Raw genomic sequence first — 1,153,433 nt, forward strand, 5'->3', positions numbered from 1 at the left:
ATATCAACTACCAAAACACATCAACAAGGTGGTATATCCATAACTGTCAAAGCATAGAATAATTCGAAAGTAACAATTAATTTGAATAAATAGGTATTTGTTGTTTTAAACTTTTTATTTGAATACTTTTAATACAAAATGTACCTAATAGGACATTCTAGCACCGATTGTAGTTTGCTTAAAAGAGTTTTCTATAAAAAAAGTTGCAATTAGAGCAGCATTTTATCAAAATAAAATGTTTAAAAAAATGTTTTCGTCCTAATTTAAAAATTTGTATTTACTTCCCGCCCACGGTAGGGAAGTAAACTATCCACCCGTGGGTGGAAAGTAAAAGGTAGGAAACTGACATTTTCCAACCTTTAAAAAGTCGGAATTGTCAACATTACTTATATGGTTGTAAATAAACAATATTTAAAAGGGTATGGAATTGAAATAGAAAACGTAAAAAAAGTATGGGCGGTTTAGCATATTCATATGTTGAACTATAGAACGAGGTTTGAAAGTCTCTAGCGACTAATCCAATTTTCTGCCTAAATTAGAACTCCTCAAATGCGCCTACTCAAAAGTCAAAATAATGGAATAATGTAACGCAGGTTGTTAAACTTAGTAATAAGCTGTTCAGAACTTTGCGTTTTGCGTAGGTCGTAAAGATAACCATGTCACTTACAGTTATTTATGTCATTCATAAAGTTTGTGGAATTTGTTTATGATTTTCTTAATTTAAATGATAATATTAATTGTATCATATTGTATTGACTATTACTTTATTAGTTTTTTTTAATTTTTATGGGAATTATTATTTAATGATTATTGCAATAGTTTGGTATAATATAATAAAAAAAAAGAAATTAAATTTATAATGATATGATATATTATGCTTTTTTAATAATTTATTTTTGTTTTGTTTTAGGTATGTACTCGTTGGGAATCATTATGCTTAAATGGTATATTGGTGAGTTCTTATATTACTATTATTATTGTTACTGGAATTGTATCGGGAAATGTTTGGAGAAACGTTTCGACCAGTTTCGACAAAACTTTTGTTTACAAGAAACAGATTAAATGAGTCAAAAATTTAATCAATATTCTAGTATTTTTATATACGTTACGGTTAAAGCCAGAAATCAGTGAATGTTAATAATTACTATACAGGGTGTCTCAGAAATGAGTGCAAATATTTTAACTGGTAGTATAGTTCAACCCCAGAAACACGCCTATGAGGTTTCTTTTGCGAAAAAAAAATGTTGAAAATTTTATATTTTTCTTGACATTTTCCGGAAAATTTTGAAAAACTTTTGAGTGCCACTGTTCACTCTCCGGAAATTCGTTTACCGCGCATAAAGAGAATCTCGGAGAGAATGCAATGTTGCCACTTCCCTATCATACCCACATTCTAAATGTTTATAAATTTACACTAATAATTTTAATGGGCTACAACATAGTGGTAATCATAATCATAATTTTTGTCTTTATTTATTTTGATTAACCCAACATTTCGGTCAGAAGGATTACTTACCGTTATCAAGTGTAAACTCTGTGAGCTGTGAGTATGGTTCAGCATTTCAGGGATTTTGGAAGTTTGGATCCTCAGGTGGCATCAAAGTTCAAGTGTTGTTAAGAATTGTAGTGAAGTTAAGTGTAGTGTTAAGGGCAGTTTTAGGACTGGTAAAATGGAAAAAAGAAAGCTTTGCAATTATATCGATCTTCTATGGGATATCCTTTTTTAATGTTTGGTAAGTTTTTTTTCTTTTAATTTAATTTGGGAAATGTGGGAAGTATGGCTACTGGCGATCATCTTCCATTTTTGCGGCCAGAACCTTATAAAACAGAAGTTGCTTTTTCAAAAAGTTTTGATGACCATAGAATACAGAAAAGACCTAAATATTATATTATGCACAAAAAAAATTTTGGATGCAGATCTGTAACCAGTGAAGGGCAGTAATGTCGAAGCTTTAGTTCTACCGTGTATCATTGCAATTTGTAGGGCCCGAATAATAAGTAAAATTTCTTGGTTAATTTTTAAATACAATTAATTTTTTACATTTTATATAAAAGTACAATACTACTTGACTATTTCCAGCTATATTTTGAAAAAAAAAACTTTTTCACTGATGCATACTAAATTAATTAAAAAATTAGTATAATATAAAAAATAAAATATGCTATTTAACCTTGACTTTTGTTGAGTGCCCAAAGTTGCCCAATTTATTGGCTGATGTTTTTTGAAAGATTTGACATTACCCTTCATGTATTTGTTACCATCTTGCGCAACTTTGCGCAACTTTAAAAAAAATTAAATGTAAGTATGTCCCTGGTACTTTGAGTAATAGATACTATAGGTCTTTATGATTTATTTAGATTAAGTTCGTGGGATTTTAATAAAATCTGATACTCATGAATCGCCTGTAATCAAGCACATAGTTAGAGGGTCCAAGGGTCCTAGACACTTAAGTCCCACCCCACCTCAAATCTACAAATTTTGTGTGTTTTAACTGAATTAATGCTTAGATCGAGGCTTAGATAATATACAATGTCCCCACTCCTTTTTTATCTTTTTAATGGAACAACATGGAGATTTGAAGTAAGGCAATATGTTTAAAAATATTACGTTTTAGTCTAAATATGACTATATAAATATATTTAAAATTTCAATATAGAAGGCGGCTTAACTTATTAAAATATCCGCACATAAATTCAAACTATGATATGTACTAAAATAATGAACCGATTTTAAAAATTTAAGCATTTAAAGAAATTATTTTTAAACACATATTACATTACGCTAAATTTCAAATCTTTTAGTTGCTCTAATCCAAAAATAGAAGGAGAAAAAAAAATTCCGGCACCCAAAACCACCCTTCCCCCGAAATGGATATTAAAATTTTTGGACCCCCTCATCATCCGAAATTAATTTTTAGATGCTTGCCTGTAATAGGTACTCAAAAAATCTAGCCCATACTTTCTTGATTACGTGCCGAGTACTCATTTTAAGACATGTGAGAGCATGATTGAAAATAATTCTTTTTTTACTTCTTCAAAACTAGAATCCAAAAACAATATTTATTTTTTATCAAAGTTGTTAGTTACATACGGATAAAAAAATATATCAAACAGACAAACAGACACACATACATGCCACAAGACAACAATATTCGAAATGGCTTGCAAGGCAAAAGTGTAAAAGTTTTGTCATCCGGGTATTTTTTCTCACATTATATTGATGAGCTAATATGCTGGGTATATACGTGAACTATAATTTAATTAACTAAAATTTTGAAGATTGACTACCTAGAAATTCAATTAAGCAAAAACTATTAAATTCTATATATTTTTGGTTGATTCATATATCTTTGAAGGTTTTGGCCAACGATTCTTCAATCGGCCCCACCGTGCGCCGGCTCTCAAAATGTGGCAATTTATTTTTAAAACTTTCAAAGTTAAATAACTCGGTTATTTTCAATTTATTTTAAAAATGGTAAAGAGAAAATATGTTTCTTTTGACCAGATCTACCACCCCTTAAAATATTTGCACTCATTTCTGGGACACCCTGTATAGTATAATATGTAGTATAAGTCTGAAAACACACTTATCATAGCCTACCTATTAACATCAAACTTGTACCCATTTAACATCTACACAACTATATAATTTACACTCCAAAACTCCTTAACTAAAATATTTATGCACAAATTCATGTTCGATATACATTTCCTAAATAATTTTTTCTTTGGAATTATTTAGCATGATTTCTTGAAAATATTTGCTCCGGAAAATTGTTTGAAGTTGATCTTATGAATTTCTTTTAAAATGTTTTGTGGTATTTGGCTTGAAACTTTGTAAACAGTGTTCTTTATAAGGTCTACCTTCATATTTTCCAGAGTTTTGAACAAGAATTGAAGGTTTCTTAATTATTATTGTTATTTATGGAGTTTATGAAGTTGAAATGTTATTTTGTATTTATTTTAAGAACACGAATATGACATTTAAAAGGAGCTATTATATTATATTTCGAGTAGTCCGTTAATTTAAAACCTCTAATTTTAAGGGTTAAATTACAGTTGGGGCTTGGAACCTTTGGTGTTACACAGCAAAATAAAACACTAAATCACCACAATACACTAAAACACTTTTACTTTTACACTGGACGCGCGTTTCGCTAACTAAAAAAAAATAAATAGAATAAAATAAAAATTTTTGTTTTATCATCTGCTGATTATGCTAACATGGTTAGCGAAACGCGCGCCCAGTGAATAGTAAAAGTGTATTGGTGTATTTTGGTGATTTAGTGTTTTATTCTAACCCTTAAATAATAAAATTCCTATTGGCGTAAAAATGTACAATCAGGGACGGATTAAGACAGGGGGATCCACATCTCCAGTACTGTTTAGTGTAGTATTAGAAAAAGGTATAAAAGATGCGGGAATCAACAGATACGAATGCTTAGCCTTTGCCGATGATTTAGATATCTTAGCAAGAGATCGAAAAGAGCTGATATCGGTGACCAAAAGACTAGAAAATCAAGCGCAAAAAGTAGGTTTGGTGTTTAATGAGAAGAAAACGAAATTTATGGAGTGGTCAGCTAGTGATTTTGACAAGGGATTCTTGAGAAAGACGTCTACAAATGAATTCTGAGAGAGGTAAACAGTACTTTTAATAAATACAAGTTTGAGGAAGTAGATACATTCACATATCTAGGAGCCGTATTTCTAAGGAATCTAAATGTAACTCAAGAAATTATTGTAAGAATAATAGCAGGAAATAGATGGGTCAGAGCACTACCGAAAATTATTAAGAGTAAGAACATTTCTAGAAGTTTAAAAATCAGAATGTACAATGATATGACCAATAGTGTTGTATGCCTGTGAAACGTGGACGTTCAATGCAACGGAAAGTTCGAGGCTAGAGATTTGGGAAAGAAAAATACTGAGGAAGATTTTTGGAGGAAAGAAAATAGAAAACATATGAACCAGAAGAACAAATGAAGAATTAAAACAACTATGTCGGGCACCGAGTATAACGGAAGTAGCAAAATCACAAAGAGATGGCTGGGACACATTGAAAGAATGGCTGAAGCAAGAATTCCTAGTATAATAATGAACCGTGCAATAGGTGGAAAGAGAAGAAGGGGTATACCGAGAATCAGGTGAAAAAAGGATGTAGAAGAGGACTTGAGGAGGATAAGAGTGGAAGGGTGGAGAATAAAGACGGAAGACAGAAACAAATGGACAAAGCTAACCAATCCAGCCATGAGCCTTTTAGGCTTTTAGAGCTATTATACATAATAGCGTATAGTGGCAATTCATAACACCATCAAATATTTTCTTTGGTCGAGTTATGTTTTATTGCGGTTGCCCTTTGACTAGGTGTTCGGATCACCAGACGAAAGTACCACGAATGTGGAGGAAGCGGATGAACTCTTGATTTGAATATCATTTTAGAGATTAGAGATTTTCATAAAAATATCATTTAATAATAATAATAATGATAAATCGGTTTAAGAATTAACTTGAACTCTTGAAACTTTTCTGTCGTTCGAATAAATTTGTCTAGATATAAATAAAACCATTAGAAAACTTACAAAAATATACCTAAATTGTCCCATTAAAAGTAGATATTTTATATTTAGACTTTTTTAATACTAATATTTAAAGAATAGCTGCCCAATTAGCGATACTGATTTGATATTCCCCCTTTTTTGTTTTTGACAGAGAAGGTCGGCAGGATTAAAAATTGTTTTCAATTTATTTTGCGCAAACAAAAGAAAAAAAGAGTATTTGCCGTTGTCCCTGCGGCTACACGCCTGTCTATTAAACAACGAATTATAAGAACGGTTATTCATTTAGGACTAAAACAGAACAGGAAAAAAACAACGCGCTGGAATGCATTTTATTTTGCAAAATATGCCAAAAAAATTACTAGTGTCGGCCCGAGGCTGGTTAAATTGGAAAAGTTTTGGGGACCGGTTGTCTGTCTCGTTCCGGGTATCTGACATCGACAATTAAATTTTTAACTGCACTACGCAAATTCGAGGAGAGTCGGAATTGAACGTTTTTTTTATATATTTAGTAATTTATTAGGAGGAAAAAATATGAGATATGCGGTTTTTGTCAAAATGTCAATTGGAGGTGAGCACTAGTTTTAATCAACATTTTTAATAAATAGTACTAAACTAATCAAAAGGCAGATGCTTTTATTAGAAGTATTAAAATCAAGTAAAAACGATAATAATGTAAACGACTAACAAGGATTCCTAACATTTACTCATTCACATACACTTACTCATACACATACACTCATATACATACACGTCACTTGTTTGTAGCTTCTGAATAACGGTCTAGGTAAAGCTATTTGCTAGCTCAGAATTAGAATTATTAAAGTTAAGCAACTCGCATTTTCATTGGAGAACATTGTCATATTATTTATTTCAAACCAATAATCAACGAGAATATTCGTACAATTTAACAAAATTACTATAAATACGAATTGTTGGTTAGGTTCAAGATTTTTTGTCTTCTTAAATAAATTTATATTATAAAAAAATACTTCTTTTCAGAATTCAATTCTGCATCGCTATAACTTTCCCTATACCCATTTTCAACGGTTTTTCTGTTAATCCGTATTTTTACTTTGATTCAATTTTTGACAGAATCGACAATATCGTTTGTGTTTTTTAAAATAAACTAATTTAGTTAAAGTTCTGTATCCAACTCTCGAAAAATATAATAGTCTCATTTGAAAAAATGACCTTTTTTGAGTTTGAAAATAATCTAATCAGTTATCAAATGTTCGACACCCTGTATGTAATAAATTAGTTGTCAATATGGACTTAGAGTATTAGGACTTAGAAAGTATTAGTCCTCTGCTTCGGTTTACCGCAGAAACGTTTATCACCGATTCAAAATGAGTAAAAGACCCACTGTTAAAAATAGGGGTAAATCTGTAAAAATTTTCAAACAAATCAAGATATCTGAGAAACGGTTGAAAATAGGTATAGGAAAACTTAATGAAACTCATCATAAAATTTTCTTAGAAACCCAAAAAATAAAATAATATACAGGGTGTTCCATTTAAAATAAAGAAGTTAATGGCGACTTCCGGTGTAACCGGAAGTGGTATGATCTTGAAAATATTTTTAAATGAAAGGAAATTTTAAATAACCCTAAGTCTCATAATTTCAAACTTCTAAGTTTTTCCTAACCTCAAAAATTTCTAACGAACGTCTACGGTGAGAAACCCTGTATAGGTAGCGATCAATCAAATATATTTATGTTTATTTAAATGTGTTTTGTAGTAAATTGATCATACTCCAATATTGTGTTTGCATTCTTGAAATTCCTTTCATAGACACAGATCCAGTAGACGTACTTTACATGAACTTTTTACCTTAAAAATACCCCTCTGAAATATTGAACACTTATTCAGAAACACTGTGTATATTTGAGCAGTCGTCCGTTTCATTAGTTTATTTTTTATCAAAATAGAATAAAAATAATGTCCACGTTTAAAAAATAACCGCCAGCGTCAGACCAGCTCTGGTTAAATTGGAAAAGTTTCGAGCAGCAGTTCCATGTCTCGTTTCAGTATCTGACATCGACAATTAAATTTTCAGCTGCACTACGCAAATTTGGATCGAGGTAGAAATGGACGGTTTTTGTGTGCTCCGTAATTTATTGCGAGATAAAATGGGGTATGCGGTTTCCGCTGGCGAAATATTTTAGCGCAATATAGCAGTTGGATGCTTAGCACTAATTTAATCAGTTCAAATACAAATACTTAACAACCTAACCGTATAATTTTAGGTGGTAGAATATCTTATTGACTATTCGTGCCATATTTTCGCAAGATTGCTAGGAACAAAAATTTTTAATTTTCAACCACCTAAACCTAAAACTCATTTTTATGTGATAATATAGGGTGGTCCAGCACTCCGACAAAGGTCTATTATCAAGTTTCTGGTTTGAGTTTTTTAATCCAATCTTATTTATAAAATATGGGGGCACCGGTAGGGAACATCTTAGAATTTTTTTATGTACAGCTCAAAAACATTTTTCAAATAAGGTTGTATATTTTTAAAAATTGCAAATCACTAATAGTAGTTTCCGTTTGGATTAACGCAGCAGTATTTATAAAAAATAACTATTTTATTTGCTAGATTTTCTTGCAGTGGCGAAATACCAATTTCTCACTCGACATTTTTCATTTTATAGATTATGGCGCGTGCTCAGCTTTTATAATAATATATTAGCCAAGAGAAAGAGAGAGAAAGAGAGAAAGAGAAAGAGAGAGCATCCTCCTCAGATCGATGAACCAATGAGTTAGTTTTACAAGTTGTAGTGTAACAACCCAAGTTCGTCAACAAAGTTGAAGAGGTAATATTTTGGCCAACTGTATAACAAGAAATTTAAATGAAAGAAAGGGACCTACGTTGTGTTAAATATTTTTTTTTATTGTGATTACCTCGGATGCGCCTCGATAGAAACAATATTTTGGGAAATTTGGGGAGAATAGGTTATGTAAATAAAACACTAAATTTGTAAATGGCCCTACTTATTTTATTAAATGAAATGAATGGAGTGCCGTACTCTGCCTGGAATTCACGAGTAAAAGAGCACGGCAGAGGAAACCCCGATCACTATTCCAGAGAATCTAACTATGCTGTCCTGAACTTTAATAAAAGAAAAATAATAATAATATAGAAACTGTCCTCATACCAAGGTTTGGTAGTTTCATACATTCAAAACATGCCACATTTATATCATTGTTTGATATAAAAAGAGTTTTTGGTTAGTTAGCAGGTCGCCGCCTGCAGGTACTAAGGTCCTGGTTTCGGATCTCGAAGCTAAAGTTGGATGTTTGGTGTAAATATCTTAATATTATATTTATTGTTTTTAGCTGCCCTCCGCGAGCTAAGATATTCGCCCAGTCACGGTCGAAAAATATTAGTAAATTCAACCATGCCCTTACTGTCACACTGAACCAGAAACATCGGCACGACTATACAGTAAATGATTGTAGTTAGATTAAACTGAAATTATTTACAGCATAAATAGATTCCATTAAATGCATACACATGTTATACAGGGTGTTTCAAAACAAGTGCGAAAAACTTCAGGGGGTGATTCCTTGTTCAAAATAAAGGGTAGTTTGCTTCATAAACGTTGGGTCAAAAGTCAACCATTAGGGAGATATCGCTGTACAAAGATGGCGGAAAAATAATGTTTTTATTTTTTATCTTGAAAACGAAAAGAGATAGACAAATAAAATTTTATGGAAGCATTACTGTTATGAAAAGACACTTTCTGATAATTTTTTCACTTTTTTAAAATGAGTGAAAGGGGTTGAAATAAACTACCCCTATCATTCTTGTTAACGAAATTTAAAGAAAAATCTTATCAAACACATGCAAAAAAATTAATTTGGATAGTTTAGTTTGATTAGAAACTTTTTTATCTCTTGTATTTTTTTCATAAAACTCACCGATTTGAAATTAAAAAATAAAATGTAAAGCATTACATGTCAGGACAAAAAACGTTTTTAGATTAAGAATCTAGTGATAATAACGATAATAATAATCATCGAGATAATAACGTATTGCAGTAGAGTAATGTCAAATAAAATAATATTAGGAACATCCTAAAAACTAACAGCGGCCGACTAGATGTTTTCCTAAAAAAATTACAGCAGCCCACTAGATTCTTTATCAGAAAATGTTTTTTGTCCTGGCATGTAATGCTTTACATTTTATTTTTTAATTTCAAATCGGTGAGTTTTATGAAAAAAATACAAGAGATAAAAAAGTTTCTAATCAAACTAAACTATCCAAATTAATTTTTTTGCATGTGTTTGATAAGATTTTTCTTTAAATTTCGTTAACAAGAATGATAGGGGTAGTTTATTTCAACCCCTTCCACTCATTTTAAAAAAGTGAAAAAATTACCAGAAAGTGTGTTTTCATAACAGTAATGCTTCCATAAAATTTCAATAGTCTATCTCTTTTCGTTTTCAAAATAAAAAATAAAAACATTATTTTTTCGCCATCTTTGTACCGCGATATCTCCCTAATGGTTGACTTTTGACCCAACGTTTATAAAGCAAACTACCCTTTATTTTGAACAAGGAATCACCCCCTGAAGTTTTTGGCATTTGTTTTGAAACGCCCTGTATAAGGCAAGTGGCGATAAACGTTTATTTTTCATGGAACCTCTACTATAAATTTTAATGCATTTCAAACATGAAAAATGTTTCTCAATCCAAGTATTTGTAAATGGTGTAGTAACAAACAAAACAAACAATTTGAAAGCCTCTGGGAATATACAGGGTGTCACAGATTTTAATCGGGAAAATTTAATAGACGATAGAACTTGCAAAAATAAAACAAAAGTTCATATCAACTTGTAAGATTTAAAGCTTCCTTTTCGAGATACAGGGTACCATTAAAATACCAATTATAACATTAATTACCAATTAACTTTAATTATTGACTTTTGACCCAACGTTTATAAAGCAAACTACCCTTTATTTTGAACAAGGAATCACCCCCTAAAGTTTTTCGCATTTGTTTTGAAACACCCTGTATACATAGTAATTTAAGAGGATAATTAAGAAAATGATTTAAGATAATTCTCAGATGAAATAAAGAAGGAAAAACTTTAATACTGAATATTAGAACAGAAAAATCAAATATAAATATATAAGTTAGTAAACATTAGTTAAATAATGAGAAAATATTTACTTTACCTTTAATAACATTCTTTGTCACAAAACTCAAGAACCAAAAATAACATCAATTTGCTGTCCTCCATTCGCGAATTTCAAGTTCCAGAGCTTTACGCCCTGAGCTACTCGAGAACGGGTTTGAAAGGAGCTGTGCGCGATAGCCTGATGCCTCCAAATGGCGCGGAACAGTTCTGGAACTTTATGACTCAATTGAATGGAGTAAGAGTATCGCGTTTTTTGAACAGTTCAAAGCTGCACAACTGCCTGAATGGAGGACAGTAAATGCGTCTCGAATCGTAGTCTAAAAGCTATTATCCTACCACTATTATCTCTGGTCGTCGCCTGATTTCCCTCTCCCTACTTTTGCGAATAATATTTTAAAAATCAATAATTTTATTTATGTATACAGAGTGTCTTAAAAATTAATGTTTTGAATTTAAAGAAATATGTCTATTTTTAAATAAGCGGTTCATCTCAAAGTTGATATAATTTTGTCTATGTACTCAGAGTAACCATTCTGAAGCAAATCCGTTTTAATATCGAAGTATCGTCAACATATCGAAGCCAGATTTTAGGTTTGACGACTGCAGATCTAATGGCATGGGTCTCAAACCATTCCATATATATATTAGCAATCACTGGAGAGAGCGATGGACCGATTGGTAAACCATCATTTTCAAACTCAAGCTCAACAAAAAACGTTTTTTATTATAGGAGCTACAGATGCTCTATTGCCGGACCCTGTATATTTTTAGTTAAATGGCAAAAGACAGCATTTGAATGTTTTTATACAAAAGAAAATGTTTTATAGGAAAATTAAAACTTTTTTACAGTAAATAGTTCAAAAGAGAATAATTCGAGGAAAATCCGAAAAGTTTGGTAAACCGACAGTCAGTCTCGTTCCCGTATCTGACATCGACAATTAAATTTCCGGTAGAACTATGGAAAACTCGGCTAAAGGTATAAAAGGCCGCTTTTTGTGTGTGTGTATCTTGTAATTTATTGCGAGATAAAATAGGATACTGCGGTTTTTGCAGGCGAAATGTTTTAACCTGAAATGGGGTTGACGGCCAGAGGTAATTTTAATCAGTTTAAATGCCAGGTAACTTGATTAAAAAATATAAAAATATATCCACTAGGATATTTATTGTTATTTTTTGTTTTTAAATCGAGTTCGCACTTCCATAATTTATTACACGTTTAGGTAATTTAGATAGTATCAATCTAATTTAAGTGTTTCTTAAGGCGAATGAAATATAAATTTAGTTAGAAAGAAGTTCAAAATGTTTTATTTCCAAAACACAGATTAGTGGACCTCTAAATTATTATTAATTTTATAATTTTATTACTACGTGAATTAGAATAAATGATAACGCATTGTTAAAATATATTTTTCTATAAACGTCAGTAAAAATGTAATTTTTAACGCATGCTGTCAGTGCCTAAAATGTGACATTATGTCACTGATGGTAAAAGTCATTTACGCACCAGTGCTAAAAGTAAGTCACGTGATTTACTTTTAACATTGAAGTGAAAAAATAAGAAAAATAAAGTCAACGTAAAATAATTATTTACTTAAATTAAATGTACAGGGTGATTCAAACTTCCCGCCCTTGACTTATAACAGGAAAAGGGAAAATGCAAATACAAATTTCGAAGACAGGATTTGAATGGCATTGTGTAAGGTATATTTTTTCGTATTTAAACATTTTTCGACTTTTTTCAAAATGGTGGAAATGACGCCAAAAAAAAATATTTTTTTTCACAAAGTCATCGGTTTTTTTCATATTCTGAAAGTACATATTTTTTTTAAACACCTTTTATTAAAAAAGTTTTTCTCTGCCTTTATTTGGTTCTAAATTTAAAATTTATAAATAAATCTCAACTCACCCCGTGATAAGAGTTAAGTCGGCCAGGTAACAAATGAGCGTTTAAAGCTGATTAAACCAAATAATATTTTGTCATTAGTATCTTTTTTTGGTAAATTAACATTATTAACAATAAATGCGAAGTTATTGTTTAAAACAAAAAACGACATAATGCAATAAAATATTTTTTATTTATTAGAAATCTTTAGTCTCGTAGCTTGTAAACAAATAAAGATAGAGAAAAACTTTTATAATGAAAGTTATTTAAAAAAATATGTTCATTCAGAATATGAAAAAAAAATATTACTTTGTGAAAAAAAAAATATTTTTTTTGATGTCATTTCCACCATTTTGAAAAAAGTTGAAAAATGTTTAAATACGAAAAAATATACCCTACACACTGCCATTCAAATCCCGTCTTCGAAATTTTTATTTGAAGTTTTCCTTTTCCTGTTATAAGCCAAGGGCGGGAAGTTTGAATCACCCTGTACAATTAGTGAAATTACAATTGGAATAAGTTATTCTATGGCCAATTTCATTTATAGCTTTAGTACAAGTAAAAGTTATCTCTGACGTGAATCTTGTACCAAGATTAGAGGCAATGGTAGTATCTGCTCAAGGTTCTGAATAAAATTTGACCTGCAATACTCGTTTTATTTTGTAAAGAGTCTTCTCTATAACCCTCCGCTACGGTACTGAACTGTGTCGCTTAATTGTATTAAGATTAGCCCCAGAATCTGCCAGCAAACTAGCCCAGGATCTTCGGAAGCAATGTCCAGTATAAAGATGAGAATCGGGCAAATTTTTACAGGCATCTTACCAAATGTGTTGATTCCAACTGGAGTCGTGGCACATTTATTCTTAATATATTTTATAAATATTCTTGAATGGTTGATGGTCGCTGGACGGAGAGCTATATACTTTTTGTAATAATTCAAATATAATGTACCAGTAATAACAAATGTTCGTTTCACATTAGTTTTTGTATCTGGAATATGCACGATTAATGAAGTTCCTACATCTTCGATATTATTTAATGTCATAGTTCTTCACGACGGCAACGGCACGCTCCAAATATGCCGTTGGCAAAATTACGGCAAGTTTTTTATAAGGAATATTTCATCCGACGCCTCAGCAAAAAATTTGTCGATCCTCAAAAACCTCATAGACGTGTTTCTGGGGTAGAAATATACCACCCCTAAAAATATATGCACTTATTTAAGACCCACCCTGTATATGTTGCGCGCGTTTAGGTTTTATCACAATTAAAATAAATTAGATATAATTTTGTTAAACGGGGTATATTTTCTAGTATGGTGAGGGTGGTTTTTCGCAGTGATAGTTTAAAAAAGAGACTCCATGTTACAAGAAAAGTGTTATCATGGGATTAGAAATACAGAGAAGTCTTCTTAACGCGTAAAGGATCATCAATCATTTTATGCCAAGACTGATAGTATGGGGAATTGATTATAGATTATTATTGGATTTTTTGAGAGATGGTCATATTATTATGGGGATCAAATTTAAGAAAAGAGAACATAAAATGGCTTTATTCCACTGGAAGCCAAATATGCTCTAAAAATATCTGCTCAATATTTTTCATGGAATCGATTACTTAAAATTGCAGCATTTTCGTTAATTAAATAATTATTGAGTTTCTTTTACAAAAACTATGACCAGAGAACATCATAAATTGGATATTGATAATTACGAACGATTTTTATTAGTGAATAAAAAATATCTTTTAAAGACTAACAACAATATTTACAGTATTTTGTTAATATTTTTGACTTTGGATAATGAGATTTTACGGGAAAAAGTTTATCAAATATATGTAAATAGATATTACTTGCTTCAGTAAATAAGTCAATACTTATCTATCTCTAATTTATTTGCATGTTCCTTATACTATGAGAAAAAATAATCCAACTGAAATACAGACTTTTGTTTTAATGTGAATCATGACAAGTTACTTAACTGCTGGCATTACTTTCTGTAACATTAATGTCTCACAGACTAAGCAAAATGGGTTTCATGATTTTTTTAAATTCAAAACTACCATTTTATTACTTTTTAAGAAATTACTTTTATATGAAACATTTTATGGAAACTCTCCAATACAAAGTTAGAAAAAAACATTTTGTAGTATATATTTCGTATGGCAGCAAAGGATACTATTCACAATATAAACAATAACAAAACATACACACAACCACACACACAAACGTGTTGTCATCAAACATGAAGTCCAAACAAGAACAATACAATGTAAAAATAAAAAATATATGTACATATAAAAATTACGAAATAAAATAAAATTTGATGAAGTGACTGTGGTGGGTTAAAGGTGGATGTCTAGTGCCTTCATCCAGTCAACTGCCTCCTCGGAAGCTTCATGTATGTCAGACATTGTTCACGGAAATTTTTGCAAGGGGCATTCTGTGACAATATGAAATGTTGTTTGTTGTTGGTGCCCGCAATCACAGCTAGCATCGTCTGATATTCCCCACTTGTGCTTCATATACTGGCATCTTCCGTGACCAGTACGTATACGGTTAAGGGTCGTCCATGTTCTTCTGGGGAGGTTGAAACCCGGGGGCTTGTGTGACGGATCGATAATTAAATTTGCCGAGTCGGGGTTTGACGTAAACCATTCATTCTGCCAGGCTGTTTGAGGTAAAAAGTCTTCACGGATTAGTCTTTCGCCCAGTTTCCAAGAAGGTCTCCTAGACTTTAGCCTTTGCCTTTGGTTATCTAGGCAATCCTGGTGTAATGGTAAGTCAGGATCTGTAGAACATTTTCCCCATTCTTTTTTTAGTGCTGCTTGGCGACGTATTTCCGGGGGCTCAATATTTGACAGAACAGGCAACCATTGTGTCGGTGTAGACTTCACTGTGCCTGATATAGTCCTCATAGCTTCGTTGAGCTGTGTGTCAATAATATTTGTGTGAGCACTATTGGCCCACACAGGACAGCAGTACTCAGCGACTGAGTACAAGAGTGAAAGCGCTGTAGTTTTTAGGACTGGTGCGTTTGCTCCCCAACTTGTTCCAGATAGTTTGTGAAGTACGTTGTTTCTAGTTTTCAACTTGGAGGCTATTTTAGTTAGATGTTGTTTATATGTTAGGGAGCGATCCAATGTCATGCCAAGATATTTTGGGAGATGGTTGTATTGCAGTACATGATTTCTGAATTCAATCTGCGGCCTGTAGTTCGCATATTTATTGCTTAGATGGAACGTAGTAGATTCTGTTTTATTTACGTTGATCTTGAGCCTCCATGTATGTAGAAACGTTTCTAGCATTTGCAAATCACTGGTGAGCACTGCCTCCGAACTGTTAAAATCATTCGATTGGGTCACTAGGGCTATGTCATCGGCGTAAATAAACTTTCGTGCTCTCGTTTCCGGTAGGTCAGAAATGTATAAATTGAAAAGGAGCGGGGCCAGCACTGATCCTTGTGTTAATCCGTCATTTAAATTATATAGCTTGCTTACATTTCCATTTAGGTGAACTTGGAACTTCCGGCTAGACAGCATGCTATTTAATAGTTGTGCAATTAGCTTACATGGTATCACCCTTATGAATTTTAGGACCATTCCTTTTCGCCATACCGTATCGTACGCCGATGTTAGATCGATGAACACAGCCACAGACTTCTTCTTCTCTTGAAATCCCCTCTCTATATGAGTTGTTAGCGCAGAACTTGGTCGCTGCAACTTCGGTTTGGTCTGAAACCGGCCTGTTCTATAGGAATCTGTTCTAAGATAGTTGGTGCCAGTCTATTATACAGAAGTCTCTCCAGCAATTTGTAGCAAACACTCATGAGTGCAATGGGCCTGTAATCCTCAGCGTTGTGTCCAGATTTAGATGGCTTTAAAATGGCTACTACCTTTGTCCTTTTAAATAACTTCGGGAGCCTGCTTGTTTTTATTATTTCGTTGAACAGTTCGGCCAGCCACTGCACAACATTAGGGCCAGCATACTTAAGGAACTCGGGGTAAATGCCATCAAAACCAGCTGCTTTACCCAGTTTTATATCACGTATGGCTAAGAGCATTTCTTCAGAACAGATCTCTCTTGAAAGTTCGGATGGCTGCGCTTGTAGCATTCTGGAATTTAATTCATATTTGATTTCCCTGGATTTTTGTTTATCGTTATCTTTCGGTGTTCTCGTTAGGTTGACAATTCTGGCTCCTATTTTGTTAGGATTTATTTTCGACTCGATGTTGTTGGTTGGTATGCTACTTCATAATTTTCTTAACAGATTCCAAGCTTTTTTACTCGAATGTTGAAAATTCATATTTTCTGTTAAGGTGCACCATTTCTCTTTCCTGGCCGAATCCAAGGCTAAGATCAGTTCGTCTGCCACGTCAGAATCCTGTGTCGACTGAAAGTCGTCATATAGTTCTTGGCATCTTGGGCTCCATCCAGGGATATAATCCTTCCTAAAGCCTCTTGGGACATGCTTTTTGGCAATAGAGTGGATAAGTTCAACAAAACGCTCATAGGAGGCTGGCTCCGGAGGGATCCATTGGATATTAAAATCCATTTCTTCGGAAAACTCCTCCCAATTGGCTTTTTGAAAGTTCCATCGCGGTTTTGGTATAGATCTCACTATGGGGATTTGGAGGCCAATATTTATCAGGACCGGTCTGTGTTGACTCCTAGGAAATCCGCTCAGTACTTTCCTACTACTATGTAGCGGCAGTCCTTTGCTGTCGAGAGTAGTAAAACAAAGATCAGGGTTGTAATCTTGTGCCCATCTGGCCGAGTAAAAGGTTCCTTTATCCTTGGCGTCAAAAAGTAAGAACAGGTTTTCTGTTTCAGCCCAATCAGAAACTCTGGCCCCATCATCATTTGTAGCTCTATAGCCCCATTTTGTATTATGGCTTTTAAAATCGCCTATAACTAATCCCGGATGTTCGATATTTTGTATATAGTCATTTATCCATGGTTGTGCTGGAGGCTTATAGACATTTATAATTTCAGTATCGGCGACTTTCAACCTGATGACATAGATGTTGTTGTCCGATTGGGTTCTAATATTTGTTACAGTTGTAATGTCATTTTTAATGTATGTTGCAGTGCCATATTTCGGGTGATATGTAGCAGCAGCCAGTGTAAATCCTGGGATCTTGCATCTAGTGTTGAGCTGAGATTGATCCGAGCAGTGCGTTTCCTGCAATAAAACAACATCCATTTTCTGTCAGTATCTTAGTAAGACAGTCACTTTTTGGTCTGCTTACGCCCTCTATATTCAGTTGTAAGATCCGGAGGGTATTACCCAAGTCCTTTGTCAGGTAGTTCCGAGAGGAACTGTTTTGGATCATATTGTCGGAGTTATGGTTGTGGTTGAGTATCCCTTATGAAGCTGGGATATCCTCAAATAAGCGTACAGAACGCCAGAGGTCCAGCAGCCAAGTTTGTAGACTATTTAGCCGTAGCTTTATGCTACGTTGCCCAGGGTGCACCACGGGAAGGCTAGTCTACATGCACCCCATGATTTTGTAGTAACAAATAAACTCAAAATTTAATATGCTCTAAAATATAACAAAACAAAAACTAAATACTAAATTGGAATATATTATATATAGCTAATTTGTGCAGTAGAGTAAAAATGTATTATATTTTTAGTTAACATTCTCGAGTCATTAGACAATAGTTCGGACAACATTTCTTCGAATACTTCAGGCAAATTGTTTTTATACAAATGAGACGTACATACGACGAGTTTTTTCTTTTGATTTTTGTGCATCTGCAACTACGTTATAGTACTTACGATAAGCGTCTTCGCATTCTTGCAAAAACTGGCTCGAATGAGGCAAAGGTTTAACGTTTAGAAAATACAATTTGACAATGACAAAGTTATAAAATGACAACTTAAAGTACGTTGGCATTTGCCTGGTTTTGCATTGTTACGTGCCCAGTTTTAATTTAAAAATAGATGCATTTTTTATTAATTACTTAAAATCAGCTTGTCCAAAATTGTTAAAATTTGTGTATCATGTGTATTCAGCATGCAGACCTTTAAAAAATTTATTTACGACTTCGCTGTAAAATTAACAGGGCAGCCAATATTTGGACAGTTCAAAATTTTTATGCGATTTCCTATATTTACACGACGATGCACCGCCCGGTGTATGTTATCAAAATATCGACCTGTTGAATGCACAGTCCTATGTGGCAACATGATTAAAAACTTTAACTATTATTTATTAACCATTAACTATTATTACCAAACCAAAGCCACCATTTTGGTAGACTAAAGCATAGTAAACATCAGATAGGTACATCAAGTAGGATACACCACAGAAACAATTGTAGGGAGAGTAATAAACAAGATGAGCCTCTCAGACTCCATGCCACCCTTAACTGGTCACATCTTAACTGGAGAGTCTTCCTGGAGAGTCTTCCTGGAGAGTCTTCCTGCAGAGTCACTCACATCTTAACTGGAGAGTCACTCCAGTGCACCCTTCTGAATATTTGAGACATTACCTCATGAAGGGATAGGTAATGTTAGTTGAGACTTTGCAGGTTCGAAATTGCCATACACTCAGTTGCCAGTATGTATGTTAGTGACTCTAAAATACCGTGTTAATGGAAATAAATTTATTTATTTTTCTAAATAAAATGACCAGCATACATCCATTTCAAAACAGGAATTTTTAAGATTTTTATAATACACTCAGATGCAAAAAAAAACGCAACGGAGAAAATTTTGGTCAAATTTAAAGCGTTATATTTTTGTTAATTTTAGCCCTATTTTCATGAATTTTTTAACAAGCTGTATATAATTATACCAACTTTAATTGGATTTCAACTCAGTTTTTTTATAAACTTTAGTATTTAGCATATTATACAGAGTTAATCGAGGGGTTGGTTTTTTACCCTAACTTTGACACATCCTGTGCAATAATTTCGTATGTAAATTTTCCTAAAATATAATTTTACGGTCAGAACCATGTCTCCTGAGCATTTTGTTTTTTGGATTATGTCAATACATGCTTTGGTTAATTTTGAAGAGCGCAATGAACTTGCCACCAACAATTTGCAATTTTTTCAATTATAATTGAATACAATATATATATATATATATATATATATATATATATATATATATATATATATATATATATATATATATATATATATACATATATATATATATATATATATATATATATATATATATATATATATATATATATATATATATATATATATATATATATATATATATATATATCATGTTCGACATTTGGGAAATGCTTGGCAGGAGGGTTAGAGGTCGCGAAGCTGTACCAGCTTTATTAAATGGACTTCGCTTGGTTCTTAAAGAAGAATGGAAAAGCATACAAAAGCTGGGGGGTATAAAAGCTGCTAGGAAAAAAGCATAATAAAAAAATCGCTTTGTTCTACACTCAAATCTTAATTGAAAATAAAATTTTAAAAAAGTAACAGATAAAAATTATTAATCTTAAAGGATAAACTGGTCTTTTCCCTGGAAAAACGATTGACTATCTTTTCGATATCGATATTTATTTCTCTATGTACGCTTAATAGAGCAAGTCCTGTCAATCGCTCCTGACCTGTAGAGTTACGTAGGAAGTCCTTCAATCGTCTTATGCCGCAACCGCACACGCGGCATTTAGCGAACTCCTTAGCGTGATCGGACTTCGCCTTTCCATCCATACATGCGGGCTCTGATAGCAACAACATAGAGACGAGCGCTCGTTATCTTCGCCGATCGAGTCGCCGAACTCCGACTTCCTCATCCACACACATAGGAAATCGGCGAAGCCCCGATCGGAGATCGCCGAATACCGGCATTAGGGTTGAAAAAGACCTTTCTGGTGTAGCTGTTGACACTGGTAGAGTTGCTAGGATCATTAATAAAATGTATATATTTGGAAATATACACTTGTTACACTCCGATTATCGTTTCGATTGCGTTTTTAGGTCGGTCGACTGCAGGTAGCTGCTTCCATTTTTGCCGCCACAAGTCTAGTTCTGCCGCTAAAGTGTCATAGTCCAAGAATTCTTTGTCTAATAGAAGAACAATAACAAACGTTAATCACGTTAATGACCAGCAAAACACACAACATTCAAAATCTTGTCCTTGTCAAACTTTTGCTGTTTTTAACACTTGAATGTTGAAAGTCGAAAATCGAAAATGACATTTGCTTTCAAAGTGGAAAAGTGAGGTTAGGGTGTATAATGTATATTCATCAATGACTAAAGAATACAAGGAGAAATAGCAACTGAGACCAAACTGTGACCATTCTTCCAAACAGTGCCGTGGCACATATTTTACTTAACATTGGGGTATCATACTAATTAATTACGAAAAAACGTATTAAAATGTTAACAAAAGGTGCATAACTAGTATCGACGTATAGTACATATCAAGTACATATAATATCTTAAAAATAATTATCGAATTCAATAAAAAAAAACGCTAAAAAGGTGCAGGGGACTGTTTATTTCCCTATAAAACGTAGCTTCTGGCCCTTTCTTATCATTGCGTCTTTTACACTTTGTTACGGGATTTATATTCTCATGATTTCTTTTCTAATTTTATTTGTTTTGGGCTTAATATTGTAATTTTAGAAACAGTTCTTGAATTTAGTTTATTGTTTTATCAAACCTGGAACATTCGCCATTTCTTTAAAATCTAAAAACAAATCGGTAAATAATATAATTTCTAGGCTAAAATATGTTTATTTACTGTTGCCTTACACTTTTTCTTTTAACAAAGTAAAGAAGGATCTAATTTCACTGTAAATTTCTCTGTCTCGTACTGCTTTATAGTTCTTCGAAGCTAAATACGATGCCTTCTATTTTAACAAGTTAAATTTGGTTTATATTATCATATTTTAAACAAATTCCTTGGAATGTACCAATATTATAAAAATGCTATAGCTTTTCCCATGATTATAGTATGGATTTTGAATCGAACAAGTGTTGATATCAGTGTAGCAGATTCAATTGTTGAACATCATAAACTAAAAGTAAATAAAACGTTTAGAGTAATTATTAATAGGTACTTTTAAATAGATTACTTACGATGTGTGGCTGATATTTAGTCTCTTAAAGGCTTGCAAAATCGTAATTTAATTAAAATTAGCTTTAGTAATGTTTTGACAGCGATGTGTTTACAGGGGAACAATATTTGAGGTTATTTTGTAATTTCTTATTCTGCGGCAATGTAAATATCGAGCATATTAGCATTAGTTACCGAATTAGGGTTTGATTGACAGTTATATATGACATTTATATATTTATGATGGTGACTTTTTGATTGTTTACATTGTATATTGGTTGCGTAATATTATTTTCCTGTGGTACTTTCGATTTCTTCTTCGATTTCTGTTTACTTTGAATACTTTCGATTTATTGATTTTTTTATATTTTACGTATTTCATGTTTTGCTCTTAGGGAGTATGTTATTTGGTTTATTGGCAACATTGATTTGCTGTGTTTTTTTTACTGCCCTTTTTGTCCCGGTGTTCATCCATGATTTCCTTCTTCTAGAACGATCCGTCCTTGTGTGCAGACACGCTTTTGGATCAAGCCTTGTGCTGATATAAGTTCTTGCAAGTTCTGTTAAATAATTATTTAGTGAATAGTTTGCCGTTTGCACTATTCAAGTGGAGTTTTCCGATTTTCTAATTATTTTAACCGCACGAATTTGAGAGAAGAGTTGATGAATGGCCACATGACATCTCAGGTATGTTTTACGCCATTTTGTAGTTTTTCTTGAAGGTAATTTTGAACTTCTTTTTCAGGCCATTTAATTTACGTTATCTGGATTTAATTTAATTCCTATTTATTTCATTTTGGATTTTGGTTTTGACCATTTTGTAACATTTGGTTACGTTTTATTTTGTATGCTGCCGTTTTCTTGCCAGCCAGTATCCAGTTTCTTCACCATGTGGTTCTGAGCTAACCATCACCTCATCACCTAGCTCATTTGATCCAGAAGACCTTCTGAGACCGACAACCATGGGATATTGAAGCCAGTTCGCCGTCCGCCGTCTCCATAAGCAGTCAAAAGTCAGCAACCATCTGAGTCACCGACCACCGAGATTCTGGAATGTCCTGATAAGTACACATTTCATTTAATTTTACTGTTTATTGAGTTTAACTATTTAATTTGCGTATTTGAGATAGTTATAGTTAACTTCTTTAGACTTTTTACTTGCGGCTCGATCTGTGAACTTACTAGTAAGTATCGCGAGTACGTATTTCCGTTTTAGTAATTTATAGCGTTTGTTATATATCCATTTTGAGATTTATGATATCGATTTAACCGTTTTAAGTTTAGACACTATCGTTCAAGTTACCACTTGTGTACTGCCGATACTTTTTGAGCTGTACTGTTTTGTAGTTAATTACTTTTCATTATTTGCCTTAGTATATAAATGTACTGAGTTATTAAGTTTATTTCAGTATAAGATTTAAATAGTTTTATCTGATATATTGGTATATTTCTATAATTTAGTTTGATATATTGACAACTGATTTTCTCGTCTTAAGCCATACATACAATATTTAAAGTTTTACCTTTTTATCGTGATTGCTGCTGAACCTTCTTTATTAAATGAGTTAAGTGATTCCTATTGTTTTATTTAGTATTTTGTTTCCCACTTTCTTTCAGAAACATCACTTTTACTCTTAGGGTCCAGAAAGTGGGTGGCGCTTATTTATATTTAATTTAGACACATTTAGTTATAACCCCCCCTACTCTCCGTAGAAGCTACCGATTTGGGCATTGACCTGTTTGAGGAGTAAGAGTTAAATAATTAAATAATAACTATTAGTTTGTTGCTGTCTCTTTTCTTTATCTTTTAATTTATCTCACCGTAACATAGTTTTATTTAATTTAACACAGCTATAATATAAATTATAGTTTTTCTGTTGTCATAAGAGAAAAAAGGTTTTGATAATTTGACACACCCCCTTTTTATAGAGCTTTTTGTATCAGAAAACATTTATAATATTTTAATTTACCTTTCTCTACCTCTTTCTTTCTATTCGTATTATCTTATTTTCTTTTTTTTTTATATTTTTTTTCTTATGACAAATTGGCGCCCAACAGTCATTTTTTTTTGGTGATTAATTTTTAAACTGATATATTTTTTTTTCTAATTAGCTAACTCAATTAAATTTATCGTGAATTTTTTTTTCCTGTATTGTATGGTTTAAATTACGGAATGGTTGGTTGTTATTATATTTATTTTGGTAGACTTTTATTAGTATATTTTGGCACAGTGTTGACTTGAACAAGTATTGCGAATATTATTATAATACAGTCTAATTTATTTTTTTGCGCAATTTGATTATTTTTTCTTGGGTATATTTTTTCAGGATATTATTGAAATTTTTTATGCTGATTTGATATTTATGTTGCTGCTGAGTTGAACACACTGGTGTTAGGTATATTATTTTAGTTGCGTTTTTTTAACAAGTAGTTGTTAAAATTTATAGTCATTTTCTGGTTATTTTTTTTTATAGTTGAACTTAAATTTTGCTCACCGTACTCTGCGGATTTTTGGTGTTACTTATTTTAACGCCAATTAGAGTAATTTAGTTTATTATTTCTTTTGAGACATATTGTTGTGGACACTGATCGCACTGTCGATTTTATAGTGTTTATAGCTAGCTTTTATAGCTGATTTTTATTTTTTTAAGCGTTTAGGTTTATTCCAGCTTATAGTTTTTTATTTTTTTGTGGGGGTCGGGATTGCGACTTCGTCACAATAATTTTACTTAGTGTACATTTCAAGAATTTTTTTTTCTTGCGACTTTGTTTACTTATTTAGATTTATTTTGATTATTTGGACTTTGGATTTATGCTTTTGCAGATTTAAATTAAATTTTAATTATAGTTTTTTTTGGAAATACTTCAGTAGTTTTAATATATTTAGCAGTTTTTTTTTGAACATTTTAGTAGTATTTTAGATTATTGCTATTACTTTTCATTCTTTTTCTAAAATTTTCATTTAAATTTGAATACAATGGAAGTCAATCTATTGTCACATGAGGAACTTAAGTATGAGTTATCGATCCGTGGATTACCTACAACCGGTAATTTTGCACAGAAGCGAACATCACTTAGAGAAGCTTTAAGACTAGAACGTGAAGGTCATGTACCAATGCCTACTACAACAAATTTTGATCCAGTCAGTGAACTTTGTATGTGCAGAGCTAAACTATATGCCATAGAGAGAGATATCCAACGATTTGACACCGTGAATAAAGATAATGAATATAAAAGACTGAATTCTCAGTTAGTGCACTCAATTTCTAGATTGAGCAGAGTCCTGATGTCGAACAAGATTGTAGTGTTAAGAAAGAATTACTGGACAAAGCTATGAAGTTGAAGGAGGATTTAGAAGTTGTATATAATGGTGGAATTTCTCAAGAAGGTGTACCTAGTATCAATGAGAATGTGGTTACCACAGACTTGATTAATGTGGACGATATGATAACCATACCTCTCCAGAACTGTAATGATACATTTGAATCATTGATAGATATGCCTTTAGCTGATTTTGAGCAACGTTCAAGATTAGTTCCTGAGAGACACGATAGACAACCGCCCAGACCGCCAGTAAGTTCACAGAATTTTGTCCCTCCGCCACAAGCTTCCAACATAACCGCCACTGCACTACAACCGAATTTTTCATCAGTACCTAGTACAGTTTTTAGGAATTCACATGTTAGATTTAGTGATCCTGTTGCCAACAGTTCTCATGTAGCAAATGCTAATACTACATACCGTGATCAGACTTTGAGCCATCCTAATCCTGTTGTAAATTTAGCTGAACGATTAGAGAATTTCCAATTTTCACCTTTACGTGGAATATCCTCTACAATTCCTCAACCGATTTAGGAATATAATTATCGTCATTACGATATTGGAAGATGGAACTTAACATACGATGGTCAGTCTAGCCTAAATGATTTCTTAGAGAGACTCGAAGAACTTAGACGTTCTAGAGGCATTAGCAAGGATCAATTACTTCGATCAGCACCGGAACTTTTGACTAGAGATGCTTTACTGTGGTACAGAACTAAACATTTTCTTGATTGGGATGATTTGGTTAGTCAATTAAAGGACGCTTTCATGCCGTACGATTACGAAACTGGAATTTGGGATAAAATCAGACGCCGTACACAAGGGTCCCAAGAGAAAGTCATCAGTTTCATTGTTGCTCTAGAGAACCTGTTTAGAAAATTACCAGTTTTACCGCCTGAATCACACCGACTTCAGATCATGAAACGAAATCTACTTCCATACATTCAAAGCCGTTTAGCTACCCATGAGATTGTAAGCATTCAAGACTTACTTAAATTTAGCCGTTCTGTAGAAGAAACCGAGATAAGGATACAGAGATTTGTACCACCACCTACAAACTACCGTACCATTTTAGAACCTCAACTGGCATATCGTAAACCGAATATCAATATTTCTGCCGTAGAAGAAGATATAGTACCTGTCAGTAACTATAAACAGTCTTTTGAATTGTTGAACCTTTCGGAAGCACCACCGAATTTAAACGTCATAAATTCAAGTCAAGCCAAGTGTTGGAATTGTCAAGAACATGGACACATCTTTTCACAGTGCACTAAACAACGTAGAAAATTTTGTTTTAAATGTGGCACTGATAATGTAACTTTTAAGACCTGCCCGAAGTGTTCAAAAAACGAGCCCGGCGCAAGATAGATGGCCAAGTATCTTGTGACGCCTATCAGGCCTCTAACCCGACAGAAGTGTTATCTCGCAATGCAGATTTAGATTATATTTTTGCCCATGCTAAAGGAGACGAACGACCTTATCTTGAAATTTCCATATATGGTACTACTATTCTAGGTTTATTGGATAGCGGATCTACAAGAACAATTTTAGGTTCCCCTGGTTGGAACATATTGAAGAATATTTGTAAATTGGATTCTTCTGAGCTTTTGAGTTGTGTTGTCGCAAATGGCGAATCCTGTGTTAGTATTGGCACAGTTACTCTACCCTTTAATTTGAGAGACAGAGTGGCATTAATTAACGTACTGGTTGTACCGAGTCTGCAACATCCACTAATTCTTGGAATTGATTTTTGGTCGAAAATGGGACTAGTACCAGACTTACGTGCGAACGAATGGAAATTTAGAGATCCACTGACACCTATTGCTCAAGTTTCTGCCGTTCAGTCTTTGGATTCACTCAGTCAATCTCAAAGAAAAGTGTTAGATGATATGCTAGAGAAGTCATTTTCGGGAAGAACAGACAAACTTGGACGTACCGACTTAGTGGAGCTTGAGATTAAGACCAATTCTCCTCCGATAAAGCAACGTTACTACCCATTGTCACCGGCATTGCAAAAAGTAGTAGACAAGGAATTGAACGAGATGCTTGAAAACGATATTGTCGAGCCTTCCAATTCTCCATGGTCATCTCCCATTGTAATGATTAGGAAGAAATCCGATCAATGGCGTTTTTGTGTAGATTATCGAGCACTTAATAAAGTTACACTTCATGATGCTTATCCTCTTCCTTTAATCAATTCAACTTTAGACAAGCTCCGAGATGCCAAATATTTATCCACTCTTGACATTAAATCGGCTTATTGGCAGATTCCAGTAGCTGAAGAATCCAGACCGTTAACAGCTTTCACTGTACCCAGACGTGGTCTATTTCAATTTAAAAGGATGCCTTTTGGATTGACCAATGCCCCAGCCGTTTGGCAAAGAGTCATCGATCAAGTAGTTGGAGTAGATTTAGATCCATACGTTTTTGTTTATCTCGACGACATTATTGTATGCACTCCTACCTTCGAACAGCATTGCAAAGTGTTACAGGAAGTAATAGATCGTCTTAATAGAGCAGGACTTAGTATAAACAAAGACAAATGTAACATCTGTAAATCCGAGCTTAAATATTTAGGATATGTCGTCAACGCATCTGGACTTTCCGTTGATCCCGAGAAAGTTGAAGCCATCGTAAAAATTCCGCCGCCGAAGAACGTAACTGAAGTCAGACGTATTGTTGGTTTAGCGTCATGGTATCGCCGTTTTGTACCGAATTTCTCAACTGTAGTTGCACCACTGACAAATCTGACCAAGAAGAATGTTAAATTTGATTGGAGTACTGAATGTGAGACAGCCTTTCGAACTGTTCAAGAACATTTAATTAAAGCACCCATTCTTTCATGTCCAAACTTTGAGAAGCCTTTTACTATTCAATGCGACGCATCTGATTATGGTTTAGAAGCCGTATTAACCCAGACTGAGGGTGACCAAGAACATGTTATTTGTTATCTCAGTCGATCTTTGACGAAGAACGAAAGAAAATTTTCAACTACTGAAAAGGAGTGTCTTGCTGTGCTGTTTGCGATTGAAAAGCTTAAACCCTATATTCAAGCCACGAAGTTTTATGTTATCACAGATCATTATTGTTTAAAATGGCTTAATTTCATTAAGGATCCTGTTGGTAGAATAGCCAGATGGGCAATCAGACTTCAACAATATGACTTTGAAATAATTCACCGTAAAGGCAAAGATCACGTTGTTCCAGATACTCTGCCCAGAGCCGTTCCTGTTATCGACTCCGTTGATACTTCTCCACTTCCGGATAGTAACCAATCCAATACCACCGACCGTTGGTATAAACGTATGTGTGAGAATGTTAAAAAATTTCCAGTGAAATTTCCGCTTTGGCTTTTGAAAGATAACCAGCTGTATAAGCGAGCAAGATCATCTTATCCAGACTTAATTAATCCCGAAGATATTTGGTTGATTGTTGTACCTAGAAACAATAGATCTGAGATTATTAGAAATCATCATGACCCGCCTACTTGTGGACATTTAGGTGTTTTAAAGACAGTTGCTAGGATATCACAACACTATTATTGGCCCAGTATGAGAACTGATGTTGCAAGATATATCAGGAAGCGTCATATTTGCTTACAAGCAAAGCCTGAACAGAAGCCTCCTATCGGAAAAATGCTAAGTGTTCAACCCGTTGCTTCAAGACCTTGGCAAATTGTTAGCATTGACTTAGTTGGACCTCTTCCTAGATCTTCTACTGGATATACTCATATATTTTCAGTTTGTGATGTTTTCAGTAAATTTGTTTTATTTTTCCCACTCAGATCTGCTACAGCTGTTAGTGTTTCAAGATGGTTTGAAGATTTTGTTATTTTAGTTTATGGAGCTCCTCAAAAGGTTATCGCTGATAATGGTCCTCAGTTCAAGAGCAAAATATTTAAACATCTAATGGAAGAATATAAAATCACAATCCAGCATACCGCAAATTACCATCCTCAAGCAAACCCTGTCGAGAGAACTCATCGAGTTTTGAAGACTATGCTCTCATGTTATATTGCTGATGATCAAAAGAAATGGGATAAAGTTTTGCCGAAGGTTTCTTTTGCTATTAGATCAGCTCGTCATGACGTTACTGGACACACTCCAAATTTTTTAATGTTTGGACGAGAGATTAATTATCATCCAGTTGCCAAGTCTCCACCAGATTCTGACAATGTATCCGACGTGGATCATGAACAAAGATCTAAGTCACTAAGTAAACTTTTTGCTGAGGTGCAAAAGAAACTTCAACAAGCCTATCAGACTTCACGAAACCGATACAATCTTAGGAGAAGAGATGATAGATTTCAGCTAAATCAGCAAGTGTTCAAACGGAACTTTGTACTCTCTGACGCATCGAAACAATTTACCGCCAAACTGAATCGAAAATATAGTGGACCGTTTATTATAACCAAAATTTTATCTCCTTGGTCATATGAACTATCTGATCTCACTGGTAAAACCCTGGGTGTATATCATGCCAAGGATCTGAAAGCTCATCCTCCAGATGATTCCATTGATCAAAATTAATTTTAATCTAATCTCACATACATACCGCTTATCGTACCGTTACTAGATTCATATTTTTTTTATACCTCTAGCTTTAATTTAAGATTTTATTTTCTCATTTAGTATAAGTTTCTTCGAAACTTATTTTGTAAGAAGGGGAGGTGTTGTTACGGGATTTATATTCTCATAGATTTCTTTTCTAATTTTATTTATTTTGGGCTTAATATTGTAATTTTAGAAACAGTTCTTGAATTTAGTTTATTGTTTTATCAAACCTGGAACATTCGCCATTTCTTTAAAATCTAAAAACAAATCGGTAAATAATATAATTTCTAGGCTAAAATATGTTTATTTACTGTTGCCTTACACTTTTTCTTTTAACAACGTAAAGAAGGATCTAATTTCACTGTAAATTTCTCTGTCTCGTACTGCTTTATAGTTCTTCGAAGCTAAATACGATGCCTTCTATTTCAACAAGTTAAATTTGGTTTATATTATCATATTTTACACAAATTCCTTGGAATGTACCATTATTATAAAAATGCTATAGCTTTTTCCATTATTATAGTATGGATTTCACTCTATTTGGAATCGAACAAGTGTTGATATCAGTGTAGCACATTCAATTCTTGAACATCATAAACTAAAAGCAAATAAAACGTTTAGTAATTATTAATAGATACTTTTAAATAGATTACTTACGATGTGTGGCTGATATTTAGTCTCTTAAAGGCTTGCAAAATCGTAATTTTATTGAAATTATCTTGAGTAATGTTTTGACAGCGATGTGTTTACTGCGGAATAATATTTGAGGTTATTTTGTAATTTCTTATTCTGCGGCAACGTAAATATCGAGCATATTAGCATTAGTTACCGAATTAGGGTTTGATTGACAGTTATATATGACATTTATATCTGATGGTGACTTTTTGATTGTTTACATTGTATATTGGTTGCGTAATATTATTTTCCTGTGGTACTTTCGATTTCTTCTTCGATTTCCGTTTACTTTCAATACTTTCGATTTATTGATTTTTTATATTTTACGTATTTCATGTTTTGCTCTTAGGGAGTATGTTATTTGGTTTATTGGCAACATTGATTTGCTGTGTTTTTTTACTGCCCTTTTTGTCCCGGTGTTCATCCATGATTTCCTTCTTCTAGAACGATCCGTCCTTGTGTGCAGACACGCTTTTGGATCAAGCCTTGTGCTGATATAAGTTCTTGCAAGTTCTGTTAAATAATTATTTAGTGAATAGTTTGCCGTTTGCACTATTCAAGTGGAGTTTTCCGATTTTCTAATTATTTTAACCGCACGAATTTGAGAGAAGAGTTGATGAATGGCCACATGACATCTCAGGTATGTTTTACGCCATTTTGTAGTTTTTCTTGAAGGTAATTTTGAACTTCTTTTTCAGGCCATTTAATTTACGTTATCTGGATTTAATTTAATTCCTATTTAATTCTATATTCATTTTGGATTTTGGTTTTGACCATTTTGTAACATTTGGTTACGTTTTATTTGGTATGCTGCCGTTTTCTTGCCAGCCAGTATCCAGTTTCTTCACCATGTGGTTCTGAGCTAACCATCACCTCATCACCTAGCTCATTTGATCCAGAAGACTTTCTGAGACCGACCAGACCGACCACTATGGGGTATTGAAGCCAGCTCACCGTCCGCCGTCCGCCGTCTCCATAAGCAGTCAAAAAAGTCAGCAACCATCTGAGTCACCGACCACCGAGATTCTGGAATGTCCTGATAAGTACCCATTTCATTTCATTTTACTGTTTTGAGTTATTTCCGCCGAACAGTCTTATTAATCGTTTATTGAGTTTAATTATTTTTGCGTATTTAAGATAGTTGTAGTTTAACTTCTTTAGACTTTTTACTTGCGGCTCGATCTGTGAACTTACTAGTAAGTGTCGCGAGTACGTATTTCCATTTAAGTAATTTATAGCGTTTGTTATATATCCATTTTGAGATTTATGATATCGATTTAACCGTTTTAAGTTTAGACACTATCGTTCAAGTTACCACTTGTGTACTGCCGATACTTTTTGAGCTGTACTGTTTTGTAGTTAATTACTTTTCATTATTTGCCTTAGTATATAAATGTACTGAGTTATTAAGTTTATTTCAGTATAAGATTTAAATAGTTTTATCTGATATATTGGTATATTTCTATAATTTAGTTTGATATATTGACAACTGATTTTCTCGTCTTAAGCCATACATACAATATTTAAAGTTTTACCTTTTTATCGTGATTGCTGCTGAACCTTCTTTATTAAATGAGTTAAGTGATTCCTATTGTTTTATTTAGTATTTTGTTTCCCACTTTCTTTCAGAAACATCACTTTTACTCTTAGGGTCCAGAAAGTGGGTGGCGCTTATTTATATTTAATTTAGACACATTTAGTTATAACCCCCTACTCTCCGTAGAAGCTACCGATTTGGGCATTGACCTGTTTGAGGAGTAAGAGTTAAATAATTAAATAATAACTATTAGTTTGTTGCTGTCTCTTTTCTTTATCTTTTAATTTATCTCACCGTAACATAGTTTTATTTAATTTAACACAGCTATAATATAAATTATAGTTTTTCTGTTGTCATAAGAGAAAAAAGGTTTTGATAATTTGACACACCCCCTTTTATAGCTCTTTTTATATCCATAAATATATTTTATATAATATTTCTTTTACCTTTCTTCTTCATTATTTTTATCTTATTTTCTTTTATTTTTTTTTTATTATTTTTTTTTCTTATGACAACTTGAAAGCTGAACAAATTACCATTGTAATAAAGTTTATACAAAGTTCACTATACACACAACCAACTATTAAAAAGGTCATCGTGAAACAAGAAGAAGAAGAAGAACTATTAAAAATCGCTAAAATTGTCGCTGATGACCAGCTGATGATTCATTCGTTATGTCTAAAAAGTTGGCGTCTAAGGCCACAAATTCTGCTGCAGCCCGTATATGGGCGTTACATGTCCTTGTATTCTTTAGTCATTGATATGCATTCATCTTCTTCTTCTTCTTTTTTGTTTCGTTCTTACTTACTTAATGATCATTACTTTTTAAACATTTTCGGCCATAATTTCGGGGGGGGGTTGAACCCCAAACACCCCAGATACGGTCCTGATAACGCCAATATGATATACGCAGCCTCAATGCCAGTATGAATGGACGTATACAGATAGTTATAGCAGCCAGGGAAGGGAATACAAAGTACTAGGGTAATTTTTTCAATTTTTTTTCTGTTTATATATACTTCAGCATTACAGATGTTTTCATTAAGATCGTTAGTTCTGTTATCGTTATTAATGTTTACTAAAACAAGGACTGTATAGTTAGTCTTTAAGTTTTTTTTTTTAATTTAGTATAGAGTATCCGATACAGCGTAATATGACGTTACGACAATAGTCACCAAAACCATCTCGTCATATTAAAAAATTACATCAAAATTTATGATAATTGAAAAAATTGCAAATTGATCGTGATCAGTTCATTTCGCTCTCAAAAATTAACAAAAGCATGTATTGACAAGATCCAAAAAATAAAATGCTCAGGAGACATGGTTCTTACTATAAAATTATATTTTAGGAAAATTTACACACGAAATTATTGCACAGGGTGTTTTAAAGTTTGGATAAAAAACGGTTAAAACCCCTCGATTAATCCTGTATAATATGCCAATGACTAAAGTTTATAAAAAACCGAATTTACGAATTTAAGTTGATATAATTATATACAGTTTGCTAAAAAATTCATGAAAATAGGGCTAAAAATAACAAAAATATAACACTTTAAATTTGACCAAAAATTGCTCCGTTGCGTTTTTGGTGGTTAGCCATCCTTCAGTATATTTGCCTTGTTCGATACCGCAAAGAGTGCCGATCGGATCTGGCACTATGACTAGTGCCTCACATATTGAAATGACCAATGTAGTTTACTTCTGAAAGACTGATGACACATCCCAAATCCGAGTTTTACTTAATATTTTATACTACGACAATAAAATTAAAATCACTAATTGCAAAGTGTCGAAAACTTAGCGTAACTTCTACATATCCAGCTCTCTAGTCAAATTATCCGCGTCGCTTACAAAACTGGGTCACTCGTATCACCAAATTATCACAATATTGTTGCGAAACCACAACAAACGTTACCGTATAATTAATTGCACACTAAAGCGGGCAGATGCAGATTATTATTGTTCTGACAGTTTTCCGTTGGCGGTTCGCGCCCATAGAAAACGAATTTTTGGAAAAGCTCGCCGACATTTCATTTCGGAAATTAGAAAACTTTCAGGTCAAAACAGTTGCTTTTCGTACGAGAGGTAATTAAATGGCGCTTTTAAAATTAAAACTGGACATTTATTTCTTTTTATTTCCGATCTGGATGACGCTATATTTTCAAAGAATATCCAGATATTACTTTTGTTAATGAATATAAATTGCTTCGTGTTTTAACGATATTCAGTATGTCCTCCCCGGATTGTCTTTATAAGAGGAACAACATTTTTATTATTGACAGTTTGAGAAAAATGCATTCTTCATAAAAAAATTTGCTTGTTTTAAAATGTTTTCCGTACTGTTTTAAAGAAAATTAGAAAAAACATGGTGCAAAATTTGGTGAATTTTTGGTTTGGATAATAGATGGTTAGTATTAATTTTGATTAACGTCAAATTTTTTGCTGTTGTTAAGATATCACATTTTCCGATAACTATTATCACCCTTTCCATAGCATTGAACTAAATAAATTTTGTTTCTTGACATATTAAAACAGCAAACATTTTGACGCTAATTAAAGTTCTATCAATAACAATTTGTTGATGAATGAAAACAAAATTATATTACCATAGAAACGCGTTTTGATTTTAAGGAAAAAATCAACTATACTTTAAAACGGTATGGAAATTTGGAAAACTATAAACAATTTGCAGCCAAGAACCAGAGTCGCCCAGGATTGTGGGCTTCGTCCAGAACAGCCGCGGAGGTAGCCAACAGCAACCCGCCGCAATACCCTTAGCCGTGGTACCAATATGAACAAGAAAGAAATAGCGAGGGAAATGTATAAAAAAGAAGAAAAAGATTAAACGGCTCAGCCCTCAACAACTCGCAACCGTATACACCAGTGTACACCAGTGCAGACACGCACACTCACAAACTCACACAACCACACACCTACACTAGTGCACACTGATGTTACTGCCTTCAGGCTTCATCAGTACGGTAAGGAACCAGGAAGCGATGAAACCGATCCCAAAACACAAAAAACCAGGAAGCAAACGATGCAACGAGGCACCGTGTGCAGCCCAGGAGATGGAAAAAAAATTGATGAAGAAACGAAAATAAATGATGGAAAATAAAAAGGAGCAAACGGGAGCCTAAAGCCCCAATTTGCAGCCAAGAACCAGAGTCGCCCAGGATTGTGGGCTTCGTCCAGAACAGTCGCAAATACCAAACCTTCACTTTATTTTATATATATATATATATATATATATATATATATATATATATATATATATATATATATATATATATATATATATATATATATATATATATACACCACGTTACCACGTAGATGGAGCTAAGAAGGCTTAGGTAGGGTATATATAATAAATAAGCAAAAATACGAGTAGCGGAAAAAGGGGCCAAAAATAATATTTTGGGGCCAAATATAATATTTTGTTTTATTTAATATATTTTGTTGTCTACACCACTACGTTATAGTACCTACACTTAGTATCCCCGAAATGTATTTTTGTAATTTAAAACTGGTTCGAATGAGGTAAAAGTCTAAAAGCCTAAAGTTTAGAAAATACACCTTATTTGGAAAAACCTGCGACGTTATTACTTTAAAAATGTCATTTCTTATTTGTATTCATTTCGTTTAATCAAAATCGATTATATTTAAAAGTACATTAACTGCCAATTGTACGGAAAATATTTATCATAAGATAATATTAAAGCAAAAGGTGTGAATCCTGAATTTAACAGCCTGATACGGATTCAACAAATCACTATCGCGTTATTAAAGGCAACCTTATTTACCATGTAAATTATCCTCGGCGCTAATGGATGCTGCAATCTTATCATCTTTGCTTGCCTTCTGTTATGTAGACTGTGCATTCCGAAAACTCCGCTTTTAATTTATTTGCTTAATTATTTGCGCAATATTAGAACGCTTACTTAAACGACACAACTCGTATTTTATGCAAAAGAAAATAAAATAAATGGTAAATATAACCATCAAGAAATAGGTCTTATACGTTGGGAATAACACGGAAATGTTTACAAAGTTAGCATAAATTAGCATGTACTTGTTTTGTTTACCATGGACAAACTTTTATTTTACACTTATTTTTGACAATGCTTAATCACATTTTCGCTTTCTACATGAAGTGTCTTCTACACAAAAAAAAAACGTCTTTTATTGTGACCTAAAAATTATTTTTTGTTAGGGTACGGACACAAAGAATGCTGATTATAATAGCCTAAGAGGCAGCAGCGCCAAAAAAATTCTCTGATTTTACCAACACACATTAGTGTGATTTATGTAGACGTTGCCAGGGATTGGTCGTTTATGACGTAAAATGTTTTTTAAAATGATACTTGGAAATTTAATTATTCAGTCAATTTTTGTAATAAAAAGAATAACATTCTCCAAAATTAAATCAGGTTAAAAATAAATTTGACTATGGATTGTTATATTTTAATTAAGGATCTTGGGGCAACGAAGGAAATAACTTTTCCTGTTGTACAGGGTGGGTCAAATTCGACGCTTTTAAATGGAAACACCCTTTTCTATAGGAGATAGACGAAAACTAATATCGGTGTCTGGAGCTCAATTTCCATCAAAAACATGACGGTGAAAACCGCACATCAATATCTGTTACTGTCTCCGAGTTACGGGGTGTTTTTCAAAAATGTGCATTTTTAACAAATCGCTGTAACTTTTTTACTATGGAAAATTTTGAATTTCTATGAAAACATTTCCAAAGCACCGTTTTACGTAGACTTTAATGGTTTAAGTATATATTTTTTTTAAATTAATAATTTAAGAGTTATCAACAGAAAAATTGATTTTTTATTTGGGACACCCTCTACATTTTTAATTGACTGAAAAGAATTTAAAATTACCTTTCCAAAAATATAGCACATTTGATATTTTGTTATAAGCCCCTTCGAAATACAGAATTTTTAAAAGTTCGCCACTTTTAACTAGTAGGCTTTGGACCCCTTATTGATGATATGCCCTTAATGGAACTCCAAAACATATTTTTCCAGCAAAACGACGCACCGCCTCTGAACGCTGAAGTTATCAGCAAATTTTTGCAGCCAATTTCAAGAATAATTGAATAGCTAACCAAGATCCCAGACGTTGGCCGTCGAGGCCGCCTGACTATAATCTGCCCATGGATATATTTGCGGAAGAATAAAGGTTCCTTATTCTTCCGTATAATCTAGACAAGAATTAGAAATACTTAGCAGTTATGAGAGGGTAACTTTCACCCCCACTGAGTTAATGAATTCCGCGAGAAATGTTCAAAAACTGTCCATAACAGAAGACTGTCGACATATCCGAACAAACGTAGCAAAATCTCATAGTCTTAGTTTGCTATTTATTTTTGTTGTTATTAGATATAGTTTAAATGTGTTGATGTTGGTTAAATATATTTTAAATTATTATAAAATTCTGCATCTCTCATAGCAAATACTATTTTCGTTTTAATTGATGCTCACAGCTAGAATTTTTTTGCATTACAGCCGGTGCCGTTCAAAGCCTACTTATTTAAAGCGGGCGAATTTTTATATACTCTATATCTCGAAGAGGAATCGAGCAAAATATCAAGTGTGTTATATTTTTGGAAAGGTAATTTTAAATTCTTTTCAATAAATTAAAAATATACAGGATGTCCCATATAAAAAATCAAATTTTCTGTTGATAATTCTTAAATTATTAATTTTAAAAAAATTATACTTAAACCATTAAATTCTACGTAAAAAGGTGCTTTGGAAATATTTTCATAAAAATACAAAATTTTCCATAGCAAAAAAGTTACAGCGATTTGTTAAATATGCATATTTTTGAAAAATACCCCGTAACTCCGAAACGGTAACAGATATCGATATGCGGTTTTCACCATCATGTTTTTGACAAAATTGAGCTCCAGACACCGATATTAGTTTTTGTCTATCTCCGATAGAAAAGGGTGTTTCCATTTAAAACCGTCGAATTTGACCCACCCTGTACATTTCATTGTATTATACCGTGCTGGCAACGCTTACTTTTGGGTCGATATATACATGTTTGGAATTAAATCGCATAGGGATCTTATTAAGAACAGCGTTGTCACATTTCTCCGGTACGCCAAGTAAAATCCCAATCGCAAACCGTTTATTTTTAAAATACTTTTTTTTTTCGAAAAGATAACTTGATAAAATCATTAATTAAATATGTTTCAGAGCATCTGAAATGGAATTATAAGAATATCGTTAAGGTGACAATTTTTTTATGACGAGAAAACGTCAGTAATGGCGATAATTTAAAAACTCAACTTTTTAACACATAACACGCGATAAATCAAGAACCACTTTAGATATTGAAACTTTTTTTATTTTGAAGTTTTCGGGTCTTTGGGTACCCGGCGGCGTAGAGTTACAGCTCTCGTCTACCAATCCAAAGGTTGCGGGTTCGAATCCCACAGCCGGCATTTCATAAACCGACTATTTTTAATAAAATTAAAATAGTTTGGGTGCCTAGGTCGACTCAGCCTTAAATGAGTACTTGGTATTCACAATCCTGAGGTAATAATAGGCGGTTGAAGCATAATGCTAGCCACATTATCTTCCTTATATACTGAACGGCTCTAGCATGGCAAGACTTGCTCTAGCATTGGCCTACTCCCAAGGCGTTAAACGCTATATACGGGAGCTATTATTATAAGTTCGGATCTTTTCTAAGATGTTTCCAAAAAAAAACGAGCCTATCGATTTTTTTTTCATTCAAAAATTAAAAAAAAACATCCATTTACTTTTAGAGCATTGCAATTTTCAGCAATCATGTAACTTTTTTATTTACTTAAAAATTTGCAAGCAGTAGGGAAAATTACGACTCGTTAATAAATAAACAAGTAAAGTATCACGAGACGTAATTAAATCGTGAAGCTGAACGCATGATGTACACACTTTCCTAGAATTTTAAGTACTGATTGGGTCGACCCGCAACGAATTTGCTATACTCCCTTCCACGTCTCTTAGCACGGATTATTTCATACGTTTGGCAACGTTTTTACTGTCTCTTTTTGTTCAGTACATTATAAACGCCTTGTACTCTTCTTACATTTTTCTACTGCCCATTTCGCATTTCTCTACTGCCCATAAGCGGAACCGTGCCAAGAACGGTTCTCTGCTATGTTGGAACAAACCTGTTGAGTTAGCGCCGAGCAATGACAATGGCAGCGCAAGGAAAAATGTTTACAGTCTTACGCTGAGTGTAAACGCAGCTTTAATATATTTAGATTGAACCAAATGCATTTTAGGTCTATTTGTATTATATAAAAGAAAGTAAATTTTGTTGGCAGTTATATCAGGAATATTTTTCCTTTCGAAAACTATAAAGGAATTTGGCGGTCCCATTAATGTCATGCGCTGATCACATTACTCTCTGCGACATTAAATCGTATTGTCTTTATTTATCATGAATCTAATTTCCACTGTCAAGAGAAGCTAAAAAAGATAGTGATAAGGAGAAATTGCGGTCGGACGAAAACCGACGTTCGAGCTAACAATTTGCAGAGCCAATGATACTTGAAAAACTTTGTTTTAGGAGGTTGGAACGAGGAGACACGTTGACGCGTACAGATTACGTTTTAAATTTACATTTTTATTAGTGGAACGTGTAATCAGAAAAATGTCGCGGTGGGTCTTGAAGCTGGAGTATACTAATAAGATGTCTAATTATCTCGAGTGGTGTTTCTGGAAACTCCTTGTGCGCGCCTCTATTTGGCGATGAAAAGACCTGCTTTCTGTAATTTCGCAAAAAGGAAAACGATTCAAAATATTTCCCAAAATATGGTGTTTCCTTATTTGTTTTTCAGAGAAACACGGGCACATATTCTTTTGAAAACATCCATATTTAAAGTTTTTTCACTTAAATTTCTAGTTTTGCGAGAAAATTGACATAAATTAACTAGCACATAATAATTCAGTCAAAATCTAACCGTTATGACGGGTTCATTCCTTGAAAAAAGAAAAAGGGGGAATGTACACGCTGAAACGAGTGTTTTTTCTTGATTAGATAAATTTGTTAGAAGTAAAAAGCTACTAGAAGTTGGATTTAGTTTGTTTTCTAATCCAGTGGCATTTTCCAAAAAAAAATATTTATTTTTAAATTTTCGTGTAAGTGGCGAAACATCCAGACTTCCCTTCAAAAACATATCAGCACCATAAAATAAAATTGAAATTGATGGTAAATAAAATTAAAATTATTCATATTACTCATCTGCTGATATAGTAACATAGTATGGGAAGCGCGCGTTGAGTCTTAAAATTAATGTGTTGTTTAATATATATAGTGTTTTTAACTAGTCTTATATTTTTCTATTGTATATTTAAAACTTGTTTGAAAATTTTCAATCGCTTTATTATAATATAAAATAGAAACTCTACATTTAGATTACCTCTTATAATCATTCTTTCTTTAATGGAAAAACCTGCCAGCGCTTTCATCGTCAGCTGCATTGCCTTCACTGTAAAATGCTGAGACTAACCACTCGAAATAATTAGATATTTCATTATTATTATTATGTTAGCTCCAAGACTGACTGTGCTATTTTTTTGATTAAGCTTTGCACTAATAAAAATGTAAATTTAAAATGTATTATATGCGCGTCATCGCCTCACTTCTCTCGAGCTTTTTAATTTGAAACTTCCAAAGAATCGCATTGCTCCAGATTGGAACGTTGTACTTCACTTTTTACGCGACCTTAGTTTTTTCTTATAATTTACCTATAAAAATACTTCACTTTTCTTTAACTTTGCAGCATTGTCAGCAGGTCTTAATTTCCTGGTCAATATTTAGTGATTTTAAAGTAATTTTTGATAAAAACTTGCAAGTCGCTGTCATTCTATGGTGAACGTCAAGATTGTTAGCGATATTTCTCTTCTTATCTAATTTTTTCGCTAAAAAATGCAAATTTATATATCGTGACATCGCCTAACCTTGCTCTAGCTTCTTAGTACGAAACTTTTTGCTTTACTGTATTTTCTCCTGAGCATGGTTTTTTCCTGCCTTTGTTGTAAAAATTAAAATCTGGAAAAATAAATACCTTTTTTATCGTACAAAGTGAGGGTGAAGTGGACGTTGAAAAAAGCGATTTATTTTTTAGAAAATATGAGATGAAAGAGAATGTTATATTTGAGTTGTCTTTTCGATGAATATTCTATTTAAAAAAATATATAACAAAATAATATACTGAAAACAAAAACTTAAAAATCGCCTAAGTACAAACGACAGATAGCTTTGGAATACCGGGTGCGTCTCAAATGTAGCTCACCCCCTATAACTTTTTTATTTTTTTTAGATAAAAAATGGAGATTTGGTATGTTAGTATATGAAATAAATTAGAATTTATTGACGTATTCAATATGTTTTTCGTAATTTCCTGTTTTACCGGAAATGACTACAACTTTTGATTTTTAAATGGTACCGTTGATATTTTGTTTCCTTATTCGATAGAAAATGAGACTCTGAATAGAATGACATATTATCATATATCAACATTTAACATTTTCGCATATGGTTTATTTGAAATTGTAACATGCGGTTCATAATGACAATTTGATTCGAAATACTAAGAGTGTGGTACCAAATTATTCTTAAAAAAAATATTTTTTCCAAATATGTTATTAAGCCACTCGTTTCATTTGAAAAATTTGAGAAATGATTAAAAATACGATTTGGGCATCTTTTAAACGGCCAGGACAAGACACGAAAAACATAACAACTTAGACGATCAAAACTATTTTTTCAAGGCTCCTTGATTAAAAATTTGAGTTTTTAACACAGCCATGGCACTCTGTGTATTTATAGTATCATAGTAAAATATCAGTATTAGATGTTTCTAACAATTTGCCTGACCATCGATTTATCTGACAACATTTTGTTCTAATCATTTTTCTGAAAATAGTTCATCTAATTGTTTTTTTTTTGCAAAATTGTAATCTGTTCTTAGTTTCGCAAAATTGCAATCTGAGTGATATCACAAGGATATTTAATTTTCTGGATTTGGTAGTCTTGTCTTAATAATTGCAATTCGTACACCTAAAGTAAGAAGAACTGAGCGTTTTAAGAGAATTGATTCGTTATTGAGAAAACTATTTAGGACCTCTTGATTGGCAGGGGAAGAAATTATCTAGACAGTCTTTGCTGATAAAGAAATGTTATAGTCCGTTTGTCACTAACCCTTTCCAATCTCTGCATTGTTATTATTCCAATATCTTCAAGATCTAGGATGTATAGTTGTGTAGAAAAGGAAGGTGATCAAAAAGAAGATTGAAAGAAAATTAAGTTTTCTGATCATCTTAAAGATTATGACGGTTCAACAGTTCTAACAGTAAATTTAACTTCTTTCATATTGATTCATAGAATATAATATTATAATATGTAATTTTATATTGGCCCAGTGAAAGAAGAATATTATAAGCTTCTTTTGATAAATTAATTGTTGTTAAATAGACGTTATTTATAACTTGTTATATATAAGTAATATTTTATTGCCTCGGTATATGGAAACTAAAGGAAATCTTAAAATATCAATAATTTAAGCTTAACCAGTGGGGTTTGTTTTACTGTTTTGGGTCCTTTTGGGTAGATTAAAATCTTTAGCATTTGTTGGGAAAGGTACAGGTCTAGTTTGAATATTTATAGGATGAGTACGAAATGGTTGTTTCTATTTAGTATAAATTTGGACATTTTGTGTATAATTCTCATTAAAAATTAAAGGTTTACTTAATCTTTCGAGGTTTCATAATTTTGGAAATTGTGTAGTTCTGTAGTATCAGAAAATAATTGAAATTAGATTAATGTAAAGGTTAATAATTTTATAAGAGTGAATTTATTTCACTTGAAGATAGATATGTTTAGTCTTTATATTTGTTTTAGTATGTATAGTAAACTAAATATGTAATAAAACATCTTACTAGTTACTTTTAACACCAGCCATTATTAAGTAAAATATTTACATGACGCTCTGTAAAATGTTTTTTACTATTATTAAAAGCCACCTGAAAAAAGCCATAATTAGGAAAATCGCCAAATAGAATCCTACTGAAAAATACTTCATTTAAAATATAATCCAAAAAGTTTGTAAGATCTATCACACAAAAAACTAACAAATTTCTTAGCAGCAATGACGAGAGAAAATTTAATTATAGATATTATATAAACAGAATTGTTCTCTCTCTCTCTCTCTCTCTCTCTCTCTCTCTCTCTCTCTTGAACCCAACAGAGAAATGACATTTAATTTCTATCTAATTGTTTTGATTTCCCTGTTTACAATTTTAAGCAAAATTGTATCAGAAACACTTTAGAGTGCTCCCAACCACGGAGTATAGCAAAATTCTGCAAAAGAAAAAAATATTCAAAAGGTAAATTTAACGCCCAAGATGAATCCAGTGTCGCTGTTATGTATGGAAACGGTCGATTATTAGGTAAAATATAGGATGTACCATAAAAAGTTTAATACAAAAGTTATAGAATTTTTAAATATCTATTAGCGAGTAATACATTTAAGTATACAGGGTCGGTCATAAAGTCGGGGCACATAAAAGTTTCATTTTTTAAATAGAACTTCCTGTATATTTCTATTTTAAATAGAACTTCCTGTATTATATTGCATATTTCAATTCTTCCTTCAATTCTAAGCAAAAATAGAAATTCACACAATGTACCTAAAACTAGTGATGGGTTCTTATTTTTAACTATCTGTTATTTTATAACAATTATTTATAAATAACATAACGCAACCGTTACTACTTCCAAAAAATAACAGATATAAAATAAGGACACGTAGAGATCGGCCGCTCGTGAAACGAAAAACGAAGTCGGCGCTCTGCACCGCCACGAAATTCTATGCTGCTCGAAGCAATTCCAAAAAACAACTAGTATGGATGGAGAACATGTTATTTCGTCAACCATCGATACAGGCGGCGAGACAACGGACAACGGAGTGGGGAATGCACTACGGCGAACGTAGCTGCTTCGGCCGATACCGTCGATGGTCGTATTGGGCTTACAACAGCTTAAAAAGAATAGGATATAAAAGAAGCAGGTTTTTTGAAACAGTTGCGGGCATAACGCTTGGCGGTCGAGATAACAGGAGTGGGAAAGGAACGCTGCTGCATCGGTTGATTGTCGATGGAGGCTCGCAACGGGTTGTTTTACATATTTTAAGATTTTTTAAAAATATATACAGGGTGTTTCATAAAATATGACCATTGTGTAATCACTCTTCTGCTTAAACTGCTTGACGTTTAAAGCTGATTTTTGGCAAACGGATTGACTGTGGGGTTGGTTCGATAAGGAGGGGTTTCTCGAATCTCAAATTCCAACAGGGTGAAAACGCCCCTCAAATATTACAATATTTGTTATTTAAAAAACGGTTAGTCTTTTGGGAAAACGCCTGGACACGCATAATTTATTTTGTTTTTTTTACATATTTTGAAATTTTCTAAAAAATCATACAGGGTGTTCCAAAAAGTTGAGTAATTGATTAACCACGATTCTGCTTAAACTGCTCGACGTTTAAAGCTTATTTTTGGCAAATGTGAGAAAATTTTATCCAGTTTGTATGTTAATGGAAATTCTTGTTTTGCTTTACCATCACCATTAGAAATTATTAATTCGACGCGAACGAAGTCGCGGGTACACGCTAGTTTAGGTGTAAAATTAATTCGAACTCTAGTGTGAAGTTGGTTTACTTATGAAGAATATACTACACATTTTCTTATATTGCTATTTTTTGACCGCAAATGGTAAAATCATAACTAAGAGCTTCTCGCCCGTCGAGTGAGATGCACTCTGTACACTGCTACGCAATTCAGGATCTACGCGGATCGAAGGACAGGGCGTAGGTAGATCGGAATGTATAGGTATAGACGAGTGGCGGAATTTTGGCTTTTTTTATATCGCAATTTGTAAACAGCGCTTATTGGTAAACAACCACCGTTTTTAGAGAGGTATTTTAGATAACAATCGATATTTAGAAATGTTTTGACACCCTGGAAATACTACCACCGAGCACGTCATTGTTGCAACTTGCAACTGCTTTAATACGCCTGGCGGTGACCGCCTCATACTCTTTCAGATATTTAGCAGTAAAATAAAGAAACCTGTTATTTTTAAGCTGTTATTTTAAGCTGTTTTTTATAAATAACTATAACAGTTTCAACTGTTATCTAAAAATAACAGTTTTGCCCATCACTACCTAAAACCAACCGTTTCCGAGTTATTGACTTTTGAAGATATCACTTAAACAATTTGATTTCATTAATTTCGATATGTTCAGTTTCATTTAACGATGTCATTCTGCCGAAACTGTGATACTTAATAATATTTTATTTTATAATATTTTTTTCTCAAGTTAACATTATTTATAGATTAATAAAACGAGATTATATCTGGTCTGGAAATAACAAAATCTTCGTTTAACCTTTGAATTCTTTCAATTTATGTACATTGTCTATTATGATTATTGCTTAAAATTGAAGGAAGAATTGAAATATACAATAATATACGGGGGTTCCATTTACAAAAATTAAGTTTGATGTGCCACAACTTTATGACCGACCCTGTCTTCTTAAATTTACTAGTAGCTAATAGGCATTTAAAAACTTATTACAGTACACAGTATGTGTATCCCAGTTTCGGCAGAATGGCATCATTAAATGAAACTGCGCATATCGAAATTAATTAAATCAATTGTTCAAAAAATGTTCAAAAGTCAATAACTTCGATTTTTGTTTAGAATTTCAGGAAGAATTGAAATATGTTATAATATGCAGGGTTCTATTTAAAAAATGAAACTTTTATGTGCCACGACTTTATGACCGACCCTGTATACTTAAATTTATTACTCGCTATTAGATATTTAAAAATACTATAACTTTTATATTTAACTTTTTGCGGTACCTCTTATATTTTACCTAATAATCGACTGTTTCCGAACATAACAGCGACCCTGTATAATCCTCAGAATATCATAAACTTCAGAAAGAGCTTTGCTTCCGTAGCAACGTAAAGGGCATATATAGAAAAACTTTTCAGAGAAAATATAACTGGAGTCCAAATAACTTATTGTTATATCTACTTATAACATCTACCCCTACTTCTTTTATTAATCTTTATTTTTCTTCTATTTCATATTCAGACAAATATTGGTTTACCTTACTTTTGTCTTTTTTTTTCATTTATTAAGCAGTTGCTGTGAATGGTGTAATTTAGGTAATTTGCTTTTATCAGTTCGTTTCTACGCTCTTCGTCTATGTACTTTGCATTTTTACAAAGACATATAACGGTATACGTAAATCAAGCCGCTTGCGATACGGAATCGGTAATAAATCATACAATTTCATGAATATTTTTGCGATATTTCATTCGGAGAAATGGACTGATTTATCGACGCTGCAAGAGGATATTAATAAGTTTGATAAAACGCTTTCTGCATGTACGCCGTCGCTACATAACGCTTATAAAATATTTTACGTCCATTAAATTTCTTTCGCCAAATAAACTTTCGACGTACATCAAACCGTCAAATGCAATTCCGCTGCGATATACGCACGTAGGAAGAATTTCTAGTCGTCGATGTGTATATGTTGAATTTCTTTCTCCGGATATATAGTGAGTTTTCATGTTCTGCCAACACGTCTTAATTTAAGTGTTACCGTTTTATATACCATGCTTCGTGGAAATATACAATAAATTTATATCATCTACAACATAATATTTATTTACGAGCCCTAACAACTATATGTTGGGACAAGGTCATATTTTGGAATTATTGCCCCGGTTTTTCAAAATGACTGAAAAATATACGTTTAATTTTTTAAATATAAACATAGCCATATATCCTAAACAACTTGGCAATATTTTTATGAATTCGTAAATCAATCCATATTTACAGTAGCGAATTTTGTTCATAAAAGGGACAAATTTGCTGACAACTAAATTTTGGGACAAGTATTTTTAAATAATTAATATCATCATAGGCGGTTTTGCTATAAACGTCACAAATGTCGCAAACTGTTTACTTCAGCATTGGCAGCTTGTAAGTCACTCGATACTTTGAGTAGTGAGATTTACTGTAATTAGTTTTAATTTGTTTAATTTTCAATTTTGTTAATCAATTCAAAGTAATGGTCCGTGGAAAAGCTACAAATCAAAAACTACGCGAAATTATCATTCGTCAATACAGTACGGGAAAAACAATTCGAAAAATTTCTGATGATTTAAGTATTCCAAAAACCACGGTTTTTAATATAATAAAAAAATACGGCGAATCTGCCAATGTAGACGTTAGAGGTAAAAGTTCGGGAAGGCCAAAAGTTGTATCTCAGAGAGATTTACGAAATTTAGTTAAAATTTGCAAGTCTGTGACAAGAAGTACTCTTCGCAAAGTAACAGTTAAATCGAATACTGTAACTGGTTTAAATATATCAAGAGAATGTTGCCGAAAATATATCCGTAAATGCGGTCTGGGGTTTTACAAGGTAAACTTTATTTTGTGTGGATAATCAATTATTATCTGAGAATTATTGATACAAATTCTTATTTAGGCCAACGAAAAACCGACAGAAAACAACAAACCGAAAAAAAAAACAGAAATTTAAAAGAAAAATCGGTACAATTGGGCAAAATCTAAATTATCGTGAACACAAATTGATTGGGATAAGGTCATATTTAGCGATGAGTCTAAATTTGATGTTTGCGTTGGAGATCATCGAAAACGAATAATACGAAATAAAGCAGAAGCCTTTCATAAAGATTGCTTAAAGAGGGTTGTTAAATTAAGGGGATTATGGTTTGGGATTGCATGTCAGCAAGAGGTTTGGGCAAATTAAATTTTATAGATGGCACTGTTAACGCCCAAAAATATCAACATATACTTGAGACCTCACTTTTGCCTAGTGCTCAAGAATTGTTTCCAAACGAAGACTATATTTTTCAACAAGTTGGAGCATCGTGCCATTCAGCAAAATCAACTAAAAATTGGTTCGGTAATAATAATATAAAAGTTCTATCCCATCCTGCAAGTAGTTCGGACCTCAATGTTATAGAAACTGGCATAAAATGATCAATATTTAAGAAACCACACTCAACGAACAATTTTTGATTTGCGGACAAAATTGCAGGAAATTTAGGATAATTTTTCTCCTCAAATGTGCCAATCTTTGGTAAATACAATGCCATTAAGAATTCAGGCAGTTGTTAAGGCGAAAGGTAATGTAACTCCGTATTAAACAAATTTCTTGTTGTGCTGTCCCAATATATAGTTATCAGCAAATTTGGCTTGATTTTGGCAAAATAAGCTATTATCAAAAGTGATTTGTTTGCAAAGTTATAAAAATATAGTAAAATTGTCTGGATAATATTGTAATGTTTGAATTTAGAATAATAAACAAAATAAATTGAGTCGTTTTAACAAATTACTATTTTTATTGCAAAAAAAGATCTTGTCCCAACATATATAGTTGTTAGGGCTCGTACAAGTGTAAGGAAAATTAAAATAAAAAAAATCAAGCGATGGAATACTATTTGAGTTATCTGAATCATATAGTTATCTGAGTAATCAAAATTACTGTGAATGTGGTAGACAATGATTCAGTATTAACTAAAAGAATTTCGAACTTTCTTTGTCTTTATTTATTTTGCTTACTCAACGTTTCGGTCAGAAGTATCACTGACCGTTATCAAGTGTGCACTAAACTAAATCATAAAACTACAATTTGCTCCAGAAAGGTTACTCTGCAAAATCCCTAGGCAAAATTAGTCAATTGCAACTCTGACTCATTGATACGCCAGCCTAAGGAGGATGCTCTTTCTCTCTTAACAATTCCATATATGTGAAACGAACACCGGAGCAGATCAGGTGTTTTTAAATCTGGGACTACTCTAAAAAGTGTCCTAACAAAAACAAAACCGGAATCATCAAACCAAGAAAAAGAGTGCATCTACCAGGCACTTTGCGAGTGCGGTGAGTCGTATATTGGAAAGACAAAACGTCCTCTATATGTACGACTTGACGAACGTAAAAAACATACGCAAAAAGGTGGAACAATGAAGTCGCGAATAGCAGATCATGTGTGGGCCAAGCACCACAACATAAAATGGTCGGAAGCCAAGGTTGTCCACAAAGAACCCCATTGGAAAAATCGCAAATTTAATGAGGCCGTATTCATTTGTAACAATATTAAAATCTTTAGCAATCCAAGTATGGAAATTTTAGCAATACGGCAATCGCTCGTAAAACGCTCCAATGCAGGTATTCTTAGTGGAGCTTATTAACTTACTGTTTCAATTTTTTTTCAGTACCTACATCTTACATCTAAATTATAATCTAAATTCATCAACAGCAAAGAATGTGACGTTATATTCTTTGCTGTTGTTAAAGTATCACATTTTCCGATAACTATCATTGCCCTTTCCGTGGCATTGAACTAAATAAATTTTGTGCTTCTTTAACATTTTAAAAGAGCAAAAAATATTACGTTAATTAAAATTCTATTAATAACAATCTATCTAAGATTTAAAACGAAGTTATATTACCATAGAAACGCGTTTTGATTTTTAGGACTAGAAAAAATTCAACGATATATTCATGTTTTTCTTAATTTTCTCTAAAATGGTATGGAAATTTGGAAACGTATGACCGGGATTAACTATTTTAGAACAAGCATTTTTTTTACGAAGAATGCATTTTTATCAAAGTGTCAATAATACAAAAGTTTTTCCTCTTGTAAAGACAATCCGGAGACATACTGTCGTTTTTGTTCTATTTATAAAACTTTTATCTCCCTTATATACTTTTTTGAAACTATATATGATAACATGCGATATTCTAATTTTTTTTACTATGTTTTCGTATGTCATGTATATATAGGTAAAATTTGCATGAAAATATGTTTTGATTAAAAATATTTTATTTTTGACCCTCTGTCCTTCGAAGTCGTGTTGAATTTTTATGACTTTTTTGGGAAGTTTTAAAATTATTCCATGAGCCACAAAAATTATGGTAATGGTTTCTATACCGTTTTACGCATAATTTCTCAATGTTTTATTTAGCGTCCGTAACAAGATTTTAAATTTGTTAAATAAAAAATATTTTAATAGTATAGAATTATCTCACAAAATGGTATGCTAATTGTTTTGAAATATACCTTTCAAATATAGCTTGATACAGGGTGAGTTTTAAATAAGTGCAAATATTTTTAGGGGCAGTATATTTCGACCCAAGAAACACATTTATGAGTTTTTTTTGCGAACATTTTTTTTAAATTTGTAATTTTTTGAAAAAAAAAATTTTGAATTTTTTTAGATTTTAGTTAAATAACATAATTTCTTAATAATATGGCAATTTAAACTTACAAGCAAGTAAACTCAGAAAAAAATCAGAAAAAATGTATGTACTCACAAATTTTTACGGAAGCCTCTGTGGTGACTCGCACTTGTCCGGACCATTTCTTATTAGCATATTTGAAAAAAAAAACATTTTTTTACGAATAATTTTATATACTTAGTCTATAAAATGATTAACTTTGAATTTTGACCGTTATTTTTTACCAACATGCAAATATAAAATCCCTCAGCTGTCAAAAAAGTTACTGATATTCTTTAAATTGAGTACCTGAACGAATCAGATAGGTAACTCTTTTTACTTTCGTGAAATAGAAAAGGAAAATAATAAAACAAGTGACAGCTCTTCCTCTTGCAAAAATCAACACTAAATGTCATAATTGTCAAAAGTAAAATGTCATCATCTTTTCACATTTCTGTATGAGACCAATGCCGTGTCTAATAGAACAGCCTCGGAGCGATATTTATGATGTCACGCTAGTTAGATACAACGGATTAATAAATATGTTGTAGAATACATGGAAAACATAATTATTCATCGTAGTTTTGTTTGTATTTTAAAAATGATATAGATTACATGAAATATACATAATATACAGCTAATAAATACAACACATATACCCATTTATAGTAATAAATACTTTGGCAAATAAACTATGTACCATACAAATGCAGCAAATGTTTTACAATATACAAATAATGAATAGGTACAAGGTACATAAGATAATGGGTAAAAGGTAAAATATATTTTAAATTTTGGGGTTCGAAAATCGATCTAATTTAACAAAAAACATTCAATTATCTACTAATAGTGATGTATTATTATTTGCATTCACAAAATTTATATATATAGTTTGCAAGTATCAATGTTCGAAAAATTATATTTACAAATAATACAATATCATAAAAAAAGGCGTCAGCGATGGCTATGATGTATATTATGTATATTTCATGTAAACTATATCATTTTTAAAATATAAACCAAAAATACGAGGAATAATTAAGTTTTCCATGTATTCTACAACATATTAATCCATAGTATCTAACTAGCGGGACGTCATAAATCTCGCTCCGAGGCTGTTCTATTAGCGACGGCATTGCGTCAGCATGGCCTCAAGTTACTAACCTAAAACTAACTAACTGCTAACCTAACTAATAAAATAAACACTATTAGAAAAGTCTGCGGGAACTGTCAAATTCAAAGTTATTCGTTTCACAGACTATACCACACATTTGGTATTTCAAGTCAAATTATCTTTACATCTATGACCATGGCACTCTAAATTGAAATTTAAAATTTTTATTTTTTTATATATTTGGAAATATTCATCATCATTCTATTCAGAACGTCGTTTACTATCAAATTGCGTAAAAAAATACCGGGGGTGTCATTTAAAAATCAACAGTTGTAGTAATTTTCTGTGAAAGAGGAAGTGACCGAAAACAATATAAACCAAATCAAATATCTTTTTTTATTTCCAAAAATAACAAATTATAAGGATCAGCTAGCTACTTTTGAGTAGTACTACACCCGGTACACTTATTAATTTATATTCAATATACTATCGCTACAAACCAAACCAAACCAAAAACCAAACCAATAAAACGAAAAAATGTTAGTGTCTTCTTGAAAAGCGAATATCTTGAACAAAAATAAAGTTATTGAGATGAAGCAAAAATCAAACTATCGAGAAAAGATGTACCTAGATAACAAAATGATTTTTATTTAATTCCCTGCATAAATCCTAAACAGTCTGTTGGCTGTATAAAAAGTAAATCAAAAGCAAAGGCACGGTTTTAATGTAAAAAATACAAAAAAAAATGTCTTCTTCAAAAACGAATATCTCAAAAAAATAAAGCTAGTAAGATGAATAAAAAAAACGAAAAAAGATGCACCTAGATGATAAAATGTTTTTTACATTCCTTGCTTTGTTAACGTATTCCACAGGGTGTTTCAAACTTTCACCAAAATATCAGCATTATGTTTTCTGTCATATAATTGACAGAAAAGGGAACCTTCATTTTTAATTTAATAAGAGATAGGTACTAATAGTCAAATAATTTAACTACATATTGCCTAAAAAATCATTAAAATCGGGCCACAAGCGTAAAATATAATAATAATAATGATAATAATCGTCTTTATTGAAGAAAAAGATGTGTAACATTACATATATTACACATCATGCAACAAGGGTGGCGAAATTTAACAAAAAATGTTATTCTTACATTTTATACATATATTAAACTATAAAATACATCAAAATTTCAAGGTGCCCGTTTTTCCTTTCCCGTTGTGCCCGGTGAGTGTAGGTAAAGAGTTAGTGGAGTGCCCAGAGACTTTTACCTCGGAATTCAATTACTGTGAATGTATTAATGTGAAACCTTCTGTATTGTGTTTTATAGATAAAATGTTTACCCATTTTTTTTTCGTTGCTTTTAATTTTTTATTTTAGTAAATTTTTTAGTTATTTTCGTCTTAATTTTTGGATTTTTTTAATTGTTTTTCTAAGTAAATTTATTGAAATAAAGGAATCTAATGTATAAGCTATACCTATTCTGCTTATACTCTAATCATTGAAATTTTGATTGAAATCGAATTATACAGGATGGCGCGTCATATACAACGCAGTTTTTGCAAGGAGAATAGAAGTTTGTATTGAAGTGAAATTTCGTGGGCTTATGTAAGTCAATTTAAAGCATTTTCTAAAATTATATAGAGTTCTACAGGGTGTCCCCAAAAAAGTTACACATCAAAGTTGTGTTTTTTGTAATGGAACATCCTATATATTAGTTGATTTTCGGATTCTACTAAAAAAATAAAGGCGAGTTTCATTAGAAAAGTCTATGACTAAAATGTATAGTTTTTGAAATACCTTCACCGGCACTAAAAATGGACACCTTAAAATTTTGAGGTATTTTAAAGGTTAATATATTAATGATTTTTTAAGCAGTATGTAACCAGATTTTCTGATTTTTTAATATCTCTTTCTAAATTAAAAATGAAACTTCCTATCTGTTATATATAATACGAGGGAAAACAAAATGTTGATATTTTAGTAAAAGTTTGAAACACCCTGTGGAATATGTTAAAACAGCAAGAAATTTAAAAATCATTTTATCATCTAGATCCATCCTTTCCCGATAGTTCATCTCATTAGCTTTATTTTTGTTGGAGATATTCGTTTTTGAAAAGATACTAACATTTTTTCGTAAGTTTACCTTAAAACCATGCTTTTGCTTTTAGTCTTAGTCAACAGAGTCAGTAAGTTTTGGTGTCGAAGCAGGCCTTTTTGACATAAGATTTGCTTCATTTAGTTTTCTTCTTATAGTCCATTAGTTAATATGTACGTTCCTTAGGTGCAATTCATTATAAATTTGAAAACGGCGGTTTCTTAGCGATAAACTTAACAATAAGTCGATCGTCTCGATTAGAAGTTCTTATACGAAGGTTCCTGGACGTCTAGATTGACGTTCTCATGGACGTGGTCATAATTCAAAAACCACTCAATATACTCTATGGTATTAAGGTATTTTTGGAACCGGAATTTTATAGCAAATTCACTGCACAAATATAAAGCAGTTTATTTTAAAAACTTAAACTTATTTGTAAAAAAATATTTGACTCAACCCTGTATATCTATAAAAATATTTGTGAAATGTGAACTACCATTAAACACATATCTTGTAAAATGTTTGGAGTGAAAATCTCAAATAGGAATCCTGATACAGAGCTTTTTCGGAACACGGAGCCATTTTGTATGCATGCATTTGTATAATGTGTGTTTATTTAAATACTAAAGTGAAAGCAACGAATTTAAATGGGTGTAAACTTTGTAATATATCATATTAACAATACAATGCAAAAAGTTTTATAAAAATTCATTCACAATAAATGAATTCTGAGGTTTGTATCCCATAAGGGCTTAAGGCACTCCACTAAGTAGGCAATATTGTATATTAGAAGTGAGATATGACTATGGTTTAGAAAATAAATCTTAAGTTAAAAATATATTTATATTTTGTATTACTTGAATTCAAATTAACTGATATTTTTGTTATTTCTTATATAACGTATTTCTATTCTCTGGCTTCCCCAAAGTAGCTAAAATAATTAAGATAACTAACTATATATATTTCGAACAAGGGTCTCCGGTCGACCAATATATACATTATATTCCCGTAAATGTCGATGTAAAAGTCCTTTAGGATTTAGGCTAGTTTCGCACCGTTTCTCTTCCACGTGGGATTCGACTGCGAAGGTGGAACAATGCAATTAACCGCATGCAACTGCCACTGCGAATTAATATGCATCTGCTCTCGATGAACTGTATACCTGCGAGACAATTTAACTGGCACCTAGTTGATATATGCCCGCGTAATTTTAACTGGTTCTACGCTAATTTAATTAACTGATACTACTGTTGACAACGATGATAAAGTGCCTTAAACACAACCGAAGTTTGCACTACGTAAACTTCGTTAACAAAACTATTGTTTGATTTCGAAATAATTGAATGTTTTTCCGTTTTGCTTAACGAATGTGTAATTTACAGTTGTTAGAAGTTATAAAGTAATGAGCAATTTTGTATTAATTTTTTGGTATTATGTGATATTAAAATATATACTCAGTGGTGTATTTTTCTGGTAAAATGACAGATAACAATTTATAGAAGCGAAAAACGGCATTGGAAAGTAAAACGCTTTTAATTTAGTTTAATAATTTAATTTTGCTATTCAGTGTTTTGTATATCTGTTATAAAATGTCTCAAAATTATGTCACACATTGAGGATTTTTGGGAACACTTATTTTTTTTGCTAATGTTTATAGATAATATTAGTTCTTTTTATTACTTCGCACTCGTGGGAAATTCTGGCAATTACAGAATACCAGTTTTTATAATTAATATTGTACATATACTTTCTGTATTCATAATTAATCGGTATATGATTTACCTATATTGCATTTTTTTTCTTTCAAACTGGACTAATATTTTTTTTAAAGAGTATATTATAATATAATTTTATATTTAGTATGTATAAAAATATTCACTTTGAAATTTTTGTAGAACTGAAGTATACAGATTTTAAAGGTATATCACATTGCCATATCTCAACATATTATGTATCTATTTTAACAATTTTTGTATATAAAACTAAAGTATTTTCATAATCTTGTGTTGTACACAGCTACCGCCAGTATTATATGACATTTGAAAAATTTTATTATGGAACTGGATAATCTGGATATCCTTAAACGGATGTCTTTTCTTCATATCAAAAATGTTGAATATTTTTTTTCAAAATCGGTTAATGTTAGGTATAAAGTGTTTGACAACAAAATTTATATGATTTTACAGATAATTTGTGACGTTTTTAAAATCCGTTACTCTATTCCTGATCCAACCCTGGTCTAATTTTTGAACTTTCTTGAGTTGGAAACATTGATATCGTCGCGCTCTCTGTATTCACCGCGATTGTCTTTTTAAGAGAGCCATTTTGATTTCTGACATCCTTAGCATCACAAGTCTGTGTTAGAATTTCGAATTGCTGAATTCTTTCTTGCAAATCTGAATCTGTTGGAATTTCAACGGACAAGGTAAAATATGATATTGTCTTTTATGAATTGAGTATTCTCACTGTATATTTTTAAGATAGAGTTTTGCTTAGCCCAACATAACCTAAGATATCCATATTTAGCACTGCTGATATGTATTTTTTCTATGAGTTCATTCCAAAATGTTTGATAGAGGAAAGAATGGATTTATTGATTATGGAAGCCCTCGGAATATTTCGAGGTGAGTTTATATTTTTTTTCAAACAATGGTACAGAGTTTGACGTTATTACAATTCCACTTCCAGCCCCCGTGTTTTCGTCGTAGGGAAATAGTATATCCTCCCATAGGAATTTGAAGCCTCCTGTGTTTCTCAGAGACATGCTTAATTTAATTATTATTCTATAGTATAAACATGACTGTATTCGATCTGGATGTCCTTTTCTGACCACAATTTATTTCTTTTGGTCTGCGATGTATGCTGAACTTCTGCTCTTGCTGCCGATTTAGATATTGTAGTTCTCTAGAAGATAGACTGTATACTCCTGATATATTTTTAATTTAAATGCGAAATATTTTTAAAAGTAAAATAATGGCTTTTTATATTTTTAAAAATGTAATGTTAATTAAACGTCATATATGTCATCTTATATATGTTACTTAAAACAAATCTGTATAAAAATCAAATAAATATTTTTTGTATCGTGTATTGTTTGAAATCATTTTTTTTATAAGGCGGAGTAATTTAGTCAATTTTTACAATTGGAAATCCGCAAAAAAGATTGGAAAGCCGACCGAATAACGACGAGAAATATATAAGCCTTTCCAATCAGGATGTCCCTAGGGTGATTCGGGAACGGAGAATGTAAAAAATGCTCCCTTTCGGGAATACAGGAAATATAACTTCGACTAGAATAATTATTGGGATATTCTCTCAATTTCCATACGTATATAAAAAGCGTGTATTCTTCGCTTTTTAAACGACTATTTTGTTTAGATATCCTACGGTTCAGAAAAAGTTTTTTAGATTTTCACTTTAGTTACCATATGTTTAAAAATATACAAGATAATTCAAACACATGTTTAAAATTGTAGTTTGTTTAAATGGAATGCTGTATATACGCTCAGTGAATTTGCCATAACAGTTTTTTTAATAACACAGTATCATAATTTCATGGTTTTGGAATTAGAACTCTTTTTATATTAAAATTTTTATATAAGATTAAAATCTATAGATTAAAAGAAAATATGTAAAACTGGACAACGCTGTGTCAGTCGAGCTAAATCACGTGATTAAAAGTTTATATGACACGTGATTTAGTAACTATGTATCCGTCGGTATAGGAAATGATGTGTAGGGTACGATTTCACTGCGAATGTAATTCACATACTTTATTGAAAAACTCACAATCCACATATCATCGACATCAGGGACAGACTAAAGGATACCACATTGTTATGCGTTTATGTTGCTTTTTTAAATTTTCTGCTAATCTAGTACTGCTGAAAATTGTATTTTATGAAAGTGTAATTGAAGTGATTTGTAACACATGGACTGAAATTATAAATTATGTTTCTCAATGAGATTCTTATTTTGTTCCGACAAGAAATATCTATCTCATTGATACTGATATATCTTGACATCTAATCTGAATGTTTAGATATCTACACAGGGTTAGTCTTAACTAAGTGCAAATATTTTTTGGGGTAGTAAATTTGAACTTCAGAAACACGGCTGAGTTTTTTAGCGAAACAAAAATTTGAAAATTTAGTGTCTTTTTAAAAAATTGAATTTAGAATTTTTTTTAGTTTTCAGTAAAAAAATATAATTTCTTGATAAAATGGCAACATAGGTAGTAGATTAAATTTACAAGAAAGAAAACTCCCAACGAAGAGAAAATACTCAACGATTCAAAAATTATATTTTTTTAATTTCAAAGTAAAATATAGCAGTAATTTTGGACTTATTTGAAAAACGGTAAAGAAAAGTTCTTTTATCGAAATATACCAGGCATGAAAATATTTTCAATGATTTAAATCTCACCCTGTATATTTTTTTTAAGATTAAGCGCCAGGACTACGCTTATCTTAAAATATATACTACGCTTTCCCGTTCAGAATATTTGTTTAAAGTAACGATGAGTTTTTTACGGCTATTAAGCTATCTTGTACACTTCGCACTAAAGGTTCTAAAAAGAACAATGTTCGACTGCAAGGTCTTCTAGTAAAAATGTTTAAGCTTAAAGTATCACAACACAATTTATTTAAACCAAAAACTTGTAATACAAAACAGTGTCAAAACGAATGAGAATGTCAGGAAATATATAAATAAATGTGGCAACTTGACATTTTTTACAGCACAGCTACCATCTGAATTCCCAGCGAGAAATTTAAATTCAATTTAGTCAGCCCGACGCCGAATTTGTTTATGGTTGGCAACAATGAATTTAAAAAACGCGCCCTCTCGATTACGTAACTAAAAGTTTAATTGGTATCCATTATATGTCAAAATTATGTTATTCTTTTGTTATTTAATGCGAATGTTGTACTGATTCCGCGTAAACTTCAAAAACTATAATTTTTCCCTTATTTCGCATTGCAAACGTATGCGCATAGCAAACATAATTTTAATCGTTTTTTGTTGGGAACACATTTTTATATTTTAATTACAGGATCTACTTAACTTTATAATTCTTTTATATTTTACGGTGTTTATGTAGGGCACATAAAAATTAATTTAAATGATCACCTATATTTTAGCGTTGAGTCCCTGTAAAAAGCACCAAGAAAAATTACATCATATATAACAAAAGATAATCATTTAAACTGGCACTGGAAATGGCAGCAAAATTCACGTTCATCCAATAAAAGTCAGCGCGTTCCTTTTTCTACTTTCAAAAGTCGTAATTCGGAATTTGAATTATCACTTTGAGCAATCATCGAACATGCTTCGATTTCGGAAGAAATATATGTATATGTGCCGAGGGAGATTTTTTGGAATAATATTCTCGATATTTTTCTTTTTTCTTGCTAAATTCGATTCCCCTAGAATGCGAAAAAAAATCACTTTACTAATACTATGTTCTGAAAGATAATAGTGAGCAACAAATATTATTACTAATAATAATTACAGCAATGTTGCGCATAAAATTCCTTAAATCTAAGGTGTTTAGTGTCTAATAATAATGTATTTCTATTTATTTTAATAGATATTAAAATAAAAATTAAACTAAAGGATGTTTCCAAAAATTTTTGGATTTTTTTAGTTTTTAGTTAAAAATATAACTTCCTGATAATACAGCAACATAGGTAGTATATTAAATTTACAGGAAGGAAAATCCAATGGTCCTCAAAATTTAATCATAACATTATTTTTTTGGAAATTTTCAAAGTAACATAACTCAGTTATTTTGGAAAACGGTAAAGACAGAATATGTTTCTTTCATCGACATCTACCAACTCTGAAAATATTTTTTTAAGACTCACCTTGTATAATATTATAACTATTACCTTATAAATATTAATATATTATAATTATTAAATACAACACTACCGCTTCATTCAGAACAGTGGTTTCAATTAGCGTAGAAGTTTGTTCCTGTAGTTTCAATGTAAGCATTCAGAACGTCAAAATTAGTGGTAGACTTTTTCAATTAGTAGAAAAAGTTATCAAACTTTTAACATTTCCTAATTCATCACCAATCATAATAATTTCCAAATAAAAACTAATTATACGTCAGAATTTGCGAGAAATGTCATTTTGGCCTTTGATTATCTTTCGTCAAGAGAAATTATGTTTAGAAACCAAAAGTTGATTGTTTTATAAGTTAAATATTAGGCTTTCACTATGGATACAATAATACTGTTGCTAGGATATTCTATTAATGTTATATTTTATAAACATTGCGAATGATCGTAAACTAAAAAGTGTAAAGTGTAATTGAAACCATTAATTGCGAGATTCTGAATGAAGCTGTAAGATAAATTATGCTTCTATCTTTGTAGATGGTTCATTTCTTGAAAAAAATCTGGGTATTTTGCCACTGGAAGATAAATGTAAAAAATTAACAGTTTAAGTAATTAATGGATTAATTAGGTCTAGGCTATACACATTTTTTTGACAGGCAGTTTTTTTTCTCCAAAAATTTTAAACTTTTTTTTAAAACGCTTAATGTTAAGTAATTATAGAGTGTTTGATATCAAGATTCATAAAATTTCATAAATAATGTACGTATGTAATGAAAATGGGGTTTACTCATTTAAAATAAGAAAGTTGCTGTCAACTTCTGGTAGGTATTTCCGGAAGTACCGTCATATTGAAAATATTTTTAATCGATAGATCTCGTTGTAAAACAGTGATAGGCAAAAAATCTCCGATCTAGATATTGTAGTTTTCTAGAAACTTCTAATACACGCTCAGCCTGGGACATCCTGTATATTATTTTGAATCGACAACACTAATAAATTAGATACACAGTTATTTTTTTGTAAAATACTTCTCTCTAGAACTCAAATGAAAACTAGCTTGTCAGTGTTTTTACTCGTAAAACAAATTTGCTTAACCAACAAACAAATGCTTAACGTTTTAGGAGTTATATCCCCCCTGTTAGAAACAAAATACAAGAACAAAGAAAAGCTTATTTAAATATCACAACACACTTTAATTTTTTAGCAGATACCTCTATTTAGAACGTCAACGGGTTTAAATAGACGCCTCTGCTAAAAAACTACTCAAACTGTTTTTTGAATAGTTTTATTTAGACATTTTAAATAGTTATTTTTTATATTTTCTATTTTTTTTTGTTCCTGGTGACGAGGGGAGACAATTATCTCCGGAAATAGTAAGCATTTCTTTGTTAGTTAGACAAATTTATTTTGGTATAAAGCCACTGACAAGTTACTTTCTGCTTGGATTCTACGCAGTGATATTTTATAAAAAATAAAATTTGTAATTATAAGATTTCAGTCGCAAAACTTCCAGGCTTATTTCAACAAACTAAAGTTAAATTTTAAAAGTTAATAAAGAACCCCTTCTAATTAAAAACAATTACTGAAGAACACTTTAAAAGACAATAGAAGAAACTTCTGTAGAAAGTCGCTCTAGTCTTTGACAAGTTTTGTCATTCTTTGTTAAGCGTAGCTATACGTTTAGGCCATTCAAATGGCTGAATTGGTGAATGCTAAAGTAACAGGTCACTTATTAAAGACATCACGAAAAGGCCGAGTTATTCGCATAGGTCTTTAAAAGCCACGCAAAGGGTCGCCCCTATTATGTACTTTGTTGAACCTTTCAAAGGGACTTTAAACAGCCCGAGTTCATTTTGAGCTAGAGAATGAGCCGCACGCATCGTTTGTTTTACAATTTTGATGTTTTGGGCAACGAGTAGTTGCAATTCAAAGAGGGGATTTTGTGTTTACCTTTTTGTGTTAGAAAATGAATTACCATTTCCATAAATGAATGTAGTCTATTTTTTTTTGATTATAGGTTTAAACATATTTGGTATATAAATACCAATTGGTATTTTGGAATTTTTAATACCTGTAGTAAACAATATATTAAGTTCTCCTTGTGTTTTTGTAATTTTGTGCTTTCTCTATTTAATAAAGTAAAATTAAAAAATTGTTAATTTAAAAGTAATTTTAGCGAAAAATTTAGTTTTGCAATAAATACTAATTTCTAGTTTTTTTGTTTTAGGCCAACGATTCAAAGGGAGCATTTTATGTTTGGTTTTATGTATACTGTGGTTCATTTAAACATACTTTAAAGGAGAATATGGTAATAGGAATCATTAAAAGTGGAATAGTTAAACGCTTATAGATATGTTTTTTTTTCAAACGTCACAAAAGTATTAACCTAAAGTATGTACCAGGATGTATTTCAGGAAAATATTTTAACTTCTATAGGGTGGCTCAAAAAAGTGTGAGTGGACCTGGATGATTTTTTTTTAAATGGTATATATTAAAATACCTTGTATATTTTTGTATTTTTGACTTCTTTTCAGATCACTTTACGTAACCTTAAGATATGAATAAATATATTTCGATAGTTTCAGAAATATTAAAAAATAAATCAAAAATATATATTTTTCAGCCCTCCTTAAAAATTTATTAAAAATACAAGAACTATTCTGAAATCAAAACTATATTAGGTATTTACTTTAGATGGTCTGTTCTTACTTTGCTATAAATATGGTAATCGTAAATCATACAGGGTGTTCAATATTCTACGCCAAACTTTCTAAAATATAAAATTTAATATGTTAAAATATTTTTTCTTGTTTTTTTTTAATGGAACGCCCTGTATATTATTTTTTTATTAGATGGAGAGTTAAAAAATGAACATTTTTTGTATTTAGGGTATTCCAAAATTTTAAACGGTTTTGCAGATACACGCAGTATTATTTCATATGGCGCTTTCAATGGTAAAATAAGGGAGAAAAATCATTAGGTGGCTTTGATAAAAATTTACTGTGGAAAATGCCATATGAAATACCAAACCGCAAATATCTGCGAAACCGTTAAAAATTTTGAAATATTCTAAATACAAAAAACGCTAATTTTTTTATTCTATGTTCCATTTAAAAAAAACGAAGAAAAATTATTTTATATTTTAGAAAGTTTGGCGTAGAATTTTGAACATCCTGTATAATTTACGATTTTCATATTTATAGCAAAGTAAGTACAGACCATCTAAAGTAAATACCTAATATAGTTTTGATTTCAGAGCAGTTCTTGTATTTTTATAATTCTTTTAAGAAGGGCTGAAAAATATATATTTTTGATTTATTTTTTAATATCTCTGAAACTATCGAAATATATTTATTCATATCTTAGGGTTATGTAAAGTGATCTGAAAGGAAGCCAAAAATGCAACAATATACAGGGTGTTCCATTTAAAAAAAATCATCCAGATCCACTCACACTTTTTTGAGCCACCCTATAAGTTAAAATATTTTCCTGAAATACATCCTGGTACATACTTTAGGTTTGCACACAAAATTCTCAAGTTTTTATTCTAGGAGCTACAGATGCCCGACGCATTATTGCCGGACCCTGTAAGTTATAATTACTTACAGGTTATTGTTTTTAAATCTTTTATTATATTATTTTCACCCTTTAAAGTTGTTTAAAAATATATTTGTGATATTTGATTACAAATTTAGCGTTTGATTTACATAACTTAATCTTCTTTAATTTCCCTAAAATTGCTTCTGTCGAGCGCATCCGAGATAATTCGCAATATGAAATATTTTTAAGATAACGTAGGTTTTATTTAGTTTAATATGTTTGTTATATAGTTGGTAAAAATATTAACTCTTTAACTTTGTTGAACGATCCTGTGTTGTTATACTACAGTTCAATATATAAATAAATATAATATATTTACAGTTCAATACAAAAATAAATCACAACTTTCTAAAGGCCAACTGGCAGTAATCCCCATTATAAGATAAAGACGGGCCCAGTAAGTGATGTCTAGGGCTTGACCTCGACAAAATTATTATTGATTGCCATAATCCAGCCGTCTATGACACTTTTTTTTATAGTATGGTACAAATACTAAGTTCAGTTTTGTTTAGTTTATTCCAAGTACTTTTTTATATGAGACACATTTATTTATTGGGCTATCTATCTATCAAAATAGAGTATTCTTAATATTAAAGTAACAAATAACTTGATTACTTTTTAATGCTCGTTAAATTTTAAATCAAAGCGATTTTATGAAGTTTGGGAAACTCCCTCTTTTCTTCTTCCCAAAAGTTGCCGACAATGATTGATGTAAGTCGACTTAAGCAAGCATTTTAAATTCATGTTCTACACTTTTGACACTTTTATCACTTCAGCGAAGTACTCCTTCACCCTCTTAAGGAGAATCTGATACATACATATCCTCTTACTTTGTTACGTTGGAGAAACTTTTGCTCGCACCTTTTTTATCTCGGAACAAATATGAAACTTCTACGGCTAAGAAGAGTTTCTAACGCAGCGGGATACTAAAAGAATCTTTAAGATATATTTTAACTTAAATTGAGCTCAACTTACATCGTGGGTGTATTATGCAGAGTGTGTTAGAGAGGGAGCTAACTTGATTTATAATCCTCTACCTGTTCTTTATACTATTTTATAACTTTGTTAATATCTGTCAGTTATAGAAATTGACATTAGATGATCTTTTTATACTCTATTAAAAAGCTATACATCTGACATTGAAGCGGTAGTTTAGTGTGCATTATTTCAAAAATATATCCAATATATTTTTGCAATAATATCTAAAATTGCTTTCAACTGTTAAGGTTAATTCAGAACCTCGCAATTATTGTAATAAATTAGTGGTTTCTATTACACTTTATAATTTTTAGTTTACGATTATTCACAATGTTTAAAAAACGCAATTAAAATTAATAGACTTTATTATAAGTATAATTAGTGGTTATAAGTATAATTAGTGGAAAAGTTAAAAGTTTGATAAATTTTTCTACTAATTGAAAACGACTACCACTAATTTTGACGGTCTGATTGCTTACATTGAAATGAAAGGAACAAACTTCTACGCTGATTGAAACCACTAATTTCTTCCATTAATTGCGAGGTTCTGAATGAAGCTTTACACAACAGCAATTTAAACTAAATATTTATTTTACCTTTACTTGTGACTTCGAAGTTGACTATTGTCTGACTAATTCAGGTTGTTTAATAAAAAGAGCAATTCTGTTTGTATTTTATTTTGGTTGCGTGTTACATTAAATTTTTATTCCTCTAACTATTTAGATTTATTTTGCTAAATTTTTCTGTTGTAAAATACCGTTTATTGTCAATTTTGCTTACTACTTTATTATTAAGAATTTTTTGTTAGTTTTAGAACTAACATTAGGTTTTATTTTTAAGGAAGGTATATTACACGTACTTGTATACTTATTTGACAATCAAAATTTTTGTGTGTTTTGCGACTTGTAATTTTTGGACAATTATTTAACAATAAATAAGAAATAATATAATAATAAAAAAATAAACAACCTTTTTAAGACTTGATTACAAATCCTTATTCGTAATTGTCTATTACTCGTACATACTATATAAACTAAATTTATTTAAAATTATTTTTTATTTAATTTGTAGTAATAAAATTGTATATATTTCTACTTTGTTTCAGGTATGCATCGCTATACATGATAAATTACTAACATTGGAATGAAGGTAATGTATGACTATGCAAATTTATTAAATTAAATTTTACTCTAACTCTTCAACTCTTCAACATGTCATTTTGGTATATGTGAATTTCTAATGGAATTAAAATAATAATTATAGGCGACTTGATTGATTGAATAAAATTAATGATTACTTTATGCCAAGTAAAAAATAAAATTAAATTAATAAAATAGAAGAAAAAAAGAATATTAAGCTCTATATTTTACAAAAAGATTAGTATTAAATACAAAGCAAAATTAAGATTATAATACACAATCAATATTTATGTGCCATTTTAGCAATAAAGATGAGTTTTGAGGAGAATAAGATAATTTTACATGTTGTGTGTAGATCATCACAACAGGATTATCATCACTAATAACACTTTTCTACAGGGGCAATGGCCCAGCTACGTTGAAACACCGGTTTCCATTAGAACACCGAAGTTAAGCAACGTAAGGTGATACTAGTGAATGGACGGGTGACCGGTTCGAAACTCTGTATTGTGCTGTTGTCCAAAAAAGGCAAAAATGTTAAATATATTGACACACACAGCTCATTCACGCCGGTTCGAGGCCGGATGAGATCGGATATCTCGTGAGTAAGAGTCGAGTTAGACACTTGCAAAGTCGGTAGGCCATCGACCATGATATGGGCGAGGACCGCGATTCGGATTCCGCGTAAACAAAGTAGGCCCCGTCCAAATTAGCCCTGGCAGCAAGAAGGAGACGTTAACTGAAATCTTTACTTTTTTACTTTTCTACATTTTATATCTTAATAATAAATATATAGGGTGAGTCTTCAATAAATTCAAATATTTTAGGAATAAATATATTTATATTACTATTTATAGAAATTTATAGAAACACGATTATGAGTTTTTTTTTCGCGAAAAAAAAATCAAATTTGGGACTTTTTGAAAATAAAATTGAATTTTTTGAGTAAAAATAAACATAATTTCTTGAATATATGGCAACATAGGTAGTGGATTAAATTTACAAGAAAAAAAAACAGAAAAGATCCAGTGGTTCTCAAAATTTAAGCAAAAAATATTTTTTTTTTGTAAATTTTGAAACAAAAATAACTCTGCTATTTTGGACTTATTTGAAAAACGGTATAGAAAAAATATGTTTTTTTATCTCGATTTACCAGCCCTGAAAATATTTGCACCTATTTAAGACTCACCCTTTATATGTATGATTAAATATTTACATAACTTATTTTTGTATACTTTGCACATTTTAATATTTTCCAAAAGCCTTTCCATGATTTGGAGTTCTCTTGAACCATTTAGATCTCGGCAAACATTAACGCTGTGTTCTTATTTTCTTACAATTTACGACCTTCTGTTTAATATTCTATCTTAAGTAGAATATTTATGGTGTTTTTGAATAATATGGTACGCTTAGAAAATAGTATTTATCATAATTTGTCAGTTTAGGATTTACTTTAATTTATATTAAAGTGAATAATGTAATGTCATAATAATAATATTATGACAAGGTATTCGAATATATGCATTTAATTATATTGTAAAATACTGATTGTATGATATATTTGGTTGGATAGTTTCGTTAGTTAGGACGAAAAAAACGTTAAATACTGATCGAAAACGTTAAATACTGACCGATAACGTTAAATATTGATTGTATGATATATTTGGTTGGATAGTTTCGTTAGTTAGGACTAACTTTAATACATGTATATATACGTATACGTATACATTCTAATCACATCCGGTGCCGGTAAAACTACTCTTTCGAAACTGCATAATCATTAGTGTCGAGAATAGAGAATATTAAGATCCATGTTGACAAACTTAAATTGAGTTCTGTCTTAGATTTAATCTTCTGAGGCATTTTGCGATTAGCTTCTGTAGCTTGGGTTTAATTAAGTTACGTTTTCGTACATCGGTGAATGTCCCTAAGTTGACAAACTCCGAAATTTACTTTTCAGAGAATTTGGATAAAATTTTATTTATTCCTTTATTCTCTTTGTTATCTAAATATGACAGCTCTTAGACTAAGCTGACGACATATTTAGAGAACACATTTTAGGCAAGTTAAAATAACAAAAAAATTAAAGTTTATTAACTGGTGAACCCAGAATCCAGGTGCACAACCTCCTATATTTGCAAAAAAATAAATCCAAAAAATATACTTTAGGCATTCTATAATTTTTACAGTGTGTTTATTAAATAATATTAACAAATATGTGTTAATTGCCAGACGTATTCAACGGTTTTTAATATTTGCCTGACGCGAATAAAGATTTTAAATCAGCGCGATAAAAACGTCTTATGAGTATCTATAAGCGCCAGAAAGATGTTTATTGAGACTCGTCGGCAGGAGACGCGGCTGACGTAACAGTATTTTGGAATACTTAAAATTCTCATAAACACAATTTTTTTCGGTTTCATTTCAATTATTTGCAGGCTTTTAATTCAGAGATTGTTGTAATTAAGTTACCATGTTTAAAATAAGTGTATTTATAATACTAAATATTGATGTGCATAGTGTAAATAGTTTAGAATAATTACTGCAGATAAATATTTTAGTAACTAATAATTTTCAGGATATGTACCTGCTTATAAATCACAATAGATAAAAACATTTAAGTTGTGTGTAGTTTGTAAAAAAATACACTAGTGATAAAGGGATTATTTCTGAAGGCAGACTAGAAACAAGCAAAGAATTTTTAAAAGTGCGCCAACAACATGGCCTAAAATTCAAAGAAGTGGTTTTACCAGAAAATGTTTCTCCGACAAAAGGGTACCATACACAGTGCTACAGGAATTTTTCATCTGTTATGAAGAAACAGACACTGAAATCCTCAAGTACACTTTCTAAACCATCAACATCTTCATCAGGTAATGTCCACTATTTTTCAATTGGTATTTATGTATTAAAAATAATATAGACGCATATTTTATATGAGTCTATTTTATAAGTTTTTAGTAAAACTGGATGTGTGGAAAACAACGATCTGTATTTAGGCGACCCTTTTTTAATTATCTGACTCCTGTGTTTTGTCAGACTTTTATTATACATTATTGCCACAATGAAACATTTTCTGTAATACTTTTTTTAACATATTAAAAAAGTTAACTGTAACAAAAAAATCAAAATAAAAGTTGTTTACATTTTAGTTTTCTATTGATTTAAATTTGATTTTTTCAGTGAATCAATAATTTGACTATAATTTCTAAAGTAACAATTAAAATTATCAGATAATTGATTATGAATGTTAATATTGTAATTCTAACGAAAATATATTATAAACTCGACTTTGATGAAACAGATGATAGCATATAAACAGTGTAAAAATAAAAAATAAACAGTGTAAATTACTGTTGCGTCGTTAGCCACGTCTGCTGCCGACGAGTCTCAATAAACTTTCTCGCGCTTATAGATACTCATAAGACTTTTTTGTCGCGCTCATTTAAAATCTTTATTCGCCTCAGGTATGTATTAAAAACCGTTGAATTCGTCTGGCAGTTAACAAATATTTTTTATATTTATATTATCTAATAAATACGGTGTAAAAATTTTAGAATGCCTTAAGTATATTTTCGAGGTATAATAATTAAACATTTGGGAAGAAAAAATCTGACGTATTTATTTCTGGGTTAAATATATGCTAAAATTTAAGAATAAACAAATTGCAAGTTGCCTAAAGGATATTTTTTGGATTCATTTTTTTGCGAATATAAGGGGTTGCGCAGTAGCGAAATACCCTCAAACCTCCTGCCCGACTTAGGATTCTGGCTTCACCAGTTAATAAACTTTAATTCTTTTGTTATTTTAACTTGCCTAAAATATGTTCTCTAGACATGTCGTCAGCTCTGCGGCTATAATATTTATTTGTAAACATGTTACATTGTTTTAACTATTGCTTATACATAAAAATAATACATAAAAAATCAAGAATAGATGAACAAATTGAAAGACGTTTTTAAGATAAGGCTATAGGATTTGCATACAGAATATTCAAGAATAAAATCGTTGGTTGATATTTCTGAGAGAGACGCTAATAGTACTTTAGTAGTAGTACTTTATACAGTTAAAACCAAAAATTCACAGATAAATGTCTGGGTCTTTTGATGAGGTTATTATCTCTAGCAGCATTTTTTTTGGATCGAAATGTTTTTTTTACATTTTGTTAGTTTTGTTTTTTTTTCTAGGTATTTTTTGCTCTATCGGTTGAATTTCTCGAAATAAATTGTACGACTTAGTCGATCGTTACACGTTAATATAACAATCAGCCCTTTAGGGAGTCGAGGATAACAAAAAAAGCTAATTTTGATTAGCAGTGTCTACTCGAGAACTTTCCCGTAAGCTGTTTATTGTCTAGAAACACGCAACCGAATGTTGTTTTAAGGGAAACGTTATTATACTGCAAAACAATACCGTGGAAATGTTCTAGGCATTACAATCATTGTTTTTCCTTTTAAAAAAAGATTTCAAGTTACATTATGTCTAATAATCAGTATGTAAAATGAGCGGGAGGGGGGGGGGTAATCACTGCGACCTTACAGATCTAATAATCAGTATATAACACCGATTGAAAATTGATGTGTCGATTGTGTATTTGGTATGTTGTGCTGAGTGAGCGTACTGGCTTAACTACATATTTTATTAGTTTTGTTTGATGTTCTTGGTTAGTTGAAGCCTTTTTTTAATGCTTCCCATTGTATTTTGAAATACGCTTAACTTTTTGTAAAATATTGCGTATACTACAGTGTGTTCAAAATTAGATAGGTAGATAGAATCTTTATTTATTACCAAAAAATACATAGCTGTTCTATATGGGCATGGAACATAAATCCAAAACAAAAAAAGAAGGTATTAACAATTGGCAACAAATATGTATGTACAGAAATACAAATATCTTAAACTAAATTCATAAAAACCTATAAAACATTACATATATATTATTATATTCCGGCCTCGTCTCATAAATAATAGTCTGTAGTACCTTCGGATTAGTCCGAACCGATCACTATTTTAAAGCTAAAAAAGCAAAAACCCCCGCCGCTCGTCCTGCCGCGCCGTACTGCTCCATATTCAGTCTTCTTTTTAGTGCGGACCGATACGTTACGTTTTGATGTTTTTCGGAGTGCGGAAAACAGTGGAAATGCCGAATCCTTCAAGAAAACGACATAGAGAGAGGAGTCGTAGTAAGTCTGCGACTCATAACGATATAACAATTAATATATAATGATAGTATATATATATAATAATATATAAAGCTAGAAAATACAAAATATAGGAAAGAAAAAATAAAAAAAGAAAGAAGGAAAACTAAATATAAATATTTTACGTCACTTCAGAATTATACAAACGATCTACGTTTGATTCAGAAAACTCATCCAGTGTATAGAAGGCATTTTGGCACAAAAATTCAAAACATTTTTTACCCTATTTATGGACAGTTATTGAACTGTTTCAGGAAGGAAACTGAATATCTTAGTTAACATATAATCGACATTTGCACATTACTTACTCTGTAAATAACTGAAATTACACTTGTCTGGAACAAGATTGTTTTTATTTTTTGTAGTGTAATGAGGCGTTGTATTTTTAAAGATATTCCAGTTAACAAAGTCAAACATGACTACACATCCTGGATATGTATATCTTAGGTAATGTTAGGATCTTATAGGTTCTAAAAATTTCTCTGCAGCTTTCATGTGGATTCAAATTAAAAATATTGCGTAGACATCTTTTTTGTAATACTAATATTCTTTCAGCATCAGAAGAATTGCCCCACAAAATAAGTTCGTACTTGATTCTAGAAAATACAAATGCATAGTAAGAACACATTGCTGTATCGACACCAACCCTTTCTAATATCACTCTTAATGCATATGCGAACTGTGCAACTTTGGTTGCCACTTTGTCACCATGCCCCTCTAATCCAGACGTCTATTAATTTCAATCGATATTTTAATTCAATCGCAAGATTATTATATCTCTACTTGCAGTATTCGATAAATTAATAACATTGAATAATTATTAAATATTTCATACTAGCGCTCACAAAAAGTAATTTATTATAGTAGTAAGGTATTTATCGTCGATAATTATTATAGTTTTAGCCAGTTAATCATGACACTACCCTTATACAATGATATACTTTCTTCTCACTAATATTAGGCCGATTTTTGAACGGATTGAAAAATTTTTGTTCTCAAGATAGATTTAACATCTAACCGTTAGGTGATCAAATCTCGATCAACGGTTATATGTTAAATCTATTTGAGAACTAAACATTTTTCAACCCGTTCAAAAATCGGCCTAATTTATCCTAGATAGACAATAGTCGTATAAAAATATTATCTCTTTGTGAATAAACGTTAAATCATTCTTCTTTTTATTTGATTTCAATATTTTAAATATACTTTTTTCAAACGAAAGACGCCCTTTGAGCATGTTTTTTTTTAATTGTCAACATTCATGTGACTGAGAAGTAATGGTAGAAGGCCAATTTTACCATTCCCCTCCTCCTCCTAATCTGTGACAGCAGACCTTAAAGCACTAAACCGCTAATAAACATGAAAAAGTACGAATAAAGTGGAATAAACCGCCACAAAACATAAGAAATGGAAAAATAGAAAGCAAAACATAACGCAAAAACTAGTGGCTTTTTTAAATTTGTAATGTATGTGTATTATATAAATTATTGAAATTTGTAAGACATAAAATCTTAAGGAGTGTTACCTCTTTAGATTCTAATTATTGTTAGATTAAAACTTGATTGATCTTTCTTTTAGTTTTATAAAATTAAATACATATAAGATACCCTGTATAATACTCCTACTAGGTACTATCTGCTATATCATTTTATCAAAACTTTTAAATTTCATATAAAATGAAACACTAATTCAGATAATTTTGTTTATGTTAACCCGCCATAATCCAGAAAGTTTTCTTTATTGGCCATATATCTTCTGTTTTAAATAGTTAATAAAGCTTTAAGAAAATTATTAAAAGTTTTACGAGACGAAGCTTTTTAGTACGTGAAGAGATATGGATAATTAAGCTTAATTCATGTTAATGAAATAAGTTTGTAAATTTAATAATTTTATATTATTTACGTTGGAGAAGCACACAGAAATTTGGAGGTTGTAATTAATCTCCTTTAATTTGAAACATGCTTGCTTATTTAATGAATAATAAATTTTCGTTGTATTATCTCCTTCGTTCTTATTTAAAATTAGTAAAGTGCTATTTATAGTCAGTATAAAACTGACTATAGTTTGTAGTTTTATTATATAAATTTTTAGACTTTATGAAGTATACTTGGGTATTTTTTCATTGTCTTATAAATTAACGTTTCAATGAAACTAGTGTTTCCTATAGAAAAAAGAAAATACGAACGAAGAAACCAGTCCATTTGAGTTATCAAAGGTTTCTTTATATTCCTTATGCCCACGTATTTTGCGAAAATACCACGAATCCTATATAAAAAGTTTTTACTTGTCTTTTTATTCTCGAAATAGTTTATAAAATGTGTTATCCGAGAAGCTTAAGAATATTATAAGAACTACTCGGTCTGCGCCAGTATACACAGGCACCTTGAATCACCTTTTCCGGCTTAAGGGTTTTCTTTCACGTTATCTCCGAAAATTCCTTTTAAACCGCTTCGTCATACCTCCGACTTTTCTCTTTTTCAATTTCTTTCTTCCCCGATTTTCCCTTCTCTTGTATAATAACGGATTTCGTATTAATTCTTGGCAGCGTCTTTACAATTTTGCACAGCTCTCGAAGTTAATTAAAAAGAACCACCGTTGTGATAGTCAGGTAGGTAACTTTAACCTTTAATCCCGTCTCTTTCTCTAGGAAATGCGAGGCCTTGTCGGTGGGAAGCTCCTAAAAAAAGTCAGTTGCTAGGGGGAATCCCCACTGGTACTTTGGCTGGGTCTAAGGACCATTTCACTGTCTTGGAAGTGTCGTGGTCAGGGATTGCACCAAGACGTATGCATCTGTCCGTCATATCAGGCACCCTCTACTATCTGTAATCATGTATACGGGCAGAGGGTGTGGGGGTATTGGCTGAACCGCCCAGACTAAGAAGAAACCAAACTACTTTGTCTCACCAAAAACCTAAATCCTACGATGCTGAGACCATGTCAGAGGGATGCGTGGCTCGATAGAAGTCTAGCATCTACAGGTCTAAACCTTGGGCTACCAAATTGTATTCTCGTCTCCCATACTTCTAGATACGGGGCTCTGTAGAAGCGGACCGACTAACCCTTGCGGTGAAACTGGAGGGAAACCCTCTAAAAACACTGAGAACATTAACACTACATATTCCAAGAGACCAACCCTAAAGGGAACTACAGGAGAGGCAGCTGGCACTTGCGCGAGTTCCGCCTCCACAAGGGGCACACAAACTACCACCTTCTCTTGTAAGGGTTGGGAACATACCTCTAGACACAACAGGCTACGCAAGCTACCGTCAACCAGGCGGGCTAAACGCCTCGCTGAGTGAAGATCTCAGCGGAGCAGTACGGAGATACTTCCGAATGCTCGAGGAAGCACAATGCAATACAATGATAAAAAATATGCATTTAACACAAATATTTATATATTATTGGAAATTAAATGTCTTGTATACTTAAATAAATTAATAGCATCTCTTTAATAACGAATTTATTCCGACATATGAAAGAAGGAGAAAGAAATAAACCAGTTTATTTGATATATCAAAGTTTCCTTTATATTCTTTACACCCACATATTTTTATTGAATTATCAAGTCTGTATTTGAAAAGTAAATATTCTTCTTATTCTTGAAATAGTTTATAAAATGTTTTATCTGGAGAGCTTAAGAATATTAGAAGCACGACTCGGCCCGCGTCTGTATACGCAGGCACCTTCAATCACCTTTTCCTGCTCAAGGGTTTCCTTTAACGTTATCTCTCGAAAATTCCTTTTAAACCGCTTCTCCGCCGCCTTGACGTTTCTCTCTTTCAATTCTCCCATTTCCCGATCTATTCTTCTCTCTCGTAATATCGGATTTCGTATTAATTCTTGGCAGCGTCTTTACAACTTTGCACAGCTCTCGAAGTTAATTAAAAAGAATCACCGGAGGTAGTTAGTCAGTTAGGTTGTTGGAACGAGTATGGAACTCTTATTCTCTCCCTTAACCCTTTACCCTCGTTTCGTATCTCTCAGGAGTAGACATTTTAAAATATATAAAATTATTAAATTTATTATTTCAAGCGTTGACATTGTCTATTTTCTATGTTACAGTGGAGAAAAACATTTTATTTTGGTAGATAACCTTTAGGAAGGTTTACATACAGTACGTCTGTCCGTTCTGTAGCTACGGGGTATCCGTGAGAGGGGAAACGATATTCTCTCGATGTTTTTCGTAAAAAATGAGACGACGCGTCCCATCAGTAAAAATTCGAAAAATTTGCAAATAGCCAATAAAATGCGTGGGCGGAGCGATTTGCGGTGACGTACTCGTCAAATCGACCTATAAAATATATTGTTGTTTATTTAAATGTTTTTTGTCCACATTCCTTTCATAAACACAGATCCAGCAGACGTACTGTAATATAATTGAATAAAACATACAAACTGTGAGCATAATATAGTTTGTATAATATAATCTCTCGTTAGTTAGTTTTCTTCCAGCTTCCCCTGGCATATTTCTTCTCTTTTTTCTCTTATCGTTTGCCACCTAGAGCGGATAAATATTGTATGATGCGGGCTATCTACATCATCACAATAAAAGCAGTGTCGCTGTCCTTTTTGCCCATACTTTTTAGGTACGTGTCAAACACTCCGTATCCCGTAATGGCTTGTGTTATAAATTGATCTATATTAATCGCCTTGCGGTATTCCTATTAAATCCAGACCCTGACATCTAAAATAAAGGTTTTTATTAGTCAATCTGGCACGAAATGTTTTACGAAATATTTCTGGAAATATTTCGTGAAACATTTCGCAAAACATTTCTGGAAATAATAAGATAAATATATATAATATTATTAGATCGAGACCCGCCGTGATTGGTTGTTCATTTTTTATTGGTAACTCAGATTAACAATAAAAAACAAACAATCACGGCGCGTTTCGATCTATTTCAGAAAACGTGGGCACTAATTTTTATAACACGGGCTTTTATTTATCTACTATTTTGTGAAATAGCACGAGGCAGTCAAGGTCAAATGTTATAGCGGCTTCAGAAAAATAAATAAACATGGAAAATCTGATATGAAAACAGTTACCGATGATAAATTAAATTAGCTAGCCCTCGAAGGTTACACAAGAATATTTAGTTTTAATCATTGTCTAATATTATTAATTACAATATAGTAAAAAATATAAAACAGTGACTAAATAGCGGTCTACCATTTATCGGCTTATAATCCACGGTATTGCGTCTCATGAACAAGATATACACAAAATTATTTTAAAAATTCGTCTAATTATTTATTATTTCTGGTTATGGTAAAGTAAAATTTATACTATAGTCTATAACAAAGTTTAATTTACGAATTTGGTTTTGTTTTTCTAGTTTTAATTGTCTAAATCCCTGCATAATAAATACTAGTTGAATGGATTTATATCAAACCATGCTGGGTACTAATAAAAGTATCGTTTACAGATTTGTCTTAAGAACAATAAAAAACATTGCTTTTAAATAATATAATGTCCGTGGACTGTACTTTTGTTGACATCGGGTCAATTAATAATTTTCCTAAGCGAATATATTGATAATGTTACCAGTAGTGAGTACATGACTGAGTACCAGTATTACTCATCAAACAATACTACTCTTATATTAATATATTAAGGCCGTAAACAAACATATCATATACAATTTTATATACTAATTCATTATAATAAAATTAAATCATAAAAATATTGTAATTATATTCCTGCAATTTAAGTGAAAAGTTTTGTTCCTAAATATTTACTATACATATACGCGTGTTCAAATATTAATTCTGTGGAATATATACCAATATAACATAAAACGCGATGTAATTAACGAAATATCATCGTAATAACAGCTATTTTGAAACGTCTAGGTTTACTTATTTCACTGAGATTTAGGGAAAAAATCGTACCTTGGATACAGATACCGCCATGTTTTGGAAATAGCTCAAAACAAAACAAAATTGAAAGAGTCAAAAAAAACGCCAAAAAAAATCCCCCCTCGCCCTCCTCACGAGTAGTTTTCAGGCGCTTTTAAGAATCGAAAGTAGGTCGAGTCCAAAGAGGTTAGAAGAGAAAGAGGTAACAAATGCTCTATTTTATAATGCGCGAAGGCTGCCTGTTTTTCCGATCTGGGTTCCTTTGGTGGGGGTCACGCCAGGAGCGGATTTAGAAATTTTTAAGTGAATAATGATATACATCTAATATATAAAATTCTCGTGTCACAGTTTTTATTAATTTGAATATTCTATTATGTAACATAAGCAGAATTTAATAATATACTAATTTTCTGTCGGATTTTCTACAAATTAACTTGAAAAAATAGGATTAGAATTAAATAGCCCACCCATCTTAAAAAACATTACAAATAGTTCCCTCTTTTTCCGCTTCATTTTACTTACAAAACACACCCTCTTAAATCTAAAAATGCGTAGACCCACTTTAAAAGCATCTCTTATATTTATATATGGTCACTTAACACCGGGTCCGCTAATCCGATGATATGTGTCCCCTTTTATCATCGAAAAGGTCAGCTACGAATGCTTTTTTAGACCCGAGACCTCCTGTCTCATAAATTTTATATTACGCCTTGGGAGGATAGGGACCATTCGGAATTTCGTATTGGTCCTGTCCGTTGGAGAAAATGAAACTGATTACGGTCTGCGATGACAGTCCTCCACCGCAGAAACAACTTTATATTAATCATATTACACTTGGGAATTTTATCGTTTTTTTTCCTTTCTATAATACATTAGTTTTGTTTATTCTTACTGTTTTATTTTTGTAAATTTAAGCGATCTGAATTAGGATATAGAAGTATGAGAATAGGCAATGTAACATTTGAAATACGAACAATATATTGAATTTCCATTCGCTTTATTTTTCTACGCATCGATCAAAAATGACTGAAATAGCTGCCTATTCTGATTTTGCTCCTTTGGTTAGTAATAAATTTAAGAAATTCGAATACTTATCGGCAGATATCACTAGTGTCAAAACAAATCTAAATTTAAATAATATGATTAATTTTTGACGATATTTAAATTAGTTTTCTAATAATAATGTGAGACTAATCAAAACTAGATGAGAATATAATCTGAAAGTCTTCTAATTTAATTATTAATTAAGTGGTCACATGCTTGTAATAAATTTTGATAATAAAACCATATTAACATATGTGATAAACTAGTTTTATTTAAAAAAAATGTTTGTTAGTTTAAAAGGCAAAACAACCTAACCTAACCTAACCAAATCAAACTTTTACCCCATTTTTTGGTCTAATATTATGTTTTATACACAAAAGGCTCAGTAACAAGCACTAATTAGGTTGAAATCTGCGTAATTACGTAAAAATTGAATAACATGAAATATGCCTATTTAAATTCAAGTCTCTAAAAACACTTGAACTTTAGCTCTAAAAGTTAATTAAAAAAATCAACGGAGGGGGTGTTAGGTTGACGGATCATGCATGGAATTTGCTTTTTAAGTTTAAGTAGGTGCCAAAATTCGTTATTTACATTTCATCATTTCAACGATTTGACGATGAAACTTTGATTTTCCGTTTTTTTTCTTTGTTTAGTTCACATGCAATTATTTAAAATTTTAAATAAATCCTTGTACTTCACGCTATGAAATCCTTGCAACTCAATACTAAATTATTCAATTCCCTAGTTATCCACAATTTTTGACAAGTCACGCACAGTACAAATCAAAATTAAAATTTCAGGATAATTTACTAAACAGTTAATTTACTGATATTACAGATATCAACTCATCACAACTTATTTACATTCAAATATCAACAATTTTCCCTAGAGGGGTTCCTACTTATACTTATTACATACACTTTACCACTAAACACGTTAAAGGCAGTAGCGAAGAAAACTAGCTTATTAAATTTACTCTCCTTCCGGCAAGTTTACAGACAAGTAATCTGATTAAATGGGTGATGTGTTTTCCCTGGAATCAGATTCTCGAGGAAAACATTTTATCTCAAAACCCAGCGCCGCTTATTTAAAGGGTTGTTCTAGAGCAGATAGGTTTAATGCTGTAATAAATCATGAATCTAAAACGCCGTTCGATAGAAGGGCGGTTCTTTTGTTTGAAGTGCAAAAATATGAACGCTAGCAAGCTTCCTAAAGGCTGGAGTGTGTCTGAAGTGTCATCTGAAGTAATCGTTTTTAATAAATGCTTCGGTTAGGAAAATTTTAATGACAATTCATAGCAAAATAATAAAAAATGAGAAGTATGTATTTTGTTTTTAAGAATTAGAATGGGGAAATGTATTCAAGATAAGCTGGGTTCTAACTGGGCTTGCTGTACCATTTTTTTAAAGAAGAAGAAAATTGCGAACAAATAAGTACCGTATAATTACTTATTTTGCTAATAAAATACATATCTATATACACTGTATATAATAGACGAATATTGTGTACCTACAATATTTTTCCTAAAATACAAAAAGATATATTTTCCAGTAGAAGTGTCAAAATCGTAGGTTTTATTCTATTATAAATTATTTGATGTTTTGGCATATTGTATAGTCCCTGAAACGTTAATTATTTTCTCTTTTTAAGGCAGACCACTCACTTGAGAGCGTGTTGACCAATCAACATATGCTATTTTGAAACTTAGCAACATGTTCATCGAGATGGCGAGTCATCAACTCGAGAGAGGAGGACTATATATGGTCAGATCCTCACAATAGGAACTGACCTCAAATCCAAGGAAACAATAGAGAAAGAGGGATATATCCTCTATTATAGATTCGGGACAACATCGGTGTCAGATCTAAGGAGGAACAAAGTTAAAGAGGTGTACACAATGGAGACATATCCTGCCGCCTCCACCTCACTGTTACCTCAGTCAGAGACAAGCTCCTCGACTGTGAAGGGCATCAAACACCAGTCAAAAACCAACATACCTTAAGTTGTCAACGTCATTTTCAAACGTAAATTAATTTTAATATTGAGTGCTAGTAATAATTTATTGTCATACTTACACTTAAAGAAAAAGTGAGCATGATAAAATGGTACTATGCGGGAAATAGCTTAGACACTGTATCTGATATATTTCGGTTGAATATTAAAATATTGAATCATAAAATTAAATTATTTTTGACAATGACAAAATCATAGTTTGTAAATATAAGGTATGTCGGCTTTTGGCTGGTGTTTTATTGTTACTTGTTCGGTTTTAATATAAAAATAGGCGAAATCTTTCTTAAATTACCCAAAATTGGCTGGTCCAAAATTGTTCAAATTTGGCATTTATATTTACATAAACCTTTAATAAATCTATTTACGACATCGCTGGAAAATCAATAGGGGAGCCAATATTTGAACAGTTCCAAATTTGCATGGGATTTCCTATGTTTCCAACGACGATTCACCACCCGGTAAATATAATAAAATATAATTTTTTAAAATTATCGGATTATATTCTGTCATCATGGGCATTTTTATATCAGAAGAACCATACTTAATCTACATTCACGAACTATCTTTATCTGGTTGGTAGATTCCAAAGTAGATTAATTTGCATAATTATAGTCAACCTAGAAAATTCGTTTGGTTAATCTAAGGAAATTTTCAAAGCTTCTGGATCCTCGATTTCCATTATTTATTTAGCAGGCGTGCCAGTCGCTTAATGTCTTAAGAACGTCTTCTACCTGCTCGTATTTAAGGAAATTAATAAGTCAACATCCCCGACTGACCTCCGGCTTAGATTATTTAAGGGTCTCTAGGAATGGCTGCCGCCGCATTTACAATATCTTTACTCTGACGACCCTATCGATAGCCTGAGAGAAGGTGGGATAATATACGTAAACTTCCTTTATAATGCATGGTATGAATTGCAAGGAGTTTGTCCCTTTGTTTTTCTTTTATTTCTGTGTATTTTTTCCTAAAATCACACAAATACAGAATAGGAATACCTAAATACAGAATAGGAATACAGAATAGGAGGTTGAGTAAATATCTCACGGTAAAAAAATAATAGCATTTTATAGTTAAAACTCCATCGCTGATCCAATGTTTATTTCAGAAAATCAGAACTGTTTAATTTAAAATTCTATACATTTAAACCCATCGTCAACGGTGCTACTATTTTGAAACAAAAGTTGCAAACTAGTTAATTCTACAATCAGATTTTAACTAAAATGAAACTGCTGCACGCAGACGGACGCAACTTATTCTAAATCAGTTTCAATCAATTGGTGTAGTAGTTCAATTTAATAATATTTATAATGTCAAAAATTCCGAGCGGATGAAGACATCATTGATTATTATCAATATCCCAGACAACGCAGGACACAGCGGGAATAATGGATATATCCATACATGCTTTATCTGTCATGTCTTTCGTGGGGTATCCAAAAATTTTATATTTATAGAACTCTTCGTGTTTCTAAACCTCTCCAAGAAATTTTGTGTTCAGTTAAAACGCTCCTGGAAAAAGGGGAGAGTAAAGGAACCAAAAGAAACAATCTGGCGCATCTCCACCAAAGGACAAGAGGGGGAGAGAGATAGAGCCTCTCATCTTTGCTACTGTAAGGAGACACAAAGCAAACCCAGGATGGAAAGATGTCCAAGACCGGGAGGCAAGCAGGGACGTATCATCAGTTTTGCAAAAAGTCTACTGTAAGGACATCGAGTTGGCGAGTGATAAACTCGAAGGACGAGACAGATCATCAAGCCTCCACCTCAAGGGTACCTAAGCCGGAGACAAGCTTGTTGACTGTGAAGGGCACGGAGGGTTAAACCCCAACCGTGAAATGGTTATACCCTCGTAGGAGGCAGATATCCACACCTCGGAGGTTGAGCATCTGTTTTCAGAAATACTCCCTCTTCCCCTACAACAGGAAGGTTCCTATGTATGATGAGTTATAACTCAAGAAAAGGTGACAGAAGAGATCTTTAAGGTCGCAATGATTAACCCCCTTTCCACTCATTCTACATTTTACATGTATATCGATTGAGAAAATTTCGACCAATATTCGGAAAGAAAACGGGTTCGTCTCTTAGATCGTACTAAGGAGAAAATTCTGACGTCGTTACAATCACGTCAACCACATCACCAGTCGACCCATGTACAGGGTGTCCCATGTTGGTTGAAATCATACGGTATCTCCGTCATTAGTAAATATAGGAGGATGCGGTTTGCACAAACCTATCCCACTTTTTTGTCAAACGGAAGATGCAGTAGATAAAATGTTCATATCCTTCTTAGTTTCTTGGCTACAGGGTCTCTACGAAAATTTTGCAATTTGGGACAGCCACCGTATCTCCGTTATTATGGATGATATCGAGAAGGTGAAACCTGACTCTAGTAGAGCTTTTTACGTAGAATACAGTGGCGTAGTCTGTTTTTCTACAAAAAAAATATTTTTGAAAATATGAACTAAAATTATGTTTTTCAAACGGAACACCCTGTACATTTATAAATCGTATGATCCGCCTTCTTCTCAAAAATATATATCACTCTATATTTATTTTCCCTATTTACTGCAATATTTAAAATATATCATTTTCTTATTAGTAGGCCGTGATAAATAGTATTTACTAAAATAGTCATACACATATTAAAATTTTATTTGGGATAGATATAATTTAATTTTGGACTGTTACCACTGAATCTCTGAAGAGGGCTATAAAAATTTTGTTTACGGCATCTTCGGTTTTACAAAAAAGTCGCAGGTCTATCTTCAGGACTAACGGAGATACCGTATGATTTCAACTAAAATGGGACACCCTGTATAGAGGGCCTTACTAAATATGTTTTTGATTCTTTTTAAATTCACTGAAAATTTAAATGATAAAATATTTTAACATTCGGCCAAACACGCTGGCAAAATTTTCTCTACAAAAATTTGTAATACTATGTGTACTATGTGTACCTAACGATCTCTGTTATGTTTGTATTGAAACTGTTGGAAACTAAAAAAGGTTGTCCGGTATATTTAGCATAAAAGCCGAGACAGGGTGGGCCGCAAACGATGCAAAATTGAGTTACGGCGTGAGGCCAGCCTGCATATTCATAAGTCGAACGATGTGTGCTGTCCGCTTCCAGCCGTTGTCACACGACTATCGATAAAGTGCCGGAGAGAAGCTATTGTGAACTCGACCGCAGACTGTGTATACAGCATGGAAATAGTTTATGGAGAACAACAACAGTTCAGTTGTTTACTTATTAATGTGTTTTGGGAAAAAAATGTTCGTATGGGTAAAAGCTTCATATTGTATTGAAGAGCAATGGAGGGTTCTTAAAAAAATATTACTTCAAAGTTACTTTAACGCTTAATAGCATATTCATCAAACTTTTTCTTATTATATACATTATTAGTGTGGATTTAATATCTAATTTCTTGCTTCTAGGGCGAATGTTGTACAGGGTGGGCCAAATAGGACATATTTAAAGGGAAACACCCAAGATAGATGAAAACTAATATCGATGTCTCTCAATTTTTATCAAAAACATGATGGTAAAAACTGCACATCAATATCTGTTCCCGCTTCGGAGTTACGGTGTGTTTTTTAAAAATGGGCATATGGGCATTTTAAAAATCGCTGTAATTTTTTTTCAGTGGAAAATTTTGTGTTTTTATGAAAACATTTCCAACGCACTCTGTTATGTAGAATTTAGTATATTTTTAACCCTGTATATTTATAATTCACTGAAAATAAGTTAAAATTACCTTTCCCATTCTGTTTGAGATATAGAGTTTATCAAAAAAAAATCGTCTACTTTAGACAAATAGGCTGTGAACAGCGCCAGCCGTAATGCAGAAAACAAATGCTTACCGGTAGCTGTCAGCAGCAATTAAAACGAAAATAATATTTAATGAAAGATGCAGAATTTTATAACAATTTAAACTATATTTAACATCAACAAGACATTTAAACTATATCTCATAACAATTAATAATAAAAATGGCAAACCAAGACATGAGATTTTGCTACAGGGGATTCTACTTATGCACAGACGGGACCGTCTCTGAACATTAATCGTGGAATTCATTAACTTAGTAGGGGTGAAAGATACCCTCGCATAACCGCTAAGTACTTCTAATTCTTGTCTAGACTATACGGGCAATTTAAAAATAAGGTCTTTTAGTTTCCCTCGATGATAAAAATCCATCGGCGTTAAGTCTGGCGGCCTCGACAGCCAACGACTGGGACCTTGCTTAGCTATCCAATTATTCTCGAAATTGTCTCCAAAAATTTACTCATAATTTTACCGTTGTAAGGCGGTGCCTCGTCTTGCTGGAAAATATGTTTCCAAGTTCCATTAGGGGCAGATGATCAATAAAGAAGGCAGACCCTACTAATTGAAAGTGGCGAACTTTTAAAACTACTGTATTTCGAAGAGGACTCGAACAAAATATATAAGATGTACTATATTTTTGGAAAAGTAAATTTAAGTTCTTTTTAATGAATTAAAAATATACAGGGTGTCTCATATATGAAATCAATTTTATTAACTCTGAAGGTGCTTTGGAAAATGTTTTCATAAAAATACAAAATTTTCCATAGCAAAAGAATTTCAGCGATTTGTTAAAAATGCACATTTTCAAAAACAGAAACGGTAACAGAGTGCGGTTTTTACCATCCTGTTTTTGATAAAAATGAGCTTCAGACACCGATATTAGTTTTCGTCTATCTCCTATAGAATAGGGTGTTCCAATCTGGTGGTAATCCAATCTACTGAGAAAATAACCTGGTTTTATTTATGATAATGATAACAACACCTGGACCACGTTTTTATGTATTAACTCCCCCATTACCCAGCATTTGCGAACTTCAGGATTTCCGTTTTACTTAATTTTTTTCCTGCATTATAAATTCCAATTGACGTTTGACTCGATTGTTATTCAGTGATTGTTGTTGATTGGATATTAAAACCTGTTATTATATAGTATAATTATCGACTTTTAAACTACATTCCTAATTTAACTAACAAAATATCAAATAATCTCAATAAAATAGGATGTAAAACTATTAACGTAAATAAAAGAAATTTAGGTCAAATTTTATTAAATAATAAAGACAAAACTAATGTCAAAAATAAGTCGGGTGTATATAGGGTGGATTGCAATGATTGTGATGCCGTGTACATAGGCCAAACAGGTAGAAATTTAGATATAAGGATTAAAGAACATGTAAAGTCTATTAATGATCTCCAGCATAGTTCTGGTCTTGCAACTCATTGTATAGTAAATAATCACAAAATTAATGAAAAGTCAATTAAGTTACTACACAGAGAAACAAAAGGTAGACGCTTAAATTACATTGAACAGTTAGAAATACTAAAATCTGTTAAAAACGAAAATAATGTTAACGACCAGCAAGGATTTCTAAACACATTTTTTATTACCCCTATTGTAAACTCTCTGAACCCACCCCCATAGCAAATATATATATATAGTTACAGTGTAGTTAGACGATTAGTTCTTAAAAAACTCTTGAAAAAGGCCTAACAAGCCGAAACATATATGTAGAGTTAAAGTTACTCTTATTAAAAGTTTTTTGAAACATCTAAAAGCGTGCTTTATTAAAATACTAATATTTCAACGACGTTTCACAAGGAACCAACCACAGCTTCAGTACAATTTATTAAAACCTGTTTCCACGACGCAAATGAAGGGGCCATGTAAACATTAAACAAAAAAATTATATCCATATCTATTAATAAAAAAAAATTCTATAAATAATATACGACTAATATTTTTTTAATTGTATAAATTGCATAACATGAAATTAGCTGGATTTGAAGAGAAATAGTAATATACATTTATATAATGCACTGGTTTATTCAGGTTTAAATACGATTAAAATTAAACCCCTGCCCTATAACAGATTTAATCACATTAATTACATTTAAGCCTGGTTTAAACTTCCAACTAAGGGATACTTGAAATCAAACGGGATTTAGTATACCAGGTGTTTCTCAAATGTGGCTGACCCCTATAAATTTTTTATTTTTTAAAATAAAAAAACGAGACTTGGTACGTTAGTATATGACATAAACCAAGATTGATTGACGTATTTACTTGTTTTCAGTCACTTCCTGTTTCACCGAAAATGACTACAACTTTTGATTTTTAAATGATACCTAATGGTATTTTTTACTTTATTTGTCAGTATATATTATAATATGTCAGTTTTTGACATTTTCGCAAATGGTTTATTTAAAATTGTAACATTCGGTTCATAACAACAATTCGATTGGAAATATCAAGCGTGTGATACCATATTATTGGTAAAAAAATGATTTTTCTAAATATGCTAATGAGCCATCCTCGTTCCATTTGAAAAAATTGAGATATAGTTAAAAGTATGATATAGGCATCTTTTAACCGGCCAGGACAAGACACGGAAAACATTAGACGATCATAGAAAGGAAAATTAGACGATCTTTGAAATGATTAAAAATTAGTGTTTTTAAACTAGTGCACAGACTGCGTATTGAAGTTCTGTGATGAATTTTGTACGTGTTTTTGCCCTGAGTCTTTTTATGTTGAACAGACCGCCGTCGTATCTTTATCTAATGCCCAAACCTCTCTCCTGCAGTTTGCTGTCCACTATAATGGAGAGTGCTGCCAAATATATTGAATAGAAGAGGCGCCAAGACACATCCCTGCCTAATGCCTGTGTTTGTTAGGAAGGGATCGCTCAGTGAACATGATATGACACTCTTGATTTGTTGTTGTTGTTATGGAGGCTTTTACAGACTGTAAGAAATTTGCTGGGTACTCCGAACATTTCCATAATTAGCCAAAGTGCATCTCTGTTCACAGAGTCGAAGGCTTTTGTTAGATCGATGAATGCAACATAAAGTTTAGACTGCTGCTCTTTTACTTTTTCCTGTAGTTGGCGGATGGAGAATATAGAATCTACGGTACCGCGGTTGGTGCGAAAACCCGTTTGCGATTCTGGGGTTTATATGTGGGTTCAGGCGGTTTGACATAATTTTTGCAAGAATTTTTTCTCCGATAGCCAGTAGTGAAATCTAGCTCGGTAGTTTCCGAGAAGCAGCCCACAATAGAACGGTATGGAAAAGAATTGTAAAGTCAGTTAACAGCGACAACCAAAAAGTAAAGAGGCAACAAAGCAATGAGATTTTTGAATGTCTGGAGTGCGGTAGACAGATAACATCATGTATAGGGCTTGTCATCACGTATCGGGGAATTCATTGGGATGTTTTTAACACAAACTTGTCTTAGTATGGTCTCCGGGAAGTTTTGCAGCCTTAAGACGTATCCTGCAATCCCACAAGTGTTTTTATTATGATGGAGGTGACTTTATATTATTCATTCTTTCTTCATACTACCGGTATTAAATATCTTGTATAAGCATCAAGCTAGTGCGTGACGGTCACAGGAGATATGGTTTCTAGATGCTTCTTATGTATGTCCTAAGTGGATATGGTAGGTGGATGTCCGTTTGACTAATATGCAAGTTCCAGCGACTTGAAATGGAAAATTTAACAGTCTGTAAGGTGAACGAGATATCTCCCAAAATATATATCTTATATTTCACCAAAAACTTGAAGACACTCAACACTCTATAAATGACAAGTTTTAATTTTGTAAAGAATACATTACCTAACTTAAACTTATTAAATTAACTAAATTATATTAAAGTGGTAAAAGGTATCAAAAATATTATTTGATACGGATATACATTCCTACGTCTTTTAAGATAGAGATTATGAAGAACAAGAAAGATCCACTTCTTGTTCGAAGAAAAATGATGGGATGATGCCAGTAATAACTGTAATACCAAAATGATAATAGTGGTGATCAAATTACAATAAATTTACTGGCAATCATGTCAGCTGTTTTAGTTCTTTATATAAAACAATATCGAAAACATGAACTAATCTTTCTGGGTGCATTTTTATATTTATATTACAAGTCATCAGCTTTAAAAACAACTCAATGGTTATTACCCTACATGCCCCTACATAAACTTGGCAGCTTTTCATAAATTATTTCCTTTTCTTAAAATCCCCTGAATTTTTCTTAAACAGCCTATTTTTTATTTGAGGTCTGGGATTTCGGTCAAACGCACACCTCCGAAGCTAACGTTTCTCGTATTTGGCCGTGAAATATGAATAGCACTAAATTTTTCACACATTTCGATGTGCCTGGCAAACGACGCGCATTTATATCCCCGACTTCCATATGTATCACAAATTTTGAAACGTTTTCCATCATCCTATAAGAGAAATGGGTATTGCAAAGGCGCTATATTTATTATTAAGACCTTTCTTTTTTCTTATATCTTTTCGGCTGGATAGATTGGCATATCGGGTCGTAGGATATTGTAGGTTAACCTTTCGGACCCAAACACTATTGTCCCCAAAGAACTATTTTGTGCGATAGGATGTTTTTATTGCGAATTGTATATCTTTTGTTGTATGTGTATTTAAAAATACAAGGTATATAAACTTTGACATGAGATGAAAGTAGTTGTAACAGTTATTTTGTAAATCACAAAATGAGATTAAGAATTGATTTTTTTTCGGAACAAGACAGTTTTGAAAAACAAATTTAATTGTTTATTTTTTTTCTAAAAATACAAATAACTCTCTTTATAATCATCAACATCATTCTCAGCTTATTCAGCCATTTCTAATTATGGTGTATCCTCCCTCACATATTTAGATACTGTCTATGTTGGGCCGATTGTTGTCTATTTTAGGCTGTGCGAGCCCAAGTTATCCCTGCTAATTTCCTAATATCATGGTTTCATCAGGTTTGGTCTTCCTCTAGGTCTCTTAATTGCTCGTGGGTACCATACTGTAATTGTTGCGGTCCATCTGTTGTCCATCCTTCTTGCCAGGTGTCCATCGCCACTTGAGGAAGATTTGATTTTGTGGATCACATCTATCACCTGGGTTTTTTATCATATCCACTCTATTCTTTTACGGTCTTTCGTAGACATCGCGTCCCCCTGTCGCACTCCTTTGCCAGTTGAGAACTCTGGGGTTGTTTTATAGATAATTAGTCTTGCTTTGGCTTCTTTGTATATTTTGACGAGAGCTTCTATATAAGGCCTGTCAACACCTTGTTTCGCTAGGGCCTCTACTATTGTCTTAAGATATATCGGATCGAAAGCCTTCTCAAAGTCTATAAAGGCTATGACTACTGGAAATTCGTTGTTTTGTTCGGCTGAGTTTCTCATAGTCAGATGGTATGTGATGTATTATTTTTGCATGTGATGAATTATTTTTTCAAATATACCGCCAATAGACTATTAGCAAAATAGTAATATTATATTTCCATTTGACCATAACGAATATATGTATTGGCTCTAAATAAAAGGCTTTTTACTTTATGGGAAGACTGAGATGATATTCTTTTACTGTACTAATATTATACCATCAATCATGGCATTCTTAAATTATTAGCTCAGTCATTTCCTTTATGGTTTGTTTAATTTCTTGGTATATCAAAAGTGTTCCAACTTTATTTGAATGAAATCATCTAACTGGATCTGAAAGGAAGATGATATGATATTTCTTTTTAAGACTCTGATCATTCGAAATTATGTGATCTTGCATTCGTTTTTGAAATAATTGTGCATTATTTGTCATAAGCCCCGTGCATCTCCTTCTGCTATTAGCATTTTTTAACATTATAAGTGGGGCATGGCATTACTTAGTCGAAAGGATTGAAAGGCCCAACCCAACACAATTTACAATACATTTACTTTATTTGAAAGTATTTTAATTCATTTCAATCGTTCTTCTCATGGCTCTCGGCATCTGCGTATTTATGGTATTGCATATTATAATATTTTGAAATTTATAGATTATTGAACATTAAAAAATATCGATCCCTCAATTTTCATAAATTTAACAAATATTAGGTATTAACCCCCAAAATTATTGGAAACTGAATATCGCTAAGCCTTCGTGCATTTGCTAGTTCTAAATATCATTATCTGAGTAAGCAATAAAAGGGGGGCACGTATTATTTGATATATATTAACAGGAACTGACATTGCAACCAACGCACATCCGAACGAGAGTATCGTAATTAGATTTTCCAATTCGAATTAAACTCCCGAGACCGGACAAATCTATAAATACCATTTCCTAATAATCACTTTATTAATTTAATATAAAATTATCTGTGATTGGCGAATGGGCAAATGCTATTTATATTGTAAATATGTATAATAGAATCACAATAATAAGTATTATTACTCCACTGTATATGCCTTTTTTAGATCTATTCATTTATAACTCGTGAAAATAATACAGTAATTGATCATAATACAAAATAAAATTATCTATTTAGGCAATCCTATAACAGCATATACCTAGTGACATTGAAGTCTTTCGATTGTTTTCGAATGATAGAGATCATTACAAGGGGTATTAGAAAAACTTTTTGAAGATCTATATTTAATGATAAGTCTCTTGGGTTTAATAGTTTCTCTAAATTGGGTTTTAAGCGAGGTATTATTCTAATCTGATGTTTAATTTTTGACACTCTTAACTTGTTAAGCAACTAATTCTTAATAGATTAGAAATAAATATGTCGCTGAGTATAATATGTTCTAAAATGCATATTGTGCGAATGAAAAAGTTGCAGACGGGCAGCGTAGCGACGAGTGCTGTATTCAATTATTATACATAATGTAATTAGCGTCTATTAAAAAGTCCCCATACTCTTTTATTTCTGTTTAAATAAGTTTAGTTCGATGTTTGCAGGTCAGAGAAGTTAAACAAGTTTTATAGACCACAATTTTATTTTTCCGTTTAATTTTTCTAGTCTGATAAGAAGTAGCTTTCCGATTAGATTGCCAAAGTTCGAGTTTCTACTTAAGTGTCCTCAAAAGACCACTTAGCTGCCGAAAAACAATTAAGTGTAGCTCCTACGAAAACTTCTTCCACGAATTCATCCCACTCGAGCAACGTCGCTGTTCACGCTGAATTTTAAATACGTTTTTATTAAATCCGGATTTAATTAAAGGCGGATTTATAAAATAAGTTTTTCGATTGTTTTCGAATGATAGAGATCGTTTCAAAGGATATTTTTGAAAACTTTTCGAAGATCTATATTTAATGATAACGTTTAAAATTCACAAAGTCACTTTGTCAAAAGGCGAGAAGGGAAGATAAATCTAAATTGGGTTTTAAGCGAGGTATTATTCTAATCTGATGTTTAATTTTTGACACTCTTTAACTTGTTAAGCAACTAATACTTAATAGATTAGAAATAAATATGTTGCTTAGTATAATGTGTTCTAAAATGCATATTGTGCGAATGAAAAAGTTGCAGACGGGCAGCGTAGCGACGAGTGCTGTATTCAATAATACATAATGTAAATTTTATAAATCACAATTTTATTTTTTCGTTAATTTTTCTAGTCGCACTAGAAGTCGCTTTCCGATTAGATTGCTAAAGTTGGAATTTCTTAGTTAAGTGTCCTCAAAAGACCACTTAGCTGCCGAAAAACAATTAAGTGTAGCTCCTACGAAAACTTCTTCCGCGAATTCATCCCACTCGAGCAACGTCTGAATTTTAAATAAGTTTTTATTAAATCCGGATTTAATTAAAGGCGGATTTATAAAATAAGTTTTTCGATTGTTTTCGAATGATAGAGATCTTTCAAAGGATATTTAGAAAACTTTTCGAAGATCTATATTTAATGATAACGTTTAAAATTCACAAAGTCACTTTGTCAAAAGGCGAGAAGGGAAGATAAATCTAAATTAGCTTGGAAACGAGGTATTATTATAATCTGATGTTTAATTTTTGACCCTCATTAACTTGTTAAGTAACTAAATCTTAGGAGATTAGTAATAAATAAGTCGCTTAGTGTAATGTGTTCTAAAAAGCATATTGTGCGAATGAAAAAGTTGAACACGGGCCTCGTAGCGATGAGTGCTGTATTCAATTATACATAATGTAATTAGCGTCTATTAAAAAAGTCCCTATTTTCTTTTATTTCTGTTTAAATAAGTTGAGTTCGATGTTTGCAGGTCAGAGAAGTTAAACAAATTTTATAGATAACAATTTTATTTTTCCATTTAATTTTTCTAGTCGTATAAGAAGTCGTTTTCCGATTAGATTGCCAAAGTTCGAGTTTCTAGTTAAGTGTCCTCAAAAGACCACTTAGCTGCCGAAAAACAATTAAGTGTAGCTCTTACGAAAACTCCTTTCGCGAATTCATCCCAATTGAGCAACGTCGCTGTTCGCGCTGAATTTTAAATAAGTTTTTATTAAATCCGGATTTAATTAAAGGCGGATTTATAAAATAAGTTTTTCGATTGTTTTCGAATGATAGAGATCTTTCAAAGGATATTTAGAAAACTTTTCGAAGATCCATATTTAATGATAACGTTTAAAATTCACAAAGTCACTTTGTCAAAAGGCGAGAAGGGAAGATAAATCTAAATTGGCTTGGAAACGAGGTATTATTATAATCTGATGTTTAATTTTTGACCCTCATTAACTTGTTAAGTAACTAAATCTTAAGAGATTAGTAATAAATAAGTCGCTTAGTGTAATGTGTTCTAAAAAGCATATTGTGCGAATGAAAAAGTTGAACACGGGCCTCGTAGCGATGAGTACTGTATTCAATTATACATAATGTAATTAGCGTCTATTAAAAAAGTCCCTATTTTCTTTTATTTCTGTTTAAATAAGTTGAGTTCGATGTTTGCAGGTCAGAGAAGTTAAACAAATTTTATAGATAACAATTTTATTTTCCATTTAATTTTTCTAGTCGTATAAGAAGTCGTTTTCCGATTAGATTGCCAAAGTTCGAGTTTCTAGTTAAGTGTCCTCAAAAGACCACTTAGCTGCCGAAAAACAATTAAGTGTAGCTCTTACGAAAACTTCTTCCGCGAATTCATTCCAATTGAGCAACGTCGCTGTTCGCGCTGAATTTTAAATACGTTTTTATTAAATCCGGATTTAATTAAAGGCGGATTTATAAAATAAGTTTTTTGAGTGTTTTCGAATGTTAGAGATAGTTTCAAAGGATATTCAGAAAACTTTTCGAAGATCTATATTTAATGATAATGTTTAAAATTCACAGTCACTTTGTCAAAAGGCGAGAAGGGAAGATAAATCTAAATTGTCTTTGAAACGTGGTATTATTCTAATCTGATGTTTAATTTTTGACCCTCTTTAACTTGTTGAGTAACTAAATCTTAATAGATTAGTAATAAATATGTCGCTTAGTATAATGTGTTCTAAAAAGCATATTGTGCGAATGAAAAAGTCGAACACGGGCCTCGTAGCGACGAGTGCTGTATTCAGTTATACATAATGCAATTAGCGTCTATTAAAAAACTCCCCATTCTCTTTTATTTCTGTTTAAATAAGTTGAGTTCGATGTTTGCAGGTCAGAGAAGTTAAACAAATTTTATAGATAACAATTTTATTTTTCCATTTAATTTTTCTAGTCGTATAAGAAGTCGTTTTCCGATTAGATTGCCAAAGTTCGAGTTTCTAGTTAAGTGTCCTCAAAAGACCACTTAGCTGCCGAAAAACAATTAAGTGTAGCTCTTACGAAAACTCCTTTCGCGAATTCATCCCAATTGAGCAACGTCGCTGTTCGCGCTGAATTTTAAATACGTTTTTATTAAATCCGGATTTAATTAAAGGCGGATTTATAAAATAAGTTTTTCGATTGTTTTCGAATGATAGAGATCATTTCAAAGAGTGTTTAGAAAACTTTTCGAAAATCTATATTCAATGATATTGTTTAAAATTCACAAAGCCATTGTGTCAAAAGGCGAGAAAGGAAGATAAATCTAAATTGACTTTGAAACGAGGTATTATTCTAATCTGATGTTTAATTTTTAACCCTCTTCACACAACTTGTTAAGTAACTAAATCTTTGTAGATTAGTAATAAATATGAACTTTCTGTTTAATTTTTTTTTCAATGTTATTTTTTTATTTTTAGCCCAATTTTCATGATTTTTTGGTAAACTGTATATAAATATATTCAACATTAGTATTGGACTTTATTATACAGGGTTTATCGAATGGTGTTTTATATCTTAACTTTAAAACACCCTGTGCAATAAATTTCGTGTACAAATTGTCCTAAAACTTTTAATTTAATTTCACTTATTTTTCAGTCAGAACCATGTCTCCTGAGCATTTTGTTTCTTGTCTCGTGTCAACACATGTCTTGATTAGTTTTTAAGAGCGAAATGAACTTGCCACCAACAATTTGCAATTTTTTCAATTATCATTACTTTTTGATGTTATTTTTCAATATGAAGAGGTGGCTTTGGTGATTATTGTCGTAATAGCATATTACGCGGCATTGGATACTATATTAAGAAAAATGTTAAAGAGTAACGATACAGTCCTGGTTCTAATAAACATTAATAATGATAACAGAACTAATGATATTAAAGAAAACATCTGTAATATACTCAAGTATAGAATAACAGAAAATACTCCCTTGGCTGCTATAACTTCCTCTATATGTCCGTTCATACTGTTATTAAGGCTGCATATATCATAGTGCGTTATGTTTTCCCATTCTTCTTTAAGGACCAACCGAAGTTCATTTAATCAAGTTGGTACCGCTTGGCGACCTCTAACCCTCCTGTCAAGCATTTCCAAACAAATTTTGTGTTCTATTATAGGGTTCAGATCTGCCGAATGTGCTGGGCAATTCACAGTCCTATATAGTTCAGAATTATTATTACCATAGCCGCCTTGATAAATAGCATCAAAAAGAAATAATAATTGAAAAATGTTGTAAATTGTTGGTGACAAGTTCATTTCGCTCTTAAAAATTAACCAAGGCATGTATTGACATGATTAAAAAAACAAAATGCTCAGGAGGTATAGTTCGGCGAGAAAAATAATGCTATAGGAAAATTGCTTATGAAATTATTGCACAGGTTTTAAAATTAAGGTAAAACAACCCTTAACTAAATCAATTCTGTTAATTTTATATGTATATTATTAATCCAAATACTAAAATTTGTAAGAAAAATTGAGTTTACGAGTTAAAGTTGATATATTTATAAACAGTTTGTAAAAAAGTTCCTGAAAATAGGTATAAAAATATAACATTTTAAATTTGACGAAACATTTTTTTGTTGCGTTTTTTGCATTTGAGGGTATAATTTTTTTGCCTAAGTAATATAGAGAATTTAAAGGAAATATTTTAATCCCCTTACTGAAACTTTTGATTATATACGACAATTAAGTTGGATAATCCATATTTCCCTTCAATATTCCCCATATCTCCACTGCTCCAGCACACCTCGTAAACAAACTGATTAGCCGCAGTATCAATTTTCCGATGCACCGTGATCTTCTCATCTCGTATTATTTACTCCCTTCCAGCTAAATTACTTAGGCATATTTAATCAATGCGGGCTCTATTTGCTAAAACATCCCCAAGGTGCAAACCAAGTTGGACACCGGCCCGGTCAAATGCGAACGGATAAACGGGCGAAAGGCCACCATTATGGAATTGAGGCGATGCAGTGGGATGACCCATCGATTAAATTGATATGGCGGATCGGAGAGTCGTGTTGGTTAAATGGATGTTAGACTTTACCGTTAAAAGTAGAAAAATAATATTTTGATTCATACATTGTTTCCGGATCGTCTTTACAAGAGAAAAAACTTTTTGATTATTTTTTTTATCTCTTTGAGAAAAATGCATACTTCATAAAAGTTTTTGATTGTTCTAAAATGGTTAATTACGTTAATACTTTTTAAAATTTCCTGATCGTTTTTGAGAAAATTATAAAAATATGGTTGTCCTAAAATGAAAACGCGTTTCAATACGATAAATATTACTAAATTTTAATGTCTCGAAAAGTTTGAGAATGTAGAATGTTTAGGAGGGGAGTTAATTACCGCGACCTTACAGATCTATTGTGTGTTCCCCTTTCTTGAGTTATAACGAGTTATAACTCATCATACAGTCTCAGGACTTTAACAAAAGCCAATATCTGAGACGACTCCACAGAGGCCAGCTCTCCATGCTCGACATCAGCCGTACCAAAGTTCATGGCACGAATGGTCGTCGTCTCGGCGCACTCCGTGATAAGGTGTTCCTGTGTTTTCCCATTTTCCCACAGAATCTGCATTGGCCGTTGTTTCTCAGCTTCAGCCAACTGAGGTGTTCGTTGAGGAGACAGTGTCCTGTTAGAAACCCCGTGACAATTCGAAGATTGTTTTTACTTAAATCAAGGAAAACCTTTATTTTTCTCGGTCGTAAGTTCTGAGGAACTTTTTCGAGTATCTTAGACCGTTGGAGGACAACCATTCCCAGTTACGGATGGAGTCTTCCAGATTCTTCAGTTCCGCTTTCAGTTGGTTCCCGTTTGGAAAACAGAACGGTTCTGGTCCAGTTAGTCTAGTGTTCGTTCCTTTCCTAGCTAGATCATTTGCTTTTTCAACCTCGAAAACCTCGAACATCGGAAAGTTTGAAAGAGAAGTAATTGAAGCTGGACCTTTTCGGTGTTGAGATTTGAAAACCGGTTTTAGGTATTGATGACAACTGTTTTTTCACTGGTGTTTTGTGTATAACGATGTCGCTATTGGTTTAAAACCGGTGTTGGTCTGACACCGGTGTTGGGAATGACTTGTCAATGACAATGACATCACAAAAACAATAAATACTATTTTTAAGAGTGTCGATGAAGACTGCATAAAGAGGCATTCTTTTAGTACTAAAATTGCTACAGTGGAAACGGAAATGTAGCCATATAGGTATCCCACTAAACGGCAATACGATCTATACATTAAGTTTTGCAGACGACCAAGTATTTGACGACCAATAAAATTTCCCTCTTGAAAACGGTCAAAATATTAACGACTGTAGAAATTATAAATACTTGGGAGTCAAAAAATTTGAAGGGATTGCACTCTAGATAAAGCCATTAGGGACAGAAACACTCAGAATTCTTCTAAAGACAATACCGTGATAATCGAATACAGTTTAGTGTTTATTTAAAGTCTATTTATAATATGTACCTACAAATTTATACGGAACTCTCGGTGGGCGAGTCTGACATGTCCAACTCGCACTTGTACGATTTTTTTACATTGATAGATATGTCGATTTTACTAGTAACAAAGTCAAAACTTGTAACTTTTCAAGAGGATAAAGAAAAGCGACAAAATTGATAAAAAAAATTATCGATAATTTATTTTAACATCGGTACCCATCATCAGGTAATCCTACAATTCTTTAACCCAGTCATTGTTGATCGCCCCGTATAGCGGGTAGTAGATTAAGGACAACTGAAATTTGATGTGATACAATGCCTACCACCTTCTAACAAATTTTATATTTTTTTCAGATACAAAAGTAAAAAAAAAAAAAAAAAAAAAAATTAAATTTCTTTAACATAGATTTACTTTACTTTCCGATTATTGAGTTTATTTCAATGTATGGCCTGGTACAAATTAAACAGAAATGTATATATTTGTTAATCTCGTTTTAAGATTTATAAACTTACACTCAAAGGGAGAAAGTTCCAAAAGGTAATCTCGAATGGGATTAAAATGAAGAAGGAGAATATTTATGTTAAATGGCGTTTTGTGGGATAGTAACATTTCTAAATCCAACAAACGTCAAATATACAGCACAATGGTTAAAATCATCGTTTGCTATGGCAGCGATCAATTTTTTACTTATTCTATAATGAATAATCCTGTTTATACTTTTCCAAATTTCCATACCGTTATAGAAAGAAATTAAACAAACATGAAAATATATTGTAATTTTTCCTAACGAAGTCCACATAATCAAAACGACTTTCTATGGTAATATAATTTCGCTTTCATTCTTTAATATATTCTTAGAGATAGAATTTTTATTAACGTTATTTTTTTACTTTTTTAAAATGTTAAAGAAGCACAACATTTGTTTATTTCAGTGCTACGGAAAGGGTGATAATAGTTACCAGAAAATGTGATACCTACTTTAACAGTAACAAATAATATAACGTTAATCAGAATTAATAATAACCATATATTAAAGATTGAAATCGAAATTAAATTACCATAAAAACGCATTTTGATTTTTAGGACTTTTAAAATATTCAACCATATTTTCATGGTTTTTTAATTTTCTCTAAAACGATACGGATATTTTTTATAAAAAAGGTATTTTTCTCAAAATTCCTATAATAAAAGAGTGTTTTCTCTTCTAAAGACACTACCGTGATAATCGAATACAGTTTAGTGTTTATTTAAAGTCTATTTATAATATGTACCTACAAATTTATACGGAACTCTCGGTGGGCGAGTCTGACATGTCCAACTCGCACTTGTACGATTTTTTTACATTGAAAGATATGTTGATTTTACTAGTAACAAAGTCAAAATTTGTAACTTTTCAAGAGGATAAAGAAAAGCGACAAAATTGATAAAAAAAATATCGATAATTTATTTTAACATCGGTACCCATCATCAGGTAATCCTACAATTCTTTAACCCAGTATCAGTCATTGTTGATCGCCCCGTATAGCGGGTAGTAGTATAAGGACAACTGAAATTTGATGTGATACATTGTCTGCCACCTTCTAACAAATTTTATATTTTTTTCAGATACAAAAGTAATTTCTTTAACATAGATTTACTTTACTTTCCGAATATTGAGTTTATTTCAATGTATGGCCTGGTACAAATTAAACAGAAATGTATATATTTGTTAATCTCGTTTTAAGATTTATAAACTTACACTCAAAGGGAGAAAGTTCCAAAAGGTAATCTCGAATGGGATTAAAATGAGGTAATATTTTAGTCGGATGTTTACTTTGTCTTTAGCGCTTCAGAATTCTTGGAAATTTTCGATACATTTCTAAAATGTTGTTTGACTTTTGTTGAAGAGTAAACCTAAAATACAATTATATTTACTTCTCTTTATACTTTGGATCTGAAATTTGATTCTGGCTTATTATTAAATTGAAGACATTGTTTTGCAGATTCCGTTACACAAACTTTATTTAAAATATTTTATTCAGCACACATTTTACCTCGATATATTTTTTATTTCCTCTTATTATTAATTTATTTAGTTAACAGAATTTAGACATAAATGTAGTTGATAATTAACCAAAATATTCGAGTTTTATTATCACTTTAACATAGGAAATTAATGTATATTATTGGTTATAGAGAAATAAAAAGAAGTCATCTAAAAATATTAATTCCAATAAGAATTTTAACTATCCAAATCTTTCCTGACTCGTTGAACAGACTTTAATTAAAAATCTGGATATGTCTCTCTTGACAGGGAAATATTAAAAACACAATATTTTTTTATATAAAACACTGGGTTCTTGGATCATAGACAAACGCTTTTCACTGGCATCTTACTCGTAAACAAGCGTGTTCAAACAACAACATAATAGATTTGACATGTCAAGATGTATTTTTCGTGCCCAACTTTTTGTTCTCTTTCAAATTTTTATTCGTGCCTAATATAATTTACTACAAGACACATTACCGTAATATACTGGCATTTCTTCAATTATATTGAAGAAAATAAGTTGAATTTTAGTATCCTATCGAAAGAAATATAAATACTTACATTTAATGAATTGTTTAAAATATACAAATAACAATTCTGAAATAAAATGTTATATTTATATATTTACTTTCAGATTGGCAGCTTAAAAGGATTCTACTTGTTTGAACATCAACGCATCCGCAAAAGATCACTTGAATCAAGCGACCATCTTCATGAGACTCTGATGTCTGAACCACAGGTAAGTTATATTTTTTTTATCGTAAATAGATAATTGCCCAAAAACAAATAACTGAAGGGAAATTGCCTGAAAACATATCACCGAAGATTGTTCTAATGGAAAATTGTCTGAAAACGTAATTCCGAGGGTAATTCCACTAAGCACATTTTACCGAACTTAAAAGTTGCCCGAAAAAATTCATACTTGTTAGATCATTTTCATTGGCAGGCCATTGTTATCATTATTCATTGTTTATTATCATCCAAGTGTAAACACGTGGAATGGCAGACGAATTTGTCAGTGAAAATAGCAGACAGAAACAGTTGAATGTGGTATGGTTTATTTTTTTCTTAATCATTTACCAAAAATCGATATTTCGTTGAATTTTTGTTACTCTCAATTTTAATTCAGTGAAATTTCTTTTCGGGTAATTCTCTTTTCAGTCAATTTTTTTGGGAAACTTTTTCTAGATCTTTTTTATATTTATATGTAATTGATTACAATTTTCCGAACATATTAATTTCCGTAGTTAATATACTGCTCCAAAGTTTGTTGTTGCTTTAATACCTTATTCTAAAAACATAATACGGTTATTAGAATATTTTTTTGATAAAGCCGCACCTATATAATGCGTCCAACGTTGGTTAAAACGTTATAATCAACATTTGGCACATGTTTTGACAATATTGCAATTCAAGTAACAAGTGGGTCTCCCACACGATGTAGCAAATGTTCATGTGTCCAACGTTGGTTACATTGCTACATCGTGTGGGACCAGCTTTATACTTTTGTTTAGTTAATTTCTTATTTGATCTATAGTAAAGTCCCAAATATGATATATGATCTATAATCTATCCCAAATAATAGGGTAAAATATTTCCGGTTAACAGTTTTGCTTTTAGACATTTCATCCTCATCATCATCATTTTCAGCTTATTCAACCATTTCCAACTATGGTGTAGCCTCCCTTGTCCTCTATCCCAAACATATTTAGATACTCTTTTTGTTGTGTATTGTTGACAATCTGGGCCCAATTTATCCCTGCTAATTTCCTAATAATCATGGTCTCATCTCAGGTTTAGTCTTCTTCTAGGTCTAGGTCTTAATTTCTCCTGGGTACCATGCTGTAATTTTTGTGGTCCATGTGTTATCCGTTCTTCTGGCCAAGTGTCCTGCTCATTGCCACCTGAGGGATGGCATTTATTACCTGAGTCTTTTGTCGCATCTTCTCTATTTTTTACGTATTCCAAGCTAACTTAATTCTTCTGTTGATTGTTGTCCCAAATATATATATATTCTTCTACTATTTCCAGTGTTGTGTTATCTATTAGAATATCTTTTTATGTCTAGATCTATATTTAAATATTACTCTATATGCTTTATACAAGATATCCCAGAAATAAGTGCAAGTATTTTAAGGGGTGGTAGATCTCGATAAAAGAAACATTTTTTCTCTTTATCGTTTTTCAAATAAATCCAAAATAACGGAGTTATTTTACTTTGAAAATTTCGAAAAAAAATGATTTTTTGCTAAAATTTTGATAACCACTGGATCTTTTCTGAATTTTCTTTCTTGTAAATTTAATCTAATACCTATGTTTCCACATTATCAAGAAATTATGTTTTTTTTAACTAAAATTTTAACTAAAACTAAAAAAAATTCCAAAAAAATTTTCAAAAAATTTCGAATTTTCAATTTTTTTTCGCGAAAAAAACCTTATAGGCGTGTTTCTGTGGTTGAACTATACTACCAATTAAAATACTTGCACTTATTTCAGGGACACCCTGTATAAATATCCCAAATCAACTTTCTATTATAAACAAGTAAACCAGTTGACTATGTCAATTTGAATAAGACTTTTTTTTTCGTTTCATTATGGAAGGAAATTGAACTAAATACTAAATTTTAAACATTATTTATGCAATGCGTTTTTAATATTATTTTTTTTTTTATTTTGCCCATATAATTCTCGGTAATAATAAAACAATTTCGTTTTACTTCAGTGAAAATGGTATTCTGAATTGAATGACATATCATATGCCAATATTTGACATTTTTACTTAGAAAAATAGTATTTTAAATTTCACGTGTGGCACGGCAATAAACCTAACGACAGTTTGGCTCAAAATACCAACTTATTCGTGAAAAAATACTTTTTCTAAATCGTCCCATTGCTGCCAAAAGTCACTAACTTACTTTTTATTACTTCCGAGAAAAGTGCGTCTAAAGATGAATTGCATTGCATAAAGATGTTATAGTTAGTAACTATTCGGTATTAAAATAAAACATAAATAGCCAGAAATCGTAGTTAATGACTTTTGCAATCGATTCTCCGCTTCAAAACATAGTTAGTGATTGAATTTGGTTGTTCGGAAAAATGTTAGTAGTTGCCTTTTGTTAGTTAGTTAGTTAGTTAGTGACTTTTGGCAGCAATAGGACGAAATATGCTAATGAGCCACACCCGTTCCCTTAAAAAAAACAAGTTATGATTAAAAATACGATTTGATCATCTTTTAACCGGCCAGGAAAACACACTAATGACATTAGAGGTTCATATTTATTTTTCCAAAGCTACTTAATTGAAAATTAATATCTTTAACAGAGCCATGGCATTCTAGATTCAAATTTAAAATATATATATTTTTTAATTGAAAATGTTAAAAGTTGACATGTATGATATATCATTCTATTCAGTATGTCATTTTCTATCAAATATAGTAAAAAATACTGATGGGACTATTTAAAAATCAAAAGTTGTAGTCACTTCCGGCAAAACAGGGAGTGACCGAAACTAAAGGAATACATCAATCAATCCCGATTTATGTCATATAATAACATACCAGATTTTGTTTTTTTTTATCTAAAAAATAAAAAAGTAGGTTTGACCACTTTGGAAAAACACGCGGTTTAGGTCCCGAAATAGACCGAGCTGTCGATTTATATCGCAAAATTTAAAATGCTTAGCCGCCAACGAATTTTCGACTGTTTTTGCGGTTTAATCGAAACGGCGCGGACTCTTTCCACTCAATTAACTTAAATATTTAATTGTCTGCTAATTTCGGACTGCGGCCGAAGCGCCAACCGCGCCGCGGCGGTTCAAACAAAGAACGCGCAATTAAATCGTAATCAATTCATACCGTTCAGAAAGAATTTTTTTTTGCCGTTAATTTACTGTTTGAATGCTAAACTCCAAATGCAACGGCGAAGAATAGAGTTAGCGGGGCGTGTGAACGTTGTAAACTACTTGTAAACAATTTATATAATTGTAATAATTCGGCGAACCAGAATAAATATAAACGGAAATATACCCTTTCGTCTAATGTATTTTATACTATAGTTCTAGCAGGTGTTAGTATTTAATCGAGAAATACATAAATAATGTTTTGCCACATACCGATAAATAAATAAATAAATAACGCTAAAACGCCCAACCAAAACAAAGAGCCAAAATAGCTTCATCGACAAAGTATTTACAAAGCAAACAAAAGCACAAAAAATATATAAATAATAAAAAATATACGATACAAATGATACAATTAAAAAAAAATTAAGTCATTAAAATGACAAACAGAACATACATGGACAATTGCAGAACACAAAAAAGCGTATCAATAAAATTTTACAATAGGAAAATTGTAAATGGATACAATTTTAAGATTTATAAAATATTAAACACTCGACCTTTGACCAGTGTGTGAGATGATAAAAATTTTAAAATTCAAAATTGTTCATAATTAAACATCAACAAAAAAGTCTCCAGTAAGTATGATTTCAGAGCTTTGCCACAAATGCGGGAAAGAATGAAAGCGACTTAGTATTCAAAGGCAGATGATTGTACATTTTTTTGGCATTATACAGGGTGGTCGAAATTGGTCTGTTTTAACAGAGAAAACCTATTTCCTGACTAGATAGAGCAAAACCGACGTAGATGTCATGGTCTCGATTTCTGAGACTCGTTTAATGTCATAAACCGCCTGTTGATATTCTGACTTCCAACTGAGATACGGGGTCTTTTTGAATTTTTTACCATTTTGAAAATTGCCCATACTTTTTTTATTTTGCGGAATAATAAAATTCTGTAAAGACTTTCTTAAGGCACTTTTTTAAGCACAATCCAGTGGCGTAGTCAGTTTTTTTCTATACTTGTTCTTTTTGTCCGCAATAATAAAAAATATAATTATTTAAATGGAAATCATAGTTGGGGCTATGAACTTAAAAAAATGTTGATGTTTAACCCTTTCCAACGATATAAAGTTATGGGTATTTATTTCTAAGAATGAGAGAAATATTAGGGTTATTTATCTATGTATCGAAGCGGGCCTTGATTTTATGTTGATCTAGTTGCCTAATTATATTTTATCGCAATTTAATATTCTATATTATTATTTATCTGCAAAATTAAAGACTTTTGAAAAGAAAAATCAACATTCTATATTAGTTTTACCAATTACAATTAAAAAGCCATTAAATGGAGAATTTAGAGAGAATCGGATTGGAACAAAGGTCCCCATATCTTGGCCTGCTAGGTCCTGTGATTTAACTTCTTTCGACTTTTTTATGGGGGAAATTAAAAGACCTTATATTATAAGAGAAGAATCATTGGACGAGAGAAGAATTGCAGAAGGCTACTAGACAAGCTTTTGGACTTATTACACCAGTTCGCCTAATAAATCGCTGTAACTCTGTGCGCAAAAGATGTTTATTATGTATTCGACAAAGAGGTGCTCAGTTTGAAAATCTTAGATGATTTTTTTTGGAAAACTATATTCGTTACTCAAAAAATACGCTTTTTAGCTTTGTTCTTTGTTTATTGTATAGATTTCAATTGTAACTACTAAAACTAATATAGAATGTTAATTTACCTTTTCAAAAGTCTTTAATTACGCAGATAAATAATAATATAAAATATTAAATTGCGATAAAAAATAATTAGACAACTAGTTCAACAGAAAATCAAGGCACACTTCGATATAAAGATGAAAAACCTAATATTTCTCTCATTCTTAGAAATAGATATCCATACCTTTATATCGTTCGAAATGGTTAAATGCCAGCATTTTTTTAAGTTCATAGCCAACTATGATTTCCATTTAAAAAATTATATATTTTATTATTTCTGACAAAAAGAGCAAGCATAGAAAAAAACTGACTACGCCACTGGATTGTGCTTAAAAAAGTGCCTTAAGAACGTCTTTACAAAATTTTATTATTCCGCGCAGTACAAAAGTTATGGGCAATTTTCAAAATAGTAATTCAAAAAGACCCCATATTTCAGTTGGCAGTGAACATATCAACAGGCGGTTTATACTATTAAACGTGTCTCAGAAATCGAACCCATGACATCTATGTCGGTTTTGCTCTAACTAGTCAGGAAATAGGTTTTCTCTGTTAAAACAGACCAATTCCGACCACCCTGTACAGTCTTGAGCCTTTAACTAGTTCTGAGTTTGAGGTTGGCACATAAAGATCGTACTCCGCATTCCTAAGTGGATAGTTATGAGATAGCCTTTCGGGAATAGCAGATATGTGCTTGCGGATTAAGCAAACGGATTCAAAAATGAATCAAGAAGAAAGAGTCAGTATTTTGAAATTTTTAAAGAAATGCTGGCTGTGAGTTCTACTGTTCAGTCCCAATAAATACCGAACTGCTCTCTTCTGAAGTTTGAAAATACAATCAAATTTTGTTGCGCAGCAAGTACCCCAGAATGGAAGGGCATAACGAAGATGTGATTCAAAAAGGGTATAATAGGCCAATACAACATAGGCCAACAATAACATAAAACTTCATCAAATATTATCTACTCTACCGGCTCTTTCTCAATTCTGGCATTTCTCATTGAGTGGTTTGTCCTTATAACTCTTTTTACTTTTTCAGATCAAGAATAATGAGATTTGGTACATTTGTATATGACATAAATCAGGATTGATTGACATATTTAATTGTTTTCGGTCACTTCCTGTTTTACCGGAAATTATTACAACTGTTTATTTTTAAATGACACCCTTTGTGTTTGATTTTTGTGTTAGAAAATGACACTCTGAATACAATGACTTATGATATGTCAACTTTTGATATTTTTGCGTCTGGTTTATTTGAAATTGTAACAAGCGGTTCATAATGACAATTATTTGACTCGAAATGCCAAATGTGTGGTACCAAATTATTCGCAAAAAATGCTTTTTCCAAATATACTAATGAGCCACCCCCGCCCCGTTCTGCTGAAAAATGAGGTATGATTAAAAATACGATTTGGCCATCTTTTAACCGGACAAGACATGGAAATCGTTAGACTATCAAATCTACTTTTCCAAGGCTCCTTGATCAAAAATTAGTGTTTCTAACACAGCCAATGGCACTCTAGATTGATATTTTTTTTAAATCTTATTTCTTATATCTTCGGAAGAAAGATATCGTTATTGCCTCGAGATTTAGTAAACTCTCCACACTTCTCTGTACTCGGTATGTAATACACTGTATATTTATCAAATTTTCAAATTATTAGTTTTTTGAGTATTTACGCATCTCAAAAATTTCTCTAATGGCGAATATTTTAAGGGACTTCTTTATGTATAAAGCTGTTACACATAGTTGAATGATCAACAATTTTTGACATTAAAATCAATGTACAATCTTAAGCATAATATGGACCACGAAAGCGTCTAATATTTTTAGATGGCTCGGTGCCCAGTCACAATGTTAAAATGCATATGCTTACGAAACGCCTGAATAAAGGAATGTTATTATAGCGGATATAATATTAAATTTATTTAAATGTGCTATATTTTAACTTTGTAGTTATGCAATTTGTTCTAAAGAAAAGAAAAAATAAGAGAAGATTATAAAAGGATAGATTACCTACCTTTATGTTATAATATTTGAGTTGTGGTGCGTCCCTCCAGAATTAAAAAATATATATTGATTGGTATCGTTAAGGTAAGAGTAGTAATAACACTAAACAGTAATTACCGAAATGGCTATATCGTGCAATGTGCTGTCATCTAAATAAAAATATATTTCGAATTTTATGTATATTCTAGTTAAATAACGACAGGATACATCACGTAGTTCACTGCAAAAACATTTATATTGTCCGAAACCAGATGCTCGCGAACAACAAAACATTGCAAATTGATAATTGGAACCAATACAATATCCGTTCAATATTTACTTAATGGCCACTGATAAAAAGCTATTTTACTAAAATTAAACGCACAGGCAGGCCACTAAATCATGAAGCGTAATATTAATATAGCTTTCTGGATTAATTAAAAACAATGTACTATAGGTATAGTTGTATTAAAATGAATTTGTTTGATTTTGTGAAATAATTAAAATAAAAAAAATATTCCATTTGAAATATTTTTCTTGGAAAATGTATTTAACAAATATTTAAATAAGATTAATAAATAGTTTGTACAAATATACTTTCGAGAGTGACCCAATATAACAAGGGTTGTCTTTTATATTTTGTATATAGAAATATAGTAGGTTGTGAACCTGTCAACATATATCAAATGTCTAAATTAGTGATGGGATAACTCGAGCGAAAATTCGCACGAGTACTCGAATATTGAAATAATCGACATCGCTCGATTATGAACGAGCGATGCAAGTGACGAGTTACAAGCGATCCTAGAATAAAATAAATTTAAATCCGATTTTAATGTGACTCGATAAAAAGCCGATCGAATTTTCTACATACATTGCAGGTAGCAAATTTATACGATGCCGTATATATATTTATCCGTTGCGTATCTGATGGCCAAATGTTACGACATACATCGACAATGCTTTGAAATAAACTAAATCAAGCGATCAAGCGAATAGCTCGTCGCTTGCTACTTGCCGTTCATCACCGAAAGAATATGTGCCCTGCGCACGCAACTTACTGCTTGGCGCTTGGAATTAACGAGTACTTACAACAAGGGACGGGCGAAAAGCCGTATTTTTAAATACGAGGGATGTTTCGCTCGACCGATCACTCGGTTATTGCAATCGCTTGAAACTCGAGTACTCGATTATTGAAATTAATCGGTTTTCCCATCACTAGTCTAAATAAATTGGCGTTTTAAGGTAACTTAATGGCAAAGTTTTAGGCCGCTTCATTTAAAGCTCTGCCTAAACTGAGTTTTTGAAGTTGACGTGTCAGTTAAAAAATGGAATTAAGTCGAGAAATTTTTTGCCCAATAATTTTGTACCATTTTCGAAGACAGTTGTGTCAACAAGAATGCCTTGCCGAGTTGGTTCTTGTTCGGCAACAAAGCACCACATCAGAAGGCAATTTCTCGTTGGTATGGAGAATTTGAACGTGGACGGATTAGTCTTAACGACGATTCAAGTAAAGGTCTACCAACAATGGCAGTCACCCAGGAAAACATCGATGCTGTACGTAAGATGATCCAAGAAGATCGACATGTCAGATATCATGAAAATGAAGCATCGTTGGGCATTTCAGTTCTCTCAATTCAAAACATTTACATGAAGAATTTAAAAAAAAAGAGTTTCTTCTTGGATACGGCATCTGCTGACGGAAGCAATTACAGAAAGCAATTAGAGTCAATTGGTGTCAAAAAATTGTACACCGGTTTAAAGCAGGAAATTCAAAAATATATACAGTATTGTGGTGATATATACAGTATTGTGGTGATGAATCTTGGATTTACTTTTATGAACTCGAAAGTAAACGTCAATCGACTGTTTGGGTGCTTCGATATGAGCCAAAAACTCTCTTAAAAAGTGTTTCCAAAAAGATGTTCGCGGCATTTGTCTCAAAAGCAGGTCACTTAGCGACAATGCCTCTCAAAGATCAAAGAACTGTTACTGCTGATTGAGACATTTATTGAATTATCTGGAGCATTTATTTGTTTGCCGGAACTACGACAAATCATCCTCCACCTATAACCATCCTCCTTACAGTCCCCATCTAAGCAAAATAAGACACTAAATCACCACAATACACCAAAACACTTTTACTTTTACACTAGATGCGCGTTTCGCTGACCATGTTAGCATCATCAGCAGATGATTAAACTCAAGTCCTATATAGCGACTTTTTTACTTTTCCAAAAATTAAGAATGAACTGCGTGGTCAAAGGTTCCAGTTCCTTTAAGATGCAACGCCTTCAAAAACGCAATTTTGAAGGTACCAACTAGCGAATCCTACTATACTAATCGCAAAACAATTTCCGATGCACGTGATCAACTTTGAGTGACAAGCGATGGTGATAGCGCCGCTATGTGGTGATGTTAAGATGAGATGAATCTTAATTTAAAAGTGAGAAACAATATATTTATTAACAAACAAACTACAAGAAGCGGAAAAAGGGGCCAAAAAAACCCTACATACTGTTTGACCAGCGGATCTGAAGCTACGGAAGGAATGCGAGAAAAAAAAAATCGATATTGCCACGTTTATCTATAAAATTGCAAAATTACCAGACATGAACTATAAATTTAATATATTTTTATTATATATAATGTGTTTAGCATATATTCTGACGTATATTATTAAGGAATTTTAACGTAGTTCATATTGTTCGATATGTTTTATTTAATAACTTATTTCTTTCATTCTGTATAATCTGCTTATTATGAAAGTTGAAGATTTTTCAACGATATCATTGGCAAACCGGCATCGCCGCGCATGGCCGCCTATTCATCGAACATGATTGGCCAAGTACGTCACAGGATTTGTTACCACGCGGTTGCCATGGCTTTTACGCCTTTCCTATTCGCTTGCTTTATCCCCAACTTCACGGTCTCTTCTGAAAAGAGTAGGAATATTGAATACTATTGAAATATCCAGTGGCGGTGTCATTTTTTTGATCATTATTACTTTATTTCATTATTTTATACCGGTTATCCTAAACTTTATTCCTATATTTTTAGTATATTTGATAGTTAAGTTGTGTTTTATTGTTTTGTTATCTTGTTATAATGTTTTTCGTTCGTAGTTTTTAATTATTAATATCAAGTTTGATCGTATATTTGTGTTTTAAAACGAATAAATTTGTTAAGGGTAAGACGCTACATAGTCAGACAAGAGAAATAATAGCTAATTTATATAGGTAAGTTAATAATAACGTGGATGAAATCTCATTTGGTGTATTTCCTTGTGTTCATAATAGGGTTTGCGATGAAGAAGCTACAGAGAGTTCGCTTGAGTTGCCGCTTAAACGTAAACTTGAGCGGATATTTCTTTATACCGGAGTTAGCGTATCGGCTATAAAAAAATTCACACAGAAGATAAAAAAAAGGCTGAAAACTAACCCCGATAAAATGATATCCTCTCTGGAAAGAAACGACCACGTGAGACTGCTGTCGAAAAGCTCAACGACTTTTTCGAAGTGGTCAGGAATTTGATAAATAGATTTTATCTCGAATTCAAACTCGTCCCCACAATTAGAAAGCTTTTGCAAAAATTGCAGGAAGAATCGAATTTTCCTTTTGCAGGGAAACGCTTAGGGGGTTATTAAAATCAAATGAATTTTTTTGGCGTAAATGTTAAAATAACAGATAAATATTAATGGAGCGGCCCATTATATTGCAGAGAGAGATATAAATATATATACGCGAAATTCGAAAATATAGCCAAGTATTATCTATTTGGATGTAACATATGGGTAGACAATGACCTAACCTTTAAAAACTGCTGGCGGAGCGATACCATATCTGGTGTAATAGGCAATATCAGATCTACTGATGAGTAAAATTATGTTTTGTTTGCGCTTCCAAAGTTAACTATTTTCAAGATTTTTTTTTGCTGGAAATAGTTATATCTAAAATTATGTATTATAGAAAAAAATATAGTTAGTACAGATATATAAATAAATATACCTCAAGACTCAGTCTTGATCATCTGCTGATGGCAGACATGGTTAGCGAAACATGCGTCCAGTGTAAAATTAAAAGTGTTTTGGTGTATTGTACTGATTTAGTGTTTTATTTTGCTGCGTAACACCAAAGGTTCCAACCCCAGCTGTAATTATTTCTTCTATTATATTAACAACACGATAATATAATGATTCAAAATATTTAAGGGAGCTTTAATAAAAGCTTTTAGTGTTTATCTGCTAACTCAACAGTAACGATTCAAACAGCATAAAGATTTTTGAAAAAAATTATTAATCTGAGTATTATATTTATGATACACATTATTTTCATATAACACCGTACGCCCATGCCTATTTTATGAATGAAATTGGGCGTGTTTTGTTTACAACTGCATTCCCCTGCCGATACCCCGTAGCTACAGATCCGTTGGTCACACTATATAGGCTTATTCTCTGCATTAAGTTTATCAGACTGAAGGGAACAGCCAGTCGACGACCGGTTTCGGAGATTTATCTCCATCGTCAGGTCGACTTTGCTGTCGGCCTGACAAATATATTTATTATATCATTTTTTAAAGATTTTTACGTTTTATTTTTAATTTAATATCTAATATTTTAGTAATTAATTGATTTATTTGTTTTATAGCTTATTTTACTTATTACATATGGGCAAAAACTAGTCCATTATATTAATAATATAATTAATTAGTATATATAATTATATAATATTAGTAGTATATATAATTAATTAATATTAGTATTATTCTAAGCGTTATTATGGGCTATTTATTTATTTATCGATGTACCGATTACAACGCTATAAGTGGTAATAACAAGTAAGAGGCAGGGCCAAGTCGCCCATGCGTGCGAAGTGTGCGGCGCACACAGGCGCCAAAGCAAGAGGGGCGCCGCGCCGCATGAAATGCCGGCGCCATTTAATTTCCCAAAATTAACTACTAAAATCCATAACAAAATAATTAATTTACTCAATAACCATATTCAAAATTTTATTTCGAAATTCGAATATATTTCGAATTAATAAATATTTTTCAAATTTACCTAGGGCAAATTTGCAACATTATAAGATTTGTCAATTTTAATACAGAAACTAAAAAGCTTAAAATAGACATTTTCTAGCGTTCTTTACGATTATTTATACAAATGGCACGCTGGCTTAACCTAATTTATAATCGTAGAAAAAACTAGACAAAATTAATGTGGGCCTAAACAATTTAAGGGGACAAAGGCGTTTCGATAATGGACGGTAAAATATAATCGGTAACGACAATGGTCTTCAAAAAATGTTTACTGGATCTAAATCTCACGCTTTCCGTGCGCTAGCACTAAAAGACGCTACCAACCTTAATTATTTTCTGGATTTTTTAGCATTGTGCAAGAATTATATAAATATTTTTCGTCCTCTACCAAAAGATGGTATTTATTAAAAAAATAATTTTAAATCTAACCTTAAAACCATTATTCGAAAACAAATGGTCAAGCCAAATGAAAATAAAACAAAAATTGGTATACAAATTAATCCCAAATTTATGTTTAATTGGTATGAGATATAAAATGTTACCTACATCATTCGATCAGAAGGAAAAATATGACGCTAAATGTTTATAATAATTGGGGGTTAGAGCCTTTGGTGTTACAACAGCAAAATCAAACACTACACCATACACTAAAACACTTTACTTTTGCACTGGACGCGTCAGTTTTAATCATCTGCTGATGATGCTAACATGGTTGGCGAATCGTCCAGTGTAAATGTAAAATGTTGTATGTATTGTGGTGAATTAGTCTTTTATTTTGCTGCTAAAATGTCTAGCAGAAAAAATATATACTTTTTCATTTATTTGTTCACTAAATGTAGGCATGGCGTATAGTATTGGCAAAAGTATATTTTGTGAAAACAAGACAACAGTCCATCGATATGAATATGCAAGTAGCTTTAGATGCTTAAACAGAATTAAAGAAGTTTTTGACAGAAATTAGAACCGACAAAAATTTTGACAAATTTTGTAAATGATGCCATGAAAATTGCCGAAAAATCAGATGTCAAAAATCAGACCCCTAAACGGTCGTGAAACTCCAAAGAGTGTTGATTATGAACACGATGGCAATACTATAAATTGACAAGCGGAAGCGAACCGTTTTTAACTATTTAGGAAAATACTATACCTATACATTATATAAAACTGGAGAACATGTTTCAGTCCAAATTTGAAAAATAAAAAAAATAGTCGTGTCGAATAACGGCGACAAAAAAGGCGCTTCATAGGTTTCGCACACAGGCGCTACCAGGGGTCGGCGCGCCCCTGGTAAAAGGGTGATATTAATGCACAAACTAATAATCGCAGAATTTAATAAAAACTAACGTAGAAATGTAAGTGGTGTAATGTGCTTATCAATCAAATTTACTTCTCTGACTGAATTTAAGGTTAACAAGGGGCCTTTATTGTAACGTTCTCCTTAAAAATAGTTTATCAGCGAAGCTACAAGCTCTTTGCTTCGACTGTTGAAATGCTTCGGCATACTTTCAACACAAAATTTCAAGAAATGCAATATAAAAACTCGAAAATTTAGTTCTTAAAAGAACTATTTGTGCTTAAAAGTACAATTTTTAACAAAGACTATGAAAATGGCAAAAAAAACGAGAATGACTCACAAAGATTCCACAACAACACGATATTATACAAAGTAACGACTGACATTAAGATAATTGTCAGATAATAAACGACAACCTTGCTGAAAACGGCGCAATGTGACCAACATAGTGATAATAAAATTCGGTTTAAACTAATTTTTGCAGCTTTAATCTAAATAAAATATCTGTTACAATCATTTGCTCTATAAAGTAAAATGAAGAGCTGCTCGGTGTCTTATATTATACAACAAATTTAAACATTTTTGTCAAAATTTCATTTAGTCACATTTTAGACTTTACTATCAATGTCTATATGTCTGATGACGTACATCGGAAAATGTTTTGCGATTACAATAAAATAACTATTTTCAGAATTTGATTCCAACGGATGCAAAAATGCATTTTCTTGCACGCAATAGGTACCGATAGGTCTCCAAATATTGAACAATTCAAATTTGTTATATTTTTTAATTAAAATGTTTTACCTTATTCACTTCATCAAATTTTGATCAAATATTGTTAGTATTCAAATTGTATTAAAATAAAAATGAAATAAGAAGCTTTTTCAAGGAATTTTAATCGATAAAAAAAGGAGGGAAAGGGAAATTTATTAAATTTTTAATGCGGGTAGAATACGGATAAAATTTTCTTTTTAAATTCTTTTGAAGTTGCTGGTAGCTAAGTTCCCCTTAAAAGAATAAAAACAGAAAATAAAGTATGCTTTACCACACGCCACTAAATAATTTAGAATTTAAATATATATATATATATATATATATATATATATATATATATATATATATATATATATATATATATATATATATATATATATATATATATATATAAGCTAAAATTAAAATACAAGTAAAAAAGTTCGTTATTTACCGTCTTTTAGAAAATAGTTTAATCATTATTTTTATTATCTTCATAAATCCGGCTCCAGACTATGCACAAATGCGTTCCAACACAGGACGTAAAGGCATAGGTGTGTACAACAGTAAGCAAATATAAGCAAGTTATTTGGTAATATACTTTCTTTTTTTTATTTACATAGTTCAATGCTACGGAAAGGGTGATAATAGATATCGGAAAATGTGATACTTCGACGACAGCAAAAACTATGACGTTAATCAAAATTAATAATAACCATCTAAATTAGATTACCATAGAAACGCCTTTTGATTTTTAAAGCTTATAGGAAAATATTCAACAATATTTTTATGTTTTTCTTAATTTTCTCCAAAACGGTATGGAAATTTGGAAAAGTATAAAAGGGATTACCATTTTAGAACAAGCAAAAATTTTAATGGAGAATGCATTTTTATCAAAATGTCAATAATAAAAAAGTTTTTCCTTTTGTAAAGACAATCCTGGGACATACTGTATAAAATTGAATTTATTGAAATTTTAATGCGGAGCATGGTGAATGGAGTGTGGAGTGTATTGTCATATTGATATAATTTTACTTCGGTATTTTTAGAATTTAGTAGTACCTGTATTTCAAAGAGATTAAAAACACGAAATAATGTATAGTCTAAAATTACATACAAAAATACTTTTAATACAAGAAATGTTCACATTTTTTAATTCTCCATCAAACAATTCAAAAAAAGTTATTTTAGATTTTAGAAAGCTTGGCAACACCCTGTATAGTTTGAGATTACGACATTTTTAGGAAAGTACAGACCAACTATAGTAAAGTAATATTTAGTATAGTTTTGATATTATTATATTATATATAGTATAGTTATTTAGTAATATCTTAAGATTATGTAAAGTAATCATAAAGGAAGCCAAAAATGCGATAATACACAGGGTGTTCCATTTAAAAAATCAACCCGATCCACTCACACTTTTTTGAGCATTTTGTAGAAGTTAAAATATTTTCCTGAAATACATCCTAACACATACTTAAGGTTGGCACTTATACAAAATTCCTAAGTTTTTTTTTATTATAGGAGCTACAGATGCCCGACGCACTATTGCCGGACCTGTATAAAGTTGTTCCTATTACTGTTTGAACCGTGGCAACTCCTATTTCCGGTAACTTTTTCATGGGCAACCTATAACGTTATACACTCCGATATTCCATGGAGAGTTCATGTCTCTTAATACTATTAAGTTTACTCTACTACCTACCCTCCAAACAAAGCTTTTCCTAGATATTTCCATTTACATGATTTGATCTGAGTAGATCTTTATGATTTGATAAAATCTAAATGGCTGTGATGTCTGACGTTACTTCAACATAGCTGTCTAATTAGACAGATAATTAACAGCTAATTAGACAGCTATGTTGGACTAATTAGTCCAACTTTAATAACTACTTATCATTTTGTGTCAGTTAAAACAAAAAAAAATCTCAGAAATTTATTAAAAATGCTAACTTATCCTGCATCAGAGAATTGATATGATTCCATTTAAAAAAAAAAGAAATAAGACTCAAAGTCTCGACGCTTTCTTTAAATTTCATGATTCCATTAGTTGGTGAATGCAGTATGCATTCAACAATTAATAGAATACTTAAATGCTCCTGATTTTGTCTAGTTTGTTTTTTATGTTAAAGAGAGTGTTTACAAAAGACGACCAACTATTGTCGACAACATGAGAGAGATTATTGTAGCTGCATTTCGAGGTAGAACTCCACATAAAATGCCTTTTAAAATGAAAAGATCCTTTTGAAGAAAACCATCATTTTATGCAATTAACAGGAAATGAAGCATTTTGAGCATTAGATTTCATCTAGCTAATTTTTGTCACATAATTATAGGTTTATATCTAGTTTTAATTCTGTAACAATTAAAATATGTTTTAAACGTGTATCTTTTTATTACCGTTGAGTATTTACTTTACAATCTTTAATTTTTGTTAAATTAACAAAAGGTCACAGCCACCCTAGATTTTTTCAAATAATAAAGATCTACTGACGCAAAATCATAAAAATTAAAATATCTAGGGAAATCATTGTCTGAGGGGTAGGCAACCTTAATAATATTTTGAAGATATATAATTTCCCCATGTTCAATGGAGAATTCAACCAATGGGGTGTTCAACCAAAATAATATTCTAAGTGTTCCATTTAAAATAAAGGAGTAACTTGCTTTTAAAAGTGACTAATGTTCCATATTAATTTTGTCTCACCCTGTATAACTTTTCGGGTTAAATTTCAATTTGGTTTAACATACAATGGTTACTGTAATTAAATATCAGGCGATACAAGATCAACTAAAATTTAGGTAGCTGTTAGGTTAGGTTAGGAATTTAATTTACTATTTTACGAAATTTAAAATTTACTCTTCATTTTCACAAAATGTGAAATATGTCAAAATCCTTAGATTTTAGGTATATGTTTCTTTATAAAAACTCACCTTTATTTTTTTCCTAGAATCCGAAAATCAATTAATACATGAAAAAATAAAAAATATGTTCCATTAAAAAAATCATTCCATATATATGTTCCATTAGAAAAAACACAACTTTGATGTGTAACTTTTTTGCGGGACACCCTGTATAATTCTATATATTTTTATAAAATGCTTTCAGTTAACCTACATAGGCTGTCAAAATTTCTGTCCAAATGTAAAATTTTGATTTTGATTAACAACGCGATGAGCGTAATAATTCTGCAGCTGGATACTGTACTATTAGGCTTTATACGATTTTAAAAAAACTAAAAAACGAAAAATCTATTGCGATCGCTTATATCTCGATCAATAATGATTTTATTGTTATACCTGGATTTATTTTAGATATTTTTCACTGGACGTCCAGAGTTTACAATGCGTGATGTAAAGCTTTCAGAGATTACCTGCAAAATTCACGGCGAGCGGCACGGGCATTTGCAGTAATCTCTATGCAAATTCAATATTTGTTCGCCGGAACTGCGAATAACGCTGTAATTTTTCCTTTATTTGAAATATAGCTGCATAATACGTTTTTATTTTCGTAGAAAAGAAACATTCACCATCGATGGGAAAATAAAATAAACTGCAAAAAACGTACATGTTGGAAAAACACGACTGTTTATGTGGTCAATAAATTTTGAGAAGATACAAATAAAAGTAAAATGATCGTTTCCTTTTCTACAAAAAAAATTCACAGTCCTTTACAAAGATGCAACCGGGGGGGGGGCATTGAAAATGATGAATAAAAACGTAAAAATATGATTAGTGTTAATATGAGTGTATTACATACATATGTTTAAATAACGAACTTAACAAAAAACAACAGATTTAAAGATTCACTGAAAAAGTAGTAGTGTTAACATTAAATAAAACATTATCAATAATAATTATGCGATCGCACCTATCCGTAAAACAAGCAAGCAAAAAAACCTCGAAAAAAACAAAATAACATACAAAACATCAGGTTAATATGATGAGAAATCATGATCAATGACAGATAAAGAATTCTTACAGAAAGTTACACTTTACGATATAATTTTTTAACTGTTAAAGGCAAACCCCATTTAAACACAAAACTTTTTAATACCTACTACTGTATCTAAAAGACTTTTTTTAAATTACTAAATTCTTAGCCACGCTTCTGTTTTTCTTGGCTGTTGTGCGTCACGTCACAGATTAACAGGCCCACGTTTGCACCACAAGGCGATGCTGCAGACCACTAGGTAGACCGGTTGTAGAAATTTATGTTATACAACTTGTAGTCAATCTACACAAATATTATCAAAAACTTTTTTTCTTTTAAAATGTGTTCAGATTTTGTAAAAAGTATAAGTCAAAATCGCAAAACTTAAATTTGATATGAGTTTCTTTTTAACTAATATAGTGGCGAATTACAAAAATTCCTTTTCAATGAAAATTAATGAGTTAAATAAAATAATTTAATAAACTACTAGCTTTTTCTCGCGACTACGTTCGCGTTACACCTCGAATCATTCATGCATTGATTTAAATGTTTTTTACTTCTTTATACAGAGCTAGTGAGCATATAGATGTTTTTTTATTTTTCATCTTTTTTTATTTATTAAGAGCACTAATACTCTCTTTATAGGTTATTTTTTATTCTTTGAAGGATAATTGAGGAAGATATATTTCGTTATGATGTCACTAAATAAACCCTTGTATAAAATTTTATACTATCTGGTTTATAATGTTATAGTATTGCATTTTCGTACAGCAAACTTTCATTCCCTATTCTAGTCCCTAAGGGTATAAATTTCATAAATTCGCTTTACATATTTTACACTACTTTACGTAGATACATAAATATTAGCACAAAGGTTCGTTTAAACGACATTAGTGAATTAGCTACACAAAGCGATTTTAGGAAATTCATCCTCTTAGAGAGTAAAATTATCTCGGAACAGTTTGTTGTATGAAATTTTCTTACTATTTTGTCTAGAAGAATGAAATCCTACAAAAAGAATTAGAAGAAATTTTTGAAATTCATCAACCAAATGGGTAAAGTTAGTAAAAATTTATATAAAACTTGGTGACCTCTGGATTATACACATAAAAATTGTTGAAACAAATGTGTTACATATTATTCGTGGTATTAGTGGTATTATATTGGAATCAGCTTGGCATTAGTGGGGCATTATATGAGAAATTTTGGTATTTAATTTGTATTTTTGGCATTATTTTGGCATTAGTATACAGACATTTGTCAGCGGTTTACTCCTTATAGATAATCAAAAAGTTTTTTGATAAAATTTGCTTTTTATGTCAGATCATTTCTATGAAAAATTACATTAGATTTTTATTAAAGACGCTGGGTAATTAAAACATTGACTAATAAAGCTTGTCCACTTTAACTAAGAGGTTACGAAATATCCTCCTTGGAGTGTTTGGGTTAAGGGGTTATTTTAAATTAATTGTCGTTTTATAATAAAAACCATAAAACATTTATTTGTGAGTAAAATAATGCAATGGTTGGATATCTCTCCTTTATAATTAGGTGACTAAAAATACACTAAAATAATTAGAAAAAAAAAGTTTGTACTTATTTAGTAATTACGTCAATATTAATTAATTGACTTTCTAGTCTATTTTATTTTATGTACAAGTATATTATTAAATTTTATGCATTAAGTAATAAAACACTTTGTGCCCTCTTATATCGTAAGAGGTTACGAAATATACTCCTGGTTACACCCCTTACAGAAAACAGTGTAAGGGGTGTAAATAAATTGTATAATCACTGTTTTTTATAATAAAAACTATAAAACACTTCTTATTCGTGAGATTAAAAAAACAAAACAATGCATTCGTTAAAATAAGTACAGTCAATACATATGTATGTGTTATAACATAATATAGCCATTACTATTATACTATTATTATTAAAATAATATGTGTGTAACATATTTCTTTAACGAATTAACCTGTAACAGACATTTATATGCCCAGTATATTTTTGTCTAACAAACCAATCAGGAAAAATCCAAAACCTACCGTTATAGGAGTATAAGATGATTAAACTTATATAATGACAACTACTTATCGGATAACAAATTAATTACTACTGTCAGCTAGTTCAGCTACTGTCTAGGTAGAATATACCTAGAGTACCTACACCTACCTATGATGTAGGTAGATTAAAGCTTATTTTGACATTACCTCTCACTTCGGTGTCACAAGCTGAATTTTTCAGGGATGGAAATACAGTACATGATATGGGGACCCTTATTCCGAAAGTAGTACAAAATTAGACCGGGTAAAAGGGCACTATCATCAAAAATCGATATATTAATACCACCGTATAGAGAAAACAAATACTTATTTTTTGATCCAGTACACAATAAAGTCTTCTTAGGGAGTAATTTTTTATAATTATTTACAAAAAAACATTTCCATTAGCGCTTATGACCAAAAAAGACTTTAAACATGAATAATCATGTCAATCATGCGAAAATTTGGTTTAAAAATAGATTTTTTTTAATATAACTTTCATTTAACGAAAAATGAAGGCCTAAATGAAAAAAAGAAACAATTTAAAAGTTTCGCTTAGGTCTTGACAAGGTATCAAAGCAAACCCCATATTTTTTGCTTTTAAACTAATAAAGATATATCAATAAACAATTAGCGATGTAATGGTTTTTGCGCGCGCTGGCCGATTGCCGCCGCTGCGCCGAGATTTCCTACACCCTTGTATATATGACGTCATGGTGTGGCAAATGTAGCATTTTAATTCGATTTGGGCTCCCTTATATAGGATAACAGAAACATTTTCAATGTTAAAAGTAAAAACTATTCTATATTTAAGTCAATAGTCTATATTTTTATATATTGTTTATTTGTTATTAAATTGTATTTTTACACTTGATATATAGTGTGATTCACGGCGGTGGTACGTTTGATGTTTATGGAGAACCGTTGATAGTTTTTTTTTGAAAATTTGCATTTTTACATAAAGGAACTTGCTCCATCTATCTAAAATATTTCAGCATTAGTGTTGCCGTATCATTTGAAAAGTGGTAGAATTGTTCTTATTTTAAATGTAACACCTGGTATATTATTTTTGGAAACTACTTTCATGTCTCATAATTTTTCTATTATACTAACCTATATACCTATCTCTAGTAGTTTTTGAGATAAAAAATAAAACATCTGTAAAATTATGAAAGTCGATATATTTTATCAGCCTAAATCAATGCATTTCCATTTGTCCAATTCCAGAGTGTCCAAATATCCTTGTTATGTTAAATTCAACACCATGTATACTATTACATAAAATCAAAAGATTAATAAAATTGCTTTTCAACGATATATTGTCATAGATAAATCTTCCGGTTTCTCAAGTATAGCTATTTAAGAATTTACTTTACATTATATTATTTACACTTAAAAACTATTACATTTAAAAATATAAAATAATATTAATGTCAATAAAGTCTGCTATATCAAAACCTAAAATATAAAAAATATATAAATGCACTGTAAAAGTGCATAAGTTATTTAAATATTGTGCACACGTAGATACAGCATCGGGCATAAGTACGTAGTACGTAAGATACAGCATCGCACTTGACTACTAAACGTACAACTACAATGGTGAGAGCTAGATGCTTTCGCCATCTAGCGGCAGCCGTACCTATCGTACGGATCGTACCGCTAAATGAAACCAGCGGTCTAGTGGAAATTCAAGCCTGCTTTACCTACGCAATCGTAGATGGAGCTAAAAGCAAGGTAGGGTTCTGTATAATATATAATCAATGACTAAAGAATACAAGGACAAATAGCAACCGAGACCAAACTGTGACCATTCTTCCAAACAGTGCCGTCGCACATATTTTTCTTAACAGCCGCTTAAAGCGATATTTATATTTTTAGTAAATGTTTTTACTACGCCTATGGTGTGTCCTGTGGTATCACACTAATTAATTACGAAAAAAACGTATTAAAATGTTAACAACAGGTACAAAACTAGTATCGACGTATTTATAGCACATATTAAGTACATATAATATCAGAAAAATAATTATCGAATTCAATAAAAAAACGCTAAAAAGGTGTAGTGGACTGTTTATTTCCCTATAAAACGTAACTCCTGGCTCTTTCTTATCATTGCGCCTTTTACACTTGAAAACTGAACAAATTACCATTGTAGTAAAGTTTATACAAAGTTCACTACATGCAACCAACTATTAAAAATCGCTAAAATTGTCGCTGATGACTAGCTGATTCGTTATGTCCAAAAAATGGCGTCTAAGGTCACAAATTCTGCTGCAGCCCGTATATGGCCGTTATATGTCCTTGTATTCTTTAGTCATTGTATATAATAGTATACCGAAGCGTAAAACAGGCCTTAACCCCTACATGGTTACTAATTTCTGCATTAAGTTTATCGGTACGCGTTCATTCAGTAAAGCATCCATTTTCTTTGCGTCGAAATTAACTTTATTATTATTATTATTATATTTAAATGCAATGCAAGATATTAACAGTGGCGGACAATAACTATCACGTCAGCCATTCGTTATAGGATAGTGTTGGATAATTGGAATTCCTTTTATTATGATTTTTGTTGTCGCTATCACTAAATAAAATAGCAATCAACTAAACAGGATAGAGCCTATGGATATATCAGAAATACACAATGTTGTGTTTTCAAATTGCAAATATGGCAAAATATTTTTCAGTTTTTTTAACCAAACTGCAGATACAAACAAAAATTGCAATTTTTTATTTATACCTTTTGTTTTGATTGATATCGACACTATAGGCTTTTAAAAATTAAATCGCATTAATTTTTCAATCTAAGTATTATTGCGTTAAAGCAATATAAATATCAATGGCTCGTCAAAATATCCATTTGTAATTAATGTTTACTCAATTTTTGTATTTATTTATTTCCGAGTTTATTTCTATAATAATAATACAGTATAGTGGAAAAAACAGCATCCAGATGGCTTGGAAATGAACATCGATGACATCCCCCATATAATTTTACATATAAATGACAGGGATCTTCAATTTACAGCCATAGCTGACGTGGTTTTTTTCGATCGTATTGTAATATTTAATGATAAAAAATAAACTGTTAAAAATCAAATAGTCACCACCATGTCTCAAACGTATCGGCTCTTGAAAAAGCTAGCTGAGAGAGCCCCGAAGTCATGATTAGTAAATCCCGCTTAAGACTGGCTGGTCACGTATGCAGGATGCAAGAAAACCACCTACCGAAATCTCTTCTTTACGGGGAGCTTGTAGACGGCAAAAAGAAACCGGGTGGAAAATTCAAAAGCTACAAGGATATTTTCCCTAAAAACTAAACTAACAGATTTTACATCTAAGCATGCAAAATCTGTTAGAGGAAGCAGCACACAATAGAACGCAATGTAGACGAATTATAAACTCAGTTAACGACACCCAAAAAGTCAAATTAATGAGATTTTTGAATGTCCGGAGTACGGAAGAGAGATAACAACGCGCATCGGGCTTTTCAGTCATAGAGAAGCTCATGAAAGAAAACGCCTTGTGTAACCATCTTCTGATGCGTGTCAAATACTCATCGGAAAGTAATGGCAATAATGACAATGATAACTTAGTAATAAAAATAGGACACAGCGGTGTCTAAAAACTGCAAGTTGTTCATTTTATTTAATTTGTTTTGATTTATTCAAATATATTAAAATATACGTCCCATTTGGTTGCAATTGAGATTTACGCTATTTAATAAATCTGTTGTATGTCTAAGAAATAACAAGGAACGCAATGTTTGTGTACATCCTGTACACAGCTACGAGTAGATAAATCGTCACCCTTGTTCTATAGACCATTTCGATGAAACTGAGAAAACAAGGTTTAAAGTTTAAACTGGATATCCGTGAACACTATATACCAGAATGATTCTATTAAACATATAAATTAAAGGTAATATAAAAACCTCACAACATTTGTATTGATTTTACTTTTAGAAGCTTTATTTAAAAGATATTAGTGATTTTAGATTTGGATATAGCACAAATTTGTCTATTGGCTGTGCATTGAGCCGATTTTAGGGAAATAGGACAAAATAAGGGAATATAGAATAATATAATACTCATTTTAAGCTGATTTATTTGTATTTCAAAATATTATTTCAACACAAAATAACTAAAGTAGACAAATTAAGACATTAACTAAAAACAACATAAAAAAATAAAAACCTAAAATGCAATAGTAGTAATTATTCGTCTGCATTGTTTATTAAAAACTATAATTTTTTTCCGCCTATTTGTTTGGTATGTATAGTGTTAGAATAACTTAATCAGATTTTAAATCTGATTTTTAACTTTTATTGGATTATTTAAATGTTTTTTTAGCTATCTCTAGTATTGATAGTATTAGAGAACCTTTGAGCAGTCAACTGAGTTGAAGCATCTGGTTTCACAAAATTCCAAAGTGTGAAACATTCGAATTTGCTAACAAATCGGGCAATCAGTGCTTCTGAAACGAACGATTAAGCTGTCAATTGCGTTGAAGCAGTTGGTTTCACGAAATTTTAAAGTGTGAAACATTCGAATTTTCTAACAAATCAGGCAATCAGTGCTTTTCAAACGAACGATTGAGCAGTCAATTGAGTTGAAGCAGCTGGTTTCACAAAATTCCAAAGTGTGAAACATTCGAATTTGCTAACAAGTGAGGCAATCAGTGCTTTTCAAACGAACCGATTTGCCGCCTATTTGACAAACGAACGTTTAGTGGTGCAATTTCACCCGCTTAAAACAAAAGCCTTAAATTTAAATAAAAACAGATACATACATTGTATGTTAGAGAGAAAGAGATCGGGAATAAATGGATATAGAACAATCTAATTTTTATACATAGTAACATATTTTTTGATCTGGTATTTTCGTTTCATATTCTTAGGATAAAGAAAACAATATGTCTATGTTTTTTACTACAAACTGTAGGATGTAGCCTTAAATAGTGATTTTTGGATGTAGGCCATTATATGGTTTCGCGACTTTCAAATTAATATGGATATAGTAGAAAATATTAGATTTTTTTTCTTTATTTGTGAATTTGGCTATATTATTTTTGTGGATATAGAACAAGCTAATTCTGCATAAAAAAATAGTGTATGTAACTCATTTTACTCCAAAAGTGGATATAGAACAGCCTAATTCTAGGGTGACGAAATGTTTCCTAAATTACCTAGTCAAAACGAGGGAGGTACGTGTTCACACTCATCGTACTACTTCGCGAAGTAATCATTGTCGAGTTTTGTTGTTTTCTCGGAAAAATAATTAACTTGACTTAAATATGATGCGACTTCATGGAACCCCAAATTCTGTCCATGCCAATTTTATTATTTTCTTAATTTTTGGAAATAGTTGGTAAACTAGTAATGTATGTCAATTGATCCAAGTGGTATCTACGTCTTTGTGTGCGATACAATGGATTTTATAATGTCCTGAATGTTACTGTTTGTTTCCCACTCCATTGACCATAGTCTTAATTATCATATATTCATGTATTTTAGTTTTTTAATGTTCTAGACTGATTCTGTCAACCTTGTAATTCTGAAATAGTTAAGCCATCAGTAAATGAATAATTAACTTTTTGTATTTTAAATATAAGCATGTAGGTTAAAAAATCGTGATGATGCAAGAAAGTACTTTGTAATTTTAAAAAACCTTTATATTCTTTAATTCGAACATTTAACGGTCTAGATGTTCAAATATAAAAAGTTATTTTAACAACTTTCGAAGCACATAATTTCTTCAAAAGAATATGCAAAGCAATTTTCCAGAACGAATGCACGTAAAGTGCGAAACCTACTGTTAGGGAAAATCCGCTATTAAAATTTCGATTCTCTGATGGCGCCTACGAAGCTAATTTAACAAAAAACAGGAGCGTCAGCGCTACGCGAATTTCGGACGTTGCGGTAAATTGGCTCTTACGGCGTAACAATTTCGTCGGATCTGCACTAAGCAAGGCGGACGCCCGACTAATGCACGCTGATGGACTAATAACCGCGTAACGATTCCTTTGGATAGAAAAAGATTTTTTGTCAGAGGCGATAAATTGCTGCCTATTATTCAAACAAAAGAAAAGTCTTTGAGCAAATATTGGGCATCTGTGGTAATGAAACAGACATTTTTGAAACTTAGTTTTAAATAACCCTAAATGGAGCCGAAAACAAAGAAGACTTTTATAAAAAAAAACGTATTGCGTGAATTGCGTGAGTGCGAATTTCAGCATTAAGTTCATCGGCTACTGTCGCCAGATGGCGAGATCGTCTAAATCTTGTCATTCTAATAGTACTTTTGGCACTCAAGTGCGATTTCTGAGTGCAGTTTTATGAGTATTTAGTTTTCGGCCTAAATACTCATATCCCTGTCCGTGCTTTGGTTTTGGAAGCATCAGTCTACCACGTTCTGGTATGGTTTTTTACCTGTAGGGCAAATGCTTCTCTCTTCTAATCCTTTTATTGCTCAATACTACCAATAAGAGTCACAAAGTTGTACATCCTTGATGTGTCATCCACTGTGAGTTGGAGAAGTGGAATTTTCCTTTTGGGGGTGTTCCAAGCCACTGAGCTGACATTTCTCCCAGTACTGTTTCCGTCAATGATCATTCTAATCCTTGTCGTATTCTCATATCTACCAACAACAATGTGCAGTGGTGTTAGGTCTAGAATAACCTTCATTGCTGCTGATGGGCATTTCCTTATGGAACCTGTGATGCAGATGTATGCTAGTCCCAGTACTGTTTCCGTCAATGATCATTCTAATCATTGTCGCATTCTCATATCTACCAACAACAATGTGCAGTGCTGTTAGGTCTAGAATGTCCTTTATTGCTGCTGTTGGGCATTTCCTTATGGCATCTGTGATGCAGATATATGCTAGTCTCTATATAACTATTTTTGCACCAGCACAGCAAGGCAAAACCTGCCTTGCTGTACGTTGCCCTAGTTTTTTGTAACAAGCAACTGCTCCATAGGTAATGATGGGTTTTACTATCATGGTATACATCCAGCGCAAAATGTTAGTGGCGTAGCCCCATCTATTTCCCGCCAGTCTTCTGCATATCATGAGAGCCTTTGTGATTTTGCGGCTAATTTTCTTAATATGCCTGTTCCAGAGTTTACTATCCAGTGTTATTCCCTGATATTTGACTTCCTATGATGTATTTCTTTTCCATCTAGATGGATTCTTTTCAGATTTTTTCAAATTTTGCTTTCTGGCGAATCAGTACCGCGGCTTTGTCTGAGTTGATCCTCAGCCCAACAGTTCTGCACCATCTTTCAGTGATACGAATCCTCTTTGGAGAAATTCACAAAGGTGTCTTCATGTTTCAGTAAAGCGATCATGACTATGACATCTGCATACCCTATACAGTGTATTCCCGCAATAGTTAATTTGTCTAGGACTTCATCCACTACCAAGCTCCAACAATACTCCACCTTGTGGAGTTTCTTGCGTTGTTTTAACAACTACAGTTTTGCTACCCAACTAAGCCTCTGCTATCCATATCATTCTTTCCTAAATTTAATATTTAAATTTCGACTACACTCGGTTATATCTTTCGCAGTCCTCGAAACAAATATAAATAATAAATTATGAAACAAATTCCTGCGAAATATGTTTCAAATACTTGATATTACTCAAAAGGAAAATATATATTTTGCATTTTAGCATACCTTTGGGTAGAAATTTAGGGTAGGTAGGTTGGAATTTCCATAATAAAATTATGATGCTTTTGATAGTGGCGGCTCTTTAATTTTGAAGGAGGGTCAGCAGACCATAAAAAAAAACTAAACAAAAAAGTCGCATTGGAAAATTCACTTTTCCGTTTTGTAGAGGTTAAACAGTATCATTGCCAAGTGGAAATTATTTTCACCACTCAATAATTGAGTGGAATAATTATTATTTCTAAAATTTTAGGAAAACCGAAAACTTTAAATAATAATAAGGCTCCAATAGATGATTTAGTAATCATAACGAAGAACATAACAAAGGAACAAATTGACGTATTGTAGCTTCTCGACGTATTTTTGGATCACTTTGCAGTTTTTTTTCAATTTAATCATAGTTAAAATAATAATAATACACGTATTCTTTCAAGTTATAGTATTAAGAAAATGTATTCTTTTCTTTCATAATCTAGTCGTAAAATATATAATGCATTAAAATTATCCTAGAAATTGACACCGTATGTTGATTAGGTTTGCATCTGCTAGCTTCCCAAAGAGCGAATTCAAATTTAAGATTTTATTATCATCAAACTACTGACACTAAATCGCACGACTGAAAGCATATCCTGCCTTAGCAGTAAATATTTTATGTGTAGTATGTATTGAGTATGCTTTGCTTTTGGTTGTGAGGTTTATGGGTCTTATTTTACACCGAGACGTATATGTGCATAAAGCGCAACATACGCAACTCCAGCTAAATTTAGCTCTTGAGAAAAAGACATATCGAGAAACTTTGGACTTGGAAAATTATATATGCAAATAACAAAAGGTTAACAACTAAGCAAAATGATACTAAAAGAAAATACTGAGATGACCCGTCTATTTAAAAATATTTCTTTAAATTCAAGACATTCAGTTTTAAGACACTCTGTATACATAAATAAATAATTATTGATTTTTAAAATATTATTTGCACACTACGGAGAGGGAAATCAGACAACTAAAAGATATGATAGGTGTTAGGTAATAGCTTTGAGACTACCGTTCGAGATGCATTGATGTTACTTTGGTTTGTAAGTCTTGGTTATTGTGCCAAAGAATGTTATTAAAGGTAAAGTAATTGTTTTCTCATTATTTAACTAATATTAACTAAAGCGTATAGCTTTTTATTTATTTCATCGAGAATTATATTATATAACGTATATGTATTTAATGGAATCGATTTATGCTGTGAATAATTTCAGTTTTAATTTAAAATACAGTCGTTTAAGGTTTTTAATATGTTTTTTCTACAAACGTCAAAAAATGACAAGGTTCGCGAATTGATAGCAATGTGCGAAGTGACACTTTTTTTCATTTTCTTACGTTACCATGACACGGTGCGCGAAGTAATGCGCGAAATGCCTATTTTGCACACTGCAAGTAAATTATATGCGATTTAGGAATTTTGATTTTTGGAAAATGAAGAATTAAATCATAACTAATGATTTATTTCGAAATATTCAAGAATAAACAAAGAAATTAAATATCAAACTTAACACTAATGCATATTCTAGTTATTGCTTACAATATTAACATTAATAGTACAACCAGTACACGAACCAATATTTAATCCCAAACTAGATAGTTCTGATTTTGCTTGAGATATGGGAGTTTTGGGACTTGAGACTATCCAATTTTGATGTAGAGGTACTTGATCCCGGTATTTGACACACAAATTTTTATTTGATATTTGAATTTTATTGTTGATAGAATCCTCGACGTATCTCTCGGCAACTGTCGAAGATTTTCATCCTCCGTGGCGCTTCAAACTAAATATATAACCCCCTGCATCAGCAAGGAGTGTGGCTGAAGTTCTCCGGAAACAATGCCCAGTGTAGGCCTCATAATCTGGCAGCTTCAAGTGTTTTGCTATCATGGTAGGCATCTTACCAATAGAATTTATGCCGAACACTTAGTTAACACATCTTTTATTTTTATATTTTAAAAACACTCTGCGACTGGTAGCATATCTTGGACAAAGACCTGCGTATTTTCGGTAAATATCAATATAATTCAAATTTGACACTGTAGACTCGGTCTATGTTTTTTTTTGTATCGGGTACTTTAACAATCAAAATTGAATCTTTATCTTCTATGACCGTCATTTTAGTAAGTTCCTCACGGCGCACGGTGGGGTATTAGCATGAAAAAGGTGATCGAAATTCGAAAAAGCAAATGTGTTTAAGATTTCCCAAAAAAAAAGATAAATGATAAGTTAAATCATGTCTGCCATGAATGGCGTTTCTATGGGTGTGTTTAGTTGTATTCATTTGGTTGAACGAAACGTCAAAGTTGTTACTTCTCACAGATAAGAGGTAAATGGCTAAATTTTATGTTTAAAATTATAAATTGTTGTTGGTCTTCTGCTCTTTTTACGTTTATATTATTGTTTTGATTGAAAATGGATCAGCAAGCTGCAGGTATGTATTCTACAAAAAGGTGTTATTTATTTTGATATTCTCTATACTAACGATTTTTTTGCAACTAAAAGTTAGGCGTTCACAAAATTTGATTAAATTTGTGACATTTTTATTATACTTAGAGATTTAGTTGCGCATTTCGAAGAATTCAACATATTGTCTATATACGTTTGCAAAGAATGCATAGAGAAGTTGAATAAATTAGGCAAAGAAAACAAAGTCCTCCTACTCTGGGTGCCTGCTCACCAAGGGATAGAAGGCAATGAAAAAGCAAATAATCTAGCTAGAAAAGGAGCGAACACTCCACTAACTGGACCAGAACCGTTCTGCTTTCCAAGTGGTAACCAACTCAAGGCGGAACTCAAGAACTTGGAATATTCCATCCGCAACCTGGAATGGGAATCTTGCAACGGTTTAAGACACTCGAAAAAGTTTCTGAGGGCTTATGATCAAGAAAAATCACAGATCTTCCTGGGTTTTAGTAAGAACAATTTTCGGATTGTCACGGGATTTTTAACAGGACACTGTCTCCTCAATGAACACCTCAGTACATTGAAACTAAGAAGAAACGGGGAATGCAGATTCTGTGGGGAAGATGGGGAAACACCAGTACACCTCATCACTGAGTGCGCCGAGACGACAACCATTCGTGCCATGAATTTTGGTACGACTGATATTGGAGATGGAGAACTACCCTCTATAAAACCGTCTTAGGTACTGGCTTTTGTCAAAGCCCTGGGACTGTATGATGAGTTATAACTCAAGAGAGGGCGACACAATAGATCTGTAAGGTCGCAGTGATTAACCCCCCTCCCACTCATTCTAAAATCTAATGGGTGTGTTTAGTTGCAGTCATTTGGTTCAACGAAACGTCAAAGTTGTTACTTCTCACAGATAAGAGGTAAATGGCTAAATTTTATGTTTAAAATTATAAATTGTTATTGTTCTTCTGCTCTTTTTACGTTTATATTATTGATTTGATTGAAAATGGATCAGCAAGCTGCAGGTATGTATTCTACAAAAACGTATTATTTATTTTGATATTCTCTATACTAACGATTTTTTTTCACAACTAAAAGTTAGGCGTTCACAAAATTTGATTAAATTTGTGACATTTTTAATTATACTTAGAGATTTAGTTGCGCATTTCGAAGAATTCAACATATTGTCTATATACGTTTTACTTAGTAAACATTGGGCTTTCATACAGTAAAATAAAATACTGCGAATTTTTGCGACTTTGCTGATAAAATGAGAAAAACATTCTTGGTTTCCTATAATTCGCCAATCAGTGATATACTAATGCGAGGTGTAAACCGCGACGGCATTGTTGTGTACAAAGCGATCGCATTAGTGCCATTAGCAGTATAGCACAATTTGGAATTCGTAGCGACTTTAGTGGTATGGGCATTGCTCGCGGATCAGTCGTAGCATTAGTAGTATTAGTTGCGATATTACTACTGGCGTTAGTGGCACTGACCGTGGAAACACTGGAACACTGGAACAATTTTTCTTTCTTTTTTTAGAATCGACAAATTATCCTTTATTTTGTTCATATTATTTCCTCTTTAATTTAAAATAGCAATAATTTATATAAGATCTACATAAAAAAATTTCGATCAACTATCTGTGTCAAATACCCCACTGTGATAATCAATCGATAACGATATTCAATAATAAAGAAACATATATTTTACAAAAAATGTACCTTAACCATCATTTGCCTCTTTTATGAATTGATTGATTTCTTCACGAGTGAAAATCTTGGATTTCTTAAGACGGTGTCCAACTGACAGTTTTTTCAAAAATGGAACCAACTTCGTAAATTTTTAAGTTCACGTTTTCTTTGACATTAAGTGTCAATTTCAGCTCGGAATATACGGCCCACAACGTGGAAGACTTCACCTTTTTGGATTTTTCAGCAAAATATGCCAGTAGCACGTTTTCAGATATATTATTAGCCCTATTTGCTGTATACCAGTCTTTGAATTGTTCATACGTCTTCTCATACTGACGTTTGGACTTTTCTGGCAATAAACTCGAAATTGCCGCGTTCGCTGTATCTATTAAATTAGGCGGGGTATTGCTTAGTTCTTCATCACTTGAAATGTTCATCATCAGAAAAGTATTAAAAGCGCGAGCACAAACGTATAATTTTAAAAGGAGTAATTATTATTAATGTTTCTAATTTCTTTCCATAGTTACAGTTTCATGTTAATTTGAAATTAAGCCAAGCTTACGCTTTTTTTTCGAAGCAATAATATAATAATAATAATTTTTAGCGAAAGGAAAATGGTTTCAGTCACATAACTTCATCCTTCTAGAAGAATCAGGAGGAGGAACTGTGAGATCCGTGGACAAACATGAAACTTACAAATATCTAGGGTTTATCCAGTTACAGGGAATTAATGGCAGTGAAATGAAAAATAAAAAAATAAAGAACACGTTCAAGACCCGATTAAATGCTCTCATGAAGACCCAGCTCTGCGCAAGCAATAAAGTCCAAGCTACAAATATATTTGTAACGCCACCGGTAACATATAGTTTTGGAATCATTAAATGGACCCCTACAGAACTGGACAGACTAAACAGGTCTGTTAGAACCACTTATACAAAATATCGATCCCATCATCCAAAAGCATGTAAAGAACGTTTCCATCTTCCAAGAGATATAGGGGGGCGAGGCGTCATGGATCTGCGACTACAACATAAAAAACAAATTATAAAGCTACGAATGTACTTCTACACGATAGCATCAACATCATGCGTCTATGATATCATGAGCAAAACAGACAAAAAATTAACGCCTCTGAATCTTAGTGATAAAGAAATTAATATAGATGCTGGTTACACAATAGCCCTGCAAAAAAGCAAGTGGCAAGGACAAGAGCTACATGGCCGATACCTCAATACACTTGATCTGGACAGCATTCATAAGCCAGCTTCAGTAGCATGGCTGATACACGGAACAAATTTCCCAGAGACAGAGGGATATATGTGCGAAATTCAAGACCAAGTAATAGCCACAAGATCATACCTAAAATATATAATAAAGGACCTCATAATAAAATCGACTGTATGCCGAATGTGCGGAGAAGGAAACGAGAATATAGAACACATTATTAGTAGTTGTACAACGCTAGCTTCAAGAGAATATACCGACAGACATAAAAACGTAGCAAAAATAGTACATACAGAACTTGGTTTGAAGTATAAATGCATTACGAGCGCATTCCATATTATAATTATGTCCCACTGGACGTCCTACAGAAAGATGCACGTAAATTATACTGGGATAGAGAAATATTAACAGATCGTAAAGTTGTTGATCAGAGAGAAATCCCCAAGCAGCTCCTTCACAATCTGAAAAAACTGGAATTTAACCAAAATCTTTACATACAACTCCAGAAGTCAGTTATCCTCGCAACATGCAACATAATGAGAAAAGTAGTAAACTTGAGAAGATAGCTAAAATCTATTGTCTTGCCCCGTGGAGCCGACAATTGATTTACTTACCGTGTAATTATTACTATGTATTTACTTACCGTTATTTTTCAACTCGGCTACGCCTCGTTAAAAAACTCAAATGTCAATCACCAAATCACTTCGCGCACTAGATACAAAAATAACTATTTGGTTCGGTGCGACAATAAGGGCCTTGTTGAATGTACTTACATTTTTCGATTGTGACGGGGCAACATCTTAGCTCGCAAAAGAGCAACCAAAAACAATAAATAGAATGACTCATAATCTAAAGATATTTGCACCAAACCTTCGACTTTAGTTTCTAGTCTCGTAACCAGTGCCTTAATATCTGAACGCGGCGACCTGCTGAACTAACAAAAACTCTTTAGTTTTGAATGTATTAAACTGCAAACCTTGGTATGAGGACAGTTTTTGTATTATTTTTTTTTCTTTTATTAAAATTCAGAATAGCATAGTTGGATTCTTTGGAATAGTGATCAAAGTTTTCTCTGTCATGTCCTTATGAATACTTTGAATTTACATAATCTGTTCTTCTTAAATCTCCCTAATATTGCTTCTGTCGAAAGCATCCGAGGTAAGCCACATAAAAAATATGTTTAATGCAACATAGGTTTCATTAACGTAGGAATTTCATTTAAATTTCTTGTTATACAGTTGGCCAAAATATTACCTCTTCGACTTTTTTGGACAACCCTGGGTTGTTATACTACAATACCAAATAGATTTTTTTTAGTTTTAAAGATGCTGCTATCTTTTTTTATTTCAAAAACACGTCATGATTGGTTATTTGTGATAACTATTCCTACATGATAATTAGTACTGATAATTAAATAATATATGCTGTCTATTACAGTTGTGGCTTCGAACCTTTGGTGTTACAACAGCAAAATAAAACACTAATTCACTACAATACACCAAAACACTTTACTTTTAACTACTGGATGCGCGTTTTAGTCTTAATAATCTGTTGATGATGCTAACATGGTTAGCGAAACGCGGGTCCAGTGTTTAAAAGTAAACTGTTCTGGTGTATTGTGGTAAATTAGTGTTATACATATTGTCTAACATGTTTTCTCAATTTTCACAAAGATGGCAATGTATTTGACTTGATTTGCAGTCATATCGCTGGCAAAAAATCCTAGGTTTAAATAAAATTAAAAATCACTATTTTTTGGCTTTAAATTCCATCAAAATTGTCCGCGCTCTAAATTTATATTTATTTAAAAAACAGCTCAGTGTCAAGCTTCATAAATTATATATTTGCAAATAGGTTTAACAATATTCGTGGATAAATCGGTAATAGCAATCAAATATACAAAACCACGTAAACGTCGATGTCCTTCCAATACTACTGAAGTAAATTATTGAGATACGTTGACATCAATTCCTTGTCGATCATGAAGTTCAGCGACGTTAAACGTGCTGTTATCCGAATGCAAGAGTCAGGAACGGTAAATTGGCCAAAGTGTTAAAAATTTGATTTAGATACTCGTAAGACGTGAAATCATATTTTTAGTTGTAGACAAAGTGGGTTCCGTCCAGTTTAGCTTTGGCAGCAAAGGAAACAACTTAAGTTCAGTTCTGTGTTTATTGCCATTTATCCATCCATTTTAATGTCTGTTCTTCACCTAAATTTGAAATAAAAAAATGTCAAAAAATATTTTAAGCACCATCATTTTTTTATTTTTATTTTGCTACTTTAAGCCGACACATGAAAAAATTGGCATTTCGAATAGCAGCTCATCAATCAATACAAATAATTAATGATACATGTTTAAATGATTATTAATAAATTAATATTTTTTTTAAAACAAATACAAGAACCGGAAAAAGGGGCAAAAAACCCTTCATATATGCTTATTCTCTGCATTAAGTTCATCAGATTGAAGGGAACAGCCATTCGACGACCGGTTTCGGAGATTTATCTCCATCGTCAGGCCGACTTTGCTGTAACCCTCGATCTGACCAACGAAAAGCAGAGAATAGCATTTGAGTACAAAACGTACTACTATGGCGAGTGGCATAGAGCGTCTAGCACTTCGCATCACAGCTGCCGCTAGATGGCGTAGAGCGTGTAGAACTCGCCATAGTAGTACGTTTTGTACTCAAATGCTATTCTCTGCTTTTCGTTGGTCAGATCGAGGGTTACAGCAAAGTCGGCCTGACGATGGAGATAAATCTCCAAAACCGGTCGTCGAATGGCTGTTCCCTTCAATCTGATAAACCTAATGCAGTGAATAAGTATATATGTAGGGTTTTTTGGCCCCTTTTTCCGCTTCTTATATTTTGTTTGTTTATATATACCCTACCAAAACCTTCTCAGCTCGATCTACGGTAACGTGGATGAAGCAAGCATGTAATATTTTTTTAGTTTTAATTTTCTGCAATTCGAATACTTACTTTCCATTCTTTTTACAGTGCCATACTCTATACAGAGCGTCGGCTACCTCTCGCATGTACTTGTGATGTGTGTCATCAGTGTTTCACAAGTACACGTGACCTACAGTTTATCGCCGAATCCGAACTGCACTATTTGAGAGGCTGTACAAGCCAAATATACTCAAGGTGGTTTGCCATTGCCTTCCTTGAGGTGGCGGCTCGCTGGTCGCTCTATTTAGATAAATAAATATTTTTATTTAAATAAATAAAGTGACCGTACTGGCTGAGGATCGAACCCAGTACCATCCCATCTCTCGCACCGCAGATCGACACACTAACTGCTTGCGCTACGGCCGGCCACTTTCCACTACTTTCCATTATTATTATTAAATTACTTTTTCACATTAAATACAAAATTGCACTCGTTTTGGCATAACTTCACTATATGGTCTATTATTTGTCTTCTCGAGGTTTGACGAAGTTACGTCACCATCCCTTAAAGGGAAGAAGTTTGAGCACCTGGAAGTTATAATTAAACGTCATTCTATTGACCCGGAAGGTTTGTTGATTTGCAAATTATGGGCCAATCGCACAACTCATGCGTTAGCAGAAACTGGAATAGATCAATTTTCGGAATCAAGAAAGCCATAAATTGAAAAGATGTTTGACTCATTGATATAACTATATTACTTAGAAAACTCTGTATACAGTCATAATCCACATATTGGGGTGTAACATATTTCACACCCCAATTGTCACCCATTTGTGGGTTACGACTATATAACTCTGTTACTTTCAGATGGCTTTATAGAACAGTTATTAAAAACTGTTTAAGAATTAATATATAGGGTGAGTCTTAAATAAGTACAAATATACAAGTTCAAATTTAAAAGTTTGCTTAAATTCGAGGACACATTGTTGCTGATGCACATTAACACAAACTGAGAGAAAATTATTAAATTATATTTTTAAACTAAAATTATATATAGAGGGTGTCAAAAAAATAGTGTATCTAACTTTGGTGAGTGATTCTACAGATAAAAATAAAACTAAAAGTTCCTATGAAGGTATGCCCTAAAATGCTTCCCGAAGAAGTTGTCTTCGTAATATTAAATAAAAGTAATATGTTTTGTATATTTTTAAGGACGTTGGTAAACCGTTTTTCCTGAAATTTGGTACTTTCACACATTTTAATTCCAAAGCGAATAGCGATTGTGAAAAATTCCGTAATAGCACTGAAATGGTACTTTGCGTTTAAATACTACGATGATACATCGATTGTAAAGAAATTTTAAATAAAAAAATGTCATGATTTCTCTAATGCTAAAATCGATAGAACTAAATGAAGAGCACCTTTTTTACATAAAATGTCCCAGCTTTAGTTTTCATTTATTGAAAGTACTGCATCTATAAGGATAAAAGAAAGTACCACCGCTAGTACTAACGCTAATGGAAAGTATCTTTTCGGGGCTGTTACAGAGTTTTACACTATCGCCATTCGCTTTGGCATTAAAATGTATCTAAGAGTACCAAATTTCAAGAAAAACGGTTTACCAATGTTCTTAAAAATAAACAAAATGTATTATTTTTATTTAACCTTTCGACTGCTGTAATTTTTTCGGGAAGCATTTTAGAGCATATGTTCATAGGTTTATTGTTTTATTTTTAACTGTAGAATCACTATTTTTTGACACCCTATACATATATCAGAATGATGAAATTTTATTAATAATATATTTGAAGCTTCCAGTGGAAAAACTTGATAAGCGCCAATTTCTTAATTTTAGGGTGTTGCACTATTATAGAAGGTCTAGCTGGTCCATATAAAATGTAAAACTCTGCAGGGCAATAAATTGTTAAATCCTATGATAGTATGCTTAGTGAAAATATAGAATACACGGAAAAAACCTGATAAGCACCAGCCGTCCAGTGCTCTCCTGTAAAATTAGTAAAATGGCACTAATCATGTTTTGCAGGGCGCTAAATTATTATTCTGTAGACAGCATTGCCAATCGTTGGTATCGGTAAGTTAGGACAGTTTTTTTATATGGTAAATATGTGTTAATTGTTGTTGTCATAGTTATCGATCGGTCATAGGGCAGATATCGCAAATCTGTACCGGTCCAAATTTGCTGTATGCCCTATTAATGACAGCTATACTCTGTTTTTTTCTTAGGTAAGATTTCGAGAGACGATGACAGAAAAAAAGCATATGGCGCCCATGCCAATCCATTTATATAACTAAAAAAAGTTTTTAAGATTTTTTAAGTTAACTATGGATGGGTTTATATATAAATCCGTCATGCTTCATCTCTTGTTGCTTTTAACCAGTTTTATTGGTTTATTTAAAAAATGACATATTTCAATATTATTGGTTTGACGGAAAGACTAACGCCGATGCGTGTGAACTCGTCTTAAGATTTTTGAGAGTTGTCAAGCTCTTGCCATTTTATAGGTTATAATTTTGTGTCAAATATTGTTAAATAGAAATGATAAATATTTTGCATTTTCGACTGTGTTATTACGTGTGTTTCGTTTTTTAAAATTAAGTGGAGGAAAACTCGCGGGAAAATTGAGTGTTGACCCAAACCATAGTTTACTGTTAATATTCGGTGCCCAAAGACCGCCAGAGACAGTTTGCCAGAGCTTATGGCCAGAGAGATGTATTAGCCACAAATAAAGTTTTTATACTATCTTGTATATGATACCAAAAACTGGAGTGTCTGTAAAATAGCTTCACACGATAGGCAAATAATAATCATATTGAATAATTATATTGATAAATGTCACAATAAATGCATGAAGTTGCTTGAGCTTTAAAGCCTGAAATCTTTTTTGTATCTTTTTTGGTATGTGGTGTTTTTTTTAATAGCGCCTCTGGACCTTTCATTTGTATATTGATTTTTAAAAATTCATTTACAGTTTAACTATATTCATTAAAATTTATTTGATAATTTACAAGTTACAAACAAGTTGTAAAAAAGGATATGACAGGGTAATGGCATTTAAGTGGGGATATGTAACAGTGAGAGTAACAAGTAAAGGACATAAAAGATTACTGTTAGAACGGAATCACCCAGATATTGATCTAGAACTGACACTAATATCCGTTATTGTCTGGCTGCCAATATCTGCGAATTCTAATTGGGATTTGACAAATTGATCCTTAAGTTCGGTAAGATATTCACATTTGCATATACGCGCGAGGATTAAGTACTTAGGACCCTTGTCAAATAATTTAAAGTCGATTACGATTACATGACATTCGCATTATGAGGATTTAATGAGGTGTGAACATTTTCCGAAATTATATGGCAAAATAAACGGGGATGAATAATATCCGGATTTAGGGATTTGTCATTTGAGAGAAACGATGTCTCGAGCTGAAGCGAACGAACACGCAGAGTTAATTATTCCGCTTGTTTATTGGCGGATGTGTTCTTCATTTCAATTTTTGCGGCGGTGTGTCTCGAATATTGAAATTGATTTAGTATTTGATTACGGCAACGTGTTATATTTCTTATAATATCAGCAAATATTTTAATTTTAAAGTAATTTGAATTAGAATAAATTCTATTCAATGTTAAGGTTGTCAAAGTTATTGTTAATTTAAAACAAACTCTTTACGAGTATACATGACACAAAAAATAGAGTGAGATGTCAGATGATGAAGTTGTTGCAGTCTCTTTTCTACTTCGTGTTATGATACAATTGGTACAATTCTTCAATTGTACAGAACAGATGAACAAATTGGATACTTTTTTTGTTATAGAGAAAAAGTCATTATAAGCTTTTAAGCAGTTTTCAAAAAAAATCTTTAAAAGTTTTATTTAAATTAGAATTCATTGTTGACTTGAATTCCTTTTTTTTAGTTCACGATTAAAGGCTAACCATTAAACCAAGACCGCTTAAATATAATAAATAAATAATAATAAATAAATAATGATTTTTATTGTATAAAGAGTAATATTACAAATATACAATATTACACAATAATTGGTAGGAGTTTGGCGTCAGCCACTCTTCCACTCCACCATAAAATAAAAGTAAATGATTCTGCACCTAGAATTCGAATTATAAAAAAAAATGCAAAAGAATAATTACAATAAAAAATATATTTTTTTTAAACAGCTGATCATTAAAACGATTTTAAATTAATTTAATTAGTAGACAATAATGTATTATTTTTAATTAGCAAACAAACGATTTTTTATCTCAAATTTAAATCTTGAAAATGGTGAATCTAGTATATCTAGTATTGGGTTTAACAATAAAGGTGCCTTATAGGAAAAACTACATTTAAATTTTGAACTAGAATGCCGCGGGACTGTAAAAGTATTTAATCTAATATCTCTACTATGGATTTCTGATATTTTATATATTCTATATATTTATATATCGTCAACTCTTATTTAAGATTCCTCTTAATCAAGTTTGTTTAAGCTTTCATAAGTGCTATTGAAGACTTTTTCTCCTCTAATGTTTTTTTGTACACGTGAGGGATATTTCAATATTAATCGATACCTATGCATATGCGCCCAACATCTAGTTTAATATATTTAATTAGTCTTTCTCTAATGAAATATAACGAACCTGCTCTACCCAGCTTTAGGAATATAGTAGGCTTAATTTCCTACGAGACGTACTAGTGGAAGTAAGGAGTGGGAGTAAGATTAGGACCCTATGAAACATCATGAAATTCAGAAACTATGTCCCGAATTTTTTTTATAAACTTACCTCGAATATTTTCGAGGGTTTCCATTATAAATACATCTACCCTTTTCTCTATCAGATATGTTGGGCGATGAAGAAAAACGCAAGAAATATGCGTTAACAGCGTGCCAAATATTTTAAGTTCTTGACTTTATCCCAAAAATATCGATTGAGAATAATGAATCTACAAAAGACAATATAACATCTTTCCCTGATGTGTTGAAATTTCAGCTGATTCAGATTCTCAAGAAAGAATTAAACAATACAAAGTTCTAAAAACCCAGAGATGATGGTGGAAACAAAAGTGAGGTTACTGAGAGAACTTCGACAGCCGATGTTGATTTGCGCGCCCACAGAAGCAGCGAAACGATAGCAGTGTTGCCAAGTAGACAAAACTAGACATAGTAGTTCGAACTACCAGGGTTGGATCAGAAAAATACGGAACGCTTGCAATAAAATGACAAATACCTTAAATCATATTTAAAAAAAACGTTTAACGAATTAAAAACGTTACAATACAAACTGCCATTCTCCTCGGAGCCTCCGCGTCGTTTGAGAGGCACCATCATGTATAATATGCTACAACAGCACATTGGAAACTAAAAGTAAAATTCTCGGCATTTTTAGAAATAAAATATGGTACTGCCTTATTATCGTTCCCTTTTTGGTGTAAATTTCTTTTATATTCATTTTTAATTTCCTCTAATTCCAGCATTTAAAGAATTAAACCAAACGAATTGGTAAGTTCCTTGCCAAATAAACTGGGAATGGCCACATAAATAAAGTCCGCACAAAGGAATAAAAAAGTCGATAATTAGATTATTTTAAAATAAAAGCAAAAACTGAAGTTTGACTGCGGCATGCGGCATGCGTTATTTTTTTAGGAACTAGGTAGAAACAGTTGGATATTATACTCCAGAATTCGATGAGATTTGTGCCATTTTGAACTTACAATAATAAGTCCATCATAAAGGCGGATAATACATATAATACCGGGTGTTTCTCCAAAGTTGCTCATCCCCTATAACTTTTTTATTTTTTTTTCAGATAAAAAACGATTTGGTATATAATATGACATAAATTAGTATTCAATACTATTATTATTAGAAGTGAACGAAAACGATTGAATACGGCAATCCATCCTGATTTATGTCATATCCAATCTCGTTTATTTATGTGAAAAAAAGTTATAGGGGTTGGCTTGGTTTGGTAAAATACATGCATTGCTTCGTGTTACTTTTCTTAACTTAGACTGCGATTACACATAATGTAAGTTAAAAACTAAACTAAACTGTTAAGTTTTTTGTATTTTTTTTCATAAAACATGAACCATTGGATAGTATTCATAATATTTATACGGAAAATGGTAGTAAGTGGATAACGTTGTAAAAAAGAACAATACAACCATTATACAAATAAATATAATAGTATATCATATGGTGGGGGACTATTATAGCTTGGTACACTGCAAGTTTCGTTTTTGTACTCAAGTCATGATTGTAGAAAACCCTGTCTTTTAATTTCCAGAATGCTCTTGAGGCTCTGATAATCCTGTGCTGAATTTCAGAGTCGATATTGGCGTTTTCCGAAATTAAACTGCCGTATAACTTGTATTGTATTGTAAACTTGTATTCCGCTACATATTCCAATAGTTCTTCTCCGATTTTTATAGCATTGTTATGATCTTCCGGATCTCACCCCCGAAGATTAATATACAGTAGTATGTACACAGGGACACTGTATTTAAAAAAATTATTTGTAATATTTTCAGACATAACCGATCTTATGAGGGTATTAGTTTTTAAAAACTATAATATTACAATTATAAATATGGAGGAAGCATAAAACCGACAAAAAGTCCTAAAATGAACATTCACTTAAAACTGTTTCAATTCGCATAGTTTTATTACAAAATTAATATTCTCGACCATCTTCAGTAGGAGAATACGGTATTTTCTTTTTTAATATCCATCCGATTTTATGCAAATGTAACTATCCTTTGTATTTATTTTCATTTCCTTTACTCTGAGCATTTAGAGAAAATTAAACCTAACGAATTGCCCAGTTCCTTGCCAAATAAACTGCAAACGGCCAAATAAATAAAGTCGGAGAGAATGAAAAGGTCGATAATTAGATTATTTCAAAATAAAAGCGTAAACTGACGTTAGTTGAGACGCGCGTCGCCTTTCCAGGGCCAAATAGAAACAGTTTTGGAAATTAGACTCCAGAATTCAATTAAACTTGCGCCGTTCCGATCTTACAATGGTGAAGTAAGTCCAGCGTCGAGCCGGGTAATATAGTGGAAAATACTGTTAGCTAAGAAGTTTTGGAGAATTTCAGTCGTGGAGTAAAGTTTTCCGCACTATCGATAGATGTAAATAAGTTTTAAGATACTTCTTGCTTTTGGTTTTGCTATGTTGTGTCCTTACTCTTCTTAGTTGATATTGCGATTAAACGTAATATGATTTTTTTTTTCATAAAATAATAACTATTGAACAGTATTCTTAACATTAATATGGAAAATGGTAGTAAGTAGATATACTCTGCTTTTTTTCTCAGGTAAGATTTCGACAGACGATGACAGAAAAAAAGCAGATGACGTCCCATACCAATCTATTTATTTTCTTATTACTATTTTTTTAAGTTTCTAATATTTTTTAAGTTGGAGTTGTCATGTCTTGTTGTTTTTAACCAGTTTTATTGGTTTATTTCAAAAATGACAGATCATATTTCAATATTATTGGTTTGACGGAAAGATGAACGACAAACAAACGCCGATGAGTGTAAACTCGTCTTAAGATTTTTGAGAGTTGTCAAACTCTTGCCAATTTATAGGTTATAATTTTGTATCAAATTATGTCAAATAGAAATGATAAATATTTTGCATTTTGGACTGTGTTATTACGCGTGTTTCGTGTTTTTTAAAATTATGTGGAGGAAAACTCGCGGGAAAATTAAGTGTTAACCCAGACCATAGTTTACAGTTAATATTCGGTGCCCAGAGACCGCCAGAGACAGTTTGCCAGAGATTATCGCCAGAGAGATATATTAGCCACAAATAAAGTTTGTATACTATCTTGTATATGATACCAAAAACTGGAGTGTCTGTAAAATAGCAGCAGACGATAGGTAAATAATAATCATATTGAATAATTATATTGATAAATGTAACAATAAATGCAGGAAGTTGCTTGAGCTTGAAAGCCGGAAATCTTTTTTAGATCTTTTTTCGTATGTGGTGTTTTTTTTTAAATAAACCCTTGCTTGTTTTGTATTAAAACATACTGTAATTGTTTTTAATAAAATAATTCGATTAGATTTTCTCAATTTTAAACAGTTTTTTTCACAATATTTTGAATAACTTGGATCACTTGTCACTCAAATTTTAAATATATTAATTTTCTGCTATTTGTACCAACTTAATTCTTTGTAAAATAAAATAAACTAATTTGAAAATAAAATGACAGACACATCTATCACTGTCAAGGATTTTGTCGTTGTACAGACTATAACGTTAAAAATTTGACCCCAATACTAACATTATACTAATAAATATAATGGAGACCAATAATTATTTCTCAGCGGTATTTTACTATAAACGGTTAACATAACAGTTTAGGAGGTATATCTCTTCACATGGTTAAGCCTTCGTCAGTTTAATGTGGTATTTGCGTTTGTTCTGTAGTTCGGTGATTTTATGGCAAAAATATGTCCTATGTCGAAATCTTATTGCGATGTTATTGTAACACGAAAAACGTGTCTTGGTTAAAATTTCGAGTTCCATAAAAATAAAACGGTTCCATTTGGGTTAAAAAGGTATGATTTTCATGGATCATAGAACTTATTGCCATATTATACTAAGGGCTGGCAAAGATTAGTGTTGGGTCGAGATTTCCGTATGTAAGAAGAGTACAATGCGTTTATAATGTACTCAACAAAGAGAGAACAGTAAACACGTCTCCAAACGTACGAAATAAACCGAGAAACGGCGCACCTTGCTAAGAGACCTGGAAGGGGATATAGCAGATTTGTCGCAGTCTACCGAGCCCACCGGTAGACCCAATCAGTACCTTTTTTAGTGCCTAAGGTTCTAGGGAAAGGTGTACATCATGCGTTCAGCGTCACGATTTATTTACTTCTTGATACTTTGTTTGCTTATTTATTAATGAGTCGTTGTAATTTTCCCCAGAACTTAAAATTTTTTAAGTGCAAGTTAGAAACACCTGCATTTTTGGTAAAAATAAGTGGAATTGAGTTAGTGTTCGAAAGCGGTCGCGCTATTTGAACTCTGAATTCAAAGAAATCGGTATCTCAAAGTCTATTAAAATTAATTGATTGTAGTTTTTTCAAAAACTTTCTTAACATCTCTGCTATATTTTTTTCGCAGGCAGCATGTAAAAATATTTATAAATAAAGTTACAGGATTGCTGAAAATTGCTATGTACTAAAAGTAAATGGATGGATTGTTAAAAAATTTTGAATGGAAAAAAACAACCTCAAACATTTCAATATCCAAAGTGGTTCTTAAGTTATAGCTTGTTATGTGTTAAAAAGTTGAGTCTTTAAATTATCGCGATTACTTTTTATCGTTATCAAACAAATGGACACCCTAACGGTATTCTTATAATTCCATTTCAGATACTCAGAAACTTATCTAATGATTTTATCTAGTTATCTTTTCGAAAAAAAAGTCGTTTAAAACTAAGCTGTTTGCAATCGTGAATTTACTTTACCTGATAGGGAAAGGCTTACCGGCAACGCCGCAACAGCACACCGTCGCATTTCTCTCACTCCGACTTAATAATATCCCTATGCGATTTACTTCCACACATGTAAGTTCCGACCCAAAAGTAACAGTTGCCAGGTATGTAATAAGGAAAACGCCAAAATTTCGATATAGGCCCTTTTGCCTTAAAACCACGAATTTTTATATACAGTATGTTTCCGGATTGTCTTTATAAGAGGATTTTTTTTATTATTGGAATTTTTTAGAAAAATTCATTCTTCATAAAAAATTTTGCTTGTTTTAAAATGGTTAATACCGTTTATACTTTTCCAAATTTCAATATCATTTTAGAGAAAATTATAAAAAAACTTGAAATAATTATGGTTGAGTTTTTTTGAAGTTCTAAAACTGAAAACATTCAAAGCGTTTCTGTGGTAATATAATTACGTTTTCATTCTTTGATATATTATTATTGATATAATTTTAATTAACGTCATATTTTATGCTGTTTTAAAATGTCAAAACAACATTTATTTAGTTCAGTGTTACGGAAAGGGTGACAATAGTTCGGAAAATGTTATACTTTGAGAACAGCAAAAAATATGACTTTAATCGAAATTAATAATAAGCATCTATGATAGAATGAAATCGAAATCATATTACCAAAGAAACGCCTACTGAGTTTTGATTTTTTTTGGGAAAAAAATTCAACCTCCAAAAAAATCCAAACCATATTTTCATCTTTTTTATAATTTTCTCTAAAACGGTATTGAAATTCGGAAAAGTGTAAAAAATGAGATTAGCCATTTTAAAAGAAGTAAAATTTTTATGGAGAATCGAAATCATATTACCAAAGAAACGCCTACTGAGTTTTGCTTTTTTTGGGAAAAAAATTCAACCATATTTTCATCTTTTTTATAATTTTCTGTAAAACGGTATTGAAATTCGGAAAAGTATAAAAAATGAGATTAACCATTTTAGAAGAAGCAACATTTTTATGGAGAATGCATTTTTCTCAAAAAGATATTAATAAAAATGTTCCTCTTCTAAAGACAATCCGGGGACATACTGTATACTAGTAATTAGCATATAAACAACAATTAGTATAGAATCAATAAAATAATAATATTCAAATTCAATGTTTTCGAGCATCGAGATAATATTCTACAGATTTTTTTTTAACTTTTTACGAATTTTATGCCACCATATTATTTTTCGCAGAAAACGTCGGCAATTCGGTTGCATGAAGACTAGGCTTTACTCGTTAAATATAAGGTTAAAACATTATTTGGTTTCATGGCTATTCCAATAATTTTTATTACCTATTGGACTTAAGTATTAAAACCACACAAATTATTAAAGTAACAAAAATGTTTAACTTGATAAAAACTATAGTTGCTCATTGCTATTGTACCATTATATTGATTTCTAAATGTAGCAAAATTTCTGATATATATTTTTTATTTTATTTTTTCAGGTAAGCCTAGACGCTTAACATGTAAGGAAATTGCCGTAAGTACGTAAATTGTAATTATTTATATTTAACACTAAAATTATTGTAAAGGTTTGATAGATAATGATATATCTCTATTTGAAAAATTATTGTGAGACTCAGTATTAATGAAAATAATTTATACATAGAATTCCTAGTAAACCTTTGAGTTGGGATATGTTTACTTAGTTTTAATTTACGCTCTTCACTATAAGTTAAGCTCATAAACTTTAGGTATAAATAATTAATCAAATAATGTTAACACATTATATGAATTAGGCGCAGAATGTTTTGATGTATGTGAAATACATTGATATTATATTGAGTTAATTTTTGCTATCAGTTATTTAATACTAAACTTGACAATTTCTAATCATTTTTGTGACTTGTGTTCCACTTGCTAAAGTATCGAATTATCTTTATTAGTGTGCCCAATATAAAATTTATAACTTATATCTCAGATTCTACTGATTAGATATTCTACTAAAGCTGTTATATTGTTACACATTGCGCAGTTTTAGTTAAACTTTAACATATTTAAAGATGGTATATGATACCCTTTCCTTTATTATTGCTCAATTTTTTATGCAAATGCAAATCTCTTTGAGATCTTTTTATTTCCCTTAATCCGCTCTTGTAAAGAAAATTAAACTTAATGAACTGTCGAGTTTCGAAAAGGCCGGTAATTTGGTTTGTGACTTTTTTTTCTCGAAAATAAACTTGCAGTAGTTGTGAAAAACACGTAAAATACAGTACCAGTGAAGAAAATCAGTTTATTACCCTACAATAAAAGAAGATTATGAAATCATAAACCTTTAAAAATTAATTCTAAATTTATTAACATCAATCAACGTTAGACATAAAATATGGTAATTCGTTTTAATTTTAACGCTTCTTGATAAAACTCAAACCATAAATATTAGGAATTTAAAATGAATCAAATATCTAAGGCCACTATTACACTATTAAATTTCTTTGTCAAAGATTTTATTTTATCAATGAATTTGACAGTGTGACAAACCAAAATAAGATCTTTGTCAAAAAAATTTGGCAGTGTAATACTGGCCTAACCCTAGATCATTATATACTTACGTGGATAAATAAACGGCATAAGTTTAGCATTAAAAAATATGTCTCCAACATCACAACATGCCATTTTCAAACCTTCTTTATTGCACTTATGAAACGTTCAATAGGTTTGTATTTTTTCAATAGGTTTTTTTTGCGATGACCTTACCCCCCATGCGCATTAAATGTTCACATATTTCCAAAATAATCACAATTTTATACGGTTTAGAAAGTACAAATTATACATTGTTATGGAAACCATCTTTTCATTGTCATATTGTCATAATCTTATCATCCAATCTCATAATTGTATATCCATTGTATAACGAAACTTGCTTTTTCCTTTTTTTATTTTAAATATTGTATTAATTACTGTTTTATCGACCGCTTTTATATAGCCAAGGATGCAAGTGTGTTCAGTGAGAAGTTAATTTTAAGTTTGTGCCATTATATTTCTATTTTTTTTTCGTTGGACTTTCTAAATACTCGTAAAAATGACTAGAAAGTGTTTGGTGTGTGGAAGTTCTAATATAAAGGTCTCCGAATTATCTTTTCATATGCAAGTAAAGTATTCAGTTGTTCTTTTTATAGGCAAGTAAAGTATTCGGTATTCACTGTTTATCGCGGAACAAATTAAAATTAGTAAAAACATTGATCTTTCCTATCGGTACTTATGCATCAGAGACCTGGACTTAGGAACTACAAACAGACGAAAAATAGATGCTTTCGAAATGTGGGCCTACAGAAGAATGCTGCGAATTTGATACACAGAACATCGGACCAACGTATCAATTCTACGGCAAAGTTAACACAAGACTTTCAACCAAAATAAACCAGTCTACCTTAGTTACTTCGGGCACATTTTGAGAAGAACGGATGGACTGGAAAAATCATAATCGAAGGGAAGAATAATGGCAAACCACCAAGAGGAAGATATCCGATGTACTAGGTGGACCAAACCAAAGAAATTATTGGTCACGGCCTGCAAGAGGCTTCTATAGCCGCTCAAGATTGAGATGGAGAACAACGATCCGAGCAATTGAGATTAAGACATGATGTCACCATACTCTTTCGGTTCGAAGACGAGTTAACGGACGAGAAGAAGAAGTTTCACTAATGTTGAAATCTTGGTTTGCCCATTTAATTAAGAAAGCGTGATTTAGCAATAGAACTTAATAGATCGTAATCTAACAAGTAAATTTCTGTTATAGAATTAACATACTAGATATTTTACTAAATTCTTATAACTGAAATGTCTACACAGTAAACTAATTGTAACACTTGGCGCAGTTTTAATTTAACTTTATTATTCTCGAACATCTTTCAAAATGTTATATGATACCCTTTTCTTTATTATCGCTCGCTTTTTTATGCAAATGTAAATCTTTTTAATATCCTTTTTTATTTTCCCTAACCCGCGCTTTTAAAGAAAATTAAACTTAATGAATTGCCGAGTGTCTTGGCAAAGAAACTGGAAATGGCCAATAAATAAAAGACCAAGCGGGAAAATCAAAAGGCCGATAATTAGGTTTATGAAGTTTTTTCGAAAATAAATGCGAAAACTTGCACTAGTAGTCGAAAGGCGCGTCGTCGTCTCCCGATAACTAAATAGAAACAGTTTGGGAAATTAGACTCTAGAATTCAATTAAATTTCCGCCATTCCGCTTCTGCAGTGGGCTAGTGGGTCAGGCAATAGAGTTGAGTAATACAGTGGAAAATACTGTTGGCTAAGGAGTTTCGTCGAAGTTCCGTCATTGACGAAGTTTCTCGATCGTTCCGATAAATTTAAATAATTTTGAGGGTAATATTCATAACTTTCTTTTAAAATAATCTATTTCATAAATGTTCTATTTTTTAAGTTTAAAATATATCAGATTTTCCGTATGATTATGTCTATTGCTTTTACAGGGTGAGTTTTGTGCAAATATTTTTAGTGGTGGTATATTTCGACACCCAGGAAAACGTATCGTATATGAGGTTTTACACGTATATTATCTTTTTAAATTTATTAAAATAATTTATTTTATTTATTAATTTAATTATATATTTATATTCTAATAAGTAAATTTTCACATCTTTTAAATTTTCCTGTATAGTTTAGAAAACTTTTTAGAACTGCCTGTTCAACACAAATTTTTCCACGGTATAATTTCTTAATCTCCGATATTATCATGGTTACAACTTTACTCTAGGGTACGTCACTAAAAGGGATGCCATAGAGAAAAAATTCGATGTCACTCAACATTTTTTTAAAAATCCTTTATGGGTATTATATGCTATTTTAAAATGAGAATTTGATGAATCTGAATCTGAAAATGAATCTCGATAAAAGAAACATATTTTCTCTTCACCGTTTTTCAAATAATTCTAAAATAACCGAGTTATTCAGTTTGAAAATTAAAAAAAAATTATTTATTTTTAAAAAATAAAGAACGTCTATACCTATGTGGCGGATTCATCTCTCCAAAAAAATCCTTTATGGGTATTTCGCCACTGCGTTACAAGAAAATCTACAAAATAAAATAGTTATTTTTTGTAAACACTTCTGGGCGTTAAACCTAAACGAAAAAAAAATAAACGCTTGTCAGAAATTATGTTGATCTATTTATGCGACACAGGGCACAGAATAAATTTTAATAACGCCAAAATTATAATGAAAGAAGCGATAGCCTCTAAAAGAAAAATAAAAGAGGCTTTTTTAATACAATCTAATAAAAATAAATGTATTGCTCATGCATCTGTAGATGTTAGTAATGTATGGAAATCGCTTCTTTGATTTTAAAGAACATAACATAAATAAACATAACATACGTAAAATTTAAAAATAATCATACAGAAAGTTTGGGGCTTTTTGGTTTTACCTTATTACGTAATTGTTATAGGATCAGTAATCAGTATTGTTACAGGTAGTAATTGTTAATTTTGAAGTTTAATTTGATACAATGTCATTTTAACAGAACGTCAACGGTTTCTTGTAGACGTATCTGTTTTAAAAAAGTAAATTGTTCTGGAATAGTTGAATTTAAATATTTTAAATAGTTTTTTTTCTTTATTATTTGTATTTTTTTGCTTCCGACGACGGAAAGAGATAAACTTTCCGAAACATTAAGCATTTTTTCTTTGTTAGGCAAATTTGTTTAACTGTAAACATAACTTCTGACAAGCAGTGTCCGTTTAGGTTTAACGCCAGAAGTGTTTACAAAAAATAACTATTTTATTTTGTAGATTTTCTTGTAACGCAGTGGCGAAATACCCATAAAGGATTTTTTTGGAGAGATGAATCCGCCACATAGGTATAGACGTTCTTTATTTTTTAAAAATAAATCATTTTTTTTAATTTTCAAACTGAATAACTCGGTTATTTTAGACTTATTTGAAAAACGGTGAAGAGAAAATATGTTTCTTTTATCGAGATTCATTTTCAGATTCAGATTCATCAAATTCTCATTTTAAAATAGCATATAATAAGCAAAATCATATTTTTTTTAGTTTTTTGGTTTTCCTAAAATTCTAGGTTGAATTGAAATGAGAAATGAAGGTACAGTTTATACTTTTTTTTATAGTATACGTTTTGTTTTCAATTCGACGTTTCGTATTCGAGAAACCATCATCAATTTTTTACATTTAAATCGGGACTTGTATTCCATATCTTTCGTATTCAACGGCCTTGTATTCAAACTCCAGATTAAATAGTATAGAAAAAACAGAATATATTTTTGTCTATGCAAAAATTATCAAGACCAAAGTTCCACATCACTCTTTTCTCTTTCCACAGCGGTTATCGTAGTTATTAAGAGTCAGAACGCGCGAGACAGCAAGCATTTGAGACAGTTTTTTCAATGCAAAATCTGCGGCATCGACTAGTGTCTAGTACAGTACGTTCGACCGCTAGTCAATAATTGGTCTTAGGTGCGATTCTCACTATAACTACCGTCACGACAGAATACATGAAGTAAATGGGAGATACGTTACGGAAAGTGTGAATATGTTCATTGTCGGCAATCCAAGACTATTTATCGGAGTGTCCGGTGCGGCGACTCGGCATAACGATGGCAACGCGTTAAGCGGCCCCTATATTATCAAACAAATTGCGCAACAAAGCGATGCGCAACGTTGCGTTGCACAACTGATTCAGCGGTCCATACATTATCAAACAAGTTGCGCAACAAAGCGATGCGCAACGTTCCGTTGCACAACTGTATCACCCATGCACTTAGTAAAATTTTGATAAAACATTTTTTTAAAAGTTGTGCATTGTTTGAGAAACAATCATGTACTAAATTTCCATTGCGTCAATTATTATCGTATATACCCTAGATGATGTCACTGATACCATAACGAAAACAAAGAATTTGGATGAAAGAACTAAAATATTGCACAACGAAGCGCAACACACACATACACTACACAACGCACTGCGCAAATGCCTGTTGCACAAAAGAATTCAAACATTCTTGAAACTTATCAAACAATTGCGCAACAGCCTGTGTTGCGCAATTTGTTTGATAATATATGAGCCGCTTTATAGTGAGAATCGCGCCTTATTCATCCGTTACAATGTCTTAACTAGAGACATTTATTTAAAAATTGTGATTTTAAAACTCGTTTGTGCCAACATTCGAACTATTTTCTATTATTGGACCACTCAGTGCAAAAGGCAATTATTTTTAAACGAACTACGTATTTTTATTTAGAATAATTATATAGGGTAAGTTTTCTACGATGTTCACTATGGGTATCGCGGAAACTATTGGAGATAGAGAGTCAGTTAAATGGGGAAAGAATTGCAGTTTTGTGGGATCATAAATATGCGCCTTTCAGATTTTTGAAAAAGTTCATGCCTTACTAGATATTAAAAAAAAACAAATTTCGGCTATTTTAAAAATTGTCCCAATTCCATTGTAATCTATTTTAGACAAAAGTTTTCAGATAAAAGTTATAGACAATCACATCCTTAATGAGACTGTGTCCTCCATTTTTTTCTAAAGCCTATTATTTTGGACATATGACACAAACATATTTTTTTTTTAAATGGAAACCATAGTTGGCCATGACTTCATAAAAAGCGCAATTTTTTAAGCTTTTCAGCGATATAAGCTATAAGATTTTTTTTTGGAAAATTACTGAGTTATAGCCAATTCTTATAATTTTTAAACAATTTCACTTAGTCATGGAAACAAGTTCAATCGTCGTCAGAATTGTGAAACTGTCACATCCAAACTGTAAAATAAAATAAACAAAAATTGTAAATATTAATTTTTTAAATGAAGAAACGCGTGTAGGATTATTGGTTCAACTTTTCTTGGCCATACATTTTCGAAGATACGTTGACCGGTGAACGTTACTTACGTTTTTTAGAGAACGTTACTTACGTTTTTTACTTTTTTTTGAACGAAATAGCCGATTTTTTTTTAAAATATCTAGTAAGCCAGGAACTTTTCCTAAAATCTGAAAGGCGCATATTTATGACCTCACAAAACTGTAATTCTTTCCCCATTTAACCGACTCTATCTCCAGTAGTTTCTGAGATACCCATAGAGAACATCGTAGAAAACTCACCCTGTATACCTACATTTTTAACTGAAAATATTTTTTCACAAAATTGTATACATTATTTTATTTGTTTATTTTTAATTAAACATTCGGAAGGGTTGGTCCGCATTTAAGAAATTAGTCGCTTAACTGTTCGTTAATAACAGAAAAATCAAGAATTATTAGGTAAGAAAGACCCGAAGGTAAAATTTAATTAATTTAATACATTTATTTTCTTCTTGTTCCTTGTTTTAGCAGTAACCGTTTTATTGTGGAAGATTTTATTTAATTTTGTCCATTAATTAGTGTTCTTTTCGTGGGCCACGCAAAGGCCTTTATTTATTTTAATTAATACTAAATATAATTAAATTTCGTGGCGCGTCGGAATTACAACATGCGGTAAGAGCGGAGCGGTGGGGAGGAGGGCAATTCATAAAGAAAATTAATTTAAATAAATCGTGAGGAAATTTGAAAACAACGGACGGGAGAGAATTGCGTCCAGCTGTTTTATTACCATGGTTATATAAGGTAATTTAAACTAAATCCTAGTAGTAATCTATAAAAATAGTATCTATTATATTCGCGTCCAGTCCGAATGTATTATCTTGATTTTACAATACGTAGTCCGTCTCTGCGTGCATGCACTATTTCAAGGCTAAAGTCAAAACTCCCTCCCTGTCGCTGGCCCACGCCGCGTCCCGCGTCGCTCTCGTCGGCTCTGCGCACGTAATTCATTCGTTTCTCGTGCATGGCAAGGTGCGGACGGCGGCTTTCCGGAGTTTTACGTGTTTTTTGCCGATCGGGCTCTTTCCTTTTTTGGATATATTTAGAGAATCTACTGTGTTCTGCCGATAGGTAGTACACAGGAAAATACACGTAAGTATTTTTAGCTACATTTTTTCTTTGTAGAGGGAAATAATGGGCAAAAGAAATAGAAGTAAATCTCGAAATAAGGAAAATAGAGATCTTAGGGCGAAGTTACATAAACGGAATAGACAAAGAGATGAAATATGTCATCATAATTATCGTGACAGTTGTTCTCCCAGTGAGGCAGGGTCACGCAAATCTAAAGAATGCCCTGCTCCCCGTGGGAGGGATTCTTTTTATGAAAGACGTTCTCGATCTCGGTATCGCAGAAGTCGATCTCCTAGGAGTCGGTCTCTCAGAACGACTTCAAACCGCTCACCTCGACACACTAGCCCTCCAGTCACTCGATGTCGCAGCAAGACACCGTCAAGAAGTACCCGTTATAAGGCTGTATGTTCAAGGGAACGGGACAGCCGCAGTCCGAGTGTCGCTATCTCGTTATACAGTAGATCGAACACGGACTTTTTAGCAAGCGAAACTAATAATCCTAGTCCTGACGGCCGTAACCTTAGTGGTGCGGCGTCATATTCCAATGTGCTACAGCCAATTATATCTGAAAATTCCGAACAGGATGAGATTGTCCCGTCAGAACTGGTAGAGAGTGAGGAAATTTCAAATGAGGTAAGAAACATTTTAGGTCCGGACCCAACCATGAAGCCAAAGTCCAACTTTTCTCTACACAAAGCCGTGAAACCAATTTGGGAGCATATTTTAAATTTTGGGCTTCCCAAGGAGGAAAGTGATAAACTTTTGGATAAATACGAAATACCAGAGGGTTGTAGGTTCCTTACACCCCCCCGCTTGAATCCTGAACTGGAAGCCAGTATGAGTAACTTACAAACAGCTAGAGACCAAGCTCATTTAAACTACCAAATACAGTTAGGTAAGGTTTTGGTAGCCTTAGGCCCCTCTTTAAACACTATTTTAGAGGGAGAGAGAGATATTCCAAAAGCTATCAGGGACAGGCTTTTGACTAGTGTTGCTGATTCTGGACGAATGATTTGTAAGGTGGTCAATGAGATGTCACAAAAACGACGTCAACTAATTTCGCCTTTAATGAATAAACAGATAAAAGGTATAGTAGAAAAGTGTCCCCCTGGCGAATTCCTCTTTGGGCCTAATCTAGGAGAGAAGATCCAGACAGCAAAAAGTATGGAAAAAGTTGTGAAAGATATTAGGGTTTCTCAGTACCATAAATATCGTCCTCTCTCAAACATTTCTCCTCTTCAAAAAAGAAAGAAGGGGGGGGAGAGATCACACACCACCATTAGAGGTCAGTTAAACAGGCGACGCCCGGCCTACCGGAGGAGGGACGGAAGACCACCGAAAGGGCGACCCTCAGATCCACAGAAACGGACGTCCAACTTCAGAAACCAGTAGAGGTAAGCCATGTCTTAGCCGGTCGGCTAAAATATTTTAGGAATGCTTGGAAATCAGTGACATGTAACGTATCAGTCTTGTCTTGGATCGAAGGGTTCATAATGACGAAGACGGACCAATGACCTTGGCGATCCAAGAACTTAAAACGTTAGGGGCTATAACAAAATGTGATCCTTTGCCAAATCATTTTGTTTCTCCCATATTTTTAACTAAAAAATCTAATGGAAAGTATAGGTTTATTCTCAATCTTAAAAGGCTTAATCGATATGTAACGGCGCCTCGTTTTAAAATGGAAGATTATAGGACAGCTCAACGGTTGTTAAGGAAGAATTTATTCATGACAACTGTTGATCTAAAAGATGCTTATTATTCGATTCCTATGCATTCAGAACATCGTAAATACTTACGTTTTGCATGGAAAAATCAATTGTATGAGTTTACATGTGTCCCTTTTGGACTATCAGCAGCACCGTATTGTTTCACGAAGCTGCTTAAGCCAGTACTTTGCATCTTACGACAAAACAACATACTTTGTGTCAATTATTTAGACGATTTTCTTATTCTTGGAGAATCATACGAACAGTGTCTAAGAAATACAAGATTTGTGGTTAATCTGTTAGAATCGCTTGGGTTTATAATAAATAGAGAAAAAAGCTGTTTCATCCCCAGTAACCGCCAAACCTTTTTGGGATTTATATTTGATTCAACTGTTATGCAGATGATGCTGCCTACGGAAAAAAAGGTGAATATATTAAAACAAGCTAATCATTTTAGACAAAAACATTTCTGTAAAATTAGGGAATTTGCAAGTTTCATTGGTACTTTAGTATCAGCCTGTCCGGCTGTAAAATATGGTTGGTTATAAAATTTATGGCCTTGATACAGAATAGTGGAAATTTTGATGAAATAATGGTTGTTCCCCATTACTTACACGAAGATCTGCTTTGGTGGGAACAGAATATTTTGAAGTCAGTTAACGACATAAGAACGGATGTATTTGCCAAAGAAATTTTCACTGATGCTTCTCTGACAGGCTGGGAAGCATGTTGCGACTCAGAAAAGACCCACGGATTCTGGTCAGAACTTGATAAAAAATTGCATATAAATATTTTAGAATTAAGAGCCATTTTTTACGGTCTCAGATGTTTTGCGAATAACTTAACTAATGTTAATATTCTGTTACGATGCGATAATACCACTGCCATATCGTACATAAATCGAATGGGTAGTATCCAACATCTAGAACTTGCTAAATTAACGCGGGACATATGGAAGTGGTGTGAGAATAAAAACCTATGGATTCTTGCTACATATATAAGTTCAGCTAACAACTTCATTGCAGATAAGGAGTCAAGACAAGTTTCCCCCGAAACGGAACGGTCCTTATCACAAGATGCATTCAAGTTGATAGTTAACAAATATGGGAAACCTAAGGTTGATCTCTTTGCTTCGCACATAAACAAGAAATGCGATAAATACGTTTCTTGGCATAAAGATCCGGGGTCATATGCTGTTGACGCGTTCACAGTGAATTGGAAGGGACTTTCTTTTTATGCTTTTCCACCGTTCAATTTAATTTTAAGAACCCTTCAAAAGATAATCCAAGATAAGGCTGAAGGTATCGTGGTTGTTCCGTTATGGAAGTCTCAACCATGGTATCCACTGTTTTCTAGGTTGAAAGTAGGAAGTGAATTAGTTTTAAATCCACATTCTAATTTACTTTCTTCTCCTTTTAGAACTATCCACCCTCTGGCTCGTCAGCTTTCCCTGGTGGTCGCCAGGTTATCAGGGAATCGCTTTTAAAGAGAGACGTCCCAGAAATAGCTGTAGATACGCTAATATCTTCAATTTCCGAATCCACTATGAAGCAATACACCACAACATATCGCCTCTGGTGGAACTTTTGCCTGGAGAAGAATATCTCTGTATTTGGACCGGCAAATAGAGACATCCTGACCTTCTTACAATATACATCTGAGAAATATAATTATAAGTACGGTGCCATAAACTCCAATAGATCAGCTTTAAACCTTATTTTAATTAACGATATCGGGTCAGACTTGAAAGATTCAAAAGATTCATGAAAGGAATGGCGCGTCTGAGACCGGCCCAACCAAAATACGGCAGTACGTGGGATCCTGAAGTTCTACTTTCTTACATAGAACAATTGCCTGAAGATTTGGACCTTAACTTATTATCCCATAAATTAATAACACTCTTGACTTTAGTTACAGGAGAGATGCTTCAGACGCTGTCTTTGATCAGGCTAACCAATATACTGGAAAATGAACAGGAAATTCAAATTAATATAACCGATCCAATAAAAACTTCAGGTTTAAATCGGGTTCAGCCAACACTATATCTTCCCTTTTTCAAAGAGAGGCCTAAACTTTGTCCTGCCTTGACGTTGAAAAAATACATCGATGCAACAAAAGTGTTTAGAAAAAAGGAGCATGATTTTGTATTCTTAACAATTAAAAGACCTCATTCAGTTGCTTCGAAACAAACGCTAAGCAAATGGGTTAAGAAAATGTTAGAACTAGCAGGGATAGATATTTCTCAATTTAAACCTCACTCGACAAGACATTCTTCTAGTTCTGCCGCATTGAGACAGGGAATTTCAATTGAAACAATACGCAGGACAGTAGGATGGTCCGAAGGGTCATCTGTATTTGCCAAGTTTTACAATAGACCTCTCTCTGACAGAACTGCATACGCCAAAGCTATTTTAAGTAATTCTGACAAAGCTTAATTTACATTTATATGTTCAATGTTTAACAATGTTTTGCCGTAAGGCCTAGTTTAATTTACGTTAAATATGTTCTTTATATATTCTTTACTTGTTCATTATTTGTTGATATAACTATCGTTATATGCCAATTTGTTCATTTTGGTTGCATTCAATAAACATTTTTGATATTTAAGATATTTAGCTGCCTTTCATATACCACTCAAAAAAAAAAAAAACTTTCCGCACCAATTCATTAATTCGCAACCAAGAGATCTTTAAACATCTACGTATTGTAAAATCAAGATAATACATTCGGACTGGACGCGAATATAATTGTACGATCAAACGAACTTACCTGAAGTGAAGTTCGATCGTAATTATATGAAGCGTCCAGTCCGAATGTATTATCTTCCCTCCCTTCCCGTCTTCCCCATGGTCGCTTGAATTAATGAATAAAACTTTAAAGAATGAATTACGTGCGCAGAGCCGACGAGAGCGACGCGGGACGCGGCGTGGGCCAGCGACAGGGAGGGAGTTTTGACTTTAGCCTTGAAATAGTGCATGCACGCAGAGACGGACTACGTATTGTAAAATCAAGATAATACATTCGGACTGGACGCTTCATATAATTACGATCGAACTTCACTTCAGGTAAGTTCGTTTGATCGTACAATTTTATACCTAATTTACTGTTGAAAAATATACAATGAATGCAAATTTCGAAATTTTATTTAGTCAAATTATCTAAATTTGTGTTTACTTACAAACTTTCCTTCGACAGAAAAAAAAATTATGTTTATATTAATATATCGGCCATTTTAAGCAAATATGAACATATTTATGAAAAATAAATTATACGATATTTGGTTATTTTTTCTTACAAATTTTAGAGACATTCCCAACTTAAAGAAAAACATACAATTTTAGTTTGAATGTAGCAGCAACCCATTAAGCCCTATCCTTAAAAGCCCCAAGATCCTTATATCCTATTTTCTCATTTATTATCAAACGTAGACTATTATTAGTAAAGTAGACCATGACTTAATAAAAGGACTGCGGTGTCTTCGGTGGTTGTCAAGTTTTTTAGAGTTGTTTATTTGTTGACAGTGACAAGTTTTTTCCAAATATTACGGAGTTTAACCATAGTTTTTTTATATTGCAACTAATTAATCTGCATACAATTTTATGACACCCGTATTTTTTTTTTTTACTTCAATTTCATTCCATTTTTTTAAAAAATTAATCAATATTAAGAATTTCAAACTTACACTTTTGCAATCTCTGACGTCATCTATCAAAAGTGTCACGGTTTGCCACCAGAAATAAAAACCATTTTTCTAAACGTATTTTAAAGTAGATATAAAATTACTTAATTGTAAAATAAAACTTAAGGAACTTACGTTAAAATGATCTTCACAACAAAATCTCGTACTTTTGCTGACATATTGTTGTCTTGCCGCCTCAAACCAGGCTCTTCGACGGCTTTCATCCAAAGGAACAGTTATAAAATCTTTTTCTAGAGAGCCTTAGAGTTATTTAGACAGCCCTTCACAAAACAAACTTTAACACCCTTCATTACAAAAATAATAAAGAGGGTACAATAATACAAAATTGAAGACTCAAAGTATTTAACACCAAACGCAAAATCCACAAAATACAAATCTAACCTCGAACCCTCGACCGCCTCAAACATCCTAACAACTTTGGTAGTGTTTAGTGCTTCGCTAAAAATGGCAGTAACCTGTTAATTATAAAAATTTAAGTGTTAATTTCTAGTAGTGAAAAATATAAAAGTAAATTTAATATTGGGGTAATAAACAATAATCCCACATAAAAACATATTTTTAACGATCTTAATAAAAATAGAAAAATCTAACGTGATTTTAAGATATATGGTGTAAATACGGTAGTAGAGAACTAGACACGCCATAATATTATTCTTCAGAGGCTCGCGCCCTCTGTTAATTCTTCAGTCAAATGCTGATAGGTGACCTCACAATTTTCTACGCATCATTTTAAACCAGTGAAATTTGTATTGAATTTGATTTATTATTTATTCCTTAATTGTAACTTCGTTGCATTTCTTTTTGTATTGAGGGAGTACTTTTTAATCACTTCAATTGAATTTTATATTAAAAATAACAAAAATTTACTATGGTTAAACACCAGATTACTGAATTATCTTGTATATCTTATGTCCCGTGCGTCCAAAAAAAAACAGGTTTGTTTTTAAAAATTATGGATTTCGACAACGAAAATACTTTTTTAAAAAATTTTATTTTTCATAAAGTATGTTTAACAGATACAATGAATACAATGGTTAAGAACAGAATGACAATTTTAATGCGCTTGGTTATATTTATAAGTTCGGTTTCGCTCGCGTCTTCGTGGGAAAACCATGCTATTTCCTCTCACATAACTCCTCCCTTCTTAAATGGAAAATGTGAGGGGTGGCGAATCATTTTCAGGATTTCCTCTCGGGGTTGCTTCTTTTTTTTTCTATCTTCTTTTTGTAGATAGACCATGTAATCCAACAAATCATTGCGATGACCAGAATTGTAATGGCAATGCTAGCGAAACTCCATCCTACAGGGTGTATCACTTCATTAAAAGGTTGAAGTAATTTAACTTTTTCCTGAAGTTCAGATATTTCATGGATATTTATCGACTTAATATCGATAGGTTGATCTTCTTTTGAGTTTTCTGGTCCAACGTAGATTTTCGGTAAGGTAAAGGGCATTCCTTGAATTATTTCTTCTTTATTGATGAATTGATAGCTTGATACATTTACTTCACAGTTCGGTTCGATTTCTATCAGGCTTGGATCGCTGATAAATTTATTTTCTTTTTTCATCACCACACTGCTGCTGAATTTTCAATGGTTCTTCAGTAGGTATTGCGACGATATATTTGTTGTTGATTGGTTTTATAATTGGGTTCTTGTTGAACGTTTTTACTGTATGGCAGGAGTGGATTTCGGCATCTTTGATTAGTGTCGATATACAGTCGTTGTTTGTTGGCTGAAGTTTATTTTGACAGATATGGATGTCTTCGATAACTGGGCATTCTTCTTCTTCATATTGTAGATGGTTCATGCCAAGTGTAAGGAAAGGTTGATTTGGTAAAATTATCGATTGATTGATGGGAATAGGGAATAGGTGAAATGTATCGAAAATCTCTTTAACGATATTGGAAAATGAACTGCAAATATTATTTTATCCTCTGAATAACTTACTTGAAGGCCAGCTAATTGATAATACGAAATTACATTCTTAAACGTTATTATATTTTGCTCACCATATAACTTAGTTAAATACGATACTGATTAGTACAGCTCGGATGCAGACATCACGGCATTTAAATTTACATCTGATTTTTGGATAAAAATGCAATAAGTCTTTTTAGGGTCAACGTGTTCTTTGAAGAATTTGATTATGTCGGTTTCTACGTTTTTTGATATATGTACTGTTTTTCTATTTTTATTTTTAAAAGGATTTGATCGAATTACGTAGTAGCGTTCTAAATCGTTTTGTATTATAATTATTTGATTATTGTAGAAATTTACGGGATTCTCCGTTATTGGTACATTAAGAATCGGGTCTTCCGCTGAGGAATGAACAGTCTCGTTGTCACTTACTGGTCTTGCTTCGGGTAATTCTATACCTTTATCTAGTTCAAGGGCGTGTTCTAGCTCTTCTAGTGCGTCCATAGATATTTCTGCTGAACAGTCGTCTAGATATTTTAAAATATCCTCGTCGCTATCTCCCGGGTTTCCAATAATGGACTCATTTTCTACCATATTTATCTCCACTCGAGATAGAGCATCGGCGTTAGTATTAGATTTGCCCTTCTTATATACAATTTCATATGTATATTCCTCTAATTTCAGACGCCACCTTACTAACCTCGAACTCGGTTCCTTTAAATTAAACAACCATTGGAGGGGTTTGTGGTCAGTAACTATCAGGAATTTTCTGCCGAAAAGATATGGCCTGAAATACTTCGTGGCCCAAACAATTGCCAGCAATTCCTTTTCAATCGTGCTGTAGTTTGTTTCAGCTGGATTTAGAGTGCGGGACGCGTAAGCAATAGGAAGATCGTTGCCTACCTTTCCTTGGCTTAACACTGCTCCTATGGCTATGTTGGAGGCGTCGGTGGTCAGCACAAATGGTTTCTCAAAATCTGGGTATTTCAGTATAGGATCGTTACATAAAATCTTTTTACATAGTTCGAAGGTGTCGATGAATTCTGACGTGTGTTCGATTTTTTCTCCTTTTTTCAAACATTTTGTGAAAGGTTTCGTCAGTTTTGCGAAATTTTTGATGAATCGTCTGTAATACCCTAATAACCCAAGGAAGGACTTGATTTCTTTGGCTGTTTTAGGTATTGGGAATCTCGTGATTGCCTCGATTTTCCGGGGATTCGGTTTAACGCCTTCTGGTGTTATGACATGTCCTAGGAATTCTACTTCCTTGCATAAAAATTCGGACTTGTCCAACTGCACCTTGAATTTGGCTTCTCGAAGTTTTTGGAATACAGAGCGGAGGTTTTTTATATGTTCTTCTAAAGTGGTGCTAAAAATAATGATGTCGTCCATGTATACTAGACAAACTTTATGTTGCAGGTCACGTAGTACATGGTCCATAACTCGCTGAAAAGTTGCGGGGGCGTTTTTGAGCCCGAACGGCATTCTCAAGTACTCATAATGCCCGTTCTCTACATTAAACGCAGTTTTTTCAATGGAGTTAGGGTGCATCTCAATTTGATGGAACCCTGATGCCAGGTCTAGCGTTGAGAAATATTGGCAACGTCCAAGTTTGTCTAAGATATCGTTGATATTCGGCAACGGATATCGATCGTCTATGGTCTTCTCATTGATTTTCCGATAGTCAACGACTATTCTCCACTTTTGTCTTCCGCTCGCGTCGAGTTTCTTTGGAACAATCCAAATAGGGCTGCTCCATGGACTTTGACTCGGTCTTATGATGCCATCTTCTAACATTTTATTTATTTGCTTCTGTACTTCTTGCTTATGAACAAAAGGATAACGATATGTTTTTGAGTGAGCCGGAATTTCGTCGGAAGTTTTTATTTCATGTTTAATTTTATTGGTGAAAGTTAGTTTTTGATTTTCTTCATGGAATATATCGGAAAAATCCTTACAAAGTGATGTTAACAATTGCTTTTCTTCGGTATTTAAATGTTCAGTTCGAATTAAATTTGCAATATTTAAATTCTTATTTAATTCAGATTTTGGCAAAAATGTTTCGATATTAAAAAATTCAAAGTTCTCTTTCCGCGAATCGGGGAATGGTATCACTTTCACAGGTTCTGAAAATGATATCATCAGATGTTCGTTAGTTCTATTGAAAACTTCAGTTTTCGCATAGCCTCGAACAGCTGTTGTCAATGTTTCAGGGAAATGCAGGTGGTTGATATATGACTCCGGAATTATTATGTCACCTTCGTAGACGTTCACGGGAATTTTCACAGATGCGATCTCATAGCTATTGACCGATACATCGTGAGAAATATTTTCCGTTTTATTAAAATGTAATGGAATTTTAAGAATGTCATTTACTAGGAAATTATTTTTTAAATCAATAAAAAGTTTTAATTTTTTCAATTGATCTAAACCCAAAATTCCATCAAAAAATGAATGAAAATCGAAAAGTGTAAATGTAATTGTCTCGTTAATTTTTAATTCTGAAAAGGCAGGTATATTCGCTTTAAATCGAACCAATTTTTCTCCAATACCTGTCTTAATCAGGGTTTCCTGTTGGAAAATTTCATTAGGAAAATATTTTTCAGCAATTATGGGTCTTAATATTGATTGAGAGCAACCAGTATCAATAAGTAATTTTATTGGTGGATTATTGATTTTAATATATGGTAAATTACTATTGATTTCGGTATGCATTTCAGTTAAAGTTATGTTTGGTTCTGGCTTGGGCCAGGATCCTGAAAATTTCCGGTGTTTTCGTCATAAGAATTATCAAAGGTTTCAAAATTTTGATTATTTTGTGAGCCATCATCGGTATAAAATTGTTCGTAATTATCAGTTTCGTATTGTTCTATGTTGTCGGTCTCATCAAAGGGTAAATCAGTTGGGTTATCGATGTTCGATTGATTATCGATTTGAACAACTCCTGCGAAATAAAATTTCGCGAACCTGTAGGTTTAAAGAAATTAGAAACTGGGCGTCTAAGGCTTGGGATTCGAGACGTGGTCGACATAGGTTCCACTTTATCTAAAGGTTTCTGACCGTGGGTTTGAATACATCTTTTGGAGGGCCAAATACTTGTCTGTTGGTCGGGTAATGTCTAGGCACATATTGTGTCTGAATGTTTATGGGTTGAGAAGGAAAATTCGGGGGTCCTTGATTTAAAAATTGACTGGGGATTTGATTACGGTTCTGGTTTTGAGGTGGGGGGAATCTTGGAGACTGGTTTTGGAAATTTGTCGGATAATTATATTGTGGATTAGATTGATTAGACTGATGAGCTCTTTGTGTGAAATATGGATGAGGTGTGGTTGGTATGGGTGTGTGTGGTTTTATGTTATTAAAAGTGGACTGGGGTTGTTTAAATAAATTTTGAGTGTACTGAAAATTTTCTTCTTCGGTTATGATTGTGAGAGCACTTTCGAGATTTTCGGGGCTTCTTAGTCGTGTTATGCTTTGTAAAGGTCCAGGGAGGTTACGAATAAAAGTTCTTAGGGCTATTTGCTCGTATTGCTTTTGATAAATTGTTTTGGTCGAAATCGGCATTTCAGTCAGAGGAAGACTGTTTAATTTTTGAGCTAATTGACTACGTAATATTTGCAATCTCTTAGCAAAATCCAAAGACGTTTCTCCTTTATTTGGCTTAGCCATAAAAAGATCTTGTTCTAAACATTCCAAGCTTCTATTGTCGCCAAAACAGGCTTGCAATGCATCTTTGATTTTTTGCCAAGTATCTAGTTCTGATCGGCAACCTACTAATAGTTGAGCTCTACCGACTAACTTAGTTTGTATTACTCTGATTAAATAATTGATCATAATCGCCTCTCTAGAATTACCAAAAGTTGTAAAGAGAAAGTCGCATGCAGAAATAAAACTGTGTAAGGTAATAGAATTTCCGTCAAAATTAGGAATAATGTCTACATACATTTTAAGCATTTGCAGATTATTTTGTGTTTGAGCTTGGCTTTGATTTTCCATCTTATTTGATTTTAAAACTAGTTTATTAGAAAATTCGTTTGTCAAATCGTCAATATTCATAAAAGAATAAAAAATAAAAATAAAATAAAATAGAGAAATTACGATAGCAAAATATAATATAGGTAAAATATGTATTCGTATATTTAAATAACTAAAAATAAAAATCGTTTTTGTTTTCTTAAATAGCTAAATTAACCTTAACTTAAAAATAAAAGAGATTTCCTAAACAGGGAAAGTAAAAGAAATTGACAAAAAGGACTTGGCACTTACCGACTCAACGGGGTGACAAAACCAATTTGGACTCTGCTCTGGTATTCGGCTTTCGATGTCTCACTCCTTACACTACCGAAAATCGGACTCGATGCCGTGGCTTTCCAGAAGTGTTCGTTCGATCGGCACTAAGGGATTAAATCCGCGTTTTTCGCGATAATCAATTCAATGATTTTTGTTGCGACAAACTGCACCAATCCTACCGACTGCGCCAATTATGGATTTCGACAACGAAAATACTTTTTTAAAAAATTTTATTTTTCATAAAGTATGTTTAACAGATACAATGAATACAATGGTTAAGAACAGAATGACAATTTTAATGCGCTTGGTTATATTTATAAGTTCGGTTTCGCTCGCGTCTTCGTGGGAAAACCATGCTATTTCCTCTCACATAACTTAAATATAACAAAATGTTTTTGAAATGTTCTTGTGATGTTGCAAAAATTTCTTTGATCTAACTATAATAAATATATTTAAGGACACTTATCACCTAAAATAGTTTGTCTACTGACGTCACAACACCAAAATGTGTTTTCCCAACTCATGATTAATTATTTTGGAACAATTTAAAAATTTGTCATAAAATAAAAATAAAGAGATCGGAAACGCAGAACAAAATAAAAGCAGATTTAGATAAGTACTTAAAGTATAAGAAAAATGAAGCTAAAAGAAAAACAATCTACAGGGCAGCTATTATGAACAAAATTCATGAAGAACTTGTTTCAGACAAATTTATATGTTGATATTTTTTCTGACGGATGCGCTGCGCAATTCAAAAACACATTGTCTAATTTTTGTTTTATGGATAATTATTATCAATTATAACTTCTTAGTCATAGGATTACTATATAATTTACTTATATTTGTAGATAATTTGCAATAAAATAATTTAGCTACATAACACATTTATGTTGATATTGTGATCTGACAGGAACTGAATTTAAACCAATTTTAATTGTCTTTAGTTCTTTTTTGATTATTATTATTTATTTGTAAATTACATTTGTTGTAAATTATATTCATGCAAAATAAAATATTATTATTATTAATTATCTGGCTTAAAAGAAGGTTAAGGCAAAAAAGCGATTATTAATGACGCTGACACAACATAATTTATTTAAACCAAAAACTCGTAATACAAAACTAAAATGTGAAAACGAATGACAATGTAAGGAAATAAATAAATAAATGTGGCAACTTGACATTCTTTTACAGCAGAGCTACCACCTGAATCCCCAGCGGAAAATTAAATAACAGTTAGTCAGCCGCCCATCACCATCATTTGAGGTATTCCTCTTCTTTTATTTTCGCAGGACTTCCAGTTTATAATGCATTTTTATATACACCATTTTATATATTTTTTATATACACATAGGCACGAGAAACGGGCACATTAAAATTTTGATATATTTTAAAGTTTTATACGTATATTGTGTTTTAGTCGGCCGATTTTGATAATTTTTTAAACAATTTGTAGCTAAATTATTTGCCTTTTTCGTATATCTTTCTAAATTAAAAATGAATGTTCCATCTGTCAATTATACGAAAGCAAAGTGTTGTTATTTGGGGGAAAGTTTGAAACACCCCGTTGTATATGTTAACAAAGCAAGGTATTCAAAAATTATTTTATCATCTCGCTTATATCTACGATGCGTTATTAATATGACCTGACTATTAATATAAGTTCTTTATACAGGGTGCTACATATTCGAGGTACGAGCATTGGTATCTTGGTAACCGTAATAGATACGAACATGGTTAAATTGTAAACAATTGTTAAAATTTTTAACATTGACAATAAAGAGTACAAAATGCATTAGGAAATATAAGAATAGATGTTCAAAGAGCTATAAATAAAATTGAACGAATAATAAATGTGTGCAATAGTAAGGGTGGTAACCCTTTCGAACATGTAGAGCATTAGAAACTAGTTTGTAGAAGTTGATTTATTTATAATAACTATGAATATTAATATTATGCATATTATTAGGTCGTACACTGAGATTTCAAATTCACAATAAAAAAAGTTAAAAATAATATCTTTAAATTGCTGACCTGGATATTATTTATTTGAATCTTTCAATTGGCTCGATTTTCCTTATTCAATGTTACTTACCGCTCATCAATATTGTTGCGATGAATATAATCAGATTTCATAATTAAAAAAAAACGGAGTCGAACTTGAAATTATTTTAAATAATAATATCTTGTTGTTGTTAAGGTACCCAAAACAAAAAAAAGTATAAAGTATAAAAAATGCAGGCCTGTATTTAAAAAAATTAAGTTAGTCTCTGTATCTCACATACATATTATTAGCTAATTTGAAAATCTAAAAATACCGTCAGATAGCCCTAATAATGTGGCTATGAGAATGTGCAATTAGTTTTTTTTCTGAAAAGTAACGACAGGAGAAAATAAAATTGATTTTCAAAAAAATCCGTGTTTTTCAAAAAACTCAGCTAGCCTTGAAATTTTTAAAACTTTTTTGATGGCATCTTGGTAAACATCCCAAGACGCAACTTTGCCCCAATTTAATCACCTTCGTGTCTATTACGGTTTCCGAGATACCAATGCTCGTACCTCAAATTTGTAGTACCCTGTATATTCAAAAGTAGGCGCATATTAAACAGAGTCTATGCATTTCGAATAGCATCCGTAATTTCTTTAATAAATATTTTATCAAATAAACACGTATACTCTTGTGAATTTCATGCAATAATCCATAATAAATTTTCTATAACTTGAACAATAGATATGGTTGCGTACTGTGTACGTGTGTATATTCAAACATACAGCAATAGAAACAATGGTTAGTAATATTCGTATGCATGAGGTGAAATCAAACGCACACCAAATTCTAATCAAAGGATTTTTGAGTTATGGATTGTTGATATTAATTTTTGATTTATCTACATATACAAATTTAACTGACACCTGCTCCACTTATCTAAATTACTTTCAGCATTACAGTTTTGGTGCTTCATTTAAAAAGTAGAATAAATATAGCAGCTTATCGGTAAAATTTCGACTTTTCTTGACGTGAATACCAAATTTTAACTTTTAATAACTGAATGCCTAATTTTACCAATGCTTCTTCAAGATAATGTTTTTGTCTTTGACAACTGATTGTATGATGCAAAAACTGATTGTATGTTTTATTTTTTAACTAGAAAACTATAGGATATCCTATCCTATAGTTTACCTACTATATTGTTACGTTTTTCGTCGGTTCCGTGTGGATAGAAAGTCACAATTTATTTAAACACAATTTATTTAACACTAATTAACAAAAACAATAACGATAAAATACTTATAGAACTATTTACAAACGATTTATAACTAAGAATTTATTTTGAATTTTAGCGCGTCAGCTGCACTCGTCTATTTATAACTGCCCTCTCTAGGCCACAGCCGCCGGCTTTTATACCGACAGCTAAAGATCTCTAGAATAGTCCATAGATCGTTAGGTGCATAGAGAAGGTTTCGAATGTTCTCGTATGTACTACTCCATTCCAGTGGGACTCGATTCTTCTCGAACGAATGAATCATTACGGTGTCTATTCTTTAATGCGATGTTAAGGTCATCTGAGGGCGGGACATATAGTTAGGTTAGGTCGAGTCCACACGAGTCCGCAACAATATCAAGGCTCTTATATATTTTTAGAAGATTATTTCTTGGGTTTATGGTCCGTAATAAACTGTTTTTAGGTCAAACATATTTTCATTGTTGTTTCGATCTTTATTAGATCTTTATCAAAACCTTTTTATTATAAACTTGGACGTCACAAAATCAAAACTAAATATATTTACATTTTAACAGCAGTAATAGTCACATTACTACATTTAATATCAAACAAACATAATATAGACTGTTATATATAGAAATTGCATTAATTCTATTCAAGTAATTGTATTATTAGTAATTATTGTATTGTTGTATCTTCAGTAGTATTACTAATAGTTGTTAATAATTTAATTTGATTTTTTTTGCGTTGTCTGTAACTGTGACAGTTTTCTGCGTTCGATATACAGCTTTCACTTTATTTATTTTCTGAGATAGGTATAGTATAGACAAATTATGAGATATAAAAATAGTTTCTCAGAATATAATAATATAGGTGTTATCTAAAACAAGACTTTACTATTTTTCAAATGAAGCGACATTGCTGTAACACTGAAAATAATTTAGATAGATAGAACAGATGCCTTTATGTAAATACCTTGTTTCCATAAATGTCTTACCTACCATGTCTGGTCTATGTACTCCAACTACAACTTCCTAAGAGACGCTTTTTAAGTTAAAGCTCTTCGAAATTGCTGAGTAGAGGAAATCTAAAAAAATATATTTCTTTGTAGAGTTGTTCGAAATCGTTAAAATAATAAACCAGTTCGTTTAAGGCGATAATTTGACGTGTTCAGTTATAAATAAGGATCTTTAAAAGGACGTATGGGCCGTGGAAATGGAACCGGAAAAAGTTCCTCGTGTGCTACAATTTAAAACGTCGGAGAGAAGTAGTACACAATAATGTGGGGCCGTTTCTTATAATGTTTGTTATTATCGTACCGGGTGAAATTCCACCGTAAAAAATTGCTTCCTAGAAGGGGAAAATGGGAACGCAACGCGACGGTAAATGTTTATGTGCCGGAGGAACTGTAAAAGGTTTTATGCTGGGAAAATATTGCCCATAGGATAATGAAGGAATTTTTATTATAAAAATATGTTTTCATTACTCTTATACGATATGTAAATTTATAAATGGAAATAATTCCGGAGATTTTTATTGTTTTTAAGTAAGAAAGGTTTTTCATAAAATTCCTTTTATTACATAGGTGAACCAAAATAACAATATTGGTGATTTTTTTCAAAAATAGTTTGCGCTAATGAACTGAAACTTTGTGTGTAAATGTACCTAAATCTTATTTAGGTAGAATTGTTATTCAGGTATGCTATACAAAGGACGCCCCAATAACTTCTTCACTTAACATATCACTTAAACAAATTCTGCCGAAACTGTGATACTGTTGTAATGAGTTTTTGAATTCCTATTAGCTACTTGTAAAATTAAGTAGGTATACAGGGTCGTTCATAAAATTGTGGCACATCAAACTTTATTTTTTTAAATGGAACCCTCTGTATATTATTTCATATTTTAATTTTTCTTTCAATTTTAAGCAATAATCGTAATATGTACCTAATGTATATTTTTTTAAATGGAACCCTCTGTATATTATTTCATATTTTAATTTTTCTTTCAATTTTAAGTAATAATCGTAATATATACCTAATGTACATAAATTGAAGAATTGAAATGTTAAGCGTAGATTTTGTAATTTCCAGACTTAATATAATCTCATTATATACAACTATAAATGCTAACTTCAGAACTAATGTCAAACATTATTAAGTATCACAGTTTCGGCAGAATGGCATCATTAAATGAAACTGAACATATCGAAATTAATTAAATCAAATTGTTTAAGTGATATGTTCAAAAGTCAATAACTCGGAAACGGTTGGTTTTAGGTACATTGTGTGTATTTCGATTTTTGCTTAGAATTGAAGGAAGAATTGAAATATGCAATAATATACAGGGGTTCTATTTAAAAAAATGAAACTTTTTTGTGCCACGACTTTATATAGGCGACCCTGTATAGGTACTTAAACTCGCTAATAGATATTTAAAATCCTATAACTTTTGTATTTAGCTTTTTGCGGTATCTCCTATATTTTACCTAATAATCCACCGTTTCCATACATAACAGCGACTCTGTATTATATCTACCATCTGATTGTGAATTAATAAACATTTAAAAATTATAATTTAGTTAATTAATTAGTAGGAATTAATTTAATTTGAAACTTTCACTATATATATTTTTTACAAGAAAAGGAAAAAATTAATCGGCCTAGCCCTCAACAACTCCGTATAACTACACAACTGCTACAACGTAACCGTATACACCAGTGTACACTATTGTAAACATACGCACGCACATACAAAAAAAAACATACCTACATCAGTGTACACTTGTGTAACTGCTTTCCAGCATCATCAGTACGGTTAGGAATCAGCCAGCGATGAAAATGATCCCAAAAAACAGAAACCAGGAAGCATACAATGCACAAGGCACCGATTGCAGCCTAGGAGATGAAAAAAATTAAAAAATACAAGGAGGTAACAAGAGCCTAAAGACCCCAATTTGCAGCCCAGAACCAGAGCCACCCAGGATTGTGGGCTTCATCCAGAACAGCTGCGGAGGTAGCCAATGGTAGTTGAGAATGTTTTGACGGTGGTTACATCCACCGTCAAAACTTTCTCATTGGGGATCACCTATTTGTTGATGGAAAATATAGTCAAAATGTATTTTTTTGGGGAAATTTTTGAGGTAGTTCTGATTTATTTTGTTCTTTATGTTTTTTTTATAACTTAAAACTAAAATAAACAAGGCAAATAAATTAAGAGATATAGAGTACAGAAAGAAGGTATTTGCGGAGATGGCCAAAAAAAAGCTAATTTTCAACTGGCTGTTTAGCTTGAACTAACAGAAAATATAGCAAATTTTATTTACTTTAATTTTGAATAAAAGGATTATTAACGAAAAGTTGATATTTTTAAAGTTATAACCAAACATCGCAAAAAAATTCAGTTTTTTTCACTTTTTTGCATTTTTCTTCATGCTCCGTCACGAAATTTTGTTAGTAAACCTCAGATTCTAATTCAGCACCCCAAAAACATTAAATAGAAGGAATCAGAACCACCCCAATACTTTTCTCCATTTCCTTGGGTACAATTTGACTAGACTAATGAGTTTAGAAAATCCTACATGGGTATTTCGCCGGTATTTTAGAAAATGTACAAAATAAAATAGTTATTTTTTGTAAACACTGCTGGCGTTAATCCAACGGAGACTAATTGTCAGCAGTGACTTACAAATGAACAAATTTGCCTAACGGACGAAAAAATTCTTAACGTTTCGGAAAGTTTATCTCTTTCTGTTGTCGGAAGCAAAAAAATACAAAGAATAAAAAAAAACTTTATAAAATATGTAAATGCCACTATTCCAGAACTTTAGTTTTTTTTAAACAGATACGTCTACAAAAACCGTTGACGTTCTGTTAAAATGACATTATATCAAGTTAAACTTCAAAATTAACAATTACTACCTGATAACAATTACTTAATAAGGTAAAACCAAAAAACCCCAAACTTGCTGTATGATTATTTTTAATTTTTACGTATGTTATGTTTATTTATGTTATGTTCTTTAAAATCAAAGAAGCGATTGCCATACATTACTAACATCTAGATACATGAGCAATACATTTATTTTTATTAGATTATATTAAAAAATCCTCTTTTATTTTTCTTTTAGAGGCTATCGCTTCTTTCATTATAATTTTTATAATAGGTTTAGGTCCTTATTTGCTCTAATTATTGCATAATATCGCTTTTCTTCAATAATTAGTTCTTTAAACATGTAGAAAGTGCATTTAAATCAAAAGCGATGGAGAAGTATCATAGAGTAATGTTTTCAAAATTCGCTTTTTATATCCGTTTTTGGAAACAAAATTTGAATTATTTTTTTTCCGATTTGATATCTGTAATATATTTTTCTTACTCGATTGTCTTGAATCCTTCATATCATATGATCAATCAATCTTTTGTATTATATTGAATAGCCTAAAAGTTCCTTCAATATATTTTTAATGTCGTATTTTGTAATTCTCTTTGTAATCTTGTAACTTACATTTCAATTTTTTTTCTGTCAAAGCACAATATAGAAATTTAAAGTACTTACTGCTTGTAATTTTACATACAGTATGTCTCCGGATTGTCTTTACAAGAGGAAAAACTTTTTTATTATTGACAATTTGAGAAAAATGCATTCTTTATAAAAAAAAAATTGCTTGTTCTAAAATGCTTAATCCCGTTTATAGTTTTCAAAATTTCCATGCCGTTTTACTGTAGCGGACTTACTGTAGGTGGTTACTTTTAAAACGAAAAAAAAATACGTTTTACATATATTCGTCTTCTGCCAATTATTCGATTTCGATATGCCTAAAATTACATTTTTTTGGATATAATATAAGGCAAACAAAAAAAGCTTTACAATTTTTGCCTAAACTTTTACCATATTTAATTCAGGGCCATAAAATCCCTAAAGCCGGGGGAGATTTTTACAAATGGAGGAAATTCTTCCATTTGGGGCGATTTAAAATTTATGCCCCTTTTACCGACTTGAAATGTTTATTTTTCGTTTTACGCTGTGTCTTGGAACAATAAACGTCAATGATACGTCTATCGGAATATGCTAGAAGCAATACGAAATGTCTCGTAATGCATAAATTTTATATTTATGGGTAGATTAAGAAACGGAAACGGATAAATCACATACAGGAAAGTGATTATTTCGTTCAGATTTGGATTTTATGTTTTTGCGTTTAGTTTTAACCTGATTTATCTTAACATTAATCTAGAGCATAACTTTGTTTTTGTATTTTTATTTATTATGCTTTTTATTTCTCTGAACTAGAATGTACAATGTGTTTAGGATTAAAGTAATATATTTTTAATTTATTTTATTTTTATACACTCAGATGCAAAAAAACGCAACGGAGATTTTTTTGGTCAAATTTAAAGTGTTATATTTTTGTTTTTTTTAGACCTATCTTCATGTTTTTTTTAGCAAAGTGTATATAATTATATCACTTTTTATTCGTAAACTCAGTTTTTTATAAACTTTAGTATTTGGCATATTATACAGGGTTAATCGAGGTGTTGTTTTTTTACCCTAACTTTAAATCACCCTGTGCAATAATTTCGTGTGTAAATTTTTATAAAATATAATTTTGCGGTCAGAACCATGTCTCCTGAGCATTTTATTTTTTGGATCATGTCAATACATGCCTTGGTTAATTTTTAAGAACGAAATGAGCTTGCCACCAACAATTTGCAATTTTTTCAAGTATCATTTGTTTTTTGAAGTGATTTTTCAATGTGAGAAGGAGGCTTTGGTGATTATTGTGAACTATATACTACTATGAACTGCCCATCATGTTCAACGTTTGGCAAATGCTTGGCAAAAGGGTTAGGGGTGGCAAAGCGGTACAAGCTTCCTTAAATGAACTTCGCTTGGTCCTTAAAGAAGAACGCAATATGATATATGCAGCTTCAATGACAGTATGAATGGACGTATGCAGACACTTAGTTATAGCAGCCAAGGGTGGAAATACAAAGTACTGGAGTATTTTTTACAATTTTTTTTCTGTTTGTATACTTGTATTACATGTGTTTTCTTTAATATCGTTATTTCTGTTATCGTTATTAATGTTTATTAAAACCCGGACTGTATCGTTAGTATTTAACGTTTTTTTTTTTAATTTAGTATAGATTATATAATGCAATGTAATATGACGTTACGACAATAGTCATCAAAACTATCTCGTCAAGAAATTACATCAAAAATAATAATAATTAAAAAAATTGCAAATTATTGGTGGAAAAAATTGCAAAATGTTCATTTCGCTCTTAAAAACTAATCTAGACATTTGTGTTGACTCGAGACAAGAAACAACATGCTCAGGAGATATGGTTCTGCATTCTGACACTACACTGCGTTATATGCAGTGTAATATGACGTTACGACAATAGTCACCAAAACTATATCGTCAAAAAATTACATCAAAAAGTAATGATAATTAATATATTATTTTTTATATAAAAAATTATATTTTAGGAAAATTTACAGACGAAATTATTGCTCAGGTTATTTTAAAGTTAGGGTAAAAAACAACTCCTCGATTAAACCTGTATAATATGCTAAATACTAAAGTTTATAAAAAGCTGAGTTTACGAATTAAAGTTATAATTATCTACAGCTTGCTAAAAAATTCATGAAAATATGGCTAAAAATAACAAAAATATAACACTTTAAATTTGACCAAAAATTTCTCTGTTTCGTTTTTTTGCATCTGAGTGTATTTAGTCTATTTTTTTGTGGCGTAAGTTTTTTTTTCGCCCGCTTCACGCGGAAGCAGAGGTACGACAAATAAGTCGAAGAGAGTAATGTTCGAATCGTTGTAATGTGCACACTGGTGATCCGCTGTTCCGCTTAAATCCGCTATTGAAAGGAGGGAAACCTGCATATTTTGCCAAAAAAAGGTAGGCGAACAACCTAGTATTTTTTTCGCTTCGCTAATAATTATTGCAAAACGCTAAAAATTATTTTCGCAAACGAACCGCAACTATTATACAGTCCACATAATTTAATCGCAAACAGAATGCTTAGGAGGGGGGTTAATCACCGCAGCTTTACACATCTATGGAGTGTTCCCCTTTCTTGAGTTATAACAACACACAGTCTCAGGGCTTTGACAGTCAAGAGCCAGTATCTGAGACGGCTCCACAGAGGCCAGCTCTCCATTTCTGACATCAGCCGTACCAAAGTTCCAGCCCATTCATAAGCAGTCTGCTGGCTTTTTATCATATGGTACTTTATGGGTACTTGAATGTTTAGGAAGAGGGTTAATCACCGCGACCTTACAGATCTGTTGTGTATTCCCATTTCTTGAATTATAACGAATAATAACTCATCATAAGAGCTTTAAAAAAGCCAGTATCTGAGATGGCTTCACAGAGGCTAGTTGTCCAAAGTATAGTATATCAGTCGTACCAAAGTGATTGTGGTGCTGTGGTATTTCCCCATTTTCTCCACAAAATCTGCATTTGCGGTTGTTTCTTAGCTTCAATCTACTGAGGTGTTCATTGAGAAGACAGTGTCCTGTTAAAAGTCTCGTGATAATCCGAAGATTGTTTCGAATTGATAGTTACTGAGTTGATCGCTTTTAACACTGCTTGACTATCAAATTAGATGGTTATTTCATGTTTCCAATAGTTCCTATCTAAGACAAGTTGTATGCATCTTTCAATAGCGTAGATTTCTGCCTGTAGGATACTGGAATAGGTGCACATTGTAGAATGCTTATGTGGGGGGTTAATCACCGCGACCTTACAGATCTATTGTAGTGCACATTAATTCGAAGTATTTAGTTTTCGGCTCAAATTACTCCTATCCCTGTTACTGCCTTGGTTTTGGAAGCATCAGTATTAAATTAGATTCTTAGAGGTGGCTATCGGCTTGATCTACTGCGACCTTCTCAGATCTATTATTGTGGTCCTCCTCTGATCTTTGTGTTACATTCCTAAAGGCAGTCCTATTGTTTTCACAAAGTTTAGTAACTTGGAGACTGAACCATCCATATAGCTCACTTGCAATGGCCTATGGCCTATTACCGAAAATCGCACATTTGCCAGCCTGTCGACATAGAATGTGTTCTGTCGTTTCCTCTTCAGATTGGCAGAACCTGCACATGGCTTCGTCCGTCAACCCCATTAGCTTTAGATGCCTATTCAGCTTACAATGCCCTACTAGTAGACCCACTACAGCTTTGACTGTCTTTCTGTCCTTGCTTATCAGGTCTACCGCGAATTTTGGCGAATATTCTTCTATGAACTTTTTGCCTGTCTCTGCACTGGAGAGTTTCTCCACCATTCTAGAGATTTGTTGGCCACCCATCGTTCCTTGACTATTCTCGTGACTGCTTTTGCAACGCCGCAGAAGGGTTCTGAGCGGTTCAACAGGTCAACGGAACTGTTCGAAAGGGCCCGTAGGGCGAACCGTTGGTCCAACAGGTCTGTTCGAACGGGTCGAAGGGTCTGTTCAAGCGATGCAACTGGTCTATTCGAACGGCTTTTGAATTGCTTTAACTGATCTAGAAAGCTAAAGTGTTGTTTACGTCAGTCTGCATAACACGGTACATCAATAAAAAACGATGTTACCCGAATGGTGTAGATAAATCCAGAATGATAAAGGAAATTCGTCTTCTTGTTTTACGATGGCTCTACTACAAGGCAATCGCCAGTGTCATCAATGTCCTTGACTTTGAATTCATTGTGTTGCGATCAGCACTAATAATGTCCTTCCGAAACAGGACAAAAAATCCCGAACAGCTACTGAAATTCCAGAAAGGCAGATGTCACCTTAGAACGTGCTGCCCGGCTAGCTCTACTGAGGGACCTGAGAATTTACTCCCACCACTTTTTGGTACAAAAAAAGACAGGATGGACCTCTATAAGAAAAAGCATGGCACTTTGATCCAAAACCCTTCTTGCTTATCTACTTATTGGTCATAGAGAAGTTTTCTTTACTTCCATAATAAACTTCTTACAGCTTACTATCAATTTTCCAGCATGTGCTCTAAACTGTGTTATTTTATGTGAAAACCCTTCCGATCAATCGCGTAATCACGTACTTTTGAGATAGCGGAAAGTGGATTTTATTCGCCGACCGTTAAAGCTTCGGCGGTTCAAAATACAACCGATAAAATTAATCCGTAATGAAAATTTCCCTCCTTCGAGCGGCTTTTAAAACTTTTTAGCTGTTGTTTTACTAATGTTTTAATTCACCGATTCGGATAGCCGACAAATTTTACGGCATAACCGTTAATGGTCGTCAATTAAAATTTTACTTCGCGGTAAAATAGGACTGCTTTTAGCGAAATTATATTTTGATTGGGTTTTTACAATGAAGATTGAAAATCGGTGGAATTTTTATAATACCGGATTTATTCAAATATTTTATTTTATTCGAATTAATTCATTGAGAAGAAACGAAAATTTACTTAATCGAGAAAAGTATTACTAATAAAGAAAATTTGCCATTTTGTCAAAAGAATCGTATACAGTATGTCCCCGGATTGTCTCTACAAGAGGAAAAACTTTTTTATTATTGAGATTTTGAGAATACATTTTTCATAAAATTTTTTGCTTCTTCTAAAATTGTTGATCCCGTTTATACTTTTCCGAATATTCATATCGTTTTAGGGAAAATTATAAAAAACATGAATAATATAGTTGAATTTTTTCCAAAGCATCTATTTGCAGGTCCTAAAAATCAAAATATCTCTGGTAATATAATTTCGTTTTCATTCTTTGATAGATTGTTGTTGATAGAATCTTAATTAACGTCATATTTTCTGCTGTTTTAAAATGGTAAAGAAGCACAAAATTTACTTAGTTCAATGCTACGGAGGTGGTAATAGTTATCGGAAAATGTGATATTTTAACAACAGCGCAAAAAATATTACGTTAATCAAAATTAATAATAACCATCTATCAAAGAACGAAATCGAAATTATATTACCATAGAAACGCCTTTTAATTTTTAGGACTTCAGGTTTTTTCTGATTTTCTCTCAGGCGATATGGATATTTGGAAAAGTATAAACGGGATTAACCATTTTAGAACAAGCAAAAATTCTTATGAAGAATGTTTTTTTTCTGAAAATGCCAATAATAAAAAAGTTTTTCCTCTTGTAAAGACAATCCGGGGACATACTGTATATAGGAATTAAAACTGGTGTAAAAAACTGAAATAAAATGCTAGATTTGCTATATTCTACTAAAGTGCTTAATAAGACATTAAATAACATAAACGATCAATAGACAGTTTATTGATTCGAGAGTATTCCGTAAATATCCAAGTAAGCCAAACTCTTGAAATAACATTAGCCATAAAGGACTCAATTTTTCATCTTTACCTATTTAACCTTCTTGTAGATATAACAAGATTAACAATAAATATATAAAGTCTGCATATTATTCCCATTTACTTCTGACTTTTAGATGCTAAGATGTGACAGAAAGAGCACATGATATTTTATTTACAACCACATATGGAATACTGACATTACTGACTTTTAAAAAAATTGAAAGAGTCAAATTATCTACATTTTTTCCCTCTTCAATTTCCCTCATCTATTTCCCTCGCCCATTTCCCTCACTCGGTTTTTCTTATTCCTCGCCTCATTTAATTAATATTCTTGTAATATCTTTATTAAGTACTTATCTAACATCAACAAAAAGAAACAAAAAGATTAACAATAATAATTGAAGATTTTAATACATTTATTTGTTGAAGGTAAAAATGCTAGACTTCTTTGGCTTAAAACCTACATTCTGGCGTTTTAAAAAAGCGACGAGTTTGTGATATTTTGATATGTCAGTCTTTTCCCTTAATTCTAGCATTGTCCGTAGTATGCTGTTCCTAGCCCAAAGAGTAGATTGCTTTTTTTGCCTTGCCATGTCGCTAAAATATGCCATCAAGACTGTCTCCGAAGCAATATTCTTAGCATTTCTTTCGGCACACCATTTTTTGCATACTTTCAGTGCTATTTCATATCGCCCCCTACTTTTCTCTGGAAGTAAACTGGCTTCTGCTCTTTTTGCAGCTTCTGTAAGTTCTGGTGGAGTACCAATATTAAAGTAGTCTTTATTATCAGAACTTTCCGACAACATTCTGGATTTCAATGTTATATAAATTCGAAAAAGCGAACGAGAAATTCAAAACTGTCACTTAGTTGTTTGTTTTGCTGTTGGAAGTTTGCGCCATAACAACCACTGGTACCGGTAACTATAGATATGGAAATGCCAAAACAGAAAACAGAAAATTTTCTTATGTTTATTTTTTTTCCAAAATAAAATACTGTCTGTATGTGGTTGTAAATATATATAATACATACTGTGTATGTGGTTGTAAATAAAATAGTATACAAACCTCGGATGTAAGTTTTTATTATTGTCTCGAGATTTAGTTAATCTGTCGACAGTAATGAAATACTTCCCTCCTCGGTGGTATGTAATATACTATTATAATTAAATTGGTAAATTTTACCAAGCTCTGCAAAATATACTCCAACAAATTCTAAAGCACGAACGAATCATTTGCTAGGTGACTTTAATGCCCGTGTCGGCAAACAACAGGAAATATGGCCTGACGTATTGGGAAAACATGGAATAGGAAACGCAAATAGCAATGGTGAACGCTTATTAACAACATGCACAGAGTATAATCTTTGCATCACCAATACGTGGTTCATGCTGAAGGATAAATTTAAAGGTACCTGGAAACATCCGAGATCAGGCCATTGGCACCAATTGGACTACGTAATCGTTCGAAGGACGCACCTAAAAGATGTCAGTCTCACAAAAGCCAGAGTAGATGCCGAATGTGGCACTGACCACCGCCTTTTAATCTCAAAAATGAAAATCCAGTTAAAACCCAAACATCCACACTGTAAAAAGCAAAACAACATGACCAGATTGAACGTACGAGGTCTAGAGAACAACGATACCGCCGGCGCCGACGCCCTCCGGGAAGCCATCAAAGAATCACTTCCACCTATAACTTCAATCTCAATCGTGGATGCTGAACATGGCTGGACACAACTAAGAGATGCGATTCACAAAACCAGCCAGTACTGGGAAAATCCAACAAAAAGAAACAACCAGGGCCCGTATTCTGTAACTTTGAAAAGGCTAAGCGCTTTGAGACGCTCGGCGTATATGACGTTAACTTTCGCTGAGCGCGCACTTAATTAACGATTTCGGTATTCTTGTCTGACGCGCTTAGCGTCTTTACTGATTGCGCTGAGCGGTTTGAAAACGGTTGCCTCAAAGGATCGTTTTGCTTGTCGAACTGTCAGTGAAAATCGAAAAAATTGTGATTTTGTGTGTTATCTTACTCTTTAGTGAAAATTACTACTTCTTCTATAACTTCCTCAATAAGTAATTGATAATTTACGACTTGACAGCTGTAAATATTGTTCAAAACATCGAAAATGCTGAGAAGCGTCTTCAACACTTCCCTCGTATCAAAGCCTCGTATAATAAGAATAATGACATATCCATAGAAAAATAGCTTGACATAACTCAACAATAGGTTATGAAATTCACGTAACATTGACATTTTTCATTGTTACATCCTTCAGTTATCAACTTTTTACTATTAGCTCCATTAGAAATTGTGATGTTGCCAATATGTGCTCAACGCGTATCCAGAACACGATTCGCATGGCAACGAGAATACCAAAATCGACTGCCTTGCGTTTCGCTGATCAAATACTTGCGCTCACCCCTTTAAAAGCGTAACGTTTTTATGTCAAAATTACAGAATACGGGCCCAGACTGGTTTAACGAAAATCAACCGCATATACAGACTTTGTTGGACCAAAAGCATAGAGCACATCAAGCCGTCACTGCAAATCCACACAATCCAAGACTAGCAGACAACTTTAAGGCAGCCAACAACACGCTCCGAAGAAACCTGCGCCAACTAAAGGATAACTGGTGGTTCCAAAAAGCTAGTCAGATTCAGGAGTATGCCACGCATCACGACTATCGTAAATTCTTCGAGGCTGTAAAAGAAGTATACAGTCCAACTAAAAAGGCAAGATGCCCAATCATGGTACAAAATGGCGAACTTCTAAAAGAGGAAGAGCAAATCAGAAACCGCTGGAAAGAGCATTACAGCCATATCCTTAACCAAGAAAACAACCCCAATATGGAAGCACTCAACATAATACCTCAGTATAACAGCCTCGATGTATTAGACATTCCAATAACAGAACAGGAAATAAAGGACTCCATAAAACAGCTGTGCAAGTAAAGAACTTATTGGTCATCTTAAGGCTCTCTTTGATGTCATATGGGAAAGCGGAGAGGTACCTCAGGACTTTTGCAACGCGAATATAGTGAATATATTTAAGAACAAAGAAAGTGCATCAGACTGCGGAAACTACCGAGGAATTTCACTACTGGCTATCGGAGGAAAAATTCTTGCAAAAATTATGTCAAACCGCCTGCACCCACATATAGAAAAAATCCTCCTAGAATCGCAAACGGGTTTTCGCACCAACCGCGGTACCGTCGATTCCATATTCTCCATCCAGCAACTACAGGAAAAAGTAAAAGGGCAGCAGTCTAAACTTTACGTTGCATTCATCGATCTAACAAAAACCTTCGACTCTGTGAACAGAGATGCACTTTGGGCAATTATGAAAAAGTTCGGAGTACCCATCAAATTTCTTACAGTGTGTAAAAGCCTCCATAACAACAACAAATCAAGGGTGGCATATCATGGATCACTGAGCGATCCCTTCCTAACAAACACAGGCGTTAGGCAGGGATGTGTCTTAGCGCCTCTCCTATTCAATATATTCATGGCAGCGCTCTCCATTATAGTGGACAGCAAACTGCAGGAGAGAGGTTTGGGCATTAGATACAGATACGACGGCACGGCGGTCTGTTCAACATAAAAAGACTCAGGGCAAAAACACGTACAAAATTCATCACAAAACTTCAATACGCTGATGACTGCTCTAGTTGCAAATACGTTACAGCAATTGCAAGAAATGTTGAACACATATACATGGGCATACGAGGCCTTGGGACTTAAGCTGAACATCGATAAAACTAAAATCATGTGCACTCCCCCGGAAGATCAAAACAATGCTATAAAACTCGGAGATGAGCTGTTGGAATATGTAGCGTAATTCAATTACCTCGGCAGTTTGATTTCGGAAAAGGCCAATATCAACTCTGAAATTCAGCACAGGATTAGCAGCGCCTCAAGAGCATTCTGGAAATTAAAAGACAGGGTTTTCTACAATCATGACTTGAGCGCAAAAACGAAACTTGCGGTGTACCGAGCGATAATAATTCCCACCATGTTATATGGAAGCGAAACCTGATACGCATCTCAACGCGCCAAACTCTTAAGAATAAAATGGTTCCATCGTGTCTCAAACGTATCGGTCCTTGAAAAAGCTAACTGCGAGAGTATTGAAGTCATGATTACAAAGTCCCGCTTAAGATGGGCTGGTCACGTATGCAGAATGCAAGAAAACCGCACACCAAAATCTCTGCTTTACGGTGAGCTTGTAGACGGTAAGAGGAGGCCGGGTGGACAACTCAAAAGGTTCAAGGATATTTTCCACGAAAACTTAGGGCATTAACAAGCAGAATGAGTGGGAAGAGGCAGCTCACAATAACCACAACGGAATGGAGAATTGTAAAGTCAGTTAAGAGCGACAACCAAAAAGTAAAGAGGCAACAAAGCATTGAGATTTTTGAATATCTGGAGTGCGGTAGACAGATAACATCACGTATCGGGCTTTTCAGTCACAGAAAAGCTCATGAAAGAAAACGCCTTGCGTGACCATCTTCTGATGCGTATCAAATACTCGTCAGCGAGTAATGGCGGTATGTATGTACATACGTACAGCACGTCAGTCGTTTAATAGTATACATACATTGTATACTATTAAACGACTGACTTGCTAAATTTTACACACAGTTTTTGTAAATCAAGTACAGTATGAATATGGTCAAATGATTTTCTGTGTTCGGATTGTCAAATGGTTTTCTATGTTAATCGGACTAATATATGATACATATGAATAATCGAAAATCCAAATAGTCGAATGTATGATAAGAAGATTTTTTTACATATTATATGCGAAACACATAATGCTAATTATTTAGATTAGTTAGATAGACGTACTCCTAATACATTTTTGTGGCCAGCCGTAGCGCAAACAGTTAGTGTGTCGATCTGCGGTGTGAGAGATGGGATGGTACAGGGTTCGATCCTCAGCCAGTACGGTCGCTTTATTTATTTAAATAAAAATATTTATCTAAATCTTAGGAACCGCCTACTCAAGAAAGGGAATGGCAAACCACCTTGAGTATATTTGCCTTGTACAGCCTCTCAAATAGTGCCGTTCGGATTCGGCGATAAACTGTAGGTCCCGAGTACTTATGAAACACTGATGAGACACATCACAAGTACATGCGAGAGGTAGCCTACGCTCTGTATAGAGTATGGCACTGTAAGGAGAATAAAAAATAATATAATAATTTTTTATATTAAAACGCATATCAAGGTATCATAAACTAGTTTTATTAAAATGTTAAAATGGTAGCTGTTATAAGGTATTTAATATGCAAAAAATATATTTGAAATTAACAGTAAGAAGTTCTACACATATTTTTATAAATTCAAAACGCAAAATGTACTTTTACGTGGACTTTACTTTATATTGTTCCATCTTTGTCTGTTACATCCTGGTTTAGAGTATTTTGAAATCATTAAACTAGTCATACTGTTCAATATATATTCAATGTAGTATATGTAGTCAATACTAAATTTATCTAAGAACATTTTTTGAACTTCTTTTTATAAATTAGGAAATAATAACAAAAAAAGTGATGATTCAGTAAACGAGAGTGTGGTCAAGGACGATTACTATAAAGAACTATATTCATTTTATTCTAAAAGACACCAATGTTTCACAAAGAAGCAGCCCTGTACAGTGAGGGTCAAATTGGGCGATTTTGAAAGGAAACATCCTTTTCTATAGGATATAGACGAAAACTAATATCGGTATCTGGAGCTCAATTTTTGTCAAAAATATAATGGTGAAAACCGTACATCGATATTTGTTACTGTTACGGAGTTACGGGTTCTGAGGCGGTGCCTCGTCTTGCTGGAAAAATATGTTTTTGAGTTCCATTAGGGGTATATCATCAATAAGGGGTCCAAAGCCTACTAGTTAAAAGTGGCAAGCTTTTAAAAATTCTGTATTTCGAAGGGGATTATAACCAAATATCAAGTGTGCTATATTTTTGGAAAGGTAATTTTAAGTTCTTTTCAGTTAATTAAAAATATACAGGGTGTCCCAAATAAAAAAAATTATACTTAAACCATTAAATTCTACGTAAAAAGGTGCTTTGGAAATGTTTTCATAGAAATACAAAATTTTCCATAGCAAAAAAGTTACAGCGATTTGTTAAAAATGCATATTTTTGAAGAACACCCCGTAACTCCGAAACGGTAACATATATTGATGTGCTGTTTTCACCATCATGTTTTTGATGAAAATTGAGCTCCAGACACCGATATTAGTTTTCGTCTATCCTATAGAAAAGGGCGTTTCCCTTTAAAAGCGTTCAATTTGACCCACCCTGTACATAAAATCGAGTTGCAGAGTATAATAATGAAATTAGTATTAGTATCAAGTATGGGCGAAGTACTATATTATTGGCGAAATATAAACGATATTAACCATTTTAGAAGCAAAACTTTTAATGGAAAATGCATCTTTCTGAAAATATCAGTAATAAAAAAGTTTTTCCTCTTATAAAGACAATCCGGGGATATACTCAAGATTGACTAATATAACAGATCACCTCAACACATAAATGGATATTGTCATTAGGATAATCTGATATTAATCAGATATTATAGCAACTCCGAAACAATAAAATCCTATGATGAATTTTTTCCATGAATAGACTAGTATATTTTTTTAAATAATATTAATATTTACCAAAATAAATACCTAAACTAATGTAGCTTCGATAATTCTTTATTAATTTTACGAATATTAATCTGAGTAATTATAAAAGGTTGGTGAAGTCTAATACTAAAAGGGTTCTATGTCTAGTTCATATTCGCAAATTTTCAACTCCGTAATCTGCGATTACTTATTAACGCAGCTTTCTGCTTTACGGTTTCAAAGGGCAATCAATCTATTCGAAATTTAGAAAGTTTAATAAACTTACTTAATTAAGTTATAAAGTTTCGACCCTTCTTTGTGCCCCTTCCTTTACCTGTTAAATAATTTTATAACGTCGTTTTATTAATTTTCATCCGTTACACTTAATTATTTCCGTTCGCGCTATATTTTTGCTAAACATAAAATTTACATATTAAAAGTGAGTGGGGTCTAAGATCTTTCTATAAAAGAAAAACTTTTGTTAATTTATGTTTCTTCTCCTTTTTTAATTATTGTTTTCCTTTTTCGTTTAATTAAGGCACGTTTAAAATTAATTTTCTTTTACCTAAAAGTTTTTGTTTTTTTATTAGAGTAAATTACTGAAGTGTGAAGTTTATTCATCAGCAAATCTTATTTTCATAGAACATTAAAATCAAGATATTAGGATTTTAAAATTTTAGGCTACTATTACACTATTAGTCTGGTCAAATTGTATTTTTTGAGGAAAGTTTTGGGGTAACTCTGATTTATTTTGTTCTTTATGTTTTTGGGACGCGGAATCGGAATCTGATGTTTGCTAACAAAATTTCGTGACGGAACATTGAATTAAAATGCAAAAAAACTAACTCCAAAAATGTAAATTTTTCAGAAATAATACTTCTACGAGCCCTAACAACTATATGTTAGGACAACGTCATATTTTGGAATTATTGCCCTGGTTTTTCAAAATAACTGAAAAATAAATGCTTAATTTTTTAAATATAAACATAGCCATATATCCTAAACAAAATATTTTTATGAATTTGTAAATCAGTCCATATTTACAGTAGCGGATTTTGTTCATAAAAGGACAAATTTGCTGACAACTAAATGTTGGGACAAGTATTTTTAAATAATTAATATCATCATAGGCGGCTTTGCTATAAACGTCACAAATGTCGCAAACTGTTTACTTCAGCATTGACAGCTTGTAAGTGACTCGATACTTTGAGTAGTGAGATTTACTGTAAGTAATTTTAATTTTTTTAATTTTCAATTTTGTTAATTTAATTCAAAGTAATGGTCCCTGGAAAAGCTACAAATCAAAAACTACAAGAAATTATCATTCGTCAATACAGTACGGGAAAAACAATTCGAAAAATTTCTGATGATTTAAGTATTCCAAAAACCACGGTCTATAATATAATAAAAAAATACGGCAATCTGCCAATGTAGACGTTGGAGGTAAAAGTTCGGGAAGGCCAAAAGTTGTATCTCTGAGAGATTTACAAAATTTAGTAAAAATTTCCGCAAGTCTGCGAGAAGAAGTACTCTTCGCGAAGTAACAGTTAAATGGAATACTGTAACTGGTTTAAGTATATCAAGAGAATGTTGCCGAAAATATATCCATAAATGTGATCTGGAGGTTTTACAACGTAAACATTATTTTGTGTGGATAATCAATTACCTGAAGATTATTGATACAAATTATTTAGGCCAAAGAAAAATCGCTACTGACAGAAATTCAGAAGAAAAATCGCTACAATTGGACAAAATCTAAATTATCGTGGACACAAAATGATTGGAATAAGGTCATATTTAGCGATGAGTCTAAATTTGATGTTTGTGTTGGAGATCATCGAAAACGAATAATACGAAATAAAGCAGAAGCCTTTCATAAAGATTGCTTAAAGAGGGTTGTTAAATTTCCTAAGGGGATTATGGTTTAGGGTTGCATGTCAGCAAGAGGTTTGGGCAAATTAAATTTTATAGATGGCACTGTTAACGCCCAAAAATATCAACATGACTTGAGACATACTTGAGACCTCACTTTTGCCTAGTGCTCAAGAATTGTTTCCAAACGAAGACTATATTTTCCAACAAGATGGAGCATCATGCCATTCAGCAAAATCAACTAAAAATTGGTTCGGTAATAATAATATAAAAGTTCTATCCCATCCTGCAAGTAGCCCGGACCTCAATGTTATAGAAACTGTGTGGCATAAAATGAAGCAATATTTAAGAAACCACCCTCAACGAACAATTTTTGATTTGGGGACAAAACTGCAGGAAATTCGGGATAAATTTTCTCCTCAAATGTACCAATCTTTGGTAAATACAATGCCATTAAGAGTTCAGGCAGTTGTTAAGGCGAAAGGTGATGTAACTCCGTATTGAAGAAATTTATTGTTGTGCTGTCCCAATATATAGTTGTTAGCAAATTTGGCTTGATTTTGGCAAAATAAGCTATTATCTAAAGTCATTTGTTTGCAAAGTTATAAAAATATAGTAAAATTGTCTTGATCATATTGTAATGTTTGAATTTAGAATAATAAACAAAATAAATTGAGTCGTTTTAACAAATTACTATTTTTATTGCAAAAAAAGACCTTGTCCCAACATATAGTTGTTAGAGCTCGTATACAAAATAGTAAGAAAATCTAGGAATAATAAGTAAGTATATACAAATTCAGTTCTTTATAATTTTTTTTTCAGACAATCCGATTAGGCTCTAACCCTGGTTAAAGATTAGCGTATTTTGAATTATCACTTCAAAATTGATTTTTTCACTAAAGACCTGAAGGATTTCTACAAATTCCTTTATTAATTTTTGCAACTTCAGCAATATTGTTCTAGGTTGCTTGGGGATCTTTAAAAACATTAATCACAGATTTCAAGTCAATATTCTTATGTAAAACTTTAAGAAATTTTAATTTAACTCAGTTAAATATTTCCGAAGTTGTGTCACACTTATTTATTGCGTGAAGGATTACTATAATTTAAGGATTAATATAGAATATATAGAATTATACCGACTGCAACCCCATGTCAGTCAGTCTATACTACTGTCTGCAAGTGGTTAAAGGGGTGGTAGATCTGGCCAAAAGAAACCTTTTTTCTCTTTACCGTTTTTCAAATAAGTCCAAAATAACCGAGTTATTTTACTTCGAAAATTTCCAAAAAAAATGATTTTTTGCTAAAATTTTGACAACCACTGGATCTTTTCTGGATTTTCTTTCATGTAAATTTAAGTTACTACTTATGTTGCCATATTATCAAGAAATTATGTTTTTTAACTTAAAACTAAAAAAATGTCCACAATTTTTTCGCAAAAAATACCTCATAGGCGTGTTTCTGAAGCCGAAATATACTACCAGTAAAAATACTTGCATTTATTTCTGGGACACCCTCTATATATATAGAATTATTCAGAACATAGTTGTGTCGACTGTAAAAAAAGTATCATAGTGTTTCAGATACCTATCTGGTTTTAGTCTGTTTGAGATATCTTTTTCTGGTTTTAGAAAGGAGACATTCTTTATACGAGCTACATAAGCCAATCAAAATTACCAAAAGATAAATATTTACTCTTTATTGTTTCGTAATTATTTAATGGGGACAACATGTGGTTCTTGCAATAAGGACATCTGCATCGTCCTCAGCTTGATGTGATACAATTTTTGCCTACTTGTGAGACAGCAAACATCAGATTCGAATTCCGCACCCCAAAAACATAATAAACAGAAGAAATCAGAACTACCCCAAATCTTCCTTCCAAAAAGCAATGGAAATGAAATTTTTTTGTCAAAGATCTAAAAGTTTTATAGCATTAATATATAATATTTTATAAAATCACACCTATTACACTATCAAAATCTTCATAAAATATCTTTCAAATAAAATCTTAAAACTTTATTATTTTGCTTTGTAATCTTGAACTGTTTTGTCTATTTATCTTTAGTATCATCATATTTACATTATTTTTTATCTAGACGGCTGAAAATTAGTGTAATCATGAAAAAGCATAAAAGAAACATCTTTTTCAAAATTTGACCAATAAAATCGTTTTTTAGCCGCTAATTTTTTTAAATATCAAATTTGACAGATAAGGGATAGCAACAGCGTAAATTTTATTATGCAATTTAATTTATTTTGCAGCAAAAACTGAAGTCAAAATCAAATTTGACCTAAATTTATTAATAAAATAAATTCCCATATGATGCAGACATTATATGTCGTACTGTATATATTAGCTGTATATTAATAGCTTCTCTTCGATACAATCGGTTGAATATACTTCAATACCTATATTAGAATAAATTTTATGCCCGAAGCTGATTGATGTATCAATCCCCATTCAGTATCCTCATTAATCCTCTTTATTAGTTGAATTGAACCGAGTTCAAACGTTATGGAGATCTAAATAATTTGATATGCATGAACTATGAACACTATGATTTATCCGAAATAACATTTCGACGACTGTGATCTTGTGAGTTTTTTTGTGTTTTATTTTAGTTGTAAATCTACAATGACCTACAAAAAGTGAGTTGAAATGTGAATAGCAGAGATCACTGTACATATTAATAATACATAAACTAAAGCCGGGTGTTCGTAGGTCGATTTTGGCCGAATCGACAATAACTCGAAATTAAATCGAACTTGTAAACCACTTCTCGACTTGGTCGTTCAATGAAGTAATTGGATTCGACTAAAGTTCGAAAGATGATCTACTTTTGCCAAACGATGTTGTGATTCATATCATTACGCCGATTCATATCATTCAACTCAATACATACATACAGAACATTCAACTCAAATCGACCTATGAACACCCAGCTTACATAACTATCGTAATTCGTTCTTTAGTCAGGACACTTTTTTAACAAAGAATCAAAATTACGCGTCCTTTTAAAAAAGAATATAAACATATGTTTGTATTTATATTATTAAAATAATATACAGGGTGTCCCAATATTCCATTGACATGAACTGGGAAAAACCGATTAATTTCAATAGTCGAATACTCGAGTTTCAAGCGATTGCAATAACCGAGTGATCGCTCGAGCGAAATATCGCTGGTATTTAAAAATACGGTTTTTCGTCCATCGCTTGTTGTAAGTACTCGTTAACGCCAAGCGCCAAGCAGTAAGTTGCGTGCGCAGGGCACATATTGTTTCGGTAATGAATGGCAAGTAGCAAGCGACGAGCGGTTCGCTTGATTTAGTTTATTTCAAAGCTTTGTCGATGTAGGTCGTAAAATGTTGTCCCTCAGATACGCAACGGATATATACGGCGTCCTATAAATTGGCTACCTGCAATGTATGTAGAAAATTCACTCGGATTTTTATCGAGAATGTCACATTAAAATTGGATTTCAATTTATTTCATTCTAGGATCGCTTGCGTTCGTCGCTCGTAATCCGTCACTTTCATGGCTCGTTCACAATCGAATGTTCATAATCGGGTTATTTCAATAATCGACTACTCGAACGAATTTTCGCTCGAATATCACAAATATAATTTGTGATATTAACATAAAATTTCATATTTTCACCAACTACCAACCTACCTTGGGATCGTTTAGTTACGATTTCAGAACGGTAATTTCGGTACATGGTCCAAATTGAGAACTGTTTGGGTTGACTTGCGCATTAAAGCATAGGTTTGTTCCAACCAGAATTTTGGGATCGTTTAGAAATCGTACTCGTATCGTGACGGTGCAAAAAGTATCAACGTTGGAACGCTGTGTGGATTGTTTTTCGGGACTGTGAAAAGTGTCAAGCGTGCGTGTATCGATCGGTTTTTTGTTTTTCTTTAGAATTTCATAACATAACCCTATTATTTTTGTTTGCAATTTGCAATAATAATATAATTTTTTTTCAAACCACTGCAGAATAATGCCTTTCTTTAAAGCTTGTAACTTCGAGGAAACAAGAAAATACGATTAAAGCTTACCTAAATATTGTTCATTTTTCACCCTTTCACTAGGTAGCAACTCCAAATTGTCACTGTGAAGTAGAGGTAAATAAATCAGTCATACCATCGTCACTCATCCTTAATTATTATCTATAGATAATTATGAAAGTGTACAATTTAAAATTTCCGAACGATTTACTCCACACAAACTCACAAGCAAAAGTATAACGCACACGTATATTCGAATTCGTAAAAAATAACTAAGACAAAAATATCAGCCGGACGCCGGACCAGAATCAGCTGTTAAAAATCGATAATTCCTGCCAATATGCTTTAATGCGCAAGTTAACCCAAACAGTTCTCAATTTGGACCATGTACCGAAATTACCGTTCTGAAATCGTAACTAAACGATCCCAAGGTAGGTTGGTACGCAAATAGGATCGTCCGATAACCTTCAACTCTCGGTTGGAACACATTTGAATTACTGCGCACGAGCGTGATCGTTCGGTGACGGTTCTGCGGCGGGTTGGAACAAACCTCATATTGACAGGGATTATCGATTTTTAACAGCTGATTCTGGTCCGGCTGATGCTTCTATCTTGGTTATTTTTTACGAATTCGAATATGTGTGCGTTATACTTTTGCTTGTGAATTTGTGTGGAGTAAGTCGTTGGGAAATTTTAAGTAATTTTTATTTATAAAATAATGTTTAAAGATTCTACCACTGCAATGAAATAACAGGAAACTGCGCATAACAGGATCATAAAAGAGAGAATAGGTAAGTGAGTTAGTGAGTATACAGTTGAAACAACACTTACCAACAATTACTGAATTCTGATTCTCCATTTGAAGAATAATAATTATTATTATTGCAAATTGCAAACAAAAATAATAGGGTTATTTTATGAAATTCTAAACAAAAACAAAAACCGATCGATACACACAAGCTTGACACTTTTGACAGTCCCGAAAACAATCCACAAACCGTTCCAACGTTGATACTTTTTGCACCGTAACGAAACTATTCGAAGTCCGCGCATGCTAACAAAGTGCAAGAAAACCGATTCGAGTACGATTTCGAAACGATCCCGAAATGCTGGTTCGAACAAACCTAATATAACAAAGTTATTTTAATGCCTAGGCATGTAAGTAAAGAACTTTAATGCCTAAGCATAAAGTACGAAAATATATTATTAAACTGGCGTCTAGTGTCAAATGCAAGGAGCGTAACCAATAAACAATTATACTAAATAGTTGTATAAAGTAAAACAATTATACTATCTTATAGAGAATTTTTGTGAAATTTATAGTAGCTAAAACTGAATTGTTGAGATATTTAATAATAAAACCTTAAATTTATGTTGCTCCTGCTCGGAAACGGTTATAAAACCACTATTAAAAATTTTATTAATATTGATATTTCTCTAAAATTTATGGTCTCTAAATTTTAAAATTAAGTACACCGGTATTCTATATGATATAATAATAATATAAAAGAGGCATTACAGTTCAATAGCAAAATCCATATAAAAATTCTGCCGTTCCAGAAAATCAGTTACTATGATTAAAATTTTAATAATACGTGCAATTTAAATATTGATTATTGATACTGATTTTAGTCACGTGATTAAGCTTGACCGGCACAGCGTTGCCCACTTTTACATATTTTCCTTTAATCAAAATATTTTAGGAAACAGAAATAAATTAATTATAAATATATAAACAGTTATTATTTACATCAACAAAACTCATCTTCTTAACAGCACTTAAGGGACAGAAAGGGCCATTACTACCGCTTTTCCGTTTAAAATATTCTAATAAAGTTGCGATGAGTTTTTTACGGCTATTAAGCTATCTCGTCCACTTCGCACTAAAGGAGGTTCTAAGGAAAACAATATTTGACTGCAAGGTAAATATTTTTAGAAAGCTTTAGAAAAATACTGAGTGGAAAATTGGGTAACCAAACCGATAAAAATAATATTATGTCTACTAATTATGGAGCGTTCTGGAAATAAGATTAACAATTTAATTCTAAAATTTACCAATAAATTTGGTGATTTTTATAAATGTTTACAAATAATAAATGTTACATATATAATAAGTACTCACAATGTTTTTGCATACCAAAAAATTAAAACTAAACTAATTTAACATTTTCGCTGCCATGAAAGATAACTCAAATCTTTTCCACTTGTGCTCTTGCTCTGTTTCTAGGGATAATCCTAAGGGGATTTAATCCCACCAAAGGTTTGGGTACAAAATTGTAGGGATTATATTCTAAAAGACTCACACAAATTTACAACGTATACAAATGGGGTTGAATAAAACACAACAACAAAATTAATGTGCGGTTCAATTTTTGCTTAATATTTAAGCTTTGAAGGATCGAAAGAGCAAATAAGTTTGAGTAGATCCAAGTAAATGACCAATTAAAGAATAGCAATTAATTATATTAGAACTTGAGAAGTATAGGGTTTCACGGTCTATGTTGCAGCATTGTTATTTTCCAAATGCCACTTTGTTTTATTATTAATTTACATCGATATATTTTTCATTTCTAAAACACTTAAATTTCGGAACGCTCTCTATCAAAAATATTTAATTGGATCGTAGTGTATCGACGAGACAGAAACGTCAAAATCGTCAACGGCCGAATCCGAGGTCACTGTGCCATTTTTCCGTAAAATTTATTTGGCTGGTATTTTTCACTATATGGGGAAAATATTGTAATTTTGTTATCCCATGGATGGATGAAGGTCCCATATAGCTTTTGATTGTTGAGATTTTAAAGGATCTGTAATTTTAGTAAGATTTTCTTTGACATTCCATTCGTTAGAAAAAATCTTCACATACCTTTCTTTTAGATTCCAGTTTTTTTTGATGAGAAGTGTGATGAGCCGATTTTGAGTAATTTAAGAAAAATTGCATCTATTTTTATATTAAAACCGAACAGGTAACAATCAAACACCAGTCAAAAACTGACATAACTTAGGTTTACAAACTATCATCTTATCATTGTCAAAAGTAATTTAATTTTAATATTCAGGGGAAATTAACCGAAACATGTTAGATACACTATATAAGTTATTTCCCGGCGTAGTACTATTTTACCATGCTCACTTCTTCGTTATGCGAATAATAGTAAATTATTAGTACTGAATATTAAAATTTTATTAAAATTACATTCGAAAATGATGACGCTGACAAATTTAGGTAAGTCAGTTTTTGACTGGTGTTTGATTGTTACTGGTTCAGTTTTAATTTAAAAATAGATGCAATTTTTTTTTAAATTACTTAAAATCGGCTGGTCCAAAATTGTTCAAATTTGGTATGTGTGTTTACCAAACTCAGACCTTAAAAAATCTATTTACGACTTCACTATAAAATCAATAGGAGAGCCAATATCTGGACAATTCAAATTTTGCACTCCAAATATCATGCACCATCCGGTATACTTACTTACGTACACTGTTTTTTTTTTTAAATGGCAAAGAATTTTATTAGTAGTATTTTAATAAAATCCAAAATTAATAATAGTAACTTTAACTACATATGAAAAAATAAATATTCACATAATTAATGAAAACTCAATTAAGTTATATCATAGAGAAACAAAAGGGAGACAAGTTAGAAATATTAAAATCAGCTAAAAACAACAATAATGTAAACGACCAACAAGGATTTCTAAACACATTTTTTATTGCCCCTATAGATGCCTCATCTACCACCATAGCAAATATACTAATATTTCAACGATGTTTCATATTGAACCAACCACAGACTCAGAATTTTATTATTATGACTATATTTTATCAATATTTTGTTTAAAAAAATATATGTATAGTATATAGGCACTATTAAAGAATAAAATAAAAATGAAGGCTATAAAATATATTTTGCATGCCACTTTATAAAACTTTTATTTTGGTGACATTTTTAGAACACGAAGGCATTTTAAGATTTTTTCATTTGTATTGCTTGAGCATAACATGTAATAGCTACTTAATATTCCCTTTTATGGTTCGACTTAATATTCTCTTTTATCTATTGGTTCGAGGGAATAAAATTTTTATATCGTTGCATTAAATCTCTAACGAGCAGAATTATGTCATAACCATTTTCCGCTAGTTTTCCTTTTGTTTTTCATCGGTTTTTGTTCGATTAAATCATTTGTTTTCGAATTCATTTGGAATATCGTATTGTGTATGGGTATTCATTTTTTACATCAATATTTTTAGATATAGGTACGTATACCTATGATTACATGTTGTTGGAGTTTTTTATTATTATAAAAGAAAATCTGTTTCTTCTTTGAAGTTTTGATTTTTTTTTATTATTAGGTTATGTGTACCTGTTTTATATTTAATATTTGTGACTTTCCAAGGACTTTGAGCAAGTCTGAAAATTCTTGAGATTATTATTGCGGGTAGAATAAATTCAGCCAAAATATTTTCATTAATTTAATAATTCAGGGCCACTTTTAGACGTTCTATATTACGTACATTTTCGCTTAGCTATCGATTTGGATATTCTCATTTAAAGTGCTTAGCACCTTCCTCGATTGCGCTAAGCAGTTCGAAAACGGTTACCTTAAGAGCGCTTGCAGACACCGGCAAAATCGAAACCGGTGCCGGCGTCGGCTTTGCACACGTTCCGACAGTTGCATTTAATTCTATTATATTTGCCGGAACACAACTATTTTACCAGATCGGAGTATAAATGAAAGAGCTAATTTATATTGCAATCGATTTCAGCACCGGCACCGGCAGCGATTTTACTTACAGTATTTTTATACAGGTGCGGACGAAAAGTTATTACTCATCAAAATAGAAAAAAATACGTAGGTGGTGGCCCCTAGAAGTAGGAGTAATACTGACATTGAAATCGAATTTTTAATGTCAAAAAACACCCAGATACCAATTTTCATTTAAATATCGTTTAAGATCAGAAATTATCTGGACTAAATCAATATAAAAATTAAAATTCTACACCCTGTATATATCTGAAACGTAAATATTTATAAATTCTGAAATTGGAGAGAAGAAATTAAGTAAATATATTTTGGTTTTGGAGTATTTCTTGCAGGTTTAAGTTGTTTTCATTCACAACAGGTATAAATATTATTATCTCTGACATTACATTAAGATAAAATAATAAAGATTGATAGTGGCATTTTCAAGGTAGAATGTTTAATGATACTACCCATATATTTTAAATGAATTTTGTTAAAAATTACTGTAAATAATTATTATTATTATATTTATTTAATTCTATGTTTATATAAATTAAAGTGTTAGTAATATTTTAATTTTAACTAAAAAAGATTTATGTGAGATTTACGTCGTGAATTTTCATCATAGCTAACTTAACTAAATATATTGAAACACATTAAGAATTGTGTATCAGGTTATGTAAAATTGTGAATTTCCATTCTCAAAATAGAATTTTTAATATATTTGACTGAGATCACTCTACATATTGTCACGGAAAATTAAGTTTTAATGAAATATTTTATTCCTCTTTTAATCTTTAATATTAAATTTGAAATATCAAATATAAAAGAAGGTGTCTGTTTTACTTTTTACAAAACACTTCAAAGGTAAGTATATTTTTTATACTGGTATATAAACGTATTAGAATTCTTCTCAGATCCATCATTTCAATAACATATCGGATCATCTATTAATGCATCGGGTATTAATTTAATCGTTTATTTGTGATTCTGCCTTTATACGTTAGAATTAAAGAGAAAATAAAAAATAATATTTGTTGAAAATGTCTTTTTAGTTGTTGATTATTGACAATATTAGTTTAAATAGCTATAAATATATTTGTTCAGTAGAAGTTACGAGCTTGATTGATAGAAAATATATAAGCTAAATAACAAACTCAAAATATTTTAGGAATTTTGGTGCTATATTATGGGAAGTTTTAAACGCTCGAAGGCTGTGTAAATATTTGATTATAGCTTCAAGGATTAAGATGTTTTTGTTTGCCGGATTTTCCGAATTTTTAATTAAATATTAGGCGCCACATTTTGTTATCGCTGTGACCGAGTGGATGTCTTTTAATTCAGTCCTGGATCCTGTTTACTTTATTCAAACTAGATCGCACTGCAGATGTTTCGGATGAATTTCTTTTAAACTGTCCCCGGATTTGATATATTAAAGAGAAAACTTTCGTTACAGAGTTGTTTGCAACAACTGAAAAGGTAGAGAAATTTAAAATAAATTGTGATATACGGTCGACATGTTCAGGCGAGCAAGATTTATAGTTTTCGGATTTATCTTTAAATGCGACAGTATCGTGTTGTGATACATATGAGACTTTGACTGAGCTGTCTAAAGATTTCTAAAGAAATGCAATAGCTTGTCCAGGAGTTTGTCGATCATATAAGGTAATTGATTGTTAAATACTCTTGATTTAAGTAAAAGGTAAGTGAGAAATTATTAGTCAAAACGACTGTTTTGACTAATTTACTTTTGTTATTTAATTTAATTATCTTGCATCTAACCGCATATATTATATTGTAATATATGTGGTTATATGCAAGATAATTAATATCTGTATTATCTTCATTATTTTATCTATTATCTTATCACTGTCTACAGAAGTGATCTCAAAAGGTACAGTGTCCCAAATAAATAAAAATATCAGTTGTTTTTTTTTAATGGAACACTTTGTATATTATTACATTTTTATTTTCTACGATTAAAATAAGGATAAATTTAATTATGGTTTACTGCAATTTAATCTTACCGCTTTTAAAATATTTACTTTTTTGTGGAAATAGAGTAACAATTTTATTGCTTCATTTTTTCTCTAGGCGTATTTAAGTTTTTAAACTCAAATATTATACTGAAGGTACTAAATTTTGTATTGCAATAATAAAAACAATACTACTTTATACAGAGTGTCTAAAATTTATTTTAAATAATTAACTAGCTTTAAATGGCTATAACTTGTTTATTTTAATGGAAAGTTTATTTTAATAGAAATCCCTATATATTTTACGAGAGTCAGATGCACAATTTAATTGTCTATCAAAATGTATATCAATACCATTTTTTTATCTATCTCTGCAAGTTTTTGCTAAAAAAGCATTTTATTATAATTTAGAACTCATTTATCAATATACATATGAAATACTGACATTCTAGATTACTTTTAAAGATGTAACAAATTTTCAAAGGGCACATAATATATTAATCTTAGCAATATAGTTCGCTTATTTTATTAAAATATAAAAAACTGCTTAAATATTTGTAAAAGAGGACCAATTGATATGATCCCATTATTCGAACTACATTAATGGACTGTTTGCATTGATTAATAATTGATCCGAATACTATAAAAAACTTAATTTTGTATGTGTATTAGAGAGTGTGGTAAAAAGTAACACCTTATAAATTTTATTTCATTTTTTGACGAATGCTTATTTATAACAACGGAAACGTTCACATTCATAACTTAATATTATATTTGTTTCTGATTCAAAACCTGATTATTTAGAATAATTTATTTACTAACTCTATTAAGTATGTTATTAATTAATATTTGGACGGAAATACTGATGGTATATATAATTGGTATACTCTTTTACAAAAATTTAAATAGTTTTGTATTTGTAAATAAATAGACTAGAAATATTATCGTTTTTAGAACCTATACATTTTGTACATTTGTTGCTTTAAAAAAATCGAAATATCAATATTCTATGGGTATATTGATAAATGAGGTCTAAATTTTAAGAAAACGTATTTTCTACGAAAACTTGAAGAAATAGATACAAAATACAATAATTCGACAAACAATTAAATTATGCATCTCTTTCACGTAAAATATACAGGGTATTCCATTTAAATTAAACAAGTTATTGCCGGTTAAATCTAGTAATTATTTAAAATAAATTATTGGACACTCTGCATAAGGTAGTATAATTTTTATTATTTTAACACAAAATTTAGTCAATAGAAAAACTTCAGTACAATATTTGGGTTTAAAAACTTAAATACGCCTAGAGAAATAAAGCATTAAATTCGTTACTGCATTTTCACAAAATCGTAAATATTTCAAAAACGGTAAGATTAAGGTGCGGCAAACCTATATGAAATTTACCTTTATTATAATCGTAGAAACTAAAAATGTAATAATATAAGGTTATCCTATTTAAAAAAAAATATTACTTTGATATGTTTTATTTATTTGGGACACTCTGTACCTTTTGAAAATAATTTTAAATTGTAGCTTGTAGCTAAATATTAGTCTTCCAATGATACCGTATGATCGAAAAAAAATGGCGTCTAGTTGGCTCGGAAACGAAGATCGCTGTCATTTTAAATGTAAATTTATATGGGAGATGTCATCGATCGTCATTTCCTAGCCAACTGGACGCCGTTTTTTCTCGATCATACGGTATTTCATTACACACAATTTGTAAAAATCTAATCTTTTGGTTAAAGTACTCCGTGTCGAATGAGGTGAACTCTGTATAGTCGTCACAATAGTCATAAAAAATTTGAATATTCATACATATTCCTAATACTAATGCTCCAACCAAGTTCTTTTGAATTTTCATTTTTACTATAAAAGCATATTAGGCATAAAATAATTAAGTTACATTTTTGTTTTTGATAAAATTAAGTAACAGACTGTATTACATAATCACATTGTTTAAACTACAAAGCTTGTTCTGAAACCATTGTTAATATTTAAGAAATAAAACATGAAATATTAAAATTTTCATAAATTAGCAATAAAGGCAATTAAGCTAAAAGGATCAGCCTTTCGTACAATTAACGGAATTAAATTTTCCGAAATTTATGACACCCATCCACAAACCAAAGTTTAGCCATTTTTCAATCTAGATTAACCCAAATGTCTTCGGAAACGTCCTACAACTCAGTACACACTAACAAATTACTCGTGTTCGAGCTACATGGCAATGCAATAAAATTCTAGGTGACAAATTAACTTGAGGGTTTACCGATGAGGTAAAAGCTGGCGAATTAATAAACGTAGTTTTGCCGAGAGGGCTGTTTACAGTTGCGGTTAGTAATAAATCAATCTATGAATGTGTCTTTGCCTATTGCGTTTGATTTGTACTCTACATTATTATAGAACAAATTTGGAATTGAACAAAAGATTATTTAATTGATAATTGATATGCAATAAGTTATCTGGACATAATTAATCAGCACTTGAACATAAACATACATTTTTACTATTGACGATTTATCACTTGAAACGTAAACTGTGTTGGTTAGGCTAATTTGTGTAAACGAGTCACTGAGAAGTTTATACCTAGCGAATTTTATATAATAAACATATACATTTTTTTATTTTTCCATAGCGGTATATGGGTTGAATAAGATAGAAGAAGCTCCGTTATCAGAATTCTTATCTCTATTTTTCACTTGTTTCCTGTCTAAATTCTTGTACAAAACCCGCAGGCTACACCAGCGTATGATTTAAAAAATACTTCATTGACATACAATAAGACGAAGTTGAAACTCTATACTATAGAGGGTGAGTTTTCTACGATGTTCTCTATGAGTATCTCGGAAACTACTGGAATTAGAGGCGGTTAAATGGGGAAAGAATTGCAGTTTTGTGAGAACAAACGTATCCGCCTTTCAGATTTTTTAAAAAGTTTATGGCTTACTAGATATTTCGAAAAAACAAATTTCGGCTATTTTATAAATGTTCCCTAATTCCGTTATAATTTATTTTGGACAAAAAAAGTTCAGATAAAAGTTGTAGTTAATCATATTCTTAATGAGATGGTATACTCCGTTTTTTTTTTCTAGAGCCAGTCATTTTTGACATAATGACCCAAACATATGTTTTTTAAATGAAAACTATAGTTGACCATGACTTCATAAAAAGGCCACTTTTAAGCTTTTATGTGATATAATCTACTATAATATATTTCTTTCGAAATATTACAGTGTTATAACCAATTCTTGTCTTTTTTGACTAATTGCACTTACTTGGTATGGTATTCTTATTCTATTATGGTTTATACCTTATAAAGAGACAGAATATTTTATTAAACGTTTCTTTACAATTTATATTAAACAAATTAATACTTAAGAAATTAATATCACTACAAGACCTTAAGTTATTTTAGCAAATGTTCAAAAAATCTGCCATTGTTTTCAGTACATAAAATGCATCTTTTAAAACTCAATTACAAGTTTTCTCACAGACCGGCGCGACGCGGCGGGGCGGCGGTCTACATTATTAAACTTCTCCCGTACCACCTCTTCGAGTACCTCTCTTGATTCATAAGTTTTATTGTAAACATTGTTAACCCATACCGCATAAAAAAATCTAAAACGGATAGGTTAGGAGGCCCATGCAAATTGGTCCACCTCTTCTCCTATCCGTGAATTTTCATAATTATGATATAAATAATTTTTAACACGAAAGTCTTGTTGGAACTACTCTATTGATACTCGAAACTGCAATTCTTTGCCCATTTAACCGACTCTCTAATTCCAGTAATTTCCGAGATACCCATAGAGAACATCGTAGAAAACTCACCCTGTATATTGCAGAGTTAGATTTGCTATAACATTTCAAAAAATAAATTGCTTAGTAAATAATATCTATTTTGGAAGAGGAGGTCGTTAGCAAAATAAGTTTGGATTAAAAATTTAAACTGTCAATTTATTATATAAAATAGATTCCGTTCATTTAAAATGTTAGGAAAAATACGCTTAGTATTGCCATCATGTAACTATCGAACACTTTAGTTTATTTGAATATACAGGGTGTCCCACAATTAGTGCGAAAAACTGAAAGGGGTTGTAGAGGGCATCAAAACAAGTCATTTGAGTATAGTCCATGTCCATGTCCATATATCAATGTCCGGAAATATGCCGTTTTGGCAGGAGGAGTGAAATGTAAATTTTAAGTTACATTATTTATTCAAAACATTAACACAAACCTGCCTATAGAGAATGGCCCAGCATTATATCGGGTTTCCTATTTGAAATGTTTCCGATTTGGTCTTTCAAATTGATAAATATTCATGTTTTTTAATTGGAAGAATGTTGTTATACATAGTTTTTACAATCCTAGTTACAGGATGTGCTAAAGCAACTTTGAGCAGTTTTTGTATATGTTTTGAATAAATAATGTAACTTGAAATTTACGTTTCACTCTACTTCCTGCCAAAACGGCACATTTCCGGACATGGGTTCCTATACTCAAATGACTTGTTTTGATGCCCTCTACAACCCCTTTCAGTTTGTCGCACTAATTGTAACACACCCTGTAACTAGGATTGTAAAAACTATGTATAATAATATTCTTCCAATTAAATAACATGAATATTTATCAATTTGAAAGAGCAAATCGGAAACATTTCAAATAGGAAACCCGATATAATGCTGGACCATCCTCTATAGCCAGATTTTTTTTTATTTGAACTATACAGGGTGAATCTTAAATAAGTGCAAATATTTTTTTGGGGGGGGGTATATTTTGACCCGAGAAATATGATGATGAAGTTTTTTTCGAGAAAAAAAAATGAAAATTTAGAATTTTTTTGAAAAAAATAGGAATTAATTTAATTTTTAGTTAATAAACATAATTTCTTGATAAAATAAGTATTAGGTAATAATACCGTATGATCGAGAAAAAACGGCGTCAACGATGGCTATGAAATGAAGATCGCTGTCATTTTATATGTAAATTTATATGGGAAATGTCATTGATTGTCATTTCCCAGCCAACTGGACGCCGTTTTTTTCGATCATACGGTACTACTTAGGTTTATAATAGATAGTTGATTAAATTTGCAAGAAAGAAAACCCAGAAAAGATTCAGTGGTTCTCAAAATTTAAGAAAAAATAATTTCTTTTGGAAATTTTTAAAGTAAAATAACTCCGTTATTTTGGACTTATTTGAAAAACGGCAAAGAGGAAATACGTTTCTTTTATCGAGATCTACCTGCCCTGAAAATATTTGCACTTATTTAAGACTCACCCTGTATATCGCACGATCGAAAATAAAAATCGTTTGTAATAAATAATTGCTGTCATTTGATCTGTAAATTTATATGGGAATCGTCATTTGCAAGTCGAGTCAACCTAAATGCCGTTTTTTATTTCGATTTTTTAGTATTTAAATTTATTTTCTAAAAGTAGCTATATTTTTCTATTTTTGTTATTATTCCTTGTTACAATGGTAATAAAATGGTTGAAAAATATGTTTTGTTCGTTAAGCAAATTTGTTTTCAAAAAAATCTTTTGTGACTCTGTCTGTATATGGCTCCATATCCTACAAAAAAGGATCAAATTTAATACGTTTTTCCTATTAAAGTACTAAAAGGCAGTATTGAATAATAGGGAAAATTCTATTATATATAGGTACTTATTTTTATGTCATATCTGAAGATATAGACAGATTTTTCTATATTTCTATTGCGATATTCTGTTGTATTTTCTTGTCTGTCGAATATTCTACATATGTTTTTATAATCCATATTTAGAAAAATAACTTCTAAAGCTTTATGTTATTTGGATAATTTTATTTGCCGATTTTAGTGGTATACAGCATACGATCGAGAAAAAACGGTCACATCAAAATTTTTGGAAGTAATTGACATGCTCTAACTCTACCCATCGTAACTACTTTATGATGAAATGACATCACTACAATTTGCTTACAAATTACCATTTTATTCTTATTCTCTCAAGCAGACATGCCCATAAAAAGTATTTCCAGGTTTATGCCATTTTTATAACTTTGAATTTCGAGTCGTTTATTGGGTGGATTTCTTCTGACGCTTTTTCTTGCTTTTATTATCGTTACTTATTTTTATAGTGGAGTAGTTTCTACTTGGTCGAGTAACTCGTTTAGGTTTAAAGTACAGCTTTATGTGAACCCTAAATTTGTTTATAGAACTATTTGGTTAAAATGTATATTAAAGAGGTATTTGTCATTACTAGAAGGGATGTGATTCTCTTTTTGCAAAATGTATATTTTTGAACATAATTAATATACAGCTAAAAATTGGTGTCTGGGGGTAATTTGACATGAGAAATTTTATTTTGATGTCAGTATGACTTCTACTTGTAGAGGGCGCCTACATATTTTTTAAATGGTTCGAAGAGTAATAACTTTTCGTCCGTACCTGTATAAAACAACTGAGTAAAAAATATGCATTTACGACGTTTTCTACGTAAAAAAAGCATCTTGATAAAAATCGCTACGAGTAATGGTTCTCGAGATATTTGGAATCGAAATTATCAATACCTGTCATCATTTACAAAAATTAAACATGTTGACTAAAATTTTAATTTAAAAAAAATCCCAAATTTATTATTTCAGTCAAATAACCATCTACTCAACGTGTTTATTTTTTGTCAATAATGACATGTATTGACTACCTCCATTCTAATTATCTTGAAAAGGGTTGTCCGTACGATTTGTACTAAGGGTACGAACATAGTGGAGGCAGGTTTCTGCTTTCCGGCAGCCAGCGCCGTCTCTGGGCACCTATTCTTGATCACTCGCATCTTCAAATATCGCTCACATCTCGCATCTCCGAAAAAGCCATATAAAGCTGCGTATAAATATGTCGAGACGAGTGCGAGAGACACCCGAGACGAGTCAACCTCAAGTGGATTTGAGGTTGACTCGTCATATTGGGACGGGGTCTGAGCTTCGAGCCGAGCCTATGCCCAGCCGGACGGCGTTGTCTCCGTTTTCTCCGGAGCCTTTGGCGAACCATCAAAAGGATTGGAGCGTCTATTTAACCAGTGGCGTATACACCGCGGCTCCGCGGAACAATTCCACATCCCATTTTTATATAAAAATAAATATTCTTTCCTTTATTTGTAATAATGTTAATAATGCATCCTAACTAGAAAGATGCAATTTTGTCTTCTCTAAAATAGTATAGGTAAGTTAGCCAAAGTAGGTAAATCTCATATACAAAGATTTATTAGTGATTTCTTTTATAAAAACATGAAAATTTTATGAAAAATGAATAAACGTAATGAACTTTTCGTCGAGTTATTAACGGCTTAAACGTAAATTATGCGCTATTTCTGCTGAACGGAATTAAAGATGTAAAACAAGCTTCTTTACATATAGGATACATAGAAGATAAGAGAGGCAAATCGAGTGTGTTGAAAAAGGTAGCCATGCTCTCAGAATTTCCTTACGGTACTCTCATAAATAAAGGGAATCGACAAAGAAAGGAATGATTCGATATAGAAAAATCCAGAATTTTGAACTATCCAGACTACTAAGAAACTTAATTTATGGCAAATATGAAAATAATAAAGTTCCCGCCATAGAAATAATTAAAAAAAACTCTCCGAGCTTAAAAAAAACCCTGTTCAGAAAGCACATTACGGCGAAGGTTTAAAAAACTGGGAATTAGATTTAAAATTATATACATAATAATATTTTAAAAATTATTAATAAGCGTGCTGCAATGATGGAAAGCCATAGAATAATAATGTGGCGAATTGAATACCTTGAAAAAATATACAACTTTCGAAATGAAGAAATGCAGATATATTATTTAATTTACAATATTATTCCAGGTTAGTTATTGGCATTTAAATGTAGATTTAAATTAATAATTTAAATCTTAATTACTTAAATTTCTAATTTTTTAAATAAATAAAGTCGAATTAGGTCTTATCTTACAGCGCTTTCAAATGGAACTTCAATGGACTTCGAGCAAGTACCATGAGCTTATATGAACAATTTCACCTGGGTCGCGTATGCTCCGTCCGGATGAGCTATCTTGAAAAAACATCCGTGCGGACGCTCTGCGCGTACGGTCCGCTCCATCTGAAAGCACTGTTACTCTATTTAAAAATTTTATAGATATACAAACCACATACAAAATATATTATTGAATAAAATAATTAAAGACTCAAAAAAACGGCACTGGCAGAAGGCTCCGCCGCCGCCGCTGCCGTGCCGTTATCTCCAGGTATCTCAGTCGGCGTTCTCCAGTTTTTTTTAATGTAAACAGTCCAAATATCATTTAAATTTATCATGAATTCCTTTAATTTATCTAGCTTGTTTTTTTACCTATTTTGAAATTAAACAAACATATACAGGGTGTTTCAAAAACATGTTCCATCTCTCGTGGGGAAGTTCCTCACGTAAAAATAAGATTTATTTTTTATATCAACCAATCCAATTCTGCTTTGATTCGTAGCTACAGGGGGTTAAAATAGGGTTCCCAACCGTCCTCTATTCCAGAAACAGTCCTCTTTTTGATCTGATTCATGGGCGCCGGAAGAATGAAGTTTAGGGGGGGGGCAAGGTAAAAATGAATAAAAAATTGAAACACATTTTTTATTATTTTACAGGTAACACCTAAAAATTTCGGTAATTATTGTTAAAACTGGAAATTGTCCGATTTTCACCAAAATTGGTATACACACTATTTTGAGGTCGTAGATTACGAATCTGAACTTTTTTCTTGGCGGTCTCTTACCGTTTTTCAGAAAAACGGAAAATTATTTCAACATTGAATTTTTCTTTATTTCGGCCCTATAAAGTAATAATTTCACTATATTTCCGTTATATTATAGTTTATCTAAAAGCTGCACTTGATTGGGGATAGAAAAATGTCCAAAATTTTACTGAAAAACACTTTTCCTAACAAAATAACAAAGAAAATTGAGACCAGATGGAAGTTTGACATTTGATATATCCTTCTTTCTCTCTCCTATGTTATGAGAGAGACAAATATATTCTAAACCTAATCTAGAAATTTGAAAATTTACAACGTTGCCATATCTTCTATTTTTCGGGTGATTAGGGATTTTAAATAAATTTCCTATTATGAGATCGACAAATAATTAAATATACCTACCTACCTATATCCACAAATTTACGCGGAAGAGTTTTGATTGCATTGGTTACAACTTCCATGCGGAGGGTGTTAATCTTTTGTTGTTATATTATATCAAAAAAAGATTAACCCCCTCCGCAAAGAAGTTATATAAAGACTATTTATAACCACGAAGTTGCACGAAAGAGATTTGCTTGCATTGCTTATAACTTCTTTGCGGAGGGGGTTAATCTTTTTTTGATATAATATAACAACAAAAGATTAACACCCTCCGCATGGAAGTTGTAAGCAATGCAATCAAATCTCTTTCGTGCAACTTCGTGGTTATAAATAGTCAGTTCTCGTTGGTAAAATAGCAATTATGGGAAGGAGCCGTTCTTCTGGCGACCGCCTTTCGTAATCCCAGAATGAGCGAAAAAATCACGCTAAATTTAGGTTTAGCATTGGCAACGTTGCTTTAAATGCCAGAAACACATAACCCAACATTTTCAGATTGTTTACAAATTTATTTTAGCAAAGTTTCCTCTATTATGCATAGAATTGGTTAATAAAGTAACAGAAAATAGCAATAACATCATTGTTTATTGAATACCTAACAAAATATGTGCTAGAAAACCTTAAAAATATGAGAAATTAAGAAAAATTCGATGTTGAAATAATTTTCCGCTTTTCTGAAAAACGGTAAGAGACCGCCAAGAAAAAGATTCGTAATTCGGCCTTCAGATTCGTAATCTACGACCTCAAAATAGGGTGTATACCAATTTTGGTGAAAATCTGACGATTTCCAGTTTTCCCAATAATTACCAAAATTTCGTAATAATGATTATTTTTTTACAGATGGATGTAAAAAGATAGCTTTTATTTTTACTGTTTCAGTGATCCAGGGGGGGGGCAAATGCCCCCTCTTGCCCCCCCTGTCCGGCGCCCACGATCTGATTGTCCTCTTTTCTCTCACGTATTGAAAACTTTGTTACATACCAACTTCAAAATATAAATAATATTCGTTTATCGCCACAATGCTTTAAAGAATTGCTAATCTGTGTCTTTTATGTAATTTTATGTTTACTTACTGTTAGTTTATGTCTTGAAAAAAAGTTTTGTTGACAATGGTTTGCTTTATTTTAATAAGTTTTGAGTATAAATATTTTTGTGTATTTTAAATATTTATCGCATAGGTACCGTTTATATAACTTTTTGGTAAATTCTCGACATTTGAGCGACGTTTCAAAAATGTTTCGCCTGTGCCTTTTTTATCCTCTCGCCCCTATTTTTTATTTTCAAAGTTGCCAACCCTAGGTTAAGTGTTTTATCATTTTCTTCCAAGTGCTTTTAGTAATTTGAGATCGTTTATGACTGATTTAGTTCTGATCCGGGTAGTTTTTTGTATAAAACAGTGCCACCATCGTCGATTTTTTTCGTTAAATGCGAATAAGAAAATATCCTGATTATATTCTGGCCCTATCCCTTATTATTTTTATTTACAAGCGATCTTAAGTTTATAACATATACATATATTTTATTTAATTGTTAACATTAGGGTAGTTTTACCAATTGTGTATGTGTGGAATTCCACTGATATGTGTTTTAAGTTGTTTGTTAAATTTTTAAAATTTTTTGATTGTATTTTGCTCTCTTAACTTTGTAGTGTCCTGAAGATGCAAATAAATTTTGCGAAACGTCGACAAATTTAAAACAAAGGACTTCTGTTGATTTTTTTCGATCCTAATCCAATTAAAAAACACATTATACTTAAATTTATTAATTAATTTTTTAAAATATTGAATGGTATCGAATAATACTTTAATATATTTATCAATATTTTAAAGTATCGATACTTTATATTCAATACAACCGATACCAAAATATCGATACTGCCTCAGTATCGCATAGCCCTATGAAGAATTTTGTGGGTTCGCCAAAGGCTCCACTGGAAATGGATAGCCGCGAGACAACGCCGTTCGACTGGGCAGGGACTCTGCTCGAGGCTAAATCGCTCGGCTCGAGGCTATAATATGACGAATTTCGCTTGAGGTTGACTCGCCTCGTCCTCGTCTCGGCATATTAGTACGCCTTTTGGAAAGAATTTGCTATAGCCTCGTTTCATACTCGTTTCGGGTTTGTCTCGTACTTGCCTCGGCATATTTATACGCGGCTTAACAATACACGTGATGCGTAACTTTGCGTATATGCATCACGTGTATTGTTATATGGCTTTTTCGGAGATGCGAACAGGGTTCGGAAATAGCTAATTAAGAGGAAATTTACCTGATTAACTAACCTAACCTAACCTAACCTAACCATATTGAAACGCCGCGCCCGCCGCGCCGGGGCCGCACATAGGGGTATTTGGTCTATAAACCTGGCAAAAAGTGATATTTTTTTTATTTTCATTTTTTATCTTAACTGAATACAAATCTATAAATACTAAATGTAAGCACGTTTATTAGCTTTTTTTAAGTCGTAAGTTGACTATCAAATAAATAATATATTTCAATTATAATGTTACGTTTTTCGTCGGTTCCGTGTGGATAGAAAGTCACAATTTATTTAAACACTATTTATTTAACACTAATTAACAAAAACAATAACGATAAAAGACTTATAGAACTATTTACAAACGATTTATAACTAAGAATTTATTTTGAATTTTAGCGCGTCAACTGCACTGGTATATTTATAACTGCCCCCTGTAGGCCACAGCCGCCGGCTTTTATACCGACAGGTAAAGAACTCTAGAATAGTCCATAGATCGTTAGGTGCGTAGAGAAGGTTTTCGAATGTTCACGTATGTACTAGTCCATTCCAGTGGGACTCGATTCTTCTCGAACGAATGAATCATTACGGTGTCTATTCTTTAATGCGATGTTAAGGTCATCTGAGGGCGGGACATATAGTTAGGTTAGGTCGAGTCCACACGGGTCCGCAACAATAAGTATGAATTATCTTGAGTGTATTCTGAATATTTCTAAGATTATAAAATAGTGGAATTGTTTGTAGTGCTTTTTTTGCAAATTGTTTATAATAACTGTCATCATGGATACAGAGCCAGCTGGCAAGTCCTGTTGAAACGTTTCCTTCTATTCTATTTCTTTATAATGTTTTATATTTAAAAAATCAGAGGCATTTTTATAAGGTGTAAGACTATTCGGCAATATTTCGCATGGAAATTAGTATCCGTTCAATGCTTAAAGTCTCCAGCTTTGGAATATGTACAAAAATCTTGCCAATATTTGCCACTGCCAAAAAAACATTGATTTAAATAGATTCTTAAAGAAAATAGTCTTTACCCTATAACACCCATCCTCGCTCAAATATCGTCGATAATATACAAATTACTTTCTTGTTCTAGTATCCTCATCCAATTGCTTGGTTTTGCACAGAATGGCTCTATTTGATCGGTGGAAAGGGTTTCAGAGTAGAGGAAAAAATATTGTGTAGGAAAAACAAAATGAGGTTCCATATTAGCACCCTCTCCTCTAATAATTAATATTACTAGCAAAAAAGCAAAAAAAATCATAAAACATAATTTTGGCCAACTTTTAGTTCTTAATACCCTCTGTGCGCCGTTGGCGCCTGCAAAAGCAGAAATAAATAAATTTTCGTTCCGGTAAAAGCGAGAACGCCGATGAACGCTGGTTGACGGCTCCTACCTGCTTTCACTGTGAACTAGCCGATTTGATAACACGCTTTAATTTTTCAAGGTTATAAGCGCGAGGCGGCGCGGCGCGGCGCTACTATGTAACCATATACCGGGTGTCCCAGAAATACGTGCAAGTATTTTAACTTAACTGGTAGTATAGTTCAACCCCAGAAACACGCCTATGAGGTTTTTTTCTAAATAATTTTTTTTTGAAAATTCGGAATTTTTTGAAAATATTTTTGGAATTTTTTTGCAATTTTTTTTAGTTTTTATTTAAAAAAATAATTTCTTGATAATATGGCAACATAGGTAGTTGATTAAATTTATAAGAAAGAAAATCCAGAAAAGATCCAGTGGTTCTCAAACAAATCTCGAAGTATTGGAAAGAATATGTAAGGACCAAGAACTATTGACTACAATAAAACGACGGAAAGCAGCATATTTTGGTCATATTTTTCGAAATAACAAATATAGTTTCCTACAGCTGATCGTTGAGGGAAAGATTGAAGGATGACGAGGCATCGGGCGTAAACGGTTTTCCTGCTTGCGGAATTTGCGCCAGTGGTTTATTATAGGAGAGGCAAGTGCAATTATACGTTTGGCTCAAGACAGGGAGGAATTCCAATTGATGGTCGCCAACCTCCGATGAGGAGAAGGCACATGAAGAAGGTTCTCAAAATTTTAGCAAAAAATCATTTTTTTTTTGGAAATTTTCAAAGTAAAATAACTCCGTTATTTGGGACTTATTTGAAAAACGATAAAGAGAAAATATGTTTCTTTTATCGAGATCTACCACCCCTTAAAATACTTGCACTTATTTCTGGGATACCCTGTTTATAACAATACACGTGATGCGTATACGCGAAGTTGCGAACGATGTCAAGAATAGGTACCCAGATTGACGCTGGCTACCAGTAAGCGGCAAACCTGCTTGCACTGTGTTCGCACACTAAGAGATACTTTTTACGTAAATATAGTAGTCAGCTACGGACGAAAATTTATTAATCTTCAAAACAGTTAAAACACATGTAGGTGGCGCTTCCTACAAATAGAAATCATATTGACATCAAACTGAAATTTCTCAGGTCAAAAAACTCCCAGACACCAATTTTCCTCCAAATGTTGACGGTACTATTATTATTTGGAAAAAATCGAAATAAAAATGAAACTTCTATACCCTGTATCTTCAAAACTAAGGGTTTTAGGCCATACATTTATACGAACTTTTTTACTTATTTTTATCTGCAGAATATGTTGCCGAAATTTACGGAATGCAGTTCGAGCCACCCTGTATATTAGAGCAGTTTCTAATTAGTAGAATAACTTGTTTGGTTTTAAAGTAGAGTTTTATGTGCATCTTAAAGTTGTTTATAGATCTATTTGGATAAAATATACCTATAATTCTATCAATGACTAAAGAATATAAGGACATGTAACGCCCCTATACGGGCTGCAGCAGAATTTTTGACCTTTTTTTTGTTTTGGTGGCAAACAATGAGTCATCATTTGGTCACCAGCGACAATTTTAGCGATTTTTAATAGTTTGTGTGTAGTAAATTTTGTATAAACTTTATTACAATGGTGATTATTTGTTCACCTTTCAAGTGTAAAAGCAGCAGCGATAAGAAAGAGCCAGGAGTTACGTTTCATAGGTAAATAAACAGTCTACTCCAACTTTTTAGCGTTTTCTTATTGAATTCGATAATTATTCTTCAATTTCAATTAACATCTATATGTACTTGATATGTGCTATACGTCGATATTAGTTTTGTACCTTTTGTTAACATTTTAATACGTTTTTTTCGTAATTAATTAGGATGATACACCATAGGCGTAGTCAAAACAATTATCAAAAAATATTAATATTGCTTCAAACAGCTAGGTTAAGAAAAGTATGTGCCACGGCACTGTTTGGTGTCATCGTCACAATTTGCTCTGGGGTGTTATTTGTCCTTGGATTCTTTAGTCATTGAATTCTATAGATTATTTGTCATAATAGAAACATGGCTTTTTTTTGCAAAGTATATATTTTCGTAGTATTTCAGCTTTTTTGTCGTATTCTCAAGGATAATTTATTTTGATAAATACTTTATAGTCTATATTGGACAGTTAAACATCTCTTTTAAACAGACTAAATTGTCACATGTCAGTCAAAACGAAGATATTGGTAGTTTAATATGTATTTTGTATTGTTACTTTAAGTTAAAACTGGCAACAAGGCGCTGAAGGTTTTCATTTTTATTTTTACTATTCTATTCCAGTCATAGTAATTTTAAAATTTATGTTTGAATATCACTTCCAGGCCGGTTTGTTACTGATTTTTCTTTAATAATAAATATCTTTGTGGAGCTGGCGTTAAATTTTAACGGATATTTACTGCTATTTATTTCCACCAAATCCCTTTAGTTCCGTAATTTATATCGAGGCTGATACGAACTTACAATGCACTTTCGAAAAGTGAAGTTTTGAAGATTATCTTTTAATATATTTTTACTATGGTTGCGTATTTTAGGCGCTTTGTGTTTTAGAAGAATGGTAGAAATATTAAAGAAGAGTAATAAAGGTAGAAAAATAAACTCCACAATCTTAATCTAGTTTTTGAACATGTCATTAGTATGAATATTTATTATATTTGACTTTCTATACAGGGCGTTTCAAAAGATCTCCATCTCTCGGGATTCGATTCCTCACGTAAAAATAAGATTTATTTTTCATATCAACGTAGGGCCGATTCTGCTTTTTTTTCGTAACTACAGGGTGTTATAGTCTTAATATTTTTTCGATTTATTATAATTTTCTTCCAAGTACTTTTAGCATTTTGAATGAAATTTTGATGATAAAAGTTACTATAAATACGACATATTTTAAAGCTAAAAAGGATTCACCAGGACGTGCTTATAGGTTCTCACTAAAATAAATATTAAAAAAAACATGTACGCCACTGACTTTTTTATCTTGTTAGCGAAGTAGTGTAAGCAGTTTAATGTTGATTAAAAGTTGTTTCTTGATACGAGTGTTTGGGAGTGATTCATCGGTCGCTACAATGTGAACTAATCTGTTCAAGGTCACATAAAACTTAATTCCGGTGCCGTGGTGTTTCAAGTCATATAATAATCAATATATTATAATCTGTTGTTTATGTATTTGTGCATGAAATTTTAAATTTATTATTATTGATGAATATTACAAAAATATTTATTAGTAACAAATTACTTAAAAAAGTATTCCAGCAAACTGTCAAAGTCTTGTCAAAACATATATTTGGTTATAAATATAAACTGGAATGCCCCATTGGTCGCACTGCAAGCACACCAATGGACTGACGCACAAAAACGAACCAATCAAAGAAACGCGATATAGTATCGTCTTTGTCAATCACGCTGACATTTTAGAATAAGTAGGAGGAGCGCAGGCAGATTATTAGACCAGGCCTTTAAAAACCTACGTCTGCGGTAAAAAATTACGTTTTTAATGTAAAAATGATAGCGCGCGTGTCGATTCTAACTTCATCAAGCGATGAATCACTCCCAAACATTCGTGGCATTTACTATAGCAACCTTTAAAAAAAATAATATCAACTTGCGAAAGTTTTAAATAAGTATTCATTGATTCTTAGTAGTAATCTATACTATTATATAAAATCCTTAAGTGACTGACATACTGATTAATCACGATCCTGCTCAAACCACTCAACGTAAGAAGCTCAATTTACAGGTTGATTCTAGGGTGTAGAGGTTCGATAAGAAGGGATTTTTCGAAATTCCAGTTCCAAGAGGGTGAAACCACCCCTCAAATATTACAATATTTTTTATTTAAAAAAACGGTCAAGTTTCTGAAGAAACGCTTAAACACGTATATTTTATTTTGTTTTTTACATATTTTAAGATTTTTTAAAAATGTATACAGGGTGTTTCAAAAAATCTGGTCATTGATTAATCACGATCCTGCTTAAAGCACTTGACGTAAAAAGCTGATTTTTGGAAAACAGATTGACTTTAGGGTGTAGAGGTTCGATAAGAAGGGATTTTTCGAAACTCGAATTCTAAGCGGGTGAAACTGTCCTTCATATATTAAAATATTTTTTATTTAAAAACCGGTGAGTTTTTCGGAAAAACTCTTAAACACGTATATTTTATTTTGTTGTATTACATATTTTAAGATTTTTATAAATTTATACTGGGTATTTCATAAAATAGGACCATTGAGTAATCACGATTCTGCTTAAATTGCTTGATGTTTAAAGCTGATTTTTGGCAAACGGATTGACTGTGGGGTGTAGAGCTTCGATAAGGAGGGGTTTCTCGAATCTCAAATTCCAAGAGGGTGAAAACTGAAAACGCCCCTCAAATATTACAATATTTGTTATTTAAAAAGGGTTAGTCTTTCGGGAAAACGCTTGGACAAGCATAATTTATTTGTTTTTTTTTACATATTTTGAATTTTTTTAAAAAATCATACAGGGTGTTCCATAAAGTTGGGTAATTTCTTAACCACGGTTCTGCTTAAACTGCTTGACGTAAAAAGCTTATTTTTGGCAAACGGATTTTTCGAAAGTCAAATTCCACCGAGATGAAACTACCACTCAAATATTACCAAGTTATATAATAATATCGCCATATTTTTTTTTTCTCATGCCGACATAAATGTGAGAAAATTTTATCCAGTTTGTATGTTAATGGAAATTCTTGCTTTGCTTTATCATCACCATTACAAATGATTAATTCGACGCGAACGAAGTCGCTGGTACACGCTAGTAGCTAATAAAACTAATATTTTAATACTAAATTAAGTAAACTACATAATTTATTAATTTTGTATAAGTAATGTAGCACTTATAGTAAATTTTAGCCTCAAAATTTCATTCTAATCACTAAAAGTACTTGGAAGAAAATTATAATAAATCGAAAGACTTTATTAAGACTTTAATACCCTGTAGCTACGAAACAAAGCAGAACCGGACCTATATTGATATGAAAAATAAATCTTATTTTTACGTCAGGAATCACCCACGAGGGATGGCACATGTTTTTCTTAAGCACCCTGTTTACATAATAGCTACTAATCAATATACAGCGTTGTTCACCCTATTCGACGTACTTATTGTAGCCAAATGATTAGATTCTTTAAAATTGTGAGATGTGTGTCCTCCATCATGGGCATGACGGAAGACTACTAGAGCTACTATTTAAAATTATTTTCAAAAGGGGTAGAGAGTGTTCCAATTTAATTACGTTAATTTAATAGCTCTAAAATTTTTCAGTAATACAAAAATGTAGCTCTGTCTTGTCTTTTTTGAACAGAAAAAATATATGTATTTTGTGTTTTATACTTAAAAAAAATTAAAAAAAAACGTTAAAGACCAACGATACTGTCCTGGTTTTAATAAACATTAATAACGATAACAGAACTAACGATATTAAAGAAAACATCTCTAATACACAAGTATACAAACAGAAAAATAATTGTAAAAAATACCCTAATATTTTGTATTGCCTCCCTTGGCTAATATTATTGCCTGTATACTGTCATTGAGGCTGCATATAACATATTGCGTTATGCTTTCTCATTCTTCTTTAAGAACCTAGCGAAGTTCATTTAATGAAGCTGGTACCGCTTCGCGACCCCTAATCCTCCTGCTAAACATTTCCCAAATGTCGAACATGATGGGCAGTTCATGGTAGTATAAAGTTCACAATAATCACCAGAGCGGCCTTATCATATTGAAAAATTACTTCAAAAAGAAATGATCATTGAAAAAATTGGAAATTGTTGGTGGCAAGTTCATTTCGCTCTTAAAAAATAACCAAGGCTTGTATTGACATCATCCAAAAAACAAAATGCTCAGGAGACATGGTTCTGACCGTAAAATTATATTTTAGAAAAATGTACACACGAAATTATTGCACAGGGTGTTTTAAAGTTAGGGTAAAAAAACAACCCCGTCAATTAACCCTGTATAATATGCCAAATACTAAAGTTTATAAAAAACTTAGTTTACGAATTAAAGTTGAAATAATTATACAGGGTGAGTTTCAGGGTGAAATGTGAAACTGTCACACCCAAACTTTGTCAATAATAATAAACAAAAATTGCAAATATGAATTTTTAGTAGGATTTTTGATTCAACTTTTATTGGCCATACATTTTCGAGGATACGTTGACCGGTGAACGTTACTTACGTTTTTTAGATAACGGTTTTCAAGACATGTTAGAAAAGTTAAATTTAGATATTTGCGCATCAATAGAATGGTTCCAACATGACTTTCATTATGACACGCTCCCCCATAATGAAAGAAATGTTAAAAATTATTTATTAATATCATAATTATGCAAACTCAGGGACAGGAAGAGATGGATCAATTGCATAGGTCTGCTCGATCACCTGACCTATCCATTTTAGATTTTTTTTATGCGGTATGGTTAACAACAATGTTTACAAAAAAATCTTACCAATTAAGAGATGCGCTCGAAGAGAGAAAGATTTAAAAAGATGCATTTATGTATTCAAAACAATGGCGGATTTTATTTAGTCTAAACAATGGCGGAACTACAACATTCTCTAAAATAAATTCATATTTACAAATTTTGGTTTATTTTAATTTACAAAGTTTCGATGTGACAGTTTCACATTTCTGAGAGCAACGACGCCGACGATTGAACTTGTTTCCATGGCTAAGTGAAATTTATCGAAAAAAAAAATATTATAGCTTATATCGCTAAAAAGCTTAAAAAATGGCGCCTTTTATGAAGTCATGGCCAGCTATGGTTTCCATTTAAAAAAACATATTTTGTGTCATATGTCAAAAAGGACAGGCTTTAGAAAAAAGCGGAGAACACAAAATTATTAGGGATGTGATTATGTACAACTTTTATCTGAAAACTTTTTCTCTAAAATAGATTGTAATGGAATTAGGGACAATTTTTAAAATAGTCAAAATTTATTTTTTTCGAAATATCTAGTAAGCATGAACTTTTTCAAAAATCTGAAAGGTACATATTTATGACCCCACAAAACTGTAATTCTCTCCACATTTAACCAACTCTCTATCTCCGATAGTTTCCGAGATACCCATAGAGAACATCGTAGGAAACTCACCCTGTATACAGATTGCAAAAAAAATCATGAAAATAGGGCTAAGAATAACAAAAATATAACACTTAAATTGACTACAAATATCTTCGTTGCGTTTTTTTTGCCACTGAGTGTAAAAAATAGCATTTTTACAAAAAAAAATTGAAGTACGTCGTAATTGACACTTTTGTATCGTTTTTTACATTTATTGGTGAAAGGAGAATTTGATTAATACCCTTGGCTAGACCGAAACTGCATCGGGTTAATCCACACCTGTAATTTTTCACCGGGCGGCGCCCTATCCGAGATTTTCATGTTTTTGTCACTTCGACAGCATTATCCATGTACGTGTTTGTTTCTGGATAACAACATGTACGTTCTGAATACTAAAGCTCCCAACTACGACGGGCGTTCCGCCAGCCCAAATATACAAAAATTTACAAAACTCCGGTCCGCGCTGAATACTGATTACCGTTTGCACGTAAATATATCCATGTAGAGGCATATTGTGTGACGTGTGCTTTTAACGAAATGGCATAATCATTCGTTCTGTAGGATTTAGTTTTGGCCGTTGAAAACGTGTCGCTATTTATCTTACTACATTCCCCAATAAACTAAATGTTTACCGGATGCGTAAATTTCACCTCAAAGAACAAATTTTAGTTTACTTATTGAATTTTTTACGAGAAAAGGACTATTTTATTAATTAAATTTAAGACGTTAAATACAACAATAGCAATGAAATTATAAATTTTATTGCAGTTTTAAAGAAAAAGTTACTTTTTTAGTTATTATTTTAGCAAAATAATTAAAAAATTGATACCTTTACATTTTTTCGGCCACTTTCTGGTTTTTGGTACTTTTTATAAGTCGTTTCTAGAGCATCATTAACAAGAGTCAACAGTAGTCTACCAGCATTGAAATATTATATTTTTCTTGGTACCTTTTCTACATTACTTATACAGGGTCGCTGATATGTTTGGGAACGGTCGATTATTAGGTAAAATACACGAGGTACTGCAATAAGTTAAATATAAAAATTATAGGATTTTAAAATATCTATTAGCGAGTAATACATTTATGTATACAGGGTCGGTCATAAATTCGTGGCACATTAAAGTTATATTTTTTAAATATAACCCCCTGTATATTATTGCATATTTCAATTTTTCCTTCACTTCTAAGCAAAAAATGAAATACACACAATGTACATCAAACCAACCATTTTCGAGTTATTGACTTTTGAACATATCACTTAAACAAATTGATTTAATTAATTTCGATTAGAGTTTTTAAATGCCTATTAGTCTATTAGTTATGCCTATCAGTGATAAAGTTGTGGCACATCAAACTTTATTTGATGTGGCACATCAAACTTTAACGATGTCATTCTGCAGAAACTTACTTACTTAATACTATTTAAGATTAGTTGTCAAGTTAGCATTTATAGATGTAAAAAATTAGATTAAATCATGTCTGGAAATTACAAAATTTTCGTATAACATTTCAAAATCAACACTTAATAACTCGGAAATGGTTGAATTTTGGTACACTATGTGTGCTTCAATTATTGCTCAAAATGGAAGGAAAAATTGAAATATGCAATAATATACAGGGTGTTGTGGTGTGTATTTAAAAAAATAAATTTTGATGTGCCACAACTTTATGACCAACCCTGTATACTTAAAATTACTACTAGCTAATAGACATTTTAAAACCTATAACTTTTATATTTAACTTTTTGCGGAAACTTGTATATTTTACCTAATAATCCACCGTTCCCATACATATTAGTGATTTTGTATATCCTGATTGAAGCGTTTGATTGAAGTTTTTCTGTTGGAAATGGATTTTTAAAGGCATATTGCAACTGATTTTTTTGATGCAATAACAACATATTTTCAATTAGAGAAACTTTGACTTGTTGAAACAGTAAAATTGATTTGTAAAAAATTGCAAATTAAAGTTAGATTCTTTTACTACACTGAAAAAAAAATATTTTCTTGAATCAAGAGTATATTCTTGTCCCAAGATCATACAACTTTCATTTATTCCGATGTTCTGCTATTTTGGAACAAGTAACTAATTTCTCTAATAGATACAGGGTGCTACAAATTCGAGGTACGAGCATTGGTATCTCGGTAACCGTAATAGATACGAACATGGTTAAATGGGGGCAAAGTTGCGGTTTGGGATGTTCACCAAGATGCCGTCAAAAAAGTTTTAAAAATTCCAAAGATTGCTGAGTTTTTTGGAAAAACTGATTTTTTTGAAAATTAATTTTATTTTTTCCTGTCGTTACTTTTTAGAAAATCAAAAAACTAATTGCACATTCTCATAGCCACTTTATTAGGGCTATCTGATAATATTTTTAGATTTTCAAATTAGCTGATAATTTTTGAGATACAGAGGCAAAACTTATTTTTTTTTAAATACGGACCTGCATTTTTTATTTCTGATTTTGAGGGTGCATCCACATTATTCTAAAAACGGCGTATCAGCGTATCGGCGTAACGGCGTAATAATGACCTTGAATAAATTTCCAGTAATTCTATTGGCTGAAAAATTCATCTGTCAGAAATTTTATCTGTCAAATTCATCTGTCAAAAATTTCAGCCAATAGAATTACTGGAAATCGATTCAAGGTCGTTACGCCGTTTTTAGGATAGTGTGGATGCACCCTGAAAGAATTCGCTCTCCTGAGTAGAATGATGTGCCACACTTATTTTTTTTTTGTTTTGACATTTGATCACAATTTATTTAAACTAATTTCAAGTCCGGCTTTGTTTTTTTTAAATATTTAATCTATTCATCGTTACAATACTGATAAGCTTTCAAACTTAACAATGACGTGGGGTAAAACATTAAATACGGAAAATGAAATGCAATAAATTAATATAAAATAATTTAAGAAACCAGAGTCGGATTTCAAATTATTTTAAATAATAATTAAATAGTTTTGTTGCTGTTAAAGTATCCAAAACAAAAAAAGTATAAAGTGTGGCATATCATTGTATTCAGGAGACAGAATTCTTTCAAAACCTGAAATAAAAAATGCAGGTCCGTATTTAAAAAAATTAAGTTGGCCTCTGTATCTCAAAAATTATCAGCTAATTTCAAAATCTAAAAATACTATCAGATAGCCCTAATAAAGTGGTTATGAGAATGTGTAATTAGTTTTTTGATTTTCGAAAAAGTAACGACAGGAAAAAATAAAATTGATTTACAAAAAAATCAATTTTTTCAAAAAACTCAGCAATCCTTGAAATTTTTTAAACTTTTTTGATGGCATCTTGGTGAACATCCCAATGCGCAATTTTGCCCCAATTTAACCATGTTCGTATCTATTACGGTTACCGAGAGACCTCGAATTTGTAGCACCCTGTATAACGCTTACTTCATTAAAGGAATTACTTTATTAAAATTCATAGAATTAGAATTTCCATACCCTTAAAATGTATATCCTCGTACCTATGTAGAAAGTAGAATGTAGAATGATATTGGAGGGGGGTTAATCACCGGCGACCTTACAGATCTATTGTGTCCCTCTTTCTTGAGTTATAACTCATGATACAGTTTCAGGGCTTTGACAAGCCAGTATTTGGGATGGCCTTAAAGAGGTTAGTTCTTCATCTCTGGTGTTTCTCTATTTTCCCCACAGAATTTGCATTCGCCTTTGTTTCTTAGCTTCAATCTGCTGAGGTGTTTGTTGAGGAGACAGTGTCAAGTTAAAAACACCGTAACAATCCCGAGATTGTTCTTACTTAATTTAAGGAAAATTTTTGATTTTTGTCGGTCGTAAATTTTGAAAAATGTCTTCGAGTGCTTAAACCGTTGGAGGATTCCCATTCCAGGTTATGGATGTAGTCTTTCAGGTTCTTTTGACTACTTATGATTTTTTATTTATCATAACTTGGGTTTAAAGTGTGAATATCTAGTAATAATATTGCCAATTTATTAAGCAAAGAAAAATATTATGTTGAGTTTACTATAAAATATACATTGATACAGTTAGTTAATGTATATTAATGAAGATTTCCTAAATTATAATATAGGTTATCTCCCATATACTACTAACAGAGGTAGTGCAGTTAGAAATATTAAAACCACCAACAAGGATTTCTAAATACATGTTTTATTACCCTTATTGTAAACTCCTTAAAATCACCATCATAGCGAATATATATGTATTATGTATATCCTTAAAATATCAGACGGTTAGTTTCAAAAAACTCTTGAAAAGACCTAAGAAGCCGAAACATATTATGTAGAGTTAAAGATACTTATTAAATTTTAATACATCTAAAAAATTTCTGCTACATAAAATTATAGAATTGAAGTATACGAATATTGGGGAGGGGCATTTATTATGTTAAAGATATATTATGTTATTCAAAAGAAATGATGTCATCACGATACTAAATTTATTTTAAAATCATATTTTATATATCTGAAATCAGATATGAACAAATCGTATTACTGATTTAGGTTAGAGATAATAGCTTCGATATATAACTAAATTGTGATGACAAGCACGCAAGCACTTACTGCTATAATTTATGCATTCAAGTAATTTTCTTTAAAGGGCATAATAATTCTTTAATAAAACCACGCTGCGCGATAGAGTAAAATTTATGGCATATTTTTATTTTCGATATAATTAAATTTATGAAACCTATGAAAAATATGACTAGAGTCTTTGGCCATTTACGTTAATTACGACAATTTCTTCTTTGTTGTTTCCACTCCGTAGAATTAAACCGAAACCAGATTGTCAGTAGTTATTTAATTAAAAATGATGCTTATCGATTTGTTAAACTATTTTTGAAAAGTGTTGTGAAAAAAGTGAGATCACCCAATTTATCTTCATAATGAACTTTATTTAAGACATTATTTTTATCAAATGATATCCATGCTTCTTTTAAAACGTGACATTCTTTCCTTTTTTCTTTTCTACACTTATTCGCAAAAGTGTTCCATTAAGTAAGGAACTCGTAAAAATTTTAAGGCAATAATAAACGTTGTTTACAACGTGACATTTTCTTTCTTTTCATAACGTATATTTACGAGTGATAAAAAAGTAAATGGAACAAAATTTCTAGATATTTTTTAATTGCTATAATTTATATAAAAAATATATTATATATTTTATATGTCATTTTCAATGTGAGGTTTCACAAAAAAGTAGCCAACGCGCTTGAAACCTGCAATCCTTTATCGTCAAAATTGACGGAGATATCCAGCAAGAACTGCAAAAATAGGACACACTATACACGCGTTTGTATTAAAAAAGTCACTAGCAGGAAAGTTTTGAAATAATTTTCATTTTTTCTATACATGTATATAGGTGGCCAGTACCTTACTTGGTGACCAGCAACAAAACTTCACATTTGCCAAAACTTTCGGCCGACCTGATAAGCCAATACAAGAACACCATCAAAGCTGTAGTGGGTCTAACAGGACCAATAATTAACCTTAATAGGTATCTAAATCTTGTGGGATTGATGGATTTTATCAATAATGAGAACATAGTGAACATTTGTGTCAGTGCAGTTCTTAGTATGAGCTAATGATTAGCCATTGAAAAAAAGTTATATGGAAGGTTCAGTCTCCAAGTTTTTAACGAGTTAGGACTGGAGAATATAAAAGTCGTACTGAGGCTTTTGTGAAGTGAAACTTTTTACTAACGGCTATTAAATATAAGGATTTGAAGGATATATATTTTTTTTGAATGCTTTTTATAAACTTCACAAAAATTGGAGTTAATATAAAACCGTATACTATTCTAGCTTTTTAATGTTATAATGTTTATTTAATTTTAATTAAAAAATGATAATTCTATCTAAAATACTACTACATCTATATCTCTGACTACTACTAACTGCTACTAACCAACAAGTTGTTTTGTGTGGTTTGTTTTTGTTTAAATATTTTGTTCATTATTCATGTTGAGGATTTATTTTTAAATTAATGTTAATCGTTAGGCAACCAGTAAACTCATATAATATGTATTTCTTTTGCATAATCAAAATTGTAGCTCTAAATTTTACATAACCAAAGTGTTACTCTAAATCGCTGTCTTTTTTAGACAGATATTACTTGTCTTGTGATTATTCAATTCATTATTCGAATTCTTAGAATGTTGTTAACAAAAGTTTTATCTTAAAATAAAATCGTAATCAATCACGATTGTTTATCTCCATCATTTACTGGATTAATAATACATAAATTACTGTTCAATTACAAACAATTCATTATTTATAGTGATTTATAGTAATTATATTAAATTATACGAATATTCCCGTTGATTATTGGATTGAAATAAATATGATAGTGTCCTCCAATAAAAATGCGAGTTACTAAGTCTAACTTCTAATTCTGAGCAGGCACATGAGCTAGATGCTTTACTTAGATCGTTATTGAGAAGCTACAAACATAGGAAAATATGCATGAAAATTTACTTCCTAGCACACAACCAGACCCTTGGTACACATCAAGATTGGTATTGTATTAAGTTTATTATAGTGATTTTAGCCGCGTATGGCACAGATCGTTACCCAGTGTTGCCGCAAACTTATTTTTCATTGGGGTAAATTATCACGAGATAGCGGGGTTATATTGTTTTCCAAAGAGGTAGATCTACCCCGAACGAGGTAGCTGTGGCAACTCTGCCTCTGTCACTTTTCCTCTCGCTAGCTCGCGCATCACGGCCTTGAACTTTTACTCCCAACGCGCATAAAGGAGCGTCCCTTCAAAAATCTTATTTAAAATAAACATTTACTCATAGGCCGCTATCATCTTTTATACGTTTTACAGTAATTAGTTTAATTTTTCTATTAACTTACCCTTCGATATCATGTCAGTTCATTCACGTATAAAATTACTCAGATAAAGGGAAGGTGCTAGTTTTTCAATTTAAAACGAAAAAGTTTTAACGAGCTCTCGCCCGGATCCGTTAACAAAAATCAATGATTTCCGTGTTTATTTCGAGTAACTCGTTTGTCATGGAGAAAGGACATAAAACACTTCAATAAGTATTAAAAGTTTCAGTGTGGAATGGCGCACGGCGAATTGATCGGGTGCGCGGACTGGAAAATAAATTTGTTACAGATAAAAAGAACGAATGAACGGATGGATGTGGGAAGGTCGAAAACTCTTTCAGTGATTTTTTTTAAACTGTGTTAATTTACAGTGATATTGTATACAACATAATCAAAGGACAAGGACTTACAGTAGCCGCAAGAATGATATGATAATTTGAAATATATCATAGCATTGCTGTTCTTGCAATGATTGGTATTCGTAATTTCTTTTAGGTTTTATTAGTACTTAAGACTACAGGGTAAAACTGTACAACGTATATTCTCGAAAATCTAGAATGACACTTTATCCAAAGAAAGACATTCGACCAATATGTACTACCAGTCATGACTTATGCATGCGAATCCTGGACTCTTAAAACGGACATTATAAGGAAACTGCAGGTCGCACAACGCTCAATGGAAGGAAATATGCTGAGAATAACCAAGAAAGACCGCAAAAGAATAGAGTGGATACGACAAAAGTTCCAGGTAATAGATGTCATCCACAGAATTAAATTCCTCAAGTGGCAATGGACAGGACACCTGGCAAGAAGGACCGACAATAGATGGACCACAAAAATTACAGCATGGTTCCCACGAAGAATTAAGAGAACTAGGGGAAGACCAAATCTGAGATGGAACCATTAGCAGGGATAAGTTGTGGTCCAATAGCCAACAATAGACAACAATGGCTTGAATAAGCTGAGAATGTTTATGATGATTATCCATGAAAAAAGTGTATTATCAATTTTTCAGACTTTTAAATTCTTGATAAAGGTTTATTCTCGCCATACCTTCCGTTTCCATTCCATATATTCGTTCCGTATTTTTTATTGTATTGACGCTATACTTCAGCTTCCATTCCGTATCAATTCCATACTTTTTATTATACAATTTATATTATTACGAAAGTTTTATTTTAAAAATTTGTATCTTTTGAAAAAAGTAATAAATCTATTACTTTTTTCTTATTTTCTTTCCTATTAAGAGGTGAAAGTATAAATAAATATCAGCAAAATGTAAACAGAGCTGATACAAATGTAATAATTTGACAGTGTTGTTTCCGATACGCTTCAGTCCGTCCGTCAAAAAAATGTATGGAAGGAAAGGATATGGAACGGAAGGGAAACGAAACGGATAGTGTGCATTGTCCTATTCATTTACATGATATAATATTTTATGTAAATGGAAGGGAACGGAAGGGAGCTGATATGGAAGGTATAGTGAGAATCAACCTTTAAAAGTCTCTGCGGCAAACTGAGATATGTAATTATACATATTATTGCCTTAATGTATAAAGACATGTAGCTCAGAATGCTTTTTTCAATATTTTGTCAATTTTAAATAATTCATATTTTTGTTTCAGGTATGATTCCTAACCACTTCCTGTTATTCATAAATAGGTAAAGTATTTATTGTAGTAATATTTTAATTTGGCGATTTTAGACTTAGATATTACACAGCTTCTTAAAATTTATATTATGACAACTGAGCAAAATTTCATTATAGTACGTACTGATTATTGTGTGGAAAAGTTTTTATAATATTTTTTTAACGTTATACCTATCCGGTAATTTGTAAATACTCTCTGTTCGTTATTCCTAGTTTAGTATTATAATTATTCAGGGTATTTATAAACTTAGGAAATTGGCATTCTTCGTGGATCATTTATTAAACTTTTGAAGAACTTAATTCTTAATTATTTAATTAAAAATGTCCTTTTATGATTGAGAATAGTACTCTAGGATAATGTAGGATATAAAACTATGCATTACCTTTCCTAATTCCATAATCATTTTTATAGAATACCTAAACTATTTTTATTTAATTCACCGACCAAGAGTTAATTACTTAATTACTAAGTTTTCTTTTACTTAATATAATATTATGTAATAAACCGAATTTTATTTCTATAAAAGATGAGCTAAAAATTACATTCCAAATAATAAATATATTTCTACTTCTATGCTAACAAAAATCAAGATAAAGGTCCCTAATTTGCATGGGTATAAAATGATTGGCATAATTTCATAATTAAATATCTATATCATTCATTATTAAATATCTACTCTAATGGAGTGTAATGCAATACCACTATATTAAAGTGAAATGAAAAATCAAAAACAGTGCATTTAGAAAACAGTTACCGATGTTAGATTAAATTTGCTATTTCTCTAAGGCTACACAAAAATATTTAGTTTTAATCATTGTCTAATATTATTAATTACAATATAGTAAAAAATATATTTCCAAAACTTAAAAGCGTAAAACTGCAGGGCAACAGTGACTACCTGTAACTGGCGGTCTGTCTTTTATAGGTTATAATCCACGGTGCTAAACTATCTAAAAAATCATCTAGTTATTTCTTATTTTTGGATGGATTTATGTCAAAGTATGTTATTATTATATACAAAAGTATGTTTTACAGTTTTCTTTTAAAGCAATAAAAGAACATTGCTTTTTAATAATGTCTGCGGACCATGCTTCTATTAATTTCGGGTCAATTAATAATTTTCCCATTCAGCTTGATACATTGGCGATGTTGCCAGTATTACTTATCAAGCAGTACTACTGTAATATTAACCAATTAAGGCTTTTAATTATTTAACAAACATAACACATACAATTTTATATACTAATTTATTATAATAAAATTTAATAATAAAATATATTACAATTTTATTCCTAAGTGAAAAGTTTTGTTCTTAAATATCTACTCTATATACTATAAACGCGTGTTCAAATATTAATCTTGTAGAATATACAGGGTGTTTTAAAAAACATGTGCCATCTCTCGTGGGGAGATTCCTCACGTAAAAATAAGATTTATTTTTCATATCAACATAGGTCTGCCTCTGCTTTGTTAGGTAGATACAGGGTGTTAAAATCTTAATATTTTTTCGATTTATTATAATTTTCTTACAAGCACTTTTAGCGTTTCGAATGAAATTATGGGGATAAAAGTTAAGTTGACATTTCTTCTCTTGTTAGCGAAATAGTCGAAGCAGTTTAATACCGATTAAAAGTTGTCTCTTGATATTTTGTCGATTTCGGCCTCCTTTATGAGATAAACGCATTTTTATTAATTTGCCTTGCTCCAAATCTAATAACAATATAGGAATGTAATTAGGTTGCATAAGTTTTAATTAAGTATTAATTGATTCCTCATCAAAAAATATTAAAAAAAATCCTATAAACACGGATATGGAAATGCATAGTTTTAGAGTTACAGGATGTTAAAACTTTTTAAAATTAGTTTTTTTGTAATTATCTTAAATATCATTATTTTTTATTTAAAATTGCTGTAGGTTGGAGTAATACTAATAATAACTAATGTTAATAATATTTGATAATAACGATGGCACATGTTTTTGAAACATCCTGTATATCAACATAAAACGACATATAATTAACGAAATATCATCGTAACAACAGATATTTTAGAAACGTCCAGGTTACTTATTTCACTGAGATTTATAAAAAAAAGTCCTTTGCTTCGGGTATAGATACCGCCAGATTTTGGAAACAGTTCAAAACGAGACAAAACTGAACGAGACAACAGGAAACGCCAAAAAAATTCCTCCGCGCCCTTCTCCGCAGTTTCACGAGTAGTTTTAAGGCGCTTTTAAGAAACGAAAGTAGGTCGAGACAAAGCAAATTAGGCCCAAGACAACTGGAAATCAGCTGAAACGTGACAAAGTTACTCGTCGAAACGCGATCTTGACGAAATAGTGTAAAGCGTATTTAGTATTTAACATGGTATAATATTTTTAGTCGAAATAAAACACATAGGTACTATTGCTGAAGTCAATTTTGATTTTAATCTGTTAAAGGAAATCACATTTAAGGTGTAGTATTGATTTCATGATTTTCAATCAATATATTATTATATTTAAAAGAATATCTTTTAAAAAATACGTAAAATTACACATTATTTATTGAATTAAAATTAAGTTCCCTTATATTTTCAAGGACAGAACGAAACTGATATAAAATTTTAAAAAACACTCCCTGTTATTTAGAAAATTACGTATGAGATACGTAAACAAAATTTGGAAATATTGTGTTGCTGTTACTGATTTTTTTTTATTTCCGGGGTCACAAGCAATTTAAAGCTATTTTTAGATATAATTTGATTAATTGAAGGAAATTTGTACCCGGAAGTAAAATAAAAATATGGATTCCTTTAACTACCGGACTTGTAAAAATTACTTACAATTTTAACTATTAATAATTCAATTGCTGTCCTAATTAACTTTTTATCTAGTAATAAATGTTTAGTTAATATTTTCAAGTATATTTCTAAGTTTTACCATTGTAACACTGACATCAAGTGGCATTCGGAATTATAATTTAACTAAATTTATGCTTTTTGTAAAGTTACCACAGTCATAACTAATTTTCAAGACGTTTTATTACCTTCGATCTAGTTGATCGTTTTGTACTGGAATTAGGGTTATTTGATATTTGTTATTGTAAAGTTTAAATCAAATGCTACATAAATACACGAGTCACGAAAGGCAAACAAAATTTGAATTTATAATGGTACTGCTGTTCAGTTTGATTTATTTGCTCTTTCTGGAAAGTATACTTTAACATTATTTTTCAACCTGCTGTAATTTTATAAATTACTATGTACAAACGAACTTATAATATATGACGAATATATATTCGGAAAATTAATATCAATTAGCCTTTGTAATAAATAATAATATAATTTTTATAATATATTTTGTTTCGCGTCTCTTGATGCAGGATTATTATGATATTTTTCGTCAAATTCTTCAACCTGACTCTATTATTACTATTTTTTTGTAGTATTCAACTTAAGATTTTTTTGCCGCTTTAGCATTTTAAAACAACATAAATATGACGCGAATCAAAATCAATAATAGTTATCTTTCAGAGAATAAAAACTAAGTGATTACATTTCAGAAGCATTATGATTTTTGTGACTGATTATTTTTATTTTTCTTTAAAAACGGTATGGAAATTTGGAAAAATATAAACGAAGTTATGGTATTTTTGGGTCAATCAAATACTTTTATAAAGAATGCAATTTTTCGAAAGTGGTAATAATAAAAAAGTTTTTCGTCATTTAATGACGATGCGGGGATATAGTGTATATTGGTACAGTTCTGGAAGACTATGGTACTTTATAATGGTTGAATACATGTTTTTAATAAATTTCCATTGAGTTTGAATCTCAAATAGAAACTATATTTTCATTGATTAGGTTAGGTTAAACTATCTTTTCATTGTATTTCTAATTGTAAACCTGTTTGAATAAATAACAGATTTTATATTGATTCCCATCATAAAACACTTAAAATTTCAGGGGAAAATAATATCCTTGAAACTTTTGGTATATTCTCTACAGAATATAAATGCTTTTAATTGCAATGAATTAAATACAAATAAAATAGCATTAAACACGGTGGATATTTATACAACTCTTAAATATCTATTAGTAAGGATCTGCTTAAAAAGCCAATCAAAAAATTTAATGAACTTTCAATAAAATGTTTATGTATCGTATGATTGAAAAAAAAAACAGCGTTCGGTTGGCTTGGAAATGACGATAGATAGCAGTCCCCATAAAATTATACGTATAAAATGACAGCGGTCTTCATTTCATAGACACCGTTTTCTTTTTGATCATATTGTCTTATCAATAAAAAGAAAAATATATTTAATTTATTATTGGCAAAATTTGTTAAAAAATAACTTCAACATTGTAATAAGAATTTACATTTTTTTAATGTAACGTTTACAGTTTTATTCGTAAAGGCCATATTTTTGTTCTAAATAACCACAAAACAAAAAATATATCTTTTATAGTAAATGCACCATAATGATACGTATTATCTAACTCACATTAAGCCAAATCTGTGGCTATCTTTCGATAAAAGCCCCACTGCAAAACGAGTCTCTTTTCGATATCTTTTATCCGTTATCCCGTTACTGACGACGATGACGTGTTTACTCACATTTTTATAAAATCTAGGAGAACGATATGCCTGACGTTGTTTCAATCTAGCTATTAAATTAGTTCAACGTTAATAACTAGTTATCATTTTGTGTCAGTTAAAACAAAAATTCTTAGAAATGTGCCGAAAATAGAAACGTATTTTACATCAGAGAGAATTGGTATGTATTTATTATATGTATCGTATGATCGAATAAACAGAGCGTCAGCGATGGGTATGAAATGAAGATCACTGTCATTTTATATGTAAATTTATATGGGGAATGTCATCGATGTTCATTTCCAAGCCAACTTTGTTTTACATCATACAGTATACGCAACATGTAAAGTTATTGGTGACTACAGTGCGTTTTAATAGATAGAACTAATTAATAGAATGCCTAAATGTTTCTGGTTCATCTAGTCTGGATTTTTTTATGAGGCTATTTTAAAGACAGTGTTTACAAAACTCTACGAACTATTGTCCACATATGCCTCTTAACATGGGAGGTCTTTTGAAAAGAGAATCGTTTTATGCGGTGAACAGGAAAAGGAACAGTTTGAGCATTTGATTTTATCTAGCTAATTTTCGTCATATAATTATACGTATATATCTAGTTTTAATTCTGTAATAATTAAAATATGTTTTAAATGCGTATTTTTTATCAACGTTGAATACTCTAAATTCTTTAATTTTTGTTAAATTAACAAAAGGTACCACAAAGGTAAATTAACACAGCAACCTAGATTTTATCAAATTATAAAGATCTACTGACGCAAAATCAAAAAAAAATATATCTAGGAGATGTTTGTCTAAGGGTTACGCAACCTTAATAGTATATTGAAGATATATGAACTCTTCATTGAATATCGGAATAACATACTGGGTATTCTATTTAAAATACAAAATTAACTTGCTTTTACAGGCGACCAATGTTCAATATTAGCTTTGTCTCACCCTGCATAACTTATCGGGTCAAATGTTAATTGTTTTAACATACAATTTTAACATTTAGTTATTATCCAGATATTTATCCAGCTATGTATATAGGGTAAATTAGAATTTACATAACTGTTATTTAAATTTAAAATGTATTCCTAATTTCAAAATTTGTGAGATATGTCATAAACTTTACATTTTAGGCATATCTTTCTTTAATGAAACTCACTTATATTTTTCCCTAGAACCCGAAAATCAATTAATTGGACCTACTATGACAAAAAAACACAACTATGATGTGTAACTTTTTTGGGACCTCTGTAGAACTTTATATGTTTTTCTTATAAAATGCTTTCAATTCACCTACATGCTCCCAAAATTTGATTTCGATATAAAATACCGTTCTCCTTGGAGCATCCGCGTCGTATGAGAAGCGCCACACTGTATATCTATAGATCTTCATTTGCAATTTTTGTTTACCTTGTAAAAGTCAATAACTTTGTAGTGAAACGAGAAATATTTTATATGACATATCATGTTTTTGAGCTTATTCGTTTACCCTTTGTAAATGTAGATCAACTTACATTTTAAATATTCGAACAGGTGTCAGATGTAGCGTAATTAGATAGTATTATAGAGCTGACGTTTCAATAGTTAAAAGTCTTTCCGGTACACTTTATCATTTTAAAATCAATATTTTGACTTAGCGATTATAGGTCACGACTTTAGCCGTCAGAGGTATGATTAACTGCTGTTTCGTAATTTATCCCGTCACGATATACGTTTCATTGAGTGCCAAATTTATCGTCAGACAACTTCAATAATCCGCGGCAGAGGAAAACAAAAATTAACCCAGAATCATTAATCACCGCCTTCTATTATTCTGGTAAAGCATCATTCATCTAAAATCTGAAAGAGACCCACAAATTTGTCTTGCCTCGAGTTAATAAAAATCTTTTAATAAATTAATTCCAAAAGAGTTCACAGGAGGGGACATTAGTGGCTTATTTTAAATGGCATTAATGACCTTAAATTGGATAATGGAGAGGGTGATTTTTTTATATAAAATTGAGTGAAATATTGAATGGGTTTTTAAAAGGAATCTGAGATAAATCATCTTGTATTCGCATATCCCAGTCAGGTTAGAAAGATGGTTAGATTAGTTAGAGTTAGTTAATGTAGGGTTAAGAAGTCAGGTTAAAAGTACTAAATATATATTTTTTACATATGTACCATGTTGACATGTTATGTTCTTTAGCTTCTAACAAACTTTTATTTGTTAGTTATTCGAGCTAGGACATTCATTTAATTTTTTTTTTATTTTCAAAAATGTGACAGGAAGGCAAATGTCTCAGATATTCTTGATTTAAAAAATATGTTGTATATGCTCTTTCATTTTAAAAGTAGATATATTAAAAAAGTATGCCATAAATTTAATTTATTAATACTGTTTTACACACTAAATTAACTATTGATTTTTTATATTATAAATATTAAATTTCTGTATTTTTTATTTGTTATATGAGAACGACACCAAAAAATAAAGTATGGATCTTGGGTTATCCTACAAATTTGACATTCAAAAAAATAAATGGCTAAAAAAATGATTTACTTATTGAATTTTGATAAGCTTTATTTGAAAATTGATTTATACCGGGTGCGCCTCAAAAGTGGCTCACTCCTATAACGTTTTTATTTTTTCAGTTAAAAAAACGAGATTTAGTATGTTAGTATATTACATAAATTAGGAATGATTGACGTATTCAATTGTTTTCGGTCACCTCCTGTTTCACCGGAAATAACTACAATTTTTTATTTTTAAATGGCACTTACTTTTTTTTAATAGAAAATAACACCCTGAATAAAATGACATATCATATGTCAACTTTTGACATTTTTGCATATGGTTTATTTGAAATTATAGCATGCGGTTCATAACGAAAATTTGACTCGAAATACCAAGTGTGTGGTATCAAATTATTCGTAAAAAAATGCTTTTTCCAAATATGCTAATGAGCCACCCCGTTAAAAATGAGATATGATTAAAAATACGATTAGGACATCTTTTAACTGGCCATGACGCTCCATAAGGCTCCGCCATGAGGCTCCTTGAATAAGAATTGATGTTTTTAACATAGCCATAGCACTCTAGATTGAAATTTAAAATACGAATTTTTATTAAGTGAGAATGTCAAAAATTGACATATGATATGTCATTCTGTTCAGAATGTCATATTCTATCAATTAAAGTAAAAAAAATACCGAGGGTGCCATTTAAAAATCAAAAGTTGTAGTCATTTCCGGTGAAACAGGAAGTAACGAAAAACAATTGAATAATCAATTGTAATTTATGTCATATACTAAAATACCAAATCTCAATTTTTTTATCTAAAAAAATAAAAAAGTTATAGGGGTGGGCCACTTTTGAAACGCACCCGGTGTTTTAAGTATACAAAATTTAAGACGTCTAGGTCATTTTTTTATACAAAAATATTATAAAACTAGTAATTTTTAACCAATTTCAACTGTTTCTCGATAGAAGAAAGATTAAATAATAGTCTATTTGTAAATATATTTTTTTTAAATTTTAGCAAAATAAATCTATTTTTTCCATTTATTACTTTAAATGTCAAATTTGACAGATACCGAGAACAATAAGCATCGAAGTAAAACACACTAAAGTCAAATTACACCTAAGCAATTAATAAAATTTATTCACAACAAGATTTAAATTAGTTAGGATTTTTTCTGTAATATTGTATGTTTATTGGATTGGATGGATATTAAATTCATAAAAAACTAGAGTTGTTATTAAAATAATTATAAATATTAGTACATTGGCTAGTCTTTACAAAATTACGCAGAGGGATATTTTATTAACATTAACACCTCACCCATTATTTATAAAACAAATAGCAATTTTTACTTAATAAGGATTTTACTTTTAAAATCCATTCTGCAGTTATTTCGTAATAGAAGGAGTGTAATGTCTATCAAAGGTAAAAAGTTAATGTCAGCTCCGTGAGCAAATACGTCATTATCGTGGCAAGGAATATTTGAAAATTTATACTTGTTTTCCATATTTTATAGTATAGTTTGTAACAAACTCTTCGTGCATTTTTATTTTTACTATAAACTTAAATGACTTTATGAAATAAAAATAAAAAGATTCTGGTTATAAAATTTATACAAAGCCGCACACCCTTATAACTTATTTATTTTTTCAGATAAAACAAGATTTGGTATATTAGTATATCACATAAATTATCTATCTATTTAACGTATTCAATTTTTTTCCAATTTCACCAGAAATTACTGCAACTTTTGATTTTTAAACCACACTCTCGGTATTTTTCTGCTTCATTTGATATAAAATGCAACTTGAATAGAATCGCATATCGTAAGTCAACTTTTGATATTCTCGCTTTAAAAAAAAATCGTATTTTAAATTTCAGTCTGAAGAGGCTTGTAGAGGAGTTGTATTAAAAACTTTAATTTTTAATCAAGGAAGGAGCCTTGGAAATATAGATTTTATCGTATAATGTTTTTCGTGGCTTGACCTGGCTGGTTAAAAATGCCCAAATCGTATTTTTAATCGTAAAACATTTTTTTTTTTCAAATGGAACGAGGATGGCTGATTAGCATATTTGGAAAAAACATTTTGTTACAAATAAAAAAAATTGGCGCCGGGAGGCACGTATAGCCGCCCATACTAAAATATGTTAATAAAAAGTTGGTAGGCAGTTCTTTTAGTTTCAAAGTCCAAAAAAAAATAGTTTCAAAAAGAATTTGTCCAATTTTGGTCCGTGGTTATTTCCCCTATCCGCCACCCGGGGTCGCGTCCAATGGGAGTTTGGAGTTCTCCACACGGAGTTCTCAAAAACGGACTACGGAAACACGGAATATCTCAAAAACTTTGACTGATTTTGATTTTATTACAAATTTTGTTGCAAATATTATTCTAATGTTAAATTGAAAACCGCGTTTCGCTAGCTACTGTAATTTTGGGGTTACGATTTTTAAAATTTTTAACCCCCTTCCATACACCCTTATCACCACCCCACCCCCACCAAAAACTAATGGCCAGTTTCTCGGGTGCCACAGTATTTTTGCACCAATTTGGTTGAAATCGGTTTAGCGGTTTTTGAGTTATCATGTTACAGACGGACGGACAGACAGACACCATGAAAATATTTTGTATTTGGGTCATTTATGACCCAAATAACTCATTTTGAGTGAAATTAAAAAAACTTTTTTTGCCGATCTTAATAGCCTACCATACCTGTTGGTATGGTTTTTTAAGGGCCATACCTGTTGGTATGGCCCTTAAAAAAATAATACCAATGTAAAAAATGTCTGTACATATCCTCCGAATGTGTTCTTCTGGTGGTTCTACGTCCACTCACTATCGCGCACACTGGGCAGTAGAGAAATCATTTGAGTATTAATTTGAGTTTTGAAAAATAGTTGAATTTAATTTAAATAGGATCATTCTTAACCAATCGAATACAAATTAAACAATCGAATATTGAAAAGAGAATTAAAAAATAAAATATTTATTTTTGCACATCATTTATATTATACAAACCCAAGCCCAATTAAAAGAAAACTTAAAAACTAATGAGATGTGTGAACAGTGTCATTTAAGAATCTAAAGTTGTAGTAATTTCTAGTGAAACAGGAAATCACCGAAAACAATTGAATACAATCAATTCTAATTTATGTCATATATTGACATACCAAATCTCGCTTCTTCATCTGAAAAAATAAAAAAGTTATAATGGTCAGTCACTTTTGAGAATCGCCCGGTGTATAACCAGAAATAATTAGTAACCATAATTTCAATTCACTTAAAACTTTACTGCGGTTTTTTTAGTCATTCCGCATAGTATCAAATTTTATATAGAATTTATCTTCCCTATTGGCAAGTTCGAAAATGTAAATCAAATTATTCGTTCGGTTTAGTTTAGTTTACAACAAAACTATTACGTAGATCGTTCAACAAAGGCCTCAAACTCCATTTACAAACCTGTACTATTCTGTACGTTCCCTACAGATAACGCTTTTGAATATCTGTAATTTAACTTTACGCCGTATTTTCCTTCTATTGAAGTGAACCAATTTTGTTGCTAGCTGGTTAGATCGCGTTTACACAGATAGCATTAATTAAGCTCCATTTAAATATTAGCACTAACTTGTAATGGGAGGTAACGTATTACATTCAGTAATCGATTACTCTTATTCCGCTAATCCAAAGCTCTGTTAGGCTTCGTGTTTTTTTAAATCAGTAATATAAACTTTAGAATTATTTATTGATTTATTCATATTTTCACAAATAATCCAAACAAGATATTTCAGTAATTAATAATAGTTTAATTATTTTTGTTGTTATTCTTTTTATAAAATAAATTAAGTTTACTCTTAATATATGATGTACGAGGCTGGGCTGAAAAATAATCGGCCTATGTAAGAAAACACAACTTTTTTCGGCAAAACTCAATTTATTTCTCAACGTAGTCCCCGTTAAGCTCTATACACTTTGTCCAACGATTCTCCAATTTTTCGATGCCCTTCGAATAATACGATTTTTCGAAGTCCTTAAAATAGGCTTCTGTCGCAGCGATGAGCTCCCCATTTGACTCAAATCTCTTACCACCGAGCCATTTTTTCAAATCTGGAAACAGATAATAGTCGCTGGGCGCTAAATCTAGGGAGTATGGCGGATGAGGAACCAATTCGTAACGCAATTCATACAGTTTTGCCATTGCTACTGCACATTTATGCGCCGGTGCGTTGTCCTGGTGGAAGAGCACTTTCTTCTTCGCTAAATGGGGTCGTTTTTGCTTCAAATCGGTCCAGCAGCTTTGAGTAATATTCGCCGGTGATCGTTTTGCCTTTTTCAATGTAATCGATATGAATAATACCGTTTGCATCCCAAAAAACTGTAGCCATCACCTTGTTGGCAGACAGACACACATTGGCTTTCTTTGGTTTTGACTCGCCTTGAGAAACCCACTGCTTTGACTGTTCCTTCGTCTCTGGCGTATTGTGATGGATCCAAGTTTCATCCACGATTACAAAACGGCGCAAAAAGTCCTTCTTATTGTGGTTAAACATTGCCAAACACTCCTTTGAAGTTGTCACACGGTTTCGCTTGTTGTCGGCATTGAGCAAATGCGGCACCCATCTGGCAGCAAGCTTCCTCATTCCCAAATATTTGTGCAATATATTCTCCACTCATTCACGTGACATGCCCACAACCTCAGCAATCTCGCACACTCTTACCCGTCGATCGTCAATTACCATACCATGGATTTTATCGACCACTTCTGGTGTGGTGACCTCTCTTGGACGGCCTCGACGATCATCATCAAAAATTTTCGTACGACCGCGTTTAAATTCGACAGTCCAATATTTTATTATTGATAACGAAGGTGCAGAGTCCCGATACACATCATCCAGTTCGATTTTGATCTCATCGTTCGTTTTCTTTTTTAAAAATAAGAATCTATTCACTACGCGATATTCGATTTTATTCATTTTTGTAAAAATGCAAAATCTGTTCGCCTTCAATCACTGTCAAGTACAAACTAAATGACGCAGCTCGCTGAAGATTTGACAGAAGTCACTTGAAAGATAGTTTTTACGAAAAACAATTGCATTGGTTCCTAGCGCCGCCCGCTCTTGCCGAGGCCGATTATTTCTCAGCCCAGCCTCGTATATCATTAAAAAAATATTTTTTTTATGTTGATTATATATATTTTCTTTTATGTTGATTATATATATTTTCTTTTATGTTGATTATATAAATGTTTAATACTTAGTTGGAAAGGTCAATATAATTCAATTACAGTAAGGCAATGAATTTATGTACCAAATAGGAGTGTATTTCATCATTCTCGTCTTATTCAACCATTTCCAATTATGGTGTAGCCTCCCTCACATATTTAGACACTCTTTGTAGTTCCGCCTAAAAATTGGTTAATTACATATTTATTTGTTTTAGTTAATAAATTATTCTAAATAAATGTGGATTTGAATCAGAAATAAACATAATAATAAGTTATGAAAATGAACGTCTCTGTTATTATAAATAAGCATTCGTCAAAAAAATGAAATGAAATGTATAAGCTGTTATTTTTTACCACACTGTCTAATACACATACAAAATTCATGTTTTTAGTATTTTGAGCAATTAGTATTAATGAAAGCAAACAGTCAATTAATGTAGTTTGAATATTGGGATCATATTAATTGGTCCTATTTCACAAATATTTAAACAGTTTCTTTAATAAAATAAGCGAATTATATTGACAATATTAGAATCTATACTCTTTGGAAGTTTGTTATATGTATCTAAATAATATAAAATGACAATATTCCATGGGTTAGGTTAGGTTATAAATGAGATGTAAATTATGACAATGCGCTGCATTTTCTACGAAAACTTGAAGATATAGGAAAAAATGGTATAATGCAATTTGATAGACAATTAGATTGTGCATCTGATTCTCGTAAAATTTACAGGATGTTCTATTTAAATTAAAGAAGTTATTGCCGTTGAAAGCTAGTAATTATTTATAATAAATTTTTAGACACTCTGTCTGGACACAGACTGGTAGACCTAAACGGACACTGCTTGTCAGAATTTATGTTTACACTAATACAAATTTGCCTAACAAAGAAAAAAATGCTTAACGTTTCGGAAAGTAAGTTTTTCGTTTGTTTTTTTTTCGTTTCTTTTTAAGGTTTTTTTTTTTCGTTTTTTTTTATAATGTCATTTTAACAGAACGTCAACGGTTTCTTGTAGAGGTATCTGTTTTAAAAAAAGTAAAGTGTTCTCGAATAGTTCAATTTAAATATTTTAAATAGTTTTTTTCTTTATTCTTTGTATTTGTTTTTGCTTCCGACGACGGAAAGAGATAAACATTCCGAAACGTTAAGCATTTTTTTTCTTTGTTGGGCAAATTTGTATTACTGTAAACATAACTTCTGACAAGCAGTGTCCGTTTAGGTTTAACGCAGAAGTGTTTACAAAAAATAACTATTTCATTTTGTAGATTTTTCTTACAGTGCAGTGGCGAAATACCCATAAAAGATTTTTTTGGAGAGATTATTGTTTTTCAAAAAAATCGTTTTTTTTAAAAACTCTGCAAACCTTGAAAACTTGCATTGATTGCATCTTGATGAACATCCCAAGGCACAAATTTGTCCCAATTTAACCATGTCCTTATCTATTACGGTTTCCGAGATGCCAGTGCTCGTACCCCGAATTTGTAGCACCCTCTGTATTTATGCTGATGAAAATGTAATTATAATTTAGTATTGTATTAGTATTATATGCGTAATTGTAACTGAGACAATTTGACCTTTTAGAAAGAATTTATCCTCAGTTTTAAATTTATGTAGATCCTTGAAAATGTCCTTTTGAAATCAATGTTGTCAACTATCACTTTTTTTTCTTTCCATATAGTACTCGGTTCACGGTATATGATGATATATGCTTCTGCAAATGCATTTTCAAATATTACTGAAGCAAAAATTGATTTATCAATGGAGTGCATATCGACAACTGACCTCTTGTTTTATTTACGGAATCAACGGGCTTAACACTTCATACCAGATGCGACGTGACTTGAATATTACTTCTCGTAAAACCCGTCTGAAGATATGTCGGAGTCTAAATAAAATATATGTGCCCCAATTCGTCTTTATAAGCCTGAGCTACGGAATATTTCTCGGAGAATGATCGTGTAGATAGGATTTACATTATATAGAATTATGGCTTTAAATTACATTAAGGTATATCTAATTCATATCTTACATCCAAATTACAATTTTCCTATCAATAAAAATGACATATAAAACGATTACTAAATTTAACTAGATGTATAAATTGAAGGGGTGGCTGCAATAACCAGGCAGCCCCACTTTTTTTCGAAAAAATTCTATCAATATAACAGTACATAAATGGCGACGTTAGTTAGTTAGAGCTGCCTTTCTCTGGGTTTGCAGCAAGAACCGAGCAGCTCTTTTTTGATTTCCTATAACAGATTTCCTATACTGGACAAATGGCAGGATGCGTGGTCGCAATATCAAGGATGGGCTAAAACGTTTATTTTAGATGTAAGGTTCTGGGTAAACTGCAAGGCAATTAATATAGACCATTTTGTGACACTAGCCATTACCGGACACGGGGTTTTTGGCACCTACCTAAAAAGAATCGGCAAAAAGGACAGCGACACTTGCACTTACTGTAATACTGTGGACAGCCCGGGTCATACAATATTTCTCTGCCCTAGGTGGCAAACAATAAGGGAAGAAACAGAAGAAATATGCCAAAGGAAGCTGGAGCAAAACACAGTTGGTATCACCATTAGTGAGGATGAAGAAAAGTGCCGAGCCATTATATCAATGCTGCATACCATAATGAAACATAAAGTAGACGATGAGATTTAAAGCCAAAAATTCGTGATACTGTGATATTATTGTCTGTGATAAAGAACTAAACTGTGATAAAAAACTGACTGTGACTTGATTAAAATAATAAGGAAGATTTATGTATATATATACATATATGGAAATGAATGTTAGAATAGTTTAGAGAATATGAGATAACTGAGAATCACCTACTATCCCGATGTCATGCTTCACGGCAGTTCCAGGATAGTTAGGGTTATGTAGCAAAGATGGGTTTTTAGTGGGTAGGCCCTCCCGCTGGGTAGAGTAGGGAGGGAGATCCCCACACTCCGTCTCTAAAGGCGTTTCCCATCTATAAAAAAAAAAAAATTATTTCCTATAAATTTATTAAAATGGAGCTGCCTGGTTATTGCAGCCACCCCTTCAATAATTGTATTCTCATATTTGCCTCACAAACTGCCAGGAGTTGTTTTTGCTTCTAGTACAATTAGTTTACTTACATTTTTTGTAGTTTTGTAGTAATTTTTGAAATGACAAATTTAGTGAATATACGAAAACAACAGATAAATTCATTTGCTACTGTTATTCCCTTTTAAAGTAAAAATTAACACCAAAATATAATTTCATTTAAATCAATTAATAAAGAAATACCATTATTATGCGGACGCTATACAAGATGGTCCGAACTGTATTCCGGAAACCTCGGTAGCATATTCTACACATAAGTAAAAAAGTTCGTATAAACTTATGTCTTCGTTTTGGAGATACAGGGCGTAAAAGTTTCATTCTTAATTCGATTTTTTTTAAATAAATTTTGAACTAATGTCGTTATTTGGATAATATTGATATCTAGAGGTTTTTTAACAACTAAAATTTTCCTGAAATTTTTCGGAAAAAAAGTTTTTTAACATAAGAAATTTGATTTCGATGTCAATATGACTTGTTGACTAGTTGTGGGGTGCGCTACCTACATATTTTTTACTATTTTTTAGAGTTTTCATCGTTTTGAAAAACTTGTCGTCCATCCCTGTATTATACTACTGAGAAAAATAAAGGATAAATATACATTAACGCCTTATTTTGCGTAAAAAATGTCTCTCGGTAAAAATCACTACCAGCAACTGTTATTAAGATATTTGGATTCTTAATAATCATGGCATCAATGACTAAAAAATAAGACATGTTCACTTCAGTAAATTAATATTTTCGAAATGTTCTGATACCAAAGATTCAACAGAAGTTGTTTAAAAGTAAGCAGTTGTAGTAATATTATTTGTATATACTGTTTAATAAGTTAATAATAATACTAAAATATGTTAATAACTTATTATTAACATATTTTAGTATGGCGGCTATACATGCCTCCCGGCGCCATTTTTTTCTTTAGAAAACTGCTTGTTTTAACCTAAATACGATTTTTTAAAAATTGCAAAAGTTCTAGAAAACTTACAGTTAGGTTTTAAAGCAGCTTCAGTTGAAGCTATGATATTAAAATGACTCGAAAATTATTAGTTCAGTCAAATATATTTCTACTGAAAATCTTTAATTTTTGTCATTGATGACATGATTGATTTAAGAATCCAAGTATCTGGCGCCCGGTTGTTAGGTTAGGTTATGAAACAAAAGTAATTTTTTACGTAGAAAAGCTACAAATGTACTACAGTAGTGTAATACAGGGATGGACGACGGGAAGTTATTACTCTTCAAAACAGTTAATAAAGATGTAGATGGCGCCCCCTACGAGTAGGAGTCATATTGACATCGAAGCCAAATTTCTCATGTTAAAAAAAACTCAGATACTAATTTTCATCCCAATACCGAATTTAGTTCAGGAATTATTAGAAAAAACTCTATATAAAAATGAAACTTCTACACTCTGTATCTTCGAAACGATGCATTTTAGGACATAAGTTTATACGTACTTTTTTACTTATTTTTATGTGCAGAATATGTTCTGCAAATTTCCGGAATACATTTTGGACTATCCTGTATACAGATACTGTATGATCGAAAAAAAACGGCATCAAAGACGGCTGGGAAATAACAATCCATGATAATTTTTCGAAGTCATTCGAACGAAGTCAACAACATTAGGCGAAGTCATTAACAACATTAGATTTGCCGATGACGCAGTTCTTATTACCGACTCTGATACTGGACTCCAGCGTTTAGTGGAGCGACTTGAAGGCTCCTGTAAGAAATACGGGATGAAGATCAATTCCTCTAAAACCAAAGCCATGGTATTTGGAAAGAACCAAAATGTACCAATTCCTATTAAAATAGAGGGCAATACCTTAGAACATGTCTACAAGTTAAAATATTTGGGGTCCTGGATAGTTAACACCTCGAACAACGACGTGCAAATAAAAACCAGAATAGAACAAGCGAGAAATGCATTTTTAAAAATGAAGAACGTTTTGCAGAACACCAGATTGGACCTTTGAGTTGAGAAGTAGGCTCGTCAGGTGTTATGTTTTGTCAATCCTATTATACAGAGCAGAAACATGGACATTGAAAGTTCAAGAGATGAATCGCCTCGAATCGTTCGAAACATGAATATTTCGAAGAATGCTTAAAATTCCATGGACAGTCCATATCACAAATACCGAAGTTTATAACAGAATAGGCACAGAAAGAGAATTGCTCAATATAATAAAAATAAGAAAAACATCGTACTTAGGGCATATATTGAGAAATGAAAAACACCACGTCTTACAATTAATAGTTAAGGGTAAAATTGAAGGAAAAAGAGTTCTCGGCAGGAAGAAACTGTCATGGTTAAGGAACATCAGAAATTGGACTCACCTAACTTTTGAAGAACTCATTAGGAAAGCCGAGAGTCGTGAAGATTTTGCCAATGTGATCGCCAACCTCCATGAAAGAAACGGCACGTAAAGAAGAAGAAGAAGAAGAAGATAATTTTTGCGAGGCCAACCTCTAGACGTCATTTACTAAAAATTGATATAGAATTTGTGAAATATTAACACTAAATTACAGAAAGATTAAAAAATAATAGGACGTTTCCCAAACCAAAAATCTATTTCCAAAAAATGATTTCTTCTCGAATTTTAAACTACACCATTTAAAAATCGTTTTCACTCATTATAAAAATAAATTATCCTTTTGCCAATAGGCAGTAAGTGCCATTAAAAAATAAATAAGCGTATGGGAGAAGTTAATTTGACCTCGCCTAACCTAACACTCCCAGCTATCTTTGACCCTTTTTTTAATTATTATGGTATTACATGCTCTTCACGACCTCCAGGAAGGAAGTGTCATTAGTCCAATATTATTTATTCTATATATAAACGATATTTCCGAAATCTTGAATAAAAATGTAATGTAAGTTAACTTATGTTGATGATACTAACTTGCTAGTAAAAGCCACAACCTCTCAGCAATTGCTTGAAGGCAGATGGCCGATTTTTGAACGGATGGTTTATTTAAATATTGCTTTTGATTTTAATTATAGCGATTTGAAATTAATACACCGGTTATATTGAAAGGATGACTTAAATTTTAAACCTCCGACCGAATGTCTGTGGCGAACTGCCCTATAAAGCGGAAAATAAAATTAAATTTTATTTCCCGAATTTAATTAAAAACCTCTATTTGCGTTAGAAGGGGCGCCTTTAAGAAAATGTATTAAACGTTAATCAAAAGTAAGGGGATGGAGAAAAATTGCCTCTCTAATACCTTACTTCGGCCTCCGTTTGATTTCTTTATAACCAAACTGTTTAGTTTTGAAGTGTTTTAAAATTAAGTTTGGCATTACGAAGTTAACGGACGTTTAATAAATGTTTAATTGCAGCGGATTTAATTTCATTACTTAATTGTACAATTTCCGCATTGCAAATGCCTTTAAAATTGCATTTTTATTTAATAAAATGGGCTATTCAAAATGGGTAGTACTATAGTGACTCCAAAATAGCATAAAAATAAAAGGGTGAATAGCAGTGGCGGCTCGTGGTCATTATTGTAGAGAGGTCAATATCTAAAAATATTGCGTGGATTTTTTTTAAGACGCGCCCAAATTTTAATTGGTTTCTTACAAGGTACTTGTACGTTTAGTTAAAGGAAAATAAATCTAAAAATAATTATAAATTCTGTTGAAATGAAACCTATTCTTACCTTTTTAAACAGGTGGTCTAGTACCATTTCACTAAAAATCCAGTAAATGTTCTTTACACAAATTTTCGAAAAATTTCTTTTTTTTTGTTTTGAAGCGAAAATTGGACAAATTGATGTTTTTTTGGGAATAGTTAGGATGAAAAATTCTATGAATATCTCGAAAAAAAGTTATTTACAAAAATTGTAATTTAAATAGGGTTTTCTTAATTTTCTTCTGTTTGGGGGGGGGGCATTGACCATTTTACCTTATGGTTAAGCCGCCACTAGTGAATAGTAATAGTAAGCGGAGTTTTTTCTCAATCTTGTTGATGTGGATGACAAATTGACCGAATGATCCGAACTGATTCAGACCTAGTAATTTGACAGTTGTTGTCATTTTTCTCTATATCTTTGCTTACATTTTGATTCAAGTATCTTCTAGATTTGAATATGCTATTTTTTTGTATCCAGAAAATTGCCCGAAAACAAATGGCCGAAGGAAAATTGACCGAAAACAAATTATAGAATCGAAGATTGCCCTAATGGAAAATTGCCTGAAAAGATAATTCCTCTAAGAACATATTACAGAACTAGAAAGTTGCTCGAGAAAGGTCATTCTTATCAGGTCTGTAATTGTGAGGCCATGGTCATCCTTACCAATTTCTGTAAAATTGTATTTATTGTTCCTATCAATCTCAGTGAAAAAGTAAAAGAAAAACTCTTATGCCACAGTTACTTATGTTAATTGATTTGCTTTGATTTGGTTTTTATTAAATGGGCCTGAGGTGGTATTCTCTAAGCTCGTAATATGAAATTTCTTGCTAGTGACTCATTATTCTTATGATATTTTTAGGATTTATAATAAAATTTTTCTTCAGTTACGAAATTAGCCGACTGATATTTTCATCCCAACCCATGAAAAAATTTCTCAAAATTTATTGATTGGTTTGAATGACCCAAACGCGATGTTCGGCTAGACTCGGCAAGGCAGATGTTAAAAGGTCTTGCTATAATGATGGTAAAATTTTAAAATATATCGATACATTTATATATTCTTTTTGAAGAGTGTTCCATATATGGTCAATTTCTTTCCTAGATGCAATGTTATTCCTCGAATATGTACAATCGTAATAAAAAGAGCTCAAATTACCTGTGGAATGGTCGATAATATTTGCAATATAATTTTACGTATAAAATATCATTTATCATTAATTTTAAGGTAACTTCTGTCTTTTTCCGGTATTTATTTATCAACAAGCATATACAATATGATCGATAGCTTTGAAACGAAGACTGCTGTCATTTTATACGTGAAGCAATATAGGTAAGGAATGTAGATCGTCATTTCCAAGCCAACTGGACGACGTTTTTTTCAGTCATATTTATGGTGTTTTCTATGCAAAACATTAATGAGTATATCGATGAATTTTATAAAATGTATCGATATTTTGTCAACTACATTCTAAATTTTATTTACAAAATGATTCAGACTATAACCAAGAATTTCAATGTCAAAACAAATAAACTATATTATATTTTTGGCACCTATAGTACGATTGTCGTATGATGGACTAAATATTTTCGATAAGAAAGCCGAGAAAGTGTGAGTCACTAGCAAGAAATTTTCTTGGACAGTTACAGAATCCCACAGCAATATTTTATCAAAACTCGATTTTTCGAGTTATTTGTATTTCTGTTAGTTGTAATTCGATGATATTTTCTTTTCGGCCAACTATCTTTTCAGGTAATTTTCTTTTCGGTCAATTGTTTTGGGATAATTCTCCTTCGGTGAATTGTTTTCGGGCAATTTTTCTAGATCACTATTTTTCCACTATTTTCCGTTGAATTCTTATTCTATAATGTGCCTAGTGTGCCACTGATTTGCGTAGATATCAATTACTAATAACTGTAAGGGGCATGACGTCACTATCAATTGCGAAAGATGGCGAAAAAAATATATTTTCTGTGTAATTTTTTTGGGTATTTTTTTCCGGTATTTTAATATAACCGAAAAAAATTAAAGCTCTACTTTTATGTAAATTGTAAAAATATTTTTTAATCTTCGCTCGTTCGTAATTCGTTTTACACGCGCTAGAGAATTTTACGACTACATAAATTGAAGTAGTATTTTGTATTATATTTTTATAGCTGCCACATCAAGATGATGAAAATAAAAGGGAACGCCTTACATTGTGCCTTAATAGAAAATTATATTTTTATTCTTCAGATCTCGTTTTCATGTTTCAAAAACACGTCTAAAAAATGTGCTTTTCCAAGTCAGTTGACAATATTCATGTTAATATATTGAATTTTGTTACATCTAGAGCTGGATCGTTTGAAAGCTTTCAATTTTTTATAGAAAAAATTCACAGTCCTTTACAAAGATGCAACCGGGGGGGCATTGAAAATGATGAATAAAAACGTAAAAATATGATTAGTGTTAATATGAGTGTATTACATACATATGTTTAAATAACGAACTTAACAAAAAACAACAGATTTAAAGATTCACTGAAAAAGTAGTAGTGTTAACATTAAATAAAACATTATCAATAATAATTATGCGATCGCACCTATCCGTAAAACAAGCAATCAAAAAAACCTCGAAAAAAACAAAATAACATACAAAACATCAGGTTAACATGATGACAGATCATGATCAGATAAAGAATTCTTACGGAAAGTTACGCTTTACGATATAATTTTTTAACTGTTAAAGGCAAACCCCGTTTAAACACAAAACTTTTTAATACCTACTACTGTATCTAAAAGACTTTTTTTAAATTACTAAATTCTTAGCCACGCTTCTGTTTTTCTTGGCTGTTGTGCGTCACGTCACAGATTAACAGGCTCACGTTTGCACCACAAGGCGATGTTGCAGACCACTAGGTAGACCGGTCGTAGAAATTTATGTTATACAACTTGTAGTCAATCTACACAAATATTATCAAAAACTTTTTTTCTTTTAAAATGTGTTCAGATTTTGTAAAAAGTATAAGTCAAAATCGCAAAACTTAAATTTGATATGAGTTTCTTAGTTTTTAACTAATATAGTGGCGAATTACAAAAATTCCTTTTCAATGAAAATTAATGAGTTAAATAAAATAATTTAATAAATTACTAGCTTTTTCTCGCAACTACGTTCGCGTTACACCTCGAATCGTTTATGCATTGATTTAAATGATTTTTTACTTCTTTATAGAGAGCTAGTGAACATATAGATGTTTTTTATTTTTCATCTTTTTTTTATTTATTAAGAGCACTAATACTCTCTTTATAGGTTATTTTTTATTCTTTGAAGGATAATTGAGGAAGATATATTTCCTTATGATGTCACTAAATAAACCCTTGTATAAAATTTTATACTGTCTGGTTTATAATGTTATAGTATTGCATTTTCGTACAGCAAACTTTCATTCCCTATTTTACTCCCTAAGGGTATAAATTTCATAAATTCGCTTTACCTTTGTGCCAATTTTTATGTGTATAATCCAGACGTCACCAAGTTTTATATAAATTTTTACTAACTTTACCCATTTGGTTGATGAATTTCAAAAATTTCTTCTAATTCTTTTTGTAGGATTTCATTCTTCTAGACGAAATAGTAAGGAATTTTCATACAACAAACTGTTCCGAGATAATTTTACTCTCTAAGAGGATGAATTTCCTAAAATCGCTTTGTGTAGCTAATTCACTAATGTCGTTTAAACGAACCTTTGTGCTAATATTTATGTATCTAAAGCTGGCGGCATCAACTCACTCTAAAATATCTAAAAACGTAATATATAATCTAACTGACACACCACTGACAATGACAACTAATTTATTTCTGGAGGTATTGTGTGTAGGTGTTTTCAGGTATGTTTTAGTATTTAGTCGTTTTACACAAAGAAATAGCCATTAAGCACTATAAAAATACTTCATAACAAATCTACACATATATACCTTTCATTTAAAAAAAGAATCATCAAGATTGGTAAAGCGCTTTCGGCGGGATGGATGCAACAAAAAAACCCTTTGAGCTTTTATATATGTATGGACTAATTATTTTTCCAACATATTTTACTTTGCAAATTTTTATAATATTCAGACTCGCCAATATCGTACTCCACCGTGTCCAGCCTGTTTAGCCAAACGTAGGCCGATTCCTCTTCGGCGGCGTCGTGACCCTGGCCGAAGGAAGAGTCTTGAAGACGCTCATCCGCGCATAGGAATAAGTTGACTGCGTAGCGTATTGCGTATTAATCGATTCTGAAACTTTCTATCTCGTGTATAACATGTTACGCAAGTTTATTATTTTAATCTCGATTTTAATAGATAAATGTGTGAAATGCCACCTGAATATCTTCCGCCATGACATGTTTTTACTTTTTTGTTATGGTAAAGTGATTTGTATAAACTTTATTCAATAACGTATATTTTCCTCCATTTGTGATTTTTTAATTTTAAGCGAAAATTAAGTATAACATTTTAGGAAAAAGAAACACTGTAATATTTAAAAGAATAAGAAGAAATTAGTCTTATTTTGAAAGGAAAATATAGAAAAAACTCTTTCTATAGAAAAAGTCTTTATACTAACCAGAATCCGGTGACATATACGCGGTCTCACCGGAAACATTACTTATTACTTCGCATAACTTGAAGAATATCTACTTTTAATAATGAACACTTCAGAAATACACCAGTAAAAACATTTATTATTTGAGATTAAAACTCGAATTAAATTATAAATATTAGTTACCTATGTTGTTATAGCTTTTATAGGCCTGTTTAACGACTTAATAAGTTACCTAGCGAAAAAATCTGTGCGCGTACCTACCACTATTGTTACAGGTTAATTCGTTAAAGAAATATGTTACACAAGTTAAAAACGCTAAAATTTTAATGGTATTACTTGTGCATTATTGGCCTTATAATGTAATTTGTTGGAATTATATCTTCTTTAAATATAATTAGACTTTTTAACGACTTTTAAGTTACCTAGGAAAAAATCTGTGCACGTACCTACCAGTATTGTTACAGGTTAATTCGTGAAACAAATGTGTTACATATTATTCGTGGTATTAGTGGTATTATATTGGAATCAGCTTGGCATTAGTGGGGCATTATATGAGAAATTTTGGTATTTAATTTGTATTTTTGGCATTACTTTGGCATTAGTATACAGACATTTGTCAGCGGTTTACTCCTTGTAGATAATCAAAAAGTTTTTTGATAAAATTTGCTTTTTATGTCAGATCATTTCTATGAAAAATTACATTAGATTTTTATTAAAGACGCTGGGTAATTAAAACATTGACTAATAAAGCTTGTCCACTTTAAATAAGGGGTCACGAAATATCCTCCTTGGAGTGTTTGGGTTAAGGGGTGTATAATAAATTAATCGTTGTTTTATAATAAAAACCATAAAACATTTATTTGTGAGTAAAATAATGCAATGGTTGGATATCTCTCCTTTATAATTAGGTGACTAAAAATACACTAAAATAATTAGAAAAAAAATCTTGTACTTATTTAGTAATTACGTCAATATTAATTAATTGACTTTCTAGTCTATTTTATTTTATGTACAAATATATTATTAAATTTTAAGCATTAAGTAATAAAACACTTTGTGCCCTCTTATATCGTAAGAGGTTACGAAATATACTCCTGGTTACACCCCTTACAGAAAACAGTGTAAGGGGTGTAAATAAATTGTATAATCACTGTTTTTTATAATAAAAACTATAAAACATTTCTTATTTGTGAGATTAAAAAAACAAAACAATGCATTGGTTAAAATAAGTACATTCAATACATATGTATGTGTTATAACATAATATAGCCATTACTATTATACTATTATTATTAAAATAATATGTGTGTAACATATTTCTTTAACGAATTAACCTGTAACAGACATTTATATGCCCAGTATATTTTTGTTTAACAAACCAATCAGGAAAAATCCAAAACCTACCGTTATAGGAGGTATAAGATGATTAAACTTATATAATGACAACTACTTATCGGATAACAAATTAATTACTACTGTAGCTAGTTCAGCTACTGTCTAGGTAGAATATACCTAGAGTACCTACACCTACCTATGATGTAGGTAGATTAAAGCTTATTTTGACGTTACCTCTCACTTCGGTGTCACAAGCTGAATTTTTCAGGGATGGAAGTACAGTACATGATATGGGGACCCTTATTCTGAAAGTAGTACAAAATTAGACCGGGTAAAAGGGCACTATCATCAAAAATCGATATATTAATACCACCGTATAGAGAAAACAAATACTTATTTTTTGATCCAGTACACAATAAAGTCTTCGTAGGGAGTAATGTTTTATAATTATTTACAAAAAAACATTTCCATTAGCGCTTATGACCAAAAAAACTTTAAACATGAATAATCATTTCAATCATACGAAAATTTGGTTTAAAAATAGATTTTTTTAATATAACTTTCATTTAACGAGAAACGAAGGCCTAAATTGAAAAAAAGAAACAATTTAAAAGTTTCGCTTATGTCTTGACAAGGTATCAAAGCAAACCCCATATTTTTTGCTTTTAAACTAATAAAGATATATCAATAAACAATTAGCGATGTAATGGTTTTTGCACGCGCTGGCCGACTGCCGCCGCTGCGCCGAGATTTCCTATACCCTTGTATATATGACGTCATGGTGTGGCAAATGTAGCATTTTAATTCGATTTGGGCGCCCTTATATAGGATAACAGAAACATTTTCAATGTTAATACTACGGTACCAAATTTATTCTTTTGTAAATTAAAAATTTCATTTTCACATGGAAATTATATTTTTCTACTACCTTACCTATCGAATCATATAGGCCAGTAAGCGAGGATAAAAATAGGGTATTACCTCCGAATTCTTGAAACCCGCACCGATTGACGTGAAATATTAAGAGTGAATAGAGATGTATACAAAGTGATAACTCGACTATTAATACATCTACGGTGACCAACAAAATATGAATCGATTAGCTATTCTAAAAGCTGCATTTTTGCTTTCTATGAGTTTTGCGATAAAACGCAAGGTTTTCGATTTATTTATAAAAAATTACAACATTTTCAATCCTAAATAACTTGGAAAATAATAATTTTCTGAAAAGATGTTATAGAACGTTTTTTGCTTAGAATTTATCCCTGATTTTTGCAATTAAAATGGGTGGTTTATTTTTCACCTCCGAGAAGGGGTGGCACTCACCCCCAGGGTGAAATCACATATCGCTACTATGTAACTTTTTAAGAAACAAAAGCATATCATGTATCTCTCAAAAACATATATCTCTATTCACTATTAATGTTTCACGTCAATCGGTGCAGGTGTTCAGAATTCGGACCATAGAACCCTCGCTTACTGGCCTAATATCTATATTCCGAAATATTTGAACGGGGGTTATTTTCATTCACTTATTATTTAACTGAAACTTTCCACACTTTACATAGCCCAAAACGATAGCGATTCCTGTAAGTTTGTTGTTGCAATATCCTAACCAGAATTAGGCTTAACTATTTTTTGGTTCGTTTGGAAAGTAGATAAAATACTAAATATACAACAGATATTTATTACCGGCACTGTGATTTTATGTCAAATTTTTAGTGTACCAAACCAAACAAAAAACTTGGGATTTTTTTTAAGTGTAAACCTAAAGTATGTACGAGGATGTATTTCAGGAAAATACTTTAACTACTATAGGGTGGCTCAAAAAAGTGAGTGGATCGGGATATTTTTTTTTAAATGAAACATCCTGTATATTATTGCATATTTGCCTTCCTTTCAGATCACTTTAAATAACCCTAAGATATGAGTAAATATATTTTGATAGTTTCAAAGATATTAATAAAAAATAAATATTTTTTAACCTTCCTTAAAAAATTATTAAAATAACTGAAATCAAAACTATGTAAGGTACCGTATGATCGAAAAAAAAACGGCATCCAGTTGGCTAGGAAATAACGATCGATGACATTTCCCATATAAATTTACATATAAAATGACAGCGATCTTTATTTCATAGCCCTCGCTGACGCCGTTTTTTTTTCTATCATACGGTATTTACTTTAGATGGTCTATACTTGCTTTGTTATAAATATCATAATCTTAAATCATTCTTCGCCAAACTTTCTAAAATATAAAATAATTTTTCTTTGTTTTTTTTTAATGGAACAACCCCCCTCCCCCAACTTATTTTTTATTCTAGGAGCTACAGATGCCCGATGCACTATTGCTCAACGGTATAGAGCAAATTAAATATAAGAAGAGAAATAATATAAGTGCCTTTTTATTTTGTATAATAAAATATAATAGATTGTAGAAAATGTACATATTAAAATAATTACTCAGTCTTAGTTACATCGTACTTTTCTTACGACAGAAGCTACGTTTTTTACTCCGTGGAATATCAGAAATACAGCTCGTCATAAAGCTATATCTGGAGTTAACGTTCCATGAAATGCTGACCTTTTTCCAGGTCGGTGGAGAATGCTAAGTTTATACAAGGATTATACGGAGTATATGTTTATAAAATGAGGTTTAAAAGCCAAAACTAGAGACTCCTAGACTCTTAAAAGTTTCCAAGAAGTAGTTTACTAACATTATATACTATTAGCTTTTTAGATAATGTTTGGTAATATGCAGTACTTTTATAAAATTGTAATACTATCAAATTTTATAGCAATGTCGTTGAGTTTTAAAACCCCACTAGTCATGGCCGAAAAAATATTTTATAGCTTATTCCATGTATATAAAATATTCATTTTTAATATCGATGTGATTTATTAAATTTTATTTTGTAGCATTATTTATCAAGTAATCCAACGAAAAAACATTATACCAGATGTAGACATGCCGCTGGCTGTGTTATATTAAATGAATTAGCGTATGATGAAATCAATCTAGCTTAAAGTTTATTTCTCATTGATTTGCAGTATATAGTATAAGTATAAGCTATAAGCGTGCTTGAGTTCAGCTGTCAATTGCGGCCAGTCAATTTATATATTTTTTTCTCTTCATTTTTTTCTTATATTTTAATAGCTATTCTGCTATTCGGGATAGAGACGAATCCAACAAATCAGAAATCATTAAAATCAGTCTCACCGTTCTTCAGTTATAAATGGTGTAACTAACTCGACTTTATTTTATTTATTTATATTAAAACATTTCTTCGATTGTCGATGCCATAAAAACTATTTTAATTTTATATTTTCAGTCCGTTCCGTATGTTGTTTCCGTTCTTTCAATCAACGGTTCAATCGAATTATTCATGGTCTTTTACTTGGTTGAGTTTCTATGGCTGTAAATTTTCTTAATAGTTACTTTAGTGGAATCTGTCTGAATTTTGTCTATTGTTCTTTATTAAATATCTATTTGATATATTTATTACTATAGATTCAATTAATTATACTCCAACTTCAACTAAATTGATTTTTTTTTCTAGCAAAAAAGGCAATATAATTTACTCGCAAACTAAATTAGATGGAACAACACCGTGGCAGTGATTGATAGCGCCAGGAATAATCGCCGGTAAATAAAGCTTGCATTTGTCGGATATACGTGCTTCTCGACCAATATATTGTATATTACAATATTATCCGGCCCTTTCGTCTTCTCCACGCTAGCCTCGCTGAATTATTTAGTGTTCGTGACATATCGCAAATGAATATGGAAACAAGATTCACCCCCCGTTAAGCACGGAAAAATCAATCTGTTCGTATGTCTATCTGTGTGTTCGACTGTAAAGAAAATCTGATTTATTTATAGAGCATCACAGCGTTGCTAGGGGTTGAGATCTAATAAAGTTTAACTATAACTTATATCGTGATCTGGGGCGGTTCACGATCAAATGTATTTTTCCAAGGCTCCTTGATTAAAAATTAGTGTTTTTAATATAATCATGGTACACTAGATTGAAATTTAAAATACGATTTTTTCAAGCGAGAATGTCAAAAGTTGACATATGATATGGTGCCATTTAAAAATCAAAAGGTGTAGTCAGTGCCTTCTATTAAAAGATCAGCCTACGGGCGGACTTTTGTTTACTTCATCAGCTGTACATACTTAGATATTGGGTTAGATTCCGTTTCATATTTTGTCGGTTGATTTTTGGTTTTAACTCTTTGATTTTTGGTATTATTTATTATTGTAGTGCAAAAAACTAATTATTTTGGTGTTGAAGTGACATAAACTATACCAGATATATGGTCACTCTCGGTTTCGCATAAAAAAATAGAAATTTTAAAAATTACACGTTGTGTAAGTGATTTAACCTAAAAGTGCCCATACATTTTTTACTTATCGTGATTTTTGTGTGTGTTTTTTAAGACTCTAACAATTCATCAATAAAGCTTAAGTGGAGTGTGTTTTTGGTGCTATGCCTCATCTTTGTTGTGTTCCTGGTGGAAAGGATAGTTACTAAGGATAGTTATTATACTAGGCAGCCTAAAGTGTCCGGAAGAGCAAGAAAAGTGGGTACGAGTTATAAATCAAGAGAATTTTATTGAAAATATCTTTAATAAATTTAAAAATAATATTCTCCCATGATGGTATTAATGAAAACTGGACAATTATGTTTATTTTATTCATATTGTGGAATCTCCACTCCAAGTGTTGCTGGTTCAGCTTCGATAGATTCAAACACGTAAGTAGGTATTATGATCTAGGGAAAAATAAAGAATATGTGTATTAGAGATCATGAAAAAGATTATTATTTTGAGTTCAAATTTTAAAAAGATTTTGTAAAGACAAGACTGATACAGTTTAAAAGAAGAATGTGTTTTTGTTTGATAATATATAATGTATGTTAAGCATAACATATATTTGTTCAGTAATTTTTAATGAATAGTATTGATTATTTATAATACCAAATTAATATCAAATATTTAAGTGATGGCTGAATACAATATGAATAAAATAACAATAAAATTGGTATATTTGCATAATACAAAATTAAGTTTTAAGAATAAAGGTGTTACTAAAAATACTAAGAAATTCATATTTCTTTGTTTTAATTGGTCTAATGTTATTTACATTTTATGTAAGAATTATACCGTATCATCGAAAAAAATCGGCGTCTAGTTGGCTTGGAAATGAACATCGATGACATTCCCTAAATAACTGTACACATAAAATAATTAACTAGAATTTTACAATCTTGGAAAATTTGATATTCTTGAACCTTGATTCTAAATATTCTAAATTTTTGATTTTCTTGGAATTTAGGTTCGGAAAAACGCTGATTGATTTTTTCATTTGGTTTTTCATATTTTTTATTTGGTTTAAAAAAAACGGTTCGGCTAACATTATAGCCTCCATCAGTGTTGTGTCATATGAAAAAAATAGTGTCGAATATAATCCAAAAAATTGCATATAAAATATTCACACCACGCACATAATGTTTACTGCGTACTCCATAGTCAATGTAGATAATTTTAGTGTTAAGAATAATAATTTTAAAAAATATGTGGTCATCTTTTGATAAGTTTATATTAGTTTATTAAATTGCAGTAAACATTATGACGTGTGAATTATATTGTATATGTAATTTTTTGGATTATATTCGACACTATTTTTCTCATATGACACAACACTGTGAAGGCTATAGTTAGCCGAAACGTTTTTTTTAAACCAAATAAAAATAATGAAAACCCAAATGAAAACTTAATCAGCGTTTTTCCCGAACCTAAAATCCCAAGAAAATCAAAATTTTAGAATAATTTAACATATATAAAATGCCAGCGATCTTCATTTCATAGCCATCGCTGACGCCTTTTTAGATAATATTGTATTATTTGTAAATATAATTTTTCGAACATTGATATTTGCAAAATATACATATAAATTTTGTGAATGCAAATAATAATACATCATTATTAGTAGATATTAAATGTTTTTGTTAAATTAGATCGATTTTCAAACCCCAAAATTTAAAATATATTTTACATTTTACCCATTATCTTATGTACCTATACATTATTTGTACATTGTAAAACATTTGCTGCATTTGTATGGTTCATAGTTTATTTGCCAAAGTATTTATTACTATAAATAGGTATATATGTTGTAGTTATTAACTGTATATTATGTATATTTCATTTAAACTATATCATTTTTAAAATACAAACCAAAAATCTGAGGAATAATTATGTTTTCCATGTATTCTACAATATATTTATTAATCCGTTATATCTAACTAGCGTGACGTCATAAATCTCGCCCGTAGGCTGATCTTTTAATAGAATGCACTGGTGTAGTTATTTCCGGGGAAACAGGAAGTGACCGAAAACAATTCTTGAATACGTCAATTAATCCTAATTTCTGTCATATACTAATATACCAAATCTCGTTTTTTATCTGAAAAAATAAAAAAAGTTATAGAGGTGAGCCAAGTGGAGTATACTTTCTAGTAATATGGATAGAAATCGTATTAATGCTAAGAGTAATATACCCTGCAGGTCATCCAATTTATGTGGTCTGGAATATAAATGACCGTTATACCATACAGTTTTTACGTTTGTAGGAAAATATATGGTATTTTTATGTTATATAAAAACTTTCGTGATGATAATATATCTAAATATAATCTATTAATAAATAATATTTTCTTGTCTTTAGCTGTGTATTTATTTATAATTTCGAAAAATCGAAAGTAGAAAAAAATATAAAAAGTAAAAAGAAAATTGTTTTGTTTGTCGTAAAGGGGGGAACCAATCTCCACTCCCACAACCGGTTTCTGGGCCTACCCTTCATCAGGTGGACTGTCCAGAGGCTGGTTTTTACCGTTTGTTCATTTCATATATATTTGAGCGGGCTGAAAAAAACTCTTTACTTTTGAGGGAAGATGCTTTTGACGCTAATATCTCACCGACACTGTACGATATCGTCGATTGATATTGAAGAAGTTTTGTTTGCCAAATTCGGTGACAACCAGCCTCTGGTCAGCCCAGTTAGTAGTAAAATGAGTAACTAAAAGTGAAAAATAAAGTTCCAACCCTAGATGCAACATTTTTCGTACACGTCTACTTGTGCGGTTTGAAATTTTGCTGCAAGATCCGGCAATACCGCATAGAAGAAATGTATCGATCCAATTTTTATCTCTTTTTAATACATGTGATTACCCATTAAGGCTTAATGAAAGAAAGCTCATTAAGCTGTCTACATCACTGCCTTACACGTTAAAATCCAGACCGCTCAGACTGGATGACCAAGTCGGTATAATATATATATATATATATATATAATATTTGAATTTGAATTATAATAATATTCAAATCTAAAAACAAATGATTTTAGTATATTGAAATTTTTATTCGATTCTATTATCGAACTTCTATCCATCCAGTACGTACATCCAGTACGAACTTCCAATAATCATAGCCTTTTTAGACTTTGAGAAGGATTTTAACTCGATATATCCTAAGGCAATAATAGAAGCCCTAGCGAAACAAGGTATTGATAGGCCTTATATAGAAAATCTCGCCAATATATACTTAGAAGCCAAACCAAGAGTAATGCTATATAAAACAACCCCAAAGTTCCCAACTAGCAAAGGAGAGAGGGAGACGCAATATCTCTAAAGCTGTTTACAGTAACATTCTAAGAAATCTTCCGTCAACTGGATTGGACCAACAAAGGATTAAAATAGGTTGAGAATATCTTAATTATCTGAGATTCGCTGATGATCTAATTGAGAAATAGTCCTGAAGAACTATAAGCACAAATTAAAAAAAAAATAAAGAACTAAATACAGTCAGCAATAAAGTGTGTCTCAAAATGAATTTAGTAAAAACTAAAGTAATGTACAACGAAATAGTGGAAAGAAAAGACATTCTAATAAATAACATAACACTGGAAATAGTAGAAGAGTATATATATTTGGGACAACTAATACATAACTCGGGATCTCGGAAATCAACAAAGAAATTACGTTAGTATGGAGTACTTATGGAAAAAACTCAATCATATTCAAATCTAGAATGCCACTCTATCTAGAGAAGAAAACATTCGACCTATGTGTACTACCAGTCATGACCTATGCATGCAAAATCTGGACACTTAAAACGAACATCTTAAAGAAACTGCAGGTCGCACGACGCTCAAAGGAACGAAATATGCTGGGAATAACTAAGAGAGACCGTAAAAGAATAGAGTGGATACGACAAACGACCCAGGTAATAGATGTCATCTACAGAGTGAAATCCCTCAAATGGCAAGGGGCAGAACACCTGGTAAGAAGAACAGACAACAGATGCACCACAAAAATTACAGCATGGTACCCACAAGGAATTATAAGACCTAGAGGAAGACCGAACCTGAGATTCTAATTTTCTAATATCATGGTTAGGAAATTAGCAGGGAAAACTTAGGCCCGCATAGCCAGCAATAGACAACAATGGGTCCAACTATACAAAGAGAGCAAAGAGAGTATGCGAGAGTGACTACACCACCATAATTGGAAATGGTTGAATAAGTTGAAAATGATGATGATGATGACATCTATTATAAATGCGCCTTGAAAACAAATCCAACAATATCCGAAAACTAACTCGGAGGTAAAATTTGAAAATACAAGTTACGTATAGTAAGTAATTCGTAAAGTCGATTTATTTAAAAACAGTATTTTATTTGTCTCGCGCAATCCGAAGTCTAATACAATCCGATTTGCAATCCGCCAAAGATATGCCACCCGCATTTCCATGCATAATATTGCACATTGAACATGCAAGACACTTCCCGAATAACAGATAAACATAATGTCGGAATTCCTTTGGCTGCATTACAGCTCAATTTTCGCAATGGAAAATAAACCGTTAGATAAATTCCAATAATCGTACGCTCAGAAATTCATGACGACGACGACGCGGCGTTGCTCGAGAAAGGAAAATGGCTGCCGAAGCATATCTAATACGAAACAAGATTTTCGAGCAGAGATAAATATTTGAATTGTTCCTTTTTTAATATTTGATGAGAAGTGGGTGAAAAGGAACGGCGAGCGGGTTGTTTTCCAGGCTACGCCAATTTCCTTTTATTTTATTTTCCAACGAAACTTTTCGGTATGCATATTCCATAAAGGTTTAGAGTAGGTAAAGGAACAAAGTAGCTGTTACCTGAAGACGCGATGTTCTTACGCTAAAGACAATCACTAATCAGTATGAGCAGAAAAGCGGAATTCAGTCTGTTTTTACAAATATAATTTTATTTATTGCAATGTGTTTTTTTTAATATTTCTATTAAATAATACAATCCCTCCAAGTAAACTTTTAGTCAGGTGATTAAGCTTGACCGGCACAGCGTTGCAACTTTTATATATTTTCTTTTAATCAAAATATTTTAGGAAAACAATCTATTTTAGGAAACACAAATAAATTAATTATAAAAATATATAAACAGTTATTATTTGCATCAACAAAACTTACCTTCTCAACAGCACTTAAGGGACGTAAAGGGCCATTACTACCGTTTTCCCGTTCAAAATATTCTAATAAAGTTTCGATGAGTTTTTTTTACGGCTATTAAGCTATCTTGTACACTTCGCACTAAAAGAGGTTCTAAAAAGAACAATGTTCGACTGCAAGGTCTGCTAGTAAACATTTTTAAACTTAAAGTATACATCACAACACTATTTATTTAAACCAAAAACTCGTAATACAAAACTAAAGTGTCAAAACGAATAACGATGTCAGGAAATAAATAAATAAATGTGGCAACTTGACATTTTTTACAGCAGAGCTACTACCTGAATGGCTAGCGGGAAATTTAAATTCCAGTTAGTCCGCCTGGCGCAGAATATGTCCATGGTTGGCAACAATGAATTTAAAAATCGCGCCCTAGATTACGTTGCTAAAAGTTTAATTAATATCAAATATAGCTTCATTTGCAGAGTAGTCACAAATGGTTTACAACGGTACGACGCATACGCGTAAAGTTTAAAGTGCTTGCAGAAACAAAATTCGTGATCCCTGACAAAAAATCCTGCTTTTGAACAAATATTTTGAATTGCCAACTGAATTCTAATCGTCAGAACAATCCGCGTACTCGTGAGAAATTCTTAGTTTTAGTCTTGAGCATTTTTGATTATGAATTGAGAGACATGAATAAAAGAAATAGCCATCTTATCCGATAGTCAAGCAGCACTAAAAGCGACCAACTCAGTAACCATCAGTTCGAAGGTACTCAAAGAATGCCTAGAGAAGCTGAACAAATTAGGCAAAGAAAATGTCCTAAAACTCCTCCTACTCTGAGTGGCCTACCAGGGATAGAGGGCAATGAAAAAGCAAACGATCTAGCTAGAAAAGGAGCAAACATTCCACTAACTGGACCAGAACGGGTCTCCTTTCCAAGCGGAAACTAACTTAAAGCGGAACTGAAGAACCTGGAATACTCCCTACGTAACCTGGAATGGGAGTTTAGGTTTAAGTTCCTCAGCATGGGATTTCCTATGTGTTTGGAAACATAGGAAATCCCATGCAAATTTTGAACTGTCTGTGAACTGTTTGAAAAACTGCATCTATTTTTAAATTAAAACTGAACAGTGAACTAACAATGTAAAACCAAGGAAATGTCAACATACGTTAAATGATTTTATCATTGAAAATTAATAGGGGAGCCAATATTTGGACAGTTCAACATTTGCTTGGGATTTCCTATGTTTCCAACGACGATGCACTACCCGGTATAGAGACATTGTTTAGAAAAAAATACAGGTTAGCACATGTAACATGACCTTCCGATATTTTCTTAAATATATTCAGAATCTGAAGAATCCGGAATAAGTGATTGTTTAACGTAATTTTGTTTAACCTTATTTAGCTGCAAACAAAGCAATCTCTTACTATTCGATCGGTATCGCGAGATGTAAAATCCTTTATAATTCCCTACTTTGTGTTTGGGTTTTTGTTTAACTGGTTTTCATTTTCTAGATTATTAATTAAACCAACACATCAGTTAAGTAACCAAGCGATCTGGTGTGCGTATGGAATAAAATGTGTCTAGACGTAACCCTAGGTATTTAAATATCTCAAAAGTGATGTTAATGTATTACTCGATTAGTAATGTGGATGAGACGACACACACCGAGTCCATAGCAAAGAGAAAATAAATATTTGTAATAAATAAAATTGTATAGAGTTTCTTAAAAAGCACCAATACCTGCCCTAAAACACAATGGGAAATTGATTTTAGACCCAGTAGATCTATGCAGCACATGGAAAAGCTATGCACAATTATTATTTGAAGACCAAAGAGAAGACAGACAACCTCTCAATTGTGAAGACTGGTCGGGCCCGGAAATTCTTGAATCTGAAGTTCATCATGCTATGAAAGCTATGAAAAATCGAAAAAGCCCCAGTCATGACAACGTGCATGCAGAAGTTCTTAAAATATTTGACTCAAAGCATCTCACATATCTATTCAATCGAATATACGATACGGGTAAAATTCCAAACGACTGGCTAAAATCAACTTATATAACAATTCCCAAAAATGCATCTCCAAAAGACTGTAGTGACTACAGACTTATAAGTCTAATGAGTCATGCTCTGAAACTTTTTCTTCGAGTCATGCATGCTCGTATATACTCGAAATGTGAAGAAAAAAGCGGAGAGACACAGTTCGGCTTCATCAAGGGGCTGGGTACCAGAGAGGCTTTGTTTTCAATCAAGCTACTAATCCAGAAATGTTATGATCAACGCCAAGATGTCTTTGTGTGCTTCATAGATTATCAGAAGGCTTTCGCCAACATTAAACACGATATTCTCCTAACAGACTGCTCGAGATAGGAATAGACGCCAAAGACATTAAAATCATACAGGAACTATATTGGAACCAAACCGCGGAGATAAGAGTTAACAAAAATTTATCCACAGACACCTTCAATGTGTGTCAAGGAGTCGGCCAGGACTGTATACTGTCACCAATACTTTTTAATATATACGTCGAAAAAATATTTCAAATGGCTTTGGAAGGAGAAAGTGGAGGAATTAAGATTAACGGAGTTCCATTTAACAATATAAGATATGCAGATGATACGGCAATACTAGCACCAACTTTAGAAGATCTCCATCAAATAATAAATAAGATAGGGGACATGGGAAATCGTTTCGGTCTTAAAATCAACGCTGCCAAGACCAAACATATGGTAATAGGACGCCAGCCTACAATCAACACCGCCTTGACCGTGGATGGAAGTATTATAGAGCGAGTTCCACGATTTAAATATCTGGGTGCCATGATCAATGAACGATGGGACTGCGATGAGGAAGTTAAACTTAGAACGAATTATGCAAAGTCAACATTTTTTAAACTTAAAAACTCCCTATTAGCTCGCAGTCTCCCGCTAACACTTAGACTACGGGTAGTAAAATGCTACATATGGCCCATCTTACTATACGGCGCAGAAACCTGGTCTCTCAAGGCTAGAACCCTGAACCGCATCGAGGCTTTCGAAATGTGGACTCTCCCGAGACTCTTACGTGTGCCATGGACTGCACATGCCACCAACGAAAAAGTTTTAAGAACTGCAGGCTATGAACGAGAAATGCTTAATATAGTTAAAGAAAGGAAAGTCTCATACCTCGGCCATATCCTTAGAGGAGACAAATATTACATTCCTAAGCTGATTCTACAAGGAAAAATAGAGGGACGGCGAGGCCCAGGTAGAAAACAACATTCCTGGCTAAGAAACATACGGGATTGGTGTAACATCAGCGACGCAGCCACCATATTTCGAAGAGCCGAAAACGGCAGTCTACACATTGTATGAAGAGTACAGACAATCGCCAACGTGCGGCTAAGCACAAGGCACAGGAAGAAGAAGAAGAGTTTCTTATATTCTAAGTTTAATTTTCGTGGGATTTAGGTTCGGGAATAAAATATTTAGGAACAAGGTTCAAGAACTCAAATTTTCCAAGATTTCGTATATTGATGTTTCTTCCAAATATTGATTTACCTCTGAAAAATTTACCATCTAGAGTAAAATTAAAATGCACTAGTCTTTAAAATACTCTACCGTTTATTTTTACTACCTATTCTTCCAATAAACAAGGAATAATTCAAATATTTCTATTTCTTAAAGCGTAAAACAACTGCAATTTATCTAACAGTTTATTTTCCATTGTGAAAATTGAGCCGTAATGCAGCTGAAGGTATTTCAATATTATATTTTATCTAGAAGTGTCTTATATTTTCAATGCGTAATATTATGCATGGAAATGCGGAGTGGTATATTTTTGGTGGTGGTGAGAATCGGATTGTACTACGCTTCGGGTTCTCTGAGACAAATATAATGCCCTTTTTGAATAAATCGAGTTTCGGTTTGAATATACCTGACTGATATTTTCAAATTTTACAGTAGCTAACTTACGTAGTTGGATTTTTTGAAAGACATTATATGTAACAAAATTGTTATATAGGAAATATCCATAAATCTGAAAAATGTTATAACTCAGATTTAATTATGCAACCATGTTATCATCATCAGCAGATTATTAAAACTCAAGTTTTAATCATCTGCTGATAATGCTAAAGTGATTAGCGAAACGCCCGTCCAGTGAAAAGGTAAAATGTTTTGGTGTATTGTGGTGAATTGTTGTTTCATTTTGCTGTTACTCGCGGCGCGTCGGGAGTTTCTATAAATTACTTTTCATTGTGGATTTTTCGTAACAAAGGTATATTGGTTATACAGGGTGAATTTTAAATAAGCGCAAATATTTTCAGAGCTGGTAGATCTCAATAAAAGAAACATATTTTTTCTTTACCGTTTTCAAATAAATTCAAAATAACCGAGTTACCTATTTTACTGTGAAAATTTCCAAAAAAAAAAAATTGATAAAATTTTGGGAACTACTGGATTTTTTCTGGATTTTTTTCTTTTAAATTTAATTTACTACCCATGTTGCCATATAATTTAGAAATTATGTTTTTCGACTAAAAAACAAAAAAATACAAAAATGTTTTCAAAAATATCCAAATTTTCATTTTTTTTGGCGAAAGAAAACCTGATAATCGTGTTTCTGGGGTCGAAATATACTACCCCTAAAAATATTTGCACTTATTTAAGACTCACCTTATATAGGGTAACCAGAAATCTGGAAAATGACGTGCTTTAGAAAATTAAAATTTGGTGTTTGCATGGTACCAGTCAAATACAATTTTTAGGTTGAATTCTTATTTGGCTAGGTATGTCATATACAAAAAAAAATGAATTGGTTGTGGGATAGACAAGTATTTCACAATTGCTTGAGAAGTAGCTCTTTGAACACGTGTATATGACATAGCTAAATAGAAATTCTACCTAAAACTCTATTTAATTATTATTATCCATTTTTAGGGTTCCGTGCCCAAAGGGTAAAAACGGGAACCCTATTACTAAAGTTTGATTTTCATGCATCCGTTGCCCGACGATACGATGATACGATATTAATTTTATTGGTTGAATTGAAAGACTTTGGTTGGTTAGAAACGGTTAACCAATGGAAGTCTTTAAAATCAACCAATGAAATTAATATCGTACCATCGTATAGTCGGATAACGGATGCATGAAAATCAAGCTTAAGACTTCGCTGTCCGTCCGTCTGTCACACAAAGGTCTATCTTATGAACCGTTATAGATAGACAGTTGAAATTTTTACAGATAATGTATGTATGTTGCCGCTATAAGAGCAAATACTAAAAACAGAATTAAATAAATGTTTATAAATAAAAAAGTACTTTCACTAAACATTATCTTTTAAATAAGAATTTTACATAGAATCTTTCAAGTCCTCGGTGGCCGCGCGGTTTAAAGCGTTAGGACTTTACGCTGCTATGACGTTGGAGCCGTAGTAAGGCAGGTTCGAATCCTAGCCGCTGCGACTTTTTTTTAATCGTTTTTTTTTTAATTTTTACATGTTTATTTTTACTTTTTACATATTTATTATTGATTAATACAATTTTTAGTAATGTGATTCTTCATTTTTTTTTAAATTACTTATACGCGCATTCAAAATTTCAGTTAAATCGGAAAAAAAATATAATAATATAGTGTCTAATGTTGACCAATTTTTTTATTTTTCACAGACCAAATTTCGATTTTTTAGTGCTAACTGTATTTGATTGGTACGTTTTTAATCAATACATCAATGATTGTGATTATAGTCCAATTCAATAACGAAATAAGTTTTTAGGGATCAGAGATAATTCACATCAAAAAGTTTTATATGAAAAGAAATTGTGTGTGCACTACGCACTACGTGCGCATATTTGAAGTGAAACTTCTTACTAACAGCTGTTAAATTGAAGGATTTGAAAGACAGTAGTTTGAAATGTTGAAAAAGTAATAAATTAAAAATTAATAAATAATTAGACTCACTTTCCCAAAATAACAATCTGTCCGTCTGACTCCATTCGGGTATCTCTATCCACGTGCCGAGTTTAGTTCCAATTTTTAATGAATAATTGTTTAGCTTTATATTATATTATTTAATTGTTTAACTATGGGTCGAGTTAAGAAAAATCCTGATGATTTCGTTCATCGGAATCGGTTCGAAATGTCGACGGCGTGGCGCGGCGTCATCCTGTAGCCCGTCCCCAATTATGCCAAAATTGACCCACATTTTTCTTCAATACCAAATCCGTAGTTCCACCCTGATGAAGATATAAACGAAACGTCGTATTCAACTTTGCAGGGTGGGGCACCGTCGCGCGTCGCTCACATAGCCAACTAACCAAATTTAGTCGCGATTGGACGACATCAACTTTTGACATTTCTTAATTTTATTTAAATCGGACGATTTTTTCTAAGCCATACGCTGTCGTTCCCACATTTCCTCTCGTGTGTCGTGTCACGGCTTTGAATTTTTACTCCCAGCGTGCGTAAAGAAATTTCATTTCAGAAAATAACAATCATCACCTAATTTTTACCCTGTATAAAATATTAAGGAACGTAACGCGAAAATGACCCTGTGGTCGACCCAGTTTCTTGTTTTTCTAGGCATGAAAATTAAACATGGGCGTATAACACGCCGTACAGGCTTGTTGGCCAAAGCGTTACATATGCTGGTGACTGGATATGATGCCGCCTTCGTTACATGTTACATTTCAGCTACAGTAGCGTGCGAATGTAAATTAAGTTCTGCCATGTAATCAGCTCCTGTATATCAGATTACAAAATTCCTGGTGTTAATTAAAACAGCGACTAAAAATTAATAAAGGCTTAATAACCAAGACCAAAAGTTGTGCATAATGTATGTCGCTTGCATCTAAAATTTGAAATTCTAATCAGGGTATACTTACGTACAGATTAAATTTCCTGTCTACCTGTAATTAGTAAGACGATAAAATATAATTAATATTCATTTTAATATTTGGATCCAATGTAGGATAAAAAGCAGAAGTTGCAATATAGCACCAAAATGTTTAGGAAATACCATCATCAACTTTACACATCTCTTACAAATAGCTATTACTCGTAATACAGGGTATCTCAGAAATAAGTGCTAGTATTTTAAAGGGTGGTAGATCTGATCAAAGGAAATATATTTTCTCTTTAGCGTTTTTAAAATAAATTGATAATAACCGAGTTATTTAACTTTAAAAATTTTAAATAATAATGGCAACAATTTGAGAGCCGCCGGCAACAATTCATAATCAGCTGCAAATACCAATTTCCCGGATCTTGGCTTGTTCGATGCCCAGTGCAGCATACCCCCTTGCAAGACAGCAAGAGTGTTGCATGCTTGGTCTTGATCTTGATTTTGCACTGGTCGGTCCTGGTCTTGGTCTTGCAGATCAAACACTAGTCTTGGTCTTGGTCTTGCTTTTGATGCAAAAAAGATCAAAACCACAAGATAAAGGGCAATCTCGCTCATCATTAGGAGCAACACCCCGAAGAAAATATATTTTTTATATATTTGATAAAACATTTATATAGACAAAATACAATATAATAGACAGGGTGCTGACGACTGACTTTTTATCGTAAAATTGTCATTCTAGTACTTTTTAAGGAAAAAAATGTTCTTCCGAAGCTGACTTATGTCGTAGTTAGTTATGACGTGATAATCTAGTTGTAAAAAAAATGAAATTTTATGTTGTGTATCGGTATCACAAATGAGTTTTGACAATAAGCTTCATAAATTTTAAATTAATTAGTTCGGGTTTATTTTTGTTTCATGCCTTCTAACGGACAAACAAGTCACTTTTGATAAATTCTGTGCGATATAAATCTTCTTCTTTCTTCCTCAGCCCGGATTCATCCACTCCTGGATATAGGTCTCTCCTATTTTTTTCCATGTCTCTCTGTGTTGTGCTGTATTTAACTACCGATTACCTGCCACTTCCTAATGTCGTGCACCCAACGTTTCTGTGGACATCCCACACTTCTTTTAGTTTGTCTAGGCCTTCACACTGTTAAGTATGCTTCACGCTACACCATAACGGGTCCGAGCCGTGCGTCGGTGAAGGCACGGCCAAATATTGTCCAGTGTTCTTTACACATATACATTCATGCCAGGCCGAGCACGATCCGAGCTTCGCCGGAACTCGTCCGTGCCCCGTCCCAGAAATGTCGGCGTACATTTTTTTCTCGGATCCGCTCCTTTCCCGCCACGTTACGGAAAGCATGAATGTACTTTTCCCGGTGCCCCGACTGCAATCTGCAGTCATGATATAAACAAAGTACACTTTTTATCATGTCTGTATTAAGTATTAGTGAATCTTACAGCAGTATTTGAGGACAGGCGTAAAACTGGACAATGAAAGGATGTAATGAAGAAGATAGGTCCTTCATCTTTTCCTTTGAGCAGGTGTTTCCCCTGCTGGTGTTGTTCTTTATTCATCAACTGCAATTGGTACCAATTCCAATCGCGAGAACTTTGGCATTGTTCGTATTAAATCTTCGTGTGTCTATGGGGCTGTGTTTTCTAATATACTCGGAACTAATATGAACCCCGTTATCAACTCGGTGTTGCATATATAGAAGGATCGGACGTGGCTCGGTGTCTACTTCACGGAACGTGCCCAGCTCAGGCACGGTCCGGTGTACTGTGAATCATCCTTTATTCTATGCGCCCATCTATCTTTATCCGGTCTAGCAACATGGGGGTGGCCACTGCCATTTCATTTTAGTCATTTCCTGAATTATATCGGTAACTCTTGTTTGCCTCCTGATGTTTTCATTCCGAATTTTGTCTCGCAGACACACCCCTAGCATACATCATTCCATAGCTCTTTGAGTTGTTAAGATTTTATTTGCAAATGATTTAGTTAGACTGGTCGTTTCCAGTTCGTATGTTTGCACAGGCAAAATACAGGCGTTATATACTTTTCGCTTCAGATTGATAGGGATTGTATTGTTTTTCAGAATATGTCCCAGTTTACCGAAGGCTATCCATGCTAATCGTATACGCCTTGTAATTTCTGCGTATTGGTTTTCTTTTCCAAGTCCCAAGTCTAATATTCTGGCCTAAATATATACCGGGTGTTGCATCGTCGGACGGGACATAGGAAATCCCATGTAAATTTTAATGGGGTCAATTATTGGCTTCGCTAATTATTTTAGAGAATAATTCTATTTAGGTTTATTGAAGAGCACTAAAGCCCACATTCAAAGGAATAATTTTAGATATTTTTGATTAGCTTGTTTACGAGTTATCGCCGATTTCTTTTTAAATATTTCTCCTTTCTTATGGCCCTGTATTAACTTATGAGCACCAGTCAAGGTAAAAGATAACTGTCAAATGAAGTTGTCCACGGAATATTGGAACTCTTTGTATATTTTTAAGGTCTGCTTTTGAAACAAAAATTCTCATTTTTTTTTCTCAAAAACTATACGATGTGGCATTTCTTTACAAGATACAACAAATGTAGTAAATACTAGGACAATTTTTCAAAAAAAATCGGTCGTCGATGAAGTTGAAAAATATTTCTACTAAATTTTATGTAGGAGTGGGGGTAGTTTTTACCCTTCCCGTATTTTTTCTTGATTTTTGTGAAAGTCAAATGCTAAAGCGCTATGCAAAACATAAACATCCCTAATCTCGTTCAAATCGGAATAATGGTTCTTGAAATATCTTAAAAAATGTGTTTATTTTTTTAAATCTTGATGCCCTCTAACGTAAAAAGAAGCACTTTTGTATAGAGGTAAATTGTGTCTAATGAACTTATTTTGATTCCAATAACACGCAGTAGTTTTATGTCCACGGAATATTGGGGCACCCTGTGTATACAGGGTGTCCCAGAAATAAGTGCAAATATTTTAAGGGGTTGTAGATCTCGATAAAAGAAACATATTTTCTCTTTATCGTTTTTCAAATAAGTCCTTTGAAAATTTCCAAGAAAAATGTTTTTGCTAAAATTTTGAGAACCACTGGATATTTTCTAGATTTTCTTTCTTGTAAATTTAATCTAATACCTATGTTGCTATATTATCAAGAAATTATGTTTTTTAACTAAAAACCAAAGAAAAATCCCAAAAAATTTTAAATTTTCAATTTTTTTTTTTCGCGAAAAGAAACTTTATAAGCGTATTTCTGGGGTTGAATTATACTACCAGTTAAAATATGTGCACTTATTTCTGGGACACCCTGTATAATGTAGGTTTATAAAGATTTACAGTTCTTGTAATTAAATAATATGTAAATAAAAAAATAATTCTTGATTTAAGCCATAGACTTCTAGTAAAATTATGAACCTGTCGCAAAAGTTACCAGGAGTAAGTCGCCTGATTCCCGGAGACGCCTTAAATTTTCCTCTTTTGAGTTTCATTAACGTTCGCGATTTATTTTAATTAAGACCAGAGGAAAGTCTAACGTAAGTAGGCCCCAAAACAGAATTAATTCCAGAGAAAAAGCTAATGTTGTGTTAAATGGAGGCATTAAAAACTTCTCGAGTCGGCGAGTCTGAGCGCCGGGAAGCAGTAGACATTTGACAACAGTTAAAATGCCGAACTTGAACCGAAATTTATTTCCAGTTCTTGCCTATAATCTGAAGAATAAAGCCTTTGTTTGAAACAATGGTGGAAAAGGGGAAAAGACTATTCTATAAAGTTAAATAATAATTGTTAGGCCAATCAAATTAGAGGTGTCACTTGCAGTTAAAAAATATAATTTCTTGATAATATGGCAACATTGACAGTAGATAAAATTTACAATAAAGAAAATACAGAAAAAATCCAGTGGTTTTCAAAACTTTAGCAAAAAATCTTTTTTTTTTGAAAATTTTCAAAGTAAAATAACTCGGTTATTTTTACTTGTAAAATTAAATATAAGGACTGCCGACTGTGAACTGTCTACTAAAATCTGCGAATAGGAACTGGTGTGAACTAGGCGTTAACTAAGCGTGAAAGCGTGAATTGAATTATTGGAACTACATCTTGAAAGTGTGGGTTAATAAAAAAAGGCCAGGGAAACGACGAAGAAATCTCCTTTAGCAGATCTTTCAATTAACTTAAGTAATTTCTAAGACTACAAAATAGCCAGAGGTATACAATACAGTTTTAATATTCTTAAAATTAAAATTCACAGTAGGCACCACAAGTCTCGAAGTTACCTTGTTTGAATAGACACAGACATGACTAAATAAAAGTTAGTTTACAATAGAAATTCCCCAAATATTGTAGGGTCAATTATAACTTTAAAGGTAAATGGGCTTTTTCTGACTTGTGTCTAGAGATACAAATTCTATTTTGGCTTTCGAGCTTTCTCGATTGGTCGGCAGACATCGGGTTGTTTCGTTACATTGGCAAACCACGGCGGAAAGTAACGCCTGGGTATAGACGGTTTTGCAAGAGCACCTGTGGCTCCGTGACTGAGGCCATTGCTTCGTGAGCGAATGGTCCGTGGTTCAAATCTCACGCCGGACCAAAACTTTTTTATATATTTTTTTGCTTATAGCGTGATTTGATTGCATTGGTTTCACTCTTGTTGGTTGGATTGGTTTAGTTATTTGGCGAGTTGGTTAGCGTGGTTATTTGGAGGGTGTTAATCCATTGGTTACAATAAAACGCGAAATAAATCTCTGCGCATGTGCAGAAGCTCGGAAGCCCAAGTAGAATTGGTTTCTCTAGACACAAGTCTTTTTCTGCGGGTCAATTTAACTCGCATGTCATACTCCGATGCGATACAAATTCTTACTACAGCAGTAATAACAATACAGTTAGAACTTAACTAAACTAATATTACAATTCTAATTAAATTTAGGGAGTAACAATACAATAATTGAGATTGGAACTTAGTGCTAAAATATTTCTTATCCATATTAGAAACATCAGCAGATGATTTAGTAAATAATTATTCGCAAACTTTTTTTTTATCACGTTGTTAAAACATTATACATTCATAATATGATTGTACTTAAATTAATTTTCTTGAGACATTAGGTAGGACAAAACTAACTGTCGCAACTTGACCGTAACTTGACATGTGTCGTACACGCTTAACCTTGGTCCAATCTATCGACATATCAACTTTTATTTAATTCGGACGATTTTTGATTTGATTCATTGATGATGGGGTTTCGTAGTGCACGAAACGTCGTCAAAATATCATGAAAATAGGGAGCTCTTCGAGTCCCATCTATATTCCGAGTTTCAGGCTCCTAGCTGACATAGAGCCCGAGTTATGACGCTCCAAAGACTCATTAAAGCGGTTTATTTTTTCGGAGGAGGCTCGAACAGCCCCATCTACATTCCCAGTTTCAGACACCTAGCTCACATACGGCCCGAGTTACGATTCTCCAAGATCGTTACCACGTTTCCCTCGCGTCTCGTGTGTCATGGGCCGTGTTACGACCTGCAATTTTTATTCCCATAGCGCGTAAAGAACTTTTGCTTCTAAAATTTTGTCATTTTTACTACGTTTTTAATTAATAGATAATTATAAGATGCTACTGCGTCTCGATTAACAGTAAAAAGTCACTTTCCTACTCGGTATGTAATATACTGTAATATTTTTCAAACGTCATAAAATTATTAATTTTTGCGAAGTGATTGATTATATAAAATGCCATTTAACGCATATAGGCATAAAAGTAAAGCACTTTTACGTTTAAACACAAAAGTACAAAAATATATTATTAAACTGACATTAAGTGTCAAATTCAACGAGCGTAAACAGTTTCTGGATATATAATTACTTATAAGGCATTTCTTTTTATATTATTTTCGACGTTTGAAATGGTTTGAATGTGTTTAAAATATTATTGACAGGGCCGCCGCGCGCCGGCGCCGCGCCGCCATCTCGACCGAAATCATGAAGTAAATAGGAGATAGACGTTACCACGACGCGACGGCGACGTTACGGGTAGTGTGAATAGGTTCATTGTTAGCAATTTAAGAACATACACTAGTGTCTATACACATACCGTAGTGGCCGGCGCTGGCGGCAAGCCGGTGGTGGTACGTTATAGTGAGAATCTCGCCCAACATGTTCTATTCAGAGTTAAAATGTACTTTTTATGACTCCAACCTCGCCGTAAAAAATATAATTTTTACTCGTAATAAAACTACGCTATGTATGAATTTCTTAACTAAAATGTAAGAAAATCAACAATAAAATAAAATTCTATATAAACAATAATTGCTTTATTCAATACTCACTATTCCATAGGAATTTTTATACTTTTTTTTAAATGAAACCAATAGGGGGGAAGGTATATTTAAAAATTGATTCAGGGGGTTACTTTAAGCTGGATAATATTTGTATATAAATCCTCTCCGCAAACTATAGATTTACTTTAGAAGAGAAGATATTGCGCAGCTCTCTTGTTTTTTCTTCACTCGTGTGTACTTTATCTGCCTTTTTTTACCCTCTGCTATACCGACAGGTGAGATATTAATGTTGCAAAAAACAAATTAATCTTATGGGTTGCTCCATTCTATAAAATAGCTTCGTTCCGATAAATAACGCCGTTCATTTTATTATCCGTCTGGATGGCCAAGTTTTACCCACGTTCTTCGTTTGGGTTGTAGTATATTGGTTTAATTATAAGTTTAAAATATTTTTTAGAGGTTTGAGAGACAATTTCGTCAAAAGTTTTATTGGAAAATTCAAAATTGTGTTTTTTTTGCTAAAATATTTATAAATTTTACTTTAAATGCTTAAGTATACCGGGTGCGTCCCAAAAGTGGCTCACCCCTATAACTTTTTATTTTTTCAGATAAAGAAATGAGATTTGGTATGTTAATATATGACATATATTAGGATTGATTAACGTATTCAATTGTTTTTGGTCACTCCTCTTTTACCGGAAATTACTACAACTTTTGATATTTAAATGGCACCCTCGGTATTTTTCTACTTTATTCGATAGAAAATGACACCCTGAATAGAATCACTTATCATATGTCAACTTTTGACATTTTCGCTTTAAAAAAATCGTATTTTAAACCTCAATCACTTTGAATTCAATTTCAACTTCAGTGCCATGGCTGTGTTAAAAACAGTTTTTTATCAAGGAGCCTTGGAAGAATAGATTCGATTATCTAATGTTTTTCGTGTCTTGTCCGGCCGGTTAGCCGGTTTAAATGTTTTTTTAATCATATTTTAATTTTTTCAAATGAAACGAAGGTGGCTTAGAATATTTGGAAAAGGCATTTTTTACGAATAATTTAGTACCACACATTTGGTATTTCGAATCAAATTGTCGTTATGAACCGCATGTTAGTTTCAAATAAACCATATGAGAATTTCAAAAAATGACATATGATATGTCATTCTATTGAGACTGTCATTTTCTATTGAACAAAGGAAAGAAATACCGAGAGTGTCATTTGAAAATCAAAAATTGTAGTTATTTCCGGTGAAACAGGAAGTGATAAAGAACAATTGAATACGTCAATCAATCCTAATTTATGTCATATACTAACATATCAAATCTTGTTTTTATCTGAAAAAATAAATAAGTTATAGGGGTGTGCCAAATGGGATACGCACCCGGTATAGGTAAGTTGAGTGGCTACATATAGCTACTGTAAAAGCAGAATAAAATACTGACTCACGAAGTCGCATATTTTCGATAATCCTTAGAAGCATCGTATATATTCCGATCTTTTATTTACTACAGCGACTCTGTGTCGACGTTTCAAATGTAATGTAGAAAATGCATTAATTATTTGAGATAGGAGGGTCATTTCATGAAATAACCTCCACTCTGGAATTAAATGGCGCAATCAGTATCTTGTTCATTATTTCAGAATATATTAAACGTAGGTCTCGCCATCGGACGTATCCTTTCCTGTAAATAAATTCATTAATTTTATCTGTTAGCATGGCTATGTTTTGCTGGCGTCTTTCAATCCCATTTAAATCTGTCGACCGATCTCAAAATGATCCGTTCTGAGACGGTATTGGTGTCTTTACGTGGTGTATATGATTTATAGACAATATATTAATTATTATTAATTAAGAAATAAATATTTATATTTTAGGAAATGCCAAGATTTGTAGAGTATGCTGAGTACTTACACAAATATGTCTTTACTGACTTCTGGCTTACCCACTCTGACTGATTGACTGACTATTCACTCGACTAACTATCCAACTGTTCAACTCATCATATGGCTGCCTGCGCTCTCTTCAGGATACTCTTTTTATATCTTTCTATTCCCCGTGGTCATCATCGGTTACGTCGTCCAATAGTTTATAATATAATCACACTCACCCGGCAATGACCGTGAGGAAATCGAACTTTCGTGACCTGCGGAGTTGATTGTCAACCTGAGATTGTTATATTTTAATTGTTTAATTGTTATTGTTATTTAAAAACATATCTGGGTTGATGTCACGCAGGTAACCGATCTCTTGGGCCTACATAGCCTACATCAAATTGGTTTACTGCTTTATATTTTACATGATTTTTCCAAATTTTACAAAAACCCGAGTTAGTCGAAATTGCAGTCCCCGGAAATGCCCGGTTAGTTATTCCAGTTGAAGTTTGAAAACTGAATCTGGACAGCAATGTCATAATTATTTTTTTAATGAATTAGTGCAAAATAACCCATTTGGAATTGTCTGTTTTATCTCAGTACTTTCCATCTTTGGTTTTGTCACCAGATCCAAATATATTTTAACTGGCTGTTCTCTAAATATATCAGTATTTTGTGGCCTCAACATTGTGCGTGTTTGTGGCCTTTGATCTAGCCCAAATTGATCTACGATGAGTAATATGAGCAAAAGTCAGCTATTAATCTGTTAATACACTAGTATTCTTGGCTATTATTTTTCTATGAGAAACCGTGTGATTGAAAAAAAAACGGCGTCAGCTATGGCTATGAAATGAAGATCACTGTCATTTTATATATATAAATTTATATTTAAAATGTCATCGATAGTCATTTCCCACCCAACTGGACGCCGTTTTTTTTCGATCATACGGTATTTCTGTGCCTGCCAATTCCATCTGTAGGATACTGGCGTCTTTTCCAATATATATTAATTTTGAATTTTTAGGCTTCCCGAAAATATTTTACAGCCCTTTTATTCTTTCTTCTTTCTCTTGTGATCCGGGTGTGAAGATTTTGGTAAAGTCTTGTAATACAATCTCATTTCCCTTGGTTGGTGTAAATCTTATAGGGTTTGTCATATTGCACACGTTCAATTTATATCAAGGAACACACCAAAAGCCAAATTTTGGTGTGTCTTGTTAGATATCTGTTACCGCCCTGATATTATTAAAAGTAAATTAATGAAAGAAGATGAAATGAGGTACTCATCTGGTGGATCTGTCTATTTTTTAAGTCGAGCACACCCTGTAACTTCGTTGTGGATAGAGCAAGAATATTAATTTTCACTACACTTAAAGACATACTATAGCTAGCTAGGTTACCAAAATATCTAGTGATTATCCCTCATAGTTTATGAATTATCGCTTGTCAAATTTGTGTGCTTGTCAAATTCAAAGTGCTTGCACGATATGATATTCTATAGTAATTAAAATACTTTATTCTTAAGTGCACCGTTTATTAGATTTACTTAGTAATCGAAATAGATTATTCTGTTTTATAATTATGGTGCCGTGCATGCAATTGCCAAGTCATATTGATAACAATATTGATACTAAGAATTTATATCAAAATTGTTGAATAGGTGCTTAAAGAGAGACAAAATAAAATAAATTGACTCGGTTTTACATCTCACAAGGAGATCTCACAACTTTTAAGAGCGGAGGAATTGTGTTGCGAGACTTGGCATTTTTTACTTTCTATGATTTTGATGGCATTATTTTTTCACCAGACCTCAGAAATGACTTGGAGTTATTTGGCTTAATGACATGCTAATATTTAAGGGGGTGATTCCTGGACCTATTTTAAGAAAAAAACTTCATATGGATATGAGTCCTAAACGTGTTAACATGTGAGATACGATACGGGGTGGTCAAATTTTCTAAAGAAAAATCTTTATTTCATAATAACCCTGATCTTATTATAAATATCTTTTTGTCATACGCTCCCAAAAACAGCTATTTTACGGACTCATTTCAGTCCGTAAAATGTTTCTTTTTCGGCCTAGGCCGTAAAGGTCGTCATGGCAACCTTTATGGACTAAAATGTCTAAATTCGTTATTTGGTTGTTTTATTTTGTCATTCGAAATTTGTCACAAAATCACATAAAATTATACATATATTTATAATTAAATTATTAAATACTAACAATATCAAAAGCTAAGTTATTTGTTTTAAAGTAAGTACCTAGGTACTTACTTTTTCGTGGAAATAATTTAGCAATACATCTTCATTTACAACGAATACGCCATTTTTGTCTTTCCATTCATTAAAAACATCATATTCTTTCTGGTAAATGGCACGAGACTTCACAGGAAGTAAATCCAACACGATTTCTTTGGCCTTATTAGCAATATGTTCGGGATTTTGGAACATTTTAAAATTGTTGATGAATTTGTGTGATTTTGTGACAAATTTCGAATGACATGTCAAAATGCGATGAAATAAACAAACTCGTTACTAAGATATGAATTTATAAGCCAACTTTTTCAAACATTATAATTTCAAATATGGAAAATTTGCAAATATGCGTTCTAAAAAACTGTAAAAAGCGTATGACAAAAAATAGTGTATGTAACACGTACCTAAATTATGTTTTTTAGGACTCATCTACTATTTCGGACTCGGCTAACGCCTCGTCCGCAAACAGTAATGATTCGTCCTAAAAAACATCATTTTAGGTACTAGTTACATAAATAGCTATTATGATTCTTAATACACGTCTTTTATGCATCAAAATTCCTATTTTGATCTAAAAAGAATTTTTTGAAGAAAAAAATGGTACGCCACTGACTTCTCTTGGAACAGAAATTATTTTCAAAATATTCATTTATTTCTAAACAATTTTCTATTCTTGATTTTTTTTCGCCCGACGCATAGTTTTTGCTTAAAAAAATAAAATTCATTTGTCTTCAAGGTCAAATCGCTAAAAATGTGATGAGGTTATTATTGTGTGGAACTCATTTCTGCATCGGCTGTATGGACATTAAGAGATACAACACAATTTTTTTTTGTACACCAAAAAAAAATATTTTTAAATATAGAAGAGTGTAGGTATGAAATTTCATAAAGTTTCCTACAATAACATCAGAGTTAGTATGAAAAAAACTTTTTTTAGAAAATTTTACCACCCTGTATCTCAAAAGGTAAGATGTTTAGGACATACATTCATATGGAGTTTTTTGCTTAAAATAAGCCCAAGAATCACCCTCTTAAATATTAGCATGTCATTAAGGAACACCATGTAGACCTCATCATCCAGATCCAAAATTTTTAATATGAAACTTTTCAAAAACGTAATATTGCCAGGTCAAATGCGATATTCTTCGTGCTATAAAATCCCTAAGCGCACTTTCGATGCTTTTTAAACCGAAACCTAAGAACCTAATCTTGTACCGATGGCCACATTTCGACCGACTGACCTCGTTTTCTTCGCCGCGCCGACCGCATCGATATTAATGTTCTGGAAAATAAATTAATTATCCGAAGCCATTACGTTCCTGCTAGAATTCATAAAATAACCCCGTTCCGGCGAATTAATGTTGCAGTTGCCATCGCGTTCATTATTTTTGAATATATCAAAGGAAGAGCCAGTCTCTAGAGTCACTCCTTCCGGCAAATAAAACCGTTAATTTTCTTAGCCAAGTTCAAAGCTAGCATTTGCTCACGTTTTTCGGCCTTATTGGAATATGTCTAGCCATCTACAAATTTTCTGGTTGACGTGACATTCTTAGATGATTTGTGGATAGAATTAGTAATGGGCTAATAGTCTAAGAGCTGGCTAGATAAAAAACCTTATCATCGTTACATGGCCAATTTTTCTTGTGAAGTGTCCTTCTGTGTAGCCATTATTAAATACTCATGTCTGCCAGCACAATCCCGGGGCTTAAGCTTGATTTTCATGCATCCGTTGTCCGACGATACGTTGGTACGATATTAATTTCATTGGTTGTATTTAAAGGCTTCGATTGGTTAGAAATGGACTTTAAATACAAACAATGAAATTAATATCATATCAACGTATCGTCGGACAACGGATGCATGAAAATCAAGCTTTAAAGCGGGGGCGGCCAATCGAAGGGGTGAAATTTTGAAACTAAAAATATTTTAAGGTACAGGCGTTATAATTGCGAAAATAACTTATTTATTATTAAGAAACTAATTATTAAAATTATTTAAAATTAAGAAAATTGTTGGCAGACATTTTTCTCGTCGCTAAAATGCCGACAGACAACGCGAAAGAGACATGAAATTTTGAAAAAAAATATGGCATAAATGCATGCCGATTGGTGGAATGTCATATTAATTTATTTTAAAAGCCGTATACAAAAGGGTAGATAAAAAGATCGTGGCTAAATCAGCGGCAAACAGTTATCAAAAGCGTGATATTAACCTAGCGCCTTCAAGGAGCGCTCACCGCCTCATGCATTTAAGTATAGATAAATCATGTATACGATTTTATTATAAATATATTTTTTTATTATTTCAATAACATATATCATACATTTACTATTCTGTCTCACTATTTGTATCTGAATCATTGTACTGTAGATCCTCGCTCTCGCAAACGAGTGTTCCTCTGAGTCGATATCTGCACCGTAAAATTTTTGTAGACTCACATGTCTTATATTAACATTGAAAATGTTTCTGTTATCCTATATAAGGGAGCCCAAATCGAATTAAAATGCTACATTTGCCACACCACGACGTCATATATACAAGGGTATAGGAAATCTGGGCGCAGCGGCGGCAGTCGGCCAGCGCGCGCAAAAACCATTACATCGCTAATTGTTTATTGATATATCTTTATTAGTTTAAAAGCAAAAAATATGGGGTTTGCTTTGATACTTTGTCAAGACATAAGCGAAACTTTTAAATTGTTTCTTTTTTTCATTTAGGCCTTCGTTTTTCGTTAAATGAAAGTTATATTAAAAAAAATCTATTTTAAACCAAATTTTCGCATGATTGAAATTATTATTCATGTTTTAAGTTTTTTTTGGTCATAAGCGCTAATGGAAATGTTTTTCGTAAATAATTATAAAAAATTACTCCCTACGAAGACTTTATTGTGTACTGGATCAAAAAATAAGTATTTGTTTTCTCTATACGGTGGTATTAATATATCGATTTTTGATGATAGCGCCCTTTTACCCGGTCTAATTTTGTACTACTTTCGGAATAAGGGTCCCCATATCTTGTACTGTACTTCCATCCTTGAAAAATTCAGCTTGTGACACCGAAGTGAGAGGTAACGTCAAAATAAGCTTTAATCTACCTACATCGTAGGTAGGTGTAGGTACTCTAGGTATATTCTACCTAGACAGTAGCTGAACTAGCTGACAGTAGTAATTAATTTGTTATCCGATAAGTACTTGTCATTATATAAGTTTAATCATCTTATACCTCCTATAACGGTAGGTTTTGGATTTTTCCTGATTGGTTTGTTAAACAAAAATATACTGGGCATATAAATATCTGTTACAGGTTAATTCGTTAAAGAAATATGTTACACACATATTATTTTAATAATAATAGTATAATAGTAATGCCTATATTATGTTATAACACATACATATGTATTGAATGTACTTATTTTAACCAATGCATTGTTTTGTTTTTTTAATCTCACAAATAAGAAATGTTTTATAGTTTTTATTATAAAAAACAGTGATTATACAATTTATTTACACCCCTTACATTGTTTTCTGTGAGGGGTGCAACCAGGAGTATATTTCGTAACCTCTTACGATATAAGAGGGCCACAAAGTGTTTTATTACTTAATGCTTAAAATTTAATAAAATATATATATATATATATATATATATATATATATATATATATATATATATAAAATAAAATAGTAGTATATAATAAAATAAAATAGACTCGAAAGTCAATTAATTAATATTGGCGTAATTACTAAATAAGTACAAGATTTTTTTCTAATTATTTTAGTGTATTTTAGTCACTTAATTATAAAGGAGAGATATCCAACCATTGCATTATTTTACTCACAAATAAATGTTTTATGGTTTTTATTATAAAACAACGATTAATTTATTATACACCCCTTAACCCAAACACTCCTAAGAGGATATTTCGTGACCCCTTATTTAAAGTGGACAAGCTTTATTAGTCAATGTTTTAATTACCCAGCGTCTTTAATAAAAATCTAATGTATTTTTTCATAGAAATGATCTGACATAAAAAGCAAATTTTATCAAAAACTTTTTGATTATCTACAAGGAGTAAACCGCTGACAAATGTCTGTATACTAATGCCAAAGTAATGCCAAAAATTCAAATTAAATACCAAAATTTCTCATATAATGCCCCACTAATGCCAAGCTGATTCCAATATAATACCACTAATACTACGAATAATATGTAACACATTTGTTTCACGCATTAACCTGTAACAATACTGGTAGGTACGTGCACAGATTTTTTCCTAGGTAACTTAAAAGTCGTTAAAAAGTCTAATTATATTTAAAGAAGATATAATTCCAACAAATTACATTATAAGGCCAATAATGCACAAGTAATACCATTAAAATTTTAGCGTTTTTAACTTGTGTAACATATTTCTTTAACGAATTAACCTGTAACAATAGTGGTAGGTACGCGCACAGATTTTTTCGCTAGGTAACTTATTAAGTCGTTAAACAGGCCTATAAAAGCTATAACAACATAGGTAACATATTTATAATTTAATTCGAGTTTTAATCTCAAATAATAAATGTTTTTACTGGTGTATTTCTGAAGTGTTCATTATTAAAAGTAGATATTCTTCAAGTTATGCGAAGTAATAGGTAATGTTTCTGGTGAGACCGCGTATATGTCACCGGATTCTGGTTAGTATAAAAACTTTTTCTATAGAAAGAGTTTTTTCTATATTTTCCTTTCAAAATAAGACTAATTTCTTCTTATTCTTTTAAATATTACAGTGTTTCTTTTTCCTAAAATGTTATACTTAATTTTCGCTTAAAATTAAAAAATCACAAATGGAGGAAAATATACGTTATTGAATAAAGTTTATACAAATCACTTTACCATAACAAAAAGTAAAAACATGTCATGGCGGAAGATATTCAGGTGGCATTTCACACATTTATCTATTAAAATCGAGATTAAAATAATAAACTTGCGTAACATGTTATAAACGAGATAGAAAGTTTCAGAATCGATTAATACGCAATACGCTACGCAGTCAACTTATTCCTATGCGCGGATGAGCGTCTTCAAGACTCTTCCTTCGGCCAGGGTCACGACGCCGCCGAACAGGAATCGGCCTACGTTTGGCTAAACAGGCTGGACACGGTGGAGTACGATATTGGCGAGTCTGAATATTTATAAAAATTTGCAAAGTAAAATATGTTGGAAAAATAATTAATCCATACATATATAAAAGCTCAAAGGGTTTTTTTGTTGCATCCATCCCGCCGAAACCGCTTTACCAATCTTGATGATCCTTTTTTTTTTAAATGAAAGGTATATATGTGTAGATTTGTTATGAAGTATTTTTATAGTGCTTAATGGCTATTTCTTTGTGTAAAACGACTAAATACTAAAACATACCTGAAAAACACATACACACAATACCTCCAGAAAGAAATTATTTGTCATTGTCAGTGGTGTGTCAGTTAGATTATATATTACGTTTTTAGATATTTTAGAGTGAGTTCATGCCGCCAGCTTCAGGTACATAAATATTAGCACAAAAGTTCCTTTAAACGACATTAGTGAATTAGCTACACAAAGCGATTTTAGGAAATTCATCCTCTTAGAGAGTAAAATTATCTCGGAACAGTTTGTTGTATGAAAATTCCTTACTATTTGGTCTAGAAGAATGAAATCCTACAAAAAGAATTAGAAGAAATTTTTGAAATTCATCAACTAAATGGGTAAAGTTAGTAAAAATTTATATAAAACTTGGTGACCTCTGGATTATACACATAAGAATTGGCACAAAGGTAAAGCGAATTTATGAAATTTATACCCTTAGGGAGTAGAATAGGGAATGAAAGTTTGCTGTACGAAAATGCAATACTATAACATTATAAACCAGACAGTAAAAAATTTTATACAAGGGTTTATTTAGTGACATCATAACGAAATATATCTTCCTCAATTATCCTTCAAAGAGTAAGAAATAACCTATAAAGAGAGTATTAGTGCTCTTAATAAATAAAAAAAAAGATGAAAAATAAAAAACATCTATGCTCACTAGCTCTCTATAAAGAAGTAAAAAATCATTTAAATCAATGCATGAACGATTCGAGGTGTAACGCGAACGTAGTCGCGAGAAAAAGCTAGTAATTTATTAAATTATTTTATTTAACTCATTAATTTTCATTGAAAAGGAATTTTTGTAATTCGCCACTATATTAGTTAAAAACTAAGAAACTCATATCAAATTTAAGTTTTGCGATTTTGACTTATACTTTTTACAAAATCTGAACACATTTTAAAAAGAAAAAAAGTTTTTGATAATATTTGTGTAGATTGACTACAAGTTGTATAACATAAATTTCTACGACCGGTCTACCTAGTGGTCTGCAGCATCGCCTTGTGGTGCAAACGTGGGCCTGTTAATCTGTGACGTGACGCACAACAGCCAAGAAAAACAGAAGCGTGGCTAAGAATTTAGTAATTTCAATATAAAAAAAGTCTTTTAGATACAGTAGTAGGTGTTAAAAAGTTTTGTGTTTAAATGGGGTTTGCCTTTAACAGTTAAAAAATTATATCGTAAAGTGTAACTTTCCGTAAGAATTCTTTTTTTTTGCTTGCTTGTTTTACGGATAGGTGCGATCGCATAATTATTATTGATAATGTTTTATTTAATTTTAACATTACTACTTTTTCAGTGAATCTTTAAATCTGTTGTTTTTTGTTAAGTTCGTTATTCAAACATATGTATGTAATACACTCATATTAACACTAATCATATTTTTACGTTTTTATTCATCATTTTCAATGCCCCCCGGTTGCATCTTTGTGAAGGACTGTGAATTTTTCAATTGATAACGCGGCGAACGTTTTCTGAAAACGCTTGTAGGTACAGGGTGAGCCTTAAATAAGTGCAAATACTTTTAGGGGTGATATATTTCGACCCCAGGAACACATTTTTGATTTTTTTTCGCAAAAAAGAAATGTTGAAAAAAATCGTGCATTTTTTTAAATTTTCCTGTATATTTTAGAAAACTTTTTAGAACTGCCTATTCACCGCAAATTTTACTCACGGTACAATTATTTCTTAACCTACCATGCTTACAGCTTTTCCCTGTGGTTACGATACTAAAAGAATGGATGCAAATACAGAGAAAAAACAGGTGGCTCACACAATTATTTAAAAATAAATAAATTTCTTTTTAAATTTTCAAACTTGAATAACTCGTTTATTTTGGATTTATTTGGAAAACGGTAAAGAGAAAATAGGTTTCTTTTATCGAGATCTACCAGCTCTAATAATATTTGCACTTATTCAGTACTCACCCTGTAGAGTACTTTTTAAATAAATAAACATGACATTCCACCAATCGGCATGCATTATGCGATGATTTTTTTGTCAAAATTGCATGCCTCTTTCGCGTTGTCTGTCAGCATTTTAGCCACGAGAAAAGCGCCTGCCAACAATTTTTCACGTTTCTTAATAAATGAAAGCTATTCGGCAATTATAACCCATGTACCTTATAATACTTTTACTGTCAAAATTTTACCCTTTCGATTGGCCGTCTCCTCTTTAAGCGCCGGAATCACGCTGGCAGACATTACTGTTTCATAATGGCTACACCAAAGCATACTTCACAAGAAAAATTAGCCATATCACGATGATAAGGTTTTTTTATGTAGCCAGCTCTCTCCGTCTATAATGAAAACATGATTTTTACAAGTTCAAAATTTGCAAGCAAAATATAGGAATAAAGCCATTGTTATAAGCCTAATTCCCATATTTTTGGAAGAACCATGTAAGAAAACTTAATATGTTCTTATTTTTACAAGTTATAATGTATTAAGTTATTTTATTTTTTTATTAGTTTATTGTTTACAGACAAAGGTGTATGAATAAATTTATAGGAATTCAAAAACTGAGTAAAATATCTATAAAATTTTGGAAAAATATTAGTAGTGACAAGTGACAGAATTCAATAGGGTTTACTAGGATTGAGAAACAATATTACGAAATACATACCAGCATGAATTTAGCAAGAACTAAAGTAACATATAACGAACTAGTAGACAGAAAGGACATTGTAATAAATAATCGAAAACTGGAAATAGTAGACGAATATATTTAGTAGAATAATATATATTATATTAGAATGCCATTTTATCTAAAGAACAAATCATTCGACCAATATGTACTACCAGTCATGACCTATGCATGCGACACCTGGATACTTAAAATGGACATTATAAGGAAAATTCAGGTCGCACAACCCTCAATGGAACGAAATATGCTGGAAATAACCAAGAAAGAGCGTAAATGAATGGAGTGGATACGATAAAAGACCTATAGTTATCATCCACAGAATCAAATCCCTTAAGTGGCGATGGACAGGACACCTGACAAAAAGGACGGACAATAAAACTGTACTAAAAGATTTATTAAATCGGTAAAAGCAATCGTAGCTGCTAATTTTCCTACCCATTTGTCTGATGCTTTTTATCTACTCCAGTCAAATCTGTCGATTATCCATAAAGTTATCCTTTGGGAAATTCTCTAGGCGCCGCGGTCGCTTGAAAAGTGGTTTGTTCATGCTTTTCGATTATCCTTTATTGAAAAATCGATAACAGTTACTCCTATAACGTTCAAAAAGATTATCCGAATATTGTATACTGTTCGTTACATCTTAATCTATATTGACTTAAAACTGAGAAAATCTCAAAAAGTATTTTGAAAAAAAAAAGATCATTTTATAAATTATATTTTATACTACCTACCCTACTAAGTAAAGTGGAGAATTCATTATTTAATATTTACTTCCATACTTATAAAAAAGATAGACTTGAACTAAAGTCGTCATCGTTCTTGAAAAAAAAATTAGTGGCAAGAGAATTTATTTTAGCGTAAAAGAAAATATTTTGCCTGGAGCAAAACTCAAGAAAACTTGTTCTCTTGATAAATTCGAAAATTTCTCTTGAATCTATTTTCATTCAACCAAGTGCAAGTTACTTTGTTTTAAAATAATAACAAAAATACGCTAGAAAGTACTTCATTCAAGAAACATGGCCATTTTTCCAATAGCTAAATACTCTTTTGATGGAAAATAATAACGACACGCAAAGACGATGACGAAGGACGGTATATACAATCAGTCGGCAGTCCGATCAGTCGCACGTCGCATTTCATAGGCACATCATAATACGCACGGGTTTTGTTGCTTGGAATTTGGCATAATTTGCTTTTTAAACGCATATCGTATAACAAATTAGTGATCGTTATTAACATGCATTTGTCATTTTTTACAAATTTTAGGATATATGGATTCTCTAAAGGAGTTTCTAAAAAAGTGGAAATTATAGCATTTATTTGCTATATTTGAAGGTAAGAGACATTTACCTAATGCACCTGTTTTGATAATGAATGCGTGTGACTATAGATAGAATAAGAATATAGGTATCAATTTTTTTCTGCAAATAATTACAAAAATTTTAGAATTTCAAGTCGCATTAAAAAATTCAAAATGTGACCAAAGCTTATAATTTTAATAATTTGTTTGCTTTACTTTGATTAATCGTGATGTAACATCTTTTGTAATTTGTAGAGTGATGAACCACCTCAAAAAATACCAAGAGGTGAAGAAGCAGAAATAACTACTATAGGGGAAAATAATAGCACTTTACTTACTACAGACCAGGAAAACCTAAATTTATCAGAAAATAATATACCTCGTAATATGCCTGTATATGATGTATAGACTTCTCTTAGATCAAAATAAATTTTAGTTGAGTCAATGGTATTCGCTATTGGTTTAAGAAAAGTGTCTATTTAATCAAGAAATGTCCCTTTTCAATCAAGAATTTTTGCATGAATCAAAGAGACTATTGTTCTTGTAGCACGAACTTCTTTGCATATTAATTTTGGTTTGGTTTGGGTGAAATACTTTGGACAGATAGATTCTTCTATTCTCTAAAGTAATTTTTTAAAGCTTATGAAAAGATAGCTAATGCTTTGGGCAAAGAAACGTCGTTCTTGACCCTATTGAAAAGCGCCAATCTTTTGGGTCAAAGTCATATTCATTTCGACTTAGAGATCCTTTTTTTCAGTGCACACTTCGTTGAATTTTTGTAGCAGTTTGAATTTATTAATTTAGGAATAAAAACTGTCGATAAAGAGGATACATGACAGTTACAGTTGTTGTATCTGTCTAAACGTTCTCCAACCCAGTGTGAGTACATCTCAATTGCAAAATCTGTAACGAGGGGTAGGGGACTCAAAACCTCACAATCTTATCAAATGTTTATTTCAAAAAATAATTTTATTTAAAAAAGGGGTATCATGTTGATTCCCGAAACATATTGCCATTTTTAAACAAAATTACTTTTTGAAATAAACATATGAAAAGATTGTGAGGTGTTGGGTCCCTTACCCTGTATATGTCTTTTTAATTCAGGCGTAATTTTTTTTCTGATATTTTTTAGAAGTCGTCTATCAAAAGGTTCTCTGACTCTTTGGAGATACGAGTACTTTATCGCTACTGAACCTTTTACCTAAAGAACTGAACCTTATCGGTAAAGAACTGAACTTTTTTTTCACTTATGGTTACTACTACAAAGATATTAGCAAAGAAATAATAATAGACGATCTGCTTTATGGAAACTTATCCAGATTATGTTGTTTTTTTTATGTTTTTCATGACATAAATCAGAACTCACGCAATATTTACTAAGGCTTATAGGTTAATCTTGCTGCCATACTTAAATGCTAAAAAATAGTAGATTATATCTTTTTTTACTGAAATTACTTTAACCTTCCATAGAGCGAAGTTCAACGTTGACTTAATCACGCTAAAATTACTGTGACAAATTTCCTTATCTAAATAACAGGGATTAACGCAAACGGTTATATATGGCAGTAATTTTTCTTCGGGACAATAGAGGTCGTAGCGAATAACCAGGAACTTGTATAAAGGGATAAAAATTTAATATAGTATATTAAAAAATCAAGCTGTTTTATCCTGTCACATTTAATTACGACATAAATGAGATTGATATAAAAGAATTTATATCACTGAGAGAAAAAACGTTGTAAAATCAAAAATAATGCTAATGAATCAAATAAAATCAAACATGTTTTGGCCTCATTAATGGTCATAATTGAATTAATAAGATATCTATTGATTTTATGCATATAGTAGTATATAAAACATACATGATCATTGTCATTGTTAGTGGTATATCAGATTTAGAATAAAAATGCTGCCTATTTGATTTAAAGAAATATATATTTGTTTATTAGTGTTTTCCTTTTGTTTTTCAAATACATTCCTTTTATTTCAAGCTTTTCTCTTTATATTTTCAAATGCAATGCTTAATGATTTATTAATATGTCACTTTGTTTAAAACTTGAGTTGATTTTAATCGAACAGGATCAGTACTAACAATTTAAATGAAATAAATATCAAATTTATTAGGAAAATAATTTTATTTCGGAATTAATCTTGTGGTGATAAGTAGGTAAATACAATTGTATTGAATGTCTTCCAAAATCAAAAAAAAAATAATAGATATAAGGGTATCCTGGTGAATTTTGTCTAGTGACGAATGGTTTTTGTAATGTCCTGGAATTGATATGTCTTTATTAGATTCCTTCAAAGGTCACAGAGATTCTAAAAATGGAAGCAACGTTTAGTTAAATATATGATATACTTTTCTCCATCTTAAAACTGGAGTTACCTGAAACAGAAATGTTTCTATACAGGGTATACAGGATTTGCAGGTTTTCTGAATCGTATAATTGCAAAAAACAGTATTTTTAGGTTTCTAACGCCACTATAGATGAGAAAACCGCGCTATGTTGAATTTAAAAAGTGGGGTTCTTAAATTTCTTGAAAAAAAAATTCTTCATTCTTTCGCGAAAAAATATTGTCGTTGGGTAATACATTAAATTTTCCACCCTGTACAAATTTCTGTTCTGTACAGGATGAGTCAACGATAAAGTCCATTATCTCAATAATTGTTTGGAGGTTTACAAATAAATGTTAAATACAAAAGTTATAGGGAAGGTTAAGATACACGTTTTAAATTATTGTAGAATATATTTGTATTGTATATTTTTTTGTATTATTGTATATTTTTTGTATTGTATATTTTTTGTATTGTATATTATTTATATTGTTATATTGTAGAATATACTGGGTGCTTCATAAAGTAAAAAAAATAAGGAAGGTTGGAAAAAATATATTTTTTATTTATTTATTAATATCTCTGATATTATCGAAATATATTTACTCATATATAATATATTATGTAAAGTGGTCCAAAAGGAAGCCAAAAATGCAATAAAATACAGGGTGTTCCATTTAAAAAAAACATACCAATCCACTTACACATGTTTGAGCCACCCTATAGAAGTTGAAATATTTTCCTGTAATACATCCTCTAGTACATACTTTAGGTTTGAACTTAAACAAAATTGTGAAGTTTATTATTCTAGGAGCTACAAATGCCTGGCGCATTACTGCCGGACCCGGTATATTATAAAAAAATATTATTAGATAAAAAAGTTATAGAATTTTACGTAGAATTTAAAAAATAAAATAAAAAATAGGGTGTTGCATTTAACATACTATTACAATTTAACATGTTATATCCGCAACACTTTTTTGAAGCACTCCGTATATTCTACAATAATTTTAAAATGTGTATCTTAACCCTCCCTATAACTTTTATATTTAACATTTTTTGTAAATCTCAAAACAAAGGAGATAATGACCTTACTCTATCGTTGACCCACCCTGTACATTCTGTAATGTTATTTAGATATAGTTAAGAATTTAGTATAAAATATTGTAGTTATTGTTGTAGAAATAAAACTCCTCAGACAAGGTTCTACCTTAAGAGGATATTATGTTTATTCACTATTTTGTATTCGTAAGTTATGTATAAGTCTTGTATATACTTTGTAATTGGATCAGTTTGAATAAACATTATTTATTATTATAATTTATTATCGAATTCCATACAACGAATTAATTATTTTAACGTGATTTATTGTGCATTTTAAAATGCATATTTTTTTCTGAGTGATAAAATTAAATGCATTCGATAGAAAATGACACTCTGAATAGATAGAGATAGACATACTATCATATTATGTAAACTTTTGGCATTTTCGCTTAAAGAAATCGGCTGTGTTAAAAACACTATTTTTTTTAGAAGGAACCTTGGAAAAATAGATTTGATCGCCTAAAGTTTTTCGTGTCTTGTCCTGACCTGTTAAAATATGGCCAAATAGTATTTTTAATTATATCTCCTTTTTGAATGGAGCAAGCGTGGATCATTAGCATATTTGTAAAAAAAGCATTTTTCTACGAATAATATGCTACCACACACTTGGCATTTCGAGTCAAATTGTCGTTATGAACCGCATGTTACAATTTCAAATAAACCATATGCGAAAATGTCAAAAATTGACATATGATATATCATTCTATTTAGAGTGGTCATTTTCCATCGAATAAAGTAAAAATATACCGAGGGTGCCATTTAAAAATAATCAATCCTAATTTATGTCATAATATACCAAATCTCTTTTTTTATCTGAAAAAATAAAAAAGTTATAGGAATGAGATACATTTGAGGCACGCCCGGTATAAATAATTTATTAGTAGCTCCTAAAATAAAACAAAAGGCAGTTAGCAGTATACTTTCAATATTATTTGTTTCTTTTATCACCAACCACGGCCTACTAATAAAATTATATTTTAATAAAAATTTTAAATATTGCAGTAATATTGAAAATATATATAGAGTGGTATCATTTCGAAAAGCTCATAGCAAACCAGATCATATGATTTATAAATATGGTGGGTGTTCCATTTAAGGAAACATAACTTTAACTTATATATCTTCAAAACGTTTTTATGTAACATTTTATGTAAAAAGTTCTACAATATACAGTTTTTACCTTCTCAAGGCGGATTCTGACGACTCGTGTACTTATTTTACATTTACAGTATTTATGTACAGTATTTGTGTACTTGGCAAGTATACTGTCTTTGTAAATAACATTTTTTTGGAACAAGTTTGGCGCTCATGCGGCGCGACGAGTGACAAATAATTGCAGAAGGAAACCACTCACACAACATGGCAAGTATTAGGGTTCAGAACCGGGAAATCCCGGTCCCGAAAGTACCGGGAATTCCCGGTTCTTTTGAGACATCAAAGAACCGGGACTCAAAATAAAAATTCTCGATTCTTTCGGTACTTTCGGTACCGAAATTTTTTTTACTCGTTAATAAAATGTAATTAGAAAATTATTTTTTGTTACATGCTAAAGTTCATTAATACCCGGTACTTTCGGTACCTATAAAAATTCCCGGTACTTTCGGTACTGATTTTTTTTTACTCGTTAACAGTAATTAAAAAAATATTTTTTGTTACATGTGAAATTTCATTGATACTTTTTAGCGGTCGAAATCAAACTCTCTAAATAAATAGTGATATTATCTCTTATTGTTCTTTCTTCTGAAGTTCTTTTGAAGTTCCTATATATGATGTTTATTATCAATTATTGAGTTAAGGTATATTATTTTATTATTATTATTTAAGTATAATGTTATTCAATATATTAGGTTGTTTTTATAGGAATTTGCATTCTTTTGACTGATTATTTATTAATTATTTTCATTAAAAACACATATTTCTATCGATTTTAATTTTAAAACCCATCCCTTGCTTGCTGATCGACGAAATGTGTCATCATTGAACAAAAAATTAGCCAGTACCGAAAGTACCGAAAAAACCGGAAAATTCCGGTTCCTTAAAGGCGTGGTACCGAAATTTCCGGTTCCGACAAACGGCTCCGGTTCCGGAAACCCTAGCAAGTAGGGAAAAAGTAGTGATAGAAACCCTATATCCCAATAACAAATGTTTGTCAAGTATACGAGTCGTCAGAGTCCGCCTTCACAATAACAGAGATACGGAGAGAGTCCTATATTGCAAAATTTTGATCCTGTGGCTCAAAAACGAAGAGGGCTATGAAGATTTTGTTTACAGCATCTTCGGTTTTTTTTTCAAAAAGTGTACACAAGACTAGTAATGTCAAAATTGAAGAAAAACCAAGAAATAATTAATGGAACAGGATCAAGTAAAGAAAAGCAAATGCTGAAATAAATATAACTTTATTAATGAATAAATAACAAAATATTCGAAAAGTCCTTTAAACCATATATCTAAGTTAAAATCTGACTTCGTACCTATAGCTTCAGTAACTACTCAATTGACCTAAATTTCAAACTTCTCAAAAATTTTGGAAAAATGTAACAGAATAATTTGGAAAGTCCTTTCAACACAGTCATCGTACTTTAACGGTTAATAAGATTCAGTTTGTAGATGGTTTTAGATGTATGTACAAAGTTGTCATAACCAAGATGAACGTCAAAATTTGAAAAGTATAGAGATCTAAAATAAAAAGTTATTTTTCAAACAATCTAGGTTAATTTTTATTATTGTATACAATATTAATTTTCTCCTTTTCGGTAAAAATAAACCTAAATATATCCTTGTCTACGCTGGGCAATAAGTTATCCCGTAATTGTTTCGATCGTCATTTATAAAGCGCAAGAAAAAGCGGCGTCTCGGTGGAATTAGGAAACTCCAATAAGCAAAAGAAACAAAATAAAGATATTTCGGGTTGCCGCACCTCATCAATCACCATCGTAGTTTCGCTATGACATTTCGACAGTTTTACTTTAGCCGATTACACTTCTTGTCGGTTGACAAAAAATCTGTCGACCGAAAGAAAAAGTTTGATAAATGCCAAAGTGTAGATAGATAGGCGAGATTGTCTATCAGGATATCAATGTCGTTTTATTCTATGTTTATAAAAATATACGTGTGTTTATATAAAGCTTATGGGTATAATCTGGGAAGATATTAATGATTGGGGGTGTCAATATCATTTTTGATATTTATATCAGGGACGGAAAATATACAACTATACAGGGTGTTACAAATTCGAGGTACGAGCATTGCTATCTCGGAAACCGTAATAGACACGAAGATGGTCAAATTGGGGCAATGTTGCGCTTTGGAATGTTCACTAAGATGCAATTAAGAATGTTTTAAAAATTTCAAGGATTGCTGAGTTTTTTGAAAAAAAAAAACGGATTTTTTGGAAAATCAATTTTATTTTTTCCTGTCGTTACTTTTTAGAAAATCAAAAAACCAATTGCACATTCTCATAGCCACTTTATGGGCTATCTAATAGTATTTTTAGATTTTCAAATTAGCTGATAATTTGTGAGATACAGAGGCCAAGTTAATTTAACTTATATTCATCGTAACAATATTGATCAGCACTAATTAACATTGAATAAGGAAAATCGAGCCAATTGAAAGATTCAAATAAATAGTATGCAGGTCAGCAATTTAAAGATATTAGTTTTAACTTTTTCTTTATTGTCAATTTGAAATCTCAGTGTACGATCTAATAATGTGCATAATATTAAACGTAGTTATTATAATAAATCAACTTCTACAAACAAGTTTCTAATGATCTACATGTTTAAAAGAGTTACCACCCTCCCAATTATTGTTTGTTCAATTTTATTTATAGTTCTTTGAACATATCTTCTTCTTATACTTCCGAATGCATTTTGTACTCTTTATTGTAAATGTTGAAAAATATTCATTTGGTTTGGATTTTTTATATTTTATTGCATTTTATTTTCCGTATTACATGTTTTACTCTACGTCATTGTTAAGTTTGAAGGCTTATCAATATTGTAACGATGAATAGATTAAATATTAAAAAAAAACAGAGCCGGTCTTGAAATTAGTTTAAATAAGTTGTGTTCAAATGTCCGAAACAAAAAAATTTAAAGTGTGGCATATCATTGTACTCAGGAGACCGAGTTTTTTCAAAAACTGAAATAAAAAATGCAGGTCCGTATTTAAAAAAAATTAAGTCGGCCTCTGTATCTCACAAATCATCAGCTAATTTGAAAATCTAAAAATACTATCAGATAGCCCTAATAAAGTGGCTATGAGAGTGTGTAATTAGTTCTTTGAGTTTTTAAAAAGTAACGACAGGAAAAAATAAAATTGATTTTCAAAAAAAATCGTTTTTTTTCCAAAAAACTCAGCAAACCTTGAAATTTTTAAAACTTTTTTGATGACATCTTAGTGAACATCCCAAAGCCCAAGTTTATTTTTTTTTTACCGGGATACCAATGCTCGTACCCCGAATTTGTAGCACCCGTATAAATAACAAAATATCTAGAATAATCTAATTGTGAATAGTATAAAAGTACAGAAAAACCTTGAATATGATTTTCAATAGTTAATTAATTTCTATAATAATTTTTATTTTTTCGTAATTATATAGGATATGATACTCTTTTTGTGTAAAAAATGTCTATACCTATGTGGCGGATTCATCTCTCCAAAAAAATCCTTTATGGGTATTTCGCCACTGCAAGAAAATCTACAAAATAAAATAGTTATTTTTTGTAAACACTTCTGCGTTAAACCTAAACGGACGCTGCTTGTCAGAAGTCATGTTTACAGTAATACACATTTGCCTAACGAAGAAAAAAATGCTTAACGTTACGGAAACTTATCTCTTTCCGTCGTCGGAAGCAAAAAAATACAAAGAATAAAGAAAAAAACTATTTAAAATAAAAAAAAGTAAAAAAAAATGGGCAAACTTGGGCTTTGGGATGTTCACTAAGATGCCATCAAAAAAGTTTTCAAAATTTCAAGGATTGCTGAGTTTCTTGGAAAAAACGATTTTTTTTTTAAATAAAAAAGTAAAGTGTTCTGGAACAGTTGAATTTAAATATTTTAAATAGTTTTTTTCTTTATTCTTTGTATTGTTTTGCTTCCGACGACGGAAAGAGTTAACTTTCCGAAACGTTAAGCATTTTTTTCTTTGTTAGGCAAATTTGTATTACTGTAAACATAACTTCTGACAAGCAGCGTCCGTTTAGGTTTAACGCAGAAGTGTTTACAAAAAATAACTATTTTATTTTGTAGATTTTCTTGCAGTGCAGTGGCGAAATACCCATAAACGATTTTTTCTTGTGTATTTTGGTTTTAGAATTTTAAAAGAAATATTTTTTTTAAATCGGCTATAATTATGACAGTGACCACCAGTTTGTTGCTTTGTTGTTTCTGATTTTTGAAGTGAAACTTCTTTACGCGCGATGGGAGTATAAATTCAAAGCCGAGACACTAGCGTTTTCATCGATAGGTTTGTAGCTTCTGAATATTCTTAACATCTAGCTCATTTGCTAGCTCAGAATTAGTATTATTAGAGTTAACCAACTCGTATTTTTATTGGAGAACATTGTCATATTTATTTCAAACCAATAATTTACAAGGATATTTGAATAATTTAAAAAAAAATACTGTAAATCACTATAAATTCAAATTGTTGGTTAGGTTCAAAATGTTTTCTGTTCTTAAATAAATTTAAGCGTTAACTTTATTAGGGTATTATACGGGTATTTGCATAAAAGTGTGTATATTGGATAGTATTCCAAAAAATTTTCAGGCTGTTGAGGAAACAGAAATGTACAGAAATAAATTAAAAATAATATTTATATTAAAACAGCATTATATATTTTAGAACTGATGTTTTCTGAAAATCGTCAAAATATTCAAGAGCGTATATTTTAGTACACTGAATAGTTATGGATGTTAATTATTTTATTTTGATTTACAGTTATCTATATATCGAATTCTTAGTATTACAGTTTTAGTGTAAACATATATGAAAATGTCATCTTATAAGTTAGAGTCAAAATGAGGATTTTGTGTTATGCGTTCTAGTTTCTAAACAAATATTAAATTGATTTGTAAAAAATGTCTATACCTATGTGGCGGATTCATCTTTTCAAAAAAATCCTGTATGGGTATTTCGCCACTGCAAGATAATCTACAAAATAAAATAGTTATTATTTGTAAACACTGCTGCGTTAATCTAACGGAAACTACTTGTCAGCAGTTAAGTTTACAGATAAACAAATTTGCCTAAGGGTGCGTTTATGTTGGAGCGGCGATAAACGATTAGAGCAGCGATAGTAGCGAAGCAAAGAATATTATTATATTAATTTATATGTAGGTGTTTATATTAGAGCAACGCGTCGAGACACGGTTGGCAGTTGAGCAACGATAATAGCAGCGCTAATTCACTGCTTTTATCGTTTATCGCAGTTACAACATAAACGTACCCTTACGAACAAAAAAATGCTTAACGTTTCGGAAAGTTTATCTCTTTCCGTCGTCGGAAGCAAACAAAATTACAAAAAATAAAGAAAAAAACTATTTAAAATATTTAAGATTAAACTATTCGAGAACACTTTAGCATTTTTAACAGATACGTCTACAAAAAGCGTTAACGTACTGTTCTGAAAATACAAATAAAGTGACATTATATAAAGTTAAACTTCAAAATTAACAATTATTAGCTGATAACAATTACTTAATAAGGTAAAAAAACCAAAAAGCCTAAAACTTTCTGTATGCTTATTTTTAATTTTTACGTTATGTTATGTTTATTTATGTTATGTTCTTTAAAATCAAAGAAGCGATTGCCATACATTACTGACATTTACAGATGCATGAGCAATACATTTATTTTTATTAAATTGTATTAAAAGGCCTCTTTTATTTTTCTTTTAGAGGCTATCGCTTCTTTCATTAAATTTTGGCGTTGTTAACATTTATTCTGTGATATATATTTATATTTTGTGATTTATATTTATTTATTATTTTATGTATTTTTTATGTGTTATTTTTAATTGATTTGTTTGTCACTTTCTGTTTGTCATTTTCTGTTTTTTTAAGTAAAGAATAACGCACTAATTAACTTTGATAATAATTGTGCCTATAATAAGGCACTAATCTACACGAATCTGATATCTGTAATCTATATACAGTCTGGTTGCATCGCCGGCTTGGTCATAGGAAATCTCATGTAAATTTTAAAAATGATGAATAAGTTTTTCCCATTTTATTTTACAGAAAACATTATTTGAAACGTTTTAAAGAACTCCTTAAAATGAAGCAAATTGTTCATTTTGAATGATTTACACGAATTTGTTCTTAAGTTATGAGAGATAGAAAAATACTAAATTATTCAAAATAATACGGTCCTGATTAGAATAACAAACTTGCAACCTTCAAATTCAGTCTTTTAATGTCAAATTGACTTTTGCCAAAAATAATTTTAAAAGAAATATATTTTTTTAATGTCATATTGACTTTATAAGTGCTAAATATAATTTGTAACTATGAATGACACAACTAAAGAAAAAATAGTTTAGTGATATTACGGAGGAAAAAGTCTACAGGCTGTAAAGGATTTATTTAACAAGAACAGTTATTAAAGACTGTAAATATAGAAAGAAGCTTAATATTGATAAGGATCATGGAGAAATAATAAATAAAAATTAATTAAATATTCTGTTACAAGTGGAATATGAAAACCAAGTAAGTATCAAAATACCTGGAGAAATAGTCGAAAAATAACGTACCACTGCTTGGTATGTGGAATCTGAAGATGCATAATTTTAAGTCTTAATTAAAAAGTGCATAAGTTTTAATTAAAAAGTTACTTAATTCTGTGAATTGTTTACTGTTTAATAAATTTTACACACTGCTTCAAAAAAAAAATTAATACATTTTCTTTTGAAGCAGTGTGTTTACTTATCTACAAAATATATTCGCCTTTAAAAGATTCTCATTTGTTTACAGTGTACTTTTTCATAGAGAATATAACTGAGAATATTTTTGACAGATCTTTGTAGACGCAAATCATAATAGATTTGTCGTGTTGTGACATAACTTGTGATTATTATGTTTGTCACGACCGCTTTATTTTAAATCTTCGCCTAATTTAGTATTTTTGTATCTCTCCTTACTCAAGAACAATGAACCATTCAAAATGAACAATTCATTTTCAGGAGTTCTTTTTAAAAAGTTTCAAATATTTTTTTTCTGTAAAATAAAATGGGAAAAACTTATTCATCATGTTTAAAATTTGCATGGGATTTCCTATGTCCAGGTCGGCGCTGCAACACACGTTATCTAGACAGCTGAATATGAGATATTTTTCGAAAAAAAAATTAGGGCACGGTATGAAGACGAATCCAATTTCTCGGACACAGGGGAATTACCTACTAGTGAAGGACAATACTTTTCAAGTATAGAAATGTTCTTTTTTAATAAAATATCACATCGAACTTAGCTTTCCGAAAAACTAATGTTTCTTTATAAATTAATCGACGGCAATATTATCAGATGTTTTATGTATGCTAATATGATTTTTAAATTATTGCGGTCCATATTAATGATTAAGCATATTCATCTATGTACGAAACATACGTTGCAAATAAATTTAATTATATGAATTTTGCATGATGTAATTTTACAGTCGGGGTGTAATTGAACGCGAAAATCTAGTTTCGACATTAATAATCCGACTTTGTGAAAATAAGCTAAATAGGGCTCTAAATTTGCAAATAAACCGTTACAAAGTTTCCAGTCTAGAATTATTTTTGTTGGACATTTATTAAGCAGATTATATGGCGCAAAATGCAAATTTCGAATGCGAGAAGGTTCTTGTCACGACTTAAACACTCACAGCGAGAAATCCACGTGGAAATTAATAAAGGATTTCACGCCAACCTTCGTGACCGCTCATTTTAAATTTCTTCTCTAGATATATCGTATTATCGAGATTAAAATCGATACTTACCTGTAACGTTGCGTTTTTATTAATTTAAATAAAATCAGCGCTTTATTGACTATTTTACTAAAATGACAGTAAAAAATATTTACATAGTAATTTAATATATCTTTTACTGAACCAGTGCAACGTGTTTCTGGATTTTCTAGAGATGAAATTTGATAGAATTGCTTGAATATTATGGCATAAAATAATATTTTAGTGAATGAAGGAAAATTTAAAGTTACCTTTTATATACCGGGTGTTGCATCGTCGGAAGGGACATAGAAAATCCCATGTAAATTTTAATGGGGTCAATTATTGTCTTCCCTAATTATTTTAGATAATAATTCTATTTAGGTTTATTGAAGAGCACTAAAACCCACATTCAAAAGAATAACTTTAGATATTTTTGATTAGCTCGTTTACGAGTTATCGCCGATTTCTTTTTAAATATTTCTCCTTTCTTATGGCCCTGTATTTACTTATGAGCACCAGTCAAGGTAAAAGATAACTGTCAAATGAAGTTGTCATTTCAGAAATTTACCTATTTAGTGCTTTATTATTATTGAAAACTCATTCCTACATCGGAAATCCTAAAGATGTATTTATAAATACAAATTAATATGAATGAAAGTAAAATAAAGTAATCAATTACAAGGTTAATTATAGTATTATTACAATATTCAATAACTTATTAATTTAGGTACTATTAAATTGTGAGAACTTTAGGATTTGAGATGTTCAAATATTCCTCCATCGACTGCTAGACAATAACCCAGGCGATCATAAAATTCTCTTCTTACTTTCGGTAGTTGGTAAACTGAAATTCTATTGCATTCGGCAGAAATAGCATTTTTTAACTCGTCTAGATTTGGGTATTTTTTATCCTTGTATATCCTGTTTTTTAAATGGCCCAGAGAAAGGAATCACTTGGCGAAATATCAGGAGACCTTGCTGGCCAATTTACTATATGATTTAGGCCAATAACGTTTCCGTTAAAACTATTGTCTAAATATTCCCGAACAGCCAGGGTACTATGTGCCGAGCAGCCGTCCATTTGTTACCAAACTTCCTGATTTTCCCTAGCGACATCATGTAAAGCAGGTAAAATATGATTTTCGAGTAGTTCCAAATAATATTCTGCATTTAAATTTCTCATAAGAAATAATGGCCCGATAATATTGTGTCCGAATATCCCTGCCCAAACATTTACTTTCTGTGGATAATGCGTCCTTGTTTCGATAGACCTGTGTTGGTTCTCTTTGTTCCAATATCGATAATTTTGAACATTGGGTTCATTATTTAAGGTAAACGTGCATTCGTCAGTGAAACATATGTTTTTTAAAAATTCCCTATCCGTGTTTGCTCTTTCCATCATATCAAAACAAAACGCCTGCCGCCGTATTTCGTCCCCATCTCGTAGCTCTTGGTGCTTTTCATATTTGAAAGAATAGTATTTATGTCGTTTCAAAATTCGAAACGCTGTAGTGTGATCTATTCCTATTTCATCCTCAAGTTTCCTTGTGCTGATCTTTCCATCGTTCTCTTCCACGCACAATAAAACTTCCAAGTCGGTATAATTTCTTGCATCTTCTCTTTGTTCCTGCCTTGCTTCACATTTGCAGTTATTTGTTAGGGAAAAATACACTAAATTTATTAAAACATAATAATAAATATTTTATTTAAAATTCAATAAAAATAAATAATGCTGTTTATGATCTCGGAATATTCCTATCATAAGTATACTCATATGACTGAGTTAGTGAACTTATTTTTTCCTCGTCTTGTTCTAATTCTTCGTACGCTAGGACTAGGTCTTGTTTTTTCTTTATTGTTCCCTTATTATGTTCGTTTTTTTTATCATAAGTACTGTAATTTATAATTACAATGGCGTTTTCTTTGTCTGCAGATAGTATGTTAATTAATTCGTCAATATCCTCATTATATATTTTTCCTAAGATATTTGGCACGCTGATGACGTAGATTTTTTTTTAGTTTCATTTACAACTTAACAAGTATAGCTAGAGACCAATCTAGTGCTATCCCCAAGTCTCTTCCTATATTTGTACAACTGTACCTCCAGAATGTTTGATAGAAGAAGAGGAGGGTGTATTGACCATGGAAACCCTCGAAATATTTCGAGGTAAGTTTATAAAAAAAATTTCAAACATAGGTTCTAATTTTCATGATGTTTTATAGGGTCCTTAGAGGAAAATAGTTCTTCCCTTAGAAACATAAAGCCTACTGTGGTCCTCATAGGCATGGCTAGTATAGGATTAGTCTGTAGTATATGACTGTATTCAAGAAGTATATAAAGTATTACTTTATTGAATTATTCATTGTATAGAAATGAATAATTAAATAAAGTAATAGTACCCTCTTTTAAGTTTCATTAGATTTAACTATATTATATTTTTCTATAATGTTTTTTACTTAACATAATCATAATTTAAGATAATTTTATCTGACAAATATTGCTACTATAACCTAACAAAATTTTACAATGTTAATTACCATATTTAGGAAACATTTTGATTAAATATAGTCATTAATCTAAACAAGTACGACTGTATTTTTTCTGTATCTTGCCTGGCGCCTAATATATTTAGTTTTAGTATATTTAATTTTTATTTCTCTAGTGAAATACAGTGAACTTACAACCCAACTCTCTGAACAATACGAGTGGCCTTACGCAGTGGTATATATTTTTTCTAAATAATTATTTAATAACTAAATCTACTAAGTTTCTTTTCTAAATTAGTTTCCATTCTTTAGTTGCCAAACATTTTTATTATAATTATCTGGACAAAATCTTTATTAGGGTATCATACCTAACATTTTGTTCTAAGTATTTTTTAATTATAATTTCCTGTAATAAAGATTCTTCTAATATTAAATACTTAATAAATTAAATTCAAATATTTAATTATTTGAAACCGGCTTATATTTAATAACGAAATAAATTATAATTTTCCATTTACATTTTGTTTATTATAATGTTCGTATAATAAACGAAATGTAAATGTATCCAGGTATTAATATTTTACTATGAACAATAAAAACAATAAGAACTGGCTACATATCAAGTTTATTAATAAAATTGCCAATTTGGAATTAACGAGAAAATACATTTCAACGTAAACATAAATTATTATTTATAACATCCATACGTACTTATTAATAATAGATTTAAAATTAATTGTATTATTTCATAATTAAAAATGCATAACTGGTTTAACAATTATTTAGTATATTGTGAACTATGTTTCGGAATTACGTTGTGCATTTCAGTTTAGTATTTTAAAAATTATATTTTCGCACCAATAACTAAATTGATTGATAAATTAATATATAGTAATATAATTATTTAAATTATAAATACTAGCATATCATAAAATTAAAAGCAGTGTTTGTATGCAAAATCTCAGTATTTTTACTTACCACCAGTACTAAATAATAGGGTAGATCGTGCCCTATAGAGCAAGTCCAATGCTGGTAATACCGTTATTAGTATATCGCAGTTATTCAACAAAGCTGTCTTCATAGCAGTAGTCAAATAGACACAAACATTTGGCATTATAATCTAAGAGCTGGCTATATAAAAAAACCTTGTCATTTTTACATGGCTAATTTTTCTTGTAAAGTATTCTTTTGTGTAGCCATTTTGAAATAGTCATGTCGGCAAACGCGATTTAATTATTATTTATATAGAAACGTGGAAAATTGTTAGCAGACACTTTTCTCGTGGCTAAAATGACGACATACAACGCAAAAGAGGCATGCAATTTAAAAAAAATCGTCGCATACCTGCATGCCAATTAATGGAATGTCATATTTTTTTATTTAAAAATCCGTATGCAAAACGGCGTTTTTACTTTATTCGATAAAATGATATTCTAAAGAATCTCATTCTCTTTAAGACTTGCTTAAAAATTGAATTTTAAATTTTAATCCAGAGTGCCATGGTTGTGTTAAAAACACCCATTTTTAATGAAGGAACCTTTGAAAAATAGATTTGAACGTCTAATGTTTTTCAACTTGTTCTGGCCGGTTAAAAATACACAAATCGTATTTTACTCATATCGTATTTTAATCATTATTTTTTTTTCGAATGCAACGATATTGGCTCATTAGTATATTTTGAAAATTTACGAATACATTTTTTACGAATAATTTGGTACCATACACCTGGTATTTCGAGTCAAATTGGCATTACAATAATTATGTCCATGGTACTCTACATTAAAATTTAAAATGCTACTTTTTTTAATTGAAAATGTCAAAAGTTGACATATGCTATGTCATTCTACTCAGAATGTCATTTTGAATCAAATGAATTAAAAATATACCGAGGGTGTAAAAATCAAAAGTTGTAGTCCATTTCTAGTGAAACAGATAGTGATTGAATACATCAATCAATACTAATTTATGTCGTATACTAACCGTTAAAAGAAAAAAATATATTTAATAATATGAGGGTTGCAATCTTTGGTGTTACACAGCAAAATAAAAACCGAATAAATCTTGCGTTGCCGAACATATTGTTGATAAAAAACATTGTATAGATATTACTAATTTAAAATTAATTAAACAAGTCTCAGATTACAGGCAATTAGATGCATATGAAAGCATCAGAATTAATAATTGTAAAGATAGTATGAACAGAGACAACGGTCCAATTCCTTCAAGTTCTTTGTTCCTACTACTCTAGTGGCGGAGATTTAACTGTTACGCTCGGTGGGCTCTGACTCGGTTGGCTAGATCTTGCCACGCCCACTCGGTGCCCACTGAGCGAGTACATAAACGCTCAACTTTTAGATTGTATTTTCGTTTATAATCATCTGCTGATGATGGACTGTATTTTCGTTTATAATCATCTGCTCATGGTTAGCGAAACGCGCGTCCAGTGTATAAGTAAAAGTGTTTTGGTGTATTGTGGTGATTTAGTGTTTTTATTTTGCGATGTTAGTAATGTTTGCTTACAAATTACTTTTTAGAATAGCACACCACACAATATAAATCTTACACAAAATTATATTTCATGTATAAATACACACAACCAGACTTATATGGAATCACTCTTTATTTCTGACTAAATTTCTTGCAAGGATAAAAATTAGTATACGACTTTAAGATAAGGCTTTTTCTTGTAAATAAACATGATAATAAAGAATAAACGACGGCTGGCATTTATTTTCTTTTGAATTTTGTGTTCAGTAGTAAAATGACTATTGTCCGGCAATTTTCATTCGGTCCAAAAAAATAAAAAAATGCCTTACGTTGGATTAACACATGTATAGATGGGAATAATTATTGCTCTAACCGAACAAGGAATGCTTCAAAGAGACATAGCAGAGATAGTAGGCGTTACCCAGGGTATTGTATCGAAAATATATGCAAGCTTCTTGGAATTAGGAACACACAAGGATAGGCCCAGACAAAGTCGTCAAAGAGTCACAACTGAACAAGAAGACCGCCTTGTGGGCCAAATTGCTAGAATAAATCCCAGTGTTTCTCATCCAGAGCTACACTACTAAATTGATGCCATCAACATTAAAACTGGACAACTGAGAATTGCAAAATGTTCTTTTTTCGGATGAGAGCAGAATTGGCCTAAGATCAGATAACCATCGAATTCGGGTTCTCAGAGCTCCAGAAAGACGAGCGCGACTTCAGGCTGCCAAATCTGTACCAAAATATAAAGGAGGAACTACATATGTTCTGGGGAGGTATTATACTGGGAGCAAAAACTCCATTGTTACCACTTCAGCAAACTTTAACGGGTCGGAGACATGTTGACTTGGTGCTAGACCCAATCGTTAATCTTTAGAGAGCTGCAATTGGTTATAATTTTAACTTCTTGTACGATAGTGCACCTCCCCATATCAGCAGAGTGACTAGACAATGTCTTGAAACGGAAGGGGTCATAGTTTTGGACTGGCTTGCATGTTCACCAGATCTAAACCTTATTGAACACTTGTGGAACTAGCTCAAAAGAAGGGTTAGAGCTCGTCGAAACAATCCAGGAAATCTTGCACAGCTTATTGATGCAGCATTAGTAGAATGGGTAAAATACCCCAAAACAACGTTGATAATTTAATAAGAAGCATGCCAGCGCGAATAGAAGCTTGCATAAGGGCTAGAGGTGGCAACAAAGAGTATTAAAATTATCAATTTTGTTTTTGATTTTTGGCCATTAAAAATGTTAATCTTAATTTTGTTTCAGAAACCAAAAAATACCATTTTGTTTATTTTTGGGAACAGATTTTTTTTTATTGCTATATGGATTATTTTTCACTAAAAGCCATTGATAAGGACTGAATTTTATTCATAAACACAAAATTTTCATACGTCTGTCTCAAAAATTATGAAAAATAATAGATGATTCCATATAAGTTTGGTTGTGTGTACTTTAAAAACCCCTTTTGATTTTATCTCATTGGGTATGAGTCATTAACAAGTACTCATACAATAAGTAAATTTCAAAATGTATCTAAAGATCGTCTATTGAAACGTCGACTATAAATGGACGTGTTCACGATCTAAAGAAATATCAAAAGTTTATTTGATATAGTTAAACAATGTTTTAAATAGTTATTTTTTTCTTTCTTTTTTATTCCCTATAAAACGTTTTTTTGGTTCCAGGAGCTACTAACATACTGGGTTCTGATTACATTGATTAAAAAATAATTATAATTATTTTCCTAAGGATAACCAATATATATATGTAAATTAAAAAAAAATAGTAAAAAAATAATATAATTATATTATCATATTTTGATTTAAGTTCCAGAGCTAATTGAATGAGCTCTCTTGAAGTTTATTTGGCTAAATGGCATTCTATGTAATCATAGTTTAAATGCCAACAATATGTAAAATGTTAAGCAAAACTGATTTTATTTTTGTCTACATATCTTCAATACTTTTGTTTTAAATGATGAAATCTGCGAGGAAATTAAAAATGTTTTGCGTTGTTAACTTCTTTAACTTCATTAAAAATATGGGAATATTTACTTCAAAAATGTGACTATTTTTGTTCCATGTTTTAAAATGATTGAAAACATATATGAGTATAGAGAATGAAAATAAATTTCAAAATAGGCCTTTTGAGTTTTAGTAGTAACTCATCCACTGAAATGTTTATTTTTTCGAAGGTTTGATAATTATTGCATAATATAGTGCCGTTTTAATCGTCAAAATTAGCGACCAACAACAGACACGCCATTAGTAACGTCGAAATTGTAATATTTATGACACAAACAGGCAAAACGATAATGGAAATCAGGGCTCCTGTCGTGATTTATCACCCGAATGATTAAAAATGCATTAGTCTCGACTGTGACGCGAACATATGCTAACGGAATTAGGATCATTTTTTCCAGAACTGTAAAGTACAGCAGATAATCGAAATTTGCCTGGCACTGGTTAATTACCGGCACTTTATGGCTCTATCCGCGCGGATAAAGTTACGGTCTGGATAATTGCAGATTTATCTCACGTAATGAGTTTATAATATTGCTTCAAAATGGTATTTCTTAAATTATCTGTAAAAAGTTATTTAAAGGAAAGCATCTATAGGCAACAATTCCCCTGTATTATATCAACATTCTATAATATCTGGTAGATATACTGCCAATACTTATTATACTGCAAATTACATCCTAAATTATAATATATTTACAGAGATTAATTTAAATTGAGCGAACTTTAAAACTGACAACAATACAACAAATATCTAATACATTGTTTTGTTTCAGGTATGTTATATCACTAATACGAGTCGTTTCTACTAACAAATAGGAGTTTTGTGGGTAAGTATACTGAGTTATATGTATAAATAAGTGTTATTTCATTGTAATTAAATACTGAATGCCTATTTTACATTATGTCACATATAAAAGCGAACTGCACGGTTCAAAGCAGACTTTTCACTCTCTGTACTTTGTCGAGAACGTTTGTAACAATAAAAATCGTTTTTTAAAAACAACTCTGTTAATTCAGACCTCAAAACTACTGTTTGTGTAAAACTTAAATGTACTGATGTAGTAAAAATAGATAGTAAAAAATTGTCTTTACATACTTTTAATAGTTTATTTGTGAGTAATATATGAGTCCAGAGGAATTTTTGTATTCTATATTGAAGAAATTATAATTTTTATTGTTTATAATAAAATACTACGGGTGAAGTTTTTTTTATTTGAAATCACTTATAAAAAAACAACAAAACATCCAATATATAGAAGCCTCCCCAAACACAAAATCATAAAAATTTCTCTGCGGAAATGCTCTTTCCAATTTTTTTTTAATTCTTTTTTTTCCGACTTGAGTAACTGAAATCAGTTATATGAAAACGTGTTCCTGCTTTACATTCTACCGAGTATCGAGAAAAAACGAAAATAAACAAAAATGAACCAACAAACAAAACCAAAACAAACATAACTAAAGCAATCAAATCACGCTGTAAGCTAAAACACGTCTGTTGACGAATTCCAATTGCCTAGTACTTTTCAAATCTTGCTATATTTTACAATATTTTATCAATAAATTAAAATGGTACATTTTGCAAGAAGTTTTTTTGCGTATCTATGTTTAGAAAAAAGGTAAACACTTCTGCGTTAAACCTACACGGACACTGCTTGTCAGAAGTTATGTTTACAGTAATACAAATTTGCCTAACAAAGAAAAAAATGCTTCACGTTTCGGAAAGTTTATCTCTTTCCGTCGTCGGAAGCAAAAAAACACAAAGAATAAAAAAAAAACTATTTAAAATATTTAAATTTAAATATCTTAAATATTTTTTTTATTAATTTTTATTTAAAATATTTGAATTTAAATGTTTTAAATAGTTTTTTCTTTATTCTTTGTATTTTTTTGCTTCCTACGACGGAAAGAGATAAACTTTCCGAAACGTTAAGCATTTTTGTCTTTGTTAGGCAAATTTGTATTACTGTAAACATAACTTCTGACAGGCAGTGTCCGTTTAGGTTTAACGCAGAAGTGTTTACAAAAAATAACTATTTTATTTTGTAGATTTTTCTTGCAGCGCAGTGGCGAAATACCCATAAAGGATTTTTTTGGAGAGATGAATCCGCCACATAGGTATAGATATTTTTTGAAGTATGTATCTGTTCAGATACACTCAATTTAGTGCACTAGATAATAGCTGTTTAGGAAGATTATTAGATACTTAGAGATCATATAAATTTTGACGACAATGAGGAATTGTGAAGGAGATAACAAAATAAAATAATTACTATACAGTTGTAGAATATGTATTTATTAAATTAAATTAATTTAAGCGCACATTTTCTTTAGTCTTCTCTTTAGTCTAGATTGTGATAATTTATCTTAAGTACAACGTATTTTACCATCATATCGAATTACATGTGAAAAGATGTTGATCACCCCAAGATGCCATCATACCATTACACATTACACGCTATTATTACAACTGTTGTCCTCCAATTTCCCCTGTAGCCTATTTATTTCCTGTTAAACGCAGATACATCAAATGGGAATTACGTGTTTTGGCATTGAAATATGCGAGGGTAACTCAAGGAGTAGACCGAGGTAGATAATCTTAGCTCGGATTGCGACTGGAATTATTTTCTCTCGCGATGGGGAAAACATTTGACGGAATGTCAAGTACATTTGATTCGTCAGTCTTAAAGTTTGAATTGGGTGAGAGGCAGAAAATATTACGAATAATTACGAACTTAGTTAATTAGCTGACAGTGAGGGTAGCGTTTAATTTGATATGGAATTTCTTTGTATAGGAGGTATGTGAGTGGATAAATTAAATTATTAGACTTTGGTGTATTGAAAGCAAATTGCGATGTAAGAGAGAATAAATAGCACTTATTCGCTGACGAAATTGAGAGTTTAACATATTTTATTTTAAATTTTAAAATATAATTAGCTTTTGTTTAAAGGCGATAGACCATTTAAAGTCGAACGTTGTCGAATTTTCATTTTTTACATGATTTTCTGAAATTTTCTGCGAAGGTAATGCGTATTCAACGGTGTCTGTCATATTCTTTATGTAATCTTAAGTCCTCTTTAATATTATTTATTTTGATTTAGGAATAGCTCCTTGAACTAGTTGGCCAACAGATTAGGTATTTTAGTAAACATGTCTACTTAGTCCGTTGACGTTTTTTTTTGAACTTGTCACAAAGATACAGATATATATATATATATATATATATATATATATATATATATATATATATATATATATATATATATATATATATATATATATATATATATATATATATATCTTTATATATATTCTTTATAAAATTATATTATTTTTATTATCATTATTGGAAGCTGGTTATGGAAGCGAAACCTGTTAATATACAATAGTACATACAATAATATACAATAATAATACAAATACTCAATAAACAAGTTGCAGCAGAGACACCTTAAACAACTCTTAAAAAGCAAACGGTACCATGTCTCTCTCTATGCGAATATATAATTTATAAGTATAATGTATAGTCAACTTTCTATATTAAAAATGAACGAGTCTTTAATAATAATAACTGTCAGAAAAAATCCTGGGAAAAATCTAAGATATGTTTAGACAAATAGTAGCCTTGCATGTGTAAAATATATTTTTTAGGCTAATAAGGACATGGGAAACATGGTAAAGTATACCATTAGGACTATTAATAGCGTAGTGGATGAAAAATTTCCATAATTAATAATGTTGGTGGAGAGAACGTATAACGCTTCTTTGAGAACTATTAAACTATAATTTTGGGGGAAATGAGATGAAAGCCAGGCTGTTGTGTGAAATAATCAAATACGTAATGCAAATATTCTGTATTTTGTTAAGATTCAATTAATGTGTAATGATAATTTGAATAGTAATCGACATTATCTCTTTTATAAAAAATTCTGTCAGGAATCTGGATCTCAAAGATGGAGGAATAGGAGGAATAGGGAGAGACCATTCTGGTCTCCTCGACGTGTGCTTTTAAGACACTTTTGATTTTTCTTGTTCCAGAGAAAGACAAAATCAATTTTAAAAATGTTTACTTACTTTTAAACACCGATATTTCAAAAACTGACGATAGAAGAAGAAAGTAATGAGAATTTTAAATTATGTACCACTAAAAAAAAATGTACCAGTTACGAGCTAATGTTACAACAACAGTTACAACAAATGGCGGGTTTCCTTTCTTGAAAACAATTCTGGACTTTTTGCCACTTGAAGAAAATCTACAAAAAAAAATTTAAACAATGTGTTGAACCCAACCGGAAGCTTCTCACTGGCAGTTTTCTTTTTTATTCCAGTGACGAGAAATCCAGGGTTCTTTTTAAAATAATGATATCTGTTTTGATTTAATCTATGGAGTATCTTGAGGATGACGCGTGTCCCTCATTGAAGTCACACCTCACCTAAATCGCAATTCGTAATTACGAATTGTGATCTCCTCAATGAACATCTCAGTAGATTGAAGCTAAACAACAGCGAATGCAGTGATGAGGTAAATGGGGAATCACCAGAAACCTCTCATTACTGAGTGCGCCGAGACAACAACCATTCGTGCCATAAACTTTGGTACAACTAATATTGTAGATGGAGCACTATCCTCTGTAAAACCGCCTCTGGCTATGATATTGGCTTTGTCAAAGCTGAGTTATGTTATAACTCAACTATCTTCTTGATGAGTATGTAACTCAAGAAAGGGGCACACGATTAATCAGTTAATCTATAAGATCACAGTAATTAACTTCCCTCTTACCATACAATCTACAAGTCCATTTTAGTTCCCTATTGCACAATTACGTACAATGGATTTTGAAAAAATAGGCCCTAGTGTCACGTCATTGTACGTATAAAGAACGTACTAAAAAATAACTACTTAAGTTGTCAAAATATAAATAGTCCTTTTTTCTATTTTCAGTTTTAGTGGCCATATTTTTTCTGTAATGAAATCAATAGGTACAACAGTATAGATTTTTGATTAAAATTGATATATTAAAAATTTGAAAAACAATTGTAATCACTCAATAACATAATGTACAAAAGGCAGGGCGCCCCAAAAACAATTTCTTTCTCTTAAAACAACTAGAACTCCTGTGGATTACTCCTAAGTTTCCAATAAAACTACAAGATTTAGTATGATGGAAAGTTACAAACAAAGTCGTAAGAGAAGTTTGTAGTGCTTTAGCTACTTTACATTCTTGATGTACGTACCTATTTATAGCTGAGAAGGATATTGGTATTCAGCTTAAAGATAGAGGAAGCGGTTAAATTTTACTTTTACTTCATATGAGAGTCTGTATTTATCCTTTGTTTCTTATTAAATATTTATTATATTTTCTACTACTATTTTAGTAGTTGAACAAAAATAAAGGCTGATCTCAAGCTTTTCTGTTTTTATTTTTTATTATTACTTGTTTATTTTTTAATAAATGTTATGGAATACATCTGGGATGATATTGCGTCGTGATTTGAATGACAGTGAGATTATTATGAATCTTCAAAGAGGCTTCAAGAATAATTACTTGTACAGCATATCATTGTTTTCAGATTAAAAATATAAATTTTACTCCATCGTCAATTTTTGCCGGGTGTTTCTCAAAAGTGGCTCACCCCAACTTTTTTATATTTTTAGATATAAAATCCAGATTTGATCTGTATTGATTGATCCTGTTGTACCGGAAGTGACTACAACTTTTGATCTTTAAATGAGACCGTCTGTATTTTTTTACTTTATTTGACATTCTAAAAAGAATGACATATTATATGTCAACTTTTGACGTTTTTGCATATGGTTTGTTTGAAATCCTAACATGCGATTCCTAACGAAAATTTGACTCGAAATACCAAGTCTGTGGTTAGGTTAGGTTTGGTTAGCTTGGTTAGTTGTTGTCCTAACCTAACCTTTAACCAAATTATTCGTAAAAAAAATGTTTTTTCCGAATATGTTAATGAGCCACCCTCGTTCAATTGAAAATATTTAGATATGAATAAAAATACGATTTGGACATCTTTTAAGCGTTCAGGACAAGACACGAAAAACATTAGACAATCAAATCTATTGTTCCAAGGCTCCTTGATTAAATATTAGTGTTTTAACACAGACATAAAAACTACATAGAATTGAAATTTAAAAGAATATTTTCTTAAGCAAAAATGTCAAAAGTTGACATATAATATGTCATTCTATTCGGAGTGTTATTTTCTATCGAATAAAGTAATAAAAATACCGTAGGTACCGTTTAAAAATCAAAAGTTGTTGTAATTCCCAGTGAAACAGTGAGTGAACAAACACAATTGAATCAATCCTAATTAATGCCATATACAAATATACCAAATGTTGTTTTTTTTATTTGAAAAGATCGGAAAATTATAGTGGTGAGCCATTTTTGAGAAACACCTGATATAAGTCAACAGCTGATGCTACAGATTTAAACATAGAAAATAAGTTTTATACTTTATTTTCTGTAAGATTTTCTCAAGTTATTTATTTTTGAATGGCAACATATTTTCTTTCGTTCATCAAAATCTCTTTTATTTCATCTTCTTCTTTGTCACAGACAAGGCTCACTTTCGTATATTTTCTTGTAAAATGCATTTTCTACGAAAACTTGAAGGGATAGGTAAAAAATGGTATAATACAATTTGATAGACAATTTAATTGTGCATCTGATTCTCCTAAAATATACAGGGCATTCTATTTAAATTAAAGAAGTTATTGCCGTTTGAAGCTAATAATTATTTAAAATAAATTTTTAGACACTCTGTATAAGGTAGTATTATTTTTATTATTGCAACATAATAACTGATCAATAAATAAACTTCTTTAAATATTTAGTATTAAAAACATTGATACCCTTGGAGAAATGAAGCTTTAAATTTTTACTGCAATTTCACAAAATTGAAAATATTTCAAAAACGGTAAAGTTTAAGTATAATAAACCTTAATCAAATTTACCTTTATTTTAATCGTAGAAACTAAAAATGTAATAATATACAGGGTGTTCCATTTAAAAAAATACAACTTTGATATTTTTTTATTTATTTGGGACACTCTGTATCTTGTAAAAATATTTTTAAATTGTAGCTCTAATAGTCCTTCAACGAACCCCAAACTTACAATTTGTAAAAATCTCATCGTTTGGCTACAATACTCCGTGTCGTATGTGGTGAACAACCCTGTTTATATGCTGAGGAATATTTTAAGACTTAAAAAGTGTAATTCAAACCTTGTGAAAGAACTGTTTGTGTGTGGTTTGTAGATATTGTATATTTAAAGTATTTTGTTAAAAAAAAATATTAAAATCATTTATTTTATTTCTAAATCTATATCGTTGTTTTGTATTCATTATACCACAAAACACATACACAAGAAGAAGTGCTAGCGTCTTGTTAAATATTGGAAAGTGAAATTGACGTTTAAATTTGACACTGTTGACAAGTCTACTGCTACTAGCGCCTCCAATATCGCTTGTAGGAACTACGGACTACTAGATATTAGCACGCATGGCGGGAAGTTTAAAAAAATAAAAAAAATTAATTCTTCATTTACTTTTAATTATGACATACATAAAAACACAAAAAATACACAATTTTTTAAAAATATGTTTAATACCAATATTAAATATTCAAATATACAACAGAAATGAATTTCACCACAATAAATTAATAAAATTAAAAGAATAATGTTACAAGTAGATCAAGAGACAAAATTAATTATAACAAAACTGAAAAAAATGACGTCATAGATGGCTTAGAAATGAAGATATATATCATAATTTTGAAAGTAAAATTATAAGGGAAATGTCATCGATCATCACTTTTAAGCCAACTGGACGATTATTTCAAACATACAAGCTGACTACTGTTCATAGTGCTCTGAGAAATCTAGATAAACAAAGAATAATAAATTAAAAGTATTCCAGGGGAAAAGAGAGGAAAAATCTGTATCGTCTCTGATATCTGTCAGGGTATTGTTGAAAGTGTCATCTTTTTGCTCGAAGTTTTCAGGTCGATCAAAAAGATGACATTTACAACAATACTTTGCCGTAACTTTCACAAATATCAGAGAGAGTACAGGTATTGCCTCTCTTTTCCTCTGGGATGCTTTATATCTGTTGTTCTTTGTCAAGGTTTTATCTGTCACTCTTGTCAATAATTTATCAGTAAGGAAGATTCCTAGAAAATCGCTTGTAGTCAAGTTTTGAACCATTGCCAGTTCTCTTATAAGAAGTGTCATCCACCTACATTATACTAAGGGCTGGCAAAGGTTAGTCTTGTGTCGAGATTTCCGTATGTAAGAAGAGTACAATACGTTTATAATGTACTGAACAAAGAGAGAACAGTAAACACGTTGCCAAACGCATGAAATAAACCGAGAAACTGCGAACATTGCTAAGAGACGTGGAAGGGGATATAGCAGATTTGTCGCAGTCCACCGGTCGACCCAATCTGTCAGTACCTAAAGTTCTAGGGAATGGTGTACATCATGCGTTCAGCTTCACAATTTAATTACGTCTGGCGATACTTTATTTGTTTTTTTATTAACGAGTCGTTGTAATTTTTCCCAGAGCTTGAAAATGTTTAAGTGCAAGTTAGAAACACTTGCATTTTTGGTAAAAATAAGTGGAATTGAGTTGGTATTCGACAATGGTCGGGCTATTAGAACTCTGAATTCAAAATGAATCGATATCTTGAAATCTATATTAAAAATAATTGATTAGCCTAACGATATCCTTATAGTTCCATTTAAGATGCACAGAAACATATCTAATGATTTTATATAATTATATTTTCGAAAAAAGTCGTTTAAAAACAGGTTATTTTTACGGACTGATAGTCCGTAAAATGTTTCTTTTCGGCCTAGGCCGTAAAGGTCGTCATGGCAACCTTATGGACTAAAATGTCTAAATTCGTTATTTGGTTGTTTTATTTTGTCATTCGAAATTTGTCACAAAATCACATAAAATTATACATATATTTATAATTAAATTATTAAATACTAACAATATCAAAAGCTAAGTTATTTGTTTAAAGTAAGTACCTAGGTACCTATTTAAAAGAGGCTTTTTAAATTAAAATATTCTTAAATTACAGTCACAAACATTCAAACCATCGTCAATTTGGTCGAAATATTCCATGCTGAGAGCAGTGTTAAGTGTTAAAGAAGATATTTATATTGACAAATTTCCAAAACTTATTGTTTTTGAAGAGGAATTCGGTTGGTTACGAGCCTAAAAAGTCTAAGGTTTTGTCCATAAAAGAGATCGGTGATTTTTTGGCCACGGCTAGTGATGAAACTTATTTACTTACTAAGGTAAGTTTGCGATAATGATTTTTAAAATATATAGATGGTTTCTTATTCCATTGTATTTGATTTTTAAATTATTAAATACTAACAATATCAAAAGCTAAGTTATTTGGAAAAATAAAAATGAAATGAACAATTTTGTGCATTTTGAAAACTTGCATCTGCAATCGAAACGACTCCTCCATTGGCAGGTAAATTTACTTTCTGATGAGGTGGAGTAAATGCGAACGATGATGTACTTGGTAATACATCCGTGGAAGTGGTCGCGATTTTCTTTTCCCCCATTAGCAGTTTGCAAACTTTCTTCTTTTTCTCAATAGATTCTTCTATGTAACCTTCGGCCACTGTGGACGACCTAAATAATTATTGTTGTTTAGAACAAGATCGGAAAATATTAAAATTTTTACCTCCAACCTCCTAGGCGTTTCAGCGATGTAAAATCCACATCTGCATCTGCAGCAAGAGTAGCAGAACTACGTCGGAAACAATGACCTGTATATTCGTTTGGGTTCGACAACTTTAAAAATGCTGCTACAATCGATGGCATCTTCCCAAATGAATGAATGCCGACTCGTTGCACGGTGCATTTTCCTTTACGATAAGAGATGAAGACATAATCATGTGGTACATTTTTTGGCCTAAGACAAGCATATTTTCTATACAACTCAACTGGATTGACAACGTTCCCTTCGTTCACCACCGGAAACACTCTTTTGATATTAGTTTTTGTATCCGCAAGGGTAACTAAAAGGCAGCTGTTGTCTTTTTCTATGATGTCTTGCACTCGTAGAGAGAGTACAATTCTTCTCTCTACATGCTCCACAAAGGCCAATGACAAGAGCTACCTAAAAATCAAATACAATGGAATAAGAAACCATCTATATATTTTAAAATCATTATCGCAAACTTACCTTAGTAAGTAAATAAGTTTCATCACTAGCCGTGGCCAAAAATCACCGATCTCTTTTTATGGACAAACCTTAGACTTTTTAGGCTCGTAACCAACCGAATTCCCTCTTCAAAAAAGCAATAAGTTTTGGAAATTTGTCAATATAAATATCTTCTTTAACACTTAACACTGCTCTCAGCATGGAATATTTCGACCAAATTGACGATGGTTTGAATGTTTGTGACTGTAATTTAAGAATATTTTAATTTAAAAGCCTCTTTTAAATAGGTACCTAGGTACTTACTCTTTTCGTGGAAATAATTTAGCAATACATCTTCATTTACAACGAATACGCCATTTTGTCTTTCCATTCATTAAAAACATCATATTCTTTCTGGTAAATGGCACGAGACTTCACAGGAAGTAAATCCAACACGATTTCTTTGGCCTTATTAGCAATATGTTCGGGATTTTGGAACATTTTAAAATTGTTGATGAATTTGTGTGATTTTGTGACAAATTTCGAATGACATGTCAAAATGCGATGAAATAAACAAACTCGTTACTAAGATATGAATTTATAAAGCCAACTTTTCAAACATTATAATTTCAAATATGGAAAATTTGCAAATATGCGTTCTAAAAAACTGTAAAAAGCGTATGACAAAAAATAGTGTATGTAACACGTACCTAAATTATGTTTTTTAGGACTCATCTACTATTTCGGACTCGGCTAACGCCTCGTCCGCAAACAGTAATGATTCGTCCTAAAAAACATCATTTTAGGTACTAGTTACATAAATAGCTATTTCGAAAAAAAAAGTCGTTTAAAAATAAACGGTTTGCGATCGTGATTTTACTTTACCTGATAGGGAAAGGCGTACCGGCAACGCCGCAACAGCACTCCGTCGTATTTCTCTCACTCCGACTTAATAAGATCCCTATGCGATTTACTTCCACACATGTAAGTTCCGACCCAAAAGTAACAGTTGCCAGCACGGTGACTACATATTACGTATTTCTTTTTTGTGTAATAGGTATTGCAAAAAATCCGAAAATCTAATTAACTACCCTTTTTTTATTTATTCAATTCAAAATAGATAATTTCAGTTGGAATGAGACTGTAAATTTCCATAATGCTGCTTTCGAATTGCAATAAATACATTTAAAAGTTTTTGCATTCAATTGATTATCTAGTTTAAACTCCAAACACGTTTTAGGCTGAAACAGATATATCCTCATCGTGGTCAAAATTAAATTTCCCTACATATTGGCTACACATAACAGGATTGATAATATCAAAATTAAAATAGAATGAACCTCATATTATAAACTTCCAAAATCAACTTATTGTTCGTGCGCAATAATGATACTAATTTAATCCACAATAATTTTTGGTATAATAGTTACAAAGAGCAAAATTAGTTTATAGTGATTATATTACTGACTTGTTTAGATTATTTAAGAAACTTCAGAATTTTACCAAATATGGTATATAGGGTGCTACAAATTCGGGGTACGAGCATTGGTACCTCGGAAACCGTAATAGATACGGAGATGGTTAAATAGGGGCAAAGTTGCGCCTTGTAGTGTTCAGCAAGATGTCATCAAAAAAGTTTTAAAAATTTCAAGGATTGCTGAGTTTTTTGGAAAAAAACGGATTTTTTTAAAAATCAATTTTATTTTTTCCTGTCGTAACTTTTTAGAAAATCAAAAAACTAATTGCACAACCACTTTATTAGGACTATCTGATAGTATTTTTAGATTTTCAAATTAGCTCATAATTTGTGAGACACAGAGGCCAACTTATTTTTTTTTAAATACGGACCTGCATTTTTTGTTTCAGGTTTTGAACGAACTCAGTCTCGCGAGTACAACAATATACCACACTTTATACTTTTTTTTTGTTTTGGGTACCTTAACAAGAACAAAACTATTTAATTATTATTTAAAATAATTTCAAGTCCAACTCTGGTTTTTTAAATTATTTAATCTGATTATATTCATCGCAACAATATTGATCAGCGGATAATTAACATTGATTAAGGAAAATTGAGCCAATTGAAAGATTCAAATAAATAATATTTAGGTGAACAATTTAAAGATATTATTTTTATTTTTTTATTGTGAATTTAAAATCTCAGTGTACGATCTAATAATATGAATCATTTCAATTAAATCCAAATAAATTAATAAATGTTTCTATTATTATATGTACGTATTATTGATTAACATTACAACGAGGCGACACTGAATAAAATGTATATTTTTATTTCAAAAACCTCGGGGATTTGCAGAATGCAATTAGCGAATTACAGCAAATCTATTTAAAAGTTTTGCACCTGATTAGTTTAATGGTTTATATTTCACATTGGATATAAGCTTATACTGAAATTTTCTAGTTTTAACCAAAATTTCACATACAATTTTGTGCATGTAAAAGTTGGAACAATTAATTAACTTTTTTCAAAATATATTTTTTTATATTCCGTCGCAACCATGTATTCTGACTTCTAAATATCCTAAAAATATTATATTATTTCCTGCAATTATTATTTCAGATAAAAAAAATCGATTTGGTATGTTAGTATATGACATAAATTAGGATTGATTGATTGACTGATTGTATTCAATTGTTTTCGGCCACTTTCTGTTTCATCGGAAATGACTACACCTTTTGATTTTTCAATGGCACCCTCGCTATTTTTTACTTTATTTGATAGAAAATGACACTCTGAAAATCACAAAATTTTAATCTATTTTCGTATTGTAACGGAATTTTAAATTATGTCTTTATTTTCTAGAAAATTTAGTCCAAACATAAGGAATATTTTGTTGATGATTGACCATCAAAATCTTAAAAATGAAGAAGTTGTCTAAAAATGTGCTGCAATAGGGATAGGGATAATATAATCCTTTATCTTTAATTTTCTTCTTAATTTGTGTAAATACATAAAATACATAAAACGTTAAATGCCGAACGCTTATTTTGCTACTTTTTCGGACTTATGAAATGGACTCTTAAAACTTGATAATAACTAAAATATGGTATGTTTTTTAATTAATGTTCCAGACCAATTAAATATAAAAGTTAAAACCTCTTAACAGTGGGATGAAATAAAATACTAACACTCTAATATAGTTTTAACTTCATATCGAAAATGCATGTAAAAGTATAATTTAGTTACAAGTTTATAGAACAAATATAATATAAAATTCCTAACTAAGTACTAAATTTGCTAAATGTAACGACATTATATGTTAAATTTAAAATTAAGAGGCAATAGTCAGAAGCATAGTCGTATGACTGACCGTCAAAACTAACTTGCTCTTTCCCAATAATAAAAGTAATTTACTTCAAAATTTAATTTTCTTTTTCTTAATTATGAAAACAAGGCTCGTCCATAACCGGAGGTCTTGCGTTTAATTCTTTTTTTTTAGTCGCTTCTAGAATTACAAAAGGTGAGTTAATAATCATTTCCAAACCTTACTAAATTTTAATTAGAGAATTACTTCCGGCTTTCAGAACAGATCGAAATACATTTAATTAACGAACTTAATTGGATTTTGTTTGAGTTTCGGTGCGCAAATAGAGTTTATGTTACATAAACAAAAAATAAATGTGAATAAACAAATGCGCCACCGCCAACAATAGAAATTGTTTCGCCAGGACTTGAATTTAGACCGCAGAGCAACTTTGGAAAATTGAACAGTTATGTGAGTTTGTTAAATGCATGATTTACGTTAGTAAAATTACACCTAGAGGATGTCGCAAATTTGAGATCGTTTTACGAAAATTAGAAAATAATACAGCCATAGATGTTTTAGTAAAGTTACTCAATTGATTGATTATATTTATGTACCCGCTTTTTCTTGTCTTACTTTTTTTAACTTTCACTTTCTAAACTTCTACGCATTAATATTATTATTAATAATATTATTATTTTTTATACAAGACGATAAAATACCATTTTATCGTATATGGTATCGATATTATCGATAAAATGGTATTTTATCGTATACCGAAAAGGTTAATGAAAGCGATGAAATCGCGAGTGAATTAATTTCGGGACACGATAATGCAATTTTATCGTCGTGTACAAAACAAATTGTTTTTCCATTTCAAGGAATTGATTACGAGTAGAAAAATATTGTGCTGGGTTGGCGTTGGTTTCTATGTAATTTGACAAATAAATAAAGCTGTCTCTTTAGTTGCCAGTTTTGAGTCAATATTTTTTAATTCTCTTTCGTCTCGACTGCTGATTGAATTGGAGCCAGAAATGGCTCAAAACGAAATCAGTAAACTACCAACAGACATTCAGGCTGAGGCGACAAACGCCATATCCAAACTAATTCCCTTTATATCCCGAATAACTTATGAAAAGGAATACACAATTTTCAAAAATGGAAGCAATTAAAAAACGTGCTAGAAGAAATAAAGTTTTTAACCTATCCTCGCTGTTAAAGTATCATTTAATCTACCCTTGCGGTTAAAGCATTATTTTATCTACTATTTTTGATAGATATAAGGCAATTTTAACAGTTGCCATGGAGAAAAAGTGTTAAGACTAATACAGTTATCTACTATAGTTAAAATTCAATTGAATTATCCTACTTAAATATGTATAACTAGATTAAAGATAAACTCAAAGTAATAAAGTAATGGACTTTGGATTTTGTTTGGAAACAAATTTATAAAAATAAGGCTTATTTATGATCTGACCTTTTTTGTTTAAAGTTTTTTTTTCTATAGCTTCTAATATTAGAAAAGATTGGGTTAGAAACCAATTTCAATTACTACTAAATTTTAATTAGAGGATTACTTCCGGTCTTCGGAACAGATCGAAATACATTTAATTAACAAACTTAATTGGATTTTGTTTTGAGTGTCGTTATGCAAATAATATTTGTGTTTTATAAACAAAATATAGATTTAAAAGAAGCCAATGTTACATTTTACATAGTTTCTAAGGTTTGAGTATATAACTTGAGCGGTTTGGAAAAATTATTTTAATATTTTTTTTTAATATTTTGTTCGTGATATACTCTGACAGCTTGGGCGCTTAAAGGTTGATTCTTACTATACCTTCCGTATCAGTTCCCTTCCGTTTCCCTTCAGTTTACATAAAATATTATGTCATGAAAATGAATAGGACAATCTTCTGTTCCATATCCTTTCCTTCCAAACATTTTTTGGCGGACGGACTAAAGCGTATCGGAAACAGCGTTGTCAAGTTCTTACATTTGTACCAGCTCTGTTAACATTTTGCTGATATTTGTTTGTTCTCTCACCTCACCTTAATTAAATCTATTACCTTTTTCAAAAGACACAAATTTTTAGAATAACTGATACGGAACGGAAGCTTACGTATCGCGTCAATAAAATAAAAAAATACGGAACGGATAGGGAATAGATATGGAATGAAAACGGAAGGTATAGTGGGAATCAACCTTTAAGAAGCATCACCATGCAATCAATGAGATCGAAAACTGTGATCGACTGCCGAGAAGCACGGCCCTGGCTGCGTCAAGGCGAGGCTACCCTGTGCTGGGTGCCAGGCCACAACAATGTGGTGAGCAAATGGTGGGCAGCCAAGAAGCATACAGACTCACCAAACAGGGGGCCAGGGGAGAGGCCGTGACAAATGACCCACCACTTGTGACGATCAACACACCGAAGGAAGCTATAAGAACTACCATCAAGACCAAGCAGCAAAAAAGGTGGCAAGACCATGAGGACTGCGCTACTGCTCGAAGACTGTGTCCAGTGGTAGATAGCAAAAAGATAAAAAAAAAACTACTAGAGCACAAAAAAGAACCTATTACGCATAAAATTGTAGGTGTCTACTACTATTACTGGAAACTGCACCACGAGGGTAAACCTCGTGAGATGGAAGATTTCCAACGACGACTACTGCAGAGAATGCGGAGAGGAAGAAGAAACCATAGAGCACCTGCTATGCCACTGTCCGGTACTGGAATACCGACGCTTTAAAACTTTAGGGCAAGGTTTTTTGGAGGGACTAGAGGAAGCAGCAGAAGCCAACATCAGCGACAAGTGCTTTAACGCAAAGCAAGAGTGAGGGGAAGGTTTGGTACATAATATAGGGGTATCGCAATGGTCCCAAGGCCTCCGAGTGAGGGATCAAACATGATCCCAAACCCCAGCAACTTAACCTCACCTAATATTTTGAAACATCTGAATTACATTGTTAATATTTTACAGTTATTGCTTGTTTCATAATTACATTATCAAATAGTTACTAGTACTAGCTAGAGAGTACTAGCACTAGAGTTTTTTTGAGATTATCGCAAACAATATGTTTTACCTAAGAAATCTCATCTACCATTATATTAGTGCATAAATTAAAAAACCGCTTTAAAAAACTATTTACAACTTAGCTCTAAAATTAATAGGAGAGTGTCCAATGACGATGCATCACACGGTATAGACGAGTCTAATTTCTAGTATAGCTTTAAGGATCATCATTCCAATTTAATCAACGCAAATGCATTCCAAATAAAAAATATAAGGCTCTTCATTTACACCCGAAAAAAAACATGAAAACAGTAAATATTGAAAAATTCAATCAACAAGGAAGATTCTTATAATAATATAGAGTAAACATTTTTGCATAGCAAATAATTTTAGTTACACTGTAGTTAGGCGTTTATTTTTAAGGCGGTTAGGTTAGGTTAGGTAAGAAGCTCCTAAAAAAGGCCTAACAAGCCGAAATATATGTAGAGATGCTTCTCATTAAACTTGAACTTTTTTTATTAAAATATTAACGATGTTTCATAAAGAACCAACTACAGATTCAGTACTGTTTAATTAATTACTGCCCCAAAATATTACTAACATTCATCTTAATCTAAATTAGTAATATAAATAAACTAGAATAGTAATGCCAACCATCTAACTATATGCCATCCAGCCATGTCGATACTAAATTGACGGATTGTCGAGGATGGAGAGCTGGTCTCTGCGGAGCCGTCTCAGATATTGGCTTTTGTTAAAGCCCTGAGACTGTATGATGAGTTATAACTCGTTATAACTCAAGAAAGGGGAACACACAATAGAGATCTTTAAGGTCGCGGTGATTAACTCCCTTTCCTATACTACATTCTACCTTGACGGATGAAGGCCTGAGAAACTGAGACACGTGCTGTTTTCTCAAGGCTGGAATAATAGATTTGTTGAGAGGTACTGATCTATTGATGAGGCAAGATGTATAGATACTCATGAATAAATGGATAAGGTTGATGAATGCGTTTGGAAATTTGAGTATACATATAGGTCTCGTCCAGATTTACATTGTCAGAAAAAAGGAGACGTCAGCAGAAAGGATACCTGCCTTTACTCTACGAATTACACTACCTGTTACAACAAAATAGTACTCCTCTTGATGCTCTTACATTCTTACATTGTATCATTATACCCCAATTAAACGAAACTTTAAACGTCCCGATAAACTGACGACAAAAGTTTCTAATTTCTCTCAGTTCGAGTCAAATAAACCGTTTATTATAACTGCCAAGCGGTCTGAAAACGTACAGTAAACTCTAAATAATCGTTTACGTCCGCTAGCTGCACACACACAAAACAAAGGAGTTTATTTGCAGCTAAGCAGCAGGTGGCGCAAAAATATGCGACATTCACGGCTTAGATAAAAGCCCCCGACAAAATATTTATTTCGTATAAAGTGACTTGTGTGCAAATTTACTCGAAAAGAAATGCATCGTCTACTGTTGCATCTTGTTTATTTCGAACGAGAGAGGCGCCATCCAGTGCCATGTTATACGAAGCAGAATATATGCTTATGCTGCATTTATTTTATGTTTATTTTATGCCAGTCTTTTTCTTCTTTATCAGCCCGGTGTGAATGAAGCCACCGCCTAACAATTTTCACTCAGTCTTTTGTGTCCATTTTTTTTCAGTCTAGCCACTTTCCCAATGTCATCTACCCATTACTTTGAGCTAGACCTGATTGCTCCTTTTGGTCACTCGTGGACGTCGAGGCGTTGTTTTTTTTTCGGCTGTTAACTTCCAGTGTAGTATTCCTCGGCTTATTAAAAACTCTAAATCAATATCATAACCTCTTAGCTAGAAGAAAATAAAAGGAGAAAGTTTTCAGTTTGTGTGTGTGACATTTATTACGATTTTTCTTTATACAGGGTGCTACAAAATCGAGGTACGAGCATTGGTATCTCGGAAACCGTAATAGACACGAAGATGATTAAATTGAAGCAAAGTTGCGCCTTGGGCTGTTCACCAAGATGCTATCAAAAAAGTTTTAAAAATTTCAAGGATTGCTGAGTTTTTTGGAAGAAACGGATTTTTTTGAATATCAGTTTTATTTTTTCCTGTCGTTACTTTTTTGAAAATCAAAAAACTAATTGCATCTTTTCGTAGCCATTTTATTAGGGCTATCTAATAGTATTTTTAGATTTTCAAATTAGCTGATAATTTGTGAGATACAGAGGCCAAGTAGTATTTATTTTTTTTAAATACGGACCTGCATTTTTTATTTCAGGTTTTGAAAGAAGTCAGTCCATTGATACATCATATTGTATATTCAAAAGGAACATTAAGAACTACGATACTTAACAAACATATCTTTAAGTCTATAGAGATGGCTGAAATAAAAACGTTAGTATACCGTATATTTTCTTTACACTATTGTTGTTTTAAAGCTTTTGGCTTTGACTATGCTACGTTATAAAATCGTATAATAAATAAACATACGAGCATGTATGGTCTCTCGAGAGCAGACACTTCGTAAGTCATTAATCACTAGTCATTTGACGCCGCACCATTAATCTATTGTTATTTTTTATTTATATTGACCGTAATTATTCCAATAATAAATGTCTTTCGACCCATTGAAGTTAATCCTTCTCGAAGCTTTTAACAGAATACATTAGTTATTAGACTTAAACTGTATGTTTTCTTCAAAGATCTGTTAATGAAATGTTAAAAATAGCTACATCTAAACATATATTTTTGTTCCATGTTTGATCTTTATTTCTCAAAATCATCTCAAAAAATGGGGGTTTTCATTTCCTTCTTCTTCTTACACTACAACTCTCATATACTGGTCTAGTTAGTTTATCACAAAATGTTTATTTGTTCTGTTGCTATATTTCAGAAGATTATAATAACGTGACAGATCTTTTTAATACATTTCTAGCATCACCAACAAAAAATAATAAAAATATCAAAGCTCATTTAAAATGTAGTTGCAATATACATTCTTTTTAAATTTTTAGACATGGAAATAACTAATATATTTTATTTTGTTTTTTCTATCTACTGAAGTATTTGCAATTGGTTCTATGAGTATTATTGAGACTGAAATAGTTATGTTTTATGCTCAATTTCGGATAATGTAACAACTGCAATACACATCCATTTTCTCCGCCTCTTTAAATTGGTCTCTCCTTAGACTGGATACCGGTTTTATTGCTGGATGTATTTAATTCGTTAATTTGTATTTCTAGTTCTTCAGGACTATTGGCATTTAGGACTATATCATCAGCGAATCTTAGATGGTTAAGATATCTCCATCTATTTTTAATCCTTTGTTGGTCAAGTCTAGTTAAAGTTTTAGTTAGTCTAGTTATCAGTCTAGTTAGCTGTGGTTTATACGAAATAAAATGTATGACATTAAATATAAAAAAAATATTACAGTCGATTTATTTTCAAAACTAATTTGCTTTTTATTTCTATATTAAAATATTATGTTTAGCTACTTTCCAGATCAACTTTTTTTTCCTTTCGGTTTGCTTCCTCTCTTCAAACGACAAATTAAATCATGTGCGAACTATGCTATGAAGCAGATCTTCTAAGGAAACTATGCAAATTACTACAGTTTGCAAACTAATTGTCCTTTTCGCATTATTAACGAGTTAATTAGTGCGTTGCAACACGACGCAGAAGATTATTCCTCAGGCGTTAAATATCGTTCTTAGACTTTAACACTTTTGGGGTGGTTCAATTTTTTCCTTAAAGAGAGAATGTTATATAGGCGTAAAGCGTAGGCGTAAATCCCTCTGGCTACTTGTGAAATTCATTAACCGAGCAAATTTGCTAAATTAATGTTTAGGTGATGTTTACGATGAGGAATGCCAACAGAAACGGTGTAACCTGTAAGCCGACATAAACGTAATTAGTATAATACTGGAACAGTATTGGTCTTCCGGTAATTCAATGTATTAAGTGTTTCAAGCATCTCAATTAAACTTATAGTTTACCAGTAGATCTTTACTTTCAGTTATTAAACCAGCAGTAGTCGCATATGTATCTGACAAATGTATAGCTGAATTACCATTTTCTATGAAATAAATTTAATATTCGGTGTTTGTGTGTGAAATGCCCTTTGCCTAAAAATGTCATAATGTAAAAACGCAAAGTATGCGTCACCTTTATTTATTCATTTCAACTTTGTGTTTCGTTTAAAGTACAATAAATATGATTGATAAGCTCTGCAGGTATTATTTGTTTAGTATTTGGATTTTGGTGGAGATCAATTATTAGTAGGAGAGTTTTGAATTACAAAAAAAATTGTCAAAAATTAAACTCTAATAACAAAGTGTCAGCTATGTTTAAGAGAAAAAAAGAAATGTTGTATGACTTTTTTCCAAAAAATGTGAAATTTAGATATATTCCTAATGACTTTTATTATTGCGTCAAATGTAGGCCTTGTAGTTATTTTCTACTTACCAACGGAAGGTGTGAGTTATAAAAAATTATATTAGGAATGACAATGTTCGCTTAATAGTTAAGAATATAAGTGGCAACCATTTAATTTGTACTTTGAAAACGCAAATTCTCAAGTTGGAAAAGAGACGTCAAATTATGTCTTGGAGTATAACTTCTTTCGTTTCCAGAAGGAAATAACAATAAAACGAATTAGTAAAAGGCTATTTAAAATGTTTGAGAACACTTATTTTCTAAATTTCTATTTCAGTGGCAAAATTTTAAGATTAGATAATTTTAAAGATAAAGCACCTATACTGGAAAGGTCGTGTATTTGTGAAATATCATCTAACGATTGTGATAGAAATACGCTAAAAAGGGCAGAAGATCAAATATAACTAGATTCAAATAGCATGTGGCTCAATTAAGATATGGTGGGGAAGATATAAAACTTGCAATGGGTTGCAGCATATTATCACATTCATATAGGAGCTCTGATATAATACGTATATTGAGTCTATGAAGCTATTTAGAAACAATGTAAAAATATCCCCTTTGAAGAGAATATCAAAAGTCGTTTTAGAAAACAAAATTGAAAAACAACTGCATACAGTGTGAGTCTTAAATAAGTGCAAATATTTTCAGGGCTAGTAAATCTGGATAAAAAAAACATTATTTTTCTTTGCCGTTTTTCCAATAATTTCAAAATAACCGAGTTATTTTACTTTGATAATTTAAAAAATATATTTTTCGCTTAAATATTCAGAACCACTGCATTTTTTGGGTTTTCTTCCTTGTAAACTTAATCTACTACCTATGTTGTCATTATCAAGATATTATGTTTTTTAACTAAAATTTAAAAAAAAATCCAAAATTTTTTCAAAAAATTCCAAATTTTTAATTTTTTTTTCTCAAAAAAACTCATAGACGTGTTTCTGGGGTCGCAACTACCTCTAAAAATATTTGCACTTATTTAAGACTCACCTTGTATAGAAAAATCAATGAAAAAATTAAAATCAGTGGCGGCATGTCCGTCAATAGGTACCTCGGGGTGTGCAACCTTGGAAAAACTGGATTAAAAAAAAGATTCTTTTCGGATCTATCTTACGCTTCAAGCTAAAAGAACTTATTTTATTAAAAAATTAAAAACCGCGTATATTCTTTAAGTTTTGCACATACATATTTTTTTTACAGTTTGTGAAATTATTATATTTGTGAAGTCCCAATCCGATGTTGGTAATTCCAATCGCGAGCTGTAAGTGTACGGGTTACATCTGCACACGAACCAGCTTAATACATCGAACGTTGTTAGAGTGTCGCGAGAAACAAAGGTTTGACCAATCAGATGTACTATTCCGAATTGGCACATTACACACACACGTTCATCATATATCGATTGAGGAGTTATGTCACGCACATGTACACTTACTGAAGAACTGCGACTGCTAAAAGTCTGTGTGATTTGTTCTGTTAGATTTTTGTAGACATTAAAGAGGATATAAGTCAGTCAAAACCAACAAGAGTCAAAGCACCAGAAGTTCTAAATAAAGTCTCAAACGAAATAATACCATTCGATCCTCTGAAAATATCATGCAAGTCTTAACTTAATCTAATTTATTCAACTAACTGAGTAATACTTTTAGTTGTCTGAAATCAACATTCCAATCAACTCTATTTCTAAACCCATAACCTCAAAACCGGAAAACTGCTAATAGGTCCAAGAACCGAAATTCGGTCGCCAGCGGAACGAACAATCGTCTTCGTCTACGAGTTGTAACGCGCTAATTAACTCGTTAATAATGCAAAGAGGACAATTAATTTGCAAACTTTGGCGATTTACATAGTTTACTTAGAAAATCTGGTCGCTGGCATCGTTCGTACACAAATTAATTTGAGGTTTACGGAGAGGAGGCGGACCGTCCATAAGAATTAATTCGCTTAGTCTGGAAGAAAGTGCTGGTCGTTTTTTTTTTCAGAAATAATTTTACATTGCAAATGAGGCGAAAACTAGAGAGGTTTGGGAAGTTAATCGGTCGAACATCATTCTTGATTTCCGATATTTTAAATTTCAATATACTTTATTCGTTATTTTTGGTATTAGTTCTGCAGATTGTGAGGGAATATAGTGATGAGCATCATTGTGATTCTTTTTATTAAATCGAATAACGCGATTCAATTTCTCATAATGAATCAACTCTTTCGATTCGTTCATTTGAATAATCTACAAACAAATTTTGCGTATTACAGTGCAAATACACTCACCGACACGAAAAACGTACACCTTAAAATTTTGATGTATCATATATGTTCAATATATTTTTATTAGTCGACCAATCTTGATGATTTTTTAAGCAGTTTGTAGCTAAATTATTTGTCTTTTTAGTATCTCCTTCTAAATTAAAAATGGACATTAAAATACTTTATACGAGGGAAACAAAATGTTGATATTTTGGTGAAAGTTTCAAACACCCCGTGGAATATTTTAACAATGCAAGGAATTTGTTGATCAAAAAATCGTTGTATCATCAAGGTACGTCTTTTCCCGCTAGTTTATTTTTTGATTCATCTCAATAGCTTTATTTTTATTGGGGATATTCATTGAAAGCATACTTTTGCTTTTGGGTCATCGTGTCTATTGTTTATTGTTTATGTAATGTCACTGTCATTGAAAAGTCATCTTATTATTGTTTATTGACGTTTAACGTTAGATGGTAATATTATAAGTCTTTTTATCTATGGATATGGTTTTAATTTCTGAATTATAGATTACTGCTGCTTTAATTGATCACGGTAGAGTTCAACTGTTGGACTTAAAACCATATCTGCTAGAGTAACTGCCCAACAGACAATAATAATATGATTTTTCAAAGACAGCGACATGAAAAAAATCATAAACACTATTTATAGGTCTGTTAAATAAGACCAAAAGCAAAGTCATGGCTTTAAAGTGAAAAAATTCGAAAATAAATTAGTGTCTTTTTCAAAAGCGAATATATCTAACAAAAATAAAGCTAGATGTACCTAGATGAAAAAAATATTTTTAAATTCCTTGATCTTTTAACGTATACCACAGAGTGTTTACCAAAATATCAACATTTTATTTTCCATCGTATAATTGATAGACAGAACTTTCATAATTAATTTAGAAAGAGATACTGAAAAGTCAAATAATTTAGCTACTATATTGCTTAAAAATTATCAAAATGGGCCCACTAAAACAAAATATATTAAACTTTAAAATACATCAAAATTTTAATTTTGTCTGTTTTTGGTGCCGGTGAGTGTACTCATATACAGGGTGCTACCAATTCGAGGTACGAGCATTGGTATCCTGGTAACCGTAATAGATACGAACATGGTTAAATTGGGGCAAAGTTGAGCTTTAGGATGTTCACCAAGATGCCATCAAAAAAGTTTAAACAATTTCAAGGATTGCGAAGTTTTTTGAAAAAAAAAATTCCTGTGGTTATTTTTTAGAAAATCAAAAAACTAATGCACATTGTCATAGCCACTTTATTAGGGCTATCTGATTGTATTTTTAGATTTTCAAATTAGCTTATATTTTGTGAGATACAAAAACCAACTTATTTTTTTAAAAAAATTTTTAAATACTACAACCTTCATTTTTTATTTCAGGTTTTGAAAGAATTCAGATTCCTGAGTACAATTATGTGCCACACTTAATATATTTTAACATTTGAACAGAATTTATTTAAACTAATTTCAAGTTCGGCTCTGTATTTTTTTAATATTTAATTTATTCATCGTTACAATATTGATAAGCTTTCAAACTTAACAATGACGTGGGGTATAACATTGAATACGGAAAATCAAATGCAATAAAATAATAAAAAATTATATAAATTAACTAATAAAAATATAATATAATATCAACAATCAAATCATTTACCCGGGAAGATTGATTGGAAATGGTAGAGCAGTATAATGGCCAACGAGGTTCCTGGACCTGTCGCAAAGTGGCGGGGGGGGGGGGCATTACTTGACGTCATTTGTAAAAGTGAAATCAATATATTTCAACATTTACAGTAAAAAAATGTACTTGGAAGTATAAGAAGAAGATATTATGTTCAAAGAGCTATAAATAAGATTGAACGAAAAATTAATTTGTGCAATAGGGAGGGTGGTAACCCTTTCAAACATGTAGAGCTTTAAAAACTAGTTTGTAGAAGTTGATTTATTTATAATAAGTACGATGAATATTATGCATATTATTAGATCGCAGAATGACATTTCAAATTTACAATAAAAAAAGTTAAAACTATTATCTTTAAATCGTTGACCTGGATATTATTTATTTGAATCTTCCAATTGGCTCGATTTTCCTTATTCAATGTTAACTAGCGCTGGTCCATATTCTTGCGATAAATATATTCACTTTAAATAATTTCAAAAACCAAAGTCGGACTTGAAATTATTTTAAATAATAATTAAATAGTTATTGCTAAGGTAGCCAAAACAGAAAAAAAGTATAAAGTGTTCGAGTTCTTGAGCAATTGAGACCGAGAATGTGCAATTAGTTTTTTGATTTTCTAAAAAGTAACGACAGGAAAAAATAAAATTGATTTTCAAAAAAATCCGTTTTTTTTAACTCAGCAATCCTTGAAATTGTTAAAACTTTTTTGATTGCATCTTGGTGAACATCCCAAGGAGCAACTTTGCCCCAATTTAACCATCAACGTATCTATTACGGTTTCCGAGATATCAGTGCTCTTACCTCGAATTTGTAGCACCCTGTATAGGATATATATTTTTTATAACCTAATTTTATACATACCTAATACTTTAGTCATCAAAAATAAAAGAGTAGGTAAGTGTTAAATGTCTTATCAAATGTGCCTAGTCTATCGTTGCATTTAGGAAAAAAAATAACCCACACCTCACTTCAATTTAAAAAAAAATTAAAGAGTCGTAAATACGAGGAATTTGAAACACGATGTTCAATTCAAAAATAATTCCTAAACTTATGAAAATCCGAACGTCTTTAGTCGCATTTTGCTTCGCAGCCGATGCCGATATATTCGAAATCGATTTTTGAACTCTACAATTCTATTATACAAATACATTCTCGTTTTTGGTCTTATTTTCGTGGCCCCAAAAACTTAAATTCTACTTAAAATCCGCAAGTCGTTCCGAATAAATTGCTTTATCGTGTTATTTACTACGTTAGCATGTTCTCGAACGAGGCTCCCCGTTCGCATATAATCTTTAGTTTAAACGGAAATCGCAAACTGGAACGTTTTTCTTAATTTCCTCGTGGAGAAGGAATTAAATTTAGAGCTTTGTTGTTTATATTTTTATTGCATTTCGAGTTATACAACCACTATTTCTTCAAATGGTTTATTTCGTTCATTTTTTATGTTTTAATTCCCTACGCAATGTTAACACTAAAGTTTTTTTACAGCTACAATATATAATCTTTGCTTTTGGAGTTGTATTTCATATATTATATTTATTTTTATTATATTGTATATACAAACGTATACGGATTTAGCGTGTGATTTTAAAATAATTAGGGAACCAATATCCATAAATTTTTATTTATTAACATAAAGTTCCACGTATATTTTTCTATATTAAATTAGCCCTCAAATAATGTACAGTCATCTAATTGGCCCATTTTCATTTTATAACTAAAGCTAGGATTAATATACCCCACTGGGAAAGGAGTACGACAAGGAGACGCAATATCCCCAAAGCTATTTACAGCAACACTAGAAGAAATCTTCCGTGAACTGGACTGGACCAACAAAGAATTAAAAATAGATGGAGAATATCTATATCTATATAAGATTCACTGATGACCTCGCTGATGACATAGTCCTAATTGCCAATAGTCCTGAAGAACTACAAGCACAAGTTAATGAACTAAATAAAGCCAGCAATAAAGTGGGTCTCAAAATGAATTTAGCAAAAACTGAACTAATGTACAACGAACTAGTGGAAAGAAAAGACATTCTAATAAATAATACAACACTGGAAATAGTAGAAGAATATATATATATATATATATATATATATATATATATATATATATATATATATATATATATATATATATATATATATATATATATATATATATATATATATATATTTGAGACAATTAATACAGCTCGGGATCTCTACTACCAGAACTCAACAGAAGAATTAAGTTATCATGGAGTACTTATGGAACAAACTCAATCATATTTAAATGAATGAATCTAAAGAAGAAAATATTTGACCTATGTGTACTACCAGTCATGACCTATGCATGCGAAACCTGGACACTTAAAAAGGACATAACGAAACTGCAGGTTGCACAACGCTCAATGGAACGAAATATGCTGGGAATAACCAAGAGAGACCGCAAAAGAATAGGTAGGTAATAGATGTCATCCACATAATCAAATCCATCAAATGATATTGATCACATCATAAGTTACATTTTTATCACCTTCAATGGAGTATATCTATAGGATTTGTAAAAGACCGACTTCGAAAAAATACCAGCCATATTATATACGTGTATAAGAGGGGGTTTTAACAAACTTGCTGTAGTCTGGTTTCCATAAATTTTACGAGAATATTCATAATTATAGGCTTGAGGTAATAACTGTCTTTACCATGGCTAAATAGATATCAAATGCAGATTCAACATCAGCTCTGTACAGCATTTTCAGCTTATTCCACTATTTCCAATTATGGTGTAGCCTCCCTAATATATTTAGATACTATCTTTATAGTTGGATCCACTGTTGTCTATAGTTGGCTATGCGGGCCCAAGTTATTCCTGCTAATTTCCTAATATCATGGTCCCATCTCAGGTTTGGTCTTCTTCTAGGTCTCTTAATTCCTTGTGGGTACCATGTTATAATTTTTGTGGTCCATCTGTTGTCCGTCTTTCTTGCTAGGGGTCCTACCCATTGCCACTTGAGGGATTTGATTCTGTGGATGACATCTATTACCTGGGTCTTTTGTTTTATCCACTCTATTCTTTTACGGTCTTTTTTTTTTGTTATTCCCAGCATATTTCATTCCATTGAGCGTTGTGCGACCTGCAGTTTCATTATAATGTTCGTTTTAAGTGTCCAGGTTTCGCATGCATAGGTCATGACCAGGTAGTACGCATTGGTTGAATGTTTTCTTCTTTAGATAAAGTGGCATTCTAGATTTGAATATGATTGAGTTTCTTACATAAGTGCTCCATGCTATGTTAGTTAAGTTACTATATTGAACTGTAAATATCGCAATTATTTTCAACATTAAAACTTTGGCTTACTTCGCGAGGGGTGTATATGTTATTTAAGCATTTTAATTATTCACAATATAGTCGATGGCCCCGTTGCAATTTTGTAAATGACTCTGTTTTTTTCTATATTTAATATATTTTTTAATAATTATTATACTTTTCACTCCTTCAGCATAACTTCGGCCATGACTCCTGCCTTAGCAGCTCTCCGAAGACCCCAAATACTAAATTACTAATCATTTTGTCGGGTAATTCTCCGAGGCTCTTCGAGTCAAATTATTCACCGGGGTGTTGTGGCGTCCGACTTTCTGACACCGACCCTTAGCTATGTCCGTATACTGGCCTTTTGTTTCTCCACCCCCTTACTTGGCGTGTCTCTTGACAGCCACAGAATATCTTTGCCTCGATAACCAAACTTTACGACAAGGGAACGGACCGAACTTCAACAAGAGAGATGAGTACATACATGTCCTTTGATTACTCGAAAGTTCAAGTTTTATTAGAAGCGAAGTTCTAAGACTTTAATCAATCAAGTATCAAATTGCGTCGATAATATTTCAATAAAGGCATGTCGAATTGCCAATGAATATTTTAGTACCTATAATGTATAGTGTGTTCTAGTAGAATATGGGTAAAGTTTAAAATTTCTATATATGCAGGTCTATGCATTCAATGCATGTTTCTTTTTACCGGAACACTTTATGGTATGCAGTTTTTGTTCTGCATTACTGCCCAGGACATTCGACAAAGATTTTCAGTCCAGCGCAGATGGTAATTACTGAGTAGTAATGTTGGTAAGGAATTCTCATATTATTGCTGATAAAGCACTAATTCACCACAATACACCAAAACACTTTACTTTTAACATTAGACGCGCGATTCTCTAACCAGGTCATACATATGGTCTGGACAACAAAGGTGGTCTGCAGAGTTGGGTCGAAACAAAATTATTTTCAATTTTGTTTCAATCCAACAACTCTTTTGAACAATGGGAACGCATGACAAAGGATAAACCATGGTTTCCATTTTTGGTCAATTTTTGCTCACTTCTATAACTTTTTATTTTTTCAGATAAAAAACGAGATTCGGCATGTTAGTATATATGACATAAATTAAGATTGATTGACGCATTCAATTGTTTTCAGTCACTTCCTGTTTCGCCAGAAATAACTACTACTTTTGATTTTTAAATAACACTCTCATTATCCTTTTACTCCATTTGATAGATGATATATCCCTGAATAGAATGACATATAATATGTCAAGTCTTGACATCAAAATAAACAGCAAAACAAAACACTAAATCACCACAATACACCAAAACACTTTTACTTTTACACTGGACGCGCGTTTCGTTAACCATGGTAGCATCATCAGCAGATGTTTTATTTTGCTGTGTAACACCAAAGGTTCCCTCAACTGTAAGTCTTGACATTTTCAATTAAAAAATAGTATTTTAAATCTCAATTTAGAGGGCCATGGCCATAAATGTGACGAAAATTTGACTCGAAATAGCAAGAGTATGGTAAATTATTCGCAAATAAATGCTATTTCCAGAGTTATGACTAAAAATACTATTTGTGCATATTTTAACCGGCCAGGACAAGACACGAAAAAGATTAGACGATCTTATTAGACAAATCTATTTTTCCAAAACCTCCTTTATTAAAAATTACAGTTTTTTCAACACATCCATTAATTGAAAATTTGCCATTTTTGTTAACTATTTCTCAGGCTAATAACGATGCTAATACTTATTAGTATTCACTCTATTCTTTTACCAATTTTTTTGGTTATTCCCAACATATTTCGTTCCATTGAGTGTTGTGCAACCTGCAGTTTCCTTATATTATAATGATCGTTTTGATAATCGTATTCAGGTTTCGCATGCATAGGTCATGACCAGGTAGTACACATTGGTTGAATGTTTTCTTCTTTAGATAAAGTGGCATTCTAGATTTGGATATGATTGAGTTTCTTCCATAAATACCGTAACCGTTGGCATTCTATTCAGAATATAATTTTCTATAAAATAATAAAGTAAAAAGAATCGAGGGTGCCGTTTAAAAATCAAAAGTTGTAGTCATTTTCGGTGAAACAGGAAGAGACTGAAAATAATTGAATACGTCAATCAATCCTAATTTATGTCATATTACTAACATACAAAATCTTATTTATTTATCTGAAAAATAAAAGAGTTATAGGCGTGAGCCACTTTTGAGAAACACCCGGTATAATCGGAATAGTCTAAACATTCCAGCAGTTCAGACCTATAGAATCGGTTTGTGATCAAGGGTTAGTTCTAACGGCGCGGCGCATCCAGAGAGAAACGTATTACATCACGCATAATAAAGCAATTTTGCAAACTTAACTAAGCACACACGAATTGTTATCTATGTATTATATTAACTGTGGCGGGATGATGAATTTTCGGAGCTCAATGTAAATCGAGTTTCGGAGCTTAATATGTTAAACCATGAATAATGTGCAAATAGATGGATAATACATGAAAAGCTAAGGAAAATTAAATTATTAAATTTTTACTACAACATACACTCAGATGTGATCTCTTTACGAATTATTTTTTTTTAACTTTAGTATTTGGCTTATTATACAGGGTTAATCGAAGGGTTGTTTTTTACCTTAAATTTAAAACAATCTGTGCAATAATTTCATGAGTAAATTTTCGTAAAGCATAATTTTTCGGTCAGAGCAATGTCTTCTCAGCATTCTGTGTTTTGGTTCATGTCAACACATGCCTTGGTTAATTTTTAATAGCGAAATAAGCATGCCACCAATTACTTGCAATTTTTTCAGTTATCACTACTTTTTGATGTTATATGTTTCCCGACTGTGAGGTCTCATTTTCAGGCCGAAGGCAAAAATGTCACACTATAAGCCACCTCGACATCTGACTAAGTCATTAAAAGGTTGAAACTATGTGAATTGAATCAGCGTTTGTTAAAAGTGTATTCAGCTTAATGTTAAAACTGATTACTGATTTTAATAGTAAAATTTTTAATATTCTGAAGCCTTTTTTAACTTTTATTTTATTATACAGGGTCCGGCAATAGTGCGTCGGGCATCTGTAGCTCCTAGAATAAAAAACTTGAGAATTTTGTTTAAGTGCAAACCTAAAGCATGTACCAGGATGTATTTCAGGAAAATATTTTAACTTCTATAGGGTGGCTCAAAAAAGGTGAGTGGACCTGGATGATTCTTTTTAAATGGAACACCCTGCTATTATTACATTTTTGGCTTCCTTTCAGATCACTTCACATGATCCTAAGATATGAATAAATATATTTCGATAGTTTCAGAGATATTAAATAATAAATAAAAAATATATATTTTTCAGCCCTTCTTAAAAAAAATATTAAAAATACAAGAACTGTTCTGAAATCAAAACTATATTAGGTATTTACTTTAGATGGTCTGTTCTTACTTTGCTATAAATATGGTAATCGTAAATAATACAGGATGTTCAATATTCTACATAAACTTTCTGAAATATAAAATAATTTTTCTTTATTATTTTAAATGGAACACCCTGTATATTATTTTTTTATTAGATGGAGAGTTAAAAAATGAACATTTTTTGCATTTAGAGTATTTCAAAATTTTTAACGGTTTTGCAGATACGCGCAGTATTATTTCACATGGCGCTTTCAATGGCAAAATACGAGAGAAAAATGATTGGGTGGCTTTGATAAAAATTTACTGTGGAAAATGCCATATGAAATACAAACTCGCAAATATCTGCGAAACCGTTAAAAAAATTTAAATACTCTTAATACAAAAAATGTTCATTTTTAATTCTCTTTGTTCTGAAATCAAAACTATATTAGGTATTTACTTTAGATGGTCTGTTCTTACTTTGCTATAAATATGGTAATCGTAAATAATACAGGATGTTCAATATCCTACGCCAAACTTTCTGAAATATAAAATAATTTTTCTTTGTTATTTTAAATGGAACACCCTGTATATTATTTTTTTATTAGATGGAGAGTTAAAAAATGAACATTTTTTGCATTTAGAGTATTTCAAAATTTTTAACGGTTTCGCAGATACGCGCAGTATTATTTCACATGGCGCTTTCAATGGTAAAATACGAGAGAAAAATGATTGGGTGGCTTTGATAAAAATTTACTGTGGAAAATGCCATATGAAATACAAACCCGCAAATATCTGCGAAACCGTTAAAAAAATTTAAATACTCTTAATACAAAAAATGTTCATTTTTAATTCTCTGTCTATTGAAAAAATAATATACAGGGTGTTCCGTTTAAAAAAACGAAGAGAAAGTATTTTATATTTTAGAAAGTTTCGCGTAGAATTTTGAACATCCTGTATAATTTACGATTTTCATATTGATAGCAAAGTAAGTACAGACTATCTAAAGTAAGTACCTAATATAGTTTTGATTTCAAAACAGTTCTTGTATTTTTAATATTTTTTTTAAGAAGGGCTGAAGAATATATATTTTTGATTTATTTTTTAATATCTCTGAAACTATCGAAATATATTTATTCATATCTTAGGGTTATGTAAAGTTGTCTGAAAGGAAGCCAAAAATGCAATAATATACAGGGTGTTCCATTTAAATAAAATCATCCAGGTCCACTCACCTTTTTTTGAGCCACTCTATAGAAGTTAAAATATTTTCCTGAAATACATCCTGGTACATACTTTAGGTTTGCACTTAAACAAAATTCTCAAGTTTTTTATTCTAGGAGCTACAAACGCCCGACGCACTATTGCCGACCCTGTATATTTCCTGTTATATCCATATTTAACCTTCAAATGACTTTATTTACTCTTTACTGTTATTTATTGTTATTCATTGTTTATTCCAAAGTTAAACGTTTAAATTCGTTCTAAAGTAACTTAAAAACAAACATATTATATTTCCTGAAAATCTCTCCAACTACGATGTTCCCATGGTCTTTTCAGTAAACAAGTCGCAGTTCCATGATGGGAAGCGAAGACTCAGCAACTTCAAGAATCTTTAAGCCGGTGTCTTTTCCAGGAGGAACAACTCGTACCACAGTTATCAGACGTGTCGTAGTTCAAATAATAATTTACTCAACTATTTTGTTAAATTTTAAAACTTAATAAAGTTTTTTAAGTATTTTTAATGTTTTTTTAAAGACGGTTAAGTGAAAAGTAAATTATAACAATTGGCGCAGTCGGTAGGATATTCGAATATTTCAATGTTAATACGTTCAAAACGAGTTTTTCGGTGTTTCGGTTATTACTAAGGGTCTGCTTAAATTTTTTCCAGATATTTTAACGTTTAAGTTTCACATTTTTTATTAAAGTTTTTAAGTACTTTTTTAATGTTTTTTTTTAATGTTATGATTTACTTTTCACTTAACCGTTTAAAAAAAAACATTAAAAATACTTAAAATTTTTTATTAAGTTTTAAAATTTAACAAAATAGTTAAGTAAATTATTATTTGAACTACGATACGACACGTCTGATAACTGTAGTATGAGTTGTTCCTCCTGGGAAAGACATCGCCTTAAATATTCTTGAAGTTGATGAGCCTTCCCTTTCCATCATGGAACTGCGTCTTGTTTACTGAAGAGACCATGGAAACATTGTAGTTGGAGAGATTCTCAGGAAATATAATATGTTTGTTTTTAAGTTACTTTAGAACGAACTTAAACGTTTAAGAATAAACAATGAATAACAGTAAATAACAGTAAAGAGTAAATAAAGTCATGTGAAGGTTAAATATGGATATAACATATAAAAGAATCGCTTTTAAAACGTCCTTCGACGTTGTGCGATGCCTAGTCGCCATTGGTTTCGTTCATTCCAGTATCCGTCACGTTGATCCCTAGAGCTCATAGCCTTCTTGACACCCTCCATGCAGTCTGTCCTTGGTCTTCCCTGTTTCCTTCTCTTTTGTGGAAGCCGGTTTGGTACCTTCTGAGACAGTCGCGGGTTGTCCATCCTTCTCAAATGTCTATAGCACTTCAGTTGGACACTCAATTTCCTCTACTATAGTTTTATGTCTACCCATTTTCTCCCTGATTGTCTGGTTTCGTACTCTATCCTGCCTTGATGTTTGTGCTGATCTCCTTGTCGCGTCCATTTCTACCGCCAGTAATTTTCTTTAGTTATTCTCCCTTAACCTCCATGTTTCCGCCCCAAATAACAGATTGCTCTTGATTATTGCATCATAAATCCTTAGTTTTCTGTCTTTACCTATTTCGTTACTCCAGAGTTATTATTCAGACATTTTATTGCATTTCTGGCCTTGACTATTCTCGAGCTTATTTCGTTGTCGTCTTTCCCGGATTTATCGAAAGTAACGCCTAGGTGTTTGTATTCGTTACATGTTTGTATGTATTGATTATCCAGTTTTATTGCTGTCTGATCCGATCCAATGAAGAGATATTTAGTTTTTGTGATATTCATTTCCAGTCCCCAAACTTGGTATTCCTCTTTATGTTTTCGTGTCATATATTCCAAGTCATCTTTGTATCCTGCACAAATAACCTGGTCGTCCGCGAATTGCAAAGTGTATAAGCAAGAATCTTCAGTTATTGGTATGCCCATGCCTCTACACTTTCTTTTCCACTGCTTTAAAACTTGGTTGACGTATATTTTAAATAAAGTTGATGACAGGCAACACCTTGTCTTAATCCTTTTAATGTTTTAGATGGTTTTGATTTTTTTTTATTGAGGAACAATTTTTATATATCTTTTATATTTCTGTTATAAGTTAATAAATTTTATTTTTTCTTCTTTAATTTAATTTTCCTCAACCGGGGCATCTCAACTCTAACGCTATCCTTCTGACGTTTATTAATAAAAAGATATTTCAAAGTCTAAACTTGGGCAACTACATACACACATACTCGGTAATTCCCAGCAGTTCACTAACTCGATGCGGCTCGTATCAAAATAGCATGTTTGTGTGGCCAAGAATAATGAGTCCATTAGGACCATTATAAATTTAACAAAAGGCACAGAAAGCCCATTCGACACAATGATTTGTAACAGTGGAGAGGTCGGAGAACTGAAATATCCAATTGTAGGAATTACAGAGAGCTTTTATCTAACAACCGTTCCGTGGTAAACAATTGGTAATTTTAAAGTTAAAGGGCGTGAAAATGGCCGCTTGAATAGAACCGACGTGATGCTGGGAGTTTTGCAACTGTGCGCACAGATCTTTAAGGCGTCGAATGGGATCTGGGCTGTTCAATTTGAGTTTCTATTTCAATGGGCGAGTTTAAGCCAGGCATTTGCACAGTAAACGTCCGTTATACCGACTGGTATGAATTGTTAGAGTATTATACCAATAAATGTGCATATTAAATTCCTAATTCGGTTTAATAATTCGTATAGTAATTGTTCAAACCCTCAGGAAAATGCACATTGCAAGTAAAATATTACATCTACCAGGGTTCGGCAATAGTGCATAGGGTATCTGTAGCCCCTAGAATAAAAAACTTAGAAATTTTGTTTAAGTGCAAACTTAAAGTATGTACTAGTTGTGCACTATGTAGTAGGATGGCTCAAAAATATGTGAGTGGATCGAGCTGATTTTTTTTATCGGAAGACCCTGTATATTATTGCAGTTTTGGCTTCCTTTCAGATCACTTTACATAATCCTAAGATATGAGTAAATATATTTAAATAGTTTCAGAGATATTAATAAATAAATGAAAAATATATTTTACTAGCCTTTCTTAAAAAAATATTAAAAATACAATAACTGTCCTAAAATCAAAACTGTATTAGGTATTTACTTTAGATGGTCTGTATCATACAGGATATACAAAATTCGACGACAAACTTTCTAAGTTATAAAATAATAATTCTTTGTTTTTTTTTTCAATAGATGGAACAACACTCTGTATATTATTTTTTCAATAGATGGAGAATAAAAAAAATGAACATTTTTTGTATTTAGAGTATTTCAAAATTTTTAAATGTTTCGCAGGTATTCCCGATTTTATATTTCATATGGAATTTTCCACAGTAAATTTGTATCAAAGCTACCTAATGATTTTTCTCTCATATTTTACCATTGAAAGAACCTATCTGCGAAACCAGTAAAATTTTTGAAATACTTTAAATACAAAAAAAATTAACCGTCCATCTAATAAAAAATAATATACCGGGTTGTATTAAGTTGATTTTATCCAATTAGAGTTACAATTACAGCTTGAAGGCTACTTCTCGACATCGCCAAATATACAGGGTGGTCCGAACTATATTCCGGAAACTTCGGCAGCATATTCTGCAGATAAAAATAAGTAAAAATGTTCGTATAGATGTATGTCCAAAAATGCTTAGTTTCGGAGATACAGGGTGTAGAAGTTTCATTTTTATTTCGATTTTTTCCAAATAATTTCTGCAGTAACGTCAATATTTTGATTAAAATGGGTCTCTGGGAGTTTTTTGACATGAGAAATTTTATTTTGATGTCAATATGACTCCTAACTAGTAGAGGGTGCCACCTACATATTTTTTAACTGGTTTGAAGAGTAATAACTTTTCGTCCGTACCTGTATAAAACTACTGAGTAAAGAAATATACATTTACGACGCTTTTTATGTAAAATGGGTCTCTTGGTAAAAATCGCTACGAGTAATGGTTTTCGAGATATTTGGAATCGAAATTATCAATACCTGCCATCACTGACATAAATTAAACATGATGCTGACTAAATAGTTATTAGACTGAGATCATAAATTTGAAATGTTTTTGTACCTAAAGTTGAACAAAAACAGTTTTATCATCATTTTTTGCAGAAAAAATATGATTAATGTAAAAAAATAAAAATTTCCCAAATTTATTATTTCAGTAAAATAACTATCTACTCAACGTGTTTATTTTTCGTCAATAATGGCATGTATTGACTATTTCTATTCTAAATATCTTGAGAACGGTTGCTCGTAGCGATTTTTACAAAGAGATATTTTTTACGTAAAAAATCACAGAGATGTCTATTTTCCCCTCAGTAGTTTTATACAGGTACGGACAAAAATTTATTACGCTTCAAAACAGTTAAAACACATGTGTATTACGCTTCAAAACAGTTAAAACACATGTGGCGCCCTCCCCATGGAGTCATATTGACATCAAAATCAAATTTCTCGTGTCAAAAAACCACCACACCAATTTTCATCTAAATATTGACGTTACTTCAGAAATTATTTGGAAAAAATCGAAGTAAAAATAAAATTTCTTCACCCTGTATCTCCGAAACTAAGCATTTTGGGACCTACATTTATACGAACTTTTTACCTATTTTTATCTGCAGAATATGCTGCCGAAGTTTCCGGAATACAATTTGGACCACCCTGTATAATACTAGCTTCATTGTGGACGTACAGCGAAGCCTCGTATGTTTAACCCATTCGCAAATGCTTTTTTAGTAGCAGCAATTCCCACATTCATCACTGTGACAGCCAATAAGACAAAGGAAAATGGACTAACTATATTTAGACCACCTTCTTTAGTCAATTCGTCAACTTTTTGCATCCATTATATTATTTAATATGTTATACAGGGTGTTTCATAAAACCATGTGCCATCTTTCGTGGGGAGATTCCTCACATAAAAGTAAGATCTATTTTTCATATCAAAATAGGTCAGATTCTGCTTTGTTTCGTAGCTACAGCCGCTACAGGGTTTTAAAGTCTTAATATTTTTTCGATTTATTATAATTTTCTTTCAAGTACTCTTAGCGTTTCGAATGAAATTTTGAGGGTAAAAGTTATTATAAAAGCCACATATTTTAAAGCTAAGAAAGTATCGACATATTCCCCAGGGACGTGCATATGAGTTATCACAGGAATATTTTTCTAAAATAAAAAACATGTACGCCACTGACTTTTTTCTCTTGTTGGCGAAATAGTGTAAGCAGTTTAATGCTGATTAAAAGTTGTCTCTTGATATTTCGTCGATTTCGGGCTCCTTGATGAGATAAAAGCAATTTTAGTAATTTGCCTTATTCCAAGTCTAATAGGAACCTTTAAAAAAATTAATATCATTAATTTGCAAAAGTTTTAAATACACATTCATTGAAAAAGTTTTGAAAAACATGGGTATGGAAATGCATAGTTTTAGAGTTACGGGATGTTGAAACTTTTTAAAATTAGGTTTTATGTAATTATCTTAAATACCTTTTTTTTATCTGAAATTTCTGTAGGTTGAACTAATAGTAATAATAATTAATAGTAATAATATTTAATAATAAATTAGGTAAAATATATATTATAATTTACTAATTTTATTTTTATTTTGATTTTAATACTAATTGTGATTAATAAATTTGCGTTATCTCATCAAAGAGGCCGAATTCGACAAAATATCAAGAGATAACTTTTAATTGGCATAAACGGCCTACACAATTTTGACATCAAAAGAAAAAAGTCAGTGGCGCACATTTTTTTTATATTCTAGTGATAACCAATATGCACGCCCCTGATGAATTTATCTCCATTTTTTTAGCATTAAAATATGTAGCACTTATAGTAACCTTTATCTTCAAAATTTCATTCGAATCACTGAAAGTACTTGGAAGAAAATTATAATATATCGAAAGATTATTAAGATTTTAACACCCGGTAGCTACGAAACAAAGCAGAATCGGACTTATATGTTGATTTTTACGTTAGCAGTCTCCCCACGAGAGATGGCACATGTTTTTTGAAACACCCTGTATATGATATTTTATTTCATAGCCATATCCTCATTTTCTTTGGAGACTGTCTGTGAAGCTACACCGTAATTGGAAATAGTTGAATAAGCTGAGGATAATAGTAACTTAATGTTGAGTTATATGTTCAAAAGGTTCACATATTTAGATATAAATTTACATACATTAAATTAGCCAAATCGTCAAATGGCTTACCATTAGCAAATGAACAGTTTTTCGAATACATTTTGTTTTGAATTACTTGCAATGGAGGTAGTATTTTAAAACATAAAACTGTTTGCTTGCTACTATTTCAAGCAAGAAATGAAAAAGTTTCTTTTAAGTCTCAGGCACAATAAAATGGCAACGAAGTTATTTTTACTAAACCTAGATTTCGATTTTACACTGCTTTGAATTTTCCCTTTGAAATATCACTTTTGTTCACTTGAAATCAATGCCCGAAGCTATATCGCCTATACGGAAACTTTATGTCTTTCTTGCTGGCGGCCGATAAAAGGTTGCTAAAAGTTTGCGCGCTGGAAAGGGATTTAAATTGTTGCGAAGAAGGAGGTGAATAGAGTCCCAGACACTATCGGTCGAGTTTTAAGGCTGTTACTCTACATGAAACTTCTATTAAAATAAAGTTATTTACGATATTTGCAGTCTCGGCGATTTTTACTTTCCAACACTTGGTAAAGAACTAGGTGAGCGAATATAAATCGGGCAAAAGTATTAACTGGAAAAAGATAATGACATAAATCTACTAGTGTACTAGATTAAAATACATACAATCAGTTTATGTCTGAACTGATCTAAAAGTAATAATTTTACATTTCTAAACGTTCTCCAACCCAAACCTCTGGCGAGGGGTAGGGGACTCAAAAAAACTCACAATCTTTTAGGATATTTATTTCAAAATTGAATTTGATTTGAAATTGGGGCGACATGTTTCGGGATTCATTTAATTCCCATCCTCAGGCCAAGAAAGCTAAAATAATCAAATTACAATCAGAATAGTTAAACAATTCTAATATAGTCATACAGATGTCAAGTTATAAAATACAATCACAAACAAATTCAATAGGTTAAAAAAAAATTGTTTAAAAATGGTTAAAAATTATTTTTATCTCAATTACTTAATCACAGACATCTTATGGTAAGCTTAGTTGGCAATTAAACACCTAAATTACAATCAGAAAGAGCAATAATACTCAATTTAGGTTCAACAAGAGGCGTAACTAAAAAAACAATTCTCAGAAAAGGTTGGGAAAATCATTTCGAGAACTTTTTAGGTGAGGGGGGTCATATTATCCATTGTAGTTAGTTTAAATGACGGGGAAGGAGAGTGTAATAAGACAGTATTTTATATTATATTCTAATGCATTATTCAGAGATATTTACTTATTTATTAGTCAAATGTATTTTGTAGGATATATTTTCTATTTTTTGTTATGTTAGTTACAATAAGTTAAGAGTTATAATTATTTTAATTTGTATATATAGATATTTAATTTATATTCCAATTATGTTATTTAAAATTACAGCATACTCACACAAAGGTCACACCAGGAAGCATTTAGTAAAATAAATCCAAAGTACGCTCTAATTTGATAACTTTGATCATAGTTTTTTACTTTCTAAGAGACCTTTTTACTTTCTATACCGGTAAAATGGTACACAATATAAATGACATAATGCACAATATAAATGACATGACGGCTATTTTCATTCCTCATATACGTAAGTCGCATAACTACCGACGACAATGTGCAGTGGTGTTAGGCCTAGGATGACCATTACTGCTATTGGGCATGTTTCCATAGTACCTTTGATGCACATGCCTGCCAGTCTCTATACTATACACAGGTTTTACCCTGCTGTACGTTGCTCTTTTGTGTACCAAGCAACTGCTTCATAGTTAATCATTGGTCATACTATCATGGTATATATCCAGCGCAAAATGTTAGGGGCTCAGCCACATCTATTTCCCGCCAGTCTTCTGCATATCATAAGAGCCTTTGTGGCTTTGCTGGTAATGTTCTTAATATGCCTCTTCCAGAGAAGTTTACTGTCCAGGGTTACTCACAGATATTTGACTTCTTGTGAAGTCACCCCATAGTCAGAACCCCAATGTTCACCTCATAGACAGAACTAAATGTAACTATTTTGAGAACATTTTAGTTGTTATTCTTTACAGTAAATTTTGTCTTGTTTCTTGCACTTTTACTAAGTGTAAAAAGAGATCTCTATATCTATATCTGAATTGGAGCATTACACGATACAGCACTACTTCGAATTTTTCTATTGAAAAATCACATCTCCACCACTTGAAATCAAAGACCTAAGCAATATCGTCTATCCGGAAACTTTATATATTCCTTGTTCAGAGTCAATAAAAGGCCGCTAAAAGTTTGTTCGCCGGAAAAGGATTTAAATTGCTCCCAAGGAAGAGACGAACTGAGTGTCTCACATACTATCGGTCGAGTTGTAAGCCTGTTACTCTACATGGAATTTCTATTAAAATAAAGTTATTTACGATATTTCCGGTTTCAGCGATTTTTACTTTCCGACTACTAGGAACTGAAGAACTGGGCGACTATAAATTTGAAAAGAATCGTATTAAACTAGTTTATAAGTTGCGGAACTAAAATTATTATTTCAAAGAATAAATCGGTAGATTTTTAGTACCGCAGGAGGTCATGAGTTTAAAGCGATTTGTAACAAAAGTTACTAACATTGTGTACTATTTTTTAAAATAAAATTGAATAAAAAATAAGTTATAAATGTCGGTTAATATTTTTTCAACTAATATGGCTCAACACAATATTGCACATATTTTTAATACTATTGGAAAATTGTTAATTAATAAATGAATTCTTTAACTGTGCTGGACATGTTAATTGTTAAAAACAAACATATTTACTGGATATTTTAACTGTAAATCAGAAGACTTAAATCTCTGTTTTATATTTATTGTAAACTTATGCTTTATAATTTTAGTAAAAATATTGCAGCGAATAATTCGTGCAAATCAGTTGTTGTTATTTACTTCAACACATGTTTGCATACCTCCTTCGTACCACCAGCATTACATAAAGTTAATAAGTAAGTATTTATTATTTTATGAATAAAAATGAAGCAGTACCTGCTGGCGGAAGGAATGGATATGTTACTAGCAATTTTATTTTGTGAGGACAATTGCTTGAGGGGAGGGGGTTGGCCTGAAGGGTTTATGCTCAAAGATATTCAAATAGGAATTTTCTTGACAAGCGTTCCTTTGAAAAACTACTACTTTTCCTATTTCGCAGATCTGATAGTTTGGTATATGAAAAACCTATTAGGCAGAAACCTGTCGTTGGAAGTGAAGAAAATGAATTTTCCTCGGAATTTGCCTTAATTGGTTCTTTTATAGATAATCCAATATATCTACAAGTCATCGTAATATAAATCAAAGAACTACTTTATTTTTCGTGATAAAATAATAATTAATACCTATTTACTTATTAAACTATTATTTTAGGTAAATTAAATAAAAATAATCTGTCCTCTAAAAATGTCCATAAACTAATGTCGGTGTTGAAAATAGTTACTAACTATAACTAGGAAATTTCCATGGCGACTTCAGCCATCTTGATTACTATTTTATTGAAAAATCGCTTTTTATTCAAAATCTGGGCCAGATAGGTATAGGAAACCCTAATATAGTTTGAAAGAGCATTTAAATCTGCTTCGACTTATTTTAAAAAATACATAGTGTTGTGTTTGAAATAACGAAATTTTTATGTAAAATAAATATTTAAAATAGATCAGTAATTTTTGATACCCCTGTATACGTTTAAGGAAGCAGTAACATTTTTTAGTAAAGTTTATTTCTCTGGCTTCAAAATGAGCACAAAATTAACTCTGAAAAGTAATGTACAGGGTGTTGACAAACGTTTTATTATAGCATGCATATTAAAATATCTTTAAATATCTCAAAAATCAAACCATTTAAACATATTAAACCCTTATAATGAATGCCTTATTTTATGCCCAAGAATTCAAAAATGAAATAAAATACCGGGTGTTCCATAAGAAAAAATATAGCTTTGGTATGGATCTTAGTTCTGACACACCCTGTATATTTGAAAATAATTTAAAATTATGCACATTGACTCTCTACATATACCCATGAAAAATTTTGTTTCTACAACTTTCCGTTTTCGTATAATCAACCGAGGCGAATGAGGTGCGCCACCGTGTATAATCGAAAAAACAGCGTCAGAAGATTAATTTATTTAAAATTTCTTTACATTTTATCATTGCACTAGTACTAAAATCGATGTATTGGAACCTTTAAACGCAAATATTTGAAAACCGTTTACCGTTTCGAGTTTCGATCTAAACGAGGAACATCTTTTTTACATAAAAAAGTCCTAGCTTTTTATATCATTTGTTGAAATTAATGTATTAATAAAGGTAAAAGAAGGTACCACCAATAGTACTTTCTACACTAATAGAAAGTACTTTTTAGGGATGTTACGGAATTTTACAATATCGCCATTCGCCTTGGCATTAAAATGTGTGTAAGAGTACCAAATGTTAAGAAAAACCGTTTACAAATGTTCGTAAAAATAAACAAAATATACAAGGTGAGTGTTAAATAAGTGCAAATATTTTTAAGTGTAATATATTTGGACCCCAGGAACACGATTATGAATTTTTTTGGCGAAAAAAAATTTGGAAGTTTTTTGGCGAAATTTTTTTTGGAAATTTTATGGGGAAATTTTTTTTTTGGAAAAACATAAGTTCTTGATAATATGGCAACATAGGTAGTAGAATAAATTTGCAAGAAAGAAAACCCAGAAAAGCATGTTTCTCAAAATTTAAGCAAAAAATATATTTTTTTTTAAATTTTCAAAGTAAAATAACTTGGTTATTTTAGCCAAACCAAACCAAACAATAGATAGAAAATGTGTTTTTTTTATCGAGATCTACCCGAACTGAAAATATTTGCACTTATTTAAGACTCACCCTGTATTATTTTTATTTAACCTTTCGAGGGCTGTAACTTCTTCGGGAAACATTTTAGGGCATATGTTCATAGGAACTTTTTGTTTTACTTTTATCTGTAGAATCACCCACCGAAGTTAGATACAATATTTTGTGACACCCTGTATAAATCAAAGGTTGCATTTTGAACAGATACGTATAGGATTTCAAAAATTTAGTTAATTATCTAAATTTCACACTAGCCATGACACAAAGTTCAAGTTCGGTTCAAGTTCAACTCCAGCAACTTTTGACTCTGTGTTAAGCATAATATAAGGAACTGAATATGAATCTTAATTGAATTTCTTTTATTAGGTATAGCATGTAAGATTTTTTATAAACATAAGTTAATATCGCCCATATCCTAAACTGGCCGAAAATAAATTTCTGGTTTTAGAGTAACTCTTACCGGGATGGAGTACTATAATACTTTAACTATAGTACTAATAGTACCATAATAATTTTTCGATCAATCCAATTTCGATCTTCCACACATTGATATTTCAAGAGATATAGTGTCCCACTTAAGATGGATACAAGCCAATATCTTGATTGTTTGTTGAGCGATCTTTTTCATTTTTGGCAGGGGGCTGACTGTATGGCTATAAAACGTACATTTTGCCCAGGGTCAGAAATGCGATACCTCATAGACGTACGTTTTAATCGGGTTTCATATTTTTAGAGTAAAGAGTAAACTACCCTTAGGACAGTATTTATTTCAAATCTGATAAATTATACTGAATCCTCCTTACCTAAGATACTTAAGTTCTAATTTTTATAAATATTGATACAGGGTGTGTTATTAAAATAAGACATTTTTATTTTTATTATTATTTTTTTAAGTACTTACGACGCCACTGGATAAACAACTGGTTTATTATCAATAACCAATTATATCCAATTATCAATTAATAATCGATTTAAGTTTGATCGAAGATGTTGACTTTTAGTTCGTTATAGTTTTATAAATCTTTGTTTATAGTTTAGAGCATATTTTTCAAAGTTAATAGTGATTGTTTTAAATAACTATTTGGATTTTTTAAAATATTCCTCAATAAACCGAATAAAAATCATATTTCAGATTCCATTGAAAACTGGGTTTTTAAATTATTTTGTAACTTATTTTATTCATTTGTATTAGCAAACTTAAAAAACAATTTTTTAAAGTAAACAAAATAAATTGAAAATATTTTTTTTTGTATCGTATCTTAATTAGTATGGAAGCTATCTGAAAACTTAAATCGATTATTAATTGATAATTAGTTATAATTGGTTATTGATAACAAACCAGTTTTTTATCCAGTGGCGTCGTAAGTACTTAAAAAATAACAATAAAAATAAAAATGTCTTATTTTAGTAACACACCTGTATCAATATTTATTAAAATTAGAACTTAAGTATCCTGGGTAAGGAGGATTCAATATAATTTATCAGATTTGAAATAAATACTGTCCTAAGGGTAGTTTACTCTTGACTCGAAAAATATCAAACCCCATTAAAATGTATGTCTATGAGGTATCGCATTTCTTACCCTGCCCTGGGCCAAATGTACGTCTTATAGCCATATAGCCTCTTGCCAAAAATGAAAAAGATCGCTCAACAAACAACCAAGATATTGGCTCGTATCCATCTTAAGTGGGACACCCTGTATATGAATTCGGTTAAGTGAGTCAAAAGTTGCGTTATTAGAAGTTTGAGAAACGCATATGAAGAAAACCCCGGTATCTTTATAAATCCGATTTATGTGTACGTCTATTTTAAATGAAAATATTTTCAGAACTATTTAATCTATTGTAAGGTAAGTTGGTAGTTTTATATTTTTACCATCGGTTAATTAAATGACGTTTTCAGAAATGTTCTAAGCCTTCTAAGTTTCGCACAATAGTCAGGTTTCTGTTTTTTTATAGCCGCCATGTTTAAATTTTATATCATTAGATAGAGCAAAAAAATCTACACGGTCATATCCAACTTTTCTCCATTGTATACGGTTCTGTGTATCTTTGCACTGCTTATTTATTTGCGACTAATGAAAAATGAGAGAGGAAAAAAATTATAAGTAAGTGACTGGGGGGGTTTATTTTAAAGAAAAAAAATAATTCCTTTAACGTTTCTTAATATTGCCAATTTCTTTTAATACAAACACCATTTACACATAATACAAAAACACACAAATCATCGCAATGGCTTTGAGACAATTCAGTGGCAATTTGTCTGTGTGTGGAAATAATACAATACAGGGTAGCCCATCGAAAACGTTTCGCAAGGCATAACGGCCAGGGTAATTTTTTTTTCAGAAAATCCAAAAACACGTCAATTTTGTTTGTGAGGGGGACAGCTTTTGCCCCAAAAATTATTGCAAAATCTTCAACCCTCTAAGCGGGGGTGTCATCCCCCAACTTTTTTCAAATGGAAAGGGGGGTCAAGTGGCACCGCAATGAAAAGAGCTTTCTATTCTCTATATTTCCCCGCTTCGTTTTTGAAAATCGGTCGAGTCATTGAGAAAATATGAAGGATTGAAATTTGAAAAGTTTATTTAAACATTTATCAGACTAAATGATAAGGATAAATTCCTTCCACCAATTTGCTGTTTTTTCTTATTATTTCTACATGTTTACGCAATTTTTCACTTGCCACAAGGTTGATCAGGTCGATCAGGTGCGGTAGTTGCTAGATAGCTGTTCTGTGACTTGTGCGTTGAAGTTCTTCTCAATATCGTTAAACTTTTTAACAATTATGGTATACTCACTTGCAGAAAAAGTGGATATAATCGAACTTTATTTTAAAAATAATGAATGTGGCAATCGGTTTGCGCAGTAAATATTTGCACTTATTTAAGACTCACCCTGTATTATTTTTATTTAACCTTTCGAGGGCTCTAAATTCTTCGGGAAACATTTTAGGGCATATGTTCATAGGAACTTTTTGTTTTACTTTTATCTGTAGAATCACCCACCGAAGTTAGATACAATATTTTGTGACACCCTGTATAAATCAAAGGTTGCATTTTGAACAGATACGTACAGGATTTCAAAAATTTAGTTAATTATCTAAATTTCACACTAGCCATGACACAAAGTTCAAGTTCGGTTCAAGTTCAACTCCAGCAACTTTTGACTCTGTGTTAAGCATATAAGGAACTGAATATGAATCTTAATTGAATTTCTTTTATTAGGTATAGCATGTAAGATATTCAATGAACGCCATCCTGACAAACACCTTTATGACAAAATTGTTCGCGATTTAGTAGCAAAATTTCACGAACTTGGTTCCGTTATGAATAAAAAGAGGCAGAGGGAAAATCCTGTAGTAAATGAAGCTATGGAGGTATTCGTATTGGGCCAAGTTGCCATGGGTAGTACATGAAAATTAGCCAATAAGACCGCGACCGGCGTGAATCGTACAAGTGTCCAAACGATATTAAAAAAACACAAATTCCACCCGTACAAAATTCAGTTGGTACAAGAACTCATCGAAGACGATTTTGATTGTCGCGGGCTGGTATTTTTGGAAATTCTATTGTGGGTCAGTTTAACGACATTGAGACCGCACTTGCTCGTTCAACCTTGAGGCAAGTGAAAAAATGCGTAAACATCTAGAAATAATAAGAAAAAACAGCAAATTGGTCGAAGGAATTTATCCTTATCATTTACTCTGATAAATGTTTAAATAAACTTTTCAAATTTCAATCCTTCATATTTTCTCAATTACTCGACCGATTTTCAAAAACGAAGCGGGGAAATATAGAGAATAGAAAGCTCTTTTCATTGTGGCGCCACTTGATCCCCCTTCCCATTTGAAAAAAGTTGGGGGATGACACCCCCGCTTAGAGGGTTGAAGATTTTGCAATCATTTTTGGGGCAAAAGTTGTCCCCCTCACAAACAAAATTGACGTGTTTTTGGATTTTTTGAAAAAAAAAATATCCTGGCCGTTATGTCTTGCGGAACGTTTTCGATGGGCCACCCTGTATATAAAAATAGCATTTGCAAGTTAACTTGACGCCGTTTTTATTTCATCGCAGGGTATTTTATAATATTAATAATAAAGTTTATTTCGTACACTTATAGATAGTACACTTAAGATAATTTTAATAAGTTTAGAATATACAGGGTGTCCGAATATTCCGTGAACATAGAACAACTACGTATTGTTGGAATCAAATTAAGTTCATTGGACATAATGTACCTCTATACAAAATGCTTTGTTGATCCGTTAGAGGGCATCGAACTTTAAAAAAATAAACACATTTTTATGAAAGGTGGGACTAGTTTTCACTCTCTCCGTAGTTTTTCTTGTTTTTTTACGAAAATCAAATGTTAAAGCGCTTAGCAAAACAAGTCACTTCAAATCTCATTCAATTCGGAATATCGGTTCTTAAAATGTCTCAAAAAATGTGTGTTTTTTTAAAGTCTCTAACAGACAAACGAAGCATTTTTGTATAGAGCTAAAAAGTGCCCAATGAACTTATTTTGATTCCCAAAATGTCCACGGAATATTGGAACACCCTGTATTTAATCTACTAAAATTTAGAAATTCCTTTATTATTTTGCATTCAGATCCGCAAAACATAAGAAAGCAGGCAGCAGTATATGTTTCCAACTTTCGAAATTAGATATCCTTAAATTCTATCGATACGAATTAAGGCATACATGCGGCAAACTCACTGAGCCGTATAAAACTGTACGCGATCTGCCTGGCAACTTCCTTCCTAGGAAACAAGTTATATCCGGCATAGAGTTTAAACATTCCCCGTATATTACTGTTGCCAACTAGGAGGTATGTATACCTATTTTCTAAGTTTCGAAAGCCGTACAGAGGCGTGTTCCCTCCAAGTTTTGAATAAGTAGGTTTGTTACGAAGTTCCGACAATAAAACAAAGTTCCGAGAAGGAATTTTCGAATTTTGCGGCATGGTTATTTTCTGCTTGGGAGATTTGTAGAATCGCGGGGCGGGGTCAAAGCGACCGCTATATTTTTCCGTTGTCGTACATTTTCTCTTGCTTCAGAACTATTTCCATTAAAAAGTAGTCGAATTTAGTAAGTAATCCGCAGCACGGAAATACGTCTGTCGGAAAAATTTGTTCCGCGTAAAAGGCAGGATAAAGAGTTTACTACCGGTGATAACTTTGTTGCTAGTGAAAAGTGGCTGTAATATAAGTGAAACATAATATTTACTAGTTTGATTTTAAACTTTTTTGTTCTATAATCAATTGTATGATCCATAAATGAGCTCTTTATTAAAAAATATGTTTTTAGTTTTCTCGCGATTGGTGGTTAAATGATGAGTTTCTAAATACGTTTTGAACTTATCTTCTTTAATTTACATACACAATGTTATTTCAGTTAGATGCATATTTACTTTTATATTTCTGCGTTACTAGCTGATCCTGCTAACTTCGCACTGCCTAACAGTGAAGTGAAGTGACAATTTTATTGTCAATCTTGGTGGTACTGATGATTGACCGAATGATTTAGAGTGATTGAGACTAACGATTTGACAGTTGTTGTCATATGTTCTCTATATTTTTGTTTACATGTCGATTCAAGTATTTTCTATATAGGGTGATTCACGGCGATAATACGTTAGGCAAAATTGGGATTTTTGCATAATCTATCTAAAATGAAGGGTCCGGGGGAAAAACATGATAAGCACCATTTTACTAATTTTACAGGGGAGCACTGGACGGCTGGCGGTTATCAGGTTCTTTCCGTGTATTCTATATTTTTACTAGACATATTTCATATGATTTAACAACGTATTGCCCTGCAGAGTTTATGCATTTTGTAGAGAGCAGTTAGACCTACTATAGTATTGTAAAATCCTAAAATTAAGAAATTGGCGCTTACCAAATTTTTCCCCTGGATCCTTTAAATATTATCAACGTTACAGTGTTGTCGGATCATTTTAATGGAACACTCAGTATATTATTACATTTTTGGAAACTATGTTTATACCTCATAAGTTTTCTAGTATTATAACTTCTACCTATCTCTGATAATTTTCGAGATAAAAAATAAAATATGTGTAAAATTATTGAAAAAAATTATCTTGAAGCATTTTTTGGTAAAATCATGAATTTTGAACATTTCTAAATTTGAAATTTGAGTTATAACTTAACACAAGTCGGCATATTCGATCTGTCTACATCAACCGATTGAATATTATACAGGAAGAGCAAAAAAAATATTTATTTCCGTTTGTTATAAAATTGCTCAAATCTTTGCTATTTTAAATTCAACCAATGTATATTTAAAAAAAAATCAAAAATCTAATAAAATTATTAATCAGTGTTCCTTTACCTAAACTTTCCGGTCTTTTAAGTTATCTCTTTAAAAATTAATAAGTTTTATTTCAAGAAGCTCGTCACCATGACAATATTAGAAATATCACAAGTAAAGTTTAATTCATTCAAATCCAAAGCAATAACAATCTAAGTCTCGGTCTCAACATTTTGGATCATCATATTTGGGTTCTTTCCTGTTAGGTCTGATGATTTTTTTTCACAATAAGGGGCCGTCCTCTGCCGGAAACACTGCGACCTGTGAGGCCTATTGTGTTGTTATAGGTCTGATGATGCTCGTATGGGTGAAACACGTGTAACAATTTAACTTTCTCATATTAAATGTTGAGACCGAGACTTAGAGTCTTATTGCTTTGGCTTTGTATTTATAAACCAGGTCTCTTTGGGATTAATGGACGTCGTTTTTAATAATTGATTCATATAAAATTTGAATATTTGGCATGGTAACGATTTTCTTTAAACGAGACAATTATGATATATTTCATACCAATTAAACTTTTAGTAGTAATCGAGGGCGCAATTTTTAAATTTATAGTTGCCAACCATGGACTTATTCGGCGCCGGGCTTACTGAAATTTAAATTTCTCGCTGGGGATTCAGGTAGCAGCTCTGCTATAAAAAATGTCAAGTTGCCACATTTAGTTATTTATTTCCTGACATTGTCATTCGTTTTGAAACTTTAGTTTTGTTTTTAGTCCGAAGTGTACAAGATAGCTTAATAGCCGTAAAAAACTCATCGCAACTTTCTTAGAATATTTTGAACGGAAAAGCGATAGTAATATCCCATAAGTGCTGTTAAGAAGGTTTGAGAGGAGTTTAGGTGATGTAAATAATAACTGTTTATATATTTATAATTAATATATTTTTATTTCCTAAAATATTTTGATTCAAAGAAAATATGTAGTGGGCAACGCTGTAACGGTCAAATTTAATCACGTGACTAAAAGTTTATTTGATATGAACTATAAGTCATATCTTTGAAAAACTTTTCCTGAAGGCTTATGTGTATAAGCTATTTATATTGATGAACTGAAAATTTTAACTAAATGTGATTATATTTAGTTCATGCATAATCCGTTTATGTGGAACCTCAGTATTTTCAACTGTATAACTGACGTCATTGCATTTTGGTATCGTTTTTTTCGAGAGCACACATTTTTCTTTGCTCTTCACTTTGTTAATTTTTAGTTCAATTTATTTTAACTGATCCTTGTAGTTCATTCGTCAAACAAATGAGTAAGCAGAATTCATTTTTAAACATTCTTTCACTAAAATCCAGTCAGTTTCGACAAGTACGATTAGGAAGATTAGGATTTTAGAAGGATATTATTTTATTATACGCTTATTCAGGATTTTGTTTATATTTTCTTTATTAAGAATTTTGTTTAATAATTATTATAATCCAATTTGTTGAGAATATCAAGCTGCAAATTGTGTGAATATTGATTTAACATATTGAACTGCAATACAATACAGGCAAATATAACCGTATTAAACTGTAACCATATTAATTAAGGTAGGCATACATTGCTGCGTGATTGGTAATTTCAGTTTCATATTCGTTCAAAAATGTAATTTTATGCTCATTTAGCACTAAAGCTGTGTGTAATAAATTTCTAAAAGAGGATGATGTTACAGAGCAGGAACCATACTACGTAATTACATCTTTTTATATTTGAACTTCATATTATTTTAGTATTTTAATAGTACTATATGATCAAAAAATAACGACATCAGCAATAGATGTCATTTTATATGTAAAATTATATGAGAAATGTCAGATCATTTCCAAGCAACTGGACGCCGGTTTTCTCTATCATACTGTGTTATTATGATATTCTAATTATCGAATTGAACTTAATGGTTCTTTTTTAAATCGCTTTACTTTAATTAGTAAAACACAAAAAATGTTGTACTTTAGCTCTATGTAAATTTTAGCATTAAAAAATGTTCTGTTTTATTTTAACTGCATACAGCAAAACATAAATGTATATTTAAATTACTAGAATATTTTTATTCTCGTTACTAGTTAAATTTTACCATTTCTAAAAAAGATACGTGATTTTTTAGTCGAAAATCTGTTGGATTTTAATAAAAGAATTCTCGTGTACTGTGAATAAGCTTTGTTATTTTTAACTATATTGATTAGTATTACCTGACCCCAATTAAAAATGTTTGAATTTTCGGTTTTAAAATATTTCCGCTAAAATAATATTTTCCATGTATGTTGATTTTATTTCAATATTTTATTTTATTATATGAATAATAATTTGATTTTTTTTTGTTTTAGGTAAATTTATCCTTCAAACAAACCGTTTTCAAAATGTGGTGAGTCGTAGGTTACTAAATTATGATTTATTTATTTAATAATTGTTTTATTAAAAATCAGTCTACTGAAAATTATACAGGTTTCGTCTTAAGTAAGTGCAAACATTTTTAGGGATAGCATATTTATATCCCAGAAACATGCCTATGAGTTTTTTTCGCAAAAATTTGTAATTTTTTGAACGAAAAATTGGTCTTTTTTTTGAATTTTTAGTTCAAAGAAATAATAAGTTCATAATATGGCAACATAGGTAGTAAATTACAAGAAATAGAACGCAGAAATATCCATTGGTTCTCAAAATTTAAGCGAAAGTTTTTTTTTAATTTTTAAAGTAAAATATCTCGGTTATTTAGCATATCGAATTATTAAATTTTAAAGCAAAGTTTATATTATGTTAAGTTTTAAAATATTTTTTTGGCAAAAGAAAACAAGAGCCCATAGATTTATTAATTACAATTATATAATTGCGATGGAAAATACAGGATAATGTAGTATAAATATAAATTCAACCAATTGTTGGTTGTAACAGACATAAAAATACCTAAATTATTTTTTAATGTCAACAAAAGTGTAAAAAATGTTGTGTGAATAATAATTTAAGAAAACTATTATATTAATAGGTAGGTTATTAGACTGCTACAATACATATATTAATATATCACATAATTAGTATACTTCTTATAATCAATTAAAAACAATTAATTTATAAAACTGTCACGTTTGAAATAGAAAAAAAATAAACGAATTAATTTACCATTTTTTTAGAAATGTTTTTTTTTCTTTTTTTCTAATGAGTCTAATTTCCTGCTGCTGGAAATTGAAATAATTCCAGATTCTTTTTTCTCCAATTCTAAGAGCATTTGTGTAATGTAATTTGTATCAATTTATTTAATTAAATCAAATTTTAATTAGATTAATAATGTCCTTTTTCCCTTTTTTGTAATTTTAATTTGTTATCCAGATATTTCTTTTCTGTTGCAAAATGTAATTGGAAGTTGATTTATGAAAGCGAATTTCCAGTAAATCTGATTACGAATTTAGAAACGATAATTAATTGAGTTATTTTTTTCTATTTTTTTACTCGAAATCTACTGCATTGTAGTTTTAAATTAACTAGCATATTAACCATAAAATCATATAGTAGCCATAGTCATGTAGTTATCAAATAGTTTAACATTTGTTTTATCGAATAATATTTATTTAGATTATTTTTATTTATTTTATTATTCTAATAATTAATTTAATATCTAATAATTCCATTTTTTTCGATAGTTAAATTTGTTATAAGTAAATATACCGGGTGCGTCTGAAAAGTGGGTCACCCCTATAACTTTTTTATTTTTTAGATAAAAAAAAACGTAATTTCATATGTTAGTATATGACATAAATTAGGCTTAATTGACGTGTTCAATTGTTTTCAGCCACTTCCTGTTTCACCGGGAACGACTACAACTTTTGATTTTTAAATATTATTAATAAATAATTAATATTTCTACTTTATTCAATAGAAACTGACACTCTGAATAGATTGACATGGTTTCATGGTTTATTTGATATTGTAACATGCGGTTCATAATGACAATTTGATTTGAAATACGAAGTATGTGGTACCAAATTATTTATAAAAAAATGCAACCAAATATGCTAATGAGCCATCCTTGTTCCATTTGAAAAAATTGAGATATGATTCAAAATACGATTTAGGCATTTTTTAACCGGCCGGGACAAGAAACGAAAAACATTAGACGATCAAATATATTTTTCCAAGGCTCAAAAGACAACAGACAAAAAAACATTTTTTTTAATATAGCCTAGGCACTCTAGATTGTAATTTAAAATACGATTTTTTTAAGCGAAAAAATCAAAAGTTGACATACGATATGTCATTCTACTAAGGGTGTCATTTTCTTTCGAATAAAGTAGAAATATATTATAGTGTCTTTTAAAAATCAATAGTTGTAGTAATTTACGGTAAAACAGGAAGTGGCCAAAAACAATTGAATACGTCAATCAATTCCATTTTATGTCATATACTAACAAACTAAATCTCGTTTTTTTTCTAAAAAATAAAAATGTTATAGGGTTGAGTCACATTTTGCGTCTCGAAGCAAAATGACTTTAATCATGAGCTCACGAGTCACAAAAACGACATATTTGGTATGGTGGACACACAATTATCCGCGCAATTATCACAAAACACACATATAACACCTGTAATATGACAAAATAGTATGGCTTCATTAGTAATTTTTTTCTTAGTCAGAAAGAAATAATATTTCTATTTGACGTATTACCTAGTCAGAAAGAAATAATACGTAATTAATATATATACACTCATACTGATATAAGATATATGTAAAGTGATCAAATCGTTATCTATAATATATTATTTTCTATCATCACAGAAAGTCATAAGAGTATTTGAATAATTCCTAGCCCCTAGATATATATATATATATATATATAGTATACTATTTTTACAAAAACGAATTTCAAACAGCTTAAACCAAAATTACATTTTCTTGTTTTATACAAAATTGAGAGTAAGAAAGGGGAGCTTCTATGGCAGGGTTAATTAAGTCTTACGGCAAAACAGGGAGCAAAAACCACAGAATGACTAGCGTCTTAACAAACTTCATGACTCTATTATTAAAAAGCATTATAATATTAGGCGATATTTACAAACAAAATATTATATTATAATATAATGTGCATTTTTATTTAACATTACTGTGGCCTTATTTCTTCTTACACTAAACGGCAATCAGTTTTAGAAAATGGTAATTGGTTTACCAAATAGGTACTTTGTAAAGGCCACAGGAAGCTTATAGTCCGTCCTGAGTATCCTAAATATTACAGAAAAACCTATCCCATAAAAAAAACATAAAATAGATTAAAAAGCCAAGTCTCGCAACACAATTCTTCGACTATAAAAAGTTGTGAGATCTCATGTAAAACCAAGTCAGTTTATTTCATTTAGTCTCTCTTTAAGCACCTATTCAATAATTTTGTTATACAGGGTGGCCCATCGAAAACGTTCCGCAAGGCATAACGGCCAGGGTAATTTTTTTTTTCAGAAAATTCAAAAATACGTCAATTTTGTTTGTGAGGGGGACAACTTTTGCCCCAAAAATGATTGCAAAATCTTCAACCCTCTGAGCGGGGGTGTCATCCCCCAATTTTTTTCAAATGGGAAGTTGGTCAAGTTGTACCGCAATGAAAAGGGCTTTCTATTATCTATACTTTCCCGCTTCGTTTTTGAAAATCGGTCGAGTCATTGAGAAAATATGAAGGATTGAAATTTGAAAAGTTTATTTAAACATTTATCAGAGTAAATGATGAGGATAAATTTCTTCGACCAATTTCCTGTTTTTTGTTATTATTTCTAGATGTTTTCGCATTTTTTCACTTGCCACAAGGTTGAACGATCAGGTGCGGTAGTTGCTAGATTGCTGTTCTGTGACTTGTGCGTTGAAGTTCTTCTCAATACCGTTAAACATTTTAACAATTATGGTGTACCCACTTGCAGAAAAAGTAGAAATAATCGAACTTTATTTTAAAAATAATGAATGTGGCAATCGGGTTGCGCAATGAAAGCCACCTAACAAACACCTTTATGGCAAAATTGTTCGCGAGTTAGTAGCAAAATTTCGCGAAACTGGTTCCGTTATGAATAAAATGAGGCAGAGGGAAAATCCTGTAGTAAATGAAGCTATGGAAGTATTCGTATTAGGCCAAGTTGCCAAGTACGCTGAGTACATGAAAATTAGCCAATGAGACCGGCGTGAATCATACAAGCGTCCAAAGGATATTAAAAAAAGTTCCACCCGTACAAAATTCAGTTGGTACAAGAACTCGTTTAAAAATAAAGTAAAATAAAGTTTATTTTTAAAATAAAGTTCGATTATTTCCACTTTTTCTGCAAGTGAGTACACCATAATTGTTAAAAATTTAACGATATTGAGAAGAACTTCAACGCACAAGTCACAGAACAGCTATCGCGCAACTACCGCACCTGATCGTTCAACCTTGTGGCAAGTGAAAAAATGCGAAAACATCTAGAAATAATAAAAAAAAAACAGCAAATTGGTCGAAGGAATTTATCTTTATCATTTACTCTGATAAATTTTTAAATAAACTTTTCAATCCTTCATATTTTCTCAATAACTCGACCGATTTTCAAAAACGAAGCGGGAAAGTATAGATAATAGAAATCCCTTTTCACTGCGGTACCATTTGACCCCCCTTCCCAATTGAAAAAAAATGGAGGATGACACCCCCGCTCAGAGGGTTGAAGATTTTGCAATCAATTTTGGGGCAAAAGTTGTCCCCCTCACAAACAAAATTGACATATTTTTGGATTTTTTGAAAAAAAAAATACTCTGGCCGTTATGCCTTGCGGAACGTTTTTGATGGGCCACCCCGTACATTACTAGTATCAATATTAGTCATCTTTATTTCTGTAATAATTATAATGACTTTGGAATTGCACAGCACCATAATTATAAAAGAATAATCTACCATCTCGATTACTAAGTACATCTAAAAAGTGCCATTAGTTTCCGCCTGACAATTTACAATAATCCTAACTAAAGTATCAGACAGTAACTGTGTGACTGTCATCATCATCATCATCATTCTCAGTTTATTCAACCATTTCCAATTATGGCGTAGCCTCCCTCACATATTTACATACTCTCTTTGTAATTGGTCTCATTGTTGTCTATTGTTGGCTATTCTTAAAAACCAAATATTAACTGATTACTCTGATTGTGTTAGTTAATAAAATTATTCTAAATAAATGTAGATTTGAATCAGAAATCCATAGATAAGTTATAAATGTGTAGGTCTCTGTTGTTATAAATAAGCATTCGTTAAAAAAATAAATAAAATTTAGAGGTGTCACTTTTTACCACACTGTCATAGAAAATTCAGTTTTTTAGTATTTGGAGCAATTACGAATCAACGCAAATAGTGAATTCGAATAATAGAATCATATTAATTGGTCTTCTTTTACAAATATTTAAATAGTTTTTTTTTATTTTTTTAAAGAAATAAGCGAACTATGTCGACAATATGATGTATCTGTACTCTTTGCTATGCTGGAGGTACACACTCATCGAGGCGACCCGAGGCGCGACAAAAAAGGACGGTTCTAACCAATACGGTTGCATAAAATGCATTTTCTACGAATACTTGAAGAGATAGGTAAAAAATTCTTTAATAGAATTTGATAGACAATTAAATTGTGCATCTGATTCACGTAAAATACACAGTGTTTTCTATTTAAATTAAACAACTTATAGCCGTTTAAATCTAGGAATTATTTATATAAAATAATTTTTTAGACGCTGTGTATAAAGTGGTATTATTTTTATTATAGCAGCACAAAATTTAATAAATACTTAACATCAGTACAATATTTGGTTTTAAAAACTTAAATATATACATGTATGTCTAGAGAAATGAAGCGTTAAAAATTATTACAGCATTTTCACTAAATCGTAAATTGTTCAAAAACGATAGGATTAAAGTGCAGTAAACGTTAATAAAATTTACCTTTATTTTAATCGTATAAATTAAAAATATAATAATATACAGGGTGTTCATCAGGGGGTTTCATTTGGCTACAATACTCCGTATAAATTGAGTTGAATAACCCTGTGTAGGTTTACTTAAATCTTTTTAATGGAAACTTATAGAATTTAAAGAAAGTATATTTTCCAATTATTAAATCTTCTTAAAAGCGATGCATTTAAGCGAAAACTTCGAGAATACGGGATCCGTATTTCTGCTACGTATAAAGAGGGAGTCGGAAGGAAGCGAAGCCACGGCGTTCGGGCTAATTAGGGTTTGCGGCAAAACAGGGACCGGAAAAAACTGCACGGCGACGACGAACATGCCGGCGAATCGGCCAGCCAACCAACCGTTTTGCAGCTAAGCTGCGTCTCGAAGCGAGAGATAAAATAATTTCGACTTCGGTCTCGCCACAAGCGGAAAGAAATAAAATTAAGATGCTTAGCGCTTGCTCGATTTAACTCAATAAGACCGAACCAGTAATTGGCACGGTGCCCAGAGATTCAGCTAATTACGTTAGGAAATGAATCATACAAGCAGGAAAATCTATAAAAACGTTGTCGTGCACAAGGTCCTTTCTAAGGACAAATTGTCACACAACAGCGTTTTTTAAGTTATTACTTTAATGAAATTTTTTTTTTCCTACAAACGTCAAAAAATTACAAGGTTCGCGAATTGATTGCAATGTGCGAAGTGACACTTTTTTTCATTTTCCTACGTTACCATGACACGGTTCGTGAAGTAATGCGCGAAATGCTTATTTCGCACACTACATGTAAATTATATGGGATTTTGGAATTTTGATTTTTGGAAAATGAAGGACTAAATCATAACTAATTATTTATTTCGAAATATTCAAGAATAAACAAATATCAAGTATCAAACTTAACATTAATACATATTACAGTTATTATTTACAATATTAACATTAATAGTACGACCAGTACACGAACCAATATTTAATCCCAAACTAGATAGTTCTGATTTTGATTGAGATATGGGGGTTTTGGGACTTGAGACACTATCCAATTTTGATGTAGAGGTACTTTATCCCGGTATTTGACACTCTAAAATTGTATTTGATATTTGAATTTTATTGTTGATAGAATTCTCGACGTATCCCTCGGCCACTGTCGAAGAATTCCATCCTCCGTGACACTTCAAACTAAATATATCACCCCCTGCATTAGCAAGGAGCGTGGCTGAAGTTCTCCGGAAACAATGCCCAGTGTAGGCCTCATAATCTGGCAGCTTCAAGTGTTTTGCTATCATGCTAGGCATCTTACCAATAGAATTTATGCCGACTACACTTGGTTAACACATCTTTTATTTCGATATTTTAAAAACAATCTGCGACTGGTAGCATTTCTTGGACGATGAGCTGCGCATTTTCGGTAAATCTCAATATAATTCAAATTTGACACTTGTTTTTGTATCGGGTACTTTAACAATCAAAATTGAATCTTTATTTTCTATGTTATCGACCGTCATTTTAGTAAGTTCATCACGGCGGCAAGCACCAGAAATACCAAGTATTAAAACGACCTAAAAGGAAATCGATGACGATATTCAGTAATAAAAAAATTCATTCCAAGCTCACGCTTTTTTTTCGAAACAATAATATAATAATAATAATTTTTAGGGATATCCTATGGAGGATTTTAATGTTTGTAGAAAAAATGTTGCTAGCAACTCGTGCGCGAACTATTTCGGTGATCTCGATTAATTTTTCAACTCGGCTACGCCTCGTTAAAAAATTCAAGTATCGATCACCAGAGTAGCACTTTGCGCACTAGATACAAAAGTAACTATTAAGTAAATAAGTAAATAAATTTATTCAACTAAAAAATAAATACAATTCTCATTATTCTAAGAGAGGATGCACCTAGATGCATAAGCATCTGTATGTGCATTGAATAATATTCAAAATATTTAATTATAATAAGATTATATCTTATGTGCCTAAATTATATTTACCCGTAATTTTATTTAGAATATAACAAAAAAATATATTTACATTTAATTATTAACGTGCTGTAATCATATTTACCCGCTATTTCTTTAACAATAATAATAAAAAAAATATTTACAATTAATTATAATATTATTAAACATAACTAATATATTTCAAAATAGAAAAAAAATATTTAGAATAATCATAGATAATTCAAAGATTATTTTAAAACAAATCATTATTAGTAGGTTTATACTTACTTTATTAGGTTATTATTAATCAAACAATTTGGGAAAATATTTTAGCCTAATATTCTCTATCATAATACTGCATTAAATTTTCAAGTTTCTCTATGAACACATTTTTCATATCAATTAACGTAGTACTAGAAAAAGCCCTCTAATATTTAAATAAGAATTTCTTTTCAAATAAGAGATGGTCGTGAGTCAGAATAATAATTGGCGAGAAATAACTCATGGCTAAAACATTTTCCCTTTCGCTAAAGAGCAAAAGTTTTAATAAGTTAAAATTCGTTTAATTTTCCAGATATTGAATAGATAGCCGAACTAATTAACGAAATTGATAATTCCTAGTTGATCGCACAAAAATCTTTTGGATAGAAGTTTTATCATTAATGCTTTTGCCTTAAAATCCTAACTGAATTTTAATCGGTTTTGTTTGCAGTCAGTTTAAACGCCAAAGTTTTACTATTAATTTTGTCTTTCTAACATCAATAAAGCTTAATTTTGCAGAATATAAAACGATAATGAAATAATAATAATAGCCCTCGTATATAACGTTTAATGCCTTGGAAGTAGCAAGGTACAGCTTGCCATGCTAGAGTCGTTTGGTATACAAGGAAGGTACTGTGGCTAGGACTATGCTTCAACCGCCTATTCTTATCTCATGATTGTAAAACCTAAGTACTCATTTTAATATTGAGTCCCCAGGTACTTAGGTACCCAAACTAAGTAAATAATAAAGTAAGTGAACATTAGCTTTACGCTTTTGTACATTGTTTAATAGAATAAGTTAGCATCTTAAATATTACATTGTTGAAGCAAACTACCAAACCAAACTACCAAAATATAGATTTTAGGTTAATATAGCATTTTAATAAATATGAATTCAGTTACAATTATTATGTTACAATTATGTAGGAAATACCGTATGATCGAAAAAAAAACGGCGTCCAGTTGGCTGGGAAATGAACATCAATGACATTTCCCATATAAATTTACATTTAAAATGACAGCGATCTTCATTCCATAGCCATCGCTGACGCCGTTTTTTCTCGATCATACGGTATATATTGTTAAGGAAGTCCCTTTTTAGTAAATTGATAATTCCAACCTAAAACAAAAGTTTCGATGTATCATATACATATAAATTATGCGTATACATTACACAATGATAAACTTACTATTTTTCAAATCGAGTGTGTAAATAATAAATTATTTTTAAATAATTTTGATTTTAGATCTCAAAACTTTAACGTTATTAATTTATGAAAGGGCGTTTGCATGTTATTTCTATTTATTATATTATTTTCAGCTAAAAGGTTCTTTTGTCAGAAGTAATCAAGTAGCTTATCCCGATAGTATGTTGATTGTATCCATGATTTTAAGATTTTTTAAAAATTTATACAGGGTGTTTCATAAAATATGACCATTGAGTAATCACGATTCTGCTTAAATTACTTGACGGTTAAAGCTGATTTTTGGCAAACGGATTGACTGTGGGGTGTAGAGGTTCGATAAGGAGGGTTTTTTCGAATCTCAGAGTTCAAGAGGGTGAAAACGCCCCTCAAATATTACAATATTTGTTATTTAAAAAACGGTTAGTCTTTCGGAAAAACGCTTTAACACTCATAATTTATTTTATTTTTTTACACATTTTGAATTTTTTTAAAAAATTATACAGGGTGTTCCAAAAAGTTGGGTAATTGGTTAACCACGATTCTGCTTAAACTGCTTGACGTAAAAAGCTTATTTTTGGCAAACGGATTTTTCGAAAGTCAAATTCCAACGAGATGAAACTACCTCTCAAATATATATTACCAAGTTATATAATAATATCGCCATATTGTTTTTTCTCATGTGAGAAAATTTTATCCAGTTTGTATGTTAATGGAAATTCTTGCTTTGTTGTTTTATCATCACCATTAAAAATTATTAATTCGACGCGAACAATGCTAGTAGGTTATAATTTGGTGTCAAATTATGTCAAGTAGAAATAATAAATATTTTGCATTTTGCACTGTGTTATTACGTGTGTTTCGTGTTTTTTAAAATTAAGTGGAGGAAAACTCAAAGGGGAAATTAAGTGTTGACCCAGACCATAGTTTACAGTTAATATTCGGTACCCAGAGACAGTTTCCCACAGATTATGGCCAGAGAGTAGTATTAGCCACAAATAAAGTATGTGTACTATCTTGTATATGATACCAAAAACTGGAGTATCGATAAAATGGCAGCACATGATAGGTAAATAATAATCATATTCAATAATTACATTAATAAATGTAACAATAAATGCAGGAAGTTGCTTGAGCCTGAAACACGACTTGAAAGCAGGAGATCTTTTTTATATCTTTTTTTGGTATGTGGTGTTTTCTGAAATACACCCTTGCTTGTTTTGTATTAACACATACTGTAATTGTTTTTAATAAAATTACTCGATTAGATTTTTTTAATTTTATACAGTTTTTTTCACAATATTTTAAAGTAATCACTTGTCACTCAAATTTTAAATATATTAATTTTCTTCTATGCTTTCCAATTGTACCAACTTATCTCTTTGTAAAATGCAATAAACTAGTTTGAAAATAAAATGAGAGACACATCTCTCGCTGTCAAGGATCTTGTCGTTGGACAGACTATACATTGCCATTTACGGATTAATGTTTTAGAGTGTTCAAGTTTTTTTCTGATCTGGTTTGTTTGGTAGTTTTCTATATATTAAAATTCTTGAGAAAATACCTGTAAAATTTTCAAGGTTTTGTGATTATTAATACACTTAAGAACAAAAAATATTGATATGCCTTTAAATTAAAAAAATAATGCATGCATCTAACTAAATCAAAAATGAAATAGTTATTACCTATTTGTCCCAATGTTATAAATAAAATCTTAATTCCACCAATGTGTACCAAACTATTAATCAATGCAAACCAAGTGTTATCAAATTTTACTCGTATAATTCAGAGTAAACGATATTTTGATTGTGATTTAAAAATATTAACCAATACTAGTTTACACTATACCACAAAATTTAATGTAATTTCGTAAATATTTACAAAACCATTCCAATTTCAAATCGTGTTTAAAACAAAAAGTACTGTTGTGTTTTGTTTTAGCTACACAGAGAATTAACTCAATTGAGTTTTCAAATTTTTAAATTAAACATGCTCCGCTATTAATTTGCCAATCTTTTATTTGTTTAATTTTTCACATATTTTTTCAACGTCAGTTATTTTTATTTCGTACAGCTCTAGTTTGTGTACTTTAGATATTAAAAAACACTACTACTATAGGATCATTTTTTAAAAGCGGATTTTTTTATTATCTTTTGTTATATATTTACGTTGATACAGTTGTTCTAAAATGTTTTTAGCTTTGCGTGTTATACATATTTAACCTTCGAGATTGATATTACCTTTTAGATAATGAAATACATTTTTTGTAACATTTAACTTTTACCCCTTAAAAGACTGTAAAAGAAAGAAAAAAAAAGTGTTGTATTATTCATATTTTGCCTCAAAAAGTCAATTTTCTATAGCTATTTTTCCAACTATTAATCCATTAAAGATGTATCATCACCAAAAACATATTTGACTGAAAAATCGAGGAATGGTTGTTATTATTTACAAATTGTGCAGCTGAACGCATGATCCATTCCCTAGAAATCTAGGTACTGGATTTAAATTTGAAAACTTAACCTTACGTTAAGGCGCATTCTTACGATTCATCTACTTGGCAAGTATTTTTATTGGCATACAGGGTCTGGCGAGAATGCGGCGTAGTTCCTATAATAAATAACTTAGAAATTCTGTATAGATGCCCGACGCACCATGTATACCCTCTATACCAATTACAAATGTTTGTCAAGTATTGTAAAGTCGTGAGAATGCGCCATTATAAACGCATTGTACTCTTCTTACATACGGAAATCTGAATCCAAACATATCGCTTGCCGACCCTAGTATGGTTTCATTAGACAAACACATAATTAGTTATTTTGATTATTTAAAATCTAATTATTTCCCAAAATTTTTAACCCAAGAAGTGGTTTTTGCGTAAAAGTTATTTTGAATTTTTAAGTTTATTTTATTGATAATATAACGGCAATAAAGATACGATAAGAATAAAGGCTACGAAGCCTATTACACGCCTCTTAGCAATGTACACAGATACTTGGTTTATTTCATACGTTTGGCAATGTTTTTACAGTTCTCTCTTTGTTCATTACCTTAAAAATGCATTGTACTCTTCTTACATACGGAAATCTCAACCCAAACATATCGCTTGCCGACCGGACCCTAGTATGGTTTCATTAGACAAACACATAATTAGTTATTTTCATTATTTAAAATCCTGTGACAATTATTTCTCGAGATTTTTAACCCAAGAAATTGCTTTTGCGTAAAATCCAGGGTGGTCCGAACTGGATTCAGGAAACTTTGGCACCATATTCTGTAGATAAAAATAAGTAAAAAAGTTTGTATAACTGTGTGTCCTTAAATGCTTAGTTTCGAAGATATAGGGTGTAGAAATTTCATTTTTATGTCGATTTTTTCCAAATAATTTCTGAATTAACGTCAATATTTGGATAAAAATTGGTGTCTGGAAGTTTTTTGACATAAAAAAATTGATTTTGATACCATTATGACTCTTACTTGTAGAGGGCGCCACCTACATACCATGCTGGCAACTGTTACTTTTGGGTCGGAACTTACATGTGTGGAAATAAATCGCATAGGGATCTTATTAAGTCGGAGTGAGAGAAATGCGACGGTGTGCTGTTGCGGCGTTGTTATTTTACTTTATCTGATAGGGCAAGGCGTACCGGTTGCCCTATCAGATAAAGTAAAATCACGATCGCAAACCGCTTATTTTTAAACGACTTTTTTTTTCGAAAATATAACTAAATAAAATCATTAGATAAGTTTCTGATCATCTGAAATGGAATTATAAGGATATCGTTAGGGTAATCAATTATTTTTAATAGATTTTAAGATATCGATTCATTTTGAATTCTGAGTTCTAATATCGCGACCACTGTCGAATCCACTCATTCCACTTATTTTTACCAAAAATCCAAGTGTTCCTAACTTGCACTTAAAAATTTTCAAGCTCTGGGGAAAATTACAACGACTCGTTAATAAATAAAGAAATAAAGTATCGCGAGACGTAATTAAATCGTGAAGCTGAACTCATGATGTACACATTTCACTAAAACTTTAGGTACTGATGTGGTACTGATTGTGGCAAATCTGCTATATCCCCTTCCACGTCTCTTAGCAATGTGCGCAGTTCCTCGGTCGATTTCGTGCGTTTGGCAACGTGTTTATTGTCATTGTACTCTTCTTACATACGGAAATATCGATCCAAGACTAACCTTTGCCAGCCCTTAGTATATTTAAACTGGTTTGGAGAGTAATAACTTTTTAAATCCGTACCTGTAAATACCTCTTGGTAAAGAAAAAATACCTCTATGTAAAATACCTCTTGGTAAAAATCGCTACGAGTAGCGGTTCTCGAGATATTTGGATCGAAATTATCAGTACCTGTCATTAGTGACATAAATTAAACATGTTGACTAAATAGTTATTAGATTGAAATGTTTTTGTACCAAAAGTTTAACATAAACTGTTTTGTCATCATTTTTTCGCAGAAAAATTTATGATTAATTTAAAAAAAAATAAAAATTTCCCAAATCTATTATTTCAGTCAAATAATTGTCTCCTCAACGTGTTTATTTTTGTCAATGATGACATGTATTAACTACTTCTATTCTAATTATCTTGAGAACGGTTGCTAGTAGCGATTTATAGCAAGAAACATTTATTACGTAAAAAGTGACGGAGATATATATTTTCTTACTCAGTAGTTTTATACATGTACTGACGAAAAGTTATCTTCAAAACAGTTAAAACGCATGTAGGTAGCGCCCTCTACAAATAGGAGACATATTGACATCAAAATCAAATTTCTCATGTCAAAAAACTTCCAGACACCAATTTTCATCCAAATATTGACGTTACGTCAGAAATTATTTGGAAAAAATCGAATGTATCTTCGAAACTAAGCATTTTAGATATACGAACTCTTTTGCTTATTTTTATCTGTAGAATATGCTGTCGAATTCTCCGGAATACAGTTCGGACCACCCTGTATATTTTGAATTTGTAAGTTTCTTTTATTGATGATATAACGTCAATAAAGATACTCTTTCTTTAGTAGCTATACCAAAAATGTCCCCGAAAGTAGTTATTTTCCTAGGTTTTAAAATTCATTCCTGTCTGTTTTTACTGTTGTTGATTAGAAAAGTGCTGGAATCTAATTTCCATTTTTATTTGAAATGTAAATTAACAAATAGACATATACGCGCTGTCAAGGTTTTCACGGCCTCATATTTGCTCTTGATTTAAATAAAGTTATCTCGAAAGCGCGATAGTATTTTGTGCTGTTTACCATACAACCATAATTCAAAACTAGCCCGAGTTTTCGTTCATTAAAACTGCGTACGCGCTAGAGAGACTCGTTTTATTAAAACTTTTAATGACGCGAAGAAAGTTTCTAGTACAATTGTTGACGTGGAAAAGTGGCTGTAGTTAGTCCATGACTGCAATTCCACTGCGAGAATATATACCTAGAGCCACTCCGGTGTGTTCAATTCACGACCTTAAATTACTGAAGTACATTTTTCAGTATTGAATTTAGAAACACTTTTATTGCTCTAAAAGCTAATTTATATTTATTTCTACATACTTGTATTTTTATTAGATTTTTCAATTAATATCTAAACTTTTGTGGTGGGCAAGGATACTATAGAGATAAGGATAGTTTGATTCCTATACTTTCTATACTGTCAATTTTTCGACTTCAAGGGATCTAGTTGAATTTCGCGCTAAAGATTTTAGACAGTGACAGTCACGTGACAGTCGGTGATGCCTTTGACGGACGAGCAGAGGTCCCTGAGTGACGTAAGCATCCGTCACTCAAGGACCTTACACACTTTAGTTTTCACTTTTTACTTCAATTTTTTTTTGAAAAGTTTTTACCTTTTCACTATATTATTTTAATTATAATTGTAATTCTATTTAATACAGGGCGTGTCTTAAATAAATGCACGTATATATTCAGGGCTTGTAGATCTCGATAAAGACATATTTTCTCCAAACACTTTGAGTACACTAAACTCTTAAATATTATTTTTTCAGATAAAAAACGAAATTTAGTATGTTAGTAGGTAAACGACATAAATTAGGATTGATTGACGTCCTCAATAATTGATTTCGGTCACTTCACCGGGAATGACAGCAACATTTGATTTTTAAATGGAACACTCGATATTTTTTTACCCCATTTGGTAGAAAGTGACATTTTGAATAGAATGCTGATATTACCTATATGTCAACTTTTGACATTTTCAATTAAAAAAAATGCATTTTAAATTTCAATTTAGAGAGCCATGGCCATAAATGTAACGATAATTTGACTCGAAATACCAAGTGTGTGGTACCAAATTACTCGTAAAAAATGCTTTTTCTAAATATGCTGATGAGCTACCCTCGTTCTATTTGAAAAAATTGGTTTACGATTGGAAATACGATTTAGGTATTATTTTAACCGGCCAGAACAAGACACAAAAAACATTAGTCGATAAAATGTCTTCCAAGGTTTCTTGATTAAAATTTTTTTTCCCAAGGTTTCTTGATTAAAAATTAGCATTTTTAGCACAGCCATAGCACTCTAGATTGAAATTTAATAGATATACTATTTTTTAAGTGAGAATATCATGTGAATAGTCATCCTATTCAGAGTATAATTTTCTATCGAATAAAGTAAAAAAAAAATTCGAGTGTGCCATTTAAAAATCAAAAGTTGTAGTCATTTTCGGTGAAACAGAAAGTGACCGAAAACAATTGAATACGTCAATCAATCTTCATTTATGTCATATACTAACTACCAAATTTCAAAATAAAACACTAAATCACCACAATACACCAAAACAATTTTACTTTTACACTGGACGCGCGTTTCGCTAACCTAGCATCATCAGCAGATGATTAAAAACTGTTTTTAATCATCTGCTGATAATGCTAACATGGTGTATTGTGGTGATTTAGTGTTTTATTTTGCTGTGTAACACCAAAGGTTCAAACCCCCAAATGTAATACCAAATTTCGTTTATTTTTCTGAAAAAAAATAAACAAAATTATAGCGGTTAGCCACTTTTCAGAGATTATCTTCTGAAGACAAAAAAATAAACACACCAGACTGTGCTCAAAATATGCAACATTCAGGAAAGTTATCAATAACATTTAAAGAATAATTTAAACTACTAATACATAGGGTAACCCTGCGTTACCACATCGAACGGCATTCAGGGTGCTAACAAAATTGCAGCGGTACGAACTAGGGACGGGTATTAGTTTATATAAATTCTGCTAGAGATGTAGCGCAAAAATAAGGAATTATTTTAGGCTGCTACGAACTATTCTATATGATGCCGACTTTTTGTAGCACTTTATAAACATTGAAATAGTATGGATTTATTAGGTTTTTTTATTAATCATTTTGTTTTGTTAAAAGCCAGTGACAATTTATTATACAAATTGTTAATCCAACAAAACTGTATTCGACATAAAAAAATATTTTTAATTTATGTATTTTTTATTGATATACGGGTAATGAGTCTATGGATATTTAAATGGGTTTACTGTCACTCCAATTTCTGGTGAGACACCCTGTATATATATAAAATTTCATTTTATATGAATATTTTAAACATGTTATATGGACCCGTACGAAACATCCATCTCGAAATATCCAGTTGAGTAAACTTTTATTATGTAATAAAGCGTTAAAGCGAAATTATCATTTCGTCCATAATTCATTTTGATCCGATCTTGTATCCATAGAGATTAACTATTCCGCTGCGATGCGTAGCTTTTCACCCTCGATTCGCCACATCCATAACCGTGCCTCAGAAGTCGTTCAAAATTTTATGAAGTAACGTAATTCTCGAGATGAACTTTATCTAACGCCATTAAACGGTTAGAAAGCTTAACTAAGTTTTCGTATCTTCACTCTCAAATTGTATTGTAACCTGTGTGGAAAACTTTAAAGTCAAATTTAATCTTTTCATTAAAATGGATGAAGTAAGTGGTATTCTATTACTGTCTTGTTTCTGATATTTAATTTATTGGTCGTTATCTAATGGTTTAAAAATAAGAGAGTAGAATAAGTTTTACAATAATTATTTATTTTTACAATACAAATAATGAATTTACTTAAAATATGTTTCTATTTTTTATGAGACTTAATACGTATGAATAAACCATACTTTATGCTGTTTACTGTAAATATTTATTTAACTACTGATAGTTCTTTTTGTATAACATTTTATACTTTATGCGTAAACATTTACGTATTTTGAATTAATTTCGGGAGACGATAATGCAATTTTCTCGTCGTGTATAAAACAATATTTTTTTCCATAGCGAGTTACGTTTTAAAAAATATTCAGAAATTATTATTTCAAGGAATTTATTACGAGTAGAAAAAATATTGTGCTGGGTTGGCGTTGGTTTCTATGTAATTTGACAAATAAATAAAGCTGTCTCTTTAGTTGTCAGTTTTTAGTCAATATTTTTTTAATTCTCTTTCGTGTCGATTGCTGATTGAGTTGGAGCCAGAAATGGCTCAAAACGAAATAAGTAAATTACCAACAGATATTCAGGCTGAGGTGACAAACGCCATATCCAAACTACTTCCATTTAAATCCAGAATAACTTATAAAAAGGAATAGAAAAAATTTCAAAGATGGAAGCAATTAAAAAACGTGCGAGAAGAAATAAAGTTTTTAACCTATGTTAAAGTATCATTTAATCTACCCTTGCGGTTAAAGTATTATTTTATCTACTATTTTTGATAGATATAAGGCAATTTTAACAGTTGCTATGGAAAAAATAGTAAAAACAATTACTTCTATTTAGAAAAAAATATAAAGTGATACTAAAAATAAAAAAAATAAAAGTACTAAAAACAGAACTTATGATTTGTTTTCTTTAATTTTTTTTTAAATGGTATTTACTAAAATTGCTTAATAGTTAATTAATTTTTAATAAAATTATATTATTTTTTAGATCTATAAACTTCTTAATATTAAAAATTAAATCGATTGACATCTAATCGATGATATATTCTTAATACTCAGTATGCTCACTGTAGTAATACATTGTGTATTACACAGACCAAGTTTATGTTTACTAATGTATATTATGTTGAATTCAATTTATTCAATTATAAATAATAATTACAAAATACAATAGATTAATCAAAACTTGATAGTTATACAAACTTGTTAGCGCACCCAGATGCTCAAGCATCTGTATATGCAATACATATTTCTGTACATTAAATTTGTATTAAATCTAAATTAAAATATGTGACTTCTACAGTCAACATTTTGAACTTGATAAAATCTTAGAACAGTAAAGATCAATATAATATATTTTACAGCACAACAATAGATAAGACAATCTAGAGATTAACAAAATAACAATTTAATCACAATGAGGCTACAAAAGCAGTATTATTTTGAAAATAGTTATTGTTTTATTAAGAATAAAAATGATATTTTTTGTGGCGAGGCTGAGGTGTGCATTTAAGATTACAGGCGAGGCACAAAAAGTCATTTTTACTCCGAATAGAACATGATATTATTTTCAAGCGTCACAAATAATTTTTTAACGAATTTTAAACGTTCCAAATTATCTAGAAAGATTTAAAAGTAATACCGTGTAAGTAATTATATATCCAGAAACTATGGTTACGCTCGTTGAAATTGACACTTTATGTTAGTTTAATAATATATTTTCGTGCTTTTATGCTTAGATGTGTGCTATACTTTTATTCCTAGGCGTTAAAATTACTTTTTATATTGTCAGTTACGTCGCAAAAATTCATACTTTTGTGCCGTTTGAAAAATAAAATAATATATTGTTTTATTAGGAGTAAAAATGGCACTTTTTGTGGCGACGTTGTACGTTTGACTTACTTAGTTTGATGACTTTCCATACATGATGTTAAATGTGTAAACAAGGAAGAAATATCATGATTTCTACTGTCTATAACAGATAAACGTACAGATTATGTACTTTTGCTCTCCCTATCATTCATGCGCTTGGGAAAATACTTACTCTTCTTTAATTATTCAGTATATCTTATTTTACTGTAAACGTATTACTCTTCATACACACGAAAATTGGCACCCAAGGCCAGAAATGTCGACACGGTATAGCGCGCGCGTCATTCGCCGCATGTGTTGCAGATTTTTTCGGAATGTTTATTTCTTTATTTGATAATAGAAAATATTGTTGTTAGGTTATTACTTTTCTAACGCGTTCTGCAGAAATTCAGACGTATATCTTATTTTATACAAAAATACTGCCATTTTAATTAGTATTTGATACTTGTTGTAGTTATTGTTATTTATAATTTAATTTATTAGCGAGATTTTGGTATGTATGAGGATTATTATTGATAGACTTCTTTTATCAATTATATTTTTATTATGCAGCCTGTACATCTTATGAACGTCTTTATATTTAGAATATACTCCGAAACACACTGTATGAGAAGGCTAGATTCGTTTTCTCAATTGAAGCGACTGTCGTCGTGAGTAATCTCTCAGAAAATAAATACTATCTTTTAATTAGTTTCTAAAACGATCGATCGGCAGCGTTTGATAGCGAAATTAATCTGAACACCTCTTGACACAAAGAGGTTAATACGGGATTAATATAACATAACGGTATATGGCGTATTTATGTCATGGAATCTCTCTGTATTATTGTTTGATACGAGCAGGCTATGTTTGTGGGAATATTACAGTTTTGTTGCTGTAATAAATACTGTAATATTCGTTGTTGATTTTCATATTAAAAAAAATAAATACTTCTAGGTCAAACTAATTTAACACGACACTCTCGCCATACTTCCCGTTTATTCTTGGTGTATATTTTGTATGCATTGCTCTTATCTCGTCGAGAGACCTCAAGAGAACACCAGATTTGTTTTCGGGAATAAAGGTTCCACTGTGCATAATCTTCCTGCCATCTTTTAATTCGTTTCTAAAACGACCGAATCACAACTCATATTTGATAACTGTTAATAAGAGGTATAAGTGACTTATAAATTTGGTATTCTAATGGAGAAGCACTGTGTATTTGTTTCATTGGCTCTCTTTTATTATTTTACACGAGCATCTTACTGTTTATTGAAATCAGAGCAATGCAATACAATGTAATTTTATTAATATGGTAATATTGTATTTATAATAATAAAAAAGGCAGCTGTTATGTATTAAATTGGTAGGTACGTCTTTTGTAAAGAGAAGCCTGATTTGAATTTCTATGCTTATATTGTAGATTTTTTTAACAAACTTAGATACCCAATTGAATATGTTGCATTAAGTGTCTTTATTGAAATTTGTGTTTTCTTTTCTTTCGTAACCGCTTTCATTTAAGTTCTTATTTGAGTCTATTTATCTCTAACGTCTGTATGTATTATTCAAAACCAGACACTTACTTGAAAAATGTTATTGCTAGAGTAAATTATTAAATTGCCGGCCTTGTGTGAAATTATTGTTCTGCTCTCTAGTAGGATATATATAGGGTATATCTATAGGAGCAAGATAGCTCATTCGAATCCAGTTCTGGGCATAGGCGTTTACTGTGTGTGTGAGTCTGTGTTCGTCTGATTTAGTATTAAAGTTTATCATTAAGAATATAGAAACTCTCTTATATAATATTTGAAATGATCATAATAATAATTAATAACTGTCTGAATGCTGCAAGACAAGAGGGCCATAAGTAGGAAAAAAATATTAAATTAATTTAACTCTCTGGTCTTGTCAATCTTTCTTTTTATTTTGATTTATCTCCGTCTTATAAATCTCCTTATCTTGACTATGAATTCCGGGCGATCTTAAGAGAACGTTAGATTCATTTTTAGAACTGAGGTCTCTGACTGAGGTGCAGAGTTTGACTCAGAGTCGAGTCAGGTCTGAACTGTGGTGCTGAGTTTGACTTTATGTTATGTCACTTTATTATAATAGGCGTATCTACGAGAGACTAAAGTTTTCCTGTACAATTATTATATTTAGTCATTTTAAATCGTTTTTTCTTTTTATTTGCTCGTTGATTTCCTTTTGGATTCAACTAAACAAAAATATATTCTTTCTTTTGTTAATTTCCTTTCCAATTAAAAAAAGACACTGATTTCGAAGAATTAACCTGCCACGAAGATATATAATTTAATTAAAATATAATTGATTATAGTTAGCAGTCAACCGTTTTTTTCCAACCGTTGCCAGGTTTGATGTATATTAAATTTTTTCTTAACAAGTCGCAAAAATTATTTGATGTTACATTCTACTTATTAAAGACTAGTGGGACCTATGTTTTGAGGGTATTTTTTTGAAACTGTTGGAAACTCAAATGACAATGAAACTACGTCCTCTGTCATTTATGTTACTACTTATATCTATTTAAACGGTTACTGTTTATTATTCAAAACAAGGACCGTGAAAAATTTTGATTGCTAGAATAAATTATTAAATTAATTTAACTCGGCGGTCTCGTCAATCTTCCCTTTCATTCTTATTATGCAGCCTGCGCGTCTTATAAACCTCTTTATCTCGGCGATGAACCCCGGGAGACCTCAAGAGGACGCCAGATTCGTTTTCGGAATTGAAGCCTCCGCCGTGCATAATCCTCCGGCAAATGAATGTCATCTTTTAATTAGTTTCTAAAACGACCGAACCACAGTGCTTGTTTGATGGCGGAATTAATTTAAACACACAAGGAAGTAATTAGGCGTGTACAGGGTATATTAGTAATTTTGTGGTTTTATATTATAGTAGTTGATTTCTGAGAAAAAATACAAATCAGTTATGTTAAGGTCGGTATTTCTAGCCTTGGGTGCCGATTTTTGTGTGTGCGAAGAGTACAGTCAATACGCCCAGTAAAATAAGATGTACTGAATAAAGAAAGAAGAGCAAATGAGGCGTCAAGTTCAAAAAACCGGTCTTATCCCATAAACGTTGTTTCGAGATTATAAGCAAAAACTGTTTTAGCAAATGTTTGGAACGTAATATACAAAAAACCTGTCCATTGAGTGGAATCATTATTTTGCCCCATCTCGTTTTTCTAGAAATAAAAATTAATATTAAATTTTTAAACAAAAACAAACACAAAAAAAATTCGGATAAGGCGGGTTTTGTTGCAGTATGATGCATATTGGCTATGAAGTGAAGAACGCTGTCATTTTATATGTAAAAATTATGGGAAATATCAGCGATCGTCATTTCCTAGCCAACTGGACGCCGTTTTTTTTTCGATCATCTTAACTTGATTTATTAAATGTACTATTTCATTAAAATTAGGTAAGGATTTGAAAAGACATCAGTAGTAATATTATACTTGTGAAAAAAAGTTTATGAAAAAAGGATTTGTAAAAATAATGACAATAAAAAGCAAATATAAGTGGATAGGACGGATTTGGCTGCAGTAACGTAATTTGTAGTGAATTTTATATAAGAACAGGCGACTTTTACTATGTATAAGTATTTTTCCAAGCGCATGGAATCTAGCGTCGATTTAAGGATATATAATAAATACTTCATATTTTTGTTCTCTCCGACTTACTAGATCACCATAGGGATTCACTCCTATACATTTAAGCGCCGACCCAAGATTTCGCTTGCTAGGATGGTATAGAGTTTTCTACGATGTTTTCTCTAGAAGTAAGTAACTTTGTGGTTCCAACATAACTTTCCTTATGACGCTCGTTCTCACAATGAAATAAATATTTTATATCATAATTATTGAAACTCAGGGATGGGAAGAGGTGGACCAATTGCATGGGCTTTCTCGGTCACCTGACCTATCCGTTTTAGACTTTTTTATGCAATATGGTTAACAACAAGGTTTAAAAGAGAACTTATGAATAAAGAGAGGCATTCGAAGGGGCGGTACGGATGAAGTTTAATAATGTCGACCGGCCGGTCGTTCTGTGAGAGAAGCTTGTAATTCAGTTTTAAAAAGATACATTTTATGTACTCAAAACCATGGCGGATTTTTTGAACATTTGCTAAAATAACTTAAAGTGTATGTAGTGATATTAGTATTTTAATTTTGAATTTGTTTAATGTAAATTATAAAGTTAATCGTTTAATAAAAAATATTGTCTTTTTACCAGTTATAAATCATAATAGAATAAGAATGTCGTATAAAACAGTCTCTTCACATTTTTTTCATAATATAGTACTCAGTTAAGAGAAAAATAAAATACATTATTGTACTTTCATTAGAACTGGACACTAATTTAACTCTTTGCCTGGTGAATGTGTTTATGCAAATTGGGATTGATAAGTGTGTTGTGGTTTTGATTTACCCTATAGAATAAGTAACTTTGTAATTATATTCTTGCACTTATTCATTTAGACTCTGTATATAAAAAAATAACTAATACAAAAATTGCAAACTATAATAAATCTTAATTTTATTTGAGGTCTTTGAAGAAAAATTGAAAATTATATAATTATGATTGATTGTTTGTAACTTCAACTCAAATGTGCTTATAGAGTGAATATCGACTAAATAAATAAAAAGGATTTTATGAGAAAATCAACAAGTGTTTCTATTGTGAAACAATATCAACTTCTAAGGCGAAAATGTCAACATAAGTGGGTATCGAATCAGAAAGAATTGAACGGATTAACCTCCCCAGTTAACCCCAAGGCTATACCAAACCGGTTCGTATAATTTTCATATAAACTTTATAAAGTGCTTTGCAATCCAAATCTCTAAAAATATTGATGTAGATATTATATCGATTTAAATATGTATGTAGAAAGTTTTGATCTGGGTATTTGAAAGTAATATATTTTTATTTATATATTCTACGCAGTCAATTTGTTATGGTGAATGAATTCATAAATATTTAGCTGTAGTTTACGACAATACGGACTGGCAACAAAAAAAGCATGGAAGAAATGCTTTTGAATATCGAAATGATGTATTAAATGGCTTAGTACTCTAAAATAGAATATTAAGTTGTTCTGACAAGTTTGTATATTTTTTATTTTAAACTATATACCGTATGTTTATTTTTATAGGAATCTCCGCATTTTATTATCTATTTTTGTCGGCATATAAGATAAGAAAATTAAAATAAACTTATGGCAAAAAATATCATAGGTGTATTTTAAAAGGTCTTATGACTTTATAATTGTTTTACTAATAAAACTATTAACATTTTACAGTATTTGTAACTACACTCAACTAATAACTAACAGAAAATATACTATGAATTACCATCCTATACCAATTAATTGGTATAGGATGTCAATAATCATAAATTGGATAAACAAGTTGACGCTATAATCGAAAATAAATGTCAAAATAACGTTTGTTTATATGGATTTGTCGATTTAAATCTACATATGTTAAATCAATCAGTTGAAATATCGAATAAAATACACTTCTGTTTTACAATATATCAATTTGATGACAAGCATTTATAAACAACTTGGCAACTTATAAACTGGATATTTATTTTATTTACACTTAAACCTGACATACAATGTATTATAACCATAAAATAATATTGTTTTTATGAAATACTATTACTATAACATTTCGATTAAATATTTTGTATATATCCGAGAAAAATATAGTGACAAAATGCTATAACATTTAGGCTATAGGCTCACACGCAATTATAATTTGTTGTATGATTCGATTCGTACAGTAAATGAGGTCATAATTGAGATGAGCCAATTTGACATCTCCACTCATTTAAGCACTCTGAAGATCAGTTGACTGGACCTGTACCTATATGTCGGCCCGTATTGAGCACCTACTAGCCCTGGTCACTTCATCTGCGTGGTCTGTGTTTTAATGCATGCGACAGAGATAAATATAAATGACTGGTTGACAGACAGAGAGACAAAATAAAAAACGGCATACAGTGTGGCCGGTTGCGGCAATACCTCATAGAAGAAATGTATCAACACAACTTTGATCTCTTTTAATACATTTGACAGCAGTTTCGATGACCAAATCGGTATACTTTCCTTTATAAACATATAACTATTTTGTAATAATGCACAATGTGCGAGAAAATTTAGGAATGTAACAAGAATACAAAAAATCAATGCAAAATTTCCCACCTTTTTTATTTAAAGCCTGCTTTATTACCTGTAATTCCCGCACATTTTAGCTTATGCCCTAAACGAGCCCATTAATTTTCAAGTATCTATTTAGAGACTATCCGGCTTATTATTAAGTACAAAAGGTAGAGGATGTTTTACAGGCGTTCGAAGCACCGACCGAGGTGTTGTATGCTTAAATGATTCATCTTTTATATGAAATACGTGCTATCTAACACCCAGCTTAATGGTAATCATCTTAATGGTTTGGGGTTAAGTACACTTTAATATTCGGAACTTGTTAGTAGAAAGAGCAAAGTAACTTTGTTCCGAAAAAATGAGTAATGTCTCCTTAGTTATTAAATTAATAATTTATATTATGTCTGGTAAAGTCTATAAATTCTGAAAAGTGTAAAAAGTCTATAAATTTTGAAAAGACTTAAAGTCTATATAAATTACTCAAAACAGTTATCGCATATTTAAAACACAATATATTAATATAAAAAATAAGACACCTTGAATTACGTTTTTAAATAATTTTGGTACTTAAAGGAAATTTGAAACAATAAACCCACGCACTGACATTCAGTTTTTAATCGGCCGACTATTTAGTTGCAAAAAAGTGAAACCCAAACATTATTATAGAACCTACCGGCCGACTATTTGATTGCATTTAAACGCGGCTTCAAAGAATATATTGGTTACAAATCTACAAATAAATAGTCGGCCGACTAAAAATTTTCTGTCAGCGCATAACCTAAGTCTACGCAATGCAATGAAATAGTCGGCCGGTTTTCACTTATGCAACTAAATAGTCGAATAGTAGAAAGAAACTCGAAAGAGGAAAGCAGAAAAATGTATCATTCATTTAGAAATATTTAATAATTACTTTCTTTCAAATATGCGATAATTATTTTTAGTACTGTATTATAGTTCGGGTTGGAATTTTGGTATTACAGCAGCCAAATTAAACACTAATTCACCACAATACACGAAAATACTTCACTTTTTAGCACTGAAACAAGTAAAACAACTTTAAATACTCAATTTCAGTGTTTTGGTGTATTATGATGAATTAGTGTTTTGTTTTGCTTATTTTATATTAGAGTTGAGGGTTGGAACCTTTGGTATTACAAGAGTAAAATAAAACAAAGCAAATTTTACAGCTATTATAGGTATGAAAATTTAAATATTTTCTCCAGATTTTAATAATTTATAATGTATTTTTAGAAACATAATAGAAAGATACTAATATTGAAGAAATGCCTGTGTGTCACTGAAAAAGAAGTCTAATGGTGCGTTTAGACTTGAGCACGCACGAGTTGAGCGTGCGCGCACGGCATTCGTTCGCGCTCTCGGCACCGTTCAAATTAAAACCTTATTTTTCGACGACTGAAGTGATCCACTTGTGCGCTCACAGTAGAATTGTGTTGGCGAAAATAATAGACGACCAAGAAATAGTCGGGGCCGCAGTCATTGTTATGCACAGCTTAATTATTAAAAAGAAGAAAAATCGAAAACATCGTCGCTGGTGGTAAACCCAAATTTTTAGAAATCGATATAATTTACTACAACAACTTAGTGTCTGAGAAGGGCTATGATCAGTTCAAAAACTTTACAAAAAAATTACGAACAAAAGATACAAATTTTAGAATAGCAATTTAATTAATATCGACATATTCAATATTAATTTTATTTACAAGGTCTTGCCATGCGTTATTTTTTTTTGTTTTTTTAATAATACGAAGAATGTTTAACATCCCATAATATAGGCAACTTTTTATAATCTTCAATTAATAATAACGAAGATTCATTGATCCACTCCACAATTTTAATGAAGAAATCGAAAAAATATCACACACGCACGCACGAACACAGACAAAACAAATTGCCGGTGCAAACTGAGCGTTCGCGCACACATAAAATCCCTTTGAGCACGGACCTAAAACCGACACCAGACGGCTCACGTTCTTGGCTGCTCGCGCACAGGCAGATTCAGAGTGAGCGTGCGCGCATAGCCGTTTACACTTGAGCATTCGCGAAGAATCAGTGCGTGCGTGCTCAAGTCTAAAAGCACCATAATATTTAAAAATAATAATAAGTTTTTGTACTCAGTTGTGATGCGTTGAATCCATACGGAAATTAGCTTTTCTCTGTTTTTTATACTTGTGAAACAAATGTTTCTTACTAACAAAAAATGCCGAACGTTCCAGGAGGTACATTTCCTCCTGTCGTCAGAAGAAAAAAAAAAGGGAAAAAAGTATTTAAAATGTCAATATAAAACTACTAACAGAACCCTTTAAACATACGTTTGAGTCATATTTTGAAAATGACAAATCCCATTAAAAGAAACTGCGAATTATATATATTATTATTATTTATACGTGACAAACTTTACGGAAATCAGTTTTCACATTTTCGAAAAATTATCTTATAATCGAGATATGGAGGGGGTCAAAAAATGCAACAATTTCAGATTCACTCTGTATTTGAGGAACTACGGGGGCTAGGACAAATCTGTGTGTAGCATATTTAGTTTTATAAAAAAGTAGCATAATGATGTGAAAACCGCATATTTGTGTCTCTACTTATAAACAAGAAACCCCATAAAACACACGAAAATGGAATAGTCATAATAACTGAGAACATACTAATACAAGATCATACTGCATTATCTACTTCATAATGTTAATCAGGAATTTTTATAATATACTTTGAAACTATCTGTCTATTATTCATCAAAATTTTTACTTTTTAATTTTTGGGTATACGTGATAAGATAAAAGTAATACTCGTATGTTTATACATGCTATCAAATTAATATCACTAAATCATCCGTTAACTACTTATTCTCTCTCTTACTGAAACTCTGACAGCTGAGCTTTTATTTCTAAAACGGTCGGTAAGAGCAAACGAAAAATTAAATATTAATTTCTAATAAAATATCTTTAATGTAATTCCGCTAGCTCAACGCGATCTACTTAGCCATTCTGTTTTGGATTAATCCGTGTTATACAACTTTAAATGGATTATATTTAATTTATCTAATTACAGGATTATTTATCGTGGGAAATTGAAAACAGTACAGTATGAGGGATACATTTTACTGAAGAGAAAGTGAGAAATATATATCAATAACTTGAACCGTTTAATAACATGTTTAAACGACACTCATCAATTCCATTTGTTCAATTATAAGACGTTGCTAAAAGCAATTACCAAAAAGGCCACAACAGTAGGCGGACAACAATCCTGATAATGGTAAAAGATTTCTCCAGGACAGAGGCAAGCTAAACAGTTACTAACTAAATTTATTACTAGTACCTTCTATAAGATCTAGAAAATTAATGTCTAATTCTCTGCTACGGCATTTAATCTTAATAGGTATTTAAAGTTGATAGCATTAACAGACGAAGCCACATAGAGATTCAGCCAATCAGAGAGTTATAAGTGTCATTACATATATATACACATTATGTATAAGAATTATTTTTATTATTGCAACGCAACACAAAGTTTAGTAAATAGATAAACTTCAAATAAAATAAATAAATAAATGCAAATTGTAAAAAATTTTTTACAATTTCTGGACAAAGGTAAACAAACAAACAAACAAAAGAGAATACAAAACATTATACAAATAGTTAGTGGAGTGCCCAGAGACTTTTACCTCGGAATTCAATTAGTGTGAATGTATTAATGTGAAACCTTCTGTATTGTGTTTAATAGATAAAAAACTAAAATGTTTACCCATTTTTTTTCGTTGCTTTTATTTTTTTATTTTAGTAATTTTAGTAAATTCTTAGTTATTTCCTTCTTAACTTTTTGATTTTTTATTTTTTTTTCTAAGTAAATTTATTGAAATAAATGAATCTAATACATAAGCTATACCTATTCTGCTTATATTATAATCATTGAAATTTTGATTGAAATCGAATTATACAGGATGACGCGTCATATACGACGCAGTTTTTGCAAGGAGAACAAAAGTTTGTATTGAACTGACATTTTGTGAGCTTATGTAAGTCAATTTAAAGCATTTTCTAAAATGATATAGAGTTCTACAGGGCATGCTCAAAAAAAGTTACCCATCAAAGTTGTGTTTTTTGTAATGGAACACCCTATATGTCAATTGATTTTAGGATTCTAGTAAAAAAATAAAGGTGACTTTCATTAGAAAAGTATATGACTAAAATGTATAGTTTTTGAAATACATTCACCGGTACGAAAAATGGGCACCTCAAAAACTTTGATGTATTTTAAAGTTGAATATATTTTGTTCTATTGGGCCGATTTTGATGATTTTTTAAGCAGTGAAAACTCCCCATCTGTTAATTATACTGGGGAAACGAAATGTTAATATTTTGGTGAAAGTTTGAAACACCCTGTGGAACATGTTAAAACAGCAAGAAATTTAAAAATCATTTTATCATCTAGATACATCTTTTCTCGATAGTTTGTTTTTTGGTTCACCTCAATAGCTTTATTTTTGATGGAGATATTCGCTTTTGAATAAGACATTAACTTGTTTTCGTAATTTTTACATTAAGATCATGCCTTTGCTTTTGGTCCTAGTCAACAGATCTGGAAAGTTCTGGTCCTCAAGCGGGCCTTCTTGACATAAGATTTGCTTCATTTAATCTTCTTCTTATAGTCCGTTAGTTAATATATACGTTCCTTGGGTGCAATTCATTATAAATTTGAAAAGCTGGCAAACGGCGGTTTCTTAGGGGTAAACTTACAATAATTCGATCGTCTCGATTAGAAGTTCGCATACAAAGGTTCCTGGACGTCCAAATTGACGTCATGGTCAATGGACGTCCAGATTGACGTACGTGGTCATAATTCAAAATCCACCCAGTATACTCTATGGTATTAAAATATTTTTGGAAAAACTAAAACTTAAATGTAAAAATATATTTGACTCACCCTGTATATCTATAAAAATATGTTTTAAATGTGAACTACCATTAAACACATATTTTGTAAAAGGTTTGGAGTGAAAATCTCAAATAGGAATCCTGATACAGAGCTTTTTCAGAACACGGAGCCATCTTGTATGTATGCATTTGTATATGTGTGTTTATTTAAATACTAAAGTGAAAGCAACGAATTTAAATGGGTAAACTTTGTAATATATCTTATTAACAATACAATACAGAAAGTTTTATAAAAATTCGTTCACAGTAACTGAATTGCTAGGTTTGTATCCCATAAGGGCTTAAAGCACTCCACTAAGTATTTAGTTTTAAAAACTTAAATATGCTTGAAGAAATGAAGCAGTAAAATTGTATTTTTACAAAATCGTAAATATTTCAAAAACGGTAAGATTATTGCGGTAAGTGTGTTAAACCTTAATTAAATTTACAATTGAATACCCTGTTTATTATTACAATTTTTATAATCGTAGCAACTACAAATATAATAATAAATAGGGTATTCCAAAAAAAAAATACAACTTTGATAATTTTTTATTAATTTGGGGCACTATGTACCTTTTGAAAATCATTCTAAATTGTAGCTTTAGTAGTCCTCCAACGACGTCATCACTCACAATTTCTAAAAATCTAATCGTATGGCTACAATACTCCGTCTCGAATGAGGTGTATAACCCTGTAGAGAGATATGTCTTTTAGTACATATATTTATTATTTTTAATATTGCGATAAAAATAACGAGATAAATGACCTAAAACTGATATAAAAAGTTACTAAAACTTCATGAATATTCCAAATTTCTGCATTGAAAAAATTAATACTTAATTATTGCCTGGCATGTTTATAACTGAAAGGTATCCTTAAATCGCACCTTAAAACCTTTTATTAAAACCCCCGGCATAATTAAAAATAACGATTAAAACCTAATTAGTTCTAAAAACTGCGCTTTATTAGATTTTACTCGAAAAGGTTCCTCGGCGGTCTTCAAATTACCCGATCTTTTTACAAATTAAACGGGAATTAAGCGGGTAATTTTGATTTCAATTTAATTATTATATCTATTATCAAAGGGAGACGACCCGTTTGTCGCCACGATGATAGAAAATTTTGTCCCATTTTATTGCTTGCCTCTTTGTGCTTTGTGGTGATAATTTTGAATTGAGCGATTTAAAGCAATATCTAAATTTGGTTTGGTAATTTCGACTTTGAAACTTAATTTAAAATAGTTTACAATTTTTACAATAGGTCAATTTTTTGAAAGAACAGATGTTAATGTAAAAATTTCGCTCCTGGAACTACCGAGTAGTAATGTCAAGTTGCCACATTTATTTATTTCCTGATATTGTCATTCGTTTTGACACTTTAGTTTTGTATTTCGAGTTTTTGGTTTGAATGAATTGTGTTAATGTTGAATATTTTAAGCCTAAAAACATTTACTAGCAGATCTTGCAATCAACCTCGTTTTTTTTAGAACTTCTTTTAGTGCGAATGGTGCAAGATAGCTTAATAGCCGTAAAAAACTTATCGCAAATTTATTAGAATATTTTTAAAAAGGGAAAACGGTAGTAATTTGCCGTTATGACCGTTAAGTGGTGTTAAGGAGGTGATTTTTTTGATGGTAAATAATAATAATAGCTCCAGTGTATAGCGTTTAACGCCTTGGGAGTAGCAAGGTACAGCTTGCCATACTAGAGCCGTTCGGTATACAAGGAAGGTAATGTGGCTAGCACTATGCTTCAACCGCCTATTATTTCCTCAGGATTGTGAATCCCAAGTACTCATTTAAGGCTGAGTCGACCTAGGTACCCAGACTATTTTTATTTTAATAAAAATAGTCGGCTGATGAAATGCCGGGTGTGGGATTCGAACCCACTACCTCCAGATTGGTAGACGAGAGCTGATGTAAATGATAATTGTTTATATATTTATAATTTATTTATTTTTGTTTCCTATAATTTTTGATTAAAAGAGGATATGTAAAAATGAGCAACGCTGTGCTGGTCAAGCTTAATCACCTGATTAAAAATTTATTTGATATGAACTATATGTAGTTTTGTATCTATATTTAAATAAATGTAAGTGATATTTTTCATAACAGCTCATGTTGACATTCTACGTCGCTTAACCCATGTGCTACGTTAATAATCTTTCTTGGAAAGACTTTGTGGTTTGATTAGTGACATCCACAAAACAAATTTATGTCTTTTAGTGTGGCTCTTTTTTTAAATTGATAATATCGTAATTTCGGTTCACCCCATATAAGTAAATAAACTTTTAGACTTCAAATCGAAAAAAAAACGAAAAACCATTTAAATGTAAACTAAATGTTTATGTACTATTTCATTTCCGCTTTATGTATTTATGATAGTCTCGCTATAATACATACGTGTTTACAAATATTAATAATACAAATTATATTAAAGATTACACCTTTTTATATTAAGTGGCTGTTTAGTAATTCGCAGTTGAAATTTTTAATATAAAACGTTTATCATACACAACCATATTATGAATTATACTCGTATATGATTTGAGATTTTCTTCCTGGTTTTACTTAGAACATTTAGGGCCGGTTCTACAAAGCAAGTATATACCAGGTATAACCAATTCTTAGAATATCTATTAAAAATTTTCGTTCAATAAGTATAAAATGTTCGGAGAATAATTCTTCCTAATTTATACTTGCTTGGTAGAATCGGGCATTAATATAATTACGAAGAATAATTATTATGAAGATATTGCAAAGAAAAGATATTGCAAAAAAATAAAAGTTGAAACTAGAGGTTATTTTTTTAATAATTATTAATAGAATTAACTTGAAACATATGCAGTAATTGCTTGCACTTAGACTACACTTTACAATTATTGTATATCTCTCTTCAAAAAAGGATTAGTATTGATCTTTAATAATGCCGACTATTTTACCATGATATTCTTGATTGCAGTTTTTGTTGACATCCCTTGAATGTGTTACGTTAATACCCTTTATAATATGTAAAAACTAAATTAGATTAGTGACATCCACAACTTTTTTTTTAAATTCACTATACCGTAATTTATTTCGCCTCATATAAGTAAATAAACTTGTAGCATACTTCAAATAAAAAACAATACAAATAACAATTCATATTTTTAAAAAAACCTAAACTTTGATTTTATTTTTTCAAATATTATTAATATAAAATATTTGATGACCATTATAAATATATAATAAAAATATTTTATTGACCATTTTTTATATCATGCACAACAATATTATGCACGACATATATAAATTTAGTTTATGTTATGGTTTTACTTAATATATTTAATATAATTATTATATTTTAAATGCTAGTTTATTTTTACAGTTGAAATAATTTTTGAGAATAGTTAATTCATTCATGGTGTTTCTATTTGTGATTATGCCTGATATATTTCTACTTTCTTTGGGTTTTGCTTAATATGTTGCTAGGTTTGGTTTTTAGTTTCATTCAATAAAAATCTGTTTTAAGTCATTTTTCTAAGTTATTATCTTAGCTTTAAACGTTATATTGACTACTTACTGACGGTATATTATAAGTGTTAAACAACGACGCTTTAAATTAAATAAATGATAAGTATAATTTTGAATGAACAATACATAATTTTGCCATACGCATTTTATACTTTCGAGTTTTTGCAACAATTATTAATGTTTGAAATAGGTTTTAAAGCAAGAAAATTAAATAATCCACTTATTCACATAATTAGCTATTTCATTTCGAATATAATTATTAAATTAATTATAAAAGGAAAACCCTTCTGTCGCCACGACCACAAAATTTTCGTTTCGTCTTATTACTTGTCCCTTTACTTTTATGGTGATATTTTTGTGGGGCGGGCTTCGTCGAAAACCTTTAAACCTCGTTTAGTCTTGGCTCGCTATTTTAAATCACGGAATTATTGGAGGGTGAAGTGAAGCTTTGATCCTCGCTTAAAAGTGGTTTTAAATTTTTGCAGCGGCTCGAATTTTTTACGATATCACAGGGAAACTTTTAGACGGGCGTTTTTTGTCGGAATTTATTGGAAAATTTTAAAAATTAAACGTTTTTGATTAGCTCGTTAATGAAAAAACGGCTGGCCAATGTGTCACTGTTTTTAAATGCATCAAAGGGGTATAAAATAATAATAAAGTCGTTTAAAATATGTTTATCATAGTTCGATTTTTGTATGTGTTTTATAGAGTATGTCCTCAGATTATCTTTAGCAGAGGAAAAACTTTTTATTATTAACTTTTTGAGAAAAATGCATTCTTTATAAAAAAAATTGTTTGTTCTAAAATAGTTAATCCGTTTATACTGTTCCAAGTTTCCATACCGTTTTAGAAAAAAGAACTGAAAATATGGTGAATTTTAAATCCTAAAAATTAAAACGCATTTCTATGGTAATATCATTTTGTTGTCACTCTTTGATAGATGAAGACTACATTTGAAGAACTCATAAGAAAAGCCGAGAATCTTGAAGAATTTGCAAATGTGATTGCCAACCTTCACGAATGAGACAGCACGTAAAAAAGAAGAAGAAGGGACACGATACATAAAAGTCAATGTGCTAGCCAGAGGAATCTTCGGTTGTGAAATATTTAAAGCTTATTTTTAGTTTTAAACTTGTCCTGGTAGATCTTCTCATAATGGTATCTTGTTTTTGTATTTTTCTTTTTATCTTTTTTTAAAGGACTTTTGTCCTTGAAATTGATCTTCAGACATTCTCAAATAATTTTTGAAGACATCCTTATTCTTTACAATCAGTTCCTTTTGACAGTGCTTTTCCTGCAGTATCCAATTTCTAACCCAAAACCGAAGATTGCTAGAATTTCTGCGTGTTTTGACATACTAGAGCCATTGACCCTAAACAGAAGTGATTATTTGTCTTAGTACGATGCGGTTTAATTTAAAATTCTTAAAATTTTAAATCAGTATAATAATATTATGAAATTTTATTATTTGTTTTGAAATATATCCTTATACTAGATTGTATATTAATGCTTTTATATTTTTATCTTTAAAATTAACGTAATTTTAAATTAATATTTAATAAAAACGTTAACATGAATGAATCAGTATTGAAATTAAGAAAATTTCGGAGTTTTAATGTTTGATCACTGACCGAAACATAGTGTAAGTAAAAATAAATAGACAATGGAAGTCCGAAATTAATTTAGTGTCCATAAGGCTGAATATTTACTTACAAAATACAATAAATAATTATCAAATTTGCAGGATTGATCGGAGCGGTTAAAATGAGATCAAATATATATTTAATTTATATAATTGTTAAATTTATATTTACAATTAAAATTTAAAATATTTCTGCAAAATTATATTCTTTTATCAAAATATTAAAACTCAATTTATACATATTTTGCTGCTTTGTTAATAAAACTAGCATATTTGTATTTATCATTTGCGTTTGAATAATTTATTAAGCATATGTTGAAAGCAACAGATAAAATTAACTTCGACATTGTTTGACGGTGGAATATAATATTATAGCTGCTGCACAATCAATTTTATTAGTGCGTTGTTTCTTTAAAATCGAATGTTATATTTAAATTACGAAAGCACGTTTTAGTTATCACTCGCAGTAGCGTTTATAATTAAAAGTAAAAATGCAGCGTGGGCAATTCCATATTAAAAACTGTGACAGAAACAATTAAACCCCGTTTTAAATTTAATAAAATACTAACCTCGTTTCGTGCGCTTTTTAAATAAATATAACCTAACGCGGGTTTGTTTATGATAGTAACAAGAGTTAGCGCTTTATTTACGGGCTTCTGGTTATGATTTGTGAAACTTAATCATGCTATAAATTTAAAATTATACGTATAATTTTGTTATATATAAACTTTTTTCTTTGCGTTGAAAGTGTATAAATTTTATGAAACGAGAAACAATTTACTATTTTATCCCTAACGATAAAGTACAGCCAGTACAAATAAAAAAATATTTATATTTGTTATCTTCACCTTTTTAGCTGGAATTTAGTATAGGCTTGCATTACATAATCAAAAAATTAAATAGGCTTATACTATGAGAGACACAATTTAATTTGCATTATTAATGGTATACTTTTTTTAATCTAGTGCTTAAATGTTTTATGAACTTCTTCTAAAATTATTATTATGTACCTTGAAAAAAATTAGTTATAGCCGAAATAGCCTCAGTATGACCCCACTAGCAAAACCGGTGCGTAAAAATATGCCCGGTACCGTTGTTAAACTCATCTAAAAAGTTTTTCTTGCTGAAATAATAAATTATAATACAAGTTAAAACTTCTAAAGATATCAAAATATTTACTTTTTTATTTTGTCTTTAGAATTTTCACAAATTATACTTCCTTAATTATTTATTCTTCCCGTGTATTTGTATATACTATTTGTTTACGATATTCTCCGATGGTGGCAGCACCGGCTGAGAATGCACCAAGCCTATTCTTTCGTTGACGAATCAGTTCTGAAATAACCACAAATAAATAATATTTCTTAATAGCTTAAAATCGTGTAACAGATAGAGTAGTTTACAGTTGAGGGTTGGAACCTTTGGTGTTACACAGCAAAATAAAAACACTAAATCACCACAATACACCAAAACACTTTTACTTTTACACTGGATGCGCGTTTCGCTAACCATGTTAGCATCATCAGCAGATGATTATAAACTCAACTTTTTGAGTAGTACTTTTATACACGATAAACCTCTGACAAAACTAAAAAAATTCACAAATATAAAGTAAGCTTGTAAAAACGCTTTTATTATTCAAATAGAAATATCAATTATCTTGGTGTTTATTCACTAAAACAAGAGTGTGAAATAGAATAGCCGAGGAGTTTAAATTCGCAAAAATACTTTTCTAAGTCTCTTTTCTTTTATGAAAGTCGTTCTATCTCTATAAAATCTCTATAAAATATAGTCGATGTGTCAACACTGGGTGTCGAACAAGCCGATATCCAGGTAACTGCTTGGTACTTGCGGCTGATTATCGATTGCTGCTGGCGGTTCTCAGAATGTTGCTCTCAGAATTATTTTTTTAAATGTTTAAAGAGAAATAACTCAGTTATTATCAATTTATTTTAAAAATGGTAAAGAGAAAATATGTTCCTTTTGGCCAGATCTACCACCCCTTAAAATACTTATTTCTGGGACATATTACTACGCTTATTTCCGAGACATCCTGTATAATTTTGTAGAAAACGCCAAATTAATGAACTTTATACGGAAAACTCCTTATTTTTAAAAATTGAGCAAATTTCAAATGTAATGGATAAGAAGTATCAGTTCTAGTGGACTTCAGTCAACTGAAATGAAAACCTTCCCTGACGCTAAATCTATATAATTTCAATATTTTTAGGGTTCCGTATCTCAAATGGAAAAAACGGAACCCTTATAGGATCACTTTGTTGTATGAATGCGTGAAGTTATTGAGTTGAAATTTAAAATACATATTCAGGTCTACAGTCCCTTGAAGCTGTAAAAAAGTCCAATTTCTAAGTTAATGTAAAAAATACAGTCGTTTATGCCGCAAAAAAACATATATTGACACTCCCAAAGGAATCAAATCAACAGAAGAATTAATTTAGCATGGAGTACTATGTGTGGTATATATATGTGAGACCTAGAGGAACTCTGAACAATGAGATAAATTAGCAGGGATAACTTGGGCCTAACTACAAAGAGAGTATGTGAGGGAGGCTACACCATAATTGGAAATGGTTGAATAAGCTGAAAGTGATGATGATGATGAAGACTTCTTTTTACTTATAATTATTCTCTGTAGAATCGATTACAAGGATGTCACCGCAAAAATGTAGACATTATTCATGTTTTACCTTTCTTAAACAGCAAACATAACAGCATAAATATACTATAATACACGTATTTCAAGAAAACAAAGAAGGTATAAAGTATAAAGAAAGCAAGAGAGTGCCGTCAGAAACCGATTATATTTGTCCATTTTGACTTAGTAAAATGCAAAAGCGCTCTAAATATCTTATTACGAATTCTCAATTCGAGTGCATATTTGATGTTGGCAGGTAACGGAACAGCACAAAGCATTCTTTTGTACCGCGTTGGAATATCGGCTCTCGAATATCAAAGGACCTCACGTTTACGTGACTTCGACTACATTCGATAATGAAAAAGTAACGCTCTTTAGAAATAATGTCTCGAAGTAAATGAAAGAGGCAAATAATAAAAGATCAATAGATACGTACTTTTCATGTATATGATAGTGGATTTTAACGAGATGTTTATTTGAATCTTGATACATAAAAATATTAATTTGTCATATGAGGTATATTTTATTAAAATGTTCTATCTTTATTAACCTTTTTATATGTATGTTTATTTTAGGTCATGTTGAAATTTGAGGGTTACTGTTGAAAACAACTGGGTCTTTCATCACTGAAATAGAACTATATAAAACTTATATTTTTATTAGTCGTTATAAGTCTATAATATTATAACAGTATTTTTTTTTGAAAATGGACATTATGTCTGAAATTCATTGTAATGAAACAGAAAGTTTAAAACTTTCAAACAGGAACGTATATTCAACTGTTGATTTTCATTAGATAAAATGAAATGTGGAATTAATCATTATAGGGCAAACCAGAAGACTTAAAGTGTTTCTTAGCGCGTGTTGCATGACCGAACATAGAAAATCCCATGCAAATTTCAAAAATGATGATAGAGGTTTTCCATTTTGTTGTGCAGAAAAATTTATTCGAAACATTTTAAAGAACACAGGGTGGTGTAAATTAACGAGACTATTTATATGTAACGAGAATATTTTAATATTGGACTATTATAAAAATATAAAGATTACCTAGATATATTTAAAAGTTATTTCCGGTGATATATTTTGGATGTAACATGTGACTGCTGTTTTAATAATATACGAAATCAAATTTTGGGTTTGGTTTGGCATTATTCGTTCCATTGACTCTTGCGCGACATGCAGTTTCCTTATGATTTCCGTTTTAAGGTTCCAGGCTTCGCATGCATAGGTCATTACTCAATATCAAGTATAGGGGTAAGTGAGAAAAACACTGTAGAACTGAAAATAATAAATTTTTAAAATATCTTTTAAAATACATTATAATATACATAAAAAATAGAAGCTTTCGCTTGGCACTTGTAACTTTCGTTAGGGCATGTAGCATAGTATTTATTACGTTTCTAATGCAATAACTTAATATTGAAAAATTTGGCTCTTACCCCCTTTGGTATTTCCACTCTTCAATTATTATAATTTTTAGTGATTTTTATTAAAGATAATTTTTAATTACATTCTTTGTTATTATTATTTTATACGATTCAGGTGTATTTAAATGACCTTAAAATAACTTGTCAGTAACATAATGAAGCGTTTTCAATTATATTTTAGCGAATAGAGAAGAACCCCTTTAAAAACGAAATAACGACCGGATAGACACCCAAAATTTAGTTAAAACCTTTGATTCGTCTGCTTGTTTCTTTGAAAAAGATGTCTAGAGAAAATAATTATATATAGAAAGAGATATTTCAGGTTTCTAGAATTCTATATAAAATATCTTTTGAAATTTTTTGAATGGTGCTTCGTTCGTAAACGAAACGAGATAAAAAATTTAAATTAATTATTTTTTAAGAATTTTAATTCAATAACTAACAGAATACCACAGTATGTCCCCGGATTGAGAAAATATACAGGGTTGTTCACCACATACGACACGGAGTATTGTAGCTAAACGATTAGATTTTTACAAATTGTCAGTTTTGGCTTAGTTGAAGGACTATTAGAGCTACAATTTAAAAATATTTTTACAAGATACAGAGTGTCCCAAATAAATAAAAAATATCAAAGTTGTATTTTTTTAAATGGAACACCCTGTATATTATTGCATTTTTAGTTTCTACGATTAAAATAAAGGTAAATTTGATTAAGGTTTATTACACTTAAACCTTAACGTTTTTGAAATATTTTCAATTTTGTGAAATTGCATTATAAATTTTATGGCTTCATTTCTCCGAGAGTATCAAAGTTTTTAATACTAAATATTTACTGAAGTTTATTTATTGATCAGTTATTGTGTTGCAATAATAAAAACTTTACTACCTTATACAGAGTGTCTAAAATTTATTTTAAATAATTACTAGTTTTAAATGGCAATAACTTGTTTAATTTAAATGGAACACTCTGTATATTTTGTGAGAATCAGATGCACAATTTAATTGTCTATCAAATTGTATTATACCATTTTTTACCTATCTCTTCAAGTTTCCGTAGAAAATGCATTTTCTTGTAATTTAGAACTCATTTATCAATATACCCATGGAATACTGACATTTTAGATTATTTTTAAAGATATACCAAATTTTTAAAGAGTACAAATACTAATATTGTCGATATAGTTCGTTTATTTCATTAAAAAATAAAAAAACCTGTTTAAATATTTGTTAAAGAGGACCAATTAATATGATTCCAGTATTCAAACTACATTAATTGACTGTTTGCGTTGATTAATAATAATTGCTCCAAAAACTAAAAAACTGAATTACGTATGTGTATAAGACAGTGTGGTAAAAAGTAACACCTTAAAAATGATATTTACTTTTTTGATAAATGCTTATTTATAACAGAGACGTTCATTTTCATAACTTATTATTATATTGATTTCTGATTCAAATCCACATTTATTTAGAATAATTTATTAACGAACACAATTATAAGAACAAACGACTTACCTGTAGGAAGTTCGTTCTGAATTATATGAGTATCCTCGTCCAAATAGATATACACCCGTAGTATCATTATCATACTTTATCGAGCACATTTTATTCCCAATTACGTAAAGAATGCATTTTTTGTTAGCCATAGACCTTAGTCATCCGTACCCGACCGTCAGCTTTCTCATAACATTATTTTACTTTTAAATCAAAAAAGAATTTCTTGGGAGGGCTAGTATCGGTAGGGTCGGGACCTATCTATTTGGACGAGGATACTCATATAATTCAGAACGAACTTCCTACAGGTAAGTCGTTTGTTCTTATAATTATATTTCGTATCCTCGTCCAAATAGATATACACCCGTAGATGTTGAAAGAAAAGAAATTCTTTTTGTGGCAGTTTATATTTTGCTATTTTTTCCAACAGGTGATGTAAAATATACATAATCGTATGACCTTTAATTATTTGACATTTAACATTTGATTAATTTAATACAATTTATAGTAACATAACTATAAACGTATATTTAAATATAATATGTCAAACCCACAAAATAAAAATATATATAATCTACTCCTACATACATGTTATTATATTATATAACAAAATAGCAAAAAAAAATTAATGTAATATAATATGCATCACATAATTATGATTCTAAATTAGTATAACACATAGTAGTAGTATAACACATACATATTATACTAAGGGTCGGTATTTTTGGTCTTGGGTGCCGGTTTTCATGTGTACGAAGAGTACGGTCAACACGCTTAGTAAAATAAGATGTACTGAATAAAGACAAAAGGCGAGTATTTTCCCAAGCGCATGGAATATAACGTCAGATTAAGTAGTTATGTAATAAATACTTCGTATTTTTGCTCACTCCGACTTAGTAGATTGCCATAACGACTCACTCCTATACATTATACATATTGTTTGAAATACTTTTGATTTTGATTTTGAAATATTTAATGTTTTTGTGTATGGGTTTTTATTTTTTATAAAAGCGCCACACAGTTCCTTTTATCTAATTTTTTGCTTTTTTTTAATTTGTATATTAATATTTAAAAAAAAAGGTAAATAAACTATTTGAATTTGAATTTGAATTATAAGTTATTAGAAAAATATAAAACATACTTATTAACATTAACACAATAAAGGGCAACTTACTAGAGCAGTTTATAATGACTGCACTTGCTTCCTGCCTGTTTCTATAAAGTTATTTTTTTTCCTTTATTCAGTGGACGATTATAAATTGTTTGAAATACTTTTGACTTTGAGGTCCACCCTATGGTATTCTTTATTTGCTTTATTTGATCAATATTAAATCTCTTTCTGTAGGCTGCTGAAGACGTCGCGTATGTAATACTGTGAGTACTAAACAATTTTGTGTTGATCCAGCGACTTATAGACTGGGAACTTGCCACTTTGTGTTTTTTTTTTTTGAGTAAGAAAAAGATAATTCTCTTCTCCTCTTAATGATTCAGTTCTTTCTAGGTAAGCTTCTAAAGTGCTGGCAAACATAAATCTTTACGGTAAGGTTTATTACACTTAAACCTTACCGTTTTTGAAATATTTTCAATTTTGCGAAATTGCAATATAAATTTTAAGGCTTCATTTCGCCGAGGATATCAAAGTTTTTAATACTAAATATTTACTGAAGTTTATTTGTTGATCAGCTATTGTGTTGCAATAATAAAAATTATGCTACCTTATACAGAGTGTCTAAAAATTTATTTTAAATAATTACTAGCTTTAAACGGCAATAACTTATTTAATTTAAATAGAACACCCTGTATATTTTATGAGAATCAGATGCACAATTTAATTGTCTATCAAATTGTATTATACCACTTCTTAAATACTCCTTCAAGTTTTCGTAGAAAATGCATTTTCTTATAATTTAGACCTCATTTATCAATATACCCATGGAAAATTGACATTTTAGATTGTTTTTAAAACAACAAATGTACAAAATGTACAGGCTAGTAAACTATTTAAATCTTTATAAAAGAGTATACCATTAATTAAATATACCACCAGTATTTCTGCCCAAATACTAATTAACTACATACTTAATTATATTTCGTATCCTCGTCCAAATAGATATACACCCGTAGTATCATTATCATACTTTATCGAGCACATTTTATTCCCAATTACGTAAAGAATGCATTTTTTGTTAGCCATAGACCTTAGTCATCCGTACCCGACCGTCAGCTTTCTCATAACATTATTGTGCTTTGTCGAGTAAACAGTATAGTTAGAAGTGAAAATAAAAATGCCGAAATATAGTAACAGGAAACGTACCTTAAGTGCTAGTGGTGATGAAAGGGAAAGAAGACATCTCTTGAAAAAATTGGATTTTTTGGATCGAAAACGGCGTATAAGAGTGTACAGTAGTACTAGTGATGAGAACGAAAGTGAGTTCTAAATACTTTCGTAGTTACTGGCTATAAATGTTAAAGCCAAGTATAAAAAGAGACATAACTGTTAAGTCTCAAATTGCAGGTAATAGCTATAACTGTTAAAGCTATTTTTTGCCAACAGGGGGCGTAATAAGTAAGTAATTATTTTAGAGATAGAAGAGTAGAAGTAGATTTACTTTAGTCAATTTACTAGCTTGGGTTAATCCACCCTGTGGATATAATTATATACACGTGGGTTACATTAACATGATCTGTATTTTCCGGCTGGAATTGGAAAATGGTAAGACAAGTATTATTATTCTGTCTAATATTTACTATCTTGGGTTAATCCACCTTGGTGGATGTAAACATATACTCATATACCTACACATTGTAACCCAGCATAGTCCTTGACTTATGCACGCTAGTATGTCTCAGAAAACTATTAAAATGATCTAGATATCAGATCCTTTATTCTGTGACTGTATTTGAAAAATCTGCTTTGCAGTTTTGATTAAATAAGCTTTTGATTAAATAAGCTTGTACTCAAACAGGTAACTATATATTATGTTATACCCGGCCACAAAACGCCGAACGGAGTGCTTTTCTACAGGGCAAGGTGACGCAACATTGTTGTTTGTTTACCTTTTTCTAGAGTGTTTTTTGCTCTAGAAATAACTTTTGATAAAATAATGAATTTAATTAAAATTAATTTTAATAACTTTTGATAAAATAATGAACTTTATTTTTTTAGACAGGTCAAAACGAATCTGAATCTGTTTAATAATAAAAAATAAAAACCCCAAAGCTATTTGTTTACAAAAATGAGTACCTAGGTGACCGCTATCGATTCTTAAACCAAGGCTTAAACTAAACATCTTGCTATGGGGACGGGGAACTGCTGAAGTTACACAAATGTACTTTAGGCCCTTGTTTATATATTCTTATATACAAGGCTTAGGCTGAGTTTATAAAATATTTTAAACGCTTTCCAAAAATGTTTTTTTTGCCTTTTATTAAAGGTACAGATTCTGATAGTGAGTTTATATTAGGATTTGTCTTAGAATTACATGTTATATAATTACATTATAAATTAAGAGATCTTTTGGTTGCAATATAGCATAAATTGGTTAAAAAATTGTATTACATTATTATGGCTTACAATAAACTTATATTTATTTAATTCCAATCGTCCTCGGAATCAAATCTAGAAAAAATCAATTAATTCAAATTCGAGAGAGAGAAAGATCTGTGTAGGAGTAGGACCTAAAATACGTGATACACTTGAAATTAGGTGGATGCTCATCTTTCTTATAATTAGTAACAGAAACGAAAGACAGTCTAAAAATATTTTCCCATCCCCAGCAATTTGCAGTACCTATATTTTAAAGACCGAGGTTAAATCCGGAGGTCCAAATCATGTTTTCTCCAACAGAAAGTAAAGAAATATATTTTTGATAGACCTAAAGCACGCGTTTTAGGAAAACAATGTCACCACTAGACCAAAAATTACAAGGTTAGTGAAACTTTCCAAAGAAAATAGCCAAGGTTGCAGTTGCCCTTAAAATCTGATAGATTTAGAGAAATCGTTATGTTAGGAGCATCCTACTGTACGAACCATTGTAAGGTTTTCTTTTTTTATTAAATTCACACTTGAATAGCAAAATTAAAAGCGTGGCGATCGGCCAAATAAGCGATGATATGCTTTTTAGTAAAGTTTTAGTGAAAAATGCAAGGAAGCCAAGAATCTTCAAAATACTAACAGGCTCATCTCAGAAATCAAAACACTTAAATATGAGTGCTTTGAGATCCAGGTGAAGGTCCACAGACAGAATAATGAAAAGATAAGAAGGGGAAAATTCCTAGAAGAGTCATTTTAAAAAGAACGAGGGGGGAACAAGAATTCCAAAGAAGGCAGAATATATTGGAGGAGACAATAATTCAGGTTAGAACTCAAAACAAATATGCTGGTATAATTGACTATTTACAGCCAATGGTTGAAAATAACACATAACAAACTTGTTTTAAGTTATTTAAAAGGTTATAATAAATATGGTTACGATTACGATACCTTTTAGGTCCTAAACTAGTAGACCTAAACGTAAAATTTAAGACTAACCTAAACAATATAGTTATCCAGAAACTCTCATTGCAGAAAACTGGAATTTAAATTATACTTTTAAAATATAAATAATAATAATAATAATAATAGTAATAATAAAAAAATTAAGCTCTTTTTCTTGGAATTTGCACTATGCAATTTTTTTTTTCAACACCCTGAACACCGGTAATTAACAACTGTTATCTTGACGATATTCTTTTATTAGACAAACGTTTAGCGGAATTTACTGGAAATATAAATTAAATAAAAAAAAAGAATAATAAATAAATAAATAAATAAAAAAAAAGTATCTTTACGTCTACTCAAGAAATTTCATACTTAGATTTTATTTTAAATACAAAATTAATGGAAATGTATCCTACAGACACAAAGAAATGTAAGATTAAAAAGTTAGTGCTGAAATTTTCCAGAAAATATAGATGGTATGTATCCATACTAACTATAAGATGGTTTCTTCGCAACTTACAAGCACTTTAATTTCTTTTTGTCCCGCAGATAAATACAGCTGATTTTATAGATACTAAGAGATTTGAATGAGCTAAATACAAAGCCCTTGAGGAAAATAATGAAAATTATAACACGTTCTTTGTGCCAACAAGTTTTTTTTTCTGAAGTTTACGGTTGGTGGCTCAGAAACACAGAATGTACAGGTCAAAATTTCATGCCTCCTAAATATACTCTTACTTACTAAGTTATTGATGCATCAAAATCGGGTTAGGGTACCTATTGTAATTATTTAAACGCTAGAGGTTTTTGAGACCAAGAATATCATATACTAATAAAATGGGAGGTGTAAAATATTTGCACCTTAATTTTATCAATACTAAAATCTGGAAATGGTCGATTGTCCTTGACTTGTCCTTAAATGTATAAAAAGATGTTATCCACTCGAAAATTTTTCATTAGAAGTGCTCACAAAAAAGCTTGCTACTCTCCTAATTCTTGCAACTGGCCAGAGAGTTCAGACACTAAAAAATATAGCTGAAGTAGACGACTCTTCTATTAAGATTTATGTTTGCCAGCACTTTAGAAGCTTACCTAGAAAGAACTGAATCATTAAGAGGAGAAGAGAATTATCTTTTTCTTACTCAAAAAAAAAAAACACAAAGTGGCAAGTTCCCAGTCTATAAGTCGCTGGATCAACACAAAATTGTTTAGTACTCACAGTATTACATACGCGACGTCTTCAGCAGCCTACAGAAAGAGATTTAATATTGATCAAATAAAGCAAATAAAGAATACCATAGGGTGGACCTCAAAGTCAAAAGTATTTCAAACAATTTATAATCGTCCACTGAATAAAGGAAAAAAATAACTTTATAGAAACAGGCAGGAAGCAAAGTGCAGTCATTATAAACTGCTCTAGTAAGTTGCCCCTTTATTGTGTTAATGTTAATAAGTATGTTTTATATTTTTCTAATTACTTATAATTCAAATTCAAATTCAAATAGTTTATTTACCTTTTTTTAAATATTAATATACAAATTAAAAAAGCAAAAATTAGATAAAAGGAACTGTGTGGCGCTTTTTATAAAAATAAAAACCATACACAAAAACATTAAATATTTCAAAATCAAAATCAAAAAAAGTATTTCAAACAATATGTATAATGTATAGGGTGAGTCGTTATGGCAATCTACTAAGTCGGAGTGAAACAAAATACGAAGTATTTATTACATAACTACTTAATCTGACGTTATATTCCATGCGCTTGGGAAAATACTCGCCTTTTGTCTTTATTCAGTACATCTTATTTTACTAAGCGTGTTGACCGTACTCTTCGTACACATGAAACCGGCACCCAAGACCAAAAAATACCGACCCCTTAGTATAATATGTATGTGTTATACTACTACTATGTGTTATACTAATTTAGAATCATAATTATGTGATGCATATTATATTACATTAATTTTTTTTTGCTATTTTGTTATATAATATAATAACATGTATGTAGGAGTAGATTATATATATTTTTATTTTGTGGGTTTGACATATTATATTTAAATATACGTTTATAGTTATGTTACTATAAATTGTATTAAATTAATCAAATGTTAAATGTCAAATAATTAAAGGTCATACGATTATGTATATTTTACATCACCTGTTGGAAAAAATAGCAAAATATAAACTGCCACAAAAGAATTTCTTTTCTTTCAACATCTACGGGTGTATATCTATTTGGACGAGGATACGAAATATAATTATAAGAACAAACGACTTACCTGTAGGAAGTTCGTTCTGAATTATATGGTATCCTCGTCCCAATAGATAGGTCCCAGACCCTACCGATACTAGCCCTCCCCAAGAAATTCTTTTGATTTAAAGTAAAAATAATGTTATGAGAAAGCTGACGGTCGGGTACGGATGACTAAGGTCTATGGCTAACAAAAAATGCATTCTTTACGTAATTGGGAATAAAATGTGCTCGATAAAGTATGATAGTGATACTACGGGTGTATATCTATTTGGACGAGGATACTCATATAATTCAGAACGAACTTCCTACAGGTAAGTCGTTTGTTCTTATAATTGTGTTCGTTAATAAATTATTCTAAATAAATGTGGATTTGAATCAGAAATCAATATAATAATAAGTTATGAAAATGAACGTCTCTGTTATAAATAAGCATTTATCAAAAAAGTAAATATCATTTTTAAGGTGTTACTTTTTACCACACTGTCTTATACACATACGTAATTCAGTTTTTTAGTTTTTGGAGCAATTATGATTAATCAACGCAAACAGTCAATTAATGTAGTTTGAATACTGGAATCATATTAATTGGTCCTCTTTAACAAATATTTAATAATAATAATAATAATAATAATAATATTAAAGACTTTATTGCGAAATTAAAAAAATCACAAAAGGCGAAGTTGAAGCTTAGCTTCCTAACTTAACCCTAATTAGTAGACATAATTAATATATATTATATAAAAATATTATAATAAATCAATAATAATTATAATAGAAAACTAAAGGGTAGAATAACATAGTTAGAATATACCGAAAATCAATTAAGTAAATATTTATACATGAAACATGAAATAATTGATAAGTATTTTATATATGATAGATACACAAAAGAGAATAATTCTATGAGTAAAAAAAAAGCAACCAATAATTAATCCCGTATTATAGATAATTATACAGAAAGTAATTAACAAGTAAGTACATAAATAAATAAATCAAAACAAACTAAAATGGAGGCATGACGGGAGATTATAAGATCTGAACATTCAAATTGAAGAATTAAATATTAACTGTCGTATAGAACTTTTAAATTTCAATTAAGAGTTAATTTTAAGATTTACAGAAATTCTATTGTAAAGAATACATGCCTGATAACTGAAAGATCTCTCATACAGAGTTGTGCGATGTATAGGGGGAGCGATATTAAACTTGTGACGCAAGTCCAGTGAATGTTCATCATACCTAAATTTAATTTTATCAAACAAATAACATGGACTTTTATTATTGATTATCTTATAAATTAGTAAGTATGAATGAAATTTTCTTCTCCCAGCCATGTTGAGCCAACCAATTTCCGCCATTTTATTTGTGATACCTGTATCATATTTTTTTATACTGCCTATCAAACGGATACAACAGTTCTGTAGTCGTTGAATGCGTTTAGCATCATGATCTAAAATACACGGTCCATATAGTGAGTCACAATAGGTAAATTGTGAAAGAACTAAGGTGTCACATAATTTCTTTTTGAGATTAGGATTTAAGATGTAACGTTGATTGTAGATCAGTTTTAAATTTATGAAGGCCTTTTTTATACATTTGTTAATATGTTCAGTAAACCTTAAGTGAGTATCCATAATCACACCAAGGTTCCTTGCAGATTTACAGCTATTCAACCTCTTTCCGTCCAAAGACACAGAAAACAATTTTTCATATTGGTCTCTAGCCTGTATTCTACCAAATAAAAGACCGTAACATTTATTGGGATTAATGTCTAAACAATGATTAGATGATGTCTTTAGAAGTTTACTAAGTTCACTAGAGAGGATGGCATTGGCTTCCAATATTTTTCCTGGTTGGAAAGACATATACACTTGCGTGTCGTCTGCATATAAGCGAAGCGACGTTGAATCTCTCAAACCCGAATCGAGCTAATTTAAACAGGTTTTTTTATTTTTTAATGAAATAAACGAACTATATCGACAATATTAGTATTTGTACTCTTTAAAAATTTGGTATATCTTTAAAAATAATCTAAAATGTCAGTATTCCATGGGTATATTGATAAATGAGTTCTAAATTACAAGAAAATGCATTTTCTACGGAAACTTGAAGAGATAGGTAAAAAATGGTATAATACAATTTGATAGACAATTAAATTGTGCATCTGATTCTCACAAAATATACAGAGTGTTCCATTTAAATTAAACAAGTTATTGCCATTTAAAACTAGTAATTATTTAAAATAAATTTTAGACACTCTGTATAAGGTAGTAAAGTTTTTATTATTGCAACACAATAACTGATCAATAAATAAACTTCAGTAAATATTTAGTATTAAAAACTTTGATACTCTCGGAGAAATGAAGCCATAAAATTTATAATGCAATTTCACAAAATTGAAAATATTTCAAAAACGTTAAGGTTTAAGTGTAATAAACCTTAATCAAATTTACCTTTATTTTAATCGTAGAAACTAAAAATTTACAATTTGTAAAAATCTAGTCGTTTAGTTACAATACTCCGTATCGTATGTGGTGAACAACCCTGTATAATAATGGGCAACGCTGTGCCGGTCAAGCTTTATCACGTGACTAAAATATTGTTTGGTATGAACTGTGTATCTAGTTTATGTTCAATTCTTTTATGAAATATAAGATAGCATCGTGAAAAACTACCAAATAGGCAGGATGTCCCCGGATTATCTTTACAGGAGGATTTTTTTATTATTGACATTTTGAGTAAAATTCATACTTGATAAACATTTTTGCTTATTGCAAAATGGTTAATCCCGTTTACACTTTTTCAAATTTTCAAGAAAAAAAAATGGCGCCGGGAGGCACGTATAGCCGCCCATACTAAAATATGTTAATAAAAAGTTGGTAGGCAGTTCTTTTAGTTTCAATTATCTCAAAAACTGTGACTTTGACTGATTTTGATGTTATTACAAATTTTGTTGCAAATATTATTCCTAATCTTAAGTTGAAAACCGCGTTTTGCTAGCTACTGTAATTTTGGAGCTACGATTTTTTAAAAATTTTAACCCCCTCCCATACCCCTTTACCAACCCCCTACCCCCACCAAAAACTAATGGCCAGATTCTAGGGTGCCACAGTATTTTTGTGCCAAATTTAAAATCGGTTTAGCGGTTTTTGAGTTATCGTGTTACAGACAGACGGACAGACAGACAAACAGACAGACAGACAGACACGAGGGGTGTCTCACTAGGGTAAAAAATGTACACGTATTGCCAAAATGTCATTTTATACAAGACTGCCAGTGACTGCCAGTGACTGCCGACGACTGCCAGCGACTGCCAGCGACTGCCAGTGACTGCCAACGACTGCCGGCGACTGCCAACGACTGCCAACGACTGCCAGCGACTGCCAACGACTGCCGGCTCAGCGGTATCTTAAGTTCCGGGCCTTTGTCGACCCTTGACATATATTATTTATCAACACATGTACAGGGTGGGCCAAATTGGACGCTTTTAAAGGGAAACACCCTTTTCTGTAGGAGATAGACGAAGACTAATATCGGTGTCTAGAGCTTAATTTTATCAAAAACATGACGGTGAAAACCGCACATAGATATCTGTTACCGTTTCAGAATTACGGGATGTTTTTCAAAAGTGCATTTTTTAACAAATCACTGTAACTTTTTGCTACAGAAAATTTTGTATTTTATGAAAACATTTCTAAAGCACCTTTTTATGTAGAATTTAATGGTTTAAGAATATTTTTTTTTTAAATTAACAATTTAGGAATTATGAATAGAAAATTTGATTTTTTATATGGGACACCCTGTATATTTTTAATTCATTGAAAATAATTTAACTTGATATTTTGCTCGATTCCTCTTCTCTCGAGATATACAGTTTGTAAAAAGTCGCCGACTTTGAATAAGTAGGCTTTGAACGGCGGAATAATATTTGCAATGAGAGATGCAGAATTTATAACAATTTAAAATACATTTAACAACATCAACACATTTAAACTATATCTAATAACAATAAAAATTAATATCAAACCAAGATTTGAGATTTTGGTTGTTCGATATGTCAACCGTCTTCTGTTATGGACAGACGGGGCCATTTTTGAACATTTCTCGCGGAATTAATTAACTCAGTGGGGATGAAAGATACCCTCGCATAAGTAGTTCTAATTCTTGCCTAGATTATATATGGGCAATTTAAAAATAAGAACCTTTATTCTTCCGCAAAAATAAAAATCCACAGGAAATAAGTCCGCCGCGCCGGCCTCGATGTCCAGCCTCTGAGATCTTGGTTAGCTATTTAATTATTCTCAAAATTGGCTGCAAAAATTTGCTGATAACTTCACCATTCTGAGGCGGTGGGGACTATAACAAAATATTAAGTGTGATTATATATGGGCAATTTAAAAATAAGAACCTTTATTCTTCCGCAAAAATAAAAATCCACAGGAAATAAGTCCAGCCTCTGAGATCTTGGTTAGCTATTTAATTATTCTCAAAATTGGCTGCAAAAATTTGCTGATAACTTCACCATTCTGAGGCGGTGCCTTGTCTTGCTGGAAAAATATGTTTTCGTTTTCGATTTTTTCGAATATACAGGATGTCCCAGAAATAAGTGCAAGTATTTTAAAGGGTGGTAAATCTCGATAAAAGAAACATATTTTCTCTTTTTCGTTTTTCAAATAAGTCCAAAATAACGGAATTATTTTACTTTGAAAGTTTCGAAAAAACATGATTTTTTGTTAAAATTTTGAGAATCGCTGGATCTTTTCTGGATTTTTTTTTCTTGTAAATTTAATCTAATACCTATGTTGCCATATTGTCAAGAAATTATGTTTTTTAATTAAAAACTAAAAAAAATCCAAAAAATTTTTCAAAAAATTTCGAATTTTGAAAAAAAAATTAAAAAAAACTCATAGGCGTATTTCTGGGGTTGAACTATACTACCAGTTGAATTACTTGCACTTATTTCGGGGACACCCTGTATATACAGGGTGTTTCAAAAAGCATGTGCCATCTTTCGTGGGCAGATTCCTCACGTAAAAATAAGATTTATTTTTCATATCAACATAGGTCCGATTCTGCTTTGTTTTGTAGCTACAGGGTGTTAAAGTCTTAATATTTTTTCGATTTATTGTAATTTTCTTCCAAGTGCTTTTAGCGATTCGAATGAAATTTTGGGGGTAAAAGTTACTATTAATGCGATATATTTTAACGCTAAAAAAGTGTCAACATATTCACCAGGGACGTGCATATGGGTTTTCTCTGGAATATTTTTTCTAAAAAAAGCATGTACGCCACTGCCTTTTTTTTTCTCTTGTTAGCGCAATAGTGTAAGGCTCCGCGTGCACTGCATCGAATCGGACCGACCAGCAAAAGCGACTGCGACCATCGTACATATAGACGGCGCCGGCGTCCACTAAAACATTTCGGCCTGTAGAGGCCAGATTCCTACCTCTACCTATCTACGATAGTCGAGTCTCCGCCTTCGCCGTTTCTCGCCGGACTGGTATCGATTCAGTGCGCGTACACCTTAAGCCGTTTAATGCCGTAATAAGTTGTCTCTTCATATTTTGTCCATTTCGCTTTTCATTTGATTCAAGTCTATGAGCAACCTTTATAAAAATTTAATATCATTAACTTGCAAAAGTTTTAAAAAGTACTTTTTGATTCCTCATCAAAAAATATAAAAAAAGTTATTGTAAACATTGCTATGGAAATGCATAGTTTCATAATTACAGGGTGTTAAAACTTTTTAAAATTATTTTTTTTTGTAATAATTATCTTAAATATCATTATTTTTTTAATTTGAAATTGCTGGATGTTGGACTAATGGTAATGATAACTAACAGTAATAATATTTAATAATAAATTAGGTAAAATATATAATTTATTAATTGTGATTAATAAAATTGCGTTTATCTCATCCAGGAGGCCGAAGTGGGCAAAATATCAAGAGATAACTTTTAATTGGCATTAAACGGTCTACACAATTTTGATATCAAACGAAAAAAGTCAGTGGCGCACATGTTTTTTTTTTTGAAAATATCCCAGTGATAACCCATATGCACGTCCCTGATGCATTTATTAACACTTTTTTAGCATTAAAATATGTAACATAGTAACACCCTCAAAATTCCATTCAAATCACTAAAAGTGCTCGGAAGGAATTTATAATAAATCGAAAGATTATTAAGACTTTAACATCCTGTAGCTACGAAACAAAGCAGAATCGGAACTATGTTGGTATGAAAAATAAGTCTTATTTTTACGTGAGCAATCTACCCACGAGAGATGGCACATATTTTTTGAAACACCCTGTATAATTTTTGTTTTTCAATTAGAGGCAGATCATGAATAAGAGATCCACAGCCTACTAGATAAAAGTGACGAACTTTTAAAAATTCTGTATTTCAAAGGGGACTATAACAAAATATTAAGTGTGCTATATTTTTGGAAAGGTACTTTTAAGTTCTTTTCGTTTAATTAAAAATATTCCTAGAGTGTCCCAGAAGCAAACTATAGGAAACTTCTAGGGTGCAGGATCGGATACAGGTATATAGATTGTATACTAATACTAAATCGCTGGTGCGTCCGGACTGAATTCGTCTGTGATCGAGTCGCATCGGCTGCGTCTCGACTGCTAGAGCGACTAGTTAAATCGCAGTCGCTGCGTAATTATGGCGCGTTTTTTACCCACTACGAAATTTTAATAGAAGAAATAAACAATAGCCTTCCAATTACGAAGATGAAAATTATAAGAATTTTATTTTTTCCCTGATTAGGCAACTTTCTTGGACCCATTTACTTCGAGATTTACTCCTACGCCAAAATTTTTATAATTATTGTTCTTCTCGAATCATATATAGATGGGTAAATTTGTATTTCTTTGGTTGAAATTTCAAAAATTATTTTTTTTATAAAAATGAGAAATTTAAAAATTATTCAGGGTTTCTATTTTACAGAAAAATAGTTATTTCTACTTATTCAGGCCTATGTTATATATAAAACATATAAACTATAATTAATCTATTTCACTGTCTATTTCTTTAATTGGTGCGTCTCGATTCTAGATCGAGACGCACCGGGCTCGAGGTGGCGCCGAAAGCACACCTCAACTGGGATAGCGAAAAATCGTAGTCGACAGTGGCAGTTGTTTTAAGCCCGGCGGTACACTGTGGGCGTCTTTGCGACTGTCGCAGGCGCTCTGTGTAGTTTATTTATGGTCGATGCCGGTGCCGCGCGTTTCTGCGGCAACCACAAAAACGCGCAGTGTATAACCGGAATTAGTCGTACCAGTAAAAAAGTATGTATTATAATTTTTTTCTGATACAATCTACAAATTTTGTGTCACTGATAATTTTTACCATATCGAAATCTAACATTTCTCTAAACAAATTGAATTATTACAAAATCTATTTATTTTAATATATAATATCATATCGAGGGTCACAAGGCATGGATCTCGTATGATTTTCTAATAAAATTATATTATTTTTTAAAACAATTTTTGCGATATTTTCACAAAAATAATTCAAAATATTTCATTTTATAATGAAGTATTGATATCTCGGCTCTATAAGATAATTCGTTTAAAAAAAATTATAATAATTTAATATAAAATTGGGTATGTTTAAAAAATGATACGAGTTACTGTACTGTGACCTTCGATATGCAAAAAAGTTAGCGAATTGTACGTAGAATCTAATTCTAAAATAAAAATAGAGTATTCTCATTAAAAATATATGTTATATCCGAACGACAATCAACTTCACATATCCAAACATTTTTTGAAGTACCCTATATACTCTACAGTAATTTTAAAATGTGCTTCTTAACCTTCGCTATAACTTTTCTGTTTAACATTTTGTTCCAAAAAGCGTTAAAAAAACAAAACCAAAACATTTTTGATATACCTTGAAGTCGTTAGCTTTTCATTATCTATTATACTGCAGTTATTATGAATTAATTTAACATCATTAACCATAAAACAAAAATCTATCTGAATGTATGTGAAATTTTCGAGAAAATTTTCTTTTACCCGATCATCACATGAGTCGTTTTATATATATTTTGTTAAACAAGAATTATGCTGCAAGTATTTTTACATTAAATTGAAAATATATATATATATATATATATATATATATATATATATATATATATATATATATATATATATATATATATATATATATATATATATATATATATATATATATATATATATATATGCATATATATATATATATATATATATATATATATTTGCTTCAAAATTGACAATTTTTTATACAAAACATCCCGAAATTTGCCGATTGACTTCTTCTGAATTTCAAGAGACTGCCAGTGACTGCCGCGACTGCCTAGCGACTGCCAAGCGATTGCTGATCGACTGCCGAGCGACTGCCTAGAAAATGTACATGTAATTCCAACAGTGAGACACCCCTCGGACAGACACTATGAAAATGTTTTGTATTTAGGTCATTTATGACCCAAATAACTCATTTTGAGCGAAATTAAAAAACTTTTTTTTGCCGATCTTAATAGCCTACCATACCTGTTGGAATGGTCGACTAAAAATTAAAAAACATTGAAATTTAGTTCAGTTTTTCCTAGAAGTCCTAAAAATTAAAACGCGTTTCTATGGTAATATAATTTCGTTTTCATTCTTTGATTTGGTTTGGTTACTAATATAAAATATTTGGTTAATTATATAAAATACTACATTTACATCACCAAAACTCACCTTCTTAACAACACTTAAGGGACCTAAAGGGACATTATTGCCGCTTTCCCGTTCAAAATATTCTAATAAAGTTGCGATGAGTTTTTTTACGGCTATTAAGCTATCTTGTACACTTCGCACCAAAAGAGGTTATAAAAAGAACAATGTTCGACTGCACGGTCTGATAATAAATATTTTTAAAAAAAACTAAACGTTCTCTAACCCAGTGTGAGTACATATTATCAAAGAAAAACCTTTGAAGGCGGGTAAAAGGACAAATAACTCACAATCTTTAAGTTGTTTAATTTAAATTTTAATGCTTAAAAAAGCAAAGGGGGCGACATGTTTTGGGAATTTAAACTGGGGCTAAATTTGGGCCTGATGATGGGAATAGTTCAAACTCCCGAAATATGTCGCCCCCCTTGCTTTTTTAAACATTAATATTTAAATTAAACAACTTAAACATGGTGAGTTATTTGTTCTTTTACCCGCCTTCAAAGGTTTTTCTTTGAAAATATTTTTAAGCTTACAGTATCACAACACTATTTATTTAAACCAAAATCTTACGCCTATTGTGTCTTATGGCGCGCTCAGACGACTCGTGTACTTATAATAACACTAGCGTGTACCAGCGACTTCGTTCGCGTCGAATTAATAATTTGTAATGGTGATGATAAAGCAAAGCAAGAATTTCCATTAACATACAAACTGGATAAAATTTTCTCCCCTGTATGATTTTTTAAAAAATTTCAAAATATGTAAAAAAACCAAATAAATTATGCTTGTCCAAGCGTTTTCCCGAAAGACTAACTGTTTTTTAAATAACAAATATTGTAATATTTGAGGGGCGTTTTCACCCTCTTGGAATTTGAGATTCAAGAAACCCCTCCTTATCGAACCTCTGCACCCCACAGTCAATCCGTTTACCAAAAATCAGCTTTAAACGTCAAGCAGTTTAAGCAGAATCGTGATTATTCAATGGTCATATTTTATGAAACACCCTGTATAAATTTATAAAAAAGTTTAAAATATGTAAAACAACAATGTAAAATATACGTGTTTAAGAGTTTTTCCGAAAAACTCACCGGTTTTTTAATAAAAAATATTTTAATATTTGAGGGATAGTTTCACCCCCTTAGAATTCGAGTTTCGAAAAATCCCTTCCTATCGAACCTCTACACCCTAAAGTCAATCTGTTTTGCAACAATCAGCTTTTTACGTCAAGCGCTTTAAGCAGGATCGTGATTAATCAATGACCAGATTTTCCGAAACACCCTGTATACATTTTAAAAAATCTTAAAATATGTAAAAAAACAAAATAAGATATATGTGTTTAAGCGTTTTTTCGGAAACTTGACCTTTTTTTAAATAAAAAATATTGTAATATTTGAGGGGTGGTTTCACCCTCTTGGAACTGGAATTTCGAAAAATCCCTTCTTATCGAACCTCTACACCCTAGAATCAACCTGTATGCCAAAATTGAGCTTCTTACGTTGAGTGGTTTGAGCAGGATCGTGATTAATCCGTATGTCAGTCACTTAAGGATTTTATATATTAGTATAGATTAATTTGTTATTGTACACGCAAACATTTGTTCATAGAATAACTAACTCAAAGAAATGAAAACTCCTATGTTAAAGCCTGGAAACACGCGCTCGACGCGATCCAAGCGGGCTACTGGCAGAACTAAAAGTTCGCGCCATATTTTTAAATGGACCTTTACTGCCAGTGCATAAGTTTTTTACTTATATTTGGTAATTTCAATCTAGATTATGAATTTATTTGTAACAAAACACTTTACAAAATAAAAATAATGTATTTTGATACAAATAAACTAATAATCTAGGTTGAAAATATCCCTGAAATTAGAATAAAACACGAAAAATCTATAACTTGATTATTTTATTATAACATTGTTAAAATTACATATAACACATTCAACACTATACAAGTATATATAAAAGTTATCAGAATTTATACAATCAGTTATAAGTAATTATAAAAAAGGGGTTATAAATTATAAATAAATAAATCATTATATAAAAGACATATACTTAGTTAACGTGTATATAATTTGATAATATAACTGTAATCTCAACTTTAATGACCTATTCAAATAGAAACATCTTACAATTCGCGTTATATAATACACAAAGCCAAGGGACAAAATTGTTAGTAAATCTATTCTCGATGACTCGAAGCATTTTTTTACAAACAAAAGAGGACATATAATACAAGGGTATAGAAAATATATAAATAAGCAAATACAAATATATTATCAAACTAAATGATTAATGATTATACTCGTTTAAATAAATAAATGATCTTTTTAAAATTACTTGTTTGCCTTTGCAAATTTATTTAATATTTATCTAAAAGCATACACTAAAAGCACACATAAATTACTGCACAACCTTTAAAATTAAGCTTTTAATATGTGTTATACAAATTCTTGATTCGATATAAATTCATTTAAATAAAACTTTAAAATTAATGATCTTCCCAATTTCTGAGACAGCCATTTTGTTGAAAGAATTTGTTTTGATTATGAGAAATTTCATAAAAATTATCACAGGGATCAATTAATCTTATATATCGAACTACTTGGCTCTTAAATTTCACAATCCTATCGTCCAAAATACTCTAAATTCGAGAAAATCCGTAAAATATTCCCATAAAAACAAATCACAATTCACTTCATTCACTTTCACTTTACCGAAACTGACAGACTGGCCAAATATGGAATGACGTTTATTTTTAATTTATTTTACTAATCTAACTGATCCGGGTCACTTAGAAATTAAATTTTTACTAAATTATTTAATTATAATTGTTTCTCGCGAAAGCAAACTTCATACCAATATTTATTCATAGAGTAACAAAGCACATCACTGTTAAATTGTCAACATTTTATATAAATATTTATATTTTTCAACTACTCCAACTACTTCAATTACTCAACAGAGAATCAAACGAATTGTTAATTAAACTATACTCTGTAGATGACTTGATAAAATAATGATGAAATTAAAGTCCCTAGATGAATATCTAGGGATTTTAGATGAAATTTTTACGCAGCGCCATCTATCCCTCTACTGGCAGAAACTCCGCCGTGTTTCCAAAATTCAAATGGCAGTTTCATCCGCCTGCATTTGTTATTGGCATTTAGGGTCTGGCGATAGTGCGTCGGGCATCTGTAGCTCCTATAATAAACGTCTTAGAAAATTTGTATAAGTGCAAACCAAAAATAAGTGTAAAGTATGTAACGCATGTAATGCATTTCATTTCAGGACATTTCTTGTATTTTTAATTTTTTTTTAATAAGGGCTGAAAAATAATATTTGTTATTAATATCTCTGAAACTATCAAATCATATTCAATAATATCTTAGGATTATCTAAAGTGATCAGAAAGGAAGCCGAAATCAAAAAATATATTTAATCATAAGTTCATGCTCGAAATCGATTTTTTTTGAAAATTGTATTCAAAATGCTATTTAAAATGGTTTATTATATTAATTCCTAATTAAAAAATCAATATCTAATAATTTTCAAGGAATTTTTATATTATTTATCACCTTTTATTAGTGCAGAACTTTTGTTTATTGGTTTATTTATTTTTTTAGTTATATAAGTTTTTTTTACAAAACTGCTATCAGTGGCTTAGCCAACTTGGTAAAGACAGAAATCTGAAGCGGCTAAAATGTTTTAAAGCTTAAAAGAGGGAAAATATATTTCCGTAAGCGCATTTTCTCGGTTTTTAACGATACACTTTTAGGAATCCCTTTAGGAAAAAGTGCCAGTGTTTAGAGAAAGAAATATAATCTAATTTTCCGGGAAAAAGGCGGAAGCCAGAAAGGAAAATCTACCTTAACGATGGCGCCATTACGGTGAAGTAATCCCTATTTGATGAAAAAATCTCATCCCCACATTGAATTTTAAAATAAAAGAATACTCGAATCGATTTGCTTGTAATATGGCGTAGATGCGTAGCAGGATTTTTGAGAAATATTTACCGACTAGGATTAGTAATTTGTTTTTATCCGTGGTACAAATGAATAAATGGGAAATCATTCTTGATGTGGCATTTTTATCGGGTCTAATTGCCATCTATAACACTAAGTTACAGCGGCGTTGCGTGGCGTCAATACAAGGAGATGTAATAAGTAACTGCACTTAATATTTTACCAACAGAATAAAGTTTTTAATTTTGAAGTTACAAAAATTAAATATTGAAAAAATATCACAGGTTAAAAAAATAATCAAAACACACACACACAATTTACAAAAAGAACTAAATTTAGGTGGGAAAACAAAGCTGTAAACGTATCTGTGAGATAAATAGTAGACAAGGCCAACAAAAAAGTTTATTGAGTGCCTTACTACCAAATAACTAGTGTTCACTTTAAACATTTTTACTAAAATGACGAATACACGATTTTAATTTAGTATTAGTATTCAAAATATGCTTTGGATGTCCTTCTTTAATAGTTTTTAATTTTTCTGAATACACCATACCGGGTGCGTCCCAAAAGTGGCTCACCCCCTATAACTTTTTTATTTTTACATTTAAAAAAACTAGATTTGGTATGTTAGTATATGACATAAATTAGGATTGATTGACGTATTCAATTCTTTTCGGTCACTTCCTGTTTCACCGGAAATGACTACAACTTTTGATTTTTAAATGGCACTCTCGGTATTTTTTTACTTTATTCGATAGAAAATAACACTCTGAATAGAATAACATATCATATGTCAACTTTTGACATTTTCGCATGTGGTTTCTTTCAAATTATAAGTTGCAGTTCGTAACGAAAATTTGACTCGAAATACCAAGAATGTGGTACCAAATTATTCGTAAAAAAATACTTTTTCCAAATATGCTAATGAGCCACCCTCGTTCCATTTGAAAAAATTGAGATATGATTAAAAATACAATTTGAGCATTTTCTAACTGGCCAGGACAAGACATTAAAAACATTTGACGCCCAAATCTATTTTTCCAAGGCTCCTTGATTAATAATTAGTGTTTTTAACATAACCATGCCACTCTAGATTGAATTTTAAAATTCAATTTTGTTTTAAGCGAGAATGTCAAAAGTTGACATATGATATGTCATTCTATTCAGAATGTAATTTTCTATCGAATAAAGTAAAAAAATACCGAGGGTGCCATTTAAAAATCAAAAGTTGAAGTCATTTCCGGTAAAACAGGAAGTGACCAAAAACGATTGAATACGTCAATCAATCCTAATTTATGACATATACTAACATACCAAATCTATTTTTTTCATCTGAAAAAATATAAAAGTTATAGGGGTGAGCCACTTTTGAGACGCACCCGGTATAGAACTGAAAGATGGTTGCAAAATTATTTCTATTTTACAGCCGCATTCAGAATCAGTCATCTCGACGCGCGACAGTATTTTTTATTCTATACTGCGAACAAGATGTGTTTAAAAAACTGCATCACCCACCGACCAAAACAGCGAACGGGACACGTTATCGCGGCCGGGACGTTCGCTGACCTCGGTTCGCATTCGGCGGCGTTCAAGATGTAACGAGGACAGTCGCATTATCGCGTTATCGAAATTTTTATTTTTAGCGTAGGTCTTAGCCGAGGTCTTAGCGTTATATGTATATAAAGTTCGACCAATACACACACTAAATAATTGAAATTGAATTGAATTATTTGAATAAATTTACTGAGAATTTTAATTTATTATAGGAGATCTCAGTGACTTTTTTAAATAAAAACGTACTACAATACTTTGATGGGATGCGACGCATCACCAGTATTAATGGAAGCTTTGCCGCTGTTATAAGGTAAATAATCATAATACACATAATGTACGTAAATTCAACAATTTCCGAATTGAATGAAGTTGTGATTTTGAAATGTTGAAGAAAATTTTGTAATTTCCAGATTTGATATAATATCATTTTATAGATCTATAAATGCTAACTTGAAAACTAATGTCAAATATTATTAAGTATCACAGTTTCCGCAAAATGGCATCATTAAATGAAACCGAACACATCGAAATTAACTAAATCGAATTGTTTAAGTGATATTTTCAAAAGTCAGTAACTCGGAAACGGTTGGTTTGAGGTACCTACATTGTGTGTATCTCGATTTTTGTTTCGAATTGAAGGAAGAACCGAAATATGCAATAATATACAGGGAGTTGATGATTTCATGTGCTACGAATTTATGACCGACACTGTATACTTAAATTTATTACCCGCTAATAGAAAAACCCGCTAATAAAACCCCCATATAACTTATATATTTAACTTTTTGCGGTACCTCTTATAGTTTACCTAATTATCGACCGTTCCCATACAAATCAGCGACCCTGTATCATGCTCCTTAAACATATTTCCGATTAGAATCCTTATATTAAGTTTCATTAATACCCGACCTTTTCAATGGAGATGTTTTAGTTTTAGGATTATAAATGAAATGAATTTATTAAATATTAAACAAAGTAGAATAAAACAAGGTCCTGTTTATATAAAACAGACATTATATTTTAACTCAGAGAATAGAATAATATGCAGCACGAAATGAAATTATTTTACTCTACAGTAATTCTCCTTTCTGCGAAAACTAAAACCTAAAGCCGCATATCAGAAGAAACCGCTCAGCTGGGAAAAGAATAGAAGCGGAAATGGTGACTCGCTCGTACTCTCCCGCGTCGCATTAAACTCCATTATTACTTTTACGCTAAACGAACCAATAAATTCCGCGTATAACGGGGTCTTCTCGTCGCCATATAATCTCTCTCTTTATTGTGGAAAGTTGTGGCGTGTGTGGCATTGTGTTCGGATCATGTGGCCTAATAAAGGACGTGACGACATCGCCGGCGGCCATCGTTTTCCTAACGCCACCAACTTCGTCTAATAAATCATGGACTACTAAACGGAGCGTAAATAAGACACAAGCGTAGTTTGCAAAAGAGACTGCATTATTCAGAAAGTTTTTGATTTTGGTATGCAAAATTTCTGTTTATTAAATGGTTACGATTTGATTTTGAAACAATTTAAATTCCAAATTTGGCGTTATGCGGTACACATGTTTTCATAGATTTATCAAATACACAGCTACCTATGACAGCTATAACTATTTTGTTATAAAATTTAGAGTCAAGTTATTATTTGTGCACATTTCTACCAGACTAAGTCATTAAAAACGTGTTTTTCTAACTGGTTAATGGTCATAGCCAAAATTGTGAATACTAAACCTTAAATTTCAGTTTACAATATTGGTTTTGTTTTTTATTGTTAACAATAGAAACAAACAACCAATCATGGCGCTTCCCGACGAATTTCAGGAAACGTGGAAACTAATTTTTATAACACCGGCTTATATTTATCGTACTGTTTTGTGAAATAGCACGAATCAACGAATGTCAAACGTTGTGCTGGCTTCAAAAAAATAAGAAAACATGGAAAAACTGATATGAAAACAGTCGCCGATGGCTATTCCTCGAAGGTTACACGAGAATATTTAGTTTTAATCATTGTCTAATATTATTAATCACAATATAGTAAAAAATATATAAAATAGTGACTAACTAGCGGTCTACCATCTATCGGCTTATAATCCACGGTATTGCATCTCATGGATAAAATATACACAAAATTATTTAAAAAATCGTCTAATTATTTCTTATTTCTGGTTATGGTACAGTAACAATTATACCGTAGTCTGCGGCAAAGTTTTGTTTACGAATTTGGTTTTGTTTTTCTAGTTTTAATTGTATCAATCCCTGCATAATAAATACTAGTTGAATGGACTTATATCAAACCATGCTGGGGTGCTTAATAAAATTATCGTTTACACATTTCTTTTAAGAACAATAAAAGAACATTGCTTTTAAATTATATCCGTGGACCATACTTTTGTTGATATAGTGTAAATTAATAATTTTTCCAAACTGATATATTGATGTTACCAGTATTACTCATCAAGCAATACTACTCTTTTATTAATCAATTAAGGCCGCACACAAACATATCGTGTACAATTTTATATACTAATTCATTATAATAACATTAAATCATAAAAATATTTTAATTATATTCCTGCAGTTTAAGTCAAAAGTTTTATTTCTAAATATCTACTATACATATAATAAACGCGTGTTCAAATATGAATTCTGTGGAATATATATCAATATAACATAAAACGAGATGTAATTAACGAAATATCATCGTAACAACAGCTATTTTAGAAACGTTTAGGTTTACTTATTTCACTGAGATTTATGAAAAAAAAATCCTTTGCCTTGGATACAGATACCGCCACGTTTTGGAAATAGCTCAAAACAAAACAAAATTGAACGAGGCAACAAAAAACGCTAAAAAATCCCCCTCACCCTTTTCACGAGTAGTTTTCAGGCGCTTTTAAGAATCGAAAGTAGATCGAGGCAAACCGAAATGGGTCAAAACAACTGGAAATAAATCGAAATGCGTCAAAGTTGGGCGACGAAATGCGACCTTAACATGTTTCGAAGAGTTTCGCGCGTAGTATAGACGCTGTTTTAGGTAGTATAATTTGTGAAAATTTTAAAAAACAAAAATTAAAAAGTAAATATTTTGATATCTTCAGAAGATCCAACTTTAATATTTTATAAGGCTTATATTTAAGCTAATAAAACGTTTTAGATGAGTGCAAGTATGGTAGCTATGTAGGTATGTTGTTTTGGGAGTGTTGAATATCCGGGAAAGTTGAGTTATTGAATGTTATTGCAACAACCACGTAATTATGCCCTTCTTTACGTGTTAACATTTTTTCGACAATTTTTGAAATTGTCACAACACAAAACGACGCTCAGTTCGGGGGTTCACTTAATTTTCACTTAATTTATAGTTTCAATAACTGCACTATTAAAAACTAAAATACTTAAATATTATGACAAAGCCATGATTTTAATATTACCTCAATGCGATAATATCGGAACTGCGTGAAATACAGTGCCAAAAACTTCTGATTTCTGCCATATTGACCGCTGCGCCAGCGATGGGAATTTAAAAAAATAGTCTATATTTTTTATTTACACTATTATTTTTAAAGTAATATGGATTTTGTGAAAATTTAGAAGAACAGTTACTTTGTAAAGCCAATTTTATTTGTAATTGTCCTGATTAATACTAAAATATATGGAAATAAAAAATATATAATTCTAATGTACTTCTTATTTATTTAAAATATTTTAGGTCATTCTGCATATTTTGATTCCATTTTGAAGTTTTATTAAAGTTACAACTTTTTATTCTAAAATACCATTCATTTTAAGACTATTTATCAAAGAAAATTGGTTTTAAATTTTAAGGTAACATCTAGAGCACGCGGTTCTAATACCCATATCAAATTGCGAAGGGTTAATGAATTTACTATGCTCTAATCAAGATCCTCGGATCGGTGGAATTTGGTGGGACTATTATTGTTGTTTTCGCTGTAGTTTCCTAGCTAAATATTAATTTTGGGCTAGTAATTAGCCGACTTTATCCGCAAAACAATTCTAGATATTATTGAAATTGCTAGTATGAAATTATTGGTACGGATAATTGAGGATAATTACCATTTGACTACTAGCCTGTTAAAAAGATTTTCTATTTACTTTAAAAGAACATACTAAAGGATTTTTTAATAATGTAATAACATGTTAATGATTTTAGAAAGAGCCAGTTTTTAACGCTTTAATTTGATATATAATAAATTTATGTCAAAAATTCTGAAATTAGATTGATTATCCACCAAATTACATGGGTTTAAAAATCAGTTCTTATTAAAAAAATATATTAAATCGTCCCGTTCATATCATCATCATCATTTTCGGCTTATTGAACAATTTCCAATTATGGTGTAGCCTCCCTCACATATTTAAATACTCTTTGTAATTGGGCCTATTGTTGGCTAAGCGGGCCAAAGTTATCCCCGCTAATTTCCTAATATCATGGTTCCATCTCAGGTTTGGTCTTCTTCCAGCTCTCTTAATTCTTCGTGGGTACCATGCTGTAATTTTAGTGGTCCATCTTTTGTCCACCCTTCTTGCCAGGTGTCCTGCCCATTGCCACTTGAGGGATTTGACTCTGTAAATGACATCTTTTACCTGGGTCTTTTATCGGCTATTCTATTCTATTCCTATTCTTTTACCGGCTCTCTCTATTATTCCCAGCATATTTCGTTCCATTGAGCGTTGTGCGACCTGCAGTTTCCTTATGATGTCCATTTTAAATGTCCAAGTTTCGCATACATAGGTCATCACTGGTAGTACATATTGATCAAATGTTTTTCTTATAAAGTGGCATTCTAGATCTGAATATGATTTATTTTCTTCTATAAGTACTCCATGCCATGTTAGCATCATCAGCAAATGATTAAAACTAGTTTCAGTCATCTTCTGATGATGCTAACATGGCTAGCGAAACGCGCGTCCAGTGCAAAAGTAAAAGTGTTTTGGTGTTATTTATGGTGGCGATTTAGTGTTTTATTGTGCTGTTGTTCCAACACCAAATGTTCCAATCCTCAACTGTAATAATAGTAAATTACATTGATCTAAACATAAATGTTGAAATTACCAAACAGAAAAATTAAAGAATAGAGAAGATTTCAATTTTAGAATTTTTACCGGAATGTGCTTTAATAAAAATCAAATATGTATATTTCTTTTTCGTCAGTTTAATTATAGGTCAATTTTATAACAATTTTATCCATTTATTCCGTGTAAAATTCTTTTTTCTTTCGACATTATACTCGTATTTGGTTATGATCCAATTATTCATCGATTTTAACATAGCGAAACGTTTTAATTAAAAAAGCTTGTGTGGTTTTAATTTACAAAAATAAAGAAGACCAATCAACAATTACAAATCAGCCCTTTTTTCAAAAAAATTGACTAATAGGAAAATTGGCACTGAGGTAGTTTTTATTAAAAGCGGATTTTCATTTTAGTTCGTCATAAAATTGGACAATAGAATTATAGATTAATTTTACAATTCAATTTGCAAATATGTTTCTTTTTATATTGTTATTTTATTTTGTACTGATTGCAAGCTTATATTGAGCTAAAATAAATTGAATTGATATACTGGTATCGCCGTTGGAAACAAAAAATACCGTGCAGATTTTAAACTGTCCAAATATTGGTTTCCCTTTTAATTTTACAGCCCCCTGTTAAGTCGTACATAGGTTTTTTAAGGATCTGCATAAATATGCTGAATACGCATTTACGAATTAAAATTAAAACAAATGTAACAATGTTACAATCGACAAACATCTTAAATGGAATATTCATATTAATAATGTAACTAAAAAATTGCGATTGTTGCCGAAATTTAATTATTTGAAAAGTTTTTTGGACGTCAAACAGCTTAGAATCCTATACTCATCCCTTGTGCAATCTCATTTGACATATGGAATTCTAGGGTGGGGTGGTGCGGCTGAATGTCATTTAAAGAGCTTGTATTCTGTTCAAAAATGGTTCATAAAAATTATTTACAATAAAAAGAAAACTTTCTCTTCAAACGTTCTCTTTAAGCAGGCGCATCTACTGGATATACGTCAGCTATACTGCCTAGATGTATTAAAATTCATTTATCAGGGGAAAATATCTATTGAACATGTTGACCATTAATATGAAACTAGACATAAGGCGTTTTATCCTAGTTTATGCTCTAAAACTGTTGGACAAAGATCTTCAAAGTTTTTTGCACCTCGATTATATAACATCTTACCAACCTTCCTAAAGGAAGTTACTAAGTTACTCTGGGTTTAAAAAGGGGTATGCAAATGGTTGGTTGATCGAGGTAGAGATATATTTAATGACCTAGTTAACTTAAAATATACAAAATAAATTTTCATAAGTGCCAGTGAACATTATATATTGTCATAATTAAATTGTATTCCTTTCCACATACAAGTAATTCTATTACTTTGTGGTAATTTTTTTAACGTTTATTTCGATTTAAAATTTAAATTTAGTTTTAGTTAAATTTTACTTAGATAATGTGTATTAGATATATTAGCATACTATGTTGTATTGTACTGTACTATTTTGTATCTGTTTTAATTTCAAGAGAAAATGTTTAATAAACGTTATTATTATTATTATTAAAAAAAATGCAAAACCTGACAAATGTCAACATATCTTAAGTTATCAACCTATGATTTTATCATTGTCAAATGTAATTTGTTTTGCTATCTACACTAATACCTATAGTTAGCACCCCCAAAATGCAATTTTGTAATTTAAAACATGTTAGAATAAATCAAAAGCCCAAATTAATTAAAAAAAGTGTAAAAAATACAATTTGTTATAGGTTGACAACTTTAGGTATGTTGACATTTGCCTTGTTTTGCATTGCTACCTGTTCGGTTTTGATTTGAAAATAGATGCAGTTTTTGTTAAATTAGTTAAAATCGGCTTGTTCAAAATGATTCAAATTTGGAATGTGTATTCAGCATACGCAGTGCTTTAAATAAACCTATTTACAACTTCGCTGTAAAATCAACAGGAGAGTCAATATTTGAACAGTTCAAAATTTGCACGCGATTTCCTATGTTTCCAACGACGATGCACCACCCGTTAGTGTCAAAAAAGTCAGTGGCGTACAGTTTTTTTATGAAACATATTCTGTTTATAACCCTTATGTACGTCCCCGGTGAATCTGTCGACTTTTTTAGCATTAAAATATGTAGCACATATTATGTAACTTTTTCCCTTAAAATTTCATTCGAATTGAAAAAAGTGACGTTAACTTTACCCCCCCCCCCCGTAGCTACGAAACAAATCAGAATCACACGGGAGATCGCACATGTTTCTTGAAACACCCAGTAGAATTGGCACACATACTTTGTCAAAAGAATTACTATAAAAGATAGTTTAGAAGAATTACATTCTAGTCACGCATAAAAATATATTTAGTATTTAATTTTTATAGTTTATTATTAGTAATTGATTTTATTTCCCCGTGACTAACAGGGAAGTGTGTTTGCTGCTGTACGAGCGTACCATCCGTGCGTACCATTCGTTTTCCATCCGATACGATCGCTTTGTTTATTAAGTAAAAATCTTTATTTATCCAAAGAGAGCAAGCATCGATTCGTTACCTCAAGCACAATATACAGGGTGGTCCGAACTGTATTCCGGAAACTTCGGCAGCATATTCTGCAGATAAAAATATGTAAAAAAGTTCGTATAAATGTATGTCCAAAAATGCTTAGTTTTGGAGATACAGGGTGTAGAAGTTTCATTTTTGTTTCGATTTTTTCCAAATAATTTCTGAAGTAACGCCAATATTTGGATGAAAATTGGTGTCTAGCAGTTTTTTAACATGAGAAATTTGATTTTGATGTCAATATGACTCCTACTAGTAGAGGGCGCCACCTACATATTTTTTAACTTGTTTGAAGAGTAATAACTTTTCGTCCGTAGCTGTATAAAACTACTGAGTAAAAAATATACATTTACGACGCTTTCTATGTAAAAAAGGTCTCTTAGTAAAAATCGCTACGAGTAATGGTTTTCGAGATATTTGGAATCGAAATTATCAATACCTGTCATCACTACATAAATTAAACATGTTGACTAAATAGTTATTAGAATGAGATCATAAATTTGAAATGTTTTTGTATCAAAAGTTCAACAAAAACTGTTTTATCATCATTTTTTTTTGCAGAAATTAATACTTAAAAAATATAAAATTTAAAAATTAAAAATTTCCCAAATTTATTATTTCAGTGAAACTGATTTACTTAACGTGTTTATTTTTCGTTAATAATGGTATGTATTGACTAATTCCATTCTAAATATCTTGAGAACGGTTGCTCGTAGCAATTTTTATAAAGAGATATTTTTTATGTAATAAATCACAGAGATGTATATTTTTTCCAATATATTAGTTTTATACAGGTACGGATAAAAAGTTATCTTCAAAAACTTCAAAACAATTAAAACATATGTAGGTGGCGCCCTCTACGAGTGTGAATCATATTGACATCAAAATCAAATTTCTCATGTCAAAAAACTCCCAGACACTAATTTTCATCCAAATATTAACGTTACTTTGGAAAAAGTTATTTGGAAAAAATCGAAATAAAAATGAAATTTCTACACCCTGTATCTCCGAAACTAAGCATTTTAGGACATGCATTTATACGAAATTTTTTACCTATTTTTATCTGCAGAATATGCTGCCGAAGTTTCCGGAATACAATTCGGACCCCCCTGTATATAGGGTTGCCAACCGTCATCTATTCCAGAGGACAGTCCTCTTTATCTCACTGTCCTCTTTTATCTCGCGTATTGAAAAAGTCCTCTTTTTTACACGCCAAACTCAAAATCTAAAAAAAAATCGTCTATCGCCACAATGCTTTAAAAAATTGTTAATCTGTGTCTTTCTCTACTCACACTCTCGTTTATACAAAAAATAAAATGAAGAAGAATGTGGAAAAATTGTGGAAGGTTTATCGCTCCACGTTTGTTGGACACGCCTCCATTGTTTAACTATTTTATGTTTATTTACTGTTAGCTTATATTTTGAAAAAAAAGTTTTGTTGAAAATGGTTTGTTTTATTTTAACAAGTTTTGAGTATAAATATTTTTAAGAAATTAAGAAAGAGAATCAATCACATACCGTTGGCGTAAATTTTTGTTTAATTAGACATTTGGGTTTCAAAAAATGTTTGGCTTTTTTACCCTTTCGTCCTCTATTTTTTATTTTGAAAGTTGACAACCCTAAGTATATATAGCTACTCTGTCTCAAGGAAGACAATGACCAAATAGTGCCGTTCAGATTCGGCAATAAACTGTTGTAGGTCCCCTATTAACTTGAAAAAAACTGATGAGTATGTCACAAATTATTGCGTGAGGCATTTTTTGGCATCTGTGTATACTTGTAGTCTGCACCATCACGGTGAGATTATTTTTGATTTTTCTGTCTCTATGTAGTGTCACTTTTTTCTATTATTGGTCTTCTGATTTATGAAGGAAATATATAATAATAATAGCTCCCGTATATAGCGTTTAACGCCTTGGGAGTAGCAAGGTACAGCTTGCCATGCTAGAACCGTTCGGTATACAAGGGAGGTAATGTGGCTAGCACTACGCTTCAACCGCCTCTTATTACCTCAGGATTGTGAATTCCAAGTACTCATTTAAGGCTGAGTCGACCTGATGCTGTCGAAATGTCGGCTGATCAAATGCCGGCTGTAGGATTTGAACTCACAACCTTGAGATTGGTAGACGAGAGCTGTTAGAGGTACAGCTCTCGCCATGCCACCGGGCACCTTTGAAGGAAATATAATTTTAGTTTTAGTTAGTTAGGGTAGGTTGCTGTATACTTGAAACTTCTTTCCGCGTAAAAATTCAATGCCGTGACACACGAGGTAGTGTCAGGAAAAGTGGTAATGGCAGTGTTATCATAGCTACCCCATTCGGGGTAGATCTACCCCTTTGTAAAACAATTTAACTCGCTCTGGGTAACGATCTGTGCCATACTAAGCGGCTCAGAAAATCACTTAATAAACTTGATACTGTAACTGTGTACCTATAATTGTGTGCTAGGAAGTAAATTTGCATGCCTATTTTCATCGATAGGTTTGTAGCTTCTGAGTAACGGTTTAGGTAAAGCATCTAGCCCAGTTTCCAACTTAGAATTAGAATTATTATAGTTAATAACTCACATTTTGTACTGGAGGACACTGTTATTTTTTTTGTTAGAGATGAATCCGCCACATAGGTATGGACATTTTTTACTGTTATATTTATTTATTTCAAACCAATAAACAACACGGATATTCGTATAATTTAACAAAATTACTGTAAACCACTATAAATACGAATTGTTGGTTAGGTTCAAACATTTTTCTCTTCTTAAATAAATTTTAGCGTTAACATTATTAAGCATTTGCATAAAAGTGTGCATTTTGGGTGGTATTCCACAAAGTTTGCAAGCTATCAAGGAAACAGAAAATGTACACATTACAGAAATAAATTGAAAATAATATTTATATGATTTATATTAAAACATCATTATATTATGTCACTTTTTCAAACATGTCCTTCAAATTCTTCAATTTAGCTATTAGTATAGTACACAAACGATTTTTTTTCCTAAAATAAAAACGATTAACATAAGAAATAAATAAAATACGAAAAAAAAGTAACTGACAGTGCACTTTTATTTGTAAGTATAAACAGTAAAATCAATTTATAGGGTGGAATTTTTCAATTAGAATAAAAATATTGTTTTGTATAACAGTTTTGAATTAATAGTTATTAATGATACAAGTTCGATACGAACATCATAATGAAACGTGTGTAATGTTAAGCCACTCGGCTAACGCCTCGTGGCTTAGTTACACAAGTTTCATTAAAAAGTTCGTATCGAACTTGTATCATTAATAACTATTAATTCAAAACTGTTATACAAAACAATATTTTTATTCTAATTGAAACCTATAAATTGACCCTATAAATTGATTTTACTGTTTATGCTTAAATAAAAAGATGCACTGTCAGTGCACTAAGTATTTATTTATTTCTTATGTTAATCGTTTATCCCAAAAAAATCGTTGTACTATACTAATGGCTAATAACTGTGATTAATTTGAAGACATGTTGAAAAAATGACATAATGATGTTTTAAATAAATCATAAATATTATTTTCAATTTATTTCTGTAATGTGTGTACATTTTCTGTTTCCTTGATAGCTTGCAAACTTTGTGGAATACCACCCAAAATGCACACTTTTATGCAAATGCTTAATAATGTTAACGCTAAAAATTTATTTAAGAAGAGAAAAATGTTTGAACCTAACCAACAATTCGTATTTATGGTGGTTTTACAGTAATTTTGTTAAATTATACGAATATCCGTGTTGTTTATTGGTTTGAAATAAATAAATATAACAGTAAAAATGTCCATACCTGTGGCGGATTCATCTCTAACAAAAAATAACAGTGTCCTCCAGTACAAAATGTGAGTTATTAACTATAATAATTCTAATTCTAAGTTGGAAACTGGGCTAGATGCTTTACCTAAACCGTTACTCAGAAGCTACAAACCTATCGATGAAAATGGGCATGCAAATTTGCTTCTAGCACACAATTATAGGTACACAGTTACAGTATCAAGTTTCGATTAAGTGATTTTCTGAGCCGCTTAGTATGGCACAGATCGTTACCCAGAGCGAGTTAAATTGTTTTACAAAGGGGTAGATCTACCCCGAATGGGGTAGCTATGATAACACTGCCATTACCACTTTTCCTGACACTACCTCGTGTGTCACGGCATACGATTTTACGCGGAAAGAAGTTTCAGTATGCAGCAACCTACCTAACTAACTAAAACTAAAATTATATTTCCTTCAAAGGTGCCCGGTGGCATGGCGAGAGCTGTACCTCTAACAGCTCTCGTCTACCAATCTCAGGTTGTGAGTTCAAATCCTACAGCCATTTGATCAGCCGACATTTCGACAGCATCAGGTCGACTCAGCCTTAAATGAGTACTTGGAATTCACAATCCTGAGGTAATAAGGGCGGTTGAGCGTGTGCTAGCCACATTACCTCCTTTGTATACCGAGGCTGGTTCTAGCATGGCAAGCTGTACCTTGCTACTCCCAAGGCGTTAAACGCTATATACGGGAGCTATTATTATTATATATTTCCTTCATAAATCAGAAGACCAATAATAGAAAAAGTGACACTACATAGAGACAGAAAAATCCAAAATAATCTCACCGTGATGGTGCAGACTCACAAGTATACACAGATGCCAAAAAATGCCTCACGCAATAATTTGTGACATACTCATCAGTTTTTTCAAGTTAATGAGGGACCTACAACAGTTTATTGCCGAATCTGAACGGCACTATTTGGTCATTGTCTTCCTTGAGACAGAGTAGCTATATATACTTAGGGTTGTCAACTTTCAAAATAAAAATAGAAGGACGAAAGGGTAAAAAGCCAAACATTTTTTGAAACCCAAATGTCTAATTAAACAAAATTTACGCCAACGGTATGTGATTGATTCTCTTTCTTAATTTCTTAAAATATTTATACTCAAAACTTGTTAAAATAAAACAAACCATTTTCAACAAAACTTTTTTTTTTCAAAATATAAGCTAACAGTAAATAAACATAAAATAGTTAAACAATGGAGGCGTGTCCAACAAACGTGGAGCGATAAACCTTCCACGAATTTTTCCACATTCTTCTTCATTTTATTTTTTGTATAAACGAATGTGTGTGAGTAGAAAAGACACAGATTAACAATTTTTTAAAGCATTGTGGCGATAGACGATTTTTAGATTTTGAGTTTGGCGTGTAAAAGAGGACTTTTTCAATACGCGAGATAAAGAGGACAGTGAGATAAGAGGACTGTCCTCTGGAATAGATGACGGTTGGTAACCCGTCAGAATTGTATTCCGGAAACTTCGGCAGCATATTCTGCAGATAAAAATAGGTCAAAAAATTTCGTATAAATGCATGTCCTAAAATGCTTAGTTTCGGAGATACAGGGTGTAGAAATTTCATTTTTTTTATTTCGATTTTTCCAAATAACTTTTTCCAAAGTAACGTTAATATTTGGATGAAAATTAGTGTCTGGGAGTTTTTTGACATGAGAAATTTGATTTTTGATGTCAATATGATTCACACTCGTAGAAGGCGCCACCTACATATGTTTTAATTGTTTTGAAGTTTTGAAGATAACTTTTATCCGTACCTGTATAAAACTAATATATTGGAAAAATATACATCTCTGTGATTTATTACATAAAAATATCTCTTTATAAAAATTGCTACGAGCAACCGTTCTCAAGATATTTAGAATGGAATTAGTCAATACATACCATTATTAACGAAAAATAAACACGTTAAGTAAATCAGTTTCACTGAAATAATAAATTTGGAAATTTTAATTTTTAAATTTTATATTTTAAGTATTAATTTCTGCAAAAAAATGATGATAAAACAGTTTTTGTTGAACTTTTGATACAAAACATTTCAAATTATGATCTCATTCTAATAACTATTTAGTCAACATGTTTAATTTATGTAGTGATGACAGGTATTGATAATTTCGATTCCAAATATCTCGAAAACCATTACTCGTAGTGATTTTTACTAAGAGACCTTTTTTACATAGAAAGCGTCGTAAATGTATATTTTTACTCAGTAGTTTATACAGCTACGGACGAAAAGTTATTACTCTTCAAACAAGTTAAAAAATATGTAGGTGGCGCCCTCTACTAGTAGGAGTCATATTGACATCAAAATCAAATTTCTCATGTTAAAACTGCTGAACACAATTTTCATCAAATAGTGGCGTTACTTCAGAAATTATTTGGAAAAATCGAAACAAAATGAACTTCTACACCTATCTCCAAACTAAGCATTTTTGGACATACATTTATACGAACTTTTTATATTTTATCTGCAGAATATGCTGCCGAAAGTTTCCGGAATACAGTTCGACCACCCTGTATATTGTGCTTGAGGTAACTGAATCGATGCTTGCTCTCTTTGGATAAATAAAGATTTTACTTAATAAACAAAGCGATCGTATCGGATGGAAAGAATGGTACGCACGGATGGTACGCTCGTACAGCAGCAAACACACTTCCCTGTTAGTCACGGGGAAATAAAATCAATTACTAATAATAAACTATAAAAATTAAATACTAAATATATTTTTATGCGTGACTAGAATGTAATTCTTCTAAACTATCTTTTATAGTAATTCTTTTGACAAAGTATGTGTGCCAATTCTACTGGGTGTTTCAAAAACATGTGCGATCTCCCGTGTGATTTTTGTTTCGTAGCTACAGGGGGGGGTAACGAAGTTAACGTCACTTTTTCAATTCGAATGAAATTTTAAGGGAAAAAGTTACATAATATGTGCTACATATTTTAATGCTAAAAAAGTCGACAGATTCACCGGGGACGTACATAAGGGTTATAAACAGAATATGTTTCATAAAAAAAACTGTACGCCACTGACTTTTTTGACACTAACGGGTGGTGCATCGTCGTTGGAAACATAGGAAATCGCGTGCAAATTTTGAACTGTTCAAATATTGACTCTCCTGTTGATTTTACAGCGAAGTTGTAAATAGGTTTATTTAAAGCACTGCGTATGCTGAAATACACATTCCAAATTTGAATCATTTTGAACAAGCCGATTTTAACTAATTTAACAAAAACTGCATCTATTTTCAAATCAAAACCGAACAGGTAGCAATGCAAAACAAGGCAAATGTCAACATACCTAAAGTTGTCAACCTATAACAAATTGTATTTTTTACACTTTTTTTAATTAATTTGGGCTTTTTGATTTATTCTAACATGTTTTAAATTACAAAATTGCATTTTGGGGGTTGCTAACTATAGGTATTAGTGTAGATAGCAAAACAAATTACATTTGACAATGATAAAATCATAGGTTGATAACTTAAGATATGTTGACATTTGTCAGGTTTTGCATTTTTTTTAATAATAATAATAATAACGTTTATTAAACATTTTCTCTTGAAATTAAAACAGATACAAAATAGTACAGTACAATACAACAAGTTTCATTAAAAAGTTCGTATCGAACGTGTATCATTCAAAATTTAATCTACGACGCAACACGAGGGACTATCTAATATATCTAATCTAGCTAGGAAAGGAGCGAACACTCCACTAACTGGACCAGAACCGTTCTGCTTTCCAAGTGGTAACCAACTCAAGGCGGAACTCAAGAACTTGGAAGATTCCATCCGCAACTTGGAATGGAAATCTTGCAATGGTCTAAGACACTCGAAGAAGTTTCTGAGGGCTTATGATCAAGAAAAATCACAGATCTTCCTGGGTCTGAGTAAGAACAATCTTCGGATTGTCACGGGGTTTTTAACAGGACACTGTCTCCTCATAGAACACCTCAGTAGATTGAAACTAAGAAGAAACGGCGAATGCAGATTCTGTGGGGAAGATGGTGAAACACCAGTACACCTCATCACTGAGTGCGCCGAGACGACAACCATTCGTGCCATGAATTTTGGTACGACTGATATTGGAGATGGAGAACTACCCTCTATAAAACCGTCCTAGATACTGGCTTTTGTCAAAGCCCTGGGACTGTATGATGAGTTATGATTCAAGAAAGGGGGACACAATGGATCTGTAAGGTCGAAGTGATTAACCCCCCTCCCACTCATTCTAAATTCTAAATTCTAAACACGAGGGACGATCCAAAGAGATTTGATTTAATTTAAAATAATATCAGAGATATCCTCATAAAAATTAAAATTCAAAATTATCAGGTGCCCATATTAGTCGACGCCGTGGTAACCGTGCTTGTTGATTGTTTCCATTTTGACTTTGACAACTCAATTATTGATGTTCAATTTTATGTTAAACGTTCAGTTTTAGCAAAAAGCAAAAAATAATATTAATATGGGTGATTCTGATTCTGAAAGTGTCCCTTCGGATATTGAAGGCATTGCGCAAAACGTTGTCGATTCCCTACTTCCCGAAAAATCAAGACAAACGTACGAGCAAGCCTATGTAACAAACGTATTTAGGTACATTTTTTTGCTTCTTTCTTATTTTAAAATTTGCGTGTTATTATGAGTTCATTATAGCACTAGTGCTATTATGAAAGCCATAATCATCGATAAAAGAAAATAATCTACTATTAAGATAGATATGAAACTTAATAGTAAAATTTTGGGTCAAAGCGCCCCTCCGTGTTTTTAGTGGAGACTACGTTTAACCCAGCGCCTTCGACTTTTCTGCTGTAAATGTTTTTTATGTTTATATTTGAATTCAAAGGATTTTTTTAAAGTTACACTGATATATTATTATATCAGAGTAACTTTAATAAAACATAAGAATATATATATTTTACAATTTATTTTTTTATTTATTTTACAGAGTTTCATGTAAATGATCGTAAGTCCACTGGCTGTCTAATGAATAGACCGAGATTTATAGATTTTAAAGCGAACGAAAAAAAAATCAAACAACGAATTCATACCATATATTTTCTTTTATCTAAGATACATACCTTATCGTCTTTTGGAAACACGTACATTTTTGCAGTTTTGTTTTTTGTTTCTTTGCAAGATGCAACACAACAAGAAAACACAATTTTTACAGTTAATAAATAATAAAACTATTTCTGACTATGATATTTAAAATTTAGATAGATAGAAAATTAAAAAACAAACGTGTATTTGCAAACGCAGGCCCAAATTCAATAAAAATCAAAATTTTTCCTGCAAAAATCAGGCTTTTTTCACTGAAAGGGTATTTTTTGATTTATCAGCAGTCATTGTCAAGTTGACAATATACCGGCTGTTTTCGAATTAGTCTAAAAAAATTATGGTGTGATTCCTCATGTGTTCTTAAAACAATTTTTATATAACCATTAGGTCTAAAGTACTTCCTTTCTGTTCTACAGTGTGTTAAAAATTAAAAAAATCGATTTTTTTGTTTAACATAAATGGTACACCACTGCTTTTTTAAAGAAAATATATTTTTTTCTTCACTGGCCATCCTTTTTCAACAAAATTGATCTTTTGAGTTTTTCTTGTTCATCAAACGGTTGTCGAGAAAAAAATAAATATACTTATTAAGAGCCCACCTTAATTCGTTTTCTAACGATTTTTTATTTTTTAGATTAATTAGGAAACACCCTGTATATGCATATCACAGGTAACCAAATAAACTAGTAACCTCTAAAAATTATTTTTCCTACCACTAGCGACATACCGTGTTTTTAGTGTGTACTAAATTATTTTATCAAAATTTCACCATATAAGTTTCCAGGCAATGGCCATAATGACATCCAAATGACAATGTTAAATGTGTCATAATGACATTGTCGTAGACTAAATTGTTTAATGATAAGCATACATTTATATAATTCAGAGTTATTGATGAAAGAACATGCATCTTATAAATTTAAAGGCGACATTTGTGGTGTGGTTGACTATTACCAAAATCATAATGCGAAAGCTAATGCATTTACTATGTTCTAATCAAGATCCCAGAATCACAGGCGGTGGTGAAACTTTGGTGTTATTATTGTTGCTTTCGGTCCGCAGTTTCGTGTTTGAATATTCAATTTAGGCGATTAATTAGCCGGTTTTGCTCTCGAAATAATTTTAAACGGTATTGAAATTGCTTGTATGAAATTATTGATGTGGATAATTACGAAAATAACCAGGGAATAACGTTCTCGTATAAAACATCCTAATATTTGCAAAAGCATATGGTAAGTATTTTAAAGATGGGTTATAAGTATGCACAATGGTACATAAAGTAAATATATGTATAATGGTACACTAAAGTTTAGTTTCAGTTAAGTTTAAATAGGTAATATTACTTAATAATTCCGCATTCCCGTTCCTGTACATTCTACATTCTACATAAGAAGTATTCAAGGTCAAACTTTGTGGTGACTTCAGAAAAATAAGTAAACATGGAGCATGAATAAATATCATTAATTTGTAATAGGTAGCCGATGGTAGATTAAATTGGCTATTCCACTCTAAGAATATTTAGTTTTAATCATTATCTGATATTATTAACTAGAATATAGAAAATAATATATTTCCAAAACTTAAAATCGTAAAATTGCAGGGCAACAACGGCTAGCTCTCAGTCCGAATTTATCGGCTTATAATTATAAGAACAAACGACTTACCTGTAGGAAGTTCGTTCTGAATTATATGAGTATCCTCGTCCAAATAGATATACACCCGTAGTATCATTATCATACTTTATCGAGCACATTTTATTCCCAATTACGTAAAGAATGCATTTTTTGTTAGCCATAGGCCTTAGTCATCCGTACCCGACCGTCAGCCTTCTCATAACATTATTTTGCTTTTAAATCAAAAAAGAATTTCTTGGGAGGGCTAGTATCGGTAGGGTCGGGACCTATCTATTTGGACGAGGATACTCATATAATTCAGAACGAACTTCCTACAGGTAAGTCGTTTGTTCTTATAATTATATTTCGTATCCTTGTCCAAATAGATATACACCCGTAGATGTTGAAAGAAAAGAAATTCTTTTGTGGCAGTTTATATTTTGCTATTTTTTCCAACAGGTGATGTAAAATATACATAATCGTATAACATAACTATAAACGTATATTTAAATATAATATGTCAAACCCACAAAACAAAGATATATATAATCTACTCCTACATACATGTTATAATATATAACAAAATAGCAACAAAAAATTAATGTAATATAATACGCATCACATAATTATGATTCTAAATTAGTATGACCTTTGGTAGAACACATAGTAGTAGTATAACACATACATATTATACTAAGGGTCGGCATTTTTGATCTTGTGTGCCGGTTTTCATGTGTACGAAGAGTACGGTCAACACCCTTACATACTTATATACTTACTTATAGGATGTACTGAATAAAGACAGAAGGCGAGTATTTTCCAAAGCGCATGGAATCTAGCGTCAGATTAAGTAGTTATGTAATAAATACTTCGTATTTTTGCTCACTCCGACTTAGTAGATTGCTATAACAACTCACTCCTATACATGTAAACGCCGACCTAAAGGTTCGCTTGCCAGCGGGGTATTAGTATAACACAAAAACATTTAACGTTTTTGTGTATTGTTTTTTTTTTATAATCGCGACACAGTCCCTTTTACCTAATTTTTTGCTTTTTTTAATTTGTATATTAATATTAAAAAAAAAGGTAAATAAACTATTTGAATTTGAATTTGAATATGAATATAAGTAATTAGAAAAATATAAAACATACTTATTAACATTAACACAATAAAGAGCAACTTACTAGAGCAGTTTATAATGACTGCACTTACTTCCTGCCTGTTTCTATAAAGTTATTTTTTTTCCTTTATTCAGTGGACGATCATAAATTGTTTGAAATACTTTTGATTTTGAGGTCCACCCTATGGTATTCTTTATTTCATCAATATTAAATCCCTTTCTGTAGGCCGCTGAAGACGTCGCGTATGTAATACTATGAGTACTAAACAATTTTGTGTTGATTCCACTTTCGTTTAACACCACCTTTATCCAGCGACTTATAGACTGGGAACTTGCCACTTTGTGTTTTTTTTTTTTTTTTTTTTTTTTTTGAAAGAAAATGATAATTCTCTTCTCCTCTTATTGATTCAGTTCTTTCTAGGTAAGCTTCTAAAGTTCTGGCAAACATAAATCTTAATAGAAGAGTCTACTTCAGCTATATTTTTTAGTGTCTGAACTCTCTATCCAGTTGCAAGAATTAGGAGAGTAGCAAGCTTTTTTGTGAGCAATTCTAATGAAAAATTTTCGAGTGGACACCATCTTTTTATAAATTCAAGGACAAGTCAAGGACAATCGACCATTTCCAGATTTTAGTAGTGATAAAATTAAGGTGCAAATATTTTACACCTCCCATTCTATTAGTATATGATATTCTTGGTCTCAAAAACCTCTAGCGTTTAAATAATTACAATAGGTACCCTAACCCCATTTTGATGCATCAATAACCTAATAAGTAAGAGTATATTTAGGAGGCACGAAATTTTGACCTGCACATTCTGTGTTTCTGAGCCACCAGCCGTAAACTTCAGAAAAAAAAAACTTGTTGGCACAAAGAACGCGTTTTAATTTTCATTATTTTCCTCAAGGGTATTTAGCTCATTCAAATCTCTTATTATCTATAAAACCAGCTGTATTTATCTGGGACAAAAAAGAAATTAAAGTGCTTGTAAGTTGCGATCAAACCATCTTATAGTTAGTATGGATACATACTATCTATATTTTCAGCACTAACTTTTTAATCTTACATTTCTTTGTGTCTGTAGGATACATTTTCATTAATTTTGTATTTAAGATAACATCTAAGTATGAAATTTCTTGAGTAGACGTGAAGATACTTTTTTTTTCTATTTTATTTTTTTTTATTTAATTTATTTATTTATTATTATTATTTTTTATTTAATTTATATTTCCAGTACATTCCGCTAAATGCTTGTCTAAATAAAAGAACATCGTCAAGATAGTTTATTCACAAACAAAAAATGTTTTCCTTAAACAGTTGTTAATTACCGGTGTTCAGGGTGTTGAAAAACATATGCATAGTGCAAATTCCAAGAAAAAGAGCTTAAAATTATTTTTTTATTACTATTATTATTATTATTATTTATATTTTAAAAATATAATTTAAATTCCAGTTTTCTGCAATGAGAGTTTCTGGATAACTATAGTGTTTAGGTTAGTCTAAAATTTTAGGTTTAGGTCTACTAGTTTAAAAACATAAAAAGTATCGTAATCGCAACCATATTTATTATAACCTTTTAAATAACTTAAAACAAGTTTGTTATGTGTTATTTTCAACCATTGGCTGTAAATAGTCAATTATACCACCATATTTGTTTTGAGTTCTAACCTGAATTATTGTCTCCTCCAATATATTCTGCCTTCTTTGGAATTCTTGTTCCCCCTCGTTCTTTTTAAAATGACTCTTCTAGGAATTTTTTCCTTCTTATCTTCTCATTATTCTGTCTGTGGACCTTCACCTGGATCTCAAAGCACTGATTTTTAAGTGTTTTGATTTCTGAGATGAGCCTGCTAGTATTTTCAAGATTCTTGGCTTCTTTGCATTTTTCACTAAAACTTTATTAAAAAGCATATCATCGCTTATTTGGCCAATCGCCATGCTTTTAATTTTGCTATTCAAGTGTGAATTTAATAAAAAAAGAAAACCTTACAATGGTCCGTACAGTAGGATGCTCCTAACATAACGATTTCTCTAAATCTATCAGATTTAAGGGCAACTGCAACCTTGGTTATTTTCTTTGGAAAGTTCTACTAACCTTGTAATTGTTTGGTCTAGTGGTGACATTGTTTTTCCTAAAAACGTGCTGTAGGTCTATCAAAAAATATATTTCTTACTTTCTGTTGAAGAAAACATGATTTGGACCTCCGGATTTAACCTCGGTCCTTAAAATATACTGCAATTGCTGGGGATGGGAAAATATTTTAGACTGTCTTTCGTTTCTGTTACTAATTATAAGAAAGATAAGCATCCACCTAAGTTCAAGTGTGTCACATATTTTAGGTCCTACTCCTACACAGATCTTGCTCTCTCGAGAATTTGAATTAATTGATTTTTTTCTAGATTTGATTCCGAGGACGATTGGAATTAAATAAATATAAGTTTATTGTAAGCCATAATAATGTAAATACAATTTTTTAACCAATTTATGCTATATTGCTACCAAAATATCTCTTAATTTGTAATGTAATTAAATAACATGAAATTCTAAGACAAATCCTAATATAAACTCACTATCTGAATCTGTACCTTTAATAAAAGGCAAAAAAAACATTTTGGAAAGCGTTTAAAATATTTTATAAACTCAGCCTAAGCCTTGTATATAAGAATATATAAACAAGGGCCTAAAGTACATTTGTGTAACTTCAGCAGTTCCCCGTCCCCATAGTAAGATGTTTAGTTTAAGCCTTGGTTTAAGAATCGATAGCAGTCACCTACTCATTTTTGTAAACAAATAGCTTTGGGGTTTTTATTATTAAACAGATTTAGATTCGTTTTGACCTGTCTAAAAAATAAAGTTCATTATTTTATCAAAAGTGAGCAAAATACACTCTAGAAAAAAAGGTAAACAAACAACAATGTTGCGTCATGTCACCTTGCCCTGTAGAAAAGCACTCCGTTCGGCGTTTTGTGGCCGGGTATAACATAATATATAGTTACCTGTTTGAGTACAAGCTTTTATTTAATCAAAACTGCAAAGCAGGTTTTTCAAATACAGTCACAGAATAAAGGATCTGATATCTAGATCATTTTAATAGTTTTCTGAGACATACTAGCGTGCATAAGTCAAGCACTATGCTGAGTTACAATGTGTATATGAGCATATATTTACATCCACAAGGTGGATTAACCCAAGCTAGTAAATATTAGACAGAATCGTAATACTTGTCTCACCATTTTCCAATTCCAGCCGGAAAATACAGATCATGTTAATGTGACCCACGTGTATATAATTATATCCACAGGGTGGATTAACCCAAGCTAGTAAATTGACTAAAGTAAATCTACTTCTACCTCTTCTATCTCTAAAAAATATAATTACTTACTTATTACGCCACCTGTTGGCAAAAAATAGCTTTAACAGTTATAGCTATTACATGGAATTTGAGACTTAACAGTTATGTCTCTCTTTTATATTTGGCTTTAACATTTATAGCCAGTAGCTACGAAAGTATTTCGTTCTCATCACTAGTACTACTGTACACTCTTATACGCCGTTTTCGATCCAAAAAATCCAATTTTCTCAAGAGATATCTTCTTTCCCTTTCCAGCCTTTCACTTTCATCACCACTAGCACTTAAGGTACGTTTCCGTTTACTATATTTCGGCATTTTTATTTTCACTTCTAACTATACTGTTTACTCGACAAAGCACAATAATGTTATGAGAAGGCTGACGGTCGGGTACGGATGACTAAGGCCTATGGCTAACAAAAAATGCATTCTTTACGTAATTGGGAATAAAATGTGCTCGATAAAGTATGATAATGATACTACGGGTGTATATCTATTTGGACAAGGATACGAAATATAATCCACATTGTATCCCATCAAGAAAATATACCCAAAATTCTTTATAAAATCGTCTAATTATTTATCATTTTTGACTTGATTTATATCAAACCATACCAGTTTTAAAAAAATATACGTGGAGCATACTTTTGTTGACATCGTACCAATCAATCATTTTACTTATCAGCTAGACATATTGATGAGGTATTGTATCAAGGAATACTGCCCTTATATTAATAAATTAAGGCAGTAAACAATTAATTATAACATATACAATTTCTTATTATATTAATTATTCAATATAATCAAATTAAATAAAAAAAATTTTGTAATTATATACCTGCCGATTAAGTGATAAGTTTTGTTTTTAAATATCTGCTAGTATACATACTGTAAACGCGTGTTCAAATATTAATTTTGTGGAATATATATATCAACATAACCGAGATATAATTAAAGAAATATCATTGTAGCAGATATTTTAGAAACGTCTAGGTTTACTCTTTCAATGAGAGTTATGAATAAAGTCCTTTGCCTCGGGTTTAAAAACCGACACGGTGCGGAAACAGTTCGAAACAAAACGAAATTAAACGAGACAACCGGAGACAACAGGAGGCAACCGAAAATCTTCAAAAAAATATCCCCATGCCCTTCTCCGTAATTTCACGAGTAGTTACGAGGTGTTTTACGAAATGAAAATAAGCTCAGCCAAGCGGAAACGAGACAAAGTGAGACGAGGAAACAGGAAACAACCATCTAGAGTATTCGACCTTGACTTCCAGCTGTATCGCGCATAGTGTAGAGGGTGTTTAATAAAAATATTATATTATGTAATGAGTTTTGTAAAAATAATATTAGAGGCACTAATGGAAAATGTGCGCACTATGCTCGTAGCAACGAGTGCAGCTATTCGAGAGTATGTAATACAGTATTAGCTACAGAAATTATCTTGGTTTATACTTTACCGTGTTTACGTTTGTAATAAGTTATTTACCATACTGGTAGATCATGTGGTTTTGTACTGGACAAATTACAATACAGATTTGGTACTGTACAGGGTGGGTCAAATTCGACGCTTTTAAATGGAAACACCAGTTTCTATAGGAGATAGACGAAAACTAATATCGGTGTCTGGAGCTCAATTTTTGTTAAAAATATGATGGTGAAAACCGCATAGCGATATCTGTTACCGTTTCGGAGTTACGGGGTGTTTTTCAAAAATATGCATTTTTAACAAATCGCTGTAACTTTTTTGCTATGGAAAATTTTGTATTTTTATGAAAACATTTCCAAGGCACCTTTTTACGTAGAATTTAATGGTTTAAGTATATTTTTTTTAAAATTAATAATTTAAGAATTATCAACAGAAAATTTGATTTTTTATATGGGACACCCTGTATATTTTTAATTTATTGAAAAAAAATTAAAATTACCTTTCCAAAAGTATAACACACTTGATATTTTGCTCGATTCCTCTTCGAGATATAGAGTATATAACAATTCGGCCGCTTTAAATAAGTAGGCTTTGAACGGCACCGGCTGTAATGCAAAAAATTCTAGCTGTGAGCATCAATTAAAACGAAAATAATATTTGCTATGAGAGATGCAGAATTTTATAACAATTTAAAATATATTTAACGAACATCAACACATTTAAACTATATCTAATAACAATCAAAATAAATAGCAAACCAAGACATGAGATTTTGCTACAGGTGTTCGACATATCGACCGTCTTCTGTTATGGACAGACGGGGCAGTTTTGGAACATTTCTCGCGGAATTCATTAACTCAGTAGGGGTGAAAGATACCCTCTCATAACTGCTAAGTATTTCTAATTCTTGTCTAGATTATACGGAAGAATCTTCTTAAGGTGCCGTGCAGATTCCTGCGTAGGCGTTCATCTTTTTCTTCCTCATCAGATTGTTCTATTAACTGCAGCGACTTGGAGTGCTTGGAAGTCCTGTATGCCTGTCCAATGATGAATATTTCTCAGCCAGGATAGCTTCCTTCGGCCTATTCCCCTTTTGCCCCCTTCTACTTTACCCTGGAGAATCAGACGCTGAAAGTGATAGGGTTCTCCACGTAGTATGTGTCCCAAATAGGCTATTTTCCTCTTCTTAACGATTTCGAAGAGTTCACGTTGCTCCAGACCAGCTCCTCTAAGAATGTCTTCATTCCTCACACGGTCGACCCAGGGCACTCTTAGCATTCGTCGTAGGGCCCACATACGGAAGAATAAGGAACCTTTATTCTTCCGCAAATATATCCATAAGATTAGATCCATTGGCACTAAGTCAAGCGGCCTCGACGGCCAACGGCTGGGATCTTGGTTGGCTATTCAATTATTCTTGAAATTGACTGCAAAAATTTGCTTATAACTTCAGCGTTCAGAGGTGGTGCGTCGTCTTGCTGGAAAAATATGTTTTCGAGTTCCATTAAGGGCATATCATCAATAAGGGGTCCAAAGCCTACTAGTTAAAAGTGGCCCACTTTTAAAAATTCTGTATTTTGAAAGGGATTATAACAAAATATCAAGTGTGCTATATTTTTGGAAAGGCAATTTTAAATTCTTTTCAGTTAATTAAAAATATACAGGGTGTCCCATATAAACAATCAAATTTTCTGTTGATAATTCTTAAATTATTAATTTTAAAAAAAATTATACTTAAACCATTAAATTCTACGTAAAAAGGTGCTTTGGAAATGTTTTCATAGAAATACAAAATTTTCCATAGTAAAAAAATTACAGCAATTTGTTAAAAATGCACATTTTTGAAAAACACCCCGTAACTCCGAAACGGTAACAGATATTGATGTGCGGTTTTCACCATCGTGTTTTTGATGAAAATTGAGCTCCAGACACCGATATTAGTTTTCGTCTATCTCCTATAGAAAAGGGTGTTTCCATTTAAAAGCGTCGAATTTGACCCACCCTGTACATATGTAATATACAAATTAGTAGATTTTTTTAATTATGGTAAATTAGTTCAGTAGGCGACTACTGACGCTAAGAGGACGCGAGGAGTTATCGTCGAAACGAATGGCAGTTAGCGTTATTAATTCGTATGTTATCGGAGTTTCACACGTCTTTATTTTTCTGACAAAACAATATCTTAATTAGGACCTGCCCTTAACACACTTTTGTAACTTGATATCGTTTTGATTTATAATTTTCTGTCTAAATTATTGTGACTAGTTAAACATTTGACATTGAAATATTATCGGTACGGAAAAAGCTTTGGTTTACACGAAGTTGGTCCGCACGCGATTTAACAATAAATTTAATTTTTCTCTATTGCTGGCGTCGGGCCAAATAAACAATACCAAAAAGGACAAATTTCGTTTAAATTTTAATGAAATTTCTAAATGTATTTTATTATAGTTACATATTTTATTAAGGGAGATATATTTAATAATGAATAATAAAAATGATTCGAATATCGACTTATTGTTTTATTCTTTACCATCGATTGAACACAAAATAAAATGTTTAGAAATTGGAAATTTTTAAAGGAATCTAAAAGCGGCTGGTATATTTTATAGAACTTACAGGACTAGTGAATGATCGATGGCTATGAAATGAAGATCGCTGTCATTTTATATGGAAAATGTCGATCTTCATTTCCAAGCCAACTGGGCGCCGGTTTTTTTTTCGATCATACCGTATATAACTTGCTGCGTAACAGAATTACAAAAGTAAAAAATATCAATTTTCTCTTAAATTTTTCAAACTAATAGCCCAGTCAAATTAGAGAAACCGGTGGAAAAAAATCCCACAGTTTTGAAAATGGTTTTAAATGATTTCTCTAGACTTGGGCGGATATGCGCAATGACTTTTTAGCTTATATCTCAGAAAATGTGATACCTAGATAAGAGATATCCACATACACAACATGAGTCCCCATCATACTTTAAAATTACCTATATTATTCTACATTATCCGTTTTAAACAAGTAATTTGTATTCAATAAAAAAAGTGATTTTAATTTACTATTTATAATAATTCTATAATATGATATAATAATATCTCTTACTTTTTTAATTTAATAGGTCTTTCAAATTCCTTTTTAATTTTGTACAATATCGTATAATATATTATGAAATTTAAATTACAAAAAATCTACGTTATTAAAGATAAAGTTCATTATAAGACTTTTGAATTGAAGAATTTTATGTAGGTATTTATTATTTCCCCGACACAAAAATTAATTCAGAAACATAATAATTTACTATTATTTTATAAATGTATTATTATTTATTTTGTTTCTTTAATATATTATGTACATAATGATGGTTTTTATTACACAAAAATATAAAGCAAAATAAATGAGCAGAAATAATTATCCTTGTTAACAAATAACTTGCGCAGTCAAGGAGTGATTTATGTGAACGCGCACCACGTCTAAAATTTATAAAATCGCAGTATATACTATAAAACAACGCTTTATTGTACAAAAAGCCAAAATAGCTTAATCGACAAAGCATTTACAAAACAAACAAAAGCACAAAAAAATATTTAAATAATAAAAAATATCATACAATACAAATCAATTAAAAAAAATACGTCATTAAAATTACAAATATATACATATAAAATTATAAATATAAGTTATACTTAATACTTAAAAAAATCATGATATCGTACTTCTTCAAGGCTACAGTAGTGTTAATATTGCACGATTTTCACATAATAAAAAAAACGTTATCCGTTTAATAGATTTGGGCCTAAAGTGTTCTAAAAGTATAAGCGATACCAATTAAACTTTTAGTTACGAGGGCGCGATTTTTAAATTTATTGTTGCCAACCGTGGACATATTCGGCACCGGGCTGACTAACTGGAATTTAACTTTCCCGCTGAGTATTAAAGCTGTAACTCTGTTGTAAAAATGTTGTTGCTACATTTATTTATTTCCTCGCATTGCCATTCGTTTTGAAACTTTAGTTTTGTATTACGAGTTTTGGGTTTAAATGAATTTTGTTGTAATAGTTTAAGCTTAAAAATTTTACTAGCAGACCTTGCAATCGAACATTGTTCTTTTTTAAACCTCTTTTAGTGCGAAGTTTATAAGACTGCTTAATAGCCGCTGCAAAAGACTCATCGCAACCTAATTAGAATGCTTTAGCTATAGTTATATTTTTAAAACAAATTATTATTATCAATTTGTAATTAAGAGAGCTAACTCATAGGTAATAAGTATTTATAGAGAGATAATAAGAATATAAAATTTAACATTACCTCACATTCTTTAAGATGAAGTATTGATGTGAATTTGAAATGTATGTTAAAATAGATCCTCAATTACCTGATGTTCGTACCAATAATTTATTAAAATACTTCGAATAGCTCTTAATATATTGCCTAGTCACACGAAAAAAATCACTCAGTATATAAAATAAATTTGATTAAGAAATTCCTTCCATACTTTTTTGAAAATTGATATAAAGTAACGTTAGATATTCCTGTTCTTTCGATAAATTCTAATATATCGGAACGTTTAATGATTAAAGTTTAACAAAAGCCGTTCGGGAAGTTTTTGCTGCTTCCGCCGACGCCGTCTAGCGGCGGCTTTCCTACTAAACGGGTTATCGTTGGGGCGGGTGGTCGTGAAAATTAATGTTGCTTTAAAGCAACCTGAGCCGTAAATTTAACAGCCGAAAGAAGCTCCCCGTCCATATAACGTGTTTATATCATCCAATTTTTTACGCCGCCGGGTATAAACATAAATTAAAGTGCCTCTACGGCTATAAATTGGGTATGTTGTGTGCGGAAACTTTCAATATATTTCTACAGTATATCGCGCTCTTGTAGTGATACAGAAATTACATTGTATTTAATCTAAAGAAAGTTATACTGGTTTAACAACAACAACACACCAAAACATTTGTAAAATCTGGTTCAGACGTAACGTTTTACCTTTTGTTTTGCATATCAATTAAGACTAAACCAACTAAATGCATTTATCTAGATCAGCGATGGCATCCTCTATGGGAGGTGTGTCAAATTTTATTCATATTATTTACTTATTCATATTGGTAGCAGCTCGTGGTTCACAAATGCCCATTTGCACCAGTGTTAATTTTAAACAATTTTAACTGAGTATTTTTAAAACGAAATATCTTTAATATAAGATATTTTCAACTACAAACGCATTTGCCCTGATTTGCGTAACTTCAGAAATATAGTGATAAAACCGAAGGTTATAGACAGCATTTAAACGGTGATTGAAAGATTTAGGAAGTTATCCTACCTAATGGGTATGTCTGCTCACCAAGGATAGAAGGCAATGAAAAAATCAAACGATCTAGCTAGAAAAGCAGCGAACACTTCACGACTCCACTAACTGGACCAGAACCGTTCTGCTTCCCAAGTGGAAACCAACTTAAAGCAAAACTGAAGAACTTGGAAGACTCCATCCGTAACCTGGAATGAGTGTCCTTCAACGGTCCAAGACACTCGAAAAAGTCCTCAGAACTTACGACCGAGAAAAATCAAAGATTTTTGTAGATTTAAGTAAAAAAAAGGCAATGGCCCAGCCACGTCGAATCACCGGTTCCCATTAGAACACCGAAGTTAACCAACGTAAGGCGATACTAGTGGATGGACGGGTGACCGGTTCGAAACTCTGTATCGTGCTGTCGTCCAAAAAGAGGCAAAAGTGTAAAATCTATTGACACACACTGCTCATTCACGCCGGTTCGAGGCCGGATGAGATCGGATTCTCGTGAGTAAGAGTTCATTTTGACACTTGCCAAGTCGGTAGGCCATTGACCATGATATGGCCGAGATTCCGCGTAAACAAAGTAGGCCCCGTCCAGATTAGCCCTGGCAGCAAAAAGGAGACGTTAACTGAAATCTTACTTTTTTTACTTTTAAGTAAAAACAATCTTTGGATTGTCACGGGGTTTCTAACAAGACACTGTCTCCTCAGCGAACACCTCAGCTGAAACTTTTTTTTCACACCTTATCACCGAGTGCGCCGAGGCGTTGACCGTTCGTGCCATGAGCTTTGGTACGGTTGTGGATGGAGAGCAGCAGCTGACCTCTGTGGAGCCGTCTCAGATACTGGCTTTTGTTAAAGCCCTGAGATTGTGTGATGAGTTGTAACTCGTTATGACGGATTTTGTGCCACAAAATCACCCGTTAGGTTGCGCATCTTCTTATTTCTTAATTCAACGCTTTAAATTGCATTGTCAATGCAGTGCTTGAAAAAATACAAATACAATAATTTAAAAATTCACAGATTTAGCAACATGCGCAACCATTATAGGCGTATTGAAAATACCAGACACAAATGACGCCACAAACTTGTGGCGTCATTTGGAAGAGCTCAATAGAAATATAAAAGAACTAAACCTTGTTTGAAAAGCAATTTGACATTCGTGACGCCAGCACTCCGGCGCGGCGGTCTAACGTAAACGTATAGCTAATCGCCATTCACAAATATATTCCAGTGAACAAGTGAACCGTTCGCAACGGTAAATAATTTTGATATTTAATGTTTATCGTGATGGCTTTTTGTAAAAGTGAAGTGAGGAAAATATTAATAATGGAGATGAACGTGTGCGGATTCGCGAATGGTCACGATCACGGTTACGACACTATAACAGACTCCTACTCACGTAGGAGCACGAAATATGCAAAAAAGGGGGTCAGTTTAGATTAAGTTTAGATTAGGTCTATATTTTTATTAATGCAAAACCAACTAAAACCTAATAATTCTAATCTAACCTAAACTCAGTCCCTCTTTTGCATATTTCGGGCTATTACCTGGGTATTTCTAGGTTTAACCAATATTCGAAAGTAAGGTGTAAATTTATGGATGGCCCATAAATTTAAATTCGCCGTACAAAAACATTACTTTTCACCAATTTTCACAATAAAAATTAAAAGTTATAAATCATAATCTTTTTTTATAGAAATGATGGAATAAGGGTGAACGGGGTGCCGGTAGACCAAGAAGATACTTGGAATGGAAATGTTAATTTATACTCAAATTGAGTTGCCTCACAGTATAGGCATATTTTGAACCCCTACCGTGCATAGTTACTGTAGATAAAAATAAATTAAAATATAGTTGGCTCCAACCATAATTTAGTTTGCAGCTTCTTTTCACCATACCTAATAAAAAACCGTCACAACCACTACTCATAGTATGTAGTTATGTGTCTTTAAAAATCATTATGAGATTTAAGGTACATAGGTGCCCATAATATGAGTAGCGGTATTGACGGTTTCATCATAACGGATTTTGTTATGATGAAAATAAGCTGCAAAATATATTATCGATTGCAGCAACTATACCTAGTTTACATTCAGTATGTCCAATTAATATAGAGCATTATATCTACCTATGCATACTTTCAATTTTATTTCAGATAATGCAGATTTCAATGTGTGGTTTTTTTTATTGGATTTTTTTGCATATTTGGTATATTCTATGATGTGATTTTAACTGCTCCTGCCCATTTTTCAATTATTAAAGAGCCTATTTAGATACATTTAAAATTAATTAATTAGTGTATAGTATTTGTTAGTTAGCACTAATTAAATAATAATTATTATTTACAACAATAATCAAACGATAAAAACTTATCCCAATAAATATTTGGCAACGCCCTGGATTCATTTATTTTTACGCCTGCTGGCGGTGGAAACCATGCAAGCTTTTTCTTTGTCCTAAGTTGTTAATCAAAAAAATAATAATCATAAAAAATATATGTCCTAATAGCCTAAATTTAACAAAATGTATCAGCAGATCCGATGAGACCCGAGTTATTATGTTTGGGAACTTAATTATTTAATTAATTATTCCCTTTAATGCATTTACCTATCCTACGCGCCAAGAAAAAATATTGCATTAGTCTAAATATATTATTTATGTGATTCCGTTCTTTCACGTATAATTTGCCCCTTGCTTCTCATACGGAAAGAGTTAGATAAAAATAGCCAAACTGTACCTAACAACCTATATGCCTTGACGCATATTCTTTTTTATAATAATATCGGCTTTCTTCATCCGCCGGTCCAGACTAAACATCCATATCCATAAAATAGTTGGCCCGTACTGATAAGACCTTATTTTGGCCCTCAAACGTCCTTGCTCTATTCAATGATCAATGCCGGCTAAACTATCGACTGACGTGTTGACAAGTTGATTAGGCAGGTTATTGAAGACCTTATTTTGGCCCTCAAACGTCCTTGCTCTATTCAATGATCAATGCCGGCTAAACTATCGACTGACGTGTTGACAAGTTGATTAGGCAGGTTATTGAACTCGGTCCGTACCATCCGTCGCATCTAGCATGTCGTTTTTTCAAAGACGGGTCCCATATAAATGCGGCCAGAAGTATTTTCAATACTAATATCCACACAAAGTAAAAAATCTAAATAAATCCTCGTAAACAAACGAATGTATTTTATTTCCTAGCAATCGTAAACAATTAGTTCACGTTTTTAATTGAAAATCTTCAATATATATCATACCTTATCATAGTTATATAAAAATACGCTTACAGCGTGTTTTCATTGCTTTAGTGGCTTACAGCTTACAGCGTGTTTTCATTGCTAGAGCTATAGCTATAGCAATTGTCTATAGGTATATACAACTTTGTTTTATTTTATTACGGATTTTCTTAATCATAGATAGATACCTCCCATGGATAATTATTCAATTATTTAAAACAAACCAATAATATAGATTTGACCATTTCACTAGTAGATATCTATCACTAAAAGTGTAACAAAAATACACAATTAGTTATTAAATGGTTTCGTAATATTTTCTAAAATGAATTTTTTATTGAGAAATATCTGATATAGAACTTTTCGGTACACTGCCTCACCCTGTATTAAAAATATTTTGTAGTTTCAATACTGACAAATTATAGTGGTTTGGTTTGGAACTATAAACATTATGTATTAATATATTTTTATTACTCTATAAATCCCATATAAGAAATTTATTACAATATTTGTACCATTATTGTTAAACCTAGTAAGGCCTTATAGTTCAGAACAAGATAGGAGAAATATAGGTTTAATATTTGTAAACAATATCGTAAATAACACAATTCAATTTAGGTTGATTAAAATATCCCGAAACTTCCCGAACTGCTAGCATATGTATATAATGAAACATCCTTCAGTTCCTCGGTTAAATATGAGCGCCATTAATCAAGTCTCAAAATTAGTTGTCAACGCGGCGTCACTTAGAGAATTAGTAACACATAGTTTCATAAACTTTGGAGAATTTAATTTCGAATTCTTTTGTCATCGAGGTAATCAATTCGAATCTGGCGTGCTTTATAGCAAGGTGTTTCAGCGAGTAAACGGCAATAATAACTGAAAACTAATTAAAAAGCTTGCTGACGATCATCGTTCGTCGGAATGCGACACTCTAGCTTTCATTTCGACGAGTAATACTGGAAATAGGCAAGTTTAGAGGTGTAATTTGAAGTGGAATTGTTTGAATTGATTTATTACATCGTATTAGAAGTAGATATTAAAAATCATCTACCTACGTAACAGACAATGTAACAAATTACACTATTCAGTTAATTTTTCGTTATGGAACGTTATAGTTTATTTAGTATCCACGTATCCAGTTAGATATTTTTGGGAAAATATTCTGAATCTTTAAAGGCTTTTAAAATGTTACGTGTTTTCTACCTCACCATTTAAGTGTAAAATGCAAAGAATATCTGTATAGTACCAAATATAAATATAAAATGGACTTTCTCACTTCAGAGTGAGCCGCAGTAACACAAACGGCTGGTGAATTTTTTTTGGGAGAGAACTACAATAAACCTAAATAACTTAACACTAAAAATATAGAAATTATTTTAATGCCTTGTTTTGGAACTATAAATCATCATCATCATCATAATTTTCACCTTATTCAACCATTTCCAATTATGGTGTAGCCTTCCTCACATATTTAGATACTGTCTTTGTAATTGGGCCCATTGTTGTCGATTGTTCCCTATGCGGGCCCAAGTTATCCCTGTTAATTTACTAATGTCATGGTCCCATCTCAGGTTTGGTCTTCCTCTAGGTCTCTTAATTCCTCGTGGATACCATGCTGTAATTTCTGTGGTTTATGTGTTGTCCCTCCTTCTTGTCAGGTGTTCTACTCATTGCCACTTGTGGATGACATCTATTACCTGGGTCTTTTGTCATATCCACTCTATTCTTTTACGGTCTCTTTTGGTTATTTTCAGCATATTTCGCTCCATTGAGCATTGTGCGACCTGCAGTTTCCTTATGATGTCCGTTTTAAGTGTCCAGGTTTTGCATGCCTAGGTCGTAACTGGTAGTACACATTGGTCGACTGTTTTCTTTTTTTGATAGAGTGGCATTCTAGATTTGAATATGATTGAGTTTCTTCCATAAGTACTCTATGCTAACTTAATTCTTCTGTTGATTTTATGTTGTTTTGTTGATTCTAAAGATCCAGAGCTGTATATTAGTTGTCCCAAATATATATATATATATATATATATATATATATATATATATATATATATATATATATATATATATATATATATATATATATATATATATATATATCAAGGTATATATATATATATATTGTCAAGGTGTATTACTGGTTGCATAACTGCATACTGCTAAAAAATCGCAACGTGCATTGAGGAACCTGGCGCATTCGCCAGAAAGTAAAGAAAATTATAGAATTCTTTAGAAAAATCTAGAAACAACCACCAGGGGGTATATAAGGCCCGCGCTTTGACAGTTGGACAAGTTTGAAGTCTAAAGTCTGAAGATAGTCTGAAGTTTGAATAATACCGCGAAATACCGTTAGAGTAATACTAGTTGCATAAGTTGTGTTGTAAATAGTATAAGTTGTGTGTACAGAGTGAAACAAATAAATTCGTTAAGTATATATATATATATATATATATATATATATATATATATATATATATATATATATATATATATATATATATATATATATATATATATATATATATATATATATATATATATATATATATATATATATATATATATATATATATTTTTTGTTTTGTTTTTTTTTTTTTATAGGTATATATATATATATATATATATATATGTATATATATATTTTTTTTATTTTTTTTTATTTATAGGGTTCTTGGCTTTTGGTCAATATTAAACTTTTTCTGGGTTTAGGAAGTGTTTATTATATAACTAACGTTTCGGTCCAGTTTTAACCTTTTTTAAAGCCTACAATACGATATTGTCAAACTACAACTGTGTAAAAAAAATATAACTAAAACTTACCACAAAACGTACATTTCCTTCGTCAAACTTGTATTAAAACATGGGTGCATAAAATAACAGGTGATAACACATAACATTTAACTTAAAATTATACTCATACAATATCACCCACATGACACAATAATTAACATATACAGTTTAAAATTTTAATAAATTGTGATAGCCGGCTCAATGTATTTTCTGTACTGAAGCGTTTCTATTTACAAGATTGGTGTGTATATTCTACTTAGCTTATCGACATCTTTTTTTTTTCGTTAATTGCATTTTTGTTTTTTTTTGTATCTGAATCATTTCAAGGAATTCTCGTTTTTTCAAATTAATTTCGGTGTTTAAAATTCTTGTTTTATTGTAATCAAAGGTGTGATTATTATTTTTTTCGTGAGTAACAAGTGCTGTAATGTTTTTTTTGTCATATTTATGACTCTTTAGACGATTTTCCAGATATTGGCCTGTTTGACCTATATATACAGCGTCACAATTATTACAAGGAATTTGGTACACTATGTTGCTCTTTTTGTTTTTAGAAAAAATTCTTACCAATACCATATATAGAAGGCTTATCCCATCAACTAAAAGGTCTATTTAAAACAGATAATATTGAAGTGTGTCACAAAGGCTTTAATTTATTATCGGAATGTTACACAAAATTAAAATCAAATACTTCTAAATTCTTCTTCGATCAAAATTTTCCTTTTATTCGGCCATTTATTCTCGGACAATCTTTTGCATACCCGATACAGCTATGTGCAGAGTCTAGCTCATTATAACAATGGTTTTTGGCAAAAAACAGACTATAAAAACGCACTGTAAAAGAGAGCTGCTGCCATGATAGAAGTTTTATTTTGTCCCAAGCAACCGTCAGAAAATAATTAGGTAGAATGGTGTGATTATCTCTCGCATGCATTTTCATAACTTAAAACAAAAGGACCTATCAAATTCGATATTTCTTGTAGTATAACAATTGATATAACAATGAACCCTATCTCAACATACATTCTCTTCGTCATAACGAAGAATTGTAGTATTTGAGATGGAGTAAATTTTTAAACGAATATAAAATGAAAAAGGTAGAATATTGAGATGCGCAAATTCGCTATGTTAAAATATGACCCATTGGGCATGTCATGACGTTGATATCTCAAAATCGCCAAAAATCGAGATACGCCTTTTCGTCATAAAGCAGACGATATATTCTTCTACTATTTCCAGTCTTGTATTATTTATTAGAATCTCTTTTCTGTCTACTACTTAGTTGCACATTACTTTAGTTTTTGCTAAATTCTTTAGAGGCCTACTTTATTGCTGACTGTATTCTTATTAAGTAAAATAACTCGGTTATTTTGGGCTTATTTGGAAAACGATAAAGAGAAAATATGTTTCTTTTATCGAGATCTACCAGCCCTGAAAATGTTTGTACTTATTTAATACTCTCCCTGTATATTAATTATAATTATTCTAAACTGGAAACGAATTGTAAACTACTTTAGGAACGCCAACTAAATTTTTGGCGTTCCAGACGATATCCGTCAATTCTAACAATACTGTGTTCATATCCACGATAGATCATTGTCAATCTATTTAGCTGGCTAAGTATTTGAAAAGTGCTACGTGATTTGGAAAGCTCGTTGTGTATGATTACATTGTGTTTGTTTTTGAGAATGTTTAGCCTTGACGGATAAATTTGTTGATATAAAACCCTAAACTTCTCCCCCTTCCAATCTGGAATATCCCTCCACTAGTAGCTCTTCTCAGCAATTTTTAGCGTCGTTTATTTTATATCTCTTTATAAAATACAATCGCAGAATACATTATCTGTCTGTTTTACTGCCTGGCCTTATACGATTGTAATAGGTAGAATTAATGTTTTCACAAATTAGTATCTGCACTAAAAAATTATTTCTACATAACCCAAATTATACTCAATAGAATTGTAAAAATGACAAATTGATATGGTATTTTTCTAATTTTGTTATGTATGTTACATATGTAAAAAAGTGTAATAAATACAACAAAAATGTAACAATCTGGAAACTCATATTTGATGAGCACCCACAAGGTTTGATAAAAGTCGGCGCCCCTGCTCTCTGCACAATTCTTTAATTTAAATTTATCATTATTAAAATCTGCACTTTTTAGTATGTTCTTTAATTTTTCCCCTACAGCAGAATTGGTAGAGGTAGAATTAATTTAATTATACTGCTAGGTATTTTTAGTGGAAAGTATGCAAGTTTTTTGACCTTCAATAAAAATATGTGCCTTGTTGTGGAAGAACTAAAAACATTATGTGAGAATATAGTAAATAAAATAATTCAGTTGTGCCCTCCGGATTATAACATATAAGCCAATTTCTCCTTTAAATATGATTGCCACTCATCAAGTCAGGAATCCAGTTGTCAACTAATGCTTCTGCAAGTAATTGTGACTTATTTGCTCATATAATATGAAGACTTGAAGTAAATAATGTTTTAAGTGACAAAATTATTATTTCGAGATAAACAATATTTTATGTTACATATCCAATGTATAAGAACGGGCGGTGTCTCTGTTGATAATTTTTTTAATACAATTAATAGCCGTGGTACTTGGCGCTTTATATACAGGTTGTTAATTTATTTATTACTCGCTGCAAGAGCTTTATGGTTGAAATATGACAACGTCGGCCCGCGACGGGACGAGTCGGCAGAAAACCCTATAAGTGCACGCGTTCTCAATAGGCAGTGTTGCCATTCTCTTCCCCTATAAGTAACTGTCCAGGTAACAATCTGTATGTTGTTGGTTAGTTATTGCTACTACTTGGACATTTTTACAAATAAAACGTGACAAACGGATTCTTGGCACTTAGAACATTATTTGCTTCAAGTCTTCATATGTGTTTTATATTTCAATGTTTCAAGTTGTTTCTTTTTTCTTCTATCTGTTTAGTTCTTCTTTTACAGTATTCTAAGCTGCAAATCTAATTTTATCTAAATCCGACAACCCACAATAATCAAACAAACCTTTTTTTAGCTTTTATCTTTAACATTGTTCATTTTTCAATGGAAATAAAACAGAAATAGTGCCGACACAAAAAGTCTGCTTTTTAAGAGTTGTTTACCAAACATTTCTTTTCTAAAAGGCCTGGATAAATCCGAAACGAAAATACGGACTTTTTATTTACATAAGAATATTTCGACGCCGTTTTCCTAAACACTTCTTATTGTGCCTTTGCTATATTTACGACATTTTTTGTGTACTTTGCCTCGGTTCTATTTGATATCTCAATTCACTCACTAATTTGAGACAGATTTTAATTATCAATACTGAATCTTGAGTTTAATTATCAATATTGTGAGCTAATATAAAACACTAGCGTGTACCAGCGACTTCGTTCGCGTCGAATTAATCATTTGTAATGGTGACGATAAAGCAAAGCAAGAATTTCCATTAACATACAAACTGGATAAAATTTTCTCACATTTATGTCAGCATGAGAAAAAACAATATGGCGATATTATTATATAACTCGGTAATATTTGATGGGTTTGGTTTGAATGGTTTCATCTCGTTGGAATTTGACTTTCGAAAAATCCGTTTGCCAAAAATAAACTTTTTACGTCAAGCAGTTTAAGCAGAATCGTGGTTAAGAAATTACTCAACTTTTTAGAACACCCAGTATGATTTTTTAAAAAATTTCAAAATATGTAAAAAACCCAAATAAATTATGCTTGTCCAAGCGTTTTCCCGAAAGACTAACCGTTTTTTAAATAACAAATATTGTAATATTTGAGGAGCGTTTTCACCCTCTTGGAATTTGAGATTTGAGAAACCTCTACACCCCACAGTCAATCCGTTGACCAATAATCATCTTAAACGTCAAGCAGTTTAAGCAGAATCGTGATTACTCAATGGTCATATTTTATGAAACACCCTATATAAATTTATAAAAAATCTTAAAATATGTAAAACAACAAAATAAAATATACGTGTTTAAGAGTTTTTCCGAAAAACTGACCGGTTTTTAATTAAAAAATATTTTAATATTTGAGGGATAGTTTCACCCCCTTAGAATTCGAATTTCGAAAAATTCCTTCTTATCGAACTTCTACACCCTAAAGTCAATCTGTTTTCCAAAAATCAGCTTTTAAGTCAAGCGCTTTAAGCAGGATCGTGATTAATCAATGACCAGATTTTTCGAAACACCCTGTATACATTTTTAAAAAGTCTCAAAAATATGTAAAAAACAAAATAAAATAAACCTGTTTAAGCATTTTTTCGGAAACTTGACCGTTTTTTAAATAAAAAATATTGTAATATTTGAGGGGTGGAACTCTTGGAACTGGAATTTCGAAAAATCCCTTCTTATCGAACCTCTACACCCTAGAATCAACCTGTATGCCAAAATTGAGCTTCTTACGTTGAGTGGTTTGAGCAGGATCGTGATTAATCAGTATGTCAGTCACTTAAGGAGATTTTATATATTAGTATAGATTTTAAAAATGAATGAAATGTTTCCGGTAGTTACTAAAAATAATTTGAAGAAATTTTATATCAGGAATCATTTTACTAAAATATTGTTAAGACGTATGGAGACATCTTTCGGATGAGCATATAACCGCTGAGCGTGTTCCATAGTTCCATAGGTAACACAGGACACATTTTGGGAGCCCCATGAAGTGCATATTTTTAGGGGTAGCATATTTCGACCTTCATCTGTTCATAATATGCCACCATAGGTAGTAGATTAAATTTACAAGAAAGAAAATCCACAAAAGATCCAGTGGCTCTCAAAATTTTAGCAAAAAATCAATTTTTTGGAAATTTTTAAAGTAAAATAACTCGGTTATTTTGAATTTATTTAAAAAACGGCAAATAGAAAATATGTTTCTTTTCTCGAGATCTGCCAGCCCTGGAAATATTTGCACTTATTTAAGACTCGTATAAAAGTTCGAAGCGCGCCGAGTCAGTCCGTTTTTGAATAGAGTTCTGTAATAAGCGATTACCTATAAGGTTTTTAAAATAGTCTGTGCAGAGATGGGAAAATACCCGGTATATTGAAATTTGGACAAATACTCGATATTTTGCATCCGGTATATACCCAATGGTATATACCCAATGGTATATACCCAATGGTATATACCCAATGGTATATACCCAATGGTATATACCGGATACCCAATGGTATATACCGGATACAGGGTACATTGAATTTGGGTAAATACCATATACCCGATATACACCCAAGTATGTTTATTTCGCTAATTTAACGTACAAATTTTGACAACAATTTGTTGTTACCACAAAATTTTACTCCACACACTTAATTACTCCACAAAAAAACTACACAATCGAAAATACAACACAACGCAGACAGTTCAACTTAGGTTAGGTGAAAAATCGAATTTTGGTTCCCCGACGAAACAAACTCTCAATATGTATATACCTACACCTTCTAGGTATCATCATCATCATTTTCAGCTTATTCAATCATTTCCAATTATGGTGTAGCTTTCCTCACATATTTAGGATACTCTCTTTGTAGTTGGGCCCATCATCGGCGTGACCAGGCTTTTTAATAAGGGGGGCCAAAGTTAAAGATTACGAACTGGAGAAAAAAGTAGCACCGCAGGCGAATTTTTTTTTATAAGAGCGTGCGCAAAGTAACATTTTCCGCACGCAGAAAATTTATTTTCCCGGTTTTCCAACGGTTTTTCTTGTGGGTTTTCGTTTGAGGTTTTTTTTATTTATAATTTATGCTGATAAAAATTTTACTACCTTATACAGAGTGTCCAAAAATTTATATTAAATCATTACTAGCTTTAAACGGCTATAACTTGTTTAATTTAAATGGAACACCCTATATATTTTACGTGAAACAGATGCACAATGTAATTGTCTATCAAATTGTATTATACCATTTTTTACCCATCTCTTCAAGTTTTAGTAGAAAATGCATTTTCATATAATTTAGACCTCATTTATCACTATACCCATGGAATATTGACATTTCAGATTTTTTTGTAGCACTATATATGTGCAAAATGTATAGGTGGTAAATATTGCAAGCCCATTGGTATACAAAAAAAACTATTGAAATCTTTGTAAAAGAGTATATCAATTAAATATACCACCATTATTTCCAACCAAAAATTAGTTAATTACATACTTTTAAATTGTTTTAATTAATAAAGTATTCTACATAAATGTGGATTTGACTCAGAAATCAATATAATAATAAGTTATGAAAATGACCGTTTTTGTTTTTATAAATAAGCATTCGTCAAAAAATGAAATAAAATTGGGACTTTTACCACACCATCTAATACACACAAAATTCAGTTTTTTAGTATTTGGAGCAATTATTATTAATGAACGTAAACAGTCAATTAATGTAGTTTGAATACTGGGATCATATTAATTGGTCCTCGTTAACAAAAAATATTTAAACAGTTTTTTTTTATTTTTTAATGAAATAAGCGAACTATATCGACAATATTAGTATCTATACCCTTTAAAAATTTGATACATCTTTAAAAATTTGTTACATCTTCAAAAATAAGCTAAAATGTCAATATTCCATGGGTATAGTGATAAATGAGGTCTAAATTATAAGAAAATGCATTTTATACGAAAACTTGAAGAGATGAGTAAAAAATGGTATAATACAATTTGATAGACAATTATATTGTGCATCTGATTCCCATAAAAAATATAGGGTGTTCCATTTAAATTAAACAAGTTATTGCCGTTTAAAGCTAGTAATTATTTAATATAAATTTTTGGACACTCTGTATAAGGTAGTAAAATTTTTATTATTGAAACAGACTAACTGATCAATAAATAATCTTCAGTAAATATTTAGTATTAAAAACTTTGATACCCTTGGAGAAATGAAGCCTTAAAATTTTGCAATTTTACAAAATTGAAAATATTTCAAAAACGGTAAGGTTTGAGTATGATAAACCTTAATCAAATTTACCTTTATTTTAATCGTAGAATCTAAAAATAGAATAACATACAGGGAGTTCCATTAAAAAAAAAGAGAAGTATAAATTTTTTACTTATTTGGGATACTCGGTATCTTGTAAAAATATTTTTAAATTGTAGCTCTAATAGTCCTTCAACCAACCCAAAACTTACAATTTGTAAAAATCTAATCGTTTAGCTACAATACACCGTGTCGTATGTGGTGAACAACCCTGTATAACAATTACTGAAATATCAACCCCATCCACTCATTTTAAAAAGGTAAAAGAATATGCGATACTGTTCTTTTATAGAAGTAATACTCCCATAAAATTTAATTAATCTTTTGTTTTTAGTTTTTAAGATAAAAAAGAAAAACCGTACTTTTCTGCACTCTTTGTAAGGTAATATCTCCTTCATGGTTAATTTTTGGGACAAAGTTTTTATAACAAACTACCCTTCATTTTTAACACAGAATCATTCCTTGCTGTTTTTCGTACTGGTTTTAACTTACCCTGTACATTATTTTTAATTTTCAGAATATCTCTTCTATATCTTGGAATTTTATAAAATAAAATCTAGACTCCGGCACTGTAACTCCATTCCTCTTAAAGGCAACCAACCATCGCTATTGCTAAATTTAACATCCAGAAAGAAAATCACTTTTCTTAACTCTCTTTTACGTTTTTCATTTTATACAGAGAAAAAGAAGTTGGCAAGTATTCTGACAAATAGAGTAAAAATGTTTAAGTTTCTTGCAGTTTTATTTATCAAGAAACATTTCATTTTGATTAACAAAATTAGAAAAAAAAAATATTTTTAGTTCGAATGAGATCAATCGAGCTGCTGAGCAATTATATTACTATAAATAATTGCAATTTATATTACTTTAAATAATTTTAACAAGGGGAGATAAATATATTTAACTACGAGTATACATTTTTTTTTCAAACGTCATAAAAGTATTAATTTTAGCTATGTGATTGACAATATAAAAAAAAATTTAACGCCTAGACATAAAAGTTAAGCACTTTTACAACTAAACAAAAAAGTCAAATTCAGCGAGCGTAACCATAGTTTCTCGATATATTACAAGATTATACAAGGTATTACTTTTAAATCTTTATATTATTTGGAACGTTTGAAATTATTTACTACTTACGTTTGAAAAATAATCTGTATGTCAAACGTCAACAGCCTCGCAACAAAAAGTGTCATTTTTACTTCTAATTACAACAATATTCTATATAAACTATTCTATATTTTATAAATCACAACAAGTTTTTGAAAGTAAAATATTATGTAGTTAGTAGTTGTGTAGCTAAAATAAATTTAGTCAGATGTAACTCTGCGAGTTGTGTAGGGTTGTATACTGTAATGTCAAGTAAGACCCGCGACGTTATTTTCAGAACGAAGAACCTTATGAAACCCTTATAGTATAGGATCCGGCTGCAGGATTATTAAGGTCGTCATATTGTTAATGAAAATCTAATTTTCACATACATTTATGTATATAAGGGAATACACTTTTAACAGGGCGCCAATCAAAAAGTTGCCGCAACTTTGTTTAATTAATAATAACTGATTTTGAAGACATTACCTTCATAAAATGTTTTGACCATATGTCAAATTAAATAAAATTTTACATTCTACATTATGTGCATGATGTTATAAGGGTGCCTATAATAGGCTGCCGCAAATGGGGGTTATCACGGTTCAAACTGGTTCCTAATACTTTATACGGACCCGACAATGGTGTGTTGGGCATCTGTAGCTCCTATAATAAAAAACTTATGCCCACTTGCACCGTTTGTATAAACTTTGTTTAAAGGCTAAACAGTGATTAACTATAATAAAATATGTATAGTTAATCACTGTTTAGACTTTAAACAAAGTTTATACAAACGGCGCAAGTGGGCATTAGAAATTTTGTATTGTTGAAAGTGCCAACCTAAAGTATGTGTTAGCATGTATTCAGGGTGGCTCAAAACAGTATGAGTGGATCGGGATGACTTTTTTTAATGGAAAACGCTGTATATTATTGCACTTTTGACTTCCTTTCTGATCACTTTACATAATCCCAAGATATTATTAAATATGTTTGGATAGTTTCAAATTAATAAAGAAATAAAAAGAGAAGTGGTTTCAGCCTTTTTAAAAAAAAATATTAAAAATACAAGAAATGTCCTGAGATGAAAACTATACTACATATTTACTACTGTTGGTACTTACTTTGCTATAAATATCGTAATCTTAAACCATACAAATTATTTAAAATTCTATGGCCAAGTTTTCTAAAATATATTTCTTTCTAAATCTATTTTTTGAATAATTTTTCTTGTTTTTTTTTAATAGAACACCCTGTATCCTTTGATGGAGAATTAAAAAATACCGCGTTGTGCGTGACGAACCTCTGAAAAATGGCTGTTCTAAGATTAAAGGTTGTCGCCCACTAGACCGCTGCGCGGCGCGGCGCTGGGAAGAGAATTTTTTCCGGCTGCGAAGGAACTGCGCCCACTATAGCGCGCTTTTGAAACGCGGCAACGCTATTTATTAGTTATAGTCGAAGTGTTTTTTACTTACTGCAGTTTAGTTTTTAAAGCAATGAGTTCAAGTACGGACGAAAGCGTATTTTTTCTGCTCTTCTAACAGAGGAAGAGGAAGAGGGGTTGAGGAAAAGTTTGGACTCATACGAATAACAAAAAAAGAGAGAAGTTTGGAGAATTTTACCATTTTTTTCCAGATTTAATAAAAGACAAGATCATTTTTTTCAGTATTACAAAATATAAAGGAAACATTTTACGCACTCCTCAATTGAGGGTTTTAGAAGCAAAACACCGAGCATCTCTACTCATCATATTTTTTCAGAAGAGACAAATTACTAATACTTTTGATAATTCTTATTTATTCTGATGTGTATATTAGTTATGTGGTGAAAAAACCCTGATCTTTTTTATATATTTAGGTAATTAGAATTTAAAAATTGGAGATTGTCACTTTTGTTAAAAAGTGGAGATTGTCGGTTTTGCCTCTACACCCCTCAATTATATTAAATCTTTGATAGAACGGCATTTCGTCCATCTGTCTCTAGTGAGGGAAAACTTAAAAATATATCATATTCCTTTATGAAAATCGATTTGCCTAATTTACCTTTAAAAATACAATTCTACCATTGATACGTATCACTAGTTCCTAGTCAAAAAGCCAACTGAAAAGACTCGAATGCAAAATTATTTCCCATGTGAGTACGCACACTGCAACGCGCCAAAACGCGGGAGACGGAAAAAAGTTGCTAGAGAAGTCTTCCGACTTCTTGACGGAAATCCCGCGGCGCGCTTCTGCGCTGCGCGCTCTGATGTGCGTTGGTCCATTTAAATACATGGCAAGCAGACAAAAGAAATTTCCACATGGCGCCGCGCCGCGTCGCGCTGCGGTCTAGTGGGCGACAACCTTAAGGCTAAAAAGGTTAAGTTAACGCGAAAGTTGAATAGAAGTCATTTATCTATATTACAACTGTATCTCAGTATCAAACTAGAGCATTTTAGTGCCTCAATTTGTTCATTATATTCAATAAATAATTTTTTTTATTGAATATGAAAAAAAAAAACAAATATTTTATAGTAAATCGCACATAGAGAGATTCTTTTTAAATCAAGCTATTATTCAAACTCGGCTGAAGATTTTTACCAGCTGCAATATCGATCGAGGGACGGCAAATTTAATTAAACTTTTGAAATAGCTCGTGTAATTTTAGAACCTATAATATTATATTAAGGTGATAAAGTCAGCCATATCGTATATCCGTCCGGATTAATATTACACATATATACAGGGTGAGTTTCCTATGTTCTCTCTGGGTATCTTGGAAACTACTGGAGATAGACGGTTAAATGGTGAAAGAATTGCAGTTTTGTAGGGTCATAAATATGCGCCTTTCAGATTTTTGAAAAAGTTCATGGCGAGATATTCCAAAAAAAAACAAATTTTGGCTCTTTTAAAAATTGTCCCTAATTCCATTATAACCTATTTTAGACTAAAAGTTTTCAGATAAAAGTTGTAGATAACACATTCCTAATGAGTTTGTTTTCCGATGTGTGTTCTCCGATTTTTTCTAAAGCCTGTAATTTTTGACATGTGACACAAACATGTATTTTTAAATGGAAACCATAGTTGGTCATGACTTCACAAAAAGCGCCATTTTTTAAGCTTTTCAGCGATGTAAGCTATAATATGTTTTTTTTACAAAATTACTGAGTTCTAGCCAATTCTTATCTTTCTTGACTAATTTCACTTAGTAAGCCATGGAAACAAGTTCAATGGTCGCTCTCAGAAATGTGATACTGTCCTATCCAAAACATTATAAATTAAAATAAACAAAAATTGTAAATACGAATTTTTCAAATGAAGAAAAGCGCGTAGGATTATTGGTTCAACTCATAGAGTTGTTCAACTTTTCTTGGCTATACAGTTTCGAGGATAAGTTGACCGGTGAACGTTACTTATGTTTTTTTAGAGAACGGGTATCTAAATTTAACTTTTTTAACATGTCTTGAAATGTTAAAAAAGTTAAATTTAGATACTCGCGCATTAATAGAATAGTGTTCCAACATGACTTTCATTATTACACCCCTCCCCCTCACAAGGCAAGAAATGTTTAAAATTATTTATATCATAATTATGTAGACTCAGGAATAGAAAGAGGTGGATCATTTGCATGGGCCCCGTCGATCACCTGACCTATCCATTTTAATTTTTTTTATGCGGTATGATTAACAACAAGGTTTACAAAAGATCTTATGAATTAAGAGAAGCACTCGAAGAGGCGGTACAGGAGAAGTTTAATTAAGTCGACCGGTCGTTCTGTGAGAATAGCTAGAAATTCAGTTTTAAAAAGATGCATTTATGTACTCACAACAATGGCGGATTTTTTAAACATTTCTAAAATAACTTAAAGTGTATGTAGTGATATTATTTTTTTAAGTTTTAGTTTGTGCAATGTAAATTGTAAAGAGCCGTTTACTAATATAATAATATATTTTGTCTTTTTAAAAGGTATAAATCATAACAAAATATGAAACCATGCCATAAGAAAACCATGGAAACAAGTTCAATCGTCGTTGCTATAAGAAATGTGAAACTGTCACATACAAACTTTGTAAATTAAATAAACAAAAATTGTAAATATGAATTTTCCAAATGAAGAAAACCTGCTTAACTAACATGTCTTGAAACTAACTTTTCTAACATATCTTGAAAACCGTTCTCTAGAAAACGTAAGTAACGTTCATCGGTCAAAGTATCCTCGAAAAGGTATGGCCAAGAAGAGTTGAACCAAAAATCCTCCACGCTTTTCTTCATTTGAAAAATGTATATTTACAATTTTTGTTTATTTTAACTTACAAAGTTTGGAAGTGACAGTTTCACATTTCACGACGATTGATCTTGTTTCCATGGCTAACTATGTGAAATTGTTTAAAAATGATAAGAATTGGCTATAACTCAGTAATTTTTCGAAAAAAAAACATATTATAGCTTATATCGCTGAAAAGCTTAAAAAATGGCGCTTTTTATGAAGTCATGGCCAACTATGGTTTCCATTTAAAAGAAACATGATTGTGTCATATCTCAAAAATGACAGGCTTTACAAAAAATCAGAGAAGACAAACTCATTAGGGATGTGATTATCTACAACTTTTATCTGAATTTTTATTGTCTAAAATATATAGATTATAATGGAATTGAGACAATTTTTAAAATAGCCAAAATTTGTTTTTTTAAATATCTAGTACATAAGCCATGAACTTTTTTAAAAATCTGAAAGGCGCATATTTATGATCCCACAAAACTGCTATTTATTCCCGATTTAACCGACTCTCTATCTCCAGTAGTTTCCGAAATACCCATAGGGAAAACATCGTAGGAAACTAACCCTGTATAATAGTTATAAATATAATAATTAATATATAATATTAAACCGGAGTATATAGCTACATTACCATTTAATTTTATTAGGTATAATCTATCTGTCACATTATATTATGCATTAAAAGTATGCGCATATACTCGTAAATGAGATGCCTCTATAAAATTTTACGAGGCGGTTTACAACAAGTTTTACATATTCCAGTTTGTAGCGAACAGTTTCATTATTAAAATCGATTAAAGTGAGTGAAATGTGCCAGGTGATGAAAAACGAATCACCAATCATCGAAAAATGCGATTTTTGTAATTTGAAATGCGCGATCTACGACACTATGCGACGAAAAAAAAATCCATTCAAACAATGCAGAAATGCCGATAATATTATTAACATTTTTTTTATATTATACAGTATGTCCCCAGATCGTCTTCACACGCGAAAACACTTTTTTATTAGAGGAATGTAACCAAATATGGAATAATCTTGAGTTTTTGTGTTCTGCAGGGTGAGTCTTAAATAAGTGCAAATATTTTCGGGTCTGGTATATCTCGATAAAAGAAGCATATTTTCCCTTTGCCATTTTCCCTTGCCAAGTTTAAAATAACCGAGTTATTTTACTTTGAAAATTTCTAAAAAAAATTATTTTTTGTTTAAATTTTCAGATCCACTAGATCTTTTCTGGGGTAAATTTAATCTACTACCTATGTTGTCATATTATCAAGAAATTATGTTTTTAACTAAAAACAAAGAATATTATAGTTTTAAGAACTCTCGTGTGGAAGCTTTAGTGATTTGTCATACGGTGGCGCTTTTGAACATAATCGAAGCCTGAAAATGCTAATATTTTAAATTTTGAGGATTACGCGCGGCGATATTTCGTACGGTGTTGCCAAACATATTTTATTTCTCGATATTTAAAGAAATATGTATTGATTATATATTTCGTATATTCGATAGTACATGAGGCATCCTAAGGCTATGAAAAAAAAACGTAGCTATAAAAATAAAATTTTAGATTTTAATTTTTTTGTACCTTCTAATAAAAATTACTTCTATTCCAATAAAAAATTAACTAGTATGATTATGTGTTATCTGTGCTAGTATTAGGAAACTGGAGTAAATACGGAGAATATTAATTTGTTCTCTAAGATGAGCACTACTAAGTAATTTTTTAAAATTCGACCCATAAGGGGGTGTAATTAGATAAAGGGATGTAATTATACAAAAAAAAATCTGTACCTACTAGGAGTATGAACTTTTGCACAGATGTGGCGCATTTGAACATTGATAAGCGATTTTTGGAAATGTATAGCCTAAGGGTAGTGAAACTGGGGGGTGAAATTTTGTACAAAAAATGTTAGTTCTAGGAGTATAAAATTTTGTACAGAGTTTCCTTAAGTGACGAAAGTGAGTACCTAGAAGCTAATTTTTGACATTCATCCCCTAGAAATAAGGGATGAAAATTTGTACAAAAGGTTAAAATCGGTTTTAGAAATATGAATTTTGCAGACGTTCCTTATGTAACGTAATTTAGCATTAAGAAGCAATTTTTGGAAATTCGCCCTCTAAGGGTGTGAAATGAGCATCCCCTGAAAAATAAGGGATGAAAATTTGTACAAAAATTTGTTAAAATCGGTTGTAGAAGTATGAATTTTACAGACGTTCCTTATGTAACGTAATTTAGCACTAAGAAGCAATTTTTGGAAATTCGCCCTCTAAGGCCCGGTTGTACCAAAATAAATTGAACGAGAGTTCAACTGATCTGTTGGTCAAAGTTGAACTTGGATTGCGTTGCACCAACTCGCGTTCAGTAGAACGTCGATCAATATTTAGTTTCTTATGTTGGTATTAAATTTCACAGTAACTTTTGGAGTTTTTATATAAGTTGGCGTAAATGCTTTTAAAAGTTTGTTTTATTGATTGGCGGGTTCTCCCAAAATATAAATTATGGTACCTTTTTTCCTTTCTGTTGCCATAAAATACGACTTTTTAATACCTGTTCGCGGCTGACCGATTCGTTCATTTACTTTTTAGACGTTCTAGCTAATACATCTGTACATCATACCTTATTTTTATATTATATTATTATATAAAGTGAAATCTATATTTAGAGGGTATGTAAGGGGTTTAACAAAAAAAATTAACAGATTGGAGTAGTTCAAAAATTGAACTCGCTGAGCTTCAAAAGAAATGTTTCCTAGAGCAGCACAATTTAAAAAATGTCTCAAATGCAAGAAAAGCATGAAGCCTTTATGAAGCAGCAAGAAAGGGAGCATGATGAGAGGATTAAATTTTTAAAATTTAGCAAGGAACTAATAAAAAATAATTGACCAATAAATACTCTGTAAATATTTAATTATTAAAAAATATGATATAAACACTTAACACACAATATATATGAATTTTGAAAATATGCATACATATTATATCGTTTTATTTCTTTTACATATTACATATCTAGTACAAACAACAAGTATACTGAATTGTATTAATTTAATATAATTTATTAATTATTGTTATTTCATTATCTAGTTATAATCAGAATTATCAAAAATATAAAAATAATCCTATACATACAATAAAAAATATTATATACATACATCAAAATATATACAAGAGTATGCAATGGTAATTTATTTTATGATAATTATAATCACAATTTAATTAATTAACAAGTTATTTTGACTTTAAAACATTAAGACATTTTAAGAATGTTTTAGTAAAATAATATTGAAACATTTTCTAGACGTAAATAATTAGTTCTAGATGTAAATAATTAATACTCAGCAATATATTCTATATCGTAAAATAACATATTTACAGTGGTTCAAAATATTCATTAATTAAACTATATCTAACACTATTATTTATACCACCCAAGTCATTTGGAACATGTTCTCCTATATTATTTCCAATGTTTATTTCCGCTTCAATTTCATCAGTTACCAATGGTGTTGAATCTGCAAAATGACACGCTATGTTATGAAGAACAGCAGCGGAAACCACTATTGCTTCTACTTTATCAACATTTAAACGGATTCCTGTCGCTAATATAGGAAATCTTCTTTTTAGTACACCAAAACACCTTTCTATTGGGTTTCTTGTTCTTATCTGAGCTTCGTTAAATAAGTTTTCAGCCCTCGTTGTTGGATTCGCCAAAGGGGTTATTAGGTATGGTTTTACTCCATACCCACTGTCCCCTAGTAATAAATTATTTCCATATACTCCATTTTCAAACTCAGCCTTTACTCTAGAATTTCTAAAAATCATTGAATCATGTGTAGAACCAGGCCATCTACACACAATGTTAGATATTTTCAAATCGCTGTCACAAATTGCTTGGACATTAAATGAAAAAAATCCTTTCCTATTGCGGTAATTCTCTGCATTTGCCCCTCCAGGAGATTGTATCTTCACATGCGTACAATCAACTGCTCCTATGCATCTTGGAAAGCGACAAATATTATAAAATCCTTGTGCCTTTGAATTTCTATCTTCCACTCCCATTGGCATTTTAATAAAGTCCTTGCTTAAAGATGCTATAGCTCTAGTTACTTTTGTAATCACGCGGCTCGTAGTAGACTTGTCTACACCACTGATATCACCAACACTTTGTAGAAAACATCCTGTTGCTAAGAACCATAATGTGATAAATACCATGTCAGCTGGTGTTAAAGCATGATTTCTAAAAATAAAAGCTTAAATAAGATACAGTAAATATACATAATTAAACTTACTTGTTTGTTTTAGATGCAATTAAACCGGAAATTTCCTCTATTAAATAATTCACAATAGGTTTAGCAAGTCGAAATATTTTTTAAAAATCCACGTCATTCCATTTTTCGAAATTGTTTGGTCGAAATCGTACTGTTTGTGGTCTCCTTAGCCGTTCATGTTGTCTCACTAATTCTAAAAAGTCTTCGTCGTCAGTTAATTCACCTAATAAAGGATCCATTACGAAAAATCTTAAGAACAATAACAAAACGATAATCAAAACAACGAAAAGCGGAATATGTCAAATAATAAGGTTATGTCTACCCCTGAACGACGCTTGAACCGCCTAATGTCACCGTTCAGTTAACCGGGCAATTTGAACGGCGTTCAGGCTTGGTACAACGCATTTTTTGCTTTGATCGTCGTTCACAGTTGATCTGTCGGTGAGCTTCGTTGGTACAACCGGGCCTAAGGGTGTGAAATGAGGGGTTGAACGTTCTGGAACAATAAATTCTGTTCAAGGAATATGAGAATTTGCACAGAGGTTTCGTATGTAGCGTAATTGAATAATTAGAGTGATTTTTGGAATTCATTCCTTAAGGGGGTAAAACTAGGGGTGAAAATTTGTATAATTTTTTATGTAAAATCCGTTCTAGGACTAGGAGTATGAAATTCTGTTCAGAGGTCCCTTAAATGATGAAAGTGAGTACCTAGAAGCGAATTTTAGGCATGCATCCCCTAAAAAATAAGGGATGAAAATTTGTACAAAAATTTGTTAAAATCGGTTGTAGAAGTATGAATTTTGCAGACGTTCCTTATGTAACGTAATTTAGCATTAAGAAGCAATTTTTGGAAATTCGCCCTCTAAGGGTGTGAAATGAAGGGTTGAACGTTCTGGAACAATAAATTCTGTTCAAGGAATATGATGATGATTATATATGATGATTTGCACAGAGGTTTATTATGTAGCGTAATTGAATAATTAGAGCGATTTTTGGAATTCATTCCTTAAGGGGGTAAAACTAAGGGTAAAAATTTGTATAATTTTATGTAAAAACTGTTCTAGGACTAGGAGTATGCAATTTTGTACAGAGGTCCCTTAAGTGATGAAAGTGTGTACCCAGAAGAAAATTTTGGACATGCACCCCTAAAAAATAAGCACTCCCTATAAAACAATTAAAATAAAAAATTTGTCTAAAAAAAAAAAAAAAAAAAAGTTAGTGGGCCACTCTTATCACTTAGGGGTATAAAAAATAGATAACAACCTAGGAATAGGTTGTGACCAAACCAAACCAAACCAGACCTACTGAATATACATATAAAATTTTATCAAAATCGGTCTAGCCGTTCTCGGAAATGGTAACAAAAAATTAAAAAAAACAACCCCTATTAAAAATAGGGGATGATGGTGGAACAGTGAAAATTTAGGGTTATTTGTATTTATTAATGCCAACTAAAAAATAAAAACATTTTTTCTTTTCAAAAAAATAAAATGAGGGTGGGCTACCCTTACCACATAAGGGTATAAAAATAGATAACAACCTATTCTTAGACGTACTGAATATACATATAAAATTTTATCAAAATCGGTCAAAGCCGTTTCACGGATGGTAACAAAAATAAAAAAACAACCCCTATTAAAAAATAGGGGATGATGGTAGAACGGTGAAAATTTTGGGTTCTTTGTATTTTTTAATGCAAAATAAAAATATATATTTTTTCAAAATATAAAAAAATGGGAATGGGCTACCCTTATCACTTAAGGGTATAAAAAATAGATAACAAACTATTTTCAGACCTACTCAATATACATAATAAAATTTCATCAAAATCGGCAAAACCGTTTCGGAAATGGTAACAAGAAACTTAAAAAAAACAACCCTTATTAAAAAATAAGGGATGATGGTAGAACGGTGAAAATTTAGAGTTGTTTGTATTTTTTTAAGGCCAAATAAAAAAAATATTTTTTTTTCAAAAATAAAAAAAAATGAGGGTAGGCTACCCTCTCGGCTACCCTTATCACTTAAAGGTATAAGAATAGATAACAACCTATTCTTAGACGTACTGAATATACATACATATAAAATTTTATCAAAATCGGTCAATCGGAGATGGTAACAAAAAACTTAAAAAAACAACCCCTATTAAAAAATAGGGGATGATGGTAGAACGGTGAAAATTTAGGGTTGTTTGTATTTTTTAATGCCAAATAATAAAAATTAAAATAATTTTTTTTTTCAAAAAATAAAAAAATGGGGGTGGGCTACCCTTACCATTTAAGGGTATAAAAAATAGACAACAAACTATTTTCAGACCTACTCAATATACATAATAAAATGTCATCAAAATCGGCCAAGCCGTTTCGGAGATGGTATCAAAAATAAAAAATGGGGTGGGCTACCCTTACCATTTAAGGGTATAAAAAATAGACAACAAACTATTTTCAGACCTACTCAATATACATAATAAATGTCATCAAATCGGCCAAGCCGTTTCGGAGATGGTATCAAAAAAAACCCCTATTAGAAAATAAGGGATGATGGTAGAACGGTGAAAATTTAGAGTTGTTTGTATTTTTTAAGGCCAAATAAAAAATATTTTTTTTCCAAAAATAAAAAATGAGGATGGGCTACCCTCTCGGCTACCCTTATCACTTAAGGGTATAAGAATAGATAACAACCTATTCTTAGACGTACTGAATATACAAATAAAATTTTATCAAAATCGGTTAAGCCGTTTCGGAGATGGTAACAAAAAATCTTAAAAAACAACCCCTGTTAAAAAATAGGGGATGATGGTAGAACGGTGAAAACTTAGGGTTGTTTGTATTTTTTAATGCCAAATAAAAAAAATAAAAATATTTTTTTTAAATAAAAAAATGGGGGTGGGCTACCCTTATCACTTAAGGGTATAAAAAATATATAACAACCTGTTTTCAGACCTACTCAATATACTTATAAAATTTCATCAAAATCGGCTAAGCCGTTTCGGAGATGGCAACAAAAAAAAATAAAAAACAACCCCTATTAAAAATAGGGGATGATAGCAGAACGGTGAAAATTTAGGGTTGTTTGTATTTCTTAATGCCAAATAAAAAAATAAAAAACATTTTTTTCTTTTCAAAAACTAAAAAAAAATGAGGGTGGGTTACCCTCTCGGCTACCCTTATCAGTTAAGGGTATAAAAATAGATAACAACTTATTCTTAGACGTACTGAATATACATATAAAATTTTATCAAAATCGGTTAAGCCGTTTCGGAGATGGTAACAAAAAATTAAAAAAACAACCCCTATTAAAAAATAGGGGATGAAAGTAGAACGGTGAAAATTTAGTGTTGTTTGTATTTTTTAATGCCAAATAAAAAAAAATTAAAATATTGTTTTTTCACAAAATAAAAAAATGGGGGTGGACTACCCTTATCATTTAAGGGTATAAAAAATATATAACTACCTATTCTCAGACCTACTGAATATACATATAAAATTTCATCAAAATCGGTTAAGCCGTTTCGGAGGACTACGGTAACCAAAACTGTAACACGGGAATTATGTAAGATAATATTATATGTAAACTGCGGAGTGCGGAGAACGGAAAGACTGATTATAGCAATAGATAAAATTTAAAACTATAATTTAAAACTATTCAAGAAAGTACACACAAAACAAGGCAACGCCGCGCGTCTATTCGTTCAATTCCGAGCAAAATAGCGAGGCTCCACGAAGTTGGGGCCTCGCTCGCCAAAGCGAGGCCCCATCGACAGGTCAGATTTTGAGGCCAGACGAGACTTCTAGGGTATTAAGATATTCTTTGCTAAAAACTAAAAAAAATGGCCGAGGACCGCGGTTCGGATTCCGCGTAAACAAAGTAGGCCCCGTCCAGATTAGCCCTGGCAGCAAAAAGGAGACATTAACTCGAGCGTTAACTTCAAATCTTTAACTTTACTTTTGTATTAATAAAATATTTTAAATCAAAAACTTTCATTTTTAATTATTATCAGTCATACAGTTGCACAAACTAATAGCTGTTTTCTGTTACATATATTAATTTAAAATATAACATTTTGGTGCACATGTTTTTTTTAGAAAAATAGTCCAGTTATAACCAATATGTACGTCCGGTCCCTGGTAAATATGTCGACACTTTTTAAGCATTAAAATATGTTGCCCCTACGAGTATACTAACTTTTCGAATAGCTAAATGCAGTTGTAAATTAAATAAGCATAAAAGCATTTTTGTTAAAATTATAATAAATCGAAAAAAAAAAGACTTTAACCCCCATGTGGCTATAAAACGAAGCAGAATCTGACCCATATTGTTATGAAAAATAAATCTTATTTGAGGAATGTGAGGAATCTCCCCACCAGAGATGGCACATGTTTTTTAAAACACCCTGTATATACCTACATTTATACAAACCAAAAATGTGATATTATTTTAAGTTCATAAGGAAGTATAAAATTAAAAAAGGTAGAAAAAAGACTCAAAGTCTCGGTCTTTTTTCTACCTTTTTTAATTTGAACCAGGTCTCTTTGAGAAAAATGGATGCCTTTTTTAGAAGTGTAAAATGTTTTATTATAATTGATGATATGGACAAAGGCAAATTTGGTCTTCCTAGATATTCCTAGGCTTAAATGATTTTTCAGTGAAATGGGTAACTAAATAATAGCAGATAGTATATTAATTGGCGATGTATATGTACATGCCGATGATATCAAGCATGCTAATTATAACATTGATTATAAATTAGGTTAATCTGGCTCGAGTTTGCAAATTGCATCAATTAGGCCTTTATTTAATAACTGAAATAAACGATAAATAGAACTTTGTGTAATTTTAACTTTATATGTGTATCAACAATTTATTTTACGAATATTACTAATTTTTACTACTAAAAAATAATAATAAATTGAAAATTATGTTGGGTATTTCTGCAGTTAAATCGAAAACTAAAAAATAAAAATTTATTTTATATTGTAGAATGTCACAGGGCTATAATTGAAATGGTAACTACTTACTTTTCTATTTGCAAATAGTAAAAGTATTTCTATGACTTTTGTAGTGTATATAAATAACAGCGAAAAACGTAAAAATATTTCATTTTAAAGGGAATAAAAATGCGTTAAAATATTCAAATAATTCTCTCAAGACTGACAAAACGAACCCTAGAGTATAACCATTGTGAGTGGTTCACAGGACAGAATTTGTCAAGCTTTTAAAACGACTGAGCTGGAATTTTAAAGTTGGTCGACTGGCGTAATATTAAATTTTAAATTTCTTTACGAAAAAATAGTTTTAAAATAGACCGAAACATCATTTAATATTACTATTGGTTATTCACAAGCTTGATATTAGTTAAATAAACAATACATCTTAAAGGATATCAGTGATTAAATTTAAATAAAATTAAACAATGGTGTACCAAAATACTGAAAAACGTCCTATACCGGAAGCACTGCGACCTGTATATTGTATTTTTGTACCTTGCACCAACTTGTGCAGGATATGACAAGAGCAACGTTCCTCCAGTTCTAACTTTGATCCAGCGACTCGCAGTGACATATTATGTGCTCTGCTGTTTCAGGATCTTTATAGCAGAATCTACACCAAAGACTTCCTTGATAAAGGTTAGGGCTTGTTCAGGTAGTGTTTCACAACCATATGTTTTGTCAAAAGACCTGTCTTAAACCGAAATTTACAACAGGCTAAGACAACAGCCTTTATAACCTGCTAATCGTTAGCAGTTCCTTTATAGTCCAGTAAATGAAGGATGTAACAACGGCTTAATTCGTCACTGTTGATTCTAGCTTTTCAATGAATTTTGAATATCAAAAAACATTAAATTTTAGCCGAGTTATTAAACAATTTGTCCTATCAATCGCTTATGAAATTTATTTTCGGAGCCGTTAAGATTTAGAGAGAAAATTTAGAGATCTTCGAGGCGGAATATCTGGAAAACGTAATAAATCTACGTTAAAAATGATAAGGACTATTTTTGTATATAATTTCCTAAGCTTCATTTTTTATTTCAACAAAAATTCTGTAAATTGCATATTTTGGAAAATATTTGCGAAAAACCGATTTTTCGACCATTTGTACACAATCCGCCTAAACAGCCAAGGTCGTAGAATTACGCCGCGACTTGGTTTTTTTTTCCAGTGGTGGCTCGTGGTTATTATTGAGGGAGGTCAATATAAAAATATTTCGTCGATTTTTTTTAAGACGCGACCAAATTTAATAATTGATTTCTTACAAGGTACGTTTAGTTAAAGGAAAATAAATCTAAAAATAAATAAAAATTATGTTAAAATGAAACCTACCCTTACATTTTTAAACAGGTGGTCTAGTGCCATTTCACTAAAAATAATGTTCTTTACACAAATTTTCCACGGTAGGATTTAAAAGACACTTAAATAGTAATGTCACAAAAATATAAATACATATACAGGGTGGTCCGAATTGTATTCCGGAAACTTTTGCAGCATATTCTACAGACTAAAATAAGTAAAAAAGTTCGTATAAATGTATATCTTAAAATGCTTAGTTTCGGAGATACAGGGTGTAGAAATTTCATTTTTATTTCGAGATTTTTTCCAAATAATTTAAGAAGTAACGCCAATATTTGGATGAAAATTGGTGTCTGGCAGTTTTTGGACATGAGAAATTTGATTTTCATGTCAATATGACTTCTACTTGTAGAGGGCGCTACCTACATATGCTTTAACTGGTTTGAAGAGTAATAACTTTTCTTCCATACCTGTATAAAACTACTGAGTAAAAAAATATAAATGTACAACCTTTTTTACATAAAAAAGGTCTCTTGATAAACATCGCTACGAGTAATGGTTCACGAGATATTCGAAATTGAAATTATCATTACCTGTCATCATTGACAAATTAAACATGTTGACCAAATAGTTATTAGACTGAAATCTTAAATTTGAAATCTTTTTGTATCAAAAGTCCAACTGAAACTGTTTAATCATCATTTTTTCGCAGAAAAATTTATGATTAATTTAAAAAAATAAACATTTATTATTTCAGTCAAATAACTCAACTTCAACGTGTCCTTATTTTTTTGTCAATAATGACATGTATTGACTATTTCTATTTTAAATATCTTGAGAACGGTTGCTCGTAGCGATTTTTATCAAGAGACATTTTATACATAAAAAGCCATGGAAATGTATATTTTTTTAGTTAGTAGTTTTATACAGGTACCGTCGAAAAGTTATTACTCTTCAAAACAGTCAAAAGGCATGTAGGTGGCGCCCCCTACAAATAGGAATCATTTTGACATCAAAATCAAATTTCTCGAATCACAATACCCCCAGACACCAATTTTCATCCAGATATTGACGTTACTTCAGAAATTGTTTAGAAAAAATTGAAATAAAAATGAAACTTCTACACCCTATATCTCCGAAACTAAGCATTTTAAGACATATATTTATACGAACTTTTTTACTTATTTTTATCTGCAGAATATGCTGCCGAAGTTTCTGGAATACAGTTCGGATCACCCTGTATATACACATACACATTTCTAAATGTTTTATTTTACATTTTTTATATTTTAAGTCAATTCTTTCTCTAAACGTTTTTCGAAATTTAAGCAATTGTTTTCTTTTAACCGCACGATTTTACAAACTAGGCACCATAAATATGTGGTCTATTTGAAAATATCTATTCCAGAATCAGTCAACAAGAGTTCATCATTTATCCAGAACCAGAAAAATATGAATTATTACCTACACAAATTTCGCGCTGCATCTCAAACCCTCGACTACGACAAAGCTACTAAAACTATTTTTTTTTCGATATTATAAATTTAAATATTGATTTATATTGACTAAACCAAACATTATATGCGATACGCGATACGCGATAAACGGTACAAAAACCTAGGTTGTTTTATAATTTAAGTTTTTATAAACACCCAAACTGCCCAAACGGCGAAATTTTTCCACTGATATGACTGAAATCCTGTAAAATACAGTACGTCTGTCCGTTCTGTAGCTACGGGGTATCCGTGAGAGGGGAAACGATATTCTCTCCATGTTTTTCGTAAAAAATTAGACGACGCGTCCCATCAATAAAAATTCGACAAATTTGCAAGTAGCCAATAAAATGAGTGGACGGAGCGATTTGCGGTGACGTACTCGTCAAGTCGACGTATAAAATATATTGTTGTTTATTTAAATGTTTTTGTCCGCATTCCTTTCATAGACACAGATCCAGCAGACGTACTGTATTTATATACCTAGAAATAATGCATTCAATATTTCTTAATCCACTACATTGATTCTGAACTAATAAACAATATTACAAATTACAATAATAACACGCTGGAGTTTTTCTAGACAAACACAAAAACTGACACTTTTTATATCGTCTGTCAGTAAACTACCAGTTACAAATGCATATAAAGTTGCCTACCTTACAAATCCTTTTATGAATGACAGCCAATGGCCAATATAAACTATATCTATCGCACCTTAACACATTATATTTTCTATACGTAGTATACCTTACCTAGTTGGTGTCACGAGGCGCTGCACTTGGAGTTTAATACGTGTAAAACCTAGCGGGAACGAAGGACAAAATGAGATTTTGGCCGGCAGTAGAGAAAATGGGTAGAATAAAATGTTTTCCAGCGAAAATTGGACAAATTGGGAATAGTTTTGAATATTTTAGGATGAAAAAAAGTGATTTACAAAAAGTATAATTTAAATAAGTTTTTGTAATTTTCTCCTGATTTTTTTTTGGGGGGGGGGGCATTGACCATTTGACCTCATGGTTAAGCCGCCACTGGTCTTTTCGTGTCCTTACATGGATGCCTGTGTTCCTCTCTGTTTCTCCAGTGGACATTCTGCTTGTCCCTGATCAAGAGTTTTACTGCACTACGGAATATACATTTGGGTATTCCCAGTACTGGCTCTGGACCAAGATAGGATTCCTATGATCATTGCCATGCTAGTTCATCAACTTTTTCATTGCGTTGGATGCCGTTGTGGTCCGGCACCCAGAATAAATTAATTCTGTTCCTTTTTCCAGAGCTCCCAGATGAGTTTCAACGATATCTTTGGGCTCATAAGCGCCTTAAGTGCCACCTGACCGTCTGAGTATATATTGATAAGTTTACCAAGAGTAAGCTCTTCTGTAAGGATTGTAACTTCTTTGGAACACAACTTCGAAAGTCTGTTTATTAGTACTGTCTGTTTCATCTTTATCTATAGTATAATATAGTTTCATATTTATTTATATATACAGGGTTGTTCACCACATACGACACGGAGTATTGTAGCTACATGATTAGATTTTTACATATTGTAAGTTTTGGGTTCGTTGAAGGACTATTAGAGCTACAATTTAAAAATATTTTTACAAGATACAGAGTGTCCCAAATAGATAAAAAATATCAAAGGTGTATTTTTTAAATGGAACACCCTGTATATTATTACATTTTTAGTTTCTGCGATTAAAATAAAGGCAAATTTGATTAAGGTTTATTACACTTAGACCTTACCGTTTTTGAAATATTTTCAATTTTGTGAAATTTCAGTGAACATTTTAAGGCTTCATTTCTCCAAGGGTATCAAAGTTTTTAATACTAAATATTTACTGAAGTTTATTTATTAATCAATTATTGTGTTGCAATAATAAAAATAATACTACCTCATGCAGAGTGTCTAAAATTTTATTTTAAATAATTGCTAGCTTTAAACGGCAATAACTTGTTTAATTTAAATTGTACGCCCTATATATTTTAGGAGAATCAGATGCATAATTTAGTTGTCTATCAAATTGTATTATGCCATTTTTTACCTATCCCTTCAAGTTTTCGTAGAAAATGCATTTTCTTATAATTTAGACCTCATTTATCAATATACCCATGGAATATTAACATTTTAGATTGTTTTTAAAGCAACAAATGTACAAAATGTACAGGCTAGTAATGTAATCGTTTTTAGCAAAATGTTAATATTACTAGCCCATTTGTATGCAAAAAGAAAACTATTTAAATCTTTATAAAAGATTATACCATTAATTAAATATACCACCATTATTTCCGCCCAAATACTAATTAATTACATACTTAATTATGCTCGTTAATAAATTATTCTAAATAAATGTGTATTTGAATCAAAAATGAATATAATAATAAGTTATAAAAATGAATGTCTCTGTTGTTATAAATAAGCATTTGTCAAAAAATGAAATATCATTTTTGAGGTGTTACTTTTTACCACACTGTCTACAACACAAAAAAATTCAATTTTTTAGTATTTGGAGCAATTATTATTAATAAACGCAAACAGCCAATTAATGTAGTTTGAATACTGGAATTATATTAATCGGTCCTCTAACAAATATTTAAACAGTTTTTTTTTTATTTTTTAATCAAATAAACAAACTATATCGACAATATTAGATATATATATATATATATATATATATATATATATATATATATATATATATATATATATATATATATATATATATATATATATATATATATACGTTTATATAATAATAAATAATATTTTCTTGCCTTTAGCTGTGTATTTTTTCTAATTTCGAAAAACTTTTTATTTTTTTTTAATTTTTTAATTTTTTAATTTTTTAATTTTTTAATTTTTTTAATTTTTTCTCTACTTTCGATTTTTCGAAATTAGAAAAAATACACAGCTAAAGGCAAGAAAATATTATTTATTAATATACACTAAAGCTGTAAGAATTTTGTTCATTTCATACGTTTATATATATATATATATATATATATATATATATATATATATTTATATATATATATATATATATATATATATATATATATATATATATATATATATATATATATATATATATATATATATATATATATATATATATATATATATATATATATATATATATATATATATATATATATATATATATATATATATATATATATATATATATATATATATATATATATATATATATATATATATATATATATATATATATATATATATATATATATATATATATATATATATATATATATATATATATATATATATATATATATATATATATATATATATATATATATATATATATATATATATATATATATATATATATATATATATATATATATATATATATATATATATATATATATAGCAGGGGGTCCTACAGCCTCTGCCACATCCCGCATTTCGATCGCCATTTTTCTCTGTTTTGCCATTCGTCATCTTTAATGGCCCTATTCCTCATTGTTTTTCTAATTCCTTCTTCCCATGATATCACTGGTCTTCCTCTTCTCCTTCGATTTCTAGGGGCATATTCTATAGCTCTTTTTGGCCATCGGTCTTGTTTCGTTTCTATGTTGTCTATAGTTGTGAATACCTTTCCTGTCTTTCTTCTTATATCTTCATTTCGAATATGTTCTGTTCTTGATATCTGACACGCTCTTCTCAAGAAATCCATTTCTACCACATCCACTCTTTTTCTGTTTTTTTCAGTCAATTGCCAGCATTCTGACCCGTACGATAAAATAGGCTCTACTATCGATTTGTAGATTGTCATTTTAGTTTTTAATTTTATTTTATTCGACCAAAGTACTGAATTTAGAATTCGGATACATTTCTGCCCTTGTTGTGTTCTATGTTGAATGTCCCTGTTTGATGTTCCTTCTTGAGATATTATAGTTCCTAAATATTTGTATTCTTCGCATTGTTTTATATTGCTGAGTTCTAAGCTCCGGTCTACTTGTCCATCGTCTGCCATTTTTAGATATTCTGTTTTTGTCATGTTCATTTTCAATCCCCATTCTGCGTACTCCTCTTTCAATTTTCTGAGCATATAGTCAATATCCTATAACCTGATCATCGGCGAACAACAAGGTTGTCAAGCAATGATTACCAATCTGTATCCCCATTCCTGAGCATTTACGTCTCCATACATCCAGAGCTATATATACAATATTAGTATCTGTACTCTTTAAAAATTTGGTACATCTTTAAAAATAATCTAAAATGTCAGTATTAAATGGGTATATTGATAAATGAATTTAAAATTACAATAAAATTCATTTTCTACGGAAACTTGAAGCGATAGGTAAAAAATAGTATAATATAATTTGATAGACAATTAAATTGTGCATCTGATTCTCATAAAATATACAGGGTGTTCCATTTAAATTAAACAAGTTATTGCCGTTTATAGCTAGTAATTATTTAAAATAAAATTTTAGACATTCTGTATAAGGCAGTATAATTTTTATTATTGCAACAGAATAACTGATCGATAAATAAACTTCAGTAAATATTTAGTATTAAAAACTTTGATACCCTTGGAGAAATGAAGCCTTAAAATTTTTAATGAAATTTCACAAAATTGAAAATATTTCAAAAACTGTAAGGTTTAAATGTAATAAACCTTTATCAAATTTACCTTTATTTTAATCGTAGAAACTAAAAATGTAATAATATACAGGATGTTCCATTTAAAAAATACAACTTTGATATTTTTTATTTATTTGGGACACTCTGTATCTTGTAAAAATATTTTTAAATTGTAGCTCTAATAGTCCTTCAACGAACCCAAAACTTACAATTTGTAAAAATCTAATCGTTTAACTACAATACTCCGTGTCGTATGTGGTGAACAACCCTGTATATGTAGCACTGAAATCTCTTCAGTATTTTTTAAACCCTGTATAAGCTTGTGAATTATTACATATACAAATTGCAAATTCCTCTCCTTGATTCTAATTTAGTAATGACTTAGTAATTTTTATTAGCACTTTTAGTAACGAATTAACTGAATTAGCTAAAAAAAGAAAAAAATATATATTTCGTTCTATATATTTCCAAAATTTTTAAAACAATATGCAGCACATTACTCCCCTCTACAAGAAGACAATAAACCATCTAAAAAAAGCAGGAGAAATAAATGGGGCCGTATATATAATCGTTTTCTCCGCCCCGATGTCGGTAATAAACCGTCGCGTATATATATATATATATATATACGGCCGCAAAACACGGGAGCATATGTCATAAAGCACGAAATACCGGACCTGACAGATCAGGTCGTTCGTTTTGTCGTGATAGGCCGTCAGATGCCCCCGGTCCTCGTAATTTCTAGTTATTTCCGACTCGTGTCTCGACTGAGAATTTTAGTGCTGCGGCTCGCTCGCGAATCGATCCCTGATATTATGTATTATCTGGGTTTTCTTTATACGCTTGTTTTGCATTATACATGGTTGAATAAGGACCATGTTTTACTTTACTTCATATACAATATGTCCCCGGATTTGTCTTTACAAGAGGAAAAACTTTTTTATTCTTGACTTTTTGAGAAAAATAAAAACTTTTGCTTGTTCTAAAATGGTTAACCCCGTTTATACTTTTCTAAATTTCACCATATTTCAACATATAAATACAAGGTGCTACAAATTCGAGGTACGAGCATTGATATCTCGGTAACCGTAATAGATACGAACATTATTAGGGCAAAGTTGCGCTTTGTGATGTTCACCAAGATGCCATTAAAAAAGTTTTAAAAAGTTCATGGATTGCTGAGTTTTTTGGAAAAACGGATTTTTTTGAAAATCAATTTTATTTACAGAGGCGAACTTAATTTTTTTAAATACGGACCTGCATTTTTTATTTTCGGTTTTGAAAGAACTCGGTCTCCTGAGTACAATGGTATGCCACACTTTATAGTTTTTTTTTTGTTTTTGGTACCTTAACAACAAAAAACTATATAATTATTATTTAAAATAATTTCAAGTCCGACTCTGTTTTTTTTTAATTATTTAATCTGATTTTATTCACCGTAATATATATTTTGATCAGCGCTAATTAACATTGAATAAGGAAAATGGAGCCAATTGGAAGATTCAAATAAATTATATCCAAGTCAGCAATTTAAAGATATTATTTTTATTTGTTTTATTCTGAATTTGAAATCTCAGTGTGCGATCTAATAATATGCGTAATATTCATCGTAGTTATTATATAAATAAACAAACTTCTACCAACTAGTTTCTAATGTTCTACGAAAGGATTACAACCCTCCCTATTGCACAAATTTATTTTTTGTTCAATTTTATTTATACCTCTTTGAACTTTCTTCTTATACTTCCGAATGCATTTTGTACTCTTTATTGTAAATGTTGAGATGTATTGATTTCACTTTTACAAATGACGTGAAGTAATGTATTCATTTGTATATTATTTTTTATAATTTTATTGCATTTGATTTTCAATATCCAATGTTTTACCCCACGTCATTTTTAAGTTTGAAAGCTTATCGATTTGTAACGATGAATAGATTAAATATTTAAAAAAAAAACAGAGCCGAACTTGAAATTAGTTTAAATAAATTGTGTTCAAATGTCTGAAACAAAAAAAAAATTAAGTGTGGCATATCATTGTACTCAGGAGACCGAGTTCTTTCAAAATCTGAAATAAAAAATGCAGGTCTGTATTTAAAAAGATTAAGTTGGCCTCTGTATCTCACAAATTATCAGCTAATTTGAAAATCTAAAAATATTATCAGATAGCCCTCATAAAGTGGCTATGAGAATGTGCAATTAGTTTTTTCATTTTCTTAAAAGTAACAACAGGAAAAAATAAAATTCATTTTCAAAAAATCCGTTTTTTTCCAAGAAACTCAGTAATCCTAGAAATTTTTAAAACTTTTTTGATGGCATCTTGGTGAACATCCCAAAGCGCAACTTTGACCCTATTTAACCATGTTCGTATCTATTACGGTTACCGAGATACCAATGCTCGTACCTCGAATTTGTAGCACCCTGTATAGCAGAATTTTTTCCTAAAAATTAAAAGGCGTTTCTACGCTAATATAATTTCGATTTCATTCTTTGATAGATGGGTATAATTAATTTTTTAAGCGAGTGTCACAAAAAATGAAGTTTTACGGATCTATTAACGTCCCTAAAGTGTATCTTTTTTGGCCGCTTTTTTACTTTACGGCCGCTCTTTTACTTTACGGCCGCTTTTGCAAACAAAGTCATTATGAGGGCAGCCTACCTACTAGACACATTTAATTTACTTATTTGAGTTATTTACATGTCCGGTATTAAGATTGTCAAATTATAAGGGCGGCCTACTAGACACTACTTAATTTGCATGTTTGGGTTATTTACCCATAAAACAAAAGAAAAGGTTCCGTTGATAGGCTATTTATTTACAAGCTTTATGCAAAAAGAAATTGAATTAAATGGAACTTCAGTCAACAGTTTTCCAACAAGAACCATTTTTACTGAAAATCAAGAAAATTAAATGTTTGTTAACAATGTCATGTCTAAAAGTGGTATTACTTTTTCAAAATGTAATAAATGTACATTTAACATAACAATTAATAGCAAATAATGCCCTACTTTATTAACTTCTTTTAACTCAACTTCTGTTTATAATACTGTAAGTTATTCTATACACATCTTTGTTACTTAATAATACACTTTTCATGTGGTTAATAAAAATTTGAATCTAATCTTCCAGTTTCGTCTTTATTTAGAAACAAAATTGTAAAAAAAAATTATTGTTACCTACTTCAGAAGACACTCGCTTTTTTTACCGAATCTCGGCTACGCCTCGGCCGCAAATTTCAGGTGAGTTTACAGCCTTGGTACACAACTAACTCTTAATTAACGTAATATTTTTTGATGTTGTTTTTTGAAAGTATCACATTTTCCTATAGCTATTATCACTTTTTCCTTAGCATTGAATTAAATAAAGGTGCTTCTTTAATATTTTAAAACAGCAAAAAATATGACGTTAATTAAAATTCTGTCAATGATAATCTACCAAAGAATGAAAACGGAATTATATTACCTTAGAAACGCGTATTGGTTTTTAGGACTTCACTTTAGGAAAAATTCAACTACATTTTCATGTATTTTTTAATTTTCTCGAAAACAGTATGAATATTTGGAAAAGTATAAACGGGATTAAGCATTCTAAAACAAAAGCAAAAAATTTTATGAAGAATGCATTTTTCTCAAAATTTTAATAGTAATAAGTTTTTCCTCTTGTAAAGATAATCCGAGGACATACTGTATAGTCTACAAAAATTATTTATTTCAAAAAATAATTCTAATCTTGAATGGGGCAACATGTTTCGGGAATAGTTACTTTCCATCATCAGGCCCAAAAGCTAAAATAGTCATCTAATCACAGTCAATCTAGGTAAATATTTTTGAGAGAAATCTTACAAAACAATAATTTAAAGTGAATACTGTCACAAACAAAAAGTTAAAAATTAATTCAATTATTTGATCACAGATATGCTATGGTATGCCAAGTTGAGTACTAAAATTATTAAATTACAGTTTAAAATGCCAGCAATAATCAATTTATACTTTATCCAATAATAAGAAGAGTCACAAAAACATGTTCTGAAAAAAGGGGAGGAAATTAAAATTTTAGGTGGGAAGAGCCAAATTGTCTAAAGACGGTTTGGCTCTCTCAACTTTGGCTCCTCTCAAAAATATTTACCTAGATTGACTGTGTTTTACGATTATTTTAGCTTTTGGGTCCGATGATGGGAAGTAACTATTCCCCAATGAACGAAAATTATTTTTTGAAATAAATAATTTGAAAAGATTGTGAGGTTTAAGTTCCCCTTCCCCTCGATAGATGTTTTGCATTTGATGAACTCACTCTGGGTTAGAGAATGTTTAGCTGCTATTATGCTTGGATAAAGGCAAATTAATAAAATTGTGTCATAGTGTCAATCTCATCATGGAGATCGAAATCGACAAAATATCAAGAGACAACTTTTAAACGGCCTACACAACTGTGCTAATAAGGAAAAAAAAGTCAGTGGTGCACATTTTTTTAGAAAAATATTCCAGTGATAACCCATATGCACGTCCCTGGCGAACATATCTACACTTTTTTAGCATTAAAATATGTAGCACTTATGGTAACTTTTATCCTCAAAATTTTATTCGAATCACTTATACCATTTAGAACAAAATTATAATAAATCGAAAAAAAATGAAGATTTCAACCCCCTGCGACTACGAAACAAACAAAAATTTTTAATATGGAAAATAAATCATATTTTTACGTGAGAAATTTTTCCACGATAGAAACACCCTGTATATTTTGTGTAGATATTTAATTATTTTAATGTATTATAAACGATCAATAAGGGAGTATTTTATTTTACTAATTATTTTTAGGTTATAGCGTGTACATAACATATTAAATTCGTTAATTTTTGTAATTCTAAATAGATAACTTGAACTGTATTTTAATAAAATAATTATAGTTTAAATGGTCATTTGTTAATGTTACCCTTGATAGATAATTAATTAACAATTAATTAGTGGTGTAAGTTTTCAGACCATTACGTTTGATTGCGGTTGATAATATTTACACGAAATAAGGAACTACAATCTAGGTACACGTAAAGGTGAAACGTAGCATGCATGAGGGAATATACAGAGACCAGGCTACTATTAACATAGCAAGTTGCCGGACGAATTTACGTTTATCCGTTTTGCGTTCGTACTCGATAGTCACTGCCAGCTAGTCGGCTGGTCAGGCAGTACGCAATTGCAGTTGTGCTTGGACGGGTCGGTTTGGTTGGACAGCTAGGAATATGACGCGAGGAGTGCCGTGAATTTATTATTTTTATTTTAAGTGTTTACCTTCACTTAAAGTAACATTTAAAATAAAAATACTTAAATATTTATTATTTGAGTGTGTTTACAAGCAAAAACTAAAAATAAATAAATTCTCTAAACCCAAAAAAAACTATAATATTACTCTAAATAAAAAAAGTTATAACAAGTGTTCAAAAAGACTACCTTCTTGTGCTAGACAGAAGCCTAGGCGGTCGTAAAATCCCCGTCTGACATTGGCTAACATATTAGGGCTAATAGTTTGGAAAGCCTCTCGTATTTTTACTTGAATCTCATCTAGATTATTAGCCCTATTATGACCATACACTTTGGATTTTACATAACCCCTCAAAAAGAAATCATTGGGAGAAAGATCTGGTGATCTAACGGGCCACAAAATAGTTCCATATCCACTAATTAAACGGTTGGGAAAAGTATTGTTCAAATATCCTTCAACAATATGGGCATTGTGCAGGGCAACCACCTCAACAATTTGATTACTTGAAAATGTGGGATTTTGATCCGCTGTAGCACAAACGAACACTTGCTTTAATTCCTGTTCTTCATTAATCAACACATCAGGCTTTTTGTGTTTTTGTGGGGACACGCACCCATGTGTTTCAAAATTATTAATAACTCTTGATATAGTAGATAAAGATGGAATTGGCCTGTTTACAAAAGTTTGTGGAAAAATTGTTTGTATATCCCGATAAGACCTATTTTGGAAATACCATTTTACAATTTGAATTTTCTCACGAACTTCGTAAACATCCATTATTTTACTTAAAAAATAAATTTTACACGAGAACTGTCGCGAGAATCTGTGTATTCGTTTTGGCTATTAAAACACGAATAAATACAAATTCTGAAACATTCTTATCACATATCGACCTATTTTTATTTTATCGCATTTTTTCGCCTGCTTTTTATCCGGCGGACGGGTATACGCTAATTCGTCCGGTTCTGCCTATGTTACTACTACGGTGGTCCGGTCTGTATAGATAAATTTGATTTTATTTAAATGGAAACCCCCACATATTTTAGCATCGATTAAAGCAATTTAATCATCGATTCTAGCAATTTCAAAAATATATAGTTTACTATACTTTGCTCTTATATACCGTTTTCGATATACAGTGGATTTAAGAATGAAATTTACCAGAATCATTTTATGCGTCTTACTAAATTTAAAATCTTGTTTCTTATTTTAAGATAGTAAAAAGATGTCAAGCAGTTTTAAACCGCTAATCATTTATCATAAGATACATATCTTATGATATGTATGTACTACTCTACTACTCTACGACTACATAGCTCAATTTAGGTAAATTTCATGCATTTGGATACGAATGCCATTTAGTTGCAGTAAGCGAACGGCATTCATGTTCAAATACATACAAAATTGGAGGATATCTTGATATTCAACTCCCTGTATATAGAAAACGGTAAGTGCAAAGTATACTAAACTATATATTTTTAAAAATAGCCAGAATTTGTCTACCGGGCGATGCTAAAATACGAGGGAGTTTCCATTTTAAAAAATCAAGATGGCGTCGTATTTGTCAAAAATAACGCTTTAAAAAAATTTCCGATAACAAATCGGCATCCTCGCGAAAAAATACATTAAAATATCTTTTTACTATCTTAAAATAGGAAATAGGAAACAGGAAAATTTTGAATTTAAAGTTTTACCTCTCTTTAATTTAGTTTAATTCTACATTTTTACTTTTTGCAGATAATAAACTTGTTTTAGTTTTATCGACTTTGTTGCACGAAATATATCTTTTAGGTTCTGTGTTATTTTTTTTTATTTCTTATATTTTTATTTCAAAGCTATTTCCAAGAAATATTAATAACGCTGCTTGACTATCAGATAAGATGGCTATTTCTTGTTTCCATAGTTCCTATCTAAGATAAATTGTACGTATCTTACGATAGCGTAGATTTCTGCCTGAAGGATGCTGGGGTAGGTGCCCGTTGGTTCGGAGTGTTTAGTTTTCTACCTAAATATTCCTATCCCTGTCCCTGCTTTGGTTGTGGAAGCATCAGTATACCACGTTATAGTATGGTCTTTTACATGCTAAGCAAACGTTTCTCTTTTCCAATCCTTTTTATTACTCAATACTACAGTGAGGTGTTTCTCAAAGTTTTAAATTCTTGGTATGTGGTATGTTTTTTTAAACCGCTACGTAAGGCAATTGTTTTTTTTTTATAGAACTAAAATACTGTGCTGTGTAAAGTTATCGTGGCAAATTAATATTAATTTTAATAATATACACCAGATTAGAATACAGTACAATAAGTACTGATTCTGTAAATCAATATAATAATAAATTCACATAATATTTTACCTATTTTTTTAGTTTATATAGAAATTCACAGGTTATTATCCCGGGTTTCTACGCGAATCGTTGACGTCTAAAAAACGTCGACGAAAAACTGTGCTGTGTCCGTCGTCGTCGCCCCGAACGACGATATTTCCTGGGAGAGATATCTCGCTATGGCCCCTAATCGCAACACATTCGCATGGTATTTTGATGGTCGCCAGAGGATGGCGAGCTAGGGCAATTCTCTCGCTCCCGGTGATACGATTGCCGATATTTATGACGCAATAAAATGGAAATACAATGCGGTTTTAAATGTTAGGAGTTGAATATACTTCTTATATATCTTTTATGTATGAATTTGATAAGTAAATAATAGTGATATGTTGTAAATTGAATGAAATTAAATAAAAAAATAATTAGTTACAAGAAATTAGGATATTTTATATAAATTATATATTTTGGTTAGAAGAATGTAGAATAGAGTTGGACGGGGGTTAATCACCGCAACCTCACAGATCTATTGTGTCCCCCTTTCATGAGTACGTCCCTCTTTCATAACTCATTATACATCAGGGCCCTGATAAAAGCAAGTATGAGACGGTTTTACTAGAGGGTAGTGTATATCCGATATCAATCGTACCAAAGTTTATGACACGAATGGTTGTCGTCTCGGCGCACTCAGTGATGAGGTGTTCTGGTGTTTCCCCATTCTCCCTACAGAATCTGTATTCACCGTTTTTTCTTAGCTTCAATCTACCGAGATGTTCATTGAGAAGACAGTGTCCTGTTAAAAACCCCATAAGAATACGAAGATTATTTTTACTTAGAACAAGGAAAATCCTTTATTTTTCTCGGTCGTAAGTCTTGAGAAACTTTTTCGAGTGTCTTAGACCATTGCAAGATTCCCATTCCAACTTACGGATGGAATCTTCCAAGTTCTTGAGTTCCGCTTTAAGTTGGTTTCCACTTGGGAAGCAGAACGGTTCTGGTCCAGTTAGTGGAGTGTTGTCTCCTTTTCTGCCTATATCATTTGCTTTCTCGTTACTTTCTATCTCTTAGTAAGCTGGCACACAGAGTAGGAGGGCTTTGTTTTCTTTGCCTAATTTGTTTGCCTTCTCTAGGCATTCTTTAAACAACTTCGAATTGATTGATACTTGAGTTGATCGCTTTTAACGCTGCTTGACTACCAGATAATATGGCTGTTTCTTGTTTCCGATAGTTCCTATCTAAGATAAGTTGTACGCATCTTTCAATAGCGTCTGTAGGGAGCGATTTCTGCTTGTATGATGCTAGGGGAGGTTCTGAGTATTTAGTTCTCGGACCAAACACTCCCATCCCTGTTCCTGCATTAGTTTTGGAATCAGTATACCACGTTATAGTATGGTCTTTTAACTGATGAGCAAACGTTTCTCTCTTCCAATTTTTTTTTATTGCTCAATACTACATTAAGGTGTTTCCGAAAGTTGTACATTCTTGGTATGTGACAGTTGGAGGACTAGTATTTACTTTTTGGGAGTGTTTTAAACCCCTGAGCTGACAATTCTCCCAGTACTGATTCCGTATATCTACCAATGACAATGTGCAGTGGTGTTAAGTCCAGAATGACCTCCATTGCTGCTGTTGGGCAGGTTCTCATGATGCAGATGCATGCCAGTCTCTGGATATTTTGGTTAATATTTACTTTTGTATTTCTTTCTTTTGTCTTCCACTTCCCCCACTTCCACACCATCCCCCACTTCCACTTCCCCCATCGTTCTCTAAATACAACCGTCCCAAATGAGTTATTGGTATTCAATTTCATCAATTATAGAACTCTCTACACGCATCCAGGGTTTAATTTCTTCGTTCTTAATACCTTCCATTCATAAATTCAACATGATTTGTCTTATAGTATTCCTTTGGCTTGAATTTAACTTTATTTATGTGTCAATTGTGGAGTTGATTTCTATTTCATCCGTCCTATCTCTATTAACTGATATTTCCATAATTTACATGATTGATACATTATGAAGCTATTATCTCTCTCTTGTTATCAAGGTACAGATTTCCAACACTTTTTAGAGATTACCTACAATTTTTTAGAGATTTGGTTTTCTAAATATTTATTTTGAGTGGATATTGTGTAGATGCTTAAATTTGTACGAATACCTCCATATTTATAGGCCCAGAACCCTTCGGCGGCATTGCAAAAGTAGTCACGAGATTGACCACAGAATCGTGGGTGCCCAACATATTTCTAGAAAGGTGGAGAAATTCACTAGGGCAGAGACGGGCGAAAAAGTTCATAGTAGAACATTCGCCAGATTTCTTCACAGTTAAAGCTGTGGTAGGTCTATTAGCAGGGCATTGTAGGTTGAATAGACATCTAAAGCTAATGGGATTGACTAACGAAGTAATGTACAGGTTCTTTCAATCTGAAGAAAAAACGACTCATTTTATGTAGGTGCGACAGTATTGGTAAATGTGCGGTTCTTTGTACTAGCCAATGATAGGTGATTGACAGAGATCTAGATGGAGGGTTCACTCTCCATATTACTAGACTTTTTGAAAAGAATAGGACTGGAGAATGTAACCGAAGGATCCCAAGAAGACCAAAATAGATATCAAAAGGCCGCAGTGGATCACGCCGATATCCACCTCGAAGAATTTAATCTAATCTAAGTCGATATTTCATATTCGTCAACCAGTTCGGCAGGTTAACCAAGTCAGAATAGTTAAATGTTCACTTTTTTTGTTACTAAAATCAATTTACAGATATTATTGAAGGTAGAAGAGGATATTAAATTATATATCGGCCATATATCGATATTAACCTGCAAATGAATAAACTATGATATTTTATGCGTAGGGCCCAGTTCAATCGATAAAAACTAATACCATTTAAAACTTTGTTACCTGCATAAATAGTACACTGTAAAAAACTGGATATCCAAATGTTCATTTTGCTTTTATTTTTTATATGTTGGAAATTCTCATTTTTATCGAATCAGGTGGAATTCAGGAAGAATTTGTCATATGGGTATTCATTTATTTTTTTCTAGTTTCACAATAATGAAAAAACATATATCTTAGTGTTGAAATGAAAATCGATATAAGAGATACAAATGCCTGACCACATAATTAAGGCAATATTTTGTAGATATCTCAAAAATTATTTGGTTGGTTTAATGAAGACAGATGACCACTCTGACTTTTATATAAAATAGACGAAAAATCAGCAGGTTTTCTAGTAAAACTCCGTGATTTTGCTCTTTTATGCTTCTGTATAGCATTGATTAATATAAATCAAGGCGGATTCAGATAGTCAATCAGTGTAAGTAAATTAACAATTGCATTCAAATAATGAGGTTTCAAAAACACGGTTAAAAAAAATGAGTAAATGTGTATGATTTTTTCTCGTCTGCGTCTTCCTCAATGTCCAAGATCACATTATCTCAATGCAATTATTGGTTGACTTACACTAATTGACTTCTGAACCCTCCATATGTGAAACCAAGTATAAACTATAAAGTAATTTTTGTGAAAGCGTTTCGAAATTGACAGTTTTTGATATTTATTTGAGATTCGAAATGACATTCTTTTAGGCACTAGTATCTAAAAGTGACACTTGTTTAGGCGCTAGTGCCTAAAAGTAAAAAATGAAACGTTAGAAACAGTGAAAATATTTATTTATTATAAATCTTAAAGGTACAATTATTTAATTTATTAAAGTGAATACAAGAGGCATCCAACTTTTCGTCTCTAATAGAAATGCAAGTTGTAGGAGTCGAAATAAGTAAATTTCTTGTACTGGCAATGCTGGTAGCTTCTGCTTCTACGTGAAATGCTTTTATTTCTTATTTAGCGTCTCTTTCTGTGCCATGATTCTTTTTGCTATTTCGGTTTTCTGTTCAATTGAATTTTCAATGTAACCTTCAGCAACCGTGCTTGATCGCCAACCTCCATATCGCCCCTCTGAATCTGCCAGCATTGTTGCAGAGCTGCGCCGGAAACAATGACCAGTGTACTCAATGGCATTGGAGAGTCCAAGAAATTCCGCTATCTTTTTTGGCATATCCCCAATTGTTTTGATTCCAACTGCCAGGGTACAGCATTGATTTTTTCGATACGTCAGGAAAAATCGCTGATGTGTCACATTGAGTGGTCGAAGTTTTGCGTACTTACGAAATACATGTAAGAAATTGATACCATCTATTGGCCCCTCAGTAATCGTAAACACTCTTGGAATATAAATTTTTGTATTCGGAATCTTTACACTAATAAACGACTGACAATCTTTAATGGCATCTACGGTAAAAAACGTGATTTCTTCACTAAAATTACAGTTGAGGGTTGGAACCTTTGGTGTTACACAGCAAAATAAAAACACTAAAATCACCACAATACACCAAAACACTTTTACTTTTACACTGGACGCGCGTTTCGCTAACCATGTTAGCATCATCAGCAGATGATTATAAACTGATTCTTCACTCCTACATGCTTCAAATACTCCAACGATTAAGACAACTTTAGCTAACAGGAATTCTTTGTCATCGGCTTCTTTCATAAAGCGTTCTATTTCCAGTTTCATAAATGCTTTTGATTTCTTTGCCTGATATCCGGAAGTTTTCCTTTTTAAAAATGCAATAAGGTTTGTGAATTTGCTAATATCTACGTTTCTGTTCAGGTAAATTATGGTGTGGAGCATCGAATATTTACACCACAGAGTTGACGGCTTTAAGGTAGTGGATAACTTCAGGAAATAGGCTAGCAATACCGTTTCTGTGAAATTCTCAACATGTTTTTCTTTGACCCATGTTTCAAAGTTGTTGTAGGTGGTCTCGTATAAGTTTTTCGACTTCTTAGGCACTAACGTGGATAGCGCAGTTTCAGCAGCTTGTTGAATATCCAAAGACTCGTCATTATCACTCATTTTTTCACAAAACTTTGTAGGAAATACGGCGACGTTTGAACCTGACAGAATTTTGTCATTAAACAATGCATAAACAATGCCTTAGAAACCGATTACCAGAACATTTAAAAAAATGTTTAAAAATAAATAATAATAATAGCATGAACATCTCAATTTATCCGCTTTCACAAAAAATCTTGTATGAAATTCGTTGCGAAGAGAGTGTTTTAAGCACTCGTGGCATTGACAATTTTGCGTCCCGTGCTTAAAACACATTCATTTCGCAACTTATTACATAAATAGCTATTTTAGCTGTTCAATATAGTGTTACTATAATAATCACATTAAGTGATTATTAATTAATTAATAAGCCTTAAGGCTACAGAGTGCTTCGCAGAAAAATTTGTTCCGAATTAAAAAAAGATTTATGTTATTATTTAACTATTTTTTATCGTTGATTATTCACATAAGTGTTTCTTTCAATAAATTTTATTTAATGTCAAGTCGTTTTTAATTAGTATGTAAATTGCGGTAATTCAGATTTCTTTGGAGGCAACTTTAAATTTACGACATGTTTTAAACGGAGTTTAACCAACGACTGTTATAAATTTGCACCACTTATCAAGATCTGAATAACATACAAGTATGTCCAAAGAATGTGTTCTATTTTCTCCATACGTCCTTTTCACTTTGAAGATTTACACAATCAGATATTTTCTTTTGTTTTATTGGTTCTGTAAAGTTAGCAGTATACATAATATATCGTTTTTATGTAAGCTGACTTAAAAGTCATATTAGGATATAAAACGGAGTAATATCTATATAAAGCTTTTGCTTTAATGATAACATATTGGAAAGGTACCGATGTATACCGGGTGTGTCTTAAAAGTGGTTTAAATCCCCTAGAACTTTTTTTTATTTTTTCAGATAAAAAAAACATGATTTGGTATGTTAGTATATGACATACATTGGACTGATTGACATATTCAATTGTTTTCGGTCACTTCCTTTTTCACCGGAAATGACTACAACTTTTGATTTTTAAATAACACTCTCGGTATATTTTAACTTTATTCGATAGAAAATGACACTCTAAATAGAATGGCATATCATATGTCAACTTTTGACATTTTCACATGTGGTTTATTTAAAATTGTAACATGCGTTTCATAACTATAATTTGACTCGAAATACCAAGTGTGTGGTACAAAATTATTCGTAAAAAAACAAGCCACCTTTCGGTCAGGAGAAGACACTAAAACATTAAATGATCAAATCTATTTTTCCAAGGTTCCTTGATGAAAAATTAGTGTTTTTAACACAGCCATGGCACTCTAAATTGAAATTTAAAATACGATTTTTAGGCGACAATGTTAAAAGGGGACATATAATATCTCATTATATTCACAGTGTCATTTTTTATCGAATAAAGAAAGAAATATATAAAGTATAAGAAAAAAAATTCACAGTCCTTTACAAAGATGCAACCGGGGGGGCATTGAAAATGACGAATAAAAACGTAAAAATATGATCAGTGTTAATATGAGGGTATTACATACATATGTTTAAATAACGAACTTAACAAAAAACAACAGATTTAAAGATTCACTGAAAAAGTAATAGTGTTAACATTAAATAAAACATTATCAATAATAATTATGCGATCGCACCTATCCGTAAAACAAGCAAGTAAAAAAACCTCGAAAAAAACAAAATAACATACAAAACATCAGGTTAACATGATGACAGATCATGATCAATGACAGATAAAGAATTCTTACGGAAAGTTACACTTTACGATATAATTTTTTAACTGTTAAAGGCAAACCCCATTTAAACACAAAACTTTTTAATACCTACTACTGTATCAAAAAGACTTTTTTTTTAAATTACTAAATTCTTAGCCACGCTTCTGTTTTTCTTGGCTGTTGTGCGTCACGCCAGAGATTAACAGGCCCACGTTTGCACCACAAGGCGATGCTGCAGACCACTAGGTAAACCGGTCGTAGAAATTTATGTTATACAACTTGTAGTCAATCTACACAAATATTATCAAAAACTTTTTTCTTTTAAAATGTGTTCAGATATTGTAAAAAGTATAAGTAAAAATCGCAAAATTTAAATTTGATATGAGTTTCTTAGTTTTTAACTAATATAGTGGCGAATTACAAAAATTCCTTTTCAATGAAAATTAATGGGTTAAATAAAATAATTTAATAAATTACTAGCTTTTTCTCGCGACTACGTTCGCATTACACCTCGAATCGTTCATGCATTGATTTAAATGATTTTTTACTTCTTTATAAAGAGCTAGTGAGCATAGATGTTTTTTATTTTTCATCTTTTTTTATTTATTAAGAGCACTAATACTCTCTTTATAGGTTATTTTTTATTCTTTGAAGGATAATTGAGGAAGATATATTTCGTTATGATGTCACTAAATAAACCCTTGTATAAAATTTTATACTGTCTGCTTTATAATGTTATAGTATTGCATTTTCGTACAGCAAACTTTCATTCTCTATTCTACTCCCTAAGGGTATAAATTTCATAAATTCGCTTTACCTTTGTGCCAATTTTTATGTTTATAATCCAGAGGTCACCAAGTTTTATATAAATTTTTACTAACTTTACCCATTTGGTTGATAAATTTCAAAAACTTCTTCTAATTCTTTTTGTAGGATTTCATTCTTCTAGACCAAATAGTAAGAAATTTTCATACAACAAACTGTTCCGAGATAATTTTACTCTCTAAGAGGATAAATTTCCTAAAATCGCTTTGTGTAGCTTTTGTGTAGCTAATTCACTACGCTTTTGTGTAGCTAATTCACTAATGTCGTTTAAACGAACCTTTGTGCTAATATTTATGTATGCCGTAGCTGGCGGCATGAACTCACTCTAAAATATCTAAAAATGTAATATATAATCTAACTGACACACCACTGACAATGACAAATAATTTATTTCTGGAGGTATTGTGTGTAGGTGTCTTTCAGGTATTTGTTTTAGTATTTAGTCTTTATCTAAAAATGTAATATATAATCTAACTGACACACCACTGACAATGACAAATAATTTATTTCTGGAGGTATTGTGTGTAGGTGTCTTTCAGGTATTTGTTTTAGTATTTAGTCGTTTTACACAAAGAAATAGCCATTAAGCACTATAAAAATACTTCATAACAAATCTACACATATATACCTTTCATTTAAAAGAAGAATCATCAAATTGGTAAAGCGGTTTCGGCGGGATGGATGCAACAAAAAAACCCTTTGAGCTTTTTTTTATAGCTTTTATATATGTATGGATTAATTATTTTTCCAACATATTTTACTTTGCAAATTTTTATAAATATTCAGACTCGCCAATATCGTACTCCACCGTGTCCAGCCTGTTTAGCCAAACGTAGGCCGATTCCTCTTCGGCGGTGTCGTGACCCTGGCCGAAGGAAGAGTCTTGAAGAGGCTCATCCGCGCATAGGAATAAGTTGACTGCGTAGCGTATTGCGTATTAATCGATTCTGAAACTTTCTATCTCGTGTATAACATGTTACGCAAGTTTATTATTGTAATCTCGATTTTAATAGATAAATGTGTGAAATGCCACCTGAATATCTTCCGCCATGACATGTTTTTACTTTTTTGTTATGGTAAAGTGATTTGTATTAACTTTATTCAATAACGTATATTTTCCTCCATTTGTGATTAGCGAAAATTAAGTATAACATTTTAGGAAAAAGAAACACTGTAATATTTAAAAGAATAAGAAGAAATTAGTCTTATTTTGAAAGGAAAATATAGAAAAAACTCTTTCTATAGAAAAAGTCTTTATACTAACCAGAAATTCGGTGACATACGCGGTCTCACCGGAAACATTACTTATTACTTCGCATAACTTGAAGAATATCTACTTTTAATAATGAACACTTCAGAAATACACCAGTAAAAACATTTATTATTTGAGATTAAAACTCGAATTAAATTATAAATATTAGTTACCTATGTTGTTATAGCTTTTATAGGCCTTTTTAACGACTTAATAAGTTACCTAGCGAAAAAATCTGTGCGCGTACCTACCACTATTGTTACAGGTTAATTCGTTAAAGAAATATGTTACACAAGTTAAAAACGCTAAAATTTTAATGGTATTACTTGGCATTATTGGCCTTATAATGTAATTTGTTGGAATTATATCTTCTTTAAATATAATTAGACTTTTTAACGACTTTTAAGTTACCTAGGAAAAAATCTGTTCACGTACCTACCAGTATTGTTACAGGTTAATTCGTGAAACAAATGTGTTACATATTATTCGTGGTATTAGTGGTATTATATTGGAATCAGCTTGGCACTAGTGCGGCATTATATGAGAAATTTTGGTATTTAATTTGTATTTTTGGCATTACTTTGGCATTAGTATACAGACATTTGTCAGCGGTTTATTCCTTGTAGATAATCAAAAAGTTTTTTGATAAAATTTGCTTTTTATGTCAGATCATTTCTATGAAAAATTACATTAGATTTTTATTAAAGACGCTGAGTAATTAAAAGATTGACTAATAAAGCTTGTCCACTTTAAATAAGGGGTCACGAAATATCCTCCTTGGAGTGTTTGGGTTAAGGGGTGTATAATAAATTAATCGTTGTTTTATAATAAAAACGATAAAACATTTATTTGTGAGTAATATAATGCAATAGTTGGATATCTCTCCTTTATAATTAGGTGACTAAAAATACACTAAAATAATTAGAAAAAATTCTTGTACTTATTTAGTAATTACGTCAATATTAATTAATTGACTTTCTAGTCTATTTTATTTTATGTACTTTTTTATAAAAACTATAAAACATTTCTTATTTGTGAGATTAAAAAAACAAAACAATGCATTGGTTAAAATAAGTACATTCAATACATATGTATGTGTTATAACATAATATAGCCATTACTATTATACTATTATTATTAAAATAATATGTGTGTAACATATTTCTTTAACGAATTAACCTGTAACAGACATTTATATGCCCAGTATATTTTTGTTTAACAAACCAATCACCGTTATAGGAGGTATAGATGACCTACCGTTATAGGAGGTATAAGATGATTAATATATAATGTCAACTACTTATCGGATAACAAATTAATTACTACTGTCAGCTAGTTCAGCTACTGTCTAGGTAGAATATACCTAGAGTACCTACACCTACCTATGATGTAGGTAGATTAAAGCTTATTTTGACGTTACCTCTCACTTCGGTGTCACAAGCTGAATTTTTCAGGGATGGAAGTACAGTACATGATATGGGGACCCTTATTCCGAAAGTAGTACAAAATTAAACCGGGTAAAAGGGCACTATCATCAAAAATCGATATATTAATACCACCGTATAGAGAAAACAAATACTTATTTTTTGATCCAGTACACAATAAAGTCTTCGTAGGGAGTAATTTTTTATAATTATTTACAAAAAAAACATTTCTATTAGCGCTTATGACCAAAAAAAACTTAAAACATGAATAATCATTTCAATCATGCGAAAATTTGGTTTAAAAATAGATTTTTTTTAATATAACTTTCATTTAACGAAAAACGAAGGCCTAAATGAAAAAAAGAAACAATTTAAAAGTTTCGCTTAGGTCTTGACAAGGTATCAAAGCAAACCCCATATTTTTTGCTTTTAAACTAATAAAGATATATCAATATACAATTAACGATGTAATGGTTTTTGCGCGCGCTGGCCGACTGCCGCCGCTGCGCCAAGATTTCCTATACCCTTGTATATATGACGTCATGGTGTGGCAAATGTAGCATTTTAATTCAATTTGGGCTCCCTTATATAGGATAACAGAAACATTTTCAATGTTAAAAAGATACCAAGGATGCCATTTAAAAATCAAAAGTTGTAGTCATTTCCGGTGAAACAGGAAGTGAACCAAAAAAATTCAATCAATCCTTATGTCATTTCAGTATAAAAAATGTCTATACCTATGTATGTTAAATAATTATATACATTTATTAATTTCAGGTGGAATGGGTTCAACAACAACACGAAAAGAAGCGTAAGAAAAGAGATTACGTAGCGGATCCTTCTACGTCTCCTTTTAGTCAATTCTTTACCGGAATAGCCCCATCTTCCAGAGTTCACGGTCAGCCACATTATAGAGCCGCAGTTCCTGGCGTAGCCTTTCCGGATCCTCTCTTTAAAGAACAGTGGTACTTGGTAAGTGATAATAATTTTGAGCTATTTTTATTTAATGTGATATTGATATTAAAACATTCATTTGTCGTAAAATATAACTGGACCACTTTTCTAAAAAAGTATATTGATTTAATTTATGTACTATTAGTTCACTATATACTACAAATAAATAATATACTAGCAAATATATCTCGTGCAACCTCTACATGTTGTTAAGGATTCCGTGGGTCCTTTAATTCAAGCTAACGATTTAACTAGAAAACCTAAAACTTCGGTGCAAAATTTCATAGTTCTAAAACTATTTTAACATATTTTTGTACAAATTTTCATGCCTTAAAATTAGTAGGAATTAATTCATCCCTCTTAAGGATAAATTTCCAAAAATCGCTATTGAATACTCACTTTCATCAATGGAAAATTTCACACTTCTAGTGTAGATTTGAAAAAACTGTCATAGGAAATTTTTTAGTTACGCCGCTAAGAGACATCTGTGCAAAATTTCATATATTGGACACATTTTAATTTTTTATACCTATACAACATTACCCTTTATTTCACCCCCTTATGGTGCGAATTTCCAGAAATCGGTACTTAATATTCAATTACGTCACCTAAAAAACTTCTGTGCAAAATTTCATACTTCTAAAAGCGATTTTAACAAATTTTTGTCCAAACATTAACCCTAACCTAACCCCTAATTTTACCCTCCTAGGGTAAACATTTCCAAATATTGCTTATTAATCTTGTTATGAATACTCACTTTCATCCCTTAATGGCCCCTGTGCAAAATTTCATACACCTAGGACATATTTTTTTTTATACATTTCACTCCTAGTTTACTTATCTATGCATTTCCTAGTGCATCTATGCACCTCCCTTATACTATGCATTTCCTAAAATCGCTTCCTAATGTTCAGTTACGCCGCTTAAGAGACCTTAGTGCAAAATAGCATATTTCTAGAACATATTTTAATTGTTGTATATCTAGAATCCTCTCATTTAAACCCCCTTATGGTGCTAATTTTCAGAAATTGCTCCTTAGTGCTCAATTGCGTCATCTAAATAACCTCTGTGCAAAATTTCATACTTCTAGAATCTTCAATTTTTGTACAAACTTTAATTCTTAATTTTGTCCTTTTAGGTGATGCCATTTTCCTTAAGATTCCCCTTAGATACATTCTTTTTTTCAATGTTTATATTTATATATTACTAAATAAGCTATTCTTCATTCTGCTATACCGGATGTTTCTCAAAAGTGACTCACCCCTATAACTTTTTTATTTTTTAGATAAATAAACGAGATTTTGTAGGTTAGTATCTGACATAAATCAGGATTGATTGATATATTCAATTGTTTTCGGTCACTTGCTGTTTCACCGGAATGACTACAACTTTTGATTTTTAAATGGCACCGTCGCGTCGCACAGTGCATCGAACAATGCCCAAAAATAAAGAAAGCAAGTTTCAATTTCATCCAAAAAAAAGTGAGCAATCGATGATTTATAATACAACTGAAATGATAAAAAACATAAAAATCAAACCGGTTTTTGTTGCGGCTCATTTCTTATCACCCGCGAAACTATTGTTTTAAATCCGTGTCTCTTATCAAGCGTATTAATAATTTATCTTTGTGCGTGAAAGTGCGCTTAAAAAGTAGAAAGGTTTGCAATTAACCCCCTGAAAATTATGGAGGACATAGATCAAGGTGTGTGCTTTAAAACAATTTATTTGCTTTGGGTGCTGGCTTACTTGTATTTTTTTCCTACGCTTAACACAATGCCATCCTAAATCAATACAAATTTTTTGGTTATCTATTCTCAAATCAGATTTAAAAAAATCATGAAATATCATTTTGTAGTTTACGCGTTTTCTTGTCGCCTAATTACTTAGAATTAATATAATGTAGAGTTTGTCTGCTCCTACTTGCTCTTTACTTTTTTATAAACGGTTTTATCTGTTTTTTTTTGTTAAATCTAGTAATTCAATTTTCACCAACTTGTTGTCGACCGACTGATACAAAATTTGGTACACACCTTTAGTTTTGATGACAATTCAATTAGTTAGGTACCTATATGTATTCAGTATCTTCAAAATGGCCACCACCACAAAATGGCGTACTACATATTATTTTCAAACCCCATTATCCAGTAAAATTGTATGGCCGTATAGAGCATGAAAATAAAAAAAAATCCGGACAAGCTGATTTTTTCAGGGTTTGTCAGCGACTGTCTTCTGAGTGTAAAATTAGAAAAATCGGAAAATCACTTTTTAGTGCGGGGCGAAATAAACGAGTTAAAGGGGGGTTCAATTATGATGAATCACCCTGTACGTGGATTTTTTTGTCTTATTTATTTTTTTCTTAGGAAAGGGTGTTGTTTTATAACTTTAAAAATAAAATAATCTTTAGATTAATTTTTTCAAAAATGTTCACCAGATTTTCCTAAATTATTAGTTTAAAAACTTACCAATAGGACATTTTGAGTTAGTTTAGAATATTATATATTCTCTGAAAATATATCCTTTATGACTTTATATTAGATATTACATTTTATTTTATTTATTTTCAAAATTATGGAAATAAAAATATCTAGAATTTTCTGACCTTAATTTTGACCTCAAACTCTTGATCTACAACCTCAAAACTCTATGGGTACTAAATTTCAACAAAATCGGATGCATAGTAACAGCGCTGTGATTTTTGTCCCGTCATCCTATATAATCTATGCGCTGTGCGTCGCGTCGGTATTATTTTACTTTATTCGATTGTATATAACAAAAACATTTTTGAAAAAGTCAGAAGTTCACATATTATTTGGTATTCTATTCTTAATGTCGTTTTCTATGAAATGAAGTAAAAAAGTACTCAGGTGTCATTTAAAAATCAAAAAAAATAATTGAATACGTCAATTAAGCTTAATTTATGTCATATACCAAATCTAGAATTTTATCTGAAAAATTAAAAATTTGTAGGGGTGAGCAAATTTTGAGAAACATCCGGTATAATATCATAAATTTAACTAAAGAAACCTTAGACATGAATATGTCCAAATGATGAGACGAAATTCTAGAAAATATTTCCTTAAATATTTCACGCAGGATTACTGTCATAATTGGGCCACCATGTATAAAAATAAAGCGTGACACGGAGCTTAGCTTGAATATTCTTCTTATTAAGGGCTAACTTTTTCCGGCATGAAAAAAACACGGCGTGAAACGAGCATTGCTGATCTTTCTTTTCGTCTCAGATTACAAGAGGGGTCCTTTTTTGTATTATAATAAATGGCAAATTGCTGGGCGTTTTTTTTTCTCTTTTTACCGCCTTTTATTTAGGGGGCTAGTCGACACACAATTAAGATTTTTTTTGTTGTGGTTATGAAGATATTGTAAGGTTACAAAATGTAATAAGATGTTGTAACTTTGCTTATTCATAGTTAGGTATGACGTATGGTATAAAGAATAAAGAAATTGGAATTCAATATAAACAAAAGTTTCAAATTTATGTAATGAGAAAATAATGACTATGAATTTTGAATATAAAAAACTGTATTGACTACTCCTATTATATTAAATTCACAGTATGTAGGAGTTATCGGATTGCAATATCTAGTATTACCACAATTCAGTTAATACTAATTGGATGTAATAATTAATTAATATTATTAACGCTACAGATAGTAAGTGTAACAATGTCTTTGAATTATTAAGTCGAACTAGAATTATTAAGAAAATTGCTATTATCTAGATAATTTGGTTAAGTTATTACCCACTTTTTTAGTAAAGGATTAAATTAGAAAACAATAGGTGATATAGAGAATCCTATATTTCTTACATTACCGTTAATTTTTTTGTTTTAGTTTTATGGTTAATTTGGGGAGGGGGGTGGCAAATTTTATTACTATCCTGATTACAGCCCATTCTTAAGAAGTCTTCTGGCTTTTCATCATATGTATGAATATTTGGATACTTGAATGTTTAGAACCCCCAAGTTTATTATTTATATAAAGTTAATTAAAAATAATTATTTATATAAAATTAATTAGATTAGATTAAACTCTGTTCTGTTTCCCTTTCTTGAATTATAACGAGTTATAACTCATCATACAGTCTCAGGGCTTTGCGAAAAGCCTGTATCTGAGACAGCTCCACCAGAGGCCAGCTCTCAATCTCCGATATCAGCCGTACCAAATGTTATGGCACGGACAGTTGTCGTCTCGGCGCACTCAGTGATGAGGTGTTCTGGGATTTCCCCATTTTCCTCCCAGAATCTGCATTGGCCGTTATTTCTCAGCTTCAGTCTACTGAGGTGTTTGTTGAAGAGACAGTGTCCTGTTAGAAACTCCTTGACAATCCGAAAATTGTTCTTACTTAAATCAAGGAACATCTTTAATTTTTCTCGGTGGTAACTTCTGAGAAATGTTTTCGAGTAAGACCATTGGAGGATTCTCATTCCAGGTTACGGGTGTAGTCTTCTATATTCGTAAGTTCCGCTTTAAGTTGATTTCCATTTGAAAAACAGAACGATTCTGATCGAGTTAGCTCTTTTTCTAGCTATATCGTTTGCTTTTAATTACCTTCTATCTCTTGGTGGGCGGCAACCTAGAGAAGGAGGACTTTATTTTCTTTGCCTAATTTGGTCAGCTTCTCTAGGCATTTTTCGACTAACTTCGAATTGGTGGTTTCTGAGTTGATCGCTTTTAGTCCTGCTTGACTATCGGATAAGATGACTATTTGGGTACTTGCCTAGATATTCGCTTATCTTGTTTGGGCGGTTTTGAGCTCAATTGATATTTCGTTTAGGAAAAACGATAGAGGCTAGTGACGAGACTCATGGCATGTATATGAAGCATCTATATGGCATGTAGGTAACACGCGCAAACCAGCTAAACTGACCAGCAGGTACTAAATAAGCTGTGGTATTTATTTTTATAACATTTCCATTATATCGCTTTCAATGCATGTTTTACTACAAGAATATCTTTCACTAACAAGTAACAACATTTTTAATACAAATAAATCCACGGCATTAAAAAATCATTTGGTATGTTATTATTGATACTTACTTATTGATAATGAGTTTTAAATAAATTCAAATATTTTCAGTGTGGTAGATCTCTATAAAAGAAATATATTTTCCCTTTACCGTTTTTCAAATAAGTTCAAAATAGCCGACAAATTTAAAAAAAATGATATTTCGCTTACATTTTAGGAACTACTGAGTCTTTTCTATTTATTTTTGTACATTTAATCTACTACCTATGTTGCCATATTACGACGATATTATGTTTTTTAACTAAAAAATTAAAAAAATTATGAAAATTTTTTCGAAAAATTCCAAATTGTCGAAATTTTTTTTTGCGAAAAAAACATCATAGATGTGTTTCTGGGATCGAAATATACTATCCCTAAAATATTTGACACTAACTTAAGACTTACCCTGTATAATTTTTATTGTAACTTCTAACGTTTAAGTTCATCCTTAACTGTTCGAATATATCTAGTTTCATTTAAATTTGGGTAGAATTAATATTTAATAAATTAGACATTTACAAATATGTAAACGTTTGAGTAATATACATATCTAGATATTCCTATAAAATCTTACCACTCCATACGTCTTTACTGTAAAATTGTTCGTTTTTTTTTCTCTAAAGAATATAATACATTGAGATAACTGCGCCATTTCGTGAAGATTCTTCGCAATAACACGGATTATTTAAGAAAAATGCGAGGATGACAATGCTATTACAATTCTTAATGCGTTCGAAAATTGAACATAAAAATTGCGGAGATTTATTATTTTATTTTCTTCGTCTTCTTCTGTTGCAAAAGAATCGATAGGGACTGTAAAAAGGAAATTGGTGCTTTAGCGAAATCATCCGCGTGTCGTAAATTGATCGTGTAATTTGATTTTTGTGTGAGATTTTTCTATTCTTCTTCCAACAGATTTTCTAGATGTTTGAACCTTTTTCAATATGATAGTGGGTGTCATCGGTAATATATATTTTTATAATATTACTAAGGTAATCGAGGGTGTTTAGTGCTTCCATATTGAGTTTGTTTTCTTAGTTAGGGATATGGCCGTAATGCTCTTTTTAGCGGTTTCTGATTTGCTCTTCCTCTTTTAGAAGTTCACAAATTTGTGCAATGATTGGGCAGCTTACCTTCTTGGTTGGGCCGTATACTTCTTTGACAGCCTCGAAGAATTTACGATAGTCGTGATGAGTAGCATACACTTGAACCTGATTAGCGTTTTGTGACTACCAGTTATCCTTTAGTTGGCGCAGGTTTCTTCGAAGCGCGTTGTGTGCGCACAGCATTAAGATTCCTTTCCTATCTCCATCGCGGTATTTATTTCTCTCCACGCATAATTTTTTTATTATTTAATTTATAATATTGGTGTTGAGGGTCCCACAAAACGGGATAAGTCTCGTACAGTGTGATTCACTTTAGTACAGCTTTATGCGTCATCTTATCAGCCTTCCTTCATGGTTGGAGATGTTAAATGAAAAGAACAACTTATCATTAATTTTATATTTATCCTGTATGATCATCATCATTATCATTCTCAACTTATTCAACCTTTTCCAATTTTGGTGTAGCCTCCGTCATATATTTAGATATTCTCTTTATAGTTGGTCCCAATGGTTGTCTATTGTTGGCTATGCGGGCCCAAGTTATCTCTGCTAATTTCTTAATATCATGGTCCCATTTCAGATTCGGTCTTCTTCTAGCTGTCTTAATTCCTCGTGGGTACCATGCTTTAATTTTTGGGGTCCATCTGTTGTCCGTCCTTCTTGCCAGGTGTCCTGCCCATTGCCACTTGAGAGATTTCACTCTGTGGATGATATTTATTACCTGGCTTTTTGTCGTATCCACTCAATTATTTTACGGTCTCTCTTGATTATTCCCAGCATATTTCGTTCCATTGTGGACCTGCAGTTTTTTTATAATGTCCGTTTTCAGTGTCCAGGTTTAACATGCATAGGTCATGACTGGTAATACACATTAGTCGAATGTTTTCTTCTTTGGATAAAATGACATTCTAGATTTGAATATGATTGAGTTTCTTCCATAATAAATACTCCATGCTAACTTAATTCTTCGGTTGATTTCTGGTAGTAGAGATCCCGAGCTATGTATTAGTTGTCCCAGATATATGTATTCTTCTACCATTTCCAGTTTTGTGTTATAATGTGTATAACATAAATAACGGGTATAATAAAATTAATAAAAATACAGTATTATATTCAAAGATTAAGAATATTTTATACACTTAAAAAGGCTTATACTTAAACGCGTGTACACCATTAAACATGGAAGCTGTAAACCAACTTTTGGGCTCCTCTTTAACCAAAACACGTTTCTGTAGAGGTTTATTTTCGGGCTAAACTCCACCGCCGGTTGGGAAACTATTATGTACGTTGGATGGCCCCGTTTCGTGTTACCGACGCTTTTAATAAAGGTCAAGTTTCTTTTCTTCCTCTTTAGAGTCTATTTACTAACAAACTTAGTAAATATAGCAAGAAGGGAAATGAAAGTTTAGTTTTTATTGTTTTGGCAACTTTTCTTTTATGATTTTTTCTTCCTTTATTTACTTAACATATTTATAAACTCTTAGGTCGTTGTTATTTATTATATTACTGTTATACAGCGTATCCCAATATTCAGTGCACATAGAACTATGTATTTTTGGAATCAAAATAAATTTATGGGAGTCAATTTACCTCTACACAAAAGTGCTTCGTTTGTCTATTAGAAGACATCAAACTTTAAAAAAATAAACACATTTTTTAAGATATTTTAATAACTCGATATTATTTCTTAAAAATACCGAAGAAGAACAGAAGCAAACCTATCAAAGAATACATTATTTATTTGATATTTTTATTATAAAATTACTGAGATATTCTCAACCAGTGACATTTTATAGTTACTCGATTTAAACAATATGAAAACATAAATCAAATTAAAAGTATAAATAATTATCGAATGTAATACCACAAGATGTTTCGGGATTACCGAATAATACTTTTACCTGACACGAAATGCGTTACCTAAGGAGGGAGTAGTGTTGCCTATATCGCATTGAGTGCCAGGCAAAAGTATTAGGTAATAGGAAATAAAGTACATAAATATATCCTTCTTATCGCAAACATTTTGCCATTGTATTTAGAATTGACGGGATATTTTGTGGAACTGACAGAAATGACTTCTGAATTAATATTTCAGAAAATGACAATTACAATATGGCCACCAAGCGATAATCACTTAAATGATTATCACTTATTAATCACATCTTTCACATCTTTCAATATAGGAAAAATATTCATAAAGTTGTATAATCAATTTAAGATGCAATGACTGTTTATTTAATTTACAGTTTCATTTAGGATTTTGGACTAATACTATAATAGGTGATTACAGTTGGAGGCTGGAATCGTTGGTGTTAAAACAGCAAAAAAACACTAATTCACCACAATACACCAAAACACTTTAATTTTTAGACTGCATGTGCGTTTTGCTAACCATGTGCGCACCATCAGCAGATGATAAAAGATAAACAATTTTTATTTTTTATTATTTTTAATAAACTTTTAATTTTGAAAAAGATTATTAAAACTAGTTTTATCTCAATTTTTCTCAATCAAAAAAGATCTTCAATGAATCAAAATTAAAATTTTTATGTACTATAATGACTAATCTATACAGAAATGTAATGTATGAATATTTTATTTTCTATTGTGATGAAATTCGATAATGCTGTATATCAAAACAATAGTTTTATTGATATCCTAATAAATTAGCAAGTTAGAGGCCATACAAAGAAACCAAATATTGTTTTGTATTTCTTTTCTTTGTTCATTTGCAGATCTAGAACTCTTTGTATGTGAAAATGCTTTGAAAAGGAAAAAGACTGCATAAAGTAGAGCTGCGCATTGTGTCGTATCATTTTTAAAAGACGGTTTTTTGGTTTAAAAGGAAACCCTAATCAAGCGCACCGGCAACGTGAAGCATAAAAGCTATCCAAGTCTTTTTGTTTCTTGTTTTAATCGAAACGCATTTTAATGGAAATTTGTTTTTGAGGTAAATTTAGTTACTGGCTTGTGGTGATTGTATTCCGCACGTTCGTTGTTGTTGTTTTCTTTTCTCGATTTTTAATGAAGATTATATTTCTTTTTGTTTGTTAGGGAATATTGACAACAAGAAAAACTAAAACACAAATCTGAAAAATATTTAAACAGATATAAATGTAGTTTGAATTATTTCATGATAATATACAGGGTCCGGCAATAGTGCGTCGGGCATCTGTAGGTCCTAGAACAGAAAACTTGGGAATTTTGTGTAATTAATAAAGTGTAAACCTAAAGTATGTACGAGGATGTATTTCAGGAAAATATTTTAATTTCTATAGGATCGCTCAAAAAAGTGTGAGTGGATCGGGTTGAGTTTTTTTAAATGAAGCACCCTGTATATCATTGCATTTTTGGCTTCCTTTCAGATCACTTTACATAATCCTAAGAGATGAGTAAATATATTTTGATAGTTTCAGAGATATTCATAAATAAATAAAAATTATAAATTTTTCAGCCTTTCTTAAAAAAAATATTAATAATTCAAGAACTGTCCTGAAATCAAAACTATATTAGGTATTTACTTTAGATGGTCTGTACTTACTTTGTTATAATTATGGAAATCGTAAATCATACAGGATGTTCAAAATTCTACGCCAAACTTTCTAAAATATAAAATAATGTTTGTTCGTTTTTTTAAATGGAACACCCTGTATATTATTTTTTCAATAGATGAAGAATTAGAAAATGAACATTTTTTGTATTTAGAGTATTTTAAAATTTTTAACGGTTTCGCAGATATTCGCGGTTTTATATTTGATATGGCATTTTCCACAATAAATTTTTACCATTGAATGCGCCATATGAAATAATACTGCGTGTATCTGCAAAACTATTAAAAATTTTGAAATACTTTAAATACAAAAAATGTTCATTTTTTAACTCTCCATATAATAAAGAAATAATATACAGGGTATTCTATTTAAAAAACAAAGAAAAGATATTTTATATTTTAGAAAGTTTGGAGTAGAATATTGAACATCCTCTATGATTTACGATTACCATATTTATAGCAAAGTAAGAACAGACTATCTAAAGTAAATACCTAATATAGTTTTAATTTCAGAACAGTTCTTGCATTTTTAATAATTTTTTTAAGAAGGGTTGAAAAATATATATTTTTAATTTATTTTTTAATATCTCTGAGACTATCGAAATATATTTACTCATATTTTAGGATTATGTAAAGTGATCAGAAAGGAAGCTAAAAATGCAATAATACACAGGATGTTCCATTTAAAAAAAAATCATCCAGATCCACTCACACTTTTTTGAGCCACCCTATAGAAGTTAAAATATTTTCCTGAAATATACCTTGGTACACACTTTAGGTGTGCACTTAAACAAAACTTCCAAATTTTTTTATTCTAGGAGCTACAGATGCCCGACGCACTATTGTCGGACCCTGTATAAATGAAAGAATGAGAGCTAAAGAAATTATAGGGCATTAAAATTGAATAGTCCGGAAATTGTACTCATGACAATTAATTAGAGAAATTCTCTTCAAAAAAAAACTCAAGTGGGTATTTCGCCACTTGTACTGTATGAAAAACTACAAAATAAAATAGTTATTTTTTTAAACACTGCTGCGTTAATTCTACGGAGACCAATTTGTCCGCAGTGATTTACTAATAAACAAACTTGCCTAGACAAAAAATTATTAGCGTTTCGAGAAGTATATATTTTCCCGTCGTCGGAAGCTAAAGAAAACAAATAACAAAGAAAGAAACTAATTAACATATTTAAATACAACTATTCAAGAACACTTTAGCATTTTTCAACAGATAGATCTATAAAAACGGCCATCAGAACGTCAACGGTTTAGTAAATTACTGCTGACAAATTGGTCTCCGTTAGATTAACGCAGCAGTATTTACAAAAAATAACTGTTTTATTTTGCAGTTTTTCTTACAGTACAAGTGGCGAAATACCCAATTGATTTTTGAGGAGATTTCACCACAGAGATATAGATATTTTCTGGAATTTCTATATAAAATAAAGTCATAATACTCAACGCGTATACAGGGTTGTCTACCACATACGACACGGAGTATTGTAGCTAAACGATTAGATTTTTACAAATTGTAAGTTTTGGGTTCGTTGAAGGACTATTAGAGCTACAATTTAAAAATATTTTTACAAGATACAGAGTGTCCCAAATAAGTAAAAAATATTATACTTGTATTTTTTTAAATGGAACACCCTGTATATTATTCTATTTTTGGATTCTACGATTGAAATAAAGGTAAATTTGATTAAGGTTTATCACTCTTAAACCTTACCGTTTTTGAAATATTTTCAATTTTATGAAATTGCAGTAAAAATTTTAAGGCTTCATTTCTCCAAAGGTATCAAAGTTTTTAATACTAAATATTTACTGAAGATTATATATTGATCATATATTGTGTTGCAATAATAAAAATTTTACCACCTTATACTTCCAAAAATTCCTATTAAATAATTACTAGCTTTAAACAAGAGTGTCCAAAAATTTATATTAAATAATTACTAGCTTTAAACAGCAATAACTTGTTTAATTTAAATGGAATACCCTATATATTTTTCGTGAATCAGATGCACAATGTAACTGTCTATCAAATTGTATTATACTATTTTTTACCCATCTCTTCAAGTGTTCGTAGAAAATGCATTTTCTTTTAATTTAGACCTCATTTATCACTATACCTATGGAATATTGACATTTCAGATTTTTTTAAAGCAACATATATGTACAAAATGTATTGCAAGCCCATTGGTATACAAAAAAAACTATTTAAATCTTTGTGAAAGAGTATACCTATTAAATTAATTAAATTTATTAATTCATTAATTAAATATACTTACCACCATTATTTCCGACCAAAAATTAGTCAATTACATACTTTTAAATTGTTTTAATTAATAAAGTATTCTAAATAAATGTGAATTTGGCTCAGAAATCAATATAATAATAAGTTATGAAAATGAACGTCTCTGTTTTTATAACCAAGCATTCGTAAAAAAATGAAAAAAATAATATATATTTATAAAGTGTTACTTTCTACCACACTGTCTAATACACACACAAAATTCAGTTTTTTACTATTTGGAGTATTTATTATTAATCAATGTAAACAGTCAATTAATGTAGTTTGAATACTGGGATCATATTAATTGGTCCTTTTTAACAAACAATATTTAAACAGTTTTTTTTTATTTTTTAATGAAATAAGCGAACTATATCGACAATAGTAGTATCTGTACTCTTTGAAAATTTGTTACATCTTTAAAAATAATCAAAAATGTCAATATTTCATGGGTATAGTGATAAATGAGGTCTAAATTATAAGAAAATGCATTTTCTACGAAAACTTGAAGAAATGGGTAAAAAATGGTATAATACAATTTGATAGACAATTAAGTATCACAATTTTGACAAAATAATAATGCAGTTTATGTAGAATTTTATAAGGAACACAAAAATGGTAAAAGAAATAGGGGTTGCTATTTAAAATTTTAGGGGTAGGTGCCCTGGGGGTCAAAGGGTTGAAAGTAACACGACAACAAATTCCTCAACAATTGTCCCCCTTGATATGTAAATTGACGTATTTCTCGCCAAATTTTGATACTATCATCGGTAAAGCTAATATTAAATACTGTTCGTTTTCAAATTGTCACACTGTATACATTATGAATTAGACATTTAGACACTATGCTTATTATTTACTAGTGTTTACATAATATTGTGAAATAAATAATTTAGAAGTTTTTTATTTTTATATTTTACTTACTTACTGCCCAAGATCTGTATTTATAAACCAGGACTCTTTGGGATTAAGGACGCCTTTTTTAAATTACTTACAGCCATTACTCGCTGTCGAGTATTTGACACGCATCAGCAGATGGTTACGCAAGGCGTTTTCTTTCATGAGCTTTTCTGTGACTGAAAAGCCCCATACATGATGTTATCGTTCTACCGCAGTCCGGACATTCAAAAATCTCATTACTTTGTTGACTCTTTACTTTTTGGTTATTGTTGTTAACTGAGATTACATTTCTTCCCATTCATGGAAAATATCTTTGTACCCTGTGAGTTGTCCACCCGGTTTAGTTTTATATTTTATTCGCGAGTTCATGTATGAGTTTTCATGTATTAATTAGCTTATTTTGAATTATATTACTCATACAAAATTTCATCAATAAACATTCTGTATTTTTATTCTTTTCGTCCATGCTTTCAAAAAAAAATCTGATATAAAACTATTATTATCGTTTTAAAATTAGGAAAAATACAAATTTTTCGAAAATTTAAAATTACATATAAATGTTGCTCGAGGGGTGTCTCACTATTGGAATTACATGTACATTTTCTTGGCAGTCTTATATCAGTCGCCTATAATAATTACATGGCAGTCATAGGCAGTCTTCTTCATAGTCATAGGCAGTCGCTTAGCACTGGAAGGATATTTTGGCAGTACGTGTACATTTTTTACCCGAGTGAGACACCCCTCGATGTTGCTATAAGAATCACCCAATAAAAGCAAATAACTCACAATTTACAACTTTAATATCTTAATTAGTTGATGATGATAATAATCACACACACTTATGATAATTTTATAAGTATGTTTTTATACTAAATGTTTGGTTGATTTATGTTTGGATATCTAAGTTAACTGGTGTAATCCAAATTTATAATGGTTTATGAAAGGTAAAATACTGTGTAAAAAGAGTTATATCAAATAAAAATCGGGTTAGACTATAATAACTTTAAGTGTTTGCTCTGCTAATGCGACAGTTAAACTACGGTTTAATTTAAAGTTAGTTTTAGATAAAACTGTAACAATTTGCATAACTACAGCTCAGTGCTTAGATAATTTATATTCTGATAAAATGGAAATTAGTTTCTTACTTTAATTATACCGTAGAATAATGGTTAACATTTCCTTTAAATTGTTATAATTGTTTCAAAAAATCTAACTGAAAAAAACTTATACAAATAAGTGTTAACATCTAATATAGACTTTATAGGTTTATTATTATTTTTCATAATATAAAGTATTCAGGTATTCTTTTTGGGCTTATATTAAACCTGTTTTCTTCCATCCAGATATTTTTATATAGATATAAAAAAACAGTTTTAAGTAGTTATGAATGTTGTTTAAAAATTTTTATGAATTATCTTTCTAAAAAATCGCGAATTCAACTAGATTTTATATAAAGATTATTAAATTTGTATTTATTAAAATACGTCATTGGAATTTTTACGGTCATAAGGATATTCTAATCTAATATCATAGTTTTATAGATATCTACTCATTCATAAAATAAAAATCTAAGATTTACGAACATAGCACACGAAGCACAAATTATATTGATACACTATAAGAAACGTAAAAAAGGTCTACCACCATGGCTAGGTTTATGTAGATATTAGTGAGTCTTAAATAAGTGTAAATAATTTGAGGGCTTGTAGATCTCGATAAAAGAAACATATTTTCTCTCTCTTTCGCCGTTTTTCAGTCCAAAACAACCGAGTTATTTTACTTAAATTACTTAATTTTGCCTCAATTTTGAATACCTCTGGATCTTTTCTGGGGTTTCTTTCATGTAAATTTAATCTACTACCTATGTTGTTATATTATGAAGAAATTATATTTTTTTAACTAAAAACAAAAAAAAATTCAAAAATTTCCAAAATTTCATTTTTTTTGCGAAAAACAATTTATAATTGTGTTTCTGTGGTCGAAATATACTACCCCTAAAATATTTTCACCTTATTTAAGACTCACCCTGTATAATAAAACATAGATAAACGAAAATTAACTGAAATTTTCTTACTGTACATAATCTTTAAAATTACGATTTGCATTTTTTAAATAAAAAATATTTCGCAAATTTCTTGACAAAAATCTTTTGATTTTTTAATTTTAGAGTGGTATTCAATAAGCGCAAGTATACAGAGTCGGCAAGGTCTGGCTTGGGCTGCTGATTTTCGCTTGAATTTCGCTAGAGTTTCGCTTGTAGGAAGAGTACAGTAAACTCGCTCAGTACAATAAGATGTGCTGAACCAAAAATGAAAAGCGAATATTTTTCCAAGCGTTTGAAATATAGTGTGGGCTTAAATGATTATATAATGAAAATTTTGCATTTTCTGCCTCCGACTTAAGCTTGTCGCCCACTTGTCCGGCACAGCACGGACCGTAGCTGCTCGTCGCCTGCAGGCGACGGAGAGCTTGGTCGCCCACTTTGCCGCAGGAAACCGGCAAGCCGTCACGTCGCGGTCGTATGTTGCGAAGATCTTTTTGTTTTAGTTTACATGTAGCAGTGACAGAGTCACTATGTGTGAAAGCAGCAGTTCTGATGAAGAAGTTATTGTAGCGGCCGCATTTTTGGCAGAAGAAGAAGAAAATAAATAGAAGATAAAGAGAAAAATGTGGGTCCACCCCATTAATCAAAAGCGGACTGAACGCGGAGAGTCCCATCATTTATTTAACGATTTAATTTCCTAATTTTTTTCTTAGGACTGCTTTCTCGGACTTAACAATAACAACTGCCAAAATAATTGCAAAACATATATGCGATCGAAAGGCTTCCATAAGTTAATGCAGGCCAGCGCCGGCCGGCCGGCTCCGCGTACAGTTGACCGGCCCGTCCTGGCACGGACCGTCGTTTGACGGGGAGAGTCGGAGAGCTGGAATCTGTTCCGTCGACGGACTCGCCGTTCCGTGCCGTGACGGGCTAATGTGCGGTAGTCTATTCATTTGCATGGTTTTAATCCTATCCGTATTTTGACGGGCCGGAACGGGACGGGACGTGACGGCCAAGTGGGCGACAAGCTTTACAAGAACGCCATAACTATTCTTTCCTAGACATTAATACTGACAATAATATTCCGACCCCAAGTCTGTCCGATATGGTATAAAAATTCAATGACAGTAGTTGAATTTATAATATACAATTGGGAATACAATAGGTTTAACACTAATATCTTCTGGTTTATATAATTTAATAATCCTTATGAAATTGTAACTTATTTGAGTTATAATTCTCAGAATCCCGTAACCACAAACTAAATTAAATTACTAAATACCGTTTGACCAATTTTCTTGCGCTTGTTTGTTTTGCTGGTTTTAATATTAAATTTAAAGGTCTAGCGAAACTTGGGGTTTAGTTTATTTACCGACGTCTGAAATTTAAATATTCGAATAAAATATCAAAAATGCCAAGCAAAACATTTTGTTTGATGTCGCGACGGGTCTATTCAAACATTTTTTTTATCTGCGACTGGCAGGATTTTAGAATTAGTTACGTTAACAAGCTTAGTTTTCCTATACAACTATATAACGAAGTTTTCAACTTGAATATTGAAATATTTTGTGTATCGAGTCAAAGCTACATCAAATCATTAAATATCGATTAGACCGTTTTATTTTGCATTTATACCGGATGCGTCTCAAATGTGGCTCACCCCTGACTTTTTAATTTGTTCAGATAACAAAACGACATTTAGTATGTTAGTATGTGACATTAATTAGGATTGACTGACGTATTCAATTGTTTTTGGTCACTTCCTGTTTCACCGGAAATGACTACAACTTTTGATTTTTAAATGGCACCCTCGGTATTTTTTTACTTCATTCGATAGAAAATGACACTCCGAATAGAATGAAAAATCATATGTCAACTTTTGACATTTTCGCATATGATTTATTTGAAATTGTAACATGTGGTTCATAACGACAATTTGATTCGAAATACCAAATATGTGCTACCAAATTATTCGTAAAAAATGCTTTTTCTAAATATGCTAATGAGCCACGCTCGTTCCATTTGAAAAAATTGACATATGATTAAAAATACAATTTGGGCATCTTTTAACCGGCCAGGACAAAACACAAAAAAACGTTAGGCGATCAAATCTATTTTTCCAAGGCTCCTTGATTAAAAATTAGTGTTTTTAACATGGCAATCAAGATTGAAATTTAAAATACGATTTTGTTTTAAGCGAAAATGTCAAAAGTTGAAATATGATATGTCATTCTATTCAGAATGTAATTTTTTATTGAATAAAATAAAAATATACCGAGGGTGCCATTTAAAAATCAAAAGTTGTGATCATTTCCGGTGAAGCAGAAAGTGACTAAAAACAATTTAATACGTCAATCAATCCTAATTTATGCTATATACTAATATACCCAATCTAGTTTTTTATCTGAAAAAATAAAAAAGTTATAGAGGTGAGCCACTTTTAAGACGCACCCCCCGGTATATGACAACAGTTTGGTTTGATTAACGTATTCAATTGTTTTTGGTCACTTCCTGTTTCACCGGAAATGACTACAACCTCGGATTTTTAAATGGCACTCTGTATTTTTTACTTTATTCGAGACTAAATGACACTCTGAATAGAATGACATATCATATGTCAACTTTTAGCATTTTCGCTTCAAATATCGTATTTTAAATTTCATTCTAGAGTATCATGGCTGTGTTAAAAATAATAATTTTTAATCGAGGACCAAGGCTCCTTTGATGTTTATTAAAAATAGATTTGATGTTTCTCGTATCTTGTCCTGGCCGGTTAAAAGATGCACAAATCGTTCTTTTAATCATATCTATTTTTTGTCAAACTGAACAAGGGTGGCTCTTTAGCATATTTGAAAAAAGCATTTTTTTACGAATCAAATAATTGTTATGAATCGCATGTTACAATTTCAAAAAAACCATATGCTAAAATGTCAAAAGTTGACTTATGATATGTCATTCTATTCAGAGTGTATTTTTCTGTCGAATAAAGTAAAAAATACCGAGGGTGTAATTTGCGTTAATGGCGCTATCCGACAGTACTTTGTTAGTCATAACGTTTCTACCGAAAATCTAAACGAATTCGGGAAAAGTGTTATGTCAGCCCGTGCATATACGATCAAAAATACCGTAATTCCGCTAGAACCTCACAAGTCACAAGTCTTAACGGCAAAAATCCCACTAGTCCGCTACTTGTTGTGGTTTGGTGTTTGTCGTTCGTAATCGAATGACATATCATTGTTTCCACGGTTTTTGCCAAAATTCCAGCAAAAACCCCACAAGTCAAACAAATTCACGCCCTTCCTAACTTAAAAATAAACAAAAAATTAAGAAAACTACTTTTCTGTAATTTCAGATTATAACCAGAGCTCACATAAAAAATTACAATTTAAATTTAAATGGGAGGAAGATATACGTTTTTTTTTAGTTTTTCCAAATTTCGAAATATCTGACTAATGGGATTTTTGCCAGCAACCCCTCAATTGAATACGTCAATCAATCCCAATTGATGTCATATACTAACATATCAAATCTGGTTTTTTATTTGAAAAAATAAAAAAGTTATAGGAGTCAGCCACTTTTCAAAGCCGACCGGTACACAGGGTGCAATTCGAGGTACGAGCATTGGTATCTCGTAAACCGTGATAGATACGAAGATGGTTAAATTGAGGCAAAGTTGCGTCTTGGGATGTCCACCAAGATGCCATCAAAAATGTTTTAAAAATTTTAAGGATTGCTGAGTTTTTTGGAAAAAACGGATTTTTTGGAAAATCAGTTTTATTTATTACAGACTGATAGCCACTTTATTAGGGCTATCTGACAGTATTTTTAGATTTTCAAATTAGCTAGTAATTTTTGAGATACAGAGGCCAACTTATTTTTTTTTACCGGACCTGTATTTTTTATTTCAGACTTTGAAAGAACTCGATCTCCCGAGTACAATGATATGCTACACTTTATACTTTTTTTTGGATACCTTAACAACAACAAAACTATTTAATTATTATTTATAATAATTTCAAATCCGACTCTGGTTTTTTAAATTATTTAATTTGATTATATTCATCGCAACAATAACGATCAGCTCTAATTAACATTGAATACGGAAAATCGAGCCAATTAAGAGATTCAAATAAATAATATCCAAGTCGGCAATTTAAAGATATTATTTTATTTTTTTTATTGTGAATTTGAAATCTCAGTGTACAATCTAATAATATGCATCATATTAATCGTAGTTATTATAAATAAATCAATTTCTACTTCTACAGACTAGTTTCTAACGCTCTACATGTTCGAAAGTGTTACTACCCTCCCTGTTGCACAAATTTATTTTTCGTTCAATTTTATTTATAGCTCTTTGAACTATTCGGATTTACATTTTACATCTTCTTATACTTCCGAATGCATTTTGTACTATTTATTGTAAATGTTGAAATGTATTGATTTCACTTTTACAAATGACTTCAAGTAATGCCCTCCGCCCGTTGGCGACAGGTACAGGAACCTCGCTGGCCATTATACTGCTCTACAATTTCCAATTCATCTTTCGGGGAAATGATTTGATTGTTTACATTATATTACATTATTTTCTTGCATTTGATTTTCCGTATTCAATGTTTTACCCCACGTCATTGTTAAGTTTGAATGCTAATCAATATTGTAACGATGAATAGATTAAATATTTAAAAAAAACAGAGCCGAACTTGAAATTAGTTTAAATAAATTGTGTTCAAATGTTTGAATAAAAAAATATTAAGAGTGGCATATCATTGTACTCAAGAGGCCGAGTTTTTTTTAAATCTGAAATAAAAAATGCAGGTCCGTATTTAAAAAAATTAAGTTGGCCTCTGTGTCTCTCAAATTATCAGCTAATTTGAAAATCTAAAAATACCATCAGATAGCCCTAATAAAGTGGCTATGAGAATGCGCAATTAATTTTCTAAGAAGTAACGACAGGAAAAAATAAAATTCATTTTCAAAAAAAAACGTTTTTTCCTAAAAAACTCTACAATCCTTGAAATTTTTAAAACTTTTTTGATGGCATCTTGGTGAACATACCAAAGCGCAACTTTGCCCCAATTTAACCATCTTCGTATCTATTACGGTTACCGAGGTACCAGTGCTCGTACTCCGAATTTGTAGCACCCTGTATATTTTAGAAGTTAATTTGTTTTTAAGTGAAATTTTATGTACGTTTTTTATTTTCCTAATTTCCAAATATAGTTCTCTCAATTTGGTTTTATATATTTTGAACTTTTATACAGTGTGTGCCATAAAGTTTGCAATAAATTCAGTTAAATTTTTACAGTTCAATTATCGAACAAAGTTTATGCGGATGATTTGCATTTTAAACACATGCCATGTAAAAACTGTCATGGTAAATTAAAAAAAAAACTTTTTAAATATGCAGAAGTTGGTTTTGTTGTAGACATTATATGGACAACACATACAACATATTTCTTTCGTGTGGATGACATAAAATAAAGCAGTTCTTATAAAAATAATTTCTAATGCAATAATGTTTCTTAATCGGCAATAGATTATATAAACTTATTGTTAATTATCAAAGCACCGATTTTATTGCAATGTTCTAAAAAAATTATTTTTCTTTCTCTCGAAATAGTAAAATTTAACTATTTTAAATAGTTTTTTCTTTATTCTTTTTATTTCTTGCTTTTGAAGTTGGTTGGAAATACCGGGTGTGTTTCTAAAGTGGCTTACCCCTATAACTTTTTATTTCTTCAGATGAAAAAAACGAGATTTGGTATGTTAGTATATGACATAAATTAGGATCGATTGACGTATTGAGTTGTTTTTATTAATTATTATTATTTTTTTTTATTTTTAAGTTATTTATTAATTAATTTATTTTGATTCAAAAAATACGTAGATGTTCTATGTCCACGAAATAATGGAACTCAAATTTTCACAAAAACTATGCGATGTGGTGTTTTTAAAAGTTTAAAAAAAGAAACGAAAAGTGTAGGAAATACTAGGTGGACAATTTTACGTATTAAAAAGCGGTGGAAAATATTTTTCTACTAAAATTTATTTTCTTTGATTTTTGTGAAAGTCACGGACAAACGACAAAACGGACAAGCAAGTTAGTTAGTTAAATTATGTCCAATAACCTATTTTGATTCCAAAAATACGCAGTAGGTCTATATCTAAGGTACTTTAGGACACTCTGTATAAAGAATTTTATAAGATTAAAAGTATTCTTAAATTGAAATAACGTAATAATATAGATCACTCTTAAACCCCGTTAGATGATTTTTAGGTTTTTACTGCATTTTTAATTATTAATTAAACGAATGGTCGCATTTTTACCTTATACAGGGTTGTTCACCACATACGACACGGAGTATTGTAGCCAAACGATGAGATTTTTACAAATTGTAAGTTTTGGGTTCGATGAAGGACTATTAGAGGTACAATTTAAAAATAATTTTTCAAGATACAGAGTGTCCCAAATAAGTAAAAAATATCAAAGTTTTTTTAAATGGAACACCCTGTATATTATTTCATTTTTAGTTTCTACGATTAAAATAAAGGTAAATTTAATTAAGGTTTATTATACTTAAACCTTACCGTTTTTTAAATATTTTGAATTTTGTGAAATTGCAGTAAAAATTTTAAGGCTTCATTTCTCCAAGGGTATCAAAGTTTTTAATACTAAATATTTACTGAAGTTTATTTATTGATCAGTTATTTTGTTGCAATAATAAAAATAATACTACCTTATACAGAGTGCCTAAAAATTTATTTTAAATAATTATTAGCTTCAAACGGTAATAACTTGTTTAATTTAAACGGAACATCTTGTATATTTTACGAGAATCAGATGCACAATTTAATTGTCTATCAAATTATATTATACCATTTTTTACCTATCTCTTTAAGTTTCCGTAGAAAATGCATTTTCTTGTAATTTAGAACTTATTTATCAATATACCTATGGAATATTGACAATTTAGATTATTTTTAAAGATGTACCAAATTTTTAAAGAGTACAGATACTAATATTGTCGATATAATTTGTTTATTTTATTAAAAAATAAAAAAACTGTTTAAATATTTGTTAAAGGGGACCAATTAATATGATTCCAGTATTCAAACTACATTAACTGACTGTTTGCGTTGATTAATAATAATTGCTCCAAATACTAAAAAACTGAATTTTGTATGGGTATTAGACAGTGTGATAAAAAGAAACACCGTAAAAATGGTATTTCATTTTTTAATAAATACTTATTTATAACAACAGAGATTTTAATTTTGATAACTTATTATTATATTGATTTCTGACTCAAATCCACATTTATTTAGAATAATTTATTAACGAACACAATTAAGTATGTAATTAATTAGTATATGGGCGGAAATAATGGTGTTATATTTAATTAATGGTATACTCTTTTATAAAGATTTAAATAGTTTTCTTTTTGCATACAAATGGGCTAGTAATATTATCGTTTTGCTAAAAAACGGTAATATTACTAGCCTGTACATTTTGTACATTTGTTGCTTTAAAAACAATCTAAAATGTCAATATTCCATGGGTATATTGATAAATAGGGTCTAAATTATAAGAAAATGCATTTTCTACGAAAACTTGAAGGGATAGGTAAAAAATGGTATAATACAATTTGATAGACAATTAAATTGTGCATCTGATTCTCCTAAAACATACAGGGCGTTCCATTTAAATTAAAGAAGTTATTGGCGTTTAAAGCTAGAAATTATTTTAAATAAATTTTTAGACACTCTGTATAAGGTAGTATTATTTTTATTATTGCAACACAATAACTGATCAATAAATAAACTTCAGTAAATATTTAGTATTAAAAACTTTAATACCCTTGGAGAAATGAAGCCATAAAATTTTTACTGTAATTTCCCAAAATTGAAAATATTTCAAAAAAGGTAAGGTTTAAGTATAATAAACCATAATCAAATTTACCTTTGTTTTAATCGTAGAAACTAAAAATGTAATAATATACAGGGTGTTCCATTTAAAAAAATACAACTTTGATATTTTTTACTTATTTGGGACACTCTGTATCTTGTCAAATTATTTTTAAATTGTACCTCTAATAGTCCTTCATCGCACCCAAAACTTGAAATTTGTAAAAATATAATCGTTTAGCTACAATACTCCGTGTCGTATGTGGTGAACAACCCTGTATATTATTTATTTTTTAATAAAAGGACCTCTCATTTAACTAATGTATTTCATATATAAATTGAAATTAAATCTAAATATTGAAAATCCATTATCAGTTTATAATGAAAATTGATTTATTCAGCACGGTAATATTAATCATTTCGGTTCTATATTATTTAATTATATAATTCTGAAACAAATTAGGTTTTTGTTCATTTAGCCAATGATATTTATTATTTTCTATTATATATGAAGTAAATTAACTTTACCTGCAACCATTATATCATTCAGAGTTAACCACGCGATCTACACTGTATTGTTCAATATACAGCTCATTTCGCACGGTAAGCAAAACGCCTTACAAAAATACATTAACCATAGTACGTCAATATCGCCTGATAATAATCATTGGACTCTCATATCAAGAGTTAAATTCAAACAGGATTTGACAATTTAATAAAGTTTAACTATTACTATTTATCATATTATATATATTTGTAGAAATAGTACGTAATTTGTACTGCAATTACATATTACTCATACACAGTATATTTAATCGCCGCGTTTGTCCGCGACTTTTTATCGGTGCATAATATGCTATTACCACCATGTGAAATAATCTTACTATCTATCAACATATGCACTAAACAGCTTAGCACGCATGCTAATCCATAGACATCAATTACGCATACTAAACCACAATCTTTCAACAGTTATTACAGATATTTTACATTGGGTTGTTCGAATTGTAATCGGGAAACTTCAACACCATATTTTGCAGATTAAAGCCAGTAAAAAAGTTCATATAAACATATGCCCTAAAATGCTCCCTTTTCGAGATACAGGGTGTAGAAGTTTTATTTTTTACTTCGATTTTTACACATAACTTCTTAACAACGGTTGATATTTGGATGACAATTGTTATTTTGATGTTTTTTAACATGTGAAATTTGATTTTGATGTCACTACATTTAACAATAAATAATTGACTTCTACAATAATAGACTTGTACTTATAGAGAGCGCCACCTACATATTTTTGAACTGTTTTGAAGAGTAATAACTTTTCGCTGTACCTGCATTACGCTATTGAGTGAAAAAATATACATTTCCGCCTTTTTTTACGTAAACGGGTAACTTGATATAAATAGCTGCGAGCAACTGTTCTCAAGATATTTGTAATGGAAATCATCAATACATCTCATCATTGACAAAAAATAAACATGTTGACAAGATAGTTATTTGACCGAAATTATAAATTTGGGAACTTTATTTTTTTAATCTATACTAATATATAAAATCCTTAAGTGACTGACATACTGATTAATCACGATCCTGCTCAAACCACTCAACATAAGAAGCTCAATTTTGGCATACAGGTTGATTCTAGGGTGTAAAGGTTCGATAAGAAGGGATTTTTCGAAATTCCAGGTCCAAGAGGAACCCCGCAAATATTACAATATTTTTTATTTAAAAAACGGTCAAGTTTCCGAAAAAACGCTTAAACACGTATATTTTATTTTTTTTACATATTTTAAGATTTTTTAAAAATGTATACAGTGTGTTTCAAAAAAGCTGGTCATTGATTAATCACGATCCTGCTTAAAGCGCTTGACGTAAAAAGCTGATTTTTGGAAAACAGATTGACTTTAGGGTGTAGAGGTTCGATAAGAAGGGATTTTTCTTCGAAAACGGAACCCGAATTCTAAGGGGGTGAAACTATCCCTCAAATATTAAAATATTTTTTATTTAAAAACCGGTGAGTTTTTCTTAAACACGTTTATTTTATTTTGTTGTTTTACATATTTTAAGAGTTTTTATAAATTTATACAGGGTGTTTTATAAAATATGACCATTGAATAATCACGATTCTGCTTAAACTGGTTGACGTTTAAAGCTGATTTTTGGCAAACGGATTGACTGTGGGGTGTAGAGGTTCGATACGGAGGGGTTTCTCGAATCTCAAATTCCAAGAGGGTGAAAACGCCCCTCAAATATTACAATATTTGTTATTTAAAAAACGGTTAGTCTTTCGGGAAAACACTTGGACAAGCATAATTTATTTGGGTTTTTTACATATTTTGAAATTTTCTAAAAAATCATACAGGGTGTTCCAAAAAGTTGGGTAATTTCTTAACTCCGATTCTGCTTAAACTGCTTGACGTAAAAAGCTTATTTTTGGCAAACGGATTTTTCGAAAGTCAAATTCCAACGAAATGAAACTACCCCTCAAATATTACCAAGTTATATAATAATAGCGCCATATTGTTTTTTCTCATGCTGACATAAATCTGAGAAAATTTTATCCAGTTTGTATGTTAATTGAAAAAATCGAAATAAAAATGAAACTTCTATCACTGTATCACCGAAACGAATAAATTTAAGACATAAATTTATACGAACTTTTTTACTTATTTTTATCTGCAGAATATGCTGCTGAAGTTTCCCGAATTTGGGAAAGGACCACCCTGTATAATAGTAACTTATAAACTTTTTAAATTTCTCTGGCATTATCTAATAAAAATTACATAATTTTGTGGTGTATCGTTTAGTATTTAAGGCTATTCAAACTAAACAGGGTGAGTCTTAAATAAGTGCGAATATTTTTAGGAATGGTTTAGCAGAAACACGTTTATGAGTTTTTTTTACGAAAAAGAAATTTTGGAATTTTTTGAACAATTTTTTGAAAATTTTAAAAACATAATATTTTTATAATATGGCAACATAGGTAGTAGGTTAAATTCACAAAAAAAAGATCCAACGGTTCCCAAAATTTAACTGATTTTTTTTTAATTTTCAAAGTAAAATATCTCGGTTATGTTTTACTTTGAATAACGCTAAAAAGAAAATCGGTTTCTCTTATCGAGTTCTACCAGCCCTGAAATATTTGCACTTATTTAAAACTCACCCTGTATATTTTAGTTTAATAACTATTACAAAGCCATAATATAATTCTAAGAATTGGTGAATTTTTAGCCGACCATACCAATAGGTATGGTAGGCTATTAGGATCGGCAATTTTTTTTTTAATTTCACTCAAAATGAGCTATTTGGGTCATAAATGACCTAAATACAAAATATTTTCGTGGTGTCTGTCTGTCTGTCTGTCTGTAACACGGTAACTCAAAAACCGCTTTTTGGTGGGGGTGGGGGGTTGGTAAAGGGGTATGGGAAGGGGTTAAAAAATTTAAAAAATCGTAACTGCAAAATTACAGTAGCTAGCGAAACGCGTTTTTTTTTTAAATGAAAGGTATATATGTCTAGATTTGTTATGAAGTATTTTTAAATTGTTGAATGGCTATTTCTTTGTGTAAATCGACTAAATATTAAAACATACCTGAAAAACACCTACACACAATACCTCCAGAAATAAAGTATTTGTTATTGTCAGTGGTTTGTCAGTTAGATTATATATCAAGTTGTTAGATAATTTAGGGATCAGTTCATACAGCCAGCTTTAGATACATAAATATTAGAACAAAGGTTCGTATAAACGAATTTAGTGAATTAGCTACACAAAGCGATTTTAGTAAATTCATCCTCTTAGTAAAATTATGTCGGAACAATTTGTTGTATGAAAATTCCTTACTATGTGGTCTAGAAGAATGAAATCCTACAAAAAGAATTAGAACAGATTTTTGAAATTCATCAACCAAATGGGTAAAGTTAGTAAAAATTGATATAAAACTTGGTGACCTCTGGATTATACACATAAAAATTGGCACAAAGGATTTTTCATTTCATCATTCATCTTTTTCATTTAAAAGACATGAGTTAATTATTTGGACAAAGCGATTTTATGAAATTTATAATCTTAGGGAGTAGAATGGGGAATGAAAGTTTGCTGTACGAAAATGCATTACTATAAAATCTAGCAATATAAAATTTTATACAAGGGTTTATTTAGTGACACATCAATAATATAAACTTCTATATTTCTTCTTCAATTATCCTTCAAGGAATAAAAAATAACTATAAATGGAGTATTAGTGCTCTTAATAAACCAAAAAAAGAGATAATAAAAATAATAAATAAAAATAAAATATCAAGGGAGTATATTAAGTAAAGCGACAATTGAAAATTTCAAATATTCAGACATGAGTTAATTATTTGGATAAAGCGATTTTATGAAATTTATAATCTTAGGGAGTAGAATAGGGAATGAAAGTTTGCTTTACGAAACTGCATTACTATAACATCTAGCAGTATAAATTTTTATACAAGGGTTTATTTAGTGACACATCAATAATATAAACTTCTATATTTCTTCTTCAATTATCCTTCAAGGAATAAAAAATAACTATAAATGGAGCATTAGTGCTCTTAATAAACCAAAAAACGGGAATAAAAATAATAAATAATAAATAAAAATAAAATTAAAATATCAAGGGAGTATATTGAGTAAAGCGACAATTGAAAATTTCAAATATTCATTTGAAAACTTTATATTTCAAAACTATTTATTATAGTAATATAGTTTATATGGGACTATAGGTAGGTGTTCTATCTATAGAGGGTAAATAATCATTTCACTATTTATTATTTGGTTCGATTTCGAAAATAATCTATATATAAATAAGAAATAAAAAACCGCCCTGGAAGATCGCCATCCACCCTCTATCCAACCATACATAATTAGTTTCAGTCAATGGAAGTAGTTGAAAAATGTGTTAAAAAAAGCAAGATTTCAAAAACATTTTGTGGCCAAAATTGAACTTCTTTGAAATACTTTGATTTCGATAACTTCTAGAATTATTAAGATTTTTTATTTCAGACGGCTCTAATCAAAAGTTTTATAAAGTGTACAAAGTGTGTCATAAAGTCATGTACAGGCGATGAAAAAATAAAAACCGGTTTTTAATTTTTCGAATTTTCTTAAGTACATAATAATATTTAAAGAGAATAAAAATGCTCTTGAAATTTGAATATTGACAGCTTTTTATAAATTTTAAGTAAAAAATATGTAAAAAGTCAAAAATAACAATATCGATTTTTTGTCGAGCGAGTCTTAAGTAAGTGCAATTATTCTTAGCGGTAGTAGGTATATTTGACCCCAGAAACACGATTATGAGTTTTTTCGCGAAATTTTTTTTTGGAAATTTGGAATTTTTTGAAAAACCGTTTGGATTTTTTTTAGTTTTTAGTTAAAAACCATAATTTCTTGATAATATGGCAACATAGATAGGTAGTAGATTAAATTTACAAGACAGAAAAACCCGAAAAGCTGCAGTGGTTCTCAAAATTTAAGCAAAAAATATTTTTCGTAAAATGGAATGGAAATTTTTAAAGTAAAATAACTAAGTTATTTTGGAGTTCTTTCAAAAACGATAAAGAGAAAATATGTTTTTTATCGAGATCTACCAGCCCTGAAAATATTTGCACTTATTCAAGACTTGCCCTGTATAATACCCAGAAAATCGACAATTGATAACTTTCATATGAAATACGAGTAGCACTAAAACTCTTAAAAACATATTTTAAATAGGGCATTTGTAAGGCTCACTAGCTCTATATACAAAGTAAATCATTTAAATCAATGCATGAACTATTCGAGGTGTAACGCGAACGTAGTCGCGGGAAAAACCTAGTTTATAATAACATCAAAATCAGTCAAAGTCGCAGTTTTCGAGATATTAACATATTTTACTATGGGCGGCTATACGTGCCTCCCGGCGCCAATTTTTTCAGGTGGTATTGAAACAAATAAAATCTAGAATTTAGTTACTTACATCTATAATGTTATTAAATATAATTATTTTTTGTTGTATGGTTATTATTTTTTTCTTAAATCACCATTATTATTTTTTCTTAAAATTACGTCTATGATTAATTTAATATACAAAACTCAAAATGACCCATATAGGAATATTACCATACAAAATAATATTCTCATGTACAATAAAATTTATTAAAATAGTTCAGAAAAGATTATCTCAAACACAGTGTAGTTTACACTAGCTTCTCTAGCGGATATTGGCTGTAATAAGCACGAAAGCCTGACTGGTAAAACGCTAATGTCAGTCCTATTGCCTCAATCCATGGTAAACCGTGGAAATTCCACTATAGTATTCCCTCAAAGGGGATACGATGAGCTCTATAACAATGACGCTTTGCGCTTAAGGCCGATTTGGTAACAATGCCGATGTTGTTAATCTAATGTTCTCGACTATTGCTGAACGTTGATGAGCTGGCGCGGAGACCGTTTCTTTAATTGTAGCCCCCAGTCAAGTTCTGCAACGAAAGCGGTTTTAGTGTAGGACTCATAATAAAATGAGAGCAGATGAATTTCTGATAAATTTTAATTTAAATAAATGGACAAAAGTGGCTTCTCTCTCAAAAATAAAGAGAAATAATATATTGTTTTATTAGAAGTAAAAATGATACTTTTTGTGGCATGCTGTACTTGATTATAGGCGAGACACAAAAAGTCACTTTTACTCCGAATAGAACATGTTATTTTTTTCAAACGTCACAAATAATTTTATAAATAATTTTAAATATAAAATTAAAAAAATAATATAAAAAGATTTAAAACTAATACCTTGTAAGTAGTTCAGAAAAGATTATCTTATAATTATATATCGAGAAACTATGATTACGGGGCTTGTTGAATTTGACACTTCATATATCAGTTTAATAATATATTTTTGTACTTTTATGCAGGTATTGTACTAGGCATAAAAGTGCTTTACTTTTATGCCTATGTCTATTACATCTCTTTTCCGGAAACTTTTTCTATACAGGGTGTCCCAGAAATGAGTGCAGATATTTTAAGGGGTGGTAGATCTGGTCAAAATAAACATATTTTCTCTTTACCATTTTTAAAATAAATTGAAAATAACCGAGTTATTTAACTTTGAAAATTTAAAAAAATAATCGCAACATTTTGAGAACCGCCGGCAGATATCGCCAACTACATCCAATTACCCGGATCAAGCCCTGATTTCAGTTAATTCGATGCACTGTGTTGCCATAGGGACAAGAAAATATATGTTAAAAGTAAGTCATAAAATCATAACACCTGAGGAGTTTGCAGAGATGCATTACATTTTTAAGATTGTGATATTATTACATATTAAAGTACATAAGTTAAATGTTTAATAATGTGTTAAAAAATGTGTTAAAAAAGTTAAATTAAAAAACTTACCCAACATTAAAAAAGATACTTATGACAGATCGATGTCACTGTGACAGTTCTCTTTTTCGATATACACTTAACTAAAACACACTTCACTGTGCTGCTTTACTTGTACATGCTATCTACTAAAATAACAGTCCCCGTTTTTAACACATTATTTTCATATAGGCCTCATCACAATTTGAACCACTGATTTACAAAACACCTTGAAAAGCACACATTACTTTGAATACCTTTCTGAATGAATAAATGTTGAGAATTATTGTCTCTTACCGCCACTTTCCGAACTACTTTCAATCTAAGAAAATACATGTTTCACTCAACAATTTCAAATACGTATTTTGGTTTTTCGCTATTTTTTCTATGTATTTCAACAATTCCATGGACAGCCAAACCGTCGCGTCGGCCGTCGGCCAAGAGAGCGGCGCATCACTGGTAACTGCTTCTTTGTCGCGCCGCCGTGTCGAGCTTGCGTCATGCGAGGTTGCCGTAGTTCCAACAATTTCAAATTCAAGACACTCGAAGCAATCAAATTCTTATTAAATTTTAAAAATAAAACAGAAAAACATGAAAGGAAACAAACAAAACACAAATGAATTGGTTATTGATAAGGTCACAAAAAAGAAATTTCTAAAATGTTTATCGTAATTCAGAATTAAATACATCGAAAACAGCCCGACGAATAATCAATTCATTTTTGTTTTGTTTATTTCCTTTCATGTTTCTCTGTTTTATTTTTAAAATTTAATACGAATTTGATTGCTTCGAATGTCTTGAATTTGAAATTGTTGTAACTACGGCAACGTTGCTTAACATCGTCGTCTGACGCAAGCCCATCACGACGGCGCGGCTACCGGCGACTCAAAGAACCAGTTCACACGCGGTAGTTCTTGGCTGACGGTTAGGCTGTCGATGGAATTGTCGAAATACATCGAAAAAATAGCGAAAAAACAAAATACGTTGTCAATAATTGTTGAGTGAAACATGTATTTTCTTAGATTGAAAGTAGCTCGTAAAGTGGCGATAAGAGACAATAATTCTCAACATTTATTCGTTCAGAAAGGTATTCAAAGTAATGTGCGCTTTTCAAGGTGTTTTGTAAAACAGTGGTTCAAATAAAACAGAGAAACATGAAAGAAAACAAACAATACAAAAATGAATCGATTATTCGTTGGGCTGTTTTCTAAATTTCTTGAATTGAATTCTAAATTACGATAAACATTTTAGGAATTTCTTTTTGTGACCTGATTGTGAATAATATGAATCATTTTATTAAATTTATTCCAAAATAAAGCTATTTTGCAGCATAACAAAGATTTTCGTAAACGTCATAAACGTAATGTTTTAGTTAATTTTCGGTAGTTTTTGTTAAAAATAATTAATGTTTTTTTTTCTATAATTATTAATAATGAGCACTGATAAAAGATTAAATTTAACATTCCTAATTTTTTGAGTAGAAATTTGTCTATGCATTTATAAATTTAGAACTATGTTCCGCCGAACTATGTAGAATGTGGATAACATAGGAGGTTGCAACACTGCAAGGTTTAGATACGCCTTAGGGAAATCTCAGGTGAATAAACAAGTGGCACTAAAAAGTTTTTTCAAATTTCCCGGAGAATGTCAAGAAAAATTTTAAATTTTCAACACCTCATAGGCGTGTTTCTGGGGTTGAACTATACTACCAGTTAAAATATTTCAGTTAACTTATTTCTGGGACACCCTGTATATATAATTATAACCGAGTATAAAAAATATATATAAAAAAATAAACTAATGTTTATTTTTTTATAAACTAATTACATTTGTTGATTTGTGTATATTTCGTATTATACAGTTGTAAAATTAATCTTTATTTGTGCATTGTTGATTCATAATATGACTTAAAGTCTCGATTGCTTATATAATATTTGTTAAGCTTTTTACAACTTTTGAATGTCCTACATCTTCTTCGTAATATAATCCAGTTCCCGTAGAGAGACTATTGATAATAAATATTAACAAACTTTCCTGATGAGGGGTAAACCTCGAAAAACCTTCTTTAGTAAGTTTTGCCAGATGCAGGTTTATGGCTGAAATTTTTTTCTGTATTATCATAGTCCTAGCAGAGAGCATCCATCAACATTATGTAGCCAATATTAAATCGGTCAATTCTTAAATATATCTATAGCGATACGATTATAACGAATTATAACGAGACATTGCAGCCACCAATTGACTAGAACATTTTAGATTAGATTAGATTCTTCGAGGTAGCTATCGACCACTGCGATGTTTTTTTTATATATTTTTGCCCTCTTCTGATCTTTGGGTTTAGGTTGCATTCTCCAGTCCTATCTTTTTCAAAAATTCTGAAGACTGAACCCTCCATATAGCTCTCTTTTCAATGGCCCATCATTGCCTATTAGCGAGAACCGCACATTTGCCACGCTGTCGCACTGACATAAAATATGTTCTGTCGTTTCTTTTTCAGATTGACAGAATCTGCACATAGCTTCGTCCATCAATCCCATTAGCTTTAGATGCCTAATCAGCTTACGGTGCCCTGTTAGTAGAACCTCTAGTGTCTTTCTGTGTTTGCTTATCAGGTCTGCCGTGAATTTTAGCGAACGTTCTACTGTGAACTTTTTCGCCTGTCTCTGTCGTGATGAATTTCTCGATCATTCTCTTTCTCTTCATTCGCGCATTCTCGTGACTGCCTTTACAACGCTATAGAAAGATTCTGGTGCTAGAATGGCATTTAAGGGCCTTGTTTGACCATTTCATCTGCTTTTTCGTTACCCTTGTGACCCTCGTACACAGGCTAACGAGCACACACCCAATTCCACACTAGTCTAGAATTGACCTTTGTGGAACCGAGTACCTTTATTGTTGCTTGGCTGTTTGTGAAGATGGCTATCGAACAATGTGTTTATTGCTGTTAATTCCACCCAGAAAATTGTGACATCCTTAGATAGGCTTAAGTGGAAAGATATTCCTTGTTTTGGCCTTACTATTCCAGCTTCTACACCTCGAATCGACATTCTTGAGCCGTCCGTTGTGTCTGTCCACTTGGCCTCAGCTTGAATGGGTACACGTAAATTAGTTGTTAAAGCTATATCTTGTAGTAGTTGCATCTAGAGGCAATTCCAATAACTTGTCTGCTTTTGGCTCTTCAATTAGCTTTTGGTTTTCAGCACTATGCCTCTGGCTTATGTGCTGCTGACTGAATTAACCTGTGCATGAAAGATAATTAAGAACTTGATTAGATTGTTTATGTTCTGCAATTATATTGAGCACATCGCAATTTATTGTGATTTTTGCTCTAGTATATCTGTTAGATCGCAGAACTCATCAAAACTGACATGATAAAAGACAAAACCTAAAACATAATGATATCGGATCTTATTTAATCTTTTTTTTAATTTTTAACGTAATTTTTATTTCACCCTATGGCAAAATATGTATCAACCATCTAATCAGCAAAAAATAAAAAAAATCCAAACTACCTGCATAATTCGATCTTTTGGCACATCCTCTCTGCAAGTATATGATATTTTTTAACATCTTATACAGGGTGTCCCAAAAATAAGTGCAAGTATTTTAACTGGTAGTATATTGCGGCCTCAGAAAGACGCCTATGAGGTATTTATTGCGAAAAAAAATTGAAAGTTAGGAATTTAAAGAAATTATTTTTTTTTTAGTTTTAAGTTAAAAAACATAATTTCTTGATAATACGGCAACATATATGTAGTAGCTTAAATTTACATGAAAGAAAATCCAGAAAAGATCCAATGGTTCTGAAAATTTTAGCAAAAAATCATTTTCTCTGGAAATTTTTAAAGTAAAATAACTCGGTTATTTTGGACTTATTTCAATAACTGCAAAGAGAAAAAATGTTTCTTTTGACAAGATCTACCACCGCTTAAAATACTTGCACTTATTTTTGAGACACCGTGTATATTGCCAAATTGTATGTCTCAAGAACTCCATCTGACAACGAAACAAAAAATTAATATCGCCCATATAAATCCATTTTTATATTAAAAAAACAGCGCTGCGAAATTTTCTCCGAGTCCGCAGCAACGAAAACAGTTTGTTTAAAAACTACAATTAAGTGGAAGGGAGTTTTTCAGCTTGGCCTAACGTTCCGTATTTATCATCTTTATCGCTGCCATTTTTTTAAAGCGGTTTATTGCGTTCCATTATATTAACGAAAGTCTAAAGCCGCCGGAGCCGTTAAAATTATGTCGCTACGATGTTCGCAGCCGTTTCTTGCTTTTTAGTTCGCCGCCTTCGTCAGTTCGAATTAAATGACGGAAACCGCGAGAAATTAGAAACGGTGATAATTGCGGCGAATACTTTATATTTACGAGTGATTTATTGTAATTTCCTTTGAGTTTAAGGAAAGAAAATGTTTTTTGTCGTTTTTATTAAGGGGAATTAATGATATCGGAAACACACCGTAACAATATCCAAATTGTCACAAATAAATGGTTTTTATTTGGCCACTACTACTTATAATCATTAATTACAATTTAGTCATATTATACACTCAGATGCAAAAAAAACGCAATGGAAAAATGTTTCATCAAATTTAAAGTGTTGTATATTTTTTATTTTAAGCCGTATTTCCATGATTTTTCTAGCAAACTGTATACAGGGTGTTTCAAAAAACATGTGCCATCTCTCGTGGGGAGATTCCTCACGTAAAAACAAGTTTTATTTTTCATATCAACATAGGTCCGATTCTGCTTTGTTTCGTAGCTACATACTTTTACGTTAGTCTTAATATTTTTTCTATTGATTATAATTTTCTTCCAAGTACTTTTAACGTCTCGAATGAAATTTTGAGGGTAAAAGTTACTATAAATGCGACATATTTTACAGCTAAAAAAGTGTCGACATATTGACCAGGGACGTGCATATGGGTTATATATACTGGAATGTTTTTCTAAAAAAAGAATGTACGCCACTAACTTTTTTCTCTTGTTAGCGAAATAGTGTAAGCAGTTTAATGCCGATTAAGTTAAGTTGTCTCTTGATATTTTGTCGATTTCTGCCTCCTAGATGAGATAAACGTAATTTTATTAATTTGCGTTGATCCAAGTCTAATAGCAACCTTTAAAAAATTGTAATATCATTATCTTGCGAAAGTTTTAAATAAGTATCTATTGATTCCCTCATCAAAAAATATGAAAAAAAGTTCCTATAAATATGGGTATGGAAATGCATAGTTTTAGAATTTCAGGATGTTAAAACTTTTTAAAATTAGTTTTTTTGTGGATCGAAATCGACAAAATATCAAGAAACGACTTTTAATTGACGTTAAACGGTCTACACAATTTTGATATCAAAAGAAAAAAAGTCAGTGGCGCATATATGTTTTTTTTTGAAAAATATTCCAGTGGTAATCCATATGCACGTCCCTGATGAATTTATCGATATTTTGTAGCATTAAAATATGTAGCACTTATAGTAACTTTTACCCTCAAAACTTCATTCGAATCACTAAAAATACTTGGAAGAAAATTATAATAAATCAAAAGATTATTAAGACTCTAACACTCTGTAGCTGCGAAACAAAGCTGAACCGGAGCTATGTTAATATGAAAAAAAATCTTACTTTTACGTGAGGAATGTCCCCACGAGAACTGGTACATTTATACAGTGTTAATGGAAGGGTTGTTTTTTTTATCTTATTTTAAGATATATTGTGCAATAATTTCGTGAGAAAATTTTATTAAATCAGTATTTTTCGATCAGAACTATGTTTCTGAGCATTTTATTTTTTGGTTCATGCCAACACATGCCTTTGTTAATTTTTAAAACTAAACGAACTTTCCATCAATAATTTGCATTTTTTTCAATTATCATTAATTTTCTCTATTATTTTTTAATATGACAAAGTGGCTTTGTTGACTGTTGTCCCAATATCATATTGACACCGCATTAGAACTCTGTATTTAAATTTAAGAAACGTTAAAGTGTTACGGTACGGTCTTAGGTTTAATAAAAATTAATAGAACTAACGATATAAGAAAAAAAAACATAGCTGTAATAACTAAATATATAGAATAAACTTGTAAATAATAACCTAATACTTTATATTGTCTCCTCTGGCTGTTATAACTGCCTGTAGATGTCGGTTCATTCTCTTAACTAGGCAGTAAATATTATATTGTTTTTTGTTGTCCCAGCCCTAGCGAAATCCATGTATTGAAGCTAGTGCAACTTTTCATTCTCCGACTCTCCTGCCAAGCATATCCCAAACGTGTTCATAGGGTTCAGATCTAGCGACCACACTGGCTACTTCATTTTGTTGGTACCAACTTCAAGTATTGTATGACACTAGTCTCGTTTGTGTTATGACGCTTCTTAAAGTCGATCCAGATTTGAAGACAGCTTTAATATTATAGGTACTTTTTGGTTATTGCCTGATCTATCTAGATCGACTCTAAGAAGCGTCCTAACACAAACAAGGCCGGAATCATTGAAACAAGAGAATGAGTCCGCATCTATCAGGTACCTTGTGAATGTGATGAATCGTATATTGGAGAGACGAAACGTCCTCTAAATGTACGACTTAGCGAGCAGAAAAAAACTTGTATAAAAAGGCGAAACAATGAAGTGGTATTGCGGACCATGCTTGGTCAAAACAGCACAATATAAAGTGGTCGGAAACTCGGGATGACCAGAGGAAATCTTATTGGAAAAAGTGTAAATTTAAAGAAGCCGTTTTTATATCAAGCAATAATAACATTTTTAGCAATCTTAGTACTGAAATACCTACGATATGGCAACCACTGATAAAACGCTCTAATGGAGGCATTCTATGTGGAAAACCTCACGGCTGACTACACCCAACTTTTTTACTGGTGAATGCCTGACCGCAGTAGAAAAAGCTCAATAGTTTTAGGAATTAATTTAGTTTACACTTGATAAGGGTCAGCGATCTTTCTGACCGAAACGTTGTGTTAATCAAAATAAATAGAGACAATGGAAGTCCGAAATTATTTTATTTTCATATACGTAGTATATAAAATTATTTGCCCAACCTAATTAAGAACTTAATTTAACAGAACTAAAAAAATGAATTATTCATATGCACTCCTATATCTGGGATTACTCGGGAACGCGCACAGAAGTAAAATAGTCTCCCGAATGTGTGACGCAACTCGGCTATCGCGGGACAACGCAAACTTTTCGCAAATACACGGAGCTAATTTATCAAAAGTTTACTTTGGAGACGGCCTGCTGCTTAAACAAGCAAGTCCGTATTAGACTGTGTCAACATTAAATTATATGCAAAGACCGGCCAGAGGACCGCCCTTGTTATTCGAAGGGAGGTTATGATGGCGGCCAAAATCAGGCCCGAGAAATTCATCTGACACGGGGAAATTACTAATTAATTTTCCGACCGAAGCTCTTTATTAAAGAACTATTTTAAACAAAACAGTGTTTTAATTAACAACAAATCCTGGACTGAAACTTCATCTAATACGTCAGCTGTAAAAATATTATTGCCAAAGTTGATAAATTATTCAAATTTATTTCGTAAAAAATGAATAGGACCAACAATGTCCGTAAATATTATAAAAACGTATATTAAATAATGTATGCAAAACTTACTCGTGGTATATACAGGGTGTCACAATATTCTGTGGACATAGAAATACTACGTATTTTTGCAATCAAAATAAGCTCATTACACACAATTTACCTTTATACAAAAGTGCTTTGTTTGTCCATTAGAGGGTTTCAAACTTTATATAAAAAAATACATTTTTTAAAATATTTTATGAACAGTTGTTCAGATTTGAATGATATTTGGGGTGCCTATATTTTGCTAAGCGCTTTAATATTTGACTTTCACAAAAATCAAGAAAAATTGTGGATGAAAACTACTCGCACCCCTACATAAATTTTAGTAGAAATAATTAACTCCAATGACGACTAATTTTTTTTTGTAGAATGGTTCTTCTAGTACTTACTACACATTTTGTCTCTTGTAAAAAAACACAATGTTTTTTCGATGAAGTTTTGTAGGCGCATAAAATCTAGTATTCACTACTACTACTACTACTGCCATTACTCGCTGACGAGTATTTGACACGCATCAAAAGATGGTTACGCAAGGCGTTTCCTGTCATGAGCTTTTCTGTGACTGAAAAGCCCGATACGTGATGTTATCTCTCTTCCGCACACCGGACATTCAAAAATCTCATTACTTTGTTGCCTCTTTACTTTTTGGTTGTCGTTATTAACTGAATTTACAATTCTCCTCCATTGCGTTCTATTGTGCGCTGCTTCCTCCCACTAATGCTGCATACTTTTCCCCTTTAAGTTTTCATGGAAAATATCCTTGTATCTTTTGAGTTGTTCACCCGGTTTCCTCTTACCCTCTACAAGTTCACCGTAAAGAAGAGATTTCGGTAGGCGGTTTTCTTGCATCCTGCATAGGTGGCCAGCCCATCTTAAGCGAGATTTAGAAATCATGACTTCAGCGCTCTCGCAGCTTGCTTTTTTAAGGACTGATACGTTTGAGACATGGTGGTACCACTTGATTCTTAAAAGTTGTCTAAGGTGTCTCTGTTGCAACTTGTTTAATGCGCTTGTGTGCCGGCGGTACGGCACCCAGGTTTCGCTTCCATATAACATGGTGGGGATTATTACTGCTAGATACACTGCAAGTTTCGTTTTTGTGCTCAAGTCATGATTGTAGAAAACCCTGTCTTTTAATTTCTAGAATGCTCTTGAGGCGCTGCTGATTCTGTGCTGAATTTCAGAGTCGATATTTGCCTTTTCCGAAATCAAACTGCCGAGGTAATTAAATTCCGATACATATTCCAATAGTTCTTCTCCGATTTTTATAGCGCTGTTATGATTTTTCGGGGGAGTGCATGATTTTTGTTTTATCGATGTTCAGTTTAAGGCCCAAAGTCTCGTATGCCGTATATATGTATGTATGTCTCGTATATATGTGTTCAGCATTTCCTGTAATTGCTGTAACGTATTTGCAACTAGAGCGCAGTCATCAGCGAATTGGAGTTCTGTGATGATTTTTATACGCATTTTTGCCCTGAGTCTTTTTATGTTGAACAGACCGCCGGCATACCTGTATCTAACACCCATTGCTCTCTCCTGCAGTTTGCTGTCCACTATAATAGAGAGCATGAATATGTTGAATAGGAAAGGAGCTAGAACACATCCCTGCCTGACTCCTGTATTTGTCAGGAAGGGATCGCTCAGTGATCCATGATGTGACACTCCCGACTTGTTGTTATGGAGGCTTTTACACACACTAAGGAATTTGTTGGGCACTCCGAACTTTTGCATAATTGCCCAAAGTGCATCTCTGTATACAAAGTCGAAGGCTTTCGTTCGCTTCGGTCGATGAATGCAGCATAAAGTTTACTCTGCTGTTCTTTACTTTTTCCTGTAGTTGGCGGACGGAAAATATGGAATCAACGAATCAACGGTACTACGGTAATACGGAATCAACGGTATTCACTAATAATATAATTGGCAAAAATATAGAATGTTATGTTATTATCAAAATGGATATCTGACAATAAGCTTCATAAATTTTAAATAAATTAACGTTTGGGTTTATTAATTAAAATTAAGAGTATTAACTCTTCCTTCCTTATTTATATTTGAATCCGTTTGCCTAATACGTAAACATGTATCAGCTTCCCAAGAAAGGCTATCTCACACTTATCCACTCAGGAACGCGGAGCAAGATCTTTATCTACCCACCCCACACTCAGAGTTAGTTAAAGGTTCAATATTATACAACTCGAAGAAAATGCACAATCACCTGCCATTTGAAATCAAATCCATAACATAATTTTCTTTATTTCGCAAAGCATTGGAATCTTATTTACTAGACAAGGCTTTCTAAGCCATAAGTGACTTATACTTTGATAATCGAATTTGATCTTGGAAACTGGTCTAATATTTGCTATTTCTATATTTACTATAAACTTACTAAATATATTTTTGAATATATTCTTTTAAATATTTTTGAATCTTATTTTAACTTTTTCAATCTTTGACATTGTAAACATTTATAAATGCTTATTTTAAACTATAAGCCTGACAATGTAATTTGCATACTTGTTTTTCCAAAAAAAACCTTTATATTAGTAGTATTTCGCCACTGCACTGCAAGAAAATCTATAAAATAAAATACTTATTTTTTGTAAACACTTCTGCGTTAAACCTAAACGGACGCTGCTTGTCAGAAGTTATGTTTATTTTAATACAAATTTGCCTAACAAAGAAAAAAAAATGCTTAACGTTTCGGAAAGTTATCTCTTTCCGTCGTCGGAAGCAAAAAAATACAAAGAATAAAGAAAAAAACTATTTAAAATATTTAAATTCAACTATTCGAGAACACTTTACTTTTTTAAAACAGATACGTCTACAAGAAACCGTTGACGTTCTGTTAAAATCAATGAATGAATCAATCTATGAATCCGCCACATAGGTATGGACATTTTTTATACTTGTTCTATATTCTCTTTTGTTTGTTTACTTTACCTTTGTCTACATATTGTAAAATTTTTTGACAATAAAGGCATTTATTTATTTATTTTATTTATAGAGGAAAAAATAAAATTTTCGGAATGCTCGCCTTCAAAAAAAAACATTTTATGCATAATAATTGTGCATAATAATTGTGCATAGAAAATAAAATTTAAACAATTCAAATTAAACTAAAACAATTTTAATTTGTTTAAGTTTGTATCTACTACGGCCAGCCGTAGCTCTAGCAGTAATGTGTCGATCTGCGAGCGAGAGGTACTGGGTTCGATCCCCAGCCAATACGGTCGCTTTATTTATTTAAATAAAAATATTTATTTATTTTTAAAATATTTATTTAATATAAGTATTTATTAGTTGTTTATTAATAACTAATTCTCCTATAAATTACTTTCATTACTTCACTTGACTTACTTATTGTATAGTACGTAATTATTAATTTTATGATCTTAGTAAGTAGTTATGCATTATTTTTGAGTGTGCTCTATTGCAAAGGGAAAAACGCAACTGAATGCAACTGCATTAGAAGAAGAAAATAATACTGTTTTTAATAAAACAAATGCTTCCAATTATTTTGCTAATTAATTTTATTTTCTGAGGCATACTTTAAGTTGTTGAAAAGACTATTGTTTCGAAAAAATACATCTTTATTTTAACATTATCCCTTAGTAAATTTATTGTAGCTTGAAGTATGACGAATAAAACGAGTTTATTCAATTAGTTAATTGATAATGATGAGTGATAATCATGAAAGCGTGTTATTATCAAATATGCCGAAGATATGTCTTATTAATAGTCTCCCGTATACAGCGTTTACACGCCTTGGAATAGCAAGGTACAGCTTGCTATAATAGAGCCATTCGATACACAAGGAAGGTAATGTGGCTAGCACTACGCTTGAACAGCCTATTATTACCTATTACCTCAGGATTATGAATCCTAAGTACCCATTTAAGCCTGAGTCGACCTAGGTACACAAACGGACGATTTTTTACAAATAATCAAATATACTATAATACCGTATGCGTCTCAAAAGTGGCTCACCGCTATAACTTTTTTATTTTTTCAGATAAAACAACGAGATTTGGTATGTTAGTATATGACATAAATTGGGATTGATTGATGTATTCAATTGTTTTCGGTCACTTCCGGTTTCAGCGGAAATGACTACAACTTTTGATTTTTAAATGGCACTCTCGGTATTATTTTATTTATTCGATAGAAAATGACACTCTGAATCGAATGACATATCATATATCAATTTTTGACATAGTCACATTTTAAATTTCAATCTAGAGTGCCATGGCTGTGATAAAAACACTAATTTTTAATCAAGAAGCCTTGGACAAATAGATTTGATAGCCTAATGTTTTTAGTGTCTTGTCCTGGCCGATTAAAAGATGCCCAAATCGTATTTTTAATCATATCTCAATTTTTTCAAATGGAACGAGGGTGGCTCTTAGCATATCTGGAAAAACTATTTTTTAGGAATAATTTGATACCCCACACTTTTTATTTTGAGTCAAATTGTCGTTAGGAACCGCATGTTACAATTTCAAATAAACCATATGCCAAAATGTCAAAAGTTGACATATGATATGTCATTCGATTCAGAGTGTCATTTTCTATTGAATAAAGTAAAAAATACCAAGGGTGCCATTTAAGAATCAAAAGTTGTAGTCATTTCCGGTAAAACCGGGAGTGACCGAAAACAATTGAATACCTGAATCAATCCCAATTTATATCATATTATACTAACATACCAAATCAATATCGTTGTTTTATCTGAAAAAATAAAAAAGTTATATGGGTGAGCCAATTTTGAGGGGCACCCGGTATGTCTCCTGATTTATAAAGTTCACCTCACAAATGCTAAATTTTTAGAGCAGTAACAAATTCACCAAGTATTTTTATTTATCTGCAGAAACAAATTATCGGAATAATATGTGGGAGCGGTTTTTTGCAATCAAAATGGATCTGGAAAACACTTTATCTTACGTGAAAGTTTTTATTGATCCATAGCATGTAACTAAAAAACTTCTCCAAAAGACCGAACATATGAAATAAAAGCAAGCGAGAACGATGATAAAGTATTGAGGCAAAAAGTTTTATTACATTAGAAATAGCCGCGAATATCCCTCATATTAAAGATCCACAACGGACGAGCAGTGTTTTTCCACCGGTCCGGGATTTTCCACTGGATAGCCATCGCTCGCCGACACTTCCACGCAAAAAGGTTAGTTTCTGGCTCGGATGGATTTTCAGATAATAGGAGCGACGTTTCCGATGTAGATAATAAAGGAATTTAATCGTTTTTTATTTGTGCAATCATGTGCGTCGAATTTGAAAAGGATCAATCCAGGCTTGAAATATTTATATTTAATATTTTTATTTTTACTCTGTGTAAGGGAATAAATGTTATTTAAAAAATATAATATAGGAAATCACATTTTTGATGTGATAAATAGGAGTTTTTCATTTTATTTTAAAAATATTTCAGAGAGTTTAATGAGGCTCAATGAGGCTCTTTCAGTGTGCTCAAAGAGAACCCAATAAAATTATGATACTTTTTACAGTTTGTTTAGTAATGAAAAATATACCAAATTAACTACAGAGGATAGTCATAATCAAACATACTACAGTGATATAATGACGAATATCATATTATAGTTTTCTTCTTCTACCAATCTATCAAAAACAGTCTATGTGATATTATATATAACTAAAATATTACATGGAACAATATTTCTTGCATTTTTTAGGTATATACCGGGTGCGTCTCAAAAGTGGCTCACCCCTATAACTTTTTTATTTTTTGAGCTAAAAAAACAAGATTTGGTATGTTAGTATTTGACATAAATTGGGATTGATTGACGTCTGCAATTGTTTTCGTTTACTTCCTGTTTTACCGGAAATTACTAAAACTTTTGATTTTTAAATGGCATCCTCGGAATTTTTTTACTTTATTCGATAGAAAATGAAATTCTGAATAGAATGACATATCATATGTCAACTTTTGACATTTTCGAATATGGTTAATTTGAAATTATAACTTGCGGAAAGTTTGACTCGAAATACCAAGTCTGTGGTATCAAAGTATTCGTAAAAAAATGCATTTTCCAAATATGCTAATGAGCCACCCTCGTTCCATTTGAAAAAATTGAGATATGATAGAAAATTCGATTTGGGCATTTTCTAACTGGCCAAGACAAGACACTAAAAACATTAGACGATCAAATCTATTTTTTCAAGGCTCCTTGATTACGAATTAGTGTTTTTAACATATGGCACTCTAGATTGTATTTTAGAATACGATTTTTTATTAAGCGAGAATGTCAAAAGTTGACGTGTGATATATATTATTCTATTCAGAATGTCATTTTCCATCGAATGAAGTAAAAAAATACCGAGAGTGCCATTTAAAAATCAAAAGTTATAGTAATTTCCGATGAAACAGGAAGTGACCAAAAACAATTGAATACGTCAATCAATCCTAATTTGTGTCATATACTAACATACCAAATCTCGTTTTTTTTATCTGAAAAAATAATAAAGTTATAGGGGTGAGCCATTTTTGAGACGCACCCGGTATAGTGGTGACAATTTCTATGCTCAACATTGGCATCTCAGAAACTAGGAGACATACGAATTCGGTTAAAGGGGACAAAAGTTGCGCAATTAGATGTTTGACAAACACTTATAAAGAAAATCCGAGTATCTTGATTAGTTCAAAAAAAAATTAAAATAATATGTTTGTATTAAATGACAATATCTTCAGAACTATTGTATCTATTGCAACGTAAGTGGGCAGTTTTATATTTTTGATCTCTGCCAATTAAATGCCGTTTTCAGAAAATTTCTAAGCCTTCTAGACTCCGCACAACTACAGTCAAGTTTTTGTTTTCATATGGCCGCCATTTTCAGTTTTTATACTACTAGACAGAGCAAAAAAGAAGATGTTTACTTAAAAATAATAGAAATTCCGATATGGCTTGCGCAAGTTATAATAGAACATTGTATCCTGAAAGGACACAGCCTATTATCTTTTTGCCTATATCGTACTATTTTCGCAAGGATTTCAAGAAATTTAAGAGTTACTGGTAGTTTTAAAAAACAAGAAGTCAATATTTTAAAATCCGGAAACTTCTAGCCGTAAAATAAGTCGCGAGTGTTGTATAAGCGATATTCTTATGTAGGGAAAATTATCAAAAAATATAAATATCACAACTTTAAATTTAAATGTATACCAAATTTACATTTTTTTACATGCTGGTGATCAAGAAGATTACAATTTTGCAAATGGTTTCGCGAAAGCGTTCAAGAGCTTTATTTTTAGTTCAATCCCTTTTCTCTAGAAAAATATTATAGACGGATGAATGTTTATTTACAAATTCTGGTACATTTAACAGAAAAAAATGCATTATTATGCACAAGAAAATCCCCGTTTAATTAGAGAAACTAGACAATTAAGATATTATTTGAAAAGTAAAGTAAAGATTTCAGTTAACGTCTCCTTTTTGCTGCCAGGGTTAATCTAGAAGGGGCCTACTTTATTTACGCGGAATCCGAACCGCAGTCCTCGGCCATATCATGGTCAATGGCCTACCGACTTGGCAAGTGTCTAAATCTACTCTTACTCACGAGATATCCGATCTCATCCGGCCTCGAACCGGCGTGAATGAGCAGTGTGTGTCAATAGATTTTACACTTTTGCCTTTTTTTGGACCACAGCACGATACAGAGTTTCGAACCGATCACCCGTCTATTCACTAGTATCGCCTTCCGTCGCTTAACTTCGGTGTTCTAATGGGAACCGGTGTTTCGACGTAGCTGAACCGGTGCCCGATATTCTTTAAACGTCTGGGCTGGCCTTGACAATAAAATTTTATGTTCTGTATTGGTCTGTATTGACCTGTATTGATCTCTACTATACAATTTTTGTGCATCCATATTTGACACTTAATAAAATAAACAAAAAATAACTTGCCGACATATAAAGTGTCAGTTGGATTTCCAAGGTAGACTTGATCTTCGACGAATTTTGAAAAAAATCTATTTTTTAGCGAATTTACTTAATAATGAATAAAAATTAGATACCACCGTATAGACTTTTTTCGCTCTATCTAACAGTATAAAAATTCAAAATGGCGGCCATAAGAAAACAAAAACTTGACTGTTGTGCGAAATCTAGAAGGATTAGAAATTTTCTGAAAACGGCATTTAATTGGTCGAAGTAAAATTATAAAACTACCAACTTACGTTGCAATAGATACAATAGTTCTGAAGATATTGTCATTAAAATAAACGTATTATTTTCATTTTTTTACATAAATCCGAAACTAATCAAGATACCGGGGTTTTCTTTATAGGTGTTTGTCAAACATCTAATTACGCAACTTTTGTCCCATTTAACCGAATTTGTATCTCTCGTAGTTTCTGATAGGCGAATGTTGAGCATCGAAATTGTATAATAAAATTATATAAGAGTTTCTTGCTTTGAACTGCTAATATAGAAATTACTTCCACACTGTGTTCGGCATAATAGGAAACAGCCTGCTCTCACTACCGTTTTCGGAGCCCTACTCTGTCATCAGGTGAGTTTGGGCTGATTTCCACAAAATGACGATCATAGGGCAGAGTATCTGAATACGACTTCGACGGTCGTAAAGCAGCGGTAAAATTAATAAAATATTACATGGTAATTGGTTATTTCTTATAAACTAAAATAAATATTTAATTTAATTTTCAAAAGAATAATTAAATCCACGATAAGTGCATACAGAGAAATTCATATTTAGAATAATGGGATCCTGTGGTAGGATTCTGTAAGGTCAGTAGCAAGAAATTTCATGTCTAGCCTATGCTATTTGTATACGATTGATGAGTCACTAGACAGGAGAAATGTTTACAGAATCGGGCCTCTGATTATTATTGATCAATTTTTATTCTCATTGTTTTCATAATTCCTTATAATCTGGTATGCATTTCTTTATCATTTTCCTAATAAAAAGAATTAATAAACAACAATTATTTGAATTAAATTTGTTAGATATTTGATAATCTAAATTAACTTTAAATTCATTTTATTATTAGGTTATCTATTTAAAAAATATATTTTAACTTGTTGTCAGTTGGAGTTTTCTCACAAGTACACAAATAACAAGAACAGTTTCTTCACAAAATTCAATTTACCCTAAAGAACATAATCATCTGATCACGCCTCATTTTTAATAATATCTCTTTGGTCGTGCGAACATATGCAATTGCACACGTATCCAATTTTATTAGATATAGCGATGAGTTTCCCCTACTCTTGATAAAATGTTTTCAGGATAAAGGAAAAGTCCAAAGAATTTCTATCACGTCTTGAAATACTTCTTATATGTGACTATACGTAACACGCACGTCTTGCGTGAATCTAGAGAACGTTGCTACGTTCGATAATAAACTTCTTTATTTGATGTCTTAAATGAAAAAAAGAGATGTATATAATATTATTAAAGGTAAACTTTCTACCCTTAGTAGAACAAAGAGATAAAAGGATATAATATTGTATTATTTTTTATACAGCTTTTTGGGTGTTAGATTTTGTAATAAAAAATTATACAATAATTATTGAACTTAAAAAAAAATAACGCATTTTTTAAGATATTTGTAGAACCGTTATTCCTATTTGAATGCAATTTTGGGTGTCTAGGTTTTGATAACCGTTTTTTTTTTTCGCAAAAAGGTCCTTCTAGTATTTTTTTATTTAACTTTAACAACTAGTTATCATTTTGTGTCATTAAAACAAAAAAAACTTCTCAGAAATTTGCCGAAAATGCAAACTTATCTTACATCAGAGAGAATTGATATGATTCTATTAGAGGCCAATTTATAGAATTAAAAATAATAAATTAGACACTAATTAATAGAATGCTTGAATGCTCCTTATTTTATCTAGTCTCGAGTTTTTATGGGGATATGTTAAAAACAGTGTTTACAAAACTCGACCAACTAGTGTCGGCAACATGAGAGAAATTATTGTAGCTGCTTTTCGAGGTAGAACTCCACATATGCCTTTTAAAATGAAAAGATCCTTTTGAAAAGACAATCATTTTTTGCAGTTAACAGGAAAGGAAACATTTTGAGCATTTGATTTCATCTAGCTAATTTTTGTCGCATAATTATAGGTTTATATCTAGTTTTAATTCTGTAATAATTAAAACATGTTTTAAACGTGTATGTTTTATTAACCTTGAGTATTTTCCTACAATATTTAATTTTTGTGAAATTAACAAAAGGTATATAACTCAGCTACCTAGATTTTTTTCAAATAATAAAGATATACTGACACAAAATTGTGTCAGTAGTTGTTGTTTTAATTTCACATAATAAAATACATTTATTTATTATCAGCTTTATATTTAAAATTGAATAAGTTCATTTTTTTTCTAAAATTCTCTTAATTTATTCAATACCCCATATAGATTGAAACTGTCTCCTTGATGTTTAAAAATAGAATAAATTAATCAAAAGTATTCGATTCGAGGGTCGCAGATGTAGAAACCGATGATCAATTAGATTAAAACCTGCTTTCGGCACTTTGTGCAATTATTTCTCTCTTTCCTTCTTTTTTCGCCTGGCAGTAAAAGAATTTTTTCATCAAACAATGATTGTTTCTCTATTTCCTTTTGTTAGTAAACATTTCTATCGAATTGAAAAACAGGAAATGTGCTACTGCAGATGTGACTTATCGTCTAATTATCCAGTAACCTTTATATACTGTATGCTTGTTCATTTATTATCGGAACGTAACTTTTCCCAATGGTAAATAAACAGCATTTCTTAGTATGACGAAAGTAAATGTTTTTTCATGCAAGATTTTTCCGTCACTTATACTGTACTTTTATATTCTAGAATATCACTCTTTTTTCTTACAGTGCCATATTATATACAGAGTGCCTACCTATCACTACCTCTCGCATGTAGTTGTGATGTGTTTTATCAGTGTTTCACAAGTACACGGGACCTACAGTTTATCGCCGAATCAGAACGGCACTATTTGAGAGGCTGTACAAGGCAAATATACTCAAGGTGGTTTGGCATTGCTTCCTTGAGGTGGCGGCTCGCTGCACGCTCTATTTAGATAAATAAATACTTTTATTTTTAAATAAATAAAGCGTCCGTACTAACTGAGGATTGAACCTAGTATCTCTTGCTACACAGATCGACATCCCGATAATTTTTTTAATCCTTCAATGGAATTTCGAACCCGTCTGATACATAACTTACAATAAGCCAATCTAATCAAGTAGGCAGATTTCCATTCAAATTTTAAGTTGGCATGCTGGTTATTGAATAGTCTGCGGTTTAAAGTAAATATTTTTATTATAATTTTTTTTATAAATTATATTATTAATCAAACATTTTTTTAATTTCAATTTTTTGATGGCAAATTATGTTTTTTTTGTTGCTTGTATTTCTGATATAGGTGCCCGGTGGCGTAGAGGTACAGGCTCTCGTCTACCAATCTCAAGATAGTGGGTTCGAATCCTACACCCGGCATTTCATCAGCCGACTATTTTTATTAAAATAAAAATAGTTTGGGTACCTAGGTCGACTCAGCCTTAAATGAGTACTTGGGATTCATTAATATGCGGTTGAAGCGTAGTGCTAGCCACATTACCTTCCTTGTATACCGAACGGCCCTAGCATGGCAAGCTGTACCTTGCTACTCCCAAGGCGTCAAACGCTATATACGGGAGCTATTATTATTATTATTTCTGATATGCATTATTTTATTATCTATACTAATATATAAAATCCTTAAGTGACTGACATACTGATTAATCACGATCCTGCTCAAACCACTCAACGTAAGAAGCTCAATTTTGATTCTATCAGATTGATTCTATCAGATTGATTCATACAGATTGATTCTAGAGTGTAGAGGTTCGATAAGAAGGGATTTTTCGAAATTCCAGTTCCAAGAGGGTGAAACCACCCCTCAAATATTACAATATTTTTTATTTAAAAAACGGTCAAGTTTCCGAAAAAACGCTTAAACACGTATATTTTATTTTGTTTTTTACATATTTTAAAAATTTTTAAAAATGTATACAGGGTGTTTCGAAAAATCTGGTCATTGATTAATCACGATCCTGCTTAAAGCGCTTGACGTAAAAAGCTGATTTTTGGAAAACAGATTGACTTTAAGGTGTAAAGGTTGGATAAGAAGGCATTTTTCGAAACTCGAATTCTAAGGGGGTGAAACTATCCCTCAAACATTAAAATATTTTTTATTTAAAAACCGGTGAGTTTTTCGGAAAAACTCTTAAACACGTATATTTTATTTTGTTGTTTTACATATTTTAAGATTTTTTATAAACTTATACAGGGTGTTTCATAAAATATGACCATTGAGTAATCACGATTCTGCTTAAACTGCTTGACGGTTAAATCTGATGTTTGGCAAACGGATTGACTGTGGGGTGTAGAGGTTCTATAAGGAGGGGTTTCTCGAATTTCAAATTCCAAGAGGGTGAAAACGCCCCTCAAATATTACAATATTTGTTATTTAAAAAACGGTTAGTCTTTCGGGAAAACGCTTGAACAAGCATAATTTATTTGTTTTTTTTACATATTTTGATATTTTTTAAAAAATCATACAAGGTGTTCCAAAAAGTTGGGTAATTTCTTAGCCACGATTCTGCTTAAACTGCTTGACGTAAAAAGCTTATTTTTGGCAAACGGATTTTTCGAAAATCAAATTCCAACGAGATGAAACTACCCCTGAACTATTACCAAGTTATATAATTAATCGCCATATTGTTTTTTCTCATGCTGACATAAATGTGAGAAAATTTTATCCAGTTTGTATGTTAATGGAAATTCTTGCTTTACTTTATCATCACCATTACAAATGATTAATTCGACGCGAACGAATTAATTCGACGCGAACGAATTAATTCGACGCGAACGCTGGTACACGCTAGTAAATATATATTGCCAAAGATTGCATACACTTTAATTGTCGAATCTGAATGGCACTAATTGATAAACTGTACTAGTCAAATATATTTTACTATCAAACAGTTGAATACTTTATGAAAACAAACTGTTTTATTTTTATTTATTTTTTTTATCAACATTTAATCACAGCCCTCCAAATGTAAATAATATATTTTTTTTCTTACAACGCTGTAGATAATAACTAGATACAATTGAACTCCAAAACTAACGAAGAAGTCAAATTAGTATTCTTTTGCATTAAATATGGAAGATACGTCATAGCTATCTTGTAACATCATCAAATTTGTCAAGAGAAATGTCAATCGTTTTTATAATTGGTTTTATGTATGTATTTATTTTTTTTTCAGGTATAAATCTGGAAATACATTTTGTCAGAACTTGCAATGCAGCGTGCAATTTTCTGTAGTCTAAAATGATGGAAAATAGTGGAAATACTTTTTACAAGTTTTATTTCCGAATTACTGTTTTAGAAGTATCATTATAGATATTTACGATACAAGTGAGTTAACAGCATCATTAAGATACGCGTGTGAACGTTGCACAACGAGTGCGTAGCACGAGTTGTGTAACCACACAAGTATTTTAATGGAGTTACAATAACTCGCGTGTACTGTACAATATTTTATCTACGTCTAACTATAAAAACACACAATGCATTTTAAAAGTTATTGTACTTAACTATATACCTATCCTAAAAATTAATTACCTTAATACCTTTGTTAAAATAACACCATGCATGGCAATGTCAATATAACAGTAAATAATATTGATGTCACTAGTTTAAAAAATTAGCGATTCGGAAAGTTACCTAAATATATTTTTTACTATATGTAGTTTATAGAACATATATATTTATATTTTTTATTAAAAGTTTTGTTTGTTGTTTCTTGTTTTTTTTTGATTTTATTATTATTTACTTTTTTTGTTATTATTATTGTATTTTTTGCTTTTTCTGTCTTTATTTATACGACGTTTCGCGTTTCACATTTCGCAATATAATGCTTCTTCAGGATATTTTTTTCATTGCTATATCCTGAAAAGTACTAATGTTTCTTTCATATCTTTACCGAGAAGTTTTTTAATTGTTCCTAGCCACAAACCCAAGAAACAACAAATAAAACTTATATTTTTTATGATATACTATTGGTGACTTTAAATATTACATTTACTTGTCATACTAAACGTCTTAAATAAAAGGTTAGGTTAGATTACGTATTCTAAAAATAGCACTACTTTAATCTGAAGTGTTTGTCTCATTTTTAAAAATTCATTTGGAACTGAAAAAACTTGAAAAGTTTATTAGCAGTTACTTGAGTTTCAAATTAACTTGTAGGAAACTTATTTTTTCCCTATATCAAAAATCCCTTGAACGCACTGTATAATGGTTACGTACGTATAGCAAAATATAGTTTATATTTTAAAAACATAACATGTACTAAATAATTTACTTCATATACCGTACAAAACACCTCAAAATAAATATAGGAAATGCTTAACTTTTTTGTATAAAACTTGTTGCATTTTAAAAGCACTTTTTTTTCATAAAAGAAAGGAGGTGAATACTGCTGTATTGTTTGTAACAACTAGGGTAATTATAATTTACATAGAAATCCTTAATGAATGCAGCGCCCTATATCCTATGTGTCACGCGCTGTCTGGCTTGCCCCTACGTCCGAATGCGAATATGAATATGAAGAAAAAGTGCACTCACTCCCGGCTATTTTTCATCTTAACGCCCCAAAAAGCAACACATAAAGTGCCCAGGCTAAATAGCGCTTCCATTTATAATAAAAGTACACGGTTCGCCCATTATTCCAAACACAATGGCCACTCTCTGAATGGCTAATTCGAGGTTAGCCTTTTTGTCAGTTATGGTGCTGTGCCGGCGGGCTAACCAAAATTAGTGAGTGAGATCTATTTTTTGTCTAGCAGTGCTTATAGGTTAGCGTTTTTATTGTTTTTGTTTTATTTTTAGAAATGGCATGCCATAAATAATTTTCTAAGGGAATATAATTCGAGTTGCTTTAATATAAAACAAGAATTGATAATTACACAAACTTATAATTTATATTAAGATTTTTTTACTGCACTATTTATTATACTATCATATCTCTACGATATGGATAAACTCAATAATTTCAGCCGAAGGCGCAGTGTTTAAACACACAGTATATGTTTAAAGAATTGCCATTACAAAAGGTAATATTGAAAGTACATACGTAATGTATGTATCTAATTCACATCGTCACTTCAGAAATCTAAGTAAACATGGAGTATGTATTAAATATCATTAGTTTGTAATAGAGTGTAATACCATAATACCACTATATTAAACTGATATGAAAAATCAAAAACAGTGCAGGTAGAAAACAGTTACCGATGTAGATTAAATTGGCTATTTCTCTAAGGTTACACAAGAATATATAGTTTTAATCATTATCTAACATTATTAATTACAATATAGTAAAAATATATTTCCAAAACTTACAGTGACTAAATGTTCTGGCGGCCCGCCTTTTATAGGTTATAATACACGGTGTTAAGCTATTTAAAATATCATTCTTGAATTATTACTTATTTATTCCAAATTATTTCTTATTTTTGAAGGGATTTATGTCAATGGATTTTATTATTATATACAAAAATATCTTTTACAGTTTTCTCTTAAAACAATAGGACAACATACTTTTATTGACATCGGGTCAATCAATAATTTTCCAAATCAGCTCGATATATTAATTATGTTGTCAATATTACTCATCAAGCAATACTACGGTTATCTTAATCAATTAAGACCGAGTAAACAAATATAACATACACAATTTTATATACTAATTCATTATAATAAAATTAAATAATAAAAGTATTATAATTATATTCCTGCAGATTAAGTGAAAAGTTTTGTTCTTAAATATCTAATTTATATATAAATTTATATATGTTTAGTAATATTGTGGAATATACAGGGTGTCTCAGATTTTAATTGGGAAAATTTAGTAGACGATAGAACTTGCAAAAATAAAACAAAAAGTTCATATCAACTTGTAAGATTTAAAGCTTCCTTTTCGAGATACAGGGTGTTAAAGTTACTTAAAAAAGAAAAAAAATTAAGATATTTGAAAAACTATTTAATCGATTTTGATATAACTTGACCCGTTTATAATACTTACTATGGGACTTAATTTGAGGTAATTAGATTTTAGTTTAATGGCCAGGGGCGGCGGTGGGGCATCACTGTTAAATTATTTTAAAGGAAAAAATAGGCACGCCACTGCTTTTTTAGAAGTTTAATATTATTTTTGGATTTAGTAATTAAAAATATATTTTTTTTGTCTCCTGCCTTTTTTGTCTATCTTGCTTACTTCTTGCGAAAAAACACTCCAGGGTGGAGTGAATAAATGAATTTATTTTTTTTCGCAAGAAGTAAACAAGATAGACAAAAAAGTCTGGGGACAAGAAAATAATATTTTTAATTACTAAATTCAAAAATAATATTAAACTTCTAAAAAAGCAGTGGCGTGCCTATTTTTTCCTTTAATATAATTTAATAGTGATGCCCCACCGCCGCCCCTGGCCATTAAACTTAATCTAATTACCTCAAATTAAGTCCCATAGTAAGTATTATAAACGGGTCAAGTTATATCAAAATCGATAAAATGGTTTTTCAAATATCTTAATTTTTTTTTCTTTTTTAAGTAACTTTGACACCCTGTATCTCCAAAAGGAAGCTTTAAATCTTACAAGTTGATATGAACTTTTTGTTTTATTTTTGCAAGTTCTATCGTCTATTAAATTTTCCCGATTAAAATCTGAGACACCCTGTATATCAACATAAAACGAGATGTAATTAATGAAATATCACCGTAACATCAGATATTTTAGAAACGTCTAGGTTTACTTATTTAACTAAGACTTATAAAAAAATCCTTTGCCTCGGGTACGGATACCGCTACGTTTTGGAAACAGTTCAATATGAAACGAAATGGGCCGAGACAACAGGAAACGCAAAAAAAATACCCAACGCCCTTCTCCAAAATTTCACAAGGAGTTTTTCGAAGCGCTATTAAGACACAATAATCAGTCGAAACAAACCGAAATAGCTCAAGACATACGGATATAAGCCGAAACTCGACAAAGTTAGGCTCAAGTTTCGTATAGCCGAAATCAGTTATATAGAATATCGGTTTATAGGATGATTTTATACAAGAAAACTAACGCTACAGAATTTTATTTTTGCCGCGGAAATTCTTTGTTTTTGAGAAAACTCGAATTTTTAATTTTTCTATTATTGACTAAAATTTAAAACTTTACGGTGTTTTTAATAGTTTTTTCATTATGAATGATTATAGAAGACATTTAATATAACGATGTGAACTAATTTTAATTCGAAAATATATTTTTATCACAATAATTTTCATTGATTTTTCCGGGTTTAGAAGTGCCGAAATGTGAAAAAAATAGGAAGATAAAAACTACACATTTTTACAACACACAAAAAAATATTTGGTGCATTTATTGGCAGTGGCGAAAATTACAGTTTTTTTTCCAACGAACTTATTTTTACACTAAATCACCACAATACACCAAAACACTTTTACTTTTACACTGGAAGCGCGTTTCGCTAACCATGTTAGCATCATCAGCAGATGATTATAAACTAAAGTACAATCTACAAGTTGAGCGTTTATATACTCGCCCAGTAGGTACCGAGTGGGCGTGGCAAAATCTAGCCAACCGAGTCAGAGCCAACTGAGCGTAACAGTTAATTTCCGCCACTAGTGTAGTAGGAACAAAGAACTTGAAGGAATTGGACCGTTGACTCTGTTCATACTATCTTTACATTTATTAATTCTGATGCTTTCATATGCATCTAATTGCTTGTAATTTGAGACTTGTTTAATTAAGTTTAAATGATTAAGATCTATACAATGTTCTTTATCAACAATATGTTCGGCAACGCAAGATTTATCCGGTCTACCATATCTTATCTGAGCTAAATGTTCTTTAAATCTAGTTAATATTGATCTTCTAGTTTGCCCAACCTATTTCTGATTACAATCTTTACAAGAAATTTCATAAATACCCGACCTTTCCAGTGGAGGTGTTTTATCCTTTGGATTACCTAATAATTGTTGTAATTTATTATTAGCACTATACACAAGTTTATAATTGACATTCTTAAAAATTCCTTTTAGGCCACGGGATAACTCTCTATCAAACGATATTGAAAAATATTTAGACGTATCTTTCTCCACTTGAAAAGTCGAATTTTCAGAAATCATTAACCTATACCTACGTTTTCTAATTAATTTATCAACTAGTGAAGGAGAATATCCATTACACTCAGCTACACTACTAGTGTAATCTCTTTCTATTTCATATCTTTCGTTGGAAAGTGGGAAACTAAGTAATCTATCAACTAAGAAATTTAAACTAGCCATTTTATGTTCAACACTATGATGTGATTCATTAGAAATATATCTGCGTGTGGTGGTATTTTTCCTATAGATATCAAATTCCAGGCAATTATTAGTATTTCTAATAACTAATACATCTAGAAATGGTAATCTGTCGTTGTTCTCAATTTCATGCGTAAATTTAATGGAAGGAAAACGATTATTTAACTTAGAAATAAAATTATCTATGGTGTCTGAATGTGTGTCAAAACAGCAAAAATATCATCCACATACCTAAACCATACTCTTGGAAAATACTCAAACTGATTCTTAGCCTCCACTTCAAACCTGCTCATGAATAAATTAGCCAAAAATGGAGACAATGGATTACCCATTGCTGTACCTTCCCGCTGTTCAAAAAAGTTGTTATTAAATTGAAAACAATTTTGTTTCATACATAACGATGTAAGCTCAATATATTCAATCACAGTCTTGTTGTCGAGACCATTTGCGTTCAGTAATTCCTTCAAGTAGCCTAAAGTATGTGGAATTGGAACACTTGGGAACAACGAATATACATCAAAGGAGACCAAAATTTCACCTTCATGCAATGTTATATCTTTAATTTTGTTAATGAATTCAATATTATTTTTAACTGAGAAAGAAGGTTCATGATTAGGTAAATTTTCGAACTCCCTTGATAACCATTTTGCCAAATTATAAGTCGGAGAACCTACAGCCGAAACAATTGGGCGCATAGACTTGTCCGGTTTATGAATTTTTGGCAAAGCATACAATTTTGGTAATGAGGGATTGGATACTTGCAATTTCCTCTTTAAAGAAAGATCAATAAGGGTGTTATATCAGTTGGCTCTGACTCGGTTGGCTAGGTTTTGCCACGCCCCCTCGGTACCTACTGGGCGAGTATATAAACGCTCAACTTGTAGATTGTACTTTAGTTTATAATCATCTGCTGATGATGCTAACTTGGTTAGCGAAATGCGCGTCCAGTGTAAAAGTAAAAGTGTTTTGGTGTATTGTGGTGATTTAGTGTAATTTTATTTTGCTGTGTAAAACCAAAGGTTTCAACCCTCAACTGTAAGTGAACTTATTTTGTTATCTTTAAAAAATAACTTTTCCAGTAAAAGATTTCTTCTAAATATTTAAATATTTTATATTGTACATGAATTTTAGCTGATGGAAGTAATATAATTTAATATTCAATTATATTGCTTGAACTTTAATATAATTTCAAAATAATTTTAAAATTTTATGCGAATACTTTGGTAACAAATAAGTTTTTTTTTATTTTTTTGGATCTATATTCAGTAGTTTATTATCGTAGAGTTCATAAAGACAAGTCCATATTTCACCACCTGCGATTTCAATTTTGGCAGCGAGCTCCCATAAATCTGACTTTTATGGAAGAAACTTTTTTATATTGCTTAACCAGAATTGCGGGCCCGATGTCTAAAAATAAGACCATGTTCAAATTATGTCGATGGTTTCATCTAGTTTTTGCTATATAAAAATATTCGTGTTTTCCTTGACGTTATTGACTTGGCCTCTATTTTTTATATTTTTATTGGTTTATTTATATATTTAATCCTTTTCTATTTTCTTTTATTGGATTCTATAAATACCGAATTAGATTTACGCTAGTGTCGCAAGAATAGAGAGTTTTATGAGGGTACTACAGGGTGAGTCTTAAATAAGTCCAAATATTTTCAAGGCTGGTAGTCTCGATAAAAGAAACACAATTATTTTCTCTTTACTGTTTTTCAAAAAGTTCAAAATAACCGAGCTATTTTACTTTGAAAATGTCAAAAAAAAATATTTTTTGCTTAAATTTTGAGAACCTTTTTGAGATCTTTTCTGGGTTTTCTTTTTTTTTGTAAATTTAATCTAATACCCATGTTGCTATATTATGAAATTATTATTCAATTTTTTTTGAAAATATTCCAAATGTTCAATTTTCTTTCAGAAAAAAACGTTTTTCTGGGGTCGAAATATATAGTCTAAGAGCTAGCAACGTTTTCGAGAAAGTATTTTAAGACGTCTGGCTCTTTAACATATCTTTTACTATGCTTTCTGGAACAGCATACGGCCCGTCTGGCCGCCGATACCAGTTGCGTTCACTACTGCGCATCGAAAGAGGATCCTATATTTTTTATTAATTTAGTCCTATAAATTCTAGTATTGAATATAAATCGAACATGTCTCCATAGCGCAGTGCGTAGAGTTTCCGACCACGGACAGAAGATTCAGAGTTCGAATCCGGGTCAGGTTAATGACTTTTTTATTTTCTTTTCGTTTATATTCTGATAGTAAAGTATTAAATAATTCTGGTAATTAAAAAAAAACAAATATTTAATACTTTACTATCGGAATATAAAAGAAAATAAAACAAAAAAGTTGTTGACCTGACCCGGATTCGAACTCTGAACCTTCGATTCATGGTAGGAAACTCTACGCACTGCGCTATGGAGACATGTTCGATTAATATTCAATACTAGAATTTAAAGGACTTACTTACTTACTTACTTACTGCCATTACTCGCTGACGAGTATTTGACACGCATCAGAAGATGGTTACGCAAGGCGTTTCCTGTCATGAGCTTCTCTGTGACTGAAAAGCCCGATACGTGATGTTATCTCTCTTCCGCACTCCGGACATTCAAAAATCTCATTACTGTGTTGCCTCTTTACTTTTTGGTTGTCGTTATTAACTGAATTTACAATTCTCCTCCATTGCGTTCTATTGCGCGCTGGTTCCTCCCACTGTTGCTGTATACTTATCCCCTTTAAGTTTTCATGAAAAACATCCTTGTATCTTTTGAGTTGTCCACCCGGTTTCCTCTTACCCTCTACAAGTTCACCGTAAAGAAGAGATTTCGGTAGGCGGTTTTCTTGCATCCTGCATACGTGTCCAGCCCATCTTAAACGAGATTTAGTAATCATGACTTCAGCGCTCTCGCAACTTGCTTTTTCAAGGACTGATACTTTTGAGACATGGTGGTACCATTTGATTCTTAACAGTTGTCTAAGGTGTCTCTGTTGCAACTTGTTTAATGCGCTCGTGTGCCGGCGGTACGGCACCCAGGTTTCGCTTCCATATAACATGGTGGGGAGTATTACTGCTCGATACACTGCAAGTTTCGTTTTTGTGCTCAAGTCATGATTGTAGAAAACCATGTCTTTTAATTTCCAGAATGCTCTTGAGGCGCTGCTGATTCTGTGCTGAATTTCAGAGTCGATATTTGCCTTTTCCGAGATCAAACTGCCGAGGTAATTAAATTCCGATACATATTCCAATAGTTCTTCTCCGATTTTTATAGCGCTGTTATGATTTTCCGGGGGAGTGCACATGATTTTAGTTTTATCAATGTTCAGTTTAAGGCCCAAAGTCTCGTATGCCCAGGTATATGTGTTCAGCATTTCCTGTAATTGCTGTAACGTATTTGCAACTAGAGCGCAGTCATCAGCGTATTGGAGTTCTGTGATAAATTTTGTACGTGTTTTTGCCCTAAGTCTTTTTATGTTAAACAGACCGCCGTCATACCTGTATCTAACACACATTCCTCTGTCCTGTAGTTTATTGTCCACTATAATAGAGAGCCCTGCCATGAATACGTTGAATAGGAGAGGAGCTAGGACACATCCCTGCCTAACTCCTGTATTTGTCAGGAAGGGATCGCTCAGTGATCCATGATGTGACACTCTCGACTTTTTGTTGTTATGGAGGCTTTTACACACAGTAAGAAACTTGTTGGGCACTCCGAACTTTTGCATAATTGTCCAAAGTGCATCTCTGTTTACAGAGTCGAAGGCTTTCGTGAGGTCGATGAATGCAACATACAGTTTACTCTGCTGTTCCTTTAGTTTTTCCTGTAGTTGGCGGACGGAGAATATGGAATCAACGGTACCGCGGTTGGTGCGAAAGCCCGTTTGCGATTCTGGGAGGATTTTTTCTATATGTGGGTGAAGGCGGTTTGACATAATTTTTGCGGGAACTTTTCCTCCGATAACCAGTAGTGAAATTCCTCGGTAGTTTCCGCAATCTGATGCACTTCTTTTGTTCTTAAATATATTAACTATATTCGCGTTGCGAAAGTCCTGAGGTACCTCTCCGTTTTCCCATATGACATCGAAAAGAGCTTTAAGATGACCAATAAGTTCTTCACTTGCACACTTATAGATTTCCGCTGGAATCGCGTCACAGCCAGCCGATTTGTTGTTTTTAAGTTGTTTTATGGAGGCCTTTATTTCCTGTTCCGTTATTGGGATATCTAATACATCGATGCTGTTATACTACTCGAGGTATTATGTTTAGTGCTTGCATATTGGGGATGTTGTCTTGGTTAAGGATATGGCTGTAATGCTCTTTCCAGCGATTTCTGATTTGTTCTTCCTCTTTTAGAAGTTCACAGTTTTGTGCCTTGATTGGGCAGCTTACGTTCTTAGTTGGGCCGTATACTTCTTTTACAGCCTCGAAGAATTTACGATAGTCGTGATGCGCGGCGTACTCTTGAATCTGATTTGCTTTTTGTGACCACCAGTTATCCTTTAGCTGGCGTAGACTTCTTCGAAGCGTGTTGTTGGCTCCTTTAAAGTTGTCCACCAGCCTTGGATTGTGTGGATTTGCAGTGACTGGTTGATGTGCTCTATGCTTTTGTTCCAACAAAGTCTGTATATGTGGTTGATTTTCGTTAAACCAGTCTGGTTGTTTCTTTTTGTTGGACTTGCCTAGTACTTCTTCGCTGGTATTATAAATCACATCCCTCAATTGTGTCCAGCCTTGTTCAGCTTCCGAGATTGAGGTTATCAGTGGAAGTGATTCTCTGATGGCTTCCCGGAGGGCGTTGGCGGTGTCGTTGTTCGTTAGACTCCGTACGTTCAATCTGGTCATGTTGTTTTGCTTTTTGCAGTGTGGATATTTGGGTTTTAATTGAAGTTTCATTTTCGAAACTACAAGTCGGTGGTCAGTACCATATTCGGCATCTATTCTGGCTTTTGTAAGTCTGACATCTTTCAGATGCTTCCTTCGAACGATGACGTGGTCCAATTGATGCCAGTGGCCTGATCTGGGATGTTTCCAGGTACCTTTAAACTTATCTTTCAGCTTGAACCATGTATGGGTGATGCAAAGATTGTACTCTGTGCATGTTGTTAGCAAACGGTCACCATTGCTATTTACATTTCCCATTTCATGTTTTCCCAATACGTCTGGCCATATTTCTTGCTGATTGCCGACGCGGGCATTAAAGTCACCTAGCAAGATGATTCGCTCCTGCTTTGGAATTCGTTGGAGAGCATTTTGTAGATCTTGGTAAAATTTATCCTTATCCTCAACCTTAGCGTCTAGGGTGGGAGCATAGGCACTAATGATATTAACGTAAGTTTTATCTGATATGGGGTACCTTAGGGTCATGAGACGTTCGGAGACTCCAATAGGCACTTCTGTTAAACTGGTGGCGATTTCGTTTTTGACTGCAATACCTACGCCATGAATTCTACTGTGTGTGGCAGGGTGACCCTTCCAAAAGAAGGTGTAATGCTCCTCAGTCAGACTACCTTCATCTGCAAAGCGGGTTTCGCTAAGAGCGGCAACATCTATACTTAGCCGGTGGAGTTCCTGTGAGACCAGAGCAGTTCTTCTTTCTGGTCGATTAGAGTTTGTCCTGTCCAGGAGAGTGCGGACGTTCCACGCCGCAAACGTGAAACATTGACGCTTTTTAGTTCTCCGATGATACGCTCGAGTAGGCACCCCCTCCCGGAGATCCGATCGAGGGGGTATTTTACCTCCGGACGATGATTTTGTCCCACTCGAATGTTCCATCTTTGATGAGTGTCAGCTGCGTAAAATGGTTCAACTGTGACGGTTACGCTGCCGCACAGTTTGGCTGCAACTGTAGCACGGGATGGCTATGGCACAGTGAGGACTGAGACGATAGTTCCCTTGTGCTACGTTCTCGGCCTGGTAGGAGTAGTCTACTTCTCCTCTTCCTCAGAACGATGGTAGGTCCGAGGGTTGTATAGCGTTATACCGCCTATACTCGGACGTCAGAGCCTCGTTTGTGTAAACAGGGTGCACCACGTGAAGGTGAGGATTAATATTCAATACTAGAATACTCAATTCTATACTATTGTTTTTCCGACGTTGCTAGCTCTCGTACTAATACTACCCCTAAAAACATTTACACTTATTTAAGACTCGCCCTGTATATTTGAAACATTTTAGATAACAGTCATTAATAATTATTTATTAATATTTTATTCATGCAAATAATAAATAAATGTAAGTCTTCTAGATATTAGTAATACATGATAGCTTAGTAGAAAAACGTAGCTTAGTAGAGTATTCATGTATATATTTTTAGTCTTACGGTCTTATGATTGGATATTACTTAATGACAGTTACCTCAAAAGGCAACTTTTATTAAGTTATACGTAGGTTGCCTTTTAAGTTTTTACAATCGCTTGTTTCTTCGGTTGTACTGGACACGTCGCAACCGTGGTTAATGCCGAATGGTATACAACAATTTGTTTACAAACGGTCTTCGATGAAATAAGGAAAAAGAACAAAAAACGTCGCATCCTTCTTCATCACGTCAAACAACTGAATATTTGAAGGAGGAAAACATCGAATTATGTCTCATTGCCCGAATTCACCCGATTTATCGCCTATTCGCTCTTTCCGCACTGTCAAACAAAAGATGGGTTGGGTTGGGCTGAAAACTTTCAAAACCATGTTTCTACGATATCAGCTTCAGAGTGGCAAAAATGTTTCCAGAATTGGTTTGAGCGTATGCAAAAATATATAAATCTTAAGAGCGAATATTTCAAAAAGCAATAAAACACTTTGTTTCGAACTTGTTCGTTTCTGTTTCACTTTTTGTAAAAAAACCTACGTATCCAATCTGACTTTATCTAATGTCAACACTATCAGGACGTCAAGAGGCTAACAGACTGCGTCTATGCTAAATTACTAGTGTTATAGTTAGAATTGGTTCTTTTAATGTCCTTCCTTTATTTTTATTTTTTTACTCATGGCGACAGGGAAGAGATACAGATAGATACATGCAGATACATCTCACAAAAAACAAAAAACTAACTACTTATTTCATATTTTTGTTTCCCTGCCAGATAACCCAATTTTCTTCAGATTCAATATATGCATATCTCTGATGGGCATTAATTGGTATAAATTAATATAGCTATATTTTTAGCAGATTTAACAAAACTAGGCTTCTTTTTAAAAGCTTCTTTTTTAAAAGAAAACGTAATTCTGAAGAAAATATTCCCGTCAGTTTAGGTGTAATGTTTAATAAATTCATAAATTAGTTACATTATATCCTCCCTCCAATAACATATTTCTTATAAATCTTAAACTCACATTTTTCTTATAATTCTCAAAATCGTATTTATTATATAAAACTTGATAAAGTCAATAAAAGGTTTAAAGTTAACAAAGACATTTTACTTGATACTTTCCGCCTTTATTTGTCTAAACAAATAATTATTCCGATAAATGAAATAATATTACGCGCGCCTGACTCAAAATAAATCTTCGTACATTCAATTCACTCAAGACTCGGTTCGTCTTGCTACGGCCAATTTAACTGTTCCAGAAACGCGATCGCTCCACATAAACAGCGCCATTGTTATGTCCCGGGCAAACAAAAAGGGCATTACCTTTTCTGTCGACATTATTTACCACAATAGCGTAAACAAACGGTCTCCCAAAAGACGCCGGTCATTTAGAAATACAGAGAATAAATTAGAGATGGTCGGCGAGAGAACACAGACACTATTAAAAATAATTGTATCTTTTTAGTGTTTAAATTTTGTTAATATTACTAATGTTTAATTTAGTTTGCTACGTTAAATGTATAATCTTCTTTTTACACTAAATAGGTATACGAACTTCTATTATATTTCGTATTGCCGTTCTCGAATTACAATAATAACACTCGTAGTTGCAATTTTTTGTGAGCTCTGGAGCACGAATTTATTTAAAACTAAGAAAAGAAAACTACAGGAATTGTTGCAAGACCTTTTGCAATCCTCAAGTAAGTATATTTTTATATTTAACTCCTTTGTTTTGCAGTTCTTTTTCGCAACATATTATATCATAACGAACTGCGCAAATATACAATATCAGGCCCACAGGTCTATTAGTCTTATTTGCATAAAAACATTTTCCCACTGGAATTTTGTTTTTTATATATATTCCCACCGGAATATAAAGTGTTATGCAGTTCCACCGTATCATTTAAAAAGTATTCATAGCGAAGTCGGCCACGCCGCGTTATCACTTGTTTACAAATAACTCGCCTAAACGTTTTTTTGCATACTATGCAAACAAATATGTCGATAAATTCTCATGAACTTATTTGTCCATAGGCGACTCGGAGGTTTCGGGTGGATCCCAACATAGTGACGATGAGGATCCCGAAATGTCCTGCCCCATTGCCACCCTTTCTATTTTTAATTAAAACTGAACAGGTAACAATGCAAAATCAGGCAAATGCCAACGTACCTTAAGTTGTCATTTGTCATTCTATAATGTTGTCAAATTGTATTTTCTAAACGGTAAGCTCGCGGTTGGGCTTTTTCCTTATTCGAACCAGTTTTAAATTACAAAAATACATTTCGAGGACACTAAGCGTAGTACTATAACATAGCAATGTAGGTAGCACAACAAATTAGATTGGTGTAGCGTTTTTTAAACCACTACCACTGCGAACGGCAGCTTTTCATCGGAGAGCAGTCGTGGATAAGGTATTTCACTAGAGAGAAAATTAATCAGTAATAATTAACAAAAGATATATAGATATTGGGCGCCAGGCATGTACAGAGAAAGAAAACACAGTTGTATAATACTTAAAACTAATGACTATATTTATTCATGACGTTCTTTGCTGATACATGACATTGTAGAGTTCTAGTAAATATACAGTGGTTATATGTCAAAGAAAGTGGTGGTAAGAGTCGTACTAAATATCAATGAAAACAACTACGATAAAATACAGGACATGTAAAGTTTAAGAGAAAATATGAAATGTAGCATTACTTTAATTAATTTAATATATTCCATATGATGCTAAATCGAAAATATTACAACCTGTAGATTCTAGAATCTATGTTTGATTATCCATCTATTAAAATAGTGCAATAATATCTATAAAAGTAATACCATTACAAGACGTAATGCAATGAAACCTAAGATCTAAATTATATTTTAAAGATTATATCGACATGAATGTTCTTAACAATCTAACCACTGAACATAGTCTGTACGATATTACTTAAGATGTACGTTATTGTTTAAGACTGAAAATGTTTTAGATGTTAAATGTAAAACTAGAACTTAAATATACACTTAGCTGTTCTTTTATGTAACCTTGCTTCAAACAGTAGCAGCGTGAGGTGGTCTAGCATCTCTGTACTGTCTGTCGGCGATCCTGTTGGTCAAAACAACAAAAGGGGCCAGATTGAGGACACCATGAATCCTTACAGCCGTAGCTACTGACTCGGCTTAGAAATGGGAGTGAAGCATAATGTGACTCAAGCTACATCCACGCTGTGGCACTTAGATGTAAGAAAAAATCGTTCTTACTGGGGACACTCGTCCACAGGACATCTGTTCATAAGATAATGTCTGTACATAAGGCACTACCCGTACCTTGGACACAGTCCGTACCTTGGACACAGTCCGTACCTTGGACACAGTCCGTATCTTGGAAATAGTCCGTACCTTGGACACAGTCCGTACCCTGGACACAGTCCGTACCTTGGACCCTAAAAATATGAAACTCTTGTTTAAAACCAAACAAGGTCTAATAAACAAAATAAACCTACCTCGAAATACTTCCGAGGGCTCAATAAATAATAAACAACATGTCCTTTCTTCCATGTGACATTCTGGAGGACAAAAGAAAAGGGACGCCAACGTGCCAGCAAAACACAAATACAAGTTGGGACATCCGTAACTCTACCCTAAAAATATTCAATAATAATATCGAATCTATAAAAGGTAATAACTCATCTTTACCTGTAGCCTCGAAATAGCAGCTGATTCAAATTATACAGCAAGACTTAATCACCATTTCCAAAAGCTGGCATACAACAGAGCGTCAAAACAAAGTGAGGTTAAGCACGGAGACAGTTGACAGAAGCGATGTTGACAGCGCCTCCTCAGAGCAATAACAGGGTTGTGTGTCGAACGATAACAGGGTTGGCGACTAGGGAACGTAAAAATTACGCGTCAAATAAACTATCCGGCCTGAACGAGAGGGAATCCGGTGATGATAGGCCAGACATCATATATTATATATAAAAAAGACATGTAACGAACTAAAAACGTTACATTGGACAATGATAAAATCACAGGTTGACAACTAAAGGTATGTTGACATTTGAATGGTTTTGCATTGTTATCTGTTTTAAAGCATTGTAAAGTTTTAATTTAAAAATAGATTCAGTTTTTCTTAATTACTTAAAATCCGGCAATCGAATTGTCCAAAATTGTTCAAATTTCGCATGTGTATTCAGCATAAGCAGACCTTCAAAAAGCCTATTTACGACTTAGCTATAAAATTAATAGGGGAGTCAATATTTGGACAGTTCAAAATTTGCATGAGATTTTCTATATTTCCAACGGCGATGCCACCACCCGGTATACTTACTATCTAATCTTATTTATTGAGGAATCTTTATAAATTTATATATTACAAAGAAATCTATTTTTATTTTGTATTTTTATAATTGAAGATATTAGTACCAAAAGATGTTAACTAACATTTTTGCAAAAATTGTAATATTTTACCCAATAAGTTGTTAACTCCCACTCTTATGTTAGAAAACCCTAATATGCAAGATGACAATAGTTACACCGATACGGGAATTTTTAAAAATGTTATTTACACATAGTAACAGTCAAACATGACAGTAGAAGGATATTTTAATAAGTAACAGACAGTAGACAAAAATTGCATATCAATAAATTAATATAAAATAAAATATTCTGCAAGTTTGTTTTTTCTTGTAAGTAAAAAGTAAAAAAAAGTAAAAATGTCATCGATATAAATATAACCAGCATATGGTTTCCAGTTATTTTTCACCAGACTAGACAAACCGTGAAATATCAAGAAATATGATAAAATGATAACATAAAATAAAACATTCTACAAGTTTCTTTCTTTTTATAAGTAAAATATCTCTATATAAATATAATCAGGATAAGTTTCAAGCTATTCTTCACCAGACTATAGAAATTGTGAAATATCGGGAAATATTATAAAATGATTAATTAACATAAAACAACACAAAATATTCTATAAGTTTTTTCTTTTGTATAAGAAAAAACTATATGGGCTAAGTCTATATAAATATCAACAGCCCTGTCAATTTAGCTATTATATTTAAGTATTTACTAAATCGTCTTTACTAGTTTTTACATCCAATGGGTAGTGTGGTAGAATGCTCGAGAGTTAACTTTTGGAGAAGGTGATCCAAGAACGAAAGAAAATAAACAAGCAACAATGAGCAAATGTCGAAAACTTGTAATTAGCACAAAGATAAGATGTTGGAACATAAATAAGTTACTTTTTACATTTTATTCAGAACTTTTCCGTTTTTTATTATTATTCTGGAGAAAAATTACTTTACTTGTTACTGCCATTACTCGCTGACGAGTGTTAGACACGCATCAGAAGATGGTTACGCAAGGCGTTTTTTTTAACGAGCTTCTCTATGGCTGACAAGCCCGATACGTGATGTTATCTCTCTTCCGCACTCCGAAAATTTAAAAATCTCATTACTATTTGCTGAAGAAAGATGAGAACAAGAAGAAACAAAAAGAAGAAACAAAATGACAACCAATTTGTATTTAAAACACGTTACCCTTCCTTCTGGACACATATTGCAGTTTAACTATCAATACTACATACTGGAACTTTGTTTTACAAAATAATACACTCAGATGCAAAAAAAACGCAACGGAGAAATTTTTGGTCAAATTTAAACTGTTGTATTTTTGTTATTTTTAGCCAAATTTGCATGCATTTTTTAGCAAACTGTATATAATTACATCAACTTTAATTCGTAAACTCAGTTTTTTGTCAACTTTAGTAATTGACATATTATACAAGGTTAATCGAGGGTTTGTTTTTTTTATCATAACTTTAAAACACCCTGTGCAATAATTTCTTGTGTAAATTTTCCTAAAATATAATTTTACGGTAAGAACCATGTCTCCTGAGCATTTTTTTTTTTGGATCACGTCAATGCATCCTTTTGTTAATTTTTAAGAACGAAATGAACTGATCACGATTAATTTACAATTTTTTCAATTATCATTACTTTTGATGTAATTTTTAAAAAAGACCAGATGGTTTTGGTGACTATTGTCGTAACGTCATAGTACGCTGCCTCGGATACCTATACTAAATTTAAAAAAAAAACGTTAAAGACTAACAATACAGTCCTGGTTTTAATAAACATTAATAACGATAACAGAACTAACGATATTAAGAAAAACATCTGTAATACTGAAGTATACAAGCAGAAAAAAAAATATTCTAAAAAATACCCTAATACTTTGTATTGCCTCCCCTGGCTGCTATAACAGCCTGTATACGTTTGTTCATACTATCATTGAGGCTGCATATATCATATTGCGTTATGTTTTCCCATTCTTCTTTAAGGACCAAGCGAAGTTCATTTAATGAAGCTGAAAACGCTTCGCGACCTCTAACCCTCCTGCCAAGCATTTCCGAAATGTCGAACATGATGGGCAGTTCATAGTAGTATATAGTTCACAATAATCACCAAAGCTGCCTTGTCAAATTGAAAAAAAATCAAAAATAAATTTTAATTGAAAAAATTGCAAATTGTTGGTGGCAACTTCATTTCGCTCTTAAAAATTAACCGAGGCATGTATTGACATGATCCAAAAAACAAAATGCTCAGGAGATATGGTTCTGACCCTAAAATTATATTTCAGGAAAATTTACACCCGAACTTATTGCACAGGGTGTGTCAAAGTTAGGGTAAAAAACAACCCCTCGATTAACCCTGTATAATATGCCAAATACAAAAGTTTATAAAAAACTGAGTTTACAAATTAAAATTGATATGATTATATACAGCTTACTAAAAAATTCATGAAAATAGAGCTAAAAATAATAAAAATATAACAGTTTAAATTTAACCAAAATTTTCTCCGTTGTTTTTTTGCATCTGAGTGTATATTAAATACTTTTTTGTTTTTGAATGATTACAAAAGTTCCCTAGTTACAAATGGAGATGTTCTCTCCATTACAACACTACCCATAGCTAAATTCGTACTCGTGTTGTTCTCTTCAAAGTTACTTAGTCCATTAAATAAAATGTAAAGAGTAAATCGAATCCTAAAACGTTCAAACTTGTTTGTCAGATCAAATGATTGTTCCAATATAAATAAAATCATATTACGAACGTCCAATAAATCTTCGTATATTCAATTCACTCAAGACTCTACTCTATTGGCTCCTCTCTACGGCCAATTTAACTGTTACAGAAATGCGATCGCTCCCCATAAACAGCGGCATTGTTGTGTTCCCTGCAAACAAAAAGGGCATTACCTTTTCAGTCAACATTATTTACCACAAGAAAACACCCAAATGATAATTTTAAAATAGCTGGTCATTTCAAGACAGGATAATAAATTATCAGAGCGACTTGTCGATTTAATTAATTAGTTTTACAAATAAATAAGCCTATTTTTAAAATTTAGATGCTTCTTAAGGTTGATTCTTACTATACCTTCCATATCAGCTCCCTTCCGTTTACATAAAATATTATATCATGGAAATGAATAGGACAATGCACACTATCCGTTCCGTTTCCCTTCCGTTCCATATCCTTTCCTTCCATACATTTTTTTGGCGGACGGACTGAAGCGTATCGGAAACAGCGTTGTCAAGTTCTTACATTTGTACCAGCTCTGGTAAAATTTTGCTGATATTTATTTTTCTTTCGCCTCTTAATTAAATCTATTTCCTTTTTCAAAAGATTTAGACAAATTTTTAAAATAAAACTTTCGTAATGATACAAATTGTACAATAAAAAGTATGGAACTGATACGGAAGCTTACGTATAGCGTCAATACAATAAAAATACGGAACGAATATGGAATGGAAACGGAAGGTATAGTGAGAATCAACCTTTACCGTTTTAATATTTACATATTTAAGACAAGACTCTGTTTCTGGAAACAAGACTAGGTTTTTTAATACTAAAATGCCACTGTATTACCCCTTTTTTCCAGAAATGAACCCGCCAGAAACTGTACAAATATATTATTTAAGATTTTGTTTATTCCTCTCAGTATTTTAATAATTTTTAACACTAAATAAATTTGATTTGAATTGTTTTCTTATTATTTAATTACTTAACGTTCCAATTTAGTGAACTAGTAACTAAACCAGCTAAAGCTGTCACCAAGCTGTCACACCTATTACACCAAAGTGTTGCATTCAACTAAATATGCGAATAAATAATTGAATATGCTTTTAAGGGTTACTGAATATTACTATTACTGAAAGTAGCTAGTTATGTTTCAGGGAGATGTTTTAGATTACAGTCCTTTATGGTACAAACAAATCTAAATTATATATTGCGAGTATATCTATTAGCAAAGTCCTTTCATCCGAAAAGCAGCGGTATGTAGTTTACATAAAAAACATCCGTGAAGTAAACACACTGAAGATGCTAATTCAGATATTTCTTTTGCTATTATAACTTAGGACGATTTAATTATGCTTGTCACATTAATATGATGTTCACTGTAGTTACTGAAAATATTATTATTAATTAAAATAAATATTATTTATTTCTTATTCTTATGCTTTTGAGTAATAATTTTTTATTTGAGGATAGTTAAAGCTCTTCTATATAAAAGCTCTTCTAAAAGTGAGTCTTAAATAAGTGCAACTATTTTTATGGACGGTATATTTCGAGTCCGAAATATGTCTATGAGGTTCTTTTCGGGAAAACGAAATTTTGAATATTTGGATGTTTTTTTAATTTTTGGGTAAAAAACTTAGTATCTTCAGAATATGGCAACATAGGTAGTAGACTAAATTTACAAGAAACGAGAAAAACCCACATTCTAAACCACAAATATTACTGAGAAAACCTAGAACAGAACCAGGGAAAATTTAAGCAAAAATTCAATTTTTTGGAAATGTTCTTTAGGACGTAAAACATCTCGGTTATTTTGGACTTATTTGAAAAACGGTAAAGAGAAAATATGTTTCTTTTATCGAGATCTACCATCCCTAAAAATATTTGCATTATTTAAGCTGTATTTTGTTTTAGTTTTTTTCTGTTTTTTGTTTATCTGCTGTTTGGATCAGTTATTGATTACATGGTAATTCTTTCTGTTTAATTCTTATCCACAAAATCTTTTTGAATATCCACTAAGTTGTAGGTTTTAGAAAAATTTTAGTTAATACTATTTTTAATAGAAAAGTGCGTATCATATTTAGTGATATTATGATCAATATGCAAGAATGCAAAATTGACGTGTAGCAATTTTAAAGTTATATAGCATTTATTATATTTTTGTTATTTTTTTATCTGTGTTTAGTATCATTGGCAAAAAAAAATTTGGGACTTTGTATAATAAACAAAATCAATGCAACAAATTACTGCACTTACTTAAAACCGTAGATCGTTTATTTTATTAACGTTAGTTAAGTTGTTAGTTTTCTGCTTATACTTACATTGACGTGTACTAAAAATTCGCTACATACCCGCATAGTGAGAAAATACACTGAAGTTTATTGATTAGAGCTAATCTATTTTTACATTAAGAGTTTCATATAATATTATACAGGGTGATCCGAACTGTATTCCGGAAACTTCGGCAGCATATTCTGCAGATAAAAATAAGTAAAAAAGTTTGTTTAAATGTATGTCCTAAAATGCTCAGTTTCGGAGATACAGGGTGTAGAAGTTTCATTTTTATTTCAATTTTTACCAAATAATATCTGAAGTAACGTCATTATTTGCAGAAAACTTGGTGTCTGGTAGTTTTTTGACATGAAAAATTTGATTTTGATGTCAATATGACTCCTACTTGTAGAAAGCGCCACCTACATGTGTTTTAATTGTTTTGAAGAGTAATAAGTTTTCGCCCAAACTGTATAAAACTATTCTTTGAAAAAATATACGTTTCCGTAACTTTTTACGTAAAAAATGTCCCTTGGTAAAAATCGCTGCGAGCAAGCGTTCTCAAGATATTTAGAATAGAAATAGTAAATATATGTCATTATTGAGAAAACATAAACACGTTGGGTAAAGATAGTTATTTGACTGAAATAATACATTTGGATTTTTTTAAATTAATCATAAATTATTCTGCGAAGAAATGATCCAAACCAAACCAAATAAAACAGTTTTTGTTGAACTTTTGACACAAAAACATTTCAAATTTGTTTTTCAGTCTAAAAACTATTTAGGCAACATGTTTAATTTATATCAATGATGATGATCAATGATGTATTGATAATTTCGATTCCAAATATCTCGAGAACCAGTACTCGTAGAGATTTTTGCCAGGAGACCTTTTTTACGTAAAAATCGTCGTAAATATATATTTTTACTCTGTACTTTTATACAGGTACGGATGAAAAGTTGTTACTCTTCAAACCAGTTAAAAATTATGTAGATGGCGCCCTCTACAAGTAGGAGTCATATTGACACCAAAATCAAATTTCTCATGTCAAAAAACTCCCAGATACCAATTTTTATCTAAATATTTACATTACTTGAGAAATTATTTGGAAAAAATCGAAATAAAAATGAAACTTCTACACCTTGTATCCGAAACCAAGCATTATGGGACATACATTTATACGAACTTTTTTACCTATTTTTATCTGCAGAATATGCTGCCGAAGTTTCCGGAATACAGTTCGGACCACCCTGTATATTATAAGTATAGAATAATAAAATTCTAAATTCAAATTAGAAAAAAGTTTATTTTCTACTGTATCACTTTGGAGCTTTCAATATAACTTACGCCCAGTATTTTTTAGTTTAAATTTTATGGCATCTCTGTTTTCAAATCCCTATAAAATTGCCTTACTTCTTTGGCTTTATTTCATTCAACGGGTAATGTTATGCATAGTATATAAAGGTATTACAGGGCATAAGTAATACGTCCATGTCACTTAATGGAGTTCGCTGTGGATCGAGGCTTTTTGTGCAATGGATTGACGTGATTCAATTTCACGAGATTAATTTCAAATAAATTGAAAATTTGCTTAGGGTGGTGCGTTTTTGAAAGAATTTCTTAGTGCTCTTTTTTTGCTTTCAATATCCATTAATTCGATATGGAGAATTTCGATAAAGTATACATAAAATACGTACACTTTTTATCTATTTATCGAGCCAAATAATTTCTAATTTCATTAATAGCTTTTTATAATTAAATTTGCGCGTTTATTGCAATTGTTTTTTTCCATTTTAATTATTTTTTTTTAATTGATTTTATAGATGATATTGTATATAAAGCCACTAATTTTATTATTGCTATGAGTAGATATACGTAAATACACAATTTCAGTTATTACTTACACAGCTACTAATGCAAAGCGTTAAAAAGGTAGAATCGCATTTAAAATATAGAATCAACAGCTATCACATTTTGGTTTGAATTTTGTTATATTTTAAGATAATAAAAAAAACAGGCAAATATTCCTTGACCCAAAAATTTTCAGATTTTTACAAACTTAGTCATACACTAGTCAGTGAAAACACTAGAAATAGCTTATTTGTCAAGATTTGACAACTTAGAGTGTTGTTCTTAGAGTACCTATGAGTAGCTCAGAAAATTTGAAGTATTTGTTTTATCGTATTTTAATGAAAGCATTTTATTCCAAGACATATTTTGTAAATTGTATATATTGGCAGATCTTTGCGAAAAAGGCTTGAGACTTGGCTCTTTTCGTGTTCTTATTTATTGTACTATCTGGTTATGTTTGTGCCATTTTTTGCTCTTTGTCAATATCGATATTCCCTAAAAGCAAAAGCAAAACAACATGACCAAATTGAACGTACAGGGTCTAGAGAACATCACTACCGGAAGCCATCAAAAAGAATCACCTCTACCAATAACTTCAATCTCAATCTTGGAAACTGAACAAGGCTGGACACAATTAAGGGATGCGATTCATAAAACCAGCGAAGCAGTACTGGGAAAGTCAAACAAAAAGAAACAACCAGACTGGTTTAACTAAAAGCAACCGCATATACAGGCTTTGTTGGAACAAAAGCATAGAGCACATCAAGCAGTGACTGCAAATCCACACAATCCAAGGCTTATAGACAGCTTTAAAGAAGCCAACAACACGCGTCGAAGAGAACTGCGCCAACTAAAGGATAACTGGTGGTCACAAAAAGCGAATCAGATTCAAGAGTACGCCACGCATCACGATTATCTTATATTCTTCGAGGCTGTAAAATAAGTATACGGTCCAACCAAGAAGGTAAGCTGCCCAATCATGGCACAAAATGGCGAACTTCTAAAAGAGGAAGAACAAATCAGAAACGGCTCACAAAAAAAATCGCAGAAAAGCTCATGAAAGAAAACCTTGCGTGACCATCTTCTGATGCGTGTCAAATACTCGTCAGCGAGTAATGGCAGTATATATAGTATTTCCTATTAAAATATTCTTTTTTATACCTACATATTATGTAAAAATGTGGTCCATTGAATAAAAAAATAAGAATTAAGTGTATTTCAAACCTTGTGAGATCGAAAAAGGGTTTTAATAGGACTGAATAGATTATTTCGAGGAGACCCATCTTTTCATGATATTTTGACGACGTTTCGTGCACTACTAAACCCCATTATCAATGAATCAAATCAAGAAATCGTCTTATTTAAAAGAAATTCGGCGTGTCGATAGATTGGACCAAGGCCACCTTGACCGTTTAGACACGTGTCACTGTGACAGTTGGTTTTGACGTAAGAAACTTGAAAAGGTTGATGTCCTTCGATTGCGACCAAATTTAGAGGGTAGGCAATGTGAGCGACGCGACGGTCCAACCCTGCAATTGAATACGACGTTTTGTTTACATTTTCATCAGGGTGAGAGTAACGATTCGATATTGAAAATTGTGGGACAATTTCGGTATAATTGGGGACGTGACGTAGTAACGTATTTGTAAGAATATTTAAAAAAAGTATTTGGGGGATATTTTTCTGTTTTTACTTGTATAAATAAATACTTAAAAAGTATATGCACGTTTTTGTATATACTTTTAATTTTAAATTTAGTTGAATATGCCTAGAGTTGTTTTTTATTATATTTCTAAATTTAATTATTTAATAAACCTTATGGAATATATAGTATATCATACATTTTTAAACAGAAAACAGACATCAGAATTTCAAGTTTTACTCAATGTCCTTTTTCTTATAAACTTCTGTAATATAAAACGTATAATACTTTGTACATAACTTCTTCAATATTATCCGTTTTGCTACATAAATGTATATTAAATTATATATGAAATGGGAAAAGTTGGTTCGAGAAGTTTAGTGATGGTCAGACTTTTCTAAAATAATCTCTAAGTATTGTTACGATTCTGGTGTAGTTACTGATAAGATAAGCTGCATTTTGTTTCAGTTTTTTCTTTTTTTTTTTTTTTGTTCAGTGCTTTTTAGAAACATTTGGGCAATGGTGGGGCATATTTTAAAAATATTCTTTCATACTTATACATTTATACTTTGACATTTTTGCAGGATGTTAAATATGTTTTTGTCAAATATATTACATTATTTTCATTTTTAAATTAAGTAGTACTTTTTTTACGCAGTGGATTTTGTAATAATTTCACGTCCTAAAATCATAAACAATACCGAGTGTATTTTTTATTTTTCATTTTAACACTTTCCAAATTTATTTGTTTAATCCTATTAATTGTAAATAATTTTATAAAATTAATTAATATATTATATATACCGGGTACGTCTCAAAAGTGGCTCACCCTTATATTTTTTTTTAATTTTTTTAGATAAAAAAACGAGATTTGGTATGTTAGTCTGTGACATAAATTAGGATTGATTGGCATATTTAATTGTTTTTGATCACTTTCTGTTTCACCAGAGATGACTACAACTTTTTATTTTTAAATGGCACCCTTAGTAACATAAATGGCATACTCTGAATAGAATGACATATCATATGTGAACTTTTGACATTTTCTCATATGGATTTTTGATACAATTTAACTTGAAATACCGAGTGTGTGGTACCAAATTATTCATAAAATGCTCTTTCCATTTGAAAAAATTGAGACATGATTAGAAGTACGATTTAGGCATCTTTTAATCGGCCAGGATAAGACACGAAAAACATTATACAGGATCAAATCTATTTTTCCAAGGCTCCTTAAAATTAGTGTTTTTATTACAGCCATGGCACTCTAGATTGAAATTTATAATACAATTTCTTTTAAAGCAAATATGTCAAAAGTTTACATATAATATGTCATTCTGTTCAGAGTGGCATTTTCTATCGAATAAAATAAAAAAAAACACCGAGAGTAAATTTAAAAATCAAAAGTTAATTATATTAATTTTTTATAACGGTTGTTTTTAGACTTGGGTCAATGCAAAACAATAAAATGGCGTTTATCTCATCAAGAAGGCCGAAATCGACAAAATATCAAGATACAACTTTTAATCAGCATTAAACTGCTTACACTATTTCTAGCTAACAAGAAAAAAAAGTCAGTGGCGTACATGTTTTTTTTAGAAAAATATTTCCGTAATAACCCATATGCACGTCCCTGGGGAATAATTCGACATTTTTTAGCTTTAAAATATGTCGCATTTATAGTAACTTTAACCATCAAAATTTTATTCAAAACGCTAAAAGTACTTGGAAAAAAATTATCACAAATCGAAAAAATATTAAGACTTTAACACCCTGTAGCTACGAGACAAAGCATAATCGGGCCTATGTTGATATGAAAAATAAATATTATTTTTACGTGAGGAATCTCCCCACGAGAGATGGCACATGTTTTTTGAAACACCCTGTATATTCATTATTAATTCATTTTTGTTTCCTAAAACATTTTGATTAAAAGAAAATATGTAAAAGTCGGCAACGCTTAATCAAGATCAGCTTAATCACGTGACTAAAATGTATTTGGTATGATATACCGGATGCGTCTCAAAAGTAGCTCACCCCTATATTTTTTTATTTTTTTTCAGATAAAACAACAAGATTTGGTTTGGTTTGACGTATTCAATTGTTTTGGGCTCTTCCTGTTTCGCTCGAAATGACACGTTTCTAGCATTAAAATTTGTCGCACTTATAGTAATTTCTACCCTCAAAATTTCATTCTAATCGCTAAAAGCACTTGGAAGAGGATTATAATAAATCGAATTAAAATGAAGACTTTAAATCCCCTGTAGCTACGATAAAACAAAGCATAATCGGACCTATGTTGATAAAAGAAGTAAATCATATTTTTACCTGGAGAATCTCCCCACGAAAGAAGGCGCCTGTTTTTTTAAACACCCTGTATTTATTGATTTTATAAACTTTATGGCTACTTTAAAACAAAACGAAAATATCGGTTTGAGTTTCTTTTTCAAGCACGATCGCGATTATTTTAACGCTCTCCAAACACGCTCCGCTTCAAACAAAACGTTTGTTAGTTACACAAAAAGCAATTTTGAATAGATTTATGATTAATCGCCGGCGATAGATTACAAAGGAATGTCAGTATAAAATGCGCATTTTTAAAACTTCTAGTTTATTCCAAGTCAGGCTCATCAAAATCGAATCCCGCAAATTGAATTTACAAAAAAAAGAAGAAGCTCCGATGAATCTCAAACTTGGGTAATTATTCTTCGAGTGAAATTAAATCAAAGAAAACTAATCTTTAAAGCTTTTTGTCAGAAAATATTTAAAAAGGCAACGGAGGAGTAGTTAGGAAAAACTTTCTGCGATGTTATGGTAGATTAATGCATAAGGCAATGAAACTTTTGTACTTTCCTTTAGTTGGAGTTATTTTAATTTATTTTAAGGTCTCGCAGTGAGTCAAGTTAGCAATATATTAATTTCTAGTTCTGTTTCATCCATTTTTTTTAATTTAATCTGAATCAAAAAATACAGGGTGATTCCTGTAAGTGGGTTATGCTTTCGGGGAAGGATGGGGACGTCGAAATATTATTTTAATATAGCACACTGGTCGGAAATGCCTCTTACGAAAGATACAGGGTGTTAAAGCTTTTGAAAATTTAAAGATATTCTTTAATATTTTTAACAATTGAAGGAATCGTTATAAAATTTTATTATAGGAGTCTACCTAACAGAGAGACACTTTAAATCAAACTTCAAATCAAATCAAACGTTATTTCTATATACAATACAATACAATACATAAAATAAGTACAATACATTTTTTTATTATTAGGTTTTCGTGTATTTATAACAAAATATATTAATGTACTGACACATGCTTTTGCGCTAAGTGAAGGGAACACAAGATGTCACCTTTAACTTGTGTTGCAAAAGCATATATCTGAGTTTAAAGATGGCGAGTTTCAAGCCGGAGCGAAAACGGCGACAAGGCGGCGCGGCGACCTGGTCGATTGATGTAAAAATCGATGTTAAAAATTGACACACATTTTTTGTAATAAATAATTTGTCAATGGTGTAAAAACTAGTAATATAAGAGAGTATCTAGTAAAAAAAAAGGAAATAAGAGAAAAAAAAATACAAACAGATACAATCAACTTTCAAAGTTAAATAGTATTAAATATATACAAAAGCGATGGATAATTTTCATGAACGTATAATTCAGTAAGGGATTTGAATTTTCATTTATTATTTAAAGAATTTCTAGTACAATCTGAAAGCATATTAAAAAGTTTAGGAGCAAAATAAGTCACTGTCCTTTGTGTATGAGTTTTTGAATACAGGGGTACGCGAAGCGGTGACATAGATCTAGTACTATATACATTATTGAAATAAGAGATGGTATTTTTTATTTTTGAGATATACAATAAGCAGGAGTGTATATACAAAGCACGCAATGGAAGTAAGTTTACTTCTTAATATAAATTAAAGTAAAAGTAAAAAAAAGGAAGTTTACTTCTTTTTTATAAATAATTTTTAAGGCAGTATTTTGTGCTGTGATAACTTTACGTATTGCATTATTAAAACTCCCGTCCCATATAGTTAAACAATAAGTTATAATGGATTTTACAAAGGCATTGTAAATTACTTTTAATAAATTACAATTTACTATACCTCTTAAGAGGTACAGTTTATGAAAGAGCTTTCTAATTTTCCCGGAAACGTCATGGCAATGCTCATTCCACCTTAAATGCTGATCTATCACAACCCCTAAATACTTAACTTTTTTAACTAATTGTATCTGTTCACACGCAATCATTTGAATGTTTATATAATTCCTTATGAATTCTTAAAATTTGTTGTGGTTGTTCATTTAATGTATTCAGTGAAAAAGCAACAAACTTAGTTTTGTTAGAGTTTAAACTTAGTAAGCTGTAACTCAGCCATGTGGATATATCCCTTAGATCGTGTTCAGCTTTCTCATATACATCGGGCCAATCGGAACCTTCAAAATTACTGTATCATCAGCATAACTCGGTTAACTCGGTTAAATATTAAAAGAAGATGCTTTAGTTTCAACCTGTCGCGTAGATGTGATACGCATCGGGTATTTTTTTCAAAAAATAGTACACCACTGATAAAAATAAAAACTTCCCAGTTTTTTTATTTACTTGGTTTATTTCCAAGAAAAAATGTCTCTTGCAACTTTCTCCTATCTAACACCACTTTGTCACAATTTAAAAATAAATACATTTTTTAACGAGAACCTAAATATGCGAATTATTATAACTACCTTAATTTTATTTTTTTTACCTTGGTTTTCGACCCATAGTGTGCTATATCAAAATTAATATTTCGACGTCCCCTATCATTCCCCGAAAGCATGACCCACTTACAGGAATCATCCTGTATAGATTCGAGAGAAAAATTAGAATGCATTTTATTGACACTATTGTTCCATCAATATCCGTAAACTCTATACTGGAAATAGAACAATATCTAACGTATATGTTTCCATTTTATTGTCGTTACAATAAAATGTTAAAATAAACTAAAGATATTTCGAACCGCTCGTTCTTCAAAATAATGTCTTAAGAGACGCTACTCGGTGTTGTTTTGGTACTAAATTATACCAATATTTCATTTATATTGAACTGTGCGGTCTGATTTGTTTATTACGGATATTTTATGTTATACATAAAATCATACCGCAATATAGTGTCACTCTTTTCTTTTCTAAAGTAATAATAATAATTTCTATATTATTTAAACATGACATAGTCAAGTGAATATTTATAAACAAATCACGCTAATGAATATATTCAATTTAGATGTAACTAATATATAATCGATACCAAATAAACTTTTAGTTACGTCATTGAGGGCGCGATTATTAAATTCAAATGTCAAAAGTTGACATAAGATATGCCATTCTAGTCAGAGTGTCATTTTCTATCGAATAAAGTTAAAATATACCGAGGGTGACATTTAAAAATCAAAAGTTGTAGTAATTTCCTGTGAAACAGGAAGTGACCAAAAACAATTGAATACGCCAATCAATCCTGATTTATGTCAATTACTAACATACCAAATCTCGTTTTTTTATCTGAACAAATAAGAAAGTTAAGGGGTAAGCCACTTTTGAGACGGACCCGGTATATTATATTCATATTATTGAACTAATTGTTATAATGTAATTTCCTATAATAATAATTCTATAACCAGCATTGCCGAAAGTCTATTTTGTTACAAAATGTTTTGTCACAATTGCATCATAATAAATTATTTAGGGAACACTCTAGATAATGCAAAAAGTTAAAAAAAATAGAGAGCTGTTCTATTTGTAATATAATATTCTACGACAATTTTCTTGTTAGGAAATATCACTTCCGTTCATTTTATTTTTATTACAGTCGAATAATAAAATCTTGAGGCCTTTGTTCCGGAATTTTTATGAGATATATAAATGTTTTTCATTGTTCATATTTGTTTTGCCAAATTGATTTTTATACATCGGAAGGAAGAACATATTTTGAGACGATTTTATTGTTTATTTTTAATTGAACGTTATATAAATTTTCATGTTGCTTGAAATCTAAAGTAGGTGCATCAGAAGGATAATAAATTTATTACCATCTTCATCATCAATTGGATTATTCTAATAATGTTTCTTAAGAACATTTCAGAGGTACTTCTTATAGCACAGGGATCTCTTTATAGAGATATTATATAGATAGAGAATCAGGCTATTGAGAAAGATATCAAGAGGATTTTGAATACCTATATGTATATGTATAGTATGTATGTATGTTTTTCACTTTTATCAATTAGCCTTAAACAAGGTAATAAAAGTAACATTTTTGTGTTTAGCATTTATTCTGAGAGATTATTTTATTGTCCGAATGACTGCATTACGCGTTATTTATAGGCTTTGTACATTTCAGCTGATTTTAAAAATTCCTAGCGCAGCGCTCCATACGGCATAAATTAGAATCAATCCGAACAATTATTGTCGGGTTTTTATTATATTTTCACAGAAATAATCTAAGAAAATATATTATCTTAAAGTTCTTATACATTTTTGAAAATTGTCACATAGATATTAATATAATACTACAATTATAAATTTCTAATACCGCAATTATAAATTTCTAATACCGATCGTAAAAAATGGCGTCCAGTTGGCTTGGAAATGACGATCGATAACATTCCCCATACAATTTTACATATAAAATGACAACGATCTTCTAGTGATCATATGGTATAAATCTACATTAAAATTTTCTTTCCAAATTCAATTTTTTCTCCGTGATATTTTTGGATTTATTGTCATTTAACTCCGTTTTTTATATGATCTAAACAGTGCTTTAAATTTCCACCATAAATGTTAAATTAATCTACATTTAATATAAAATTTCCTATTGGTCGTGAACTTTTTGAAATAGGAACTTGAAAAATTGAAATAGGAGCTACAAACACACAAAAGAATACTTAATAATAATCTTATCCTTTCTCACGCTCCAATCTCATAGATTAAAAGCGTTTTTAAAAAATTGCACCGGTGGCATATGTTAACTAATAATATTTTTCTCCTATTTGCGGTTTTTTCAAGCGGCTGCTATTTTAATTAGGCTAAGGGTCCATTTTTCCAGTGGTTGCTGATTTCTACTTTCTTTGATACAAATTGTAATACACGTTCCATTGTTATTGCTTTCATTGTGTTTAGAACTTTTCCAGGGTTTTCCATCTTTTTTACAGGACTACATAATAAGGAATACATAATAATGAAAATAATTTTACTAAATTCTTCTAATTAACCCCTAATTACATGCCTGGAAGGCGTTAAATTAGATGGCGACTGTTATCAATGGGTATTTCTAAGTCAACTTGATGGCATTTTTTAATTTTGTTTTAGTATTCCAAGAATGATACTGTACGTCGATGCGCTTTGTAGCTACGGGGCATCCGTAAGGGGAGAAACGAAATGTTGTGTTACGACTATACGAAATTTTTTTTTCAACATTTTTCCACGTAATTAAGGCAAAATCTTTCTAAACAAAAAAAGAAGAAAAACAATAAAAAATTAATAAAATCAGGCAACTATTTTACCGATGATGACTGACTGCCCTGTTCTCCAAGCTCGATCTATTACGTGCTACTAGCGTTCTCGTAAAAAAATTAGGCGATACATCCCGTCAAAAAAAATTCGACAAATTTCCAAGGGGTCAATGTCGACGGAAAGAGATAAACTTTCCGAAATGTTAAGCATTTTTTTGTTCATTAGGCAAATTTGTTTATCAGTAAACTTAACTGCTGACCAGTAGTCTCCGTTGGATTAACGCAGCAGTGTGTACAAAAAAAAATATTTTATTTTGTAGATTTTCTTGCATTGGTGAAATACCCATAGAGGATTTTTTTAGAGAGATGAATCCGCCACATAGGTATAGACATTTTTAGCCGACCATATCAATAGGTATGGTAGGCTATTAGAATCGGCAAAAAAAATGTCCTGAATACAAAATATTTTCATTGTATCTGTCTGTCTGTCTGTCTGTCTGTCTGTCTGTCTGTCCGTCTGCCATCTGTAACACGATAACTCAAAAACTGCTGAACCGATTTTAACCAAATTTGGCACAACAATACTGTGGCACCCGAGAATCTGGTTATTAGTTTTTGGTGGGGGTGGGGGGTTGGTAAGGGGGTATGGGAGGGGGTTAAAAATTTTAAAAAATCGTAACTCCAAAATTGCAGTAGCTAGCGAAACGCGGTTTTCAAATTAAGATTAGGAATAATATTTGCAACAAAATTTGTAATAACATCAAAATCAGTCAAAGTCGCAGTTTTCGAGATATTAACATATTTTAGTATGGGCGGCTATACGTGCCTCCCGGCGCCAATTTTTTACATGTACCTTTTGTGTTAATATGTATATAAGGAGATCGGTATTTCATGAATGAGTAGAAATATTTAAATTAATTTAGAAAGAAAATTAGGTATTCAAATTAGAAGTCAGTCTACCTAAATACTTAAACACTCTAATGTGGTTAAAAAAATATAAAAAGCACAAAAAAATTTTAATCGCAGTATTTATAGCTCGCATGCCATTTGTGGCTCGCATAGACTTAAACGATATTTATTTTTGAAGAAAACATTTTTGCTATCGAATTTATCTCGACTTTATTTCATATTTTATTGTTTTATCAATAGCGAATACGGGAACTAGCTGACAGAAAACAGTGCAGTTTTGATGTGTTTCGCTTTATTGTCGTTGCGCTGAAGCAAGCTAACGTTATTACGAGCCGCTGCGCTGTGCAAAATGGTGAAAAACAGTAACCAGACTGAATTTAACAATATGGTTTTACTATTACATTTGTTACACAAACATTGTGTTAGTATTAAACTGTATTAGCTTTCCTATCTCTGTTATATTGCAGCCGTTTTATAAAAGTCAAAAGGCGCAAGTAATATACGGCCATCCAATTTAAATGTTAAAGTTGTTTCAAATTTATTAAACTAAAATTATTTTTAAATTATTATTGTTAACAAATTTAAATTTGATTATAATCTGTTCAACGACAAGATCCTTGACAGTGATAGATGTGTCTGTTATTTTAATTTCAAAGTAGTTTATTTGATTTTACAAAGAAATAAGTTGGTACAATTGGAACGCAAAGCAGGAAATTAATATAAGTATTTAAAATTTGAGTGACAAGTGATTACGTCAAAAAAAAAACTTTATTTAAAAAAAACGGTATGTGTAAATACAAAACAAACAAGAACAAAACACCACATACGAAAAATATATAAAAAAGATACTAAAACTATTTCTTACTTTCAAACATCAAAAACTCCCTGCATTTATTATTATTATACAATTTATCAATATAACTTATGTAGGAATAAATAAAACAACATAAATAACACAAACTAATTTATTAATAATAAACTTTACCGAATTTGATACCTTAAAGGTTGATTAATTATTAACTTTAATCTTAATTTTTTTAAACCAGTACATTTTGACATTATTTTTCTGCAGTACTAAAATCCATTATTTACCTATCGTGTGATGTCGTTATTTATACAGCTAGTCCAGTTTTTAGTATATGTTTAGTATATACGATCCTTTACCATATATGAAATGCACTTATCTATGACAGATGGTATACAAACTTTATTGATGGTAACTTTTTTAGTGTATAAGACTTTCTGCCTGGCCACCGAGTATTAACTATAAACTGTGCTCTGGGTCTATAGTTAATTTTCCCTCGATTTTTCCTCCATTTGACTTCAAAAGACACAAAACACACGTAATAACATGAATCAAAGTGCGTCATCTTCCAAAACGCAAGCTATTTGACATAAGTTGACACAACATTATAACCTATTATTTATATTATATATTATAACCTATAACCTTGACAAGTCTCAAAAATCTAAAGGCGAATTCATACACATCGGCGTCCATTTGTCCTTCATCGTTCCGTCAAACCAATAAAATTGAAATACAATCTTTTATTTTTGAGTTAAACCAATAAAACTGGTTAAAAACAGCAAGAGAAGATGTATGACGGATTTATATTTAAACCCATCCATAGTTAACTTAAAAAATATTAGAAACTTTTTTTTAGTAAAATAAATAGATTGGTATGGACGTTATCTGCTTTTCTTGTGTCATCATCTGTCGAAATCTTACATGAGAAAAAAAAACAGAGGATAAAATTTATTGAATTAGACATGTGTTCAAATTTCGGAAAAGTTAAAACATATTATCTATATTATATTATACAGAGTGATTCTTAAATAAGTGCAAATATTTTCAGGGCTGGTAGATCTCGATATAAGAAACATATTTCCTTTTTGCCATTTTTACTAAATAATATAATACTAATGACTAATACTAATAATATAATTCAAGACAAGAGCAAGCATAGTTTTATTAAAAATCTTTTATTATTTTTCCTCTACAGATATTTGCCAAGTTATTCCTCTAACTTATATTATCCAGTATCATTTTGCTTCTCTATATTTTAACAAAATTTATTTTGAAGGTAAAGCTACATGGCGTCAAATATATACAGTCTCTATTTTATTGTTTTATCACTGGCGAATAGCGAATAGGATAAGCTAGCTGACGGAAAATAATGCAATTTCTTATGTGTTATTCCTTTATTTTCGGTAAATTGCGAACCGCTGCTGGGGTAAACAACGAAAAAGCGTAACAGAACCGCGTCAGTGTTATATCTATATGGTATAGCGTTACACAAGAATTTTATTACTGTTGAAATATGTACGCTTCCATATTTCTAGTTTCTGCAGTTGCTTTATAAATTGCAAAGAAGTCTGTCTGTTTAGTTTTTGCAACATTTATTTTTTTTATTTGCTATCCAAATTATTTTCCAAACTGCTCAATAGACTAAAAATGGACTCGTGAGCGGTCCACGTGTTTATCATAAATATTGATATTTTAATACCGTATGATCGAAAAAAACGGCGTCAGCGATAGGTATATCCAAGTTATATGGGTAATGTCATCGATGTTTATTTCCAAGCTAACTGAACGCCGTTTTTTTTTCGTACATACCATACAAATTTTGTGTTGTGTTTAAACTATTTATTATTTTTTTACGTGTAAAAACTATTTGTTACTCGTAAAAAATATATTTTTTTAATTTATTACTTTTTCAACATTTCAAACTATACTTTCTCAAACATCGTCTTCAAATCCTTCAATTTCATAGCTGTTAGTAAGATGTTTCACTTCAAATATGCGCACATAGTGTGTGATTATATATTAATTGTGCTTTCAATAACAAGGTAACAGCACATTTCAATAACGATATAAATATACAGGGTGGCGCACCTCATTCCTCTCGGTTGATTATACGAAAACGGAAAGATGTAGAAACAAAATATTTTATGGGTATATGTAGGGAGTCAATGTGCACAATTTAAAATTATTTTGCAATATACAGGGTGTCTAAGAACTAAGATCCATACCAAAGTTATATTTTTTCTTATGGAACACCCGGTATTTTATTTCATTTTTGGATTTTTGGGCCGAAAAAAACACATTTATTATAAGGGTTAAATATATTTAAAATCATTAGTTTTCCAGATATTTAAAGATATTTAAATATGCATGCTACAAGAGAATTGATTATAAATACCCTGTACATTACTTTTTAGAATTAATTCTTGTGCTGAGTTTAAAGGCAAAGAAATAAACTTTACTGAAATATGTTATTGCTTCCTTAAATTTATACAGGGGTATCAAAAATTAGTTATTTATTTTAAGGATTTATTTTACATATAAACTTTGTTATTTCAAATGCAACACCCTGTATTTTTTAAAATAAGTCGAAGCAGATTCAAATGCTCTTTCAAACTATATTAGGGTTTCCTATACCTATCTATCACAGATTTTGAATAAAAAGCGATTTTTAAATAAAATGGCAATCAAGATGGCTGCTATCGCCATGGCAATTTTTGTAGTCACAGTTAGTAACTATTTTTAAAATCGACATTAGTTTATAGACTTTATTTAAATCTATACCAGTTTACTTTTATTTAATTGACCTACAATAGTTTAATAAATAATATTTATTAATATGTATTTATTATTCTATCAAGAAAAAGGAAGAAGTAGTTCTTTGTTTTATTTTACGATAACTACTTGTAGATATATGAATTTTTTATAAAAGTTCCAATTACGGCAAATTCAATTTCTTCACCTACGACAGGTTTCTGCCTAATAGGTTTTTTATAAACTACACTACCAATTCTGCGAAATAGGAAATAGGACAAGTAGTTTTTCAAAGGAACGCTTATCAGGAAGATTTTTATTTGGATATCTTTCAGCATTAGCTCTTGAGACCAAGAAATAATTTTCCTCACAAAACAAAATTTTTATTTTTCTTCATAAAATAAAGAATACTTACTTATTAAACTATTATGGGTAAATTTTAGTAAACTGTTTAAATAATAATGTCCATACACTAATGTCTTAAATTTTGAAAATAGTTACTAACTGTCACTAGAAAATTGCCATGGCATACCATCCTGATTGCCATTTCATTTAAAAATCGCTTTTTATTCAAAAGCTGAGATAGATAGGTATAGGAAACCCTAATATTGTTTGAAAGAGCATTTGATTCTGCTTCGATTTATTTAAAAAAATACAGGGTGTTGCATTTGAAATAACTAAGTTTTTATGTAAAATAAATCCGTAAAATAGGTCACTAATTTTTGGTACCCCTGTATAAATTTAAGGAAATAATACCATTTTTCAGTAAAGTTTATTTCTTTACCTTTAAACTCCGCACAAGAATTAATTCTGAAAAGTAATGTACAGGGTGGGTCAAATTCGACGCTTTTAAATGGAAACACCCTGTTCTATAGGAGATAGACGAAAACTAATCTCGGTGTCTGGAGCTCAATTTTCCTCAAAAACATGATGGTGAAAACCGCACATCAATATCTGTTACCGTTTCGGAATTACAGGGTGTTTTTCGAAAATGTGCATTTTTAACAAATAGCTGTAACTTTTTTGCTATGGAAAATTTTGTATTTCTATGAAAACATTTCCAAAGCAGCTTTTTACGTAGAATTTAATGGCTTAAGTATAATTTTTTTTAAATTAATAATTTAAGAGTTATCAACAGAAAAATTGATTTTTTATTTGGGACACCCTTTATATTTTTAATTAACTGAAAAGAATTTAAAATTACCTTTCCAAAAATATAGCACACTTGATATTTTGTTATAATCCCCTTCGAAATACAGAATTTTTAAAAGTTCGCCACTTTTAACTAGTAGGCTTTGGACTCCTTATTGATGGTATGCCCATATTGGAACTCGAAAACATATTTTTCCAGCAAGACGACGCACCGCCTCTGAACGCTGAAGTTATCAGCAAATTTTTGCAGCCAATTTCAAGAATAATTGGATAATAGCTAACCAAGATCCCAGCCGTTGGCCGTCGAGGTCGCCGAACTTAGTCCCCATGGATCTAATCCTATGGATATATTTGCCGAAGAATAAAGGTTCCTTATTCTTCCGTATAATCTAGACAAGAATGAAAAATACTTAGCAGTTATGAGAGGGTATCTTTCGCCTCCACTGAGTTAATGAATTCCGCGAGAAATGTTCAAAAACTGCCCCGTCTGTCCATAACAGAAGACGGTCGATATGTCGAACACCTGTAGCAAAATCTCATGTCTTGGTTTGCTATTTGTTTTTATTGTTATTAGACATAGTTTAAATGTGTTGATGTTGGTTAAATATATTTTAAATTACAGCCGGTGCCGTTCAAAGCCTACTTATTTAAAGCGGGCGAATTTTTATATACTCTATATCTCGAAGAGGAATCGATCAAAATATCAAGTGTGTTATATTTTTGGAAAGTTAATTTTAAATTATTTTCAATAAATTAAAAATGTACAGGGTGTCCTATATAAAAAATCAACTTTTCTGTTGATAATTCTTAAATTATTAATTTCAAAAAAATTATACTTAAACCATTAAATTCTATGTGAAAAGGTGCTCTGCAAATGTTTTCATAAAAATACAAAATTTTCCATAGCAAAAAAGTTACAGCGATTTGTTAAAAATGCATATTTTTGAAAAATACCCCGTAACTCCGAAACGGTAACAGATATCGATATGCGGTTTTCATCATCATGTTTTTGACAAAAATTGAGCTCCAGACACCGATATTAGTTTTTGTATATGTCCTATAGAAAAGGGTGTTTCCGTTTAAAAGCGTCGAATTTGACCCACCCTGTACAGGGTGTTGATAATCAGTTCTCTTGTAGCATGCATATTTAAATATATTTAAATATCTCAAAAACCAATGATTTTAAACATATTAAATAATATGTTTAAAAATAATTATTATTAACCCTTATAGTAAATGCCTTTTTTGGGGCCCAAGAATCCAAAAATGAAATAAAATACCGGGCGTTCCATAAGAAAAAATATAACTTTGGTATGAATCTTAGTTCTGAGACACCTTGTATATTTAAAAATAATTTTAAATTGTGCACATTGCCTCCCTACATATACCCATAAAATATTTTGTTTCTACATCTTTCCGTTTTCGTATAATCAACCGAGGCGAATGATGTGCGCCACCCTGTATAACTAATGCTAGCATAAGAATCAACATAATACAATAGGTCCATACTCTAGGTATATTTTGGTTCCATCCTAGTAGTGTAATATATACACCGTACGATATATCAAATATAAAGAAACAATAGAAACTCTTTTTTTTTCTAAAATAATTGAAGATACAAAATACAATATGAATGCGATCAGTTTTACATTGGTGAAACATCTAAATCCTTAAAGGTTGATTCTATATATTCCGTTTCCATTCCATATTCGTTCCGTACTTTTATTGTATTGACGCTATACGTAAGCTTCCGTTCCGTATCAGTTCCATACTTTTTATTGTACAATTTATGGCATTACGAAAGTTTTATTTTAAAAATTTGTATCTTTTGAAAAAGGTAATAGATTTAATTAAGAGGCGAAAGAATAAATAAATGTCAGCAAAATTTTAACAGAGCTAAAAAAACATAAAAATTATTTAAGAACGGGAGATTTTCACAAATCTAAGATTTATCAGCATTCATGGGACACAGAGCACAGAATAAATTTTAACGTTTTTTAACCAAACCAAAATTATAATGAAAGAAGCAGTAGCCTCTATCTATCTATCTATCTATCTATATCAGCCAATTTTCGTCCACTGCTGGACATAGGCCTCCTCCAGGTGTTTCCACTGTCCTCTGTCTTGTGCGGTGCTAATCCAGTTTCCCGCCACACGTTTGATGTCGTCCGTCCATCTGGTGGGTGGTCTTCCTCTGCTTCTCCTGTCTTCTCTGGGTCTCCATTCCAGGATTCGTTTTGTCCATCGGTTGTCTTTAGTGCGAGCCACATGTCCTGCCCATCTCCACTTAGATTTTGTGATAAGTTCGATAATGTCGGCAACCTTTGTTCTGCTTCTTATTGTTATATTCGTCACTTTGTCTCTTCTAGTGATTCCCAGCATCGATCTTTCCATTGCTCTCTGTGCCACTTGAAGTTTGTTTATTGACTTCCTCGTCAGAGTCAGAGTCTCCGCCCCGTATATCATCACCGGGAGCACACATTGGTTGAACACTTTCCGTTTCAGACATATAGGCAGTTTCCCCCTAAGGGCGTTTCTTAGTTTGCCAAAAGCTACCCATCCTAGCCCTATGCGTCGTGTGACTTCGCTTGTCTGGTTGTCTCTGCAAATCTGTATCTCGTGACCGAGATATTTATATTTGTGCGTTTGCTCTATTTCGTCTCCTTCGTCTGTCACCAGGTTTCCGCTGGCCACCAAGTTTGTCATGAACTGTGTTTTGTGGTAGTTAATATACAGTCCCACTCTTGCTGTCGCCTGCCTTAGTTCTTCCAGCATTTCCTGTGCCTCTCCTAAATTGTCGGTTGTTATAACTACGTCGTCGGCGAAACGAAGGTGGTGTAGGTATTCGCCGTCTATATTTATGCCCTTATTCTGCCAGTTCAGTTGTTTGAGTGCATGCTCCAACACCGCAGTGAAGAGTTTAGGGGATATAGTATCACCTTGTCTTATTCCTCTTTCTATTGTGTATTTCTTAGTTAGTGCGTGAAGTTTTACGCATCCCGTGGCATTCCTGTATATGTTATGTAGAAGTTCCGTGTATCTGTGGTCTACTCGACATTCGTTGAGTGCATTTAGTATAGATGGTAATTCGACAGTGTCGAAGGCTTTTTGAAGTCGATGAATATTAGGGCGAGCGGTTTATTATATTCTATTGATTTCTCTATTAAGGTCTTTATTGTTTGTAGATGGTCGTTTGTGCCATAGCCCTTTCGAAAGCCAGCTTGCTCACGGGGCTGGTATGCTTCAAGTTTGTTTTCTAGGCGTTTTGTAATTATTTTAGTGAAAAGTTTATATAAGTGGGAGAGTAGACTTATTGGTCTGTAATTTTCTAAGTTAGTTATATCGCCCTTCTTGTGGATAAGTATTGTAACCGCATTGTTCCATCTCTCGGGGACCATGCAGTAGCCTCTAAAAGAAAAATAAAAGAGGCTTTTTTAATACAATCTAATGAAAATAAATGCTCATGCATCTGTAGATGCTAGTAATATATGGCAATCGCTTCTTTGATTTTAAAGAACATAACATAAATAAACATAACATACGTAAAAATTAAAAATAATCATACCGAAAGTTTGAGACTTTTTGGTTTTACCTTATTAAGTAATTATTGTTATCAGAAAAAATAACTATTTTAATTTGTAGATTTTCTTGCAGTGGCGAAATACCCATATAGGATTTTTTTTTGGATAGTTGAAGATATTAAATAAAATAAATATACAAAGAATAAGTGATAAATATATTTTGGTTAGCCTTAAAAATGATACCTAATTCATACTGTAATATTTATAATTCATAATTTGTAAAGCTGAAGAAGAGCAAGTCAGCTGTTTGGTTGTATTGGACTATTACTTATATAATATTTTATAATTGACTAAAGATTAAAATAAAGTAAAAATCTGTATTTTTTATATTTCTATTATTGCAATAGGACAATATTAAAAGTTATAATATTTAAACTATATGTATAGTGAATAACTGGTAACTTGTTTACTAGTAGAAGTAATGATAGAGAAATAAATCATATACAAAAGAACCCTCTCAGTGATACTGACTAACCTTTCTGTGACCCTAGTGATCACTAAATGACAAAATTGTCCTAATAAAGCTGATTTTACCAAAAAAGTTAAATGATAAATATGAGAGATATGAGTTTTATATCGCAGTTTAAATTAATCTTAAAATTCTAGAGAAATTTAAATCATTAATATTTTTCAGTTTTTTGATCTTCTAAAATGTTGGGATTACATTTTAGAAGATCAAATATAATAGCAATACATTTATTTTTAAAATGAAAGAAGCGATGCCTCTAAAAGGAAAATAAAAGATATACAATATAATAAAAATAAATGTATTGCTTATGCATCTGTAGATATTAGTAATGTATGGCAATCGCTTCTTTGATTTTAAAGAACATAATATAAATAAACATAACATACGTAAAAATTAAAAATAATCATACAGAAAATGTGAGACTTTGCGTTTTTTTTATTGTTATCAGGTAGTAATTGTTAATTTTGAAGTTTAGCTTGATATAATGTCATTTTAACAGAACGTCAACGTTTTTTTTGTAGACGTATCTGTTTTAAAAAACTAAAGTGTTCTCGAATAGTTGAATTTAAATATTTTAAATAGTTTTTTCTTTATTCTTTGTATTTTTGCTTCTGACAACGGAAAGAGATAAACTTTCTGAAACCTTAAACATGTTTTTGTTCGTTAGGCAAATTTGTAAATCTGTAAACCTAACTCGTGACAAATTTTCTTGCAGTGACGAAATACCCATAATATAGGATTTTTTGGAGGTATTGAAGTATTCATAATGCAAGTACTGCAACTTTCAACAAAGGTATGAACAATGAGTCTGGGAAGATTTTCACAGATGACTTACAAAAAATAACAGATAATACAATTTACCTGTAAACTAAAACGATAGACACAACTGTTATTGTCGCGGATTCGCTCGTTGAACAGGCTATAAAAATACTATAATTAATTGATATTGGATGAAGTAAACAACGTTAAGTTTATTTAAATAGTTAATACATACCGAAGTAATTTCCCAAAAGCTATAATAAGAGATCCGCTATAATTTCATCGATGGTAAATAGTGCCCAGCGTATCCGGGGTATTCGGAAATACATGGCTTAACGATTCTAATTCAATCACAACTATTCTCGGATATCGATACCGCTGTTTAGTAGTCAAAATTACGGAATTTTGATGAGCCTAATAAATTTCGGTTTAGGTTTGTTTATGCCCAAAGTTAGTTTTAACTGCCGCTGATGGGTCCCAAAATGCATACATATTAATGAGGCATTTATTCTGTGGTAAGGATACCTAAAATACGAGATAGCGCTGTGGAACTGCCCACTACGTTGCGATTAATATTTAAATCAAGATGAGATTGTTTATGACGCCTTCAAATATTAATAAACAATATAGTGCGTTCAAGAACTAATTGCATGGGGATCTGAAAAACTGTAATGTCGGGTCCAGAACAAGCACTCCAAACCAAACCAAACCAAACAAAACGACGTCAAGACAGAAACATTCATGTTTTACGACAAAATTGCGACAAATCCAATACATTTCTGCGACATTTTTGACTCATTTTTGTTTTGTTTCAAAATTTGGAGACTTTTCAATATCCCGAGTCGGTAAAGATCAAAGTGTATATGTTTTGTTCGTATATTTTACGACAAGTTGTCGGTGCAGTGTGGATGGCGTGTGCTGCCAACAGTAGGATACCAGTGAAATGACACATGGTTAATAAAACTCATTCGCAACAACTAAACTTTTGACTTTGTTGTACTTTTGTCCTTGCGGTGTGGACAATTCGTCTCAAGTTTGTCTTGTCAGAATTCCCCATTTTTTGTCGCAAGTTTGTTTTGTTTTTGTCTCAAAATCGTGTTTATTTTTGTCACCTTGGTCTGGTCCCGGCATAAGAGACACATCCCAGTAAGGATTTTATTCCTTCGAGGGAAATGTGTTCAAGTTGACAATGACGTCGTTGTTACGTTACCAGGCCCTTCTTTTGCGTCAAATAGGACACAAAAATAAGAGTGGCGTCACGACTGGTGATTAAGTTGGCTTAAAAAGGGAATAATGTTTACTATTACACAAAATAGGAACTGTGTTGACACAAAAGAAACTGTTACTCGAATGCAAATAATAACTGACATTTGTTATCGACACAGGGGTACCCATAAGGCACCACGGACACTATGCGGTTCTCGTATCGGGACAAGTCACAAAATAGGAATGATTTCCAAACACTATGTCATCGATCGACATCGACCACGCAATTACGGAATATTGTTACAAGATTCCTCGTTTGTGTCAATCATGACGCATAGTAGAAATTGGGTGAAACTAATAAGGAAGTGTATTGCATATTACCTACATTGTGCCTGTAGACACAAATAAGGCACAATTAGGGAGCCCTGCGTTAACGTCCATATTGTGAACAATTTTCTATCTTGATTTATTATGCCGATCAATGCTGCTTTTATCAAAACGAAAACAAAATACTAAAAATATTGCACTAATGAATGTTAGGCAATAATTTTATAAATTTTATTAACCATAAATCCGAATATTGCAATTTTTCTTAGCAAAATTAATTTATTAAAAAATATTTTTGTTAAACAGTATTTTCGTTTTGTGACCCTCGTTGCTATCTTTTATATACCAAAAAACTACACAAAAAATTTTCCGACGCATGTAATTATTTGACTACTGCAGGAGGAACACTTTAAAGTTAATACGCCTAGCTTACTGTTAAAACAAATTTTACGTGTAGCCAGTTCATAAGAAATAAAGTGCCATGATTTGTATCCTTTGCGACAATGATGCGTGAGAAAATAATTTTCTTGCTAAATTTTAAAAAAAGTAGTATTAAAAAGAGTGATAAGTGTCTTATTTATGTTTTAGTTCACACATGCGTTCACACATGAGAGAATTCCGAATTTTTAAAATGCGTTGTGTCACCGTGCTTCCCACGTATACCTACTGAGCACATAAAAGTAACAGTTTCGAAACATGTGTGTGCAATTAGTCGTATGAATAAAACCATTTTTTATATATTCTTAAAGTTGTTCAACCGACTAGACAAAATGTGCTGCCAACTGGAGGACAAATGTGAACCTTTCGGGGCGGAGTCAAAAATATCGATTATTTTCGTTATTTTCCTCAGAGTAATGTAATAATATAGCCCGGGTATCTGCGAACTTTAATAGTGATCAGCTGATTAAGAAATTTGAACAAAACTTTTATTTCATTGTAAATTGTGGATTATTTTTTCCTGTTATTTTAAGAATTCTAAACCGTATTAACAAAGAAATTATTATTTCGGTATGTTGGTACATTATTTATAATAATTTATAATAATGCTAATTACTATTAATTAATATTTAAAAAAAGTTACATACCTATTTTAATTTGATTTAATGCAGGTTTATAAAAGAATCATTTCATTCTTAGATTATTTTATTCTAAATTGAGTGCTTTACGAATTTTACGATATTTTTTTTGAAAACAAAACTTTTTACATTCTTGATGCCAACTAATTGGCATGGTATATTATTGGTATGGAAATTAGCCAAGAAAGAAAAAAATTGGCTATAACTTGTAATTTTTCGAAAAAAACATATTATACCTATCTATATCGCTGAAAAGCTTAAAAAATGGCGCTTTTTATGAAGTCATGGCCAACTATGGTTTCCATTTAAAAAAAATATAACGTTTGTGTTATATATGTCAAAAATGACAGGCTTTAGAAAAAAAAACAGAAAACACAAACTCATTAGGTATGTGATTATCTACAACTTTTATGTGACAACTTTTTGTCTAAAATACCGTATGATCGAATAAAAACGGCGTCAGCGATGGCTATGAAATGACGATCGATGATATTTCCCATATAATTTTACATAAAAAATGACAACGATCTTCATTTCATAGACATCGTTGACGCCGTTTTTATTCGATCATACGATATTAATGATTATAATGAAATTAGAGATTATAATGAAATTAGAGACAAAAGTTTTAAAAGAGCCAAAATTTTTTTTTTCCAAATATCTAGTAAGCCTTGAACTTCTCCGAAAAATCCGAAAGGCGCGTATTTATGACCCCACAAAACTGCAATTCTTTCCCCATTTAACCGACTATCTATCTCCAGTCTCCAGTAGTTTCCGAGATACCCATAGAGAACATCGTAGGAAACCAAAGAGGTTAGAAGAGAAAGAGGTAACAAATGCTCTATTTTATAATGCGCGAAGGCTGCCTGTTTTTCCGATCTGGGTTCCTTTGGTGGGGGTCACGCCAGGAGCGGATTTAGAAATTTTTAAGTGAATAATGATATACATCTAATATATAAAATTCTCGTGTCACAGTTTTTATTACCTTAATCCTTCAAAACGGCTTGACCGATTTTGATGAAATTTTATATGTATAATCAGTGGATATGAGACTAGGTTGTTATCGATTTTTTATACCCCTAAGTGATAAGGGTGACCCAAGAAAAAAAAAAATTTTTTTACTTTTTTGAAAAAAAAATTATTTTAATTTTTTTATGATTTGGCATTATAAAATACATACAACCCTAAATTTTCACCCTTCTACCACCAACACCTATTTTGTAATAGGGGTTGTTTTTTTTAATTTTTTTTATTACCTTACTCCTCCGAAACGGCTTGACCGGTTTTGATGAAATTTTATATGTATAATCAGTGGGTCTGAGACTAGGTTATCGATTTGGTGGCCCAAAAAAAAATATTTTTTTTTAATTTTTTGGAATTTTTTTTATTTCTATTTTTTTATGATTTGGCAATTAATACATTTGGCAATTAATACATTAATACAATTTGGCAAAAATACATACAACCCTAAATTTTCTTTTTCTACCATCAACCGCTCTTTTTTAATAGGGGATGTTTTTTTTAATTTTTTGTTACCTTACTCCTCCGAAACGGCCTGACTGGGCCTGACCGAGTTTGATGAAATTTTATATATATATATATATATATATATTCAGTAGGTCTGAGGGTAGGTTATTATCTATTTTTTATACCCCTAAGGCGCGGTATTTTCAGGTATAAATAAATAACTTTTATCTAACAAATAACAATCTTAAAGATAAAACAATTGGTAGAAGATACACGTTTTTACACGCTATCCGTCAAATAAAATATATAACACGCTATCTGTACCTGAAAATACCGGGGGTAAGTGATAAGGGTGATCCAAGTCCACCGGCCAAATCTTCTGGTGTATGGGTGGCTACTCGTTTTTTAGACCAATCTAATCTGACAGATCAAGTCTGCTCTGATTTGGCCTGTGACAGGCTTGGTCCGCCAATGGCTTGGCCTGCTACAGACTTGGTCCGGCACACAAACACAAAGTTCTTATCCGCAGACCAAGTCTGCAGGCCAAATCTTCTGGTGTAGGACGCTAATAAGCAAATTTAATTGTAGAATAGGACTGCAGAAAAACCACCTTATGATATTAAAAATTCTTTATTTAAAACTATTTAAATAAAAATAATTCTACAATGGGCTATAAAATATAAAATAACACAATATTAATCACAAAAATAGTATATTGTTTTATTAGGAATAAAAATGACACTTTTCGTGGCGAGGCTGTACGTTTACATACAGGCGAGGCACAAAAAGTAATTTTTACTCCGAATAGAACATGCTATTTTTTTCCAAACGCCACAAATAATTTTTTAAACAATTTCAAACGTTCCAAATGATATAAAAAGATTTAAAAGTAATACCTTGTATATAATTATATATCGAGAAACTATGGTTACCCTCCTTGAATTTGACACTTTATGTCAGTTTAATAATATATTTTCGCACTTGTATGCTTGGGCGTAAAAGTGTTTTACTTTTATATCTAGGCAGTAAAATTACTTTTTTACATTGTCAATCACGTCGCAAAAACTAATACTTTTGTGACGTGTGAAAAAAATAGTATATTGTTTTATTAGGAATAAAAATGACACTTTTTGTGGCGAGGCTGAACGTTTACATACAGGCGAGGCACAAAAAGTCATTTTTACTCTGAATAGAACATGCTATTTTAGAAACGCTACAGATAATTTTTAAACAATTTCAAACGTTCCAAATAATATAAAAAGATTTGATGTGTATAATTATATTGTAATACCTTGTATATAATTATATATCGAGAAACTATGGTTACGCTCGTTGAATTTGACACTTTATGTCAGTTTAATAATATATTTTCGCACTGCTTGGGCATAAAAGTGCTTTAATTTTATGCCTAGGCAGTAAAATTACTTTTTTATATTGTCAGTCACGTTGTAAAAACTAATACTTTTTTGACGTTTGAAAAAAAAAATATATTTTTACAGAATTACAAAATATTATTGTCCCTTAAATAATACTAACTTATTATAACTAGACCGTATACTTCTACTTTTGTCAAACAGACTTTTGTTATAATGATGAATTCGCACAGTTGCATATATAGAAGAAATTAATTCTATTAGGTTGTTAAAGTGGCTAGTAAAAATATTTTGTTCTCTAAAGTGGTTATTAAGTGATTCAAATAAGTTTTTTTTACCAATTATTATTTTTAAAACTCTAATATTTATTTTTTTAATATCGATAACAGTTTCTGAACCGTTAAAAAATATCTGAAGAATTTTTTCTGTTGTTAAACAAATATACATAACATCTTCAGATGGATAAAAGAGGTACTGTCCTTTGTCTTTTTGATTAATAAAGGACGTTATTAAATTATACCTGTCACCTGAAAGTGAATAGACACATTCCTCGCATTTTAAAATTTTACCTATTTTTTTAACCACAAAGCCAGCAATGTATGTTATGGCCTCTTTTTTAAATTCTGATATATTTATATTTATGTTTAAAGCATTGTGAAATATTTCATCGTCCTCAACTTCAATTACTTCTTCGGTTACTTCTGAAATGCGTTCTTTACCACATGTTTTATTAATTACCTCAGAAGGAGTTAAAATTGGAATTGCTTCCAACGGAATGCAATTCCCTTTAAATGAATCTCTCAATTCAAGATGGACCATCATTTTTTTATACGCCGATTTAAATTGTTTTGCTGATGGATTGTTGTTGTAACCACCCAGAGATCTAATCTGCCCAAAAAATAATTCAATGTGATCTTGACTTATTTTGTAGGTAGGGAAATACAACAGTAAATTATTCTCATAAATTAGATTTTTATAAAGAAATTGAAGGCTTTCTATATTAAATAAGAACCCTACAAATCCCATTTTTCTGCCGCTTTCGCACAATAGTTTGCCATCCATTAATCTTAATGATTTTAAATAATCTAATAATTCACACAAAAAAGAATTTATTTTTTCAAAGTTTTGCATACTGATTGGTTTTTTGAAATCAAGTTGGTGCAAATTTCTACTGTTTAATATATCAAATAAGTTGTTTATATAGCGTATGAATTTTACTGTGGGTTCAGAATCTTTAAACTGTTCAAGTTTTAAAATTTCATTGCAATATTCCAAAGAATGTGCTACTGATTGGCTAAATAGTTGGGTGGCTAATTTAACCTTCATTTTTTGGTTGCTATAAAATATATGTGATTTTCGCATTTTATTAGCCAAGTGCAAACCCTCTTCATCCTGAAGTTTACACAACTCTGTTAAAAAATCCCATTTTATTGTTCCACCGTTGTCATCTATAATAACTTTTTTTTCACCCAATGTATTCCTAATTAACTTTACCATATGACATGGATCAAAAAAAACTGCAATTCTTCTCCCAGAGTTAGGGTCAACAAATGTTGAATTAATATTTTTATAATCAAAATTACAACCCAGTTGTTTAGCCAAAGTAATATTGTTACTAGCCCCATCAAAAGTGATAGACACCAAGTGGATACCCGATTCATTTAGTAATTTTAGGCACTGTATTAGTAAATTATGTTTCTGTAAACCATTTAATGAGTCAATTAAGAAGTATCCCAGAGGAAGCTTCCAAGATTCGTTGACACCAACTAGCATAAATACCAGTGCTTCTTTTGCTACTGGATTAGAGTCAGTTTCTAGCTGAATACCATAATCTACAAATCCGTAGTATCGAACTCCATCAAATTCTACATGTTGGCGAATTGCCATTTCATCTATTACTAAACTACATATAATTGTGCGATTGGCATGTTCTACCTTTTTTTTTAATAATTGAAACACCTCTAATGTAAAACCAGCTTCCCCATTTACATTTTTATACCATCTCGATATTGTTTTAGGATGGGGAAGAGCTGAATTAAAAGTGTTCCTGACAAAATTATAAGCTTTTACAGAATAAAAATGTAACGTAAGGGAAAAAGCTTTTAAATTATTTCCATATTTGTGCTTCTTAGTTATTTGCCTCTGTAAAAATTCTTCGTTAGGACCTATTTGTGCTAAAGTTTCCAAAGTTTCGGGAGTTACCTTACCACATAATGATTTGATGACATCAGAAAGAGTGGCTGACTTCTTTTTGTAATGCTGGAGACTGGCTCTAAGACGTTTAATTTTTCTTCGAGCTGTGACTAGCTTCTTTGTCAATTTCATTTCTCGTGGCGTAGTATCCTGAAAAAGTATATTGATGTTTAGTAAACAATATTACTAGCAAAGCGTAAGAAAATAATATTTATGAACTAATAATTATTGCCGTAGTTTAAAACATGGTAAGCATTATGTCAAATATTCATATGGATTGCCTTTATGCAACCGACAAAATATAAAATAAATTCTGTTAATATGTTAAATCAACAAAAAAATGCTTACAGACATTCAGGTAGGGATGTAAAAATGGTAATTTATTTTTTGTGACATGACATTGTCATTTATGTGTCATTTACGGTCATTTATGGTCATTTACCTTAAATGTAAAAAAATCGCTAGGGAAGTAAAGATAAAGATATATTAACAAATACAAACAAACTTAAACAAAAATCAGTCTTAGTGGTTCTACGTTCACTAAATAAGCTTAAAGGCATAGCTTAGGTATACTTTTAAAATAAAATAATAATATTTAAAAAAAAAATGAAACAAAACACAGCTATATCACACTGAGTAACTAAGGTCCATTTGTTTTCAAAGAAAAAATGGAATAAAGAGATATATATCATAAATTTAAGTCATAAATTTAGGTGAACAAAAAAATAAATGACAAGAGTGTCATAAAAATAAATGACAAGAGTGTCATAAAAATAAATGACAAGAGTGTCATAAAAATAAATGACGTGACCGTCATTTTCATTATGACCGTTACATGACAATGTCAGAAAAATTTGGGGGTTTTCAAAGAAAAAATGAAATAAAGAGATATATATCATAAATTTACGTCATAAATTTAGGTGAACAAAGAAATAAATGACAAGAGTGTCATAAAAATAAATGACGTGACCGTCATTTTCATTTTGACCGTAACATGACAATGTCAGAAAAATTTGGGGGTATTTAGTTTTTTATAATTTGCTCACATCCCTACATACAGGCAAAGTTTTTCTTATAGCAATTGTACTTGTTATTAAAATATACAGTTAAAACTTTTTTTAGTGTAATACACTCGTATGTGTCAAAAACAGTTCTTTATCAACAATGTTTTCTTATTTAGTTCATCCAGGTATTCTGCATATTAGAAGCAAAGCTTTTTATTACATATCTTTATTTATACTTGAATAGCATATGTGCTAAAGTATATTTTAATTCTCTGTAAACTTACACTGACATTTTTTCTAAAACATCATATGCCTAAAATAATCAGCTTCTGAGATATAATTATACAATACAATTGAAAAAATGGTGTCAAAGTTAGCTTGGATATGAAGACCACTGTTATTTTATATAAAAAATTATACGAAGAATGTCATCGATCATCATTTCCAAGTTCACTTTCGCCATTTCCTTTTCTTGATTATACAGTAGTACTGTATTACAGTTGAGGGTTTGGTTGATTATTTTGCAGTACTGTATGTTCAAACGGTTTTCGATCCAGCATACTTTGATATTGATAGTTCAAAATGGTTTTCATGATATAGACCAATTCCCAATATATTCCCCTTAAGATCTCTAATTCAAATTACATTTGTAACCAGACTTACCGCAATATCCTTGGCAATGGATGAAAGTGGTGAAGTCATATTTTCTAAAGGTTCAGTGCTACTCGATGGTCTATATGGTAGTTCTAGATTGTCCTTAAAAACACCTGTGCTAGTAGACGGCAGAGAACTACAATCCATTACAGAGACACTCTGTATTGTATTTGCATGTTCAGAACAAAAGGAATCAGTGGTCTTTCTAGATAGGTCACATTCACTTGCAGCACGACATGAAGTGTTACTTGTAATCTATAAAAAAAGTAATAAATATTCTTAAAATGTATAAAAATTGATCAAAAAATAAAATGTAGTGGTCACGTAACCACTACTTTCAAAAAATTTTCATTTCGCTTATTTAAATCTTAAAATATAATATAGTAAAATATAATAATAAAGTATTGTGACAAAGGCTAAATTATAAAAAATATATATTTTATAATGAACTAGCAGTTTTTTTTAAATTCCCTGTTTATTAATATTTCATATTACTTTGAAACATAAAATATTCTAAATTAGCACTTACCAATATAGGTATAGCAGTTTTCTTTAAATGTAATGAAAAGGGTGATTTTTCATTATCAAATGAATCTTCTTTAAAATGCAAATGACACACGTGAGAATATTTAAAAATATCATCTTTGTTTAAATCCAAAGCTGCTCTCCAAGACTCCCACATCTCATTATTTTTAGGAAATCTAAAATAAATCAGGTATAGGTTAGATATGCAGTAAAAGCTAAAGTAAAAGGCTAGATAAGATAGTAAGTAAAATCTAGATTAGATATACAGACATTAATAACTAAAATAATTTCTAATTTATTATACTGTTTCGTGTCAATAACATCTGAAATAAAAGTGAGAATGAACTCCATATATTTATAAGGAAATTATTCTCTTAATCTAGAAAACTGTAACTGATTTTCCTGCAATTATCAATTTGGATTCCATTAATTTAATAAAAAATTGAAAACGTACTAAATGCTGTCCTGTACAAAGTTAAAACAGAAAACAACATGGCTACTTTAAATTATCAAATTTCATATTACTTACCGAAATAAATGCACATCAGTCTTATCCCGATAGTAATTGGCACTTTTATTATAAATACAGTTTTTTACAACACACCTAGGCATTTTTAAACAATAGTAAGTCCAAATTAAACACAAACAAAGCCACTAGAACGACTGTAAACACACAGCTGACACAACGAAAATGGCAGAAAATAGAGTCGGTTGACAGCTCATCGGCCCCAGTCGGCGCGTTATTCAAATAAATGTTATTCATTGGTCCGAGCGCTTGGAATCCTGGAGTGGGAAACTGGCAGGATGCGCAGTGGTCTTTGCTACATCTTTAACTTCATAAATCTATGTAGGAAACTCACCCTGTGTACTATTTAGAAACTAACTATTATTATTATTTGACTAAATTAATTTGATTAATAAGACTCGATTAATTTAATTTAGAATAAATTTGATCAGATTTTTTTTTCGTATATCCTGCTACCAGAAAACCAAAATTATATGATAATGCACTTTTCAACGAAGTTGAAGGAAGATATAGTGTATCTATCACAATACTTAATAGAATTACTACAATTAGAAGAAAAACAAAAAGGAAAAATACCCAAATACCTTCACCTACCTCATCTACAAAATAAACTAATATAATCTCTTATAAAAACACTACACAACTACTTCTTGTATTCTACACTGAAAAAATTATCAAACTTACTAATTAATCAAACAAAAAGGAAAAATAACCAAATTATCCCTTCACCTACTACTTAACTACAAAATAATAAACGATAAAAACACTACTAAACTATTTGTGGTATTCTACACTAAACATTATAATTAAACTTAATAAAATTAATCTAATTTTACACTACAACCACTACAAAGAAATAAGAACATTTTTTAAAACTAGAAGAAACAGAACTTCGATACGTGCGACCAGTATAATAGATCAAGGGGACAAAGAATATAAAATACTTTAAAAATGTGCATTCAGAAAGAAAAAATATCTCGAAAAATATCTAAACAAACATTTTTTTTCTTATCAGTGAAAAGCATCGGCCTCGTCGGCCTTGCGGAATTTGTCGGGTATTTACAATGGTCGAATTGTATAATTACCAGCTTTTATAGCATATCTGATAGATAAAAAGTATCTGGTCGATTAGTAACCAATTGGCACAGTCCGAAAATTATCGATTTTTATTTTCTCTGATTTTATTGGTCGCTTCAAAATTCAGAGTAACAAAAAATATTTTTCTGTAGTAAAAGACCGTGAAATACGCCCCGCCATCTGGTGCTTTACATCCATAAACGTCTTAGGTTGAGCTACTTTAAAAATCCATATACAAGGATAAAACGCAGATATGTAACTGTTCCTTAAATTAAATATGACAAAATTTTGCTCAAGGGGATAGATGATTAAATTGGAAAAAAGTTGCGCCATACTCATCTCTACAACATAATGTCTCGAAATATGTGAAAAAATCGAATGGTGGGTTGTTCATGCTATTCCGCACGGATTAGGTATTGTAGCCAAATGATTAGATATTTTGAAATTGAGAGTGATGGGCGTTGGAGGACTACTAAGGCTACAATTTATGATTATTTGTAAAAGGGAAAAAGTGCCCCATAAAAATAAAAATTATCAAAGATACATTTTTTTAAATGGAACACTCTGTATATCATTACATTTTTAATTTTTACGATTAAAATAAAGCTACATTTGATTAAGATTTACCTCACTTTAATCATGCCGTTTTTGAAATATTTAACTTTAATCATGCCGTTTTTGAAATATTTACGATTTTGCAAAAATGCAGTAAAAATTTAATGTCTCATTCCTCTAAGCGTATTTAAGTTTTTGAAACCAAATAATATACTGAAGTTTTTCTATTTACTAAATTTAGTATTGCAATAATAAAAATAATACCACCTTATACAGAGTATCTAAAAATGTATTTTAAATATCGGCAATGACTCTTTAAACTTCAATAAGTTGTTTAATTTAAATGAAACACCCTATATATTTTACGTGAACCATATGCACAATATAATTATCTTGTCAAATTGTATAATACCATTTCTTACCTATCTCTTCAAGTTTTCGTAGAAAATGCATTTGTCTTTATTTTTTTCTGTTAAATATGATATCCTTCGTATATTGGTAATCTGAAAACTTATCGAAAAGGTGAAAACTGTGTCCCGTAGAGTTTTTCAGTTAGAATCTAGTGGCGTAACTAGTTTTTCACTGGAACCTCTCATTTTCGAAATATGAATTATACTTATGTTTTTTTTTAAAATAGAAAAAGTAAATTACCTTTTGGACCTTTAAAAAAATAGAGCGAAAAAAATATTTTTGTTTCAGAAATATGATAAAAGAGAACTTATTTGTTTTAATTTTGTTTAATTAAACTTGCCCTCGAAAGAAAAAAGTAATAAACACAAAGTACGAAACGTATATAACGAAACGAGAGCCATTCGGATCCTGAAAATACTCGAACGTGTGTCTACTTTTTATTGTGACAAAAGGTAGTTATGCAGATATGGCGCTATCAAAGAAATATCATATCCGGGGGCATAATGTACCGGAACTCGATTCATATTTCGTGCTGAATTTTCCGTATGGTAATGATAGCGGAAAATTGTATTGTTCGGGTGGACGTTGCTCACGTAATGGCTAAAGATAATAGAAGGACACGAATTATGTTCGCATCTCACTAAACACGTGATACGAACCGTTTTCCCGGCTTTCCGCTACGTCTCTTTTATAAATCACGGTTTAATCTACTTATTTGTTTTAATCCTACGCTTAATTTACTCGGCAAATGTTCAGTGGTCTTATTAAAAATGTTTTCATGTAATTTAGTTCCAGAAACTTTAATAAATGTAGGTTACGCTCAGTGAGAGTTCCTTAATAAGTTCACATGTGCATGTGAACCGCCAAATTTAATGTCTTTTTCTTGATTAAGAAAGACATTTAAATTTTACCATTTCATTCGTTTTTTCTATTTATTCTAAAAAAGATTCGTCATAGACAAGATTTTTTTTTGCGCTGAATAATAGTAAGACCCACAATTGCTTAAGGATCAGTTTTTTGGTACGTAAAACTAAAGCAACGAACAACAAGGCAAAACCTTTGCAAAATGGGACATGCACAGGGGCTATGAGAACCTGCCCAAGAGCAGAAATGGATGTAGATTGGTAGATATATCAATGAGACAATGATTAGAATAAGAAAAAAACAGTAAGAAACAGAATAATAATTAAGTAAGAAACAAGTAAAAAAAAAGGATTAAGTAGAAAAAATAAAAGAATATCTAAGAAACAGTACTGGCAGAATTGTCAGGTCAGGAAATTCCTGAACATCCTGATCATCATTGTCAGCTTAGGAAAGCACCAAGTGGATTACATACATAAAGAAAATGCCACTCCTCCAACTAGTGAATGACATTCCAAGAATGTACACGGTGGGTCAAATTGGACGCTTTTAAAGGGAAACACCCTTTTCTATAGGGAAAAGACGAAAATTAATATCGGTGTCTGGAACTCAATCTTTATCAAAAACATGATGGTGAAAAACGCACATCGATATTTGTTACCGTTTCGGAGTTACGAGGTGTATTTAAAAAATGTGCATTTTTAACAAATCGTTGTAACATTTTTGCCCTGAAAAATTTTGTATTTTTATGAAAAAAAAATCCAAAGCACCTTTTTACGTAGAATTTAATGGTTTAAGTATATATTTCTTTTAAATTAATAATTTAAGAGTTCATTTCACTAGTCCGAAAAAGTAGCAAAATAAGCGTTCGGCATTTAACGTTTTATGGAAAACTGGCTAGGTATTTTTACACAAATGAAGAAGGAAATTAAAGATAAATTATTATAGTATATCCGTATTGTAGCACATTTTTAGATAACTACTTTATTTTTAAGATTTTAATGGTCAAACATCAACAAAATATTCCTTATGTTCCGTTACAATACGGAAATATACTGAAGTTTTATTATTGCAGTATGGTTTTAGTAGCAAATTGCTCGCTATTTTATGGCAAATGCTGAAGCTCTGCAAACCTTAATCAAGCGTTAAGCAAAGTACGTGTGTTTGAAATTTTGAATGTGGCTTAACACGACAGGATCGGGCCAAGCCTTAGACAGATTTCTGAAATATAACATATATTTCCTTCGATCACACACCCGCTTTACCCTACCCCTGAGAACGACCCGAAAGCACTGCGTAATAGACTCTTAAGAGTTATCAAGAGAAAAATTTATTCTTTATTTGGAGCGCCCTGTATATTTTTAATTAATTGAAAATAACTTAAAATTGCCTTTCCAAAAATATAGCACACTTGATAATATGTTATATACCCTTCAAAATACAGAATTTTTAAAAGTTTGCAACTTTTAACTAGTAGGCTTTGGACCCCTTATTGATGATCTACCCCTAATGGTACTCAAAAACATATTTTTCCAGCAAGACGAGGCACCGCCTCAGAACGCTGAGGTTATCAGCAAATGGTTGCAGCCAATTTTGAAAATAATTGAATAACTAACCAAGATCCCAGCCGTTGGCCAACGAAACCTAGCCGAGGCCGCCGGACTTGGTACCGCCTCAGAACGCTGAGGTTTTGCCGAGGTCAAACCGCTGAGGTTATCAGCTAACTTTTGCAGCCATTTCGAGAATAATTGAATAGCTAAGCAAGAATAAAGGTTCTTATTTTTAAATTGTCCGTATAATCTAGACAAGAATTAGAAATAGTTAATGAATTCCACAAGAAATGTTCAAAAACAGTCCCGTCTGTCGAATACCTGTAGCAAAATCTCATGTCAGAGATTAAGAAATTATACCGTGGGAAGAATTTGCGGTGAACAGGCAGTTCTAAAAAGTTGTATAAAATTTACAGGAAAATTTAAAAGAAAATTCACGATTTTCAACATCTTTTTTGCGAAAAAACTTCATAGACTTAATCCTCGAAATGTCGTATTGTACTATCCCTAAAAATATTTGCACTCATTTAACACTCACCCTGTATATAAGGCAGTAATTAACAATCAGAATACGATCTACTAAAGAGTAGAAAGCATTCATGAATAAATTAAAAACTGGCTTAAAATTGTCACAGCTTTAGTGTTCTCCGACAGTTCAACTTAATACCTTTAGCGTTAGCATAACAAAAAGTTACCGCAAATTATGGCCACTAGAAAAGTTCTTGCGGCAGCGTCGCTTTTTGAATATTTACAATCCTTTGCTCTAAAAGGAAACCCGCTATTCTACGTTATCTTCAATGGAAATATCTCTTAAAGTATCGCATTTTACTTAATTGCCATCTACTTTGTGTTTTAGGTAAGGCGATTCTAGGTAATATGGTAATCAGGGATTGGAATATGCAAAGCTACACCTCTATCTGGACTTGAAATAGTCATACAAATAGCAAACTATTACAGACTTAATATGTATTATACAGGGTGCTACAAATTCGGAGTACGAGCATTGGTATCTCGGTAACCGTAATAGAAAAATAGAATATAGTTATATTGAGGCAAAGTTGCGCTTTGGGATGTTCACCAAGATGCCATGAAAAAAGTTATTTTAAAATTCCTCAACATCGAACAGCTAACTTCCAAAAATCTTTCAGTTTCATAGCGCCACATTTGTGGAATAATATTTCTAATAACTTTAAATTTCAATCCTTTACAGATTATAAAAAACAAATTAAAAATCATTTACTAAATTCGTAAAAATTATAATTTCGTCGACTGATATGTGAGGTTCTTGTTCTTCTGATATGCCCGTCATTGGTTTCTGTTCCGGTTTTTACACTGTTTCGTTATACTGTTCTCTGCTTTTCTCCGCTCATTCCTGATAAAATTATATTTTCACTTTTTTTTTATCTAATTTTAATTTTTTTAATTCTGTTTATTTTTTGGAAAAACGGATTTTTTTGAAAATCAATTTTATTTTTTCCTGTCGTTACTTTTTAGAAAATCAAAAAACTAATTGGACATTCTCATAGCCACTTCATTAGGGTTATTTATTAGTATTTTTATATTTTCAAATTAGCTGATAATTTGTGAGATACAGAGCCCAACTTATTTTTTTTAAAGTACGGACTCGCATTTTTTATTTCAGGTTTTAAAAGAACTCGATCCCCTGAGTACAATGATATGCTACGCTTTTTTTTTGTTTCAGACATTCGAACACAATTTATTTAAAATAATTTCAAGTCCGGCTCTGTTTTTTTAAATATTTCTTCTATGTTGCTATTGCTATATTTACCAATGACACCGAAATAAATTTAATTAGAGGTCATTGATATTTACTATAAACTAACTAAATATTTTTGAATATTATTTTTATTTTTTTTTAATTCTTTGACATTGTAAACATTTATAAATGTTTATTTTAAACAATAAGACTGACAATATTATTTGTATAATGTTTTGTATTATCTTTTGTTTGTCTACTTTGTTTGTTTACTACCTTTTTCTACAAAATTTTTTGACAATAAAGGTATTTATTTATTTATTTATTTATCTATTCATCGTTACAATATTCATTAGCTTTTAAACTTAAGAATAACGTGGGGTAAAACATTAAATACGGAAACTCAAATGCAATAAAATAATATAAATATAATATAATATAAACAATCAGATCATTTCCCCGGAAGGTGAACTGGAAATGGTAGAGCAGTATAATGGCCAGCGAGGTTCCTGGACCTGTCGTCAAAGGGCGGGGGGCATTACTTGACGTCATTTATAAAAGTGAAATCAATACGTCTCAACATTTACAATAAATAACAAATAAAACATGTCTATCAATAGTTTATTTTCTGGGAAATTTTTTGATACGTTTTAATACGGCCCTGACTCGGCACCCATAATGGTGTTTTCAAGGTCAAATTTTATAGAAATTTTAAACAATGGAATCTGGGCAGAGTTAGCCTGCCGTGTGATTTATATGCCGTGATGACAATTCATTAAAAAATAGTTTTTCCTCCAAGATGCAGAGGCGCAAAATATTAAAACTGTCAATATCAACAATGCAAATGTCAAAATCTGACAATAATAAAATTTGATTTTTAACTGACACGAGACGCTTTTGTTGTAATTTTACGGTTTGATTTCGTTTTTATTTGTCGAATTATTGTAAAATTAAATTCCTTCAGATTTTTTGGCAGTATTCTGTTTTAGACAATGTTTTTTTAAAATGGTCGGACAATTTGTGTTTTGTATAGACTCTTAGTTATTTTTTAACATGGAGTTTAATTGTTGTACACCGGGTTTCCGAAGGATACAATGGTAAGTAAATTAAAACAGTTTAAGAAGAAGATCTGTTCAGAGAGCTTTCGAACATGGTATCATGTCGAACATGTAGAGCATCAGAAACTATTTTGTAGAAGTTGATTTATTTATAATAACTACGATTAATATGATGCAATCATGATGCAATTTTAGCACTTAATTTTCAATGTTAATTGTTGCGATGAATACAATTATATTAAATAATTTAAAAAAACGGAGTAAGACTTGAAATTATTTTAAATAATAATTAAAGACTTTTGTTGTTGTTAAGGTACCCAAAACAAAAAAGTATAAAGTGTGGCATGTCATTGTACTCGGGAGACAGTTCAAAATCTGAAATAAAAAATACAGGTTCGTATTTAAAAAAAATGAAGTTGGCTTCTGTATGTCACAAATTATCATTTAATTTGAAAATCTAAAAATACTGCCAGGTAGCCCTAATAAAGTGGCTCATATAATTAGTATAATTATCATTAGTATTTTGATTTTCTAAAAAGTAACGACAGGAAAGAATGGAATTGATTTTCAAAAAAAATCCGTTTTTGCCAAAAAACTCAGCAATCCCTGAAATTTTTAAAACTTTTTTGGTAGCATCTTGGTGAACATCCCAAGGCGGCAACTTTGCCACAATTTAACTATCTGCGTATTTATTGTCTTTATAGCCTTATAACATTAAATAGTTCTATTATTATACAATTATAAAGAAAAATAATCAATTTTACTAATTTAATGGAAAATTTCTAAATTAATTACAACGAGTTGTGTTTAGTTTAATGCGTTGTAGCAAATTAACTTAGAATTATTTTATCTGTTATCAAAATCAATAGATATAAACTAAATTTTTTTTACAATAATTATTTGAAGTCTTAATAAACTACCGCTATTATTGTACTTTTTTTTCTAAAGGCGTTAGCATAACAAAAACTTATTACAAATTACAACCAAAAGGAGAGTTTTTTTATCAAACTTTTAGCCCTTTGTTCTAAAAAGAAACCCGTTACTCTTCGTTATCTTTAATAGAAACAACCCTAAAAAAGCAGCACAATCCCGCTAATTACTATCTACTTTGTATTTTAGATAATACAGTTGTAGAGAAAATGGTAATCTGCAAGTACGAGAATATGCAAAAGCTACATCAAATTATGCAAAAATAAAACCAAGACACGGCAAAGAGCGGCCGTTTTAAGGAAAAAGTTAATAGCAATATTTTATGCCCCGATTATTATTACAAATTTGTATATTTTTGCATAATTTTTTATCTTTTTCGTTCTCATTAAGGTTATGAGCGCAGAACGAATTTTTAGTTCTTTTTAGCGCTAATAAATTACTAGCTTGGGGCGACGTGGAAAACACAAAAGCCAACTTCTTGTTAAAATGAAGAATTTAAGTAGTAAAAAGAGCTTTATTTGCCTAGAATGCATTTTACGGTATATTGTTAAGAATTAGTTTAATTATACACCATCCTTTATTAAAAAGTTTTGCTTCTCAGCAGAGCTGCATTAATAAAATGCAAATTTAGTTTTAAATATTTGTTGGCTATTTTTTACGAAAATTGTAAATCATCAGCATTATTGAAAATTTATTTTTCTGCAGTTCGGTTAGTATCGTTAGTTTAGTATCGTAAGTTAATATCGTTTTATTTTTAAACCTATATTAGTAATTGCAGTACCATGGTGGCTCTCTTTACTTTTTAAAATAACCACGATCTGTCAGTGGTGTGCAGTACAAATTAAACCAGGGTAGGTTAAATAATAAAGTAAAAATAGTAGAAGTAATTAAGAAATTAATATAATTATTTTTTACTCTAAACTAGAATTTTTTTGGCATCACTGCGACACCGATGAAATAAATCACACATTACTTACTTATTTCTATCTCTTTCTTACACACTCCCTTCCAGTGATTGCGGCTAGCTTTTAATATCCCATTAGAGACAATATAAAGTAAATCAATCCGCCTTCGCGTAATTCATATGGGCGCCTTTATGGGAAATATTATACACGGTGTCTCAGAGATAAGTGCAAGTATTTTAACCGGTAATATATATAATTCGACCGCAGAAACACGCCCATGACTTTTTTTGGCAAAAAAAAACGTATTGAACTTCAATTTTATATTTTTCTTGACATTTTCCGGTAAATATTGAAAACATTTTAAGTGTCACTGTTCATTCTCGGGAAATTTCTTTACTGTGCATGTAGATAATACAATGTTGCCACTTCTAATGTTATTCACATTCTGCATATTCATAAGTTCACAGTAATTTGAACTATATACACAAAAAAATACCCAAAATAACTTTATTTATTCAGTTTAGATTGCTCATAATTCTAGAGAAACTCCCACTATTTTGAATACCTTTTTTACAGTTGAGTAAACTGAAAAAATATGTCTAACTATTATTGCAGCTTCTTTTTTCGCCATATTTTTGATTTGGTTCATTGATAATGGGGTTTCGTAGTGCACGAAACGTCGTAAAAATATAATGAAAAGATGGGGCTCTTCAAGCTCTTCTACGAGTTACGACGCTCCACAGACCCATTAAATCGGACAAATTTTTCGCAATTGATGATGTGGTTTCATACTGCACAAAACGTCAGCATAAACATGAAAAGATGGATATCATGAAAAGATGGATATCATGAATAGACGAAAAACCGTATTAAATGAAATTTACGTGTTTACTGTTCAGAATCACAGTAAGGTGAAGTGTACTTAAGTTTAGTGTAGGTAAAATGAAAAAGAAGAACAGTAAGTACTTGATTAAAAAACGTCTTTACTTTCACGTCACTTGCTTTTTTGTCGATGTGACAACACAGGGCGTAGAAAAGGCAGAGATACGGATAATTGTGGCTGATAAATGATTGTAGCCAGCGGTTGTCAAAATGTACATTATTTTTTACATTTTCACAGTTAAATATCTCGGCTATTTTCAATTTATTTTAAAAATGGTAAATAGAAAAGATATTTCTTTTGACCAGATCTACGACCCCTCACAATACTTCTGAGACGCAGTAGCCTAAAAAATGCATAATTTTGAAGTTGGTACTAGCCGACGCGACGTAGATAAAAAATTATTTAAACTAAAAAAAATGATAAAAAACAGATATTTATGTTGGGTGATTCAATTAAAAAGAAGGGAAATTAATAAGATATTTTAAGTAAAGTATCTTTAAAATTTTACAAAATGTACAGTTAGATACCTCCGCTGGCGTGGATTAATCAAGATATCCTCGAAAAAACTTCTTAAAGCAGCCAATGAAATAAAAACAAACTTACGAAAATGAGTCGAAAATGAAATTCATCTCCGTGTAGTCTAAACTTTTAATGGAATTGTCAAACAAACTTTTTTAAGGATTTTTTGTCACCCTTCGCTGAAAGGTTTTTATAATATTCAAAAGATTCGTTTCTTAATTACCGAAAATAAATCATCGAGATTGTTTGCTCAGTTATTTTCTGATGTAAAAATATTTTGAATCGTGAAAAGAAAATTCTTGTTATTAAATAATAATAAAAAAGGTATAAAGCAACATTATTTTTGCTTTTTGTAACTTGTCAACTTTTTTATTTCATTTTTTTATTTTATTTATTATATTTGTTCTAATTTATTGTATAATTTTAAAGAATATTAATTATTATAATTCTATTCATTAATTAGTAATCAATCATTAACAATAAACAATATAAGTATAACACAAATAATCTTGATGCAGAAATGTTATATGTAATCTATGTTAATCAAAACAAACATTATTTCATTTTTATTATATAGATTAAATTATAAATTTCAAATAAACACATAAACATAAATATATTTCTAATTTTTGTAATAGCTTAGTCTATAAACGTAACTATATTTGATATCAATTAAACTTTTAGTTACGTAATCGAGAGCGCGATTTTTAAATTTATTGTTACTAACCATGGACATATTCGGCGCCGTACTGACTAATTGGAATTTAATTTTCGCGCTGGGGGTTCAGGTGGTAGCTCTGCTCTAAATAATGTCAAGTTGGTGCACATTTTTATTTATTTCCTGACATTGTCATCCGCTTAGACACTTTAGTTTTGTATTACGAGTTTTGGGTTTAAATAAACAGTGTTGTGATACTTTAAGCTTTTAAATGTTTCCTTGCAGTCGAACATTGTTCTTTTTATAACCTATTTTGGTGCGAAGTGTACAAGATAGCTTAATAGCTGTATAAAAAGCCATGACCAGTACCGCTGTGCCGGTCAAGCTGAATCATGTGACTAAAAGTTTATTTGGTATGAACTGTAATTACCATTACGGGTGAAGTTTTTTTTACTTGAAATTATTTATAAAAAAACAACAGAACATCCAGTATATGGAAGCCTTCCTAAACACAAAATCATAAAAATTTCTCTGCGGAAATACATCATTATCTTTTTTCTGATTTTAGAATAACAGAAATCAGTTACTGAAAACGTGTTCCTGCTTTACATTCTAAACACTTTTCTTGTGTAGGTATGAACTTAACTTAGTAGATATTGTAATTTAGACATCAATACCGTACCGAGAAAAAACGAAGATAAACAAAAATGAACCAACAAACCAAACGAAACCAAAACAAACCTAACCAAAGCAATCAAAACACGCTGTAAGCTAAAACGCGTGTGTTTACGAATTCCAATTGCCGAGTACTTTTCAAATCTTGCTATATTTTACAATATTTGATCAATGAAGGAAAATGGTACACTTCCGCAAGAGGTGTCTATGCTTGTGCGTGTCTATGTTTAGAAAAATTTCTAGAATGAAAAACAGAAAAGTGTTTTCATGTAACGGTTTTCAGCTATTCTAAAGTTGAAAAACTGAAAATTATGCATTTCGGCAGAAATATTTTCGTGACTTGCAATTTGGAAAGGCCCTGCCAAGTACTAAATAAACAAATATTTCTGCATAACTGATTTCAGCTAAACTAAACTAGCCTTGATTTCAGCAATTCTAAAGTTGAAAACCTAAAAATGACGCATTTCCACAGAAAATTTGTTGATTTTGAACTGATTTCAAGTAAACTAAAGTAGCCCTTATTTCAGCTATTCTAAAGCTGAAAAACTCGCAAAAGGATGTATTTCCACAGAAAATGTTTTATGACATACTATTTGAAAAGGCTTCCAAATACTAAATAAACAAATATTTCTTACATAACTGATTTCAAGTAAACGAAACTTGAACCACCATTGCTACCAATTAAAAATAATCTAATTAGATAAAACTAAAACAAAATTCCTTCTTTTCTAATTAATATCTTATATTTCGTATTAGCCAACACTACATACATAACATCGCTTAAAGTGGAGAAGCAAAAAATAGAACCATTTCCTTTATTACACGCCGTTCCATAAATGTTTCCCTTTTTGTTGTCACATTTGATCGTTGCGCCCTATTAACTAATGAAACATTTTCTTCTCGAAAAAATACGGACTTAAGTCACGAGCCCATCATAGGTAATAGAGAACTATTATCCATTGTTATTGGGTTGTACGATTTTTGTGCCTCCTTTTTGAAAATAAATTTAAACTATTTTTAAGGAGAATCTCTATAAAAATAGTACGAAAAATAAAAATATGGCACTAGTCTGATAGCGACCATGTCATTCAGAAGTCGAAATATTCGAGAATTATAATTTTATACAAATAAGAGATTTGAATCAGTAGAGTATGTTAATTATTTCGAAAGTGTAAAGTGCAAAACACAATAATTATTTATTTACCAGAAGTAATTTTGATGTCAAATGATTGATTGTTATTTATTGTTATAGGCTTGATGCATTCTCCGCTGGTGCTGCCACCATCGGAGAATATCGTAAACAACTGATATATACAAATACACGGGTTTATATAGCGAAAATACGAAAAATTTGTTATATAGTTATTCTAAAAGTGTTAGAAAGTATAATTTATGAAAACCAGAAGAGATTTGCGATATCTTCAGAAGGACTAACCTTGTATTATAATATATTATTCCAGCTAAAAAAAACTTTTTAGATGAGTTCAACTACGGTAGCGAGCATAGTTTTACGCAGCGGTTTTGTTAGTGGGGTCATAATTTAAGCTATTACACAATCACAATTCTAGATATTCATACAACATTTAATCACTAGGTGATTAAAAAACGTATACCGTTAATATTGCAAATTATATTTATCCTCTCATGGTATATGCCTATTTAATTTTTTGATTATGTAACGAGCAATTTGTTTACTCAGTTGTTTCGCCTGAATCCAATTATGCTTTTGATCAAATCGGTGTGAGAAACTCTGAACGTTGATCCGGGAAATATAATGAAATAAAACGTTGATCTGGGAAAGTTGAGTTATTGAATATTATTGCCCAACAACGCCCTAATTACACTCTCCTTTACGCGTTAATATTTTTTCGGCAATTTATTAACATTTGAAATGGTCACAACACAAGACGACGCCTAGTTCGATTTTTTTTCACTTATTTTTTACCCCCGAAACAGCGTTACATCATACAAACGTCGTACCTGAGTGTTTTATAATTTAATAACTAGCAATAAACTAAAATAATTAAATATTATGACAAAACCACGATTTCAATATTATTTTAGTGCGATCAACATGACGGCGGCGTGAAATACATACTGATAATTTCTGATTTCTGCCGTTGAAGCGCTGCGGTCGTACTTTGTTGAAATTAACTGAAATGCACTAAGCCTATAGACATTAGTAATGTTGCGATGACTATAGCTTGTTGAACTGATGCACACAACACCACAATATTTATAAAAAAAACAAAGAAACCAAGTATTTCATAATCTTACAGAAATTATTTTAAGCTTTTTAAGAGTTTTGAAGTTGTTTAGAATCTACCAAGACAACTTTTTACTGTTTTTTTGAACGCCTATCTGACAAAAAATATTTTTTTTAATGAGAATTATATCTGCTTCACTCTCATTATGCAGTACATAAACTAAACCAAGTACACCTTAAAGGTTATTTTACAGATACTTAACTGTCATGCGATATGACATGTTATAATTAACCATGATAATTAATCCAAATGACAGTTTACTACAGTTTGTGGTTTAATCAAGTCTTTAGGTTAATTTTTTAATTTTTTTTTAGTTTTTTGTTTAAAGCCATAATTTCTTCATAATTTGGCAACATAGGTAGTAGATCAAATTTACAAGAAAGGAGACCTTCTTCCAGTGGTTCTCAAAGTTTAAGCAATTTTTTTTGGAAATTTTCGAAGTAAAATAACTCTGTCATTTTAGACTTACTTCAAAAACGTTAAAGAGAAAATATGTTTCTTTTATCGAGATCTACCAACCCTAAAAATATTTGCACTTATTTAAAACTCAGCCTGATTATTATACATATTACAATTTTTTAGATCACTGTTAGTACGTTTTCCATTAAATTCGTAATCAAGTCAGCTTATTAAAAAAGCTGAATACATAACTTTTTCCTTTGTTACATCCTATCAGATTTTATGATACAACATGATACATGTTGTATATATAAAAAGCTGAAAGAAATATACTAAAAGCTAATAAAAGTCCATATTTCGTTGAACTATATATTTTTTACGATACTGTATATCATACATTTAGTTTAAAAACAAATAACCTATTCATTTTTAAGATACTTTTACACGAAAATGCGTTATAACCGTATATTTCGCTTTTTATCACGTTTCATAAAACGTAGGCCAAGGGTGTTCGGGTTCAGTTTACCGACTGCATATAAAATGTTTATAGAACGCAGTAAATTTCAGCTAAAAGGGCTTTGGTAATGTGATGAGTAGCCTACGGCTTCGAAAAAATAAACACACAATTGATTATTTACGCCAGCCGGCAAATGGTAGGTGACAAAATAAGTAGAAAATATGCCATTTTGCCGTTTTGTGGCCATCGTAAAACAACGACGTGATACTGTCTGAGACGCACAGAGAAAATAAAAGAATTTTTCATTGATATATTAGAAATATTACTCTATAATATACAGGGTTTTTCATGCCACTGGTTTATTAAAAAAAGGATTTAATTTTCGTACAAATTTGACTGTGTCGCACAGTGGGGTATTTGAAACCGATAGTTGATCGAAATTTTTTTATGTTATATTTAAATATATTTAATATAATATATTTATAATAAGTTATTGTTATTTTCAATTAAAGAGGAAATAATATGAACAAAATAAAGGATAATTCGTCGATTCTAAAAAAAAGAAAGAAAAATCACTGTTCCAGTGTTTCCACGGTCAATGCCCTAAGACCAGTAGTAATATCGCAACTAATACTACCAATGCTACGACTGATCCGCGACCAATGCCCATACCACTAAAGCCGCTACTAATGCCAAATTGTGCTATACTGCTAATGGCACTAATACCATCGCTTTGTACACCACAATGCCATCGCGGCTTACACCTCGCATTAGTATATCACTGATTTGCAAATAAGAGGAAACCAAGAATGTTTTTCTCATTTTATCAGCAAAGTCGCAAAAAGTCGCAGTATTTTATTTTACTGTATGAAAGCCCAATGTTTACTAGGTAAAACGTATATAGACAATATGCTGAATTCTTCGAAATGCGCAACTAAGTCTTAAGTGTAATAAAAATGTCACAAATTTAATCAAATTTTCTGAACGCCTAACTTTTAGTTGCAAAAAAAATCGTTAGTATAGAGAATATCAAAATAAATAATATGTTTTTGTAGAATACATACCTGCCGCTTGCTGAGCCAATATCAATCAAAACAATAATGTAAACGTAAAAGGAGCACAAGAACAACAACAATTTATAATTTTAAACATAAAATTTAGCCATTCACCTCTTATCTGTAAGAAGTAACAACTTTGACGTTTCGTTGACACAAATGACACACCCATAGCAACGCCATTCATGGCAAACATGATTTAACTTATTATTTATCTTTTTTTGTGAAATCTTAAACACATTTGCTTTTTCGAATTTCGATCACCTTTTTCATGCTACTACTCCACCGTGTGTTGTTTTAAGTTTATTTCTAACTGTTATGTCATTTTAAAAATCTTCACATTCGGGCATTTCTAGTCTAACCAGGAGTGGCTGTCAAATTGCTCATTTTAAATAAAACTTGTGTATAACAACATATACATAGGTAAGAATAGCCGTTTAAGAAAAATAATTTTTTTGTCAAAAATGACATTTGTAGAGGAAAAAGTGATTAATTAAATATTTGTCAGTATTAATGCATTTTACATATAGATTTATGGTACTTACTTGTTAAATAGATATAGTTATAAATGTTTTACTCTATTTAAGTTGTACAAACTTAATTATTAACTCAGAAAACTTGTACAAACTTAATTATTTACTTATTATTTATCAAAAAATACAGAGGGTACTCATACTATTCTTACAAATATTATTTTTATTTTTACCTTTTTGTGTTAAATAAATGTAAAATTTTGAATGTGGTAGAGAATGATTCAGTATTAAAAGTAAAAGAGTTTCGGACTTCCACTGTCTTTATTTATTTTGCAAACACAACGTTTCGGTCAGAAGAATCACTGACCGTTATCACAGTTCACACTTGATAACGGTCAGTAATACTTCTGACCGAAACCTTGTGTAAGCAAAATAAATAAAGACAACGGAAGTCCGAAACTATTTTAGTTTTAGACGTAATATTTATAAGATGTATCTAATATGGGGAACATTTTAATTAATATCTATAGTCTATAGCTTTTTTTGGTGTCTCCGAACGTCTTATGACCCTAAGGAACCCCATATCAGACAAAACTTACGTCAACATCATTAGTCTCTCACCCTAGACGGTAAAATTGAGGATAAAGATAAATTTTATCAAGCTTTACAAAATGCCCTCCAACGAATTCCAAAGCACGAAAGAATCATCTTGCTAGGTGACTTTAATGCCCGTGTTGGCAAACAACAGGAAATATGGCCTGACGTATTGGGAAAACATGGAATGGGAAACGTAAATAGCAATGGTGAACGCTTATTAACAACATGCGCAGAGTATAATCTTTGCATCACTAATACGTGGTTCATGTTGAAGGACAAGTTTAAAGGTACTTGGAAACATCCTAGATCAGGCCACTGGCATCAATTGGACCACGTAATCGTTCGAAGGACGCATCTTAAAGATGTTAGGCTCACAAAAGCCAGAATAGATGCCGAATGCGGCACTGACCATCGACTTTTAATTTCAGAAATGAAAATCCAGTTAAAACCCAAACATCCACACTGTAAAAAGCAAAACAACATGACCAGATTGAACGTACGGGGTCTAGAGAACGACAATACCGCCGACGCCCTCCGGGAAGCCATCAAAGAATCGCTTCCACCGATAACTTCAATCTCAATCTTGGAAGCTGAACAAGGCTGGACACAATTAAGGGATGCAATTCATAAAACCAGCGAAGCAGTACTGAGAAAGTCGAACAAAAAGAAACAACCAGACTGGTTTAACGAAAATCAACCGCATATACAGGCTTTGTTGGAACAAAAGCATAGGGCACTTCAAGCAGTCACTGCAAATCCACATAATCCAAGACTGGTAGACAACTTTAAAGCAGCCTACAACTCGCTTTGAAGAGAACTGCGCCAAGTAAAGGATAACTGGTGGTCACAAAAAGCAAATCAGATTCAAGAGTACGCCACGCATCACAATTATCGTAAATTCTTCGAGGCTGTAAAAGAAGTATACGGCCCAACCAAGAAGGTAAGCTGCCCAATCATGGCCCAAAATGGCGAACTTCTAAAAGAGGAAGAACAAATCAGAAATCGCTGGAAAGAACATTACAGCCATATCTTTAACCAGGAAAACAACCCCAATATGGAAGCACTAAACACAATACCTCAGTATAACAGCCTCGATGTATTAGACATCCCAGTAACAGAACAGGAAATAAAGACCTCCATAAAACAGCTTAAAAACTGTGTGACGCGATTCCGGCGGAAATCTATAAGTGTGCAAGTAGAGAACTTATTGGTCATCTTAAGGCTTACTTCGATGTCGTATGGGAAAGTGGAGAGGTACCTCAGGACTTTCGCAACGCGAATATAGTGAATATATTTAAGAACAAGGGAAGTGCATCAGACTGCGGAAATTACCGGGGAATTTCACTATTGGCTATCGGCGGAAAAATTCTTGCAAAAATTATGTCAAGCCGCCTGCATCCATATATAGAAAAAATCCTTCCAGAATCGCAAACGGGTTTTCGTCCCAACCGCGGCACCGTCGATTCCATATTTTCCATCCGCCAAATACAGGAAAAAGTAAAAGAGCAGCAGTCTAAACTTTATGTTGCATTCATCGATCTAACAAAAGCCTTCGACTTTGTGAACAGAGATGCGCTTTGGGCAATTATGGAAAAGTTCGGAGTACCCAACAAATTTCTTACAGTGTGTAAAAGCCTCCATAACAACAACAAGTCAAAATTGTCACATCATGAGTCACTGAGCGACCCATTCCTAACAAATACAGGAGTTAGGCAGGGATGTGTCTTAGCGCCTCTCCTATTCAACATATTCATGGCAGCGCTCTCCATTATAGTGGACAGCGAACTGCAGGAGAGAGGATTGGGCATTAGATACAGATACGACGGCGGTATGTTCAACATAAAAAGACTCAGAGCAAAAACACGTACAAAATTCATCACAGAACTTCAATACGCTGATGACTGCGCTCTAGTTGCAAACACAGTACAACAATTACAAGAAATGTTGAACACATATACCTGGGCATACGAGGCTTTGGGCCTTAAGCTAAACATCGACAAAACTAAAATCATGTGCACTCCCCCGGAAGATTACAACAATGCTATACAAATCGGACAAGAACTATTGGAATATGTGGCGGAATTCAATTACCTAGGCAGTTTGATTTCGGAAAAGGCCAATATTGACTCTGAAATTCAGCACAGGATTTGCAGCGCCTCAAGAGCATTCTGGAAATTAAAAGACAGGGTTTTCTACAATCATGACTTGTGTACAAAAACGAAACTTGCAGTGTACCGAGCAATTATAATCCCCACCATGTTATATGGGAGCGAAACTTGGGTGCCGTACCGCCGACACATGAACGCATTAAAGAAGTTGCAACAGAGACACCTTAGACAACTCTTAAGAATCCGGTGGTTCCATCATGTCTCAAACGTATCGGTCCTTGAAAAAGCTAACTGTGAGAGTATTGAAGTCATGGTTACAAAATCCCGCTTAAGATGGGCTGGTCACGTATGCAGAATGCAAGAAAACCGCATACCAAAATCTTTGCTTTACGGTGAGCTTGTAGACGGTAAGAGGAGACCGGGTGGACAACTGAAAAGGTACAATGACATTTTCCACGAAAACTTAAAGGGGATTAACATACAGAATGAGTGGGAAGAAGCAGCTCACAATAGAACTCAATGGAGAAGAGTTGTAAACTCAGTTAACAGCGACAACCAAAAAGTAAAGGGTCAACAAAGCAATGAGATTTTTGAATGTCCGGAGTGCGGTAGGCAGATAACATCACGTACCGGGCTTTTCAGTCACAGAAAAGCTCATGAAAGAAAACGCCTTGCGTGACTATCTGCTGATGTGTGTCGAATACTCGTCAGCGAGTAATGCTATGTATGTATGTATAGCTTTGTTGAAGTTTTATTATTCTTGAAAAGAATTCTGGGGTTTTCACCACTAGAAGGAAATCTACAAAATAAAGAAGTTATTTTCATACACCACTGAGTTTATCCAAAGGGAGACAGATTTGTGAGTGGTATTTTACTAATAAAACAAATTTGTCTAACCGACAAAATAATATGGCCCTCGCTTCTTTCATAATAATAAACATAACATAGGTGGGTAAAAATTAAAATCAAACAAAAAATAATAATATGCAGAAATTAAATTTTAAGTTTTTTAATTTTAACTATTAAAGTTTTTTTTATTTTAACTATTAAATTTAAAGTTTTTTTGATTTTAACTTTTACCTAATTGTTATCAGGTAATTGTTAAGTTGAAGTTTAAACTCATATAATGTCACTTTAACAAAAGACCAATGGTTTATAACAGACATAACTGTTAGAAAAAAAATTAAGTGCTTTTTAGCAATTTTACATTCATTTCGTTGTTTTCTTTATTTCTTTGTTATTTATCTTTTTTTTTTACTTCGATTTCAAAAAAAAACTTTTTTGAAATAGATTTGTTTTTCTAGAAACTTTCAATCCTTTTTAATTTTTCTATAATTAGTGTTAATTTTTGACCGTCTAGAACTTGACCTCGCCAAAATTGTCATCTATTATCATTCCTCATCCGTTTACTCATATTCGTTTACACGAGCAATCAACATTTCAAATTTTTACCTTAAACGTCTATTAATTACTTGTGGTGATCAAGGCGAGGAGGCGGTCATTTCGACAAATATCACGTATTTTTTAATAACGAAGAAAAAAACTCTCCTGTCTATGTCTGGGAAGTCTTTTTCTTCTTTTTTAATTTACAAATCAGGCCTCTTTGAGAAAAATGGACGACTTCTTTAAATAACGTAATATTATCCAGCAAAAAATGGTGTAAAAATGTAAGAAAATCAGATTAATTTAAAGTAAAACATGTTTCTACATCGTTATATATTTTCATAAAATGTATCGAAATTTGACACAATTTTGTGTATATTAAAATCCGTGAGTAGATGTAAAGTTATTTAGTATTGATATATCTAAAGTGTAGTGTCCGATTGGTTCTGGTCCTTATTGGTTGAAAAATTATGGCGCGCAGTTTAAATTTCACAAGACGCAAGTAACAACGGTAACGACAAACTCAATTTCAAAAACAAATTTATGTGATTTTACTGAAAATCACAAATTTATTAGTACCAACAGTCACTCTTGAGACCGTCACCACTAGTCTCCGTTCCATTTAAGTATTATTTTATGTGTTCACTGTATGATTTTAGATTACCATCTAAACAATCTCAAATACCGTATGATTGAAAAAAAAAACGGCGTCAGCGATGGCTATGAAATGAAGATTGCTGTCATTTTATATGGATTATCCATCTTCGATCGTCATTTCCAAGCCAAGAGGGCACCATTTTTTTCAATCATACCCTACAAATTCTGTGTACTTAATAAAAATAATAAAGCAAATTTTGTTTTTAAATAAATCCAACGCATTTAAATTCACGATACAATTTTTGGAAAGATCTCACGTGAGATTAGAGAATGGCCACAAATCTCACGACAGTGAGGGAGGGTAGGTCAAAAAATCCTCGACAGCGCCTTACGGATTTATGGTCGCCCCCTAAGTAATCGAGCGTAAATCCCTAATTTAGAAAATAAATATTTTATTATAACTCTAGCTCTTTATATTTGAATATTATTTATTTTTTAGCATTTCTACTTATTCTGTGCTAATTTTATTCTACTTATTTCTATTATTTTTAGGATGTAATAAAAATTCCGCATAAAATGAAGCACCCTTTAAAATCTCCATCTAAAATAAAACTTTTAGGATTACCTCGGCAATTATATTTACGAAAAGAGCCAGAAGTACAATACTATAATGACGTAATAAAAGGAAGTAAGACCCTGGATTAAAAAAGCGCTCTTTACCGAACTTTCAGAGTTTGTTTTGTAGCATCGAAACTGGCGGTCGCTAATTAAAACATTGTTGCTGTTGTAATAAGCTTTTTATAATCTGCTTTAAATTAAAATAGCCGCAGAGAAAAATCCCCGTAGGTATAAATAGATTTAGACTGTGTTTTTAAATCGAAGTACAAATTTAAATTAAATAAATGAAAAACAAACAAAAATGTAGATAAATATTTATACTGGAACCAATAAACCAGAAGTTGCTCTAAAAGGATTTCTATGGCAGTCTAACTAATGAGTTGTTATTTTAAATTATAAAGTGATTTCAGAGCAGATGAAATGATTATTATATTATTTTGAAACAAGAACAATATTTTTTATCAAAAGGTTGAAATATGTTTTTTAAATATTTATTTAAAAGCAACGGAGAAATTTCTGGTCAAATTTAAAGTGTTTTATTTTTGTTATTATTATCCCTATTTTTATGATTTTTTTAGCAAACTGTATAATTATATCAACTTTAATTCGTAACTAAGTTTTTTATAAACTTTAGTATTTGGCATATTATACAGGGTTATTCGAGGGGTTGTTTTTTTACCTTAACTTTAAAACATCCTGTGCAATAATTTCGTGTGTAAATTTTCCTAAAATATAATTTTGCGGTCAGAACTATGAGTCCTGAGCATTTTGTTTTTTGATTCATGTTAATACATCCTTTGATTAATTTTTAAGAGCGAAATGAACTGATCACGATCAATTTGCAATTTTTTCAATTATCATTACTTTTTGGTGTAATTTTTTAATATGACGAGATGGTTTTGGTGACTATTGTCGTAATGTCATATTACGCTGCATTAGATACTTCATACTAAATAAAAAAAAAACTTAAAGAGTAACGATAGAGTCCTGGTTTTAATAAACATTAATAACGATAACAGAACTAACGATATTAAAGAAAGCATCTGTAATACTTAAGTATACAAACAGAAAAAAAATTGTAAGAAATATCCCAATACATTGCATTGCTTCCCTTGGATGCTATATATATGGACATACTGTCATTGAGGCTGCATATATCATATTGCATTATGCTTTCCCATTGTTCTTTAAGAACCAAGCGAAGTTCATTTAATGAAGCTGGTACCGCTTCGCGACCTCTAATCATCCTGCCAAGCATGTCCCAAACGTCGAACATGATGGGCAGTTTATAGTAGTATATCGTTCACAATAATCACCAAAACCGGCTTGCTATATCGAAAAATAACTTCAAAAAAATCATAATTGAAAAAATTGCAAATTGGTGGCGTCAAGTTCATTTCGCTCTTAAAAATTAACCAAGGCATATATTGACATGATCCAAAAAACAAAATGATCAGGAGACACGGTTCTAACCGCAAAATTATATTTTAAGAAAATTTACACAGAAAATTATTGCACAGGATATTTTAAAGTTAAGGTAAAAAAACAACTCCTCGATTAACCCTGTATAATATGCCAAATACTAAAGTTTATAAAAAACTGAGTTTACAAATTAAAGTTGATATAATTATGTACAGGTTGATAAAACATTCATAAAAATACGTCTCAAAATAACAAAAATATAACTCTTTAAATTTGACCAAAAAATTCTCCGTTGTGTTTTTTTTGCATCTGAGTGTATTTATAAACATGGTCATGTCATGTAATGTATTCATGAACAAGATTCTTGTCGTGGGTCTTTTTTTTTATCGTCGTAGATTATACCTTGAATAATTTAGAATGTTTGGGAGGGGGGTTAAATATCGCGACCTTACAAATCCGTTGTGTTTCCCCCTTGCTCGAGTAATAACGAGTTATAACTCATCATACAGTCTCTGGACTTTGACAAAAGCTAGTAATTGAGACAGCTTCACAGTGGCTAGACCTCCATCTCCGATATAAGTTGTACCAATATTTATAGTACGAATGGTTGTTGTCTCGGGGTACTCAGTGATGACGTGTTCTGGTGTTTCCCCATTTTCCTCACAGAATTTGCATTCACCGTTGTTTCTTAGCTTCAGTATAGTTTATGTGTTTCTTGATGAAACAGTGTCCTGTTAAAAAACTCTTGACAATTTGAAGAGTGTTCTTACTTAAATCAAGGTTGTAGACTTTCATCTTTACTAACAGAAAACAAACTCTACAAGACTCTGATTGATGCTTATTTATATCAAGAGTTGCGTTTACACACATAAATATTATTATTTACTTTTATTTATGGCGTTCTTCAATATTCAAATCAAAAACTCCAATAGATTTCAGTATACTAAAAATATGCCTACCAAAGGATAGAAAGTAACGAAAAAGCAAACGATCTACTTAGAAAAGGAGCAAACACTCCACCATATGAACCAGAACCGTTCTGCTTCCCAAGTGGAAACCAATTTAAGGCAGAACTTAAGAACCTTGAAGACTCCATCCGTAACCTGGAATGGGAATTCTCCAACGGTCTAAGACATTCGAAGAAATTTCTCAAGAATTACAACCGAGAAAAATCAAAGATTTTACTTGATTTAAGTAAGGTTTTCGCGGGGGTTTTAACAGGACAGTGTCTTCTCAATAAACACCTGAGTAGATTGTATCTACGAATTGAAGCTACACTTTTCGATATGTCGCGTCGCACAGTGCTTCGTCCCATGGACAAAAATCGAAAAAAAGTAAAAATTTACTAATATCTGAATATGTAATTTTATACTTATAGCAATGTTCATCCATCCTGTATATTATTTTTCATAAACATCGTTTTTTGTTAGCAAATATTTTCACTAAAAATAAATTTTTCGATCATAATCTTATCAATGAAAAGAATAACATTCATAGTAGTTCTGTATATTAAGGAGTTAAACGGTACGTACTTAATTGAAAGCCACTATGGATATTGTTAAAACAAGGTATGTACTTTAAATTTATTTCTAAAGTAAAATTGATAAGCAATGCCGATCTGGTTAATACTTGGCTTGATCATAAGGAAAAGAACTCAAAATTATTTGTATTTCAAAAAATGTGTTCTTTATTAGATATTGATGAACCTTCCAGTCAAATGAGACACCACTTGTGCCTGAAAAAGCCCACTATGTTGGAGCGAAACGTCGCATAAAAAAGTTTCCATCTTTCAATTTATTATCCTCATACCCAAGAAAAGGAAAAAATAATATATGGATATGGTCTATTAAAGAGATAACTATTAACATCCCAACCCCTCATACCAACAAAAAGAACAGCAACAACGCGAAAAAGTAACATATTAGAAAATGATGTACAGAAATATCTTATATGTGAGGATATTTCATCTACCTATGATTTGGATACTATAAATTTGGAAGATTCTGTCAGCAGTGATTCTTCTGAATCAGAGTAGTTACGATCTATGCATTTTGTTGTCCTAAAGTAAATTTATAGTATGTTAAGGTTTTTTTAATTAAATATAACATTAATGTTTCATTTTCACTAAAGAAAAACATTTTTATCTTATATTAGGCTTATATAGTAGGAATCACGTTCTAATGTTATTTCAATTATTTTTTATCACAGGGATTTATTTAATACTTACACCGTTTTCATACTATAAATTATTATTTCCTCAGATGGAACACAGCTCCAAAATTTTTATTATTTATAAAATTATTTTTTTTTCATAAACGTGGGACTAAGAACATCATCATTTAGTTCACAAAAATGTTCACACAAATGAGAGTACTCATCATTTGTGTTAAATAAACCTAGTTTGAATAAATTGCCTACAATAAAAGAGAAGTTTTGCATTTTTGTCCTCTAGAGCCATATGTTCGAAGCACTGTGGCGTCGTGTCATTTAACACCACATTTTACAAGTACACAACATTCATACTATTTTATATGTTTAAAAAGTACATAGTTTTGAAATTTATAAGTATTTCTATAAATATCGTTATAAGTATCGTTAATTGTTTCGAACCTTTTGACAGTCATTATAAATATCCGGAATAGGGTTACTAAAATATCCTTTAAATATTAGTGATTGAATAATGGTGTCATTATTCACAACACAAGTTTCACATGTTCTTTATCTGAACAACAATACCGATTTTTTTGATAGCGCGAATAGAAATGTTCTTTTAATTGAAAATCTATTATTATCCTCTGCAATGACAAAGCAGAAAAAAAATTGGCACAAAATTTCTCTATTTCGGGCTACTATTGTTTGCGTAATTTTGCCGTAATTCGGATAATCCATTTTCGCAAATTGGAAACCGGCATATTTTTAAATGCGAGAAAATTATTTCGCTGTTCCAATATTGTTAAATTAAAGCCTACATTGAAATTATTTTTTTTTATTTTAATTTACTGTAGAATTTATAACGATGGATTTCTGTTTGTTGTAGAAAGAAAATATTTTTTATCAAAAAGTGCAGTACTGGAAAATATATTGTATCTATCTATCCTATCTACCTCTCTTGTATGAATATGCAGGTTGTTCCAAGCTGAGCGTGCATTAGAAGTTCCTAGAGAACTACAATATCTAGATCGGAGATTTTTTGCACATCATTGTTTCATAACGAGATTTATCGATTAAAAATATTTTCAATATGGCGGCACTTCCGCAAAATACCGGAAGTTGACAACAACTTTCTTATTTTAAATGGGTGCCCCCATTTTTTATTACATACTTAAATTCTCTGTAAAATTTTATGAATTTTGATATTAAACACTCTATATCTAACATTAACCGTTTCTGAGAAAAAAAACATTTAAAATTTTTCGATGAAAAAAACTGCCTGTCAAAAATATGTGTATAGCATACACGTCAAATTTAGTGATTACCACAACCACTGTGCCATAAAGAGAAGACATGAGGCTATCTATTTCAAAAATTAGATTGTTCGAATGTCATATAATAATAACCGCAGCTGCCATGGAATTGAACGATTAAACAATTATCATACATCATTTTTTTCAAATGGAAACTCTTTTTTATTTTACTAATGAAAAGGCTTGTCAATTTGTTCCTTTTGACTATACTTGTAACTATACGTAAAGTAACTCGTTTCTAAGTTATTTAAGATTTAGTTTTAAAGCGTATATTTTTCTGGTTTTAACCAGTAGCCTTTGACTTTAAACGTCAAGTGATGTAAAACAATAGATCTGGCCATGACATATTGTGACACTTTGCTCAAAAAGCAGTATGTTATCGATCATTTCCAAGCCAACATTGCGCTCTTCTTTTTCGATCATACAGAATATTATTAATAATCTCAACTATTAATTATCACTAAAGAGTGAAAATACGAGATATATTTTAATAAATACACTTTTTAAACTGTTAAACAGGCAGTATTTATAATATAGGAAATTCAAAATAATTCGTTTTCTGTCAGATGGAAATAAATTGTCTGACTGTTTGACATATTACACAGAAATAAGCGGGGTGCTAGTGAAACTATATCTATATTGTGTAAAAATTTTATCATAACTGAACGAATCACCTGGTTCCGAGGCTGTATTACCGGTGCTTTGAGCATGTGAGTGTTTTACCTTAGGCAGGTTGCTAGCCTCACCTAAGAACCCTCCTCCTTTATCCGGGCTTGGGACCGGCAGTGACAACTGTGAGTTACTCAATCCACCCACAGCTGCCCCAGGCGGAGTTCAGGCGGATGGTGCAGTTTAGGCGGTCAGTTCAGGCGCGGCGTTCAGGTGGAGTTCAGGCGGAGTACCTCGGATGCAAAATTACAAACTCAGGATTCCTGGAAGAAGAAGTAAGGAAACAAGCCAATAAAGCTGCCGCAATATCAGGACATCTTAAATATCCCATATGGAAAAACAAACATTTGAGTACAGAATGTAAGTCAAGAATATACAAAACCTGCATACGACCAGTGATGACATATGGTGCGGAAACCAGAGCTGAAACATCAGTAACAAAGAGAATCCTACGAACTACTGAAATTGAGGGACAGACAGAGAAATGTAGACATAAGAGAAAAGTGCCAAACAAACGACGTTGTCAGATGGATAAGGCAGAGAAGAAGAGAATGGAACCAGCATGTCGATAGAATGGGCCCCGACAGAATGGCCATAATAATTCGCAATAACGTACCCCATGGCAGAAGACCTACTGGACGACTACCTAAACGTTGGCAAGACAGTTGGCAGTTAACCTCGCAAGAGTTGCTTAGACGAGGAGGAAACGGGAACTAAACAGGCGATACGTCTTCTAAAAGAAGAAGAAGAAGAAGAAGAAGAACGAATCACGCAAAAAATAAGTCCTTACCCTTCCATTTGTATATGTCGCACCCACTTAGTGTAATTGCCCGTTTCATGAAATGGATATCCACTTCGCGAACTGGTTAGGTTAGGTTATTTTAGGTTCGCGAACTGGTTGGTTTCAGTTCGCGAAGTGGATATCCATTTCATGAAACGGACAATTACAATAAGTGGGTGCGACATATACATTATTCAGCAAAACGATCAAAAGTAGAAATAACTTCACATCCACCGAAAGTATGAATAACCTGACCATTTTACTGAAAACGTGTTCTCACTTTATTAATCAGTCAGTAACACTGAATTAGTCAGACTACTTCTAGTGCCTGTCTGTGATCGATGAGAATCCGCCTATAAGGAATATTTTGAGACATAAATGTTTTGAATATTTTCCACTTCCTGACGTCAAAAATTATATTCGCATAGCAAAAGCCAATTACATACATAAATTTATGATGAGTGTCTTTTAGATAAGTTTTTTACTCTACTTCCAATTTTTTACTGTGATTAGAAAATTTTAAATTTTTACAAAAAATTAGAAAATCAGAAAATAAATTCTCTTGTTCTCTAAGTATACATTTAATATATTATTTCATAAAGTTCATAAAGAAATAATTTATGAGAATCAAATATCAGTATCTACCAACGAACCAACCTGATTTCGAATAAAAAAAACAAGATTTTGCCCTTTATTTTGTTCATAAAGAAACGACAAGATAATGTAATTTTAATATTAACTAAAAAACTACGATAAAACTATTATATCCTGTTTCACCTTTATAGGCCATATCGACTTTAGTAGTCTCTATTTAGCCGACAAGGCCCATATAGGAGAGAATCAGTTTCAAAATTGTTCAAAAAGAAATAATAATTTTCCAGTTGCACTATGTTTATTAAACACAACCACCGACAACACCTACTTTAAAAGAGCAATTTTGGCTTCCAGTGGTATTGTTAAGCTGAATTTTTAATATATCTATTTGCATTTAAAAGAGATAAAAACTTTATTCGGGAGGTTTTTAGTATAGATATCCAGTTTTTTTGTAGAAATATAATCTGTGCAAATTTGAACAGGAAATGTGGCTAAATTGGCGAATATGAATATAACAAGAAAATGCAATTTGGACGTCTATATAGGAATTAGTATTTAAATGTGTAAAGATTTTATTATTTTTTTTCTACTTCTATTATTTTCAATTAATGCTTCTTAATTATTGTCTTCACATATTTGAATAAAAAAAATCAAAAACGTAAACCAAGATTTTATTAAAAAAGTAAAAAAAAACAAAGCGGCTTTCATGATTTCATATATTATGAAATTAATTAAAAGGCACATTGATATTGTGTGTGAAAGAGACATCTAAAACAAAATGCGTTTGGTGTGTGAAATGTGATATTATACATAAGCATTATAATTTATACACAGGGTTTCAAATAGTGTATCTAACTTTGGTGGATGATTTTACAAATATATGTAAATAAAACAAAAAGTTTCTACGAACATATGACCTAAAATGCTTTCCGAAAAAGTTACAGCTCTCGAAAAATAAGCTCTCGGTTAAATAATGGTTATATTTTATCTTCTTCTTCTTTACATGCCGTCTCTTTCGTGGAGGTTGGCGATCACATTGGCAAAATCTTCACGATTCTCGACTTTCCTTATGAGTTCTGCAAAAGTTAGGTGAGTCCAGTTTCTGATGTTTCTCAACCAAGATAGTTTCTTTCTGCCGAGACCTCTCTTTCCTTCAATCTTACCCTTAACTATCAATTATAAGACGTGGTATTTTTCATTTCTCAATATATGCCCTAAGTATGATGTTTTTCTTATTTTTATTATATTGAGCAATTCTCTTTCCCTGCCTATTCTGCTGTAGATTTCGGTATTTGTGATATGGGATATCCATGGAATTTTAAGCATTCTTCGATATATCCATGTTTCGAACGATTCGAGGCGATTCATCTCTTGAACTTTCAGTGTCCATGTTTCTGCTCCGTATAATAGGATTGACCAAACATAACACTTAACGAGCCTAGTTCTCAACTCAAGGTCCAATCTGGGGTTCAGGAAGACGTTCTTCATTTTTAAAAATGGATTTCTCGCTTGTTTTATTCTGGTTTTTATTTCCACGTAGTTGTTCAAGGTGTTAACTATCCAGGACCCTTATCTTTTATAAAATATGATAAAATGGTATTTTATCGTCGTGCATTAAACAATATTTTTTTTCCATAGCGAGTTACGTTTTAAAAAATATTCAGAAATTATTATTTCAAGGAATTTATTACGAGTAGAAAAAATATTGTGCTGGGTTGGCGTTGGTTTCTATGTAATTTGAGAAATAAATAAAGCTGTCAGTTGTCAGTTTTCAGTCAATATTTTTTAATTCTCTTTTGTGTCGATTGCTGATTGAATTGGAGCCAGAAATGGCTCAAAACGAAATAAGTAAGTAACCAAACCAACAGAGAGTCAGGCTGAGGCGACAAACGCCATATCCAAACTACTTCTACTTAAATCCCAAATAACTTATGAAAAGGAATACAAAAATTTTCAAAAATGGAAGCAATTAATAAACGTGCGAGAAGAAATAAAGTTTTTAACCTATCCTCGCTGTTAAAGTATCATTTAATCTACCCTTGCGGTTAAAGCACTACTTTATCTACTAATTTTGATAGATATAAGGCAATTTTAACAGTTGCTATGGAAGAAAATATATTTTGTTTATTTTTAAGAACATTGGTAAACCGTTTTCCTGAAATTTGGCCTCTTACACATATTTTGCTGCCCAAGCGAATGGCGATTGTGAAAACTTCCGGAACAGCCTTAAAAGGGTACTTTCCATTTGGGAAGAGAGTACTACTAGTGGTACTTCTTTTATCCTTATAGATTTACTGTATCTCAACAAATGATACATAAAGCTAGAACTTTTTTACGTAAAACGGGTGCTTCTCGTTCAGTTCGAAAGGTGAATGGTTTTCAAGGTATTTGCATTTAAAAAGTATGATGCATCGATTTTATTATTAGTGAAAGGATAATATGTAAAGAAATTTTAAATAAATTAATCTCTAGATTTTGCTAATGCTAAAAGCGATGCATCGGAACCTTAAAACGCAAATATCTTGGAAACTGTTCACTGTGTTGAAATAAGCGAAGAGTTAATATTTTTATCTGTAGAATCATCCACCGAAGTTAGATACACTTTTTTTGACACCTTGTGTACTACTTTTTATTGTCTAAATGTCGTATTTTTTAGAAAAGGAAATCTTATTTTTTTCTGAAAAAGGAATTTTCAACTAACCAAGAATTTGGCATTTTTTTACTTTTGTAGGTATTTGGAGTGCTAAAAGTTTTAGTTCCTGAAAAAGCGACAATAAAGTTGCGAAACGTTGCACCAAATATAATTGTTTCCTTCGAGCCTTTCCAAATACCTACGAATTTTTCTGCACATTAATTACTGGGAACAATCAATAAGCATAATTAGTACTTACATGGTGTTATTTTATAAAGATTTTCTTTAGGTATGTGTCATATGATTTCTCTCAAATATTGACTTTTGTATTGACCGCTGAAATTATTGACGTATGAAAAAATCTAAATTTAAAACCAAGTTTTATTTAAAAAATAAGATGAAAAAAAAACGGCTTTCATACTTTCAAAAATTATGAAATTTTTTATTACAAACAAGTATGCCAAACAGATATCTAGGTGTATCGAGTACTCTTCTAATCTTTGCCGAAATGGTTTCAGATGAGAGCAGAAATATTTATATTACTTACTTCTGAGTTGTTTCTATCTAAATGAATAATCAAACATATTTTAAGTACAAACTCCTTAATGTCAATTAACAAAATATAAGCCTATTTATCATAGAGATAATGTATTCAAGATCTATGTACAATTAAATAAATATGGAGATATAGATATTTTATTAACTTATGCTGTAACTAAAAACAAGAAACAACAAATGAATATTGAAAAACAACTTTGACTGAACCTGATTCTGTATTTTTCTACATAAACTTCTTTCTCCAGTTTGCCTCTAAAATCAACTTTGCATTAAAAAATCCTTTATTGGAATTTTGAATAGCATTTACAACGACGAGGCTGTTATATTCTGTTTTAGCGTTATAGGCCCTCTCGGCTTTATTGGTCTCCATTTAGCCGAAAAGACCCATTAGGGAGAGAACCGGTTTCAAAATTGTTCCAAAAGAAAATATAATTTTTCCATCGCACTATGTTTATTAACGCAACCACCGATATGGCCAACTTTAAAAGAACAATTTTGTCTCCAACTGGCATTGTTAACCAGAATTTTTAATACGGCTATTTGCATTTAAAAGAGATATAAACTTTATCCGAAATGATTTTAGTACAGACATGCAGTTTTGCAGGAATACTAGTTGTGTTAATTTTAACAGGAAATGTGGTTAAATTGGCGAATATGAATGGAAAATGAAGAGGTTTTGTGTAAATGATGTAAGCATAACAATTTTGTTATGTTTATATATGAATTAGTATTAAACGGTGTTGTTTAGATTGGTTTGGTTTGGTTTGGTTTTTAAGTACAAAGCCATATTTTTATTGAAAACTACATCTTTAGGTAATGACTGATGAGGCTAATGAGTTATAATTTGTTTTATTTTTAAAGGTGTATTAAATAAAATTGAGTTAGAAAATCTGTTTAAAAAAATATTTTTTATTTTTACATTTCATTTTTATTACATTTCTTGAGTATCTCCCAAGTCACAAAAATTTCAAAGCGTAAGCCTAACATACAACAATAAACAAATTGAACGAGTGAATATATTTAAATATTTAGCAACGTGGCTCTGTGGAAACTGGGAATCGTGTAAATGTTCACCAATACTTATTTCGATTTTAGCCTAAAGATAAGATTTGTAAAATGCTTTGTCTCGCCGCATATACGGGTATTTTGATTATTTAGGTGGCCAAAAGTATTTTATTTAGTTTAAACACAAACAAAGAAGTGGTTTTATTCGATTTTTGTGTTGTTTTGCTTTTTGTACTACACTATAGCGAGGATACAATTTTTTATTTGTGTTTCTAATAATTTTGTATTGCCGCCTAGTCAGATTAGACTCAACAAACATTGAAAGTGCGCAAATAGGTGCAGTTTATTGTCTTTTACATCCTGTAGTGTTTTAGTGTATGCAGTTTTATATTTTTTTGCACAATTGGGTGAAATGACCATCTCTTTAAGCATCTGCGAGGCACTTCTTTTTCTCGAGGTTTGAAGTGATATTTGTGTTGCCTGAAGCAATATTTCCTTGCTTGTTGCACTTAATTCAGCAAATTCCTTTGGTGGACGCCCTGAACGGTGTGCTACCAAAGGTCCTTCTAACCAGGCATAGTTTTTTAAGGAAGTTATCAAGATTTCGTTGGGCATTAGACCATCTTTGCTTAAATTGTGACTTGATGTACGAGAATCTGTGCTTTAAATCTTTTATTTGGTCTTCAGAATAATTTTGGTATGCCAAAATATTATTTTCAAGAGACTCTAATTTATCGTCAAAAGTATAGGCAAATCTTGCTCTTGCATTTTATCAAACAAGTACCTCCGACTTACTACTCAAGCATTTTACGACCCTGAAACAAAGTTAGACACTCTTCGAATCGAAATTGTTCTAGAATTACTAATGTTGCATTTTGCACAAAGAAATTTAAAACCTGCTTAACACAATATTGCGCAGCTATTAGCAGCTAAACTAGTGCTAATTATTTTCTATATACTATCAAGTTGACACTGAACTTTATTAAATATGTGGGACGAACCCTGAAGTATAACAAAAACCTTTAACTATGTGAAAGAATTATTTCAAATGAAAGCAAAACTAATGCAATGATTTTGCACACTGCTAAACGTGTTTAAGAATACTTAAAAACTTTTAAATATTAAATATGTAACCACTTACCAGCAATATCAGGATCCATTATTTAGTTTTTCATATATATCTTGAATTAATGTACACACTGTTCAAACTAAACGTTGACATGTAAAAGAGGATCAAAGGTGACTTGATTTTACTGATACATTATCATGTTGGCCGTTGAATACAGGGTTGCCTATTATTCTGCCGCTATTCAACTTCCGCCAGGTCTACTCTATTTCCATCTGCAATGAGTTCTACGAAATTGACTTTTGGCCGCTTAAATAATCAAAATACCTGTATGTGCGCCGGTATTACTGTATGATATGGAGGGATGAACACTAAAAATATGCACTAGGAACAAGATTGAGACATCTATAGGTGTGTTCTAAGGATTCGATGGACTGCAAAAAGAACTAACGATGAAATTAATACCGCGAACTGCTGGACACAATTAAACGCCGAAAAGTAGCATATCTGGGTCACGTCGCACGTCGTAACGATAGATATCAATTCCTTCATTTGATCATTGAAGGAAAGAGATGATTCGGCAAGAAGATGATGTCATGGCTTTGAAACACCAGACAGTGTATGGGACTGAGGACATCGAAAGATCTAGTCCATACAATCCGAAATAAAGAACAGTGGACTAATGTGATCGCGAACATCCATTAGTGGATTTGCAACAGAAGGAGAAGATCATGCTTCCGGGGATGAATTCGAAAGTGATATTCAATCATATTCATTCATTGATTTTTAGTGTAACATTGCTTTCTTACCCTCAGACAGATTTAAATTAATTAAAAAACAGACAAAGGCAACCAGAAGATACATCTACAACAAAAGGTGTTGGGTGTATGGTGCAGGTGTATTAAACAAAAGGTGTTAGGTGCATGGTGCAGGAATATTATACCTAAACATATAAATAATTTATAATAACAAATATACTACATATCATTGAAAAATAGTTTTGTAAATACTTGACATCTGAAACTTGCTTGCAAAAATATTTTTATTTGAAATTTAAATAGCAATTAGACCGAAAAGAGAATTATATTCCGATTAATTTAGCCCTAAAAGCACTAACGGTTTTAGTGTTTAAACATTTTTCGAAAAGAAATAATAAGAAATAATTTTTAGGTCGCACTATGTTTATTAGCGGCACACTGACACCGGCAACTTTAAAAGAACAATTTTAACTCCGGATGGTACTGTTAACCATCGTTTTGAATAGTAGAATAATTTACATACAAAACAGATAAAACCTTTGTCCGGAAGGCTTTTAATATAGGCATGCTGTGTTTGGGGAAATGTTATCTATATATTGTATGAAGGGAAAATAGGATTAAATTGTATAGTGTGAATAGGCAGAGTCTACAGAGGAACAGAATTTGTTTATTACAGGTATTTTTAAATAGGATGTTCATAATTATTTTTAAATAACTTAATTCTGGTGTAATATTAGCAGGGAAGGAGCTAAATTTAATCTGAATAAAAATTAAAACAGTAAGAAAGAATACGTTTTTCATAGACTCAAAAATTATGAAATTAATGAAATGATGCAATGGACTTAGTATATGGTACCTAAACCTGTAAATTAAAATGGCTACATTGTCGTTTTTTAATAGAACAGTTATTATATTGAAATATACGAGTAAATTTTAAAATGTAATGCTTCCAGAAGAATAATTTTTAACAATTTGCAATAAAGTTATATAGTCAATAGTCCTAAAACTACTTTAATTTATTATCTTTCATGTCGATTTTTTTTCTCTTTCAACTATTTTGCAATTATCTGATTTATATTACCCCTTGCCAAATTATCCAATGCTAAAAAAAACTTGCAAACTGCACAAAGGTGAACTATACAAAAAAGGTGAAATATACAAATAGTTGATTATTCTAGCATGCAACATGTTATTTATTGGTATATTTGTCTTATACTATCAATAATCAATATTTATAGAGATATTAATAATCTTTAAAAAAGCATACCGGGTGGTGCATCGTCATTAGAAACAGGAAATTTTAAATTGCCCAAATATTGGCTCTCCTGTAAATTTTACAGCGTAATGGAAAAAATAAACTTTTTAAAGGTGTGTGTATGCTGAATTCACATGCCAAATTTGAACAATTTTATACAAGCCAATATTTATTTTATAGATAACATATTCTAAATTAAACTGATCCGTTAACAATGCAGAACTAGGCAAATGTCATACATACCTTAAGTTATCAACATGATTTTATTATTGTCAAATGTAATTTGTTGTCCTGTCTGCCACTGTCTTATACTGTCTACACAACTACGTTATAGTACCTACGGTTAGTGTCCCCGAAATATATTTTTGGTAATTTGGGCAAAAAACAATTTGTGTGTATAATAAACGATTATGTATGCTAACAAAGTGTATAATATAACGGGTGGTCCGAACTGTATTCCAGAAACTTCTACAGCATATTCTGCAGATAAAAATAAGTAAAAAAGTTTGTATAAATGTATGTCCTAAAATGCTTAATTTCGGAGATACAGGGTGTAGAAAATTTATTTTTATTTCTATTATTATTTTTTTTTTTCTTTTTACAAATAATTTCTGAAGTAACGTCCATATTTGGATTAAATTTGGTGTCTAGGAGTTTTTTGACATGAAACATTTGATGTTCATGTCAATATGACTCCTACTAGTAGAGGGCGCCACCTACATATTTTTTATCTTGTTTGAAGAGTAATTTTTGAAAAGTAACTTTTCGTCCATACCTGCATAAAACTACTGAGTAAAAAATATGCATTTACGATGTTTTTTACGTGTAAAAGGCCTCTTGGTAACGAAATTAGATTGGAATCGAAATTATCAATACCTGTCATCATTGACATAAATTAAACATGTTGACTAAACAGTTATTAGACTGAAATCATAAATTTGAAATGTTTCTGTGCCAAAAGTTGAACAGAAGTGTTTTATCATCATTTTTTGCAGAAAAATCTATGATTAATTTAAAAAAATAAAAATTTTTCAAATTTATTATTTCAGTGATATAACTATCTACTCAACGTGTTTATTTTTTGACAATAATGACATGTATTAACTATTTCCATTTTTAATATACACAATAATATCTTGAGAACGGTTGCTCGTAGCGATTTTTACCAAGAGACATTTTTTACGAAAAAAGTCACGGAAATGTATATTTATTCACTCAGTAGTTTTATACAGGTACGGACGAAAAATTATTACTCTTCAAAACTGTCAAAACATATGTAGGTGGCGCCCCCTACAAATAGATGTCATATTGACATCAAAATCAATTTTCTCATGTCAAAAAACCCCCCGACACCAATTTTCTTCAGAAATTATTTGGAAAAAATCGAAATAAAAATGAAACTTCTACACCCTGTATCTCCGAAACTAAGCATTTTAGGACATACATTTATACGAACTTTTTTACTTATTTTTATCTGCAGAATATACTGCCAAAGTTTCTGGAATACAGTTCGGACCACCCTGTATACAATTTGACATTTACAAAATCATAGGTTGACAACGTAAGACATTTGCCTGGTTTTGCATTGTTTTTCGCTATATATGCTTTAATTTAAAAATATATGAAGTTTTTCGTAAATTATTGAAAATGGGCTTTTTTAAAATTGTTTCAATTTGACATGCGTATTCAGCATACACTAACCTTTAAAAACCCTATATAAACTTCGCTGTAAAATTAACAGGGGAACCAATATTTGGTTCATTAACAACAGTTCAAAATTTGCATGCGATTTCCTATGTTTGCAATAACGATGCACCCGATATATTGAAATACTGTTTAAGTAATTTAAAAGGCTGTAGTGGTCTATGAATGAATCAAAGATTATTTTAAAGTATTGTAACATTTAGATACCTTATTTAATGTATAACAGAAGGTAGTATTTCTTCAAAAAAAGAGCTATAGGCATTTCGCCAATTGCACTGTTACTTTAACGGGAAGAGACATACTTCCCGAAACTTTAAGCATTTTTCTATTCATTAGCCAATTTTTTTATTAGTAAACAACCGCTTGTTGTAAACAATCGCAAAGTTGGTCTCTGTGCGATTCACGCAGCGGCGTTTACAAAAAATAACTATTTTATTTTGTAGATTTTCTTACAGTACAAGTGGCAAAATACCCAAGGACTTTTTTGAATAGATGAATCCGACACAGAGGTATAGACATTTTTAGAAGGTAGTATTATAAAACATTTTAGATATATTTTGCTGTTTATTGTAAACGTTCACTTTACTGGCTGGTATGTTGACAAGTTCTCCAAATTTCTAAAATTCCAATTATCTAGATTGATAAATACACGTATTTCTCCACCATCCTTTATTTTAGAGAAAGACAATCGACTGGAAAGGAAAGAATCTAATAGATCTTTTACTTTACCCGCCGAATTCGGAAAATATTTCATTTCTGATCAGAACTTCTTTAATAGGAATTCCTGAAGAGTCTCTTTTGCAGAAACTCTTCTAGATATCTCTAGATCGGGCCGTCGAAAACAGGAGGGGCGCTTTTTTAAAACAAAACATCGCTTTGCTTTTAGTGCGGTACTTAATATTGATTGGATCCATTAGTTTTTTCTAAACGCATTTTATGTCACTTTTAGATAGCTCTTTTAGCATACATAATCATCCCACTTCGAGAAAAGAGAATACTTGGTTTTTATCTTTAGGTCGGAGTCGATACTGGAGATTATGTTAGGTGACGTGCCTTTGTGAAATTTGCTTTATTGTGACAAAAACTTTTTTAAAAAAAAACTTTTATTACAAATTTAAGTCAAAATGTTGCGAACGGCTACTCTTATATCGGAGGCGGTGGGAACAAGCTTTTGCTTCTGCACTTAGCTAAACATATGATACCCACCTATAGCTTACACTGCATACCAAAGGGCGCCACTTATTTCAAAAAGATGCTGATACTTACTAAGGATAGTACAAACTGAAATAAGAAAATTTGTACAAGTGTATTAATTGAAGGGAAACTAAAATTAGTATAGCTATTAAATATTTTGAGAAACTGGATCAACCAATGAAACAATTCAAATACCCAAAAAAATAGGATTTATTTCTTGTTAGAAATTATTCAGTACCTATTCGGCACAGCAGTTATACATATACATTAATATACAAGAATTATATTTAAGAAACTCTATCTTAAAACTTGTTTAAAATCAAATTATGTCTTTTCAAATATTATTCAAACAATTATAATATAAAAAGAATACTTTTAGAGACGATCTTGGTTATATTCGAATAATAAATATTTAAATTTTAATTGACTTATTTCGAAGATTTATGAACCTTTTTGTTTGTAATATAGTTAACGGAAAAAGTTTAAAATCTGTACCCAAGATTGCCCTTATAGGTCAAAGATTGTAATGTTATATAAGGTTAACATAAATAGATGTTAAATCCGAATAGACAATTAATATAACATGATTATTTTAATAATCAAATACAAGTAAAATTTAAGCAATGCTGAAGGCAAATACCTTAAAGTGTTAAAAAAAATATATATAAAATGTAAGAAAATGTTAAATTTTATAAATTAAGGGTTAAAGTAATGCTGAAGGCATGTACTTAACAGGTTAAATGTAAAATAATAATAATAATAATAATAGTGTCTTGATTAATATTTAAAAGAAAAGTGTAACAAAAAATTCAACAAGATGGCGGCGTTCATATACCATGCTCTTCCACGCAACCATCAAACCAAAATATTCTATTGACTTGCTACAGACAGAAAACTAAACTTATAGTCTTAGATAAATTGACAATACATATAAACAAGAGTTAAAACTAACTTAAATCTATATACAATAATTTTTAATACTAAGGTCATGCAAGCACAGAAAATTACAAAAAAACATATATTAAAATTGTATGGTGAATTCACACAAGGTAAGAATTAGAAAGCACAAGGAGGTGTGTAACATACATCCATTTTTTAAGTTAAGTATCTTACTGCCTATTTTTTTAAATGTTTAATAAATTTTGATTTAAAAGTCCCCAGAGAATCGCAAGTCTTTAAATTTTCAGGAATACTATTGAAGATTTTAACCGCTTTATAAGAAAAAAAGTGTTGAAATTGTGCTGTCGAGTGCCTGGGGATCTTATAAAGATTGGAGTGTCTAGTCAAACGATTGTGGATATCTACATTTTTTACCAATTTTTACAGAGGTACGCTGGTATTCGAAGGTATTAATGTAAAATGTTAAGTATAGTTAATTTCTTAACACACTAATGATTATTTAAAATCAAATTAATAAAAGTTTAGTTTACTATAAAAAATATACTGGCCTTGTATACAAAATTATACTAAAAAAGGATCTTCTTAATGATAAAAAACATCACAGCATCCAACTTCTCCTTAGAGGGATGCAGGGCTGAAATCTAACCGAACAGGCTGCTACTGATTACTTCGGTGACTGCAGACTCGTAAGAAAAACTTGTAGAAAAACTTGGCAAAAAACTTAACACAAGTTAGAAAAACTGTAGAAAAACGTCTAGAAAATTATCTAGAAATACTTGAAGAAAAATGCTGAGAAAAATCTGAAGAAAAATGTACAGAAAAAATGTTTTACCTAAAAAGAAATGCACGGTATTACGTGCTGCACGGTACCTTACATTTAAAAAAGTTGAAAAATTTACGATGGTATTAATTTACCTCATTGTGAAAGCACACAATCCATAATTTAACATTCTTCTCAAATAAGGGCTGAACACTTTCCATCGAAAAAACTGGAATCTAAAAGAAAGGCATGTAAAGCTTTTTCTACCGAATGGAATTTCAAAGAAAATCTTACCAAAACTATAGATCCATTAAAATCTAAACAATCAAAAACTATATGGGACTCCATCCATCTATGGGACAACAAAATCACAATATTTTTTACCCATATTGTGAAATATACCAGCCAAATAAATTTTTCTCAAAAATGGCACGGTGACCTCGGCAGCGGCCAAATCCGAGTGACGACTTTGACGTTTCTCGTCCCGTCGATACACCCGGGTACGATCCAGTTAAATATTTTCGTTCCGTAATTTAAGTGTTGTAGAAATTTAAAGAAAATATCGATATAATAATAAAAATCCATCTATAATAAAACAAAGTAGCATTTGGAAAATGAAAATGCTACATTATTAAAGCATTAACTTTTATAGGTATTAGTAAATATATTAGTATGTTAAGTTATAATATTTTATATGTTAAATGATGATAATAACATAGTAGTTAAAGAAAAGTAGAACTAAAATTGTATGGCTGACAAAAATGTATTTTGTATATTATGAAAAGTATTGTACAAATAACTTTCATATTATATCAAGTACCATAATTTTCAAACCTGGGATTTCTCAGGCTTCTCAATGTGATATATATTTATCGCTTGTATTAATACTACATACCGAATACGAGTAGTATGGCAGTAACAAAAATTTGACATCAAATAAATTATTTGATTGTTTTTTATCTATGTTAAAATGTTAAATAATGCTATTTTAACTTATGTATGGAAATAAACATCTAATAATTGTAAATAAAATTAAAAAATAATATACGGGATAGGCCATTAAAAAAAAAAAAAATGGGTTATATTTCACGAATCACAGCTCCCGGTAAAAATCTACTTACGGCACTGAATTCTACATTAAATAAAATACTACCGAATGGAATTTCAAAGAAAATCTTACCAAAACTATAGATCCATTAAAATCTAAACAATCAAAAACTATATGGGATCTCCATCCATCTATGGGACAACAAAATCACAATATTTTTACCATATTGTGAAAAATACCAGCCAAATAAAATTTTCTCAAAAATGGCACGGTGACCTCAGCAACGGCCAAATCCGAGGTGACGACTTTGACGTTTCTCGTCCCGTCGATACACCCGGGTACGATCCAGTTAAATATTTTCGTTCCGTAATTTAAGTGTTGTAGAAATTTAAAGAAAATATCGATATAATAATAAAAATCCATCTATAATAAAACAAAGTAGCATTTGGAAAATGAAAATGCTACATTATTAAAGCATTAACTTTTATAGGTATTAGTATGTTAAGTTATAATATTTTATATGTTAAATGACGATATAATAACATAATAGTTAAAGAAAAGTAGAACTAAAATTGTATGGCTGACAAAAAATGTATTTTGTATATTATGAAAAGTATTGTACAAATAACTTTCATATTATATCAAGTACCATAATTTTTAAACCTGGGATTTCTCAGGCTTCTCAATGTGATATATATTATATTTATCGCTTGTATTAATACTAACATACCGAATACGAGTGGTATGGCAGTAACAAAAATTTGACATCAAATAAATTATTTGATTGTTTTTTTATCTATGTTAAAATGTTAAATAATGCCATTTTAACTTGTGTATGGAAATAAACATCTAATAATTGTAAATAAAATTAAAAAATAATATACGGGATAGGCCATTAAAAAAAGAAAAAAATGGGTTATATTTCACGAATCACAGCTCCCGGTAAAAATCTACTTACGGCACTGAATTCCACATTAAATAAAATACTACCATTAAGAACATAACTCCATTTGTTTAATAAAAAATGACATTTAATTAGAATCTCTCTTTCATAATAGATTGAATTATTTTATAATCATAATATAGTTTTATCGGAATTGGGAAAATAAACATTAAATTTAACGGGTTCGTTGTTACGTCGTCTTTTATGTCGATCGTGTTCTGAAACAGCTGAGTGAATATAAAATTAAGATAAAGTCTTTGTTACATTAATTAGATCGTGTGAAGTTGTTTTATGGTAATAAGCATTCTGATTTTATAATATAAAATAATCATTTAGGCCAACGGCCTACTGAGAATATGCTTATTATATCCTTATTTTCTTTCAAAAAAATAACCAAAACACAGTTTTTGCAATATCAATATTTTTACGAAATTATTTTAATAAAGTATGTATAATATAATATTATTTTAAAAATATTATTGACAATTGCACTCATAGACTTTCTAATGGAGGTAGATGCATATCGCTAACTTCAGTTCTATTATTTGCTAATTAATTTAATTTTTGAAAATATTTTTACATGAAATTCCTTAAATGACTGGGGGTTTATTAAAACATATTTATATTTTACAAAACCACGAATTAACGTACTAAATATGAATTATTAAAAGTTTAATAGAACAAATTTCCGACATGAATATTGTGATAAACATAGGAACATGAAGGTATTTTTCGTGTTCACATTATGATAATATAATGTGAATTCAATAGCTAAAATATATTTATGTTCAGTGATTTAATATACTCGTATTTATTTATAATAACTAAACAAGCAATGGAGTAAGCGTGCGTGTTGTTGCAGAAAACATTTCACCCAACTAAAACTATGTTTTAAAAGGCAAGATAACAATTTCGCTTTTTTATGTATTTATATCAAAATGTAATCCATCCTCTCGTACACGCAGAAATTATATGGCGTATATGATTAGCATGGATAGCCTTCGGTAAACTGGAATAAATTCTGAAACACAATATGATCCCTATCAATCTGAAGCGAAAAGTATATAACACCTGTATTTTGCCTGTGCAAACATACGAACTGGAAGCGACCAGTCTAACAAAATCATTTGCAAATAAACACTTAATAACTCAAAGAGCTATGGAACGATGTATGCTAGGGATCTGTCTGCGAGATAAAATTAGTAATGAAAACATCAGGCAAACAATAGTTACCGATATTATTCAGGAAGTGGCTAAAATGAAATAGCAATGGGCTGGCCATGTTGCTGGACTGCCACTGAGCAAAATAATACACTAATTCATCACAATACACCAAAACACTATAGGTACTTTTAACACTGGTAGAATATTACGAACAGAATATTAAGTATCTGCTAATGGTGTTAATGTTAAGGCCGTGGTGAATTAGTGTTTAATTTTTCTGTTATAACATCAAAGGTGCCAACCTCAACAGTGGGCCGTAATCAAGTTAGAACCAGTTCTACTGCGCACCTAATACTGCGCTAATCGAGTATAGATAAAAAATGTAAAGTGCGTCTACTGGATCTGTGTCTATGAAAGGAAATCGGACAAAAAACATTTAAATAAACAGCAGTATATTTTATAAATCCCTACCTAAATAGAAGTGGCAGAGAGTTCACGTGTACTTGACGAGTATGTCACCGCAAAAAACTCCGCCCACTCATTTCATTGGCTACTTGCAAGTTTGTCGTATTTTTATTGATGGGACCCGTCGTCTAATTTTTTACGAGAAACATCGAGAGTATCTTGTTTACCCCCTTACGGATGCCCTGTAGCTACCCAACGCATAGACGTCCTGTAGTTACTTGTTTTGTCGAATTGCTTGATTCTTCAGCCGTATCGAGCGCTGCGGTCGGAATTTTTAAAATTAACTGAAATGCACCAAGCCTATAGAAACAAAACACAGTGGTTACCGCGAATCGACCAAAATAATAGGGCTCACATATTTCGAAAAAAAACATTAAATTCTAATAAATGTTATATAAATATATAAATAATTTATACCCACATTTACCGTTCATAAATATAAATATATTTTCATGTTTTTTTTAATTTTCTCTAAAACGACATAGAAATTTGAAAAGGTCTAAACCAGATTATCCATTTTAGAATAAGCAAAAAAAAATATGAAGAATACATGTTTCTCACAATGTCAATAATAAAAAAAGTTTTTCCTCTTGTAAAGACAATCCGGAAACATACTATTTATATATTTTACTTTTGTATTAAAATGTCAGACATCTATCATCGTCATTATTCTATCTTCGAACAGACCAGAGATGAGTTATAACTTAAGAAAGGGTGACACAATAGACCTATAAGGTCACGTTGATTATTATATATGTTACTGTAAATGTCCGAAATGCGGTAAAACCTAGGATAAGCGCGCTAAACCTAGGATTTTCCAAAAGCATGTGGTAAAAACCCGAAAACTATTTATTTTGCTTCCATTTCGGACTTTTACCGGACCTAAACAATAAATCTTAGGATTTACCACACCGCATTGGTAAAAATACGAATAAGCAAGTGGTAGTAAAAACCAACCTACCCCAGCAATTAACCACCTAACCAATGCATTAACACCCCCCAAATAACCAGGCTAACCAATACATTAACACCCTCCAAATAACCAGGCGAATCAATGCATTAACACCCTCGAAATAACCACCTAACCAATGCATTAACACCCCCCAAATAACCAGGCTAACCAATGCATTAACACTCTCCAGATAACCAGGCTAACCAATATATTAACACCCTCCAAATAACCAGGCTAACCTAATTAGTTCATGTTTTTGGTAAATCCTAGGTTTAGCGCGCTTATCCTAGGTTTTACCGCATTTCGGACATTTACAGTAACAAATATAGATACGTTACAAAAATCGATATCGTGAAACGATAATCGTTAAAATTTCAGTGCCTAAGTAAACAAAAACAGACATTTGTATATCGACATCCTTAATTTGTCGATATTGTTGCTATAAGAAGAATAATTCGTACTTTTACAAATGCGGTGTAGTAAATCCTACGATTTACTGTTTGGGTCCGGTAAAAGCCGAAATGGAAGCAAAATAAAGAAGTTCTCGAGCTTTTACCACTTGCTTTTGGTAAATCCTAGGTTTAGCGCGCATATCCTAGGTTTTACCGCATTTCGGACATTTACAGTGACATATATAAATATAAAATTTAATCTTGCCCTCCCGTACTATCTACAAATCTAACAGACAAACTAAAACCGCCCACTCTTCTTGGTGAGACAATTTCGTTTGCGGAGGAAGTTAAGTATCTAGGATTAAACCTGGACAAACAACTTAGCTGGAACTCCCATCTGGAAAAAATATCAAAAAAGGCTTGCTATCCTCTATGGGCATGCCGCCGAATTTGTGGTAGAAACTGGGGATTAAACCCCAAAAATATGTACTGGCTATATGTGACAGCCATCCCGGAATGGAACATGCCAAAACAATCCTAGCAGGGCCATCCAAACGTAGAACAGATGAACTCCTAAAGGCTGGTAGGAACGGAGCGCGTACGCTTACTGCAGTATACACGGGCCACTGCCGGCTGAGATCACACCTACAGAGGATGGGGACTGGTGGAAGACGCCGAATGCCGACTCTGTATGGAAGATGACGAAACAATGAAGCACGTTATGTGTACCTGCCCCGCTGGGGGCAGGATCAGGTTTGAGGTGTTTGGCAAACCCACGCTAGACTATCAGACCTAGAAGACATATCACCCTCGGACATAACGGCCTATGTTAAAAGGCTGGGTCTTGATGGCGAACTTTAATGCTCTTTTTCTATTAACGAGCTTGTAGAAACTGAGCCACAATAGGCCTTCGCGGCCTCAGTGGAGGGTCCCACCTGGGACTCACTCTTAGTAAAATACAAAAATCTACAAATCTACAACCTTCGAACAGACATATTATAACTATTAAAACATGAAAGACTTTTTTTTAGATGTGCAATTAATATTATTAATTTTATATATTTTATATTAATTTGTGTATTTTATATGTATTTCTCTTTCTCTTTTGTAGTCATAACTCGTTTTCAACTATACTCTCTCGGAATTATTATTACCATATTATGGCTAATATTGCACTCGTATTAGAAACCGTTTCAAAAACGCTCATATTTTAGAACAGCTATCTTTTAAAGCTACTTTCCTTTCTAGTCAAGTTGATTAAAAGTTTGCACTAAAGAGCTAAAAGCACGACATTAATTTTCAGGCTGATATTAAAATTTACACGTAGTTCAGCGCCAACAGTTATAGGGAAAAATGAAATGTTTATAACGACTGTTTTACGTGATAAAGGTATTAAAAACGTTCGGGCTTAGAATTTTGCAATAAATCAAATTATATTAACTTTTCGCCGGTGCGCGCAGGAGATATTAATATTTTCCCTGGACTAATTAAAAAATTAAATTCAGGAATTTGTTAGGAAATGGGCTAAAACTTCCGACATAATCCGCAATGAAATATGATAAGAATGCGACGTTATTTATAATTATATCCGTGCTATATATCTAATTAGTGAATTATTTATACAGGGTTGTTCACCACATACGACACGGAGTATTGTAGCTAAACGATTAGATTTTTGTAAATTGCAAGTTTTGGGTTCGTTGAAGTAGTATTAGAGGTAGAATTTGAAAATATTTTTACAAGATACATAGTGTCTAAAATAAATAAAAAAATATCAAAATTGCATATTTAAATGGAACACCCTGTATATTGTTACAATTTTAGTTTCTACGATTAAAATAAATATAAATTTGATTATGGTTTACCGCATTTTAATCTTACCGTTTTTGTAATATTTAAGTTTTTGTCAAAATACCTTAATAATTTTAATGCTTTATTCCTCTAGGCGTATTTAAGTTTTTAAAACCAAATATTGTACTGAAGTATTTCTATTTGATTTTGTGTTGCAATAATAAAAATTACACTACCATATACAGAGTGTCTAAAAATTTATTTTAAATAATTACTAGCTTTAAACGGCAAGGTCTCTTCAAGTTTTCATATAAAATGCATTTTCCTATAATTTACCCTCATTTATCAATATACCCATGTAGTATTGATATTTTAGATTATTTTTAAAGATGTAACAATTTTTTATAGATTACAGATATTAAATATTAAAAAAAAACTGTTTAAATATTTGTTGAAAAGGACTAAATAATATGATTTCAGTATTCAAACTACATTAATTGACTGTTGCGTGGATTAATAATAATGGCTACAAATACTAAAATACTTAATTTTGTATTTGTATTAGACAAAAAGTGGTTAAAAGTAACACCTTAAAATTTTTTGACGGATGCTTATTTATCACAACATAGACGTTTATTTTCATAACATATTATTATATTGATTTGAACACAAATAAATAATTAATCATAAAAAGGTCGTTTTTTCGTTGGATTCTTTCCTGCTAGGTCTGATGATACTGGTATGAGCAAAACATGTGTAATAATTTAACCTTGTTATAATAAATGTTGAGACCTAGACTTAGAGTCTTATTGCTTTGACTTTTGTAATAATTGACAGATGGTAACTTTCGTTTTTAATTTAGAAAAATATATTAAAAAGTCAAATAATACTACTATCTAAAACTTTACAATACATGAAAATTTTAAAGATTTTATATGTTGTACTCTAGTATATTGTGTTCTAAGATTTTAATTTTTTAATATGATATTCGACATTACTATCAAGACGAAGATATTGAACTATAAATAAAATAATAAATATAATGTGATTGTCATCTAACGATCTAACTTATTAAGCATTTATATAGCAGTCTTCTTTGTTTACCAAACCACTGAATTTCAATTACTATCGAACTACTACAAAGGATACCTTTGAGTTAATTGTATAAGACGACAATGGATACATTAAATGGTAGATCAAAGTCAGTAAGTGCCCTAACTATTGTTTCGTATTAAAACAGATTAAGTATAAACTCCATTAATTAATTACTGCACACTAAGCATTTCCATCTAAATTTCTCAGACTTTGTTGTGAAATCAATACAAATTAGGTTATCAATTAAATAGGTTTTGCATAAAGTAAAAAAAGGTTTCACCTCGGAATTCGAGATAACCGGCTCTTAATATCGCATAAACATTTACTTTAACATCCTAAAACATGTCTCAAAACCTACATATGATAGCGTGTGCGCGACTTGTAGATAACTAAGATCAAAGAATCGATTTTTTGCGCATTTTTTTTGCAAATATCTAGTTTCCTTTCACATTTACGCTATTTGTATTTATTATAAATATTGTAGAGGATAAAATTCTCTATAACTTTTGTTCCAAATTTTTTTTTTACCTCAAACCGTTTTTGAGATAGAGGGCAGTGAGCGCGCAGTCTTTCATTATGTACGGTAACATTCAAGTTCAACCTGTAGTCTCGGTCAAAAACACGCCGTATAAAGTCCGTTATTTATTGAAAAATATATAATTATAAATAATTTACATTTTTTCATAAATTAAGTAGATATATCTTCATTTAATAACACTTACCTCTTTGTACAATTAGAAAATTATTAACGTACTCTATCTCATCGTGCGTACTGTATCTCATCGAGAAGAAATTTTCTTAAAAAAAGGTTGGAGAAGGAAATGTAAAAACTGAAATATACTCTTCCAAAAGTTTGAATAAATATCCTCGTTTGAAAAAACACATTTTGTTTCTGCACGCAGTGAGTGGCTGTGACACGACTTCTGCGCTCTTCAAAGAAGGAAATAAACTTTTGTAAGAACGCTTGAAAAACTTCCGGATCAACTTGCTGCAGCATTTCAGGACGAAAACTGTCCGGTTCAAAGGTTATTTGAGAATGGAGTGCGAACTTTGTTAGCAATCTATAATGCTCCAAAATCTGAGAACATTATCGATCATCTTCGTTATACACAATTCATCAAATCAACCAAACTGAATAAACCTGTGCAATTATCAAATCTTCCACCAACAAGTGCAGCAGCTCACCAACATTTCAATCGTGTTTACTACCAAGTTCAGACTTGGTTAGGGCATGATTTAGAACCTCAGGACTGGGGTTGGATAATGCGTAATGGATTCCTGGAAATACCACTACTATTCTACCTCCAGCTTCAGAAAATTTGCTGAACACAATATTCTGCAACTGTAAGAATGGTTGTGGTTCGCAATGTGGATGCAGGAAATCAGGGTTGCCGTGTTCTTTAGCTTGTGGTTAGTGTAATGGGCAAGCCTGTCTCAATGCTTCACCCTATCAGAGTGATGTCAATGAAGATGGTACATTTGGCCCCGAAATCCTAGAAGACTTGGAGACAAATGTCGTTGAAGATGAAAATGAAGAAGAATTTGAAATTCCACAACGACCACACGGCGATGATTAAGAGAGTTCTTTTTATTTTTATTCAATTTTTTTAATTTCAACCATGAGAAATGTATGAAATCGTATTTTTTAATAGACGTATAAATTAAAAATGTATTTCTTGTCTTTTTATTTACTGAAAATGTAATTAATATAAATCTAACTATAATTAAAATGTAATTAAAGTATTTCTGTTAATAATTTTCTAATTGTACAAAGAGGTACCTAAGTGTTATTAAATGAAGATATATCTATTTCATTTATGAAAAGAATTATTATATTCAATATGATCTTTTATGAAAAAATATAAATTATTTATAATTATATATTTATATATATTTTTCAATAATTAACGGACTCTATACGGCGTATTTTTGACCGAGACTACAGGTTGAACTTGAATGATACCGTACATAATGAAAGACTGCGCGCTCACCGCCCTCTATTTCAAAAACGGTTTGAGGTACAAAAACATTTTTGAAACAAAAGTTGTAGAGAATTTTATCCTCTACAATATTTATAAACACAAATAGCGTATATGTGAAAGGGAACGAGATATTTGCAAAAAATGCGCAAAAAATCGATTTTCTGACTTTGACCTCAGTTATCTACAAGTAGCGCACATGCTATCATATGTAGGTTTTGAGACATGTTTTAGGATGTTAAAATAAAGGTTTATACGAGTTTACAGTCGGTTATCTTGAATTCCGAGATACCTACCCTATTTCGACTAAGATGACTGGACTAACAGTCAGAAATATCTGAGGACCCGAAACCGACTGAAAATAAATCTGTCTCGAAGATAGTGCAAAGATAGATCAAAAGTAAAAATGGATTCAAGCAGTTCGACGAAACAAGTGAGTAAACAAAGTGCTCGTTACATAATCAAAAAATTAAATAGGCATATACTATGAGAGGATAAAATGTAATTTGCAATATTCATGGTATACTTTTTTTAAAGAACTAGTGATTAAATGTTTTATGAACATCTTCTAAAATTATAATTATGTACCTTTAAAAAATTTCGTTATAGCCGAAATAGCCAAAATTATGCCCCACTAGCAAAACCGGTAATTAAAACTATTCTCGCTACCGTAATTGAACTCATCTAAAAAGTTTTTTTAACTGGAATAATAAATTATAATACTAGTTAGACCTTCTGAAGATATCAAAATATTTACTTTTTTATTTTTATTTTTAGAATTTTTACTAATTATACTTCCTAAGACTTTTAGAATAATTAAATAATATTTTTTCTTATTCTCGCTATTTAAACCCGTGTATTTGTCAGTACTAGTTGTTTACAATATTCTTCGATGCTGGCAGCACCGGCTGAGAATGCACCAACACCTAAACAACATATAAGGTGACCACCTTATATGTTTTTCTTTTTAATAATTATAATCATCTTTTTTGTATTAACTACAACAATAAGAAGAGAAAACAATATAGTATTAGCTTATAATTAATAATAGACATTTTTCTACTCTACTTTTAGTGTTGTTATATTAAACTAAAAATGCCCACCTTCACTGTATAAATAAAAATAAGTTTTCTCTAATAATAATTTAAAAATATCTGGAAAATCTAACTAACATAGCGATAGGTTATTGTTATCTTCTCGCGGTACTTTTATATGGATTTAGTGCCCTTTTACAGTACAATACCTCTATTCATATATAATTAAAATAAAACGGCTCTTTCTCCCTTTTCTAACGAATTGCCGTTGCATTAGTGTTTCCGCTCCGCTCCATTACTGCACGCTCACCCACACATTCGCAGTGCAGCCGTTTACCTGCGAAAGTTTGTTTAATAATTCTTTGATTTATGTTTGAAAATTTCGCGCCTTATTTTGTTCGGCTAATTACTTGCAACGGGATGCTGATATCGTACCAAAATTTATATGCAAAGAAAATAGAAAAGTTATAGAAACTGTACAGGATGTTCTAGGGTTGTGACAATTTTGGAACGGCATTTTTAAAAGGGAAAATTTAAAATCAAAATGGTTAAAAATAAAGCCTAAACTATAATTTGAGATTAAACGGAGAGTCCTAAATAAAGTTGCCGATTCCAAACAAATTCATTTATAAGTTTAATATCATGTCTACTCATATTTGAAGGAATACTTATTGCTGGTAGCTGTAGATAATTTATTTAGGGAAAATATGTAAATAAAATGGACATTCTAAGGTAAAAAAAGTCACAAGAGCAATTTGTTTAGAAAAAGGACTGTCCTTTTCAAACAGGACGGGTGGCAACCCTAGGATGTTCACATACCGATTTGGTCATCGACTCTGTGCGGTCTGGATTTTAACGTGTAAGACAGTGATGTAGACAGCTTAATGGAAAATCAAATGTGTTAAAAAGAGACAAAATTGGGTGGATACATTTCTTCTATGCGGTATTGCCGGATTTTGCATCAAAATTTCAAACCGCACAAGTAGGCGTTTACGAAAAATGTTGCATCTAGCGATAGAACTTTATTGTTTACTCATGTTACTACAGCTGTAATAGATTATATTTAGCTTAGATATATTATCTTCACTTCAGTAGTATACATGAAAGTTTTTAAAATAGCTTATATTTTTCTACACACATTTTCCTACAAACGTAAAAACCGGCCACACTGTGCAACCGGTCATTTATATTATTCTCTGTCACACGCATTAAAATCCAGACCACATAGTTTGGATGACCAGCAGGATATATTTTACCCAATACTATCTCCGTAAATATTAGTTTTATATTTTCGAAATATCAAAAAAAATCATGTGAATCTGTCAAACTTTACATAAGTTGCACTTTTTTAAATAAAATTCTCTATATCTGATTTTTCACTTCATTAGACAATTTTTTCTGATTTCAAAGAGATTCATAGATTCAAAGATTTATTAGAGATTCTTACTTTATTTGCTTATGTTATGTATCGCTACTCTAGAGTTCACTATTCGATGACTTACTTTTAAAGCTCTGTTTATAAAAAATATCTAGACTTCTGCTCTGACTGTCTGCATGTATACAAGAACAGGCGCGGCAGGTGAAGCGCGTTATTCAAAGTCAAGGGAATATGATCAGCTGTTACTGCTAGTAAATAAGCTGTGATAGAAACTAAACAGCTATTATGTGATCAGCAGGAGCAACAGATGATATACATATTATGTTCATTACACTCAATAATAAAAAAGACTGATAGGGGCCTGGGGAGAGGCCGTGGCAGATGACCCACCACTTGCGACGATCAACACACTGACCGAAGCTATAGGAACTACCATCAAGGCCAAGCAGCAAGAGATGTGGTAACACCGTGAGGACTGCGCTCCAGCTCGAAGACTGTGGCCACTGGTAGATAGCAAAAAGACAAAACAACTACTAGAGCACAAAAAGAACCTAGTACGCATAATTATAGGCGTAGTCACTGGAAACTCGGGGGTAAACCTCGTCAGATGGAAGATTTCCAACGACGACTACTGTAGAGAATACGAAGAGGAAGAACAAACTATAGAGCACTTTTTCCATTGTTCAGAACTGGAAAACCGACCGTTTAAAACTTTAAGGTACGGTTTTTTGGAGGAACTGGAGGAATCAGCAAAAGCCAACATCAACCATATCAACTACTTTGCAAAGAGCTGAAAGTGCTTTAATGCAAAGAAAGAATGAGAGAAAGGTTTTGTATACAATAATAGAGGGGTACCGCAATAAGCCCAAGGCCTCCGAGTAAGGAATGAAACAGGATCCCAAACCCCAGCAACCTAACCTAACGAACGCTTGCTAAAATAATGTTATTTTTGACAAATTCTCCAGTTACGAATAATTAAATATATAATTTTGTTATGATATATAAAACATAGGCATAATAATTTTTATTAAAAATTTGGTCAGAGTTAAGCGGAAATCTAGAAAAACTGAAATTTTACTATAAACTACTCTACTCTTTAAAATTTACTGCTCTATTACACTTTAAGTCTCGCTTATCTTAAATGACCTAGAAGTTCGCCGGAAGATTTAAATTTTCAAGGATTTTTCAAGCTTCATAAACTGCATTTCTCCTATTAGAGCAATAAATATTGTATAAATTGTTGAAAAAGTTCCATTAAGATATCAAAACTTTAGCGTAATGTCGGACGAAGTTAAACTACGAAGCTAAACTGCCACGACTTCAAAGGGAGATTGTTAAGCATCTACTAAGTAAAGTTTCGGTTTGCAGCAAGTTTTCCATAGAACTAATATTTAATTAAATTTGTAGCTTGCATGGCACAATAGGCAATATTTACACTTCTTAACTAGCACACGACTTCTGTCATTTAAATCTACTTCGAATGTTTTCAAGTTTTCGATTCTGCATTTCAATGGTACCTAATTTAGTTTCTATTTAGAATAATAAAACAAGGATAATTTGATTTGGTTATGTTACTTTGTAATGATATTTTATTATAATAATATTATTTTTTATAGTAAAATAAAACTGATTTAAATATTTAAATACACTGAGGCTTAAAAAGTTCATATACTATAAAGTTTAATATATTTTGTTCTAGTTGACCCACTTTGGTCATTTTAAACAATTTTTAGTCAAATTATTTCACTTTTTAGCCTCTTTTTAAAGTAAAAAATAAATTTTCCATGTGTCTATTATACGAGGGAAATGAAAGTAAAGATTAAAAGCCATTTCATCAGCCACAGTTAGCCTGGGCCAAGATGTCAAGAAAAAAAATATATAAACTTTGAGTACTTTGATTGATGATGAGTATTTTGAGTACTTTGATGAATACTGATTAGAAATAATATTTGCAACAAAATAATTATTTAAAAATTTAACCCGCTGTAGCTACGAAACAAAGCAGAATCGATCATATATGTGTTGATATAAAAAATAAATCTTATTTTTATATGAGGAATATCCACTAGATGAGGAATCTCCACTAGAGATGGCAAATGTTCTTTGAAACACCTTGTTTGTGATAAGTAGAATAAATTTCTATGATAATGGAAGCAAATATCTAAATAAGGGTGCCTGCAACGACGTCCCGTAATCCTGCTGTTAAAACATACCAATTGGTTTTTATATACAAAAACCAGCTGTTATTTTTTAACCGCAGGATTACGGGACGTCGTTGCAGCCACCCTAAATCTTACTTTATATGAGGAATCTCTCCAAGAGATATGGTACATGTTTTTTGAAACACCCCGTACTGTGATAAGTAGAATAAATTTCAATACTAATGAAAGCAAATATCAAAATAAAAGTAAACTCTTTCTGAAACTCCACTGAACATTATTGAAACTGAACGCTGCATATTTATCAACACTTGCGCTAAATAATGATATCGTTTCTAAAATGCGCCGTTATAATAACTTATGACATGTTTTAATTAAATTTCTATTGTTCAACTTTTAATAAACAACTTTGTTGCACGCAACTCGTATATATTATTTAATGTGCGCGGCGCGAATAAATTCATTATTCTTTAGAGCCACCAATGAAAACTACATCAGCGCGAACAGTAAAGTTTTCCATATTTCAAAACTTGAATGTGGTACGGTCGGCATACATATAGAGGCTTTATAACACATTGGGGAGGAAACTTGATAAATTCAAGGAATTTACCAAGTTAAATTAACTGCCGCCGAATAACGTTTTAAAGTTCCAGTTCAAATTGGACATTTATCTACATAAATTACAATCACGATCGCATCACATTCGCAAATTTATAACTCGCCAGAGTTCTATCGGTATTTTTATGTACGGCGATGAAATCGGATGAAAGAAGCGTATGCATTTGTCCGTCTATTCAGCTCTATGGGAATTTAAGGGATTTCGTTTATCGAACTTTTACTATACCCGTACAATACGAAGAATGAGCAGGAATTTGGGCTTAGATTTTATTGATTTTTTTATACAGGGTGGTCCGAACTGTATTCAAACTTCGGCAGCATATTCTGCTGATAAAAATAATTAAAAAAGTTCGTATAAATGTATGTCCTAAAATACTTAGTTTCGGAGGTACAGGGTGTAGAAGATTCATTTTTATTTCGATTTTTTCCAAATAATTTCTGAAGTAACGTCAATATTTGGATGAAAATTGGAGTCTGGAAGTTTTTTGACATGAGAAAGTTGATTTTGGTGCCAATATAACTCCTATTTGTAAGGAGCGCCACCTACATGTGTTTTGACTGTTTTGAAGAGTAATAACATTTTGTCCGTACGCGTATAAAACCACTAAGTAAAAAATATACATTTACGACGTTTTTTTCTTAAAGAAGGTCTCTTGGTAAAAATCGCTACGAATAATGGTTCTCGAAATATTTGGAATCGAAATTATCAATACCTGTCATCATTGACATAAATTAAATATGTTTACTAAATAGTCATTAGACTGAAATCATAAATATGATATGTTTTTGTGCCAAAAGTCCAACAGAAGCTGTTTTATCGTCATTTTTTTGCAGAAAAATTTATGATTAATTTAAAAAATTAAAATTTCCCGAATTTATTATTTCAGTGAAATAACAACTATAGTTATTTTTCTGAAAAATAACTTAAGTTAATTTAAATAAACTGAGTAGATAGATCTACTCAACGTGTTTATTTTTTGTCAATAATGACATATATTGACTATTTCCATTCTAAATATCTTGAGAACTATTGCTCGTAGCGATTTTTACCAAGGGACATTGTGTAAGTAAAAAGTCACGAAAATGTATATTTTTTTCACTCAGTAGTTTTAAACAGATACGGACAAAAAGTTATTACTCTTTCAAAACAGTTAGAACACATTAGGTGGCGTCTCCTACTGATAGGAGTCCTATTGACATCAAAATCAAATTTCTCATGTCCAAAAACTCCCAGACACCAATTTTCATCCAAATATTGACCTTACTTCAGAAATTATTTGAAAAAAATCGAAATAAAAATTAAACTTCTACACCCTGTATTTCCGAAACTAAGCATCTTAGGACATACATTTATACGAACTTTTTTAGTTTGCCGAAGTTTCCGGAATACAGTTCGGACCACCCATGTATTTCCAAATAACCGAGCCGCCCTGAACCGCTTGAAGCACCAAAATGCGCGTCCATGACAATTCTTCACTGTTAAAAAATATTCATATTACTGGGATAAACAAGGTGGTTTTACTAGAAGAGAAAAACAAACAACATCTTGATTGTTTTTATTTTCTAGTAAAGCTAATAATTTCTTGCCGTGAAGAGTCGTCATTGCCAGGTATTTTGTTTCTTTGTAGAATGTAGAATGAGTGGGAGGATGGTTAATCAACGCGAACTTACATATATATTGTGTCCCCCTTTCTTGAGTTATAACTCATCATACAGTCCCAAGGCTTTGACAAACCTGGGACGGTTTTATAGAGGGTAGTTCTCCATTTCCAATATCAGTCGTACCAAAGTTTATGGCACGAATGGTTGTCGTCTCGGCACATTCAGTGATGAGGTGTGATCTGGTGTTTCCCCATTTTCCCTTCAATCTACTGAAGTGTTCATTTCTTGATCGTAAGTCCTCATAAACTTCTTCGAGTATCTCAGACCATTGCAGGATTGCCATTCCAGGTTACGGATGGAGTCTTCCAAGGTTTTCACTTCTGAAACAGAACGGTTCTTGTTCAGTCAGTGCAGTGTTCGATCTAGCTAGATCATTTGCTTCCTCATTACCTTCTTTCCCTTGATGAGCTGGCACCTACAGTGGGACGACTTTGTTTTCTTTGCCTAATTTGTTTAGCTATGCATTCTTTGACCAACTTCGAATTGATTGAAACTGATCGCTTTTATCGCTGCTTGTTGAAGATGGCTATTCCCTGTTTCCGATAACTCCTACCTAAAATAAGTTGTCCGCATCTTTCGACAGCTTATATTTCTGCGTAAATAGCCTGTAGGATGCTAGGGTAGGTGTCCATTGGTTCGAAGTATTTAGTTCTCGGCCCAAATCACTGGTCCTGCATTAGTTTTGATAGCATCAGTATACCAAGTTATGGTATGATCTTTTAACTAGCAAACGTTTCTCTTCTCCAATTCTTTTTATTGCTCAATACTACATTGAGGTGTTTCTCAAAGTTGTACATTTTTGATATGACATCCACTGGAGTAGGAGGATTGGTATTTCCTTTTTGAGGGGGTTCCAAGCGTCCATTTTTTTTGTTTTTTAAGAGGTTCAGAATCTCTTGTCAAAGAGTTCTTTTTTTGGATTAGGATTCCTTTTTTTAGTATTCTTGGTATCCATATCAGGATATATTAGCCTAGAAGGAAAGGAACGTACCGATACTGAACCGTCACTATGCGAACAAGATTTGCGAATGGGAAAGGGTAGTTACCCTAACAATGAACGAATAGTCGAGGAATTGAACATGACAAAGACTTTTTGGCGGGACTTTGATTGTGCGATTAGATAATCATTCAAACGCAGAATCAGAAAAATCTTCAAGGCTGCATGTCTACCGCCCATATACTTACTGTAGTATACAAGAGCAAGTCTGGAGTTACTTTCTTTTAAACAGGAAGAGGGTGGTGGAAGACGCCAAATGTCAACTCTGCCTTGAAAGTGTGGAAACTATGAAGCACGTAATGTGTATCTGGGAGCAGGATTATGTTTAAGCTGTTTAGCAAAACTATGCTGAACTTATCAGAAATTGACGATATAATATATCACACTCAGATATAGCCACCTATACTAAAAGTTTGGGCATTGATGCTTAATTTTAACAATTTTTGTGAATCTGAGCCATAAAAAGCCCTGGCGGTCGTAGTGGAGAGATCCCAGTCTAGGACCCACTCTTCTGTACCCCATAAATAATGAGATTAGAGTTTTTGCAAATATTTATACATTTCTACATTAAATTATTTTTCACGAACTTTTATAGACAATTTTCGAATTAATATATTTCTATGTATTTATATATTTCTATTGTTTCAGAATGGTGGAGCTAAAGATGGTCTCGATATGAACTTATCACCGGCATGGCAGAAAGGCTACACAGGCAAAGGAATTGTAGTGTCAATTTTAGATGACGGTATTCAAACTAATCATCCAGACCTCGCTCAAAATTACGTAAGTAATCGTTTTGATTTAGGCATTTTTATTATATTTAGTATCAACTACAGCACGCCCTTTGGGTTTCAAATTCTCTTTAATGTTTTATTATGACATACTTTATATTATTCGTAATAAAAAATGCTTTGTCACCTCGTAAGTGGTATCAGTGTAAACATAATGTAACATAATTAGTGTAAACATAATGTAACATATTTCAAGCTATGGGAGGGAGCTTTTGTGCAACTATTTCAGTATGTTCAGATTAGATAATTACCAAATTGACGAGGACGCCAAGGGTCCAGACTATAGCTGAAGTGGGTGTATACCACAAAATGATATATACCACAAGACCACGATGAATGAGAAGCTTAAAAAATCTTGGAAATAATCAACTTTCTCGACAGTTTTTTTCCCTCAAATTTGATTAGCCTGTAAAAAACCAAGGAACTCGTAATTCTAGAATCATGGGAGAGACCCATCAATACGAAACCGTAAATCCCTCCATGTCAGTAGTCGGCCTACCTCGACTTATTCCAGATCCGCTCTATTTACGAGTGACGTAGGACTCCGCTTCCTTATTTACCGCCACGGCCGTCTCATACATATTCGGGCGAAATTAGCAAATTAACCGGCCATTTTCGCCGCTTTCCGAAACGACTCAAGTTTATACTAACTGCTTAATCGCCGCGTCTTAAACCATATTAACCCTTTCCGTTCGGCCCGCTTGTTATATCATTCCTGGCAAAGGTCCGGTATAATAAGGTTTGCAAACTCGGCGCTCGCTGTGTCTCCAAATTTACCGAATTAGGTTAATAGATCGTCGTATTTTTAACTTTTTCAAACGTCACAAAAATATTAATTTTTGGCGACGTGATTTACAAATAAAAAAGTTATTTTATTTACAACCATATAAGTAATGTTGACATTTCCGACTTTTTGAAGGTTGGAAAATGTCAGTTTTCTAACTTTTACTTCCACTTCCCTCCCGTGGGCGGGAAGTAAATACAGATTTTTAAATTAGGACCAAAACATTTTTTAAAGATTTTATTTTGATAAAATGCTGCTTTAATTGCAACTTTTTTATGGAAAACTATTTTAAGCAAACTACAATTGGTGCTACAATGTCCTATTAGGTACATTTTGTATTAAAAGTATTAAAATAAAAAGTTTAAGACAACAAATAACTATTTATTCAAATTAATTGTTACATTCGAATTATTATATGCTTTGACACTTGATGGAGATACCACCTTGTTGGTTGCAGCTTCTCTAAGTTCTGGTGGAGTAGCAATATTAAAGTAGTCTTTATTATCAGAACTTTCCGACAACATTCTGGCTTTCTGTGTTATATAAATTCGAAAAAGCGAACGAGAAAAGCGAAAGAGAAATTCAAAACTGTCACTTGGTTGTTTGTATCATTTGTATCGCTGTTGAAGGTTTGTGCTATAACAACCGCGGTAACTATAGATATGGCAATGCCAAAACAGAAAACGACAAATTTTCGCATATTTATTTTTTTTCCCCAAAATAAAATACTGTCCCTATTTTTTAATTAATGATGTGATTGTAAATAAAATAGTATACACACCTCGGTGTAAAGTTTCATTTCTGTCTCGAGATTTAGTTCTCGATTTTTTATTGGCATACACGGTCTAGAGGGGGTGCGACGCAGTTCCTATAATAAAGAATTTAGAAATTCTGTTTTTTTCTGGGTCTTTTTGAATTTTCGACCATTTTGAAAATTGACCATAACTTTTTAATTTCGCACAATACTAGAATTCTGTAAAAATGTTCTCAAGACACTTTTTTAAGCACATCCATCCCAGTGGCGTAATAGTCAGTTCTATTCTCTACTTGCCCTTTTTGCCAAAAATATTTTTTAATAGAAGTCATAGTTGACTATGAACTTAAACAAAATGCTGGCGTTTAACCCTTCCCAACGACATCAAGTTATAGGTATGTATTTCTGAAAACGAGAGAAATATTAGGTGTTTTATCTTTATATCGAAGCCGGCTTTGATGTTATGTTGACATGTTTGCCTAATTATTTTTTATCACAATTAATTTTTAATATTGTATATTATTATTTATCTGCGTATTGAAAACTTGAAAAGGTAAATTAACAATCTATATATTAGTATTACTAATCACAATTAAAATGCCGGGTTTATACTTGATCTATTAAATGGAGAATTTAGAGAGAATTGGATTGGAAGGAAAGGGACCCCGTATCTTGACCTGCTAGGTCGTATGATTTAGCCCCTATGGACGTGAAGAAGTTGGGTGCAGTCAACCGTAAGGTTATCAGTGCTTGCCATATTGTAGATATTTCCTTACTAGGATTGTTAAAAATGTTGTTATTGTTTGCAATAAAAACGGTCTCTTTAAATTTGCGCTTTTTCCAATGAGGTTCCCTGTGGACAACCCGATCTTCTGACCGCTTCATATTGTGCTGTTATGACCAAACATGATCCGCAATACTTGACTTCATTGTTTCAGCTTTTTGTACATGTTTTTATTCTCGCTAAGTCGTACATTTAGAGGACGTTTAGTCTCTGCAATATACGACTCACCGCATTCACAAGGTACCTGGTAGATACACTCTTTCTCTTGTTTCAATGACTCCGATCTTGACTTTGTTAGGACACTCCTATGTCTAGATCCAGATTTGAAGACAGTTTTAATTTTAGACTTATTGGCCTTATCTTTTCTACCACTATTAAATCTACACTATTAATTGCCACCTTTTAAATGATTATGGCCAAACTATTTTTTTAACTTTAATTAAAAAAAATAACGTCAAATTCTTCATTTTCTAAACTACTTTAGCTATTTTAGTACTATTAATTAATAATCATTTTAAGCTTGTTTTTTTCTAATACTAGCGATAAAATAATTTTTGAAACCAACTTTCAACAACTTTGCCTGAAGAAAGGAATAAAAATCGAATTTATTAAAGACATTACGAATTAATAAAACAGCGTTTAACTTCCTGATTAAACAGAAAAGTCGAGCACTGATCTCGAGAGTTTTAAACGTCCCGCCGGAGGGTAGATATAGTTTCCAAGAAAAGGCGAGTGCTACTTCCGGACGTATTGTTTAATGAATGGATTTTTTCTCGCATTTTTTCGTTTTAATTTGAAGAGAATGGGTCGAATTCTTTAATATTCAGGCGTTTTTTTCGCAGAGGATCATTAGAGCGATTTTTTATTACCTTTGAAAAATATTAAAAAAAATAATATTTTTTTATTAACATTGAGGGTGCAATAAAATAAATAAAAAATGTTTAATTTGGAATGTAAGAGAACGTGGATAGAATAATTTAATTTAAATGACAGGGATGTTTTTTATGAATGTATTTAATTTCAGTATTGGAACAACTTCGAGATAGATTCGTTATGAATAATACAGGGTCCGGCAATAGTGCGTCGGGCATCTGTAGCTCCTGGAATAAAAAAAACTTGGGAATTTTGTTTGAGTGCTAACCTAAAGTATGTTCTAGGATGTACTTCAGGAAAATATTTTAACTTCTATCAGGTGGCTCAAAAAGTGTGAGTGGATCGGGATGATTTTTTTAATGGAACACCCTGTCTATTATTGCACTTTTCGCTTCTTTTCGGACCACTTTACATAATTCTAAGATATGAGTAAATATTTGTTGATAGTTTCAGAGATATTAATAAATAAATAAAAGATATATATTTTTTAGCCTTTTAAAAAAAATATTAGAAATACAAAAACTGTCCTGAAATCAAAACTACCTATATTAGGTAGGTATTTAGTTTTCATGGTCTGTACTTGCTTTGCTATAAATATGATAATCGTAAATCATACAGGATGTTCAAAATTCTACGCCAAACATTCTAAAATATGAAATAGTTTTTTTCGTTTTTTTTTAATGGAACGCCCTGTATATTATTTTTTAGATGAAGAATTAAAAAATGAGCATTTTTTTTATTTAGAGTATTTCAAAATTATTAACGGTTTTGCAGAGATTCGCGGTTTTATATTTCAGATGGCATTTTCCACAGCAAATTTTTATCAAAGCCACCCAATGATTTTTCTCTCGTATTTTACCGTTGAAAGTGCCATATGAAATAATACTGCGTGTATCTGCGAAACCATTAAAAATTTTGAAATACTTTAAATACAAAAAATGTTCACTTTTTAATTCTTCTTCTAATAAAAAAATAATATACAGGGCGTTCGATTTAAAAAAAAACAAAGAAAAATTATTTTATATTTTAGAGTTATATACGCCAAACTTATATATTATAAGTTTGACGTAGAATTTTGAACATCCTATATGATTTTAGATTGCGATATTTATAGCAAAGTAAGTTTAGACCAGCTAAAGTAAATACCTAATATAGTTTTGATTTCAGGATAGTTCTTGTATTTTTAATATTTTTTTTTAAGAAATGCTGAAAAATATATAATTTTTATTTATTTATTAATATCTCTGAAACTGTCGAAAAATATTTAATCATATCTTAGAATTATGTAAAGTGATCTGAAAGGAAGCTAAAAATGCAATAATATACAGGGTGTTCCCTTTAAAAAAAACCACCCTATCCACTAACACTTTTTTGAGCCACCCTATAGAAGTTAAAATATTTTTCTGAAATACATCCTCGTACATACTTTAAATTTACACTTAACAAAATTTTCAAGTTTTTTATTCTAGAAGCTACAGATGCCCGACGCACTATTGCCGGACCCTGTATATTAATAACATTAGATTGTAGTCATTTACCATTTGACATCACTATATTAAAATGATATGAAAACTTAACAATGGTCTTTCAGGGATATCTTACACGTTTTAATGGTAAGTGATAATGTGTCTATTTTTCTCTAAATTTGCATCGAATTTATTAAGAAATTACGAATCTAGTTTTATTTATAAAAATATGAATGAATAATGAGGAAATAACTAATTAAAATGAATGAATAATGAGGAAATAATTAATTTGAGGCTTTGGGCATTAAGCTGAACATCCATAAAACTAAAATCACGTGACTCCCCCGGAAAATCATAATAATGCTATAAAAATCGGAGAAGAGCTATTGGAATATGCAATGGAATTCAATTACTTTGGCAGTTTTTGCAGTGCAGAATTAGCAGTGCCTCAAGAACTTTCTGGAAATTAAAGACAGGGTTTTCTACAAAGAAACGCCCTGTATATAATTTTTGTATTAGATGGAGAATTAAGACATTATCATTTTTTTTTATTTAAAATATTTCAGAATTTTTAATGGTTTTGCAGATACACGTAGTTTATATGGCTCCCTCAACGGAAAAATACGAGAGAAAAATTATTGGGTGGCTTTGATAAAAATTTACAGTGGAAAATGCCATATGAAATATAAAACCGCAAATATCTGCAAAACCATTAAAAATTTTAAAATATTTTAAATACAAGAAATGTTCATTTTTTAATTCTCCATCTAATGAAAAAATAATATGCAAGGTCCATTTAAAAAAAACGAACAAATATTATTTTATATTTTAGAAAGTTTGACGTAGAATTTTGAACATCCTGTATGATTTACGATTACCATATTTATAACAAAGTAAATACAGACCATCTAAACTAAATACCTAATATAATTTTGATTTCAAGACAGTTCTAGTATTTTTAATATTTCTTTAAGAAAGGCCGAAAAATATATATTTTTTATTTATTTAATAATATCTCTGAAACTATCGAAATATATTTACTCCTATCTTAGGATTATCTAAAGTGGTCTGAATGGAAGCCAAATATGCAATAATATACAGATCCATCCATCCACACTTTTTTGAGCCACTCTATAGGAGTTAAAATATTTTTCCGAAGTTAAAATATTTTTAGGTTTGCACTTAAACATAATTCCCAAGGTTTTTTATTCTAGGAGCTACAGATGCCCGGCGCACTATTGCCGGACCCTGTATATTTTTAATTATTGATATACACAAACAAAGATAAAATAATATGCTTCCTTTTAAATAACTGCAATATATCAAAGCAATTGTTCATAAACGTTTAGACCTACGGTAATATTTTTTCTTTGCTTTTTGGTCCATAGCAAACTAAATTAAACTGCCTATAGCCAACCGCTGGTAGTGCATCAGCGACAGTTTAACGATGATCATTTATTAAATGAGTGGAAAGAACAGTAGTTTTCGTGCTCCGCTAAAAACGTGCGGTAAGTTTAAACTATCGGAAAATAAAACCGATTTGTTACCGGCCGACCCTAGGTCTGAACTGGAACGATTTTGCAGCTCGAATGCTGTAAGACTTATGGCACTTTGCTGTTACACAAATGTTCGGCATGGGCTCATGCAACAATGGGAACAACAAATAGGTATTATAGTAGCCTTATTATATAGGTTTTCATAACTTGTGTATATAATTACTTCATTTCTTGATATACAGAAAGTTTGACGCTTTTTGATTTTACCTATTAAGTTATTATTACATTTATATTAAGTAAGAAGTTTAACATGTTGTAATGTCATTTTAACAGAACGCCAACGGTTTTTATAGATGTACCTGTTGAAACTAAAAGTGTACTTGAATAGTTGCATTTACATATTTTAAATAGTTTTTTTTCTTTGTTCTTTGTGTTGTTTTTTGCTTCCGGCGATGGGAAGAAATATACTTCTCGAAATGATAAGCATTTTTCGTCCATTAGGCAAATTTGTTTATTAGTAAATCACTTCTTACAAATTGGTCTCCTGATTAACGCCAGCAGTGTTTACAAAAAATAATTATTTTATTTTGTAGTTTTTCTTACAGTACAAGTGGCGAAATAACCATTAATCTGCCACAGAGATTCTATCAGAGCTCAAAATCTATCTATTTAAAAAACATTTTAAATATTCACAGATACATTTATTTAGCCGTTGTCATTTTGATATAACCCACTAGAATTAAAAAAAAAATATATTTTTGAGTTTTCATTTTCGAAGTATCAAAACAAAACACTTTGAATTCCCTGACTTACGATTTTAAATAGTATGGATACTGTGAAGGGAAATTCGATACAATAAGCCTACGCGCTAACCTGTAATTTTTAGTCGGCCGACTATTTAGTTGCAAAAGTGAAATCAATACATTCTTATAAAGTCGATCGGCCGACTATTTGATAGCATGTGAGCGCGGCTCCATAGAGATATATTGGTTACAAAGATGCAACTAAAGAGTTGGCAGATTATAAATTGTCTGTCAGCGCATAGCCTAAGGCTACGCAATGTAATCAAATATTGGGCCGATCGGCTCCACAAGAATATATTGTTTTCACTTTTGCAACTAAATAGTCGTCCGACTAAAAATTACATGTCAGTGCGTACCATAATTATCCTCAAAAAACTCACAAGAGAAAGGCAGAAAAATGCATGCTTCATTTAGAAAGATGTAATAATTGCTTTTTTTCAAATATGCGATAATCCGGTGTTTAAGCATAGTAAATTTTTGTTATTTTTAATATAAAATTTAATTGAAGTGATTAAAAAGTACTCCCTCAATACAAAAAGAAATGCAACGATGAGAAATGCAATAATAAATCAAATTCAATACAAATTTCACTGGTTTGAAATGACGCGTAGAAAATTGTAACGTCAACTATCAGCATTTGAATGAATAGTTGACAGAGCGCGCGAGCCTCTGAAGAATAACATTATGGCGTGTCTAGTTCTCTGCTACGGTATTTACACCATATATTTTAAAATCACGTTAAATTTTTCTATTTTTATTAAGATCGTTAAAAAATACGTTTTTATGTGGGATTATTTTTTTATTACCCCAATATTAAATTTATTTTTATATTTTTTACTACTAGAAATTAAAACTAAAATTTTTATAACTAACAGGTTACTGTCATTTTTATCGAAGTACTAAACACTACCAAAGTTGTTCGGATATTCGAGGCGTTCGAGGGTTCGAGGTTAGATTTGTATTTTGTAGATTTTGCGTTTGGCATTAAATACTTTGAGTTTTCAATTTTGTTTTATTGTACTCTCTTTATTAGTTTTGTAATGAAGGGTGTTAAAGTTTGTTTTGTGAATGGCTGTCTAAATAACTGTGAAGGTTCTCCAGAAAAAGTTTTCATAACTGTTCCTTTGGATGAAAGCCGTCGAGGAGCCTGCTTTGAAGCGGCAAGACAACAATATGTCAGCAAAAGTACGAGATTTTGCTGTGAACGGCATTTTAACGAAAGTTTCTTAAGTTTTATTTTACAATTAATTTTATATCTACTTTAAAATACATTTAGAAAAATGGTTTTTATTTACCTTTGTACCTGGTGGCAAACCATGACACTTTTGATAGGTGACGTCAGAGATTGTAAAAGTGTAAATTTGAAATTCTTAATATTGATTATTTTTTTTAAATGGGATGTAATTGAAGTAAAATAAAAAATACGGGTGTCATAAAATTGTATGAAAATTAATTATTTACAATAAAAAAAATATGGTTAAACTCCGGATTGTTTTGTGTAGTGTACTTTAAGTTTTCTCTCATTTTGCCATTGCACAAGCACTTGCTCATGTTAAACATAATATTTGATAAATAAATAAGTTCATATGCACATCGGCTGCGATCAAGCATAAAATTAATTTTAATAGTTAACTTTATGAGTTGTATGTTTATCTTCTTTTGTTTATCACTTTTTGTCTAGTAATATATTTTATTTTTATTAATCGATACATATTTTCTCTTTATCGTTTTTCAAATAAGCCCAAAATAACGGAGTTATTTTACTTTGAAAATTTCCAAAAAAGGATTTTGTGCTAAAATTTTGAGAACCACTGGATCTTTTCTGGATTTTCTTTCTTGTAAATTTAATCTAATACCTATGTTGCCATATTATCAACAAATTATGTATTTTAACTAAAAACTAAAAAATTTCAAATTTTTTTTTAAAAAACTTCGAATTTTCAATTTTTTTTTTCGGGAAAAAAACCTCATAGGCGCGTTTCAGGGGTTAAACTATACTACCAGTTAAAATACTTGCATTTATTTCTGGGACATCCTGTATTGTACTGTTCATAATTTCTTTGTTTACGATTAACGCGTATCTATTTCTTGCTACTTTGCAAAAATGACTGATGTTTTTAGTAGTATACTACTGTAGTTTAAAAAAAAAGTCCCTTAATGTAAATTGAGAACACACAAAGAAATTAGTTTTCAATAAATAAGTACGTAAAATTCTATTCTATTTTTTAGTTACTATAATTATTATAATATTTATTATATTTTTTCAATCATAAAATATAATCATATATAAAATAGCAGAACGACACCTAAATTTTATTTTATTATGGGAATTTAAAAAAAACTATATTACTGTTTTATAAATGGTAATAGAATGTAGAATGTAGAATGTTTAGAAGGGGAGTTAATCACCGCGACCTTACAGATCTATTGTGTGTTCCCCTTTCTTGAGTTATAACGAGTTATAACTCATCATACAGTCTCAGGGCTTTGAGAAAAGCCAGTATCTGAGACGGCTCCACAGAGGCCAGCTCTCCATCCTCGACATCAGACGTGCCAAGGTTCATGGCACGAATGGTCGTCGTCTCGGCGCACTCAGTGATAAGGTGTTCTGGTGTTTCCCCATTTTCCCCACAAAATCTGCATTCGCCGTTGTTTCTCAGTTTCAGCCTACTGAGGTGTTCGTTGAGGAGACAGTGTCCTGTTAGAAACCCCGTGACAATCCGAAGATTGTTTTTACTTAAATCAAGGAAAACCTTTGATTTTTCTCGGTCATAAGTTCTAAGGAACTTTTTCGAGTGTCTTAGACCGTTGGAGGACACCCATTCCAAGTTACGGATGGAGTCTTCCAGATTCTTCAGTTCCGCTTTCAGTTGGTTCCCGTTTGGAAAACAGAACGGTTCTGGTCCAGTTAGTGGAGTGTTCGCTCCTTTCCTAGCTAGATCATTTGCTTTTCATTGCCTTCTATCCCTTGGTGAGCAGGCACCCAGAGTAGGAGGACTTTATTTTCTTTGCCTAATTTGTTGAGCTTCTCTAGGCATTCTTTGACCAACTTCGAATTGATGGTTACTGAGTTGATCGCGTTAAGTGCTGCTTGACTATCGGATAGGATGGCAATTTCCTGTTTTCGATAGTTCCTATCCAAGATAAATTGTACGCATCTTTCGATAGCGCAAATTTCTGCCTGAAGGATACTGGGGTAGGTGCCCATTGGTTCGGAGTATTCAGTTTTCGGCCCAAATACTCCTATCCCTGTCCCTGCTTTGGTTTTGGAAGCATCAGTATACCACGTGATGGTATGGTCTTTTATATGCTGAGTAAGCGTTTCTTTCTTCCAATCCTTTTTATTACTCAATACTACAGTGAGGTGTTTCTCAAAGTTGTAAATTCTTGGTATGTCATCCACTGGGAGTTGGAGAAGTGGAATTTTCTTTTTGAGGGTGTTCCAAGCCCCTGACCTGAAAATTCTCCCAGTACTGTTTCCGTCAATGACCATTCTAATCATTGTCGCATTGGCATAACTACCGACGACAATATGCAGTGGTGTTAGGTCTAGAATGACCTCCATTGCTGCTGTTGGACATGTTCTCATGGCACCTGTGATGCAGATACATGCCAGTCTCTGTACTTTGCACAGGGTTTGCCTTGCTGTACGTTGCTCTAGTTTTGTATACCAAGCAACTGCTCCATAAGTAATCATGGGTCTTACTATCATGGTATACATCCAGCGCAAAATGTTAGGGGCGCAGCCCCACCTATTTCCCGCCAGTCTTCTGCATATCATGAGAGCCTTTGTGGCTTTGCTGGTAATGTTCTTAATATGCCTGTTCCAGAGAAGTTTACTATCCAGGGTTATTCCCAGATATTTCACTTCCTGTGATGGCAGTATTTCCTTTCCATCTAGATGGATTCTTTTCAAGTTTTTCAAACTTCGCTTTCTGGTGAATGGCACTACTGCGGTTTTATCTGAGTTAATACTCAGCCCGACAGTCCTGCACCATCTCTCAGCGATGCGGAATCCTCTTTGGATAATATCACACAGGGTGCCTTCATGTTTCCCCTGTGCAATGATGACTATGTCATCTGCGTACCCTATGCAGTGTATTCCCGCTAGAGTTAATTCTTCCAGTAGTTCATCCACTACCAAGCTCCACAGTAGGGGGGAGGTCACTCCACCTTGTGGAGTTCCTTGCGTTGTTTTAACAACTACAGTTTTGGTACCTATCTCAGCCTCTGCTGTTCGTGTTGAGAGCATTTCCCAAAACCAGCGAATTATCGTACTGTTCGCCCCTCTTGTTTCAAGAGATCGCTTGACCACCTTGTGAGGTATATTGTCAAACGCCCCTGCAATGTCCAAGAAGGCACAAAGTGTTGTTTCTTTGCTATCCAGGCTTGCCTGTATTAGCTCAGTTAACTGGTACAGAGCAGTTTCTGTGGATCTGCCCGCTCTATATGCATGCTGACTATCGTGCAGTGGCTAACCTGTAGATGATTTACTCTAATATGGTTGTCGACTACTTTCTCCATCGTTTTTAATATGAACGATGTGAGACTAATAGGCCTAAATGATTTGGGGTTAGCCCAGTCAGTTTTGCCTATTTTGGGTATAAACATGACTTTCGCTCTTCTCCAGATGGTTGGTATATATCCCATCGCTAAGCTGCTTCTTGTAATGTTTAATAGATGGAGTGTAGCTATTTCCTGACCCTTCTTTAGAAGGGCAGGAAAAATCCCATCTATTCCTGCTGTTTTATAAGGCTGAAAGGTGTCAATAGCCCATTTCAGTTTTTGTTCTGTTATTACTAGCTTGGCCGTCTCCCAGTCTTCCCTGCGAGGATTGTGGGGTTCGGTCGGAGCTACTTGCGTATCAATAGATATGCTACCTGGAAAGTGTATATGAAGTAGGAGGTTAGCTCTCTCTTCATCTCCTTCCGTGCAGCTTCCGTCAGGTTTCTTAAGTGCCATGTTGGGGATGGGTCCACTCTTGGCCATAGCTTTGTGTAGCCTAGCTGCATAAGTAGTTAAAGTGATGTTTTCGCAAAAGTCTGAAGTCAGACCGCTTTGCCCTTCTAATCTCCTTATTATACTCAGTTAATTTCTCGGCGTAGAGATGCCATTCGCCGCTGGGTTTGGCTCTGTTAAAGAGTCGTCGGACCTCCGATCTAAGATTGGCCAGCTTTTTGTTCCACCAGGGCTTGTTGTTACTTTTTTGTATGCCCTTACTGTGGGGCAACTAGATTCATATGCATCCAATATTGCACCACTGACTTCCTTTGCGTACCATTCTAGATACAGGTGGTTCCTAGCCCTACCTGCATCTATTTGGTCCAGGTTGTTTACGAGATTGGTGTGGTATAGTTCCCAATCGGTTTTTCTTGGATTCCTTCGAATTTCAGTTTGGAGTATGATTCCTCCTAATTTGAACTCGATGATTCTGTGATCTGATAGGGAAGGTTCCGTTGAAACCCTCCAATCTTTCACGTAACTAGTTACACTAGCACTCCCGATTGTTAAATTTAATACTTCCGCCCGCGTTTTTGTCACAAACGTGGGGGTGTTCCCTATATTGAGAACTTCAACATTGTATGCTAAGAGGAATTCTAGTAAACACTCACCTCTAGTGTTAGTATTAGTGCTTCCCCATACCTCATTGTGCGTATTGGAGTCACATCCCAATAGCAGAGGTAGTCGCCGTTGGCTGCAGAATCGCACGAGCTCCTCTATTTCCGGAGGCGGTGTCTGCCCATCACCCGGAAAGTATGCAGAGGCAATCACGATATTTTTGCTACAACCCTCGATATTAAGTTGAACCATGATTGGAACAAGATCCCGGGTTGTAAATTCTGAAACACATGTGTAGTTAATGTTGTTTCTTATAAGAATACAGGCTCGGGGAAGTTCCTGCCTGTTATCATATATTACACTGGAATTTTTTCCAGACAACCCTTTAATTTGTCCCTGGTACACCCAGGGTTCCTGGGCTAGTACCATTACATATTGGTTTTTCTCAAAGAGTCTTGTGATTGTGGCAGAAGACCCTTTTGCATGGTGCAGGTTTATTTGGGATATCCCATGCATCAGGTTTCTGGGGTAGGTAAGGGTCCCCCTGTTGTAGGGAGGACAGGGTATTTCCCATCCCCCCCTGGCAACAGATGTTCCTCCTCCGTGGAGTGGTCATCAACCTCCTCCGAGGATATACACCCTTTCACGGCTGGAGTTACGCCAACCGTGTCCTTCACAGTCGAGGAGCTTGTCTCCGGCTGAGGTACTTGTGAGTTGGAGGCTGGAGTATTTGTCTCCATTTTCTCCCCCTCTTTAGCTTGTTCTTTTCTTGGACCTGATACCGGTACCGTCCCGAATCTATAATAGAGGTTATATCCTTCTTTCTCTATTGCCTCCTTGGATTTGAGGTCAATTCCTATTGTGAGGACCTGACCATGGCCCTCCTCCTTCGAGTTGAGGACTCGCCAGCTCGATGTACTCACATTCTCGTTCTGAGCTTGGATAAGGTCTAGCAGGTAGGCGGTGTCTTTCCCCTTGCTTCTTGGCAGAAAGACCGTGATGGTTGTCCCTTTAGGGATGTTTTCTCCCCTCATTGCAACCAGTCCCGGCCCCTGCCAATTTTTAAGCTTAGGTGCCGTTTCCACCAACCAATCCGCCGATTTTTCAGATGCACAATCTATGAGGATCATGCCCACCCTAAAGTGTATCCCCGCAAAGCGCAGCTGACCCACACTTTGTGGATCGTTGCGTCGCAATCCGCTCGCTACTACTTCGTCCAGTATCGCCTCTTCTAGAGCCGTTTGCTGCTCGGTAGTCAGTACAACCTCAGGATATTCCTTTGGAAGCACCGCAATTTTCACTTGTCCAGCAATAGCGGCATAGCTAGTGATACGTCCCTGCTTGCCTCTCGGTGTGGGACGGCTTTCCATCCTGGCTTTTTTCTCTCCTTGACGGAGCAAAGGGGAGAGGTTTTCGCTCCCTCTCTTGCCCTTTGGTGGAGATGCGCCAGGTTGTTTCTTGGTTCCTTTTTCAAGGAGAGTTTTGGCTTTTGCTTCCTCCGGAGCAAGTCCTTCGTGGAGCAGCCGGAGGTATCTCCGTACTTGTGCTCCGCTAAGACCTACTCTCAGCGGATCGTCTAACCCGCCTGGTTGACCCAAGCCTGGTAGACGGAACGGTAACTGGTGTCGCTTGTTAGGTCTAGAGGTGGACTCCCGAACCTTACTAGAAGAGGTGATAGCTTGTGTACCACTTGTGGAGGCTGGCCTCGCACAAGTGTCAGCCGCCCCTCCTGTAGTTCCCTTTGGGATTGGTCCCTTGGAACTTTCGTTCATAATGTTCCCAGTGTTACTAGGGGGTTTCCCCACAGCTTCACCGGTGGTGTTTTTATGATAGTTTGATCTCATAGTGTTCCCACGAGTCGCTAGGGATAGTCAGTCCACTTCTACAGAGCCCCGCATGTAGAAGTAAGGGGTAAATACAATGGGGTGCCCCCTGATGCCCCAAGGTTGAGACCAGTAATGGCTAGTCATCTATCTAGCCACGCATCCCTTTGACCTGGCCCCGCCATCGTAGGATTTAGGTTTTTGGTGAGGTTGTCTCCTCTTGGTCCAGGCGGTTAAGCCAAGACCCCCCCACACCCTCTACCCGCGAGACATGACCACAGACAGTAGAAGGTGCCTGGTTTAAATGTCTTGGTGCAATTCCCTGGCCACTACAGCTAGAGACAAGACAATGAGTGAGATGCTTCTTGGACCGAGCCAAAGTGCTAGAAGAGATTCCGCCAGCACCTGACAAGGAGCTTCCCCACCAACGACAAGGTCTTGCATCTCCTAGGGGAAGAAAATGGTAATATAAAGGTTATCTGTGCATCAGTTTTGGTCAGTACAGTACATAGAATAGTCCCGTTTTATCTGCATTTTGACTGAATTTTAAACTTAAGGTTTGAATACCTTGAAACTAACATATTTTAATATTTTTTTGCTCGTCACTTTTGTGTAGTAATATTTATTATCGTTTATTAATTGAATATAGAGAATATTAGTGGTATATTTCGTATAAATCTATTCTTAAAAATGTATACCTACTCTAATGTTCATAATTCCTTTGTTTGTGATAGGCGCGTATTTATTGCTGGCCACATTGTAAAAATTTCTTAGAATCCACTGATGTAAATTAAAGAGACAAGTTTTTTAGTCGTATTAAAGTTTAAAAAATGTTATTTCAAGGCTGTATATTTATATATTATTTCTATCGAAAAAAGCAATACGAGACCAAAACCATTTCATATTATGGAAAGTTATTATGGAATTATCTTATTGTATTGCAATGCTCATATAAAGGTACATTTGGCCTAATCTGTCATTCTAATACAGCTGTTCAACAGTTTAAGCCAAAGCAATAAGCAGAATAACCTCCTGTTTTATCCGCTTTGTACCACAACTCGTCTGAAGCACAAAACTAATGCACTCCGGTTCGCCGATCAAACCAGTAATATTGCTAATTAAAGTTTGCCCGCAGCAATTACGTCTATTTTAAACAACCGCTATCTCGTTACTATTCCAATTAACGCCTGTTCAGGATATGCTTATATATCGTTCGTATTTATTTTTCGACATGCACATGGAATTATCATTCCAGTTTACTTTATTAAGGACAAATTGAGTGCCGTATGATCTCTTTACTTAGATTTGTGTAAATATAAGTATATTTAGATTTTTTTTCTATAAATGAATTGTTCCTGGCTCACCCCTATAATTGTTTTTATTTTTTTAGATAAATAAACGAGATTTGGTATGTCAGTGTATGACATAAATTAGAATTGATTGACGTATTGAATTGTTTTTGGTCACTTCCTGTTTAACCGGAAATGACTACAACTTTTGATTTTTAAATGGCACCCTGGTGTATTTTTATTTTATTCGATAGAAAATTACATTCAAAACAGAATTACATATCATATGTCAACTTTTGACATTTTTGCTTAAAATAAATCGCATTTTAAATTTCAATGTAGAGTGTTATGGCTGTGTTAAAACTAATTTTTAATCAAGAAGCATTGGAAAAATAGATTTGATCGTCTAATGTTTTTCGTGTCTTGTCCTGATCGGTTAAAAAATGACCAAATCGTTTTTTAAATCATATCTCAATTTTTTCAGTTCAGATGGATCGAGGGTGGCTCATTAGTATATTTGAAAAAAGTATTTTTTTTACGAATAATTTGATACCACACATTTGGTATTTCGAGTCAAATTGTCGTTATGAATCGCATATTACAATTTCAAGTAAACCATATGCGAAAATGTCAAAAGTTGACATATGATGTGTCATTCGATTCAGACTGTCATTTTCTATCGAATACAGTAAAAAAATATCTAGAGTGTCATTTAAAAATCAAAAGTTGAAATCATTTCCGGTGAAACAGGAAGCGACCAAAAACAATTGAATACGTCAATCAATCCTAATTTATGTCATATACTAACATACCAAATTTCATTTTTTTACTTGAATAAATAAAAAAGTTATAGGTGTGAGCCACTTGAGACGCACCCGGTATATAACGTTAATTACAGTAACATTTAATAATTTCTAAACTTCTAGAAGAATTGCATTTTGTATTGTGTTTGAAAAAGACTGAAAGACTGAAATGCTGTCAAATATTACTAAAACTTGTAAAGAAGGATACATTTTTATTTAGACGATTAAAAGAGTTTTAATTTTTTTTATCCTAAAACGTAAAGATTCCACGGATATATTAATAAATAATCTTAAAAGAAATCTGTAACATTATAACTTTTAAAAGAGGCCTAATATACGAAAATATGCATTTTTTATAGTAATCTGTACGAAGGATTAATTAAAAAGAATATACAGGATGTCCCAGGCTGAGCGTGCATTAGAAAGAAGTTTCTAGAGAACTACAATATTACATATTTAAATTCTCAAATTTTTAGAGGAAAAAAACTACTTGTCAAAAAATTTCTGTAGCTTAAACGTCAGATGTTGTGAATACCACAGCGACTGTGACACAGAGATGACATGTGGATATCTATTTTAAAAATGAAATTCTTAGAATGTCATATAATATTGGCCGTTGTTGTCGTGGAATTGGGGACACCTACTTTAATATTTTACTAGTGAAAAGGTTTTTGAATTCGTTACTTTCCGATTATACATGTTCCTATACTTAAAATAAATCGTTTTTAAGTTATTTAAGATTTAGTTTTAAAACTTATTTTTCTTGATATTATCTACCTAGCTTCCTTTGATATTAAGCGGCAAACAATCAAACAATGTATTTCATTCTGTTAATTTTTCTAACATATTTAGGATTATGTGTTTTGAATTCCTTCACTAATAATTACTTTTTAGTAATTCCATTACTAAAACATTGTCTTTGGATATGGTTGTCTAACTCGTCACGTTCCTTAGTAATAGTGTGAATACTATTTTCGTGTACCCTCGAATAAAATAAATTAAAAATCGGGTAAAAATAGTTAATTGCATATTTATTTTAATAATTAGGACCCTGTATGACTATGAATTAAATGTTTCAGTGCTCTTAAGACAATTTTAACAGTTTATTTCGTAAATTATAATATATTTTTTTTAAATCATGTAGAAAAGTGAGTATAATTTAAACATTTATCCTTAAATGTTGAACACACCCGGTATAGGGCATCTCATTTAAATTAAACAAGTTATAGCCGTAAAAAGCTGAGAACTATTTTTTATTAGGTTAATTTTTGGACAGTCAATATAAGCTCATATTATTTTTACTATTTTTATTGTACCCAATTATCTAGCGGAGATTATAGCAATTATCTTAAAAACAGTAAGTTTTAAGTGAGATAAACCTAATCAAATATACCTATATTATAATCATAGTAACTTAAACTGTAATACTATAATATAGAGTGTTCGATTTCAAAAATAAAAATAAAGCCTTAATGTATTTTTCTTCGGGACGCTCAATACCCTATGAAAATTAGTTTGTAGATAGAATAGCCCTTCCACAACCTCAAAACTACCAATTCTTGTCTCACATTTTAACCTACGTTACTCTGCGATCAATGAAATAAATATATGCTTGCTTCATCCACGTTACCGTAGATAGAGCTGAAAGCTTTGGTAGGGTATATATATAAACAAACAAAATACAAGAAGCGGAAAAGGGAAATAAATATATATTACGTACCTATATTTCCCAGTACAAATTATATTAACCAAACTATGGGTATTGCGGACTTGTTTCGAATGTATCTGTCAAATTCATTTATTTACGTCGGTAATAGTAACTCAGTTTAAACAAACATTTATTGTATAGCGTTCATTGCATATGAATTCATTACGGTATAATTAGAATAATAATCGAATATACGTACTATAAAATCGGAGCTAATTTCTAAAACAATCATAGTGCTATGGCTGCTATTTTACGCATTGAAAATGTCTAATGACAGATGACTAAATACATGTAACTAAAAGACAAAAATATATTCAAAGGTTTATGTAATTCTATTATAATAGAAAGATCTTTACAAAGAATACCATATACAGGGTGAGTTTTAAATAAGTGCAAATATTTTTAAGTGTGTATATTTCGACCCCAGAAATACATCTATGAGGTTTTTCGGGGAGAAAATTGAAAATTTGTAGTTTTTGAAAAAAAACTTTTGAAATCTTTTCAATTTTAAGTTAAAAAACATAATATTTTATTACAATCCCCGAAGATATTTGCGCGTTTAATTATTTTAATTATTAAAATTTATTTTAATTTAAGACTCATACTGTATAGTCCGTATATTGTAAAACATTTTCTATAGTCATCTCTAATATTTTTCACTCTTATTTACTTATAACTTGAGTGTAAGTTATTATGGAATAATAACTGTATAGATGGTAAAAATGGTGGTATGCTTAAACAATCATATTAATGATAGAAAATGGTAAATCAGAGGCTATAGGAATGGATGGAATTGGTCTCTCTATGATATTAAATTATTGTCCTTACATTATTCCGTTTATTGTTCACTTGGTAAACTACTGCATTGAAACGGCTTCTTTCCCGAGCATCTGGAAAAGTTTCTTTTTATTACCAATTCCTAAGGTTGCATCGCCCACCGAACTATCGGAACTTAGGCCTATAAGCATATTGCCCACTATGTCCAAAATAGTTGAAAGAATTCTAGAGGGACAGATCAGAAATTATGTTGATAAATACAATTTATTACCTTCTTTTCAGTCCGGTTTTCGCAGAGATTATAGCTGCGCCACAGCTCTGTTAAAGGTGACGGATGACATACTGCAAGCAGCGGATCGTGGTGAACTCACAACACTTGTCTTGCTTGACTATTCTAAGGCCTTCGACAGATTAAACCACCAATTACTTCTGGCTATATTGCAACACCTGGGATTTAAAAACGATGCTTGTAAACTTATCAAAAGTTATCTCACTGGAAGAAGTCAAGCAGTAAAAATCCAAGGACAACAATCTACCTCTAAATGCGTTACAAGTGGTGTGCCTCAAGGTTCCATACTTGGGCCATTGCTATTTACCCTATACACGTCTCAGCTCACCTGCAATTTAAAATATGCTTCTATTCATCTATATGCTGATGACACACAATTGTACCTGTCCTTCCCTCCTTCCGAAATTTTAGTAGCAAATGAGAAATTATCCTCTGATTTGGCTCTCCTCTGTAATATTTCTAAGGCGCACTCCCTGGAACTAAATCCAAAAAAATGCCAACTCCTACTTTTTGGACGGTCCCAATGCAGAGATAGACATGAAAATTTTGTCAAAATAAGCCTGGAGAATGAAGTGTTGAAATGTACTCATGTGGCAAAAAACCTAGGGTTATTCATGGATGTTCGCTTAAGGTTTACAGAGCATATTGACAATTGTATTAAGAAGGCGTTCATTAATTTAAAATTAATATATCGGAGTAAACACCTGCTGAACAGTAACATGAAGAAAATGCTTTGTGACAGCCTTGTTCTGTCACATTTCACGTTTTGTGACGTGCTCTACAGTTCATGCTTACTGTCACGTGACCAAAAGCGAATACAGTATATTCAAAATTATTGTGTGCGAATGATATCTGGGTTGAGAAAATACGATACAGGCATTAGCGCAAAACTGAAAGAAATTAAGTGGCTAGATATGAGTGAGAGAAGACGATTACAAGTCTAGTCCTTTATAATAAAATCATCTTTAAAAAACAACCTGAATACTTGTACCAAAAAATAAAATTTAGATTTGAGGCGCACAATCTAGATCTCCGGCATAAATTCTTGTTAACACCGCCTAAGCATAAAACGACCCTTTTTGAAAGGTCATTTAGCTATAACATAGCAGCTCTCTACAATGATATCCCTATCAATTTAAGAAGCGCCCCGCCTGAAAAGTTCAGATTGGAAGCTTGGAAGCTAAAAGACTGATAATAAGCCACGTTTCTTGATAAGTACATTATATCACATATCTATATTTTTTATTATTTTTTTTTGGTTGGTGCTTGTTGGATGTAAGCGGTTTAATTGTAAACTTTAAGATAGACTGTTTTCTTTTTTTTGTAATTGAATTTATTGTAGCTCTTTTTTTTTTGGAAAAAGTGGCAGGGTTTCTTTCTCTATGAATTTATAGGATTGATTATGCAATGTATATTATATGTTTTTTTTTGTAAATGTATAGGTTAAGATAGGAAGCAATGCTTCAACTTCGCCTTTTGTAATACTTATGGATTACAATAAAGACTATTTATTATTATTATTATTATTATTATAGTGTTAATAATTACAAAATCAGGGAAACCCAAAATAATTTTTTGAAATAAAAACAAAATAAAAGATTTAATTAATTTTTTTAATTAAGTATTTCTGAAATATATACTTGATTTTTGAAATTAAAACTATTAATGCATTTAACACAAGCTAAATAATCGAAAATCATTGGTATGTTTTTTTGTTTCATACCAACCACAAACCCAAATTTCAACGTATTAATTAGCATATTATTGATATTAATTGTTATTATAAATTATTATTATTATCATTTTATAATTCAAACCGATTCTTTTCTAATGTATAATACTAACAATTATTGTTATTGGAATTAGACCACAGACATTGTTAAAGACCACAGACTAGGCTCTTTAAATAATCTTTTTTGTCATATTTTGGCAGCTCTTTCTTAAAAAATTTTTTTTTTTTTTAATTTGTCAATTGTTTTCAACCGCAAAGTCATCAAGCGTCAAGAAAAAAGTTCTGTTATATTCAGTTCGGTGTTAAGTTCACTACAATAAAGTAAAATCGGCAAAATAACTGGTAAAATTCGGTTTAGTAATCTTCCATTTTTGAATTCCAAATATACCGTGTTCAGACCACATTCGATAAATACTTTGCTATGCAATCGTATGCTAATCTCCTTATGCGAACGAACGAACGCTTACTGCAGCCTAAAACGTCAAATAATGTAGGTACGGGTTTATTGACCACTTAGTTTCCAAAGACTAAATACGGATTACGCAGAATTTTGAATGCAAACTCCGCATCGCAAATAGCTATTAGCTATTCGAATGGTAAAATTTACTGGAAATTACCATTCTCTGTTGCTATAAAATTTGTAATGAACTTAAATAAATGAGTATTTCACATCTAAATGCCATGCCAGTTTTACTTTTATTTTCACTCACTTCACCTTATGTAGTTTTTGTAAAAGTAGTCAGTATTATAGTGATGATTTCTACCAGAATGCTCAATACTGATAAAGGATGCAGGATAATAATATTACTGTAATATACCTATAGGCTTGGTGCATTTCAATTGATTTCAAAAAATTCCGACAGCAGCGCTCTACACGGCAGAAATCAGAAATTTTCGTTATGTGTTTTACGCCGGCGCCGCGGCCGTCCCGGTTACAGCTCATGTTGATCGCATTAAATTAACATTGAAATCGTGACTTTGTCATAATATTTTAGTTTTCTGCTAGTGCAGTTATTGAAACTATAAAACACTCAGGTACGAGGTTTGTGTGATGTAACGCTGTTTCGGGTAGTAAAAAGTGAAAAAGAACTCGAACTGGGCGTCGCGTTGTATTCTGACAATTTCAAATAAAATTGCCAAAAAAATTTTAACGCTTAAAGAAAGGCGTAATTACGTGGTTGTTGGGTGCAATAACATTCAATAACTCAACTTTCCCGGATATTCAACTCTGACGAAACAACATTTTAACTTCACAGCTTCTCACACCGATTTGATAAAAAACATGGATTCACGGCGGTTCGACGAAATAAGTGGGCAAACAAAGTGCCCATTAAATAATCTAAAAACTAAATAGACATATACTATGAGAGGTTAAATAATTAGCAATATTAATGGTATACTCTTTTTTTAATCAACTAGTGCTTAAATGTTTTATGAATAAAAGAAATTCTAAAATTATTATTTTAATAATTAATTCTTCTAAAATTATAATTATGTTCCTTCAAAAAATTTCATTATAGTCGAAATAGCTCAAGTTATAAATAAATAATCAACTAGCAAAACCGGTGCGTAAAACTATGCCCACTACCGTATTTGAACGCATCTAAAAAAGTTTATTAGCTTCAATAATAAATTAAGTTAGACCTTCTGAAGGCATCAAAATACTTACTTTTTTATTTTTTTTTTTTGTATACTCGCTATTATTTCTCCGATGGTGGCAGTACCGGCAGAGAATGCACCAAACATATAAATAAAATACTGAATACTTAAAGCCGTTAGTTGATGGATATTCAAATATAGATATTATAAAAAGATATTTCACTTCAGAACATTCCAATATACCAAAACAATTTTTAACATTGAAAATGTTTCTGTTATCCTATATAAGGGAGCCCAAATCGAATTAAAATGCTACATTTGCCACACCATGACGTCATATATATAAGGGTATAGGAAATCTCGGGGCAGCGGCGGCAGTCGGCCAGCGCGCGCAAAAACTATTACATCGCTAATTGTTTATTGATATATCTTTATTAGTTTAAAAGCAAAAAATATGGGGTTTGCTTTGATACCTTGTCAAGACATAAGCGAAACTTTTAAATTGTTTCTTTTTTTCATTTAGGCCTTCGTTTTTCTTTAAATGAAAGTTATATTAAAAAAAATCTATTTTTAAACCAAATTTTCGCATGATTGAAATGATTATTCATGTTTAAAGTTTTTTTTTGGTCATAAGCGCTAATGGAAATGTTTTTTGTAAATAATTATAAAAATTACTCCCTACGAAGACTTTATTCTGTACTGGATCAAAAAATAAGTATTTGTTTTCTCTATACGGTGGTATTAATATATCGATTTTTGATGATAGTGCCTTTTTACCCTGTTTAATTTTGTACTACTTTCGGAATAAGGGTCCCCATATCATGTACTGTGATGTACTGTACTTCCATCCCTGAAAAATTCAGCTTGTGACACCGAAGTGAGAGGTAACGTCAAAATAAGCTTTAATCTACCTACATCATCATAGGTAGGTGTAGGTACTCTAGGTAAATTCTACCTAGACAGTAGCTGAACTAGCTGACAGTAGTAATTAATTTGTTATCCGATAAGTAGTTGTCATTATATAAGTTTAATCGTCTTATACCTCCTATAACGGTAGGTTTTGGATTTTTCCTGATTGGTTTGTTAAACAAAAATATACTGGGCATATAAATGTCTGTTACAGGTTAATTCGTTAAAGAAATATGTTACACACATATTATTTTAATAATAATAGTATAATAGTAATGGCTATATTATGTTATAACACATTATTGAATTAACAATTGAAAACAGTATTGAATGTACTTATTTTAACCAATGCATTGTTTTGTTTTTTTAATCTCACAAATAAGAAATATTTTATAGTTTTTATTATAAAAAACAGTGATTATACAATTTATTTACACCCCTTACACTGTTTTCTGTAAGGGGTGTAACCAGGAGTATATTTCGTAACCTTTTACGATATAAGAGGGCACAAAGTGTTTTATTACTTAATGCTTAAAATTTAATAATATATTTGTACATAAAATAAAATAGACTAGAAAGTCAATTAATTAATATTGACGTAATTACTAAATAAGTACAAGATTTTTTTTCTAATTATTTTAGTGTATTTTTAGTCACCGAATTATAAAGGAGAGATATCCAACCATTGCATTATTTTACTCACAAATAAATGTTTTATGGTTTTTATTATAAAACAACGATTAATTTATTATACACCCCTTAACCCAAACACTCCAAGGAGGATATTTCGTGACCCCGTATTTAAAGTGGACAAGGTTTATTAGTCAATGTTTTAATTACCCAGCGTCTTTAATAAAAATCTAATGTAATTTTTCATAGAAATGATCTGACATGAAAAGCAAATTTTATCAAAAAACTTTTTGATTATCTACAAGGAGTAAACCGCTGACAAATGTCTGTATACTAATGCCAAAGTAATGCCAAAAATACAAATTAAATACCAAATTTCTCATATAATGCCCCACTAATGCCAAGCTGATTCCAATATAATACCACTAATACCACGAATAATATGTAACACATTTGTTTCACGAATTAACCTGTAACAATACTGGTAGGTACGTGCACAGATTTTTTCCTAGGTAACTTAAAAGTCGTTAAAAAGTCTAATTATATTTAAAGAAGATATAATTCCAACAAATTACATTATAAGGCCAATAATGCACAAGTAATACCATTAAAATTTTAGCGTTTTTAACTTGTGTAACATATTTCTTTAACGAATTAACCTGTAACAATAGTGGTAGGTACGCGCACAGATTTTTTCGCTAGGTAACTTATTAAGTCGTTAAACAGGCCTATAAAAGCTATAACAACATAGGTAACTAATATTTATAATTTAATTCGAGTTTTAATCTCAAATAATAAATGTTTTTACTGGTGTATTTCTGAAGTGTTCATTATTAAAAGTAGATATTCTTCAAGTTATGCGAAGTAATAAGTAATGTTTCCGGTGAGACCGCGTATATGTCACCGGATTCTGGTTAGTATAAAGACTTTTTCTATAGAAAGAGTTTTTTCTATATTTTCCTTTCAAAATAAGACTAATTTCTTCTTATTCTTTTAAATATTACAGTGTTTCTTTTTCCTAAAATGTTATACTTAATTTTCGCTTAAAATTAAAAAATCACAAATGGAGGAAAATATACGTTATTGAATAAAGTTTATACAAATCACTTTACCATAACAAAAAAGTAAAAACATGTCATGGCGGAAGATATTCAGGTGGCATTTCACACATTTATCTATTAAAATCGAGATTAAAATAATAAACTTGCGTAACATGTTATACACGAGATAGAAAGTTTCAGAATCGATTAATACGCAATACGCTACGCAGTCAACTTATTCCTATGCGCGGATGAGCGTCTTCAAGACTCTTCCTTCGGCCAGGGTCACGACGCCGCCGAAGAGGAATCGGCCTACGTTTGGCTAAACAGGCTGGACACGGTGGAGTACGATATTGGCGAGTCTGAATATTTATAAAAATTTGCAAAGTAAAATATGTTGGAAAAATAATTAATCCATACATATATAAAAGCTCAAAGGGTTTTTTTGTTGCATCCATCCCGCCGAAACCGCTTTACCAATCTTGATGATTCTTTTTTTAAATGAAAGGTATATATGTGTAGATTTGTTATGAAGTATTTTTATAGTGCTTAATGGCTATTTCTTTGTGTAAAACGACTAAATACTAAAACATACCTGAAAAACACCTACACACAATACCTCCAGAAATAAATTATTTGTCATTGTCAGTGGTGTGTCAGTTAGATTATATATTACGTTTTTAGATATTTTAGAGTGAGTTCATGCCGCCAGCTTTAGATACATAAATATTAGCACAAAGGTTCGTTTAAACGACATTAGTGAATTAGCTACACAAAGCGATTTTAGGAAATTCATCCTCTTAGAGAGTAAAATTATCTCGGAACAGTTTGTTGTATGAAAATTCCTTACTATTTGGTTTAGAAGAATGAAATCCTACAAAAAGAATTAGAAGAAATTTTTGAAATTCATCAACCAAATGGGTAAAGTTAGTAAAAATTTATATAAAACTTGGTGATCTCTGGATTATACACATAAAAATTAGCACAAAGGTAAAGCGAATTTATGAAATTTATACCTTTAGGGAGTAGAATAGGGAATGAAAGTTTGCTGTACAAAAATGCAATACTATAACATTATAAACCAGACAGTATAAAATTTTATCCAAGGGTTTATTTAGTGACATCATAACGAAATATATCTTCCTCAATTATCCTTCAAAGAATAAAAAATAACCTATAAAGAGAGTATTAGTGCTCTTAATAAATAAAAAAAAGATGAAAAATAAAAACATCTATATGCTCACTAGCTCTCTATAAAGAAGTAAAAAATCATTTAAAACAATGCATGAACAATTCGAGGTGTAACGCGAACGTAGTCGCGAGAAAAAGCTAGTAATTTATTAAATTATTTTATTTAACTGATTAATTTTCATTGAAACGGAATTTTTGTAATTCGCCACTATATTTGTTAAAAACTAAGAAACTCATATCAAATTTAAGTTTTGCGATTTTGACTTAAACTTTTTACAAAATCTGAACACATTTTAAAAGAAAAAAAGTTTTTGATAATATTTGTGTAGATTGACTACAAGTTGTATAACATAAATTTCTACGACCCGTCTACCTAGTGGTCTGCAGCATCGCCTTGTGGTGCAAACGTGGGCCTGTTAATCTGTGACGTGACGCACAACAGCCAAGAAAACAGAAGCGTGGCTAAGAATTTAGTAATTTAAAAAAGTCTTTTAGATACAGTAGTAGGTATTAAAAAGTTTTGTGTTTAAATGGGGTTTGCCTTTAACAGTTAAAAATTATATCGTAAAGTATAACTTTCCGTAAGAATTCTTTATCTGTCATTGATCATGATCTGTCATCATGTTAACCTGATGTTTTGTATGTTATTTTGTTTTTTCGAGGTTTTTTGCTTGCTTGTTTTACGGATAGGTGCGATCGCATAATTATTATTGATAGTGTTTTATTTAATGTTAACACTACTACTTTTTCAGTGAATCTTTAAATCTGTTGTTTTTTGTTAAGTTCGTTATTTAAACATATGTATGTAATACACTCATATTAACACTAATCATATTTTTACGTTTTTATTCATCATTTTCAATGTCCCCCCGGTTGCATCTTTGTAAAGGACTGTGAATTTTTTTTCAGTTTGCATTTTGCAATAGAAATATATTATCTTTCTAATTTTTTGAGAATTTTTCTTTGAAATAGGAATCGAAATATTTAAAATGTTATTTCTTTATACAATTATTCAAGAATATAACATATTTTGTTGGATAGTAAAATCATAATTTTAATTTAGTATATACAAACGAGTCTTCAAAAGTTAATTAAGTGTAATTTATATATTATTTTAGAACTACATTTTTTTGTTAGAACGTGCGTTATTTACATGCCAGTGGTGAACTTCAAACAACCGCTCCACCAGTATAAATTAATATGAAATATTTACGTAACGTAAACCACGGTCGAATAATTATTAAACAATTACCAACTGAACATCAATTGAAAATAAATTAGGCGAGTAACTTTGTAAATTAATTTTTACCTTTTCCATTAGCATGTTTATAAAAAAAGGTTTAATTAACAACTTTTATAACTCCGTAAAATAATAGCAATTTGCGATTTTGTTCAGAAACAGCATGTTGAAAGTTAAACAGTTATTTATGATTTTTAGGTATCTGAATGGTTTGTCATTACGATCTATTTATGAGTAAAATACGACTCTTTATTTGGAGATTAAATCATATTTTTGAGGTAGCTATAGGCCTATTTCATTGTGCTCTTTTCAGATATATTGTGGTCCTCTTATGATCTCTAGATTACATTTTATAGTCCTGTCCCTTCCCTAAAAGTCCAATGAAACGTTCATATATGTGTTAAAACCTAATACAAAAAAACACATAATTGCCAGGCTATCCCGCCCACATAAAATGTGTTTCTGTCATTTCTTCTGAGTCTGTCGGCAGACCTACTAGAACTACGTAGCTACAGAGAAGCAAAGTTTGACTTTGCTTTTCAGGTCTGCCGTACATTTTGGCAAATGTTCTACTATGAACATTTCGCCTGGCTTTGGCCTCGTATTTTTTTACCATTCTAGAGATTTGTTTGACTACAAAATAGTGGGTGTGTTTGACCACAAAACACTGATTTGTGGTCATTTCTTGTAACTACTTTTGCAGCACCGCAGAAAAGTTCGCATATGCATTACAACCTTGTTTGGCTATTTCATCTGACATTTCGTTATTCTTGTCAAACTAACGTAATATTGTTAAGTTCGCCCAATGTATTTGGAACAGCACGCACACCATCCTACACTAATAAGTTTAACTTGTAATTGGCTTTCATTGGCCTCTTTAGAACGGAGTACCTTTAGCGCTATTTATATATCTGTTAAGATGTCGTGTATCTGTGAAGGTCTAAACGGTTTGTACTTTCCTCTCTTATTATCGTTACGCACATACAAGCAAGCCTTTGTGTAGAATTTAAGTTATCATAGGTCTTACAATACTTGAGTATTACCATAAGGTTGTTTTAAAGTTAAATTCCCAGTTTTCTCTGTTTTTTTTCTTATCATCCTTCTGCACCTGCCTATATGGAGAGGGCAGCCAGACCTAGAACCAAGAGTTCGTTGAGGTCATCTGCCAAGGTCTCCCAAATACCCTTTATTTACATTTAATTTCCTTTGTTGTTTTTTAAGTTTCGGAATTTTATATTAGTAATAAATGCCATAAACGTACGTTAAAGTAATAATTTAGAAAAAAATATCACAATATACTTTATTTTATATTTTAGGCGCCTTATTTGCAAACCATTTTAGCATTATCAGCAAATGAAAAAAAAATTCTTACAGACATAGACAGAAATAGAGTAGTCTTATTCGTTTAGGGTAACAGGAACAGAGGAGTAGAACGAATAGGACTATTATCTCCGACCATATTCTCTTTATATTTACTTTTTTAAATCCACCCAAAAATACCTGTAAAATGCCTCAAAGTGTCTGTTATTTGTTATAACTTTCATTTATTTTGAATTATGATCATACAGTATGTCCCCGGATTGTATTTATTGTATTTACAAGAAGAAAATAGTTATTTATGATATAAGTGCTAAAAGTGGTATTTTATTTTGTGAGAAGGGAAGCTTGGGACACGACGCCGAAGGCAGAGTGTCCCATCCCTTCGAACAAAATAAAATCATTTGTAGCACCCATATCATACACTATTTTTTCTACAAACAAGTTTATGCTCGTATATATCAAGGTATTATTACTTTTTACGTTAATGAATAGTTTATAATATGTCATTCTGAAATTAAATTAATTATGAAGTTTATGGTTGCTAGGATAATTGTTATCGCTTCAGTGTTAAAAGTAAATCAAGTGACTTACTTTTAGCACCAGTGCTAAAAGTAAATGACTTTTACTATCAGTGACATAATGTCACATTTTAGGCACTGACAGCATGCGTTAAAAATTACATTTTTACTGACGTTTGTAGAAAAACTTTTTTATTGTTAATATTTTGGTGTATTTGCAAGAAGAAAAACTTTTTTATTATTGATATTTTGGGAAAATTGCAGTCTTTATAAAAATATTTGCTTGTTCTAAAATGGTTAATCGCGTTTATAATTTTCCAAAAAATAATAATAATAAAAAAGAATAAATTATAAAGTAACAATAATAATTACCATTTCAGAAAAAATTAAAAAAACATGAAAATATGGTTTAATTTTTTCTCTAATTTTTTTTACCGTTTCTATGGTAATATAATTTGGATTTCATTCTTTGATGGACGACTATTATTAATTTTGATAAACGTTATATTTCCTGCTGCTATTAAAGTATCACATTTTCCGATAACTATTATCATCCTTTCCATAGCATTGAACTAAATAAATGTTTTCAAAATATCAATTATAAAAAAGTTTTTCCTCTCTGTAAAGACAATCCGGTGACATACTGTATACTGATGTTAACTACTATTTTTCTCAAAAATATGTTGAGCGAATGAGAAATTACCTGATCTGAATTATTAATTTGCCAACTAGGAAAATTAATTAAAATATTTAAAATTATATGTATTAACTGGAATTACTTTAAAAATTATAATTTTTTATATAACGATTTTTTTTATTCTTAATCATCTATATACAGTTAATACTAGCTTAATGGTACTAAAGCGTGTATCCAGAGTTTAAATCAAAGAGCTTTGCTTACTGTATTGTCGAGACCTAAGCCTTTGTGGTTTACGGCTAGAACCGCTAGATTTAGTAATTAGATTAAACAATGACAAATGAAACGGGGAAATGCTATTTTTATAGTATACAGAAGCTAACTACATGAATGTCTTTAATGACCATAACGATGACTATATAACTATGACTACAACTCCAACTATAACTGTTTTATTATAACTGATTATACCATCTTTTGTATACTCTTTTATATCAATCTTGTTATAACTGGCCATCAGAGATTACGTATTTATAAAATTTACTATATTATTTCACCAACCTGGCCATTAGTGCGATGAACTTAACCTTTAGTTACCCGCATCTAATAGCATCGACCCGACTGTTATTGTAATTGTTTTAATTAAATTTTGTTTATTTTAAAACGAATCTAGATAGACGTAAATAAATATTGTTGGCCGGCCGTCAACCCAACCGCTCTATAGCAATTTGGCTGAATAAACTTATGTATACGTGTATGACATACTGTACATACACACACAATACTTCTGTTTAACATTGTTGTAATATAATACAATTTCCTTCCAGGATCCTATGGCTAGTACCGATATCAATGGAAATGACGACGATCCCATGCCTCAAGACAATGGCGACAATAAGCACGGAACTAGATGCGCCGGAGAAGTGGCTGGAGTGGCATACAACCAGTTTTGTGGAATTGGTGTGGCGTACAATGCCAGCATTGGAGGTGAGTCGGTTATTGTCTATTGTATCGTTATATTTGCGGTTGGAATCTATCGAAGATTTCATCTCTAATATTTCAATATTAATTAATATTTGTAAAAGAGTTTACAAATCAAAAGTTAAAGATTTTAATTTCGATGAAAAAATTATTTTTAACCAATAATAGCCGATTCTTGTGATAAAAGCAAAAATAACGTTGGTCTGTCAGTGAAATGTTTATCAAGAGCCCATATATTTGGCGTTTTAAAAAAATCTCTTATGTTATGAAAACTCTCCTATTTATTGAGATATACAGGGTCTGGCAATAGTGCGTCGGGCATCTGTTGCTCCTAGAATAAAAAAACTTGGGAATTTTGTTTTTAAGTGCAAAATAATTATTTTAACTGCTATAGGTGACTCAAAAGAGTTTGAGTGGATGGGGATGATTTTTTTAAATGGAACACACTGTATATTATTGTATTTTTGGCTTCCTCTCAGATCACTTTACATAATTCTAAGATATGAGTAAATATATTTCGATAGTTTCAGAGATATTAATAATTAAATAAAAATTTATATTTTTCAGCTTTTCTTCAAAAAATCTTAAAAATATAAGAACTGTCCTGAAATCAAAACTGTATTAGGTATTAGGTACTTTGCTATAAATATGGCAATCGTAAATCATACAGGATGTTCAAACTTTCAGAAATATAAAATAATGTTTCTTTGTTTTTTTTAATGGAACACCCTATATATTATTTTTTCAGTAGATGGAGAATTAAAAAATTAACATTTTTTGTATTTAGAGTATTTCAAAAATTTTAAACGCAGTTTCGCAGATATTCGCGGTTTTATATTTCATATGGCATCTTCCACAATAAATTTTTATCAAAGCCACCCAATGATTTTTCTTTCGTATTTTACCATTGATAAAGCCATATGAAATAATACTGCGTGTATATCCGAAACCATTAAAAATTTTGAAATACTTTAAATACAAAAAATATTTATTTTTTAATTCTCCATCTAATAAAAAAAATAATATACAGGAAAATAATATACATTTAAAAAACAAAAAAAAAATATTTTGTTTTAGAAAGTTTGGCCTAGAATTTTGACCATCCTGTATGATTTAAAATTACGATATTTATAGCAAAATAAGTTTAGTTACAGGTCTTGTATTTGTAATATTTTTTTAACGAAGGTTGAAAAATATATTTATTTATTAATATCTCTAAAACTATCGAAATATATTTACTCACATCTTAGGATTATGTAAAGTGATCTGAAAGGAAGCCAAAAATGCAATAATATACCGGGTGTTCCATTTTTAAAGAAGCATCCCGATCCACTCACACGCTCTTGAGCAACCCTATAGAAGTCAAAATATTTTCCTGAAATACATCCTCGTACATACTTTAGGTTTACACTTAAACAAAATTCCCAAGTTTTTTATTCTAGCGGCTAAACATGCCCGACGCACTATTGCCGGACCCTGTATAGTTAGGATGTCATCTAACTATTCCCTCTAAATACTGAACCCTAGATTTTACTAGAAAACTAATATAAAATTCGATGTGTTGGAAAGTTATATTATACTTTCTAAAATGAATAATAAAATTTCTATAATGTATTAGATATTGTTCATAAACGAAGTAGTAAACCTACACTAATGGAAATCTTAATACTGAGATTAAACACATAATTTAATAAATTTAACACGCTTCTTTAATTTTAATTAGTTTGTCAATAGGTCTCTAGTTACTCTTTTTATTACTGTCTGGAAAGACATTTTACTGATGAAGCTCTTGAAATACCAGACACGCTGTTCTCTCAGACAAGCTGTCTTGAATAACTGAGATAATTAAAAATACGGAATTCTTAGATGTCTTGTCCTTTTTGTGGCGAGTAATTTGTTATTTACTTACATTTCTCTTTACTTTACTTACAAAGTTTTCATAGAAGCATGAAGAACTATGAAAAATAAGTATGTTAAAATAATAAAACTCTTAAATATATTTGCTCATATTAAAATAAGCATATTATACCACACGAATATTAATAAATTTCGACTTATTATGTACAGGGTGGGTCAAATTCGACGCTTTTAAATTGAAACACCCTTTTCTATACGAGATAGACGAAAACTAATATCGGTGTCTGGAGCTCAATTTTCATCAAAAACATGATGGTGAAAACCGCACATCAATATCTGTTACCGTTTAGGAGTTACGGGGTGTTTTTCAAAAATGTGCATTTTTAACAAATCGCTGTAACTTTTTTGCTATGGAAAATTTTGTATTTCTATGAAAACATTTCCAAAGCACCTTTTTACGTAGAATATAATGGTTTAAGTATAATTTTGTTAAAATTAATAATTTAAGAGTTATCAACAGAAAAATTTGATTTTTTATTTGGGACACCCTTTATATTTTTAATTAACTGAAAAGAATTTAAAATTACCTTTCCAAAAATGTAGCACACTTGATATTTTGTTACAGAAAATAAAAGAATACAGAATACAGAAATACAGAATTTTTAAAAGTTCACCACTTTTAACTAGTAGGCTTTGGACCCCTTATTGATGATATGCCCTTAATAGAACTCGAAAACATATTTTTCCAGTAAGACGACGCACCGCCTCTGAACGCTGAAGGTATCAGCAAATTTTTGCAGCCAATTTCAAGAATAATTGAATAGCTAACCAAGATCCCAGCCGTTGGCCGTCGAGACCACCTGACTTAGTACCCATGGATCTAATCCTATGGATATATTTGCGGAATAAAGATTCCTTATTCTTCCATATAATCTAGACAAGAATTAGAAATACTTAGCATTTATGAGAGGGTATCTTTCACCCCCACTGAGTTAATGAATTCCGCGAGAAATGTTCAAAAACTGCCCCGTCTGTCCATAACAGAAGACGGTCGATATGTTGAACACCTGTAGCAAAATCTCATGTCTTGGTTTGCTATTTATTTTTATTGTAACTAGATATAGTTTAAATGTGTTGGTGTTGGTTAAATATATTTTAAATTGTTATAAATTTCTGAATCTCTCATAGCAAATATTATTTTCATTTTAATTGATGCTCACAGCTACATTTTTTTGCATTACAGCCGGTGCCGTTCAAAGCCTACTTATTTAAAACGGACGAATTTTTATATACTCTATATCTCGAAGAGGAATCGAGCAAAATATCAAGTGTGTTATATTTTTGGAAAGATAATTTTAACTTTTTTTCAATAAATTAAAAATATACAGGGTGTCCCATATAAAAAATCAAATTTTCTGTTGATAATTCTTAAATTATTAGTTTTAAAAAAATTATACTTAAACCATTAAATTCTACGTAAAAAGGTGATACGAAAATGTTTTCATAAAAATACAAAATTTCCCATAGCAAAAAAGTTACAGCGATTTGTTAAAAATGCATATTTTTGTAAAATACTCCGTAACTCCGAAACGATAACAGATATCGATATGCGGTTTTCACCATCATGTTTTTGATAAAAATTGAGCTCAGACACCGATATTAGTTTTTTTCTATCTCCTATAGAAACGGGTGTTTCCATTTAAAAGCGTCTAATTTGACCCACCCTGTACACCAGCTGTCTAAGGAGACAACATATACGGCAGGACTGGAATAACGGTAACATAATTCTAATGCATAAGAAAGGGAGCAAAGTAGACAAGTAACATACAAAATACTTACAAAAATAAAAACAACGGAATACAAAAACGTTAGACGCTGCACAACCGCGGAAACAAGCAAGCTTTAGGAGCAGCTTCACGTTGATCACATACATACACTAAGAGAAACATCAACCGAACAAAAGAATACGGACTTCCACTAACCATAACCTTTATAGACTTTGAGAATGCTTTCGACTCGATATATCTTAAGGCAATAATAAAAGCCTTAGCGAAAAAAGGTATTGACAGGCTTTATATAGAAACTCTCGCCAATATATACAAAGAATCCAAAGTAAGAGTAATGATATATAAAACAACTCCAGACCAACAACGGATTAAAAATGGATGGAGAAGATCTTAACCATCTAAGATTCGCTGATGACATAGTCCTAATTGCCAGTAGTCCTGAAAAACTACACGCACAAATTAATAAACTAAATACAGCCAGCAATAAAGTGGATCTCAAAATGTATTTAACAAAAACTACAGTAATGTACAACGAACTAGAAGAAAGAAATGAGATTCTAATAAATAACACAACACTGGAAATAGTAGAAGAATATAAATAAAAAAAAATTTCTCTCACTCCGACTTAATAAAAAATGTATATACCTATGCGGCGGATTCATCTCCAAAAAAATTCTTTATGAGTATTTCGCCACTGCACTGCAAGAAAATCTACAAAATAAAATACTTGTTTTTTGTAAACGATTCTGCGTTAAACCTAAACGGACGCTGCTTATCAGAAGTTATGTTTACAGTAATACAAATTTGCCTAACAAAGAAAAAATGCTTAACGTTTCGGAAAGTTCGATCTCTTTCCGTCGTCGGAAGCAAAAAATACAAAGAATAACGAAAAAAACTGTTTAAAATATTAAAAATTCAACTATTCGAGAACACTTTACTTTTTTAAAACGGATACGTCTACAAGAAACCGTTGATGTTCTGTTAAAATGACATTATATCAAGTTAAACTTCAAAATTAACAATTACTTAATAAGGTAAAACCAGGGCCCAGTCACTCTTATGGAGCATTAAATTACAAATTGACGATTCGGCCCACTATAGATGGTGCTAATTTACGTCGTGTATATATGGTTGCAGAACAGTTCGTCGTGTATGTATGGTTGCTTCAAACGTTACGATTGGCTCGGTCTTTAAATTCATATTATAAATTTTGCGACTAATTTCCCTCTTCCGTCCACACTGTACTTCAAATACTCCTTTATTTATAGTTCAAACTATATTTAAGCTGCCTATATTTTGTTTTTAATACAAAATGTATTTCTCGTGCTTTTTGTATTCCATTTCATATGGAATATTTTTCATATTATATTATTCAAAGATAGCCATATTTCTTAGTGCTTCTTGAATTATACAACTGTGATGAACTGCAACGAGATGAATTTTCAAAGTATAAGCAGCCTGTAGGATAAATTTTACATATAGATTGTAGCAGGCTGAATTCATAATTTATTACCACAAAGATATAATTCTCGTAAAGGTATCTGGTGGTGTAGGGGATATGGCTCTCGTCTAGCAACACGAAGGTAGCCGGTTCGAGTCGTGCCGCCGACACAACTTTTTTATTTAATAAATAAATTATTTTGACCTTGAAGTCCTGAGCCGCACTCGGCCAGCTATAGATGGCAGCAAAAATTTTGTTCGCTTTTTTATTACATTGACTGATCGTTCTGTAGTTATTCTGTGGGTAAAACTAAAATAAAAAAAAATTGATAAATTTTATATTGGTGAAACATCTAGACCCTTAAATGTTAGAATTAAAGAACATAAAGATTATTTAAGAAAGGGACATTTTCACAAATCTAAGATTTGTCAGCATTCATGGGACACAGGGCACAGAATAAATTTTAATAACGCCAAAATTATAATGAAAGAAGCGATAGCCTCTAAAAGAAAAATAAAAGAGGCTTTTTTAATTCAATCTAATAAAAATAAATGTATTGCTCATGCATCTGTAGATGATAGTAATGTATGGCTTGGTTTGGTTTGGTAAGTAATTGTTATCAAGTAGTAATTGTTAATTTTGAAGTTTAACTTGATATAATTAAGGATTAAACGACTTACCTGTAAGGAAGTTCAATCCAAATTATACGAAGTTGGACACGTCCTCCTAGATCAACCCACCCTTATGTGTCTGACAAAGTGAATCACACTATCAAAGGTAAACTATCTATATGATAGATACATACCCGACCCAACGGCGATCAGAATGCTTCAGAAGTATAATGAGACATAAAAGTGGTGTGATATAAGAGGCGGTGAATCATTTTCTTTAAACATGCGCTCAAAACAGTGACAGAAGTATTACTACATGGTGATCTAGGAGGACGTGTCCAACTTCGTATAATTTGGATTGAACTTCCTTACAGGTAAGTCGTTTAATCCTTAATTATACTTCAGTTGGACACGTCCTCCTAGATCACCATGTAGATGTTTAAAGAAATTTAAGGCGATCTGCATGTAAATTTTGCTGCATTTTAAGAAAATGCAAAACAAAAATATATATATGTTAATTATAATAAGAACTTGATAGTATGTAACATTTATAGCATTTCCCGTTATGCTATTTTTCTTATTAAATTATAATGATTATATGAACATAATACGTATAGTAGCTTATTGTTTATATAAATCACACTCTAATAAACTACTATACAAAACTCATAAAAGTTTATATATTTTAATTTCCTATCTAACGACGAACAATTAACATTAAAGTATCCACGACTTAACAATCTACTTCTTATTTTTTGTTATTAATAATGTCGTTTATGTAAAATTAGTAAACGACTGCTCTTTGCACCACTTATTATTGGTTTGTTATAAAATTTACAAAACGTTAGTGATTTTTCGGACCAGCCTGCTGCGTTGCGAATGGTTTCAATGGTTACCCCCATTCGCACCGCCGCAGAAGTCGCGGCATGTCGTGTACTGTGACCTTTAAATTTGTCTACATTTACACCACCTCTTTTTAAACCCTCTTTTATCCACTTACTTAAGGTTTGGGTGGAGACCCGTCTGTATGGTTTTTTTTTGTTGTTATAAATAAGTATTGTTCGTTACCTCTAAGGTTTTTAGTACGTTCTATGTAATGCAAAATCGTGGTGGCAGCACAAAGATGGGGTTTTCAGCAAAAAAGAAAAGTTAAAGCTTCGGCTGTGCAGATTTTGGGGTAGATGTTTTTAAAATATCCTTAATTTTAATGTGCAGTCCTTCTTCTCTATGATGTGTATTTTCCAACCGTATACTTGATAGAGTTTGAACCCTTTGTGCTGTACATAAGGCCAGTAATAAGATTAATTTTATTGATAACATTTTTAAGTCAAGGTCATGTAATGGATACAGTTTTCCAAGCATTACCAACACCGGGTGCGGATCCCAAATTTCTTCATATTTTGGGAATGATGATCTACATTTAAATATACCTTTCATAAGCCTTTCCACTGATTCAGTTTTCCCCGCATCCGTTAAGATGTTAAGGGCTGATCGGTGAGCGTTGAGGGTGTTATATTTTGAATTATTTTGATATTCTTGACTTAAAAATTTTAAAATATCCGAGTATACTGTGTTGGAAAATCATGTTTAACTGACAAAAGACCCACCATTTTTTATATGTTGTATTATACTGTTTGATTGTGCCCAGAGAAATCTGGCAATCAATGGTTTCTTTAGGTTGCAGTTGGGCCTAGGTTTCTTGCTGGAAAACCATTTCCAAATTTTAGTAGTGTTAAAATTAAGGCACAAAAAAAAATTAAGGTTTTACACCTCCCATTCTATCAGTATATGATATTCTTGGTCTCAAAAACCTCTAGCGTTTAAATAATTACAATAGGTACCCTAGCCCGATTTTGGTGCATCAATACTAGGTTATTGAAGTACATTTATGATCTAGTAGTACATACCTTGATGGTTGCGTGGAAGAGCATAAATGTGAACGTCGCCATCGTTATTATTTTAATTTGTATACAATTGTTTATATACCTAATACAGACATTTTGAATTGAATTGAATTTAGGAAGCATGAAGTTTTGATCTGCACATTCTATGTTTCTGAGCCACCAGTCATAAACTACAGAAAAAAAAACTTGTTGGAACAAAGAACGCGTTATAATTTTCATTATTTTCCTTAAGGGCTTTGTATTGAGCTCATTCAAATCTCTTAATATGTATAAAGCCAGCTGCTGAAATTTCTTGACTAGGTATGAAAAGACCTTTTTTTTATATTTCCAGTACATTTCCAGTACACACTAAATTTTTGTCTAATAAAAGAACATCATCAAGATTCGTAGTCATTCACAAAGAATGTTTTCCCTTAAACAGTTAATTACAGGTGTTCAGGGGGTTGAAAAACATATGTTGCAAATTCCAAGAAAGATAGCTTCAAATTCATATTTTCCCGTGAATCTGAACCTTACATATATTATATTTTAAGGTTTAATTTAAATTCCAGTTTGCTGCAATGAGAGTTTCTCGATAACTATATTGTTTAGGTTAGTGTAAAATTTTAGGTTTAGGTCTACTAGTTTAGGACCTAAAATATATTTTAATCGCAACCTTATTTATTATAACCTTTTACATAACATAAAACAAGTTTGTTGTGTTATTTCCATCCATTGGCTGTAAATAATCAATTATACCAGCATATTTGTTTTGAGTTCTAACCTGAATTATTGTCTCCTCCAATCCATCCTGCCTTCTTTCGACTTCTTGCTCCCCCCTCCTCGTTCTTTTTAAAATGGATCTTCTAGGAATTTGTCTCCTCTCTTTTCATTATTCTGTCTGTGGACCTTCACCTGGGTCACAAAGCACTCATTTTTAAGTGTTTTGGTTTCTGAAATGAGCTTGCTAGTATTTTTTTCCCTGGTATTGTCAAGATTCTTGGCTTTGCATTTTTCACTAAAACTTTACTAAAAGGCATATTATCGCTTATTTGACCTATCGCATCGTCACGCTTTTAATTTTACTATTAAAGTGTGAATTTAATAAAAAACCTTACGATGCGATGGTTCGTACGGTAGGATGCTCCTAACATAACGGTTTCCCTAAATTTATCAGATTTTAAGGGTAACTACCTTGGTTATTTTCTTTGGAAAGTTCCACTAAACTTGTAATTGTTTGGTCTAGTGGTGACATTGTTTTTCCTAAAACCGTGCTGTAGATCTATCAAAAATATATATCTTACTTTCTGTGGAAGAAAACATGATTTGGACCTCCGGATTTAACCTCGGTCCTTATAATATACTGCAATTGCTGGGGATGGGAAAAATTATTTTAGACTGCCTTTTGTTTGCTATATGGCAACCAAAAGGCCTCTTAAATTGCAAACATGTGTAAGACAAATCCTAATATAACACTATCTGAATCTGTATCTTTAATCAAAGACAAAACATTTTTTGGAGAGCGTTTAAAATATTTTTTAATAGAATATTTTATAACTCAGCCTAAGCCTTGTATATAAGAATATATAAACAAGGGCCTAAGGTACATTTGTGCAACTTCTGCAGTTCCCCGTCCCCATAGCAATATTCTAGTTTAAGAACCAATAGCGATATTTACTTTGCACTTAGTCAACACAATAGTTTTTTAGCTTTTATTTTTAAACAGATTCAGATTCGTTTTGACCTGTCTAAAAAATATATAGTTCATTATTTCCAATTCAAAACGAACAATAAAATATTTATCAAAAATGAGCAAAAAGCACACTAGAAAAAGGTAAACAAATAACAATGTTGCGTCACCCTGGTGCTGTAGAAAAACCATAGAGTTAAAAATTAAAAGAAAAACACTCCGTTCGGCGTTCTCTGGCCAGGTATAACATATATAAGTTACCTGTTTTAGCACAAGCTTTTATTTAATAAAAACTGCAAAGCATATTTTTCAAAAATAGCCACAAAATAACGGATCCAAGATTCAGATCATTTTAATAGTTCTCAGAGACATACTAGCGTGCATAAGTCAAGAACTATGCTGGGTTACAATGTTTATATGAGCATATGTTTATATCCACAAGGTGGATTACCGAGCTAGTAAATATTAGGTAAAATCCTAATATTTGTCACACCATTTTCCAAATCCAGCCGGAAAATACAGATCATGTTATGTTAATGGTTTTCGGAGACATACTAGCGTGCATAAGTCAAGGACTATGCTGGGTTACAAATGAGTTTTTCTTTGCCTATTGATATTTATACGTGTATATAATTATATGTGGATTACTCCTCCCTAAATATTAGACAGAATCATAATATTTGTCTCACTATTATTGATAACCATTCAAATCCATCTTAATTCATATTTCCGAACACATTTTTGTTTTCTTTTGGGTTGCCAAGGTGACTTTGGGCTTTGGCCCTTTAGGCTAACTTTCTAGACACTTGAATATTTAGCAAGTGCAACTAAGATTTTGAACTTGAATATTTAGCAAGTAATCTTGTAGGGCATTGACGCCCAATGGATGTTGTCGGTACTTGGATATTTAGCAAGTACTTTATTAGCACCCTGTAGGTGTTACTGGCACTTGCATATTTAGCAAGTGCAACTAAGATTTTGAACTTGAATATTTAGCAAGTAATCTTGTAGGACATTGACGCCCAATGGGTGTTGCCGGTACTTGGATATTTAGCAAGTACTTTATTAGCACCCTGTAGGTGTTACTGGCACTTGATTATTTAGCAAGAGCCCACATTTTTTATGCCCAAAATAACGTTTAGGTTCCGTTAAATTTTAATATAGGTTTACTTTATCGAGCCGATAAGAAAAATTGCTTATATTCGAGTCGATAAAAAGTTGTTTATTTACCGGATTCGATAGTGCTATGAGTCATGAATGGTATGTTTTAAGGCAGGCAATTTACGGCCGCGTCGCCGAAGAAAATAATATAATTTTAGGCGATGCGGGGTGTAGGCTAATAGCCTACACCCCCTAGACCATCTCATAGCTATTTCTACTACCCTTGTTTACTTGTATGAACTAAAAAAAACTAATTAGGGAATTAAAGGTTATTTACTTACTTGATTCATATGTATACAGTTTCTTTTCAAGTTTTTTTCATTTTCCACCTTTTCTTGGCCCTTTCCTCACAACCTATTTCCCTTTTCTTTACCCCTTTCCGCGAATTTTGTATAAAATATTGTCTGCTAAATTTACACTGCTACTCGTGCCAGCGCAAGAAGTATAATGAGACATAAAAGTGGTGTGATATAAGAGGCGGTGAATCATTTTCTTTAAACATGCGCTCAAAACAGTGACAGAAGTATTACTACATGGTGATCTAGGAGGACGTGTCCAACTGAAGTATAATGTCATTTTAATAGAACGTCAACAGTTTCTTGTAGAAGTATCTGTTTTAAAAAAGTAAGGTGTTCTCGAATAGTTGAATTTTAAATAGTTTTGTTCTTTATTCTTTGTATTTTTTTTGCTTCCGACGACGGAAAGAGATAACTTTCCGAAACGTTAAGGATTTTTTTCTTTGTTAGGCAAATTTGTATTACTGTAAACATAACTTCTGACAAGCAACGTCCGTTTAGGTTTAACGCAGAAATGTTTACAAAAAGTAACTATTTTATTTTGTAGATTTTCTTGCCGTGCAGTGGCGAAATACCCACAAAGGATTTTTTGGAGAATATATATACTTGGGACAATTAATACACAGCTCGGGATCTCTACTACCAGAAATTGACAGAAGAATTAAGTTACTATGAAGTACTTATCTAGAATGTAGAATTATGTGAGCGAGGCTACACCATAATTAGAAATGGTTGAATAAGCTTAAAATCATGTTGATGAAGGAGAAAAAAGAGCAGTATAGTTTTTGCCTTGCCTGTTTAATGTAAAAGTATAGAAATAACAACAAATTAACATCTTTAAATGTGTTGATGTTTTACGTTAACATTACCTTGCAGCTAATAATTCGACATAGATACCCTTTACTTTGCACACCAAAAATCCAATTTTATCAGAGACCATTATTATTTACTCAAGAATAAAAGTAAATATGTCTTTATTTAAAAGTAAAAATAAAAATTTAAAAGGTCTGTTTTATAACCATAATAAATCAATTTATAAATATAATTAAGTAGATATTTTAGATCAAATTTTCCAAAAGATAATTAATCAAAACAGTAGTATGTTGTTTATTATAAACATCTAACCCTTTACACAGGCAGTTAATAAACTAGCTTATTTTTGATGTATTAACTTAATTAGAGTGAAAGTGATCTATGATTAACGAATCTGAGGGCTAAAACTATAGACGGGTAAAATCTTAGAAAGTTAATTGCTTGAAATAAATTACGGTAGAAAATGTTATCGATATTTTTATCAGATTAAAAAATAAATGTTCTCAAGGTAAATTATTATAAATACCTGGTCTTAATTTGTGATTATAGCATAATTTTGAGGGATATTATATACCTTTATTTTTCTATTTTGTAATTTAACGACAAAAAATATTATTATTACATAACTGTGTACCAACTTAAGTTTATAACATCCAGTTTAAAATATCGTCCTATTTAATTTATTTAGTATTAAACTGGTAAAATTATTTTTATATAACGAATTTATGTATTTTTTTATGGAAAATGTTACTACAATTTTAATGTTATCGATATTTTTGTGAAAATTTACTACTTTTGTGGGAGTCAAAATTTCAGTTGCATCTTCTAGAACGCCACCGTCAGAATATACATTTAAAAGTTTGTTCATTGGAATTCAAGAGAGAATATTGCATTAAAAACATCTAAATAGTTACAGTATGATATAGAATATTAAAATTATTGTAAAACCGCTTGCCAGACCTACCAGGCAGCTTCCAAGTTGACCCAATGGTAACGGAATTATTAAAATAAATAATGGAATAGCATTTGCCAAGAATACGTTGTATTTTCTGCTTTTTAGTGTAGTACGGTCAAAACTCATCAGTTGTCTTTTTTCGCATACAAATCTTACTTGGTATTTCGCTTTTATATAAGAATATTTGTTTTCCTAAACTCACATTTCGTTTTATTTTTGTTGAAAATTTAAATAATCTGGAAGGACAATAAGCACTATCATACTAATAATAAGTATAGCTTATACTAAGGGCTGGCAAAGGTTAGTCTTGGGTCGAGATTTCCGTATGTAGGAAGAGTAGGTACAATGAGTTTATAACGTACTGAACAAAGAGAGACCAGTAAACACGTTTCCTAACGTATGAAATAAACCGAGAAACTAAGCACACTGCTAAGAGACGTGGAAGTGAATATAGCAGATTTTTGTCGCAGTCGACCCAATCAGTACCTGTTCTAGGAAGTTCTAGGGAAAGGTTTACTTCAGCTTCACGGTTTAATTACGTCTCATGATACTTTATTTGTTAATTTATTAACGAGGCGTTGTAATTTTCCCTATAGCTTGAGAAATTTTAAGTGCAAGTTAGAAACTTAGAAACACTTGCATTTTTGGTAAAAATAAGTGGAATTGAGTTGGTGTTCGACAGTGGTCGCGCTATTAAAACTCTAAATTCAAAAATCGATGTCTCGAAATCCATTAGAAATATTTTTTTTTCAGAAACCTTCTTAATATTTCTGCTATATTTTCTTCCCAGACATTATGTGAAAATCTTTATAAATAAAAAAGTTACACGATTGCTAAAAATTGCTATGCACTAAAAGTAAATGGATGAGTCGTTTAAAATTTTTCAATGGAAAAAAACAACCTTATCGATTTTTTCTTATTTAAATATATTGTAAAAGACCCGATATAGAAAATAAAAAAAGTTTCAATATCTAAAGTGGTTCTTGAGTTATCGCGTGTTATGTGTTAAACAGTGGAGTTTTTAAATTATCGCGATTACTGACGTTTTCTCCAGTTCCATAAAAAAATGGACACCCTAACGATAACCTTACAATTCCATTTCAGGTGCTCAGAAACATATCTAATGATTTTATCTATTTATCTTTTCGAAAAAAAAATTCTTTTAAAAATAAGCAGTTTGCGATCGTGATTTTACTTTACGTGATAGGGAAAGGCGTACCGGCAACGCCGCAACAGCACACCGTCGCATTTCTCTCACTCCGACTTAATAAAATCCCTATGTGATTTACTTCCACACATGTAAATATTGACCCAAAAGTAACAGTTGCCAGCACGGTATATCACAAATGTTCTAGTGAACTCTTCTGAAAAGTAAAATTATATTTTACACATACTGGGTGTTTCAAACACATTGTGTCCAAACCAATAAGATTTATTTTTTATACCAACGTAGGTCCGATTCTGCTTTTTTTCGTAGCTACAGATATAATTTTCTTTTAGCGGTTCGAATGGAATTTTGTGTCGACAGATTAAACAGGGATGTGCATATAAGCAAGTCTAAAAAACTGTGCGCCACTGACTTTTCTGTTCTTAGCACTGCTGTCTAGGCCATTTAATGCCGATTAAAAATTGTTTCTTGATATTTTTCAGTCTACTTGATGACATAAACACAATTTTATTAATTTATGTTAATCCTAATATAATAATAGCGAACTTTAAACTTTTTTGTGTTATCATTAACTGGTCTAAGTGTTAAATAAGTACTCATTGATTCCTCATAAAAAATTTGAAAAGAAATTCCTATGGACATGGGTACGATAGTTTTAAAGTTAGGATGATTTTAAAGTTTAAAAAGTTTTTAAGGTTAAAAAATAATATAACTATTATAATATTAATATAAAGTAGCACTGAATATCAGTGTTCTAAATTTTAATAGAATTTAATAATAGAATAAATAATTTATTAATTTAATTTTAATTTTATTAATTGTTATTAATAAAATTGCGTTTATCTGATCAAAGAGGTCGAAATCGACAAAATATCAAGATACAACTTTTAATGCGCATTAAGCCGCCTATACAACACGATAATAAAGCCAGTGGTGCACATGTTATGTTTTGTATAGAAAAATATTCCAGTGATAATCTATATGTCCTGGTGAATCTGTCAACACTTTTTTAATACTAAAATACGTATCACTTATAGTAACTTTTATCCTCAAAGCTTCATTTGAATTGCTAAAATCATTTAGAAGAAAATTATTATAAATAAAAAATAACATGAATACATTAACACCCTGTAGCTACGAAATAAAGCAGAATCGGACCTACAATGATATAAAACATAACTCTTATTTTTACGTGAGGAATCTTCCCACGAGATATGGAGCATATTTTTTATATCACCATGATAACACTCATATTTATTTTACAATAGTAGAGAAATTAGCATTTTCCTTTTCTAAATTAAAAATATAAATGGCTAATAAGAAATGTGAGTCGGGGCAGTATAATTGCAAGGATTCTTTTCAAGAAAAGCACGCGGGCACAGATTGTTATTTCAATACTGAGGAGTCCTCCAGCTCAATTGTTTTCCAAGACCGCGACGACCCATGCATAACAAAGAAGGCGCCTCCGTGTCTTGCAACGTTGCTGCTGGGACGTTTTTTGACTAACTTGAGTAAAACATCGTCCCGCTCTTCTTTACGTGAACGAACTTTTAATTTTCTTATTTGCGTACTCGCTCATGAAAATTACCATCTAATTAAATATCGTCTCTCAACTTTGAAATTAAAAGAAGTTTTAAATGGGAAGGCCATGGTCTGGCGGAAAGTTCATATTTTTTTACCTAGAACTACTAGTATTGTTTATTAGACATAATGTGAAATTTTGAGTGTGCGAGTACTTTTTGGCTGATATGGAATATTATTGTTTTTAAGTTGTACTGCCTCATCTTTATAAGCAAACGTTTTTAGTAAGGGGCTGGCAAAGGTTAGTTTTGGGTCGAGATTTCCGTATTTAAGAAAAGTACAATACGTTTTTAATGTACTGAACAAAGAGAGAGCAGTAAAAACGTTGTCAAACGTATGAAATATACCGAGAATCTGTGCACATTGCTAAGAGACGTGAAAGGGGATACAGCAGATTCGTCGCGGGGTAGCGGTCGACCCAATCAGTACTTAAAATTCTAAAGAAGGATGTATATCTTGCGGTCAGCTTTACGATTTAATTACATCTTGTGATACCTTATTTGTTTATTTCTTAACGTTTCGTTGTAATTTTCCCTACGTATAAAATATATGCTTGTAAATTTTTAAGTACAAGTTAGAAACACTTGCACTTTTGGTAAAAATTAAGTGGAATTGAGTTGGTGTTCGACAGTGGTCGCGCTATTAGAACTCAAAAATCGATATCTCCAAATCCATTAAAAATAATCGATTGTAGTTTTTTTTTTAAAAAGTTTCTTAATATTTCTGCTATAATTTTCGTCGCAGACAGTAAGTGAAAATCTTTATAAATAAAAAAAGTTATACGATTACTGAAAATTGATATGCACTAAGTAAATGGACGGGATTTTTCAAAATTTTTGAATGAAACAAGCCCAAATTTTTCTCATTTAAACATCATGTAAAAGATCCGAACTTCAAAATAAAAAAAATCAATATCTAAAGTGTTCTTGAGTTATCTAGTGTTATGTGCTAAAAAGTTGAGTTTTTAAATTATCACTATTACTGACGTTTTCTCGTTATAAAAAATTTAGACACCCTAAGGACATCCTTATAATTCCATTTCAGATGCTCATAAACATATCTAATGATTTTCAGTTTGTGTGGTAATATCAGACACTGATAATAAAATATTGTAAAATAATTATTTAAAAAAAAAGATTCGTATGTTCAAAAAAACAGCGTCAAAGACGGCTGGGGAATGATTTTAAATAAAAAGTGATATTATTTCTAGACTCTATTGGGCACATTTCTAGATTCCGGTAAGCACAAAAATCAATAAATATAGACTCCAAAAAATAAATATGGACAATCTTATTGTTACATCAGTCGTTATGTTAATTTCTACCAAATGACGTCTAGAGCTCGACCAGAAATCGTAATTTTCCAACCAAATAAACTTTTAGTCGCATGATTAAGCTTGACCGGTACAGCTTTTACATATTTTCTTTTAATCAAAATATTTTAGGAAACAAAAATAAATTAATTAGAAATATGTAAACAGTTTTACATCAACAAAACTTTCCAAAAAATCCTGTATGGGTATTTCGCCACTGCTGCAAGAAAATCTACAAAATAAAATAATTATTTTTTGTAAACACTTCTGCGTTAAACCTAAACGGACGCTGCTTGTCAGAAGTTATGTTTACGGTAATACAAATTTGCCAAACAAAGCAAAAAAAAAATGCTTAACGTTTCGGAAAGTTATCTCTTTCCGTCGTCGGAAGCAAAAAAATACAAGGAATAAAGAAAAAAACTATTTAAAATATTTAAATTCAACTATTCGAGAACACTTTACTTTTTTTAAAACAGATACGTCTACAAGAAACCGTTGACGTTCTGTTAAAATGACATTTTTAACTTGATATTTAAACTTAGCAATAAAATTAACAATTACTACCTGATAACAATTACTTAATAAGGTAAAACCAAAAAGCCCCAAACTTTCTGTATGATTATTTTTAAATTTTACGTATGTTATGTTTATTTATCTTGTTGTATCTATTGTTCTTTAAAATCAAAGAAACGATTACCATACATTACTAACATCTACAGATGCATGAGCAATACATTTATTTTTATTAGATTTAATTAAAAAAGTAATTGTTATCAGGTAGTAATTGTTAATTTTGAAGTTTAAATATCAAGTTAAAAATGTCATTTTAACAGAACGTCAACGGTTTCTTGTAGACGTATCTGTTTTAAAAAAAGTAAAATGTTCTCGAATAGTTGAATTTAAATATTTTAAATAGTTTTTTTCTTTATTCTTTTTATTTTTTTGCTTCCGACGACGGAGAGATAACTTTCCGAAACGTTAAGCATTTTTTTTTGCTTTGTTTAAATTTGTATTACCGTAAACATAACTTCTGACAAGCAGCGTCAGTTTAGGTTTAACGCAGAAGTGTTTACAAAAAATAATTATTTTATTTTGTAGATTTTCTTGCAGCAGTGGCGAAATACCCATACAGGATTTTTTTGGAAAGATGAATCCGCCACATAGGTATAGACATTTTTTATCAACAAAACTCACTTCCTTAACCTAAAATTTAAGGGACATAAAGGACCATTACTACCGCTTTCCCGTTCAAAATATTCTAATAAATTTGCGATTAGTTTTTTTGCCACGGCTACATCTTTTATATACTTCGCACTAAAATATATTCTAAAAAGAACATTTTTTTAAGCTTAAAGTATCACAACACAATTCATTTAAACTAAAAACTCGTAATACAAAACTAAAAAAAAATGTGAGGAAATAAATAATAATGAGGAAATAAATAAAAAATATGGCAACTTTTTTCAGCAGAGCTACCACCTGAATCTCCAGCGGGAAATTTAAATTCCAGTTAGTGAGCCCGTCGCCGAATCTGTCCATGGTTAGCAACAAGGAATTTAAAAATCGCGCCTTCGATTACGTAACTAAAACTTTAATTGGAATCGCTTATATATACCGGGTGCGACTCAAAAGTGGCTCACCCCCTATAACTTTTTTATTTTGTCAGATAACAAAACAAGATTTGGTATGTTCATATATGACATAAATGAGGATTGATTGACGAATTTATTTGTTTTTGGTCACTTCGTGTTTCACCGGAAATGAGTACAACTTTTTATTTTTAAATGACACCCTCAGTATTTTTTTAATTAATTAGATAGTATATGACACTCTGAATAGATTGACATATCATATGTCAACTTTTGACATTTTCACATATGGTTTATTTAAAATTGTAACATGCCATTCATAACGACAATTTGACTCGTAATACCAAGTGTGTAACTCCAATAAATTATTCGTAAAAAAAATGTTTTTTTCCAAATATGCTTATGAGCCACCCCTGTTCCATTTAAAAAAACTGAGATATTAAAAATACGATTTGGTCATATTTTATCCGGCTAGGACAAGGCACGAAAAACATTAGACGGTCAAATATATTTTTCCAAGGCTCCTTGATTAAAAATTGGTATTTTTAACACAGCCATGGCACTCTACATCGAAATTTAAAATAGGATTTGTATTTAAGCGAAAATGTCAAAAGTTGACATATAATATGTCATTTTATTCAGAGTGTCATTTTCTATCAAATAAAGTAAAAATATACGGAGGATGTCATTTAAAAATCAAAAGCTGTAGTCATTTCCAGTGAAACAGGAAGTGGCCAAAAACAATTAAGTACGTCAATCAATCCTAATTTATGTCATATACTAACATACCAAATCTCGTTTTTTTATCTGAAAAAATAAAAAAATTATAGGGGTGAGCCACTGTTAAGACGAACCCGGTATATTATTACGATTTATTATTTATACTTGAATAAATTACTTTAAAACGGTGATGTTTGTCTGTTGATACTTTTTGTATGAAATTCTGAACATAAGTTTGCTTAACAAAATAATTTTTACAAGGACAAATTAATTTATTATTTTACTGGAGAGCCGCATTTCTAGATGGAAATAAGTTCGATCCAAACTTTCTTCGCTCATCAATATTAATTCAAATTACTAAAGCCTCATAATCTATTAAAATTGATTCATAGGACTTTTTGATACCGGAAAGTTATTAGATATTCAGTTTGAACGAAGCTTAAGATAATAAAGATGAGAAAAGACTTGAGAAATTTTAACAATTGAGATTTTGAAAATAAATAGCCTCAAAGGAAAACAGCTCTCGAGAATTCTGGCGATTACAGATTGTGCTCTATTTTTGATTTATTGTTTGAAAACAATTCCTTTTATTGAAGAAAAATAGACTGAGCAAAAGTTTATAATAAGTTTATAATATATAAAAGTGTATTTATGACTTTTACTGAACGGCTCTAGTATGGCAAGCTGTACCTTGCTACTCCCAAGGCGTTAAACGCTATATACGGGAGCTATTATTATTATATTTATGACTTTTAAAATTGTTGAAAATATATTTTAAATACTTTAAAAAGTATACTGTAGTCTGTCCACCGACAAAATTCTTGACAGTGGTAGATGTGTCTATCATTTTAATTTCAAAGTAGTTTATTTTATTTTACAAAGACATAAAAATATATATATATATATATATATATAAATTAATATATTTAAAATTTAAGTGACAAGTGATCAAAATATTGTAAAAAAAAGCTCGAAAAAAAAGTGAAGAAATCTAATCGAGTTATTTTTTTTTTCAAAAAAAATTGGGTGTTAATACAAAACAAACAAGAGTGTATTTAAAACAAAACACCACATACCAATTCCCAGATTGTCTTTACAAGAGGAAAAACTTTTTATTGTTGACATTTTGAGAAAAATGCATTCTTTATAAAAATTTTTCCTTCTTCTGAAATGGTTAATTTCGTTTATACTTTCCCAAATTTCCATATCCTTTTAGAACATTAAATGAAATGAAAATATATATTTCATACCAATTTAAACTTTTAGTTACGTAATCCAGGGCGCGATTTTTAAATTCATTGTTGCCAACCATGGACCAAGATCGCAACTTTATTAGAATATTTTGAACGGGAAAGCGATAGTAATCGCCCTTAAGTGCTGTTAAGAAGATGAGTTTTCTTGATGTAAATAATAACTATTTATATATTTAGAATTAATTTATATATATCCAAAAAAATCCTTATGGGTTTTTCGCCACTGCACTGCAAGAAAAATCTACAAAATAAAATAGTTATTTTTTTTGTAAACACTTCTGGGCGTTAAACCTAAACGGACGCTGCTTGTCAGAAGTTGTGTTTACAGTAATAAAAATTTGCCTAACAAAGAAAAAAATGCTTAACGTTTCGGAAAGTTTTCTCTTTCCGTCGTCGGAAGCAAAAAAATATAAAGAATCAAGAAAAAAACTATTTAAAATATTTAAATTGAACTATTCGAGAACACTTTACTTTTTAAAACAGATACGTCTACAAGAAATCGTTGACGTTCTGTTAAAATGACATTATATTAAGTTAAACTTCAAAATTAACAATTACTACCTGATAATTACTTAATAAGGTAAAACCATGATATGGTAATAAGGTATGATTATTTTTAAATTTTACGTATGTTATGTTTATTTATGTAATGTTCTTTAAAATCAAAGAAGCGATTGCCATACATTACTAACATCTACAGATGCATGAGCAATACATTTATTTTTATTAGATTGAATTAAAAAAGCCTCTTTTATTTTTCTTTTAGAGGCTATCGCTTCTTTCATTATAATTTTGGCGTTATTAAAATTTATTCTGTACCCTGTGTTCCATGAATGCTGACAAATCTTAGATTTGTGAAAATCTCCCTTTCTTAAATAATCTTTATGTTCTTTAATTCTAACATTTAAGGGTCTAGATGTTTTACCAATGTAAAATTTATCGCATTCACAGGGTATTTGGTATATTACATTTTTTGTTTGTTGTTCTGTATTCATTGGTTTAGTATGTGATAAAATTGATCTAAGTGTATTTTGTGTTTTGAAAGATGTTTGTATGTTATATTGTTTTCCTATCCTTCTTATTTTTTCCGAAACGCCTCGTATGTATGGAATTGTAAGTTGTATATATTGTGTATTGTTTCTTCTTTGTGTCTATGATTTGGGGTTTGTATTTCGTTTAATGTTTTGTCAATAAAATATGGTGGATAGTCGTTTTTTATTAATGTATTTTTTATGTGGTTTATATCTTTGTTTAGTGAAATGTCATCTGTACATATTATTTTTGCCCTATCATATAAACTTTTATAACACCTTTTTACACTTATACTGTGATTAGATGTGAAATTTAAGTATCTATCTGTGTTTGTGGGTTTTCTGTAAACATCTAAAATTAGTTTATTTTGAAATTTTGACACTAAAACATCAAAAAATGGCAAACGATTACCTCTCTCTACTACTAAAGTAAATTTTATGGTAGGTTCGCGAGAATTTATATATTCCAAAAAAATGTCTATTTCAGAAACGTTATGTTGCCATATTGCAAAAATATCATAAAAAAAATATAAAAAAATATCAAAAATATATTTTTGGGTAATAGTTCAATTTAAATATTTTAAATAGTTTTTTTCTTGATTCTTTATATTTTTTTGCTTCCGACGACGGAAAGAGAAAACTTTCCGAAACGTTAAGCATTTTTTTCTTTGTTAGGCAAATTTTTATTACTGTAAACACAACTTCTGACAAGCAGCGTCCGTTTAGGTTTTACACAGAAGTGTTTACAAAAAAAATAACTATTTTATTTTGTAGATTTTTCTTGCAGTGCAGTGGCGAAAAACCCATAAGGATTTTTTTTGGATAGATGAATCCGCCACATAGGTATAGACATTTTTTAATTTATATATGTATCCTAAAATATTTTGATTAAAAGAAAATATAAAAATAGCCAACGCTGTGCCGGTCAAGCTTAATCACGTCACTAAAGGTTTATTTGGCACGAACTGTAGTTGTGAATTTTTTCTGTCCTAAAGAATAAAACGCGTTTCTATGGTAATATAAATTTGTTTTCATTCTTTGAAAGATTGTAATTCATAGAATTTTATTAACGTAATATAAGTTTTTTTTGTTGTTTTAAAATATTAAAGAAGCACAATTTTTTTTAGTTCAGTGCTCGAAAAGGGTTGTGGGGCTCTCTCCGTTTTTGAGAACGCTCACGGACGCCGAGTTGCCTTGGTTCGGTACCTCGGGCGCCACCCCCAAAGTTTAAAGTGTTTGAGAGACCACTACTGCCAGTACGGGTAGCTTTTATACAGTGGAGATACAAAATTAGGGAGTGATGAGATGAAAAGAAAATATAACACACAATTAACTACAACGTATCACTAGGTTTTTATTTAACAAATTAATTATGTACAACAGTAATCAAAGAAAGTTTACGTTGTTGAATTGTAACAATAATAAAATAAAATGAATGTTTAGAACCTCTTAAAGCAAAATTTACAATAACAACCGTGTACCTCTAGAGTTCTGATCGATTTTTCCCAGTACGTAACTCTCTGACTGATTCTATCACGCGAACTCAAGACGCGTTCTCGAAGTGGCGTTCTATTAGACACGACGACGCGAGTTCCAGATCGGCGTCGGATTTAGCGGCGTCCCATTGGAGACAGACACGTAAGTACCGGAGCAACACATTCTACCGTAACGCGACTCTCTAAACGGCGGCGACGTCGTTACAGGCGTCCCGATGGTCACAGCAGCGTATTTATCGGAGCGGCGTCTTATTTTTACAGCGAAACACGGACCCCGGATCGGCATCGGAGTTAAAAGCGTCCCGTGACACACAAACGCGAGTCCTGGATCGATCGCGAAGTTAACAGCGTCCCGTGGGATACACAAACGCGAGTCCCGGATCGATCGCGAAGTTAACAGCATCCCGTGGGATACAGACGCGAGTCCTGGATCGATCGCGAAGTTAACAGCGTCCCGTGGGAGACAGATGCGAGTCCCGAAGTGACGTTGACGTTAGCGATGTCTCGGCGAGTTGTACGCCGTTCGGATAAGCGCAGCACATACACACACAGCCCGGTCAGGACAGCCTCGGGATTTCGGCGAGATCCTGTCTAATACCTTAAATATTCGCGCCCGTACGTTTACTGAACCACTTTAGCTGTCCCTTATGAAAACCAATTAGTTATTATCCTGTAATTAACTTTTCCCGAGAGGTACGTTATACCGGAGCAGTTGTCAAGCCACCCTTATGGTGTCTAGTTTCCGGGACGTAGTTCCCGGCACCTGCCCTAGTACACCGTGTTCGCTCTTTCGCCTGGTCGGCAACCTCTATTTATACGAATTTTAAAACCCCTATCGGAAGGATACGCCACACCGGAGCAGTTGTCAGGCCACCCTTATGTTGTCTAGTTTCCGGGACGTGATTCCCGGCACCTGCTCTAGCGCACCGTATTCCCTCTTTTGCCTGGTCGGCAATCTTCGCTCTCCCTTATCCCTAAAACGCGCCTAGGTGGTACAGTAACCGCTAGTAATCATAACAAGGATACGACCTACCTTCGAACACTTCTGCGGCTGGTGCTTACCTAGCGCAGTACGGCGGCGATCGGCGGCTGGCAGCAGGTCACTTGACAGGCACTCCGGACTCGAACTTACTATTTCGCATGCGACCACAAACTGTCTCTTTGGAACTGCTGCAGCCAAGGTACTCGACTGGCGCTCCCCTCCACTCAGCCTGCACTAGCAGAGTAGGGCGATCTGCGCGAACGGTTCGATTTCTCGCATTAAATTATAGCGACCAAAACCGATCAAAACTCTCTTACAATATGGCAATTAAATATTTAACTTATTTAATTCAACAATCGGAACACTAATGAAGTTCATTACGATAATGATTTAACAATAAAATACATTGACTGTCATTAAAATACATTATTTATATTACTGGACTATCATTAAAAGACTGTCATTAAAAGACCTATTATTTTAGTATAATATTAATTAACACAATATACAGGGTGTCCCAGGAATGAGTGCAGAAATTTTTATGAACTTCATTACAGGGTGATGATAGTTATCGGAAAATATATATAGAAAAAATATATATTTTAACCGCAAAGAATATGACGCTAATCAAAATTAATAATATCCATCTATCAAAGAATCGAAAAAAATTCTATCATGAAATCGATTGATATTACAATAGAAACGTAGCCTTTGATTTTTAGTCTCTCTTTAAGTACCTATTCAACAATTTTGTTATAAATTGTTAGTATCAATATTAGTCATCTTTATTTCTATAATTATTATAATGACTTGGTAATTGCATGCGTAATTGCACCATAATTATAAAAAAGAATAATCTACTGTTTCGATTACTAAGTAAATCTAAACGGTGCACTTAAGAATAAAGGTTTTTAATTTTTATAGAATATCATATCGTGCAATTTCCAAGTCATTATAATTATTATAGAAATAACGATGACTAATATTGATACTAACAATTTATAACGGGGGCACTGCCGCGCCGTGCCCAAATTCTGTATTGTCTACAAATGCCAAACTCCATATTGTATGCAAATCTGAATAAGTAATTCTTATTGTTTTAAAAATAACAGGTCATCATAATTAACTGAATTGTAAAAATACCGGTTACAAAATAAAATGTCGCACATCGCTTATTAGAAATTAGGGTAATTCAATTCACCAGACTCGATCTTTTTGAAAAGGTTTTATAATTTTATGCATGACTCGTGGCGCATTTGAAACAGTAAGTCTGCAATATAGCAAGAGAAAATGAACGGAAAATTTAAAATTAGAATACGTATTACGCTGCTACCGTATTATTAGGAAAAATAAATTGCTTGAAACATATTTATTTAACAACAGCATCTCAGAATACCAAAGATGAATGTTAATTATAAAATTATTATAATATTTGTTTGCTTGCTTTAACATTTTTTATTTACGATTTAATTTCTGTAATAACTTATTGTTGGATACAAAAACAAAGGATATAAACACAATGTTTATTTTAAAATTAAATAATTTGTATCAAGTATATTATTAATTGGATAGATATTCTTATGGTGCTAGTACACACTCGCCGAGACGACCCGAGGCCGAGACGGGGCGAGTGTGTACTTGGGGCTCTCGGGCCCTCTCGCCTCGCACTCTGAACGTTTTGTACCAAGTACACTCTCGTCGACGGGACCCGAGGCGAGACAAGGCGAGTGTGTACTTCGGGCTCTCGTCTTGCCTCGGTGCCCCTCGCCTCGTCTTGGGAGCGCTCGGTCTAGAGGCGGTCTCCAGCACGAGTCAAAGGAGACGAGACCCACAGAGATACTACATGAAAGAGAGGCACAATAGATTCTATATTTCTCTATGGATAAAACATTAAGTAGGAGGTCCCGCGAGTATGTAAGTAGTATGGTAGCTTGGTGGCTTTGCTCTCTGGTTCCCACCCGGGAGGCTAGAGTTCAAATCCCGCTGGGTTATTTTATTTTTTATTTTGTTTGATTTTTTGTTCCTGTTTGTTTTTTATTGACAAATATTTGCTGGTCATTTCAGCCTCGTCTCGTGTTGTTTTAATTGTAAAATGTGAACGTGTATTTGGATTAATATTAATTGTATTTGTAAGTTATGACGACCTTTTTATTATTTGTTATTTATTTAGGTTCTTTCTTGTTAGGTCTGATGATGCTCGTATATGAGCGAGGTCTCTTTGAGAAAAATAGATGCCTTCTTTAAAAAAAATATTTGTTTTCTACACTATGAGTTCATATTGAATGTTGACATTTGTCGAGATATGTTAGAAATAATTATATTTGACCAATATTTCGGACATACGCCAAGCAACTTGGTGAATACATTCACCAGGTATCGAACACACTTCGAACACGAACGATTTACAGTAACATTTTCAATCGTTTGAACGTTCAACATTCAATTTTTAATCAAAACCTAATTTTTAAGTATATTTATGAATAGGAAAATACACTTTTCACAGGGTGCCTATCAGAAAGTTGCCGCCACTATGTGTTTATGAAAAATGCATTCTTACTGCAGTCTGATTACTGTTATGAGCAACTACCGAATTCCAAAAATAATTGTGAATTGGCCACCAGCAAGAAGACCTAAAAGAGAACGGTCCGGAAAAATATGGAGGCAAGATACGTCTTGTGCAATATCTGAGAGAAACCTACAAAAAATGATTGGAAAAATAAGACAAGCCTGGAGACTAAGAACCGAAAGGCGACCCCTCTCGGCTGTAAACCCGGACATATGTATGTAAACTATTTTGAGCTGCATTAACTAAAGCCCAAATGTTTGTGATAGTAGAGTTGTTAGAGAAAAAAAACAGTTAAAGAAGATTTTACAAAAAACAACAGTAATAGAAACAATCGAGGGGTGTCTCACTATTGGAATTACATGTAAATTTTCTAGGCAGTCGCTGGGAGGCATTAGCTGTCTGCCGGCATCGGCAATCGCATATAATAATTACATGGCAGTCATAGGCAGTCTTCTTCGTAGTCATTAGCAGTCCTGTATATTATATTTTGGCAGTACATATAAATTTTTTACCCAAGTGAGACGCCCCTCGGAAACAAAAGAGTAAAACAACAATAATAGAAAGCATCTCTCAAAAACAAAACCAAAATGAGCAACGACCGAATTCCAAAAATAATTATGAATTATAACAAGAAAACCCAAAAAAGAACGGTCCAGAATAATGTGAAGGCAAGATACATCTCGGGCAATGTCTGAGAGAAACCGACAAGAAGATGATTGGAAAAATAAGACAAGCCTGAGACTAGGAACCGAAAGGCGACCCTACTCGGCTGTAAACCCGGACATATAGTACGAGAGCTAGCAACGTCGGAAAAACAAATATTTTAAGACGTCTGGCTCTTTGATATATCTTTTACTATGCTCTCTAGAACAGCATGCGGCGCATCTGGCTGCCGGTAAACGTTGCGTTCCCTACTGCGCATTGAAAAAAGATCCTATATTTTTATTAATCCTTTAAATTCTAGAATATAAACCGACCGAGTCTCCATAGCTCAGCGCATAGAGGTTTCGCCTATCAAGCGAGGAGTCAGAGTTCGGATTCAGGATTCAGAGTTCGAATCCGGGTCAGGGCAAAAACTTTTTTATTTTATTTTCGTTTATATTCTGATAGTAAAGTATTAAATATTTGTTTTTTTTTTTGAATCACCAGAATTATTTCTTTGCCCTGACCTGGATTCGAACTCTGAATGCTCGGTTCGTAGTTGGAAACTCTACGCACTGCACTAGGGAGACATGTTCTATTTATATGCAATACTAGAATTTATATGACTAAATTAAAAAAAAATAGGATCTTCTTCCGATGCGCAGTAGTGAACGCAACTGGTATCAGCAGCCAGACGGGCCGCATGCTGTTCCAGAGAGCATAGTAAAAGATATATCAAAGGACCAGACGCCTTAAAATACTTTCTCGAAAACGTTGCTAGCTCTTAGACTAATATGCATGTAAAACTTTTTTGACTAAAGCCCAAATGTTTAGATAAGACATCCTGCTAGAAGAAAAAAGCAGTTAAAGAAAATGAAAAAATATTGTGTTACTGTTGTAACTAATGTGAATCTATTTACCACTAACCAATGTAATTTAATAAGAAAATCCAGCACTATTTCAGCTAGGTTTTATAATTTTATGCATGAATCCGGGAGCTTCCGAAACACAATCGGGCTCGGGAGAGTTTCTAATATAACGGAGCGGCATACGTTTCTTGCTTTCCGTACAGTGAAACTATCTAATTTTAAGTGTACAATGGCGAAACGGGACGAGATTTACTGCAAAGTGTAGCCTGAAGAAAGCAAACTTTCCGGAAGAAACGTTCGAGTAACCGGGGTTATTTATTTTATGAGAGGAGGAGAAACGGATTATAGGGATAAGGTGAAAAATTTAGATTGAAGTGTTAAATTTAATACAGGCTTTACATTGTTAGAGAATGGTTTTGTGGATTTCGGTAAAAATATATAAGCGGTATTTTCACACTACATCTATGAAATAGTTTGTAGTAAACTCTTGAAAGTTTTCTATTTTAGGAAACGTGCTGTTCTAGTTTCCTTTAACCAGGTTTAGATAGGAGTAGTCTGTCGTCCTCTTTAATTTAATGTTTGTTAGCAACTCTGTTGAAAGAGTTAGTTTTATCTTATAGGAAATATTTCGTATATGTAATAAATAAACATTTATATTAAATTAATTTATTATGTCGTCAATTTAGTTTTATATGCAATATGCAGTTTATTTGGGAGAGTTTATGTTTTCAAGAAACCAGGTAATAAATCTGTGGTACTAAGGCAAACCCCGATTTGTCAAAAAACACGATTTTTCTTTTCTTAATACCAACATGTACCGATTAGGTAGTACCTGGCCAACTAAGAAAGGACGCCGGCTGTATCTCAGAATCTGCGTACCTAACTTTGGTAAAAAAATTATAATGAATAAATCGGCCAAGAGAAATTCCTGAAAATTATTTTCAAGTTCGAAAATTGCCCACTAGGGGGCGCATCTGTGATGGACAATCAGAAAACAGGATTTTTCTCTAAAATATGCAGGTGAAGAGGTATTTTAAATATTGCTGTTGTAATCAATGGGAAATGTATAATTTTTTTGATATAGCGTATTTTGCTCTATCTCATAAAATAAAATGGTTGGGAAAGGTTAAACTTGCTTTTAATAAAATAAGGAAAACTCTGGTTTGGGTTAGCCGATATAAACATACTGTTGTCGTTTAAAAGAGCTCTGCTTTTCTAACGATCTTCAGCATAAATTTTGTGTCCATATATTTTTTCATGGTAGCTAGAGGGCGCTGTTTGACATCATAACAGATATTGCGTTTTTGCGTAATAAAATTAAATAGCAGGTTATGTTTCTTTTTGCATAGCCATTTGCAATGCCATTTAGAATGTAGAATGTTTAGGAGGGGGGTTAATCACCGCGACCTTACAGATCTATTGTGTATTCCCCTTTCTTGAATTCTAACGGGTTATAACACATCATACAGTCCCAGGGCTTTGACAAAAGCCAGTATCCGAGACGGTTCCACAGAGGACCGCTCTCCATCTCTATGTTCATCATCCAAAGTTTATGGCACGAACGGTTGTCGTGTCGGCTCACTCAGTGATAAGGTGTTCTGGTGTTTCCCCATTTTCCCGACAGAATCTGCATTCACCGTTGTTTCTCAGTTTCAATCTACTGAGGTGTTCGTTGGGGTGATCCTGTGATCTAGCTGGCCCTGTAAATATGCCGCTCCAGCGTCTCTATCTACTAAAGGAAGTGGCATCTAAGCCTCAGGCGTTTATAGCAAAATAAGCTGCACAACTGCACCAATTGAACCATCATGCTGAAATGCTTTTTTGGAAAATTAATTTTTTTGTACTATGCAATTGACAGGGGGCTATATGGACTGTTCAAGTTGTCAGACTTTTTGAAAAGGGTAGGAATAGAGAATGTAACCTAATGATCAAAAGAGGACCACAGTTGATCTGGTCGCAGTGGATCAGACAGATAACCACATTGGAGAATCTTATCTAGTCTAATATACCTATGATAACCACATGGAGAGTATCGTCCTTCGTTATCTTAACAGAGTCTATACGTTCTATAAACCATAAACCACATTATATCAATAGAGGCATATTGTATAATATAGATAATGAAAGTGAAATTTGAGTCACAATTTTCATTTTTATTCTATATTCTCTTGCAACTGAATTTGAAAAAGTTCAATTCAATTAGAAAAATTAAACATACTTCCTTAACATCTGAAAATCGTCACAATCGCTTCAATTTTCGAACGGAATATTTGATCAAATTCCTTCGATTTCAAGACAAACTTTTATCGTTGATTAAAAAACAGCGCTAACGTTTTATCGCTTCTATTTGTTTTTAAATTCATTTTCGAAAACAAACTTAGCGCCACGCTCGATTTGGCTCCTGAATATAAAGCGATTGGCCGCCGGCCATGACGAGATCTTGCCAACCTTCCAAACGTCGGCTATTTACATTCGTAATATAAGGAAGCGTTTTCGATTTTATTAAATCGCGTTCGACAGAAAGGGATGGCTCGACTTTGGAATGTCTGATTTTACTCCATTTACCGTGTATGACATACTTAATAATTTAAAGATATTATCAAGTGTCATGGTTGAGCCATAACAAGACCCTGGTTCTGTGAATCCGTCTTGTGCTATGGATGTGAGGTATGGATTGTTAACTCCCAGAATACTTCTTGCTACCTCCAACCTCCAGCGACGCACACGAGTATCTAGAAGAGAGTGCGTACGAAACAAAGAGGTAAGAAGAACGGATGCTCAGGACACGGTTGTTGATAGAGAGAGTAATGAGAAGATTGCTGAAATGGTTTGGGCACCTCATGAGAATACCGATGATCAAAACGAATTTTTCAATCGGTTCCTCTGTAACGAACAACAAGAGGAAGGTCACGACGATCCTGGAACGACGGAATAAGAAAATCCATGAACAAATGAACAACTAGATGACGATGAAGTCTTTGACGGGAAGATGGCGTCAACAGTAGGAGACTTGTACCCTAATGATTTTCATTAATGTCATTAAATTAATGTGTTGTAATTGGTTAAACTCTGTCGAACAAGAGGATGCGTAATAGTGGCAGTGGTTGTCTGTCAGTTTAATTTAGGGGTAAATTATATATCATGCAGTCATTTTTTTATGTAGTCTATCAAAATCTTCCATGCCCCATTAAACAGACTACATATCATCCTTTCTTCATATCTTTCATACTTTTTTTATAGAGAGATATCTAAGGGAGATATACAGAGGAATACTATTTATTATCTGCCTTTTTCTAATTTTTATAGGTATTTATAGTTCTCCAACTACTGTTTAGAACTTGGAGGGTTCAGTTATTAAGTTATTACATTTTTTGAAAATTATAAACCTGGAAATTGTAACCTAGAGATCAAAAGAGGACGGCAATAGATTTGAAAAGGTCAATTATTATTGTAAATTAGTCAAACACTCACTATAGGTTAGTGTGATTCGTTATGTGTTTAGTTGGTGCATTTTGTTAAAAACGCGCGTTAATGAACGCGTTTCACTCGTAGTATGCTAATGAATTTCGATAGTAAGTTTGAAAATAGGTTCACTATCCACAATACAACATAACAAATATTTTGTCAGTGCTGAAAGAAATTCTGTCGACTACAGAATACCACTCATGTGGTTTCGCTTAATCTTGAAGAGATGCAAGAAGTCATGCAGAATATGTTTTTTAATTCGCCGATGCAATCTCCATTTCTTCAGCAACCATCATGCATCTTATTGATTTTTTTTCTATTTTTTCTCGGGTTCTATAAACACGGATGTGGCTGTGTTTTTTTCCACATATGTGAAAACAATATCGTCTTCCCATTCCATTTTCAAGCAAGGACCTTGTGACATCTACTTTTAAATTGATTACTGCATTATAACTACTGTAAAGTTTTTAGTTCGTTACATATTTTTTGTAGATGATATATGATGTCTGGCGTATCGTCACCGGATTCCGTATCGCTCAGGCCTGATAATTTACTTGAATAATGATTTTTTATGAATAACCGAACATATTCTAGAATCTACGGCTTGCAACATCTCAGATTTAACATCGTATAAAAGATAACAAATTAAATAGAGTAATGCCACCTTTCATATATTTTCTATAGCCTTATCTATATTGCATTTTTCCGTAGTCTTTTTCATGTTCTTCTTCTTACAGTGCCATACTCTATATAGAGTGTCGGCTACCTCTCGCATGTACTTGCGATGTTTGTCATCAGTGTTTACAAGTGCACGGGACCTACATTTTATTACCGAATCCGAACGGCACTATTTGAAAGGCTGTACAAGGCAAATATACTCAAGGTGGTTTGTCATTGCCTTCCTTGAGGTGGCGGCTCGTTCGTATTTTTCATAGAACATATTTAATACTATTTTTAACATAACTTTCATCGACATATAACCACTATAATTACTAAAATTCTACAATGTCATTTACTATCAACAGAGTCTATCATGAATAAATAGTCATTAATTTTAAGTAATATACGATTGTGTTTTCTTTCTCTGTTCTTCTCTGGCGCCCAATATTTATATATTTGATTTATTATTGTTGGTTAGTTTTTTCTCCAGTGAAATACCTTATCCACGCCTGCTCTACCGATGAAAAGCTGCCGTTCGCAGTGGTAATGTTTAAAAAACCGTTATACTACAATTAATGCTACACAGATGCACAGCAAAATGAAGATATCAACTAAGAATGAGATCCGGGATCGATTTTTCGATCTGTGTTTTTTATATAATCATTCTTTCAAAAACTCACTTTCAACCGAGCCGTCCGTCGCACAATATATCCTACAAGATATCGACGCCCTACATTATTCCCCTTTTTTATCAACACAATAAACCGAAGCATCAATGAGTAGCATCAATGAGTTTTGGCAAACTTGCCGCATTTCTTCTACAGATAACATCTAAAAACATTTATTTTTTCTTCCATTATTGTAACAATAGGTTATTTTGGTTTTGCATCATGTAATATTAATTTCGGAATATTTTTATCTTCTATCGAGGCAGCTTCTCGGCTACAAGTAATTGTTAATAATTTTATTAATTTTTATTAAATTACTCTTTTATCATAAGTGACTACCTTTATCTGAAATTTCCACACGTCCCACTTAGAATTGTTAAGTTTATTAACAGCGATATACTCTCCATTCTGCAGTTCTTACTAATACTTTAACTCCAAAATATCTTCAACAGGTCATGAGTCCAACCACCATTCAAAATGAGAAGTTAGGTTAGGTAAATGCCTAATCTAGTACTAATATAAAGTGACTGACATACTGATTAATCACGATCCTGCTCAGACCACTCAAGGTAAGAGGCTCAATTTTGGCATACAGGCTGATTCTAGGGTGTAGAGGTTCGATAAGAAGGGATTTTTCGAAATTCCAGTTCCAAGAGGGTGAAACCACCCCTCAAATATTACAATATTTTTATTTAAAAAACGGTCAAGTTTCCGAAAAAACGCTTAAACACGTATATTTTATTTTGTTTTTTTACATATTTTAAGATTTTTTAAAAATATATACAGGGTGGTTTGAAAAATCTGGTCATTGATTAATCACAATCCTGCTTAAAGCGCTTGACGTAAAAAGCTGATTTTTGGAAACAGATTGACTTTAGGGTGTAAAGGTTCGATAAGAAGGGATTTTTCGAAACTCGAATTCTAAGGGGGTGAAACTATCCCTCAAATATTAAAATATTTTTTATTTAAAAACCGGTGAGTTTTTCGGAAAAACTCTTAAAAGCGTATATTTTATTTTGTTGTTTTACATATTTTAAGATTTTTTATAAATTTATACCGGAGGTTTCATAAAATATGACCATTGAGTAATCCCGATTCTGCTTAAACTGTTTGACGTTTAAAGCTGATTTTTGGCAAACGGGATGACTGTGGGGTGTAGAGGTTCGATATGGAGGGGTTTCTCGAATCTCAAATTCCAAGAGGGTGAAAACGCCCCTCAAATATTACAATATTTGTAATTTAAAAAACGGTTAGTCTTTCGGGAAAATGCTTGGACAAGCATAATTTATTTGGTTTTTTTACATATTTTGAAATTTTTTAAAAAATTATACAGGGTGTTCCAAAAAGTTAGGTAATTTCTTAATCACGATTCTGCTTAAACTGCTTGACGTACAAAGCTGATTTTTGGCAAACGGATTTTTCGAAAGTCAAATTCCAACCAGATGGAACTACCCCTCAAATATTACCAAGTTATATAATAATATCGCCATATTGTTTTTTCTCATGCTGACATAAATGTGAGAAAATTTTATCCAGTTTGTATGTTAATGGAAATTCTTGCTTTGCTTTATAATCACCATTACAAATGATTAATTGGACGCGAACGAAGTCGCTAGTACACGCTAGTATACAATAAAATGGCAATGTGTCTCCCTTTTTCAATTATTCATACTAAAAGTTTGATAAAAATATTTTTAAATGCTGTCAAGATATTGCTCTGTAATACTTTAAAAAACTCACCCTGTATATTACAAATTTTTCTACCATCCAGCCCTGTCGGCGGGCGGTACAAAATACGGGCATAGATTTCAGATTTAAAAGCAAAAAGTTTGTGACGTAATTAAATCTGTTTCTCCCTGAAAGTCCCTTCAATTTAAATATCTCACCCTCGCCAAAGAGGTATCATCTTGTTCTACATTTTCGGGATGTCCTTTCTTCTTTCTCTCGTAATTTGTAAAATACTACATTAATTCCTTTTGAAAGACATTCTTGGAATATTAAAAACATCTGTTAGAATTTCGTTAAGATAAATAAATATTATTTAAATTAAATTCTTGAAATCTCTTTTAAAGAGATTTGATCTTAGATATTTAATCAATACATATAATACCGGAATAGGTAAAAATTCGTACATCTGAAGAGAAATAATCAAATAATAATATTTAGTACATAAAAGCGGAATTGTATATTTTATTTCTAATTTTCCGAAATATAGTTATAAAGAAAATAGTATGTTGTTTTATTAAGAGTAAAAATGACAGTTTTTGTGGCGAGGCTGTACGTTTGGCATTACTGGCTGGGTACAAAAAGTCATTCTTACTCCGAATAATAGAACATGCTATTTTTTTTAAACGTTCACAAATAATTTTTAAACAATATCAAACGTTGCGAATTATATAAAAAATATACCTTGTAAAGTAAATATAATAAAGTAAAATAATAAATATAAATAAGTAAGTAAAAAAATAAATAAAAGTAATACCTCGTAAGTAATTATACCGATTTGGTCATCGAAACTGTGCGGTCTGGATTTTAACGTGTAAGACAATGATGTAGACAGCTTAATGGAAAATCAAATGTATTAAAAAAGATAAATATTACCGGATTTTGCATCAAAATTTCAAACCGCACAAGTAGGCGTTTACGAAAAATGTTGCGTCTAGGATTGGTTGCTTTATTCTTCACTATTAGTTACTCATTTTACTACAGCTGTATTATGGTGCGTTTAGACTTGAGCACGCACGCACTGATCCTCCGCGAATGCACAAGTGTAAACGGCTGTGCGCGCACGCTCACTTTGAATCTGTCTATGCGCGAGCAGCCGCGAACGTGAGCCGTCTGGTGTCGGTTTTTGGTCCGTGCTCAAAGGGATTTTATGGGTGCGCGAACGCTCAATTTGCACCGGCAATTTGTTTTGTCTGCGTTCGTGCGTGCGTGTGTGATTTGTTTTCGTTTGCTTTGTTAAAATTATGGAGTGGGTCAATGAATCTTCGTTATTATTAATTGAAAAATATGAAAAGTTGCCTATATTATAGGATGTTAAACATTCTTTGTATTATTAAAAAATCAAAAAAAATATAACGCATGGCAAAACCTTGTAAATAAAATTAATATTGAATATGTCGATATTAATGAAATTCTTATTCTAAAATTTTTATCTTTTGTCCATAATTTTTGGTGTTATTAAATTTTGGAAATATTCAAAGTCGGGCCTGGTCATTTTTGTAAAGTTTTTGAACTCATCATAGCCCTCCTCAGACACTAAGTTGTTCCAGTAAATTATATCGATTTCTAAAAATTTGGGTATGCCACCAGCGACGATGTTTTCGATAATTAAGCTGTGCATAACAATGACTGCAGCCTCGACTATTTCTTGGTCGTCCATTATTTTCGCCAACACAACTCTGCTGTGCGCGCACAAATGGACCACTTCATTCGTCGAAAAATAAGTTTTTAATTTGAACGGAGCCGAGAGCGCGAACGAATGCCGTGCGCGCACGCTCAGCTCGTGCGTGCTCAAGTCTAAACGCACCATTAGATTATACTGTATGATCGAGGAAAAACGGCGTCAGCAATGGCTATGAAATGAAGATCGCTGTCATTTTATATGTAAATTTATATGGGAAATGTCATCGATCGTCATTTCCTAGCCAACTGGACGCCATGGAGGTATAGATTATATAATAATTATAGATTACGATATTATGTACTGGTTGGTTTACTTCTTATGCTATCTCGTATCTTCTCGTTTACTGGTTCAAGGACAACAGGAGGAACCCACTCTTAAATTTATAGATTGTTCAGGGTATTAAAGTTATTCAATTCTTGCTATATAAACTAAAAGTATACAGGGTTTCAAGTTACAAAGTAATGTACAACGAACTAGTAGACAGAAAAGACAATTCTAGATTTGAACATGAATGAGTTTCTTCCATAAGTACTCCATGCTAACTTAATTCTTTTTTTGATTTCTGGTAGTAGAAACCCCGAGCTGTGTATTAGTTGTCCCAAATATATGTATTTTTCTACTATTTCCAGTATTGGTTATTTTAGAATTAGAATTATTAGTGTAGAATGTCTTTTCTTTCCACCAGTTCGTTGTACAGGTGGACCATTTTGGTTATTTCTATAGGGTATCTAGGAAACCAAACCAAACCATATGGTATTTAGTTTAGATATATTATCATCATTTCAGTAGTATACATGAGAGTTACAAAAGACCAAGACTTTTTTATATTTTTTTTTGCTTATAGCGTGATCTTATTGCATTGGTTTCACTCTTTTTGGGTGGATTGGTTTAGTTATTTCGCGGGTTGGTTAGCGTGGTTATTTGGAGGGTGTTAATTCATTGGTTAGTTGGTTATTTGGTGGGGTTGGTTGATTTTTACTAATTTATATTTGTTTTTATATTTTTTATCAGTGTCGAAGTTAGTTGCGTTGGTTAAGTTGGTTATTTGGTGGGGTGGATAGCGTTGGTTATTCCTTATAAAATTCCTATATTTCATAAAGCCGTCAAGTGCGTCACATCAACGACGTCATACCTATTAACGGCATTTTAGTAAGCTACCGTTTAACGGCAGTTTAAGTACAGCCTTTTTAAAATAGCTTATATTTTTCTACACACATTTTCCTACAAACGTAAAAAATGGGCAACACTGTATGTCACTTTTGATTTTGGTTCTCTGTTTGTCAACCGGTCATTTATAATATTCTCTGTCACACGCATTGAAATCCAGACCACATAATTTTTTTTGGTGAGGGGGTGGTTTAAAAATCTTTTATAGACGAATAGTGATCATTCCCATCACCACCTCGAGAGAGACATCACCATCTCGAAAGAGATCATAGAAATAACTCCTAGACAGTATAGGACTCGGAATAAATTAGATGACCATTGTTGAATTTGACACTTTATGTCAGTTTAATCATATATTTTCGTACTTTTGTGCTTAGGCTTAAAAGTGATTCACTTATATGCCTATGCGTTAAAATGATGTTTTTATATTGTCAATCAGGTCGCAAAAATTAATGCTTTTTTGCCGTTTGAAAAAAAAAATACTTAAAGCTTCTGGCAATTTTTAAAAAATTTACAATAAAATAGAATATTAAAAATATAAATTTTATAACAACAAATTAAATATTAAAAATAATAAAAATATGAAATTTCCGTTTTATTATCTTGCTTTACATTTTCAGGATGACATTTTTCTTTTGCTCGTAATTTATAAAATACTACATTAATTTCTTTTGCAAAACATTCTCCAAATATTAATAACGTCTGTTAGAATTTGTTTAGGATAAATAAATTTTATTTAAATTAAATTCTGGAATATCTTTTTGTAAAGAACTGAAAGCAAGTATTTATAAAACATTTGAAATATATCTGCATATTTTTATGAAGTATGTTATTAAAAAGCATTTCGTAAATATGTGTATCATTAAATTGTTTCCATTGCTTATTAAATAAATCCATAGTCCCACACAATAAAGCCGGGAATAATTGCATGCTGAAATATCTATAACTAAAACAAGGCTTACGTAAATACTTAAATATTGTAATTTAGTAACTTTAATATTATAAATGTATAAAATTTGAAATTATAGAAACTTTATTATCATACCGTTATATTGTTCTAATGGATGGTAGTAAGTCCGATGTCCGGTTAATGTCGACATTAACAGGTTAATGTTTGGGTTTGGTTTTATTTTTGGTTGTTTTGTTCTGTGTTATTCTTGGGATTAACCAGGTAATGTCGATATTAACCGAATATTAACCGAATATCGGACCTTAACCGTAAAATATACATATTACGGCCATTACTCGCTGACGAGTATTTGACACGCATCAGAAGATGGTAGAATGTAGAATGTTTCTTTTTTTGGGGGGGGGGTAATCACGCGACCTTACAGATCGATTGTGTATTTCCCTTTCCTGAGTTATATAACGTCTTATAACTAATCATAGATACAGTCTCAGGGCTTTGACAAAAGCCAGTATCTGTACAGGGTGTCCCAGAAATGAGTGCAGATATTTTAAGGGGTGGTAGATCTGGTCAAAATAAACATATTTTCTCTTTACCATTTTTAAAATAAATTGAAAATAACCGAATTATTTAACTTTGAAAATTTAAAAAAATAATCGCAACATTTTGAGAACCGCCGGCAGATGTCGCCAACTACATCCAATTACCCGGATCAAGCCCGGATTTCAGTTAATTGGTGAAACATCTAGACCCTTAAATGTTCGAATTAAAGAACATAAAGATTATTTAAGAAAGGTAGATTTTTCACAAATCTAAGATTTGTCAGCTTTCATGGGACACAGGGCATAGAATAAATTTTAATAACGCTAAAATTATAATGAAAGAAGCGATAGCCTCTAAAAAGAAAAATAAAAGAGGTTTTATTTTTAAATTTGAAATTGATTGTTAAAACAATCTATTAAAAATAAATGTATTGCTCGTGCATCTGTAGATGTTAGTACTGTATGGCCAATCGCTTCTTTGATTTTTCATTTATATTATTAAAAAAATTTTAACACATGATTGGAAATATTTGAAATGCAATCACTTCTGCTAATAAACATAATATTTTGGAAGATTTTATAATAAAATTAACTTTTCTTAAATGAAACAATACTAATTAGCTACACCACATTAATTTAATAATTATTAAATATATTATATATCAGGAAACTATTTGTTAAAATAATGTTACTCTAATCTTCATCACTAGGAACGGAAACGCTATGGCTAATCTTTAAATTTGTATTTGCTTATATCTGTATTTTGGTTTATAAATATTGGAAAGATATATAAAATAGTTAGTTTACAATAAATGGTTAACTTTGATGTTTGTAATATTTCTTTAAATCGATTACTTGGTACATAGTAGGTATCGAATCATTTTTTTTCTATTTCCAAACAACGGTATAAAATTGGATTGACATGTTAGCTCGTTATGTTTACAGAATGAGGTAAATAAAACTGATTTAATTGGGCAACGGTTATTAAATTTTGATCCTGAAAAATATTGGACCGTTTGTGTTTTTAATCAAACAAAAAGGGTATTTTTAGCTAGAAATTTGTTATCAAAGCGGCCATCGCGACTTTTCATTTTTTTTTTTTGTAATAACTAAATCTAGTATTTGGAAAAGTCTGTTTTAATTATATTTTTTAATACTAAATAATCTGATACTAAATCGGATCATAAAAGTGAAAATAATTAGAAAGTATTGTCCGAGCGGTAGGCAACCTTATAGTATTTTGAACACACATTTTCTGCATCAAATTCCAAACAATACTCGATTGGATGTTCCATTTAAAATACAAGAGTAACTTACCCTTAATCATTATTAATAAGGAATTAGTCGCTACTTATGTTCAATATTAATTATTCTGAAAATAAAAAGAATTTCGTTGTCTTTATTTATTTTTATTAACACAACGTTTCGGTCAGAAGGATTACTGACCGTTATCAAGTGTAAACTAAACTAATTACTTAAAAAAAAATACTTATTATTACTACTAAGCTTTATACTGCGGTCAGGCATTCACCCGTTAAAGTTGGGTGCAATCAACTGTGGGGTTGTCCATGAATGCCTGCATTAGAGCGTTTTATCAGTGGTTGTCCTATCGTAGGCATTTCGGTACTAGAGGATTGCTAAAAATGTTATTATTGCTTGCTACAAACACGGCTTCTTTAAATTTACACTTTTTACAATGGGGGTCCCTATAGATAACCCAAGCTTTCGACCACTATATTGTGCTGTTTTGTCCAACCATCGTCCACAATACCTGACTTCATTGTTTCACATTTTTTGTACATGATTTGTGTGCCCTCTAAGTCGTACATTTAGAGGACGTTTAGTCCCTCAATAGACGACTCACAGCATTTTACAAAGTAGCTGGTAGATGGTCTTTCTCTTTTTATTTTAATGATTCCGGCCGGCCTTGTTTGTTTTAGGACTTCTTAGAGTAGATCTGATTTGAAGACAGTTTTAATGTTATACTTTTTGGCTATTTGCCTGATCTTTTCTGACGTTCCTTTATATATGGAGAGAGAGAAGAGAGAGAGAGCATCCTTCTCACGTTGATGAACCAATGAGTCAGTTTACAAGTTGATATAATTTTGTGTATGGACTACTCAGAGTAACCATTCTGAAGCAAAACTATTTTAATATTATTTAATACAACATTAAGGATGCTTGGTCACCAGTTCTCACCATCTTCAAATTAATTTTTAATATGTATTGCAAATAAAACAGAGAAACATGAAAGAAAACAAACAAAACAGAAATTAATCGATTATTCGTTGGGCTGTTTTCGATATATTGAATTCTAAATTACGATAAACATTTTAGGAATTTCTTTTTTGTGACCTGGTTGTGAATAATATGATGAATCATTTTCGTAAACGTCATAAACGTAATGTTTTAGCCTTTTAGTTAAACTTCGGTGGTTTTTGTTAAGTTTTCATTGAAAGGGTAAGTACTAAAATTAATGTGTTTTTTTTTCTATAATAATTATTAATAATGAGCACTGATAAAAGATTAAATTTAACATTCCTAATTTTTGAGTAGAAATTTGTCTATAAATTTATAAATGTAGAACTATGTAGAATGTGGATAACATAGGAGGTTGCAACAGTGCAAGGTTTATATACACCGTAGACAAATCTCAGGTGAATAAACAAGTGGCACTAAAAAGTTTTTTCAAATTTCCCGGAAAATGTCAAGAAAAATTTTAAATTTTCAACATTTTTTTTGCAAAAAAAACCTCATAGGCGTGTTTCTGGGGTTGAACTATACTACCAGTTAAAATATTTGCACTTATTTCTGGGACACCCTGTATAAAATACCATGTGAATCCAATAAATTTTACATTGGTGAAACATCTAGACCCTTAAATGTTCGAATTAAAGAACATAAAGATTATTTAAGAAAGGTAGATTTTTCACAAATCTAAGATTTGTCAGCTTTCATGGGACACAGGGCATAGAATAAATTTTAATAACGCTAAAATTATAATGAAAGAAGCGATAGCCTCTAAAAGAAAAATAAAAGAGGTTTTATTTTTTAAATTTGAAATTGATTGTTAAAACAATCTATTAAAAATAAATGTATTGCTCGTGCATTTGTAGATGTTAGTACTGTATGGCCAATCGCTTCTTTGATTTTTGATTTATATTATTAAAAAAAAATTTAACACATGATTGGAAATATTTGAAATGCAATCACTTCTGCTAATAAACATAATATTTTGGAAGATTTTATAATAAAATTAACTTTTCTTAAATAAAACTATACTAGTTAGCTACACCACATTAATTTAATAATTATTAAATATATTATATATCAGGAAACTATTTGTTAAAATAATGTTACTCTAATCTTCACCACTAGGAACGGAAACGCTATGGCTAATCTTTAAATTTGTATTTGATATATCTATATTTTGGTTCATAAATATTGGAAAGATATATAAAATAGTTAGTTTACAATAAATGGTTAACTTTGATGTTTGTAATATTTCTTTAAATCGATTACTTGGTACATAGTAGGTATCGAATCATTTTTTTTTTCTATTTCCAAACAAAGGTATAAAATTGGATTGACATGTTAGCTCGTTATGTTTACAGAATGAGGTAAATAAAACTTCGATTTAATTGGGCAACGGTTATTAAATTTTGATCCTGAAAAATATTGGACCGTTTGTGTTTTTAATCAAACAAAAGGGTATTTTTTAGCTAGAAATTTGTTATCAAAGCGGCCATCGCGACTTTTCATTTTTTTTTTGTAATAACTAAATCTAGTATTTGGAAAAGTCTGTTTTAATTATATTTTTTAATACTAAATAATCTGATACTAAATCGGATCATAAAAGTGAAAATAATTAGAAAGTATTGTCCGAGCGGTAGGCAACCTTACAGTATTTTGAACACACATTTTTCTGCATCAAATTCCAAACAATACTCGATTGGATGTTCCATTTAAAATACAAGAGTAACTTACCCTTAATCATTATTAAGGAATTAGTCGCTACTTATGTTCAATATTAATTATTCTGAAAATAAAAGAATTTCGTTGTCTTTATTTATTTTTATTAACACAACGTTTCGGTCAGAAGGATTACTGACCGTTATCAAGTGTAAACTAAACTAATTACTTAAAAAAATACTTATTATTACTACTAAGCTTTTATACTGCGGTCAGGCATTCACCCCTTTAAAGTTGGGTGCAATCAACTGTGGGGTTGTCCACATAGAATGCCTGCATTAGAGCGTTTTATCAGTGGTTGTCCTATCGTAGGCATTTCGGTACTAGAGGATTGCTAAAAATGTTATTATTGCTTGCTACAAACACGGCTTCTTTAAATTTACACTTTTTACAATGGGGGTCCCTATAGATAACCCAAGCTTTCGACCACTTTATATTGTGCTGTTTTGTCCAACCATCGTCCACAATACCTGACTTCATTGTTTCACATTTTTGTACGTGATTTGTGTGCCCTCTAAGTCGTACATTTAGAGGACGTTTAGTCCCTCCAATAGACGACTCACAGCATTTACAAAGTAGCTGGTAGATGGTCTTTCTTTTATTTTAATGATTCCGGCCGGCCTTGTTTGTTTTAGGACGCTTCTTAGAGTAGATCCTGATTTGAAGACAGTTTTAATGTTATACTTTTTGGCTATTTGCCTGATCTTTTCTGACGTTCCTTTATATATGGAAGAGAGAGAAAGAGAGAGAGAGCATCCTTCTCACGTTGATGAACCAATGAGTCAGTTTTACAAGTTGATATAATTTTGTGTATGGACTACTCAGAGTAACCATTCTGAAGCAAAACTATTTTAATATTATTTAATACAACATTAAGTGATGCTTGGTCACCAGTTCTCACCATCTTCAAATTAATTTTAATATGTATTGCACATAAAACAACATATATACTCAAAAAATGTATTTGTATTATTTTATGTATTCTTTTTTGAGGCTTTCAACATTCCGTTCCAGAATTCCGTATAAATATATAACTTTTTTCAGCCGTCATTTAAAATTAATTAATCACCTTGTTTAATATTTAAACAATTTTAAAATTAATTTTATGTTGTTTTAGTAAAATTGGTGTAAAATACTCTTCTGATACATGTAAGCTCTCTTTACAGGAAAATTAGAAAATTCTAATCTTTTTTCATTTAAAAAATACGATAGAGAAAGCCCATTCATTTAAACAGTTGTTAATATGATTCTGTTACTGATACCACAGATTATACAGATTATAAACTTATCGTCAAAAGCATTGTTTTTCGTGTTTCCAATTTTCGGAGTCGCGCACTAGTTAGGTTACTAGTTTGCGCACATAGCACGCTCACTTATGGCCTAAAATTGTGCACAGCGCCTGACCGACCCACTTATTGGCATGACCGGCCCAGACTTTGACATGAATAAAATTAGAAGAGCTGTGTTACATAGATATATCCAAAGCATTCCGCATCAAATTCAAATTTTATGTCAGTACTGACAATATTTCCACCAGTAAATACAATAATATTCAGAACCATACATAAACGGATTAAAAAATTCTCAGTTACTTAAAAACCTAAGTTTTGGCAATCAACCAACTACAACCTAACCTAATCAAATATCGTACGTCATTCGTCTGCAATTAACTTTTACAATAATCGTTTCGAAATTCTGGACTTTGAAACGTGAAATGTGGTGCTACAAGAGAGGGCTTAAAATTCTCTGGGCCGCGAGGAGAGCTAATCAGTTAATACTGGAAGAGTTAAGTGTAACCACTAGACTGTCATCGTTATGCATGAACTGGGTATTGCAGTATTTTGGACACGTGGCTAGAAGAGGAGATGACAGTGTAGACAGACTTATAGTGATGCGAGAAGTACAGGGAAAGAGAAGTAGAGGCCGATCGTCTATGAGATGGTCTGATCAAATCAAACAAGTCACAGACTGGCCCCTTCACGTATCGTTTTACCAGGCTGAAGATTGAGAAATGTGGAAGAAGAAAATAGAAAGGGGAATAGAGGCATTCCAAAGAGGTAACGACCCTCATGACTAAAGAAACGAGCAGAGAGAGAAAGAGGGAGAGTTCTGGGCAAAGCTTCTGGTTCTTCTGACTCTGGTTCCTAGCCTCGTCCATAAACATCTCACTCATACTGTAAAAGTTAATTTACCGGACTTAATACCGCAATTATCTATTAAATATATTTAGTCATACATTAAAAAACTTTACTTTTGCAGTGGACCCACGGTTCGCTAACCATGTATCAGCAGATGATTAAAACTGTATTGAGCTTGTATCATCTACTAATGATGCTAACATGGTTAGCGAAACGTGCGCCCAGTGCAAAAGTAAAGTGTTTTAGTGCATTGTGCCGAATTGTATGAATTGTGTTTTATTTAATTGATTTTAACAAGTAATATATACAATTTTAGTGTGTAAAAACGACTTTTACTGTAAAATACTAAAAATTTGCTATTTTCTGCGTAACACGAAAAATTTCAACATACTTAGGCATATGTTTTCAGATTAAAAAGATTTAGAACATAAATAAGGAGAAAGATTTTCTTTTAGAAAAGTTAACACTCTGTATGTAAAAAGCCGTTTAGAAAACTAATTTGTTCACATACCTAATATTGTCAGACCAATAAATAGTAACCAAAAATAAATTAAGAATAACTTTCCTCATTATATCAAAAGAAACACTGTGTTCAATTTATAGTTTGTCTCGTTGTTTTTAATGAAAAAATAGCTAAAACATTTCATTTAATATAAAGCTATAAAATGATATATATTGTGAAAATTTGTGTATCGTTTATTTTTGTTATCACGTAGGCAGTTAAATATTCTCCCGAGAAATTTGTTATCAAGCCGGCCACTTTACTATTCCGGCTTAACAGCTATACACGGTATTTTTCCGGATAAAGGATAGCGGCCAGTGTCCATAAAAGTAATTTATACCTGGTCCGGAATTAACTTTTTTTTCTTTCTGCATGGCGTAAATATGTGCATATGTACGTGTTCTCTCATTTTGATCTTCGCAATAAACGCAATATCGCTAGGGCTATCTTATTTATGCTTTTCGTTCGTATAACTTGAGTATAAATGAGTATAATTCGATGTTAAAAACCATTAAAACGTGAAATATAAATGTCTGTATATCTGGCGTAGATATATATTTTTGTTTCAAAATAAAATTTGTGACAGGGCAGTAAAATTTTTATTTCGTGCTATGATTTTTTCGCTTTGACGCTTTATATTAAAACCGTTAAAGGCTATATAACGATATTTTGTTTATCTCAAATTTTAAATCCTGGTGTAATTGGTTTAGGACAAACAGGAATTACATGCATATTTAAATCGAACCGAATGTTTATACGATTTGGGTATTTGTTTTTTATCACTATTAAGCTATAGAAAGATTGAGTTTAAACTTATACTGCTTTGTAAATGCTGTGTAATTTATTTTTTTACGAGTTAATACAAGCTTTTATTTAACTTGCTATGGGTCTTAACTTGAGTTTTGGGTCAAATATAGCAAGGTGAATTAGAATCACTTTCTGACGTTCGATTGGACTCAAATTTGTTATACTTGCTTTTGTCATTTTTGTTATTTATGTAAAATTATTCTACCACGAAGTATACGTGATGTCCCTATATTCCGTTGACATACAACTACTACGTATTTTTGTAATCAAAATAGGTTTATTGGACACAATTTACCTCTAAAGCGCTTCGTTTGTCCGTTAGAGGCATCAAACATCAAACACATTTTTTCAGATATTTTAAGAACCGTTATTCCGCTTTGAATGAAATTTTGAGTGTCTATGTTTTGCTAAGTGTTTTAACATTTGACTTTCACAAAAATCAAGAAAAAGTACGGGAAGGGTGAAAACTACACCCACCCCTACATAAATTTTAATATAAACTAGCGTGTACCAGCGACTTCGTTCGCGTCGAATTAGTCATTTGTAATGGTGATGATAAAGCACAGCAAGAATTTCCATTAACATACAAACTGGATAAAATTTTCTCACATTTATGTCAGCATGAGAAAAAACAATATGGCGATATTATAGGGGGGTAGTTTCATCTCGTTGGAATTTGACTTTCGAAAAATCCGTTTGCCAAAAATAAGCTTTTTACGTCAAGCAGTTTAAGCAGAATCGTGATTACTCTATGGTCATATTTTATGAAACACCCTGAAACCAAAAATCAGCTTTTTACGTGAAGCGCTTTAAGCAGGATCGTGATTAATCAGTGACCAAATTTTTCGAAACACCCTGTATACATTTTTAAAAAATCTTAAAATATGTAAAAAAACAAAATAAAGTATACGTGTTTAAGGGTTTTTTCGGAAACTTGACCGTTTTTAAATAAAAAATATTGTAATATTTGAGGGGTGGTTTCGCCCTCTTGGAACTGGAATTTCGAAAAATCCCTTCTTATCGAACCTCTACACCCTAGAATCAACCTGTATGCCAAAATTGAGCTTCTTACGTTGAGTGGTTTGAGCAGGATCGTGATTAATCAGTATGTCAGTCACTTAAGGATTTTATATATTAGTATAGATGTTTTCCAACTCAACAGACGACCGATTTTTTTTTCGTATAATGGTTCTTCTGGTATTTACTACATTTTTTGTCTATTGTAAAAAAACGCCATCGAGCATACTTTTTGAGGAAAAAATTATTTTCCAAAGCTGATTTCCAAAAAACATTTTTTGTCACATCAAGCTATGGAGGCGTATAAAATCTATTATGCTCTAATAATCTAGTTTGCGAAATTATGGAATTTTATGTTAGTACCTCAAATTATATTAGACAATAAGCTTCATAAAAAGCTTAAAAAATAAATTTTATATTAATTTGCCTTGGGGTTTATTTTGTCTATTGTAGGTCAGCTTTAGAAAATAAATTCTCCAAAAATGTTTTCTCAAAAACTACGCTACATGGCGTTTTTTACAAGAAACAACAAATGTAGTAAATATTAGAGGGACTATTTTACGAAAAGAAAATCTGTCGTTGGCGGTGTTGGAAAAAATTTGCACTAAAATTAATTTATGTAGGTGAGGGGGTAGTTTTTACCCTTCCCGTACTTTTTCTTGATTTTTGTGAAAGTCAAATGTTAAAACCACTTAGCAAAATATAGTCCCCCAAAATCTCATTCAAATCGGAATAACGGTTATTAAAATATTTGAAAAAATGTGTTTAGAATGAAGCACTATCCCTACGTGTTTTATTTAAAATCAATATATTTCTTTTTGCAGGCGTTCGTATGTTGGACGGTGTTGTCAACGATGCTGTCGAAGCAAAAGCTCTAGGACTCAACCCCGAGCACATTGATATCTACAGTGCTTCGTGGGGACCTGAGGATGATGGAAAAACAGTTGATGGTCCAGGCCCACTTGCTCGCAGAGCCTTTATCTACGGCGTCACTAGTGGCAGGAAAGGGAAGGGTTCCATTTTTGTTTGGGCATCGGGAAATGGGGGAAGACATACCGATTCGTGCAACTGTGATGGTTATACCAACAGTATTTTTACATTGAGCATATCTAGCGCAACACAAGGAGGGTAAGTCAAAAAATTCAAATAATTTATACCACATAGGTAGTAAAATATTATTTATATATGTTAAATAAATATTATTAATTGCATCCTCTACACACACACATATGAGGTAAAACATTAATTTTCAGGTAACAGTTTTAACTATTGCATTTAGAACGGTGACTAGTAATGGGCGATATTTCAAGAATTATTGTAATTTAAATAGTTATAAACGAATAGTAACGCTACTACAGGCTGCATTAGCCACGTAACAGTGAAAGTCACGATCATGTCACGCTTTTAAATGTAATATTAAAAAATTATTAATGAGTTAACAGTGTGATTTAAAAATCACCAGTATGTCTTATAATAAACTATGACTGTTATAATAAAATAACTGAATCGGACAGCAGTCTGTTCGCATTGAAAATACGGTGTTTCAATTTTTAAACAAATTATAAGTTGTAGTAGTAGTATAATATTTAAATCATTCTAAAGTACAGTGGTCTTTTTTATTTCTAGTCGCCACAAAATATTCTACTACTTTAGCACTATTATTAATTCATTTATTTTTTTCTCTGTAATGATGTAGATCAGTTTTGTATATTATATTCTTAAAATGGATTTTGTGTTTCTATTCCTAAATTTGTTGTAAGAGAGTAGAAATATAAATGTCTATAAATAATAAACTATAATTTTTTAAGTATATTTTCTTGTATATTTTTCATTCTAAGCTCTTTTTAAATCAATTTTTAATACTTTAAAAAATAATCACTTTATTCTTGAGCTGACTAATATTTTTGTAGGTCCCGTGTATTTAAAGAATAGAGTTAGTAGTTATCAAAAATTAAAAATATGAAATATTATAATGAACTTTTTCTTATGTGTCCAATACTCAATGTGAATACATTGTATATTTACATTAGAGTTTGCTTTATTTTAAAATTTTGGAATAATATGCAGTTGTTAGTAACGGAACATAAAACTTAGTGAATATATCATAATTGTAAAGGTTACGATTGTTATTTTCTTTTTCAAATTAATAATAAAATATTTTATAAAATGAGATAAAAAGTATTGTTATCTTTTATTGAAGTTCAATAATACATAAATTGTTATTGTTTGTTAAATTCGCATTATAATTGTAATATCAATTATAGTACAGGGTAAGATATTATATATATTATATTAAGTCTATATACTAATGCATAGACAAGTAGACAATATACTTAGACATAGTAAATAGTCAAATTATACATAAGTAGATTTAATATAAGTTTTAATTTCAATGTAAGGTTTAAATTTTTCTGCTACAATTATTTCCGAAGTTGATCATTAAAATATTATTGATTTGTATCTGTAAAACTTTACTTAAGAATATAAAAATTAATAAATAATTGTAATGTTACATTTCTTGTAGGTATAAACCATGGTATCTGGAGGAGTGTTCTTCTACATTAGCTACCACGTATAGTTCTGGCACCCCTGGTCATGATAAAAGCGTAGCAACTGTTGATATGGATGCCAGACTTCGACCTGACCATATTTGCACAGTAGAACATACTGGTACATCAGCATCTGCTCCATTAGCCGCTGGTGAGTATTAAAATGAACCCGTATATCAGTTAATTCAGAGGGTGACTCGGTGTTTCTAAACAACACAATATCAGGCTTTCTGTCATAAGTTCTCCAAACTTTTTTTGCATTATGCAGACAATAGTAGTGCACATTTTTAAAAGTTATTCGTATATATACAGGATGATACGCTAAAGTTGTATTTTTTAAATAAGATGTATAATTTCTGCTGGTCTCTCTTATTAACCATACTTATAGCACATTTCACTTATAGCACATTTCAAATTTAGTCTAATAACGGTCATATTTCAAAAACTACTCAGTATAGCGAACAACATAGCATTTTTGGAATTTGATCCATTGAGATGGAATGATCAAATATGCATTATTTTATTAAAAAGCTTTACTTTATTGTAAAAATATATTTGAAAATGTACCTATTAAAGTCTGTCCAACGAATCAGGGAAGATATCGACAGAAGACATCCAAAAAATAACAAACAACTGTCACTGTCCAATATTCTCTTGTTGGGCAGATATACGAACGATAAGAAGCATATCGAACTGATATGGATTTTTTTAGGTACACTGGATTACCTTATATACAGGGTGGTCCGAACTGTATTCTGGAAACTTTGGCAGCATATTTTGCAGATAAAAATAAGTAAAAAAGTTCGTATAAATGTATGTCCTAGCATGCTTAGTTTCGGAGATACAGGGTGTAGAAGTATCATTTTTATTTCGATTTTTTCCAAATAATTTGTGAAGTAACGTTAATACTTTGATGAAAATTGGTGTCTGGGAGTCTTCTGATATGAGAAATTTGATTTTGATGTCAATATAACTCCAATTTCTAGGGGGCGCCACATACATGTGTTTTAACTGTTTTGAAGAGTAGTAACTTTTCGCCCGTACGTGTATAAAACTACCGAGTAAAAAAATATTCATTTAAAACGATTTTTACGTAAAAAAGGTCTCTTGGTAAAAATTGTTACGAGTAATGGTTCTCGAGATATTGGGAATCGAAATTATCAATACCTGTCATCATTGACATAAATTAAACATGTGGACTAAATAGTTACTAGACTGAAATCATAAATTTGAAATGTTTTTTTGTCAAAAGTTCAACAGAAACTGTTTTATTATGATTAATTTAAAAAAAAAAATAAAAATTTCCCACATTTATTATTTCAGCCAAATATCTATCTACTCAACGTGATTATTTTTGTGTCAATAATGACATGTATTGACTATTTCCATTCGAAATATCTTGAGAAAGCCATTTTTACCAAGACACATTTTTTACGTAAAAAGTCAAGGAAATGTATATTTTTTACTCAGTATGGGGCGAAAAGTTATTACTTTTTAAAACAGTTAAAACACATGTAGGTGTCCCCTACAAATAAGAGTCATATTGACATCAAAATCAAATTTCCCATGTCAAAAAACTTCCAGACACGAATTTTCAGCCAAATATTGACGTCACTTCAGAAATTTATTGGAAAAAATCGAAATAAAAATGGGACTTCTACACCCTGTATCTCCGAAACTAAGCATTGTAGGACATATATTTATACGAACTTTTTTACTTATTTTTATCTGCAGAAAATGCTGCCGAAGTTTCCGGAATACAGTTCGGACCACCCTGTATATTTTTCAATAATTACATTCTAAAACTATTATTAATTTCAGGTATATGTGCATTAGCATTGGAAGCCAACCCTACTTTAACATGGAGAGATATGCAGTACTTGGTTGTGTTAACATCTAGATCAGCTCCACTGGAAAAAGAAGGTGGATGGGTTACAAACGGAGTACGAAGGAAGGTATCGCATAAGTTTGGTTATGGATTGATGGACGCCGGAGCTTTAGTATCATTAGCGGAAAAATGGACTACCGTGCCACCACAACATATATGCAAAAGTCAAGAAGTCCTTGAAGAGAGATCTATACCTCCAACATATGGTATGAAATATGGTCTTTAGACAATCTTGAGGATAAAGCAGTCTTTAAATTTTTACTTCCATTAATTCATTCCACAAGGCGTTACAAATTTCCATCAAAATAACATTTTGATTTCTTTCGCATAGGGTATAAACAGACAAATGATAAATTTAATTTTTAATTTAAAAATATATTAAAAAGTGAAATAATTTTGCTAAAAATTGATTAAAAAATCATCAAAATCGACCCACCAGAATAAAACTTTAACCCTCGGGCAGGCGCGTACTTTAGAATCACACGACCGGGTGCATTGCGGTATTCCGTACCTCACTTATATTTTTGAAATATTCTATAATTTAAAATATTTTAGTATAAAACTTAAAATGTTAAACAATAACAAACAACATTTTTAATACTTATTGACTTTATTAATACATAAAAAAATTGTGTTATAAAAAAGGAACCAAACAGACTTTTTTAGTATTTAAAATAAAAAAATATATAACTTTGCCAACTCACAAAAACTAGACCATACCGAACATATTATAATAAAAGAAACAAAATAGAACATTTTAAATATTTAAACAATAATTAAAAATTATTTCGAACCACTAGAAGAAGACTAAATTATCATCTAAATGTTTAATTTTCTTTTCTCGATAGATATACCGATTTGGTCATCGAAACTATGCTGTCTGGATTTTAACGTGTAAGACAGTGATGTAGACAGCTTAAGGGAAAATCAAATGTATTAAAAAGAGATAAAAATTGGGTCGCCACATTCCTTATATGCGGTATTGCCGGAGTTTGCATCAAAATTTGAAACCGCACAAATAGGCGTTTCCGAAAAATGTTGCTTCTAGGGTTGGAACTTTATTTTTCACTATTAGTTACTCATTTTACTACAGCTGCGACCAATGAATATTTAGTTTTATTGAAATTAGTAAAATAGGAGTACAAAATTCCGGACGCGCCCGTTTGAGGGTAAAAATAAATTTTAAGGTATCTTTTTTTCCATGCCTGACATTGTATAAACCTTTGAATAAGAAGACTAAGGAAGGAGTATAATGGTATCCATGTATTCATGCATGGTGGGCGGAAAAAGGACTCTAGGGTAGGGATCCTTGACAGTTCTGTTTGATGATTCATTTGACACATTTGAATTTGATTTGAAATTTTGTACATTTGTCAGTCTTTACGGAGCTTATTTTATGTTATTTATTATTTATTCTACTACTGATAGTTGTATAATGGTAGTAAATCTAGTTGGAAATTGTGGCAGAACTTAAATTAACAGTGACAGTATCGCGATTTATCGAAAAAGACTCTAAAATAGTTGGTTGTGTAGTGTGCGGTAGATCTCGGCAAAAATCGAGTGAAATAATGGAACAACTTTTCGCTAGTAAGTGACTATATAATATACATACGTGTAGTAAGCCGATCGTTTATGAAATTCACTTAAATTAACTAATTATATATTTTTTCTTGCATTTTTGCTTTTATTTACTACTTGTCAAAGATTAGATGTCAAAGAATTTAGATACGTCAGTTTGATTTACCTGCTTCAGTAGCGTATCGGATGTTTATTGTTATAAATAATTATTATAACTTATCTATTTTTATTAGAATTTTATATTTTTATAACAATTTTAATAACTACCAACATTTATTCACAACGTAAAATAAAAAAAATATATATATTGAGTCTACCCCACATCTACCCTACAGCATAGTTTTACATTTTTTAAATAAAATTAGAACGGCACTGATAAACCGGAATTTAAGTAGGCCATATTTGAGGCCCATCGCGGTGGACCTAAGATTTTTGATATGCTCCTTCCTTAGTCTTCTTATTCAAAGTTATAAACTCTCACTGATTAAAACTTAACCGCACTTAAACTCACAAATTATTATTTATTACTTTTATTTCAGGCACCACCTTAGATTTCTATATGACGGTCGATGCCTGCAGTAACACATTAAACGATGTACGTTTCCTGGAACATGTCCAATGCAAAATATCGTTGAGGTTTTTCCCTCGAGGTAATTTGCGAATTCTATTGACCTCGCCCATGGGAACCACTTCTACCCTGTTATTTGAGAGACCCAGAGACGTCGTTAGTTCGAACTTTGATGACTGGCCTTTCCTGTCTGTACACTTTTGGGGCGAAAAAGCCGAAGGAAGATGGCATTTACAAATTATAAACGCTGGCAGCAGACATGTTAACCAGCCTGGTATCTTGAAGAAATGGCAACTGATATTTTATGGTATGTACAAAATTTATTCGAAATAAGACTTTTTATTTTAAAACGAAAAGGTAAGTTTGTTAAACACTGAAATTAGTTTACTAAGACTTTTTAGAAAAGATGAATATAAAGTATTCATAAGTTAACTTTGATTAAAAAAATAAATTAGAATTCGCCATTAAGAGGATACACTCGAAGTTAAGGATACACTCCTCTCTTGAACATAAATTTGTTGTTTTCCCTGCTACGCCATCAGTAGCTTAGGCTAAGAACATAGTGGAGCGACGGGGATAGCGGCGAGCAAGCAGCGCGATACCGCGTCGAGCAAGCCTGGAGGTGCTGAAACATATAGTAGGGCGGCAGGGAATAGCGAGATACTTGTACAATTTTATTATTTTCATTTACTTATTGATAATATAAAATGCTAACAGTGGCTAAAATTGTGGTCAGTAGTGTCGCAAACATTTGGTTAAATGAAGTTTTCAAAAACCCGAGAAAGTATGGCAAGTTTTATAACCTTTGCGAAAATTTGTTGCCACTTTATTTCATAACTTATCTAAAATGCACCGGTTATGGTTATGGTGATTACTATTTTTCTGATACCATAAAATCTCTCTTACATATACTAAATTACCACTAAATCTATTAATTTTAGAGAATCTATCATTTTCTACAGCGCAACAGAGCGACGAAAACGAAATTATTTGAACCGATCTCGCTGCTCGATCTAACCGTTCGAGCAGATCGCTTTACAATGTTCGCACGTACTTGTCTTCACAGGTTTGTTTTGGACGCGATGTCGCGCTGCTTGCTCGCCGCTCTCCTCGTCGCTCCACTATATTCTTAGATACGAAAAAATAATCAAAATTATTTAAAAGTTGTGCAGGTTGTTCCATTTTGGTTGAAATCATACGGTATCTCCATTAATAGTAAAGATAGGAGGATGCGGTTTACACAAACCTATCCCACTTTTTTGTCAAACGGAAGTTGCTGCAAACAAAATTTTCATAGCCCTCTTCGTTTCTGAGCTACAGGGTCTTTTCAAAAATTTTGCCATTTAGGACAGTCCCCGTATCTCCGTTATTATGGATGATTTCGAGAAGGTGAAAACTGATTCTTTGTAGAACTTTTTACGTAGAATACAGTGGCGTAGTCTGTTTTCTACGAAAAATATATTTTTTGGAAAATATATATACAGGGTGGCGCACCTCATTCGCCTCGGTTGATTATACGAAAACGGAAAGATGTAGAAACAAAATATTTTATTGGTATATGTGTGGAGACAATGTGCACAATTTAAAATTATTTTGAACTATACAGGGTGTTTCAGAACTAAGATTCATACCACAGTTATATTTTATGTTACGGAACACCCGGTATTTTATTTCATTTTTGGATTCTTGGGCCCAAAAAAGGCATTTATTATAAGGGTTAAATATGTTTAAAATTTTTAGTTTTTGAGATATTTAAAGATATTTAAATTTGCATGCTACAATAGAATAGATTATTAACACCCTGTACATTACTTTTCAGAATTAATTCTTATGTTGAGTTTATTAAAGGCAGAGAAATAAACTACTCAAAAATGGTATTGCTTCCTTAAATTTATACAGGGCTATCAAAAGTTGCTGATATATTTTAAGGATATATTTTATATAAAAGTTCATTATTTCAAATGCAACACCTCGTATTTTTTAAAATAAATCGAAGAAGATTCAAATGCTCTTTCAAACTATATTAGGGTTTCCTATACCTATCTAGCTGAGATTTTGAATAAAAATCGATTTTTAAATAAACTTGCAATCAAGATGGCTTGTGTCGCCATGGCAATTTTCTAGTGACAGTTAGTAACCATTTTCAAAGTCGACATTAGTTTATGGACATTATTATTTATAATTTATAACAGTTTACTTAAATGTACCTACAATAGTTTAATAAGTAAGTATTCATTATTTTATCAAGAAAAATAAAGCAGTATCTGCTGGCGGAAGGAATAGATATGTTACTAGTGATTTTATTTTGTGAGGAAAATTTCTTCTTGGCCTCATGGGCTTATGCTCAAAGATATTCAAATATGACTCTTTCTGATAAGCGTGCCTTTGAAAAACTACTTGTCCTATTATTTTGCAGAGCTGTAGTGTGGTTTATAAAAAAAAGCATGCAGAAAAAAAAATTAGGCAGAAATCTGTCGTTGGAAGTGAAGAAAATGAATTTGCCGTAATTGGCTCTTTTATAGAAAATCCATATATCTACAAGTCATCGTAAAATAAATCAAAGAACTACTTTTTCGTTTTTCTTCATAGAATAATAAATACATATTTAATAAATATTATTTATTAAACTATTGTAGGTAAATTAAATAAAAGTAAACTGGTATAAATTTAAATAAGCCCATAAACTAATTTCGATTTTGAAAATAGCTACTACCTCTCACTGGAAACTTGCCATGACGACACTAGTCCTCTTGGTTGTCATTTTATTGAAAAATCGCTCTTTTTCAAAATCTGAGCTAGACAGGTATAGGAAACCCTAATATAGTTTGAAAGAGCATTTGAATCTGCTTCAATTTATTTAAAAAAATACAGGGTGTTGTATTTGAAAAAACAAAGTTTTTATGTAAAATAAATCCTTAAAATAGATCAGCAATTTTTGATACCCCCGTATAAATTTAAGGAAGGAATAACATTTTTCTGTAAAGCTTATTTCACTACCTTTAAACTCAGCACAAGAATTAATTGTGAAAAGTATTGTACAGGGTGTTAATATGTTAATAATTTATTTTATTGTATAGCATGCAAATTTAAATATCTTTAAATATCTTAAAAACCAAACATTTTAAACATATTTAACCAATAAATACCGTAATATAATAATATAATATATTTTTTTTTTTTTTTGTTATATATATAATATAATTTTTTGGGCTCAAGAAGCCAAAAATGAAATAAAATACCGGATGTTCCATAAGAAAAAGTATAACTTTGGTATGGATCTTAGTTCTGAAACACCCTGTATATTTCAAAATAATTTTAAATTGTGCACGTTGCCTCCCCACATATACCCATAAAATATTTTGTTTCTACATCTTTCCGTTTTCGTATAATCAACCGAGGCGAATGAGGTGCGCCACCCTGTATAACTAAATTTATGTTTTTTCAAATTTAACACCTTACATATTTATAAATCCGTCTTGATATGAGCCTCTCAAAAATATATATCACTCTATATTTAGTTTCACTATTTACTGCAACATTTAAAATATATAATTTTCTTATTAGAGAGAAGGCCGTGATAAACAACAAAAAACAAAACAATCAAAATGGTATGCCACTGTATTATACGTAAAAAGTTCTACAATAAACAGCTTTCATCTTCTCGATACCTTTAACAATAACAGAGATACAGGGGGTGTCCCAAATTGCAGAATTTTCTAAAAAGCCCTGTAGCTCAGAAACGAAGAGGGCTATGAAAATTTTGTTTACGGCATCTTCCGTTTGCCAATAAAGTGGGACAGGTTTGTGCAAGCCGCACTGTTCTATCTTTACTAATAACGGAGATACCGTATGATTTCAACTAAAATGGAATGCCCTATACATTATGTATTAAGTAAAAGACAGATACATCTATTAAAGAGAGAAACCCGGAAAATGTTTTTCGTGGATTCTAAAGCCAATGGCCTTATTACAAAAAATTGATATTTTAATTTTTAATTTTATATTAATTAATTTACTTATGCTTTAACATATTGTTTTCAAAATATAATATTTAATTTCTTTTACTTTAACAGGTACCAATGTCAATCCAGTTAGATTACGCCCTTCAAGCAATGTTAGATCCACCCCATGGAAAGCAGCAAGCAATACATTTGCGTTTCCAACTCAAGCTCAACCTGTTACACCTGTAACAGACAATTTCTTCGATCCATCTGAAGTATTCAACGAATTTCCTCATGTCTACTCATTTGCCGGATCAGATCCTGAATTATCTATCAGTTCCTTAGACGGAAAGAATACTAAAGTAAGGCAAAATAATGAGAATAACATAGATTTTGATGAAGAAACAAAGGAAGGATGTGACGAACAATGCGACGATCAGGGATGCTTTGGAAAGGGACCATCAAAATGCATAGCTTGCAGATATAAACGCATGGACAAGTATGAAGAGGAAGTTAATAAATTTCTAAATTTAATATTTATACATTTGTAGAACTTGTATCAGTGCATGTCCACCAAGAAGTTACACAGATTCACAAGGGGCTTGTCAACCGTGTCATGAAGCATGTGAGACATGTACTGGACCAGAACAGAAAAATTGTCTTACATGCTCACCAGGACATGTACGTGTTATTGATCTGGACATCTGTCTTCAGCAATGTCCGGAAGGATTCTATGAAAGTAAGAATATAAGCTAAGTAAATCAGACATTTCAATAAGTATTTGTTCTTGTTTAAGATTTTGCTGATAGAACCTGTATACCATGCCAACCAAATTGTGCAGAATGTCAGGATCGTCCAGATCAGTGTACTAGTTGTGATCATCATCTTTTAATGTACCAAAGCAAATGTTTAGCTTCGTGTCCTAAAAACACTTATGAAACAGACGATTACAGGTATCGTAGATACATTTTGTTTAAATATGTTGTATAGTCTATGCGTATAATAACTACTATTATATAGTCTACTTTTGTAGTTATGATCTTGTTAATGGTTATCGATCAGTATCAAAATTAAAAGTTCAATACGCTGTTAACCAAAATTTAAGTTTTTTTTTAATAAATATTTCTAGAACTGATATGTGGCGCCTAAAATTAAAAATATAAACACAACCAAAATGAACAAACGTCAATTGTAATATTAGATTCGGAACGCTCTCAATTCCGAATTTGAGAACGTACTTATACTGTACAGGGTGTCCCATTTACGTGTGTTTACAGGGTAAGTATCTCGCTTATGGATAGAGATACAAAGATGCGGTTTATGAAACTAAAAATGCTACACACAGATTTGCCCTAGCCCTCTTAGTTCCTGAAATACAGGGCGATATTGAAAATGTTGCACTTTTCGACCCCTTCATATCTCGGTTATCTTATAACTTATCGAAAAGGTGAAAATTGAGCTCAGTAGAAATTTTCACGTAGAACATTTTCACGGGCGTAACTAGTTTTTCGTTGGAAGCTGTCATTTTTCGAAATATAAACTACACTTATTTTTATTTAAATGTTTTTTAAATGGGACTCCCTGTATATTATTTTTTTTATTAAATTTGCTTTGTCATAAACTTTCTAAAAATATTATATTTTTCCTAAACTTATTTTCATAAATAAGGTAAAAAAATAAATTTTTTAACTTTTTAACATAAAACAACCTAGTTTAAAAGATATTATTTTATTGTATTTAATTTAACCAGGTAATTTTTTTGAGTTTCAAAATGTGTACCTTAATTCCCTATAACTTTTATATTTAACATTTTTTTAAACTTCGACACAAATGAGATAACGGACGTTACACTATCATTGACTCCCCCTGTACAAAGTATATGTATTTATTTGAATAGAATGTGTTTAGCCATCAAAAACTACCGTACAATCAAAAAGTTCTATGGTTGAGTAACCAAAGTAAACAAACACTTGATCATAAAGCTTTCTGGTCTTATTGGACTTATAAAATATGATCAAATAGTTTAATGATCATGCTCGCTTTTGATGATGACAAGTAAACGATTCATATGGGAAATTTTATCAGACAGTTTTTTGATCATACGGTATATCATTTTGTAGGTGCGCTCCGTGTCATGAATCCTGTGAGACTTGCACTGGTTCAAACAGTTCTCAGTGTATTTCCTGTCCATCTGGAAGGTTTTGGCAAGAGGGTCGTTGTGTTAAGGAATGTCCAGCTCATCACTACGCCGATCATCATCAAAGAGAATGCATAGAATGCCCACCAGGATGTAGCGAATGTAATGCTACCACTTGTATCTCTTGTTTAGACGACTGGAAAGTAAACACTAAAGGAAGATGTCAAAATCAGAATAGTGAAAAATGTGATGTTGGTATGTATTTTAAATATATTGTTGAAGTCAGACTATTATTATTGTTTTTGCATATTTTTAGACCAATATTATGACAGTGGTTTATGTAAACCTTGTCATTCGACATGCGACTCATGTGATGGTCCTACTGAAAAAGCTTGTTTGTCCTGTGCTAGTCCTTTAATTTTACAAGATACCAGATGCGTGGCTAGATGTGACAACGGATTTTACAACGAAAGAGGTAGCCAAATGTGCGAGCCATGTTTACACACATGTTCAAAATGTTCCGCAAAAATGAATTGCACTGAATGTAAATCAGGGTTACAGGTAATACGAATATAAACCTAATTCTTGATAAGTTTTTATAAGTCTGATGTCATTTACAGTTACAAGGCGGTGAATGCTATACATCATGTGCCATGGGTTATTATAGTGACAAAGGCTTGTGCGTCAGATGTTATATGAGCTGTAAGACATGTAGCGGACCAAGTCAGGACCAATGCGTTACTTGTCCTAGCTCGTGGCAATTATTGAATGGAGAATGTAGACCGGATTGTCCAGAAGAATATTACAAAACCGAGTATGGATGTCAAAAGTGTCATTATTCTTGCAGAAATTGTCCTGGTAATTAAGAATATATTCCCAAATATAGTAAAATATAATTGTAACATACATATTTTGTTTTAGAATGCAAAATACAAGAGGATAAAAGAAAAATAAATGTAGAAGCATTGCTTCTCTCCGCACAACCGGTGTCGACGTTACAACTAGTGAATCCATTCAATTTTATAACTGGACTGGCAATAATAGCATGTTTATGTATAATAATTTTATTCATAGTAATCTTTTTGGTTTTACAGGTAAGTCAGCAGCCAATCTTATTATTATACGTAATCATTCATGAATTTGTTTGCACATAATGGAATATTCCGGTATAATTCTTTTTCCGACTCTTTCCGAACTTGTTAACCCAAGTAGCATTTTCACGACTTGTGACCACATGTTTACTAAACACAACGTTGGATTAGTTACAAAAAATAGTTAGCTCCGTACCTTGGGTATTAAAATAAATGTAAACGTTGTTGTAACGTTGTGCCGACGTTCAACTAGGACTACAACAAACTAAAAGCTTCTGCGACGTCGAATAAACGTTGTCTTGTAACCTTTTTTGCTTAAGTGATATTTAGGTGATACAGACAACGTAGTTACAATGTTGGGCAATAAAGAGTTTTCCGACGTCACTTTCAGGACCTATTCCAACGTTATGCAAACGTCGTCTGTTTTACTAATTCCAACGTTGTTTAGATTTCCTTATTCTTACGTTGGTAGGTCATCGAGCCACTACCTTTTTGCAACTGTATTGAACCATAACCTTAAATTTTAAATTTTCACTTCATTGTGCTGTTCAGTCAGACAGTTCAGTGCTGTTTTTGTTTTTATAAAAAAAAACTTAATTAAAATGGGACATAAGAAAGGTACATATAAAACTAAATGTAAATATACATCGACATATTACCAATACTTTATCCACTCCCTCGTTTGTTTAGAATATAGAGGGCGGCACAAGCTAAACTCTAGGATGACTAAATTGGGCAATCTTGCCACTAGTATACTACCTGTTAAGGCTGAACTGCGACTTTATTAGTCCAGTATGCGACTACTCGAACTACTCCATCTTAATCTTCAAAACAACAAGTGAAAGCCGCAATGTTGTTGAATAAGAAAATGTTTCGTTCCTAAAATAGCAATTCCTGCTTTTTGAATACATTAACTTGAAATATTTGACCCTAAACAACACGCGGAATTTTTTTTTCGACTGCGAATAAATTATTCTCATTTTACTAAAAAAAAATCAAAATTTTTTTAAAACTTCTTTAATTTTAAGGCCCATTAGTATTTTTCAAAGTAGAAACAATACATTTATCAATAAAGTTGTTTGCGTTTAACTTTTTTGCCTTAGGTAACGAGTTACAGAGTTGGTTAAAGTGTTTCAATAATTATGATCTTCAAACATCCTCCACACTTAAATACTTTTGTTTTGTTTTCCTTTACTGCCATCTGGCATATTTCTCTAACTAAATCATAAAAATAATATTTTTACTATAATTATCCCAATTTAGGATAAAACGCGACTTAGACGCCATATATTATTATAGTTTTGTATTTCTATTAATTAGGATTTTAAACAACGTTGCAGTTTGTACTAAAATAGGCTGCTAGCCAACGTCGGTATCCAACGTCGTTTCGACCCAAAAATTATTCACCAAACTAGTGTGGGTTGGCACGAGGTTGTGCCGACGTTGCGCCCCGACGTTTGGTCGCGTGACACAACGTTGTCCCGACATCCAAATGCTGCTTGGGAAGATAATAACTATTTTGTCAATGTTCGAAACAAAAATTTGAAAATCATACAGTGTGATTCAGGCTTCCGAAAAAGTTCTATATAAGGTTTTTGGTTTCGTTTCATTTTTTACATAATATGGGGCAATTTGGATAATATTTTTGTCAGCATACAGGGTGATTCAAGCATATTTTCAGACCAAAGTTGTATATTTTTAAACGGAATACTATATATTTTTACAGCTTAGTGAATTTACCACTAAATTTCCGATCCAAAAATACAAAATTTCAAATACCAAATGGTTTTTGAAATATAACCAATTTTAAAGAATTCTCCTGCTTATTTAAAGTTCTCTTAAAATTCCAAATTCGAAGAATTTTATTTTTAACAGGAAGTATAGAATAGTGTCTTCTTCAAAATAGGTTCTACCAAAATTTGCATTTTTTTTATATACCGGGTGCGTCTCGAAAGTGGCTCGCCCCTATAACTTTTTTATTTTTTTAGACAAAAAAACGAGATGTGGCATGTTAGTATATGACATAAATTATGATTGATTGACGTATTAAATTGTTTTTGGTCACTTCCTGTTTCACCGGAAATGATTACAACGAAAATTACAAATTAAAATTACAAAAAACAACAATTGCAAATGATCTTTGAATGAAGTAAATTCAATAGAAAATGGCACTCTAAATAGAATGACATATCATATGTTAACTTTTGACATTTTCGGATATGGTTTATTTAAAATTATACATGCCGTTCATAACGACAATTTGACTCGAAATACCAAGTGTATGGCATCAAATTATTCCTAAAGAAATGCTTTTTCTAAATATGCTAATGAGCCACCCTCGTTCCGTTTTGGAAAAATTGAGATATGATTAAAAATACAATTTGGGCATCTTTTAACCGGCCAGGACAAGACACGAAAAACATTAGACGATCAAATCTATTTTCCAAGGCTCCTTGATTAAAAATTGATGTTTTAACACAACCATGGCACTCTAGATTGAAATTTAAAATACGATTTTTTTAAAGCGAAAATGTCAAAAGTTGACATGATATGTCAATCTATGCAGTTAAAAAAAACAGTTAAAAACAATTAAGTACGTCAATCATTCCTAACTTATATCATATACCAACATACCAAATCCCGTTTTTTTTATCTAAAAAAATAAGAAGTTATAGGGGTTCATTATTTAGTATTATAATATCGTATTGCGGTACTGTGATTGCTTTATGTATTTTCTGTTGCGATACTCGAAATATACCAGACGATATAATCTTTAAATTATATTTTCCAGAGAAACAGCGTCCAATCGCAACAACGAGGCTACAGTAGAGTGTCGATAAAGAAACCGAAAGTTACCTGCAACTACAACGTGGTGTCCGTAAGCGACGGAGACTCTAGCGACTCTGATAGTTCGGAAGGCCACAAGCTAATTCCTCCAAAAAGCGACAGAATGTCCGATAGAATAGCCTGTTGAGACGAGGCTATGTAAAAAATCCGTAGTGTAAATAACTTTGTACAAACCCCATATGACAATGTACGTCATACCTATTCCAGTGTTGTTTTTGTACCTATATTTGTATCAAGTCACAAACATATTGTATCAAACGGACATTTCATGAAGCTTGGAATAAACTTAGAATGTATTGAGTAAATGAGTAGTATTTTTTTAATTTACTTCAACAAAACTATATAGTTTTAGAGAAGAAAAAACGTTTTAAATTTTGCCGTCATTAACTACACAAATATTCGATAGTTTATCAATTTTCCTATTGTAATATTTTAATAATAAAACCTGTTGTAATGAATTTTAATGCAGGTACTTAAAACTGAATTTGCAGAGTGTGTGTAAGTATACCTTATAATCGAAAAAAAGGCGTAAAGTTAATTTCGAAATGACTAACACATTCACTATAAAAATTGGGGTATACAATGATAGCGGTCTTTATTCGCTAGTCACCTCTGATGCCGTTTTTTTTTTCGATAAGTCACGTTATAATAAATATGATAAGAATTCTAATTACGTAATTTATTAATATGTCTTAATTATATCTAAAAATCTAGAGTTATTAAATATTATTAATTAATTTAATGTTGTTTTTAAGATATTGTATGCTTAATTTTTATGATCTGACGTTGTACAGTGTCACAGATTAAGTGGGCATTATATGGGATTTTTTAATTAATTGATTTAGGTAAAATTTGACGTTAGCATTAATTTTTGCATTGAATTAGATTAAAAATAGCATAATAAGATTTAACTTGTTGCTCCCGGAAATCTTCTAAATTTGACATTTAAAGTAATAAATGGCTGAGAATGGTGTTATTGGTCGAATTTTGAAAAACTTTGAAAAAAGTATTTTATTTTACATAAGTCTATCAATTTTCTCTAACTGTATTATTTGTTTTCATCTGTTCGACTTTAATATAATTATGTTGAAATTTAAAAAAAAAGTTTTTTTAAGGGGTTTAGGTGTAGGAAGTCTGTCCCCACCTGCTGGTCTAGCGGCGGGGGTTGTGTCGAGTTTGCTTGTAGCGACCGACTTAAACTTTTTCCCCTGTCTTATTTCTCAAGTGCGGTTGGAACTACCCTAAGCATTACTTCAACCTCACAAAGTATCCTCTATTTTCTAGGTCTATACTTTTCCTCCTCTATATTTTCCTTCATTATATTCGTCATTAGTCTGCTGACACTTTTTCACTCTTAGGATTTTTTCACTCTTCTGCTACTTTGTCTTTCGTAATTTTATGCTCAATCTCGTTTTGTACTTGTATATACAGGGTGGCGCACCTCATTCACCTCGGTTGATTATACCTAACCTAAACGAAAAGATGTAGAAACAAAATATTTTATGGGTATATGTGGGAATATAATTTGCATAATATAAAATTATTTTGAAATGTATAGGGTGTGTCATAACTAAGATCTATACCAAAGTTATATTTTTTCTTATGGAACACCCGGTATTTCATTTCATTTTTGGATTCTTGGACATAAAGTAAGGCATTTATTATAAGGGTTTAATATGTTTAAAAGCTTTGTTAAGACTCCATGACCAGTCATAGCCTGTGATGTATAAAAATTAATATTACCCTATTTTCTTTCACACTATTTTCTAATATCTTTAATGAAAGTCTTTCTCACCATTCATGCCATCTTGTTTACCACTGCAAAAACCATCTGCTTAGCTCCTCCTTAATATGTACTGTCATTCGCACGTCTTTGTCTAAATATATTCCTAGGTACTTGATATCTGAATAAAGTTTTTTTTTTAAATTCGGCCAATAAACCCTGTGTCTAAACATTTACAACTTAAAATATCTAATTTGACTGATAACCGAGAAAGACAGGTTCATTTTTAATCTAATTTAAAGCAAAAGCTGACGTCAAAGTTAAATTTCAGCTAAATGAATTAATAAAAAGTGTATATGATGCGGACTCTTTCTGTGACATTGTATGTGATTCCATCAGTTAACAGCTACATGAAATGTCTTAGCATAATGCTTTAGCAAATTTTGTGATATTCGAAATGATATATGTGTTACCATAAATATTTTATATACAATTACGTGTGTTTGCTGTCCTGCGATTGAAGTAAGTTTTACGACGTCCAGGATTAATGCACAACAGTATCGGCACTAAATATATAAGGAAAAAAACAAGAAAAAAATACAAAGAATTTACAGTAAATAAATAAATGTAGCTAGAATATATTTGAAGTGTAAATACTGATATATAAAAAGGAAATATTGTACCAAAACAATTCTGTAAAATATTGTTCATAATATAATTTACGATCGGGTATTGGCTGTATGCAAGGTTATCAATTATTTTCGAAATCAGCTAAAAAAATAATTACTATAGACCTAATTAATTAGAAGTCAAATGAATTTTACAATAGAGACGCAGTAAAGCAGATACTATCTCAAATCATAGGTAATTTGGTTTATTTAAATTAAAACCTTACCATTTTATAAATATTTTGATATAATATGCAAGTTAATGAGTTAAATTTAGTTAGTTAATTAATTAGAAGTTAATAGGTACTTTCCGTAAGTTTGAAAAAATGTCCCATTTTGGTTTCTAACATGTATCAAAGATGTAATTCATTGGATCTTAAGCTCTTTACGGCACTGAATCAATGATCATTTATTAGTACACGATGACAAGTATTTATGATTAACCTCGGCTTTGATTTTGACAGTTAATCAAATTTTAATGTGTAAGGGTACGCACACAAAGAAAGCTAGTTAATCAGCGCTGAAAACCGGCGCCGGCGCCAGGGTATAACATTCTTTGGCCAGAGCCAGCATCGAATATCACAATATGCACACTGCACACCCAGCACAAACAACAAGCGACCAAGAATTAAATTCGGTCCGGTAAAAAGTCGACGCTGGCAACAAGCGCCGACAAGTTTTTTGTTTGGGGGTCTGTTTAAAAGCGCATTTAATTATTGGCGCTTACTTTTTATCTTCATTGTGTACTCTTGTACGCTGGTATAAACGCTTATAACCGCTTCAGCTATCTTTGTGTCCGTAGCCTAAAGCTTGATTTGCATGCGTCCGTTATCCGTTGATACGATGGCTCGACGGCGCGGCGCTCTGATTGATCATAGCGTTTTCGCACCATTTTTCATCCGTAAATTTTTTACTTCAGGCCGTCAACAGAGAAAGATCGTACGATAACGGATGTTTTGACCCTTTTTTAACAAATTTAATCTAACCTTAATAAAAATATAATAGTACAAGGGCTAGCAACGTCAGGAAAACGGGAATTTTAAGGAATGATTCTTTGATATATCTTTTGCTATGCTCTCCTGCCCATAGTGCGGACCGACTGATTGCCGGTAGACTACTGCGGTTTACTACTGCGCATCACATCTGTACAGGGTATCCCATTTTCGTGTGGTTTATAGGATTTCTCATTTATGAGTAGAGATACAATGATGCGATTTTCACATTACTTATCTACTTTTTTATGAAACTAAATATGCTACACATATGTTTGTCTTAGCCTCCTTAATTCCTCAAACGCAGGGCGAATTTGTAGCAGTAGTGAACAGATGTTGAATATAGATATGATGCGCAGTAGTAAACGCAAAGTCTACCAGCAGCCAGACGGCCCGCACTTTGGTCAGGAGGGCATAGCAAAAGATATAATAAAGAACCAGCTTTCTTAAAATTCTCTCACGACTTGAAGTAACATTTACGAATACTTATAAAAAATTAGGATAGTCAAAAAAAAATGTTGATGAAATTTTGAGACATGCTGTATAAACTTTTCTTGCATCAAAATGAGTGCAATTTCAAATGCTAATCGTCGTGTGTCTGAACATATTTACAAAAGAAAACAAATATATTTGATTTACTAATTTTGTTTCAAGTTCGAGAATTACCCTGTGTTACACTCAGTTATATTGAAAATATTCAATTTGTTTCAGGCAATTATTATTGTAACAACAAATTTATTATTGGGATTTAATCTATTTTATTAACGAAAATATTGAGTCTAGAAAATTTGAATTTGGATATACAATCATTATTTTTGATAGATGTGTTTATGAACTATGGATCCATAAACTCTTGTCTTCAAAATGGGACTAGAAAATATATAAAAAAATATATCATTTCAAAATTAAAAATATTTGAAAAATGGTAAAGGTTACAACTAAACTTCACATAAGGAGCATATGTATGATTCTATGTTTGAAAATTTGGAAGTAAAATATACCTATGTAATTAACAAAACTAGTGTAAAAGCTCCTTCGCCTGTGATTTTTATCACTCATGACAGGTTCATATTAAAGATTTGTAAAAAATATATACATACATTTTTAAATGAAACTTAAGTGCTCTTTTATGTCGTAACGTTAAATAATAATTATTTTTCAATGTATACAATTGTATATAATCAATAGTGACTATTTGGACATTTACATAAAATATTAGTAAGATCCAGTAACGGACTATTATTTTTTAACTTATTGTGATTTTTATCTTAAGTTTGTTCCAAAAAATAATAGCAGAGTAAACCAGCAGAACTTAATATTTAGTTTAAACTCATACATTTTATTTAAAGAAACCAATTTCAAAATTGACCGTGTATTTTTTTATGTAAAAAATGTTATATTAGAGCACAGTAGAAGAAGAAGATTAATCTTCTTAAATATTAAAATTTTATGTATTTTTATAAACATGTTTTTTGTTCTGTTAAATTTTATTTCATAATACCAATTAAAAAATAAAACTAAGTGTGTTTTTACATTAACGTGTTTTATTTGATACCTTCTATTAATGATATTAGGACAAAACTTACACATACAAATTACGATAAAATTCCTGCTTTAACAGATTTTTTAAAACCTCAATTTTGACAGATACGACGCCCTCTTGATTTTTTTAAATGGAAACCAGCACATATTTTAGTATCATCCTGTAGACAATTTTTAGCTAATTTCAAAAGTATATAGTTTACAGTTTTTGCACCTTTGAATAAGAAGACTAGGGAAGGGGCATATCAAAAATCTTAGGTACACCGCGATGGGCCTCAAATATGGCCGACTTAAATTCCGGTTTATCAGTGTCGTTCTAATTTTATTTAAAAAATCTAAAACTATGATGTAGGATAGACGTGGGGTAGACTCAATAATTTGTTGTTTTATTTTACGTTGTGAATAAATGTTGGTAGTTATTAAAATTGTTATAAAAATATATAATTCTAATAAAAATAGATAAGTTATAACAAGTATTTATTACCACAAACATCCGATACGCTACTGAAGCAGGTAAGTCAAATTAACGTATCTAAATTCTTTGACATCTAATCTTTGACAAGTAATAAATAAAAGCTAAAATGCAAGAAAAATATATAATTTAGTTAATATAAGTGAATTTCATAAATGATCGGTTTACTACACGTATGTATATTATATAGTCATTTACTAGCGAAGTCAAGGATCCCCACCCTAGAGTGCTTTTATGGTGCTTTTTCCGCCCACCATGCATGAATACATGGATAGCATTATGCTCCTTCCTTAGTCTTCTTATTCAAAGTTTTGCACTTACCCTTTTTGATATACAGTAGGTTGAATAATGAAATTTTCCAGAATCATTTTAAGTGTCTCATCCAAATTGCAAATTTCCTGTTTCCTATTTAAAGATAGGAGTAAAATAATTTTACGCGAGGATGCTGATTTTCTATTTGATTTTTTTTAGCCGTCAAATTTGATAGATACGACGGCATCTTGAATTATTTTAAATGGAAACCCCTACATATTTTTTAGCATCATCCGATAGACAATTTTTAGCACTTGCCGTTATCGATACACAATGGAGTTGAGAATGAAATCTTCTAGAACCATTCTAAGTGTCTCACTCAGTTATAATTTTCCAGTTTTCATAGCTAGATAAAATAAAAAATTTTATCCTGCTAATTTTATACAGTAGGTACCCTTTTTTAAAAACTTCGCTGCAAATATATCGTCGGCTTTATGACGAAAAGGCGTATCTCAATTTTTGCTACTTTTCGGGACAGCAATTTAAAGAAAATCACTTGCTTTATTTGGCCAATAAATGTAAAGTCTTTAATTTTTTAATAGTGTTTTTTTATTTACCAAACCAAACACTTAAACAGAGACCTTGAGGAACGGTTCTGAATATAAATTGAACGTAAATTTTAATAAATAATTTATTTTTAGTTGTTTAATAGAGATAGGCCTTTTTGTTATAACATTAATAAATTTATTTCCGAACGAATAGTTTCCTACATACGCCCATGTAAAATACATTTAAAAATGACGGTAAAGTGTTCTTAATAAGGAAAAATAAATAATAATAAATACAATATTCACATTATGGAATACATACAAGAAAATACAATACATACAAGAAAAAATCTGGAAATCACCAAAAAAATCAGAAAAAAATATTTTTAAATACTTTTATTCGCGTTGGATTAGATCAACTGAAAACAAAGACAATTTTCATTCCAGAAGTAAAGACAATAATAAATTAAAATATTCTTATCTAGCTTATTTAAATAATATTGTTTTTTATACAAAAATACATTTTTTAACTACCTAATATATTTTTAATAATTATTTAGTTCATTGAGTTGAATGACAGGTTTATCAGTGCAAAGGGGTTGTTGTAGATCTTGATATTTTCTTAATAGGTATTATAGGTTTCGTTTTGGTTTGGTTTGGATAATAATTATACCGTATGATCGAAAAAAAACGGCGTCCAGTTGGCTTGGAAATGACGATCGATGACATTTCCCATATAATTTTACATATAAAATGACAGCGATCTTCATTTCATAGCCATCGCTGACGCCGTTTTTATTCGATCATACGGTATTTTGGTTTATTAGTAATTGCAATACAACAGAAATAAAAATTATCCAAAATGTCGATTTTTTGTAAAATATTGTTCTAATAGAGGGCAATTAAACACACGGTCTATTTAATAAAAAACAAACAAAACATATTTCTTCGCCCGTGCCTTTTTGATACAAATAACTGTGGAGTAACAGTTTCTGTTTTCCCTGTTCACTGATAACAAATTCGACTTTCATTCTACGTATTTATGCTAGATGATGATAGGCACAATAAATAAAATTTTCCAAAAATTGGCAGGGATGACAATGATAATGAGATGAAAGTTATTGTATTCTTCGGGCAACTCTTTGGTTCGCTAAAATGTTGTGAGGGAAATTATGATTTCGGGAAATTTTCCATTAGGGCAATTTTCGTTTCGTTGTTTTGCTCGGTCAATTTTTCTTCGGATATATTTATTCTCGGACAATCTTTTGGATACCCAATCCGGCTATGTGCTGAGTCTAGCTCATTCTAACAATGGGTTTTGAAAAAAAAACTCAAAATCCCACTGTAAAAGAGAGCTGCTGCCAAGATAGAAATTTTATTTTAACCCAAGCAACCATCAGAAAATAATTAGGCAGAATGGTGTGATTTTCTCTCGCATGCATTTTCATAACTTAAAACAAAAGGACCTATCTCAAATTCTATTTTTCTTGTAGTATAACAATTGGTATAATAGTTGATATAACAAAGAATCCTATCCCAACATACGTCTCTTCGTCATAACGAAGAATTGTAGTATTTGAGATGAGGCAAATTTTTAAACGTATATAAAATGAAAAAGGTATAATATTGAGATGCGCAAATTCGCTATGTTAAAATATGACCCATTGGGCATGTCATGACGTTGATATCTCAAAATTCGCAAAAATCGAGATACGCCTTTTCGTCCTAAAGCCGACGATATATACAGGGTGGTCCGAAGTGTATTCCGGAAACTTTGGCAGCATATTGTGCAGATAAAAATAACTAAAAAAGTTCGTATAAATGTATGTCCTAGAATGCTTAGCTACGGAGATACAGGGTGTAGAAGTTTCATTTTTATTTTTATTTTTTCTAAATAATTTATGAAGTAATGTAAATATTTAGATGAAAATTGGTGTCTGGTAGTTTTTTGACATGACAAATTTGATTTTAGTGTCAATATGACTCCTACATGTAGAGGGCGCCACCGACATATTTTTTAACTGGTTTGAAGAGTAATAACTTTTAGTCCGTACCTGTATAAAACTACTGAGTAAAAATTATACATTTACGACATTTTTTACGTAAAAAAGGTCTCTTACTAAAAATCGCTACGAGTAATATGGTTCTTGAAATATTTGGAATTGAAATTATCAATCTGTCACCATTGACATAAATTAAACATGTTGACTAAATAGTCTAAATAGTTATTAGACTGAAATCATAAATTTGAAATGTTTTTGTGCCAAAAGTTCAGAAGAAACTGTTTTATCATCATTTCTTCGCAGAAAGAATTATGATCAATTAAATAAAAATTTCCCGAACTTATTATTTCAGTCAAATAACTATCTACTCACAAACATAATTATATTTTGTCTATAATGACATGTATGGACTATTTCCATTCTAATTATCTTGAGAACAGTTACTCGAAGGGATTTTTACCCAGAGACATTTTTTACTTAAAAAGTCACGGAAACGTATATTTTTTTACTCAGTACTTTTATACAGACAAAAAAAGTTATTATTCTTCAAAACAGTTAAAACACTGTAGGTGGCGCCCTCTTCAAATAGGAGTCATGTTGACATCAAAATCAAATTTCTCATGTTAAAAAACTCCCAGACATCCCCATTTTCATCCAAATATTGACGTTATATATTGACATAAATTATTTGCACTGTATCTCCGAAACTAAGCATTTTAAGGCATATGTTTATACGAACTTTTTTACTTATTTTTATCTGGAGAATATGCTGCCGAAGTTTCCGGAATACAGTTCGGACCGCCCTGTATACCGGGTGCGTCTCGAAAGTGGCTCACCCCTATAACTTTTTTATTTTTTCAGATAAAAAACGAGATTTGGTATGTTTGTATATGACATAAATTAGGACTGATTGACGTATTTAATTGTTTTCGGTCACTTCCTGTTTCACCGGAAATGATTACAACTTTTGATTTTTAAATGGCACCCTCGGTATTTTTTTACTTTATTCGATAGAAAATAACACTCTGAATAGAATAACATATCATATGTCAACTTTTGACATTTTTGCATATATTTTATTTTAAATTATAACTTGCGATTCGTAACGCAAATTTGAAATACTCGAAATACCAAGTGTGTGGTATTAAATTATTCGTAAAACGTGCTTTTTCCAAATATGCTAATGAACCACCCTCGTTCCATTTAAAAAAATTGAGATTTGATTAAAAATACGATTTGGGCATTTTCTAACTGGCCAGGACAAGACACTAAAAACATAAGACGATCAAATCTATTTTTCCAAGGCTCCTTGATTAAGAATTGGTGTTTTTAACGTGGCCATGACACTCTAGATTGAATTTTAAAATACAATTTTTTATTAAGCGAGAATGTAAAAAGTTGACATATAATATGTCATTCTATGTCATTTCATTGTGTCATTTCAGAATGTCATTTTCTATCCAATAAAGTAAAAAAATACCAAGGATGCCATTTAAAAATCAAAAGTTGTAGTAATTTCCGGTGAAACAGGAAGTGACCGAAAACAACTGAATACGTCATTCAATCCTAATTTATGTCATATACTAACATACCAAATCTCATTTTTTCATCTGAAAAAGTAAAAAAGTTATAGGGGTGAGCCACTTTTGAGACGCACCCGGTATAGGGTCGGACTGGGCCAGAGGTGCCTGGGTGGGGTTTGACCCCAAAAAATGTTGGGGTCAACATCAGAATATTACCGTCACTTTTTTTCTGTTTTATTTCTGTTTAAGAATAAGTAAGGAACTTACATGTAAGTCCTAAAACAGGGGGGACCGCGAAGGCTGGGGCTCGGGTACTATATTGCCAGTCCGACCCTGATTAGATATATTAGAAGTATTCTTTATAACTAATGAAAATATTATTTTTAAATTTTATGCTGTTGAAAAAGATTGATTGGTAAGCTCAAATGAGAAGCCAGGAGGAAGCCTCATTCATGTGGAGTTTTTTCAAAACAGGTCTCTATGTATAATACAAGGATAATACCTGTCTGTGGCCACTGTGACGTCTGTAACCACTTAACCCTCAACTGGGTCTAGCGGACCCCAAGCACTATTTAAATTTCTGTAACTTGTAAAATTATTTTTTCATTGTAGCCCTAATAGTCCTTCAATGAACCCAAACCTTACAATTTGTAAAAATCTAGTCGTTTACAATACTCCGTGTCGTGTGTGGTGAACAACCCGGTATATGTTTTTAATTTCTATGGGTTTCTTAGCCAAATTATATTTCTGTTGTCAAAAATTCCTAAAAAATGCGTTTTACTTTATTTAAACCTCAGGACGCCATAAGCGGTACAAAAATTCACCACGCCGCCAATTGAGGGTTAAAATTAATAATTTTAAAAAGTTAGTTATATCTTTAGTGAAGTAAATTATTAACAAAAGAACAATTTAAGATTTTTATTTAACTTAATTATATCGTTTTTAACCACAAGTGTATAATATTAACCGCATATTTAAGATTTAAAATCGCCGTCAACATTCGGTACGAATTATCGGCGATTTTAAACGGAAGCAATCCGGCCATTCGAGATAAGACTAAGTCGATCTGTGAAAATTTAGGCAGAGCTTTAAAACGTTCCGTTAAAAAAAGATAATAAAAATATTTTTCACCAAAAAACGTACTCGCTAAGTAATAAAAACAACAATCCCGATACTATAAGCCTATCCACACATTAATTTGACATTTAGAGTCGTTTTCAAACAAATTAATGTGATAAAAGTAATACTAAAGATTAGTTACCTACTACGAAAAGTTTATATTAGTAAAGCCGCTGGAATTACAACACAGTGTTATCAAGATTTCGACGTAGTGAATTGCCAGCAGCACGACACGGCAATGTCTTTCCGAATCGACGATATTTTGAAAAATAAACCGAATTCCAATCATAAATCCAGTGAAGATCAAAAGGAAGAAATGAAAGATTTATTATCAGGATCGGATAAGGCCAGTTTCAGCCCTAGCGCTAGCGATAGAAGTTACAGTGACCATCAGAGTTATTTTGAGTACTGGAACCATTCTTATAGATTGGCTAGTATGGCCGCAACGGCCTCTTCCTTGGAAGGTGTAAGACAGAATCTCCTGCCGAAAGATCAGTGTTGCTCGAATTCGATGTACCTGCAAGAATATCGTAAGTAAATTTGTCAATAAATTTAATTATATTTGTTCGTTCGCACACCCCACATTATTAATTCAAACCAGGGGTGGATGGGGAAGTGGAAACCGGCCCGGGAAAAACAGGCAACCGGCGCAAATCCACAAAAACAAAATGACCATAACGAAGAAACTTATTTTATTTATTAATGGTTAAGAAGGGTTAAGTTATTTATTCATAAGTAAGGGTGTTTTCGCTGGTGCGAAAAAGCTCTTTTGCCTCCGGTTTAAAAAAAATTAAATTTGTCTTGTCAAAATTTTAGTAAAGACCAATATTGGGTCGGACATCTGAATTTTTACTACAAACTGGCTCAGTTTTACAGGGTTCCACTGCTTTATTTCCATTATCGAGAACGGTAATTTGATCTTGAATAGGCTACGATTTTGAGTCACGATTTTGAGAAACTTTAAGACTTCCTGATTCATTCAGTTCAGCTGACCCAATCCTCTGTGAAATACATTACTTTTAGCTTTTCGGGTATATACTTTCTTACACATTGTAGAAAGAAATTCTCTCTTTTCTGCTACAGTAGCAGCCTCCTCGTGTATACGTGTTTTTAACTGAATGAACCGCGGTCGCCATTAAAACTGCAGCATTTTTTAGGTTATTATACAGGGTGGTCCGAATTATATTCCGGAAACTTCGGCAGCATATTCTACAGATAAAAATAAGTAAAAAAGTTCGTATAAATGTATGTCCTAAATGCTTAGTTTCGGAGATACAGGGTGTAGAAGTTTCATTTTTATTTCGATTTTTTCCAAATAATCTCTAAAGTAACGTCAATATTTGGATGAAAATTGGTGGATAGGTGTTTTTTGACATGAGAAATTTGATTTTGATGTCAATATGACTCCCATTTGTAGGTGGCGCCACCTACATGTGTTTTAACTGTTTTGAAGAGTAATAACTTTTCGTCGGTACCTGTATAAAACTACTGAGTAAAAAAATATACTGTACTGAAGCTGTGGTTGGTTCCTTGTGAAACATCGTTGAAATATTAGTATTTTAATAAAGCACGCTTTTAGATGTTTCAAAAAACTTTTAATAAGAGTAACTTTAACTCTACATATATGTTTCGGCTTGTTAGGCCTTTTTCAAGAGTTTTTTAAGAACTAATCGTCTAACTACACTGTAACTATATAAATATTTGCTATGGGGGTGGGTTCAGAGAGTTTACAATAGGGGTAATAAAAAATGTGTTTAGAAATCCTTGTTGGTCGTTAACATTATTTTCGTTTTTTTAACAGATTTTAGTATTTCTAACTGTTCAATGTAATTTAAGCGTCTACCTTTTGTTTCTCTGTGTAGTAACTTAATTGAGTTTTCATTAATTTTGTGATTATTTACTATACAATGAGTTGCAAGACCAGAACTATGCTGGAGATTATTAATAGACTTTACATGTTCTTTAATCCTTATATCTAAATTTCTACCAGTTTGGCCTATGTACACGGCATCACAATCATTGCAATCCACCCTATATACACCCGACTTATTTTTGACATTAGTTTTGTCTTTATTATTTAATAAAATTTGACTTAAATTTCTTTTATTTACGTTAATAGTTTTACATCCTATTTTATTGAGATTATTTGATATTTTGTTAGTTAAATTAGGAATGTAGTTTAAAAGTCGATAAAATCTACCGATGGGTTCCCCAATTTCACCGTTATTCGCAGAAATATTTATGGCAGATTTTGAAAAGAAGCTATTTAAAAACAAGAGTAGTTTAATATCAAAAATAAATTATTGGGCAAGATATGTAGATGACATTTTTTGTATTTGGTCAGGCACCGAGAGAAATTTAAATAGTTTTTTAACATTATTAAATTCAATTAACCCGAGAATACAATTTACTATTGAAAAAGGTATTAATACCATTAATTTTCTTGATGTTACAATTATAAAACAGTCTAATAGATTACAATTTGATGTTTACAGAAAACCCACTACCACAGACACTGTAATACATAGTCAATCACACCAATCCTGGCAAATCAAAATGTCACCCTTTCATAGTTTAATTCATAGATTAGTAATCTTTCCACTGAGCCCAGAGAATTTTAAAAAAGAGTTAAATATTATTAAACAAATCGCCATCAACAATGGATATAAGTGTTCCCTTATTGATAATATGCTAAAGAAAAAACAAAAGAAAATATTAATGAAAAATTTTTATTCCGCTAATTCTAAAGACAATAACAATTATCGACTTTTAAACTACATTCCTAATTTAACTAACAAAATATCAAATAATCTCAATAAAATAGGATGTAAAACTATTAACGTAAATAAAAGAAATTTAGGTCAAATTTTATTAAATAATAAAGACAAAACTAATGTCAAAAATAAGTCGGGTGTATATAGGGTGGATTGCAATGATTGTGATACCGTGTACATAGGCCAAACTGGTAGAAATTTAGATATAAGGATTAAAGAACATGTAAAGTCTATTAATAATCTCCAGCATAGTTCTGGTCTTGCAACTCATTGTATAGTAAATAATCACAAAATTAATGAAAACTCAATTAAGTTACTACACAGAGAAACAAAAGGTAGACGCTTAAATTACATTGAACAGTTAGAAATACTAAAATCTGTTAAAAAAACGAAAATAATGTTAACGACCAACAAGGATTTCTAAACACATTTTTTATTACCCCTATTGTAAACTCTCTGAACCCACCCCCATAGCAAATATTTATATAGTTACAGTGTAGTTAGACGATTAGTTCTTAAAAAACTCTTGAAAAAGGCCTAACAAGCCGAAACATATATGTAGAGTTAAAGTTACTTTTATTAAAAGTTTTTTGAAACATCTAAAAGCGTGCTTTATTAAAAAAATACTAAAAATTATACATTTGCGACTTTTTTTACATAAAAAAGGTCTCTTGGTAAAAATCGCTACGAGAATCGAAAGAAATCTATAAGAAATCGTTCTCGAGATATTTGGAATCGAAATTATCAATACCTATCATCATTGACATAAATTAAACATGTTGACTAAATAGTAATTAGACTGAAATCATAAATTTGAAATCTTTTTGTGTTAAAAGTTCAAAAGAAATTGTTTAATCATCATTTTTTCGCAGAATAAACTTTAAACGATTAATTTAAAAACATAAAAATTTATTATTTCAGTCAAATAACTATAATACTCAACGTGTGCTTATTTTTTGTCAATAATGACATGTATTGACTATTTCCATTCTAAATATCTTGAAAACGGTTGCTCGTAGCGATTTTTACCAAGAGACATTTTTCACATAGAAAGTCATGAAAATGTATATTTTTTAGTCGGTGGTTTTATACAGGTACGGTCGAAAAGTTATTACTCTTCAAAATAGTTAAAACACATGTAGGTGGCGCCCCCTACAAATAGGAGTAATTTTGACATCAAAATCAAATATCTCGTGTCACAATACACCCAGATACCAATTTTCATTCAATTATTGACGTTACTTCAGAAATTATTTGGAAAAAATCGAAATAAAAATGAAACTTCTACACCCTGTATCTCAGAAACTAAGCATTTTAGGACATACATTTATACGAACTGTTTTACTTATTTTTATCTGCAGAATATGCTGTCGAAGTTTCCGGAATACAATTGGGACCACCCTGTATAGTTGATATGCCATGACTCGAACGAAAAAAACCTAGGCAATACCTAGGCAGTGGATCTTACCAGGCTATATGTGTTCTGATGTAATGCTATGTTACAGTCCATAATAAGAATATTTGGATTTTCGAGACATATTAATATTTTATTATCTAATCTAGTTTAAACCTTATTTAACTCTTCTCTGCTGTCTCAATAATTTTTAGCAAATTCATTTTAGCAACATTTTAAACAACAATTTAGACTTGGCTTTTAGTTCTCAGACTTAGTTTTTAGTCCGTCCCCAAGTCAAGCCAAGCATAGATATGTTTTCTGATTCTCCGTCAACCGCAGGGTTAGCGTCAAATTCGTCTACATTTTTACAAAGGAGAGCTCGAAAAATATTGCACCGAGGCCCCCAGTTGTCAATCTACGCTACCGTATTCTTAGTATACACTTAAATCGAGACTATTTAAATTTACCTAATGCTATTCATTCTTTTTTTTTGCTGCCAGTCAGTCATATTTATTAGTTATTAATAAAAGAATAGTGGGTGAAACTATCAGTGTAAACCTTAAATAAGTGCAAATATTTTTAGGGGTGGTTTGGTTTGGTTTGATGAGGGTTTTTTTTTGCAAAAATGCAAAAAAGGTCTTTTTTTTGCTTTTTGTCCATAATAAGAATATTTGGATTTTCGAGACATATTAATATTTTATTATCTAATCTAGTTTAAACCTTATTTAACTCTTCTCTGCTGTCTCAATAATTTTTAGCAAATTCATTTTAGCAACATTTTAAACAACAATTTAGACTTGGCTTTTAGTTCTCAGACTTGGCTTTTATAGTCCGTCCCCGTCCAGAGAAAGACATTTCACAATAGTTATTTTACAAATTGGTGTTTATGTTTAAAAGCAACTAACGATTATACTGATGCAATTTGATTAGTTAGTTATGGAGTCACTAAGGATCTTACGTCACTTTAGTTAGAAGATAAACCATTTCATTTTTGCTAATCAAATCTTTTTTGAGCATTGATCGGGACCGGCCCACCGGCTCACTGGGAATTTTTCCGTTTTCCCATATGGCCCATCCACCCCTGATACAAACTTAGGACAACCTGGTCATAACGAACCCTGATCTTAATTAAACATTATTTAAAATGCGTTTCATAAATTCTTAAATTTGTACGAAATTTGTATTTCCAACCCTTGTGGGAATAATAATAAAAACTTCAATACAAAAATTGTTGTTGTAAATACATAGTGTATGTTGTTAAAAATAACTGCGTCTGGCTTTGGCAATAATAAAAATTTGAATGTAATTTTCTTATTTGAATGGTATTTTCTTCTTTTTAAGAATTGTTTTCGTTTGTTATTTATTTTAGCTCATTTTCTTAATAGTAAAATAGATCCCATCAAAAACGTAGAATGTAAAAAAATTCCAAAAGTCTCGCATTACAATTCTTCGAGTACATAAAAAAGCAACTGGTATCTAAATGCAAAGTCATTTTAATTATTACAGAAATAAAGATATCTAATATTGATACTAACAATGAATAACAAAATTTTTAAATAGGTGCTTTATCAGAAACTAAATAAAATAAACTGACGTGATTTTACAAGAAATTTCCCAGCTTTTTGTAATGGAAGAATTATACTAAAAAATATATATTCAATGTTTTTGATGGGATCTCATCTTCTTGTAGACTCGCGATAATTCATAAACTTTGAATTATTATTGTTAAATTGATATGCAAGTAAAATAAAACAATCAAATTAATTCTAGTTTCCTAAGTTTTTCTCGACTGGATAGTCAGTTACCGGTAGCGGCTAGACATAAGGATATTTCGAGATTTTTCATTTATCCTTTCGTTCCTGCACTATGTCTCTGGATTGTCTTGTAGAATGTAGAATGTTTAGGAGGGAAGTTATTGTGTGTTCTCCTTTCTTGAGTTATAACGAGTTATAACTCATCATATAGTCTCAGGGCTTTAACAAAAGCCAGTATCTGAGACGGCTCCACAGAGACCAGCTCTCCATCCTCGACATCAGCCGTACAAAAGTTCATGGCACGAATGGTCGTCGTCTCGGCGCACTCAGTGATAAGGTGTTCTGGTGTTTCCCTATTTTCCCCACAGAATCTGCATTCGCCGTTGTTTCTCAGCTTCAGCCTACTGAGGTGTTCGTTGAGGAGACAGTGTCCTGTTAGAAACCCCGTGACAATCCGCAGATTGTTTTTACTTAAATCAAGGAAAACCTTTGATTTTTCTCGGTTGTAAGTTCTTTGGGAATTTTTCGAGTGTCTTAGACCGTTGGAGGACACCCATTCTGAATTGTCTTTACAAGAGGAAAAACTTTTTTATTATTGGTAGGGTTAGTTAGTTTGAGTAAAATGAATTCTTCATAAACATTTTGCTTATTCTAAAATGGTTAATCCCGTTCATATTTTTTCAAATTTCCATACCGTTTTAGATAAAATAAAATATAAAAAAAACGTTAAAATATAGTTGATTTTTTGTTTTTTTGATATTTTTTGATTTTTTGTTTTTACGCCATTCATTTAGATGTCATTCTCTGATAGATAGTTGTTATTGATTTTTGTTATGTGATATTTTTTACTGTTGTTCAAGTATCACATTTTCCGATAACTATTATCACCCTTTTCGTAGAACTGAGCTAAATAAATTTTGTACTTCTTTAACATTTTAAAACGGCAAAAAATATGACGTTACTTAAAATTCTATTAGAGACAGTCTGAGTAGAGATGAGCAACAAATCGCAAACGGCGATTTTAAAATCACAGTCGCAACCTGCTATTGGCTCTCATAGGAAACTGCGACTGCGATTCTTCTATTTGCGAGTTTCAATTTAAGCAACCAGCATTACTGTGATTGCGATTTGCGACTTACTGGGACCGTGATAACCTTCTATCTGCGAAATTAATTTTTATGGGTTGCGATTTGCGAATGTAATTTTGTGGTCCATTGAAGCATTTTATGAATCACTGCAATTGAATTTTTTCTCTGATTTTATTTATTTATAGAAAAGGTATTATAGTCTAAGGGCTGGCTACATAAAAAAACCTTATCATCGTTACATGGCTAATTTTTCTAGTGAAGTATCTTATTGTGTAGCCATTTGGAAATAGTCATGTCATGCCTACCGATCGAATAGGTGAAATTTTAACACTAAAAATATTATAAGGTACGAGTTATAACTGGGAAAATAGCTTTTATTTATCATTAAAAAATGTAGAAAATTGTTGGCAGACAATTTTCTCGTGGCTAAAATGTCGGAAGTAACGCGAAAGAGGAATGAAATTCTGAAAAAAAAATCATACATGCATGCCGATTGGAGGAATGAAATATTTAAACGACAGACAAAAAAATCTTGGCTAAATCAGCGGCAAATAGTTACCAAAAGCGCGTTTTTACTACCAAAAAAGATGTTGAAAATCGTACACTTTCTTTTAAATTTTCCTGTATATTTTAGAAAAATTTTTAGAACTGCCTGTTCACCCCAATTCACTTAATTTACCCATGGTATAATTTCTTTATCTCTGATATTGCCATGGTTATAGCAGGTTATAGCCATGTTATAGCTTTACTCTATGGTTACGACGCACACAGGGCTAGAATTGAAATCTAAGTGGTAAAAAGCAACTTTTAGAAATTCTATTTTTGATAATACCGTATGATCGAATAAAAACGGCGTCAGCGATGGCTATGAAATGAAGATCGCTGTCATTTTATATGTAAAATTATATGGGAAATGTCATTGATCGTCATTTCCAAGCCAACTGGACGCCGTTTTTTTTTCGATCATACGGTATTATATCATTTGGAACATTCCAACTTGATAAAAAATAATAATCAATTAGTGTTATATCTCGTAGTTTTTCTTTTGCAAATAAATAAACTCGTACTTTAATTTAAATTTGATGGTTATGCTTAATTTCCATATTAAAATCGTTTTATTATTCTACTAATCTAACATAGAAGGCTGTGGAAAACAATTTGGTTTACGTCAGTTGACAACCTGTCATTTAAGTTTCCATTTTGCTTGACAGGTTGAAAAATGCTTTTAAAAGCACAGAGTGCTGCGCTGGAAAGTGATTGCTTGAAGTAAGCACTGTTTTTTTATTAATATTTTAATTTTGATAGAAGAAAAATGTTAAAGGGACAAAAAGTGACAACAACTCAATTAGATTTTTGAATACCTAATGGTTTTGAGAAATTAAAAATGGCAGTTTCTTTTTGCGATTTTTTGCGATAGTACTCTTTTTAATGTTAGATACTTCAAATGTACAAGTTAACACGAGAAAGATTTTTTTTAATAGCGCTCTACGGCCAAAAAAATCGTCAAATTGATTTACTAAGGTTAATTATGCAGGATTGTAATGTAAATAATATACTGTGTGATATAAAAATTGCAACAGCCAGTATACGGGTGCGTCTCAAAAGTGGCTCACCCCTATAACTTCTTTATTTTTTCAGATAAAAAACAAGGTTTGGTATGTTAGTATATGACATAAATTAGGATTAATTGACGTATTCAATTCTTTTTGATCACTTCCTGTTTTACCGGAAATAACTACAACTTTTAATTTTTAAATGGCACCTTCGGTATATTTTTACTTTATTCGATAGAAAATGACGGTTTGAATAGAATGACATAGCCAACTTTTGACATTTTCGCTTAAAACAAAATCGTATTTTAAATTTCAATCTAGAGTGCCTTGGCCGTGTTAAAAACGTTAAAATTTTTCGTGCCTTGTCCGGGCCGCTTAAAATATGCCCAAATCGTAGGTATTTTTAGTCATATCTCATTTTCTTCAAATGGAACAAGAGTGGCTCATATGCGAAAATGTCAGAAGTTGACAAAAGGTATGTCATTCAATTCAGAATATCATTTTCTACCAAATAAATTAAAAAAATCAAAAGTTTTACTCATTTCTGGTGAAACAGGAAATGACCGAAACTAATTATTGAATATGTCAATCAATCTTGATTTATGTCATGTACTAACATACCAAATCTCGTTTTTTATCTGGAAAACTAAAAAAGTTATAATGGTGAGCCACTTTCGAGAAACACCTGGTATACCATGTACTAAAAAGATTTAATAGATACTATTCTTGCTTCCTCTTATAAGAATTAATAGAAAATAATCACATTTTTTAAGATTGGAAGATAAAAAATTCTAAAAACCAGTTATTACCACTTACTTCCCACGTCAGCCCACAGTGCGACGTTAAAAAGGATGTAAATACAAAAAAAAATACAGTACGATCGAATAAAAACGGCGTCAACGATGGCTATGAAATGAAGATCGCTGTCATTTTATATGTAAAATTATATGGAAAATGTCATCGATCGTCATTTCCAAGCCAACTAGACGCCGTTTTTTTTCGATCATACGGTAGCTGCCTCTCAAAATATTTAAATATAAATCATTTTTTTTTAATTTCAAACTTCAATAACTTGGTTATTTTGGACTTATTTACGTTGAAATAGTATAAATCAATTATTGAATCTATCAATTCTGATTTGTCATATAGTAACGTACCAGATCTCGATCCTTTATCTGAAAAAATAAAGAAGTTATAGAGGTGAGCCACCGGAAAATATAGTTCTTTAAGGTCTTTTAAGAATTGGATAAAGAATTAAATAACTGAGAACCGTAGAAAGAGTAGATATGTGTAGTTGCAGCAGTTGCAGCATATTAAGTCTTAATACCTATACTATGTGGTGCAGATGGTAAAAAACTTAATAACTAAACAACTGATTTTTATTAACTTCTTTTAACTGTTAAGCTATATAGTCTAAGAGCTAGCAACGTTTTCGAGAAAGTATTTTAAGACGTCTGGCTCTTTGATATATCTTTTACTATGCTCTCTGGAACAGCATGCGGCCCGTCTGGCTGCCTGGTTGACGAATTCTACCGGGACACCCTTGATATTAGTGTTTAGTATTTAGAATTTAGAAATATTTTATCTTATCTTTATTCTGTGTATTGTATATTATGTTATTTTACTTAGTTGTTTATACCTATTTTCCTGAATTCTGTTTGTTTAAATGGTTGTATTTTGTTCAATCTTATATTTACACAAATTTTTGGTTTTTTGTTTTTATATTTACACGCATTTGTTTGCTTTTGATGGAACTGTTTTTTGATGTTTAAATTTGCTGGCAATAAGTATTTTAGGTTTAGATTTAGGAATATGCTTTGTTTACAAAAATTTATATATTTTTTAACAATAAAGTACTTTTGAATTTGAATTTGATACCCGTTGCGTTCACTACTGCGCATCGGAAGAAGATCCTATTGTTTTTTATTAATTTAGTCCTATAAATTCTAGTATTGAATATAAATCGAACATGTCTCCATAGCGCAGTGCGTAGAGTTTCCGACCACGAACCGATGATTCAGAGTTCGAATCCGGGTCAGGTCAAAGACTTTTTTATTTTATTTTCGTTTATATTCTGATAGTAAAGTATTAAATAATTCTGGTAATTTAAAAAAAAACAAACATTCATCGGTTCGTGGTCGGAAACTCTACGCACTGCGCTATGGAGACATGTTCGATTTATATTCAATAGAGAATTTAAAGGACTAATAAAAATATAGGATCTTCTTTCAATGCGCAGTAGGGAACGCAACGTTTACCGGCAGCCAGCCGGGTCGCATGCTTTTCTAGAGAGCATAGTAAAAGATATATCAAAGAGCCAGACGTCTTAAAATACTTGTTTTTTCGACGTTGCTAGCTCTCGTACTAATAGGTATGTACAGGGTGGGTCAAATTCGACGCTTTTAAATGGAAACACCCTTTTCTATAGGAGATAGACAAAAACTAATATCGGTGTCTGGAGCTCAATTTTTGTCAAAAATATGATGGTGAAAACCGCATATCGATATCTGTAACGGTTTTCAACGGTTTTTAACGGGTTTTCAAAAATATGCATTTTTAACAAATCGCTGTAACTTTTTTGCTATGGTAAATTTTGTATCTTTATGAAAACATTTCCAAAGCACCTTTTTACGTAGAATTTAATCGTTTAAGTATATTTTTTTTTTAATCAATAATTTAAGAATTATCAACAAAAAATTTGATTTTTTATATGGGACACCCTGTATATTTTTAATTTATTGAAAATAATTTAAAATTACCTTTCGAAAAATATAACACACTTGATATTTTGCTCGATTCCACTACGAGATATAGAGTATATAAAAATTCGCCCGCTTTAAATAAGTAGGCTTTGAACGGCACCGGCTGTAATGCAAAAAAATTCTAGCTGTGAGCATCAATTAAAACGAAAATAATATTTGCTATGAGAGATGCAGAATTTTATAACAATTTAAAATATATTTAACCAACATCAACACACATAAACTATATATTACTATATCTATATATCATTAACTCAGTGGTGGGGGTGAAAGATACCCTCTCATAAGTGTGTATTTCTAATTCTTGTCTAGATTATACGGAAGAATATGGAACCTTTATTCTTCCGCAAATATATCCATAGGATTAGATCCATGGGCACTAAGTCAGGCGGCCTCGACGGCCAACGGCTGGGATTTTGGTTAGCTATTCAATTATTCTTGAAATTGGCTGCAAACATATGCTGATAATTTAGAGTTCAGAGCCGGTGCGTCGTCTTGCTGGAAAAATATGTTTTCGAGTTCCATTAAGGGCATATCATCAATAAGGGGTCCAAAGCCTACTACTTAAAAGTGGCGAACTTTTAAAAACTCTGTATTTCGAAGGGGGTTATAACAAAATATCAAGTGTGCTATATTTTTGGAAAGGTAATTTTAAATTCTTTTCAGTTAATTAAAAATATAGAGGGTGTCCCAAATAAAAAATCAATTTTTCTGTTCATAACTCTTAAACTATTAATTTTATAAAAATTATACTTAAACCATTAAATTCTACGTAAAAAGGTGCTTTGGAAATGTTTTCATAGAACTACAAAATTTTCCATAGCAAAAAAGTTACAGCGATTTGTTAAAAATGCACATTTTTGAAAAACACCCCGTAACTCTGAAACAGTAACAGATATTGATGTGCGGTTTTCACCATCATGTTTTTGATGAAAATTGAGCTCCAGACAGCGATATTAGTTTTTGTCTATCTCCTATAGAAAGGGGTGTTTCCATTTAAAAGCGTCGAATTTGACCCACCCTGTACATACACAGTACAATATTTAAATATTAATAACGCAATCGCAGTTTCAATTGCGATTGGAGAATCGCAGTTTTGCTCGTCTTTAGTTCTGGACATATGAATGGCATTGATATCCCTATACAGGGTGGCGCCTCTCAAACGCCGCGGAAGCTCCAAGGAGAACGGTAGTTTATACCGAAATTAAATTTTGGCAGCATATGTAGGTCAACTGAAAGCATTTTATAAAAATATATAGAATTATACAGGGTGTCCAAAAAAAGTTACATATCAAAGTTGTGTGGTGGTCTATATATTAATTGATTTTCGGATTCTAGGAGTAAAATAAAGGTGAGTTTTATTAAATAAGCATATACCTAAAATCTAAGGATTTTGATATATTTCACATTTTGTGAAAATGAAGAGTAAATTTTAAATTTCGATAACAGCTACCTAAATTTTAGTTAACCTTGAATAGCCTGATATTTAATTACAGTAAACATTGTGTGCTAAACTAAATTGAAAATTGACCCGAAAAGTTATACAGGGTGAGACAAAATTAATATGGAACATTAGTCACATTTAAAAACAAGTTACTCCTTTATTTTAAATGGAACACCCAGTATATTATTCCGGTGTTTAATGGGGAATTTATATTTCTTCAAAATACTATTAAGGTTGCCTACCCCTCAGACAAATATTTTCCTAGATATTTTAGTTTTTATGATTTTGCGTCAGTAAATCTTTATTATTTGAAAAAATCTAGGGATATGCTGATATACCTGTTATTAATTAAACAAAAATTAAAGATTGTATAGTAAAGTACTCAACGGTAATAAAAAATACACTTTTAAAGAATATTTTAATTATAACAAAATTAAAACTAGATATAAACCTATAATTATTATGTGACAAAAATTAGGTAGATGAAATCAAATGCTCAAAATGGTGCTCTTTTCTGTTAACTGCATAAAATCATTGTCTTTTCAAAAGGGTCTTTTCATTTTAAAAAGTATATGTGGAGTTCTAGCTCGAAAAGCAACTACCATAATGTCTCTCATGTTGTCGACAATAGTTAACATATCCCCATAAGAAAATCCAGACTAGATAAAATCAGGAGCATTTAAGTATTCTATTAATTGGTGAATGCACACTGCATTCACCAACTAATAGAATCATATCAATTCTCTCTGATATAAGATAAGTTTGCATTTAAGGCAAATTTCTAAGATTTTTTTTTGTGTTTTAACTGACACAAAATGATAACTAGTTGTTAAAGTTGGACTAATTAGACAGCTATGTTGAAGTAACGTCAGACATATCCCAGCCACCTAGATTTTATCAAATAATAAAGATCTACTCCGATCAAATCATGTGAATGAAAATATCTAGGAAAATCTTTGTTTGAAGGCTAGGCAACCTTAATGGTATTCTGAAGGGACATGAATTCTCCATTGAATATCGGAATAATATACTGGGTGTTTCATTTAAAATAAAAGAGTAACATGCTTTGAAAGGTGACCAATGTTCAATATTAATTTTGTCTCACCCTGTATAACTTTTTGGATTAAGTTTTAATTTGATTTAAAGTACAATAGTTAATTTAACTACATATTAGGCTATACTGGGTAATTTCCAATTTAGGTAGCTTTTATTTATTTTCAAAAACCTAACATTTTAGTCATATCTCTTATAAAACTCGCTTTTATTTTTCTCCCAGAATCCGAAAATCAATTAATATATATGGTGTTCCATTACAAAAAACAGAACTTTGATATGTAACTTTTTTTAGGGACACCCTGTAGAACTCTCTATATTTTTAAAAAGTGCATTCATTTCAATACAAACTGTCGTCCTCCTCGGAGCCTCCGCGGCGTATGAGAAGCGCCACCCTGTATGTAAACTGATTAAAAAAATTACGTGGAACATAAGAGTGAGTAGAGAAAAGTATAGAAACACCCTGTATTTAAAACACCCAACTGCGGCATACTATGCGCTGAAATATAATTTCAGTCATAATTTCTGTCTTTCTTTGTATAATTTAGTTCTTATTAGTTTTTATTAATAATTCTTTGATGTATTTTGCTGTCAAAATTAAGATTATCTATGTTCTAGTGAAGTATTTTAAGCTACAAATCTTAAAAAAACATTTTTATCTCTTATAAAAATAACATATAATATTAGATTGACTTGATGACTTATTGGCTCAATACTTTAGTTATTTGTTATTATAAATAACATACAACGACATTTAATTACAATTATAAGTCTTTTATCTATGATTACAATTTAAGTAATGTTTGACAGCTAATGAGTAATAGATACACAACAAGGTTAGGCTCTAAAATATTTTAAACCCAGTCCTATGACAGAGATTAATAAATATTTTTAATTGACTTTTGCTATTTTGCACTCTGCTGTAAAAGCAATATTTTTAATTAAAGCCAATAAAATTAAATCCAACCTAACCAAACCAAACCTAACAATTACTCTGGTTTTATTATAGATATATTTATGAAACTTTAATACGACTTATATGCATCAAAATACCTTTTTTGTATACAAACAATTTTATTTATTTCAACCAGTGCCATCCTACGGGTTTTACATTGAATATTTTTGAAGAAAAAATTGGTACGCTACTGATTTCTCTTAAAATAAAAATTATTTATTCATATGAATGTATGTCTTAAACATCTTAACTTTTCAGCCTGTAGCTCAGAAACGAAGAGAGCTATGAAAATTTTGTTTACGGGATCTTCCATCTTACAAAGAAGTGGGACAGGTTTGTGTAAACCGCACCCTTCTATCTTCACTAATACCGTATGATTTCAACTAAAATGAGACACCCTGTACCAACAATTTTATTTATTTCAACCAGTGCCATCCATACGGGTTTTACATTGAATATTTTTGAAGAAAAAATTGGTACGCTACTGATTTCTCTTAAAATAAAAATTATTTATTCATATGAATCTTTGTCTTAAATAACTTTTCAGATACAGAGTGGTAAATTTTTTTAATTTTTTTCAAAATATCTGTGATGTTATATTTGATACACTTCCTCCTTGCATTAAAATGCATATTTTGATATACAACAAAAAATCATTTATTTCTTCATTTCCTTCCTGCCAATGCAGAAACAATTTCTACACAACAGTCATCGCATCAGCGATTTCACCATGAAGTAATCTAAATTTATTTTTTTAAGCAAAAACTATGCGTAGGACGAAAAAAATCAAGAGATAAAAGTTTTTGAAATAAACGGAGTTTTTGAAAATAATTTTTATTTTAAGAGAAATCAGTAGCGTATCAATTTTTTCTTCAAAAATGTTCAATGTAAAACCCGTATGGATGGCACTGGTTGAAATAAATAAAATTGTTTGTACAGGTATTTTGGTTGAAATCATACGGTATTTCCGTTATTAGTGAAGATAGAAGGTGGCGGTTTACACAAACCTGTCCCACTTCTTTGTAAAATGCAAGATGTCGTAAACAAAATTTTCATAGCACTCTTCGTTTCTGAGCTACAGGATATTTTTCAAAATTTTGCAATTTTGGATCGAGAAGGTAAAAACTGTTTACTGTAGAACTTTTTACGTAGAATACAGTGGCGCAGTCTGTTACTCTACGAAAAGAATATTTTAAAAGATATGAACTAAAGTTATGTTTTCTTAAGTGTGACACCCTGTATATTTATAAATTATATGATCTAGCTTGCTATAAGCTTCTCAAAAATTTAATATATTTTTGAATATATATTATATCACTCTATGTTTATTTTCACTATTTACTGCTATATTTAAAAGTTTTAAATATAGTTTTAAGTTTAGTATTTTAAGTTTATTAAAAGATCATATTTATTAGTAGGCCATGATTGATAATAAAAGAAACTAAAGAATTATTAAAAGTATATACTGCTATCTGTCTCTTGTTTTATTTTGGGAGTCACTAATAAAATCTTTATATATTGTTACGTTTTTCGTCGGTTCCGTGTGGATAGAAAGTCACAATTTATTTAAACACTATTTATTTAACACTAATTAACAAAAACAATAACGATAAAAGACTTATAGAACTATTTACAAACGATTTATAACTAAGAATTTATTTTTTGAATTTTAGCGCGTCAGCTGCACTGGTATATTTATAACTGCCCTCTCTAGGCCACTGCCGCCGGCTTTTATACCTACCGCAAAAGAAATCTAGAATAGTCCATAGATCGTTAGGCGCATAGAGAAGGTTTTCGAATGTTCTCGTATCTACTAGTCCATTCTAGTGGGTCTCGATTCTTCTCGAACGAATGAATCATTGCGGTGTCTATGCGATGTTAAGGTCATCCGAGGGCGGGCCATATTGTGAGGTTAGGTCGAGTCCACACCGGCTCGCAACACTGCCCCCCCTTCTTAGGCACATGCTCGTCCCGAGATTATACGGTGAATGAAGGTATTTGCAAAGCTGGCCCCTGGTACATTGCGAAGTCTGGTAGAAATAGCAGTCTACAGTTTTCTCTCCCGATCTCAGCTTTGGGTTGTAGCAGCAAACGAGGATCTCGATTCCCGTAAATCTGAACAAGACTTCAATCATGTTCCGGATTGTACGCCAACTCAAACCATCGAGTCCACACGCCAGCTTCGGAATGGCTAATCGTGCAATGTTGTTGTTTAGCAGGGCTTCTCTCAGTTCAATCAGGGTCTTCCATAGATTGAGATAAGTCGGCTTACTCGGGGACCATTCCTTGGTGACCAGGTAGAAGATGTGCCTTGCTTGACCATGTGCATTGTCGGTTAGCCTCAAGACGCTTCCAACCTCTGGATCCTGTCGGCGTAGTTCTCCGACACGCCCAAACTTCTCATTGAACGTCGCAGCGATTCCTCTGGACATCCGCAAATCTCGAGCCACACAATGAGCGAGCGAATAATCAGGAGGCACGGAAAAGAGGTCTCGTTGATCTTCTTTGGTTACACCATAGCGAGCCTTCTCACTGCTGTTGTATCGGGCCATGAAATCGTCAAAGGACATCTCCGAATCAGGGGGATCAAAGCTGCAGGTTCTCACGGTCCCAGCACGATCTTCTATTTCGCCTTGGTAGGGGCTCAAACGGTTGAAATGGACTACCCTCGGTTTTCCTTTTGGCAATTTTCTGATACGGTATACGACGTCATTAATTCTATCCATGACTTCGTATGGCCCTTCCCACGAGGATTGTAGCTTCGGAGATAACCCACGACGTCTCTGCGGGTTATATAGCCACACCAACTTCCCTGGTTGGTATCCTCCATGCTCAGCTTGAATGTCGTAGTGTTCCTTCATTCGGTCACTAGCACTTTGAATATTTAGGCGGACTCTCTGATGAATGTCGTCCATCCTTTGACGTAGTGTGTGGACATAATCTTCTCCGGCGACTTCTTCTCCCGGTCGGCAACCAAATTTCAGATCACAGGGTAGGCGCACTTCCCGTCCCATAACGATGCTGGCTGGAGTTTGCCCTGTAGATTCTTGGACGGATGAACGGTAGGCCAACAGGAACAGGTGAAGAAATTTGTCCCAGTCTCTTTGGTGGTCAGAGACTACTTTGGCCAGATAACGGTTGATAGTTCTGTTCATGCGTTCAACCATCCCATCGGATTGTGGATGTAGAGCAGTCGTCCTGGTCTTGCGGATGTTCAGGACTTCACAGACGCCTTGGAACAGATTGGACTCAAAGTTTCTTCCCTGATCTGAATGAAGCTCCATGGGAACACCAAACCTGCAGATCCATTCTTTAACAAGGGCATCAGCAATCGTGGACGCTTCTTGATTTGGCAACGCGTAGGCCTCGACCCATTTGCTGAAGTAATCCATTACTACCACAATGTATTTGTTGCCATCGTTCGTCTCCGGGAAAGGACCAGCCACGTCGATCGCTATTCGTTCGAAGGGACTACCAACATTGTACTGGCGCATAGGGGCTTTACCACGCTTTTGTGGCCCATTAATGGCTGCGCAAATGTCACATTTCTTACACCAGGCCCTCACATCTTCTTTGCAGTTCACCCAGTAGAACCGTTCACGCAGCTTGCCAAGTGTCTTGGTAACACCAAGATATCCTCCGCTGGTTCCATTGTGAACTTCCTCCAAGACTTCTGGGACCCTCTTCTTTGGAATGACGATCTGTCTTCTCTCTTCTTGTCCCTCCGGCCTCTCGATCACACGGCGAAGTAGTCCGTTATCTATTACCAAGGAATTCCACTGGGCCCAGTACGACTTCACGTTCGGCGAATATCTGCAAACTTCCCCCCACGTTGGTCTCTGGTCCGCGTTTTTCCAGTTAATCACCAAGCCCAACTCTGGATCGCTGATTTGGTCATTTGCAAGATCTTCGGTTTGCCAAGTATCACCAACCACGGTCGTCCTTAAGACTTTCACTTCTTTCTCTTCTTTGCAACGATTTCCCATCTGTCCGCAATTCCAACAGCGAATCGGTCCCCCCTTCTTGCTCATATACTGATCCAGTACTTTCCGCACAATCCTTTCCACTTTGGAATCGTCGGAACACTCCTCAACAGCCCGTACAAATCCTAGAGACCTAGAGCATTCTTTCGCGGCCTCAAATTCCAGGGCACGTGCTAGGGCATCTCCCAAATGCGTTGGATGAGCTAAAAGAAGTGTTTGCCTTGTCTCGTTGTCACGTAAACCATCAATAAAAGCCTGTACTTTTAAGCGCTCCATAACATTTTCGGGCATAGCAGGGTACGCAAGGCGAACGAGGCGGGCTACGTCGGCTTCAAACTCCTGCAGAGACTCATTTGACTTTTGAATGCGATTTTTTAGCTGGGAATGATAGACATGTTCCAAATGAGCTTGGCCGTACCTCATTTCTAAATGTCGTACCAATTGCTGATAATCTCCCTGTTCCGATGGTGACAGTGTCTGCAGGATATCAGTCGCATCTCCCCGCAGTGCGATAGTCAAAGCGGTAGCTTTTTCAGCGATTGTCCAGCCGTTTGCTCTCGCAGCGGCTTCAAATTGGCAAAAGTAGTTGGCCCAAGCGGTTTTTCCGTCAAACTGCGGAGGTTTCATAACTGATTTTGAGGTATACCTATTTTCGACTAGTTTCGGTCCCTCCGATGTTTCTTGACATTTTGGTGAATTTGACTTCGCTATTTCTTCTCTTAAAATTTCGATTTTTCTATTTACATCTTCCTCAATCTCTGTTATTTTGTCTTGTGTATCTGTTATCTTCTCTTCTAATTCCCTGGAATTTTCTGTTATCTTTTCTTCTAAATTAAGTATTTTATTATTAAAGCTGGCCTGTATGTCTTTAGAATTTTCTGCGATCTTATCTTCTAAAATATTAATTAAATCCTGGAAATTTTCCATAATTTTATCTTTCAAACTGTCTTCTAATTTTTGAGAATTCTCTGTAATTTTATCGTTCAAACTGTCTTGCAATTCCCGGGAATTTTTCGTAATTTTATCTTCTAATTTTTGTAAGGACGAGTCAAGGTCACCTTCCAACTCAAAGCAAAATGTTTCAGGATCCTCACCTTCCTCCACTAAAACGTCTCTCAGTCTGGCTTGCAAAATGCTTTTCTTTCCATCTGTCTCGCACTCTCTCTCTTCCAGTATGCATTTTAATTCCGACACTTTCAGGTCTTTCAATAATTTTTCGGAGACCATCGTCAGTCTTTTTATTTTTCTTGTCTATCACACACGCCACACTTGACACCAATTGTTACGTTTTCGTCGGTTCCGTGTGGATAGAAAGTCACAATTTATTTAAACACTATTTATTTAACACTAATTAACAAAAACAATAACGATAAAAGACTTATAGAACTATTTACAAACGATTTATAACTAAGAATTTATTTTTGAATTTTAGCGCGTCAACTGCACTGGTATATTTATAACTGCCCTCTCTAGGCCACTGCCGCCGGCTTTTATACCTACAGCAAAAGAAATCTAGAATAGTCCATAGATCGTTAGGCGCATAGAGAAGGTTTTCGAATGTTCTCGTATGTACTAGTCCATTCTAGTGGGTCTCGATTCTTCTCGAACGAATGAATCATTGCGGTGTCTATGCGATGTTAAGGTCATCCGAGGGCGGGCCATATTGTGAGGTTAGGTCGAGTCCACACCGGCTCGCAACAATATTAAGGATACTTAACTCTCTACCGCTATTAGTAAATCTTGGAAGCTATCGTACCGGTATTTTGGTTTTCCTTTAGTTAATTTATGTCAAATATACCTACTTTCAGCAAGATGAGGCCCCCCCTCACAACTTTGAGAATATGAGAATTTTGTTAAATTATTATTTCTCAAATCAATGAATTGGAACCAATGAACCCATATGATGGCTTCCTTGATTTCCGAATTTTCCCGTTCTCGATTTCTGATTTTAGGGATTTTTGAAATATGAAATATATCCTTCCAACTACAACAATGTCGAACAGCTGAAAAATGCTAATTATGCAAGCTAATAATGTAAGCTTTTACATATTTGCAAACCAATCCCGTTATAATAAATTCCGTTATAAAAATTAAAAAAAAACAAAAATATATTCAGAGATTCAGTGGTAACAGTTCAAAAGTAAAATATATCAATCTCAAATTAAATTTTAATATGTGTATGGCTTCTTACAGTGCCATACTCTATGTAGAGCGTCGGCTACCTCTCGCATGTACTTGTGATGTGTGTCATCAGTGTTTCACAAGTACACGGGACCTACAGTTTATTGCCGAATCCGAACGGCACTATTTGAGAGGCTGTACAAGGCAAATATACTTAAGGTGGTTTGCCATTACCTTTCTTGAGGTGGCGGCTCGTTGGTCGCTCTATTTAGATAAATAAATAAAGCAACCGTATACCGTACTGGCTGGGGATCGAACCCAGTACTTTCCGCTCCGCAGATTGACACACTAACGCTGGAGCTACTGCCGGCCACTGTATAATACCTACTGTATAACACCTACTTTAGTAAATATCATTTTGATTTTTTTTTTGTTATTAATCACGTAAAAAGTGAAAATAAATATTGAGTGATATATGTTTTTGAGAAGCTCGTAGCAAGACGGATCATATGATTTATAAATATACAGGATGTTTCATTTGAAAAAACCAAGGAGAAAACATAACTTAACTTCGTATTTTCAAAAATATTTTTTTCGTAGAGAAACAGACTACGCCACTGTGTTCTACGTAAAAAGTTCTACAATAATCAGTTTTCCCCTTCTCGATATCATCCACAATAGCGGAGATACGGGGGCTGTCCCAAAGTACAAAGTTTTCGAAAAGACCCTGTAGCTCAGAAACGAAGACAGCTATGAAAATTTTGTTTACAGCATCTTTCGTCTGACAAAAAAGTGGGACAGGTCTTCCTATCTTTCTTTTTACTAATAACTGAGATACCGTATGATTTTAACCAAAATGGGACACCCTGTACACCAAAAAAGGTATTTTGATGCATACTAAGGGCTGGCATAGGTTAGTCTTGGGTCGAGATTTCCGTATGTAAGAAGAGTATAATGCGTTTATAACGTACTGAACAAAGAGAGAACAGTAAACACGTTGCCAAACGTACGGAATAAACCGAAAAACTGTGCACATTGCTAAGAGACGTGGAAGGGGATATAGCAGATTTGTCGCAGTTGACCGGTCGACCCAATCAGAAGTGTCTAGCACCAGCAGGCAACTATTAAGCTTGACCAATCAGGTTGATTAGCGTGGTTATTTGGAATGTGTTAATTCATTGGTTTTTGTCAAAAACTCTAACGTGATTGATCGGGCTTAATAGTTCAATCAGTACCTCTGTCAGTACTTAAAGTTCTAGGGAAAGGTGTACATCATGCGTTCAGCTTCACGATTTAATTACGTCTCGTGATACTTTATTTGTTTATTTATCAACGAGTCGTTGTAATTTTCCCTATAGTTTGAAAATTTTTAAGTGCAAGCTAGAAACACTTGCATTTTTGGTAAAAATAAGTGGAATTGAGTTGGTGTTCGACAGTGGTCGCGCTATTAGAACTCTTTTTTTCTAGTTTTTTCAAAAACTTGCTTAATATTTCTGCTGTATTTTCTTCGTAGATAGTATGTGAAAATCTTTATCAATAAAAAAATTACACGACTTCTGAAAATTGCTATGCTCTAAAAGTAAATGCATGGGTTGTTTACAATTTTGAATGAAAAAAAACAACCTTATCGAGTTTTTCTTATGTAAACATATTGTAAAAGATCCGATCTTCAAAACAAAACAAAAAGGTTTCAATATCTAAAGTGGTTCTTGAGTTATAGCGTGTTATGTGTTAAAAAATTGAGTTTTTAAATTATCGCGATTACTGACGCGTTTTTTTTTTGTTATAAAAAAATGACACCCTAACGATATCCTTATAATTCCATTTCAGATGCTCAGAAACATGTATAATGATTTTATCTAGTTATCGTTTCGAAAAAAAGTCTTTTAAAAATAAGCGGTTTGCGATAGGGCAACGCCGCACAACCGGCAGAAGCACACGGTCGCATTTCTCTCACTCCGACTTAATAAGATCCCTATGCGAATTACTTCCACACATGTAAATACCGACCCAAAAGTAACAGTTGCCAGCACGGTATAATAAAATCAGAGTAATTGTTAAAAAAAAATTTTAGATAATTTTACCACCCTTTATCTGAGAAATTAAGATGTTTAGGACATACATTCATATGAAGTTTTTCTATTAGAATAGGTCCAAGAATCACCCCCCTAAATATTAGCATGTCATTAAGAAACACCCTGTATATCATCGATCATCATTTCAAAGCCAACTGGACACCGTTTTCATCCTATATGGCATAATGACAGTTTTTAATTAATATATTTAATACTGGGTGGTGTAATTATTAAGGTTTGGTTTGGTTTGGTTTAGTTTTGTTAAATAAATTGCCGGACCGGAAAATAAATGTTTTATTCTCTATACTAAACTATACTTAATATCTTATAACTATGTTTATTCAAGTTAAAATCATCTTTCTAATTTAAAATTTTTATATCTAGTGGTTGTAATATAACTAAATTGATATTACTGTACTTTTTCTTTGGAAATTATTTTTATACTTTCATTTTTAATTAAAAAAATCTGTAAAAACCCTAAAATTAATAAATTTTAATCAAACGTTTTTGTGACACCTAATGAGGACTTTGTACATTATGTATCTACAATCTTAATACTATAAAAAGATTTTTGAACTAAATCCCATGACAAAGATTGAGTGCAAAAGATTCTGTTAATCAACTGACATCGGATAACTATTATGTATATTTTTTATCCTTAATTTAAAAAAAAGAAGCTTTGGTTTTTTATACTTTTCTCCATCTTCAAAGAATGTTAGATCAGATAATTTTCTAATTTTCCTGTGATAATAGGATTTGTAATGTATAGTAATAATGTATTTCTTAAAATAAGATGAGCTGAATGATAAAGCATTTAGAAAAACAAAACAAACCATGTAAAAAAAGTATTGTAATGCAAATGAACTCGACTAATTTTATTTTTAATTTGCAAAAATTGCCAAGAAATAAATGTAAATTGGCAGACGTTTTAAAATTTACATAGGTAAACAAATAATTTTATCTAAACGTCTTTTGAAGGTAGATATAATGAAACTGTATGCGTGTATTCAAAGTATAAAGTATATATTTTAATGAATCATACACTAAAAATATCTGAAAATTATTGATAAATTATTACGTAGCTAATGTTTATTAACTTAGCCAATTATTTATCATTCGCATATGTCTCGGCATGCTCTTGTATCCATGAAGTCCTAATGAAAGATGGGGAAATCATCAAAGACAGAGGTTTCATCAAGGAACCTGATAGCACTTAATACAGAAACTAAAGAGGACAGTGTTGAAGAATTTATAAAAGTTCACTTTCTTTCTTTCTATTAATAATAATGAGTTGATAAAGGTGTCATGTCGCATTTTTTTAAAAATTAGTTTAATTCAGTATTTCAACATCCCTTTGACAGATCTATCATCCAATAGAGTCCACAAAACATCCCCCTTTAGAACTTCGTCTGTCATGTTAAGAAATGAAAGTAAATAATAAAGCGCCTCTCGTGTTTGTTCGCACCCTAAAAATTTCAATTAATGCCTGTATATATTTTTAATATATTTTTTAAATTTACATTTTTTAATTGTAAAGTAATATATTACATTTAAATGGAATATATTACATAACAATTATGTCAATTACAGGATTACAAGCTTGTTTTCTAACATTATTTAAATAAAACGAATTATAAAATTTCAATATACAGACCGGACCACCGTAGTAGTAACATAGGCAGAACCGGACGAATTAGCGTATACCCGTCCGCCGGATAAAAAGCAGGCGAAAAATGCGATAAAATAAAAATAGGTAGATATGTGATAAGAATATTACAGAATTTGTATTTATTCGTGTTTTAATAGCCAAAACGAATACATAGATTCTCGCTACAGCTCTCGTGTAAAATTTATTTTTTAAGTAAAATAATGGATGTTTACAAAGTTCGTGAGAAAATTCAAATTGTAAATTGTAAAATGGTATTTCCAAAATAGGTCTTATCGGGATATACAAACAATTTTTCCACACACTTTTGTATACAGGCCAATTCCATCTTTACCTACTATATCAAGAGTTATTAATAATTTTGAAACATATAGGTGCGTGTCCGCACAAAAACACAAAATGCCTGATGTGTTGATTAATGAAGAACAGGAGTTAGCAAGTGTTTGGGGTGGTTTTGTAGGGGAGCAAATGATTGGTCCATTTTTTATAAAGGGTAGTTTAACTGTTACAAAGTATTTGGACTTGTTACAGCAGCAGATTGTCGCTAGAATTCGTGAGTTATTGGGAGAAAGATTCCACAGTGTCTGGTTTCAACAAGATGGTTGCCCTGCCCACAATACCCGTATTGTTCAAGAATATTTGAACAATACTTTTCCCAACCGTTTAATTAGGGAACATGGAACTATTTTGTGGCCCGCTAGATCACCAGATCTTTCTCCCAATGCTTTCTTTTTGTAGGGTTATGTAAAATCCAAAGTGTATGGCCATAATAGGGCTAATAATCTGGATGAGCTTCAAGTAAAAATATGAGAGGCTTTCCAAACTATTAGCCCTAATATGTTAGCCAATGTCATACGGGGAATTTACGACCGCCTAGGCTTCTGTCTAGTATAAGAAGGTGATCTTTTTGAACACTTGTTATAACTTTTTTTATTTAGAGTAATATTTTAGTTTTTTTCGGGTTTAGAGAATTTATTTATTTTTAATTTTGGCTTGTAAACACACTCAAATAATAAATATTTAAGTATTTTTATTTTAAATGTTACCTTAAGTGAAGGTAAACACTTAAAATGAAAATAATAAATACCTACTCGGCACTCCTCGCGTCGTATTCCTAGTGTCACGACCAACCCGTCCAAGCACAACTGCAACTGCGTACTGCCTGACCAGCCGACTAGCCGGCAGTGAATCTCTAGTACGAACACAAATCGGGTAAACGTAAATTCGTCCGGCAACTTGCTATGCTACTAGTAGCCTGGTCTTCTCTGTATGTATGTATATTTTTCGTAGATATGAAAAAAGTAAAATATAAAATAGACAAACGCTTACTTACATTTTAATAAAACTACCACTTTTAGTTTTGCAATCCAAACGCTATATTTCTATTTCACAAATAAAAATATCCGACAACACTAAAATCACTGAAACTCCCTCGGCTGACAACGAAAACTAAAAAATATAAACGGCACTTTTTGTTTTGGACCTGCATATCAATATTACGCGGTACCATTATGTTTTTGTTTTTGAAATAATATAAAATATATAATTATAACTTGTAAATTTTAATATTTTAACATGATTTTAACTATTTCTGACAATAACTAACTTTTTGTTATCAAGATGACATTTCAGACGGCAACTGACATACATTATATGTCATAATATTTGAATTTTAAATATGTATGTAATATAATTTAAATTAATATAATGCAACTTTATACTAAGAAAACATTTATACATCCACAAAATACAACAAAGTCTAATAATATAGTTTGAAAACAATGAATATGGAATTAAAATTAAAAAAGTTAAGCGCGACATCTTGTGTCAAAATTAGATGATTAAATTTTCGCAATTTTTTCACCATTTAATGAGCGGTGGCGCCTCTAGTGTTTGTTCGGGCTGTTGGTCTTTTACTCGCGCTTATGGCCATTAAATAAAAAGTTCTAAAGGGGGATGTTTTGTGATAGAGTCTAAATATCAAATATAAATCCCATAAAGAATATCATAGATGATAAAGGTGTCATGGCAATGGTGTCACAGACACCATCAATTATTTTTAGACGTGTTGTCGATTTACTCGAAACTTTAAAAAAGCGACATGACACCTTTACCCACTCATCTCTTCAATTCTCAGTGCCTCTGTCAGACAAACCAACCTAGACCCAAGGCTGGCCAGGAAAAGGACTTTAGAATGGAAAATTACCACAAAAGTCACAAGACCCAGTGGGAGGCAATAAATAAATTTTAGTTTTAAGCTTGTCGCTCACTTGTCAGAAACGAAACAAACCAAAGCGAAAAGAAATTTCCGGTCGTACGTACGTCTTATGAGGATGAGCAATCCTATTAGTTTACCGTTCTTGGTAGCGACCGATGAATCACTCCCAAACATTCGTGGCGTTTACTATAGTCCCGATTCTAGTAATTATTTTTACAAACTAACAAAGGCTGTATTCTGTTGCTTACCTTGGTTATGGTTTTATGTTCCGTTTCAATCGGTTTCCTGAAAATTTTATTACAACGCAACACGGTTCGTGAAAAATAACTTATTACACTAAACGTTACACTAAATCCATAATCTACAAGACCAGGTTCTTTGCAAGAATTGCAGCAGAGGATAACTGAAGCATGTCGAAATATTCCGAGAGAGACTTTCCAAAAAGTGAAAGAATTTGAAAATCGTTTGTATTTTTGTATGGAACAAAACGGCTGAAATTTAGAGCAATTGTTAAAATAAATAATCATTTTAAATTTCTTCCAAATTGTCACACCTACATTTCATATCACTATATACTTACCAGTAATTAATTTGAAGCTTGTATGACCATCGTTTAGCAATTTCAATTAGCTTTCCAAAGAAAAGTGTCACAAGTGGGGTATTGCCTTGGTATTGCTAGGCTATCTTGAGATTAAAAGTGAGGGGGTGGCACTTAGGGTTATTGGGTCGGGATGGTTTGAAAAATACTTCATTTGCCTCATTTAGCTGGGTCCCAATTTGTAACTTATGCTGAAAAAATCACTTTTTTCATTAATGTCCACCTAATTTTTCGTGTAATGGGTAGTTTTTCAATTTCACCCTAAAAACTTTATGATCATCGTTTAGCATTTTTATGGGCTTTCCAAAAAGGTGCCACAAGTGGGTTGTTTAAGATTTTCAAGTGAGTAGGGTGCCGCCTAAGGGGTATGTCGGGGTGGTTCAAAAAATACGTCATATGTATTCCCCCTCGATATTATAGAAACGGTATTTTTTATTTTTTTGATATCTTTTTTGGTTTAAAAATTATAGCGATTGTAAAAGTTTTCAGTGGCCCACCCTGTATTTATCCAATTTGATATTAATACTAAAAATTATATTTTTAACTCAGATACCAATATCATTAAATAATAATACTATTCCTGTTAGGGCCCAAGATCACCTAACCATAATGTGTAATAAAAATAACAAATTTATCAAATTTAGAACAACTATCTGACACATTTATTGCCTTTGGCAAACGCTTAATACTGCGTTACAAAACCTCTTTGATCGATGACTATTTCAGATACTCGCAGCTACCTTATTAACAAGTAATTTGGGCTAATAATCAAACAATAAAGGATTAGTTGTAGGGCCCGCGTAAAACGAATTGCTAAATATAATTGAGTATTGTTTTTAATTGTTGTTTTTAATACGTATGTTTTTTTGATATCACGTTTTATATATTCAGAGTGTACCGTAAAATTCCATTTGCTATCAAACTTAAATTTCATTAAAAATATTAAATATTTCTTAACACGATTAAGCTTTAGACACATTGCATTATCTATAAATTATATGTTTTCCAAAATAATAATAACAGAAGATAAAATATTAATAAAAAAAACATTGTTTCGAATAAAAAATTGTGTGTGCACTACGTGCGTATTTTTGAACTGAAACTTCTGTCCGTCTGTCTGTCTGTTTGAGCGTCTGTCTGTCCGTCTGCCCACCCTAATGAAGATGTAATAATAATAAGTTTGTTTTAATAATAAGTTTGGTTGATACATTTCTTCTACGCCGTTTTGCCGGATCTTCTTGCTGAGCATCTAGGATCTAGGGTTGGAACTTTATTTTTCACAATAATTAATTACTCACTTTACTATAAATGTAGTAGATTATATTTAGCTTAGATATATCATCTTGATTTCAGTAGTATACATACATGAAAGTTTTCGATAAAGTTTATTTTTTTCTACACACATTTTTCTATAAACGTAAAAACCGGCAGCACTGTCTCCCGCTTTTCATTTTGTCTCTCTGTCTTTCCACCGATCATTTATATTTATCTGTCGCATGCATTAAAATACAAACCACGCAGACCAGACCTAGTATAATATACAGGGTGGTCCGAACTGTATTCCGAAAACTTCGGCAACATATTCTGCAGATAAAAATAAGTAAAAAAGTTCTTATATTGTATGTCCAAAAATGCTTAGTTTCGGAGATACAGAGTGTAGAAGTTTCATTTTTATTTCGATTTCTTCCAAATAATTTCCGAAGTAACGTCAATATTGCGATGAAAATTGGTGTCTGGGAGTTTTTTGGCATGAGAAATTTTATTTAGATATCAATATGGATCCTACTAGTAGAGGGCGCCACCTATGTATTTTTTAACTGGTTTAAAGAGTAATAACTTTTCGTCCGTACCTGTATAAAACTAGCTAGTTAAAAAATATACATTTACGATGTTTTTTACGTAAAAAAGGTCTCTTGGTAAAAATCGCTACGAGTAATGGTTCTCGAGATATTTGGAATCGAAATTACCAATACTTGTCATCATTGACATAAATTAAACATGTTGACTAATTAGTTATTAGACTAAAATCATAAATTTGCAATGTTTTTGTGTCAAAAGTTCAACAGAAACTGTTTTATCATCATTTCTTCGAAGAAAAGTTTATGATTAGTTTAAAAAAATAAAAAGTTCCCAATTTTCTCATGTCAGTCAAATAACTATCTACTCAACATGTTTATTTTTAGTCAATAATGACAGGTATTGACTATTTCCATTGTAAATATCTTGAGAACGGTTGCTCGTAGCGATTTTTATCAAACGACATTTTTTACGTAGAAAATCACGGAAATGTATATTTTTTCACTCAGTAGTTTTATACAGGTACGGACAAAAAGTTATTACTTAAGTTAATACATGTAGGTGGCGCCCCCTACAAATAGGAGTCATTTTGACATTAAAATCAAATTTCTCATGTCAAAAAACTCCCAGACACCAATTTTCATCCAAATATTGACGTTACTTCAGAAATTATTTGGATAAAATCGAAATAAGAATGAAACTTCTACACCGGACATACATTTATATGAACTTTTTTAGTTATTTTTATCAGTAAAATATGCTCAAGAAGTTTTTGGAATACAGTTCGGACCACCCTGTATACAGGGTGAGTCTTAAATAAATGCAAATATTCAGGGCTGGTAGATCTCGATAAAAGAAACATATTTCCTCTTTACCGTTTTTCAAGTAAATCCAAAATAACCGAGTTATTTTACTTCCCTATTTTCTATATATTGAAAATTCCCCCGAAAATTATTTTTTGCTAAAATTTTCAGAACCACTGGATCTTTTCTTGTAAATTTAATCTACTATACAGGGTGGTGACAATTTCGATGCTCAACATCGGCATCTCAGAAACTACGAGAGATACGAAGTCGGTTAAATGGGACAAAAGTTGCGCAATTAGAAGTTTGACACTCACCTATGAAGAAAACCCCGGTATCTTATGATTAGTTTCGGATTTATGTAAAAAAATGAAAATAATACGTTTATTTTAAATGACAATATTATCTTCAAAACTATTGTATCTATTGCAACGTAAGTTGGTAGTTTTATATTTTTAATCTCGGCCAGCTAAATGCCGTTTTCAGAAAATTTCTAAGCCGTCTAGATTTCGCACAACAACAGCTAAGTTTTTGTTTTCTTATAGCTGCCATTTTGAATTTTTATACTATTAAAAAGTCTATACGGTGGCATCTACTTTTTTTTCATTATTATGTAAATTCACTAAAAAATAGATTTTTTAAAAATACGCCTAGGTCAAGATCAAGTCTGCCTTGGAAATCCAATTGACACTTTATATGTCAGCAAGTTATTTTTTGTTTATTCTATTAAGTCTTGAGGCACAAAAATTAGTAGAGTTCAATACAGGTCAATACAAGAAATTGTATTAAAATGACTCTGTCTGATATTTGAACTTTGTTCGAAGGATGTCAGTATATCACCAAATCAGATTATTTGTGGTCTGGTTTCTCTAATTAAATGAAGATTTTCTTTTGCATAATTTTTTTTTTCTTTTAAATGTAGGTACCAGAATTTGTAAATAAAAAAATGGCGTAAACCATTTGCAAAATTGTAATCTTCTCTTATTGTGATAACCAGCATGTAAAAAAATGTAAATTTGGTACACACTTAAATGTTGATATTTATGTTTTTTGATAATTTTCCCTACATAAAAGAATCGCTTATACAACATTCGCGACTTATTTTACGGCTAGAAGTTTCCGGACTTATTTCAATCTGAGCTGGCATATTAATATCATTAAGCCTTTTAAAATATTGCCCTCTTGTTTTTTAAAGCTACCAGCAACCTGCTAAATTTCTAGAAATCCTTGCGAAAATAGTACGATGAGACTGTGTCCTTTCAGGACACAATGTTCTATAAATTGCGCATTCTTCTTCTTCTTAGTGTGCCGTATTCATTTAATGAATGTTGGCGACAATTCTGGCAAATTCGTCTCGATCTTGGGCGACTCTAAAGAGTGAATGGGCATCGAGACCAGTCCAGTCTCTGATGTTCTTAAGCCAAGAATACTTCTTTCTTCCGATGCCACGTTTTCCTTCAATCTTCCCCTCCATAATCAGTTTTAGGAATTGATATTTGGTGTTTCTAAATATGTGGCCCAAGTAAGCTGTTTTCCGTTTTTTAACTATTTGAAGCAACATTCTTTCCGTTCCCATACGTCGCAGAACTTCGTCATTTCTCACGCGATCAGTCCAAGGAATCCTGAGCAATCTTCGAAATATCCACATCTCAAAGGCCTCTAGTCGGTTCATAGTTTTGCCTTGAGGGTCCAGGTCTCCACGCCATATAGTAGTACTGAGTATACGTAGCCTTTACAAAACGGTAACGTAGGCGTAGACTCAGGCTTTGGTTACTCAACAGAGTTCTCATGTTCGTGAATATTGCTCGGGCTTGTTCGATCCTGCTTCGAATCTCCGTGTCTGGATCTAGGTCTTCGGTAATCCAGCTGCCGAGGTACTTAAACTTCGGGACCTGTTGAATCTGTTGGCCGTTCACCGAGATGTTTAGACGGTCGATCGGGGTTCTGCCAACCATCATAGTCTTCGTCTTATCGATGTTGATTTTTAAACCGAGTCGCTCGCCTTCCGCGGATACTCTATCGATAAGTCTAAATTACTCTCTCTAAATTGCGCATGCTATATCGGAATTTCTATTCTTAACTGTTAATACACTTAATATTTGTGTCCAGATTTGACACTTAATAGTGTAAACAAAAATTAACTTGCTGTCATAAAAAGTGTCAATGGAATTTCCAAGGCAGACTTGATCTTTTGAGCGAATTTTGAAAAAATTTATTTTTTAGTAAATTTACATAATAATGAATAAAAATTAGATACCACCGTACAGATAATTTTTTGCTCTATCTAATAGTATAAAAATTCAAAATGGCGGCCATAAGAAAACAAAAACTTGACTGTTGTTGTGCGAAATCTAGAAGGCTTAGATATTTTCTGAAAACGACATTTTTAATTGGCCGAAGTCAAAAATATAAAACTACCAACTTACGTTGCAATATATACAATACTTCTGGAGATATTGTCATTTAACATAAACGTATTATTTTAATTTTTTTGACATAAATCCGAAACTAATCAAGATACCGGGGTTTTCTTCCTAGGTGTTTGTCAAACTTCTAATTACGCAACTTTTGTCCCATTTAACCGAATTCCTATCTCTCGTATAGTTTCTGAGATGCCAATGTTGAGCATGGAAATTGTTACCACCCTATATACCTATATATCATATGTCACCATATTATCAAGAAATTATGTTTTTTAACTAAAAGTTTTCCAAAAAAATCCAATTTTCAAAGTTTCACGAAAAAAACTCATAATCGTGTTTCTGGTGCCGAAATGCCGAAATATACTACCTGTAAAAATATTTGCATATTTAAGTCTCATCCTGTATAATTTTTATAAATATACATAATATTAAAATGCATATAGAATGAATGTGTACTTATTACAAACCAATACATATGATAGATTTTTCTTCTACTTTTAGGTAATTATTACACCCCAACATTTATCTACCCAGAAAAGATGTATTCTCAAACTAACTATAACCACATGTTACCATTTGGACTCACATTGTGCTCTCATTTGTCCAAACGAAGAAACCAAGTAAGATTTTCACCTAGTCAAACAAAAGCTTTAGAAAGCAAATTCTCTTGGCAAAAATATCTTAGTCCAGAAGACAGAAAGGTATTGGCTCATTCATTAAAACTATCAGATAGACAGGTGAACACCATTTAACTAATGATCACCAAAAATAATTAATAACTACTTGATTTTCAGGTAAAAACGTGGTTCCAGAACAGACGAGCGAAATGGAGAAGGAACGTGAGTTGTTCTTCATCCAGTAGCGACACAAACCGAGATATAACCAGTTCAGCAACTTAACCGGAATAAAAATAATAGACTAAGAAAAAATCATTTATTTTTGGATGTCATAATTTGAAAAACAAGCCTTTTTAAATAAAAATGTATATACTATAGAAAATGAATTTTTCTATATAATACAAACAAGGATCTGGTTTAAATAAGTTAAACAAAACAAATAAAAAGATATCCTAAGAAGTTTCATAGCTTAGATAAACTAATTTACAAAAGCTTACAATATACAACTATTTAGATTAATCAAGGTGTGCAAAAACATACCATAATATGAGAGTTAATTTTTCTAAAATAGAAAAACTATCACAATATTTTAGTTTACAAAATATTCCGTGAAATACAGTCAAAATTTAGGCATATTACATACAAAAAATATAAAATCCCAGATATTTTACCAAAAATATATTCATAATGCACTAAAAATATTGTTTTATTTTCATTAAACATTTAAAACAGTTTTATTATGTTTAAATATAAGTTTTTAATATGTATTTTTCAAAAAATAAAGAACACAGTATTAGTAATAAATAATATCTGTAATCGAATAATCATTAAATACTTTTGTCTAGTTTGTTTGCTCTTGTCCATTGCTTTCCTGGGATTTCATTACATCAGGTAGATCAGGAGGTGCGGAATATGGTACTAAGTCGAGAGATTCAAAAACACCATTATCATCTCTGAAATATACAACATTATTAAAATTTCAATCATTTAATACACTCACCGGTATGAAAAACAGGTAGCTTAACCTTAAGTACTCGCGTGGCGCCGCGTCAATTTTAAACTTAAATATATTTTAATACTTTATCTATACTCCAATGGGCCTTTGTGTATTCCTGGAGGCGATATTTTAAAAAATAGACGTGAAAAATCAATATAATATTAATTTGTTTCAGGTTTATATATAAACAATGCATCCTCTGGTGGCCTCTACGGTCTGAGCTAATATGCCCCAGGTCAAAAAATAGACACTTTTAGACACTAAAAACAAATATGTTTTAATTGTAAAATATACAGGGTTGTTCATCACATACGACACGGAGTATTGTGGCTAAATGATTGGATTTTTACAAATTGTAAGTTTTGGGTTCGTTGAAGGTCTATCACAGCTACAATTTAAAAATAATTTTACAAGATACAGAGTGTCCCAAATAAGTAAAAATTATCATAGTTTTATTTTATTAAAGGGAACACCTGTATATTATTCCATTTTTAAATTCTATGTGTGAAGTAAAGGTAAATTTGATTAAGGTTTATCACACTTAACCCTTACCGTTTTTTAATTTTTTTTGTGAAATTGCAGTAAAAATTTTTTAAGGCTTCATTTCTCCAAGGGTATCAAAGTTTTTAATACTAAATATTTACTAAAGATTATTTATTGATCAAATATTGTGTTGCAATAATAAAAATTCTACTACCTTATACAGAGTGTCCAAAAATTGATATTAAATAATTACTAGCTTTAAACGACAATAACTTGTTTAATTTAAATAGGACACCCTGTATATTTTACGCGAATGAGATGCACAATATAATTGTCTATCAAATTGTATTACACCATTTCTTACCTATCTCTTCAAGTTTTCGTAGAAAATGCATTTACCATAGAAAATGCATACCCATGGCATATTGACATTTTAGATTTTTTAAAGCAAAATAATATTTACAAAATGTACAGGTGGTAAAAATAATAATATTGTAAGCCCATTTGTTTACAAAAAGAAAAGTATTCAAATCTTTGTAAAAGAGTATACCATTTAAATATAGCATTATTATTTCCGCCCAAAAATTATTTAATTACGTATCTAATTGTTTTAGTTAATAAATAATAAATTATTATTAATAAATTATCTAAATAAATGTGAATTTGACTGAGAAATCAATATAAAAGTCTCTTGTTTAAATAAGCATTCGTCAAAAAATTAAATAAAATTTATAAGGTATTACTTTTTACCACACTGTCTAATACACATACAAAATTCAGTTTTTTAGTATATGGAGCAATTATTGTTAATCAACGTAAACAGTCAATTAATGTAATTTGCCTCTAACAAATAATATTAAAACAGTTTTTTTTTATTTTTTAATGAAATAAGCAAACTATATGGACACTATTAGTATCTGTACTGTTTGAAAATTTGTTACATCTTTAAAAACAATCTAAAATGTCAATATTCCATGGATATAGTGATAAATGAGTTCTAAATTATAAGAAAATGCATTTGCTACGAAAAATTGAAGAGATAGGTGAAAAATGGTATAATACAATTTGATAGACAATTAAATTGTGCATCTCATTCTCGCAAAATATACAGGGTGTTCTATTTAAATTAAACAAGTTATTGCCGTTTAAAGCGAGTAATTATTTAATATAAATTTTTAGACACTCTGTATAATGTAGAATTTTGTTTCTTATGGGAACACAATATCTGATCAATAAATAAACTTCAGTAAATATTTAGTATTAAAATCTTTGATACCCTTGGAAGCCTTAAGATTTTTACTACAATTAGACAAAATTAAATATATTTCAAAAAGGGTAAGGTTTAAGTGTGATAAACCTTAATAAAATTTACCTTTATTTCAATTGCAGAATCTAAAAATAGAATAATATACAGGGTGTTCCATTTAAAAAAAATACAACTATAATATTTTTTACTTATTAGGGACACTCTGTATCTTGTAAAAATATTTTTAAATTGTAGCTCTAATAGTCCTTCAACTAACGCAAAACTTACAATTTGTATAAATCTAATTGTTTAGCTACAATACTCCGTGTCGTATGTGGTGAACAACCCTGTATATGTTCAGACCATTCCAAAAAGGTGTCTAATGAACGTTTTCAAAATGATTAATTTTGTTCTCGTGGCATTAGGTTTAAATTTTGCGATTAGACATTTAGAAATAAAACTTCATATAAACCATATGTAAGCAACTTTTTTTTTAAATGCCTAAATATTTCTATATAATCTATTTTAGTATATAAAAATGCACAATTCAAATGAATTCTACTCATTTTTTACACTGGCGCCTCTCAAGCGCCACGCGAGTACTTACGTCCGTAAAACATACGCGAGTACTTAAGGGTTAAAATTTTGATGTATGTTAAAGTTTAATATATGTTGTTATAGTGGACCGATTTTGATGATTTTTAAGCAATATGTAGCTAACTTATTTGACTTTTTTTTAACAAAAATGTTAGGCTACCACCTAGGCCTGTAATAGTCTAGAAACTATACTAGCAAACTAGGATACAAAAAGAGGTACATAGATTGAAGCTTGTAACCTCTAAGATAAATTTGTATTGAGTGCACTCAATACAAAGAGTGCACTCAATACAAAGTGAGTCACACTCAATACTTGAGTTAGTCAATTTGGTGTAGAATTGTCTTTTATATAAATAATTTATCTTTACTTGTATTAAATCATATTAATTTCAGGTAAATATTATTACATATCCCATAATACTTGACCCAGTTTTATAGTTACAAAGTTAACAACTAATAAATAAATAGTTACAATTTCTTAGGTCCTATTTAACAGTCAAATCAAAAACAAACATTAATGTCTTGCAACATTATTCTCTTTAAGTAGAAACTGTCGTATTGGTATATTAGCATTGTTTCTTTACCTTATTGCTAGTCCAACTGTAGCAGGACTTTGGGCTTTGGCAGTATTTGAGTTTAATCCATAATCTTGGAGCATGTGGCCATCTTCCATAACAGTATTATCTTTATTAAAGAGTTGCTGGTTTGCAGGAGGAATCTTAAGAATACCTAACGCATAAAAAATATTAGGTGATGGTAATAATACAAAGAAACTTCCATTACCCTCAATAATTTTCTTTAGTTCTAAAACTGTAGTGGTATCTTTTGCATCAGTAAAGATTGTTAACTTTTTTCTTCTTATCATTAAAAAAACGTCCTAAAATTTATTAAAATTGGTACCAATTATTAGGTTATATACTAACAATCGAAGACACTAAAAATATCGGATAAATATAATTACATATTACCATGTTATATCGTTGTTTGTTATAAGTCCGATTAACCGAAAAATAATTATTTTACTTTAAAATTCATTAATTTTTGTAAACAGTTTACCACCTGGCACTTTTGATAGTAATGACGTTGTGAATGACGTGAATAGAGGTGGGTTGTGAAATCGCAGTCCGCTACTTTGTCACAGCTCCACCAACGTCGCAGTATGTGACTGCTCCAGTTCCAAGAAAATCGCAGTGACATTTCGGAGCAGTTTACAAGTTTAGGACATCTGCGCTCGTGAGTAGCAATAGGAGCAATAGCAGACAATAGTGTAAATTCTGAAAATGCTCCTAGCCCCGTCGCCCGGTCAGACTGTTCCAGTCACAGTCGTCGCAGGTCGCAGTCGACTGGAGCATAGTATATTGAGTATATTCTGTGTACTGGAGCTGTTGGGAGTTTGGGAACGGGAAACGTAGCAGCGTTCGCTTTTTCTTTCATGAATCTAAATAAGATATTTATGTATTATATATTAATCACAAACAGATGTTTTTGACAAAGGTAATTTTTAACTTGTTAGTATGTTTATTTGTTAGTTAATTTTGTATCTGTGTTTTGTTGTATATCCTAAATCTTTTATTTGATCTTATACATTCATATAAGTTTTATTATTTATATCTATTTTTAAGGTCTGATGATGGCTAAATAGCCGAAACCGGTCACTAATAAAGATTTTTTTGACAGTTTCGACTTTGAATTGAATATAACATTAAGTTTTTACCATGGGCCACCACTCTGTGAAAATGAACAGACTCTTTAAGATATTTATAGCAAAGTGCTTGGTACTTAGAAACACTCAAATTCTTCTGAATAGACTAAAAAAATATAGCAACATCTATCAAACTAAGACATCAGTATAGTACCGTACAGCCGCGATTTTAAGAGCTCTAGGGGCCCGTAGTTCGGAAAAGTTCGAATCTTGTTCGCAAGGGCCCGGGAGGCTTGGGGCCCGTCGGTGACTTACCCCGATTGCACAGACGTTAAAATCGCCACTACTGATCGAAATAAAAAACGGCGTCCAGTTGGCTTGGAAATGACAATCGATAACATTCCCCATAAATTTTACATATAAAATGCCAGCAATCTTCATTTCATAGCTATCGCTGACGCCGTTTTTTCGATCATACGATATAAATAAATAAAAACTAGACGATGATGTTGCCTATCATAATCACACCTATAGTCCTGTACTTTTTTAGTAATGCAACGAACGGTGCCGAACACCGAGTGCGATTTTTCGGAGCAATTAACCTATAAAACTACATTTTTAATTTATAGGTTAATTGCTCCGAAAAATCGCTGCTACTTGTCACAGTGCTTTTATTGGAGCAGTCGCAGAGCGTAGCAGCTCCACAAAAATCGCAGACTGGCCCACCTCTAGACGTGAATGACGTTAAAATAGGAATGAGAACCATTGTGTCAAAAGCACTACTCTGGAACCTAAATATCGATATTGGTTTAATTTGTTTTGCCTAAATAAACTGGTGAACCCAAATTAAATTTTTTACTAGTATTTGGTATACCTAGTGGCATTTTTTTGGTGAATAAAAAAAACATAAGAAGCAAATAATATTTTTTAAAATTATCGATACAATCATAATCATATATAAATGTGATCTAGGGTTGTATACGTAAAAATAATATGTACTAAAACTATTCCTTACAGGTTTGAATAATTTGATAAAAAACGTCCAATCTGCTGAATTTCTGTAAATTAATATTTGTCAATATATTATATTATCCTTATATTATGTATAAAAAAGTTGTTTAGTAAAAAAATGGATGTCGTTAGAAATAAATGGAAATCAGTATATGATTTATAAGATTTTTTGTCCGAAATTTTTTTTACTCCACGTAATTTTTTATTGACAACTGAACTGAGACAACTGACAAATAATTGTCAAAATAATAGTGTTTATAAATTGTTTATTGTTTATAAATCTCCCAAATATGTAATCTTGGAATAAAACAGGGGATATAAAATACAAAAAGGGTTTTTACCTAAATACAAATGGTTTTAAATAGTTTAATAGGTTTTTAATTGTTTAAATAAGAATATTTATTATTGTATTTTTAAAGAGGACAATATTTTTTTAATGTTTAAATGTGAAATATACAATGGCAGATACGGACTGCGCTAGTGAGTCTGCGAGTTCTGTTGGTGATGAAGAACGGGTACGAAGGCTATTTCAAGCTTGCGATGCTAATGGAGATGGCTTTATTGATAGGTAATCTAAACCATTTAGTAAAATCTTTTAATTGACAGTTATAATACATATTCAGCCAGGATTTACTTGCGGTCTGTCGAGAACTGTCGTTAGAAGATTCGTTAGATGAGTTAATGCAACAACTGGGTGCTGATTCTCAGGGAAGAATATCATACGAACAGTTTTTAAATAGGAGGCTTGCTTTACGACCTGAAATAGATGCTTTAAAGGTGTCCAGTAAAGATAATGTTAGTGACCACAGCCAAGGTTTGATTGATAACAATTCCTAGCTGTGTATATTTGGCTATAATTATTAATTTTAGGTAAGTTAGATAGCTGGGAATGGGATTCTGGTGCCAGAGATATGAGTCCAGTTCCAAAAAATATTGGGAAGAAATTTACATCAGATAAATTTATGGATGAAGACTGTTTCAAGGTAAGTGCATAGACATTAAAAATACATTTGTTACTCTATATATAAGTATATTACTTTTTTAATAATTTATATCATAGTCAAGCATTTTTCTGGATGTTATCCACCATACATTTAAAAATCCTATATCAAGCATTCTCTTTCTAATTTCCCAAAATGGGACTTGAAGATAAGAACAAGTATTTTCATATAAATTACAATCTTCACTAAATTTGTCCACCCAGATTATCGATAAAACACCTAAATTTATGTAACGAATAAGGTTGTGATTAAAGCTTCTCTCAATATATTTTAAATGATTTAAGGCTTGAGGGTTAGCTAGTGTAGTAGGAACTAACCCTAAATCATTTGCAGATTGAATATATTTTGCTCTAAAACTAAAAGAAAAAGAATATTGCAAACTATTATCTTTAAATATACCTGTTTTTAATATTATATTAAGTACCTTTGCATATCGGGGTTTAAAGATGCACAAAGTCCTAGCAAACTTGCACCTGTAAAATATAAACCAGATCGCAATGGTTTTGTTTTTATATCTTGTTTTAATGATCTTCCAACATCTTTATAATCTTTTGCCACTAGTTTCCAATAAGCCACCCATTTTTCTACTATGGTACCTTTTATTTTCTCATTAAACTTAAGATTTGTGGATTTTATATTGACTAGTGTTCGAGATATTAGTGACAGTGACTGATTATATTGGACCATTTCAAATGAGGTAAGTAAGAAGATATATTTTATTACTTTTATAAAATTATTTCAGCATTTTAAAATATTCTGTCAAACATTTTTACCTAACCTCACATTCTTGATTCTTGAGTTTTTATGGTTGCCTAACCAAGTAACAATTGAATTCTTAATTTTATTTATCTATTTTTTTTTGGTTGAGGTACATATTATATCTATTATCTATTTATTAATATTTTATCTGAATTTAGTAGTTAAAATACAGCTTTTAGCAAGAAATATATGAATGTGGTTTTAGAAATGAAGTTATTAAAGTTTCATTAGTATTAAATTAGAGAATATTAAATAATATTGTATAAAATGGCGATGGTGCATTTTGACCTGATTTCGCGCGCTACACATTTTAATTTTCATTAATATACTCTATAAGATTAGTTCTGGGCAAGGTCTTTAGTTATTAATAAATAAGTCTACGCAGTTTGTGGTAGTAATAGAGGAAGTCTTAATATTACTATACTGATTAAAATATTGTATTTCTGATTCAAATAATGATATAGGTACCCTATATTTTTAAAGCTCATAATCTGCAGTGTCTAGACTACAGAATTAAAATGCCATAATTGCCAAATTGGATACCAGATTTAATATTTTTAGGCGATTATTTTTACTGAATAGCTATGGATTGAAATAATTTGCAAGAATTACTATCTGGATGAATATTTTGTTTCACATTATTATATTTATAGGTATTGTTATTGATATTATCCTTATATTATAAATATATTTTATATAATTACAATTATTATTGTACAATATTCTTATAATTTAAAGCTTTATGTTCCACCGGATTTTGAATTTTATGGTGTAACACATCTGCGTGCCTGTATGCGTAAGAATTTATTCCTTAGATAGATATTGCACGTGTGTAAAACTTTCTGGTCCCGTATTATACCGTATGATAAAAAAAACGGCGTCAGCGATGGCTATGAAATGAAGGTCGCTGTCATTTTATATGTCAAATTTTATGGGAAAAATCATCGATCGTCATTTCCAAGCCAACGGGACGCCGTTTTTTTTTTCGATCATACGGTATTTTGCTGGAAAGTTTGTCGTTATTAAAAATACTTTTATCTGTGCACAGTCCTCCTGAAAATAAACTATCTTATTTATTTTGTTTGGCGATTATTTTGTCATCCATCAAACCAAATCAACTACCAACAAAAATATACTTTTTTAAGCGTCACAAAAGTTCAGTATGATGATCGAAAAAAAAGGGCGTCAGCGATGGCTATGAAATGAAGATCGCTGTTATTTTATAAGTAAAATTATATGGGGAATGTCATCGATGTTTATTTACCGTTTCATATTTTACAAGCCGAGTGATTGACAATATAAAAAACTCTTTTTAACATCTAGGCATAAAAGTAAAACACTTTTACGCCTAAGCACAAAATAAGATATACCGTGTGATCGAGAAAAAACGGCGTCAGCGATGGCTATGAAATGAAGATCGCTGTCATTCTATATGTAAATTTATATGGGAAATGTCATTGATCGTCATTTCCCAGCCAACTGGACGCCGTTTTTTTTTCGATCATACGGTATCATTAAACTGACATAAAATGTAAGTTCAACGCGTGTAACCATAGTTTCTCGATATATAATTACTTGCAAGGTATTAGGTCATGGTATTAGCTAGTATTACACTATAAAATATCTTTTATAAAAGATCTTTTACAAAAAAAATTTAGTGCAATAGTTGCCTAACATTTAATTCTTTTTATATTATTTGAAACGTTTGAAATTATTTAAAAAATTATCTGTGACGTTTGTAAATAAATAGCATGTTCTATTCGGAGTAAAAATTTACTTTTTTTAACAGGATGTGACCGAAAACAATTGAATACGTCAATCAATCCTAATTTATGTCACATACTAACAGATACTAACATACTAAATATCGTTTTTTATGTGAAAAAAAAAATAAAAAAGTTATACTGCCATGGGCAGTTAAAAGGCGACAAGTGACGAAACCAGTTTTGAGAAAAATGGCAAAAACTTTTCGATTGTCCTTCACTAATAAAAATATATACATTAGATTTTATTTTGTTCAACATTAATGTAAAATACTGTGTTTAGTTATTTATATGTATTTTTAGACAATAGAACAAGTTTTGTTTAAAAAAATGTTGGGTAATTCTTTCTTGTTTCGTTTTCTGTATTGAATACAAGTTGAAGTAGGCTACAAGCGTCAAAAACTGTTCAAATGCCATCTTTTATCTATAAAACCTTTGACGTGCCACTATTTAGAATCAAGTAAAATTTGTTAATGTTTTAACTTAAATAAGGTAACTTTTAAGTAACATATTATTAAACACAGTTTATTTTTTAAAATAATTGCCATCATGCAAATTTTAAGTAGTTTTATGATAACAGTTATATACTACAAGGAATAGTATAGGTTTAACAATGTGGTGGGATAATAATGGATTATTTCTTATATATTCTCATGCATGTTTTGTTTTGCATATTTCACGATCTTATTTAACGAATAGGGTGGTGTTAAACAATGCCGCCTTATAACTTCAAGTTTTATGACATATTTTATATCCATCTTTTAGGAAAAGAGCAATTGCCGCCTTTTAACTTAAATATTTACACTTGCCGTCTTTTTACTTCTAAAATAGTGACGTTATGTTACTTGCCTCTTTTTTAAAATTTCAAAAGTCTTAAGGTGCGTATTCATTATCCGCACGAACGAACGAACGAACGAACGAATGTTCGCTAGTGGTATGGACGGGGACCGCACGATAGAACCGCACGAGAAGACCGCACGCATTTCTTCATTCGCGCGCCAGTTCAAATCGTCAAGATATTGTTATAAACCTGTTTTTTTTGTTTATATACCGTCATTGAATTATCGCTAAGCAAGTTACTATGGAGCAGTGCATAAGGAGTCGGGCTAGGAAGCGAGAGACCGGAGTTCGAATCTCGGCCGGAACATCACTTTTTTTTTTTTTAAATACTGTTGTATTCTATAGTTTATTTTTGTAGTATAAGAAAAAGAACTATTTATTCTGTTATTTTTTAATCTCCGTTATTAATATAAATTGATTGTTAGTACAATACCTCATTTAATATAAAATAATATTCTACTTTTTGAAATGTATCGGGCCCTAATTGTACCTAAAAGTAATATATTTTTAGTGATATACCATATTGTAAACTATTTAATATTTTAGTCACTTAAAAAGTTAATTTGCATTGAATAATTGCCTACCATTAAAGGAAATTTGAGCTATATAATCCTTGATGGGCATATTCTGGGTATGCAAATACTTCCTTTAAATTTTGGGTGTCGTTCAACCGATTTATTCTCAAAACCAGAAACTTCTACATATAAAAAGAAGCAGAGGTCACTAATTATAATAAACTTCACCCTTGGTATTACTTCCACTAATTATAATAAACTTCACCCTTAGAATTACTTCTATCACAATTACAATACGTTCATCTGCATTGGCATTTTCTACTTTTCGATGGGAAACAATAAACTTCCCAATATTTTTTAAATGATGTAACAATTCCTCTTGTGGTTACTTTTCCATAGATATCCTCAACTCTGTCCTCATGTGAATTCAGAGGCAATGAAAATGAAAATTATTTACCATAAACATCGCAAACTAAAAACCTAATAAACAATTTTATACCGAATATAGAAATAAATTCAGTATTCTTACCTATCGTCCAAATCCATGTTAATAGATAATTATTATTTTTAAATATATTTTTGGAACTGCTGGTTTTAGTAATTATTAAATTAAACGAACTAAAAAGTCTTAAAATAAACAATTCTTAACCATAACCCCAAAAATTGCAGATCTCCTGTCAACTTTCTTTATTTTTTATTTATTCATTATTTTCCTAGTGACGTCACAGGTGGTATGCGCGAACTGAACGAAATTGGAGCCGCTATCGATCATACCTTGTATTCTTTGTACCATGACGTCTAAACGCCTTTGATGTACCGACTCGAAGCGGATGGTCGAGCGCACGAACGAACGAACGGCCGCATGCGTTTGGTCCCCGTCTAAATATACCGCACTTTCATTCGTTCGTTCGTTCGTTCGTTCGTTCGTTCGGATAAAGGTGGGTACTCACTGAGCGAACGAATTCCGAACGAACAACGAAGTCCGAACAACGAAGGTTCTGGGTTCGTTCGGCCGTAATTCAGGTACCCTACCAATGAGCGAATCCGAAACGAATGCAGAGAGTTCGCTGTTTGGTTGGCTTCGTCGGTTTGTGAGTTTGTTTAGCAGAAAAAATGTGTGACAAAATTATAGCGGCATCAGCTTTTATAATTATTGCGGGATCACTAAAAGTAAAAAAACAAAAAGGAAAAGAAAACATTGGATGTCAAAGGTTTATCAAAGTCGGGATAAATATAGGGGACTAGACTGCTTCCATGCATCTTTTTTTTACTTTTGTTATGGTACAAATTATTGGAAGGATTTCATAACAATTCCTCCTTTCTATATGCTTCAATTAAATCAATTGTAAGTTCGTCTGTCCATTGAAGTTTACCAGACATCTTGAATCTTTTAAACTTAAAAACACAGCGTCCAAATGTAAATAATATAAATTCGGATTCGGAGTTCCCCCAAAAAATTAAAAACCCGCGAATCTCGTCAACACCGAACTGCGAATCTCTTTGATGTACCGCTCTCCGACCGAACGCAGGCGACGGCGAACCGAACTTAAAAATGCCATTCGATTCGCCTTCGCATTTACGTACACACTTGACGAATCATTCGGAGTTCGTTGTTCGTTCGCTCAGTGAGTACCCACCTTAATGAATACGCACCTTAAATCTGAAAGCGCACGCAGGCGAACGCCTTTGATGTACCGACTCGAAGCGGATGGTCGAGCGCACGACCGAACGAACGGCCGCATGCGTTCGGTCCCCGTCTAAATATACCGCACTTTCATTCGTTCGTTCGTTCGTTCGTTCGTTCGTTCGTTCGGATAATGAATACGCACCTTTAGAAATAATTTTTTATTCACATTAGGGTCACATTAGTCTAAAAATGTAAAAATCTCAAAATTGGAAAAAAAATTACTTTGCGCCTTTACACTGCCGACGGCAATATAGGGGTGAGCCACTTTTGAGACGCACCCGGTATAGTAAATCAATATTTATTTACTTTTCTTCAGATTTTACCCACTGTAAATGTCAATTTTCGTATAATCTAAATATAAAGTTCGGAATTTTTTTCAAATAGTCTGCAAACTTCGAGATCCTATATTGCAATATTTTAATCGGATTTTTCATTACAAAGTTCGAGCAGTTTCTTGCGGTTCTAATAAATTGTTGAATTACTCTGGCGTAATGAGTGCCATGAATAATTTATAGAAGCGGATTCGCAAATATTGAAATTCTTTCGTTCGCATAATTTATACCAATTTTAAAATACAGAGAAGCGTAAAATACACGTTCTAACGGGTTTATGTTTTAAATAAATTTATTTATAATTTTGGAATAGTAATAAATGTATGAAAATATATTAGAAATCTTATAAACCAATTATAAACCCATTTTAACTACTATTATTGGTGTTTTAACAAATTTTAAACTAATAGTAAGGAAGCCCAATATGCTAAATAGGGATTTACCCGAGTGTCTTGGAGACCTATTGAATTGTGAAAATTAGATGCTAAAAAATGAAACAAAGGTTATGTATGCTTTTTTGGTAGGGGAGCATGTACAGGGTGGGTCAAATTGGACGCTTTTAAAGGGAAACACCCTTTTCTATAAGAGATAGACAAAAACTAATATCGGTGTCTGGAGCTCAATTTTCATCAAAAATATAATGGTGAAAACCGCACATCCATATCTGTTACCGTTTCAGAGTTACGGGGTGTTTTTCAAAAATGCGCATTTTTAGAAAATCGCTGGAACTTTTTTGCTATGGAAAATTTTGTATTTCTGTGAAAACATTTTCAAAGCACCTTTTTACGCAGAATTTAATGGTGTAAGTATAATTTTTTTAAAATTAATAATTTAAGAGTTATCAACAGAAAATTTGATTTTTTATTTGGGACACCTTACATATTTTTAATTAACTGAAAAGAACTTAAAGTTACCTTTCCAAAAATATAGCACACTTGATATATTGTTACAATCCCCTTCGAAATACAGAATTTTTAAAAGTTCGCCACTTTTAACTAGTATAGGCTTTGGACCCCTTATTGATGATATGACCCTAATGGAACTCGAAAATATATTTTTCCAGCAAAACGAGGCATTGCCTCAGAACGCTGAAGTTATCAGCAAATTTGTGCAGCCAATTTCAGGAATAATTGAATAACTAACCAAGTTCCCAACCGTTGGCCGTCGAGGCCGCCGGAGTTAGTGCCTATTGATCTAATCCTATGGATATCTTTGCGGAAGAATAAAGGTTCCTTATTCTTCCGTATAATCTAGACAAGAATTAGAAATACTTAGCAGTTATTAGAGGGTTTCTTTCACCCCCACTAGGTTAATGAATTCCGCGAGAAATATTCTAAAACGGCCCTGTCTGTCCATAACAGAAGACGGTTGATATGTTGAACACCTGTAGCAAAATCTCATGTCTTGGTTTGCTATTTATTTTTATTGTTATTAGATATAGTTTAAATGTCTTGATGTTGGTTAAATATAGTTTAAATAGTTATAAAATTCTACATCTCTCATTGCAACTATTATTTTCGTTTTAACTGATGCTCACAGCTAGAATTTTTTTACATTACAGTCGGCGCCGTTCAAAGCCTACCTATTTAAAGTGGGCGAATTTTTATAAACTCTAATCTCGAAGAGGAATCGAGCAAAATATGAAGTGTGCTATATTTATGGAAAGGTAATTTAAAATTATTTTTAATAAATTAAAAATATACCTACAGGGTGTCCCATAGAAAAAATCAAATTTTCTCTTGATAATTCATAAATAATTCGCTAATAAAAATGCTCTTAAAAGATGCTTTGGAAATATTTTCATAAAAATACAAAATTTTCCATAGCAAAAAAGTTACAGCGATTTGTTAAAAATGCACAATTTTGAAAAACACCCCGTAACCTCGAAACAGTAATAGATATCGATATGCGGTTTTCACCATCATGTTTTTGACAAAAATTGAGCTCAGACACCGATATTAGTTTTCGTCTATCTCCTATAGAAAAGGGCGTTTCCCTTTAAAAGCGTCCAATTTGATCCACCCTGTACAGGTTTTCATAGGTGTAAACAAAATCACAGAGAAATATACATGATGCCAAAAAATATTGTATCTAACTTCGGTGGGTAATAATACAGATAAAAATCAAACAGAAAGTTTCTATAAATATATGCCTTAAAATGCTTCCCGAAGAAGTTACAGCTCACGAAAGGTTAAATAAAAATGATTTATTATGTTTATTTTTAATATTGGTAAGCCGTTTATCTTGAGATTTGGTACTCTTACACTAATCTTAATGCCAAAGCGAATGGCGATAGTGAAACATTCCGTAACAGCCCTCAAAGGGTACTTTCCATTATAGATTATTATAGTAGGGAGTACTACTGGTGATACTTTTTTATATCTATAAAGAAAGAAATTTCAACAAATAACATATAAGAAGCTAGGAATTTTTTTACGTATGAAAGGTGCTCTACGTCTAGTTTAATCCGGTGAACAGTTTTCAAGATATCACGTTCACTGTATGTAGAGGTGTGTAGTTCGTGAACGAACTAGTTCCAATGAACTATTCCGACCCCGGAATGAAAGGAAGGAGTAGTTCCTGGTTTCTCAAAGGACTAGTTCCTCAGTTTGTTATCCTACTATAGTAGTTCCTAGTATGTAATCGGATCCGGACCTAAAGGAACTAGAGGAACTAAATAAAAGACTAGTTTACGTACGGATCGGCCAGCGGGATTGATGCTAGGTAGGTGTGGGGAGTGTTATCACCATATGTTATCGGATCCGGACCTAGAGGAACTAATTTAAAGACTAGTTCACGGGAATCTATTCAGTCGGCATATCCGAGATATAATACAAGGCGGCGACGATGGATTCGGCCTTGTCTATTGCCATAGCCGCCCGGCGTAAGTACCACAGAAAATTGTCGTGGATACTGTTTTTGTTTTTTAGTTTGTTCTTTAAATATTTTATGGGCATGTTTCACTTTAGGTCCCTAAAATTAAGAAATATCTTATAAAATGAAGTAGATATTTTGAATTTTTAGACAAAAACAAAGAGCTTGAAGTGAGGAAAAATGCAATTTTTCGTAATATTTGCTCCAATTGATTTGTGATATAGTTTTTTAAACTCTGATTTGAGTTTCTTTTTTATCTGCAATAAAACTTACCTATATGTTTTTAACAAGCACAATTACACGTCTCGTTATATTTCGTATATAATAAAAATTATACAGATCGTACTGTGAGGAATAGTTCTGACTGACAATGAAACCCATTAGCAAGCAACAGGGATGTCAATGTTAGTTCAGAACTATTGTGAACTAATGACCTAGTTCAAGGAACTATTCCTCTGGAGGAACTAGAAGAACTAGAACTAAGGAACTAGTACCTCCCAAGGAAATAGAATTCCCACCTTTAGTGCACTGTATCGAACTAAATGGAGAGCACTTTTTTACGTAAAAAAGTTTTTTTTTTAAATGGTGGAGGTAGTCAACAGGGGGCAATATTTCTCCCCTGATATTATTCTGCCGCATTTGAGTAAATCACAGAATTCCCCTGTGGGCTCTCCTACCTATATATTAATAATAATAGCTAAATGTATGCAATTGTCATTATTTTTGAAGTGAAACGTGAAACTTCTTTACGCGTGATGGGAGTAAAAATTGAAGGCCGTGACACACGAGACGCGAGAAGAAAAGTGGTAACGATCTCGGGCTCTATGTGAGCTAGGGGGCTAAAACTTGGAATATAAATCCCCTTTTCGTGATATTTCGATTTTCGTAACCTTTTAGTGATATTTTGACGACGTTTTGTGCACTATGATACTCCATCATTGGTAGGCTATGTCAGCGACGCGCGACGGTGCACACGGTTCTACCACGTTCTACCCTGCCTAGTTTGATACGACGATTTGTTTACATCATAGAGAAATATAAAATAAGTTACTTTAGGGGGGGGGGATTACATCATTACATCTTCATCAGGGTGGGACTAACGATTTGATATTGAAAAAAATTGTGAGTCGATTTCGGCATAATTGGGGACGGGCTACAGGATGACGCCCTCGACGTTTCGAACCGATGCTTCGAAATGGACAAAATTATCAGGATTTTTCTTAATGACGAGTCGATTGGAACCAAACCAGGCACGTGGATAGAGGTACCCGAATGGAGTACTCAGACGGACAGACAGACAGACGGAAGTAAGAAGTTTCACTTCAAATATGCGAACATAGTGCACACACAATTTTTCTATAAGGTGTATTGAATTAATCAAGGAATTAATTTATTGGCAATTGCTCGGTCTGTAAAATATCGATTAGTAAATTTTCTATCGCGCTGCAAAAATTACTTTTAGAGCAATTGCTGTTGACATACTAAAATTCATCTTTGGTGGGTTGATGTTTAAAGTGCAACTTAGGATAATTAGTTTTTAAGATTCCACTCTAGACGCCGAGGAGGCTCTTGGAAATTGGGTCAAACAGCGTCGGAACTACAGACGTTGACAATATTATTTAGAATTTATTTCAGGAATTATTACTTTATTTAACTATTTTTTTTATTATTTTATAGAACAATGATTTGACTTCGTGATGTTTTGAACAAATCAGTTTTAAACATGTTGGGTTTGCAAATTATAGTTTTTTAAGAAAATTAAATCAGTGGTTAGATGATTAAAACTAATTTTGCTGATGATGTTAACATGGTTAGCGAAATGCGCCTCCAGTATATGTTTAAAAAGTGTTTTGGTGTATTGTGGTGAATTAGTGTTTCATTTTGCTACTTATAATATTTAAATATTTTGTTTGTTTAATATTCTTTAAGATTTAAAAAGTAATTGTAACGTCTTCCCTTTTCTCTTTACGTCTCTTTTTTGCTGCTAAAGCTAATCTGGACGGGGCCTACTTTGTTTACGCGGAATCCGAACCCCGATCTTTGGCGATACAGTCAGTAGCCTATACAGGGTGTCCCAATATTCCATGGACATAGAACTACTACGTATTTTTGAAATCAAAATAAGTTCATTGAACACAATTTACCTCTATACAAAAGTGCTTTGGTTGTTCGCTAGAGGGCATCAAACTTTAAAAAAATAACACATTCTTTCAGATATTTTAAGAACCGTTATTCCGATAGGAATGAGATTTTGGGTGTCTATGTTTTGCTAAGTGCTTTCTTCTTCTTAAAGTGCCTTCTCCATTCAGTGAAAATCGGCAACAACCATGGCAAATTCCTCTCTATTTTTCGCTTTTCTCAGCAAAGTATGTGAGTCCAGGCCTGTCCAATCTCTGATGTTCTTCAGCCAGGAGCATTGCCGTCGTCCGGATCCGCGCTTTCCCTCAATTTTACCCTCGATGATGAGCTGAAGGAATTCATACTTGCTATGTCTCATGATATGGCCTAAATAGGCTGCTTTCCTCTTTTTTATTATGTCGAGGAGTTCTCGGTCCTTGTTCATTTGGTTTAGAACTCGTTCATTCGAGACACGTCAGTCCACGGTATTCGCAGCATTCTGCGATATACCCACATCTCAAATGCTTCCAACTTATTCATTGCGCCTACTTTGAGTGTCCACGACTCAGCCCCGTAGAGAAGTGTGGAAAGTACGTAGCACTAAGTAAGTGCTTTAACATTTGAATTTCACAAAAATCAAGAAAAAGTACGAGAAGGGTAAAGGCCCAGAAACCAGTCGTGAGAGATTGGTTGATTTTCCCGAAATGACAAACACAACGTGGACTTAATTTGTACATAATTTACCTTTATACAAGCGTTTCGTTTGTCCGTTAATTTCAAATTTATTAAATATTTAAGCTTTTTTATGTAGTTTATTTTCAAATATAATTTGTGATACTAATATAAAATTTTACTTACTTTACTTTAGTGTAAAATGTATTTGAAACACTCTGTATATCTATGAAAATATAATTTGAATGTGCGCTACCCTTGACCGCATATTTATTAAAAATACTTTCGTCGAAAAACATTTTTTCTTTTACTTTTTAATAACCTAATTCTAAATTCTTAAAAGTGGGCTCTTTATGATTTAGTATCTGTTTCAACTTCAACTGTGAAAATAACTATTAAAACTGTTTTTAATAGTTTAATTTAATTTTTAAGCCTGTGTCAAATGAAAATGAACAAAGTATATTTTGTTTCTTTTGTTTCGAGAATTGGCTATTTTATATTTCTTAAAACGCTGTTATGGCTGTAAAACTTCTAACGATTAATGATAATTCTCGTAGTTATACTTTCAAAATGTTTCACATTGAATTGCAAATTCTCACATAATTCCTGACTGCTAATTTCTAGAAATCCTCCGTGTTTTTAGTATAATTTTACATCAGTTTAAGTTTAATTTGTACTAAAAAGGCTATAAAACTTCCAGGCGGTAGTATTTTAGGTGTAGTAGAACCACCGTAGAAACTACAGATGTTATTCTCATTTATATACAATACCGGGTGTGTCTCAAAAGTGTCTCACTCCTATAACTTTTTTTTATTTTTTTAGATAAAAAACGAGATTTGGTATGTTAGTATATGACATAAATTAGGATTGATTGACGTATTCAATTATTTTTATTCATTTCCTGTTTCACCGGAAATGATTACAACTTTTGATTTTTAAATGGCATCCTCGGTATATGTCTACTTTATTTGATAGAAAATGACAGTCTGAATAGAAATATATTTTTGTATTTTTGGGAAAAAAATATACATATGTACCTACCTATGTATAATCAAAAGAAGGTTCAAGAAAATACAAACATACATATAAACTCTGAATAAAATGACATTCCAACCAAAATATGCTCACGAACCACCCTTGCTCCATTTGGAAAAAATGAAAATGATTAAAAATACGATTTTGGCATCTTTTAACCGGCCAGGACAAGACACGAAAAACGCTAGACGATCAAATCTATTTTTCCAAGGCCCCTTGATTAAAAATTAGTGTTTTTAAAGGTACACGCACATTGACCAGAGCCGCACTCGCCGCACGAATCGCTCTTTTTTTTCTTGTCGCGCACACTGACCAGAGCCGCACGCGCTGCATTATTCGCTATTTTGTTTCTTTTTGCCTCTACTACACCCGTATTTGCCAATCGAATTTCTCATCAGTCGCTTCCCGAGTCATGTCTGCGATGATAGGCGTGTTTTTCGACAATAAATGACAACGAACATATGAGCTCCTTGCCGATAGAAGAAGAAGAACTCACGAGAAAGAATCGAAAGTTATAGCACAGATCATACATATTATGAACTTTGTTTTTTCTTTATAGTTTTTCGTGGTTCCAATTTTCGGAATCGGGCACTAGTTAGGTTACTAGATTGCGCACATAGCACGCCCACTTATGGCCTAAAATTGTGCATAGCGCCTGACCGGCACAGTTATTAGAGAGATATCGAAAAACCGAATAGCGTCATGCAATATTTACGCGTACCTTTATCATGGTTACGATATGCGCGAGTCAATTTTTAACGCAACACCCGCTAATAATGTTACCGCCTGACGTAATTTGCGGATCAATTACACCAAGCGCTATTTCTAAATAACGTTTAAAAATTGCTTAAATGAGCATGTGCGGGTATTTGACAACCGGGGCCGGCCGGCGAGATCTTTTATTTTAGGTTATGTTTGAATTGTTTTGAATTATTACTTTAGTTTTATTAGGTAATTTGATATTTAAGTAGCTGGGATTAGTTTTAATTAAATTAATATGGCCCAAAATATGGATTCCACCTCTTCCAATATTAAAGAACCTATAAAGAGCTTTAGGTTTACAGCAGATGACGACTTAGCCCTTCTAAGAGAATCTGTTGCTTGTTGCCCTAAATCCACTGGCAGACGTTGAACAATAAAGCACTGGAAATAAGCACTTTAGGCGTTTAGTTTTAAAATACCTAGTAAACAAATCAATTTCAAATTTTTAAATTCAAAGTTAGGTTAAGTTTAAATAGCGGACGCGACGCGAACAGAATTCTTTCCGATCCGATAACTATAAATGAAGAGAGTTAATACCACCTCACGTAAAGGAAATAACACCTGGCCTTATATATATATAGCCCTGTATATTATTTTTTCGATAGACAGAGAATTAAAAAATTAACATTTTTTTGTATTTAAAGTATTTCAAAATTTTTAATGGTTTGCCAAATACAAACCAATCCAACCCAATCCAAAAACACAAATCTATTTCGAAAAACATATTTTTCCTCAAATTTTAAACTACGCCATTTAAATCATTTTTACTCAATATAAAAATAAATTACAACCTTCTTAAGGTTGTAAGTAAGCTGCCGGTGAGCACCATTAAAAAACAAAGGAGAGTACAGACCAAGTGTCGTCTAGAGCTTGACCTTGCCAAAATTATAATCGATTATCATCCCCCAGCCGTCTTTGACGCCTTTTTTTTCTGTCGTATGGTACTAGAGACACAGCATTTAAATGTAGATGAAATACAGCAAAGTGCCAGCAGTCGAGTGAGGTTGCTAATTTCTTTATGCTGTGCCTTTGGCCCTCTCGCTTGTTCGCGATGATTTTTTCACAAAGCGACTTAATTGTTTTTTAGTTCGTAATTTCCACTTTGCTAGCCCGTTTGTTCGTAGAGTATTTGGCATTTTAGGCTTTTTCAATGTATCAAATTTCATGAATATGGCTTGTTTGAGTTCTTGTACCTTTTAACAGTGTACGGTATTTCTCTTCTTTAATTTATAATTATACAGGGTTGTTCACCACATACGACACGGAGTATTGTAGCTAAACGATTAGATCTTTACAAATTGTAAGTTTTGGATTCGTTGGAGGACTATTAGAGCTACAGTTTATAAATATTTTTACAAGATACAGAGTGTCCCAAATAAGTAAAAATTATTATAGTTGTATTTTTTAAATGGAGCACCCTGTATATTATTCAATTTTTAGATTCTACGATTGAAATAAAGGTAAATTTTATTAAGGTTTATCACACCGTTTTTGACATACATATTTTCAATTTTATGAAATTACAGTAAAAATGTTAATGCTTCATTTCCCGAAGGGCATCGAAGTTTTTAATACTAAATATTTACTGAAGTTTATTTATTGATCAGATATTGTTTTGCAATAATATCAATACTACTACCTTATACAGAGTGTCTAAAAATGTATATTAAATAATTATTTAAACGGCAATAAGTTGTTGAGTTTAAATGGAACACCCTGTATACTTTACTAGAATCAGAAGCACAATTTAATTGTCTATCAAATTGTATTAAACCATTTTTTACCTATCTACCTATCTCTTCAAGTTTTCGTAGAAAATGCATTTTCTTATAATTTAGACCTCATTTATCACTATACACATGGAATATTGACATTTTAGATTATTTTTAAAGATGTAACAAATTTTCAAAAAGTACAGATACTAATATTGTCGATATAGTTCGCTTATTTCATTAAAAGATAAAAAACTGTTTAAATATTTTTTGTTAAAGGGGACCATAGTAACTTCCTATGATCCCAGTATTGAAACTACATTAATTGACCTATTGCGTTGATTAATAATAATTGCTCCAAATACTAAAAAACTGAATTTTATATGTGTATTAGACAGTGTGGTAAAAAGTAACACCTTATAAATTTTATTTAATTTTTTGACAAATGCTTATTTATATCAACAGAGTCGTTCATTTTCATAACTTATTATTGTATTGATTTCTGAGTGAAATCCACATTTATTTAGAATAATTTATTAATTAAAACAATTAAGTATGTAATTAACTAATTTTTGGGCGGAAATAATGGTGGTATATTAATAATTAGCAATAATTGGTATACTCTTTTACAAAGATTTAAATAGTTTTCTTTTTGTAAACAAAGGGGCTTGTAATATTATTATTTTTACCACCTGTACATTTTGTACATGTTGCTTTAAAAAAAATTAAAATGTCAATATTCCATGGGCGAAAAAAAAAGTGATAAATGAAGTCTAAATTATAAAAAAATGCATTTCTACGAAAATTTGAAGAGGTAGATAAAGAATGGTATAATATAATTTGATAGACAATTAAATTGCGCACGTGATTCACGTAAAATATACAGGGTGTTACATTTAAATTAAACAAGTTATTGCCGGTTAAAGCTAGTAATTATTTAATATAAATTTTTGGACACTCTGTATAAGGTAGTATAATTTTTATTATTCCCACACAATATCTGATCAATAGATAATCTTCAGTAAATATTTAGTATTAAAAACTTTGATACCCTTGGAGAAATGAAGCCCTAAATCTTTTACTGCAATTTCACAAAATTGAAAATATTTCAAAAACGGCAAGGTTTAATGAAATTTATCTTTATTTCAGCCGTAGAATCTAAAAATAGAATAATATACAGGGTGTTCCATTTAAAAAAATACAACTATAATATTTTTACTTATTTGGGACACTCTTTATCTTGTAAAATTATTTTTAAATTGTACCTCTAATAGTTCTTCAACGAACCTAAAACTTGCAATTTCTAAAAATCTAATTGTTTAGCTACAATACTCCGTGCCGTATGTGGTGAACAACCCTGTATATAAAATATTGTTTCTTTCAATTTAAATATGTATATTAATTTGTGTAGCTTCCTTCCTTTAAAAATAAGGAAATATCTTGCATTTTATTTTTTTTCAAAAAGCATCATCTTTAATTTTTAAACTTTGAAGAAGTGTTAACTAATCTGAATCCTAACTATGGAGCTTATACCGGGTGATTTTCAAAAGTTGCTCTCCCCTACAATTTTTTTATTTTTTTAGACAGAAAACGGGTTTTAGTTCTCATATGAGTATATGACATAAATGAGGAGTGATTGACGTACTCAATTATTTTCGGTCACTTCCTGTTTCACTGAAAATGACTACAACTTTTGTTTTGTAAAATCTCAGTATTTTTTACTTTATTTTATAAAAAATTACATTATGATTAGGAATTATTATATAAGGCTAAAGAATAATCACTGTCAATTATGAACAGAATGACATATGTCTACTGTTGACATATTTGCTTAAAACAAATAGTATTTTAAATTTCAATCTAAGGTCTGTTCCCAGAAGAATCCCCAGCAATGGCTGAGTTCATAACGACAATTTGACTCGAAATTCAAAGTGTGTGGTACAAAATTATTCGTTAAAAGATGCTTTTTCCAAATATGCTAATAAGCCACCCTCGTTCCATTTGACAAAATTCAGTTGATGTGAAATGTTATGTTTAATGATTAAAAATACTGGTTAAAAATAATGTAAGATTAAAAAAATATCTCTTTTTTTAATCTTACATTTATTAAACTTTTTTATTGATTTCTATACAGGATGGTCCGAACTGTATTCCGGAAACTTCGGCAGCATATTCTGCAGATAAAAATAAATAAAAAAGTTCGTATAAATGTATGTCCTAAAATGTTAAGTTTCAGAGATACAGGGTGTAGAAGTTTTTTTTATTTCGATTTTTTCCAAATAATTTCTGAAGTAACGTAATTTGATTTTGTATGACTCATGTTTGTAGGGGGCGCTACCTGCATGTGCTTTAACTGTTTTGAAGAGTAACCACTTTTCTCTCTCGTCCGTACCTGTATAAAACTACTGAGCCAAAAAATATAAATTTTCGTGACTTTTTACGTAAAAAATGTCTCTTGGTAAAAATCGCTACGAGCAACCGTTCTTAAGATATTTCGAATGGAAACACTCAATACATGTCATTATTGACAAAAAATAAAGACGTTGAGTAGATACATATTTAACTGGAATAATAAATTTTGGAAGTTTTTAATTTTTTAAATTAATCATAAATTTTTCTGCGGAAAAATGATGATAAAACTATTTATGTTAAACTTCTGACACAAAAACATTTCAAATTTCAAATTTGATTTGAGTCTAACAACTATTTAGTCGACAATGATGACAGGTATTGATAATTTCGATTCCAAATATCCCGAGAATCATTACTCGTAGCGATTTTTACCAAGAGACCTTTCTTACGTTAAAATCCTCGTAAATGTATATTTTTTTACTCAGTAGTTTTATACAGATACCGCCGAGAGAGAGAATAGTTATTAGTCTTCAAAACAGTTAAAACACTTGTAGGTGACGCCCCCTACAAATAGGAGTCATATTGACATCAAAATCAAGTTTCTCACATGAAAAAACTACCAGACACCAATTTTCATCTAAATATTGACGTTACTTCAGAAAACATTTGAAAAAAAGCGAAATAAAAATGAAAGTTCTACACCCTGTACGAAACTAAGCATTTTGGCCGTACATTTATAAGAACTTTTTTACTTATTTTTTTATATGCAGAATATGCTGCCGAAGTTTCCGGAATACAGTTCGGACCACCCTGTATACGTTGAATAAAACAACAATTCGTCGGTGAAATGTGATAAACTGCTAACTCCATTATTCCTAATTTTACAGGAGAGCAAACGGTACAAAAAAATATGTACACATGTAGGAAGTATTTTGATGCGTTAATATGATAAAGAGATAAGAATTTTATTTGCTGGGGAACAATAAAACTCAATATTTCGTGTTACGTCATTTTTTTCAGACACAATAGGGAGATAGCAGATATTCATCTTGCAGAAATAAGAAATAAAAATATACTTCTGGAGATAGCAACCTTTATTGTTTGAAATTTTGAAAATGGAAATGAATATTACCCAAACAGATTTAGAAATAATCAATTAAATTTAAAAAATATGATATTCATAACCATATATTTATAATATCGTTGGTCTAGAAGCAGAACATACAAGTCCGTTTTTCAGAAAAACGGAAAATTATTTCAACATTGAATTTTTCTTTATTTCGGCCCTATAAAGTAATCATTTCACTATATTTCCGTTATATTATAGTTTATCTAAAAGCTGCACTTGATTGGGGATAGAAAAATGTCCAAAATTTTACTGAAAAACACTTTTCTTAACAAAACAACAAAGAAAATTGAGACCAGATGGAAGTTTGACATTTGATATATCCTTCTTTCTCTCTCCTATGTAATGAGAGAGACAAATATATTCTAAACCTAATCTAGAAATTTGAAAATTTACAACGTTGCCATATCTTCTATTTTTCGGGTGATTAGGGATTTTAAATAAATTTCCTATTATGAGATCGACAAATAATTAAATATACCTACCTACCTATATCCACAAATTTACGCGGAAGAGTTTTGATTGCATTGGTTACAACTTCCATGCGGAGGGTGTTAATCTTTTGTTGTTATATTATATCAAAAAAAGATTAACCCCCTCCGCAAAGAAGTTGTAAGCAATGCAAGCGAATCTCTTTCGTGCAACTTCGTGGTTATAAATAGTCTTTATATAACTTCTTTGCGGAGGGGGTTAATCTTTTTTGATATAATATAACAACAAAAGATTAACACCCTCCGCATGGAAGTTGTAAGCAATGCAATCAAATCTCTTTCGTGCAACTTCGTGGTTATAAATAGTCAGTTCTCGTTGGTAAAATAGCAATTATGGGAAGGAGCCGTTCTTCTGGCGACCGCCTTTCGTAATCCCAGAATGAGCGAAAAAATCACGCTAAATTTAGGTTTAGCACTGGCAACGTTGCTTTAAATGCCAGAAACACATAACCCAACATTTTCAGATTGTTTACAAATTTATTTTAGCAAATTTTCCTCTATTATGCATAGAATTGGTTAAAAAAGTAACAGAAAATAGCAATAACATCATTGTTTATTGAATACCTAACAAAATATGTGCTAGAAAACCTTAAAAATATGAGAAATTAAGAAAAATTCGATGTTGAAATAATTTTCCGCTTTTCTGAAAAACGGTAAGAGACCGCCAAGAAAAGATAATTAATTCGTAATTCGGCCTTCAGATTCGTAATCTACGACCTCAAAATAGGGTGTATACCAATTTTGGTGAAAATCTGACGATTTCCAGTTTTCCCAATAATTACCAAAATTTCGTAATAATGATTATTTTTTTACAGATGGATGTAAAAAGATAGCTTTTATTTTTACTGTTTCAGTGATCCAGGGGGGGGGGGCAAATGCCCCCTCTTGCCCCCCCTGTCCGGCGCCCATGATCTGATTGTCCTCTTTTCTCTCACGTATTGAAAACTTTGTTACATACCAACTTCAAAATCTAAATAATATTCGTTTATCGCCACAATGCTTTAAAGAATTGTTAATCTGTGTCTTTTATGTAATTTTATGTTTACTTACTGTTAGTTTATGTCTTGAAAAAAAGTTTGTTGACAATGGTTTGCTTTATTTTAATAAGTTTTGAGTATAAATATTTTTGTGTATTTTAAATATTTATCGCATACCGTTTATATAACTTTTTGGTAAATTCTCGACATTTGAGCGACGTTTCAAAAATGTTTCGCCTGTGCCTTTTTTTATCCTCTCGCCCCTATTTTTTATTTTCAAAGTTGCCAACCCTAGGTTAAGTGTTTTATCATTTTCTTCCAAGTGCTTTTAGTAATTTGAGATCGTTTGATGACTGATTTAGTTCTGATCCGGGTAGTTTTTTGTATAAAACAGTGCCACCATCGTCGATTTTTTTCGTTAAATGCGAATAAGAAAATATCCTGATTATATTCTGGCCCTATCCCTTATTATTTTTATTTACAAGCGATCTTAAGTTTATAACATATACATATATTTTATTTAATTGTTAACATTAGGGTAGTTTTACCAATTGTGTATGTGTGGAATTCCACTGATATGTGTTTTAAGTTGTTTGTTAAATTTTTAAAATTTTTTGATTGTATTTTGCTCTCTTAACTTTGTAGTGTCCTGAAGATGCAAATAAATTTTGCGAAACGTCGACAAATTTAAAACAAAGGACTTCTGTTGATTTTTTCGATCCTAATCCAATTAAAAAACACATTATACTTAAATTTATTAATTAATTTTTTAAAATATTGAATGGTATCGAATAATACTTTAATATATTTATCAATATTTTAAAGTATCGATACTTTATATTCAATACTTCATAGCCCTATGAAGAATTTTGTGGGTTCGCCAAAGGCTCCACTGAAAATGGATAGCCGCGAGACAACGCCGTTCGACGGGGCAGGGACTCTGCTCGAGGCTAAATCGCTCGGCTCGAGGCTATAATATGACGAATTCCGCTTGAGGTTGACTCGCCTCGTCCTCGTCTCGGCATATTAGTACGCCTTTTGGAAAGAATTTGCTATAGCCTCATTTCATACTCGTTTCGGGTTTGTCTCGTACTTGCCTCGGCATATTTATACGCGGCTTCGATCACTAGGAGTTAGCAGATATACAGGGTCCGGCAATAGTGCGTCGGGCATCTGTAGCTCCTTGAATAAAAAACTTGAGAATTTTGTTTAAGTGCATACCTAAAGTATGTATGAGGATGTATTTACGCAAAATATTTTAACTTCTATAGGGTGGCTCAAAAAAATGTGAGTGGATCTGGATGATTTTTTTTTAAATGGAACACCCTGTATATTATTGCATTTTTGGCTTAATTTCATATCACTTTACATAATCCTAAGATATGAGTAAATCTATCTCGATAGTTTCAGAGATATTAAAATATAAATCAAAAATATATATTTTTCAACCATTCTTAAAAAAAATATTAAAAATACAAGAACTGTTCTGAAATCAAAACTATTTTAGATATTTACTTTAGATGGTCTGTTCTTACTTTGCTATAAATATGGTAATCGTAAATCATACAGGATGTTCAATATTTTACGCCAAACTTTCAAAAATATAAAATAATTTTTCTTCGTTTTCTTAAATGGAACACCCTATATATTATTTTTTTATTTGACGGAGAATTAATAAATGAACATTTTTTGTATTTAAAGCGTTTCAAAATTTTTAATAGTTTTCCGGATACACGCAGTATTATTTCATATGGCGCTTTCAATGGTAAAATACGGGAGAAAAATCATTGGGTGGCTTTGATAAAAATTTACCGTGGAAAATGCCATATGAAATACAAAACCGGGAATATCTGCGAAACCGTTAAAAAATTTGAAATACTCTAAATGCATAAAATGTTCACTTTTTAATTCTCCATCTATTGAAAAAATAATATACAGGGTGTTCCATTTAAAAAAAACAAATAATAATACCTAAAATAAATGCAAATTACGTAGTGACCCTATTGATATGCTTGGCAAGTGTAGAATTCTTTATACATATCAAAGTTTTACATTTTAATAGAATATTTGTAATATACGTTTCATATCCGTTTCCATACAGACTGAAAAATGTTTCGGATCTTTCTTCCAGTTTGATATAAAATTTTATAAGTTAATCTAAAGTTTTCCACTCCGTCCGTCTAAAACTTTTACGATCTATAAAGGAAAAATAATTGTTGTTTGATGTGTCTTAGATGGTCCGTAGAGAAGGGAATTTCATACTCTGTAATTTAAAATGTTATTTATATGATACAAACAAACTACATTTTTGTTTTTAAAGTTTATGTGTATTGAAGTAATAGACAACTATAATATGTCCGAAAAGACACATTTTATATTATCAGATAATTACCAAAATGAAATGTTTGCACATACAGTGTCCTGGGATAGTGCGTCGGGCATTTGTAGGACATTATAAAAAAGAAATTGTGGTGTTCAAATCCACTCACACTTTTTTGAGCCACCCTGTAAAAGGTTCAATATTCTCCTAAAATACTCCTTTACAACATATCGTTGTAGAACAAGCAAAACCTTATGAATAATGTACTTTTTTCATAATACCAATAACATAAAAGTTTTTCCTCTTGTATAATCCGGGGACATAATGTATATTTTACTATTTTATACCCATTGTTCTTGCTTCCAACATTCATTTTGGTATTATCTTTTCTAAAGCCGGGTCCAGACCAAGCAGACAAAACAGCGACAAGACAGAAACATTCATGTTTTACGACAAAGTAGCGACAAATCCAAAAACATTTCTGCGACATTTTTGTTTTGTTTCAAAATTCGGATACTTTTGAATGTAACGTCTCGAGTTTGGTTTGGTTTGGTAAAGTTCAAAGAGTCTCTGTTTTGTCGAGCGTTGCCAAAAGATGTCGTGCGTTGCCAAAAGTAGGAAACGAAAGCTGCGTCCTCGCTGAAGGCGCGTTTCCACGGGTCGACTCAAGTCGAACGACTAGGTAGTTCGACCGAAAGTCGAATGTGTAAACATTGATTCTACTAAGTCGCTCGATTAGTGGTTCGATTCGATTGAAGTCGAGAGTCAGTCTACTTTTTGTTTCAATCTATGACGTTTTAGTCGAACGACTGGAAGTCGCTTGTGTATACGCCAAATTCGACTAAATATTTTATGTTTGTGTGTCTGACATTGGCGGTTTGTTTAAATTAAAGGTTAGAAAATGGCTACAAAGTGGACGGATAATGAAATGGGTTTATTTTTGGACTTATATAAAAATCACCAGTGCTTATGGAATGTTAAAGAAGAGAGTTATAGAAATAATCAAGTTAGAACTTCTGCACTTGAAGAAATAATTAGCGATATGGGAAAAGCAGACCTTACTGTTAATAATCTGAAAGATAAAATTAAAAATATTTGAAGCATTTACAACAGAGACCGCGGATCTTCTATAGCCAGTTCTTTCAACAGTCTATTTGACGCTCCGACTGTATTACGTCTTAGTATCCAAGGGCGTGTCCAACATTGCCTCCTTTTCTTTTTCTTTATCAGAACATTCTTTAGTTCCTCAATTAAAACTTCTGTTATAATAGCAACACCTGTTAGAATCACCTCGCCACCGTTCGTCGCCATTTTAAAACTATGCAAATTATTCGACGTGAGTAGAAACGTGGAAACAATTTTTTTTTTCGACTCAAGTCGAACTACCTAGTTGTTCGACTTGAATCGACCCGTGGAAACGCGCCTTGAGTCGACACTGTCGAGCGACCCTGTCTATCGACGCTGTCGACTTGGTGTGTACGTGGCAATCGACGGAGTCGATCGACAGAATTAATCGATCGACATGTCGATTTGTTTTCCATCGTCCGTCGGTAAACATCAAAGAACAGTCGATCGACATTAGTGTGTGGACCTGTTTTCGACGTTCGACATTCGACAAACTGTTATACACAGTGACGTCTTGGCTAGTTGATATCGTAATCGTGCTTTTTGAAAATGGACAATTGGTGTCTTCTTTACAAATTTTTGGCCCGATTTTTTGTAATAAATATTCAAATTTACTTTCCGACATACGAAAAAAAATTCTAAAACCACCATTACACCTGTATTCAAGACTCATTATGTTGACGTCATCTTTCTATCAAATTACTAGCGTTTTATCTAGTTCTACTTTGAAGACTTGGTCGAACCCAAAATTTTCTTTTGCGTGAAATTTTTCTTTTTTAGTGGCGATAATAATATATGCGGCACAAGGAACTATTGCGTCATCTTCGTCAGACATGTTGATTTCGACTGATCGAACAAACATTTTTGTCAATCTGGTGTGGACAGATGCAGTTTTGTCGACTTGTTGATCAACAATGTCGATAGACATGTTCGACAGTGTCGACTCAGTGAGGACGCAGCTTAATGGAATCACACAAATTTAGTACTGTGGAGTGCTGGTAGTGCTAATATTAGTATACGGTGGAGTGCTCCATCTTTATAATAAAAAATGTCAGAAGAGAGAAAGTGGGACACAGAAAATGCCTGCAAACTAATAGAGCTTTATAGAGCGCATTTATTATTATGGGAGGGTAGAAACAAGGACTACAAAAATTGTTACAAGAAAGCAGGTGCATTAGAGGAGATTTATTTAGTACCTATTAAATATAAACTCGGTTGATGCAGTAGCGGCTTGTCAGGTGCAGTAGAACAGTTCGGTGTTTCACCGAAAAAAAATACTCAAATTAAAGAAAAAACTTTACTGCTTAAAATATGAATTTAGTTTAATATATTTACATGTATCTAAATAATAAAATGATAATTTTTTATAAATTATTTTTTTTTTGGGCGGACCTCTGCATAATAGGTCCACCGCATCGTTAATTCCGGCCGAAAAAGTAGCATTATTGGCCCGCACGTGCCTATGTTTCCACGAAGCCACAAGTGAAGTGAAAATATTTGTGAGCCACGCGGCTGCACGGTTTCCATGGTTACGTGACGTCAGCCTAGCGGCAGCATGTAAATCCCCCGCCCTGAAATTTTTTTATCGGCGACCGATGTGAATGAGTTTTTGGGCAGTTCGGCTTCGGCGAGTAATTAACCGGGTAAAGACTGTAAAAAGACAGTATTGTTGTTTGTTAATGGTTTTTGTTGATTTAACTTGTTAATTTTTGCTGTTTGTTTTGTTGTTGTGTTTTAAAACTGTTTTGTGTGTGTGTGTATATGTTAAAAAATGAACCCAATTAATGACTTGGTGTGCAATTTATTAGAAACTCCCTTCAGACGGTGGACAGATGAAGATAAGAGGGATGTTTTATCTCAAAGACAACCAACTGAATCTGTCATAAATTGCAAAAAAGAAATAAGAAAAACTGGTAAATCTTATAATATTAAATTTAAGTCTTCCTGGTTTTCTGATTTTAATTGGCTATGCAGTAGCATTGTTTTACAAAAATTATTTTGTTGGTCGTGTTTACTATTTTCCAATAAACATGGCATTTGGAATAAAGCAGGGTTCACTAATTTCGTAAATATAACAAGATCTTTGCATAAACACGGGGATTCTGCAGAACATTTAAAATGTCAGTTAATGCTAAGAAATTAAAAAAAAATCAAAATACAATTGCCGATGCTTTAGAAAAAAACGCTAGACTCTATAAGCTTAATTATAATGAAAATGTTCGTTTAAATAGACTTTGTTTACTGGTAGTTTTTCAAGCAGTCTTATAATATGTAAGCAAGCAAGAGTTGCCTTTTCGTGGGCATCATGAAAGGATTGACTCAGTGAACAGAGGAAATTTTAAGGAGTTATTAAAGATATTAATTGAAATAAGCCCTTTAGAAATTAAACAACATTATGAAAAATTTAAAAACGTTTTTAGTGGAGATTCGAAAACCATTCAGAACGAATTAAAAAAAACGTCCATATAGATCCTACTTTATGGTGGACACTGTATACAGGGTTGTTCACCACATACGACGCGGAGTATTGTAGCTAAACGATTAGATTTTTACAAATTGTAAGTTTTGGGTTCGTTGAAGGACTATTAGAGCTACAATTTAAAAATATTTTTACAAGATACAGAGTGTCCCAAATAAATAAAAAATATCAAAGTTGTATTTTTTTAAATGGAACACCCTGTATATTATTACATTTTTAGTTTCTACGATTAAAATAAAGGTAAATTTGATAAAGGTTTATTACACTTAAACCTTACCGTTTTTGAAATATTTTCAATTTTGTGAAATTGCAGTCAAAATTTTAAGGCTTCATTTCTGCCAGGGTATCAAAGTTTTTAATACTAAATATTTACTGAAGTTTATTTATCGATGAGTTATTGTGCTGCAATAATAAAAATTGTACTACCTTATACAGAGTGTCTAAAATTTTATTTTAAATAATTAATATCTTTAAACGGCAATAACTTGTTTAATTTAAATGGAACACCCTGTATGTTTTATGAGAATCAGATACACAATTTAATTATCTATCAAATTGTATTATACCATTTTTTACCTATCTCTTCAAGTTTCCGTAGACAATGCATACCCATGGAATACTGACATTTTAGATTATTTTTAAAGAGTACAGATACTAATATTGTCGATATAGTTTGTTTGTTTCATTAAAAATTAAAAAGAAACTGTTTAAATATTTGTTAATGAGGACCAATTAATATGATTCCAGATTCAAACTAGATTAATTGACTGTTTGCGTTGATTAATAATAATTACTCCAAATACTAAAAAACTGAATTTTGTATGTGTATTAGACAGTGTGGTAAAAAGTAACACCTTAAAAATGATATTTCATTTTTTGACAAATGCTTATTTATAACAACAGAGATATTCATTTTCATAACTTATTATTATATTGATTTCTGATTCAAATCCAAGTTTATTTAGAATAATTTATTAACGAACATAATTAAGTATGTAATTAATTAGTATTTGGGCGGAAATAATGGTGGTATATTTAATTAATGGTATACTCTTTTATAAAGATTTAAATAGTTTTTCTTTTGCATACAAATGGGCTAGTAATATTTTCATTTTGCTAAAAACGATAATATTACTAGCCTGTACATTTTGTACCTTTGTTGCTTTAAAAACAATCTAAACTGTCAATATTCCATGGGTATATTGATAAATGAGGTCTAAATTATAAGAAAATGCATTTTATACGAAAACTTGAAGGGATAGATAAAAAGTGGCGTAATACAATTTGATAGACAATTAAATTGTGTATCTGATTCTCCTAAAATATATAGGGCGTTCCATTTAAATTAAATAAGTTATTGCCGTTTAAATCTAGAAATAATTTAAAATAAATTTTTAGACACTCTGTATGAGGTAGTATTATTTTTATTATTACAACCCAATAACTGATCAATAAATAGACTTCAGTAAATATTTAGTATTAAAAACTTTGATACCTTTGGTGAAATAAAGCCTTAAAATTTTGACTGCAATTTCACAAAATTGAAAATATTTCAAAAACGGTAAGGTTTAAGTGTGATAAACTTTAATCAATTTACCTTTATTTTAATCGTAGAAACTAAAAATGTAATAATATACAGGGTGTTCCATTTAAAAAAATACAACTTTGATATTTTTTATTTATTTCGGACACTCTGTATCTTGTAAAAATATTTTTAAATTGTAGCTCTAATAGTCCTGCAACGAACCCAAAACTTACAATTTGTAAAAATCTAATCGTTTAGCTACAATACTCCGTGTCGTATGTGGTGAACAACCCTGTATAATGTTTATTATATTTAATTTAAATTTAATTATACAGGGTGAGTTTTCTACGATGTTCTCTATGGGCATCTCGGAAACTACTGGAGATAGAGAGTCGGTTAAATGGGGAAAGAATTGCAGTTTTGTGGGGTCATAAATATGCGCCTTTCAGATTTTTGAAAAAGTTCATGGCTTACTAGATATTTCGAAAAAAACAAATTTTGGCTATTTTAAAAATTGTCCCTAATTCCATTACAATCTATTTTAGACAAAAAGTGTTCAGATAAAAGTTGTAGATAATCATATTCCTAATGAGTTTGTGTTCTCCAATTTTTATAAAACCTGTCATTTTTGACATATGACACAAACATATGTTTTTTTAAATGGAAACCATAGTTGGCTGTGACTTCAAAAAAGCGCCATTTTTTAAGCTTTTCAGCAATATAAGCTATAATATGTTTCTTTCACAAAATTACTGAGTTATAGCCAATTCTTATCTTTCTTGACTAATTTCACTTAGTTAGCCATGGAAACAAGTTCAATCGTCGTTGCTCTCAGAAATGTGAAATTGTGTCACATCCAATCTTTGTAAATTAAAATAAACAAAAATTGTAAATAAAAATTTTTCAAATGAAGAAAAGCGTTTAGGATTATTGGTTCAACTTTTCTTGGCCATACAGGATACGTTGATCGGTAAAAGTTACTTACGTTTTCTAGAGAACGGTTTTCAATGGTGTTCAAATTTTGTTGTGATTTATAACTTATAAAAAGACAAAATATGTTATTAAACGGCTCTTTACAATTTAGATTACACAAACTAAAACTCAAAAAAATAATATCACTACGTACACTTTAAGTTATTTTAGAAAATGTTCAAAAAATCCGCAATTATTTTGTGTACATAAATGCATCTTTTTAAAACTGAATTTCTAGCTATTGTCACAGAACAACCGGTCGCCCTAATTAAACTTCTCCTGTTCCGCCTCTTCGAGTGCCTCTCTTAATTCATAAGTTTTTTCGTAAACCTTGTTGTTAACCATACCTCATAAAAAAATCTAAAATGGATAGGTCAGGTGACCGAGGAGACCCATGCAATTGGTCCACCTCCCTGAGTCTACATAATTATGATATAAATAATTTTTTAAATAACATTTCTTTCATTGTAGGGGGGGGGGGTTGGTGCGTCATAATGAAAGTCATGTTGGAACCACTGTATTAATGCGCGAGTATCTAAATTTAACTTTTCTAACATGTCTTGAAAACCGTTTTCTAAAAAACGTTCACCGGTCAACATATCCTCGAAACTGTATGGCCAAGAAAAGTTGAACCAATAATTCTACACGCTGTTCTTCATTTAAAAAATTCTTATTTACAATTGTTGTTTATGTTAATTTACAAAGATTGGATGTGACAATTTCACATTTCTGAGAGCAACGACGATTGAACTTGTTTCCATGGCTAACTAAGTGAAATTAGTCAAGAAAGATAAGAATTGGTTTGGTTCTCTCAGTAATTTTGTGAAAGAAACATATTATAGCTTATATCGTTGACAAGCTTAAAAAACGGCGCTTTTTATGAAGTCATGGCCAACTATGGTTTCCATTTAAAAAAAACATATGTTTGTGTCATATGTCAAAAATGACAGGCTTTAGAAAAAATCGGAGAACACAATCTCATTAGGGATGTGATTATCTACAACTTTTATCTGAAAACTTTTTGTCTAAAATAGATTATAATGGAATTAGGGACAATTTTTAAAATAGCCAAAATTTGTTTTTTTCGAAATATCTAGTAGGCCATGAACTTTTTCGAAAATCTGAAAAGCGCATATGTATGACCCCACAAAACTGCAATTCTTTCCCTATTTAACTGACTCTCTATCTCCAGTAGTTTCCGAGATACCCATAGAGAACATCGTAGGAAACTCACCCTGTATTTTCACTGGAATGCAAAATAATGAGTTTATCGAAAACTGGTTGAATCTCTTTTTACTTAAGGCGTTTTAGCCCAAACTAAAAGGATAATATTATGGGTATTAGTGTATAAATAATAACAAAAAAAATGTTGACAAAATGGTGAATACACCAAAAATTTTTCAAATAATAATTTAAAAAATGTTGACAGAATGGTGAATGCGCCAAAAAAATATTCGCCTGTGGCGCAATTTGAAAAAAAATAAACTCCACCTATTTTTATACTCACGAGCCGCCACTGGGTTGATGATGTTAAGAAGAAAATAAGAAATATTAGTAGCTATATGGTATACAAGAGAAATAAAAACAAAAACATTATTTGGAGTGTCTTTTTGCAGCATGGGATGGCGAGTCAAAGACAACACTACTGGCTTCTAGTAATATATCTTTATTTTCTTTCTGGTAGAAAGGCCACATGATTAATAAAACTGATTCGCAGATACTGAACTTTGTTGTACTTTTGTCCTCGCGGTATAGACACTTTGTCTTGTCTGAATTTCTCTTTTTTGTCGCAGGTTTGTCTTGTTTTTGTCTCAAAATCGTATTCACTTTCTTTCGCCTTGGTCTGGACCCGATATAATGTTCCTCTCTGTCTAAAAATATACACTAACATTAAATTTTAATTATAAAGTTTTCAATTAGGAGTACCATATATTTTAGAATAAGGCCATTTAGTGATGTTAACATTAAAGTTGAAATTTTCCTTATTAATTTTCTGTGCTGGTAAAGAACTTTTATGAAGCATTAAACTGTTTAAATAGAGAAAATCAACAAAGCGGAGATAAAAGTCTTTTTGCTATTTCACTTAACGTGGTAATTGTTGGCATCCGCTATTTAAAGTGTTTCTTTGCATAACAATCTTCAAAATGTCCCATTTATTTAACTGTTAAAAATTGTAATGGCGGTAATGGTATCGTAATGGATAACGAAAAAGTGTTATGTTAAAGCCTATTTACTCTATCCAATTCATCGTGAAATAAATTTTCGTTTTATGTTTCAATGCAAATAGTAAATACAAATGTGTTAAAAAATATTCTTTGATTTGGAAATTATTATTAGAATAAAAGATTGTACATTGTTGTAATACAATATTGAATATGTATGGTTAACGACATATAAATAGTGCTTCTATGGTTAATGGTAGTGCATAGAGATATATGTAGTAAGAATTGGTAAGCGGGGTGTAAAAAAAGTCAAATAATTGTTTATCTAATTAGTAATTGGTTGTAAATATAGGTATTATTATATATTATTATTCCTACTAAAATGTGTGTTGATAATACACAGTCATTTTCAAATGGAACATCTTATATTTTATGACGTAAAAGAACGTAGTTTTTGTTGAACTTTATGTTCTGATAAGTTTTATTTTTATATCTTAAATTAACGTGTATGGGCACATTATTAGTGTATGGGCATACACTAATTTTACACTGTTATTTACAATAATTACGTAATACTTATAAGTAATTATTGTAAATAACAAATAATTGTATTTATTAATTCTCCAAGTGAAAATTTCATTATGAATATACAGGGTGGTCCGAAGTGTATTCAGGAAACTTCGGCAGCATATTCTGCAGATAAAAATAAGTAAAAAGGTTCGTATAAATATATGTCCTAAAATGCTTAGTTTCGGAGATACAGGGTGTAGAAATTTAATTTTTATTTCGATTTTTTCCAAATAATTTCTGAAGTAACAATTCAGTATCAATATTTGCATGAAAATTGGTGTATAGGAGTTTTTTGACACGAGAAATTTGATTTTGATGTCAGTATGACTCCCATTTGTAGGTGGCGCCACCTACGTGTGTTTTAACAGTTTTGAAGAGTAATAAGTTTTCGTCCGTACGTGTATAAAGGGTTTTTACGTAAAAAATGTCTCTTGGTAAAAATCGCTACTAGTAACCGTTCTCAAAATATTTAGAATGGAAATAGTCAATACATGTCATTATTGGCAAAAAATAAACAAGTTGAGTAGATAGTTATTTGACTCAAATAATAAATTCGGGCAATTTTTATTTTTTTAAATTAATCCTAAATTTTTCTGCGAAGAAATGACGACAAAACAGTTTCTGTTGAACTTTTGGCACAAAAACATTTCAAATTTATGATTTCAGTCTAATAACTATTTAGCTAACATGTTTAATTTATGTCAATGGTGACAGGTATTGATAATTTCGATTCCAAATATCTCGAGAGCCATTACTCGTAGCGATTTTTCCTAAGAGACCTTTTTTACGTAAAAAATGTCGTAAATCTATATTTTCTTACTCGGTAGTTTTATACAGGTACGGACGAAAAGTTATTACTCTTCAAACTAGTTAAAACACATGTAGGTGGCACCACCTACAAATGGGAGTCATATTGACATCAAAATCAAATTTCTCATGTCAAAAAACTCCCAGATACCAATTTTCATCCAAATATTTACGTTACTTCATAAATTATTTGGAGACAATCGAAATAAAAATGAAACTTCTACGCCCTGTAGCTCCGAATCTAAGCATTTTAGGACATATATTTATACGAACTTTTTTACTTATTTTTATATGCAGAATATGCTGCTGAAGTTTTCGGAATACAGTTCGGACCACCCTGTATACGTACTACTCCTATGCCCACGGAATAATGTGACACTCTGTATAAATACTAAAAATATTGTAATAAAACTCTCAAATCAGAAATATGGTATTGAGTTTTTTTTCAAAATGCTGGGCCGTGCAACATAGTGAACTCTAATAGAATTTAATTAAGAGGAATCAAACGAAAGTTAAACAGTAACAATAGGATGTGAATATTTAATGGGAAATAGACAGCACTACCGAAACATATATAGTTTAATTAACATTTTAACTTAATAAAAGCTATTTAAAGAGATCTTAAGAGTCCATCTCACTAGTGCGAAAAAGTAGCAGAATAAGCGTTCGGCATTTAACGTTTTATGTAAAACTGGCTAGGTATTTTTAAACAAATGAAGAAGGAAATTAAAGATAAAGGATTATACTATATCCGTATTGTAGCACATTTTTAGACAACTTCTTTATTTTTAAGATTTTGATGGTCAAACATCAACAAAATATTCCTTATATTTGGACTAAATTTTCTCGGAAATAAAGACATAATTTAAAATTCCGTTAATACGGAAATAGATTGCAGTTTTGTGATTACAGTGGTATATAATTTATATGGTTTTGTAACAAATTGCCCGCTATTTTATGGCAAAAAATGCTGAAGCTCTGCAAACCTTAATCAAGCCTTAATCAAAGCACGTGTGTTTGGAATTTTGTGTATGGCTTAACACGACAGGATCGGGCTAAGTCTTAGGCAGATTTCTGAAATAATACATATTTCCTTCGGCCACACACCCGCTTTACCTTACCCCTGAGAGGAACCCGAACAGTACAGCCCCGTAATAGACTCTTAATATAAAACTCTACAATATACGAGTTTAAATAAAATTCTCTTGTCACAGTTTTAGTTGCCATATACCCCTCCGAAACGGTTTAACCGATTTTAATAAAATTTTATATTTACATTCAATAGGTATGAGAATAGGTTGTTATATATATTTTTATACCCCTAAGTGAAAAGGGTTGTGCACCCCAAATCTCTTTTATTTTTTCGACAAAATTTTTTATTTTTATTTTTTATGATGTGACATTAAAAAATACATACAACCCTAAATTTTCGCCCTTTTACCATCAACCCCTATCTTTTCATAGAGATGTTTGTAATTCAATCATTTTCAACCTTGGTCGATAACTGATCAATTATCACTTGGTCAGTTATCCACGGCAGGCGTCTACCCGGTGGAATTTAAGCAAAATGTACCATTATATAGTCCATGATGTGATTTTCCCTGCTCTCACTGGTTGAGACTAAATGCTGGTGCGTTTTGCCAACCATGACTAAAACGTGGTACGTTCTGCCATATTCTTTCCAGCATCATGCATGTTTTAAGGACAATGCAGATTACACTAACATGTTATAAACGCCATTATTAAAATCTTTGATTTTTAGGATTGACCACAGAATTATCCTATTTAATATTTGATCGTCTTTTTAGGACCAGCATAAAATGTTAAGAAAACGCCTATTTTCTAAAAATATTAGTCTGACACTTCTGAAAAATTGTGTGTTTGATTTCCGTGTATCGTGGCGTCTCTGTAACACAGACAGGTATATGTGGTCAATGTACATAATTTAAAATTATTTTGAAATGTACAAGGTGTGAGAACTAAGATCCATACCAAAGTTATATTTTTTCTTATGGAACACCAGATATTTTATTTCATTTTTGGATATTTGAACATAAAATAAGGCATTTATTATAAGGGTTTAATATGTTTAAATGCTTTGGTTTTTGAGATATTTAAAGATATTTAAATATGCATGCTATGATAAAAAAGTTTGTCAACACCTTGTACATTACTTTTCAGAATTAATTCTTGTGCTGACTTTCAAGCCAGAGAAATAAACCTTACTAAAAAATTTGATTGCTTCCTTAAATGTATACAGGGGTATCAAAAATTGCATCATACATAGATATAACGAAATTTTTATGTAAAATAAATATTTAAAATAGACCAGCAATTTTTGATACCCCTGTATACATTTAAGAAAGCAATACATTGTTTTAGTAAAGTTAATTTCTCTGGCTTCAAAGTCACCACAAGAATAAACTCTGAAAAGTAATGTACAGGGTGTTGACAAACTTTTTTATTAGAGCATGCATATTTAAATGTCTTTAAATATCTCAAAAACCAAAGCATCTAAACATATTAAACTCTTATAATAAATGCCTTATTTTAAGCCCAAGAATCCAAAAATTAAATAAAATGGAATAGTATGGATCTGTATCTGTAAAATGAATATTATGGATCTTAGTCCTAACACACCCTGTACATTTCAAAATAATTTTAAATTATGCACATTGTTTCTCTACATATACCCATAAAAAATGTTGTTTTTACATCAACCGAAGCGAATGAGGTGCGCCACCTTGTATAATAATGGTCGATCTTCTTTGGAAACTGCGTGATTTTTGTCCCAAAACCACCTCTATACAGCCTGTCCAATACGGAAAGAACAAAGTAAAAGTTCGCCGTACAATCCAGGCATCGGAATTTAGTCGCGAAAATTCTGAAATCCATGCGTCGCAATCTTCTGCTGTTTTTAGTTCAGCATAAATAATGCTACCTTAAACCAAAACTAATTTTACACTGAATCGAAATTGATCCGGTAAAATATACGTCAAACCTTCAGATGTCATGGTAGATATCAATTAAAAATGCTAAAGTTTATTCAAACACACAATATATCCAAACCAAAACAACGCCTGTCTAATGAAAACTACTTGAGAAAAGCGTATAACGGTGGCGTGTTTTTGGCGAAGTTGTCATATCAATCCGTCAATTCTTTTTTATTTTTCTCAGGGCTATTGAAAAGGTTAATGCCATTCGAACTCAGGCATAATACACCACGTTTTAGTAAAGTTTAGCAACATGTACCTGCGTTTGGAATGCCTCACACTAACATCGCGTTGAGTTAGTCATGTTTGGCAAAACCATAGATTTAGGAAGAATAGATATCACATTATGCATTTTAACCCGATCAAACATTCGGAGGTTGACTACGTACTGTAAAAACCAACTGAAATAGAGAAGGCGACATTGCCACATATCAAATTTGCGCCTATCTACTTAGTTTGATTTGCAGAAAAGGTGACTTTAAAACCTTCACCGGATATCAATAAATCTCAATTTCTTAATTAAATTAATAGTTTATTTTTAAAGAAGCATGCGTAATAATATGTTATTAACCAGAGGATATATGCGTTACTATTAAAAAGGACATGTTTACTGTTTAATGTGCTGAAACGTCTAGAACTATTGGCAACGTCGCTGCTAGTCTTCCATAATGAAATGAGCCGTCCGTCCCACCACCCCTCGCGACGGCCCTTGGTCCGTTATAGCGTACTACGTTTAGCTTACGATGTGTTTGAAGTCGGAATCAAGTCCGAAGTGAACTTTTCAGTAGTTTTTGTTTTTGTTTAATGTACTTTTGAATCTGCGAATTTTCAATATGGTACGACAGTGTCAAATGTGTGGACAAATAAGCTCAAATTACCCGAATTTGTCTTTTCACAGGTAGGTATTGTTTCCGCCGCGCCGTAATCGTACATAAGCGTCCCACAAGGGAGCCTCTCACAATTAAAATAATTTCTAATTATATTTGTTGAATTTTGATCTATTAAAACAAGAACGTAGTAGCCGGCAATTGAATTATAATTCGTCTCAATTACTACCTAACTGTTGTAGATCATAACAAATTTGAATATAAACGTTACATTTGAAACTTTATTATAAGCCAGAAAGTGACATTTTTTTCTTAAAATTGCGTCCTATTTTGGTCATTATATACGATATTCTAAAGGAATTTTGCTCAACAAATAAACAAAGGTGTTTACCCGACCTTTTTTACATTTTATTGCTTTATTATATCTGCTCCTTCGGCCTTGTTTAGACAATTTTTTACCACCGTACAAATACATCTTCCTAGAGTTATTTGTACGGTGTGTTTAACTTTTTTTAGAATCTGACGAACTGTAAATAATTCTTAGGCTACTAGTTTTATACATATGTACCTATATAGAGTGTGACCCAGGCCTCCAAAAAAGCTTTTTACCTATTACGTTTTTGGTTTGTGATTTTTATTTCAATTTTTTACATAAGATGGGGGCCATTGTAACGCACATTTTCAAAATATTTTTGTCAACATACAGGGTGATTCAAACCGCAATACATATGCTTAATACAGTTCATGAAGATTAGGACATTTAACTAAAATTTGATTATCTGATGAAGCTACCTTTAAAAGTAATGGATTTGTAAATAAACGTAATAGGTATTCATTATTATGCGACAGAAATCCCATACTGTAGCACACAGATTTTATACTTTTAATGCCTTTTATTGCGAGACTAAAAGGCAATTGCCTCGTATCAGAACCATCATAATACAAAAAGAAGACCGAAAGTCAAATCTTGTCTTATATTTTCAAAAAACACAATTTTCTCATTAAATATTGATTTTAGGTATAGGAAGTTTGGTTTGGTTAATAATACAATATTAAACAATTATTACACAGTACTTCACAGGAAGCTATCGATTGCGAACTAACTAAATCGTTACTAATTAGGTACTAATTTTGAAAAGCTCTTTTTAAGATAAAAATAGGTAAAACTAAAACCTAAACTATCATTTGAGATTAAACGGGAAGTTCTAAACAATGTTACCTATTTTAAACAAGAAAAATTTATTTATAAGTTAAGTTTTATAACATTCCTAATTAAATTTGGGCGAAGAGAATATTTCTGTTTGCTGTAGGTAATTTTCTCAGGGAAAATACGTAAATAAAAATGACTTTTTAAGTCAAAAAAGTCAAAAGGACAAGTTATTCTAAAAAAGGACTGTCCTTATCAAAAAAGGACAAGTGGCAACCCTAGGTATTTCTGGAATGGAAATTTAATGGCAAATCTACAACTTTGGTTTGAAAATATGTTCCGGCCACCTATGTTTACAAAAATGTCTAAAATGTGCCTAAATGCCTCCATATTCTGAAAAAAAAATTGAAAGAAAAGTCACCAACCACAAACCTAATATAGAACTTTTTTGGAAGCCTGAGTCACCCTGTAAATATTCAAAAGTAACTGAAAGTTTTTATAGAAGTAACTGAAAGTTTAAATTGAAAATCGACGTTGGAGTGATTTTCGAAAACTACTAACGTTTCAACATAAGTATATGTGGGATATTAATTGTATTATTATATTAGACCTTATAACAAAACTCATCTGACGAAAAAGTGCTAATGTAGTATATTAATATGGAATAAAAATTTTACTAATTACTTTACTAATTAAATTCGTTCCAAAAAACGATACGCTACTGGCCATTAGAACAATCCAAATGTGCCTAGTTGCCGGGGTCGGAAATTTTAGACTTCTCTGTCTCTTCTGTCCTTGTTTGACACATTGGAATGTTTCATACACTACCAACGAGTATTTATGAATGAGATGTTCGGTCTATCTTTATAATGTCTTTGGGCAAAACGCACCAGCGTTTAGTCTCGACCAATGAGAGCAGGGAAAATCACATTATGGGCTAAATAAAGGTACATTTTGCTTAAATGCTACCCGGTGTCACTTATGACCCAGTCAGCAGCACGGAGTAGGGATGAGATTATTCCTAGGAATAATAATTTATATGGCAAAACAAAGTTTTGCCGGGTTAGCTAGTAGTTTTATAGATTTCTAAATTTGCCATTTAAAACAAAATGCAATGTGAATTAAAAAATAATATTCTTTTGTTCGAAATTCTAATTATAATAGTTAAAGTTCTCTCTTTGACTTTTATTCTCCGATTTCAATTTAACCGCGGCAGCGTTGGCAAGTCAGAGCCGCGGTTTCACCCCATTGTTTTCCAAATCAGTTTTAATTTAGCAACTGACAGAGGGCGAATGATTAAGGAATGATGACTGCCAACTTCGCCCGTTTAGACAATCGGGTCGTTAAATTTATACAACTTTCACCCCTTTTCGCCCGAACGTTCTATAATTACATTTCTGTTCTATTATTTAATGAGTTTTACAAGTTTATGCGCTTTAAGTTAATCATAATAATTGAATTGAAATAATATACAGGGTGTTCCTTAATGACAGGCTAATATTTAAGGAGGTGATTCTTGGACCTATTTTAAGAAAAAAACTTCATATGAATGTATGTCCTAAACATCTTAACCTTTGAGATACAGGATGGTACAAATTTCTAATTTGTTTTCTTATTAACCCTTATACAGGTTTGTTCACCACATACGACACGGAGTATTGTAGCTAAACGATTAGATTTTTACAAATTGTAAGTTTTGGGTTCGTTGAAGAACTATTAGAGCCACAATTTAAAAATATTTTTACAAGATACAGAGTGTCCCAAATAAGTAAAAAATATTATAGTTGTATTTTTTGAAATGGAACACTCTGTATATTATTCTATTTCCAGATTCTACGATTAAAATAAAGGTAAATTTGATTAAGGTTTATTATACTTAAACCTTACCGTTTTTGAAATATTTTCAATTTTATGAAATTGTAGTAAAGTTTTTAAGGCTTCATTTCTCCAAGGGTATCAAAGTTTTTAATACTAAATATTTACTGAAGATTATTTATTGATCAGATATTGTGTTGCAATAATAAAGATTTGATTACGTTATACAGAGGGTCCAAAAATGTATATTAGATAATTACTAGCTTTAAACAGCAATAACTTGTTTTATTTAAATGGGACACCCTGTATATTTTACGTGAGTCAGATGCACAATGTAATTGTCTATCAAATTGTATTATACCATTTTTTACCCATTTCTTCAAGTTTTCGTAGACAATGCAATTTCTTATAATTTATAGCTCATTTATCACTATACCCATGGAATATTGACATTTTAGATTATTTTTAAAGGTGTAACAAATTTTCAAGGAGTACAGATATTAATATTGTCGATGTAGTTCCCTTATTTCATTATAAAATAAAAAAAAAGTTTAAATATTTTCTGTTTAAGAGGATCAATTAATATGATCCCAGTATTCAAACTACACTAATTGACTGTTTACTTTGATTAATAATAATTGCTCTAAATCAGTAGTTCCCAAACTTATTTTTCTCGTGGACCACTTTCAAAATTTTACTGGTTTCGGTGGACCCCCTGCTGCTACATTTCTACCACATTCTTAAAGTCGCCAAAAAATAAAAATTGTGTCACTTCTGAGTTCTGTCCCTATATTCCGATATGTAAAATAAAAACGAAAAATGGTACATTTTATATCACTTTATTTATTAAAAGAATAGAATTACAAGAAAAAAATATTAAGGTAATATAGGTTCAGGTCATAATTTTAATTAATGGGAAGGATGTATCTGATGGAGTGTCAGCAAACGATCAATGTTTGGCTTTATTTTTGTGAGCAATAACCGCAAATCCCCCGCTCTGTGATGTTTAATTTGCTCCTTTTTTTTTTGTTAAGAGGTTTGTAACGGCACTAAAACTCCTTTCGACAAGGTATGACGAGGGAAAAGCTATTAAAAATTTCCTTGCGATTTCCCACAGTCCAGGATATTTTTCGGGTATTTCTGCTTGCAGCCAAAATGTTGGGTAGCCTTTTCTAAATTTCACCTTCAGCTCCTCATTAGTGCTTAGCTCGAGCAGCTCCTCTTGTAATACAACATTGGCCACTTCCGTTTCATCAAATGGATTTATGATCCATGGTGGTATATCCATCGTCAGTATATCTTCAAACCTGGTTTTGAAGTCATCATGCAGAGCACTTAAATGTTGACTGTAGGTATGGATATCCTCATCAATACATTCTACCTGCGACAAGTTTGGAAATTGAGAGAATTCGCGCCGACTAATGTTTTGCTTCATAAATTTCAATTTCCCAAGAAAAGCCGAAATTATCCCCTTTGTTTTTATTAAATTCAGGCTGTCCCCTTGTAACTGCAAGTTAATATCATTAAATTTTTTAAACAAATCTGTCAAATACGCAATGTCTGCTTTGAATTTGATCAAGTTTTCTTTTAAATCTGGATCTCTACTTTCTAAGAACTCTAATATGGAATCGAAAACAGAGTAAAATCTCGTTAAGCATGCACCTTTCGACAACCAGCGTACTTCAGTATGTAAGAGCAGTCGTTGGAAGTCTTCATCATTTTCGTCGCACAATTGAGCAAATAAACGCGTATTCAATGCATTGCTTCTGATTTTGTTGACAGCTTTTATTACAAAATGAAGAGATTGGTTCAACCTGTCACTTAAATGTTTTGCCACAAGATGTTGTCGGTGGATTACGCAATGAATAGCTGTAAGTCCTGGTATAATTCTTTTGAGATGACTTATAAACCCACGATATCGCCCGACCATTGCAGGAGCTCCGTCTGTTGCCACTGAAATAATGTTTGTAAATGGGATCGATTTTTCCGTAAAAAAATTACTCAGGACATTAAATATTGATTCGCCTTTAGTGTCAGTCTCCAAAGTTCTGGCAAATAGCAATTCTTCGTGAATTTCTTCCTCAACAATAAATCGGACATATGCCAATAGTAATGCTTCATTACTGGGTAACGTTGACTCGTCCAGTTGTATAGAAAAATGAGTTTTTTGCAGATGATTGCACAAAAAGCTTTCGATATCAGAGCTCATTTCATCAATGCGTCTTTGTACAGTATTGTTACTTAATGGAATTCTTTTTAGTACGTCAAATGGAGATTTGTGCAAAACAGTTTTTAAAACCTCTTCAACAGCGGGTAAAATTAATTGTTCTCCGATAGTGTGCGGTTTTCCAGATTTTGCTATAAGTAATGAGATATTGTAAGATGCCCGCAAGCCATCATCGTTACTTTGAGATGTTGAAGCGAACATACTGTGCATGGTGGGTCTCTTTCCATATTTTTCTTTCAATGTTTGAAAATATTTTAAATCTTTACCTATTTTATCAGTATGACACCTTTTTAGATGATCTTCGAGCTTTGATGGTTTCATAGAGTCATTGCTCAAAACTTTGTTGCATAATAGGCACATGGGCAATTGTTTGTCTGCCTCTGATGGAACAAAACCATATTTCAAATAATCGATACTATATTGTCGACATTTTTTCTTTGCTGTAGCCATGTTTCGTGTCAGTTACCTTACCTGTAAAAAAAAAATGTTTTAGTAACCAAGTTTTTTCTGAATATAGGTATCACACCGCAGCCTTTGTCAGCACGCGGAAATAGAATTACGGCTTGTAAAGGGACCAACTAATAAACCGCTGAGACAAATACAGACGTTTTCACAAAACGGTATCAATTTTAAAGTACATAATTTACCACTAATTTTTAATAGTATAAATAAAATTGGTGTACTCAGTATCGAATACTGATCATATTTGTGTAGGAAAAATAAAAGTCGAAATCCCAAAATTGTCCATAAAAACGATAACTAACATTTTATTAAATCAATGAGTTCACGCGCGCTCCGTGTATTTGCGTATTTTTGTCTGCGGCTTCATTGTTAAAACGTGACAAACTGGCATCGAAGTCCAAGCCCCGCCCTTTTCCCGTCGCCCGCGCACCGCTCGCTCTTTCCGAAAAGGAATAGTTTTGATAAAATAGTTACTTCAAAACCAATTTAAAATGATTATGAAATTACTGTTTTATAAAATTAGTAGTTATTTGCAAGAAAAATTACAAAATTAATTGCTCTGCAATATTGCTTATTCGGCCTTTTTAGAGAGGCAGTGTTTCTCTCGTGAAAAAACAATTGAATAAAACGTGCTGTGTTTGTCTTCAAATCGAAAGAGGACAATTAAAATATCTGTAAGTTACTAAGTTACCTATCTATACAGGCCGTTGTGATCAACCGACTAGTACACGTAAACAAAATACTTAAGTACTATAACAAAAAAAGGTAGGTTACTTACTTTTCTCCGGCACTAGCAAACACAGATATAAATTTTCTCACAACTTTTTTCCAAATTCCGCCTTTTTTCGAAATTCCGGAAACAAATGAATGCGTTTGCCTTTGGCATCAAGTATTTATAGTGGTGATCAAGTTCATGTCTGAACAAGCATTAAGCATTGTCGGGCGGATAGCGCTTTGCAAGTCTGTACACGAAATTGTACGTAATATCGAATACGCAAGTTTGGACAAGTAACAGTCGCTTGCCTTATTAAAATATTATCTGCTTAGATAGGTACTTAAAACAATGTAGGTAGGCCCTTATAAAAACTATGCTTACATTTTTGCTCTTTACTATCAAAAGCAGATAAATTTTCGTGGACCCCCATTAACATCTTATGGACCCCCATTTTTTGTTCACGCCTACGTAGACCCCCAGCAAGTCTCCCGTGGACCCCTGGGGGTCCACCTGGACCACTTTGGGAATCACTGCTCTAAATACTAAAAAACTGAATTTTGTGTGTGTATTAGACAGTGTGGTAAAAAGTAACACCTTATAAATTTTATTTCATTTTTTGATGAATGCTTATTTATAAAAACAGAGACGTTTATTTTCATAACTTATTATTATATTGATTTCTGAACCAAATCCACATTTATTTAGAATAATTTATTAATTACAATAATTTAAAAGTAAGTAATTAACTAATTTTTGGTCGGAAATAATTGTGGAATATTTAATTGATATACTCTTTTACAAATATTTAAATATTTTTTTTTGTATACCAATGGGCTTGCAACATTTACCACCTGCACATTTTGTACATATATGTTACTTTAAAAAAATCTGAAATGTCAATATTCCATGGGTATATTGATAAATGAGATCTAAATTATAAGAAAATGCATTTTCTACGAAAACTTGAAGAGATGTAAAAAATGGTATAATAAAATTTGATAGACGATTAAATTGTGCGTCTGATTCACGTAAAATATACAGGGTGTTCCATTTAAATTAAACAAGTTATTGCCGTTTAAAGCTAGTAATTATTTAATATACATTTTTGGACACTCTGTATAAGGTAGTAAAATTTTTATTATTGCAACACAATATCTGATCAATAAATAATCTTCAGTATATATTTAGTATTTAAAACTTTGATACCATTGGAGAAATGAAGCCTTAAAATTTTTACTGCAATTTCACAAAATTGTAAATATTCCAAAAATGGTAAGGTTTAAGTGCGATAAACCTTAATCAAATTTACCTTTATTTCAATCATAGAATCCAAAAATAGAATAATATACGAAGTGTTCCATTTAAAAAAATACAACTATAATATTTTTTACTTATTTGAGACACTCTGTATCTTGTAAAAATATTTTTAAATTGTAGCTCTAATAGTCCTTCAACGAACTCCAAACTTACAATTTGTACAAATCTAATAGTGTAGCTACACAATACTCCGTGTTGTATGTGGTGAACAACCCTGTATTATTAGAGATAATATCTTCCTGTTTCACCGGAAATGAACGAAATTGGATGTCGTCTTCTAGGCATAGAAACGAATTTTTTGATGTACAAAAATTTTTTCTCGACTCCAATTTTTTATTTACCGTGTGGTATAATTGAATAATTAATTATACAAGGTGTTTCAAAAAACATGTGCCATCTCTCGGGTGTTAAAGTCTTAATATTTTTTCGATTTATTATAATTTTCTTCCAAATGTTATTAGCGTTTCGAATGAAATTTTAAGGGTAAAATTTAATATAAATGCGACATATTTTAAAGCTAAAAAAGTGTCGACATATTCACCAGGATCATGCATATGGGTTATCACTGAAATATTTTTTCTAAAAAAAAGCATGTACGTCACTGATTTTTTTTCTCTTGTTAGCGGAATAGTGTAAGCAGTTTAATGCCGATTAAAAGTAGTCCCTTGATATGTTGTCGATTTCGACCTCCTTGATGAGATAAACGCAATTTTATTAATTTGTAAAAAAATAATAAAACAATGGACGTTTACAACTCACAGGAGTTTACCCTTCATCAAAACGTATGAGGCAATATTTGTAAATAAACCGTATTTACACCACCACCCTCGCGGATTTCGTCCTCCTATACCACCACCACCACCACCACGTCCAACGCCAACGTTACGTAATGCGCCGTTCTCTAGCCTAGTGCACCGCCGTCTGCGACGAGATTTTCCCGTCTTCTCCAGCTGTCGGCATTCCCATTCCTGCCGGCATCGTCTAGCGCGTCACGTAGCGCCGCGAAATCGGGCATAGATAGCCGATGACCCCGCGGATGTACCGTCTTGTGTCGCGAGTGTGTGACAGTTAATTCCGAGCGTGTTTTCGATATTCGACAGTGCGTCGAAGATCCGAATTCTTCGCGGGAGTTCCCTATTGAGTGCCGGTGTGCTTTAATCGACCATGGAGTTAACCTAAATGTTTTGTTTTGATGAAGGTGAAGGTCGGATGGCAGCGCCGGTTTTACCTTTTTTGCGTCTTTTTTTTTTTGGTAGTTGTCAGCTCGGTTTGATGTTTTGGGTGAAATTAGAGGAAATTTGATATATTGTTGTGGTTATTGATTCCACTGATTTGATAGTTTGTTTACTTTTAGGAATGAACTACTATATTATTTAATATTGTGTCAAAGTGGAAACTATTTGATTCTTTCCAAAATATGTATTGCAAATAACAATATTTTTTCTTGATGGAAATCATTTCACTTAATGTATATTGTGTGGTTCTGGAATATTTTACTTATCGTTTTCTGCCATCAAATACCGGGTGCGTCTCAAAAGTGGCTCACTCCTATAACTTTTTTATTTTTTCAGATAAAAAATCGAGATTTGGTATATTAGTATATGACATAAATTTGGATTGATTGGCATATTCAATTGTTTTTGGTCACTTCCTGTTTCACCGGAAATGACTACAACTTTTGATTTTTAAATGGCACCCTCGGTATTTTGTTACTTTATTCAGTTAAAAATTTCACTCTGAAAAGAGTGACATGTCATATGTCAACTTTTGACATTTTCAAATATGATTTATTTGAAATTGAAACATGCGATTCATAATGACAATTTGACTCGAAATACCAAGTGTGTAGTACCAAATTATTCGTAATTTTTTTCCTAAATATGCTAATGAGCCACCCTCGTTCCATTTGAAAAAAAAATGAGATATGATTAAAAATACGAATTGGGCATCTTTCAACCGACCAGGACAAAACTCTAAAACATAAGACGATCAAATCTATTTTTTCAAGGCTCCTTGATTAAAAATTAGTGTTTTTAACACAGCCATGGCACTCTAGATTAAAATTTAAAATATAATTTGTTTTTGAGCGAATATGTCAAAAGTTGACATATGATACGTTTTTCGATTCAGAGTGTCATTTTCTATCAAATAAAGTAAAAAAATACCCAGGATGCTATTTAAAAATCAAAAGTTGTAGTTATTTCCGGTGAAACAGAAAGTGACCGAAAACAATTGAATACGTCAATCCATCCTAATTTATGTCATATACTAACATTCCAAATCTCTTTTTTTTATCCGAAAAAATAAAAAAGTTATAGGGGTGAGCCACTTTTGAGACGCACCCGGTATATATCTATCAATTTAATTCATAAACTAAATTTTTTTATAAACTTTAGTATTTGGCTTATTTATACAAGGATAATTGAAGGGTTGTTTTTCACCTTAATTTTAAAACACACCCTGCACAATAATTTCATTAGTAACGTTTCCTAAAACATTATTTTTCGATCAGAACCATGTCTCCTGAGCATTTTGTTTTTTGACTCACGTCAACACATGCCTTGGTTAATTTATAAGAGCGAAAGGAACTTGCCACCAACAATTTGCAATTTTTTCAACTGTCGTTACTTTATTATGTTATTTTTCAATATCACGAGGTGGCTTTGGTGACTATTGTGGTAATGTCATATCAACACTGATTAGAACTCTCTCAGAGATTTAAAAAGAAAAACGTTAAAAAGAAACGATACAGGCTTGGTTTTAATAAACATGAGTAACACTAACAGAACTAAGGATATAAAAGAATGACTGTAATAACTAAGTGGGCAAACAAACAAAAAACTTTGCATTGCCTCCTCCGGCTGCTATAAAAGTCTGTAGATGTCGGTTCATACTGTCAATGAAGTTATACACAGTTTGCTAAAAAAAGGAAATAAAACTAAAAATTTTAAAAATATAACATTTTAAACTTGACCAAAAATTTTTGTGTATTATATTAGGTACCTATTGTATCAAAGTGGAAACTATTTATAGTTTTCGAAAATATCTATTAATTAGAAGAAGAAAGAAATTATGAATTTTATTTAGTGACTTAAGAATATTTTACTTATCGTTTTCTGACTTCAAAAAAATTGATAAATAGTTAAGAATTGCAAAATAAAAACACTAATTCGCCACAATACACCAAAACACTTTACTTTTTACATTGGAAGCATGTTTCGCTAACCATGTTGTCATATAATAATAAAACTGAAATGAGTTTTAATCATCTGCTGGTGATGCTAACACGGTTAGCGAAACGCTCCTCCAGTGTTAAAACTAAAGTGTATTGGTGTATTGTGGTGAATTAGCGTTTTTATTTTGCTGTTGTAACACCAAAGGTTTCAATCCCCAACCGTAATATAAGTTAAGAATTAATAATAATTTTTAAATTTCCCATCTATTGTCAATTATTATAATTATTAAAATAATATTGGTAATGTTTGAAATCATATTTTTTTATTTCTAAATGTTTTATGAGAGTTTTTTTTGTTGAACGCGGTCCATTGTGAAATATGTATTCATATTTAAGTTTTTAAAATCAAATACGCACTGAGGTTTTTTTTAGTTACTATTCTTAGCGCATTTGTTTAAAAAAGAAAATCATTTAAATATTTGCGCTAACTACAAACCAAGCCGTTTAAATATTTGGAATAGAACCCAATTAAATATGGCACCATTATTTCCGTTCAAACATTAACTGATAATTATTTGTGTTGATTAATATATTGTTCTAAATAAATGTGGATTTGAATAAGAAATCAGAATATTAATAAAATGTATGTTTCTGAACGTGACCGTCGTTATAAACAAGCATTTGTCGCTTGTCGCTACAAAATGAAATTTATAAGGTATTTTTGATGATGCTCTGATGCTCGTGAAATATACAGGGTGTTGAAAAATTAAACACGCTATTGCAGTCTAAAACTAATATGTAATTATTTTGAATGAATATTTAGACACCCTGGATAAGCTGGTATTATTTTTATTATCGCAATAGAACATATTCTAAATAAAAAAAATCAGTGCTTCCAATATCTGCTTTTAAAAACTTAAATATGCTTAAAGAAATTAAGCATTAAAATTGTTACTCCATTTTCAAGTTATACAGGGTGGTCCGAATTGTATTCTGGAAACTTCAGCAGCATATTCTGCAGACAAAAATAAGTAAAAAAGTTTGTATAAATGTATGTCCTAAAATGCTTAGTTTCGGAGATACAGGGTGTAGAAGTTTCATTTTTATTTCTATTTTTTCCAAATAATTTCTGAAGTAACGTCAATATTTGGATGAAAATTGGTGTCTGGAAGTTTTTTGACATGAGAAATTCGATTTTGATGTCAATATGACTCCTACTAGTAGAGGGCGCCACCTGCATATTTTTTAACTGGTTTGAAGAGTAATAACTTTTCATCCGTACCTGTATAAAACTACTGAGTAAAAAAATATACATTTACGATGTTTTTTACGTGAAAAAGGTCTCTTGGAAAAAATCGCTACGATTAATGGTTTTCGAGATATTTGGAATCGAAATTATCAATACCTGTCATCATTGACATAAATTAAACATGTTGACTAAATAGTTATTAGACTGAAATCATAAATTCGAAATATTTTTGTGCCAAAAGTTCAACAGAAACTATTTTATCATCATTTTTTGCAAAAAAAATTATGATTAATTTAAAAAAAAAATTCAAATTTATTATTTCAGTGAAATAATTTTATCTACTCAACGTGTTTTTCGTCAATAATGACATGTATTGTTTGTTTCCATTCTAAATATCTTAAGAACGCTTGCTCGTAGCGATGTTTACAAAGAGATAGTTTTTACGTAAAAACTCACAGAGATGTATATTTTTTCGCTCGGTAATTTTATACAGGTACGGATAAAAAGTTATTACGCTTCAAATCAGTTAAAACACATGTAGGTGGCGCCCTCTCCTAGTAGAAGTCATACTGACACCAAAATCAAATTTCTCATGTCAAAAAACTTCCGGACACCAATTTTCATCCAAATATTGACGTTACTTCAGAAATTATTTAGAAAAAATCGAAATAAAAATGAAACTTCTACACCCTGTATCTGCGAAAGTAAGCATTTTAGGACATACATTTATACGAACTTTTTTACTTATTTTTATTTGCAGAATATGCTGCCGAAGTTTCCGGAATACAGTTCGGACCCCCTGTATACATATACTTAAATATGTTACGCTTTAAGTAAGGTATCGTAAAAGCAAAAAGTTTAATAATATACAGGGTGTTCCATTTAAGAAAATACAACTTTAATATGTTTTATTTATTTCGGACACTGTACCTTTTCGTTCTAAATAGTCCTTTAACGACTAATAAGTCACAGTTTATTTATCCTAGCAACAGCTTACTGTAGCTAGTTGTCTCTACAGAGAAAGCCCAATATTTAGCTTATCAAACAATCAACTTTTGATTGAAGCAACAATTTCTCTTGACGGATGATATTCAAAGGTCAAAATAATATTTATCGTAAATTTTAAGTATAATTAGTGGAAATGTTAAAAATTTTATAACTTGTTCCACTAACTGAAAATTCCTACCATAGTGACTTCCTGAATACGAAAGCATTCAAATTAAAAGAACAAACTTCTACGCTTAAGCTTCATTCAGAACCTCAAAATTAGTGGTTTCAATTAGCGTAGAAGATTGTTCCTCTTATTTTAATGTAAGTATTCAGAACATCAAAATTACTGGTAGTAATTTTCAATTAATAAGAAAAGTTAACAAAAGCAGCATTCAGAACCTCGAAATTAGTGGAATAAATTAGTTTCGAAATTAGTGGTTTCAATTATTAGCATAGAAGGCTATTCCTCTTATCTCAATGTAAGCACCAGTTTACAGTAATTCAGAACGTCAAAATTAGTGGTGGTAATTTTCAGTTAGTAGAAAAAGTTAATAAAAGCATCATTCAGAACCTCGAAATTAGTGGAATAAATTAATGGTTTCAAGCATAAAAGGTGGTTCCTCTTATTTCAATGTAGACATTCAGAACGTCAAAATTAGTGGTAGTAATTTTCAGTTAATAGAAAAAGTGAACAAACTTTTAACTTTTGCCACTAATTATACTTCAAAACTTGCAACATATTTGCAGGTAATGTCATTTGGGTCTTTAATTATCATCCGTCAAGAAAAATTGCTTTTAGAAATCTAAAGTTTATTGTTCTGTAAGCTAATGATTAGGTTTCCTCTATGGATACAACTGATTACCGCAAGCTGTTGCTAGGACATTCTGAGGGATTTTCTATTAATTTTAATTGTATTCTTTTAGACGTTATGAATGAGGATAAAAAAATAAAAAAGTACCTAAAAGTATCTACCAAACCAAACTAATTTCGACGTACTGAATGAGGTTTAAGTGTATAATTTTATAAAAATGTTAATCATTTAGTTACAATTAGTAGTGGGAAGTATCGAATGAATACTATCGAAACATTCGATAGTTGCAATTCATTCGAATAATTCGATAGTTAGTAAGAAAACATTCGTTGAAAACTATTCGAATAAAAATTATCGAATAGATCCGTCATCTGCCTTGAAATATTGTATTCTAGTAATTCGGCAGCAAAAACCATTCATTTATAAAATTCATTCATTTATGAAATTCATTTATTCGTGAAGATCAGTTATAATAAAATATTAACTGAATTTTAGTTGTCGCCCGGCGACGTAGGTTTCTTTCCGAGAAGCCCGACAGCGGTCAGTGGCAATGCTATGAAAGAAGCCGGCATCTTTGATTTTTTGCGGAGTCAGATATAGATAAGGACACATTATTTTTTTTATTGAGGTGCTAGTATTTACACAGAAAATACATTATGAAGGGCGCTGTTGCCATATTTTGGTATTAGTTGATATTAGCAAAGAATATTAATGTTTGGCTTTAGTTAGTTAGGGATAGTATGTCTATATATTCTGCATTTTTTTTATTAATATTCTGTTGTTACACTGCAATAATACTGGTTATTTTGGATGTAGGAAAATGATTTTTAATGTTTTTAAGCAAAGACTGGTTTAATAAATAATAATAACAGTAATAGTTTGTTATACCTATTAACAACAAAATTTAAAATCATTTAATATAAATATTTTTTTAAGTAGTAGCAAAATATAAACAACAAATTAGATGTCAAAATTATTTATATTAGATCCTATTTAAAAATAATATAGTCCCTAAATTTTTTGTATGTGGCAACGTTGGTTTATTAAGTAATAATAATTACAGAACTAATTTGTTATATTAACAACAAATTTTAAAATCATGAAATATAAACATTTATTAATTTTCTAAGCATGCAGTGTAATGGAAGGAAAATATAAATAAAAAATTAGAAATCAATATTATTTAGATTAGGTGCTTTATATTACTATTTAAAAATTATATTTACTTTTACTGGCATTTACTTTAAAAAATAAATGAAATATTTCTTCGCAAAAAACTACATTTAAGAGAATTAGCATAAACAAAATACAAACATCGTTAACTTCTTTTTAAATTGGCACGTGTAAAACTTTCATTTTAATTTTCTCACCCCATAGTTTGAGTTCGATAACCCCATTTACTTAACCACATTACTTAAATATGATTATTAAGTTCCAACTAATTCATATTATTAAAACATCTAAAATACAAATATGTATTTTTAAAATTAATTGTAAGTTCATCTCATCTCTCTTAAAAATTGCTACTTCTCAAAATTTCCCATTAAAAAATAGACCATATACCATATAAAATTAAATAATTGAAAGATCGGACTACGGAAAACCACACAAATTTTCGGAAAAATTTTGACCACCTGCACATGCACACATGCACACAATCAATAAATAAAATTAAAAAATAACTACTATTTTAGTATTTTAACTATTTTAATAAACGCAAAAATAGCACAGTATTTATACGGCGAAGTTATAAAAATTTGGAAGAACTAATAATGCACTGACGCATACAAAAATCAAACGAATACTAAATTTCATTTATCAAAAGCATTCGATAGTCGTGGCACAACGATAACCATTTAGTCGCACGGCGAGGTTGTCACATATGCTTTAGTATACAAATGAATGAATGATTTTATTCTAATAAAACCATTCGATAGTTGAAATCATTCATTCATTAACCATTCGATAGTCTAATTCATTCGATAGTTCCCATCGCTAGTTACAATACTCCGCGTCGACATACGTAAATAACCCTGTATAAATAAATTAATTAAAAATCTTTTACTTTCTAAAATTAAATTTGTCTTGTAATCTAATTGGAATTTAATTTCCCTAAAATATCGAACCGAGGTTATTTATAAAAAGGTTCTTTTCTATTTAGTGACTAGCAGTGTTTCTAATAACATTAAGTTTGATAGGAATTATTTCCCGGCAGAGTAGGGATTAAATGTACGTTTAATTTTATTAGGTAGGCATGTTTTTTTAGGAAATTCTACGTAGTTATCTGGAAAATTCGAAGTCATTCGACATTTTTATCTAATACAGGTTTCTTTAGCATACCATTCGATTTGTGAAGATTGCGTCAGTGACGAAGCATTCGAAAACTTTCAAAACACTAAAAGATTATTTTTAAAATAGCATTTAATTGTTTTAACGGGGTATTGAGTCTGGATCTAATAATAGCCTTCCATTAAAGTTGCAAATAATGTAAATATCAATCGACAGACGTCATTTCAAGAAAATACGACATCTGTTATACAATGCGGTAATAGGTTGGAAGTTTTTGAATAGATGTACATAAACATTTGGACAATTTGGCGGAAGCTTTTTAGAGTATTTTTTCGTTTACTTAGTAGAGAATGTTTATAGAAGTAGTTGTGCCAAAATATAGTAAATTAAAGAACTACTAGGGCATTTTGAGAAGTCAACGACTTTTTTAATTTTCCGCTTAGTAACTTTAAATGCAACAGTGCTCCAATGACACTTGTCAACTCTCATCTATGGACAACTCTCAAATTTTGAGCAAGCTGCGTCATTTACTTTGTGTCTGACAGCCATTGAACTTGACAGCTTTATGAATTTTAACGAAAATCGAAAAAAGTTAATTTCGTGTGCTGATTAAGCATTATTTTTTGCGTAAAAAGTATCACCGAAACCAAGGAGGTAAACCAAGAGGGATATACAGTATCTTTACGGATCTTCTTTACAAAAAAAAACCTTTTTTCTTATTAACATTTTGATTAATTGATTGATTTCTCAATGAGAAAAAATGAATTCTTTATAAAAATCTGCTTTATAAAAATTCTATCATCTAAAATAGTTAATTCCGTTTTTACTTTTCCAAATATTCATACCGTTTTAGAGAAATATACCATATATACAGGGTGTCCCAGAAATTAGTGAGAGTATTTTAAGAGGTGGTAGATCTGGCCTAAAGAAACTCTTTACCATTTTTAAAATAAATTGATAATAACCGAATTTAAATTTAAAATTTAAAAAAATAATGACAACAGTTTGAGAGTCGCGAGCACCAATCGATATAATCAGCCGCAAATACCAAGCAATTACCTGGATCTCGGCTTGTTCGACGCACAGTGGATCGAGGTATAGGGATATAGCGGTCATAAATAGAAAAAAATACTTTAATAAGTAATTTGTAGCCCGGCTGCTTTATTTATGGCGAAAAGAAAAATATCTATAGATTTTTCTATAATTTTAATTGAATTTTAGCAAAACGCCGGTCTAATTATGACTGCAAAAACACAGACAGCGTGTCACTTAATAATATCGGTAAAGGTACACACCTCTAGATTTACCGTTATCGCTTAGTAATGATTTCTGGTGAACTCCAAAAAATGTTTTTCATACATTAACAGCCCCACGCCCCCTCCTTTAAAGGGTGAACGTGGGGGTATGGGTTTCGGGAAATGTTTGGATTGGGTGAGCAAGTGAAAGGTGAAAGAGATAAATTTATAAATTCTTTAAAAATCACTTCTTGTATCACTAGCTGTTTGTTTACACCTTAATAAAAAAAATTCAAGTTTCCCCGTGAAAAAATAAAATAACAAGATACTAATTTAACAATGGGATCCAAAAAATATATTATATGCGTGCAGACGAAGAAGTGTTTATAATTTAATTATGTTTGTAAAAGTTTTATTTTATAAATCAAGTTATTTCCATACCTAAAAGAAACTTTAAACAATAGTAAAATAAACCTGAAGTATAAAATTAAAAAAATATGTATTTCACAAAACAAAAAAACTAAACCACCGTTACAACTCTGAACGTAAAAGTAGAAAATAATATTTATGTAAGAAAACATATTCTCAACCAACTCAGTAATATGTTCTATAAAAGGAGTTCTTTGGCTTCATCATCCAGCTCTAAACATTCACTTTTCTTCCACATATGCCGAAATGCAGCCAAATAAGGGTCAGAGGATATCGGGAGACAATTAAAAACATCTTGATTTGTGGCATACTGTGAACATTTTCGACTATTGACTTTTCTGAAAAAACGTAACTTAAAATTGTGTTGCGGTCTATTGAGAAACACGGACTACTTCAAGTAAATATATCGTCTGAATAGGCAGAATTCGGCAGGCCATTTTTTGTTTATAAACAAATACATTCCTCAAACAATATTATTTGCGATAAGAGGAAACGTCGATAAGCGTCGATAGTATTTTTTTGGTACCTATTTTGAAAACTATAAAAATATGGATAAAAACGACGTTTAAAAAAACATGAAAAATTAATACATAATAATAATTTCAGAACTTTCTTAGTAATAGTCCAAAAGTAGAGAAAACCTTTTCTTTGAAATATAAAAAATAATAATCATCTCGGGTTTCTTAAAGCCTCCAGGAATATTTAGATTCTTATTTTCTATCACTAAGCGAAAAAGATAATTAAATGTGATGGGTTTAAGAGAAAAAAAACATGGTTACAAATTTTATTCAAAAAATTTGTTGTTTTTTTTTAAACCAATGCTACTACTATTCAAAAAGTTTAACAATGTGTCATATGGTTTAATTTTTCCAAAATCACTTATGGCCGCTCTTTAACATATGCAAGAGCCACTGTGCGACGCCTAGTTGTTGACACATCGACTAGAGAGATTTAAAAATGACTTGGAAAATTCAGAAAAAAAGTAAAATACTTACATAATATTAAAAGCCGGGACTCCGATATAGATAGAAGATCGATGTAATTAGATTAGAGCATCGTTTTATCATTTTATCTAAAACCGCAACCCTACACTTAACAACATTTTATTTCACGGCGATTCTTTGTGGCACTACACTTAAATACCCAGGTGTCATGATCATCAACCAGTCACTAAACCAATTGATGGACGTAGGCCTCCCTCGTTTGCTTCCATAACTCTCTATCTTGAGCTATTTGCATCCAGTTACTGTGGATACGCCTTAAGTCGCGACTTAAGTAATAGTGCCGCCAAGAATCGCCATATGAAATAAAATGTTATAGCATGACGACGCTATCTGGTATCTGGTTGGAGGACGGCCTCTGCTGCTGAATGCATCGTGTCTTGGTCTAATGTCTTGTCTTCTAATATTTTCTTCGTCCATCGGTCATCGTTTAGCCTTGCAGTGTGCCCAATTCCATTTCAAAATAGTTATTTTCTCTATGGCATCCTTGACTTTTGTTCTGTCTCCCCCGTACTTCGATATTCGGTACTTTGTCTCTCAGAGATAGCCCCAATATTGATCTTTCCATTGCTCTTTGCGTTATTCTCATTTTGCTTACAGTTTTCTTGGTTAATGTTAGCGTCTCCGCACCATACGTTAGAACAGGTAGTACGCATTGACTGAATACCTTTTTCATCAAACATATCGGAAGTGCCCCTTTGAAAATGTATTTCAATCGTCTATAGGCTGCCCAAGTCAGTCCTATTCGTCTGTTAAGCTCGCAAGTTTGGTTATCGCGGCTTATACGTATTTCATGTCCATTTTATGATATTGGTTAATATATTTATAATACCCACGTGTATTTGCCACAAAATACATTCATATGCCATCTGAATTATTTAGAATTTTTCACACTCAAGTATCACATATTCTTTCAAGGCTTCTTGATTAAACATTAGTGGTTTTAGCACAGTCTAGATTGAAAAAAGTGGGGTAAGATTGAAATTTAAAATACTACAGCGAAAATGTCAAAACTTGGCAAATTATATGTCATTCTATTCAGAATTTTATTTTCTATGAAACATAGTAATAAAATACCGAGGGTACCAATTAAAAATCAAAAGTTCTGTTGTAGTTATTTCCGATGAAACATAAAATAGCCGAAACTATTAATTGAATGCGTCAATCAATTCTTATTTAGAATATTAGACTAACATACCAAATATTTTTTTTTATCCGAAGAAATAAAAAAGGTACAGAGGTGAGCCACTTTTTAAAAACACCCGGTATATTTATTAATTAAATTAATTGCACGGGTATATACCTAAAAGTATAAAAAGTAAAAGTATTTATATACCTAAAACTGCAAGAAAACTATTTCCACTTTAATTAAATTAATGTATAAAACACAACATACAACAGAAATTTAAAACTCGTATGAACGACAAGAGATATAGAATTTATGTTATACTCTCTAGACACTACTATATTAGCTCTTTCTAACAGATTCCTGAAACATTTTTAAACATTTGTTCCAACGACAGACGAGTTTTAAACAACTACAGAAGAATTGGCCTCTGCTTTTTCTAGTCATATTTTACGGTTTTAATAAAAATTCAGAACAACACATGGTGGTTTAACTGTGCAGCAATAAATTCGCAACAGTTATAAACTACGCAAACGAGAATCTTGAAAGATTTATTACCATTTTTTTGTTTGAAGAAAGGCTTAAATTGCACTATTCTATATCGGAACTTGTTTTATATACGATGAGTAATAACAATAAATTAAATAATAAATATTGATGCTAAGTTTAAGTTTCGGTTTAAGTAGGTACTTTTAAAAAACGCATTTTTTTATCAATTATAAATATGGTTAAGTAGGTGATGAAATCAGTTTTATTTTCACCTTTCTTCTATTCTACATACATACATGTAGAATGTAGAATGAGTAAGAGGGGGGGGATTAATCACTGCGACCTTAAAGACCTATTGTGCCCCCCTTTCTTGAGTCATCACACAATCTAAAGTCCTTCCACGGTTTGGCCCTCTGTGCCGCTCTTCACAGTCGAGGAGCTTGCCTTCGGCTGAGGAACCCGTGAGGTAGAGGCTGGAGGATCTGTCTCCATTTTCTCCACCTCTTTAACTTGGTCTCTCCTTAGACCTGATACCGGTGTTGTCCCGTATCTATAATATGGAGGATATGTCCCTCTTTCTCTATTGCCTCCTTGGATTTGAGGTCAATTCCTATTGTGAGGATTTGACCATGACCCTCCTCCCTGGAGTTGATGACTCGCCAACTCGATGTCCTTACATTGAAGTTCTGACCCTGGATAAGGCTCAGCAGGTAGGTGGTGTCTTTCCCCTTGCTCCTCGGCAGAAAGACCGTGATGACCGCCCCTTTAGGGATGTTTTCTCCCTTCAATGCAACCAGTTCCGGCCCTTGCCAATTTTTAAGCTTAGGTGCGATTTCCACCAATCAATTTGCCGATTCTTGAGATACACAATCTATGAGGAATATTACATTTTGAGGCTACGAAATTTTGAAACCGGCTTAAATTTGCTAACAAGGTACAGGGACATCATTTTAAGTGTCTCACTCAATTTATAATTTTCCTGTTTCGTATTTAAAGATAGTAGAAAGATTTTCTAATGTAATTTTTCGCGAGGATGCCGATTCTCTACATTTAATTTTTTTTAAACGTCAATTTTGACAGATACGACGCCATCTTGATTTTTTTAAATGGAAACCCACATATATTTTAGCATGGTCCGGTAGACATATTTTAGCTAATTTCAAAAATATATAGTTTAGTACACTTTGCACTTACCGTTATTGATATACAGAGGATTTAAAAATGAATTGTTCCGGAATCATTTTAAGTGTCTCACCTAGGGAATGCAACCCCGCAAATGCTGGATCCCGCGAATGCGGGATCCCTCTGTGATTCCGCGGGATCAAAGTTGCGGGATTTACCGTGCGGGATCTGCGGGATCGACACCAGGGGATTCCCCTTACGGCTTGGCCATTAAAAATAAGTGAAACAAACAGGTTAATTGTTAGATTTCTTTCTGGCACGCCTAAGTGAAGAAAAGCGTTTAACTAGTATACTTGTGGACAATTACCTCAAATAAACTGCCGGACATAATAATCGGGACAAGCAAAATTTTAGGGTAAATTTAAAGTTGAATATCTCTTGAACTAAAAAAGATTTTGGGATGCGGTTTGGAGCAGGTTTTAGATGCATCTATTGTGATTAAGATACTATGTGGTTTTCAAAAATATGAAAATATATTTAGCGAATTCTCGTATACAGGGTGTATTATAAGAGTGAAAATTTGGTCAAGAATCTTTTTTACCGCAAATTTACAATTTTTAAAAAATCGAAATTTTTACCAAGTACGGCTAATCTGTATTGAAATTAGAAAAAAAAACAATTTGATCGGTTTTTTATTTTTTTTTGTTTTAAGGAAAATACGGCGTTTTTTATACGATGGTCCTAAATGGTACAAAAAGCTTTGTATATTCTGCATATGCCAAAAAATTATTGATATAGAGTGTATCTGAAAGCAGATAACTAACACAAGTTAAAAAAAAACTTCAACATGAGAATAATATTTGTATTTATAAAAGAAGTAGATAAATTATAATAAAATTTAAGTTTATTTAATATTAAATATATTTTTTGAACACCCTGTATATATCGGTCCAAATTTCTGTACAGATAGTTTAAGATACACGCTATATCAATATATTGTGGGCCTTTGCAAAATGTACAATGTCTTTTATACCATTTAGGACCAAATGTATGACTCGAAAAAAAATCGCATTTTCCTTAAAACAAAAAATTAAAAAAAAACACCAAATTGTTTTTTCTAATTTCAATACAGATTAGTCGTACATAGTTAGAATTTCGATTTTTCAAAAATTGTAAATTTTCGGTAAAAAAGATTCTTGGCCAAATTTGTACACTATTATAAAACACCCTGTGTACGAGAATTCGCCAAATATATTTAAAAAAAAACGAAAAAACCAAAACCACATAGCATCTTAATCACAATAGATGCGTCTAAAACCTGGTCCAAACCGCATCCCAAAATCGGAGAGAGAAAAGAAGATCATTTATTGTTTACAATCCCGCAATTTTGCGGATCCGCGGGATTGATTGCTTTAATCCCGCGGGTTAGCGGGATTGAGATTTTGGTGCGGGATTGCATTCCCTAGTCTCACCCAATTTAAAATTTTCCTCTTTTCTATTTTAAGATACTAAAAATATTTTAATGTAATTTTTCGCGAGGATGCCGATTTTCTACATCAAAATTTTTTAAAACGTCAAATTTGACAGATACGACGCCATCTTGATTTTTTTTAAAATGGAAACTCACACATATTTTAGCATTGTCCGGTAGACATATTTGAGCTAATTTCAAAAATATATAGTTTATATTTCAAAAATATATACCTAGTTTAGTATAGTAAAATCGGCATCCTCGCAAAAAAATTACGCTAAAATATCTTTTTACTCTCTTAATATAGAAAAGAGGAAAATTTTAAATTGGATGAGACACTTAAAATGATTCTGGAACAATTAATTTTTAAATGCACTATATATCGAAAACGGTAACTCCAAAGTATACTAAACTATATATTTTTGAAATTAGCTAAAATATGTCTACTGGACCATGCTAAAATATGTATCGGTTTCCATTTAAAAAAATCAAGATGGCGTCGTATCTGTCAAAATTGACGTTTTAAAAAAAGTTGATGTAGAAAATCGGCATCCACGCGAAAACTATCTTAAAATAGGACACAGAAGAATTTTAAATTGGGTGAGACACTTAAAATGATGTCCCTGTACATTGTAAATTGGAACAATATTAAAATTTTGTCCACAGAAAAATATAAATGCAATTTTACAGTTTTCAATGTACTGAATAGATATTTCACAAACACAAAAATAAATTATTATTCAAACATTTTGCAGTCGTCTTTATATGACGACTGCGATTTATGGCCTCTTGTTGCTTGAAATCTTAATGTCAAAGTGCGACATAAATATATTATTTTAAAGATAATTCTATTTTTTAAACCTTTGTGGGTTATGAGTCTTATTTCGTAGAAGTTTCAACTAACATGAATTAAGCATAAAGAGCAATATAGCCTTACTTTCAAAAATATACAGCTGCTGAAACAGATTTTTAAATATTAGGCACTGTTTTCGTGCTATGAAATTATAAACACAAAATGCTATTTTTGCTAAAACATGAAGAATCAGGCAGTTTATATAAATACATTGAACTTGTTGAGAAACTAGTTCTGATAAACTTAGAAAAATATAACAAGTTCGTTGTTTTGTTTGTTTTTCTTTGAATTATATATTAAAACGGTAATTTGAAAAATGATCAGCCTTTTTATGGTTCTCGTGTAAGCGTTAAAAATATACAATGTCGCTTATAAAGTCATAGTTAAATAGTAAACATACACTCACTGGCACCAAAAATTGGCACCTTTAAATCTTGATGTATTTTAAAGTTTAGTATATTTTGTTTTAGTCTGCCGATTTTTATGAGGTTTTAAGCAATATGTAGCTAAATTATTTGACTTTTTAGTATATCTTTCTAAATTAAACATGAAAGTTTCCATCTGTCAATTATACGAGGGAAAAGAAATATTGATATGTTGTAAAAGTTTGAAGCGCACTGTGAAATATGTTAAGACAGGAAGGAATTTAAAATCGTTTTATCATCTAGGTATATTCTTTCTCGACAGTTTGCTTTTTGGTTCATTCCAATACTTTTATTTTTGTTGAAGATATTCGCTTTAGAAGGCACTAACATTTTTTGTAGTATCAACATTAAAACCATGCCTTTGTTTTTGGTCCTAGTCAACAGACCTAGTAAGTTGTGGTCCCGAAGTTAGTTCGTTTATCTTCTTTTATATTATTATAGGTTGTATGGCCGGCCGTAGCTCCAGCGGTAGTGTGTCGTTCTGCGGAGCGGAAGATACTGGGTTAGATCCCCAGCCAGTACGGTCGCTTTATTTATTTAAAAAAAATATTTAGTCTCAATAGTGCCGTTCGGATTCGGCGATAAACTGTAGGTCCCATATACTTGTGAAACACTGATGACAGTGATGACACATCACAAGTACATGCGAGAGGTAGCCGACGCTCTATATTGAGTATGGCACTGTAAGCAGCACTGTCATATGTCAAAAATTACAGTCTTTAGAAAAAATCGGAGAACACAAACTCATTAGGGATGCGATTAACTACAACTTTTATCTGAAAACTTTTTGCCTAAAATATATTATAATGGAATTAGGGACAATTTTTAAAACAGCCAATTTTTTTTTTAATATCCAGTAAGCCATGAACTTTTTCAAAAATCTGAAAGGCGCATATTTATGACCCCACAAAACTGCAATTCTTTCCCCATTTAACCGACTCTCTATCTCCAGTAGTTTCCGAGATACCCATAGAGAACATCGTAGGAAAGAATCTCACCCTGTAGAATAACCTTCACAGCATAATTTTTATTGTCCGTTCTGTATAATATCCTTTACCTACATTAATTATTCACTAAGTAGCTAATATCTAAAGTGGACAGATCGCGTGAGATCTCGACGTTCACGCCGTTTTAACACGAGATGTTTTGTCTTCGGCAAATTAATTACTCCATCTGAATAGGTTGGATGGAAAATGAAAACAAACCGATAGATGGCACGATCGTAAAATGTGGCCGAGAACGCAAATACAGTCCTTTTAATGACATCATTACGTGACGTGTCACCGACCACAATATGCGGGTGTTAACTGTCTTTATTGGATCGTCAAAGCGATGGTGTTGTTTCTAATAAAAAGATTTCGTTTGTCTGTATTTTTTTTTCGTTGGCTTAATAAAAAGATTTCGTTTGTCTGTATTTAGTAGAATCAGAAATTTAATCCTTTTATCGATCACAAATTGGAGTTATAATTACTGGTAAACCAGACAGAACTTGCTAAAAATTCTAAATTCACTTAAACATCTTAAGTGTATACTTTATTCTTGTACAATAACTGCAGTAATATACACATACATTTTATCATCATCAGCAAATACTTATATTAATTGAAAAATCACAAATATTAGTTAACAGACAAGTAAAAAATACAATAATTATAAAAGTTACATAGTTAATCGAAAAAGTTACATAGCTAATCGAAAAAGTTACATAGTTAATCGAAAAAGTTACATAGTTTTTTTAGGAAATTTTAAAAGTGAAATAACTCGGTTGTTTTGGATTTATTTGAAAAAACGGTAAAGAGAAAATATTATGTTTCTTTTATCGAGGTTTACCAGCCCTCAAAATATTTGCACTTAGTTAAGACTCACCCTGTATAGAAATTAGGGAACTACCCTAATGCAGTAAGTTAAGTACTGCAATGCAATGCAAATGCAAATATTGTTAAGAATAAATAATGAACTATAAAGGTGGCCCGCGAAGGCTGTGGCCCTCCTAATAGTTATATATATATATATAATATGGCCAGTCCGACCCTGCGTCGATCCGTTCTGTAAATACAGGGTATCCGTAAAGGGTAAAGGGAAAAACGAAATTCTGTATATACGAGCAATTCATCGGCGTGCTATAAATGGTTTAAATAACATTAACTTACTTATACAATAATTTCCATAATACCTAATCAGTTTTATTTTTTTCAACGTTTTTCCACGTAAATGATACATAATTTTTATAAAAATTAAAAAAATAAGGAGTTAAGCGAGGAGATAAGTAATACAAATTTAATAAAATCACGCATAGTTTTCCAAGCTCGGTCTACTACTGTTGTATAAAAATTAGGATAAGCATGGAAGGATTCTACCATATCTTCTAAGCATTATATGTTTAATTTTTAAATTATTTTCATATTCATTAAGTCCAAAATGCTGCTACTTCAATGCATTAAAAATTTATTCGTTTTTGGACTTGTATGTTTTGCTTCTAGACCGACGATATTTTTTATAATTTATGGTTATGAATATCATATTTTTTAAATTTAATTGATTATTTCTAAATCTGTTTGGATAATAATCAATTCCATTTTCAACATTTCAAACAATAAAGGTTGCTATCTCCAGAAATATATTTTTATTTCTTATTTCTGGCAGAAGAATATCTGCTATCTCCCTATTGTGTCTGAAAAAAATGATAATGTAACACGAAATATTGAGTTTTATTGTTACCCAGCAAATAAAATTCTTATCTCTTTATCATATTAACGCATGAAAATACTTCCTACATGTGTACATATTTTTTGTACCGTTTTTTTTTTGCTCTCCTGTAAAATTATGAATAATGGAGTTAGCAGCTTATCACATTTCACCGACGATATGTTTTTTTTAAATGGAAACCATAGTTGGCCATGACTTCATAAAAAGCGCAATTTTTTAAGCTTTTCAGCGATTTAAGCTATAATATGTATTTTTTACAAAATTACTAAGTTATAGCCCATTCTTATCTTTTTTGACTAATTTCACTTAGTTAGCCATGGAAACAAGTTCAAGCTTAAGAAGCTGAGAAGCTTAAAAAATGGCGCTTTTATGCAGTCACGGCCAGCTATGGTTTCCATTTAAAAAAAACATATGTTTGTGTCATATGTCAAAAATGACAGGTTTAAGAAAAAATCGGAGGACCCAGACTCATTCGGGATGTGATTATCTACAACTATTATCTGAAAACTTTTTGTCTAAAATAGATTATAATGGAATTAGGGACATTTTTTAAAACAGCTAAAATTTGTTTTTTTTTCGAAATATCTAGCCATGAACTTTTTTAAAAATCTGAACGGCGCATATTTATGATCCCACAAAACTGCAATTCTTTTCCCATTTAACCGACTCTCTATCTCCAGTAGTTTCCGAGATATGCATAGAGTACATCGTAGGAAACTAACCCTGGATAGTTTTCAATTTTAATTCAAGTTATGAAAAGACTTACATTAAATATAAATTATGATTTATACAAGGTGTTTCAAATTCGATTCTCACCATTGGGATTTCGGAAACGGTAAGAGATACAGAGTGGCTAGCTTGTTATGCAGGGTGAGTCTTAAGTAAGTGCAAATATACCAGTCCTGAAAATATTTGCACTGATTTAAGACTCACCCTGTATAATAATAACAAGTAAACTTGCCTGTTATGTAGGGAAATATGACGGAAAACAGAAATTACGGATTTTTTTGATTTTTATTTTTTACGAGTTTATTTTGACAGAAAAAATCTACAAATACATTCCCAAAGAAACTTTTTCAGTTTTTTACTTTGGTGACGTCATAAATTATTTAACACGTTTTGTTTTTCTGGGGCCATCATCAACTTTATTTTTTAAATAGACACCTGGAAAATGTTTTTTCTTCGACGAAAAACTTCTCATTTACCTAAAAAATTTACAAAAATTAGATATATTTTCCATTAAATAAAATCTTAGGATTTCGTAATTTCCTTTGGAAGGCATTTATCGAAACATTTATAAAATTATTTGAGAGCAATCAATTTGCTCATTTATTAAAAAGGGAAATTAATTTTCAATAAATTAGCAATTAGCAGCTCTATTTTCTATTAAAATCTAAAATTACTTTGGAAAGATTAAATTCGTTACAGTAATTAGATTTCAATTTCAGTTTAATTTTAAAAATTGAAAATTAATTTTAATAGCTTACTAGTACCAATTTCCTATTTTATTTACTTGACAAATATTTTTACTAATTTTTGGTTTTGTAAAATTTGAACAGTTGAAAAAAAAATTATAGTAAAGTTTGAAATTTAAAAATATGAATATTATAACAAGCAGTATTTCAGAAAATGTAAAAAACAAAATAGCCCCAGTACTTCTTAGGTTGGCAACAATCGCGGCGAAACTCTATCTGTCCTGTGCAGCCCGAAACAGTTCGTGTGAGTTTAGTCTAGTCCAATTTCGTATGTTTTTTAGCCAAGAGTGCTTGCGTCTCCTAAGTCCCCTTCTATCTTCCACCTTTTCTTCGATGATTAACTTCAGAAGCTTTGCTCTACTATTCCGTATGATATGGCCCAGGTATGCTATCTTTCGTTTTTTTATATTTGTCAGAAATTCCCTGTCTTTCTTAAGCCTCTCAAGAATCTCTTCATTGCGTACATGATTTATCTAGGGTATTTTTCTACACATCTTTCTACGATCACAAATATTAGTAGTGTTCACTTTAATCGTCCAGATTTCACAGCCGTATAAGAGGATTGAGTATACATAAAACAGCAGCTACGTAGAATGTAGAATGAGTAAGAGGGGGGGTTAATCACTGCGACCTTAAAGATCTATTGTGCCCCCCTTCCTTGAGTCATCACACAGTCTATAACCCATCATACCCTTGTTGTAGAGGGGACAGGATATTTCTCATCCTCCTCTGACAACAGTTCTTCCTCCGAGGGTACACACCCTTCCACGGTTGGAGTTTGGCCCTCCGTGCCGCCCTTCACAGTCGAGGAGCCTGCCTCCGGCTGAGGAACCCGTGAGGTGGAGGCTGGAGGATCTGTCTCCATTTTCTCCACCGCTTTAACTTGGTCTCTCCTTAGACCTGATACCGGTGTTGTCCCATATCTATAATAGAGGATATGTCCCTCTTTCTCTATTAGAATTGCAGAAAGACCGTGATGGCCTCCCCTTTAGGGATGTTTTCTCCCTTTACTGCAACCAGTTCCGGCCTTGGCCAATTTTTAAGCTTAGGTGCGATTTCCACCAACCAATTCGCCGATTCTTGAGATACACAATCTATGAGATCATGCCCACCCGAACGTGTATCCCCGCAAAACGCAGCTGACCGACATTTTGTAGATCATTGTGTTGCGATCCGATCGCCACTACTTCGTCCAGTATAGCCTGTTCTAGAGACGAACAGCCGCTACACATTACCCCCGAAATATTTCTGGAAATAGTACGATAAATATAAGCCCGTGTTATAAAAATTAGTTCCCACGGTTCCTGAAATTGATCGAGACCCGCCTTGATTGGTTGTTTGTTTTTATTGTTATACAGATACCGCCACGTTTTGGAAATAGCTCAATACAAAACAAAATTGGACGAAGCGACAAAAAAACGCTAAAAAAAATCCCCTCTCGCTCTCCTCACGAGTAGTTTTCACAGGTGTTCTCACAGGCGCTTTTAAGAATCTAAAGTAGGTCGAGGGAAAGTGATGTGGGTCAAGACAACTGGAAATAAATCGAAATGCGTACAAAGTTGGACGAGGAAATGCGACCTTGTCATGTTTCGGGTTGTTTTTGGCATAGTGTGTACGCTGTTAAGTTGTACGCCGTAAGTTGATGTTGAGTGATCGGTTACATAACAGATTTCTCATTTTGTTAAACATTGATCTAGCCTTTGCTATACGCGATGTAACTTCTAAGTTGGGGTCAAGGTTCGATGTTGGCCAGGATCCCAGGTATTTAAACTTATTGACCGTTTCTACGCATTGTCCGTATACTCGTATGTCGGGTGGTGAAATATTTCTCTTCTCCGACTACCAACACTAACGACCATTATCTTGGTTTTTGCAGTGTTTATGTTAAGGCCCAATGAATCTCCTTCCCGAATTATGTCGTCTAGAAGTACTTGTAGAGCCTCAGGTTTGTCAGCGATAATCGTAGTGTCATCTGCATCGCAATGTGCTGCTCAGTACTAAAAACTTAAAAGAAACAAAAATATTCTTTATTTAAATAACAAAATCGTCAAGAGATGCCAGAAAGCGACGATTAGTAAATACACTATACATATAATTTTAAATAGTACTCTTTGACCATTTATTATCATTTTATTATTAAGTAAAATAAATGGTTTTCTTTTACATGATACGTGTAAAATACAATATGATCGAAAAAAACGGCGATGATTGAAATGAAGATCGCTGTCATTTTATGGTGCGTTTAGACTTGAGCACGCACGAGCTGAGCGTGCGCGCACTTGGCTCCGTTCAAATTAAAAACTTATTTTTCGACGAATGAGGTGATCCATTTGTGCGCGTACAGCAGAGTTGTGTTGGCGAAAATAATGGACGACCAAGAAATAGTCGAGGCTGCAGTCATTGTTATGCACAGCTTAATTATTAAAAAGGAGAAAAATCGAAAACATCGTCGCTGGTGGCAAACCCAATTTTTTAGAAATCGATATAATTTACTGCAACAACTTCTGGTGCAACAACAGGTTCTGAGGAGGGCTATGATCAGTTCAAAAACTTTACAAGAATGACCAGACCCGACTTTGAATATTTACAAAATTTAATAACACCAAAAATTACGAACAAAAGATACAAATTTTAGAATAGCAATTTCATTAATATCGACATATTCAATATTAATTTTATTTACAAGATCTTGCCATGCCTTTTTTTTGTTTTTTTGATAATACAAAGAATGTTTAACATTCCATAATATAGGCAACTTTTCATATTCTTCAATTAATAATAACGAAGATTCATTGATCCACTCCATAATTTTAATAAAGAAAACGAAAAAAAATCACACACTCACGCACGAACGCAGGCAAAACAAATTGCCGGTGCAAACTGAGCGTTCGCGCACACATAAAATCCCTTTGAGCACGGACCAAAAACCGACACCAGACGCAGACGGCTCACGTTCGCGGCTGCTAGCGCACAGAGAGATTCAGTGTGAGCGAGCGCGCACAGCCGTTTACACTTGAGCATTCGTGGAGGATCAGTGCGTGCGTGCTCAAGTCTAAACGCACCATTATATGTAAAAAACTAAAATTATATGTTTTTTTTTCGATCATACGGTATAAGGCTCATTTTTTTCAAAAATATTTGATAAATCTATGCCGTACATGAGTAATAAAGCAAATATTTTTAAAAGGCAATAAACAGCAAACGCCCTTATTGTTAAATGCAATTCGCTGTGCATGTTGTCTACGCTACAATTTGTAGCATCTACGGTTAGTGTGCCCGAAAGGCATCTTTGTAATTTTAAACTTGTTCGAAATAGGCAAATGCTTAACATTTAGGAAATACAATTTGACAAAATCATAGGATGCCAACTTAAGATGTTGCTTGCATTGCTTGGTTTTGCATTGTTACTTGTTCAGTTTTAATTTAAAAATAAATGCAGTTTTTCTTAAATTACTTAAAATCGGCTTGTGTCAAATTGTTCAAATTTGGCGTGTGTATTCAGCATACGCAAGCCGCTAAAAAAATTGCAAAATAGAATGTTCAATGCTTTCAATGACACCACCCGGTATATTCTATAACATAATTATTGACCATAAAATAATGACGTCAAATGCATAATTGGGCACTATAGAATATTTATGAGGCGTCCATTGCGAAGACATACACTTCATAGCTGTCTGTTACTGGGTAAAGGACAATTTTAATTATTTAGTTATTAGTTTTTTGGATTGAGCACTATGAATGTAGTTAGTAATAACTATAATTAAGTAATTAAATGGAAATATAGTAAATATATTATCAAGCCATAAACAAATCTTTAATATTTAAAGGCAATACTTCAAAGGCTGTGGTAAGTCTATACGATTTATTCATGGAGTGTTTTTTATTAGCTGACGATATTCAGATAGAACTGCCTTATTTTTTGTCAATATGTTGATGCCGCTACTTAATATTTATAAACTTTTTACACTTACTTAGGCGTGGTTAGTAAATTGCGGAATAATTTATTCAGCTTCCTTATTAAATCAGTCAGTCTAATTAGGAGCTTTTACTTATTAACCGTATTTTTTAATTATTATTTAGTTATGGATTATATATACGTTCATAACTCAATCTGATGTATACAGGGTGCTACAAATTCGAGGTACGAGCAATGGTATCTCGGTAACCGTAGTAGATACGAACATGGTTAAATCGGGGCAAAGTTGCGCTATGAGATGTTCACCAAGATGCCATCAAAAAAGTTTCAAATTTTTCAAGAATTGCTCAGTTTTTTGGAAAAAACTGATTTTTTTGAAAATCAATTTTATATTTTCCTGTTGTTAATTTTTAGAAAATCAAAAAACTAATTGCACATTCTCATAGCCACTTTGTTAGGGCTATCTAATAGTATTTTTAGATTTTCAAATTAGCTTATAAATTTTGAGATACAGAGGCGAACTTATTTTTTCTAAATACGGACCTGCATTTTTTATTTCAGATTTTGAAAGAACTCGGTCTCCTGAGTACAATGATATGCCACACTTAATATTTTTTTTGTTTAAACATTTGAACACTATTTATACTAATTTCAAGTCCGGCTCTGTTTTTTTTTAAATATTTGATCTATTCATCATTACAATATTGAAAAGCTTCCAAACTTAACAATGACGTGATAAGGGGGGGGGGGAGGACAAGCAATTTTCCCAACTTCCTAGCATCCCTCCCAACACCCCCCATAGCTTCACCACTGAAACCAGAGTCGGACTTGAAATTATTTTAAATAATAATTAAATAGTTTTGTTGCTGTTAAGGTATCCAAAACAAGAAAAATTATAAAGTGTGGCATATCATTGTATTCAGGAGACCGAGTTCTTTAAAAGCCTGGAATAAAAAATGCAGGTCCGTATTTAAAAAAATTAAGTTGGTCTCTGTATCTCACAAATTATCAGCTAATTTGAAAATCTAAAAATATTATCAAATAACCCTAATAAAGTGGCTATGAGAATGTGTAATTAGTTTTTTGATTTTCTAAAAAGTAACGACAGGAAAAAATAAAATTGATTTTCAAAAAAATCAGTTTTTTCTAAAAAACTCAGCAATCCTTGAAATTTTTAAAACTTTTTTGATGGCATCTTGGTGAACATCCCAATACGCAACTTTGCCCCAATTTAACCATGTTCGTATCTATTACGGTTACCGAGATACCAATGCTCGTACCTCGAATTTGTAGCACCTTGTATTATTAATTACTTTAAATTTAATAGATTAATTCATATCTAGGATTCAAGATATAGAATTTTATACAGCTTACTAACGTGTTGAACGAGGTGTAGAATTAATCATTTGTAATGGTGATGATAAAGCAAAGAAAGAATTTCCATTAACATACAAACTGGATAAAATTTTCTCACATTTATGTCAGCATGAGAAAAAACAATCGAGAAACCCCTCCTTATCGAACCTCTACAGCCCACAGTCAATCCGTTTGATTCAAAAATCAGCCTTTTTCGTCAAGCACTTTAAGCAGGATCGTGATTAATCAATGACCAGATTTTTCGAAACACTCTGTATACGTTTTTAAAAAATATTAAAATATGAAAAAAAAAACAAAATAAAATATACGTGTTTAAGCGTTTTTTCGGAAACTTGACCGTTTTTTAAATAAAAAATATTGTAATATTTGAAGGGTGGTTTCACCCCCTTGGAACTGGAATTTCGAAAAATCCCTTCTTATCGAACCTCTACACCCTAGAATCAACCTGTATGCCAAAATTGAACTTCTTACGTTGTGTGGTTTGAGCAGGATCGTGATTAAGTCAGTCACTTAAGGATTTTATATATTAGTATAGATTAAATCTATTTGGACATATTTAAAGAATAGAAGAACTAAGAATAGAAAGAAATTTATTACCATAGCGTTTTTTTAAGACTTAAGGAAAAAATTAAATTATATTGCCATGTTTTTTTAATTTTATCTATAACGGTATGGAAATTTGGAAACGTATAAATGGGATCAACAATTCTAGAACAAGCAATTTTTTTTATGAAAATTACATTTTTCTCAAAATGTCAATAATAAAAAAGTTTTTCCTCTTGTTAAGACAATCCGGGGATATGCTGTATAGTGTACATATATGTTTTATGATTTAATTACAAATGTATAGTTTTTATATTTTTCCGTATGCTTGTAGAATAAGACGACATTACTTGCCAAATTTCATAGTTCTAGCATTGTTCTAGGTTAACAGAAAATACACTATAAATTTTGGTTCCCTGTGAGAGTGTCAAGTATACGTTTTTTTTGCGGCTTTGGAATTTTTATAGTTTAAGTTTATAAAATAATTAAAAATGTTTACAATTAAAAGATATTTTTTTAAAAAGTATAAGTAACGTTAAATAAGTGTGTGTAACAATTCCCATTTTTTTTTTAAAACCTTTGCATGAAGCAGTCCGTGTTCAAAAGTTTTGTAGTTCGTTGATTTGAGCTATTCTATTTATTTTGTAGAGGTATCTTAAGGGTTCAAATTTATAACTATGAGGCAAAATATTATGAACTTTACATATTAATAAAAGACAGTCAAGACAATTACAGCCTTCCATCAAAACTGCCGCATAGGGATTACTTAAAAAACATAATAAACTTTTTTCCTACTTTTTTAAACGGTATTATTATTGTTATTGTGAAATTAAAATAATTGCTTCAATTAACATTAATTTGATTTTGTTTCATTATAACGTTAACTTTACGTTTAAATTACACGGTACCTTAAAACGCACAAATTTTTGTCAAGTGGAAACTGACACCAAGCTAAGATATTTAAGAAAATTCTACAGAAAATTGCTTTTAAGGAAAGATTTTTAATTAAAATTATTATAACACGAAAAGATATACTACGTTTCTAATTTTAATTATAAATTAAAAGGCGCTGAGATTTACTTTATACTTAATTAAATTATAAAAGGTATCTTGATTTCTTATTATTACCGTTAAATATATTTTGTTAAAATATACCGCTCAATGACCTGAAGTTTTCAAACTAAATATTTTTTTTAAATAAAATAAAGTAGTTTAAGCTAACGTCTCCTTTTTGCTGCTAAGGCTAATCTTTACAGAATTGTAGACGCGGAATCCGAACCGCGGTCCTCTTCCATATTACTGTCGATAGCCTACCGACTTGGCGAGTGTCTAAATCTATTCTTACTCACGAGATCTCCGATCTCATCCGGCTTCGAACAATGCAGGCGCAAATGAGCAATATGTGACATACACTGTGTGTCAGTAGATTTTACACTCTTTCTTTGGTCCAGACGGTCACGCGTCCATCCTCTTGCATCATCCAACGTCGCTTAACTTCGGTGAACTATCGGGATCCGGTGTTTCAACGTAGCTGGACCGCTCTGCCCTTTTTTAAATTACCTATATAAATAGAAGAAGAAGAAATTTAACTTTCAAGCCGCATCAGCATCAAAGGCTATTTAGAGGCGTATCACCTGCTATTTTAGTACGGAACAATATTTGACATTTTACTAAACAACACGTTTATAGACAGATTGTATATGTTAACAGTACAAACACTGATTTTGTACAAATAAAAAGTAAATGGTATAGACAACATAGAATAAATCAATAAAACGTAAAAATATATACAATTGAATTAGTAATTGGTTGCTTTAAACCAAAATGTAGTTTTTTAGATACCTATATTTCAGATATACATATATCCCGATCTTTCCAGAAAATCAAAAAGTTTTGGTTGCTCACTTGTAGAGAAAATAACCGACATGTCGGACGAAAAATTGTAGGCCTCTCTTAGGTTAATTAACTGATTACATTCCTTGAGGATATGCTTGACAGTTAAAGGATTACTACATTTATCACATAGAGGCGGTGGTTGGCCCTTAAGCAAAAATTGATGAGAAAACCTGTCCTAACATGAGTCTGTTAATTACTACGGCTTTGCGACGATGTGGAGAAACCACAGAAGAATGTCTTTTTGACATTCTAGAGTTTGTTAGGTTCCTCCAGAAGATCCCACAAAAATGTGGAACGCTTCACGATTTTGCGTGTCATCCGTGCGCAGGATAAATAATTATATTTAGTATTTTTTTTTGGAAAATTATACCGCATTACCCTTAGGGTGGCTAGAAGCTAGGGGACAGCTCTTATTGAAACATTTTTTCAAAGTCCTTACCGTTTCTCTGAAATTTAGAAAAAAAACACTTTATTTATATATTTCACATCTTCTCGGGGTGAATTTAAAAAATCTTAATTGAAATTTATAATATTCCAAACAAATTGAATAAAAATGTTAAATATATGAATTTTTCAGCAATTTATATTTTTTTTAATATCTACTATCATCCACTAGCTTCTAGCCACCCTATCTAGCCTATTAATTTTTATTTGAGCAAAAAAGTATAGAGGCCATTTTTATGTAAAATTGGACACTCGACAATTTTTATTTGAACTTTTTTTTTCTATTTCTTAGTTTCTCCGAAATTTCGAAAAATAATTTTATTTATTTTTTTCACCCCTTCTCGGGAGTGAATTTAAAAAAGAATCTTTAACACTTCGTTTTTAGATCTTTCAAAGACACTTATATCGATATATAATTTTGAGTAAAACCTCACTGTAATATTGAGTAATAAAAAGAATTTAAGTTAGAAACGTTTGTTCAGCATGTAAAAGACCATACTATAACGTGGTATAGTGATGCTTCCAAAACCAAAGCAGGGACAGAAAGAGTATTTGGGTCAAAAACTAAATACTCCGAATCAATGGGCACCTACCCCAGCATTCTTCAGGCAGAAATCTACGCTATCGAAAGATGCGTACAATTTATCTTAGATAGGAACTATCGAAACCAGGAGATAGCCATCTTATCCGATAGCCAAGCGACACTAAACGCGATCAACTCAGTAACCATCAAGTTGATCAAGATGCCAATGCCTAGGGAAACTCAACAAATTAGGCAAAAAAAAAGAGGTGCCTGCTCACTAGGGGAAAATGAAAAAGCAAATGATCTAGCTAGAAAAGGAGCGAACACTCCCACTAACTGGACTAGAACCGTTCTGCTTTCCAACTGGAAACCAACTTGAAGCAGCAGACAGGGGCACAGGCACAGCAAGGCTTTTATCGAAGGGCCTAGCTCTAAAACCGCAAAAGAACTGCTAATGCTTAGCAGGAATAAAGTGCGGATTACAACAGGCCTCTTCACAGGACACATGGCTGTCAAGTGTTACCTGAACAAGCTCAACCTGTATCAAGGAAGTCTTTGCTGCAGATTCTGCGATAAAGATCCTGAAACAGCGGAGCACATAATATGTCATTGCGAGGCTCTGGATCGCAAGCGACACTTTATATTTGGGAAAGCTAGGCTAGAACCGGAGGAACTCTGCTCCCATCCTATCAAGGACCTGCATAAGCTAGTGCAGGGCACAGGGATAGGAGAATGGGTGCAGATTTAGAAGAGGGATAAACACAATAGGCCTCACAGGTCGCAGTGTTTCCGGCAGAGGGCGGCCCCTTGTTATGGAAGAAAACTTAAAGCTGAACTGAAGAAATTGGAAGACTCCATCCCTAACCTGGGTGTTCTCCAATGGTCTAAGACACTCGAAAAAGTTCCTCAGAACTTATGACCGAGAAAAATCAGATTTTCCTTGATTTAAGTAAAAACAATCTTTGGATTGTCACGATTGTCATTCATGTCAACGAACACCTCAGTAAGCCGAAGCTGACAAACAACGGCGAATGCATATTCTGTGGGGAAAATGGGGTAACACCAGAACACCTTATCACTTAGTGCGCCGAGACGATGACCGTTCGTGCCTTGAACTTTTGGTACGGCTGATGTCGAGGATGGACAGCTGGCCTCTGTGGAGCCGTCTCAGATACTGGGTTTTTGTTAAAGCCCTGAGACTTTATGATGAGTTATAACTCGTTATAACTCAAGGAAGGGGAACACACAATAGATCTGTAAGGTCGCGGCGATTAACTCCCCTCCTAAATATTCTACATCTACAACTTATATCAAAAAATCAAATTTTTACCAAAACTTCGTACCTAAGTACACCTGAAAAGGCCTATATTCTTGGAGAATTATCTAGTTTTTCCCGACCGCATTTAAGCAAAATGTACCATTATTATAGTCCATAGTGTGATTTTCCCTGCTCTCATTGGTTGAGACTAAACGCTGCTGGTGTGTTTTGCCAACCGTGACTAAAACGTGTTACGTTCTGCCATATTCTTTCCAGCATCATGCAAATGTTATAAGGACAATGCAGATTACACTAACATGTTATAAACGCCATTATTAAAATCTTTGATTTTTAGGAATGACCACAGAATTATCCTATTTAATATTTGATCGTCTTTTTAGGACCAGAGTGAAATGTTAAGAAAACGCCTGTTTATGTTTTTTTAAAAGTTATATTTTTTCTTATGGAACACACCAGGTATTTTATTTCATTTTTGGATTTTTGAACATAAAATAAGGCATTTATTATAAGGGTTTAATATGTTTAAATGCTTTGGTTTTTGAGATATTTAAAGATATTTAAATATGCATGCTATGATAAAAAAGTTTGTCAACACCTTGTACATTACTTTTCAGAATTAATTTTTGTGCTAACTTTCAAGCCAGGGAAATAAAGCTTACTAAAAAATTTGATTGCTTCCTTAAATGTATACAGGGATATCAAAAATTGCGTCATACATAGAAATAAAGAAGTTTTTATGTAAAATAAATATTTAAAATAGACCAGCAATTTTTTATACCCCTGTATACATTTGAGAAAGCAATACATTGTTTTAGTAAAGTTAATTTCTCTGGCTTCAAAGTCACCACAAGAATAAACCCTGAAAAGTAATGTACAGGGTGTTGACAAACTTTTTTATTAGAGCATGAATATTTAAATGTCTTTAAATATCTCAAGAACCAAAGCCTCTAAATATATTAAACCCTTATAATAAATGCCTTATTTTATGCCCAAGAATCCAAAAATGAAATAAAATACCGGGTGTGTTCCATAAGGAAAAATATAACTTTGGTATGGATCTTAGTTCTAACACATCCTGCGAAAAAAAAATAAAAAATGCATTTTGCAAAAAAAAAATAAAAAAATTAAAAATATCATGTTCAAAAATATCACCAAATGTTCCATAAGAAAAAAATATAACTTAGGTGTGGATCTTAGTTCTAACATACCCTGTACATTTCAAAATAATTTTAAATTATGCACATTGTTTCTCTACATATACCAATAAAAAATTTTGTTTCTACATCTTTCCGTTTAATCAATCGAGGTGAATGAGGTGCGCCACCCTGTATAATAATGGTCGATCTTCTTTGGAAACTGCGTGATTTTTGTCCCAAAGCCACCTCCATACAGCCTATCCAATACGGAAAGAACAAAGTAAAAGTTCGGCCGTACAATCCAGGCAACTGAATTTAGTCGCGAAAATTCTGAAATCCATGCGTCGCAATCTTCTGCTGTTTTTAGTTCAGCATAAATAATGCCACCTTAAACTAAAACTTCTTTTACACTGTATAGAAATTGATCCGGTAAAATATACGTCAAACCTTCAGATGTCATGGTAGATATCAATTAAAAATGCTAAAGTTTATTCAAACACATAAAAACAACGTCTGTCTAATGAAAACTACTTGAGAGAAGCGTATAAGGGCGGCGTGTTTTTGGCGAAGTTGTCATACCAATCCGTCAATTCTTTTTTATTATTCTCAGGACAATTGAAAAGGTTAATGTCATTCGATCTCAGGCATAATCATTGCCTGGAAACTTATATGGTGAAATTTTGCTAAAATAATTTAGTACACACTAAAAACACGGTATGTCGCTAGTGGTAGGAAAAATAATTTTTAGAGGTTACTAGTTTATTTGGTTGCCTGTGATATGCATATACAGGGTGTTTCCTAATTAATCTAAAAAATAAAATATCGTTAGAAAACGAATTAAGGCGGGCTCTTAATAAGTATATTTTTTTTTCGACAACCGTTTAATGAACAAGAAAATCTCAAAAGATCAATTTTGTTGAAAAAGGATGGCCAGTCAAGAAAAAAATATATTTTCTTTAAAAAAGCAGTGGTGTACCATTTATGTTAAGCAAAAAAATCGATTTTTTTTAATTTTTAACACCCTGTAGATCAGAAAGGAAGTACTTTAGACCTAATGGTTATATAAAAATTGTTTTAAGAACACATGAGGAATCACACCATAATTTTTTTAGACTAATTCGAAAACACCCTGTATATTGTCAACTTGACAATGACTGCTGATAAATCAAAAAATACCTTTTCAGTGAAAAAAGCCTGATTTTCGCAGGAAAAATTTTGATTTTTATTGAAGTTGGGCTTGCGTTTGCAAATACTCGTTTGTTTTTTAATTTCCTATCTATCTAAATTTTAAATATCATAGTCGGAAATAGTTTTATTATTTATTAACTGTAAAAATGGTGTTTCCTTGTTGTGTTGCATCTTGCAAAGAAACTAACAAAACTGCAAAAATGTACGTGTCTCCAAAAGACGATAAGGTATGTATCTTAGATAAAAGAAAAATATATGGTATGTATTCGTTGTTTGATTTTTTTTTCGTTCGCTTTAAAATCTATAAATCTCGGTCTATTCATTAGACAGCCAGTCGACTTACGATCATTTACATGAAACTCTGTAAAATAAATAGAAAAATAAATTGTAAAATATATATATATATATATATATATATTCTTATGTTTTATTAAAGTTACTCTGATATACTAATATATCAGTGTAACTTTAAAAATAAATCCTTTGAATTCAAATATAAACATAAAAAAACATTTACAGCAGAAAAGGCGAAGGTGCTGGGTTAAACGTAGTCTCCACTAAAAACACGGAGGGGCGCTTTGACCCAAAATTTTACTATTAAGTTTCATATCTATCTTAATAGTAGATTATTTTCTTTTATCTATGGGTATAATACACCACGTTTTAGTAAAGTTTAGCAACATGGACCTGCGTTTGGAATGCCTCACGCTAACGTGGCAAAATGTACCGCATTTTAGTCATGTTTGGCAAAACGCACCAGCGTTCAGCGTTTAGTCACAAAATATACACCATACAGAAGCGACAAAGAGATTTGCTTCAAAATTTTTAGGAGGGGGCAATGCTGGTTAACTGTCAAACGTGACGTCAAAGAATTATACACCAAAAAAAAATTTACGACCGCAGGTATAATTATTTCTAGATATTATGCATAAAAGACTAAAAAATATATTTCATAATTATTTATTTATTTTTAATTCTAAATAAAAATACTGATTTAAATCCCTCTAGCTTTTAAAAATTAAATAAACCTGCTTTTCATCATTTTCTATTAAAATCTAACAATTTTCTTTCAGTGTGAAATGCTGTTCAAGGCGCACGGATGTCAAACGTGACGTCACGCAATTAGTTCCCATTTGACCAATGCTATTCAAAGCTCTTTGTCGCTTCTGTATGGTGTATATTCTGTGGTTTAGTCTCGACCAATGAGAGCAAGGAAAATCACATTATGGACCAAATAATGGTACATTTTGCTTAAATGCTTCCCGACCCCGGTTTTATAATAAATTGTCTGTTTACTAATACAGAGTGATATCGGCATACGGGGCCAGATAAATATAATAAAATATTAATATAACATTGAAAAAATGCAAAATATGCTGCTTGATTGCTGCATTTTCTTTGAAGAATACAGGAGAATGCAATAGAAGTAATTTTTTTCTGCGCATTACTTCTTGTAAACAACGGTTTCCTTGTTGGCTACTAGTTTGCAGTTATATTATTGAAAATAATATTTCTATTTAGAGCGCAATTTGTTTTGAGAAAAAGCTTACTTACACACCAACTTATAATTACGTTGTTTCGTTATTAAATATGGCCTGCAGCGAATGAAGACGTGGAACTTTGTAGAAAATTATGTAAGCCTAACAAAGTTTCGAATATTTCTCGAAACAGAAACATACTTAAATTAGAGAAAAGTTTTCCGGCAAGCCAAAACTATAGTAAGTTGTCGTGTTATTTATATTCTATGTTAGGTATAATTGGATCGGAGCTGTGAAAACGACTTCGTGCTCTGTTTGGAAATGGTCTAGTTTGCCATCTACGTATGTCTGTATTATATTGTAGATATAATATCGACAAATATCACGAATATACGAGTCTCTACGGTTTTTATTATACTTTTAGTATTTTTTAAATTATTGGTTTACCAGTATCTTGAATATAAACTGAATTTACTATTAGAGTGATATTATTTAAATGATTAGTCTTTTAGTATTGAAAATACTTCTGGCCGTGTTTATATGGGACCCATCTTTGAAAAAACGACATGCTGGAGGCGACATGGAGTTCAATAACCTGCCTAATCAACTTGTCAACACGTACGTCGATAGCTGAATAGAGCAAGGCCGTCCGAGGGTCGAAATGAGGTCTTATTAGTGTGGGCCAACTATTTTATGAATATGGATGTTTAGTCTCTGAAAGCCGATATTATTATAAAAAAGAATATGCGTCAAGGCATGGGTTGTTAAGTACAGTTGGGCTATTTTAATCTAACTCTTTCCGTATGAGAAGCAGGGGGCAAATTATAAGTGAAAGAGTGGAATAACATAAATAATAAATTTAGACTAATGCAATATTTTTTCTTGGCGCGTAGGATAATGCGCACAATCGATGCATTAAAGGGAATAATTAATTAAATCATATTAATATATAAAAACCAAAACATATAATAATTCGGGTCTCATCGGATCTGCTGATATATTTTGATAAATTTTAGGCTATTAGGACCTATATTTTTTTATATGATAATTATTTTTTTTAATTAACAACTTAGGACAAAAGAAAAAGCTTGCATGGTTTCCACCGCCAACGTAAAACAAATGAATTCAAGGCGGTGCTAAATATTTATTGGGATAAGTTTTTATCGTTTAAATATTGTTGTAAATAATAATTATCATTTAATTAGTGCTAACTTATTAAATTTCACAACACGGCGAAATTTCAACAATATCGGCTAACGGATTTTTGAGATATTAATAAAAAAAGGTCTATTAGAAAACACCTTGACACCCCTGTATCTTTAAAATTATACATTTCCGGACACATGTTTATATGAACTTTTTACCTTAAAAACACTCAAAGAATCACCTCCTGAAGTTTGGCTAGGAAATAAAAGCTTTAGCTAGCTTTAAAAATGGCTAGCTAGTGATTTAGTAAGCTATGTTTATTTTAATAGGGAAACAATTTATTTCATAAAAAATAAACAAACCCATAATACAAATACTATACACCAATTAATTAATTTTAATTGTATCTAAAGGCACTTTAATAATTGAAAAATGGACAGGAGCACTTAAAAATAACTTCATAGAGTATACCAAATATGCTAAAAATAATAATTCCAATAAAAAAACACAAATGGCACATTAAAATCTGCATTACCTGAAATCAAACTATAGCTAAACGGCTAATAAAATAATAGAGACAAGACGCCGACATCTATAACAAGATGAGCAGTTTTTAATAATTATTCCGAGTTATTGTTACATACTTGTTTTACAATTATTGTAATATAGTAGCATTCCTTCAAATAAATATTGATTTAAGTATTGTTAATATAGTCATATTAATGAATATAGCCCCTATGATTTCTAAAATAAATAATCAAGCGTGTTTTTATCAGAATTATTAAATGATTAAGTAGAAATAGTTAATATTTAGTAATTTCGTAAGTGTTATATTTTAATATAATTATGGATTTATAATAATTAAATAATTATCTTAAGTTTAAATTGTGGTATACTTGTATGAGTTTCAATCATTTATATTTAAAATCTTAGGGAAGGCAATATAGATTTCAGGCAGGAGAACTCAAGAGAACGACTGTGTAATTAGTAATTAAGACTTTACAATTTTTTTTATTTGCCATTTTCTTGTCGTTCACGTTGTACGTTGACTCTTCGTTGTGTTACACACAATTTGGATTTCGGATATGATGCAGAACTGATAAATTGGACCAAATATATTAATTACAGGTAATCAAAGACATATTTTTGTTAACTTTGCAAACATTTAAGACATGCAATAATTTTAAAAAAATTTGGACGTGAAAACACAACACAACATTATAATTCTTGGAAGTCTTGGATGATAAAGATGTGAATTATTATGGGTCTGTTTTGTTTAAGAAGCTAACAAATAATTTCAAAAACTCAACTATGAAAATATAATGGTAGCAAATTTTTAAAATCATGCATAGCTATAATGTTCTATATTAATTGGACATACTGAATGTAAACTAGGTATAGTTGCTGCAATCGATAATATATTTTGTTGCTTTTTCATATTACACAACATTTTCATCATAACAAAAAACCGTCAATACCGCTACTCATATTATGGGCACCTATGACTTAAATCTCATAATGATGTTTAAAAATACATAGGTATACATACTATGAGTAGTGGTTGTATTTGACGGGTTTTACTAGGTATGATGAAAAGAAGTTGCAAACTAAATTATCGTGGAACTATATTTTAATTTATTTTTTATCTACAGTAACTATTACTTATTTTTTGTACGGCGAATTTAAATTTATGGACCGTCCATAAATTTACACCATAAGTTCGAATATTGGTTAAACCTAGAAATACCCAGGTAATAGCCCGAAATATGCAAAAGAGGGAGTGAGTTTAGGTTATATTAGAATTAGGTTTTAGTTGGTTTTGCATTAATAAAAATATAGGCCTAATCTAATCTTAACCTAAAGTGACCTTTGCATATTTCGGGCTCCTACGTGGTAACCCTACGTTTAACCAATATTCGAACTTTACGGTAAATAATACTCATTCTGATTGGTTTAATCTGGCTCCATAAACTATGGGTTCGAGGTACTATTGCAAATTAATGCCATTAATTCTATATTATATATATACATACATACCTCACATTTCTATAGTGTCGTGACCGTGATCGTGACCATTCATGAATCCGTACACGTTCATCTCCATCATTAATATTTTTCAAAGGCGGGTCCTCACTTGTCAGTTTCGCTGACGCAGTCTGACTGATTCACTTTCAATGAAAAATAAAAATCAACGATTGTATTCACACGTTTCATGTTTTGCTACATTCAGTATTCAGTTGGTCCAAACATTTTAACGTGGTGATTTCGTAGACATGAAAATGGTTGAAACAAAATTGAAACCAGGTGTTCGCGAAGTTTGTTTACAATTAGGAAATGAATTACAGAATATTCTGGTGAATCAGAAAAGAAGAAAACGTTTTTTTTTTAAGCAGATACGTCTACAAGAAACCGTTGACGTTCTATTTTAACAGAACGTCACCGGTTTCTTGTAGACGCATCTGCTTTAAAAAAACTAAAGTGTTCTCATAATAGTTTGAATTTAAATATTTTAAATAGTTTTTTTCTTTATTCTTTGATTTTTTTTGCTTCCGATAGACTTTCCGAAACGTTAAGCATTTTTTTCTTTGTTAGGCAAATTTGTATAACTGTAAACATAACTTCTGACAAGCAGTGTCCGTTTAGGTGTAACGCAGAAGTGTTTACAAAAAATAACTATTTTATTTTGTAGATTTTCTTGCAGTGCAGTTGCGAAATACTCATACAGGATTTTTTTGGAAAGATGAATCCGCCACATAGGTACAGACAATTTTTATTATTTTAATATTATTTTCCGTCTATCCGTTTGTTCGTCTGTTCGTTTGGCCGTCTGTCAGCCTATAAAGGATTTTTTTGGAGATATATATTAAAATAATTAATTAACTTTAACTTGTAAACTGAACAAATCACGAAAATGTAGTTCTCACGCTTCAGTTTCTATTCATTATTCGATAATGATCAGTCAAAAATGAAAAAAAGTAGAACTGGTTTTCACTTTAACTGAAAGTACGAATTTACTGATCATTTAACATGTAAATGTGTTCTGACGTTCATTATTTGTTCAGTATCACTGAATCAGTCAGGCTGCGTCAGCGAAACTGACAAGTGAGAACCCGCCTTAAACTAAATTCTTCACTTTTATAAAAAGCCATCACGATAAAAATCAAATATCAAAATTATTTAACGTTGCTAACCTTGTTCCCTATACGTATCTGGAATATATTTGCGAATGGCAATTAGCGATACGTTAGACTGCTGGAGTGCTGACGAATGTCAAATTGCACGAATGTTAAATTGCTTTCCAAACAAGCTTTAGTTCTTTTATATTTCTACTGAGCTCTTCCAAATGACGTCACAAGTTAATATAAAATGTAAAAAACAGGTGATTGCTGACCACCGCCGACTTTTGTGTCTGGTATTTTCAATACTCCTATGATGGTTGCGCATGTTGCAAAATCTGTGAATTTTGGAATTCTATACTGTTTAATTAAGTGAAAACGACGTCACAATAGGCATCAAAATTATGTAACAAAGATATTTTTGCAAAAATTTATTTTTATAATGGCAACTGATCGTTAAAGTATCAGTTAAAGTTGGTGAAAATACGTATCTTATTAAAAACATACATTATAAAAAATTAATGTCTCGCAACCCAATTCTTCCAAGTACAAAAAGTTGTGAAAGTGGATTCTTGGGCCCAAAAAAGGTATTTATTATAAGGGTTAAATATGTTTAAAATCTTTGGTTTTTGAGATAGATATTTAAATATGCATGCTGTACAATAGAATATATTATCAACACCCTGTACATTACTTTTCACAATTAATTCTTATGCTGAGTTTAAAGGTAGAGAAATAAACTTTACTGAAAAATTTTATTGTTTCCTTAAATTTATACAGGAGTGCCAAAAATTGCTGATCTATTTTAAATATTTATTTTACATAAAAACTTTGTTATTGCAAATACAACACCTTGTATTTTTTTAAATAAATCGAAGCAGATTTAAATGCTCTCTACCTATATATCTCATATTTTGAATAAAAAGCGATTTTTCAATAAAATGGCAATCAAGATGGCTGGTGTCACCATGGCAATTTTCTAGTGACAGTTAGTAACTATTTTCAAGATTGACATTAGTTTATGAACATTATTTAGATTCATGACAGTTTACTTAAATTTATATACAATAGTTTAATAAGTAAGCATTCATTATTTTATCAAGGAAAATAAAACAGTATCTGCTGGCGGAACGAATGGATATGTTACTAGTGATTTTATTTTGTGAGGAAAATTGCTTCTTGGCCTCAAGGGCTTATGCTCAAAGATATCCAAATAGGAATCTTCCTGATAAGCGTTCCTTTGAAAAACTACTTGTCCTATTTCGCAGAGCTGGTAGTGTGGTTTATAAAAAAAATCTCTTAGGCAGAAACCTATCGTTGGAAATGAAGAAATTGAATTTACCGTAATTGGCTCTTTTATCGGAAATCCATATATCTAAAAGTTATCGTAAAATAAATCAAAGAACTACTTCTTTCGTTTTTCTTGATAGAAGAATAAATACATATTTAATAAATATTATTTATTAAACTATTGTAAGTAAAGTACATAAAAGTAAACTGCTATAAATTTAGATAAAATCCATGAACTAATTTTGATTTTCAAAATAGCTACGAACTGTCACTAGAAACTTGCGATGACGACATCAGCCCTCTTCGTTGCCATTTTATTGAAAAATTGCTCTTTATTCAAAATTTGAGCTTGATAGGTAAAAAAAAAATAAAAAAATGAAAAATATCATGTTCAAAAATATCACCAAATGTTCCATAAGAAAAAAATAACTTAGGTGTGGATCTTAGTTCTAACATACCCTGTACATTTCAAAATAATTTAAAATTATGCAGATTGCTTTACAACATATACCCATAAAATATTTTGTTTCTACATCTTTCCGTTTTCGTATAATCAACCGAGGCGAATGAGGTGCGCCACCCTGTATTGTTTTATTAGGAGTAAAAATGTTACTTTTTGTAGCAAGGTTGTACGTTTGACGACATTGTAGACGAGGCACAAAAAGGCATTTTTACTCAAAATAGAAGATGATATTTTCTTCCAAACGTCACAAATAGTTTTTTAAATAATTTCAAGCGTTGCCAATAATATAAAAATATTTAATATGTCAAGAAACTATGGTTACACTCGTTGAATTTGACATTTATGTCAGTTTAACAATATATTTTCGTACTTTTTTTAAACGTAAAACTACTTTACTTTTATACCTAGGCGTTAAAATGACTTTTTTATATTGCCAATCACGTCGCAAAAAATAATACTTTTGTGACATTTGAAAAAAAGACTTTATTCTTTAGTGTACCGTTTAGATTTACTTAGTAATCGAATTGGTAGATTATTCTTTTATAATTATGGTGCCGATGCCGTGCAACTGCCAAGTTATTATAATGAAAATGATCTCGAATGGAGTTATTGTAACTTTGGAGAAATTTCTAATGCTGATCAACCAGTAACATCCCTCTATGACAAATGCTCAAAAAGTTTTTATGTATTTATGTAATAAGCGTATGATCAAATAGTTTTATGATCATACGGTTTTTTCATACATTTATGATCATGCGCAGCAGTCTTTGACTTTTACTTGATAACGATTGTAAGTAGGTCTTACAGAAACTAAAACGTTTTACTAAATTATGACAATTGATATCAAAAACCTGTCTATCTACATAAGACCTTTATTAATTATACTATACCGTTAATAAATTAGAAAAAAAAACGTACCTAAATGTTCATGAGCAAATGCACCATTCATAATTTAATTTTTTATTTAAAACAGAGTCTCCTAATGGAAAGTAATGATGAGATAATCAAATTTACACTCATTTTTATACTACCTACTTCCCTATTCTAATTCTAAATGCAAATTCCTATATTGTTACTATAATGTTACTATATTTAGCGCATTCGTTTTCTGACAACCAGGGCAACCTTTCTAAATATCAAATGGTTTTTGTACATTAAATAAGTATATATTTACTTAACAAAAGAAAAATGACTGTCCATTAAGTCCATCTCGGCGATTAGGTTTTATACGAAGATCAGAAAAAGGTCAAAAGGGCAAAAGTTAATTATTTATTCATGTTTGGGCGCATTAGCAGGAATAGACAAATTAAATAAAAACAAAAAGGAAAAACTTTAACATTCATATACATTCTTTATTTTTATTGAATGTTATGTCTTTTATATTATTTTCACTTAGCGCAAAACACAAAGAAATTTTCTGAAGTACCTATATTATGTTTATACATTTATATAATATACCTGCTGATTCCTCGTGATCGATGTTAAAAAGAACAAAGGAAAAAGTTGAACTCTATACAAAAACACATGATTAAACTGTTTAGATTTTTCGTTTTGTCCACGGATACTTCTTTTAAACCTTTTTAGTAACATTTAATAGACATTTTTCTTCAAATACCCTTTATTTTAGGATATATGGGTAAAAAATGATGCATCAATAAAAAGGTTACAGTTGTGGCTGGAATATTTCCGGTACAACAGCAAAATAAAACACTAGTTAAACACTGGATGATTAAGTTCAGATTTAATCATCTGATTTTTTTAAAGATTACTGTTGATGTTTGAAGCTTCGGGTGTACAACATGCCAAAATGAGACACTAGTTCACCACAATCCTTTTAGATGAAGGCTACATCTGTATTTTAATGCATTCTATAAAATTTATTTTAATTGTATAATAGGTATTTTAAAAGCAATGCATATAATTTCATCGCATTTCTCCACTTTTTGTTTTATGGAGTTAATGGATTTGTGCTATTATTACTCTGTCTTTCGTCGATTTTTGAACTCAGTGGTTTTATCATAAAATTAATATATTTAATTTACATTTTTTTGTTACTGTAGAGATATTTCTAGAATTTTGCATTATCAAAACAATCAAATATGACAAAAATGTAAAATTAATTTTAATAAATAAAATAAGATAAAGCAGCTATAATTGAAGGGTACAGGAGGAATAAGGCAATGAATGTCCATTTTTGTCGAAATCGAGATTACTAGCGGAATCTGTATCTATTCTATATATTCAGCCTTCTTTCGTCCATCGTTGGACATATGCCTCCCCCAATCTCTTCCACTCTTCCTCAGATCGTCCGCCCTTCTCATCTGAGGTCTTCCTCGACTTCTTCTATTCTCCCAGGGCCTCCAGTTTACGATGCATTTGTTTCATCGATCATTCTTCTGTCTGACATTGTGACCGGCAAACTTCCATTTCAATTTTGCTACTTCACTTCTAACATACCTTACTTTTGTTTTACCTCTGTATTGAGTAGATAAAGTATCTGTATGAGTCCCTCTCTATTGAGTAGATATGATAATCTGTATGAGTGAAAATTACTATTACTGTATAAAATATCACCTTGATATAACTAGAAGCGTCTACAGAATTTACCGAAAATTGCTGTGCCCGAATAAAACCAACGTACGAGTATATTTCTACGCTATATCTCGCAATTATATATTATATTTTTGTGACATTCCTTGTTTTATGCCTGCACCCTTCAATTTATTTCTCATTTTTCAAGATTTATATTTCTTTAGCCGCCGACCCTAGAAATCCGATCTTTCCTCGGTATATTAACCTACAAAATGAGGCCTCCCATCCAGCGAATTCCAGTAAAGTAACCCCGCCAGTAATTTTATTCTAAAACTGATCTAACCTTTCGTGCAATGAAAACATGTCGGTAACTCGATCATCGCCCGGCCTAGCCCAAATTTCCTTTATTCCTGCTGAAACTGTGACGCAGTTGTATTAAGGGCAGGAGGAGTTTTTGCGAGGCGCGTCCTAATTTCTCCATGTTTTCTTTGAATTTTGTTTTTTTCCTACTAGTAAAACGTAAAAAACGTAAAATATTATTGAGAACAGCAGAGGAAAAGTCAGAGTAAATAAAACTATTTTAGAGGCATTTGACTTGGAGGCGGGAGTTCGCCAGGGATGCATTTTATCTCCCTTACTCTTCAATATATGTGGCGAATCTATAATGGGAGAAGTTATGGAAGACTACAACGGCGGTAGTAGTATAGCTAGCGGGATACTGGATCAATTTTTGCTCGATGGCATGTTTTCCATCAGCATCGATCCGTGAGCCGAAGAAGTATTGACCTTGATTAATTTGAAGGTCATTTCAAAAGAGATAATGTTTGTGTGGGTAGTTCTTGTAAATTTACCGGAGGCTGTTGAAAAGGACCTTAATATAATTGTTAGGGGTGTGGGTGAGGGTAGTTTTTTAAGGGTAAGCATGAGGGTAGTGTAAATGCTGCTTTGCCAGATCTAAATAAGTAGATTTAGGGAGTTTGCATATATGCCATGTTATAAGAGTTACATAGGTTGGGGTGCTATAGACGAGAAATTTCCTTAAAATTTAGGCACGTAATTCCATGAAATAAAATATGGAAATATTCAGCCATTTCAATTAACAACAAACTCCGACTACTAAGAGCCCCAATTTTCCCCATTGCCACTTATGCCTCAGAGACCTGGACATTGAAGTTGGCAATGAAACGTAAAATCGATGCTTTTGAAATGTGGTGTTATAGACGGATGCTGCGAATATCGTACACAGCTCACCGTATAAACATTTCAATATTCGAACAACTGAATATTGAATCTAGACTGTCCATATCAATAAATCAATCATATTTAAGATACTTTGGCCACTATCCAGGAACACCAATGGCGTAGAAAAACTAATTGTGGAGGGAAAAGTGAACAGGAAACGTTCTGGAGGGAGATCTCTAAACCGTTGGGTGGACCAAATGAAGACGATAATAGGTCTGCACGAGGCCAGTACTGCTGCGCAAGACAGAACAACATGGAGAGACACAATAAATGCGATATCATAATGTCACCATACTCTTATAGAGTAATAGGAAGGAGGAAGAAAATATTAATACTTAAAAATTTAAATTTTTATATTTATTTATCGAGAGAGAAAAACTAACTTTACCATATTTTTTTCCCAGTTAAAAACAATGTCGAATTGATTAATAATTTTCAATTTTCATTATTCCTTTAATTAATATTAAATGCATTACCCTATTAATTAATTGGGTCGAGAACTAAATACTTTGAACCAATCCTAAAAAAAATAAAAAAAAACGCAAGGACTCCTTGTCTTATCTGATACTCAAGCAGCGTTAAAAGCGGTCAACTCAGTATCAATCAATTCGAAGTTGGCCAAAGAATGCATAGAGAAGCTGAATAAATTAGACAAAGAAAACAAAGTTCTCCTACTTTGGTTGCCTGCTCACCAAGGGATAGAAGGCAATGAAAAAGCAAATGAACTAGCTAGAAAAGGTGCTAGTGCCGCTTGCTGGTGCATTTGAATTGCATTATTGCAACGATTTCCATTAGAGTGGGTTAATCAATAGGGCCTCTGAAATAAATTATTTATTATTCAGGTGTCAAAATAATCATCGTTTAATGATCACCTTAAATGCATTCTTTTCTCAATATGTGGCTTTATTAGTCATTATTAAAATTGAGGTTATTTCTATTTCAGCTTTGTCATAAAATATTTACTTATTTAACGCAATTCAGTTGATGTAGTAATTCCATTTTATGGGTTAATATCTTGGCAAAAATGGGCTCACATTGCTTCATCGTTTAGACATTTCTGTTTTATTTTTGACGTGTTTTATGAGCAATAAACTGCAAATTATATCTATTCGGGATATGTCATAATCGTAATAATTTTAAACTAAAATTGATTAACTATTTAGTGTCAGTGATAATAACGCTTCAAATTTTACTTCAAAATATTAAAATCCAAAATGATTACTATAAATACACATTTTATGTCCAAATATACACTCGAAAAACGGGCACCTTAAAACGTTTGTGTATTTTAAAATTTTATATATTGTGCTGATTATTGTTAGTACCCAGTAGTTAGTACGTGAAAAAAAAAACCGTGAGTGTTTGGGAAGGCTTGAAAAGAAACAATTATGTTTTTTGTGACGTTTCGCGAGTTTATTGTCGCTTCTTCAGGCACCAAAATGGATATCTTATGGATTAATATATGTTTTGGTGCCTGAAAAGAAGCGACAATAAAGTCGCGAAACGTCGCAAAAAAACATAATTTTATTGTTTACCTAGATAAAAATATAGAACTCAGAGTGATAAATGTTTTGAAAATAGAAAGAAATATTTACATTCTCTCCACCGTTTGATAAAAAAAACGGCGTCAAAGACGGCTGGGTGAACGACAATCGATGATAATTTTAGTGATATCAATTTCTAGACGTCATTTACTAAAAATTTACATAAAATTTGTGAAAATTAAGACTAAATATAGAAAGATTAAAAAAGAATAGAACGTTTCCAGACACACAAATGAAGACTTGAAGTAAATAATGTGGTAAGTGCCAAAATCATTATTTCGAGATAAACAATATTTTTTGTTCCATATAACCAATGTATAAGAACGGGCGGTGTGTCTATTAAGAATTTTTTCAAAACAATTTAATAGCCGTGGCCCTTAGCGCTTTATACAGGGTGTCCCAATATTCCGTGGACATAGAACTACTATGTATTTTTGAAATCAAGGTCATTGGTCACAACTTACCTCTATACAAAAGTGCTTCGTTTGTCCACTAGAGGGCATTACACTTACTTTTTTAGGATTTAACTAAAAATAATCACATTTTTTAGATATTCTAGGAACCGTTATTCCGATTTGAATGAGATTTTGGCTGTCTATATTTTGCTAAGTGCTCTAACATTTGTCCTTTACAAAAATCAAGAAAAAGTACGGAAAGGGTGAAAACTACCCCTACCCCTACATACATTTTTATATAGATATGTTTCAACTCCACCGACGGCCGATTTTCTTTTCTTAAAATGGTCTCTCTAGTATTTACTACATTTTTTGTCTCTTGTAAAAAAACGCCACCGTGCATACTTTTCGAGAAAAAAAAATTTCCCAAGCTTTTTCCACTTTTCTTAAGCTGAAGTTTAAGTTTAATTAAGTAAGTCAACCGGTCCTTCTGTGAGAATAGGTAGTAATTCAGTTTTAAAAAGATGCAACTCAAAACAATGGCGGATTTTTTGAACATTGTCTTAAATAATTTAAAGTGTATGTAGGTAGTGATATTATTTTTTTAAGTTTGAGTTTGTGTAATGTAAATTGTAAAGAACCGTTTAATAACATTCTGACTTTTTATAAATTATAAATCATATCAGAATAAGAATACCATGTAATCTAAGTGAAATTAGTCAAGAAAGATAAGAATTAGCTATAACCAAATTTTAACTTTTCTAACATGTTTTGAAAACCATTCTCTAAAAAGCGTAACATTCACCGTCAACGTATCCTCAAAAATGTATGGTCAAGAAAAATTGAACCAATAATCCTACACGCTTTCCTTCATTTGACAGATTCATATTTACAATTTTTGTTTATTTTAATTTACAATGTTTGGATATGACAACTTCACATTTCTGAGAGCAAAGACGATTAAACTTGTTTCCATGGCTAACTAAGTGAAATTGTTTAAAAATTAGAAGAATTGGCTATAACTCTGTAACTGTAATTTTTCGAAGAAATCATATTATAGCTTATATCGCTGAAAAGTTTGAAAAATGGCGCTTTTTATGAAGTCATAGCCAACTATGGTTTCCATTTTAAAAAAATGACACAAAACATATGTTTGTGTCATATATCAAAAATGACAGGTTTTAGAAAAAAACGGAGGACAGAATATCATTAAGGATGTGATTATCTACAACTTTTATCTGAAAACTTTTTGTCTATAAAATAGCTTATAATGGAATTAGGGACAATTTTTAAAATAGCCGAAATTTTTTGAAATATCTATTAAGCCATGAACTTTTTCAAAAATCTGAAAGGCGCATATTTATGACCCCACAAAACTGCAATTCTCATTTAACCGACTCTCTATCTCCAGTAGTTTCCGAGATACCCATAGAGAACATCGTAGGCAACTCACCCTGTAGAACATAGGACATTTTTTTAGAAATAAAACACGACATACCGATTTTTGGTACCTTACCACATTATTTAAATCATAATATCTCCAAATCTATTTCCATAAAATAATTTTTCTCGAGTTTTAAAATACATGATTTTTATAAATGATTTTTACTCCATATAAAAATAAATTACAACCTTCTTGGCCTTCTGGCAGTAAGCGCCGTTAAAAAGTAAAGAAGAGTACGGGTCAAGTAATGACGTCTAGGGCTTGACCACACCAAAATTATTATCGATTGTCATTCTGTAATTATCGCCAATAAGCCAATTTTTTTAATTTTATTATACCGTACATTTTTCATTAACAAGCTTATATTGCCATTATTTCATGATTAGAGCAATACAAATTAAATAAAATGTTTAGGAAATGAAACTTTTTAAAAAATTCTATGCTACTAAACATGAAAATCGGCAACCCACACATACATTTTTGCGAATTTTATTTGAAATACTAAAGTACCGTTTTCGAATTGTAAATAAAGGAATCATAGACCAAAATTGAAATCCATTAATGAACGATGAAAGCTTTGCGGATTTCTTGTATATTTACATATTGGAAAGTTTATTTGATCGGCTTTTAGAACTGGGCTTTGCGCTCACAATTAAATCCTATCGAGCAGGTTTTCTGTATATTTTCACACTCGTGTTATTATAATTGTGTTCTTTTATGTGCTTCTGAATGTAGTTAATTTGTCTTACACGAAAGTATTTTCTAAGTATTTTGTTCTGACGTCGTTACCAAGATTGTGCTTTAATGGAAGTATTGAATACGCAAGCTTTGTAGAGGACTTTTTAATATTTTTCTTGTATTTTCATAGTTTATGCGAATGACATTCTCTCGGAAGAGGAAAAACTTTTTTATTACTGACATTTTGAGAAAAATACATACTTCATAAAAAATTTGAAAATATGGTTGAATTTTGTTTGAAGTCCTAAAAATTAAAAGACGTTTCTATGGTAATAAAATTTCGATTTAATTATTTAATAGAGGGTTATTAGTTATTAATTTTGATTAACTTGGTTTATTTTGTTGTTGTAAAAGTATCACATTTTCCGATAACTTTTATCACCTTTTCTGTAGGTCCATTGAACTAAATAAAATTTGTCCTTTAACATTTTAAAACAGTAAAAAATATAACGTTAATTAAAATTCTATCAATAACAATCTATAAAAGAATAAAAACAAAAGTATATCACCATAGACGCCTATGATTTTATGCAGAAATTGTATTAGACATTTTTGAAGAGGCGTTAAAGTTATTCTTCCGTCTAGAATCTCGTTTTATTTCGAATATACAGGGTGTCTCAGATTTTAATCGAGAAAATGTATTAGACGATAGAACTTGCAAAAATAAAACAAAAGTTCATATCAACTTGTAAGATTTAAAGCTTCCTTTTCGGGTGTTAAAGAAAAAAAATTTAAGATATTTGAAAAACTATTTAATCGATTTTAATATAACTTGGCCCGTTTATAATACTTACTATGGGACTTAATTTGATGTAATTAGATTTATATCATTAAGTTTAATGGCCAGGGGCGGCGGTGGGGCATCACCGTTAAATTATTTTAAAGGAAAAAATAGGCACGCCACTGCTTTTTTAGAAACTTAATATTATTTTTGGATTTAGCAATTAAAAATATTATTTTTTTGTCTCCTGACTTTTTTGTCTATCTTGCTTACTTCTTGCGAAAAAAATTAAATTAATTTATTGTCCAGGGTGGAGTGAATAAATTATGGTCCATTTTTATCAGTTCCTGGAAACCGATTTGGCCAATTTACTTGAGAATGTGCCCTTAGAAACAAGATTTAATCAATGGATCCAACTTGATGGAGCACCTCCCCATTATGGACGGATTGTTATACAATGGTTAAACGTAAATTATCCCGAGCGCTGGATTGGTCGTTTAGGGCCAGTCGCTTGGTCACCTAGATCCCCAGACCTTATCCCTCTGGATTTTTATTTGTGGGGATAATAAAAGCAAAGGTGTATGAAACAGCAGTTAACACTAGGGAAGAGCTAATTTTTAGAATCCAAAACAAAATCAATGATGTCAAAGAAAGTCCGGTCCAGATTTCAAGCGCAGTTCATCCCGTAGTTCGTCGTTGTAGAAAATGCGTTGATGTTAATGGTTATCAATTCGAACAATTATTGTAATTGTTGTAATTAACCATTATTATTTAATTTATTGTCCAGGGTGGAGTGAATAAATGAATTTATTTTTTTTTCGCAAAAAGTAAGCAAGATAGACAAAAAAGTCAGGAGACAATAAAATAATATTTCTGATTACTAAATCCAAAAATAATATTAAACTTCTAAAAAAGCAGTGGCGTGCCTATTTGTTCCTTTAAAATAATTTAACAGTGATGCCCCACCGCCGCCCCTGGCCATTAAACTTACACAATCTAATTACATCAAATTTAGTCCAATAAATTCCAATAGTAAGTATTATAAACGGGTCAGGTTATATCAAAATCGATCAAATAGTTTTTAAATATATTATTTTTTTTTCTTTTTTTAAGTAACTGTAACACCCTGTATCCCGAAAAGGAAGCTTTAAATCTTACAAGTTGATATGAACTTTTTGTTTTATTTTTGCAAGTTCTATCGTCTATTAAATTTTCCCGATTAAAATCTGAGACACTCTGTATATAGATTAGTGTTATTTGCAAAAATTTATCTTCAAATTACTAAAAATTTATAATACAGCCCAGAGAAAGGTACAATTAAATTACCAGCAAAAATATGATTTTGTCATCAAATTCGATGTCCCATTTTGTTTACAAGAATGTGTGTGGCTTGGAAAGGGTGGTTAATTTTTTTCCTTTTTTGTTTTTTTTGCTTAGTAAATTATAAACTTTAATTCTAGAGTTAATTTTCCACCAAATTGGAAAAAAATGTTAAATATATAATTTTTTCAGCAACAATTTTTTTCAATTTCTACTATAATGATAGGGGATGATAGCCACCCTATTTCGGTTAATTTTGATTTGAGCAAAAGAAGTTTATAGAGAATTTTTATGTCAAATTTGATGCTCTACAACTTTTATTTGAACTTTTTTCATAATCCTTACCATTTCAGCGAAATTTGAAAAAACACTTTATTTTTTTTCACCCCTTTTCGGGGGTGAATTTCAAAAATTTTGCACAATTTGCTTTTACATCTCTCAAAGTAACTTATACTCAAAAAATATTAGAAGGCTTATTTTCTTCTACTATTAAAATAATAAAATAGTTTGGAGTTAAAAATGAATTAATCACTTTGATAAATAATTAACAAATTCTAAAATGGAAATTAGAAATTTGTTTGACATTTCTATTACAAATTTTACCACCAGTTTAGAACATAAACATACGTGCTCCGAACATATCGGACAAATTCAAGCAACAAAAACGTGTTAAACTTTGATGTCGAACAAACGGCTCCTAACCAATAAATATTTTATCACTTCAAAGCGAAAAAACTGGAGAATGATTTTAAATTTGGAATTTAAATGAGGCCATAAATCTCAAGCGAGGGCAGCAAACGGAGATTGGACGGATTTGTAAATAAAATGAAGAAAATCTCGATGTTTTCGAAAATAAAAAAGTCCTTGTGTCAAGCTGAAGTGTTTCTATTCCAATCGGATTTACGTGTTTTCTTGGTTAGGTATTCCGTGAAAATTTAGTAATTTGGACTTTAAAACGCTGTTTCTTGAAAGAAATTGTTTCTATTCGTAAGGTGCTCCTATTGAAAGCTCTAGCACAGATATGAGCAACTTTTTTTTTATTAAGACGAGCTTCAAATTTTAAAACCTTGCGTTAACGAATATTAAATATGTATTTATTAACAATTTTTCAGAAATAAATCGCTAATTAATAAAAATATTAATGAAAAATGATCAAAAATATTTACGGGGTGCGTGTCAAAAATGGCTCACCCCCTATAACTTTTTTATTTTTTCAGATAAAAAAAACGAGATTTGGCATGTTAGTATTATATGACGTAAATTAAGATTGATTGACGATCAAACCAAACCAAATCAAATGTTTTCGGTCACTTCCTGTTTCCCCGGAAATGACTACAACTTTTTTAAATGGCACCCTCAGTATTTTTTTACCTTTTTCAATAGAAAATGACGCTCTCGCTTAAAAAAATCGTATTTTAAATTTCAATCTAGAGTGTTAAAAACACTAATTTTTAATCAAGGAGCCTTGGAAAAATAGATTTGATCTTCTAAAGGTGCGTATTCATTATCCGAACGAACGAACGAACGAATGTTCGCTAGTGGTATGGACGGGGACCGTACGATAGGACCGCACGAGGCGAACGCCTTTGATGTACCGACTCGAAACGGATGGTCGAGCGAACGAACGAACGAACGGCCGCATGCGTTCGGTCCCCGTCTAAATATACCGCACTTTCATTCGTTCGTTCGTTCGGATAATGAATACGCACCTTAATGTTTTTTGTTGTCCTGGTCGTTTAAAAGATGCCCAAATCGTATTTTTAATCATACTTCAATTTTTTCAAATGGAACCAGGGTTGCTCATTAGCATATTTGGACACTAAACTTGGTATTTCAAGTCAAATTGTCGTTACATTTATGACCATCTATTGGCACTCATTGAAATTTAAAATGCTATTTTTTTTTTAATTGAAAATGTCAAAAGTTAGCATCGTCTCTATGATATACCCTATGATCGGAGAAAAACGGCGTCCAGTTGGCCTGGAAATGATGATCGATGACAGTCCCCATATAATTATATATAAAATGACAGCGATCTTCATTTCATGGCAATCGTTGACGCCGTTTTTATTCGATTGTATAGTATCATTCTATTCAGAATGTCATTTTCTATCAATTAATTGAAGAAAAAAAACCGAGGTGCTATTTAAAAATCAAAAGTTGTAGTCATTTCCGGTGAAACGGAAAGTAACCGAAAACAATTGAATATGTCAATCAATCCTAATTTATGTCATATACTAACGTACCAAATCTCGGTTTTTTATCTGAAAAAATAAAAAAATTCCTGCAAATATTGAACTCAATATTAGCTACCGGGTTAATTTTACAAAGAAATCGTAAATAGGTTTTTTAAAGGTGTATGCTGAATACACATTCCAAATTTGAACAATTTTGGACAAGCTGATTGTGAGTAATTTGAGAAAAATATCATCTATTTTTAAATTAAAACTGAACAAGTAACAATCAAACACCAGTCAAAAACCGCCATACCTTAATTTGTCAATCTATGATCTTGTAATTTTCCAGCGTAACTTAATTTTAATCAAATTTTATATTTAGTCCTAGTAATCATTTATTGTTATAAAAAAAGCTACATAAATGAAGAAAATGTGAACATGATAAAATACAGTGTATCGGACATGTTTTCGGTTAATTTTCCTTAAATATTAAAATTTGAAATTAAAATTAAATTCCTTTTGACCATGACAAAATCATAGATTGAAAACCTAAGGTATGTCGGTTTTTGACTTGGTGTATGATTGTTACCTGTTCGGTTTTAATTTAAAAATAGATGCAATTTTTCTTAACTTACTCAAAATCGGCTGGTCAAAAATTGTTCAAATTTGACATGTGTATTTACCATACGTAGTCGTATATCCATTTACGACTTCGCTATAAAAATCAATATGGGAGCCAATATTTGAACAGTTCAAAATTTGCATAGGATTTCCTAGGTTTCCAACGACGACGATGCACCACCAGGTATGCAAAGATTTGAAGGCTTGGTTTATTAGAAGACCGTATATTTTATCAATCAATTTAAAATTCGTAAAATCATACAGGCAGGAAATAGACATTCCTAAAGTTAAACCAGAAATAGTAATTAAGCTTTTAAGTTTTATTGTTTTACACGCTGGGGATCATCAACGTCTGCGGAGCTGTGATGGATAGCATTTTGACAGAATTCTAGTAATTTATAGCGGAAACGTGGGTCCATGCAAATATTTAAACGTGATACATATTGAGAATGGTTTAAAATTAAACGATTGTTAACAAGGCTTTATGCAATAGTTTAAACAGTTTCAAGATGAAATAATACCGAATATTACATTCGAGAATAGCATAAAAAGTAATGTAAACAGAAAAATGTGTACACCACAACTATCAACGATTTATTTAGATTTTGTTCAAATATACAGGCATTGGCGTAACTACAGGGGAGCCCGGAGTGCAGGGCCCACCCTAGGTTGTGCTGAAAAAGCTTAATTTTGACTAAATTATGACTCTTGACTAAATATTATTTTTATTTGTTTTTAATGTAGTAAAAATTAATTTTGTTTTGTTCAAAAAATGTGTATTAGCTTTTATTTTTGAATTGAAACTTCTTTACGCGCGTTGTGAGTAAATAAATGGTCATTCAAGGCCGTGACATACGAGCTAGCGAGAGTAAAAATGATAACGGCACAATGGTGCACCATTACCATTCGAGGTAGATATACCCCTTTATAAAATAATTTAACCCCGACGATCTGTGCCATACGCGGCTAAGAAAATCACTATAATAAACTTGATACTGTACCAACCTTGATGAGTATGAGTACCAATATCCTCTAGTTGTGTACTAGGAAGTAAATTTTCATGCATATTTTTATCGATAGGTTTGTAGTGGAGTGCCTGGAGACTTTTACCTCCGAATTCAATTACTGTCAATGTATTAATGTGAAACCTTCTGTATTGTGTTTTATAGATAAAATACTAAAATGTTTACCCATTTTTTTTCGTTGCTTTTAATTTTAGTAATTTTAGTAAATTCTTAATTATTTTCTTCTTAATTTTTTGCTTTTTTTTAATTCTTTTTCTTAGGTAAATTAATTGAAATAAATAAATCTAATGCATAAGCTGTACAGGGTGGGTCAAATTCGACGCTTTTAAATGGAAACACCCTTTTCTATAGGAGATAGAGAAAAACTAATATCGGTGTCTGGAGCTCAATTTTCATCAAAAAGATGATGGTGAAAACTGCATATCAATATCTGTTACCGTTTCGGAGTTACGGGGTGTTTTTCAAAAACTTGCATTTTTATCAAATCGCTGTAACTTTTTTACTATGGAAAATTTTGTATTTCTATGAAAACATTTCCAAAGCACCTTTTTACGTAGAATTTAATGGTTTAAGTATAATTTTTTTTAAATTAATAATTTAAGAGTTAGCAACAGAAAAATAGTTTTTATATTTGGGACACCCTCTATATTTTTAATTAACTAAAAAGAATTTAAAATTACCTTTCCAAAAATATAGCACACTTGATATTTTGTTATAATCCCCTTAGAAATACAGAAATTTTAAAAGTTCGCCACTTTTAACTAGTAGACTTTGGACCCCTTATTGATGATATGCCCTTAATGGAACTCGAAAACATATTTTTCCAGCAAGACGACGTACCGCCTCTGAACGCTAAAGTTATCAGAAAATTTTTGCAGCCAGTTTCAAGAATAATTGAATAGCTAACCAAGATCCCAGCCGTTGGCCGTCGAGGCCGCCTGACTTAGTGCCCATGGATCTAATCCTATGGATATATTTGCGGAAGAATAAAGGTTCCTTATTCTTCCGTATAATCTAGATAAGAATTAGAAATACTTATCAGTTATGAGAGGGTATCTTTCACCCCTACTGAGTTAATGAATTCCGCGAGAAACTGCCCCATCTGTCCATAACAGAAGACGGTCGATATGTCGAACACCTGTAGCAAAATCTCCTGTCTTGGTTTGCTATTTATTTTTATAGTTATTAGATATAGTTTAAATGTGTTGATGTTGGTTAAATATATTTTAAATTGTTATAAAATTTTTCATCTCTCATAGCAAATATTATTTTCGTTTTAACTGATTCTCACAGCTAGAATTTTTTTGCATTACAGCCGGTGCCGTTCAAAGCCTACTTAATTAAAGCGGGCGAATTTATATATATATACTCGATATCTCGAAGGGGAACCGAGCAAAATATCAAGTGTGCTATATTTTTGGAAAGGTAATTTAAAGTTCTTTTCAATAAATTAAAAATATACAGGGTGTCCCATATAAAAAATCAAATTTTCTGTTAATAATTCTTAAATTATTAATTTTTAAAAAATTATACTTAAACCATTAAATTCTACGTAAAAAGGTGCTTTGGAAATGTTTTCGTAAAAATACAAAATTTTCCATAGCAAAAAAGTTACAGCGATTTGTTAAAAATGCATATTTTTGAAAAACACCCCGTAACTCCGAAACGGTAACAGATATCGATATGCGGTTTTCACCATCACGTTTTTAACAAAAATTGAGCTCCAGACACCGATATTAGTTTTTGTCTATCTCCTATAGAAAAGGGTGTTTCCATTTAAAAGCGTCGAATTTGACCCACCCTGTACCTATTCTGCTTATATTCTAATAATTGAAATTTTGATTGAAATCGAATTATACACGGTCGGTGGCGCGTCATATACGACGCGGTTTTTGCAAGGAGTACAAAAGTTTGTATTGAAGTGAAATTTTTGTGAGCTTATGTAAGTCAATTTAAAGCATTTTCTAAAATTATGTAGAATTCTACAGGGTGTCCCCAAAAAAAGTTACACATCAAAGTTATGTTTTTTGTAACGGAACACCCTGTATATTAAATGATTTTTGGATTCTAGTAAAAAAATAAAGGTTTGTTTCATTAGAAAAGTATATGACTAAAATGTACCTATAGTTTTTAAAATACATTCACCGACACGAAAAATGGGTACCTTAAAACTTTGATTTGGTATTTTAAAGGTTAATAAATTTTGTTTTAATGGCCGATTTTGATGATTTTTTTTTTGGTGAAACTATATATATTTATTTTGGTGAAAGTTTGAAACACCCTGTGGAATATGTTAAAACAGCAAGAAATTTAAAAATCATTTTATAATCTAGATACATCATTTTTCGATGCTTTGTTTTTTGGTTCACCTCATTAGCTTTATTTTTGTCGGAGATGACACTAACATTTTTTCGTAATTTTTACATTAAGACCATGCCTTTGCTTTTGGGCCTAGTCAACACATCTAGTAACTTCTGATCCCGAAGCAAGCCTTCTTGACATAAGATTTGCTTCATTTAATCTTCTTCTTGTAGTCCGTTAGTTAATATGTACGTTCCTTAAGTGCAATTCATTATCAACTTGAAAAACTGGCAAACGGCCGGCGCGGGCGATTTCTTAGCGATAAACTTACAATAAAGTCGATCGTCTCGATTAGAAGTTCTCATACGAAGGTTCCTGGACGTCCAGATTGACTTCCTCATGGACGTGGTCATAATTCAAAAAACCACTTAGTATACTCTATGTATACTCTATGGTATTAAGGTATTTTTGAAACCGGAATTTTATAGCAAATTCACTGAACTAAACAAATATAGATATATATATATATATATATATATATATATATATATATATATATATATATATATATATATATATATATATATATATATATATATATATATATATATAATATTTTATATATATATATGTAAACATATATATATTGATCTCGATATGTAGTCTAACAATTATTATTTTTGGAATGTGAACTACCATTAAACGCATATTTTGTAAAAGGTTTGGAGTGAAAATCTCAAATAGGAATCCTGATACAGAGCTTTCCGGAATACGGAGCCATCTTGTATGTATGCATTTGTATATGTGTGTTTATTTAAATACTAAAGTGAAAGCAACGAATTTAAATGGCTAAACTTTGTAATATATCTTATTAACAATACAATGCAAAAGTTTTATAAAAATTCGTTTACAGTAAATGAATTCCAATTTGTTTGCACCCTGGTTACTATAAGCTCGCTATAACCTACTGAAATTTTGCATAGAAGAATAGTACGAAAGACAATATTTAAAGTTAACAAAATTAGTACCTATAAATTTTACTAGATTGTTGGATTTATCCTCCAGTGTAGTCTAACAATTATTTGAATAATTAAATTTCTGTTTTATTACAGCGTTACAAAAATGTTCAAAACCAAACGGCATTGTACGAACCGCGCGCAAAATAGCGCTACAAATCATCAGTGCTGCAATAAAAATTTATTATGTGTGCGGTACAAATAACGAATATGCGGCCGTAAAACATGTTTTATTATCAATTCCAGCCCGTCATCCTTCGTAGGCTTTAATTAAGTTATTTAATATTGATCGTGTTACACAAATATACCTACGATGGCGACGTCGCTTTAGTGTGGGTCTCAAGAATAATGCTTTCCTGCTAATGAACAGACAAAAAACATGTAACAATATTTTACCTTCTTCCTTGAAGCGTTTAAGCGTTTCTCGCGTTTTATCATTGTTTAATCAATAAAACTAAATCTATAAATACAATTAAGTTGTTCTGGTAATGAAACGTATGCCCAATGTATAGCAGTACATCAAGACCAAAAATTTACAGTTATATTTAAGTTATTTTAGTCTCGTAACGCAACTCATTCTTCTACTACAAAAGTTGTGAGATCTCATGTAATCCAAAAGTCGATTTATTTTATTTAGTTTCTATTGAAGCACCTATTCAACAATTTTGTTATAAATTGTTAGTATCAATATTAGACATCTTTATTTCTGTAATAATTATAATGATTTGGTAATTGCACGATATGATATACAGGGTGCTACAAATTCAAGGTACGAGCATTTGTATCTCGGTAACCGTAATATAAACGAACATGGTTAAAGTGGGACAAAGTTGCCGCCTTGGGATGTTCAACAAGATGCCATCAAAAAGTTATAAAAATTTTAAGGATTACTGAGTGTTTTGGAAAAACAGATTTTTTGAAAACCAATTTTATGTTTTCCTGTCGTTAGTTTTTAGAAAATCAAAAAACTAATTACATATTCTCATAGCCAGTTTTTTAGGGCTATCTAATAGTATTTTTAGATTTTCAAATTAGCTGATAATTTGCGAGATACAGAGGCCAACTTATTTTTTCTTAATACGGACCTGCATTTTTTATTTCAGATTTTAAAAGAACTCGGTCTCCTGAGTACAATGATATGCCACACTTGCGCCAATACTTTTTTTTTGTTTTGGGTACCTTAACAACAATAAAACTATTTAATTATTATTTAAAATAATTTCAAGTCAGACTCTCTTTTTTAAAATGATTTAATCTGATTATATTCATCGCAACAATATTGATCAGCGCTAATTAATATTGAATAAGGAAAATCGAGCCAATTGGAAGATTCAGATAAATACCTAATATCCATGCAGGTCAGCAATTATAAAGATATTATTTTTAACTTTTTTTATTGTAAATTTGAAATTCTCAGTGTGCGATCTAACAATATGCACAATATTAATCGTAGTTATTATAAATAAATCAACTTATACAAACTAATTTCTAATGCTCTACATGTTCCAAAGGGTTACCCCCCCTCCCTTCTGCACAAATGTATTTTTTGTTCAATTTTATTTATAGTTCTTTGAACTTTCTTCTTATACCTCCGAATGCATTTTGTACTCTTTTTTTAATGTTGAGATGTATTGATTTCACTTTTACAAATGACGTCAAGTAATGTCCCCCGCCCCTTTGCGACAGGTCCAGAAACCTCGTTGGCCATTATACTGCTCGACCATTTGCAATCCATCTTCCGAATTAATGATTTGATTGTTTATATTTTATTATATTTATATTATTTTTTTTTTATTTTATTGCATTTCATTTTCTGTATTCGATGTTTTACGCCACGTCATTGTTAATTTTGAAAGCGTATCAATATTGTAACAATGAATAAATATTTAAAAAAAAAAAGCCGCACTTAGTGGCATATCATTGTACTCAGGAGACCAAGTTCTTTCAAAACCTGAAATAAAAAATGCAGGTCCGTATTTAAAATAATTAAGTTGGCCTCGGTATCTCACAAATTATCAGCTAATTTGAAAATCTAAAAATACTATCAGATAGCCCTAATAAAGTAGCTATGAAAATGTGTTAAAATAACTATTTAGTCAACATGTTTAATTTATATCAATGATGACAAGTATTGATAATTTCGATTCCAAATATCTAGAACCATTACTCGTAGCGATTTTTACCAAGGGACCTTTTTTACGTATAAACAGTCGTAAATGTATAGTTTTTTACTCAGTAGTTTTATACAGGTACAGACGAAAAGTTATTACTCTTCAAACCAGTTAAAAATGTGTAGGTGGCGCCCTCTACAAGTAGGAGTCATATTGACATTAAAATCAAATTTCTCATGTCAAAAAATTCCAAAACCAATTTGCATCTAAATATTGACGTTACTTCAGAAATTATTTGGAAAAAAACGAAATAAAAATGAAACTTCAACACCCTGTATCTCCGAAACTAAGCATTTTAGGACATACATTTATACGAACTTTTTTACTTATTTTTATCTGCAGAATATGCTGCTGAAGTTTCCGGAATACAGTTCGGACCACCCTGTATAACAAAATTTACCGACTCTGTAGATGTAATGTCTTTATTAAACATAATTAATTTGTGCTTTTAATTAGCAATTCCGTGTAACTCGAATAAAAAACCGAGCACACATAACGCGAATTAGAAATATTTCCAAACATATATTCTCTGTTGAACAAACATACATAAAACCATATCTGTATCCTTTATGACTACCACGTAATGCTTGTATTTAAAAAATATTATTTTTACGAGGAATATTTACCATTAATATTACGTGCTTTTAGGTCTAACCCTGTTTTAGTATAATTTCCACTAAAAATATAGACCTATTTTAATATAACTCACGTTTTGCGGCTAATGATGTACAAGGTTTGTACATTTTTTCTTTTCAACACGCAGATTTGTCAATGCTTAAACTTCACTCATGGCTCGTGGCTCATTAGCATATTTTGAAAAAGCATTTTATTACGAATAATTTGGTACCACACACTTCGTATTTCGAGTCAAATTGTCGTTATCAACCGCATGTTACAATTTCAAATAAACCATATGCAAAAATGTCAAAAGTTGACATATGATATGTCATTCTATTCAGAATGTCAATTTCTATCTAATAAAGTAAAAAATAAAATAAAAATCAAAAATTTAAGTCATTTCCGGTGAAACAGGAAGTGTCCGAAAATTATTATTGAATACTTCCATCAATCCTAATTTATGTCATACATATACTATTTACATACACCCCAAATATCGTTTTTTTATCTGAAAGAAAAATAAAAAAGTTATAGGGACGAGCCACTTTTTAAGCACCAGGTATAATTTGGTATACTAGAAATAAATAATATTAAGAAAATACTAATTTTGAAAAAATGTAATTATCCGGACTTCAGAAAAATAACGAATCATCAAATAAATGTTTTTAGGGAACGTTCTCGTTTGTGCTCAAATACTCTTATAACATTTCCTCGTCAGGAATCTTCTTCCTATGACAACACTACACATACAGAGCTTTAAACTCTTCATACAAAGAGATTTAAACTCTTCAGATCGATATCTAAATCTGTAATCTTTTCTCACAAATTGCTGAAAATATTGTTCGTAAATCTTGGTTTTATTGAAAATGAAAATGTAAGATAAATCGAAAATCGATAGAGCACATTTTCTACCTAGCGATGGAAAATTTATCTCCACATCTGAAAAATGCGTCAAACTATAAAATATACGTTGCAGGAACATAAACGCTTTAGGGATAAAATGTTTCATTTGTTATGGGGAAAATTGTATCTAGATGGTTGAATAAAAAAGTAGAAAAATACGATGGCCATAACGTTAGTTAATTATTAATTATTTTTTATATATATTATTAACATTTTTAATATGCAAATAAATCGAATAAAATCAATAATTTTAAAACAATTTAGTGTTGAAAGATCGTGTTTTTGGCAGAAGTTTGAAAATAATCCTGAAACTTTCTGGCATTATTTTAAAGTTTTCGTCTATTTTAAATTCGGCTGGTTTGTATCTGGGTATTTTATAAATTTTAATTTATATATGTTTTACTTTAAATCCAAATTCTCCCATTTATGGTACATCCACTTAACCATCTCAGATTCGCTGATACCATAGTCCTAATAGCCAATAGTCCACAAGCACAAATTAATGAACCAAATACAACCAGCAATAAAGTGGGTCTCAAAAGGAATTTAGCAAAAACTAAAGTAATGTACAACGAACTAGTGGAAAGACAAGACATTCTAATAAATAACACAACACTGGCAATCATAGAAGAATATAGGTACATATATATTTGGGACAACAAATACACAGCTCGGGATCTCTACTATCAGAAATCAACAGAAGAATTATGTTAGCATGGAGCAAATCCCGAAAAAAAACTTATCCCGAATCTAAGTTCTATCTATAGAAGAAAACATTCGACCAATGTGTACTACCAGTCATGACCTATGCATACGAAACCTAGACACTTAAAACACACATTATAAGGAAACTGCAGGTCACACAACTCTCAATGGAACAATATATGCTAAGAATAACCAAGAGAGACCGTAAAAGAATAGAGTGGATACGACAAATGACCCAGGTAATAGATGTCATCCAAAGCGTCAAATCCGTCAAATGGCAATGTACAGGACACCTAGCAAGAAGAACGGACAACAGATGGGCCACAAAAATTGCAGCATGGTACCCACGAAGAATTAAGAGAAATAGAAGAAGACCGAACCTGAGATGCGACCATGATATTAGAAAATTAGCAAGGATAACTTGGGTCCGCATAGCCAACAATAGACAACAATGAGCCCAAATACAAAGAGAGTATCTAAATATGTGAGGAACGCTACACCATAATTGGAAATGGTTGAATAAGCTCAATGATGATGATAAAATCAAAATTAGTGTGGAGAATTCGTACTATAATAATATGGAGGATTTGTACTACTAATAAATTATTGAAAGTATTTATTAGTAAATACGCAATATAAATTTTGGTTTTATTGAAAATAGATTACTAAAATAATTAAAAATTGATAGAGCACATTTTCTACGTAGCCATGAAATTTATCTCGACACCTATGCGTCAATTTATAAAATATCTATATGTTTTGAGAACACAAATGTTTTTAGAACCAAATTGTTGGTACTGATAGAATTAGATTTTATGTTTATTATTTTTAGGTTCAGTACCGCTCAATCGCTCGTGTTAATGAGAAGTCCAGGAAATATAAAAAGGGAGAAGGTGTATGAATCACACCGTATATTAATTATAATTAATTTTTCTTCTTTGATGTTAGTAAAAACGCGCTTAATGAGAAAAGGGGACGTGTATAATCAATCATGTTATCAAAATTAATGTCGGCAGATCATATTCCTAATGAGAGAAGTTTAGAAAAATAATTAATGTTTGAAATAAAATGTCTTCTTGGACTGATATTGTCTTGAAAATTTTGCACGCTTCGAAACGTATAAATATTCCAAATTAAAGACAATATCATTCACAAATGGACTACCATCGTCAAAATAATGGCAAAACCAAGAGCGAAAGTCAGATCTTCTCTTATATTAAAAAAAACACAATTTTCTCATTAAATGTCAATTTAGGTATAGAAAGTGCTTAATAAAACAAAAAGGTTCGACAAAACCTTGTTTAGATACAAAATATAATGTGTACCTTTTAAAATAGTGGAGAAAAACATTTAGTTGGTTGGTTGGCCCTGTATATATCAAACAAGATTGCAAATTTTGGTATAGACCGAATTTTGAAGAAGTCTCTATTATAGAGCACAGCCTCTTAAAATGTTTTTAAATTCTTCGAATTTAGAATTTTAAGTGGGATTTAAATAAGCGGTAAATTTGGTTTAAAAACGGATACATTTCAAAAACCAGTTGGTATAGGATATGACATTATGGTATTTTTGGAACGGAAGTGGCAAATCCACTGAGATAATAAAATATTATAGTATAATCTGTTTAAAAATATACAACTTTGGTTTGAAAATATGTTTGAATTACCCTGTAGGTATGTTGATAAAAATATTTTCAAAATGTGCATTATCATTGCCCCCATATTATGTAAAAAATTGAAATAAAATTCACAAACCAAAACAACAATGTATCTTTCAGTGCTCCCACTCGTTCGTACAGAAAAGAAATATTTATTGGCAAGAAATATATTTTTATGTTTACTTGCTCTTGCTCTTAGCATATATTTTGAAATAAAAAGTGATGGTAGAAAATCGTATATTTTATTTTAAAAAATTTTGAGTATAAATATTTTTCAGAAAGTAAGAAAGGCCATCAACCGCATAACGTTTGCTAAACATTTGGGCGAGTTTTCAAAAAATGTTTCACCTGTGGCACTTTTTTGGCCTATCGTCATCAATTTTTTTTTTATTTTGAAAGTTGACAACCCTAGTTTAACATATTCATTCTCATACGCATAACTATCTGGAATTTATTCCTTATCAAAAAGCCATCTATACTATAAATGATTCCAGCCGATATCCAAATCAGCTCCATTTTCCGACGAATTGCTATAAATCAATTTTAAAAGTTGTTCAGAAATTTTGGCTTTGTTGAAAATTGTAAAAAAAAATCGAAAATCGATACAGCACATTTCCTACCTACCTGAAAAATTTATGCACCTATGAAAAATACATCAAAGTATAAATACGCGTTTTGAGACACAGTTGCTTTTAACGCTAATAGGGACAAGGAACATGTTCCGTCTTGGTGCAGGCAACTGAGACACGCGCCTGGATTTTTGTAAAATTAAGTTAAGAGTATAAAAAAATATTTTCTCTCTTAATAATATTTTAAAGGATTTTAAATAATAAGTCAATTAAACATGAAAGCAGAAGAAGGCTATAATTAAACGTAGGTATATTAATTATAATTAAAACATTTTCTTTGACATATTAATAATGAAAGACAAAGATGATGTGAATTATTTAAAAAATTTGGTATCAACCGTAGAGGAAAGTGTCAACAGATCGTTTTCATGGCGACAGAAATATGAAAAGAAGAAAAGATATTAATGAGTTGTATATTATATTGCATTTTATAACCCACAAAATTGTAAAAGTTACTAGTTTACGGAAGTATCCTTTGGAATTAAATAAGACAATAGAAAATTTCATTAATGACTTATATTCAAATAACAATTGCTTATAATAAATGTAATTGGCTGTGACAGTCTTGTCAGTAACAAATAACTGGAATACTGATGTGTTTCTGCTTCGGTTGTTTGGTTGGTTAGGAGAAAGGTCTCACCCTCTTCGCTGCACTCATCCGCTGGTGGGTAGCGTGATTATCCGGCTAATGTTGGAGAGCTTGTGAGACTCCACCAGTCTCAGTGCGTGAGCTACTTATGGGGAGGGTCAATTCTCGTATCTTCCTAGAAGATAACAAACAGCAGTATTCTACTCAAAACAATTAATAAGTACCCAGTTTTGTAGTGGTGTTCAAAAATCCAAGTAGACTGTCTCTTCGTTACCAATAGCTTGTACAATAATGATACTTAAAATTTAAATGACAAGTAAAAATATTTATGAAATTCTACAATATCCAAATGAAGTTAACTAATTGAAGGCTTCCCTCGAATAAGGGGCTATGTTACAAAAGTAAGTTTTAAGTAAATGAAGAAAAACGATTTTCTACGGTTTGCGTATTGATAATCATATTCAAGTGGTACTTTCAACATCAACTTTATTAATCCCCAGAAATAAAAAGTTGCACAACACAAATAATAATAAACCAGTATTAGAGATATATGTAATAAACTCTTGAGTCCCGGGAATAAGGATTTATGCGAAATGTAACATAAACCCTTATTGCAGGCAACCAATTTAGATTGCATTTTTTTTGTGTACAAGTTGTACATTTCTTAACAGTTTGTTTTTAATGCAACTCCATTCAGTTACATTTATTTTTCGTTTTCGACCTTTATTTAATGTTTTGCAAAGCGACGCGACGGCGTGACTTGAACGTTCGGCATATTTACGATATTGAATAAAATGTGATAACATATACCCTTATTCCATGCTAGAAAACATGGCGGCGCATCTTGTTCATAGACGACGGCACATTATCGGGTATTTATTAATGTAAAAGGATGAACTTGTCTACAGAGACCCTTTTTGTGCAAAAATCCCAATATATGAAAAATGCAACATAAACCCTTATTCGAGGGAATGCTTCAATTATATTAAAATGAAAATTAAGACTAGCATTAAAATTAAAATTAAAAGTGATAAAATTATGAAATTAGGCTATAACAGTTTAAATATAATAATTGAAAACTTCGTCCAAATTATTTAAAGAATATAAAGATAGTACTACAAAAAAAATATATAAAAGAAAAATATTTTGCTCTCTCTCTCTCTAGAAAATTCCAGACCACCACAATCACTTCGGTACGACTTGAAAAAAAATTGTTTGTTGCCACAAATTTTTTGTTTGTTTTGTCTCCACAAAATTTTCTACAAACGTAAAAACCGGCCACACTGTATGCCGCTTTTGATTTTGTTTCTCTATCTGTCAACCGGTCATTCATAATATTCTCTGTCTTACACGTTAAAATTCAGACCACACTTCTAAAACGAGCAAATCGGTATATCTAATTAATAGACGATGAATTCGTTCATACATGGATGTGTAAAACTTTTATTTATAATTTCCATTTATTTATCTTTTATACTATTTCCTATAACATTGAATATTAATTAATTCAATTTGTTAACTACCTCTATGTCTAAAGTAGAACAAACGAAGGAAATTAACACCATATCGGTATTGTATAATGTATTATTTTAATTAACATTATTAAACAATTAACATCCGTATAATGCAATGCAATTTGTCTTGCAAATTTGGAACGATACCCGATAAACGTTTCAATTGAATTTTGAATACGAGTAGAAAATTATGTCGCATATTTCGTCAAATTTATGACACATATTTATCATTTAGTTCATGATTTAAATTAATTTGGTATAGTACGTTATTCTGAAATATGATTATGTGAATTTATTCGGTTAGGGCTATATGAAAAACAAATTATAAAATATTATTGAATATACCTCGGACCTACATTAAATATACAAGGTGAGTCAGCGAGTGAAGTTATTTTATTTATTTTGAGAGTATTAAAAATATATAAAAAAGTATTAATGCACTTTTTGTTACAATATAACTATAATGTATAAATAGATATGAAATATAAAATATTTTATGTTAGAGTGCAATAGAAAAAAATCTCAGTGGCGCTATTGATTCCGCAGTTGGAGGACTTAAATTTGGTGGGAGAGTTTTATAGAGATGAAGAAAAATATAAATGTTAATATGTTTCATTTAGATTAGTTCAAAGTAGTAAATTTAGATTCAGACTTTGGTTCAAAATAAGCAAAATAAAACACTGCAAACACTATCCAATGCAAAAGTAAAGTGTTTTGGTGTGTTATGGTGAATTAGTAGGTGAATTATAGTATTTTATTTTGCTGTTGTAACACCAAAGGTTTCACCACCCCAACTGTAACGTTCAAAATAAATTTATAAATTTCTACTATTTTTCTACTATTTACATGTTAAAAATTTCCAATTTTTTTTAAGGGTGACATTTGACCTGTAGTAGCTTTGATTCGTATCGTTCTTCGTGTTGCTGCTGTATCATATGATTTAAATTCTTTAATCAGAAAACGCCATTTTCATAGAACAGTAACTTTTTTTATTAATTAATGTATAATCGGAATTTATTGGATAAGTTGCTCTACTTTGTTGAAATAATCAGAAAGCATTAATATAAAATATTGGCTAATTAATTAACAGAAATAGAAATAAAAGCCTAATTAGAAATGTTCGATAAACCAATCAGCTTTAGAGAATTCTATCAGTTTGTTTTAGTAGAATTTATCGCTTTATAATTGCTGCCTATCTTCCACATTTTCCGGTTTTGTAACACAATTCAAACAAAGCTTAAGATAAATTACAATAGCTTTTAATAGAGTATTCATTCCTTTATTTTGAATGTTGTAAATAATATACAGTGTGTTTCAAAAAACATGCCATCTCTCGTGGGGAGATTCCTCACGTAAAAATAAGTTTTGTTTTTCATATCAGCATGGGTTCAATTCTGGACCCCTTTTCTGTAACTTTGACATAAAAACGTTACGCTTTCAAAGCGGTGAGCGCAAGTATTCGATCAGCGAAACGCAAGGCAGTCGATTTTGGTATTCTCGTTGCCATGCGAATCGTGTTCTGGATACGCGTTGAGCACATATTGGCAACATCACAATTTCTAATGTAGGTAATAGTCAAAAGTTGATAACTGACGGATGTAACAATGAAAAATGTTAATGTTACATGAATTTCATAACCTATTGTTGAGTTATGTCAAGCTATTTTTTTATGGATATGTCATTATTCTTATTATACAAGGGAAGTGTTGAAGACGCTTCTCAGCATTTTCGATGTTTTGAACAATATTTATAGCTGCCAAGTCGTAAATTATCAATTATTTATTGAAGAATTTATAGAAGAAGTAGTAATTTTCACTAAAGAGCAAGATAACGCACAAAATTACAATTTTTTCGATTTTCACTGACAGTTCGACAAGCAAAACGATCCTTGGCAACCGTTTTCAAAGCGCTTAGCGCAATCAGTAAAGACGCTAAGCACGTCGGACGAGAATACCGAAATCGTTAATTAAGTGCGCGATCAGCGAAAATTAACGTCATATATGCTGAGCGTCTAAAAGCGCTGAGCGTCTAAAAGGCACACATCTTTCTTTTTAAAAAATATTCGAGTGATAACCCATATGCACGTCCCTGGTGAATATGTCGTCCCTTTTTTAGCATTAAAATATGTCGCTGATGATGTTTACTGTGTATTCAACAAGGAGGTGCTCAGTTTGAACATCTTTGATGATTTTTTTGGAAAACAATATTTGTCACTCAAAAAATACGTTTTTTTAGTTTTGTTCTTTGTTTATTGTATCGATTTCATTTTTGTAATTACTAATACTAATATAGAATGTTGATTTTTTTCTTAAAGTCTTTAATTGCAGATAAATAATAATATAGAATATTAAATTGTGATAAAAAATAATTAGGTAATTAGGTCAACACAAAATCAAGTCCCGCTTCGATATAAAGATAAAAAACCTAATATTTCTCTCACTCTTAGAAATAGATACCCTTAACTTTATATCGTTGGAAAGGGTTAAAGGCCAGCATTTTTTAAGTTTATAGCCAACTATGATTTCCATTTAAAAAATTATATTTTTTATTATTTCTGATAAAAAAAGCAAGTATAGAAAAAAAACTGACTACGCCACTGGATTGTGCTTAAAAAAGTAAGAACGTTTTTACAGAATTTTATTATTCCGCGAAATAAAAAAGTTATAGGCAATTTTCCAAATGGTAAAAAATTCAAAAAGGCTCCGTATCTCAGTTGGCAGTGAAAATATCAATATGCGGTTTATGCCATTAAATGTGTCTCAGAAATCGAGCCCATGATATCTATGTCTGTTTTCCTTTAATCTAGTAAGGAAATAGGTTTTCTCTGTCAAAACAGACCAATTTCGACCACCCTGTACACGGTGTTTAATTTAAAAGCAATTGTTTAAAGGAAACATTTATAAGAAAAAAAAAGGAAACATTTATAAGAAATACAACTTAGAAAGTTAAAAATGCAACAATATTTTTTATTTATTCAATTTTCAGTTGTAGAACTGATTGTGCTTTAATGACGCCAACGCTCACAATTTCTAAAAATATAATCGTATAAAAATTACATTGGAATCCAACAAAGATTTTTACTAAGAATTTCAATTTTAATAAGCAAATATGCCCCCAGTGTCCATAATCATATTTAATGGCTAAATTTTACTAACCATTACTCATCAACATGGCAAACATCTTGAATAATTCAATCGACTTGCTTATATACGCTTGTAAGAGAGCGAGCTTCCGAATAGTTTACTCTATCTACAACTACTGTTATCCAAATATGACCTCGATAACTATTCTGTGGGTGTGCGGCCTGTCCAAACAACGAACTTTAAACTTAAATTAAATCCGAATCGTAACGACCATCCATTTGCTCTTAGATATCTGTACGAAATAGACATTAGCGCTGCAGTTTGCAACCATTATCTTGTTGATTTATACGTAACGTGACCATATTTTTTTAAACTGAAAACGGGACATCGGTTTTTTTATCCATTCACCATATTATTAGAAAAAAAAAGCACATATTTTTCAATAAGCTTTACTAACAGCGTTAAAGATACATTAAAAACGTTGGTTATTTATTGAACATAAATTCTTAATTATCAATTTTATATTTGTCTGAAAATCACTGACCGGCAGAACACGTTAAAATTAGCTTTTATTCTCGCTTTTATTTTAAAGATCAATATACAGGTTGGTCCGAACTGTATTCCAGAAACTTCGGCTGCATATTCTGCAGATATAAATAAGTCAAAAAGTTCGTATAAATGTGTGTCTTTAAATGCTTAGTTTCGGAGATACAGGGTGTAGAAGTTTCATTTTTATTTCGAATTTTTCCAAATAATTTTCGAAGTGATGTCAATATTTGGATGAAAATTGATGTCTGGGAGTTTTTGACATGATAAATTTGATTTTGATGTCAATATGACTCCTACTTATAGAGGGCACCACCTACATATTTTTTAACTGTTTTGAAGAGTAATAACTTTTCCTCCGTACCTGTATAAAACTACTGAATGAAAAAATATACATTTCCGTGATTTTCTACGTAAAAAATGTCTCCTGGTAAAAATCGCAACGAGCAACCATTCTTAAGATATTTAGAATGGAAATAGTCAATACATGTCATTATTGACAATAATAGACATGTTGTGTGTGTGTGTGTGAGTAGATAGTTATTTGACCGAAATGATAAACTTGGGAACTTTTTTTTTAATTAGTTATAATTTTTTCTACGAAAAAATGATGGTAAAACAGTTTCTATTGAACTTTTGGCACAAAAACATTTCAAATTTATGATTTCAGTCTATTAACTATTTAGTTAACATGCTTAATTTATAAAAACGTCTTAACTGTATATTTTTTTACTCAGTACTTTTATACAAGTACGGACTAAAATTTATTACTCTTCAAACCAGTTAAAAAATATGTAGGTGGCGCCCTCTACAATTAGGAATCATATTGACATCAAAATCAAATTTCTCATGTTAAAAAACTCCCAGACACCAAAAGAAATTATTTGGAAAAAATCGAAATAAAACTGAAACTTCTACATCCTGTATCTCCGAAATTAAGCATTTTAGGACATACATAAACACGAACTTTTTAACTTATTTATATCTGCAGAATATGCTGCTGACGTTTCCGGAATACAGTTCGGACCACCCTGTATTTTGTTTTAATGGACCGATTTTGATGATTCTTTAAGCAATGTGTACTCAAATTATGTATGTTCTTAGCCTCAATTTAAATTGAAAATTAAAATCTTCATCTGTCTACCAAACCAAAACATAATATAGTTATTTAAGCGAAAGTTTGAAACACCCTGTGGATTGATGTAACAAAATAATGGATTTAAAGACCACTTCATTATCAAGATTGCATATTTTCTCTATATAGGTAGTTTATTTTACAGTTGAGGGTTGGAACCTTTGGTGTTACACAGCAAAATAAAAACACTAAATCACCACAATACACCAAAACACTTTTACTTTTACACTGGACGCGCGTTTCGCTAACCATGTTAGCATCATCAGCAGATGATTATAAACTAAAGTACAATCTACAAGTTGAGCGTTTATATACTCGCCACAGGGGAACTGTTTACATTTTATGCGAATGCCAACATCCTATTGTTATTGTTTGGTATGTTGCCCAGTATTTCTCCGCTTTTGTTTATTTTTAATTTTGTATACGTATACTTTGGGGAAATCTTAAGAAAATAATAATATAATTAGCTTACTACTTTTCAAAATTTCGACATTTATAATTTTATTTAGTACTTATTAAGATTCAGTCAAGATTACAAGAAAAATAAACTTGAAATATTTGTAAATTTCGTCATTTTTCATCAGCCGTTAGGATTAATTTTTAATCTGACAACGCCGCTCTGTTGTTATAGTATTTTCTATAGTAGGGGAATTGGACGCGGTCAACAGTGTCAATACTGTCGATAAACAGCTGATTGGCATGATCAGCTGTTTGCCGTGCTTTTATTTTTCCATATTTCTTAACTATTAATAAACTATTAATGTATAATTGTTTCATTTTATATAAAAGACCAAAATTAGCATTTAAAATGGGTCTACACTGGCAAAATGTGTGAGAATAAAAGAATTTAAACATCGTCATTTCAAAAGTAAGTACTGTTCTGTGGTAATACAACATCTCGTTTTATTTACCTAAAATATTTACCATATTTGTTAAAATTTGTTTATTTGTTTTATAATATAATTTTGTGAATATAATATATTATGTATATTATAAGAAGTAATGTTTATATTTTTGTTACAATATTGTCCGATTTAAAATCGTATATTTGTATTTAATTATGAATACAAATAATTTGTATGTTTACATAAATTATAATTGGTATGTTTACATTTGTAAAATAATGCCTATTTACGTTTTCTATTACTAAGATAAATATTTTATTTCAGATTTCTAAAAGATAGTGAGAGAAAAATTAAATGGTTTTCTCTGTTAGGATTTATTCATAGCATAATATTAAAAAGTCGAGCAAAAGAGAACTCAAGAACAGCTGATTTTTTTATAAGGAATTGAAGAAAATATTTAAAATCTGATGATTTTCACAGCCATTTATGTCGCGATTTGTGGTCTTTCAGTTGTTTCAACATCACCTAGGAAATTAACATTAAGATATCAGGATCCTGCATATAACGAGATAAGAACTATGATCTTGTTAGGATACCTATTCCGTCACAATATGTAAGTACATATATATTTACAGTTTAATTTTTTAATATAAAATATTACTATATACTAATATGTATACACAGATTCAAAGTGTACAGGGTGGTGCCTTTCATACGATATGAAGGTTTCAAGGATTTTTGTTGATGGAAGTTTGTATTGAAAGAACAAATGGAGGGTTTAGAAATCAATCAAGTCATACAAATTCACTTTCATTTTCCTTGGAGCCTTCGCGTCCTATGAGAGGTGTTACCCTATATGTATATAGATTTGTATATATATATATAGATTATATATAGATATATAGATATATATATATATATATATATATATATATATATATATATATATATATATATATATATATATATATATATATATATATATATATATATATTAATATATTAATATTATTTTACTAAAATTACACTTTAGTTGTATAAGATCTCACCATCGAAAAAAAAAACAGCGTTAGGGTTGGCTTTGAAAGCAAGATTTATGTAATTTAATAAAATGTAAATTTATGTGGTGAATGTCATTGATCGTCAATTTTATTTTGTTCACAATGTATACTCAATGTAGATATTTATATTCACCAACTTCATGTTTATATTTTGTTTTAGGAAGTGAAGATATTCATGGTGTGGAAGTCGTTACTTTAATTACATAGTGCATATGAAATTGGTCCTTTACATCATGTTTAAAATTGACGTAATGCTACTATGCAAAATAGTGAGAGATGTGAACCCTAGGCAGAGCTACAGAATTACTTTTGTTGAGAGACAAATTATGATAGTGATTAGAATCGCATATTCTAGACTTTTACTTAAAAAATGATTTGTTCGGAATGAACTTTTATAGTGTGGAGGAATACCTGCAAATTATAATATGAGGCCTACGTATATGATAATTTTATTATGATCTGTTGTGTTTGTTTTTTTATATTTTGTATTATATATTTGTGTTAGCTTTAAGAATTTATTGACTATTCCTATACAATTGTACATTGTTTTATGGAAATAAATAAATGATTGATTGATTGAATAAGTTAGGAAACCATACGATCGAGAAAAAAACGGCTTCAAAGGCGACTGGGGAATGAAAATATGATAATTTCAGTGAGGTCAAGCCCTAGAAGTCATTTTCTTGGCTCGTACTATTTTTTAAAGGCGCTCTAAGGTTGTAATTTATTTTTACATTAAGTAAATATGATTTTTAAATGGTGTAGTTTAAGATTGACCTCGCTAAATTATCAATCGTCATTCCTCAGCCGCCTTTGACGCCGTTTTTTTTAGACTATTTGCTATAACTATGTTATCTGTTATGCAAATACATATGTCAACAAGTAAAAAGCCAATGAGAAATTAGTTTCTGCTTGGATCCTTACAGTGGCATTTAACAAAATATATATTTTTTCAGGTTACAATATTTTATTTAATATGAACCTGTAAATGTAAGAATATTATACATATATTATATTTTTTACTCAGTCCCTAAATATATTATTAAAATACAACACTTGTGTTTTTTATTAATATCGTGTTATGATTAATACCTAATTAATGTAAAATTATATGGTATGTAAATATCCTTACACTGAGAATTCGTTTGGTCAAAATATTACTCTCTTACTAATATGAATTTGAAAACTACAGAACATTGTTTTTTTTTAGTTTTTGTGCTAATATTTCCACTTAAAATTACCGAATATATTTATGGTATAGGTAGGAAAAGATGAATTTTGTGCTTTTTAATTATACATTATATTAATTATATTATTATTGTAAATAATATCTACTGATATTTAATATAAAAAATAGTTATTCACATGCATCTATTTTTCTTTTGTAATTAATACTATCTAAATAACAAGACATCTTATATAATAGATCCATTACCATTTTAGTTTATCAATTATCAATCACTATACGATATACAATACGTATAATATCTTTTAATTATATCTAACTTTTAATTATTGAATATTTAATAAACAAATTTTTTATAGTGTTTGTTAAATATTTTATAGCATTATGTATTTATAACATAGACTTAGAATAAAATATAGACTGAGCATCTCATTCATAAATAGCTGGAAGATGCGGACAGACAACGTCTTGTTATTGTTGTGTTATTGTTTTTGGCTCTAACGGGTGCGACACGAGCGATAGATAGGCTGTCTCCGTCGTAACGGTCGTTTCCTGACGGCTCTGCCGCCCAACGCAACACTGTCTTTTGTTTCTTCAGTGCACCTGCACTCTCCGTATCATAGGCGGGTATTTTTTTTAATTTTAATGAAGCTATAATTCAATTAAAAATATATGGTATTTAAACTTTTTATATTATTAAGATTTAGGATAAAGAAAATAGTTTAATATAAAGCAAAGTTTAGGACTTAGAAAAAAAAATACGTCTTAGAGTCTAAAAACGATAAAAATAATAAAGTACGTGTTATAGAAGAAATTTTAATAATCGAAATTATTTAATTTTTGAAATTGATGATAAATTATTAATTTAATAAAATATTAATTTTAGTCAAACATTTACAACTCTAATATTAATCAAAACAGGATCTATTCTATAGATATAATAGAACAGAAAGAGAAAAAACTTTATAATTGTTTAATTTTTTTTTCCGGTAAAAGTGATGTCTTATTATGTAAATTAGAAAAAACAGGAATCTGTTCCATTAAAGCAAGCTTTTAGGAAGTGAATAAAATGAAAACTACATTTATTTAACTCGTTACTGTCTTTATTATAGAGTAAGTATAATAATGGTAATGGTGACTATACTTTATTCAATGGAAATATGCACCAAATTCAAACAAATATAAAAGGCATGAGTATAAACAGTATTACTACAGTAATATTGAACATTGGTTCAAAAATATTACATTAATATAATACAATATTACTGTAGGTATTACTGTCAACGTGCAAGCTTGTTTGAAGCTTGATGTATTTGTATGCGCTTGGTACATCTTGGCGTTGGAAAATGTATAGAAAATTATTAAGAAAAACTAGTACGTAATGGGGGATATCTTGATATACAGAGTGGTCGGAATTGTATTCAGGAAACTTTGGCAGCATAATCTGCAAATAAAATCAGTAAAAAAAATAGTATAAATTTATGTCCTAAAATGCTTCGTTTCAGAGATACAGAGTGTAGAAATTTCATTTTTATTTCGCTTTTTTCCAAATAATTTATGAAGAATGTATTGATTAATTCGTTTCCAAATATCTTGAGAACTATACTTGTGGCGAGTGTCAACAAGAGACCTTATTAAGTAAAAAACGTTGGAAATGTAAATTTTTCTCAGTAGTTTTATATAGATACAGACAAAAAGTATTACTCTTCAAATAACTTAAAAAATATGTAGGTGGCGCCCCCTATTAGTAAAAGTCAAATTGACATCTAAATCTAATTTTTCATGTCAAAAAACTCCCAAACGCCAATTTTCGTCCAAATATTGACGTCACTTCAGAAATTATTTGGAAAAAAATCGAAATAAAAATGAAACTTCTACACCCTGTATCTCCGAAACGAAGCATTTTAAAAACTTACAAGTTCATTTTTTTAGAAAGCCAATGCAACATTTCTGAGTTTCAAATAAAGATAAAAAACAGTAAAACATATAATAATAATATGTAAATTATTTTCTTGGATACATACATATATGGCAAATAATAACAGATTGTTTTATTAAAGATTTACGTTTTGGTTAATTCTAAAACTATCTTCAGATTATATGTGATATTACTTAAGTGATATTACATTATAAAAGAAAAAATGAAAATTATACCTTATAATCGAAAAAAAACGGCGTCAGCGATGGCTATGAAATGAAGATCGCTGTCATTTTATATGTAAAATTATATGGAGTATGTATCGATGGTTTTTTCCAAGCCAACTGGACGCCGTTTTTTTCGATCATACGGTATTACAAATTAATAATAGATTAACAGTCGAGAAAAAAAAAGAAAAAACTCTAGGTAAGTACTGGATAAATTTTAAAATGGCATATTTATTTTATCTTTGTTTAATATAAAAAAAACGAAATATCTACCTGGTTTACATAACCCTGTATAATTTGTGAAATAATAATGGACAAAAATGCAAGCGGTAAGAAAAATATTTACAAAAAATATGTACTTGTTTACATTTCTGGACCATTGTTCGTCATTTTTGTTATCATAATGGTGACCCTATCATAAAAACGTAGTTATTTCTATACCTGATGTGAAACTATAGGGAAAAAGTAATGTTTGTAAAATATTTTAGTCTTGAAAAAAAATAAGGAATGTTTGGTATTTTAAAATGTTTGGTAGCTTGTAATTTTTTCGACTTTCTCGATTGTTTATAGTTTATAATAAGCCTTAAAAATTGTTGTTTCATAATGGAATATCATTCTGGAATTCCTGTATGTTATTTTAGATTCTAAGGATGGTTTTAGAATAAAAAGAAACACATTTTTCATAAAAAAAAGCATTAAATTAACCAATGCCCAAGAAAATAATGTGTCTACTTCTTATGTACTTAATAATGTATCTACTCGTTATATTAATAACGAGGTTAGTAAGAACCTTTACGTAAATGATAAATATAAAAAATACAGATTTTCCAGGGTTTATAATTTACTAAATTATTATCTAAATAAGCGCCTTTCTACAACGCCACTGACGCCAAAATAGTAAATTTGACTTACCTGTGGAATGTTGTTCCAGGACTTAAATAGTCCAATTTCTTACAAATTTGGCACTGACGAACCTGTTTTATAGTTTTTAAATAAAAAGTAATCAAAATAAACACTAAACCGACACTACACACTAAGAAAATCGAATCCAAAAAATACAAAATCAAAACATCCAATAAAAACAATAAAATAGCCATGGAGAAACTGTGACAACAAGGTTTTACGACACGTGCTTTACTCTACTATGGCTCTACTACGAGAGAATAAAGAATGAACAGGCGACCCGGCGATTGATGGGTGTTGCCAAATTGTAAAAGAATTTGTCATTTTTAAATAGTCTCCGACTTATAATTTAGTAGTATAGGGACTATTTAATACATCTTTCTACTATTAAACACTACTTTATTAAAATACAGTTTTAATATCTCAATATATGTGTATAACAACAAAAAAAATATTAATAATATTTTAGACGTGACAACATAGGCTGGAGGCGAAAGACTCAGACGGCCGAGGTCAGCTGCACCCAGGAGTAAACATGTTTACAAAAATTAATATTGGACCGCGCTTAAATGTAAATAGTGTAGTCTATATTTTATTCTAAGTCTATGATTTATAATAATTTATTAGTTTTATTGCATGAACATATTTTTAAAATTTATTATTAAAAAATATTTTATTTTTGCCTCTAACCACCTACTTCTATATCTCTGGCTTTTACTTTACTATCATCAATGAATCTCAAGGTTAAATTCTGTTTTGATGCTCTTCCGCTGTAAACTCCCCTACCACTTTCCTCTTTACCCCGCTGTCCATAAACTATGGTAGTGGGGGCACTCACCGATAAAACGATGTAGGCACCTCGATTTTGTGAATTTATGAATGACTTGCTCTATCTATTTTTATTCTTAATCTAAGATACTCGCTCAGTGGGCCCCGAGTGGGCGTGGCAAAATCTAGCCAACGGAGTCAGAGCCAACTGAGCGTAACAGTTAGATTTCCGCCACTAGAGTAGTAGGAACAAAGAACTTGAAGGAATTGGACCGTTGACTCTGTTCATACTATCTTTACATTTATTAATTCTGATGCTTTCATATGCATCTAATTGCCTGTAATTTGAGACTTGTTTAATTAATTTTAAATTATTAAGATCTATACAATGTTCTTTATCAACAATATGTTCGGCAACGCAAGATTTATCCGGTCTACCATATCTTATCTAAGCTAAATGTTCTTTAAATCTAGTTAATATTGATCTTCTAGTTTGCCCAACATATTTCTGATTACAATCTTTACAAGAAATTTCATAAATACCCGACCTTTCCAGTGGAGGTGTTTTATCTTTTGGATTACCTAATAATTGTTGTAATTTATTATTAGCACTATACACAAGTTTATAATTGACATTCTTAAAAATTCCTTTTAGACCACGGGATAAAAACATAGTACAAAAAAAAACATAGTAGAAAATCTTTCTTCGCAGACTTTTGATAAACAAGAGCTCAGTTTATTAAACAAAGGTTTAAAGTATGCATTGCCCAACTCTGGTAGCGCTTTGGAAGAAATCGTCGTTGGTGTTGAAACTGCTATTCAGCACTTGCCCGAGGCTTCTAAAATATTTACAAGAGAGGCTTGTAGAAATCAGTTATCAAAAAATATTGTTTCAAGTAATTCATTAAAATCTAACAAAGAGCACAATATTGTCAAGAGTTTGCGTAACAAAGATTGTTTCTATCTAAAAGCTGATAAGGGAAATAAGGTTGTTATATTAGATAAAAAAGACTATTATGATAAGGTTAACAACTTAATCGATAATGGCCCCTACATAAATTTGAAAAAGAATCCCTTGTCTAAGATGGTAGCAGACGTTAAAAAAACTCTAAAAGAATGTAACACCCTTATTGATCTTTCTTTAAAGAGGAAATTGCAAGTATCCAATCCCTCATTACCAAAATTGTATGCTTTGCCAAAAATTCATAAGCCGGACAAGTCTATGCGCCCAATTGTTTCGGCTGTAGGTTCTCCGACTTATAATTTGGCAAAATGGTTATCAAGGGAGTTCGAAAATTTACCTGATCATGAACCTTCTTTCTCAGTTAAAAATAGTATTGAATTCATTAACAAAATTAAAGATATAACATTGCATGAAGGTGAAATTTTGGTCTCCTTACCGTTTGATAGAGAGTTATCCCGTGGTCTAAAAGGAATTTTTAAGAATGTCAATTATAAACTTGTGTATAGTGCTAATAATAAATTACAACAATTATTAGGTAATCCAAAAGATAAAACACCTCCACTGGAAAGGTCGGGTATTTATGAAATTTCTTGTAAAGATTGTAATCAGAAATATGTTGGGCAAACTAGAAGATCAATATTAACTAGATTTAAAGAACATTTAGCTTAGATAAGATATGGTAAACCGGATAAATCTTGCGTTGCCAAACATATTGTCGATGAAGAACATTGTATAGATCTTAATAATTTAAAATTAATTAAACAAGTCTCAAATTACAGGCAATTAGATGCTTATGAAAGCATCAGAATTAATAAATGTAAAGATAGTATGAACAGAGACAACGGTCCAATTCCTTCAAGTTCTTTGTTCCTACTATCTAGTGGCGGAAATCTAACTGTTACGCTCAGTTGGCTCTGACTCGGTTGGCTAGATTTTGCCACGCCCACTCGGGGCCCACTGAGCGAGTATATAAACGCTCAACTTGTAGATTGTACTTTAGTTTATAATCATCTGCTGATGATGCTAACATGGTTAGCGAAACGCGCGTCCAGTGTAAAAGTAAAAGTGTTTTGGTGTATTGTGGTGATTTAGTGTTTTTATTTTGCTTTTATTTTATTTTGTAGTTTATTTTGTTATTCATCTCTATAGCTTTGTTTTTATTTAAGATATTCGCTTTTGAGGAAGGCAGTAATGATTTACAGCAATTATAGCATTAAAGCATAAATGTTTTGGTCATCATCAACAGACCATATTTTGATGTTTTTAATTTCGTTTGTTTGTTATATCACTTTTAATGTGTCGAAATGTCATTCTCCGTATAAATAAATCAAAACGCCTAAATAATTGTTATTGTTTGTGTAATGTCACTGTAATTCAAAAGACACATAATATTATTATTTGTTAGTTGTATAGATGATTTTAACACCCATTTCCAGAAGATGATCTTTACCTTGTTCAATTAAAGCAGCAATAGTCGATACAAGTTCAGGATTTAAGCTTGATTTTCATGCATCCGTTGTCCGACGATACGTTGATACGATATTAATTTCATTGGTTGTATTTAACGGCTTATTGGTTAACCGTTTCTACCCAACAGAAGTCTTTAAATTCAACCAATAAAATTAATATCGTATCAACGTATCGTCGGACAACGGATGCATGAAAATCAAACTTTAGAACTATATTATATCTGATAGAGTAAGTACTAAACAAAAAAATAATAATATGACTTTTCAGCGACAGTGACATTACAAAAGCAATAATCACAATTTCATAGGTGTGTTGATTAAGATTATTATGTTCTAAGATTATTATTAATTGTTGCTGTCTGCTTCAAAAGCGAATATCAGCAACAGAAACAGCTATTGAGATGATTGATTTGGTTTGCCATCGTAAAATAACCAAATGGGAACTAAATTTTTAATTTAAAAGTAGCTAAAAAGTTCAAATAATATAGCTGCGCGTTGCTTAAAAAATTATCAAAATCGGCCCAGTAGAACAAAATATATTGTACTTAACAATACATACAATACATAAAAAAATGTAACGTTTTTCGTGTCGGTCAGTGTATGTAAAATGTAGAATGTTTAGGAGAAGAGTTAATCACTGCGACCCTACAGAGCTATTGTGTGTTCCCTTTTCTTGAGTTTAACGAGTTATAACTCATCATACAGTCTCAGAGCTTTAACAAAAAACAGTATCTGAGACGGCTCTACAGAAGCCAGCTCTCCATCCTCGACATTAGCCGTACCAAAGTTCATGGCACGAACGGTCGTCGTCTCGGCGCACTCAGTGATAAAGTATTCTGGTGTTTTCCCATTTTCCCCACAAAAACTGCATTCGCCGTTGTTTCTCAGCTTCAGTCTACTGAGGTGTTCGTTGAGGAGACAGTGTCCTGTTAGAAACCCCGTGACAATCCGAAGATTGTTTTTACTTAAATCCAGGAAAATCTTTCATTTTTCTCGGTCGTAAGTTCTGAGGAACTTTTTCGAGTATTTTAGGCCGTTGGAGGACACCCATTCCAGGTTACGGATGGAGTTCTTCCAGGTCCTTCAGTTCCACTTTCAGTTGGTTCCCGCTTGGAAAACAGAACGGTTCTGGTCCAGTTAGTGGGAGTCTTCGCTCCTTTCTCATTCTAGCTAGATCATTCGCCTCTGTTTCTATCCCTTAGTGAGCAGGCACGAGTAGGAGGACTTTTGTCTAATTTGTTACACTCGGTCAGTGTATACATATGTATCTAAGATTTGTTAACATTTAGGGGATACGAGGACCACGTTAGGATTTACTGGACCATGTCATATATTAATAATGGTTAAATTACCAATAGTATAATAACAGAAACCTATAGTGTATAAAAGAAAATTACTTTTTGTTCCAATTCAATCTACTCGTAATATGAGGGTAATCGTGAAATTACAATGATACATTTTTGTTACATTATTTGTTGTATCAAAAAAAAATACTGGGAGCTAAATCTGGCGAGTATGGAGAAGGTGGGTCAGTTGCCTTGTAATAGTTACCTTTTCCGAAAATTATAGATTAAGGTGACTTTACCCGACAATCCAAAAAAACATCGCCATCACTTTTCTAGTCGACAAAAATGTCTCGTTTTCTTTGGAACTATTTTTCCGAAGCAGACCACTGTTTTGATTGAACTTTAAAGGGTTTCTATCAACAATAGCAATTATTAAATTACACACTGCTATTCACTAATTAGAGGATCTGAACCACAACAATAAATTAAATTCTAAGATCTCGGGAATTATAATCGCTTAGTTAAGACTATAAAATAGAGACTTTAATAATATTATAATTATAATAAGACAATCGATGATTTATCTTGTTATTAATTTAATTAACCTAACCAGCAATATTAGATTTTCTTTTATACATGGTGTTGTAAAAAACGATGTGCCATCTCTCGTGGGGAGATTTCTCTGGGTACGTAAAAATAAGATTTATTTTTTATATCAGCATAGGTCGGATTCTGTTTGGTTTCGTAATTATACGGAGTTAAAATCTTCGTTTTTTTTTCAATTTATTATAATTTTTTTCCAAGTGCTTTTGGCGATTTGAATGAAATTTTGAGGGTAAAAGTTACTATAAGTGTGACATATTTTTCTAAAAAAAACGTGTGCGCCATTGACTTTTTTCTCTCTTGTTAGCAAAATTATATTGGCCGTTTAATGCCTATGTTGTATTAAAGTATGTTGCATAATAACTTTTACTCTCAAAATGCCATTCGAATCACTACAGACGCTTGGAAGAAAATTATAATAAATTGAAAAAAAATTAAGACTTTAACACCTTGCAGCTACGAAAAAAAGCAGAATCGGACATATGTTGACATAAGAAATAAATCTTATTTTTACATGAGAAATTTCCCCACTAGAGATAGCACATGTGTTTTGAAACACCCTGTAGAGTGGCAAGTTACGCAATACAATGAAGAAAAATAAAAAATATTCTTTCTAATTCAATAAATTTAGAAATAAATGCTTTGCACTATGCCTTAATACCCTTAATAACCTTTACCCTTTTACAAGAATATAGATTGTTAAATTACACACTGTTAAATAGAAGACCTTAACCACAACAATGAATTAAATTTCGAGATCACGAGGATGTAATTAACACTCAAGACCGTACACAGTGCGCCCAAAGTGATTTTTGTTCAAAGTTCGAGTTCGAGTTTCGAGATCAAGTGCAAACTGGCGGGGGCTGAAGTGGCCCCCGACAATGGTGGCAGTGGCGGAGGCGGCGGGGGGGACAAGAGTTGCCTCACGACGTACATCTTCAACCCGGTGGAGACGTGCACCGGTTCGCCCAGTCCGGAAAAGTTTCCGGTGAAGACTTCGCCAGGTAAGAAAGTTTTCAGTGTTATCTAAATTTCTTTTCCGTGTCGTTTACGTCAAAGGGGAGTAGAATAAAGTAAAGTGATAGCATGTTAAGACCGTCCGATATACAGGGTGCGTTATTTTCTATTCTAATTCAAAATTGTCTTTATTTTTGAAGTTTTATCAAATATAAAGCTTCATTCCTAACTTCCAAATTAGTGGTTTCAATTATACTTTATACTAAAGAGTTTAGGATAATTTACAATACCAGGATACCCGGTGACGTAGTGGTGCAGCTCTCGTCTACCAATCTAAAGGTTGTGGCTTCGAATCCTACAGCCGGCTATTTTTAATAAAATAAAAATAGTTTGGGTACCTAGGTCGACTCAGCCTTAAATGAGTACTTGGGATTCCAAACCAAACCAAACCAAACCTTCCTTGTATACCGAATGGCCCTAGCATAGCAAGCTGTACCTTGCTATTCCAAGGCGTGTAAAGGCTGAGTATGGGAGCTATTATTATTACAATACCTAAAAAATAAAATTAAAGTTAATAGAATATTCTAGCCGCACCTTGTGGTAGTCAAATTAATTAGCTTATGAAACATTTCATTTCTAACCACAATTTCTCTTGGCGGATGAGAAACAATGGCCAAAATGAGATTATCCGCAAATTTTGAAGTATAATTAATGGCAAAAGTTAATTAACTATGGAGGAAGTGAGGGTATTTTAGAATAGTAGTTTCAAAAGAAATGCAAAATATTTAAATGTTGATTATTTTGAATAAAGTAAATAGCGCGCCTTAGATCTTCATATGTAATCATGTAATGTTCTAATAGCAGGCGGTAAAACCGATGAGGCTATTGTCTGTTTTCAAAGAGTTTAAGAGTTATTACTTTTCAGTTTTCACTTTTACGCACTATAGTGAATCATTCTTGTTGCATTTTCTTCAAGTTCTTTTTCTAGTCGGTTTTTGAACGCGTTTATACTGGGGGCAGTCACTCATGTGTTTTCTGTTAGAGCATTCCATGAATATGCAACACGATTTGTTAGAAAATTTTTCCTCTGTACTTTGGCTGTCTTTTCTTTGCTTGTTTTCTTCGAGTGTCCACGTAATTGAGAGTTATCGTTTTGGGAAAATATATTTTCAACATCACATGTATAATGTTCGCTTGTTATTTTAAATGTTTCTATCAAATCCCCTCTGTGTCTTCTTTCTCTTAATGTTGTTATATTAAATTTAGCCAGGCTTTCTGTGTAGGTCATATTTTGTAGCTCCAACGGGATTTTAGTCACGCGCCTCTGTATCTTTTCCAATATCTCTATGTCCTTAATATAGTAGGGGTTCCAAACTGTGTACGCGCATTCAAGCTTTGGTCTAATATAGCTTTTGTAAAGCTTTGCTATCATCTCTATAGAGTGGTCTTTAAAAGTATGCTGTATTGGATACACAAAGGAGTTACATTTCTTGGCAATTTTTACAATGTGGTTTTCTCATTTTAAATCTGACGTAATAGTCACTCCAAGGTCATTTTGTTTTGACACTGTAGACAATATTGTGTTGTTGAGTATATATTCTTTATTTGGGTTATTTGGTCCTGTTTTAAGAACGGCACATTTGGATTCGTTCAGTTTCATTCCCCAAGTATTTGACCAGGTTTCAACCCTCTTTAAATCTTCCTGAAGCTTTGCGGATTGGCATAGAGTTTTTTGTCGTCAGCAAAGTTTTTTAAATTGGTTTCAATAAGATTGACAACATCAAAAAGGTAGACTATAAATAATAGTGGGCCCAACACGGAACCCTGAATAACCCCACTAGCTACTAGGTTTTTACTTGAGAGAACGCCGTTTACTCGTACTTGGTAGTACCTTTCATCTAATGAATCTTTGATTATTTCTAAAAGCTGTCCTCTTGTATGTAATATGTACTATGCCATACGAAAGTTTCACATCATAAAGAAATTTAAATGGAGTTTTTCACTCATTTAAAAGAAATGCAGAAAATCTGAATACCACCGAAATAGCAGCAGAATATGTTGTTTATATTAAAAAGGTATTTGAAACATTTTTAAAATATATCCAAATATTTATTAAGAAAGGAAATTAGGTATATTATTTACAGTAGTCGCTATATGTTCCGGCGTCATATCCGGCACAATCAGAGTGCACTCATGATTCGCATGTGAAGCACTGAACCCGCTATTCTCCCCTTGTATCCTTCCTTCGCAGAAAACACATAATACTGTACTTCGGTTTTTTTCTTATTACCGATTCTGTACCGTTCTAGAACCGTGATTCACACGTGCAGAAGGAAATATGAAGCAACTTTTTCATTTGCGCATGCGCTGCAGAGTTTTAGGACGGTTCCGAATCTGGTAATAATAGAACCCGAATAAAGCTACAGTCTTCTGATCCTCTGACTCTTTATTTAAATCAAATTCTCGAACGAGTTCTGAGGTAGTCGAAATATTTTTCAGCTTGTATTAATTATATTCACTATTTGTTCTTGTCTTTTGATGTTTGCTCATGTTACCCTATATCCCTCAAACGGCAGTTACGGCTAAGTGTGTGCCAAAGAAATTTACATACATTCCTAGAACCGAAAAGCAGCAAAATGAATATTAATTTGGACCATTCCAAATTTGCATCAGTTATAGTATACAAATTTTCAACATGAAGACCTATGTCATAATCCGTAAAAAATATAATATGCCTTCACATATCGAAAAAATCTATTTAACAAATTAAAATATAAACCAATACTTTACCTGAAGACCCAATCAAAGTTAATTTAAATCAAAAAACATGACAATGATTCATCAATTTAATTTCCACTAAACAGGTTTTTGTTCCGTCACAATTAATTTTGCGCTGTACTACAAATTTAAATAATTACCAAATTTCTTATCCACTAAATACAAGCTAAACTAGTAGTTTATACCATATTTACCAGATAGCTCCACGCTAGCTTCAATAAGTGAGTAGTACTAATTACCAACAGTATTCCGAATTACCCTCATTTCCTCTACTCATTGAAAAGTTATGACTTCCACTAATTTTGACCTTCTCAATACTTACATTGAAATTAGAGGAACAAACTTCTAAGCTAATTGAAACCATTAATTTATACCAATTTGTTGTGAAAAATCGGCTATTTGTTTTTGCTATCACCCTGTAGTAAATTACCAGATTATTACAAAAAAAGATAAATTATACCTCTTGAAAAGAAGGACAACGCAAATTTAATTAAAAATATATCGATACTGAAAAGTTATTAATTATGTTCTACTCTGCAAATGTCACTTTCGATTTAAAGTTCAAAATGTTTAAAAAATCAAAAAGTACACCATAGCCATATATTATTAAACTCGTATATAATAAGCAACTACTATTTCTTTATTATTGTTCAATAACCATATATTAACTGATCCCCCAGTTCAAGTTATTATGTAATAAGTACTTACCGCAACAGTTATCTTCAACGACAGTAATATTAATTCCACTTGCGTGTCTACTATGATTTTAAATTCTTTAGTTACTATTATTATTGCTTCCTACGCAAAAGTATTTAATAAATAGATGTGCGTATAACAGTACTTTAATATGTATGCGTATGATTTTGTTTTATTTTTATTTATTGTTAATAAATATAACATTCTACAACCTATCACTTCTGATTAATCTAATTATTTTTTTAATATCCACATTATATTTTATTCACATTACGTCAGAATTATTTTATTATTTAAGAATTATATATTATTTTTTTTTATTTTTTTATACACAAGTTCACAAATTTTTCAAATGAAGGTGTGTCAGCTATCTCTTCAGTGGCGTCACATGATTCCTCATCACCAGTATTTACATCAACATTCGAGCAAGACTGGCCTAGGCAATTAGTACACGCTGGTAAACAAAGTAATCCTACTTTTCTGCCATCTACATTTAGCACTACAGTCTTTTTTGCAATTGCAAAAAATACTATTAAGGAGTTTTTCCGAAGCAGGTAGCAGTAAAGTTTGAATTGGTTCCAACGTATTATCATTTAATTTCCAACCCCAGCCTTCTGTGTTCAATTGATTGCCTAGCCGGTAGACTCGATACAAGTGTTTTTTACAAGTGTGTATATTTTTTACAAAAGATAAATATCTGTACTTTTCTCTGCAATTCATTTTTTTGGGAGCTCCGTAAACAGCAAGAAGAAAGCGAATTCCTGCTGTGACTATCGATTGAGGAGAAGAATCAATTTCTTTAAATACTTTAGCGATAGCAAACAAATATTTTTTTATAATTTTTATACTGCTGCTTTACCTCTTCTGAAAATTGCTGATGTAGTGTCACAGCCAGTTATCGCATGTAAAAATAAAATATGTTTTTGCGATTTAGGATATGCAGCTAAAATTTTTGAACAATAAATTTAATTCGTTTTGTTGAACTTTTCCAGGTTTGAAAAAGTATATTGTATATATATTTATTAATTATTGTAGTCCGCGGGCAGTAAGTCTTATTAGCAAACCAACATCTTCGCCAACCGCCAACCATAATAATTGTATTTGCTGCATTAAATTGTTCTATTGCTGTTTCAACTATGAGGACATCAGCGTCATTGTCAGCTTTTTTCACTGAAATATTTTCAGTGATCAGCTTATCACTTAACAATGAAATTAAATGAGATTTATTATGAACGTTAGCGAGAAATTGTTGTTCGGTGGCTGGACAAATTGATCAAAGATGATATCGGAACACGAAGATGTTTTTGTAGTTCGACTTCATTGTTCTGCAGCTTTAATATTTTTTGTGGAGTCACTGAGTTTGGCTGAGTATCTTTTGAGTGTATATTCTCAAAATATATATAATAGTATTGTTTATACATACATACATATATACACGTAGGTATTTTTACTTGTATTAAATGTCCGAGTATGTATATCTGTGACGTATACATGCCATTGCATTTTGAATCGCAATATCTCAGAAGTGGTAATTCTTAGGGAAAAAAGTGTAAAGACCATTATCGTAGATAATTTTATAATACTTAGGTACTATAATTTTGGTCTGAGCTATTTTTTTTGAAGAAACTTACCGTTTACGAGAAAAATCCAAAAAATTCCAATAATCTTGACATTTGACGTTGAATAACATAGACTGAAATGGCAGTTCACACATTGTGTAAGCAAAATATATAAAACCAATGGAAGTCCGAAACTCTTTTAGCTATGATAGATTGAAAATGTTTAATTTGACCGGAGTATACTTTCGGCTTTTTCTATGGATACAACAGACTACCGCAAGCAGTTGCTATATAGGACACTAGCGTGTACCAGCGACTTCGTTCACGTCCAATTAATCATTTGTAATGGTGATGATAAAGCAAAGCAAGAATTTCCATTAACATACAAACTGGATAAAATTTTCTCACAGTTATGTCAGCATGAGAAAAAACAATATGGCGATATTATTATATAACTTGGTAATATTTGAGGAGTAGTTTCATCTCGTTGGAATTTGACTTTCGAAAAATCCGTTTGCTAAAAATAAGCCTTTTACGTCAAGCAGTTTAAGCAGAATCGTGGTTAAGAAATTACCCAACTTTTTGGAACACCCTGTATGATTTTTTAAAAAATTTTAAAATATGTAAAAAAACCAAATAAATTATGCTTGTCCAAGCGTTTTCCCGAAAGACTAACCGTTTTTTAAATAACAAATATTGTAATATTTGGGAGGCGTTTTCACCCTCTTGGATTTTGAGATTCGAGAAACCCCTCCTTATCGAACCTCTACACCCCATAGCCAATCCGTTTGCCAAAAATCAGCTTTAAACGTCAAGCAGTTTAAGCAGAATCGTGATTACTCAATGGTCATATTTTATGAAACACCCTGTATAAATTTATAGAAAAATCTTAAAATATGTAAAACAACAAAATAAAATATACGTGTTTAAGAGTTTTTCCGAAAAACTCACCGGTTTTTAAGTAAAAAATATTTTAATATTTGAGGGATAGTTTAACCCCCTTAGAATTCGAGTATCGAAAATCCCTTTTTATCGAACCTCTACACCCTAAAGTCAACCTGTTTTCCAAAAATCAGCTTTTTACGTCAAGCGCTTTAAGCAAGATCGTGATTAATCAATGACCAGATTTTTCGAAACACCCTGTATATATTTTTAAAAAATCTTAAAATATGTAAAAAACAAAATAAAAAATACGTGCTTAAGCGTTTTTTCGGAAACTTGGCCGTTTTTTAAATAAAAAATATTGTAATATTTAGGGGTGGCTTCACCCTCTTGGAACTGGAATTTCGAAAAATCCCTTCTTATCGAACCTCTACACCCTAGAATCAACCTGTATGGGAAAATTGAGCTTCTTACGTTGATTGGTTTGAGCAGGATCGTGATTAATCAGTATGTTAGTCACTTAAGGATTTTATATATTAGTATAGATTCTACTTATTTGGCAGACCTAGAAAATCCTGGAACGGAACGGTTAAGGAAGCAATGGAAGCTCGTAACCTAGAAGCTGATGACGCACTAAATCGAGACGTGTGGCGTAGGGTAACGGGAAGGCAGCAATAGGTTGTAGTTGGAAAAAAGTATCAAATACTTATACCAAATCCCGTTTATATATATATATATATATATATATATATATATATATATATATATATATATATATATATATATATATATATATATATATATATTCTACTAATTTTAATTATATTTTTTAGACATTGTAAATGATCGTAAACTAAAAAGTATAAAGTATAATTGAAACCACTAATTTCGAGGTTCGGAATATGGCTTTAGAGTAAAAATTTGTGGAGTAGATTTGGGGGGTCCGTAAACAAGAAAAAACGCAATTATTATAAAAAATTAAATAGATAACCGAAAATAAGTAGAGTAATACCAAAACACAAACTTAAAAATAACGTCCTGTAGAATGTATGATATCTGCTGTTAAATTGTAGGTTGTGAAAAAATACATTTATCCTTTAGTAACTTTAGTTGCTCTACAAAAAGAAAATCCATTAACCGGACCTAGCGAAATTTCCGCTTCATCGCTAATCTTAGGGCAAAAATTTGTGCGGTAGATTACGGGCCCGGAGAAAAAAGAAACACAATTATAGGAAATGAAAGAAACAGATGAAAACGGAACTTCGGCGCTGCAAATTAATCATTTAGGATTACACAGCAACGCCTCTTTTAACTGTACGCTTTTAACATATCTGATTAATTTTGATTTATCGCTATAATAAATTTAACTATATCGGAGCAAAGATCGAAGGCATTAAAACGTGGCTTGTCATTTATTTCAAATGATGCCTAGTGGCAAACAAAACATCGATTGTTGATTTATTAAAAATTGAGGGGTTTCTGGCAAAAACTCCATTAGTCAAAAAATGGGTAAAATGAGTTAATGGCGCTATCCGACAGTAATTTGTTAGTCATAACGTTCCTACCAAACGAATTCGGGAAAAGTGTCAGCCCGTGCATACGATCAAAAATACCGTAATTCCACAAGAACCCCACAAGTCTTAACGGCAAAAAAAACCACTAGTCCGCTCAGGGGCGCCGACTTTTATGAAACCTAGTAGATGCTCATCAAATATGAGTAAATGTACCTAATTTCCAGATTGTTGCATTTGTCGTATTTATTACACTTTTTTACATATGTAACATACATAACAATATTAGAAAAATACCATATCAATTTGTCATTTTTACAATTTTATTGAGTATAATTTGAGTTACGCAGAAATAATTTTTTTTAGTACAGATACCAGTTTGTGAAAATATTAATTCTACCCATTACAATCGTGTAAGGGCAGGCATTAAAACAACAGACATATACTGTAACTGTATTTTATAAAGAGATACAAAATAAACGAAACTAGAATTTGCTGAGAAGAGCTGCTAGTGGAGGGATATCCGAGATTGGGAGGGGGACAGCTTAGGGTTTTTATATAAACAAATTTATACGTCAAGACTAGAAATTCTCAAAGATCATACATAACAAGCTTTCGCATCACATAGCACATTTCATATACATGGCCAGCTAAATAGATTGATAGTGAGCTATCGTGGATATGAACACATATTCCTAATGTAGTTTACAATTCGCTTCCAATTTAGAATAAATATAATTAATATACAGGGAGAGTCTTAAATAAGTACAAATATTTTCAGGGCTGGTAAATCTTGATAAAAGAAACACTTTCTCTCTTTATCGTTTTTCAAATAACCCCAAAATAAACCGAGTTATTTTACTTACTAAAAATAAAAAAATATATATTTTATGCCCATGTTTTGAGAACCACTGTTTTTTTCTGGGTTTTCTTTTTGTAAACATAATCTACTACCTATGTTGCCACAATATTAAGATATTATGTTTTTTAACTAAAAATTTAAAAAATCCATTTTTTTTTTCGAAAAATACGAAATTTAAAAAAGAATCGCGAAAGAAGCCTTCTAGACGTGTTTCTGGGGTCGAAATATACCACCCCTAAAATGTTTGTACTAATTTAAGAACATTTTTAGAGCCCCCACAAACGCACAGTTATTTATTTTTATTACTAAACACAGGCAGACTGTGCAGGCCAGTCTGCGCAGTTTAACCTGTATTACAGCCTGTCGCACACATACGCAATTTTATAGTACAGTTTTATCTATAATGACCTGAGTTACGGACTCACTTTGGCACATTTTTTCTCAATAAAAATGGCCTCTCGAAATACACATCTGTCTTGGATTTTATTCGTTTATGCAATAAGTAAAAAAGCAGAAAAACAACGGTTACTTAAAGGAAATAAGTATTGCCATGTTAATCTGCTTGCTGATTTAACAGTTGAAAAACAGGATTGATTTAACTACCTAATAATGAGCGAGGAAACTTCCTTAGAACTACTGAAAGTTTTGATGCTTATGCTGATTAGTTTTGATGCTTATGCTCGTGGGTGCTCCGCACCCACTAATTTTCTCTCGTGGGTGCTTGGGCACCCGAGCACCCACGCAGTCGGCGCTCCTGATGTCCGCTACTTGTTGTGGTTTGGTTGTTTGTCGTTCGTAATCGTTCGAACAGTTGCTAAGAGGACTTGATTGTTTCCACGGTTTTTGCCAAAATTCCAGCGAAAACCCTACAAGTCAAACAAATTCAGTTTTTTTAGTTTTCCCAAATTTCGAAATATCTGACTAATGGGGTTTTTGCCAGAAACCCCTCAATTGTATGATAATTATTATGAAAGTGTAGTTTTTTATTAAGATTTTATAATCACTGCATGCTACATGTTTATAATACAGGGTGTTTCAAAAAACATGTCCCATTTCTCGGGGGAGATTCCTCACGTAAAAATCTTCATTTATGTTCTTTTATTTTCTTTTTTATCTTCTTTTATTTTTCTTCATTTATTTTCGATTTATTATAATTTGTTTCCAAATGCTTTTATCGATTCAAATGAAATTTTGAGAGCAAAAGTTACTATAGGTGCGACATATTTTAAAGCTAAAAAGTGTCGACATATTTACCAGGGAGTATATTTCAGTGGAATATTTTTCTAAAAAAAATTAAAATGAAATTAATAAATTATTTGTTTATCCTAATTTATTATTAAATTTTATTAAAATTTATAACAATTATGTTTAGTGCTACCTACAGCAAATTGCAATAAAAAATAATTCCATTTAAGATAATTACAAAAGACTTATTTTTTAAAAGTTTTAATATTTCGTAACTTTAAAACTATGCATTTCATTATATGAACTTATTTTCATATTTTTTATGAGGAACCAATGGGTACTTATTTACCCATTGTACCTTCCCCCCTAAAATGATATTATTTTTTTTATAAATTGCTATTAGGCTTGGATTTAGGCGAATTAATAAAATTACGTTTACTTCATTAAGGAGATCGAAGTCGAGAAAATATCAAGAGACAACTTTTAATTTGCATTAAACAGTCTATACAATTTTGCTAATAAGGGAAAGAGAAATGTTAGTCGCGTACATATTTTTTTTGAAAAATATTCCAGTGATAACCCCAGACGACACCTTTTTCGCTAAAAGCATTTAGGAAGAAAATTATAATAAATCGAAAAAAATTTTTATTTATAAATGTATTATTTACATATTAAATTTATGTTAATATTGTGAGATTATTTGAAAATAAGCGATATAAAGGGTAATTCGGACCACAGCATAATATGAGCATATTTAAGTAATTAGAATCGATAAAAAGGCCAACAAGAAACCTAACTAAAATCAGAAGCACAAGCTAGCGGATTACAATAATAGGATTAACTCAATCTACCCACAAGAGCCTTATGCATGTCTTAGAGTATATATGTAAATATGATATATTTATTATTTGTATCATTTATTTCAAATAAACTTCAGATATTTTAAATTCTAATAGTTATTTTAAAGACGTTTATGTATTGGGTGTCCTGCTCTGACTGAACATGCGAGATTCTGGAGTTACGCTAAAATGTGATTTACATCACACGTTCGCTGTGAAAATAAACTGTGAATGAGAATTTTACAATTTATATGATAATTTTTGTGTTTAGGTTATGCTGCTTTTATGAGGTGATTCGCTTAATAGTTACTCAGCCCGTGATTTTTTTAATGACTGCTACTTTTAAACTTCGGTTGTGATTTTACATCTTAGTTTCCTATATCTGAGGCTACCCCAAAAACCTTGTTTTAAGAAAACTTAGAATAAAATTTATTGACAATTATAACTCTACTGGTTTAATTTTCGAACTATATTATGATATTTCTCTACAAATATTAACCTACAGACCTAATGAACTAAGGTTTAGAGATAAGTATAATATACATATATAATAAATGTTGATTACTAAAAAAATGTAATTATGCCATTTTTCTTTATGAATTATTTATTTGCAATGTTAGTAGGCCAATATTAATAATTACATGAAAACTATTAATGAAGCAAATTTTGTAGCTTAAAACTTTTATTTTTATTTAAATACAAAATGAATTTAATAAATAAATATAATTCAGCTCAAATTTGCGAGTTCGTGGATTAGGCCATTTTTCCGCTGGTAGCCTCATATCAGCTATGGTATCCTTTCTCATATAGACACCAAGCCGTCTTTCTGTTCAGTTTATTATAAGAAATAATAAATTTGACAATAATTAATTATGATTTATAATTGAAAAAATGTAAATACAAGTTTTACATAACTTTCGGAAAAATAACCAAGTGGATATAATTTGAGACTCCCTGTATGCTTTTTTTTAAAATACATTTTCATAGATTTTTAACACATTCTTTATAGTATAGACAAAAGTATAGAAGTATATTAAAATATAAACTTCCAATTTCCTTGTTCATATTTGAATACTCCTCATATTTGAATAACTCCCAACTGGCAAAGGAGTACGACAGGGAGACACCATATCCCCAAAGCTGTTTACAGCAACATTAGAAGAAATCTTCCGTCAACTGGACTGGACCAACAAAGGATTAAAAATAGATGAAGAATATCTTAGATTCTCCATTTATTCTTTTCAGATTCGATGATGACAGTCCTAATTGTCAATACTCCTTAATAACCAAAAACCACAAATTAATGAACTAAACACAACCAGCAATAAAGTGGGTCTCAAAATGAATTTAGCAAAAACTAAAGTAATGTACAACGAACTAGTGGAGAGAATGGACATTCTAGTGAATAACAAAACACTGGAAATAGTAGAAGAATATATACAGGGTGGTCCGAACTGTATTCCGGAAACTTCGGCTGCATATTCTGCAGCTAAAAGAAATGAGTGTTTTGACATGAGAAATTTGATTTTGATGTCATTATGACTCGGCGCCACCTACATATCTTTTAACTGGTTTGAAGAGTAATAACTTTCCGTTCGTACCTGTATAAAACTACTGAGTAAAAAATATACATTTACGACGTTTTTTACGTGAAAAAGGTCTCTTGGTAAAAATCGCTACGAGTAATGGTTTTCGAGATATTTGGAATTGAAATTATCAATACCTGTCAACATTGACATAAATTAAACATGTTGACGAAACAGTTATTAGACTGAAATCATAAATTTGAAATGTTTTTATACTAAAAGTTCAACAGAAACTATTTTATCATCATTTTTTGCAGAAAAATATATGATTAATTTAAAAAAAATTAAAATTTACTAAATTTATTATTTCAGTGAAATAACTATCTACTCAACGTGTTTATTTTTTGTCAATAATGGCATGTATTGTGTATTTCCATGCCAAATATCTTGAGAACGGTTGCTCGTAGCGATTTTTACAAAGAGATATTTTTTACGTAAAAAGTCACAGAGATGTATATTTTTTTCGCTCAGTAGTTTTATACAGGTATGGACAAAAAGTTATTACGCTTCAAAACAGTTAAAACACATGTAGGTGGCGCCCTCTACTGGTAGGAGTCATATTAACACCAAAATCAAAATTCTCATGTCAAAAAACTTCCAGACACCAATTTTCATCCAAATATTGACGTTGCTTTAGAAATTATTTAAAAAAAAATCGGAATAAAAATGAAACTTCTACACCCTGTATCTCTGAAAGTAAGCATTTTAGGACATACATTTATACGAACTTTTTTACTTTTATTTATCTGCAGAATATGCTGCCAAAGTTTCCGGAATACAGTTCGGACCACCCTGTATATGTGGGACAACTAATACAAAGCTCAGCATCTCTACTACCAGAATTAAGTTAGCATAGAGTACTTATGAAGAAACTCAATCATATTCAAATCTAGAATGCCACTCTATCTAAAAAAGAAAACATTCGTCCAATATGTATACTATCAGTCATGACCTATGCATGCGAAAAGTGGACACTTAAAACGGACATCAAAAGGAAATTGCAGGTCGAACAATGCAGTGGAACGAAATATGAGGGGAATAACAAAGAGAGACCGTAAAAGAATAGAGTGGACACGACAAAAGGCCCAGGTAATAGATGTCATCCACAGAGTCAAATTCCTCAAATAGCAATGGGTAGGACACCTGGCTAGAAGGACGGACAACAGATGGACCACAAAAATTACAGCATGGTACCCTCGAGGAATTAAGAGACCTAGAAGATGACCGAACCTGAGATGGGACCATGCTATTAGGAAGTTATCAGGGATAACTTGGGCCCGCACAGAAAACAACAGAAAACAATGGACCAATGGAAATAAGCTTAAAATGATGATGATTTGAATATTACAGTTTTACAATAAAACAATTAGGATCTGAACTTATTATTATCGAATATATTCCAAATTTGGCCTTTTCGCTTTCAGCCAGAGGGAACACTATTAGTTCCCTAAATTTAGCGTAGGAAGCTTACAAGAGCTTGCCTAGCACACTATAGGAGCGAAGCCTTTGTAAAGGCAGGCTCTATTAAACTCGTAACGAAGTATAAAATAATCCCTGTTACACGAAATGAAAAGAAAATTGTTCTAGCGTGTAAAAAAGCGCTCTATATTTTCCGGCATGTCCGTTCAATTTTGCTCGTTAGTGCATCTCGATCTTTTTCCCTTTTACCACAGAGTATAAATTCTACATTTTGCTGATGGTTCGATTATTACCTGGCAAAGTTTTCGATGAAAAACGTTTCGCAAAGAGACTTATGGAGTCAATAACTAGCGAAAAGAAGTATTAGACACACTTAAGGAACTTTATGAGCTAAGAGGATTTTAAACTATTTTGATTTTATAAGAATAGGGTTTGAAGTTTCCTTATTCTGTTATGCCATAATATGTTTACAGTATAAAAGTTAAATTAAATAATATACTAGACTATATATTTAACCATATTATACCCTAAAGAAAATTGATAAGTCAGTTTCGCAAAAATAATTAGGTTTAGAAAAATTATACAGTGTGATCCGAACTGTATTCCGGAAACTTCGGCAGCTAAAAATAAGTAAAAAAGTTCGTATAAATGTATGTCCTTAAATGCTTAGTTTCGGAGATACAGGATGTAGAAGTTTCATTTTTATTTCGATTTTTTCCAAATAATTTCTGAAGTAACGTCAATATCTGGATGAAAATTGGTGTCTGGGAGTTTTTTGACATGAGAAATTTGATTTGGATGTCAGTATGACTCCTACTTGTAGAGGGCGCCACCTACATATTTTTCAACTTGTTTGAAGACTAATAACTTTTCGTCCGCACCTGCATAAAACTACTGAGTAAAAAATATATATTTACGACGTTTTTTACGTAAAAAAGGTCTCTTGGTAAAAATTGCTACGAGTAATGGTTCTGAAGATATTTGGAATGAAAATTGTCAATACCTGGCATTCATCATTGACATAATAATATTATAAATTCAACATGTTGACTAAATAAACTGCCCGTCAAATTAAATACCACAGCGATTTTTTACTCATTTTCAACGAGTTGTAACTTTGAAAAAAATGGACCAATTTTGTTGATTTTTTTAACATATTAAAGATCGTTTTTCGTAGGTTGATCTGATTTTTCTAAATTTTGTATGAGTTTTAGTTTTCTATGATATACAGGGTGTGACAAAAAGAAATGTATTTTTTGTAATCTTTGTGTTGCAACCATTTTGCTAAAAAACTAAATTTAACTAGAATTATAAGTTCTGGATATAGCTAAGACTAATATCTCGGGACGTATTTGGAATTTTTACGATAACTCATCTGGAATAAAAGATAATCAATTTTTACTCTAACTTGTATTTTTTCTACCTTTCTTAAGAGATATGCTAACAAAACTGAAATTAACTTTAAAATTGTAGGATATTCATTATTTTTACAATGTGAAATTAAAAAAAAATGATTTAACTAACGCAGTTTAATACAGGTCTCTTAAAAATACGACCAGCGAAAAAGTAAAATTATTTTTTTAATATTCTGAACTTAACAGCCCATAAGGTTAATATAAAAGCCCGACACGTATTTGATATTTTTGTAAAAACTCTTTTTGTGTCTAAAAATTTGTAGTTTAGCTGCAACTTAGTAGTTTTTTTTTAATTTCACATTGTAAACCTCCGAAACTAAGCATTTTAGGACAGACATACGAACTTTTTTACTTCTTTTTATCTGCAGAATATGCTGCCGAAGTTTTCCGGAATACAGTTTGGACCACCATGTATATTTTACCAGTATAATACCTCTAAAAATGTATGTTAGCGATATGAAAATGAATATAATGAATAAAAAATATAATTTATCTCCATCCAGATTGGACCCCTTGCATATACGAGTATGTATATCAAAAGGATGATTTATATATATGACCATCTAAATTATGTTACTTGTATTTAGTTGTTATTCGGCAAGTCATGCGGCATTTTGTAAGTCCAATCATGTTCGTACAAACCCTCCATCGAGGGTCAAGTGGATAAATGATCCAGGAATACTAATAGGTCTTCATATTAAAGTAAAAAACGTTGATGGATGTTACCAGAGCTAGTTTTCTCTATTTTTACGTTTTTAAATGATATACAATCTTGGACAGTTCATCTGCTTAGTCTGTATTAATATGACAGACAGAAAGACAAAATAAAAACTGGCATACAGTATTGCCGGAAACTTTTTTAAAAACTTTGATGTATACTACTGACATGAAGATAATATATCTAAGCTAAATATAATCTATTACAGCTGTAGTAAAATGAGTAACTAATAAAGTTCAAAACCTACATGCAACATTTATGTGCGGTTTGAAATTTTGATGCAAAATCCGGCAATACCGCATAGAAGAATATCAACCAAAGACATGTATCAACACAACTTTTATCTCTTTTTAATACGTTTGATTTTCCATTAAGCTGTCTACATCACTGTCTTACACGTTAAAATCCAGACCACGCAGTTTCGATGACCAGATCGGCATACGTTTCGTTAGTGCAAAAAGCTTTTTGAAATTACTGTTTGCTAATTAAAACATTTTTTTTTGGACATTCCATTAAGAAGAAACTTATAAGTAACTTTTCATTTTTAATCTTCTGTTAACGATTATGAGTAATTGATTTTGGTTGTAATTTATCATCTGGTTATGATAGTAAAACATGGTTAATGAAACGGCTACGAAGAATGTTGTGAGTTGAAAATATTAGATATCGAATGACTGGAGTTCTGAGTGTCTATTAATGGTAATAGTATGTATTAAAAAATGTTAAAACAAGAAATATAAAAATCTGAAAGCAATATTAACGCGTAATTATCTTTTTTTTTACTTGAAAACACAGGACAGTAACAACTTCGTAAATGTTTTATTGCTGTTTACGGCACGGTAGTACCCACGTCAAGTGGGACACAGTACTATCCTTTTCTCGTAGGTATTAGCGGCTTTTTTGATACCCTTCTTGTGGATAAAGTAAGAATCTTAGTATATCGGTTATTTTAAAGATTCAAAGGAACTATTTAGAGATGGTTTTAAAGTTTGTCATATACCGAGTGCGTTTCAAAAGTGGCTCACCCCTATAACTTTTCGACTTTTTCAGAAAAAAAAACGAGATTTGGTATGTTAGTATGTGACAAAAATTAGGATTGATTGACGTATTCAATTAATTTTGGTCACTTCCTGATTCCCCGGAAGTGACTACAGCTGTTGATCTTTAAATCGCACCCTCGGTATATTTCTACTTTATTTGATAGAAAATGACACTCTGAATAGAATGACATATCGTATGTCAACTTTTGACATTTTCGCTTAAAAAAATTGTATTTTAAATCTAGAGTGCCATGGCTGTGTTAAAAACACTCAATTTTAATCAATCCCTTGGGAAAATAGATTTGATCGTCTAAGTTTTACGTGTCGTCTTGTCCTGGGCGGTTTAAAGATGACAGAATCGTATTTTTAATAATATCTCAATTTTTTCAAATGCAACAAGGTTGACTCGTTAGCATATCTGGAAACAGCATTTTTTTACGAATAATTTGGTATCACACACTTGGTATTTCGAGTCAAATTGTCGTTTCGAACCGCATGTCGTAATTTCAAATATAAACCATATTATTTGAAAATGTCAAAAGTTGTCATATAATATGTCATTCTAACCAGAGTGTCATTTTCTATCGAATAAAAACAAAATACCGAGGGTGCCATTTAAAAATCAAAAGTTGTAGTAATTTCCGGTAAAACAGGAAGTGACCGAAAACAATTGAATACGTAAATCAATCCTAATTTATGTCATATACTAACATACCAAATCTCTTTTTTTTTATCTCAAAAAATAGAAAAGTTATAGGAGTGAGCCACTTTTGAGACGCATCTGGGATAAACAAATCAAGTTTCAAATAATTTTTTGAGTTTTAGGTTCAAACTTTTGTTATATTTCTTAAATAAAAATAAATAATATTGTTTCTACTTGTTTTAAAACAATACTTTTATTTACCTTAAGAGAAACCAGACGCTATCTTGCTGTCTATAACAAAATATTTCAAGCTTTAAAGGAAATTGTAGAGAAAATTTTCAATAAAACGAAAGTTTTCCACAACGCAAGTGACAAGACTGTTTGTTTTCTTCTTAAATATAAATTTTCCGCTATAAAGTAATGTTTTCATGTCCGAAAATGTGTGTTAACGATGATCTTAATGAGTTGCAATTTTCACTGTAAACGCTAGAATGTAACAAAAATAGAAAGCAAATAACAGCTGCGCTAATATCTTCACGCAATTATCTGATAAACGGAGTTCGATTAAATTAAAATGGCGAGTATGTGGGTCTTGGACTTAATCAACTTGGTAAATAATGCATAGTCACGAAGAATTAAAAATTGTTCATGGCCAATTTTAACCATTTTATTTCGTAAAATAACAAAATTAACGATTTTGCGATTTTCTTATTTTTTGGGTATATCTATAATATCAAAATAATGACTGTCCACTCATATTCAACTAAACTACTCAAAACAATTAACGCATATTTTTTAAAAAATAATATTAATTTGAAAAACAAGACACTTTGAGTTTATAATCATCTGCTGATGATGCTAACATGGTTAGCGAAACGCGCGTCCAGTGTAAAAGTAAAAGTGTTTTGGTGTATTGTGGTGATTTAGTGTTTTTATTTTGCTGTGTAACACCAAAGGTTCCAACCCTCAACTGTAAACTTTGAATCCCCTGAGTTATTTTAAATAGTATGGTTACTGTGAAGGGAAATTCGATACAAGAAGCCTATGCTGTAATTTTAAATGCCTATGCTGTAATTTTTAATCGGCCGACTATTTAGTTGCAAAAGTGAAAACAATACATACTTATATATGTTGGAGGCAGATGCTGAAAGTTGCGATTATCATTAAATATACCTACCTATATCCACAAAGTTACGCAGAAGAGTTTTCATTGCATTGGTTTCAACTTCTATGCGGAGGGTAATCTTTTGTTGTTATATTATACCAAAAAAAGATTAACCCCCTGGTAAGTTTAGTATGGACAAATCGGTATATGTCTAATTATTTTGAACATTGGCCGAAATTCGGCATCTGCCTCCAACATATATACTAAATAAGGATATGTATATCGGTTACAAATATGAAACTAAATAGTCGGCCGATTAAAAATTGCCTGCCAGCGCATAGCTAAGGCTACTCAATGAATCAAATAATAGTGTAATGTAATCAAATATTGGGCCGATCGGCTCCATAAGAATGTATTGTTTTCACTTTTGCAACTAAATAGTCTGCCGACTAAAAATTACATGTCAGTGCGTACTCATATATCCTAAAAAACTTACAAGAGAAAGGCAAAAAAATGCATGCTTCATTTAGAAATATGTAATAATTACTTTTATTCAAATATACGATAATAATTGTTTTGAGTAGTGTAGTTTATTAACATTAACTTTAATTATAGTTCGTCTCATAATACTTATTAAGGTAATAATGCCAAGAGCCTTATGGATATGATAAATTGTAGTATAGAGTCAGTTTTAGGATTGATGTTCTTGGCACTAACTTCATACGAACGCAAGAATTTGTCAGTTTCCAGTAACACAGTGTTATGCATTATTTAAAGGTGATATTATTAGAATGTTTTATTATACAGTTGTAACGTAACGAACATAAATTTTATACCGGGTGCGTCTCAAAAGTGACTAACCCCGATAACTTTGAGGGGTGGAGATTTGAAGAAGAGAAGAAACTTGATTTTTGTATATTAGTATATGTCATAAATTAGGATTGATTGACTTATTCAATTGTTTTTGTTTACTTCCTGTTTCACCGTAAATGACTATAACTTTTAATTTTTAAATGGCACCATCGTTTTTTTTTTCATAACGACAATTTGACTCGAAATACTCAGTGTGTGATACCAAATTATTCGTAAAAAAGGCTTTTTCCAAATATGCAAATGAGCCACCCTTGTTCCATTTGAAAAAATTGAGATAAGATTAAAAATACGATTTGGGCATCTTTTAACCGGCCAGGACAAGCCACAAAAAAACATTAGACGACCAAGTCAATTTTCCTAAGGCTCCTTGGTTAAAAATTAGTAATTTTAATACAGCCATGGCACTCTAGATTGAAATAAAAATACAACTTTTTTTAAAGCGAAAATGTCAAAAGTTGACATATAATATGTCATCATATTCAGAGTGTCATTTTCTATCGAATAAAGAAAAAAAATACCGAGGGTGCCATTCAAATATCAAAAGTTGTAGTCATTTCCGGTGAAACAGGAAGTGACCGGAAACAATTGAATACGTCAGTCAATCCCGATTTATGTCATATATCTACTAATATACCAAATTTCGTTTTTTTATCTGAAAAATAAAGAAGTTGTAGGGGTAAGCCACTTTTGAGACGCACCCGGTATAGCAACGAAACTGCACTTTGTTGTATCAAAAATGTATAACTTTGGATTTTATCGAAAGAACAGTACATAACATTAGCCACCATAGAAAAACGCTATATTTTAAAGGACTATCTTAGTAATCTTGGATCTGTCTTTTTTCGTGGTAATTGGTAATAATAGAAATAATGATAGCCTATACAGGGGATTTTCTACATTCCGCAAACTGTTTTTTAAGGAATTTTAAGTTTTTTATGTGAAGCTTCTTTACGCGCGATGGGAGTAAAAATTAAAGGCCGTGACAGTGACACACGAACTTGCGAGAGGAAAAGTGGTAACGACCTTGGAGCATCGGGCCCTATGTGAACTAGGGGGCTAAAACTAAAAATGTAGATGAGGCGCGAAGATATAGATTGGACCAAGCAATGCCGTCTCTAATAGAACAGCCTTGGGGCGAGATTTATGACGTCACGCTAGTTAGATACTACGGATTAATAAATATGTTGTAGAATACATGGAAAACATAATTATTCCTCAGATTTTTGGTTTGTATTTTAAAAATGATGTAGTTTACATGAAATATACATAATATACAGTTAATAATTACAACATATACACTTATTTATAGAAATAAATACTTTGGCAAATAAACTATGAACCATACAAATGCAGCAAATGTTTTACAATATACAAATAATGTATTACATAAGATATTGGATAAAATGTAAATATATTTTAAATTTTGGGGTTTGAAAATCGATCTAATTTAACAAAAAACATTCAATATCTACTAATAGTGATGTATTATTATTTGCATTCACAAAATTTATATGTATATTTTGCAAGTATCAATGTTCGAAAAATTATATTTACAAATAATATAATATCATCTAAAAAAAGGCGTCAGCGATGGCTATGAAATGAAGATCGCGGGCATTTTATATGTAAAATTATTCTAAAATTTTTGATTTTCTTGGGATTTTTAGGTTCGGGAAAAACGCTGATTTAAGTTTTCATTTGGGTTTTCATTATTTTCATTTGGTTAAAAAAAAAACGTTTCGGCTAACTAGAGCCTTCATCAGTGTTGTGTCATATGAAAAAAATAGTGTCGAATATAATCCAAAAAATTACATATAAAATATTCACACCACATAATGTTTACTGCAATTAATAAACTAATATAAACTTATCAAAAGATGACCACGTATTTTTTAGAATTATTATTCTTAATACTAAAACTATCTACATTGACTGAGTACTGAGTACGCAGTAAACATTATGCCGATTTTTTTTTTATGATACGGTATAATTCTTACATAAAATGTAAATAACATTCGACGAATTAAAACAAAGAAATATGAATTTCTTAGTATTTTTAGTAACACCATTCTTAAAACTTAATTTTGTATTGCAAATATACCAATTTTATTGTTATTTTATTTATATTGTATTCAGCCATCACTTAAATATTTGATATTAATTTGGTATTATAAATAATCAACACTATTCAGTAAAAATTACTGAATATATGTATATACCTACCTATATAGGTATATACGAACAAATATATGTTATGCTTTACATACATTATATTATTAAACAAAAACACATTCTTCTTTTAAACTTTATCATTCTTGTCTTTACAAAAATCTTTTTTAATTTTGAACTACAAATAATAATCTTTTTCATGATCTTTAATACACATATTCTTTATTTACATGTTTATCTTACGTGTTTGAATCTATCGAAGCTGAACCAACAACACTTGGAGTGGAGATTCCACAATATGAATAGAATAAACATAATTGTCCAGTTTTCTTTAATACCATCCTGGGAGAATATTATTTGAAAATTTATTAAAGATATTTTCAATAGAATTGTCTTGATTTATAACTCGTACCCACTTTTCTTGCTCTTCCGGATACTTTAAGCTGCCTAGTATAACTATCCTTTCCACCAGGAACACAACAAAGATGAGGCATAGCACCAAAAACACACTCCACTTAAGCTTTATTGATGAATTGTTGAGTCTTAAAAAACACACAGAGAAATCACGATAAATAAAAAATTTATGGGCACTTTTAGGTTAAAGCACTTAAGAAAACGTGTAATATTTCGTGTTTTTTTTATGAGAAACAGAGTGACCATCATAGTAACCATATATCTGGTAGTACCTTATGTCACTTAAACACCAAAATAATTAGTTTTTTGCACTACAATAACAAATAATACCAAAAATCAACCGACAAAATATGAATACAGAATCTAACCCAATATCTAAGTATGTACACCTGATGAAGTAAACAAAAGTCCGCCCGTAGGCTGATCTTTTATAGAGGGCCTTGGACCAAGGCCAACTTGACCGTGTATGACACGTGTCACTCTGACAGTTAGTTTTGATGTAAGAAACGTCAAAGTTTGATGTCGTCCAATCGCAACCAAATTTGGCGGGTAGGCTATTTGAGCGACGGTGCACACGGCCCTACCCTGGAAAGTTGGATACGACGTTTCGTTTACATCTTCATCAGGGTGGGCCTAAGGATTTGATATTGAAGAAAAATGTGGGTCGATTTCGGTATAATTGGGGACGGTCTACAGGGTGAAATTATCTGGATTTTTCTTAATTATGGATCGATTGAAACCAAACTCGGCACGTGGATAGAGGTACTCGAATGGAGTCCTCAGACGGACAGACAGACAGATGGGTGTAAGAAGAAGTTTCACACAATTTTTATTTAAACAATACAAATCTGATAATTTTAAGTTAATAATATTTCGAGTTGTAGTTTCTTTACAAAATACTCTACGCGGTCTGGCTGCTAATTTTAAATAGAACTACCTATACGAGTATATTATGCTCTTTTAATAATGTGCTATATCTAGATAGTTTAACCGTTTTTGATATAACTTCAGTTTTACCAAAAATGACATTTGTAGAGCATTAAATAATTAATAACTTTTCGGTATTGATGTGTTTTTTAAATAAATGAAATTGTTATTGTTGCTGTCTTTTAGAAAATGTTTTTACTTATTTTTTTAATTGATTAAATAGTATTATACAGGTTCTTTATAAAAAAAAGTTTAACTAGCTTTGTTACCTGAATAAGATGTAGTAGTAGTAATCACAGAACATACTAGAGAAGAACACTTACTCGCGTGTATTTTTTAATTTAAAATTTATAGTGGCGCCATCTAGTATGCTAAGAATGAACTAAACCTGGCGGAAAATTTGAATATACCATATTTTATTATTTTTATGTAAGTTGTTTGAAATGTAGATACAAAACAATCAGATTTTCAGAAATCAGTATAAAAACTAATTTTCTTAACTCTGGTTCGTAACTACTCTGGAAACAAAGAAAATTACTAATAAAGGATAAGTATTACGAAAAAAGGAATTAAAATATTGTAGTGTCAAATGGTTCCATCACACATTTTACAATACAGATAAAAATCAATTCAGACTATATGATAGGTATTTATTAATAAAACTAGTATAAATATCCTATACTTAAAATAGTTTCTTCGAAAATATTTCATCGAAATACTTTTATAAGTACATTATTTTTCACGAAAATTAAGGGTATAAGTAACTCAAATATTTAAAGTATTTACAAAAATTATTCTAATACAAAACTGTCCAAATCTTGTAATAAAGTACGTAGGTACCTGAAACGATTTAATTTTAAATAAACAATGTTTTCACAAATTACTAACTCGGTTTATGAAAATGATGTTTTAGTATACCGTTGTTTTTTATTACCAACTACTTCCTCACCGGTATCAAAATTGGAAAAGTGTGGTTTAGATCATGTTTAGATCAGTAGAAAAAGAAACAAAATATCTCCCTTTTTGTCACTTTTTAGGTAACGATAAAAACTTATACGCCATCTACCATGCTAAGAAACTGCTATCTCAATTAACAGACCGTTCAAGGTCATATATCTCAGTTGACTGGCCCTGATGGTAATAATAAACATCTTTTTGTCCTTAGTCTAGTTTTGGATTTCCACTAGGTATCGACTGAATCAATTAAAATGTAATATTTAACTTTGATATACGATTGGTTAGCTTTAACTTTTTTTAGCTAAAATTTTAATAAAGACAATTCAAGTCCAATATCGGAGAGTTTATCAAAAGGTTCCTTAAAATTCCCCCTTTTTAATTGACTTAAATTACAATTTAAGCTTCATTCAGAACCTCACAATTAGTGGAATAAATTAGTGGTTTCAATTACACTTTATACTTTTTAGTTTACGATCATTCACAATGTTTAAAAACACAATTAAAATTAATAGAATATCCTAGCAACAGCTTGCGTTAGTCAGTTGTATCCATAGAGAAATCCTAATATTTAGCTTATAAAACAATCAACTTTTGATATCTAACCACAATTTTTCTTGGAGGAAGATAATATAATCAAAGGCCAAAGTGACATTTCGCGCAAATTTTGAAGTATAATTAGTGGAAAAGTTAAAAGTTTGATAACTTTTTCTACTAATTCAAAATGTCTACCACTAATTTTGATGTTCTGAATGCTTACATTGAAAACAACTTCTACGCTAATTGAAGCCACTAATTGCGAGGTTCTGAATGAAGCTTTAAAGATTTAAAATGAACATTTAAATTTAGCGACCCTTAATTATCGCCTTCCGATTTCCTTTTCAGGTAGTTTGAAACTGTCCCCTCGCAATCAACACGATGAAGTCACCAGGGTGTCCCCGTCGTCCCCTCTCGACGCCCACATGCACCCCAACTTCCTCTACGGAAAGGTGCTGCCGGACGGCAGGCCCAACTTCCTCACCGACTACGAGTTTAACTTCCAGAATTACGGGCCTCTGAACAGGACGGGACACGGCAAGTGTTGCGTAGGCGGCCCGTTCGTTAACGATCTCAATTTTGGCCATTTGTACACGATAAGCAAGGCTGAAAAGGTATTGGGCGATGGCAGAAGGAAACTTGAGACGATAATATAATTGCAAGAATGAGTTCAAGTCTGTTCAACAAAAGAATAGTTGACAGTGACAATTGTCAGTCGATTTAAGCTTGATTTTCGTACGTCCGTTATCCATTGATACGACGCGACGACGGACGGTCCGACGGCCCGGCCCCGGCGCCGGTGCACACACGGCAAAATGCTATGTTTAGCTTGACAAAAATCAAAATTACAAATATTTTTTTTTTGTATGTTCATCCGCTCGCTCTTGTTCTTATTAAATCCGTGGACCTAATTTTAAATGTTATAATTTTTTCCGAGCAACTATAACGGTGCAAGCGCTACCGAAAGTGGATAAGAGTCCGCACTTTTTGGGGAGAGCGTTAGACTTGCACAAATGTGGAGCGCAAAAGAGTGTCATTTACACCCAGCACATCCATTTGAAAGTTAATTATAATTATGGACAATATAGTTACAGATATGTAGTACACTTAAATAGCATCAATATAATAAATTTGAATTGTTTTGAATGTAGATAAAATATATTTTAAACACACTATTTTGTGTTTATGTTTTTTATAAGTTTGTTTTCATAATGAGTTATAGTAATAAGTTCCACGGAGTTCCGCTTTTAATTTATTAAAATTAAAATCCCTAATGTATGTTGATTCAGGTATAAAAAATTCAACTTTCAAAAATTTGCCCTTTTTTGAAATAGCCCTTTATTTGCAGGGAGTCGCACTATACATTTCTATACCAGTCCTGTAATATCAAGAAAGGATTTTTTAGTTTTAAGAAAACAGATATTCTAAATTATGAATTTCTAAGTTTATAACAAGCTTTTTTTCATATATAGTAGAAAAAAAATTTAATGGCTGTGCTGAGTGTAAATGTAAATGAAATCTTTTGCGCTCCGCGCAAGATGCAAACTACATCAGTTTTCGGTAACGCCTGCACTATTCTAGTTGAATGAGATGTTTTATAATATTTAAAATTAGCCCTACAATTGAAATAAGAAAAAGAATGCGTTGATAAACATAAAAAAAAATTAATTCGGTTTTTTGTCAAGCGAAACAGCATTTTGCCGTGTGTGCGGCGTTCTATTCGGAGCTTGTGTTCTATTCGGAGTAAAAATGACTTTTTGTGCATTGGCTGTATGTCAAACGTACAGCTCTACGAAAAGTATCATTTTTACTCCTAATAAAACATTATACTATTTTTGTCATTTTTGGATGTAAGCTGTCTAAGTCATTCCTGTCTCGTTCGACAGATTCTAGCTCTAAAATGGATGAATGATATTTCGGTAAAGTAGTAAACTTTGTATCAAGTGTTCACCTCCAAATACCGTATGATCAAAAAAACGAAGTACAATTGGCTGGGAAATGACGATTGATAACATTTCCCATTTAATTTTACATATTAGTTAATGGTACAAAATTGTTAAATAAAAAATAATTTAATTTATTGTCCATCGGGGTAATTTATAATGTACTCGAGACAAAAAAATATTAAAATTTTTGTAAAAGTATTGTGATAACTTTATAGAGGAGATATCAGCCAATAGCATCAATATTTGTCGTGTTTTAAGAGCTTTGCCCTTAACAAACACAAGTACTGCATTATACTCCGTTGAATCACGAGCCTTTGCGTTCTTGCAATTATTTATCTATCTTTCATATTATTCACTTTGATATTCATGAATTGATAGCAGAGCAATTGGAGGAGTAAAACGAAATACTTAATCTAATATAATATATTATTATCTTTAATTATTAAAAGAAACATATTGAAGGATGTTATACTATATCTTTAATAAAATTTTAAAATTTAGTATAATGTATGTATATACTCTACTAATATATGTCTCATAGTGTATTTCGTCTTTTTATGAAGATTCTAGGTCACTTCATGAAGCGTCGGTTAGGTTAGGAGTTTAGTTAGGTTAATAGGTTAGTTTATTTCATGAAGTGACTAGGATCTTCATGAAAAGACGGAATACACTATGAGACTACGACATATATATATAATAATATCAGAGTTATTTATTATGAAAAAACTAATCACCCTGTATCTCAAAAGATATTTAGGACATGCGTTCATATGAAGTTTTTTGCTTAAAATAGGTCCAAGAATTACCCTCTTAAATATTAACATGTCATTAAGGAACACCCTGTGGTGTTTTGTGCCGTCTGTTCCTGTCAAAGTGAATAATTTTCAATTGTCAAAGTTCAATTTTCCATTAGAACAATGAGATTTTATATTTAAATAATATGATATCATATTCTCTTCTATATTTTGGATACTTTTTTATTGCATACATTAATATTTTAATTAAATACAGACTTGTATTTTTACATTTTTATAGCATAAATAATAATAGTCTTACCTCAACTACAAAACATAAAAAATGAAAGATACTCATAATAATTTCTTGTTCGTCTGGTGGAAAAATCGGTCTTAACACTCATTAGATCGTTCCTTATTGAAGGAAGAACGGACCTACGATGAGCCCTACACGGGGGATTTACACAGGAGGTCCTGGTTTTGTTGTCCCGGGTCACAAGCGCATGTCGAATGTGACCAGCCACCGCTTTTGGAGGAAATCAAGACACCCAGTACCCCTTCGGAAGCGATTACCAAACCACCTGGACATGTTTTATGTAGTGGGACATGTGTATGTATTTTATATAAGTTGTAGAATATTTTATTATTTAGAAATAAAATAATGATAGCAGTATAAATAATGATACATATTATTTTATTACAATTAATATAATTTATGTTGCCTTAAAAGTTTAACCAACCGAAAGGTTAAAATTTATTTTAATTTATCCACCATATAAATTGGTATAGAAAAACTGAAATTTTATTTTTCATTAAATAAGAAGGTTCGACAGAAAACTGTTTGGTTTGGTTTTCCTACCAAAAAGTTCCTAAAATTTATAATTTTATTCGAATAAATATCTAGTCAACATGTTTATTTTTTGTCAATGAGAACATGTATTTATAGATTCCATTCCAAATATCATGAGAAAGGTTGCTAGTAATAACAGGAGACGATTTTTGCCAAGAAACCTTTTTTGCGTAAAAAACGACAGATGCAATTTTTTTCATTCTCACAGTTTAAAAACATGTAGATGGTGCCCTCTACAAGTAGGAGTCATATTGACATTGAAATCATATTTCTCATGTAAAAAACACCCAGACAGCAATTTTCATACAGAAATTATTTGATTCTTTAGATTTAATTTTGATTATTTAAACTTGAAATCGAAGTAAAAATGAAACTTACTCCACACACTGTATCCGAAACGAAGCATTTTAGGAAGTAATTTTTTTATACGAACTTTTTCAACTATTTTTATTAACAGAATATGCTGCAAAAGTTACCTGAATACAATTCTGACCACCTTGTTTAAACGCTGCCTTCTCAAACAAAATGTATTAAATATTCCTAAGGATGTATTTTTCAAAAATAAAAGACAAGATGAATTTTTGATTATTATCGATAAGTGGAAAGAGTGGTAGGAGTGTCACCGGGTTAGATTGTTCATTTGGAAATCCATGCTTTGATTCCATATGACTGTTTATGTCTGTCAGTTGAATACGGATTAATCTCAATTAAATTTGATTTCGTATTAGATGGACGTGTGAGTAGTAGTAGGGAGTAGAGAATGTTTAGGAGGGGGATTAATCACTGCAGCCTTACAGATCTATTGTGTCATCATACAGTCTCAGAGCTTTGACAAATGCCAGTATCTGAGACGGCTCCACAGACATGTTCCCCACAGAATCTGCATTTATCGTTGTTTCTCAACAAAAAAAAACTATAAGGGTGTACCTTAAAAAAAGTGACGTTATAAATTTTACTTAACTTTCTGGTCGTATTTTTTATTTTTGTTTGGCGGTTCAGTTAAAGCCTTATACTCTTGCATTTAAGGTTAGTTTTGTTTTAAACTTCTGCATTTAAAGTTTTATCTCCAGTAGGTAGGTCTACAGGTATCGCTCTAAATATTTCTGAAAACTAAGGTCCGACAACTAAGGTCCGAAAACTGAGATCTCGGTCTCGGTCTCGGTTACAGTCATTCTCGACGAAAAATCAGGCCGAGATCTCGGTCTCCTTCGCGGCATTAAAAGGCCGAGATTATTGGCCACGGCCGAGACTGCTCACGATCGTCAAATTAGCTTATTTTTGAGCGCATCACCCCACCTATCGATGCGTGGGCCAATGAAATACTCCTACGAAGTAGAGAAAAAAAGAATGGATCATATCTGATCCATATGATTAGATTCGAATCACGATGGGAATTTCCTGGACGGCTGAAGAATCTCCTTCGTATTTCCATGCGTAAACAATGACCGAAATGTTAGATGTTAGTGTCTTATTAATGTAAGTTTTATAAATTTAACAGAATTGTGCTTTTATATGAATTACTCGTATATCCTACTAATAAGTAAAATTCTTGTGTGTAATTATTCACCTCAATACAGAGTACAGTGTTCTGAAACCAGCAGCTTATAAATTTCTAGTCTGCACCACCAACAAGCGTCACTAGCAAACAACTATTTAGAAAGAATATTGTCAAGAAAAATGGCCTATCCGCCAGAAATTAAAAATGTATTACTGGTTGCCTGCACAACCGCAACGTATCCGCCAGAAATTAAAAGACTTTTTCAGGCGCCATCTTTTAGCCAAGTCGAGAAGTAAGGGAATCAGACAATAGAATTGTCTGGTATGAAGAAGTACGCTTTCCGAGAATTGGGGAAATTTCGAGAAGCAGTCAATAGAGTATATAAGCCGGAGCGATCGACAACTGAGACAGTTTTTGAAATTTGAATATACCGCGTGAAAATTGAAAATCGGACAATTTGGTGAAGGAATAGTTAGTTTGTTGTGTGTTATAAGTTAGTAATTGTGTATAAAGTGAGAAAATAAATTCGTTAAGTATTTTATCGTGAGTTTAAATTAGTGGACCCACGGAATCCCAACTTTTGGAACACCCTGTATGATTTTTTAAAAAATTTCAAAATATGTAAAAAAACCAAATAAATTATGCTTGTCCAAGCGTTTTCCCGAAAGACTAACCGTTTTTTAAATAACAAATATTGTAATATTTGAGGGGCGTTTTCACCCTCTTGGATTTTGAGATTCGAGAAACCCCTCCTTATCGAAAAATCAGCTTTAAACGTCAAGCAACGTTTAAGCAGAATCGTGATTACTCAATGGTCATATTTTATGAAACACCCTGTATAAATTTATAGAAAAATCTTAAAATATGTAAAACAACAAAATAAAATATACGTGTTTAAGAGTTTTTCCGAAAAACTCACCGGTTTTTAAATAAAAAATATTTTAATATTTGAGGGATAGTTTCACCCCTTAGAATTCGAGTTTCGAAAAATCCCTTTTATCGAACCTCTACACCCTAAAGTCAATCTGTTTTCCAAAAATCAGCTTTTACGTCAAGCGCTTTAAGCAGGATCGTGATTAATCAATGACCAGATTTTTCGACACACCCTGTATACATTTTTAAAAATCTTAAAATATGTAAAAAACCAAAATAAAAATACGTGTTTAAGCGTTTTTCTTAAAAAACTTGACCGTTTTTAAATAAAAATATTGTAATATTTAGGGGTGGTTTCACCCTCTTGGAACTGGAATTTCGAAAAATCCCTTCTTATCGAACCTCTACACCCTAGAATCAACCTGTATGCCAAAATTGAGCTTCTTACGTTGAGTGGTTTGAGCAGGATCGTGATTAATCAGTATGTCAGTCACTTAAGGATTTTATATATTAGTATAGATTAGCAAAGAATAAAAGTATTCTTTGGTATTAGTAATTTTATAGCCTTAAATCCCAATAAAACCGTTGCTGCATGAAAATAACGTTTTTATTACATTATTATCAGATGTTTTTTCATATAATAAACTATTAAATAAAATTTGCATCGTGTCTCGGTCTCGTTTTCGGCCGAGAATTTTTTTTCGCGCTCACGGTCTCGGTCTTGGCCGAGACTAAAAATCCAAGTTCGGTCGGACCTTACTGAACACCTTGTACAATTTTGGCGATTACAAATAAGACGGATGATTTTCATTTTTGTTTTTTTCACGCGTTAAGAGCTTAATTTTCAAAAGATTCAAACTACTCCAGCACCATTCCTTTATTATGGAAGTGGTGACTTAATATAAAACAACAAAGAAGAACGTATACGACACTAACGTAAACCCTTTTAAATGCTTTTCTCTTAACAAATGGATTAAATGTTCCAAACGGATCTCCTTTCCAAAAATAAACGACTGGATATATTTTTCATTTTCGGATAAATGGAACGAGGGCGCGTTAATCGGTGAAACCTCTAGTTAGAAAACCGTCCTCAGATTTATTATGACTGCTCGTGGCTGTCAGTCGAATCATGTGTTATCTCGATTAATTATTGAACTTGATTTCACATTGAATTGACATGTGTGGATTCACATTATGGTTTGAAGCTTTATTGGAAATATACAAAAGGGTGAGTCTTAAATAAGTGCAAATATTTTTAGGGGTAGTAGTATATTTCGAAACACGTCTATGAGGTTTTTTTGCAAAAAAGAATGAAAGTTTGGAATTTTTTGAAAAAATTATTCAATGTTTTTTAGTTTGTTAGTTAAAAAATATAATGGCCTCTCTAGACATATACCATATACTCGTACATACAAATTCAAAAATACATATACCATTACTTTGCACGCATTTTGCACACCATCAATGATCACTTACCTAAGAAAAGCCAGAGCCGTTAAATTAGAGGCAAACTTGACCGTCCCCCCCTCTTCGTCGGTTACGAAATTCTATGTACTAAATATTTCTATCTTTCTTTCAATCCCCCCCCCCCATCTGCCACTAAAATTTTGCAAATTTTCAAACCCTCATAATAGCCGATTCGTTTGATATAAATAAAATTTAATTTTGTGACAGATGAAATGTTCAATTTTCAAACCTTTATAACTTTCGTCAGGAGGGTTAGGTTAAAAAAACAACGCTTTATTGTACAAACAGCCAAAACAGCTTCATCGACAAAGCATTCACAAAACAAAAAAGCACAAAAACAAATATACAAATAATAAAAAAAAAGGTTAAGTTAGGTTAGGTTAGGTTGTGCAAAAACTAGCCGAATCGATATACATTAAAAAATTAGCCGAATCGATATACATAGAAAGTGGGCAAAGATTGAACGAATCGTTCATTTGAACGAGTATTAAAAATGAATCGTGTGATTCGATTTACTGCTTAGAATACGGTTCGTTCAATTGAATCGTAGGCAGCAGGGATCCATAAGAATCGTGAGAATTGATTCATTGCTTACAATACGGTTGGTTCAATTGAATCGTGGCCAGCACAGATCCATAAGATTTGAACGATGAGCCGTAAAAAAGAATCGTGAGAATTGAATCGGATCACAATGCGATAGTTCGTTTCTACGGCGCGGCGCACAGTGCTTCGAACTAGAGGTGGGTTGTGAAATCGCAGTCCGCTACTTTGTCACAGCTCCACCAACGTCGCAGTATGTGACTGCTCCAGTTCCAAGAAAATCGCAGTGACATTTCGGAGCAGTTTACAAGTTTAGGACATCTGCGCTCGTGAGTAGCAATAGGAGCAATAGCAGGCAATAGTGTAAATTCTGAATTTTTACGTTAATAAATTTTTGTTAAAATAATATTACCGACTATAAACCATTAAATGTCGGACTAAAAGACGAAATCGTGTTTTTATGCAACTCCAAATAAATATTGTTGGCCTCTGTTCAATATGATAAAAAACGGCGTCAGCGATGGTTATAAAATGAAAATCGCTGTCATTTTATATACAGGGTGGCCCATCGAAAACGTTCCGCAAGGCATAACGGCCAGGATATATTTTTTTTTTCAAAAAATCCAGAAACACGTCAATTTTGTTTGTGAGGGGGACAACTTTTGCCCCAAAAATGAATGCAAAATCTTCAACCCTTTAAGCGGGGGTGTCATCCCCTAACTTTTTTCAAATGGGAAGGAGGGTCAAGCGGCACCGCAATGAAAAGATCTTTCTATTCTCTATATTTCCCCGCTTCGTTTTCGAAAATCGGTCGAGTCATTGAGAAAATATGAAGGATTGAAATTTGAAAAGTTTATTCAAGCATTTATCAGAGTAAATGATAAGGATAAATTCCTTCGACCAATTTTCTGTTTTTTCTTATTATTTCTAGATGTTTATGCATTTTTTCACTTGCCACAAGGTTGAACGATCAGGTGCGGTAGTTGCTAGATAGCTGTTCTGTGACTTGTGCGTTGAAATTCTTCTCAATATCGTTAAACTTTTCAACAATTATGGTGTACTCACTTGCAGAAAAAGTTATTGAACGCTATCCTGACAAACATCTTTATGGCAAAATTGTTCGCGAGTTAGTAGCAAAATTTCGCGAAACTGGTTCCGTTATGAACAAAAAGAGGCAGAGGGAAAATCCTGTAGTAAATGAAGCGAGGTATTCGTATTGGGCCAAGTTGCCATGGATAGTACGCTGAGTACAAGAAAATTAGCCAATGAGACCGGCGTGAATCGCACAAGTGTCCAAAGGATATTAAAAAAAAACAGTTCCACCCGTAGAAAATTCATTTGGTACAAGAACTCAACGAAGACGATTTTCATCGTCGTTTGCAATTTTGTGAAACTATGAGTGAACGAGTGGCGAATGATAATAATTTCCTGTTTAATGGGTGTTCTTCGTATGAGTGTACTTTCTTTTTGAACGGTATAGTTAATCGCACAACTGTCGGTACTGGGCTGAGGACAACCCCAGGGTTTTTCACGAGGTGCACACACAAAACCCTCAGAAATTGAACGTGTGGGCTGGTATCTTTGGAAATTCTATTGTAGGTCAGTGTAACGATATTGAGAAGAACTTCAACGCACAAGTCACAGAACAGGTATCTAGCAACTACCGCACCTGATCGTTCAACCTTGTGGCAAATGAAAAAGTGCGTAAACATCTAGAAATAATAAGAAAAAACAGCAAATTGGTCGAAAGAATTTATCCTTATCATTTACTCTGATAAATGTTTAAATAAACTTTTCAAATTTCAATCCTTCATATTTTCTCAATGACTCTACCAATTTTCAAAAACGAAGCGGGGAAATATAGAGAATAGAAAGCTCTTGTCATTGCAGTGTCACTTGACCCCCCTTCCCATTTGAAAAAAGTTAGGGGATGACACCCCCGCTTAGAGGGTTGAAGATTTTGCATTCATTTTTGGGGCAAAAGTTGTCCCCCTCACAAACAAAATTGACGTGTTTTTGGATTTTTTGAAAAAAATACCCTGGCCGTTATGCCTTGCGGAACGTTTTCGATGAGCCACCCTGTAATATGTAAAATTATATGGGCAAGGTCATCGATGTTCATTTCGAAGCCAACTGGATGCCATTTTTTTTTTTCGATCATGCTATATCATATACTATTTATTATATGCTTTTTAAATCGGAATTAAAATATGGCTCTAAAAATATTAAATTGGTATTAAGAAATATTTAATAAATAGTATATTATATGAATTGGATTGATAATTTAATATTATTTGTAAAATATTCATTCCAATTACACCAGTATCATAAAGTGTTGAAAAACAAATGAAAGAACTGTATATTTCTTTTTCTGGTACCTTAAGTAATTGTCCGGCCAAATTATCGCCGGTACTGCCAGTTACGATTCTTGTTTTTATGAAACGTAAATTGTACATGTGGTTCGTTCAAATGAACGAATCGTAGGAGTCGATTCAATATGAGAAATTGAATCGTGTGATTCGATTCACTAAAAAGAATAGTAATGCTCATCACTAATAGAAATAATTAAATTTCATAACTAACGGTGGGGGGAACGATTTTATTTGCAAACGGACGCAAATAAATTTCTCTTTGGTAATTATGTGCAAAATATCATTTATGGAGTGTAAAGTTGTGGAAAATGTGTGCAAAATAATGATTTCTATTTTTGAATTATGTCTAGTATACTTGATCGTGCCGAATTTTTCATTGTAGAGTAAAACAGTTGCCAGCGACTAGTAATGAGTATGAGCGACACTGATCTTGCATAAAAAGCAATACCAAGACTAGCGTTTGATCTGTAAGACCAATACCGAGCATGCAAAACTCTTGCGGTTTTGCTTTTTTATATGATATAAGAAATTCCTTATTTGTTCAGAATTATTGTTTTAATTTATTACAAATAATGTTTTCCCGACTATTGCATAACATTTTAAAGAAAGAAATGCTTATTCAATATAATATATTGAAAATTTTTCGTCAAGCAAATATTCTGATTATTTCTTTCGCCCTGCAAGACTAAGTTGAAGGAAGACTACTACTTATTAACTGCAACCCTAAGACCAAGAGTTTTACTTTAGGTCTTGCATTTGCTCTAGGTCTTGCATTTGCTCACTTCTACAGACGACCCGAAATCCTCAAAATGTTCCCTATTTTGGAAATTTCAATTGCTGTTTTGTTGAAAAGGACAAAATCTCTGTTTGGTGGAAATCCGCCTTTAGATTCAGAATACTACTCGAGTGATATTTTCTCATTTCCGATGCTCTAAATGGTGTACTTAAGATAAAACGAAGAGTGAGAACGAATACGACACTAATGTAAACCGTTTTAAGCGCTTAAAACGCTACGGTCCCAGACAAATGGATTAAATGTTTCGGACGGGTCTTTTTTCCAAAAATAAATGGCGGGATACATTTTTCATTGTCGTATAACTAGAACAAGCGGTTGAGTCGACATACGGTGAGATTGTTTTTTTTGTCCCGCTACTCTGATTTATTATCATAGTTCATATATGTCAGTCGAAAGCGTTATAAATCGCCAATTATATATTTTCATATTTCATTGAGTTGGTTTTGATCAAAGTTCATTGGTGTATAGATTTTAAGATAGATAGATTGGTAACTATGGATAAAAATAAAACAACATAATATAATGTATAAAAATAACATGCTCAAAGATGCTTCATAAGAAAGAAAAAAAATCAGCTGTTGAAAGGGTAGATAAAAAAAAATTGGCGCCGGAGGCACGTATAGCCGTCCATCATACTAAAATATGTTAATAAAAAGTTGATAGGCAGTTTTTTTAGTTTCAAAGTAAAGGAATTTTTCCAATTTTGGTCCGCGGTTATTTCCCCTATCCGCCACCTGGGGTCGCCTCCGATGGGGAGTTTGGAGTTCTCCACACGGATTTTCTCAAAAACGGACTACGGAAACACGGAATATCTGCGACTTTGACTGATTTTGATGTTATTACAAATTTTGTTGCAAATATGATTCCTAATCTTAAATTGAAAACCGAGTTTCGCTAGCTACTGTAATTTTGGAGGACGATTGAAGGACGATTTTTTAAAATTTTTAAAAAATATTTATAGCTGCCAAGTCGTAAATTATCAATTACTTATTGAGGAATTCATATAAGAAGTAGTTTTCACGACCAAAAGACCGCGCCAAATCACAATTTTTTTTAATTTTTACTGACAGATCGACAAACAAAGCATTCCTTTACGGTAGCCGTTTTCAAATCGCTCAGCGCAATAGGTAAAAACGCTAAGCGCATCAAATGAGAATACCCAAATCGGTAGTCAAGTGCGAGCTAAGCGAAAATGAACTTCATATACGCTGAGCGTCTAAAAGCGCTTAGCGTTTTATAAGTTACAGAATTCGGGTCCAGTTCTGAAAGGGTAAACGCAAGTTTGGATAAACTTGGTAATTTGCGGTAGAATATACAGGGTGGTCCGAATTGTATTCCGGAAACGGCAGCGTATTCTGCAGATAAAAATAAGTAAAAAAGTTCCTATAAATGTATGTCCTAAAATGTTTAGTTTCGGAGATACAGGGTGTAGAAGTTTCATTTTTATTTCGATTTTTTCCAAATAATTTCTGAAGTAACGCCAATATTTGGATGAAAATTGCTGTCTCGGAGTTTTTTGACATGAGAAATTTGATTTTGATGTCAATATGACTCCTACTAGTGGGGTAGGTGGGGGTAAAGCCCCGCAATATTTATCTTTTGCATAATTTTTGGAACTGGGAAAAGTTTTTTTTGTCGTTTTTACATGAAGTCTTGTAGAATGTAGAATGTTTAGAAGGGGAGTTAATCACCGCGACCTTATAGATCTATTGTGTGTTCCCCTTTCTTGAGTTATAACGAGTTATAACTCATCATACAGTCTCAGGGCTTTAAGAAAAGCCAGTATCTGAGACGGCTCCACAGAGGCCAGCTCTCCATCCTCGACATCAGACGTGCCAAGGTTCATGGCACGAATGGTCGTCGTCTCGGCGCACTCAGTGATAAGGTGTTCTGGTCTGTCCCCATTTTCCCCACAAAATCTGCATTCGCCGTTGTTTCTCAGTTTCGGCCTACTGAGGTGTTCGTTGAGGAGACAGTGTCCTGTTAGAAACCCCGTGACAATCCGAAGATTGTTTTTACTTAAATCAAGGAAAACCTTTGATTTTTCTCGGTCATAAGTTCCGAGGAACTTTTTGGAGTGTCTTAGACCGTTGGAGGACACCCATTCCAAGTTACGGATGGAGTCTTCCAGATTCTTCAGTTCCGCTTTCAGTTGGTTCCCGTTTGGAAAACAGAACGGTTCTGGTCCAGTTAGTGGAGTGTTCGCTCCTTTCCTAGCTAGATCATTTGCTTTTTCATTGCCTTCTATCCCTTGGTGAGCAGGCACCCAGAGTAGGAGGACTTTATTTATTATTTTTATTTACATTACACTTATTTATTTTCTTACATGAAGTCTTACGCACATATTTTATCTTTGGACTAGTAATGAAAATTCTGGCATCGGTCTGTCAGTTACGGAGAATTTAGGTTTATATAAAAAAACAAAAATGCAGGGTTTTGCCCCACTGAATAGGGCAATTCCCCGCGCGCGGGGGTTTACCCCATTGATGAATAAAGTGGGTGAATAATAAAACAGTTTCATAAAAAAAACTTTTTTTTATTAAAAAAATAAGATCACTGAAGAACAAGTAAACAAATTGATTAAAACATACGGAAACTTCTTAAATCTTCTTTGAAAGTAAGCACATTGTGAAACCTAGCAGAGAGATTAAGAATAGGTTTTGACAATCTTAAAACAACATCCTTGACTTCTACGAAGGACTCTTCATTTGTTTCCGAAAATTTGTAAGTATTTGGTAATCGCTTGTAAAATACTACGTCATAACCATCTTGATAAATAGAAACGATCTTGGCAACAAAGTGTCTGAAAGAATTTTTTGTTTTGCCATCCACTTTAATTACAGCATAGTCATTTGGCAACATCAACGCAGAGCCATCCTGTGAGTTCTCAAAACTTTCAACTTGATCGTTTCCATCATCACCTATAATATCACCATCAGAGCTGCTGTCATGAATCGAGTAATCTGCGTCCGTGTCAGAAGAATCTTCGTCAGAATTTATCTTTCTTTTCTTTGAGTTGGTCGGCGAGAAGAGCTGCCTTGTTGCGTTTTTGCTTTTTTATTGAACGTTGCTCCTTTTCAGTAGCTTGCTTTTCTTTTTCAGCTGCTTCGTTTTCCAAACGTTCCTTATTCGGTGTTGACGTAAGCAACTCGGACTTCAACCCTTTTCCTTTACGTTTTCTTTTAATTTTTATTTTAGGTAAAGGGATTATATCGGCAGGAGCTGTTGACGGAGGTCAGGGTCGGTATCAACCGTAGGTGTTGCAATGTCAGGATGATTGTTGCCTTGTTGCATAGGCTGCTTTGTTCCAACAGCAAGATCTGAAGTTGTAGTCACATCTTTTTGTACATCATTATCTTCATTAAATAATACCATTCGATCATCCTCATCCAGATCTTCTCCTGGAGACTGGTCTGTCACTTCTGATGGCAAAAAATCGCATCCGAAAATATATTGGCATTAAATGGAAAAATACCAGTAGTTTTGAAAGCTTGAGCTGCGTTTTCAACCGAGCTTGCTTTTTCAAAAGCTATCTTGAATGATTCAGCAACGTTGTAAACGCTGAAGGTTTCTCCTGGATGAGAAACGTCCCATGAATCTACGGCAGCATCGTAATAAGCCTTCAGTGGTCGAAATATACAGCGGTCAAGAGGCTGGGTTTTGTGGCTGCTGTGAGGTGGCAAAGTAAGGAGGTGAATATTGTTTGATTTTGCGAAAGAAACTGCTTCCAGGCTTGTGTGTGACACATGATTGTCAAGTATTAATAAAATGGGGTTGCTGTCACTTGGTTTGGCATACTTTTTGAAATGATTCAGCCATTTGATGAAAGTGGGAGTGTTCATGTACCCTTTATCGGTTACAGCCATCTCGCATCCTAATGGACCACCTTTAATAAGAAGCCGATTTTCTCTTTTTCTTGCGTATATAAAAAAAGGGGGCACAAAATAGCCTATAGGACTCACTGCACACACGGCGGATACTGTTTGACCTTGCTCCGCTGCTACAGCCTTAGCGACTTCCTTCTTTCCCGTGGGGGCTACGCGTTTTGGAAGTATATTTGGGACCGTTTGTACCCCCGTTTCATCCATATTGAAAATTTGGTTGGGAGAAAAATTGTACTTCTTCATAATGGCCTCTAAGTTGTTAAAATATTGAGTGAGCTGAATCCTGTTAAACCCCATTGTTCGGGCAACACTCGTCTTCCGGGAACACGCAAAGATAACTTGTTCTTTTCATAAAGGCTCGTGTAAAATCCCTCCCTGCAAGTTGCGCTTCAACCGAGAACTGATGGGGAATGTTATTCTCCTCGGCATATTTAAATAGAAGGAATCGCAAAGATTTTAAAGTAAGGCCGAAAAATCGCTTATCCAGATCGATACAGTGGTTTAACAGCTGAGCTTCCTGTTCTGCTGAAAATGTGGCTCGAAATCTCCCAAGCTTAGTTCCTCCCCCTTTCTGAAATCGATCCCTTAGTGTCGATTCATGAAACTCGATTTCTTTGGCCGCCTGACAGATAGAAACACCTCTCGCGATCAGTGTACGTGCCGCAGCGAGTTGATCTTCGGTCATAGGCATGTACTGAGTTTTTCTTTTGTAGTTCCTGAAAAGAATATAATTTAAAAGCTGCATAATTCATGTTTTAACAAACAGGGGCAAAACCCGCACTGCAGGGATTTGCCCCTAAAAGGCTGCGGCGTTTTGCCCCATTTTGTATTCTCGAAAAAATCTTTCATATAACATTTTTAAAATCACGTTCAAGAAAACATTACCACGCGAAAATAAAGCTTAGGTGACATGCTGTCAACCGAGAAGTCGCCTTTTCCAGATATTCTAAATACATGCACACTATATTTGAACAAAGTGAAGTAGTTATTATATTAAAATTACAAAAGATGAACTAACCTCATTTTCTCGGTACACAAGCTACCGGCTACCATCAAATTCTCTGTCGCACTGAACGTTATTAAAACCAACTCGCCGCCTGACGGGCGAACCCGAAATGATTCCCGCGCTATTTCAAAACGCGGTGCGTGGCTTTGCCCCGTGCAGGGCTTTACCCTCACCTACCCTAGAGGGCGCCACCTACATATTTTTTAACTGGTTTGAAGAGTAATAACTTTTCGTCCGTACCTGTATAAAACTACTGAGTAAAAAAATATACATTTACGACGTTTTTTACGTGAAAAAGGTTTCTTAGCAAAAATCGCTACGAGTAATGGTTTTCGAGATATTTGGAATCGAAATTATCAATACCTGTCATCATTGACATTAATTAAACATTCTGACTAAATACTTATTATACTGAAACCATAAATTTGAAAGGTTTTTGTACCAAAAATTCAACAGAAACTGTTTTATCATCATTTTTTGCAGAAAAATTTATGATTAATTAAAAAAAATAAAAATTTCCCAAATCTATTATTTCAGTAAAATAACTATCTACTCAACGTGTTTATTTTTCGTCAATAATGACATGTATTGACTATTTCCATTCTAAATATCTTAAGAACGGTTGCTCGTAGCGATTTTTACAAAGAGATATTTTTTTCGTAGAAAGTTTTTTTTTGTTTCGTAGTTTTATACAGGTACGGACAAAAAGTTATTACGCTTCAAAACAGTTCAAACACATGTAGGTAGCGCCCTCTACTAGTAGGTGTCATATTGACACCAAAATCAAATTCACCAAATAAGACACCAATTTTCATCCAAATACTGATGTTTCCTCATAAATTATTTGGAAAAAATCGAAATAAAAATGAAACTTCTACACCCTGTATCTCCGAAACTAAGCATTTTAGGACATACATTTATACAAACTTTTTTACTTATTTTTATCTGCGGAATGTGCCGCCGAAGTTTCCGGAATACAGTTCGAACCACCCTGTATATTAACCAATATTAAATAGAAGAAACAATGCTTACAAATGCTTGGGACATACGTATAAGCTGCGATAACCAAACTTGCGAGCTCAACAGACAATTAGGACTGACTTTGGACGGTTGAAATACGTTTTCAAAGGGAAACTTCCAATATGTTTGAAGAGAAAGGTATTCAGTCAATACGTACTACCTGTTCTAACGTATGATGCGGAGACCCTAACATTAACCAAGGGAACAGTAATCAAAATCAGAATAACACAAAGAGCAATGGAAAGATCAATGTTGGGGCTATCTCTGAGAGACAAAGTACCGAATATCGAAGTATGGGGGGCGGGGGGGGGGGACAAAACAAAAGTAATGGATACTATAGAAAAAATAACTACTTTAAAATGAAATTGGGTAGGTTTGGTATTATAATAATAATTGAGACCAAGACATTCATGATGCATTCAGGAACCAGAAGCCGTCCTCCAAACAGATTGGACGACGACTTAAGGCGTATCCCCAGTAACGGGATGCAAATAGCTCAGATAGGGAGTCATGGAAGCAATCGAGGGAGGTCTATGAGAGGAAATATACTACCACCCAACATACGAGTATACGGACAATACGTAAACACTAAACAAGTTCAAATACCTGGGATCTTGGCTAACATCGGACCTTGACCCCGACTTAGAAGTTACATCGGGTATAGAACAGGCTAGATCAATGTATAACAAAATAAGAAACCTATTTTGTGTAACCGATAACTCAACATCAACTTACGTCTGCGTTTTGTTCATTGTTATGTCTACTCAATCCTCTTATACGGTTCTGAGACATGGACGCTTTAAGTGAACACCATGAGATGGTTGGAAGCTTTTGAAATATGGATCTACAGAAGACTCTTGAAAATACCTTGGAAAGATCATGTACGCTATGAAGAGGTTCTTGAGAGGCTTAACAAGGAAAGGGAATTACTGACAAATATAAAAAAGACAGCATACCTGGACCATGTCATGCGTAATAGTAGAGCAAAGCTTCTGAAGTTAATTATAGAAGGAAAGGTAGAAGGCAGAATAGGACTTGGGAGACGCAAGCACTCTTGGTTGAAAAACTTATGAGACTGAACTGAACTGAACTCACACGAACTATTTCGAGCTGCACAGGACAGACAGTGTTTCGCCGCGATTGTTGCCAACCTTTATTAGAAGATGGTACTATAAGAAGAGAAGATGATCATTGATGATGAATGAGACTAATAACTTTTAAGAGTTGGTCAAACGCTTACTTGTAATTTATTCTATTTTTACGTATATATCCGGTCCGGATAATATCGCCCTAATAAGCTTTATTAACACAAATTACGCCCAACTTTGCCATTAAATTTGGGCTTTAATGGCATCCCCTGAGATGCAGCCACCGAAGACAGATTAACGCCACAAATACCGCATTTTAATTGCAGTTCAGCCGAGTTGGACGTTTTGTATTATTATTATTAGTTAGATCTAAATTTAGCAGACATAGAAGAATGTATTTATACTCCGAAAAATAGTTTTGTTAGATTTTTAAAAATGTTTAACTGTGTTTCAATATTAATTTAAAATAAGTTCGTTGTACACCATTTATCTCTATACAAAAGTGCTTTGTTTGTCGGTTAGAGGGCATCAAAGTCAAACTTATACACATTTTTTAAGATATTTTATGAACCGTTATTCCGATTTGAATGAGATTTTGGGTGTATATATTTCGCTAAGTGCCTTATGAGTTGGTTAGGTTTGGCACCAACTTTCTCTAAAAATCTACCGGAAGGATGAAAACTACCTCCACCCCTAACTCTACCGATGGTGACGACCGATTTTTTTTTTCATAAAAGGGTCCTTCTAGTAGTATTTACTACATTTATTTTCTCTCTTGTAAAAACACGCCGCGCATACTTTTTGACGAAATATTTTTCGGAAGCTCACTTCCAAAAAAATGTTTCAATACATCAAGATATGTAGGCGCACAAAATATATGGTGCGCTAATAATATAGTTGGCAAAAATGTGGAATTTTATATTAGTATCACAACTAATATTTGACAATAAGCCTCAGAAAAATCTTAAAAAAATAAATTAATTTTAATTCAGATAACTTTCAGGTTTATTTTTGATTGAGCACTTTTGTATAGAGGTAATTTATGTGCAATTAACTTACTTTGATTCTAAAAAATCGTAGATGTTCTATGTCCACGGAATATTGAAACTCCCTGTGTATTTTGTAGGTCTGATTTGGAAAAAAAATTCTGCAAATATTTTTTCACAAAAACTAGACGATGCGACGTTTTTTTTTACAAAAGAAAAAATGTAGTAAGTACTGGAAGAACCATTTAAGAAAACAACTATACAGTATGTCCCCGGATTGTCTTTACAAGAGGAAAAACTTGACATTTTGAGAAAAATGCATTCTTCATAAAAAATATTTGCTTGTTCTAAAATGTTTAATCCTGTTTATACTTTTCCAAAAATCTATACCGTTTTAGAGAAAATTAAAAAAAGCATGAAAATATGTTTCTACAGTAGTATAATTTCGATTTCATTTTCTGATAGATGGTTATTATTAATTTTGATTATCGTCATATTTTTGCTGTTGTTAAAGTATCACATTCAATCACATTGTCCAATAACTATTATCACCCTTTTGTAGTATTGGACTAAATAAATTTTGTGCTTCTTTAACATTTTAAAACAGCGAAAAATATCAAAAAATAAATAAAAACACTAAATCACCACAATACACCAAAACATTGTTACTTTTACACTGGACGCGCGTTTCGCTAACCTTGTTAGCATCATCAGCAGATGATTAAAGCTGTAAGTTTTAATCATCAAGTTTACAATTTAATCATCTCCTGATGATGCTAACATGGTTAGCGAAACGCGCGTTCAGTTTAAAAGTAAAAGTGTTTTGGTGTATTGTGGTGATTTAGTGTTTTTATTTTGCTGTGTAACACCAAAAGTTCCAAACCCCAAATGTAAGCAAACAATATGACGTTAATTAAAATTATATCACTAAAAATCTATCAAAGAATGAAATCGAAACTATATTACCATAGAAACGGGTATTAATTTTTAGTAAAAAAACATGATAAATCACCCATATTTTCATGCTTTTTGTATTTTCTCTAAAACGGTATCGAAATTTAGAAAAACGTAAATGGGATTAACCATTTTAGAACAAGCAATAATTTTAATGAAGAATGCATTTTTCTCAAAATGTCAATAATAAAAAAGGTTTTTCTCTTGTAAAGACAATCCGAGGACATACTGTAGAACTTAGGAAATTCATTAAACTATATTCGTAAATAAACCTAACCAACTTCCCCTTAATACTTACTATAATATTGAGAAATAGTTTGATAATACTACATAGCGGAACGGGCAGTTATATTAATATTCTAATATAGAAACCGAATGAAGCTTTGGAACATACGAAACTTCGTATTAACCAAATACCCATACAAGCATGTCGGTTAGAAATGATTTTATTTTAGAAACGGAATGCTTTAATATTAAAATACTTGGACCAGTTCGCAATTAAAGCTGGCTTAAATGAACTGCGGATCCGGGAATTATATACAGAGCAGTCAATTCTGTAGGATATTTTTAGAAGGTCGTAGCTTTCTTCTAGTATTTATATTTTACCGTCGTAATCAAAAACGTCAAAATTATAGAAACATAACGAAATTATTCCATAAAAATAAAACAGGAACTTGTGGATGTGATTATTGAATTAGAAAATTACAATACAGATCTGAAATAACGAAGTATACCGGGTGCGTCTCAAAAGCGGCTCACCCCTATAACTTTTTTATTTTTTTTTAGACGAGTAAACACGAAATAACCCTCTTCACCGTTCGACTTTAACCTACTTCGGCTTACTTCGCGAGTAGTATTAGAGGCCGTTTTACAAATGTACTACATTTAAGGTTTTTAGTAAAAGAGTTTCAGAGATATAAACCAAATATCTCTAAAAACCCTGAACTTATTTTTAAGAAAAATCTACATATTTTAATAAAGAGGCTCCAAGGCTATGTAGGTTAATTTAGAGCATTTTATAAAAATATATAGGGTTTTACAGGGTGTCCCCAGCAAAAAGTTGCGGAGGAAAGTTGTTGTTTTTTTGTGTAATATGTGCAATATATTAATTATACTATATATTAATTGATTTTTGGATTCTAGGGAAGAAATAAAGGGGAGATTCAATAAAGAAGCATATGTCTAAAATGTAATGTTTTTGACATATTTCACTTTTTCTGAAAATAATAATAATAATAATAATTTATTTCCAGAAACAAGAATTACAAAATAATAATAATACATTGTAACTCCTACAGAGATAAATAAATTATCTGTGTGTAGGGCCGGAATGAAAAATAAAATTAAAATTTTAATAATCTGACACTACTAATAAATACACCACCAATTAATAGAATCATATTAATTCTAATGTAGAATAAGTTTCCATTTTTGATAACTAGTTGTTAAAGTTCAACTAATTTGACAGCTATGTTGAAGTAACGTCAGGTCTATCACAGCCACCATTTTAGCAAATAATAAAGATCTACACACTAAATCATAAAAATGAAAATATCTTGGAAAATCTTTATTTCAGGGCTAGGTAACCTTAACAGTATTTTGAAGAAACATGAATTATCCATTGCATATCGGAATAATATACTGTGAGTTCGATTTAAAATAAAAGAGTAACTTGCTTTTAAAGATGAGCAATGTCGAATATTAATTTTTGCTCACTCTGTGTCACCCCCTTTTGTGTCCAAGTTTAATAGTTAATTTAACTACATATTGGGCTATACCGGATAAATCCCAAAACAGGTAGCTTTTATTGAAATTTATAATTTGTTCTATATTTTTAGAAAATGTTAAATATGTCAAAAACTTTATATTTTAGTCATATACTTCTCTAATAAAACTCATCTTTATTTTTCTCCTAAAATCCGAAAATCAATTAAGATATGGGGTGTTCAGAGCAGGGCAAACTACTTGAGAAACGTAGTGGAGTATAACTACTAACTACTTAGTAGTGAGTAGTTAAATATTTAAGTACTTTTTTGAATAAAAACCAAATCTGCACTCCTGTAGCCCATAAACTCAGCGCAGTACTTGCAAAAATTAACAGCAAAGGGTCTAGAAAATCAAATAAACACACGCAAAAAAATATAATTCTTTATATTAATTATTGTTTATTTCTTAGGTAACACAGTTTCATTTTAATATAAAAATGTAAAACTTAAACTACAACTATCAAAAATAGTGAAGTTTTAAAATAACCTCTATGTTAGGTTAGGTTTTCTTTTAAAAAAAACAATTGCTCAAAAAGGTTATCAGAGATGGTTATCAGGTAGTATGTCTTCTTGATGAATAAATATATCAAGGTTGCAAAATTAAACATACGTTCAACTGCAGCTGATGATGGTAAATTGGGGTTGTACCTAATAAATATTTCTTTAATTAATTTATAATGACTTTTGGCACGCCACATTTAACATAGGGATGAAAGTAGTTAAATATTCTTAAAAGTAGTTAAATCTCAAAAAGTAGTTAAAATACCTAAAGTAGTTAGCAATGAGTAGTTAACTACTTTTTTAACTACATTTTTCGAATATTTTATGTTGACATAAAGTAATCGAGTATAACTACCGGGAGAACAAAAGTAATTAGAATACAACTACTTTTACAAAAAAAAGTAGTTAACTATGTAGTTAACTACTTTTGTCACATATCTCCATAAAAACCAGAATATTTATTTCCTGACATTGTCATTCGTTTTGACACTTTAGTTTTGTATTACGAGATTTCGGTTTAAATAAATAGTATTGTAATAGTTTAATATATATATATATATATATATATATATATATATATATATATATATATATATAGAGTATATATATAGTATTATACTCGTACATGGATGCATTTTAACAGTACACTACTGTTTATTAAAGTAACGGTACCCGCGTCAGATATTAAATAATCCAATTTAAATTAAACATGCGTTCCTGTTATACGCAAAACGTATTACGAGAATATTTCAAATGTTCTTCCTTGCATGCTATACGGTACAAACCGTACCATGTCAGCTGCTAACGAACTAATTTTAGAAGCTTGGATATATCTTAACTGCGAACTGACAGATTACGAGTAAACTTGGAATATTTTATCCGAAGAGGATTAGCATGTCCGATCGATATTCTTAAATAAGGTTTTAAGGTCGCTTGACAGCTTTTTATGTAGGTTACATATTTTCTTGATAGATTTATTTGAAACTAGTTGACCCGACAGAGGTTCTGTCCAGATGTATAAATACCATACGATCCGAAAAAAATCGCCTTGGAGTTTGCTTGGAAATGAAGATTGCTATTATTTTATTTCGAAATTTATTATGGAATATGGATAATGTTATCGATCGCCATTTCCAAGCCAACTTGAGGCCGCTTATTATCCATACGGTCAGTGGCGGATACAGAGGGGGGGGGCCATGGGGCCAGGGCCCCTCTAAAATCTCTAAATCGGGTTAAATATTAGGCTTTTGGGTTAAAAATGGCGCTCTAAAAAGCATATTTTACATTACTTTTTATTTGGGCCCCCCTAAAATAAATTCCGGGCCCCCCCTAAAATAAATTTCTGTATCCGCCCCTGCATACGGTTAAAATATAATAAATTTATTTTTTGTTTACTTCTTTGACCCTCTTTTGTATAATTATGGTTAGCGTATTGTAGGTTTTTGTTGTCTGCTTTTAATATTACAATTTAATTAGAATTTAGGATAATCTTTACCTTACTAGTATTCCGACGTTTCGATCACATTTCGATCTTTTTCAAGGAAACAACATTGAACGTAGATACAGGGTCGCTGTTATGTACGGAAACGGTCGATTATTAGGTAAAATATAGGTGGTACCGCAAAAAGTTAATTATAAAAGTTATAGGGTTATTTATAAATATCTATTATCGAGTAATAAATTTAAATATACAGAGTCGGTCATAAAGTCGTGGCACACCAAAGTTTATTTTTTTTTAAATGGAACCCCTTGTATATTATTGCATATTTCGGTTCTTCCTTCAATTCTAAGCCAAAATCGAAAGACAAACAATGTACCTCAAACCAACCGTTTCCGAATTATTGACTTATATATTATATCATATATATCACTTAAACAATTTGATTTAATTAATTTCGATATGTTCAGTTTCATTTAACGATGCAATTCTGCCGAAACTGGGATACTTAATAATATTTGATATTAGTTTTTTAGTAAAATTTTCGTTTAACATTTCAATTCTTCGATTTATGTACATTGTGTATTACGATTATTGCTTAAAATTGAAGGAAGAATTGAAATATGCAATAATATACAGGCGGTTTCATTTAAAAAATATAGTTTGATGTGACACAACTTTATGACCGACCCTGTATACTTAAATTTACTAGTAGCTTATAGGAACTTAAAACCCCATTACAACAGTATTACAGTTTCGGCAAAATGGCATCATTAAATCAATGCACACAAACACATCGAAATTAATTAAATCGAATTGTTTAACAAATTGTTTATAAGTCAATAACTCGGAAACGGTTGGTTTGAAGTACATTATGTATATTTCGATTTTTGCTTAGAATTGAACGAAGAATTGAAATATTTAATAATATACAGGGAGTCCTATTTAAAAAATGAAACTTTGATGTGCCAGGACTTTATGAACGATCCTGTATACTTAAATTTATTACCCACTAATAAATATTTAAAAATCCTATAACTTTTGTATTTAACTTTTTCCGGTACCTCCTATATTTTACCTAGTAATCAACCGTTTCTATACATAAACGCGACCTTGTATATCTTGTCAGTTATACACATATTATTATGTCTATGAAAAAGATCAAAATGTGACAGAAACGTCGGAATACTAGGTACTAGTAAAGATTATCCTAATTCTAAAAATCCTAAATGCTAACCATAAATATAATAAATATGAGAACCCCCAAGTTTTTATTACACTATATTATATTATGTATTCGATCGTTAACATTTTTATACTGCATAAACATAATGGAGAATTACCATTCGACAACAAGCAAGAGCATTCTATGAATCTTTCATTATATAACTGGAAATATTCCATTGATTACTTTTATATAAAAATTTCATCAGAATTGAGCCAACAGCCAAACAAAGGCTTTACCATTTTACTACTTAACAAATCTTTATTAACATAGTACTCTTATTTTGTTCTGACGGTTTATGTTGTAATGCTGCCCAACGAGTCAGGGAAAATTTCGACAGACGACATCTAAAAAATCAGAGAAAATTCCATACATTTAAGCTTAAAACTATCTCAACAAATTTATTTAAAACAAAAACTCGTAATACAAAACTAATGTGTTATAACGAATGACAATGTCGGGAAATAAATATGGCAACTTGACATTTTTACAGCAGAGCTACCACCTGAATCCCCAGCGGGAAATTTAAATTCCAGTTAGTCGGCCCGGCGCCGAATATGTCCATGGTTGGCAACAATGCATTTAAAAATCGCGCTCTTGATTACGTAACTAAAAGTTTAATTGGTAACGAATATACAGGGTGAGTCTTAAATAAGTGCAAATATTTTCAGGGTTGGTAGATCTCGATAAAAGTAACATATTAAAAGTACATAGATTAAGTCCAAAATAACCGAGTTATTTAAGTTTCAAAATTTAAAAAAGAATGATTTTTTTTTAAATTTTGAGAGCCACCGGATTTTTTCTGTATTCCTTTTAGTGCCGTAACCATAGAGTAAAGCCGTAACTATGATAATATCACAGATTAAGCAATTATGCCGTGGGAAAATTTGTGGTGAACAAGCAGAAATTTAAAAGAAAATACTACTACTGCCATTACTCGCTAACGAATATTTGACACGCATCAAAAGATGGTTACGCAGGGCGTTTCCTGTCATGAGCTTTTCTGTGACTGAAATGCCCGATACGTGCTGTTATCTCTCTTCCGCACTCCGGACATTCAAAAATCTCATTACTTTGTTGCCTCTTTACTTTTTGGTTGTCGTTATTAACTGAATTTACAATTCTCCTCCATTGCGTTCTATTGTGCGCTGCTTCCTCCCACTGATGCTGCATACTTATCCCCTTTAAGTTTTCATGAACAGCATCCTAGTATCTTTTGAGTTGTCCACCCGGTTTCCTCTTACCCTCTACAAGTTCACCGTAAAGAAGAGATTTCGGTAGGCGGTTTTCTTGCATCCTGCATACGTGACCAGCCCATCTTAAGCGAGATTTAGTAATCATGACTTCAGCGCTCTCGCAGCTTGTTTTTTTTTAAGGACTGATACGTTTGAGACATGGTGGTACCATTTGATTCTTAAAAGTTGTCTAAGGTGTCTCTGTTGCAACTTGTTTAATGCACTCGTGTGCCGGCGCGGCGGTACGAGTCGCAGGTTTCGCTTCCATATAACATGGTGGGGATTATTACTGCTCGATACACTGCAAGTTTTGTTTTTGTGCTCAAGTCATGATTGTAGAAAACCCTGTCTTTTAATTTCCACATTATAATATATTTAATTTCACATATAATGCTCTTGAGGCGCAGCTGATTCTGTGCTGAATTTCAGAGTCGATATTTGCCTTTTCCGAAATCAAACTGCCGAGGTAATTAAATTCCGATACATATTCCAATAGTTCTTCTCCGATTTTTATAGCGCTGTTATGATTTTCCGGGGGAGTGCACATGATTTTTGTTTTATCGATGTTCAGTTTAAGGCCCAAAGTCTCGTATGCCCAGGTATATGTGTTCAGCATTTCCTGTAATTCCTGTAACGTATTTGTAACTAGACGCAGTCATCAGCGTATTGGAGTTCTGTGATGAATTTTATTCGTGTTTTTGCTCTGAGTCTTTTTATGTTGAACAGACCGCCGTCATACCTGTATCTAACACCCATTCCTCTTTCCTGCAGTTTGCTATCCACTATAATAGAGAGCGCTGCCATGAATATGTTGAATAGAAGAGGAGCTAGGACACATCCCTGCCTAACTCCTGTATTTGTTTGGTTTGATCGCTCAGTGATCCATGATGTGACACTCTCGACTTGTTGTTGTTATGGAGGCTTTTACACACATTAAGAAATTTGTTGGGCACTCCGAACTTTTGCATAATTGCCCAAAGTGCATCTCTGTTTACAGAGTCGAAGGCTTTCGTTAGGTCGATGAATGGAACATAAAGTTTACTCTGCTGTTCCTTTACTTTTTCCTGGAGTTGGCGGACGGAGAATATGGAATCAACGGTACCGCAGTTGGTGCGAAAGCCCGTTTGCGATTCTGGGAGGATTTTTTCTATATGTGGGTGAAGGCGGTTTGGGATAATTTTTGCGAGAACTTTACCTCCGATAACCAGTAGTGAAATTCCTCGGTAGTTTCCGCAATCTGATGCACTTCCTTTGTTCATAAATATATTTACTATATTCGCGTTGCGAAAGTCCTGAGGTACCTCTCCGCTTTCCCATATGACATCGAAGAGAGCCTTAAGATGACCAATAAGTTCTTTGCTTGCACACTTACAGATTTCCGCTGGAATCGCGTCACAGCCAGCCGATTTGTTGTTTTTAAGTTGTTTTATGGAGGCCTTTATTTCCTGTTCCTAACCTTCCTGTGTTATTGGGATATCTTATAAGAAAATGCACGATTGTCAACATCTTTTTTTTTGCGAAAAAAACTCATAGACAAGAGAAAAAAGAAACTCATCCTGGAGTCGAAATATACCACCCCTGAAAATATTTGCACTTATTTAAGACTCTGATGTTTTATTAAAAATATATTTTACACAATCTTACTTTCATGAAAATAAAAATCCTTTGGTCTAGCCCCGTCCATAGGCTTGAATATTTACATACCTGCATTGTTTACCGCTCATATCAAGCCGTCTAGACTTTTGTTTGCTCCTTTTAATAAATACAAAGCCCAGGTAATTCCATTTCACCCTCTCTGTCTCTCGCTCGGTTCAGTTTGTAATCACATTTGGGCAAATTCCGGAGAAAAGGAAAGTAGACGCCCTGAAGGATATTACGGAGCAAATGTGCAATTTCGGCGCCAAATCTAATTTTTGGAAGCGGCAAATACACGCCGTCAGTCGCATCGCGGAAAATTCTTTATTCCGGTAGGAATACTCCAGTCCATTTTACCACAACCCGATGTCTTTAAATTGAAATATGTCAAGACAGTCTTAGATTTATTTAAGGAGTCTGTGTTTCTTGTTTTATAAACACATGCCGAAACTGATATACAGGGTGGTCCGAACTGTATTCTGTGTACTTCGGCAGCATATTCTGCAGATAAAATAAGTAAAAAAGTTCGTATAAATGTATGTCCTAAAGTGCTTAGTTTCAGAGATGCAGGGTGCAGATGTTTCATTTTTATTTCGATTTTTTCCATATAATTTCTGCATAAGGTTAATAATATTCGGATGAAAATTGGTGCCACCTATATGTGGTTTAACTGTTTTGAAGAGTAATTACTTTTTGTCCGTACCTGTATAAAACTACTGAGTGAAAAAATATACATTTCCGTAATTTTTTACGTAAAAAATGTCTCTTGGTAAAAATCGCTACGAGCGACCGTTCTCAAGATATTTAAAATGGAAGTAGTCAATACATGTCATTATTGACAAAAAATAAACGTGTTGAGTATATAGTTATTCAACTGAAATGATAAATTTGGGAACTTTTATTTTTTTAAATTAATCATAAATTTTTCTTCGAAAAAATGCATTACAGTCGAACATTGTTCTTTTTAGAACCTCTTTTAGTGCGAAGTGACAGTAGACAATATAATTTAATAGCCGTAAAAAACTCATCGCAACTTTATTAGAATATTTTGAACGGGAAAGCGGTAGTAATGGCCCTTTATGTCCCTTAAGTATACTTTTAAGAAGGTGAGTTTTGTTGATGTAAATAATAACTGTTTATATATTTATACGTAATTTATTTTTGATTTCTAAAATATTTTGATTAAAAGAAAATGTGTTAAAGTGGGCAACGCTGCGCCGGACAAGCTTAATCACGTGACTAAAAGTTTATTTGATAAGAACTATAGATATTACGTTTTGAGTTTGTGAAATCGACCAACTTTAAACACAACAGTTTTATACTATTCTTAATAATTTTAATGCTGTTTCATCAAAATGTATATTTCTAATTGCTTCTTATAGTGCCATACTCTATACAGAGCGTCGGCTACCTTTCGCATGTACTTGTGATGTATGTCATTACTGCTTCACAAGTACACGGGACCTACAGTTTATCGCCGAATCCGAACGGCACTATTTGAGAGGCTGTACAAGGCTACTTAGATACTCAAGGTGACTTGCCATTGCCTTCCTTGAGGTGGCGCTGATCGCTCTATTTAGTATTTAGATAAATCAATATTTTTATTTAAATAAATAAAGCGACAAGCGACCGTACTGGCTGAGGATCGAACCTAGTACCGTCCCATCTCTCGTAGAGATGGGCAAAAGTAACCGGTTTTTTGAATAACCGGTATTTTCCTCTAAAATAACCGGTTATTTAAAGGTAGTTTTTTTTCACCAATTAACCTAATAACCTTGCATTACGTTCAATAACCTACAGCCGGTTATTTTTTAAAAAATCGTACTTGTTTAAAACAAGTAACAATTAAATATTAGCTCTTTGAATCGTAAATTTCGAAGAAGCGAACGCCAGGAATCTTCCCGATATTACGACGATAACGGGAGATCCCGCTCCCGCTCCCAAAACGAAAATATATAACATCAAACATCAAATGTCAAAATTAAATCAGGCATCAGGCGTACGCTGATAATAATATATGTAATAATCAAAACAACGGCCGAAAGGCCCTGACAGGTCAGGGCCGTAAAACAAAGTACTAATGCCATAGACTACTACTAGCCACCAGCTAGCTAAGTGATACAAACCTAACTTCAAATAGATTCTCTAAATTTTATATTTAAATTTTAACCGACTTTAACGGATTTTCAACGGTTCTTCAAAAGTTTTCCATGGTTTCGCCCAGTTTCACCGTAAATATATTTTATTTGTAGTTTGAAGTCTCTCTTGAAGCTTAGACTAAGAATACAAAATTAAGTTCAAATAATGAATGAAGATAATCTTTCATTATTTATTCATTCAGTCTCCTTATTTTTCTTTGGTATTTGATTAAAATAACTTGGTTGTAGATTGTAGAACTTGTGAGTTGTGTGGTTTATTTGAACGTTAAGTAATTACTAGTTTTAATATCATATCCATGTCTACTCAAAAAAGTGAGGTTAGCATTTTTATTTAAATTCATTTTGTACATATACATACTTACATTGCTACAATCTCTATTTAATCATGCGATTTAACTAAGTTTATTATCTAAATTTGAAGTAGACCTATGGAGTGTAGAGGTAAGTAAACCTATAGGAAAACTAAATATTTAGTTTTGCTAGGTTAGGTTATTTGAATAACCGGTTAATTTGTGTCGGTTAATTTTGTCAAGTTATTATTTTTAAAGATAATTCCGGTTAGCCTATAACCGGTTTTTTACCAATAACCGCCCATCTCTAATTTCTCGCACCGCACATCGACACACTACTGCTTGCGTGCTTGCTCTACGCTCTACGGCCGAGAAGTGTCTAGCCCCAGCAGGCAACTATTAAGCTTGACCAATCAGGTTGGTTAGCGTGGTTATTCGGAGTGTGTTAATTCATTGGTTTTTGTCAAAAACTCTAACGTGATTGGTCGGGCTTAATAGTTGCCTGCTGGGGCTAGACAGGAGTCTACGGAGCAACGAACAATTCTAATTGCTGCAAACTGTATAGGGTTGACAACTTTCAAAATAAAAAATAGAGGACGAGAGGGTAAAAAAGATGCACATGCGAAACATTTTTTAAAACCTCGTCCAGATGTCTAGTATTTACCAAAAAGTTATGTCAATATAACGGTATACGATTGATGGTCTTTCTTACTTTCTTAAACATTTTATACTCAAAACTTGTTAAAATAAAACAAACCAAACCAAAACTTTTTTTTTCAAAACAACAGTAAATAAACATAAAATAGTTAAACATGTCTATCGCTTCCACAAATATATTTTAAACATAAATATTTCTTCATTTTCTTTTCTGTACAAACGAGTGGGAGTAGCAAAAGACACAGATTGTGAAACACAGATTGAAGAAATTGTTATATTTAAAAATTGTGGCGATAGACGAATATTTTTTAGATTTTGAGTTTGGTATATGAAAAAGAGGACTTTTTCAATACGTGAGACGTGAAAGAGGACAGTGAGATCAAAAAGCGGACTGTCATCTGGGATAAAGGACGGTTGGCAACCCTGAAACTGTATATCTCTACTTATAATTTCTTACAAATTACAACTGATTTTTTTTTCATATTGAATACATTACCTGTGACATTACATTTAGTTGTTTGGTTAGTAAAAGGTATGTTTTAATTTGTATTATCGGGCTTATTTGATGTGACAAAATGCAGGCGCACGTACTATACAACGGATTTATAGAGCGTCGAGTTTGTCTCGAGTTTCATCCTATCCGAAATATGTTTCTATTGACAAAATCTATACTTGACGTAGGTTAAGCTTCGTTGCCACAGTTCAGAGTAATAAAAGTATATAAATACAATACTAATATTTTTATATAATTCTATTATACTATATACGAATGTATTAATTTACTATGACCAAAAATGATTTTTTTACAAATTTTGAAAAAAAAATATGCTACGATATTTTCTTACACTTTGAGGATAACCCAGCGTTTTGACTTTCTCCCTTTATACATAAAACAGACAAGTAATATATAGGTTATATGTGTTAACTGTCTGTGATTCATTTATTCGAAACGTTGCTGTGTAAAATTTCTTTCTCAAAATTAAAAATAATGTCAGCCCAAGAAGATATTTTATTTTATTATACATCATAATACACCACTTTAAAGCATAATTTACATAGTCGATGGTATTTATTGTCTCATAGAAAAGTTGTTTGGTAAACTCCATAAACAAGACCCAGTTGATATCTATATTAATTGAAAAAGTTTATGAGGTCAAGATTGACGTATAGAAAGCTCTGAGGGACCCCGATGTACATTTATTATCAGAAAAACTTTTAAGTACACCTATTAATTAACTATCTATAATTAGTGGGGAGATATATCAATTTTGTGTTAAGCTTCATTCAAAACCTCGCAATTAGTGAAATAAATTTGTGGTTTCAATTAGCGTAAAAGTTTGTTCCTTTAATTTCAATGTAAGTATTCAGAACGTCAAAACTGTCAAAGTTTTGTGAAAACATATATTTGGTTATAAATATAAAATGGAATGTCCCATTGGTCGCACTGCAAGCACACCAATGGACTGACGCACAAAAACGAATCAATTAAAGAAACGCGATATAGTATCGTCTTTGTCAATCACGCAAACATTTTAAAATAAGTAGGAGGAGCGCAGGCAGATACTTAGACCGGGCCTTTAAAAACCTACGTCTGCGGTAAAAATGTACGTTTTTAATGTAAAAATGATATCGCCCGTGTCGATTCTAACTTCATCAAGCGATGAATCACTCCCAAACATTCGTGGCGTTTATATTTTAGAAGTGTCTAGCCCTAGCAGTCAACTATTAAGCTTGACCAATCAGGTTGGTTAGCGTGGTTATGTGGAGTGTGTTAATTCATTTGTGTTTGTCAAAAACTCTAACGTGATTGGTCGGGCTTAATAGTTGCCTGCTAGGGCTAGACACAAGTTATATTTTAAGTTAAGCTTCATTCAGAACCTCGAAATCAATGGAGTTATATTAGTAGTTTCAATTAGCCGTAGAAGTTTATTCACCTAATTTTAATGTATAAGCCTTCAGAACTTCATAATCAGTGGTAGTAATTTTCAATTAGTGGAAAAAGTTAACAAACTCTTGACTTTTCCACTAATTATACTTCAAAATGTGCGAGGAATGTCATTTTGGCCTTTGATTATCACCCGTCAAGAAAAAATTTGGTTAGAAATCAAAAGTTTATTGCTTTATAAGCTAAATATTAAGCTTTCTCTATGGATAAAACAGACTACCGCAAGCTGTTGCTAGGATATTTTATTAATTTTAATTGTGTTTTTTAAATATTGTGAATGATCATAAACTAAAAAGGGTAATGGTGTGGATCCGGTGGCTGACCTTGAAACGAGTTTTTGCTGCATATAGTCACATACACTACGCATGCGTACATCTTCGATGTTGCCAGATTGCAAGTTATTTTGGAATTATTTTCAGTAGAAAACAAATATGTGTTTTTCAGTGTTTTTTTGTCAATATATACAGTATGATCGAAAAAACAGCGTCCAGTTGGCCGGAAAATGACGATTGAGTATATTTCCCATATAAAATGACAACGATCTTCATTTCATAGTCATCCCTGACGCCTATTTTTTTCAATCATAGTACTCGCGGTATATTATTTATATTATTATTTTAATATTTTGCACAACACGTGAATCGTGAACGCTTATTATGTATTTTCATAGTCAATAAAATTAAATAGAAATAAAATTCTAGATTCCTATAATTAATCTAATTGCTCTAGATCTGCTCTAGATTATTATGCTACGTTTAAAAAGTGCTTTATTAAAAATTCGGGAAATTAAAAGGGATGTGTCCAAATTTTTTCTTTTTTTTTTAATTTTTAAATGCTGTAGCTCCATGTCATGTTCATAATAGATTTTTTTTAACATTCCATCAAAACTACGGAGGCCTTAAAAGGCCTTTTAGCCTCCGTAATTAAAATTGTGGAATCAGCTTCAGCAACATTAACAGTTACCTTGTTTAATTCTGCTTATCCATCTCCCTTCTAAAGAGAAAAAGATAAAACATAAAGCTTATTTTAGTCTTATCAACACACTCTTCGATAAAATCCACTAACTTGATATCTATGCTTGATATTTTTAAGAAATTATGATACAAACATTAATTATAATCAATGTATATTATATTAGTAACATTATATAATAGGTAAAATGTTACTTCTATCTTCGATTGACGTTTATTGTTCTATAATAAGACCCGTCATGGTAGTACTTCAAAACATCAATACATGCATATAATCGAAAATATTGTTGCCTGTAAATAACTAGAAATTAAATAACTTGAAAGAAATAAAATAATTCTAATAAGTTTAAAAACATTAAGAAAAAATCCGTAAATGATAAATTTTAATTCTAACTATTTATATTTTTAATAAATAAATGTTATTATTATTACAATTTTATATATTATAATACTTTCATTTTTCACAATCTTCATTATCCTTCTTACCTTAATTTTGGATATCAAGATAAATCTGAAATTATAGAATTTGTATTATTATTGATTAACACGCAAAAAAAAATTTTCAACTGCAAATAATTCGAAAATAAACTGCAATTTGGCAACATCGACGATGTGCGCTTGCGTAGTATCGATGATCAAAAGCAGCAAATATGGGCTTCAAGGTCAGCCACCGGATCCACACCTTTACCCTAAAAAGTATAAAGTGTAATTGAAACCACTAATTTATTCCACTAATTGCGAGGTTCTGAATGAAGCTTTGTCTTTACTGGTGTGTGTAGCCCCAACATTAAGAATGTTTTCTTTTTGAAAACGAGCGGAGAAAAGATGTCGCAAACACTGTATAAACCCCATTTTGCTGACAGTAAAACTGTTTCTAATTATACAGGGTGGTCCGAATTGTATTCGGGAAACTTCGGCAGCATATTCTGCAGATAAAAATAAGTAAAAAAGTTTAAACGTACAAATTTATGTCCTAAAATACTTCGTTTCGCAGATACACCACCGTTGAAACTTCTACACCCTGTATCTCCGAAATGAAGGATTTTCTGACAAATTTATATTTTTACCTGCAGAATATACTGCTGAAGATTCCCGAATAACAATTCGGACCACCCTGTCAATCACACAGTGTTAGGTATTTTATCATATTTATTAGTTACTTAATTATTTACTACTCTAAGGCGATGGGTCAACTGATAATGAAAAGTCAATACTAAATTTCCAGTGAAAATAGTTTCCTATTTGTGGTGCAGTTCGATTCCATTTTATCTTCCAAAGAGACATTCAGGAACAAATTCGAAATATGATACCTTTTATTGACTCATACATTTTCCTGTACCTGCGTTGTTACAAATAAAAATATTTTTATATATGTATAATTTACATATAGTTTTATATATAATGTATATTTGTTTTGTATTTCTGAATATATTTTCGGATACTGTTCATTTCCAATCGTATATTAAAGTAAATACCTAGTAAATCTACATATTTTTTTTAATAAATAAAAAATAAATAGTTTTTTTAAATATTATAAAAAATAGATACTTTTTATACAATATTTCTTTTAACTCTTACTTAAATTACTATCGTATGTGTATGTTAAATCAAATCCCAAATTGTAAATACCCAACAACTAATTTGTGTCCTTATGCCACCACGATGCATGTTAATCTTTCATTTAATGGAAAAATAAGAAAATGGCATCTTTCTGAAATTAGGAAATAAAACCAGATAAAGCGTTTAATGGACGAGGGCAGCGACACAGGCAAAATAAGTAAAAGCCAAGCATTTCGCTTTGTAAGGGTGCAATACGATGAAAGTGGCTTATTGAAAGCGGAAAAGGGATATTCTTTTTTCTTTGTCAATTAACATCTATTATATTTAAATAGTTTCAGTGATTTTTTAATACTTTTTTTTGTATCTTGGTTTATTTTTTTCGTTTAATAAAACTGGTATTGATGAAATAATGAATTTTATTGCTTACAAAAGTCTGCAAATCCAAATTTAATGAGCTGTTGGTAGTATCTCTTGAAATTTGACTCTTTAGAACCAAAATTTCGATATATCTTACGGCGTCTGGTGGTTGCCATTTAGATGTCATTGGTTGCCATAATTAATTAAGCACTCGGATTCTATTAACCAGAATCCGCTGATATATACGCGGTGTCTCACGAGAAATACTACTTCGAATGACAGCATTATTAGCGAAGAATAATTTTAATAGTAATATACTAATAAAGGGTATTTATTTCAAATATTTGTCATTTGAGATCAAAACTCGTATTAAAATATAAATATTAGTTACGTTGTTATAGGTTCTTTAAATATAATTAGACTTATTTAACAACTTTTAAGTTAAATAGCAAAAAATCTGTGCACATACCACTATTGTTACAGGTTAATTCGTTAAACAAATGTGGTACCTACATAAATTAAAATCGCCAAAATTTTAATGGTATTACTTGAGTATTATTGGCATTATATTGGAATTAGTTGGAATTTTTGGGGCATTACTCGTGGTATTAGTGTGTTATATTGGAGTTAGTTGTATTTTTTTTGGGGGGGGGGGGGCATTTTTTATTATTATCATTTTGGCATTAGTGTACAGAAATTTGTTAACGGTTTACCTCTCGATTAAGCATTAAATTATATAAAACCGTGTATACTTTAAAAAGTAAACATATATTTTAAAAACGTATAAAATAGAAAATAAAGCCTATTGGAATATTATTTGTTATTTTCACTTTATGGTAAATAACATCTAAACAAAAAAATGTGTGGTGGATAATCTAAGAATTATTTTCTTTAGTTTATTTCTAAGTTTTAAATTATTTAATTTAATTATAAATTGCTATTATTTTAGGAAAGACTGCAACATCAGTTAGATGAACAGGCTCAGAGATATGAGGAACAGCTTACTGAGCTTCATTCTGTGATAGCTGAATTAACTAGAAAACTTCATCAGCAAAGAACCATGGCCATAGCAGAAGAGGATGAAGTTTCGGGTAAATTTTAAGAACATTTTAGTAGTTTTGACAAATTTGGTAAAATACTTTTATTCAGCTCTGTAACAGCTTTCTTCATTATTTAGCAATTTTATTTTTTATTGTTAATCCAGACCATGATAACACTGTAAGAGTTAATTTGTAACTGTAATTTTACTCCAGGATATCGGTTTTGTACATGAAAATTTTTGAACACGTCAAACGTCAAATTAGACAGATATGACGCCATCCTGATTTTTTTTAAATGGAAACCCCACATATATCAATAATAATTTCAAAAATATATAGTTTAGCATACTTTGGACTTGCTGTTTTCGATATGCAGATATTATCAGATATATGTTGTCTCGCTCAATTTACAATTTTCATGTTTCCCATTTAAAGATAGTAAAAATATTTTTACATGTAATTTTACTAGAGGATTCCGAATTCTACATAATTTTTTTTGAACGTCAAATTTCATATATGACGTCATGTTGATATTTTTTAAATAAAAACCCCCACATATTTTAACATCGTCGTCAATTTCAAAAATATATATTATAGTTTAGTATACTTCGTCAGTGAAACGTGATAACCTGCTAACTCCATTTTTTATGTTAATACGTTTTTTATACCATTAGAAAGAGAAAAAAATACTCTATAAGTAGGGAAAGCAAATACATTTTTTCCCATTAAAGAAAATTTACTATTTTAACTCAATAATATCTGCTAACTCCCAGTGATCTAAAATAGCCACCGAAATGCTGCTATCTCCATAATTTCCGTTACGATCACGCTAAAACAAACACACGGATTCTTACTCGTATGTTTCTTTAGTAGAGTCGTCGATCCAGGGTCGCATTAGGCCAAAGGGGCCCGGGTGGCAATGTAAGGAGGGGCCCGTGTGGATTTTTTGCGTATTTTTTCGCCTTACGTTTTAGTCAATTTTTTCCTATTATATACAGGGTGAGTCTTAAATAAGTGCAAATATTTTTAGGGGTAGTATATCTCGACCAAGAAACACGATTATGAGGTTTTTTGCGCGAAATTTTTCTTTTTTTGAAAATTTGGATTTTTTTTTTAATTTTTGGAAATATTTTTAATTTTTAGTTTAAAAACATACTTTGTTTGTAATATGGCAACATTGGTAGTAAATTAAATTTACAAGAAAGAAAATCGAGTGATTCTCAAAATTTTAGCAAAAAATTGGAAATTTTAAAAGTGAAATAACTCGGTTGCTTTGGATTTATTTGAAAAAACGGTAAAGAGAAAATATTATGTTTCTTTTATCAAGATTTACCAGCCCTGAAAATATTTGCACTTATTTAAGACTCACTCTGTATAGAAATCAGGGAACCCTAATGCAAGGTAAACCAATGCAATGCAAAAACAAATATTGTTAAGAATAAATAATGAACTATAAAGAGGGCCCGGGAAGGCTGGGGCCCACCTAATAGTTATATAATATATAATATGGCCAGTCCGACCCTGCGTCGATCCGTTCTGTAAATACAGGGTATCCGTAAAGCGTAAGGGGAAAAACGAAATTCACTATATACGAGCAATTCATCGGCGTGCTATAAATAGTTTAAATAAACATTACTTACTTGTACAAGAATTTCCATAATACCTAATCAGTTTTATTTTTTTCAACGTTTTTCCACGTAAATGATACATAATCTTTATAAAAATTAAACAAATAAGGAGAAAAGTAATAAAAATTTAATAAAATTGCCCTGTTTTCATCCTATAATAACCGCACTGTTTTCCAAGCTCGGACTACTACCGTTGTAAAAAAATAGGATAAGCGTGGAAGGATTCTACCATATCTTCTACGAAATGTAAGTTTACTTTTTAAATTATTTTCATATTCAATAAGTCCAAAAGTTCAGTTCTTTAAAAATGCATTAAAAATTTATTCGTTTTTGGACTTTCGATATTATAAATATATAATTATAAATATCATATTTTTTTTTTTAATTTAATTGATTTCTAAATCTGTTGGGGTAATATTCAATTCCATTTTCAAAATTTCAAAAAATAAAGGTTGCTATCTCCAGAAATATAATTTTATTTTTTATTTCTGCAAGACGAATATCTGCTATCTCCCTATTGTGTCTGAAAAAAATTAAGTAACACGAAATATTGAGTTTTATTGTTCCCCAGCAAATAAAATGCTTATTTCTTTATCATATTAACGCATGAAAATACTTCCTACATGTATACATATTTTTTTGTACCGTTTTTTTTGCTCTTCTGTAAAATTAGGAATAATGGAGTTAGCAGTTTATCACATTTCACCGACGACTTGCACTTACCGTTTTCGATGTACAGGGGATTGAAAAATAAATTCTTCCAGAATCATTTTAAGTGTCGAATAATTCACACTTTTCCTGTTTCCTATTTAAAGATTTTTACATATAATTTTATGCGAGGATGTCGATATTCTACAGCAAATTGTTTAAAACGTCAAATTTGAAAATACTTTAATTTATTTTATTATTTTACAAATACTGAAAAAATCATATTATGTTTGATTTTACTTTTTTAGAATCATGTACGAGTGCACATGAAGAATCAGTCACATGTCCATTAGAAGTAAGTGAACTAGAACCACTAGAAAACCTGTCCGATTTGGATAACAAAATTCCAGTAAGTAATTTGTAGTGATAATTTGTGGTCTAATTAAAGATATTTATTTCTTTAGAATGATCATTAATTGTTATTTTAATTATATTTTTCTACAATCTTTTGGAAATATTACCTGAAAAATAAGACTTAAAAATATAAATAGCTATATAAAAAATAAATATTGCCACTGGATCGTAAAGTTTATCAGTGGCTCTTTACTTAAATACAGATTTTACTGCAAAACAGCACTTAACGACGGAATTATACCATTAACATATATAAATCTAACGCACCTTTATTATTTTTAAACTGGTACTTGTAACTAAACTGGTACTTTTGAAAGGGAGATACACACCTTGAAATATTTATGAATTCAGCTGTTTGTTTAATGAAAAGGGCTACTAATAAAATCGATTTCCGCAAACTCGCAACGTAGAACTTACATAGAACAAATATTTTTCTAGCGATATTAGTCAGAAGAGTAATGAACTCATGTTGTCATTTGACTATTTTTTTTGTTGGTATTTAAAGTAGAGTCTAGTCCGATCAAAAAAGGGGCTTAAATAACATTTGACTGTGGACATTAAAGAGGCAATTTTAAATGTGTATATTATAAATAGTCCAGTAAATGAAGGTTGGAACCACGGCCTAAATCATCGACCGGGACTTTTCAGGCGTATTGTATACGTTTTGGGGAGTAGTTTTAGGGAAAAAATTGTAACCCCATGCTCCGCCAGCTTTGACTGAAAATATGGCCCCAAATGGCCATACAAAATTACATACAAAATTTTTCTTGGGATAAAAATGAAGCTTAGATACTTACCTACAAAAATAGCCCTAATCATTTTTTACATAGAATTAGTAGTTTTCGAGATATTATATTGTTACGTTTTTCGTCGATTCCGTGTGGATAAAAAGTCTAATTTATTTAAACACTATTTTACACTAAGTAACAAAACAATAACGATAAAACACTTAAAGAACTATTTACAAACTTATTTACTACTATTAATTTATCTAAAAGGGATTTATTTGAATTTATTTAAAAACTAACGACTACCGTCTGATTGTTTTTGTCCTCCTCGTACAGGTCTTATTTTATATACCCACAGTTAAACAGTTCTCGAATAATCCATAGATCATTGGGTACATAGAGAAGATTTAGAACGTTCTCGTGTATACGCCGCAGTTCCAGTGAACTCGATTGTTCTCGTACATTCGATCGGCTGAGTCATTGTGGTGTCCCTTCTTTTAATGCGATTCCCGGTCATATGGGGGCGGGACATATTGGAACGGGGCTGATTTTGCCACAATATATACCGGGTGCGTCCCAAAAATGGCTCACCCCTATAACTTGTTTATTTTTTCAGATAAAACAACGAGATTTGGTATTGTATATGACATAAATTAGGATTGATTGAAATATTCATCTGTTTTCGGTCAACTACAACTTTTGATTTTTAAATGGCATCCTCGGTATTTTTTTACTTTATTCGATAGAAAATGACACTCTGAATAGAATGACATACTTATGTCAACTTTTGACATTTTCCCATATGGTTTATTTGAAATTGAAACATGCGGTTCATAACGACAATTTGACTCGAAATACCAAGTGTGTGATATCAAATTATTCGTAAAAAATGCTTTTTCCAAATTTGCTAATGAGCCGCCCTCGTTCCATTTGAAAAAATTGAGATATGATTAAAAATACAATTTGGGCATCTTTTAACCAGCCAGGACAAGACACTAAAAACATTACACGATCAAATGTATTTTTCCAAGTCTCCTTGATTAAAAATTAGTGTTTTTAACATAGCCATGGCACTCTAGATTGAAATTTAAAGTACAATTTGTTTTTGAGCGAATATACCAAAAGATGAAATATGATATGTCATTCGATTCAGAGTGTCATTTTCAATCAAATAAAGTAAAAAATTCCGAGGGTGCCATTTAAAAATCAAAATTTGTAGTCATTTTCAGTGAAACCGGAAGTGAACGAAAACAATTGAATACGTCAATCAATCCTAATTTATGTCATATATATACTAACATACCAAATCTCGTTTTTTTATCTAAAAAAATAAAAAAGTTATAGGGATGAGTCACTTTTGAGACGCCAGTATACTGCACTTAACGAAATTCCTATTTTCCTTGTTAAAACTACTTCTTTATTGTTTAAAGCTTGTTTGACTTTATATTTTTTACTTATTTGACTTTACATTTTTTTTTTACTTTTTACATTACAGCTATCAGAGAGTCCTTTGGAACTACCAGAACCGAAACTCGTATCGTCCAATCACGACAACGCAGATCTTCTACCCTACACCGAAATCGTAGAACCTCTAAAACAAGAAATAATTTCTCTAAAACAACAACTGCACGATGCCCATACCAGACTAGCGCAAATTACTCTGAGTCGCATCGAAGAAGCGGAAGATGAAGACACTGTCACCGATTCCAAAGATAATTTCGAAAATTTAAAAAACCTGGAACATTCAGGCGAGAATGTGCTGGCATTGGCTTATTGTAAAATGAACCTAAGCGAATGTAAAATCTTGGAATCGCCCGAAAGTCATATAGAAGCCGACTGCGAGCCTAAATCCTGCCAGGAAGATAAGCAGGATATTAAATATAGTAATATAGTACCCATTCATAAGACTAATATGAGATGCACTAACTTTAATATGCCAATCATGAAAGTAGCGGAAAGGTAAGATAATTTTTATTAATTTTATTAAGTTAAATATGTTTTTATAATGACATTAAGGTTTTTAGAATTTTTTAAAAAGGATTTTTTTCAGTGCAAAGTAATAGCAGAAATAAAAGATTTTTATTTAACTATGCTATTTCTAAAGCTTGCGGGAAACCCAAGGTAGTCACATTCATAGAGTTTTTCCTCAAGGCAAATTGCGCTATCGAGGCCTTGAGAATATTACTTTGGTGATCAATGGTTGGCGTCAATTGACTACGTCATCGGCTGACGCTCCAAACTTCAAAGAGTTTTGATTTTTTTATTTTATCGGCTGCAGGAACTTCTCAAGTTATTTTTTTTTTAATGACAGCATCTTTTGTAGCAGTCGACTCAATCTCCTTCAGGATTTCTGACGACCTTGGGTTTACTGTATCTTTTTTTTTCTTGTAGCATTCCATACCCTTTGTTTGCCAAAGGCAAGTTCTATAACTTACGTATATTTATTAAAATTCGCCCACTTTGAATAAATAGGCTTTGAACGGCGCGGCGTCGGCTGTTATGCAAAAAAAATGTAGCGGTGAGCAGCAATTAAAACGAAAATAATATTTGCAATGAGAGATGCAGAATTTTATAACAATTTATACTATATTTTACTAACATCAATATATTTAAACTATATCTAATAATAATAAAAATAAATAGCAAATTGCGACATGAGATTTTGCTACTTTTTTGTTTGGCCAACGGCTGGGAGCTTGGTTAGCTATTTAATTATTCTCGAAATTGGCTGCAAAAATCTTGCCGATAACTTCAGCGTTCTAAGAGGGTGCTTCGTCTTGCTGGAAATATATGTATTCGAGTTCCATTAGGGGCCTAGTAGAGCCTACTACCTAAAAGTGGCAAACTTTTTAAAATTCTGTATCTCGAAGGGGATTATAACAAAATATCAAGTGTGCTTTATTTTTGGAAAGGTAATTTTAAGTTCTTTTCATTTAATTAAAAATATACAGGGTTTCCCAAATAAAAAGTCAATTTTTCTGTTGATAACTCTTAAATTATTAATTTAAAAAAAATATACTTAAATCAATAAATTCCAATTAAAAAAGTGCTTTGGAAATGTTTTCATAGAAATATAAAATTTTTCATAGCAAAAAAGTTACAGCGATTTGCTAAAAATGAACATTTTTGAAAAACACCCCGTAAGTCCGAAGCGGTTACAGATATCGATGTGTGGTTTTCACCATCATGTTTTTGATAAAAATTGAGCTCCAGACACCGATTTGAGTTTTCGTCTGTCTCCTATAGAAAAGGGTATTTCCCTTTAAAAGCGTCCAATTTGACCCACACTGTACAGTTTACAAAATCCTCTTTGAGAAACACTATATTTTCATCATACACATTAAGGAATATCTCAAAGTTTAGCCTACGTAGTTCAAATCTTGACTAAAATTTGTATGTGTGTGGCTACCGTCATGTCAGTTGAATTTTGAAAAAATTAGGGATATCCAAAAAAATCTGTTATTATTTTGTCCAATTTTGTAAACGAAATTAATGATATTCTATTTATTTTAAAGGATATAACTTATTTAATATTTTAGGAATACTTTAAACATTTAAAATGAGCAATAATTGTTTTATTTGATGGTAAATATTTAATTTGCCCACTCAAAGAGTATTTAAGAAAAAAGAATTGGCTCGTATTTCCATCGGCAATTTTATATGGTTTAATTATATTAAGGAAAGTATATCTCTAATAATAATAAATAAATTAACGAAAATGCGGTGTCGATGTGATCGATACTATTATTTACGTACGAAGGTAGAGTGAAGGGAGATTCGCTTGGAGTTCGAGATGCTTCCGCTTCGAAAGTCAGACGATCCGCGTGCGTACGGTCATATTGTATCATAAAAACCTCTATGAAGAGATATATTTCGTATTTTCTCGCCTAACTTTGCCTCATCTCAGCTTATCTTCATTAGATGAGGAAACACGAAATAGCCCTCTTCACCATTCGACTTTGACCTACTTTGGCCTATTTCGCGAGTAGTGTAGTGGCCATTTAATAAAATACTCTTTTTTACCAAAGTTGTCAAAAAAAATGTTAAACAAAACTCATAACGAAAAATAATTCCGTTTTGGTCGTGTAAATGTCAAAATTACGTTTGATTCATTTCCTAGTCTTGTTATACAATGTAATATCATGTATCAGAGTTAACTTCATACAATTTATCCTTCTCATTCTTCCCCAGGATAAAACTGAAAAGAGCGACGGACAAGGATATCTACCCCCATGATTTGTTAAATACGGGCCTGTCCACCGCAGTAGCGGAACACATCGTCGGCGATATTTTACGGCAATGTGATGCTCAAACAGAGAAACAGTCACTTGATTTCGAAATGAAGAAGCTAAACGCAAAACTGGAACATGCCAGGTCACAGAATACCGTTCTGGCTTTGACGCTGAGCGAAACTAAGGCCCATTGTGATAGGTAAGTAACGGTGAACGAACCATAATTTATTATAAAGGGTGTAAATGTGTATGTGCCAATAAAGCAGCCTTTTGGAATTTCTCCTATAAAATGTTTCGATTTAAGGTTTTCTCAAAAAAAATATTTGATTTTATAGGGCAAACCAAATCTTCCACTTTTTCAAAAACGGTTTACCCTAAAAAATGATATTTAGCATGTAGGTATATTTTATCAAATCGCTTGTAATTGTATGTGTTTATGTTATTTTGATTACATGGCATATCAGAGTAAAATGTAGAATGAGTAAGGGGAGGGTTTAGTCATACCTGGGGATCTTCTTGATTTGTATTTTCCCATCCTCCTCTGACAACAAATGTTCATCCTCCGAGAAGTGGGTAGTAGGATCTACCTCCTACGAGGGTATATGCCCTTCCACGGTTAAGGTTTAGCCCTCCGTATCCTTTACAGTCGAGAAGCTTGTTCTGTACCCGTGAGGTGGATGCTGGAGGATCTGTTTCCGGTCCTCTGATACCTGTGTTGTCCCGAATCTATAATAGCCGTGATACATAACCATAGACAGTAGAGGGTGCCTGGTATGATGGACAGGCTAGTCCCATCCGGCATCGGTTATACGTCTTGGTGCAATTTCCTGGCCACGACACTACAGCCAGGAACAAGACTGTGAGATTCTCCTTAGACCCAGCTAAAGTGCTAGGGGGGATTCCTCCTAGCACCTGACTAGGAGCTTTCCCACCAACGGCAATATCTCGCATCTCCTAGAAGAAGGCATATCAGAGCAACACAATACGTCAACCAATCCTAATTTAAGTCACATACTTGCGTACCAAATTACCGTTTTTTTTTCTGAAAAAATAAAAAAGTTATAGAGGTAAGCTACTTTTGAGAAACACCCGATATATTATATTCGATTTTAAATCAGCTTCATCGTTAAGTCTATGAGCTTCACTAAGTCGATCCCAGGAAAAAAGTGGAATTGACTTGAAGTTTCAATCACTATTTATTAGTCAATTTGGTATTTGAAGCCAGCTTAACTATTCATGAGTTGTGTTCGAAACACTCGAAATAAACCTGGCATTAGACATGTATATGTATTTTAGTGAAGTAGAGGGTAGATTTGTGTTGGTTTTTACTAGATTAATTTAGTGTTGTATATTGGATAGATTTCTTTCATATTAAATGTGACGAGATGAAATACATTAACATAGCTATATTTTTTTCTAGGTTAGCGTTATTGTGCGGCAAGTATGAATCCAACGCAATAGCTTTGAGGCTGGCTTTGGGCATCACGGACCGAACAATAGAGGCTTATGACGTCCTACTTGCGCTTTTGGAAACGGAACTTTCTCTCATCGAAGAAAATCCTGATACTGTCCAAAACAGAACGGCAGCCGAAACGGTAGCCAGACAGCTTTTGAGCCATTTAGACACGCATCAAAGCAGCGACGTGTTGCTCTCGCCTTGGCAGAACCATGTATATAGTACACCGCTAGAAATGTAAGTATATTTTGTTTTGTAGTACAGGGTGGTCCGAATTGTATTCGGGAAACTTCGGCAGATTATTCTGCAGAGAAAAATAAGTAAAACAGTTCGTGTACATGTCCTTTCGTTCGTACTTATGTCCTAAATTGCTTCGTTCCGGAGACACAGGGTGCTAAAAAAATAAAGTTTCATTTTATTTTGATTTTTTGCAAATAATTTCTGAACTAACGTTGATATTTGAATTAAAATTGATGTCTGGGTGTTTTTTGACATGTTAAGTTTGATTTCGATGTCAATATGCCAACTTCTTCTCTTCTAAGCCAACTGGACGCCGTTTTTTCGATCATACGGTACTTATTTGACTGAAATGATAAATTTGGGAACTTTTTATGGTTTTAAGCTAATCATGAATATTTCTAGAAAAAAAATACGATAAAATAGTTTGTTATTATTTCAAACTAATAACTATCCAAACAACATGTATAATTTTTGTTAATTATGACACATATTGATTATTTCGATTCTAGATATCTTAAGAACCATTGCTCGTACCAATTTTTACCAAGAGACCTTTTTTACGTAAAGGACTTTGGAAATGTATTTTTACTCAATAGGATAATACACGTACGGACTAAAGTTATTACTTTTCAAAACAGTTACAAAACAATTTTACTTTAAAAATACAAGTAGGAATCATATTGACATCTAAATCAAATTTCTCATATCAAAAACACCAATTTTCCCCCAAATATCTACGTTAGTTCGGAAATTATATGGAAAAAGTCGAAATAAAAATGAAAATTCTACACCCTGTATCTCCGAAACGAATTATTTTAGGGCATAAGTTTACACGAACTTTTTTACTTAATTTTATCTGCAGAATATCCTGCCGAAATTTCCCGAATACAATTAGGACCACCCTGTATAGAATAATGCAAGATTTGTAATGAAATCTATGTAACCGGCTATATTACTCTTATTAATAGTGATATTCAATTAGTTTTTTGGATTAAATACAAAAACGATACAGCATCTCTGGTTTAAAACGTACGCAAAATATTTAAAAGAAATTACAGATTGTTGATCATATTTGTTATGATGTTAACGTGCATATCGATGCATCTCTAAGCTACAAATCAGTGCCGTAAAGAATGTCGTTTTTGTCTGCTACAATTCTATGTGTAGTGTGGTGCTGTATCTTTTAATATATTTGTTCTTGGTCGGTTGTCGATATGAGTGTTCTTGGTTGAGGTTGCATTATAAGTCTTATTATTATCTAAGAAACTACAGTAACTATATAAGATAGTGAGAGAGAGAAAGAGAGATCACGTTCGCAAATATTTTCAATATAGGGATACTTTTCGGAAAGACAGAAAGTTTACAGTCACTTTAATTATGCAGACAACAGTAACTAAATTATACACACAGTCTTTACATAATTTCGAGATTTTTTATTTTAAATACTGTTACCAAACACCTGTATATGTATGCACTGATGTTACTCAGTATGTATGCATAAAACAAACTGTAACTGTGTATACATAAACGGTCACGCATTTATAATAACAATATTTAAATTATTTAGTATTTTTACAGCTTAAATTACTTTATTCCAGAAATGAACCTTGGACGAGCGAGCATGAACTGAGATTAAGAGAGCACGTCTCGAGACTGAAAGCCGACAGGAGCAATATTCAAGGCACTTGTGTTGCTTTGGAGTCTACCCAAGTGGAAAATGCACCAGTTAGGCCATCCAGTAGTCAGGAAGCTCGAAAAATGGACCTCGAAATGGCCGTTTTGATGCAGGTAACTGAAATATTATAGACTTTATAACAGAATTGTACTTTCCCCTTTGTTGATTTGTGTAACAAATAGCTTTTCCTTTTAATTGTTAATATAGATTTTATTATAAAATGGTTTTATAAAAATAATCACATTTATATATTAGTCTTAATTAGGAATTAATCTAATTCTAAAGCTATTCTTTCCTTTATTTATTTGTAACAAATAATACTTTAGTTTTGTTCAATGGGTATATCAAGGACTATTATATACTACCGATTTTTTTAGTAGCAGATCTTAAAAAATCACAGAGACAGATATTGCAACTCATTTCGAGAAACTTTATATGCAAAAATAGCAAAATAAAACACTAATTTACCAAAATACACCAAAAGGCTACACTTTTGCACCGAGCGCGCGTTTCGCTAGCCATGTTAGCATCATCAGTTGATTAAAACTAGTTTTCTTTTAATAATTTGCTGTCAGTTTTAATCATCTACTGATGATGCTAACATGGTTAGAAAAACACCCGTCCAGCGTAAAAGTAAAGTGTTTTGGTGTATTGTAGTGAATTAGTATATAATTGTGGTAAAATGTATACCGTGCTGGCAACTCTTACTTTTAGGTCGGAATTTACATGTGTTAAAGTAAATTGCATAGGGATCGTATTAAGTCAGAGTGAGAGAAATGCGACGGTGTGCTGTTGCGGCATTGCCACATTTCTCGGGTACGCCTTTCCCGATCAAGTACAGTGAAATCTCGATCGCAAACCACTTATTTTTAAAAGACTTTTTTTTCGAAAAGGAATGGAATTATAAGGATATCGTTAGGGTATCATTTTTTTTATAACGAGAAAACGTCAGAAATCGCGATAATTTAAAAACTCAACTTTTTAACACATAACACGCGATAACTCAAGAACCACTTTAGATATTGAAACTTTATTTTATATTTTTTTCCATTCAAAAATTTTAAAAAACCCATCCATTTACTTTTAGTGCATAGCTATTTTCAGCGATTATGTAACCATTTATAAAAATTTTCACATAATGCCTGGAAGAAAATATAGCAGAAATATTAAGAAAGCTTTTGAAAAAAAAACTACAATCAATTGTTTTTAATGTATTTCGAGATATCGATTCGAGTTCTAATAGCGCGACCACTGAATTCCACTTATTTTTACCAAAAGTGCAAGTGTTTCTAAATTGCAGTTAAAAATTTACAAGCTGTAGGCAAAATTACGACTCGTTAATACATAAACAAATAATTTATCACGAAACATAATTAAATCGTGAAGCTCATCGCTTCATAATGGACACCCTTTCCAATAATTTTAAGTACTGATTGGGTCGACCGCGACGAATCTTCTATATTCCTTTCCACGTCTCCTAGCAATGTGCACAGTTTTTCGGTTTATTTCATACGTTTGGCAACGTTTTTACTGTTCTCACTTTGTTCAGTACATTATAAACGCATTGTACTCTTCTTTCATACGGAAATCTCGACCCAAAACTAACCTTTGCCAGCACTTAGTATAATCATTTGAAACATATGTGTGTAATATGTATAATCACTGTACAAAAGGCCATAATAGAAAAGTAAATAACCTCAATTGTGAGGGAACAAAAGGCTCAAGAACTCACAATCTTAAGTAAAGTTAGTGAAGTATCGAGCTTTTTATTCCTTCATTTGAGGTTATTTACTTAAAACGAACTCGCATTGGGTCAATGGTCATTAATACTTCTGCCTTTTGCTTGAGCTTATCATTGTTTTCCTTTAATTTTAAAGTTCTTTTAAAATTATTGACGTTAAAAGAAATGCATTGACTTTATACATTTATTTAGGAATTAATGGGATTAAGGGAGGATAAGGCAGAACTACTTTCCAAACTTTTCCTTATGGAAAAAGACAAGAATGCCCTCGAACTTAAATTAAGGTACGTAGAAACTCAGCAAAAAGCACAGTCGGCTACACTGAAGAATCTCCAAGGGCAACTCAAGGACACTGAGGGTCTTCTGGCATTAGCGTCACAGAATAAGGTTAGTTAGCAAACATTTATTTTACTTAACTTTAACAAATTTATCTTTATATCAGGAGCGGGGTTATTCTGATGCTGAGCATGCCCAAGGTGTCGAACTCGAATTGATGCAAGCGTTAGCAAGAGAAGCAAGACTGAAAGTTAGGTTGCAGGAACTCGTGTCTACTTTAGAACAAGTTACTAAAAATGCTGAGGCGAGGTTACTAGAAGGAAGAGAGATTGTGCAAGAGCTAAATCATACAAACAGGTAAAATATAGATCATACCAAATAAACTTTTAGTCACGTGATTAAGCTTAAGCGGCACAGCGTTGCCCACTTTTCAATATTTTCTTTAATCAAAATATTTTAGGAAACAAATATAAATTAATTTAAAACTAACCTTCTTAACAGCACTTAAGGGACATAAAGGGCCATAACTACCGCTTTCCCGTTCAAAATATTCTAATAAGTTTGTGATGAGTTTTTTGCACTAATTTAGTTTTAAAGACAGTAAGTGTGCGTAGGATGAGCTCACGTAGTACGTAAGTAAGAATGCACGCATCACTTTGAGATGAAATGCCTCACTATGTTTGTACCCTAAGAGAGTGTCTAGTCTGCTAGTAAAAAATTTTAAGCTTAAAATATCACAACCCAAGTAACAAAATAATTGCTTTACGAAACTAAAGTATTTTATAAGTATTTTCTAATGCCAAATTAAGAAGTAATTTATCATTTAAGGAGGTTGACCGCGACATTTTTGTGTTTATAGCAAATCGTTTTTATATTCATATTGTATAATTGTTTATACAACTTGCATTATAAAAATGAAAGTTCTTTTGGCTTAAAATCTTGTTTAACCGCTGTATAGCGCATTATATGACTGCTTTAAAAACTGTTTTTATATTGTTTATGTATAACATGTTTAATTTCCGCATTAAAAATATAAATGGGTTAAAAAAGATTTTGTGCACTATAAACACTAAATAAAATATTTTTATAAATGCCCTCTAACTGCCCATGTTTGCACTATTATAAAATTCTTAAAGAACTAAAGAGTCACAAATTACTTCAATATAAAATTAATATCTTCTTAACCTCAAAAAAAATTAACACCATCATAATTATTGATGTTTTGTGAGAAATTCCCAATATGGATTTATCACCATGGAAGAAGATGAAAAGGAGTGGGCATTTCAAAAGGAGCGCAGAAAATAAATATCAGGAAGCAGTCCTTGGCCATTTTCCCAGCTTTCCGGCACAATCGTCAACTCTTTTCTGCCTTTCTCGATAGTCTCCACAATTTTAAATATTATTGCTCTCTTTTTGGACAAAATAATAAGACACATTAATTTACCACCTTTTAACTTGGGAAAGTTGGGTTAGGTTAGAATTTGAATGGCCGTGACTCTTGTCTGTTAAACGGAAGAAGTATTATTGTAGTCCTTCGCCTGTAAAACGAAAGAGTATTGTAATTGATATTGCGTTGTTTGAATAATATTATAGGTAGGTATACCTAGTCAATTATGAAAAAGAATAACAAGCAATAAAATTAAATTCGTTTACCTGTTGACAAATAATTATAATGATTAATCCGCATTCCTAAAACGCTTTCACAAAACTACCGTCGAACGAAAGAGGAGTCACACCCCGCTAATATTTTAATATATATTTTAAAAAATAGATAATGCAGCACAAAATAACCGATTAGTCGTAAAGTGCAGCTAGACGGAACTCTATGAAAGCATTCTGTTTCTTAAAGATCTTTGCTGCTTCCTTACACGATACTCACCGAAAAATATTATACGGGGTTGCCACGTGTAGCAAAATATATACCGAAATTAGTACCTACTTAAAATGTTAATACCTAATTATGTGGGTTAATATTGATATTGTACAATACGATATTGTTTTGATAAGTTGCGTGTATAAATTCACTACAAAATAGTGCCCAAAATTATGAACCTCATCGACCACTCCTGTAAGTTCTGTATAGGACCTATCGGGGGACCTATTTAATTTGAACCCTAATTGAATTCAATTAATTATGATTATTGCAGCTTACGAAAAGTATGATAAGAAATCATCATCAGTATTTAATAAGGATAAAGGTATGATAATACATACAATGATAATTAATACCTAGATACCTCCTATTTACTTATGCTAAATTACAAATTCTTTACATGAGTATTCTTATTGTATATATAATATCCAATACTAAATTTGACAACCTTTAAAATGAATGGAATCTCTCACTGTCGTTTGTTGAAAAATAATTTCATAGTGCTTGTAAAAACAACTTTATTAAATATTAAGGTCTTATAACGTTTTTACATGACATATATTTGTTGTATTACTTAACGCCATGTTTATGCGAATTTAAGCATTTGTCAGTGGCCGCCATTGCTCACGACAAATATAAAAATTCAAATTAGCACAATATTCATGCTTTTTATAAAGATGTAAGGTATTATATCGAATTTATTGAGTTAAAACATGAGTTCAAAGGCCCTTTAGATTACAAATTATATCTTTCAAAAATATTTAAATATTTTCATATTTTTATCAGATCGGCTAATTACCGTCGAATCTAAGGCGCTTCTATTTTTTGATAAATACATACATATATTTTATCAGAAAAATATGTAAAATAAATATATAAAGTAAAAAATATATTGTTGCGCAAGCAAATTCTGGGCGCTAGATCCATTATCGCAAGTTATAATATACCTACACTAAGTATAGATAGGTGTTTTTCTTATCATCTATTTCGCATGATAGCGACGCTTTAATAATTTCATCTTTTCGGATTATGGCGAACAAGTAGGTGAAAATATTTTTCTACGTTATATATGGTTTATTCGATATTTTTATTGCAAGCAGCGACACAAAAGAACAAACATATCGTATTAAGTTTAAAAACAGGCAGCGTTTTATCAATCTTATAAAATAATTTTATGCTTGCGGTATAGGAGCGTCAAGAAATATAAATATAATGGTTGTATAGTGCATATTTGGATAGGTTGTATTAATACCTCGAAAAACATCCTTATAAAATGGTTTTTTAACTAAAGCAGAAACATATTTTATTAAGATTATATAAGGAGGATATAAGTATATGTTAAAGGACTGAAAGATTTTATAATTTGGGCCTTTTTTGGTTGTATAGCTATTCGATTAAAGATGTAAAGGGCGTTATAAGACTTTCGTAGTTCTATAAGATATGCTGTATAGCAGTTTTTAGAGCACTTATAAAACTGATTTTGCTACTTGGGAACACAATTCATTTAAACCAAAAACTCGTAATACAACACTAAAGTGTCAAAACGAATGACAACGTCTAATAAATAAATAAATGTGGCAACTTGACATTTTTTACAGCAGAGTTTCCACCTGAATCCCCAGCCGGAAATTTATTTTTCAATTAGTCAGCCCATGACTGGCAACATTGAACTTAAAAATCTCGCCCTCGATTACGTAACTAAAAGTTTAATTGGTATCGCTCATATATACATATATACAGGGTGAGTTTCCTACCATGTTCTCTATGGGTATCTCGAAAACTACTAGAGATCGAGAGTCGGTGAAATGGGAAAAGAATTGCAGTTTTGTGGGGTCATAAAAATGCGCCTTTCAGATTTTTGAAAAAGTTCATGGATTACTAGATATTAAAAAAACAAATTTTGGCTATTTTAAAAATTGTCCCTAATGCCATTATCATCCATTTTATAGACAAAACGTTTTCAGATAAAAGTTGTAGATAATCACATCCCTAAAGCCTGTCATTTTTGACATATGACACAAACATATGTTTTTTAAATGGAAACCTAAAATGCCAAACCCTATGACTTCATAAAAAGCACCAGTTTTTAAGCTTTTCAACGATATAAGCTATGTTTTTTTTCACAAATTTACTGAGTTATAGCCAATTCTTATCTTTCTTGACTAATTTCACTTAGTTAGCCATGGAAACAAGTTCAATCGTCGTTGCTCTCAGAAATGTGAAACTGTCACATCCAAACTTTGTAAATTAAAATAAACAAAAATTGTAAATATGAATTTTTCAAATGAAGAAAAGCGTGTAGGATTATTGGTTCAACTTTTCTAGGCCATACAGTTTCGAGGATATGTTAACCGGTGAACGTTACTTACGTTTTTTGTAAATTTAGATACTCGCGCATTAATTTTTTTTTAAATATCTAGTAAGCCATGAACTTTTTCAAAAATCTGAAAGTCGCATATTTATGACCCCACAAAACTGCAATTCTTTCTCCATTTAACCGACTCTCTATCTTCAGTAGTTTACCCATAGAGAACATCGTAGGAATCTCACCCTGTATATGTTATTCTAAATACCAAACCCCATAATTAAAAAATAAAGTCTGTACCTTTGTGGCGTATTCATTTCTTCAAAAAAAGACTTCTGGGTATTTCGCCACTAGAAGATATTCACAATAAAATAGTTATTTTTCTGTAAACACCACTGCCTTGTTTGCAAAAAAATAATAATTTTATTTTATAGGTTTTGTTCTATTAGCGAAATACCCTTTTTCGAAGAAAGTTTTTTTGAAGACATAATTAAAAAATTATAATTTTATTTAGGTTAAAATCTAATTATAGTTTTATTTTTAGTATTTTAGCGGATACTGTAGACAGAAATAACAAGAAATATCAAGCCAAATTTAAGAAGATGGAACATCAAATGTTGACAATGGTAGAAAAACATTCTGCACAAGTAGGTACACCGTAAATCAAATCATTAAAATATATCACAATAATGTATTATATTTTGAACTTACTATCGCATTCTTTAAGGTACAAACTCTGCAAGAGAAGATAGCAACATTAGAAACGCCACCTACTAATAGCTCAGATAATTCCTTAAACTCTGTTCCAATATAGAATTAGAATATAATACATTGTGGATATTTATAAAGAATTGTACTGTTAAACCAAATGTATTTTATAGTAAATTTGATCACAATCTATACATTTGAACGATGAATACCTATCCGATGGTATCCAAGAATTATTTTCATTAATATGATTTAGAAAGTTTTTATATCATTATTAAAGAATGAGATACTGGCTTAGTCATTCTAAATCGGTGGTCTATAGTTTAATACCGTGTGCTGCATTGCCGAACTGGACATAAGAAGTCGCATGTAAATTTTAAAAACGTTGAATACGTTTTTCCCATTATATTTTACCATAGCTACCTAAAACAGGCCTGCTACTTTATTCACCTGGTAACCTACGCTTTACATAATCATATAGGCTGTCCAACAACTCGAGGAATATATCGACAAGCGACATCCAAAAATTATAAAAAATACAATTTGCTTGTGAATTAAAATAACAGTCACAAGTGTCACTGTCAGATATCCTCCCGTTGTTGGACAGACTATGTACGGAATGGCAAACTAAGAATGGACGCCGGCTATATCTCAGAAACTACTTATCATATAACTTTGGGAAAAAAATTCTAATAAGTAAATCAACCAAGAGAAATCGCTGGAAATTATTTTCAAGTTCGAAAAATGTCCGCTAGGGGGCGTTTCTCTGTTTTTTTTTTCTCAAAGATATGCAGGTGAACAGGTATTTTAAATATTACTATTGTAATCATCGAGAAATTTGTAATTTTTTTGATATAGAGTATTTTATTCTATCTCATAAAATAAAGTGGTGGGGGAAGGTTAAACTTGCTTTTATTAAAATAACGATAACTCTGGTTTAGGTTAGGCGATTTAAACAAACTAGGGCTCGTTTAAAAGAGCTTTTCTTCCTTAATGATCTCCAGTATAAATTTTGTTTCCACAAATTTTTTCGTGGTTGCTAGAGGGCGCTCCTACTCTGGGTGCCTGCTCACCAATGGATAGAAGGCAATGAAAAAGCAAATGATCTAGCTAGAAAAGGAGCGAACACTCCACTAACTGGACCAGAACCGTTCTGTTTTCCAAACGGGAACCAACTGAAAGCGGAACTGAAGAATCTGGAAGACTCCATCCGTAACTTGGAATGGGTGTCCTCCAACGGTCTAAGACACTCGAAAAAGTTCCTTAGAACTTATGACCGAGAAAAATCAAAGGATTTCCTTGATTTAAGTAAAAACAATCTTCGGATTGTCACGGGGTTTCTAACAGGACACTGTCTCCTCAACGAACACCTCAGTAGGCTGTGTAGACTGAGAAACAACGGCGAATGCAGATTTTGTGGGGAAAATGGGGAAACACCAGAACACCTTATCACTGAGTGCGTCGAGACGACGACCATTCGTGCCATGAACCTTGGTACGTCTGATGTCGAGGATGGAGAGCTGGCCTCTGTGGAGCCGTCTCAGATACTGGTTTTTTTTTAAAGCCCTGAGACTATATGATGAGTTATAACTCGTTATAACTCAAGAAAGGGGAACACACAATAGATCTATAAGGTCGCGGTGATTAACTCCCCTCCTAAACATTCTACATTCTAGAGGGCGCTGTTTAACACCATAGCAGATATTGCGCTTTTGCATAAAAAAATTAAGTAAGAGGCTATATTTCTCTTTGCACAGTTAAATAGAGCATAAAATTTCCAAAATATCAGCGCAAACCGCAACTTTCTACCTTCTCTCTAACCGTAGATATTAAAGAACAAATCATGTTAGGCTGCCACTTAGGATTATATAAAATTCTAGTCTAAAAATTATAGTACTAGGCTAGAGGTAAAATGGTTACGTAAAAATATCAAAACTTATATTTTAATTTATTTTTCATACCATTTAATTGTTATTTATCCATGTTCGTCCTTGATTCCACCCCATAAGTTAAAACCCAGGCATATTGAATCCGATGACCTAGCTGGCCATGGAAATATGCCGCTCCAGCGTATCTATCTACTAAAGTAAGTGGTATCCAAGAAGCCCCACACAAACAACACATCCCCTAACAAAATTGTCAGTTCATCTCTTAGAAATTATGGATAATTAATTTCATTCAGATAATAATTAAAAAAAGTCCAATCATACCCCATCCTAGAATTCCTGCCTAAACATTTACCGAGCAACGGTCTTGGTGCTGAACTACTTGCATCAAGGGTAGATTTGGACCAGTTGTGTATATTGTTAAGATTTGCACCTTCGGTGCTATATGAAAAGTGACCCGAACGACATAATCTGTATAATATAATAATAAATAACACAAACGACAGGTAAAACATGAAAACAAGTGAAATCAAGGACGAACTTGGATTAATAACGAAATGACGTTACATGAAATAAACCCCTAGTTTTCGGCCATTCGAAATTCAGCGGTTTTCTGTTAAAAGCAATATGGCGGCACAAAATTCTTAGAAATTTTAATAAAACTATTGATTGTCCGACTTTCAGACATTTTAATCTGAGTATAATTAACCAAGAAATTCGTAAAGATTATATGTACGGACGATAATGTTACATTTACACATTGAAATGCATTAACACGTTTAAAATTACGCTTCCTAGCGGACATTTTTCGAACTTGAAAATAAGTTCCAGCGATTTCTCTTGGTCGATTTACTTATTAGAATTTTTTTCCAAAGATATACGATAAGTAGTTTCTGAGATACAGCCGGGCGGCGTCCATTCTTAGTTGGCCACCCGGTACATATAACTTCTTTACTTGCTTTTCCCTGTCAGTATTTTTTTCCAATTTTTATTTAAAGGCATTTATATCAGAATTTATGACAATTTTTGGTCTAGATTGCCGATAGTGTGTTAATATTTTCAAGGTAATCAAAGTTATTTTTGTAAAATATTTTTTATTGTGAACTCTGAGACCCTGTCATGATGTCTTTGCAAACCCTTGTTAAAAAATATGTTTTCAAATAAATCTATGTTAGTTACTTCACCTTTTTGGATACCTAAAACCACCTCTGGTGAGATAAGTGAATTTTTTTGAATGTGTTATATGAAAATGTTATTTTTTTTTAATAATTCATGGTAAACAATGGTAAACAGCTATAAAAGTACTTAAATTCACCAACTTCTAACCAACTGTTAAATTATTCTTACAGGTACCGCGTTTTTCTTTAAGGTGGTATAAGAGCAATAAAAAGTATACGCCAACTGAACTTAAAAACCCTTTAAATATCAATATAAAGACAAACTAAATAAAAATTTTAAAAACTCTATACCCTTTTGTCGATTTTTTTTTCATAAAACGTCTTCTTCGTATTTTTCCAATGAAATAGACACTAAAAATGATATTTTATAAAACTCCAATGGCTTAGAATCTAAACTGTAACCACTAGTAGCTGGTTACAGTTTCTTATTCGTAAACAAATTTGCCTAACCCGAAAAAATAACATTTCAGGGATATATCTCCTTATAAGCAAGAAACAACAAAAATAAAAATGAAATTTGATAATATGCATATTATGCTGCTGTTTTGTGATTAGATTTACTGTAAACTATCTTAGCTACAGTTATTACTAGATATGTTAGAAATATCAAGTACATTTTTAAAGTGAAGAATAACTAAATAATTTATTTTTATAGTTTTGTAATAACTTTTGCTTAATAATAATGAAATATATGTACTGCGTTGTTCTTTTACTTTAAATTAAATTTTGTTGTCTGTTTTTATGAATATATAGCTTGTGAATGTCTTAAAATTAACGTACAGTTTAAATTAAATAATTTTAAACTAATTTATTTAGTTAATATACAGCGTATTTCAAAAGTAAATTATATTAATTTTTATGGATTATTCCCATTCATTAAATTAAGGTTAGGACCTTGTTATTCTTGTAACAATCTTAATAATTTCGTTGCTGTAAAGTATGAAATGAAGTTTAGAAACTTTAAATAACATTAAAATTTAAAAAAATTAACATAGATCTATTTACATGTATTATACTGACCCAGTGTTCCAAAAGAGCTGCCTATCAGGTTTTCTGTGTTGTTGTTTTTATGCCCCAAACATTTTTATAGAATATTACAATTGTAGTCATATTTTGAATACACTTCGTCGTGATATAGCGGGTGAGTCTTAAATACGTGCAAATATTTTCAAGGCTGGTAGATCTCGATGAAAGAAACATATTTTCCCTTTACCGTTTTTCAGATAACTCCAAAATAACCAAGTTATTTTATTCGAAAATTTAAGAAAAAATTGTTTTTTTGGTTAAATTTTGAGAACCACTGTATCTCTTCTGGGTGTTCTTTCTTATAAATTTAATCTACTATCTATGTTGTCATATTATGAAGATGTAATCTACTATCTATGTTGTCATAAGATGAAGAAAAACATTTGCAATTTTTTTTTTCAAAAAAATTTAAATTATTATCAAAATAAAAAAATGTTCGCGAAAAAAACCTTATAGTTTATATACGTGTTTCTGGGGTCAAAATATACCACCCCTGAAAATATTTGCATTTATTTAAGACTCACCCTCTCACCCTGTATATGCATTATCTCATGATCTATAAGTTTTTAAAAATATGGCAATTTTTAGATTACATTTTTCGCACATTCCTAGTGAATTCAAAATTAACATTACAAAAATACGCCATATTGCTTGGTATATACAGGATCAGATAAAATTAGGTGAGGGCTATCAGCCTGTTTGGTGCATACTGACCGCTGGTTTGATGCCCTCTAACGGACGGACAAGCAAAGCACATTTGTATAAAGATAAATTGTTGCAGTTATTTTCATTCTAACAATACATAGTAATTTTATATTTACGAAATATTCAGACACCCTTTATAAGATATTTTATTTAAAAATACACTCACCGGCAAAAAAAACCGGCCACTAAAAACTAGTAAAGAGTTGAATTTCTCGCGAACCTCTCATTAGGTTTTGATGATTTTTTTTAAATTGTAAATTAATTCCTTCTTAACGGATGCTACGTCAGAATTTTTTATTTCGAATTTATCTTGAGCATATACAGAGCACAACAGTAAGGCGAAGTTTTTTGCTCGAACTTTGTGACACTCTGTAGGATGCAGCGGCTGTAGTAGCTATTGCTAAATCAAATCATATTGTAGCCTCATCTTTAATCACGATATTATCTCTATATTATGCTGCTTTTATCCTTCGCAGGCAAAATCGCAATTCATCCATGAAAAGGACTTTAGTCCATTGCTCAATATCAATATCCCAATTCACATGTAAACGCGCAAACTGAAGACGCGCTCGACGATGTCTTGGAAGTAGCTGGGGTCCTGTGACAGGCATCCTTGCAGACAAGCTGTTTTCTTTTAGTCTTCGTTGGATTGTTCTCTCACTGACTTGAGTTCTACGCACGGCTTGTAGCGGATGTTGATTCTGAAACACTGTAATTCTACGATTTCGTAAAGTATTCAGGACAATAAAGCGGTCGTCAAATGCATTTGTCTTCCGTTTTCTTCATTTGGGGAACCCACTCCCCTGGTGAAATTTCCCGTTTCCATATACCGATTCCAGGCATCCTGGACTGTTTTTCGATGTATACCCAGGATATCGGACACATAACGTTGACTTCGGCCATCATCAATTAAAGCCACAATACGAGCAACATCCGTTACAGATAATGGCATTCATTAGATAGGAAAGTGCCCATAAAGACAATGTAAACACTATTTGGCGCTATTCTTGCAACGGTCGCGACCCAAAACTTTTGAAAATTTCGGAGCGGTTCGGCTTTTTCCGGAATTATATCGCCAAATAATTAGGTCTGTTGGTTTTCCTGTTATTATCGATTCTGAATCGTCCTAGAACTCTCCAGCGCATGCGCAAATGAAATAATGTCTTCATATTTCCTTCTGCGCAGACGCATCACAATTCTAGGACGGTTCAGAATCGGTAATAACAGGAAAACGAAAAAAGCTATTGTTTATTCAAATTTATTATTATTTTCATTTAATTTTATAAATAAAATACAGTGTATTGCATACAAGAAACTTTATTTTGTATAAGGACGCATGTATGAAATACCTATGAAACATTGGAAACCGACGTTATACCACGATCCACGATGGTTTTTGCAGTTCACAGATCACAGCACAGCTTTTTAAGTTTTTAATGCCACATTTTCACAATTATCACCGGTTGGAGTAAATAAAACTTGAATTAAACTCACAAGACAACAAGAATTACTTTGAAAATGGACGCTATAAACACTTTTCGGAATTTCTTTAATGAGAGTGGTTTAGATTTTGAAAGATTATTATGATTTTTGAAGATTCTGACTTTGACAAGAGAAAATTATTTCTGTTTTTGTTTGCCGTTGTTCTTAGCGACCGCTATAGCAGCGCCAGATCGCGTATAACGGTCGCGACCCAAGATAATTTCGTGACCTAAAATTTTTACGGGCTTTCCAATCTAAACTTGTTGCATTTATCTATGATGGCATTTTTGAATTTAACAACCGTTGTCATATTGCAAATACTCATAAATCCGTTTTCGCCTATGTCGCCTTGATTATTTACACATAAAGCTTTCTGCCTGCGAAGCATTTTTCCGAGACGTTCGTTTTAAAGCCGCATATCAAATCGTTTAAAGCCGCGTATAAATGCTCACAAAAGATAAGGCTACAATTTGATTTGATTTAGCAATAGCTATTACAGCTGCTGTACCCTACAGGTTGTTTCAAAGTTCGGTCAAAAAACGTCGTCTTATTATTGTGCCCTGTATATGCTCAAAATAAATTCGGAATAAAAATTTCTGACGTAGCATCCGTTAAGAAGGAATTAATTATAATTTTAAAAAACTCACCAAAATGAAATGAGCCGTTCGCGAGAAATGCAACTTTGAAATTGGGACTAGTTTTTATTGGCCGTTTTTTTTTTGCCGGTCAGTTTATATCTCTTCGGCGTAAAGATATAGTTGAATAAAAAAAAATCTATAAAAATGTTTGCTGTCCATTTTTGCAGATTGGAGTGATAATTTAAAATAGGAAACCTGATACGGAGTTTTAAGGAGACACTGTGTCACTCTGTATAAAATACAAGTTTATTGAGCAAACCCACTTTTTTAATTAATTTCATTTACTTTTGGTGTAACGCTGTTAAATATTGACCTGGTTAGCCGTATCCACCAAAGGAGGGCAAGGAGGTTTGATGTAGTATATTGCTCGCACTATTTGCCCAAGGTCTGCAAGAATAACTGATCTGTATATTTAACAATGACATTTAAAAAATGTTGGTTTAGCAGATATTGCCTCGCTGTGATTAAATATTATTGATAAGAGAAGGTAAACGGAACGATGTTTTGTAAAACCGTTGGAAGATATAGTCTGTCCAACGAGAGAATAGTTGAACAGACAGTTGTCATTTTACTCAATTTGCCTTCTCTCTCTGGACAGACTTTAGTGAATAATTATATTTATACAATGTTTTAAATATTTTAAGTATACAAAAGTAACTTATGTTGTAGACACAGTTTTAGTCATTATTTATTTAATCGTTTTATTTGATAGACATTTTGATACAGATACATATATCATTCTGTGCATTTAATTAGCATTGACAATATAATTTTGGCATGTAACATTGCATAAATTAATCTTAAAGTAGCCAATAATCGATTCATTTTGTTGAGCATTCAGTTAATAACAGTTAAAATTATATTTAAACATTTTTAATATATAGTATAAAATTTCTGTTTTGTATTTATGTCGTGTTTACTACTACAGTTGTACAAATATAGGAAGAGACTTGGGGATAGCACCGGTCGCCGTGTTATTTTATATTTCTCACGTCTCTAGCTATACTTGTTAAGTTGTACATTGACGTGAACACTATAGACATCCGTGATACAACCAGAGTCATAAAATACAAAGTACCACACGATACGATATTTTGGTCTTTAATTTCACGTTGACGTGGAAGTAAACACAATTTGATACGATTGTAAATTTTAATCTCATTTATAAAGTAATAACATCATGTATAAAATGCTTTTGCTTAAATACATCTTTAGTACAAAACTTAATAACGCTGTTATACAAACCTAATATTCCTCGTAATTGTACTTTGTTTGAAACTGAATAAGCAAATTTTATATTATGTACTTCCATTGACATGTAAAAAATAAAAATGTTAATCATATACTTTCGTTTTAATTTACCTTTCCACTTATTTTTAATCAATTGTAATTTCATCTTTTGGAAAAAAAAACATTCACATACAGTTCGCCGCCAGTTCTAGGACTGTACGATCTGAACTGAAGATCTAAACTTTCAGACAGGTTAGGTCACACACAATGCAGTTAGTCGAACGATGCGATCTTCAGTTTTGTGACTGTCAGTTTTTGAACTGCAGGAAAACCTGCTTTCACCATACGACCACACACACAAACATATCGTCAGTGTTAATGCAATGATCTGACAGTCTCTCAAGTGAAAAATGTTTTTAAATAACAACGCTACTACTAACTAATAAGGAAAAAAAGCTAGCGGCATTTCTCGTGCTTTTGTTATTGCAAGAGCCAATTACAAAGATAAAAAACGTTTCTCGGTGAAAGTCCAAACAGCCAAACATGGATATGTATATCCATAGAACATAGAATATGCCATCTGCATATTCTAGTATATCCATAGAGTATACAGCTGCATATTCTGTGAATATACATATCCGTCGTAGGCTGTTTGGGAGATTGGTTGTTACAAGGTGGTACATTATCTCATATGAAATTAGTGCACAAGTAGTGCGAAAATGAAGAACTAGAGCAACAGAGATGACCTTCAAACTATCTCAGAATGGATGACACATGTTTTAATGAACTTAAAGATGTTTATGTCAAAGAAAAATACAAAACTAAGGAAAGCAATCACAACCGATTTTTTTTTCTTTACAGAATAAATAGTACAGACTTGGTTTTAGATGAGATCTCACAACTTTTTATAGTGGAATAATTGTATTGCGAGACTCGGCATTTTTTACATATTCTATGTTTTTGATGGGATCTCATTTCTTTTTGTAGGTTATCCTCCTATTTTTTCTCTATATCATTCAAAACAATATTAAAAAAGTTTGTCTACCAATAATTCATAAACTTTGAATTATTGTATAAAGTCAGATATTATCAAATGGATTCATTCTAGTTTTCTAACGACTTGTGTTTCCGACTTTCGTTATAACCCAAATTTCAAATTTAAAAATCTTCAAGTCATGATTTTACCAATCCTTCTTCAAAATCATATTTTTGTCAATTTTGCACATATTTTATTTTTATCTCGAAAACTAGATAGGTATAGATTAGTATAATAGAAAAATTATGAGATATGAAAGTAGTTTCCAAAAATGTGATATGTAATATACTGTTCCATTTAAAATAACAAAGATGCTACCACTTTTCAACTGATCCGGCAATACTGTAACGCTGATAATATTTTAGATAGATGGAGCAGGTGCCTTTATATAAAAATCCACATTTTCAAAACAATCCTACCACCGGTTCTCCTATTACCATCGCCGAAAAGTCAGTTACCAGTATCGGCTAGACAGTTAACTTTTAATCCATAAGGATATTTCGATATTTTTAATTTTTTACTTTGGTTATAAGCTTAAGGCCACCTAAAATTCAAAATTTGAAGTTTGTGACACAACTAGAAGTAACTTAGAATTTTGATGACGGTGAGTGAGTCACTGTCGAAGTCAAAAAAGTTTGAGTGGCACTAATTCATAATCCTTTAATTATTGTTGTTACATTCATATGCAAATAAAATCAGAAAGATCGCTTCGATTAATTCTAGTTCTATAAAGTTTTATACCTTTTCCTCGAATGGAAAGTCAGTTACCAGTAGCGACTAGACAGCTAATTTTTAATACATAAGAATATTTCCAGATGTTTCATTTTTTCCTTTGGTTAAAGGCTTAAAGTTGCGTAGCTAAATATTATGTGCTTAAAGTTACCTAAAATTCAAAATTTGAAGTTTGTGACACATCTAGAAGTACCTTAGAATTTTGATGATGTGTCAGTGAGTCAATGTCAAAATTAAAGAAATTTGAGAAGCGATAATTCATAAATTATGATGTATAATTACTAGATATTTTGGTAATCTAGTAATGGTAATCTATATAGTATGTTCTCATGTTTAGTTAAAATTAATATTCTTGCTTTATCCACAGCGAAGTTGCAAGGTATGTAATTACATTTGGAGCGTAAAATTATTAAAGCAAAGGTTTTTTTAAAAGGCCGCAGTTTGTTAAATTCCGTTAATGCAATGCTTAGAGTTAACCTTATTTTAATAAAATCAAGGTTAACTTAACCCTTTATTTTATGACATACAAATACGATAGGAAAAAAAATACAAATTTACCATTTACAAAGAATACTACAGCAGTATTTAAATTGCCTCTTCACATGCATATTTTTTATAAAATTGTGGTGTTCTGATTACATAACAGATGCATACTTATTTTTTTTCAAAGGTTATACGATAAGTCGGATAGGTAGTTTCTTAAATACAGTCGGCGTCCATTCTTAGTTGGCTACGGGTTGTTATGTTAAAGCGGTGAGTAGAGCAACGAGATTTTTGGTGGATCAATATGTAGGTACATACATGCAATTCATTTCGTTGCTTTGCTAGTATCTTTATTTTTATAACACAAACACAATCTAAATAAAGAAGAATATTTGACAGACATCTCCGGATTCAAAAGTGACATTTTCCGCATATAAAACAATAATTGAACATCACTTCTACTGTAACCGCAAGTACGCTGAAGCGAAGCATTTTAAAAAAATATCTTGCATAATTTTTGGCGTATTTACATAAAGCTTAAAATTGTTTTTCTAATGAACAAGTTTGCGTTCTTTTTTAAAATGCGTGTACCTATTTCAGATTTAATATGGCGAAATTTTAAAAATCATATTAAAAATCTCATAGCAATAATGTCAAACCACTCACATTAAAAAGGAGTCAAAAGCGCGGTCAAAAGCAATTCTTTTGTTAATTTTTCATTAATTTTAGATTTGTAGTCTCAAGTTTCTCGCTTTCTTGTAAGTCTCAAGAATATTTCAATTTTCTATTTCAAGATTTGTGCATGGTTAAGCTTGATTTTCATGCCTCCGTCAAAGCATCTGTTGTCCGACGACACGATGATACGATATTAATTTTATTGGTTGAATTTAAAGGCTTCGCAGAAAAGTAAAAATTCGATTGCAGCAAATGCTGGAAATACCATCTGGCTCTTAATTAGTTGAGGGAGAAACACCTGACCAGCAAGGGTTATCTGATCAACAGGGCATTATAGCAGGTATACAGCAGTAGAAAGGCTGGAAAATGACCAGACAAAAAACCGAGAACACAGAAATTGACGATGTTGAGACGCAGGAAAATTGGATATTGGAATTGGGTGATGAAAACTATCACGACGAAGTTCGGCCTCCTCGTAGCTGGCAAGATTCCTCCTCTTTAAAAGACAATTCATCTCAAACCAATCGCTTGAAGGACCCGAGTTACCTTCTAAAATTAATTTGTCTGCAAAATAAAAACACTAAATCACCACAATACACCAAAACACTTTTACTTTTACACTGGACGCGCGTTTCGCTAACCATGTTAGCATCATCAGCAGATGATTATAAACTAAAGTGCAATCTACAAGTTGAGCGTTTATATACTCGCTCAGTGGGCCCCGAGTGGGCGTGGCAAAATCTAGCCAACCGAGTCAGAGCCAACTGAGCGTAACAGTTAGATTTCCGCCACTAGAGTAGTAGGAACAAAGAACTTGAAGGAATTGGACCGTTGACTCTGTTCATACTATCTTTACATTTATTAATTCTGATGCTTTCATATGCATCTAATTGTCTGTAATTTGAGACTTGTTTAATTAATTTTAAATTATTAAGATCTATACAATGTTCATTATCAACAATATGTTCGGCAACGCAAGATTTATCCGGTCTACCATATCTTATCTGAGCTAAATGTTCTTTAAATCTAGTTAATATTGATCTTCTAGTTTGCCCAACATATTTCTGATTACAATCTTTACAAGAAATTTCATAAATACCCGACCTTTGCAGTGGAGGTGTTTTATCTTTTGGATTACCTAATAATTGTTGTAATTTATTATTAGCACTATACACAAGTTTATAATTGACATTCTTAAAAATTCCTTTTAGACCACGGGATAACTCTCCATCAAACGGTATCGAAAAATATTTAGACGTATCTTTCTCCACTTGAAAAGTCGAATTTTCAGAAATCATTAACCTATACCTACGTTTTCTAGTTAATTTATCAACTAGTGAAGGAGAATATCCATTACACTCAGCTACATTCCTAATGTAATCTCTTTCTATTTCATATCTTTCGTTGGAAAGTGGGAAACTAAGTAATCTATGAACTAAGAAATTTAAACTAGCCATTTTATGTTCAACACTATGATGTGATTCATTAGGAATATATCTGCGTGTGGTCGTATTTTTCCTATAGATATCAAATTCCAGGCAATTATTAGTATTTCTAATAACTAATACATCTAGAAATGGTAATCTGTCGTTGTTCTCAATTTCATGCGTAAATTTAATGGAAGGAAAACGATTATTTAACTTAGAAATAAAATTATCTATGGTGTCTGAATGTGTATCAAAACAGCAAAAATATCATCGACATACCTAAACCATACTCTTGGAAAATACTCAAACTGATTCTTAGCCTCCACTTCAAACCTGCTCATGAATAAATTAGCTAAAAATGGAGACAATGGATTACCCATTGCTGTACCTTCCCGCTGTTCAAAAATTTGTTATTAAATTGAAAACAATTTTGTTTCATACATAACGATGTAAGCTCAATATATTCACTCACAGTTTTGTTGTCGAGACCATTTGCGTTCAGTAATTCCTTTAAGTAGCCTAAAGTATGTGGAATTGGAACACTTGGGAACAACGAAGATACATCAAAGGAGACCAAAATTTCACCTTCATGCAATGTTATATCTTTAATTTTGTTAATGAATTCAATATTATTTTTAACTGAGAAAGAAGGTTCATGATCAGGTAAATTTTCGAACTCCCCTGATAACCATTTTGCCAAATTATAAGTCGAAGAACATACAGCCGAAACAATTGGGCGCATTGACTTGTCCGGTTTATGAATTTTTGGCAAAGCATACAATTTTGGTAATGAGGGATTGGATACTTGCAATTTCCTCTTTAAAGAAAGATCAATAAGGGTGTTACATTCTTTTAGAGTTTTTTTAACGTCTGCTACCATCTAGTGGCGGAAATCTAACTGTTACGCTCAGTTGGCTCTGACTCGGTTGGCTAGATTTTGCCACGCCCACTCGGGGCCCACTGAGCGAGTATATAAACGCTCAAATTATAGATTGCACTTTAGTTTATAATCATCTGCTGATGATGCTAACATGGTTAGCGAAACGCGCGTCCAGTGTAAAAGTAAAAGTGTTTTGGTGTATTGTGGTGATTTAGTGTTTTTATTTTGCTGTGTAACACCAAAGGTTCCAACCCTCAACTGTAATCTTCGATGGCTTCACGGTCAACGGAACTGAATCTTTATCGTAAGTTTAGTACTAAGATTAGGTTATTAGGAGCAGATATTTGGTTTCTTAAATCATGCAAAGCCAATTCAGTTTATCCTAGTTTTATTAAAGTTGATATTTCGAAAAGTAACGTTAGTGATAAGGTAGAGAAAATTGCAAAACAAAAATGGCTTGATTTAGAAATCAAATTTCTGTATAGTAAAAGAAGTATGCTTGAAATTGAAGCCTATGGACTTTACAAAAAACTTACTTATAAGCTAACTAATGTAGAGTATGAATGTTGGTGTCTCTTTCAGAGAAATATGTTTGTGGTTATCAATTCAAAATTTGTTAAGAAAATGTCCATTTTGAATAATAAGTTTAAAAATTAAAAAGCTCTAAAAACAAACATGTTTTCCAAAGAGACATAAACATAGTGGAAAATCTTTCTTCGCAGACTTTTGATAAACAAGAGCTCAGTTTATTAAACAAAGGTTTAAAGTATGCATTGCCCAACTCTGGTAGCGCTTTGGAGGAAATCGTCGTTGGTGTTGAAACTGCTATTCAGCACTTGCCCGAGGCTTCTAAAGTATTTACAAGAGGGGCTTGTAGAAATCAGTTATCAAAAATATTGTTTCAAGTAATTCATTAAAATCTAACAAAGAGCACAATATTGTCAAGAGTTTGCGTAACAAAGATTGTTTCTATATAAAAGCTGATAAGGGAAATAAGGTTGTTATATTAGATAAAAAAGACTATTACGATAAGGTTAACAACTTAATCGATAATGGCCCCTACATAAATTTGAAAAAGAATCCCTTGTCTAAGATGGTAGCAGACGTTAAAAAAACTCTAAAAGAATGTAACACCCTTATTGATCTTTCTTTAAAGAGGAAATTGCAAGTATCCAATCCCTCATTACCAAAATTGTATGCTTTGCCAAAAATTCATAAACCGGACAAGTCAATGCGCCCAATTGTTTCGGCTGTATGTTCTCCGACTTATAATTTGGCAAAATGGTTATCAGGGGAGTTCGAAAATTTACCTGATCATGAACCTTCTTTCTCAGTTAAAAATAATATTGAATTCATTAACAAAATTAAAGATATAACATTGCATGAAGGTGAAATTTTGGTCTCCTTTGATGTATCTTCGTTGTTCCCAAGTGTTCCAATTCCACATACTTTAGGCTACTTAAAGGAATTACTGAACGCAAATGGTCTCGACAACAAAACTGTGAGTGAATATATTGAGCTTACATCGTTATGTATGAAACAAAATTGTTTTCAATTTAATAACAACTTTTTTGAACAGCGGGAAGGTACAGCAATGGGTAATCCATTGTCTCCATTTTTGGCTAATTTATTCATGAGCAGGTTTGAAGTGGAGGCTAAGAATCAGTTTGAGTATTTTCCAAGAGTATGGTTTAGGTATGTCGATGATATTTTGCTGTTTTGATACACATTCAGACACCATAGATAATTTTATTTCTAAGTTAAATAATCGTTTTCCTTCCATTAAATTTACGCATGAAATTGAGAACAACGACAGATTACCATTTCTAGATGTATTAGTTATTAGAAATACTAATAATTGCCTGGAATTTGATATCTATAGGAAAAATACGACCACACGCAGATATATTCCTAATGAATCACATCATAGTGTTGAACATAAAATGGCTAGTTTAAATTTCTTAGTTCATAGATTACTTAGTTTCCCACTTTCCAACGAAAGATATGAAATAGAAAGAGATTACATTAGGAATGTAGCTGAGTGTAATGGATATTCTCCTTCACTAGTTGATAAATTAATTAGAAAACGTAGGTATAGGTTAATGATTTCTGAAAATTCGACTTTTCAAGTGGAGAAAGATACGTCTAAATATTTTTCGATACCGTTTGATAGAGAGTTATCCTGTGGTCTAAAAAGGAATTTTTAAGAATGTCAATTATAAACTTGTGTATAGTGCTAATAATAAATTACAACAATTATTAGGTAATCAAAAGATAAAACACCTCCACTGCAAAGGTCGGGTATTTATGAAATTTCTTGTAAAGATTGTAATCAGAAATATGTTGGGCAAACTAGAAGATCAATATTAACTAGATTTAAAGAACATTTAGCTCAGATAAGATATGGTAGACCGGATAAATCTTGCGTTGCCGAACATATTGTTGATAATGAACATTGTATAGATCTTAATAATTTAAAATTAATTAAACAAGTCTCAAATTACAGACAATTAGATGCATATGAAAGCATCAGAATTAATAAATGTAAAGATAGTATGAACAGAGTCAACGGTCCAATTCCTTCAAGTTCTTTGTTCCTACTACTCTAGTGGCGGAAATCTAACTGTTACGCTCAGTTGGCTCTGACTCGGTTGGCTAGATTTTGCCACGCCCACTCGGGGCCCACTGAGCGAGTATATAAACGCTCAACTTGTAGATTGCACTTTAGTTTATAATCATCTGCTGATGATGCTAACATGGTTAGCGAAACGCGCGTCCAGTGTAAAAGTAAAAGTGTTTTGGTGTATTGTGGTGATTTAGTGTTTTTATTTTGCTGTGTAACACCAAAGGTTCCAACCCTCAACTGTAATTAATTTGTCTGCTTTTGATTTGGGCCAGTATAGAAATCTCGCATTTTCCCATTTTTCGGGAACGGTGCACAACCGCTTTTGCCCCTTTTCTATAGTTTGTTCTATTTTGAACATGCTACAAATCATAAAAAAAGACTCAGCTTCATAAATAAGTGCCTGGGAATTAAGTATTTACTAGTTAATACTTATTCTATTCCATATCCTACCTTCTTATTATCAATTCACCACCCAAAATAATAATAAAATCACAAATTTAAAAGAAAAAGCTAGTTGCCGACGGTCAGGGTCACATTTTGTTTACATTCTTTTCCGGGAGTTACTGAATACACGTCCGACGTGTCGGTGATGAGATCCCAATTCGCATGGTTTTTTTGACAATAAAAGTACATGTACTAGCGCAGCTGGCAGTAAATAAAAAGAATAATGAATAAATATTTTAAAACACATAAGCCGGAATAATACAAGCATATTACAGAAATGTGACATAACAATGCCATTGGCGCCCTCTGTACATCATTGTATGAAGCTCTAGAGGCTCGCTCTCCTTTTATAAAGCACAAATAAAGCAGTTATAAATCAAACCTTCAAAAAATGGCTATGATAAAAATGCTATTTAATACACTATTTCGCAACCATTTCCATTTTGAATGGCTTGCACGTCGCCATTTAATATTCTCAAGATGATTAGTGCCGCCATTGTTACATAACACAATTAAATTACTCATTATTCTGTTTCGTGCGTAATTGGCATGTGTTTTCAGAACTTTCTGGATTAAGCAATAAGACTTTAAAATCTAGTAACACCTTACAAACTGAAAAATGAAAAATCCAATTTTCGTAAAAAAAATATTTTCAATTTTTGATTATTTTCAAGGCGCATTGATGAATTTAGAGCTAAAATATATATATTATATATTTTATATATACTTTATCAGACAAATTTCCGTCGCAAGTAAATTTTATATTCTGCACACCTTTAAAATAAGTTATTATAATATAGCCCTACCAAATTTATCTATAAGATGTCTCTTTTTCCAGCATTTCAGCTGTCATGGAAGCATATATTACAGAGGTTGTGATACAACACTCATGTTTTAAACCTGGTAGCGTTATGGCGGGTAGGTGTGCTGCGTCATTGAGTGCAGTGTGAGAAAATTCGCGGTCCTCTCCTCTCTACGCTACGCTGCGCTGTACGAAAACTCCACCGTGAAGCATCGCTGACCAGTCGACCACAAAAAAGAGAGGGCTCTTGTGGGGCGGTTAAGCCGCCTGATATTTATTTAAAACATTGGAATAATTAAGAGATGTTCGATTAAAAATTCAATTGCATCTTAATCTAAGGCGTGAAGGCGCAAAGCCTTGATGAAACTTTTTTAGAATTTGTGTAGCAAATGTTAGTCTAATATCGCTAACTATTTTACTCATAAATAATATTGCGTATGGCATCGCAAAAATATACTTGTGTCGTCGTACTAGATACTACACCGTCAACACCTTTTAGCGGCACGCTTTTATGGTTCATTTCTTAAAAAAAAATCCGTTTGGATTCAAGGCAGTGGTATTTACAAAAAATAACTTTTTTTTCAAACGTCAGGAAAGTATTAATTTTTGCGACGTGATTGACAATATAAAAGCCTCGGCTCTACATCGTCAGTAGTACAGCCTCACCACAAAAAGTGACTTTTTTACTTCTAATAAAACAATATAAGTAGTAAAGTGTTCTAGAAAAAAACTGATTTGTTTCTAGAATACTGCATGTTTGCACCAATCTAAGCTTACTCAAGTACCATACGAACGAAAAAAACGCCGTCAAAGTCGGCTGGGAATAACAATCGATGATAATTTTTGCGAGGTCAAGCCTTGGCCCGGACTCTTCTTTATATTTTAATGGCGCTTACTGTCAGTTGTCCTAAAGAAGGTTATAATTCATTTTTATATCGAGTAAAAATGATTTTTAAATGATGTGATTTCAAATTCGAGAAAATTATTTTTTGGAAATAGACTTATGTGACTTGAAATGTCACATAAATCTATTTCTAAATCTTTTTTAATCTGTCTATAATAAGTGTTAAACTATACGCAACGATATCTGAGAGTCACTATATACTTCGATGAAACTTTTTTAGAATTTGTGTAGCAAATTTAGGCTAATATCGCTAACTACTTTACTCATAAATAATATTGCGTATGGCATCGCAAAAATATACTTGTGTCGTCGTACTAGATACTACACCGTCAACACCTTTTAGCGGCGCGTGGCTGTTCATTTCTTGAAAAAAAATCCGTTTGGATTCAACGCCCCAGTGGTGTTTACAAAAAATAACTTTAAACTTGATTGACAATATAAAAGCCTCGGCTATACGTGTCATCAGTAGTACAGCCTCGCCACAAAAAGTGTATCAGTGTAAATGTGTATGTAATAAAAAATGTATCGTAATTTCACAAATTATGAAATAAAAAAAAATGATTTATTATACAGGGTTAATGAAAGAGTTCTATTTTATCCTATCTTTAAAACACCCTAGTGCAATAATTTCGTGAGTAACTTTTCCTAAAACATTATTTTTCGGTCAGAACCATGTGTCCTGAATTTTTGTTTTTTTTTATTCATGTCAACAGTATTGACATGAGCTACAATGCATGTGTTGACTCAACACATGCATTGGTAAATTTTTAAGAGTAAAATGAACTTGCCACAAACACTTTGCAGTTTTTTCAATTATCTTTACTTTTTTATGTTATTCTTCATAATGACGAGGTGGCTTTATTTATGTAATAAGTGTTAAACTACACGCAACGATATCTGAGAGATTTGAACTGTACAGTCCTTCGATTCAAACCAAATCTCAACGTGTAGTGACGGCTTCGACAAAGATCTCATCAATCATCGATCTTTCAACTTGCTGAAACTACACAGACAACAGATTTGGCGGGAACTGTACTAGACTATAGAGTGACGAAATTATCTTTTAAAAAAGCTGAACGTGTAGTGTGAAAATATCCCCTTTTAATTTTTGACTGGCAATGACGTCTAGAGATTAAACTCTCCAAATTATCATTGATTGTCATTCCCCAACCGTCTTTGACGCCGTTTTTTTCGATCATTTAGTATATCGTTACGTGTACGGCTGGACTAAAAATTCAAATGCATTTGATGATAAGAAACAATCAAATAGCGCTCTGTTCAGCGGTTTTGTTGAAACTAGATATATATATTTTACTTTTTATCCTTTTAATACACACCTCGTACGTATGGAATTGTGGGTGTATATTATAATATCGCGTCATACATTTTCTAATAAATTAAATACCACAATGCTAAATATAATCCGGACTATCCCACGCCAAACCTGCGTAAATATTTAACTAGACTCGTGCAAAAGGCTATCCAGGCGAACTGGAAGGATTGTGCGTTCTGGACCGGAAGTGCGATTGGCCCGCGGGGGGTCCGCGCGCGCCAATGCCGGCCGCCGCCACGCCTTCCGGTCGGCGGCGGCGGCGGCTCGGCAACTTTTCAAAAATAAATAAGCGAATATGGCTCGATTTTCGTTGTCTCGTAAATAAAAAATTACGCAGACGAACCAGTGTGTCGATCTATTTTTAACTCCATTTTAATATACACTGGTCGTTATTGCGACAATTGTCGATATTATTTACTTAACCTTGTTTATAGTTAAGTATATAGTTATTTATGATTATTCAGTAAGTGAGTTAGTTCAGTAGTAATTTAATTTCAAAGTATTTAATCTTAACCATCTAAGATTCGCTGATGACATAGTCCTAATTGCCAATAGTCCTGAAGAACTACAAACACAAATTAACTAAGTACAGCCAGCAATAAAGTAGGTATCAAAATACTGTAAATATCGTGGATGATTAACTTAAAAATAAACAATAACACACATAAACTAAAAAGAAGAATAAGTGTTTCCATTTAAAAAAGTCGATTTCCAATAATTTTGTTACCGGAATTTTTGTAAGAAAAAATATTTTTATGTAAGCCCTGTATAGTATTTATTTTTTTTTTAAATATTTAATAATTTTCTCATTTTGTATTTAATAAATTATTGTAAAAATTTAAGTAGGTTAATTCAATAGACATTTTCTTAAAGCAACAAAAATTTGTAAAAAAATGCATTTCATACTAAAATATATTTAATTATTTCTCTTTTTGTAAATGAAATTTTTGACGTAAAATTAGAATTATTTTTAAAAACGTCGAGTTTTAAAGCATACGAATTCCTCTCTGTATTGGTATTGGTATTTTAATGCACCTGAAAACTGACCTCATAGTCTCCGTAAAAAATTTAAAATTTAACATTTTTTTGCATCCAAACATTTCCTACGAATTTGTTAGTTAATTTTGTACAATATTTGTAAATTATTCCATAATGTCGCATTCGTACTGCAAAAATGTTAACAAAAGCTACGATTTAATGCCAAAATACTAAAAGTATAATTTTTTATAGGCCATCAACAACTTAAAATATTAAATAATAATATTTTTTATTAGTTTAATTTTTGCAGCGAGCAAACCACTTATTAATACAATTTATTATTAAAACTGCAAATAGTAGTACACCATTTGCGATAAATTTTACCATAATCCTTGTATTTTAATAATATCTACTCATTTAAATATAAAATGACTCTCATAATTTCACAAATTATGAAAAAGTTTAATATATTTAAGTTAATTTTGTTTAACTTGTGCAAATAATTCTCAAATTGATTCTATTGTAAATATCTTTCTTTAGAAGTTTTATTAGGTCTAAAGAAGCTAATGGTGATTAACTATTTTTGGTTTATTCGTTGGAATATATTCAAGGACAAATTGCAAGTATCAATTTTTCATGATATTTCAATAATGAATATAGACTATATGATGAAATTAACAGTAGTACATCAAGATGAAATAAAACCTAATGATGAATAAATATATTAATTTTGTATATTTTTATCCATTAGTTAAAAAAAATAATATTGGCCACAAAACAATATATGTGTAATACAATTACATAGGATACAATCGTTAATAATTATTAAGAAACAAAATTTTCAAATCTACTCAATACTTATTATAATTAAATGTAAACAATATTTTTTTTAAATATATTTCAATAACCTTAATATTTTTCCATGATAATGTATAATATTTACGAAGAAGAAATAATACATTAGCATAATACATGAAGAAGAAAGACTGCCCTTACCACAAAACGACGCCCCAGAAGTTCTCGTGGGAGATGTAGAAAAGGCTCTTCATGATATGAAACATGGAAAATCAGCAGGGAATGACGGAATATCAGTTAAAATACGCTAAAGTACGCCGCGCGCGGGTAGAAGAACTTGGAAAATCCTAGCAAATATATACACCAGTTGTCTAAGACGAAAACATATACCGCAATAAGTCTGCTACCCGTAACATACAAGATATTCACAAAAATATTCGCAAACAACAGAATATAAAACACGTTAGAAAGAATCGAAAAAAAAACTGAAACTCCTAGAAACCCTAACGAAACAAGGTATTACAGACCTTATATAGAAAATCTCGTCAATATATACAAAGGCGCCAAAGCAAGAGTAATGATATATAAAACAACCCAGAGTTCCCAACTGGCAAACGAATACGACAGGGGGACGCGATATCCCCAAAGCTGTTTACAGCAACACTAGAAGAAATCTTCCGTAAACTAGACTGGTCCAACAAAGGTTTAAAAATAGATGGAGAATATATTTTATCTAAGATTCGCTGATGACATAGTCCTAATTGTCAAAAGTCCTGAAGAACTACAAACACCAATTAACGAATACAGCCAGCAATAAGGTAGGTCTCAAAATGAATTTAGCAAAATGTAAAGTAATGTACAACTGGTAGACAGAAAAGACATTCTAATAAATAACACAGAACTGGAAATAGTAGAAGAATATATATTTGGGACAACTAATACATAGCTCGGGATCTCTACTACCAGAAATCAACTGAAGAATTAAGTTAGCATGGAGTAGTTTATGAAAGAAACTCAATTCAAAAAAAAATCATATTCAATTCTAGAATGCCACTTTATCTAAAGAAGAAAACATTCGACCAATGTGTACTACCAATCTTGACCTATGCATGCGAAACTTGAACACTTGAAACGGATATTATAAAGCGGCCCATACATTATCAAACAAATTGCGCAACAAAGCGATGCGCAACGTTCCGTTGCACAACTGCCTCACCCATGCACTTAGTAAAATATTGATCAAACTTTTTACTAAAAGTTGTGCATTGTTTGAGAAACAATAATGTCCTCAATTGTCATTGCGTCAATTATTATCGTATATATATACCCTAGATGATGTCAATGATACCCAAAAAACGAAAAAGAAAACAAAGAATTTGGATGAAAGAACTAAAAGAACTAAAATATTGCACAACGAAGCGCAACACACACATACACTATACAAAGCGCTGCGCAAACGCCTGTTGCACAAAAGAATTCAAACGTTCTTGAAACTTATCAAACAATTGCGCAACGCATCAAAGGTTACCATACATTGGCAACTCGATGCGCAACAGCATATGTTGCGCAATCTGTTTGATAATGTATGGGCCGCTTAAGGAAACTGCAGGTCGCACAATGTACAGTCCAACGAAATATGCTGGGAATAGCCAAGAAAGACCGTAAAAGAATAGAGGAGATGCGACAAAAGACCCAGGTAATAGATGTCATCCACAGAATCAAATCACTCAAGTGGCAATGGGCAGGCCACCTGGCAAGAAGAACGGACAACAGATGGACCAAAAAAATTACAGCAAGGTACCCACGAGAAATTAAGAGATCTAGAGGAGGACCAAACTTGAGGTGAGATCATGATATTAAGAAATTAGCACGGATAACTTGGGCGCATAGCCAACAGTTGACAATGGGGCCAACTACATAGAGAGTATCTGAGGGAGGTTACACCATAATTGGAAATGGTTGAATTACCCGAGAATGATGATGATGATGAATGTATAATTTTACTAATTAAGTTTTAAATTTTAGCCAAAAACCGATAATAAAAATATTATATTTTCTAGAAAAACCTAATATCTATCAAGTTTTATCATTCGATATGAAAATTGATATAGAATAAATTCGATATAGAAATTAAAAACAAATAACAAAATACTTTTTGTCTGTTTAAATAAATTATTTGCATTAAAATAAGTAAAACATTTATATACATTTTTTAAATGACCTCTCTAAAGGTACATCAGTATTATTTAGTTGTTATCAACCAAATCGTGTATATTTTTATTAGAGCATTAATTTATACCATTTACTTTTATTTATATAATTGAGAAATTATAGAAAGACCAAAAGAGCAAAAAAAAATTACATGATGTCATAGATTACAGTTGAGGGTTGGAACCTTTGGTGTTACACAGCAAAATAAAAACTATTACAGTTGAGGAAAGAAAAACTCTAAAAGAATGTAACACCCTTATTGATCTTTCTTTAAAGAGGAAATTGCAAGTATCCAATCCCTCATTACCAAAATTGTATGCTTTGCCAAAAATTCATAAACCAGACAAGTCTATGCGCCCAATTGTTTCGGCTGTAGGTTCTCCGACTTATAATTTGGCAAAATGGTTATCAAGGGAGTTCGAAAATTTACCTAATCATGAACCTTCTTTCTCAGTTAAAAATAATATTGAATTCATTAACAAAATTAAAAATATAACATTGCATGAAGGTGATATTTTGGTCTCCTTTGATGTATCTTCGTTGTTCCCAAGTGTTCCAATTCCACATACTTTAGGCTACTTGAAGGAGTTACTGAACGCAAATGGTCTCGACAACAAAACTGTGAGTGAATATATTGAGCTTACATCGTTATGTATGAAACAAAATTGTTTTCAATTTAATAACAACTTTTTTGAACAGCGGGAAGGTACAGCAATGGGTAATCCATTGTCTCCATTTTTGGCTAATTTATTCATGAGCAGGTTTGAAGTGGAGGCTAAGAATCAGTTTGAGTATTTTCCAAGAGTATGGTTTAGGTATGTGGATGATATTTTTGCTGATTTTGACACACATTCAGACACCATACATAATTTTATTTCTAAGTTAAATAATCGTAAAAATGGAGACAATGGATTACCCGTTGCTGTACCTTCCCGCTGTTCAAAAAAGTTGTTATTAAGTTGAAAACAATTTTGTTTCATACATAACGATGTAAGCTCAATATATTCAATCACAGTTTTATTATCGAGACCATTTGCGTTCAGTAATTCCTTCAAGTAGCCTAAAGTATGTGGAATTGGAACACTTGGGAACAACGAAGGTACATCAAAGGAGACCAAAATTTCACCTTCATGCAATGTTATATCTTTAATTTTGTTAATGAATTCAATATTATTTTTAATTGAGAAAGAAGGTTCATGATCAGGTAAATTTCTGCTCTCGCATCTGCTGATGATGCTAACATGGTTAGCGAAACGCGCGTCCAGTGTAAAAGTAAAAGTGTTTTGGTGTATTGTGGTGATTTAGTGTTTTTATTTTTATGATGTCATAGTTTCTCGTTGTATTCGAACTAATGCACCATAATATCCCCAAGTACCGATGTTTATAAATGGTGTGAAAGTTAGTACCTACAGCTATAGTCTGCATCATTCCTGTATAACAAAACTATACCTACATATATTATGAGATGATAACTTATAAACATTTCTGGTTGTAAGTACGAATTTTATGCATTCAATTATTATTTTTAACATTAATTTATACAAATAACATTTTATTTATAATTACCTCCTAAAGGTATTTTCGAAAAGTAAAATGTATTTCCACCGGGGGCATACCTAAGAAACCCCCGCAGGGGCGGAAACAGGCGTGTCATCCCCTCCTCTATAGCTTCTTCTTTGCAGGTATGTAGCAATTCGGCTCTTTCAATATTTTGTATTTCCTGTTACCTCGGTTCGACAGAAACACCAATCAATCATTTTGCAGGTTAAGTCAGATTAAGCTCTCAGTTCCATAGTTAACTTTGAACTGTTATTTTTTATTAAGTTAAAGGAAAACTCTTTTGGATTTTTCTAATAGGTTTTTTGTATCTGATTAGATGTGATTATCAAATATTTTGTTTACTTTTTTAACTGCTAAGTATTGTGATGGTCACAGCATGAATGAAGATCAAGAAGTGCCAGTTTCTCCTAATAATGGAGACGTAGGAAGACCGCTGGTGAGTTTTTTAATTTTTACAATTTTTATAGTCAGTCCTAAAGCGATCACAAAAGTGTTTAAAGTTTATAGCTTTAGAAAACATTTTAGTAAATTAAAAAAACTGTAAAATGTGTAGTAATTAAATCAAATAATAATTAATATGAGAAATATAATACATGTTTTCTAACTAAAATAATTAAAATAATGAAGTATTGAAAGTTTAACAATTAAGTTAATTAGAAGAGGTTTCAATAAAATATATGGTGTGGCTTTATTTGGACTATATAATATACCGTTTGATCGAAAAAACGGCGTCCAGTTTGTTGTAACATAGATGACAATCCCCATATAATTTTTGATATAAAATGACAGCGATCTTCATTTCACAGCTATCGCTGTTTTTTTTAGATTATACGATATTTACTATCCTATATTTACTATTTTTTTAATTATTTACTAAACCTATACTTGAGCATAATTTGTTATTGAAATTTATTTTAGAGCAGTTTTCCATGGAGAAAATTTTGGCAATTTTAATAGAAAAAAAATATTAAAAGATATTTTATATAACTCCAAACCTCAAATTATTAATGTACAGGGTGGTCGAAATTAGTTTGTTTTAATAGAGAAAACCTGTTTCATAAACCGCCTGTCGATATTTTCACAGCCAACTGTGATACGAGGTCTTTTTGAATTTTCGGCCATTTTGAAAATTGCCTATAACTTTTTTATTTCGCAGAATAATAAAATTCTGTAAAAATATTTCAGGGTACTTTTTTGAGCACTATCTAGTGGCGTAGTCAGTTTTTTTTTCTATACTCACTCTTTTTGTCAAAAATAAAAGAAAATATATTTTTTAAATGGAAATCATAACTGGCTATAAACTTTAAAAAATATTGGTATTTAACCAATTTCCAACGATATAAAGTTATGGGTATCTATTTCTAAAATGAGAGAAATATTAGGTGTTTTATCTTTATCTGCATAATTAAAGACTTTTGAAAAGACAAATTAACAATCTACCTATATTAGTATTACCAATCAAAATAGTGAATACTTTTACCTCGGAATTCAATTACTGTGAATATATTAATGTGAAACCTTCTGTATTGTGTTTTATAGATAAAATACTAAAATGTTCACCGATTTTTTTTCGTTGCTTTTAATTTTTTATTTTAGTAATTTTAGTAAATTCTTAATTATTTCCTTCTTAATATTTTGATTTTTTTAATTCTTTTTCTAAGTAAATTTATTGAAATAAATAAATCTAATGCATAAGCTATACCTATTCCGCTTATATTCTAATCATTGAAATTTTGATTGAAATCGAATTATACAGGGTGGCGCGTCATATACGACGCGGTTTTTGCAAGGAGAACAAAATTTGTATTGAAGTGAAATTTTGTGAGCTTATGTAAGTCAATTTGAAGCATTTTCTAAAATTATGTAGTTCAAGTAAGAGTCAAGAGTTCTACAGGGTGTCCCCAAAAAAAGTTACACATCAAAGTTATGTTTTTTGTAATGGAACACCCTATATATTAATTGATTGGATTCTAGTAAAAAAATTTTTTAAATGGTTTGTTTAATTAGAAAAGTATATGACTAAAATGTATAGTTTTTGAAATACATTCACCGGCACGAAAAAGGGCACCTTAAAACTTTGATGCATTTTAAAGATTAATATATTTTATTTTAATGGGCCGATTTTGATGATTTTTAAGCAATGTGTTGCCAGATTATTTGACTTTTTAGTATCTTTTTCTAAATTAAAAATGACACTCCCCATCTGTTAATTATACGAGGGAAAACAAAATGTTGATATTTTGGTGAAAGTTTGAAACACTCTGTGAAATATGTTAAAACAGCAAAAAATTTAAAAATAATTGTATCATCTAGATCACATCCTTTCTCTATGGTTTGTTTTTTGGTTCATCTCAAAAGGCTTCATTTTTGTTGGAAATATTCGGTTTTAAAGAAGACACTAACATTTTCTCGTAATTTTTACATTAAGACCATGCCTTGGCTTTTGGGCCTAGTCAACACATCTAATAAGTTCTGGTCCCGAGGCAGGGCTTCTTGACATAAGATTTGCTTCATTTAATTCGAGGTTTGTATCCCATATGGGCTTAAAGCACTCCACTAAAATGCCAGGTTTCAATGGAAAATTTAGAGAGAACTGGATTGGAACAAGGTGCCCACATCTTAGCCTGTGATTTAACTCCTTTGATTCCGGGTCCTGTGATTTCCTCCGGGTCCTGTGATTTATAAGGACCTTATACATAAGAGAAGAACCATTGGGACGAAGAAGAATTGCAGGAGGCTTCTGTTCAACTAATAAACAGCTGTAACTCTGTGCGCATAACATGTTTACCGTGTATTCAATAAGGAGATGCTCAGTTTGAATATCTTTGTTGAAAACTATATTCGTAACTCAATAATAATACCTTTTCTTCGATTGGTTATTTTTTTATTGTATCGATTTTAATAATTGCAGTTAGTAATACTAATATAGATTGTTATTGTTAATTATTCTTTCAAAAGACTTTATTATGCAGATAAATAATAATACACAATAATAAATTGTGATAACAAATAATTATGCAAATAGATCAAGACAAAATCAAGGCCCGCTTCAATATAAAGATAAAACACCTAATATTTCTCACTCATTCATTTTTAGAAATAGATATCCATAACTTTCTATCGCTGGAAGGGGTTAAACGCCAACAATTGAGCGTTTTTCAGTTCATATACTTAACTACGATTTTTATTTAAATATATTTTTTTTATTTCTGAGCAAAAGAGCACGTATAGTAAAGATCCCGTATCTCAGTTGGCAGTGAAAATATCAACAGGCGGTTTATACCATTAAACATGTGCTCATTTTTGCTCTACCTAGTCAGGAAATAAGCTTTCTCTGTTAAAACAGACCAATTTCGACCACCCTGTACAGGGTGAGTCAACGATAGAGTAAAGTCCATTATCTCATTTGTTTCGAGGTTTACAAAAAAATGTTAAATACAAAAGTCATAGGGAAGATTAAGATGCAAATTTTAAAATTATTATAGAGTATACAGGGTGCTTCAAAAAAAGTGTGGCGGATATAACATATGTTTTTTTAAAGGCAACACCCTATTTTTTATTTCATTTTTAGATTCTGCGTAAAATTCACTAACTTTTTTATATATAACGTTATATACCTAAAATTAATGGTTTTTGTAGTATTTAAATTTGTTTATACAAATGCTAAATTGCAGTGTGGTAAAAAATTGTCAGTTGTACCATTGTTTCTGAAGTTGGAATACCAAAATTTGGTATGAGAGTTCTATAGAGATTAAAAAAAAAGATATATGTTAAGAGATTTTAGTTAAATGCTACAGGGTGTTCAAAATATATTTATGAATTTCAACTACTTAAAATTAAAAGATCTCTAATTTTTTAAATGGTACACTCTATATATTTTCATTTTTTCTGATAGATTTTGCAAAGCTCTTCAACTTTTATTAAGTATGTTATATACCTATTTTTAATGGTTTGCGATTTATTTCAGTTTTTTCTAATTTTACCCATATCTTTAATACAATTACGCTATAACATCATAGTTACAATGACAAAAAATAATAATTATTATCAAAATTTCATATGTCTGTTAAGCAAGTTAAGAACAAAAGGTGAATTTTAGTTTAATTTGTTGTAATAAGTATAAATGGTAGAGGTAGAGGTAATAGTTTCAGATTTTCCTGACAATGGATTAGTCAATGTGACTGATATACACGAACATGCCAAAATAGACATATTTTTTGGTTCAGTACTATATATTATACAGTACTTTGCTAAGTACTATAAGAATAGATGTAAATTATCTAGAAAACATTTTCATATTATATTATATTATAATATATTCAGTGTGTAATGTGACGGTTTTGTGGCAGTAGTAATATTGGCTTTACGAAATGAATTATAAACCAGAATTACTACGAGAAAAAAAACTTTACTGTATGTCGGAGAAAATTTCAATATCAGTAGTCGTCAACAATTAGGTAATCTAGTTAGTATTACCGTAATCTGTGGCTATTCGGCCCGACGGAAAATCCAAATGTCATCTTTCATAATATAGAAATACACCAAGAAATTCACGACTACGATTTTAGTTTATTTGAGTAAAGTTGGTTAATTTTAACTAATAATAACAATTCTAACTAATTATTAAACTACTTGTTAAAAATAAGCAATAAATATGTTTGTTTTGTCACGGCAACTATGATGTTATAGCGTAATTGTATTAAAAATTAGGGTAAAAATAGAAAAAATTGGAATAAATCGCAAACTATTAAAAATAGGTATATGACATACTTAATAAAAGTTGAAGAGCTTTGCAAAATCTATCAGAAAAAATGAAAATATTGGAGTCCTGGGATGTACCATTTAAAAAATTGGAGATTTTTTAATTTAAAATAGTTGAAATTCATAAATATATTTTGAACACCCTGTAGCATTTAACTAAAATATCTTAACATATATCTTCTTTTTAATCTTTATAGAACTCTCCAACTTCAGAAACAATGGTACAACTGACAATTTTTTACCACACTGCAATTTAACATTTGTATAAACAAATTTAAATATTACAAAAACTATTAATTTTAGGTATATAACATTATATATAAAAAAGTTATAGAATTTTACGCAGAATGTAAAAATGAAATAAAAAATAGGCTGTTGCATTTAAAAAAATATATGTTATATCCGCCACACATTTTTGAAGGACCCTGTATACTCTGTAATAATTATAAAATGTGTATCTTAACCTTCCCTATAACTTTTGTATTTAACATTTTTTTGTAAACCTCCAAAACAACTGAGATAATGGACTTTACTCTATCGTTGACTCACCCTGTACAATAAAATTAACTAATATTTCTTATAACACTAAAAATTATTATCTCATTTAATTTTATTTGTTAGTGGTGGTCGCAAAAAATAAGTTTAGTATTACTTAATTAATAATATGAAATAAATTCATAGTAGATTAAATTTTGCAAGAAAGAAAGAAAACTCAAAAAAGGTTCAGTAGTTCTCAAATTTTAAGCAAAAATTATTTTTTACAAATTTTCAAAGTAAAATAACTCGGTTATTTTGGACTTAATTATTGAAAAACGATAAAGAGAAAATATGTTTCTTTTACCGAGATCTACCAGCCCTGAAAATATTTGTACTTATTTAAGACTAATTCTGTATATGCTAATATGGAAGTTAAACCGCTGCTTGGTTGTTCTTGCCTTTCTTGTATTTTATTTCGTACTCGAATTCTTCTAGCTTTAGCGTCCAACGTACTTATCTTGAGTTGGGCTCTTTAAGCGACATGAGCCATTGCAAAGGCTTATGATCTGTGTATATTGTAAACTTTTGACCAAATAGGTACGGTCTATAATACTTACAGCTCCATACGATGGCCAATAATTCTTTCTCTATTGTAGAATAGTTGGTTTCGGCGGGATATAGCGTTCGGGATGGATAGCAAATCGGGTGGTTGTTTTGTGACAAGACTCCTGAAATTGCATAGTTTGATGCATCTGTCGTAAGCTCAAAGGGTTTAGAGAAGTGTGGATATGCCAGAACCACTACATTTTAATATTACATATAAAAAATTAATTTCGAATCTAAAAATATTCTCGTTCAATCAAACAAATTGGCCATAAGAGCAAACAATCAATTAAGCTCTGAAAGTTTCCTAAAAGTAAAATCTAACAATGGTCTTCCCCAAATTTCAAAGCGTTTTACCTACCTACAAGTCACACATCACCTAATAACATTGTCCCTCGAAAAAGACAAAATAATGGCATCCAAAACAACAAAAGCAAACAATGGCAAACTGACACCGCAAAAGGGGATTTGGAACTAATAGTTTCGGACAGTGAATGTGTGTTTGTGGGGTGTCGGAAAGAAAACCAAATAAATAAGCGAAATTGGCCAAATTAATTAGCGTTTTGCACTTCACCTATAAAAGGAGAGAAGTTTATAAAGAATACCAATAGATTTGAAAGAAACCTAAAAGTGCTATTAGTTAATTAATACAAATTAATATAAACAATACATATTTTTAAAAGGTATACAGGGTAATCCACTTTTTCGTAGCAGAAAGTTTCGTAGAAGAAAGTCGAAAGAAAAATGTATTTTAAGAAGAAAATATTGTAGCCTTGTAGTCCGGTCAATTTAGCTATAAAAATAGTGATCAAATTACCAAAATTCCGACAAAGCTGAACTTTGGTAGAGACCTTGCGTTTACCATTATAAAGAAGAAGAAAAAAGTCCCGATCGATCCCACGTCTGCTAAAAAAGTTATTCAAAGTTAAACGTCAAAATTTTTGTTTTTTGGGTTATTCTCGTTAAACGGTAAGTTAAAAAAAAATGTCAGACCAAAATTGTAGGTTATAAAATTATTATGAATTACCACTTCTGAGATATTGCCATTCAAAATGTCGATTGAGTTATGTTCTATATCTACATTATGGTATACGAACAGAAGCAGGACAATTGGGATGGCTGTCCTGTACAGCTACCACTAAATTGTGTTTCCCTGATTGGACTTGATGAATCCGATCTTCTCAACGCGCTGCGAAAACTGAAAACAAAGGTTACCGCAGGACCCGATAGTGTTCCCTCTTTCATTGTTAGAGACGGTGTAGCTGTCTTCTCTAAACCACTTACTAAGATTTTCAACTTGACTCTACGTACAAATACTTTCCCAGAGGCCTGGAAGAATGTGAAGATTTGTCCAGTTTTCAAGACCGGTAATGTCAGCATCATTGATAATTACAGACCGATCGGCATTTTATCAAACTTTGCCAAGGCTTTTGTGGCAAATGTGCATATTTACGAAATTATTTCCCTAGATCCAAAACGAACTTTCCCCCAATCAGCTTAGTTTCTTCCCAAAAAGACTTACTGTAACAAATCTTACTACATTTATGGAATACACCTATAGAGCTATTGAAGGACACCAGCAGCTAGATGCAATTTTTATGACTTCAATGCAATGATTTCTCGAAAGCATTCGACAAGTTGAGTCATTCGCGACTGCTTCATAAATAGGAAAATTTTTGTTTTACAGAAGAACTCGTAGCATTCTTTTCGTCATATCTTTCTTACCGATCGCAATACGTTGAATATAATGGCCACCATTCTTTCAGATTTACACCAACAAGTGGCGCTCTTCAGAGAAGTAACCTCGCACCTCTATTATTCTCCATTTACATCAATGATATATTCAACATAATTGACTATCCATCCTTATTATTCGCCCCGACGGACGATCTAAAATTGTTCTCTGTTGTGACCGACTCAGAAGATTGCATACGAGTTCAAAATTCATTAAACTCTATCTTTGCCTGGACTGTTCGCAATCATCTACCACTTAACATACAGAAATGTAAGAAAATGTCCATAACACTTTAGTGTTATGGACATTTTCTTACATTTTAGCACGGAGAAATCATATACGACTTCAAAATAGACCGCATTACAATGGGAAACTGCGATATGGTAAAAGACCTTGGCGTCTATAGCGACAAGCGTCTCAGTTTTAACGTAATCACGTTGAGGAAATCTGCAAAGCGTCACTGAAGACACTGGGTTTTATATCACGTACAACTAAGAACAATATTCCGTGTCTTACTGCTCTCTACAATGTCTACTATGTCTCAATACAAATACTCTGCTCTCTACTATGTCTCAATACAAAAATCTTACATGCTTTAGCACGGAGAAATCATATACGACTACAAAATAGACCGCATTACAATGGGAAACTGCGATATGGTAAAAGACCTTGGCGTCTATAGCGACAAGCGTCTCAGTTTTAACGTAATCACGTTGAGGAAATCTGCAAAGCGTCACTGAAGACACTGGGTTTTATATCACGTACAACTAAGAACAATATTCCGTGTCTTACTCCTCTCTACAATGCATTTGTAAGGTCAATGCTGTATTATGCTGCATTGGTGTGGTCTATGGATAATAAGTATAAAGTAAGCAGTATAAAGTAACCACGAGCAACGTCTGGAAAACGTTCAACGTCGTTTTTTAAAATTATTGTCTTTTAAAGAGGATGGAATATATCCTCCTCAAGGTTGCAATCACGGCCGATTGTTGAAGAGATGGAATTTCCTTTCTTTAAAGAATAATAGACTTCGTTCGTCTATCATATTTCTATATAAGTTGTGTAATTATCTTTTGGATTCCCCTTCTCTTCTCGGTGAACTTTGCTGGCATGTACCGTCCATAAATACTAGAATGAAAATGACGTTCTATACAAAAACACCAAATACCGTCCTTGCAAGCAGAGCTCCACTACATCGGGCCTGTTGCACTTTCAACAACATCGGCAGACAGATAGATTTGGATCTCTTCCACACCTCTCTCCAAAGCTTTAAAGGGCATCTGGACCCTCATTTCTTCAAACATTATTTTTTATCTATTTTTTTCATCTATCTTTTGTTTCACATATAAAAAAAAACTTTTTACAATTGACTTCTTCGGGAGCTCCGTAAATAGCAAGGAGAAAGCGAATTCCTGCTGTGACTATTGATAGAGGAGACGTATCATTCTTTAAATACGATAATATAGCGCGATATCAATCAAATGCTCTTCTGAAAATTGCTGATGTAGTATTACAGTCAGTTATCACATCATATAAAAATAAAATATGGTTTTGCGATTTAGTATAAGCAGATAAACTTTTTGAACAATATATTTTAGTTCGCAGTTGAGCTTTTTCAGGTTTCAAAAATTAGATAATTTTATTAATTGTAGTCGGTGCAGTGAGTAGGAGAAATATTAGCAAATAAACATCTTCGCCAACCATAATAGTTCAGTGACTTGTCACTTAACATTTAAATTAAACTAGATTTATTATGAACGGTAGCGAGAACTTGTTTCTGGGTTGCCGGAACACAAATTGATCAAAGATAATATCGGAACACGAAGATGTTTTTGTAGTTCGACGACGTTGTTCTGCAGCTTTAATATTTTTAATAGAGTCACCGAGTCTGGCTGAGTATCTTTTGAGTGTATATTCTTAAAGTAGTATGGGTTATGCATACATGACACATAAGCATTTTTACTTATATTAAATGTCCGATTATATATGTGTATCTGTGACGTAGTTTTGAATAGCAAAATCTGAAGTGGGAATTCTTAGGAAAAAAAGTGTAAGGACCATTATTGCGTGTGTGTGTAGATAATTTTATAATCTACAAAAATGTAGTTTATAAAATATATATATGTAGTTTAGACCAAAAGGTCTGAACTATTTTTTTGAAAAAAACTTACCGTTTACGAGAAAAAAAATGACATTTGACGTTGAATAAGTTTTTAGCAGGCGTGAAATTGATGAGGACTTTTTTCTTCTTCTTTATAATGGCTCACCCCAGGTCTCTACCAAAATTCAACCAAAATTTAGCTTTGTCGGAATTTTGGTAGATTGAAATGTTTAATTTGACCAGAGTATTGGGAATCTGATTATAATCGAAGATTATAGTATGTATCATGTTAATAATATAATAGAATAAAAAGTTTAATAATGGAGCGTATTTTAAATGCAGGAAATACGACAGAAAAATAATTTCTGAGATAAATTACATCATATTTTTTAATTGTCAAAACCTATTTGCAATTTACATGTATGTCAGTATAATTTCATAATGCCTAAAAGCAATAATAAAACCCTTTTCGATATACCGTATCTAAGTACTTAAGTAAATAGAGTAAGAGAGCTAATTTAATACTAAATACACCCCAAGCTCAGGGTGAGGTCTTGTTGACATAAGTAATTAAATGACCAATGCATTGTCTCCTCAGCAGGAAACTAAACCTACCGAAATGCACAAAATGCACTATGGTATATTAGATAGTTACAAAGTTAACATAATTTTCTGTAAACTTTGGTAGTTATTAGTTATGTAGTTACTAATTGTCTTATTCAATCGTAAATAAAATAAGTGTAGTAACCTATTTATAAAAACGACAAAAAATATTTAAAAAATGTAAAAGCTAATATAAAAAAGATACTAATAATCTAATATAAAAAAGATAAGTAATAATTAACAATTTGATTAGGCGAGATCAAATCTCAGCGAAATATCAGATAAGGGTCTCGTGCCAGAAGATGGAAAAAGGGAATTTTTTAGACGTTCCAAAGTGTAAATGAAAAGTAAATAAAGTTTTCTTGCGGTTTAAGTAGATATTAATTATTAATAATATAATTCTTGCTTTGAGCTGCTGCATATTTCGCAGTGACAACACAGTGATATAGGTAACAATGTAACATGTAACTCAGAAGTGTCTTCCATAAAGTGAGACTAAAAAAAAGATAATAAATTAACTGAGGTAGGTTTAGTGTTATACAGGGTCGCTGATATGTATGGAAACGGTCGATTGTTAGGTAAAATATAACGGGCACCGCAAAAAGTTAAATATGAAAGTTATAGGGTTTATAAATATATATTAGTGGGTAATAAATTTAAGTATACAGGGTCGGTCATAAAGTCGTGGCATATCAAAGTTTCTTTTTTTAAATGGAAACCCCTCAATATTATGCCATATATCGGTTCTTCCTTCAATTCTAAGCAAAATCGAAATACACACAATGTACCTCAAACCAGCCATTTTCGAGTTATTGACTTTTGAACATATCACTTAAACAATTTGATTTAATTAACTTCAATAAGTTCAATTTCATTTAACGATGCCATTCTGCGGAAACTGTGATACTTAATAACTTAAACTAATATATGACATTAGTTTTCTAGTTAGCATTTATAGATCTATAAAAATATATAAAATCCTTAAGTGACTGACTCACTGATTAATCACGATCCTGCTCAAACCACTCAAGGTAAGAAGCTCAATTTTGGCATACAGGTTGATTCTAGGGTGTAGAGGTTCGATAAGAAGGGATTTTTCGAAATTCCAGTTCCAAGGGGGTAAAACCACCCCTTAAATATTACAATATTTTTTATTTAAAAAACGGTCAAGTTTCCGAAAAAACACTTATACACGTATATTTTTTTACATATTTTAAGATTTTTTAAAAATCTATACAGTGTGTTTTGAAAAATCAGATCGTTGATTAATCACTATCCTGCTTAAAGCGCTTGACGTAAAAAGCTGATTTTTTGAAAACGGATTAACTTTAGGATGTAGAGGTTCGATAAGGAGGGTATTCTCGAATCTCAAATTCCAAGAGATAAGTTCGATAAGAAGGGATTTTTCGAAACTCGAATTCTAAGGGGGTGAAACTACCCCTCAAGTATTAGAATATTTTTTATTTAAAAACCGGTGAGTTTTTCGGAAAAACTCTTAAACACGTATATTTTATGTTGTTGTTTTATATATTTTAAGATTTTTTAAAAATTTATAGAGAAATATGACCATTGAGTAATCACGATTCTGCTTAAACTGCTTGACGTTTAAAGTTGATTTTTGGCAAACTGGTTGACTGTGGGGTGTAGAGGTTCGATAAGGAAGGGCCTCCCGAATCTTAAATTCCAAGAGGGTGAAAACGCCTTTCAAATATTACAATATTTGTTATTTAAAAAACGGTTAGTCTTTCGGGAAGACGCTTGGACACGCATAATTTATTTTGTTTTTTACATATCTTGAAATTTTTAAAAAAAATCATACAGGGTGTTCCAAAAAGTTGGGTAATTGATTAACCACGATTCTGCTTAAACTGCTCGACGTAAAAAGCTTATTTTTGGCAATATTAATGTAATAATAAAAATATATGTTATAATTCTTAATAAGTGTACGAATTTATATAGAACTGTAGATATGAATGAAATAAAAAGTAGTCATTACTTGGAAGTTACTACCGCTAAGTTTAATAAAAGGATTACTTTACCAATAATTAGAGATACTACAATTAATTAATTATGTAACTTGCTTTTTATTATATTGAAACTTTTATATAAAAAAGCTACTAAACATATCGATAAATACTTAAATGCATACCAACAAATATTCAAAAATCATTTACTTACATATCAAGACAATTTTAAATGTAGTAATGCTTATTATTAGAAAAACACTTTGTTTCTTTACGAACAGTTTCAGTTTCATTAGATATATTAAAAAAGTGGTGAGATATATTAAAAAAGTAGAAGTTGTTGATATTTTCATTACCTTGATTAAACTGAGGATCCATTATACCAAACATGCAATAACAAGAGGAATAATACTGACCATATTGTAAATTATTTGTTTTATTATGAATACTTTTTGCTATTTTTTTATTATAAAAAAAATATGTAGCAGAAAATTATTAGGTAATTATGAATTTTTAGATTATATCGGATGGTATTTTTTTGTTTCTTCACCCGTTTCTCGCGATCTAACTAATTACTCACCATTTAACTTTTGTAACCGATGAAGTTTTCCGTAGAGCGTGAGTTGCTTGGATGCTTAGCCAAAGAATGTCTAGAGAAGCTGAACAAATGAGGCAAAGAAAATTAAGTAAGAGATAGAAGGTAGTGAAAAAACAAAAGATATAGCTAGACAAGAAGCGAATACTGCTAACTGAACAAAACCGTTCTGCTTTCCAAGTGGAAACCAACTTAAAACGAAACTCAATAACCTGGAAGACCCCATCCGTAACTTGGAATGGGAATACTCCAACGGTCTAAGACACTCGAGGAAATTTCTCAGGACCTACGATCGGGAAAAATCAAAGATTTTCCTTGATTTAAGTAAGAACAATCTTTGGATTGTCACGGGTCACCGCTTTCCCGTTCTAATAGCGTGGCGATGAAAATATTCTAATAGCGTGGCGATGAGTTGTTTGCAACGGCATTCAAGTTATATTGTACCACTTCGCACTAAAAGGGCTCTAAAAAGAACAATGTTCGATTGCAAGGTCTGCTAGTAAACATTCTAATCTTAAACTATTACAACACAATTTATTTAAACCAAAAACTCGTAATACAAAACTAAAGCGTCAAAACGAATGACAATGTCAGGAAATAAATAAATAAATGTGGCAACTTGACATTTTTTACAGCAGAACTAACGCTTGAATCCCCAGCGGGAAATTTAAAATCCAGTTAGTCAGCCCAGTGCCGAATATGGTTGTCAACAATGAATTTAAAAATCGCGCCCCCTTGCCTCGGTTACGTAACTAAAAGTTTAATTGGTATCGCATATATGTATATTATGTCGGAACCGCACATGCGGCATTTAGCGAACTCCGAGCGCTCGTCAACTACCGAGCGCTCGTTCTCGTCGCCGATCGAGTCGCTGAACAAAAACTTCCCCATCCACACACATAGGAAATCGGCGAAGCCTTGATCGGAGACATCGGAGATCGCCAAATGCCGCATGTGCGGTTGCGGCATTATATATAGGTATAATGGTGATGACCTTCGCTTTTTTAGCTATTTTAAACGAAAACGGTAAAAAAACATAGCAAACCTAATATAAATCACAATAATTTGACTCCGCTTGAGAACGTAACATAGATTACCAATCTGCAGTAGTAATTAATATAAAAATTAATAAATTTTAACAAAGAAAAGTGTTTTTATTCATTTAACTAAATATAAGTTTTAATATTTTAATTCTTAATATTACTTAATAATAATTTGATAACGAAATACCTAATTTAATTAATTAATTTGCTTGCTAGCTGTACAAATCTGATGTATATTTCAAATATCATTATTATAATTTATTAACTTCACCGTCAGTTGTTCATTTTCATGAACATATACAGGGTTGTGACAATTTCGATGGTCAACATTGGCATCTCAGAAACTACGAGAGATACGAATTCGGTTAAATGGTTGCGTAATTAGAAGTAATTAGACAAAAGTTGGGTAATTCGAAGTAACACACCTATGAAGAAAACCCCGGTATCTTGATTAGTTTCAGATTTATGTCAAAAAAATGAAAATAATACTTTTATTTTATATGACAATATCTTCAAAACTATTGTATCTATTGCAACGTAAGTTGGTAGTTTTATATTTCTGACTTCGGCCAATTAAATGCCGTTTTTAGAAAATTTCTAAGCCGTCTAGATTTCGCACAACAGTCAAGTTTTAGTTTTCTTATAGCCGCCATTTTGAATTTTTATTCTATTAGATAAAGCGAAAAAAGTCTATACAGTGGTATCTAATTTTATTCATTATTGTGTAAATTCACTAAAAAACAGATTTTTTTAAAATTCGCCTAAGATCAAGTCTGCCTTGGAAATCCAATTGACACTTTATATGTCAGCAAGTTATTTTTTGTTTCTTCTATTTTGTTTATTCTATTAAGTGTCAGTCTGGATGCACAAAAATTGTATAGTCGAGTTCAATACACGTCAATACAAGGAATTGTATTACACATTTAAATTTAAAATTGTGATATTTATGTTTTTTCTTGATAATTTTCCCTACATAAGAATCACTTATACAGCACTTCTGACTTATTTTACGGCTAGAAGTTTCCGGACTTATTTCAATCTGAGCTGACATATTAATATCATTAAGCCTTTTAAAATATTGCCATCTTGTTTTTTAAAGATACCAGCAACTACTAAATTTCTTGAAATCCTTGCGAAAATAGTACGATGAAGATGTGTCCTTTCAGGATACAATTATTATGTTTTTTTACTAAAAACTAATAAAAATGTTCATTATAAAAATAAAAATTGCGCATGCTATATCAGAATTTCTATTATTTTTTAAGTAAACATCATACATATCTCGTGTTTCCTCAATTTTAAACATATTGTTGACTGTTAATACACTTTACACCATCTATTATACATTTTTGTGTCCAGATTTGCCACTTAATAGTGTAAACAAACATTAACTTGCCGTCATATAAATAAAGTGTCAATGGAATTTCTACCGTATAGGTTTTTTTCGCTCTATCTAATAGTATAAAAATTCAAAATGGCGGCCATAAGAAAACAAAAACTTGACTGTTGTGCGAAATCTGGAAGGCTTAGAAATTTTCTGAAAAGAGCATTTAATTGGCCGAAGTCAAAAATATAAAACTACCAACTTACGTTGCAATAGATACAATTTTTCTGAAGATATTGTCATTTAAAATAAACGTATTATTTTCATTTTTTTAATATAAATCCGAAACTAATCAAGATACGGGGGTTTTCTTCATAGGTGTTTGCCAAACTTCTAATTACGCAACTTTTGTCCTATTTAACCGACTTCGTATCTCTCGTAGTTTCTGAGATGCCAATGTTGAGCATCGAAATTGTCACCGCCCTATACAATCTACTAAATTACTCATCAAATATATTGAAATCTCTAATGTTCGTAATCAGACCCTCTTTAAACATCAAAAAAACTTTTTTCAATTGAGTGGATATTTTTAATATAATATTTCCAATTTTAGGGATGTCTCTTCGGTTCGACTCCTTATTACCAACCGCATCAAGACCATTACAAGGCTGCACCCCCTGCTGGTAAGTTAATAAAGTAGATATAATAGGGTTTGCAATAGATTTTCAATAATGATCCCTATTATACACTCTGATGCAAAAAAGCAACGGAAAAAAATTGGTCTAGTTTAAAATGTTATACAGGTTGAGTCTTAAATAAGTGCAAATATTTTCAGGGCTGGTAAATTACGATAAAAGAAACAACATATTTTCTCTTTATCGTTTTTCAAATAAGTATAAAATAACCTATAATTATTTTACTTTGAAAATTTCAAAAAAAAAAATATTTTTTGCTAAAATTTTGAGAACCACTGGATCTATTTTGGGTTTTCTTTATCGTAAATTTATTCTACTACCTATGTTGCCATATTATCAAGAAATTATGTTTTTTTACTAAAAACTAAAAAAAAATTCAAATAATCCTGAATTTTCATTTTTTTGCGAAAAAAAACTCATAATTGTGTTTCTGGGGTCGAAATATACTACCCCTAAAAATATTTGCACTTATTTAAAATGATTCACCCTGTATGTTTTTTTATTTTTAGTCCTATTTCCTTGATTTGTTTAACAAACGGTATATAAAAATATCAACTTTAATTCGTAAACTCATTTTATTATAAATTTTAGTATTTGACTAATTATACAGGGTTAATTGAAGAGTTATTTTTACCATATCTTTAAAACACCCCTAAAACATTATTTTTCGGTCAGAACTATGTCACCTGAATATTTTGTTTGTCAATGTCAGAATATAATAATAATAATAATAGCTCCCGTATATAGCGTTTAACGCCTTGGGAGTACCAAGGTACAGCTTGCCATACTAGAGCCGTTCGGTATACAAGGAAGGTAATGTGGCTAGCACTACGCTTCAGCCGCATATTATTACCTCAGGATTGTGAATCCCAAGTACTCATTTAAGGCTGAGTCGACCTAGGTACCCAAACTATTTTTATTTCAATAAAAATAGTCGGCTGATGAAATGCCGGGTGTGGGATTCGAACCCACTACCTTGAGATTGGTAGACGAGTGCCAAACCAAACCAAACCAAACCTCTACGCCACCGGGCACCTACCAATGTCAGAATATACCTTGGTTAATTTTTAAGAACAAAATGAACTTGCCACAAACATTTTGCAATATTTTTAATTATCGTTACTTTTTGATTGATGGTATTATGGTATGATTTTTATTTGATGGTATTTATTATTGTGTACGATTGAATATATATGGTTCTTAGTGTCGAAGATTGCGCAAAAGTCATTAGCTGCCCATACACCGAAAGGCCCGGCCTTCGGACTTGGCCTTGAAGCCGGGCCTTTCACCTAAATTACAATAGCCGGAACATATCCGCTGACTTTACCTTTCACGTAAACCTATGGTATTTTGGGTGAAAGCCTCAGGGCCGAGTTCGAAGACCGGGCGTTTCGCCCAAATACCATACTTTTGTGTGAAAGGCAAAGACTTTGCCTTTGCCTTTTTTTATTATGATATTTTGGGTGAAAGTCTTTCCGTGAGGCCAAATCTTTCCGTGTATGGGCAGTTATTGATCTTGTTGATGGCTAAAATTATGAATATTTACTTGGTCCTTGAAGAAGAATGGGAAAACATAACAAAATATATTTGCAGCCTCATTATCAGTATGAACCGACATCTACAGACAGTTAGTTATAGCAGCCGGTGGAGTACAAAAACCACTGACAAATTGGTACAAAGTATTAGAGTATTTTTTAGTACAAAGTAGTAGTAGTAGTTTACAAAGTATTAGAGTATTATTTAAGTTTTTTTTTGTTTATGTACTTAATCTGTGACTTGATACTTACGACTTAATATCCTTAGTTCTGTTAGTGTCACTAATATTCGTTAAAACCAAGCCTGTATCGATATTTTTTTACGTTTTTCAAATTTTAATATAGAGTTCTAATCAGTGTCGATATGTAATTAGGACAATAGTCACCAAAGCTACCTCGTGATATTAAAAAATATGTAAAATGATAGCTGAAAAAATTGCAAATTATTGGTGGCAAACACCACTGCGTTGGTTCAACGAAGACCAATTTGCCAGTGGTATTTTACTAATAAAACAAATTTGCCTAACCGACATAAAATCCTTAACGTTTCAACAAAAAAAAACACAAAGAACAAAGAAAAAAAGAGATATATCTCCTGAAACGTTAAGCATTTTTTGTCCTTTAGGCAAATTTGTTTTATTATTAAAATAGCACTGACAAATTAGTCTCCGTTGCACCAACGCAGTGGTTTTCTTCCTAAAAATGGGTATGTTAGTACAGGGTTTTTCAGACATTTAGTGAAATACCTACACGCTTACCTATTCGAGGTGGTAAAAATCTAAATGCAGGGGTTGTAAAGTTTGACCTTAACCGCAAGAAATAATTATCCATCAACTTTTTTTCGACAAATCAATAACAAAAAGAATAATCTGTTGTAAACATTTTAGCACCCTATATATAATACTTTTAGTTTATGATGAACAGTTTTAAAGTAAATAATAGAACTGCTACTGTAATATCTGACAAACGAATCTAAAACAGCGGAAGGAATTCGGGCAAAAAAAGTCGATGTTGTCACGTTTAATTATAGAAAAGCAAAGTTGCTCGATATTACCTATAAATTGAATATATTTTAGTTCATTTCAGCATACATAATTATATATATATATGCTAATATGTTGACGTAGTTCTTATTGTAATAATATATATTTATCTAATTAACAGTTTTCGTTCATTCTGCCTATTATAAAAGGTAAAGTATTTCCTTAAGATAATGTCCGCTTAGGGTAAGCTGGCAACGCTGACAAAATTCATCATGGCATCCCGGATTCAACCAGTCTGATTGGTCGACATTCTCGCACGTCTTGCCGCCATTACCCCTCAACTTTATGCCCCTCTCTAGGAATAGTAGAAACAGTCACTACTATTGAAAAATCCAGTGGCGGGGTTATTGTATTGTGTTTTATATCTTTAACTTGATTTGTGTTTATTGTAATTAGTACACGCGTTTTAACAAATATTACTATATTTGGCAAATGACTAAACAAAATGTAGGTACATTTAAAGTAAAATAATATTATAAACTTTACTGGAAAATATTATAAAAATTCCTGATATATTTTTATGAAACACCGCACGCTCGTGGATATTTATGAATGAAATCGGTCATGATTTTAGAAAATTGCGATCCCCTCACCGTTGCCCCGTTGTTTCAGATCCGTTTGTCAGACTGTAAATGTCCGAAATGCGACAAAGCCTAGGATAAGCGCGCTAAACCTAGGATTTATCAAAATCATTATCATCAACTTATTAGGTTAGCCTGGTTATTTGGAGGGTGTTAATGCATTGGTTAGCCTGGTTGTTTTTTACTACCATCTAGGTAAATCCTAGGTTTTACCGCATTTCGGACATTTACAGTACCTAACAGAAATATTTCAAGGTTTATAATAATTAATAAGCCAAGAAAAACTAAATATATTTGACTCAAAAAATTAAAATTTGCTTCTTTATCATAAATTACGAAGTAACTATATAATGTTTTGTGGAATCGTATACCTTTAAGCTGAAAGCTGTTACTACTTTTTCAGGCGTATTCCCAACAGATTGGCGAGAGCCCTGGCATCAAGAAGGTAAGTGACTGAACGTAAAACATAATACAGCTAATTTATTATTTACGGGCTGAAATGAACAATGCTTAACCCTCTTGATACTGAACGGTAAATTACGGAGTGAAATATACAAGTCGGGGTATATAACACTGAGAATGATTAATTGTAAAATGCATTTCAGTTAGAGCCATTCATTTATTTTTAACAGTTTTTCTTAATATTTAATTTAGTTTTATTATTTTAAATTATGAATACTCTGTCATTGCCAATGCCTGAAGACAGGCACGGCCCCACAAGAAGAAGAAAAAATAATATCCGGCCTCCAAATATATTTTTCTAAAATACAGGGTCCGGCAATAGTGCGTCGGGCATGTGTAGCTCCTAGAATAAAAAAACTTGGGAATTTTAATTAATTTAATTTGTACGAGGATGTATTTCAGGAAAATATTTTAACTTCTATGTGGTAGCTCAAAAAAGTGTGAGCTGTATATTATTGCCATTTTTGGCTTCCTTTCAGATTACTGAGATGTGAGATGAGTAAATATATTTCGATAGTTTCCAAGATATTAATAAATAAATATATATTTTCAACCTTTCTTAAAAAAAATATTAAAAATACAAGAACTGTCCTGAAATCAAAACTATATTAGATATTTACTATAGATGGTCTGTAATTCCTTTGCTATGAATACGGTAATCGTAAATCATACATGATGTTCACAATTCTATTCTAAACTTTCTAATATACAAAATAATTTTTCTTCGTTTTTTTTTTAATGGAACACCCGTATATTGTTCTTTCAATAAATGGAGAATTAAAAAATAAACGTTTTTTGTATTTAGAGTATTTATTTCATAATTTTTAACGGTTTTGCAGATATTCGTGGTTTTATATTTCATATGGCTTCTTCTACAGTAAATTTTTATCAGTCACCCAATAATTTTTCTTTCGTATTTTACCATTGAAAGAGCCATATGAAATAATACTGCGTGTATCTGCAAAACTATTAAAAATTTTGAAATACTTTAAATTCAAAAATGTTCATTTTTTAACTCTCCATCTAATAAAAAATAACATACAGGGTTTTCTATTTAAAAAAAAACAAAGGAAAAGTATTTTATATTTTAGAAACTTTGGCGTAAAATTTTCAACACCCTGTATCATTTAAGATTACGATATTTATAGCAAAGTAAGTATAGACCATCTAAAGTAAATAGGTACCTAATATAGTTTTGATTTCAGAACAGTTCTTGTATTTTTAACAATTTTAAAAAAGATTGAAAAATATAGAGGGTGGTCCGGATTGTATTCCGGAAACTTCTGCCACATATTATACAGATAAAAATCAGTAAAAAAGTTGGTATAAATGTAGGTCCTATAATGCTTAGTTTTGGAGATACAGGGTGTAGAAGTTTCATTTTTATTTCGATTTTTTCCAAATAATTTCTGAAGTAACGTCAATATTTGGATGAAAATTGGTGTTTGGGTTTTTTTAGAGATGAGTAATTTGATTTTGATGTCAATATGACTACTACTTGTAGAGAGCGCCACCTACATATTTTTTTAGGTGGTTTGAAGAGTAATAACTTTTTGTGTCCGTATCTGTATAAAACTACTAAGTAAAAAATATACATTTACGACGTTTTTTACGTAAAAAAGGTATCTTGGTAAAAATCGCTACAAGTATTGGTTCTCCAGATATTTGGAATCGAAATTATCAATATCTGTCATCATTGACATAAATTAAACATGTTGACTAAATAGTTATTAGACTGAAATCATAAATTGGAATGTTTTTGTGCCAAAAGTTCAACAGAAACCGAGGGGTGTCTCACTATTGGAATTACCTGTACATTTTCTTGGCAGTCGCTGGCAAACATTGGCAGTCTTATGGCAGTCGCCTATAATAATTACATGGCAATCAAAGGCAGTCTTCTTCATAGTCATTGGCAGTCGCTTAGCAGTGGAAGGATATTTTGGCAGTACGTGTACATTTTTTACCCGAGTGAGACACCTCTCGACAGAAACTGTTTTATCATCATTTTTTTGATGAAAAATTTATGATTAAATAAAAAAAAAGTTGCCAAATTTATTATTTCAGTCAAATAACTAATCTCTACTCAACGTGTCTATTTTTTTGTCAATAATGACTATTTCCATTCTAAATATCTTGAGATAATTTGCGCGTAGCGATTTTTACTAAGAGATATTTTTTACGCAAAAAATCACGGAAATGAATATTTTTTCACTGAGTAGCCTTATACAGGTACGGACAAAAAGTTAATACTCTTCAAAACAGTTAAAACACATGTAGGTAGCGCCCACTACAAAGAGGAGTCATATTGATATGAAAATCAAATTTACCATGTTAAAAGACTCCCAGACACCAATTTTCATCCAAATATTGACGTTACTTCATAAATTATTTGGAAAAAATCGAAATAAAAATGAAACTTCTACACCATGTATCTCCAAAACTAAGCATTTTAGGACATACTTTTTTACTTATTTTTATCTGCAGAATATGCTGCCGAAGTGTGTGGAATACAGTTCGGACCACCCTGTATATTATTATTTATTTATTAATATCTCTGAAGCTATCGAAATATATTTACTCATATTTTAGGATTATGTAGAGTGATCTGAAAGGAAGCCAAAAATGCAATAATATACAGAGTGTTCCTTTTCGATCCACTTACACTTTTTTGAGCCACCCTATAGAAGTTAGGTTTATGTTCTTCGTACATACTTTAGGTTTGCACTTAAACTACATTCTTAAGTTTTTTATTGGAGGAGCTACAGATGCCCGACGCACTATTGCCGGACCCTGTATTTAAGCTCAAATTTACTTCTTTTATCCCTTCACGTTATAATTTGTACGGTTATAGTAGTAACATGTATTTTGTTTGTACTGGATTCTTTTCGAGAAATCAATGCTGATACTTATAAATAATTCCGTACTTCTAATGCAAGCTAATTACATGAGCGTGAATCCTGGACGAGTCGAATTCCTGCCCTTTCCCTCTATTCCCTCAGGACTAATGTCCATCATTTACAACGTTAATAATTAATTAACGTCTACAGAATACAACGGATATCAACAGGTAGAAATATTGAAGTGCTTAATTTTTGATATTATTTTTTATACAGGGTGCTACAAATTCGAGGTACGAGCATTGGTATCTCGGTAACCGTAAGAGATACGAAGATGGTTAAATTGGGGCAAAGTTGCGCCTTTGGATGTTCACAAAGATACCATCAAAAAAGTTTGAAAAATTTCAAGGGTTGCTGATTTTTGTGGAAAAAACGGATTTTTTTGAAAATCAATTTTATTTTTTCCTGCCGTTACTTTTTAGGAAAACTAAACACTAATTGCACATTCTCATAGCCACTTTATTAGGGCTATCTGATTGTATTTTTAGAATTTCAAATTAGCTGATGATTTGTGAGATACAGAGGCCGGCTTAATTTTTTTTTAAATACGAACCTGCATTTTTTATTTCAGTTTTTGAAAGAACTCGGTCTCCTGAGTGCAATGATACGCCACACTTAATATTTTTTTGTTTCGGACATTTAAACACAATTTATTTAAAGTAATTTCAAGTCCGGCTCTGTTTTGTTCAAATATTTAATCTATTCATCGTTACAATATTGATAAGCCTTCAAACTTAACAATGACGTGGGGTAAAACATTGAATACAGAAAATAAAATGCAATAAAAAAATAAAAAATAATATAAAATAAATAGTATAAATATAATGTAATATAAACCATCAAATCAATCGGAAATCGGAAGACGAATTGGAAATGATAGAGCAGTATTATAACGGCCAGCGAGGGTTCCTGGACTTGTCGCCAATACCACCCTCCCCGACGGGGGGGGGGGCACTACTTGACATTATTTGTAAAAGTGGAATCAATATATATATAGAGATTTCAAATTGGCAATTAAAAAAGTTTAAAGTAATATCCTTAAGTTGCTGACCTGAATATTTAGTTAATTATTTATTATTATTTTTTAGTTAATTAGCACTGATCAATAGTGTTGCGATGAATATAATCAGATTAAATAATTTAAAAAACCAGGGTCGGACTTGAAAATATTTTAAATAATAATTAAATAGTTTTGTTGTTGTTAAAGTACCCAAAACAAAAAAAAATATAAAGTGTGGCATATCATTGTACTCAGGTGACCGAGTTCTTGCAAAACCTGAAATAAAAAAGCAGACCCGTATTTAAAAAAATTAAGTCGGCCTCTGTATCTCACAAATTATCAGCTAATTTGAAATTCTAAAAATGCTATCAGATAGCCCTAATTAAGTGGCTATCTAAAATGTGCAATTAGTTTTTTGATTATCTAAAAAGTAACCACAGGAAAAAATAAAATGGCTTTTCAAAAAAATCCGTTTTTTCCAAAAACTCAGCAATCCTTGAAATTTTTAAAACTTTTTTGATGGCATCTTGGTGAACATCCCAAGGCGCAACTTTGCCCCATTTTAACCATCTTCGTGTCTATTATGGTTTCCGAGATACCAATGCTCGTACCTCGAATTTGTAGCACCCTGTATACTTATAATCAGGGGTATACGTAATTTTTGATGGTATGTTTTATACTTAGATATAATAATAAAATATATCTATTTAGTAAGTTAGGGATTTACGTTTGAAAAAAAAAATCCATAATTGAACTATAGAAAAATTCCTTAATAGCATAACATATTTTAACATACCGGCTTACTTTTTTTGTACCTATTCGAAATTGAATATAATAATTAAAATGTTAAAAAAAATACTGTGAACAATAAAATAATTAATGAGCCAAAACAGTTCTCAGCCGAAATGAGCGCGAAATTATAATAATCAACAAAAAAATCGACCATTGTGCTGTAGGGAGTGGGTCAAATTGAACAGTTTTAAAGGGAAACATACTTTTCTGTAGGAGACGAAAACTAATATCAGTGTCTGGAGTTCAATTTTATCAAAAACATGATGGTAAAAACTGCACATCGATATCTGTTACCGTGTCGCCAGTTACGGTAACGGTTAGGGGTGTTTTCCAAAAATGTGCATTTTTAACAAATCGCTGGAACTTTTTGCTATGGAAAATTCTGTATTTTTATGAAAACATTTCCAAATCACCTTTTTACGTAAAATTTAATGATTTAAGTATAATTTTTTAAAAATTAATAATTTAAAAATATCAACAGAAAATTAAATTTTTTTTATATAGGACACCCTGTATATTTTTAATTCATTGAAAAGAATTTAAAATTACCTTTCCAAAAACATAGCATACTTGATATTTTTCTCGATTCTCTTTGGGATATAGAGTTTTTAAAAATTCGCCCACTTTGAATAAGTAGGCTTTGAACGGCGCGGCGCCGGCTGTAATGCAAAAAAATTCTAGCTGTGAGCAGCAATTAAAACGAAAATAATAATTGCAATGAGAGATGCAGAATTGTATAACCTTTTAAACTCTATTTAACAACCATCAACACATTTAAACTATTTAAACTATATCTAATAACAATGATAATAAATAGCAAACCAAGACATGAGATTTTGCTACAGATGTTCGACATGTCGACCGTGTTCTGTTATGGACAGACGGGATCGTTTTTGAACATTTCTCGCGAAATTCATTAAGTCGGTGGGGGTGAAAGATACCCTCGCATAACTTTCTCTTAAATTTTCCGAATTGTGATATATTGAAAATACAATAGTTAAAAAATGGCGCGGCGCGGCGTCAGCGGTGTCTATGATATAAAGATCGCTGTTATTAAACGGTTTTATTTAGCTCGACTCGTACGGTATTTATTTATTTGTTTGTTTATTTGGGTCAAAATTAGAAATTGAAATTTAAGTACCTTCCTGTTGTCAGATTGATCTGAAATTTGGTACACACCTTTAGTTCCGATGACAATACAATATAGTAATATCAATAACATTGTAAATCTAAGATGGCCGCCGGTACAAAATGGCGGATTTCATATTTTCCACAACCCCTCAATATGGGTATCAAATGAAAGGGCTACACTAGTAGAATACTGTGATTATGACAAAATTTAAAATCCAAGATGGACGTCGTTACAAAATGGCGTATTAGGTGAGGGCATGAGTAGTCGTGTCCAGAACAGTTGTGTCCAAGATTGTGTGACGTTAGAAGGACAGATAAAAAAATAGGTGATTAGATGTACCTACGTAGTTAGCGGTAGCTTTACCACCCAAGTTAAGGTAATAGGTTAAAACGTGCTGAGGACTGTATGGCATTAGGGTGGCTAAAAATGTAATGTCGCAAGCGTTTTCCCCTCAAGATTGCGCGCCTCTTATTGTATATTATAGCCTTGTCCCTCTACTGGACCTCTGGGAGGGTCGACCGTTAAAATGTCCATTACTCGTGGGAACAACATGGAAACAATAAATAAAAAAAACAAACAAAAATAAAAATGAAACTGCTACACAACGAAAAAGAAGGCTCGAAAAGGCGAAAGAAAAGTATAGAAGGAAACGTGCAAAAGAAAGTGAAAATGAAACCTATAGTCGACTACAGAAACGAAGAGAACGGTTAGCAACAGAAACACCTGCGCAACATGATGCCAGGTTAATAGCACAACGTGAGAGACAACGGCAGATGGTAGAGTCAGAAACACCTGAGCGTCATGAGTCCAGGCTAGCATCACAACGTGACAGACAGAGAGAGTTGTTAGCGGCAGAAACACCTGAGCGTCATGAGTCTAGGCTGGCATCACAACGAGAGAGAAAGAGAGTTGTTAGCGTCAGAAACACCTGAGCGTCATAAGTCTAGGCTAGCATCAGAACGCGACAGACAGAGAGAGTTGTTAGCGTCAGAAACACCTGAGCGTCAGATTGTAATAAATTATCAGGTAAAAAACCATGTAATAATGATGCACTAAATGAATTAAATAGAATGAGGAATATTCGGTAGGCATTTCCGTTAAATACTAAAAACTAGAAAATAAAAAATCGTAAAAAAACTTTTAAGTTAAACGGTTTTATCTTATGTGCACTGAAAACTAGAAAATGATAATAACAATTAGGTATTTTGAACTTCTAGTTCAGAAATATTTTAGTACTAGGCAGAATAGCTTTTAGGCATATTAGACTAAAATAAAAACGTGGGGCTAATTAACTATTGCTGTAATACTTTCTTCTATACTAAGTGTGGATTGCATCGACTTACTATAATCGTAACTGGAGATTTTGACAATCAATAACCAGCCGTGGCGGCTTCACCAACGAACGCCGAGCTCATGATCTACCAAAGTATAAAGATATGCTTTGCCATAGGCAGGATTTCAGAGGGGCCCCACGTTTTTATTTTAGTCTAATATGCCTAAAAGCTATTCTGCCTAGTACTAAAATATTTCTGAACTAGAAGTTCAAAATACCTAATTGTTATTATTATTTTCTAGTTTTCAGTGCACATAAGATAAAACCGTTTAACTTAAAAGTTTTTTTACCGATTTTCTTTATACATATGTAAAATTATATGATAAATATCATCGTTGGTCATTTGCAAGCCAACTGTACGCCGTTTTTTTTTTCATCACACTGTATAAGCACTGTATTCTAACCAGTGGCGCCACTAGTGTGGGACAAGGAGGAGGGGGGGCTTAGCCGTATAAAATTGATTTTAACCTCAAATAAATATTATCTTATAGTGACCTAAGCCCCCCAAAAGATTTGAGCTCCCCTAAAAGTCTGTGTCGAGTTGCATCCCTGATTCTAACTCTGTATTTTTTGGTCTAAACTATATTTGTGAAAGATCCATAAACTGTACCGCAACGACTGTGTTAGTAGTAGTGATTAGCAAATGCAAAACCTAGACTCATCTGGTCTTGGTTTTGCAGTTAATACGTTTTCTTAGTCTCGGACTTGCAGCTCAAACGCTAGTCTTGGTCTTGCTTTTCGTGCAAGACCAAGACCAAGACCAGTCTCGCCTATCACTAGTTAGTAGTCATTAGATGGCATTGTTTCGAATGCTGATGAGTTCTTCAAATAATGCCGATTTCCTCAAAAAAATCAAATAGTATGTCTACAATCGTAATATATTTTATAGTTACGAATGATATTGAATAGTGAAATACAAATCATAGGTCCGTAGTTAAATTAAGAAAGTTGTCGAACTGGAAAATTTGTTTCTCCATTGTGTAGATAAAGTAACAAATGACAAAAGTGACAATTATTTTCAAGTATTTCAATTAATCTTTAAATTTACTGAAACCTGTTTTTTTTAGGGTTTTCCTAAAATTTTAAAATTAATTGAAATAATAATTTCCACATTGCCACTTTTTCTCCTCTATAAAATGGCAGGAATAATTTTCCAATCCAACGTGTCTGATTTAAGACATCATAATGCAGATTCTGTGGGAAAAACGGGGAAACACCAGAACACATCATTACTGAGTGCGCCAAGACGACAACCATTCGTGCCATAAACTTTGGTGCGACTGATATCGGGGATGGACAGCTGGTCTCTGTGAAGCCGTGTCAGGTACTGGCTTTTGTCAAAACCCTGAGACTATATGATGTGTTATAACTCGTTATAACTCAAGAACCACACAACATATTTGTAAGGTCGCGGTGATTATATATATAATCCCCCTCTACCAAACATTCATTCAAGATATCATCATCAACTTTCAATTTCTTTTAAATACGGATTAGAATTGTTTATTTTACTAATAAATGCCCCTTTTAACTACAAAATACATTGTGATATATAAGTAAGAGCAGACCATTTGAATTTATTCAGAAAATCAGCATTATTAATCATCATTAGTCAATTCATCTAAATAAAAAAAATTCTATTGATTTATTATAGGAAACAGTTGTGAAGGAGATGACAACGAACAATATGTGCCTGATGGGGACTACCACTCAACATCTTCAAATGGTAAAGTACTAAAATTTATTTTATCTATGATTTGATAAAACTCTATTCAACGACTCCTTATTCCCTAAATATGACAGAAAATTCAATTTACTTGTGAATAAAAATGACAGATAATAACTGTCACTGTCAGGAATCCGCTCGTTAGCCATCGAACATTTATCTGCTTGTTTGCTCAAAGCCCAGTTACCTATATTGAAGTTTTTGATTTTGTCGTTTCTTAATAAGATAATCGTAAAGCAGATGTTTTCTAAAATTTAAAAGAGTTTTCAAAATGTATAACAGTTATTTTATTTTTAGAACAAATAAATCCCTCGTTCTTATCATTTTGACCTCATTTGAAATATAAATATCATTTTCAAATAATTCTTCATGGATATTTTTTGAAAATATCAGACTGAACTCATTAATTTGTTTTAAACTAGTTCAATGATCTAAACTAGATCATTGAACTATGATCTAAAAAATTAGAATCTACAAAAATATTATATGTATATTAAATGAAAATAAAAATCGTACTTAACTAGGACAAACCAAACTACGACTTGTTTTACTAAATAAGTCCAAATAATAAAATTATTACAACCGGAAAAGTGGAAAGAACATATGTAACTATAGTCTGTTCGACTAGAGACTAGAACATCCACGACACACGACAGTGAATGTTGTGTCATTTCAATTCACACGTAAATTCTATTTTCGTCGTTTTTTGATTGTCGTCAGTCGAAATCTACCCTTTTTGCAAAAAAAATTAGTGCACTAAAATACTTACGTTCCGCATAGGCAAAAATGTTTTTCCGACCTGTCATTACCATTTTTTCGCATTTCGCTCGTTTTCACTATCTAGCCATAAAAAATGTTTTTTTAAATATCTATAATATTATTACTATAATATGCTCGAAAAAAATGAAGTGAAGATCGCTATGATGGCTATGAAGTAAAGATCGCTGTCATTTTATATGTAAAATTATATGAGGAATATAATCGATCGTCATTTCCAAGCCAACTGGACGCCGTTTTTTTCGATCATAAGGTATATGCAACCATAGAGAAATAGGTACTAAAGAATAAAGTAGATATCCAGGGTTTCGTACATGGTTAGTCTTATTCTTTTGTTTTTTTTTGGTTAAAACACATACTATCTTGATAATATGACAACACAGCTAGTAAACAGTAGCGTGTCGTGGATAAAAGGGCGGAGGGTGCGAAGACCTTAAGGGGCACAATGATCAATAAAGGATCAAATAAATTACAAACTTTTTTTTAAAGACTACATGAAAACTTATATTTTTTTTAATAATAAATTTGTTTATTAAAAAAGTTAGTATACAAAACAGTTATTTCCAAGATGCATGCGTCTTGTTTTAACCGATTTAAAAGAATCAATTATTTCGTCTATATTTAGATCCTATGGGCTGTGTCTGCTTCAATACTAAAAGGATACTAAGCAATGATAAATAATTGGTTCTATCTTGTGTCACAACTTACCTATAACAGATGCGAAAGAAAGCGACTGCATCGGAAACCGCTCGGCAAACCCGACACGCCTATTGAGTGGTGTAAATACACCAGTCGTTTAGTCCGGACACCTATGCTGTGTCGTATTCGCTTGCTGGAATGACATAGTGCGTGGTTATATGTTTCTTTTTAAAAACGCGTCTAGGATTTTTGTTGAACTTTTGAACTGTTATTTCTAAGTTTTGGTAATTTGTATATCTTATTTAAAATGGGATGCAAATGTGTTTATTTATAAGGAAAAAAAAGATATTTATAGTAAAAAAAATTAATTTATTTAACAAAATTTAATTAAAAATGTGACAAAATAGTTACCTTTCTATCGGTTCTATCGGACTTTTTTCGACTATATAAATCTTTATTTGTAAACTTTAATACATCAAATATTTTCAATCTAATAAATCATTTAATGATGTAAATAAGAGGAAATTTCTCACATGGGTGGTCAAATTTTATAGTTTTCATTATATCAAACAGCCTCTGAGAAATGTTTTCAACTCAAAATACCTTTAATTATGTTTGACTACATCATTAAAAAGGGTCTTCAAATACATCAATGTGATATTTGTCTAAAATTTGCAAAAGAATCCGAATCTCTGGATAATTCGAAATTATTTACCCATTTAAAAGCCTTTGATCATGAAAGTGGAAAAATTTGTTCATTTTATTTACAGGCTGGAAAAATTATTTATATTAAATTTTGATGAATTTTGCACTGAAGAAAACATTCAGAGGCTGTTTGATATAATGAAAACTATAGAATTTGACCCCCATGTGAGAAATTTCCTCATATTTACATCATTAAATTATTTATTAGATTGAAAATATTTTATGCATTAAAGTTTACAAAAAATAAAGATTTATATAGTCGAAAAAAGTCCGATAGAACCAATAGAAATGTAACTATTTTGTCACATCTTTAATTAAATTTTGTTAAATAAATTAATTTTTTATACTATAAATATTTTTTTTCCTAATCTCCTACGAGCTGATATAATCTGACGAGCAATCTATTAAATTACTGTGAGATTATACAGAAAAGTCCACAGACTATGAGACATAGGAAAATCAAGTCCATTTAGCGTGTGTCCAAATTTTGACAAGTTTTCAAAAATGACAGTTTTGTTTAGACTGACGTTTAATTTCACCTAACTTCTCGGTGAATGATTTCTTTTTATGGGGGTACATAAAATCTAAAATTTACGGCCAAGAAATTCAAAACTTGGAGCAGTTAAGGCAGAAAATATTTAATGCCTTTGACACTGTCACCCCTGATATGTTATCCAATGTGAGGAGGGGATTTTATGATCGTTTGGGTTATTGTTTAATGCAAGAGGGAGGCACTTTTGAACAATTTTCGTAATTTTTTAAATTTCATTATCCTGTCTTTTTACCGTTTATCCGTTACCTACCTTGACGAACATGGGAAAACAAAGGTTCTTTTCAGACCACAAATATTTTGATTGAGAAAATTGCTAACTTTTTTTTGGATTAAAAAACAAAAGTTGTTAATATAATACCAATTTAAAAGTGTTTTAGTAGTTTTAATACACACTATGATATAAAATTTATTATTATTATAATGTACATTATTAATACTATTGTTCATTCGAAATGGCATTAAGGTCCAATTGCAACAATGATTTAAATTTTTCTTAAAGATAAGTAGAGCTTAGAATGAGCTGTATTTATATTTACTTTAATATTCACCTTAAATGAGGGAATTTGACTGATACAATTTTTGAATTTGAATTGTTTTTAATGATACTAACAATTTTAGTTCAATTTTTAATAAAATTTATTTAATATTAATAGAAATTCAAGAGATCTGAAACCTCTTTTAGCGATTTATAACATTCTCAAATGAATTACAGGTGCCCTTATTTTCTATGAAAATCACACAGATTTTTTCATAGTCGCTGCAGTTGCTATAGCTATAAAAAACTAATTTTTTAAGGTGTGAAAATTGCGACACACGCTAAATGGACTTGATTTTTCGTATGTCTCGAAGTCTGTGGACCTTTTTGTATGCCACGATAACATATTGGTGCAGATTATTTTCACCCCAACAAATAATAACCCAAACTATACATTGATGCGGATTGTCTATGTACTCTTTCTGAAGGTCACAGAAACCTGAACGCGTAATTCGGCGTTCTTTCGCATCTGTTATAGGTAATTTGTGCTTGTGTGCTGATGCACCTCTGGTAATTATTAATTCTTCCTAACCTACTGAAAGATCGTTCTGCGCCAGCACTGTTGGTGGCTATCGGCTATAGTGTAAAAAATCGTCAGTAATGCACATAAAGATGGATATGAAGATTCTAGGTCTTTGGAAATTAAAAATGATAAATATTCGTCAGGTCAGTCAGGTGCAAGTTTGTTGTCATCAGCATTAATTTCTTCTAATAAACTGCAAAACTGTTTATATTTGTCAACTAAAGAAGGTTTAACATCCGCTTGGTACAATATCTGTAGATTCATAAGACATTTTAAATTGTCATCGTTGATGTCCATATCCAATAAACAATTAAATTTTTGGCATATATTAAGGAAGTCCTCAAACAGATTCTCTAGATTACCAGTTGAAATGTCTAAAGTACCATAAAACACTGATACCTTGAAATTATCTTCAGAATTTTGATGTAGGTAATCATTCTGGATTTCATCATGATTTTTTTTATTCTTCTTTGTCTTTTTGTGGAAAATGATGTTGACGTATTGCATTTATTTGCCAAAATAGTAGCCTGTTTTTTAAAATTTTCAAAATATTTTTCACTTCTTAATGATAAGTTCTAGATCTAGTTACCGCAGTAATCATATGAGCAGCTGTACATAAGTTGATATTAACCTTTTGCAAGTGATTGGGCAATATATATTAATTTTATTCAGCACTTCATTATAATCGATTATATTTCGGTCGGTAATTCCCCGTATTTATTTCCATCGCGACTGCTTTCGTCTTCTTCTTTGGCGGCGCCGGCGCAACGTTATGTCTAGCCATTGTATTTTTATTTATAGACAATGGTTTAGCGGCTAGCGGTAGCCTGTGGCGGTAGCGTAGTTTCAAACCCATATGAAAACTTTCGTACGTATACGCCTACTTCATTAGAGATTTAAATTATTAAATATAAGCCTTGATATAAGTAAACATTAAAAAAACAAAAATAAAATGTGAGAAATATATACGTCATTTTTTTTATCTTGAAGAGCTAAGGGCACGGTAGGGCACCGTTTGTTTTTGCGTTAAATTTAGTTTTTCTATTTTTTTTCCAAAGGACGCCAGGGCGCTAAGCGCGTATAGGCGAAGGGGGCGTTCGCCCCCCCTGGCCCCCTATACGACACGCCACTGCTAGTAAATTAAATTTACACGAAAGAAAACCCACAAAAAAATCAGTGGTTCGCAAAATTTAACAAAAAATATATTTATTTATTTTTAAAGTAAAATAACACAGTATAGTTTGGACTTATTTGAAAAATGGTAAAGGCAAAATATGTTTCTACTATCGAGATCTACCAGCTCTCAAAATATTTGCACTTGTTTAAGATTTTTTTGTATATTTCTACACTCAGATGCAAAAAAAACGCAACGGAAAAATTTTTGGTCTAGTATAAAATGTTATATTTTTTTATTTTTAGCACCATTTTGAACTGTATATAAATATGTCAACTTTAATTCGTAAACTTAGTTTATTATAAACTTGAGTATTTGACTTATTATAGAGGGTTAATCGAAAAGTTGTTTTTACCTAATCTTTAAAACACCCAGCCCTGTGCAGTAATTTCGTGAGCAATTTTACCTAAAACATTATTTTTCGGTCAAAATCATGTCTTCTGAATATTTTGTATTTTGACTCATGGCAACACATGCTTTGGTTAATTTTTAAGATCAAAATAAACTTCCCACAAACATTTTGCAATATTTTTAATTCTCCTTACTTTTTGATGTTATTCTTCATAACGACTAAGTGGCTTTGGTGATTATAGTTCTGTACGATTGAATATGGTTCTTAGCGTCAAAGATTGAACAAAAGTCAAGGATCTTGTTGAAGATGGCCGAAATTATGAATATTCGCTTGGTCCTTGAAGAAGAATGGTAAAACGTAAGACAATATATTGCAGCCTCATTAATGGTATGAACCATAAACTTGTTAACTAAAAATTAAATGATATATCTGAAAATTACTTACAAAATAAACGGTTATTTAATTTCTTAAACATTAAAAATCTAAGAATCCTTATCATTTTGACCCCGTTTCAAAAATAAATATTATTTTCAAATAGCTCGTGCTTCGTGGTCGGAAAGGCCGGAAAATATGACATCACTTTAAGTAAAAAGGGCGACCTCCCGCCATGAATTTAGGTGGAAGCGTATGGAGTCTAAATTGGTATTTCACTTTTTGAAAGAACGCTTGACAAGTTGATCTTTGGCACAGCGTGCACCTTTCTTGTCGGGGAAAGCACACTTGTCGAGGAAAAACTGCACATAGGCTTTTACAAAGAGTATATTTATAATGTATGCTATAATTTAGTTAGAAATAACTTTATTATGGAATACGCATGAATATGTATCATATTTTTACTAAACACAATAAATAAAAAAAAAACCTTAACTAGATATTCCACCTACAAAAATATATTTGTATTTTTTAAAAATATTTATATTATTCCGTACAATTAAATGAAATTGTCATACAAGAACTTATGCATAATTTTTCTCTAGAGCAGTGTTTGAAACTGTCGTTATTTGCAACGATAAAATGACTAGAAATATTATGCTTCTTCTGAATTAAAACACATTGATTTTCTGTGGAGCCCCAGACCTCTGAACTTGGTGTTGAATTGATCAGACACAGTATGCGAGCCGCTTATTTTGAAAGATCTCCTTTTATTATGTTAGTGTAGTTTTTTTGAATCTAATTAGCAGTGGTCTTTTCGTTCTCTCAACCTGAGTATTTCCACACTAACATGGTGGAATCTCCCTGCTCTATCTTTCGCATGCCTCCGAATCGAGGACCACGTTTAAACTTGAATGTGGTACTTCTGATTTATAATATCTATACCTGACCATTATCACTTTCGTGAATAAATACCTACTTTCATTAGAAATTGAAAGATAATGTTGAAAAGCAAACATGTAACGTTGGAACTTAAAAAGAAAAGGCATTTCAAAAACTATGTAAGTTTTAGCAGCTTTAGAGGTTTAAAAGACGGTTCAATAAGAGATATTTACGATACAAGTGAGTTAACAGCATCATTAAGATACGCGTGCGAAAGTTGCACGAGTGCGCAGCACGAAATGTATAACCACACAAGTATCTTCATGGAGTTAACTCGTGTGTATTGTACAATATTTTATCTACGTCTAACTATAAAAACACACCTTGAATTTAAAAAATTATTGTACTTAACTATATACCTATCCTAAAAATCAATTACCTTAATACCTTTGTTCAAATAACACCATGCATGGCAATGTCAATATAACAGTAAATAATATTGATGTCTCTACTATAAAAAATGAGCGATTTGGAAAGTATTCCCTCTGACATTGAAGACGAGGCATTCAGAGCCATTTCTGGATTGCTTCCAGCAAGATAATAAACAGAAATATGAATATACATACTCTAAGTATGAAAAGTGGTGCACCGAAAAAAAAGTACACAACTATGGAAATGAAAAGGTACTCATAACATATTTTTCCAGTTTAGTGCAAAATAAATGTTTTACAAAATATTATTTTCTCTTTGGTAGTCATCTAATCAAGGAGTGCGGTAATGAAAATGCGTGAGTTAAGAAGCTCTTTACTCATTCACAATGCGAGAATTAAAAGCTTCTTAACTCACTGACGTAGATAAATAATATTTAAACGTTTTAGGTAGGTTTATTTTTTTTAAATACTGGGGGTATTTGTTGAAAAAATTGATAATAAACGCGGTTCAATTAAGTCAGGTTAACTGTCACTGGCTAATGATTTACTCATGGTAAAATAATATCTAATAAGCTTTGGCATCGGAGAATATCATTCCAAAAGCATAGTATTTTACTAAAAAAGCTTCGTAGGCAAGCTGCATTGCAAAAAACTTAAACAGCAGAGAATTACAAGTTTTTTTAAAAGTTCAGTCAAACCAAACCAAACCATAACCAATGTGGGATAGGTGGTTATAGTGATTTTGAACATGATGAATAGACAGATACATTTCTTCATCTAATCAAAAACCTTTTAGTTTCGTCTATGTTAGGATGAACCTCAAGTTTCTACATCTGCCTATGGTTCTTCGTGTAACTATGTTTGATTTATACTTTTTCTGCCAATTGTCTCTAAATTTGATTTGCGGTGTGTTGTTCCGGTTGTTCGGTGATATATACATATAGAGATGATCGAACCCTGCCTCCAACGTTGACTACTGGAAAAAATTATCATCGACGCAAACCATGTCTAAAGTCTTCTAACTACCACTTCTAACTTTGGTTTGGTTAGGTGATGAAAATGGAATGAACAGTATATCGTAAATACAAAGCCATCCAAAATGAGTGAAATAGTGGCTATTCAATGTTGGAATTTCTGGTTTAAGTAGGAAGTAAATGTTTCAGTGTTCTGTGGAGGAGCCCCGTCGTGCTGAAACCAGTAGATTCCTGTTAAAATGTGCCAAAAGTAAATCACCCAATTTTGTGAGAACAGGGGAAAAACACCTCATCACTGAGTGTACCGAGGTGACAACCGTTCGTGCAATAAACTTTGGTACGGCTGATGTCGGAGTTAGAGAACTGGTCTCTGTGGAGCCGTCTGCTTCATAGAGACAGGGTCCGTCTCTGGAGCCTGTCAAAGCCCTGAGACTGTATGATGAGTTAGAACTCGTTATAACTCAAGAAAGGTGAACACACAATAGATCTGTAAGGTCGCGATGATTAACCCCCTCCTAAACATTCTACATTCTACATCTACAAATCACCCGGGGATTCTTCAAATTCGATTGTCAAAAACTGCAGGTTAACATTAACTGCCATTTAAATCTTGGAACGCCAGGAATGCCCCACGGGGGTAAACCTCATGAGATGGAAGCTTTCCAACGACAACAACTGCAGAGAATGCGGAGAGGAAGAAGAAACCATAGAGCAGCTGCTGTGCCACTGTCCGGCACTGGAATACCGACGCTTTAAAACTTTAGGGCAAAGTTTTTTGGAGGGACTAGAGGAAGCAGCAGGAAGCCAACATCAGCGACATTCGGAACTTTGCAAAGAACTGGAAGTGCTTTAACGCAAAGAAAGAATGAGAGGTGTAATACAGGGATATCGCAATGGGCCCTAGGTCTCCGAGTGAGGAATCAAACATGATCCCAAACCCTATAAGGTCCTAATATTTTGATCATCGTAAATGCCTGTCCACACTATTAAACTGTCGACTTCTAATTTCCCTATAAAGTGTATGGGATTATTTGCGCTCAAATTGTGTTCATTACTTCTATTCAACACACTGCAGTTTGTAAAAGTGCTTTCATTAGTTCAAAAAAAATTGAAAATAATCGGGAAACTAAGTAGTTTTATATGTGAGCCAATGGCAATATTTGATCCTTTTCTCAGGATCTCCGGGCTGTACTCTCTATGAAATGTGTATTTTATATGATTTCAAAATCCATTCGTCTAAATTTTCTCCGACCACCCGTCTGCGGAACATTCACCTTGTTAAAAAATGTCTATACCTATGTGGCGGATTCATATCTCCAAAAAAATCCTATAGGGGTATTTTGCATAAACTTGTCAGCAACTGCAACTTAACTAGTTTACTGATAAACAAATTTGCCTAACGAACAAAAAATGCATAACGTTTCGGAAAGTTTATCTCTTTCCGTCGTCAATTTTTTTTTCGCTTCCGGCGACGGAAAGAGATAAACTTTCCGAAACGTTAAGCATTTTTTCTGTTCGTTAGGCAAATTTGTTTATCAGTAAACTTAACTGCTAACAAGTAGTTTCCGTTGGATTAACGTAGCAGTGTTTACAAAAAATAACTATATATTCATATTTTGTAGATTTTCTTGCAGTGGAGAAATACCCTAATAGGATATTTTTGGAGAGATTAATCTTGTTCTTGAGCTGTTATTTCTGTCAAATTTGCAATAAAATTTTAAAATGTCGCGTTTTTCTTTCAAACATCCAAAGTCGTCTATTCATAAAAAGATTTTTACAAATTATTGACGTGCATGTATAGTTCATCAAAATTCTACCAGCCGCTGCTGTAATAAATAGTTATAAACGGATAATATAGTATCTTTTACATAACTTATCTTTTTTCAGAAGTCAAAATAGAGACTCTCCAAAACATCTGCAAGCCGCCCTTTCACACGCCCCCGTACAGTGCAGAGAATTTCCAAGAAATTTACAACAACGCATATCAACATTCTGGTTGTTTCTATTCTAATGCCCTCTACAACCGTATAACAACTCTACCTCATAAGCTTAGCGACAATCAAATTAGTACTACCACCGAGGAAAATGGTACTGGCTGTCACATAATAAAGCAGGAACCAATAGATAAAGAAGGTAGGTATTCTTTTAAATGAATTTAGAATATATACTGTCACTAAATATATTAAATGTGTGAATTTAAATTTATTATCTTTTGATAGTTAATATCATGACTAATGAGATAAAACCATCGAATAAAAAATACAATTTTTCCTGACAGTATGGCAGTCTTGAATTCTGGTTTAGAATGTTCCGTTAGATATTTACTACCGTGCCCCCAGAGTATATAGGGTGATTCACGGCGATGGCACGTTAGACGTTTATGGAGTTTATGTTATTTATATTAAATTATGGACTTAAATTATATTTATTTTTTATAGAATTTTTTTGAAAATTTAGATTTTTACATAAAGGTACATAAAAATACATTTTTCTAAAATATTTTCAGCATTACAGTGTTGCCACATCATTTGAAAACTGGTAGCATCTTTCTTATTTTAAATGGAACATCCAGTACATAATTACATTTTTGGAAACTACTTTCATAATATCTCATAATTTTTCTATTATACTAATATATAGCTATCTCTAATAGTTTTGGAGATAAAAAATAAAACATGTGTAAGATTGACAAAAACATGATCGTGAATAAGCAATGGTAAAATCATAAATTAAACATTTTTAATGTTGAAATTTGGATTATAAGTTAACGAAAGTCAATATATTCGATCTGTCTAAATAAACCCATTTTGCACAGAAAAACATTGAAAATGTTTCTGTTATCCTATATAAGGGAGCCCAAATCGAATTAAAATGCTACATTTGCCACACCATGACGTCATATATACAAGGGTATAGGAAATCTCGGCGCAGCGGCGGCAGTCGGCCAGCGCGCGCAAAAACCATTACATCGGTAATTGTTTATTGATATATCTTTATTAGTTTAAAAGCAAAAAATATGGGGTTTGCTTTGATACCTTGTCAAGACATAAGCGAAACTTTTAAATTGTTTCTTTTTTTCATTTAGGCCTTCGTTTTTTGTTAAATGAAAGTTATATTAAAAAAAATCTATTTTTAAACCAAATTTTCGCATGATTGAAATGATTATTCATGTTTAAAGTTTTTTTTTGGTCATAAGCGCTAATGGAAATGTTTTTTTGTAAATAATTATAAAAAATTACTCCCTACGAAGACTTTATTCTGTACTGGATCAAAAAATAAGTATTTGTTTTCTCTATACGGTGGTATTAATATATCGATTTTTGATGATAGTGCCTTTTTACCCTGTTTAATTTTGTACTACTTTCGGAATAAGGGTCCCCATATCATGTACTGTGATGTACTGTACTTCCATCCCTGAAAAATTCAGCTTGTGACACCGAAGTGAGAGGTAACGTCAAAATAAGCTTTAATCTACCTACATCATCATAGGTAGGTGTAGGTACTCTAGGTAAATTCTACCTAGACAGTAGCTGAACTAGCTGACAGTAGTAATTAATTTGTTATCCGATAAGTAGTTGTCATTATATAAGTTTAATCGTCTTATACCTCCTATAACGGTAGGTTTTGGATTTTTCCTGATTGGTTTGTTAAACAAAAATATACTGGGCATATAAATGTCTGTTACAGGTTAATTCGTTAAAGAAATATGTTACACACATATTATTTTAATAATAATAGTATAATAGTAATGGCTATATTATGTTATAACACATTATTGAATTAACAATTGAAAACAGTATTGAATGTACTTATTTTAACCAATGCATTGTTTTGTTTTTTTAATCTCACAAATAAGAAATATTTTATAGTTTTTATTATAAAAAACAGTGATTATACAATTTATTTACACCCCTTACACTGTTTTCTGTAAGGGGTGTAACCAGGAGTATATTTCGTAACCTTTTACGATATAAGAGGGCACAAAGTGTTTTATTACTTAATGCTTAAAATTTAATAATATATTTGTACATAAAATAAAATAGACTAGAAAGTCAATTAATTAATATTGACGTAATTACTAAATAAGTACAAGATTTTTTTTCTAATTATTTTAGTGTATTTTTAGTCACCGAATTATAAAGGAGAGATATCCAACCATTGCATTATTTTACTCACAAATAAATGTTTTATGGTTTTTATTATAAAACAACGATTAATTTATTATACACCCCTTAACCCAAACACTCCAAGGAGGATATTTCGTGACCCCGTATTTAAAGTGGACAAGGTTTATTAGTCAATGTTTTAATTACCCAGCGTCTTTAATAAAAATCTAATGTAATTTTTCATAGAAATGATCTGACATGAAAAGCAAATTTTATCAAAAAACTTTTTGATTATCTACAAGGAGTAAACCGCTGACAAATGTCTGTATACTAATGCCAAAGTAATGCCAAAAATACAAATTAAATACCAAAATTTCTCATATAATGCCCCACTAATGCCAAGCTGATTCCAATATAATACCACTAATACCACGAATAATATGTAACACATTTGTTTCACGAATTAACCTGTAACAATACTGGTAGGTACGTGCACAGATTTTTTCCTAGGTAACTTAAAAGTCGTTAAAAAGTCTAATTATATTTAAAGAAGATATAATTCCAACAAATTACATTATAAGGCCAATAATGCACAAGTAATACCATTAAAATTTTAGCGTTTTTAACTTGTGTAACATATTTCTTTAACGAATTAACCTGTAACAATAGTGGTAGGTACGCGCACAGATTTTTTCGCTAGGTAACTTATTAAGTCGTTAAACAGGCCTATAAAAGCTATAACAACATAGGTAACTAATATTTATAATTTAATTCGAGTTTTAATCTCAAATAATAAATGTTTTTACTGGTGTATTTCTGAAGTGTTCATTATTAAAAGTAGATATTCTTCAAGTTATGCGAAGTAATAAGTAATGTTTCCGGTGAGACCGCGTATATGTCACCGGATTCTGGTTAGTATAAAGACTTTTTCTATAGAAAGAGTTTTTTCTATATTTTCCTTTCAAAATAAGACTAATTTCTTCTTATTCTTTTAAATATTACAGTGTTTCTTTTTCCTAAAATGTTATACTTAATTTTCGCTTAAAATTAAAAAATCACAAATGGAGGAAAATATACGTTATTGAATAAAGTTTATACAAATCACTTTACCATAACAAAAAAGTAAAAACATGTCATGGCGGAAGATATTCAGGTGGCATTTCACACATTTATCTATTAAAATCGAGATTAAAATAATAAACTTGCGTAACATGTTATACACGAGATAGAAAGTTTCAGAATCGATTAATACGCAATACGCTACGCAGTCAACTTATTCCTATGCGCGGATGAGCGTCTTCAAGACTCTTCCTTCGGCCAGGGTCACGACGCCGCCGAAGAGGAATCGGCCTACGTTTGGCTAAACAGGCTGGACACGGTGGACTACGATATTGGCGAGTCTGAATATTTATAAAAATTTGCAAAGTAAAATATGTTGGAAAAATAATTAATCCATACATATATAAAAGCTCAAAGGGTTTTTTTGTTGTATCCATCCCGCCGAAACCGCTTTACCAGGTTAGGTTAGGTTAGGTTAGGTTGCTGGGGTTTGGGATCATATTTGATCCCTCACTCGGAGGCCTTGGGCCCATTGCGATACCCCTGTATTGTTTTACCAAACCTTCCTCTCATTCTTTCTTTGCGTTAAAGCACTTCCAGCTCTTTGCAAAGTTCCCGATGTCGCTGATGTTGGCTTCTGCTGCTTCCTCTAGTCCCTCCAAAAAACCTTGCCCTAAAGTTTTAATGCGTCGGTATTCCAGTGCCGGACAGTGGCACAGCAGGTGCTCTATGGTTTCTTCTTCCTCTCCGCATTCTCTGCAGTAGTCGTCGTCGGAAACTTTCCATCTTACGAGGTTTACCCCCGTGGAACAGTTTCCAGTGACGACACCTACAATTATGCGTACTAGGTCCTTTTTATGCTCTAGTAGCTGTTTTGTCTTTTTGCTATCTACCACTGGCCATAGTCTTCGAGCTGTAGCACAGTCCTCACGGTGTTGCCACGTCTCTTGCTGCTTGGCCTTGATGGCAGTTCCTATAGCCTCCTTCAGTGTGTTGATCGTCAAAAGTGGTGGGTCATCTGCCACGGCCTCTCCCCTGGCCCCGTCTTTGGCGAGTCTGTCTCTTCCTGATTGCCCACCACATTGCTGTGGCCTGGCACCCAGCACAGAGTGGCCCCGCCTCGACGCAGCCAGGACAGTGCTTCTCGGCATTCCATCACGGTTTTCGATCTCACTGATTGCATGGTGATGCTTCTTACAGCGGCCAAGTATATCACTATCACCCCTATTGGTCTATCAGCAATTTTCTCTCGTATACAACTAGCCGCTTCCTTTATGGCGTAAACCTCTGCTTGTAGAACATTACAGCCATCCGATAGCCTCAAAGATCGTCGGATGTCTAGTTTCTCTGAGAAGATGCCTATACCTGTGCCCCCTGAATTTGCGGAAGCATGTGTAGACTGCTATCTCTTGAGTGTTCATTACTCGGTTGCTTTCCCATTCTTCTCTTGTCGGGATGCGAATCCTTATCTTTTCTCCAAAATCATGTTTGGTGAGCATATAGTCCGTTTTTTGGTCTAGCAGATGTGGACTCGTGTTTACCATGATACCTATCACTGGCAATATCCTCGAGTGACCGTAGTTGGTCTGGTTCCACAGATTGGATTCTCTTAATCTTAGGGCACCCTTAGCAGCCAGATCCTTTACGAGCCAGTCGATTGATTGCAAGTCCAGAATTGCTTCTAGCGCAGCTTGCGCTGTGTTGTTCCTTGCTCCAGTTGTACCTAGAGCTGCTAATCGCTGTACTTTTGTGAGGCTTTTTCTATTAGTCTCTTTAAGTACCGCTTCCCACCATACTAGTGCTCCATAAGTGATGATTGGTCGACCGCTTTACCAATCTTGATGATTCTTTTTTTAAATGAAAGGTACATATGTGTAGATTTATTATGAAGTATTTTTATAGTGCTTAATGGCTATTTCTTTGTGTAAAATGACTAAATACTAAAACATACCTGAAAAATACACCTACACACAATACCTCCAGAAATAAATTATTTGTCATTGTCAGTGGTGTGTCAGTTAGATTATATATTACGTTTTTAGAAATTTTAGGAGTGAGTTCATACCGCCAGCTTTAGATACATAAATATTAGCACAAAGGTTCGTTTAAACGACATTAGTAAATTAGCTACACAAAGCGGTTTTAGGAAATTCATCCTCTTAGAGAGTAAAATTATCTCGGAACAGTTTGTTGTATGAAAATTCCTTACTATTTGGTCTAGAAGAATGAAATCCTACAAAATGAATTAGAAGAAATTTTTGAAATTCATCAACCAAATGGGTAAAGTTAGTAAAAATTTGTATAATACTTGGTGACCTCTGGATTATACACATAAAAATTGGCACAAAGGTAAAGCGAATTTATGAAATTTATACCCTTAGGGAGTAGAATAGGGAATGAAAGTTTGCTCTACGAAAATGCAATACTATAACATTATAAACCAGACAGTATAAAATTTTATATAGTAAACGCCACGAATGTTTGGGAGTGATTCATCGGTCGCTACCATGTGAACTAATCTGTTCAAGGTCACATAAAACTTAATTCCGATGCCATGGTGTTTTAAGTCATATAATAATCAATATATAATCTGTTGTAATTTGTTGTTTTAACTGTCAAAGTCTTGTCAAAACATACATTTGGTTATAAATATAAACTGGAATGCCCCATTGTTCGCACTGCAAGCACACCAATGGACTGACGCACAAAAATGAATCAATCAAAGAAACGCGATATAGTATCGTCTTTGTCAATCACGCTAACATTTTAGAATAAGTAGAAGGAGCGCAGGCAGATGATTAGACCGGGCCTTTAAAAACCTACGTCTGCGGTAAAAAATTACGTTTTTAATGTAAAAATGATAGCGCGCGTGTCGATTCTAACTTCATCAAGCGATTAATCACTCCCAAACATTCGTGGCGTTTACTTTACAAGGGTTTATTTAGTGACATCATAACGAAATATATCTTCCTCAATTATCCTTCAAAGAATAAAAAATAACCTATAAAGAGAGTATTAGTGCTCTTAATAAATAAAAAAAAGATGAAAAATAAAAAACATCTATGCTCACTCTATAAATATCTCTCTATAAAGAAGTAAAAAATCATTTAAATCAATGCATGAAGGATACGAGATGTAACGCGAACGTAGTCGCGAGAAAAAGCTAGTAATTTATTAAATTATTTTATTTAACTCATTAATTTTCATTGAAAAGGAATTTTTGTAATTCGCCACTATATTAGTTAAAAACTAAGAAACTCATATCAAATTTAAGTTTTGCGATTTTGACTTATACTTTTTACAAAATCTGAACACATTTTAAAAGAAAAAAGTTTTTTGATAGTATTTGTGTAGATTGACTACCAGTTGTATAACATAAATTTCTACGACCGGTCTACCTAGTGGTCTGCAGCATCGCCTTGTGGTGCAAACGTGGGCCTGTTAATCTGTGACGTGACGCACAACAGCCAAGAAAAACAGAAGCGTGGCTAAGAATTTAGTAATTTAAAAAAGTCTTTTAGATACAGTAGTAGGTATTAAAAAGTTTTGTGTTTAAATGGGGTTTGCCTTTAACAGTTAAAATTATATCGTAAAGTGTAACTTTCCGTAAGAATCCTTTATCTGTCATTGATCATGATCTGTCATCATGTTAACCTGATGTTTTGTATGTTATTTTGTTTTTTTCCAGGTTTTTTTTTGCTTGCTTGTTTTACGGATAGGTGCGATCGCATAATTATTATTGATAATGTTTTATTTAATGTTAACATTACTACTTTTCAGTGAATCTTTAAATCTGTTGTTTTTGGTAAAATTCGTTATTTAAACATATGTATATAATACACTCATATTAACACTAATCATATTTTTGCTTTTTTATTCATCATTTTCAATGCCCCCCCGGTTGCATCTTTGTAAAGGACTGTGAATTTTTTATTTCCGTTTGTTATAAAATTGCTCAAATCTTTGTTATTTTAAATTCAACCCTATGTATATTATTTAAGAAATCAAAAGACTAATAAAATTGCTTTTAACGATATATTATGTTCCTATATCTAAATCTTCCGGTTTCTTAAGTAAAGCTATTTAAAAATTAATAATTCTGTTATTATAGTTTCATTTCAAGAATTTATTACCGTGAGAATTTTGGAAATTTAGCACGTAAACTCTAATTTATACTTATAAGTTTGAATATTTGTCATGGTAACGATTTTCTTTAAACGAAACAATTATAATAGAAGGATTATGTTTTAAATGGCTTTACTGAAGAAATCAGAAGTTTTAGATATAGGAACATTAGCAAGGCATAGATATAGGAACATTATGAAGCAATTTTATTTGGATTTTTTAAATAATATACATCTCTCGGTTCTCTATAAATGTCTGACGTGCTATGGCCGTGAATCACCCTGTATTTTATTATTGTTAATATAGGTATATAATATGGCATAGATCATAGATGTCTACTGATTTAATTGTTAATATTGTTCAAAACATATTTGCTTTTTTTATTGAATGTAATACCACAAGATGTTTCGGGATTACCGAATAATTATAATAGTATTAGTAAAAAAGTTCGTATAAAGGTAGATCCTAAAATGCTTAGTTTCTGAGATACAGGGTGTAAAAGTTTCATTTTTATTTCGAATTTTTCCAAATAATTTCTGAAGTGACATCAATATTTGGATGAAAATTGGTGTCTGGGGCTTTTTTGACATGAAAAATTTGATTTTGATGTCAATATGACTCCCACTTGTAGAGGGCGCCACCTACTATTTTTTAACTGGTTTGAGGAGTAATAACTTTTCCTGTATAAAATTAATGAGTAAAGAAATATAAATTTATGGCATTTTCTACGTAAAAAAGGTCTCTTGGTAAAAATCGCTACAAGGAATGGTTCTCGAGATATTTGGAATCGAAATTATCAAGACCTATCATCATTGACATGGTGACTAACAGTTATTAAACTGAAATCATAAATTTGAAATGTTTTTGTGCCATAAGTTCAACAGAAACTGTTTTATCATATCTATGAAAAAATTATGATTAATTTAAAAAAATAAAAATTTTCCAAATTTATTATTTCAGTTAAATAACTATCTATAACTCAACGTGTTTATTTTTTTGTCAATAATGACATGTATTAAGTATTTCCATTCTAAATATTTTGAGAACCGTTGTTCGTAGCGATTTTTACCGTAAAACCATTATACATTTACCATTTTTACGTAAAAAATCACGGAAATGTATTTTTTTTCACTCAGTAGTTTTATACAGGTACGGACGAAAAGTTATTACTCTTCAAACCAGTTAAAAAATATGTAGGTGGCGCCCTCTACTAGTAAGAGTTATATTGACATCAAAACCAATTTTTTCATGTCAAAAAACTCCCAGATACCAATTTTCATCCAAATATTAACATTATTTCAGAAATTATTTGGAAAAAATCGAAATAAAAATGAAACTTCTACACCCTGTATCTCCGAAACTAAGCATTTTAGGACATACATTTATACGAACTTTTTTACTTATTTTTATCTGCAGAATATGCTGGCGAAGTTTCCGGAATACAGTTCGGATCACCCTGTATAGACGATGTTTGAGAGCAATGTTTTTAAGAGTTCAAGATATCTATTTACGTGTATTACTTTCCAATACCCCTATTTTTACCCTGCAGTCAAGCACTGCAGATTATATTAAATGTTTTAATCTCTTTTTAATCCGAACCTGGTTAAATACCTCTGGGTTATGTAATTCACCCCACAAACAAGGGGGTGAAAATTTTAATTGACGGCAATCAATATTAATATAGCCATTATAGTAGCAAGACCCCTTTCACGATTAAATCAAACAACACAATATTATACAGGGCGGTTAAATTTCTATTTTATATATACAGGCTGTTTATGTATATATTGTTTGACATATTAATTATATTGCTTTTTACCTTTAGAATAGTTTGGGTTGGTGAAAGTAACTGTAATAAAAAACATTGTAGATTGTACGTAGGATTTATAATAATAATTAATAAATGCTCTTATTGCGTATATACCGGGTGCGTCTCAAAAGTGGCTCACCCCTATAACTTTTTTATTTTTGCAGTTAAAAAAACGAGATTTGGTATGTTAATATATGACATAAATTAGGATTTATTGACGTATTCAATTTTTTTCGGTCACTTCCTGTTTCATCGGAAATGACTACAACTTTTGATTTTTAAATGGCTCCCTCGGTATTTTTTTTAATTTATTCGATAGAAAATAACACTCTGAACTTTTGACATTTTCGAATATGGTTTATTTGAAATTATAACTTGCGGTTCCTAACGAAAATTTGACTCGAAATACCAAGTGTGTGGTACCAAATTATTGGTAAAAAAATACTTTTTCCAAATATGCTAATGAGCCACCCTCGTTCCATTTGAAAAAATTGAGATATGATAAAAACATTAGACAATCAAATCTATTTTTCCAAGGCTCCTTAATTAAGAATTATGTTTTTAACATAACCATGGAACCCTAGATTGAATTTAAAATTCAATTTTGTTTTAAGCGAGAATGTCAAAAGTTGACATATGATATGTCATTCTATTCAGAATGTCATTTTCTATCGAATAAAGTAAAAAAATACCCTGGGTGCCATTTAAAAATCCAAAGTTGTACTCATTTCCGGTGAAACAAGAAGTGACCAAAAACAATTGAATACGTCAATCAATCCTAATTTATGTCGTATAATATAAATATAAATATATAAATCTCGTATTTTTACCTGAAAAAAATAAAAAAGTTATAGGGGTGAGCCACTTTTGAGATGCACCCGGTATAAAGATTTTTTTTTGTAAATAGAACTACTTGTTTAATTGGGTTTAGGGATTTTATTATATTAAAATTAGGGCAGTAATTTTAAACTAATACGACCCTGATGATCTATTGAACCCTATGATTAGATCAGACAAAATATATGATAAGATTTCATATATCCACTTGGTAAAAATGTCTCTATCATAGTAAGAAACAAATTACAGGCAAAGATGAACTAAAAAAAATTGTATGGGACAATAAAGCTTAGTAATAAGATTTTTTACTCTAAAAATAGAACTCCAAAGATTCTACCATACGATCGAAAATAAACGGCGACAAAAACGGCTGGAAAATACTGTACTCGTACTATAGAACACCAGCCTCGATCCTTTTTTAATCGAAGCTTCAATGTTATTTACCCTAAGATAAGTCAAATCTAGTAGGCTCGCTGATTTTCATGTAAATGATCAGATAGTCGACAGGCTGGTTATAAATGGGCTGTGGTCAAATGAAATTTTATTAAAAATTTTCTGTACGAAATACACTTACGAGTAAAATTAAAACAAAATCATTTATTTTTCATAACATTTGTTTCATATGATTATCTATATTTTTATAGAATTGATGAAAATATGGGCCCTATAAATAATTATTTAATGTAAGACGTTTTTATTTCTTTTATATAGTTTATGATTATAAAGAAGGAACATGCATCTACAAAAAGAAATCCTTTATCTTCCTTAGCAAGGTCTTCGTCACACAGGTATCTGGTTTTGGATCTATTATATTATCACAAATTAATCTTTTAAAATCAGACGTTGCCAAATTTTGAACCTGATGATCTATTGCTATGTCGTTATTCAAAACTATAGTGGGAACTTCGTATAAGTTAGGTTCTAAACTCCAGGTCTTGTTGCCGTTTAGTACTTGCAATGTATCACCTTCACGAGAAGTGGCACACTGGCGCATTTTCTCATAATCCAAGTTGGTCTGATTGGCACACTAAAATAAAACCAAAACCATATAAAAATATGTCATTATATATTTTTTCCGCATTTCTTCCCATCAAGAAGGTTTTCAGATACAGAAGAATTGTTACTTACACGAAATGTGAAAATATACTGTTTTCGAGCAAGTTTTTACTCGATGATAATTTTTTTTTATTTTATTTTATTGTGAACTCATATTTTCCTAAATACATCTCTGTGAAACTATGGCGAGTGCCACGACTATACTATATATACTACGTCAGTGGTCACGGGACGCGAGAACAAGGTCATATAAAGTGGCAGAAAAAGAATAAAGGATTTGACATAAAGCTACTAGTTTCTTTATACTATGGTTAAGCTGCCAATGTTACCGTTAACAAATATTAATATATACATAGCAAAACTCAAAGTGAAGTGTTATTTTTACGCTTATTGATGACTTATAATCATATTATACAGGGTCCGGCAATAGTGCGTCGGGCATCTGTAGCTCCTAGAATAAAAAACTAGAGAATTTTGTTTAACTGCAGACCTAATGTATGAGGATGTATTTCAGAAAAATATTTTAACTTCTATAGGGTGACGCAAAAAAGTGTGAGTGGATCGGGATGATTTTTTTTAATGGAACATCCCGTGTATTATTGTATTTTTGGCTTCCTTTCAGATCATTTTACGTAATCCTAAGATATGAGTAAATATATTTCGATAATTTCAGAGATATTGATAAATAAATAAAAAATATATATTTTTCAACCTTCTTAAAAAAGTTATTACAAATACAAGAACTGTCCTAAAATTAAAACTATATTAGGTATTTACTTTAGATGGTCTGTACTTACTTTGTTATAAATATCGTGATCTTAAATCATACAGGGTATTCAAAATTCTACGCTAAACTTTCTAAAATATAAAATATTTTTTCTTTGTTTTTTTGAATAAATTTAAAACACCCTGTATATTATTTTTTTATTAGATGGAGTGTTAAAAAATTAACATTTTTTGTATTTAAAATATTTCAAAATGTTTAATGGTTTTTCAGATACACGCAGTATTATTTCATATGGTTCCTTCAACGGTAAAATACCAGAGAAAATTTGGGTGGCTTTGATAAAAATTTACTGTGCAAAATGAAATATTAAACCACGAATATCTGCCAAACCGTCAATATTTTGAAATACTCTGAATACAAAAAATGTTCGTTTTTTAATTCTCCATCTATTAAAAATAATATACAGGGTGATCCATTTGAAAAAAAAACAAAGAAAAATTATTTTATATTTTGGAAAGTTTGGCGTATAATTTTGAACATCCTGTATGATTTAAGATTACGATATTTATAACAAAGTAAGTATAGACCATCTAAAGTAAATACCTAATATAGTTTTGATTTCAGGACAGTTCTTGTATTTTTAATAATTTTTTTAAAAAAGTTTGAAAAATATATTTTTTTTATTTATATATCTCTGAAACTATCGAAATATATTTACTCATATCTTAGGATTATCTAAAGTGATCTGAAAAGAAGCCAAAAATGCAATAATATACAGGGTGTTCCATTTAAAAAAAAATCATCCCGATCCACTCACACTTTTTTGAGCGAGCCTTTAGAAGTTAAATAATTATTTTCCTGAAATACATCCTACTACATACTTTAGGTTTGCACTTAAACAAAATTTCCAATTTGATTTTATTCTGAGAGCTACACAGATGCCCGACGCACTATTGCCGAACCATGTATAGTGTATCGAACGAAAGAATACAGTGATGGAATTGTTTATCACTATCATAAAAATTATTTTTCATATCAGTTTTTGGACATAGTCTGTTAAAATTGTTCCTATATCTCGCGTTTGATAGACTTCAGTTAGGGTAAAAATTTTAGTTAGGACCACAGCTTATTCAGAATCAGTTGGCCTTTGCGTCTTTGCTTGTAATTGAGTATGAGGGTGTCATCTACTGCACCTATTTTCATATACCTGTCAATAGTCAGACGATCAGCCTCGATCTTCTTTTTGAAAACGAAGCATCAATAGAGCTAAGAAAGCAAAAGAATATTTAAGTAAGTACGGAAATTTTTGTGCAAATTATTGTAAAATGTAGAATGGAGAATGTTTAGGAGAGGGGTTAATCACTGCGACCTTCCAGATTTATTGAGCGTTCCCCTTTTTTAAGTTGTAACGAATTATAACAGTCTAAGGCTTTGACATTTTACAGTCTCAAGTTAGTTGTGGTCTAGTTAGTGGAATGTTTGCTCCTTTTCTAGCTAGATCGTTTGCTGTGTCATTGCCTTCTTCTTCATCCCTGGGTGCCGACACATGAACGCATTAAACAAGTTGCAACAGAGACACCTTAGACAACTCTTTAAAATCAAATGATTCCAGCATGTCTCAAAACGTATCGGTCCTTGAGAAAGCTAACTGCGAGAGCACTGAAGTCATGATTACAAAATCCCGCTTAAGATGGGCTGGTCACGTATGCAGAATGCAAGAAAACGGCCTACCAAAATCTCTGCTTTACGGTGAGCTTGTAGATGGTAAGAGAAAACCGGTATCAAAAGGTACAAAGTTATTTTCCATGAAAACTTGAAGGGGATAAACATGCAGAATGAGTGGGAAGAAGCAGCGCACAATAGAACAGAATGGAGAGGAATTGTAAACTCGGTTAACAGCGACAACCAAAAAGTAAAGAGTAAGCAAAAAGTATAGGGCTTTTCAGTCACAGAAAAGCTCATGAAAGAAAATGCCTTGCGCAACCATCTTCTTGATGCGTGTCAAATACTCGTCAGCGAGTAATGGCAGTATGTATGTATGTATCCCTTGGTGAGCGGGCACCCAGAGTAAGAGGACTTTATTTACTTTGCCTAATTCGTTTAGCTTCTCTAGGCATTCTTTGACCAGCTTCGAATGGATGGTTACTGAGTTAGTCGCTTTTAGTGCTGCTTGACTATCGGATAAGATGGCTATTTCCTGTTTTCAATGATTGTAAGTCGGGAAGCTGTTTATGAATAAGCTGTAGTTAAAAAGAAAATTAAAACAACAAAAAATACAGTTCACGTAATTTTCTCCACTGTCAAATTTGCCGTGATGGAAGTATTACTCTAACCTTTTGTATAGAATGAGGATTGGAAGGATTTCTGGCTGACATGACACAATTAACAAATTCAACTTTGGTATCTTGACTATCTGTTTGATTTAATCCACACGCTTGGAAAGTATTTCCTTTGCATTCCATCCTACCATGTTGACAATTGAAAATATATCTTTCTATTTGCTCGTTATATCCATGCTAAAAAATTATTAATATTTAATATTTATAAGGTCTTTATATTTTATAATATCAAATAATTCAAATCTGAAAATCATGACTAATATTTAATGAAGCAGAAGAGAGCAGAGAAAGTAATTTTATTAGATATTTAGTTAATACCTTTTTTCTTCAATTGCTTTCAATTGTTTAAAATTTTTAATTATCTTTAAATTTAATTTTAGTTCTTTTAATGTCTTTCTTTTAGCGTCTACATTATCATCTATCATTTTTTGTTTACTTAATTTTGTAGTTGCAGCTGAAGACATTTTTTAGGTTCATATAATATATGCTAAGTAAATAAGCTTTTTAGTGGTTTTGTAACATTTTAACGATTACTGCCTAACAAATCAGAAAAGATTTAGACAAAGACGTCTAAAAAATAAAAAAATAATTTACCTGAGAATTAAAATGACCATAACGAGTTTCACTATCGCCCTACTATACCTACCTATATTATATTCTTTAATAATGTATATTGTAGATATTTTGTTTTTAATTTATATTCAATTTTAAATAAATAATTTAAATAAGTCAATCTTACCATGGCTTTGCCATATGGGACAAAATTGATGTTCAAATGATCTTTTAAATCTTGATAGCTGGGATAAAGTTGTCTAGTGATAAAATCGACACTGTCCGAACACAAAGCTTCATAGTATATTGCAACATCTAAAGCTACCTAAAATAAAAATATAAATCAAACAACATTGCTATTTGCAAAATTAGAAGGAACATCTTTAGCGGGAAGGGGTCACGCCGAATCTCACTAAATCTCAGGTAGGGAGAAGGGGGTTGGCGCAAATATCACGTATTTTTTTCCGGCAAAAAATAGTGTAAAACTGTAAGAAAATCAGATTAATTTAAAGTAATTTCAATTCCTTATTAGTTGAAAAATTATGGCTTACAATTTAACTTTCACAAGACGTACTACAGAACTGTGCGCAAGTAACAACGTAACAACGTTTTGGAGGGGTTAAACCAGGACGAAGGTGAAGGACCAGATGATTTTACTGAAAACCACGTAGATTTGTTAGTATCAACAGTCACTTTTGAGACAGTGCACTAGTCTTAATCGACTGAAATAAAATGAATGTTCCCTATTAATTTTAGTAGTTCCCGCTTAAGCATTGTTAAGTGATATGTATGGTTTTAGATTACGATCTGTGGTTTTAAATTACGATCTAAACTATCTCTGATACTAGTCTTTATTAATCTTAATAAAAATAATAAATTAAATTGTATTTTTTAAAGAAATCCAAGGGATTTATACTCAAAATATAAATTTTGAAAGATCTTACGGTGGATTAGGGGAAGTGGAGGGGGTCGAGACAATATCTCAAGACATCTCACCAGTGACAGAGGGGATTTAATTTTTTTTAATATGATTAGACACATGGGACTGTAATGTTTTATACCAAACAATAACATGTAATGTTAAATTCTATGTAACCTACATTCTACAGGGTAATCCGAACTGTATTCCGGAAACTTCGCCAGCATATTCTGCAGATAAAAATAAGTAAAAAAGTTCCTATAAATGTATGTCCTAAAATGCTTAGTTTCGGAGATACAGGGTGTAGATTCCATTTTTATTTCGATTTTATCCAAATAATTCATAAAGTAACGTAAATATTTGGATGAAAATTGGTGTTTGGGAGTTTTTTGACATGATAAATTTGATTTTGATGCCAATATGAGAGAGACTTGTAGAGGGCGCTACCTAGATATTTTAAACTGGTTTGAAAAGTAACAACTTTTAGTCCGTACCTGTATAAAACTACTGAGTAAAGAAATATACATTTACGACATTTTTTACGTAAAAAAATAAAAATTTCCCTAATTAATTATTTCAGTCAAGTAACTCTGTACTCAACGTGTTTATTTTTTGTCAATAATGACATGTATTGACTATTTCCAGTCTAAATATCTTGAGAACGGTTACTCGTAGCGATTTTTACCAAGAGACATTTTTTACGTAAAAAGTCACGGAAATTATAAAGGGTGAGTTTCCTACGATGTTCTCTATGCGGGTATCTCAGAAACTACTGGAGATAGAGAGTCGGTTAAATGGGGAAAGAATTGCAGTTTTGTGGGGTCATAAATATGCGCCTTTCAGATTTTTGAAAAAGTTCATGGCTTACTAGATATTTCGAAAAAAACAAATTTCGGCTAATTAAAAATTGTCTCTAACTCCATTATAAGCTGTTTTAGACAAAAAGTTTTCAGAATAAAGTTGTAGATAATCACATCCTTAATGAGACTGTGCCCTCCGTTTTCTTCTAAAGCCTGTCATTTTTGACATATGACACAAACATATGTTTTTTTTTAAATGGAAACCATAGTTGGCCATGACTTCATAAATAGCGCCGTTTTTTAAGCTTTTCAGTGATATAAGCTAAAATATGTTTTCTTCGAAAAATTACTTTTTAGTTAGTTAGCCAAGCATGAGTTATAGCCAATTCTTATAATTTTTAAACAATTTCACTTAGTTAGCCATGGAAACAAGTTTATTCGTCTTTGCTCTCGGAAATGTGAAGCTGTCACAACCAAACTTTGTAAATTAAAATAAGCAAAAATTGTAAATATGAAATTTTCAAATGAAGAAAAGCGTGTAGGATTATTGGTTTAACTTTTCTTGACCATACATTTTCGAGGACACGTTAACCGGTTAATGTTACGTTTTTTAGAGAACGGTTTTCAAGACATGTTAGAAAAGTTACATTTAGTTATAGCCAATTCTGATCTTTCTTGGTTAATTTCAATTGGATTGCATGGTATTCTTATTCTATTGTTACGTTTTTCGTCGGTTCCGTGTGGATAGAAAGTCACAATTTATTTTTTTACTTATTTTTATCTGCAGAATATGCTGACGAAGACCACCCTGTATGCATTTATCTAAACAAATATATAAAAAAAACTTTTGCACAAATCAAAAGGGATAAGATATTTTTTTCATGATGGTATAGCCTAATATGCGCCGATTTGCAAATACAACTGTCTTAATGCTTATAATTTAATATTTTTGATTACACTGTCCACATAATTAAACTCGAGTTTTAGAATATTCGAGAACTAAACTCGAATTTTAGAATATTACCAAGATGTTTCTCAAGTAATCAGTAAATTTTATAGTGATAAAGTAAACTCAACCCCAGTCAAACAATCAATTTTCTTTTGTCTTTTGAAATTGTATTTTCTTTGTGCGTATATGTTTCTTTGTATTCTTGAAATATTAGTATCAATATCAATAACAGAAATTACATACAAAAGAAAAAATATAGTGATGACCTTTATTATATTAGATATTTACAATATTGAGAATATGAAATAATGTCAACAACCAGCAAATAATCAATTTCTCGTATGTACTGCATAAAACAATATCACTAAGTAATGTTCTGTTATAAATAGACCCTCTCAATTTTATAAAATTTGTTGAACAATCTATTTCGTCAAAAGAACATCTTTAAACAAAAACAATAATGTTATACCTAACATACAATACCTATTACTGTAATTTAAGCATGCTTTGGAGAAACTTGCTTTACCTTTAAAAACATATTTTTTGATATTGCTTATATATTTGCGTATAAACCAAATCAAACCAAACCAAACACGATTTTAGCGGTAGAATAGTACAATATGATCGAAAAAAAAACGGCGTCAGCGATAGTGATGGACATTACGATTCTTTTTAGTGAATCGAATCACACAATTCAATTTCTCATATTGAATCGACTCCTACCACTCATATTAGTTCATTTGAACGAACCACATCCACAATTTACGTTTCATAAAAACAAGAATCGTAACTGGCAGTACCGGCTATAATTTGGCCGGACAATTACTTAAGGCACTAGAAAAAGAAATATTACAGTTCTTTCATTTGTTTTTCAACGCTTTATTACACTAGCGTAATTGAAATGATTATTTTACAAATAATATTAAATTATCAATCGAATTCATATTATATACTATTTATTAAAGACTTCTTAATACCAATTAAATGTTTTTAGATCCATATTTTAATTCTGATTTAATATAAATAATAAATCATATAATAAATAGTATATAATACCGCATGATCCAGAAAAAAATGGCATCCAGTTGGCTTGGAAATGAACATCGATGACATTACCCATATAATTTTACATATAAAATGACAGCGATTTTCATTTTATTACCATCGCTGACGCCGTTTAATCCCGTTTATACTGTTCCAAATTTCCCAAAATTATTTCCCGTTTCTATAGTAATATCATTTCGTTTTCATTCTTTGATAGATGGTAAGTATTAATTTTTATTAACGTCATTGCTATTTTTTGCTATTTTAGTTAAAGAAGCACAACATCTATAATCACCTCTTCCATAGCATTTACCCAAAAACTTTTGTGCTTCTTTAATATATTAAAACACCCAAAAACATGACGTTGATCAAAATTAATGCCGCTGTTAATACTATCCATCATAACCAATATGACATACAGGCCAGAGACATCGATTTGTGACGTCACCACACTAGTCGGGCTTTTGTATTGTGCCATATGGTACTGCATATAGTTTTTGCATAAATAATAGTATTTATTGATAGTTTTGCCAAATTGTAATAGCCAATATGAAAAATATTATACAGAAAGGTATTAAAAAATAACATTAACTTTTTATCGCGTTAAAGTAATTGAATAGCATTAAAATTTAGATCTAAAGCACGAATATTAATATGAAATAAACTACAGCATAAGATGAATAAAATAAAATCTAGATAATAAAAAGCGTGTCCTAAAATTGCATTAGCGAGTATTTAGCAACTAGTAATAATATACCTGTGATAAAAAGTTTCCAAATATTAAAAAATTTGAAAACTATACGTTTATCGACAAGTTAAGAAAATGTATTGTATATGATAACGGCAGAATACATTTTAAAGTTTAATTAAAAATAATTGTAAAAATTTGCCTAACATATTTAAAAAATGTGGATATCAGATAGAATTAACTATTAACATTAAGTAATTTGTAGTTCGATGTTCATCAAGTAACCATCTCCATAAATCGTAAATAAAAAGATAAAGATATCATTTTTTTTATATAAAATACTGAAATAAAGTACAAATTCATTTAATTTCTTTAAAATATATTGCCATTTCATAATAATAATATATATTTCATAATAATAATAATACTTTTCAATATTTATTTCATCCTGAATTTCCAAATCTTGTTTTCTTTCATCGGAACGTTTTCTCTTTATGGGAACATGCACAGAGGGTCCATAAGAGGGTTGATTTGGAAAAATTGTAGGCACAGCATGTTCTGTAGGTTTTGGACGTGACCTAGTTACAGTTAATATTGTTGGGAAAGAGAATGTAGACAGATCCTGAGGACTTATTATAATTGCTGCTACAAGGCACAGGCACAGAACAATGTCGCGGAATTTTTTATTTCACAAAGTAAAAATAAAGAAACGAAAACTGGTTTTACATAAAAATACACGTCATTTACGTTGGTTTAACACTATACACTAACACTAACGCTATTAATTATGTTTTTATATAAATTCACCAACTTTTTCCTAGCCCGGACACACAGCCGGCATCGCCGGTGTTACTACAATTTTTACCGAAAGTATGGTTTTTTTCGCGGGTACGATGTTATGAATCGGATCTAGATAGTTCACTATTCACTCAAAATTATTTAGTATAATTTTATTAGCATAGAAACGCGTAAAAACACAGATTTGTTGCGAAACTAATGAAAACAATTGGTTTGTTTACGACTACTAATTCTGGACCACTTCGGTAGAACTGTCAAAACAGTCAGGCCTTGAATATGACGTTAGCCACGTATCCATCTATCAAAGAATGAAAACCTAAAAATGATATTACCATAGAAACGCGTTATGAATTTTGAGACGAAAATTCAAATATAATATTCATATATTTTTTAATTTTTCTCTAAGACAGTAAGGAAATTTGGAAAACTATAAACGGGGTTAACTATTTTAGAACAAGCAAAAATGTTTATGAAGAATGTATTTTTCTCACAAAGTTAATAATAAAAAAGTGTTTCATCTTCTAAACACAATTCAGAGACATCAGCGTGGGTTAAGGGCGCCCGGGGCGGAGAGCCTCTAGGAAAGAGGTTTGCCGCCCCTACAGAATCCGTCCGCCGCCTTTATAACAATTTTTTGCCGCCCCGCAGGTACTTGGACACCGCCTTGCTACGCCACTGAGAGACATACTGTTTACAGCGCGCATCACATACAGAACCGTATTCGAAGTGCATAGTGTAGTATAATTATTTTTAAAGTTCTTTTAAGAACACTTTTGCTTTGACTTTTATATAAGAACTCTTTAAAAATGATCTCCATACAGAAACACCTAGCTGTGTGACCAAGTTTCTCTTTATCTTAATATTTTAATATTAGAAAACCACATATGTTATTAAAAAATATATTTTTCCAATTTGTGTACATCTTTGTGGTGTATCAAATACCTACAGTATGATTTTTCTGAACCTCAACGTTTTGAACCACTGAATATAATATTTGCGTTATATTATTGGAATTCCGTATATATCTAACTTACCGTTAACTTGAATAATCCCATAAGGGCACAAATAAAATAAATACTCCACATATCAATATAATTAAAAATACACTATCACAAATATTTTTGGTAGTAGGGTTATTAATATTAACTATATAATACTTCGTACTATTGTTCTCTACCACATGTACCTATTCAACGAAGTTCTTAACGCGTTAATCTAAGTTATACAAAAGTCTCCAAAGAAAAGCACACTGTACACACATCATCGGGGATCAACGAGATAATTAGCGTAAATAGGGGACCGCAGTAATATTACGAACAAAATTTAAATATATTATGATTTATAGAAAGCCGTGGCGACATTTCAACAAGACGGAAAGGAGTCCACGCGGATTTATAATTAGATTATTGTTTGATAACACTGTTGAAAATACATTGATAATTTATTTATTTTTATATTTTTTATTTATTTTGTCATTGGTTTTAGATCATTACACAGACTTTTGAGACTTATTTTGGCTGCAATTATTTTTTAGCATTTTTTTACACATTTTAAACAACATAAACTACTTTTTTATCAAACAAAATTGCCATAACTTGCTTAGTTTTTATGATGCTCTGCAGGGTGGTATTGAAAATGTTGCGATTTCAGTTAGGTACACCTCGTATATCAGTTGTCTGACAATTTAAATAAAGGTACTCTTTGATCAAACGCAACATAATAATATGAAACTTTTTTTCGCGGAGTCCAATAGAATAATATATAATGAAATAGAGCTATTTTATATTAATATTTATATTTTTGAAATATTAAAAAATGTATTTTTAATGAAACACCCTGTGAATTTGGGACAAAATTACTTTTTTACGATTTCCTCAAAAATGTAAAGATCCATTTTAATAAAAAAAAAACAACGATAAAAATTAATGCAAATTTATATATTCAATACATTTCTATATTATAATGCATGTTATAATGACATGTAATAAAGCCACATTTAAAATGTTACTCTTATTGTTTAATTCTCTAATATTGTTCTATACCAGTGGTAGACTATGGAAGGGGGGCGGAAGGGGCGGTCCGCACCGGTCCCCGTCTTTTAGGGGGCCTCCGAATCTTAATAAGAAATTTTTTATTCAACTGGCAAACAAGGCCAATATGTGTTCAGTAGTTATAAAGCAGATTATAGGTGGAGTATGCAAACCATACGTATACGCCAACTATAAACAGTATAAATGGAAGCAGATATTTACTTAATTATCAATTATCAGGCCCCAATAATTGTCAATGGCATTTTCTATTTAGGAAATTAAATCAAGGAGTAATTTTCTTTGTTTAAAATATCGAATAATTATTATTTTTATATATTTTGAGACTGAATTTATTTATTTTAGGTTTTAAGTTATTTTTCAATGGTTTCATTATTTATTTTTACTGAATAAACATTATAAATTGCAACCAATGCACAGCATAACTTGTATTCTAGCTTCATTACTGATGATGAGCAGTGAAGTCTTTAGTATAACGGGGGCCACGGGCCTGAGACATCCAGGGGCCCCTCGGATCTTGGAGGACTTACAAAATTGCGATATTTTGTCGAGATATTTCCTTGGAAGCATTTTTAAGAAAAAAATATTTAAAATTTTTGGACGAAAGAAACTACCTGTCAAAAAAATTTGTACAGCCCAAAAGTCAAATTTAGTGATTATCACAGCCCCTGTGGCATAAAGAAGAGCCATGTGGCTATCTATTTCAAAAATTAAATTGTTCAAATGATATGTAATAATGGCGGTAACTGTCATGGAATTGGGCCATTAAAAATTATCATAAATATTTTTTTTTTCAAATGGAAACCCACTTTTTTTATTTCACTAGTGAAAAGGTTTTCCAATTCGTTACATTTTAACTAGACTATCTAAAATAAATCGTTTTTAAGTTATTTAAGATTTAGTTTGAAAACGATTTTTCTTAATTTTATCTAGCTTCCTTTGACATTAAGTGTTAAACAGTCAGACAATTTATTTACATCTGTCAGAAAATGAATTAATTATTTGAATTTGCTATATTACAACTACTGCTGCTGCCTTAAAAGTTTAAAAAGTTTATTTATATAAATATATCTCGTATTTTCGTTCTTTATTGATATATAATAGTTGATATTTTAATAAAATACCGTACGATCGAAAAAAAAACAGCGCCCAAAGTTAGCTTGGAAATGATGATCTATAATATACTGTCATAGGCTACTCGTTAAAATCAAGAAAAGTATAGGCTTTAAAGCTGAATCTTAAATAACTTAAAAACGATTTATTTTAGGTACAGGAACATGTATAGTCAAAACCTAACAAATTTTAAAAACGAAAGTAACAACCCATATAGCACGTCCAAATGAAATTACGTTTCTACAAGGGAGACACATGAGAAACAACATATGTTAAAGTGATCCTAAGTGTTCATCTAGTTCTAACATATACATATGAGATACACGCAGGTTTATATTGATAGAATTGTGTGATACAGTGTTTACTAGTTGTATACCGTATGCACTCAAGATTCTAAAGAGTTTTTTGTAACGTAATAAATAATTATTAAAATGATGAAATCTGACGTCGGTATATGAGACATACAATGTATATGTCATATGTATGTGTGATACTTCGTATCATAGTTGTGTTTATAGTACGCACCTTGTAAAAATGTGACGTATACACATAATATAAATATCTATATAGACACTTTGTAATAGTGTACTGTTGTGTTCTCCTTTCTCTTTTCTAGGAGTGGTATGTGTTTAGCAGCCATTATTGTTTTATCATTCGGAAGCTCTATATAAATGTTCTGTTTGTGTGTAGTTTAAAAGAGATTTTCAGGTAAGTACCAATTTTTAATTAGCTTGTTACACCTTCCTAAGAGTATTATTAATATTATAGCAGCGACTCTTCCCTTACTCGATACCCAATTTACCAAATTTTGACTCCAATGAATGAAAACTCCAAATATTCTCGTATAATGATAAAGAGGTTAGCTGAGTTAGCTCTGCAATATAATTTTTTTTTAATTTGGAAATAATGAAAATCTAAATGGACCAGAGAAAGAAAGATTTTAAACATTTCAAAGAACTTCTTACACTGATATTCGGTAAGTTATTGATGGATCGATATACAGATATGTTTAATATTCAATAATCAGTTTCATATCAAATTTAAGGGTGAGATTGTTAATCTGGAAATAAAATACAACAAAGTCCAACAGAGTGCTCGATGAATGAGTATGCTAATAAATCAACTGCTTGGAGGGAAAAGAGGAGAAAAAAATGACTAAACGAGGTCCTCCAAATAGTGGCAATATACCGGTGTTTACCATTTTAGTATGTTGTTATACTAGCTCCTTATATTTTTAATACATTTTGATACAAATTCTGTTCATTTACAGTGTTTTCTTACTTCTGGTTTCTGCGGTGTAAATAATTATTATTATTGTGTTATTTGCGCTATTGCGTTCCATGATATAAAGAAATATAAGAATTTTATTTTTTAACCACTGAATCCATTTTATGGAAGAAAAATGGTACATTTAATACAAAACAAAAATTGCTATTTCTCTTGAACTTACGATCGAGATACTTTTGGAAAATACAAAGTTTTGCATTCCTAATTTTCGTTCTAAAAAGATATAATTGGTATAATTGAATAAATATTTCTTAAAAAGAACGAAAAGTTAGGCATCAAAACTTGTATTATTTCCTAAATTCGTTCATAAGAAGTAGTTTTATCTAGCACAAGATGTATATACGAAGCAAAATTCATACGTATACACGCGGTAGTCACAACTGCAATGTGTAAACATAGTTTAAACGTAATACACAAGCACTGTGTATCCTACGGCACACTGTGTATCCCTTACTTTATGTATACGTAAATGCTATACTGTGGCTACATTGTGAGGCGGACGTTTAACCTTTGTGCATACGTGTTGAACTACAATGTGTAAACGTTGAATATTTACATCGGGAGAATTGTGTCACCCTGTGTCTACATCTAGTAATGTAAACACATCGTAAATGTGATTTGATGTGCTGTATGGGAAAAGTCTTTTCACGAGTGAAATAAAAATGTGGATTTCCATTTGAAAAAAAAATGATTTATGATAAATTTTTAATCGCTCAATTCTATCTTCTCTTTATGGTACAGTGACTGTGGTAATCACTAAATTTGAGGTTTAGGCTATTATACATATTTTTGAGAGGCAGTTTTTTTCCTCCAAAAATTATAAATATTTGTTTTTCTCTAAAACGGTTAACGTTAGGTATAGAGTGTTTAAATCAAAATTCATAAAATTTTACAGAGAATTTAAGTATGTAATAAAAAATGGGGTCACCCATTTAATATAAGAAAGTTGCTGTCAACTTCCGGTACCTACTTCCGAAAGTGCCGCCATATTGAAAATATTTTTAATCGATAGATCTCATTGTGAAACAATGATATGCACAAAATCTCGTATCTAGATATTGTAGTTCTCTAGAAACTTCTAACGCAGGCTCAGCCTGGGACACCCTGTATAAATACTTGAATTTTCAAGTCATTTACAATCAATTTACAGGATGCTCTCTCTCTCTCTCTCTCTCTCTCTCTCTCTCTCTCTCTCTCTCTCTTTCTCTCTCTCTCTCAAATGCAAAATTTTTAACTTTTTTATTATAGGAGCTACAGATGCCCGACGCACTATTGCCAGACCCTGTATATCTAGAGAGAAATCGTTTAGATAAAATTAAAAAAAAATATAAACATGGTTGATTTTTTTCCTATAAATCAAATCGCGTTTCAATGATAACGTAATTTTGTTTTCATTCTTTGATAGATTGTTATTGATAAAATTTTAATTAGCGTCAAATTTTTTGCTGTTTTAAAATGTTAAATAAGCACAAAATTTACTTAGTTCAATGCCACGGAAAAGAATTATATTTTTTAGGACTAGAATAAAAAATTCAACCATATGTTTTTAATTTTCTCGGTATGGAAATTTGGAAAAGTATAAACGGAGTTAAACCATTTTTTTACAAGCAAAAAGTTTTATGAAGAATGCATTTTTTTCAAATTAATAATAATAAAAAAAAGTTTGTCTTTTTATAAAGACAACTGGAGTACATACTGTATAATGGTTATTGACTAAATGAAAAATTATAAGAGTACCTGCTAAAATACCCCATTTAACATTTCTTAGCTCTTGAATAAAAACAATATAGTAGGGTATAGGGGTATAGGTACATAAATTTTAACTACTTTTGAAACAACTCAATCAACTTCTGTTACAGTATTGGGCATAAAAATAGCCCAATGTGCTCAATATATTCTTTACTGAATAAAAATTTATAATAAATAAGAAATTATAAACAAAATATTAAACATAAACAATACAAATAACAAATTTTATATATTCAAATTATACTTTACAACATAATCAAATATATTTCATCATCTGAACTACACTGTTGAGGTTTATTATCCAAATACTTGCAAATAACACTCTTCAGATCATTCCTTGACTGATTCTGATCATCTATATTAAAAATACCATTGAATGTCACGGATGGGATGAAGCTTGGGTTTAGATTTTGAGTTTTCTGTCGGTTTTCGGACATTATGTCTTCTGCTTGGCCGTTTGTCAAACATTCCTTTATTACAGACCAAGACAGACCAATATTCTTGGCACACTAAAACGGTAAAAAATACAAGAAAATAGAATCATAATAATCCCTAAAAATGACTGAAATGGAGAAATGCAATGTACCTATCAATTAAAATGAAAGACCACTAGTGTCACTTGTCATGTATTCTCTCGTTGTACTTTACATCATGTGTATATGAATACAAACACTATGCAGAGCTACATTTTTAAAGTGTTACAAAGCGTCTTTTTCTTTCCTATTACGATTTAAAATAGTTTAGTATAAAATTTATAATTTGATCTTAAGACAATGGAATCTTGGATATAAGCTTTTCTTCGGGAATTTAGAATTCCATTTAATCAAAGGTTGCAGGTTTGTAAGCAAGGTTTGTAATAAGATAAGTAAAAAAGTTAAAATATCTAATAAAAACCAACAGTTGGATTATATATAACATTAAAATATCATGTCACACCAAAAAGAAATTATATGCAAAAAAATGAATGGACAAATATCAGAAGAATATTATAAAAAATATTGTAAAATTATTTATATATTATGTACGGGGTCTCAAAAGTCGCTCACCCCTGTAACTTTTTTTATTTTTTCTTCTTTTCTTTCCTTTTTATTTTCCCTATAACTTTTTTATTTTTCAGATAAAAAAAACGAGATTTGATATGTTAGTATAATATACTAAAACTGGCTATTTATGTCATATTATGACATAAATTAGGATTGATTGACCTATTCAATAATTGTTTTCGGTCACTTCCTGTTTCACCAGAAATGACTACAACTTCTGATTTTTAAATAGCACCCTCGGTATTTTTTTTTTCTTTATTCGATAGAAAATGACACTCCGAATAGAATGACATATCATACGTCAACTTTTGACATTCTCGCTTAAAAAACGTATTTTAATTAGTAATAATTAATTAGCTCTGTTAAAAACGCTAGTTTTTAATCAAGGAGCCATGGAAGAATAGATTTGATCGTCTAATGTTTTTAGTGTCTTGTCCTGGCCGGTTAAAATATGCCCAAATCTTATTTTTAATCATATCTCAACTTTTTCCAATGGAACGAGATTAGCTCAGTAGCATATTTGGAAAAAGCATTTTTTTCTCAAAAAATTTGGTACCACACACTTGGCATTTCCACACACTCGACATGGTACCACACACTCGACAAATCAAATTGTCGTTATGAACCGCATGTTACAATTTCAAATAAACCATACGCTAAAATGTCAAAAGTTGAAATATGGTATGTCATTCTATTCAGAGTATCGTTTTCTATCGAATAAAGTATAAAAGTACCGAGCGTGCCATTTAAAAATCAAGTAATTTCCGGTGAAACAGGAAGTGACGGAAAACAATTGAATACGTCAATCAATCCTAATTTATGTCATATCATATATATACCGAATCTCGTTTTTATCAGAAAAAATAAAAAAGTCATAGGGGTGCTCCACTTTTGAGACACACCTGGTATAAGAGGTTATAGTTAAAGCAAAGAACATTGTAAATAAGAAATTCAAAATGGGCCTCTTGGAAATTAGTTACAAATGTAACAGAACAGCATTTTTCGTTTCTTCCTTCCAAAGCATTTTTGGCAATGTTGTGTTTCTTTCTTTTTTGGAAATTGTATATTAGATTATAATTACGATATAATTTTATTGAAAATTTTTCAGGATAGTTTGGTTTTTAAAATATGTAATGTTTATTTTAGCTGTTTAGTATCTTTTTGTGATCTGTTAATATGTTCCATCCTATTTTGAATCAATTGATGTAATTGTTATTAGTTGGAACTAATAAAGATTTATCTATTCTACATCTTTGATATTTATTCACTCTTCATTTTAAGAACTGAAAGAGCAAAATAAAAACAAGTCTAATTTTTTTATATATTATACCATTACCATTTTCCGAAATGCATTGAAATGCATGCAGTGAGACATTTTGAAAAGCTTCTGAAATGAACACATGATAATTTAAATAGATTTTAGTTAATGTTTGTTTATAATATGCTATTTTAGCCATAACTAGGTAACCCTAGTAGACTAAATAAATTTAAAACAGCATTAAATTACTTACCGCTTGTAAATTCTTTTCAGAAGTTGGTGGTGTGGAACTTTCCGAACAATAAATAAATTTAATACTTTCGTATATTGGTACACTTGCTATGGCGCAACCATGTACTTCATTACCATAACATTCTTTTGGTCCATGTTGGCAGATAAAAACTTTCGAGTTATTTGCATCGATTTCCTACAGAAAATGTCGTCCAAAACACAAATATAAAAAAATTAAACAACATTATTACCTTAGCAAAGCCATACGGAATTAATTCTAGTTCAACGAAATCTGGTCCAAATGCTTCATAATTAGGATAAACCTGATTGTTTATAAACTCTATACTATCTGGACACAAAGTCTCATAATACACTGATAATTTCACTTTATCTGTGGCCTAAAATATAATTACTTGCAATTTATTCCATAAATATAAATAGATATCATTAAAAGTATGAAAGCCAAATCTGTTTTTAAACGATAAGCATTTGTTAATCAACTCTAAATATTCAAAATGTGACAATTATATCTTAGTAAATTATTATACCTTACCTTTACAATAAAGAATAAAAACAGAAATACAAATACGCTTCTTTTAAACGACATTTTAGTACTGCTATAATGCCTTTAAATAAGTAACTACAAATAACACACGCTAATCTATGTTCGTTAGTTCACATTATTAGTAATCTGTTGATAGCAGCTCTCGAAGACATTTAAACAGAGATGATAAACTAAAATTTACAAATACAATCACCGGTTAATAATTTTATGTAAAAAAACTAAGAGTGAGATTTACAAAACTGTTATAAATGTATATTTTTATATTTATGTAGCAATTTCAATCAATTCAGATTACTTGATAAAGTAAAATTAACTATAACCAATAAATAATTTTATGTAAAAAAATTATTAACAAAAATTTTATATACAGGGTGAGTTTTCTACAATGTTCTCTAAGGTATCTCGGAAACTACTGAAGATAGAGAGTCGGTTAAATGGGTAAAAAATTTCAGTTTTGTGGGGTCATAAATATGCGCCCTGCAGATTTTTGAAATATGGATAGATTAAAATTTTTGAAGTATGGATATGACAATTTGACATCACTGAAAGCCACGACAATTGAACTTGTTTCCATGGCTAACTAAAGTTATTTTTCGAAGAAAACATATTATAGCTTATATCGCTGAAAAGTTTAAAATATGCGCTTTTTATGAAGCCATGGCCAACTATGGTTTCCATTAAAAAAAACATATGTTTGTGTGATATGTCAAAAATGACAGGCTTTGGAAAAAAACAGAGGACACGATCTCATTAAGGATGTGATTATCTACAACTTTTATCTGAAAACTTTTTGTCTAAAATAGCTTATAATAGTTTTCATTTAAAAAAACATATGTTTGTGTCATATGTCAAAGACGACAGGCTTTAGAAAAAAAAAACGAAGAACACAATCTCATTAATGATGTGATTATCTACAATTTTTAGCTGAAATGTTTTTGTTTAAAATAGATTATAATGGAATTAGAGAGCATTGTTAAAATATCCAAAACTCTTCACCCTCACAAAACTGCAATTTTTTCCCCATTCCACCGTCTTTCTAGCTCAAGTAGTTTCCGAAATACCCACAGAGAACATCGTAGAAAACTCACCCTGTATATTTTGGTGTGACAATTCAATACATACATATCTACCGGGTGCATCTCAAAAGTGGCTCATCCCCTATAACTTTTTTATTTTTTCAGATAAAAAAACGGGATTTGGTGTGTTAGTATAGGTATAACATAAATTAGGATAGATTGAGGTATTTAATTGTTTTCGTTCACTTCCTGTTTCACCGGAAATTACTACAACTTTTGAGTTTCCAATGGCATCCTTGGTATTTTTTTTTACTTTATTTGGTAGAAAATGACATTCTGAATAGAATGACATATCATATGTCAACTTTTCTCAAAAACTCGTATTTTAAATATCAATCTAGAGTGCCATGGCTATGTTATAAACACTGATTTGCAATCAAGGAGCCTTGGAAAAATAGATTTGATCGTCTAATGTTTTTAGTGTCTTGTCCTGGCCGGTTAAAAGATGCCCAAATCGTATTTTTAATCAAAGCTCAATTTTTTCAAATAGAACAAGGGTGGCTCATTAGCATATTTAGAAAAAGCGTTTTTCTACAAATAATTTGAGACCACACACTTGGTATTTCGAGTCAAATTGTCGTTATAAGCCGCATGTTACAACTTCAAATAAAACATATGCGAAAATGTCAAAAGTTGACATATGATATGTCATTCTATTCAGAGTGTCATTTTCTATCGAGCAAAGTAAAAAAATACCGAGGGTGTCTATTTAAAAATCAAAAGTTGTAGTCATTTCCGGTAAAACAGGAAGTGACCGAAAACAATTGAATACGTCAATCAATCCCAAGGTTATTAAAAGATAAGGTTGTCTCGTAACTCGATCCGCCATTATCGAAAACGTCATCTACTACGTCATAGAAATGATACATAGATAAAGGGATAAAAACTGCCCACAGTCCGACAGTGCATTTCCGAATCGATATTCATTGTGTACTTTATTGTTTATAGTGTATGGCGTCAATAGTTTTCAGTTGTTTGATTTGTGTTTACTTTATTGTATTGTCCATTTATCTCTTTTTGTCAGTTGTATTTTATTTTTTATTCCTTTTATCTATGATTTTATACGTTCTGTCTACGTCAGAAGAATACTATTCCGCTTCGCTCCTATTGGTTCAAAAGTTACGAGACAACCTTATCTTTTAATAACCTTGAACCAATCCTAATTTATGTCATATACTAACATACCAAATGTCGTTTTTTTAACTGAAAAACTAAAAAAGTTATAGTGGTAAGCCATTTTTCAGACGCGCCCGGTTGATTATTAAATGACGTTTTATTTGAGAGTAGATTTCAATAGAAATACCCTCGGAAATACCTAATTTTAGTCATATTTGTTATTAGTAATTGTGGTCATATGTTGTTATTTTAAAAAATGATTAAAACTAGAAACATAAAAACAGAATAACACCTTGTTCGGGAAGATTTAATTAATTAATTTAAATTTAATTATTTAATTTATTAGTATTTTGGTTTATTGGAGGGAATTACTGTTTTATTTTGCTAATTATTTTTTATTTAAGATGAAAATAATAATATTTTGTTGCACGATTTTATAAAAATATACGCAATACCATTTTCACTATATTTTCCTATGATTTTCCAGAATATTTCTTCCAAATGTTATTCTAATATTAAAAACACATCTCACGCTTGATATTTTTAAATTCCGCGTCTTCCCTACCTAGCTCCGATATGCAAAAAAACGACGTGATGAAAATATGTCATCTACGTTCATTGAAAATCAGATTTTATTCTTAAGCTATTAAAATTAGGGGGGAGCTCTGATCGGATTTCAATGATAAATGACATTACGGCTTAAGAAAGCGAGTGTAAATTGATTCGCGGGTGATTTTTTAAAAACAAAATATAATAATTTTTTCTAAAGTTTGGTCTTCTTTTACGCATTTTTCTCATTTTACATTACAGAAAATGTTACCTTAAATCATGCAAAAATTTAAATTGTAGATTGTGTGGTGGGTGGGGAGGGGAATTAATCACTGCGACCTTATAGATCTTGAGTTATAACTCATCATACAGTCTCAGGGCTTTGACAAAAGCCAGAATCTGAGACGGTTTTACAAAGGTTAGTTCTCCATCTCCGATATCAGTTTTACCAAAGTTTATGTCACGAATGGTTGTGTAATGAGGTGTTCTGGTGTTTCCCCATTTTGTCCACAAATTCGACATTCACCGATTCTTAGTACCCCAGTGCAGTTATGACATTCACCATGATGAAATTGCAAAAATTTTTAGAAAGCTGCGACCATTGAAAATAGTTAGCCTTAGTAACCTTCATTAACATACTAAAAGTCCCCATTTGTCCGATGTGTGCGTCATCAAAAAAAATCGGCCGCCATCTTGAATTTTGGTACTTTTTGGGAAAAAATGTAAATAACTCGAAAACGGTTTGTTATAGCGAAAAACTTCAAGAGGTAAAAATTTAAGCGAATAAAAGACTCTATTAGAATCAATAAAAAATTGTTTATTATCCTAACGCAATGACGTACAAAAAATTTTGAAAATCGAGCAATTTTTAAAAGAAATCACCGAAATGCAAATTACTAATTTTTTAAGCTTATTAGCAAATAACATGGATATTTAGCATCAATTCAACTGAAATACAATCCTTGTGACATTTTCAAGAAATATTTATTAGTGGTTTAATAATATTTCAAAATTAAAAAAAATTGTCAAAACTATCCTTTACTAAATACATGTGTACTAATAATGTGCGAAAGCAGCCTCCACCTTGTTCCGGTCGGGGCTATTTGCACTTAAACCAAGGTCTTTTTGTTACCATTTTGTAAACAACTTGTTTTTAAAAATACAGTGACAGTTTGAAAAATTAGGCTACAGGTTGGAAGAAAAAAATAAAATGTAATGTAAACTGGCGACTTTCAAAACGTTGCAAAAAGATCCTCATCTGCGACAAATTACATCCGTTTTTTTAGATCCTGCAGCACAAAAATCTGAGCTAGTCGAAGCTGGAAATACATTCTTATTTTCATTATATGGTCGACATAGGCTAGCAAAAGATTTAGATCAGTTGAGGTATTTTAAATATAAAGCTCTTACATCTCGTCAGGTACTTATAGTAAAAATTTTGATTTAGCTACCTTACCTCCAACAACTAACGCAGCTGAAAATCATTATTATAGGACCTATTTATAAATGCAGTATTGACTAAATAACGGAGAAGAGGGAACAGAACGTGGATGGAGTAAAAAAACGGATACCTTAGTTCCAACAACAATGTCAAACGCAGTAGCACCAGAATTTGTATTGAAAATGATTTACTGTAATTGCAAATCTGGATGTAATAAACTATGTACCATTGCGATAAAAAAACAGTACAAGAATTAGTAGTCCCAGATGGAACTCCTGGTCTATAAGGATATTTGAATTATATTGAATTTTGGGTTTAGCCAACAACACTGTTTTTTTGTTTATCCCTAATGCATCTGCAATGTCCCTTATGGGAACCCCATCCCTTACTCGCGTATATATAATCGATTTTTGCTCTGAGGTTAAAGGCATTTTTTTAAAAATTACGTGACACTGACACAAGAATATAGACCAGCAGATTAAATCATATTTTGTTGTACTATTTTTTTTTAATCGCAATGATACATGTTTAAAATCCAATATGGCCATGTTCATTCTTGTGTGGTAACTGTAATGGTATTTCTTGCGAGAATCAAAACGAACGAATCGAAAGAAAACAAATCGAATAAAATTGTAAATTTCATTTTTTTCTTCTAGAGATCAAGTTGGTAAAACATTTTTATTAAAATGGTGATAATTTGAATTATTGTTATTCGATTTGTAGGGGTATGTTTATAATGTATTTATCATAATGAAAAAGTGTTAAGATTTTAGGTTAAGATCGTAGATGATATTTATGTCAAATAGACATTCGCAAGTAGTTTATTACATTTTATTTTTTTCTTCCAACCTGTAGCCTAATTTTTCAAACTGTCACTGTATTTTTAAAAACAAGTTGTTTACAAAATGGTAACAAAATGACCTTGGTTTAAGTGCAAATAGCCCTGGCCGGAACAAGGTGGAGGCTGCTTTCGCACATTATTAGTACACATGTATTTATTAAAGGATAGTTTTGACAATTTTTTTTAATTTTGAAATATTATTAAACCACTAATAAATATTTCTTGAAAATGTCACAAGGACTGTATTTTAGATGAATTGATGCTAAATATCCATGTTATTTGTTAATAAGCTTAAAAATAGTAATTTGCATTTCGGTGATTTCTTTTAAAAATTGCTCGATTTTCAAAAACATTTTGTACGTCAATGCGTTAGGATAATAAACTATTCTTTATTGACTCTGTATTGACGCACCGTTTTCAAGTTATTTAAAAAAAAATTCAAGATGGCGGCCGATTTTTTTTGATGACGCACACATCTGACAAATGGGGACTTTTAGTATGTTAATAAGGGTTACTAAGGCTAACTATTTTCAATGGTCGCAGCTTTCTAAAAATTTTTGCAAATTCAAAATTATTTGCACTGGCCTATAGCTTCAATCTACTGAAGTGCTCATTGAGGAGACAGTGTCCTGTTAGCATATTTGTAATGTTGCTCACAGATTATCCATTCGAAATTAGTCGGGTCTGCTGCGATTCGGTGGTATGTAAGTTATACTCGGGAGAGCACTTTCTTGGATAAAGCGAGTGCAACCATACAGAGTAGTGTTTATTCTGAATAATGATTATGTTTTGTGAAATGGCGACTTATATGGGTATTGTCTATATTATATTTTCCAACACTTTTAACGATATAGCATGGGAACAAAATTAAATTATGTATGTGAAAGTACTTGTATATGTGTATTTTGAATTTTGACTGAATTACTCTTGGCTAAATTTTAATTTTTATTTGCTTGTGATGTAAAAATGACGTATATGTGAATGTACTATATAAATTGAATGTAAACATGAGAACATAAAAAAAAATATATAGGAAAGTTATTCCTTCAAGATAAACAGTGGTGTTTGTACTACCACAGATTATACAGATTATAATCTTTGTTTTTTCTTTATTGTTTTTCGTGGTTCCAATTTTCAGAATCGGGCACTAGTTAGGTGACTAGTTTGCGCACATAGCACGCCCACTTATGGCCTCTAAAATTGTGCACTGCGCCTGACCGGCACAGTTATAAGAGAGATATCGGAAAACCGAATAGCGTCATCCAGTATTTACGCGTGCCTTATCATGGTTACGATATGCGCGAGTCAATTTTTAACGCAACACCCGCTAATAACGTTACCGCCTGACGTAATTTGCAGATCAATTACACCAAGCGCTCTTTCTAAATAACCTCTGATGCCGTTTAAAAATTGCTTAAATGGGCATGTGCGGGTATTTGACAACCGGAGGCGGCCGGCGAGATCTTTTATTTTAGGTTATGTTTGAATTTTTTTAAATTATTGCTTTAGTTTTATTATGTAATTTGATATTTAAGTAGCTACGATTAGTTTTAATTAAATAACTCTTCCAATACTAAAGTACCTATAAAGAGTCTTAGGTTTAGAGCAGATGACGACTTAGCCCTTTTAAGAGAATTTGTTGCTTGTTGCCCTAAACCCACTGGCAGACGTTGAACAATAAAGCACTGGAAATAAGCACTTTAGCTCTTTTTTAAATTCAAAGTTAGGTTAAGTTTAAATAGCGGACGCGACGCGATCAGAATTCTTTCCGATCTGATATCTATAAATGAAGAGAGTTAATACCATCTCACGTAAAGGAAATAACACCTGGCCTGATTAACGTCCATGCACGCTATTCGGTTTAGCGATATCTCTCTATTAAGCTGTTTATTGTTATTTTACGCGAGTTTATTTTTGCACACAGGAAATTTGACTCGTTTGCACATCGTCCTAAAAAACAATTTTCGTACCACGAATTAGGGACAAGATTTTTATCTGTATACTTATAGGATACCTAATTTGTGGTACTACAGAAGAACGCAGATTCTGAGGGGAACCGACACAAACAATTTTTCTCAGGTAATTTTTCGACTTTTAAAAGACATCCCCCATGAACGCACGAAAGCCTTTAATTTAACTCAGTTATGCAATTTTATTATAAATGGCTTTGAAGAATACTTCAGTCAAAGAATACTTGATTTAAGTTTTAACAGAGTGTCAAAAGAAGTAAGAGATAGATTGATACAAATGATGCTTGTGAAGTAGTGTCATCGGATTTAACCACCATGGAGTTCCGGGTTCAAAATGCAAAAAATTATGATAGTATTTATGATGTAGATATGACTGTGTAAATGTTCTGGTCCGGTTGGATTTAATGGTAAATTTTATCACCATCAGGCACCTGCCATAAAAAAATTCAATATTTGCAATACAATGACTGCTGAAAACAAACTCAAATTTTATGACATTGCCACTGGAAAACAACCAAATTCTGAATTATTTTTTCCTCTACAATATAACAGCAAAGCATTAATACCTACCACTACTAAAGCTACCGCACTTAGTTCAGTAGACCGAACTAGTGTTATCGACAATGTTAGAACTGGCGAAAATTTTATTAATATCTCTTACTTATTTAATAGGTATCTTACATTTATATCTTAAATCATTATCATTGCATAATATATAACCTTCTAAATACAATTTAATTAAACCACAGTTTTAACTGCTTATACCTTATAAAAAATAAACGTAAGTAGGTATGACACGTTATATACAACAATTTTGAAGGTTTTTTAAGGACACTGAAAATATCATAAAATATCAAGCGTGTTTCATAAAAGAATAGTTGTTTACTTAACTATTTCGTGTTAGGTACAACATTTTTCCTATAAGCGCCAAAATTAAACTGGCATATACATACATATGTTATAATGTTTCTGTATGTTGTACTCGCTTTATCCAAGAAATTGCTCTCCCGAGTATAACTTACATACCGCCGAATCGCAGCACACCCGACTAATTCCGAATGGATAATCTGTGTGCAACATACAAATATGCGTCCTGTTAGAAACAAAAAGATTATTACAGCAGAGGGAAAAAGATTATTCGTCTTAAACGAAAAAAAATCTTTGATCTTTGATTTTTCTGGGTCGTAGCAAGTCCTGAGAAATTTCTTCTAGTGTCTTAGACCGTTGGAGGATTCCCATTCCAGATTACGGATGGAGTTTTCCAGGTTCTTGAGTTCTGTTTTAAGCTGGTTTGGTTTGGTTACAGTTGGAGGAAGAATGACAAAACGAGTCCCATTTTCGTGTGCTTTACAGGTTTTTTCGTTTATGAGTAGAGATCATAGACTTAACAAACATGCAGTTTTCACATCACTGTACTACTTTTTTGTGAACCTAAAGATGCTACACAAAGATTTATCCTAGCCCTCTTAGTTCCTGAAATACAGGGCGAATTTGAAAATGTTGCAACCTCCTTCGTATCTCGGTTATCTTATCGAAAAGGTGAAAACTGAGTCTCGCTGAATTTTTCAAGTAAAATTCAGTGGCGTAACGCGTAACTATATTGTTGCTGGAAGCTGTCATTTTTAAAATATGACCTCAATTTATATGTTTTTTTTTAATTTATTTTAAAAAACATATAATAAATTTTATTTATTGTTTCCTGTATATTATTTTTTATTTTACTTGCCTTGTTATGAGTTTTCAAAAAATAAAATATTCCCTATACTTCTTTTCAGAACCAAGGTAAAAAATGCATTATTTAATTTTTTCTCATAGGCAATACGATGAAATAAGTTATTCGACATCAAATTTTGGTTATTGGCTATTGTGTATAGAATTATTACACAAGTGCATAAAAAATATCAATAACTCTGATTGACACCCGTTTTATCTAAAAGCTGTACATGTTCATTTTCAGAGAGTGCAGGAGGGATTTATTAAAATAACACGATTGAGAGCAAAATTATCTGGTTTAATTAAATTAAATAAAAAATTTAAATAACGAATTTTTGTATTTATTTATGAAAATAAGTATAGAGTATAATATTTTTTGGAAAAGTCATACTTGTCTTGTACAAGGGGGAAAATAATATACAGGGTATCTTATTTACAAAATTAATTTATAATAAAAATTGAAATTATAATTAGTCAGAATAATGATTCGGACATAAGTATTACGTAAATCAATTGGTATAAAATGTTTTTATACAATTTTCCTATTTTATTTTCAGGTTCCTTCAGAAGTGCGTGCGAAAAAGACAGAATTGGAGGGCACAGTAACGCAGTCAGTAAATCACTATGGAGACAATCTAATAATTGTAGTAAGGAACTTTAAACTATTTTTTGACATACTATTTTTTTTATCATATACAAATCTTGAAAAAGAGTTCGTCCCAACTAAATTTAATCTGTTTACTGTTTATTGCAACGATTCAATTTAATTTATTTTTTTAATTTTATTATTTTTGGTCTATAAAATATCCATTATCTATCATATTCACAAAACAAATAAATTCCTTTAATACAATTAGTATACAGGGTTGCTGATATGTATGGGAATGGTCGTTTACTAGGTAAAATATACAAGGTACCGCAAAAATATAAAAGTATTATTTTTCCACCTACAAATACTCTGTGTATTGTTGCAAATTAGTTATTTTGCTACCTCAACCTAGAGAAAATGCGTTTTGTTCAACTTTTTTGTTTATCCAAGACCTAAAACTCCATGGAGATACATTAAAAAATTCTATGTTATAAGTAAATTACCATCAAGCTCTTTTAAGATGTCTTATTTGAGGCTACCAGCGCAAAAAACGGCCTAATCCGCAAATTTGAGCTAAATTATATTTTATTAAATTATTTTTGTATCTAAATAAAAATAAAAGCTTCATTAATATTCCGATAGAAGTAAAAATTCAAGGCCATGACACAGTTAGCGTCACGCGAAGCGTCACACCAAGGTCGCCAAGCGTTACAAAAATGGTAACGATCTTAGAGCGTCGTAACTCTGGCCCTATGTGAGCTAGGCAAATCATCTTTTCATGACAATTTGAAGACGTTTCGTGCAGTACGAAACCGCATCATTAATGAATCAAATCAAAAAATCGTCCGATTTAAGTGAAATTAATTTATGTTAATAGATTGGACCAACACCAACTTTACCGTGTATGACACGTTTCAAGGATTTATTACTGAAGATAAATGTGAGTCCATTTCGGCATAATTGGGGGCGGGCTACAGGATAACGCCTGCGACGTTTCGAACCGATGCCTTTAAATGGACAAAATCATCAGGATTTTTCTTAATTATGAGTCGATTGGAACCAAACTGGGCACGTGGATAGGAGTACCCTGGAATGGAGCCTTCAGACGGACAGAGCATAGACAGAGGGAGGGAAGTGAGAAGCTTCACTTCAAATATGCTCACATAGTGCACACACATTTTTTTACTTATCATCATTTATTATACATATTCATTGTACATATAACATATGTCTAAATTTTAGTTTATTAGGTCTATAGGCAAATATTTGCAGCAAAATATCAAAATATCATTCGAAAATTAAACTAGTAGCAATATTGTCATTAAACTTTATTCCAAGTTTTCTCAAAACAAGCTTTTTCGGGTTAGGCCCTTTTTGCGCTGGTAGCCTCAATTACAAAGTATTTTGTTTGGCTTGAAATATTTCTAGAAGTTTTTAGAAACTCAAATTTTAGGTCCTTCCGAAAAATGTCCGAATGGTAAATCGTCCGAATTCTATAGAAGCAAAAATCTATCGCCATCTTCTAATTCATCTCCCAGGCCGACGACTGGCTTCCATAATCCTCCCTCTGGTAGGAGAGGATCTCTCCAATTGTGGCAATTCTTAGTTGCTCTTTTGGATGCACCCGATGCAAGTGCCGGATGCATAGCTTGGACCGGAAGAGGAATGGAGTTTAAACTAATCGAACCGGAAGAAGTAAGTAATACTGACTGAGGTAAACAGATTAACGAAAATATAAGACTTTTGTTACGTTAATTTTGTAGGTAGATGCAAGGTTTCCATTATACACTCAACGGCACGAAAAACGGACACCTGAAAATTTTGATATATTTAAAGTTTTAGAAAATCTAGGAACTAGTGGGGTTGGAGTCGGCCACTAGTTCCTAGATTTTCTTTCTCACTAGTCAGTCGAGGCTACTTTCTGCTTTAAAGTTTTATATATTGTGTTTTTGTGTGAATAATAATATAAGTGTGAATTTTTTTTGTAGCCAAATTATTTGACTTTTTAGTATCTCTTTCTAACTTAAAAATTAAAACTAACTTAAAAGAAATTGTTGATATATTGGTGAAAGTTTGAAACACCCTGTAGAATATATTAACAAAGGAAAGAAGTTATCAAAAATAATTTTATCGTCTAGGTACATGTTTTCTCGATAGTTTGTTTTTTTCATCTCAACAGCTTTATTTTTTTGGAGATATTCGCTTTTGAAGAAGACTAACAATTTTTCCTAATTTTTACGTTAAAACCGTACATTTGCTTTTGGTCCTAGTCAACAGACCTATAAAATAGTGTTTATTTTATATGATTTATGTAATTAGTAGAGTGCCCAGAGATTTTTACCTCGGAATTCAATTACTGTAAATGTATTAATGTGAAACCTTCTGTATTGTGTTTTATAGATAAAATACTAAAATGTTTACCCATTTTTTTTCCTTGCTTTTAATTTTTTATTTTAGTAATTGTAGTAAATTCTTAATTATTTCCTTCTTAATTTTTAATTTTTTTAATTTTTTCTTCTAAGTAAAATTTGGTGAAATAACCGAATTTAATGTATAAGCTACACCTATTCTGTATATCTTATATTCTAATCATAGAAATTTTGATTGAAATCGAATTATACAGGGTGACGCGTCATATACGACGCTGTTTTTGCAAGGAGAACAAAAGTTTGTATTGAAGTGAAATTTTGTGAACTTATGTATGTCAACTTAAAGCATTTTCTAAAAGTTTATAGAGTTCTACAGGGTGTCCCCAAAAAAAGTTACACATCAAAGTTGTGTTTTTTGTAATGGAACACCCTATATATTAATTGATTTTCGGATTCTAGTAAAAAATAAAGTCGAGTTTCATTAGAAAGGTATATGTATAGTTTTTGAAATACATTTACCTCTACAAGCACAAAAAATGGGCATATATTTTGTGGGCCGATTTTGATGATTTTTTAAGCAGTATGTAGCCAAATTATTTGACTTTTTATTATCTCTTTCTAAATTAAAAATTAAATTCTCCATCTGTTAATTATACGAGGGAAAACAAAATGTTGATATTTTGGTGGTAAAATTTGAAACACCCTGTGGAATATGTTAAAACAGCAAGAAATTTCAAAAAAAATTATCACCTAGATACGTCCTTTCTCGACAGTTTATTTTTTGGTTCACCTCGTTAGCTTTATTTTTATTGGAGATATTCGCTTTTGAAGAAGATAGGTACTAACATTTTTTCGTAATTTTTACATTAAGACCATGCTTTTGCTTTTGCTCCTAGTCAACAGATCTAGTAAGTTCTGGTCCCGAAGCAGGCCTTCTTGACATAAGATTTGCTTCATTTAGTCTTCTTCTTATACAGGGTGAGTTTCCTACGATGTTCTCTATGGGTATCTAGGAAACTACGGGAGATAGAGAGTCGGTTAAATGGGGAAAGAATTGCAGTTTTGTGGGGTCATAAATATGCGCCTTTCAGATTTATGAAAAAGTTCACGGCTTACTAGATATTTTGAAAAAAACAAATTTCGGCTATTTTAAAAATTGTCCCTAATTCCATTATAAGCTATTTTAGACAAAAAGTTTTCAGATAAAAGTTGTAGATAATCACATCCTTAATGAGATCGTGTCCTCTGTTTTTTTCCAAAGCCTTTGACATATCACACAAACATATGTTATTTTTTTAATGGAAACCATAGTTGGCCATGACTTCATAAAAAGCGGCATTTTTTAAGCTTTTTAGCGATATAAGCTATAATATGTTTTCTTCGAAAAATTACTGAGTTATAGCCGATTCTTATCATTTTTAAACAATTTCACTTAGTTAGCCATCAAAACAAGTTCAATCGCCGTTACTCTCAGAAATGTGAAGCTGTCACATTCAAACTTTGTAAATTAAAATAAACAAAAATTGTAAATATGAATTTCTCAAATGAAGTAAAGCGTGTAGATACTCGCGCATCAATAGAGTGTTTCCAAAATGACTTTCATTATGCCCCCCCCCCCGCATAATGAAAGAAATGTTAAAAATTATTGATATCATAATAATATAAACTCAGGGATAGGAAGAGATGGACTAATTGCATGGGCCTCCTCGATTACCTGACCTATCCATTTTAGATTTTTTTTATGCGGTATGGGTTGTGGCGGTACGAGAGAAGTTTAATTAAGTCAACCGGTCCTTTTGTGAGAGTAGGTAATAATTCAGTTTTAAAAAGATGTAACTCAAAACATTGGCGAATATTTTGAACATTTTCTAAAATAACTTAAAGTGTATGCAGTGACTGCAGCGATATTATTTTTTTAAGTTTTAGTTTGTGTAATGTAAATTCTAAAGAACCGTTTAGTAATATATTCTGACTTTTTATAAGTTATAAATCACAAAAGAATAAGAATGCCATGCAATCTAAGTGAAATTAGTCAAGAAAGAAAAGAATTGGCTATAACTAAATTTAACTTTTCTAACAAGTCTTGAAAATCGTTCTCTAAAAAACATAACATTCACCGGTCAACGTGTCCTCGAAAATGTATGGTCAAGAAAAGTTGAACCAATAATCTTACACGCTTTTCTTCATTTGAAAAATTCATATTTACAATTTTGTTTATTTTAATTTACAAAGTTTGCATGTGGCAGCTACACATTTATAAGAGACGATTGTTTCATTGGCTAACTAAATGAAATTATTTAAAAATGAAGCTTAACATATGTTTGTGTAAAATGTCTATAACTCGATAATTTTTTAGAAAAAATATAGGACACTTATATCATTAAGGAAAAGCTTAAAAAATGGCACTTTTATAAAGTCATGGCCAACTATGGTTTCCATTTAAAAAAAACATATGTTTGTGTCAAATGTCAAATATGACAGGCTTTAGAAAAAACGGAGGACACAATCTCATTAAGGATGTGATTATCTACAACTTTTATCTGAAAACTTTTTGTCTAAAATAGCTTATAATGGAATTAGGGACAATTTTTAAAATAGCCGAAATTTGTTTTTTTCTAAATAATCTAGTAAGCCATGAACTTTTTCAAAAATCTGAAAGGCGCATATTTATGACCCCACAAAACTGCACTTCTTTCCCCATTTAACCGACTCTCTATCTCCAGTAGTTTCCGAGATACCCATAGAGAACATCGTAGGAAACTCACCCTGTAGTCCGTTAGTTAATATGTACGTTCCTTAGGTGCAATTCATTATAAATTTGAAAAGCTGGCAAGCGGCGGTTTCTTAGCGATAAACTTACAACAAGTCGATCGTCTCGATTAGAATTTCTCATACGAAGGTTCCTGGGCGTCTAGTTTGACGTCCTCTTGGACGTGGTCATTCAAAAACCACTCAGAAATACTCTATGGTATTAAAGTATTTTTGAAACCGGGATTTTATAGTAAATTAACTGAACTAAACAAGTTTAAAGCATTTCATTTGAAAAATTAAAACTTAAAATATATTTGAATCACCCTGTACATCTATAAAAAAATGGAATGTAAGCTACCATTAAACACATATTTTGTAAAAAGTTTGAAGTGAAAATCTCAAATAGGAATTCTGATACAGAAGTTTCGGAACACGGAGCCGTCTTGTATATGTATGCATTTGTATATGTGTGTTTATTTAAATACTAAAGTGAAAGCAACGAATTTAAATGGGTAAACTTTGTAATATATCTTATTAACAATACAAAGCAGAAAGTTTTATAAAAATTCGTTCACAGTAAATGAATTCCGAGGTTTGTAACCCATAAGGGCTTAAAGCACTCCACTAAATGCCTGTCTTGAAAAATCATATTATTATTATTTGTTGGGCAGTTACTCTACCAGAGATGGTTTTAAGTTCAAAACTTGATTTACTACCATGATAATTAAAGCAGCAATAGCCGATAGCACTTAAAACCATATTTACTAGAGTAAACGTCAACAAACAATAATAATATGACTTTTCAATCACAGCGACATTACAAAAACAATAAACACTATTTTATAAGTATGTTGGTGAGGACCCAAAAGCAAAAACATACTTTTACTGCTGAAATTGCTGTAAATCGTCACTGTCTTATTCAAAAGCGAATACCTCCAATAAAAATAAAGCTATTGAGATGAACCAAAAAGTAAACTAACGAGAAAAGATACACCTATACAGGGTGTCCCAGAAATAAGTGCAAATATTTTAACTGGTAGTAGAGTTCAACCCTAGAAACACGCCTATGAGGTTTTTTTCGCGAAAAAAAAATTTGAAAATTCGAAATTTTTTGAAATTTTTTTGGAAATTTTTTTAGTTTTTAGTTAAAAAACATAATTTCATGATAATATGAAAACATAGGTATTAGATTAAATTTACAAGAAAGAAAAACCAGAAAAGATCCAGTGGTTCTCAAAATTTTAGCAAAAAATCTTTTTTTTTTGCAAATTTTCAAAGTAAAATAACTCCGTTATTTTGGACTTATTTGAAAAACGATAAAGAGAAAATATGTTTCTTTTATCGAGATCTACCACCCCTTAAAATATTTGCGCTTATTTCTGGGACACCCTGTATAATAAAATGATTTTCAAATTCCTTGCTTTGTTAACATATTCCACATGGTGTTCCAAACTTTCACCACAATAACAACATTTTGTGTTCCCTCGTATAATTGGCGGAAACTTTAATTTTTAATTTAAAAACAGATACTAAAAAAGTTAAATAATTTAGCTACATATTGCTTAAAGAATGATCAAAATCATCCCACTAGAACACAATATACAGGGTGTTTCAAAACAAATGCGAAAAACTTTAGAGGGTGATTCCTTGTTCAAAATAAAGGGTAGTTTGCTTTATAAACGTTGGGTCAAAAGTCAACCATTAGGGAGATATCGCGGTACAAAGATGGCGGAAAAATAATGTTTTTATTTTTTATCTTGAAAACGAAAATAGATAGACTAATGAAATTTTATGGAAGCATTACTGTTATGAAAACAAACTTGCAGGTATTTTTTTTACTTTTTTAAAATGAGTGGAAGGGGTTGAAATAAACTACCTCTATCATTCTTGTTAACGAAATTTAAAGAAAAATCTTATCAAACACAGGCAAATGCTTTAATTTGGATAGTTTAGTTTGTTTAGAAACTTTTTTACCTCTTGTGTTTTTTTGATAAAACTCACCGATTGGAAATTAAAAAATAAAATGTAAAGCATTACATCTCAGGACAAAAAACATTTTTAGATTAAGAATCTAGTGATAATAACGATAATAATAATCATCTAGATAATAACGTATTGCAGTAGAGTAATGTCAAATAAAATAATATTAGGAACATCTTAAAAAGTAACAGCGGCCGACTAGATTTTTTCCTAAAAAAATTACAGCAGCCCACTAGATTCTTTATAAGAAAATGTTATTTGTCCTGACATGTAATGCTTTACATTTTATTTTTTAATTTCAAATCGGTGAGTTTTATCAAAAAAATACAAGAGATAAAAAAGTTTCTAAACAAACTAAACTATCCAAATTAATTTTTTTGCATGTGTTTGATAAGATTTTTCTTTAAATTTCGTTAACAAGAATGATAGGGGTAGTTTATTTCAACCCCTTCCACTCATTTTAAAAAAGTGAAAAAATTACCAGAAAGTGTGTTTTCATAACAGTAATACTTCCATAAAATTTTATTAGTCTATCTCTTTTCGTTTTCAATATAAAAAATAAAAACATTATTTTTCCGCCATCTTTGTACCGCAATATCTCCCTAATGGTTGACTTTTGACCCAACGTTTATGAAGCAAACTACCCTTTATTTTGAACAAGGAATCACCCCCTGAAGTTTTTCGCATTTGTTTTGAAACACCCTGTATAAAACTTTATAACACATCAAAATTTTAAGTTGCCCGTTTTTCATGCCGGTGGGTGGGTGTACTATAACATAACATTTGCAATTTATTTTAATTACAAAACTTTTCAAATTTGTTATTAAAAACTGGTAAAAACTAAAATTTCTGGCGATTTTGTCATTATTATCCTTTTTTATTTTATTCATTTTTTCATTTAATTTTCTTTACCGAAACATTACTATTTCTCTAAACTCTCTCCAACATCTTATTATTTATCTGTTAGCCTTCTTACTTCTTGTTCAAGGCAATCTAGTTAATAAATTTTACTATTTCAATATTGCAGTATTGCATTATTTTAATTAGATATTATCTCATTTTTACTATTCCTTATATTAAAAGTAAATTCTTAAATATAAATAAAGATGAATTATTTTAAAATATATTTGTAGGTAGCAAGGAGATGGGGTGCTCAAAAGAATAGGCCTGCAATGAACTATGATAAGCTGAGTCGTTCGTTAAGATACTACTACGAAAAAGGCATAATGCAAAAAGTCGCAGGTACAACCTTTATTACAGATTTTTATATCAAAGCATTTCCAATGAAAGAAAATACGATTTCGATAGACGCCATCTAAAAAGTTGTAGAAAATACAATCTACTAATCTATTTTTGAATGTGAATGAAAATGAAATTGTCACTGTTGTTTTCCGGTCCGCAAATTGTTCTTACTTAAATCAAGCATCTTTGACTATTTTCGGTCGTAAATCTTAGACCCATTCCAGGTTACCGATCGCGATAGAGTCATTCTTGCGTTCTGTTATAACTTGGTTTGAAGTTGAGAAGGAGAAGGGTTCTGGTCCAGTTAGTGGAGTGTTCGCTCCTTTTCTAGCTAGATTATTTGCTTTTTCATTGCCTTCTATCCCATAGGCACCCAGAGTAGGTGGACTTTATTTTGTTCTCCTAATTTGTTCAGATTCTCTTGGCATTCTTTGGCCAACTTCGAATTGATGGTTACTGAGTTGATCGCTTTTAGTGCTGCTTGACTATCGGATAAGATGGTTATTTCTTGTTTCCGATAGTTCCTATCTAAGATAAGTTAAGGTCGGTCAAGTTTGCCCCCCGTATTAGAGGAAATTCAAAAATAAATATACCACTATTTTGCACACATTTTGCACAATTTTGCACATCATAAATTATATTTTGCACACTTTCATAGCAGATGGGGGGAGGGGGAATTGCAAATTTTCAAACCCTCATAACTTTCGTCAGGAAGGTGTGCAAGATTCTAAAATAGTTGTGCAAAATTAGCCGATTAGTTTGATATAAACGAAATTCAATTTCGTAGCAGATGGGGGGGAAATTGCAAATTTTCAAACCCGCATAACTTTAGTCAGGAGAATGTGCAAAATTCAAAAACAGGTGTGCAAAATTGTGCAAAATTAGCCGATTCGTTTGATATGAACAAAATTCAATTTAATCACAGATGGGGGGGGGGAAATTTTCAACCCCTTATAACTTTCGTCAGGAGGGTGTGCAAAATTTAAAAATAGGTGTGCAAAATTGTGCAAAATTAGCCGAATCGATGTACATAGAAATAAATCAATTTCATAACAAATGGGGGGACAAAAAACGGCTCTAGTTTCTCTTAGGTAAGTGTGCAAAATATCATTTATGGTGTGCAAAATTGTGCAAAATGTGTGCAAAATAGTGGTATATCTCTTTTTGAATTTCCTCTAGTACGGGGAACAAACTTGACCGACCTAATAAGTTATGCCCATCTTTCGATAGCGTAGATTTTTGCCTGAAGGATGCTGGGGTAGATACCCATTGGTTCGGAATATCTAGTTTTTACTACTCCCAAATACTCCTATCCCTGTTCCTGCTTTGGGTAAGAAGCTTTAGTATACGACGTTATGGGGGTATGGTATTTTACCTGCTGAGCAAACCTTTATCAAAACTATTTTATCAAATTGTTCCTTTCTCTACTGTTATTTTTCAGGGACCGATTACATATTGCCGTAGTTTTCCTAGCTGGTTATCTTGGTTTTACAAAGGATTACTGCTTAAATAGATACATTAATCTGTGCATATATTATACGACAGTAACAGTTGTTTCAACAGATGTCATTTCAGTCCAAAAGTAGATGGAAATTTCTGATGACATTTTTGGATGTTATCTGTGGAAATTGTACCTTTTCTCACTCGACCGAGTAATTTTTTGACGTAGTTGCAAACAAAAATTATGCTTATTTAACCAAACATCATATTGAAATAGTTATTAGGTATATAAAGTCTAAAAAAAATATTCACAAGTTTTTCTTACAAAATTTACAATAAATAAAGAGTATGTAGTCCAAGAAAATAGGCCTTCGAATACGAAGTTTTGGAAAAAACTTGAATTTTTGATATGTTATTTTGAAAGATTCAAAAATTGATAAATTAAAAAAAATCTTAATTGAAATTTATAATTTTTCAAACAAATTGAATAAAAACGTTAAATGTATGAAAGTTTCACCTAGTTATATATTTTTTTTAAATTTCTACTATCATTCTCTAGCTTCTAGCCACCCTATCTCGGTTAATTTTGATCTGAGCAAAAAAGTAGATATCATTTCTATGTAAAATTTAACGCACCACAACTTATTTGAACATTTTTTTTCTAGTTGTTACCGTTTCTCCGAAATTTCGAAAAATTAATTTTATTTATTTTCTTCACTTCTTCTCGGGTGTGAATTTAAAAAATCTTTCATAATTCATCTTTAGATCTTTCAAAGTAACTTATATCAAAAATTCAAGTATTTACCAAAACTTCATATTTAATGGCATTTTTTCTTGGACTAATAATTTAAATTACATTTCTACAATAAAAATGAATGCAATCTTCTGGAATTCTGGAACTATTATCACTAAACTGAATTCATAATTTTTGATATAGGTTTTATGTAAAAATCAATAAATTTATAATTCACGGAGATAAACTTCTCAAAGCACTTTTGTTGCGCAAATTTATTTAAAAATTGTCATGGGTTCCATGGGTTCTCAATGTAAAAAAACACTGTATTAATTAACTAATAAGTAATTAATTATTTTACTAATTGATTACACAACTAAAAAGTACAATATTTTACTTGATTATATCACAACAATAACACCAATAATGACTAACTATCGTTTATTATTAATGTTTGGTTATGTCATCCATTATCTAGAGATGTAAGATTGTCTCCGTGCTCTGTCCGTTTACTTCCAGAAAATTGCAGGAGATATCCTACTACAACCTAGCTTCATTTTTGCAACTAAATAATTATTTTTGTTAGGAGAAAGATACGTCTACAAGTTCGTATGTGATCCAGATGCATTATTCAATATGGCTTACGGTAACACCCATCAAGAAAGTTCTTTAAAATCAACTTCGAAGCCAGAGCACTTAACTACAAAGTTAGAAACACACAATCTAGCTTACACTGATATGCTCAGTTTCTATAATTGCGGACTGGCGCATTCCTACCAACATTTACATCCTTATCTACAAGAAGCAAGAACTACAAGATATGCTTAGCTATAACTTATGAAAATTAGTTTTAATTTACCTATTCTTAATAATTAATATCATACAGACACAATAAATCTACACAAAATCAAACTTTTGTTTTTATTTAATTTAGATTCTTATTTAATAATGGTAGCTTTCTGATCAGAGATTACTAAATGATTTTTAATAAATAATTGTTAATAAATTTAATCTTCTTATGATTAAATAATGTATTAACAATTTTAGTGGCAAAATACATTTGAAAAGTGTTCAAGAGTGTAAACTGTTATAACTTTAATAATTAACTGTAGTAAAGCTTCATTCAGAACCTCGCAATTAGTGGTTTCAATTAGCGTAGAAGTTGCTTCAATTTCAATGTAAGCATTCAGAACGTCAAAATTAGTGTTATTATTTGTTAATTATAATCGTTGAAGCTCTGTTACCAATGCTTAAAATGCATTGTTTAGGAGCTCACATTTACTTTGAATCATCTTTATACATATAAGTACAGGGTGTCCCATTTTGGTTGAAATCATACGGTATCTCCGTTATTCGTGAAGATAGAAAAGTGCGGTTTTTACAAACCTGTGCCACTTTTTTGTCAAATGGAAGATGCTGTCAACAAAATTTTTATAACCCTTTTCATTTCTGTCTTTTCAAAAATTTTGCAATTTGGGACCGCCCCCGTATCTCCGTTATTATGTATGATATCGAAAAGGTGAAAACTGATTCTTGTAGAACTTTTTACGTAGAATACAGTGGCGTAGTCTGTTTTTCTACGAAAAAAATATTTTTGAAAATATGAACTAAAGTTATGTTTTTTCAAATGGAACACCCTGTATATTTATAAATCATATGATCCGCTTTGATATGAGCTTCTCAAATATATATATATAACCCTTTATATATTTATATATATATATATATATATATATATATATATATATATATATATATATATATATATATATATATATATATATATATATATATATATATATATATATATATATATATATATCACTCTATATTTATTTTAACAAATATAGAGTGTTATATATTTTTGAGAAGCCTATAACAAGCCAGATCATATAATTCATAAATATACAGGGTGTTCCATTTAATAAAACATAACTTAAGTTCATATTTTTAAAAATATTATTTTCGTTGAATAACACACTACACCACTGTATTCTACGTAAAAAGTTCTACAATAAACAGTTATCACCGTCTCAATATCTTTAACAATAACAGAGATACGGGGGGTGTCCCAAATTGCAAAATTTTCAAAAAGACCCTGTAGCTCAGAAACGAAGAGGGCAATGAAAATTTTGTTTACGGCATCATCCGTTTGACAAAAAGGTGGCACAGGTATGTGCAAACCGCACCCTTCTATCTTCACGAATAACTGAGATACCATATGATTTCAACCAAAATGGGACACCCTGTACATATTATAAGTAGACTGTTAAATTTTGTAAAAAATGATGTTTTAAATAAATGATTTTTCAAAAAAAAAATGTGTGTCCGGTTAAATTCCTGTTTCACCGGAAATGGCTACAACTTTTGATTTTTAATTGGCACCCTCGGTATTTTTTTACTTTATTCGATAGAAAATGATACTCTGAATAGAATAACATATTTATCATATGTCACCTTTTGACATTTTCGCTTTAAAAAAAATCGTATTTTAAATTTCAATCTAGAGTGCCATGGTTGTGCTAAAAACACTAATTTTTAATCAAGCAGCCTTGGAAAAATAGTTTTGATTCTCAAATGTTTTTCGTGTTTTGTCCTGGTCGGATAAAAGATGCCCAAATCGTATTTTTAAACGCATCTCATTTTTTTTTTCAAACGGAAGGAGGGCGGCTCATTTTTGGAAAAATAATTTTTTTACGAACAATTTGTTACCACATACTTGGTATTTCGAGTCAAGTTGTCGTTATGAACCGCATGTTACAATTTCAAATAAACCAAATGCGAACATGTCAAAAGTTGACATATGAAATGTCATTATATTCAGAGTGTCATTTTCTATCGAATAAAGTAGAAATATACCAAGGGTGCCATTTAAAAATCAAAAGTTGTGGTCATTTTCGGTGAAACAGAAAGTGACCAAAACAATTGAATCAATCAATCCTATTTTATGTCACATACTTACATACGAAATCTCGTTTTTTTTTTATCTGAAAAAATAAAAAAGTTATAGAGGTGAGCCACTTTTGAGACGCACCCGGTATAATATTTGCTTTTAAGGAAATAAAGAGACGAAATAATTTTATTTCGAATATACACATTTTTATAATAGTATATATTAATAAAATTGATAATTATACCGGGTGCGTCTCAAAAGTGGCTCCCTCCTATAACTTTTTTATTTTTTCAGATAAAAAACGAGATTTGGTATGTTAGTATGCGACATAAATTAGGATTGATTGGTGTATTCAATTGTTTTTGGTCACTTCCTGTTTCACCGGAAATGACTACAACTTTTGATTTTTAAACGCCACCCTCGGTATTTTTTTACTTTATTCGATAGAAAATGACATTCTGAATAGAATGACATATCATATGTCAACTTTTGACATTCTCGCTGAATAAAAAATTGTATTTTAAAATGCAATCTAGAGTGCCATGGCTATGTTAAAAACACTAATTCTTCATCAAGGAGCCTTGGAAAAATAGATTTGATCGTCTAAAGTTTTTAGTGGCTTGTCCTTGCCAGTTAGAAAATGGTCAAATCGTATTTTTAATCATATCTCAATTTTTTCAAATGGAACGAGGGTGGCTTATTAGCATATTTGGAAAAAGCATTTTTTACGGCTAATTTGGTATCACACACATGGTATTTCGAGTCAAATTTTCGTTACGAACCGCAAGTTATAATTTCAAATAAACCATATGCGAAAATGTCAAAAGGTGACATATGATATGTCATTCTATTCAGAGTGACATTTTCTATCGAATAAAGTAAAAAAATACCGAGGGTGTCATTTAAAAATCAAAAGTTGTAGTCATTTCCGGTGAAACCGGAAGTGACCGAAAACAATTGAATACGTCAATCAATCCTAATTTATGTCATAGACTAACATACCAAATCTCGTTTTTTTAACTAAAAAAATAAAAAAGTTATAGGGGTGAGCCACTATTGAGACTCACCCGGTATAGAACGCTCTCCCTTTTTTTAATCACCATTCAAGTAACCTATTTAAAATTATCTACAACTTAACTACTTCATTCTTATTTAATTTTACATCCCTTATTTGGGCTAAACAAAGATTGGTCCATACTATAAACATTAATTATTGCCCTCAAATGAATAAATTAATATCTTGTACAGAATAAGCAGATAAGAAGGTACTTTAAATTTTTTGATGTAATTTTATTATTGTACCTACATAAATGACTTATGTAAATAAACACATATATTATTTATTAAAAAAGATTATTCTTCTTATCACGCCCTCTCCTGCCGAAGGTTGGCAATCCAAATGGCAATTGTGGCTCTGGAAACTGCAGCCCGGAAGATTTCCGCAGACGAGCGTTCAAACCATCTCCTCAAATCCTTTAGCCATGAGTTCTGGCGTCTTCCTACTGATCTTTTCCGTTGCACTTTGCCCTCTATTATCAGGCGCAGTATTTCGTATCTACCACCTCTCATCACATGACCCAGGTATTGCATTTTTCTTTCCTTGATGGTGTTCAGTATCTCTTTTTGTTTCTGCATGCGCTGGAGTACTTCATTGTTGATGATCTTTTGTATCCATGAGATTCGCAGCATCCGTCTGTATATATACATTTCGAAGGCTTCTATTCTCTTCTCGGTCTGTGAATCCAGTGTTCAGCTCTCACATCCATAGAGCAACACAGAAAAAACGTAGCATCTGGCCATTCGAGTTCTGAGATCCGCACTGAGGTCTCTTCTTGTAAAAAATGATTTCATTCTCACGAAGATTTTTCTCGCTTGCTCAATTCTTGAAAATATTTCTCTTTTCGGGTCGCAGTGACTATTGATGTTAGCTCCTAAATACTTTATTGGGGTCACTTGTTCGATTGTTTGTCCCTTGACACACAGGTGTGCATTTATTGGAGTCTTAGAAAAGACCAATAGTTTGGTCTTGGAGACATTGAGATGCAGTCCAAACATCTCACTATAGTGGACTACGGAATCTATAATGCTTTGCAGTTCTTGTATATCGTTGGCTAATATAACCGTATCATCGGCATATCTGATATTGTTTATTGGGATTCCATTAAACTTGATTCCGCCCTGGATTCGATCCAGTGCTTCTCTAAATATAGTCTCCGAGTACAGGTTAAACAGGAGCGGAGACAAGACGCAACCCTGCCGAACACCCCGTCTGATTTGTATATCTTCCGATGTTGACTGATTCATCTCAAATCTCAACTACCGCCGTTTGATGCCAATAAAGTTCTGATATGAAACGTAGGTGTGACAAATCTTTTCGGATTAATCACTTATCTATGGGTAGCGTGACTATTTTATAATTATGAAAAAACAATTAAGTTGAACGGAAGGCAAACTTGGATAAAAAGTACACCGACTCTTTGGAGCGTATGTTTAATGCTTTGTCTTAGTGCCTGTTAGTCTCTCAAATCTATTATAACTTACCTTAATTACGGTCCGACCTCTGTCTGTAAATATGTAGCTCATTTCTCGAGACTTTTCGGAACTGCTCTGGAGATATTCTGCCCGTTCATAAGGATCTTATTTTTATACTTTTAAAACACTCTTGTTTTTACTATCGAAATAAAACGGCCGAGTTTTTATTAAACATTTAAATTTAATATTAAAAAGAAAATAAAGAACAAATAAAAAAAAATATATATATGATCGAAATTACTTATTACTAAAAATGGAAAATAGATGGAAAGATACAAGAAAAATTGTCTGGTGTCTGCTTTGTTGAAAAATCTGATAATTACATAATCAATTGAACCTTCATTACTAAATCATACTACAACACATTAAAATAATTTTAGAGAAGAAAATTAAAACATTTGACAAAAGAAAATAAAAAAACTATTAGTAGACACCAGACTTAAAAACTACAGAGGGTCACATCGTGAACCTTACCGAATTTCATGAACCCGAGAGAGAACCGTCTCTTTTAGAAACTTAAACCGAACTAACTTTTCTGCCCTAAAAACAGCCCGAGGTTCCAACATTACAGGGTTGAAGGGTGGTGCATTCGGTACTTCGCCAATAGGATCATCCCTAAAGGTACTGTTCTTTGCTTGATTGGTCAGCTTGACACCGCCCTTCAAACCAAATTGGTTCGACCTCCCGTTGTTAGATGGCAGTACTATGACCATTTTACGTATTTAATTCTCGTTTATGTCTAGATACGTGCTTTCCTAAAGTTCCCAGATCCTTTACAAACATCCGGCGATAGTTACATGTTATCAAGGGTGGTTATTGGTTTTACAATGTCCCAGCGTTTTTATCTACGGTCTATCTTTACAATTTTCTGTTTACTTCTAAGTTCTGCAGTTTATTTGCTTTGCCCTTCTATAAGTTTGGGAATTTAAAAATAGTCACGTTTGAAAGATGTTTGTTTTATTACTTCCTGCTAAAAGACCCTCTCCCGAAACTAATAACCGAAAACATCGACTTGAACGTAAAGGACATAGGAAATAATCTGTTAATAATATAAATAATAATATAAAGGAAATAATCTGTTACATAGGTCTTGTTCGTCAACTCCGGTTGTTCTTAGAATTTTGATCATCTTCTGATGATTAACACAGTCGAACGCCTTACGATAGTCTTAAAAGATTATTATTTGAATTTTATTCTGATGGTGGCAATAAATAAATTTTAGGTAAATATTAAATCATGTTGTGTATTTTGCTCATTAATTTAGTTTTTTATAAATTTTCAATACTAAAATAGATACTAGAACTAGTTCAATAAATAATATTTATATACAGGGGAGTCTTAAATATCTGTTTGTGTGATGCATGTTTTCTCTTACCGTTTTTCAAATAAGTCCAAAATAACCGAGTTATTCAAGTTTGAAAATTGAAAAACAAATTGACACCGAATTTGTTCTGTATTTGCGTCCCTTTTAGTGCCGTAACCATGGTAATATCAGAGGTTAAAAAATTATACGTGGGAAAATTTGCGGTGAACAGAAAATACAAAGTTTTTAGCCGCGGATTTGCCTTTTGCCATATCAAATCGGTCAGTCCTGTAGCTAGGTCATCCCTCCATGTGTGGAAGGGGGCTATAGATATAGTTTCGAACTTCCCTCGAAGTGGACGGAGAACTTAGAAGTGCTCCAAAAAAGTCGAGGTTAAACATCGGTAGAAAACTATCGATACATCAATTGTATATTACTTACTAACTGCCATTACTCGCTGACGAGTAATGGACATGCATCAGAAGATGGTTACGCAAGGCGTTTTCTTTCATGAGCTTTTCTGTGACAGCTGTGACTGAAAAACCCGATACGTGATGTTATCTCTCTTCCGCACTCTGGACATTCAAAAATCGCATTACTTTGTTGCCTCTTTACTTTCTCGTTGTCGTTGTTTACTGAGTTTACAATTCTTCTCCATTGGGTTCTATTGTGCGCTGCTTCCTCCCACTGATTCTACACGCTTATCCCTTTTAAATTTTCGGGGAAAATATTCTTGTACCTTTTGAGTTGTCCATCCGGTTTCCTCTAACCGTCTGCAAGCTCACCGTAAAGGAGAGATTTCTGTAGACAGTTTACTTGCATCCTGCATACATGACCAGCCCATCTTAAGCTGGATTTAGTAATCATGACTTCAGCGCTCTCGCAGCTAGCTTTTTCAAGGACCGATACGTTTGAGACATGGTGGTACCATTTGACTCTTAACAGTTCTCTAAAATGTCTCTGGTTCAACTTATTTAATGTGTTTGTGTGCCGGCGGTACGGCACCAGGTTTCGCTCTCATATAACATGGTGCGGATTATTATTGCTCGGTAAACTGCAAGTTTCGATTTTGTACTTAAGTTATGATTGAAAACACTGTCTTTTAATTTCCAGAATGCTCTTGAAGCGCTGCTAATCCTGTGCTGAATTTCAAAGTCGAGATAGGTAGCCTTTTCTGAAATCAAACTGCCGAGGTAAATGAATTCCGCCACATATTCCAATATTCTTCTCCGATTTTTATAGCATTGTTATGATCTTCCGGGGGAGTGCACATGATTTTAGTTTTATCGATATTCAACATAAGGCCCAGGGCCTCCAAGGCTAGGTATATGTGTTTAGCATTTCTTGTAATCGCTGTAACGTTTTTGCAACTAGAGCGCAGTCATCAGCGTAGTGAAGTTCTGTGGTGAATTTTGTACCTGTTTTTGCCCTGAGTCTTTTTATGTTGAACAGTCCGTCGTATCTGTATCTTATGCCGATTCCTCTTTCCTGCAATACTCCGAACTTTTTCATAATACCCAAAGTGCATCCCTGTTTACAGTTTACAGAGTCAAAGGCTTTTTTTAGGTCGATGAATGCAAGATAAAGTTTACATTGCCGTTCGTTTACTTTTTCTTGTAGTTGACGGACGGAGAATATGGAATCGACGGTGCCGCGGTTGAATGAGAATTGTTTATAATAGTAAAACGTCGATGTTAAATCGATTTTTCAGGGACATCGATATAATCATTTGCATGCAGATAGTCCGCATGTCAACAAGATCGAAAAAGAATTATCAAGACTTTTTTTTGTTTTTAAAATTTTCAATGCATATCAAAACTTTCTGAAAATCCCTCGTACGCAACGAATATAACTATATTGCAATTAACAAAGCCATGCAGTAATTAGAGCAAGTATACGATAATTTCGCTTCTCGATCTACATCATGTGCGTATAATAAATTAGCAACTTGCAACGTGAATATTATATATCCAAGGTGACAAGGGGAGGAAGGAGAGTTTTCTAAAACCAGACAAGATAAGATAGACATGTTCGCCGTATTGTATGCTGTATCTATTTGCTAGTTACACGTTGTAAAGAGGTGAGGTAATATTTACCTTTTCCGATTTCTGTTTTGATGAATTTAACGGAATATACACTGATAAAAATAAGGTAATCTATTATTTTATTATTATTATAATTAGTGCATTAAATAATACATTAATATCTAAGAGAATGAAATAATATATAATATATTTTTGGATGAAACATTCCGAGAATCATATGTCCTTATTTTTGAAATTTTAGCCGAAATGTCTTTTGCTTTCAAACAATCTAAGAATATAGATATTCAAAACTACTACAAATACAAATACATAAAAAATAATTTAAGTATATATGTACATAAAATAATTTTATTAGTATATTACAATTTTTGTTTGTGCTTAAACCTAGGGATAAAAATTGGGATGCAGTATACAGGGTGTCCCAATAATCCATGGACATAGAGCTACTACGTATTTTTGGAATCAAAATAAGTTCATTGGACACAATTTACCTCTATACAAAACTGCTTCGTTGGGCCGCTAGACAGCATCAAACTAAAATAAATACATTTTTTCAGATATTTTAAGACCCGTTATCCCGATTTGAATGAGATTTTGGATGTGAAACTACCCCCACATAAAATTTAGTACAAATATGTTTCAACTTAACCGACGAACGATTTTTTTTTCGTAAAATGGTCCTTCTAGTTTTTACTACATTTTTTTCTCTTGTGAAAAAACGGCACCTCTTAAATACAAAAATTATTGATTTTTTAATTCTCCATATTTTGAAAAAATGATATACAGGGTGTTTCATTTAAAAAAAAACAAGAAAATTTATTTTATATTTTAGAAAGTTTTTAGAAGCCAAAAATGCAGTAATATACAGGATGTTAGGTTCCTGAAATACATCCTAGTACATACTTTAAGTTTGCACTTTAGGTTTGCATAACAAAATTTCCTTCCAAGTTTTTTATTCTAGGAACTACAGATGCCCGACGCACTATTGCCGGACCTTATATGTAAAGAGATTTTTTTTATAATTTATCGCCAAGACAGTTGTCTATGATATATGTCAAAACATTTTTTTTGGTTTTGTTTTAACTTTGTTTCTTCAATATAATTCTTGGCACACCTTGTATAAATAGCACCATAAATGTACTTAAGTTATACGATGTAAATTAATTAGGATTATAGGATAAAGAAAAATTAGGGAGTGGCCCTTTTTTGTGAATAAAAGGATTTGTGTACATTTTCTCGAGGGTGGCCCGAACTAAAATACTATCTACTTATCTGACAAATGATTTACACTAAAAAGTTCACAAATTTTACATTTCATGTGCGTGGCTGTGTATATCACAGCTATGTTTTTTAAGTAGAATAATTATTTAGGCATGTATCTGACATGCCTAAATTCTGACAATCTGAAATAATAAAAATAAATCGAATATTTGACAAGGTATTCAAACTAGAGCTGTTCGGTGTTGAGATTTGAACACCGGTGTTAGGTGTTGATGACCACCGGTGTTTCAGTCGGTGTACCGGTGTCAACACCGACGCCGGTGTTTATTTCGACACCGGTGTTTATCTTGACACAGGTGTTTATCTCAACACCGGTGTTTACCTCGACAACGGTGTTTATCTCAACACCGGTATCGCGATGAACACCGGTGTCGAGATCAGCACCGGTGTCGGTGTCGATCGTCGATGTCGATGGTGCCGTTTGTTTGTTTTTTTAGTTTTTTAATGTAATATTTTTTAGTTTATTTTACAGCTACGATTTTTTGTTTGTGTTTTGTTTTGTATTATATTTAAATTTGAAAGCTTTAAGTTAAAGTCGGTGCGCTTTAATAAACTATAAAAATAAGCACCGATACGAAATTATTATTATCAAGTTTATTTTGAAGTTATTAATTATCATTATTTCTTCTTTAACCCGTTTACAAAACACCGGTGTCAATATCAAAACCGGTGTCGTAGATGAACACCGGTATCGAAATGAACACCGGTCAGTATCAACACCAGTGTCGGTGTCAACACCGGTGTCGGTGCCAAAACCGGATAGTCTATATTTGGCCACCGGTGTCAGCCCAACACCGGTGTTAAAACGGTGTTCCGGTGTTTGGAACAGGCCTAATTCAAACAGCTACTCTCGTGCTGGAGTTTACTTTAATTTTTTTGTCCCCGAGTAATTCTGAAACCAAAATTATTTTACAGCTTAGACCAGTTAATTCATAAAATATGTTTTGTTATAGATGTGTCTGTCATTTTAATTTCAAAGTAGTTTATTTTATTTTACAAAGAAATAAGTTGTTTTAACTAAGTTGAAATTTTGATACAAAATATTGTGAAAAAAATTGTATAAAACTGAAAAAATGTAATCGAGTTATTTAATTTAATAAAAAACGGTATATATTAACACAAAACAAACAAGAACAAGACACCACATACCAAAAAAATATAAAAAAGAACTATTTCTTACTTTCAAGCTTTATGAAACTTCCCGCATTTATGATTATATTTATCAATATAACTTATGTACAAATACAAATTTTTAATATTCCGCAGCAATAAATAAAACATCATAAATAAAACAAACTATTTTATTATTAATAACACTTACCAAATTTTATAGGTACCTTAAAGGTTGATTAATTAACTTTAATCTTAATTTTTTAAACCAGTATCTTTGGCATTATTTTTCTTGTGCAGTACTAAAATCCATTATTTACGTATCGTGTGATGTCGATATTTTACAGCTACTCCAGTCTTTAGTATGTGTTTAGTATGGCCCTTCTACCATATTCGAGATGCACTTATCTACGACGAGATGGTATACCAACTTTAATGATGGTAACTTTATTGGTGTATAAGACTTTTTGCCTGGGCAGCGAGTATTAACCATAAACTGTGCTCTAGGTCTACAGTTAATTTTCACTCGATTTTTCCTCCACTTGACTTCAACAGACACAAAACACACGTAATAACACGAATCAAAATGCATCATCTTCCAAAACGCAGGGTATTTGACAAAACCTGACAAAACTGACAAAAGTTGACACAAAATTATACCCTCTAATTTGGCAAGACTTTGACAAGCGTCAAAAATCTAAAGGCGAGTTCATACGCATCGGCGTCCGTTTGTCGTTCATCGTTCCGTCAAACCAATAAAATTGAAATACGATCTGTCATTTTTGAAATAAACCAATAAAACTGGTTAAAAACAACAAGAGACGACGCATGACGGATTTATATTTAAACCCATCCATAGTTAACTTAAAAATTATTAGAAACTTATTTTAGTAAAATAAATAGATTGGTATGGGACGTCATCTGCTTTTTTTTCTGTCATCGTCTGTCGAAATCTTACCTGAGAAAAAAAACAGAGTTTATACTATATCAAAACACTTAAAAGAAAAGAAAATTACTTATTTGTTTGTCATATGAAATATTTAATTTAAATAATATTTCCTATTTACCTACAAATTCTCTACCAATTTCTGTACATATTACTATTGCAGTTAGTGTATTGTTATCTTTAACGTCAGAATACTTAAAAATTATATTTTATTATCATGAAATTTATATTTAGAATTATTAGTACTAACATTTAAACAGTAATATTGTTAATAACTATATTTTCTTTAGATCGTCGTAGCCATTATTATTCATAGCGTTGAACTGTATATTCAACGAAAAAATTATAGAAATATAAACTTGCTTGTTCATATTCCCCCCAAACAGCACCATATTTCTTAACCTGATAGAAACTTAAATTTCTTATGTCAGGATAGTATACATTAAAGAAATATTTGATTTGATGCTGTAGATATTTATGTTATATGAAAACATCTATATTAAGTATCGATAAGCCATTCAAGGTTTACGTACATCTGGTACAAAATACAAAGCAAAAGAAAACATATTAGTAATATAAAAAAGGACATTGCATTTGAAAGGTCAAATTCAAGGTAGAACTATAAACACTATAGATGTCTAATGAATATTCAAATCCAACTGTGTCTTCTTAGGAGCACATTCTACTAAAGGTTACTAATTGTTTGTTTATTGCACGTAGCTGATTTTTAATATACGAATATTAAAGAATCAAGCGTTTTTAATATGTATGAGAATACTCCATTGAAGGAAAGTCAATAATATGCATTTTAAATTAAGCTCCATTATATTAATCTTGAAACTATAAAAAATTATGTTTTTTTACTGTATCTATACAGGATGGACCTAACTGAAAATATTGATTTCGGTTTGTTAGAAAATCTGGAGGCCTCTATCATTCTGCATGTTATTGCCATCTCAATCCCTTGCCGAATGCTTAAAACCTTTACTAGTCTTATACAAAGTTTACTGAATTCAGGAAAAGGAAAACAATTCGAGAAAAAGGGGGGAGGGGGGCTAGACACCTTACCTTACTCAAAATACATAGTCCACAGCAGGGTTGTTAAGTAGTTTATGAAGCAAAAAACTACGCCAAAAACTACGCGTAGTTTTTTGTATTAACTACGTTTTACAATTTTAAAAACTACCTTCAAAAACTACACAGAGACTACACACAAACTACGTTAAAAACTACCTACAAAATATAGTAAAACATAAACAATTTAGACTTTAAACAAAAATCAAGCCAAATTCTTCTCATGGAAGTATGAAGTTATATTATATTTGTATAAGTTAAACAACATCAGAAAAAAAGACAATTTTCTTTTCAACAAAAGTGTATTTTCTGTGAAATACAAAGTAACATTGAACACAAAATAAACTATAAATTCTTATAGAGAAATTCTCCATAGACATTCTCCAGGAGAATATATGATTTTTTACATCTAAAGGCACAACTTCATAATTCCCCTCTTCCCAGAAGGTATGGAGCATGGTATGGCGACGTCGACGTCTTCCAACCATTTTTAACTACTAAGTTCTATGCTACTAAGTATCAAAAATATCACATAATAAGGAACAAATTCACAAAATATAGATTTTTTATTTCTTTAAATTGATCAACAAACAAAGTTTTTAGGTTATGTTTTCACTGTTATTTAAAAAAACTAGATTAGTTACATAAACTACACATTAACTACTCGACATTTAAAAAACTACTTGTAACATGTAGTAAATGTAGTTTATTACTTTATTATGACTACGTGTAGTTTAACAACTCTGGTCCACAGTCGTTTCTGACATAATAAATTAATAATATCGTATTACATGACTGAACTTAAGGGGAGCTTGAGCCCCCAAAGTCCCCCCATCGATCCGCCACTGACTGTATTAATTATAGAAATATTACTTATATGGTCGTTTCACTCCTGAAACGCCTTTAAGAAACATACTGGCATTACGATTCTTTTTAGTGAATCGAATAACACGATTCAATTTCTCATATTGAATCGACTCCTACGATTCGTTCATTAGAACGCGAACCACATGCACAATTTACCTTTAATGAAAACCAGAATGGTAACTGGCATTACCGGCGATATAAGGGGTCAGAAAAAGAAATATACAGTTCTTTCATTTGATTTTCAACACTTTATGGCACTGGCGTAATTGGATTGATTATTTTACCAATAATATTAAATTATCAACCTAATTCATATATACTATTTATTAAAGACTTCTTAATACCAATTTAATATTTTTAGAGCAAATTTTAATTCCGATTTAATAATCATATAATAAATAGTCAGTATAATACTGCATGATGAAAAAAAAATGGCGTCCAGTTAGTTTGGAAATGAACATCGATGGCATCCCTCATATAATTTTACATGAAAATCGACAGCCATCTTCATTTTATAACCATCGCTGACGCCATTTTTTTATCATATTGAGCAGACGCCAACAATATTTTTTTGGAGTTGGATAAAACGATTTCGGTTTTTAGTTCGACATTTAATGGTTTTTAGTTGGTAAATATTATTTTAGCAAAAATATTAACGTGAAAATTAAATGCATTACAGATACTCCCGTACTAAACACAGTATAAATAAGTTTTTTCTTGTAAACATAACTCTCTTATCGTTTGCATTTTATATCCATGATGTTTGTTTAGGGCTTTTGTTCAAGTCTAAATATTGGTGGCCAATTATCTCTATGCCTCTATCACCGTCGCACCGTAGAAATGAACGATCACATTGTGATTCGATTCAATTCCTACGACTCTTTTTTAGGGCTCATCATTCAGATTGTATGGATCCGTGCTGGCCACGATTCAATTGAACGAACCGTATTCTAAGCAGTGATAATCGAATCTCACGATTCATTTTTAATACTCGTTCAAGTGAACGACTCGTTCAATTCTTGCCCACCTCTAGTATTTACTACACTTTTTGTCTCTTGTAAAAAACGCCGCCGCACATAGTTTTCAACCTTCCCATACTTTTTCTTGATTTTTGTGTCAATGTCAAGTCAAATGTTAAATCACTAATCATTTAGCAAAACATAGACACCCAAAATATCATTCAAATCGGGATAACGGTTCTTAAAATATCTGAAAAAATATGTTTATTTTTTTGATGCCCTATAACGGACAAACGAAGAACTTTTGTATAGGGGTAAATTGTGTCCAATGAACTTATTTTGATTCTAAAAATACGTAGTAGTTCTATGTCCATGGAATATTGAGACACCTTGTATAGATGTTGCATGCGTCCATCATGCGTCTCACTTTTACGCTGTTTGTATATGGTATCAACAGTTTCATCAAAGTCGAGTTTGACGGCTTCATAGCATCTGATTAAGTTAGAAGACAGCCTCCTTACTTTGATGCAACTTTGATTTTAAAAAGGATGGATTTGGAAATTACATCAACCTAGTAAAAAGTTATTTGAATAACAGACCCCAGAGAACAAAAATCGGAGACATAGAAAGCAATAGTAGCATAGCTCCATATGACCTAAGGCGGCAACTTGCCACCACTACTATACATTCTATATACCCTATGATCGAATAAAAACGGCGTCAACGATGGCTATGAAATGAAGATCGCTGACATTTTATATGTAAAATTATATGGAAAATATCATCGATCGTCATTTCCAAGCCAACTGGACGCCGTTTTTTTTTTCGATCATAACCTACTAATGATTTATTTGAACAAAAATTTTTTGGTAGAATGTTTGCGTATGCTGACGATTTATGTATGGCGTATAATGACAAAGATTACAACAATTTACAAGTGAACCTAAATAATGATCTGAAGAAATTTGAAATGTGGTGCTTCAACAATTCACTAACTATAAATGAATCCAAAACAGAATTTATAAGATTTAATATAAAAAAGCAAACAAAAGACTTAAATATAATTCTAAACAAGCAAAAAATAAAATAAATATCTGAAGTCAATTACCTCGGCATTAAAATCCATAACAATTTAAAATGAGACACTCACTCATATAAATAGTTTAAAAAAAGAAAACTCCTGAAATTAAAAACATAATACCACCAAATATGAAGAAACCAATATATCATGCATTATTTTTATCAAGGAATATATATTTAATTAATACGTGCAGTAATACAACAGAAAAAAACTTAGCATGTTTAAGTTTTTTTACATAGACAACAAAAAAAAATACTAAACATATTATTTAACCTAGATAAACTAACACCAACCGAAGAAGTATACCAAAAAACAAAAGAACTAAACATAAGACAATTAATAAAATATCATAATATAAAAAAATAAATTAATAAAAACAAATATTTATCTAAAAACCAACAAACAAATTCACACTTATGAAACTAGAAGAAAATCAGACAAAAACTTTCACAAAAACTAACAACAGAAACTACCACAATATATAACATGTTACCAAAAGAATTAACACAATTAAATTATAAAAATTTTAAGAAAAAAAATAAAAACATGATATTTGAGAAGAGCGTATAAACGTAGACGACATAAACCAAATTATAAAAAAAGAACAATGCCTTCGATACCACCTGCTCAGGAAGAGTCTTAAAAGCCTTCAAACTGTTGCAGATGAAGAAGGACACAACCAACAACTGCCACGAAGATAAAGTCTAACAATATTATTGAATTGTATATTTTTAAAAAGTTGTATATATTTAAGTTAATAAATATTATATACACTGTGTCAATTTTAAAACTTCCCACCCTTAATATCTTTCTTGCAGTTAAAAATATGAAAAATCGGAAAGACACGTCAATTTTATTTGTAAGGGGGACACTTAAATGAATATTTTGTACTGCAATGTATTAAAATAATTTTAAGTGTAAACAGTAGCCTGAAAACCAAAATCTCAATGCAGGCATGTTTAATTGTTTTTGCAACTTTGACACGCGATTATTCTGAAACATCTGGATAAAAAGCAACAAAGTAGGATACCACTAAAAAGAGAATTAAACGCCCTTTAAAAAGATGTGCCACTTGACCCCCATTCCCATTTAAGATTGTAAAGGTGATATCTACCCCTCCTAAGGGGTTGAAAGAAAAAGCCTAAGAATATTCATTTAAAGTGTCCCCCTTACAGATAAAATTGACGTGTCTTTCCGATTTTTCATATTTTTTACTGCAAGAAAGATATTAAGGGTGGGAAGTTTTAAAATTGACACAGTGTATAATTAGAAAAAGCCTTCCAATCCGACTTTGATCAAACAGTCAATAATATACAAGCAGCGTACGAGTGAGACTCAATCCAAGTGTACTTGGTCCAAGTACCTATGACCGTGTCAACCAGGCTAGTTATTAATCGAAACGTTTCGTACAAAATAATTTTATAATTTAAATATCGTGAAAACATCTCTTAGATTTCTTCTTCATAGTTATTTAAAAATGTAATGCAAATACGCATGAGTTGATGCATTAATTTTAAAATACAACAAGGTCGATATAGTTCAGACCCAGCTATCAGTAGATAACCATAAATAGACTCCCCTCGATAAAGGTTTTTTAAATGTCCCCCTAAAAATCCGATCCACTCGCCGAAAGCAAAGATACAGATCAATAACTAAGCGCATGGAATTTAAATTTACAAACATAACCAACTAGTGGCTGTTAAATGCCCTAAATCCACACTGTATTAAATACAGTCTAAACAGATACAGCTGTCGATAAAAAAGCTGAAACTTTTTGTTGTACAGGGTGTTATAAGAGTGCAATCCATAAAAAATGTTTTACAAAGTATAAATTAGGTATGGGATAGTCTAGTTAAAATAGTATATACGTTATAATAGTATTAAGTTTTTAAACATATTTATGTTTGCAGAATTTCCATCACTTCCGATAGTAACTGATTAAATTGAAAGAATGGCAGATTTGCAGCTTGATCTCAATCAGTCGTTAGATTTAAGAATTGCCCAGTTTAAAAATGACCCGGAAAAAATGGCTGATGTAAATGATTTTCTCAATGAAATTTTTGAGAAGGCACAAAAAGAAGCCGACCGCAGATCTAGTGGAGGAAAGAAAGGAAAGCTTGTAAGTCGAATTGCAAAAAAATATGTTATTTTAAAAGCGCCGTTCTTTACTAATACTTCTAATCTACTATGGCCTTTGCATGTATCTATGAGATGTTTTTAATACTCTTTGTTTCAAAATCTAAACGCTTTCATTTTTTTTAAATAATTTCAATTGAAAAGCATGTTCTCAGAAACTATTTTTTCCTTGAAAGACTTTGTTTTGTTACAAATGCATAATTTTGTTGTTAGTTTCAATGTGATACATTTTGTCTATTTTTACTTCTTTTATTTATCTGTTAACTATATAATTAACTATTATGATTTACTGAGTTTCATTCAATAATTCAGAAAATTAAAAATGTATGAGTGGGCAATATTTAGGCAGATATATACAGAGTTGCTCATACGTATGAAAAAGGTCGATTATTAGGTAAAATATACGAGGTACCGCAAAAAGTGAAATTATAGGGTTTTCAAATATCTATTAGCGAGTAATAAATTTAAGTATAGAGGGTCATAAAGTCGTGGCACATCGATTTTTTAATGGAACCCCTGTATATTATTGCTTCAATAATTCTTCCTTCAATTCTAAGCAAAAATCGAAATACATGTAATCAAATGTATCTCAAGCCAACCGTTTCCAAGTTATTGACTTTTGAAAATATCACTTAAACAATAATTCGATTTAATTAATTTCGATGTGTCAGGTTTGCATTTATACGTTCCATACATGTGTACGGCACCTAGCGCAATCCCATTGGTCAAATTTGATTTTTAAACCAATTAAACTCCGAGTGCCTTACGCGAGTATGAAATGTAAGACAGTGCCATGCGTACTTATGTACCTATAGCTAATCTATCAAGAGTAGCTGTGGCTCCGTGACTGAGACCATCGCTTCGTGAACGAGTGGTCCGTGGTTCAAATCTCACGCCGGACCATAACTTTTTTATTTTTTTACAACTGTGTTTATTTTTTATAAAAAAACTTGTAAATATTTAATAGCAATCAAAATACGGATTGCGTTGGTTTCACTCTTTTTGGTAGGGTTAGATTGATTATTTGGTGGAGTTAGTTGCGTTGGTTAAGATGGTTATTTGGTGGGGTTGATTGCGTTGGTTAGGTTAGCTATTTGGTGGGGTTGGTTTGGTTTTGGTTGGAATGCTCTATAACAAAGCGTTAACAGTAATATCTAAGGTACATTCCGTAAGTGCATATGGCACTGTCTTAAATTCCATACTCGCGTATGGCACTCTCAGTTTAATTCGTTTAAAATTCAAATCTGACCAATGGGATTGCTAGGTGCCGTATACATGGTACGGAATGTATCAATGCGTCCGGTTTCATTTAACAATGCCATTCTGCGGAAACTGCGATACTTAATAATATTTGACATTAGTTTTCAAGTTAGCATTTATAGATATTATATAATATCAATAGTCTGGAGAAAATATTATCAAGTCTGGAAATTACAAAATTTTCGTTTAACATGTCATAATCAAAACTTCATAATTCGGAAATGGTTGATTTTAGGTACATTATGTGTATTACGATTATTGCTTAAAATTGAAGGAAGAATTGAAATATGCAATAATATACAGGGGGTTGCATTTAAAAAAAATAAATTTTGATGTGCCACAACTTTATGAGCGACCCAGCACATTTAAATTTACTACTAGCTACTAGACATTTAGAAACCCTATAACTTTTGTATCTAACTTTTTGCGGTACCTTGTATATTTTGCCTAATAATTGACCCTTCCCAAATCCGCCACCCTGTATCTATCAAAAAATATTTTAACATCAAAAATATGCGTGAGAAGATCTTCTAAACCTTAAATACATAAATAAATAGAGAAATTAATTTGACTATGAATAATGTTTCTTTAAATCTTATCAATATTAATCAAGTATTTAATATAAGATCAAAAATACAGACCCATAAAATAAATCCAACACCAATAACGTTTCAATAAAGTTATTTATGGTGAACCAAACATACATATCTATCATCATATTTTTAAACGAAATGCCATTTAATTAAAAAAAATAATTCTAAAAGATTTATTTCATAATCTCTATTTTTACGTACTTTAATATTTTAGACCCTTTCATAAAATATAATCAGATATTATGCGTGGGAGCTAAAAAGCTTTTCAATAGTGATATAAATAGATTTATCTTTTACAACATTAATTATTCATGTTTATCGCATAGCTTTTTAAGCTGTTACTCTTTGTGATATTATTGTTGATAAAAAAGTTATTTCTACATATACTGTAGGATATATCATACAGGGTAACTCAGGCTTCTGAAAAAGATGTATTTTAGGTTTTTGGTTAGTGAATTTTTTTTCAATTTTTTTACATAATGGCATATAGGCAATGGTAACACACATTTTAAAAATATTTTTGTCAACATATAGGGTGATTCAAACATATTTTTAAATCAAAGCTGTCTATTTTTAAATGGAATACTATATATCTTTTAACTCAGTGCATTTTCCATTGTTGTTCAAAATATATATTTCATAAACCACTCGGTATAGTATATGACATTATGGTATTTTTGGAATGGAAATTTAATGGAAAATCTAAACTGAGTTAAAAAAATTGGCGCCCATACTAAAATATGTCAATATCTCGAAAACTGCGACTTTGACTGATTTTGATGTTATTACAAATTTTGTTGCAAATATTATTCCTAATCTTAATTTGAAAACCGCATTTCGCTAGCTACTGTAATTTTGGAGTTACGATTTTTTTAAATTTTTAACCCCCTCCTATACCTCCTTACCAACCCCCCACCCCCACCAAAAACTAAAAACAGATTCTCGGGTGCCACAGTATTTTTGTGCCAAATTTGGTTAAAATCGGTTCAGCGGTTTTTGAGTTATCGTGTTACAGACGGCAGACAGACAGACACACACACAGACAGACAGACAGACAGACAGACACCACGAAAATATTTTGTATTTAGGTCATTTACGACCCAAATAACTCATTTTGAGTAAAATTAAAAAAAATTTTTTTTTGCCGATCCTAATAGCCTACCATATATATTGGTATGGTCGGCTAAAAATATATAGTATTCGATTTAAAATATGTTTGAATCACCCTGTATGTTGAAAAATATTTTTAAAATGTGTGTTACCATTGTCCCCATATTATGTAAAAAAATTGAAATGAACATCGCAAACCAAAAATCTAATATAAAGCTTTTTTTGGAAGCATGAGTCACCATATACAGGGTATGAGTCACCATATACAGGGTCCGGCAATAGTGCGTCGGGCATCTGTAGTTCCTAGAATAAAAAAACTTTGGAATTTTGTTGAAGTATAGACCTAAAGTATGTACAAGGATGTATTTCAGGAAAATATTTTAACTTCTATAGGGTGGCTCAAAAATGTGTGAGTGAATCGTGATGATTTTTTTTAAATGGTGCATATATTATTGCATTTTTGGCTTCCTTTTAGATCACTTTACATAATCCCAAGATATGAGTAAATATATTTTGATAGTTTCAGAGATATTAATAAATAAATAAAAGATAAATATTTCCCAGCCTTTCTTAAAAATGTTATTAAAAATACAAGAACTGTCCTGAAATCAAAACTATAATAGATATTTAATTTAGATGGTCTATGCTTACTTTGCTATAAATATGGTAATCTTAAATCATACAAGGTGTCCAAAATTCTATGCCAAACTTTCCAAAATATAAAATGATTTTTCTTCGTTTTTTTAATGCTATATTATTTTTTCAATAGATGGAAAATTAAAAAATTAACATTTTTAAAGTATTTCAAAATTTTTAATGGTTTCGCAAATACACGCAGTATTATTTCATATGGCTCTTTCAACGGTAAAATATGAGAGAAAAATCACTGGGTGGCTTTGATAAAAATATTTACTGTGGAAAACGCCATATGAAATATAAAACCGCGAATATCTTCGAAACAGTCAAAAAATTTGAAATACTTTAAATACAAAAAATGTTAATTTTTTAATTCTCCATCTATTAAAAAGATAATATACAGAATGTTCCATTTAAAAAAAAAGAAAAAAAATTATTTTATATTTCGGAAAGTTTGGCGTAGAATTTTGAACATCCTGTATGATTTACAATTACCATATTTACAGCAAAGTAAGTACAGACTATCTAAAGCAAATACTTAATACAGTTTTGATTTCAGGACAGCTCTTGTATTTTTAATAATTTTTTTAAGAAAGGCTGAAAAATATATATTTTTTATTTATTTATTAATATCTCTGAAACTATCGAAATATATTTACTCATATCTTAGGTTTACGTAAAGTGATCAGAAAGGAAGCCAAAAATGCAATAATATACGGGGTGTTGTATTTAAAAAAAATCATTCCAAACCACTCACACTTTTTTGAGCCACCCTATAAAAATTAAAATATTTTCCTGAAATCCATCCTCGTGCATACTTTAGGTTTGCACTTAAACAAAATTCCTAAGTTTTTTATTTTAGGAGCTACTAGAGCCCGACGCACTATTGCCGGACCCTGTGGTACGTATATGCAAACTTCGGAATGTGTGGACCAAACTTTAGCAGACTTGTGTCTTACGAATTGTTACAAGACCTGTCTTGTCAAAGTAATTCCCATAAGAAATGGCACTGAAAACAATTCTAATAATAAATTACGTTAGAACATTTTTAACTATCAAATTGAAATATCACATGATCATAAAACATCTGTGTTTAATCTAAGCTTTAAAACCATAATTTCAAATTAAGATTTCCTGTTTATATGAAGAGTGGGCATAAAATGGACACTTTATATTTAAGTTTTTAGAAACTTAAAATAAAATATTTTCTTGATAGGAAGCCGTATAATATAATTATTACTATTACCCACATTATAAAATTTGATCCACGCAATTCGTGAGAATTTTCATTATTAGACTACTTTATAATGTATTTTAATTGTTTTTTATTCTATGATAAGGACAGGAAATAGTCTTACCATAAGTATATCTACCTATGTAAACCGCATGTTTGTTATTGCAAGTTGTGTCAATTTTAATTAATTTCAAAAAAATTAACAAATTGTAATATTATTTGCAGGATGCTTTAGGGATACAAAGTAAGTTACTATTTTTTTCCTGTAGATTTTTTATTATTTTTAGTTTATTTTTAAAAGGCATGAATTATGTTAATAACTATTTTATTAACTTAACACAGCAACCACCTGCTTCTTTATAGTAATATATCTCACTACTTAAACACTTTTAGGGAGAATTATGACTTTCAAGCAATTCACACACACACAATATTGTTTTTATTTTTGGTAGATAAAGTTAGTTTTAAGTTTTAATCATTGTCTAAAATTGTTAATTAAAGTATAGTAAAAAAATATATTTCCAAAACTTAAAATCCTAAAACTGCACGCAGTGGCGCAACAAGAGGGGGGCTAGGGGGCGCACCCTAGCCCTTCTAAATCGAAATTAGACCCCCCAAGGACCCCCCCTGACGATTGGTGCGGGTCGTTTAAAAATGGTTTTAACCTCATATCAATATTATCTTTTAAGTGAGCTGAGCCCCCCCAAAAATATTTGAGCCCCCTTAAAAGTCGGTGTCTAGTTGCGCCACTGACTGCACTGTGTTAAACTATTTAAAAATCATCTAATTATTTCTTATTTTTGAATGGATTTACATCAAACCATGCTAGATGCTAACAAAAGTATCGTTTACAGTTTTCTCTTAAAACAATACGAGAACATTGCTTTTAAAAAATGTCCTTGGACCATACTTT

The 1,153,433-nt window shown here is 31.6% G+C and overlaps 9 protein-coding genes and 2 long non-coding RNA genes across 15 annotated transcripts in view; 6 read left to right on the forward strand and 5 right to left on the reverse strand.

Annotated features, from left to right (window-relative positions):
- Window positions 1-98,665: 98,665 nt before the first annotated feature.
- LOC115881411 (furin-like protease 2) lies at window positions 98,666-763,535 on the forward strand. The gene is made up of 16 exons (XM_030898870.1): window positions 98,666-98,767; window positions 503,154-503,348; window positions 665,830-665,964; window positions 696,824-696,983; window positions 744,759-745,062; window positions 746,459-746,634; window positions 748,305-748,577; window positions 750,489-750,824; window positions 754,591-754,957; window positions 755,010-755,197; window positions 755,255-755,411; window positions 756,579-756,850; window positions 756,912-757,156; window positions 757,216-757,453; window positions 757,517-757,689; window positions 760,478-763,535. The coding sequence occupies exons 1-16, from the start codon at window positions 98,753-98,755 to the stop codon at window positions 760,658-760,660; spliced, it is 3,417 nt and encodes a 1,138-aa protein (XP_030754730.1). The 5' UTR covers window positions 98,666-98,752; the 3' UTR covers window positions 760,661-763,535.
- Window positions 152,946-156,194, forward strand: LOC115881413 (serine/arginine repetitive matrix protein 2-like). Of its 2 annotated transcripts, XM_030898871.1 has the most exons (3): window positions 152,946-153,037; window positions 153,092-154,431; window positions 156,166-156,194. In XM_030898871.1, exon 2 carries the CDS (start codon window positions 153,101-153,103, stop codon window positions 154,427-154,429), a length of 1,329 nt encoding a protein of 442 aa, XP_030754731.1. In that variant the 5' UTR covers window positions 152,946-153,037; window positions 153,092-153,100; the 3' UTR covers window positions 154,430-154,431; window positions 156,166-156,194. The 2 variants fall into 2 exon arrangements, with proteins under 2 accessions (XP_030754731.1, XP_030754732.1); XM_030898872.1 differs by lacking the exons at window positions 152,946-153,037; window positions 156,166-156,194 and having other exon boundaries at window positions 153,057-154,124; window positions 154,184-154,242.
- Window positions 471,181-472,683, reverse strand: LOC115881414 (putative nuclease HARBI1). The gene is made up of 2 exons (XM_030898873.1): window positions 472,266-472,683; window positions 471,181-472,213 (listed from the first exon to the last, which is right to left on the reverse strand). Exon 2 carries the CDS (start codon window positions 472,186-472,188, stop codon window positions 471,346-471,348), a length of 843 nt encoding a protein of 280 aa, XP_030754733.1. The 5' UTR covers window positions 472,189-472,213; window positions 472,266-472,683; the 3' UTR covers window positions 471,181-471,345.
- Window positions 763,536-771,348: 7,813 nt separating the features above from the next.
- Window positions 771,349-805,048, forward strand: LOC115881391 (homeobox protein LOX10-like). 2 transcript variants are annotated; one of them, XM_030898849.1, is made up of 3 exons: window positions 771,349-771,905; window positions 804,340-804,575; window positions 804,633-805,048. In XM_030898849.1, the coding sequence occupies exons 1-3, from the start codon at window positions 771,614-771,616 to the stop codon at window positions 804,735-804,737; spliced, it is 633 nt and encodes a 210-aa protein (XP_030754709.1). In that variant the 5' UTR covers window positions 771,349-771,613; the 3' UTR covers window positions 804,738-805,048. The 2 variants fall into 2 exon arrangements, with proteins under 2 accessions (XP_030754709.1, XP_030754710.1); XM_030898850.1 differs by having other exon boundaries at window positions 804,340-804,539.
- On the reverse strand, window positions 804,758-809,824 carry LOC115881392 (elongin-B). Its single transcript, XM_030898851.1, has 5 exons — window positions 809,736-809,824; window positions 808,747-809,216; window positions 808,562-808,655; window positions 808,363-808,507; window positions 804,758-805,408 (listed from the first exon to the last, which is right to left on the reverse strand). Exons 2-5 carry the CDS (start codon window positions 808,747-808,749, stop codon window positions 805,297-805,299), a joined length of 354 nt encoding a protein of 117 aa, XP_030754711.1. The 5' UTR covers window positions 808,750-809,216; window positions 809,736-809,824; the 3' UTR covers window positions 804,758-805,296.
- A 1,623-nt stretch (window positions 809,825-811,447) lies between these two features.
- LOC115881405 (mitochondrial import inner membrane translocase subunit Tim29) lies at window positions 811,448-812,232 on the reverse strand. The gene is made up of 2 exons (XM_030898865.1): window positions 811,857-812,232; window positions 811,448-811,788 (listed from the first exon to the last, which is right to left on the reverse strand). Exons 1-2 carry the CDS (start codon window positions 812,117-812,119, stop codon window positions 811,473-811,475), a joined length of 579 nt encoding a protein of 192 aa, XP_030754725.1. The 5' UTR covers window positions 812,120-812,232; the 3' UTR covers window positions 811,448-811,472.
- A 114,630-nt stretch (window positions 812,233-926,862) lies between these two features.
- LOC115881406 lies at window positions 926,863-929,641 on the forward strand. The gene is made up of 3 exons (XR_004050042.1): window positions 926,863-927,049; window positions 927,351-927,639; window positions 928,248-929,641. It is a non-coding gene; the product is annotated as an uncharacterized LOC115881406 (long non-coding RNA).
- A 717-nt stretch (window positions 929,642-930,358) lies between these two features.
- Window positions 930,359-932,627, reverse strand: LOC115881407. The gene is made up of 2 exons (XR_004050044.1): window positions 932,331-932,627; window positions 930,359-930,717 (listed from the first exon to the last, which is right to left on the reverse strand). It is a non-coding gene; the product is annotated as an uncharacterized LOC115881407 (long non-coding RNA).
- Window positions 932,628-938,186: 5,559 nt separating this feature from the next.
- On the forward strand, window positions 938,187-1,017,553 carry LOC115881409 (colorectal mutant cancer protein; the record flags this gene model as incomplete). Its single annotated transcript, XM_030898868.1, has 13 exons — window positions 938,187-938,415; window positions 962,829-963,094; window positions 965,585-965,770; window positions 999,183-999,324; window positions 1,001,858-1,001,958; window positions 1,004,187-1,004,650; window positions 1,006,883-1,007,122; window positions 1,008,344-1,008,616; window positions 1,010,218-1,010,407; window positions 1,012,228-1,012,422; window positions 1,012,478-1,012,668; window positions 1,017,034-1,017,136; window positions 1,017,217-1,017,553. Coding segments are annotated over 13 exons (2,667 nt in total), but the record flags the coding sequence as incomplete, so codon positions are not given.
- A 73,605-nt stretch (window positions 1,017,554-1,091,158) lies between these two features.
- LOC115881410 lies at window positions 1,091,159-1,109,905 on the reverse strand. Its single transcript, XM_030898869.1, has 8 exons — window positions 1,109,639-1,109,905; window positions 1,109,337-1,109,483; window positions 1,109,108-1,109,281; window positions 1,106,802-1,107,062; window positions 1,101,391-1,101,462; window positions 1,095,346-1,095,483; window positions 1,094,601-1,094,783; window positions 1,091,159-1,091,511 (listed from the first exon to the last, which is right to left on the reverse strand). The coding sequence occupies exons 1-8, from the start codon at window positions 1,109,690-1,109,692 to the stop codon at window positions 1,091,224-1,091,226; spliced, it is 1,317 nt and encodes a 438-aa protein (XP_030754729.1). The 5' UTR covers window positions 1,109,693-1,109,905; the 3' UTR covers window positions 1,091,159-1,091,223.
- A 28,257-nt stretch (window positions 1,109,906-1,138,162) lies between these two features.
- The window catches only part of LOC115881401, a 23,963-nt gene continuing 8,692 nt past the window's right edge, over window positions 1,138,163-1,153,433 (forward strand). The window contains exons 1-3 of one of the 3 annotated variants that reach the window (XM_030898861.1): window positions 1,138,163-1,138,339; window positions 1,147,462-1,147,670; window positions 1,152,746-1,152,764. In XM_030898861.1, coding sequence (XP_030754721.1) covers window positions 1,147,503-1,147,670; window positions 1,152,746-1,152,764 — 187 coding nt within the window. In that variant the 5' untranslated portion in view covers window positions 1,138,163-1,138,339; window positions 1,147,462-1,147,502. Of the gene's footprint in view, window positions 1,138,340-1,147,225; window positions 1,147,388-1,147,461; window positions 1,147,671-1,152,745; window positions 1,152,765-1,153,433 lie in introns of those variants that run through there. The other 2 variants (XM_030898859.1, XM_030898860.1) reach the window with 2 other exon arrangements.

This window comes from Sitophilus oryzae, unplaced genomic scaffold (assembly GCF_002938485.1).
Source record: "Sitophilus oryzae breed Bouriz unplaced genomic scaffold, Soryzae_2.0 scaffold_1718_pilon_pilon, whole genome shotgun sequence".
In the NCBI taxonomy this organism is placed as follows: domain Eukaryota; kingdom Metazoa; phylum Arthropoda; class Insecta; order Coleoptera; family Curculionidae; genus Sitophilus; species Sitophilus oryzae.

Coding starts and splice junctions, on each gene's coding strand:
- LOC115881391 (XM_030898849.1), top strand. CDS start 771,614: ATGTCTTTCCGAATCGACGATATTTTGAAAAATAAACCGAATTCCAAT. Junction 771,906..804,339: donor GATGTACCTGCAAGAATATC/GTAAGTAAATTT, acceptor TTCTACTTTTAG/GTAATTATTACACCCCAACA. Junction 804,576..804,632: donor TAAAACTATCAGATAGACAG/GTGAACACCATT, acceptor CTTGATTTTCAG/GTAAAAACGTGGTTCCAGAA.
- LOC115881414 (XM_030898873.1), bottom strand. CDS start 472,188: ATGGTATTTATCACATTATGGTTCTTAGCAACAGGATGTTTTCTACAA.
- LOC115881413 (XM_030898871.1), top strand. CDS start 153,101: ATGGGCAAAAGAAATAGAAGTAAATCTCGAAATAAGGAAAATAGAGAT.
- LOC115881405 (XM_030898865.1), bottom strand. CDS start 812,119: ATGGTCCAATATAATCAGTCACTGTCACTAATATCTCGAACACTAGTC. Junction 811,789..811,856: donor TTAAACCCCGATATGCAAAG/GTACTTAATATA, acceptor TTTTTCTTTTAG/TTTTAGAGCAAAATATATTC.
- LOC115881411 (XM_030898870.1), top strand. Junction 503,349..665,829: donor TTAAAGAACAGTGGTACTTG/GTAAGTGATAAT, acceptor CTATTGTTTCAG/AATGGTGGAGCTAAAGATGG. Junction 757,157..757,215: donor AATGTAAATCAGGGTTACAG/GTAATACGAATA, acceptor TGTCATTTACAG/TTACAAGGCGGTGAATGCTA.
- LOC115881410 (XM_030898869.1), bottom strand. CDS start 1,109,692: ATGTCGTTTAAAAGAAGCGTATTTGTATTTCTGTTTTTATTCTTTATT. Junction 1,109,484..1,109,638: donor TTTTATTCTTTATTGTAAAG/GTAAGGTATAAT, acceptor ATTATATTTTAG/GCCACAGATAAAGTGAAATT. Junction 1,094,784..1,095,345: donor TCCCATATGGCAAAGCCATG/GTAAGATTGACT, acceptor ATAATTTTTTAG/CATGGATATAACGAGCAAAT.
- LOC115881392 (XM_030898851.1), bottom strand. Junction 808,508..808,561: donor ACTAAAGAAAATTATTGAGG/GTAATGGAAGTT, acceptor TTTATGCGTTAG/GTATTCTTAAGATTCCTCCT. Junction 805,409..808,362: donor ACAGTTGGACTAGCAATAAG/GTAAAGAAACAA, acceptor TGTATATTTCAG/AGATGATAATGGTGTTTTTG.